Genomic DNA, 1,134,145 nt, shown 5'->3' on the forward strand with positions numbered 1-1,134,145 from the left:
GAACCACTGATTCTCACTCTGACTCTGAACTACACAATTCCTACTGTCTCACCTGCAAACAGACCCCTCTGTTTAGGAAAAGTAGTTCATGTGACCCAGGGAATCATTCAACCCAGGGCTCGTGTCCTCCGTTCTACACCACTCTGGATACCCAAGACCCCAGAATTTCCTACCCAGACATTCTCTAATACCACACTCAGGACTGTCCGTTCCCCTGTCCCCAGCCTGTCCTCCTGGTGGGAGATCCCTCTTCCTGTGTGCACACAACTGGATCTGAGGGTGGACAAAGGGGCAACCGCTTTAAGAGGAAGCATTTTGTGCTGAGGTGGATGTAGAGATGTTCCCATGCAAGGCCCCTCTTGGTTCTGGCGGAAACAGGGGTAGAAATAGGAAAGGGATGAACAGTGATTAGAGGACCCACATCAGAAGGAGCCACTGCATCTACAGTGATCTTTAGAGGGTGAGTGAACATGCCTACTTCCTCCATGAGCCCCTCTACACACTCCCAGGGGGCCAGAAAGTGGAGACCAGAGAATGTGCACTTTCAGGGTTCCCTGGGTGTTAGCTGAAATTTGACTTGAACTTTCTCCGTTAGTTTGAGCTAAAGTTCATCTCTTTGCTCTGTTTATTTCTTATTCTTTAAAAAAGTGTGTGTGTGTGTGTGTGTGTGTGTGTGTGTGTGTGTATCACTGAAGATTGAACTTTGAACTCAGGGACATTCTACCTCTGAGCTACACCACCAATGCTATTTCACTTCTTTATGATGAGACAGGGCCTCACTAAGTTGTGGAAGTCTTCACCAAGCTGCTGAGACTGGCTGCGAGCCTGCAATCCTCCTGTCTCAGCCTCCCAAATACTGAGATTAGGCATGCACCACCACACCCTGCTACCAAAGTTAATTATGTTGTTCCTTTGGCCTTTGGCTCCAAGGCCGCCTTCTTAACTGAGAGCAGATGCCTGTATCCAGTCAGGAAGCCACTTTTCCCTGCCCTCATTCCTCCTTTTCCCTGTGTGGTTTTGTTTTGGTTAATGTCTTCCTAGCCACTACCCTCTGAAAGAGCAGGGATCGTGTCTCAGTTCACTCTTGTGCCCTTTCCCTTGGGCACAGAGCCTGGCACCTGAGATCTGTGCAATAAATAACCAAAAGTATGGCCACTGTCGCAGTATTAAAACGTACCACTGACTGGCACCCAGCAGATGCCTAAGAAGTGACGTGGATTGTTTTTGTTCGAGAGCAATTTATACTGTAAATCGACATTCAATTTTGTTCCCTCACACTACGAGGGAGAGAATGGGGTGAACTTGGGACAATTACAATCTGAACTAAGTCAAGAAAAAATGTGGTGTGATAAGTGACTGGCCCAAGGAGCTGGAATCATGACACACTTTTAGAGGCTTGAGAAACAAAATACCCAGAGTTTAAAACAAAGCATAATAAATACAGGAAAGGCTTGCATGTGCCAGTTTTTCTTGCCCCCCACCACGCACACCCAAGCCTGCGGTAACAGTAATGCCCTGGCCCGGCGTTCACACCGCCCATAACCAGCTTCCCCTCCCTCTTCACAACTCGAGGATTACTTAACAGTCCCTTTAATATCAGCCAGTCCAAATATCCTCCCGTCAAATATTTCTGGGGCCTGCACTTGGAGAAAGAAACGCTTTTCTCAAATCTGTGAACAGGACACTTTTTTTCTTCTTAATGTCAAAATAAACCATCTGCTTGTACAACTGTTCCTAATTACTTCCCTGCCTCGCCTCTCGCTGGCAGGGTTTGGCATGGCACCCCGCCCAGAGCAGTCCCGCTGCCCGGGGCTTCGCAGGCGGCTCACCCACCCCATCGCTGCTCCGGGCGGAGCCGGCCTGCGCCCGCGTGTCCAGGGTCCGTCTGCCGGCCATCTGCCGGTGGCGCCGCCGCCTCCCGGAGCCCGCCGAGCCGCCGCGCAGCTCCTGCACCGAGCCAGCATGCGTGCCCCGGGCTGGGGGGCCTTCCTGCTGGTGGTCTCCTGGCTTCTCTTCGCGGGGCTGGCAGCTGTTCCCCAGAGCTTCTCGCCGTCGCTGAGGTGAGTCCGACCTGTTATTCTTGAAGGCACAGCTGGTCCACTTCGTGATCGCGGCCGGCCGCGCTGAGCCAAGGGCAGCCACCAAGTTGGACGGGGAGAAACCTCCTCAACCTGACCCTCTTCCTAGCCCTCCATCCTTCCCGAGCACGGCCAGAGGACAGAGCAGAGTTTCTGAGTAGTTTCTCCCTGAATCGTTTCTCGCTGTGAAATACACAGCAGGCGGGACTTCTGCCCCAAGGTGTGCTCTCTCTTGCCTCTCCACGGGCATCTCGCAGCACAAAACCTTTGGGGATGTATGACTTGTGTTTTCCAGTTGCATCTCCACGGGGTGCCTTTCGCATTCTGCATTACTTTCTGAAGAGACTCAAGGTGCACCACCATCGCTAAAGTAACTTTTTAAAACTGGAGTTCTTCAACACTGTCAGGCAAATTTTAAACGCTCTCTGAATGCTGTGCTCCTGATAGAACTTTCTGCAAAGCATCTTTTTTTCATCAAACAGCTGCCTTCTGGCCATCCATCACATAGTAATGGGGTGATTTTACTATTTATTTATTTATTTATTTATTTATTTATTTATTGGTGGGATTCCTGGAAGCCCTTCTACCTCCAGGCTACACTCCCAGGCCTATTTTATACTTTTTTTTTTTTTAAATTAGAAAACAGGGTCTCTTAAACCAGCGCAGCTGGCTTTGAACCTGCACGATCCTCCTGTCTCAGCCTCCCAAGTGCGGGGATTACAAGCGTACGTGCGCCACCACGCCCGGCAATGGGGCGATTTTAAAAAGAGAATTGGAAGTTGGAGATGTGGCCCAGACCTGTGATTCTGGGGTGGGATGCTGAGACCAGAGGATCTCAGGCTCCAAGCCAGCCTCAGCAACTTAGCAAGACCCGGTTTCAAAATACAAATTAAAATGGGCTGGGAGTGTAGCTTGGATATAGAATACTCCTGGGTTCCAGAGAGAGAGAGAGAGAGAGAGAGAGAGAGAGAGAGAGAGAGAGAGAGAGAGAGAGAAGCTGATAGCCAGGCATGATGGTGCATACCTGTAATCCTAGTACTTGGAAAGTTTGAGACCAGCATAGGCAATTTAGTGAGACTCTACTTCAAAATAAAACAAAACAAACAAACAGATGAGTATATAAAAAGAGCGGGGGTTTAGCTTGGATATAGAATGCTCCTGGTTTCGGTCCCCAGAACCTCCCCACGCACACACACAAAGAGAAAATAGGCAACATCAGCCAAGTATCCTACTCTAGATTAATTTGAATTATAAATGTGCATATAAAATTTCGTCACAAAGCCTCATCCACCTGGAAGAAGGTGCTATTTTAGGCCCTGGTTCTTTCACAGTCGGGTGGTACCAGTTTGCTGGGGGGGAGGACACAGCCTTGCGGGGAAGCTTGGCCCCCAAAACAATGCGACTTGCTACTTGATACTCCTGGGTGGCCCCTGGGGGGGGGAGCAGCCGGGGCTGGGAGCAGAAGGGGCAGCTTCTACCTCTGACCTGGCCTGCCGTGGTCTTTGTCGCCCCCGCAGAAGCTGGTCGGGCGCCCCCTGCAGGCTGTCCCGGGCCGAGTCGGAGCGCCGCTGCCGTGCGCCTGGACAGCCCCCAGGGGGCGCTCTGTGCCACGGCCGCGGCCGGTGCGACTGCGGCGTCTGCATCTGCCACGTGACCGAGCCGGGCACCTACTTCGGGCCGCTGTGTGAGTGTCACGAGTGGGTGTGCGAGACGTACGACGGGAACACCTGCGCAGGTAAGGCGGGGCCGCCGTGCCCCCACTGGTCAGGATCCCTGATAACAGGGGAGCCTGTTATCACTGTCAGCTGGGCTCTTGTGCAATCAGTTCTGACATTAGTTACTAGAAAGTTCTTTCTTCTGGGGTCCCAACTTACGTCTAAATACTATTTGTGACAGTCATTCCTTGCATCCTCAACGTCGGCTCCGTCTAAGCTCCTCATCACACACTAAGTTCTCCCAACCTGCTCACAAGCGCCGTTATTTCACTGGACTCTCCTACCTCCACCAGGAATGTTAATCATAATATTTGAAGATTATAAGCCTTTATTTTCTTTTCTCCTTGGACACAAGGGAGGATTAATTTTCTCATTTCCAGGGGAGCGGATCGTGTCTTTGAACCCCAATCTGCGCTCTAGCACTTAGGATGTGTAGACAGGAGGGCATATTGGAAAACTGCAACCAGGAAAAAATAAATAAGTAGGCACATATTTACTTAGAAGCAATTGTATTATTTTAGCTGCTTGGATATTTGAGCTGCAGTGAAACTTGGTATTTTGCTAAGGGCGGAGTGAAAATACATTCATTTCCCTTGCACATTTTAAAGAAGTGATTCAGGTTCTGCTATTGGAAAGAGTCAAGACATTTTTGGGTAGAGAACCCTTAACCTCTTTATCAGCTTCATATAAATATGTCATTTACGGGAGTCCAAGGGCCTCTGTTAGTTCATTGTGAACCATACAGGAACTCCATTAGTGAAAGGACAGCACAGTGCATTCCAAGTGGGGTTTGGCAGATTAGTCTAGGGGAAAAAAAATAGCAACTTATTTTACTCTCGATGCAGCTGAGATTGGGGTGTCCAACAATAACACAGAGATCAAAAGTGAGTTCACAGCAAAATGCTTTTTCTTGGCACCTGGGCTCAAAAGTACACTGTGAGAATTCTTAATATGCAGACTATTTGGCAGTGGGGGTAAAATAGTCCTAGAGGTACTTTGGATAGGAATAGGTCTGCCTACGTGGCTTATTTACTGATCTTTTAAAAATACCGAATGCCACATTTTTGTTATTTTAACTTCATTGGCTTCAGAAACTACAGAATCATTAAGGGTAGCTCTATGGAACGAAAGCTAAGCATCATCCAATGTTTTATTCCCAACTCAACTGTTACCTGCTCCTCTGGCTTTTATTTTCTCTAGCAAAGTCTCCTCAAGAGTAAGCTTTGGGAACAGAGTTTCCAGGGCTTTTTCTATTGTTGTTTCATTAGAAATGACAAAGGTGAGATGGAGCCTTCAACTGGTGAAACTAGCTGAGTGCTATCAGCCACCCTGCTGAAGAGCCTGAGCTGGCGGCTTGCTGTGAAATTATGCAAAAGAATTCTCTGGTCCTCAGAGCCCCTTGGCCCCCCAGGGAAAGTGACTTGCTGTTACTCAAAACATCTTAGTCACCATGCTCCTTTCCTCATGATACTAAATGCAGGACTGAGTCACACAGGGTTTGGTTTTGGGTTGCCTGCCTGCATTTCTATAGAAGGTAAAATTTTTCTCTTTGTTGCAAACTGAATGAAATAATTGTGTGCATTTGCTATTCTCACCTTGCCAGTTCCCACCGAGGCCTCTCCACCTGGCTTCCTGGGTACCCTGTGAACACTCTAGCCATATCTGCCAGGCCTGGAAGAGTTCCACACACATACACACAGGCTGCCTTGCCGGCGTGCTGGCTTGCTCTGTGCTTCAGATTTTGCTTGTCAACTGCATTTTCAGACTTTCAGAATCATAACTAGCACGTAAACACAGCAGGTTTCCTATTTGTGTACCTGGTCCTTCACCTCTGTGATCAGCTCCCTTCTAGAAACAGAAGAACTTCCAGAGACCTCCTCTACCTTTATGAGGAAAATAAAATCCTGTTTTGGTAGTCAAGTGGTTAAAAGTATGGAATCTGGAGGGAACTTTGAGGGATTCCTACTGACTGTGTAAACTTGAAAACTTACTTGGACATCCTAAGTTTTGATTTCTTCATGTGTAAAAATGAGAATATTAATAGTAACTACCTTACAGAATTGAGAAATATAATACAATATATATCTTAAAATAGTGTCAGACACAAAGTTAATGCTCAGTATATATTAACAAACACATTAATATATCAATATATGTTAATATATTAACATATAATATATAGCATAATTATAGTGATAAAAGTTAAGCTAGATGGATGGATGGATGAATGGATGGATGGACGGATGAGTATATAGACAGAAATATGGATAAGCTGGTCTTGTGGTTGTTGGGCTTTTGATGCAGTAAGAATAGTTTAGTTTTCACCCTGTAGTCTGGACCTGTTATTGATTTAAGGCCCAAAAGGTCAAACAAGGATAGCTATTTTGGCCCAGCCTCCCAGCAGCTGTATTGGACACACTGTGTCCTTCTAAAGTGAAGGCCATTGGGATTCTTACACTGTTCAAACTGAAATAAGAAATATATTTCTTTTAGTTTGACCTGGTTGAAGTAACTATGTTAATACTATCAAGCATCTGTTTCTTCCAGTGCCCACTTGTTCATGGGTATCAATCTTTCTCAAACTTTCGTAGCATAAAGGTCTGGCCTGGTGACCGTTCCTGGGGATGCGATGTTCTGTTAAGAGACAAACTAATTTTTGTGAACTGTCTTTGAGAATAGCAAAATGTTTGATTGCATGAAAATAAACTTTCATTGATATTTCTAAAGCTTCCCCAGGTGATTCTACGAACAGCCACAGTTACACGTAAATAAAAATGTTGGCTCCTTATAAATCTTTTTGAATTGCTTTTAAAATTTGTCACTTAGAAGAGTTCAGTTCTAACCAGCGTGGTGGTGCATACTTATAATCCCAGCTAATTGGAAGAGCGAGGCAGGAAGATGGCGTTTTCAACACCAGCCTGGGCAACTCAGAGACCTTGTGTGAAAATAAAATAAAACATACAATTAGAAGGGCTTGGATGTGGCTCAGTGGTAGAGCTCCCCGGTGTTTAATCTCCAATACTGCCAAATAAAATAAGATAAAAAAGAGAAAAAGTTTAGTTTTGGTAATTGGAAACAGCTAATGGAATTCAATTTAGCAAACACTTAGGAAGTAATGAATTTTAAATGGGCTTTTCTATGTTGAAGGGGAGAGAAATATGAGTAGTATATGGCAGCTAAAGATTGAGTAGAGAAATTCTCAATTCCTATAAATTTCTTTGAGGGTTTCATTGAGGCTGGGATTAAATGTTGTGGCTAAAGGTGTTAAAACGTGGTAGGACGTGCCATGATTCTTTAAGGATAGAGAGGTGTTCAATCCAGTAGTTGGACGGTAGGAGTTCCAAGGGATGGGGACCTCAAGGATAGGCTTGGGGCGGGAGCCATGCAAGGGATTTGGGAATTGGTGGAGAACTCAGGTTTGGCTTGTTGGAGCTGTAGCACTCTGGAGAGAGCAGAAGTTGATCTTTTGAGAGTTAGAGTTGAACATGCCATGGAGGGCTCTGAACCTGAATGCAAAGTTTGTGCTGCCTCAAACATTATCCAGGAACTGTGAAGGTCTGGAAGCTAGGAGTGGCTGTTTGTGCTCTGGTGCACCAGAAGCCACAAGGTGCCTGCTGGGGAGGAACTCAGTTTAGGTCCTGTATATATTTATAGTGCTGGGGGCAGAGACTGAGGCAGAATTTGGATGGCTTTTAAAGACTGTTTAATAGTAGGATCAACAGGATGCGATATGAATTAAAACATGATGTTGAGTTTGTAGGTCTGAGTGGCAGGGAATACACTAGAATAGATGGAATAAAGAAGTCAGGAGAAAGAGCAGGACCAGTCCTCTTATTTTGACCTGGAATTGCTGTAAAATGGAGAGTTATATTTATTGCCAGCAGAAAAAGATTCTGCATTTTACTGACCCACATATCTGTGGCTGGATGGGAATCTTGTCTGAATTGTTAACTTGGGTTGATTTATTGCTGGTGTTAGCCTTGAGCCAGCTATTTGAAATTTAGTGTCTTTTTAAGAACAACATTTTCATGGAAATGAAAAACCTTCTACCATGCATGATATTCAGAATAATATCTACATTTGTGTATAAATATATTTAAGATTCCTATAATTTATACATTTATTCAGGTTATATACAAAACATTCTTATAAACACTGGCTTATGTGAATAAATACGAACAATACAAAATAAATTAAACACACTGAAATGTCCCCAATAGATGAGTCTTTTTTTCTTGCAGTTATCTCTGACTCTTGGCTGTTCTGTAACTAGCATGGGAATGGTACATCATTATTCATGAGCGCTGGACTTGCTGGCTCTTCACTGTCTGAGAACTGTCTGACCTGCTTTTTCTTCCTGGTTGCTTTTTTCTTAGATTGTTGAGTAATTTTCTTCCAAGCCTATGTTGTGGAATCCTGTTTTGTTTTTCCCTTTCTTACTCATTTTTTGTTCTCTACCTTTTTTTCATTTCTCCTTGCCTGATCCTGTCTTACTTACTCCCTCCTTTTTCTCTGTCTAGCCCCCTTGCCTTTTGCCTCTCCCCTTTTTCCTATTCCCCCTGTACTTTTGAAACATGGAGAGCCCAAGAGCACTGTCTGTTTGTTAGCCCTTTTTGAAAGCAGCTGATACATTGACCAGGCACAACGGTTTCCAGGCTGCCTTCTTTTATGAGTTTCATCACAGTCTTACCAGAGCTTGAAGCTTTGGAAAACATATTGAGGAATTCTTCCCCACTTGTCCCTCCTCCGCCTCACTTCATATGAGGCTCTATGGGGTGCTACTGACTCTTAGATTCATTCATTTTGAATAAATGCATCTCGTCTTACTCCCAAGCAACATAAAAAGTTTAAAGGTTTTCATTCTTAAATAAAATGTCAGACATAGATGCTGTTTTTTTGTTTGTTTTTGTTTTACTGGCTAAGGGGCTAGTCTTCTGTAGCTGTTTTTCTTTATAAACCCAGACACCTCGCCCTTGATCGTCTCTGTCTCTGAGACAATCTAGAAGAGCATATTTGTAATGTCAAGGTGTTTAGATCAAATAGTGTAAGTGTGACAAGTTCAGGGGTTATTTTTTTAAGTAAAATTTCCCCAGGAAAAGAAGGAAACATGGGGACACACATATTTGCATGTTTTAAATTGGCAAATATACATCTCCTCCATAGGCTTCTCAGAAATCTTCAGTATCTTTTAAGACACAATGATGATACTGACACCCGTGTGTCCTGGTATCATAACCCTCCCAAAGCTGCTCCATTCTATGGGCCTGACACATATATTGTTAATCTGACTGTGTGGCCCACAGTGCTCATGGACTGGAGGTTAATGACAAGCGTCATAGGAGCAGAACCCCCATGAGGGCCCTTAACTGAAGAATTCCCTGTCTGAGGAGTTAGGAAGTAAGACAACTTCCTGCCTTTCATAGTCTGCCCATGTGTACATTTTCTGTTGCTGCTATAGCAAAGGATCACAAGTGTTCAATAGCCTACAAGTACTTTCTCAAAGTTCTGAGTGTCCGAGGGCTGACCCAGATCTGTCAAGGTGAAGGTGCTGACTGACTCTGCTCCTTCTGGAGGCTCTGGGTCAGAATCTCTTTCCTGGCCGCTTGGTGTCAAGAGAATTGAATTCCAGGGGTTTCAGGACTGAGGTTCTTGTCTCCTGCTGGCTTGCAGCTGGATCTACCCTACCTCAGAGGGACTTCTCTCCAGCCCTTGCACACCCCTCCTTCCCCCAGTCTCAGAACCAGCAGCAGGTGTTAGTGCTAACTATCCTTCCATCTCCGGGAGCTTCTTCTCTTGTCAAAATCCCCTATGTCACAGTCTGAGAGGGCTCTCCACTGTCAAAAACACATATGAGAAGATTGGACCCACCTAGAAAAGCCCCAAAAATCTTTCCATTGCTAACCTTAAAATGTTGACAAAACATCTTTTGCCAGGCAAGGTAACCTATTTATGAGTCTCAGGAGCAATGGCGCGGACATCCTTGGGGGCTTGGAGTCTTCCTGGCATTGTTGCCCTCTTATAAGGAACAGGGATGCCATCTGTGTGAGTAGCAAGGCAGAGATTCCATCTCCATCCACCTCTGGCTGTTCTTGGTTTCATCCCAGGTGCCAGTGCTGATCTGCTCCTTCTCCCAGGATGTACTTGTTCCACAGCCCTGCCTCAGCTTCTAGTGGCTGCTACTCATTCTGTAGTCCTGCCATTAAAAGCTCCTCTTCTAGGCTACTGCTGACAAGAAGTCTCTCATGTGAAGATGATTGTAGTGGAGTCAGATATGACAATGTGGAGAAAATTACACTTAATAATTGGGGTGACTGGAGAGGAGGCAGCACTTTACTTTTATAGAAGCTTTCTTTTTTTTTTTTTTCTTGGTACATTATAGTCATACATTTTAATGGAGTGCAAGATGGTAGAGGCATACATGCACACATCATACAATTAGCCCTTCCCCAATTCCCACTCCATTCCCTTCCCACTCCCTCCTTTTCATGTGTGGCTTATGACTGACTTTGATATGTTTGTGAATGCACATCATGTACATTAGGGAGTTTCCTTCTTCCTCCCTCCCCACGGCATTTCTAGGATTGATTAAAAAGAAGAGTAGTCTTGAGTTTAGGGTTACAAGTCAGGTTTGGGTAGAGGTAACCCTGGGACAAACTTAGAGAAAGGAAGGGTTGAATATTACTAAAAAGAGAAGACATCAAAGACCATACTTATCATCAAGTCCTTTGGAATTTTTCTGCTTGTGGACAAATCTCATTGTGTACGCAGCTTAAGCCAGGTCAAGATGTTAATCTCAGTGTGCAGGTCTAAGATGGCCCCGAACACACAAAAACTGTCTACATAATCTCATTTCTCTGGTTCCAGGTTTCCCTACACGGTTTCTGATTAAACACACACACATTCACACACACACACACACACACACACACACACACACACACACACACTCTCTTCTGGCATAGATATGAAGAGACTTACTGCCCAGCATTTTCCTGGGCTCAGTGTCTGACCTTATCACTTGCCAACTGTGCAGTGATGATGATTACAGCTTCTGTTTCCTTATTTGCAAACAGGGGACAATAGTAATAAACAAGGGAGATGAGAACAGAGTCAAACACTCGTGTGGCCAGGACGTCACTGGAGTTATGCCTACTCTGCTGGATGCCTCTTTCCTACCCTGGCTGGAGACATGGAGGGAGAAGTGTGGGGAACCAGCAAGGAGATGACTTGCTGGGAGGTGTGTTTTGCCGTCCATCTTTCTTTCCTCCAATTCACCTAGAGTTTCCATGCATTTGTTTAAATCAAGAGATGAACTGGGCAGCCACCCATGAGGACGGCTTAGCCAGGAGGACTCTGGCTTTCTGGAACGGCTACACCAGTCCCAGGCTGCCGACCTCAGTGCTGACTTTGCACGTATGAGTGATGAAACTTTATCTTGCTGAAGCCCCTGTTATTTTGGAATTTTCTGTTATCAGGAGCTAGATTAATTTTATGTACAACAAAAAAAGTTCAAATGTATCTAAATAGCAGAAGGCATAAAATATACACTGTGGTCAAGTTTGAAGCTTATGAGACTAAAGGGGCTGAGTTGTACTCTAGGTTGCTAGATCAATTTACTCATCTCTTAAAAAAGAGGCAAAATTAACAGCCAGAGGAGGGTTATTGTAAAGTTTAAGAGAAAAAAAATATATACATGAATCACCTAATAGAATAACTGGTACATAGTTATAGCTCTAAATAGAAGCTATTAAACCTCTAGTCTCTAAGGGGCCTGTTCTGTTATTAAACCTCCAGTCTCTAAGGGGATTACCCTAAGGAAAGCGAATACTCCTCTGCTTTAATTTAATATGCAAGTAACTAAGTGACCCAGAGTGGATATACATTTTCTGAATATGTTTGTATTTTCAGCATACATGTTTTTGCCTAGAAGTTTTTATGAAGTTATTATTTATGTGAGATAGGAGCATAATTTTAAAAAATAATTACTAAAATTAAATTCGCAGAGAATACCAAAACAGTATATTCAAATATTAAACATTTCTAATTTACTTAAATACTTAAAAAATCATTAAAGCACAATACGCATTTGCTGTAAAAGGTCAAACAATACTGATAGACTTTTCTCACCACAAAAATGTTAACTATGTAAGGTAAATGCATATGTTAATTAGCTAAACTCATGATGCCATATGTAGATACACTTCAAAACATCAGCTTGTATGCAGAAATAAATACAATTTTATCTATAACTTTAAAAAGTATCAACAGATTGGTATTCCATTTCATGTTGAGAACATGTGCTCAATCAGTCCAAAGATCAGATATTTGGAGTTTAAGTTTTTCCCCAACGCATCCCAAGGGAAGGAGCCAGGCTTCATCAGACAAGCTCTCTATGAGTGAGTATTTATTTCGTGGCTGGAAGACATTTTTTGCTTTTTGCCTGTGTATTAGGAGGTTCTTATCTGGATGACTCTTTGGGGCCTACTCAGGCTGGTGAGATACTCACATTAGAAGATACAGGCCAGAAATTTCAGAACACTGAGGCATATAATATTCCCATTCCCATTTCACAGCTAGCTGCGGTCTCTGCTAAATATAAAGACAAGATCTCTACAGTATTCAAATCATTATGCCATAATGACATACATTATTACTTTGCTGAACTTGTGCACGAGTTTTAAAAGTATTCTGGTTCAATAAGGTTTTTTGGGGGGAGGGGTTGTCTAAGTATAGAATCATGTCATCTACAAACAGATAATTTCACCACTTCTTTTTCTGTTTGTATCCATGTATTAAAAAAAAACAACTTATTTATAAACCAACCACTAATTCACTGAAAAAAAAAATCTGGAAAACAGTTTTAGTCACAACAGCCTCAAAAAAATAGGAATAAATGTAACCAAGGAAGTAAAAGACATCTAGTGTGAAAATTATGAAAACCGAAGAAAGAAACTAAAGAAGACCTTAGAAGAAGGAATAATCTTCTGTTCTACCACAATCTAGAGAGTCAGTTCAATCCTAATTAAAATATAATGTCATTCTTCACAAAACTGGAAAGAATGGTAAAATTCATATGGCACCCAAAAGTCTCTGCTCTGATTTCCAAGTCTTTGATCCATCTTGAATTGACTCTTGTGCAGAGTGAGAAAGTCGGGTTTATTTCCAATATTTTTGCATATGGTTAATCAGTTTTGCCAACACCATTTGTTGAATAGGCTATCTTTCTTCCAGTATATGCTTTTGGTCCCTTTGTCAAAAATTAATTTGCTCTAAGTGTGCAGATTTGATTCTAAGTCTTCTATTCTGTTCCATTGGTCTATGTATCCATTTTTGTGCCAGTGTCATGCTGTTTTCATTACTATGGCTTTGTGGTATAAATTCATGTATTGTGATTCCTCCTGTGTAGTTTTTGTTGCTGAGTACTACTTTGGCTATTCTGGGTTTTTTTTGTTGTTGTTGTTCCAGATGAATTTAAGGACTATTTTCTATGTCTGTGAGGAATGACATCGGTAATATAATAGGTATTGCATTGACTGTAGATCACATTTGGAAGTATGGCCATTTTGATGATATTTATTCTGCTTACCCATGAACATGTAAGAACTTTCCATATTCTAAGGTCTTCTTCGATTTCTTTTTTCAGTGTTTTATAATTTACTTTGTAGAGGTCTTTTACCTTGTTGGTTAGGTTTATTCCTAAGTATTTTATTTTTTTTGTGGGATATCCTGATGGAAGTGTTTCCTGGATTTCAGTGGATTTATGGTTGGTTTACAGAAAAGCTTCTGATTTTTTTAAGATTAATTTCGTATCCAGACACTTTGCTGAATTTGGTCAGTTTTATAAACTTTGTGCTTGAGTTTGTTGTATCTTCTAAGTATAGTGTCATGTCATCAGCAAATAATGAAAGTTTGAGTTCTTCTTTTCCTATTTGTATTCCTTTGATTTTATTTTCTTGTCATATTGCTCTGGGTAGAGTCTCAAGTACTATATTGAAAAGAAGTGGTGAGCCGGGCGTGGTGGCGCACCCTTGTAATCCCTACGCTTGGGAGGTGGAGACAGGAGGATCGCGCTGGTTCGGAGCCAGCCTTGCTGGCTTAAGAGACCCTGTTTCCACATAAAAAGTAAAAAAAATGCGTCTGGGAGTGTAGCTCGTGGGAGTGTATCGCAGGGGTAGAAGGGCTTCCAGGAACCCCAGGACCACCAAAAAAAAAAAAAAAAAAAACTCACAGTTTTTCTGCATTTAATATGATGTTGGCTGTGGGCTTATTGTAGATTACCTTTATGATGTTGAGATGTGTTCTTTCTGCTTCAATTCTCTGCTGTGCTTTCAGCATAAATGGATATTGAATTTTGTCAAGTGCTTTTTGAGTATCTATTGAAATGATTATATGACTTTTGTCTTTGGTTCTATTTATGTGATGAATTACATGGATTGTTGAACCACACTTTACATCCTGGGACGAACCCTCCTTGTTCATGGTGTATGATTTTCTTGATGTGGTTTTGAATGCATGTTGGTAGTATTTTGTTTAGCAGTTTTTTGTTTTTGTTTTGTTTTTTGGTGGTACTGGGGTTCCTGGAAACCCTTCTACCTCCGGGCTACACTCCCAAACCTATTTTTTTTATATTTTTATTTGGAAACAGGGTCTCTTAAGCCAGCGCGGCTGGCTTCAAACCTGTGCAATCCTCCTGCCTCTGCCTCCCAAGCACAGGATTACAAACGGGCACCACCACCATGCCCAGCTTGCTTAGCATTTTTTCATCTAAGTTCATAAATAATATAGGGCTGTAGTTCTCTTTTCTTGATCTTTCTTTAATTGGCTTTGGTATTAATGTGATGTTGGCTTCATAGAATGTATTTGGGAGAGTCCTGTTTTTTTTCTACTTCATGAAATAGATTGAGAAGTACCAGAATTAGCTTTTCTATAAGGTTTTATAAAATTCTCTTGGGAAACCATCTGGTCCTAGGCTTTTGTTTGATGGTAGGCTTTTTATTGCTGCTTCAACTCCTTGATTGCTATTGGTTGGTTTAAATTTTCTATATCATCTTGACTCAGTTTAAGAAGATTGTATTTAACTAGAAAGTTTTCAGTTTCTTCCAGATTTCCACTTTGTTGGAGTATAGTTTTTCAAAGTAGTTTCTGGTAATCCTCTGGATTTTTACACTGTCAGTGGTAATATCTCCTTTTTCATCTCTTATCTTTGTAATTTGGGTTGATTCATTCTTTTTTGATTAAAGTGGCTAGTGCTTTATCTATGTTATTTTTTTGAGAAACCAGCTTTTGCTTTTGTTGATTTTCTATTTTTTTATTCTCTATTTCTGCTCTGATATTAATAATTTTCTATCTTTTACTGGATTTAGGGTTAGATTATTCCTGTTTTTCAAGGGCTTTAAAGTGTGTCATTAGGGTATTTATTGGTGAGTTTCTGTTTTTCTTATATGGGCACTCAGTGCTATAAATTTTCCTCTTAATAATGCCTTCAAGGTGGCCAAGAGATTTTTATATGTCGTATCTGTATTTTCATTTATCTCTAGTATTTTTTTTATTTCACCCCTTACTTCTTCTATGACCCAATCTTTATTCAGCAGTGTGGTATTCAGTCTCCACATGTTTATGTGGTTTCTCTGTGTCTTTGTATAGTTGATTTCTAATTTCATTCCATTGTGGCCTCAAAAGACACAGGGAAGTATGTCACATTTTTTGAACTTGCTAATGCACACTTTGTGGCCAGAATGTGATCTGTTTTGGAGGAGTCTCTGTGAGAAGCTGAGAAAAATGTGAACTCTGTTGTAGTTGGGTGGAATATTCTATATGTGTCTAATAGGTCCATTTGGTTGATGGTATTCTTTAGGTCTGAGGCATCTTTACTGACCTTTATCTAAAAGATTGGTCTTGCACTGTGAGAAGGGTATTGAAGTCTCCCAGAATTATTGTATTGAGACTTATGTGTATGACTTAATGTCACAAAGAGTTTGTTATGAAAGTAGCTGCACATATTTTGGGGGCATAAATGTTGACTATTATTATTTCATCTTGCTGGATTGTTCCTTTCACAGAAAAAGATTACCTTCTCTATCTTGTCTAATAAGCTTGGGCATGACTTCTAACTTGCCTGATATCATAGTTGCTACTTCTGCTTGTCTTCAAGTTCTGTTGGCATGGATTACCTTGCTCCAGTAATTTACCTTTAGTTAGTTACTGTCTTTACTTGTAAGATAGTAAATCTTACTACCTTTACTTGTAAGATAGTAAATCCAGATAGATGGATTCTAGTTTTTAATCCATTGTTGCCACCATGTCTTTTTATTGGGGTTGAGGCCACTTATATTCAGCATGTTTATTAAGAGATGCTTTTTGATTTCTAATATTTTGAGTTTTAACTTCTGTTTGAGTTAGTGTTTGTTCTTTTTGCTTAGTTGTTTGCCTGATGGAAATTCTTGTTTCTCTGGTTCTGGCATGTATTACTTATTTTGTCTTTACAGTTAATCTCTTTGAGTATTTTTTCTAGTGCTGTTTTGGAAGACATAAATTCTTTCAGCTTCTGTTTGTTGTGGAAGATTTTTATTTCCCCTACTAATTTGAGAGATAGTTTTATTAGGTAGGAAAATTTTGGCTAAAAGTTGTTTTCTTTCAGAGTTTGGAATATGTTACTCCAAGCCCTTCTGGCTTTCATGACTTGGTTTGGGAAGTCTGGAGTGATTCTAGTCGGTTTGCCTCTGACTATCACTTGGTCTTTTGTTTTTGTTGCCTTTAAGATTCTCTCCTTAGCTTCTAAATTGGTCAGTTTGACTATTATGTGGCCTGGTGAACCTTTTCTCTGATTTTTGTCTAAAGGGGTTTTATAAGTTTCTTGTAGCTGTGTATCAACCTCTTGTTTTTGTTTGGAGTTTTTTCTGATATTACATCACTGAAAAGATTGTGGATCCTTTTGATTTCACCTTCTATTTCCCCTTATGCCTAAAATATATATGCCTATTATTTTTAGGTTAGCTTTTTTAAGATGGGCCAATATCTCTTCAATGTCTAATTTATGCTGTCAAATTATTTTTTCTAAATTAAATACTATGCGTTTGTTTTTGAAATGATCATTTTCTAAGAGCAAGATTCTATTCTCCGTGTAGTCTAATTGATTGTTTATAGTTTGAATTGATGTCTTTACTTCAATGATTGTATCCTGTATTTCTTTCAGACTCTCTGTACATTATTTTCAGTAGTCCTTTACAATTTATACTGTTAAATTTCTGATTTGTCTTTCTTACTATCTCTTCAATTTGTGTTCTCTGGTTCTGTTATTGTGGGATTGTGGGAGTTCATTTTTTTTGTTATACCTTCTTCTCATTATTTCAGATATTTGTATCTGTTGCTGGTGATAAATTTCTCTTGGTCTCTAGGTGTCAGCTGGCATATCCACTGGCATGTTGTGTTGTATTCAGCTGTGAAGATTGAGTGAGGAGGGAACTAAAGTTTTAAGTGCAAGAATAGGGTAAAGCAACTTATAGGATCAAATAGAATTAGAGTATGAGTTTAGTAAAGTAGTAGATAGTAGAGATTAGAGATAGTAAATATGTAATAGTGTTCTAGTAACTAATGTAGAGTATTTACTATAGTATTATGAAGTGAATTTAATACAAGACAAAGAAGAGAAAGGAGAAAATAAAGAAAAGAGATGGAGAGAAGAGAGTAGGTATATATAAGGGAAGAAGTTTGAGAAAGAGGTTGGGAAGAGAGCAAGCAAACAAGCATACACACACAAAAAAAGAAAGAAAAAATAATAACAACAAAATAATGCAACCCTACAAATATATGACTACTCTGTCGTGCGCAGTGACGACTCTTACACGATCTTCCTCAAGCAGTTTTATTACCCCAGGTTCTTGTACAGTTACCATTCCTCTTTAATGCTCTCTCAACGCCCTCTCAGGTAAAAACAACATCAGTCTTCTATCCTCTCCCTCATCACTCCACCAACCCTCTTCCGTGGCACTCTACGTCTCTGCTGCAGCACACACCGGTCACAGTGGTGGCTTTGTGAATATGTCCGTCCCAGCTCGGAGCCCGGAGCAGTCCGCCAAGAAACTCTCTTCCTGTCCACCAACCCTCTTCTCCTTCTCCTTCCTTAGCTCCCCGCTAGGGCATGCGCGCTTTTTAACCTTCTCCTGGGCGGGCAGGTGGTAGCACGAGGCGTTACGTCACTAATTATCCGTAAGGCGCCTGATAGGGCTCACTGCGCAGGCTCAGGGCACCGCCAGCCTCGTGAGCCTCGTGACTTGGCTGCAAGCCCAGGCGCCATCTTGAGTCCATGCTGGCAACAAGCCTGGGTGCCACCTCGGTCCTGCCGAGTGGGCCCCGACACTACTCAGCAGACTTGGCCTCTGCAGTATCTCTCTGTGAAGGTGCCATGTGCCACTGTCACCTTTCCTATTGCAAGCCTGGTTCCCTGAGTCTTTCTCAGTCTATGCAGTTGGCCAGTATCAATGGGGATAAATCTAGTGTCAAGCATAGATCTCTCTCTATACTTTCCATGGATGCGGAGACTGAGTCTCTCCCTGCCATCACAGGTCATGGTTGCTTCTGAGAACAAACTGAGTGAACACATTAGAGTCCCTGGTCTCCACAACTAGGACTGAGTTGGTCTGACTTATTCCCTTTCACCACAATTAGGTTGTCTGTGGTGATCTTGGAGATCCTGCTACTTGTATCCAGTGTTACGCATTCGTCTCTCTCCATGCTTTCCAGTGATGCATAGCCTTAGACTTTCCGAACCTCTGGTATATCAAACAGCAGACTCCATCTCCACCTTCACTAGGTTGAACCACAGAGTCTTAGACCCTGTGAGTTCATTGGGGCTGTATGAGTCCCTGTGAGTGCCATTCTGGGTGTTCTCCCATAGGGACCATGGGTTCACTTACGGTGTTGTTGAGCACTGCTCTGGATTTCTGGATGACATGATGAGCTCTACTTCCCCTGCTGCAAGTCGTAGCCTGTATTTGTGCAGGAGGAACTGAGGGCTTACAATGATCTGCACGTATTTCTTTTGTTTCAAGTTTTTTTTTTTTTTTTTTCCTGTGAGTCTCTGGAGTCATGTGTCTTGAAGCAAGATGGTGCTGTGGTACCCATGGCCACAGCCATTGCAGGCTGGTGAAATTATTTTCTGCTCTCTGATCAGTCTTCTAGCATTTTTTCATGCCACATTTTACTTATCGTGTTCTTTGTGTGCGTGTGTGTGTGTGTGTGTGTGTGTGTGGTACTAGGGGTGGAACCCAGGGGCTTTCTACCTCTGGTCTATACTCCCTGACATATTTTATACTTTATTTGGAAACAGGGTCTCACTAAGTTGCTGAGAACTCACTCAGTAGCTGAGGCTGGCTTCAAACCTGTGCGATCCTCCTGTCTCAGGCTCCCAAGTGCTGGGATTACAAGTGTGTGCCACCATGCCCGGCTTATCATGTTATTTTTAAATGTATAGTTTTTTCCTTCTTTTGTAAGTACCCTATTTTTACAGCAGTGGAAGTCAGGTGTCAGCAGGACTGATAAGTAATGCTTCCCTCAATTGCCATCTTGACATTTTATAACTAAATATATACTTTAAATGCCTAAGTACATGTAGTTGAATTCAAGTACTTTAAACATATGTATACTGTGAATTTTTATAGTCTTATTCTTAATCTACTCTCTACAGTTAATTCATATAAATTTACCATAATTCCATTCATATTTTACCATTCTTACATAAATATGTGTATTATAAACGTGTATACACACAAAAACACAAAACACATTTTTTTTCTCTTCCCTCTTGATTACTTTTATCATTAGGAATCTAACATGGCCCTCATTCTAGTTTAATAAAATAAATTAAAAAAATTATAATAGGAATATAATGTTCAATAACATAGATACATTGCTCTATTAATCTGCTAGTGAACATTTGGGTGTTTTCTTTTGTATGTTATTGTTGTGTGTTTTGTTTTTTGAAATTGCAATCTTGGTATTTCATAACTTGGTATTTCAAGTTCCTATTTAAAATCAGAAGCACACACATTCATTCACATAGTTGCATGTAGTTCTGTAGCATGCTGGCAGTTGCACATCACATGCATATAGACATTTCCACTAGAATGATTTGGGTTCCCAGACATACGTGAGGAAGTCCTCAGCCACACAGAATTGTTAATAAAAGTGTCCTCATTCAGCGTTAATCTTGGCAAATGGAAGCTTCAGATCAGTGGAATTGGGGGACCTGAAGCCTTTGTCCTTCAGGAAATTAGCTTCCAAGTCTGGCCTGGGATTCAAAGGCAAGATCATGTCTCTGAATGTAGAGCCATCTAGTATTACTTGGATGAAAGGTACCAGGAGATTTACTGGGGTGTTTTTAGACTGCGCAGGTAAATTCTCAAGCTTCTTCCATTAACTCTTAAGTTGATAAAGATAGGGAGCTGGAAGGAGGTTGCAAATCTCATTTTCTTTGGAAAAAGAGTGCTTTGTCTTTTCAAAAATCACATTTCCTGGCAAATAAGAAACTATAGTTGGTAATAGAACTCATTCTTCTGTCTTCTCTCAATCATCTTACTTAAGGCGGGTAGAAGAATGAAGACTTTATAAAGGCAAAAGGAAAATAAGACCTTTATTAGCTACTGACTGGCTTGACCTTGGGCCACCCCAGTTTTAGCGTTGTGGTAAAGTTTCTCTGCCAAGAACCCTAATAGTAATTGTTTGTAGGGAGTTATTGGTTCAAATACCAAATTATTCCAAGTGAATGGTTCTGACCCAAGTTTCCTGTTCCATTCTTTAATCAGGAAATTTCCTAGGGAAAGGCAGGATAGAAAATGTGTCTTATGCAAATGCCAGTGAGTTTGAGTATTGCTTAGAAATTTCCTTTACGGCAAGACACTGACTTTATGTTCATGACTCGTCAATGGGTGATAGTAAGGAGCCAAAATCAGGAAATCAGAACATGGTAAATGTGTTTTCTAATTGATCATTACTGCTTTTTCAAAGCTATCATTTTCTGCTGTGCAAAATAGTTAGATAAAACTAGTTATTTTTCTAAACAACATAGCTTGGCCATTTTAAACCTTTTCCTCTCCAAAATACAAAAGCCTTTTATTTTCTTGGTCAACACCACTACTTATATAAGCTCCAAGAGCAATCTTGACCTGAAAATAATTTATTTGTTTCAAGAAAGAAAAATATTTGATGTAGTAGATAGACCTCTCTCAAGTGCCTGCTTGTGCTTGGATAGATTTGAGCCTTGAATTTAATGCTACAAAAGCAATACAGAAGAATAAGGAGAAAATGTCAACTTACATTTCCATTTGCTTCCCTGGAAAATATTTTCATACATTTGAATTTATTTGAATTTTCATAATAATTTTAAGTAAGTAGTCCACATAATTATTTTCCAACTATACTAAGTACCTCTGAAAAGAAAGTTGCCCCTCCCAAGGGTCTACTGAAGGCTTACCCTCAATTGCAGTACTAAAGTTGTTCTATATTTAGGGAAATATTTTCATGAATTATGGAGCACTGAAATAAGGACTTAATTTACAGGGAACTCATTTTTTACACTTGAAAATGTGACTTCTGATTTTTCTTGGAAAAGCACATTTTGCTTCTTCAATATTATGTCAGAGTGCACATAAAAGCATAAATACTGGGTAATTTCTGGGAAAAAAGAATTCCTTTTACATTTAATGTCAAAAGAAATCAATGTAAAAGAAATTATGGGGACAAAATTACTTATCATACCAAGCTAGAGGATTTCCTCAGTGGTAATTGAAGTTCTTAGGATGAGTGCATTTGGTGTCAACTATTATCCACATCAGAGTTATCCTCCTGAGTTAGCAACTGAAGAAACTCCTCCAAAACCTGTAATTTTTTTTGTCTATTAAAGTGCAAGAAAGTCAGGCAGGGGAGTTCAATCTACATGTTTGTTATTTTCATGGAGATTAACTTTCCTTATTTTTTTTTGTATTATGTCTTTTGGCTTTTATGAATAAGTCACAGTAGAAATGATCTCTCTTTCACTCTTATAAAATTAAAATGTTCATAATGTGACTTAAGAAAATACTTCAGAAATTCAAAAGTTGTGCAAATTTTCAATATACATATGGCCTTTCTAGAGGAAGGCTGTGCAAAACAATAGCAGTGCAGCATGAGGGAAGAAAATGCATATAAAACCTGAACAATTGTGATGATCTCACCATGAAGTTCTGCTTTATGCCTGGGAGATGAGTGTATCCTCCTTTGGGTCACGATAGGACTTTTGGGGACATCTTGCATATGCCACTCATCAGCCTGCCTGAAATTTTTGAACTTTTACTTATTCTATATTTTGCATATCCCTGTTGAGATGTGAGATGTAGAATTTTAAGACTTGAGTGGCAGTACACTGATCTTCTATTAATGCAGTCTTTATTAAATTTAGTAATGTTTTCCCCTTTGTTCTCAAAGGGAACTTTCTAGTAAGTTGGCAGGTTTAGGTAGGATGGAAATATAGGGACAGAGTACTGTGGAAATGCTTGGGAATTGAGGGGAAATACTATTTTGTTCTTTTTCCACTCCTGTTCTGCATTGTGTGACCTTTCATTCGCTTACTGAACAAGGGATTGAACCCACGTCTTTGCGCATGCTAGGCAGGCACTCTCCCAATGAACTACATCCTCAGCCCACTTTGTGATATTTTGCAAGTCACTTAACTTTTCTGAGTCTCAGCTGAGTTTAATTCAACAAATATTCATTAAACATGTCTAAAACTATGTCTAGAGGAAGACAGAGATACTCTGGGGTCAGAACAAGCCTTGATGGTAGGTAATGAGTACTCCAAAGGTGGCAGGACCAGAATCCAGGGCCTGCAGATTCAGTAACGGGTGCGAAGATTTTGCCTTCCTTCAGGTGATCACCAAAGGGAAAAATCCAAGGGAGGTCTGTTATTAAATGAATTCCTAGTGCCTGCATGGTATTGTAACACAGGCACTGCTGTTCTATAAAGTAGATTTGGTGTGTGTCCTTCATTGCCCTCTATAAACACAACCTATTAAAACACACACAAACATGTATTTTTGTGCATCTCAAAACTCACCTCCTGAGTATGTGTAGCTGTTAAAAACCACCATAGTTTCTGCTGCCATCTGTAGGTAAAATTCAATTAAGCAACTTAGAAATAGAATCATGAATTTTAAGAGCAACCAATGAATGGTATATATGGGGAGTTTTTGGAAGAAAATAGCACTAGTCTAGAAAACAGATTCCTTTTCTAAAAAGGCAAAATTATAGAGGGCATAGTTTAAAAATTGGTAAATCAGTTCAGTTATAATAATGGATTTTATAAGCATTATGAATTAGAAGTAAGTCAATGATGATATAGTTAATATTTATATAGAATTTGCAGCCAGGCGTGGTGGCGCACGCTTGTAATCCCAGCATTCGGGAGGCTGAAACCTGGAGGATCGCGGTTCGCAGACAGCCTCAGCTACTTAGTGAGGCCCTCTGCAACTCAGTGAGACCCGGTTTCAAAATAAAGAATAAAAAATAGGGTAGGGGGTGTAGCTCGGAGGTCAAATGCCCCTGTGTTCCATCCCCAGACCCGCAAAAAAAAAAAAAAGAATTTGCTATTTATATATGCATAGTGTTGTAACAGACCTTGGCTGAATAAGTCATCTTGCCATTACATAAAGGCATGAGCCTGAGAAATATAAAATGGTATGAAGAGCACATTTTGTCTGACACCTAAACAGTGTAATCCATCGCTTCTGTTATTAGATTACATAGTCCAGCACAGTGACACTAGGTAGCAGATGCAAAAGAAATACTAAATTCCCTTCCTCCAATTTTTAAAATATACTTTCTTTGGTGCATTATAAGAAGCAAGGCAAACATTTATTTCTCTCTCTGGGGTGTGCAGCTCAGCTCCATCCCAGCAGAACGCCAGGGTGCAGGCTGGGCTTAGGTCTGTGGCACATTACTTTCATGCTCTCCTGCCTCTGCCTGTTTCTGTCCCAGGAATGACAGAGGAAAACACCTGGGGTCTCACAGCATTGACTCGGCACCTGTGACTTGCACTTTATACCTCCATACAAATGAGTGAAGAGTAACAGGGCACAGCCAGATTCCCCCACTCAGCATGATGACATGGTGCTGGGAATAATCCCATCAGCCACTGGCTTTAGCATCAGTACTAGAACACTCATGAGATAGTTGATTGATGTGATTCTATACATCTGATATTTAAATTTGATTTTGAAGTAAATGTGTTATATTTTAGTTTAGGTAACTATTAATTGAAGACTAGAGTAAATTTTATTGGCATTGCAAGGATTTCAGTGAATCCAAGAGAAATTCCTTAAAAATAAAAATAAAGCCAGAAAGTAGTATATGAAGGAGTTCATATCTATCTTATAGAAATGAATTCCCTAAATATATCCTAATATCCTCTGAGTCAAAAGACACTGCATTTAAATATACCCAACTAGTCATTTTATGTGCCTTCCAACTGACCCTATGCAGATGTGGTCTCCAAATCTCATAAATCACAGGAGTTAGATGAAAACCAAATTGTTTATACAAGTCAGGAAGCAGGTTCAAAAGGTGTATTTTATATGCGTATTCAGTAAGATATTTATCTACTGTTTGTTAACGTACTCTCTTTAATTTCATACTTTTCTCCCTTATGAGCCTCTTTTATGTAGCATTATATATTTGGTCCCTCCTATAAGCTATGTTTAGCTTTTCCTCTGATAACTTCAGAAATGAATGGAATCATTCAGTGTATTTAGCATTACTCATATTTCTCTTTTACAGGCATTTGAACAATAGACTCATGACTTAAGAAGAAAGGAAAAATGTCACACAACCTTTGGTTTGCCAGCCAACTATTGTGACTTAATTGGCAATACCAGTATACAGTTCATTTATTTAATAAAGAATTTGCTTTCCTTTTTCTAATGAGGAGTTATAGTTTCTCTAGAGATTAATTTTTACATAGGGTTTCATTGATTTTGAAATTTAAAATCCCATTTGATTGGAAGGCCATGTGCATAAATGCATATATATTAGAAAGTTCTTTCTTATTGCACAGTTATTTTATTTTATTTTATTTTATATTTTTGATAGTACAGTTTGAACCCAGGGGCATTCTAACTTTGAGCTACACCTCCAGCCCTTCTCATTTCGAAGCAATTTCTCACTAAGTTCACGGGCTGGCCTCAAACCTATTTTCCTCCTGTCTCAGCTTCCCAACTACTGGAATTACAGGTGTGCACCATGCCAGATTTATCACAATATTTGAGTTAAAATTCTGAAAATTGGCTGTTTTCTCACAGAAAGAGCCCAGGATTTATATGTGCATATAAAATAAGGGCTGTATAAGTTTATGTATATATGTTTATGTATATATTTACTATTTACTTAACAACTATGTATATGTTTTTGATTTGCTTTTGTTATTATTGTTAGATTTGTTGTTTGTTTTATTTTATGAATATTTGTTTGCTTCTTCCTCCACTTCTTTTATAAGCTTCCCCCTTCTTATCTACTTTCTTCTCTCAAATTTTTTTTTCTGTATCTCCTTGTTTCATATTCAAGCTCTTTCATATCTCTATACCTAAATACACTAACAACAAAAATCCTACTATATATTCATTATCTTTTATCTTAACCAGATGCTACCTTATCATAAGTAAATTCTTACTCAACTTGATTATATCCTTTGCTTTACCGTATTCCTGTACCCATCACCTCAGCTCCTTCATCCTCACCCAACCTTCACCATTGACTACAGCACTACTTAACCATGCATTAACCTTCTGTCACCTCTAAATTCCTATGGCTAGGATTGGATCAGAGAGGTGATCCACAGGAAAAGACCTCAATGCCTGACCTTAACACCTGAAACCTATCAGTGTTACCATAGCAGCAAGCAGAAGTAAACCCAGAGCAACTCAGTATTGACAGTCTAAAGGTAGACCAATAGTAGGGTGATAGTAGACACAGTCTTCAGTGTTAATATCAAAGGGTGAGTGGCAGCTGGTACCATCTCTCCCAACAGTGATTTTGAAGAGCACCTATCAACAATGACTCACAAACAAAGATAAAGAAGATGCCAAAAACAACAAACACAAACCTGAGAATTCTGAAAATATGAAAATGCAGAACAGTGAGGAAATAAGTGAAATCATGAATACTGACCTGCAAGGAATACAAGAAGGCGAATTCAGAATTCTGATCTTCAATATGATGAAAGGCCTCAGTAAGTGTACAGAAAATGAAAAAAAAAATTGAGACAGTAAGAAAGAATCAGGAAGAGACCTAGAATTAAATAAAAGAGTCAATAAATGAAATGAAGATAGCAATAGAAAAAAATTCTGGAAGATTAGATGACATGAAAAACAGAATATCACTTATAAGACAGTTCTTTCTAAGTGGAAAGCAGTCAACAGTTCACAGAAGACATTACAACAACAGAACCTAAACATTCAACAACTATGGGATAATATGAAACTTCCTAATTTATGGATTAAAAGGCATTGAAGAATGGATAGAGACACATACCAAGGATTTCTGTAATCTGTTCAGAGAAATAATTTCAGAGGATTTTCCAAACATGGAAGGAGACTTGGACATCCATGAACAGGAGACATATAGAATACCATTAAGCTAAGATCAAAGAAGGACCTTTCCATGCCATGTAATAATCAAAATGACTGACAAAGAGGCTAAGGAAAGAATCTTTAAAGCAATGAGAACAAAAGAATGGGTGACATTCAGGGGAAAAACAATAAAAATCATTCCATATTTCACAACCCAAGTCATGAATGCCAAGAGAGCCTGGTATGATGTAATCCAGACCATTGAAATAAAGCAACTTCCAATCAAAACTGTTATGTCCAACAAGGTTATTATTTAAAATTGATGGAGAAATAAAAGTATTTCAAGATAAGCAGAATCTTGCCGGGCAAGGTGACACACACTTGTAATCCCCGTGCTTGGGAGGCAGAGACAGGAGGATCGCGTTGGTTTGCGATCCTGTCCTTAAGAGACCCTTTTTCCAAATAAAAAAATATAAAATAGGTCTGGGAGTGTAGCCCGGAGGAAGAAGGGCTTCCAGGAACCCCAGTACCACCACCCCCCCAAAAAAGATAATCAGAATCCTAAAAAATTCATGAATACTAAGCCAACAATAGAGAAAATGCTTAAAAATAAATCATAAAGAAGAAAAAAGAACCAAAGTTCAGATCCAGTTTAATCAGTGAGGCAACTAAGCAAAGAAGAAATAATATTATATCAAACAGAATATAGGAAACTACAGGAATAAAAAACATATCTCAGTAATAACACTGAATGTCAAAGGATTTAATTCATCAATTAAAAGACATAGACTGGTAATGTGGATTAGAAAACATAACTATATGCTACTTAACAGCCAAAGATATCCATAGGCTAAAAGTGAAATGATATAAAATGGTGTATCATGCCAATGGAGTCCAAAGATGAGCAGGGGTAACAAGGTTGTTATCCAATAAAATAGACTTTATGCTAAAACATATCAGAAGAGACAAAACTAGGGACTTCCTATTATTATAGAGAACAATTTACCAAGAAGATATAATGATGGTAAATGTTTATCCCCCAAATGTGGGTGTATCCACATTTTTAAAACAAACTATTTAGGACATCAAGCCTCAAGTAGACCTAAATACAATTTTATTGAGAGACTTCAACACACTACTAATGCAACTAGGTTGATCTTCAAAGCAAAACATGAGTAAAGACTTAAGAACTAAAGGAAACTATAAATCAAACAGACCTAATAGACATTTACAGAATATTTCAACCAGGAGAAACAGAGTATACATTCTTGACAACTTCCCATGGAACCTTCTCCAAAACAGATCAGATCTGTGGCCACTGAGACTGGAGGATCATGGTTCGCGGACAGCCTCAACTACTTAGTGAGGCCCTCTGCAACTTATTGAGACCCTGCTTCAAAATAAAGAATAAAAAATAGGGCAGGGGGTGTAGCTCAGAGGTCGAATGCCCCTAGGTTCCATCCCCAGACCAGCAAAAACAAAACAAAACAAAACAAAAAGCAATAATCTGACTAAATACTGTATTCATGTGCAAATCAACTTTGGGCTCAAAGAATACCATCAGAATCTAAATGTGGGCTCTGCTAAGCCCTGGAATTGTCCCATTTCCAGATGCATATTGGGACTAATGGCAGTTTTAGAAACTATCATTTCAGTATCCTACCAGGTGGACAGAGAAGCTATTTCACTTGGAATTGAGTTTGGATTTCTCTTGGGAGCCTAATTTATCCCTGGGCAAGTCATAATGTTGAGTAAATGGAATGGTCTAGTTGGCTTAGCCTGGTCATGACTCTCACCCATGTACCTCAGGGTTGAAATCAACTTCACATGGAGTCTTGTCCCAAGAAGGACAAGAGGATATGGAACAGCAATGGAGAACCACAAACTTATCAAAGATTCACTCATTCTAAGAGAACCTCAGGCTGAAAATTAACTAAAACTTGAGAAAAAAATATTTCAAAGATAGTCTAGTAGTGAATTTCTTGATCAAAGAATGAGAAACACGATTACTTTCACACACAACACATACTTCCATTTTACAACTTTCCACTACCCAAAGAGAAATTTCAGTTCCATGATCTTGATGACAATACCAGTGCCTGAGATATTTGAGGTCGTGGGGAGGAGAAGCTGGGGGCTTGAAATTTGATAAAATATGTTTGCATCTTTCTTTCTAAAATTAAACTCATTTCCTTTTTTAATACAAGGATAACATTTTCTTCCCTTCAATCTTATTGCATAAAGAATCATTTAACCTAGGGGAGCTACCTGAAGAAGTAAAAACAGAAATGTAAGTAAATAAGAAATCCTTAGTGTAAATTCTCTTATCCATTATCCATCTTATAATCTTTTCTATCTTCTTAATTCTCTTCCCTTTAAAAAGAAAGCTTAGTTTAAATCGGAAATCCTCTGTTTTATACAGCCTAGCTTTAGATACAGCAAGAATTTCTGAGTGGAAAAACTACTGCAAAAATTAGGTTCTAAGGAATTTCATTATGAATCTCTATTAATTACATTCTTGTGTGAATGACATTTTTATCTGCATTTTGTCTAGTTATATTACTTGTTGTACTTTTTTTTTCTGTACTGGGGATGGAACCCAAGGGCATTTGACCTCCGAGCTACACCCCCAGCCCTAATTTTTATTCTTCATTTTGAAACAGGTTCTCACTGAATTGCAAAGGGCCTCACTAAGTAGCTGCGGCTGGTTGCAAACCATGTTCCTCCTGTCTCAGTCTCCCGTATGCTGGGATTACAAGTGTGCGCCACCATGCCTGGCTATTGTAATTTTTTTTGTAATGCTGGGATTGAACCCAGGGACATTCCACCTCTGAGCTACACCCTCAGCCCTATTTTTTATTCTTTATTTTTGAAACAGGGTCTCACTAAATTATTGAGCACCTCACTAAGTAGCTGAGGCTGGCCACAAAACTGAAATTTTCCTGTCTTAGCCTCTCAAATACTGAGATTACAAGCATTCCTAACCATGCCCATCTTATTATAGATAGTTTTGAAAATGCCAAAAAAAGTCCATAAAAATTTGAGGAATTTTCAGTGGCATGATACTTTAACTAATTTGCTTTTCTGAACTTTATTTTAGGGCTAATATATATTCACAAAAATCCATACTTATCATAAAACCTTCTATAATACCCTAGGAAATTATAAAGGAAATTATAAAATACCTATTGCTGAAAGAGTGTTCTGTGGTTTCATATATTTTCTACTGTAGAGTTTGTCTTATTTGTCTTGTCAGGGATTATGTATTTTTTTCTATCTGAAGAATCATATTTTTTTTTAATGATTGAAAAGTTTTAGCCACTTTTCTCTTTCAATACTGCCAGTTGGCTCAAGTTGAACTTCTAGATATGAAAGTAGCAACATCTGAGGTTGAAAAAAATACTGTATAGATATAACAGCAGAGGATGTATTCATTTCGAGTCACCCCCTCATGCCATTTTGGCATGGGGCTGTATTTCTATTTTTTGTATTTCTATCTTTTAATAAACTTCTTTAAATCTTCAGCAAAAAAAAGATATAACAGCAGAGTTATACAACAGAAGAAAAAGTAAAGGAGAAGATACCATTGAAAACTATACAAATTTACAATAGGCCCACAACTCACATCATATTAAATGGGGAAAAATGCAAGAATTTCCCCTAAAAAGAAGAACAAGAAAAGGATGTTCATTATTACGATTTTTAAAAATATAGTACTTGAGGTTCTAGCCAGAAATCACAGGAGTACAAATAGGAAAAGAAGAACTAAAACAGATGACATAATTCTATACTTAGAAGACCCAACAAAGTCAATGAAAAGGCATATAGAACTGATCAACAAATTCAGCAATGTCTGGATACAAAATCAATCTTAAAAAATCATAAGCTTTCCTGATTTATGCCAACCATAAATCCACTGAAAAAGAAATCCAGAACACATTTTCTTTCACTCAGGATATTCCACAAAAAATTAAAATAATTAGGAATAAAATTAATGGAGGAGGTAAAAGACCTCTACAAAGAAACTCATAAAACATTAAAAAAAGAAATCAAAGAAGGACTTAGAAGATGAAAAGATCTTCCATGTTCTTGGATAGGCAGAATAAATATAATCAAAATAGCCATGCTTCCAACAGTGATCTATAGATTCAACACAATACCCATTAAATTACCAAGGTCATTCTTCACAGATATAAGAAAATCAGTCCTTAAATTTATCTGATACAAACAAACAAACAAACAAACAAACACCCAGAATAGCCAAAGTAGTTTTCATCAATAAAAACCATGCAGGAGGAATTACAGTACCTGACTTTAAACTATACTACAAAGCCATACTAATAAAAACATCATGGTACTGGCACAAAAATACCAAAACATATGCCAATGGAACAGGATAGAAGTCTCAGAAACAAATCTGCACACTTACAGCCAATTGATTTTTGACAAAGGGGCCAAAAACATACACTGGAAAAAAGATAGCCTCTTCAACAAATGGTGTTGGCAAAACTGGTTAACCATATGCATAAAAATGAAAAGAAACCTCACTACCACCCTGCACAAGAGTCAATTTAAGATGGATCAGGCACTTGGAAATTAGATCACAGTCCTTGAGACTCCTTAAAGAGGCATAGATTCAACACTGTAACACATAGGCACAGGTAAAACCCTCTCAACAAGACCCCAAAGGCACAAGAAACTAAAAAGTGGATCAATACATGGGATTTCATTAAACTGAAGAGCTATTGTAAAGCATAGGAAACTATAAAGAACTTCAATAGAAAGCCAACATAATGGGAGAAAAATTTTGCCAACTATTCCTCTGATAAAGGACTAATATTTAAAATATACAGAGAACTCAAGTAACTCAGCACTAAGAAAACAAGTAACTCAATTAAAAACTGAACCAGTGAACTAAATAGACACTTCACAAAATAAGAAATTCAACTGGCTAATAGATGTATGAAAATGCTCAACATCATTAGCAATCAGAGGTACAAATCAAAACTACCTTGATATTTCAACTAACATCAACTAGAATGGCAATTATTAAAAACACAAACAACACCAAATGCTGGCGAAGATGTGGAGAAGTAGGAATTCTAATACATTGTTGGTAGGATTGCAAATTAGTGCAACCACTTTGGATAGCAGTATGGAGAATCCTCAGAAGAGTAGGAATGAACTTACCATATGATTGAACAATACGACTTCTGGGTATCTGACCCAAAGAATGGAAACCAAACTACCAAACTAATGCATGTGTATCTATTTTCATAGCTGCAAATGCATGGTTGCCAAACTATGGAACCAGCCAAGATGTCCATCAACAGATGAATGGATTACAAACTATAGGATATATACACAATGGAATTTTACTTAGCCATAAAGAACAAAATTACATCATTTATAGGGAAATGTATAGAACTGGAGAACATTATGCTATGTGAGATTAGTTAGTAACCAAAAGTAAGAAATCAGATGCTCTTCCTAATATGTGGAAGCTAGGGAGAAAATGGATCATAGGAGGAATTCTAGACAAAAAGGGAAAAGCTGTAGGTAGGCAAATAAGGCAACTTAACTGAGTGGGATGGGAGAGAGGAAGAGGGAAATTCCATAATGTACATGATGTACAGTAACAAAAATATCAAAGTCAATCACTAAGCCAAACATGAGAAGGAGGGAAGGGGGAGGGCATGGGGTGGGAATTGGGTAGGGATGAAATGAGTCGTATGTGCATGTATGCCTCTATCATCTTATACCCCATTAAGATGTGTGCCTATGATGCACCAACAAAAATTATTAACAAGAGAAACTGTCCAAATTTAAAACAAAATAAATAATTAAAAAATGAATAAGGCACCACTGAGCTGTGAATGATTTTAACGGATCTTATATGTATATGATTAGTCTGTGAGAGAGCAGAGGAACAGATAAAATATTTGAAGATGTAATAGTTGAAAACATTTAGAATTTGATGAAAGCTATATGCTCACAGGCACAGAAATCTAAATATAAATGAAGGATAGGTAAAGAAATTTGAAAAAATAAAACTCTATGACATCACATCATAGTAACATTGCTCAGAGTCCATGAAAAAGATAAAATCTTAAAAAGTATCTAGAGACAAAAATATGTTAGGTACAAAGGAACACATATCAGGATGATAACAGATTTCTCTTTGTTGAAAGACAGTGAAAAATCAACTTCAAGACACTAAAAAAGCATAAACTTGGAAGTCTATACTGAGTGAAATATCTTTCAGAAATATATGTGAAATCAAGACATTTAGACTTATAAAGGCTGGAAGAATCACCACCAGCTGAGCTGATAAGAAATGTTAGAGGAAGTTCTTTAGACTGGAGGAAAATGCTTTCAAGTGGAAATATGAGTCCACACAAAGAAATGAGAACTAGAGCTGATAACTACAGACCCCAAAGGCATAAGAAACTGAAAGGCGAATCAATACATGGGACTGTATTAAACTGAAGAGCTTCTGTACGGGAGTGAATATATATACTACATCTTACTTTTGTTTTTGTTGGTATTCCTATCTCTTTAAATGACGAGGTCAGAGGGAAGCAGTGTGAATATAACAAGTACAGTTTTAAAAAAGTGATAAGAAATATTGAAGAAAACACAGGAGAATAGGTTATTGAAGAATTAAGACTATCTGAGAAGTAGATAAAAATGGCAAATATTGCAAATCTACATCATATTCTAAAAGTTAGCCCTCTTGCACCATTAAAGCTCATTTGATAATTAAAGCTATTTTATAATGTTATTTTAAAATCATGTTTGATATTATAGATAATAGTAATTTAATCACCAATGCAAATTGATATCCTCTGTGGCTATATATCATTCATATGTTCAGTCAATACATTTCTTAGCCTTGTATGGAACATATAATACAGTAGTCCACATTTTACTTCATATAAGTTTACACACACACACACACACTCACACACACACACACACACACACACACACATTTTGTAGGTATTGAATGTCAGCTTCTTTTTAAATACTTTCTAAATTGCATCAGCCAAATAAGAAAAAATCCTTAAAAATGTAAAGAAATACCAAAATGTATTTTAAGATCACTGTTTTATGACAATAAAAGTTTCTTCAAAATACGCTTCATAAAATTGAATCTGTTTTATTGCCTATATGTGCTCATAGCGACTTTCATAATCTATTGTATTTTTATTGTTATATATTTATTTGGTAAAAATGCCCATATTTAGCATATTATAGCCACACATGAAATTTGACAAGAGAAAATTGTAGTTAATACCTCCAAGGCAGCTGTTATGATTGTCAAACTGCTCCAGTTAATGTCAAATGATGTCAGGTTAGTTGCTGGGGGAAGTTTGAGGAACTCAGGAAATTATATGAAGCCTATTGATAAGACCTTGTGGTTGTCCCTTGACCTAAAATCACCAAACTTGCCACATTACCAACACTCTTGTTGAAATGTGAAGCTGCACTGGAAGTTTATACCAACATCACTACAAAGAGAGAATTACAGTTTAAAGATATGGTTGTAATAGTTGAGATGCTGACGGTGAAAGATCAGATAAAAATAACAATTATAACTGTATCTTAAGAACAATTATTTTAAAATAAACCCATTTGATTTGTTGTTGAATGACCTCAGGGTTTTATAAAGTTATCACTGATGGCCTAAGCATGTGTCCCTTGCTTGGGTGAGCAGAAGAATGACTTGGTGCTCTTCTATAATACGCTTGCCCAATTCTATCTGCTGGCTGGAGAGGCGCATCTGCAGACGTGTGGCTTTAACCAGGTTCCTGTTGATTCATATGCTCAGGCATATCAGAAAATCATTGGCCTGAAGAAGGAAATTCTCATGGAAAAAACTGAATATGGCGAGCTAGTGGAAGTATGTCCAGACTCAGCTCATAGGTTTTATTTCCTATAGCTTTATAAGACTGGAAGGAAGGGTTACCCTCCATATTTCAAATGCTACCTGGGGAGACAATGGAGGGTTAACTAGGATTTTGCTCAAGCTGGCACAGAAGAAGTCTTGCATAAAGCTGTGCAGACGGGAGGAAGCAAAAAAGGCTGATATTAAGGATACTGGGATTCTGGGGGAAGAGTGCAAAGGAATGAGAGGGGGCAGAGATGACAGCAATTAGGACCCACTGTCAGTGGAGACATTGGGATTTCCCAGAGGATTTTCATATTCTACTGTTGATGTTTTTCCTACCACAGAGCCAGCCTTAGCGTTGACATCCAGAGAGTATACAATGTCAAGTGAGTCTGGAGTCAAATGAGGAACCACTTTTTGTGTTATTGGCATGGACTTTTCAGGTCACGGTGCACATAACTTATCATTTTTAAAATACTTTTATTGCTGTATTGTAATTATACACCATAATGAGGTTCACAGTGATAGAAATAGACTCAAACACAGCACTCAGTGTGTTTCTTTCTGGATCCTACTCCACTTCCTCCTCTTTCTTGTGCATGTTATTGAAATTAGAGTTGATAATTTTACATATGTACATAGCAATATTTGAACTATTTTTCATCAAATATATCCTCCACTTCTCCTCCCTTAATCCTCTCCCACTTTTTTACTGTAATTCTTCCTAATTTGTCTAAAGTCTCTTTCATTTTCCAGTTTCTCTTTAACTTCTAAATATGAGAGCAAACTTACCCTTCACTTTTTTAGACTGGATGATACACTTAGCATAATATTCTCTAGTTCCATTACTTTTCCTGTAAATGACATAATTTTGTTCTTTTTGTGGCTGAATAAAATTACATTGAGTGAATATGCCACAGTTTTATTATTCATTCATTTGTTGATAGACACTTGGGCTGGTTCTTTACTGTCATTTTAAAGGAAGTATAATATTTAGTGACATGTACTTTAACTGATTCCCTGTCTCAGTGTAGAACAATGTATGGCATTTTAGAATTCCTCCTTTACTTTTAAGTAGATTGAGAAGACGTACCTGCATAGTTTTCTCATACCCATTGTTTTGAAGGGAGTCAAATTAAAAAGCTTTCAGGAATCAGCTTTGAAAGAATTTTCTGTCTATAGACTTTGGAACCAGGAAGACCTTAGCTGACCCTTCTCTAGCTTGTTAGAGCAGTATTAGGGAGTCAAGCTACTTTTGATGCCCAGGCCTGTAGTTCCTGAAATGAACTGAAGGAACAGGTCATTTTAACAGAAAATATTATTTACTGAGCATGTCATGTGCGTAGGCATTGTACGAAACACCCTGAATATTACTCCTGGGATGGCCCTCCAACCTTTTTTTTTTTTTGGTGGTAGTGGGGTTCCTGGAAGCCCTTCTACCTTGGGGCTACACTCCCAGGCCTTTTTTATTTTTAGAAACAGGGTCTCTTAAGCTAGCCCGGCTGGCCTCGAACCTGCGCGATCCTCCTGTCTCCGCCTCCCAAGCGCGGGGATTACAAGCGTGCGCCACCACGCCCGGCACCCCTCCGACTTTTAAAATATACATTGGTATTTTCTGGTGGTAATAGCAATATTGTGATGGTACATTTTCCTCATAGAATTTTTTAATGTAAATAATTTATGAGATTAGAGGCATTGTACAACAATGCTAAAATTAGGTTCTTTGTTCTAAAGAAAAGAAGTGAGTTATTTTTTTCTCTTCATTTGTGGCTACTCATTTCCATCACTTGGTGTTTTCAGGAAGATACACAACCTGAACCCCAGTGAAGGGAGCTGGATGCAGGTACTCCTGGCTGTTTTCCACAGCAGACTAAGCACAGAACACTATGGAAGCTAGGCGGTGTATCACTTTATTTCTTCTGTGAGATGAGTCTCCTAATTCTAGTATCTCTAGATGAGGAAATTCTAGTTATCTCCAAACTATATTAATTATAGGAGCCCTAATGAATGACTGCAGTACTGTGTCTTTTTCTTAAAGGTGTATTGTCATATCAAGTTAAAGATCCAAACAATTAAAAGGAAGGCTACTGAAGTTATGCACAGGTAAAATTGTGTTTCATGAAGCTCTGGGTAGATGGATGAACACATAGATGAAAGGATGGATGGCTGGTCCAGCTGATTATAAAAAACAAACAAAAAAATTATGTCCCAAAGGAGAGATAGGATTCACCTTCCTTTGACACATAAATGGTTTACAGATTTTAAATCAGTTTTCCCTCCCAATAAAAGTTACAGTACCCTTCTGTATTTGTTAACACATGCAGTGTAGGAGCTGCCCAGTATATTTTTAGCTCCCATTTAATGCTTGGATATATGATCTGGGAAAACCTCCTGGCATGGTTGAATGCATGGCACATTCAGAGTAAGAAAAATATTGGAGAAAGAGAAACCTGGCCTTGTATTGTCTCTGCATCAGTACACAGCCCATTTCAGTCTTCCAAGTCTGTGTCTCACTGGAATAAGGGAAATAATTTTCAGAGTGTCCTTATATTAATAAAAGGTAGTGTGACCTATCAGAGGGAACAACGGCACTTGGAAATATTTGAAATGGAGTATCACACTGAAATGACTATGTGCAGTATGATACTTTGTAAATGCAAGTTAACATCATAGCATTTGTAGGAAAAGATTAGTCTTTTGAAAAGTGTGAATGCAAATAACTTTGGGGCAGCATGCTTTTGAGTAACATTTGGTAAGATCCATTTGAATAAAAGTAGTTAGGAAACTTTTTCATTTTATTTTTCACACTAAAGGAAAAAAGACTGAATTTTTATCAAAGGACACTGAAATACTGATGCACACTGATAAAACAGCATTAAATTTGTCTGACTCATGGGAGACAAAAATAGAAACCGTTGGGAGGTAGACCAAAGGTCTTGGTGTGATGATTGCTAGCTATTAGAACAAGTATAAACCTCAAATGTCTTTATTTTAGATCCACAAGATTACTTGTAGTGATGGGAACATTTAATATGGGGAAACAGTGTTTTTATTCAATTTGGTTTGCACTTTACAATGGACCGAATGTTTGTGTCCTCTCAAAATTCATGTGTCAAGCCACCAAGCCCCAGCGTGATGGCATTTGGAGATAAGGCCTTTGAGACGCAGTTGGGTCTGGCTGGAATTACGGGATGGGCTTAGTGGCCTTATAAGAAGAGGAAGGGATGCTTTGCTTTGCCATGTGAGGATACAGCAAGACGGTAGCCATCTACAAACCAGGAAAAAGGCCCGCAGAGAGAACCAAAGCTCTAGCACTTTGTTCTTGGACTTACCAGACTCCAAAATTGTGGGAAAGAGATGTCTATTGTTTAAGCCTCCCCATCCATGGTATTTTTTAAAAATAATAGTCTGAGCTAAGGCACACTTAGTAAGTATATACACGCATAAGGTTTCCATAACCAAAAAGAAATAGTTCAGACCTAAGACTTATTAAAAAAACATTGTCACAGCCGGATGTGGTGGCGCATGCTTGCAATCCTAGCATTTGGGAGGCTGAGACAGGAGGATCTGAGGCAGCCAGCCTCAGCCATTTAGGCCCTTTGCAACTAAGTGAAACCCTGTTTCAAAAAATAATAATAATAAAACATAGGGTTGGAGGTGTATCTCAGAGGTAGAATGCCCCTGCGTTCCATCCCCAGCACCGCGCACACACACACACACACACACACACACGGTCACAAGGTCACAAATAGGTGTTAAGTGATGTTTCTCCGTGCACAGTAAGAAGCTACTGATTCTGCCTGGGAATATCACATAGGAGGTGCCCTTAGAGCTGGTTATTTAAATATGAGAGAAGTTTATATCCTTGGAATGTTGTAGCTTCAGAGGGGTATAAAATTGGAAGTGGGTACACAGAGGCTAAATAACAAACCTATTGGAAAAAATATGCCAGGCCTAACATATATACACCAAGAGACATTCACGGGCTGTGGCTCTGTTTGTTTTCTGGCTACAGATTTTGGCCTGGCAGATTTTCAGAGAAAAGGGTCAGCATCTCTCATCGAGGAGAAAAATGATCACTGCATAACAACTTATTGTTTTTCTTGATGATCTGGGAATGTCGAGGGTCACTCAAAAGCCAAAGATACTTGTTGACATTTAGTAAAGAACCTTTCCTAAAATGGGCTTTTCACATTGGTTTCATTGTTAATAAGTGGCATGCTGGTATTGCAAGTATAAAATCCTTTTTTTGGTTTCTGGGTGGAACAATTGCCTGAAAAGTTTAGAGGATCATTTCTTAAGATTCTAATGAGTTTTCTGCTATATAATTTGTAAGTGCTTATGTATCTTCAACTTATAATTGTAAATTGCAGTCAGTAATTTTTTTCTTAATGAAACTCTGTCTGGCTTTCTGATTAAATATGGCAAATAAAAATCCATTAGTTGCCTTTCAGCCACAATATCCTCTGCAAGGTCATGAGAGAGCAGAGCTCCTCAGAGCCAGTTTCTAGCACTTCCATTATAAATGCTTTCTTTAGACCACCAACTAATCCCTCTTACTGCAAAACTTATCATGTAAAGCTGATAGCTAGGTATGATGGTGCACACTTGTACTCCTAGTACTTGGGAGGCTGAGACAGGAGGATTCCAAGTTCAAGACCGGCCTCAGCAACGTAGTGAGGCCCTAACAACATGGTGAGACCCTGTTTCAGAATAAAAAATAAACTTTGAGCATGGTGGCACATGATTATAATCCCAGTACATGGAAGAATGAGACAGGAGAATCCCGGGTTTGAAGCCAGGCTCAGCAATTAAGTGAAGCTATCAGCATCTTAATCAGACCGTTTCCAAATAATAAAAGTGCTAGTAATGTAGTACAACAGTAGAATGCCCCTGGATTTAATCACCAGTTTTACAAAAAGAAAAAAAAAAAACACTTGTAGCCTCCAAATTAATCCCCTTTTTGATTTCTTATGAGATAGTCTGTAGAGCAGGCAGAATCTGAAGTTTTATGGAGATTGTTACATTTGAGCCAGGCGTGATGGCACCCTAGGGAAGCTGAGACAGGACGACGGTTGGTTTGAGGTCAGCCTCAGAAACGTAGGACTTCTGCAACTTAGTGAGACCCTGTTTCAATATAAAAAATAAAATGAGGCTGGGGTTGTGGCTCAGAGGTTGAATGCTCCTGGAGTCAATCCCCCGTACCACACACACACACACACACACACACACACACACACACACACAGAGTTACATTTAGAGAAATATGGTAAGAATGTTCATAAAAATGCTAATTTTCATAATTCTTATCAAATGTTTCCATTTTCGAATGGTGTGCACTCCTTTTAAATATTCCAGTTGGTCTTAAATAGGTTGACAGATGACAAACCCTGAGTCTGCGAATGGATGCTAACTAGTCGATGCTAATTTCCTGCCCAGTGATCTTATGTCAGCTTCCTGAGTTGGCTGAGGCTGGGCCTGAGCAGTGGTTTGAGCCAGAGTGTTGTAGATATTTTGTAGAACACCTAAGCAGGTGATCAGGGCTCACATCTGTGCTTCTACTCCTCTGCCTCTCCTCCGTTTCCTCTCTTCCTTACCTTTCTCTCCCCAGAATTCCTCATTGTTTGCAAGGAAGAGATTTTGTTTTCCTTCACTTCCCAGGGATTCCACTCTGTGAAACATTGGGATGGAACTGAGCAGCCTCAGTTTATGGTAGGTTGAGTGATAGCCACGGGAAGAATTGAGAAGCCCTCGCTCTTTCACAGATCCCGGCCTCCAGTGAATTTCTCACTGTACACTCCTCTTTTGAATTTCAGAAGCGGGACATTATCTCTTTTCTTTCTCTTTCCATTTTTTCTGCATTAACTCTAGACTTCCTCCATCCTCTTCTTCCTCCAAGTTCAAGTGAAGATGAATTAGGCTACCTAAGGGTAAGGGTAAATGCATCTATGGAGAATCCCTTTATTCAGGCATTTTCTGGGAACACAATGTTTGGTAAGCACATGGTAGATGGTTTCTAAGGTTTATGCATAAATAAATGAATGACTGGATGGAAATTCCAGATTTTTGTGGCCTGAGATTTCAGATAATTCTTGGTATTTTCAAAATGTAATTCACTGGAGTTGATGTCTAGCGCTAAGCCTCTCAGCTCATGAATAACAGACCAGCTGAGCTGAATGCCTTTCTAATTTGGTAGAAACGAAACCCTTGACTTTTCCTCTTTCACCTCTATACCAAGGCTTGGTTGAATGATGACAGACACCATGGATATCTGGGAAGCTTTCAAGGGGACACCAATGGTGTTATTTATCTTTTGAAAGAAGTGAAGCTATTTCCCATTAAGTACTTTTCATAGTCCCGGTATCACATACTCTCATAATGATTCCCAGTAGTGCTGAGCTGTGTTTTGGGAGACTTGTCTTTGGTTGCCTTCTGCAGTCAGTCTTGTGGTAAGAGAACCACACCTGTGTCTAGATCCCCCTTCCCAGAATGCACTTCTGCTGCACGGCCGCTCCCCCCGCCCCAGTGCTGTGTGTGCCGTGGTTCCTCAGCTGCATCTCTTGGCAGTGCTGTCTACACATCTGTCCTCCCGATCGCCTGAAGATTTATTCCACATGCCTGATGGCGAAATGTCCTTCCCCCACTGGGGACCTGCGTCTATAGGACATCGATCTCATTTTCTTTCTTTTGACACAAGCCCATTAACTTCATCTGTCTCGAGGACAATCCAGGCTAAGAGCCTATCTGATTTTCTGCTTTGGGGACCTTTCAGAATTTCAAGGTTACGGGAAAATTGGCTTTGTGCAAGGATGTTGCCCATCTGTTGCTAGTTTCTAATCTCAGATCCATTGGAGAGATTCGTCGAGCTAGATTTATATAGACATTTTAGCTAATTATATTTCCTGTACTTAACCCAAGAGCACATAAGTGGTGTGTCCTTTCAATATCATTGGCCCAAGTATCTCACTATTTGGCCATTTTGAGGGACATGTTGTTGTCATTTACAGTAGAAAGATATAATATACATGATGTGGTAATTTGATCTTATAAAATAATACTACATACTAATAAAGGGCCAAACATCAAGCAGGGGGTTTAGAAGCTTCTGATTTTTGTTTTGGTTTGTTTTAAATTAAAACCCAAAGGGGTAAATGTGGCTCCTTCAAAATCTCAAACTGACTTACATTTCAGAAGAAATTTGCTTTCAAGTACTAGATAAATTGAAACACTAAAGTTTGTATGATCATTTATTCTTCAGATCTTATTTTTGACTTCTTAATAATTCTTTTAAAAAGTTAAAACTATTTTCTAGTAAAAATTTAGAAGGAACTAAAATATGATAATGCTGGAGTCAGAATAGTGGCTTTATAAAATATATATTCATATTTTTACACAAAACATGTAGCATTTAATATTTTATATATAATTTAATATTATATATATAATTATTGTATATATTTCATATACACTTTCTCACATACAAAGTTTGATCTAACGTTTAGAATAATAAGATTTTTCTAGAAATCTAAGAAAATAATCCAGAAAAAGGAAAATGTTATACAAAAGAAGTTCCTTAATGCATTGGTGACTATAATAGAAGGAAGTTGTAGGCAAATTGTTTGTTTATAGAAGTATGAAGTAAATACCATATCAATACGATAACTGTAGTTTTTAGAATAACATTAAAAATAACACATCTAAAGACTTAAAATATGAAAATATGATATACAACCAAGTTTCAAAATCCAAAAATACTGCCAATGTCTACTCTACTTTTAGTTTTTTCGAAAAGTACATATGCATGCAAATGATGAATATTTCTGTAAAATACTAGTAGTGTGGGTTGGTGAAATTATTAGTGCTCTTTCTGTGTTTTAAGTTTCCTGTAAGTGAATATTTGGTTATATAAGACACCATAGGTGCAATAGTATGATCCATTTTATCTGGGAGCAGGAATGCATTTTTTGAAGAGGACTATCTGCTGATTACCTCACTCCAGTACCCTATGTGTCCTGTGGACGATTTCCCTCATTCATCACGGCTTTGAAGCCTTCTCAGTTGGAGCTTCTGGTCCATACACCCATACATCAGTGATGGGTTGGAAGGTGCCACTATTTTCATTTCTTATGGTAAAGGTAAAAATGTGCTACAGTTCAGTTTTTTTTTTTTTTTTTAGAAAAACTGTTGACTGCAAAAGGGTGTCAAATATGGAAGCAGTAAAGATGGTGAGCGGGTCAATACCCCCAGAGTGTGTTACCTAGAAATGTGTGGCAGAAAAGTGGCGGGAGCACCAGAACTATCCCGGACACAGAAACCCGACCTCCGTTTCCCCCAGGCATGCTTCCTGTTCCCATCTCTCTTGTGGTAGTGTCCAGTCCTCTTCTGAACACTGCCAAACTCCCAGGGCTTAACCCATGTCTAGTGCTGCTTCTCCACAGCTGTTGCTATTTATATAAAAATGTTCCAGCGTTACACTTTGCACAGAGGTGACTAATTGAAAACAGATTTTGTTCCAGCATGATTTGGGGTATATCTGAAATCAGGATATCTGAGGGGAATGCCTAAGGGTTGGCTTGGGTAGGGGAGCAGAAGAGAACCAAGAGGGGGCTTTATTTGGAGCTTGCAGGGAGGTTTATGGGATTGCATGCTATCTCTCCGGGATGTAATTAGGAATCAGTTTTCCCGTTTGGGTAGGTAAACTTACTCAGTTTACATAACTGTCAGTTGCCCTATACCTCAAAATGGAAAGAAATACAGTGATTCTAGGTGAAATCAATTGGCTGAGAAATCAATTGGCTGAGTCAATATCTTATATCTTACATTGTATATTACATAGTAAAATGGGGCTTTTTAAACAGCTTTATTTGGGCTGGGTGAGGTAGGACACATTTGTAATCCCAGCATTTGAGAGGCTGAGACAGGAGGATCGAGGCTTGCAGACAGCCTCAGCTACTTAGTGAGGCCCTGTGAAACTCAGTGAAACCCTGTTTCAAAATAAAGGGCTGGCAGTATAGCTTGGAGGTAGAATGCCCCTGGGTTTCATCCCCAGTGCTGAAAATAAATAAATAAATAAATAAATAAATAAATAAATAAATAACTTAATTTCTCTTACTCTGATTTTCTTTTCATTTTCTCATCAGCCTCAATTTTTAATTTTCAATTTTTTTATGAGACTGGGGATTGAATTCAGGGACATTCTACCTCTGAGCTACATCCCCCAGCCCCATTTTTTTATCCTTAATTTTAAAACAGGCTCTCACTAAGTTGAGGAGGGCCTCACTGAATATCTGAGGCTGACCGTGAACCTATGATCCTCCTGTTTCAGCCTCCCAAGTACTGGGATTTCAAGCATACACCCTCCACACCTGGCTATCAGCCTCAGTTTTTACAATTTTCTACACACAGATTACATACTTATCTCTCCTCTCCCCTTAATTGAAATTCTCCTTCCAGAATTTCAATATTGGAAGATCATTATTTTCGAGTCTATATTACTCCAGAGTAACTATTTTATACAGAACATGTCTACTTGAGCAGTTTCCTAATATCTGAAAAGAGCCCATTGAATTCAGGGTTGAAAACCCATTTCTGTTTCAAAACAACAGTGCCCAGTGTGTTATTCCACACACTCCTGAGAGCCACGTTAAGGGTGGATGAGCCCTCGGAGTCTCCTGTTGGGCAGAGGCAGCTCAGGGTTGCTCAGCGCCTCCTTTACTGTCTCTCCTTTGAACCCCTGTCTTTAGCTGTAGTGGCTTGACCTAGGTGGTCTTAAAAGTCTCTTCAAACTTGAAAATTTTGCTTTGGTGACTTTAATATTTAACAATACATGTAAATCATGCTTGTGCCGCATAATTAGGCATGAAAGATAAGTGGCTCATAATGAATGGATGTAATTAATTTTATGCCTGCAGGAAACCAATCTGTTTTTTACTTGAGTTTTTATTTTTATTTTTATGAGAAACAATCCATTGATAAGCTTTTTCTTTTCTCATGTTATTGTTTCTGCCCCCGTCCATACTCAGTGTTAATACGCTTGGATTTTCCTCCGGAAGCTTACATCCTCAGATCCATTCTATCCTCCACCTTCCTCTACCATCGCTCTCTCTTATCATCACCTTGGGCATAATCACAAATCACAGGTGTGTTAAGGTTTATTACCTTGAATATGGATTCTCACACAACTGAATATCCTCTTTTCTGAGGCTGAAGTAAGGCAGTGGTGCTAGTCGGCTTTTTATAACGATAAAATATACCCAAGATAATCAAGTTACAAAGAGAAATGTTTTCTCTTGACTCTTAGTTGTGAAGGTTCCAGCCCATGATTAGTTGGCCTTGTTGGCCTGTGCCAAGGCAGCATGTCATAGCAGGAGCATGGGGTGGGGAAACCTGCTCCCCCATGGTCAGGAGATGAAAGACAGGAAGAGGAAGAGACTGGGCTCCACAGGCCCCTCTGAGGTGCATCCCCAGCCACCCCAAGGGCTCCCACCTCCTGCACTTTCAGTCGCCTGCCAACAGCTCCAATCTGGGGACCAAGTTTGTAACACAAGGACCTTTTGGGGACATATCCATACCATAGCAGCTCTTTCTTTTCTTTTCTTTTTTTTTGGTAGTACTGGGGTTCCTGGAAACCCTTCTAACTCCGGGCTACACTTTCAGACCTATTTTATACTTTTTTATTTTTGGAAACAAGGTCTCTTATCCAGCATGGCTGGCTTCAAACCTGCGTGATCCTCCTGTCTCTGCCTCCCAAGCGCGGGGATTACAAGCGTGCGCCACCATGCCCGGCCATTGCAGCTCTTTCTATGCCCTCACTCTCATCTAATCTAACAGAGACTTTGATGATAGCATCCTGCATCTTCTAAACAGCTGTATCATTAAGAATCCAGAGGTGGCACCGAGTGCCGTGTGCACGAGTGTTCCTGTCACTCTGAGTCTCATTCTGCTTGTGGAATTTCAATACACCAGTATTTTAAAAAGAGTTTGGATTTCTAGATATCTGGAATAATAATCGCATGAAAGTATATGTTTTCTATTGATATCAATATCACAAATAGTGCTTCAAAAAACCAGAGATGAGCATGTTGGGATAAAGAAACCAAGACCTGTGACTCAGATACCTGTGGATGGCCTGGGTGGCTGGGTCTGGGTGGTGCATCAGGAATCCAGGCCATAGTAAACTGGAGGTCCAGGAGCTCCTGGCTCTGTAAGTAAATTTTGCTTGACAACTTAGTCATCATATTCATTATCATAACCAACATTAACTGCCCACTAAAAGTTTGTAAGGCACTATGACAAGTACTGTAAAAGGACTGTTTTACTCTTTACCTTATTTCTTATAGGTAAATGCCTTTCCAACTCCTAAATCCTCTGTCTGGAATCTAGGCCAAGGAGAGGCTTGGAAACTTGGTCCCATTCACACAGGTAGCAGAGGACAGTGCCAGCTTTAGACACAAGGAGAAGACATTTTCTTTCTCCTTCTGCTTACCTCACAGTACCTACCCATTTCCTAAAATATCTAATTGTATATAAAAAAAAATTTTTTCCCTGTGGTTTGGGGCCAGGATGGTTAAGCCAGGAAGGTAGTTGTCCCTGAAAAGTTCTCTGTAATTGAACTCTCTGTAGTCAAAAAGGGAGGATGGAAATCAAAGAAACACTGATTCCACTTGATGGATTTTAACCTGAATTGGCCACTTGGAATTCCTGAGCAAAGGAGTTCAGTGTTTCCTGCAGCCTGGCACTGGTCCCCCTAAGCCAGAAACTCAGTTTGTCTCCACTTCCTGAGTGACTATGCAGCTTTCCTTCAGGAAAATTCCTCTGGATGGTGACCGAGTGGTCTCTAGAGAAGATTGCCTGGAAATTGAATCGAATGCTGGAGTCCTTGAAACCAATAGTGTTCACCTTCTTTCTAATTCAGCTGAGATATTTTTTCCTTTGAGACAAATACAAAATACCCTGTTGTCAGGATCAAAGAGGAGTGTTCCTTCTGCAAGGCTTAATGCTCTGATGATTTCAGTAGAGGTAGGGGAAATAATTTGGATGGCAACCTTGGGTCAGAATGTTTTTCCAATAGCAGCCTCTCCTCCTGTGGTAGGATTTCAGACAGTAAGTTTTCCATTCAGCCGTATGATTTGGTGCTCGTGGTATGCAGGTCCTAATTTAATGGATCTGACCCTTCACTTAAAAATTTTGTTGCACTTTTTTCCCCTTTTAATCTGGCACCACAAACAAAGTTATTTTCCTAAGGCCTCATATCTCTTCTATTATGAGCTGTCCCTATTGTCAACTTACATTTCCTTGACATTTCAGCGGCTGGCCTTAGTCCCCACATGGGCTGATGAGCAGTATTTTGGTTAATGCCTGATTCTAGTACTTTCTAGCAGATGTGAACAAGCTTTTTATTTTTTAACCTTTCCAGTAGAATGCATATTCAAGATTGTTAGAATAATGTTATATGATAGTGTATCTTAGGGTAGAAATGCGGTATATCCTTTTATGGCAGTATGTATTCATCCTTTTGCATAAGTTTAATAATTGTGAAATACTTTCAGAAATTAATTTGTTCACCCAGGACATTTGGAAAGGGTCAGCTTATATCTGGAGATCTATAGTGTGGTTTATTTAGGATTAAAGTAATTTTGGTTAATCAAGGGTTTAGGATTTTATAAATTTAAAGAATTATTTAAGAGGAGATTTAACGTTATTTAGTTAAAAATATACAGGTAACTTAAATAACTCATTTAATATGAACTTGCATCAAGGTTTTGATGGAGTTAGCTTATTAAACCTCCCATCCTATCTCCTTTGGCCTAGTCGACCTGGTCACAGCTGGGTCTCTCCTAGGTTTCGGGATGTCCTCTTCCAGCACAGCAGTGCCCTCAACTGTCTGTCTTTAACTTCATCTAGTTGTTCCCTGGCTTTCTGTAGAAAAAGAGCTTCAAATTTGTACCTCACACCCTGTGTTCTGGCATACCACCTTGATTCCATTACGATCAGCCATGGCTGGGGATTTCTGCCTGGGTTCCTACTTTTCTCTTAATTGCATCAACCTCTTCCCTGTCTGTAATCATTTGCAACATTTGCATGGAGACAATTTGCATGGAGAGACTTCATGCAAAATATATGGTACCAAAAGCAAATATGGCTGCAGTATTGAGTGCTTTAGAGTGGAAGATGGTGCAGGTGTTTGTGTCTCATCTTCCTGATGTTGTGTTGTTTTTGTTTTTGTTTTTGTTTTTGTTTTTTTTCCTGGAGGAGGAAGACTATTTGCACCAGATGCAATGGTGCATGCTATAATCTCAGTTCTTGGTGGGCTGAGACAAAAGGATCACAGGTTCAAGGTCAGCCTCAGCAACTTAGTGAAACTCTCAAAAGTTTAGCAAGACCCTGTTTCAAATTTAAAAAAAAAATAAATAAAAACAAAAAGGGCAAGGGTGTAGCTTAGAGGTAGAATGTTCCTGGTTTCAAAACCCAAAACCCACAGCACCAGTTCAACTGATTAAAACTGGCCCACTTTGCCGGGCGTGGTGGCACACGCTGTAATCCCCGTGCTTGGGAGGTGGAGACAGGAGGATCGCGCTGGTTCGAAGCCAGCAACGCTGGCTTAAGAGACCCTGTTTCCAAATAAAAAAGTTAAAAATATAGGTCTGGGAGTGTAGCCTGTAGGAGTGTATCCCGGAGGTAGAAAGGCTTCCAGGAACCCCGGTACCACCAAAAAAAAAAAAAAACAACTGGCCCACTAATCCCTCCATAGTCTCTGTGGTCTCTCAGAGTAGCATAGTATACTCATCCCTCCACATCTGTGGGCTTCACATCCATGGATCCAACCACTTACAGATGGAAGATTTTTAAAATTTGGAACTATAATGGACACATATAGACTTTCTCTTGTTATTTCCCAAATAATATAGTAGGTCTTCCCCTTAATAGTATATCTATTGCCTTAAGTATTATAATCAAGCTAGAGATTTATAGTGTGCAAAGGAGGTGGGTAGTCATTCACAAACACTTCGCCATTTTATGTAAGGGACTTTAGCATCCAGGTTTCTATATCCTGGAGCCAATTTACAGTTGTCTCAATGAAAGAACAACTATAAATTCAAAACACCCTTTATTTGATTTGGCATGGTTAGCATACTTTTTGATTATTGGCTGTTTCAACTAGGTCGCAAAAAATCCAATAAAATGTGCCATGGGGTATCTCTTGGGAAGTTGTTTTCTTAAATAGTTATGGACAAACTCCATTGGATTTCTTTTATTTTTTTAAGTAGTACTGAATTTCAAATAGAGAAATTCCTGCTGACTGACAATGGGAATGAAAGTTTCTTGTATAAGAATGCAATTAAAGCATTGCCAGGCTTAAAGAGCCATGTTGTTCATTGTCAATGAGGTTTATTATGCTGTATTATTATATTTGTGCAAATCCTTTCTTCTTAGGAACTTAGCGTTTTTTGTGAATATTAACCAACTGCCACCAAATTCTTGTGAGATTATTCTTCTTCTAAATTACATAGAATATAACAATCGCTTGTTAATTAGTCCTTATGAATTTGCCAGAAGTAGAGAGTTGAGTGGATTTGCCCATTGATAAAGGACACAGCCCCCTTTCCAGTAGTAGGTTGGTTAATAGCTATTCAATTATGTTTTTCTCTTAATTTTTATATAAATCAGTCAAAGATGCAGAGGGCATCCTGGTAGGAGCTACATTTTAACCAAACAGATTTTTCCAAACAAATACTAACCAAACCTCCTTGAATATATGTAGAAATCATGTAAGGCCCTGGATCTAACAGAGAGGTAAGAGTCAACCCCAGTATTTAATTTGGAAGTATCTTTAAAACCTGAAATCCTACTCAGCCTCATTAACCTGCTGAACTCGCTGACGATTTAACCTAAATGTTCTTCTCACTTTCTCAAAAATAAATAAAATAACAACAAAGACTTATGTTTTAAGAATAAAGTGAGATATTGCCTAAAGGTATGGCCTAATTATCTCTTATTCTTTTGCACAGGACGTGGAGTTTTTCTTTTGACTTGTCGTTCACTTTTTTTTTTTTTAAGTACTGGGGACCGAACTCAGGAGCACCCGACCTCGGAACGACATCCCCGGCCCTTTTTATTTATTTATTTTTTTAAATTTTGAAACAACGTCTCACTCCCTTGCTGAGACTGTCCTTGAACCTGCAATCCCCCTGTCTCGGCCTACCGAGTACTGGGATTACATGCCTGCACATGGTTCACCTCTTCATTCCTGCTCTTTGGCTTCATTTCTTCAGCTGATCTTTCTTGGCTTATATTGTAGGTTCTGAAATTTGTTCTGAAAAGATTTAGAGTAACCCAAATCAGTTACTTCCCTAGAGGAGAGGGAGGCTGCAAAGACCCAAGGGCAGGGCGTTGCTCCATGACTCCTGGTCTCCATGGTGACACAGCCACCTGGGAGGCTTGTGGCACTCCTGCAGCAGTGGCTGGCCGTGGTTGGCCCTGTTGTCCACGGCTACTGCTGCCATCCTTGCTCTGCAAACTTCTCCTCTGGTTCCCAGTGGCTTGATGGGATGCAACAGGCATGGCCCGTCCTGTCCCCCTTCCAGTAATTACATTTCTTGGTCAAATGGAAGATGAGATTTTCCTCTGAGGGTTCAGTGTCTGTACTAACATCTTCACTTGAAATGTAGTGATTGGAGCAGACCAAAATGAAATGCCATGAAAATAGAAGGGACTCCTAGAGTGGCACAGCAAGGAAACCAGTGTAGGCTATGATCCTAGGGCGCCACAGTGCCCCATGGTAGCCCTGAAGTCCCTACCACTTAAGATTTCTGGTTGAGCGATCTGGAAAGGCTCTTTCTTCCATTTAGTTGGTTTCTTTCACTCACGGTGTCTCACTGTGTTCACTGTGTTCCCCTGAGGTCCAGCTCCCTCCAGTCTGTCCTAATGAATATGCTTTCAAATCAGAAACGAGGAGACTAAGGCTGATGGGGTAATGGCGGCCCAATCAGTTTCTTAAAGTGGCTTGTGACTTAATATTTGGAAATTGCAGGAAAATAATTGGAATATGAGAGAGACTTTAAATAAAGAAGGAGAAATCCAAGTGGGGTGATGGAGAGGATCTTGGAGAGGTTGGTGGTGGTGATGGGGAATTAATAAAGGAAAGAGTTCCATTGACATTGTTCACTTATGTGCAATTATTAGCACCAATCTCAGTATCATGTGTGGGGAAGGGGAGTGAAGAGGGACCCTGGGGAGTGGATTTGCCCATTGATAAAAGACACAGCCCCCTTTCCAGTAGTAGGTTTGTTAATAGCTATTCAATTAGCAATTCAATTAGCTATTCAATCATCAGCAAGATCTGTGTGCTTCTATGTCCCTACCACTCTGAACTTCATTATGATGTGAGCCTGCATCATAAAGGCATATTTAACTTTGAAAGATGGTGAACGTGAGGAGGACTAAAGGGTCACATGCAAGCCACTTTGATACTCTGTATATCCCTTTCCCTGAAGACTCTAATGATCTGCTTTATCATAAGGGCTTCTTGGGTTAGCCCTAGTAATCAAAGCAAAGGAGACGGGGCAAAACAAAGGGAGAGTGTGCATTGATCTCCAAGGAAACATCTTAATTTCAGAGTTGAATGGATTTTATAGGCATGAGTATAATTAAAAAAGCAATGCTGTGTAACAGTTTAACCTATATGTGTCATAAACATTCAACTTTTACTAGTCTTTAATTTTATAGAAATTAATATTTTCATTCTCCAATTAAAGTTTTTATGTTTTTTTTTTTTACGAATTTTTGGTTAAACATATTTGGTTTACATTTAAGGTATGCTTGGTGCCCTCTCCCCCGCCCCCATTTTTCCTTCACTCCTCCCACCAATGATTGTCCAGGGTAACCATGCCATATTCATAATTTTACACATATTCGAATGTGGGCCCTCATTAATCAAGTTCAGTCTTCCTCCTCTCCTATCCTTCCATTCAAACTTTGCTGGTATTTCCACTCCATTATCTGGAGTCCCACTAGTATCCTCTGTGTTCCCTAGTTTGGGCATATTAAAGGAAACATATGTATCTTCTCCTTCTATGCTTGGCTGATCTCACTTAACATAATGCTCTCCAGGACTTTCCATCTTCTTGCAAATGATATGATTTTGTTCATCTTTATGGCTGAATAGAATTCCATCATGTATATTTCCCAAAGTTTTGCAATCCATTCATCAGTTGATGGAGGCCTGGGTTGGTTTCATATTTTGGCTATTACGAATTGTGCTGCTATGAACATAGGTATGCCTAAGTTGCTGTAGTCAACCCCTTTGGAAAAATACCCAGGAGTGGTAGAGATGGGTCATATGGTGGATCTATTCCTAGTTTTCTTATGAATCTCCACACAGATCTCCATAGTGGCTGAACTAATTTGCACTCCCACCAATAGTGTAAAAAAGTTCCTCTTTCCCCATATCCTCGCCAGCATTTGTTGTTATTTGATTTCTTTATGCTTGCCACTCTGACTGGGGTTAGATGGAATCTCAGTGTAGTTTTGATTCTCATCTCCCTGATGGCCAGTGATGAAGAACATCTTTTCATGTATCTATTGGCCCTTTGTATCTCTTCTTTTGTGAAGTGTCTATTCAGCTCATTTGCCCATTTCTTGATTGGGTTGTTTGTTTTGCTAGTGTAGAGTCTTTTGAGCTCTTTGTATACTCTGGATATTAGCCCCCTATCAGATTGGTGGCTGGAAAAGATCTTCTCCCATTCTGTAGGCTTCCTTTTTAGGTTTTTGATGGTTTCCTTTGATGAGAGGAAACTTTTAGTTTGATGCTATCCCACTTGTTAATTTTTGCTTTAATTTCCTGAGCTTTGGAGGTTTTGTTGAGAAAGTTACTGCCCGTACCAATATGTTGTGGTGTTGATCCTATGCCCTCCTCTAATAACTTCACAGTCTCCGGTCTAATTTCTAAGTCTTTAATCCATCTCGAGTTGATTCCTGTGCATGGTGAGATGTAGGGGTTTAGTTCCATCTTTCTACAAATGGATAGCCAGTTCTCCCAGCACCATTTGTTGAAAAGGCTGTCTTTTCTCCAGTGTATGAGTTTGACCCCTTTGTCAAAGATTAATTGACTAAAGATGTGTGGGTTTGTTTCTGTATCTTCTATTCTAATCCACTGGTCAGTATATCTGTTATTGTGCCAGTACCATGCTGTTTTTACCACTATTGCTCTATAGTATAATTTGAAGTCTGGGATTGTAATGCCTCCTGCATGTTTCTTATTGCTGAGAATTGATTTGGCTCTTCTGGGTCTTTTCTTTCTTCATATAAAGTTCATGATTGATTTTTCTAGGTCCCTAGAGAATGTCACTGGTATTTTAATGGGAATTGCATTGAATCTATAGAACAGTTTTGGCAGAATGGCCATTTTGATGATATTTATTCTGCCTATCCATGAGCACAGGAGATCTTTCCATCTTCCAAGGTCTTCTTCAATTTCTTTCTTTAATGTTTTATAGTTTTTGTTGTAGAGGTCTTTTACATCTTGTGTTAGGTTTATTCCTAGGTTTTTTATTGGTTTTGAGGTTATAGTGAATGGAATTGTTTCCTTTGTTTCTTTCATTGTGGATTCATTGTTGGCGAATAGAAAACCACTGATTTCTTTAGATTGATTTTGTATCCTGCGACTTTGCTGAATTTGTTGATCAGCTCCAGAAGTCTTTTGGTTGAGTTCTTTGGGTCTTCCAGATAAAGGATCATGTCATCTGCAAATAAGGATAATTTTAATTCCTCTATTCCTGTGTGAATTCCTTTGATTTCCTTCTCTTGTTTTATTGCTACAGCAAGAGTCTCCAGGACTATATTGAAAAGGAGTGGTGATAGTGGGCATCCTTGTCTTGTTCCTGATTTTAGAGGAAATTCTTGCAGTTTTTCCCCATTCAATATAATGTTGGCTTTGGGTTTACAGTATATTGCCTTAATGATGTTGAAGTACATTCCTTCTATCCCAATTTTCTGCAGTGTTTTTTAACACAAATAGGTGTTGGATACTGTCAAATGCTTTTTCAGCATCTATTGCTATGGCGATGTGGTTTTTGTTCTTGGTTCTATTTATGTGGTGAATAACATGTATTGATTTGCCTATGTTGAACCAGCCATGTTTTTCTGGGATGAAACCGACTTGGTCATGATGTATTATTCTCTTGATATAATTTTGAATGCGTATGGCTAGTATTTTGTTTAGAATTTTTGTGTCTATGTTCATTAAGGATATAGGTCTGTAGTTTTCCTTTCTTGAGGTATCTTTATTTGCTTTGGGGATTAATGTGATACTGGCCTCATAGAAGGAATTTGGGAGATTTCCATCTCTTTCAATTTCTTGGAACAGGTTATGAAGTATTGGTATTAGTTGTTCAATGAAGGTTTTGTAGAATTCAGCTGGAAACCCATCTGGGCCTGGGCCTTTCTTTGGTGGAAGAATTTTTATTGCCATTTCTATTTCTTTGGTTGTTATTGGTTGGTTTAGGCTTGCTATGTCCTCTTGCTTGAGTTTAGGTAGGTTAACTGTGCTTAGAAATCTGTCAATTTCTTCCATGTTTTCAAGTCTATTGGAGTATAAATATTTAAAGTAGTTTCTGGCCAGGTGTGGTGGCTCACACCTGTAATCCCCGCGCTTGGGAGGCAGAGACAGGAGGATCGTGCAGATTCAAAGCCAGCAGCGCTGGCTTAAGAGACCCTGTTTCAAAAATATAAAATAGGTCTGGGAGTGTAGCTCAGAGGTAGAAGGGCTTCCAGGAACCCCAGGACCACCAAAAAATAAATAAATAAATAAATAAATAAAATAAAATAAAGTAGTTTCTGATAATCTTTTGAATTTCTTCATTATCTGTGATGATATCTCCTTTTTCATTTCTAATTTTAATAATTTGAGTTAATTCTCTTTTTATTTTGGTTAGGTTGGCCAGGGGTTTATCAATTCTATTAATCTTTTCAAAGAACCAACTTTTTCTTTTATGGATTCTTTGAATTTTTTTTTGTTCTCTATTTCATTTATTTCTGCTCTAATTTTAGTGATTTTTTTTGCCTTCTGCTGGCTTTGGGAATAGACTGTTGCAGACTTTCTAGGTTCTTGAGTTGTGTCATTAGGTTCTTTACTTGGTGGTTCTCTGTCCTTCTTATGTGGGCACTCATTGCAATAAACTTTCCTCTTAGTACTGCCTTCATAGTGTCCCTTAGATTTTGGTAGGTTGTGTCTCTGTTTTCGTTTGTTTCCATAAATTTCTCTATTTCTTACCTAATTTCTGCTCTTACCCATTCATCATTCAATAGTGCTCTTACCCATTCATCATTCAATAGTGTATCATTCACTCTCCATATATTTGAATAATTTCTTTTGAGTATCCTGTTATTGATTTCTAATTTTATTCCATTATGGTCTGAAAAGATGCATGGAATTATATTACATTTTTTGAATTTTCTGGTGCTTTCTTTGTGTCCCAGGATGTGGTCTATTTTGGAATAGGTTCCATGGGCTGCTGAGAAGAATATGTATTCTGTAGTTCTTGGCTGAAGTATTCTGTAAATGTCTATTAGGTCCATTTGGTTTATGGTTTTCTTTAGTTCTAAAGAGTCTTTACTCATCTTTTGCCTTGAAGATCGATCCAGTGGCATGAGAGGTGTGTTAAAGTCTCCCAGGATTATTGTGTTTGGGTCTATTTGGGATCTGATGTTCAGAAGGGTTTGTTTTACAAATGTGGTTATACCTGTGTTTGGGGCATAAATGTTTACCATCATTATATTTTCTTTGTATATTGTTCCTTTTAATAAAAGGAGGTGCCCAGTTTTGTCTCGTCTGATGTGTTTTAGTTTAAAGTCTGTTTTGTTGGATATCAGGGTTGCTACCCCTGCCTTTTTTTGGTCTCCAATAGCATGGTATATCTTTTTCCATCCTTTCACTTTCAGTCTGTGAATGTCTTTGGCTGTAAGGTGAGTTTCTTGCAGACAGCATACATTTGGATTATGTTTTTAATCCACATTGCCAGTCTATGTCTTTTGACTGGTGAGTTAAGTCCTGGACATGAAGTTCCAGGTCTCTTTCCATGTTTGGAAAATTCTCTGAAATTATTTCTTTGAAGACATTAAGAGATATTATTGAAATATGATTTTTGTTTTCTGCCATTTTGTGTTCTGTCTACTATTGGGTGGTATGATCTTTCTTCTTTACTTAGGTGGCCCACTTATTAACATCCTCTCTTCTCTGGTTCTGAAGTCTGGTTATTTTTTTCTTTCTTATGGTTTATTTCTTCAAGAATTTTCTCTAGTGTTGGCTTTTAATTCATGGATTTTTTAAGATTCTCTTATCCTGAAAGACTTGGTTTCTCCATTCATCTTGAATAATAGTTTTGCTGGATAAATAAGCTTTGGTTGGAAGTTATTTTCTTCCAGGGTCTGAATCACGTCGTACCAGTCTCTCCTAGCATTCCTGACCTGGGTTTATAGTCTGGGGTGATTCTTATTGTTTTGCCTCTATATGTCACCTGTCATTTTGTTCTCACTGCTTTTAAGATTCCTTCTTTGGCTTCTATGTTGGTCATTTTGGCTATTATGTGGTGTGGGGAGGTCCTTCTTTGGTCCTGTCTCAATGGTGTTCTGTATGCCTGCTAGACATGAAGGTCCAGGTCTCTTTCTATGTTTGGAAAATTCTCTGAAATCATTTCTTTGAAGAGATTACAGATGCCCTTGGTCTTTACCTCTATCCCTTCTTCAATGCCTATTATTCGTAAGTTAGGGCACTTCATATTATCCCATATTTGCTGGATGTTTAGGCTTTGTTGCTGTAAAGATTTCTGTATATCACTGACCGTGTTGTAGGTTTTGGATGTACTGTCTTCCAACAGTGATATTCTGTTTTCCAATTCATCTAATCTTCCAGAATTTCTTTCTATTGCTGTCTTCATTTCACTTATCAACTCTTTCATTTCATTCCAGACCTCTTTCTAATTCTTTCTGAGTGTTTCCAACTCATCTTTCATCTCCTCTAGACTTGTTTTAAATCCTTTCATCATATTGTAAATCAAGATTCAGAACTCCCCTTCTTGCATTTCTTGTAAGTTAGTATTTGTGACTTCTGTTGTTTCTCCTCTATTCCCGGTTCTCATATTTTCAGAGTTCTCAGGCCTGTTCTTCTGTTGTCTTCCCATTGATTGTGGTTGTTGTGTATAGTCCAGTCTTAGTAGTAGGAATTTAAAAGAGTCAACAGGTAAGTGGAGGAGTTGGGTAAGATAGAGAATATAAGTAGGTTGTGGATGAATTTTAGAATAATGGGGTTGAATCAGGTTGAGACTGTGAGGTTAGATAGTAGGACCCTTGTATTTATTAGAATATTTAAGTACGGAGATGTGAGGAACTTTGTTAAAGGGAGAGGTTCAGTTAGAGGACAAGGGGAAAGATTTGAAGGAAGCTAGTTAATAGTCTGAATTTTAGAGAGTTTTGTAGAGGGAGTCAGGGGAAGGCTTACACATAAATGGATAAAGTAACAGAATAAGGTAGAAAGACTATTATACATCAAATAAATACAGCAGCATAGACAACACAATAATGGACCACCAGATGGGAACAAGAAGGGTTAAGAGAGTAGGCAGGATAAACCTAAGGCAGAATAAAACAACCTAATAACCATGTGATATAAAGTGAAAGATCCAAACAAACAGTAAAGCCAAACAATCATAAAAAAAGAAAAAGGAAAAAAAGAAAAACAAAACAAAACAAAAGAAAGAGAGAAAAAAAAAAAAACGGGAATAACCCCCCAACCCCCCCCCCAAAAAACCAGAAAAGACTCCAAAACCAAACAAAGAGGGGAAAAAGAAGCAACAACAACAATAAAACAAAAATGAAAAAATATAAAAACAATAAAAAAACTAAAATAAGAGAGAGAGAGAGAGAGAGAGAGAGAGAGAGAGAGAGAGAGGAGAAGGAAACAGTCCTACTATTTTACTAACATGCCGTGTGGCTCTGTGCAAGTGTCATGTCTTAAGCACCCTTGCTCTGTCAGTGGGTTTGAACGTGTTACCCTGTGCAGACACTGGCACCCTCAGTTGTCGCTGTGTCTAGTGACACTCACTGCGTGCCCACTGGCTCCCGTAGCTCATCTGAGCGTGCTGTTGCCTGGCCGACCAATCAGAAGCTCTGACGGGCAGGCAGTACATCCATATCTGGTTGTCTGGGGGGAACAGGACCCTGTAGGTCTCCCAGTGTCTCTGTGGGTGCCTCTTCTGTTGCGCCAACTGTGCCGCTCAGGGATTCGGCTACTCTTGCAGATTGGGACGTTAAAGTTCTATGAACACTTTCAGACTCTTAGTTCACAGGGCTGCCAGTGTTGCCGTTCCCCAAAACCCTTTTTGGGTCCGCGGCTCGATATGGCACCTTTTGTGAGACTCTTGCAGGTCAGAATTCCTGGGTCTCTTCTGAGTCCATTTTGGGAGGTAAATTGGGCTGGGCCGCACCCTCTCGTGGCTGGGCCTCGGATCTTCCGGATGGGGCTGCACAGATTAGGTCTTTTTCTGGGTCTGTAATGTAGCCTATGCTGGATCTCAGCTGCAGCTGCTGAGAAAGTGCTCGCTCGGGGCAGGTGCCGGAAGGGGAGCAGGGTAAGCAGAGCCCTAGCCTCCCCAGGGCCCTGGGGCAGCTTACCAGTGGCTGGCGGTCTGGCGTGGAGGTGGCTGGCTCACTGGCAGCCTGGGTCCCTGAGGGAATTTCCTCTTGGTGTAAGTCAGGTTCCTGGAGACAGGTTTGGGCCCCCAGACTGTGCTGGCCCCGGCGGCCACACTATGGTTGCAGCGGGTGGTTCCTGGATCAGTTTTGGTTTGTGAGATGTATTTATTTTGTTGGTTAAGACACTGCTTTCTCGGTAGTTGAACTTTATTTATTTCAACTACTGAAAAGTGCTGTGTCTCACAGTCGCCATTTTTCTGGCACCAGTTTTTATGTTTTTAAATAAATATATCAGAGTATAGTTATAGGAAGGTTGAACTCTTTTTTTTTTTCTTTCTTTTTGGTGGTACTGGGGATGGAACCCAGGGACCTTCTACCTCTGGGCTACACTCCCAGACCTATTTTTATATTTTATTTGGAAACAGGGTCTCTTAAGCCAGCTGAGGCTGGCTTCCAACCTGCGTGATCCTCCTGTCTCTGCCTCCCAAGCGCGGGGATTACAAGCGTGCGCCACCACGCCCAGCTGGAACTCTTGTATCAACTACATGACCCTTCTCAACACTGACCTCACTCTTTCCCATCAAAAGTAATTGTTATCTTGGTACCAGTTCCTTCCTTCATCTGTTTGCTCATCTCACAAGCATCAGTGTTTACCTGGTGCACATTAGTCTTTTCTCTTCCATCTTAAACATTTAGAATGACATTGTAGCTAACAAGAAATCATTCTAAGTAAAATTGATTGCCAATTTCTGAATGCCTGTTCAAAAACTGCCATTGACATGACTGCTGTATTTGCTTGGGCACAGATCAGCTAGTTCATATGATTACTAAGTAATTACATTTTTGTTGATAACTTTAAATATATTGGCAATTATGAAAGAGATGAATAAAAATGTTACATTCTTTGTTTCCACGGTGTTTATATTTTATGCCAGCATAATGTAAAGGAAATGCTACTAGACAAAATGTCAGCATCTCTTTCCCCTAAATCCCCATATGCCTGGTTACCAAATGTTAGTGTTTGAGATAAGAGGTAAAAATGATTTGGGGTGTTTCTTTTCTATATTAGCTATTTCCTTGGAGAGAAGGGAGAATGAGGGAAGATGAATTGGATTGTTCCTAAATCTTTTCCCATTATACCTTTCCATCTACAATTGTGTTCTCTTAACAATTTCCTTTCTCTAATTCAAATGCAGTGCTCCTGGGAACTTATTTGATGTGAACCCAATACAAAGGCATTAATCTGATAGTGGTTTGTTCAGACAGCACAAAATCTGATGCAAGTTCTCTTTTCCATTAGCCAGATGTCATATTTGGTCAAAGAAATGTGGGGCAATCGATTTTAAAGTCCTCTGGGTCTTTCCATACTGTGAAACTGAGGGATATAAAAATTGGGATTAAGGCAGAGGATCTAGAGCACCTGAACAAAATATGGTTGTGCGGGGCATCAAGATATCTGAGCTTACTATTCCTAAAACCATATGAAGTCAGGGTTAGAGGTGATTGTTCATCTATAGGACCATGTCAGACACTCAGGACCATGATAACGGTACACATGGGATCTACTCCACACAAGAGACTATAGGACCTCACTTCGAGAGAAAATAGGGATAAGAATTTGAAGTAAAAGTCAAGCTCAGGTTATAGGAAAGAGTATTCTGATATAATGAAGGAAAACTTAACCCATTTTTTCCTTGGGGCGGGGCTCAAATAAGGGCTGCTGGGTGGGTCAGAAACTCACCCTGGGACTAGATCCATTCATCTTAATTAGCAGAGAGTTGGTCTTTGAATGTTATACTGATGGGCAGCTCTGAAATGACCTCCAGAGGAATTTGGGCTGCAGCCCGTGGGAGAATGCAGACCAAGTTCCTCAAAATTAAGGAGCTACTAAGTAAGTGATAGATCTGGGACTGTCCTCTCTTGCCTTTAAAGGTGATAAAATATACTCTGAGTATCAGAGCAACTAAAACCTAAATAATAGTGCATAATATACTGGTATAGAAGATACACTGGAAGAGGGGCAGTATTCAAGTCTGGCTGTGTATATGCCGAATTATTACTCTAACGTTGCTGGTTATCTTGGGCTATTGTGACTTGATATGATCAGAATTATATACAAATTCTAGATTAGGGATGAAATATGAGCATGCCTTCCAGTCTATAAAAGATAAAGGATGTTTAGAAAATAGGCTGTAAAAGAAAATGTGTTTTTGCTACATTTTGGAATGAATATTAAGTGAATATTTTGCTTCATCTTGATATCTTCCCAGGAGGGCTGCCAAAAGCACCATGGCTAGGATAGATCAATTTTTAAGAAGTCTGTTTTTATTATAAAACTTTATCCCTTCAGGGATTGATGTATGCTATGGTGGGGTACAAAGTGGTTGGAAGGGAATCTCTTCACAAAGCTGCAATCCAATGAGGAACTGAAAAGTGACAGTCCACTCTCCAGAGCGAGCTCTTGACTGCTCTTTAACACTATTACTTAATTCTGCCTTGCAGATTAAATAAGATGAATACATTGCATTGTAATTGTATACACAGGCCGAATAACAATAACTAACAGGACACATGTCCGATGCATTTTTTAAAATATCTAAGTCAAAGTATTCATCAAGAACATCAAAATGAAGCCAGGTGTGCCGGCACATGCTTGTAATCCTGGTACTTGAGGGGCTGGTACAGGAGGATCCAGGTTCAAGGCCAGCCTTCAGCTAATTAATGAGGCCCTTCACGGCTTAGTGAGACCATGTTCAAAATAAAGAATAAAAAATAGGGCTGTGGATGTAGCTCGGAGGCAGAATGACCTCCGAGGAATGTGGTTCCATCCCCAGTAACACACACACACACACACACACACACACACACACAGAACATCAAAATGCTATTCTCCTATTAATAATGATTAAAATCAACATTTTAATAAATTTATTTTGGATACACAAAACCAAACACATCCTATATGTAATATCACATGACAGGAAGGTGTTAATAAAATAGTGAAGTTAGAAATTTGGCTTGAACATCCAGCTTTAGTCAAATGACTTTTGTACCTATTTTTCAGGAAGATAATTTAAAGAAGCCAAAATAGTATCTGGCAAATGTTAGCTGACTGGCTGACTCATTGCTTTAGCTCACTTTGATAGGTGCTTCCTCTGTCTTATCTATGTTTTAAGGAGGAAAATACACCTGGAAAATTCTTCTAAGGCCCACTGCACTGTACTTGAAGAAAATGACATCTTTGCATAATGCAAAGAGAAAGAGGAAAAAAAAAAATCAAAAAACAGCCCAGCATCATCCAGCCTTTTTGTACTAGTAGGGATAATTCTACCTAAGTGGACGAAGGTGAGGGCAAAATAGAACATTCAGCAGGTCATCTCTCCATGAAGTGTTTAATACTGAGGCATTTGGCGTGTCCATGCTGTGCGTTAAGCTGTTACCAACTCTTAAGCTTGCCTACTTATTTATTATAAACATTTAAAGCCGAGACCTTCACAAAAGGCCAAAATTAATAGTGAGTGCACTCACACGAAGAAAATGTATTTGAATGAGATTTTTCTACCATTATATGGACTGTCTAAAAGGATATTTATGCTTCTTTCTAAGTCATTTGGCTTTGACGATCAAGATTTGAAGATTTGAAGATTCCTGTAGTATAAGTATGCATGTGAATTGGCACTTTTACAAATTTAATTATCACTTCTTGAGAGCCTACTGTGTGCTATACATCTATATCCTTGAAGCACTCATGGGCTAGTAGAAGATGTAAGTAAGTAAATAAGTTTATAGACTATAAGGGGAGGAAACATTTGTCTCAGGCAACACTCTGGCTGATATAGTCTAGAACAACTGACCACGCAACTTAGGAAAAGGAAGATTTATTTGTTCATAGATTTTGGAAATTCCAGGTTTCAGTCTACATGAGTTCCAGTCTGTGTAGCTCAGAGTGTGATGATAGTGAGCAGAGAGAGGGAGAGAGCAAAGGCTCTGCTTATATCATTGAAACCAGAAGCAAGAAAGAACAAATAAGCAAGGTGACTCAAAGACAAAAGCATGGACCCCAAATTTACACTTTTAGGATCCCACCTTCTTTAGCCACACTCCAGGTGCCTAGGTTACCATCTAATAAATCTATTATAATATATTTACCCACTGATGAGATTACGACCCTTATGGCTTAAATACATCAACTGTAAACATTAAATCATGAGCTCTTCAGGGTTTATTCTATCTTTATTCGTAGCAATATTTAAGAGACAGGTACGCCATTTGCCTTAAATAAAGGGACCCTAAATAAATGTGACAGCCTCTGTTTCAATGATGTAAGGAAATAGCAAGAAATAAAGCATTTATTATCTTCTTCTGTCTTTATTAAGTGTTTTTTGTGCTTTAGGCCTTGGATTTGGTGCTGGGAATACACTGGTGATCAACCAACAACATTAAGAGCTGTGAAAGGCTGGCATTTTTACCCTTTTTGCAAGCTAATGAGTTGCTGGCTTTCCCAAGGTCTGAAGAAGGGTCAGGAGTTGAGTTTCCAGTTCTCTTCCTGATTGCTAACACTCCCGGGAGCCATAATAGCACTGCTTGAACTGAACACTGAACAAGTGGACAAGGGAAACTTTCAGGGGCAGCTTTTCACTCCTTCAGAAACTATTAAACTGACAAGAGAAAAGAAATTGGACTTGCTGGGAGTAGACCCGTAGATGTGACAGATGCTTGGGCAGCTGAGAGCCACATACTAGTTCCCTTTTTCTTGCTGCAGGATGACTGCGCAGCAGTGACACGAGAAAGAGATGTGTTAGCCACAGACTCAGCTACTTCTGAAGAGATGGGTTTTCCTACCAAGTGAATATTCTTTTGATGATGGGCCTACTGCGATGTGTTCCATGTGGAGCTAACCTAAGGACGTTCCAGAATGCGTCAGATGTCCTAAAATGTGATAATGCACTGCTGAGCTAAACAAGATGTTCCCGAAGTGTTGAATTTTAGACCTTGGTTTGATTTAGGACAAAATACCAGGAGGCATATCTCTTTACTTTTATATAGTGCCTGTGACATTGAAGAGAGAAGAAATGTTAAACTTGCTTGACTGTAAAAGGCAAAAGGAAATTATGGCACTGTAATTGACATAATTTGGTTAGAGGATTGTGGATTTTAAACTATGTCAACTAAAATGCCATGGTTTCTTATATTTTTTTTCCTTCTAGAATAAATTCCCAGAGAAAAAATAAGGTTTTGATGAGAAGCTTTTTTGCCCCTAGTAACTGGGAAACACCACATGCAGCAAGAGACTTAAATACCTTGAAGATGTGTCAGATATTCAGGGTGACATAACAGGTGCATGAGTGGGCAAACAGGGTGTGCGAGACACACAGTGTGGGGGTATTGCCCTGCACTATCTACACAGCACATACCCACCCTCAAGCCAAGGATCCACATAGAATATTTCCAAACCAGAAGTGGTTCCTGACTCGAGAAAACACAAGGGAGACTTTCTAACTCAGGTAAAATTTGTTTCAACTTCAAGATCTAATTTTTCCTTTTGTTTCTGTGACTTGAATATGATTTTTTTTATTTCCTTTGACATGTGTGCCATGTAAGATTCCTGTCTCCTGGGATCTGTCTTAATTCTGAACTGATTACTTAGTGTGGCATGAAAAATCATATGCTTTCAATTTCTGAGGATCGTGGAGTTTACATAAGAGTTGTTTGTTCAGTAGAGAGGATGAGTTTGACGCTGTAAGAGCTATACTTTTCTGCAGAAGCAAAAGAAGTATGAAGATACAGGGAAGATCTGGAAGAGGGAAGAGGCTGCCTAGATGGGGGAAGAGGAAATAAAGAAAGCCTAGTTGTTGGACAAAGGAGGACAGTAGGGAAAAGAGGAATATATTTAAAGAAGTCTCCTCTCTTTGTCCCAGTGAAGACTTCCCACATAATTACATAGAGCTTTTTTGCACCTTGTGAAATCTTCAGGATGTTACTGCCTTCCCAGTCCTCACGAAGTCTGTGCTGAGTTTATGTCCCACATTTCCTACCAGAAGTCCCATGAGGAGAGGGGGACAGACTGTTTTGTCCTTTGCTTTTACCCTGAAACAAAGAAGAGTGTTTTTCTGAAAGAGTGGATGCCTAGAAAATACGTGTACAGATAAATTACTTATCTTCAAATGAGCTGTTTATCTTTATGATTATATTGAACAAGTAAATAATTTCCCCTAACTTATTATCCTACCTTAATATCTCTTACAAGAATGTTTTTTCAATTTTTCTGATGATGAAAAATATAAATGTCGTCCGGTATTTTGTAATAAATATAGAAACACGTGAGGCTGGAAAGGATCCACAATTTAATATATTTTAGGAAATCCATCATTCTTCTACACAGGTCTTTCTTGTCCTTGCATACATTATTAAATCATAGATGTTAACTACAACATCATTTCAACAATTACCTAATGAGCGTTTTTAGGCAAAATGATTTTAGTGCGCTCACATGGCCACTGACACAACTGAAGGGCACGATTTTAGGATTGAGCTTTTGAAAATACACTTACATTCATGCTCTCCTCTCTCCAGTTTAACTTCATGAACCTACGTTATCTCCAGAGCATTGTTTCTAAGGGAGTCTGGGAAACAGAGTTTTTAGTATAGATCTTTTTTGCATGTTAATCTTTGTAGCGCTTTTATTTTCCTTCTTCTGGAACAATTTTTCCCATGCGTGGTGACACAATGCACCCATTGAAATATCTCGAGTGTCAGTTCCAAACTCACCTGCATACAGAACCTCACCTGCGCATCAACTCACACACAGACTTGCCCGGTTACTCTATATTACTATCCCTTTAATTTTCTTCATAGCATTGCTGGTATTCTTTAATTATTTGCTTATGTCTCTTGACTGTCTTTTCTACTAAAATGTAAACTCTACAGGCAAGAAATCTGTTTGTTCATTACTATATTCCTATTCCCCAGGGCTTTACATATTTAAAAACATTTTAATATGATTGATTTACCAAAAGTTCCATTTAGTTTCTTTCCAATTACTTACTACCATAAGAACTCCAGTACTGAACATCTTTGCCCCTAAAATGTTCTGTTAATTTCCTTAAGATAGCTTAAAAGAAGAAGAGTCATTGGATATACAGATATGGGCCATCTTACATTTGTAAACTACTTCATAAAAATTTGTTTCTGTTTAAGTTCTGCCATCCTTGTGACAGGGCTCCCATCTTATAATTTCATCACTTGCACTGATATTTTCTCTTTTTTTTTGGCGGGTTTGGGGATGGAACTCAGGGGCATTTGACCTTCGAGATACACCCCCTGTCCTATTTTTTATTCTTTATTTTGAAACCAGGTCTCACTGAGTTGCAGAGGGCCTGCAACTCAGGCCCTCTGAGGCTGAGGCTGTCTGTGAACCGCGATCCTCCAGTCTCAGCCTCCCGAATGCTGGGATTACAAGCGTGCGCCACCACGCCTGGCTAAGGACTGATATTTTCATGTTTAAATCTTTGGTAATTTTCCTAGTGAAGCTTAGAGATTATTTTTTCTTTACAAATATCCATCAAGTTTTATCATTGTAGATATCAATACTTGATCATATTTTTGAAATAAAATTTACATTTTTATGCCCCATATTGGAACTTTTAAACTTATCTGTAATCAAATCAATTGGTTCTTTTCTTTGAGATTTAATTTTATGAAAATCTTCATTCAGAGACCAGGTGAATATTCTATTTTTAACTCTTTCATATTTTCAATACTTCAATTCATTGAGATATTTTATCTATCAAATTTATTTTAATAAATTATATCTTAAACAATTTAAAATTTCTCTTTCTTCCTACATTTGAAATTGGCTCACATGAATAGGTAATTGAAAATATTGGCTAAGGATTCAAACACAAATCTCACAGAAAAGAAAGACCAATTATCCTGGTTTGGTCATCATATGTTATCCTATATCCCATAATATGTAGACAATGTATGTAGATAAAAAAATAAAAATAGAAATTTGCAAACTAAATTTTTACTCATCTATTAAGCAAATGTGAAAATAATATAAATATTCACCCTTCATTTTAATTTTCTTCACAAAAATCAATTAATATAATATCCATGTTGTAATTAGAATAATCCCATCTAACCTGGTGTGCTTTGTACACATTGTGATCATTTAGACATTATTTATTATTCAATATTATTATATTATTATTTTTACATATTATTTTTACAACTTTACAATCCAATAACGAATTATTGATTATTGATAATTCATTGTTGGATTGTAAAGTTTGAACATGGACCTAATTGCAGGTTTGCAGCTGATCCTAGTGAATTCCTACAGGCAAGAATGAATTGAGGAAATTGAAGAAGTCTGATATTAGCAATGCAGAAAGCCAGTCATCTTCAGTGTCTGATTCTACGGTGAATAGAGGGGCATTCCTATCGGTCCTTTAAAGTTTCTTTTTTTAAATATACCTTTATTGATGCACTGTAGTCTCACACCATTATGTAGTTCAGAGATATACAAATGGCCAGTGAATATATGAAAAAAGTTAATCATTATCAATTAGGAAGACACAAGTCAAAGCCACACTGAGTTTTCATCTTACCCATTAGAATGGCAATCATCAGGAATTCAAAAACTAATTCTAGTGAGAATGTGGGAAAATAGGAACTTTGAAAAACTTTTAACCTATCACAGTAAGGTAACGCCTTAGACTAATCTCTTTGATAAATGCCTTTAAGTTTTCTGTTGTTAACTTCACATCATAATTCAGATTAATTATTTTCTATAACTGTGATTGATTACTATCATAATTTAATTGAACAAGGTGCCTACCTATGTATAGATTATGCATCCTTGCAAGAAAAAAGTATAGTAAGAATCTACTCATTTCTTAAAATTTTGGCTTTATCTTAGAAGAATCATTCTGTTCTACTTTATTCTCTTCTAATTTTGAAAAAAAAATGTCTAAGAGTAGAATGGGAATTTGCAGAAAGTATAAATGTGCCTATTTAGGAATTATAAATGGGAATTCTTAAAGAGATATTCTACAGTACAATACCCTTCACTTCAAATGCTAGTATGGAACAGCACCGCCCTCCCTTAACCCCTGGGACTCCAGTGAGTCATGGCCTTGTATTATCCTTTCCTCAGGAAAGGTACCTCAGCTTGCCTTTAAGTCAGTGGAATATGCCAAAAGATATGGGATATCACTCCACTTATTTAATTTACATGCAAAAGTGGAGGAATTTTGCACGTATATTAGTTTCTAGCCTGTTGTCTTTGAGCGAATGAAAAGAGAAAATGTACCGAGGAGGGTAGACTTAATAAGGTGAGCCCTTTAAAGGAAGGTCCAGATCTTTCCTGAAGTTAGAATTCCAAACAGCAGAGAATTTGGAATTCCAAACAGAGAATTTGGAAAATCCTGTTTGGAATTCCTTCCCCACTTTCCTGGCTTTGGAGAAGGTTTCCATAAATCCTACAGCCACGAGAAAGTGAATTCCACCCAGCACCTGTGCAGTCCTGGCAAAGCAACTTTTCCTGTTGGAGCTGCCAGATGAGAACGCAAGCCAGAGGTGTGCATCGATGCTACCACTGAGCAGAGAAGCCCGGTGAGCAGAACGCCGAGGTAGTCGATGGACGTCATTTAAGAAGCTGCACGTGTAGTGATGCGTTATGCTGTGATAGGAACCTAACTCAAGCAATCTCCGTGATGCCATCAGCGACAGGCGAGAGAATGCCACTTCCAGACCTGCCAGGATGCGCAGTTCCTTTCTCAGTCTGCAGATTAATTTGAAAGTTGCCATTCTAAGTTGAAATGATGTTTGTGCTTGAAGAACTACTATGGTACTCTCTGGACTTCTTTCCTTGCGGACTGTCTTGATTAAAGGATGCTGATAAAAATATCAGAGGGAGTTTTTTTTTTTAATAACACCCTTTCTGATGATGACGATGACTACTACTACTACTACTACTACTAATAATAATAATAATAATACTTGTTTTTGTGAATTTTGGGTTTGTTCATTTTGTCATTTTACATCCAAGCCCAAGTCCACACTCCATCTCCCTGCTGCCGTAGTGTGTGGTTATCTGATCTGCGCATCCTGTTGGCTGTACTTTGTCTCTGTCTGGGTGATTCTGTGATCCTCACATACTGATATTTCACTTTCTACTCCCCTGTTCATTCCCACTCAGTATCCTTTTTCTCTTTTTCTTTGTGCACGTGTGTGTGTGTGTGTGTGTGTGTGTGTTACTGAGGATTTCATTTAGGGCCATTCTACCTCTGAGCTTTACCCCAAGTCCTATTTTAAAATAGGTTCTTGCTAAGTTGCTGAGGGTCCCGCTAAGTTATTGAGGCTGGCCTTAACCCTGTGATCCTCCTTTCTCAGCCTCCCAAGTGCCGGGATGACAGGCGTGAGTCATTATACTTAGCTGGGCCCACTCTTGCTCCTTCATCTTTGTGTTGGCCTAGAACATTCAAATCCAAGAAATCTGCAACTCCTTTAAGATGTCCCTCCACTTAAGAGCTTCTTTTCATTTTCATTCCAAGGTTTTCATTTAGAAATGTGCAGCTTGGGTCAATTACTTTGTGAGATATGTGTTTTCTTTCCTTTGAGAAGTGTGTGAATGGGTTTGCCACTTTGGGTGAACATGAGGTTTTTCACCATGGTGGGATAGAGCTGATGTATGAACTCCTTATCCAAGCTCTAGGACCGTGAGTCTGTTATCCATCCGTCCTGATGAGCATTTTCTAGGAGAGGAAGGATCCTTTCCATTGAGAGCCAGAGTCCTGCAGGGATAGTGTGTAGCTCCTTGACCAGAGGACCCCTCTCTGCGTCGAGCTCTCGAGCACCAGCTTCTCATCCTTTGAAGTGATCTTCATGTCAACACCTCCCCCGGGCCCCACATCTGTGCCTCCTTCTCTGAAGCAGGGATTCGGAGTATATGACACCAGAACACATCCTACAGATTGCCGGGTGTTGCCCGCCCCGGCCCATAGCGGCAGAGCAGTGGTTTGGTGCCCTGCCCGTTTGTGTGGCAGGAAATACTTTTGTTTGTGCTGGTGAATTCGTTTTGTCTGAGACTTCTTCTTTCAGTAAAATAATCGTGCATTCTTTCCTCTGAGAAACATTTAGTGAACAGTAAACAGCTTCCAGGGAGTGTGCAGAGGGATAGGGAGGTATAAACAGGAAAAGGGATATCCTTCAGAGTGCCTAGAATTTGCCTCTCTGATGTAACAAGAGGTAGACATTGAAGGTGAAACCGATGAGTCTGGGCAGGCATACAGCTACCATGACATACATACAGTAGCTACACGAAAAACTCAATCAGTACTGAGGGTATGGAGCCTCGGAATAAGTAAGCTTCCCAAGTGACCCTTGCTCATGCTAAGTTTAGCGATGTTATTACCCGGTGCCTAAGCAACGTTGTTGGGGATGAGGATGCTAAGATAAAATAGCACACACTCCTCCCAGTTTCTTATTCTGTCTTTCAAGGAATTGTATTCTTTTAAAAGAGAAAGCACATACTTTTCAGACTTATTTTCATTCATCAAAACTAGCATTTGGACTATTCCTGGCATTCCTCTGCCTTTATATTCTTCTTGTATTTGGGAGGCTAAAGCTTTTAATATGGTCATTCATAATTATACTTCACACTAATGAGGAACCATTGACTCTGAAATCAAGTTCTGAAATTGGCCTACAAGTGATGAATTTTTAATAAGGATGTATTATTCACATCTGCAGTAATTATTTTGGGCTAATTATATTCTAGACTTAAATGATCTTGGAAAATATCGTAAGTGTAACAAATACTTTTGATCTCAAAGCACAACTTAAGAATGAATAGTGTAGAAATGCTTTTGTTTTGGCCAACTTGGTATGATGTGCATGTGTCTAAATAGGCACATAGAGTATTCATTTTTCAATGTTAATTTAATCACATGAAATTGTGACCTAAATTTTAATACTTTCTGCATTGTTGGTTATTATTTTGTATTTGGGAATTTAAAACATCTCTAATATCTAGCAGATGTTTTGTGTTTTTGTGTAATGACTTATAAGTAAGGACACATTCTAAAATTAGAGACACAATAACCCACATCATAGATATTTTGTCCTGGACTTATTATTGTCTTCTTCCATTTTATGGGTTGATTTGTGTATACACACTTAGTAATTAGGTACACATTCTTTTCTGAATTCATTATATGATATAGGGAAACTTACACTTGAAGGTGGTCCAGATGTCAGCATTTGTTAAAAACTGGCCAAGTTTCATGATTGAAATTGCAATGACCTAATAGCCCATGGTATATAAGTATCTCCTTTGAAAAAATATAATTACTTTTAGAAGTGCATGAGTTCACCCAGGTCCCCAAGGTGTTATTTAATGAATTTTAGCTAATTATTATATTTTTAGTTAGGAATCATTTTTAGGATTTAAGTTGTTTTTCCAGTCTCTCATTTTTAATGTGATTTTGTATGATGAGAAATATTAACAGGATAAATATTTATAAGTGATGATGAATACAAAAATCACTTATGCCCATTAATAATGGTTTCTGATAATATTATGAAAGTTTCGCTTTCTTCCACTTGCATTTTTCACTAATAGCCCTGTTTAATATCTGAGTTTCAATTCCTTTGATATGCCCATATTTATAAGTTCAACTTCAAACTGGAATAACTACTTAAAAATTGCCTGAAAAACTGGAAGACAAGTGGAGTGGTGTGTGCACACCCTTTCCTTTGCTCCAGATTCCCCCAGGCCAGGGGAATTGGGGTTGTGCTAATGAGCACTTCAGTATTGGCCACCAGGGGGCTCCCAGATTCCTTCCATCCAAGTATAAAAACACAAGTGCTAGCAACATAAAAGTTCACCACTGAATAAAAGCAATTGTAGGAATTTATGATATAGTTACCTATGGGGGAAGATATTCCCAGACCACTGTGTTTTAATATAAAATACTTTGAATGAACAATCTCAAGAAACGAAATAGTTTGACAAAGACAAAGTAATTGAAATGTGTGGTTGATTTTTTTTCATCTCTGCTTTCTGGAGGCCCTGGTACAGATTATAATACCTAATAATTAGTGACTACATATGTTAAAATGTTGATGTTAGTGAAGCTGGATATATATTCATGACTTATAAATGATGTAATATATGACGGACTCTAGTCAGTATAATTTTTGTTATCACAAGCTAACTGTATAGATAACCCTTGATTAAATCTTCAGGTATTTTTGTAAGCCTAACTTTTGTGGTACACAAAATATCGTGAGACAAAACATAGCTGGTTTTCTCCAAGCGGGAACTGGCAGTAAGAGTGATATGGTTATCAACTATGGACATTCCCACTAGAGACGGACAGAAGGATTATGTCCTTTGTGGGTTTTTCCACGGTTCTTGTTGGATTGTGTTAGCTGAAATCCAGTCTCAGTTATGAGGGAAACTTTGTGGGTTTCTAGAAGCAGCAGAGCATCTACCATTTTTCTTTTTTATTGGTGAAAATCTCTCTGGCTTTGACAGTTCAGGTACTGAGTAGTGTTGATCCACGGCATAATGTTTCTTCCACGAAGTAGAGGTTAGGGATCACATATAATGGAAACATCATAATCCTCAGCAGAACAGACACCAGAAAGCAAGCATCTTTAAGGCCTCTTTGAATCCAGGCGAAACGGTCCAGTGAGTCATCCGATCGATCTTCTCTGTGATGTGTTAAAGCCGTAATTTATTATCACTGTGACTGAAGATGGTGTTTAACAATTCTACCTTTCCCAATTACTTTTCTCCTAGAATACATTTCTTATTGTCTCTGCACTGAAATGTGCATCAGGAAGAATAACGACACGCAGGGCCTGATTAACTCAATTATACACCCACACCTTGATGCTGTCTTTGACTATAAGACTGAAATATTATGTTACAGAAGGAAACACAACAATCTGTTCTCCCTTTTATCCATTATGTTTTTCTGGTCTGACAATTAAAGACAATAAAAATGGGGCTATTTTGCTGTATTTTGTATTTATTGAAATATAATAAAACAATTCAAAATATTGCTTTTAAACTGTGTTTTTAAAATGGCATTTCTCAGCACAAGATTTCTCAGTTTTGAATTCTAGCAAAACCATTGCTTTTTACTCCTTGAGACAACGGTTATTAAAAATCATTCCAATCCTTTGGTTTAGATTACCATGTTTAAATGAAACATGGATATTAGATTATCACAGTGTAAAACTGTTTTGATACTCAACTTGAATTCTTTTATTAGTAGCCACATAGTAACTAATATAGTCCTGATTTTATCCATGATTCACTGGGGTTTTGATCTGAAAATGTTCACCAACTATTTGCATTTTATTTCTGCCCCAGGAAATCCATAGTATCACAACTAGCAACTAACTGCATTTTAAGACCATGTCTAATCTCTAGTTCAAATCCTGCACAAGCAAAAGAAAACTTAAACAAAAAGTTTTCCTTAGTAACTGTATGCTACTCTACCTCATAGGCTCATTGTATTTAATTTTATGTTCCCGATCAAAGTCTTTGATGTAAAAAAACAATGAAAATTTTCTGTACTCAATAGGTTTTGTTCAGAAATATCTGGTGATTGGCATACTATTTTTAAGTTTATGTTACTTAGGACTATCTGAAAATATTTTAATTAATATATTTAAACAATTTCATGCAAAGTGACTTAGGGTCCCCTAAGCTTCCTGAATAATTACATTAGTTCTGAAATTGAAGATGTTTAGACACTGCTCCAATTGTATTAATTTACCATTTAGAGAGAAAGAGTTTGTCTAGACTGTGTGAAATCGAATTGGCATAAAATGAACTTTGGCTCAAAAGCTTCTCCTGACATTTATTTGCAAAGGTTTCTGTGGCCAACATTCTTGCAGCCGAGGTGACATTAAGCCTCCTTGGTCACTAGGGAGAAATGTGGCTTTTGTCCTCACTCATTCTGGGCATGAAAAGAAAGGTTCTACTGGAGGATTTGCCAACTTTGCTGTGCTTCTTTCTGCCCCGAGCAATACTTGATCTTTACATTTTAGGCAGAGGAACAAAAAACCTGAATTCCCAGTATGGGGAGAGGACCCACTTCACCAGCTCTTAAATCTCGCAGAAGCACATGTGACTGCAGCCATTCGTGGTGCTGCGTGACCTTCCTTCCTCAGGCTATCACGATGCATGCCATTTTTTTTTTTTTAATTTGAGGATCTCTTTGACAACAACAAAAATAAAAATATTAATTAAATGAAATTTTTTTTTCGGACACTGGCACTTTATCTTGGCTGCACAATGCATTCATCTGGGGCTACTCTTTAAATTCCAAAGTTCAAGCTACAGCACAGGCCACCTAAATCAGACTGACTGGTTGGAACCAGTAAAGAGTGCTTTCTTCTTCCTCCTCCTTCTCCTCCTCTTCTTCTTCTTTTTCTTCTTTTTCTTCTTCTTCTTCTTCTTCTTCTTCTTCTTCTTCTTCTTCTTCTTCTTCTTCTTCTTCTTCTTCTTCTTCTTCTTCTTCTTCTTCTTCTTCTTCTTCTTTCTTTTTCTCTTTTCCTAAGCTCCCAGATGACTCAATATGGAACCAAGTCTGAGAACCACTGTCTGAAAAATCAACATCAGCAATTGATAACCTAATTGTCACCCACTTGGTGACACCCACTTGGTGACGGGGCTCTCTCTGCAGGTCCAGATGTTCATGGACTACAGGTTCATGCATTGCACAGCTCCAGCTTCTACAATGAAGCCAGGGGTAGATGGGATTCTTTTTTTTTTTTTTTTTTGACTCAGATTTCAAGCAAAGGCCAAGGGGTGGGGTGGAAAGTGAACTCCCCTGTGTGGAGTTCGGCTCAGTCCCAGGTTGCTGCTGCCTATGCCAGAGTGCTGGAATTCACGCCAACACATCTTCCCCATGGCAGGCCACTCGGCCTCCTGGGTCCCCACCACATCGCCCTCTGTCCTTTCTTTTCCCTCAACATTTTCTCCTCTCTTGTCTTCACCACACTTAGGAAAATGGCTATGTGTTCGTATGACCTTGATGAAAGTGGAAAGAGAAGAACTGATCATTATCCTGAGGCTCCCGGTCAGCAAAAGCAAAGTCATTGCTTCCTTTTTAGTTCATAAGCAACCGTGTATTCATGCTTTTATTCTCAAAGTAACTTTTTTAGCATAGACGGTTTGATTAAACATCATCATTAGAAAGTGTATTAATATAATTGTTCAACTCTGAATTGTTTTGCTGGATAAATCTAATTTGTCTCTGTGTTCCTCAGGTATTTTTGTCATCTGTCTAAACAGTATGAGTCACATTTACAATCGTATCAAACCGTGCCACCTCCAGGGGACTCAGATTAATTCGTTCAGTGCTATCTTGCTCATCATTCAGAACCTCTCTTTAATTATTGATTTGGATTAATTGCTTCATTTCAGTGAACACTTGAAGTCAATTCAAGGGGAAAAGAACAGTCTATTGATTAGTACCATCACCGAATGTATCTTCACAGTTTGTCTGACTTAGGGATCCTACAGGTCTATGTAACATTGGCCTTAAAGAAAATAGAATTCTACCATACAAAGTTCAAGTCAAAGAATAATGGTGTTTACAGTGCTAAAACTTTTAACAACATTTTATACTAAGTTTATGTTTATTATGGGTTGGACCCCACATTAGATAAAAACATTGCTTATAAACGTTGTTTCCTTTGAGACAGTAATCTCATGAGGTATTGACTGTTTTATCTACACTTAACAGATGAGGAAAACTGCTCACATTATAACTTAGCTAGTTAGAGTTAAGACTTGCAACGCTCTTAACCATTATACCAAGACATACTCCCTGAAGGCAGTTCTTGATGTCTGAAAGTGATATTTAGAAACACTCATATGCACAGAGCAAAATACTCATTTTCCTAATAGGTATTAAACATGGAAAATAAAATTAATGGCATGTGCTAAACAATGATAATGTTAGAATTCACAGTGGGATATTATAGGAAGCTTGGCAATATTTTGGATATCTGCCTTTTGAGGGTAATGTAAGAAATGGTACCCAGGTCTCTTCATAAAGATTTGTTATACCTCTGAGAGAGATGGGGTGCTGTTCTAAGGGGGCCTCGGTGTAACGCAGAGCCTCTGGCTGGGATGATGTGCCATGATGGAAACATTTTTACTTGCACTAATATGGTAGCCTGTTGAATACTTGAAGATAGTACAAATAAAGAATTGAAGTTTTAGTGTCATACATTTTAATTAGTTGAAATGTAAGTGGGCCTGTGTGGCTAATGTCCACCTCCCTAGTGTGTAGGTCTCACTCCTTCCTTTGTCTCTATAGCTCTTTCCCTTTCTCCCTCAGCTTCCTCCTTTTTATTCTTGCTTTCTGAGTAAAGGGAATAAACCAAAACTCTGGAATCAACACACAATAGTTCTATTCTTAATGATCATCTGGGTACACATAGAGTTTTCCTTCCTAAGTGCAAACTGTAAACACTAAAACATATCAGTTATTTTAGGATTAGACAGGTATTAATGCTTCTTATCATTGATATTTTATTTTATTTTTCTGCGATGCTGGGCGGGAACCCAGGGCCTTGCCGGTGCTGGTCAAGCACTTTGTCACTGAGCCACATCCCCAGCCTTCAAGTTGTATCTATGAGTAATGAGATAATGTCTGTGAAGCATCCAGTCGAGTTCCTGATGTCAATGATGGTCTCAGGAAGATAATAATGACTGTGTTGATGAGGGCGCTGGTGCTAATGTGTCTGTGTAGAAATAGGGTGAAAGCAGGACTTCATTTCAGCATCTAACTTGTTAAGCCACTATTTAATCAATGATGAAGAAGTACCTCCCATATTGGTAATAAACGCATGAGTATATACAGAAGTTTAGAGTATGGAATAAGATCTCATTTAAGTACTAAGCTTACCTTATTAATAATAAAACCAAAACCCAAGTGAGAAAGATTCAGATAATGCAGAATTTTTACTCAGATTCCCCTCTTCTTTTTCTGTTATTTCTTTTTTTCTGTATCATCTTATTGCCTACTGAAATTTTTCAATAGAGACTCTAATGTTCAATGAATTCAGTAATTTTTATAAACTTGGGGAGATTTCAGTAAAACTTTTCTTGTACAGTTGGAGATGGAACCCAAGGGCATTCTACCTCCGAGCTATACCTCCAGTCCTATTTTTTATTCTTTATTTTGAAATAGGGTCTCACTGAGTTAGAAAGGGCCTCACTAAGTAGCTAAGACTGTCCTCAAACCGTGATCCTTCTGAATCTCCCAAATGCTGGGATTACAACTGTGTAGCACCATGCCTGGCCAGTAAAACTTACTGATATGAAATAAACCCATAACATATTAGAATTCATGCTCTAGTACAACCAAAATTTCAGATGAACTTACTTAGTCTTATTTTGTTAAACCCACCAGCAGCAGTGATTCTAACAGAGCATCATGTATTTTGTCTAATCTTGCAGTAGGAGAGTTCCAGCCCAAGACCTTGAGGGAAGGTCACTAGTAACAAATGCTGTAGGAGCCCAATCTTCTTAGGAGATAAAAATTAAGGAAGTAATTTTTTAGACAGGAGGCATGCCAAGTCCCGTATCAGCTTCCATCCTCTGTTGTCATAGTTTCTCAGAGGTGAGGACATCTAATACCGTTCTTAAAGGATGAACGCTGCTGTGCTCAGGACATCCTGCTCTGTCCATGGGGAATGTTAACAGGATGAGACACCAATCCTGGAACCAAGAGCTTTAGCAAATGGCCGGAGGGGGACACAAGTGTGAGCTGAGGAGGAAGTGCTTTGCTGAGATGCCAAAGCGAGAAGAGCAAAGGCTCAGGATTATTGGGAACATTTCAAATCCATCGGGCCCCCAAGGAGCTGAGGTCTCAGCAGATTGGAGGACAAGATGTGCTTCCAGTCAAACCCATTGGCAGCAAGAACCTGAGAAGGAAGCGGTAATGCATAACCAGCTGGATGATAGCAAACTCTCTCCCTTTAGACCGCTGTGGTGTGATCCTTTTGTGGTGTGATCCAACTTGCTTTAATTCAACTTTGCTTCAACTTGTTTTGTATCAGAATGCCACTTGAGAGATGGGATTTTGACAGAAATAAAATTAAAAAGAGTTACCAAGTGAAGGGATGATAATGTGCTCAAATGGGCAAATAGAAGGCACATTCACAAGCTGTGAGTAGACTCGATAGAACAGAACTCTGTGAAGAGTGTGCTTGGGCTCCTGTGACTTGAGGTGGCACTGCTCAGCTGCTCCCTATTCATCTACTCTTTCATTCATTCACTCATTTACTCGAGTCTGGCCATTATTCTAAAACGGGAGGATATCACAACAAATACAACTAAAAAAAAACTCTGCTCACCTGCAGCTTTTAGTGTAATGTAAACAGATCATAAACAAGAAAAGAGGTAAAAAAATAAATACAATGTGTTAGATGTGATAGATACAACAGAAAATTTTACACAGGAAAGAAGAGAACAGAATTCTAGCTGAGGAGAGCTACATTTTCTCTAGGGTGGCTGGGGAAGGCCTGAGGATGCGAAGGTCTTCCTGTAGCTTTCCTATTTGAGCAACAGCACAGCGAGCCTCGGGGATAGGCTGGGGTGAGTGGGGAGTGGGGTAGGAGATGACTTTGGGGAGTAATGCGAGGGGGTCAGAAGAGACAGTAAAGTCTCAGCGATGCAAATGAAAGAACTGGACCGGAATAATAATTGCTCTTCTACCTGAGGCAGCACCGAGAAGGCCTTCTTTCTCCTGTGTCCCACAGGATTATGGGGGAATCTCCTGTCCTCTTATCCCTCTGTGATCAGCTCAGGAAAAACCATATTGGATCCTGCTTATTGCTCATTACAGCTGCCCTTCCATAAGGGGGAAAGAAGATAGATAGATAGATAGATAGATAGATAGATAGATAGATAGGCAGACAGACATGATATTCTTACTATTTCTCCAATTTACCTCCATTGTTCCAGCCCTGGTGATTATAATTTCTGTTACTACTAACAGATGTTATAAAACTATTTGAGTTCATATGTCAGAAGCCCCTGAAACCTTTAGAGAAGAAATGTACCTTGATCAGAATCATAATTTAGGAAGATAAACAGGGATAGCCACTTTGTGAGAGGAAGAAGATTAAAAGCAGAACTAGTAAATGGGACTTTAGAGTCATCAAAAAGATAGTCATCAAAAAGATGACCAGGCACTTAAGTGGAACATTGACAGAAGTTTATTCAGTCAGTGAATATTTTTGGAGTACCTACTGTACACCATATCTACTGTGTCCCATCTACAGTAGTCAAGGCTCCTTGTACTCATGGGATTTGTATTTAATGAGAACAATGGAAAATTGGATTTGAAAAGCCAGAAAGAGGTCATCATCAATGTAGTCATCATTGTCCTCGTTGTTCTCCTCCTCCTTCTCCTCTCCCTCCTCCTTCTCCTCCTCCTCCTCCCCCTCCTCATGCCCTCTCCCCCCCCCCTTTGTCTCTTCTTTGATTCAGGCAGACAAATTGAAAGAACAGGAATAAAGACTAGTAATGGGATAGTCTGGAGGAAAATGAAGCAATGTCTTCAAAGGATACAAAGGCACAGTGTCACAAAGCCAGCTGCAGGCAAAGAGTGTGGGGGAATGGCCTCTCCACATGCATTCCTCCCTACTACAAAGACTGCATCATTCAGCTGGTGGTTTCCCTTTGTGCAAATTAAGCATGTAAGCTAAATGGAAATGAGGAAAACTCACTACGTAGCTACCTGTCTCAGAGCATATCTGTTCTAGGAAACCAAAGTTCTTGCCCATCCTAAGTCCATTCCATTCCCTCGAGATGAATATTTGGTTCTGGATCCAAGATTTCATAGGTAATTGACTTTATTGCTGGAAGGTTTTCAGTAATCTGAAAATGACTATAATTCGCCTATTCACAAGAAGAGAAAGCCAGGTCTGGGTGGCAAACAAAGTAGCGTTTTCATTCTGCTGATAACTTCTTCTCCTTGGCACACTAGCCAACTCCCGCTTTTGAGAGCTCCACTCCAAGTTGGCTCCTGGGCTGTCCTGGAGTATAGCTCACCGCCCCCTCCATTGGAAGCCCAGGGTGTTTTTGCTAACTGAATGCCAAATTAATGAGGTTTTAGTCCCTAGATAGCATATTTTGACAGAAGTACTGTGTACCTTTATTGACAGTGGATCTTCTGCTGTGCAGGAATGCTAATCCAAGATGCTTGTTTTTCTTGTTACAAAACCATAGACTTGTTATTAATGCAGGTGACTTCCCAAATGTCAAAACTGAACACTTTGCTGATTCACAGGAGGAGTATGTGTTGTTCTCTCTTAAGGTCGCTTATTTTTATTCTTCTGACAACACTTAGAACTTGAAATGGATGTGCAACAGACAATTTCTAGAGGGTCTGTGACTGTAGAAAGAGAATAATATCATGTGCTTATGGGTTTTTCATTCGTAGCAGTCCTCAGTCTCAGCCCAGAAGCAGAGTGTGTCACTCGCAGTGATTCAGGCTAGCTTGTGGGAGGGACTGCCTTTCCCTGCTGCCTCTAGTAGCAGCTGTGAGGACCATGACGACGACGGCTTCCACTAGCTGTACTCACAGCTCAAACCAGGCGGAAGGTACTGGCAGAATACGGACCACGGCCAAATGAATTGTCACTCCCTGCTCTCCTGTGGGCGAAAGAGAGAAGGTGACAGATCCATTTTATATTGCAGCTACGTGTGATTAATCCATGTCTTCCTAATGAAATGTAGCTTTTCTTTTTTATGTCTGTAGCCAGCTCTCCTCTACACGTTAAGTTGGATAACTTGTTCTGCCACAGTTTTCAAGAAGGGAACAATTACTCCTGGAAATCCTTCTCACTAAGAACATAGACTGTCTTTCACAAAACATTATCATTGGTGATAGGCCTCGGGTTACATTTAATTATCTCAAATTGTCCATCCTTGATTTATGTTATGAAGGAAACAATTCACTTTTTTTTAATTGGTGATAGATTGTTACAGCTCAATTTATTTGAACTATTTTTTGCGATGATGATGATGATGATGATGATGATGATAGTACTGAGGATGGAACCTAGGGGCATTCCACCTCCAAGACACTCTCCCAGCCTTATTTTTTATTCTTTTTTTTTTTTTGAAACAGGCTCTCACTGAGTTGCAGAGGGCCTCACTAGGTAGTAGCTGAGGCTGTCCACGAACCAGGATCCTCCTGCTCAGCCTCCCAATGCTGAGATTACAAGCATGTGCCACCATGCCTGGCTTCTATTATTCTTCAGATTATTCTTAATAAAATACTTGAGATCTGACACTGAGGCTAGATATTTTGGAATAGGGAATGGTACAAAAATGCATACAATTGATATTCAGGAAATATGTTGGTGGTCATTAAGTCAAGTCACTTTATGGTCTTTTTATATTCTTTTGGTACATTGCGATTATACAAAATACTGAGGAATAGAGTAATAGGAACATGCAAGCCCACAACTCTTGGAACACGTCCCTCCAGATCCTGGCCCCTCGCTCCCCTTCCCCATACATGCCTTTGAGGTTGGCATTGGTAATTTAATATACATACACAGCATCATTCAAACGCCTGCTGGCTTTACGTCTCTATCTGCCCTTCTTCTTCCCCTAATCCCCTTCCATCACTCCACGGAGGTCTCTGCTCCTCTACCTGGTTACTCTTGTTTCTTAAATTCAATCTAGTTTCCACATGTGAGAGAAAACATTCAGCTGTTTGCTCTTTTAGACTGGCTATCTCGCTTAGCACAATATTCTCAAATTCCATGAAGAGCTTTTCAAAATTAACATCACTGATGTAATTTTGCATTGATGTAATTACTTCAGAAATCTCTGTTTATGGCATATATAATATGCCATATCTGTTACTGTCATATATAAGGTGTCCTATGAAGACAGTTACCACACATATGCAAGCTGTCACTCCTTAGAGCGCCTAACACAACCTCAGCACATTGTTAGCACTCCATTTGAATGCCTGCTGGTTCAAAGGACAAAGGAGGCACCTCATACCTGTAACTAGTTTCAAAAAATTTGTTTTCAAAGTAGTTGTCCCAACATTTGTGAATAGACACCTGCTCTCACTCTAGCAACAGAGAAAATCTTTCTTTGGTGCTCAATGTACTTTAGACAGTTTGTGGTATTAGACTGTTTTTTTCTTTACTAAGCTGAAGTGTGTTCATGCATAGACCTTACAGTTAAAAGTTAAAATCTTATATTGTGTAGATTAGGATGACTGATATTAAGATATAAGATTATTTTGTAATTTATATTACAATGAATGGATTTATGTGGCTTAATATTCGTTTCCACCACTCAAGTATTGTTCATAAAGTTTAAGTAGTTATTAATTTTAATTGGCTAAACTGTTTTAAGAAGGAATTTTGTTGTGACAAAATCTAGGCACCATATAAAAGTCAATTGGGTCATCGTATCTATTCTAATTAAATTGAAATGAGTTCAGACCTACATTTTTATAAGTTTCTTTTACTCCTTTCTTGAATTCCTTATTCTATCCCAAGAATACTCTACTAAAACAGAGTTACCTTTATATTACCTAAAAAAGTTTTCTTTTTTTATTGTTCTGTCGTTCCAGATGTAAGCTGAATCTTACTGTGTGTGTTTGTGTGTTTGTGTGTGTATGTGTGTGTGTGTGTGTGAGAGAGAGAGAGAGAGAGAGAGAGAGAGAGAGAGAGAGAGTGTGTGTGTGTGTGTGTGTGTGTGTGTGTGTGTGTTATGTTGGGGACTGAATCCAGGAATGATCTACTTCTGAACTAGACTCTCAGCCTTGTCTTTTCTCTCTCTTTTTCTCTTTGTTAAAATTTTGAAACAGTGAATAATTTTTAACTTTGAAACTAAACTTCCAAGGCTAGCCTCAAACCTGTGATCCTACTGTCTTAGCCTCTCAAGTACTAGGATTACAGGCATATTCCACTGCATCCTACTGAATTTTACATTTTAAAGCATAAGTATTTTGAAGAGAAATGTGCCTTTTCTTTAGAATACAGACATGGCTGTAGTTTATTGCTGCTACTTTTGTTTTGTTTATTTACCATTTCATCATTTATTATAAATCATAGCAGATCTGTGTACGAATGAATTGTTCTTGTATAAAATTAAAAGATTACAGAGTCCTCGCTAAAAAATGACATCTCATTTTCTTTTCCATCTCAGAAACAAAATGATAATTTTATGCTTAGCCTTCCAGTCATTATTATTCATTTAATTTAAATGCATAGTACATATATATCATTTTATGGAATCTTCTCATATATATGTTGTGATATATATAAAATTTTCTTTTTTGGTACTTGGTATCGAACCAGGGCAGTCTATCTCTGAACTAACCCTCTAGTTCTCTTTAAATTTTTTAATTTGAAATTTCCAATGCTGCCCTTACATCTGTTTATCTTCTTTTTACTTTTTTAAATTTTTTACTGATGCGTCTTAATGGGGTACAAAACACTTGGAGGCATACATGCACACATCACCCAATTAACCCTTACACAATTCCCACCCCATTTCCTCCCTCTGCCTTCTCATGTGTGGCTTAGTGATTGATTTGTCTGTGAATGTACATCATGTGCTAATATTAGAGAATTGTCCTCTTCCCCCTCCCATCCCTCTCAGTTAGGTACCTTAATTGTACATCTACAGTATCTCCTTCTTTGTCTAGAAGTCCTCCTATGATGAACCTGGTGTACTTGTCTCAGCCTCCCAATTACTGGGATTCCTTGTGTGTGCCACCATTCCCAGCTAATATATATATATATATATATATATATATATATATATATATATGTTTTGACATAATGAATATTGTACACACATATACACACAATCAATCAATTATAATTTATATATAGCTGGGAGTGGTGACACATGCTTATAATTTATAATCCTGGCATTTGGGAGGCTGAAACAGGAGAATTGCAGTTAGTGGATAGTCTCAGCTTCTTTTTTTTTTTTTTGTGGGTCTGGGGATGGAACCCAGGGGCATTTGACCTCTGAGCTACACCCCCTGCCCTATTTTTTATTCTTTATTTTGAAACAGGGTCTCACTAAGTTGAGGAGGGCCTCACTAAGTAGCTGAGGCAGTCTGTGAACCGTGATCCTCCGGTCTCAGCCTCCCAAATGCTGGGATTACAAGCGTGCGCCACCATGCCCGGCTTAGCCTCAGCTTCTTAGTGAGGCCCTTTGCAATTCAGTGAGACCCTGTTTCAAAACAAAATGAATAAAAAATAGGGGCTGCCGGTGTAGGTTAGAGGTAGAATGCCCTTGGGTTCCATCCCCAGTACTGGAAAAAAATTATATATAAATCAATGATTGATGTACTATGCTCTAGATAGGATTCTGTGGACAAGAAATAGTAATAAACCAAGTCTCTGCCATCATTAAGTTTACATTCTAGATTAGGAGGGTAGAGAATAAACACAAAAATCAGTAAAATAATTTAAAAGGGTGACAGATGCTCTGAGCAATTTCAAGCCAGAGATACCACTTTGCCAGGATAGGCTGCTTCAGATTGGCGATCTGGGCAAGTTTTTCTGGAGAGTGATGGTTTAGCTGAAAAGCAAATTATGCAAATTAGTCTGCCATGCTAAAGTCTAAGGAGATATTCCATGAAGAAAAGGGAAAACTGGGAGGCCTTGATGCATGTACCATATGAGGATGATAAAGAAGGAACCCTAGAGTCAGAAAAGGCCCAATTCTAGGGTCCTCTGGGTGGAAGTTTGTACCACATCTCAAGAATCTTAGGTGACTGTTAAAGGATTTTAAGTGAGGCTATGCACTGATATCTGCTTTGTTTCTTGTCCATAACTCTCACTTCTGTGTAGAGAATTGGATCCATGAGAAAGTAAAAGAAAAAGAAATAGTTTTAGAAGCTGCACTATCAAAAGACCGGTTGATGGTGACAGAAGACAGCTGTAGGTATAGAGACACTGAGAATTCAGTAGATGACAGAGGTGTTTTGAAGGTATCTCCTACATAAATTCCTGAAGCATTGAGTGTGGTGGGTGAAAAGATGACTTGATTCTACCCGCCACCACATCCTGTCTTCAAAAAACTATAGTGCATTTATTGATAACACAGACAGCTGTGATTTGCATTCTTATACATGTTAAATATGTTCTGCTATGTACAAATGTATTTTGTTAGATGCCAGGGAATAGAATCCATCTAAATTTTGGAGTGTCTTGCTAAATCGGCCTCTAAAACACAATCCAGTTTGTTAAATCATCAACAGTGTATACAAGTACTCATTTTTTCAAACTGTCATCAAATCTTGAAATTATTGGTTTTTGAAAATATTTAGTAATCTTTAGCGAAAGCATTCAGCAGTTTTGGCTCTCTTTTCTCCTAGTATTAATGAAGTGGAGTGTCATTTTCACCTAGTCTTTGGTCACTGGAAATTCATTCAGTTCTGAGTATTAACTGTCCATGTTTTGTGCCCCTTTGCTCTCAAAATATTGGTCTTACTTATTTCTGGGTTCTTACCTATGAAGTGTGCGAGGTAGTAGATATTTTCATTCTTTCCAGAACAGAGTAAGAATCTTAATCTTTCTCTTTAATTTGAAATGACAACATTATCATACACTATATTCAAATTTATTTGAGGATCATTTTCCTGAAATCTTTTCTATTTATTGATCTCTTTGTGATTGTGAATTACAGGTGCTATGCATTAAACATATAGTTACTTGTGTTGAATAAATCTTACTTTCTTACAGAGATGAAACTAAAATGAGCCAGAATGAAACTAGGATTAAGCAAGGGTCAAAGGGAATGGTATGGTATGTAATGAGCATGTGTTTATACATTTAGGTGATACATTTCTTGAGAATAGAATGGTATGTGTAATTATAGTGATGACTACTAGTGTCTTCTTTGAGTATTCTGATAAATAATTATAACAGCATTAATTAAGTTTTCTTGCTTATGTTTCATGCATACTGGGACTCCTTTTACTAGGAGGTACTGGGGATGGAACCTAGGGACATTCTGAAATATGCCCTTAGCCCTTCTACCCTTAGTGCTTTTGTTTGCATGAGTCTTCTCTAATAATCCATCTGCCTCTTGCCATTTCTGCCTTACTGGCCCTTCCTTTTTGCTTGAAGACCTTAAAAACTAGAATTGAAAAACATTATGTTTCTGAATACTCCATGCATATTTTCCTTATGCTAGAAATTAGTATTATTTTAATTTATACCTTGATTTTTAAAATATTTTGTTTAATATTTTGTGAATATTTCTGGTAATTTATACATATAACCTTTAGTTTTAATAATTTAACAAAAGAATGAAATCTGGTTTAGCGTCTAAATTTCTTACTAATCTATAAGCCAGTGTTCATGATGGACATTTATCATGAGTTGCTTAATCAGAATAAACTTTTTTTTGAGGCACTGAGGCTGGAACCTAGGGACATTCTACCTCTGAAATATGCCCTTAGCCCTACTTTTTTTTAAAATTTTTTTAAACAATTTTTTATTGAACATAAATAGTATACATTTACACTATATTTGGTGGCCTCTCCCCACCGCCCCTGTTTTCCCTTCCCCCCTCCCACCAAAGGTTGTCCAGGTTAACCATGTCTTATTCATAATTTTATACATGTTCATATGTAGACCCTCATTAATCAAGATCAGCCTTCCTCTTCTCCTATCTTACCATCCAAACTTAGCTAGTATTTCCCCTTCAATATCTGGAGTCCCACTGGTATCCTTTGTGTTTCCTAGTTTGGGCATATTAGAGGAAACATATGTATCTTCTCCTTCTGTGCTTGGCTGATCTCACTTAACATAATGTTCTCCAGGGCTTTCCATCTTCTTGCAAATGATAAAATTTTGTTCTTCTTTATGGCTGAATAGAATTCCATTGTGTGTATTTCCCACAGTTTTGCTATCCATTCATCTGTTGATGGTGATCTGGGTTGGTTCCATATTTTGGCTATTACAAATTGTGCTGCTATGAACATAGGTATGCATATGTTGCTGTATTTCTCTGAATTCAACCCCTTTGGAAAGATACCCAGGAGTGGTATAGCTGGATCATATGGTGCATCTATTCCCAACTTTCTTAGGAATCTCCACACAGATCTTCATAGTGGCTGAACTAGTTTGCACTCCCACCAACAGTGTAAAAGAGTTCCTCTTTCCCCACATCCTCGCCAGCATTTGTTGTTGTTTGATTTCTTTATGCTTGCCACTCTGACTGGGGTTAGATGGAATCTCAGTGTAGTTTTGATTTGCATCTCCCTGATGGCCAGTGATGAAGAACATCTTTTCATGTATCTATTGGCCCTTTGTATCTCTTCTTTTGTGAAGTGTCTATTTAGTTCATTTGCCCATTTCTTGATTGGGTTGTTTGTTTTGCTAGTGTAGAGTCTTTTGAGCTCTTTGTATACTCTGGATATTAGCCCCCTATCAGAATGGTGGCTGGTAAAGATCCTTTCCCATTCTGTAGGCTTCCTCTTTAGGTTATTGATAGTTTCCTTTGATGAGAAGAAACTTTTTAGTTTGATGTTATCCCACTTGTTTATTCTTGCTTTAATTTCCTGAGCTTTGGAGGTTTTGTTGAGAAAGTTACTGCCTGTGCCAATATGTTGTAGTGTTGAACTCTACTAACTTCACAGTCTCAGGTCTAATTTCTAAGTCTTTGATCCATCTTGAGTTGATTCCTGTGTTAGGTGAGATATAGGGGTTTAGATTCATCTTTTTACAAATGGTTAGCCAGTTCTCTCAGCACCACTTGTTGAAAAGGCTGTCTTTTCTCCAGCGTATGTGTTTGGCCCCTTTGTCAAAGATTAATTGACTAAAGATGTGTGGATTTGTTTCTGTATCTTCTATTCTAATCCACTGGTCAGTATATCTGTTTTTGTGCCAGTACCATGCTGTTTTTACTACTATTACTCTATAGTATAGTTTGATGTCTGGGATTGTAATGCCTCCTGCGTGTTTCTTGTTATTGAGAATTGCTTTGGCTATTCTAGGTCTTTTCTTTCTCCATATGAAGTTCATGATTGATTTTTCTAGGTCTCTGAAGAATGTCACTGGTATTTTAATGGGAATTGCATTGAACCTATAGAACAGTTTTGGCAGAATGGCCATTTTGATGATATTTATTCTGCCTATCCATGAGCACGGGAGATCTTTCCATCTTCCAAGGTCTTCTTCAATTTCTTTCTTTAATGTTTTATAGTTTTTGTTGTAGAGGTCTTTTACATCTTGTGTTAGGTTTATTCCTAGGTATTTTATTGGTTTTGAGGTTATAGTGAATGGAATTGTTTCCTTTGTTTCTTTCATTGTGGATTCGTTGTTGGCATAGAGAAAGGCCACTGATTTCTTTAGATTGATTTTGTAACCTGCGACTTTGCTGAATTTGTTGATCAGCTCCAGAAGTCTTTTGGTTGAGTTCTTTGGGTCTTCCAGATAAAGGATCATGTCATCTGCAAATAAGGATAATTTTAATTCCTCTCTTCCTATGTGAATTCCTTTGATTTCCTTCTCTTGTCTGATTGCTGCAGCAAGAGTCTCAAGTACTATATTGAAAAGGAGTGGTGATAGTGGGCATCCTTGTCTTGTTCCTGACTGTAGCGGAAATTCTTGCAGTTTTTTCCCCATTCAATATAATGTTGCTTTGGGTTTGCAGTATATTGCCTTGATGATGTTGAAGTACTTTCCTTCTATCCCAATTTTTTGCAGTGTTTTTTAACATAAATGGGTGTTGGATTTTGTCGAATGCTTTTTCAGCATCTATTGCTATGATGATGTGGTTTTTGTTCTTGGTTCTATTTATGTGGTGAATAACATGTATTGATTTGCATATGTTGAACCAGCCTTGTTTTTCTGGGATGAAACCGACTTGGTCATGATGTATTATTCTCTTGATATAGTTTTGAATGCGTATAGCTAGTATTTTGTTTAGAATTTTTGCATCTATGTTCATTAAGGATATTGGTCTGTAGTTTTCCTTTCTTGAGGTATCTTCATTTGGTTTGGGGATTAATGTGATACTGACCTTATAGAAGGAATTTGGAAGAGTTCCATCTCTTTCAATTTCCCGGAACATGTTATGAAGTATTGGTATTAGTTGTTCACTGAAGGTTTTGTAGAATTCAGCTGGGAACCTATCTGGGCCTGGGCTTTTCTTTGGTGGAAGAATTTTTATTGCCATTTCTATTTCTCTGGTTGCTATTGGTTGTTTTAGGCTTGCTATGTCCTCTTGTCTGAGTGTAGGAAGGTTAACTGTGCTTAGAAATCTATCAATTTCTTCCAGGTTTTAAAGTCTATTGGAGTATAAATTTTTAAAGTAGTTTCTAATAATATTTTGAATTTCTTCACTATCTGTGGTGATATCTCCTTTTTCATTTCTAATTTTGATAATTTGAGTTGATTCTCTTTTTCTTTTGGTTAGGTTGGCCAGGGTTTATCAATTCTATTAATCTTTTCAAAGAACCAACTTTTTGTTTTATTGATTCTTTGAATTTTTTTTTTGTTCTCTATTTCATTTATTTCTGCTCTAATTTTGATGATTTCTTGCCTTCTGCTGGCTTTGGGAATAGACTCTTGCAGAATTTCTAGATCCTTTAGTTGTGTCATTAGGTTCTTTACTTTGTGGTTCTCCGTCCTTTTTATGTGGGCACTCAATGCAATAAACTTTCCTCTTAGTACTGCCTTCATGGTGTCCCATAGGTTTTGGTAGGTTGTGTCTCTGTTTTCGTTTGTTTCCATAAATTTCTTTATTTCTTCCCTAATTTCTGCTCTTACCCATTCGTCATTCAATAGTGTATCATTCATTCTCCATGAATTTGAATACTTTCTTTCGAGTTTCCTGTTGTTGATTTCTACTTTTATTCCGTTGTGGTCTGAAAAGATGCATGGAATTATATTACATTTTTTGAATTTGCTGGTATTTTCTTTGTGTCCCAGGATGTGATCTATTTTGGAGAAGGTTCCATGGGCTGCTGAGAAGAAAGTGTATTCTGTAGTTCCTGGTTGAAATACTCTGAAAACGTCTATTAGGTCCATTTGGTTTATGATTTCCTTTAGTTCTAAAGCGTCTTTACTCATCTTTTGCCTTGAAGATCGATCCAGTGGTGTGAGAGGTGTATTAAAGTCTCCCAGAATTATTGTATTTGGGTCTACTTGGAATCTTATGTCCAGAAGGGTTTGTTTTACAAATGAGGTTGCACCCATATTTGGGGCATAAATATTTACTATCATTATATCTTCTTGGTGTATTGTTCCTTTTAATAAAAGAAGTGCCCTGATTTGTCTCTTTTGATGTGTTTTAGTTTAAAGTCTGTTTTGTTGGATATCAGGGTTGCTACCCCTGCTCTTTTTTGGTCACTGGTGGCATGGCATATCTTTTTCCATCCTTTCACGTTCAACCTGTGAATGTCTTTGGCTGTGAGGTGAGTTTCTTGCAGACAGCATATATTTGGATTATGTTTCCTAATCCACATTGCCACTCTATGTCTTTTGATTGGTGAGTTAAGTCCTTTGACATTAAGAGATATTATTGAAATATTATTTTTGTTTTCTGCCATTTTGTTTTCTGTCTACTCTTGGGTGGTGTGATCTTTCTTCTTTACTTAAATGGCCCACTTATTAATTTCCTCTCTTCTCTGATTCTGAAGTCTGCTTCTTTTTTCTTCCTTATGGCTTATTTCTTTAAGAATTTTCTCTAGTGTTGGCTTTGAATTCATGACTTTTTTGAGATTCTGTTTATCCTGAAAGACTTTGAATTCCCCATTGATCTTGAATAGTAGTTTTGCTGGATAGATGAGCCTTGGTTGGAAGTTATTTTCTTCCAGGGTCTGAATCACGTCGTACCAGTCTCTCCTAGCATTCCTGACCTGGGTTGTATAGTCTGGGGTGATTCTTATTGTTTTGCCTCTATATGTCACCCGTCCTTTTGTTCTCACTGCTTTTAAGATTCCTTCCTTGGCCTCTATATTTGTCATTTTGGTTATTATGTGGCGTGGAGTGGTCTTTCTTTGGTCTTGTCTCAGTGGAGTTCTGTATGCCTCCTGGACTTGAAGATTCAAGTCTCTTTCCATATTTGGAAAATTCTCTGAGATTATTTCCTTGAAGATATTACAGATGCCCTTGGTCTGTACCTCTATCCCTTCCTCAATGCCTATTATCCGTAAATTAGGGCGCTTCATATTATCCCATAATTGCTGGATGTTTAGGTTTTGTTGCTGTAAAGATTTCTGTATATCGCTGACTGTGTTTTCGGTTTGGGATGTACTGTCTTCTAATATTGATATTCTGTTTTCCATTTCATCTAATCTTCCAGAATTTCTTTCTATTGCTGTCTTCATTTCACTTATTGCCTCTTTCATTTCATTCCAGACTTCTTTCTGATTCTTTTTTAGTGTTTCTTGTTCACCTTTAGCCTCCTCTATACTTGTTTTAAATCCTTTCATCATATTGAACATCAAGATTCTGAACTCCCCTTCTTGCATTTCTAGTAGGTCAGTATTTGTGATTTCTGCTGTCTCTTCATAATTCCTGGTTCTCATATTTATAGCGTTCTCTGTCCTGTTTTTCTGATTTCTACCCATCGTTCGTGAGTATTATGCTTAGTCAAATCTTAATATTAGGAGTTTAGGGGTATTGGCTAGTCAGCAGAGCCTTTCCAGTGTTGAGGGTGGGTGATGTGTGAGGAGGTGGGGTGATTGGTAAAGGAGTCGGATTAGGTAGAGGATATTTTTAGGTTGAGAAGGATTTTAAGTATGATAAGGTAATATCTTGCTAGGAATGAGAGAGAGTTAACTACTAGGACTCTTGTCATTAGTAGAGTAATTTTGGATATAAGAAATACTTTGAGTATTAAACCAGGAGGTATATTGGGGAAAAGTTTTGGGGGAGAAAATATGTAGGTTAGTGTCTAAAGGTTTGTAAATAGGGGTGATGGAAGGAGCAGACAGACATTAAAAAAAAAATCCACACAAGATACCAAGACTATTATGTAATCCATGAAAAAGGAAGGAAACCAATCAAAGGAGGAGAATGAAAAAAAATGAAGGAAAGAAGAAGAAAGAGGAAAAAAGGAACAAGAATAAAATAAAAGGAACTAGCAGCTGTGTGAAATAAAAAAATAAGGCAAACTATCCAATATATATATATATATATATATATATATATATATATATATTAAAAGAAAAAAAAAAACAGCAATAATCATACCAAAACAAAAGCACTGTAAAAGCAAAATAAAACAAAACATTCACATTAAAAGTAAAACAAACAGTCCTCCTTATTTACTCATATGGGGTAAGGTCCATATAATATGTGCGTATCTGATTGCTTTGGTAGCTTTCAGAATACCATCCAATGTCTCTTAGTTTTCTTTTTACTCTATTTTTATCTTCTTAGGTCACTCTGGGTGTTTGGACACCTTTCTCTCCTTTAGATGCTTTAGGTTTATGTGTCCGGATGTCTGGTTTCACTGTTATTTGATTCTGTACAGTTCACAGGTTCTGCGAAATTCTAACCTGTGGTCAGCACCTCTGCACTCACCACCCTAGACTCCAGCCTGTGCTTCCCTACAGCAGGGGTGGAGAATGACCAAAGTATAATTGGAACCTCCCCCTGAGGTCCTGTGCAGATATTGTGGCCTGATGGATTTTCCTGTGTCTCTGGAAATTCCAGCTGGGCTAGCCGGTGTGGTCCCAAGATGTACCCAGGGCAAATGGATGCTGGTTCCTGGATGCCCACACTTACTGCCAGAGCTCTGCCTATTCTGAGAGTGCAGGCTGGGTGCGCTGCTATTACTGGAACCAAGTGTGAGTGGATGCAGCTGTCTATTGCTGCTGGTATGCTCTTCCAAGGTGTATTGAGCTGTGTTCTCACTTAGAACTAAGCATCTGGCTACCAGGAGGGTGGGAACACCCAGTGGTGGGCCAGGGGTGCAGGATAGGTGCTCAAGGATCCAGTGCGCGGTGTCCAGCAATGGTCTCTGCCTCCCGCGGGACGTAGAAGCTGGGGGTGCCCCAAGGAGATTTCCGGGTCACACAGGGCTTTCGCAGCCTGGAAGGCAGGCTCTGGCAAGGTGGCGGGGGCTAGACACACATGCAGGCTCCAATTTAGGGGTGGCAGTGGCACAGGCACTGACTACTAGCAGGGGACCAGGGTGTAGACAAGGTGCGCGAGGAGAGTGCTCGGTTCTGAGGCTTGGGCCCGTGCTGGGGGGTTGGGGCTGCGCACACGCTAGGACCCTCACTTCCCTGGGCGCCCTCAGGTACCTGACTTGGTTCAGGATTCCGTGGGAGTCTCTATGCAGTTGTGATCCAGTTGCTGGTGAGCACACAGGATTCTGACGTGGGTGCTGCTCGCTGCTTAAGATGAGGTCCTAAGTCCGTTTTCAGTCCTGGATTATCTTGCCGCGGTAATATCGGGCAGGCAGCTCCGCGGGCAGCAGCGAAAGCAGCCCGCCGATTGGCATTCCGATCGGCGTTCCGATTCATTAGCCCTACTTTTTATTCGTTATTTTGAAACAGGGTCTCACTAAGTTGTGGAGGGCCTCACTAAGTAGCTGACAATGGCCATAAACCTGATTCTCCTTTCTCAGCCTCCCAAGCACTGGAATTACATGTATGTACCACCATGCCCAGCTTGATCTTACTAAACTGGTTGAGGAATTTTTGGGAAATTTAGTTTTGTGGATGTTGATGTTGAATGGAATGTCAATGCAGAAGGTGGTTATTGATCTAAGACCATATCTTGGAGTGTGTTCTATATAAGCAACAACAATTTTTACTGAACTCTTCTTGGATTGATCAACACCAGGTTCTTGGATAACAAATCACACATATCCATGATGTCTGGTTGGGTTTGGGATAATCTTTAAAAAGAAGTTGCTGGGCATGGTGGTACACACTTGTTATCGCAGCATTCAGGAGACTGAAACAGGAGGATCGCAGTTCATAGACATCCTCAGTACCTTAGTGAGGCACTTTGCAACTCAGTGAGAGCCTGTTTCAAAATAAAGAATAAAAATAATAGGGCTGGGGGTGTAGCTCAGAGGAAGAATGCCCCTGGCTTCCATCCCCAGTACTGCTAATAATAATAATAATAATAATAATAATAATAATAATAATAATAATAATCAACTAAGAAACAAGTGTTCATAGCTGGATTTGGTGGTTCACACTTGTAATTCCAGGATTCTTGAGGCTGAGACAGGATGATTGCAGTTCAAGGAAAGCCTCAGTTGCTTAGTGAGGCCCTTTGAAACGCAGTAAAACTGTTTCCAAATAAAAAATAAAATATAGGGCTGGGGATGTAGCTTGGAAGTAGAATGCCCCAGGGTTGCATCCCCAGTACCACCCCCCCCCACACACACACACACGAAAAGTGGTCACAGACTTGAAAGTACCCTGGAAGATTTTTCAACCTGTATCAGAACTACCAGAGAAATTGAAATCAATTCCAGAAAGAAATATTAGAGGAAATATTTTATTTTCAAAACCATTAGAGGTACATGGGGTGGACTTTAAATGTTGGTCAAGTTTATCAAATTCAAGTGAAATATGTAAGCTCTGTAAGTTCCAATCAGAGATCTTCAGCATTACTTCATATAATTAGACTTTAAAAGATACTGAATAGGAAAAAACAAAACCAATGGCTTATATGATACTTTTCTGGGCTCCAGTATTTCTATTCCTTTTCCACGGGACTGAAATTTCCTTCTTTTACTGCTTGATTAAGTTTTGGCTGATAACCAATATTCATTCAGATGTTAAATATTTACCAAGGCCCTCCTATTTTTGGTGAGTTAAGTATTTTGCTGCTTGAAAGCAATACTTGGGAGATGGTAAGAATTCAAAATTAGAAACTGACAATACAGTGTGAAGTCAGAGTCCCTGAGAAGTTCTTTTCTGTAGAATTTAGAGTAACCTCTGCTAAAAATAGAGACTGTTGATGGCTGAAATAGGCCACTCCCATTCTCTTCATTCTCATCTTGATAATTTTCTTCATAAAATTTAGGTGTTTTATTAGTGATTTTTATTTTTCTCCAGGGTTTTATACTATTTTATTTTATTCAAATCAAGTAAGGTATGCATTTTAAAATACAGTGCATATCTCTGTTTAAAGAACTTTAAAATATTATTTTCTAAAAGCAAAGTTATTTGAATAGATATTAATTTTTAAATAATTTAAATGTCATTAGTGAATTAAGAACAAAAAGTAAATAGGCACATGAAATCATTTTCAGTAATTCTTTTCTTATCCAAGAAACATTTTTTTAGAACATTCAGACAATAAATATTCAGTATACTATATGACATATGGTGTGTTCATTCAATAAAATTTAAAAATTAGGTTCACATTTTTCTGCTTAATAGATAAATAAATTTGAGCTATTTCCAAATGTATGATAATGTATATTTTTGAAATCAGTATCTGTATTTTTTAAATGATAATTTTATATTGATATTTCTCTTTAAGTTTCATAAATTATAAGCCACATGAATACTGAAGATTTTCTAAATAGTTCTTTGCTGGTAAAATCTTCTTCCATCTCTGGGCCTTGAAGTTAGAAGAGAGTAAAGGAAAATAACTGAGCAAATAAATTGTTCTCTGAAAATGATGTTTTATTTTGTTTTTATTTTTTATTTTTTTGTGATGCTGGGGATGGAACCCAGAGGTTTCTACCTTTGGGCTACACTCTCAGACCTATTTTATACTTTATTTGGAAACAGGGTCTCACTAAGTTGCTGAGAGCCTCACTAAGTAGCTGAGGCTGGCTTTGAACCGGTGCAATCCTCCTGTCTCAGCCTCCCAAGTGCTGGAATTACAAGCGTGCGCCACTACGCCCAGCATTGAACATGATGTTTTAAAGTGAGAATGTAACAGATTTGAAATATTTTTAAACTATTATTTTGCAAAATATTTTCTTTTCCATAATGTTGTTGTGATTAAGTGAAAGATTGGCCCAAGTGATAAATCTATGTTGTAGCATTTCACTGTCAAAAGATGATTATAGATCTGGGCATGTTGGCGCACACTTGTAATCCCCACACTTGGGAGGCTGAGACAGGAGGACCGCACAGGTTCCAAGCCAGCCTCAGCTACTTAGTGAGGCTCTCAGCAACTTGGTGAGACCCTGTTTCCAAGTAAAGTATAAAATAGGTCTGGGAGTATAGCCCAGAGGTAGAAAAGACCCTGGGTTCCACCCCCAGTACCATCAAACAAATAAAATTTTTAAAAAGATGATTATAATTATCAGTGAAATTAGTCCTAGCACTTAACATTATGTTGAATTTTTATTGTATGGTTATTCAATGACATGTAATTAAACTGATCCAGGAGTATTTGAAATAGAAAAAAAATCTGTTGAAAACAAAGTGAATCTATAATTTGGTATCATATCCCATGACTCAGTGTTAAAAACAACAAATAGCTGACCTTAGGAACAGCTGAAGATCATCGTCATAGGACACAGTTACAGAATTATAAGAGCACAAGTGAACGTTAACTAATGCTTTACTTATTTTAATTTTATCATTGGCAGACAACCCCTTATCCCTCTCATCTGGTTGCTTCTGTAGTGACTTGGTAGGCATTCCTTATTCTGAACGGACATGACTTTCACCCACGGCCTATAGAAGAGAGACACATAGCTCTGCTGGCTAGGTTTCTGCTAACAGCATGTTGCTAAGCTAAACTTTTTTTCCTCTCTCAAAGAAGATGATTCAAGTGACCCTTTACAGCCCTGGGACCTAACACACAGTCCCCAAAAAGCTTCATACAGTCTTTGTACAGAATGCTTTGTGAGTATTATTAGAAACAGACTTAAAATTATCATATGGCTTCTTATATATTTCATGAAGCTACATGCTGCTTATTAACTTGACAAAAGTAACCTTTATGGTCTGAAATTTCCCCATATGTGATGGTAAATGAGTATTAAATGTAATAATTAAAGCCTCCTGATTAGCAGTTAAAGTAAAGCCAACACTAAGTCTTGTTTCTATTACTAATGTTCTGAAGTTGATTTGATATTTGGCATATTGGGATCAGTATTTGGGAGGAGAGACTTCCTAGTAGATATTTAGATATTTTGTTTCCAAAGCTGAAGGCCAATAAAAAAGTTTAGCCAAGAATCTTGGCTAAGTCCAAAGACAGCGCATTTCTAATATGATTCAAGAAACATTCTTTTCTAATAAGAGATTTCAGTGCCACTTTGGACAATTTGAAGCCAAAGAAGTTTAAAGATTCCATTAACAACCTCAGTGATTGGTGGAATAGAAAAGAATTAACTATTCAAGTATTTGCCTGCTTTGTTAGTTTAAAAATGTGAAGCCATAATGACAACAAAGAACTAACCAGAGACAGGACAATATTCAGGATTAATAGTGTCAGGGAAGACAGTTTTTCAAAGAAAAATGTAAATAAAGATCAACAGCATTCTATTCCACCCAGGCTAGTCCTACCAAGGTGTACTCCTGGACTTCGTATTTGTGGCACCGATGTCTTTGTCTGCATGGTGCAGAGTGAGTTCACAGAGTAATGGGAATAAGAGTCCGTGGGGGTCCATTCCTGAGCCAGTTATGGATGGAGAGGAAGGAAAAGCACCGGGTATAGTCTACTCTTTCAATTATCCTGGGCGGGGAGGAAAGGAGAACACGAGACGTAGGAGCGTGAATCTCAGGCTTGAGGAAGGCTGTGTTGTCATTTTCATTATTTTGAAATATCTTTATTTTTTACTTTTCCTGGTGCATTGCGATTATTCATTATAGTGAGGGTAAAAGTGATTCAGACATACACGGGCTGGTGTTTCCAGATCCCACCCTCTCCCACCACCTCCCTGTACATGTCAATGTGGACATAGCATTATTTGAATTGCTTTTGTTTTTACAAAAGAGGCAATACCTAGGCATGCCTTCAGGTTGCAGAAAACTAAAAGATGGGGCTGTTGGAGAGTATAGGAGAAAAAGGGGTACAAATTCAGTAACAGATGGAAGATGGAATTCAAGGTCAACATATACCAGTAAGCTGCCCACAGACAGCTTCCTGTTCCCGCTGAACATGGAAAAGCCCTGGAAAGTATTGGTGCAGAGAACATAGAACAGACATGATCACTAAGAAGAGCCAGTTTGTCCTCAGTGGCCTCAGACCTCTTGGTGAGGTAGAAAAGAAAGCAGTCTGTTGGAATTGTAAAGGACGAAGATTAAAGAGATGAGGATGTAGGGAAATCTGGACACCTTGGTTTTATATTCCACGTGGAGAGAATAGATTGTAAAATTTATTCAGGGTAAATAGTGTAACAAAACTATAGTTGTTATTTAAAAAATGTGTATTCCAGCACCAGATGACAAAATATGATCTTTACCATCATGCTTATTGTCTTCATGTGGTAGCTTTGTTTGCCGAATTTCTCTTCTTTTTCCAGTTCTTCACCAGAGGCATCATTGCCTTCGCTCCACGTGGGACTGGCTTTCCTGAGTTGGTCATGGGAGATGCTAGGCCTGTCTCTTCTCTCTTTGCTGTTACTGGGATTTAACTCTGTAATCCCTTTTAATACAGTTATGGACTTCAGAGATAATATATTAAAACTTAATCTTCAAAGGTAATATTTTAGAAATTGCGATAAGTATTTTTCATTGCTTTAAGAAATAAAGTTCCATAGACTCCAAGGGAAAAGCAGGAGGAATGAGATCTGTTGACACCAGACAGTTGACTTGAGGTGAGGCTCCGCCCTCTCCCAGAGCTGCTCTGCTGAGCTTGGGGTTAAGGCTATATCTCAGTCGGAGAGCGTGATGCTAGTTGGCAAAGACATTCTGGCCATGTTACTTTAGTTTGGATTTTCAGCCTCTTTCTAAACATTTTTCAAAGTCAGGACAGAAAAAACTTTTCTAATCTTTTTTGATTTGCAGGAATTTAGGCTAACTCAAAACTCGAGTCTGTGGAAACCTTCTCCAAACTCTATCTAAATTCAGGCTCTCTCCTTACAGAGAAGTTGAGAGCTCTCTTGAGCACCTAAGATTTTGCCAGAACTGAAAACCTAGTGGGGCTAACTGCCCTCATCTTCACAAGTAATAAGAAGAACTGTGTCCCAGGGTGCCCTGAACCTCTTCAAAGACAATTTGATTTCTCCAAACTTTTATAGGACAGCTTACAAAATCATCTTCTTAGGATATTTCCTAGCTCAAGGCCCTTCTTCATAGTCACACTACTGAAAATTTAAACTGAGTATTATATAATTCCCATAAGAATTGTAAGTCAAACATTGATATTTGGATTAATATGTATTGTAATAAAGTTTCTGAAGCCTATTTTTCATGACTAATTCTGTATTTTAGCTCTTAAAAAGAGTTTATGTTTGTCCTGTAATTTATCTCCTTGTTCTTAAATATAAATATCTGAGTGAGGTTAGTAGTTCTTTATTTAAAAGCCCTTGCTGGAAAAATCAGAAATTCATGCAGAAATTATTTCCTCTGAGAAAAATATTAGCGGCCCATCCCTCCCAGAAGTCAAGCTGACTACTAGAACAAGATTGTACTTGATTTTACTTCCAGAAGAATTCAGTTTCCAGAATAGGAAATACATAAAACAGTGTATACTCTCTATAACATGCATAATTTAGGAAATATTTAATATGTCTGAACAGATATAATTCTGAAATAACTAGCTCTAGATCTATACACTGTTTAGAAAGTTATGTTGTAAAGGGGAAAACTGAGAAAGATTGTTAAAGCTGAGAAGTGAGCTAGAAAAGACAAAGATAGGATTTAATCTAGTTATACGATTTCAGACAGGTCAGTTGTTCTCCATGGACTAAATATTTACCTTCTCATTCCTAGTTCATAAGGTTGCTATAAATAATTTATTGTGCTAATGAAAGTCAAGGATCTAGCCATCATAGGTACCAAAGAGGATGTTAGTTTAGCTTTTCTTGCCCTATATTTTTTAAACTTTTTTGCCTCAGGAAAACTTTTGAGCAAATTGATGCAAGCCTTCTATAATTTTCATATGGCTATCACATTAGCAGATAATGCCTGAAACACAGGCTGATTTCTGGTCAGATTGATTTACTATAATCTCATAATACAATAATTGTTTTCTAGAAAACATATAGGACAAGTGGTACTTATGGATATTCAAGAAACCAGTGGCATGTAGACAATTTACTTAATTTACAGCAGTGACATTTAATACAGTCCATGTTTTTGATTGAATTTATTGAACTGGTACGTAAAAATATAAAACTTGCTCATAAAATACAACTTTGATATTACATATCCCTTGCTGATCCTCACGTGTAGAAGGCTGCTTTATCTGTATGAACATGGTCAGATTTTTACATCACTTATTTTGGAACCATTTTTACATCCAAGGTTTTTGTCCTGATAGTCATCAAACATCCATGAGAACCTGGACATGACAATGTGGATGTGTACCCTTCTCTCTGGCTCCATGACCAGTCACCTGAGATACATGAAATTCAAAAAAAATTCGACTCAAACTCTGTGTTCACAGCCCTGACTCAGAAAAATTAAACCAGTGCCCACTGCCCCAAAGCACATCATGGCAGTCAGAGACCAGTTCTCTGGGCTCTTTGTTGTTTTATTTGTGAAAGAGACCAAGAAATAGAAGAAAATCGAGCAGAAAATAAATGAGTAAATAAATAAAAGCACTCAGGCAATATCTAAAATACAATACATATTTCAAGTGGCAGAAATATATTATATTGAAGTACTTTTGTATGAAGCTTAGCCTCTAGAAAAACATAACATTCCAAGTGAATGCTCTGAACTCAGCCATTAAGCCAACAGTGTGTGGCACTTCTGAAAGCTGCTACTCCCAGCGTGGCTTTGCAAAGGTGGAGTTGATATGAGGGCAGTAACTTTGATAAATGGGACATATTTTTACTCAACATACAGAACTAATATTATCTTGCTAAATTTTCTAGATTCAACATTGATTTAATAGTCCTAATCAAACTAAATCACTAATTTTAAAGCCTGCATCTTTTTTTGTATAAAGCTGAAATGTTTCTCCCCCTTCCCATAGAATCAAAATTGTCACGTGGAGAGATGACTGTGATCAGCTTTCAGTCACTTTTAGCTTAGAGTGGGCTCTAAAATCATTCTGTATCTTCATTTAAAAACAGATCTAAATGAGTGATGTGTGCATGTATGCCTCTTCCACTTGTACTGTATTTTAAGATGTATGACAATGCACCAATTAAAAATAAACGAATAGCCGGGCGTGGTGGCGCATGCTTGTAATCCCTGCGCTTGGGAGGCGGAGACAGGAGGATCTTGCTGGTTCGGAGCCAGCCTCGCTGGCTTAAGAGACCCTGTTTCCAAATTAAAAAAAATATATATAAAATAGGTCTGGGAGTGTAGCCCGGAGGGAGAACGGCTTCCAGGAATCCCAGTACCACCACCAAAAAAAAAATAAAAAATAAAAAATAAAAAAATAAATGAATAAATGAAATTAATGTAAAAAATAAAATCAAAACTAAGGTATATGTTTGTTCTAATGAAGAGCAATTGCATTTTATTCATACTTATCAACAATTGGTAGTTGAAGCTTAATTAGTGAATCAAATAATTATACTATACTTGTGCAAGGGTGTATTCATTCTTTGTGCCAAACTTCGGTTATATTGATAATAAGCTATCTTTGAACGGGTTTTTTTTTTTTTTTTTTGGGTGGTCCTGGGAAACCTTTCTATCTCCAGGCTATACTCCCAGACCTATTTTTATTTGGAAACAGGGTCTCTTAATTAAGGCAGCGAGGCTGGCTTTGTACCTGTGAGATCCTCCTGTCTCTGCTTCCCAAGCACGGGGATTACAAGCGTGTGCCACCACACCCAGTTTATTTGAACACTTTTAAATCTCAATAAGGCTGGACATGGTAACACATGTCTATAATCTCAGTACTTGGAAGGCTGATACAGAAGTATCACAGGTTTGAAGTCAGCCTCAGTAACTTAGCAAAACCCTGGTTCAGAATAAAAAATAAAATAGGGCTGAGGGCCTAGCTCAAAGGTAGAATGGCCTGGGTTCATTCCCTAGTACTGAACAAAACCAACAAACCTGATATGAATTACAGCTGATTATTAATGTCTTTGTCAATCACAAATCATCATTTTTCCAGAATTAGGATGAATAAGAGTCATCTAAAAAAGTCATTTGAAAGATAACTGTAACTTAAAGTATATAAAAGTTTTTTAAAATTTTTACCTGGACTGAGACCTTTAGTTTGCATTGCTATAAGTATGCAAAAGTATAGAGAATAAGTATGATGTACAGGAAGAAGAAATGAACCCATAGTCTACTTTTTACTCACAGATAATACATTTTATATTGCCTTCGTCTTTTACCTACTTATTAAATATGTTTTCATTTTTGTGGATTGAACCCAGGAATATTCAACCTCTGATCTACACCCCAGGCTCATTTTACTTTTATTTTTTGAAATAGAGTCTCACTAACTTGATGAGGCCCTTGCTAAATCCGAGGCTGGTTGCAAACCTATGATCCTCCTGTCTCAGCCTCTCAAGTACAGGTATGACAGGCATGAGCCACCACACGTGGCTGATATTTTTGTTTCTTTTGGTAACTACTATGTGACAGAAAGTTGACTAGGACCCAGGGACATTAGGAAAAAAGACACTGTCCTAGTTGTGAAGAAGGTATAAACTCCGTGATGAGGGAGCCATGTAAAGAGATGATTATAGTATGAAGTAGTCTATATGTATGTACAATGGGAAGATGAGGATGGTTCCTCTCCCAATTGAGAGTCAAGAGGCAATTTATTAATTTTTTAAAAGTAATTGTTTACATATTAAGACAATAAGATAATTTGACATTACTATAAAAAACTGGATTTGTGATTAAAACCCAACAGTGGTTCAGCAAGGCCAAAAGCATGACAGTGCCTAGAAAACAAATACTTAGTGATTTCTTCTGAATTAAAGACCAAAAGACTTGACAACCTTTATTTTCTGTTTGACCTTTTGGGGAAAACTCTTAAGATATTGATAGAATTTTTTCCCATTTCTTTTTTTTTTAATTTCTTTTTTTTATGTGGAGCACACATTCAGACTGTGCTTGGTGCCCTCTCCCCCCTCCTGCTCCCCTCCCCCCTCCTAACAATGAGTATCCAGGTTAACCATGCTATATTCATACATACAGGCACAGGGAGTAAGTTTCTCAACAAGACCTCCAAAGCACAGGGAATTAAAGCAAGAATTAACAAGTGGGATGGTATCAAACTAAAAAAAATTCTTCTCATCAAAGGAAACCATCAGGAACCTAAAGAGAAAGCCTACAGAATGGGAAAAGATTTTTACCAGCTACCACTCTGATAGAGGGCTAATATCCAGAATATACAAAGAGCTCAAAAGACTCTACTCTAGCAAAACAAACAACCCAATCAAGAAATGGGCAACTGAACTGAATAGACGCTTCACAAAAGAAGACATACAAATGGCCAATAGGTACATGAAAAGTTGATCAACATCACTAGCCATCAGGGAGATGCAAATCAAAACTACACTGAGATTCCATCTAACCCCAATCAGAGTGGCAAGCATAAAGAAGTCAAATAACAACAAATGCTGGTGAGGATGTGGGGAAAGAGGAACTCTTTTACACTGTTGGTGGGAGCACAAACTAGTTCAGCTGCTATGGAGATCAGTGTGGAGATTCCTTAGAAAATTGGGAATGGATCCACCATGTGATCCAGCTCTACCACTCCTGGATATCTTTCCAAAGGGGTTGAAATAAAAGAGCTACAGTAACATATGCATACCCATGTTCATAGTAGCACAATTTGTAATAGCCAAAATATGGAACCAAACTAGATCTCCATCAACAGATGAATGGATTGCAAAATTACGGGAAATACACACAATCAAATTCTATTCAGCTATAAAGAAGAACAAAATCATGTTATTCGCAAGAATATGGAAAGACCTGGAGAACATTATGTTAAGTGAGATCAGCCAGGCACAGAAAGACAAGGGACATATGTTTTCTCTGATATGCCCAATCTGGGGAGTATTAGGGATACCAGAGGGACTCCAGATAATGGAGGGGAAAACTCAGCAAAGCTAGAATGGAAGGATACCAGCAGCAGTTAGAGTGTGAGTCTGATTATAGTCTCATTCTTGATATTGACAGCCACTGAGAATAACTCCCAAAGCCCACAGCAGAAGAAATAATTTTTTAAAATGTGATGAGGTATATTACAGTGAAAATGAATGAAATACGGGTCTAAGTAACAAAGTAGATGCCTCTTCCAAACATAATATTGAGTAAAATGTCGTGATGAAAAGTTAATTATAATATTGACAGCTTGCATAGTACGATTCCTTTGTCAAGGTTAGAAAATGTGTAAAGTTAAGCCATTGCTTATGCATTTGTTTATACTATAAAGAAAGGCAAAAAAAATGTGCAATTAGGGTGGCTAGGGCAATTTCTGGGGGGACCAAGAGGCTTCAGTACACATTGTGATCTTGTTTTTCATTATCTGAAAAGTAGGCGTGAAGGCTTTCATTTCATTTTTAGATGTTAAACCACACATAGGTTTTATATAGACTTTTTGTCTTTAGAATGAGTTATATGACAGCTTACATAACAAAAAATAATAAAAAAGATCATTTTAGACTCCGAAGTAAAAATTTAAAAACCCTTATAAAAGAAAAAACTAATTAAAAAATAACAGAGAAATCAAGAATTAAGTTACTTTAAGGTTTGCAAACGGGTGATCTTGAAATTTTTTAATATTAATTTATTTAGTTATTTTTGTTGTTGCTGTTCTGTGGTGCTGGGAATTGAACCCAGAGCATTGTGCATGCTAGGCAAGTACTCTACTGCTGAACTATACTCCACACCACCTCAATCTTAAGGAAAAGTAAACAATGGACTAGAAACAAAGCAAACAAAACCTAAAAACAACAAAGAAACAAAAAACTCAAGAGCATGTTAGGAAGAATAGTACATACAGCAATTACAAAATAAGCATAGATTTAGAAATATAATGAGCAATCTTTGTCCAGCATGATTGCAAATTTGGAAGAATCTATTAATTTTCTGGACTGTATAGTTTTATTAATTTGATGCAAAATAAATAGGAAATTTTCACCATGAGAAAAAATGAAGATGTTTATAATCTTGCCTCTATCCAGTATACTGTAAATATTTGAAAAAAATTTTTTTCTAACAATATAGTATCAATCCATTTTCTCTATCATTTTAAAAATTAAATAATCATATTAAATACAATTAAATCCAATATAAGATCCTATTTACTTTATTGCAAGTAAAAAATACCCACATTTAGAACTTTTGCAATGGAAGGAAATGAAATACAAATTTTATACTACTAAGACAATAAAAATCATAGAAATCAGAATATCAGGAACTTTGTGTGTGTTTGTGTGTGTGTGTATGTGTGTGTGTGTGTGTGTGTGCATGTGCATAGATGTACACATATACATACAAGCATAAATGCAAAAATATTTATAGTAATCCTCTTTATTTATGAATCACTTATGAACTTAGTAATATATTTTCTTTTCTCAGACTGTGGTGTTAATTTTCCTACTTCCCTGTGTTTTGAGTATCAACCTTTCTTCTTTTTGTACTTCTTATAGATAATGATCTTGATATTTGGCTTGTGATTGGACTTATTGGGCTCACTTATTTGTGTGATTATCTTCTAATTCAGTAATTTCTGCTTTTGTCCATAATTAATCCCTTTAAACATTTTTATACCTTTACTGGTACATTTTAATTATGCATCATAGTGAATTCAAAGTGATAAATTCATACTTGTGCACATAACTTGGCTTATTTCACTCTGCATTCCCCTCCATCCCCCCCCCCTTTGTACACATTAGTGAGATTGGTAGTGATGTATGGGCATAGCATTGTTTGAAGTCTTTCTTTTCTTGACCTCCATTTTTTGAATGTTTATTCTTTTCTAAGAATTATGATTTTTTTTTATAAATTGAAAGCTTAGTAGCATTACATGCTTTCTTGTTTGTAATAAGAGTATTTTAAAAGGTGACTTTTACCCTTCACACTTCTTTAAACATATACAAAATAATCTGGTAATTTTTAAGATACTCATTATTCATATACATTTTAACGACCAGAAGAAATGGAAAATATTCTAGAAATATTTTCCAAAATAAACACAAGAGGTGAAAATGACTCTAAATAGGCCTATTAACTATACAATCTTTTAGTTTTTGTTTTATTATGCCAAATATTTAAACCAAGACAAAGTGTTTCATAGATATATAAAAGTTTTAAGGATAAGCCTAATTCTTTCTTAATTTGATTATTTTTATATGCAAAAGTATTTATCATCAAAAACCTAGAAACAGACTAAGTGCACAACAGCAAAATGATTTAGTAAATTATAGGACATCGACTGGGTGGAAAAATATGTATTCACTAAGATGATAATTAAAAGTAAATGTAGAAATATAGGAATATTTATGGCTTACAGTTGAGTGAAAAAACAATTAAGGCATGTATTCTGTAATTGTAACAAAAATGTATTTGTGTAGAAATATACCATGTTTTCTCACCTTATTCTTAAAGCCTTCAGAGCTTTGAAGGTGATCCAGACAAATATTTCAGGATGAAACTCTACACCAAAATCACTGTATCACAAAACTTTTAAATAATGGATAAGCAAATAGAGATAGCAACATGTTTAAGGATATTATGTCATTATCCACAATGTTTGTTTGATCTAATCTTAAAGATTTTAATATCATTTAGTGTATTGAGAATCCAAACTAGAGTAAAAAATATGGCATTTCTACAAAACTTAAAAACGTAAAAATTGTAATAATCATTTCAGCCCAAAGTTGATAATAAAATAGATGGATATTTTCTGTACATAAAATGTATTGCCCGCTGCCAAAGGAGTAGCGTTAAGCATAATGCATAAAGTGAAGAATAAGTTACAGATTCTGATATTATGACATCATCACTAAAGTTTCAGTCATAGTTTTATGTTTAAAAGACAAAATAAACATAATAAAAGAGAGTTATTTTAAGTATTTAACTATACTTGATACAAATCTTATTATATACTTAAACAGAACAAAATAATTATCTGTAAAATTGCTCTCACAAAAATAATATAGTAATTTTTGAAACTGAAAGATTTTTTTATATTATAAAATATTTAGGATTAATTTACCCTAAATTAATATTAATATTTAGTGGGATTGACTTTCTTTTCCAAGAAGTTCTAAGATTATTAGTTCTTTGGAGTTAAAAATATTTGGAATTTGTAAATCTGAGCCTAAGGATAAATACTGAAAACAAAGAACAAAAATGTTCCATGGGGCTACAAATTCTACTAAAGATACATTATTGCACTGGGGTATTTAAAGTAGTTTGACATTCACACATGAATTGATAAAGATATTATTATAAGGTTATATAAAAAGAAAAAAGACATATATATATACATATATAGTCAAATCTCATTTATAGTAGACACTTGATAGTAAAAAACATTTAGTAGAATTTTAATGTTCAATTTTAGTGCTAATTTTTTAAATTGAGGTTATTTGATACTATTCTCTGGATAACATCTTATAAGTGTTTCCCTATACATTGTGGAAATATATTCAATTGGTTTTGAAAACAAATCTGTCTCCATATATTGAAATTGTATTGATATGCATACCAGATCATCCATAAATTTCACTTGCAATAGTTGATTTCACATCACAGGAATCATACTAATGCACAGAAAAGCCTTTGTAAGAAAAAAAATACAGCAACTTTGCTTGTGGTGGTAAATGATCAAAACCTATTTAAATACGCATTAAAAATGAGCAAAATTATAGAAGCGATGTGGCACTATCTTAGAAAGAACAATGGATATCTTTATGGCCTCATATATTGATATGAATTGATAAGAGAAGAAAACCCTTCATGGCTATCTTATGTTTTTATACTTTTTGTCAACACAGGAACTGATTCTTTTGTTCCAGATTATCTTTTCATGGATATTCTGGAAGACATTCTTACAGCTATAATATCAAAGACTGACCATGTAACTTGGAGGAAAGAAAATGTGTTTTCTTACAGTTTGGAGTTCAGTCCAAGTGAGGCCGGGTACCTCGGATCTAAGAGAGGAAGAGCACATGGTCTGTGGTCCTCACATCATGGAGGCGGGAGGCCACAGACAGGGAGCAGGGAAAGGAAGAATCACATATAATCTCCAAGGCTGCAGCCCCAGGGAGCTACCCACTTCCTACTTGGCCCAGGCCACACCCCAGATAAATTACTTACAGTGTAAGTAAATTATCCACTACTGGTATAACAACCCTCATGGCCCAATTTTATCAGCTCTAAACATTAATACAAGAGCTCTTAGGTGACATTTTTCATCTAACAGTGTTTGTATAAAGAACTTTCTTGGAAGGTACATTTACTGTCTTTCTCAGTGGCAAAGAAAAGTTGTATATAGCCTAATATCACAAAATAATATATCCTTGTGGGGCCAAGTCTGGCATGCTTGTCACCCACTATGAGAGGGTCAGGTCCTCTATCTAATGATTCCTCTCCTGAAACACAACCAGCTGTACGTGTAAGTGTGACTTGGTCCTCCTTTTTCGGTCCTTGGGAAGTGGCTATCTGATAACTGTCTCATGATGACAGTCCAGTTACCAACCTTGCTGTGAGTAATAAGCACCTCTGACTTTAACTTAACAGTCTCATGCCTTGTGCAAGTTTGCATGAAACTGTAGTAGGGCAATCTGTTAGTTTGAAAGTAGAGTAAAATCTAATCTCATTCCCACTTTTCAATTCTTGACAAAAATTCTCTAACATGTGTTTTAGTTGGAACAATCAATCGAGGCTCAGAATAGTACACAATGGAAAACATCAATCAAGGCTCAAAACAGTGTGCATAATATATTATTAATTAAATTAAAATGTGTGCACGTGGGGCAGATTAAACTTTATTTTCCTTGAAACCTGGATATTTGAATATGCAAAAGAGATAAAACTTTTAATTTTTGTCCTCTGATCCACAGTAGCTTTCTTTTTGTGTTTCTAACTACTCACTGGAAAAGGGGTGGGAGATAAGATAAAACATATGAGAACATAACAAGTCAAGTCTGCTTAAAATAGAATGTAATGTACTCAAAATGTAAGATCTGTTTAAGTTAATTAGCTCTCTTTAGAATAAACCTTCCAGATTTTCTTATTTCTTTTATATGCTCCATCCTTCCTAAGACACAGTGGAGTACATGGCCCAGTGGAGGAGGGTGAGGATGGAGAGGCGGCCTGGGGGAGGTTGGGATAAAAATGGGAAGATGTCTAAGGATGAGAAACAACCAATAAGGTAAAGATTTAAATGTCAATGGCATTAAGTGATAAAAAGCACATTAGTCATCTTAGAAAAATGTCAGTAGAAAGGTAGAATTGCAATTCGATGGTAAATAAAAGGTAAGGCTAGGATCAAGAGTACCATTTGGGTGATTTTAACAAGAAAAGGAGCATTGAATTGGGGTCATGGAGGTTCTCAGACATTTTTGGCTTCCCACTTCTTTTCAGGAAAAAACAATTACTCAGCATCGTCCTGGAAATCTACTTTCTTTAAGGGAAAACAGAAAGATGCAGTGACATATTTGGGTTCTTCTGCCTTTGTCCACTTTGGGAAACTGAGATAGAGGCTAAAACTAGGAACGTGTGTTTATAGAGATGCTTTTGATGGTATTCTGTAAAGAAGGCGTTTCCTTAATTGCATGATGTAAGGGGAAGGCACTAATAATACAGCTGAGATGAAATCCAGGAGAAGAATCAGTACTTTCTGAGAAGCAGAAGGCGAAGCAGCCAGGGCTCCTTGAAAGACCTGGACAGGGCCTCTGAGGCTGGAGAGGGAGTCACGTGGGTGAGGGTGAGCTGAGAGGATGGAAGGGCAGCAAAGGAGAGGTCCACTCTCAGGACAGCGAGGAAGGGGGTCTACTCTCAGGTAGAGGTGCATGACCTGAGTTCATTGCTTCAGAGGCTGCTTGAACATGGGGAAGAGTTGCTGAAAGACATTCACCAAGAATTTCCTCTTCCAGAAGTAAGTTTTCGTGTGTGTGTGTGTGTGTGTGTGTGTGTGTGTGTGTGTGTGTGACATTCTGAGAATCAAAGTTATTTGTAACTCAGAAGTGTAACAAGTATTGATGTTCTTTTATGCACCATAAACTTGGCAAAGTTATTTCCCATTTGAAATGCCAGTATGCAGATGAAAAATGGAAGTTAAGGTTCATTATCTAGAATGATTAAAATTCAATAAGTTTAAATATAAAAATTGGCAAAGGTTATTTATTTAATTATTTTTATTTATCTTTTTTGCGGGTCTGGAGATGGAACCAAAGGGCATGTGACCTCTTAGCTACACTCCCTGCCCTATTTTTTATTATTATTTATTATGAAACAGGGTCTCACTAAGTTGCAGAGGGCCTCACTAAGTAGCTGAGGCTGGCCAAGAACCAGGATCCTCAGGTCTCAGACTCCCTCTGATTGCTGGGATTAAAAGCAAGCTCCACCACAAGCAACAGCAAAGGTTATTTATCATAAATTATATTAGCTATAGACTTTAAGAATGGGGAAGTATGAGTCAAAATCAGGGCAGATATCAACAGAAATGGATTTTCAGTGCTTTTCTTAATTATAAAAATTGTTGCATTCAACATTTTTGCATATATTTGTGCAATTACTCCTACAGAATAAATTATTAAAATATAATTTCTAGATAAAGGGTTGTGTAGCTTTAGAAAAAAGATTGAACCACCTTGTTGTCTTTGGTTCTGGGAAATGAACTCATTAGCATGCTACCTCTGAGTCACATCCCCAGCCCTTTAAAATTTTTTTATTTCTGAGACAAAGCTTTACAAATGAGGTAGCTTTAGTCAGGAGTGGTGGTACATACCATATTGTTTGGGAGGCTGAGACAGGAAGATTGTAAGTCAGAAGCCAGTAGCAGCAACTTAGTGAGACCCTGCTTCAAAATAAAATAAAAATAAATAAATAAATAAATACATAAATAAATAAATAAATAAGATAGGGGTAGGAGTGAAGTTCAGAGGTAGAAAGACCCTGGGTTCAGTCTCAATGCCAAAGGAAACAAAAGATATGTTTATTTATTTATTTATTTATTTATTTATTTATTTATTCATTTATTTAGGTGGTATTGGGGTTCCTGGAAACCCTTCTACCTCTGGGCTACACTCCCAGACCTATTTTTTTATACTTTTAATTTGGAAACAGGGTCTCTCAATCCAGCGCAGCTGGCTTTGAACCAGCATGATCCTCCTGTCTCCGCCTTCCAAGCATGGGGATTACAAGTGTGCGTCACCATTCCTGGCATCAAAAGATACTTTTAAACATACAAACATAGGTTAATGGTGATCTTTAGTTCTGAGGCATCTTTAGTAATCTTTTTTTCTAGAAGATTGGTCTAATGGTGTGAGAGATGTGTTAAAATCTCCCAATATTATTGTATTGGGATCTATGTGTGACTTAATATCACAAAGAACTTTTTAAGAAATTAGCTGTATCTATGTTTGGTACATAAATATTAATGACCATTATTTCCTCTTGCTGGATTGTTTCTTTTACCAGTAAAAAATGACCTGCTTTGTCTTGTCTGATAAACTTGGGTTTGAAGTGTCTAACTTGTCTGATACCATAGTTGTTACTTCTGCTTTTCTCCTCGTTTCATTGCCATGGATTACCTCTCTCCAGCCCTTTACCTTAGTTTGTTACAATCTTTACTTATAAGGTGTATTTCTTGCAGACAGCAGATAACTGGATTCTGGGTTTTTATCTATTTTACCACCTTATGTCTTTTTACTGGAGAGTTGAGCCCATTTTTATGTTCAGCATGATTATTGAGAGATGATATTTAATACCTAAAATTTTGAATTTTAACTTCAGTTTGAGGTAATGTTTTTCTTCTTTGCTTAGTTGTTTGTGTGAGGTAATATCTAGTAGAGATTAGAGACAGTGAATATGTAGTAGGATTCTAGTAACCAGTGTAGAGTATTTAATATAGTGATATGAAGTGGATTTAATACAAGCCAAAAAAAAAAGGAAAAATTAAAAAGGATGAAGAGAAGAGAGAAGGTATGTAATAGGGAAGAGGCTTCTGAAAGGTGTAGGGAAGAGAACAAACAAGCATGCACACAATAAACAAACAAAAACAACAAAATAATGCAGCTCTACTAATATGTGAATACTCAGCAGGCTTGGCCTCTGCCATCTCTCTGTATTCAGACACTATTGCCACTAGCCCCTTTCCTGCTGCAATCCTGGTTTTCTGAGTCTCTCTCAGTCTATGAAGATGGCCAGTATCATTGGGGTTGGAATCAGTGTTAAGTGCAGGTTTCTCTCCATGCTAACCACTGATGTGGAGCCTGTCTTTCCCCACCTGAGCAGGTGGTGGGTGCCTCTGAGATCAAACCCAGTGTATATGGAAGAGACTCTACATATGTAAGAGTTCTCCACAGCTAGGGCTGGGTTAGTCTGACTTCTTCCTAATCATCATGATTGGTTTGTCTGTGCTGATCTTGGAGGTCCTACTAGGGCTCTGAGCCCTGGGGACTATAATCCTTTTTGCCTGATTGTCCCTGGGTGCTGTCTGTTAATCCGAGTCTCTGTTCTGTCCAACAGCAAACTCCTCCCTCACCTTCACTGGGTTGAACCACAAACTCTCAGACCCTACAAGTTAATACTGGCTGCACAAGTTTCTGCAGCCATATTGGATGGTCTCTCTCAGGGATAGAGGGTTCGTTTACAGTATTGTCGAGCATTACTCTTGATCTCTGGAATGCAGGTTGAGCTCGGCCACCACTGCTGCATGTCGTAGCTGGTGTTTGTGCAGGAGAAACTGAAAGCTTACAGTCCTGATGAACTGCAGCCACTTACTTCATTTCAGGTCATTTTTTTTCTTTTCTTTTTCATCTTTGGCAATCCCGAGTGGTGGGACAAAATGGCACCACTGCGGTGCCCAGGATTGCAGTGGTTAGAGGTTGGCTGGGTATTTTTCTGCTTTCTGATCTGCCTTCTAGCTTTTCTTTTATACCACTTTTCACGTGTCATGCTCTTTTAAAATTTATTTAAATAAAATTTATTTAAATTTAATTTTTTTTCTTGTTTTGTCAGAAAGCTGTTTTCATGGCAGTAAAGACTGAGTGTCTACAGGACTGATATCTGCTGTTTCCTTTGGTTGCCATCTTCCCAGAAGTGGATATTTGCACTTTGAGATGTCCATTTGGTTTGGAGCAATGGCTTCACTCCTGCCAAGCTCCTTTTTTGTCTCCTGTGCCTCAGCTTCCAATGATTTCTAAACAGAGTGCATTGGCTACTATAGCAACCCTTCTTTTCCTTCCCTTTCTTGTTCTCCCGAATGCACACCTGAGTAAAATTTGCTTCTCTTTTTCCACTAAATCCGATTTCTCTAAGAGATATACTTGTTGAGTGAATTGTGCCTGGATTTTACTCAGGGAAGAAGGGGGAGTGATCAGAACAGAGTGGCAGAGTGTAAAATGGAAAAGTGGAAAAGTATTGCTTGCCCTATGGCTTTATTTTCAATTTAATTTTTCTGTCTACTGATCTAGGTTTTTTTTTTTTTAAGGGAAATAACGAGCATGAATTGCTTCTTAAATTTTGTGAAAAACTTTGCAAGTGCTTAAAAAGTTTCTAAGAATGAATTAATGAGCTCAATTTAGTCCCCATGCCAAAGGCAGATATATATTTCCTGGATGGCTGATTTTGTATTGTAGAAACAGTCAAGCCTTAAAGTCCTTTTAACAGCATGCAAGAGAATTACTTCATTTTTTTTTAGCAGTCAAGTCAACCAAGCTGTCAATAACTTTTATTAACTACCCACTTTATAGCAGCTTATAGCAGAGGTATCCTAGGGAGTTAGAGTTAATAGAAAAGTTATTGCAATTAGAGGATTTACAATAAAGTTAGCTCAAATAGAAATGTTTATTAATTCTTGAACTGAGAAGGGAAGAAAAAAGTGAACTGTTCCCATCAGCCCTTTTTAGTAGGGTGAAGAGAAAATAAGATTCCAAAGAATTAATTGATCATAACAGTTGTGAATCATTAGGTATTGCAGATCATCTTTGATAGTATTACCAAGATTTATTTAAGGGGCAGTAAAAATGTTCTGTCTATTAAAAATTTGTTCCAGGCATAAATTATAAGCTTTATATGGGGGAGTCTCTACACAGCCCACTTGTATTTAGTGATTCAGTGCCCTTCATAGGAGAAGACTTGCTTTGTTTGCAAGCAAAGGTGATTGTATTTTCCTAGAATGCAAGCTTAGGGAAAGGGAGAAACCATCAATAGAATTGATTAGAAAGATGAGCCTTAGCAAATCCTTTGTCTTTTTCAGTGATTGCTAAGTGGTTGTTTTAAATGGGGGATTTTGGTTGTATTTATTTTTTTGTGATACTGGGGTTCCTAGAAGCCTTTCTAACTCCGGGCTACACTCCCAGACCTACTTTTTATACCTTTTTATTTGGAAACAGGGTCTCTTAAGCCAGCGCAGCTGGCTTCGAACCTGCGCGATCCTCCTGTCTCCGCCTCCCAAGCGCGGGGATTACAAGCGTGCGCCACCATGCCCGGCTCGGTTGTATTTTTTAAACTTTTAATGAGGCGCTGTAATTACACCGCATAGTGAGATTCAAAGTCTGTAGCACGTGTACACATCACTTGGTGCCTTTCCTTCCACACCCCACCCCAGTCCATGCTTCTCTTTCCCCCTGCATGTTAGTGAGATTGTCAGCATTCTTTCTTATATGAATATAAAAGTATTTTAACTGTTCCCTTCCTCCATCCTTCATCTTTTTTCTTTTCACCTTCCTCCCCAGCACTTTCTCCTCTTCCAGTGCTCTCTCTCCTCACTTCTCTGAAGTTGTTGCTGTTTCCTATTATCACTCTAGCTTCCACATATGAGAAAACACATAGGACCTTGAGACTGGCTGACCTCATTTAGCCTAATAGTCACTACTTCTATCCATTTTCCTGCAAATGACATAATTTTGTTTTTTAAGACTGAGTTAAATTCCATTGTGTGTATATACCACATTTTTTAATTAATTCATCTGTTGACAGATACCTAGATCGGTTCCATAATTGGGCTCTTGTGAATTGTGCTACTGTAAACTTGGGTATGCATGTATCTCTGTAATATTCTAACTTGAATTCTGTGGGAAAAGTATTGAGGAGTGATAAAGCATTTTTTCCCCACAGACTTTGATACAAACTAACAGAGGTTTTTACCCTCCAATGTGATCTTCAGGATGACTCCGTGTATGCCTGCTACAGCAACTCAGAGTTAATAATTTTTCCCCAAATTTAAGTAAATTTCAACCATAATTTATAGAGTCACCTCTTAAGCAAATGACTTAAATATGTTGAATAATTAGTGCATGACTCTCTTTGGGAAATCCTAATCTCAGAAAATGCATGATGATATATCTCAATTTTTCTTTTGTTTCTTTAAACCATACCTTGGTTTCTGTGTATTCATAAGTTGGAGTTGCTCTACCAGAGGACCCAGACTAGATGATCTTTATTAAGTATATTCCTTGGTTTTTTAAAGTAAGTTATCAAGAAGTCAGGTGTCCATGTTTTTTTTTTTTCCTTCTGAGGTTATAAGAGAGGGTCTGTTGCAGGCTCCTCTTCTGATCATCTGGGTTTGCTGGCCCTCTTTGAGATTCCTTGGCTCGTAAGCACAGGCTTTTATCTTCTTGTGACATTCAGCCTCTATGTATGCGTCTGGATCTATATTTCCCCTTTTAATAGGCGCACCACTCGTATTGGGTTATAGGCTTACCCAATACCAGCATGACCAATATTCATTCATTCATTCATTCTCTCTCTCTCTCTCTCTCTCTCTCTCTCTCTCTCTCTTTCCTTTTTTTCTTTTATTTTTTTAGGACTGGGGATACAACCCAGGGGCATTTACCTTCAAGCTACATCCCCAGTCATATTTTTTATTCCTTATTTTGAAACAGGGATCTTACTGAGTTGCAAAGGGCCTCACTAAGTAGCTGAGGCTGGCTGTGAACGGCGATCCTCCTGTCTCAGCCTCCCAAATGATGGAATTACAAGCATGCACCACCACACCTGTCTCATATTCTCTTATTTTATCTGCAGCGACTCTATTTCCCAATCAGGTCCCATTTTGAGGTACTGAGGGTTAGGGCTTCAAAATATGAATTCAGCTGGGAGGTATAGTACAACCCCCAAAGAGTGCTTATTCCACTCATAGAAGTATTATTTAATTTCAGTCCAGATATACTCAGTCCATTGGTGATTTCCCTTGGAGTCAGGACACAGGATGATGGCGACATAGGTTCCTCGTAGTGAAATGCTCACAGCTCGCAGGGCTTTGTTGCTGCTATACCTGAGGTCCAGCTTAACTCCAGTTTCCCCAGTTGTTCTCTTCTACATTTTATCACATCTCTGCTTTCCATTTTCTCTGTGGTCCTTGTGGGTCCTCCTACCCCTTTGGAAACCATGAGTTCTCTTTAGGTAATAACCATTTTTATCAGAAGAGAGATTATATTCCTGTACCTTGCTGGATCTGTAGGTGACTTGGTGACCCGTGTCAAAGACCTGTAGACTTAGCAGTTAGCTCTATTCTGTTGGGATTATTCCATGAAGATCCTGAGAAAATTTGTGAATCTTCCCCAAGGACATACAGTTTGGATGTCCAACACTGTCTGCATCAATGCTCCATCTGCACTGAAGTAGGACAGGGCAGGGCTCTTTCCTGGAGACATATACAACTCATACCTCTCCTCTGTATCCTCATATATGGCTCAGCGTATATAAGAGTATATATTCTTATGAATAGTAGTGTCCTACTTATTCAAATATTCACTAAGTACATTCTCTTTTTATCCTCATAGACCCTTGGATTGCAAAGATTAATATTCTTGTGCCTCTATCATGCAGTATCTTGTGAGTATAAGTCAGTATATATAAGTTGTAACACTTCTGTCATTGAAATCCTTGATATCATTGCTAAGTAGCATCTTTAACATTGTTACCTATAGGAATATGATTTCTAACACATACACTTTTGCTTTTTACTATTTTGAGTGAAATGTCACCATAAAGTATAAAAGTAACAAAAATGTAAATAGTATGTCTACATCACCTAGCTTAAAAACTAATTATAATTATAGCATTGTAAGTCCTTGCTTAAGTCACTTGTGTGAAAACTCCTAATTACACATCAAAGACTGAATTTGCCCATGTTTGTGCATATCCGAGTACAGTTTATATGTATATTTCATATCAATGTAATGTAATCTTGGAATGTACAAAATAAACATTTCTTAACAAAAATAAATATTAATATGTTTTGTGCACTCCCCAAATGAAGGACACACAGTGTTGGGAACCAGTGTTTTGTATCAGAACCTTTGTTTTTCAATTGAAAAACAAAGAAAGTTGAGCATTTTGCTGCTTTTTATATTTTTTTGCTTTCTCAAAGGCATCTGACCCAAGGTCTACTATGAATGTAGAAAAATTTTAGAGATCTTAAAATCAACCAAGGCTTTAATTATACAGGCAACACATGCAAACACATCTGTATGTGTACATTTATGTGCACATATGTTAGCCCATTGGAGAACACCATAAAGCCTTCAAATTTGTTATTTGCTTTTAATTGGTTAGTGAATTCATTTATTAGAAAGCTTACCAATTAGCTTTGTGAAATGTAGAACTTGCACCTGGAAAATTTCATATCAATTTAATCCAGAAGCAATATTAGTATTTGATCGAAGATTTTGTATGGGTATGCTGTTACAAGAAAGGGAGAATCATGATTCAGAATTTGTACTTAATATCGATTTTATTCTGAAGAAGTACTTCTTCATTTAAGTTTAGGACTGTGGTTATCAGGACAGTTGTGTTAGGGCAGCCTGCTCTCCAAATGATTTCAGCATAGATGGTAATAGCTGGAAGGAAATAGGGTCATTACTGATGAATTATTTAAGGTGAGGTCATATGAGAGTAGAGTAATATAATACAACTCTGTCCTTATAAGAAAAAAGGAAGAGACACAGACACCGGAGAGAAGAAGGCCATGTAGTGATGGAGGCAGAGGCCTGCATGATACACTGCAAGCCAGGGACCACCAAGCATTTCTGGCTACCACCAGGAGCTAAAAAGAGACAAGGAAAGATTCCACTCAGTCTCTAAAGACTAGAGCTCTGCTGCCTTCATGTGGGATATCTCACCTCCAAAAGAGAACAATTCTTTGTCCGTAGTTGTGCAGTCTGTGATACTGTTTTGGAAGTCCTTAGGAAACCAACTTGAAAGGTCCAATATTTACCCACAGTAACCTAGCCAGCAAATCATGGAAATGGATTTTGATCCCAAACAGTCTGTTACTGAGCCCACACATGGAAGCCGTGGGTTACACTACCTCATGGAGGAAAAAAAAAAAAAGATACCATGTTTATGTAGAAGTCCATTCAGAGAATGAGGAACAGCTTATATAAAGAGTTCACTCTATAGGTGACCAGTAAAATTTAAGATGCAGAATTCAATGACCTCAGTTGTAGAATACTATGAATGTTTATTAAAGATAAAAGATTATAAACATTTTGTCAACATTGGGAGAGATACTATATTACCTCATCGCTCAGAGCTCTCACTTTTAGTAACCATATTAAAAGACAAAGTTTATAGTCCTACTAATTCTGCTGTATGTGTATAATGACATACATATGTGTTAAAAGCACATACCCACACAGAAACAGGTATGTATATTTCCTTGTTCCCAGATTGATCGGCACATGTATTAATCCATCGTGAAGAAGGAGCCAGAGTGACTGTGGAAACTGAGATGTAGCTGATCTTGGTTACAGCAATCTGAGACCTTGTATTCCAGTTTGACTAAGTTTCTACATTGACTAAAACACAAAGTCCTGGTGGAGATCACATTTCTAAGTCCGGAATGGTTTTCTTTTTTTTTTTTTTTTGGTGGTATTGGCGTTCCTGGAAACCCTTCTACCTCAAGGCTACACTTCCAGACCTATTTTCATAGTTTTTATTTGGAAACAGGGTCTCTTAAGCCAGCAAGGCTGGCTTCAAACCTGCGTGATCCTTCCAAGTGCGGGGATGACAAGCGTGCGCCACCACGCCTGGCTTGGAATGGTTTTCACTTGGCATGTGTGATACTAGCAGGCAGTTGAATAAAGCACTCCAACAGAAGACACAAGAAACCAAAGGAAGAGAAGACTGTTTTTGTTGCAAAAGAAGATGAAGGAATCCCTGTAAAGGTTTCTGATAAATAGAATCTTAGAACTTGAAGACAGAAGGAGGAGAGAGATCTGACAACTTCTGTCTTCTATCTCATGGTGTTTCACCACCACATCTCAAGACACCTGAGATACAGAGCTGGCACTCACTTTATTACTGTGTATTCTCAGATAGGGTGGGGCACCAGCTTCTTGGGGTTTATTTGGAGGAAATAGGGCCAGGGAGAAATTCCCTTCATATCTCAAGGAATATTGAGTTCATAAACATTTTAATTTTATCAGACACTCCCCCTAAAAATAGAGACCAGATGAGTTAAGTGATTATAATCTGCTAAAACTTACAAAGTAAGCAGTGGCAGAATCTATATTCTAATCTAACATCTAGATGTTTCCTGAGTCCCCAAATTAATACTCATGGGCATGTGAGAATTTGTATTATTCTCGAATGGATTTGAAAAGTTATTACATTTTTGACTTTATAAAGTTTACTACTTAAGTTCAGCTAAAATATTGTATCTTGCTTTACTATAATACATACTTTTTCTTTTAATCTCAGGTTATCAGAATTTTCATTCGAAGCCCCCAATTTTAGCAATTTAATAAAAATTCACTTTAAAATATGTACATTGGATAGACTAAAATATTTAATAGATACTTTGGATAACAAAGAAATTGAGTTGTTTCATGATTTTTCCTAGGGAAAATGGGTTAATATTAATTTCTTTCTATCTACCATAACCAGTTTTATGTCTTATAATGCTACTTTTGAAGATACTACTTTTCTTTATTATGAGAAAAATTTAAGAAATGGGCTACTGTATGAATTTTTCTAGATGAATGGAATATTAGTTATTCAGTGCATTCTCTTAGCATGACTTGATTTTACAGAGTAAAGTCTTATAATTTTACTATTTGAGTTCCTTCACCAGGGCTTGAGAATAATGCAGTTCTGGGCATCTGAGTTCCTAGAACAAACCCTGAAAGCAAAATGAGTGCAGTTTAGACACCAGCCTGTGGCTCCTCCTTCACCTCCTTCCCAAGAGCTCTCAGTCCTGTGGCCCTCCAGAACTAAGCAGGAGACATCTGGCTCTCATGGGGAACACAGAGGTTTTAAGCTCATCAGCTAGGTGACCAGGAGCAGGCTACTTATACTCTGGTCCTTGGTCCTCTATTTGAAAAATAGGGAAATAAATCTATCTTACTGGATTATTATGAAAATTAAACCAACTAGTCTGCATAAAGTACTTATCAAAGTAGCAGAAGCCAATATGTATGAGTCTTTTTTCTTTCTCTCTTCCATTTTCTTTCTCAAAATCACATGGTTTATTAATGTCCAAGCAGGAACGAAAGTCAGATCTTTTAATTTCTGGGCAATAGGCCTGACATGAATTCTTCCACTATTCACATCAAAATCTTCTCAGGAATGAAAAGCAGCTGTACTTCCGAGGTCAGAGGTCATCTTTTGTCAGTTTGAGAAGCATGTGAAGGACAGGTGGCCCTGTCTTTAAAAAATGGCTATTTCTATCTCAAACTGGGAAATGATTGTAATGTTAGATGAAATATTTTATTACAGTCTTTTTCTCAGAATTCCAGATATAGAATATTTAATTCCTATATTTTTATCATTAGAGAAGACTTATGAGTCTATAATGGTTCAAAAAGACCAGAAGAAAATTGGTATCTGTTAGTAAGTAAGCATGTTTGAATCTACTGGAAAATAAGCCACAAAGCTGGTCTTGGAGTTTACACATTTGAACAAGAGCAAATGGGTTTAAGCTGGCAGGCAGAGCAACTAAGTAGACTTAAATGTATGCTTCATAGTTCATGTGATTTCTAGCAGTGGTTCACCTCATTTACTTATGACACTGAAAGAAAATCAAATTTTAAATTCATTATTATTATTATGATAAAATTGTTATCAGTAGAAATCATGGAATATAATTTTCTGGCTTTGTTCTTTATTTTAAATCAAATAATAGTGTTAAATATAAGAATGCATTTCAATTTTTAAAGTCTATTAAAATTCAATGAAATCCTTCACATGTGAATAAAAATTTGTTTTTACCTCAAAAATGGCACATAACTGTGTGTGATGTTTTAAAGTTTAAAACAAATTAGCCCTTCAAATCTTGGTGTGTAGTGCCCAGATTTTAGTATTTCCAGGTATGTACTGCTCTTAAATGAAAGGAACCAGAGTTTCTTTAGAGAGTCGGTTAATTTGAGAGTTTAGGAAGGAAAAGTATAGAGTGAAGGATCTTAAGGGGTGAGTCAGAAAGAAAGTGCTAAGAAAGGCAGAAAGAAGGGAAGAAAGAAAAAGAGTGAAAGAATGAAAGATCAAAAGGAAGGAAGGAAGGAAGGAAAAGAAAAAAGGAGAAAAGAGAGTATATATAATCTGGGTGTAGTGGTACATGTTTGTGATCCCAGGACTTGGGAGGATTTCAGGAGAATTTCAGGCTTGAAGCAAGTGCCTGTAAACTTTGTGAGACTCTGTTTGCAAGAATAAAATAAAAAGGGATGGGGCTGTTGCTCTGTGATAGAATGCCCTGGGTTCAATCCCCAGTACCACCACCAAGAAAAAAAAGTGCATGTAAATCTCTAATCTAAATCTAATTGCCATTGTATCTCCAAAGAAATAAAAGCCTCAGATAAGCTTGACTGATTAATGTTAAAATTAATAAGATATTAAACAAAAATAAGTATTTCCATAGCCCCAGAGAATGTCCCTAGATCTATTAAATACAAAGAGGGAAATAGAAATTTGACAGTGGAGACATCTGTCAGACACAACAGTAGAGGCATCACGTACTTAAAGCTAACGTTATGAGAAATAATACGTATCTCATCAAATATTTCCTGACACTATGGGATGGGATATCTGTGAAGTCCTTCCCAACAACTTGTAACCTCGGTACATGCAATAATAAAATACTGGAAAAGAACTGATGTAAGTCATTCTGTAACTGGTCACCGTGCTGCAAAATTCTCAAGGTCCCGAGGCCAAGAAGAGATTCACCAATTGTCACAGATTGGAGGAGACCTAAGAGACCTTTCAGCTAAACACAACGTGAATTCTGGAGGAATCTTAGACAGGGCAAGGCCAATAGTGAGAAAACTGGAGGAAAAGGAAAAATCCATAGTTTAGATGATGTTGAACAATGTTAATTTTATATTTTTGACAAGTATGCCTTGGTTATGCAAGATACTAGGAGTAGAAAACTTGGATGAAGAATAGATGAAGAATAAAAAACATGGATGAGGAATCTGCACCATGCCTGCAACTCTCTGTGTCTATAATTATCTCAGGATCACATACAAAAAAAAACCAACCAACCAAACAAACAAACAAAACATGAGAGCTGAGTCTCTATGTATTGGGTCCTGAAATTAAATGGAGTTTTTGGAATTAATCTCCACTGAAATGTAATCGTTTTTATTGGTGCATTGTAGTCATGCATCTTCATAAAGTACAAATTGGCAGAGGCACACATGCACACATCACTCATTTAGCCCTTCCCCAGTTCTCACCCCATTCCCACCCCCGCCCTCTTGTTTGGCTGAGTGATTGATATGTTTGTGAATGTACATCACACACCTTAGGGAATATCTTTCTTCCCCCTTCCTATTCCCCTCAGTTAGGTCACCCTATTTGCACCTTTCTGGTTTCTCCTTCATTTAGAGTTCCTCCTATGACCCTTTTTCTCCCTACCGTCCACATATGAAGAAGAACATTTGAGCCGGGCGTGGTGTCGCACTCTTGTAATCCCTGCGCTTGGGAGGCAGAGACAGGAGGATTGCGCAGGTTCAAAGCCAGCCACGCTGGCTTAAGAGACCGTTTCCAAATAAAAATATAAAAAACAAAAGGTCTGGGAGTGTAGCTCGGAGGTAGAAGGGCTTCCAGGAACCCCAGTACCACAAAAAAAAAAAAAAAAAAGGAAGAACATCTGATTTTTTTTCACTTTTTGTGACTGAATAATCTCACTTAGCATAATGTTTTCCAATTCTATCCATTTCCTTACAAATGACATAATTTTGTTCTTCTTCTTGGCTGAGTAAAAATTTACTGTGTATATATATCCCAGAGTTTTGTAACCTATTCATCTGTTGATGGATATTGGCTGGTTCCATAGTTTTGCAATGGTGTTTGTTTTTTTTTTTTTTTTTTTGGTGGTGGTACTGGGGTTCCTGGAAGCCCTTCTACCCCCGGGCTATACTCCCAGACCTATTTTTACCTTTTATATTTGGAAACAGGTTCTCCTAAGCCAGCGCGTGTGGCTGGCTTCGAACCTGTCTCTGCCTCCCAAGCGCAGGGATTACAAGCGTGCGCCACCACGCCCAGCAGCAATGGTGTTTTGTGTGGCTCTGAACATAGATATGCATGCATTAGTTTGGAAGTTTGTTTTCCATTCTTTTGGACTTAAGTACCCACTTTACGTTCCACTGGGCTTGTCTTTCCTTCTCAATGACTGGCTGCACCACTACCAGTGCCTCTGACAGTAAAAATGGCCTTTCCCTTTGTCATTCTCATTGCTTGGGTGAGAGAGTTGTTTTGCTGTTCCCTGGCATTTATGCTTTGTGTGTTTACTTTCCCTTGACTCCTTGGGAACTAACTTGAAGGTCATTGGTCTTATTCTCCAGTATGTTGGAGTGTTCATTTTAAGACCATATTTCATATTTATGGAAATTCAATTATCTGGAGAAGAAATAGCTGGAATGGACCAGATAGCCAGAAATGGAAAATACTTTGCTGCCTAGGACTTCACATAGCCTGGCCAGCTCAGACCATCCTTAGACCTGGGGAATAAAAGCCCTACTCTGGGCTAAGCGCTTAGGGGTTTTACTCTCGTCCTCAGTCACCTGCAACTGTGATGGCATTAATAAAAGTGGGATATCTGAGAGGTCATGGGGATGTCAATCCCTGGATTCCTGGAAATGGCTACCTCTTCTTCTTTCTTAAATTGAAGCAACCAGAACCTAGTACTTTCCACACACAAAGTCTCCAACTCTCTTTCAGACATGGCCTGTCCCTAGGTCTGTGGCAGTTGCTGTGTGCATCTCATGGGTTCTTAGGCCCTTACAGGGTGGGGTGGAGAGATGGAAACGGGCTTGCTGTCACTATTAGCCAGCCAGCTCATCTGAATTTCTTTTAATCTATGTTTATTGGTACACTGTAACATCTTGGTAGGGTTCAAAGTCCGGCATATATCCATGACACAGGTCTTTCCTATGTTTCCCTTCTGGTTCTCCCCTGCCACACACCCCTCCCTGCACACAATAGTGAGGTTGGACATGCTACTTTCATACATGGGTCAACATCATTTGAACTGTTTCTTTCAGCAGTTCTTTCTTCTCCATTTCCCATCTCCCTCCATCTCCTTCCAGTGTTCCACAATCACTCTCCTCAATTATCTAAAGTCTCTTTTGTTTCTTATTCTCTTGGTGGCTTTCATATATGAGAGAAAACATTTGACCCTTGACTTTCTGAGACTGGTTGATCTTACTTAGCATAATATTTTCTATTTTGATCTATTTTCCTGCAAATGGAATAATTTTGTTTTTCTTGTGGCAGAGTAAAAGTATTTTTGTAAATATATACCACATTTTTGTTAGCCATTCATCTGATGATGGACAACCAGTTTGTTTCCATAATTCAGGTACTTGGAATCATGCCACTATAAACATGGATTTGCATGTGTCATCAAGTTTCTGTCTTAATATTTTAAAACAAACACATAGCCCAACTTTTTATATGGATTTGGGTTAGGACAGAAAAGAGTAAGGATCTGCATTTGCAACTGTAATGGGTTGTACGGCATAAGGATATATCAAGTCCTAACACTTGACCTTATCTCTGCATAGGATGTTTAAGATGTAATTGTGTTAAGGTGAGGTCTGACTGGAGTAAGATGAATCCAAGTTCAGTGACTTCTGCACATATCATGAGTGAAGACACAGCTGCAGAGGAGAGCACATGAGGAAACAGAGACCGAGAATGGAGTTGCCTTGCCACCGCCAAGCAGTGGTTAAGGATTGACAGCAAACGCCAGCAACTAGGAGAGAGCATGGGGCTGTTTTTTTCCCCAAAACTTCTAGAAGGAATCACTCTGCTGATACCTTAATGACAGGCTTCTGGCCCTCAGAATGAGGAGAGAATGATTTTTGCTTTTTTTTTTTTAAGCTACCAAGTCTGGGATTTTTTGTTAAGGAAGTCTCAGAACACTCATACATAAGGGATAAATTATTTTGAAAAATGGGGTCTTTTCTTAGAGCCCAATTTTGGACATTGTAATGGAGATTACCTTGCCACAGTAGTATAGCAACCTAATTCCCTGAGGTCTGTCAAAGCTTTTACAAGCCTGGGAAAAAATAGTAAAATAGTCTGAGCACCTTTTGCTTTTCTAAAATAAATAATGTATTTATCTCTAAATAAGAGTACAGGGTTATTATTTGGAATTTTTGATAGTCAGAAATCAATTTCTATTCCATTAGCTTTCCTAAAAGAGGTGGGAGAATCACCAAGACCTTTGCTGGACCTGGAGTTTAGAAAGGATAAAAAGGCAGATAATCCGGTTCTACATTAGAGGGCATCTTTGCCTCTGAGCAGTTGCTAGGGAAACACTGAAAACACTAACTACACCTACGCTGCCAGGGCTAAGCATGTCTAGTCTAATTCATGAGGAATAGAGGTCCCTAATAAAACTAACAAACAAATGAACACATATCCTGAGCTAAACTTGAATAACTTCTTCATGACAGCACATCTGGGGTCTTCAGTGTTACATATAAGCACATCTGGGGGTCTTCAGTGTGCTTTTATTTATCAAATCTTTCCCAAGATTATTTTATGCTAGAAACATTTATGGAAAGAGATTCATGAAACTGGTCACATGAGGAATGATCACATTAGAATATAGCTTCTGTTGATGCTTCTGGGGTCTATTTAAGATAGATAAATCTTTTCCTATGTTATATACATTATCGTCCCTTCTTCCTAATTTAAATATCTCTCTCTTTAAAAAAAATTGTGCTCTTTTAAAAATTTTTTACTGGAGATTGAGCCTAGGTGCATTCTACCTCAGATCTACACCCCCAGCCCAATTTTATTTTTAAATTTTGAGACAGATTTTGACTTAGTTGCAGAGTACCTTGCTAAATTTCTGAAGCTGGTCTTGAACCTACAATTCTCCTGCCTCAGTCTTCCAAGTAATTAGATTAAAGGCAGGCACTACACACCGAGCCAAAATTTGTACTCTTTGACTCCTCTAAATTTGTCAACCTTTGACCTATCTCTGCTATGTCCAAGTTAGGTTAAGGTCTGTGATGTCCCATACAATATAAAAGAAATTAGTGATCTTTCATCTTCAGTCAGTAAATAATTAATATGATAACCATCTAAGTCATTTCTATTTTCTTTGCTGTTTACATGAAGCCCTTTTATTGAGACAACCCATAAGAAATAGCTGATAGCCAACTGACGAGGTTGCGTGATTCAACCTAACACATTCACATTATTAAAGAGGCACTGTTTCCCCAGGTATTTACTTTACTCATAAGGGCTTAGCCACTTCAAGAATTTGGCTTAATACTTTTACAAAGAAACTGGATGGTGACAGGAGAGATCACTTGTGCCTGTTGACAACCTTGTGTGGGGCCAAACTGGAATGCAAAATGATACTATCAAATTGAGAGTACAATTGTAGTGAATAAAATATAGTGAATAAAATGAATGTCAATCAGGGTGCTTGTAAGACTTTGTCTGTAAAATAGAATGCTTAACTTGACAAATGCAGCCAAAATAGGAACATTTACATGGACTGGGCCACATGAAGACAAGTTTTAAAATTATGGTCAATCACAGATTCAGGCTCTGCTGAACATGCCCAAATGGGCTGTCTCTGAGCCATCTCTTTCAAGTGACCATCTGGACCTCACCTTTGGATCCCGGCTGCCACATCAAATGACTATTGCCATCATTTCCATGATCCATTTCATGGACTCCATGAATTTCAGACATTAAGACATTGTATTATTACCTTGAATAGTATAAGAATACTCTAAGTACAACCTATTCAAAGCCTACTCAACTTCCAAGTTCTGGTTAAAGGTCCAGGAAAACTAGAAAGTATCCCATTTTCCCTTTATAGGTTATGGACTATGTTGATCAACTTTAACATGAGGCCATACACACTTCTAGCTGATAACACCATCTTCTTTATGTACCAACTTTGACTTTGAAATTTATAAGTTTTTATAAAAAGATCCTACCAAGTGTTGTATGTGTCCAGTTGATGAAAATATGTGTAGCCTTCGTCACGAAAGACTTTGTAAATTTAGTGATGATATCCATAAAACCATCACTGTCTAAAAGAAAAATGATGGTTGAAAAATCAAGATTGGGAGTATTAAGTATGGAGAAGCTTCAGGGGAGATTGATTGTTGAATATGGCTCTTATCTATTTGATTCTTGAACCAGATTTCTTCAAACAAAATGTATACTTTTTTATATTGGTTTTATCCAAAGCTGATACTTGGCATACTTCTAAAATTTCATTGTAGGTTGAATTCAAACAACTATAAGACCATGGTTAGCTTATTCATTAAAAATAGGTGTCATAAAATACATTTAATAGAAATAATTCCTACTAGGCTTTTGTCACAAATTCTATAGTTCCAAATGGATGTTTATATTTTTATTGCTGAAGTTTTTGACCATGTGTTTGTTTAGATTTCTGATGTTTCTATAAATTAATGTTTATATAATCATTTATCAAAGTTAATTATCGAAGTAAAATTATCATCTTCCATGACAATTTATATCATAGCATTATAGCATTACTTCTCAGCATCTGAGAGATGAGTGTGTTTCAATTGATTATAGCTTAGTCTCGCACCAAGGCCACCCCTTAGAGTTTTTGTACAAAAGTGGTTTCCTTGGGAAAACAATTTAAGTCTCACCAATGTTGTTAAACCCTCAGGACATGGGACTTGTGACTGTGGAAAGTGCAAATGTGACCCCGGATGGTCTGGGGAAGCTTGCCAGTACCCAACCAACTGTGACCTGACCAAGAAAAAAAGCAACGAAATGTGCAAGAATTCTCAAGATATCATCTGCTCTAATGCAGGTAAGGATTATACCCTATGAGAATTTTGAAATTTCAAATTTGATTCTGAAATAATCAAAGTTCACTTTTTAATGGAAATATGTAGGAGTGGAAGAATGTTGAAGCTCTGAGTGAGACTACTTTTGAGAATACATTTTAGAAGTGAAATTCAGATAAATCAATGGGGAAAAAATGTCATCTTGCTGAGACTGGCAAATTTGATACTCTTCAGCTATTTCAAATGCCTATCGGGAGTAGAATGTTCACTGAAAACTACTCAGGAAAACATCTTATGTAAATTGAGAGCCATGATTTTGAATGCTGGATTGAGTCTTTTAAAAAGGATTTCAAGGGTGCTTCTAATTTATACCTGAGCATCAAGTAGAACAAATGCTTTTAATGTGATAGAAGTTTCAGATGTACCGAATAGGAAGTTTATTGAAGAATATAGTGGCAGCAAGATGTTTGGCTAAATTTTTTTATATACTTTTATTGGCACATTATATTTATACATCATGTGAGGTTCAGTGTGATACAACATACATGCACACAGCTCTTGGTGTGATTTCCTCCAGCTACCACCCCACTCCCCATGCATGGTATATTTTAATGGCATTGGTAAGGATACCTTCATATACATACATATCCATGTTCATAGCAGCACAATTCACAACAGGCAAATTATGGAACTAACCTAGGCATCCATCAACAGATGAATGGATAAAACAGAATTCTGCTCAGCTATAGAGCAAACAAAGTTATGTTATTTTCAGGAAAATGGATGGACTAGAGAATATTATGCTAAGTAAGACCGGCCAGTCTCAGAAAGTGAAGGGTCATATGTTATCTTTCATATGTGAAAGCTAGAGAGAAAATAGGATAGAAAAGGGACGTTAGATAAAAGAGGAGAGAGAGCAGTAGAATAGTGAGTGGAAGGCGGGTGGGGGAGGCAAGAGGGGAGCGAGAAAAGGAAGCTTAGTGAAAGAAACAGGTCAAATAATGCTTTGTCCATATATCACCAAATTACTCTTAAAATCATTAAAATATTCATTAAATCATTTCATAGAAAATTACAGAAAAGCTGTTAAAATTAATTAGCAAAACCATATAAAACAAAATGGTTGCAGTTTTCATTACAATGGTATTTAGCCAGTGTTACTATAATTAAAAAGTCTTAGCATTTGGTCACTTGGAGCCTCAAAGTTGGTTGAATGCTAGACTCCCCAAAGAAAAATCATAAAACGTCAGTGCTCATCATGAGCTTCCCTGGACATTCTCCTTCAGTTGCTTTGGGATGTAGCCTGGGCTTTAATGGGTTGTTAAGCTCTAGGGATCATCCTAATGTAGATCCAGGGATTCAAGCTGTTTTTGTACATGCTAAAAGTGAGGATTTGACTAGCTGAACAAATATCCCCCTCCCCTACAAAAAAAAAAAAAAAAAGAAGAAGAAGAAGAAGCTGGTATTATTGGCAGAGCCCATCTGAAAAGAGCTAACATTTTCCACAGTTTGTGAAAAATTGCTTCCTATAGACTATGCTCAGTAAAGGTGTTTTTCTAAGAGGGATGACGGCTGTATCCAGGCGGGAGTGGAAGGGGTCCATCAGGGAGGAGAACCACTGGGTTAAGTAGTCAGGTCACTTCCTGTGTTCATCTTGTTCTTTGGCTTCATGGCTCTTCAGCACCTCAGTCTTTTATGACCACGCAGTAGGATTTCTCTACCGCTGATTCATAACACATTCGATACCATCACACGCACATATGCACACCCACCCCCAACACACCCCTACAACAGCCTGAAAGTTTTCAACCTTGAAGAAATCCATATTTTCAAATTTGTGCAGTAATAGGACTTGGATTCTACTTTTTCATTTGAATTCTCTGTTTTTGAACTTATTTTTTTCTTATTCTTTTGCAAACTTAATTCAGGTTCTAAAAAATACATTATAACTGAATGAAAGTTAGTCTAGGAATTTCCAGTGGCATCCTATCATTAAGAAATACAGTTACCATGTTAACATATCTCAAAGTATAAAATACACAGAATCCTTTTGGTTGGTGATTAAACATATTTGAAAAACTATAAGACATATGTTTAAGATTATCTACACCTTTATCTTCTTAGCATTAGTGCTAGAGTTTTATGAAATCTACCATCTATAGTTCAGTTTTGCCAACCGACTCAATAATATACTTTAAAATATTTCCCCTATGTAGGATCTAATTTAGGGATATTTCACTTGTGTCAGTGATTCAGTCATGTTCTTCTAATATGTTGCCCCTCATTACAGCATTTAATCTAGGAATGGTGTTATATTTAGTTGTCACTTCTCTTTATCTTCTTTTAATCTGGACAGTCTTTATTACTTTAAAGCTTTAAAGCATTGATAATCTTGAAAATTGTTCCCAACTATTTAAAAAATACTTTTTTGGGGATTGATGCCTCTTCATGATTGAATGCATGTTATGTATTCTTAGGTGAAATCCCAGAAAGAGGATTTTGTGTTCTCAGATGTTTTCTTTGGAAGCTTATATCTCTGCTGGCACTTAAGGGGGCCAATTATGATCAACTGGTCAAGGTGATGTCTGATGGACCAACTCTGTTAGTACTGACTGTACTGATTTATCCTCTTTCTAACAAGTGAGCAGAGCATGGAGAATCGCTTCAAAAGCGTACAAATACCCCATTCCTCATTAAAACTTTCAATTGACGATTCCCTCTTACCTAGTGTTTACAAGGATGGTTAAAAAATGTTAATTTCTAAACTTCAGCATTCTCTTCCTATTCACCAGTTGTCATTTTTCCACAAATGAAAGCCCTCTCTCACCAGTTATTTGATATTGCATTTACAACATTACTTACTATCAGTCTAGAGTCACAATTTCTATTATTTCATTGGCTCATTATTTATTTCTCTATTTAATTATTATGATATAGTACAGATTGTTCCATAGAAAGTTTTGGAGAATCTTCAGGTGAGCTTTTGTGTCCTTGTGACATGACTATTATTTTTATTTCTCGTAGATTTTATCTTTTGGTTCAACAGAATATTCCAGGTCATGTTGTACCTTCCTTGCCATAGCTTTTGAATGAGCTATTTCTCAAAAAACAAAAAAACAAAGGACCCTGGTTCTTTTTAGTGAAGAAAAATGTTGCAATGAAAAACGTGCCCACTAAGGAAATTTATTTGTACTGGAGTGTTTTTACTTCTTGGCCCTTTCTTCAATAGGTTAATATCAAAAAGACAAAGTGGGTGCCATACAATTTTAGAGTTTATGTAGACAATGATTCATTAATTGGGCAGCTCCAAGCCCAAGGGGGCACAGAGGCTGTACCGAGAAGGTGAGAATGGTAGATGTTTATAGGAACAACACAGAAACAATACCAAGAAAATATTTTCTTAACTTACGTTTACATAGTTGCCTTATTTAATCTATCTCATTGGAAAGACACCAATTATATTACGATAAGTTTATTGGTTGCCTCGGATTGGTTGAGATCAAGTTTTATTTTTTTGATGTTGGCATCTGTAAGAAATAGCTCAAGGTCAGTTTAATATGTTTTAGCTAATTGAAGCAAGAATAAAGTAACTCATAAGACCTAACTGGTTTTGTCTAATCATGGGATTTTCAGGCCTTTTCTCTAATTTACTTTAATATTAGTAAATATACATATACGTCTACGTGCACATTGAGTTTCCATAACATACCTACGCACATATGCATATATATGTATATGTGTATGCATGTGTTTTAGAAATCATGAATTTATATCAATCCATTCAATTCTAGTCCATCTTCATGTTAGTTTTTTCCCAATCCATATTTGCATATACCACATTTCACATTTCATTTTCTCAATCCTATCGTACATCTATAATTGTTTGTAGGATTGATCCATACACAGAAATACAAAACAAATCTATCAAAAAAGACCAGGATTTGCATTTGCTTCCAATCCACTCCCTCTCACTCTTATTCTACCCTAATCATGTCCAAAATTGGGGTTTCTAATCAAATGCGGTATTCATAAGTTCCTTGGATGCTTGTTAGCTTCCTCCACTATTATTGCTATGGTAGTCATTTCTAATACATTTGAACTTATTTATTTCAGATTACTTTCAGTCCCTCTCTTCATTTCCATTGTTAATTAATATATAATGTATAGAGCATTATGTTAAGTGAGATTAGCCAGTCGCAGAAAGTGAAGGCTCCTATGTTTTCTCTCTTATCTCCAAGCAAGGAAGTAATTGGGAGATAAGAGAGATTTGTCTGGAGGAGAAACTCCAGGGAGTCACGAAGGTGGCTTTGGGGAAGCTGTGAGGGGAAGGAGAATTAATAAAGCACTTCACTGACATGTGAGAATACCAACGCCGATCTCAATATTCTGAATGGGAAGAGAGTATCACAGAGGTAGCCAGGGGAAAGCCCACCAAGTGGTGTGTGCGTCAGTGTTGCTGTGATGCTCTAATGCATCAAGAAAAGTATAGGAATGTGTAAAACACAAGGGACTTCCAGGAAGATGGCGACCGAGAAAAGCGGGGCTTAAGAGCCCCACTAACAACCAATCTCCATTACCACAAAATCAGCGCCTTTCATAGCCAGAAAACACCATCACCAGAAACAAAAAAATCACCAGGCTCCAGAGAGAAAGCGGACTGAGAACAGAGCTCAGAGCCACAGAGGAGATAACCAGCCTCACGCCCGAAGACACGGCAGCAGCGCCTTGCTGCCGGCGGCAGCGGCAAATTCACCGGACGGCTACAGCAAGCCGAGGTGAGCCGATGCGGAACAGCCAGGCGGGATTTCTCGCTGCAGGTAAAATCTAAAGCTCCCAGTGGCTGAGCTCAGCACACGCCGCAGCGATTCAGAGTGGAAATCAAAACCAAGAAGAAATACACCAGCCTCACGGCCGAGGGCGTGGCACTGGCGCCATATTGCCACCGGCGGCAGCAGCAGAGAATTCACCGAATCCAGGACAGCTACATCTGCGTACTCAAGAACAGTGAGTCAAATTGCGGGCCACAGAGGAGAAATCCCAGTACTGTACTCCCTGGGACTTGACCAAGTGGGGGAGGGGCGGTGGCAGAGATATCACACCATAGGAGAACGCCCAACCTGGCACCCCCCACAGTCTAAAGCAGCCTCTATCGACTCTCTGGGTCGGACACTCTGTGATAAAACCCAGTAAAGGGGTAGTGGGGTCTGAGATACTACTGACTCGAGATCCAGAACACCTTAAGTGAAGTCATAGTGACCCAAGGGAAGAACCCAGAGAAGGCACAAACTTCCAAAATCATGGGAAAGAGGAATAATACTGGAGCAATGAATGCCCACAACCCCACAACATCAGAACCCGATAAAACAGAAAATCAGAGATTTCTAGAAGATCAAATCAGGAAAATAACTGTAGAAATAATAGAGGTGCTTCGAAAAGAACTCAGAGAGAGCCAAAAAGAGATAAAGGATGCAATTAATGAAGTAAAGGCCTCAATTCAAAGCACAAACAACCGATTAGACCACATGGAGAACAGAATCTCGCTCTTAGAAGATGAGCAATCCAAAAATGAACGCATAGTTTCTAATCTAGAAAAAAATATCCGACAGCAGGAATCTGATATTGAAGAAATATGGGCCCATTTTAAGAGAGCTAACCTAAGAGTAATTGGAATAGAGGAGGGAAAAGAAAGTGAAACCAAAGGGATCAACAATCTCTTCAAGGAAGTAATAGCAGAAAATTTTCCAGACATAGAGCAAGAGGTTGATACACAGGCCCAGAAACTTATAGAACTCCCTTTAGACAGGATCAGAGAAGAGGATCCCCACGCCACATAATTGTCAAAATGACCAATGTGGAAGCCAGGCAGAGAATCTTAAAGGCAACAAAAACAAAGGGCCAAGTGACATTCAGAGGCAAGCCGATTAGAATCACTCCAGACTTCCCAAACCAAGTCATGAGAGCCAGAAGGGCTTGGAGTAACATATTCCAAACTCTGAAAGAAAACAACTTCCAGCCAAAAATTTCCTACCTAGCAAAACTTTCTATCAAATTAGATGGAGAAATAAGAAGCTTCCATGACAAACAGAAACTGAAGGAATTTTTGTCTTCAAAACCAGCACTAGAGAAAATACTCAAAGAGATTAACTACAAAGAAGAAATAGGTAACACACACCAGAACCAGAGAAACAAGAGTTTCCATCCAACAGTCAACTAAGATTGGTTATCTGTGGAGATTCATTACTTATGTTAGTCTTTTACCTATCTCTAAATGGTATTGTTTGCCTTTATTGTTGTTAATTTTTAGGATTTCTAGTTGGAATATTAATATACCTTCAGATATAGCATTTGGAAATATTTTATCCCATTCTATTAGTAACTGTTAACTCTGTTTACATTTTTTAATATTTTTTTATTTTTTAGGGAGTTTGTATACTCTTCTGTTGCCTGTGCCATTGAAATCATATCCAAGAAATCACTGCCAATTTCAGTGTTGTGAGGTTTTATGACCCAGATTTTCTCCTAAAAGTTTATAGTCTTAAGATTTATATTTAGGTCTTTTATTTATTTTGAGTTAATATTTGTATATGGGATTAGGTAAGGGTCCAACTTTATTCTTTTCCATGTAATTATTATGTTTCAACAGTATTTAGTTAAAATATTATTATTTCTACCACCAAATGTTCGTGGAAACCTTGTCAAAAATAACTTGACAATATAGGGAAGAATTTAGCTCTAGGCTTTTAACTTCAATGGTTTATATATCTGCCTTTAGAATAGTAGTACACTGTTTCAATTATTGTAGCTTTATATGGTTTGAAATCAGAAAATATATATCTTCTAGCTTTGTTCTTTTTCAAGATCGTTTTGGGTATCTAGAGTCCATATTCCATATTAGGATACAGTTTTTTTCTGAAAAATAAATATATAAATATATGATAGTTTCACCTAAAAAAAATAGAAAAAAATATTCTCTGGTAAGAAAGAAAGTAAAAAGAAATATTGAAATGTTATCTTTAAGTCATCAAAAGCTTGGTATCAGACAAATGAAACTGTTATGTGAGATTATCATTTTTAATTTTGGATAAATTGCTATAATACTAGATGTCAACCACTAAGCCAAGCATGGGAGAGAGGGATGGGGAGAGAATGGGGTGGGGATCGGGTGGGGGCTGACTGGGCGATGTGTGCATGTATGTCTACAAAAGTTTGTATCCCACTATGATGTATGAATACAGTGCACCAATAAAAAAAATGTGAATGCAAAAAAAATGTGTAAAACACAAACATGTTTCCAAAAGTCACAACTATGAAAACAGCATACTCAGAGATTCATCACTTTCTTGAATAAGGCTTCTACCTTTTTACTCTCTTTCAGGTAATTAGTTTTGTTGATTTCTGTTTTGCTTATATAGGGGTTTCCCTTTGAAAAAGAAGATACATTGTATGCTATTATTTTTTGCTTTCCCCTACACAAAAGGTAGCACACTCTGTTCTTTGTCAATTTGCCTGTCTTTGCCTTTGAGCATTACTCTTGGGATTTTCTTCATATCAATTCATTGAAATATTTTCATTCATTTTTTCCCCAGAAGCATAAAGCACTATATTTTGTGCATGTGACATTATTTATTCAATCAATTTCCTGTGCTTGAGCATTTAGAATTTCTAATATTTTGAAATTGCAATCAACTTATTAGATTCATATATATTCTCATATTTTGGAAGATTATGTCTTCAGAGCAAATTATTATGAGTGAGATTATCAGGGCAGAGGATTAATTTATACACAGTGTTACATTTAATCTTTTCACTTTCATTTCAGCATCTGAGCCTCTCATTTTACTTCAGCACATCTCACTTGTGCCTGTCATTCCTCTACTGTCTACTCCCACCAGCCTGGTTCAGGACCACACCCTCCGCACTGCACCAGCACACATAGTCATCTCTGTCATCACTCCCTTCCTGTCACATTATGGTTCTCTGGAAGTAGCTTGAAGTAGAAGAAAAGGAGATAAGTGGATGGAGAATATGATGAAGGGCAGGATGAGATGGAGGTGGGGTCCAAAGCTTTCTAGAAACTAAGATGGCAATGCAGAGTGAGTGAGGCTCGAGCCCCTGGGCACAGGGCTCTGCAGTGGTGTCCAACTCTGGTAAGTCATCCTAGAGACAGCCAGCTTTATTAGGCAGTATGAAAAACCAGAGCTGAAATCATCTCGTGTAAAGCTGAGGACCAATGCTAGCGAGCAAGTTGACTAGCAACCAAGGAGAAGCAGTATGACGCAGCCTGATCACAGGAGTCTGGCACTTTTGCCTGGGCTTCCATATGCTGTGTCTTGGAGGCTCGGTTGTGAATTCTGCTGGATGGGTGAGACGGGAAGTCTCTGAGCTATTGTGAACCTCCCACACCAGCCAGGAATGCTTCTCACGTGTGGATGAGTGTGAGCCTGCTGGGGAGGACATCAATGAGGACTTGTTACATTCAGAGGAGAGGCTGTTCCTCTCCATATTTCTAGGGAAAATCATAAAAGCAACCTCCCCAAAGAAAAATAAATTTCTGTATAAATAGCCCCAACCACATTGCCTCTGTTTCTAAAATATAGCGGGCCCCAGCTATTTGAATGGATAATGTAACATCCTTCATCAATAGGATATTCTTGGTCTCTCTGTTATCTCAATTCAACCTACTCTTTCCTCCAAATTCAATCCAAACTCATCTCTGCTTGGTATTCCCATGCATGCTGTTTATCCTAGGCATTTTGCTTAACATCAGAAGTCTGTTCATCATCTCCACTTGTTGGAGTTCTACGCACACATCAGGTGCCAACTCAGGAATTCGCTCCTTCCTTTTGCCTGTGCCTCCTTCACAAAGCCACTCTCAGGTTTTATCATTTCTCTATAGCGTTTGCCACAAATTTGTTGAAAAGGTATTTGTGTCATCTTGTGGTTTTATGTGTGTATATATTTAATATGAATAATATAGATTTTTATAATATTTGTGTGCATAATGGATTACATTTTTCTTCCTACTGTATGATGTATTTAATTTTCTTCATCCTGTTGTCTCCTATTGTACTTTTCCAATAGCATAATAGGTCACAAGAAAAATAAATGACTAGGTATGTGGGTGATTGAGAGGCAGAATGAATAAATGCAGAAATGAAAAAGAAAGGTGATAGAGAAAATATTAGATGAAGCAATACCATGGATTGTGGCAGTAGCTTTTAAATAAAGTAAAGCTTTTATTTAAGTAAAATTATATTTTCAAATAATATTTTTTTGTGTGGTACTGGGGTTCCTGGAAACCCTTCTACCTCCGGGCTACACTCCCAGACCTCTTTATATATTTTTTAAATTTGGAAACAGGGTCTCTTAAGCCAGCACGGCTGGCTTCGAACCTGTGTGATCCTCCTATCTCTGCCCAAGCACGGGGATTACAAGTGTGCACCACCATGCCCGGCTCAAATAAATTTTTTAAGTTAAAATAGTTTGCAAAAAAACCTATAGGAAAATGAATATTACTAATAAATGTCAAACTCACGTGTATATTCTCAAGACAGAAAAAATCAAAGACTGCAAAATCACCATTTATAGGTACTTGTGAGAGAAAAAAATTATAAGTAATAGAAAATTTTAAGACATCTGGGTAATAGAGTCAGGCATAAGGTATTAAAACAAAAGTATTATTAGGGTGCATAATATAAAGTAAAATCTGGAGAAAATATTTGAAACATTATTCATATGCTAAGTATCTAAGTTGGAGAAGAAGAACTAAAAAATTTCTGAATGCCTACTGTGCACTAGACATAGTAGTGGTTTTAGAAAGATGACCAGGTAATATAATATTGGCCCTTAGAGTTAGTCTATGAACTAGAGATTGGAGATAGGCAACATGGGGATTATGAATGAGAGTTACTTTAAAAATGTCATAGCTGGTGAGGAATCAAACTTGGATTCAATTACTTGTTTACCTCCACCCAAAGCCCATGCTTGTTCCAGGGCATCTCATTCAGAATTGCTAATCCTGTTGCTCAAGCCAAATTTCATCTTTGCTTTTTCCCATCCATCATCTCTCATATTCAGTTGGCCACCAAATGCTGTCTGTTCTTTCTCCTGAGACTATTCCTGATACTACTCATTACGTAGCTGAGGCTGTCCACGAACCGCGATCCTCCAGGTCTCAGCCTCCCGAATGCTGGGATTACAAGTGTGCAACACCACCCCGGCCCCATTTTATTTTGAAAGAGCGTCTCACCAAGTTGTAGAGGCTGGCTGTGAACCTCCAGTCCTCCTATCTGATTCTCCCAAGTTCTGGTGGTGTATGCCACCCTTCACAGCTGGGTTTGTTTCTTTCTAAACTCACTGCTGCCAACATCTAGCCAGCCTCTATTTTCTTTCCTGTAGACAAATCAAATAGCATCTTAATCCATTTTCTTATACTCACTTTTGCCTCATCAGTTTATTTTCCATGAGACAAGCAGAGTATCCTGGTATAAAGGCATATCTGATTAAATGATGCCTTGGTGATGACACTTATGTGGCTTCCCATTCTCAAAGATTGAAGATAGAAATCTTTTTTTCATTGGTGCATTATAATTATATGACACAATGAGGTTCGGAGTGACATATTCATACAGGCACACAGAACTTTTTGAGTGTTTTCCTCCAGTCTTTTTGACACCCCCTCCCCACATTCGGATAGTCTTTATATCCATAAAAGAAACTTCATATATGAACAAAGGATTATTTGAATAGTTAACATCATCAGATCTTCCCTTTCTCCTCCCCTCTCCCCATCTCTCTTTCTGGAAATCTTTAATATGATCAATAAAAGTCTATGCACTGCCCCTGTAGTTGCTGTATTCATTTCACAACACTTTTTGCATGATTTCTAAAAAAAAATCATATTCTGTTTTATTTCTTCTTTTTTTATTGTCTTCTACCACTGAGCATTTTCAGAGTGTCTTGCTGGAACTGCGCCTCTTTACCACCCTGCTTCTCTTAACTGTTTTTCTTTCTGGCTTGGCCCTCAGTTTTCAGCTTTATCAAAGGACTTTATCTTTGATCTCCAGGTCTCGGCTGAGTCCCCTTGTTCTGCACTTCTGCAACACTTTGGGCTTCTCTGTTGTATCACATTGGTTTCTATTCATATAAAACTCTGATTAGAGTTGTGTAGGACTTGATTGCCTATTGGGTTTCTAGAGTCTAGGGTGGTATCAGGTGACTGAGAAAGTCTTAAATTTTATATGGCAGTTGCAATGGGAATTAATAAAATATTAATAAAATAAGGTTAAGTTTCTTAAATACACATCTGACCACTAATATTTAAATGTGATATTACTGTCAGTGAAATCATTCTTGGGGAGAGGTATGGTCAGATCTTCAGATTCGGGTATGTTGCATGTGGTAGACCAGATGACTCTGGTACTTCTGTATCACTTTGAGCTACCTTGAGATTCTCTTGGGCTCCCAGGAATCAGTGCTAAAGTAAACTCACTATGACCTTGTATCATTAAAAATAGGGGCATCAGTTAATGCTGAGGATGTTAAACTATCAGGGCCATATAATTTTTTCATTTATGCATTTGATAATGAATTATTTCCCAAAATATTTATTATATAAATAGGATGTTCAAACATTATGCAAATAGCTGAATAAATACTGGTGAAGAAGATAAGCAGGGTTACTTCCCTCACAGAGCTTAGAATTTTCTGCTTAAGTTCACTTGAATCTCAGGTGTAATGAGAAGATATTTATCCATGAGTTGGTTGGAGGGACTTGTATAAAGTAGTTCTGCACTGAGGGAGGTCAAATTTACATTTATTAGAGGTCTATTAGAGGTCACTATAATAGCTTCTCAATACAAAATGTAATTATTGTGCCATAATAATCTTAAAAAGAAATCACTTTTCTTCTACTTCATCACACCTGCAGAAATACAGTTAGAATATTAAATCATTTGAATTATCTACCCTCTCTAATGAAACAGGACAAAAAAATTATGAATCATAACTTACATGCACCTAAGAATCTTTTTTTGTTTTACTCATTTAGGTACATGTCACTGTGGTAGGTGCAAGTGTGATAATTCAGATGGAAATGGACTCGTTTATGGTAAATTTTGTGAGTGTGACGATAGAGAATGCATAGATGATGAAACAGAAGAGATGTGTGGAGGTATGTATGTTAATTGTACAAATTGGTAAAAGTACTGAAGTGTTCACCTATTTTATTGTATTTTTATCTTTGGATAAGTTTCTGCTTATGTGCATTATTTCAATTTGAACTTGTTTATTTTGGGGGGGGAACTGCACACAAGAGAAGTTAGGCTAAGACACTTAGACTAAGCTAATACTTTTTAAATGTGAAATTTGATGGTTCCTGAGAACATCCCCATCATTATTGCAGTAGGCCAACTATATAGCTCTCAAATATCCTAGTAGGACACCATTTATTTTGTTCATATTAGGCACCATTTTCTCTTTTTTCAGTATCCTTTAACACTTTCATGTTTTAATTTTATTCTCTTTCAAATGATATGCCTTCAGACAGTCTTATGTCCTCTTGAGGACACTGAAGTCTGATAAGATTACTAGCCTAGACTGGAACCCTCCACACCACACAATGAGATAATATTTTCCAGGAAATTTTCTGTGTACCACCTTTGCTCACTCCATTTTTCTATTGCACCAGTTTGTGTGCATAATCTAGTGCCAAGTGCTGTGATTGGTGCTTTACATTTATTGCATTTTGCCTCACAGCATGACTCTAGGGTAATAATTATTTTTTATCTTACCAGATAGATGTGGAAACTAAGACTTGGATAAATTAGGCAATTTACCCATTCATAGTAGAATTTAGACTCTTGTCTGATTTTAGAGGCTGTGTTCTCCATCCCTCACCATCCACAGTCACAGTAGTGCCTTGGAGTTTGGAGCTTCATGACAGGAGGCTCCTCACCACCTGTAATTTCCTCTCTTCTAACTTGCCCACAAGCCTATGCCACAGCTCCTGTTTGAAACCTAGACTGAGAAAGCAAAGCGGAATTTGACAGCAAGGAGAGTAATTTCACTGAGGCTAATTTTTTGTTATAATTAAACTGATATTTCATTTATTCCCAACAGAATTCTAGTCCATGTAATGCTATCTTACTTGTGGAAAGAGTGGCTTCTGAGGATATTTTCCTGGAGGATTACGGACAATCAGGGTCAGGAGGAACCAGAAGGTCTTGAGAAATTATCACTAGCATATGAAAACCTTTCCTTTTTTTTTTTTTTTTTTACATTGCTGTGGCTTCCATTCCTGCTCTGGCCTCATCAAGACCTTCTTATTTTGCTTTTTTCCCCTTTCTTTCTGCTCTCCTGGATGTATAACTCACAAGGTTAAAATTTTTAAACAATTTCCTATTTATTTTTCTAAGCCAGTGACCTAATCTAGATGCTGCTCAGAAAATTGGCCTAAAGGGTTCAGTCCAAAATAATTAGAACAATTAGATAAATCTGCCTGCAAATATCATGTATTTGTCCTCATACTTCATTTCCAATTATTACAGATAAAAAAAAAATGAGAGGGAGCATGCTTTGGGGCCAATGCGTTCCGATACACATCACCAAAGCAAAGTCTATTTGCATGTGTAAATAAAAATATAGCTTGAAATAGCACAAAAGGAAATGTTTAACTCTCATCCTTTTTGTTTATTATTTTCCATTTGTTTTGGGCTTAGACAGTTTTATGGGGCTGTCTCTGATCATATTAGAATGTAGGAAACATCCTCTGAAGGTGACATTGCCTGGAACTGTAGATCTCTCCGTGTGTCATTCACATGAAACCAATCTGTTGAGAGATAATTTTACAGTCCATCAGTGAAACAATATAAAAAGAGATTTTCTTGCTCTATCAGTTTACACAAAGCAGAGTTATGTTTATAGCATATAATATGTCTTGTCCTGAAGCTTACATTTTATCTCAACTATTCCAACCTGTATTGCTACATTTTTATTTGAGTAATGTGGATATGTTTAATTTTCTATTCTGACAGGTATTTTTTGTGTTCTTATTTACCCCCACTCTGATTATTTCTAACCCTGACCATAATTAAATGTTTAGTTTGATAAATATAAGATGAACTTGGATTTGAGATTAGTATTATGGTAACCCATATATATCTGCATATATATATATATATATATACATATATATGTATATATACATATATATGTGTGTGTGTGAATATATATATATATTTTTATTTATTTTATATGTAAACGTTTTTTGGTACTGGGAATCAGAGTCCAGGGACATTCTACCTGCAAGCTATACCCCCAACCCTATTTTTATTCTTTATTTTGAAACAGGGTCTCATTGAGTTTCAAAGGGCCTCACTAAGTAGCTGAGGCTGTGAACCACAGTCCTCCTGTCTCAGCCTCCCGAATGCTGGGATTCCAAGTATATGTAAACTTTTGAAAACAAAGGTAATAAATTTTATAGTCTTAATAAAATGAGTTTTATAAAACCTTTAAGAAAAGCAATTAGTGAACAGGCTTGCTTTTTTCTAGTATAATTCTAAAGTTCTTGAGGTTCATGATAAAGTACTAGAATGTAATTTTATTGTGTATACATGTAAAGATCATTTTAAGTTGATATATTTTGTTGCAGATAGATAATATCCTTTGAATTTAATTAAGTGAGCAAATAAAAATTAAAATCTGTAGTCACTGTCTGAGGTTAAAGAAAGGTTTCCTGTGTTTATTCCCTCATAGCTCATTTAGACAGTAAACGTGGTGTGTGTGCTAATTTTTTTTCTCTCTCTCTCTCTCTGTAGAGCTCTTTCTCTTCATCTTCCTCTCTCTGTCTCTTGGATGCATGTTTACTTGATGGAAGTCTCATCTGCTTGGCATAAATGCCACAGGAGACCAGAATATTTTATTGTATTTCCCACTTCTTAGGTGAATGTCACAGGCCCTATTATTGCTCTTCTCATTGGCTAGAGATGCCACAATAATGTGAAAATGAAAAATATACAATTAAGAGATTCAAAATTAGCCCCGAGTCAATTTTCCATGGGCCCTCTGGCATTATGGATATAAATGACAGAAGAACAAACACTGTAGCCATTTATAAAATACAAACTCCTATACACAGAAAAATAGACTAATAGGCAAAAGGAGAACAGGAACAGTTGAACATACTCGGATAACTTAACTGCCGAGAGGACAGGATGCAAGAAATAAATTTGGGGGTAACAGTTGTGTTTGAGGCATTTGCATAGGTGAGCTAGACATGAATCGAGGAAGTAATGATGTAGCAGTTCATCACAGATGGGCCCGATAGGAAAACAAGGTTAAGAGGCGTAGAGAAGCGGGACCTGAAAAGGTGGCCTCTGGACACAGATTGATGAGTACCCTTAACCATCATTTGTAACCTTCGACAGACAGCGTGGGGATATCATTGTGAGACCAAGGATCCACCGTATTGGTCTAAATGAGGAGTAAACATTGACTTAGCTGAAAATTTCTTTTCCACATGGTAGAATACAACAGATTGTGGGACACAGTTGAATGAAAAGATGAAATATGTCCTCCGGTTTAGAAAGGGTTCAGTCATTAATAATGTGTATCTAAGTGAATATGCACCACTGCTTTCTCAGTATTTGACTTAAAATAAAGTACTGTAAATAACTAATTCCAGAAATGCCCTTGGAGTGAATGCTTACATACATTGGCATTTGATACGTGACTTTGAAATGGAGAAGTACTAGATCTTCCTAGTCATCCATGCCAGGTCTTTAAAACCTTGTTTTAATAATCTTTACTAAGCTATAAGACAAATTGGCTTACATGACTTATATAATTATATAGGTATAGGTGCAGCTATGATGCTTTTGGGGTATAAGATTACATAATTGTTTTGAATCAAGAACATGGGGATTGCATATTGTTTTAAAAGGTAAAAAGAAGTGATCACTAAGAGATAGAAAGTTAATGTGGCTTTGAAAAAGTTGCTTTTTTTCCTCACTGCATAATTTTTTTTTTTTTTTTTTTGGGTAAAGGCCATGGGAAGTGTTACTGTGGAAACTGTTACTGCGAGGCTGGTTGGCATGGAGATAAATGTGAATTCCAGTGCGACATCACCCCCTGGGAGAGCAAGCGAAGATGCACATCTCCAGATGGCAAGATCTGCAGTAACAGAGGTGTGCCATTCATACATGCTACTACATAATTGGGAGGCAAACAGAGATCTTAATTGTTAGCACTTCTCTCTGTCTTTCCTTCAGCGTGGGAGGAAAGTCATCTTCTATAATCATTTACTTTGCCGTAAATCACCATTTACTATACCAATAATCTTCTCTTTCTAGTTGCTTATCAGGTGGAAAACAGAAAGTTACGGTCATCCTTTTTTATTATTACTGGAGTTTTTTGTATTTTTAAGCTTCACTGAACAAGTAGTTGACATAGGAACTGTAATTTCTTTGGCAGTCATCCAGAAATAGCACAGCCTAGCTAAAAGGCAATTCTTGTAGACACGTCTGCTAAATGTCTCTTGACTAACACAACCATCGGCAGCATGAGCATCTAATTATCCAGAGAGCTTCGGGGAAATCCCTCTTGTCTTAATTTTGAATAAATAGAAGATTGGGCTGAAGCATCATTTGATATAGATAAATTTAACTTCTACCTGCAAGAATAAAAATGTGGTACTCAACACAACATATATAGAAGCTACTTATCAAATAGCTTTATGAAATTTAGAGTGTCCTTAATCAGAGATTTTAAAAATATATTTATATTGATAACATTGATATGAAATCAAATATTTAAAAATGTTTCTAAAAAATTCTTGTAAAACACTTGTTTCTTCTCCATTTTTTGTAAAGGTAGATAAAAGAGAGCTGGGTTTTTTATGGCATATGATGAAAACTTTTTATGATGACATAAAGTAGCCACATTCCCTTGTATAAAATTATAAAAATCTAGATAGATAGAAACTTTTTTCATTATTCCATGTAATAGATCATGCTTATATTAAAAACTTTAACATATAACCATTTAAAAGTTAGAAGAAAGCCAAGCATGATGGTGCATGCCTATAATCCCAGTTCTTCACATCTGAGACAATAGAATCACAAATTCAAGGGAAGACTCAGCAACTTAGTGAGGCTCTCATCAACTTAGTGAGATACTGTTTCTAAATAAAAAATAAAGTAAAGCTGGAGATGAAACTCAAAAGTAGAATGCTTCTTGATTTATTCCCCAACACAAGAAATGAATGAATGACTAAAATTTAAGAAAAGAGTAAGATGCTTCACATTTCTCTAACAAGAAAAGAAAAAAAATCTTGAACTTGGAACAAAAAATTTTATAAAGAATAGTCTTCTGTGGACTAGATATTACTGTATATCACAGTAATTAGCTTTATATTTTCTTTAAATAAATATATAAGTGTGAGGTCCTGCAGCAGAGTTACACGAGGGGCTCTGCACCACAGGAATCGTTCAGAAACACACACTGGGCCATCAACCCAGGGACCAGCTTCTCCTTCCCCATCATAGAGCATACTCGCTTAGAGACCTCTCTGAGTTGGAACAGGACACAGCTTGCCCAAGTGAGGCTCACTGCTCAGGAGCTTAAAGGCAACAGGAAACAGGGCGCTAAGCTGAGACCTTTTCTCTCAGAGGAATGGCTGGTGTCTGCTCTGCTCCGGCTGTTTTCTTATCACCGCTTTTCTAGGTAGAAAGAAACACTGCTCCTGCACACACCTACCTCATCTGTTTTTGTAGACCATCTTCAGGGACCTAGAGAGAGATGATGCAGACACATCTAATTGGGGATAGGACGAATGCTGGCCATTGACCATGTTTCATATCCACAGTTTCATTCTGGACCCGCTGTCACTCGTGCTTCCTGAAACCTGCATGGCCAGTGGCTCCTGACCCCCACCTCATGTCCAGTTATGGAAGCAGTGCATACCCATTTCTTTCCAATCCAGATAACACAGTGCAGGGAAGATAAAGAAAGTGACTCCTGCTCTTAATCCATATATAACCTTCTTTTTCATTGTGTTACATGTATTTAATTCATTTGTGTGACTCTCCCTCCCCTCCTAATAAATATAACCACTCCATCTTTCTTCTTATTAAACATAAAAATTGAATCAGTATGATTCAAACATTCTGACTGGAAATTTGATTTCTTCCACTTAATAATATAATTTGTTTAGCCTCTCATGTTCACAGAACAAAAAGCTGATTATTCTTTCCATTCTTTCCCCTTCCTCCCTTCCTTCCTCCCTCCCTCCCTCCCTCCCTCCCTCCCTCCCTCCCTCCCTCCCTCTCTTTCTTTCTTTCTTTCTTTCTTTCTTTCTTTCTTTCTTTCTTTCTTTCTTTCCTGTTACCAAGTTATGTTCCATCTCTTATTTCTTATTTTGAAACAAGGTCTTGCTAAGTTGCTAGGCTGGCCTGGAACTTGTGACATACCCTACCTCGGCCTTCTGAGCTGCTGGCCTTACAAGTATCTGCCCTATGCCTGGCTGGGTTTTGCTCTTAATGACTGTGTTGTAATGCAACTAAGGCCTGTACCATTACTACACTGATCTTCCACTGACTGATGTTTGAGTCACCCGTAGTTTTTCAATAACATGTAATCACATTTTGTATTCCTGAACATGTATTTTTCTTATCTTTTGGATACATTAATTGAAGCTAAGTTATTATACTAAATAATAACATAAGTCTAGAATGTGCATATTATGAATTTACCCCCCAGAAATCTGTGCCATTTTGAACTAAACTTCGCAACAGGAGACAGTCCATTGTCTCACACTATCACCAGCTCCAATTCTAGCAATCTTTCCCACTTATGACAGTCTAACAGCCAAAATAATTCTAACTCAAGGTTTTCTCACCCCACCCTTAGTAATAGTAGTAGTGTGTGTGGCAAACTCTCTCTGTGTTGATCATTACTTCTCTATGAAATTTCCTAAGTTGTTCTTTGCACTTGTCCATTTTATTTTATGGATACTTAACCTTTATATTTTGATTTCTAGGAAATACTTAAAGGTTTTTTTAAAATGCTCTTTATCTTTTTCATACATATGAACTCCTTGTTTTGGCTTACTTAATCTTTTTTTTTTTTTTTGAGGGTTTGGGGATGGAACTGAGGAGCCTTTGACCTCTGAGCTATACCCCCTTCCCTAGATTTTATTCTTTATTTTGAAACAGGGTCTCATTAAGTTGCAGAGGGCCTCACTAAGTAGCTGAAGCTGTCTATGAACCACAATCCTCTGGTCTCAGCCTCCAGAATGCTGGGATTACAAGCATACTCCACCATGCCCGGTTTACCTTATTCAATCTTTAGTCTGAGTTTTTTTTTTTTTATAGTGTTTTAAAATTTTAGAATTTTATGTGGTTAAGTCTATTTCCTTTTATTCCTTTTAGTAATTCTACTTTGGGAGTTTGGAATCAAAGAGATTTTGTTCCTTTTCTGTGGTTTTGTTTTGTATATTTAAATAATTAATTCCGCCGGTACTTATTTCAATGTTAAAAAGGTAAGAAAGGCAATTGATTTTATTTTCTTTCCAAAATATTAGCTAGTTGCCCTAAAGATTATTATTTATAATCAATGCAAAGTAAATAGTATTTATGATAAGGCCTTCCCCTATGCAAACCTTCTAGGGACCAAAGTTATATTTCTGTTTTCTCTCTAGTGTACCCTGTAACCTGTACTTACCGGATGAGCAAATTTGTACCTAGGGACCCCCACACTCACCACCACCCTTCTTGCTTTCTTCATGTTTTCTGGGTTCTACTTCTTAAAATGTCTCTTAGGATGCTCTCCTCCTCTGTACATCCATATCATCTATTCCTAATGACCCCAGCCTATCCTGATTCTTCCCTCCTAAATTCTGGGTCCTTTAATTTTTCAGTTAACACACTTTTAGCACTCAAGCTTTTTATGTTTGGTAGTTATTTTTTTTTTTATTGGTGCATTGTAGTTACACATCTTAATGGAGTACAAGATGGTGGAGGCACACATCACTCATTTAGCCCTTCCCCAATTCCCACCCCATTCCCTCCCCCTCCCTCATTCCCTCCCCCTCCCTCATTCCCTCCCCCTCCCTCCCTCTCATGTTTGGCTTAGTGACTGACTTTGAGATGTTTGTGAATGTGCATCATGTACATTAGTGAATTTCCCTCTTCCCCTCCTCAGTTAGGTTGCTTTATTTGCTCATCTATGGTTTCTCCTTCTTCACCTAGAGTTATTCTTTAATTAGCTAACTTTCCATCTTGTAGACTGTGAACTTCTAGAGGGCAAAGGTGACCTATTACATTCATTGTTTTGATATTGCCTTTAAAAGATGCTAATACAGTGCACATGGCACATCCCACAACCCACCTAATTGTAGATTAAATAATTATTAAGAAATAACTATTTCTTAATAGATGACCACAACTGTTCATCTATTAAGAAGTCTGTGCTGCGGCATTCAGATGCAGTGCCTCCATTTTAGAACATTGCTCTAAAATTTGATCCTGAATTTTTTTTCCAAGTACAAAGAGAATAACGATAAAACAAAACAAAACAAAAGAGTGAAATGCTGTCTTTCATGGTTACTTTTTACTTGAGCCATGTAAAATCCCTCTCCCTGCCCAGGCACCTGTGTGTGTGGTGAGTGCTCCTGCCACGACGTCGATCCAACCGGGGACTGGGGCGACATTCACGGGGACACCTGTGAGTGTGACGAAAGGGACTGCAGAGCGGTCTACGACCGATACTCTGACGACTTCTGTTCAGGTAAGGGCCCTCATCATTCCTGTTTCTAAACAAAGATACTTGTTTCCTGCTTCCCTGGATCATTTTGGTTCTCACAGACTCTGAGGAAGAAGCTGAACACGGATTCTCAAGCAAGGGACATTTGCTGAGCTCCGACCAGCAGCTTGGGAGACCTCCACAGAGCTCACATTTGGGAAAGGCTGAAATGGAAGCCCACCCACTTTCTCAAAATTACTCTAATTGCTCACATGAGAGTACCATTTGCTTCAGATAGCCTGCTCGGCTCAACTCTGAGAATACAAAACTCTCAGCCCTGGCAACAGCCAACGGGACAGTTACCACAGGATAACTAGATTGTTGTACCACAAAATTTGCGATTATACAGTTCTCAGGGATATTTTCCTGCATTAACTCTTCCATAGGAGAGATATTAAAATTAGTTTGGAATATAAGATAGACTTCAATATCAGTTAGTGGATTCAAATAATTTTTGCCAATAATATTAACAAACTAGATACTATTTTGCCAGGGTGTGGATGGTGTCTGAGCTGCTGGTTCTACCTGTGAAGAAAGCATTCATGTTGCTTGACTTTATGGAGCTCACATTTTAGATGCCAAGAAAAGAAAATATATTCAGCCAGAATGCCTAATGTTGAAGAAAAATAAAAAGGAGTCAGAGTTATCTGAAAGAGTGCTATTTAGCAAAATATGGATTTATGGGTTTTCAGTCCAGCTCTGTTTGACAACCCAGAAGGCAGAGACATATGCATTACATCTCTTTAAGCGTTACTACTTGGTGAGTGCATGGAGATGGATAGGAAACTCCTCTGATCTCCTGAAAATTTGCCAGCATAGGGAGATAAAAGCTGCCCTGTTTAATTATGATTATGTAACTTCAAAGGCTGAGGGGAGCCTGCCACTAAATTCCCCACTGCAGAAGGAATTCCCTCTTCTGATAATCCCTCATGCTCCAGAACGTTTCCTGCCTGAGTGTTTTGATAACTTTCTTTTGCAAGGATTTTTTTCTTCTTCATTCTTTTTGTGAGTCCTTTTCTTTACCATCATTATCAATACAATGGTAATAAAACACCTAACAACTATCAAGCATACACCAAACATACATGGAGGATGTAGGGGCATAGGCTTTTTGACTTTGTGTGTGTGTGTGTGTGTGTGTGTGTGTGTGTGTGTGACTGTGGTTCCCAGAAACCCTTCTACCTCCTGGCTACACTCCCCCAGACCTATTTTTATATTTTTATTTTGAAACAGTGTCTCTTAAACCAGAGAGGCTGGCTTCGAACATGGGAGATCCTCCTGTCTCTGCCTCCCATGTGCGGGGACTACAAGCCTGTGCCACCATGCCCGGCGCTTTTTGACATTTTAATTAAGGGTATGTGGCTCTGGTGAGGTATGACTCATTCCCTGCCAAATGCCTTTGGATCATAGTGCACATGGGGCTTTGTCTTGAAAGTGAAGCTTGCAGGTAACGAAAGGTGAGAAGGAAGGACATCCCTGGAGAAGGGATGGAAGGTCTTGACCTGTGCATGGCACTAGAATATGTTTGAAATGACCAGAATTGACTAGGGAGGAAGGAGATGGTAAGTGTTGAGCTGGTGAGAAAAAACCAGAAAGCATTTTACTGTGCTGTAGAACCAGGCATTATTCTATAGGCAAAAGGAAGGTAGTGATGGCTTTAGGCCAAAAGATGCTGTAGTCATCGAGCTTGAAGTCTGGTTGTCTGGATAAATGTTGATACCATTTACTGAAGTGGGGAATAAGAGAGAAAATGGAAGAATTTGTTTTTAGACATTGTGAGCATAAAAGACCAATGGCAAGCAAAAGCTGAGATTTTTCTTAACCTGTGGCATATATGGATCAGGGCTGAACATGAACATTTAGAGTGTCAAGTATGGAGTTTATAGTTAAAACTTCACGGGGATTCTGGAAGCACCATTTAAGAATGTCACTTTAAGGTTATCGGGAACGATGCTATGGAACATTTTAACAAAATTAAAGGAAATCATTAATCTCGTGTATGAAAAATACATTTGTGACTTGCTAATATGCTACGCCTTTCTAGTAACATGACTCTACTCTTACTTGTTAGATCCATGATCCTAATCTTGATCCTGGCTTATAAGTGGGGTAGAAAAACTATAAAGTTTTTCTAACTATATTACAGTGGTATCTCAGGGCCCTCTGAGCCGGTCCATGTCACTGCACAGGAGTGGAGCCAGGATGACGACTGACCCTTCAGTTGTCCCTTCTGTTCCTTCAGGAGCTCACAGTCCCAGTGGGTGTTGGTCAGGCTTAGAGCTATTACTGTATGGAGCAGGAGACACATCATTGAGGGAGGTCTACCTGGAATCTGATTTTCAGCCTCAGCTGTCCCCCTTCTCCTCCTGCCCTGTTTCTCTCTTTAAGCGGTTGCAGAGAAAATTGGGGGATTGGGCATTTATGGTGGCCTCCCTGGAGAATTTATTGGGAGCGGTGATAAAGCATGCTGATAAAGCATGTATTACCCTTTTAGATGTGACCTCTATGCTTCAGGAGTGGACAGATATTACAGCGAGGAGACCTGATGAGGCAGTTAGCGGTGGTTTGAGCTATAAGAAATCAGTCTGCATATGAGATTTTATTATTTGCTGGTTCAAGTGCTTTGAATGTGGCTGGTCCTCCACAGCATGACTTCCACACTTAGAATAAGAAATCTAAGGGGGGGGGGGCTCGCATTAACAGGGATTCTACTCTGTCAGGCTCCTACTGAGTTCTTTTATGCACCTAATTTCATTTTATTTTTTGTGTTAATTCAGGAAGAAAGAAAAGAATTTCATAGAAATAAGTACCTTGACAGGGTTCACATTGCCTTTTAGTGTCATCTAAAAGCACAGGTAGCCTAAGTTGTCACTCAGTTAAATGTCCAGAAGATGCAAATACAATGAGTCTATTTTTACTTTATTTTGGAAGTAAACTATTTTGGAAGCACTATCCTCTGCATGCCCAGAATTCTTCTAAAAATAAGATTTCCTGAATTCTTCTAAAACTAAGATTTCCTGAACATCGTGAACATCTGGGGCAGACAACAGTCTCTGGGGTATTTCTTCATTCTTAGTAAATCTGTAAGATTCGGTATATTATGCTTAGAGAATTATGAGACCTCACAGTTTTCCTAATTACAGTCAAAGTTGCACTGTAGGAAGGGTGCCATAGAACGGATTATTGAGTATGTTAATACCTTCCTGTTATGAGACAGAAGCAACCCAACCACATCAATATTCTCTAGTGATTCTTGCAAGGCTGGAATGTAATAAGGCCCAGATGAAATGCAGTGTTATTTTTAGCTCCCATTCTTTTTGTCCTAAGAATATTGGTTTTATTTAAGTCCAGAGCAAATCTCTGGGTAGATTAGTTTAAGTTGATACTTTTAATTGACATTCTCATTTTATTCATTTATGCCCACTCTTTTCATCCATCTAAACAATAATGAACTCAAATGTAAATATTTTCTGTCCAGCACATCACAGATATAAGCAAATGTATGCTGAATATGGCATCTGTCCCAAAATTTATCATTTTGATTTCTGTTTTCATTCCTATCTTTTGCTTATTACATACATTATGTATTTGTGTGTGCATTCATTCATCTATATAAAATATGACTTAAGAACAGATTTACGCATATATGCGCATACACACACCATTGAAGAAGATACTGTTGACAAAGTCTGATTTGACTACATTGACTGGTCCAGGACAAGCCATTTCAGCATGCACTGACTATTTATTATACCCAATTTATTTCCTGATTCTGAAAACCTTTCTTTATTTCTAATGGGTGCTTACCACTCTGTTCCATTTACACATAATTGGACAAACGTGATTCAGTACAATCTTAAATTTACTCTTTCAGCTTGCCCTGCCTACCCAAACAATGAAATTATAAGGCTAATCTTAGATTAAGGTTGCATTGCTTTGGAAAACAAGATCATCTGCTAAAACTGTGTTATGTGTGGAGATTCATCATGTGTGTTATCAAAGTATGCAGGAAAGAAACTGAAAGAAATGATCAAGGATATTCAGCTTGCATTGTCTTGAAAGGAAAATTAATATGTCGAGTAGATTTAAAAACAAGAACTAGCTATATCTAATTACTACCTGGAGCTTTGTCCTATCTATGATCTTCATGTTATTTTTCTAAGCAACTACTTGTAAAATCAAATTTGTTTTCATGGGTGTTTCTTTAGTATTTAAAAGAAATATCCTCTACAGTAAAGAAGTGTTTTTCTGGAGTAGATTCAACTGCATCTGTCATTGGCCGATATTTCTCGAGTTTAGATGGCTTCACTCAAAAGAACACAATGACTACAAATAAAAATGCATTCTGTGGTCGACACCCTTCATGCAGTGCCTTAGAGTTCTGCTGCTCTAGTCCCAGCAAGTCTGAGGTATCTCAGCTTGGCTGGTCATGCTACACACCCTTTTGTCCATGTGTGGATTTGGCTGCAGCCCCATTGACAGTAGGTGAATGAGGCCAGCACTGAGCTCCAAGCTCTTCCACTTTGTTGGGGGGGTGTGCGTGCGTGCGTGCGTGTGTGTGTTTGTGTACATAGGCACATAGGCCTTCTGAATACAATTCTTTTATTTGAATTCTTGTGATTGTTGAGAACAGGGATTAAACAATACTCGTTCATCTTTGTTTTGTTGATCCTCTGCCTACACAGTGTAAAGAATAGTTGTTAGAAGCAATGAAATTAACTCCTACAGGATTAAAATAGACACAGATTTGACAAACTAGCATGAGAGCATTACATTTTAGATTAATGTGGTAAAATTTTTCTAAGTTATGTTCATTTGAAAAGTAATTAAATAGAGGTGAGGCTCCAAAAATGATAGTGCCACAGCTAAATCAAGGACAACAAATTTCTCCTAATTTCTTATTTTATAACTTTTTGTTTATAACCCCTGATATAAAATGTTGAGGCAGTTTACGGGGATTGCGGGTTGACTAGATCTTATCATTTCTAAACTCCTTTTGATCAAAACCAAGCAATATCATCTTCCTGATTTTATCCCTGCCAAATGAATCCTCCTTTCCCTGTTTGGCAAAACTTTATATTAAAACTGAGCAACTAGTAACTCCAGAAGAGAAATTGCAAATTAATTTCATAATTTCCTGTTTCCTTTAAAATCTCAATACCTGCTTTAGAACCTGAGACCCATACCTTGCACTTCAAGTCATTTCATGACTCAACAGGTTCTTCAGACCTTGATACAAGAGCTTGCATTGCTGATACCCTAACTCTATAACTTATACATCATGAAGGCATTGGTTGGAAATAGGCAGTCTCTCTTACTGTAGGCTCTCTAACATTCTGATATTTATTTCAATGACTCATGCCTGAGTCCTTGGAAAACCCTGGAAATGGCTTTTCATTATTGAGAAAGTGAGCATTATGTTTTTGTACTTTAATCCTATCAGTTCATCTCCAAGAAGTATTGAAATGAGACAGTACCATTGTTAATACCACCTTTCACCATGGTAGACTGGACTTAAACCTTTTTTCTATTGCTTTCACACTTGCTTCTTCCATGGTTTTCAGTAAAATATCTGAACAAAAAGTTCTATTATTTCTTTTTCTATTTTTCTTTTTTTTTTTTTTTTTTTTTTTTTTGGTGGTACTTGGGTTCCTGGAAGCCCTTCTACCTCCGGGCTACACTCCCAGACCTATTTTTACATTTTTTTTTTTTTTTTTTTGGAAACAGGGTCTCCTAAGCCAGCGTGCAGCTGGCTTCGAACCTGCATGATCCTCCTGTCTCTGCCTCCCAAGCGTGGGGATTCCAAGCATACGCCACCACGCCCGGCCAAAAGTTCTATTATTTCATCATTTAATCTGGTGGCTGTATGTTCCTTGGCTTCCAAAAACTTCTTCCATGTAAATGGCTTACTCCTATTCAAATGCCCCTTTCTTCTTTCCTCTTCTTGAACTCATTCAGTTGATATTGAAACCCTAGGGCAAAGTATGAATGGCATACACGTGGATCATTGGAGGAGGGCCTGGGTCATCCTGAGCTACACAACACACTCTCACTTTGATACTTTCCTATTTAGAGGCTAAGCCTTTCAACCCTGCCTCCTACAACCATGCCAGGATGTGAACAATTGACTGCACATGTGTTACTGGATAGATTTTTTATCTAGGTTAAAGCAAGGGCTAAGGTTCAGAAGCGAGATCAAAAGTATAGGGAACTAAAGGTCAGCACACACATGGCCAAAGTAAAGAAATGCTATATGTGTTCTGCCCAACTTTGCTTAGAGTTGACCATTCCTGGGGGTGAAGCATGAATGAATCTATAGGAGCTATCTTGACACCACATGAAGAACACAGGAGACAGTGCTTGTATGAGGTTACAGGCAATACCCCTCACCCTGGGATTTTTAGAAGAGCACAGAAATAGCAAGGGATAAAAATATAAAGCTGTAGCTGGGAGTGGTGGCCCATGACTATATTCCTGTGCCTTGGAGGCTTGAGACAGAATGATCAGGTTTGAGGCCAACTACAGCAACTTAGTGAAACCCGGTTTCTAAATAAAAAAAATAAAAATAAAAATAAAAAAGGCCAGGGTTGTAGCTCAAGGTAGATCGACTCTGGGTTCAATCCCCAAAACAACAACAACAAAAGATAAAATAATGCTTCAATTGTAAGACACTAGGTGAGAAAGGTTTGTGGCATTAAAAAGTAACTGGAGAAAATAAGATGACAAAGCAAATAGAAAGTAAAAATGGAGCCTTTTGAGGCAAAGTATTCCCAGAGTTTCTTCTTTTATGTTCATACCATCTGCATTAATATATATATATATACACACACACACACACACACACACACACACACGTGTGTGTGTGTGTGTGTGTGTGTGTGTGTGTGTGTGTGTGTGTTAAGGAACTTGATGTGGTGGCACATGCGCCTGTAATCCCAGCATTCAGGAGGCTGAGACGGGAGGATCATGGTTTGCAGAAAGCCTCAGCTACTTACTGAGGCCCTCTGCAAATTAGTGAGACCCTGTCTCAAAATAAAGAAAAAAAATAGGGCGAGGAGCATAGCTTGGAGGTAGAATGCCCCTGGGTTCCATTTCGAGATCCGTAAAAAAAAAGTGTTAAGACATCCACAGTTAATTTGACTTCCTTTAACATTAATTGAATCCGATTCAAACTCTAAAATTGCATTTTAGTAAGATATAATCATCTTAAAAATTTGTTTTATTCTACCTCAATATTTTAAAAATGTCAAAATGTAGATGGACTTTCTGATAGAAAATGATGGCTCTCGGACAGGGTCCTATAGCTTGAGAATTCCCTTTCATGGGTCGCTGGTCTCCCTCAGCACCAGCCCCAAGCCTTCTGCATCTTTCCACCTGCTAGGATGGAAATGGTCTTGAGGGGCAGGTTCCTCCGCTAGCCGCCTGTGCATTCAGACAGGCCACAGCAGCAGGTGGTGTCCTATTTGTGGTGAGGGACTTCTTGGCATCCTCATCTGCTGGATGTTAACTTTTATAGCCATTTTAAACTCCCAGCAGTAAAGCATATGTTTCCTTCTTCAGTCTCTTCTTTGGTTTTACTGTGAGTGTGAAGTCGTCTTTCACAAATGGCAGCATGTTCTGTATCCACTCTAGAATCCTCCTAGCAGGTCTAACTGTCCCTGTAAAGAATCCTCTAGCCTCCAAGAATTTTGAAGCTGCTGTCTCAGTAAAACAACATTGTTGATTATATTTTAAATGTTAAAAGTTTCTGCTTTAATGGCTCTCTGTCTCTCTGTCTCTCTCTGTCTCTCTCTCTCTTTCTTTGTGTGTGTGTGTGTGTGTGTGTGTGTGTGTGTGCACTTCTAATGTAACTGTTTGCAAATTTATCCTAACTCATGAGGATTAGAAAGAACAAGGACTTCCTAGCTGTTATAAATGGTAAAATACCATCCAACTAAATTAACTATGAAATAAAATATGAAAATAAATATAAAATAAGTATACTACACAAGAAAATTTTTGTATTAAAAGATTAAATGATCATATTCACATGTCATGCATATTTATTAACAATCATAGTTTCTGTTTCTTCAGAATGGTGGGCTTTAAGGCTTACTGCTGACTGACTTTTGCTGAAGAGATTGTTATAAAGTAGGCACTCGGTAAATATTCACTAAATTGAATTTCATATTTAATTAGAAATTTGCATGCAATGATCTCAAATATTTCACCCCACTTAGACCTATGATTTTATGATTTTTCTCACAGCGAACCAGGTTAATAGATGGTTAAAAAAAAAAAAGGTTCTGCAGATGTGGATTGGTCAAATTCTTCAAACCCAGAAAATGGGCCCACATTTCTCAGGGAATGTCCAGTCTTCACTGAAGGCCAGTTACCATATGGAAGATACACATTAAACTAGATTTTAAAGAAGAGCTTTTTGACTTATCAGCATGCCCCTGATAGGTTGTTTTTAGTATAAGAGATTGAACCCAGGAGTGTTCTACCTTTGAGCTAGACCTCCAGCCTGGTATTTATTTATTTATTTTTATTATACGTTTACTGGTGCATTATAGTATCACATCAAATGTAGTTTATGATAATATTCACATATGTGCACACAGCACGTGGTGAGCTTTCCACTGGCTCCATCTTCCCTCCCCTCTTCCACATACAGGGCATTGCAATTAGCATAGGTATTCTCACCTATAGATACAATGTCAGTGGACATGATTCCTTCATAATTCTCTCCCCTCTTCCCCTGCACCACTTCCCTAGTTCCACTGGAATTTTTTTTTATTTATATAGCTCTATAGCATGATTTGAAGTCAAGAATTGTGATGCTTCCTGCATGATTCTTATTGTTAAGAATTGCTCTGGCTATTCTGGGTCTTTTATTTCTCCATATACAACTTAGGACTGTTTTTTCAAGTTCTGTGGAGAATAACATTGGTATTTTGATAGGGATTGTATAAACTCTATTGATCACTTTTAGTATAATGGCAGTTTTGGTATTTATTCTGCCTATCCAAGAGTACAGAAGATCTTTCAATCTTTTAAGACCTTCTTCAATTGTTTTCTATAGTGTTTTATAATTTTCTTTGTAGCAGTTTTTTACCTCCTCGATTAGATTTATTCTTAGGCATTTTATTGTTTTTGTGGTTATTGTGAATGGAATTATTTTCTGGCTATTATTTTTCGTGGATTCATGGTTGGCATATAAAAAGGTACATATATATATATATATATATTGGTGGTACTGGGGTTCCTGGAAGCCCTTCTACTTCCGGGCTACACTCCCAGACCTATTTTTACATTTTTATTTGGAAACAGGGTCTCCTAAGCCAGCGCGCATGGCTGACTTCGGACCTGCGCGATCCTCCTGTCTCTGCCTTTCAAGCGCGGGATTACAAGCGTGCGCCACCACGCCTGGCTGAAAAAAGGTACTAATTTTTACATTGATATTCAATTCCCATACTTTGCCTAATTTGTTAATCAGCTCTGGAGGTCTTTTGGCTTGAGTATTTTTTGTCTTCTAGATATAGGATCATGTCCTCTGCAAAAAGATAATTTCAGTTCTTATTTTACTATTTGAATTCCTTTGATATCCTTTTCTTATCTTATTTCTCTGGCAGGAGTCTCAAGGGCTATATTGAAAAGGAGTGGTGACAGTGGGCTTTGTCATCACTAGCATGCATGATTTTCAAGCCCAGACCGTGCTGGTGGAGAGCATTGTATCCCCAAACTGTAGCTGTGACCGTGTGAATACCTACTGGCTCCTGGCCTTCCTATTTTCAGGGCCCAGTCTCTGGCAGGAAGAGACCATATCTTTCTGAGCCTGGGGTTTGGGTGGCTCAGTGGCTTAAATAATGAATTCCAAGAGGCACCAGTGCTGCTCTGGATATCAACAATCACGTGAGAACTTGTTGGCCTCTAGCCTTGGTGCTCTGGGTACCCAAACACTACCAGGTGTGAGTTTATAGCCTTTTAAACTGGCAACACACTTGACCAAGTTATTTTACTTGCAGATACCACGGCTTGCAGTCCTATGGTGATTGCTGAAGATCCTGCAGGGGAATGGGGAACTACTGACCCTAGGTCTTGCCTGCCCAAGTATCCCTAGGAACTGTCTAGTAATTTCTGTTTCTGCCGGGTCCAGCTGTAGGCTCTGCACCCACTTTCATAGGCATAATTTGCAAACTCACATACCCCATAGGTCTGTTCATTGCCATGCAAGTTTCTGTAACAGTGCAGGTTTCTACTGGACAGTTGGTAAACTCATTGTCTTGAGAATTGCCCACTCAAGTCCCTGTGTAGGAAGGGACAAGATCAGGTGCAGCCACAGGAATTCACTGGGTAATTTGGCTGATTGGTGTGTAGATTCACAGTGGTCTTGATGTGGCAGGATGTACCCACTGGGATCTCTGCAGGAAGTTCCTGTTATTTCTCTGTCTAAGTTCGGCTGCAGCCACAGGAGTTTGTGAGTGGTTTCGCTGGGCAGTCTGGGGGTCACAGTCTTGAGGTATTCAAGCATGGAAAGAATGTGGTTGCTTCTGATGATGATTTTCTGCAATCACTGGTTGACAAGAGTTTATAATTCCTTACTGGAGTTGGTCTCTGAGAGCTGCCAGGTCCCAGTAGCTGCCAGCCCTGGGCTGGTCTGGGCTCCCCAAGATCTATTTTTAAATTATGAAACATGTTCTCATTAAGTTTATGAGAGTCTTGCTAAGTTGCTGAAACTAGCCTCAAACATGTCATTCTCCTGCCCCCAAGTACTGGAATTATAGGCATGAGACACCAGGCTGATGATTCTTTAAAAAAGTATAGTTCCACTTTATTTAAAATTCTTTATGCATTTTCTAGCAATTAAAGAATTTTACATTGTTCTACATATACGATGATGATTATATCTGAATATTTATTAAGAGTTAAGAAAAGCTCAGTAGAAATTATCATGCTTTCATCTACTTGGTTACATGCGTGGGCTCAAATGAATAAAAATAACAGTAGTTCATTATTATATAGCATTTTAAGATATATAATATATTTCTCATTGTAAGGATTGCTTTGACTATTCTGAGTCATTTTTATATATAAAATTTTGGGCTGATTTTTATAGCTCTGTGAAAAATAACATTGATATTTTATTAAGGATTTAATTGAATCTTTAGATTGTTTTTGATAGGATGTCCATTTTGATAATATTTATTCTATCCATCCAAGAGTGTGGAGGTCTTTACATCTTCTAAGCTCTTTAATTTCTTTCTTCAGTGTTTTAGAGTTTTCATTATAGAGGTCTTTTAGTTCTTCAGTTGAATTTATTCCTAGTTATTTTGTATTATTATTTCAGACTATTGTGAATAGAATTGTTTTTTTAATTTTTTTAGTGGATTCATGATAGGTGGATAAAAGTACTAATGTATTTTATAAGTTAATTTTGTATCTGGCTTCTTGGCTGAGTCTGCTTATCAGCTCTAGAATTCTTTTGGTTTAGGTTTTTAGGTCTTCTAAACATAGGATCATGTCATCTGCAAATAGTGGCATTTTCAGGTTTTCTTTCCCTATTTGTATTACTTTAATTTTCTTCTCTTGCCTTATTGCCTTAGCTAGAATTTCAAGTATTATATTGAAAAGGAGTGGTAACTTGGGCAGCTTTGTCTTTTTCCTGATACCAAAGGTAAAATTTTGTTTTTTCTACTCATTGTAATGATGGTTTTAGATTTATCAAATATCGCCTCTATGGTGTTGACATAAGTTCCTTCTATCCTTAATTCCTTTAGTGTTTTTTTAATGAAGAATGGGTGTTGGATTTTGTCGAATGCTTTTTGAGCATATATTGATATGATTATGTGATTTTTTTGTTCTTAGTTCTATTTATGTGGTGAATTACATTAATTAATTTGAAAATGTTGAACCAGGCTTGTATTCCTGAAATGAAACCAAGTTGTTCATGGCATATGATCTTCTTGATGTGTTTCAGAATGTGAATCACTACTGCTTTCTTAATTTTTTGCATTTATATTAATGAAAGACATTGGTCTATAGGGTTTTTTTCAGTATCTTTATTTAGCTTTGGCATTAAGATGATACTAACTTTCTAGGTTGTTTGGGAGTATTTCATTTTTTTATTTTATGAAATAATTTGAGAAGCATTGCACTAGCTTTTCTGTAAAGGTCTTATAGAATTCCACTGGGAATCTGTTCAGACCTGGACTTTTCTTTGGTGGAAGATTTTTTATTGGTCTTTCAATCTCTTTGCATGTTGTTAGTTTGTTTGTATTTTCTATACCTTCTTGGTTCAATTTGGATTGCTTGTATGTGTCTATAAATTTCTCAGTAAATATGGATAGTTCATGTATTATTTTCCTGCTTATAAATAAATAAATTTGTTATAACAGAAGTAGGAAGCCACTATGAGTTTTGTATATAGTTGAATTTGTGGATTGAAGCCTAAAATACCACAAACATAGTGGCTTCAAATAATGAAAATGGCTTCTCTTGCTGTTTTGGATCAGTTTCAGTTTTGAACCTCAGGAATCATTGGGTTGAGCTCCCTCTATAAGGTCTAGGAACGGGTGCCCCTCTCGCGTTCCCAGCTTCTGGAATGGCCTTTCAGGACAAATGGCCCTTTGCTCTACCATTGGAGGCAGAAGAGCTTTATATTTCTCATGACTTCAGTCTTCTCTTTGCCTTCTTCACTTTTTAGATAATTTTTCTTTTCTCTCTCTTATCAGGACACTTGCAATTATATTTAGGGCCCACCTGAATAACCCAAGTTATTTCTTTCATCTCAACACCATTAATTTAATCACGTTTGTTCCATTCCACTCTGCCATATAAAATAATATTTACAAGATTCTAAAAGCCAGGCATGGTGGAACAGCCTTGTATCTCAGCATTTGGGAGGCTGAGACAGCAGAATCTCAGGTTTGAGGACAGCCTCAGCTACTCAGTAAGGCTCTCTGCAATTTAGTGAGACTCTGCTTCAAAATAAATAATAAAAATAGGGCTGGAGATGCATCTTGGAGGTAGAATGCTCCTCCCCAGTATCACACACACAAGAAAGAAAGAATAAAGAAAAAAAGAATGAAGAACGAAATAAAGAAAGAAAGAAGAAAGAAATTTAATGTCAAAGGAGTGGTTATGTGACTAGCTCCACTGTAGGTAGCAGAAACAGGAGCTGAAACCACTACTTGATTGATAATATTAACTGGGTCTTTTTTTTTTTTTGCTACAACATAGCACTGTTCATCACAGGTCTTTACAAACTGTGTCCACGTGTCAAGAAATATGATATATTTTCTTATGTCTTTTATGTATACAAAGCTGGTCTGGACAATGAACTCCAAATAGGTTCCTGGTTTTAAGTTAAGGGTTTCTAGGCTACATATAAGGGCTCAGTAAATGGCAAATGAAAGAGACTCCAGAATATTAGATCCTGTTTCAAATTAAGAAAATAATCTTATTTGCAATAGTGTATATATATATATATATATATATATATATATATATTTATATATATCTTAGTATATACTTATATATATATATATATCTTAGTATATATTTATATATATCTTAGTATATATTTAAAACTTAGGAATAGATTAAGTAAGGAGGTGAAATATCTATGCACTGAAAATTATAAAATATCAATGAAAGAGATTGAAGGAATAAATAAATGGGACGATAGTCCATGTTTATAGATCAGAAAAATCAGTATTTTCAAAGTGTTGAGCTATCTACCATGAACTGTAGACGCAATGAAATCCTCATCAAAATTCTTACGGCATTTTTCATGGGAAAAATATCTAAAAATTTGTATGGAGCCACAGTATACTTTAGATTATATTACATTACTAGCATAAAAACAAACATATAAGACAATGGAACAGAATAGAAAGTCCAGGAATAATTCTGCCTATAAATGGTCAACTAACCCTCAACAGTTGCACCAAGGGTACACACTGGAAAAACATCATCTCTTGATGGGGAAAACAAGATATCTACATGTAAAAACAATGTAATTGGATTCTTAGCTTACTGTGTACATAAAAGTCAACTCAGATGGACTAAAGACTTAAGCTCAGCTCCCACACTGTAAGACTCCTTCAGGGAACAGAGGAGAAAGGCTCCATGACATTGGTCTTGGCAGTGCCTTCTGGGTAGGGCAGCAGAAACATACCCAGCAAAAGCAAAGCAAGTAAGACCATATCAAATTAAAAAGTTTCTGCAGCAGCAAAGGAAACAAAAACAAAATGAAAATGCAACCTAAAGAATGAGAAAAAAAATATTTTAAGCCATATATCCCATTCATAGATAATATCTAAAACATAAAAAGAACTAATGAAATAGGGAAATAAATCAAATAATCTAATTAAAAATAGCAGAAGACTTGAAGAAACATTTTTTTCCAAAGAAGATAAGCAAATGGCCAACAGGTATATGAAAAAGTTTTCACATCATTAATCATCAGGGAAATTCAAATTAAAATCACAATGAAATATGACTTCATACCTATTAGAGCTACTGCTACTAAAAAAGTAAATGATAAGTTTTGGCAAGAATATAGATAAAAGAGAATGTTTTGGGGAATGTAAAGTGGTACAACCATTATAGAAAACATTTTGAGAGTTCCTAAAGAATCAAAAATATTTCTTTCCAAAGGAAATGAAATCAGCCTCAGAGACATCTGACCTCCCCTGCACATTACATCACGTTTCACAATAGCTAAGCTATAGAAACAAGTTAAAGTAACTGTTGGTGGATGAATGGATAAAGAAAATGTAGATAGAGACACAAGGAAATGCTATTTATTCCTTACAAGAAGGAACCCTTGTCATTTGCCAAGACATGGATGAACCTGGAGGACATCATGCCAAATGAAATAAGCCAGGCTCAGAAAACCTACTATTGTATGATCTCACTTTTAATTATTTGGGATCTAAAAATGAATTTAACTCTTAAAAACAAAGAGTAGTGGAAGGAATGGTTACCAGGGATGAAGGAGTCCAAAAAATAGGGAGATGTTGATCAAAGCATGCGCAGTGTGTGTGTGTGTGTGTGTGTGTGTGTGTGTGTGTGTGTGTGTGGCACTGGGGATTGAACTCAGGGGCACTCTATGTCTGAGCCATACCCACAGCCCTATTTTTTATTATTTATTTTTGAAACAGGGTCTCACTAAGTAGCTGAGGATGCCATTAACTTTCCATCCTCTTGTCTCAGTCTCCCAAGTACTGGGATTACAAGTGTGCACCACCAGGTCCAGCTAAGCATGCACACTTTCAGTGTTAAGAACTGAGTAATTTTGAGAGTCCCAATTAATTTGTGGTTTAGTAAATGCAATGAATAACAGCATGTGTGTACTTGAATTTTGTGAGGAGAGCAGATCTTCAGAATTTTTACACACACACAGATACACACACACAAGTTAACTGTGTGAGGTTAGAGATGTGCAATTAGCCTGATTATTTCACAATGTGTGTATATATATCAAAACATCATGTTGGACTGGGCATAGTGGTGCACGCAGTACTTGGGAGGCTGGTACAGAAGGATTGCAGGTTCAAGGAAGGATAGCTTCCGCAACTTATCAAGGTCCTGTTTCAAAAAGAAAAAAGAAAAATAAATAAATAAGGGTTGGCATTGTAGCTTGGTGGTAGAATGCCCCTAGATTCAATTCCCAGTACAATACACACACACACACACACACACACACACACACACACACACACACACATGCACGCACACCCAAAACCCTCATGCTATACACTTTAATTATAAATAATTTTTATTTATATATCTTGAACACATTTTCATTGTTATTTGTAGCTCAGTAAGACTGGGGAAATATCAACTTCTCCTAAATTCTGTATTTCATTGCCTTTTGTCAGTTTGTTGCTCTCAATTTTTCTGTGGTTTCAGGACCTCCACAAATAAAGGTCAGTTGAATGATTCATTAGAAAGGCAAATAATTCTACTTCAGAAATAAGTTGTATTTTATCTCCTATGGCTTCCCTCCACACAAATTAATTGCTGAGTCTATCAAATACCCCCTTAAGGTCTCATCAGACCAAACAATGACATTTGTCTTGAACTTAATAGATTCCAGTTTATGGCCCTACTAAATTGTTTATGCTGGCTGAAGCTGCTTTTCTTTATCCCTTGTGATCAGTTAATGTAAATGTATTACTTAATAATTGGAGAAGTATGCTTTTGCCATAATCTTCTACTGTGTTAAAATCCTGATTCACTTTTTTTACGTTTGCTGTTTGAATATGAAAGCTAAAGAGTAATTCTGCCTTCGTTATCTTCATGGGCTCCTCTTTCCCTCTTGTCATTGTCAAGGTCATGGGCAGTGTAACTGTGGAAGATGTGACTGCAAAGCAGGCTGGTATGGGAGAAAGTGCGAGCACCCACGATCCTGCCCACTGTCAGCTGAGGAGAGCCTCCAGAAGTGCCGGGGAGGCTCCCATTTGCCCTGCTCCGGGAGGGGTGAGTGCGGTCCAGGGGATGATCAGCCCTGCCTCGGGGATGAGTGTGGTCTAGGGGGCTCCTCACACATCTGCCCTATTCCAGAGGGGTGAGTGTGGTCTAGGGGGCTCCTCACTCATCTACCCTGCTCCGGGAGGGGTGAGTATGGTCTAAGGTGGCTCCCCACTGATCTATCCTGCTCCAGGAGGGTTGAGTGTGGTCTAGGGGGCTCCCCACTCATCTACCCTGCTCCCAGAGAAGAGGTGGGTGTGGTCTTCAAGGGGTGAATGTGGACTCTGAGGGCTGGCCATGCCACTGCTTCTTAATCATACACTTTTTAATGAGTTCATATGTGTCCTATTTCAAAGATAACCAAGACTCTGAATGAGGGAAGATTAGTTTCAGAACTGATAAGTACAATTTGGACCAATGAAAGACCAAGGAAGAAAGATATTCATTCTCTCTCTCTCTCTCTCTCTCTCTCTCTCTCCACACACACACACACACACACACACACACACACACATATGGTCAGTCAGTCAGCAGGTCAATCTTCTGTCACTTTGAGGTCTGATCTATTTCATTTCTCTTCCATTCACTTCAGTGTTACAATTTTCAGAGCACTTCGAATTATTTGCTTAAAGCTTTTGAATGAGATCATCTAAATGCCCACTGACATTCGTGAAACCCAATACTGTTATTTTGGGGCGATTGTTGGCTTTTGACAAAGGCATGCTATAAAGATAACCATGAATATAGGCTGCTGCTTTATGACACCCTGCCTCAGGTGTGCTCTTCCTGTGAGATCACCACAGATTTCAGGGAAAGAAAAATCCATCTAGGGGAAAAATGGCTCCATTCTTTTTGGTACAGCAAAATAATAAATACAAATTCACTTCTCACGTGAGAAATAACAGTGAATATGAAATGTGCTTCCAGAGGAACTGGTAACTGAAGATATTACAAATTTTGTTTAAGAATGAGGAGAGAAAAAAGGACTCCCTTTACTTGAATACTAGATCATAAATTTAATATTTAGGTGAATTTTTATTTAAGAAGTACATTTTTATAAGATATAATTCAAGTAGCATGAGATTTAGCCTTTTAACGTGTACTGTTCAGTGTTTTAAATGGTCACAGAATTGTGCTGCCATCACCATTAGTTATAGAGCATTTCATCATCCCCCAAAGAAACGCTGTTTTCCAGAGCAGTCACTCCCTATTCTCTTGTGCCCGATCACTAGGCACCACTAATGTGCTTTTTGTATTTTGGATATGTGTATTCTAGATATTTCATAAAAATTGAATCATAAACATGTAGTCATTTTTACTTGGCATGGTTATTTTTAAGTTTTATTAATGTTATTACATTCATCAGTACTTTATTTCTTAAGGCCAAATCATATTCCACTGTATGGATATACCATAGTTGTTTATCCATTCATTAATTAATAGACATTTAGAAAATTGGTTGATTTATACATTTCGGTCATTATAAACAATACTGCTATGTGCATTTATGTAAAAAATTTTGTGCTGGTGTTTTAATTTGAGGGAGTGTATACCACTGAGTAGAATTGTCGAGTCATCTTTTTAAATTCTGTTCAACTTTTTTTTTTTTTTTTTGGTATTGGGAACTCAACTAGGAGAATTCTGAATCCAAGGTACACCCTCTGCCATTTTTTTTTTTAATTTTTAAACAGGATCTTTGCTAAGTTTTTGAGTCTGGACTAAAAAATGTGGTCCTCCTGTCTCAGCTTCCTTTACACTGGCATTATAGTGTTTTTTCATCATAACAGCACTCTTTTAATTTTGAAACCTGGTCTGGCTAAGTTCCCGAGGCTTGCTGGGAACCTGTCATCCTCCTGTCTCAACCTTTCAAGTACTGGGATTATAGGAGTGTACTACCATGCCAAGTTCGTGTTTAACTCTGTGTGTGTGTGTGTGTGTGTGTGTGTGTGTGTGTGTGTGTGTGTGTGTGTGTTATGAGGGATTGAGCCCAGAGATGTTCTACCTCAGAGCTTCACTATCAGTCCTTCATAATTTTGAAACAGGATCCAGTTACCTGGCTGAGGATGGTCTCGAACTTGTGTTCCTTCTAGCTCAGCCTCCTAAATACTGGGATCACAGGCATGTATCGTCATGCCTGGCTCTGTGTTTAACGTTGAGGTAATGCTAGGCTATCTTTTAAGTGACCACAACAATTACATTCCTATCAGCAATGTATGACAGTTCTGATTTCTCCATATCCTTGTTATTACCTATAGTTTTGTTTTTATTAGTGATAGTTTTTTTATGTAGAAAACTCTCCAGAGTCTCCAAAATTTTTATTTCACAATTATTCTCTCATGTCAGAAAATTTTAAGGATTTTAAATAGAATAGAAGGGTATGGGTAAAAGGATTTTTATTTCTGAGGTACATCTGTCTAGTCCCCTTCTTTCTCCCATAACCCAGACAAGACTCTGTTTCACCCGCACTATTCATATTGTTAGGTGGTGCTGAGAAGGCTCTCAAGCTTTTGACATATTCAAGATTAATACTGTTATTCACCACACTTAGAATCTGCAGCAAAAAAATGACTTTATTATTTAGCATATACAAAGAGCTTTGTTCTCTGGTGCTCAGCCACGTGAAAAGGAATGGACAGAAGGAAGGTGATCGGTGTCTCTTTTTATTCCGTTTATCTTTTCAGAACTGTATTTTTAGAACCTTCCTTTTAAGGGACAATTTCCTTCTAGATTGATAACCTTGGGAGGGAAAGAAAATAACTTTTTCTCAAAAGAGATTTTTGTCAATAGAATCTTTCTCCAGATGTATTTACTTTAGAAAAGTTAAGCCATAGTGAGTTTTTTCTATTATCTCAAAGTGATATATAAAGCACAGGGAGGTTTGATATCTTAAAAACTATTATTTAAGTTAAGGGACTAGAATTTAGTGAAACTATTAAAATTGCAAATGATTATGTCACTAGTAGAAGTAAATGAAATAGAAACCTCTAAGAATATGGGCTTATTCCACAAAGAAGAACAAAATCATATCATTTGTAAGAAGATGGAAAGTCCTGGAGAGCATTATGTTAAGTGAGATCAGCCAAGCACAGAAGAAGGTACATATGTTTCCTCTAATATGCCCAAACTAGGGAACACAGAGGATACCAGTGGGACTCCAGATAATGGAGGAGAAATACCAGCAAAGTTTGAATGGAAAGATAGGAGAGGAGGAAGGCTGAACTTGATTAATGAGGATCTACATCCATATATGTGTAAAATTATGAATGTGGCATGATTATCCTGGACAATCATTGGTGGGAGGGGTGAAGGGAAAACGGGGGTGGGGAGGAGAGGGCACCAAATATAGTTTAAATGTATACCATTTACATTCAATAAAAAATTTGTATTAAAATAAAAAAAAGAATATGGGCTTATTATTTCAAACCAGAAATACTGGAACAAAATTTACAAATGCTCTTTATATTTTAAAGTTAAAATAAATTATATACTGGGGAAATAAGAAAAGTATATATAATATATCACTTTAAGTATATACACATACCAGTGTTATTTTTCAGTTGTTTCTATATTTTTTAATAAATAGAATAAACACAAGAAAGTTGTGTTTATTCTGGCCTTATGCATAGTTATCTTTAGTCATCTCTGACTAGGTGTGTTCTTCTAATACATACTGGTTTCTATCTTTCTTCACCTGTCATTTATGTAACAATGTATTAAAGTGTGTTTTCTTAAAAAGATACTGAACACATGTATAGAATTATGATTTTATAAAGTTTTTAAAATTCACTTAAGCCCCTAGAAGTACCTCACAAGTAAATAATAAGCTTCACTAATTTCCTGACAGAAGACTGGAGGCTTTTCAGAGAGAAGTGATCTCCCAGGGAGCCATAGAAAAACAGAAGGAGTTTTTGAGAATGAAAACCAAGGATTTATGACAGCTGGTCCAGTGCTCAGACCAATGGTCAGAGACCTCTGCGTTCTTCTTGAGCTATGTCGCAAATTCATTGGCACTGGGTGTTCTGAAGCAAGCATCTAATATGAAAACTATAAAAGGATTAGTTTTGCAATTTTTTGACTCAACACTGCAGCTGTGGTTACATGAGTGAAGAAAGTAATTACAAGGCCCATCAGTTCTTTAGCCTGAGAGCCTCATCAGCTCGCCAGCTTGGGAAAAAAATAAAAAGAAAGAACCCTCTCCTGGTAGAATGTTCTCCTGGTCTGCAGGAGCCAGGGCAAGACATTTTGCTGTTGGAAATTAAATTAGATTACTTGGTTTTGCTGGTGATGACTAAGTGGGATTATTGTGTCTGGAGGTAGGAAAATAACTCACATGACCTCTCAGATGCTTTATTAATCATCCCATCCCTTGGTTCCTACTCCCTGTTGCCTCTGGATATGATTCCATTTATCACGATGATCAATTAGTTTTGTGGTCTTTGTAGATATAAAGTCAACTGTCATCATTTCTACTGCTGGGAGTCCAAGTGGGGAATTCTAATAGTGTTCTGCTGAAACACTAGCAATGGCTTATGATAGGCTCTTATTCATTTTAAATGTTTTCAGACTTAAAAAGTACCTGTTTACCATTATTGAGGTTCTACTGAGCGTAAGTCTGAGTTTGGCCAAGAAGCACTAGCAAAGGTGTTGTCTATCACTTTTAAGCAGAAGCTTTAGGGAGCAAGAAAGAATTTACCATCTCTTCTTTCCCATTGGCCTGAGGATTTATAATGCTGGGGAAAGTTTTTGACCTTTAGTCTGGGTTTTAGATGAGTACCAGTATAAGAAAGCTCTGCAGAACTTCCAAGGATATGCAGTGTGAGTGTTTTAAGTAACAGAGATTTTGGGGGCTATTTATTATTGCAGCAGAATTCCTGATTGATACATCCTTCCTCAAAGAAAATTAAGGGAAGCTAGCTAAACAACAACAAAAAAAGGTAACAAAACACAAAATAATTTGCATATAAATTTAAGCAACTATATGTGTATGTTACTGATGTCAAAATAAATATTAGCATGATGTATTTTTCAAATGAAGTATTTATACTATCCTAAAAACAATAGTTATGTGGACTTATTCAATGACTAAATGCTAAATACATTGAATGCACCTTTCTTTTTAATTTCTTAAAAACAATGAAGCAGGAATAAAGATGATTGTTATTCTTTGATGAGCAGTTTTCTATCTTACATAGTAAGTTTTAGAGGTACAAGTTTTAATACATAAATGTCTTAAGCAGGGTGTGGTGTCACTTGCTTGTAATCCCAGAATTTGGGAAGCTGACTGGAGGATCAAGGTTCGCAGCCAGCCTCAGCTACTTACTGAGGCCCTCTGCAACTTAGTGAGACACTTTTTCAAAATAAAGAATAAAAAATAGGGCAGGGGTGTAACTCGGAGGTCAAATGCCCCTGTGTTCCATCCCCAGTACCGGAAAAAAAAATACATAAATATCTTTACAGGCTTTCTGACTTCAGAGGTGTTGTTTGATATAATTTACTGGTTCTTTTATCATGCCAATCTGCCTCAAATAATACATAATAATACATAATAAATATATTTTTATGTTGCAAATACAATTCTGGAAACCATTGTAGTGGATGCATAGTATTTGACTATATTGTTGCATAGTAACCATTATATGGTTACAAAAAATACTTTAACCATTCCTCTTATCTTAGAAATCTAATGCTAAGCCCTTAGCATTAGTCTGTGGACATAGAATGCATGAATCTAAATTAGTAAAATGGAATGCGTTTCTGGGAAAAATGCCAAAGCAATTTATATTTTTTAGAAAAGTTTTACCAACATGTTCTCTTGCTGGGAGCATAAGAAATGTCCTCTTTACTCATCAATAGTGACAGTTTAGATAATCCACTCTCCCCTGTGTATGTAGCTCTGTCTGCCATAAACTTCCACTATTCATTAAATCCTCTTCATTGACTTCTGTAATCATGAATGTAAGTGTTTTATCACCAGGCATTGTAATTTAGAAGGTTGTGTTTGCAGTATTTGCCTTCTTTGGTTTTGATTATATCTAAGTCATCTTTGGCTTGGTACTTCAATCCTCTCCTTTTTAATCAAGTTTGTTCTTAAAAAAGTAATGTGTATGTTTTAAGTCCATAAATATACACAAACATACACTCCTGTGTGCGAAGGTACTAAATTGAAGGAAATAGACACATGGTGTTATTTTATATTGTGGCTTCTAGAAAAATAGAAACCATGGCATTGGTTTTTTATCAATTACTATGCTTTAATTAATTAATTAAACAAGTTTTTTTTTAATTTTCTTACCTAGGATCATGCTTCCAAAGAACAATAGCATGCCAAATTCTCACCATCTGCAAATTTTGCAATCAGTCATAATTTATCATTCCCTTTTATTAGAAAACTACATTTTCATATTTTTGTATTATTTATCAAGACTATTTTCCATGTAACATACTTCTTTTTCTTAAAACTATGTATTTTTCACCCTGTGTGGTTTTAGACCACTGAATCCTTACCTTTTTTATTCATTTTTACAGAAAAGATATTGACTTGGAACAAAAAGAAAGTTATATTGGAAGTCCTCCAAACACTTTCAATTAAGCACCATACCACACATCGTGATTCTGATTATATTATGAAAATCCTCTGTGGCCTAATTAACTGGTTGTGAGTTGCAGCAGGGATGTCCTGTGTGGCCCAGTGAAAGGGAAACTCTGGTGTGATCTTGGAAGTTGCACTTTGACTTGCAAGTGGGGCTCAGCGTTCCTCTCCTGGGGTGTCTTGGGAGGTTAATCCACGATATCTGCAAGTATATGAGAACCTGAAGGAGTCACGCACTAAATTACAGCATTTCAAACCCAGATGATGAAGATAATGGCCCTGCAAAATCATCTTCTTTGCTCTTTCTTCTCCAGGAGGAATGTTTCTGCACCAGACAGGGAAAATTATAAACCAGGGAATTGTATCAGAAGCCAAAGTCTGGATCCTGTCATGTTAGGGTCTAGACATTAAATGTTAGAAAATAAATCTGTGGACCACCAGTGAGACATCCATCCATCTTTGAAAAAATGTATGGTGTTTACTGTTTGGGCTTTTATGTGCTCTATTACCATGCAGTGGCCCATAAGCATAATATGCTGTCTAGGAAGATGGGGGCCTGGTTCTCATTAGCTTTCTTCTCACCAGAAAAAAAAAACATATTAGAATACCTTAAATGGTGAATTCTGCACACAAAATTTCAGATGGGCCATTTTGATTCATTATTTATTATGACTTTACTACTGGGGTAAAACATTGGAATCCAAAGAGAACAAAAGAGGGTACACTCAGCATCATTTCTCTCTGTGTTCATGATGTTATTGGGTTTCTCTTTGGGGACTGAATTTTCTTACAGAGATTGACAAAGGTGTAGGTGCCCAGAATTGGTGGTCTGCTCAAATGCCCTGATTAAATCCACTTTTGAATCCAACAGTCCATATAATGAAGTATCTTTTACTAAACTAAAGGCATACCATGCATACATTAAAGGGAATGAGTAAAGGGAATAGAAAAAAAGCTATGTAAAGTAGACAAGAAGATCGTGGTTACTCAGGGACTTCCCTTTCCTGTGGATAATTATTTGTGTTCTTTTCCCTCTTTTTTGCTTTATCTTGCAATTTTTTCTTCTATCTTTATAATTCACAGAAGAAGCAGGAAAAGGAGAAATCAGGGGCTGAATTTAATAATTTTTTGTAGTTTTAAGAGATGGTATAAAATAATTAAATGAAGACAATATACATAGTATTTTAATTCCCAAAGGGTTTTCTAAATAATAGTCCATAAAATTGTATCTCTACCCAGTAAGACAGAATGAATACTTGTCTGTATGTATTCCAGGCAACAATCTTGTTTAAATGTTTTATCTATGGCAACAGACTATTTTGTATCAAAGGTAGGAATAAGTCCAAACGCATAGACAATTTTTATTACATTTTGCATCATTTTTATGTGGTAAATTGAAAACCAGTGAAATTTCTCAGCCAAGAAAACAGCCTAGGAAAGGCTGCAACAAATATTGTCAAAATCTATTTGAAATGAAAATAGAAAATTGGACAGGAATTCAATCCTGATTTCTTTAAGCAAGCTAAAAATAAAATGTGTGACAACTATGACAATTTTGTTACTACAATTATATATTTATTTCTATTAAAACAAAATATCAGTGGGGCATATAGTATGGGTCTCTAGGAGTTATTTATCTGATTTTATTTAATATAAGCAGACATACAGGATACTTTGAATGGGTCTGTTTAATGGCTATAATTTTCATGGAAACATAGTCTTGGCAGATGTTAGTTTTAATAGAAAATCAATGAGGCAGAGTGCCATTCCTTTTTCTAAGCTTCAGGGTCAAATATCTGGTAGGAACCCTCTGACTCTCTTCTTGGATACACAAGATGTTATTAAAAATTAATAGCCCAGTCATTGTGCTATAGTTGCAAAGTGAATTTAGAAATTCAATATACATATACTCATAGTATAGCAGAGACAATATATGCACAATATATTTATGAATTATGATATAATAAATCTAACAATTATTGATAACCCTACTAGTTATTTCTGTGCTAAGCCAGCATGTCGGAAACGCTAGCCAGTAGCCCCATGCTCTATTTCCATAAATGAAGGTTTTTTTGTTTTGGGGGTTTTTGTAAGGAGGGTGGAACTCAGTGGCATTGTACCTCTGAGCTATTTTTAGTTAGTTAATTTGTTTGTTTATTTATTTATTTATTTATTTATTTATTTATTTATTTGTGTGGGTCTGGGGACGGAACCCAGGGACATTCAACCTCCAAGCTATACCCCCTGCCCTATTTTTTATTCTTTATTTTGAAACAGATTCTCACTAAGTTGCGGAGGGCCTCACTAATTAGCAGGGGCTGTCCACGAACTGATTCAAGCATGTGCTACCACGCCGGTGTCTTTTTATTTTTGAAACAGAGTCTCACTGAGTTGGGAAGGGCCTTTCTGTGTAGCTGAGGCTGCCCACAAACTGCAATCCTCTGGGCTCAGACTCCAGAATGTTGGGATTTAGAAGTGTGTGCCACCAAACCCAGCTCATAAATGAAGATTGAAATACAGCCATACCACTTGCTTAGATATACTGGCAAAAGTAAATTAGTTGCCTCAGAGAACTACATCCCACAAACCCTGAACTATTTACCATTTAAGCCTTCATAGAAAATGTGTGTTAACCCCTGTGTTAACAACCATTTGTGATAAATGTGGGGAAGAATTGGGAGAAAATATTGAGATTTGTAGAGTCAAAGGAGAAAGGTATTATTTGCTCTGTTGGGCAAAAACGTGGCTTTATGGAAATCAGTGAATGTAGAACTGAGCCTACAGAGATGAGCAGTGTTAAATAATGATTTAGAAATGGGCATTCTTAGCCAGGCATGGTGGCGCACCCTTGTAATCCCAGCATTCAGGAGGCTGAAACTGGAGGATTGCGGTTCACGGACAGCCTCAGCTACTTAGTAAGGCCCTCTGCAACTCAGTGAGTCCCTGTTTCAAAATAAAGAATAAAAAATAGGGCAGGGGGTTTAGTTCAGAGGTAGAATGCCCCTGGGTTCCATCCCCCAGACCCGAGAAGAAGAAGAAGAAGAAGAAGAAGAAGAAGAAGAAGAAGAAGAAGAAGAAGAAGAAGAAGAAGAAGAAGAAGACGGAGAAGAAGAAGAGGAAGAAGGAGAAGAGGAAGAAGGAGAAGGAGAAGGAGAAGAAGGAGGAGAAGGAGAAGGAGAAGGAGAAGGAGAAGAGGAAGAAGAAGAAGAAGAAGAAGAAGAAGAAGAAGAAGAAGAAGAAGGAGGAGGAAGGAGGAGGAGGAGGAGGAGGAGGAGGAGGAGGAGGAGGAGGAGGAGGAGGAGGAGGAGAAGAAGAAGAAGAAATAATGGGCATCTTGGTAGAAGGAAGCGGTCTGGGCAAAAATGATGACATAGGAAGCTCTCTAGTTATGTACAGAACAGGAAGCAGACTCACTTTTTAAAAATTATTACAATTAATACATATTGTCCAATTTAATAGATTTTACTGTGAGATTTTCATACAAGCATGTATGGTACTTTGATGATATCAATCTTGCTTTCTACTCTTTCTTTCCTCTCTTCTGTCTCCCTCCTTAGTCCTTTTTCTCTTCCCTAATAGTTTTCTATTTTCAGGTTATTCATCTATCTATCATCTATTTATTTAATATCCAACTGATGATCATCTGTCAATCATCTATCAATTGTCTATCATTTATCTACCATCTATTTATTTTAGTTTTCAAATAGCAGAGAAAACACACAGTGCTCCTTATTCTCTGTCTGACATTTCACTTCACATGATATCATCTAGTTTCTTACACGTTTTATCAAATAACATATTTGATTCTTCATTATGGCTGAATAATACGCCACTAAATATACCTATCATATTTTCTTTATCCATTCATCTGATGATTTGTTGATTGGCAACGAGGCTAATTAAATAGTGTTGCAATAAATATGGGTATGTAAGGATCCATTTTGTATAGTGACTTCCTTTTGTGTGTATGTGTGTGTGTGTGTGTGTGTGTGTGTGTGTGTGTGTGTGTGGTACTAGGGTTCCTGGAAGCCCTTCTACCTCTGGGCTATACTCCCAGACCTATTTTATACTTTTTATTTGGAAACAGGGTCTCTTAAGCCAGTGTGGCTGGCCTCGAACCTGTGCGATCCTCCTGTCTCCACCTCCCAAGCTTGGGGATTACAAACGTGCACCACCACGCCTGGTGTGACTTCATTTTTTAAAATAAATCCCTAGGAGTGGTATGGCTGTATCATATGGTACATCTATTTTTAGTATTTCAGGAAATGTTATACTGTTTTTCATATGGCCAATATAGTATACTATTTGCATCCCCATCAGCAGTGCTTAAGGATTCCTTTTTCTACATATCTCTGTCTGTATTTGTTATTTTCTATTATTCTTTTGAAAGTTGCCATTTTGACTTTGGTTAGATGGAATCTCCATGTAATTTTGATTTGTACTTCCTTGATGACTGAAGATAGGGAGCATTTTTTATATATTTATTGACCATTTGTCTTGTCTTTCTTTTGAGAAACGTCTATTCATTTCACTTGCCCACTTTTTAATTGGATTGCTTGAAATTTTGTTAAGTTTTTTGTGTTCTTTATATATTTTAGATATTAATCCTCTGCCAGAAGACTAGCTAATAAAGATGTTCTCCCACTCTACAGATGACCTCTAGCCCATGGGTTGTTTACTATGCTGAAGCATTTTTCATTTGATGTAATTATGTGTGTCAATCCTTACTTTTGTTTCCTGAGCTAGTAGAGTGCAATTTTGGAAATTATTGAAGAGTTTCCCCTATGTTTTCTTCCAGTAGTTTGAAAGCTTCAGGCTTTACATTAAAGTCAGTCATCCATTTTGAGTCGATTTTTGTATAAGGCTCTCGTTTCAATTTTCTACTTGTGGATATTCAATATTTTCAGAATCTATTGAATATCTATTGAAGTTTTTTCTCTGATATTTGTTTTTGGCATCTTTATTGAGTATCAGAGAGATAAAGATGCATGGATTTGTTTTTGGGTCCTCTGTGCTGTTCAGTTGGACTGTAGGTTTGTTTATATGCCGATATCATGATGTTCCTGTTACTATAATAGTTCAATAGTATGTTTTGAAATCAAGCATTGTGATGCCTCCAGCATTCCTCTTTTTCTCAGGGTAGCTTTGGCTGTGCATAGTCTTTTGTGCTTCCATATTAATTTTAGAATTGTTTCTTCTAGTTCTGTGGAGAATTTCATTTGTATTTTTAATGTAATGTTATTGGTACATCATAATTATCAACCATAGTGAGCACTTGATGTATTTTCCTCCAGATAACCACCCCACTTCCCCGCCCCCAAATCCATAAATATTAGTATATATTTGTAGTGATATCTTCATATAAAGAGGTAGCATTATTTGAACTATTTCCTCACTAAATCCTGCTTTTCCCTCTCTCCTCGTTCCCTCTCATTATTCTACTGATTTCTTTGTATTCATAATTCCTTTTGTTATCTATTTTCTTTTTCATATAAGAGGAAACATATAACCTTTAACTTTTTGAGACTGACTGATCTTACTTAGTATTTCCACTCATTTTTCCTGAAAGTGACATACATTTTTTTCTTTGTGATTGATTAAAATTCCCTTGTACGCATATATTGCCATTTTGTAACCCATTCATCCGTTGACAGACACGTAGGTTGGTTTCACAATTTTTCTTCTGTGAAGTTTGCTGCTATACGCATGGATATGTACACATTGCTAAAGTATACTGACTTTAATTATTTCTGAAAGATCTCAAGGTGTAGTATAACTAGATCAGGTTCCCAGTCTTTGGAGGAGCACCCCTGCTGATCCCCATCGTGGTTGTGCTCCTTTACACTGTCACCAACAACATGTAAGAGTCCTGTTTCCTCACGTTCTCATGCTTTATGATTTGATGGGGATTACATTGAATCTGTAGATTGATTTCAGTAGTATGGCTAATTAACAATATAAATTTGACATCCCGAAGATCTTGTTTATTCTCTTCAGTGCTTTTTTATGTATTACTATTTGAATGTGATAATTTAGCAACCTTGTCTTCAACTCCTGATATTCTTTCTTCTGCTTGTTCTGGTCTATTAGTGAGGCTTTCAATTGAGTTTTTAATCTGATTTATTGACCTTTTAGTTTCCAAGATTTATTTGAACAGATTTGATTCTTTTCAAAATCCCTATATCTTTAATAATTGTTCATTCATATCCTGGAATATCTTTTTTAATTTACTACACTATTTAATTTTACCCTGTTATAATTCATTGAAATTTTAAAAAATCATTCCTTTGAAACTTTTTGCCCAGTATTTCATCTATTTGGTATCTTTTGAGTCAGTTATTATACAGTTATGAACTGTAGGAGACATAATTCACCTTGTTTTAAAATATTTTTTAATGTTTCTATGTTGAGATTTGTACCATTTGGGGAAGGGGACTGGATATCTCTTTCACTTTCTCATGCGGGCCTTCTCAGTAAGCAGCCTTTTCTTGATGGTAGACCAGTTTGTTGTATAATGCTGAGTTCATCTCCAATTGGACTTTAAAAAATACATTTTTATTGGTGCATTGTTTATCTACATGAGAGTGAGGTTCAGAGTAATAGAAACATACATGCACACAGCACATGGTGTGTTTTGACACGATGCACACTGCATCAGAGCTGGAGGGACCTGCTTTTTCTACAGGTTTCCCAAGAGTGGTGTCTCTTTGGTAGTTTCAGCAGGTAGGGTATAGAAAGCAGAATATGTGCTATATACCTTGTGGTTATGCCACTAGTCTTGTTAGCAATATGTAGTCTGATATGTTGGAAGTGCAGCTCAGTAGCAGAGCACTGGCCCAGTGTGCTCAGAGTTGTGCCGGGGAGGTCAGTAACAGGCCCGCACAATCCGACTTCTAGGACTCTGGTGTTTTGAAACTTAGTTCCCACACAAAACCATGCGCAACTGCTGGTTCCCCAACTCCTGCAGCTGGCTTCATGAATTGCTAAATTTAACAGGGGAGTATCTTCAGTTGCCTTCCACAATGTGGTCCGGTTTCCTACCGCATGGAATTCTCAGCAGGTTTGAGGCTCTCCCATGGGTCACACTGTCTCTCTGGGAAGCTGGATAAATATGGTAAGTATGACTGTGGCACTCAAGAGACAAGAAAATGCTGAGATTTTTTACTCCAAGAGCAATAATCTTAGGCAAAACCTTTTTACAATGGTACCCTTTCATAGCGCTGCAAGAATAAGTTTGGAAGCACAGATAACTTACCCAGAGCCAGTTTTGTATACACAGCCCAGGACCATTGTCTGCTCAGACTGCATTGCATTTTTGTAAGGTGGGGCTGCCTGTGCTAGTGATGCTCATTGGGACTGTCCCTCCTCACCTCTACCCCACTCTCTGCCTCAATGCCCTGTGATCAGTGCTGGGGCACTCTGTGTCACTCTCTGAAACAAGTCTCTGGCTGTCTCCAAGTGAGTGTTGACTCACAGCCTCCCCCATCCATACTCACCTGGTCTCCAGTTGTTTTCATTCTGTCTCAAGGAGAGGTGGCGGGTGCTTGGTGACTAACCTACCATCTTGAATCTTTTCCAAATTCACTTTTGGTGACAGATATAGAAAAGTGGCAGGAGATGTCCCAGGGACAAATTTGTCTCTCCCTTTTTTCTACTATTGCTCTTTCTGTGTTGTGATATATTTGAGACATAAAAAACAAGTGGTTTGTAGAGATTTTTTTCTTATAATTGTCTTATGAGATCGTCATTAAAAAGGATACCCATTAAATCTCAGATTAAAATTACATCATATTATTGTCAGGTCAACCTTGTTTAACATCAATCAAGTTATCAAGCTCCAAGTTTTTCTATGAATAAGACAGATATTTTAGCCTCCTCTCTGATGTCTCTCTTCCTTTTTCCAGCCCCTCAAATCATGTTTGCCTATCTACTGATAGATGTGAGAAAGCAAAAACACATCTCAAATTAATTGTCTCCAAAGTCATTATCAGCAAAGTATTAAAATGACAACTGTACTAGCAGATTAGTATTTCAAGGGGGCATCTTTTCTAGATATTGGACATGTGTATGCAGAAAGAACAGCTAGTCGAGATAGTGGGTCACTGATATGGGGATGAGAAGACCCTGCCTTAGTCTGGCTTCTGCCCTTAGCCAGGTGTGGAAGGCAGCAAGTGACAGGTAACATGGTAGCAGCAGCCTTCTGAACATGGCTTCCTGAATCTCTTTTTCCTCTCTTTCACCCTTCGCTGTAGTTGGTGCCTTAACTCTGTGCTGTGACTCATTTGGAGCCCTTGGTTGCATATCTGCTCTTGTGGATGCCACACCTGTCGTTTCTGGCTCACCTTCACAGCCAGCTTGGAGTCTGGTTTTGCACAGCTAGCTAGCTAGAGCTGATTTCTTCCTGAGAGCAACAGGACTCACCCGCCCATGCGCTCAGTCTTTGCTTTCTACCAAGTGTCTGTTTTGGGATGCAGAGTAATATATTCTTCAGTATGGCATCCTTTCATTTGGCAGATAACAATTAAGATGGATGAGATTTGGGTTCCTCATAAATATTTATTTCTCGTGTGATGTCTTTTATTTGGAGAAAAGAGGGAAGGCAGGATTCTTTGGCTTCCCATTTAAGTTTCTAAATAATTTTAGCCTCTTTGCTGTTTAAAATATTCATGCCATGTGGATGCTCGTAAATAATACCAAATGGTCTGGCACAGTACAGTTGTGAGGCGCTTAAGGCTTGATTAGTCCCAGGGATGAAACAGCAAATATTTTGAGGTCATGTGTAAAGTCCTTTACAAGCACGATGGATGCCTTGCCAGGTTTTTCTTACCAAGGCCCTGTATTGCACAATAGATAACTGAAGTACCAGAAATGTGAAATGCAAAATAATTATAAAGTACATGATACCTGAAAAGGGGTCTCATACTGCTTCCTTTGATTACTTTGCTGCCAGTCTGGGGTTAATGCTACTGTTGAATTATAGTGGCAGCAATGAGCCAGAATCACCGAACTTACACTCCTGAGCGTGCTGTATTGTAATTAAAAAGGAAGCAGTCGCAAACCCAAGTGACATAACTCATGCTTGAGTCTAGGTGCACTCTTCTGGATAACTCTATTACATAAAGAGAGCACTTCAGAGGGACTGCAGTCATTGGCTTGTTTGTAAATATGTTTTTGGAGGTGTTAGAGTCAGCATCTGCACGTGATAGAGCAGGTGTGTGCTGATGTTGCTCTAACCAAGGTGCTGTGTTACTCCAGTTCCGCGTGTCCCTGGAAACACTGTCCACAGTTATTGGTTTCTTGTTTGAGTGGAGACATGGTCATGCTGCCAGCCGTAGCCTTTTTTAGTCAACCCGTTTCCAATTGTGGAGACGAATACCCCCGAGTGGCAGAAATAGAAAGACAGCCACCAGGCGATGATGATGTCCTCCCAGAGCAAATGTGCTCATACCATTGTTGGGGTGACTCTGGAGGGTTTGCTTTGTTTTTAATTATCCGAACACTCAATTTGGGTATCTGTAAAAAGCGATATTATAATAAATGCTATTTTTTCTAAAATATTGTCAGGGACAACTAAGGCAGTATATATGAAATTCCTTTTTGTATGTGTATTATAGTCTCACATCATAATGTGAATTATGTTGACAATGGCATACATGCACACAGCACTTGGTGGCCCCTCTTGCCTCCCTCTTTTCCTCCCTTCCAATACAGAGTACCCAAACTAACACTGGTATCTACACATGTATACCCATAGTCTATGGTATTATTTCCATTAATAAACCTCAGTCTTCCTCCCTCATACCCGTAGATCTCCTCCCTGGCTTTACTGAGGTTTTTCCTTCATAATCTAGAGTCTCTCTTGTATCCCAGTTACTCACTCCTTCACATACTAGATAAAACATATGACCCTTCACTCTCTGTGATTGGCTAGCAATTTTGTAATTCACTTATCTGTTGATGGACACGCAGGTTGATTCCATAATTTGGCTATTGTGAATCGTGCTGCTATGAATATGAATATACATTTATTAGTGTGGTTCTCTGGTTTTAACCCCTTTATAAAGATACCCAGTGGTATAGCCAGATCTTAGTCAACAGTTGTAAGAGATTATAAGGATTCAAGTAGATGGCACACAGTGACTTCAAGGACACAGAATTTAGTAAAAAAATAAGATCAATATTCATTCACTCATTAATTCATTCAACATATACTTAGGGGATACTCCTATGCGTGTAGGGTCATTCTAGGTGCTGAGGATAGAGTAATAAACAAGGAAAGCAGTGTCATGGAGATTTTAGTCTATTTAGAAAGAGAAACTAGAAACAAATAATTGAAAACAATCAAGATAATATGATAGAGTGTTTGAGGTGGATTCGGGGACTACTCTAGCTACAGTACTCAGGGAACCTCTCTGGACAGATCATACCTGGTGATATTTGGGCACTAGAAAGGAGCCACGTGACAACTGTGGGGATATGGCAAGATACAGTGGGATAAAATAGGTTTTACAAATTTTAGCCTCAAGTGATGGGGATTTCTTAGAAGAGATCTAAGCCAGGTGGGCTTTTCTCCTTAAAAAATTCAGAAGGGAGATGAGGACATTTAGGTTTCTCTGGAGAAATAAATTTAAAATACAATGTCAAGTTCTGACCTGATTTAATTTATTTGCTATGTGGCATCAGAAGTTTTAAAGGCTCCCTGGCGATTGCACTGTGGAGTCACATTAAAAATCACTGTTCTGCAGGGCTGTGGAGGGACGCAGTCTTGCGCACGAGGATGGACACTCTTATGAATCACTGCTCTGCAGGGCTGTGGAGGGACACAGTCCTGTGCACAAGGATGGACACTCGAGGTTTTGCCCTACTTCCCACTGAGCAAACAGGGCTTGAGGGAGTGCTTAAAAGTTACAAAAGACGGACTGGCATGTGGAGGCTTTTTCCAATTATCTTTTGAATAGGTAGGGAAGAGGTAGAACAGGGGAAAGAAGGCAGAGAAAAAGAAGGAGAGAGAAAGGAGGAGGAAAAAGAAAAAGAGAGAGAGGAGGAGATAAGAGAAGAGAAGGGAACAGAACAGAAGATAAGGAGAGATTGGAGCTTTTAAACAACAAATATTCTTTAGCATGTTCTAACATGCATAACATGTAACACAATACTTTTTTTTTTGTCCAACATGGAAGAAAATTGAGCTTACATGAGTTGTAAAAGAGGCCAAAAAAAGGGGCTATCTTGAAAGTATGGTTTGAGTTTTCAATATAGGTAATTTCTGAATTGAAGAATAATATAGAGGAATGTAGTTACTATTCCTTTTCTAGAATAACCATAATAATATTAAATAGTAAAATACTGTGATTATTCTTTTACCACTGCTTATTTGATATCTCTGTTGCCTTGTTTTTTCTACACATTCTATCTCATGTATTAAAGGGGCATCTCAAAGAATTATTTATACCTTGCTAAGGAAACTAAGTTTATGTACATGACTCAGTAATTCCATTTTAAGCACGTTTCCCATGATTTCATCAAATAATTGATGGAGTGATTTCAGTGGTCTCTGTAGGATCTCCTCACTGCCTGGCACCACTGTTTGATTGGCTGCTTGACTGAGGCCTGATCTGCTTCATAACCAGGCATCTAGTTGGACTTCTATGGTCACCATAAGATGAGATAATACAGAGCAGTGAAGCCAGGCTCAGGGGAGCAAGTAGCCTATTTAAGGATAGCAGGAAAATCACTGCACATTGTCCAAAGGCTACTCAGGATGGATGCTAGAAAATATCCTTGAAGAAGTCGTGCTTGTCCTCATATGCCCTCCGAGGAAGTGTCCCCATGCTTGTCATCTCGAAAGAGCCCAGCTCCAAGGTGCCCTTTCCCCCAGCTGCAGCTGACAGCTTGTGATGCACAGTTGAGGTCCATCCCACCCACTGCCTTATGCAATTTTTGGGGACACAGACACAAGTAACCATACACTTGGTGACTTAAAACAATAACATTTGTTCTCCCACAGCTCCTGAGGTTATAACTCTGAAATCAAGGTTTCAGAAGGGCCATGTTCCCTCCGAACTAGGGAAGGGATCCTTTCTTTCTGTTTCTAGTGTCTGGTGGGTAAATGTTCTACTTGGCTGATGGTAGCATCACTCCAATCTCTACTCCTTGGCTGTCTTCCTTGCCTCTCTCCTTGCCCATAACTCCTTCTCTGTTTCTTTGATAAAGATACTATTTATTTAATTTAGGGCCCTCCCTAAATCCAGGATGATTCATTTTTAGATCTTTAAGTAATTATTTCCAAGGTCCCTATTTCCAAATAAGATGGCAGTTTGGGTTTCTGAGTGGTCATGGATTGTTTGGGAAATTCTGTTCAATAATACATTATATCCTCGTAGTGAAATGTAATGAAATCAGTCCTGCCTTTACCCCAGATATTTGTTTAGAGAGAGAGAGCTTCTAATTTCCTACCAGCCAATTTCTGTTCTAAGTTACCTGCATTGCTATGATCTAAATAATGCCTTGCCCCATTTGCATATTGAAGCCTAGTTCCTAGGGGGATGGTATCAGGAAAGGGCCTTTGAGAAGTGACTTTGCCAAAAAAGGAAAGGAGTGAGATGTAAGATTTTAGACTTCAAAGAGCTGTCCTGAACAGACAGGCACTTTTTACTGATTACAACTGCATTCAAGTTAGTACTGATCCTGAGAATCTTTGATTGCATGTAGACTCTTGGTGTAGGAAGGATGATGTCACTTATTTTCAGATTTATAACCAAATATCAGAATTATGGAAAAAAGTAATTCATTGGTGAATGGAGGAGGCAGAATTACCCCCACTCCAGATATCCATGTCCTAATCCCTAGAATTTGTGAATATATTAGATTCCATTCAAAGAGGAGTTATGGATGTTACTCACATTATCATGGGTTATACGGGTGGGCCCAACACAGTCACAGGGTTCCTTGTTCATGGAAAAGGAGACAGAAGGGTCAGAATCAGAGTGACTTAACAGGGAGGAGGCTTCAAACTGCTGTGCTGACTCTGAAGGTGCAGAAGGAAGCCAAGAGAGAAGGCAAACAGGCAGGCAGGCTGTAGAACCTTGAGAAAGCAAGGAAACAGATAAACCCCTAGAGCCTCCCTGAAGGATTCAGTTCTGTTGACATTTTGATGCCTTCACCATTAGACCTCTGATTTAGACAAACATAATAAAAATTTTGTGCTGCCTTTAGCCTCAGAGGCTGTTGCAATCTGTTACAGCAGCAATAGGAAACTCATACAGTGATCTTTGGAATTAGTCTTTGTTAAAATCACCAGAATATATGCCAGAATCTGTTTTAGGTGAATTATGTATTTCTATTTCTTATCAAAAGACATTTTATAGAAATTTGGAAAAAGAATAATTTTTAAAAGACTTTTTACTGCTAGTATTTCAATTACAGACACACACACACACACACACACGGACTAACTGAGGTATAATTTCCTCCTTGATTTTCACTTGCATTATTTTATGACAATGAAAACTAGTTTTTAAATCTTGCTTTACACATTACATGTCATACTTGAGACCTTATAATTTATTTCATGTTGATATAGTGTTAATGTATTATATTTTATGGTTTCTTACTATATTATGGTATTTTGACCAATCAAAATATGCATTATTTTTCATCATCTAATTCATTATTCTATTTAAATTATCCATTATCATAATTGCAAGATTTCAACATGATTGCCTTTTTTTTTCATGTTCCTGCAATGTAGGTCAATATTACACACATCTGGTGAAAATCTTTATCTAATATAGATAAGTAAATTAACATGTTGCAAGGCCTATACTTTGGGAATCCTTTTAAAATTTTTTATTGGTATATTGTAGTCATACATTTTAATGGAGTACAAGATGGTGGAGACATACATGCACACATCACCGAATTAGCCCTTATCCATTTCCCACCTCATTCCCTCCTCCTCCCTCCTTCTCATGTTTGGTTTAGTGATTGACATCGATGTTTGTTAAAGAACATCATATGCATTCGAGAATTTTTCTCTTCCTCTCTCCCCTCCCCTCAGTTAGGTGGCCTTATTTCCTCATCTATGGTACCCCCTTCTTTGTCTAGAGTTCCTCCTATGACCCATTTTCTCCCTAGCTTCTGCACATTATGAGAGAACCTGATTTCTTATTTTTGTGACTGACTAATCTCACTTAGCATAATGTCCTCCAGTTCCATTCATTTCCCTATAAATGACATAATTGTGTTTCTTATGGCTGAGTAAAATTCTATTGTATACATATCCAATAGTTTTGTAATCCATTCATCTGTTGATGGACATCTTGGCTGGTTCCATAGTTTGGCTATGGTGAATTGTGCAGCTATGAATATAGATACGTATGCATTAGTTTGGTAGTTTGGTTTCCATTCCTTTGGGTAGATACCCAGAAGTGGTATTGCTGGATCATATAGTAAGTTTGTTCCCATTCTTCTGAGGATCCTCCATACTGTTTTCCAAAGTGCTTGCACTAATTTACAATCCCACCAAATATGTAGTAGAGTTCCCACTTCTCCACATCCTCGCCAGCATTTGTTGTTGTTTGTGCTTTGAATAATTGCCATTCTAATTGGAGTTAGGTGAAATCTCAGAGTAGTTTTTATTTGCATCTTTCTGATTGTTCATAATGAATAAATATCATCAAAATGGCCATCCTTCCAAAAGTGATCTACAGATTCAATCCAATATCCATTAAATTCCCAAGATCATTACTCACAGACATAGAAAAATCAGTCCTTAAATTCATCAGGAAGGGAATCCTTTTTAATAAAATGAATTCTAAGTTGCAAGTACAAAGTTAGTTAAGGTGAATACTGATTTAGGATAAGAAGGAAATCAGTACAAAGTCTTTTAATTTTGATTTCACATTATTTTGATACTGTAGCTTAATTCAGAGGCTTTCTGCCTCTGAGCTATGCCCTTACTTCCACTTTCTTTTTTGTACCAGGAATGGAATGCAAAGACATTCTACCTCTGAATTACAACACTAACCATTTTCATGTTTCACATTTATTTATGTATTTTTTTATTTTTATTTTTTGGTGGTACTGGAGATTCAACCCAGGGGCATTATACCTCAAAGTTACAGCCTCCGCCCTATTTTATTTTATTATTTACTTATCTTTTAGAACAGGAACTCTGTAAGTTGCTGATGGCCTTACTTAATTGCTGAGGCTGGTCTCAGACCCGTGATCCTTTTGTCTCAGCCTCCCAAGTTCTAGGATTACAGGTACGGTCCACCATGCCCAGCTTCAGTTTTTTATTTTTAAATAAAGTCTTGCTAAGTTGCTGATGCTGGCCTAGAATCTATGATTCTTCTGTATAAGCTTCAACAATACTTGGATTGCTGTTATGTGTCAATGTGCCCGGCTACAAAGTACTTTTTTATTTTTTATTTTTATTAGTGCATTGTAGTCATACATCTTAATATAGTACAAGATGGTAAAGGCATACATGCTCAAAGCACTCATTTATCCCAGCCATAATTCCAAGCCCATTCCCTCCCCCCTCCCTCTCTCTCTTGTCTGACTTAGTGATTGACTTTGATATGTTTGTGAATGTACACATCATGCCCATCAGGGACAAAGTACATTTTTAAAGCAGACAAATGCCATAAATATCACAAGATACAGAATCTAACTTTATAAGGTGTTATCCACGACGTGTTATGCTTTAAAACTTATTTCTTCTCAATATCCCAAATGCGGGGCATTGTAGAATGCACAAAGTATTATGACTTGACCTCTGGTCTTATACGGTCATGAACCAAAAGGACTCTAGGAGTATTGCTAGAGCCTTTGCTGTGATCTGAAAAGCTATGGCAGTGACCATAAACTCCCTACTCTCAGAACAAGTGTATCACAACGAACTCAATTTAGAAGAGTCAAGTTGGAATAGAAAGAATGGCCACAATTCAGTACACTTTTCTTATTGTTAATTTTTTAAAGAAATACATGTCACCTGTTTTCAGAGTCTTCACCTGTTTTCAGCAAGGATCTCCCCTCCTCTCCATGAAGAGATCTGAAGATTAATTGCTATTAGACGCAAGGTGGATGTGCCTCTGTCCCTTTAATGATTGAAACTGACACCTGGGGTTATATGCAAAGTAGAGAAAGAGTTTTTACATCATGGCAGCCATTGATGTTCCAACTGAATACTAAGCACAGTTTGTAAAGGTTGAACAGATACTGTGACTCAGACAGTCCTTACCTCACTGTACAAGTGAAGTCCAGCTATAACCATTTAATGTTGTCCTCCAAAGGACTGCAAGAAACCCTGGGTCCTGGCATAGAGGTGATGCGATCATCCTAAGCCTTCTGCACTGTTGACAGGGATGTACCTTTAGACACCCAGCTTGGTGCAGGAGAGCCCCTCCAGCCCAGGCATCTTTTCACTCCCTGAGGATGTGTACAGTTAGATATCTTTGTCACAATTTTAGCTTTCAAATGCAGTTTATTTTAATCTGGAAGTGCACAGGCCAGGAGCCTCAGTGCTTATGCTTTTGTTTATCTGTCATATAAAATGTCCCTTCTCATATGAATCCCTTGCGAACATCCAGCAAAATTAAATCAGGACCATGAGCCTGAATTTCACAGCCCATAAAAAGCTGGGTATTTTCATTATAGAAGTTCAAAGTTGAAGCCTTCCAGACTATTCCCCCCTCACTTAAAAAGGGATAAGGGAACTGATCCACTGTGATTGATCCTAAGCCTGAGATGAACTCGCATACTCATTGAAAAGAGTTCCCACACTCGGGTGTCTTCGTTCCACCTTTTAAATTGCTCTTGTCTGTCCTTTCACAAGATTGGAAGCGGGAGATTTCCCGTGCTAATGCACTGAAAGGAAGATAATTCAAAAAGAAAGCTTTTTTTTTTTTTACAAGTTTTTATTTTCTAAGACTTCTCAAGGGAAAAGATGGACCTTTCTTTTAGCCAAAAAGAATGAGAGTGTTGTCAATGACAAATTAAGATTTGAGGAAATAATTGAAATAAGGAAGTGGAAAAGTTTGGTGGATTATCCCCAAGCCCTGAATCAGACAAGGACATAAGCCACAGGCAGCACACCTTCAGGTCCAGGGCAAGAGCAGGGTGGGGGAAAGAAACAGAGCATCAAGAAATGGGAGAAAGCGTTTTAGTATATTTGCTCCATGATTACACTCTTGTCCTTGGGCAGTCCTTTTAGTATTAGTGTGAAGACTTAATGATAAATAGTTGTTAGCATTTAATGAGCATTCTTTCAGTGTTAGCACTATGCTACATGCTTAATAAATCTAATTTAAACTCTTTTTGACCTCAGAATGTGGGTATCATGATCATCCTAGACACCCACTACAATCTGTCTGTCTGTCTCTGTCTGCAAGTTTATCCACTTCTATATCCATTAATACTATTCCAGCCTTGTTTCCTGAGTATACCTTTTTCTGTGCCTGGAATATCCACTGATACCTGTGAGCTTCTGAGGATAAACTCTAACCTGTAGCTATAATCACATCCTCTCCCATGGTACAACAAAATCTGTGCATCTTTTAGTTTTGCACGTATACACTGCTTTACCATAAATTCTTGTTTATGTCAGTCCCAGTCATTATTAGTTTTAGAGTAGTGGTTTTGTTGTATTTTTAGGATTCAGAATATAGCAATTATTTGACTCAGCATCAAGAGAAGTGAATATTACATAAATGGGAACATGAGCACAAAGATGAATCCTATTTTCCCTTAAATAATTGATCAGATACAAGTGATCCAAGACCTTGTTCAAGTCATAGTTTCTTATATAGTTGAAGAGCGATGAGTGGAAAATGTGTCTGTCATTTAATACAGGATTGTACCACCTGAATTAATCCTGGGTTCTTTAGCTTTGTTTGGGAAAAAGAAGATTTAATCTGGAATGAGGTGAGGCTGCTGTGTGTGTGTGTGTGTGTGTGTGTGTGTGTGTGTGTGTGTATTCCTGAATGTGTGAGCAAATATCAAAGTCAATTACAGATAATATGGTAGTTTTCCATTATTTATGTTTCTCTTCTAATTGAGAATAAATTGTATTTACATTTGCAGACAGATAAAGATTTAGTTCAGTAATAATATGTAATTTTTGTAGATCACTGAAGCTGGTTGATTTTATTAGGCTAGATGTTATTCTCTATTTAAATTAGATATTTGAATCTTTCTTCTTAAAAATAACTCATCATAGATGGGAATGGTGTCACACACTTGTAATTCTAGTACTTGGGAGGCTGAGATAGAGGATCACAGCTTCATGCACAGCCTCAACAAGCAGTGAGACTCTCATTAACTTAGTGAGACTCTGTTTCAAACTAAACATAAAATAGGGCTGGGGGTGTAGCTTGGAGGTAGAATGCCACTGGCTCAATCTCCAGTACCACATACACAAGCAACTCCTTCACACATAGACTCTAGGCAAGAAGATCCTATAAATTATAAAACCTAGATCGCCCCTGACTTTCATCTGAGGACAGGTAATGGCTTCACCCATGAGTCATTGTCCTTCTAAAGATGTAAAGAAATCCCTGGCTATTACACTTAACCTTCAAGGACATGGATTGGAGGGAGAGGCACGATGTAAACACAGACAATTAGCACTGATATGTTCTCCTTTGCATGGATGAGATCATCAGCCCGGTGTAGTGAATAGTTCATTAATTTTATTTATTATTATTATTATTATTATTATTATTATTATTATTATTATTATGTGGTGCCAGGGATGGAACCCAGGGGTATTCTACCTCCAGTCCTATTTTTTATTCTTTATTTTTTGAAACAGTGTCTCACTGAATTGTGAAGAGCCTTACTAAACAGCTAAGGCTATCGGCCAACCACAATCCTCTGGTCTCTGCCTCCTGAATGCTGAATGCTGGGATTACAAGTATGTGCCACCACACCCGGTCTCCTTATGCATATTTTAAAGGAATTAAAACTTTCTAAGTGCGCACTCAAGCTTCCTGTACCTATTTTAAATCTTTTTTTTTTTTTTTTTGGTGGTACTGGGAGTGGAACCCAGGAGCCTTCTAACACCAGGCTGCAGTCCCAGACCTATTTTATATTTTGTTTGGAAACAGGATCTCACTAAGTTGCTGAGAGCCTCACTACGTAGCTGAGGTGACTTTGAACCTGCACAGTCCTCCTATCTCAGCCTCCCAAGCGCGGGGATTATAAGTGTGCGCCACTACGCCTGGCTTAAATCTTATTTTTAAATGTTTATTGCATAAAACAACTAAAAGAACAGAATTTTGCAAGCATTCCACTGGATTGGCTAAAAATGTCTCCCTATCTATGTAAACTAGCAAAATATACCATCCTTGTATTCATCCCCAGTAATGATTTGTGGAGAGTGACCTCGTGCCCCCAGGGTTCCCAGAGAAGTCACTTGACAGAGTGAGAATAAATCTAGGCCTCAACCTGTTTCCTAAAGGTAAATTTTACTTATATATGTTTTACTCAGCAAGATTCTATGAGCCGGGTGTGGTGGCGCACACTTGTAATCCCAGCATTTGGGAGGCTGAGACTGGAGGATCATGGTTTGTGGACAACCTCAGCTACATAGTGAGGCCCTCTGCAACTCAGTGAGACCCTGTTTCAAAATAATTAGAAAGAAAAGATTCTATTAATGATATCATTTGAAATAAGATGTTTATCCTTTCTCTTCTTATTTCTTTTATTTTCTAATTTTGTCCAAATGTAAAAACCTTTTTTTCCCCAGTGAAAGCCAGTGCCATTACTTTCTGAATCACATCTCCCTGCTAAGCACTCCTCTCTAAAGAAACATTTATATTCTATGCTCCAGTAACTCCCATTCTTTTTTTCTTTTCCCTATTCTGAGCCTTGAAGTATTCACCTGAAAGCATTTAAGAGTCTATAATTCCCAAGGAAATGAAGTAATTGTCCATGGAAGGGGATGGAGACAGGGCTCAGGATACACATTTCCTTGGAGCTGGTAAAGTAAGAGGGAGAAGAACTCAGCGAGCACGTGGACTTTCTCTCAGCCCAGTCCTGATACACAGCTCCCGCAGGTTCACATTCTATCCCTACGAAATCCATGCCTTTACTGAGAATTGTGCAGGACAGCACTGCATTAGAGATTTCCTTTTCCTTCAGATTTCTGCTGTGCTGTCTGCATCCCCTGGAGCTTCTCAAAGATCCCCTCTGTGGATAAGTGTTCAGGAAGGAAGGGAGACTTTCCTTAGAAGTAGGCTGCAAATAAACCAAACTGTACCCTGGATCATGTTGGGGCTACATTTATCTCCACTTCTATAAGGCTGGAAGAAAATATAATTTCACAGTATAATAACATGCAATTTGTAAATCTTTCCTACCATATACAAAATTCAGAGAGATGTGGCTGTACAGCATTCTGGGGAGAGAAGAAGCAGGTAATTATTCAGAGATGCTTCTGGAGCTGACTGTTTTCGGGCATACTGGTCTCCTGCTATAGATGAATGCAGAGGCCAAGCTGCACGTCCATTATAAAGCACACTCATCTGGTGATGGAGTTTTAGCCTGAGCCCACCTTTCTTGTTTCACTAAGTGAATGGCTGCCAATTGAATTCTTATGCTTGGTAGAGGGCTGGTGCCACAAAGTGACAGGAGTGAGCCCCGTAGCAGTGGTCCCATGGTGCACAGAGTGGCTTAGTAAACACTCTCGACAGACTCAGCTCTTGAAGAAAGGATGAGTTATAAATGGGTAGATTCTTGGTGATGATGCACTTTAAAGCCTATGTTCATGATAACTCCGCAAAGTAAGACTTAGTTTTATCTTTGCTTTTTCCATGAAAAGTCATCTAGCCAGTAACATGAGATGACAGATTTTTCTTTTTTTTTTTAGTATTAGGGATGGAACTCATGGGTATTGTACCGATGAGCTATATACCCCAGCCCTATTTTTAGTCTTTTTTTTTCAAAACAAGAGTCTCAATGGGGCCCTGCTAAACAGCTGAGGTTGTCCATGAACCATGATCCTCTGGTCTCTGCCTCTGAATGCTGGGATTATAAGTATGCGCCACCATGCCCAACCAGATTTATTTTTATTTTGGGGGTAAGACACTGCTTTATCTATAGGTAAAAGTTAGTATGTCATGGCTATACAGTTGTTTAATAACACTATTACAATAGCTCATCTGGCCCAACTCTATATTTATACCCAACAAAGCAATAACTAACGTTTATTGAGTGCTTGTGATGATTTAGGCACTGTTCTAAGGAGTTCATACAAATTTTTCATTAATCCTGTAGCATTTACAATATATGAGGTAGATACTTTCATTTTACTCAGAAAGAAATTAGAATTCAGGGGAATGACCTGTGCAAGACACATCGCAGATAAATGGTAGGATTTTTATTCCATTGGGTTGAAATTTGATTTCCAGTCCTCTCAACCATTCTATCTTTGCTAGTCAATTTGTGGTTCTTGAACTAATAATATCAGCATCACATTAAAATGCAGAATTTTAGACCCCCACCTCAGAACTGCTTAATCAGAATCTTTATTCTAAGGTTTCTTTATGCGTTTTGCCTCTTACCCTTAGGAGAGTAAGGGCCCCAGTTCTCTGGGTGGGAGATGAAATCTTCTTTGGAGAATAGGTAACATTGATAGCTATGCCTAGAGATGGCGACTTGGCTGGTGAGAAACACCAGTGTTTGCAGTGTTTGACCACAGGGGCCAAAAAGGGATCCTGGAACTCCCTGTGTCACTGTGAAATCCTCAACGAAAATAATGGTAATAAATTCAGAAAGCTATTCTGAGGTTCTTAAATATTTTTAATATAAAATTATTTCTTCTCATGGCACCCCATGAAATCTTTGATTCTTGGTCACTCTTTTTCATGTGCTGGCCCTATAGTCCACTCCATGGGAAATATATTTGTAAGAGGATTATGAAGTCTCTACATTCAGGCTTCATGAAACCAGATTTCTGATTAATGTTTTTCTGGCCACTTCCAAAGTACGTTGTAAATATTTTTAGGACATTTAAGCGGATAACAAATATGCCAATGACATATTTAATCTCTACAATTCTGAAGTGCCTTTCTAACATGTAACAAAGTTAATATTTGGGCATTTAACAAATTAACATTTAAAATGGAAGGTTGTATTGTTGTTGTTTTGTCTTTACTTTAAAATATTTCATTCACTATTGGAGAGGTCAGAAAAATAAATAATTTTTCCATTATTGAATAGTATTTTAATCAGACCCTAGGGAAAGCATAATAACATGGATTTAAGTATCAGAAACCAAAACCCAAATCCTGAAAAATGTCTTATCTCTTTTACTGTGTTTTACACTATTACTTTTCTTGTTAATTTTAATTATTTCAATATAAATAGAAATGAAGTTGATATCTCAGGCTCCATGATGCATGTCAGCTTTGATGTCACCATCCTAATAAAATCGATTTGAATTGGAGTGTTTAACAGAATAATCATAGATAGACTCTTGAAACAGGAATAAATGGCTGGTTATTAGATTAACCAGCTTTCCAGTTCTCTAACAAATACCTGAGATGATTATCCATGTTTAAAGATAAAAGGTTTATCTTGACTCATGGATATGGCGGTTCCAGCCCATGATCAAGTGGACCCATTGCTTTTTTTTTTTTTTTTTTTTTTGGTGGTACTGGGTTCCTGGAAATGCTTCTACCTCTGGGCTACACTCCCAGACCTAATTTTATATATATATATATATATATATATATATATATATATTTGAAACAGGGTCTCTTAAGCTAGCAAGGCTGGCTTGGAACCAGCAGGATCCTCCTGTCTCCGCCTCCCAAGCACCCGGATTACAAGCGTGCGCCACCACGCTCGGCCGACCCATTGCTTTTAGGCCTCTAGTAGGGATGCTGCATGGCAATGGGCCTGATGTGGCAGGTCAAGGCTCATCTCATATCCAGGAAGCAGAAGAGAGGAAGAAGGATATGCCAAGTCCCACAATCCCTTTCGATGGCCCATGCCTGATGACCTAAAAATATCTCAATAGTCCTCACCTCTTAAAGGGTCTACCACCTTCCAATAGCCTAGAAGACCAAGAGATTAACACATGGGCTTTTGGAGAATATTTAAGATCTAAACTATATCAAATAACAAATGCTTGTCAACATATAAAAGACCAATGTTATTTTCTTTTCACATGGTGATTATTTTGCAATGGAATTTGGTGCTATAGCTAGCTGGGCACGGTGGCGCAAGTTTATAATCCGAATACTTGGGAGGCTGAGACAGGACGATCCGGGTTCTTGGTCACTAGTGAGGTCCTCTGCAACTTAATGAGACCTTCTTTCAAACAATAAAAAATAAAAAGTAGGGCTGGGGGTGTAGCTAGGAGGTAAAATGTCCCTGGGTTCAATTACCAGCACCACAGAAAATGTGCTATAACATCCAAACATGCCGAGTTATCCCTATATTCTAGATTTAAGGCATTTAATTACAAGGCATACCAGTTGGCAATACCTGATTAACAGGCTTGCAAAGAAGAAAACGAATACTACATAAAATGTTCATGTTAAAAAATAAATTATTGGTAGAAAATATTTATTAATTTTGTTATCCACAACAAAATAAAATTTGATTTTTCACGGATAGTGTCTGAGACTTTTTTTTTTGCTATTTTAGAATATGCACCACTATGACCCCCAGATTTTTATAACCTTATTCATTATTTTTTTATCTATTAAGTAAGCACTTTGAAAATGAATCTGTAGTTGCACATGAAAGAGTAAACGATTTTTGTGGGCATTTTAATTTTATAAAATATGATTGTAAGTGAGTAACATTTTTCAAGCCAAGCGCTTACTTCAAAATTTTATTAATGACTGATTGGCGCTATATCTTGTGCAATGGTCCTTTTGAAGAAATGAGCATATAGCCGGGCGTGGTGGCACACGCTTGGGAGGCTGAAACAGGAGGATCGCACAGGTTGGAAGCCAGTCTCAGCTACTTAGTGAGGCTCTCAGCAAATAGACCCTGTTTCCAAATAAAATATAAAATAGGTCTGGGAGTATAGCCTGGAGGTAGAAAGCCCCTGGGTTCCACTCCCAATATCACAAAAAAAGAGAAGGAAATGAGCGTATATATCCCACCTGTCTTTACAAAGTACCTTGTGCTCCAAAAAATCTGGCAGCTTCTACCTTATCCACATTGCTTGTGACAGTCTTTTTATTTTTTTGCATGTTTAGTAACTATTTTATGTCTCAATACTTTGCAAAGATATTCTAATACAAATGAAGGATTCAAATTTAAATTAAATTCAACTTTACACATTCTTAGTAAAGCTAATTCAATTGGGAGAAAATCTAACCTTAGATACTTCCTATTGATGTTAATTTGCCGATTTTCAGAAAATGAAAATACAGCCTTTCTTTGTAACATACCGTTTTAAGATTCATCCTAATTTTAGAATATTTAAAATGTGAAAATCGCAGGCGTGGTGGCACATGCTTGTAATCCCTGCGCTTGGGAGGCTGGGACAGGAGGATTGCGCTGGTTCAGAGCATGTATTCTTTTATCTGAGTTTTTTTTTTTTTAAAGATAATGTGATTGGAAATAGGAACACTACTCTTCCAAAATGTCATTTCAGAAGAGGAGATCACATGAACAACATTCACCCTTCAGTTTAATTTCACTCAATGATACTGTTTTTTCTGTTCATTTTCATTAATTTCAAAGCAGTGGTCATCAAACCTTGATGTGTCATAGAACCTCTGAGTTCTGACCTAGCAGGACTAGAGCCCTAACTGAGAATTTTCATGTCTAGCAAGTTTCCAGTTACTGGTCTTCCTGGTCCAGAAACTAGTGAAGGACCCTGCTGGATGAGGGTCCTTATGGATAACAGTTGAAGGGCTAAGAAGAATGGTTATTTTCACAATTTGTGTTCCAGAGAGTACATGGGTATCAGAGTACTGTGGGGTCATCTGCTGAGTCCTGTCCTGTGAGTGATACCACTGATCTGACTACCACTGTCTGAGTTCTTTCAAGCCATTTTAGGCTCTCTCATAATGCATGTATCTATTTCAGTCAAAATCGACTGCTTTCATATCTACTTGACCTAGGAGAATCAATCATGAAATGATGAACTAGTTCACATATTATTGTTCTGAACCTGCTAAATGATCTGGCTTTAAGTTTCAAAGCATGTCATTGGTGTATTAAAATGGATGAGATGGTAAGGTGGATTATATTACTGTGCCCAGTTCTTTCTTCTATGCAAGTTTTCACGTGATTTATATTGCTGTCTGAAGTAGAAAGGTGGAGAAGGATATTTCCCTCTTAACAAGTTTAGAACTATAAGTTGTCTTGTAGTAGACTTTTCTTGTCCTTATAACCAAAATATCTGACAAGAGCCAGTTGGGGGAGTAAGTTTATTTCAGCTCCTGATTTCAGAAGTTCAGTCCATAGTTGGTTGGTTCCAAGGCAGAAGCATGTGGCAACAGGATGTGGCAGAGAAAAAGCTAAAGCTAGAATCAGAGAGAGGTAGAGGGGGGAACCAGGGCCAGATATAATTATCAAGGACACACCGTCAGTGATACACCTTCTCCAGAGATGCCCCGTATCTGTAGCTTGCTGCATGACAGACCAGGCTTTCAATTCATGAGATTTAGGGAACATTCCAGATCAAAACCATGAAATTTAACCAAGGAAGGGCAGGTGTGATGTGAGTATGACTGTTCTGAGCAGAAGCTGTGAGAGCCCTCCTGTAGTGTCTCAACTTTCTTGCTCTTTCTCCTACAAGAATGGTATGTCACAGTGAGTGACTGCTCCCTCAGCTGAATTAGAAAAATATGTAGGGAAGAGTTGTAGCCAACATGGATCCTGAAGTGGGAACTCTAAGACATTGTTGGTGGGATTGCAAATTACTGCAACCACTTTGGAAAACAGTATGGAGAATCCTCAGAAGAATGGGAACAAATCTACCATTCGATCCAGCAATATCTCTTCTGGGAATCTACCCAAAAGAAAGGAAACCAAACTACCAAACTAATGCAGGTGTATCTATGTTTATAGCTTTACAATTCACCATAGCCAAACTATGGAAACAGCCAAGAGGTCCATCAACAGATGAATGGATTACAAAACTATGGGATATGTACACAATGGAATTTTACTCAGCCATAAAAATAATACAATTGTGGTATTTTCAGGAAAATGGATGGATCTTGAGGACATTATGCTAAGCGAGATTAGTCAGTCGCAAAAAGTAAGCAATCAGATGCTTTCCCTAATATGTGAAAGCTAGGGTGAATGGGGTTAAAGGTGGAAGTCCAGGTAAAAAGGAGATCCTATAAAAGAGCATATAAGGCAACCTAACTGTGGGGATAGGAGGTAGGGAAACGCTTTAAAGCGCATGATGTACTTATTTATATAGAAGTCAACCACTAAACCAAGCATGGGAGGGAGGGATGGGGAGGAAGTGATGTGGGGACTGGGTGGGAGCTGGCTGGGTGATGTGTGCATTTATTTCTACACAAGTTTTTTTTTTTACCCCATTATGATGTATAAATACAATGCACTATTAAAAAAAGAAATAAGTACCAATGAGAGTATGTCTGTGAGATTTGGGGTTATTGTCACAGCAAAATCTAGATAAAATTAGCGAATAGTGCAAACCTCTTTCTTGATGGGGTTGGGCTGATTATGTATATCATTTATATTAAACATAACAGTAATCATATTGGTTATATATTTTCTCTCAGATTATAGGGAAGGAAATTAAGTTGATGGCAAGTTGTCTACTAATTCTTGTAAGAGATTTCTTTCTTTTGGGATAATGCATAAAGTGGTAAAATATAAGTACACAAAATTATTTAGAAAGAAAAATATTAGTAAATATTATTAGTTTAACATTTTTTAAACCCAATACTTTGCAAATGGGCAAAGTCAGTTCTACCAAAAAACTTCTCTCACCATAATTGGTTTTTCCACTTAACATGAATTGAATATATCTCTATACATAGCAAAAATTTCCAATTAAAAATCTCTACTCTGAGAAACTCTGAATACTATTTTAGTTAGGTTTCTTAAAGTAAGCATATTAAGATTTTATTTTTTTAGGTGGAAGATGGTAGACAGCAATAGGGAGAATGATCAGGGAGACAACCTCAACAATTTTAAGTCTTCAACCATATCATTCAGTATGGTAACTTGATAGATTCTTGGTATTTCAGTTGCTAATGAGGTGGTAAAAGAAACTTTGCAGGAGGCAGGATGGAGGCCTTCCCAAGCAAGGTATGTGCTGAGGGGTATACAAGGTAAGACACCCATTAAGATGGGAAAATTTTCAGTAGGATGTTGTATGAGGAAAAATTGGTGAGCCCGCTGGGCTAACTATTAAACCCCAGCTTTCTCAAACACTTCATCCATTCCTGTCTTAAACAAGCATTGACTGCGCACCTGCTCTGTGCCAACTTCCCCAGATGAGAGTTGAAGGTGATGAACAGGAAATGAAGGTACTTTAATACAGCTCCTAAGCTCCAGCAGGGAAACAATGAACAATGGAATCACCTTTTGAAAATCAGAAATGCAGGAAAGAAAGTGATCGGAGAAGTGGAGCTTGAGTGTGAATACTTGCAGCAAGGCAAGGATGATATCTACAGAAGGAAGCGGGCCAGTGGGCTAATCAGAAAGGGAATATGATGAGGACCTAATGCTGCTCATGCTCGATCTGAGACTTGAGCAAACCAAGGAAACAATACATATGTTATATGTAAATATATATGCATATATATATATATTTAAAGAATATCACACACGTATATGCAATATCTTTAGGAAAATAATGTGTCTATATGTTTATTATTGATATCCCTTTAAATAATTTCATAGGAAAGTATGCTCTATTTCAATTTAATTTCTATTCTTTAGTTGTTAGCTTTATTGGCATACTTAACGGATATACTAGGAATATGTTAAAATGTATATTGTGTAGTCAAAAGAAAATGAGAACGTGCAGTTATCTGGAATGTTTCATATCATTCCTATAAATTTTTGAAAATAATTTTGGTTGCTTACATTATTTATGTATCACTGCAAAAAAAAAAAAAAGAAAAAAAAAGACCTTCTCAAGCCTGTGTGGCGCACAGTACTTTATGGGGCAAATTAGTCACAGGGTTATTCCCACCTCTTTTCTACCTTCCAAAAACTATCCCCAACAAAAAGGGAAGAAAAGCACATGCTTAATATCAGATAAGTTAGCCAAATAAAAGAACCCAAAATAGCATCCACTTTGAGAGAATAAATAAGAACAGGATCTATTTGAAATAAACTCCAACTTAGTCATAAGAAAATTGCTCATGTTAGGCATGATAGTCTGTGTCTTATGGCTTTATGGGATAAAAAATCAATCTCCACGCTCATTAAAGGATGAAAAATTGAGTCACCCTAGCATATGTAAAATGTCACCCTAGTTCAATTATGCTATGGTATAAATACTTTGCTGATCTATAATGAGGACAGAAGATGTATCAGGTACAGAAGATTAAGTAAACAGCTCTTTGTTTATTTGAAATAGCTCCTATAAATAATGTGATCCTGCACCATACAGGAGGCAGTCAATATAGATGCATAAAGATAGGCATATTACGTTGTCCCAAATGCTCTAAATGGTCCCTGGGGTAGTTTCTACTCTCATATGAAATTAAAGAAAATCAAGACCATAGAATATTTCATTATTTATATTCCTCTTAGCTTAATTTTGGCATATGAATACCTAAAGAAAACTGAGAGAAGTCAATTACTATTTACTTAACCATCAACCCAAAAGAAGCTCTTAGTGTCTTAAAAGACTTATTATACAATGAACTATTAGATATGGAACAGATAGCATTCTAAAAATTAATAAATCATTCTATGATGAGAATGATTTTTTTCCCATGGATGACAGACCATATTGTGATAATTTTCTTATTTGTTTGTTTGTTTGTTTGTTTGTTGTGGTGCTGGTGATTGAACCCAGGGGCATTCTACCTCTGAGCTCCCTCAGCTCTATTTTATTTTTTATTTGGAAATAGAAGCTAAGTTACTGAGAACCTCGTTAAGTTCCTGAGACTGACTTCAAATCTGTTATCCTCCTGTCTAAGCTGCCCAAGTATTGGGATTACAGGCATGCACCATCACACTTAGTTTCTTTAAATTTTTTATGTAACACACTTTTAAAATTTCAGAATGTGCTCATCTTCATAGCTTGTTCCTAATGTTAACCAAGACATTTATACTGGCCATTCAGGGTAGAAGGATATTTGAATATAGAAATAGGATATTGAGCACCAACAATCTCTTGCAGACCCTTTTGAAGGAGAAAGACACTTTCTAATTAGCTATTCACAAGGACCCAAGGGAGTCACCTGATCATTTAATCACCAGAAATATAAAAAACAGTGGAATTTTTTTACCAATTAATCTCATGATTCATTTTCAATCTGGATACATCATAAACTGGCATTACATGTTGTGTACCAAGGACTAAAAGGAGGGACAAGGCCTCTCAAAAATATAAAACTATATTTGGTTAAAAGCCAATTCAAACATTTGTAGACTATTGGCTCATGACTCTATTACTGATATTTCCTCCAGATTTGTTAATAAAATGTAGATATTTAAAAATAAAATGGCACTTTTTCTTGGTTTTCTTTGAAGACATTGATGTCTATCTGTAGGATAGCAGTTTTTTGAGTGCCTTGAACTACTTAAAAATAGTTTTAGCTTGTGCTTTGCAGAGATGAGAAGATGTAGGAGATAATTATTCCTCATATCTCCAGTGTGTAATAAAATGGTCACGATGCTTTTTCAACACTGCAATGTATCCTGGTATATGAATTGAAGTATCTAGTGTTGGTATTACCATATTTTTTATTTTTTTGGTGGTACTGGGGTTTCTGGAAACACTTCTATCTCCGGGCTACACTCCCAAACCTATTTTTTAATATATATATTTTTTGGAAACAGGATCTCTTAAGCCAACGCGTCTGGCTTCAAAACTCCCGCGATCCTCCTGTCTCCGCCTCCCAAGCGCGGGGATTACAAGCACGCCCGGCTTGGTATTACTGTATTATGAACTGAGATATCATGAGGTATTGTTTGGATGACAAGATCTCAGCCTACTGGTTTGATAGTTTTTTTTAGCAAATGACATCAAATATATTTAGTGAATAAATTTAGTTAGATTAATTTCAAAGTGATATTATAAAATAATCGCATCTACTTAATGCTGGAACTAAGGCGTAAATTTAAATCTACTACCTAGAAAATCCATGGATATTAGACAGTTTCCCTTGCATAGTCATAAAATTTTTGTATATTTATCACCCAAACAACAAAATGGGAAGCTGCTCAAAGTTAGGTACTCAAAGTTAGTAAATTTTGCTACACCTGAATTTTCAAGATATGTAGGTATTTTGGGTGACTTAGAAATTATGATATTTATTTATTTATTTATTTTTGGTGGTGCTGGGGTTCCTGGAAGTCCTTATACCTCCGGGTTACACTACTACTACCTATTATATATATATATATATATATATATATATATATATATAATATAATACATATATATTATATATGTATATATATGTATATATGTATATATGTATATATATTTATGTATTATATATGTATATATGTATATATGTGTATATATATTTATGTATTATATATGTATATATATATATATATATATATTTTTTTTTTTTTTGAAACTGGGTCTCTTAAACCAGCGAGGCTGGCTCCAAACCAGCGCGATCCTCCTGTCTCTGCCTCCCAAGTGCAGGGATTACAAGGGTGCGCCACCACGCCTAGCGCAATTATGATTTTTAAACAAAAAAGCCCATCATTATTCAATAATCAACATCAATTCAATATTTGCTGTATCAATATGTATCATCAAAGCCCAACACCAATTCGGATTACAAGCGTTCACCACCATGCCCAGCGCCACCAATTCAGCATTTGTTGTATCAATATTATGTGTGTGTGTTTGCATGTGTGCATGCATTCACTTAGAAATGATACATCTTCTTTGAAGCAAAACCAGTGACGAGGGCAGCAAAGTTAAAATGATTAGAACAGTAAATTTGAGGCCATCAGTTGTTATATCGGCTGCGTCATATAAACAGAAATAATCCCATTGCTGTGTAACCAAAGACTTCTTTTATCTTTGGGGTACACAGCAATCCCATATCTAGCTATTTGGGTATAAAAATATTTTTTTCTGGACATCAGCAGTACGCTCTTCTTTGTCCAGCTCTACTATCAATTAAATTAATTTGATGTCATTCATTAACTCATGATTAAGTTGAGTGTTGAGTTTCTTTAGTAAGGTGTAGATCTATAACAAAAACAAATCCTTGTATTGCCCCACTTTTATTATTATTATTATTATTATTATTATTAGTAGTAGTAGTAGTAGTAGTAGTAGTAGTAGTGGTGGAGGTGAAACCTTAAAAGATAAAACGAAGCCCTATTTGAAAGAAATATTTGTAAGTATACTATAAACCATCCTACCAACTATATTAAGGGTAGGATAATGGAAGAATATATAATAAAAATATGCCCAATAAGGCCTTATGTGACCTTATGAACAATGTTAGAGTGTTTCATGAGGTCCTGATGGAAGTGTACCCTGCATTCCTTTTGAAACTCAATTGTCCCCTTCAAAGAAAGTTGATGATACTACTTTATAGACAGTTTGGTAGAAATGAAGTGTAATTTAATGCAATGAAATGTAATTTAAGGCCACATCAAAGCATAGCTATCCTATTTGTAATTGCTGCATCACATGTATATTGCAAGTTGTTGCTGCCCTTAAAGGACAGCGTTTGAAGTACAAAAGAAGGAACACATCTGGCTCCCTTCGATTTGACCCGAGGATGAAACCAACTCACAAGCCACTTGGCATATATCACACTTAAAACATTTGTTAACCTTCTTTCTCAGAAAAAAAAAAAAACAGCTATTATTGGAATAATGATTATCAAATACAAAAGAGAGACATTTATATTCTTGGAAATTCATTTTGAGTAAAATAGTAATTTAGTATATCAGTAATGAGCAGAGAAATAGTGTTGAATGTTTTGTTAACTGGTTGGTTTGAAATATTAAAAATAACAATTGAAAGGAAGGCATATGAATGCAGTATCATGTACAAATAGATGATCTAGTTTAGAGCAAATATTTTCTCTTAGAAGTCCCCAGACCTTGTCTCCTGCCTAAGACGTGATGAGCCCACATGAAAATATCAGCCTTCATTCGGGAAGGAATGGAAGATAGTATCATAAAGATTATGTTTAAACATCCTATCAACAAGTGGAAAAGAGACATGTTTTAAAATAATTTCAAATGTCTTTTAGATTTTTCTATGTCATATGTTCTATCTTGGCCAACTTACTCCTAAAACCAAATCTTCCTTTGTTCTGAAATGTATGGGATAAAACTGCTTTAAAAAAAGCAACATTTAGCCAGACGTGGGGGCTCATGCTTGTAATCCTAGTACTTGGGAGGCTGAGACAGAAGAATAACAGGTTCACAGAGAGCCTCAGCTACTTAGTGAGGCCCTTGGCAACTTAGTGAGACCCCGTTTGAAAATAAAGAATAAAAATAGGGCTGGGGGTGTAACTCAGAGGTAGAATGCCGCAGGGTTCCAACCCCAGTACCTCAAAAATATTTGAAGGTACTGACTGATAAATGTTTCACAAGAAGGAAAACTGCACATATGTCATCGTCATTTGGAGTTGGTGAGTCATCTTCACATTCTTTCATTTGAAATAACACAAGTAAATCATTTAAACTGCAGCTCACAATTATTCCTGAAATTTCTATCCTTTCAAATGTTTTTAAAAGGAATTAAATATTTACTTTTACTATTTAGTCTAAAACAAACTGTTTTACCACACTGAATAGATGGCAGGTTTTCAATGTGATTTTTTATGTAAATGAAGGGTCTTTTTTTGCCTTTTAAGTTTACTTTAATGTGCCTTTGTTGTAATTAGAAACTTTGTGTGTGTCTAGTTGCAAGATGTCATTGCACTGGGTTCTTTCAGTCTTCACAACGTTTTGTTTTCATTGTTGAAATACTTTGTGCTTGTCGCTTTTCTAAAATGCAGTAATGCAATTTCATTTAAACTTCAGATCATCCAATTATCCGAATAGCACTATGTAGACAACACTAGAAGGAGTGAGTCATTCGCCCATTTCCCGTCTTTTGTTTCCTCTTCTGATTGAAGGGTTCGATAAATTGCTTCAGCTCATAATGACTATGAAAGTTAAATACTATTTTTATCCATTCAGCTGGGGTTTTAAATACAGCATGTGGACCCATCATTCTGTCATGGGCAGAAGCTCTGGAAACTCTTGACAGCTTATAATCTTCTCTGCTCATATTCACAAGTGAAAATGATTATACTTACAGGCAGGAACTTTACACACTAATTTTTAAATCATCTTTCAGGAAGACAAAAACACCATGAAAACTGGTACACTCTATTCTTTTGAGAAAATTCTGATCTTAGAGCAGAAAGCATTCGTAGCTCAAGGATTAAACTTTTTACTTGTTTGTTATAATCTAAATAAAATAGATGAAATAAATTTCTGGAATAACACTTGTGAATTGCTCACATGTAAATGCCCTCATATCAAAATTAATTCAAGACATTAAGATGTCTATTGGGTAGAAAACATTATCTTTGCTTTTGAAGAATGTTAAGTTCCAGGCACTCAATTTAAATTTCATGGACCTCGTTCAGTTTCTACCTTAGCCTGGTATATACTTTTTCATGCCATGTTTCACTACCTGAAATCTGTCTGTTTACTTTGGGAAGACTTTTGTAACCCTTTAGAATAGAAATGATAAAAAAAAACCCTGCATATTTTTATTTATCTCCATTTTGGTATGTTCATGGCACATGAAATATTCTGGTGTCTCAACTCTTAGCTGATGACTGTCTGATTGGATTAATAAAAATCTACCATTACTAGATTCTTTGGTATCAGTATACATTTTGCTATCTAATACTTTTCATACGTGCTGTTTATGACTAAATGCTTTGAAAGCTTCACTTCTGGATTTCATCAGAAGCCTTTTTTCCATTCAACATATGTTCTTATTTCTGTTTTCTGATTGTGATTATCCCTTAGCTATTTAATATGCATATGTGAATTTCTACTCGACTATACTGTATGTGTGCCAATAGCAGGCATTGGTAATGTCTTCATCTGCTGTGTTTTATAATGTCTGGCATGGCTTAGAACCTCAGGGAATATTTGTATAATGAAAGAGTAATAAGAATGTGCCTGGGTACATAGGAAGTGTTCAAGAACTTTTATTAAGCAGATGCCTTAGTTTGATAACTTTTTATTTCATGAATAAGAATATATATATTTATCCTATATATTTAAAATTTATATTTCATATATGTCATATATAATATGTATGAAACATGATATATATTTCTTATTTACTTCTTTCTATAATAAAGGAGCTTAAATTGATGCTATTAAGCCCCTCTAATTTTTCTATCTAATCACTGAAGCTTTTAGTCATAATTCTGAGCAGTATTTCTTTCGGGCTTTCCCTTCTCTATCCCAAGGAATTGCATCCCACATGGTAGTGGAAAATGAGTTATAGAAAGAAGTGTCTGAGGCTTTTTTTTTCCCACCTGTGATTTTGGTCACCAGTGAGAATTAGTTGCCTCTGTCTTCTCAATTACTGGTATAGGGTAAAGAAGAGCCATTGGGTAACTGGCTAGCTTTCCTACTGGATAAGAAGAATCAATATTTTTAGGCCTCTGTTTCCTCACCTGGAAGACAAATGTGCTGATGTCTGCCCGGGACATGAGGAATTCAACGGCCTGTGTGATTGCTTTTGAAGAAGAATGTTAAATTCCAGGCACTCAATTTAAATGTCATGGATCCCTCGTTCAGATTTTACCTTAGCCTGGTGTATACTCGGTCACGCATCTGCCGTGCTCTGGAGAGCTGGGCTTGGTTAATACGTCACCATCCCTGCAATTCTTCATACTTTTTGAAATATGGGGCTCATGTTTTCATTTTGCACTGAGGCCTGCAAATTATGCGACCTGTAAAATTATCCCAATCTATGGAAAGAACAGCAAAGAGATTAGCTATTAGAAAATTTTAGTAAATGGATGTACTGTAAAAAAGAAGCAGTGTCTACTATCTACTCTATCTGATGGTCGTGGCAACAATTGAGATGTATATGGGATACTGATGAAGTAGCAGGATACCTTTTTATTAAAGATTTGGTAGAATGTTCTTTGATTCCTTGCTCCTTTATGCCCACAAGGAGATTAAGCAATTGTGATATACAGAGATACTTCAGAAATGTTAGGTAGGGTATCCTTTGACTTTTTACTACTTCAGGCCCACAATGACATTACAGCAGGAAGATAAAATTCACTAAATTCTCAATAAAAAATAATTAAACAAAATCGGCCAAACTAAGATTCAGGTTTCTCCTTTAGGAATTCAGCAAATACTTGCAAATCAGCATCATTTAGATGTTGGCTTGCATCTTGTACAAAGTGCACATGGAAACCATTTTATACAAAATGTGCGAAATGTAACCATGCCTCTGATTTTCAGCTTAATAAAAATCCAGTGACTGTTTTTAGACGAGTCCTAAGTGTTTACACGTTTATGTAAATAAGCAATTGACAGATAAAGGGGAAAATTAGATAATGCAAAGTACCTGATGAGAGTATTAGACTGTATAAAAAGGAAGGATTTCTAACTCACATACTTACATCGTAAGCACAAGATTCTGGGAAAGGCTATTTTGTCAGTTGCAGATAGAAGGATTTTAGATAGAATAAGAAATTAATCAAAGGGGAGAGGCTGCAGAGAGTAGTGAATGCACAGAAGATTGCATCTGTCAGGGATAAGTTCTGCTCTCATTAAGGGTCCATGTCTCCCAATCAAATTGCAGCTTACAAAAATTGGAGGGAAGGCTCATTTTGCAGATGTCAGATGGTAGACAGGTAAGTTCTACCACATTGTCGGGGATCAAGGTTTGTTTGGGTCCTGTGGATCTTAGTTTGGGACCATCTTTGTTCTTATGTTCTTGAATTATCTCCTGAGACCCATGCTCATGTCTGAGGAAGAAACAAGGCATAATGTTGACGGGGTGGAGGGGATTGCTTGCCCTATAAGTAAAGAATTAAACTTCTATAAAGTTACCTTTTCTGGAGCCCACTCAGTGGCTACTGTGTCTCTCATTCTATTACATCTCATTGGTGTACTTGCCATCAGACAGGTTAACAACCTTGCCTACCTGTGCGTGAGCCTTAAAATGGAACCTTTGATTTGGGCTTACTTTAAATTTGAATAAAATAGCCATTTTGTCTGGAAGGAAAAAGAAATAATTTTACTGCAGAGGCAACTTGCATTTCTCTCCCTTGAGCAGATTAAATACATTAATCCTTTAATGTATAGTTTGCGGACTCTTTGCACAAATTATATCTGGTTTGAGCCTGGCAACAGCCATGTGGATAAAACAGGGAATCTTGTCCTCCAGGCATGTAGAGATGAAGAGGGGGGTCAGGGATGGGCCCAGTGTAGCCATTTCAAGAGGCACAGCCTGTGTCTGCCTCCTGCAGGAGGGACAGTCTTCCCGAAACATATATAAATATATTGAGTCTTTGAAAGACTTTTTCTTTGTACAAAGGCATGTCTTTATAATACAAAAACACATGTTATAAGTGAATCTTTCATTTTTCCTCTTTTGTTTGCTGGAATTCCTTATTTTTAGTTTTTAAAAACTAAGTGGGGCAATATCTAATATTTAGCTTTCAGTGTTAGAGGTTTTTTATTTTTCTCTTTTCCTACTGAAATGTCCACCTGGCTCCTGAACACAGTCTCTAATTTTGCTGTAGGAGCAATATAATGCTGTCCTCTGCCTAATGAAAGCAGTTAATAATGATTAATGCCAACGATTGTGGACTCAGGGAGGAACAGAATGGATGCAGAATGTCTTCCACTGCCCAAGAGAGAGATGTGCTCCCAAGGGCTTTTACTCTTTCCTGGAGTGCACCATGGCCTGGACTGTAAGCCAGGTTTTGAGGACATGGCTTTGACTGTAGTGTGCCTGGCTCTCTTACATTCTACCCCTCCACTGAGCTTCTCTGTAAATGAAGTACTAGTATGCTCATAGGCATGCCCTTTAGAGAGCCACTGGAACACAATAGCTTTTTGTTTTATTTCAGTAGAAAAATATTATTCTTAATATGAGAAAACCTGAACATAATATGAAAGATACACATTAAGTAAAAGAATGATTGGTGGACTTTAACAAATAACTTACCCAAAGGGGGAAAGAGGGCAATGTATAATAAAAGTTCCATTTGTTGGGAAATATAAACTTTTTACATGTCAGTTAGAAGAATTTTTATGCCATTACATGTTGATAAAGATTCACTATAAGGAACATGTTTTGACTTAAAGCTTTCATGGAATTATTTACTACTTTGAATTAAAGAGCCTTAAAAAAATCTATGCCACATGACTGAATAGTTTTATTTCAAAGAATGCACCTAAGCAAACGCTGCTAAAAGAATGCAGGTTTTAATAATGATGGGTGCACTGCAGAAGTGCGTGTTAATGGGATTCATGGTGATACATTCATGTATGCACGTAACAGGACTTGGTCTGTTTCCTTCGCCATTCACCCTCTATCCCTCCTTTTCATTCATCCCCTTTTCCTCCTCTCTTCCTTTCCTGATATCTTTTTCCCTCTATGGATCTAATTTTTATTAAATCCCTTTTCTTTCTTTTTTTCCCTCTCGACACACATATATGGGATATGTAAAGATGGTCTTTGCAATTTTAGCCCTACTAGTGGATAATAATAGGATTAATTGGTAAAAGAGAAGAATGCTGAATCACACTAAAACAAAACAACAAAAGGATCTTTTCAAAGGATAGTGAAAAACTGGAGCCATGTTCAAAACCCATCCTTAAATTTTTTAGTATCAAATATAATATCTAATATTTTCAAAGGGAGAATAAAATAAATATAACCAAAAATGTAGCAGTTTTAGAATGAGTTGTAGAATTACAGATTATTTTTGTTTGCTTTTTAATTTTTCAAATTTAGGCTGTGAATTGAATAGAATCATTAAAATGTTAAGTACCTTAGTTAGCATAATGTTTATAATTCACCAAAATATGTGAAAATAATTTCTAAACAAATAGCCTAATCAAGCAATGGGCAACTGAATTGAATAGACACTTCACAAAAGAAGAGATACAAATGGCCAATAGATACATGAAAAGATGTTCAACATCATTAGCATCAGGGAGATGCAAATCAAAACTACACTGAGATTCCATCTAACCCCAGTCAGAGTGGCAAGCATAAAGAAATCAAATAACAACAAATTCTGGTGAGGATGTGGGGAAAGAGGAACTCTTTTACACTGTTGGTGGGAGCGCAAACTAGTTCAGCAACTATGGAGATCAGTGTGGAGATTACTTAGAAAACTGGGAATAGATCCACCATATGATCCAACTCTACCACTTCTGGATATTTTTCCAAAGGGGTTTAAATCAGAGAACTACATTAACGTATCCATATCCATGTTCATAGCAGCACAATTTGTAATAGCTAAAATATGGACCCAGCCTAGGTCTCCATCAACAGATGAATGGATTGAAAAATTATGGGAAATATACACAATGGAATTCTATTCAGCTATAAAGAAGAACAAAATTATGTCATTTGTAAGAAGATGGAAAGACCTGGAGAACATTATGTTAAGTAAGACCAGCCAAGCACAGAAAGAGAAGGGACATATGTTTTCTCTAATATGCCCAAGCTAGGGAGTATTAGGGATACCAGAGGGACTCCAGATAATGGAGGGGAAACCTCAGGAAAGCTAGAATGGAAGGATAGGAGAAGAAGAGGGCTGAGGTTGATTAATGAAGGAGCTACACCCGAATTTGTGTAAAAATATGAATATAGCATGATTAACCTGTACACTCATTGCTGGGAGGGGGGGAAGGGTAACTGAGGAGGAGACAGGGCACCAAGCATAGTCTAAATGTATTCCATTTTCAATATGTTCCACATATAAACAAAATTTAAAAAAAGAAAAAATAAATCGTCTTATTTAGGAAAAAAGATATTTAGCCAAAGAATTGTGTATACATGAGTTACCAACTTTGCATACTGTAAATTTGTAATAACAATAGCTTTTAACATACTTAGTAATATTTATGCATAAAAAGTGTACTAAGATAAAACCACTTTGTTCATAAAAAGATCGATATACTAAAAGTATTGAAAATATTTTCTATATAAGATAACATTGTATTGTGTCAAATTTCATATGTCCTAAAAGGTATAAGTTGAAATTCTGGCTCCATCTATTTGTAGGTTATGTGATATTAGGAAAATTTCTATACAATTTTATTATTGTTGATAACTTGTTGTTAGATTATGTGAATTACATAAATCAAAGATTTGTTGATTGATGAAAAAAATGATTTCTAAGACAAATAATAGCCTAAATGCCACATGATCATGAATATAAAATTTTAGACTTCTGTTTATCACAATTACAGAAGCAATTAACCTCAGAAAATAATTCAGGAGTAATATAAATAGAATTAATTTCCCCAAGTGCTATTTTCTAGTTTCAAGAAGATGAAAATTTTCTTCATAATTATAATCCATTAAATGATTTTGTGTGACAAAAATTTACAATGCATACATTAAAAAATTCCTATGTAATTCAATTTTTATTGTGATGAAATAGTCTTAGTAGACCAATGGTACAGCCAAAGACAACAAAAAATGTTGGATAAAGTCCCAAATACATCTATCTGAAGGAATTGGAATGCTGTTGACGCAGCCAGGGATGGAGCAGTCAAGACTTCATAGAGATGAAAAGCTGATATCATGTGAACCTTACATTCTGTGCAACGCTCTCTACTGGCTATTTTGCTGATTTTGACCTTATGAAGGTTTAGGGTGGAAGACTAGCAGAGGACTTGGCTATAAGAAGAAAAGCCATTAAAAATGTCTGGCATTTTGCAGTGATGCAGAAGGTTGGGACTGCCGAAGCTATGAGCACCTGAGATGGCATGACCTTGCAGATAAGGATGGAGTAAGAAAGTGAGCCAGAGTCTCCACCTGGGATTTTTCTGTAAAACACTTGCCCATTGATGAAGAGTAAGTCTTAGAGACTGCTGTTAGGAAGAAAGTGACTTCAAACGGATTAGAACTTCAGGAGATCACATGATGCTTAGACAACAAATGTTGACTTTCAATCAAGAAGCATGGATCCCACAGTCCCCTCAAAGTGTTAGTGAGTCTGAGATAGACGACCAAGGACTGCAGTATTCTAGGGGTCAACTCAGTCACTGATTGGACTGAGGAGATCTATACTCAATTTTAGTGCCTGCCAGAAAGCAGGTAAAAAGATTTCAGGAGAATTATGAAATCATCTAGGGCCTCTACTATATCCTACATTCATCAATATATGTCTAAGCAGACAAAACTAATAGATGAAAATCTCTTAGGACCATCAGGAAATACAAATAATAGAAACAGACCCCAGGTGTTAAAGACATTAAAATTGCCAAATACATTTTATCTGTGTTTAAGAAAATGAATAATAAGATGTAGATTTCTGCAGATACTTAGAATCAACATTTGCATAACAATGAAATAACTTATATGGTGTATTCAGAATGCAAATGGTCGATTTAACAGCAGATTGGGCATAACTGGATAAAGAATTAGTCAAAAAGAATAACGGACATATATTTAATGGTGAAATATTTTTAAGCTTCCTCATGGAGATATGGAACAAAACAAAGATTACTGATACTAGCACTTATATCTATCGCAGTTTGGTGAATCTAATCAGTACATAAAAATAAGAAAATCACAAAAAGATATAAAGAATGGAAAGAAAGAGAAAGCCTGAAATTACTCATATATGTGCACATATATGTTAATGTATGTATGTATGTACACGTACACACAAACACATCCAAAAGTATTTCAGGCAGACATTAAAATTATTTGAAAGTGTTGGGTGTGGTGGCGCATGCTTATAATCCCCGCGCTTGGGAGGAAGAAACAGGAAGATAACACAGGTTCGAAGCCAACCGCGCTGGCATAAGAGACCCTGTTTCAAAAAAAAAAAAGTATAAAATAGGTCTGGGAGTGTAGCCCGGAGGTAGAAGGGCTTCCAGGAACCCCAGTACCACCAAAAAAAAAATTATTTGAAAGTGAAGTTAGAATATTCCTAGGAAACAAGAATATAAAAAATCAGCTATATAAACTTATTTCAGCAAGACTGTTAGATGCAAAATAGTATATGCTGAATGATTCCATTTACCTTAATTTAAAAATTTATTTATGGTATAGAATATAGATCAGTGGTTACCTATGGGGGTTGATGAGGGCAGAAGAGGAACAGCTGGGGTTTTGGTGGCATTATATTTCTTTATTTGGCTCATCTGAGTGATTCATGGACCTGTGTTACATTCTGAAAATTCATCTAGTCATATATTCATGATAGGAATATTTCTCCGTGTGTACATTACAAATGTATGTACATTTGAATTAGCAAACTAGAAATCTGAACTACCTACATAAGATCTTAAATATTATAAGGAACCAGCCATAACTAAAGTTATGATTAACACATTTTCTTCTTAATGAAGAGGAGTATACATATGGATCAAGAAATGGCTAATTTTGGTTTTTGAAGCCTGTTGGCTTCTGAACATCTGTTCACTTTTGTTGTTCAAAAGGTTTTTAATTTTTATTGAAATTCAAATCTCTAAACACATCTGTTTCTCTGATTCATATTTTTATGGCGAGCTCTGAAATGAGAGTCATTGTGAACTGGGAAGTCATTCAAAACACCAGGGGTGTGTCTTCCAATTATTTATGGAGAGAAAGTACACAAGAAAGTTCTCAAGTTGGCAGCTTGTAACTGTGCTTGTTTACATGAGAAATTATATTAATTATTTACCTCTCTGCTTCTTTATTAACTTAAATAAGATCAATATAAGTAGGGCCCCTATATAAACAAGTGAAAATGTAAATATTGACATCTCTTAATGTTATGAGCTCAGTCTTGAATTCTTTTCCTTAGTTCAAGATATAAATCACAAAGAGGCGAGCAGGACTGTCTGATGGAGGGTTTACTGGGGTTGTGACAATCATGAGGGAGATGGCACCCAGGGCAGCCCCAGACATTCCTAGAGACTTCCTCTTCTAGGAAACGAGGAAGAAGCCTGTAGTCTGACGGGCAGCTATCACAGGTGTACTGCAGCTACCGCGTCTGGCCTGTGTTCCACCAGCATCTGTGTTCCGCCAGCATTCTTACAGCTATAATCTAAAGATTGACCACGTAACATAGGGGAAAGATGATTTATTCTCTTTTTTTTTTTCGGGTCTGGGGATTTGACCTCTGAGCTAAACCCCCTGCCCTATTTTTTATTCTTTATTTTGAAACTGGGTCTCACTGAGTTGCAGAGGGCCTCACTAAGTAGCTGAGGCTGTCCATGAACCGTGATCCAGGTCTTGGCCTCCCGAATGCTGGGATTACAAGCGTGCGCCACCACACCCGGCTTATTTTCTTACAGTTTTTGATTCAGTCCACGTGAGGCTGGGGACCTCAGCTATTATGGCATGGCGGCAGGAGTTAGAGAAAGGGAGAGCACAAGAGCTGTGCTCCTCACAGCGTGGAGGGAGGGCAGGGAGAGGAAGAGCCATTTATATGATCTTCATGGCCGCGCCTACAGGAACTCACCCTCAGCCACACTCTATTGGCCTGGTCACCACACACATAAATCTATTACAATAGTTTTATGCACTGCTGGGGTTACAGGTGCCAGGACTCAGCTGCATCAGCTCCAAATATTAATAAATGAGCTCTTTAGGGGACATTTTTATATCTAACTATACCAGCTCAGGACCTCCACGCTTGTGTATTTTGCTCTCAGCACCTGGACAGTGCACAAACGCAGTGGTCTTCTCATGTGAACCTGATCCGTTTGGGCTCAGCTTTTGCAGGTGCTCACTGTTGCCATCCCTGGAGGGTCATACGATCACCAGACCCAGGCACTCGGCGCATGCCCAGGCTAAGGGAAAGACCTTTGCATGCTTAAACGGGAAAGGGAGTAATAAATAGTGCTATCCTACGAGACATATTCTGTTAAAAAAAAAAAAAAAACCAAAAAACTGCTTTTTCTTATTTAACGCCGGCATGGTGGTGCACGCTTGTAATCCCCGGGCTTGGGAGGCGGAGATAGGAGGATCATGCAGGTTCTAACCCAGCCGTGCTGGTTTAAGAGACCCTGTTTCCAAATAAAAATATAAAAATAGGTCTGGGAGTGTAGCCTAGAGGTAGAAGGGTTTCCAGGAACCCCAGTACCACCACCACACCAAAAAAAAAAAAAAAAAAAAAGAGTCAATGGATGGGTTACCTTTCGAATTAGACATTTTTATAAATATTTTCAAAATTTTTATAAATATTTTCAAGATTATGCCTTCGTGGGTTATAACATTTTTTATAGGCACTTTTGCTTGCTTTCATGCTGTTTTTGCCTGTCATTGAGGTAATGTCTGGTGCTCTGCATACCTCTGCCACAAACTTAGCACAGATGGTCTTCCTTCCCTAGGTTGTACTGCTCTGAGAAGCTCCTAATTGGCCAGCCCATTTATCACTGGTCTTATGCACTTCGATTTATGTATTTCACACACTGCTTTCAAGTTAATCTTGCCATAGCCAAATTTGATTTCCTAATTTTTCTAGCTGAAAGTTTGCTAAGCCTTCAGGACCAGTCCAGAGCCTCTTCCTCTCCCACACGGACTTAGACTAACTTCTTGGAAAGGTGCCACCTTTCCCCAGAAGCTGTCAGGGCTGGGACGCAGTGTTCTGTTTCCCAGTTACACTTAGCACATACTTATCATAGAATGGGGATCAGCTAGGATTATTTGCCTTCTCTGTCCAATAAAACAGAAGCTACCTGAGGAGTGAGCATAAGAGAATTGGCTCTTTTTCTAACAATGCACTGTCCTCGGTGTTCACAGGGTTGTTGGATTTCAGCTTTCTCACTGGGCCCCTAAATGCGCCCAATTTTGCTGATGTTGTTAAGTTATTGCTAAGGTAATTGTGACTGATATTACGAAGTAGAGTTTATCAGTTATATACTGATACCATTAGATGCGCCTAATTGTTCTTTTATAGATAAACATTTGGTCAGCTTGTCATAAAATGTACTTAATGGTTTTCAGATGTGTTTATAAGGAGCTATGATGTTTCTTTTTCCTTTACTTGATAGTGGCTACTTGGATGCTTGTTTTAGACATTTCTTTAGTATCTCCTCTTGATTCGTTTTAATATCATAGCCCTTATTACCTAGTGATTTAAAATATGTGTTTTTAAGTAAGCAATAAATTGGATCAAATCTTGGCTTTGCCTTTACTGGCTGTATTACTTTGTGCAAAGTATTTAAACCCTGTAATTCATGGGTCTCACCTGTAAAATGGGGATAAAAACAGAACCCCCTCTGTAGGACATGTGGGCAAAGAACTTAGTGAACAGGGAGTGCTGAGGTGTGCAGCTACTTCAGTGAGCGTAGTCGTATGCCTGCTTCAGCTAAGCCTATTTTCTAGCAGACCAGCGGTCCCAGGATATTTTCAAAAATTCTACCCTGGAAACCTCATACAAAACATTCAAATTCATTGTGTGTGTGTGTGTGTGTGTGTGTGTGTGTGTGTGTGTGTGTGTGTTATTGGTGGTGGAACCCAGAGGCTTTATACCTCCAACCTATACTCCTAGACCTATTTTCTATATTTTTAGTTGGAAACAGGGTCTCACTAAGTTGCCAAGAGCCTCACTAAGTAGCTGAGGCTGGCTTCGAACCTGTGCGATCCTCCAGTCTCAGCCTCCCGAGCACAGGGATTACAACTGTGTGCCACCACGCATGGCTCAAATTCATTTTCTGGAAATGATGAGAGTATGAGTGAATTCCTATCCCCTACAAGGATGTCATTACAGTCATTTAAGCATATCAACTTCTCTGTGGCATAAAATGAGGCTCAGGAAGTGTTCCCTCAGCAACATGTAGAACAAATGAGAAGGAAAAAGACTCACCCAAGTTACCTCTAGGTAGTGATCCTTGCAGAATAACAAGCTTGAGTTATAAATAACTAAAGCCAGTATCATGGCACATAAACCTGTTACTCATGTAAATATGAAGAAAAATGACTACATAAGAGAATTTGTCCACATAAATATCAGAATGGCATTGCCTTTATGAGATTCAACTTGTTTAAAGAGTACTAAGAGAGAAGGAAATAGAATCCTGGGACCAGCAAAGGAGTTGGCAACTAAACAGAAGAGGTAAGCAGCGTACCAAAAGCATCGTCAAAATGAATCGGCAAATACGTGTTAAATACACCTGAGACACAATGGTGCTCACAATGGACAGAATCTTTGACTCTACAAAGCATCTATTTAAAATGAGGAAGGGGTACACTCCAAAATATTTAATAGATATCAAGGCAATATACAATGTTGGTAAGTGCAATAACAGACTATGACAATATGGTAGGAAATGAATACCTGTGGTAGACAAGGATTCTCAGAAGGGACAGAAGTGCTGTGAAGTAAATGATGAAGAAAGGATCAGCAAAAACCAGGACAGAAAGCTTTACAAGGAGAAGTGATGTCAAATACAAAGGCCCCAAGTTTGCACAAAAACAGACAACTGTATTCAGATCCTGAGGAAAGACTGAGACTGAAGAATGGAGAGAAATGAGTTCAGATGTTATTTGGAGACAGACTGTGTAGGGTCCTGAAGCCCAAATTATTTTTTTCTAAAGTAATAAAGGCCATTGGGTGTATTTCACATAATTTTGTGATCCATTTAACTGTTGATGGACACCTAGGTTGGTTCCATATTTGGGCTATTGATAATTGTGCTGCTATTAACATATATATCTATATATCTATATATATCTATATCTATATATCTATATATATATATATATATATATATATATATATATATATATATATTACTTTAGTTCTCTAATTTCACCCTCTTTGGAAAGATACCCAGGAGTGGGGTAGCCAGATCATATGGTGGATCCATTCCCAGTTTTCTAAGGAATCTCCACACTGATATCCATAGCAGCCAAACTAGTTTGCACTCCCACCAACAGTGTAGAAGAGTTCCGATTTCCCCATAACCTGGCCAACATTTATTGTTATTTGACTTCTTTATGCTTGCCACTCTGGTTACAAAATTATGGGAAATGCACACAATGGAATTCTACTCAGCAATAATAGAGAACAAAATTTTGTCATTTTTAAGAAGATGCAAAGACCTGGAGAACATTATGTTAAGCGAGATTAGCCAAGCACAGAAAGAGAAGGGACATGAGCTTTCTCTAATATGCTCAATCTAGGGAGTATTAGGGATACCAGAGGGACTCCAGACAATGGAAGGGAAACCTCAGAGATGCCTACAAGAAAGGGTAGAGGAAGAAGGCTGAGGTTCCTTAATGAAAAGCTATATGTGACTATATGATGTGTGAATATAACATTGTTAACCTGGATACTGGGTACCAGGAGTTAGGGAAATGGGGAGGCAGGGAGGAGAACATCAACTACTCTAATGTGCCATTGTTAACATGACCCACATTATGATGCAAGACTATAGTGTACTAATAAATAAATAAATAAATAAATAAATAAATAAATAAAATGTTTAAAAAGGCTATTGGAAAGGCTTAAAAGGGCAAAGTGACAGGATGTTTTTCTTTCCTTTGAAAGATCCTGGTTGGTATGAGGGGTGACCTGTAGAGATCCAAAAGTGAGGACAAGGACCAATTAAGAAATACAGTAGGATTTCAGGTAGGAGATGACTGCTTAGAGTAGAAGTGAACATGGTACAGCTGGACTTTGTTTTACCAAAAGTTTGAAATATGAGTGGAAGAGAAAAATCAAAGTTTCTTGGTCCAAGTTACTAGATATTTATTTATGTCATTTCTAGAGAAAGGGAAGGCTTTGAGGAGCAGATTAGATGATAGTGTGGGTGAATCAGTGGTTCTCTTTTTATCCTGTTAAGTTTGCATTGCTTATGATATAAAATGGGAAATTGAAGATAAATAGTCTGAAAGGAAGAAGAAAAACGAGTTAGGAGTACATATTGGTTGCAGATGGATAAGGGGTTCTGGGACAGGAGGAAGATGAGAAAAAGAAGAAAGAGAAGGAGAGGAAGAAGAAGAAAAAGGAGGAGGATGAGGAAGAGGAGTAGGAGCAGGAGTAGAAGGTGGAAAAGAAGAAAAATAAAAAGGAGAGGGGAGAGAGAAGAGAAGAAGAGAACAAAGCTATGGAAAACCTTGATTCTTGGAAAGGAGAATACTAAGGAAAGAAGGAAGAAAGAATCAGAAGAATCCCTGCAAACAGCCTGATCTTAGACCAAGAGGAAGAGCAATGTTCCAAGCAGAGTATGTGGACGAAAGGGTGTTTACAGATTAAATTCTGTTGATGTTATGAAGGAGTGCAGGGAAATGGGAAATGAGGCATGGAAGAAAAGAGCCATGCATTGTTCTTTAATGCTATGTGTTCTATGAGCTTGGATTCCTGAAGATGAAGACAACTGATGTGAAATTCATGCAAGGGATGATGAACTTGCATAAGAGCAAAGAGGGCCGTGGAAGCGGGGCTCTCAGCAAAGAGGAAGGTTTTATCCAAGCCCCTACCCTTGAAATCTAATGCACTGCCAAATTGAGGCTGGACCAATGGCATAGAAAGGGTGTTTGCTTTCTCCTGTCTGTTTTCCTATGTGGGAGGAGTGGACATATTGCAAGAAGCAGTTGCCAGATATGTGTATGTAAATGTAGCAAAAAGGGAGGTGGTAGACAAGATAAATTTAGCCAAATTAAGGCACTAATAATTTATCCTCAGAAAATGCAAATTCCTTTTGTAGTTATTTTTATATTTCTACACATATAATTAGGGCATTGATAATGCAGGGAAACCAGGGGATTGAAATTGAGAGCTACCTAGAGTATAAGGAAAGAAGCAGGAATGATTTTCTGTTCCCCTTTCTGATGCTTATATTTTGATTTGCAAACCAAACTTTCTCTTCTCCTTTCTATGAAGCATATGCTAGTGTCTTGGTCAACATTTTTACTGATATAATCCAAAGCAACTGACCACACAACTTAGAGAAAGGAAGATTTGTTTGTCAACAGTTTCTTGGTGATTCTGGCATCAGTCCATGTGAGACCAGGGTCTGTGACTCTTGTGACATGAAGGTGGGAGCCTGAGAGGGAGAGAGTATGACTCTGCTCTCACTTCATGGAGGCCAGAAGCAAGAAAGCCAGTCATCAATGGGGTTCAAAGTCAGCACAGGCCCTAAGGCCACATCCCCGGGACCCATCTTCTCCAGAAACACCCACTGGCCTCAGTCACCACTCAGATAAACTTATTGTAATCATTGTAGCTGAATCATACTGATGAGACCACAGTCCTCATGACTTAATTCTATCAAATTTGAACATGAATTTGTGAGCTCTTCAGGAGACATTTTATATATAACCATGACAGCTAGGTTTTTTCTCATTAACTGCTATTAAGATGCTCACTCTTACTGCCAATGCTCATTTGTTTCTGCACTGTTAATCAGATGGTCACTGAGGTACCACCTTGTGGTGCCTGAGCTAGCTCCTGTGATGGCCCTGCTTTATCCCATGGATTGTACAAGTGGCAATTCGCAATACCTGGAAGAACTATTATGGGAAAACTTAATATCCAGAGAGTATTCTGTAATTCCCTATAGAAATATAAGGATCACCAACTTAACTCTTCACTTTTCCAAAACCCACTCATACTCTAATTTGTTTATAATAGGCATTAATACTTTCATTTATGGATAACTAGCTCTCACCCTTATGGAATATGTTCTTTGAGGAATTGTTATTGCAATAGCAAAACCATATAATCTCTTTCCATATCTACTATATTTGCTTATTTTTCCTTTGGCCAAAAAAAATGCATCTTAGATATATCTAGACCCCTCTTTAACTCTATAGTGTTGCTTGAGTTGATTAGATTGTATTCCCAGTATTATTCCTGCAGAAGCTTGGCCAAACGCAGAGAGGAAAATGCCTTAATTTGGCCTTACAGGTAATCAGACTGACATACTGTGAATTATGATTTGAATTTGAATATAAGTATAATTGCTTCATTTTTTATCATATTAAGTCAATGAATGTTTAAAGATTATATTTAGCCCAGTAGGTCATCAGTTTTTAATTCATTATGCAAAAGTATCATCATCTTGTCATTTTGTTTATTATGTTTTCTTTTTCTTATATTGGATTGAACCCAGGGACATTCTACCTCTGAGTTATAGCCTCGACACTTTTATGTTTTTCACTTTGAAAGAGTGTCTCGGTAAGTTGCTGAAGGCCTCACTAAATTGCTGAGGCTGAATTCAAACCTGCAATTTTCCTTTCTCAGCCTTGCAAATCCCAGGATTACAGATGTGGACTACCATGCCTGGACTTGTTTTGCTTCTTAAAAAATTATTTATGGCCAGGCGTGGTGGCGCATGCTTGTAATCCCAGCATTCAGAAGGTGGAGACCAGAGGATCGCAGTTCAAGTCCAGCCTCAGCTACTTAGCGAGGCCCTTGCAACTCAGTGGGACCCTATTTCAGAAATTAAAAAGACTAAAAAAAATAGAACCAGGGGTGTAGCATGGAGGTAGAATGCCCCTGCGTTCCATCCCCAGTACTGCAAAAATATATATATTCGTTATTAATATTTTATACAATTCATGATTTAAGATCTTATCAAACATGTCTCCTCTAGGAGGAACTTTCAATATGCCAATGTAGGTATATTTTTTATGATAGCATATATACTGAGAGTGTAATTAAATCCCCTTTCTTCTCTGCTGATCAAATGTTGCGAAAGTCTTCGGATGCCTTTGTAGTCTGGCTTTGCGTGTTGCTGTGCCTCTTGTTTTCGGCTTTGGCTTTGCTTCACTACCTTCAACTTCCTTATAGACTAGTAAAACCTACCCAGGCCATAAAATTACTTTTGTTCGTTTGCTTTTATTTTTTATTTTTATCTCTGCATTTTCACAATTGCCTAACTTTGGGAGGTTGCTTTCCTTCATTGACATGGGAATTTGTGTTGGAGGGTAAAGTTCCCTCTCTTGGGGCCCTCAGTCTTTACAGACTCATCTGTTTGGTGTACATTTTAGGTACTGGCCCTCTGTGTTCGGTACAATACCTACAGTGCATAGATGAATATTACTAATTATCTCCACAGTTATTAAGGGAGAGAACAAATGGTTCTTTGTCACACAGTATTAGAACAATCGTGAATGAAAGGGCAAAGCAGAGTTCCCTGCCTCATACTTCCTGGATTGGTACCCAAGGCAAAGAAGCCCTTTTATGAGATTCCATGGGTAATGTATAAAAAAATCTGTAGACATGTGATGTGTATTTTTCCTAGAAATGGGCTTCTTATTGACTTGAGAACATCAGCATTATCTCTCCATTGGGATAAAATGGCCAATCATTCAGACTTTAAGTAAACTAATCTCTACTTCAAATTCTGTCAGAAAAAAAATAATTCAAATGTGAATAGCAGAAGTTTGTGCTAGAAACAAAATGATATGCTTCTATTAAAAAAATATACTATGTTTTGGGGTTAAGTCCAATCTTGACTTGGAACAGGAAAAGATCAATTGAAAGAATTATGTTAATTAACATGAATAATTTTCAAAATGCTCCTAACTAAAATATTCGTTAAGATTTTAGATAAAACTAGATTGCATATATGTAAAACTAGCTGTAGTTAAAAAAACTAATAGAAAATTTAGGGGCACATTGACAATATTTTTGTAAACTTGAATTTAATGGGACAATTTTCTGCCTTATATGTATTTTAATTTACAATGATCTTATATTGCCTTCATATTATTTATGTACTGCTTTTATAATCATGATTTTTAAAATCAGTTGTCATAATTTAAAATTAAAAGGCATTCAATAATTTTAGTGCATGTATATGTTTAAATGCATATGTGTTTTATAAATGTTTATGTTAAATTGTTTGATTTGACATTTAGGGAAGTAAATTTTTAGAGAATCATAGGAATATATATATGTATTATAATATATATAATTAGAAATCTCAGAACTCAGCATAAAAGTACTAATGACCTTCATTAGCACTGAATGGAAGGGTAGCTGAGGTTGTTCACACACACCTGTAATCTCAGGACTTGGGAGGTTGAGACGGGAAAATCACAGGTTTGAAGCCAGCCTTAGCGACTTAGTGAGGTTGTCAGCAACTCAGTGAGATCCTGTTTTCAAATAAAAAATAAAATAAAATGGGACTGGAGGTGTAGCTTGGCAGTAGAATGTCCCTGGGTTTAAACCCCAGCACCACTCACACACACACACAAAATATAACCAATGCTTGGCTTGGTTAAGGTGATCTACCCTCACCCAGCTCAGGCTAGCTCAGTAACGGCACTGTCAATATTTGGGACTAATAATGATTTGTTGTGGGAACTATTCTGCGTATTGTGGGATGATTGGCAGCATCCCTCACCTCCTCCAGCTAGACACCTGTCATGTTTCTCCCCTTGCTATAGTTAACGGTGTCTCCAGACAAGCTGGGTGGCCCCGGGGAGGGGAAAGGGAGTTGTCTAGGATTAAGAGACACTGCTTTGTGTGCTTCCAAGAAGTGGAACATTTGTGGGAAAAAAGGATGTCATCCTGAAGCTTTATAACCTTTACTCATGCAGTTTCTAACATTTGATCAAAGATAGAAAGCCAGACATGGTGGCACATTTGGGAGGCTGAGACAGTGGATCACAGTTTGCAGCCAGCCTCAGCTACTTAGTGAGGCCCTCTGCAACTCAGTGGGACCCTGTTTCAAAATAAAGAATAAAATAAAAATAGAGCTGGAGGTGTAGCTCAGAGGTAGAATGCCCCTGGATTCCATCCCCAGTGCCACACACACACACACAAAGATAAGAATATTGACCGAAAAGAACAACAGACAATAGAAATAAATGCATCAATGACCTAGTTATTATAATTAACATATTTTTAAAGAACTGTAACAAAAATAGCCAAGTAGAAAGACAACAAGATGGATAAATAGATAATACTCAGTATAACACAGAGAGAGCTAAAAGAATGTTGTTTCATTGATTTTTGGTGATGGTAATTTGTTTCATGTGTATTAATCTTTGAATTTATGTGATTTATCCTAGGTGGAGGGAAATATTAGAGCTTGATTTCAGGACACTTTCCTTCAGTGAGGATTTTTTTTTTTCAATTTTGAGAGGAAAATAACTGATTTTGGAGCTCTTTGGCCCTTTTTTCTGGGTCCTCTGCTTACTCAAGCAGTCTCAGGATCATCTTTTCTACCTTTATTGTCTGAAATACCAAAGCTAGCTTTTCCTTCAGGGCCCCTTTTATGTGAACTTATGCTTTATTGCTTGTGTTTCAGCTTATAATTTTTGTTTTGAGGTTTCTTGGGGAATTACATTATTTCCCATAAGCCTAGTAATTCAACAATTGTAGGGACAATATCTCATTTGGTCTTCCTGTTGCTAGAAGCTAAAGTCCACAGACATAATTGTAATTTATTTTTTGTACTGCTATTTCAAAAAGTGACAATTAGTTTTAAACCCACATTTAAAAATCACATTTGCACACCAAAACATATAAACAAAATTAAAAATTTAAGTGGAGGATAGGTAAGAAATTCAGATTTGGAAGAAAATAAGGATCTTTATTAATTAAACTTTTGATACAGAAGTTGTCATTTTCTAGCCAGGGGAAAACTGAATCTGAAAATTAAAATTCCCAGTGTAATTAATGCAGTGACTCGCTGTGTAGTACAACGTGGTGGAGCAATCCATCCTTTGGACTTTGAGGCAATCGGATGTATTTAAGATGATTCGAGACCAATGTAATCAGCGTTTCTCCAACACTGCTTTTTGTGTGATGTAGAGCTGCTATTGTTTAAAGCATCGAGTCACTTAGCCTTTCTTTGTTCTCTTTATTACCTTCATTTCATTGCCTGAATAGCTTTTGCAGTAGTCATGTTAACGGTTATGGTTTGGACTGATTGAATAGTCTATTACTTTTGATAACCATCAGGTGAACGCAAAAGTCATTTCACCCAGGAGCCAACATTGCAATTTCCTGTTACTTCAAAGAAGACGCTGCTTTTTGCACAATGGCATGAATGAATGAGTTTGACAATTAGCATTTACATGTGCTATTTTGTTTTGTTTTGTTTTTAGTCTTTCACATTTTAGTCCTTTGATTTTTATCAAAGACACAAATGAGACACTCAGCACAATTTAACTCATTACAGAATGGAACTTAAACTAAGCTCGGGTTCTGTTTCAAGCCAATGCCTATTTATTCTACACGTTCAATAGGCAGGGATATGTGGAGGTTTTTGTGAAAGAGCTGACCAATTCCTTTGTTTTCCTACAGTTTTTGATGCCAATAGAGACAGATAATCACCCACATTCGAGTGTTCTTTCTTGTCCAGCACCCTCTTTCTTTTCTCTTTCCTTAATTGGAAGCACGCTCCCCTTTTTCTTTATCTCTGCTGCTATAAACTTGATATCCTTATTAAAATGGAATGTTTCCTCTTATCCTGTAGAGGCTGAGAAAAGTAGAGGTCTCTCATTCATTTACCCATCCTTCAGTTCTTCTTGGTAACTGAGTTTGTTATGGGTGTCTCTCCGGCTTCTTATGGCCCAGTGTTTAATTATTTGGAGATAATAAAAAATTGGCCAAGAAATTTTTCTCCTATATCTTCCCACTGTCTTTGAACTTTTATACGACTCTCTTTTGCTTTTACAGAAGATAGACATTAGGTTGTAATTTGAGAATATCTATATTTGTGTGTGTCTGGACCCCTAGTGCTCCTAGTAAATTCCATTACTTGGAATTATATTTCTATATTTTACTATTTGTCCTTGGCAGGAAGTTCCCCCCTCTTTCTCTCTCCCTCCCTCCTTCTTTCTCTCCTCTCTCTCTCTCTCTCTCTCTCTCTCTCTCTCTCTCTCTCTCTCTCTCTCTCTCTCTCTTTCTCTAGAAAATAGATTCCTAGGGAAACACAGTGATTTGATTCTCTGATTGTGATAGAAGGTCATAATTTCAATATTTAAATGCAAAAATGCAATTGAGTAAAGTAATATGGCTTTATATTTACACTACAGAGTAACATCTTTTGAGAAAGAAAAGAAAATAAATTGCAATGCCATGATAGCTACCATCAGAACTGAACAAATTGTACAACTTGACCCACCCATTGGGAGTTTTTATCTACAAAACAAGACCAGTAGCTATAGGTGATGTAGCTTTCTGATTCTAATTCTGTAATTATATGAGATACTTATGAGCTTACTTAGTCAATCTCTTTGTGTAGTGAGCAGGAAAAAATAAATTATTTGAGAAGCACAAATAATCTGCTCAGGATAAACAATAGAAAACTGTAACCAGCCAGGCGTGGTGGCGCACGCTTGTAATCCCCGCGCTTGGGAGGCAGAGACAGGAGGATCACGCAGGTTCGAAGCCAGCCACGCTGGCTTAGGAGACCCTGTTTCCAAAAATAAAATAGGTCTGGGAGTGTAGCCCGGAGATAGACGGGCTTCCAGGAACCCCAGTACCACCAAAAAAAAAAAAAAAAACTGTAACCAAAGCAGGGTTTTTGACAACCACTGAAACACATGGCTCTCCTTGCCACTAGTGTCAACTCGGTTTCCCATCTGAGGATCTGGAAAAAAGTTTATTGTACCTTACACTTTTAAAATGTTGGGTATCTGAGGCGGGCATGGTGGCGCATGCTTGTAATCCAAACATTTGGGAGGCGGAGACAGGAGGATCATGGTTCACACACAGCCTCCACTACTACTTAGGCCCTTTGCAATTCAGTGAGACCCTGTTTCAAAATAAAAAATGAAAAATAAGGCTGAGGTGTAGCTCGGAGGTAGAATGCCCCTGGGTTCCATCCCCAGTACTGCAAAAACAAAAAAAACAAAAAACAAAAAAACAAAAAACAAAAAAAAAAAAACCCAGTTGGGTTTCTGGCATTTTTAGCTGCACAATTCTCACTCTACAGACATTTGACAGTGTTATTGATTAAATGTCTTAAATTGGGTAAGATGCCAAAAAATCTTTTCCAAAATCATCTATAAAATGCATGAGTAGGTATATAAAAAATTAGAGATAAAATCTTACTTTAAAAAATATCATTTACCTACAGTCATATGTGCATTATGTGTACATCTTTCCTTGTATAATTTTAAATTATAAAATATTTTATTTTAAAATATTTCAAGTTTTAAATAAGATTTAAACATAGTACAGAGAGCTTTTGTTTGTTACTTTTTGACAGAAACCATGTGCGGATAATTTGCTCACATACAGTTCCTTCAACCCCAAGATTACATGTCTGTATACATATATGCACACGCGTGTACATTCTTTTGCAGGTCTGCACTCATATATATGCAACTTTTTTTCTAGTGTTTTAAGATTTAGAGAAATTAGTATTGGTAGAGTCAGAAACACAAAATCAATAAAAATGAATTAGTAGAAAACCTTGCCTTAAGGTGAACATTTCCTTAATTTTAAAAGATTAACTTGTTCATTATATATGGAAAACCTATTATGTGTTTATTATTATTATTATTGATTTCATTGTCTGCTTTGAAAAATATATTTGCTTATTGTCCTTGATTGGGAAAGAAATTCCATACTTTTTTCAAAAAAGTTTAATTAGCACTTCTGGCATATGTATTAAGGAAGTAATATGTTCACTGATACCTTTTCATTTTTTTAAATGTCAAGAACCATGAATTTTAAAGTGACTCAGGCCTGAGTCCATCCTGCTCCTCCTTTGCCCAAATAATCACATTGAAATTCTCTGTTGTAATTTTGTTTATTTTTAAATTTTCTTTTTGTTTTCACTGAAAAGGAAAGATTATGCTCAGTTTTAAACTTTAACAGTGTACAAGTTGCTTTGTTACAATAATACTAAATGTACACACACACATGCATGTGTATACACACACACACACACACACACACACACACACACACACACACAAACTCTCTTTAAAGAAACACCTATCTGACTCTAGCAACCACAGCACCCTATCACAGGTGATTAACACTTGCCACCTCTGTCTATCCTTTGGCATTTGTCCTAAGGAGTATTGTTATTATAAATTGCAACTATGTTTTTATTTATGACATTGAATCATTACAGTCAATACCAAGGGTAAGCCAGGACTTATAGGGCTTATGTCTGCAGACGCCCCAAACTTTGTTTCTGAAGCAGGACACGTTCCATTACAGCTCAATAAATGGGTTGCACTCTGAATCCACTGAGATTATATATCGGAGAATTCAGACCAGATCTCTGGCCAACTTACTGTTTAACCTGACCTGATCCTTCTCTTTCACAATAAGCAGGGGAAGGTTTTGTTTTGTTTTGTTTTATGACTGGAGTTGAGTGGATAGCAAGAAGACCTAGGGCAACTATACCCTCTAGCCTATGGATTTTTGAAACCTGTCAGGAGTTGAAGCTGGACAAACAAATCAACGCAAGAGTAGCCCAAGGAGATAATGGTCCTTACTCTTGAGATTTGCAGAACATCTCATGACTTGGGCTATTGTAGTCAGATTCATTATTTGGCCACAAGCCTCCACCATAAGAAGGTACCCACCTGTCTGGGGTCACCTGTCTCCTATATTAAGTGCCCCTAAATAAGTATCCTGGCAAATGGCTCTTAAATGGAAGAAACTCCGTCATCTTCCAGTCCGCTGCTTACTGTAATGAAGTTCTTTTTTTTTTTTTTTTAACCACTTCCTGGCCTTTCGACTTAGTGACCTCCACCCATCCTACCTGGAGCAGAATTAGCCTATTGCCCAGTAGCAATCCCCAATTCTAATTATATTGGCTACTTCATGACAAATACACTGGCTAGTTACTTAAGCTCCACCTTTTCTACTTCAGTCATTCACTGACTGTTTAACCTTGGACAGGTCAGTTTTTGAATTACAGTTGTACATAAATGTAATATCATAACCTGGGGTCTTTGTGAGAAAGAAAAGGAATCTTGAGTAGCTATAGCGCTGTTTTGCAAATTACCTTCAGCTTAACATACTGAGACCATCTGATTTGGAGGACCTGGTGCCTCCCCTCCGTGTCACACTTGCTGCTCTTGAAAGTGGCTAGAGGTGAGTGTTCTTTGGGTTTTCAGTCTTAGCCTCTGTAGGGCAGACACAGAAAAGCCCACTGAAAAGCATTTGCTTAAATGTCTAATTTCTTCATGCAGTCCATGATTATGCCTTCTTAGTACACACAAAATAAAAGGAAATGGATAGAAAGACTGGCATTTATTTGTATCTTCAAGTCTTGAGCTTTTTCTTGTCCAACAATTGGCAGGTAATGTCAGTGTGTCCAGATTTGTAAAAAGTCTTCACTGCCAGTTTGAAATGGAAGGTGAGGGTGCCTCTTCACATCCCCACGCCTGCTACAAGACTACTTCAGCCTCCCCTACAAATATTTGCGCTTAGATGCAATGGTACAGAATATTATAGTTCTCGAGTATTTAATTCTTGCTCATAGAAATTTCAAGGGACCTTGGGATGCAGTTGGCAGGCGCTTTTTCTAGTGCAATCAGGTTGCTATGGCAAACCTATTATTTTAGGCAAAGCAGGACTATGTTAGTAAAGCACTAATCTCTTTTCTGTTTTATGTGAGCCTCTAATTACTCTCAAACTATTGAGCATGTACTGCAAGTGTGGTTTTTTGCCATTTTAAAAAGTGAAAAAAAAAATAAAAAGTACCTCAGGTCATAGACGTTGCGCCTGCTGTTTCTACACTGACAGGTGTGTTGCTGCTACCATGCTGTTCTTAAATAATCCAATTCCGGATCAGAAATACACTCTTTTTATTGTTGTTGTTCTATAGAAAAATGAAATGAGAAAGGAAGTGAAATTTTTTTGAGTTTGAAAACCAAGCCTCCCAAGCATGTGTTTTATTATAAAATATTAAAATTGATAATATCTAACATGTATTGGGACTGATTCATGTACTTTGTATGCATCTCAAATTTTAGTCTTTATGATATCCTATATTATGGGTATTATTATTCTTATTTTGCAACAATGATGAATGAGGTTTTTCTTCTAAAGAATGGCATTACTCTGGGTATGATGGCAAACACCTGTAACACCCCCACACCAGATGTTCAGACAGGAGGATCTCAGGTTTGAGGCCAGCCTCAGCAACTTAGTAAGACCCTGTTTCAAAATAAAAATAAGTAAATAAAAAAGGTTAGAAGTATAGCTTGAAGGTAGACTTCTCCTGAGTTCCATCCCTGGTACCAAACAAACAATAAAACAAACAAACATAAAAACATTTATTATGGGTGAATATCCACTAAGATATTTTAAAAATTTTTATTGTTTTTTATTAGTGCATTATATTGACACAACATAATGGGATAAAAAAATCTTGTGTAGACATACATCTACACATCGCCCCTTTAGCCCCTACCCAATCCCCATCCCATTTCCTCCCCATCCCTCCCTCCCATGCTTGGCTTAGTGGTTGACTTCAATATTTAAGTTTAAGTACATTGTGTGCTTTAGAGAGATTCTGTCTTCCCCCCTTCCATCCCCTCATTTAGGTTGTCTTGTTTGCTCGTTTATAGGATTTTCTTCTTCATCTAGAGTTCCTCCTATGACCCATTTCTCCTTAGCTTTCGCATATTAGGGAAATCATCTGTTTTCATATATATTTTTTTTATGTTTTATAATTTTCTTTTTTTTTCTTTTTTTTATTGGTGCACTGTATTCATACATCATAGTAGGATACATACTTTTGTAGACATACATGCACACTTTTCCCAGTCAGCCCCCACCCAATCCCCACCCCATTCTCTCCCTATCCCTTTCTCCCATGCTTGGCTTAGTAGTTGACATCTAGTATTATGGCAATTTATCTAAAATTAAAAATGATAATCTCACATAACAGTTTCATTTGTCTGATACCAAGCTTTTGATGACTTAAAGATAACATTTCAATATTTCTTTTTGCTTTCTTTCTTACCAGAGAATATTTTTTTCTATTTTTTAGGTGAAACTATCATATATTTATGTATTTATTTTTCAGAAAAAAATCTATCCTAATATGGAATATGAAGTCTCGGTACCCAAAACAATCTTGAAAAAGAACAAAGCTAGAAGATATATATTTTCTGATTTCAAACCATATAAAGCTACAATAATTGAAACAGTGTAGTACTATTCTAAAGGCAGATATATAAACCATTGGAGTTAAATAAAAGCCTAGAGCTAAATTCTTCCCTATATTGTCAAGTTATTTTTGACAAGGTTTCCACGAACATTTGGTGGTGGAAATGATAATCTTTTAACTAAATATTGTTAAAAAATAATAATTACATGGAAAAGAATAAAATTGTATCCTTACCTAATCCCATATACAAATATTAACTCAAAATAGATAATAGACCTAAATATAAATCTTAAGACTATAAACTTTTAGGAGAAAATCTGGGTCATAAAACCTCACAACATTGAAATTGGCAGTGATTTCTTGGATATGATTTCAATGGCACAGGCAACAGAGGAGTATACAGACTCCCTAAAAAGTAAAAAAATAAAAAAATTGTATATCCAAAGACAATGTAAACAGAGTTAACAGTTACTAATAGAATGGGATAAAATATTTCCAATTGCTATATCTGAAGGTATATTAATATTCCAACTAGAAATCCTAAAAATTAACAACAATAAAGGCAAACAATACCATTTAGAGATAGGTAAAAGACTAACATAAGTAATGAATCTCCACAGATAACCAATCTTAATTGTCTGTTGGATGGAAACTCTTGTTTCTCTGGTTCTGGTGTGTGTTACCTATTTCTTCTTTGTAGTTAATCTCTTTGAGTATTTTCTCTAGTGCTGGTTTTGAAGACATAAATTCCTTCAGTTTCTGTTTGTCATGGAAGCTTCTTATTTTTCCATCTAATTTGATAGAAAGTTTTGCTGGGTAGGAAATTTTTGGCTGGAAGTTGTTTTCTTTCAGAGTTTGGAATATGTTACTCCAAGCCCTTCTGGCTCTCATAACTTGGTTTGGGAAGTCTGGAGTGATTCTAATTGGTTTCCTCTGAATGTCACTTGGCCCTTTGTTTTTGTTGCCTTTAAGATTCTCTGCTTGGCTTCCACATTGGTCATTTTGACAATTATGTGGCGTGGGAATCCTCTTCTCCGATCCTGTCTGAAGGGAGTTCTATAAGTTTCCTGGACCTGTGTATCAACCTCTTGCTCTATGTTTGGAAAATTTTCTGCTATTACTTCCTTGAAGAGATTGTTGATCCCTTTGGTTTCACTTTCTTTTCCCTCCTCTATTCCAATTATTCTTAGGTTAGCTCTCTTAAAATGGGCCCATATTTCTTCAATATCAGATTCCTGCTGTCGGATATTTTTTTCTAGATTAGAAACTATGAGTTCATTTTTGGATTGCTCATCTTCTAAGAGCGAGATTCTGTTCTCCATGTGGTCTGATCGGTTGTTTGTGCTTTGAATTGAGGCCTTTACTTCATTAATTGCATCCTTTATCTCTTTTTGGCTCTGTCTGAGTTCTTTTCGAAGCACCTCTATTATTTCTACAGTTATTTTCCTGATTTGATCTTCTAGAAATCTCTGATTTTCTGTTTTATCGGGTTCTGATGTTGTGGGGTTGTGGGCATTAATTGCTCCAGTATTATTCCTCTTTCCCATGATTTCCGATGTTTGTGCCTTCTCTGGGTTCTTCCCTTGGGTCACTATGACTTCACTTAAGGTGTTCTGGATCTCGAGTCTGTAGTATCTCAGACCCCACTACTCCTTTACTGGGTTGTATCACAGAGTCTCCGACCCAGAGAGTCGATAGAGGCTGCTTTAGACTGTGGGGGGTGCCAGGTTGCACGTTCTCCTATGGTGTGATATCTCTGCCACCGCCCCTCCCCCACTGGGTCAAGTCCCAGGGAGTACAGTACTGGGATTTCTCCTCTGTGGCCCGCAATTTGACTCACTGTTCTTGAGTACGCAGATGTAGCTTTACTGGCCTCGCTGAATTCGCTGCTGCTCCCGCCGGTGACAATATGGCGCCGCTGCTACGCCCTCGGCTATGGGGCTGGCGTTTTTCTTCTTGATTTTGATTTCTACTCTGAATCCCTGCAGCGTGTGCTGAGCTCGGCCACTGGGAGCTTTAGATGCTCTCTGCACGGAGAAATCCCACCTGGCTGTTCCGCAGTGGCTCACCTCGGCTTGCTGTAGCCGTCCCGTGAATTCGCCGGTGCCTCCGGCAGTATGGCGCTGCTGCCGCGTCTGCCGCGTCCTCGGGCGCGAGGCCGGTTATCTCCTCTGTGGCTCTGTTCTCAGTCCGCTTTCTCTCTGGAGCCTGGTGATTTTTTGTTTCACTGGTGATGGTGTTTTCTGGCTATGAAAGGCGCTGATTTTGTGGTAATGGAGATTTGTTGTTAGCGGGGCTCTTAAGCCCCGCTTTTCTCGGTCGCCATCTTCCCGGAAGTCCTGTTTTCATATTTTTGTGACTAATTTCACTTAGCATAATGTCCTCCAGTTCCATCCATTTCCCTGTAAATGATGTAATTGTTTTTTTTTAATGGCTGAGTAAAATTTCATTGTGTACATATCCCACAGATTTGTAATCCATTCATCTGTTGATGGACATCTTGGCTGGTTCCCTAGTTTGGCTATGGTGAATTGTGCAGCTATGAACATAGATACACATGCATTAGTTTGCTAGTCTGGTTTCCTTTCTTTTGCGTAGATACCCAGAAGTGGTATTGCTGGATCAAACGGTAAATTTGTTCCCAATCTTCTGAGGATTCTCTATATACTCTTTTCCAAAGTGGTTGCGCTAATTTGCAATCCCACCAACAATGTTTTAGAGTTCCCACTTCTCCATATCCTCACCAGAATTTGTTGTTGTTTGTATTTTGAATGATAACTCTACACATTAAAAACCATATCAAGAGAATTGTACACCATGACCAAGTTGACTTCATCTCAGAAAAGCAAGGCTGGTTCAGCATATGCAAATCAATACATGTTATTCACCACATAAATAGAACTGAGAACAAAATCCACACAATCATATCAATAGATGCTGAAAAAGCATTTGACAAAATCCAACACCCATTCATTTAAAAAAAAAACACTACAGAAAATTAGAATAGAAGGAATGTATTTCAACATCATTAAGGAAATATACAATAAACCCAAAGCTAACATCATATTGAATGGGGAAAAACTACAAGAATTTCCTCTAAAATCAGGAACAAGACAAGGATGCCCACTATCATCACTCCTTTTCAATATAGTCTTAGAGACTTTTGCCACAGCAATAAGACAAGAGAAGGATATAAAAGGAATTTAAATAGGAAAAAAGAATTAAAATTATCATTGTTTGGAAATAACATGATCCTTTATCTAGAAGACCCAAAGAACTCAACCAAAAGGCTTCTGGAGCTGATTAACCAATTCATCAAAGTTTCAGGATAAAAAATTAACCTAAAAAAACCAGTTGCTTTTCTATATGCCAACAATGAATCCACAATGAAAGAAATAAAGAAAACAATTCCATTCAAAATAATCTTAAAAGCAATAAAATACCTAAGAATAAAGCTAACCAAAGATGCAAAAGACCTCTACAATGAAAACTATAAAACATTAAAGAAAGAAATTGAAAAAGACCTTAGAAAATAGAAAGATCTCCCTTGCTCATGGATAGGCAAAATAAATATTATCAAAATGGCCATTCTGCCAAAAGTGATCTACAGATTTAATGCAATTCTTATCAAAATACCTACAACATTCTTCAGAGACCTTGAAATACCAGTCATGAATTTTATAGGGAGAAAGAAAAGACCCAGAGAAGACCCATGCAGAAGGCATCACAATCTCTGACTTCAAATTATACTACAGAGCAATAGTAGTAAAAACAGCATGGTATTGGCACAACAACAGCCACACAGACCAAGGGAACAGAATAGAAGATACAGAAACTATACCACACACTTATAGTAAATTGATCTTTGACAAAGGGGCCAAGCTCATATGCTGGAGAAAAGACAGCCTTTTCAACAAATGGTGCTGGGAAAACTGGCTATCCATTTGTAGAAAGATGGAACTAAATCCTTACATCTAACTATAGACAGGAATCAATTTGAGATGGATCAAAGACTTGGAAATTAGACCAGAGACTGTGAAGGTATTAAAGGAGGGCATAGGCTCAACACTCCAACATATAGGCATAGATAGTAACTTTCTCAACAAGATCTCCAAAGCACAGGAAATTAAAACAAGAATTAACAAGTGGGATGGTATCAAACTAAAAAGGTTATTCTCATCAAAGGAAACCAACAAGAACCTAAAGAGAAAGCCTACAGAATGGGAGAAGATCTGTATCAGTCACCACTCTGATAGAGGGCTAATATCCAGAATATACAAAGAGCTCAAAAGACTCTACACTAGCAAAACAAACAACCCAATCAAGAAATGGGCAACTGAATTGAATGCACACTTCACAAAAGAAGAGATACAAATGGCTAATGGATACATGAAACGATGTTCAACATTATTAGGCAAGTCAAAACTATGCTGAGATTCCATCTAACCCTAATATGAGTGGCAAGCATAAAGATGTGGGGAAAGAGGAACTCTTACATTGTTGGTGGGAGTGCAAACTAGTTCAGCCGCTATGGAGATCAGTGTGGAGAGTCCTTAGAAAACTGCGGATGCATCCACCATATGATCCAGGTCTACCACTCCTGGGTATCTTTCCAAAGAGATTGAAATCAGTATATTTCAGAGTAGAATGTCCCTAAAGTTTTATTCCCAGTCCCCCCAAACACACATACAAAATGAAAATGGGGATAGCTATGTAAATGATTAATATGAGGTTACCTCTTCATCCCTTTCTTTATTCTGTGACCTTGAGAGATGAACCAGGCATTCCACAATCAACAGGCAGCCTTGCATAAGTCATATAGAATACACCCTCCTCTTCAAACTTTAGTTTTCCTGTCTATAAATTCTCGGGCAAGTTGACTTGATTGTCCTTCATGACTTTTCTTTCTAATGGTATCCAATTTTGTGAAATAATTAAATGATTTTTTACCTTTATTTATTAAATGATTTAGTTTACCTTTGCTGCTCTTCATCTGCTCATAAGAATGAAAAACAATAAAATTACTAAACAAAGATTTGATATTTCAATTTTATTTTTGGTTTTTTTTTTTTTTTTTTTTGTGTGTGTGTGTGTGTGTGTGTGTGTGTGTGTGGTACTAGGGGTGGAACCCAAAGCATTCTGCCTCCAAGCTACACCCCTACCTATGTTGTTTTTTTCTTTTATTCTTTATTTTGAAATCGGGTCTCACTTAGTTGCAACAGTCCTCACTAAGTAGCTGAGGCTGGCCACGAACCATGATCTTCCTGTTTGAGCCTCCCAAAATGCTTGGATTACAAGCATGTGCCACCATGCCTGGCTGATATTTCAATTTTTAAAAGTGTAAATGAGAGAATCTACATATCATGATGGTTGCAAGCTATTCTTTTTTATATTATTCTATAATTGGTCTGTACTAATCCTATAAGTAGAATCAAGTTCTACTTTCTCATTTTAGTATGAAAATAATGTTTTTGTTTGTTTGTTTGTTTTTTGCGGTACTGGGGTTCCTGGAACCCCTTCTACATCCAGGCTACACTCCCAGACCTATATTTATATTTTTATTTGGAAACAGAGTCTCCTAAGCCAGCGCGGCTGGCTTCGAACCAGCACAATCCTCCTGTCTCTGCCTCCCAAGCACGGGGATTACAAGCGTGCGCCACCATACCTGGCGCAAATAATGGTATTTTGTTTGCATGTATTTTGTAACATCTTGTGGGTAAAATCTAAAAATCTGTGAACGAGGATTTCTTCCAGGCTACTTTAAGTAAAATTTTAATAACTTAAAGAGTTCAAAAAAAATTAAATATTTTAGTGACTATGATAGTTTTACAAAGCATTTAATTATTTCAAGTTGTCAGTTGATTTCCGTGGGATTTGGTAGAAGATATAATTTACTCTTGACAATCATCAATGCATCTTAGTTCCATTATGAATGATTATTTTTTATCCTTTTATTTTTCTTTTGGGTGTTTGTTGAGTTACTTACATTTAAGTTTACACATAAAGTGGTATTTATTTATTGCTTGTCTTATTTATATACATATCGTGCCCTAGTTTATTGTTTATATTTCAGTCATATATCATTTGTTGCTTTAAAGAAATTAAATAACAATTTAAAAAATAAAATTTATCAATGCCTTGCTTTATGTTTCTAGATTGGCATTATATTTAAAATAGTCTCTCCTGTCCAAGACTCATGAATACTCCAGTATATATTTCTATATAGTATTTTATGATCTAAACCTTTACCTTAATTGTTGAATCTATTGTTATTTTTAAAAATAATGTTCACCATTACATAAAAATTATTTTAATAATATATTATGTCCAGAAAAGTTTCTAACATATTCATTTAAGGTACTATAAATTATTATAAAGTAATCACACACCTAGGTCTAGAAATAAAATAATGCCACAATCCCAACTCCCCCTTCTTCTTCCAATCAGCATGCTTTCTCTCCTGAAAAAAGAACCATTATTCTCACAGTTATGCGTTGCTTGAAGTTTTTCTACTGCAGGATATATTCTCAAACACTACTGTATTTAGACTTGTCTGTTTTGGAGTTATACCATCAAAACCAAATGTATGACTTTGTGGGTGACTTCTTGCATTCTGTTATCTTCTTAGGTTCAGATGTTGCAAGTGTTTGCAGTACTCCTATTTTAATTTATATAAAATGTTGCTTTCACAAATAGAATTGATGAGCCAGTTGTGGTGGCACAAGCCTATAATCCAAGTACTTAGGAGGGTGAGATGGTAGAACCGCAGGTTCATAGCCAGGCTTAGCTACTTAGTGAGGCCCTCTGCAACTTAATGAGTCCTTGTTTCAAAATAAAGAATGAAAAATAGGACTGGGGGTTGTAGCTTGAAGTTCAATCCCTGGTGTCTCAATAAAAGGAGAATTGAGACTGTTAGTGATAGCGTTGCTGTGATCATTCTGGAACATCTCCTGGAAACCATGTTTATACTTTTTTTCTAGGGAATATAACCAAGTGTTGAACTGCTTCTTATTATGCATATCAACTCTACTTAATATTGCCAAACAGTCCTCCAAAGAATTCTACTAATTTGTTCTTTCCCTCTTTTTATAAGCCATGTCTGTCTTGTGTTTCTAAACCACTGCCAATCCTTATTATGGCCAGATTTTAAATGTTTGTTCATCTGATTGGTTTGGGTCAGATCTCATTATGTTTTCATTTGCATTTCCCATATGAATAAGAAGGGAAGCAACTCTTTATTTTCTTTTTGGCCATATCAATCTCCCATTGGCAAAATTGCCCATTTAGATCTCTTCCACACGTTTAGTGGATTGTGTACATTTTTATTGTTGTTATTGTTAGAGTCCTTTATGTTTTGGATGTGAGAAAGTTTTCATATGTATGGTTTGGCTCTTGCTTTGCATTCTGGTGGCTCACCTTTTCACTCTCATTATTATTTTCGAGTGAATACGAAGTCCCTAGTTATAATTCAGTTAATATTTTCTTGTAGCTATATGAAAAAGCATCTTTCCTTTATTGATCCACATTGCCACCTGGTCCAAAACAAGTGTTCCCTATTCCTTTTGACTTGGTTTGTCTTTCACCAAACCCTTCTTCTTTAGTTACTGCTTCTTTATTATAAGTCTTGATATCTTTTAGAAAATGTGTTCCTATTCTCTTTCTGAATAGTGTTTTTGTTGTTGGCACATCTCATTTCCATATAAATAATAGAATTGGCTTTCAGCATTTATAGAAATCCTGCTGAGATTTTTTTTTTTTTGAATTGAAGTTGTTGGTCAAGTTGTTGGTCATTTTGAGGATATTTGGTATTTTAATAGCAGTGAATAATATACACTATGTCTTCTGTTATTTGAGTCTCCTTAAAGGTTTTGGTTGGTTAATACTGATATACAAATATGCAATTGAATATTATATATACATTTGGTATATTCAGCTAATATACTCTTAATAATGCAAGTTACATGTTGGTAGTTTATGATTTCAATCTTTTAATGGACTTTTCTATGAAATAATTTTTTCTGTCCACTTTTATGTTATTATAGTTTTTCCTATCATACTCTATCAGCACATTATCTATTACAAATTTGAACAAACTAATGAGACCGTTACCTATCTTTTAGTCCTAATTCAAAGAAGGATTTTCAGTTTTTACCATTAGTCCTGGACCATGATTACCATGAATTAAGCTATTGAATTGTGCTACATGAAGAGGCATATTTCTCAAAGATTACACTGAGATGAATTTTCCAGGTTGTGTATTGTCAGTGAGTGAGGGTATCATGATCTACAGAGATGAGGTCAGGATGCGGCAGAAACAAATATGCCAGTGCCTATTTGATAAACCTGTTCCAGACCTCTCTTACTCTCCTCACCTGTGCGTGCATGCATGCACACATGCACACATACTTTTTCATATTAAACCTGAATATTACCATACTTACCTCAGGCAACTTGAGAATCATTTCATTTAAAACATATTCAATAAAATTTCAATTGAAACTATACTGATTAAAATATTAATTTCAGCAGAAAAAAGACATTTTCTTCCCAGTGAATAACAAAGTATGCCCTTTTTAAAATTACAAATCTTCTCTTACGGCTTTCATTGCGACTTTAGGGTGTAATGCAGTGTGAATTCATTTATTTTATGTTGTTGATGTTCTTGTACATGAAGTGATTTTCTATTATATTAGATTGGGTTATTGTTGGTACATAAAGTTACTCATTTTTATATGTTAATTTTTACTAGGTACCTTTCTAAATTTTCTTATTATTTTAAATGCATTTTCAATTTTTATCTTGCATATAAAAACATACCACCTACTAATTTTCTGATTTAATGTGTGTGTGTGTGTGTGTGTGTGTGTGTGTGTGTGTTACCTGGGATTGAACCCAGGGGCATTCTACCTCTGAGCTACACCCCCAGCCCTATTTTTTATTCTTTATTTTGAAACAGAGTCTCACTAATTTGTGGAGGGCCTCGTTAAGTAGCTGAGCCTGGCCACAAACCATGATCCTCCTGTCTCTGCCTGCTAAGTACTGGGAATACTTATTCCAGCATGCACCACCGTGCCAGATTTTATTTAATTTTTACCAAATTACATTAAATCATAATAACAATTAATTATTCTAAGGTTACAGGAGGTTTTTCTAATAAAGTAGAGTTGTTGGAAGACAATTGCAGTGGGCTGGATGATAATGGAGAGTGACAAACAAGAATTATACTTGCAGCTGGGCCCTTGCAGCCTGTTGGTCAGCTTTTTGTTTGTGTGACCAAAACATCTTTTGTGAAACTATGTGAGATGGCATAGAGAATTGACCCTAGGGCTATGTTGCAGGAGGGTATGTTTATTTTTAGCTCACAGTTTCAGTCCATGGTCAAGTGGATCCCCTGTTTTGAGCCTGAGGCAAGGCAGAGCATCATGCTGGGGGAAGCTGCTCAGCTCATGCCAGCCAGAAAGATGAGAGAGGGAGAGAGAGATAGAGGGTAGAGAGAGAGGAGAAGAGAGAGAGAGGGATAGAGGGGAGGAGAGGGAGATAGAGGGGAAACAAGAGAGAAGAGGGAAAAAGAGAAGAAGAGAGAGAGAAAGGGGAGAGAAGGGGAGAGGGATAAAGGGGAGGAGAGAGAGAAGAGAAAATTATATATAGAGAGAGAGAGGAGAAGAGAAGTGGGAGAAAGAAAGAGGGAGGGAAGGAGAGATAGAGAGTGATATATAGAGAGGGAGAGAATAAAAAAGAGGAATGAGAGAGAGGGGGGAGAGGGGGAAGAGAGAGAAGAAGAGAGAGAAGAGAGAGGGGGGAGAAAGGAAGAGAGAGGAAAAGAAGGAAGAAAGGGAGAGAGAGAGAGACAGAGAAAAAAGAGAAAAGCAGTTTTGGTTGGAAGTTATTTTCTTCCAGGGTCTGCATTACATCATACCAATCTTTCAAGGTATTCATGACAGGTTGTATAATCTGGGGTGATTTTTATTGTTTTACCCTTTTATGTCACCAGTTTTTCTGTTCTCACTGCTTTTAAGATTCTTTCCTTGGCCACTATGTTGTCATTTTTATTATTACATGGAGTGGGAAGGTCCTTCTTTGATCTTGTCTTAACGGTGTTGTTATGTTTCCTTTATGTGTACATTCAAGTTTCTTTTGATGTCTGGAAAATTCTCTGAAATTATTTCTCTGAAGAGATTACGGATACCCTTGTTCTGTACCTCTATCCCTTCTTCAATGTCTCTTATTCATAAGTTAAGACATTTTATGTTGTCCCATAGTTGTTGGATATTTAGGTTTTGTTGCTGTAGTGACTTGTATGCTATTGACTGTGCTTTCAGTTTTGAATGAGCTGTCTTCTAACAGAGATATTCTATTTTCTATTTCATCTAAGCTTCCAAAATTTTTTTCTAATGCTGTCTTCATTTCATTTATTCACTTTCATTTCATTCCAGACCTCTTTCTGATTCTTAATGTTTCCATTTCTTCTTTCAATTTTCTTTACACTTATTGTGAGGCCTTTCTTCATATTGAAGATCAGGATTCAGAATTCTCCTTCTTGTGTTTCTTGTAGGTCAGTATTCATGATTTCTCTTATTTTCTTACTGTTTCTGGTTCTCATACTTTCAGGGTTCTCGGGCTTGTTTTTCTCATGTGTTGGTATCTTATTTTTTGTGTGTGATTCTGTGGGTAATCTGTCTAAATCTGATCTTAGTAGTAGGAATTTAGAGGTGTCAGCAGGCAAGCAGTGCTTTTTTCAATGGTGAGGTTTGAGTAAGTGGGGAGGAGCAGGGGTGATGTGCACAGGAGTCTGGTAAAGTAGAGGATATGATTAGGTTGTATACGAATTTAAGTATAATAAGGTAGTATCTGGCTGAGAATGAGAGAAGGTTAGATAGTAGGACTCTTATAGTTAGTAGAGTAGGTATGGATATATGAAATAGCTTGAATATAAAACAAGGAGATACAGGAAGAGAAAAAATAAATGTTTTGAGAGAAGAGAGTAGGTAGGCTAGAGTGAGGAAGTTTGTAAAAGGAATGGGGTAAAGAGCAAATAAACACAAATAAAGTAACAAAACAAGTTACAAAAACTAAGAATTATAAACAAAATACAAAAAACAACCAAAAGAAAAAAGAAAGAAAAAAAAGAACAAAAAGAACTAGTGACACTGTGAGAGAAAAACAAAACAACTACAACAACAAACAGCTGTCCTGCTAGTTTACATGTCAAGGGCTTGGGCCCATATGATAGCTGTATGTCTGTTTACTGTGGTATATTCTGGAATATATTATAATGTCTCTCATTTTCTCTATAACCTATTGTCAGCTTTTGGACCCACTCTATGAGTGTTTGAGCCCCTCTCTCACCTCTGACAACTTTGTGCTTAAGTTTCAGGGCACTGGGTGTCCCTGTTAATGACTTCCGTGTAAGTTCAGGGTTCTGCGCTTCCCCCATCCCATGTTCCTTGGCCCTGGCTCTGCACCCTCCCCCCTGGGCTCAGGCCCTCTGGTCTGCGTCTTCCCGCCCTGGGCCTGAGCCTACCTACCCGCATCGATGGAGGGTGTCCAGTGTAGTCTCAGAGCAACCCTCTGTGACCCGGTTCAGGTACTGTACCTTAAGCACTGTGGACCTTTCCTGTGTCTCTGGAGGTTCTAACTGGACTAACTACTGGGTGGGCCACCTCGTCTTAGCCCACCAGGGCCCCCAGCTGCTCTGGGCAGTCTTCCACTGAGTAAAGAGTAACACAAACCGTTACCTTCCTGTCCTGCTGCCGGGTCTCTGGAGGGCTTGTTTACACCACTGCGGGTCCTGCCTGTGGTGAGCACACGGGCTTTTGGATTTTTTCCTGTGTCCCTGAAGTGTGGTGCTGGTCGCTTAAGATGTTGAGCTCTGCTAGCGTTATGTGTACTTCAAATTCTTGGATGAACTTTTGGGATTTCTTGGAGCTAAAGCACTGGAGCCGGCACTCTCTGTTCAGGCTGGTGGCTTGAGATGGTGCCCAGCAGCCACACCAGCTCAGTCGTGCCTCAGGCCTTTTGCAGTGGATCTCGCGTTCTGAGTATTGGGTTCCTTCTGCTGTGGTTACCGGTTCTGTTTTAGTTTGTGAGTTCTTCTGCTGCTTTGTTTATTTTGTTTGTCAAGATGCTGCCTTCTTGGTAGTTGAACTTTAATTGTTCCATCTACTGAGATGTGCTATGCCCTGCAGTCAACATTTTAATCTAGTGGGGTTTTTATTCCCCATTTTATATATTGCTTAAATAAGGAAATTGCTGGCCTGATGGCACACACTTGTAATCCCAGCATTTGGGAGGCTGAGACAGGAGGATTGTAGTTTTTGGGCAGCCTCAGCAACTCAGTGAGGCTACTTGTAACCCAGTGAGACCCTGTTTCAAAGTAAAGAATAAAAAATAGGGCTGGGAGTGTAGTTTGGAGGTAAAATGCCCTGGGTTCTATTACTAGTACTTAAAAAAAAAGAGATGTCAAGATGCCATGTATTATTTTGACATTTTACACACACACACACACACACACACACACACACACACACGGGAGAAAGGAAGGAAGGAAGGAAGGAAGGAAGGAAGGAAGGAAGGAACTACCCAAATTTTACTAATATACTTTTTCAGGAAGAATTTCTATTTCTACCAGTTAGGGTATCTTTTTAAAATTAAATTAAAATTTTAATTGACAAACATTGTATATATTTATTGTGTACAACATAATGGTTTTGAAATATTTATGCATTATGGAATAGTTAACCCAAGCTAATTAGCATATACATTACCTTACATACTTAAAGGTTTGTGGTGAGACCACTTAAAGTCTACTCCCTTAGCAATTTTCAAAATACAATACGTGTCGGGCATGGTGGTGCATGCTTGTAATCCCCACGCTTGGGAGGCAGAGACAGGAGGATCGCGCATGTTCGAAGCCAGCCACTTGCGCTGGCTGAGGAGACCCTGTTTCCAAAAAAAAAAAAAGTAAAAATAGGTCTGGGAGTGTAGCCTGGAGGTAGAAGGGCTTCCAGGAACCCCAGTACCACCAAAAATAAAAATTAAAAAAAAAAATAATAATACAATACATTATTATTAACTGTAGTCACCATGGGTGCAATAGATCTTTTGAACTCCTATCTAACTAAAATTTTGTAGCTTGTGGCTAACATGTCTGAACCCCCTGCCCTACTTCTCAGTTAAGATTCTTGATTACAAACAGAAATCAACTGCATTAGCTGGCATAAAAACAGAAAGACAGAAAGTTTATTAGAAAAGTTCCAGCTCAGAATGCAAGTTGGTGCAAGCTGGCCCTGCGGCAGCCTGGGCATACAAGACCCTGCTGATCACTGGTCCCTGCAGTCCTTTCTGAATGCTAGTGCGGCGAGCTGCTGCTCTGAACCCTGGCTGCTCATCACAAAGCTTACATCTTGGCTTTTACCTTCGAGTATCAGAGCATGAACATCTGACCTGCCCCTGTTCTGGCCACCGAGGGATGGAAAGAGGGAGTATGACTAGGGGAGGAACTTGCCTCCTCCTGAGCTTGAAACTACCTTCAAGTAGAAGGAGATTTGCTGAGGGGCAGTCAGAATGCTGCCTGGTGCCTTATCCTGTACCAAATCCTCAAAGGGACATTAGCACTATTACTTCTGCCAGAAAAGATTCTGAATCACTGAATTATCTGTAATTATAGCTCTGAAGTGATGTGACTCTAAGCACTGATTTTTGTTGCCTCCAAAATCTATGTCTCAGACTTTCTTTAACAAGATACAAGTACAGCAACAGAATGACTAACAGCCTGGCAGGGATGGCCCTGTGGCATCTTAGGAGGGTTGCAGTGGGTGTGTACTTCTGATGATAGGCTCATGACAGAGAGTAACATATGTCTTTGAGCACTGTCACCCAGCTGAATTTCTGGCAAACCAGGATGATTCCTTGGGCAAAAGAAATTGCCTTTATTGTGTGGCCTCCTGATGCTGTACTATGTGTGATTAAGATGTAATATGGAGCTAGGTATGGTGGCATATATCTTTAATACCAGTACTTGGGAGGCTAAGACAGGAGCTCACAGGTTCGAGACTAACTTCACCTACTTAGCAAGACTTTGTTTCAAAACAAAAAATAAAATGGAGCTGGGGATGTAGCTCATAGATAGAATGCTCTTGGGTTCAGTTTCTAGTTAAACACACATGTGCACGCACACACACACACACACACACACACACACAGGGGTAAGCAGATGCAATATGGTTTAATGGTTAGGCTCATAGTCTTTAGGATTAATGAGAATGGATGTGAATTTTTATTCTATCATTTATTACCTATTTTATAATTAACATTTACTTTCCTGCAATGTGTCATTTTCTGTTCAGTAAAATGGTCATAGTAATGAGTGCCAGTGGTTGGTATTGTAAAAACAAACTGAAATAATACAAGGGCATATAGTATTTGATACATAGTTATAGCTCAAGAAATAATAAAGATGATCATAGTGATGCTGATTGAGGGATTCCCTATGTATTCCAAAGTCATTCCACAAAACTCTTAGACTTTTCATTGTTGTTTTTGTTTGTTTGTTTGTTTGATCAAAATTTATAAAATTTATCTTAATTATCAATAAATATTTTTTAAAAGAGATAAAAATGCCAAGTGTGCTACTTACATTAAGATATATTATTTCTCCTGGCTACAGGTTAACATAATACAATCGTACAACCTCCCTTTGGTATTCTTGTCTATCTGGGCTGACTTGATATGAAAAGGTCTTCCTGTGAAAAATTATGCTCGACTATAGAGTTACATGTATAAAAAGTCCTTTCTGAAAACTGTATCAGAACTGTAATGAGTGGTTATGTACAGAAGTACAGTTGTGTATATAGCAGCTCCATCGTTGCAATGCCTGCAGCTGAGGTATGAGGAGACTCCGCACACTTCCCCCTGGGTCGCAGCTCTCCAGGGCTCTGCTTCCCCAGCAGCCCGGCCACACGCTCCATTCTCTCCGACCTGCCTCAAGCTGCTCAGCTGGTGCCCTGCACGGAATACATTGTACTTCCCAGAACGCTGCCTTTTAAGTTAATATATATAATAGGAATTTCTAGTATGTGCATTGACATATGTTACATGTTAAAATGAATTCTATCAACTATAAAATTGACTACAAATCACTAAAATATCACATTAAAATGTGCCTATGAGCATTTTTCTCATGTGACAGACTGACCCTAGATAAAAAAGATTTTTTAAATCACCACATGTTAAGTCTCATCAAAATATAGAAATTGAATCAATTATTTCAAAGGTCCCCTCAAATTAAGTTGAGTATGAAATAGCCAGAGAGTTTCGTAATGGATTTTTGTCTGCAAAGAAGAGTTAAAGGAGAGTAGAGTGGCAAGAATGAAGGACATCTGCAAGCCGTTGACACACTGAGGGCTTCAGGACTGGCCACTCGTGCTTGACCTCCAGCGTACCGTGGGGAGATTGGAAGGATGACTTGCTCAACTATGAATAACGATGACCAGAAGTGGTCAGTAGAGTTGGGTATAATACTGTGCCTGTTTCCTTGGAGGCCTGTCTGATACGTTGACTCCTAACCAGTTGCTCTCTCTTTGCACTTTGCAGGTAAATGTGAGTGTGGGAGATGTACATGCTACCCTCCAGGAGATGGCAGGGTTTATGGCAAGACCTGCGAGTGTGATGACCGCCTCTGTGAGGACCTCGAGGGTGTGCTCTGTGGAGGTGCTGATAGTTCCCTCAGCCTTATACTACCTGCTACCTGCATGCAGCTCCTCCCTCCCTCACTTCCTCCCTCCTTCTATTTCCTTCCTTCCATCCTTCCTTCCTTCCTTCCTTCCTTCCTTCCTTCCTGGGATTGAACCCAGGGCATTCTATTTCTAACACATAACGCCAGCCATTTAAAAAACAATTCTGAAACAGTCTGTCTAGGTAGACTCTCTGGCAACTTTGCTGAGGAGTGTCTCCCTAATTGCTGAGGCTGGCCTCAAACCTGAGGTCCTCCTGACTCAGGATTATAGGCATTCAGGATTATACACCACTATACCTGTCTTGCATCTGCTTTACATCTTCTACTTATCCCTCTTGTAAACTGCCAGTAAAAAGAAGATAAATAGCTGGGTGTGGTCGTGTATCTTAGCCTGTAATCTTAGTACTTGGTGGCTGTGACAGGAAGATTGCAGGTTCAAGACCAGCCTCAGAATGTGGCAAGACTCGGCCAGGCTTGGTGGTTCTCACTTATAATTCTAGTACTTGAAAGGCTAAGGCAGGAGGATCTCAGGTTTGCAGCCAGCTTCAGTAACTAGTGAGGCTTTCTGTAACTTAGTGAGACTGTGTTTCTAAATAAAGAATAAAAAATCAGACTGGGATTGCTCAGAGGTAGAATGCCCCTGGGTTCCATTCCCAGTACCACGGGGTGGGGGGAAAGAATGTAGTGAGACTGTCGATAACCTAGTGAGATCCTGTTTCAAAAACAAATAAAAAATAAAAAGAGCTGGGGGTGTAGCTCAGAGGCACAATGCCTCTGAGTTCAATACCCAATACCAAAATGAATAAATAAATGAAATAACCAAAAGGCAATATGCTATTGTATTTAAAAGTAACATGCAATTAAGTTTATTATGATCTTATTTCTTTGAAATATTGATTTAGGGAATGCGAAAGTACACAATATGCTTTCAGTAAGAGATCATTGAGTATACACTACCTACTAATTACCGTAATACTTTATCACACAAAGAGGCTTGGTTAGAAGTTAACATTTTATCATGATTTTTATTACTTCTAAACACTAATGGGGGAAGTCTCACCCACAATCTAAAAAAGGAGAAGAAAGATGACACTTTCAAGTAACTAAAAATTCACAAGAGATATACACTCAGTTTCCATGATAGCTCTTAGATCCAAAGGAGAGCTCACTGAGAGTAATAGACTCTCCAGAGGAAGAATGGGGCAGATAAAGACAGTCAGCAAAGTGGTAGCCAAGGTGTAAATCCCCAGAAGTGTTTGCGGAGCCTCAGATGGGAGATGGAATGCACATCAATATTCTCGTATCTCGGTCTCTTTTAAACATTTTTTAAATTTTAAAATATTTTTATTGGCATAATGTGATTATACACCGTAGTGAGATTCAATGTGGTATAAACATACAGGCACACAGCACTTGATGTGTTCATTCCTCTGTATAAACCCACCACTACCATTCCTTTAATAACTACAATATATAAAGAACTCCAAAAACTTTCTACCCAAACCCCAAATAACCCAAATTAAAATGATCTATTAAAATAAGGATATTTTTTCAAAAGAATAAATTAAAATGGCTAAAACATATATTAAAATAAATGTTCAACCTCCTTAGCAATTAGGAAAATATGAATCAAAACTACCCTGAAATTCTACTTAATTTCGGTTAGAATGGAAATCATGACAAATACAGTAATGAGTGCTGGTGAGGATGTGGGTAAGTAGGAACTCTTACACACCACTGCTGTGATTATAAATCAATACACCCACTATGGAGAACAGTGTGGAGGTTCCTCAAAAGACTAGGCATGGAGCCATAATATGACCCATTCTTATTTCAATCTTGAAACAATTCATATTGTAGAGATTGATGCATGTAAACTGCAGCTCCTTCCAGGTTTGTTGTGCAATTGAGGTGAACTGGATGTGGAACCACATTAAAAGTCTATGGTCATATCCCTCCAAGATAATTGTTATAGCACATGGGACATTATGTTGTTGGGAAACAAATTATGTCCAACTTATGACGGCTGGGTGATCATTTATCTCTACCACCTGTCTGACATCTCTATTATCCATCTACCAACCCATCTTAATAATTTATTCTCTCTCAAGCCAACGTTAACACACCCTTGCAATTTGAGAAAAAAGAAACCAAAAATAATTCCTTCTTTTCTTTCTTGGTGATACCTACAGAAAATCTTTTTTTTTAAAATAACTGTGGTACCCAGTGCTTTATCTCATTCTGTCATCACAGAATCCATACTAAGAGATTGCTTTTGCTCTCTCCATGAGATGGGAGAAATTAACATCCCATAACTAAAAAGCAGGGTCCAGGCCCTCAAAGCTCAAAGCTTTGACATTCAGCTCACAGATCTTTCTATCTCTACCAGAGTTTTACTCTGAGTGACATCACACTGTTCACATTATATCATTATTATTTTTGTAGTAGATCATTTCTTCACTGGTATTAGTTACTGGAAACACCTAAGCACATTATAGTTTTCTGTTTGTTCAGGACCTAATTTTATGTAAACTTATTTTATTCTCACATATAAATCTTGCCAGGCTTCCAGGAAGGATTAGCACTTGTCTTTGCTCTTACCCTTGATTTTCTTCTCTGTCGTGTGCCCTTTATTTTACATGGGCTCTTTGCCCAACATCCTGGTGACTTGGTTAAAATGGTTGCTTTTATAAAACACTGTTATATCTCTATGCCAACTAAATAATCTATTTACCTTCATAAATCTCTTATTTTTTTCAACTTTGGGAAGGAAATAAAAAAATGAGAGCAAATCTGTTAGATGAAGTCAAATGTTAATTGGCTGAGACAGTATCTCACAAAGAAGCATCGTTTGACCAATCCTAGACCCTTCATGATAACACTCTCTATATTGTCCATCTAGACAGAGTTGCCTGTGTCCCTAGAGGGATGGACTTCCATGAAGCAAACTAGTAAAATACCAGTGTGTAAACCAGAATGCCAGCCACTTGATTTAATCACACTATCACTGGATTAATTCTCAGTCTGTTTTTCCTGAAGTTTTAGCAACTAACTCTAAGATTTTATGTCATTTATTTAATATTTTAAATTTTATTAAAAATATTTTATTGCTGGGCATGGTGGCACATGCTTGTAATCCCCGTGCTTGGGAGGCAGAGACAAGGAGGATCGTGCAGGTTTGAAGCCAGACACACTGGCTTAAGAGACCCTGTTTAAAAAAAAAAAAAAAAAAAAAAAATATATATATATATATATATATATATATATATATATATATATATATATATATATATATGTCTGGGAGTGTATCCTGGAGGTAGAATGGTTTCCAGGAACCCCAGTACCACACACACACACACACACACACACACAAAAAAAAAAAAAAAAAAAAAAACATTAACAACCAAAAGATCTCTGAGTACTTTCCAAGTCTAAATAAAACAAGTCTTAGAAATTTTGTTTGAAAATATCTGATGTTATTATTCTTACAATTGACTTTGACACTCAAATTATGCCTCTAGAGAGATTTGGGTGGGGTTAGGATGGCACCAATATTTTAGAAGAGTTCATATAGGTAATAACATTTACTCCACTTACCCTTCCAGCTTCACAGGAGCTACTTAAGGTAACCTCCCGGGTAACAGCTCAGAACCTTCCACTCTGCCACAAATTCTGACACCTGTACACATATTTGCACATTCCAATTAGTCTTTTTACCTGAAGAGATATTCCTATGAGTATTTTAATTTCCTGGTCATGTTCATTATAAGTAATATAGAAGTAGGGATGCTGCTTATAATTTACCAGTGTACACAGGTGCTCTGTCTAGTATTTTTTAGCAAGAAAAGCCCCCAGTACAGTTGGTTCCTGTTTATTATTATTTTTGTGATAGTCATATTCTAAAGGTCATGCTCAACAAGTCAACAAACATTGAATTCTCATTTCTAAGAGAATAGGCTCCTGCCTTAGGCCACAATATTTCCATCAGCTCATCAGTACCTAACCTTGTTTTCTTTATGTTTCTGTTTAAAGATGCCTTATTTAGTATATAACTGATTCATTGACATTGAACTTACAGCCAACAGCTCTGTGCACTCATGCCTGAACAAAGGTTACCTAACACATGCATTTTTCCCTGCAAGGCACATCACAGTCTTCCTGAACCTGGGAACACTAGACAGATCTTCCACATAATGCTCTGGGGTTGTTTGAAACATCAAAATCACCAACAAAAAGCATGAAAATGTGAAATACATGACACTAAATATATCATGAAAAAGACACTTGTTTACAGCATGAAAGAAGACCATGACCTTCTTTGACCTTGGCTGGGAATGTGAATCTCAGGCAACTCAATTTTGTTTTTGTTTTTGTTTTTCCAACCAGGCTGTGTGCTTTCAAATGACTGGGATTGCTCTGTGTGTGTTGTTTTGAGATTGCAAATAAATTTTAGTTGAATAAGTTAATTTGCAAACACAAAATTGGTATTAATGAAAATCAACTGTAATTCATGTTAAACTTTGATGGACAGTTTAATAGTGCCTCCCATTTGGGATTCAAACAACTTCAAATTATGATTTCTTTAAGGCAGCTAGTAAAGAGTATGTTGGTTTAATAACATTGCTTTATGGGAGAGATTATATGGGCTTTGACTATTATAGTATTGAATTCCAACAGAGTCTCAACTATTCTTTGAAAACACAAGACATACTTTATTATTGAACTTTTTCCAAACTGTAGCAATTTTTGTACCAAAGTATATACAATGTAGCAAACCAGCTGATAAGGAGATCTCAAATTCCTGTACATTTTATAGACATTTATTAAATGTATTTTATTTTGTTTTGTTTTGTTTTACGGTTACTGGGGATTGAACCCAGGTCCATTCTACCTCTGCACTACACACCCCCTTTTTTGCCACAGGATCTTGATAAATTGCTAAGGGTCTTGTTAAGTTGACCTAAAACATGTGATCCTCATGTCTAAGCCTCCCAAGTACTGGGATTGAAGGCATGTATCACTGCACCTGGCTACTTAAATGTAGTCCATATTTATAAATATAAATATACATGGTAGGATGGTTCAGTAGTTAAGACTATAGGCTAAATCCAAGTGTTCTTGGGGTATCCCTAATTGGATATATATATATATATATATATATATATATATATATATACATATATATATATATATATATACATATATACATATATAATCTCCTCAGTAAATTTACAAAACCTCTTTCTCATCTATAAAGTGATAATAAAACATCTACCCTGTAGGATTGTTGAGTTGACATGCCTAAAGTACCTAGGACAGTTAGTACCTGACACATAAGTTGTCATTATTACATACATATACAGAAATTGAAAACACAGTTTATCTAGATCTGTGACTATCTCATTTTCAAATTCGGATGGCACAGGTAATTTCTCCTCCTGTTATTTTTGTGTGAAGCCATCTTTCTCTTAATACTTAACACTGAGCTGTCAAGTCCAAACAGCCAATGCCATCTATCTTGGGAGTATTTTCAGTGGCTCTTGTTCAGCAAAGCATCTTCTGTGGGGAAGCTCTCTGTGGATCTATCCAAGCACAAAGGAGCACAATTAGGAGACACTGGAAATTAGAATTCCTCAGGGTGCAGCATGCTTGACAACGTTTCCATATTTCTCAGTCTATATAAAATATCCACAATCACACAACAAAGCTTCTCTTCTTGTTTAGTGTGTGTATATGCATGTGTGTGTGTGTGTGCATTAGTAATCAAATTGGCCAATACCCATCGCATGCTTGTTTCATGCAGCCGTGCACTGCAGCCCAAACACACACACCCTTGAAAAAATATATTATAGCCTGGCGTGGTGGTGCACGCTTGTAATCCCTGTGCTTGACAAGCAGAGACAGGAGGATCGCACAGGTTCGATCGAAGCCAGCTGTGCTGGCTTAAGAGACCCTGTTTCCAAAGTTTAAAAATGTAAAAATAGGTCTGGGAGTGTAGCCTGGAGGTAGAAGGGCTTCCAGAGACCCCAGTACCACCAAAAAAAAAGAAAAAAGAAAAAAAGAAAAAATATATTATATATAATATATAATATGTAAAGATGTGAATGTAAAAATATATAATAAATATACATATGCATGCTTATCTCTTTGACTATTACCTCTGACTCATATGCTCACGTTTCTCTTGGGTCAGTCTTAAACCCATGGAAACTTTCTCTGCCTCCAGCTACTCCACATTCCTGACTCTACCCGAGGTTACTCATCACAGCTACTTGCCCATATCTTATGCACTTTAGATTCTCATTCAGATGACCACCACTTTTTCATAGAGTTGTGGCTTCTCCTGAGATTTCAATGAAATGCCCCCTCCCTAGACCTCAGTCACACCTTTCTGCCAATTTCTTCTCTCTGGATTCTCACAATCACTTTCTCTTTCTGGCTCATATCCTATCTTTTACCAATCCATCTTAGGACTTCCCTGGAAATGGATTTTGGATTTTTTTCTGCCCATTTGTCACCCTAGAATGGGATATTTTAGATTAGTATCTATTAAGATGGCTCCTTAGCATGCAACAATTTTCTTGGCTTTTAGATTTCTCTTTAAATTTCCAATGAAATATTTCAACATGGACATTCCTTCAAATTATGCATGATTAAAACTAGCCAATCATTTATTTCTTCATTCGTTTGGCCTACATCGATTTTCCAGCACTGGGGATTCAGTGGGAGCAGGTCTGACAGCATCCTCTCTCATGGAGCTTATAGTTGAGCTTAAAGGGCGGACAATGGCAAGGGAATGACAAGGAGGCGAACGGTCTTGAATAGGAGCCCTAGTTCAGAGACCATACATACTGGGGAATTGAAAACAGCTTAGTGGCGAAGGGAGGCTTCTCCAATGCCTTCACATCTGGATAACAGCTGCATAATGCAGACAATGTGTTTTGTGTATAGGACTCACCTACACCCCATGGCCATATTTTGTAATAACAGGATACATACCATTTGGCCAGACCAAGAGGTGAGAGTGATATGGCAATCAAAGAGCAGCCTGTTCTGAGGTGAGTGGGGCAAAGTGAAGGACGATGTGTTTGAGGAACATCTGAGGATGGAGAGAAACCCTGTGTGATTGCAGATCAGAAGGCAGAGGGGAGAAGAGTGTGGTGCAGTTGGTGAAGCATCGTAGTGGCGGGGAGCTTTACTCAAAAGACAAGAGGGAACAAAAAATATGAGTTAAACAAGATGGTAACAGGATCATGGTATTTTCACAAGTGCCTCTAGCTACTGAGTGAAGTGTGGGTTGCCAGGAGGGGTAGGCATCTACATGAGAGTGGGTTTGGTGGTTGGATATGGGTGTTAGGGGTTGAGTCCTGGTAGGGAAATGAAGGTGTTTTATCTAGGTGGAATTTAGAAATGGAGAAACTGGGGTGTTTGGAGAAAGTGTCATGGCAGGGTGGACAACAGGCTAACAAGACTCTTCACCTTGCTTCAAGAGACTCTAACTCTGTTAAGTCCCTACCTCTGCTTCCCTGGGAACAGAAGATATAGCATACCAATGTTACTAGGCAGTCGTGCTCATGGTGACATTGACCTAGGACTGGTAAATGTCAATCAGATCAGGAGGGATTATAAATAGGCCATAAGTGGCTAATGAGAAGGCCATGCCTTTTGCTTCCATAAGTCTCAGCTCACTTCCAATTGCTATGCCCCTCATGGGGTCTCTGAATTCTATACTTAAGGGACCATCAGGAGAGATTTGACTGCTATGGAGGCATAGGACTTGTTCTGAGCCAGAGAATCCTCAGCATCTGTTTAGTGTGGATCTTCTCTCCATACATCTGGGCTGTAAATTGAAGAGAAAATAATCCCCAGACAATTATATGAGCTGCTTCCCTTGTGAGCAACTGCAAAGACTCCCATGGAGAAAAATGCTGGATCCCGATGCCACCCTGCTGGTGGGCTGTGCTTCCTGCCCCACATGAGGAGACTAGAGCCCAGGATCAATCAGAATGATAATTGAATCTAAAAAGAGAATCCTCCACCCTCCAGCCCATAGTATAAGCACAATTTATGGAAATTCATGCTTAAATTATGTCAGTGTGGGGCAGAGTAGAATCCAGGGTAAATTCTTGAGGAATTAGATATTGTAGAGACTATATTTTAATTGTACCAACTGTGTCTATTTACTAAAAACTGATTTATTCAATGAGGGCAGTAATGATGGAGAAACTTAGATTTATTTTTATTTTTGTTCATTTTATCTCACATATTGTTTCTTTTCTTCATTTCTTTTTTAAAGACCACCACCATCCATTCTTCCATCATGCTTCCAAATCATCTCCTTCAGGAAGTCTTTCTGAAATTTTTATACCCCCCCTATAGGGCAACATCTTTCTTATGGTATGATGGCATTATGCTGTGATATAAGCATTCCTGTGTCTCTTTGGGTCCATACAAGTCTCATGACTACAACCAAGCTTCCTTCCTCTCCATTCCCCTCCCTACAGATTACTGTATCTTCCCACTTAGTATAAAATCCCTCGTATCACACAAAAGAATCTGCAAGAACTTTTAAAAAATAAATTACAAATTAAGAGAGTCCAAACAAATTCAAGAGAAAAAGAAATGGAAATATTTTTTCAGTTTTGGATGAGAGAATTCTTTTTATTTTTTTTGAAGATTTAAAGGATTTTATTAAAAAGATAGAAATACAAAAGTCAGTCACAGCCCCATGACACTCAGGAGTGGCATGGGGGTGGTTCGAGTTAATTTACCCAAGAATTCCTCAAGTTGGAACTACATCTGACTTAGAACTTAACTAGCTAATAATCTGAATATGCAGTAATTGGACAAGAAGAACATTTTAGGCCCGAGAAGGCTGAGCAAATGCATGGAGGTGAAAATATTTATTATTTTGAAGAAATATATTTCATCTTCTTGCATCTAGAACTGCCTTAGCTGCTCTTGCACCTTTCCTTGGGAAGGATTTATTTTCAAGCTCTTTATTCATTCATTATTTAATATATAGTATTTTTATGTTTTAATTGTTGCATGGTAATTATGCATCAGAGTGTGATTCAAAGTGATACAGGCATACATACACCCATCACTTGATGCATTTCCCTTCGCATCCCAACCCCCACCCCCGATCTTTGTCCCCTGTACATATTAGTGAGATTGGTTAGTTATGATGCCTTCATATATGGATATAATACTATTCAAACATTTTTCTTCATAAGCTCATCATTCAAAAAAATAATTTCAGATAACATTTTGTTATATTTTTTCTAGGTTTTCTTGAGGAGGAAAAGATTTTCTCAAATCTAATACATCTAGAGAAAGTCCACATTCTATTGTTTGCTCAGTTACGTGGATATGTGACTGTGTATGCACCTATCTACAATGGTGAACGAATCTCTCTAAAACGAGCATGTGAAATGTATGGACAGCATCCCTCTACCTTGACTTCAAAGGACAAAATCAAGAATCACTAATTTGGGTAGTTTTTTTGGTTTACCTCTAGACTCTGACATAGGGTTTCTTGGACCTTTCACCTGGAAAAAGACTAGAATTCTACAAGTTCAGTGTGGGGCCAGAGAACAAAATCTGGTTCCTAACTCCCCAAACAAGGGCTCCCTGAGCATCTTAGCAGACAAGCAAATAATGAAAGCTGAAGACATTCAAAAGCCTACTTACTCAGCAGGCATATGAGGACTCAGAGCCAGCATTGTTTATCCACTTTCTGAACAATAAACCTAACGATGATTAAGCCAATTCTGGTAGGCTGGGATAAATTAGAAATTTTACCTGAAGGTGAATGTAGCTAATTTCATAATTTTAAGCAGTTCAGTTTCAACTACACCAAAATTACACCCTCAAAGAGTCACAAAAATGACTGGTAAAAAGAAAATCAGCGTGAAGTAGCACCGTTCTTCATCTAATTAGCTTGTTTTGTGAGTCATGTTCAATCGCTGTCGACCGTATGTGGACTAACTCTGAAGACTTTCATTAACAATGAAAAAAGAGGTGACCTATAGATAAATGGATTTATTTGCAAATAAGTCACCATTAGGCAGGAGTAAAAGCTTTGTCCAGAGTGATAATTCCTAAGATTTATTCACTTAGAGTGATATGTAATTTTAAGATTCCAGAACAAAAATATATGCTGCCTCATATATGTTTGATGGTTTCCTCCTAATATAGGAGACGTCCCCTAATAATAGGAGACTTCCCCTCTGTGCTCCCCACACTCGGGGTAAGAAGACGAAGTAGACTGCTTATCGCTTTTCTTCTTTCCTCTCTGCTCCTGGAATAGCTGCCCAGGAGTCCAATTTAAAAAGGAAGAAGGGATAATGAAGAGCCACCTCTTAATTACACAATCAGTTCACATTTCTTTGGGGAGTTCTTGAGTTCATAGCTGTGTTTTGAAGGAAACGGTACAATCCGAGAGTCTGAGTTCAGCAACTCAGGAGCACTGATGGATTTCTTATATTAAGGAAGATCTCAAACCATTCACTCAGGCCGCGATGTTCTTAGTGGACAGTAGGACAGCAGAAGATTGTCTCCAAATTATACCTTCAAATCCAAAAACTCTTTGTGAATTTGCAAGTGTGTAAGTTGGCTGAAGGTGACTGACATGTATGTGTGTGTAGGTTGTCATTTCAGGGGATGAACTGCGAGGCGACTTGCCTGAACACGATCCGTGTCCCCGAACCCCTTTCTGCCCTCACTTTTGCTCTTCCTTTCCTGAAAATAGGACTCATATTGTCATGCTCACAGATGACCTTCAATTGTGTCCATCTCCTAGGGAAAAAGGGAAGGGAAGGGAAAGGAAGGAAAAGAGTGAAATACTCATGTGGGCTATCAGTGTTTTGTTCCCCTTGGAAAACAATCGCTTTCTGGAAACCCCATTAGGAGATTTTTTTTCTGTCATTTATTCAAGCTATGTTATATGGACACCCTAGATCAGAAGGAGCGTAGGTAATCAGACACTCTCCAGATGTGTTGATTGTTACCTTCCTGAGAACAAAAGAGGGTTCTCTTAATATTAAGAAGGGAAGAAGGAAATCGGGTAAGCAATGAGTGGTATTTTTTTATTTTTTGGTGGTACTGGGGTTCCTGGAAGCCCTTCTAATCCGGGCTACACTCCCAGACCTATTTTTACACTTTTTATTTGGAAACAGGGTCTCCTAAGCCAGCGCACGCGGCTGGCTTCAAACCTGCGCGATCCTCCTGTCTCAGCCTCCCAAGCGCTGGGATTACAAGCGTGAGCCACCATGCCCGGCCTAATGAGTGGTATTTGATCCGATTAATTTTCATGCACAAGTCAGTTTCCTGAAAACATTGAAGCATTTTAAGGAAATGTGTCTTAGAGATGATGAATTCTATTAAAAAGCTCATGGTGCAAAGTAGCACTTTCCACGAGTATCTTTTAAGTGGACAGGGGTATTCTATATCTGCATTATTTAATACAAGAGCCCTGACCTCATGTGGCTATCGGGCACTTGAAATGTGACTAATGATGGAGAAACTGATTTTTAAGTTTCACTTAACTTTAATAAATGGGAACGGTCACCTCTGGCTAGGGACTAATGTGTGATCCTGGACAGTGTGGGCCCGGGGCATTACTGGTGCATGTTTTGATGTGGGTGGAAAGAAAGTAGTAAGAAGAGAAACAATGACTGCATTGCAAGGGGCAAGCAGGTAAGTGTATAGGAGAAGACGTGTGGCATTCTGAAGCTGGAAAATGACTCACCTGTGTGAGATACAGGCAGGAGAAGGCAGACTTGCTGGGCCACAGATGGATGCTAAGCTTATTCCCCCAACAGGTGCATCCCAGAAGGACCTAGTACGTGACAATGACCTTGCTGCCACTTGTACCGGGCGTGGAGAGGATGCTCTCAGTGGATGGCACATGTAGATTAGTCTCCGTCACTCCTAGACAGACCTAAAGCAGTAGCTTTGAACAGGAGAAAAGTCAACTGCCACTATGGCTGTGGTTTTACTCTTCAGTTCAAATCTTGATAATTATTCCCCTCTGGCTAGGTGTGGTCTGCACACGCTTGTAATCCCCGTGCTTGGGAGGCTGAGACAGGAGGATCACACAGTTCGAAGCCAGCCTCAGCTACTTAGTGAGGCTCTCAGCAACTCAGTGAGACCCTGTTTCCAAATAAAATATAAAATAGGTCTGGGAGTATCACCTGGAGGTTAAAAGCCTCTGGGTTCCACCACCAGTACCACACCTACACAAAAAAGAAATATTCCCCTCTGTAGATTGCCTTTGAAGGACACATTTTGTCATTTTATAAAACAACGCAGTCTTATTTTCCTCTTTCCTTAATGGGCTTTCCTACTTGTCTGTTTTCTCTTTCTGTATCCTAGCCCTAAATATTGGAATTTTTCAATATTTAAGTTTTTTTCCTGGTGGGCTTATTAACTTCTAAAGCTTTAAATTTTATCTATTATGAGTGTGTGTGTGTGTGTGTGTGTGTGTGTGTGTGTGTGTTAATTGCTGGGAATTGAACACAGGGGCACTCTATCAATGAGCCACACCCCAGGCTTTTTATTTTGAAATAGGGTCTTGCTAAGCTATTGTGCACTGCCCTCGAACCTGTGGTCCTTCTGTCTCAGTCTCGTGAGTAATGGGGTTAGATGCTTGTGCCGCTGCTGCGCCCACCTGCTACTACTATTTCAAACTTATCTGTGTATGCCTATCCCTGCCTTTAATCTGTTCTCTGAGACTGAGGCTGGTGTCTCACTGCTCACTTGATCTCATATTCTTTTGCTTTAAGGGTAACAGGAGGTTAAAAACAGAGCCCAACTTGAGCTTCTCTGTCCCCCAGCTTCCATAGCTGATAAATTGCAGCATTACAGACATTATTTTTCTAGCCAGAATACCAGTCCTTCCTTTCCCCCACCTGCAAAGGCCAATCCAGTAGACCATTCCACGGGTCTGCCCACCCCCCACCACACTAGCTCCATTTTCATGTCCCTGCATTAAGCCCGGTAGACTCGTGATAGATTTGGATGACTGTGAGAGCCCTCTTTCTCCAAACTCACTTCATCCCAGCATGCCCTAATTCCATTCAGTTGCCAAAATGAAAACACAAGTTGTTAATTATATCGCATCACTCTCTTGTGTAATGACCCTCCATCATTTCCCATTCCTTTTAGAATGCATTCACATCCTTCCCCAAGAGCAAACAATCTGCTTTGTGCTAACTTCCTTAATATCTTTCCAACTTCATTATTTCCCTGTTTTGTTTTACTTGTTTCTTTTTTAAAAACACATTGTAACATGCTGGACTATTTTTTCTCCCAAGGACTTTTCTTTTACTTTTTGTTTTTTGATACTGAGGATGGAACGCAGGGACATTCTGCCTCCAAGCTACACCCAGCCCTATTTTTTATTCTTTATTTTGAAACAGGATCTCACTGAGTTGCAAAGGGCCTCGCTACATAGCTGAGGCTGTCTGTGAACCAAGATCCTCCTGTCTCAGGCTCACAAATGCTGCCCTGGCCCCAGGGACTTTTCATTAGCATTTCTAGGCTCTGTTCTAGAACACTGGCTCCTTGAGTGCACTGAGCCAGCCCTCCCCTCACTGCCCACATGGACTGTGTTTTCGCTGGTTAATACAGTAGCATCTTCTTTACATCTTTTATAACTCAAGTGTATTTGCTCGTAATGTATTTTTCCTCTTAGTAGACTAAAAGCACCATGAAAACAGGGCTCATGCCTCGGCTTCACTATGACATCCTAAACTACTAATACAAAGCCTGTGTGCAACAACTACTTATTGGAGAGATGACTTAAATTATTAGATGGTAAAAAGAGATTATTGAATGTTATGTTTTTATTAAATTTTAAGTCAAGGGAACTCATAGAAATGGCCACTAAGAACATTTGGCTTCCAATGCATTTTGATGATTGTCCAGGCTTGTTGCCAACCTAGCTGTGGAAGGATGTACTAAATCACATAACAAATGAAAAATAATCTGTTTCCTTGCATATGAATTTCATATTAAATGACTTGCTGTAAGGAACCATGGAGTCATTCTCAGTGATACTCTATGTTGAAGTCAGAATGCTTCCTCTGTGCTAGAGATTGAGTGATTTCAGTCCTGTCGAGTGATGACAGTTCTTACAAGCTAGAATCACTCAGAAACACGCAGCTGAGAGGCTCGCGGCTCAATGGGACAGGTACCAGAAGCTTTTCTCTAAATTCTTTGTTCTCCGGATTATCTGCCTCCAAAGATGATCATTTTTATTTGTTAAAGAAATACACCTTAAATGGACTTTAAGTAAGTCAAGATATAATCAACTTAGAAACAAAGCTGTGTATGGGTGGTGCATGCCTTTAATCCCAGTACCTGGGGCTGAGACAGGAGGCTTGCAGGCTTGAGGATAGCTTCAGCAACACAGCAGGAGTCTCAGCAACCTAGTGAGACCTTGTTTTTATTTTTTAAAAGAAAGCTTGGGGCATAGATCAGAGATAGAATGAATCAAGGTTCAATCTCCCACAACACAATAAATAAATGCACACACATACATACATGCATACATACTATACATACATACTAACAACTCTTCGTCCTTAGAGGATACCAGTTCACTAACCTGTTTCTACTATATGTAAAGTAGAAATGAAACAACCCAGGGACTCTCCACTGTCTTTGAATATCAGTCTATTAACCAGGTGCCCTACAAGCTGTTCTAGGATCAGTTTAGGACATTTGGTTTGGATTTGTGAAGAAAACAAGAAAGATTTTAATAAATATAACCTCAATCAAATACAAGTGTTTATGAGGCACTAATGTGCCTAAACCAAGGTGGATCACAGTGCTGAGTCAGAACCCAACTGTACTCTCAAGAAATTCAGTCAAGCAATGGATTTGAGAAATAACTACAAACCCTAGGAAGGAAGGCAAGAAAAGCTTTGTAATGAGGGAAAAGCAAAATAGTGTAAAAATTCAGAAGATTTCTCAAAGTTTTATGATGGTAATTTAAGTGGAAATGTCAGTAGTTTTGTTAGTTAGAGGAGCAGGTGGGCTGCTTTTCTGACCTGAAGCACCAGGGTAAAGAGATTTAACAGGCCCTTTTAAGTGAAGACATCTGTGGTTAGAACGCTGTTAGAAGTCTGTCAGAAGGCTAAGCCACTCACACTGTAGGGCTTCACTTAGATTTCCTCCCCTGTGAAGGGGCAAAGACAACCGGACTCACTAAGGTGTCAGCACAGTAGAACACAGAGATGCAGCTTGAATCCAGATAGTAACCTCCAAATGGGTTACTTATGAACTCGGGGAAGGCTTTCCAGGCTGAATAAAACTAGCAGAGTAGAAGACTCCAGGCCTTTTCCACTTCCAGGAACAGACCACTCCAGACCTTCTCTCCGAAACATGACTTCTTTATCCCATCCTATTTCCTACCACGAGGAAGCTGACCTTTCTCTATTCTCTCTCTCTAATAACCTGACCCGTTCTCTGGAGCACAAGTCTCTTTACCATGGCCTTCTTTTAGTACCGTGCCTCCATCTCCTAAATAAACCACTTAGATCCCCACATTCATTCTTTCTACCTGAATTATTTCCTCACAGAGGAGCAAAAACTGCGGTACGGCTCCAGAATATTTATATTAAGGAAAGATCATCACCTGTAACAGTTTGACATTGCTTGACAGCAGTCTGGATAAGGCATGTTGGAGAGAGTTAAATGTTACTCAAAATATTTTTTTTTTTTTGCAGTACTGGGGATGGAACCTAGGAACACCCCCAGCCCTATTTTTTATTATTTATTTGAAAACAGGGTCTCACTGAGTTGCAAAGGGCCTCACTAAGTCTCTGAGGCTGGCTTCAAACTTGGATCCTCCTGTTAGCCTCCCAAATACTGGGATTACAAGCATGCACTACCACACCCAGCTTAAATGTTATTCAAAGTATTTTGAACTGGTTAACCAGAAGCAGAGCTCTGTCTTTACAGGAAATAGGAAGTCAGTGTGGTGATGCATGCCTGTAATCCTAGTCCTTGAGACCAGGAGGATTCCAGGTTTGAGGACAGCCTCAGCAACATACCCACACTCTCAGCACCCTAATGAGACCCTGTTTCAAAATAAAAGAATAATCAGGTGTGGTGAGTGTGCTTGTAATCCTAGTACTTGGGAAGCTGAAACAGAAGGATCGAAGGTTCAAAGCTAACCTTGGCAACTTAGTGTGACGCTCAGCAGCCTATTACGACCCTGTTTCCACTTCACGTATAAAATCAGGCTGGGAGCCGGTCGTGATGGCGCACACTTGTAATCCCTGCGCTTGGGAGGTGGAGACAGGAGGATCGTGCAGGTTGGAAGGCAAATGGGAGAGAACTTGAAAGGACAACTGTTTCCAAAAAAGACCCTGTTTCCAAATAAGAAAGTATAAAAATATGTCTGGGAGTGTACCCCGGAAGTAGAAGGGTTTCCAGGAACCCCAGTAACACCAAAAAATAATAAATAAATAAATAAATAAATAAATAAATAAATAAATAAAATCAGGCATCAGGCTGGGAGTGTAACTTGGAGGTAGGATGCCCCTGGATTCAATCCCCAGTAATAAATAAATAAATAAGTAAATAAAAAAATTAAAAATGGCTAGGGGTATAGTCTGGGGGTGAAATGATCCTGGTTAAATTTCCAGTATCCAAAAAAAATAAATAAGATAAAAGGAAAATACAGAGTATTTTTGAAAAGAGTTATCTGCGTAGGTCTGGAGGTATTATGTAGGATGCTCATGGAGCACAAAATAGGGAATTGGAGGAGGAGTGGAGTTAAAAAAAAAGACTTAGGGACTGGAGATACAGCCCTCCCTCTGGTCCTTATGGTGATCAGAATTTTCCTGATTTGATGAATTTTTCAATGAAGAGATAAATAAAGATGAGAAAAATAGAAAATTGAGGGTATATATTTTATTGGGTCTGAAAAAAAGGTAAAAGAGTAAATAGGGGCAAAGGAGGAGTGAAGAAGGGGTAAGGAGAGCCCAGGATCACAAACACCAAGAGAGAGGAGATGCTCAAGGCGGGGCCTGTGAACTCCAAGAGCACCCTTCCAGTGATGCCGCAGTGGACACACGGTGTCAGAAGAGTCGGCCAGGTGTCTGGCTTTCTAAGACGAAATCTAGAGGGAATAGGACGTAAGGGAGGAAGTGTGGCCATTAAAGTCAGAAGAACTGGAGATGGCTTTGAGCTCATGTGGCTGGTTCCAAGCAAAATGACTTGCTGTGTCTGAGGCTCAGTCTCCTGACTGTAGCGCAGTGCCAATACCAGACTCAAAGGCCCACGGTGAGATTCAGTTTCATGTACCACCAGATTAATAAGAAGAGGTCCTTGGAGGCAGGTATGTTAAGAGCTGTCCTTTCAAGTTCTCTCCCATTTGCCTTCCAATACCTCCCAGATTGCCATGTGTGGTGGAAAACCACTCCCTGAATCCCTGGTGGTTTTGTTAAGCTCCTCATAAGGAGGGATTGCAAACAAACATTGGCCACTAATTTCCCCTCAGGAAGAGTTCGGGAGGAGGGAGCAAGGTTTGCTTTTGAAGGTCACACTAGAGCAAATGGTCAAGAGAAAATGTTGTCAAGAGCTCCAGAGAGGCTGGTCAGTCCGCAAGAGGATGTGTGTGTTTGGGAGTCAGGACCACTGTGTCCATCGCCTTTGACTTCATGTCTCAGAGAGCCTAGCAGAGAGCTCTGTTTATTAGAGATGTGCAATACATCTGTTGCAGGCAAATAGCTGACTCAGAGAGACTTGGCTTTTAGGCAGAGCACTATCAGGAATGGGAATAAAGCACTGGGTGGAAACAAGAAATTAAAGAGGGAAATCATGCAATCTGGCACAGCGTGTGGGTGGCAAGTAGATGAACAGTTATGTGCCCTTGTAGAACTGGCACAAATGCAATGTCATACGCATGCTAAGAGAAAGATTTCAAACCTCAGACACCAATGTCAGAAAGAAAAGGCCAAGTGTGAGTCTAAGCATGATGCTGTTTCTAATTTCTATACTTTAGTCAAGACTTACGCACTTACTTGCATACTTGGGCTCCCATAGATTCTTATTAGTGAGTGGAGAGGTACACGGAGGTAAGTGTCTTTCGTTGTTATTAATACGCCACACAAGCTCAGGTCAGAAATGCTGCGAGCCATGGTGAAATGACGCGCCTTTCAAACTGGTCTGGATGGATGTCAGGGTGTGAAGAAGAGCAGAGAGACTCTCCACTAGTTAAAATGCAAGTGAGGGACTCTCTCTCTCTCTCTCTCTCTCTCTCTCTCTCTCTCTCTCTCCTTCTCTCTCAAGAAAGGATGGTACAATCTCGTTCTAAGTTATTTCAAATTCCTTTCTCTTGAGTCCAAAACCTATACTGCTTTTATCCCGTTAAGCTAAATCTCTGTTGTGACATTCTTTTACACAATCATGTGCCAGATTGCACATAAAAGGAATGGAGGTTTGATAGGAGCCCAGACCCATAATTTATACACTTGTCTTGAAGACTGATTCAGCTGGTTATTTACCTGTCTCCTCCTCTCACCCCGCCCACCTATCCGGTGTTTGCTTTGCAGGGCATGGCAAGTGTTCCTGTGGCCGCTGTGTTTGTGAGAGAGGATGGTTCGGCAAGCTCTGCCAGCATCCTCGCCAGTGCAATATGACAGAGGAAGAGAGCAAGAGTCTGTGTGAATCGGCAGATGGCATTCTGTGCTCAGGGAAGGGTGAGTGTCTCTGCCCCGGCTGGGCTGGATTCCCATTTGGAAGCATGGTTTGTATAACTGTGAACAGTAGCCATCTTTTCCAGACTGAGCTCCCCAGGAACGAAAGCTGCTGTCTCCTCTCCCTGCATTCTACCTGAAACTTGACCCTTTACCACAGGAACGAAAGCTGCTGTCTCCTCTCCCTGCATTCTACCTGAAACTTGACCCTTTACCACAGGAACCTTTGGATCTGGGATTAATGAGCTGCAGGAGAGGGCTTTCATGAAAAATGATTATTTAGCTACTTGTATGCAAAGTTGTGGTTGGAGGAAACAGAATGAGTGACTTTATAAAAAATAAGGAGAAACAGGGTGTGGTGCCACATACCTGTCATCCAGGAATTGGGAACCTGAGACAAGAGGATCACAGGTTCAAGAACGCCTCAGAAAGTTAGCAAACCCTTAGCAATTTACTGAGATTCTATTTCAGCAGAAAATGAAAAGGATTGAAGGTGTGTGGGAATGTAGCTCAGAGGCTGGCTGCCCCTGGGTTTACTCCCCATTACCAAAAATAGAAAGAAATAAAGGAAGGAAGGGAGGGAGGGAAGAAGGAAGGAAGGAGGAAGGAGGGAGGGAGGAAGGAAGGAAGGAGGAAGGAAGGAGGAAAGAAGAATGGAAGGAAGGAGGAAGGAAGGAGGAAGGAGGGAGGGAGGAAGGAAGGAAGGAGGAAGGAAGGAGGAAAGAAGAATGGAAGGAAGGAGGAAGGAGGGAGGGAGGAAGGAAGGAAGGAAGGAGGAAAGAAGAATGGAAGGAAGGAGGAAGGAAGAAGGAAGGAAGGAAGGAAGGAAGGAAGGAAGGAAGGAAGGAAACAACAAAATACACTGGGTCCTGAACTTGAAGCAGGAAGGCCAGGAGATTGCCGTTGAGCTCATCCCTACGAACACACCCAGAGCTGCAGAAGTGTGCTGATAAAACATGATTCTTAGAGCTCTGAGGCTCGAGTGTATGGTTGTACATGTGGAAGAGGAGAGGATGTGTGAGAAAGAAAAGGAGACTAAATACTGAGTTGCCTAAAAACAGAGAAAAAGGGACATGATTTCCATCATTTTGGTGCAATTTTCTTTGACCTAAAAATCACCAACTGTTCCAAGCAAGTGTGTGTAACTTAATATAAGGAAATAGATAATAATTAAATGGAGAGAGAAAAATCTACAAAGAAGAACTCCAACCTATCAGCTGATTGAATAAAAGTCATTAGCCCATCAAAGAAAAGAATGAGAAGCCAGGCGTAGTGGCGCACGCTTGTAATCCCTGCATTTGGGAGGCAGAGACAGGAAGATCGCGCAGGTTCGAAGCCATCTGTGCTGGCTTAGGAGACCCTGTTTCCCAAACTAAAATAGGTCTGGGAGTGTAGCCCAGATGTAGAAGGGCTTCCAGGAACCAGAAAGAAAGAAAGAAAGAAAGAAAGAAAGAAAGAAAGAAAGAAAGAAGAAAAGCAAGCCTTCCCCTTCCCCATCCTTCTTTTCTTCTTCCTCCTCTTTTCTTTCCTCCTCCTCCTCCTCCTCCTCCTCCTCCTCCTCCTCCTCCTCCTTCTTCTTCTTTTCTTTTCTCTCTCTCTCTCTCTCTCTCTCTCTCTCTCTCTCTCTCTCTCTCTCTCTCTCCACACACACACACCACCACCACCAGAGAGGGTTTTGTCTCTTTAAAGTCTACTAGATTAAATTTTAAACACCTCAGTTTTGATGATTTTGTATAATGTTCGGGAAGGCTTTAAAATCCTGCTTTCCTGGCACATACGCACGTTCTACAAGGTGTCATGCTCATATTTCATATGCTAGGAAGGCCCAGGAGTCTAAGGGGGTCTCCCTCAGGGCAAGAGCTGATCTCTAATCTTAGGGAGCTTCCCTCTTAGCTGAGCAGCCTCCCTGTAAAACACCCACTTTTGAACCAGGCTCAGCTCCAGTGAAGGCTGCGCTGACCCCAGGACCAACACTGGCACAGGATTAGCAGGTCATCTCTTTCTGAAGAAGACACTGTAAAGCAGAAGAGTTCCAGACACACTGAGCAGTGCTACAAGACTTCCACAGGTGATGCCTCATGGCACACAAAGAGGGCTGGAGCCCAGGATTCACCACCGGTAACGTGTCCCCCAGGGTGGCTAATGCTTTCCCTATCGCTCCAGGCCAGTAGTTGAAAGAGGCTTTTTGATATAACTTCAGACGGAAAAGCAAAAGGATGCTGTGGTCCCCCTGTGGTGCAAGAGGAAGACTGAAAATGGATACAGACCTGCTTGTTTCAATAGACATCAGTGTCCTTGGTTTCCAGGAATTCTGTGTTCCAGGCTTCTGTTTACAGTGCTCAGGCAGGCAGGCTGGGCGGTTAACCTAATGTCATTACAGCAAGCAAGTGGCACTCAGAAGAGTTTAAAATAATCACGATGTTCCCTCCTTTTATTCAATCTAATTGCAAGCCCCAATCAAATCTTCCCCAAGTACTATTTTCTGAGGGACAGAGCTCTGCTCCTGGAAACACCTGTTATGGATTCAAGCTGAGTTAAGAGAATCAAGAAGTTAAAAGAAAGAAACAAAGGGAAGGATTGGGGGAGGAAGAGAGTAGAGGAGAAAAAAGTAAAACAGAGGCAGAGACGGAATTCACTGGCCAGGAGGACAGGAGGGACACAGAGAGATGCTGCCGGATCAGAGGGGAGTGTCCTGCACAGAAAAACAATTCTAAGAATGGTTAATCACGTTTTTGAATTCAGTTTTTTTTTTTTCTGAACGTAGCTCCAAACACAAAACTCTGCAATTTATATGATTTTTTTCTTACTTGGTTTTCCATAATGACAACATCATGGGAATAAAGACATGTGCTTCCACTGCAGGCGCACACCCATTCATACTAACACATTAGTGGGTGTGTTTATATTTGTTTATTTAAAAAAATTAACCACTGTGTACACGTGCATGTTTTTGTTTGTTTGTTTGCTTTGGTGGTACCGGGGTTCCTGGAAGCCCTTCTACCTCCGGGCTACACTCCCAGACTTATTTTTATATTTTTATTTGGAAACAGGGTCTCTCAATCCAGTGCGGCTGGCTTCGAACCTGCGTGATCCTCCTGTCTTCGCCTCCCAAGCGTGGGGATTACAAGCGTGCGCCACCACGCCCGGCGTACACGTGCATGTTTACCAGACAGCCCATTAAATCATTAGTATTGTTGGTAAAGAGGTGTTTGCTAAGCCATGTCCACTTGCAAGCACAGGAAGAATTTATTTTAAAAAACACACTCACCAGTGTAGCAACAGTCTATTTTCTAGACTGACATTTGTACAAAGAGTTGGTTTCCTTTTCAAAAAATAAATGTTCCTGCTAAATTCATTAGCATTTGAGGAAAGATTCTCATTCTTCAGCATCATAAATATAGAAGATGCAAAAAATAAATAAAAAGGTTGACTAAACATTGACCCAAAGGCATTTCCTAAAAATGAAACAAAATTTAAAAATCTCTCTACTTAATGCTTCTTCATATTGTTTGCTTGGGGTGGTGAAAATATATCTAGAGATCAGTGAAGGGTTTAATGCATATTTGCGTGAATAATTTGTTTATCCTTTAATAGGAAGAGTACTTTAGAGTCTTTAAATTCAAAATGAATTATTAAAGCTCCCCCAAGGGGGCACATTTAGATATTCAATGTCATGGTTGAGGTTTGGAATGGGCTTCAAAAAGCTCAGGTCTTGAAAGCATGTCCCCAGTTCAGTAATAGTCAGAAGTGAAATAAATGAAGTATGGCTCTAATCTCATCAGTTGATTAATCTACTGAAGAATACGCATTGGAATGGATTTACTAAGTGGTAACTTAGGTGAGGAATGGCTGGAGGAAGTAGGTCACTGGTGCTGTGGCCTTGTGGCCTTGGAGAATATAGTTCTCCTTGGCCACTTCTTGTCTGGCTGTCTGAGCTGAGCTCAGCTTTCCTTCAATAAGCCAGGGCGCAGCTGCCATGATGTCTACCTTAGAGTCAGCCAACTATAGACAATACCTCTAGAACTGTGAGCCAAATAAACCCAACCTCTTTTAACTTGTGCTTGTCCTAACTGTTGGTCACAGGGATGGAAACTGACTAGGACATTCAGCTAGTGAGGAGCGTCTATATTGTCAGCAGTAGTTGGTGGACGTCTCTTTTCCTTCCTCACCTTCTGGAGACATTAGAGCTTCTATTTGAAGAAAGGGGTTAATACTTAGGTCATGGAACTGTGGCCTAATGGAGATATAGCAGTTTCTCCTGGTCTCCATGGGAAGAACCACCACTCGTCCCACCCTGAAAATCCCAGGGAAAGTATCCCATGACAGAAAGTACTTTAATAGACAGCAGAAGAGAGAAAACTGTTCCAAATCATTTGATTGGGGCCATGTTTCCTGATAAATTTCTCAGATTTGTTTGAATTATGTCAATCTTTCTCGGATTTTTAAATGAAACCCTTCATTCTGATGACCCCAAAGGCTATCCAGGGTCTTCTCCCTCTGATGATGGGAGCAGAAGATTGGGGTCACCTTGGCACCCCTGAGCCACCGCTACCACCAAGAGGACAAATCTGAAAGCTGCACTGGCCACCAGCTGTGAATAATGCCATCACTTCAGGAAACAAAGAAGAAATAACATTTTCTTTACAAATTTATAGCCAAGACAGTAAATCACTCCGTAGAAAATGGTAAAACAAGATACAATGTTGTGACCTTCATAACAGATGGAGTCCTTGGTCCAGTAGTGGGAACTGCCTGCTGAGATGTCAGGTGTAGCATTCTGTCAGGCTGGGTAAAAGGAAAAGGAAGTCCAGGCATAGCACTAGAATAGGCAGCCATTCCTGGTGCCTTGCCCTAGACTCTAATTGTCTTTATAAGTAGCCCAAAGAGATGAGCCTAGCTGCCAGATCTCCACAAAGATCTGCTACCTTTACAGAAAGTAAAGAATACATGATATATGTTGTTTCTTTGTGGATCTATTAATTTGAACCCAAGATGACACAGCAACATTTTTACTCTAATAACTTTTAACCTTGATGCAAGCAATCACCTGTAATAGTCTTACAGATGCTGCTACACAGCATTGGCTGGAAACCTGCCAGTCAATGTCTCCTTGAATGCTCCCAGTGGTACCCACTGAGTCACACATCATCAATAAGTCCAGAGTACAGCCACTCCACCCATCTATCTCTCAGCCACCTAACCCCTGTTTCACATCTCCAGAAAAGAAAAGGGGTCAAAGTTATGCTTCAGAAGGCCAGCCTCAGACTAACTTTCTAGTTGTCCTACCCAATATTTTTCTGCAGGAACATACAGCTCATCTTCGAAGCTTTATGAACATTTTGCTGTGAGTGATATCACAGATAGGCAGATAGCCAGATAGAAGTGTAGATCAAATCAACTGAAACCCTGCTGTTTATTACCCATGTGGTCTTAGGCCATTTCTTTATCCTTTCTGTTCTTCCTTTCTTATCTTTGAAGGCAGAAGAAGTTTATTTCTTGGCCCTTCTTAAGTCTTAGGGATGCTCTGAAAACATGTGAAGAAAAAGAAAAATTGTAGCTGATTTCCCAGAGATGAAAGCCAGCAAAATTCACAGAAGGGACATAGGATATGTTTAAGGGTACTTATGTGGAGAAAGGGGAAAAAATATGGTTGTGAACTTACCGCCAAAGATCTCCTGCCAAGATGGGCCAACTGTTCCTTATGGCTGGACTGGGCTGAGATGTGGGCAGGTACCAGCCAGCTCAGTCGAATACATGCTTCTGGGTAGTCATGTAACGTATGTTATTCAGAATCTCTTCCCTTGGTTTTTCTATTTCCAGACAGGATTAGTTGACCCCATTATTGGTTATTTATAATCACAACCAGAACACTTTACAAGAAAAGTGCTATGATAGGTTATAGTAACTACTCACACTGTGTTATTAGAACATGCTATGCTATTCCTAGTCATACAAGCCATAGAAGAATTCCTTCCCTCTAGATGCATTGAGCATTGACAATCAGGAAAGAATAACACAGCTGGGAAAACGCTGATGGGATAAGCTACAGCTTCATGGCACATATAAAGTCATTCCTTGGCTTTTATTTGAAGTATTGTATGGCTAGGAGACTTCTGAAACTGAAACTTACTCCTCAGATGGAGTAAGTTTCAAATGAGCTTATCAGTTTTAGAAAATGCTTACTAAGATCAGAAGCTGAACCTTCCAGAAGCAAAAGCAATGGTTAGACTAGATCCACGTCTAAGGGAGAAATTTAAAGATGAAATGTGAGCTCTTTTTCCAGCCCAGGACACATAAAAGGTATCATAGATGTAATACATGGATATGATGGCCACATAAAATCATTCACTTCTGTTGTGCAAATAATTTTACAATATAAAGGAGATCATATCTTAGAAAGAACTAAAACCAGCCAAACTCTTCAAATAATTAGTCTTCTCCCACTCATGAAAATAAAACACTAAACATGCAGTCTTTGGGGGAAGTTTTGCTGACAGCCAATGAAATGCCTTTTGTTATGCATGAGGAATATAACTCCATTTTCTTAAATACTTTGATCACCCAGGTTGATAATATTTTTTTTGTGTGTGTGGGTCTGGGGATGGAACCCAGGGGCATTCAACCTCCGAGCTACACCCCCTGCCCTATTTTTTTAAATTCTTTATTTTGAAACCAGTTCTCACTGAGTTGCAAAGGGCCTCACTAAGTAGGTGAGGCTGTCCTCGAACCGCGATCCTCAAGTCTCAGCCTCCCAAGCAAGTACTGGGATTATAAGTGTGTGCTACCACACCTGGCTTCCTCAAAATATTTTAAACGTAACCAAGTTTAGAATTTTGTCAACTATGTGACAATACCTTTACTATTTCACATTCTTTCAAGGTGATTTTTGACCTGAAAACCATTTTTTAGTAAAAGGAAATCACGTTTTGGAAAGAACCACAAACCCAAGGGAACAGAAGTTCTTTTCATTGTAAAGTTATCTCTCTTGTTGGGGTGGACGTTACCTCACAGTTTAGCCATGTGAGAATTTTTTTTAACCAGTCATGAAAGATGCTAGACTGAGAGAACTTTCTTATCTTTGAGACATTGCTGGAAAAAAAAAAATATATATATATATATATTTTTTCCAGCAGTACCTGGGACAGAACCCAGGGGCAGTGTACCACCAAGCTACATCCTAGCCCTATTTTTGAGTCTTTTTTTTTTTTTTTTTTTGGTGGTACTGGGGTTCCTGGAAGCCCTTCTACCTCTGGGCTACACTCCCAGACCTAGTTTTATATTTTTATATTTTTACATTTTATTTGGAAACAGGGTCTTTTAAGACTAGCTTTGGACCAGCGCAATCCTCCTGTCTCCACCTCCTAAGCAGGGGGATTACACCAAACCCAGTGAGTCTTTATTTTTAATTTTTTTTTGAAACAAGGTCTCACTGAGTTGCAAAGGGCCTCACTAATTAGCTGGGACTGTCCGAGAACTGTGATCCTCCTCAGGTCTCTGCACCCTGAATGCTGGGGTTACAAGTGCACCACCACACCCAGCTATTGTTTGGTTTTTAAGTATACCATTAATAAAATTACTTCTCATTAACTTGAGATACTTTAAGAACCAAACCATGAGTGTGTGAAATTGGGGAGGGGTTAAAATGGGAGAACCAGGAGGAATAGTGAGGAAAGTGACGGGCCAGTGCTTCTGGAATTATGAACATCTGGGGGATTGGATTGGAGTTTCCCATGATTATGGCAGGAAATCCTAAAGATGAAGTCTGAGAAGTCAAACATACATGAAGGATTGTATATGCATTTTAGGACTTTAATTAGACATTATGCAGGACCATATATGACAGATGAACCTGAAATACACATTAGTTTCTTCCCTCAAAAGACTATTTTTCTAAAGAAAAAAATGAGGTCATGCAAAGAAGTCAAGAAGAGCTACCACTCTGTGTCGTAGACAATATGCAGGTGTGTATGTCCATATTTTGAGACTTTCGTGTAAACAAAGATTGAAAATTATTAACCCAATAACTTAATAGTTATTTCAACTATAAAATGAGTTCTCATCTAATAAAATTACTCTCAGGTTCCTTTAAAGAAAAGGCACTTTAAAAGCACGATTTAATCCAGAAAATAAAAAAAACCCAATATCCAAAACCCATCTATTTTTTAACACCTTTATTGGAGACCATCTACAATAATCAGCCGTGTCTGCTCTCATTGACATTTCGACCAGACTGGGCTGAGGGACATTTGCTCAAGGCTAATGACAACTGTCTGGATCTGTAATGAAGGCTTTCCTCGGTGACCTTTATGAATTACAGTAAGGAAAGCACCCCTCCGAGCAGCCAGCTATTCAATAAACTTTTACCGTTAGAAGATAGGTTATTAGAAGCCTATTGTCAGCGTGTTAAGGAGATTCTCTTCTAGATGGGAGCCTTTCATTATTTGGGGATGGTGAGTATTGCTCTTTGTGATTTCAGGTTCTTGTCATTGTGGGAAGTGCATCTGCTCCGAGGAAGAATGGTATATTTCAGGGGAGTTCTGCGACTGTGATGACAGAGACTGTGACAAGCATGATGGTCTCATCTGTACAGGTGCAGTACCGAGCCACTCTGATTGTTCTATGCCACAGGCTGCGGCAGAACCAAGTGACACCCACTGCATTAATGCTGTAGATGGCCAGACAGGATGGGTTCCAGCGAATTAAGGGACAACTGTTAATCTGAAGTCGCTGTGGAAGCAGAAGCAGGCATTTGTGAATAAGCACTAACATTCCCAGTCCTAGAAGAAAGTGAAAGAATGAAGCTAGATGGTAGGATTATCTGGAAACTCTCACACGGTGATCCATCCCACAAACTCACACATGTCCAGTTGTATATTGAAAAGAGAAATAAAATCTTTTGACAACCATTTTACTTTGATGATGGTATGCAGGAGATGGACTATTATTTTAAGCGGGACTCCAGTGCTTCTAGCCGATGTATTGATTGCTTTCAGGAATGAGATGCATGTATATATGTGAATGGGTAGGGAAGAGAGGTGCAAAGTTACATTTTCCCGATTATGTTTTACAACTAAACAATGAACAACAGAAATCCCCTTGACATAATATGAGGTTGGCCAGGTAATCAGAAGAAGAAGACACTTAAAAGGCTCAGCTGTGCACTAGGCATTGCTATCCTAACAATTGGTTATAAAATACATTTTCTTAAGCAAGTGACAGGGGGCATGATGACAACATGTGGGTTTGTTTCTCGAACATAGAAAAGGAACGTTTATGCATGCCACTAAATTAGAGATCATTCTCCATCATTCCAACTACTTAAGTGTCCTCTTCTTACGACTACCTGGCCAGCCTCATATTATATTAAGGGGCTTTCTGTTTTTCAATGTTTAGTTGTAAAACGTAGTCGGGAAAATGTAATTTTGGCTAAGATACCAGCTGGAGTGAATCGGGATGAATACTATTTGGCCCATAGGTTGTGATACCAAATAAATTCCAGTCATTGTTAGAAAGATCGGATCTTTTTCAGCCCCTTCATATACAGTAATCAGATTATTGAACAGTTAGAAAATCTTTTCGAGGATGCGTGAAATGGTTTTCTTTTGGACTGGCATCACATCATATTTTAACTTGGTGCATCTTGATCTCAATAATGATTCCCGTGTGTGTTTTATTGCAGGGAATGGAATTTGCAGCTGTGGAAACTGTGAGTGCTGGGAGGGATGGAACGGAAACGCATGCGAAATCTGGCTTGGCACAGAATATCCTTGATGACTCCATACGTGATGACTGGATTCTTGTTTTTCTAGGCCATTAGGATGTATAAATGCAAAGGAAACCATGTGTAACCACCACTAGGACAGGTTAAACAGACTATTGTATGTTGTTCAATTTCTGACTGCTAGAATGAAATCTGGGTACCCATTAGAAATGAATGAAAACAAATCTGATAGAAGCAACACTGGAAAGAATTTTTCTTGCATCAGTGTTTCTCCACAAGGGCAATTTTGCAACCCAGAAGGCAACATTTGACAAAGTCTACACAATTTGATTATCACACTCAGTGGGATAGGAGAACCTGTTATGGGCATCTAGTAGCTGGAGGCCAAAGATGCTGTTAAACAGCCTACAAAATGCACAGGGAAGCCTACACAGGAGCAAAGAATTTTCTGACACACAGGTACCAATAGTGCTGGAACTGAGAAGTGCTGAATTTCATGATCTTTAGAAATCGATGTCTCTACATAGAAAAGACCATATTAAATTGTATGAAAAGATATATTCTTCCATGAATCCATCAATCAGAGTTTTCTAGGATTCCATTCCACCCAACATTTCCACGTGAGGACAATAAGGTTCAAACCCCCGTTAGATGTGGTATTCGGCTGGGGGTCACCGGATCATGAGTTCTTTGGAAGGGAACACATTGGTCATTTTAGCCATTAGGTCATTTGCTAATCTCACCGCAAACTCATTAAGTAAGAATCCCTTAAGACAAAGGAAGAAATTATGAAAAATCTACAAATTAGCATTTTTAATAAATAGTGACATAAGTTGTTTATACTCTGTATCAATATATATCAACCTACTGAAAATGAAGAGCAGAAATGAATTATTTTTTAGGGATATCCATTTTAGGTTCCTAGAAGTAATAGATCACATTTAAAAAATTAGGCTGTGTTTACAGGTAAAAGAAACCAGATTTTTCTCTATTTAAATTACTTCCTGGTGAGGTATCCCCTTTCAAAGGCAATATCTAGTTATAAGTGTGATAGACAAGTCTGAAATACACATTCGTTTTCCTTAAAAGGCTATCTCTCTCTTTTTTTTGTAAGGTCATACAAAGAAGTCAAGAAATGCCACTGTGATTAAATGGCACCTAACTTTAAAGCTCAAAAGAGGGCCCCCAAAACCTAGAAATGGCTTAAGTAGAAATTACAAATATTCACTCAGTGATAGGAACAAAATGTTTATTTTCTTAATGGTGAAATTTTGCTTTGTATGAAATTCACATTAAATTATGAAAATGTACAATAATTGGGACTTTCCTTACATATATACAGTTAAATCTACTTATACACATGAGTTTAGGTAACCTTTAATTACTTAGAGCTAAAAAAACATTTTTTTCTTCTAAATGTAATTATTTTGTAAAATCCTAAAATAATGTAGCAAAATTATTTGTGTCTTGTTTTAAGATGAAAATTTTAATTTGGAAATTTTATGTTAATGATCTGAATGTTCTAGAGTCATGACCTGGGATTTATAAGTCAAGTCACCAAAAATAAGGAAAATATGCATCTTCTTTGTTACTTAAAAATTTAATATTGAAAATTATTTTAAGAGAAAATTTAATGATGCTTGTTTTAGTATTAATAATGTTCTCATAATTTAAGACTTATAAAATTGTTATATCTATCCTGAGATTAAGGAGTGTAACCGCATAGTTGTATCTTTATTTTTGAGCATGTCAATTAATACATCAGTTTTGCAAAATGAGGGAAATATAAGTAGTCAAGAAACAACAGAGATTATTTTCTTTTCTCTTTGCTATATAAACATTTGAAGCCTCAATCAGACCTTTTATAATTATTCAGTAGCAATTTTGATGGCTTATGTGATGGTACACACACATTGAAACTCATATTACCTAGGCAATCATAATACAAATTGCCATCATGTTTCCCCTGTTGCAGTGTCCCACTTTCTATAAAGGGCTAGATAGTAAATAATTTAGATTCTGTAGGCTGTGTACATCTCTATAGTATATTTTTCCTTAATTGCTTGTTTTTGATACTGTTAAAACCATAAAAAAGTAAAATGTCATTCTGAGCTTCTAGACCATACAAAAACAGATGGAGGTTGGATTTGGCTCACAGCTGAGCAGTGCCAAATTCTGCTCCAGTGAAAGTATCTTGAATTTCCTATGGTGTGTCGCTTAACCTCAGGTGTGTCTTACTTTTACAGAATTCTCTCTATATTATTATTCCCTTTTAATTAACAGCAACTCCAACAGAAGTGTTGCTTCTTATATTTTCACAAAAGAGAAGCTTCAAAAATGCCCTGAGCATTTTTGTAGTCCAAGAAAATCTGTTTAGATATTAGAGTAATTATTATACCCTAAAGTTCAAAATTTGTCCTGAATTTTGGACAAAGATAAAATTATGATAACTAGCCATATTCTTGGGTTCATTTAGCTACCAATTATAGAATCCAAACTTAATTATAGCATATGTCACATGGTTTCTAAAATCTAATGAATGCTTCTTCTATGAAAACAGGAATATTTAATTTTACTTTTATCTGCCTGGTATTAATATTTTAATATTGTGTGTGTGTGTGTACACAAATGTGCACACACAAGTGTGGTTTTGGCTCTAGCAATGTCAGCATCAATATATCTATAAGAAGTGATTAACTTTATGTTGTAGGTTGAACAAAACATAGTTATCTATAAAGACAGTTTCTACCTTCCTTAAATGTAATTTTATGCTTTAATTTTTTAAATTCCATCACTAAGATAAAAACACCCTCTTACAAAAGGCAGGGCAAAACCAAATGCACAGGAGAAAATAAGCAAATCTCATTGGCTTATCTTTTTCAACTGGAGAGGGGCAACATGTTCTCCAAGGGTGCTAACTCTGCTTCTTTGGTAAACTACCACTGAAGAATTTCTCCACAGGACTTATAAAAGTCAACCAGAGTCCTAAAACATAAGAAGAGAATCATTATTCCTAAGGCTTTTCTGGGCTCCTTAAGATCATTTAGATCTAGTAGTACATCAGAAGGAGTTACCTTCCCCACCTCAAATGCAAACAATCTTTGCCAGTAGACATCAGAATTACACCAAATGGAAAGTGAGAATAAAGCAAAACCAAAGTATGACTCAGCCTTAGTTTACAGACTCAACTATCATTAACTCTGAAGCCGACTTGATATTCCAGAGTCACCTGGTCCTCTATGTCGCCTCAGAAGTGAAGAGATGTATTTTATTTTAAAGTAAAATGCTTTGCATTATGGATTGTTATGATGCTTGCATTTTGCAGAATAACTGAGAGTTGGCCTAATGGTTTTCCCTGGATAGAGCCTTTTCCTAAAATAAAATTTAAAATTATCTTAAGTACTTTTTACCTCCTTCTAAACAGAAGCATAGTCAATCTGGTCTCTCTCTTGTTTACTTGGGGAGGTATCAAACATTAATTATCCCTGTAATATCAGGGGAGGAACTTTAGGTATAACAATACCTTCTAACTTTTAAAAAAGTTTTTTTTTATAGTTTTGTTGTTCTTGTTGTTGTTTTAAGAGGACCAAATCTTATATCAGTCATCATGAAAAACAACTTTTTTAGTGCTTTTAGCATTTGTTAAGCAAGTGGCCAGGCATGGAAAAGAAACTCCTCTTCCTTGTCAAGAGGACAGCAGTTAAAAGGAGTCGATCAAGCATCTTTGGGGCCCATTATACTTCTCCTTAGCTATCCCACCCCAGAACACTAAGGCCAGGCAAACAGAGCATGAATCTCAAGATTCTCCAGGATTCACAATGAAATGATGATCAGTCCCCCTTTCCTCTTTCCTTAAGGGGTCATTTGCCTTATTTGTCTCCAATAAGTTTTCTAAGCAGTGTGATAGAAAATATTAGAAAGTAAACTTATTAAAAAACAAAAATGTCACTTGATATATCAGAAATTAACATTTCTGAGCACTGTTGGGGGTGGGCAGAGCAAACTGCTCCCATACATAACAAGTCAGTAGCAATGACCCTCCCACACCAGATATGCATGCAGAAGGAATGGGGTATTAGAGAGACTTCATACAATGGACATATGTACATAGAGGTACAAAACACATGGTCTATGAATACAAATGAATTCCATCATATTTACTATACAGAGTATCAATAGTGACAGGTTGCACTTAATAGCAAACTTAATTTCTGAAGGAAAAAAAAAAGGTGAAGTCTTATCCTGGACGAAGGGCAAGAGGGGTATTGTCAAAGAGCTAAAATTTTCTTTGGCATGGTAAGGGGAAAATTGTGTGTACCATCTTATTTACATGACGTTTCTCTATATTTGTGGGTGATGCGATGCCATTTTGTTACATAAAATTGTTTGATGTTTTCTCATATGCCATCATATAAATATTTTATTCAATACGTTGTATTTGCAAATACAACAAACGATAATAAACACAGAGACTGTACAATGCAGACAAACGCTTTGTATGTAAATCGAGTAATACATACCAACAGATCTTGGTACACAGGTCGTACTACATGCAGTTCAGTGCCACCCTCTTTCCATACAACAGGGGATCCCAACACACGGTGAAGATCTAACTAAATTACAGATAATGAGGACCCATCTGCAGTATGTCTAAACATATGTTAGAGGAAAGTATTTTGACATCCAGTCACAGGGAAAATCTCCCTTGAATTTAGTAGATAACTCATAAAAAACAAAACAGAGGGTACACATTTACATAAATCTCAGTCATTTAAAAAATAAATCTTGTCTTAATTATAACCAATAAACAGGCTTATTGAGGAGAGGGAAACCAGCAAGTTGGGCTGATGATCAAATCAAATAGGTGGGGTTGTTCAGTGTGTGTGTGTGTGTGTGTGTGTGTGTGTGTGTACGTGTGCATGTGCAGGCACGCACATGCACGCTTGCATATGTGGAAGCAGTATCCATAGCCCATCTAATTGTAAGTACAAGTTAATTATTCATAGTTTGCCACACATTATAAGCTATATCCCTTACTTAAATACTTGGTTAATGGAATTCATCTAATACATTTTAGCTTATCCTATTAAAAACAATGGGTTTTAAAATGGCATAACACCAAACCAAGAATGGTCAAAGGAGTCATTTTGTTGTATTTTGGCATTATCCACAATAAATCTACCCAAATGTTATGCTGATATTTTATTTATTAAAATGGTATCCCATATGAAAATGAAACAAACAAACAATTAAATTGATACTGAACCTTTAATCAGCTACGCAGGCCCAAAATTTTCAATGCTGGGTAAGGGTGTCATGGAGATTTATGAAAGCATGTGACTAAATAATTTCCCAGCAAATACAGTGCAGATGGGCAAAAATGGAAACTGGGTCATTCTTCTGCATGGAGATAATCAGAGGAGGCCAGTACACCGATCCCATGTATTGGTCCCTATAAATGAGGTTCCATTTGGTCTCAACTCTTCTGAGAAGAAAACATTGAATTTTATTAAATATACACAGAATTAACAAATATATTTTCAAACCATTTAGTATGAAACATTTTAAAGCTCTTATATCCAATGTTCAGTATTTCTCATGGACTCTTCACCGGGTAGTCAACTCTTCATGGTCTTTCATTATAGTTGTTTTCCCTAATTTCAGAGATTAGCAGTATTCAACCAAAAAGAAAATTCGGAAAGCAAAAAAAAAAAAAAAAATAAGTAAAATTAAAAAGCAAATAAATTGGCCCCAAACCTGATATTTGAGTGTGTTGGTTTGCCTTTATTTTTATCTAGGGTAATTCAACAGACAGTATTCTGAGATCATGACAAGGCACCACTAACACAGCCTCTGGCCACGTGGCTCCAAAAAGCTGAGTTAGAGGTATGTACGGGTGAGATCCACAGTACCGCACTCAGCATGCTGAGCTAAAAAAAATATTTTTTCCTAATATGTCCAGTTTAAAAACCTGTCATTAAACACCAAAAATATTAAAGTCTAATTTATAACTAACGTTTGCATTGCTGCTGCAGAAAAGAAGACCACAGCCGCTTGCCCATGCGTGGCTGGGTGTGGGAGGAACTCCAGAACAGGGATGACATCGAATTCGGTTCATTAAAAACTGGAAGGAGTAGGTCAGAAATGGATTTAGGTAGCTCATCTCTTGTAGGTTGTCAATGATTGGATCGTTTTGTCCTTTTTTCCCAATAATGAGGATCATCAGATGAAAAATGAACCTTAATCAGGCCTACAAGGCCTACAGAATTCTTTGGACCCACTTTCTCAAAAACCAGTGGGTCTTGCTCGCTGGGCAAGGCAAATGTTACCATTACCAGTAAGCTTGTGATATGTATAAAACACACACACACACGGAGAAACTAAAAGGGGTGTCAAACACGTTTCTTAGAGAGCTTCCCATGTTTGACCTCGTCCCACTCAAGCGCTGCCCACCACGGGGGCAGATTCTGACACTGGATAGAGCTAGCGTGTATGTGTGTTTAATCGGTAATGTGAGCCAGAGACAACGATCTTAATTTTTATAGAATGCAATTTGTAATAATAGGTTTAGAAGGCTTCCTGATTCCCTGATTGCTCTCGGAACTAAGTCACCACGACACTTAAGATGTAGAGGGACGCAGTCCCCGCCAAAGGTCACGGACGTGGAGCAAGCAGCCCTGTAAAAACGCGAAGAAGAGAAATCCATAATAGCACAGGTTTACAGCATCTAACTAGAAATTACTCGGTATTATCTGTGTGCTACAAAATCGAACTTAAACACATGGATTTCGCCGAAACAGGAATCAAAAAGGATTATGGGTAGCTGTCAGCAGGCAAGGTATCGAGTGTACTTGTGAAGTATGTCGTTCACATGGAGTGTCACAGTCACAGAAAATATATTAAAAAGGCATTCCATATCTGGTAGGGCATTCCATGGTCTGAGTTTGGCTGGTAATCCAGGTGTCTTCTTGTGTGGGGGCCCACAGGCTGAGATTTATCCACTTGCAACAGAGAAGTCCCGAGTCAGCAAAGGGCCACGGCTGGCGTCCCGCCGCTGGCTCTGCAGCCAAGGAGCAGGAATGTCTGGTAAGGATAAATCGCTCGCCTGTGCTCAGGACGAGAAAGTCACACCTGTGAGGGTCTGGCTATGTGGTCTTGCTCTTGTTGACTGGTTTGCCTCCGTTCATTATAGCAGACGCGCTTGTGCTTTTACTTGGCGTCACCCCAGCCTTCGGGACTGTTTCGCCAACATCGTGCAAGGATGGTTCTCGGTACATGGCAACTGGCGAGGGAAGAAAGAGGAGGGAGAGGAGACATTGCCTGGTTATGTGCAGAGAGACCTTTTCTTCCACACACACCTCTCGGCATTGCCCGTTCTGTTTACCCTGAAAGAACCCCACCGGAGGGACTTTCGGTTTTGAGGTCACCTGCGGCCCACAAAGAGAGGCCATCCCTTCTTCCAGATTCTCTGGGTTATGTACCTAAAATATGTGCCTGAGTATGGAGGAACTTTTGTCTAGGAGAGAAAGTTTAAGTAGCTATGGCCTCTCTGTGGGTCTATAGTATGAAACACACACACACACACACACACACACACACACACACAAACACACACACATCCTCTCTCTCTCTCTCTCTCTCTCTCTCTCTCTCTCTCTCTCCCTCTCTCTCTCTCTCAAAGGGCCAACATTTAATTTCTGTACAGAAAGAAATACTCAATCTTCCCTTCCATGACACACTACTATTAACACTTGAACTTTGCATTTCATTTATTCTTTTTGAGCTAAGATATGTATACTCATGATCATTAAATTATTTTTTTCTCCAGTGGTTCAAATGCAACATAGTCTCTCTGGTGTCCATGTCAAAGCTACAGGAAGCAAGGACAGAGAGGCCCCTTTCCTTAATCCTGGTGGAAAGCATGATTCACAAATCTTACCTGCTGCCGTGGACCAAGAACGCTAACTGACTGAAGACAATGTTTGGCATTCATATTTTTATGCCTCATTTTCTAGTAGACTGCTGATAATCTAATAATTCATGTCATATAGGGCACAAACACTGAATGGCAAGATAGCTGCGACTCATGCTGAGGGAACTATGAGGAATTGTCTCAGTAGTATCTGGTGACACCCCAAGATGATTATACCGAGTTCACATGGCTCTTAGGAAAAGGTTTGAGAAAGTCCTAGGAATAGACATTTTAAGAATATCATTACTTGTGGAAAACTAGTTAACTTTAAACAATCTAGCATCAAAAATTAAAGCGCAGGAGAGCTGTCCAGCCTGCTACTTAGGTTTTGGAGGTCGGAGGTATTTTTGAAGGGCCCTTATGTTCAATTAGGATGAACTTCTTTTTGCATCCTCTTTGTTCATGGTAGTAGAACTTTACCTGTGAAATCAATGTGTGATTTATCAGCAGCTCATATACTCAAAAATGCAAATGTACCTCAGGTCTGTGTTAAGTGAGTTACCAAGGCAGTCAAAGAACCTCACCCACACCCTTGAAGCAAAATTGGATCTCTTACTCCCACTACTGATTAAATTAAAAGACAGTAGCATCAAAACATTGATTTGGATAATCTATGAAGTTGTAGAAAAGATATGAAGGCCCTACAGTATCAATATTTAATCAAGTACCTAATCTTCTCTAACATTTCCAATTATATAATTCATATCCTATATGGATTGCAAGAGTTCAAAAATATTTTTCTCTATCCAATAAGCTATGTGATAACTTCTGCTATTATAGTGCCTGCACCTTTGTATATAAGTATATGTCTGTCTTGTCGTTATTTCAAATGATGATGAATAGTTCTATTTCTGTCTTCCTTATTTCCATCCAGACATACAACACTCACAACAGCTCAACATAAAGTTGAAGCACCAAATGACATTATTATATTATTATATCATTAGAGCCTCAGAGGTCTCCTAAGGGATGCACAACGAAAGATCTGCTTTCTAAATTGTACCTTGGTTTGCTGATATAAAGGCCCTTTGGCCTTTATATCAGTTTATATAAGTTTATATCAGTTTATATAAGTTACTACTTAACTTATACAGTTAAGTAGTAAGGTTTTAGAGATTTAGTCAATTCTTGTCTATAGTAAAAACATAAAATTAGTGAACAATATCTGGAAGACCCAAAGAACTCAACCAAAAGACTTCTGGAGCTGATTGACAAATTCAGCAAAGTCGCAGGTTACAAAATCAGCCTAAAGAAATCAGTGGCCTTTCTCTATGCCAACAACGAATCCACAATGAAAGAAACAAGAACAAAAATTCCATTCACTATAACCTCAAAACCAATAAAATACCTAGGAATAAACCTAACCCAAGATGTAAAAGACCTCTACAACAAAAACTATAAAACATTAAAGAAAGAAATTGAAGAAGACCTTGGAAGATGAAAAGATCTCCCGTGCTCATGGATAGGCAGAATAAATATCATCAAAATGGCCATTTTGCCAAAACTGATCTATAGGTTCAATGCAATTCCCATTAAAATACCAGTGACATTCTTCAGAGACCTAGAAAAATCAATCATGAACTTCATATGGAGAAAGAAAAGACCTAGAATAGCCAAAGCAATTCTCAATAACAAGAAACACGCAGGAGGCATTACAATCCCAGACTTCAAACTACTATAGAGCAATAGTAGTAAAAACAGCATGGTACTGGCACAAAAACAGATATACTGACCAGTGGATTAGAATAGAAGATACAGAAACAAACCCACACATCTTTAGTCAATTAATCTTTGACAAAGGGGCCAAACACATACGCTGGAGAAAAGACAGCCTTTTCAACAAGTGGTGCTGGGAGAACTGGCTAACCATTTGTAAAAAGATGAATCTAAACCCTATATCTCACCAAACACAGGAATCAACTCAAGATGGATCAAAGACTTAGAAATTAGACCTGAGACTGTGAAGTTAGTAGAGGAGAGCATAGGTTCAACACTACAACATATTGGCACAGGCAGTAACTTTCTCAACAAAACCTCCAAAGCTCAGGAAATTAAAGCAAGAATAAATAAGTGGGATAACATCAAACTAAAAAGTTTCTTCTCATCAAAGGAAACTATCAATAACCTAAAGAGGAAGCCTACAGAATGGGAAAGGATCTTTACCAGCCACCATTCTGATAGGGGGCTAATATCCAGAATATACAAAGAGGTCAAAAGACTCTACACTAGCAAAACAAACAACCCAATCAAGAAATGGGCAAATGAACTAAATAGACACTTCACAAAAGAAGAGATACAAAGGGCCAATAGATACATGAAAAGATGTTCTTCATCACTGGCCATCAGGGAGATGCAAATCAAAACTACACTGAGATTCCCTCTAACCCCAGTCAGAGAGGCAAGCATAAAGAAATCAAACAACAACAAATGCTGGCGAGGATGTGGGGAAAGAGGAACTCTTTTACACTGTTGGTGGGAATGCAAACTAGTTCAGCCACTATGGAGATCTGTGTGGAGATTCCTAAGAAAGGTGGGAATAGATCCACCATATGATCCAGCTATACCACTCCTGGGTATCTTTCCAAAGGGGTTGAATTCAGAGAACTACAGCAACATACGCATACCTATGTTCATAGCAGCACAATTTGTAATAGCCAAAGTATGGAACCAACCCAGATCACCATCAACAGATGAATGGATAGCAAAACTGTGGGAAATACACACAATGGAATTCTATTCAGCCATAAAGAAGAACAAAATTATATCATTTGCAAGAAGATGGAAAGCCCTGGAGAACATCATGTTAAGTGAGATCAGCCAAGCACAGAAGGAGAAGATACATATGTTTCCTCTAATATGCCCAAACTAGGAAACACAAAGGATACCAGTGGGACTCCAGATATTGAAGGGGAAATACTAGCTAAGTTTGGATGGTAAGATAGGAGAGGAGGAAGGCTGATCTTGATTAATGAGGGTCTACACCTGAACATGTGTAAAATTATGAATAAGACATAGTTAACCTGGACAACCATTGGTGGGAGGGGGGAAGGGAAAACGGGGGCGGGGGAGAGGGCACCAAATATAGTATAAATGTATACTATTTATGTTCAATTAAAAAATTGTTAAAAAATAATATAAATAATAATATAGTGTGATAAGTACATCAATAAAATGGGTAATATGCTTTGTGGTACTTAAAAAATAAAATAAAATGACTTTTATATTAAAAAAATTAGTGAACAAAAGAAAACACAGTGGCAAATAAATCAAGTTATTTCTAGAGTTACTTGTGGACTAGTTTTAATTTTTTACCTGCATTTGAATATTGGTAGGACTGATTATTTTAAAATTCCCTTGAATTAATACAGCCTTATCATGATGGGTTATTTGGGATGAACAGAGAAACTCCTAATTTATTTTGACTCTAATTTTTCTTGGGATTTACCATGTAATGAGGATCATACACTTGCATTTCAGGCTCTGGAATAACTTTTTTTCAAAGATAGGCCCTGGTGGCTCATTGTCAGGATTTCAGTGGATCATTCTGGAGGTAAATTTAATCAAGAGTGAGACCCTGTTTCAAAATAAAAATTAAAAAGAATTGGCAGTGTAGCTCGGAGGTAGAATGTGCCTGGGTTCAATCCCCATACTCTTCTCCCCCAATAAAAGCCTGATAGGAATCCAACAACATTGAAATTATAAAGGTGGTATTAAATAATAAGGCTTCCTTTTCAATTTAGGAAGATTGAAATCTTATTGCACACTCATAGAATGAGAAGTTAATTGTTCATGATTTCAGATTATCTTATTCCTATCTAGCTGGTGTGGATTATAAAGCCAGTGTGAAATACATTAATGGCTAAGGCTTCAAGGATAGCTTTAGACTTTCCTTCTGATGACTAAAGCTTTCCCAGGGTGGGAGGGGATTGTCTAAGCTAGTTTATTTATTTTGTTATTGTTAATCTTATATTCTGAAAAAGAGTAAACATAAGTATTTGAATAGAAAATACTTATAATTTTAAGCGGCAAAAGCAGGTTTTATTCAGAAATTTTTCTAGGGGAAAAGGGACCTGGGCACAGGGCAGAAAGAACTCCATTCTGAACATAGACTGGGCAAGGAGCGAGGGCCAGGTCAGCGGATACATTGATCCCGAGAGGAAAAATCAAGGGCCCGGTTCTTCTGATTAAATAGATCTAATAGGATTTTGCTGAATGCAGGTCAGGGTGGCTGGCTATCAAGGGTGAAGGATGAGGATTTGAGGAGATGCCAAGAGTGATCAGGTATTGAGGATGTGTGATGCTACTTAAACTCAACACAGCAAGATTCTTTCTACAAATGGTCCAGGTAGGTGGGCAGGGGAGATATCAAAGTCAAATCCTACAGGACAAATGGAAGCTTGACTAACGTTTAGTCCAAGACAGTCTGCAATAGCATGGTGCAGCTGGCTTGAAGAAGGAGTAAATTATTTCAACTATCTCTGTATCTTCTGTTCCATTGGCCCAAGTGTCTGTTTTGTGCCGGTATCATGCTGCTTTTGTTACCATAGCTCTGTAGTATAATTTGAAATCAGGTACTCTGCTACCTCCAGCATGGTTCACATTGCTCAGGATTGTGTTGGCTATTCTGGGGCTTTTGTCCTTTGAAATTAATTTCAGTACTTTCTTTTTTCTAGCTCTGTGAAGAACAACATTGGTATTTCAGTAAAGATCGCATTGTATCTGTAGATGATTTTTGGTATGGCCATTTTTTTTTTTTTTTTTTTTTTTGGTGGTACTGGGGTTCCTGGAAGCCCTTCTACCTCCGAGCTACACTCCCAGACCTATTTTATATTTTTGTATTTGGAAACAGGGTCTCTCACCACCATGATCCTCCTGTCTCCACCTCCTAAGTGTGGGGATTACAAGCGTGTGCCACCACACCCGGCTTGGTATGGCCATTTTGACAATGTTCATTCTGCCTATCCAAGAACACAGAGATCTTTCCATCTAAGGTCTTCTTTGATTTCTTTCAAAAGCATACAACTGTTTTCACTGTAGACATCATTCACATTCTTGATTAGGTTTATTCCTAAGTACTTTATTTCTTTTGAGGCTATCATAAATGGAATTGTTTCTCGGATTTCTTTTTTCAATGGATTTATGATTGGGGTATAGAAAAGCTACTGAGTTTGGTAAGTTGATTTTGTATCCGGATACTTTGCTGAATCTGTCTATCATCCTTACAAGACTTCAAGGATAGATATTGTGAACTTTTTAAATCAAACATTATTACAGATTTTGCAACTAGAAATGATGATGCCACCAGGGTTTGCTTACAGGGTTTATTTTTTAAAAGCTAAATATTAATAGTTATAACTCACATTAAAAAAAAAACTGGGGTCACTCCCACTTTTCTTTTTAAAAAGCATCAGAGTCTTGAAACCAGTAGGAGAAATTTTCTGTGGATATCTCGGCCATAACAAGTCTTTGTCTTATGATGAGAAAGCTATGTAAGAAACCTGTGGAAGTGCCTGGCTGACCTATTTGATGTTGTGGTTGTTACTGTTTTGGTTCTTTTAGCCAAGGAGCTGGTCTTGGCAACCGGGGAACTTTCCCCACACTGAACTATTTTCTCTTTATTCTTTCTCATTAATGTCTTCAGAAAACAGTTCTGAATGATTCAAAACCAAATTCTTTTGCAGTTCTCAAACAAATGCTACATAGATAAGAGTAAATGACCCTTCTGGCAGACTCATTAACGAGAAAGGTACAGATGTTTCTAATTAATTAGCCAAACTTTGTAGCCTGTGCCTTGGAATCTGATCAAAGCAAATGTGAGGGCTCCTTTGTTTACATAGAAATGCAGGTAAATTATTTTAGCAAAGAAAAAATACTTTAGAAAGAAAAATTTATGCAGTTTGGAAAGAGATATGTAAAACCAACAAGCTCTTTAAGGGTCAAGCTACTATTACCTTAATTTCTTCAATTATAATAATTCACAAGTATGTAATTACTTTAACCTAGATAGATCAAAGTGGGAAAATGTTTTTAATTCTATGTACAAAACTTATTTTTTCTAATACTGTTATCATTATAGATTTGTAATACCATTACACACTTAATTTTTTAAATTAATTGCTTAAAATTACCTAGAGATTATAGTCATTGGGGCATTAAGGATTTGAGATATTGGAAGAAATATAAACACACACACATACAAGCACACACACATGCACACACACATGCACACAGTATATAAAGGCCATAGATCCTTTTTTTTTTTTTTTTTTTTTTTTTGGTGCTGGGGATTGGACTCAGTCTCAAAGGTACAAAACCTAAGCTGTGCCACCACTGGCATATACCCCCAACTCCTCAAGTCTTCAATGAACAATTGAAATAGACATCTGTATAAATATCTGTCCGAATAAAAAAACAGGACTTTTTTCAACATTCTCTAAAGGCGCCTTGTAGCTATGGCAGACACTTACCAATGTAAAAAAAGAAAAAATCACGCAAATCTGATAAGGACAACGCACGGTGTAGCACTCACCTTCCAATGGCTTGGGTAGAAAATGAGCTGCTGGCTTGGTTTTCTTTACTCTGTTCCCTTTCATAACTTGCCCTTCCTTATTTAATCCCAAAAACCAGGCTCTACCAGATTCCTGTTGTCTGTACAGCATGGATGAATAGATTACATAATAGTTTTCAAAAACAGATTCTTTAAACTTGCATTCAGGGGTAAAAAGTTCCTGTTGAGACAAAAGAAGAAAGTTAGAGCAAGGAACAGGGTCTTCACTGTGCCCTTAGTTTAATCTTCAGAAATTCTTCCATCATGGGGAAAGCACCAGTTCTTTGGTCAGGAAACCTAGATATATCTATTCCTGTACATAACAATGTTTGTATATTTTTAATATAAATGAATTGAGAAGAATCAGATACTATTGAGGATATATATATATATATATATATATATATATATATGCAAAAGTATGGATGTCCTTTAATAATGAAAAAAAAAAAAGACCTGAGCAAACTAAATACTTTTACTTGAACAGAGTAAAATGAGTAAAATTCCATCACATCAAACAGGGAGCATTAAAATAGCATCACATATTCACAATGAAATAAACACAAAATATATCTTTAAGATATTTTATAATGTTTGACAATTTTTCCATAGGAATAATCATGTGATACTCTAATTTTTGTCAGTTCTTACTGAGATCATCTATGTTATAGAGTGATACATTTTTCCTACAAAGAAACAAACTGAGATCTCAAACTAAAACTGTGACATTAAGCTGTCTCTTGAGGAAGTTGCCACCAGAGTTAAAGCTGTGTGACAAGCTGGAGCAGGCGTCAGGTTAGCTGGTCATAGAGGCGGGAGCTGAAAATAATTACCGAATTTCACGGCATACAGCCCGTTTGGAAGTCGGGAATATAAGCACTAAAGGTTGTCCTGATTAAAAGCCACCCAACATTTTTGGAAAGAGTATAGTGTGTTAAATCCCATTTAACCTTGATTGAGTGCAGTACAAAATTTACTAATCTACAATTATTAAAATCACAAATATTCACAGATGATTCTTACACACTTGTAAACCTCTTATTTTGGACTGAATAACAATTGATATAATGATGTGGATGTCCATAAAAATATAAAAAAGAACAACCAACATGCATTTCTGGGGGCCCATTATTAAATATAATTTCAAAATTCAAACTTTTTAGTTACAGACCAGGGAAGACACTAGTTTTACTAGCTGTTAATATGCTTTTATATACGTATGTAAAACACAGATGCAAAACAGAGCTTGTTTGTCATTGATCCTTTTAAAAATATCAGTGCATTCAAAACTATACACAAGGTATTAATTTGACCTTAATGGATTTTACCACTGCAGAAAATAATTTTTGTTTTTATTAAATAAATATGCATTTTGAATATATTTAACATAGAGTATATATTTAGCATATAATAAAACACATAATATGCATTTAAAAAGAATACATTCTTTAGAACCTCAACAGAGAGCTGATAGAATGGGAGAAAAATTTTGCCAACTGCTACTCCAATTTAAATGGAAAAAGTGTTCAACATCATTAGCAATCAAAGAGATGCAAATCAAAAGAGCCCTGAGATTTCACCTAACTCCAACTAGAATGGATGTAGAGAAGTGTGGATTCTAATAGATTGTTTTGGGGACTGTAAATTCGTGCAACCACTTTAGAAAACAGTTTGGAGGATCCTCAGAAGAATGGGAATGAACCTACCATATGATCCAGCAATACCACTTCTGGGTATCTACCCAAAATAATGGAAACCAAACCACAAAATTAATGCATGCATATATACGTTCATAGCTGCACAATTCATAATTGCCAAACTATGGAGCCAGCCAAGATGTCCATCAATAGATGAATTACAAAACCATGGGATACGCCTGGGCGTGGTGGTGCACACTTGTAATCCCTGCACTTGGAAGGCGGAGACAGGAGGATCTGCACAGGTTCGAAGCCAGCTGCTCTGACTTAAGAGACCCTGTTTCCAAATAAAATATAAAAAAAATAGGTCTGGGAGTGTAGCCTGGAGGTAGAAGGACTTCCAGGAACCCCAGTGTCAAATAATAATAATAATAATAATAATAATAATAATAATAATAACAACAACAACCATGGGATATATACACAACAGAATATCACTCAGCCATAAAAAATAACAAAATTATGTCATTTTCTTGGAAATGCAAGAAACTGGGGAACATTATGCTAAGTGAGATTAGTCAGTCACAACAAAAAATTAGAAATTTATGCTTATCCTAATATGTGGAAGCTAGGGAGGAAAAGGATCATAAAAGAATCTAGAGGAGGAAGGAAAAACCATAGATGAGCAAATAATGTGACCTGAGAGGGATGGTGGGAGGGGGAGGAGATAAATTTTCCAATGTACATGATATACATTCATAAACATATCAAAGTCAATCACTAAGCCAAACATGAGGAGGGAGGGTAGAGGGATGGGGTGGGAATTGGGAAGGGCTAAATGAGTGATGTGTGCATGCATGCCTCTACCATCTTGTACCCCATTAAGATGTATGACTACAATGCACCAATAATTAAGAAAATATATATTTAACAAAACAGAAGAGGGAGGCCAGGCTTGGTGGCTCAAGAATGTAATCCTGGCATTCGGGAGGCTGAGACAAAATGATCATGGTTCGCGGACAGCCTCAGCTACTTAGCGAGGCCCTTTGAAACTCAGTGAGACCCTGTTGCAAAATAAAGAATAAAAAATAGGGCTGAGGATATAGCTCGGAGGTAGAATGCCCCTGGGTTCCATCCCCAGTGCCGAAAAAAATAAAGAAGAAAAAAAGAAAAGCAAAACCTTTAAGTGTTGAATTTATGCTGACCATAATAAGGAATGTGCCTTGATTGCATGTAGAAAATTTCTTTTATAACATTTCTCCTAAGACTGTAAATTATTATTTGTATCTTTAGCAGGATACAACTTATTCAGTGTGTGACATAATTTTAACCACTTCACTGAGAGTTAATGTTTCCCAGTGGAAGTAGGTTTAGCTAATGGAGATGCTTTTCATGATAAAAGTGACAGACACAGTAACCAATATGGTGAAACTGAAAAGGCCAGAAGGGGTGAGCCCCTCCCAAAGGAATCTGCATCTTTCCTGAATTTGGATCTTTCTTCATGAGTAGATGATACCACCTCAGGTTCAAGTCAAATTCCATGCAAACAAACAGGTTAGCTTTCCATTAATATATTTCCAAGTATCCTCCTGTTTGTTCTCTCATTAATAAATAAATCTCCCTGCGTCAGTGCACAGGCCAGCGTGCAGAGGAACACTATTACAATCCTGCAAGTTCATATATCCCCAGGAGACTAATGAGTACACCCTATTGGTAGAAACTAAACCTTCTAGGATGAGTAGGTTAGACTCTGGCATGTCACTTGTCTTTTACTGAGGTATGCCAAGGCATCCAATTCTATTATCCACTAGCTAAAGTCCATCTCAAAAACAGCGAGGAGTGGCATGGGAAGGGCTGGCCTGGGAGGTCGCTCAGTGACGGTCAGGGGATGGCACCATCTTCTGGACATTGGATCCCTGGGTAAGGTCTGGATCATGCTGGTGAGGTGGTCACTGGTGGCCATCACTGGTGGCCATCATTTGTCGATGAACACCAGGGCCTCTAGCTTTGGCAGTGTTGATCCACAGGGAGGCCTGATGTTCATCGTACCTGATCACTACTGCCTCAGTGTACACAGCATGGCGGATGCTGAGCACATCGCCATCAGCACACGAGGAGGACAATGTCTGAATCGACCAAGTCCAATAGGGCAAGGAATGAAGACTATCAACAGGGAAGAAGCACTGTATTCGTGTATTCCTTAAGGAATTACAACACTACATCTTTTCAAATGTATGTCTGCATCTTAGGAATTCAAGGAAGTACATTTTTAATCCCATTTAAAAAAATTTTTATTGGTGCATTGCAGTCATATATCTCCATGGAGTACAAGATGGTGGAGGCATACATGCACACATCACCCATTTAGCCCTAACCCGATTCCCTCCCCGTTTCCTCCCCCTTCCTTCCTTCTCATGTTTGGCTTAGTGATTGACTTTGACATATTTTTGAATGTACATCATGTATATTATTTGTGAGGCCTTCCTGTGATTTCACAGACCTGTTCTTTTTTTTTGTCTTCCACAATGGAGAACCATTTTTTTTCATAATGATGCTGTAGCCCCGTTGGCGCAGTTCTAGCCAATTTTATGTTCCTGGCTAAATCATCAATTCTCATGTACATACATGCACACATACACATCATTAAAAGATGCTCTTGTCTATTACATTTTTGTCAAGGCTTTTCAAGAACTTAATCTGTTTCTCAAAGATTAGAGTCCAAAATAATGCCAGCATTCTCAAGAGAACTGATAGGACCAATGAAAGTGGTCAGTTACTAATTATATACATATATAATATTAGAATAAATATGAGTATATACAAAAGATTATATACACGTAAATGTAATCTTTCAGTATATAAGAGAAGGCAATGTAACAGATGAACACTATCTGTGAAACTAGAACTCCAGAGGAAAACCCAGTCCCACGCCTTACTAGCTATGTGTCCTTGGAAGAAACTGCTTAATATCTCAGTTTTCTTATCTCTGAAATGAGGACAAAAAGTATAGGATATTAAAGTACTTGGGACGATTGAGTGAATTCATGCATGTTAGAAGAACACTTGGCATATTGTAAGCAAACAGCTATTATTCTAAATACTCTGTTACTTAGAGTAAAAAGCATACTATCAGTCACACCAATTCTATTAAAATTTCAGCAAATCAAGACTCAGCTAAATCACTGGTTACAAAGCAGAGTTTTATAGCAAACATTGGGCTTAGCACCAGATGTACCAAAAAGAATTAGATTAGTCTTTAATTTCATTAAAGATGACAACACAATGTGGTATTTGCTATGATAGACTTTGGTTTAAAATATTAGAGTGAGCTGGGCATGGTGGCGCATGTCTGTTATTCCAGTATGTGGGAGGCAGGGACAGGAGGATCGCAGCCTCAGCAACTAAGCAAGCCCCCGAGCAACCTGCGACCCTGTTTTCAAATAAAAAAATAAAATAAAATGGGGCTGAGGTATAATGCCCATGGATTCAATATCCATTAACACAACACACACACACACACACACACACACACACACACACAACACACACATTCTAGAGTGACTACTATAGGTGGAGTAAACAGTACTATATAACATGAGATAGTAAATATCATGGTGTATTTGAGGAACCACGATTACTTTATACTGAGATACAGTGCTGTGGGGTAAAATTTGTGAATGATGTGGATAGGAAGGCAAGTTTTAAAATGTGATCAAGGGTGTTGTACAGTGATAAACGTATTATAATGTTTTTGGAAGAATATACTTAAAATTCTTCAGTAAACCAAGAAATAACTACATGGCCTTAGAATTTTTTCATTGTAATTGTACATCATAATGAGGTTCAAAGTTAAATACACATACATTTTACACACTTGGACTAATTCTTTCTTCATCCTAACCCGTTCCCCTCTACTCCTTCCCCGTACTTGACAGTGAGATTTGTAGTGAAGCCTTTATATACAGATAGACACTTATTCAAACTGTTTTATTCCTCAATCCTTCTCCCCATTTCCCTTCCACTATAATTCTGGCCTCTCTCATTTATCTAAAGTTCCTTATGTTTTCTATTTTCTCTCTAGATGCCACATACGAGAAAACATTCAAGCCTTGACTTTCTGAGACTGGCTGATCTCACCTATAATATTCTCTAGTTCTACCCATTTACCTGGAAAGGATATAATTTCGTTCTTCTTTAAGGCTGAGTAAAATACATTATGTGTATGTACCACATTTTAAAATCTACGCATCCATTAATGAACACATAGGTTACCTCCATAATTTGGCGATTGTGAATTGTGCTTCTCTGATCATGGATACACATGTATCACTATAGTATCACGACTTTAACTCCTTTGGAAAGATGCCAAGGAGAACAACACACACACACACACACACACACACACACACACACACACACATTCTAGAAACGAAGTCATACTGTGGCTTCATTGTTTTATTGGGTTTTTACAAATGCACCTCTGTTGCCAATGTTTCTGAGAAGTTAGCAACACTTTCATGCTGTTGTGTTTGTTGATTCCAGATATCTTACAAGGTAGACTAGAAAGCTGTTTGCAGATAATTCTTATGTGTGTGTTCACTTTAATACTTCGTATTTATAAAATATATAAAGAACGCAAAGTAAGGAAGAAATACTATCAGAATTATGTCACTAACTTGCGTTCTGAAACTTTCTCCTAAGCAGGACAAAAACAGAAAGATGGTATGTTATAAAAATTACTCAAGAGAGAAAAATCTTTTCTTTTGCTTGGCACTAACTTCTAAAAGTGATTTCTTTACCAGAGACCTATAAAAGTAACATTGACCAGCATAAAGAACACTGCTCTTGATAGTAGACACAGCCATAGTTCTGTGTTTGAGACATATAAGTATGCTTCAGGGAGACAGATTGAGGTGAAAAAGTCCAGTGGTAGAATTTGAAGTAATTGAAATTGATGAGATCCCAAGGAATCATGTACACACCAAGGGCCACAAACTCGAATTCCATTAATGACCAGCCAGATATAAGAATGAGGCTGGCATAGACCTTATGAGGACAAGTGTCTCCTGACTCAGGCCCTGCACTGGAGAGGTGGAAGTGATACAAACAGGGCCAAGGAGCAGCTGGCTGGTTGTGAAAATGAAAACCTTAGATCTTTAGGAAAGCTGCTTTTTCAAGGGGAGTTTCTATATAAAATCTCTTTTTAACGATGGCAACCATTTCTTAAGTTTCTTTTTTCCTTCAATACTGAATGGGCCAAGGTGCTGAGATGGACCCTGTGTGACCCTCCAGTTTGAGATTTCCAATATAGAGGCACAGAAAAAACAACAGCAAATAATATAATAATAATAATAATAATAATAATACAGAGACCTCATGTTATCTAATCAATACAGCTCTAACCTAAACTTGTGATTTTTTTATACAGTTGGCTATATGATTATTGTTGACAGTAAAACACTTTAAAACTGGCTGGCAGTGGTAATATGAGAATGCTTATTTAAATTTAAGCTTAAATATAAATGCCTCGAAACTGCCAAGACGAGAGAGATAAGGAATCCATGTGTCTTTTTCTAATCTTGCCTGCCTATATTTAGAACCACCACCTCAACCACAAAACCAACGGATGAGTTCCAGCAGAAGCTTAAGTATTAATTTGCACCAATGCCAAACGAAATCATCAAATCATAGGATAGAAAAACGCAATTAAAGCAGAAATTTCATCTCTCCTTTTAGGTTGTGGCTGTGTTCAAAATGGAAGTACCATCTGTGGTGTGCTTATTATCTTAGTAGTAGAGAATTCCTCTTCTCAGGGAAATGTCTTTGTTTAGGAAAACACCCTGATGGGCCATTTGCATGTACAAAGATAGACTTCTGGGCTCTGCCTGAGAGGAAGGGGCTGTGGGAGATCCATGATCTTAACTCCTAAAGAGCAGATTAGACAGAAACTGTGAGGATTTGCTTGAACCACAATCTCCAAAGTGAAAGTGACCATGAAAATCTAGTTTTGTGGTCAGGCAAATGGGCTGGAAGCCAAATATAGCCTCCACCTGTTTTTGTAAATGTTTTTACTGAAAAACATACTCTGTCACCAATAGTGTATCCATATCAAAGGCTCTTTTCCACAAAGTAAGGCCAATAACAAGACCTGAGAACAACCAAACAGAGCCAAGCCTTGGTTCAATGACTGATGAAGAGGAGAACCCAGACTCTGTGCTCTCAAAATGTTTCCCTGAGTAAGCAAAAGGAGTTAGATTATGCAGACTTACGCGGTAGGGAGAAACCAGTAGGCAAATGACCAGGCAGAGTCTTTATGATTTTGCCAGGAAAGCTTCACTTTGTCGCTAAGAGCTCTGTCCCCACTCCCTCCATAACTGGCCCTATTGGCAAGGTCCTGGAGTTTCCATGGAAACTGTAAACTGTTCTGGTGCTAGCAGGCAGGAGCATATATGCTTGGAGGACAAAGGCCATCAGGATGGCATCAGAACCAGCCTGGACTTGAGGAAGGAGGAAGAGGGGAGGGAGAAGAGAAGGAAGCCCACCAAATACTGTGTGCACCTACGTCACTAACAGCATGAACTACGTTAGGATGTGAGGCTATAATATACTAAGAAAAGTTTTAAAAAAGAAAAAGAAAACATACATTGGTCAACTTAATACATTGGTCAACTTAATCATCTGCTTTTGAGTATTAGCTACAAATATTTTGTTTTCAACTCCATGACTATTTAGAGAACATCTATAAGTGATAAATATTAAATTTAAAAATAAATATATACCCCGACTGGTTCTATAACATTAAATCTGTTCCTCCAGAATATAGACATGTATAAATTCCTAAAATTATCACTCTTGTAACATGAGCAGATGGTACCACTACTATAAATATTAGCAAAAATATCACAAATTAAATATGCTTAAGAAAGTATTGACATGGCCTGTATCATCCTCACACCCTTGTCAGGATTCGACAGTGAACGCCTCGACATGAGTAATAACGGTTTAATAACTGACACTCAAATTGTGCACACTTTATGTTGACCATTGGTCAAGACACTTTACATAACCAGCCGGCTTAATCCTTACTGCAATCCTGTGCATTAGTAATACTGTTATTCTCCTTTCAGAAATGTATAAACTGAATGGCAGAGGAGTTGAGTTGCCCAAATGTGTTCATTTCATCAGGATAATATAATTACCGAATGCTTCTGACTTATTCACTTAAAAGGACTTTTCAGAAATGTGATCAATTGCGAAACTGACCCCAATTTTTCACTTCACTGCCCTAAACCAATGACCTTCAGCATGTAATGTGCAAAGTCCTCTCACCTTGACTCAAGGTGAAGAAAGGCTTAGCAAGCATGTGTGCAGTGGGCTTTACTGGCTCGCTCTCTCTCTCTCTCTCTCTCTCTCTCTCTCTCTCTCTCGCTCTCTCTTTCTCTCTCTCTCTCTCTCTCTCTCTCTCTCTCTCTCTCACAGTACTGGGGATGGAACCCAGGGGCATTATACCTCCAAGCTACACACCAAGCCCTATGTTTTTTATAGTCCTTTTTATTTTTGAAACAGCATATCACTGAGTTTGTGAAGGGCTTCGCTAAGTAGATGAGGCTGTCCGCGAACCATGACGCGAACCATGACCCTCCAGTCTCAGCCTCCTGAACGCGGGGATTACAAGTGTGTGCCACCACGCCCAGCCCTGGGCTTCAAGGCTCTTGTGCCTCCTCCATCTCTTGGGATCCTGCCAAGCTAGCCTGGCTGGAGGAGACAGACGTATGGCCTGGTCCATGCTAGCCTCTTCCCACACCTGCCACCAAGTCCTGCCAAGATCTCGAGTCTTCTAGCTGGGTCCTCTTTGACCGCAGATGCCTAAATCCCATGTCATCTGCTGGGTTTGCGACTGATGGTGGCTGTTATCACTAAGGAACTTGACAGCCAGTACAGATAGTTACTAACTGAATGACTCATTCACCGGATCAGCAAATATGTATATGTATTGTTGATCTTTATCTACACATTCTATTTAAAAAAATCACACATCTGTGACTTTTACTCTGCGAGAGTAAATATATACTTGTTCCCATCAAGTTTTTTTTTTTTTCCCAATGAACTCTGTTAATTGTATTTCAGCAGTATTTCTTCAGCTCCATGTGTGTTTCTCCTTAGGTTTACTTCTACACACATCTTCAAGATTTTTAAATCTTTTTCTTTAACTTCATTTTTAAAATTAATTAATTAATTAATTTATTTATTTATTTATTTATTGCTGTACTGGGGATTCACCCCAGGTACATTCCACTTCCAAGCTACTTCCCCGGCCCTATTTTTATTCTTTATTTTGAAACAAGGTCTCACTAAGTTATGGAAGCCTCACTAAGTAGCTGAGGTTAGGCATAAACCTGCCATCCTCCTGTCTCAGCCTCTCAAGTACTAGGATTACGTGCATGCACCATAACGCCGGGCTTTATCTTAATTTTTAAATGAGACTTTCCTTTAAAACTTTGTATTTAGCATATGAGCTGTGGACTTTTCCCATTAAATTATATTCAGTTAAACACTACTTATATGTGTGTATTATGAATGTATATAATATATATGTATTATATGTATATAAAATATATAATATGTATGTATATATTTGTATTAAATCAAAACAAATAGATGTAAAATAACTGCTTTAGAATGCAAAATTCCTTTGATAAAGGAAAGATCTTTGAGTAGGTTTTATAAGACTCCTAGAATACAATATTTCTTATCTTTCTGGTTTCCCAAAGACCACTCCCATATTTGAGCCAATGATGCTACCGAAACGCTTTAGGATGGAAACACCACTATTTCCATGTCATAGATGATGACTTTGCGTCTTAGAGGAAAAATGGATTAAGCGATAGACCAAGATTCTTCCATTTCTAACCAGCTGATATTTCATCTATACCACTCTGCTACTCAGTAAACATTTATTAATAATGGCAGTGTTGATAATAAGAACCAAATGAGAGGGGCTTAATTTTTCCCCCAGGGTATCACGTATGTCATTTTCGTGTATTAAAGAATTAAGTAGCTGATAAGGATCACCAACACTGAATGTGAGACTACAAAGGAAAACTGGGAGATGCTGAAATGAAACCCTGAGGATTTAGCTAGGCTAGAAACATTCCCCAAATTTTGGTCAAGATGTATTTGGTATTTCCAAAGGTAGACACCGTACGGGGAAGAGGGAGGAGAGGAAGGTCAGAAGAGGGCAGCACCGTCAGGGGGAAAAGGGTCGCTGGAAGAGGGGAACGGAACAGCAGTGTCTTCTCTAAAGTCATTCCAACGACGGGAGTCTGAAGCCACTGGAGTCTGTTTCTGTGGATCCAATCCTCTAAATGAGCACTGAATCATCATCATGTTATAGTATGAAATTCCACAGTAATGAAAGAATTATATCATTTTACTTTCCAGGTTGTTGGTTGAGAGTATGAGACAAAAAAAAATGGCATAAAGTATCATTATCTAATATATAAATGAAAAACATCTATACTTACAGCTACTGAACTTTCAGTCCCAGACAGTAAACAATAAATGGAAAAATGTGAACACTGTAAATATATGGAAGCAAGCTTATATTTTTATAATTAATGAATCTGAAATCCATACATGTATTTACTAAATAAGCATTTAGTGAGTCTTAGTATTTGTTAGTCACTGGATCTTTTTTAATCCTGGGGATTGAACCCAGGGACTAACTTCAAGCTACACCCTGCTCTATTTTTTTTTTCTTGAAACAAGGTCTTGGTAAGTTGCTAAGGGTCTCCCTAAGTTGTTGAGGCTGACCTCAACCCTGCAATTCTCCTGCCTCAGCCTCCCAAGTACTGCGATTACAGGGGTACACCATCATGCCTGGCTTCAGTCACTGTTTTTGATCTTGAGATACTGCCATGAGCATAAATTGATATGAACTGTCCTCTGTCAGAGTACACAGGTGAGTGGGGAAGACAAGCTTTTATACTAATGATCAGATCATTACAAAATAAGACAAGTTCTTAAAAACAAATGAATCAATTCAGTGAGAACACATAAATAAATTGGTTGGTAAAGGCAAACATGTAACTGTGAGCTGAGATTTTTTTTTTTTTTTTTTGCAGTACTGGGGATGGAATCCAGGGGCATTCTACCTTTGAGCTATACCCTCAGCCCTATTTTTTATTCTTTATTTTGAAACAGGGTCTCAATGAGTTATGATCCTCCATTCTCAGCCTCCCAGTTGCTGAGATTACAAACCTGAGATAGCCTGCCTGGTTGAGCTGAGTTTTTTTTTTTTTTTTTTTTTTTTTTTTTTTTTTTTTTGGTGGGACTGGGAGTGGAACCCAGGGGCTTTTCTACCTCTGGGCTATAGTCCCAGACCTATTTTATACTTTATTTGGAAACAGGATTTCACTAAATTGCTGAGAGCCTCACTAAGTAGCTGAGGCTGACTTCAAACCTGTGGTATCCTCCTATCTCAGCCTCCCAAGTGCTGGGACTACAAGTATGTGCCACCAGGCCTGGCTTGAGCTGAGTTTTGAAACCCCCATATGTGTTAATTAAGTTTAGAGCAGGGTGAAGAATATTTCTGGAGAGGGTGATATAAGGTGCAAAGGCTTAAGGCTCAGGAAAAAAACATTTGAAAGACAACAAGAGTGAAATTAGAATGCAACATGTGACAAGGAGAGCCACGGGAGCTGGGAGCTGGGTGTGGTGGCCCTGCCAAGGCCCCAAAGCAACGGGAAAACCTTGAAGGTTCTTAAGCAGGGACACGGCACAATCAGGTATAAACTTGGAAACATCACTGTTGCCAACATGTAAAGAATAGATAAGAAGAGAGCAGGACCATATTCAAGGATGCTGGCGTGTCTACTGGAATACCAAGCCAAACAAAAGTTGTGTGAGCGAGGGCATCAGCTGGAAGAAAACAGATTGGAAAAGCATGGGGGAGGTGAGCGAATACTCCGGAGGCCACTAGTTAGAACTCTCTGGCTGCGTGGGGCCGCTGAGGGAGAGGAGTGTCAAGCGCAAGGTGCAGGTTTCTTGCTTGTGGGACTGGATGACATTTTGGATGTGTTCACTGCTGTTTCTGAAAGGTCAAGTATTGCAGCTTGTATTCTCAGGCAAAACAAAGCTTAAGTGTGCAATACAAATGTACCTGGTATGTTCTGTCATTCCATAAAATATTATTTCAAATATTCATACAGCAATTTTCCACAATGGTATTTACATTTTTTCTTTAAGTAGCTTTAAGTTATTTTAAAACTTCATAATCCTTTATTTTTTTTTTTTGTTAATTGAATTTAGGGGCATTCTACCTCTGTGCGACAATCTCAGCTCTATTTTATGTGAAATGGGGATGTATATTGAATTGGGGTTTGAACCCAGGACATTGTACCTATGAGCTATACTCCCAGCACTTTTTATTTCTTATTTGAAACAGAGTCTCACTGAGTTGCCAAGGGTTGTCTTGAACCTGCAATCCTCTATCTCAGCCTCCCAAGTATTGGGATTACAGGTATGTGCCACCACTGTAGGCTACCAGGTTACTTTTTAAAGCCTATGCATTCCTTAAAAAAAAAAAAAGATGACTCACAATTGAGGAAATATTAGCAACAGAACAAATGAATTTGAGATAAAAAGGATTGAATTTGGAAAGATGGTTCCTTAAGCCCTATTTTTCAATTGTTTTATAAAGAAAATATCCCAGTCAGTAAACACTGGTTTCTAGGATACCCCTCATCCATAATAAGATAATGGCTCTTCTAGACTTCTGAGCTAAAGACAAAACAATTTTCACAAGATGTCTTTCCTAGGCCTTACTATGGTAAGAAACTATTAGCTTACACACAGCAAGTAATGAATATAAACATAAACCTTACTAGAGCAGAAATCAATTCTATTTCTAGTTAGTGAATTAAATACATAAACAACCCCCCTCTAAACTACAAAAGTGAAACCTGTGCATTTTCAGGATGATCTGTAAAATATGATGATTCTCAGGGCAGGCACGAGCGCAAGGTAGACGCAGACTCTCAAGACAGCTGCTCATTCAATCTCTGTCATTTGTCCGTCAGTCATAGATTCATCCAACCCTCGAAAAGACGGTTGTTCTTTTGACATTTTATTAAAGTAAAAAAAACCCAGGAATTCCATCAGTCAGCCAGTTTGTTGTTGTCTTCCCTTCACATATACACTTTGATTCTGTTATCCCCACCTCTAAATTCCCAAGAGGCATTGTGTAAACTCTCAGATCTGGTTTCGTAAGTTCGTTCTTTCGTTCACTTTATGGGCTCAACTCGCTGTTGCAACTAAAAAGGCCAGCTCGCAGGCCCCCGGAAGAGAAAACCTGGATATAAGGTGTCAAGTGGGACTGGTCTTGGGGGAGCTAAGCGGTTCTCTGAGGCTCTGTACTTGAAGGAAAACAGAAACACAAAGAAAGACAATTAAAGCAACCAAAGAGTTGGGAAGGGCTGGAGTTAGAGACCAAGAAACAGGAATATAGTTTCACTGAAGTCATCAAGAGGAGGAATGAGAGATAAAGTTAGAGGTGAGAAGTCAGGGACGGTTGATGATGACTGGCTCCACGGGTGTGCAGAGCTTGGCTGGCATGCAGTGGGATACCCTTATTACTGATGCAGTCAGAAGACCCTGTTCACTTAGAAGTCAATTCCTTCCATGAAAATACTTTGTTAGATGAGATGATGAAAACAAAACCAATTTTTACACGTGGTTAAAGATTCATAATCTAAAAAGACCTGCTTTTATTCCCCCACCTGTACATCTTACTAACAATGAGCTTGGAAAAGTTATTTGACCTCCAAACTAAAGTAAGTATCTCTGTGGAATTATGGATTATCCTGGATTTGGTAACAATAATCAATGTTGGGTACAGAATGTACACTCAAAATTTATTTAATGAAAAATCAATCATGATAATATCTAGCAGAATTCATGTAACTGTGAAGGAAATGAGGTGAATTCAGCTCTGTTTACCAATCAAGGAATTGTATAATGAAAGCAGTCAGCCAATTGTTTGAACATATAAATTCAAGGCACTTTTTTGTTTTTCTGGGAGGTGCTACAAATGAAAATTGATACCAACATCAAAATACTGCTATCTATCTTGATGCTACAAACTTGTAATCCCAGCATTTGGGAGCCTTGTAATCCAACATTTGGGAGGCTGAGACAGGAGGATCAAGGTTTGTGGCCAGCTTCAACTGCTTAGTTAGGCCCTTTGCAACTCAGGGAGACACTGTTTCAAAATAGGGCTGGGAGTGTAGAACAGAGATAGAATGCCCCTGGGTTCCATCCCCAGTACCCCCCCATAACAACCCTGTTATCTATTTGTAGTTGCTTAATTTGTAAGGGAACAACACTGTGGAATAACTGAATGGGGATAAGTCCAGGCAGCTCTCTTTTTAAAATAATTTAAAAATAATTTTAAAATTATATTTCTCTTTCCTCTCTACTGTCAGAGGTGGAATATTCAAATAACACAAACATGAATAACAGGGCAACAGTTATGTTTTCCATTTATAGTTTGGAGTTTGGTGGTTTTTTGCAAAAGAAAATAAATATTGAGCACATATCTGGAATAGTTTTTTATATGCTTATTAAAAGATCTAGAAAATTTATGCTATTGTCTTAAAAAGCCAATCATATTTAAAGAGGGCTTCTAAATATGTACACACACAGGCAATTGAATTAAAAGTCTATTTAAAAATGAGAGCTATTTGTGTATAGTATTAGCCTTCACGTTACTTATAAATATACTGAACATGTTTCAGAAAATTAGAATGGAAACAAACATTTATTCTTATAAAATACAAGGCAAAGGACGCTAAGAAAGTGCAGCATTGAAAAACTGGAATGAGTCCGTGTTTACTCACGGACTTCTGCCATGCTTCTGTGGCCTCTGAAATGGTTGAGGATTAATTGGACAATATTTGATAATCATTCATATTTTATTAGAGTATGAAAATTCACAGGAGGAACTTAAGTGTCTAGCATGCTTCGATCACGGGCTTATATGGGGTCGTGTGTGTGTGAGTGTGTGTGTGAGTGTGTGTGTGTGTGTGTGTGTGTGTGTGTGTGTGTGTGTGTGCTGAGAGCAGCCTGTTATGACCTGGCCATAAGTCCTCATACTAGTCCTATGGTCTGCTGAATCCAGTAAGGAGCTCAGCAGTTTCATAAGGTGGACCCACTGACCGAGGGACACAATTCACATGACTCCTGAGGACACATCACAATTTCTAACTATTTCATGGTTTATCTAGATGTCCCCCGACTCGTTTTCTAGGCTCCAGAAATCATTACACATCCTGCTTTCTTTGGTTCTACTTTGATTAGCATGTTCAACGACATGATCAGCTTTGCAATGCATCTCTAGTGTCTGGACCGACACAGAGTAGATGCCCTGTCAGTGAGAACTGAGTGAGTGCCAGAGTGAGCATTCTTTAATAACATTCTCTGTGAAAATGAATGCTCTTATTTGGGGACTCCAGTCTGAAAGAAATAGCTAGTGAGTATAAATATTCCCACTGTATACTTTCAATGTCTAAAACTATGATACAAGATCATTTCTGAGGCCTGCAACTTCAGCTTATTTTGTTTTCCTTCTTAATATTTGCATGTCTATTCATTCGGTCAGGGGATATCTCATACTAGACTCTATTTCAGGCACTAGGATTCTTAAAAGATTATATATACAGATATGGTGGAACATGCCTGTTACCCTAGTACTTGAGAGACTGAGACAATCAATATTGACTTGTTAACTATAACTTTATTAGTGCCATGCTAATGTAAAATGCTAATAACAGGACAAACTAGTAGGGTGGGTGGGAGGGGGATAAGGGCAAGGGGGGCATATGGCAAATGACTACTTCATGTCTATTCTTTTGTAAGCCTAAAACCAAAATTTAAAATTTCATTCCTGTTTTATTTTTACAGTACCAGGAGTAAAACCCAGGGACATTCTACCTCTGAGCTACACCCCCAGCCCAATTTTTTATTCTTTATTTTGAGAGAGGGTCTCACCAAGTTGCGGAGGCTCTCACTAGTTAGCTGAGGCTGACCTTGAACCTGTGATCCTCTTGTTTCACCCTCCCAAGTACTGGGATTACAGGCATGCGCCAACACTCCAGGCTTAAGGCTTAATTTTTTTTTATTTTTAAGGATGACTCAGAGTAGAGGAGGATGTCGGTCTGGAGGCAGAAATGTTTCAGGCTCTGCACAGACTCCTTCATTAACGCATTAATAAATTCTACACTAGAGATTTTTCACAGTTAGGCACCAAAGAAAATATATAGATTTGTAGTTCTCCAGGACGATATTTGAAAGCCCATGCTGGCTAAGACGAGGTGGACCCTCTAATCAAGAGTGGGCAAATGCCACTTGCCATCTGCTTATGCAAGTAAAGTTTTATTGAACCACAGCTGCCACCATTAATATACACAGTACTTAGGGCTGTGTCTGCTTTACCACTGGAGTTGAATAATTGCCACTGAAACTATGGGAACCATATGCTTAAAACATTAATCTGATCTCTTACAGAAAATGTTTGCCCACTGGACCTCTGCTCTAGAGTCTTATGCCGGGGCTAGCCGAGGATAGCACTTTGGGGATTCCCTCATTTAAACATAAATCATATTGAAATATAGAAACCTTCTCTGGGAAAAAAATATGAAATGAAGCAGCTCCAATAGTGGTCAGGTTCCTCTCAGAATATGTGAGAATCGAGAATGTAATGCTGGAGGACTTTTTTATTATTTAATGTAGAGAGGTAACAGGATTCATTAAAACAAGCCAATTATAAAACAGATCAAGCAACAGTCACTGCTATATATTCTATTTTAATTATGCACTGAATACATTTTAACTCCTTTTATTAAATCTATAGAGGCACATTTGAAATGAAATCTGCAGTTAAAAAGTATCAACCATTGAAGACAAAAACAGAAATGTGAAGCATTTGTTTGTACTTAACTAGGAGCAACACTCAGAACCCAGTTTATATGAAATTTATCCTCTCAATGGTCTCATGCATTGTTGCTAAGTAAAATGAAATAGTTAGAATTTGGTGTAAGTATATGTTTAAAATATTCAATTTAAATTTAAATTTTTCATCAGTTGCATAAGGTACAACAGAATGATGATTTACATGCATAAAATATCAAACAAGCCTTAATATTATGATGTAAAAATAATCACTGGTGTGAATAACAAAAAGTACTTGAAGTGAAGCATGTATATTATATATGTACAAACATCTATATGCATGCACATGCATACATATTTATATATGTGTGTGTATAATTATGCATATGTAAATATATGAATGCAGGATGCTTTTAGCTACAAGGAATGGACTACCAAAGTCGCATTGGCTTTAGCAACAAAAATTGGAGTCCTTTTATGAAAACCCTCTAGAGCTGAAGGATGACGGTGAACATCAACTGATGTTGGACAGATGCCTCTGGCTTCATCAGGGACCCGGGTTCCCTGCCCTTTTCTCTCTGTCACTCTAAGTGTGATGGTGACTTTCTTCCACATAACAGTTGCTATAACTCTGACCACCATATTTTCTTACAGCAGCACCCCAAGTAGGATGGAATAGAGAAAGGGAGGAGTTGTCTTTTTATTAGTGAGGACATATTTTCTCTTAACTACACCTTGCTCCTAAGTAGAGTAAGGCAGCAATGATGAGTATGAAGTTTTAATATTTAAATCAAGCATTTGAAATTTCCAGGATTAGGTAAAATGGGCCCCTAAATAAAGGGAGATTCTGCTAGTGAGAAAGAAGACATTATTTTGCAATTGGGGAAATTAATATAAGTTAAATTTTTTCTTTTATAATAGTTTAAAAAATGCAAGTGATATATATTTAATAATTTAATTAAAACAAACAACATGAAATGTAATTAATATCACATCTATGTTATAAGTATGTATATGTACATATACAATATATACATAGACCATAGATATTTGCATATATAATTGTATGTGCTTATATTCATGAATGCTATATATATGTGTGTGTGTGTACACACATATACATGTATACATATATTTGGTCTCTAAGTGGTGAACTGTGATACAAAAGACTGTTACTCCATTTTACTTCCTCCTCTTCCAAATCTTAAAATCTTAAATATTCCTCTTTTCTTTAGAGTTTTATAGTTTGGAAGTTTTTACTGTTGTTCAAATTTTAATTAGAAAAATTCTTACTAATGCTTTAAAGGATTTTGCTTCCTAAAAGATTCTGTGCAGTTCGCTCACAAATAGCGTTCTTTCTGGATCGTATATGTAGTGCTATTCACATCAAAGGCATAAACAGGAAAAATTAGGTAGTGGAAATCAAAAGCACTTGTGCTTTCACAAAACTTATGACAAGTGTTTCTTGAAAAAAAAACCCATAGTTTTGTGGTTGAAAGTTATATTCATACTCTAACTAGATACAAAATCTCTGTAAATAAATGGACCCTGATGGCATATATTATCTCAAGTATTATATAAATTAGAAGTTGATAGAGTGACACTCACTGAATAAAAAATATATATATTTTAGTCTCCTTTCCACATAGCTCTCTGGTGCACTATTTCAAATAAACAATTTAATTAAGCATCAAAATGCATTGGTATTAAATGGATTTTCTTTTTTCCAATAGGAAATTGGAATATATATGCAAGTCATCAGTCAGGATAGTAGATATTGATAACTTCTGAAGTAAGAGACACAGCAGCAAAATGGAGAAAAATCATATAAATCATTCAAGTTAGGGGTTGGCCAATTTTTTTTTTCTGTAATGGACCACATAGATATTTTAGAAAGTAATTCAGAAAGATAATTTATGGGCCAAGTGGTCTCTTCTGGAGCAACGCAACCCTATGCCGTTGCAAAAAACTATCACAGAGGATACGTAAATGAACAGGTGTGGCCATTTTCCAATAAAATTTTATTCATCAACCCTGAAATTGAAATGCTGTATAATTTTCACATGACAAAAATATTAGATGTTTTTATTGTTACAGCTATTTAAAATGTTTAAAGTTATATTTTAGACTAAATAAAAGCAGACAGCAAGTCTTATTTTACTGACCCCTCGCTCGAGTATTTTATATCAAGAGAACCTAATTTTCAGTAATTTGGCCTTGAAACGCATGTAGGAATCATGTATACATGCACAATTTTCTAGTAGTGAGAAAACGCTTCCTGTTTTCCCTTTCACTCCTTCCACATCCTCAGTCAAAACAGACACAGCTAGTGTCAACCTGAGCAAACACAACTAACAGATTGACCCCTCTTCAATTTTTACAGGTGATGCATAAATATTCCAAGACAAATTTATGGTATTTATCAAAATTGTTTTCTAATAATTGGCTTTCTTTTCTACTTTCCCCCATTATTAATCATAAATTGATTCCAAAGAAATTCTGCAGAGATATTGTGAGTCCTGATCTAGAGTACAATTTAGGAAATGAAAAAAAAGAGCTGACAAGAAGCAATGCAGAGAAGAGAAACAGAGATGTTGATCGGCGTTCTGTAGCAGAAATAATTCTGGACAAATAAAATATTCCAAGCAATGGGTAGACTTGAGGCCAAATAAAATGCGCATTATAAAAAAAAAATCAGGCCAGATATGGTGGCACATGCTTGTAATCCCAGCACCTGGGAGGCTGAGACAGGAGGATCGCACAGGTTCGAAGCCAGCCTTAGTTACTGAGTGAGGCTCTCAGCAACTTAGTGAGACCCTGTTTCCAAATAAAGTATAAAAATAGGTCTGGGAGTGCAGTCCAGAGGTAGAAAAGCCCCTGGGTTCCACCCCCAGTACTACAAAAAAGAAAAAAAATCAGTGAAGCTGGGAATGGTGGTCCATTCTTGTAAACCCAGTACTTAGGACGCTGAGACAGGAGGTTCACGGGTTCACAACCAGCTTCAGCTACATAGTGAGGTCCTCCACAACTTACTGAGACCCTGTTTCAAAATAAAAAATAAAAATAGGGTGGATCAAAGGTAGAATGACCTGAGTTCAATTCTCAGTACCATAACATAAGTCAATCAATCAGTTAATCAATCAGGTTTCTCCCACATCATTTTTGGGGGTTTGGATATAAATTATCCCCTGAGGAGCTCACATACTGATATTCAGGTAATATAATTGGATCATGAGAGTTTTAATCTCATCTATGGATAAATTTAGTGTAATGAATTTATTGGGTTGCACCAGGGCATGTAGACCATGACTGGAGGGTGTGGGTCACTGGGAATGTGGCCTTGGGGATTGTGTGTGTGTCCATGGGACGCCTTCTCACTAACTGACCTCTATGATGTAAGAACAGAGCTCTTGAGGTTTTTTTCTTCGATATCTTCTCTCTCTCTCTCTCTCTCTCTCTCTCTCTCTCTCTCTCTCTCTCTCTCTCTCTCTCTCGTTCTTTCTCTTCCTCCTCTTGCCATGCCCTGAGCTCCACAGGCTTAACCCAACCTAACATGAACTGAACCCCTGAAATCTGCACAATTGTGAGCAAATAAATTTTCTTTCTTTTAAGTTAGGGTGGTAAAGTATTTTGAGTCAAAAAAAGTGAAAATGCTTACTGAAACATAATTCATCTTGGGAGTCACAAGTGGATAGTTATTACATTCTCCGCTTTTTTAAAGGAGAGAAAACTAGGGCAGTTTCCACTACATCCTAAGTGAAAGCTAAAATCCTTGGAGCGGCCACAGGGCTTTACATGATTTGCTCTCCCTTCCTTTCTTTCTTCCTTCCTTCCTCAGCTCTGCCCTTCTCTACCCCTTCCAGCTTATTTTATTACGCATGAAACACTTTCAGGCTTTAGATCTACACTCCGCTTACCCTCTGCCTCTATTTAATATTACAATTCACTTTTGCTTCTTCCTCAGCACAGCCAAAATTCCCATGTTGCTTTTTATTATTCTTTACTCCCTGATGAAATATAATTATTTTATAGTACTGGCATGAAATCTCCAGAAGACATCTTTGTTTTATTCCCATAGGTATCCTAAGTGTGAAGAGGAGTCCCCAGCACATAATAAGAGTTTAATAAACATTCATTCAAATACCAGTCACGAAGTATCATAAGGAGCCATATTTGGTGTCGGTCACATTGTCTGGTGACTATTTATATCAATGTGCCTGTTATAGTCCCATTCTTTGTCTTTGGTACTAGCTCTTAAAAACGTCTCCATTTGAAAATGAATACTATGGCCCTCGTGGCTTAGAGACAAGGTAGATGTTTGCTAGGCTGTTTCTCTACTTTCTTCAGCAGAACTGCCTCAGGTACTCAGAGCCCCCTCAGCGCTTGGAGCTCCCAGGGGCTGGTCTCCGTGCTGGAGGGTTAGCATTTCAGGGCAGTTGGCTGGTTAGCAGGAGTAATCACACATGAGTGCCTCATCCTGCCCCACAGTAGCCATGATGCACGATGCATAAGGTAAGAATAATAGCAAGAGTGGCCTTTTCTTGCTGCCAAGCATCACAACAGAGTCCTGCCCAGAGGGCACCCTTTCTCTGATGTCCTTGCTTTTTGAAAAAATCTTCAATGCATTTAAAGCTGCATAATTAGACTATATCTTTGTTCTCATGATAAAAGATGAGTTTTTCTTTTGTCTTTTTTTACAAAAATAATATGACTGTGATTTCTATTCTATACATGGAAAAAACTGAAAATTCAAACTGCTAGCAATCATAATGAGGAAGAAGATTATAACTTTGAAAAATGTTAAATTTTGGGATACATCACCAACTCATTCTCCTCATTTACCCACAAGCCAAAGTTTATATGTAATTAGAATACACTTCTCTAATGATATGAAAGTTAAATGAAATTATATCTTTCTGCCAAAGTGGAACACTTAAATGTCACATACATCAGCACTGTTGGAAGAGGACCAGAAGAAGTAGATATCTACATATGTGTATATAAACCTATATACATAAATGCTATGGAAACATTACTTCTTGTAAGATAGAAAGCAGAACATTACCTAGAAACACAATCAGGTTGAAATTATTTTTTGAGTTTTGTTTGAACACTTGAAAAGGAGACGCTATGATAATATGTAAAATAAAGTCATCTACATTTTTCATCAAAAAGATGAAAAACACGAGAATAAAATGCAACCACATGATCCTCACACCACACGATTCCCCTGCCGAACGCTTCTGTATGTCTCCTAACTTCTCTTTGTCCTTCAATTGCCTTTCACACTCCATCTTAGAAAGAAAGACTAAAAACAGTTGGCCACTAATAAATAAATAAAGTCTTAATTTGCAAGGATTTTAGGAACACTGAGGCAACTTGATGTTAATCTGGAGAGAGTAAAGCAGACACTGCCACATTCTCAAGAACCGTCAAACCTTAGCAGGTGACGATTAGGCACATTAGTCCTGTACTCCGTCTCCAGTTGGAGGAAAGTTAAGAGCAGCTTCTTCATAAAGTAATAAAGTAATCAATCATAAAGTAATAAAGTCATATTTTTCCCTCATTCTACTTTGCAAAGGACAGTGTAGCATCATCTCATCCTTAGGTTCAGATAGTTATGACTATGCTTATCTGAGATGTTCAAGGCTATCTTCTATAGTTTTAAAGGTAAGTTATTTAATAAATAATAAATACCTATTCCTTTTGTGTGTATGTGGTCCTGAAGATAGAACTCAGGAGCATTCCACTTCTGGCCCTTTATTAAAATTTAATTAATCAATCAATTAATTAATTAAATTTTGTTTGGAAACAAGGTCTCATTAGGTTGCTAAGATTCTCAATACATTGCTGAAGCTGTCCTCAAATCTGTGCCTCCTTCTTGGCCTCCCAAATACTAGGATTACAGATATTCACCTCCACACCTAGTTTAAAATATCTAATCTTAAACATTGGTGTACATGTTCTCAGGTAAATAATGTGTGAAACACAGAGAACTGCTAACAAAACTTGAATTTCAGTTCTGACTATTTCTATATAAAAATATGTGCAATTGTACACAGAGACTATTTCAATATGAAAGCACAGTGGGCTTATTTGGTGGTAAGCAAGGTTTCCATTGAGGCTGTGATCTGTTTCTTTGACAGTGGAATAATGGTAAAACCACCCAACCTTCAAAGAAAGATCAACCTCTTTCCAGAGGCAATCTCTCCTCACTATGATAGAAGTTAAAAACTCATTTAGACTAAGTTGTGCCATATGAACCCTTTCTTTATGCTTTATTAAATATGCATTTTATAATGTAGTAATTCCATGGTTTATAGAGGTGGATAAAAATGAAAACTATTTTTATCTGGGAACCCAAACTTAATCACTATAGTTTTGTTTTGCTTGAGGTTAACTGGTTTTCTTGTTGGTAGGATAGCTATTCTGTGTCCTGGAAACATTTTAAAATGGTCTCAGAAAAGAAATATCAGTAGAGTCTACATGTGCTTTATACAATTGGTATTGCCCAAGCTAAGCCTTTTTTTTCTGTTAAAAATTAATAAAAGTTAAATTAGTATACAAAAGTTAAATTAGTATAAAAAGTTAAATTAGTATACAAAATACTGTTTTCACTTATAGTGTTACAAAAAGGCGGGGTTAATTTTAAATGTCACAAAAATATACTTACTGAGATATTTTTAAAAGTATCATTAATTATGCTGTTTCCTTGAGAGATTTTAGCAGTTAATATAACAATCCAATCCTCAATATTTTACTTCTGAAATTTAAGCTATGAAAGAGAATATAAATATGGTTTTTCAGATTAATTTCATAGGGTTTGATCTAAACTGAACTTTAAGTTCATAGTCTGAATATCTTGATTATGTTCTTATTTTTGGTTTCTAGAGAATATGTTTGTTATATTTTTTTTGTTTTTTCTTTCTTTCTTTTTTTTTTTTTTTTTTTGGTGATACTGGGGTTCCTGGAAGCCCTTCCTCTGGGCTACACTCCCAGCCCTATTTTTTTTTTTTTTTGAAACAGGGTCTCTTACACCAGCGTGGCTGGCTTTGAACCTGCACAATCCTCCTGTCTCTGCCTCCCAAGCGTAGGGATTACAAGCGTGTGCCACCACGCCTGGCTGTTTTTTTTTTTTTTTTTTTTAAACCTTCAAGTAGAACTAAACTAAGTTCTGCAGCATTTTGTTTGCTTGCTTGTTTTTATAAATAAAGACAGAGTTCTCTTTTATCTTATTTTCATCTGAGTGGGGTTTGCTTGGGATAAGTAGAAGAAAAATGTATTTCAGAATTAAATGGAAACAGAAAAGCATTTTGCTTTGATTAATAAGTAATTTGACCCAAGCACACAAACTGAGACTCTGGACAGATTGGCTTTAGTCCTGCCCATCAGATGACTAGACTGTTTGGAACCATGTGAGTTCAGATAAGTCCCTGGCACCTCTCCCTCATCTACAGCAAAAAGCAACGAATTTCAATCCTGAGATGACTGGAAGGATACCGTTAGTTTATCTGCACCCTGATTTTGATAATGTCATTCTCTAGTGGGGTTAACACACATTTCAATATCTATTCTTTCTTGGAGAAGAAATGATACTTGCCATGCCTTTGGGTCAAAAGAAGTTTGATTTTGAAAACCAAATGCCATTCTGTTGTTCAGGGATTTTTATCTGGGTATAAAAGATGAAGAGTACAGATTATTGTATTTGACCCCAAGAAAGTGGGATGGATAAATCTAAAGACCCACTAAGCTTATTAGCATCATGTTAAAGTAGCCTGTGAATGAATCTTAAAATGGTTTTAAAAGACAGTAAAAAAAAAATAGCCTGATCCTAGATTTTAAAATGAGAGAATAGAAAGAAACTATCCTTTCCCGTGGTAAGTATAAAAATTTTAAAACATTTGGATTTCTTCTAAAACCTTCATATGGAATTTCTAACATAGTGCATGTATAATGGGCAACCTATGGAGATACTTAAAATTAAGCAGTTAGAAAATTAAGGCAGCCTTAAAAATAAAACATAGTTTCAATAACCTTCTTATTATTTACTGATCATTTACCTCAAGCAAAGTACTTTTTTGTACATTATCTCAGTTTTGTAATGACAGTGGAAAAGAACTTAAAGGGTAACTATGAGGTATAAGTGATTATTATTTCTATGTTACAGGTAAGGAAAGAGAGGCTTAAAGTGGCAGTTCTTAAACTTCAGCACGCCTCAAAATCACCTAAAAAACTAGCTAAGATGAAAGTCTGAGAATGTACCAGGTGCGAGCTTGCATTTCTAACAAGTCCCTGGGTGATGCTGATACAGCTTGCCTGGGGAATCACACTTTGAAAATCACTGTACTAAGATGATGTTCACAGTAGAAATTCCTTTAGCAAGAAGGCAGGGAGCCCATGGCAACAGCTTACTCTATTACCCTTTTCTGTCCTTGAAGAGCATAACATGGCATATAGTGACCTATGATAAATAGATATGATAGGCATTGTAATCTAAAGACACAAAAACTGAGTAGAAGCATTGTGCCCAGGACCCTAACACTTACCCTCCTTTTTGAATATCTCTCATTCACCATGTGGTGGTTGGCAATAAGTAGGAGAGGTTGATAAGGGAATATTATGTTCTACGGGAACATAATGCAGGGACCCAGAGTATAGATCAATAGCTCTCAAAATTCTGTGTGCATCCCTACTTAGGCCCCAGGGATTTAGAGTCAGTAGTTCTGGGTGGGGAGATTTGCCTTCGTAATTATCCTCAATGCTTCTGAAGCACATGGTATCCAACATGCTCTGAGATATTCTCACTTAAAAAATATATATATATATGTGTGTGTGTGTGTGTGTGTGTGTGTGTGTATTTTATTGTTTGAGGCATGAGAAAAATAATTTCAATGAACAAATAACAGAAGCACCTTTTCTACTAGAGGCACAATTTCTGGCCAAATCTTGGTTCAGAGAATGATGTAAACAATTCTACAAGGTTGCAAAGCTACACGGGGTGCTTGCCATCCAAATGTACTTTTGACTTGGGGAATCTTAAGATGGGTGAGGTCTATCCTCAACCTCCTGGTCTATCCTCAACCTCCTGCTTTCTTTCTTCCCAACCTCAACAGAAAGGGTGCTACTGATGATCTGATGTGGCCAATCAAATAGGTCTTACTTGAGAGTTGGAATCTTGAGGAGGGACATTCATACCTAATATAATCTTAGAGATCCTGGGGTAGACTAGAGAATGCAATGGTGAATCCAAGAGTGGTCAGGATGCTGAAAGATCACAATGGTACCAGTAGGAAGAAAACAGTGGAAATACGAAGCCGGCAGTCCATCACAGGTCGACTACACCAGGCTGGGTAGGCTTCTCTTATCTCCCATAGTGCTGGGCTACTCAGTACTCATCTCCAGTCTCTGAATACCCACTGACCTACTAACACAGTCCTTTGATTCTGGAACACTCATACCTGGGTTGGACAGATAGTTCTCATTCCGTGAGTAACAGTTTCACGTCCTGTAATTTTACATTTGTATTTTTTTTTCTACTGGCATTTCTTGTGGGGAAATAGTGTAATCTTTGGGGCCTCAGTGTGCTCAGCTACAAAATTGAGAGGGAGGACACACTGGTCTTGATGTCATTTCCCAGTCCTTAAGATCCTGTCCTGTTTAGTCTTATAATTGCCCTTGGGTGGGAACTCTAACTATGGAAGAAAGAGGACTGGATTTATTAAAGAAGCCTTTTCTGTAGAGGTAGAAATAGGACTTAGATAAATGAAAGGATCAGCCCGGCTGTTTCAGAGGCTGCTTCCACCTCCTTTCATAAGCTAAACTTAGTGGCAGCTATATGACCTAATACACTCCGAAAAGGAAAAAGGATTTCCAATCTGACAGAGAAATCTCATGTCTTTTCATCTAATACCAACTCCCAAGCCTGTAAAACTAGCGTATCTAGTGTGTCTTCATTATTTTTTTGTACAGAATACAGTACTAGCAACTAAAGAGAGGGAAGAAAATCTACTTTTTTCCTGGCTACAGAAACTAGAAATCATATCATTATGATATGGTTCATAAAGTAACAAAGTACCCATATAGGGAGCTATAAGAAGCAAACCTGAGAGGAATAGGAGTCAGTGCCTGAGAACAAAGGGCCAGGCTATTCCTATTAAATTATCTGGAAACACTTTAGTTCCTGGGCTCTGGGGAACAACATATGTATCTACTTGGGGCTCACTCTATGTTTGCTGCTTCTTGTCGAGCTTCTGTCCTCTATGAAAAAGGCTTCGTGGAAGATCTCCACCTCTATGAGGACCTAATAGTCATCCTATCAATAACCACTGTCAAATGTCGCCTATTCACCTGATGATTTTCACAGCCATAAAGACCATCGAAGGGACAGTTGAAGTGGTAACAAAAGTCAATGGTAACTAAGCAGAAAGTGGACTCACCAGTGCTTCAGGGATCAAAGCACTGTTCATGCTGTTCCGGATCAAGAGCTATCCATGGCTCCCCATCACTTAAAACTTCTTTTGGCATATGATACACCAATATTGCCTCAACCAACCACTTTATCCATCCAGTTATTTGTTAAAATACTAACACGTACTTATTAAGCAACTATTGTGTGTTCATTGGCTGGTGCTATTATTTGAACTTTTAACTTTCATGTCAGCCAGAGCATAGGGTGCTTTCTCATTACCGTGTTTCCTTCTACCACTAACTTTCCTTCTTTCTACCTTCAACAATTATAATCCTTTAGGCCTCAGGTCAATGCTCCCTGCTCCATGAATCTATTTACAATGTCTCAACTACAACGAAAAAGTCTTTGTGTTTCCCCAATGGTGATGTTTATAATTGCATTCGAGTAAAACTGACCATATTCGGAGAGGCATCATATTTATGACATATTTTTTACATTTATCTCTGAGTCTGGATTATAAACTCTTAGTTTACACAGAAAATGTCTAGGTTTAGCACGGTACTTGCAAAATCTTTTCCATTACTCCGTGCCGTGAAAACTCATTTCCCTTAAGGCTAAGGCAAGAATTACATAAAATGAAACTTTACAGCCAAATACATAATTTCTCTGTGACCTAATTCTCTTAGTATACACAATACAGTTGTATCTTCTGACTTTTATCACTTATTTAAATAAAGATGGTGAAGGGATTTTATAAATCCAAGTTCTAAATATACATTTAAGAACTTATATGACTATTATCCATGAAATTAAAGCTATGTTGCACCCTTTTAAGAAAAAGAAAGAAAACTCAAGTCTTAGGCAACTAAGATGCTTTTATATTTTGGTCAAAACAATTGCATGAATTCCCATTGGACTCACTCAATATTTCTAGCAACAAATAAATTATAATATTATGGTTAACTTCATTTAGTGTTTTAATGATATGATTTCTATTTTCATACTATTAAATGATATAAACTCTTTCTGGGAAAATGTTATAATATAGCGAGTTCTAGTGTTTGTTTAATTGTAAATAGTTTTCTGTTTTTTTAATTTTTTTTTTACTGATGCATTATATTCATACATCATATTGGGGTAAAAACTTGTGTGTACATACATGTACACATCACCAGTTTAATCTCTACCCAGTTACCACCCCATTCCCTCCCCATCCCTCCTTCCCTTGTTTGGCTTAGTGCTCGACTTCGATATGTTTAAGTACATTGTGTGTTTTAGAGAATTTCCTTCTTCCCCTCTCCCATTCCCTTATTTAGGTTGCCTTGTTTGCTCCTCTATAGGATTTTCTTTTCCATCTAGAGTTCCTCCTATGACCCATTTCTCCTTAGCTTTCACATATTAGGTAAAGCATCTTATTTCTTATTTTTTGTGAGTGACTAATGTCACTTACCATAATGTCTTCTAGTTCAATCCATTTCCCTGAAAATGATGTAATTGAGTTTTTTTTAATGGCTGAGTAAAATTCCATTGTGTACATATCACACAGTTTTGTAATCCATTCATCTGTTGATGAACATCTCCTCAGAAGAATAGGAACAAATCTACCATTTGATCCAGCAATACCACTTCTGGGTATCTACCCAAAAGAAAGTAAACCAAACTACCAAACTAATAGTTTTCTATTTTATAAGAACATCTTAAACACACTAATATACATAGATTGTAAAAATTAGTGATATCTTTGGACCACTGAGGTAACTCTATATTTAAAAAATGAGAAAAAAAGACTTTAACTACATTGCCATTTATTTCAGTGTAAACTGTGAATGAGAATCTAGAATTACTTATAAAGGAAATGGTTTATGGCTAAATGAAAGAACCAATATCCCTAAAATCTAAAATTGGCAGATTATGAATAAAAATCATGAGTTAGGTACAGATTATGAGACTATTTACTATGGAATATATCAGGTAGAAGTTAGCAAATTTTTATACAATCTTATCTAAATGATTTTGAGTGTGTATCAAAACAAACGGGGCTTATGGTGACCTGTTCTTAGCTTCCATCTTTTTTTTCCTTTTTATTTTTCTTTCTTTGGGGTGGTGGTACTAGGGATTGAATCCAGATGCATCCTACTTCCAAACTACAAACCCTAGTTGTCTTTTCGTTATCCTTGAAGTTTCGATTCCCCTGTCTCAGTCTCTCAAGTACTAAGATTACAAGCATGTGTCAACATGCCCAACTCCTTAGCTTCCATCTTTACACAATCTTATTCAACATTTTTCTTAGTGATTCTGAGATATTTAGCAAATTGGAAGTATCTGGAGACTAAATGGTTCAGTGCATGTATTGAATGATTAAATGCTAATCTAAAAGTGAAGAATTTTAGTTCAGATGCAATAAAATGATATTCAAAGAAGATAGATGTCAAGTCCTACCTTTATGTCCAAATTTGCCCTTCACAAGTACCCAACTGGATGCACATGTAGCAGCAAATCCAGTCAGCAGTGGAGGTATTTAGCTGACAGTAGGCTCAGTGACACAAAAGAGGGGTAGGAAAGCAAGTTCAATGTTAGGCGCTACCTGAAACAGGGGCTGTTAGGACAGCACATCTCCAAGGACTCACAAGCTATGAAAGCTACCTGGGAAATAAGTTGGCAACTGCAGTGTTAGCTGAGTGGTTGACTCAGAAATATTTTCTTAATAATACCTAAAATTGTTCCTAACTCAACTCATGATGTCATATGGACATGGTAAAATTCAGTCAGAAGCATGAAACATATATTAGTAATAAATGATATTTCTAAAAGATAATTTGACCTATATGCATAATATTTCTAAAAGATAATTTAATCTATGTGCATAATATTAGGCTTTAGGCATATGTCAGCTCTTCACAAATCAGTTCAATCTACATCTATCATATGACCTTTGTTTCTGAGTTTCTTACTCTGAGAAGACTATAGATGACAGGAAACTAATATGGGTATGAGACAAGGCATAACACTTATTTCATATGGCTTTAACAAAAGGACTAATGAATAAGATAAATCTGTCACAAAATTTGTCCTAATATAAGGAAGAATAGCCTTTCAGGTACAGCTGTTCAAGGTAGACTCATAGGAGATACAAAGTCATCACTAAAATCAAGAAAACCACATATCATTAGCATATTAGAAAAAGGAAAAGTCATTCAAAAATTTTTTTCTTGTTTTGGTGGTACTGGGGATGGAACCCTTCTCCAGGCTACACTCCCAGACCTATTTTATATTTTTATTTGAAAACAGGGTCTGTTAAGCCAGCAAGGCTGGCTTCAAACCTGTGTGATCCTCCTGTCTTCACTTCCAAGTGGGGGGATTACAAGCGTGTGCCACCACGCCCAGCTCAATTTTTTTTTTTTAAGTGGCCTTCCTGCTCCCTTCAGATGACTACTGTTTTAATATGGACAGAACAAAAACATGCCTACTTTCACAAAACGCTAATAATAAAACTACAATTCATGCAGCAACATTAGTCTTTAAATGGGGTCATAATAATCCCTCTCTATAAAATACTATCTTGTGAGCCTTATTTTACTTCAAATGTAAACATTTCCCTAATTTTTATTTAATAAAGATTTCTATAAGGTTATAAATGAATCTACAGCTCCATGACCCAATCTTGAACCAAATCTTCCTTACTTAGCACCCTCTAGTCCTGGCCTCATGAGCCCAAAGACCTTCTTGTTTGTCAGTCCATCTATCTACCCACCCATCTAATTGTCTATCCATCCAGCCACCTGCTCATCTATCCAAAGGCGGTCCACCATGCCATCTCTCCATTTATTGTTTTCCGTGCCTGGAGTGCTCTTTCCTCATATCTACAAAGCTGTGCTTCTTTACAACTTGATTCATGTCTCTGCTCAATTGTCTCTGTATGGAGGCCCAAGAGACCACCCTTTTCAAAGTAGACCCTTCATCTCAGCCCCAACGGGCCTTATCTTTCTTACGGTGTTTCATTTTTCTTTTGGCAAAACTAATTTACTATTTTTTAAAATGTGTTTACAATCTGTTTTATCCTACTAAAAAGCAAGCTTCAAGGACTTGGATTTATTCACTGTGAAATCCTGAGCACTGAAATTTCTCTCTCCTATCGGACCATGGAGTAAGTACAGCTGAGTAAATTAAAAATATTTTTAAACAAATTATGAGGTCATCATGCTTGGTATTTTATAGAAATATTTTCTTAATGATACCTAAAATAGAATTCATTAATACTTGGAAGTATAAAAATAATATTACTTCAGCCCCACCCCATTATGGTTTGAATGTGCCCCCCAAAATTCATGTGTTGGAAACTTAATCCTCAATGGAACAATATGAGAGTTGGGTCCTTGGGGAAGTGAGCAGGACATGAGGGCAGAGATGTCATGAATGGTCTAATGCAGGATTGACAGCATGGGCTCATTTCCATAGGAGTGGCGTTTGTATGCAGGATGAGCTGGGCCACCCTCTCTCGCTTTCGCCAGTACTCTCCTGCATTCGCAATACTCTCATGCTCTGAAGCAGCAAGAAGGGCCTCACAGATGCAGCCCCCACCCTGGACCTCCCAGCCTCCTAACCAGGAACCAAATAAATGCTGTTCATTAAGAATCGCTTAGTCTGCGATAGTCTCTTATAGCAGCACAAAATGGATTAAGACACCCATTATTAATAATTAAGCCCTTGAGCCCCCCATGGTGGCACACACTTGTCATCCCGATACTTGGCTGAGATGGAAAATTCCATGTTTGAGACCAACCTCAGCAACTTAGCAAGGCTGCCAGCAAGTTACTAAGAACCTGTTTCAAGATAAAAAAATAAAACAGGACTGGGGATGTAGGTTAGAGGTAGAATGCCTCAGGACTTAGTCCCCAGTACCATAATACATACATGTAAACATATATACATGTATAATACATATAACATATATATATATATGAATTATATACATATAAATTCTTATATACATAAGAATTTAGCCCTTGGATAAAATTCTAATTCAGCAATCTTACTTTTCATAACAAATATTAATTAGGCACACTACTTTTTCAATTCTAAGTATTAAAAAAGGTCATAAAGCTAAAGACCTTAAATTAGGGGCATTTATCATGTTAAAGCAACAAAATAACACTGTGATTCTTTTTAGTTTATATTAAAATAAATTTTACTTATATATATTATATATAATATATAATATATTATAATATATATCATATATTATATAATATAAGATATATTATATAATTATTATATCATATAATAATTATTATATGATATAATATTATATTATATAGTTATATTATGTATTATATAATTATATATAATATATAATATAATATTATATATTATATTATATATTATTATATAATTATTATATAATTATTATATATTATATAATTATTATATATTATACAATAAATTATATATTATATATTATATTATATATTATAATATATATTATATATATTAAAAATTTTAGTTATATATATATATTGTGAATCTTCAAACAAATCACAGAACACAAAAGAGAAATATGCAACCCCACCATAATATGTAGAAATGAGAAAAAGTGGTATAATGAACCATAGATTTTCTAGCTAGTTAAAAAACTCTAAAGAGAATTTCCTACCACAATCTACGTTACATTTGGGGCTGTTTTAAAGACCTGAGTAGACTTCCGGGAAGATGGCGACCGAGAAAAGCGGGGCTTAAGAGCCCCGCTAACAACAAACCTCCATTACCACAAAATCAGCGCCTTTCATAGCCAGAAAACACCATCACCAGTGAAACAAAAAATCACCAGGCTCCAGAGAGAAAGCGGACTGAGAACAGAGCCACAGAGGAGATAACCGGCCTTGCGCCCGAGGACGCGGCAGACGCTGTGGAAGCAGCGCCATACTGCCGGCGAATTCACGGGATGGCTACAGCAAGCCGAGGTGAGCCACTGCAGAACAGCCAGGCGGGATTTCTCCGCACAGAGAGCATCTAAAGTTCCCAGTGGCCGAGCTCAGCACACGCTGCGGGGATTCAGAGTGGAAACCAAAACCAAGAAGAAAAACACCAGCCCCACAGCTGAGGGCGTAGCAGCGGCGCCATATTGCCACCAGCGGCAGCAGCAGAGAATTCAACGAGTTCAGTACAGCTACATCTGCGTACTCAAGAACAGTGAGTCAAATTGCGGGCCACAGAGGAGAAATCCCAGTACTGTACTCCCTGGGACTTGACCCAGTGGGGGAGGGGCGGTGGCAGAGATATCACACCATAGGAGAACGTGCAACCTGGCACCCCCCACAGTCTAAAGCAGCCTCTATCGACTCTCTGGGTCGGAGACTCTGTGATACAACCCAGTAAAGGTGTAGTGGAGTCTGAGATACTACTGACTAGAGATCCAGAGCACCTTAAGTGAAGTCATAGTGACCCAAGGGAAGAACCCAGAGAAGGCACAAACTTCCAAAATCATGGGAAAGAGGAATAATACTGGAGCAATAAATGCCCACAACCCCACAACATCAGAACCCGATAAAACTGAAAATCAGAGATTTCTAGAAGATCAAATCAGGAAAATAACTGTAGAAATAATAGAGGTGCTTCGAAAAGAACTCAGAGAGAGCCAAAAAGAGATAAAGGATGCAATTAATGAAGTAAAGGCCTCAATTCAAAGCACAAACAACCGATTAGAACACATGGAGAACAGAATCTCGCTCTTAGAAGATGAGCAATCCAAAAATGAACGCATAGTTTCTAATCTAGAAAAAAATATCCGACAGCAGGAATCTGATATTGAAGAAATATGGGCCCATTTTAAGAGAGCTAACCTAAGAATAATTGGAATAGAGGAGGGAAAAGAAAGTGAAACCAAAGGGATCAACAATCTCTTCAAGGAAGTAATAGCAGAAAATTTTCCAGACATAGAGCAAGAGGTCAATACACAGGTCCAGGAAACTAATAGAACTCCCTTTAGACAGGATCGGAGAAGAGGATCCCCACGCCACATAATTGTCAAAATGACCAATATGGAAGCCAAGCAGAGAATCTTAAAGGCAACAAAAGCAAAGGGCCAAGTGACATTCAGAGACAAACCAATTAGAATCACTCCAGACTTCCCAAACCAAGTCATGAGAGCCAGAAGGGCTTGGAGTAACATATTCCAAACTCTGAAAGAAAACAACTTCCAGCCAAAAATTTCCTACCCAGCAAAACTTTCTATCAAATTAGATGGAGAAATAAGAAGCTTCCATGACAAACAGAAACTGAAGGAATTTATGTCTTCAAAACCAGCACTAGAGAAAATACTCAAAGAGATTAACTACAAAGAAGAAATAGGTAACACACTCCAGAACTAGAGAAACAAGATTTTCCATCCAACAAACAACTAAGATTGGTTATCTGTGGAGATTCATTATTTATGTTAGTCTTTTACCTATCTCTAAAGGGTATTGTTTGCCTTTATTGTTGTTAATTTTTAGGATTCCTAGTTGGAATATTAATACACCTTCAGATATAGCATTTGGAAATATTTTATCCCATTCTATTTGTAACTGTTAACTCTGTGTACATTGTCTTTGGATATACAATTTTTTTTTTTTTAAGGAGTTTGTATACTCCTCTGTTGCCTGTGCCTTTGAAATCATAACCAAGAAATCACTGCCAATTTCAATGTTGTGAGGTTTTATGACCCAGATTTTCTCCTAAAAGTTTATAGTCTTAAGATTTATATTTAGGTCTATTATCTATTTTGAGTTAATATTTGTATATGGGATTAGGTAAGGGTCCAATTTTATTCTTTTCCATGTAATTATTATTTTTTAACAATATTTAGTTAAAAGATTAATATTTCCACCACCAAATGTTCGTGGAAACCTTGTCAAAAATAACTTGACAATATAGGGAAGAATTTAGCTCTAGGCTTTTATTTAACTTCCATGGTTTATATATCTGCCTTTAGAATAGTACTACACTGTTTCAATTATTGTAGCTTTATATGGTTTGAAATCAGAAAATATATATCTCCTAGCTTTGTTCTTTTTCAAGATCGTTTTGGGTACCTAGAGTCCATATTCCATATTAGGATAGATTTTTTTCTGAAAAATAAATATATAAATATATGATAGTTTCACCTAAAAATAGAAAAAATATTCTCTGGTAAGAAAGAAAGCAAAAAGAAATATTGAAATGTTATCTTTAAGTCATCAAAAGCTTGGTATCAGACAAATGAAACTGTTATGTGAGATTATCATTTTTAATTTTAGATAAATTGCCATAATACTAGATGTCAACTACTAAGCCAAGCATGGGAGGGAGGGATAGGGAGAGAATGAGGTGGGGATTGGGTGGGGGCTGACTGGGAAAAGTGTGCATGTATGTCTACAAAAGTATGTATCCTACTATGATGTATGAATACAGTGCACCAATAAAAATAAATAAATTTAAAAAAAATAAATTAAAAAAAAAATAAAGACCTGAGTACTACTGGCTGTCACTTGGCCACCCAGGGGTAAAAGCAAAGCTCAGAACCTACATGGATTTGGGTTTGTGTAGCAAGTTCCTGTTAACAAGTTCCCCTTTAGTATTTGGAGGCCTGCGGAAAGGCTGTTTACAAACACATGCCTACTGCCGATTGTTGGTCAAGATCACAGCAATGAAAATCACTTCTATTCCTTATTGGCAGCAAGTGGGTGGGCCTGTCTCCACATGTATTCAGTTCACAGTCCAATGGCTTGAAATCACAGTCAAAGAAAGGCTCCCCTCTCCAGGGAAATAAGGAACAGAAGAGTCACCATGAAAGGAACCTCCCAGGAGTCAGGGCTCCTGGTCTTCTTTGGGTCAGCTGACTTAATTGAAAAGGAAACACTGTGTGCTGGTGATTGGTGTAGCCAACCCGGGCAAGCGCTGTGTTATGCTGTAAGCACAGGGGGCTCTTCCATAGCTAGAGGACTTGAATGAGCTTGAAGCCAAAATTAAAATGATAGGACCATTTTATCTGATTTCTAACACCACTATTTAAATAATGTCTTGAAACAGCTTACAGAGATGTGTGCCCAAGTGAAAGAGGGTTAAGTCACAGAGCACTGGATTAAATCTTACCCGGTAATGCAATATTTTGAAGTAGCGGGTCCAAAATACAAAATCAGTGATATCTAACCTTAGCTGGGTAAATTTTTCAGTGAGTTTTTCTATCCCCATTGTGAAAAATTCAGACTTTTGGATCAAATTTGAGAACAAGAAAGTCACAAATATATGATACCCCAAAAGAGGCATTATGTTCCAGTAAAGTATCTACAGGCATAATTATCCTTTTCACTACAACTCCTTTAAGTCATCTGTTAAAAAACTAATAAAATCATAACCTTGAGTAATGCATATAAATATGATAATTTAGTCAGATATTGTTCTGAGTGATTATGTAACATGGGCAAAGAAATAAAACGATATGGCAAATAGAAACTGCTAGCCCTTGAGGCTCTGTCGTAACCCTCTCCCAGATGAATGGAGAAAGCCTTGGTGAAGTCAGCATAATTCGAAGTTTACCACCTTTCTTCAATATTAAATACCTGTGGGGATCCTGAAGTGTGGCAGGTCTCTTTGAACTGCATGGTATTAGCAGTCGTCACATTTCACTTCCCCAGATCTGTATTATGACAAACCCTACCTCCTGCTACGTTATATTTTCCCTCTTGCCCTGGGCTTTATTGTCCTGCTAGTCACTGATGTTTCCTAGGAGGCTCCAACACAGCCATCGGGAATACCTTTTAGTGCTGTTACAGACACCGACACACCCCAACTCCAGCCTCCAGCCATCAGCTCCATCCCGAAAAGGTCAGGAGCATCTTTCAGACTACCAACTGCCATTTCTCTTTCTCATCACCAGGGAAGTCAAATCTGGGCTATGTGGAATGTGTAAGACCTACAGAAGATATACAGGAATTCAGTGTGTTTGGCCTACTGAATCTGGCGGGTTGGGATTAGAACAGTACCAAATGGTAAGGTACTACACAGGACCTGTGACTGTGCTTAGTATAAACAGATTTACCTGTAACAAAATCAAAGACCCATAAAAACCTCTAGCCCACTGTCCCCAGCAGTGGCAAAGCCAGAAGGCTAGGCAGGAAATGGCCTGGTCACTGATGGGTACACTGCTGGACGGAAGGGCCACTGTGGGTACATTAGAAACTCATTCTATGGGATTCAAAGGCAGGTTAAAGGGCCGCATTCTTCTCTCCCTAAGAAAGAAATAATATTTGAATAATAATACTGAGACTGGAATCATGAAGAAGCTTTGTATATAAATACATGGATGTGAAATTTAATCTCATAGATATGTATTTCCTATCATCTCTACACACATAAATATAAATGTATGTATGTATGTGTGTGTGTGTGTGTGTGTGTGCGCGCACGTGTGCACACGCTACAGGGGATGGAACACAGGGGCATGCTACCTCTAAGCTATATCCACAGTCCAATGTTTTAGTCTTTATTATGAAACAGGGTCTTACTAAGTTGCAGAGGCCCTCACTAAGTAGTGAAGACTAGCCTTGAACCTGTGATCCTTCTGTCTCAGCCTCCCAAGTACGAGGATTACAAGTGTGGGCCACCAATTCAGCTTAATCTCAACTTTTAATTCAAAGTGAGGTATTTAATCTTCCCCAGAGCAGTGACCAACCAGGTTGGGAGTCACTAGGGAGAGGACTGTCCCACCAAGCATAGTGTTCCACCATGGACATCACTTAGAATTGTCACCACAGAATGGAAATAAGATCGCAGTGCATTGAGTCCATTCCATCATCATCATCATCATCATTATTATTACTATTATTATTATTATTATTATTATTATTATTATTATTAAACACTGTTAAGGCAATGCACCCTCTTGCTAGGTGAACGTAGGGACAACTTCCTTGGGCACCCACCCCTTCCTCTCTAGTTCTCTTCCTTGGTAGGTCTCCATGCTGTCTGACACCAAGCCTCAGTTCTCTGATTTGCATATGACAATTTCAGTGTCTGCTCCAACTAATTCACAGAATTGTGAAGATCAAACGTGATGATGGGTGAGAAAGTGCTCCATAATTATTAACCGAATTGTGATGGTTAAGCATTTGAAGATCTGAGGCGTGGGACAGAGGGAGAGAAGACGGAAGCTGCCTGACATCGCCTAACCAGCCCATCTTTGTTTTGCATTTACAATAGTCCTCTAACCCACAGGTGTTCCAGAAAGAGGGTGAGTAACAATGAAATGAGATTCAGGAGCTTGACAGTCAGCTTCTTTGTTCTCTCTCTTGTACTGTCAATGTTTCTGTTGGTGTGTTGTAATTATGCATCATAATGAGGTTCCGAGATAGGAAGATCCGTGCGCACAGACTTGGCATGTCTCCCTCCGGGTCTCTCCCCACTCCTCCTCCTCCCTGTATATGGTGTTGACATTGGTGCTGATAATTTCACATATAGTATTAGTTCAACTCTTACCTTCATTGGATCTCTTTCTCCCCACCTTCCTCTCTTTATCCTCTTTCACTATTTTACTGGAATGTCTATCTCATCTCTTTTGTTTCCCAAATTTTCCCTCTCTTCCACATCTGAGAGAAAACAGACAACTGTTTACTTTCTGAGACTTGTTCGTCCACGCAGCGTGCTATTCTCCAGTTCCCTTCATTTTCCTCCAAATGACATAGTTTATTTTCCTTTGTTTTCTAAGTAGTTCCTCAACCTTACGCCACTGATGTTTTGAAGCAGATCATTCTATTTTGTGGGGGTCCAGGTACCCTGTGCAATAGAGATCCTGGTGATAGCCCTGACCTCTACCGATGAGATAGCACCCCTCACTTCCAATGTGTGACCACCAAAAGTATCTTAGAACATTTTCTCTAAGGTCTCACAGGGGAGGCAGAATCACCCCAATTTGACAATAAGCATTCTACGTAATTTAGGCATTTCAGAACAAGAGAGGTAGCCGGGCGTGGTGGCGCACGCTGGTAATCCCCACGCTTGGGAGGCAGAGACAGGAGGATCGCACAGGTTCGAAGCCAGCCACGCGCTGGCTTAGGAGACCCTGTTTTCAAAATAAAAATGTAAAAATAGGTCTGGGAGTATAGCCTGGAGGTAAAAGGGCTTCCAGGAACCCCAGTACCACAAAAAAAAAAAAAAGAGGTAAACATAAAAGTCCTGAGGCAAAGGAAGCCAGGCATTTTTCAAGAACATTATTTAGTCATTTCTGAATAATCTCAAATTATTTTTTCAAAGCAATTATTTCTACATTTTTAGATTTCTTCTACACAGAGGAGTTGAATTTGACCTTGAATGGAAATTAGCATTTTAATATACCATTAAGTGCTGGGGAGTCCACAGGTTCAATAGAAAAACTGCTTGTAGATAGCTCTTTCCCCTCTACAGTCTCCATGTACCTTCCCCAAAGTGACATTTCATGGGCACAAATAAGACAGGCATTTTGAAAGCAAACACCTCTGATTATTCCATTTTGATTTGGTCCACATATTCTACAACCTTTATATAAAAGCAGTGGTAAAGAATAACAGAACCGGGTGTGGTGGCACACACTTGTAATTCTAGCATTTGTGAGGTTAAGATAGGAGGATCACGGACAGCCTCAGTTACTTAGTGAAAAGCCCTTTGCAACTCAGTAAGACCCTGTTTCAAAATAAAGAATAAAACATGGGGCCAGGGGTGCAGCTTGGAGGTAGAATGCCCCTGGGTTCCATCCCCAGTACCACACACAAAGAAAAGCAAACCGATTATTGTGACTAAACCAGCAACTACAGTATATTACTCTGCTCTGGCACCTGTATTCCTTCTTTTAGTTCTACCATCTATCCTCCTTGTTTATTATTTATCCTCCTTGTTTATTATTTAGAATTAATGGCTTAATAAAAATTGCATTGATCACTAAAAATTTCAACAGAAAAAAAAACATTGAAAATTCTATGTAAAAAAGAAAGAGAGAGAAAATTCTATGTAAGCATCAATTAAATGCAGAACCTTACTTGGTCCAAACTGTAAACCCATGAAGCTTCTAAAGGACATTACCCAGAATTTGAGAATGTTGGTCTTTGGGACTGAGACAATGACAGTGAAACAATGCTTTTCTGTCACTCTCCAATTGTGCTGGAAGACAGGTGAGCATCCGCAAATACGAGGTGAGCTAGGCGTGGTACTGCATGGCCATAGTCGCAGTGCTTAACAAGGCTCAGACAGGACTGCAGGTTCAAGACCAGCCTCAGCATTTTAGCAAGACTCTAATCAACTTAGCAAGACCCTCTTTATAAGTAGAAACTGTACTAGCTATCACACTATCCTTCACATGCACAATATTCAATATGGGTAAGAATATCAATATTAAGCAAATCTTAATTGCTGCAGAGGTCCACAAGTTGAGGTAATGTGCGTTTCTTGATGTCCATGGAGGCTTTGTTATTGTGCACAGGCAGGGACCACACATCCTTCTCTCTCCTTCCTCTCTTTCTGCCAGTGCTTACTGAAGGTTTGCATGAGCCAGAAACAGTGTTATGTATTCACATATAGACCTAAATAAGTCATTTGCCTGAATATTCAGAATAAGAAACTAAGCAGAATTTTAGACTGTAGGAGGGAAAAGCATACAGATTTCTGCAAGACGTGGTTGGGAAGGGTGTGGAGTGTGACAGAAGTAAGTAGAAAGTGAAAAATAAATATAGCAGATAGAAGAGTGTTCTAAGGAAGGCATTGAACAGCATTGAATGCGGTGATACAGCTACTGAACTGAAAGACTGAATCCCAACCTTACCTGTCGATTGTCTCCTTGGAACTTACAAAAATGACTTTATTTTGGAAGTATGGTCATTGTAAATGTAATTAGCTGTGTTAAAATGAGGTCACACTGGATTATGGTAAACCCTTCATCTCATGACTGGCGTCCTAAGAAGACACACAGGGGCCTCTGCGCCCAGCCCAGCAGGCCATGTGAAGGTGGAGACAGAGATCAAAGTGGCCCCTCTGCAAACCCAGGACTGCAAGGGACTGCTAGCCGAAAACCCCAGAAACCCAGAGAGCCACGAAACAGCTTCTTTCCAGAACCTTCTGAAGGAACTAACCCTGACAACACACGAGGCTGGAAATACAATTTATCACTGTCTTAATTTTCATCTATTTATCCTCTCAACTTGAATTGGCAGGAGATAAAATAACAGGAAAAAATAAAATAGTAGTTCTTTTCCAGTAGTTTAAATTACTGCAGGCCTTCACTTATCCAATTCTTCTAAAATTTCTTCCAGTCACTTCTATGTAACGATGAATTAATATACACTGTGATTAATATTCATAAAGGAGCAGTCTTCCTATTGTGTAACGCCATGTTTTGCCACCTTCAGTGCCTTTGAGAATCACCTGGGGAGCTGTTTCAAGTACTGATGTCAGAATGCTGGCCTATAGAGATTCTGTTTTAATTGGTCTGGTATGATCCTAGATTGTACTTATTAAAAAAAAAAAAAGACTCCAGGGTTGCAGAAGGTAGCATAATTGAGAACTATAAGCATAAAGCAAAGGCTTACTGACAGCATATATCCTGAAATTAAAATACTAGATTATTTTAAATTATTTGTGTAAGTATGCAATCAAAATTCTTTTAGAAACTTGTGCAATAATTTGCTGTAATACAATTGAAATAGAAACTGGGGAAGATGTACGATAATGGACTGTGGCTCACATCAGAGAGAGAGAGCAGTGTCTCATTGATTTGGGCACAACAGACCAAAGACTGGGGAGAAAGAGAGAGAAAGAGAGAGAGAAAGAGTGGTTCGGCCACAATGGTGGAACTAAGGAAGAAAGAATTAAAAGATCAAAGTGAAATGGAAATTGACATGATATGCTGTTGGGGCAAAACTATCCAAAATAAGCAAATAAGCAGAAGAAAAAAGAAGTGGTCATTTTGCCCATATATATTCTGCCAGAAATGATTATATTACCTTTTAGAAATATTTTTGTGTGGATTTGAATTTAATTATTTTTCTACATAAATTAAGTACTTTTTAATGAAAAGCACAGAATATATTCTTGATAGTCTGAAATAGATTTCTCGTTTTTTGCCTTTGATCTACACATTTGTAGTTTTCTATTTACATAATTTAAAGGAAAATTCTGTTTTTAAAACTTACATAAAAGGAAACTATAAAAGTCAACAACATGCAAACATATTGTTGTCAACAGAGAAGTCTTTAATTTCACAGATGATAAAATATTTATTTTTAGAATAATACATTTTTAAAAACATTATGTTCCATAAAGATTGAATCAAGCATAAACATTTTTTCAAGACCTATATGAGGAAAGCTACAAAACTCTAATAAAAGAAATTAAAAAAATAATTAAATAGAGAGGTTTTCCATTTTCATGGATAGGAAGAATGAATAGTGTCAACTTGTCAGTGCTTCTTAACCTATGGATTCAGTGCGATCTCAATAAAATCCCATCAAGTTTTTTGATGAATACTTAAAAGTGTGTTCTAAAATTTATATACACAGAAAAAGTTAAAAAATACATTATTGAAGGAGAATAATGAAGTTGGAGACTGGCACTATAGGACTTCAAGATTTAATATAAAGCTAGTAATCAACCCTGTGTGATATTATCAGTTAGAATATATAATATTATATATATATAATATATATTATATGTATTATGTGTATGTATTCAAATGAAATTACCAAATATATACACACAAATATTGATGGAATAGAGAAGATGGGAATAAACCTGCCTAAATTTAGTTAACTAATATTTGACAAAAGAATAAAGGTAGTGCCGAGCGTGTTGGTGCACATTTGTAATCCTAGCTTTTGGGAGGCAGAGACCAGAAGATCGCAATTTGCAGACATCAGCTACTTTGCAATTCAGCGAGACCCTGTTTCAAAAATGAAAGGATTAAAAACTAGAACTGGGGATGTAACTCGGATGTAGAATGCACCTGGGTTCCACCCAAGTACCTAAAAAGAAAAAAGAAAAGAAAAGAACAGAAAAATAAAAGAACAAAGGTAGTACAATAAATAAATGTAGTCTTTTCAACTAATGGTGCTGAAACATCTGGACATATAAACACACACAATAAAGAATTTACATATAGATCTTATACCTATCAAAATTTTGGGTCCAGATGAATCAAAGATGTAAACATAGAATACAAGCCCTAGAAGGTAACAACATTAAAAAGAAGAAAGCTTTAAATTTAGCCATGATTTCTTAGCTATGACCAAAAAAGCATGATCCATGAAAGAATCATCAATAATCTGTACATCACTAAAATTAAAATTTTCTTCTGTATGAAACACATCACCGCAAGAATGTAAAGGCAAACCACAGACTTTTTCACATGATGAAAATATTTGTCAAAAGAATGATCTAATAAATAACTATTATTTAAAATAGTCAAAGAACACTTAAAGCTCAGCACTAAGAAAACCAACAAATTGATTTTTAAATGGGCCAAAAATCTTAGCGAGATAACTGACCAAGGAAGATGCACAGGTGGGAATAGTCATATGAAAAGGTGCCTCATATCATATGTCATCACAGAATTGCAAACTGAAGTGGGAAGAGACCTCTCCACACCACCAGAATGGCCAGACTCCAGAACATTCCCACCACTGCATGCTTACAAGGATGTGGGACAACAGAAACTCTCATTCAGGGCTGGTGGGAATGCAAATTGGTATAGCCAAGCTGGAAGACAAGTTTGGTGGTGCGTGTGTGCCGCTAACATCTCCTACCCCATTGAGACATAACTACAATGCACTGATAAAAAAGAAAAAAGAAACCTGCAACATCCACTTAATCATGTAATCATCCTCCTAAGTATTAGCCCCCACAAAGCTTATATCCACATGAAAACTTACACACAGATGTGTATGACAGCTGTATTCAGAATGGCAGAAACTTGGAAACAGCCAAGATGTCTTTCAGTGGGGGATGGGTGAATGGACCATTGAACATCCAGGCAATATTATTTATCTCTAAGAGGAAATGAGCTATCAAGCCATAAAAAGTATTGCAGGGACTGAAATGCTTATTGCTTCGTAAAAGAAGCCAATCTGAAAAGACCACATACTAGACGATTCCAAGTATATGATATTGTGGAAAAGAAAACCATGCAGATAGTAAAAGGATCCCTGGTTGCCTGGAGGTAGTGGGGTAGGGGATGGAGGCAGGGCACAGAGGACTTTTAGAACAATGGAAATGCCCTCTATTTGGTAAAAGAATTATGGATATATATACATATACATACATATATTCTTATATATATGTACATATACATATATATGCATATGTGTATATATATGTGTATATGTATATATATATGTATTATACATTTGTATATATACACATTATATATACATATATATGTGTATATATATATATATATATATATATATATATTATACATTTGTTCAGACCCATGTGATAAAAGAACCCTAATGTGAACTCTGAACTCTGGGTGACAAAAATGTGCTTTCATCAGTTATAACAATCTCCCACTGCAGTGGGGGATGTTGACAGTGGGTACTGATGTGCCTCTGTGTAGACAGAGGGAAGACAGGAAATCTATACCTTCCTCTTAATTTTACAGAGAGCCGAAAAGTACTATGAAGACAACATTGTTTTTAAAAGCACATTTGTACTGAAGCTTTTATATCCCTAGATTTTCCTATATTCATGATCTCGGGTTCACTTAGGAAAAGTTTGGATCTAACTGTATATACCATTTATTTTTAGGATAACATGCTGTTGACACATTTATAATAATTTCTATTGGTATTTTTGTGTGTGTTTGCTACATATTTGTGTCTTCATCTCATGACAAAATGTATCAGAATCACATTAAACATGCACTCAAACGTTTTAGCTGAAATAGTAAGCATTGTCTTCTAAGTGGGATTTATTAAAACATATTTGGATAGTAAATACACGTTTAAATTTTACTCAATTGGTAAAATAAATATTACTTTCTAAACTACATCCTTATATACTGGTTTTTAGTCCTATTACATAACTTGAGGTTGAGGGTACTTAAAGTATTAGTAAGACAAAACATATTCCTCTATTGTTTTTATATGAAGTTTCTAAAACGACAGCATAAGTATTTACCATATCTTAATTAGTTATAATTAAACCATACAGTCTAAATTATCAAGTAAGAAACTAAAGAAAGTGAATGGAATGTTAATATTCTAATCCAGAGGCATCCCCAAAATTGTAGATTTAGAAAAAAGGTATTTAACATACTGCGTTTCTAAACGATCTGATAAGTAGTACTCAAAGATATACTGCATTAATTGGATTCAAATAATGACAGAGACTTTTGCAGGAAAATATACTATAAACAGTAAGAAAAGAACATTTAAAAGTACATGAGAACTCAAACAGCTCATCAATATTTCAGACCGCCGCTAAAACATGCTGGCTTAACATGAGAGCGTTCAGAAGGTGCTTAGAGCTCCTTCAACATAGTAACATATCTATAATGCAAAAGAACGTTTTGGTGCAGAGCAGCGTGGATCTTAAGGCTTCTTTATGAGGAAAGAGTCACATCCCTACAGGCTATCCTCCACTTGGTAATTCACCTTATTACCAGTGCATGAGCATTCTATCTTCACATGCAGAGAGAAGATTAAAGAAAGCCTTAGCCGGACGCGGAGACTACACTGAGACCAATAAGACACTTGACAAAAGGTTAATTTAACATGTTGCAAGACTTTAATTATTTAATATGAGAAATGCCATTTTCCCTTTCCAAAAAAAATTGACCATATTATGGCTAGGCTAAAAACCAGGATGAACTAGCAGAACGTTTTCATGTATGGGAAACAATTTCACTAAGTATTAATTCTATTTATGTTACCAAAATAAAACTTTGAACATGACATAAAGAGCTTTAGTAAAATTGTATTTACAAAACCTTTTGGACTTCAGGTGAATGTTTGAATGTTTACTCAAATAGAACTGTTGTACTATTGAATATTTAAAATATATAACATATAGCTTTATTTTCTGTTCTATTAATTTAGGAAATAGGCTGACAGAAAAGTTTTAGGTAAAACTCTGGATATTTTTAATTTGAGTTTTGTGAAATTCTGGAGATCCCACATATTCAAGTTGAACTTTTTTTTTCAAACCACTTTTTAGTGATTTTCAAAATAAAAATATACAAAACTCCTTAAAATTCCTTCTTAAACTTAAGAGTTTAAAAAACTTATACCACCTCTTCTGTGCATGTGTGTATATAAAACAGTAGAATATAAAAAAAATTCTGTTGCTAGCCTTTGGATATACTTTAATAAAATATAGTAAGCAAATAAGTAAAATATTTAAATATAATAGTTTTTCACACTCGTGAGAAAATGCAATATTGAAATAGGACATAAATGTTGTGTTCTTAGGTATTGTAGTTTGTATCTTTATATCCCTTAAAGTCCCATGTGTTAAAGACTTTTTCCCCAGCTCAAGGTGCATTGAGGGGTGACAGGTCCTTTGCAAAGTTGGTCTAATGATAGATGATAGGACTTCAGGACACTAGAGGCTGTGGCGTGCCTGTGGAGGGAGTAGCAGGTCCATAGCCCCTTTCTCCTTTTTTTTGCTCCCAGGACAGGTGAGCAGCTCTGCTCCACTACACGCTCCTACATGATGTGTTTCTTCTTCATGGTCCCCAAAGAGGGACTGAAACCTCCCAAACTGTGAGCCAACAAGAACCTTTTCTCTTTATAAATTGATTATCTCAGGTATTTGTTATAGTGATGAAAAGCAGACTAAAACAGAAAGATACCAACCAAAGATTATCTGGCTATAGGGATGATGATGCTTCAAGAAACCAAGACACTGAAAAGTGCCAGAAGAATTTTTGTTACTACACAATCTAAAGCCCATTCCATTGTTGTCTCTTAATTAATCCACCACAGTTTGAACACCAAGTCACCTTTGAATGGAGAAATAAGGTCTTTCCAATATTTGTTTACAGAGACATGCACACTGAGCAGTCTGTCTTTAAGCCACAGTATCAGGACAGAGCTTTTCATGCACAAAAGATGATTGACCACATTCTGGGGTGGGTACTGTCTTCATTTTCTCTTAAGATAGAAAGGCTTTACTTTCTATAATTACTTCCCACTTATGCCTAATTGAAAGCTGGTGAAATTTTTATTAAATTTGAATTGTCTTTAATTGGTTAAAGACAATGGACAGAAATAAATTATAGCATATATTACAACAGAAATAAAGCTGATATAAAACAGATACACAATGGGATGATGAAGCAAATTAAGAAAGAAAAATATACACACTACTTGAGTTCAAAGATAAAAATCAATTATAGCCTTAAAGGTAGGAAATAAGAATTCTCTTTTATTAGGTAAATTTTGGAAGAAGCCTAGGAGAGAGAACACCTATGGAATAAAAAAAAAATTCCTGCAAAGAGGAGAAATGAAGAATGCATTTCAAAATGTGGACTGTTTCTAAATAATTACCTTGACTTATTCATGTCTAACCTGTCTATTCTTTATTAGTTTCTAAGTATGTATACTGTCTGTATGCATGTATTTATGTGTGTATGGATGTATAGTTACTAGAGATGGAACCTATGCACGCCCAAGCTACACCCTAGCCCTATTTATTTATTTATTTATTTATTTGTTTATTGGTTTTAAACAGGGACTCATTAGGTTTCTGAGAGTCTTACTGTGTTGCTGAGGCTGTACTGAACCTGTGATCCTCCTGTCTCAGCCTCTCAAGCACTGCGATTACAAGCATGTACCACCATGCCTGGCTGGTTTCCTTTTTGTTTGTTTGTTTGTTTTCGGGTCTGGGGCTGGAACCCAGGGGTATTCGACCTCCAAGCTAAACTCCCTGCCCTATTTTTTATTCTTTATTTTGAAACAGGGTCTCACTAAGTTGCAGAGGGTCTCACTAAGTAGCTGAGGCTGTCTGTGAACCGCGATCCTCCTATCTCAGCCTCCCGAATGCTGGGATCACAAGCCTGTGCCACCATGCCCGGCTTGCCTGACTGGTTTCTAAATATTTAAAACAAAACATATAGATAGCGAAATAGGCCACCAGTGACTTGATGGAGCCATAGCTTAAGAAAAAGTTTGACAACCATGATACTTAACCACCCATTTTGGATGGTTTTGGGCCAGTATTGGCTGATTTGTCTTCTAGCAGCAGGGTGGTAGGTGAGGTCCCTCAGTTCATATCTGTGTGCATACTGCATTCCCTTCTCTCCACACTCACACACAAAGGACTTAAAACTCAACTAACACTAACACATGCTACATCACAAAACTTTTAATGCAGAGAAATCAAGCAGAAATTCTCTAACTCCATTTCTTCATTTCACAGGTGAATAATCAGAAACTCTGGGAGAAAATGGTATCTGCACAAGGTTGCCTGGCTGATAAATTAATTTTCAACTAATGACACATGCATTCTCTTTCTTTCACACCAGATTTTGTAGAAAATTTTGTCCTAGATAAACACATTAAGCCTTGCTGATGAAACTGAGAGGAAGGGACTGGTGTGTTTGGAGAAGAAGGGAAAAGAGTTCGAAAGATAATTGCAAAAGAAAATTAGATGGAAACTGGTATAAAATTCTCCTCCACATTCACCATATAGATCTATATAGACATTCTCCCCTACCTCCCACCCCACACACAATTTATATATAGTTTCAGAATAATGAAGGTTTAACTTGAGAAAGGCAGTGCTAACACAACCAGCCAACCAGTTGACCAAGACTAATTAAGAGCGTCTCATGAAGGCAAGGGCCCTGCTTGGTTGGATCTGGAGGCAGACTTGTATAAAAGTCTTAACTCTGGCACAGTAGTGGCTATTACTGGAACATCACCTGTAACAACTGTTTACAATGGGTGGCATGGCTTTCCTTGCACACCTTCCCATATCCCCAGATTGTGCACTCTGCTTGGCATACAGTAGGTACTCAATAAGTCCACGTTGAATCTGTTATTGAGGCATGTGACTTATCTGCTTTGATCCCGTTTTCCCACATATGGAATTGAGAACCTACAGTTCTTGCTATGCATGTAAAATAAGAAGATATATGCAAGTGTTTTGGAAACACCGAAGCACTATAAATATAAGCAATTACTGCTGTTCTTAAAAAATGTTACCAATAGTGTTTATATAAACTGAAGTGATTTAGCCTGGAAGAACTAACACCAGTGGAATATCATAGTTGTCTCTAAATACTTGATGAAGTGTTTTATTTAAAAGAGATTAGATCCTCACATTGCTCTGAGAAGCTGACGTTGGGGACCAATTGGCCAGGCAGATGTCTCAATGTTATAAACACAGTATCTGTAAAAATCAGAATGTATTCTGTATTTCTCTAGTTTTTGACTCTACAATCTCTCATTGGAGGGACCTCAAGAGTAGAACAGCTTGGTGGCTGAGTCAGACGGGGGTGAGGGGTTCCACTTGAGGAAATCCAGCTCTGCACACAGCAAGCCCAGCGCTTTGCTTGGCCTCTGTGAGGGTTCCACTTGGCCAAGGGGCTGAAGGAGACGAGCTGGTCCTCTAGCACCGCCCCACAGCTCTACCCATTCCATCTCATTCCTGGCTCCAGTGTGTCACCATTATTGGTGAAATAGTAAAAGAGGCAAACACTGATGACACACTCCTGCACTGGGCAGAGAGTGGTCCTTTATATTTCAGGGTTGCATTGAACTGAAAGTTTATAAGCTTGAGAAATCAAAACTTTTTAAGGTGGTAAAGAATAAATGAGATGAAAAGAGATCAGAAAGAAGGGATGTTAGCTCATCTTTGTGCTTCCCTGGAGTAGAGAAAACAAAATTTAAATTGGCTGTAATTCCCACCTTCTTCAAAATCACTACATAAAATTCTATATAAGAAATAAATAGCCAGGTGTGGTGGTGCACGCTTGTAATCCTCACTCTTGAGAGGTTGAGACAGGAGGATTACACAGGTTTAAGCCAGGCTCAGCTACTTAGTGAAGCTCTCAGCAACTTAGTGAGACCCTGTTTCCAAATAAAATAGAAGATAGGTCTGGGAGTATAGCCCAGAGGCAGAAAACCCCTGGGTTCCACCCTGAGTACCACCAAAAAATAAAATAAATAAAAAGAAAGAAAGTATTGGAGATCCATAAACATGTCAGTTTATGTATACAATACCTATATATGCAAAAATATACACAAACATATGTAAAGAAGTACATGGAACAATTCTCATTTTATTCAATTTTCATTTTGGCATGTGTATGAACTTAATGAAATAACCCATGGAAACTCTTAGGGATTTTGTGAACCTTGACTCCATTTAGAATCTGCATTCTCTACTAAAGAAAAAAAAACGAATGTATGTTTTTAGAAAAACACTTGGCTCAAAGATGATAGAAGAGAAAGCTCTTCCCATTTAAATAGCTGCTATTTTTATAAATGGAACCATATCAACTTTTCCATAAGGAGGAAACACAATCTTCTGAAGAGCTGAGAAATTCTGAGAGGTGCTGGTGTGCCTGTGTGAGCGTGAGTTGCCAAATAGATTTTTTTTTCTCATACATTTAAGCAACATAGCTTAGGATGGAAAAAAGAAAAGAAAAATAAAAAGCAAGCAAGCAAGCTGCTCCTAGAGTCATTTCTCTGTGCCTGTGTAGATTAGTATAGCAAAGAGTTAGAGACCCAGTGGGCGGATGAGGATGCTTAGGGAAAAGTCCAGTTATGCCCAAAGACTTTTTCTAGACATCTACAGGTAATGTGAACAGAAATTGGAAAGGCAAAAGAGCTGTCTTCCCCTGGAGGCTTTGGTGCCAATGTGCTTTCATTTGATATTAATAGTTTCTGAGTAGAAGGGGAAATGCATATTTACCTTTGGAAATTACCCATTTCTGCCAATTATACACGTGAACTAGACTGTTCAGGCCACAGACACAGACTTCTCAAGTAGAAACCCTGGGTTTCTGAGAGCAGTGATAAAGAAATATTGCATGGCAGTGTTTTTCCCAGATGAGGGAGAACTCCAGAAGACATGATACAACTTTTTGAAATTAAAACAGCAGCCCAGTCAACAGGGACTGCCTCCCACAGCTCTTTTCTTATTCACAGGATGCATAGAACGGTTTCATTAATATAGATGGAAGTTACAGCAAGTCTTTAGAAAAGAAGTCTCAGGCCTTCTGCACCCCCACCCCACCATTATCAGCGGAAATATCAAGGGGCAGTGTTCTATCTGTATCATCTCTCGCTGAGTGAAGACTTATTACTTAACTTCACTTGTCAGTTAGTTCCGCCACAAGCTAAAGATAATTGCAATTTAAACCTGGGCTCCGGAAAGGTAGTTGTTTTGTGAGACACCAAAACGAGAATTGCGTGGTGTTTTTCCAGCCATCTTAACTTGAAGCCACGAGTTTTAGGTGTCTCTCAAAGACAGTGTGCAGGGAGCACATGCGTCATAAGCAGACTTCATTTCCTTCTGAAGCTTGCCAGGCAGGGGCTCTGCTTTCAGTTCTTGGGTCATTTACAGAACCCCTCCCAATCTGTCTAGATCAGTATCAGATCTAGGCTGAAAAAAGGGTAGTTTTGGGGCTGACCCCTGCAGATGGAAGAAGGCCCCAGCTCCGACTGGAGTTTGGGAAAGCTGAGAAGAGAAGGAGCTAATTCTTCCCACCGCACAAAAGCGACACTTCTTCCAAAGCACAGGCCTGTGTGTGGGGCTCGCATGTACCACTTTCCCAGGCTAATTCCTGCGTTCGCTGTCTTAGTCTCTTTGGACTTCTAGCACAAAATATCATACTGTACAGCTTATAAACAGTAGATAGTGATCTCTTGCCATTTTGGGGGCTGAGAAAGCCAAGATTAAGGCACTACCTGAATTCAGCTTTGGGTGAGCTTTTTAGCTCCTAGAACCCTCTCAGGCCTTTCTTCTAAGGTTGTTAATCCTACTTAGGAAAGACCATCCTCATTGCCTAAGTATCTCAATACCTCCATTCTTTGGCCTCTCCTTATAGCTATTTCAAAAGAAAACATGGCGTGCTTTTTCAGACTTTCTTTAGTGCAGGTCTGAATACCTCTATCCTCCCCAAATTCACTTGTTCAAATCCTCACTCCCAAGGGGTGGTCCTAGGAGCTGGGGCCTGGGGAAATACTCAGCATGTGTCTTATCTCTTCCTTCCACTCTTAATTCCTGCCTCAGAGCACTCCTATTTCCCAGACCCTCTTCTCCTTAGATTTCTTTAGATGGGAGTCGGCAGAAATTCCTTTTGTTAGACAAAGGTAGCTGGTGATTAGGACAGTCATAAGAGGGGTCATTTATTAAGGCACCAGGCTTTGTGAGCTGTCTCTGTGATATCGTAATTGGCAAAATGGAGGGTGTGGATGTGAGACCTAGTGCAGGACGGTGTCACACTCCAGGGCTGTCACACTCAGGCCAGGTTTGATGTCTGAATTGAGCTGCCACTGCAGGCTCCGGCTGCCTTTCCATCAACTGCAAATGAGAATGGCTCCCCAGGGAAGCCTGCGGGATCACAAATGCATAAACATCTGGGACTCAAATCTCTTTCAATTACATTAATTATCTGCTAGTACAGGAGAGAGTTTTAAATCTGAAATAACATTGATTCTATCTCAAGGTTAGAGAAAAAGAGAGGGAGAGGTAAAGAGAGAGAGAGAATTTATATGAATGAATGAATGAAAGAACGAGAGAGAAGATTTTCAGTTTCCTCCAAGTCGATCTTCCACTGCGTTTTAAGGCCCTGCCTAGGGAAAGCCCTGTCTGAATACTGCAGGGAGATTGTGATTTGACCTGAGGAGAGATGAGTTCCTGAGCCCCTTGGTGAAAGCAGCAGATAAATCAGGCGGCCAGGATGCTTGCTTCAGGAAAAGAAGCAAAGAAGAGTCGGGTGCCAAGAGATTTGCTTAGGAGGTGTGGTCATGTGTTTTTCGCCTGATGGACCCCGCCTACATCAGTGCTCACATTGAAAATCTTCCTTGTACTCTTTTCTTTTTATTGGTCCTAGGGATCAAACCTAAGGGTGTTCTGCCTCTGAGCTACATTCCCAGCCCTATTTTATGTTTTTATTTTGAAACAAGATCTTGGTAAGTTACTGAGGGTCTTACCAAGTTGCTGAGGCTGGCTTCTAACCAGCAGTCCTCCTGTCTCAGCCTCTCAATTACCAGGATTACAGGCAAGTACCACTGCCCATCTGACTATACTTGCTGGATGTACACAAAATACCTCCATGTATTTTACAACGATGTAACACACCCAAGGCCATCAGCTAAGCCAGACCATCTACCCCTCCTGCTAATATCAGCCTCATTGTGTGAATATTGCAGTGTCCCTCTGATCCACATTGGTTCTCCTGTGTGAACAGTCTCTGGGAGCAAGCCTGGGCTTCACCGCAGCCTTAGTGTTCTGCACCAGGCCTACAGGCCCCGCACAGTGGGGCCAGTTTTAATGTCAACTAGCATGAATGGGCTTTTGCCTGCACTGTGTCCACTAACATGAAGTGCTTCCCCTACTCCCCTTCATCAAACGCTGTCCTCCCTAGGGTCCATGAAGTTCATCTCCATCTGCGCAACCTGGTTCTTCAGGCCAGTCCAAATCCCTCTTGTGTCTAAAGTGTTTAGAGATTGCACTAAGGCGGGGAAGACGGTTGTGTGTATTCCTGTACGTGCGTGAATAAATATGCATCTATAGATAGATGCAGATTGTGATTTCTTAAATCAAGCAACCTTCTATTTTTGCTTCTTTCAAAATAGGGATATGCATTTGTGAAATTCTCTGGCTTCCTAAAATATGCGCAATGGCCACGGATTAGATACATTCTGCCTCATTTCGAGTGAGGCCTGTCAAATACCAAAAGTAATGGTTAGAAAGTTGAAGATGTGAAAGCAGCGTCCTCGGTGCCCCCCTCCCGCTCCTGAGCCTCTCCCTGCCTTGGGTCACCTCACTCTTCCTTATCTGTGTCACATTAAAGAGTAACATTCAGCCGGGCGTGGTGGCACACTCTTGTCATCCCAGCATTCGGGAGGCTGAGACCTGAGGATTGCGGTTCGCGGACAGCCTCAGCTACTTAGTGAGGGCTTCTGCAACTCAGTGAGTCCCTGTTTCAAAATAAAGAATTAAAAATATAGGGGAGGGGATATAGCTCGGAGGTCGAATCCCCCTGGGTTCCATCTCCAGACCCACACACACAAAAAAAGGTCGACATTCAGAAGGATCGGACATCACAGCTGGGACCAAGACTTATACAAAGATGCTATTTGTAAACATTAATGATAACAAAATTTCCTTCCTAATTTAGAATTCAGAACCAAGTGTCAGTACAATAGAAACAATAGAGTACAACAGAAACAATAGCAAACCTATGGCTCAAAGCACTAGACAAGCTCAAACCTCTCATTGTTTCAACCAGTTTCAGTAACTTTTTAATAAAGATTCTTGAAGGAATAATAAAAGAAACATGTGACTCCACAATATTTTAGAAGTACAATTTGGGATTAAATTAATAATAATTCCATCTTGGAGTACTTGTCAAGTGTTTCTCATAATCCCATAAATGTAAAAAACAATTCCACAAAAAGACATATAAGTTAATGGATTTAGCTGGGCATGGTGGCACATGCCCGTAACCCCAGTCCTTGGGCAGCTTCAGCAATGTAGCAAGGTCCTCAGAAACTTAGCAATACTCTGTTTCTAAATAAAAATAAATAAAACAGGACTGAGGGTGTAGATTGAGGTTAGAATGCCCTTGGGTTCAATTCCAGCACTCCCCCAACACACAAACCAAACCAAAACAAAATAACGATGAATTCCTATGTATCTAATCTGAAGTTATAAATCCTTTGTGGATAAACTGTTGATTAGGCTGGAAACATTCTTGAGATTATTTTAATATTCAATTATTGCCCAATGGTAACTTGGCTTATTTGATGTGTCACAAGGGTAATTTGATTTGTCTATTAAATTTGCAAAACTAGGGACTGACTAACACCTTCTGTTCTAGGAATGAATAATGTTACGGAGGAGGAATGAGGTCAACGGTATGAGTTCCCGTTTCTCTAACGGTTTCTTGGACACATTTGAAGTAGCATCTCTTTATTTTCTGAGAAACCTCCCCGCCCTGCTGTCCTGTGGTAAGACATCCTGGCCATAGAGCCTGAAACTGTTGCGTCTTATTTTAGATTTTGGTCCCGTTGCATGCTCATGAGGTCTTAGGCAATTCACCTCATGTCCATGGGCTGGATAAGGTGGTGGTGATACAGTGGTTAGTATCCAAGTTGAGACGGGGTTAACGCTTATCATTCAGAAGTTGTCCCAGTCATTTGATGGATAGGGCTTTCGTTGCTGGGCCCAGGTAAACAAACAAATGGTAAAATACTACACCCTGTGTGGAGTCCTGAAGCATCTTCAGTCCCTGTGCTTCCCTCTGTCTCTGGAAGGTAGTTGTTGTTCATAGTATATCAGAACGGTTGGTTTTCTGGTTCTCCAGCAGGCACATGAAAAGCACCATATGCTCTGTTAGTTTTTTTCTAAAAAATTATAGCAACATTTTTTAAAAACTGGATTTATTATGTGGATGCCAATCTACAACTTAAAAGCTTGGCTACTTTTAAACATGAAATCAGTCTCCGTCTTGGGCCTGGAATGACCTGTGTCTTGGTTTAAGCAATAAAACTACATAAAGACATTTTCTTTGCATCTTTTTGAAGTGGGACTAGGGAAAGGCATGGTGCTCTTGATATATATTTTTTCTTTTCTTTTTTTAAAATTAAATATTTCTAAGTACTTTAGAATGTTCTGTGTTGGGCTCTTTGGAGAAGGGTCTTTGCTGCAATTCACCTGGAACATAACTAATAGGAGGGCACTGATACCAGGCCCTGGGAGTGGTAGAAATGAGCAGCCAGGAGGAGCAGGCTGCCTGATGTAGCCCAGAAAGCCTTTCTTTCATATGTAGACACCTGGATGTTCATCCAGAGCCTGCTCCTAACTCCCCCGGCTCCCCGGCACCCAGCATCCTGCCCCAGCATCCGCTCCCCCATCTTGTGCTTTCTCATCTCAGTTCTGTCTTATGCCCTTGAATGTCCTATCTTGGATAGAGCTACTCCCACACAAACCATGTTGTTCTCTTAGTCTACTTTATTTGACTTTGGAGAGTTTACCCCTGTCTGATGATGGATGTTTTCAGTTTACTTATTTGTTTTCTCCTCCTCCCACGTGGTCCTGACCTGGAGAAGGCGAGACTTCATCTCTTCTGCTGTAGCCGCAGCACCTGGAGCTGTGGCTGCCTGGTCATGATGGAAACTCAAAGACTAAGCCCATCGTGGGCTTATGGCTGTAATCCCAGCACTAAGGAGAAAGAATCAGGAGGATCACAGGTTCTGGGTCAGCTTCAGCAATTTAGCGAGACTCTTAGCAACTCAGTGAAACCTTATTTCAAAATAAAAAAAATAAAATAGGGCCAAGGTTGTAGTTCAGAGGTAGAAAGCCCCTTGGTTCAATCCTCAATACCAAAGAAATAATAAATAAAGAAGGAAAGAAGGAAGGAAGAAAGGAAGGAAGGAAGGAAGGATCAAACTCAAAGACTAAATGCATAAATGATGAATGTGATTCCATAAATACATTTTCTTTATTTTGGTATGTGCCAATTTTATAAATATTAAATAGTAGATTTTCCTTTCTTCCTTCCTTCCTTCCCTCCCTCCCTCCCTCCCTCCCTCCCTTTTTCTCTCTTCCTTCCTCTTTCTTTCTTTCTTTCTTTCTTTCTTTCTTTCTTTCTTTCTTTCTTTCTTTCTTTCTTTCTTTCTTTCTTTCTTGTGGTACTGGAATTCCTGGAAACCCTTCTACCTCCGGGCTACACTCCCAGACCTATTTTGTACTTTTTTATTTGGTCTCTCAAGCCAGCATGGCTGGCGTCGAACCTGCGTGATACTCCTGTCTCCGCCTCCCAAGCACGGGGACTACAAGCATGTGCCACCACACCCAGCTAAATAGTAGATTTTCAATGTTGCATTCTTTTAAAGAACAGGCAAATGTCAGAATGTCAGAGATGAACATTTACTGACTATGCCTGGGGCCTGACACAATCCCTGCATTTGCATTTTCATATTTTTTTTTAAATTATAGAGTATCTTTCATCCTCATTTTATGGATGAAGCCTCTAATTTTATAATTTAAGGAACTTGCTCAATTTAAAAGTATACATCAAGAAGGTGGGTTTTTGTTAGGATTTAAGACCTATTTTCAACTTCCAAACTTAATATGTTTTTCTGCATGTAAAATAAACTTTAAAGAAATGTAGAGAGACTTACAGCCTTTATTATTTTTTTATTTAGGTGCACAATATTGCAAGGTAACTGATTCAGAAACTGCAATAAGAAAGGAATAATTAAACACATGTTTGTATAAGCAAAGGACTAAACCATAAATTGAATCAGTGAAATGTAGAATTTTTAGTTTTTCTCTGGCTCTTGTTCTTTCTAACTTACCCTGAATATAGGCATCTCGTAAGAATCAGTATGCTTTCTTTGGGGTCACAGAAAACTCATTTTTATGGCCTTATAACTTTAATTCTTAACCTCTAGTATTCCTCCATATCCTCCAGTTCATTAAAGTGTTTCACATATACTTTACTTATTTTTGCTTCTAGAACTTTTTCTTTGTGCTTCCTTTTTTTTTTAGAATACAGTCCCCTTTAATTCTCTGTTTGTATGATAGATAGTCCATTTAAATTCTAGCCCTCTCTCTTAATGTCTATTGCACATTCTTACTTTGGGCTCTTGACAGCATGTCCCCAAATAAAGTCAATATATCTCTATGTCCCGACTGGCTTCTTGTCCTGAATTTTCTCTTTCAATGGCATCATCCTCCAGACACTGAGGATTAGCCATATTTAAGTGCTTAATCAAAAAGTCGTTATGAACTATCAATTCTCACTTAAATTGTATCTATATCTGGTTCTCATCTCCTCTGTACTATTCCCACTGCCAATACAATACTTCAACTCCATGTGGACTCACCTCTGGACTGCTGTAATAGCTTCTTAATTGTTCTCTGTTTCCTGTATCTCCTAATTAGAATTCATTCAGTATATTAGTGCCAAATTAATATTCCTTAAAGTTCTCTAAGAATGTCACTGCCCAAGTTCAAATTTGGAATACTAGAGCTTGAAAATAGCCATCTACAGAGTGAACCCCAAGGACGACTTCACCCTAACTTCTACTACTCCCTTATATCCTCCAGTTCATGAAAGTTTGTCAAATGTGCTTTACTTATTTTTGCTTCTAAAACTCTTTCTTTGCACTTATTTTTTAGAACACAGTCTCTTTTTCTCCTTTTGATTTATTTAGATCTTTCAAAGTTCAGTTTATGAACTACCTTCATGTAGCTGCTCTCCTCTTCCTCCTCCTCTTCCTCTTCCTCCTTCTCCTCTTCCTCCTCGCCTTCCTCCTCTTCCTCCTCCTCCTCTTCCTCCTCCTCCTCCTCTTCTTCCTCTTCTTTCTCTTCCTCCTCCTCCTCTTCCTCTTCCTCCTCTTCATCCTCCTCATCTTCCTCCTCCTCTTCTTCCTCCTCTTCCTCCTCTTCTTCCTCCTCCTCCTCTTCCTCCTCCTCCTCTTCCTCCTCTTCCTCCTCCTCTTCCTTCTCCTCTTTCTCCTCCTTCTCTTCCTCTCCCTCATCTTCCTTCTCCTCCTCATCTTCCTTCTCCTCCTCTTCTTTCTATACTCCCAGCCCTTTCATTATTTTATTTAAAAACAGCCTCCCAATAGGTTTCTGAGAGTCTCATTATGTTGCTGAGGATATCTAATCCTCCTGTCTCTGCCTCCCGAGTAATGGAATTACATATGTGTGCCACCAAGCCCAGCTTTTCTTTATTTTTTTTTAGTATGCTTTTTTTGGTACATTGTAGACATAAAACATTTCTAATTGGATTGCCACATTGCTCAACCCCAGGAGACACCGTTAACATATTTGCATTCCCAGAGGACATTTCTTGTTTACTCTCTGGCGTTACCCTTTCTTTCATTTAGAGTTGAATCTTAAATAACGTATAATTAATGTTATTCTGAAGAGTCATCATTTCAATGCTTAAATGTTATTGTGTCCTGAATATAATCATCCCATTCCCCATCTTTTTTTTTTTAATTTCTATCTAATCCTTCTCCCGCTAGTCAATGTCTCCCTGGCTTCTCAAGGCCAGCATATATTTATTTGACACTTGCCATGTTTTGCATTGTTTACAACAATAAGTGTACAGTGTTGGACAAATCAGATTTGTTCTTTGCTTTGGTGCAAACTAAAGACATTGATCACATCATTGTACATCAGTATATACAATCTGGAGGCCCAAGTACTGCAAACCTGGAGTCCCAGATTCTAGTGTGGACTGCTAACAATGGGCTGGGACGGCCATGAAAGCTCAGGCCAGACTTCAGCCATGTAACTCATGAACGTCTCTCAGGATCACTTTTAGCTTTGTTCATAATCTCCCCCTAAGGAGGGGGCAGCAGACCTCACATCTATCCAAATCCATGCATTTTCCTCCTGCTTCCTGAACACTCTATCTAAGCAGTCTCTCATTCTCCAAGTGAGTCACTTTTTTACGATATGTACACAAACAATGTGCACTCAGATAGAAAATCAGATGCATTTAAAATGTTTTTAATTAGCCGGGCGTAGTGGTGCACGCTTGTAATCCCAGCATTTGGGAGGCTGAGATTGGAGGATCGCGGTTTGCGGACAGCCTCAGCTACTTAGTGAGGCCCTCCACAACTTAGTGAGACCCTGTTTCAAAATAAACAATAAAAAAACAGAGTAGGAGGTGTAGCTCGGAGGTCAAATGCCCCTGGGTTCCATCCCCAGACTCACAAAAAAAATGTTCTGAATTACTTATAAATATGACAATACTTGAAAGCAGGAAGCTCACCTTCCCTCTGCTTTATAAACATATTTCCAAAGACAGTGAACTATCCTAGCTGAAGAAGACAGACTCTTGTTAAGTATCCAAAGTCACAAAGCCTACTTTCTCTCACAAGCTTAAAATAAAAAGAAAGATCAATTAAAAATTATAAGGTAAAATGGTATTATTTTTGAGGGCTGGGCAGTTTCATGTATGGGGTTTGCAGCATTAAAGGTCATTAATTTAGTGACTAGTCACTACGGGGTTAACATATCTACCCTTAAATTAAGAGGCACTATATATTGTGATCTTATTTCAGTTTCAAGGTGGGTGGCTCAATAGCAGTATAAGTGCTAAGAGGGACCCTTACTCCTCTTATAAATCATTTTCTGGTCTTTCTAGGTGACGGAGTGAATCAACTGCGAAGAATATCAAAGATTGAGCTAGCTTATACTACTTCTTTCTTGCTATCTACATGTTATTAATGTCTGACAATAACAAAATGGGATCCCACTCTGTATGTTTCAGGACACAGAGCAATACAACTCATCCTGCTTTTGCTCAGGTTTCATTATAATCTGCCACATACCTGCAGTGGATATCAAATTGATCTCAGCTCCTCAAACCCCCTATACCATCCTGCATGCAACGAGTCAGCATCCAGAAGCCTGGAAGCCTGGACAGTCTAACCAGCCATTGGACATTGCATCATGCCAATGGATGGCAGTGCTGGATCCTCTCATGACCATCATCAGAGGGTCCCTGGCTAGTACCAAGGTCCCTGCTGGTACGAAGGCATCAACTCTTGCGTCCAACGGTGCCTTCTACCCCATTTCACAGAGGCACTATCCCTCATTAAGTGTGTTTGTCACTGTGATCTATTCCTATTTGTCTTCTGCCTTTTATCTATAAGAACAGGGATGTTGTGTAGGCAAAAACTTATATCCATAGATTGTTCCATTAATTCTATTCTATGTAAAGAATATTTTTACGTCTTTTAGGACATCCATACTGAAGTATGGGCCGTGTGACTTCTAACACACCTCTGGAAGCTGGAAGTCCAAGATCACAGTGTCAGCAGGGTTGGTCTCTACTGAGGCTTCTCTCCCTCCTTCACTTCTAGATGTGTGGATGTGTGTCCCTTCCCTCTGCCGTCACCTGTGCTCTCCCGTCTTCCATCCTAATTTTATCTTCTTATCAGAACACTAGCTATTTTAAATTAGCCCCCACTCTAATTACTTTATTCTGCTTATATTCTTCAAGGCCCCGTCTCCAAATGCAATCACACTGGGGACTCAGGACTTCAACATGTGAATTTGAGGAAACCAGGAACAAGTGCAGCCTCTAACACTTTTATTTTTTTATTTGATTCTTGGGTTTCTTTCCACATGGCTATTCAGTCAAATAGCCTTCATATCAGCTTCTAGAACTGATAGTACATGTGTCTTTTGAGAAACTTGAAGATATAAGCCATCTTCATGGGTTTTGTGGACACACAAGCCAGGGTGGTCAGCAGTCATGAATCATGTCATTTTGCCACTGTTTGATCTGGTCTCATCTTCCATTGTGCAATCTGCTTTGTCTTCCCAATTACACCATATTATAAATTATCCAGTGGCCACAATCCAGGGCTAATTCTGTTCTTGATGCTCTCAATGAGTATTAAAAATACAGAATAAAAGACAGGCATGGTGATACATGCCTTAATCCCCAGATTTGGGAGGCTGAGACAGGAGAATCTCAGGTTCAAGATCAGCCTCAGCAACTTGGTGAGACTCTTAGCAACCTAGCAAGAGCCTGTTTCAAAACAAAAATAATGAAAGGCTGGGGCTGTAGCACAGTGCTAGTATGACCCTGGGTTCAATCCCTAGTACCACGGAGGAGGAGGAAGAAGAGGAGGAGGAGGAGGAGGAGGAGGAGGAGATAAATCATCATCATCATCATCATCATCATCATCATCATCATCATCTGGGTATGGTAGGGAGCATGCCTGTAATCCCCGTGCTTTGGAGGGAGGCTAAGACAGGAGAATCCTAGGTTCCAGGCCAGAATCAGAAATTTAGTGAGAACCTCGGCAACTTAGTAAGAACCTCTTTCAAAATAAAAAGGAATGGGAGTATATCTTGGAGTTAGAATGTCGCTGGGTTGAAGCCCCAGTATCAAGAATAACAATAACACAAACAGAACAAGCAGTATGAAAACACTACTACACTCCAATTCAGAAAACGGGGCATCACCCGTGTCACTAATTAATGGTTTTCGCTTTAACATATTGCGTGAAAGTATCTTGTAACACTAAGCCAACAATACTTTCCCTAACTTCCTAGGCCAGTATTATAATAAAGTTAAAATTTCCATGTGTTTGCTTTGAAAACTACCGAGTATGATCATCTTGTGTTTTATGATTCTCATTGTCTGAATGAATGGATGACCCAGGGTTTTTACCTAAAATCCAGTTAGTTGTCCTTCCCATGCATGACTGAGTGCCTTTGCTCAGAGCACTGTGGCCTGTGTTTCCTACTGAGACATCCCATCCATCCTTTCTTCCTCAGAATCCTCACAGCCTCTATCCGTCCTTACTCCCGATGCCCTTACTCTGTGACCCCGCAGTGTGTGGGATTCTTGATGGGTTTGGTGTATCTTTTCACCCCATTACACACCTCTGCCCACTGAGAAGTTTAAATCACACAGAAATGCCTGGCTTCTTGCAACTGCCTGGGGATGCATTTTGAAAATCACCAGGGCAGTTCTGCTGACGGGGCACGGAGTACAGGCACTCGGCGTCTCAGAGATTCAGGAACACCACCCAGCTAATTGGACGTTGCTGTACAGTTGTGCCTCCTGATTTCCAGTTCAGGCTGCTACCTTCAGATTAAAGCAATTAACGGGCAATTAGGACTCTGAATGGGGAAATTAATTTGGGGGACTATAATCGCCATCCCCTCTCCAGGAAACCAGCACAAGTGTGTAAGTGAAGAGCAAGGAAAATTCTGCCACATCAGCCACTGGAATGAAAATCAGCGTTCCTGGGACAGGATCGGCAGCTTCTGACTCATTATGAAACCAAGGCATGTTGTCAGAGAGATGAAATCGATTCCTCTAACGTGGTTTGGACAGGACATGCTTGCCTTCCTTGCTTGCTTGGGATGTGACCGAGTTGAAAACCAAAAACAAGGGAGAGGAGAGGTAGGCACTGAATTGGATTTTTTCAGAATGCCTTTTCTGTGGAATTCCCTATCAGGTGTCTGTAATATTAACCAAGGAAGCTGCTCTTCCATTGTAGGGGGGTCAATAAGCCCTCCCTGTGTAGGGGTTGGGAGAGTTCTCTACTTTTCATTTTCCAGGATGCGTCCTAATGTAATAAAGATTCTATACCTCCCTTGTTCTCTGTGCCATTTGCCTCTATACATTCTGATTCAATCATTATGAAATTCTCTTCTTCCATAAAAAGATCCTTGGCTTGGTACCCCTCTTCCCCTCTGTACTCACAAATACCCCTGATATCTGACACCCCTACTTCTCATTTGCTACACTGGATTATTGGGTCTTTGTTTTACTCTAATTGTTCAATATGTAGAATTCAGAGTCTCTTTTTAAGAAATAGTTCTTATCTTGATGGCTCCTCTCATTCCCATTCTTTTCTGCATATCCAGATTTGTGATTCCAGAACTCCTGGTATTCTTTCTCTCTTACAGATCACCACTTACAAACTTGCCAGGAGCCCTCAGCCCAGTGTCCGATCTCGAGGTTAGCCTTCTGGATGTGGTCTTCATTTCCCACCTCAAATCCTGACTTAGGATTTCCCAGGAAAACTGATGCCATTACTGTGTCCAAAAATTGCTTCCTAAAATTTTCCACAGATTCCCTGGCTATCACTGAGCTGATTCCTGCAAGTATTCCAAACTCTTCTCTAGTCATTTGAATCATTCAGAAATTAAAATCACAAACTATCATGCACCTGAATTTCATGTGTCCTTTAATTAAAGAAGGTGTCAGTAAAATTAAAGGCATAGTAGGAATATAAGGATCTATGGTCAACTAGGGTGAGAGGAATAATTTTTTCAATGAATGTATAAAAGTCCTTGTAGATAATATTCATTTCCTAAGGTAAATAAGAGTATATTAATAAAATAACATCAATAATATTATATATATATTGCCAGGCATGGTGGCACATGCTTGTAATCCCCGCGCATGGGAGGTGGAGACTGGAGGATCACACAGGTTCGAGGCCAGCCACGCTGACTTAAGAGATACTGTTTCCAAATAAAAAGTGTAAAATATGTCTGGGAGTGTAGCCTGGAGGTAGAAGGGCTTCCAGGAACCCCAGTAACACTAATAATAATAATAATAATAATAATAATAATAATAATTAATAATATTATTATATATTAAATTAATAAGGAGTGTCCACTAAAAACATTGATCATCGAACAGGATTTCTTTTCATTCCTCTTAACATTTTCAGTGAAAAGCCTTTACATTATTTTTTATTATAAATAATAAACACTGTAAGAACAGGCTTCTCTTGTTTCTGGTCTTTGGCCAGATGCTAATGCCATTCTAATTTTATATTTTACTTCTTGGGCCCTATATTTATGATAAAGTCTTACAATCATTTCAGTTTGTTTTCTATATAAAGAGCTGATTCTAATATTTTATTTTCTTTTTATGTAGTTTTCCTTAAATATTATTTTAAAAAGCATATATCACTGATATTCACTTTATCTATTTTATTTCTTTTCTCTATTTATAACCTAGAAGTTTGCTCTTTTTTGTAACAATAAGATTAAGTGCAACAAACATTTGAGACTTGACTGTTCCTAATTTCTTGAGCACAGTCAACCACACTTGAGTGAAGGATATGAAAACATGGGTAGAGTTACTGGCTGGTTTTATTCATTTCTTTTAATTAACAATGTCTGCTCTTGACTCACGTAAGTATAAAATTATAAAATGAACACATCATCTGTACATGGAACATCCTCATCTTACTAGCTAGTCATATTTTCAGATATTGGTGTGCTTCATTGTACCCGTTGGGAAAATGGTACAAGGCTATTTCTAGGTCTTACAACAAAGATGTTGGTGAGATAGTTTGGGGATCTACAATGAGAATTTTAGATATGGGCCCATGGTGGTTTTGAAGTAACCTGACCTTGAATCACAGAATGATAAACACTTACAAAGGATGACAGAAAAACCATCAGTTGTACATCTTTGGAGCCTCTGTAATTTTTTATCGTTGTTTTGATATGTAAAAACAATAGTGTGGATTTGGTATTGACATTTATTCCAAAGTGCCTACATGTGCTTGCATTAGAAAGCACATACTATTTTTTTCTTTTGTTCAATCTATAAGCTAAATGAAAAAAAAATATTTGGGAAATGTCGATGAAAACCAACTGCTGTGAGCAACACTTGATTTAGCTCTTCCTGTGGGTAGCTATGAGGAGACACGTGGTGTACCAAGGAGTCCTGAGCTCCCTGCATGGGTCTTACCCTTCCAGCTGGGTGTCCTTGGGTAAACAGGGTAAACACAAACAGCTCAAAACTTGTGTCCCTTCTGAATACAATATTGGAATGAGAGCAGAGTTGTGTTGAGGATCGAATGAGAATCTGCTATCTGGTGCTCTGAGCAAGAACAAAGGTTAGTTGACATTAATATTTGGGGGCATAAAGCATTGAAATTTAATATAGTTTATTAGATGTCTTGGCATGAAGAAAAAACTGACAATTTTGCTCTTCTCTAATTCTCATGACCTTCTAATAACCTCTACATTACAATTTTTATGAGCTCAGAAGCCTTATCTGACTCCTTGGAAACACCCCAAACTACAGCAGTCTACAGTGAACAGTTGGGCAATGGATGTTTCAAGTGAGTAATTTCGCAAGCATATTTACTCTTCAGTAAAATCCTCTCCTTGCTCACATTAGTTTTAAACCCTTTCTCCAGTTACTCCTTAGCAGTAAGAGGATTGTTCTTAGATAGTTTTTCATGGCCTTCTGCAATAGCTGAAGCCTTGTAGAATGGAGGATTTCTAAACACCTATGCTCAGCTCAGGAACTTTGACCTTGCCACCTCTCTTCATCCTGTTTCTGTTAATTTTCAAAACTTACTTGTTCAATTTCAAATAGTGACTGTAAGTGTTCACTGAAACCAACAGTGTAAAAATGTTTCCAAAATTTAAGGTCTGAGTGCATCAGGAATGAGGTGCCTGAATCCCACTCATTCATCTGGAGAGTCCGGTGGAGAAGGTAAGTTCCCTGGACGAGAAGGGGACAAGCCGGGCGTGTTTTGCATTGGAGTTGAAACATAAGACGAACACAGAGCTAACATACTCTTGAGACTTAGTACAATTAGTTTCACTACACAACAAAGGCAAGTAGAAAGTGTTATTTAAAGCCTTATGTGACTTACATTCATGACACAGAAAAATAAATAGAAATGGTCACAGTAAAAAGACCAACGCTTTTCATAGGAACTAATACCCAAACAAGAAACCATCTTACAAACAGTGCAGGGGTAATTAAGACGAATTCTGACGGAATAACTAAGAAGAAAAACAGAATTGGCAAGTGCAATTTAAAAGATGAACAATCAGAGTGAACTATGGCTGTTTTTCCATTGTCTGTTGATAATCTTCAGTACTAGGTAGAGAGCCCTGATCACACCCAGACACCATCCGCACTTTGAATTGTTGAGACAACAAGAAATAAAGCATAGAGGTTTCTGAAGAAATCTCAGCTCTTCATTTTTGTATTACTCAGGTTGACAATTGATACATAGGACACATGTCACATCTCATCACTGGCTACTTTGCAGATATGAGCCTTAGAAGTTTCCAGAAAAAAAAAGTTTAAACAACACAACAAGATCTTATTTCATGAGATGAGCTGGCATCAAGTCTGTTTTGCTAAATGCAAAAAAAAAACCATAAAGAATTATTGATTTATGCCTTGAACAAGTTGTCACTGTGAGAGGACTTATCAAAAATTGAACCATTATTAGCTATAAATTTGACATGATCTTTCCCAAACACATTTTTAATTCAACTGACCTTATATTAAAAACCTAGGAGAACTCACATAAAAATGTTATGTCTAATTCCTAAAAATCAGAAGACTTAGCACGTTGGTCATATAATATACCCTTTGGCACCTCTGGCCCCTGGCTACCTCCACCACCTATCGTTTTCTGCACTAGGGCTCCTTCATTCATTTACCTGCCTGGCCTCAGAGGTACTTGATTTGAGTTTTTTTTTTTTTTCTAACCATATAAATAGAGTAGGTTTTGTGATTCATTGGCTACACCTTTTATTATGAAAATGATCAGTTCCCTGTAGGAATTAGTGAGGTTCTCATGTCCCCAGCTCTGCTGTGGGTGATGAGGTTTCTTGCACAGATGCAGGGAGTTAAGTGAAAGCTAGGTAAAGTTCAGAAACAAGTGGATTGTTCCCTCTGTCTCTAACACACACACACACACACACACACACACACACACACACACACCCCTCCAATGTCACTCAGCAACCCCAGCTTCTGACCAAAGTCATCCTGCCAACTTTCTGGCTCAGTTCCTTATCTGCTTCCTGTTTCTCCTGTATTATATTAAGGTTCTTCCTCCCCTTCTCAGCCTGCTTTCTCTCTTTCTCACTCTGTCTCCTTCCTCCCCCTTTTCCTTTCTCTCCTCCCCCTACTTGTTTCTTCTAACAACTTCTAAGTCTCTGCAAGCTTGTGCGCTCTCTGTTAAGCCTCTGATTATTTCTACCCCTCTGCAGTCTGTCCCTTCCCTAGTACTGAAAATCTACCAAGGGAAAGCACCCCATCTGGTCTGTAGTCAAGTCTTACTCCATAGAGGCTGTTCCCGTTGGTCAGATTTCTCATCAGTGACTAACATGGTTGCTACCAGCTCTGCTACCAATTTCTGATCCCAAACAATGGTGACTAAGATAAAGTACCAAAGGCTACAAACAGACCATGACAGCTCCTGGAAGAGGAACTGCCTGTAGCCCTGTCCCCTAGTGTGACATAGCAAGCATTTTGACACATGAACTAATTTGTGGCTAGGATGTTAGGTTTTATCAGCAGTTGAAAGCCTGAAATTTCTATTTTTTTTTCCTCATCTTTGGACCCCTAGGCCTTAGATCTACCGAGTAGAAGGAACTCAATAAACAAAAAGAAAAATAAACCCATAGTATGTTCAACTTAATATTCTAATAGATTTGATTAAAATGTCACCTTTGCTATACCTCAATTGTAAAGTGGAAAAGTTAACAGCTTCATACAAAATCTGTTTTTATTCTCAGACATTTACTGAAACAGTAGTTTATGCTCTTTCTTAGAAACCTAAAAGCTTTGAAAGCATTTTATTCTATAAATGTATTTCCAGTATATCAGAAAGTCAACTAAAATCTGCAGCCTGTCAAAAAGTTAGGACATATTTCTTTCTTTTTTGTGGTATTAAGAATTAAACCTAGAAGCCTCCTATCTTTGAACTACGCCCTCAGCACTATTTTATTTTTAATTTTGAAATAGAGTCTTACTAAGTTTGCAAGGCTTCCTTTGAACCTGCCATCCTCCTGTCTCAGCCTTCCAAGTACTTGGGCTATGAGAGTGTGCCACCACGCCTGGCTAGAATCATATTTCTACTATTGTTTTTAATTTGGGAAATTCTCTGTAGACATGGAGAAAAACCAATTGTCCCATCAAAGAACATGTACATTAATATGTGAATTAAAATTTCAAAATCTTAAACAGAGTAATCAGATCTGAGGCTAAATAGTTTCTTTATTGTTTACTCAACTAGAGCAGACATAGATAGTATGCATAAAAAACATGAATGCCGTGGCTATATCCAATAAAACTTCATTAATAGGAATAGGTGCGGGCCAGATTTAGTCAGCAGACATGGTTTGCCAAAGGGTGTTTTAGATTTTTTCCATTTTCTTTATAATTTCTTCAAGGTTACATAGTGATTTTTTTTTTTTTGGTGGTACTGGGGTTCCTGGAAACCATTCTACCTCTGGGCTACACTCCCAGACCTATTTTATATTTTTTATTTGGAAACAGGTTCTCTTAAGCCAGTGAAGCTGGCTTCAAACTTGCACAATCCTCCTGTTTCCACCTGCCAAGCACAGATTTACCAATGTACGCCACCACGCCCGGCTTCACATAGTGTTTTATTATGGTTATTGTCATTGTTATTGTTTCTGGTATTGGGGATTGAACCCAGAAGCATTCTACCTCCAAATTACACCCACAGACCTTTTTAGATTTTACTTGGAAACAGGGTCTAGCTAAGCTGCTGAGAACCTCACTAAGTTGCTCAGGCTGGCTTCGAACCTGTGACGCTCCAGGCTCAGCTTCCCAAGATCTGGGATTGCAGGCCTGTGACACCATGTCCAGCTGTTACATTATTTTTAATTTCTAAAATAATTGTTTCTTTCACGTACATTAAGATTTCATCTAATTCCAGTTAGAATGGTAATCAGCAAGAACACAGACAAGAATGAATGCTGTTGAGGATATGGGGAAATAAAAACTCTTATACACTGTTGGTGGGCCTGCAGAAGAGTACAATCATTACAGCGATCCCTATGGAGTTTTCTTTTTGTGTGTGTGTGTGTGGGTCTGGGGATGGAACCCAGGGGCATTTGACGTCTGAGGTACACCTCCTGCCCTATTTTTTTATTCTTTATTTTGAAACAGGGTCTCACAAGTATGCTCCACCATGCCCGGCTTGGAGTTTTCTTTAAAGACTAAAAATGGGCATGGTGATGCCTACCTGTAATCCTGGTACTTGGGAGGCTGAGACAGGAGGATTGCAGGTTTGAGGACAGCCTCAGCAAGTAGTCAGACTCTTATCAACCTAGTGAGACTCTGTTTCAAAATAAAAATAAAATAGGGAAGAGGGTGTGTCTTGGATGTAGAATAACCCTGTGTTCAATTCCTAATACCACACAAAAAAAAAAAAAAGAAAAAGAAAAAAAGAAAAAAGATAGTAATTTTTACCCAGCCATACAACTTCTTGGTATCTTTTAAAAGAATTAAAGTGAGAATACTGTACTGATGCATGCATATTCATGGCCAAATTATGGAATCCACCTAAGTGTCTGTCGATAGATGAAAGGGTAATGAAAATATGGTATATATTAACCATGGGACTTTACCGAGGCATGAAGAACAAAATTATGTTATTTGCAAGAAAATGGTTGGAACTAAAGGATATTATGCTGAGTTCAGCCAGTTTCAGAAAGTAAAGGGTTGTGTGTTTTCTTTCATATGTGGGAGCTGGAGAAAAAATAGGAAGCAACAGGGATTTCAGATAATTGAGGAGAGAGACCGGAGAGCAGTAAAGGGTGGGGAGGATGGTGGAGAGGTAAAGAAAGCACTGATGAAAGCAACAGTTCAAATTGTGCTGTGCCCACCTGTGAAGGTGACACTGCCAATCTCACTGTCATGTGTGGTGAGGGGCCTGGAGACGGGCAGGACCTGACACACCAAGCCCTGCACGCATGCTTGTGTGACTCTGGACCTCATTATGATGTGTAATTACATCGGAATGATAAAAGTATAAGACTACTTGATTAACATGTAAAATTGCACCTGTTTATGGGGTACAGTAGGATATTTCAATATACTAATATAATACATACTGCTAAAATTCCAGGGCAATTAAAGTTTCCATCTCCTAAACTGCTGTTTGATTGTTAAGTTATGATAAGAGAGAAAGCCTCTTTAGGACTACATAAAAAAATATATATATATATTTTTTAATACTTTTATTGGTGTATCATAGTCTCACATCATAGTGTGGTCCATAGAGACAGTGGCAGGCACACAGCACTTGGCGGGCTTTCCTGGCTTCCTCCCCATCCCCCTATCCCTAGCAGAATACTGAGATCCGCATTGGTATTCTCACATACATGCACATGTCAGTAGAAGTGATTCCTTCATTGATTCTCCCTCGCCCCCTCCTTCCCCTAGAATACCTCCCTCACCATTGCAGTTTCTCCTCCATTATCTGGTCTTTCACGCATCCCCTTTATGCCCTAGCTTCCGCATATGAGAATATTTTAGAAAACGAAAAGAAAGATAAGTCTTCCTTATGTTGTAATTATTTATTATTTAACTTAATATTTAAGTTAGCTGGTAATGTAGACTCCTTGGGCTGTAATGGTAGAAAATTAAACCTTGTGAACCTATGAGGTTTGCCACTTCATAAAAGATCAGCTTTCCCAGCCCCTGATTCTTGGAAGACTGGCAGAAAAGCAGCACACATTTCTTTTTGTTTTGCCTTCATCTTCCTGAACCACTGGGGGAGAAAACAACAATGGAATAAGCAGCTTAGACGACAGAGAGAAGCCACACAAAGCAAACCAGAAGGGTACCACAGGGGCAAACTGGTCACCTAACGACATCGCTCAAACAGGAATTACTTCTGAAGATGCAAAGGCAGTCAGTATGCACAACGCAAGTAGGAATAACATCCATGTAATCGGCTGTGACACATTTACATATGCTTTGGGTGAGATGAATGTAGAGTCCACAAAAGTTGGATTTTGAAACCCACAGAAACCATTAAATAGTATTTTACCAAGCATGGAAACAGTCTATAATCCTACAATTAACATGGGAGTGCTGATGTCTCTTCAATTTAATGATTTTTCATTTCCTTTGGATATATACCCAGGAGTGGGATTGCCGGATATTATGGTAGTTCTATTTTTAATTTTTGGAGGAACCTCCATACTGATTTCCATAGTGGCTACACTAATTTACATTCCCACCAGCAGTGCGCGAGGGTTTCCTTTCATCTGAGTCCTTGCCAGTATTTGGTCTCTTTTGATACCGTTTGACTTTTATCTTTAAAGACTGCTGAACTGAGGCAGAAAGTGATATAACTCAGCTTACCTAACATGGTTTTTGCATAGTTACTGGATGTAATTTCAGTAACTTAATAAACAAATTATATAGACTCAAAAGATATAGTACTAAATGCACATAAAAGCAATAGTAGTTTCTATAAAAATAACCAATATTTTTTTGTGTGTGTGGTACTGGGATGGAACCCAGAGACTTTCTACCTCTGGGCTATACTCCCAGACCTATTTTATATTTTATTGGAAACAGGACCTCACTAAGTTGCGGATAGCCACACTGAGTAGCTGAGGCTGGCTTCGAACCTGTGCGATCCTCCTGTCTCAGCCTCCCACGAGCTGGGATTACAAGCGTGCGCCACCATGCCTGGCTCTAATCAATAATATTTTTAGAAAAGGTAGAAGATAAAATTCCACTGAATTACAAAACTGTTTCCACAATTCATTTTGTTTTAGCTCATTTCTAGTGAGAACCTGATAATTCTTCAGATAAAATGCCTTGCTGAAGCTGCCAAGATCCTTCTGCAGCAAGCTTGCCTAGTTTAAAGGAATACATCTTTATGGCTCTTCTTCTTTCTCAAGGACCTTTAAGCTATTGTTTCACCTTCTGCCTCCTGCTAATTAAAGTGTTCTCAGTCAATTCTTTCCAAATCATGCTCTGAACACACATAACAAAGTTCTCTCTTCTCTGTAATACAGGGCTCACGTCTGGACCCATAAAAGCCAGATTTGCTTCGTACCATTTTTCTTTGGGGAAATAACCATCCTCAACTCTAAAACTGGGATAAGAAACCCACTTTACAATATGAGAGAGAATATGTGAACATTCAGTTTCTTTGTAAATAAGTTTATTGAATGTGTTTTTTTCTTGAGTTACAACATACTACATGCTAGAGTATTTTAACTGTTTATGGATAACATGGCATGTTTATTCATCTTTCTGGATTAATAAATATCTTTCTTCATCCAAAGTCTCCTGGATCTTTCTAGTCCTAAAGATCTTAATTGTACCAAGGTTCTCAGTCATTACTTGATGGAAACAGGTGAATGAAAAGATCAGTTCTTCACATGTAATGGTCTACCCTTATGAAAGCGTTGGGATTGGAAACATCACCATAAACAAGTACTCAAATTTTCATAAAATACCTAAGAGTATAAATGGTGGTGGAGTAAGGGAGAAAGGAGGAACCACGATGAAATTAACTGTTATTGGCAAGTGACTCATTAGAAAGGACTATGTCACATTAGCAGGCAGACAAAGCTTTGATATCGGTCTACTTTTCATTGCTATGAACCATCTTTGATAGTGAATTGTACTCCGCTTATTCATTATTAAAATTAATTAACTGACCAAAGAAAAGGAAAATGTTCCATCCTAGGGGTAAACTAAGCAATTGTCATACATGAGTGTGTGCGTGTTTGTGTGTGCATGTTTGTGTGTGTGTGTGTGTGTGTGTTCAAATTCAGTAGAAACAATGTTTAAAGTCATTAAGAAAAAAGAAAAAAGTGCCTTGAAAACTAGGAGTCTTCAAAAACAATATTTTTTCATTGTCTTAAAATTGATTCAAAACGTTTTTTACTCAGGCAGAAAACTGCAAAGAAAGGCTGAATTAGGAAAGTTCATGATGATTACCAGCAAATGGTAGAGAAGCTAGTTTTGAACCTTCTTCCTTTTTCTCAGTTTCTGAGTGCTTTCAAGTGACCTTTTTCATATTTGGTTGCTCAGAGATTCTTTATCGTGATGGAAAAGAAAAGCTGACGTGAAAGCCTCTGTTTTTCTAGTGAAAGACAACAAATAGATTCCGCTCTCAACATGTCCTTTACACTTTCCCCTGGAGTAGTAATAAATATACAATTTATTAAGAGCATGCAGTGAACAATTTAATCTCAAGGAGGTTTTTTGTTGTGAAGAAACAACACCTATGAGGGTAAAAAATTGGCTTTAATAAATGTTGTAGGTGCCAGAAAAGTGTTGAGAAACTTACTGGTTTATTTCTTCAGATTTTAATCTGAGGAAAATGCTATGATGAAATATTCTGACATTCAATAATTCAATTATGTTGATTCATAAAGCACTGACGTTATTGACATTGTTACTCATGTGAAAGTTGATCCAGAAAATAATAGATAAGAAAAAATCTAAATTGAACCTTGAATAGCACTACTCCACATATAACACATCTTACTCTTATTTTTTGGAGGGGAGGAGGGAAAATTGAATATATGCTCCAAATCTAACAAATAAATTTCTCAGGGTTAGAATTCAAAATGCCAGCCACAGCATTTGAATTTTAAGCAAAATAGTCCTTTTAAAATTTTGATGATAATAATAGGTTTCATGGGTACAAAATATCTTCATCTTAGCATGTTGTAACAAATATAAAAATTGAAATATTTTATACTTTTTCATACTGAGGTTTTGAAATCCATTATGTATTTTTGTAATTTTATTGGTGCAATTTAATTATATCATAGTGATATTCAAAGTTCTATGTTCACATATAAATACAACATATTTTGGTGTGGTTTCCTCCTAATTTTAATCAAAAGAAAAATATTAATATATAATCATTAATTACATACCATTATTAACCTAATAGTTAATCAGAAAAAATAAAAAATTTAAATATCTCTGTAACTTACAGAAAAAAATAGGCTGAGATTTTTAACATGTATACGTCTTGTAAATTGTTCTTTAAAGAGCCATATGGGAACATAGGTTTGTTTCCCAATGTCAAAAGGAAGACTATTTCAATAAGTGTATATAAGCAACTGAAATGTGGGATGCGCTAGAAAGGCATGTATGTGTGTTAGGCCGATGAGATGGATTTAAAACAAACAGAGAGACAGCATCTCCAATGACCTTGGCTTGACATTTGTCAACTGATGAGATAACTGTAATCTGAAGGCATTGTTCCTATAACTATTTACATTGTGGAGCTATTAGGTAGGTATAAGATTAATTTGAGCATTAATCACTTGGTATTCAGTTGATCAGAAGCAAAGATTGCCTCGCACACATCCGGTGAACACAAAATAACTATTTGCAGAATACGAACAACTTGTGTGGATTTTTAGTCCAATGTGAGTATACAGAATCGGTCTGCATTACTCAAATCTTAATGTTATTTGGTTTCCTCTTTAACTCAAGTCGATTTGGGGAAGGAAGGTTGGAGGCATTTTTTCCCCATTTGATCTTTCTCATTTCAAATTCATGCTGTTCCTTCTGATATCCTTTTTGTCTTTCAAATCTGAAGTTTCATAGGATCTAGGAGCCCAAAGGATAGAGAAGTCACATCAATGCCTCCCTGTGACATTGATGTGACGGCTTGGAAGTTGCCTTCTCTCCTGTGCAGACTCCGCTGTTGTTCTGATAAGCGAGGGTGGCCGTAAGCAGAATAAGGCGAAAGCCCTGCTGGGCGATTGCTACTGCAAAGAATCTCTCTGTATAGTTGGGTACTGGGAATCAAAAGGATTTCAGGCACAGAAACATGGCTTTAGGTCAGTTTGAAGAATGCGTGGTATTAACAAAACATGGAACAGCCGACTGTTTGGGGGAAACATAAATGTATAATGTGTATGCAGTATTTGCAACTAAACTCATCACTTTTTCTTGCTGTCTGGATTTGAGAGTATTGATTCTGCTCCACCTGCAAACCACTTCCCACTCCCTTCCCAAAGTAGTTGACTAATAAGATAACTGAAAGACCACCTAATGCAAAACTCAGTGAGAGGGGAGACATATAAATACAAAGAAAGCATTTATAAAAATGACCTAAAGGTGTGTGTGCATGTCTGTCTCTCTACTCTGAACTTCGTGATGATGTGTGATCTCACTGCACCAATAGATGTACATTTTTAAAAATAATAAAATTTAAGGTACAAATTACATAACATTTCTGAGTTTATCAGTGTATAATGAATTGAATTTATATATGCTCCATAAAAAAGATAAAGGGCAAAGGATATCTAAAAGTGACCTTCAGAGTGGCCACCAGGAATGATTTTATAGAAACTTCATTGGGATCATATGATAACACATACAGAAGGCTACATAGAAATTTTCTTGCCATACATCTAGTGCTGGCAAATGGATGGCTTTTCAGGGAAACTTAATGTAAAACATGGCTTCTTATTGTGATAAATTAGCATGTTGGAATTTTCAAACAGAATCTCTAAAATAGAGACTAAATATCTGAAAAATCATCTTGAGTTGAATATTACTTTATCTTCCTACAGTGATTCCCTCCCCTTTATTTAAATGATTTTCAGTGTAAGATATCCTCAAATCATTTATATTTCAAATATCATTGCATCTCTTCAAAATCTATTAAGAAATACAAAATGTAAAACCTAATGAGGACAGTCACTTATTCTTCAAATTAAACAGGTAAATATAACAATTTAATAACAACATATATGTAACAACATATGCAAAACTGTATATAAAATAACCATCGCATATATTCAACCCAAAAGAGACATATCCATTGTGTTCTACATTAGTCTGAAAATGTGGTACTTATTTATTTCAAAGGCAGTGTTATTATAAGATATATAATGTCGCCTGAAGAGCTCATGTATTATTGTTCAGAGTTGCTGTAATTAAGCCATGAGGGTTGTAATCACTTTAGTTGATAAATACATTGTGATGGGTTTACTGCGTGGTAGCTTAGGCAAGTGAGGTGTGCCTGGAGAAGTTGGGTCCCTGAGGGACTGTGCTTTTGTCTTTGAATCTTGTTGCTTGCTTGCTCTCTCCTGTTTTCATCCTCCATGATGTAAGAGCAGAGCCCTGGCTCTCTCTGTCTCTTTGTCTCTCTGTCTCTCTCTGTCTCTCTCTCTCTCTCCCTTACCTACCACCATGCCCTGAGTTCAACAGACTCTTGCTTCACATGGATTGAACCCCAAAATATAAAAAACTGTGAGCAAATAAATGTTTCTTCCTCTAAGCTGTGTGGTCAGTTGCTTTGGATTACAGCAGTAAGATATTGTCCTAGATTGGGAGGAACTGATTATAATTTTTCTTCTGACCATAATAGGGAAAAAATGCTTCCTTGTATCAAACAGGGGTATACTTTAAAAGTGCAATCAAGCCTACATTCTGTGTGTTTGTTCACATGAAGGAGATGTCAAGACAACCTAAGGCAGCACAGCTTTGCTGTATTGAGTATGCTTCACCTCTTTCTAGAGAACTTGAGATAGAGTTAGCACCTTAGTAGGGCATCCCGTACAACTATACTCAGAAGACAGAACATCCTGAGCCTTCACACAAATTAATAATGAATCTAAATTGAGGGTGGACTGTACAGCTGTTTTAGAAGATCTGATATAATACCCTGGCATTCCCTTTGAAAAGAAATGTCAGAATTGGAAGCCAGCAAGTGAGTGGCTGAGAGGAACAGTGAGATCGAAGTGGACTCTCAAAGAGCACAAACTTGAAAGCCACCTCAAATAACTCTTTTGTGAGCTCCTTTACCATTGGTGTTAAATGCATAATTCTTTTCTTCACATGACTGAAGTCTGAACAGAGCAGAGTCTGAACGAAGTACAAGGTCTTTGTCTACAAGGAAAATTATAAAGGGTCTATACAGCAAGGCACACTATGCCGTATTTGGAGAATGTGATATGAAACAATTCATTAAATAGTTATTGCATATTTATTATGTGCTTAATTCATAAATCAGTACTTTTTCTCTAAGGAGACAAATAGCATTTTAGACTTTGGGGATATAAAGTCTCTTGCAGCTACTCAATTCTGCTGATATAACTTGAAAGTGGCCACAGATAACACAACCTAATAATCATGGCTGATTTTTATTTAAACAATAAAAATTGATTTTTATTGTTTTTGAATCTCTTTTTCCAATATATTTTTATTTAAACATCTACGGGAGTGTCTAGGGCTGGAATTATTATTACTATTTTTGGGTTGTTTTTGTTTTTGTTTTTGTTTTTTAGTACTGGTGATTGAACCCAGGGGCATTCATCTTGAAGCTACACTCCTAGCCCTTTGAAAAATATTTTTTTGGTTGGTTTGAAACAAGGTCTCACTAGGTTTCTGAGATTCTCGCTATGTTGTTGAGGCTGTCCTTGAACCTGCCATCCTCCTGTCTACTGGAATTACATGCATGTGTCAGCACTCATGGCAACAGGCATATATTGAGTCATATTCTGATGTATCAAAGAATAGAGGAAGTGATATGGTGAGGTTTGAGTGTTTTCGAGAGTTTAATCTGGCTGACCTATTTAGAGAGAGTAATTAAAAGAAATGAGAACTCCAGGAAATATGAGTAAAGGACTAGTTTGTAACTCAGGCCCCAGGGAGAATAAAGGATGGCTTTGAAAAACTCCTGTGCTAGTGGTGGGGGTTGAAAAGAGTTTATGGGTTTGAATAGGAGAAATATGCAGAACTTGGTAACAGAATGGCTATGTGGTCTATTTGGTAGATGTGTCCTGGATGGCACCTGAGATTCTGGCATGAAGAGATGGTATTGCTTCATTCATTGAACCAGTAAACACTAGAGAAAGGCAGGTTTGGGGCAGAAAAATATAAACTAATTCTTTAACATATTGAAATATGGATGTATATGAAACATTGATGTAAAAAGCCTGAGTAGGATGTTAAATTAATATACAAGTTTGGAGCTCGCTGGAGAGATCTAAGCTAGAAATAGAAATGTAGAATTTGTTTGCATTTAGTTACAAGTCTTAGCCATGGGAATAGGTAAAAAAGAATAGGAAGGGTATAAGACCCTTTCTAAGGAACAAAAATATTAAAGATTACTCAGCAGAGAAACAAGGAAACAGAGAAACTAGTACAAAAGCCAAAATTCAGAAGTATGAAGAAGTATCAGAAGATTTTATTACTACCAGGCATAGTGGTACATGCCTGCGATCCCAGTACTTGGGAGATTGAAACAGAAGAATCAAAGGTTCAATGCCAGCCTGCAGTAAAATAGTGACAGTGTTTCTAAGCAAAAGACAATAGGGCTGAGGGTATAGCTCAGATGTAGAACACCCCTGGATTCAATCCTCGGTGCCACAAAAGGGAGGAGAGAGAGAGAGAGAGAGAGAGAGAGAGAGAGAGAGAGAGAGAGAGAGAGAGAGAGAGAGAGAATGAGTATGAATGAATGCTAACACGGAGGCCATTGAGTCGAGTTAGCCTGGTGAGCTATGTCTCAGGCTGCTTAAAAGTCAGAGCCCAGGAGCGTTTAGGAACTTGAAGTTCTAAGGGGCCTTAATGAGAACAGGTTCAACATATTTTTTTTGTTGTTTGTTTTAGTTTGGGCTGGGGAAGGTGGAGCATAGTGGTATCTAGATTAAAATAAATTACAGAGTAGATAGAAAGTGAAAGAATGAAGTAGAGTTAGAAATATGTGCAGCAGTAACAATGATGAGGCCGGCAAGGCATCCCGGAGGCACTGTGGAAATGCTGGGTGTGTAAAGGTAAGTGCTGCTGGCGTGTGGTACACAGAAGTCAGGTGCCGTGCCCCACAGGGGATGAGGTGGCCCCACAGGCAAGAAGGACAAATCTAATGTGAAGAAACAAATAATCCAAACAAACAAACAAAAAATGGACAGCTGAAATGATTAGACTCTTCGCAAAAGAAGAATTACAATCATCCAATAAATATATGGAAAATGTTCACCATCAATAGCAATTAGGGAAATGCAAACCTAAACTACATTGAGATTCTGTCTAGCTCAGTTATAAATGCAATCATCAAGAATACAAATAAGAGTAAATAGCAAACAAGAGTTGATGGTAAATAGTAAATACTTAAGGCCATGGAGAAATAGACACTTTTATGAACTGTTGGTGTGATTATAAATTAGTACAACTACTATGGACATCAGTATGAAGGTTCCTCAGAAGACTAGGAACAGCAAATAGCTACACCAGTCTTCAGTATAATTCCCAAAGAATTAAAGTCAAAACACTATAGTAACACATTTATATCTGTGTTTATATAGTACAATGTACAATAGCCCAATTATGAAACCAACCCAGGTGTTCATCAATAGATGAGCAGAGAAAGAAAATGTGGTATTTGCACACAATGGAATTTTAGTCAGCCATAAAAATGACAAAATTATCTCATTAGAAGTAAAATAGATGAAAGTAGAGAATATTATTCTGAGCAAGATGGGCTAATGTCAGAGAGTCAAAAGTTGCATGTTTTCTCGAATTATGGAAGCAAGGTAGAAAATAGGGGGGAAAGGGAATCTAAATACTGTGGAGAGGTATGTGTAGAATAGTGGGAGGGACTGGGGGATGGATTCAGAGAGGGGATAAAGGAGGATTGAGGAAGAAAAGAGTTCAAATGATACTAAGGCAATAGATGAAGTGATTACCCCATATCACTTGTAGACAAAGGACCCAGTGGAATTGGCTGGAATAGTACAGAATCACATAGTGGAATGGCTGAGAAGATTGTCACTCACTGCCGAGTCAGAGAGGTACTTCAATTATCTTTATGCTTACAATCTTATTTTTAATAATTTCCGTGATATGCCATTGAAGTAAGGAGAACTCTGAATGTCCAAGCCCTGGGCCGACTTTTGTCTGGAAATTGTGCTACTCTGTGTGATGCTGATAGAGCTCAGAAATAATTTGAGCCTGGTAAACTATTCAGAGTGGATCACATAATGGCTTAAACTGTAGAGTCATCAAAAAGATGCAAATAATGGCTAATGAGCAAGGGGAACTCTGTATCCTGTCATCTCCTGGAGTTTGATGATGTACTATAAGACTTGGCGGTACAGTGCATAGTCATGATAGTAAGTTAATGAATAAAAATGTCTAATACATCACAAAGAGTAGCTCATAAGTAACTGAAAGAGATAAACCCTTGTATTGTAACTTGTTATCTGTGATTCTACTAAACATTGTTCTTCTTTCTCTGCACCTCAAACTTATTTCTTCTGCTTTCTTGTCTTTCCTCTCATTTCCATATTTCTCTCCTGTCTTTCTCTGGCCATAACATTTCTCTATTAAACAATCATGTGTGGTGGCGCACACTTGTAATCCCAGCATTCGGGAAGCTGAGACCGGGGAGGATAGGGATTTGCAGACAGCTTCAGCTACTTAGTGAGGCCCTCTGCAACTCAGTGAGACCCGGTTTCAAAATAAAGAATAAAAAAATAGGGCAGGGTGTGCAGCTCGAAGGTCGAATGCCCCTGGGTTCCACCCCCAGACCCGCAAAATAAATAAATAAATAAATAAATAAATAAATAAATAAATAGGAATATTATTTGCTTTTCATGAAAAATGTAATAATTATGTTTAATTTTAAAAAGCTAACAATTTAATGTTTTCTATATCTTTAAAAACTACAATAAGAAATTTATACAGAATTGAGATTCTGTAGTGTTATAAAAAAGATCCCCCAAATCTAAGGGTTGCTAACTAAGACAGCCTTTGTTAACATAATCAAAATGATCTATTGGTAACAAAATATCATTTGGGAATTTCCATTGAGAGGTTGGTGTTCAAGAAAATGTGAGATCAAGCTAAATTACTGCTTTAGAAAATCTTTCCTGGTAAAGGTTCAAGCATATAATGAATCAGAATGCCATTTTCTGGCTTACAAAAAAAAATCTACATTATGTTAGTGTGTGTGTGTGTGTGTGTGTGTGTGTGTGTGTGCACGTGTGCATGTGTGCATGTGTGTGTGTTTCTGAGAACTGGACTTGAGGGGAGTTCTACTTTCAATCTACACCTATATTCCTATTTTATTTTTTATTTGGAAATAGGGTCTTGCCAAATTATTGAAGGTGGCTTTGAACCTGTGATTCTTCTGTCTCAGCCTCCCATATACTGGGATTACAGGCATGGACCACCACACCCAGCTAGTTATGTTACTTTTAATATTTCATTGTCAATATAAGGAATGTACTCATAGAATGTTATAATTTCTTGTACAATCTAACTTTTGATTTATTCATTTTAATATAATATTGAAATGCATTTTGAGTTCTTATGTGCAATTTATGGATACTCTATTCATATTTTAAACCCCTTGGAGCTCTTGAATTTAGGTAAATTGGAGAATGAACTAGTGTTATTGCACTTGAATATATGTCTTGTATTAAAAACATGACAGGTGCCGGGCATGGTGGCACACAATTGTAATCCTGATACTTGGGAGGCTGAGACAGGAGAATTGCACAAGTTTGAAACCAGCCTCAGCTACTTAGTGAGGCTCTCAGCAACTTAGTGAGACCCTGTTTCCAAATAAAATATAAAATAGGTCTGGGAGTGTAGTCCAGAGGTAGAAAAGCACCTGGGTTCCATCCCCAGTAACACACACACACACACACACACACACACACACACAAAAAAAAAATAGTGACAGTCAGCTCGGTGATATCTATGATGCTGACAGAGCTCTGTAAAAAAAATGACATTGTAAAGCCAGGTATGGTGGTACATGCTTGTCATCTGAACCTTTAGGAGGCTGAGATAGGAGGATCACGGTTCACAGACAGCCTCAGCTACTACTTAGTGAGGCCCTTTGCAACTCAGTGAGACCCTGTTTTAAAATAAAGAAAAAAAAATAGAGATGTGGGTGTAGCTCAGAAGTGGAATGCCCCTGGGTTTCATCCCCAGTACTGTAAAGAAAAAAAAAAAAAAACATGACTGACACCTTTTTATTCACAATACTAGAAAGTTTTTTTAACATATTTTGCATGTGTTGGAGTAAAATAATATATAAAAATGAATTTAAAAAGTGAATGTATTTAGAAAAGTAGTTCATATAGAAAAAGGAAACTACATTTTAGGAATTTTATTTTACTTTGAGAACTAGTAATTAAAAACCTTTAGCTGTGTGACTTTTACCAGTGGCCAGTAACCACCATGGTAGGCAACAGCTTCATGTCACATGTGTCGATGTGATCATACCACCTAGTCATCCCAGATGCAGATAAAAAGCTTATCATAAAACTAAACCCAGAAAAATTTGAAATAGCTAAATGGAACTTTATTTTTCTTCTCTGGTATAGAACTATCTCAATTATCCTACAAATGTGCACACAAGGCTAATATTAATTGAGATGACCCAACTGAACAGAGATAAACAGGCACAAAGACTCAGAGAAAAGCAGCAGAAACTCATGCCGATGTCACACGTGGGGTCTGGGGTAAAGGATACAGACCTAGTGCATAATAGACTACAGGGTGTCAGTGCAAATAATCAGTGGGCATCAAGAGCTCATCCGGACTTGTGCAGGATTCTTAAGCTTTGCAATTCCTGAAGACTGCAAATCAAGCCATGGCTAAGTGGACAGATCCCACCCAGCGGAGCAAGCTATGCACAAATGCAGCTGGCTATCCCAACAGCCTTATAAAGTTTCTTCATAATTACTCACATCTTTAGGGAAAGAGACTTCTCAGAGCCACATAACTAATCAGCCAGTGAATAGGCAGAGCTGGTATTTGAATTAAGTCCTTGACCTCTAAACTTCTGCAGACTGCCAGCTTCAGGAAAATAGAATGCACATGTTAGTCCATTTTTTATTCCTATAGGATTCACAGATTAGTGGCCTTTGGTCACTGTGCATGATTGTACTAAGACATAATTTTAAAAATCTCTTTCATCATTACTCCCAAATATATATATATATATATTTTTTTACAGCAGCCACGGCTCCATAATATAATTCCTATAATTTATTTCAAGTGGATAATACTATAATTTACAGTGCACAGTGTGCATTGCATTAGATAAAGCCTGCTTATGGGGCAGCACCATACCACACCACACCACTGCTAGCACGACACTGAAACCAAATTATTCTCTCTTAATAGCGAACTTCTCCTTCCCTCAGCCCTCTCTCATCTTGCTTTACTCAACTTATGTCTCATGGCCTCCCCTTTTGCATTCTGCACCTATTCACGCATTGTGTCAATAGCCAGCCCTCAAGAGAGCTCTTTCTTTCGATTAATTCATATTTCCATTCCTATACATAGGCTTATAGTTTCCAACATATTCTGCTCTCTCAAATGTTTCCAACCTTCTTGGATCTGCAGAGGAACCTCTCAGATCCTGTCCTTTTTGTAATGAGATACTCTAGTGAAAGTTGGAAAAGCAAAGTCCGGCACTGGGGCATGACCCTGGATCTTTATGTGCTTAACTTATCTTTATATAAAGACTTATTACTTTTTAGAGCAGTTTCAGAGTCACAACAGAATTGAGAGAAAGATGCAGACATTCTTCATGCGCTTCCTGCTCCTGCGTATACATCGGTTACAACTATTCTCCACTGTCCACATCCCTTACCAGGACCTACACCCACACATCCTTATCACCCGGAATCCATCACTACAGCACGATCATTCTTGCCTTTGAACATCTTCTAGGTTTGAAAGATGTATACTGACACATGTTCACCACTATAGTGTTATGAACTATATTTACATGGCCCTAGAAGTTCTTTGTGCCCTACCTATTCATCCTTCCTTCCCTCACAATCCTGGCCACCACTGATCTCTTTACCGTCTTCTTAGTTTTGCCTTTTCTACAATGTCATAGAGCTGGAATCACTGTGCGCAGCCTTTTAGATTGACTTTTTGCATTTAGTAGTATTTATTTATTTAGCCACACCCCCAGCCTTATTTTTTTTTACTTTTTAGTTTGAAACAGGGTCTCACTAAGTTGCAGAAGGCTTCACAAGTTGCTGAGGCTGGCTGGTCTCAGCCTCTCAAGTACTGGGCTTACAAGCGTGCGCCAACATGCACGGCGCTAGCAGTATATATTTAAAGTTCTTCCCTGTCTTTCCATAGCTTGATCTCTCATTTTCTTTTAGAGATAAATAATCCATTCTCTGGTTGTACCACAGTTTGTTTATTCATATGCTTATTGAAGGACATGTTGCTTGATTCTATATTTTGTAATTATGGATAAGGTTACCATACACATCTGAATGCAGGTTTTTGTGTGGACATATGTTCTCAGTTACTTTGGGTGGATACCAAGAAGCATGATTATTGGATTATAAATAAAGAGAATATTTAGCTTTAGAATAAACCACCAAGTGATCCTCCAAATTTACTGTAAAAATTTGCATTTTCACCAAAAATGAATGGGAGTTCCCAGTGATATACAGCCTCCTCACTCACAATTAATGTTGTAAGCATTCTGGATTTTGATCACTCTAACAGGTGTCTGAATATTATTATTGTTTAATGAAGCTCATTTTTTATCTGCAAAATGAAAGAATCAGGCTAAGTATGTCTCTTTGGTCTAAATTTTGAAAAACAAATAATTTTGTCAATATATATTATATAATGAAAGATGAGTGGAAATTATGGCCACTTAGTTTTCTAAAAATTAAAGGATAAGCCTGGCATGGTGGTGGCGCACGCTTGTAATCCCAGTACTTGGGAGTTTGGGACAGAAGGATTACACAGGTTTGAAACCAGCCTCAGCTATTAGTGAGGCTCTGAGTAACATAGTAAGGCTCTGTTTTCAAATAAAATATAAGTCTGGGAGTGTAGCCCAGAGGTAGAAGGCCCCTGGGTTCCATCCCCAGTACCACACACACACACAAAAAAATAAATAAATAAAAATAAAAAAAATTAAAAGATAATGTGATCAAGAGTCCCAGAAACTCCCAGACATGATTCCAAAGGTTTCATCAATAACCAGTTATATGACTTCTGCTAAGTCAATTCAACTTTATCTAAATTCTCTTATCTATAATAATAGCAATTAAAAGACACTATACTTCCCCCAGTAGGGTTGTTCTCATGAAAACATGTCATAGCATTCAAAATTACATAAAGATGTTACAGGCTTGGAAACCTAAAATTACTGCTCAAATCATCTTCCATTAATTGCTCAATTTTAGACGTTAAGGAGTTTTTAGTAAATATATTTTTAATCTGGAGACCACAGGCTCTCAAACTGCAGATCGGGTTCAGAGGATTGGCAAACCAAACTAGAAAATAGTTCATCTTCATTTTCATTAGTTTCTTATTGTACTTTAATAATTCTTTCAGTTAGGAAAATAAGCAGCAAATCTCGGTGATAGTATCAATATTGAACATGTTGTTTATCAATGGAAATATAAGGGTGTTATGAATTGAAAATAGAATGTTTCCTGGAAAAGCTCCTGTATTAGCAATGAAACAATAGCCAGAGGTGAAATAATTAAATCAGGGCTCTAATCTCATTACTGGGTAAATCCTCATTAGGATTTAATAACATGACTAGTTTCAATGGGTGGGAATTTAGGCTAGAGAAGGTTGGTCACTGAGGGGGTGGCCTTGGGACTGAGTCTGTCCCTGATCATTTTCAGCTACACTCTGCATTCCATCATAGGAGAACTTTTTATGTCATAAGCCATTGGATGAAAATATAATAATCATTTCTACTTATATTGGAAGCCAAGTAACTTCTACAGACATTAACAAGTGAAAATAGCAAAATACTTTGCAGCAAAATATGTGATTCCCAAAGCAGAATCACAAACATCATCTGGGAGCTTGTTAGAAATGTAGAAAAGCAACTCTCACTCCACAATTACTGAGTCAAAAACCTCGCTCTAACTAGACCCACAAGGAAGGCATAAGTACATTAGTGTTTAATAGCTCTTGTGCAAAGAATATTGGGCCTGGAAGAAAAGTGAGGAGGAGGGAGGATTTAACTGAAAAAATATATTACGTGGGGTTATGCAAAAGCATAGTTTGGTGTCTTAAAAAATGCATATCTACAATTTTTAGCATCTCCATTGAAGCACTGTTTATATACCATAATTCACCCTTTTAGAGTACCATTTAATGAGTTTTAACGAATTTATACAAACATATAATCATAACCCCAATTCAGTTTTAGAACACTTCCATCATCCTTAAAAGTTCCTCCTATAGTTCTTGTTGTCAATCCTCATATCTATTCCTGACCCCAAGAAACTATCCATCTGGTGTGGGAGGTCTATAATTGTGGATATTTGTGGAAATTTGATCTAAATGCACTCATAAGATATTTATAGTTTTATGCTTGGTTTCTTTAACTTACCATGATGTTTTTCAGGAACTTGTATGAGAGTCATTGAGTCATTATTCAGTGTTCTGGATATACCACATTTTGTTCGTCCATTCACTAGATAATGACTATTTGGGTTGTTTCCAGTACTGGACTTACTATGAGTAATACAGCTACGAAGAATAGATTTTTGCTAAGTATTAATCAGCAATCTGATTTACAAGCAATGTGAAATTTTAAAAACTAAAACATCCATACTAAATGACTCAAATGGATTAATTAATGCCCTTGACACTTATTCCAGCAATACATATATCTGTGTCAACAAGGTGGGTATTTTTGCATGTGAAGAGAGAGCCCCATTCTACAAAGTGGGAAAAGAATGGAGTTGGCATGGAGCTCCATAAGAGGGTTGAAGAAAGAGTGACTGGTGGCGGAACTGTACACTAGGCACTCAGGTTTGCGGGAAATTCCAGTAAGTGAGTCGGTGTGGTGATAGGAGGGTGGGGTGAATTATAAGCCTAGGAAACAAATAACATATATTCGGGAACGGGAGCAGAAGAAAGACTCAGGAGGAAATTTCAAGATAAAAGTCATGCCTTCTTAGAGTTGCCAACTATTAGATCTTTAATGAGTGCTCATTAAGTAAATAATATGGCCTTCCCTTGGGAGCTAATCTCAGAGTATACAACAGGTCATCCATGCCCACCTAGGATCCCTTCATAAAGCTGTAATTACTAGTTACTTGCGGCTGCTCTGAATATTAAATTTTAAGGAATACTGAAAAAAAGAGAAGCAGATTGGAGACACTTTGGCCAAAGGCAGGATGATTCAAATGAAGGACATCGTATTGATGACTGCCTTCAAAAGGGATATTTTCAAAGGTGCTGACCAACTGCACTTGGAGGAAAAGGATGTCTTAACCATTGTGGAAAAGCTTTCTCATCTAAATCTTACCGAAACAACTTACCACAATGAAACTAGGTAGTCTTTAGTGGCTGTGTATACAAAAGTGAAGAAAGACAAGAGAAAGAAAGGGGGTGTGCTGATGGATGGGCAGTAGATTAAAAGAAAGAGAAATAAACTCTGCTAGCCACGGACAGCAGAAATTTCACCTAAATCAATACAGCTGAGTTCAAGCACCAATTATTCTGGCATTATCGTAAAGGCCAGAAAATATTGGCTTATCCGAAATCTAAAGGGAGATTTAAGGCTTAAAAGTTTAATTAACATTTACCTGTTTACTATTAACACATCTGGTTTTCCCTTTACACAACATGGTAAAAGTTAAATATTCACCTGAAAGTGAAGCTGGGCTAACAAATAATGTGATAGCAATTTATTCCCTGAAACATAATTACCAACCTTTCTGTTTCAGTCTAAGTCATTTAATAAAACAAAATTATGTAAAAAGCCCTATGGCCATGAAGATATGAAAGAAATCACAGATCATAAACAGTACTTTGGATAAAAAAAATTCAGTTTATCTCAGCATGAGTTTTGCATATTTTAATAAAGAAAAATATTCTATTTTTATACTTCATTAACCTTCTTATACCCTCATGCATAAATGTCATTTCATTGTCTAAATGCCTGATTAAAAAACTACAAAACTCTGGATTAAAACATAGAGAAATACAACCTATTGTTCATAATGTTTAGTTTTTATCAGACCACAAAAGTTACACATATTCACATATGGGAAATCCATTTCAAAATCACTTTATTTCTACTTAACAAAGATAATCATGGTTAACAATGGAACATTTTTCTCTATTGTAATGTTAAGTGTAATTGTTACTTTGCTAAACTCAATTTCTTTTATCAGTGTGGATTAAATGGGCAGGTTCTAAAAGCTATGTAAAATATGTTTATTTTTCTTTCTTTTTTCCTTTTTTTTTTAAAGAAACACATAAGGCCACATCTCACTTGCCTCTTCCATTTCATCTTTAAAGAACTTCAGGAGAGGACTATCCGAGCTTCCCTGCTTCATTGTTCTCAGAATGTACAGATCTGTCCATTGCAAAAGTCCCCATGAGCTAATTTGCTGTGATCCTCTGCTTTGAGGATGAGAGCCCAGTTTCTCAGGGAACACCTGGAGTAGATATGCCTAGGCCACACTATCCGTATTTTATAATTGGCTCCTTAGAACCCCTCCACCACCTCTCTTTTTCCAGTTTTTCTCTTTAGTAGGTAGTTTTTCTCTAAAAGATAGATGTGAAGTTTTTCTTCCAATTAGTTAATTAACAAAAGAAGTTGTGAAGTGCCTCAGACTTAAAGAAATAAAAAAAATGAATTTAAGTAAGCCTCAAATACAAATCTGACTTGCAATGTAAACAGATTATTTACTTGGTACTTAACTTCAGATAAAAAAAATACTGTTATTTAGAAGATCAAAATGTAAATAGTAGAACTATTTACACTTTTTCTTTCTGTCCAATATCTCTTTAGGTAAATACTTTCATCATTGCTAATGTAATGGCTTTGTTTTGCAATATTTTCTTTAATAAGATTCTTAATCTCTTTTATTTTTTTTCCCTTTTTGCAGAGAAATGTGACAAAGAGGTTCAGTTTAGTCTCTGAAGTTCTGGGTAAGGACACTCTGTTAAGTTACACTGCCTGTCTTTTTCCCTATACATTTAATTAGCATTCTGGATGCCACCGGCAACAATATAAGAATGAGTTTATATTCAAAACAGAGAAGATGAGTAAAATTTGCCTAACAAAAGTAATGGCCTGAGAATAATTTTTACTCTTTGATTACACAGAGGATTGGTACCTAGGATACTGGTGATCAAAACGTGAAAGGGAGATATGAAGGACACCAGTTACCATGAACAATTTAGTAAAACAGAGATGATCTAGAAAATCATAAACTATCCTCAATACTCATCACTTACTCATTGATTCCCTCAATCAAGATACATCTACTAATATCTCATTATATACTCAGAACTGTGTGCAAGGCTCTTGGAAGGTCAGTGTTGGGTATACAAACCACCATTTGAAGATGCTCCTGTTTCTAGCATCTGTCCAAGAGAGAAATATCTGCTGACCCAGAAAACCTTCAAAAGCTCAATGAAGCTTAACTCTACAGAGAATACCATGTCAAGGGTAAGAGATTAGTTTTTACTTCTTTTGTTATTTACTTAAAACTTCTTCAGGTGGAAATATTCCTGGACCAAAGCCAACTCAGGTATTCAGATAAAGAAATTCTCCCCAACTGTGGAATATAATTCTGTATTAGTCTGATTGTTCCAAAGAACCTGAACTTGGATGCCTGTCATATCCTCTTTCTACTAAGCAGGATATATTGGGTACGATGTTCTATCTCGGCTTCTGCTAATCCTTAAGAATTCTTTTTTTTTTTTTTTTTTGGTGGTACTGGGGTTCCTGGAAGCTCTTCTACCTCTGAGCTACACTCCCAGACCTAATTTTTTATATTAGTTTTATTTGGAAACAGGGTCTCCTAAGCCAGCAAGGCTGGCTTCGAATCTGCGTGATCCTCCTGTCTCCACCTCCCAAGCACGGGGATTACAAGCATGTGCCATCACACCTGGCTAAGAATTCTTAAAATAATGCAAGGCCAATGGGAAAAATATAAATGTGTATATAAATGTATATAAACAACATATATAAATGTATATGCATATACATGCACATACTATAATTTATATACTGCAATGTAATAGTATTATATATAATATATTATACTCTATGTATATACATATACTATAATATATTACAATATTAAATTACATGTTATATATACTTATATATACACATATGATATATAATTATGTATGCATTATATAATATACATTATATTATATGTATGTATGGTAATATATCTTTTATATTACCATAATATATAAAATGTAATTTATATAGTATGTTTATCTATCTTTCTATCTTTTAGTGTTTGGATAGCTTGGAGAATTTTAACACACATTAGTAGGTATGTAGAATTATAATTCAACGATATTTCCTAATTAACTGTTCCTGAATATTCCAAAACAGTCCGTAAGCTTTTAAAAGAACCACAACTTGATTTAAGATTTTAACACCAGATCTGCTTTGCCACAGAGCCATTCATGGCAGTGCTTCCTCTCCAGACCAGCGTCTACCTGTTTTGGAACTATTAATAGGTTTGTTGCTCTGCCTTTCTTCCTCAGCCTCATCTCAACTATGCATTGCCCATCATTACTTCTGGTTCAGAATTACTCCTTTATCCACTTTTTCTCTTGCCTTCTGTGGAGGCAGCCTTCCCGGGTGTGGTGTGAGCCTTCCCATACAGTTACCAATCAAAAGGGGCCAAAGACAGCGATCATTGCTCGAGCACTTTCCATATGCCAAGTGCTCTGTACACATTTATTCCTTATGAGATGCTTACAGAGTAAGGAATGTTGGCCTGAAATTTAGAGAACAGAAACCAAAGCTCAGAGAGCTAAGGAAACGGACCTAATACCATCCAGCTTTCAGCTTAATTGAAGTGTTTAGTTAATTTGCAATAAATTGAATTGCCTAGAGGAAGTCAGTAAGAAAGGTGAGAGAGAACAATGAGAACAACCAAGATCCTTTCCTTTGTAAATCGGGTATTTTTCTTATGAAAATCAAATAGAGTCAACAGAGAGATCCCGCAGGTGGTCTGATATGACCATTTCATGGTACAGTGGAGCATCTTGAACCCAAATAGGGTCCATGGACACCGGTAAACAGGGGGGAGATACATATTTCAGTAAAAAGCTAACTTTCTCTTCATCATTTTCTATGCACTGATTTTAAAGTAACCCTGACTTACAAATAAATAATAAAGGAATATAGGGCATGATTTTGATACTGAAACCTAGGATGTGAAATTGAATTTTTTTTTGTCATTACTGGGAACAGAACAGGGGCATTCTACCTCTGAACTACACCCCTAGCCCCTTTTTTAATCTTTACTTTGAAACAGGATCTCATTGAGTTGCAGAGGGCTTCACTAAATACCTGAGGCTGTCCTGAACCACGATCATCCTGTCTCAGCCTCCCAGATGCTGGGATTATAAGCGTGCACCACCATGCCCGGCTGAAATTGAATCTGTTAACTTATTAAAAAAAAAAACACTGTGTCACTACTCAACTGCTTGGTTTTATTTTAGGAATAAAATGATGAACTCTCCTCTGTTCTCCTGTTGCTCCCTATTCATTTGTAAAGTCATTGCAACGTGGAATCTTAGAATGGTGGTGAAGACATCTGATAAGTCAACTCTATGTCTGATGATAAGGAGTAACATGCCTCTGTTTCCTGTCCTGCAACTGTAAGCCCTTACTTCCCTCTGGATGCTCCAAGGGCTTCCTGGATGCAGGTGACAAGCATCCTGGGCTGAATAATGAAAATGAAGGGTCACTCAGCAGCCACAACTAGAAACTCGTCACTGCTGTCATCAGACCCACAGGCTTTGGGAAAATCAGCTTTTCCTAGCTATTTCTTGGCTGACAGCAGGTGAAAACATTTAAAATGAGAATTAATTACATTGATATACAACTACCCAGGGACATGCCTGTGAGATTTGCTCATTGGCCCCAAAGGATATAAAATGTCACAGAAACAGCAGCAGCTATATATCAATGAACCAAATGTTTCTGATGCTTGACAAAACACATTACATCCATAAAAGATGTTGTGTTGCATAATGAGATTGAACAAGAAAATGAAAAATACACACTTTTTAGCAGCAGATATTCTATTTAAAACAAGGTTTTCTTTATGTCCAACACTGACGGCGAATAGAGCACACTTGTAAAAATTTAATACTTGCTACTAAAAACGAGGTAAAATGAAAATGAGTGTTGGTGAACAATAAAATTTTAATTGTGCAATGCAACCAAATTAACACACCCACAAAAAGGTTAAGACTTCGCAGTGTTTGGATTCTGAGTTGAAGTAGTAGTACAGTGAAGTGAAAAGAAAAGGTAAATTTGAATTAACAACACAGGTTTCCCAAGCTTTTAAAATATTCTATGCTATTTATTTTAAATGTAATGGATGAAAATATTTATAGCAGTGCAAAGGTGACTCTGAAAGGACGTACAAAGTGCCTTTTGTGGCTATGTTTTCATCCTCTTTTTTTCTATTCTATTGAAGTATAACTTGCACATATTAAAGTTCCCATACAGCTTTGGCAACAGTTCACACACACACACACACACACACACACACACACACACACATCACATTACTAAATAAAACACTTAGCACCTTAGATTCACTTACACTTCCTCCTAGTCTAGATTATCTCCCCAAAACAAAAGTAACCACCATTGTAACCCCATCATCAGTGATTACGTTTGCCTGTGTTTTAACTTAATATTTTTAATATTATGTATATTTGTTATACATATATATTTTTAAGTGTTTGGCTTTTATTTCTCCTTTTTGTATCTGTGAGACTCATCAAAGTTCTTGGTGTGTGAATAGTGTGGCTAGCTCCATTGCTGTGACATATGCCATATTACAATACAAGATTTATCCATTCTACTACTGATGGAGATTGAAGTTGTTCCACTTTGGCGCTCTTATTCATAATGCTGCTATTTCCATATGTGGACGTGTATTTTTAGTAGACACAAATATTCATCTTCATTGGCTACATACCCGGGAGTGGGCTTGCTGTGTGTGGATGTATATGTCCTTTCATACCAGTCAGCTTTGCCAAAATGGTCCCCTAAACTGCTACACCAACTGACCTCTAATAGCAATATAGGAGAGTTCTTTCTGTTCTACATTATTGTTGACAGTACATAGCCGCAGTCATTTTAATTTTAGTAATTCTAGTGGGAGTCCAGCGATATCACATTGTAATTTTAATATTCTTTTGATGAGCTATGGTGCTAAGCACCTTTTCATAAGCTTACTGGCTATTTGCATATCCTCTTTTCTGAAGTGCTATTTTAATTCATTTGCCCATGTTTAAGTAATTTGCCAGTCTTTTATTTTTTTTCTTGCTTCACAGGAGAAAGTTCTTCCTATATTCTGGGTAAGAGCTCTTTGTGAGATGTAATATTATGCAAGTCTTCTCTCAGTGTGGGTCTTGCTGTTCACTCTTATAATTCTGCCATGAAATGAACAGAAATTCTTCATCTTAAGATCAATTGATCAACCATTTCTGAAATGATTTGTGCTTTTAATGTATGATAAAAATAGACCGTCAACTCCAAAGCAGCTGAGATATCTATTTATGCTGTCTATTAGAAAATTTTAGTTCTTGTTTTACCTTTGTGCTTAGGTCTATTTCATTTTACATTGGTACGCATCTGTCTATATATTCATGCATGTATCTCTAGAAGTGATGTCCCTCTTTGGGGCTTGATTTTTAAATTACGATGCCATATTCTCCTGCAGCAAATCCATAGTTGATATTAAAATCATAAAACAATTTTAGGGTTTTGATACCGTGCTTTGTAATCAATAATGTATTTGCTCTTGGCCCTAGTTTCATGGCACACAGCTCCTAATGCACTTTGAATTCCCAAAGGGATGTGTCATTTTGTATGTAATTTTAGTGACAGATCTGGAGAGCTACTGAACTAGGACAAAGGCTGGTTGTTTGGAAACCAACCTTGTGACTAGAGGGTTGTAGCTTTCAGCCTCACCCCCAACCTCCAGGTAGAGGTAAGAGGCTGAAGGTTGAGTTGATCCCCAGTGACCAATCATTGTATCAACCATGTACATAATGTAGCCTCCATGAAACTACATAGGCCAGGGTTCAGAGAACTTCCTAGTGGCTAGGTATATCTACACACTGGAGGTAGCTGAGCCCGACTCCACAGGGATGGAAACTCCTACATTAGAGATGTCTCCAAACCTCACCCCATGTGTATCTTCATCTGGCTGTTCTTTTACATCCTTTAAACATCCTTCATGATAAGTTGGAGGTAAAAAATAAAGTGTTACCCTGAGTTTTGTAGGCTACTCTGACAAGTGTTTGAATCCAAGGAGGAGTGCATAGGAATGCACCATGTACAGCTCTGGGTCAGAAGGTCTAAAGAGCTGATTTGCAATTAGCATCTGAATAGGGGGACCAAGAGTGAGCACTGATCTCTGTGACCTGCAATTAACTCCAAGTAGACAGTGTCTGAATTGAATTGAATTACAGGACATCCTTGGTGTCTGCTGGAGAGCTGATATGTGAGGAAAAAAACACATCTGGTGTCAGACGTAAGGTTTTCAGAGTGTTGAGAGAAAGCAAAAAGAAGAAATGGTTTTTCTCTTATAAAAGGACTGAAACATAATCCCGTAACTTCCACTAAACTTGCTATGTTGAGGTAGAGGAGATTTAAAAATTCCATTGACTTTGTCTTCACATTTTCAGGTTTTGCCAACTATTTAGAAAACTAGCATGGACTCTGGTAACACCTATCTTACCTAAGGATTCTGACATAATACTCAGCTTCAGGAAAATAAATACACTCTGATGTGAATCACTTGATAAGAAGCATGCACCTTGAGTGAGATTAGCAGGGTCCCGTGAGAACTGCAAGAGGGATAATTTGACATTTTCCTAAAACTCCTAAAATTAAAAATCTTATTATATGTAGATAACTTTAAGAGAGACTATAAAAAGCCCACTCAAGAGCCATGTATAGTGGTGCTTGTCTGCAATCCTAATACTTTGGAGGCTGAGGCAGAAGGATCCCAGTTTTGAAGCCAGCCTCAAGACTTAGACTCTGTTTTAAAATAAATATAAAATAGGACTGGGGGTATAGCTCAGAGAGAGAATATCCCTTTAAATTCCTAATACCACATGGAAAAAAAAAAAGTGTCCTCTAGAAATTGGTTTAAAAGGCTATTCCATTCAGTTACACTTCTTTTATAATATATTTGAAAAACATTCTGTTTACTAAGTCATAATTACGCTTTCATCTCTCTCTATATAAACTATACCTATCAGTTTAAAATGCCTATATCTAGCCTGGCAATGGTGGCACATGCTTGTAATCCCAGCATATAGGAGGCTGATACTGGAGGATCACGGTTCGTGGAAGGCCCCCCACAACTTAGTGAGAACCTGTTTCAAAACAAAGAATAAAAAATAGGGCAGAGGTGTAGCTCTGAGGTCAAATGCCCCTGGGTTCCAACCCCAGAACTGCAATATAAAATAAAATAAAACAAAATAAAATGTCTCTATCTCTTTTTTTTAAACAATGCAAAATAGAAATTATATACTTTAAAAACTAAGGAAATTTTTTCACAGTTAAAACTTGTAGCTATGAATATATTCATGACTCAGTCTTTTATTCTCTTAGCATCACAATAACTTAATACAATTTTATTAGTAAATTCTTCCTGTCTCTCAAAAATAACAGCAAGGATGCTTTATCTCGGGGCTCATCCCATAGAAATTTGCTATACTGAATCCAATTTGGCTCATGGGTCCCCTCCTATTACTCAATATCTACACTGATGTGAATTTAATTTTGAGCAACAAGGTCATCAACAGATAATCACTGAAATAATCCTCCTTCAAAATTACAAGCTTTGATTAGTTAATTAACATTTATATAAGAATATCACCTCAAATTTCTCATATCTTACATGCAAGACTCCCCATTCTTTTTCCATAAACATGTAATATCTAGAACAAAAAAAAAAGAATCAGAAATAAATAGAAATGTCCCACTTATAGCCAAATATATTAATTGGTAGTTTTAGCACAAAGGGTATACATAACTTGATCACTGATAAATAAGATTTAAAATTAGTAATTTGAGATTATTCTAAATTTAGTCTATGTTAAAAATTACATTTAAAATTTTAAGGTCACAGAGATTTCTGCAAATATTTCTCCAGCATGTGTCAATTGAGCTCTGGCCTTTCTGACAGGCCATATTTCAAGGCATTTAGCTTATGAACCAACCAAGTGCTTCAGTATTCACACTAATTAACTATGAGTCAGAGATAACAAGGGTGCAGGTAGCCTATTCTCATGAACATTTATATCAGCAAATCCTACTTGTAAGAAATAAGAAGATGGAAGGGGAAAAAGGAGGATTGAGGAAGGATACAGACCAAATAATATTATGTTTGTATATAAATACATTACTTTGAATCTCACTAGCATGTACAGGGAGGAGAGGATGCAAAGGGAAGCACACCAGGAAACATCTGTGCATACATGAATGGGCCACTTTGAATCTCACTCCAATACAGAACTAGAATGGACCAGTAAAAATTTTAAAAATACTGTATCTATATGATAGTTGACATTCTTAAAATAACCTCCAATTAGAAGACAAATAATTTTCTATTTTCTGTCTATACATAATAAAAGAAAAATAGAAATTTTTATTATAAAAGGTTAACTTTTAGAGACTTAATGTTTACTAAGTAGAGGTTGTATTTTTAAATAGGTTTTACATACTACTAGAAAACGACCTTCTTTGTATTATATTGCACATAGCTCTTTTTAGGGCAAAAGTGATAATGGAGGTAATACATTGACAAATATTCAAGTCTTCAGGAATATAAGGATCATAAAATATTACATCAAGTTCCTCCAGTTCTAGTAATTTGGCATTCCAGATTAAGTATAAATTTTTATCTTTATGTATTAAAATATAGGGATTATTAGTTATTTTTATAGTTTATTTGTCAATAAATATTTGATATTTTATTGCTAATCACTTTTATTATATTTAATTTGTAGTTCCTATTTTCCACTATACTCAAGAATATTCAGAGATAATCCAGAATTATAATGGCAGATGACACTGCAAATGCTGTATCTTTCATAATACTCAAAACTAAATATCTTGCAAAACACATTTAAGAAGACAATTATATGTATTTTGACAACTTTCAAGAGCTGTTGGTCAAACATAGTAAAATATAATAAAATGTCACCGTATCAGCTAAAATTTACTGAGCACTTTTTTGAAGTTAGCTTTGGATTACTTTAGGTACTTTAGGTCAAGTTGTCTAGCTTAATAAATTTAAAAATACATATTTCAGACTTCTTATTCACAGAATTCTTGGCATAGTTGTATTTTGACATTTTTGTGTGTGTGTGGTACTGGGGTTCCTGGAAGCCCTTCTACCTCTGGGCTACACTCCCAGACCTATTTTATACTTGTTAAAATTTGGAAACAGGGTCTCTTAAGCCAGCAAGGCTGACTTCAAACCTGCGCGATCCTCCTGTCTCCGCCTCCCAAGCGCAGGGATTACAAGCGTGCACCACCACGCCTGGCATGTATGTTGACATTTCTACTGCTGAGAAATTTGAGGTTTGTGCCCTGTGTGCTATCTTTCTTTCAGTTCTCAAAGCTCGTGTGTGTGTGTGTGTGTGTGTGTGTGTGTGTGTGTGTGTGTTACTGCAGCTTGAACCCAGGAGCATTCTGCCTGAGCTACAACCCTAGCCCCTTTTTTGTTTTTGTTTTTGTTTTTTTGAGACAGGGTCTCAATAAGTTGCTCAGGCTGGTCACTTAACAGGGTCTCACTGAGTTGCAAAGGGCCTCACTAAGTAGTAGCTGAGGCTGTCTGCGAACTGCGATCCTCCTGTCTCAGCCTCCCAAATGCTGGGATTACAAGCGTGTACCACCACTATGCCCAGATCAACCTATACTTTAAAAACTCATATTGTCTATTTATTTAAATCTATTCATGGAAACCATAATTGTGAATGATGAAATTAATAATCATGGCCAAATTCACTGGAGTAAAATCAAAGCATGCCATGACGCTTCATCCCAGTTCCACTGATTAAATCATACTAATATAATAGTATAAAGTTGCATTATGATAACATAGTATCAATTACTTAGAGACATTGCACACACACACACACATCAGCAGGCTCATTCACTCTAGGAATATCAAGATATAGAATTTAGTGTTGTTTCTGAACTATTATGAAAGCAACCTTTATCCTCCCATCTCAATGATATCTTATTCAAATGAATAATATATAACTTACAAATAACATGCACATTTATATCTCATATAAACCTACATATATATCTCACATATACACATACATCTCATATATGTTTATAATCTTGACTCCTTTAAAAGGGACAAAAGCCACGCTAAGATAATTTGCAATTGTTTTAAAGCAGTAGTGGCACTTCCTACTACAGGTTAATTTGCAGATCTCGCTGTGTCCATGATGCCAATAGGTTTGCTTCTACACGGCAGACACAAACACAACTTAGTAAGTCACTTCAGTAAGACGGCTGAGAATTGAAAATGCTCATTGGATCCTGCCTCTGAGCCTTTTCAAATGAATACATTCATCCCCGGTAACTTTGCCTGTCACCCTAGGATGCTCATTAACTGTCGAACAATTCCTAGAGGTATTTCAAAGACTTTGAAAATAAAAGGGACATTTTATTTTGGCAAGGAGATGAGAGAAAGCATGCTTCCTAATAACTGCTTCTGAGTTTACCTGATCGTCAATGTTATCCTGATGTTGTTTCCAAATCAAGGCCTGAAAGGACATCCTGAACCCTTAGTATTCATGCAGAACTGAGTTCTCCATATCCACGCAGCCAATGCTGATGTTTAGATTAGACCCATAATCACCATGCTATTCCAAGTGGATGGCTTAATCCATGGATTAATTCAATTCCTTACATGCTCTAATTTTATTCCAATTATGCTCATTGCGTTGAGATAAAAATATCTCTGGCTTTAAAGCAGAACACATTTTAAAAAAGAGAGAAAACTTTCCTGATCTGCTTTGGTTGCATTTGTATTTATACATGAGATCAGAAGAGAAAGCAAAGAGAATGGTCCAGCTCCACCCTTCCCAGTCCCTCATTAAGAACTTATTACCAGTGTCACACTAGGCAATAAAGACTCTGAAGACAAAGAAAGTCAAGGCCAGGGAACTCTGTCGCAGCCTCTGCCTCTCAGCGTTTGCAACTGCTGCATCCCTGTTACTTTTGGATTCAAATTTTTGCTGCGTTTCCCTGGGCAGGAATACTGACTCCATGCAGGTGTCCACTGACTGAGAGGTGGGGGTCAGCTTCAAGGAATAAAGCTATCGCCATTCCAGAGTCTTACAAAAGCATACATAAGCTGGAAAATCAACATCTAGCTGAGAGTGAGCCTGGGGATTCTACATCCGCATGGGGGAAGCACCTTTAATAGACAGGTATGAGCAATCATGGTGGTGCCGCCGACTTTGGCTGAGGCTATGTGAAATCAGTTTTGTGCAGTATTACGAGGTATTATCATAGGTTTCTCCTGTGTTTACACAGAAAGCACCAACTGCAATAAGAGAGAGAATAAAAAATTGCATAATTACAAACAGTGAAATGCTGAAAACAAGAGTTTTATCAGTGATTTAAAAGGTAGCAAATTTGTTTTCTCCTGTCCCAAATCAGAGTATGTTAGCCAGATAGCATTGCCAAACATTTAAAAATATTCACTTTTCAACTATTCTGGAGTTGGGGAACAACTAAGAATTCACCCTATTTAAAACCCGTTCCAGCTGGATATGGTGGTGCATGCCTGTAATTCTAGTACTTGGAAGACTGAGACAGGAGGATCGCAGGTTCAGGGCAAGCCTCAGAAACCTGGAGAAACCCTGTTTTCAAAACAAAACAAACAGCTGTGAGCATAGGTCAGGGGTAGAATGCTCCTGGGTTCAATTCTCAGTTCCAAAATAAAATCAGTCTAAACAATATCCACAGTTTATTAGAGTATTTGATGATGTGGGGCTAAAGTAAATATAGTAGATTTTATTTCATATTTACATGTGGGAGATGCATCTAAGAACCCCAATGAATGTCTAAACCTGAGGATAGTGCTGAATCCTATAATATAATGTCATAACCACCTTAACTAAGCATTCATCACTCACAGTGGCTGTGATATTTGCAGTTTGAAGTGTGAGAAGGTGATTAGCCTACTCCCCATCTCATATGGTTCTGTAAGACATGGGTAAAATACTGTATTTCAGTTAGGCTCTTATAAAAGCACCACACATATATAAGGAACACTATATGTTAGTTACTACTGAATTCTTACTAGAAAGAATTATGGCATGTCCATTCACTGGCATCTCCTGTAGGATATTTCCATAAATATTTACTGTTGTAGAGACTCAGGCTCATCCAGTGTTGTATATTCAGGGATTTTGCCATAAACACAAGAGGGAGATTTCTTAGGTCAGATATCAAATTGGACTCCTAGGCCACAGAAAAGTGGATTCTGTAGGAAATACCAAACTGCTTTGGTGTCCCTCTGCATTTGAGAATTCATTCACTCATTTAATTAGTTTTTCCTTATTTAGTGCATCATGCCCTCCATGAAAGTTGCTTGAATTGACATGTCAATGAGCTAGAAAAGTTGGAAGATCAATTCTTAAGTTAAATAAAGGTCACTTATCAATACATATTGCTGCCACACTCAAGCAGGCAGAACTGGTCTACACTAGGGTAAAAAGTCAATGATTACAGATAAACAGGTGATGCCAAGAAGACTTGATAGAAATAAAATGTCCACTGTTGGGCATGATAGTGTTTGACTGGGCCAGAGAGAGGGATGAATAATGGCCACCGAAGATAACAGGTTTCACTTCCTGGTATCTGTACAAGTTAAGGTGTAAGAAGAATGGGGCTTTGAAGATTTGATTGTACTACGGGTCACGAGATTGAAAAATTATTCTGTGAGATTGGGAGATCATCTGGGTAAGACTTAAATCCCATCACATGTGTCTCACTGTCAAAAGGTGGAAGATTTGACTCACACAGAGGAAAAAGTAGCATTGAGACCACTGAGGCAGAGATTGAAGAAATTTGTAGTCACAGGTCAAGGGATGCTGGATCACCAGTTCTGAAAAGACACAGGAAACACACTGCTCTCTATATTGCCTGTGAGGAGTATGACCCTGCTAAAATCGTAATTCCAGTTTGTAGAAACTGAGAATAGATTTCTGCCCTTAAAAACTGTGAGAGAATCAGAGTTGGTTGTTTTAAGCTTCCACAATTGTGATGACTTGTTATAGCAACTGCAGGTAACAGATACAGGCTAAGTTAATCACATGAGTAATTCTGAGTTTTTAGGCAAAGAAAAGTAATTAAATCTTGGAAAGAGAAAGTTGAGTTAGTTGTTTCTAAAAAAAAAAATTCAGAGGTCAGCTAGGTTCTGTGGAAGAAATGGTAAATCAAGAAGAGAAAGTTGATTGGCATTTTTCAACCACAAATCAAAGAACAGAGAAGAGAAAAGCAAGTAGACTTCTAGTAACCATGGACACTGGGATCACTCTCCCTCCCCCACATTTATATACCTTGGAAATGGGACCACTGACATGAGACTCTGAGTGATTTTAGAAATAGTGTGGGATGAGTTTACATCACAAAAATTAAGATAAAGAAGATATAGAAGAGTTCTCTACAAAAGGGTTTAGAATTCACCTAATTAGTCAAATGTTTCTGTTCTGTGTTTTTCTTTCACATATCCCGGTCAATTCTCTGCAAGTGAATTAACTCTTACTTTGTTTCATATTTGGGGTACCATTTAAAGAAGGAACCCTAGATCATGGAAGACAGCAGTTTCCTGCTCTGGGAAACCCACAGCTGAGGTTTGGCTCCAGTCTTGCCATTGTTAGGACTTCAGAACTGCTGCTCAGGCCGGTATGGGTAAACTTTTCTATGTCTTCCCAAAGGGCAAGGCATTACAAACTATTTTTTGCAGTATCAATGCAACCATGATGCTAAACTATCTTGATTCAAAATATGTTTCAGAATAGGAATATTTTATGTGATGAAAAGCAACCTTATTTTTCTTCAATATATAATTTTAAATTATGATGGAAATGACTGGAATTTCTATTTAAAAAATTTAATTGCATTGACTGAATAGTTGTTAGTGGCAAAAACTGCTTGGTGTGTCAGTCAGCATTCCATTACTGTAACAAAGCACCCAATGTAATCAACTTATAAAGAGAAAATGTTTACTTGCTTCACAGTTGTGGGGGTTCTAATTCCTTATGGCTTAGCCCTGCTTTTCTGTGGTGGGTGGTGAGGTAGCACATTATAGAGGGAGGGAGTGGGGGAGCACACTGCTCACCTAATGGCTGGGAAGTAAAGGTAACAAGGAAGGGCTGGGATCCCATTGTTCTCTTCAAGAGTATGTCCCCAGTAACCTGAAGACCTTCTAGTAGGCTCAGCCTCCCAAAACCTCCACCACCTCCTCATAGTACCACCCTGGGGAGCAAGCCATCATCATGTCAACCTTTTTGGGACATTTAAGATTCAGACTATAGCACTTGAAGCTGTGCATGGTGGCACATGCCTGTAACCCCCATACTTAGGAGGCTGAGATAGGAGATTCACAGGTTTGAGCACAGCCTCAGCAACATTAAAACTCTGAGAAACCTAGTGAGAACCTGTTTCAAAATAATAATAATAATAATAATAATAATAATAATAATGATGATGGTGATGATGATGATAAACTGGGGTGTAGCTCAGAGGTAGAGTGTATATGGGCTCAAACTCCAGAACTAAAATCAAACAAACTATATCACTTGAGGAAAGAGAGATGAAGAAATAGGATTCTTATTCTCCAGGAGGAAAAAAAAGTTCTGTAAGTTTAGTTCATTCATAGCTAGAAGATTGTAAGATAATATATAATAAATTGTTCAAATATAGGAAATTCCTAGATTTTAACATACTATATACAAATATATAGAAATACTACTATGTGTGTATTACATACATGTATGTATGTGTGTGGTTGTGTGTATAGATCCACACTTACATATTGATATTTATACACACAATATATACACACATATAAGTGCATATGTGTTACGGTCAGATATAGAGTGCCCCTGATGAGGTCATATATTTTGATCAGGGTTGATATAGTTAGGTCATGAGGGTTGTAATCTCATGAGTAGATAAATCTACTATGAGAGGTTTATCTGGGTGGTAACATGGGCCGATGGGGTACAGCTGGAGGAGCTGGGTCTCTGGATGAGAAGCTCATCTGGGTGGTAATGTGGGCTGATGGAGTACGGCTGGAGAAGCTGGGGCTCTGGAGTGTGGCCTGAGGAACTGTGCTCCTATCTTTGAATTTCCTTGCTTACTGGTTCTTTTTGCTTTGCGGTTCCATGATGTGGGGAATGGGAAGAGTACATGTACATTCTCCCTATTTCTGCTTCTGACAGCCTGGCTCTGAGATACAAAGATGCCAACTTCATATGGACTGAACTCTGTAGCTCCAAACACTAAGAGCAAATACTTCCCCTTCCTCTAAGGTGTGTGGTCAGGTTCATTGAGATACAGCAGTAACAATGTTGACTGAGACAATATGTATATATACATGTATGTATTTAGATATATGTGTATTCACAAAGCTGTACACACACACACACACACACACACACACATACACACACACACACACACACACCATAGAGGAAGCCATAGACTGCTTCAGGTTGGGTAGACTGCAAACAGTTTAACTCTGTCAGCCATTCTTCATCTCTATTTTAGGGGTTGGCATCTCGGAGACTTCCATTAAAATTGAAAGCCAGTGTCGATGTCTTGTTCTTTAATTTCACTCTTGTGGTGACTACACATGTTATATGCAGAAGCTGTCCAACCTCTTGGGCTGATGAATGCACTTTGTTACATCCTGACATGGATGAGCGAAATGAAATGGGACATTCTACCCAAACACAATCATAGATCTAATTCCTATGCAGTGTTATTCACAAGGAACACAGCGCTGGCTTCGTTTATCAAGTATTATATTTCCCCAGTGTCCAAATAATGACCTCCAAGGGAGCGGGCAATGCAGGTTGAGCACATGAAAAAGTAAACTTGAAGTGAGAAGCTGCAGTGCTCCAGGCAGAGATCAACCTTCGGGTAACACATCTTTATCTGACTCTGTCTGGCTTCACAAAATTCTTTCACTCTTTTTGGCAATGGTTTGTTATCATAGGATGGTGTTGATTTCTGGATAATTTTCACATTTGCTTCAAACCTTTGTTGGAGTCTAAGCATTTAGGAATGTGGGCACCTTGAAGATACCTCCTTTCATAAACAAAATGAGACACTCCAAGTAAAACCCTAGCCAAGGGATGACTGGAATGGCCATCTATAACTTTACACAGTCACTGGAAAACATACAGGCTTCTCACTAAATCTGTATTGTTTCTTAAACAAAGTGTCACATTATACCAAACACCCACTTGTGTGCCAGGTAGCAATGGTGTGTGTTGCTGCTCCCAACACAACAAATAAGAAGACTGAGCACCCTCATAAAGCAGGCCTTCCATCTTCCATGAGACAGCTGAGAAAATGATTAAGTACTGTCTGAATTCCATTCTCCATGGAATGGCCACTGGAGACACAGCTCTACAATTTCTTTTTCAACAACTCTAGAAAAAAAGAGAATGGGAAACATTTCGTGGAAGATATTTAGTCACTCAAAACCTAGATGTTAATGGTGAGAAACCACAAACAAATCGATAAAAGTGAGAGTTCATGAATTAACCAGCACAAAAGTGATGTATGGTGAATGTATTAGTGTCCTAAATATACTCCGTACAATGTCCAGGTACACCATAAGGAGTAGGGTTAGTCCTGATCTAGCCAATATAAATGTGCAATATTTCTGTATATACAAATCATTTTAACAAAGGCACAGCTGGAGTTGGCAGAACATCTCTGTTGCTGGTTACACAGAGTTTATCCACCAGGGTGCACGGACATTTGGAAGGAAAATTTTTTTTGTAAATTTTGACAAAAGACTGCACTGCTCCTGAAATCATTTATGATATTCATCTTCTCTATTTCAGTATAACAAAATTTCAAGCTTTCTCTTTAAATAGAAATTTTGGAATTTACAACAGACTCTGTGTGTGTGTGTGTGTGTGTGTGTGTGTGTGTGTGTGTGTGTGTGTTACTGGGGATTGTACCCAGGAATTTTCTACTTCTAAGTTACACCCCCAGCTCTAGTTTTATTTTTTATTTTGATACAGCATCTCACTCTGTTTCGGAGGGCCTCCAGTCTCTAAGTTTCAGAGACTGTTCTGGAACCTGTGATTCTCTTGTCTCAGCCTCCCAAGTACTGGATTCCACAAGTAAGCCACCACACCCAGCTAAGATTTATTTTTTTAGTATGTTCAATATTTTAAAAAACTACTTATAAATATGCCCAAGTTAATAAATTTAGATAACAACATTTTTAAGTCTAAGCACTATAAACCAAATAATACTATATATATTTTCAAGCTTATAAATATTTTCAAGATTTTTTTTTAAAGGATGACATTCGACTCTGCCTTAAGAAGATGTACAGAATCTTTTAGCATACGATAACCCAGCTGTACTCAGGTTAAAAATCACTTCAGTTCAAATTTCCCTTTGTATTTGCGTTGACCCCCCTCCCTCTATGAAGAGATACACAGTGCTGCCCCCAGGCTCAGGCATCCAAAGGACAGCAAGCTACACCATGGCCCGTGCCGTGTCTTCAACACCGTGAGCAGTGCCTGACATATGGACAATTCTCCGTAAATATTTGGCAGATAAACGAGAATATATTTCCTGAATAAAGTCATACATTTGAAAGTGTAAATTGCACATTTGATTTTCAGATGTTTCATGGTGTTGATGCAATAAGAGACAAGAATTTTGCTTATTTAACTTTTCAGAAATAAAGAAGATGTCTGACAGGTAATATATTTTATTCTTTTCTTAAAATACAGTCAATTGTTTATTAAAAGTATGTTTAAATGAATGTTTCCCATATAAATAATCATTTAGCATACAAAGAATAACTCTAGACCATTTTTCCACTTCTAGAAAAATATCAATTTAGACCCCCTGGAATGTAACCCTCTACCATTGCCTTCTCTTAAACTATCCCTTCACTTCCATAAGTAAACTCGTATAGTCCCTTAAAATAAGTCTAATCCTGCTGCCATTAATTTAAATATCTTTAACCTCTGTTTTCCTCTCATCATAATGTAAGAAATGTTGAAGGTATTCATCCATGCCAGTCCTCTGACTAATGTGTAATTTTGCATTTATGCTGCTTTAATCTAAGTATAAAAATAGCCCAAAATTAAGCACATTTTAGAAACTCTGTGGATATTTATGGCTATCCAATCACAGATGAGCTTTAATATTAAATCAGTCTTATCAGCTAACTTAAATTTGTCTACAAATGGCACCCACATTTACTATTTCTTTATCTTATTTACTTTTTGTCTATTTTTCCTGATTAAAGAAACCAGGCACATCAAATATTTCTTATGTGAAATATTGGCAGGTTGTATTTATGAGAACTGTATGAAATCTTAGTTATTTTATAACAAAGAAGTTTTATATGTGAAAAAGAATAACTCATAAAATTCCAACAAAATCTATAGTGGTTCATAAGATTTTTATGCTAGGTGTTCTTATGTCCTTTATCAATAAAAAAGCACAGTGAATATTTAAAAGTATGTAGTAAATTCTAATACAAACATCTATGAGTACAACAGAAACCATCAAGCAATTAGAATTCTAAGGAACAGACCCCTATATTGCCAACTGGCACCAGTAAACTCTTTTAGGTTTTTTCTCTTTCTTTCTTTCTTTCTTTCTTTCTTTCTTTCTTTCTTTCTTTCTTTCTTTCTTTCTTTCTTTCTTTCTTCTTTCATCTGGATATTGATCCCAGGGGTATTCTACTCGCAAGCTACTCCTACAACTTTATTTTATTTTATTTTATTTTTGTTTTGAAACAGGATCTTGTTAGGTTCCTGAAGCTGTCCTCAAACCTAAAATCCTCCTTTCTCAGCCTCCCAGGTACTGGGATTACAGGCGTGTGACACCACACCTGGCGCTCTTCTAGATTCTTAACATGGATCAACTTCAGCCTTCTTTGTGAAAATAAGTATTATTGATCCTTACCACATTTTAAAAAATCAGATTTTTCATTATTACATTCTTTACAGCAAAATTTGAATGGTAGTACAATGTAAAATACATATTTAAATTGCCCATTTAAACAATTACACATTCTTTTAGAGATGTGTATCTTAATAGGAATTGGTTTATTTTTACTTTATTTTTTGATACTGAGAATTGAACTCAGGGGCATTCTACCTCTGAGCTACAACCCCAGCCCCCTTTTATTTTATTTTATTTTTTTATTTTTGAAACAGTCAAACTGATGAGAATCTCAGTACTTGCTGAGGCTGTCCTCGAACCTGTAATCCTCCTGTCTCAGACTCCCAAGTACTAGGATTACCCAGTACAGGCATGTGCCACTATGCTGGCCTATAGTAAAGAGGGGAATACAACATTCAGATCTAATACTGGAACCAGAATTCATGCTAAACTATTCTCTCACTTTCCAAATTTATTTTCCTTAGAAATTTACTGACTGTCAATTATACAATTAATCAAGAATATACTTTCAAGAATATTGTGTATGAAGGAATATAAATGTGTATTGGACATATCCAGATGAAAAATCATGAAATTTTGCCATGGATGTTATCTTAAACCTGTAAGCTCTTCATTCTGCAAATAAACAACCATGCTTAAGCATTGCACAGCACTTCACAGATTGTACAGTACTAGCACGTATTATAACTGCCTTGTTCAAAACACAACCCTAAGAAATAGAATTTTAAAACTACCACTTCCCACATGAAGGGAACTCAGTGTGGAGAAATCTAGCCAAGGATAGATGGCAAGTGCTTGTTGAAACCAGGATTTAGCTCAATCCTTCTGATGGACTTCAAGATACTCAGACACTGCACCTGCACCTCAGCAAGTAATTGATTAACATTACCAAGCGATTTAATAGTAGATGTAAACATACCATGTCCATCTGCTCTATCAAGGAAGACCTCATCTATGCTTGAACTGACACAGAGCGGACAATGGACTCAGATGGCATTTAAATAAGACAAAATAACAGCTCTACATAGATGTATACCTAAAACAAAAATCATGAAAGAAAAACAAAATCCAATAATAGAGTCAACATTTCTCAGAAGAAAAATAACTCAGTAAAATCACCAGTTATGAAACTTTGGTGTTCATAAGGCTTATCTCCCATACTTCATAGAATGCATTTTACAAGATTTACACGTATTTGGTTATTTCAGTTCAGTAGGTGTGGGTAAGATTGAAATCAGTGCCTCTCAAATTTTGCTGTATATGAAAATTACCTGGGGAGCTTTTCTAACCCGATAATATCACACAATGTATAAACATTTCAAAACTCACATGGTACCCCATAATATGTATAGTGTTAATGTATTGATTTAAAAAATATAAAAATTAAGAAATTAATTTAGTTAGTAAAACGATGGACCTGTAACTCAAAGCAATTAAAACAGAATATTAATGAGTAGAAGATAAACGTCAATAATGTGCATGTGTGCCTCCACCATCTTGTACTCCATTAAGATGTATGACTACAATGTACAAAAAATGAAAAAATAGTTATTAAAATATTAACCCAGATTTAGTACTTAAATGTATTTATTTTGAATTAAAATAATATAATTTTACATGTGACATGTGGAATAAGAAATTATCTTATTATGAAATTATCTTATTTTCACATGTTACAATTATTTTTAATGCACATTTTTGGAAATAAATATAACTCATATTTTATAACAACCATATGACATTCCATAGTATAGGCATAAATTAACTAAGTACTATTTTACTGACATTCAGATTACTTACAGATTTTGATCTTAAAGGCAATGCTACAATAAACAAAAATTCGTTTTCTTTACGACTAATTCTTAGAAATGACATATTAAACCAAAGGTTATTCATATTTCAAATAAAAATTAAAGTCATCAAACTGCTTTCCCAAAATGTCATAGCGATTTACATCTAGAAGTAATAAATGGGAAGGCTCATTTTCTCACAAACTTGATGATACAGGATGGTTGAAAATATTTTTGTAATGGCTACTTTTTGCTACCCTTGTGGACAAGCATCATGTTATTGTATCCTTAATTTAATTTTGATTTTTCTAAATATGTTTCCCTGCCATTTGCAGCAACTTGTTCTACTAATTTTCCCAAATTTATTGCTTAATTCTAACTTGTTACCACTCATAGGAGAGGGTAATAAATATCATGGGTACAACTGCAGCCAAATAACAAGAAAAAAATTAGACACAGTATGGTATCATGTCCCAAACTGAGGTGTTAACGCACCCGGGGAGTCTAAGAGATCAGCTTTGCTCAAATGCCGAATAAATTTTATGAGTGAAGAGATTGATCAATAACAATTCTTTGGAAAGAGTGGTTGGAGTTCTTTTTTTATAGCTACCCTCTTCCACTATCACGGAAAAGAGATGAATCTCCTTGCACCTTAAGGTCAAAGTGAGAAGCTTGGTTTCACAAAAACCACTACGAAAGCTCCAGATGTGTCCCTGGATGTCTCTGGGATCGGATTCATATTGGAAGAAATCTACAAAAAAAGAGGCTGGCTGGAAGTGGCCATTCAGGAGCGAGAAAGGGCTGTTAAGAGCCAGTGGTATTTCTAAAACTGAGAGCTTTGTATTAACAGTAATGATAAGCAACCAACAGAGGACCTGGTGTGATTTGTTCTCAAAATAGGAGGTGATTACTATCATCTGAGGTGGTTGACGGTGAGTCAAAGCATGACTGTGTCATGATTACTTTGCTTGTAAAAGGATGAGGAATTAGAAGTCTCCAGGGAAGGAGGTGGATCCTCAGGGGAACAAGCTGCCGGATGTGCATCAGCCAAGAACAGACCTGCAGATGTGAGATTAGGATTGTCCTCAACCAAGTAAGAGCTTTCCTGCTCCTAACTTTTCTTTCCTAAATCTCATAGTTGCAGCTGATTACTGCAAGTTTCCAGCATGAGACAGGTTCAAACTCAATGAAAAAAGATAGATGCTTTCATTTGAATAAAAATTTCAAATTTCGTGTTATACTGCACCAGAATTTTAATTTTCAGGAGGTTATTTTAATAACTGAATGGTCACAAAAAGGAGGCCCTATCTGAGATAACGACAATTGGGAGTGGAATGAAGGATAATTCAGGTTGATTCCATATCCATCCTCTTGGATCTAACTTGTTTTACTAGTGTATCAAGAAATACATCGTTTATATTTTTATCTTGGGTCCATATGCTTTACCAGATTATTGCACCAGTCACTTGTTATTGTAAAGGATTTGGGTTTTCTCGTGTATGAAGCTGTATTAAGAGTAATTTAAATTTTGATTTCTAGTATCTAGAATGATTATTTGTTTTTTTATTCTCTTTGAGTTAAACCTGCAACAACTTTTGAGAGTAGGTAGACGGTTCTCTGCGATTTCTACAGTGATTGGTTCATGCTTTTAATGACGGTGGATTTAGTATTTTATAATCAAAGTGATATTTAATGATGATTTTTGGTAAATAGTACATCATATTTATTTTGCATTTATTTCCATTTAGCCTAAATTTTTTTTATTAGAAATTATTGCTGAATTTTATTTGACATTTTTCATAGGATCTTCTGATATAATGATAGGACTTTTTTCTTTTACATTTTTACTGTAACAATGAGCTACTAAATGGGCAATAAACTCTACTTAGGCATATCATTTAAAAAAGTACTGGAGCCTGGTTTGTTGGCACACACTTGTAATCCCAGCATTCGGTAGGCTGAGACAGGAGGATCGCAGTTCGAAGACATCCTCAGCAACTTAGTGAGGCCCTGTTTCAAAAAGTGAAAAGTGACTAGCCGGATGTGGTGGTGCACACTTGTAATCCCCACACTTGGGAGGCTGAGACAGGAGGATCGCACAGGTTACAAGCCAGCCTCAGCTACTTAGTGAGGCTCTCGGCAACTTAGTGAGACCCCGTTTCCAATAAAGTATAAAATAGGTCTGGAGTAGAGCCCAGAGATAGAAAGCCTCTGGGTTCCACACCCAGTACCACACACAAAAAAGTGAAAAGTTAGTACAAAATAGAGCTGGGGGAATATGTAGTTCAGAGGTAAAATGTCCCTGGGTTTCATCCCCAGTACAGAAAGAAAGAAAGAAAGAAAGAAAGAAAGAAAGAAAGAAAGAAAGAAAGAAAGAACTAGAGCCAATTGCCAATGTTTTATTTCAAATTTTTTATCCAAGAATGGTCTGTTTATTATATGTGAGTATGTATATATTTTTCTTTGTAGCATGTGTCATTGTTTTTAAAATCTCTATCTCTGTATATGTATATGTGTGTGTCTGTCTGTGTGTCTCTGTATGCATGTATTTGTGTGTGTGTGATGCTAGGGATTGAATTCAGGGGCATTCTACCTCTTATCTATTCTTCCAGCCCTTTCTTAGTCTTTGTTTCAAATCAGGGTCTTGCTAGGTTGTTGAGAGTCTTGCTACATTGCTGAGGCTGTCCTCAAACCTGCCATCCTCCTGTCTCTCTCTCTGTATATATGTGACTATATATGTATACATATGAGAATATGTACTTATATATTTTAATAATTTTCTAGTTATCTTCTCATTATCTGTCATATGTACCATGCCTATAATATGAGAAAATAGACCTTTTTTAAATTGAGGGCACATTAAGTTTAAATAGTAGCTCTGTTCTATTTACTATTCCTGTGAATTTGAGGAAGTTTCACTCTCCTAATCCCACTTTCCTGAAAAGATGAGGTATGGTGTCATAATAAGATCACAAAGTGAATGAAGGCACTTTTGTTGGTGTGGGCTGCGTAAGATGCAGACTCTCTAAGGTGACTATCCTTAGACATTCTTCCAGGGCATTTCTATCTGAAGAAAATAACATGCCCAATGACAATGATGCTTAAGAAGATGGAATGTTGATTTTTGAGTATTTCTTTCAAAACAAAACAACTTTATAAACTCTAATATACTTCAACTAAAAATTTTCAGCCTATATAGCTAATGCTCCCAAATCAAACTTCCTAAAACAAACAACAACAAAACAAATGATAATCACTTTCATAACCTTCAGTACACTCTAAAATATATAATAGTACTCAAAGGAGAGTTCTTTCTGACCCTGCTCATATGAAGAAAATGGGGATGGGGCGGCTCCTCTGTGACCCTGGGACTTTTCCCAACTCTCAGGAATTTTGTTCCAGGGTTTCCTACTCTTCTCCTAAGAGGTGACCTGGAGACAGGGCTCCCAGCGGTTCCCAGGCAGGCCTTTGGATGCTCAGCTCCCTCCTTGACAGTGATCTTGCTCCAGGCATCCTGATTCATCCTGAAGCCTGAGGTCAAAATGTGCGTGAAACTCAGGATTCCAGATTAAAATTTATATTCAAAAAAAGAACGAGCGGTAGAACTAATGACTGCTTATGCAAAGACTTTGGGTTATTTGGTAATGACCTTCCTAAAAACTCTTCAGAGGAAAATTCACATATTACTTTTTTTTCTCTTATAAAGATCAAAAGTAAATAAGCTAAAAGCTCGAACAGTGTAAAAAGTAGATAAAACATAAAGTCCTCATGTAAATAAAAGTTAGGGTAACATGAGCTTTGCCTCAACAAGCAACTCATATAAAACAGTTTTTGAAGAGAAGGAACAACTGCTGCCCATGTTTTTTAACCTAAATTTCCCCCAAAATGATAAATTTGATAAGTAAATAATGCCTGGGCAATAAATATTTCTATAACAATGATCAACAAAGAAAAGTCTTACATTTCCCACTTGTTTTTAAAGTATTTTTTAAATTTGTCTGCTGTTGGGACATAGGCAGACAAAACCCAGTGTGTCTATTACAATTATCTCGGAAGCTTTCAAAGTTATTGATGTAGGTGTCCAAATTCCTTCTCGATCCATTATATTAGAATCAGAGGCATCAATATTGCTTAGACGTTGCCCAAGGTGTAGTCACGTTTCAAATTCACTGCTTTAATATTGAAGATGTGTGATAACATTAATAGTAATATATGTGTATTAATAATTAGAACAAATTAGATTCCTATCGATTTATCTGCACCATTGCATATTACATGAAGTATAGAATTTTACCATAGTTTATTATAAAATCTGTGGGTGGCCGAGCGTGGTGGGACATGCTTGTAATCTCAGCATTTGGGAGGCTGAGAGAGGAGGATTGCAGTTTGTGGACAGCCTCAGCTACTTGGTGAGGCTCTCAGCAACTCAGTGAGACCTTGTTTCAAAATAAAGAATAAAAAATAGGGCTGGGAATGTAGTTTAGAGGTAGAATACTCCTGGGTTGCATCCCCAGTACACACACACACACACACACACACACACACACACACACACACACACACACAACCTGTAGGTAAACTACTAATTGAATGCAAGTTCTCTTTGATTCCCTCAGCTATAGTGATTCAACGGACTATGGTGTGAAATTTCATTCATAGCACGTGTCCAAAGATAATCCAGAGAAGCGATTCTGATTTGAAGAAAAATGAAAATACAGTGTTTTAAAAAATATTTAGAAATAATGTGCCAGATCAAGTTTTGAAAGACTGTGACTCTTATGAAAAAGTAAAATTGAACCATCTGTGTTTTCTGCTTAATCAAAACCACAAATGGCTGAAGAGTGGCCCAGGGTAGACCTCAAAGCCTAACCTGGATATAAAACTCCAACACGGGTTTTGTCCACTGTGGTTTCCCAACTGCTCTTTTTTGTTGTTTAAGTTGAATTATAGTACATGGACTCTTATAAAAATCCGTTAATAGTACATGGACTGTTTAAAAACTCCCTTGGTAAATTATTTAACTTAGCATATTTCTACATGTGTAGACACTTAAAATGAAGGAAAAAAACTAAATGTAAAATCTCAGTATACAGTCTATCTTTTCTCTAGGGATGATTCTGTCTAAAAAACCAAGATTACAGCCTACCCTCTTAGAGCAAGGAGAAATGAAAATTAATTCTGTTCAGGAAAAGATGGCTGATATATTTTGGGGTTCTCTTAACACTGGAAGTTTAATATATTCTTGTAACTCAGTGCCCAGTGAAGACATTATTAAAGAGAAGCTAAGACAAGATTTCTTCTTGGCAAAAATACAAAGAAATGTCCCGAAATTATAAGTAAATGCCAATTTAATTAATTTTAATGTAAGTTGGATTCCTGCTGCTATTTCAAATTTACTTACACAGAAGAAATACTAGTCCTATTTTAAAAGTATTCTAACTATATTTTCAATTATAAAATAATGTGCAGTTTATTTATTCTGTTTTAATTCACAGAAAATAATGTAGTTATTTTATATATATGTCAATTTCCTCCTCATTTATAAAGAAACAATTTCTAAATTTGTATGACTTATTGTATCTTTTAAAGACAATTTTTCTTATTTTTAAAATACTTAAAGGAGATATCTTAATTGCCAATTACTTCTTTCTTTCACTACTTAAACATACATGTGTCTCTTCAGTGATGTATGGTATCTCTCTTATCTACCAAAATAATGATATGCTTTCTGGTAATGTGATGGTGCTATTATGCAAATTTGATAGTTTCATATATATATTTATAATTAATATGTAAAAATACAGAGAATAATATTCTTGAAATAATAATTAAAGAAAGAATAGATTTAACTCAAAGAAATTGCCACCTATATTTAAATATCTCATGCAAAGCAATAAATATAGTGATTTGTATTTATATAACAACCAAATATATACAATACATAGGCTATTATGTACCTACATAGGACATTTTTTCTCAAAAATGGTTTAAGAATTTTTCTTATATTTTAACTATTTGAACCTATCCATAGCTAGGAAAAATCAATAATAAGAACTTTTATAATGCTTTAATAACTGTTACAGAAAAGTTCTCTTTTGTAAACCCAATGGATTAACTATATTTTCCTGTATGTAACTTTGGAATGAAGTCAGATAAGTGCAAATAATATGTAGAGATATATATATTCCATTGGTATTTGTTATGAAAATCATTATCTCTCCTACTGGTGATTGTTATCCTTTGATTTTAAAAAAAACCTTATGTGGCATGTACAATAAGAAGTTGACAATTAAAAGTCTATTTAGAGGCCGAAGATGGTGGTGCACTCTTGTAGTCCCAGAATTTGGGAGGTGGAGACCAGAGGATCGCAGTTCGTGAACAGTCTCAGCTTTTTATCAAGGGCTGTCATAACTCAGTGAGATCCTGTTTCAAAAATAAAGATACTAGCCCAGAGTGGTGGCACACGCTTGTAATCCCTGCGCTTGGGAGGCGGAGACAGGAGGATCAAGCAGGTTCGAAGCCAGCCGTGCTGGCTTAAGAGACCCTGTTGCCCCCCCCCCAAAAAAAAATAAAAGTATAAAATAGGTCTGGGAGTGTTTAGAAGGGCTTTCAGGAACCCCAGTACCACGAAAAAATAAAATAAAATAAATAAATAAATAAATAAATAAATAAACTAACAACTAACTAACTAAAAAATAGAGCTAGGGATGAAGCTCGAAGGTAGAATGCCCCTGGGCTTCATACCCAGTATTGAAAAATGGGGGGGGGGGGCGCTATTTAAAGTTTATTTTAAGCACAATCAAAATTGAACTGAATCGACATTTCTCAAAAGAAAAAAATAGAAATTGGTAATAAATATTTAAAAACACTTAAACAATGATGAGCCAGGCTTGGTGGCACAAACTTCTAATCCCAGCATTTGGGAGGCTGCGACAGGAGGATTGTGGTTCAAGGACAGCCTCAGCTACTACTTAGGCCTTTTGCAGCTCAGTGAGACCCTATTTCAAAATAAAGAAAAATATAGGGCTGGGAGGTATAGCTCGGAAGTAAAATGCCACTGGGTTCCATTTCTAGTACCAGTACCAAAAAGAAAAGTACATTGAGATTTCATGTAACCCCGGTTAGAATGGCAACCATCAAGTGTATAAGGAATCTTTATACATTTTCAGCTGGATTGCAAATTAGTGTAGAGCCACTGGGACAATCAGTTTAGAAGTTTCTCAGAAAACTGAAAATGGAATTACCATGTAACTCTGCTATACCACTCCTCAGTATCTTTCCAAAGAAGCTGAAGCCATAATATAGTGATACATGCGTGTCCATGGTTAGAGCAGCAATATTCACAATAACCCAACCATGGAAACAGTCTAAGCAGCCATCAACAGACGAATGGGTTACAAAACTGTGGTGTATACACACAAATGCATACATACAAATAGAGTCTTACTCAGTCAAAATGAAAAATAAAAGTTATGTAATTTTCAGAAAAATGGATAGAACCAGAGAACTCTATGTTAATTATGAGATTAGCCTGTCTCAGAAAATGAAGGGTCATATTTTCTTTTACATATGGAAGCTAGAGAATTTGAGAAACAAAAACTTCAGATAAGTGAGAAGAGAGGCCAGCTGAACAGTGAAACTATATTGGAGAGGGGTGGTGAGGGGCAAGAGGAGACCTGATGAAAGAAAATAATTAAACATAGTCATATGTGTATTTGTGAGGCTATCTATACCAATTTCAATATTATGAATGGGGGGCTGGAGAGAGCAGCATGGGATCTGCAGGAAAATGCCCCAGGTGCGGTGTGCATGTAGGTTTCTACCATACTAAACATCAACATGATGCATAGTTGCAACGATAAAAGTACACTGAAAGTTAAAAAAGAGCTTTCCAACTCCACTGGATTTATAAGAACATGAAACATACAAATAAAACATATTTCAGTCACCTCTATAACTGCTTAATTATAATGCACAAGAAAGATTCCTAATACAAAACTTATAAAATTAATCTATAATGTCATAATATAAAGACCTGTCATGAGTGAGATGGAAAAATAATAATTTGAAATTCAAAGAGCATAAAGGGACAGAGTTCTTTTCAAAGACATAAATAAACCTTCTTACCTACAAAAGTCTTCTGTGTGTCCTCTGTCTATTACTACAGACATCAGGACGCAAACTGAAACTCCACAATAATGCATTCTCAAAATCATGACAAGATATGGAAGGAGCTCTGCATTGCTGGTAGCTTTAGGAGTTTAACAAAGCAAGGCCAGTGCTTGGCGACCCCAGTGTGACCAGTGACTTCTGACTTTCTAGCACTCACACACTGACTCGATGTTTCGAGACATGATGCTTGTATGCCTCTCAGCCTCACGAAAAGACATCTGTCCTTGAAATTGACTTGAAGACCATGCATAAGAACCTCACCTTTCACAGAAACCTTTTGGCTCTGGAGCCCTGCTAAATAAAGAACATAATTGAAAACCCATTTATCATAATAACCATATATTTATAGGCTCTAGCATTTTATTTAACCATATAATTAATCCCATGTCACGGAGCTCTGCTTTTACAGCATGGCCGAGTGTCTTGATTTCTCATTCTTTGCTGTGTGGAAAGAATCTAAACAAAACCAGTGTTTGGATGCATGCTACTCTGGATTTAGCATACTTGGCACAGGTGTGCATTCCTCACCTTATAATCCGCAAAAGATACGAGATAAAAACTTAATCATAACATATATTCTCAGTGCATGTTGCCAGAGACTTTCATTTTAGGGAGAATGTCATTTCCCTATATCTCATATAGCTATACAAGAGATACTTCTGTGGAAGTACACGTGTGCATTTGAACATAACCTAGTTGATCCAAAACAACTGACTAGGGACACACATGACCCGGGCATCCTGGAACACTGCACTGTGGGTGCCAAAGACCAAGGCTCTCATGTCCCGGGAGTTGCGAAAACTCCCAGGGATATATTTAGATTCACAAAATCTTTCCTTTGGGCTTATTTTCCCAGGAACTTGGTAGAACAAGAGTAAATCCCCATGATCTACTTGAAATGTGAATGCTTCCTGTGGAAGGGAGGATTTGACACATGAGATACTATGGCCATGCCATTTATCTACCTATACTTTGTAATTCTCATGTTATGGCAGCAAAGCAATGAAGTAGAAAATTAAAAAATACATTTTAAAGAATATCCATAATTAATCATCCCTGTAAACATTTGGAGTCTGGATAGTGTTAAATATCTGGGTTAAGAAAGATGACTGTCACTTTTAAATTACACAGTATGGCTTCACTGGGGAAAGCAATGTTTATTGAAAATTTAATGTTAGGTGGAATTTGGAAACTTGTTGGCTATTTCAGTAATTATCACAGCAGCCAGCTTAGCCCATGTTTGTATTTTAGAAGAAATGCTAACTCAACACCATGAATGTGTTGCTTAATAAATTTATGTGCACAGAATTTGCAAAACAACAATTAACAGTTCTGATCTAAGACAAAAACTTGGGGAGCATTCCTTTAATTATAACAGCTGGTTAGAGAGAATTTCTGCTGGCATGAAAAAGAACAGATTTCTTTTTGTGTGTGTGTGTGGTGCTGGGTGTGGAACCCAGGGGCTTCCTACCTTCGGGCTATACTCCAAGACCTATTCTATACTTTATTTGGAAACAGGGTCTCACTAAGTTGCTGAGAGCCTCACTAAGTAGCTGAGGCTGGCTTCGAACCTGCGCGATCCTCCTGTCTCAGCCTCCCAAGCACGGAGATTACAAGCGTGCGCCACCATGCCCGCTGTTGTGGGTATTTAAAGAAATGAAAATGCTATCCTTTGCTTTGGCATGTGGCAAGGGTGGGGACATCAGTAAGAAAAGGCTTCATAGGTTAGGTTGACAGAAAGCTTTGAATTCCAGGGAAGTCTTGATTCTTCCAGGAAGGGGTAGGGGTGGGAGAAGTCAGTGTCCAGTTATAATAAGACAGAGAGTGGACCTATCTGGTCAGCATGACAACTGTTTGGCTAGTAGGCAACCATGTAAATGATTCCAGCATTTCCCCGTCCTGCTCTATGCAGATCACTTGAAATTCTAAGGACCACAGCTTTCTCCGGTAGGAGTTGTGTCTCACTTCCCCAGTGTAGAAAATTCATTAATAGTGTTACCATGACACCTAACATTAGATGTTTTTATAATAAATTAAATATATAATTTAGAAAGAGTGATATAAAAACACGCACTCCAAAGTGATGCATTGAGTTTGAATACAGGCACATCTTAGAGATGTGGCACTCATTCCCAGAGCTACAATAAAGCAAACATCGCAATAAACTGAGTCGTAAGAGTGCTTTGGTTTGCCAGTGCATATAAAAGTTTTATTTACACTATAGTGTAGACTACTAAGTGTACAATAACATGGTTTCCAAAAACATATATAGCTCAATTAAAAACACTGCCGAACTGGGAGTGGTGGCACATGCCTGTAATCCCAGTACTTAGGAGGCTGAGACAGGAAGATGGCAGGTTCATGGCCAGCCTCCGCAACTTAGTGAAGCCCTCTGCAACTTAGTGAGACCCTATTTAAGAATGGGAGGATAAAATAGGTTTGAGGGTGTAGCTTAGAGGTAGAATGCCTCTGGGTTCCATCCCCAGTACCAAAAGAAAGAAATAAACAAATACCCAAACAAACAGAAAAACACTCCTAAGGTTGTTAGTGATCATTTGAGCTCTAGTCTTATTGTGAAGGGTCTTGTCTTGACGTTGATGGCTGCCGATCAGGGTGGTGGCTTCTGAAGGTTAGAATGGTTGTGGCAATATCTTCAAATGGAATGCTAGTAAAGTTTTCTGTATGTACTGACTCTTCCTTTCAAGAAACATGACTCTGCTCCACGTGATGCTGTTTGACAGCATTTGAGCTACAGGACTTCTTCCAAAACTAAAGTCAGCCTTCTCAAACGCTGACGCTGCTTTATCAACGGAGCTTGTGCAGTATGTTAATTCTTGGTTGGTATTTCTACAGTGTTCACAGTGTCTTCACCAGGAATAGATTCCATCTCTAGAAATTACTTTCTTTGTTCATCCATAGAAGCAACTCTTGATTCATTAAAGTTTTGTCATAAGACGGCAAAGGTCAGTCTCATCCTCAGATTCCTTTGTAATTCTGGCTCCCTTGTCATTTCTACCAGATCTGCAGTGTCTCCCTCTACTGAATTCTCGAATCCCTCAGAGTCATCCACGAGGCCTGGAGTGTACTTCTTCCAATGAACACTGTCTTCCTCCTATGAATCACAATTATCTTTACTGGTGTCTATAGTAGTGTATATTTTCTAGAAGGTTTTCAGTTTATTTCACTTGGATCTACCAGAGCAATCAATATCTATCACAGATAAACTATATTCTTACAATAGGACAACTTGAAACTTGAAACGACTCCTTGATCATTGAGCCGTAGAATGGCTGCTGTGTTAGCAGGCATAAAACAATGCTAAACTCATTTTACATCTCCATTAGAGCTGTTTGGTGACCAGGTACATTGTCAAAGAGCATTATTATTCTGAAAAGGATCTATCTCTTTTTTTTAACTGAGCTGTCATTCTCAGCAGTGGGCTTAAAATATTCAGTAACCCATGTAGCAAATAGATGTGCTGTAATTGAGGCTTTGTCATTCTTGTTAGAGAGTACCAGCTGACTAGATATGGTATAATTATGAAGAGCCCCAGAAATGGTGAGTGAATACTGGCTTCAGTTTAAGTCACTGGCTGCATTATCCTTTAACAAAAGAATCAGCCCATCCTTTGGAGCTTTAGAGCCAAACACTGATTTTCCCTTTCTAGCTGAGAAAGTCCTAGACGGCATCTTCTTGCAATAGGAGGCTAGTTTGTTCATACTGAAAAATCTGGTTGTTCAGTGCAGCCACCTTCATCAACCATCTTAGTCAGATCTCACTGTGGCTTCTCCATCAGTATTTGTTGTACCACCTTGTATTTTCATGTTGTGGAGATAGCTGTTTTCCTTAAACCTCATGAGACTATCCTGCCAGCTCAGGCATCTCCCCTGCAGCTTTCTCACTTCTCAGCCTTCACAGGATTGAAGAGAGTGAGGGTCTTGCTCTGGATTGAGCTTGGTTTAAGGGAATGTCATGGCTGGTTTGATCCTACATCCAGCCACAAAAATGTTTTCCTCATCAAAAACAAGGCTGTTTCATTTTTTTATTCACGTGTTCATTGGAGGAGAACTTTTAATTTTTTTGAACTTTTCATTTACCTTCACAATTTGGCTGTTTGGCTTGGGAGGTCTGCCTTTCAGAGATTTAAGTCAACAGTGATTTCTCAGCAACCCTCAGTTGTTTCTAGATTTTAATTTAAAGTGAGAGACCTGGGACTCCTCCTTTCACTGGATCACTTAGAGGTGATCGAACGGTCAAAAAATTGCCCTCATTACAATATATTTGGGTCTTGGGGAATAGGGAGGCCCAAGGAGAGATAGAGACAGAGGGATAGCTGATCGATGGAGGCCTTAAAACACACAGAACTTACCAATTCAGTGTTCAGTCATAACAGGGCACTGTTTGTGGTGCCCCAGAACAATTCCAGTGACATCAACAAAGATAACTAATCACAGATTGCCATAGCATTATTTTTTAAAAAGTTTGAAATATTGCAAGAATTACCAAAATGTGGCCCAGAAAGATGAAGTGAATTCATACTGTTGGAATTATGGCACTGATAGACTAGTTGGGTCCTCAGTTGATGTGATCCCTCCATTTCTAAAAAATATAACATCTGTAGAGTTCAGTAAAGGGAAGCACAGTCAAGTGAAATATGCCCATATTATGATTAGTTAAAATTTTATTGGTATCTGGAGAATCACTAATGAAATGACACAAAGGTAGAAATCAGCTTAAAGACTGAGTGTATGACAGGCAACCTTATAAAGGTTTAATTGTGAAGGAAATGGAAATGTGATGAAATGTCATTATCTACCTTTGCATCACATTCGAATTTGAAGGGAGGTGAGCTCAGCTAAAAAGGTAGTTTCTTCTTGATGTTTTCCTCTGCCACTTACAAATAAAACATTAACAACATTAATTCAGTTTGGCAATTTGAAACTTCCCTGGTTATTACACATACATTAAACAGGATGAAAATAATTATATAAATATATGTGTGTGCTTTTAATTTTAACAGAATTAGAAACATTAAATGTAAAATATACTGAAACCAATTTGAAGCCAAGCATGAATAAATACTTTCCTCATAATACACGCAGATTAGCTAAATACTAGTATTTTTCTTGTAATATAGTTATTTCTCTTATGCAAATGTTAATAAAGCTGTGATAATTTGATAGATGATTACTGTCAGAAGGATACAGAAATGCCTCACAACTAAATTAGACTTTCAAAAAACACTAACATTTAGAAAACACATGTATTTCCTCACAAAAATAAACGTGCCTTCCCCAAGTAAGCTGATGAAATGGGCATTTTAAGACTATGTCACAGAAAAAATATCATAAGTCAAAATAAAATTTTCACAAAAATAATTATCACTATAAACTTATAGTGAAATATTGAAAATATTAACACAGATCAAATACATTAAGTTTCACAAAAGCAAATTAAAAAGCAGTCTTAAGTTTGTTTTAGAATCTTGCATAAAATTTATTTTCACCATATATTTAAATTCTATCTATATTTTGTATCATTTCAGAGAATAAAAAATTACCTGAAAATGTGATTTTATAGGATCTTCTTTAGGGATTATTTAAAGGTCATTTTAATGATAGAGTTAAAGCAATTTTATGTTAACAGAAAGATAGTGATAATAATTTGGGGTATGAGTTAAAGAAATTTTCAGGTCTCCCAATGAGGTGAAGTGGATTGGGCATCTTACAAAAAAAAGAATTAAAAGAGATTTTGACCCAAAACTCCAAATTCTCTTTCCAATGAGTTTGTCACTTTGTTAATTGGAATATTACATAAGAAGGGTTATTTCAGCTCTCTTTTAAACTTAGACTTTAGAAAACTTGGACTTTAGAAAAATTAGACTTTAGAAAACTTGGAAAACCATGAAATTTTGTGAATTACTCAGTAGCATGTCAGCAAAATAAGAGCTACTAAAAATGTAGACATTTCCCACCTACACAAACCACCTCTGTCTCTGTAATAAAATGCTTGCAATCTACACTGACTACAACCTCAGCTCACTGAGTATTTGCTTACCCTCATTTAGCTATCTCTCTCTTCCCTGTTGAAATTTAATTGACTTCTTAAGTGGCGCTGGTGCTGAGGTTGGGAACAATAAGTGAGGGGGGCGTATGGAAGGGCCTTAGCACACACCAGATTGATTGATCTTTAATTCAGATTTCTCCCTGGTAGAATGGCATCACTAATGCCCACATACCAAGAGAGCCAGAGTGACTGGTTTCTGAATTTATCATACTAATGTCATTAGTCCTAGTCAAATCCTCTCCAGAGATCGCCAGTTCGGTAAGTTCAATGACTTCAAAAGTATATGGGAAACTTTGTTTATTCAGTGGAGCATCAAAGTTAGCATTAGAAGAGAATGCTATGGGGAAAGAGAAAGGTCAGAGAGGCAAAGTCTGGCAGGTGGATTTTCTACAGTCAATTAAATTCCTGCCTTTTCCACTTGGGTCTTCTGATAAATTCCTCATCATTCTTAGCCCTCAGTGTTTCCATCTATAAACTGAAGATGTTGCAACATTTGGTTTACAATATCCCTCTTCTAAAATCCAACCCTTCTACATAGCCAGCTTGAGACAGCACAAAACAAAATGGCCTCCACTGAAAAATGGAGGATTTGAGTTGAAAATACTAGGAATGGAGTTGAAAATAAAAATTAAACATTCATATAGGTTGAAAAAATCTGGAGATCTTCACAAAGAAATGTTAGGTCCATAAACCTAAGAAAATTACTGGGTGGGGATGTCTCTGATTTAAGGCAACTGAATGCCCTTCTAAATGTTCTTGGTTATTGTCCATTGAGACTCTCAGTTGTTGTCAACTATCTCTCTTTCTATCTCAGATGAACAACATGACAGTTTAGATGTTAAAATTAAACAAAACTTCTCTCTTTTAGTAAAAAATATTATTAGCCATGGGAAGAAATATAATAAACAGTAAACCACTAAATTTAGCAAAGCAGATATCTGAAGCACTTCCATTTACATTATGTAAGTGTGTGAAATTATCAGTGTCAATCTCAATCTCATGTATGGGGAAGAGGAGATGGGGAGGTCCCAAAGGAAAGCTCATCGAATGCTCTGTATGTGTACGATATTATCACTCTGAACTACATGATGATGCTCCAATAAACATATAATAAAAATAAGAACTGCGTCTCTGTTTCTTCTTGTTAAGATGATCATGTGGATGTTTGTGACCAAAGGCATCTATGCAAATAAATAAATATATGATAATTGTCCAGGCACTAAGACGGCTGGTGAAAAGCAAGTTTCTACTGAAAACATCGTATCAAACTTTGTGAGATGAGTAGAACAGACATTTCTATCTATTCAGATCAACCCAATTCTTGTCTCAACTCTACAAAGTCAGCAAGAATCATCACAGGCTTCACTTTAGAAAAATATCTCTCTTTTATAGTGTCCCATATGATAAAAAGAAGAATCTGACTTCGCCTGAATGAACATAGTGAAATCTGAAGCCTATTAAAAGCATTATCATTTTTCTGATTACAACAATACATGACAAAATAAAAACCCAGAGAAATTTTAATAAAACAAATAAAGTAAAAGACATAAGAGGAAAAGGGGAAAACATGATTAAAATATAGTCTATCATGTATTTAGGAAAATGGTAGATAGAAACAACCAGAAATATATGTGGGAGGTAGAAAAGAAAACAGGGAACTCTATAGTCTTTATTAAGAAATTCTAGAATGATTTAGACATAAACTATTCTGACATACTAACATTTTATTTAGAATTTTTGGAAGCAACTATTGATAACTCTTGAGAGACTTAGAAAACTTTTAAGGGAATAAAAGAGTGAATTAATGAATGGATGAATGGAGAAAAAAGGAAAGAAAGAAAGGGAGGAAGAGAAAGAAAGAAAGAAAGAAAGCTAGCTGAGGGTGTAGCTCTAAGGTAGAATGTCCCTGAGTTAAATCAACAAAGCAAAAAAAAAAAAAAGTGAGATTTACAATTGTTCCATATTTTAGAGAGGGTTAGTAAATTCAGAAACTAGAGTTAGCTTTTCCATCCACTAGATAAAGGGGAGGGAGAGAGAGAAATAAGAGACACTAAAGCCAGAGATGCTTAGAGTTAGAACAAGAATTAAACAAATTTATAAACGTTTCAATAGAGTAGTAGTAGTAATATAGAAAAGGAGGATTGGATATAAAGGGAGAGTGGAGGTGCGTGTAAATATAGAAAATATAAACAACTGTGGAGCCTGGGCAAAGAGCATAAAATGGTGAATTTTACTATTTTGACAAATATCCTACAAGTTTAAGGATATATAAAAATACAAAATAAGAAGGGAAGATCAGTTTGGGATTTAAAAAAAACACTCACAAAAAATATTCTGAATGCTAATGAAAGAAATTCTGCAGTAAATGAAAAAGTACAATTCATTCATTAGACTTTTTTTCTTTCCTCCCCCTCCTTTCTGCTGTTTTTTTTTTTTTTTTTTTTTTTTTTGCGGGTCTGGGGATGGAACCCAGGGGCATTGGACCTCCGAGCTACACCCCCTGCCCTATTTTTTATCCTTTATTTTGAAACCAGGTCTCACTGAGTTGCAGAGGCCTCACTAAGTAGCTGAGGCTGTCCGTGAACTGCGATCCTCCAGGTCTCAGCCTCCCGAATGCTGGGATTACAAGCGTGCGCCACCACGCCCAGCTTTTCTGCTGATTTTTGTGGCTTCTGTCTTCTCTTCCTCTTTTCCTACCTACTTCATTTCTTTCAGCCCTTGTTTCAAATTAAGACTTTTTTGTGGTGAATATTTTAACCTGCCATGTGCCACTAGTTCTAATTTCCCCCCAACTCCCTGTATGGGAAAGCATACCAATGCACCTATGCTTTTGGCAAATCGCAGCTTTGAGTAATTCCCACTAGCTCCTTACCTGTGTTCAGCATTTAGAATGAAAAAATGAGGGACAAAAAATATCAACAGGAGCAATCCGAAACCCAATCACAAATAACAAAATCTGCTATTTGTTGTAAAACAATTTTTATTGAAAAATATTTCTGTACCGCTACATCGATTCTTTAGGTTTGTCCATTGATTTTCATAAATATCTGAAAGCATTTGTGCCTAAAAGGTGAGGTCTCAGACTCTAGTATCTTTCTATCAAGGGGAGGATGGAGTGAGAAAGGATGGAAGTGGAGCTCTGGCTTTCTCTGCAAGGAGAAGGTCCCTGACACTATGGTGCACCACGCTTACATTTAGGTAGGAAGTGCGGTAGATCCTTCAACAGATACTTTAATGCTACTTATGTAAAATCTCTACTTATCTCTGGGACAAAATCTAGAGCAAATATGAGCAAAAGTGATCGTTATAAATGTCAAAACTAGACTCAGTGGAGAAACGTAGACGGGGCTGGTGGCTGAGGGGTGAGGCCTGCGCTGTCCCAGGCTTCTAGCTGGGGAAGGTGCAGAGCCCCACGCCTCACAGCGGCAGGCCTGAGAGGCGATTTTGGATCCTGGAAAAGGATGTGCTGAGGACCAGGAGAGTGGGTCTCTCCAGATCTCCAGCCAATTCATTGTGCTTCTCAGAGCTGTGCTCTGCTTTATCGTTATTCTCTAGAGTGGGAAAGATGCCCCCAGAAGAATGAGAAGCAAAAGCCAAGTGCACCCAAAATGACATCTGTGCTCCTGAGGTGTCTATTTTACTGTGCTAATGACATCACAGGCCCGTGGCTGGGCGTATCCGTATCACTGCAGTTCTGAAATGCCTGGCACCCACATGCCTGAGCATTCAAAGAAAAAAGGATAAAAAACTTGGGTCTAGGTATTTTCACCTTAGCCGGGTCACTTTACTCCTTTCAATAAGACATTTATAGAAAGCATGCCTAATAACGAATTACTCACATGCTGGACAATGTTTCCAACTGTAGAAGTTTCAAACAACCTTTTCACAATGCAGGATTGGGGCTTTATTCTTGTGAATAATAAGACTTTATCATCTTGTAGAAGGTGGGGAAACAATCCCAAGCTCCTTCCTGATAAGTGTCAAAGAAAAGATGATGTCCAAACGAAACACCCTCTGCACACATAGCTCTCTGCAGTCTTTACCCTAGAAAACGGATTCCGGGACAAGTATGTGTGTGCGTGTGCATGTGTGTGTGTATGTGTGTGTGTGCATATATAGAAATAGATACATGTACATCTCATAAAGTAGATTTATTTAACAGGACCAAAAATCAGTGCTTAAGGATTCCCAATAAATCTAATGACTCACAGCTGAGATATTTGATACCCAAACAATTCTTCCCCTACCTGGATCCACCTCTCACCTGAAGGGCCACCTTGACAATAACATCTGTTCTTTCAAGAGCATTTTCGAATATATCCCTAGTTTAGTGCACAACCACTTAAACCTTTTAAATGTCACAAAGTGTGGTTTGCATCATATCAGGTTCTTGATTGTATTCACTTGAAATTGACAATTCTGTGTGAGCAAATATTTAAATACAGTAACTGTATTTAAATTGGTCTTGGTATACAGGAGACACAAGAAAATCCCACAAGGATTTGTCATTTGCCAATTCCTACAACCTCAGGAATGTGCCGGTGATGGGTACCCTTGGGGCACTGATCAAAATAATTACAGGAGGTGTTCAGGACACTCAGCCTTGGCCCTGTTTCTAAGATGCTGTTCATTTCCTCCGTGTCCCCTTTGCTGGTTGTTTGGGAAATGTTTGGTTTCTGTGTCCTTTTAGGAGTGATGGAGAAAGGAAGGGACAGCCATTTTAAAAAGTAACTTTAATTTTCTTTTCCAGACAGAAGAGAGATGATGCATGCACACATCTCATAAATTTATATATTTTTATTCTAATCTTCCCTCACATTGCGTGTCTCACTATTGTGGACTTCGGGCGCTAAACGCATTGTAGACTGATGCACAAATGCCCATTGCATGTGCTCCAATCTTGTGTTAAAAAAATGTTCCATTGATTTTATCTGAACTCATTAAGTGATTTCACAATGGTTATTTGCATTGGTGGTTCAGTCTTGAATTCAGTCTAGATCCTCTCTGTACCACCATATATGCTGTTTCTCTAGAATATTTAGAATCTCTGTTGTGTAGAAGTAACTCATTATTTAGACTGTCTACCTTATTTTGGACTACTACTGAGATATATTCCAAACGCAAGCAAATATGTTTGAAATCATTACCCTTAATGATACTGGCAGATGGTGTGAACATGAATTTCAAGAATCATCTATTTGTTTGCCATGTACATTTTATTTATTTAGTTAGTTAGTTATTGTAGTGATGGGGATGGAACTCAGGGACATTCTACCCTTGGGTTATACCTGTAGTTCTTATATATATATACACACACATATTTTAAAATTATTATTATTATTATTATTATTATTATTATTATTATTATTTTGGCGGTACTGGGGTTCCTGGAAACCCTTCTACTTCTGGGCTACACTCCCAGACCTATTTTTTTGTATTTTTATTCGGAAACAGGGTCTCTTAAACCAGCATGGCTGGCTTCGAACCTGCGCGATCCTCCTGTCTCTGCCTCCCAAACACGGGGATTACAAGCGTGCGCCACCACGACCGGCTAATTTAGATAGAAGGTCTTGATAAATTGCTAAAAGGCTCACTAAGTTGGTGAGGCTGGCAAAAGCCTTCAATTCTTGAAGTAACTGGTTTTACAGGTGTGTGTCGCTAGGCTCAGCTGAAGAGCCATATATTTGAATGTAATCTTTATTTGAAATTATATAAAGAATGTTTACATATTCGTGCGTAAATATAAATGCCTACTGCACTTACAATAATTCTATTCCTCCCAAATTGCTAAGAGTGATCCTAGAGTATTTAGGAGGAGAAGAGGAAAGGCCTCCCTTTATTCCCTAAGAAACCAGTGTTCCTTCACTGAGATTCTCAGTGGCAAAAGAAGGATCAGGGGAAGGGAAACACTGCTGCTGGCGCCCTGCCCGCCAGGCTAACTGAGCAGCTGCTAAAATTGTGACTTGCTCTTCATGAATGTGATAGGCATGACAATATTTGCTGACCTAATGTAATTAATTGCTACCACCCTGCCAGAACATAATCACACTATCTGAAGATTAAACAAAACATAATTGAGTGCTTCATCTATTTCTCAGAAAGCATTTCAAATGCCATCATCATGTTATAAAAAAAAAATCATTCAGAACTCTCAAGGTCATGCAGAAGGTCGAAAGGCTTCAATTAGTGCCGGTAGCATTGCCAGCTTTTTTTAAAGCTTTTGTTTGTTTGAAAATAAGTTTATTTATTTTCTAATTTTTGTATTCATACATTCACTTATTCATTCATTCATTCATTTACTCATGTATTCACCCATTGGAACCCAGGGAGCATTCTCCCTCTGAGCTGTACCCCTAGCCCTATTTTAGTTTATAATTGTTCTTTTTTTTTTTTTTTTTTTTTTTTGGTGGTACTGGGGATGGAACCCTTCTACCTCCAGGCTACACTCCCAGACCTATTTTATATTTTATTTGGAAACAGGGTCTCTTAAGCCAGAGAGGCTGGCTTTGAACCTGCACAATCCCCCTGTCTCAGCCTCCCAAACGCTGGGATTACAAGCGTGCACCACCATGCCCAGCTAATTGTTCTATTTTTAAAAATATTTTTTGTCGCTGGGCGTGATGACGCATGCTTGTAATCCCCGAGTTTGGGAGGCGGAGACAGGATGATCCCGCAGGTTATAAACCAGCCTTGCTGGTTTAAGAGACCCCGTTTCCAAATAAAAAAGTATAAAAATAGGTACTGGGAGTGTAGCTCGGAGGTAGAAGGGTTTCCAGGAACCCCAGTACCAACCACTAACACACAGACACACAGACACACACAAACACACACACACACACACACACACACACACACACATTCTTACTGGGGTATAGTGATACTGCATTTTGGCTTTGATTCATAATTTCTTGATAATTAGCGATGTCCAGAATTTTTTTCATGTATCTCTTGACAACTTGAATGTCCTATTTTGAGAAATGTTTAGTGCATTGATGATATATAAGTTGAGCTATTTGACTTTAAGTTATTGAGTTTTATAAATTTCTCACGTACACAGACACTAACCCCTTGCCAGTTTTATACACTGAAATTCTACTCAAGTGTGTTTTCAGGCATTCCACATTTTTTAGATACTTGAAAAAAATCTTAGGCAATTTTTATCTGAGGACAACCATTAGCAAACTCACTTTGGAGCACAATTAGAAGCAAGCAATCCTTAATACATTAAAATAACAATTAGAAACCTGGAGTGGTGGTGGCGCACACTTGTAATCCCTGCACTTGGGAGGCTGAGACAGGAGGATCGCACAGGTTCAAAGCCAGCCTCAGCTACTTAGTGAGGCTCAGCAACTTAGTGAGACCCTGTTTCCAAATAAAGTATAAACAAGGTCTGGGTGTATAGCCTGGAGGTAGAAAAGCCCCTGAGTTACACACCCAGTACTTAAAAAAAAAAAAAAGAAAGAAAGAAAAAGAAACAAGAAAAACAATTAGAAGTGATCATTCCTTAATACATTAAAATAACTCTAAAATAAATTTAGATTCCATACATTTGAACTTAGCATTATGTTTCTTCACTTATATCTTGATAATCTTATCACCACTGCTTCACATAAAACTACCTCAAGGAACCACTGAGGAAATCTACCACCTTTTACAATGAAAATCATTATTTTAAACCACTGGATGCTTCTAGGTAAAATAATAACATCAACAGAATATACAATTAGTTATTGAACAGAATGGTTGAACTTCTACTATTGTATCAGTTATTATGAATTTGCTATAAATTCAATTACAATTGAACCATTAGCCAAATCAACAATGTTTGAGCAGATTCTTGGGCTGGCCTTGTATAGTAAATTAGTTGGAATATCTGGCAATTGAAATCAAATGCTACAACGTCATATTCAGGAGTTTTTCCAAGTTGCTGTTAAAAATGCCTAATGAAATTAGAATTCAAAAAATTAAAATGCCATCCTATTTAAGAGTCTAGTAAATCTGAGGAATTTTAAATTGACCCTAAGGACTGATCACTAGACATAAAATAAAATAGGACTGGCTTTGGTGGCTCAGAAAAGTTTAGTAGAATATCTTGTGCATTTAAATAACTATGTATTGCTGACATGGCTTTCTTTCTTCTTTTGTAATTTTAATTGTTATTTCATAAATAATGCATAAGCATGAACATGAACTTTGTCTTCATTCAAATCACTATGGGGTATTTTTAAAAAATAAATAAAGAGGAACTTACACTCCTTCTTACACAGAAGAAGGTAATTCTTCTGTCTACCCATTTAAATGAAAGGTTCTCCTGTGTAATAAAATTTTAAATTAAATAAAAGCTCACTGCTATTTCTCTTGGGTGCATATCCAGATTTGCTAATTCCATAAACACTCCTTCAAATTACTCAAACTGCATTAGGAAAAACAGCTAAATCATTTATGGCACCTGTGGAACGATTTCTTAATAGTTTCCTCCTTTATTTTAATATAATATTTCACATTAGAGTTTATTGCTCCATGGACATTAAGAGGATGCCTCTTATTCAGTCCCTAGGTAAATATTGCCTAGAAAACTTTTGAACAATTTTAAAGTTAGTTTTGCTGTTGTTAATATTGCTAGAAATACAGTTTTCTAATTGATAGTAAAATAAAACCAATGTAGGAGTTAGGCATACTGGCTACCAGTAAGCAGGAGGCAGATGATGTAACTGAAATATATTTCCATTACTATATAGCAAGACAAAAAATGTTTCTCATGTAATGACAGTTGATAATGTATATGTGTGTGTGTGAGTGTGTGTGTGCGTGTGTGTGTGTTTTACTGGAGATTGAACCTAGGGTCATTTTACCTCAGAGATACACCCCCAGCCTTATTTATTTTTTATTTGAAAAAAGGGTCTCAGTAAGTTGTGGAGGATTTTCACTAAGTTGCTGAGGCTGGCCACAAACCTATGACCCTCCTGTCTCAATCTCCCAAGTACTAGGAATACAGGCATGTGCCACCGTGCCTGGATAACAACTGATAATTCTTAACACCAAAACAATTTTCTACCACTTCTCTTGATAACAATATCTGGCTATAGACTAGGAAGCAAAATATTATATGGTAATATTTAAATAATAATGCAATGGATGTTACAACTTCTCCCAGAGTTACATATTTTTACTATCATTTTAGAATTTAGCAGAATGGCAAAATTAATATGAACAAAAACCTTGATTCCAGAGAAGGTGCTTGCAACATAATCTGCATCTTTACAGTGTGATTATTTTATGAGGCTTCTAATGAAAACAGTTGTTTTTCATGCCATAAAAATAGGCAGCTCTCAATGTAATATATCATATCCCAACTTAATTTTTGTTATCTATAAGAAAGAGAGACACTGCTAGGTGTGGTGGCACATGCTTGTAATCCCCACGCTTAGGAGGTGGAGAAAGGAGGATCGCGCAGATTTAAAGCCAGCCGCGCTGGCTTAAGAGACCCTGTTTCCAAATAAAAATATAAAATAGGTCTGGGAGTGTAGCCCGGAGGTAGAAGAGCTTCCAGGAACCACAGAACCACAAAAAAAAAAAAAAAAGAAAAGAAAAAAGAAAAAAGAAAGAAAGGAAGGAAGGAAGGAAGACACTGATTTAGTTGAACCTATGTTTTAAATACAGCCCAGGAACTGAATATTCTTAAACTATAACAGATCCGGACCTCTCACCATAGAAAATTTGCGGTGGCAGGCATCTCATACACACTGAAGTTTAGGTATGAAAATTAGCTCCAACAATGTTACGATGGGAACATAGTTGAAAGACAGATGAGTGAACTGGAGAAGTTTACATCAACAGGAATTCCTTAACCCTTTGTTACTGTGACCTCAGGAAAGGCATGCAAAGTTAACTTATTATATAACATCAGTAAGTGCTTCTCTGATGACATAAACCAATATTCACCATTTATCAGGTTGGTACCATTAGGTACTAGATGTACCAGCTTAAAAGCAAAATAGAATAATGTTTTTTACTTTCCTAAAGAACTATTTCTGCTAAATAATGGCCAGGAGCCAGAATTAATGACCAAATAAAATACCCCATCTTCTCAGAGAGTAAAAATACAGCGATTGTAAGGCCTCCCAAGAATATCTTGTTCCCACTCAGCCTCTACTGCTATTGGAACAGCAAAGAACAGCCAATTATGATGCGTTCGCACGGGCTGGGGCATGCCTAATAACATGTGACTCATCTCTCTCCATCTAATATAGCGGTCAGACCTTAAAACCAATATCTAACTCCAGATAACACTCTTATGAGATCTAATATGTTCTCCTCAGAAGTGCATTGTGTACCTTTCCATGAAATTGTATTCCCGACGGAATGAATTATCTTAGGACCAAGAACCACCATTTGGTGAAACTCCAAGTAACCCAGAGCACAATACCTCTTCCATAACGTAGAGACATTATTAAAATTGAACATGAGACACGTATGCAGTTCACATCCATAGACACTGTAAATCCCTGAGGCTACAGAGGTGACTTCTCTCTTTCACACCATTACTTCTTTATATTCTAGCAAGTACTGAATCAGTGTTGGTTAACAGGTGATATTAAAATGGAATTGTAGGCAATGTTTTCGGTCAAATGAATGGCCACCATATATCGCTATAATTTAAAAGAAGAAAAACTAGAGATCATATAGAAGATGAAGCAGTAAAACTAGCATCAAGAGAATATTTTTCAGTGTTTAGTATATATGAAGCAAAATGGAAAGAACAGCCACATTTTTATTAACTTTTAAACTATTTTTCTTATTAATTCCCAAGAGCCTAAGAAATGGGATATAAAATACTTGGGTTGAATCAAGAATATTGTATTGTAAATACTAAACTTGTTGAGAGGCCAAGGTTGGCAGAGTCCCTGACAGGTAACTCCTACACAGAAAGAAAAACGTGTTTCTGAAAATAAAACAATCAATCTGGGTGTGGTGTTGCACGCTTGTGATTCTAGTACTTAGGAGGCTGAGACAGGAAGATCACAGATTCACAGCCAGCCTCACTGCTTAGACCTTTAACAACTTAGTGAGACCCTGTATCAAAAGAAAGAATAAAAAACAGGGTTGGGGGCATAGCTTGGAGGTAGAGTGCCCCTGGATTCAATCCCCAGCACCACAATAAAAGTAAAACATCAGAAAGAAAAACTTAACAAGACCCTGTTTCAAAATGTAAAAAAATAAATAAAACAAGGGCTGGGGTGTCACCCAGATGTAGACTGAATGCGCCTGGTTTCAATCTCCAGTACCAAAAAAAAAGGAAAAAAAATGAAAAAGAAAAAATCTTGGTAGATGGTGTGCTGCAGCCCAGTGACGTGACCTCCAACATCCCAGTCACGTGACCTCCAGCATCTGGAATAATTGGTAGAGAGCACAGTTTTGCTCTAAATCCTTATAGCTGTTAACTGGTATTTTAATGCAGAAGTTGATTTGCCATTCATTTAATGGTATATTTGCTTTCTTAGAATTGATGTGATTTTTGCAATTATTTTACAGTATAAAGAGTGGAAACATAGAAGAGATGACTCATTCTCAAATATTGTTTCATCTATCATTTTAGCACTTAATCTTTTTCATAGTCTGAAACTCCTTACATATGAAAAATGCTTTTCACGATCTACCAGCTACCATATACCCTTCACAAACATAGGCAACATTTTTTGAATGTTTTGATCCACCTAAATTTCAGTACATTGCATTAACAATATCTTGTTTTCACCCCAGAAAAAAATAGAAGATGCAAACCACAATGGCGTTTGTTGTTTTCTTTGACACTAAAATAAAATATGGAAGCACAGTATTTGGTGTCATTTTATGAACACATGAAAATAATAAAGCTTTCTTTCTCGCTCTAATTATCCATGCTTTGCTTTAAAATGTTCATATTTAAGTAGTAGCAACATGCACTGAAATGGGTTTTATTTGTGTTTTTTTTTTTTTTTTTTTTTTTTTTTTTTACTCCAAGATTCTCTCTTATAGTGCAATGCCACAGAAATTTTATGTAGATCTTGAGAAAGCTCGATCAGGGGATCCGCAGCGGCGTAGATCCCCCATGAAGTATGTCTGGCATTCCTTTCTTCATAAAATTATTTCAGGATTATTTGGATTAATATGTATAATTGGAATTTTATGTATAAACATTATAACTAAAACTGATGGGGAGCAGCTTGTGAGAGACTCAGGCAGCAAAGATATCTTCCCAAGGATAAAAATATTGGGCCAAATATTAAGTTCAAACTGACCTTAGTTAGAGCCCCTATATACAATTAAGTTTGAGACAGCCTTGTGAAGTGAAACAAAATATACTATGACCAGCACCCTTGCCCTAAACTTTATAGAAAATAATATTTTTTACTGTCCTTGGCAATCCTGCTTGCATGACTATGCTCTTGCTTTTCTGCCAAAAAATAAAGTATAAAAACTGTAACAAATCCTGAATAAAATGGAGAAGATTAATCTCGTGTGACAATTCTTTTCTCATTTCGACCTCGGCTCTTTTCTCACTGGCACACGAACCTCGACTCTGCTAGGGCTGGACCCCGGCAGTGCAAACAACACATCATCTTGTTAATGCAACTATCACCACATTAGAATGAAGATACTGACTATTAAGGAAGCAATGTCTAACCAAGTGCTTTTCTGTGATTTAAAGTTGAGAAATAAAGGGATTTATACCTTCTTTACTAACATCACTTTTCAGTGGGGAAAAATGATAAATGATATGCCTAGAAATACCAGGGACATGCAGGTCCTTCACAGAATCATGTAATAAAATCTTCTGTGCAAATTTATTCCATCTTAACAATCACTGATCAAGAACCATAGATTAAAGACTCCCTCCATAGCCTTCACAATTAAGGAACTGAGAGAAAATGGACGACTCTATTTCTGGACTCATAAGGGCTGGCAAAAGGCCAGGTGTATGACATTCATCTTGTCAAGATATTTTTGACTTAACTCCTACTCCTGTGTCTTACATTGTCAGTGTTTCTGCTTTGTTTTGTTTAATATCACAATTTTCCATTTATCTTTCAGCTCCAACACATAGAGCTCACTAGCTGCCAATGTGAGGCATAAGATAAATGTTGGCTGAATGAGCATTTAAACAAATTCATGATGCATAACAAGAGCTTCAATTTTTAGCATCTATTTACATGTGACTACACTGAGTAAAAATCATTTTCCATATATTCTTGGTAGACCCTTTGTGATATATATTTAACTTTTGTTAATAGATATTAGGGTTTGGGATATAGGTAAGAAACTTTATAATGATAGGTCCATTTGGGATCAAGTCTCTCCTGCCAAATGAAAACGAAGCTCAAAGGAAGCTTGTGCTTCGCTTAGCACTAAGGAACTACTAGTTGCCCAGGAAGGAAGGAGAAGGAAGTGTTTTCTCTCCCAGAAATGGGACTTATGTTAAAAGATCCTACATATGTACAAACAAAATGAAGTCTCTGGCTAGGAAAACAATTGGTTACAATTTACTAAGCAATGTATCAAATATACATATCTTATTTTATCAGTATTTTCCTAAAACCTAAAAGGCATTAACTTTGGAAGCAGCTCTGCTTTAAAGATGCTGAAGAATCTTTCTGATAGCAATGGTCCACAGGAATGCACTTCAGTCCACTCTTTAGGTGTCAAACAGGCCATCACTGACTGTCTTAGGCAGGGTCCTTCCTGGTGTAGTCCCCTTCTCTTTTTCAGAATTACAACGCAGTGATTATTGGTTGGAAATCCAATGTTTTTCCTTTCTCAAGTCTCAGCACATTCCTTGTCTTTCCTTAGATCATCCTGGTGACAAGGACAAGTTTCTAGTCCTGTTCTTGCCCACGCTGAGTACAGTGAGCACAGCCAGGACATTTCTCCATACACCACCTCACTGGCCAGCCCACTGGGTCCAGGGAAAGGTGGGAACTACCTGAGGTCCCACCATTCTGCTCCCTAGAAGGGATGTCAACATCAACAATCATCATTATCAAAGGTAAGCATAAAAGCAAACCACTTTACAGTCATGGTTTTTGAAACAGCAAGGTATACCTGCATTTATCAAAGTGTGTTCCTTCAGGTGCCGGTGCTGGACAGGCCTGGAGTGTAGGTTTAATATTGTGATTCTCTGAGCATGCTGCACTTGCTGAACTGAGGTCTTGGGATCTGCTGGGTCAGCAGTCCCAGCTCTGGGTATCTACAATGCAACACGAACAAGCCTTCCATGGGTTGAGGTTTGCAAACCACTAATTGGATTTAAAAATCTGATAATCCCTTCTCGTATTAGCCTGATTTTTATAAGGGAACAAGTTCAGAATTTAAGCCATCTAGTTCTAGGTTTCATCCTCCAAAATTCTTTCTAGCAATTCTAAATATTAAGAACCAAGTGAAATCTATTAGAAGCCTTTCTCAACTTGTTGGGCTACTTAATAAAGTTCCTTCTGATATCTAAGTTCACTGCAGTGATGCCATCGACTTTCTGCTTTGTCTTCATCTCAGAAGCAGGAAAAGGAAGTCAGTTACCCTCTGTCACAGATCAATGCTCTTCCTCTGCACATCCTTGTAAGATGGCACTTGGCTTGATTCACTCTTTCAGGAAACAGGGACATCCGCATCATCCATAGTCATGGATTGGAACTAGAATCCACTGGGCATCGTGTGGGCAAATTGAGAGGTCCAAAGCTGAGTGTGGCAGCTCCTCTAGGCAGTATCATCCTCCGGGGATCTATTTCCTGTGTACAAAGCATTCCAGAAGACCTCCTCTTGAGCAAGTCAGACCAGAGTGAGCTGTGGCTTCGTCACCCACACTTGGGCACCATGTATTTCTTTCCAAGGTTTCCCAGAATTTCAATATCCGTCAGATTCCCTGGCTGCTTGATACAAGAGTGCTGGACAAACACTTCCAGGACCAGAAACAAAGTAAACTCTTCCTTAAAATGAAGGAGTGATCGTCACCATGGCCAAACTAAAGACTGCTACCTCCAACCTGGGCTCTTTACCCATCCGAACCAACCCAGCTTTGTTCTCACCACCTTTGTCTAGTGTTACCCCTCCCTGGACCATTGCAATGCATGTGTGGCTGTTGATTACTGAAGTGTCAATTTAGTCCTTAGTTCTATTTATGTAGTGAATAAAATGTATTGATTCATATCACATAGGAAGCTGGGGAGGGTGACATTTAATAAAATGCAGCCTCCAGAACCTCCCACCAAACCCATTTAGCTGAATTAATCAATAGGTTAATCCAGAAACTCTGCATTTTCTCTGGCTTTCCAAGTAATCTTATGAGCCCTGATGTTTGCACAACACAGTAGCCATGTATTTTTTTTGGGGGGGGATTTATTAAAAAATCATTAGTTCCAGCATTTGGGAGGCTGAGACAGGAGGATCATCTGCAACTTAGTGAGACCCTGTTTCAAAATAAAGAAATAAAAAAAAATTGGTCTGGGGGTATAACTTAGAGGAAGAATGCCCCTGGGTTCAATCCCCAGCACCACACACCAAAAAAAATCATTTGTTGAAAAGGCTGTCTTTACTTCAACATATGGGCCTGGCACCTTTGCCTAAATTTAATTGGGAATAAGTGTGGGTGTATTTATTTCTGTATCTTTTATTTTGTTTTATTGGTTTATATGTATGTTTTGTGCCAATACCATGCTGTTTAAATTACTATAGCTCTGTAGTATAATTTGAAATTCGGAATTATGATGCCTCCTGCATAAAATTATTGCCAAGAATTGCTTTGCCTATTCTAGATCTTTTGTGTTTTTAAACATAAATTTGTTTCTACATATAAAATATTTTATGTTTCTAAATATAAAATTTACAGAAGTAGAAACCTGATTTTTCTAGGTCTGTAAAGAACGACACTGATATTTTGATAGGCATTACATTGACACTGTGGGTCACTTTTGGTAGACCATTTTGATAATATTTATTTTCCCTCTCCAAGAGCAATGGAGATCTTTCCATCTTCTAATAACTTCAATTTCTTTCTTTAGCATTTTATAATTCTTATTATAGAGATCTTTTTCCTCCTTGGTTAGGTTTAGTCCTAGGCATTTTATTGGTTTTAATGGAATTGTTTTCTGGATTTCTTTCTCAGTGCATTTATGGTTGGCATTATAGAAAAGGTAGTAATATTTTAGGTTGACTTTGTATTCCTCTATTTTGTTGAAAGCTCTTGTAGTCTTTTGGTTGAGTTGTTTGGGTCTTCTAAATATAGAATTGTGTTGTCTGCAAATAAAGATAATTTAATTCTTCTTTTTCTATTTGAATTCCTTTGATATCCTTCTCTTTTCTTATTGCTCTGGCAAGAGTCTTGAAGTCTATATTGAAAAGGAGTGGTGACAGTGGGCATCCTTGTATGTTCCTGATTTTAAAGGGAATTTCTACAATTTTCCCCTGTTCAATATGATGTTGGCTTTGAGTTTATTGTATATTGCCTTAATAACCTTGAGGTCCATTCTTTCTATTCTTACTTTTTACAATTTTTTAATATGAATGAGTGTTGGATTTTGACAAATGCTTTTTCAGCATCTATTGAGATGATCCTGTGAATTTTGTCCTTAGTTCTATTTATGTAGTGAATAAAATGTATTTATTTACATATGTTGAACCAGCCTTGCTTTCCTGGGATGAAACCAACTTGGTCATGTTGTACAATTTTCTTGATGTGGTTTTGAATGAACATGACTAGTATTTTTTAAACATTTTTGCATCTATGTTCATCAATATTATTGGACTGTATTTTTTCTTTTCTGGAGGTATCTTGGGAAAACTGTTTATCCAGCTGTAGAAAAATGGAATTAAATCCTTACCTCTGACCATGCACAAGAGTCAACTCAAGATGGATCAAAGACCTGGAAGTTGGACCAAAGACTATGAAGCAACTAGAGGAGGGCATAGGCTCAAAAGCCCAAATTATAGACACAGGTAGAAACTCCTTCAACATTACCCCTACAGCTCAGTAATTAAAACAAGAATAAGTGGGGGATGGCATTAAACTAAAAAAGTTTCTTTTCATCAAAGTAAATCATCAAGAGTATAACGAGAAAGCCTACAGAGTGGGAGAAGATCTTGGCCAGCTATCCCTCTGATAGAGGACCAATACCTAGAATATACAAGGAACTTAAAAGACTTTACACTAAAAAAATTAATCAAGAAATGGGCAATTGAATTGAATAGACATTTCACAAAAGAAGAGATACAAATGGCCGATACATAAAAAATGTTCAACATCATTAGCAATCAGAGCAATGCAAATCAAAAGTACACTGAGAGTCCATCTAATCCCAATCAGAATGGCAATCGTCAAAATTTTAAAACAAAACAGTAAGTATTGGCAAGGATGTCAGGAAATTGAAACTCCTGTACACTGTTAGTGGGATTTCAAATTAGCTCTGCTCCTATGGAGATCAGTATGGAGATTCCTCAAAAAACTAGGAATGGGCCGGGCGTGGTGGCGCATGCTTGTAATCCCATGCTTGGGAGACAGAGACAGAAGGATTGTGCAGGTTCAAAGCCAGCTACACTGGCTTAAGAGACCCTGTTTCCAAATAAAAAGAATATAAAATAGGTCTGGGAGTGTAGCCCAGAGGTAGAAGGGCTGCCAGAAATCCCAGTATGGGGAAAAAACAAAACAACAACAACAACAAAAAAAACTGGGAACGGACCCACCATATAACCCAGCTCTATCACTCCTGGATATCTTTCTATAGGGACTGAAATTAGAGAACTATAGTAATATGTGCAAAGCTATGTTCATAGCAGTACAAGTAGCAATAGCCAAATTATGGAACCAACTTAGGTATCCATCAACAAATAAGTGGATTATAAAATTTTGGGAAACACACACCATGGGATTCGACTCAGCAATAAAGAAGAAAAAAATTATGCCATTTGCAAGAAAATGAAAAAGCCCGGAAAACAAGTTAAGTGAGATTAGCCAGTCACGGGGAGTGAAGAGTCATATATTTTCTCTAAAATGTGCAAGCTAGGGAGTAACTTGGATTCCAGAGAGACTCCATATTATGGAGGAGACACCTCAGTGGAGCCAGGGAGATGGTCTAAGGGAGGTGAGGGTGAAGAGTGAGGTTCATTAATAGAAAACTACCATTGGCTATATGTACATATGTAAAAATGCCAATGCCAAACTCAATAATCTGTATTGGTAAAAGAGGAAATGGGGTGGTGGTGGAGAGCACCCACCAAGTACTGTGTGCATGTGTATCTCTGTCAGCATGATTTACATTATAATATGAAAATATATGCACAAAAATCATATTTTAAAAAACCAACATAAGATAGAGATATTAATTGGGATTAATTGGATTCATTGGGATTTGCTGGCATATGACTGAGAGAGACACGTAGGGCACCATTAGTAAAACAACATTCTTATAATTACCAGGCTGCAATAAAATAAAAACAGTATGTATGTATAATGTGTATATATATATATATATATATATATATATATATATGAATGTGTTTACATACATACATACATACATACATACATACATGTATTGGGGATGGAGCCCAGGGGCATTCTGCCTCTGAGTGACACCCCCAGCCCTATTTTTGATTCCTTATTTTGAAACAGGGTCTCACTGAGTTGCAAAGGGCCTTGCTAAGTAGCTGAAGTTGGCCACGAACTGCGATCCTCCTGTCTAGGCCTCCCAAATGCTGGGGTTACAAGCTTGTGCCACCATGCCCAGCTCAATTATACTTTTTTTTTTTTTTTTGGTAAAATTTTTACTTTGTTGAAAAAAAAAATGTCAGATTAAAATTAAACCTTGAAATTAACTTAAGCATCCAATGGAAATTATAATTTTAAGATTAAGACAGATACCCAGTGAGACTGGGTAGTTGTAATACAGGCATTAGCTGTATATCCAGAACCCACGTGTTCTGAAGAAAGCTCAGGGCTCCATCCCTGGAGCCACCAACTGCGTTTCCTTCCTCCCTCCCTTCTTTCCTTTCTTCCTTCCCTCTTTTTTCTTTATTAGAAACACAACTTCAACTCTTCTTCACTGCTGCCCACATAATGAGTGATCATTTCCTTTCATTCCAAATTTCTCGTTAGTTTCTAGAATCTTCTTTCTGAACCTGGGCTTTTTGTCAGAATTTCTCCAAGTCACAGGTTATTAGGGAACAAACCAACCAACCGAAACAAAACAAAGTAAACTAGACTGTTCCCTTTAGCATTATACATTGTTTATAGTTGGCTAAAATATACTTTTTAAAAATTTTTCCTGGTGATAGGGATTGAACCTAGGGGCATTTTACCTCTAGGGCACGCCCACAATTCTTTTTATTTTTTTTATTTTAAAACAGAGTCTTGCTAGGTTGCTTGGGTCTCACTAACTTGCTGGAGTTGGCCTCAAACCTGTGATCCTCCAGTCTCAGTGTCTGAAGTACTGGAATTAAAGGCATGAGGCATGACACCTGCTTCTTTAACCCTTAAACATCATTTTAAACTAATTCTTGCACAAAATGTTTCTTTTTTGCTTTCTGTTCTCTGACTTTTAGCTTGTATTATACCTGCAAGCAAATGATTTATATGTGACATAGTATTTTTTCAGACACATATCAAGTAACATATTATAATCATTATGACCACAAACAAAATAACTACTGTCATACTGAAGAATAGATTCCACAGGGAACAAGTGCTTTCAGCAATGGAAATGCAATTATTGACACTGCAGTCAAGATAACTTATTTTTTGTCCCCCTGAGGTAGAATTATCTGACACATTGAATATCTTTATTTGGATACCAAAGGCTTATAAGAGTTACTTCCTAAAATACAAATAGAGAAATATATACCTAGAGTCATGTCACAGGTGGGATTTTCATTTAACATAATTCACTTTGAATGACTTGGCTCTTTTATTGCTTATATTCTAAATCTATAGACCTTTAATAAGATCTGGCTCTATATTGGACAACAGTGCACACTGCACAAACATTAAGCCATTTTTTTTCTTAAAAGTAGGCATAAACATAAAGCAAGATAACTTCATTTCTCATATTAACCCTTCAATACCTCTTTTCTTTAATCTGATATTAATGTTGTCATTTTAAAACATTTACTAAATTAATTCAAAACTTCTTAGTGGGGTTAACAATGTCTGTTTCAGCTTTTAAAATTTAAAGCTCAGTGCCGAACGTGGTGGCACACGCTTGTAATCCCAGCATTCTGGAGGCTGAGACAGGAGGATCACTGTTCACAGCCAGCCTCAGCTACTTAGTGAGGCCCTTTGCAACTTAGTGAGACCCTGTTTCAAAATAGAGAATAAAAAAATAGGTTTGAGGGTGTTGCTTAGAGGTAGAACGCCCCTTGCTGGGTTCCATCCTTAGTACCACAAAACAAACAAACAAATAATAAACAATAAAATTTAAAGCTCAAGTATTAAATGCAATATATATAAGAATATTAAAATATATAAGAATATTAAATATCCATGTATGTAATTAAACATCTTCCCAATTAATGTAATTTCCTGTAATTGTTTACTTTTTATTTAAGTCTTTTATAAGGAAGCATTATATTTCAGATAATACTTCTTAATTATTGTTCTAAAATGAATCTTATTCTTTAGCCAACAATTCCTTAAAGGTTTTGATTACATACAATGTGCTTATAGCTGCACGTTAGAGTAGGTGCCAGATCATCTTATAAAAAATATTGAGCACACAAGAAAACATTGAAACACAGTTTAAAATGTCAACTACTGAGTCAGACTAACTGTGCTTTAATACAATCTTCCCCATCCACTACCTGCATGATTTTGGGCAGATTCTTACTGCCTGCATATTCTTTAACTATCTGCATTTTAATTGTATTTGCTTAAAAAAAAAAAGCATTGTGGAAAGGTTTAAATGGACTAATCTGTGTATGGAATAGCACTAGGCAGGGTGGCCAGTATCTCCATTATTACTATGATCTAAGTATAATGATCATTATTATATAAAAAATAATTGTATCTGTCTTTATATTATTATTTTAGTAGCTGCTTTGTGTGTGTGTGTGTGTGTGTGTGTGTGTGTGTGTGTGTGTGCTTACTGGGGATTGAACCCAGGGGGATTTTATCTCCGGGGTACACCCACAGCTCTTTTATTTTTTATTTCGAAATAAGATCTCACTAAATTGCTGATGCTAGCCTAAAACCTCCAATCCTCTGGTCTCACCCTCATAAGTATTGGGATCACGGGCATGTACCACTGGACTAGGATAGAATAAATAATTATGGAAAATAAAATATTTGAAGTTCAAATAAAGTATTTTATGGGGTATTATTAAAGACTTGAAATTATTTTTGGTTTTTATCTAAGTCCTTTTTCTGTAAGGTGGTTGAAGATTATTAGGGCCTGAACCCAGGCAGAGGAGATAGATCTCTTAGGGTATACCTGGGCAAGCACAGTGTCTTTGAACAGACTGGATTTGGAGCACATTTGAGATGGTAAGAGGAGAAACAATGTCAGAGAGTCAAGGCAACATGGAGGCCCAGAAGCCAAGAACCTGGAGAATGGCAGAAGACAATGTGTCAAGGGAGAAGGCAGAAATGGCTACCAGGATGCATTCTGTGCAAGCACGTCAGCCACAACTCTGCCATGACACCAGATTCTTGGTCAGGGAAGCCATAGTCAAAATGCTGGGGACTGGACTGGCAGCCAAGACTCTTCTCATCTCTATGATTACTGTACTCCTTCGATGACATCAAACAAAACTAGCATTTGATTCTAAACACATACTCGATGATACACTGTACCCTGAAGCAAGAATGGCATCCATTCCCAAGCTTATGGGCCCAAAATAAAAAAGCTTCACTCTCAATAGCAAAATTATAAAATGAACATAATTCCCCCCTGACAACAATATATATCTCAAAGTACTGCCATGTTGCAAAATTATAGAGGGAGGGAGGAAGGGAGAAGGAGAGAGAGGGAGAGGAGAGGAAGAGAGGGAGAGAGAGAAGGAGAGAGGGAGGGAGGGAGAGAGGGAGAGGAGAAGAAGAGAGGGAGAGGTAGAGAGAGAAGGAGAGAGGGAGAGAGAGAGAAGGAGGGAGGGAGAGAGGGAGAGGAGAGAAAGAGAGGGAGAGGGAGAGGGAGACAGAGAGAAGGAGAGAGGGAGAGAGAGAGAAGGAGGGAGGGAGAGAGGGAGAGGAGAGAAAGAGAGGGAGAGGGAGAGGGAGACAGAGAGAAGGAGAGAGGGAGAGGGAGGGAGAGAGAGAGAGAAGGAGAGAGGGAGAGGGAGGGAGAGAGAGAGAGAAGGAGAGAGGGAGAGGGAGGGAGGGAGGGAGGGAGAGAGAGAGAGAGAGAGAGAGAGAGAGAGAGAGAGAGAGAGAGAGAGAGAAAGAAAGAGAGAGAGAGAGAAAGCAGATATGCAGCGGGGGATTTTTAGACCTCTCCTAGATTACTGTGGATAAAAGGAGAAGCCAAAACAGAACAAATGTCAAATCAATAAAACTGACTTGTATCTGAAATGAGTCCTCTTTAGAAAATGGTCTTCATTTGTACTGGTATATTTTTTCTAAATGGTAGAGCAAAAGAAATTCTAGCTTCATCCTGCTTAGAATGGGCCGCCCGCGTGTTCATCAAGGAGAGGCACATCATTTGCATAATGTAGGGCCAGCTCTGCGTGTGGGAATGCCCTTCAGGGAACCCAGATAAGAGCCTGGAACACAGGCAGCCTGTGTTGTTTTTAGGCTCCTGTGAGGGAATCCACAGCTCCCAGCTCCCAGCAACTTTCCCTCTGACAGGGTTTCCCACACTTGCTGGGGAAAATAGATCACCTTTCCTGGAAGGCCCCCAGAGAAGGTTTCTGTTGAAGATATCTCTCTCTCTCTCTCTCTCTCTCTCTCTCTCTCTCTCTCTCTCTCTCTCTTTTCTCCATGTTTATATTTGAACATACAAACATATATTTCCATATATAGATATAAATTATTATTTTGTTGGTGATACCTAATAACAGTGAACTTTAAAAGAGTATATATAAGAATGATATGCAAACTCAAATAAGCGCTTATTTTAAGACATTTAAAATATGTGAGAGTTAGGGAGAAATGGGTCATAGGCGACCTAAAGGAGAAAGGAGGGGGAAGAGGAAAATCTCTAAAACACACAATGTACTTAAACATATCGAAGTCAACCACTAAGCCGAGCAAGGGAGGGAGGGACGGGGAGGGAATGGGGTGGGAATTGGGTAGGGGTTAAATCAGTGATGTGTACATGTCTGTACACACAAGTTTTTTACCCCAATATGATATATGAATATAATGCACGAATAAAAATGGAAAAAAATTTTATCAAATTCTGCTCCAGGAATAGTGGAAAGAATCATCTTCATTTTAGCCTTTGTGGCTTGGTCTGGTGGCCAAAATGAATTCTAACTATTATAAAGTATGAATACAACACACATGAATGCAAATTATTTGTTAATAGAAGATATTCTAGTCAAGACTACATGGCCAGAAATGTACTCAACTTTTAATAAATATTAACACAAAACAGGTAGACGTTCTTGACGTTCTTAGATTTTCATGAAATATGCATTTCAATATTAGAAGTAGCTGTATTTCCAGTAAAATATTTACACTATTTAAATTCTAATTTCTAAACAGATATAGTCAGTCTTCTTTATCCACAAGTTCGGCAACAGTGGATTCAACCAAACATATCAAAACCATTGAAAAAAATTTTTGTCTGTACCGAATATATAGACTTTTTTCTTGTTATTATTCTCTAAACAACATCACACAATAACTATTCATGCAGCATTCACAATGCATGGGATACTGTAAGCAGTCCAGCAATGATTCACAATATTTAAGAGAATTTGGGTAGGTTATATGAAAATACCATACCATTTTACATAGAGGCATTAGTATCCATGGATTTGGGGTTCCATTGGGGATCTTGGAACAAATTTCTGGTAGTGGTGAGGCAAAACTGTACTTTTGTCTCTCCCTCTTTCTTAGAACTCACATATTATATCCTTTCCAAAAGTTTAATTTTTGTTTTATTCTGTATTTTGAAACAGGGCCTCACTAAGTAGTAGCTGAGGCTGTCCGCGAACCACGATCCTCCGGTCTCAGCCTTCCGAATGCTGGGATTGCAAGCGTGCACCAACACGCCCAGCTACATTTTTAGATTTTTCGTGTGAGAACATCCATTTTACTGCATGTTGACATGAGTTAGTTATATATACTTCAAAATTACAAAAAGAGTAAAATTTTAACAGCTTCCCTACAAAAACTTATGTTGTTGAGATGATGGATATGTTAGCTTAAGCCAATCTTCTTACAAAGTGTAGATGAATAGAAACATCACATTATTCGCCATAAATATTCACATTTGTTATGTCAATTAAAATAATAAAAAGAAAACATATAGAAATCTTTCAAAACTGGTCACTTTCCCATGAACCAGCTCCATTTTGAAAACACAGAAAACACACAGTTTGAAACCTTCTATGACTCTTCCTCTAGATGGACTCATATTGCCAAACATTGAGGAATAATGACCGCTCCTCTAACATTCTGATAAAGCTCAGATAGTAAAGCAAAAGTGGCGTTATCAACAGGCAGCCTTCTTATTGTTGCTGCTGCGGCGCTGCTCCTGTTCCTGCCATTTCTGCCCCCGGTGTATTCGGCGCGTTACTTACTGAGGGGTAGAGGTAACCTTCTCCATTCATGGCTATGTACAACCCTGTCTTCACTCCCTGGATAGCGACAACTCGCAGTCCCACTGGGATGAGGTTGAACAGGGCTGCAAAAACAAGCATGGTCGTCATGAGTGGCCAGGAAGAAGCACAGAATCGCTATAGCTTTCTTCCTCTTTCTTTTATTTTAATGGACATCATCTGGATGGCTAAGCTCTGAGAAGTTCCAGGTAAGTAACATTTATTTCTCTTTAGAATGAAGTTCCTGACATAGGCAAAATGAGCACTTTGCCTTCCATTTGGCAGTTTTCTTCCTGGTCTTGCCTGCAGCATTGGGAATAATTGGTGAGATAATAAATAGCACGGAGCCTGTGATCCTGATTCTAGAATCACAGCCTCTGACCATTTGATTCCAAAGGAAATCGCCCAGGAAGATTTCTCCAAGAACAGAATGTTGAAAGTCCAGGTTGAATGCTTATTCCGATCTCTCACATGGAAGGTGTGGCTAGTTTTTGCAGTGCAGTGCAGGGCAGAAGTCATAAAGGTCATGCCCAGACTAAATTACTTTTGCAGAACCAACATGATCTGCCGATCAAGCCAGCAAAAGATGTGCACCTGCTGGCTGGCTAAATTTAGGAAGAACTAATCAAACTGAAGTGTATGCACATTTTAGGGACACAATGTTGGTATTAGTATTATAAAACTATGAGTAAAGAACTAAAAGGTGCTCAGTTTTACCTACGTAAGAGATAAAAACTCATTTCTGTTTTTATATTTTGTTTCTCCCTTTGTCAATAAAGTGATTTTGTATATTTTTCCACAGTGCAGATAGCGATGTTATAATTAATTTGTGTTTGTGTGTATGGGGAGGGAGGGTTATTGGGGGTTGAGCCCAGAGGTGTTTTACCTCTGAGCTACACTACAAGCTCTATTTTATTTTATTTTATTATTTATTTATTTTTGGTGGTGCTGGGGTTCCTGGAAACACTTCTGCCTCGGGTTACACTCCCAGACCTATTTTTTATACTTTTTTATTTGGAAATAGGATCTCGTAAGCCACTGCAGCTGGCTTCGAACCTGCGCAATCCTCCTGTCTCCACCTCCCAAGCATGGGGATTACAAGCGTGTGCCACCACACCCAGCTACCAGCTCTATTTGCTGAGGGCCTCACTAAATTGCTGAGGCTGGCCTCTAACAATCTGATCCTTTTTTTTTTTTTTTAGCTGCCATCACTCTCAGATTATAATTGGTCTTTTTTTTATTATTATTTTGGTGGTACTGGGGATGGAACCCTTCTACCTCCAGGCTATACTCCCAGACCTATTTTATATTTTTATTTGGAAACAGGATCTCTTAAGCCAGTGAGGCTGGCTTTGAACCTGTGCAATCCTCCTGTCTCCGCCTCACAAGTGCAGGGATTACAAGTGTGTGCCACCATGCCAGGCATAATTGGCCTTTTTAAAACTCTTAATACTCCTTTAGTGCATTTCCATGCTACTGATGCTACTGTTACATTTTTATTTTGTGTGTAATGGATCTAATGACATCATTTTTGGTGATAACAGCCTGATGTCTGGAATAATTTGGTCATAGATACATTCATAAGAGAACTGTTAATTATCTACAGTGGGGTTATCTGTTCTGATCACATTTTTCTTAACTCAAATCTAATTCTCAGAACTACAGACAGGACAGGCCTTGAAACCATTAAAGTGTTGTAGTTAACGTATAAGTAAATATCTTAACTGTGTGTGTGTGTGTGTGTGTGTGTGTGTGTGTGTGTGTGTGTGTGTTACTGAGATGGAACCCAGGGGCATTCTACCTCAGAGCTACACCCCCAGTCGTATTTTTTATTCTTTATTTGGAAACAAATTCTCACTGAGTTGCAAAGGGCGTCACTAAGTAGTAGCTGAGGCTGACCTTGTACTGTGATCCTCCTGTTTCAGCCTCCAAAATGCTGGGATTACAAGAATGTACCACCACACCCTGATATAGGCTAAGAACAATATCTTAACTTCAGGCTTTCAACTGTATTCCACAAAAGACAAGTCACTTGAAAATTGTGGGCAATTTTGATTTCATTCTAAGGGTCTACTGAGAACATAATTAAGAGCTAACTGTATAAATTGTGTTCTTTTTTATTCTTGGGTACATGTTTTCTCTTAATAGGGTGAAGCAAGTTACACCCTCTCTTCCACTGATTACATATTGCAGTTCCCAAGATTTGAAGATGATAGGAAAATAGCAAGCCATGGCCACAGATAATTACCTCTAGAAGAACACTCAGGGTATGCGTACATATGTGTGTTTGCATGTGTGTACACGTGTGTGTGTGTATTTTAAGTTAGATATTTGCTGTCAGTATATAAACCAATGATAGTCTCTCTTTCAGAGGATTTCGAGTATTATTTATCTTTGGAAGAAAGATGTTTCTTATCTTTACTGTTTAATACTAAATATGGTATTCTGGAGTCCAAGAAATCCCTTGCCATTGTGCCATCTGCATAGAAAGCCTAAATTGTAGCATTTCCCTTATATTTTGAAAGGATGAGTCACTGTAGGACATTTCTGATTTATGAGGAAAACTTGAGCTACAATCATAATGATATGTCTGTCTATGCAATCTATACTCACCTAACTGATTCAAACCTAACTATTTTAATGTTCACACACTGCTAATGGCATTTGTAGTTTAAATATATATCTATATCTATATATGTACATGTATGTGTGTACACGTGTGTGTGCATGTATTCCAATCTCACTTGCAGTACCTATTAAGTCTAGATGATAATGGAAACAATGGAGTTTGAAAAGACAGGAAAAAAAATTCCCAAAGGTAAACTAGGAGGAAGGATAAACTATTCTCTAGTAAAATGCAGAAGTCATGGTAATGTTGACACTCAGTAGAATTTTAAAAACATACACCTGTAGAAATGTGTGTGCCAATGAAGTCTCCTGGGTGCTCATTTCCTTTTGCAGAGATATTTTGAGGATACATGGGAGCTAAAGATGAGTGAATTTGCTACTCTCTCTTCCCCATCATCAATAGTTTTCTTGCCATTTTTCCCTTCCCAGAGATCTCTGAATTCCTGGGAGGACAGAGCTATCAAGGTTTGCCAACCAGCAGACCCTTTTATCTCTTTTCAATTCATCTGCCATCATAGATGAGACAGCTTCCTAGGGTGGTTCTGAGTTTTCTTTCTAAATAATCCCATGTAGAATGGGAAATGTGTTGAGCTCAGATCAAAGATGTGAAGGTTCCAGCCTTCTTTTTTGTCAATCGGTGACTGTCGAGATGATACCTGGGTGAGTTTTAGGCTACTTCTCACTATTTTTTCCTATTTATGGATGACTAATCTTTGGTTTTTGCTCAGAATTATCAAATATAAAAATATGTTTATGACTTATACCACCCCCCTCTTCAAACCAAAAAGCCTGTCCTTTAATTAGAAGCCATACATTAACTTATGCTTAGAGGATTTCTGCTTGAGAAAAAAATTGCTAGGTTTAAGTGCTATACCAGTATATAAACATCAGCATTTTAAATGCACATCATTATTTTTAAAAATCTTTTTCAGTGTTAAAAATTTCATAAAGATTCCTAAGACTACAGTAATTAACCAGAGGAAAAATAATCTTAAAATCCATCCTAAAAATGGTGACATTCAATTAAAAAAGGTGATAGTACACAAGAGTGGAGTTAATTAGTAATTCCCATTGCTTTTACAAATCTGCTATAATCCTGCCAATTTTTATTAAGTTTCTTAGTTATTCAATTTAAATATCCTTTTGAGGAGAGAACCTTTATCTCACCCTCTTTAAGTTTCTGCAAATGTTGAAAATGGTAACAAAACTAACATAACTGGTTTACAATGCGCATACAGTGAGAAATCACATGTAGGAAATGACGCTCTGGGCCAGGTCTGTGCACAGGAATTCAGCTCATGTCATTGGTTCGGATTAGTTTTTATGTAGTGTTATACTGCCCTTTCTCCTTGGACTGGTCTTCAGCAGCCCTCAGGGGACAGAGGCTCTTAAGACTTACCTAGCGTTTCACATCCCTTCCTGGACAAGGAGGAAGAAATGATAGCACTCAGAGAACAGAAGGTGGAGACTCAGTATCTCATCTTTCTGGCTTAATGTCTCATAGTCTTTATATAATTAGACCCAAGTGGTGTGTGTGTGTGTGTGTGTGTGTGTGTGTGTGTGTGTGTTTGTACATTCTGTCTATATAAACATGTTCATAATTTAGAAAATAATGTGCTGCTCATTCAATTCCAAAGCAATATATTTTTAAAAGACAATGTCTACTGGACACTGCTCAGTGTGAATTTGATTCTCATCATCTGGGGGCAGCTAATTTGGATTATCTCCCCGCCACACACACACTGCCCCACCCTACATACAAATAAGTAAACAGAAATAAAGAAGCTAAGGGAAAATTCATAAAATCTTTGATTGTAGTAAATCATTTCTCCAAGCAGTCCAATAAAGCAGCATTTTTATATATAGCTGTAGTTTATTTTACTTGTTGAAAACTTTTGTCATATTAGTTTATATTAATGAATGACATAATTTCCTCATCTGATGGATCTTTTGAAACATCATAGCTTATACAAATTTAAGCATAGATGCAGAAACTAACTTTTTTTGTTCTGTTAGACTTTTGCCAAAGACAATAAGAAGACACGAAAAACAGTAGAATGCAGGACCTCTGAGCTCCAGGACCCCACCATTGTGATGTAAGAAAGAAGAAATAACTTTTAGCCAAAAAATGGGTAAGAGATTAAAGAAGGAAAAAGAAAATTGACAGATATATATTTATTAGCATGAACCATAAGACACCTGTATCATTCTTAGGTCAAAAATTGTAAGGTATTTAGTCATTTTAAAAGTTTCAACCTAATGATGAAATTCTAAGAAGCAATCAATGTTTGATATTGGTCCTATAAGTAAAAGTCTACCTATTATTTTCTTTTTTATATTTCATTTGGAAACAGGGTATTACTACATTGCTAAGAGCCTCACTCAGTAGCTGAGCCTGGCTTCATTATTATTATTATTATTATTATTATTAATTATTATTATTATTATTATTATTATTATAGTACTGGGGATAGAATCCTCCGAGCTACACCCTACCTCCAAGCTACGTACTCAGTTCTATTTTTTTATTCTTTATTTTGAAGCAGGGTCTCACTAAGTAGCTGAGGGCTGTCCTCAAAATGTGATTCTCCTGTCTCAGCCTCCCAAAGACCGGGACTACAAGCGTGTGCCACCACACCCAGATTCGTATTATTTTATATGCCTGAATTTTTACCTTCTCTTTTCCTAAGTAAAAAGAAAAAGTAAAAATAAAACAACCAACAAATATGTTAGAGAAATATGTTTTATTTGAAAATATAAAAGGAGATATAATAGACATAGAGAGAAAGAATTAAAAATTAAGAGCTGGGCGTGATGGCAGATGCTTGTAATCCCAGCATTTGGGAGTCTGAGACCAGAGGATCGCGGTTCACGGGCAGCCTCAGTTACTTAGTGAGACCCTCTGCAACTTGGTGAGACCCTGTTTCAAAATAAAGAATAAAAAAAAGGGCAAGGGGTGTGGCTCGGAAGTCGAATGGCCCTGGGTTCCAACACCAGAGCCAAAAAAAAAATTGAAAAGAGGAAAATAGAAATAAAGAAATATCAAAAATGCTCGAAGGAAAAATAAAAATTGAAACAGTAGCCAAAATCTAAAAAGAACTAAATATAATAGTTAAAAATATTGATATTTCACATAGATAGAAATCCCAAATATAAAAATAGCTTATTTTATATCACTAGTTGCCCTCTGAGTAAGTGTTAGTAGAAAATTGATCACTAGAATTTAAAATAGGAAGTGTCTATCATATAACTATATGTATTAAAATCTTTCCCTTCATGGAATAATGTTCAATATATGAAGAATAAATTATAAATGAATGTAAAGATTCCTACCTACTCCTGATCCACTAGTAAGATTTCTTGTGATTAAGTACTTCTAATACAAGCAGTTTTTGCTCGAGCAGTAAAGGTGTAGCTATTTTAGAACTATTGTTAAATTAGAAGGAGTAAGATGCCGGTATAAATAGAAAATTGGATAGGAAAACACAAACAATAAGGAGAAATACCAGAGAGAGCCTAACCACACAACTTAAATGTGAGGAAATAGTAAATTGAAAAAGTATTAAGTCAATGAAAGGTTGTGGCTTTAATATTTTCCTTCTTTCTTCCTCCTTTCTTTTCTATTTTCTCTTTCTTACTTTCTCTCTCTCTCTCTCTCTCTCTCTCTCTCTCTCTGTCTTTCTTTCTTTCTTGTTCCTGTTTTTAGGAGTACTTCTTGCATTTTTCCCCATTTAATATGATGTTGTTTGTGTGTCTGTTGTATGCTCTCTTTATGATGTTGAGGTATGTTCTTTTTATTCTGATTCTCTGCAGTGCTTTTAGCATAAGTGGGTGTTAAATTTTGTCAAGTGTTTTTCAGCATCTATTGAAATGACCATGTGATTTTTGTCTTTGGTTCTGTCTAAGTGACAAATTACATGGATTGATTCTTGTATGCTGAACCAGCCTTGCGACTCTGGGATGACCCCTACTTGGTCATGATATATGATTTTCTTGATGTGGTTTTGAATGTGTTGCTAGTATTTTGTTTAGCAGTTTTGCACTTAAGTTCATCAACAATACCTTTCTTTTTCTTTTTCTTTTTTTTTAAAATGTGCGTATGCATGTGTGAGTTGGGGATTGAATCCAGGGTCACTCTACCACCGAGATACACCCCCAGCCCTTTTATATTTTATTTTAATGTAGGGTGCCATTCAGTTGCCCAGGCTGGCTTCAACCGTGCCATTTTCCTGCCACAGCTTTCTGAGTTGGTGGTGTTACAGATCTGTGCCATCATGCCTGGCTGAAAGTTGTGTCGACTTTTAATAAAATAACCAGAGACACAATCCTGTAGAGTAGGCAAGCATTTTGTACAATATATTTAAAGGCTCACCGCCTACATGTTTGCTATACAAGAAAGATATCTTTTCTTGTCAAATGCTAATAATCTGAAAAATTATTTTTCTACTATTTGTAACAACGTATAACTTGTAGCTTTTCAATTTCCACGGGTATCCTGAAGAAGCCACAGCCTTGATAAAACAACGTGTGCAAGGGAAGCGTATGTTCTGTGCACGCACATTTGTCTCAATAATTCTGAATTCTACCATGATGTGTAACTACAGTGCACCAATAAAAGCTTTAAAAAAGAGAATCTGTGGTCAGTTTTCGTCTCAACACACTAGTATACTTCCTTGATTCTTAGAACACATCGAAGGCAACAGCTATTTCTAAGGTCTGAAAACTGGTGTGAGAAGCATGGAATTATCAGCTTACAATTTCTTGGGTTTCTTTCGCTTCTGCATTAATATTTGTATTCACTTTTAATGTATTCATTTTAATGTATTCACTTTTACATTTACTGGTGCATTCGAGTTTCCCATCATCATGTAGCTCACAGTGACAGTGACATCCACACACACACAGCACTGAGTTGTTTTCAGTAAAATCCTAAACAGTGTTCTAGGGAGTCCCTTTGGGAGAAAGGAGCCAGTAGCAGCCCAGTGTCTCCTCCTGCTCTGTGTCAGCTGGGCCCAGGTTGTCACTTACTAGAATTGGTGCTGTCGTCCTTGGTTCCGTCCAGAGCTCCATCGGGGTGCATTTGCAAGTAGTAGCCTTGCCTGCAATACAACCTGGTCACTATGCCCTTGAGCTGGGGATCTGAAAGGCAAACACAGTTACCATGAGCCTCTTTTCTGTTTCTTTTTCAGAAAAAAAAATATTTTATGCAAGTGACACACTTATTTCATATCTCAGAGGATACAAACCATGGAAGGCAAAAAAAATTCAATAATAAGCCTCACATAGAGTAAAGGCCATTTTAAGAAGTTTATATATGTGTGTGTTTAAATTATTCAATAAAACTGCTAAACTCATTAAGATAGTTGATTTCTTTAAACTATAAACAAATCAATGTGATCCAACCTTATGCAGCATGACTACTCAGAAGTTTTGCAAAATTATAACTCTAAGAAACTCTAATAAAGGCTTTTGAATGCCATTTTCCTTTTACTTAAATTGATAAGGTAACCCCAAGTGTGGAAAAACCTGTATCTTTTTTAAAGTTCATGCTAACATTTAATACACCATCTTGGGAAAAGCCCCAGTTTGGAGAGTATCCCCTTTTTTCCAAAGAGTAGCTGTGATTTGTGTGGAAGGACTTGTGGTGGCCACAGCCCAAAGGAGCATTGAGGGCTCTACCTCCTAACTCAGCAAGAGGCACAGGAGCAAACCTACACAGTGGGGCTGGGCAGGGTCTCAGTGAAGAGAATGTGCCTGAGTTAGGCCTGGGTTCAGTCTCTAGCATCAAAAGAACAGCCACAGAACCTAGCCTAACATATGCAGGGAAGTCAGTTCTGAGGCAAAAATCTAAACAAGTTAGATGAATCAAATGGATAAACCTATTAGATCATTTCCATTACTGAAAAGGATGGACAAATTATACAATACTGACTCTGATTCTTGGTCCAAATGGGTGAGGTAGAGGGCACTGGACATTTATTATAACCAAAAGAGAAATCACATATCCTAAACTTCTCAGTAGATGATTTGCAGATAAAGCAACCACCCTAGTATTCCGGTGCTTCCCAAAGAGCCCGCTGCATCTTTGAAAATAAATATTTGCATGTGGTTTTTTTTCAAAGACTCTCCTCATCTGGGGACTAGATTTGATGTGGGACATCATAATCCTCACCATGGCAACTGGCTGCTTTCCACAATGGCTGGATGGGACATGCAAATGCGATTCTGCTGTCCAAACAGCAGGACTCTCCTCATTGATGCCATGCAACCTCTTGTGAGAAATCCATAGAAAAACCAGGCACTTGCAAGCAGGCAAACTCAAGCAGTAGGCAGGCAAAAAAAAAAAAAAAAAAAAAAAAAAAAGGCAATGCTGCCCCCCCCCAAAAAAAGCATCTTTGAGATTTTAATTGGTCCTGGAGAAATGAAAAGAAACACAAACACCTATTTCAATGCCCACTGGCTCTATTGTACACATTTGCTTTGTAGATAGCATGATGTTGAAATAAAACCTTCTGAGAAATAATGCATGAACAGTATCATATCACAACCTCACTTCAATTAAACTCGTCAGGGTACAGGTGCTTTTAAAAGGTGGGGATTTTAAGAAGAATCATCTAAGTGATTATCAGGATTGTGCTACATATTTTGGGAGGTATATAACTCACAATCACACAATTCTAAAATGTGCACCAATAAAAACAACCACAACAAAACTATTATGTCTTCTCTTCCCAACACCCAGTGAGACTTGTTGACTATGAACTCTGTCTACTGAACATTTCTTTTCTGAGTTTTGTGGCATTTTATTTATGTTCTTCTTCTCTACTAAAAAGTAGCAAGGGAGAAAAAAAAGTTGGGGAGAACTAGGTGTGGCAGTGGATACTTGTAACCCCAGGCTAAGGCAGAAGGATTTCAAATGTGAGGCCAGTCTAGGCAATTAATTGCTGCCTCAAAATAAAATTTTCAAAAGGGCTGGGGCTGTAGCTGGATGGCAGTACTCTTTCCTACTATACCCAAAGCCCAGGTTTAATCTTTAGTAGGAGGGCAAAATAAAGGGGAAAAAAGAGTTGGGGATAATTTCTTGATTACCACAAAAATTTACATAAAGAGAATTTTAGGGAATGCCAGCTTTTCTGTGTAACCTTTATGTTCTAATATCAGCTATTTAAAAGAGTAACCCTATATTGAACTAACATCAGGCAGATACGGAAGGAGTCATGTATCCATTCACACAAGCTCCAACATTCTTACACAGACAGGGCTTGTGGACCAAGCCTCATTTCCAAAATAAAATGCCAAATTCTGTTTTGAGCCTGCTTTTAATTAATAAAAGACATTGTGATTTATCTAGTTTCACGGTGCTTGATATTTCTGCTTTTAAAAAACCTAACGACGTTGTGTTCCTTTCAGTCACCAGGTATTGTTCTAAGAATGATCCGTGATTCATTTGTGAAATCCTCACCATGACTTTACTTAACAGGAAGCCAGTTGTGAGGATGGGAAAGTGGATGTGCAGTTAAGTAATTTGACCAAGGTTGTGTCACTAATAAGCACAGGACCGGGGTCTGAATATGAGCGGTCTGCTCCGGATCCGACCCCTTTACTTCTACCATGCAGCCTCCGTAAACTGAACAATTAGACCAGAATGTCTTAGGAACCAAAAACAAATGGAAACCAAACTGCTTAAAATCCAACAACAGAAATATATAAATAAACCAATAAAAACGACACTCTCACATTTCAAAGGTTACCCATAGCTGTGTCCAAACCCAGTCTTTGCACACTCAGAAGTGAACAAGTGATGTTTATCAGTGACAAAAATTAGAAAGGATTGACGGCCTTGACAATCTCTTCTAAGATCCACCCTGCTGCCATTGGCCGTGTTCTCCAAGCATTTCTGCCCTGCAGAACCCTCACCAAAGTCACAACGTCAGCATGGATGTTATAACTTCCTCTGCTATCGTTTCACAATAGCTGTTCTGTCTGCACCAACTCCAGAGGAAAGCATTTCTACCCCTGACTGTAAGGGACAGTATCAGTCCCTCAAGTGCCTGCTTATTTCCTCCCTGCTACGGATGCTTCTGCACAATGCTCCTCACTCTTCTCCCTTTCTCTGTTTTCACTGCCAGCCCCTCATGACCTCACCTAGGTGGTATTCCCACCTGCAGTTTGCTCCAATCCCTCAGGTCTGGAAATACACAGCAAGTCTTCCTGCCCCTGAACTCTGTGGATGCCCCACAGCAGCAGGGCCCTAGCTTCCCTGCTGAGCTTGTGAGTTTCTCTTTTTGGCCAGCCTGTGAAGACCGACTGGGTGTCTGCGGGATGCCCACAAGCATTCCATAATCTCCCACATTCATCCCATCCCCTTTATCTTCCTGCCGCAAAGATGCCCACCTGCACAGAAATACCCCCGGCATGCCTGCGCAGACCTACACTCACAGGCACACACCTTTACATAATCAATTATTTTCCTTCCTTCTGAGTCCAGGGACACTTCGGGGCCGAGTCTTTTTGGGTTATTGTATGCTAGCATTTATCCTAGGTATAGCTACTTCTCTAAACATCGAAATTATTTAATTTTGAGATGTTCTAAGTGTACTAAAAAGGAAACAATACGACTTGCATTCATGTATCAACTACTGCTATGAACAGGTATCAATATTTGGCTTTATAATTCATGATTATAATCCTTACTGATGTAACTGTATGATTAAGATTGGCCTCACAAACTGGACTGTAAATTTTAGGAAGAAAGCTGAAATGTGTGACATTTTTTCACCATTACATCTTCAGGGACCAGATGAATAAAGGCTGTGCAGTGAATATTTGTTGAATGAATGTTGACAGGGATATGGTAAAATACCCAGTAATTCTATACATTGCTGGTAAGAGTGAAATTGGAACTATAACATGAAAACTCAAGATGGCAATTACAGTAAAGCCTTATAAGTGTCCACTACCTTTGATCAGGGAGCCTTGCTTTCTAGACTTCTAACTTAAAAGTAAATCCTAAGCATTATAAAACTTCATGTAGCCAGGTATGGTGGCCCCCACCTATAATCCCACTACTTGGGAGGCTAAGAGTGGAAGATTGCAGGCTCAAAGTCAGCCTGGGCAACTTATTGAGACCCTCAGCAACTTAGCAAGACCCTGTTTCAAAAGAAAGATAATTGTGTAAATAAAAATAGAGCTTGGGGTAATGTATAGTTAGGAAGTAGAATGCCCCCAGGCTTAATCCACAAAACAAACAATAATAAAACAAACTAACTAAGCTTTATGAAAAATATAAGTGTATATAACATGAGCCTAGCAAAATAAAATTACTATTGCTAAGAAAAAGTATATGAGAGAGAATATAAAAACATAAGTACACTGCATTTTGATAGAAACTGGAATATTTCTTTTCCAACGTTTTATTATCTCAAAAGTTTCAACTGAGAACACACTAGTTTTGTAATAAAATTATACAATTTTAATAAGAAATTTTAATAAGATCTATAATGACCAGGATTAAGAATGAATGAAAACAGCATTCCATACATACTTGCAAACAACACTGCAGTGAGGTATGCAAGTTACCCCAAACACACACTACTGTTTGGTTCAAATGTTCAAGGGTTCCACTTCCTAGTTTATTTTTGTGCATAGTTATACATCCACAAGACATTCTTTATGATCCTTTACTACTTATAAAACACCCAATGTGCAATGCAGCCATTTATAGCTTAAGATCACTCAAATAATAAAAGCATAACAAAAATAAACAAAACTCTTCCCCTGAGATCAGAGGTATACCACCAAAAATCATAGCAGGAAAAAATATGGATAAAACAGCCACATCATTTACGTGCAACAAGTGAAGGTCTAAGTTGCTAGGGTACTGTGACTAAGAGAAAAGCAACCCGTCTCAACAGCAGATCTCAACTTCAGCATAACCTGTGCTGGACAGCTCCCCTACATGTTACTTTATGTTCTTGCAAGAGAAAAGTTGCCTAAAGGGACCAAAAAGATCTCATGCAACTGGCCATCAAGGCCTAGATCCGCACCTCGGAAGCAATGGCATCTAGAGCCTGATGCCTCTTTCCCAGCAGGGGGAAAGGCAGCACTAGAACACAGCAGCGAACTTCCTGTTGATTTATTAGCTCTAAAAGAGAGGAAGAAGTTAAACTTCTCTACCCATTTAGCACATGAATTGGCATTAGTATCTTCCAGTGGCCTCAAGTTACATGGGGTCTTTGAAGTAGCTAAGGCTGGTTGGAGCATCCTATACCTTATGGCCTGACACAGGGATATTGGCTTTCAATCATGTCTTCAACAAGTGCTTTGCTAATGGTGAAGTTAATCTTGGTTAAGTAGACATAGAAGTTATATGACTTAGTCTAACTAAAGGTAGTTAGACTAAAGACTGAAGCTATCAAGATAATGTGAAATATAGATGTAGACACAGCTATAGATATAGGTATGGTTATAAACATAGATATAGATTTATTGATGACAGATCCTTATGATAACTGGGTAGTACGTCTCGTGGTATAAAGCAGTGAAAATATTACACCTGTGACTCTTACATCAAGGTTCATGCTCATGTGTTTTTTGATAAAACTGATGAAATAAGAAGGGTAGTATATTTCTCTAGTACATTTTGGATATAAATCTTTCAAGAAGAAATATTTTTTATTTTCAATGCTGATATATTCCAAATTCCTCCAACTCAGGCCCCAATTAATAACTGAAAAATAAATAACTACCTGAAGTCCTATATGCATATTTTAGCTAGCCATGTAAAAAATACACACTACCTTTCAACTCATATAATTCCTAGAATTCTTTACTCTCTTTGAAAATACTTCATGTTTTCAAAATATCTACTGGAGGAAATGTAAAAACTCAGTTTCTCCTCTTTGTCTGCCTTACCTCCCTTTCACTCCACTTTTGTCTTTTCTGTTTACTGTGCCAACTCACTTGACTAAAAATATTTTGAAGATATTTTTTGCCTAAAATTCCAGACTAACTGTGTTCCCTGCTATTAATTAAAATAGAAATAATGAAAATCAGTGCACATGCATATCAAGGAAAAAAAGATGTTTCATAATACATTACCCACAACACTCAGAACAGAAAGATATGCAAATCAGGCCAACTGCCTTCAGATACAGTAGGAAAAATATTCAAAACTCTTAATTAAAACAATCACTCTATCTGAACTTCGTTCAATTAAATCAATCACTGCCATAAACTGTCTACATGTCATGTGTAGAGTGACACAAGAGAAATCAGGATAAACCCGGAAATGCTGTACACGTTTTAAATTTAAAATGTACAATATTACATATTTTACATAGGAAATGCATCATAGATACTGCATTTATGTACATATAAGCCATGATGCTAATGGGTTATCAATGCATGTTCTTAAATGTCATTCCTTTATTAACCATAAAAATACACATACTTTTTTTATAGGATAAAGCCAACTTGAAGACTATATCATTTGTAGGGGAAAATGTGGTAGCTCTAATTAAATGTTGGCACTCTTCATAGCAGAAAATAGTATTGTGAATAGTTTGCCCAACGCTATAAATTATCATATAATTCAACTGCAAAAATAAACTGTGTACAGGAATTCTTCCAAAGGGCTAAAAAAAAAAAAGTGGGGTAAAGACACTAAGGAAAATAGTACCTAAAACTTAAAGGCCCGTGGAAATGTGCTAACTCCTGCTCGTCCCTTGGGATGGCATTTGTGGCTACCTGGAGAACCTCACTCCCCTAGGAACCTCCTTCTAGGATTGCAGGGTGATCATGCTACACACGACCTCAATCTAGGATATTGCTGTCTGCATTAAGTTCCAGCTGCAGCTCCAGTTGCTTAGCATGGCCTCTCCATCCCTCTCTGGCTATCAGCTTCCTATTTCTGTGGGCACTAGGGGTAAAATACTACATAAAAGAAGCAAATTAACTGGGCGTGGTGGCTCACGCTTGTTATACCAGCATTCAGGAGACTGAGATGGAGGATCGCAGTTGGGGGACAACTTCAGCCACTTAGTGAGGTCCTTTGCAACTCAGTGAGACCCTGTTGCAAAATAAAGAATTTTAAAAAATACGGCAGGGGCTGTAGCTCGGAAGTCAAATGCCCCCGGGTCTACCCCCGACCCATAAAAAAAAAAAATCTTGTCCTTACCGAGATTGATATTTTCAAGGCTCAGAAACCAGTCCCCTAAGTATTATATTTCGGCAGGCTGAATCCTTTTAACTAAAGGAGATTGGAAGGTCTCAGAAACAAAGTCTTTCTATTCCACTCTATTCCTTTCTGTCTCCTAACCAATTCCTTCCCAATGTGAGTCATAAAAACCACACTTTCTCTTCCTCAAAATGGGTCATAGGAACTAGAAATGTCTTCCCCCAAACAAGCCATAACAGCTAAAAAAATATGGTGCTCTCTCTCTCCCTCTTTCCTCTCTTCCTTGACCTTCTTCCGGAAGGGTCCTGACCCTTATGCAGAAGGAAGAAATAGTACCAAGAGTCCAAGAAGAATTTGAACAGACAGGTTTTGATGCATCTGCCTCAGTCTGTTGTCCTTAGACCATACCCCTTTGTCCAGTCACATCTTTATAAGGCTGTCTAATCTTTGTGAAACATAACCATAAAAACAGTTGTCCTACGTATTTAGATATTCACAGCTGAAGACTCCTATGCCCTTCTCCTATGGAAAATTTGTATTACAATGTTATGTCCTTCTCATTAACCTATCTTATTATGGGCATGTTGGCAGTGACCCTTGTAAATGAGTAAAAAAAGTATCATACTTTCCATCTCTGTATTGCCTATTCATGGTAGAAAAAGAGAACCTAGAAAATGGATTAAAATTAGTGTGTTAATTAGTCTTTTTTCCCTATAAACACATTAAAAAATCCCTGATGATTTGCATCATATATCACCCCAAACAGCCCATCACTATGATATACACAGAACAGCGGCTCAACAAGTATTTATTGAACAGAATTTACTTTCTTTTTTTTTTAAATCTCTATAGAAGCCCTAAGTAGGTTTCAAGTCAAAATGCATTTTTATCTTATTTAAGATCTAGAGTAGAAGAGCATATATGAGATAAAGATAAATGTGGTCTCTGAAATGAAAACATGAATAATTTTAAGCTGTTTTTCCACAAATCGTTGTGTTTAATAAAATTTCCTCTTAGTAAAGTATAAGATTCTAACTGTGGATAGAAACCCTTTGGGGGGAAAATGTTCAAAGAGATCATTAAATGGAAGAAAGACGGTAAGAATGTTGCTTATATATGCTTTTTAGTTTCACAGAAGATACCCAGCAGTGATATTTCAGGATTCCAGGACTGAACTCTCAGTAGGTATTTAAATATCCAACGTCTTAAAGTTCTAAAAGGAAGAAAATCTTTGGAGCTTAGCTAGATAAACACCCCCTTTCAAGATTATTTACTAACAATTTTCTCTAATTGCAAGATCCTAGACATGTTAGAATTCCTACGGTCCCCAACAGCATCCAGAATATGGCCAAAAAATGGCCAAACTATCTGTTTCACCTTATTTATCCATCACTTATGAAGATCAGTAATTGCATAATAAAATATTCTGTAAAATGCCACACTAATCCATTCCTTCTTATTGATGATTAAATATTTTGAAAACTAAATAACAAACTTAACTTCATAGTTTCAAAAATGATAATATACAAAATTCTTGTTCATATTTAAGTAAAGATATGCATTGTTCAGTCACATTTGGGATTTAAGTCAAACCAGTATAATTGTTGCCTTTTGAGAAAGCTTTCCTGATGCCAGGGATCCTTAGTTTCTGAGTGATTTTCTTTACTCCTTGCCAGAGCAGAGGAGTCCAGAAAGGTGTCACACTCTGCCTCCTCCGGTGTGCAGATGCGTCTTTCAGTGGAGCATCTGCAGCCATCACAAATATGAGCACATTATTCATCTCCAGATTCCTCGTTAACACATCAGTGACACCAAGTTCTGAAAGATGCTTATGATTACTTCAAGACACTTTTATGTATACTTCTTATATTAGCACAGATATTCAGAAGGGCTATGCTGCCAGCTAACCCAGAGAACACATATTGCCTAGATGGTTAAGCAAATAGCTAGGCATTTTACTTAGATTTGCAAATGCCATTGTTGGGCAAAGAGTGGAATGTGAGCTACCGTTAGTTTAATTGCTCTTTGGAGGCTATTTTTATAAGCTCCAAATATATATCTTTGTATTTATGTCCTTAATGCCATTTTCAGATAAAAATTTCTATGATGTGTTCACAATCTTAGTATTATTGTTCCTGTTAGCATATAAATATTACTGGTTACATTAGCCAGAATATTTCATGCTTATTCAGCCAGAATCTAAATATTCAATGAAAACTCTCTATTTTCTCTTTGTAGGATTTTTGCATTAAGCCACTATAGCAACAATTGCTGCTGACTTCCTTTGGAATGGCCCATCCTGGAAGGGAATTGTACCATCTTGAAATACTCACAAGTTCTATGTTTAAATAATGGTACCTTGTTATAGTAAAGATACTCACACAAACACACACACATACACACACACACACACACCACAACACATCTAACAAATAGTACAGAAAAAAGGCTGTACTTTGCCATAAAGGTGGGAAAATCATATTTTTAAGTGATAATCATTTTTTCATGCTGCTCAATATAAAATACATTTATACCTTTTATAACATAAACCATAGCTGTGGACAAGAAATGTTAACTACATTTCTTGCCCTGGTGTTCATAAAGTTTGAGGCTACTAAAATGGAAAACTGAATGGCTTGTGAAACAAATATCTTAGAGTATTATTAATACTTTGTAATGATTTATAGTCAAATAACAAATACACACATCGCAACACTGGAAATCTGATAGAAAAAGAGTGAGAATCTTACATGAGGCATAGGCCATGGCCTGAGAGCTCAGTAATTATGCAAACATTTTTTTTTTCTAAAATAGACTAAATGACTTCTGACTACAAACTAACAGGGCCAGAAGTTCTCTCTATCACCAAACAATACAAACTTAACCAAGTGCATGCTGCAAGACCCTGGATGTGAGAAAAGAAACCCAGTAGTTCCTGATAGATGAGAAAGCAAAAGAGGTGAGCCCTTTGTGTGAATTGAAAGCCTCATGAGATATTCCAGCTAGGTAGAACAGAAGAACTAAAAGATATATTTAGAATGCAAACATAGGGATAGGGAAAACAAGGAAAATGTAAATTTAATATAGAAGCCTGTGGCAAAATTCCACAATACACTTAACTCTTCAGCAAAGCCTATTAGTTTTAACTTTCTGAGGAACTTATAAGACTTTAATAATTATACTGAGCACTGTTAACCATCCTCAAAGAAGTATCTATTAACCAGACAACAGAAACCACACAAAAGGTCTGCAAGGGTGGTCCAACATCATACTGCAAGCTAACAACATATTTTGAACTATTAAATTATGCAGCCTAGAAGCAGTAAAGCAAGAGACATACAGGTTGGTCAGAGGACAGAGGTCACATGAAAGTAACCTCCTTGGGCACTGTTAGTCATTCCACCTATAAAAGGTTTCAAGAAAAGAATAATCTCCTTGGGTACCCCAGATCAAACAAAAGAGATACCTATTGAGAAGACTGTGGAGGCCCCACAGGACCCTACAGATGACTAGAATACCCTAAATCAGTTTGTGACTACTGGGCCCACGTCATCCTCACACACCGCCTCCTAACCACCCCTCAGGAAAGCCTCCTACCAAAGAAGACCACGGGCCCCAGATGTATCCCACTCTAAAGATGGCCTGCATTCTCCCTTGAACTTCTTGCTTTCTAAATAAATCTCAATGACTTTGGTTCTCTTTTCCTTCATGTAAGCCACAGTACCTCACAGTCATGAGCTGTATTCCCTTTTTCATTCACTGGAAACTTCTCTGGACCCATCACATAAGCAACCCTTCTCCTGTGACAATGGGTCGTGGTGAAGGACACACAGGCGGAGCCTGGGGGACTCTCCACATTGAGCAGATGGAGCTGAGCATGCAGGAGGAGAGAGGTAGTTCACAGAGCAGAGAGGAGAGAACTTTCCATGACCAGCAAAGGGTCCCCTGGAGCATTCAGCTGAGTGCTGGGCAGTAGTTGTGTGTGAGCAGACTGTTCCAGATTGGAAATAAAATTATCTGAGAGATTAGAGGTTAATAGTGCCTCAGATACATTCAGGACTTGAGATGGTGGTTACAGTAAAATGATTAACAATTCCAGGGGCATTTAGCTGAATACAAATAAGGGTCAGTAGTAGGGGGAAACTGGCCTTAATCTGGGCTCTACCAAATCATACTGCTTCCAAGTAACTTAACTGCATCCAAGAATAAGCACAAACATATTTAGGGAAATGTAAACATATCCGAAGTGCCCAAAAGATAACATTCAAAATGTTTAGAAGGCAATAAAAAAGGTTCAAGGTAGGCATGCAAAATTGCAAAGAGATATGACCCATTATAAGGAATAAAATGAATAAATAAAAACTGATCGAGAAGTGACTCAGATGTTAAAATATTAGGCAAGACCTGTAAACACTTATTATAACTATATTTTGTACACTGAAAATTTAAGTATAGGCTTAGAGAATATGAAGTTAATTTCAAAGGAGATTCCAAAGATAAAATCTAGAATTTTTTAAATAAAAAATACAACAGATATGAATAAGGGCATATCAAAAACTGCAGAAAAGGAAGAGTGAATCTGAAGACCTACATGCGATTCCAAATGAAGCCCAGAAAAAAAGGGAATTAAGTTCAAATGTTACCAAATATTCAGAAAGCTCTGGATGAACTCCAGCAACTAGACGTTGTTTAATTCGAATTTGCACATAAGAATATTGAGAAGGAAAGACGGAGTGGTGGCACATGCTTGTAATCCCAGTACTTGAGAGACTGAGACAAGGATCACAGGTTTGAGGTCAGCCTCAGCTACTTAGTGAGGCCCCCTGCAACTTAGTGAGACCCTGTTACAAATACAGAATAAAAAATAGGGCTGACCATGTAGTTAGGAGGCGGAATGCCCCTGAGTTCAATCCCCAGACCTGCCAAAAAATAAGAAAAGAAAAGTAAAAAAAAAAAAAAAAAAAAAGAATATTGAGAAGGGAAAAATAAAATAAATAGGTGGAAAAAATGGCTGGAAGTGTCCAAATTGACAAAAATTATCAGCTCAAAAAGTCAAACAACTCTATAATAAGAAACATTAAAAAAATGCATCAAAACAGGATAAAGTACTCAAAAACCAGTGATGAAGAATAATGCACCAAGAAAAGTACAAAAGTAAGGGAGAACATGATGTAAAATAATCTATCAGAGACAAAATTTTAAAACAAGAGGCAATTTGCTCTCTCCCCTCCCCAGGGGCAGAAGGAAGTCGCTTTTTTTTTTTTTTTTTTTTTTTTTTTATAAAGGAACAAAGATAAAACACATAGCTAATTTCTTGTTTGTAACAATTCAAGCAAGAAGATATTGGAGCGACCTTTAGTGTACTGAAGGAAAAAAATAATGTTATCCTTACATTCTAAACCCAAAGGAAAAGCCGGGCGTGGTGGTGCACGCTTGTAATCCCCGCACTTGGGAGGCGGAGACAGGAGGATCACGCAGGTTCGAAGCCAGCCGCGCTGGCTTAAGAGACCCTATTTCCAAATAAAAGAATATAAAATAGGTCTGGGAGTGTAGCCCTAAGGTAGAAGGGCTTCCAGAAACCCCAGTACCACCAAAAATAAAAATAAATAAATAAAAAAAACCCAAAGGAAAGCATCATTCAAAAGCCAAGGTGATATTTTCAGACAGAGTCAAAGAATTTTTCAGCACAGGACTTTCACTATAAAAAATGAGAAAGGAATTCCTTTAGGGAGGAGGAAAATTATACCAGGTAGAGGTATGGACTTAAACAAAAGGTAATAGAAATGATAAGACAGATACATATTTATTAATTATTTGCATCTTTTTAGAAAAATTAAAGAAATATTAGCAATGTAAAGCGAGTTTATTACATATATAAAAGTAAAACATATGACAGCAGTATGAATATTTTGAGAAGAGAAATGGAAACACTCTTCTCTTAATAAACACCAAAATGTACACTGTCTATGCTATTAGGAAGGCACCACACTTAAATAATGCTCTCCCATCGGCATCTAGAAATTCCTCATTATTTTTCAAGAGCAAGCCCAGCATTTTCATTTTTCCCTTGGTTTTTAGAATTATGTAACCTGTCCTATTTCTTGGAGAAGACATCAGAAACATGATCCACTGAAAACTTTAATAAGTTTAGCATCATAAAAATTCAAAACATCTCTTCAAAAAAAGCAGAATATAAATATGTGCCATACTCTGAGTGAGGATATCAGCATATTTTATATCTGATTAAAAACTTGTCTCCTCAAATATGTAAACTTAAAAACTCAGTAGGGACACAGGGATCACCATTAAATAAATTAGAAATGGGTATGCAGAAATTTTTGCAAAGAATGTGTGTATATGTCAAAGAAGTACATGAAAAATTCAGTATCAGTAGCCATTAGGAAAATGAAAATTAAAATCACAGACCCTCTAGATCCTCTGAGATCTCCTTTGAGCTAGCTTCATAGCCTCTAAATTTGTACTTAGCTTTTCAATATCTGGAACATAGTTATAATAGCTGTTTAAGTGTCTTGTCTAAAATTCTACATTAACGCATCAAAGTGATTAAAATAAAAAATAATAACCATACTAATTATTGGAAAGATAAGGATAAACTGAAAGTCTCGTAGATTGATGGCGGGAATGTAAGCTGTTTCAAGCATTGTTGAAAACAGTTTGTAAAATCTGTGTTTGTGTGTGTGTGTGTGCGCGCGCGCGCATGTTGGCACGTGCACTACAGAAAGAGAGAGAGAGAGAGAGAGAGAGAGAGAGAGAGAGAGAGAGAGATATTATGAGAATATTGAAGATTGAACCCAGGGGCATTCTTCTCTAAGCTATACCCCTAGCACTATTTATATATTTTATTTTGAAACAGGGTCTCACTCAGTTGCTGAGGCTGGCCTTGAACCTCAGATCTTCCTGTCTCAGCCTCCCAAGTACTGAGACCACAGGTGAGCCCCACAATGCTCCGCTCAGTTTGTAGATTCCTAACAATGTCAAGTTATCCGCCATATGATCCAGCCATTCCACTCCTAGGTATTTAGGCAATATAAATAAAAGCATATGCCCATGTAAAACCACATGCATGAATCTTTACAGAGCTTTACTCATAACAGGCCAAATTGGAAACCATCCAAATATCTACCTATTCAACAAATGAATGGGTAATTAAACTGTGCTACATCCATACAATGAAGTACTACTCAGAAAAAAATAAATAGAATGAACTAATGATAGATGCACCAAAATGAATGAAATTTAAAACCATTAGGCTACATAAAAACACGTCTATTGCATGACTCCACTTATATAGTATTCTTTAAAATGTAAATGAATACAAAATGACAAAAACAGGATCTATGACTGGAGATCGAGGAAGGAACCCAAAGGCAGGGAGCTGAAAGTACCAGGAACACAGAGCAGTTCAAGGAAACTTTGGGTGTGATGCACCTATTCATAATCTTGCATATGGATATGTCTTTATATATACACATGCATATGTATATACTGGGTATAAATAGAGAAAGTCACACATCACTTAGTGACAGGGATATGTACTGAGAAGTGCATGTTACATGACTGTGTTACTGGGATGAGCACCATAGGCTGCCCTTACACAAAATAAAATGGCTATGCTGTAGGCAATATAATCATGTGGCAGCACTGTCATATATGCAGTCTGTCAATCGATACCCTTGTTAAGGGATGCGTGACTATACACCAATGCACATGTATAAAGTGTTTTGAAACTATGAATTTCAGAGACCAGCAAACAACATACCTTGCTAATAATAATCAAACTATAGTAAAAGACAAAATAGATTTCCCAGCAAAAACTATTACAATAGATAGAGGAGGATCGACTCATATTGATAAATGAGTCATTTCACCAGAAGTGCACAGCAGCCCCAATACCTTAAAATATATAAAACGGAACCAACAGGACTACATTAAGACATAAAAGAACTGATGCTGTAGTCAAGAATTTCAAATCCTCTTTCAAATTTAAGTATATATAATTAATAGTAAATGAATAAGGATAAGAATTGTGTGAGGCTTGGAGTGTTACGTGTTAAATTTAGTCCATAAATTTAAAGACTAAACTGAATTATTACACAGTACAATTCACTTCTCTCAAAATCTAGAAATAGAATTCCCTAAATTTAATTATCATGAAAAGCAGGGATGATTTGACTTAGAGAATTTTCACAGCCAGTCAGACCCAGAGCAGACCATTTTAACTTGTTCTCCAGCTACTATGTTGTCTGAACTGTAGAAGTAACATGACAAAAAGTGTGATATTAAAGAAGTAAGGGGACCCATTGAAATTAAAGTGCATTATTATTTAATAAAAGTCAGTAGCAAAAGTCTCTCGGTGCAAGCCATACTGCTATCACGATATTGAATTGACCATGAAAACAAGAATGACACCAGAGGTGAAGTTTCATCAGAGTGCTTAAGAGCAACAGCAGAACAGTAAACTGGGAACTAGAAAAAATATGAAAAAAATGTGTTTTCAGTTATTTAATACACATTTTTATAGGACCAGAAAGTATGCATTTTCCCAAGTAACTAAGCAGTGCGCTGACTAAATTTAAATATCACTGCACGCAAGAACTGATTGGGCCATTCTTCAGAGTCTAGGGTCAAATGTTGGGGAAGTTATTTCAGGTCAGAGGTAGACCTCATTTCACCTGCTCCTGTTTAGAACTAGTCTCCGTTCCCTATGCAATGATCAGAGTTGGTTGTATGGATAGCGGGAAGTGGTACTGAGGCTACACCCATGTAAGTCAGGTATAGAAATCTCAAGTCTGCTCCCTGCTGAGTTTATATCTCAGATGTCTGCCTCCCAGCTGTTCTTAGGAGAATTCAGAATGCTAAAAATTAATGTCACCAAGTGTCATTCCCTAGAGATCCAGGAGCTAGAAAGTAGCAGGCATTGAGAGCTGTCTCTTCACTAAATAGACACAGACACTTCCAACCAGAGAGGAGCCAGAAACTATAAAGAAAAAATAAAATCCTGAAATCAACCTGAAAATTCCACAAAGAATGATACGGAACTTGGTCTTCAATTTAGAGGTTAGTCATGGCCAGTAGGTCTATATTGAATACCTAAAACTTCTGTGCATTTTTTCACCAGGAAGTGCTAACTCTTCCTTAATTCATATTAAGGATTAATATGAATTGTAGTTCATGCAATTTCCTCAATAAATCCTTTACCATATATCCATCACTAAACTTCTACATTATAGCTAAGGAGATGGATCAATCCGCACTGGAAAATTAGAGAAAGTAATCCTTCCCAGGTTCTTTCAAAAGCCAAGGTACTACCCTGCTCCATCTCGCAGGTATTTATTGAAAATTGACTTTGTCCCAGGTTATTTGCCATGAGCTGTGGGAAATTTATAACCAAAGAAGATAATTGTTCATTGTCCCCAGGCATAGTAAGCCAAGAGGTGTGAAGCAATGCAGCTGCTTAGACAGAAGGGCAATATCTGAAATTAATGAAACAGTATTAAGAATAAGTTATCGTTTTTTGAGCACACACATTGGGCCAGAAACTGTTTTACTTGTATTCACATATTTAACAGCTTTCTGAGGAAGGTACCATAGTTAGCCTGAACTTATAGTTCAGAAAACCAAGTCACGGCACCAACCTGAGTTAATGCTCAACATGAGTCTTGTCTAAGACCAACTCAATAAGGAATGATGGAGCTGGTATTATAGTTTCAGAAGCCTGGACTCCAAGCTGGTCCTCGCCACTCAGCTTTGCTCCCGTGGTCTCAGACCTCATGACCAGAGGAAGCAGAGTGAGAGGTTCTGACAGATAAGACAAGATTGATTGATGTGGTGGGACTTGGAAAAATCATACTAGAGAATGTTTGTTTTGTAGATGGCAAAATGTCATCTTCAGACATCTATGGGCCTGTCATGAGTAGAATTACTCAGAGGAGCTTCAGAAGACAGAATTAGGGCACATAAGTAGAACAACATCAAGAATGAATGTCAGTAAGGACTGTGATGGTTCTGCATTTGGTCACGGATAGATTCCAGGTGCCTAGAACCTAACAACCCACCATATTGAAGAAGCTCAAGAAACAGAGTTTAAACAGTGCTGTGTCCATACATGAAGGTATCACTACCAACCCAGGAACATGTGTGAGGAGGACTGAGATGCAAGTAGGGAGAGTTGTGGGGGAGAGAAACGCATCAAGGGGTGTGTGCATGCGTGAATAGATCACTTTGAATCACGCTATGTTGAATAATTACAATGAGCCAATAAAATATTTAAAGAATTAGGTTTCATACTACACATCTACTGTATACAGTGTGTTGTTCTATTACAATCTTTGGTGAAAGATCAGATATTTACATTGAGCCTAAATAAAGTATCCAAATAACCAAAATCCAAAAAAAAAAAGCAATGCACAAATATATGAACAAATGAATCGATAAGGATGAGACCATTTTCAATACTCTTAGCTGTCCTGTGGAAGAAAGAGCCAACTCTCCTACAGAGTAATAATTTCTCTGGCCCTGAGGGCACTCAAAAGATTGGGTGGTTACTTATTAAAAGAAGTGGGGAGAGAATTGCTGCCCTATATGCTCTAGTTTCTGGCTTGCCTTGAATAACTTGTTTACGCAAAGATCAGAAACAAATATCGAGAGAAAAAGATGCCTTTATTGAAAATATAAATAAAACATTTGAAATATTTAGGACACTTGATCCCCAACCTGTCCCCTACCACAGGCCACACACAAGCATGTGTATGGTGCATGCACACATGTATGTGTGCGGACACACACACATGCACACACACACACACACAAGCACACAGGGTCTGTCCTTTTCCCCTTCCTTAGGGTTGGGTTGTGATTCCTTTTTTAGGCCAGGAAGACTGAATGCCAGAGGAAGTGGGGAGAAAAGGAAATGATTTCTTATAAGCTGTTCAAGGAAAAGAGGCAGACCTCATTTATTAGAGCAAAAGTTAAAAAAAAAAATATGGGAATCTGTAGCTGTTGAAATCTGAGAATGTTTTGATACCTCTTAAAGCAAACTGTGAGATGTGGCGTCAGGCCTACTTGAAAGAATTAGATCCACTCAAATCTAGGAGAAATTTTGCATTAAATTGTGTATTCAGTGTTCATCTTTTTGGATTTTATTTCTCTTTTTTGCATTTCCATTGTGATTTCAAATGTTGGCTTTAGCTCTCCATAGTCACCATGTGCTAATTTAATAAGATTCCACTGTTTGGGTATGTTTCTAGGGTGTGGGGTAGGAAGCAGGAAGGGAAGAGGTGGCGTTGATTCAGAAACGGAGCCTCCCATGCTCTCCACATCTCTTCCAAGGAATATTTGAGTCCTATGTTTAATTTCATTTCCTTATAGGCGACTCATGGTTGTAGCTTTGGCATTAGAGCCACACTTTTTATTTCTAAAAGGCAAGAGGGATGTGCTGGGAGCAAGAGCATCTTTGAGCACAGTTCTTAGAAGTGGCGCAGGTCAGTAACCACTTAGTTTCCTACCCCTAGGAGCTGCTGTACTTCCAGAGCCATCTCTTTTGAAACATTCAGTGTATAACGTTCCCCTTCACTCAAAAGCCTTTCTGATCTATAACTGATCTGACACAGGCCTCTACACACACACACACACACACACACACACACACACACACACACACGTGGTTCTGGAGAATCAAGGAATACTTGCAGCCAATCCTTGATGAGCCTCTCTTTTCAAATTGTACACCATGTCAGGAAAGGAAAAATCACAATGCTTGAAAACACGACATTCCAAAATACCACTAACTTTGTGTATTCCCATGTCTGGTTTTTCTATTTCTTTATGTAGTTTTGTAATAGTTTGGGAATCCTAACACTGTTTTTTGTTTGTTTGTTTGTTTGTTTGGTTGGTTGGTTGGTTGGTTTTTGCACTACTGGGGATGGAACCCAGGGGCATTCTACCTCTGAGTTACATTCCCAGCCCTATTTTTTATTCTTTATTTTGAAACAAGGTCTCACTGAGTTGCAAGGGCCCTCACTAAGTAGTAGCTGAGGCTAGCAGGGCGAACTGAGATCCTCCTGTCTCATCCTCCCTAAAGCTGGGATTAAAAGTGTGTTTCATCATGCCTGACTTTTTTAAACCAGGTTTTAAATTACAGTTCAATCTTCAGTGTTTGTATAAAAAGTAAATTTGAAATGTTTCACCTAATGCCAGAATTTTGCAAAAAAAAAAAAAAAAGCAAATCAAGAAACAAAATAGTATTAAGACTCCAATCTACTAGAAACTTTAAGGTATTTATATCCTTAAGAAATCTGCAGCTTTATGTGGACACCAAGTTGGATTAGATGAAAAACAGAACAAAAATTAAAATATAATTAAGCATTAGTTCAGATAATGCCACTGGTCAAAAACGATGGCCATCTTCCAATACTCGCTGCAAAATACATAGTGTAGACTAAATACTAAACCAGGTGGTTAGTGAAAGTCTTCCTGGTTTGAGTCTGAGATTAGCAGGATGCAAATGTTGGAATGAGGCAGGGGCTTGTTAGGAAAGAGGACATCCTCATGGAAGAAAGTCCAAAAACTTTCTGAAGACATCTTGACTAAAACAATGGGTTTGGAGGCTGTCAGGATAATAAATGTAATCCTGTAGTCCCCTGCACACAGGTCTGGGCATACATGAAATTCCAAACACTGGAGAGAGAGAGAAAGCATGTTTTATCTGTTTTATTTATTTTTTTTTGTAAAAAAGTGACTTATGGGAACATAGTTTAGAAAATAATTTTAACTGCTGATAGGAATAAACTATTATTCTTCATATAATAGATGCTTGGTAAAATAAGTTTTAAAGTTTTAATTAGAAAAGCATACTTTATTGTATTGCCAAGCCTAAATTCTGAGATTTGTTTCTGTGGAGGATTATATATGTGTGTATACATACACGCAGATATTTATGAAATTTAAAGTTTGCATGGTAGCATTGAGAGACCTTAAAATTCTGTGATTTTGGAAGATTCTATATGAGTCCTAGTATCATTTCCACAATGGATTAATTTAAGTAATTTTTAATGAAGCTTACTCCATTGCATCATGATGGGAGAATATGTAACCAGATCATTAATAGAAAAAAATTTAATCCCTGGCAATATTTTTTATGAAATGTGTTCATGCAGTAAAACAAATTAGCATTGGCTAGTCATCTCAAAGTTGGAGAACTTTAAAAGACCACTTCTTTTCAAGATTACCTTTTGTTGGACCATCAAGCTTCTTTAAAGATGCATTTCTACTTACTTAGAAAACCTCAAAGGAAAGGTGAGTTGTGTAGCCTCTGATATCTTATGTTGCAGCCTTAACACCACCAGTCAGTAGCATCCCCCGCACACACACCAGCACTTTGGAATATGACTTCATTTGAAGATAGGGCTTTTAAAATGGCAGTTAAGTATTTTTGAGTTCTTTATGTATTCTGGATATAAATTGTCTGTTGAAAGAGTACCTGGCAAAGATTTTCCCCAATTCTGTTATTTGTCTCTTCTCTCTGTTAACTATTTTCTTTGCTATCCAGAAGATTTTTAATTTGATGCCATCTTATTTATTGATTCCTTTGTGTCCTGAGCTTTTCAGATCCTATTTAGAAAGTCTTTGCCTATGCCTATAGGTTGAAGTGTCCCCCACAAAAAACTCAACATTAGAAACAAAAATAATCCCATCTATGAACGAGCAAATGAACTGACAGATACTTCTCAGATGAAGAATGGCCAACAACTATGTGAAAAAAAATTTAAACATTGCTAGCCATAGGGGAAATGCAAATAAAAACTATACTGAAATTCCATCTTAGTCCAGTTAGAATGGCAGTCACCAAGAATACAAATAATAGACGCTTGCTAGGATGGGGGAAAGAAACACCTGTACACTGTTGATGAGAATGTAAACTAGTGCAACCGCTATGGAAATCAATGTGAACTCTCTTCAAAAATCTAAAAGTAGAACTACTGTACAATCCAGTTATACCCCTCCTTGGTATTTACCCAAAAGTCCCGCAAACTTCAGAGGCACATGCATATTTATGTTTATAGCAGTGCAATTTATAATAGCCAAGTTATGGAATCAACCTATGTGTCCATCAACTAAATAGTAGGTGAAGAAAATGGGAGAATATATATATATTCAACCATAAGAAAGAATGAAATTATGTCATTTTCAGGAAAATGGGTGGAACCGGAGATCATAATTTTGAGTGAAATAAGGCAGACTCAGAGAGAAGAAGTATAATAGGTTTCCCCTCATATGTAGAAGTTAGAGGGGAAAACCAAGAAAAAAAAGAGAGGTCATGAAAGTAGAAGGCAAAATAAGAGACAAAGGGGATCAGGGAGGAGGCAAGGGAGGTCGGGCTGGACAGGAGAGTGAAAGACACCCACATTGTATTTTACTATAATGTATAAATATGCCACAACAAAACAAATCATTCTGTATAATTAAGATGGTAATTAAGTACAAATGAGGTCTTAGGTCCCTGATCCAATACAGCAGAGATATTTTTATAAGAGTAGATTAGAACTAGGCAGTCACAGAGGGAAGACCATGGGAGAACACAGGGAGAAGTTAGCCATGTAGGGACCCAGGAGAGAGGCCTCGGGAGAAGCCAACCCTGCCTAGGTCCTCATCTTAGACTTCCAGCCCCCAGAGCCCAGATAAAATACTTTACTTTTGCTTAATCTACAAAATGGGTGGTGTTTTGTTAAGGAAGCTCTAGAAGACTAATACAAAATTATAAATTACAAATTTAAGTTGAAATAACATGTTCATTGATTTGGAGGTAATATTCGCTTTATTTTAAAAACTACATCAATAAACATGAGAAAAGGCAAAAACTGATCTGTGACTCTCACTAGAGAGCTGTTGTATTTTCTCTGATACTTATTTTTCAATTGGTACTTTGTAGTCATACATCTTAATGGAGTACAAGATGGTAGAGGCATACATGCACACATCACTCATTTAGCCCTTCCTCAATTCCCACCCCATTCCTTCCACCCTCCCTCCTTCTCATGTTTGGCTTAGTGACTGGCTTTGATATGTTTGTGAATGTACATCATGTACATTAAAGAATTTACCTTTCCCCCCTCCCATTCCCCTCAGTTAGGTTGATTTATTCACAAATCTATAAAGAGATACATTGGATCTCAACTTTCTGTCTCACCTTAAGAAGTATTGCAATACATTCTTTAGATTTTAAAGTTTAAAGGAATTGCTATTTTAATGCCCCTAAATTTAATCATGAATGTAGAAACAAATAAAAAATATTATATATATATATACTATTTATAGTATATATAGTATATATATAGTATATATACTATTTAAAAATAATATATATATATATATATATATATATATATATATATATATACTATTTAAAGAAATCCATTACTCTCCACCTTGGAGAAAAAAAAGTGCAAAAGCAAAAGGCCAAGTTGATGTTGCATAGGATAAAAGGCAGACCAAAGGGCTGCTGCCATGGGCTTATTTGACCCTAGAACTTTCAATGCACAGTATAGATTTCCTTCTGTAGCCTAGCCTATACAACACATAGAGAAAATCAAAACAGAAGAACACACATAATCTGGTCCTGTCTAGCTGGTGAGAATGGAGTAGAGTCTAAATCCTACCTGTCTGGGGCTCTTTTTCTCCCTTGCTTAGACATGTGTCTGTTTTATGTACACCTTGACTCAAGCTCTATGGCTACTCCTGTTAAAACATGAATACCTGTAATCCCAGTACTTGGGAGGCTGAGACAGGATGATCATAGGTTTGAGGCCAGCCTCAGCAACTTAGAAAGACCTTTATCAAGACCCTGTTTCAAAATAAAAACAAAAATGGCTGGGGGTTTAGCTCCAGAAGTAGGATTCCCTTGGGTTCAATCCTGGATGCCCCAGGACTAAAAACAGAACTGGAACAAAACATAACCAACAGTACCATGGCTCTATATTAAGGACTTTATGAAATGGTGTCTTAGGCTCCCTGTTGGGAAACAGCCATCTTTGTTGAGTTCTGAAATTCAATGTGTGCAGACAATACAAAATCAAAACAAAAGGCTCGGTTCCCATTTAGTTAAAACCTTATAGATGATTTGTGATCGAAATCTTGACTTCTGCCAGGGTCCTAACACAAGGTAGGAAATACTGAAGTGCAGCTTTCTGAAGGGGCATTCTTGCATGATGACCTACTCTCCTCACTCACGCACATCTGTGGGGTGCCAATAAGCTCCCTGTGCACAAAGCCTACACCCGGGAAACACTGTTCCTGGGCAACAGACTGATGCTGACTGCTCAGGACATTGCTGAACCTTTGTGCTTGCCTTGCTGTGCAGCATGCCAGGGAGAGAACCAAGTGTTGACTAAGCTAAGTCAACTTATCGAAATTCCTCCATGAAGATGAACACATGTTCAAAAGTCATTCCAGAAAGGCAGAAATTAAGAAAACTTCCAAACCTCAGGAAGGACAGTGTACAGTATGGTGATGCTGGTAATAATAATGCTCTACTCTCACATAGCTCTGCCACTGGAACAAAATGTTTCCCAAAGAATAAGATCCACACCTGTGTGTGCTGGTGAAAGCAGACAGATCAGTGGGGCTCTGTGAGGCAGGGAAGCCAGGCACAGCCAAGTCAACATGCTTTCACCACACTGCCTGACTCTTGATGGGATGGGGTTCCAGTTGAAGGGAGAAAAGAGCATGGGGTACAGGAAACGCTGGAGCCAGTCATTTGCAGCTGGAGGAGTTGGTTAGGGCTCTAGGCCCTGAGTAACCTATCTTCTCTTCTATAAGAAGACAAGGTCGTTCAACCAAGAGGACCACTAGATGAAATCAGGCATGTACAGGTCTGAGAACTGTATTCAGAACTGGGTAGAGGCAAAGTTGAAGTTAAATAAAAAATTCTCCCCTTTTTACCATTTAATTTCACCCCTTTTTTGTGTATGGTACTAGGGATGGGACCCAGGAGCATTCTACCTCTGAGCTACACTCCCAGATCTATTTTTCATTCTTTATTTGAAAACATGTTCTCAGTAAGTTGCAGAAGGCCTCACTAAGTAGCTGAGGCAGGCCACGAACCTGTGATCCTCATGTCTCAGCCTCCCAAAGACTGGGATCACAAGTGTGTGCCACCATGACTGGCTCACTCTCCCTTTTGTAGGAATTTAAATTAGAATTTCTAATCCTCAAATATTTTGTGAAATTGGCTACAATAATACAATGAGGTTATTTTCTACCAGGAGACTTGCTGTCCTCTGTCTTCTGTTTCTTCTACCAGAGCTGCTCCAGTGACCACATTCCAGTCCCCTGGACCCTCATCATGCAGGTGCCTGCTGTCTCCCCTGCTGAGTAGAAAATGATGTGATTTCTGGTGCTTCCTTAGCAAATAAGTTGCCTTGCCTCCTGGAATTCAGCTAGGAAAAGCTCATGATTGTCTGCTGCCACAAAGGCTGAGACATCACAAGTTTGAGGCCAGCCTCAGCAACTTAGCAAGACCCTGTATCAAAATAAAAAGGGCTGAGGATGTAACTTGGAGGTAGCATTCTTTTTTGTTCAATTTCTAGTAACACACACACATATGCAATAATAATAATTTTATAAATATTACTCTACATCATCTTTTGAAAACATACAACTCAATTAGTATTTTTCCAAATGTATTTATTTGAATACATATGTATAATTTGAGATTTAATAAAGAAGTTGACAATGAACCCATAGTCATTAACTAATAAATCTAGGCTTTGATGTATAGTGTCAGAGCTGCTGGGTGTAATAGTAAATCATTAAGTTTTATTTTGCTTCACCAATCACAGAGGCATCTTTTTTTCTTTTCCTTCTCTCTTTCTTTCTTTCCTTCTTTCTTTCTTCTTTCTTTCTTTTCTGTAGTATTGGGAATGGAACCCAGGACATTGTACCTCCAAGCTATACTCCCAGTCCTATTTTTTATTCTTTATTTTGAAACAGGGTCTCATTGATTTGCAAAGGGCCTCACTAGGCAGAGGTATCTTCTGATGCATGTTTCAAATGGGGACTATTCTAAATAGGGGTAGGGGCTTTACATATGAGTACAGAAAGTGAGGTACAAATCGAAGGTAAGGAGAGTGAGACATAGGCAAAGAAAAGAGCTATCCAGTTTTTATAGAGCAATTGATAAGAGGACCAATCTTTAAGGCTTAGGAGATCTACAGTTTGAATAAGAAGGAAGAGAAAATAATAATGAATGGACAGCTCAAAGAAAAAGGCTCAACAAAATAGAGAAATAATAAAATAGTTGTATGTAGACTTCCGGGAAGATGGTGACTGAGAAAAGCAGCATTTACGAGCCCTGCTAAGACTCGATCTCTATTGCCACAAAATCAGCACTTTTCATAGCCAGAAAACACCATCAACAGAGAAATAAAAAATGTAAACACAAGGGAGAGAGAAAAAAAAGACCAGAAGAACAACCAGAGACTAGAAATCAAGCCCACTATGCAGCAGTGGAGCCGCACCGGCACCATCTTTCCTCACAGTACCAGGATCCAGAGAGGAAAGGTAAAAAAGGAGCTGAAGTGAGCAGCTGCGGATCATTTGGGTGTAATTCAGCAGTTCTTTCATCACAAAGAACCTCTAAAACTCCCAATGGTCAAGCTCATCATGCCTTCCAGAGACTCAGAACAGAGATCAAAACCAGAAAAGAAATATGCCAGCCTCAAAGCCAAGGGCGTGGCAGTGGTGCAATATTGCCAACAGCTCCAGCCACATGGCCAAGAGCGTGGCAGCAGCACCATATTGCCTGCAGCTCCAGCCTCACGGGTGAGGGCGTGGCAGTGGCGCCATATTGCCAGCAGCAACAGCGAGTTCACCTCACCCTTGACAGCTCCTGATCAACACACACAATAACCATGACTGAAATTGTGGCCCCTAAAGGAGAAATCCCTGTACTGCATGCCCAGGGACTTTGATAATATCCTTGGTTCTGAGATTTTGCAGTCCAACACAGTGGAGGAGTAGCGGTGGCAGAGATACCACACCTTAGTCACAGCTCTCCATGGGAAAACACCCAGCCTTGCACCCCCACCCCCCATGGTCACGCAGCCTCGATTAACTTCCTGGGTCTGAGACATTGCGATACAACCCAGTAAAGCAGTAGTGGCGGTTGAGATTTCCACAGACTCAAGAGCACCCTAAGTGAAGTCGTAGTGATCCAGGGAAGGCACAAACTTCTGAAATCATGGGAAAGAGGAACAACAATAGAGCAATGAATGCCCACAACCCCATACTATCAGAACCTGATAACACAAAAATTCAGAGATCTCCAGAAGATCAAATCGGGAATATAACTGTAGAAATAATACAGGACCTCCTAAAAGAATTTAAAGAGAATCTAAAAGACATAAAGTATGCAATCATTGAGGTAAAGGCCTCAATTTAAAGTATAAACAATCGATTAGACCACATGGAGAATAGAATCTTGCTCCTAGAAGAGGATCACTCCAAAAATGAACGCATAATTTATAACTTAGAAAAAAAATCAGACAGCAAGAATCTGGCATTGAAGAAATATGTGCCCATTTTAAGAGAGCTAACCTAATAATAATTGGAATAGAGGAGGGAAAAGAAGGTGAAACCAAAGGGATCAATAATCTCTTCAAAGAAATAATAGCAGAAAATTTTCCAAACATAGAGCAAGAGGTCGATACACAGGTCCAGGAAACTTATAAAACTTCCTTTAGACAAGATCAGAGAAGAGGATCCCCATGCCACATAATTGTCAAAATGACCAATGTGGATGCCAAGCAGAGAATCTTAAAGGCAACAAAATCAAAAGGCCAAGTGACATTCAGGGCAAACGAATTAGAATCACTCCAGACTTCCCAAAACAAGTCATGAAAGCCAGAAGGGCTTGGAGTAACATATTCCAAACTCTGAAAGAAAACAAATTCCAGCCAAAGATTTCCTACACAGCACAACTATCTATCAAATTAGATGGGGAAATAAGAAGCTTCCATGACAAACAGAAACTGAAGGAATTTATGTCTTCAAAACCAGCGCTAGAGAAAAATACTCAAAGAGATTAACTACAAAGAAGAAATAGGTAATACACACCAAAACCAGAGAAACAAGATTTTCCATCCAGCAGACAACTAAGCAAAGAAGAATACATTCATGTGTTTATTGGTTAAAACCTTTGGAGATTCATTATTTATTTTAGTCTTTTACCTATTTCTAAATTGTATTGTTTGCTTTTATTGTTGCTAATTTTTAGGATTTCTATTTGGAATATTAATATACCTTCAGATATAGGATTTGGAAATATTTTACCCCATTTTATCAGTAACTTTTAACTCTGTTTACATTGTCTTTTGATATAAAATATGTTTTTATTTTTTAGGAAGTTTGTTTATTCTGTTGTTGCCTGTGCCATTGGAATCATATCCAAGAAATCACTGCCAATTTCAATGTTGTTAAGTGTTATGACCCAGGTTTTCTTCTAAAAGCTTATAGTCTTAAGATTTACATTTAGATCTTTTATCTATTTTGAGTCAATATTTGTATATAGTGTTAGGTAAGGGTCCAACTTTATTCTTTTTCATATAATTATTATTTTTCAACAATATTTAGTGAAAGGATCATTATTTCCTTCACCAATTGTTCTTGGAAACCTTGTCAAAAATAACTTGACCATATATGGAAGAATTTATTTCTAGGCTTTTTATTTTATTCCACTGGTTTATATATCTGCCTTTATAGCAGTACTACACTGTTTCAATTAATGTAGCTTTATAAGGTTTGAAATCAGAAAATGTACATCTAGATTTGTTCTTTTTACAAGATTGTTTTGGGTATTTAGAGTTCATATTTCATGTTAGGATAGATTTTTTCTAGAAAAAAATGTATGATAGTTTCACCTTATTAAAAAAAAGAAAAAATTTCCTCTGGTAAGAAAGAAAGCAAAAAGAAATATTGCAATGTTATCTATAAGTGATCAAAAGTTTGATAACAGACAAATGAATCTGTTATGTGAGATTATCATTGTTAATTTTGGATAAATTGCTATAATATTAGATGTCAACCACTAAGCCAAGCATGGTAAGGAGGGAGGAGGAGGGAATAGTGTGGGATAGGGGCTAACTGGACGATGTGTGCATGTATGTCTACACAAGTTTTTTTTTTTTATCCCATTATGATGTATGAATACAGTGCACCAATAAAAAAATAAAAATAAATTTTAAAAAGTTGTATGTATTAAAAAGGAATCACCCTTTTTTATACATTTTTTTAAAGTCTTCCTCACATAAACCCTTCATTTCCCCCTAAAAACATACTATTTAGTACATAAAGACTTTTGATATAAAGATTTCCATGCTTAGTTTCTGTAAAAAGCATTTTAGGCTGAAATAAAAATGGTCTTTACCGTTATTCTTTACCATTTAGCCACATATGTTATTTGGGCCTCAGAAAGGCCCACTAAAATCTAATTAAGATCAAGACATTCTGAACGTGATAATTCTCTTAGCAGAGAGGAAATTCCTGTGCTTTATAATTACATGGACCATTGAACATGTGAAGAGAAAGGAATTAAACTTGCTATGACTCACTACCAGGCCCCTGAAATACCCCCACCCTGCCTAGTGCTAACTAGCTTAAGGGAAAATAATTTTGCTGAGAAGCAGGCAATGGTCTGTCCCCAAATCCATCCTAAAATCTCCAGGAACAAAACCTAACATTTGGCGGTGGGCTGGCCTCTCTGCAGCACGGTGGGAAAAACAGCACTGGCTGACTCACTTGTTAGCTGGGTGTTTTGAGGTAAGTTGCTGCTTCTATGATTCCTCTGTAAAGTTGACATAAAAATACCTGCTCACTCACGTCACAGGATGTTATCTGCATCTCAGATGAGGTTTTAAAGGAGCAAGGTGGGCTTGTATCCAAATCTTAGGGGGTCTTGTTAATTCTACTAGAAGTGAGTTGTACCCTGAGAATACGGTGGGTCAATAAATTCCAGCAAGCAAATGGTGGGTTCCTATGGAAATGTTCAAGTGGTGTGCTGGTTGACCACTAGACTGGTGAGATGCATGTGGTTGAAATATCGTACCACTGGGCATGGTGGCGTGAACCTGTAATCCCAAAATTTGTGAGGCTGAGGCAGGAGGATTGCAGTTTCAATACTAGCCTCAGCAATTTAGGGAGAGTCTCAGTAATCTAGTGAGACTCTGTTTCAAAATAATAAAATAAAACAAAATGTAGAGCTAAGGTGTAACTCAGAGGTAGAATGACCCTTGGTTCAATCTCCAGTACTGCACACACAAAAACAGTGTTATACCTGTGATCATGCTGTAGAAAATAGAGCCTTTATCTGAGGTGGGGGCAGCATGACAGTGGCTAATGCCCTGGTGAGAGCTATGCAAGAATCAGAAATAACTATGGATTTAAGAGGCTTGTTCCCTCTTGAGTAGAGCCAGCCTCAGCGTCTCTTCTAGTGGCCTTTCCCTCCTTACCCTGCCCTCACGTCTGGCACGTTATCTCTTCTTGCAGGTGTGGCCAATGCACCTGGAGCTGGGTGAAGCTAGGCTTCATCCTGTCATCAGCCTCCAGGGCACTGACTGTGGTGTGGTATAATACGATGACCTCTTCCTGCAACTGTCTTGCTGTGCTGTGACAGGCGGAATAATGATTCCCCCCCGCAGTCAGCCACATCTTAAGGCCTGGTATCAGTAAATATGATCCATTGTGCGGCCACAGAACCTTTGCTGGCAGGGTTAAGTGAAGGACCTTGGCTAGGGAACTTATCCTGGATTATTGAGTGGCTTTGAGTGTAACCACAAAGGGCCTTAAAAAGACAGTGAAGGGGAGAGACAGGATGTTGCCGACATTGTTGGAGGAAGAGGCCGCGTGTCAAGAAGTGCAAAGGTCCTCTAGAAGAGCAAAGAGGCAAAGAAAAGGTTCTGCACCTGAGCTTCCAGAAAGGAGCAGAGCCCTCCTGACACCTGGATCTCAGCCCAGTGGGCTGAATTCCAGCCAACAGGACTAAAACCACTAAAGACAAAACATTAAAGAAAACAGTGTCTACATAAAACAGTCAAATGCATTGCACCTCTTCACTTTACTACTAGTTATATTTGTTTTTGCATTTTCAGCATAATAGTCATTTCCATCACTGAGAAACTGCTATAGAAATATAATGCGTATATATATATATATATATAATCTCTATTTTCGCCTAAGACCACAAAGTAGATTATAAAAATTTCTCCTTAGGGCTACATAAAGAATGTTGATGTATCCAATATAAAAGTGTGTTTCAGTCATCAAATCTAACACTCAAAATTATTTTCTTAATAAAGCTTTGACAATATGACTTTGGACACTTGGTTAATATTGCTACCTATCTCTGCATTTCTTTAAATCAAGGCCTGGGTGAACTTCTTTAGGTCACAGCTTTGACTGGCTCTGTGCAGCAGAGATCTTACACATCATTAATTTTCCAACAACTGCTCGAGAAGGATCATTTTGCTTTTCATAATGTATATTGTTACATTTCTAAGGAAGCCATTGGGTTTTCAACATTTTTTGAAGTCCGATCATTTAATTTCTTTTCAAATGCCATAGGCCCTTTACAGATACAAATTAATGGTGTAGATTCTAGTATGTAGTTCTACCAGGTGAAGCATATTGTGAATTGCTTCTCCCTTGTTTCTTTTTTTATTTGCAACTCCTGCCTCATTTATTCAGCATTGATTTTGTTCAGTCAAAATGCCTTGATCTTATCCTGGACATAACATGTTCTCTCATGTCAAGCAAATGATCACTCAAAGTTATACAACCTGTTAAAACCAAATAAAAAATAATGACTTTAACAGGTTGCTGGGGCACAGACCCAACTCCCCCAAGAGTTACTTTATCAATATTAAATGTACAGACCAGAATACATCAATGTGCAAAGTCTGCTTTTTAAACTTGAAAAAGTCTTTTTAAACTTTTTTAAAGTCTGCTTTTTAAACAATAGAATGCAGAAGAGGCAACCTCTGATGTTTGATATTTAGGAGAGAAAAAAGTGACAGATCTGTGAGAAATAGAGAGGGTGAGTCGACATATTCTACAATGCGAACATCCCACTGATCCTTAAACATGTTTAATTTTGATGAGAAAGGAGATTAAGTGTTCATGTTTACTGGTGAGTCTTAAAGATGGAACTGCAGTCAGCACTTGGTAAGCAGGATTCCTTTGGGCCCTTGTATTCTACTCAACAATTTTGACATTTGCCTTCTACTCCATGATCTGTTCTTGATATAAACTATTCTAAATCTTTCCCACAACTAATAACGGTACTGAACAAAGGTATATTCTATAGGTTTTCACACCCAATATTCTTCTGTTCTCCAAGGATAACGATTCCCATTTGCAAGGTATGCTAGCTCGCAGGAAACAGTTTTGTTATGCTTATTTTTTTATTTTGAAATAAAATAATCATGGTCTCTGAGCACTTTTTTTCTCATTTTGTGTTCATATCACAAGCCAGTCTCATTCAAATATCTTTAATCCCAAATCTATCTTTCCTGCACCCCTGAGTAAAAAGGTTAAGATTACCACACACACACACACACACACACACACACACACACACACACACACACTAAGGTGCTGGGTCTTTGTCTTTTCTTGCTGCATTTGCCCAAATTCCAGTGCCCCAAGTTTCATTTTCACTTCTTATGCTACAGTTAGATATAGATTGTCCCCTGAAGACCTCATGTATTAATATTCAGAGTTGACATAATTATGCCATGAGGTTTATAATCGTATGAGTAGATATATCCATTCATGGATTTACTGGTGGAGTGTAGCTGGAGAAGGTGAGTCCTTGGGGATATGGCCTTAGGGACTCCTTTTGTCTTTGAATTCCCTTGCTTGCTCACTCCTGTGTCCCAGTCTCAGTGATATGAGAACAGAGCCCTTGCGCTCTCCCCTTTTCTGCTCCCTACCACCATGCCCTGAGCTCCACAGACCCAGCCTCACATAGACTGAACCCTGAAATCTCCAAAAACTGTGAGCAATACAATTTCCTTTCTCTAAATTGTGTGTGGCCAGGCTAGTTGACTCCGCCAGTGAGATTATTAACTGAGACAGCTCTTCTAGCCTCCTCTAGCTATCCCATAGTTCAAGTTTCATGGATCATACTCACCTGACTGTGGGTTCTAATATTGGATCTCATGGTGTGAATCTACAGTGGTGAAGAATGTGCTCACTAAGAGGCAGATAAATATTCCAAAAGGGAGATACTAATATCATAGCAAGGGGATTTGAAAGGAAAAAAATCGATTTCTTCTTGTCCCTTAAGAATGAAGGAAGAGATGATAAATGTGTCCAGATCCTTTTTCACAGCCCAAGGAAAGCTATTTTCCTGTGAGCACGCGTGTGCACGTGTGCGTGCTTTATCGAAAATGACTTGGTGCAGCATCACATCAGAGCCTATCACTGAAATGAATTCATGATTTCTTTTTTGTCTGGTTCTGTCAATGACTATTAGATCAAAATAGGGAAGTTGACATTTTGGGAACTCATCTATATTTTTGGGCTACCTTATCTATAAAATAAGTTGAACTGATGATTTTGAAATTATTTCTAGGCAAGTCAGAGAAAAATATCCTTTAGCTTAAATAAAGATAAGAGACATGGAAGTAAAGATCTAATAACCTTCCTCCCTGCCCAGATTTGCAAATTTTTGAGAACGAAAGTAGAGATCTGTTGTGCAAGGGATATGTTGTGATGTGTGTAACAGAGAAGGGCTTCATAGATATGCTGAAGGATTAGCCTATGTCCTAAGGTTAGCCCCTCCTGCTGCTTGTGTGGGGTCCAGCACTTAGCAAAACACTCTTATGGGGTTTATCCCATTTGAGTCCTACTTGTGAGACAAGCAGAATTTAAAATTATATGAGTTACTTGAAAAAATAAGGTTATTGACAACTAGAGGTACTGAGTAATATGTGCAGAAGGACACAGCCTAATAAAATGTTCTAAAAAGTGCACATAACTCGGGGTAGCCCTAAACTATCAGGGCATCAAAATGTGCCACAGATTCAAGTGACAGCTCAGACTTCTTGTCAGGACTGCTCCAGTCTCTCATGGGTGTTTGGCTTTAGAACAAACCTTTTGCCCAGAATTAGAGTTGCCTGGAGCAAAGGTCTGTCATCTCCTCTTTCTTATAAACTTTAAAAGCTAAACCAAAATTAGACCACACAGGAATCTTTTCATTGCACTTAGGTAAGCCCACAGGTTTTTAACATTCGGGAAGGTGGTTTGGTAATCTACAACTCTGTTGCTATTGGCAACTGCCAGGAAATGAAGTTGAAGAATGAAAGAATAGTCCCATTTTTACAACAGAACACAAAAGACTTAAAATAATTTCAACTGGCAGCCTTAGTGCATAATTGCAAGAAACATATAATACACAAAAGATATATATCCAGAAACAATTATTGACAAAAATATCCATCTTTGCCCCAGATTTCATTAGAAATTAGAACTGAATAGGGACTTAGTCAGTAGGTGATTTTCTAAAAAAAAAAAAAAATTAATCAAATCAGAAGCTGGTCAGGAATTTTTTTTGCCTAATATTCCAAGTAACTTGGAACTGAATACATGGTCATGACTTATATATGCCACAAAATATCTCAACTTTTTCCATTATTTTGGTTTTCTTTCTCTACTCAGGACACAGGAACAAATAAGGAAAGTATTTCCTGGTAACCATTCTCTAGAAGTTGTGGTTTAAAATTAGAAAAGCAACTTCACTATTAGTTATAACCAAATGATCAAGATAAGGCAAGCTTTCCTTCCAAACACTAAAGAAAAGAAACAACTGAAATTTGGCTGAAGTCTGGCGACAAGGGTTGAGGGGTCAGTGCCAGGAGAAAGGAAAACCCACAGAGGTGACCCTGCCTGTGCATCGTGCTCTCAAGAACTGGCTGTTTCACAAGCTATACTCAGCCATAAAGAAGAACAAGATTATATCACTGATAGGAAAACAGATGGAACTAAGAGAATATTATGTTAAGTTAGATCAGCCAGTCACAGAAAGTCAAGGATCGTATATTTTCTCGCATGTGTGGAAACTGGACAGAATATAGGAAGCAAAGGGGACTTTAGTAAAATGAGGAGAGAGGCCAGGAGAATAGTGGAAGGATTCTGGAGGAGAGAAGGGCGAGGGGAGAGAGGAGAACTGATGAAGGACACAGTTCAAATACTGCTCTGTCTACAGATGGAGCTATCACTACCAATCTCTAATTTGTTATAGGGTGGGGAGAGAATCCAGAGGGAAGCACACTAGGTGTGGTGTGCATGTGTGTTAGTTCACTTTGAACCTCACTATGGTATATAATTACAATGCACCAACAAAAGGGGTTTTGTTTGGTTTGGTTTGGTTGTTGTTGTTTTTAAGTGAAAGAAAGGAAAAGGCTGAGTATCAGAGCACAGCTTTTGATAGTCCACAATGCTAAGGACACAAAGTTGGAGTTTGGATGAGCCTTGGTAAATAGGCTTTTATGTTGAAATTCCTATGAAGTTACATAGTGGCCAAAATTTAAAACAAAAACAGGTTAACACACACTCATCTAATAACCAACTTCAAGTATATTTCATACTACAGTAAGTGAGGGGGTTTTTTTGTACTTAATCCAGTTATATACTTAAAAAAAAATCTTCCTCAAGGAAAATAAAGTCAGAGAACCTGTTTGATTTTCTAGTCAAATTATCTAACAGTAGATAAAAGTTACCAAAATTACTTAAGAGAATACAAAGGACTATGAAAAAAACAACAAATTAAAGCATATGCCTGAGTGGTCTAAAAATAAGAAAAGCAAACACAAACATCAAAAAAATCTGCCCTATAAGAAAATCAAAGAAATTTTGGAGATCTAAACAGATGACCAAATTAACCAAATAGGAGTTCTAAATAGAAAGTTCTAAAACTGAAAAAAATATAACAATGAAAGAACTATAGGAGTTCTGAAACACACACACACATATATATATATATAATATATATATGTATAATATATATATTATATATTATATATACAGTATTATATTATATATATATATTATATAATACTGGAAAGAACAATTTAATTGATGAGTTCAATAGCAAAAGAAGACAATTTTAAATAAGTGGGAAAGAATTCAATTGACAATAACCAGAGTAAACCATGAAGCATAAACATGCCTAGCATCTAGAAAAGAGAGTAAGAATGTGTGGGTCATGATGAAAAGGGTTAACACATACTATAGAAGTCTACAAAGACAGAAGTAAGAGAAGAGTGAAGTAATAATTTCTAAACTAAACCATCCACCCCAGATATAGAATGTGCTGCAGTCCTCATGCAAGACACAGTTAAATACAATCACACCAGCTGGGCATGGTAGCACAGGTTTGTAATCCCCGAGTTTGGGAGGCGGAGACAGGAGGATCGCCGCGCAGGTTCCTAGTCAGCCGCGCTGGCTTAAGAGACCCTGTTTCCAAATAAATTTAAAAAAAAAAAAAAAGGTCTGGGAGTGTAGCCTGGAGGGAGAAGGACTTCCAGGAACCCCCCCCCCAAAAAAAAAGGAAGAAAAAAGAAGAAAAAAAATACAACCACACCTAGGCCCATCATGATAAAATTACTGAACTAAAATATAAAAGAAAATCTTAAAAAATAGCCAGAGAATAAAAAACACAGATTTGTTTCACATAAGCAACAGTAAGATTACAGCTCAATTTGAAAGGCAAAATAACAGAATTAAGAGAATACCGCATGACATTAAGATGATGAAAGGAAAAAATTTGCAATGTTAAATTCTAAGCCCAGCTTAACAAAAGAGAAAAATACGAAATTTAGAAAAGGGGCCACACACACACACACACACACACACACACACACACACACACACACACACACTGCGTAACGTATAACATGAAGACTGCACTAAAATATTAATAGTAATAATGAGATATCTGGGCAGAATGAAAATAAATTATTTCTGATGTTTCAAGTGTAGGTAGAAAGAAAAGCATGATAAGAGCAACTAAAATTTAAAATGGTTAAATGGCAAAGTATGCTCAGATTTCAATGTCTTAAAAGGTGGAGAATATTCAAATTGATAGTAAAGTCTATTGAGTAAGCATGAATTGATATAAATTGCTAAAATATTTTAGTGGGTTTATAAATCATAAGATAGTAAAGGTAGAAGATGGAATAATATAAGCCGATTTTGATAAAAAATAGAATAAAGAAAAATGAACAGAGAAGAGGTTGAACAAAAATGTGCATTAAAATGGTATATTTAAACTGAAATCCATTAATCATTTATTTAAATGTAAATAGACTGAATAATTCAATTAAATTGCAAAAGTTGTAAGAGTACATTTAAAGTAAAAGCTATACCAAAATGAGATAAACTCATGCTTATAAGATGTTCATCATAAATACAAGGATACAAAAAAGTAAAAATTTTAAAAATTACATTTAAAGACTGAACTAAAGAAAACAAGTGTCATCATTATTCTAATAGCAAAGTAAACATTAAAGGAAAGTGCAAGACGTTATGATAGAAAAACATATCTACTAGTAATGTAATTTTTTTTTGGTATTGAGGATTGAACACGGGCATTCTACCTCCAAGTTATACTCCCCTGCCCAATTTTTATTCTTCATTTTGAAAACAGGGACTCACTAAGTTGAGCATGCCTCACTACGTAGCTGAGACTGGCTGTGAACATGAGTTCCTTTTATTTCAGACTCCCAAATATTGGAATTATAAGCATGTACCACCAACCTCCAGAAGTATTTTATCTTAAACTATAAAAAGTGAAAGCCCAAACTAACAGATCTAAAGGGAATTTGGAAAATCCACAATCTCAGTAGGAGATTTGTAACACAGGTGTCTTAGAGTGACAAAATAGAGACAAGAAAATAATGTCAAAAAACAGAAAATTTGGAGCCCAATTAACAACCCCGACATAACTGACACACACAAATGGTTGTCCTTGGAAATTAGAAAAAACAAAAACTTGTCTTCAATTTGCAAAGTGCATTTATTGTCCGATTAGGATAGAATTAACCTTGAAATTTTGTGGTTTATTGTTATAAAAGGCTCACTAGGTAATGTCTCATGTCCTCTCTCTTCCTTCTGTTTACTTTTATCTGCCAGATGTTTGATGCCTGCTAAGGATATTAATTTAAAGTTCCTGTATGGTTCCAAGAAATATTTGAATGGAAAAGGCTTCAATATTCTTTTGTTAAGACAGCATAAAATATATATTCAGAGAAGCAAGTGGACAGTTCTGAGAGAGGTAAGTCTGTATTAGAAAAGCAAGATCACTCCAGAGATGGTGGAGTGAGCTGTCTCACGAGAGGAAGCAGCGCAGCCTCTTGTGTGTGGTGGGTCTTTATATTTAGTCTGAAAACCTCCCTCTTTGCATGTTATGTCTGTGGAGGAGTTATAGCCATTTACCCCCCACAGCTTAGAATGTGCTGTTTCTTCCATGTTGGAGAATTTCCCATCAGGCCCCCAGTGAAACCCATGGTGATGGGGTGGACTCAAAGCCACAGTCTACCTGGCGGTACAATGGCCCAGGGTCACCTGAGAACAGCCCTTTTGCACACTGCATCTCTCTGCATCTACTCCAAAGTTGAGAGGTTCTATGTTTCCTAAGGACAACCCCAATATATGAGTATAAAAATTTTCCCTTTTTGTTTCTTTACTTTTTTTGGTGGTGGTATTGGGGTTCCTGGAAACCCTTCTACCTCCAGGTTACATTCCCAGACCTATTTTTTTTTTAATGTTTTTATTTGGAAACAGGGTCTCTTAAACTAGTGAGGCTGGCTTCGAACCTGGGCAATCCTCCTATCTCCGCCTCCCAAGTGCGGGGATTATAAGCGTGCACCACCACACCGCTCCCTTTTTGTTTCTTAACTGCAATTTTAAATAGCACATCAATATATCCACACATTTCCTCATGGAGCAAGACACTTGTAGCCCTTATTGATGCAGCCACTCATAAATCAATGTGCTTAATCAAACACCTGTGTGTAAGGAACTCTAAATGGAATTATCTTGAATGCAAGTAAGTGCTCATCACCACAGAATAACTCCCCAAAGCCTGAAAGGAGTCCTCTCAACTTACAATTCTTCTCTTCACTAGGAAAATTGTAATTTCCTCAGACTTTTACCCAGGGATTTTCTTTCAAATCCTGTCACGTTTTTGAAAATGTGAAGTTTCACAGGTTGACTGCTGATCGCATGTATATTATTCTGGCTTTCTTAAAAAAAATAATAAACACTTTTAATAGAAACCCAATAGCTTTAGTTTTATGTTTGACCTATTAAGATCAAGAACTCCGGCATTTCGAGCAGGTATCTCTTTTCTGAAGTGAGCCTGCTGCCACTGTCTATTGGAATCAGCTCCCAATTGTCTTATTTTTCCAGTCTACTCAATGGATTACCTTTTTCCCAGTTTTCTATTTTATTTTTTCCCCTTTCATCCCTCTCTTCCAATGCACTGTAGTGGCCTTTTAGGAATTTGGTAGACTGTTTCAGAGGACAGCATTCAATATGACTTAACAGGATTTCAAACTGAAACTTTGAATTTCCGAGAGGCACCTTGACATTCATGTAAGTTGCAGATGTTGTGGGGAGTGTGTGTGTGTGTGTGTGTGTGTGTGTGTGTGTGTGTGCGTGTGTGTGTTTGTGCATGTGTGTGTGGCCACTCTTTCATCAGCCTTGTCTTCACTTCATACTTACTTGTTAAAGCTTTTTTTTTCCTGACATGGATTTTCAATTTCACACCTAGTGTGATTCGGTCTTATGTATTCATACTGCTAATTTAAAAAAGAAAATCATTTGCTGATTCCAACTCCAGAAGAATTTAATGAGGCTTGTTAAAGTAAAACAAATAAAGGTGCCTGGAAGAATCAACTTCTATAAATAAAGGGAGGGATTGAATTGACATTTTGTAGAGAGTTGAGTAGGTCTCTAATTTTTTTTGTCTTAAGATTCACACAGAAATGTAGCTTGTATATCCTTAGAGAAAGTATGGGATAACTAAAGGGGGAGAGGGCAGGTCTATTTATTTGTAATCAATTGAGACATATACATTTGGAGTTAAAATGCTCAGCACTTGTTTGTTACATGCCTTGGCTTTTATCTGACTCCCATAGCATGCTCCTAAACATTCCCAGGCAACACCTACACAAGACAAGAACCATGAGCTGCAACTAACCTCAAACAATAGAGAAAAAAAGTTGTGTTTGTTTGGATCATAAACCCCAGAAACTAGAATATAGAATCTATAGGACTCATTAAACACTTATTTTTCAGGCTGCCTTCAATGAGCAGTAAACAGGAAGTTGGAGCCAAAACAAATCTTAAAGCTTGGGGGATGGAGAAGTGGGAGGAGATGGAGCCAGGTGCAGGAGACATGGAGGCCCTCTGAGCACACAGCATCCAGAGGGCCTTGTGGGTTGGCGGCTCAATATAACACGTAATCCGTGTGGTGAAGAAAGGTAATTCTGTCTCAGTTTCTATGACCTAGCCCATGAAAGCCTCCTAACATGTAGGTAAGAGAAGAACTAAAGGCTTGGGGTGGGGGTTCCAAATCATATTGTCCAAACTTCCCTTTTCTAGAACTCTATGCTTATTAACCAGCTCCAGACAGTTCACAGCAGTGTGAGGCCCACAGTCTCCTGCACCTGCATCCACAACTCCTGGCAGGATGCACCCACCATGGGGGGGGGGCAGTGGTGTGCAGCGCTGGACTACAGAAGGGAGAGGGAAGGAAATAGTGAGGGAAGCCTGCAAGAGAGGGCACACAGGTATTTAGGAACTGCCTCACATTCACTTTTTATGAGGAAGGAAGGAAGGAAGGAAGGAAGGAAGGAAGGAAGGAAGGAAGGAAGGAAGGAAGGAAGGGAAAGGAAAGGAAGAAACAACAGGACTGCCTCAGAAGAAAATGATGAAAACTGTAGAACATTTAAAAATTTTTATGAATAAATTTTATGATTTAATTATCATCTAAAGGGTAAACTTAATTTAAATAAAATATAGCCATAAAATACTTATACAAATAGTTACAGCCTACAAGTGGTATGGGATAACATGATTTTAGTGCTGTTATTTGATTACTATTGGCATCCACACGAGAGAGGGAACTATTCTCTTTCACAAAGCACTGTGAAATTTATTATTAAGCTACTATTTTAAAATAATTTACATCATGTTTAGCAGCATTAAAAGTAAGTATGTTGACAGAATTTTGAAAGAATTTTACATTTTTCTATTTTTTATTTTTTTTAATTTTTCTATTGGTGCTTTAGTCATACATCTTAATGAGGTAGAAAATGCTAGAGGCATACATGCCCACATCACTGGTTCAGCCCTTCACCAATTCCCATCCCATTTGCCGCTTCTCATGCTTCTCATGGTTGACTGACTTAGTGATTGACTTTGATATAATTTTTTTAAAGGAACAGGAGTAAGTAAGTAGTATGAGGCCAGCTTATTCTGAAGATATTTCAGTTAGTATTTAAAAACTGTGATGCTAGCCAGTTGTGGTGGCACACACTTGTAATCCTAATACCTGGGAGGCCAAGACAGGAGGATCCCAGGTTCGAGAATGGCCTCAGCAAGTAGTGAGACGCTCACCAACTTAATGAGACCCTGTTTCAAAATAAAAATCAAATAGGGCTGAGGTCAGGGTGTAGTGGTGCACACTTGTAATCTCAGTATTCGGGAGGCTGACGCAGGAGAAACACATTGTGACTAGCCTCGGATACTTAGTGAGGTCCTTTGTAACGCAGTGAGACCCTGTTTCAAAATAAAAAAATAAAAAGAATAGGCTTGGCGGTGTACCTCGGAAATAGAATGCCCCTCACTTCCATCCCCAGTACAGCAAAAAGAAAAAAAAAAGGGGGGCTGAGGGATGTAGTTTGGAATTCGAATGTTCCTGGGTTCAATCCCCAGTATCACACACAAAATAATAAATAAATAAATAAATAAATAAATAAATAAATAAATAAAATTGTGATGCTGAGAAGTTTTATGCTTATTTTAGAAGTAAGCAAATGGAAATGAAAATATTTATGATGTAAACTTACCTGGGGAGACAGGGTTGAAATAACCCCCCCCCCCCAGCATGATCATGGTGCTAAGGAAAACCTCTCCAGACAGGGTAATTTTACCTTCAGGGAGATGTGTTGGTGTACAAGTTGCAAACTGCATTTAACATTGTGTGTTAGGCCTTGGCTTCACTTGACTGTACAACAGTAAGCCATCCAGAAAGTAGAACTTGTAACATTTATAAGAATGTTTAGACACCAGGGACATTTCTAATTATATGACTTCATCAGCTCAGCAGCAATAGTGTGAGAACAGAAAACCTTTGGTCACAAATGCCATATTATTGAGATTTTGGTAACTTTTGTGATTTTTCCAAAATGTAAAGGCTTTAGGATAAAGAAAATTAAAGTTGAAAAACATGGGAAAACTCTACTATTGCCCCCGGTTTCTGGTGGCTTACTCCAGAGAAGTCCAAGAGATTGTAGGATGGCTGTGTCTAGGCTCCACTCTCCTACAGAGATGTTCTCCTGGGATCCCAAGCACTGGCAAGAAATAGGAAAGTGGAGATGGAGCCAGAGCCAGCCCTTCTCTGCCAGGAATTTATCATGTGTGCCACACCCCTGGTCCCAGTGGCTGCTGTGCTAACCGTCTTCTCTTCTATGGAACCTTAAGAACAAAGAGAGGAAGCCTACTGGTGTCCATTCTGGTCCATCCCAGGGATGAATCTCAAAAGATACTGAAGTATGATGCTATAATGATTTGGATTTAGACCGTCCACCTACCCCTCAGGGGAACAAGGTAGCAGTGTTGGAAGCCAGCATGGTTGCTAAGGAGACTTTGGTAGCTAGGCATGGTTGCTAAGAAGGAGACCCTGGGGTTGTGGCCTTGGGGATTACATAGCCTTCCTCCAGCCCTGCTGGTTCTGCCCCTAGTCTCCATGATGTGAGCTTGGACCACTGTCTGCTCGACTTCCTGTCACCATGTCCTGAATTCACAGACCCTGGCCTCACATGGACTAATCCCAGAATCTTCAAAAAGCAGTGAGCAAATAAATCTTCCTTCTTCTTCTAAATTGTGCAGTCGCTTGTTCTGGGTTACACAGAATGCTGACAAAAAGAGATGCTGACCACTATCATCAGGTAGCATCCACTGAGTTAATTCTAAAAGCGCGCACCTTGAGCCCTCCAGACCTGCATTTCAACGCTACCTCCACTGAATATAAGTCTCTGGAAAAGTTCTCCACTTCCCTCCACCCAGGACAATGGAAAGCACATCAGCTACTTCCCGAGGCTGGAGAAGTGTGAGTTGCTGTGTCCAGAGCCTCCACTCCCAGTACATGTAGTGATGTCTGGTTACTTTACTTGCATTTTCCATAAATGCACCAGGCAAAGCCAAGACAATCACTTATGCCTTACATAGATCTGTCCCATCTCCTCACCCTTTTATGCAAGTCAGACTCCATCCCAGAACAAAGAGAGACAGCCCATGAGCTCAGTCTCCCCTCCAGCAAGTCAGGACTCAGTATGGAATTCTGTTCATGAGAATGGCAGTCATCTCGTGTGTGGGAATAAGGATGAGGTCATTATTGAACAATCTAAGCCACAGAAATGATTAAGGTGCCCGTGGCATTTACTTATGCGGAAGGACAAATAGAGTTAAACAGTTGTAAGTTGGTCAAATGGTAAGAAGGATAAAGAATCCATGAGTAAATATTTAAAGGGCATGATGTATCCAAGGACAGGCAGGAATTATTTACAGAAATCTAGAGAGGCGAAATGAGGCGTGTGGCGGAATAGAGAGACATTAAACACCGAGCTTCTGACTGGTTTAAAGACCTTTTCCAAAGGAAGAGAATTGCTGGGTTCAGGAGAAAACAAGCAAGCACCCGTCCATCCAGCATGTGAGAGATTCCTGAAAAGAAGATGTTGTAGTCATGGACTATAGAAGCCACTGGATACATGCCATTCCTGGAGAACCAAACACGAGGAAATAATAGATCTCTGCAAATTCACTCCTCTACTCCATTCGCCAGGTCTTTGCAAGGGCTCATAACCTAGACAGCCTTCATCATCTTGACAGGAAATAAAATAAAAAAAGAACCTCTAAACACCAATGCACAAAAGTTACCTTAACTCTGTCACCAGAGCTCATAATTATGCATCTGTATATAATAAATGGGTACAGAAGGAAACACAGTGATATTACTTAACATCTTCAGGCATAAGATAGAGAGCCAATGTCTCAGTGAAAACATTCCACATAGAGAAAATAAGTGAGGTTGAACCATCTTCCAAAGCTTTTCACTATTTTTTCTCTATGGTGTTTGAATTTGATTGACATTTATCATTAAGCAAATTAGCCAGCATTTTAGTTTTCTGACTATTACTTGCTGTGAGAATAACCAAGGAGTTTAAAAATCATTATGGCTAATGATAAATATAACCTACTTGAATATAAAGACAAAAAAATTATGAATAAATCTAAGACTATTCTAACTTTTCTCTATGTTTTATGGAGACAAGTTATTTAATCCACACGCAGACAAGTGTGTTGAAAGGAGAATTCTTCCAAAGTAAGGAAGCACCAGATATTGAATGTCTTGTCTAATGATGAGATCCATGGACCAACAGAATTCTCATCCATGGACCAAATGAATTCTAATAGTATTTGGCAGAATATTAGGTCCCATGAGGGCAATAGCTAACCCAGTAACATAATCACTTAGAAATCCAGATACATAATAACTATATAAAGCTGATAATATGGAGAGTTTTGGTGGGGTAAAGGATAGGTTTAAAACAGTTTAATGCTAATTTTACCTATATTCGAGTCAAAATTATGAATTTACTTTGAAAAAAAATTTAATTTAAAAAAATGTACAAGAAGGACAAGAACTGAGAACAGATCCTTGGGTTAGATCACCTGCAGGTCATCAGTAACCTTCACAAAAGGACTTTGTTGGGGAAAACTGATTATAAAGGGTTCAAAAAATATGATGAAGAGATTGAAAAATTTCTATTTCAAGCAGTTTTGCCAATAAAAGATGATTCATTTAATAGTGTAACATGAGGAAGAAGAGAGTCTGGTTTTTGGATTTGGTTTGGTTTTTGGTATTGAAGATTGAAGAGGGCCATTCTACCTCTAAGCTGCACCTCAGCCTTTTTATATTTTTATTTTGAAACAAGTCTCATTAAATTGCTAAGGGTTTGACTAAATTCTGGGACTGGCCTCGAACCAGAAATTCTCTTGTCTCAGCCTTCCAAATACTGAGATGTACAGGTGTGGGTCACCCCAACTGGCTGAGGGGGATTTTTTTGAAGATAAGATAGGTTATCACATTTATATGTTGATGAGAATAATACAGTGTGGTGTGTAACCTTTATGATACCAAAAAGAGAGAAAAATGGTTGAATTAATGACACAAGAGAAAGAGGAGATGTACTGTCAATCTGAGGACATCTTCACCTTAGACCAGAGCACTAAAAGTTGGAACCCATGTTCAGAGTGTCTAGTGATGGCCCGTGATGATATCTCCTTAATGAATTTCAATATTGATCTGAAAAGAACTAATTGAAGTGTTTTAACTATTACACAAAGAATTTTGTTAAATATTTTACTTGTTATTTAATTATCCTGTAATTATATATGTTAAATATTTCCTACTTCTTAATTAGATACTTTATTGACTGCATACAGCACATCCCCAAGGTCATAGGGTTATAAGTTAATCATGACAATAGCAGTCTATTAGAAATCGAGATATTGTGCATAGTTTTGCTGGTTTTTTATTAGCACAGTGGTTCATAGTTTTTTCCAATAAGTTCTTATATCTTATTCTTAATATGGAAACTAGAAAAAACAATATAGTAAAGTCTTACTTATTTGGAAACTGTATTCTGTATGTTATAGACACTGAATATAGATGAGTATTTGATTCTGGAAGTACCTTACCTATCAAGGCTCAGAAAACAAAAGCAAAAATGGCCTGATAAGCTACATTCTTTTTGGCTCTGTCCTTTAATCTCACAAGCCAATATCTAATTCTAACTAAACCTTCTTACGGTCTTGGTTTTAAAGCTGTAACACACGGTTATAATAAATGTGATCGGATTAATATTACAATAATAAAATCAAGTGGGTTACAATGAATCCAAATAACATATATATGGAGCATCTTCTTTTATTCCCTGAGGAAATGTGACTTCCATTAAAAAGTATTTACAGTGTCTAGAAGAAATTAAAGACTTGAAAATAGTGAGAAAGACAGAGGTACCTTCAAAGGGGAGGGCAGTTTTTGTCTGTCTTTTTTTTTTTTTTTTAACTACATTCTGTGTCATTTGATAGGTATCAGTCTTTTGGCAAAAAGACTGGGATTGGGTCTGGAATGCCAAAGGCTGGGTCCTCAGGTCAGCAATGTTGAGATGGGGCTCTGGAGAAGAGATTGGATGATGAGGGCTCTAGTCTCATCAGTAGATGAGTCCATTGATGGATCCTGAATGTGAATGGACTCTTGGGAGCTGGTAAACATGGTTGGAGGTGGGTCCAGTTGAAGGTAGTAGTTGGGCACGTGACTTATCTTATCCCTGGTGCTTTCTCTTCCCCCTTTCTCCGTGCTCTCTCTGCTTCCAGGATGACAAGAATCCAGCAGCTTTGACCCACCATATCCTGCTGTCTTCATGCTCTGCCTCACCATAGTCCCAGAAAGAATGAAGCCGGCCAGCCTTGGGCCAAAATCTTGTAAACTGTGAGCCAAAACAAAACATTCCTGCTTGAATTCGATGTTCTCAGGCATTCTTTCACAGGGATACAAAGCTGACTAACCCATCAGCTCACTGAGACACCGAAATAATATATGTGGCATTGGAGAATCAGTATTCCTTAGGAGCACTAACTGCAGAGTCAGTGTAGGAACCTGGGTTTTCTTCTCGGCTCCACATTTCAAAGTTATGTGAGCATGAACATTTTTACTGAACTATTTTACTCAGTAAATATGGTAGTGGTTCAGGGTTCTTCATTTTTGAAAAAGTAAGTGAGTGGTTAATATTAGTGTTTTATGGACTAATGGTGTTAATGGATGCTTAATATAGTGCACCTATCACACAGGTTTGCTGTGAAGATTAAAGAGTACACAATAGACACAGAATGTGTCATGTTGATAGGCTTCCTGCACTTTACTAAGAACCCCTCCAGTTGTAGCCACTGTTATTTGTGCCTCGACCCCAACTCTCAGGCTTGCACTGTGACATTTGTCCTGCAATGTCAGAAGACAGAGCCTTCATTCACTCAGCACATACTTGTGCAGTGTCAGTTGTAAGCTAGGCACAGGTAAGGCTCAGGCTGTCCCCTATTGGCACATCGATGGGTCCCTATTAATTCCAATATTAAATGTCTATAAAAGCCTAGGGTGAAACGTACATTTCATCAAAGTCCTTCGCAAAATGAAATGGCATATGAAATGAGACACATCCCTGGATGGCAAAGTCATATTATGAAATAGCTTAGAAAATGTGCCCAGGTTCCTGCCAGTCTCTACTGCTACCTGCCACCACAGGGAAGAACAGACAGAGACATGGTCATATGATCTGATTTTTTTTACATGAACTCGGGGATTATAACAGATGAAATTACTAAACTACGTGTTTTCTAGGCATGCCAACAATGACTGGTTTTCAGTTGTGGTAAGTTCTCTAAACTTGTCTCTCACATATTTGAGCTTACTATTACAGGTTTAATTATTTAGCTCTTAGGTGTTAAAATAAGAATATTTAAAGTAAAACCCATTTCAAAACAAAGAAAAAATAAAAATTAAAAATCTGGGGTTGCAGTTAGGAGGTAGAATGCCCCTGAATTCAATCCCCAGTATTTCATACTTCAAAGAAAGTAAAATCACATATAGTTTATATTATCTAAATATCAGTCTTTTTGGCTAATATTTTCTCATCATGTGGGAAGAAATTAGTATAGAATATAGCTAAAAAGAAAACTAGAACTCCAGAACTAAATGGATAAATTAGTTTGAAAACTTTTTCCCTTTATATTTTTGTCATTCTTTTTAAGTTAAATAAATATAATTTAGAATACTTGTCATTTTACATATCTAGGGAAGGTTTATATTTAGATAAGTAATCACAGAATACAATTTCAGAGAATGGAAGAAGCAGCTGCATCCCCATGTTCACTGAAGCACTATTTATGGTAGTCAAAAAATGGAAACTACCTAAGTAGCCATCAGCTGATGAGAAGATAAAGAAAACGTGGTAAATATATACAGAGAAATACTATTCAGCCAGGAAAAGAGAAAAAAATTTTGTCATTTGCAACAATGTGGATGAAACTTGAGATCATTAGGTAAAGTAAAATGAACCAGGCACAGAAAAACAAGAACCAAATTAACTCACTTGTATGGGAAATACAAAAGAGTCGATCTCATAGGAGTTAATAGTAGAATAGAAATTGTATGAGGTTGAAGAGAGTCTAGAGAAAGATTGATTGACAGTTCCTGAATTATAGTTAGATGATTAGATTAGATTAGATTAGAATTCTATTGTTCTATTATTCAGTAGTGGGATCATAGTTAATGATAAGGAACCATAAACTACAGAAAGCTAAAAGAAAGAATTTTTGAATATTTGAGGAGTTAGATATGTTTAATCTGATTTAAACATGAAACAATGTATATATCTATCAAAATATTACACAATACCCTGTTAATATGCATATTTTATGATTTTATGTATCACTTACAAAATAAATTTATTTTTTATTTTTTTATTGAACATAAATGGTATAAATTTAAACTATACTTGGTGCCCTCTCCCCCCCACCTCTGTTTTCTCTTCCTCCCTCCCACCAATGAATGTCCGGGGTAACCATGCCATATTCATAATTTTATACATATTTGGATGTAGACCCTCATTAATCAAGTTCAGTCTTCCTCCTCCCCTATCTTTCCATTCAAGCTTTGCTGGTATTTCCCCTCCATTATCTGGAGTATCACTGGTATCCTCTGGATTCCCTAGTTTGGGCATATTAGCAGAAACATATGTACCTTCTTCTGTGCTTGGCTGATCTCACTTAACATAATGTTCTCCAGGACTTTCCGTCTTCTTGCAAATGGTATTATTTTGTTCTTCTTTATGGCTGAGTAGAATTCCATTGTGTCTATTTCCCAGAGTTTTGCAATCCATTCATCTGTTGATGGAGACCTGGGTTGATTCCATATTTTGGCTATTACAAATTGTGCTGCTATGAACATAGGTATGCATATGTTGCTATATTTCTCTGGATTCAACCCTTTTGGGAAAATACCCAGGAGTGGTAGAGCTGGATCATATGGTGAATCTATTCCCAGTTTTCTTTTGAATCTCCACACAGATCTCCATAATGGCTGAACTAGTTTGCACTCCCACCAACAGTGTAAAAGAGTTCCTCTTTCCCCACATCCTCGCCAGCATTTGTTGTTGTTTGATTTCTTTATGCTTGCCACTCTGACTGGGGTTAGATGGAATCTCAGTATAGTTTTGATTTGCATCTCCTTGATGGCCAATGATGTTGAACATCTTTTCATGTATCTATTGGCGCTTTGTATTTCTTCTTTTGTGAAGTGTCTATTTAGTTCATATGCCCATTTCTTGATTGGGTTGTTTGCTTTGCTAGTGTAGAGTCTTTTGAGCTCTTTGTATATTCTGGATATTAGCCCCTTATCAGAGTGGTGGCTAGTGAAAATCTTTTCCCATTCTGTAGGCTTCCTCTCTAGTGAGGCCAGTATCACATTAATCTCCAAACCAAACAGAGATACCTCAAGAAAGGAAAACTACAGGCCAATATCCTTAATGAACATAGATGCAAAAATTCTTAACAAAATACTAGCTATACGGATTCAAAACTACATCAAGAGAATAATACATCATGACCAAGTTGGGTTCATCCCAGAAATACAAGACTGGTTCAACATATGCAAATCAAAACATGTTATTCACCACATAAATAGAACCAAGAACAAAAACCACATCATCATAGCAATCGATGCTGAAAAAGCACTCAACAAAATCCAACACCCATTTATGTTAAAAACACTGCAGAAAATTGGTATAGAAGGAAAGTACTTCAACATCATTAAGGCAATATACTGTAAACCCAAAGCCAACATTATATTGAATGGGGAAACACTGCAAGAATTTCCTCTAAAGTCAGGAACAAGACAAGGATGTCCACCACTCCTTTTCAATATAGTCCCGGAGACTCTTGTTGCAGCAATCAGACAAGAGAAGGAAATCAAAGGAATTCACATAGGAAGAGAGGAATTAAAATTATCCTTATTTGCAGATGACATGATCCTTTATCTGGAAGACCCAAAGAACTCAACCAAAAGACTTCTGGAGCTGATTGACAAATTCAGCAAAGTCGCAGGTTACAAAATCAACCTAAAGAAATCAGTGGCCTTTCTTTATGCCAACAACGAATCCACAATGAAAGAAACAAAGAAAACAATTCCATTCACTATAACCTCAAAACCAATAAAATACCTTGGAATAAACCTAACCCAAGATGTAAAAGACCTCTACAACTAAAACTATAAAACATTAAAGAAAGAAATTGAAGAAGAACTTGGAAGATGAAAAGATCTCCCGTGCTCATGGATAGGCAGAATAAATATCATCAAAATGGCCATTCTGCCAAAACTGATCCATAGATTCAATGCAATTCCCATTAAAATACCAGTGACATTCTTCAGTGACCTAGAAAAATCAATCATGAGCTTTATATGGAGAAAGAAAAGACCCAGAATAGCCAAAGCAATTCTCAGCAATAAGAAACATGCAGGAGGCATCACAATCCCAGACTTCAAATTATACTATAGAGCAATAGTAGTAAAAACAGCATGGTACTGGCACAATAACAGATATACTGACCAGTGGATTAGAATAGAAGATACAGAAATAAATTTAATTTAAAAGTGAAAAATAAAACAAATTTATTTAAAGTAATAAGATGTTAGTAGAAAAAAAGCAAATGGGGCTAAATATAGAAAGAACTATTCTAAAAATCCCACTAATTTAAAATATAAAGGAGTCAGGTGTGGTGGCTCACATTTGTAATCCCAGCTTTTGGGAGGCTGAGACTGGAGGATCATGGTTTGCAGCCAGCCTCAGCTAGTGAGGCCCTCTGCAACTTAGTGAGACCCTTTTTCAAAATAAAGAATAAAAAATAGGGCAGGGGGTGTAGCTCGGAGGTCAAATGCCCCTGGGTTACATCCCCAGACCTGCAAAAATAAATAAATAAATAAATAAATAAATAAATAAATAAAAAGGGAAATCTGTAACTCATTATGGTAACTTCAGGATCAGAGAGGACAAAGTAGAGGTTTAAAGGCTCTGAAAGCTTATATTAAAAATGTCAGATAGGCATACTGGTGCATACTTGTAATCTCAGTATTTGGGAGGCTAAGACAGGAGGATCACAAGTTCAAGGCCAGTCTTAGCAACAGAGCAGGGCCCTCACAATTTAGTGAAACCCTGTTTAAGACATACGCATGCACACACACTCACACACACATATTTACATAAATACATATATACATAAAATGCATGTGTGTGTGTGTGTGTGTATGTGTGTGTGTGTGTGTGTGTGTGTATTTTTTTTTGGTGGTACTGGGGTTCCTGGAAGCCCTTCTACCTCTGGGCTACACTCCCAGACCTATTTTATATTTTTTTAAATTTGGAAACAGGGTCTCTTAAGTCAGCGAAGCTGGCTCCAAACCAGTGCGATCCTCCTGTCTCCGCCTCCCAAGCGCAGGGATTACAAGCGTGCCCCACCACACCCAGCAAAATGCATGTATATTTTAAAATACACACATATATATATATATACCTATACAAATACAAATATTTGTATTTGTATTGGGTGTTTAGTTCAGAGGTAAAATGGCTCTGGCTTCAATTCCTAGGACCAATAAATAAATAAATGTCAAAGGCTTTCTTTACTAGTGACCGTGAAGTATGAACTATTTTCTAAGTATACATAAACTCAACTCAGTCTATGAATATGACTTAACCCAAGACAAAGCATCTTATTTAACGTTACTTATATCTAATATAACCTAGTAAGCCACTTTATTGTGGGTTTTTATTTTAATTTTTTTCTCCACTACAGTATTAATCATAGCAAATCTTTCCACACTTGTTGAGAGCAAAACAATTAAGGAATAGAGAAAAATACATAAGCAATGTACACTATTTTTGATCTGATATTATTTCACTTACCAATTCAGTAATATTTCCCAAACATCTCTTACTTAGAAATCGTATTGCAAAAGAGACATTTTTAAAAAGAAACCAGACATTTCCATTTTGAAACAGTATAGTTTCCTCTAACCACAATACAACTAACAAAAGTAGAACTCTGATCATCTAAATGTAGCAACAGATATTATCAAAAGATATTTTCAAAACAGAAAAATTTCTATGGTCTTATAAAACAACAAGAATAATAACAAAACCAGACAAAAGACAACAACCAAAGCAAAACCAACAATCAAACAGAACTCTACAAACACTTCCAAAAGAAAAGGAATGTACTTTGTGGCTCGGTTCTCTTGTTTTCATTTGACTTAAATAGGTAAAATAAGCTCACGGTCTTTGTATTTTGTTAATGGTTCTCAAATAGTCGCACAAATAATTTACTATGTGTTATTTGCTGTTGATTATTTGCTGAGAAGGTGGATATTTCTTTCCTTCTGTGTACCTTATGAAAAGAAAGACATTTCTCATTTCTTAGGAAACTGAAGTGGTTTCCTAAGATAGGTGTTTATCTTAGGTTTCCTAAGGTTTCCTTGGGTTTCCTAAGATACACTTCTGCTTTATATTTGACAGATTAACTTGAAAACACTTTTTAAGTAGTTCACTCATCATTCCTCATTTCTTGTGGCATCTGTAGTTTATTTTAGGTAAGATGTATTAGTAATAAGCCCACATGATCACTAATTATACATATTTTATGTATAATACCATGACTTCTATGAGCATCATAGTATATATTATAAAACTTTATAATAAAACTATAATAGAAGCCATGTATGGTGGCACACACTTGTAATCTCGGCATTTGGGAGGCTGAGACAGGAGGATCATGGTTCAAGGACAGCCTCAGCTACTTAGTGAGGCCTTTGGAACTAAGTGAGACCCTGTTTCAAAATAAAGAATAAAAAATAGGTCTGAGGGTGTAGCTCAGAGATAAAATGCCCCTGGGTTCTATCTCTAGTACCAATAAATAAATGAATAAGTAAATAAATAAATAATAAAATTATAATAATTTTAGAATAAAGTGTTCATTATAGACCATTGCATCCATTTTTCTGGTTTCGTTTGCATTTTTGTTAAGATTCCAAACAATAAAACTACTTGTAAACTGCTCACTTCACTTTCATTAGCTATAGTAACATATATTCTCAATATGCGTTTCCATATATTATATAAGCCTGAAAATGAGATTGCTTATACTCTCGCTTTCCTATGAATCACTCAACAAATATATATTCTTTCTTGCTAATCCCTGTAAAAGGTGATACATGCATGTATTTATTTAGAGAAAGGAAAAAGAAAAATTGAAAAGTATCTTTCTTTATAAGAAGATCTAGTCGGAGCATTGTGGTTCAGGGACATGATTTTGAGCTTTGCACCTGTTGACCTTCCTTAAAATACTTCAATTCCAGGGCATTGATGAGCATCCAGGGCCCCGGTAATACTTTATCAACATTTAAGAACCTATGAAGATACAGAAAACACAGATTTTTCTTCTTTACTACAATCAAGTGAGAATGTTAACTCAATAATTATTATCAGGTATAAACAGATCAGAAAGTCTTCAAATGCCAGTGGAAGATTATTTTTAATTCTATATAATGAGGGATGAATTTTCAGAGGAGATGGTGTTTTCTATGAGTTTTAAGATATGGGAATAATTTCAACAGATAAATATAGAAGTCGAGACAAGATTGTAAGCACATGGTAACACACACACACACACACACACACACACACACATAAAGGGGATAAGGATTTGGAAGCACATGGCTAAGTGGAGAAATTTGAAAAACTATTTGGAATATCTGAAGATAGAGAAGGGTAGAGAAAGATAAATCCAGAATGGTGAGATGGAGTCGCATTGACACCACCACAACTAATAATCATGTCTTTCATCACGGGTACAACAATCACTCTGCTATAAAGTAGGGGTTTAGGGGATGAGGACAGGGGTTGGGCTCCAACTCAGTACAATTGACATTAACTAGGTCACTACTTAATGATGCATTTTTAAAATCCCTGTTTCAGAAATGCCTATTACCCTTTCCCCACACATAAAACATGGAGCTGTTCTTTGTCCTATTTGCAGTCACGTCAATGTCTACACTACTTGATGTTGTGCTTAAGTTGATGTAGCCCTTTCGCTTCTCCCAGTGGGCTCAGATGTTTCCAAGCTCCAGGGCTCTGCACACACACTGCTCTTTTGAACTGCTCTTAAATCTCCTTATCTTCCTCAAGCGGCAGTCCTCAACCTGTAGATCTCAGCTTGGAGCACCCTGACTCATTAGATCTTTCCCCACCACCTTCTCTTCCACACTTCTCTGCCTCTGCAAGCTTACAGAACTTTGAATGTGGGGAGTTTCCTATTAATTTGTTTCTTGTCATATACAATGACTTTCTACCCTACATTTGAATGCTGTGATGCAAGAAATTCATCTGTTCTAGTCATCAGTCTTCAGATAATATCTGCAGCAGGGCTGAGCAGATTGTAAAATTTCAGTAATTATTCATCAAGTTAATGATTTTGCAATATGAAGGTATATAAAAGTGCCACATATAAAAGTTGTGTGGTTAAATGAACATCAGATTTTTCAAAGCCTTCTGGGAGCAATTCCTATGCAAAGAGAAGAAATGAAAAGTTGGGGGGGGAGGGGAAGTGGGGGAGAGAGGGCACCAAGCACAGTCTGAATGTACGCCATTTTCAATAGGATCCACATAAAAAAGTAAAAATTAAAAGGTGAGTATACTTATTATAGTTCCTAAATAATACTTAAGTAACCAAATTCTTACATACAAAATGTAGAACCATATCATCTATATCAAAATATAACTTTCATAATATAAAATTTATATTCTAATACTCAAGATCAATATATTTTTCTTCACTAATACATATTCCATATATGAGGAAATATGAGAACAGCAAAAAAAGAAGATTCTGTTAAAATTGCACTATAACTCTCTTCCATTTTTTTTTACCAAAAATCAGGCAGCACAGTGACCTCCCATGGAGTTTTCTTATAGACCACTGAGGCACGTGTATCATCGCTAACTCATGAATACCAAGAGAACAGTCAAGGTTGAAAACAAAGGAACTGAATATTAGAGAGCCCCAGGATCTTTCTATAATCAAAAAATATTATGCCCTACCTTCAAATTCACTAAGTGTAATCCCATCATCATCCAATGTAACAGGAAAGGTTTATTGCTCATATGTATAAGACACTCTACTTGTTATATATTAAAAGAATGCACACAATAACTTTTAATCACTGTACGAAAATAAGGCTATTAAGAGGAGAGCGTGTTCATTTGTTTTTTAGAGCTGGTGAATCCAGAGCTCTCCACGGTGATGCCTGTATTCCAAATGCTAATCTCTCTGGTGGAAGGAGCTCCTGAGAGGCAAGGAGGCTGGTCATGAAGTGTGACACTCCCTTTACCAGCTGTCATGGGGCTCTGGGGCCCGTTGCTGGACTGGTTCTCAGAATGCAGAGGGTGCCGAAAACACAGTTTCACTGTTCTTAAAAGCTTACGAGCACATTGGTCTGAAATACCATTTTCCCCTTACCGTACATCAAGAAGTTTCTCCTATTTACGTTCGTATAATTTTATTTCTCTTAGAATATGCACTCTGTTTTTGCTCAGATGCGTGCCTTTTAAGGTGGCTGCTAAGGGCAAGTGATCATCAATTTCTTCTTGTAATAAATGATTGTCCTTTTAAAACAGGTAATATTTTCCTTTTTTAAAAAACATGAATTAACCCACTGATCATAAATTTGTAAATGTGAACACACACACATACACGTACACACCAACACACAGAAGCGCATGTCAACCTAATGACCCTGCACTGCAAACAAACACAGCTGGCCTCAGAGAACATAATGGGCCCAGCAAACAGGTACTCCCATTAACATCAATACAGTCTTCTGTTTCCGCCAAGCCCACTTGGCTAGGAGAAGCACTGCCCATTTCCCCCGGACACCTCTCTTGCTCCTCAACCAACCATCCTTTGCCCCTGGGTGTGAGAACAGGCAGAGAGAGTGGGCTCAGAGGGCGCCGGGCTCCTCCTCAGGGGCTTGCCTTCTCAGTATCTGCTCTTTTAAAGGCAGCAACAGAAGGTCATGCTGGAAACGTGTCTCTCAAAATGATAAAGAGGATGATGATGGTATCTATAGTAAGGTAACTATTAGGGTCATCTTTATGGAATCACTGTTTCTTAGCTTCGTGTAATTTGCTTTTATTTTTTAAATTAAAACGAGCACACATTTGGATCTATACTCCCCCAACACCCCGCCCTCATTCAGACTCAGCCTTCCTGACACTCACCTAAACCCTGTTCCCGAGGTTTGGGGACTGAGATCCCAAGATTTGACTGAGTGGTTTCAGAGCGCCAGAGCTACCTGATAGCAGCTCACTGGTAAATCCCAGTGGAACTAGTCCTTAGTTCACACGCCCCTCTGCTCCTCCTTACAGCCGCCCCCAGGATGGGGCACTTGGCCAAGGTCTGTGAACCCACGGGAGGCCCGACACCCGGACATTCTTGACCCTGGCATCCCACTGAGAGCCGGAGGCGCGACTTCAGATACTGCAGGAAGACCCTTCCCCAGCACTCTAGAGTGGGACCTCACGCTGGGTGGGGGGGGGGGTGAAGCCAAGAGAAACAGGTTTCCAGAGACCGGCCTGCAGGCGAGCCACAGCTGAGTTTCCTGTGGCTACAGGTTGCCTGGGAGCAGATCCCCAGCTCCGGGTAGAAGGAAGGCGTGGGGCGACTGAGGGAGCCCTGGGGTTGGGGAGGGGTGGACGGAAGAGGCTGAGGAGAAAAGGAAGCGGGGCGCCCGGAGGAGCTCCATCCAGGCAGGACGCCGGCTCTACCGGGGCGCGCCTCCCCACCGTGACCCGCACAGACCTTGGCGCCGCAACCTGCGCTTCTTGAGGCCGAAGATGCGCACTTTGGAGAAGATATCCACCAGGTTGCTGTTGCACAGACCGCGGTTCTTGCTGGGGCTGCTCCGCCTCCTGCTGGCGGATGGCCGGTCCCAGTGCTGCTCCCGAGCCTGCCGCTTCTGGCGGATCAAGCCGCTGGCGATGGCCGCTGCCATGGTGGCCCAGGGAATGGGTCCGGGGAGGGGAGGGAAGCAGGGGAGCTGGGGGGCGCGGAGACGAAAGGGGCGGCGCAGGCTGCAGGCTGGTCTTCGGGGAAGCAGAGGGAGGGGCGGAGTGGCGGTCCAGGAGAGAGGTGAGGGCGCTCAGTCCCGACTAGGACCCATCGCCCGGTCCGCCCAGCCAGCGCCGGGCCGGGCGCGCAGATGCGCCCAGGGCGCAGCGGGGTGGACCAGAGCCCGAGGTCGTGGCCGCGTCCCAGTCCAGAGCGGGGATGCTGCTGCTGCCGGTCCCCGCGTCGCCGAAGCCCTCTCGGGGGTCGCCACCCAACCAGCTCTGCCTTCCAGCCCTGCCCGCCCCCCAGGCGGGAGGGACGGCGCTGCCTCGCTGGGCGCGGGGTGCAGGGCAGGTCCCGCCGTCGCCGCCGCGCCCGCGCGGGTCCAGGGCGCTGGGCAGGTCTCAGCGCCAGACTCCAGCTGCCCCCAGGCAGGTGCCGCCGCCGCCGCCGCCCGCTCTCGGCTTCTGCCGGTGATTGTCAAGTGCTTTAGAAATCAGCATCTGGAGAGCTCAATCTTCTCCCCTGAGATCTCTAATCAAAGCGCTACGCTCCCACCCCACTACACCCCCGCCGCCGATGTGGTCCCCCTCTTCTGCATGTCTCCAGAAAGAAAGAAAAAGAGTATTCATAATGCTGGTTTAAGATAATAATAACAACAATAATAATTAATATTAATAATAATGAAGAAAGCTGGGCTGGAGGCAGTTAAAGCAGGTGGATTGAAAGGAATGCCCTCCGCTGTTCTTGTGATGAAACTCGCTGCTTCCCAAGCTGCCTGGGCTTCTAGAGCTTAACGCGGCTCCTGGTCCTCAGAAACTCTCAGCCTCCTTGCCTGGCAGGGCGAGGTGGTGTGTGTGTGTGTGTTCTCTCTCTCTCTCTCTCTCTCTCTCTCTCTCTCTCTCTCTCTCTCTCTCTCTCTCTCTCTCTCTCTCTTATCCCTTCAGCACCTCAGTCTCCAGGAGAGGAGGTAGGAGGGAGGTCGTTGGAGGGAGAAAGGGGAGCCTGTCCCAGGCAGGAGGAGCCACCACTCCTCACCCAGTCAGCCCAAACTTACTGGGCTCTCCCTTCTGCTGCCAGGAAGGGCAGGATTGGCATTTTGAAAAGGTGACAGGAAGCCAAAAGAAGAAAGAAGAGCGAGTTGAGAAGATGTTGCAAGGTGCGGAAAGACCTCCTCCTTAGAACTGCTCCGCAGCACTCAGAGGAAAGGGCATCCCTGCAGCCACAGAACAGCAGCTGGACAGAATAAGCGCCCAGGAGAATATTGAGGAAGTCAGGGCAGAAATAATGGGGCGTGGGGAGGGGGGGGGTCACAGTATTCTAGTTGTTGATGACACTCCTGTCTGAGCTGCCTGTCTTGGCAAGCTCCCTTAGGAAGCAAAGCCTTAGGAACTGTGTCTGAAATGTAAACGGAGCAGCTGCCTCCTGCCCAGAGCTTCCTGTCTGCCACCTGAGAGGGTCCTCTCCAGGACAGCTGAACCCACAAAGGTCTAAGGAAAAGGGAGGGGTCCAGGGAACCAGGCCGAGGGGGGTGGGAGAAAAACACTTGGTTCTTGGTGCTTGGCTGAATACTGACCCCATGGTTTCTAGGATATCCTGAAATGACAGCACCAAGTGTTGCTCCCGCTGGAGGCATCCCACCCCGTTTAGCCTGTCATCAGAGAAGGGCAAAAGGAAAGAGGTGCAAAACCCAGAGTCCTCGCCATCCAGCAGGAAGACACAGAAGACCAGTTTGGGAATCAAAGGAACTGCACAAGTCTCTGTGACTGACGGCCTTGGTGCTGGCCAGGGGAGGGACACTGCAGGCATCCCCAGGCGGTTCTCCACCAAAACACACTTCTGCTTTGTCTTGGGAACAGACAGAAAGTACGACAAAGAGCCTGCATGAGGCAAGTGGGCGACATGCAGGGGAGGGCTGACTCCAGGGAGGCTGGACACCTGCCCTCCACAACTTATTCACACTCTTCATGTAAGCAATTACTGCTCGGCTGCTATTCATCATGTTTACGCTGTATTTACTAACAAGTCTCCTTCTGGAAAGAGAATTGAATCTAATGGAGGTGTGAAAACTTGGGTCCAGGCAAGACGGCAGTGCCTTTAGGCGAATGTATAGCATATTTACTGTTAAATATGTAAATTCTGTAAATTCCTTTTCTCCCCCTTGCTGTTACATCTGCAAAATGTTGCAATTGTTAACATAAATATGACAGACATATTATGTATGTTTTGGTACTGGGGATTGAATCCAGGGGCATTCTCCCTCTAAGTTATACCTCCATTTCTCCTTAGTTATTTATTTTTATCTATTTATTTTTATTTTGAAACAGGGTCTCGTGAAGTTGCTGGGGCCAATCTGGAATATGGTATCCTTCTGCCTGAGCCTCCCAAATACTGGGATTAGAGGTGTGTACCACTGAGGCTGACTGATGCTGAAATTGTTTTCCAAGAAGTTTGCAGTCTGTAATCACTCACGAGGTAGTAAAAGGGAGAGAAAGGAGCATGCTAATTATTTTTAATTGATGCATTGTAGTCATGCATGCTAATTATTTTACTCTCTCTTTATGACTTCATTTTTGTATCATGTTTTTGCTTTTCCATTTTTTATAGGAGTGTGGATTTATGTTCTGTTACCGTGCTCCCGCTTAAAAGGAAAGGCCATCTATAGAATGACAGATATACCCTAAAATGCCTACTGAAATGTTTCTTTTTTTTTTTTTTTTCAGGATTCACTTTAAAAAGTCCCAGTAACCATTAAGAATCATTGCTCCCAGCTCTCATTATTAAAGAGAAGCTGTTTGGTCATTTTAAAAGGCTAGTTTGGAATTTCTGAAGAACTTCAAGGATCAAAGAAAACAGGTTTTTCTAAAGCTTCTTGTAATGATTTTTTTCCCTAAGAGGCGAACTGTTAAGTACAGTGACCTTTTAAATCTACTACAACTCCACCTACCAGCACATCTAGTTTGCTCTTAAAAATGTTTAAGTTTTTTTATATATATGCCAAGTATCTTAATTTCAAATGAATGAAATTAAACTTCTTGTTATTATAGCTGTGTTAATTGTTTTTCTTCCCAGGCCCTTTTAATTTTTTTTAATATACTGCAGCTGTTTCCCCAAATCTTTAGATCAGGATTTAGGTGGGAAGGGGGATTTGGGGCTCTGTGAGACCCCTCCCTTCGTAATTTAGCATGTCCTGTCCTGAGGACTCCAAGGACAGGGATTATGCCCACCCTCTCACAGCTCTCCAGGCAAAAGACCCTTGCACTGGCCACCACAGGAAGCCGCCTGCTAGCATCTCTGATATTCTCTTCCCTCAAAAGCAGTTTTTCACTTTTTTTTTCCAAGATGGAAAGGAAATTAATCCTCACGGCTTCCGCTGACATTATTAACACACCTTGTAGCACAAAGCCTTTCTGCTTTTCAATAAACGATAAATACTCTTATTTCTAGGTGTTTTCCAATCCCTGGCGTGGAGCCTAGAACAGCAGGCTCCCGGGTCTCTGGTGGTCTATTCAGATAGTGATTTTCACAAGCCTCAAGTGCCCCCTTCCAGAATATGTGGGTCCCTACCTTCGGAGAACACGGGGTCGGTGGGGGGGCAGCGTTGGGATAATTGAGGTCTTTCCACTTTCTCTCTGCGTTTCCCCCTCCCCTCCCCAAAACGCTGTTTAGTTGTTTACAGAAAAAGATAGGCGAAAGAAAACGCAAGAGAGCCATCTGGTGTCTTAAGCTGTGATAAAGAGTGTGCAAAGCCAGGAGGAAAACCGAATGGGGCGGCAAACACAAATCTAGACTTTTCATAATTCAGAAAATATATTCTTACTCATCAGAATCTCCAGAGCAGAGTTAGCTTCACTTTTGGCTTTATAAAAAAAAAAAAAAAAAAAAGGCGGGGGGGGGGGGTTGTGTCCATGTTGTGTAGCTCCAGGCCCTGTAGTTAGGAATCTGAACTTGGCGTTGAGGCATTCCTGGTTTGTTTCTGACCCTATAAGTTTCTGGCTCTATAGAGATTTCTCTTAGTTGCTTTAGTTTCTCTCAGACTTGATTTCTTCATCTTTCTCTCTCTCTCTCTCTCTCTCTCTCTCTCTCTCTCTCTCTCTCTCTCTCTCTCTTTCTCTCTCTCTTTCTCTCTCTCTCTCTCTCTCTCTCTCTCTCTCTCTCTCTTGCGGGTCTGGGGATGGAACCCAGGGGAATTTTACATTCAAGCTGCACCCCCAGCTCTATTTTTTATTCTTTATTTTGAAACAGGGTCTCACTGACTTGCAAAGGGCCTCACTAAGTAGCTGAGGTGGTCCTCGAGTCACGATCTTCCCGTCTCATCCTCCTGAATGCCTTCATCTCTTAAATAAAGGTAACGTGGTCTGCTCAGCTGTGGTGAATGAAAATAACTAGCACAGACGCTGGCCCATCCCAGGGCGCCACAAGGAACGCTGCTGTTATCTTCTCCCAAAACACTCAATTCTCACAACTTCTTTTTCCATGTCCATATTTTTTATAGTATCAAAATATATGTATCCCCATGTATATTTATTCACTCCCTTAATGGATACATGACAAGATTTTAAATAATTACACAGTAGATTTTAAATACATACAGTAGAGCTCTATTCAGCCTTAATGAAGAACAAAATTATGGCATTTACAGGAAAATGGATAGAACTGGAAAACATCATGTTAAGTGAGATTAGCCCGTCACAGGAAGTGAGGGGTCCTCTATTTTCTTTCCTGTGGAAGCTAGGGAGAAAATAGGATACAAAAGGGACTCCAAGTAAAGGAGGAGAATCCCAGTGGAGTGATGGACGGTGTTCAGGGAAGGAAGATTGGGAGCACTGGTAAAGAAAAGACCTCAATTTTTCTATATACATATGCAAAATTATCAGTGTCAATCTCAATGTTCTGTATGAAGAAGGAGAAAGAGTGTGGCGGGGTCCAGGGACACTCACCAAGTGTCACGTGGCCTTCACTATGATGTGTGATTACAATGCACCAAGAAATGCATAATTATTAATAAAAGAAATGAGTCAGGCATGGTGGCACACACCTATAATCCCAGTGCTTGGGAAGCTGAGACAGGAGAATCACAGGTTTGAGGCCAACCTCAGCAATATAGTGAGATACTCAGCAATTTAAGGAGACCCTGTTTCCAAATAAAACACATGGACTGGGAGTGTATCTCAGAGGTAGAATGCCCCTGGGCTCAATGCCCCATACAACAGTAGAAAGAAAGAAGGGAAGGAAGAAAGGATGAGAAGTAAAGTTTTAGTGAAAGAAGACCAAGTTCAACCTTCAGACATTACTGAGTAGATTTGTGAATTCAGCTTTGTAAATTTTGTTTTCCTATCCCAAAATACCAATAGTAGCATTCCCCTACCTCATATATTAGGAGTGCTCATCAGAAAATAGTTCTAGAACTGTGAAGTGCCATACACTAAGGATTCCGCCACCTCTCTGTGCTCGAAGATCTCCTGAAGACTCCATTGCCCCTTTGGACTTACAATTTTTGTTTTCTTGCAGTACTGAGGATATAACCCAGGGACATTCTACCTCTTAGCTACGCTGCCAGCCCTATTTTTTATTCTTTATTTTGAAACAGGGTCTCACTGAGTTGCAAAAAGGGAGGATCCGCAAACCTAGATCCTTCCATCTCAGCCTCCCAAATGCTAGGATTACAAGTATGCGCCACCACACCAGGCTTGTCTGGACCATTTTTAATATCCCTTCTTCATACTTCTCTTTGTAATATAGAGCAGTGGCTAAAACCACAATTGTAGTAAGACAAATAGAGTCTAGACTGTGTGTCCTTGAGCAAACCCCTCTAAGCCTTTGTTTCTTCTCTAAAACTGTCATAGTATGAGTTTATTATGAAAAACAATGCAATGTGTATTTGAACACTTAAACCAGTGCCTGGCATCCAAGAGGAATCCAGTAGACAATAGCTATTGAAGATCACTTAGCTCTTCTTAGGTATTTATTCAATGATTCAATCTTTAATGGGTTTATGTCAACACTGTAGTGGGTAAGCCAACAAATTTTTATATTAAAATATAAAAATAGAATTTGGGGCTCTTCATGAAGCATATAGTCTGGTTGGGTTTTAGCATGGATGGCTTTTCTAGAAAATCTTCTCACTATCTGTCTCATGATTACCACTATCTTCAATGAATGACAAATCTAGTATTCCTCTAAACATTTCCATAATGCCTATATTGAAACATAATACTTGATAATTGAAGAGAAATATATAATTATATCTTTCCAAAGATGCAAAATAGGTATTTCATATTAACATAGCCAAAACCAAGTCAGTATTTGTGTGTGTGTGTGTGTGTGTGTGTGTGTGTGTGTGTGTGTGTGTTTCTGAGATTGAATCAGGGGCATTCTACTTCCAAGGTATACCCCCAGTCCGATTTTTTATTCTTTGTTTTGAAACAGGGTCTCACTAAGTTTTGGAGGGCCTCCCTAAATAACTGAGGCTGGCCATGAACCAGACGACCTCCTGTTTCAGCCTCCCAAGTACTGGGATTACAAGTGTGTGCCACCACACCCAGCTCCAGCCCTCTTCTTTCTTAAACCTGCTCTCCTTCTTATCTTCCCTATATCTAGAATGGACACTCTACTTTCTCTTGTTCCTCAGGACAAAAACATTGGTACTATGCTGATCTCTTTACTCTTTCCCCTTATATATTGGTACAAGATCTATTTATTCTATTTTCAAAACGCATCCAAAATATGATCACACTCATCATCTCCATGGTTACCATCATCATTTGGACGATTACAGCAGCAAACAAATAGTTGTCTTAGGATCCTCCCTACTCCTCTTCGTGTGCCTTCAGCACTACATTCAAAATGTTAAAGGTATAAATCAAGCTCTATTACAAAATCCTGCGCCTCAATAGAAACCAGGGTCCTAACCGTGGCCTCACATGCCCCACGTGTTTTCTGTCTCATCTTTGCTCTCTTTGATTTGCTGATATCATCTCTGTTTCTCTTCACCTACCACTCGCTGCTCTTCAACCTACTGGCACTTTGCGGGGCTAGATGTTTCCACTCTCTTCCATCTGACTCTCGCCCCCTTTGATTCTTTACTTACATTTTCACTGACTAAGTTAATTAAAATCAGAGTCCCTACACACACACACACACACACACACACACACACACACACACACACGTCTGTATTTTTCTTATTCATCAGGCCTTTTACAATATAAGCCTCTAAGGGTCCAGATTTTTTCTCTGTTTTATTGCCATATATCTAGTACTTAAAATTGTGCCAGGCAGAGTAGGTGCTCAAAACTATTTATTTATTTTTTTTTTTTGGTGGTGGTACTGGGATTCCTGGAAACCCTTCTACCTCTGGGCTATACTCCCAGACCTATTTTTATACATTTTTTTTTTAAATTTGGAAACAGGGTCTCTTAAGCCAGCGAGGCTGGCTTTGAACCTGTGCGGCCCTCCTGTCTCCGCCTGCCAAGCATGGGGATTACAAATATTATTTTTTTATTTGAAAGATTAAGCTGAATGCATGGACAGATGGACAGTTAATACAAGGAAGGGGAACAGAAAATCTTGCTTAGCCTAGCCTTATCAAGAATGAATTATTCCTTAGTGCTTGATCTCTTTAAGCACCAAGAAAACTAAAATTTTATCTGCATTATATACAATCGCAACCCCATCAATGGGATGAGAAAGAGGACTTTTGCCATAGCTTTATGGCTTGGGCTCAGACAGACATGACATGGAGGTGGAGTTCTGATCATCAGCAGGGCTTTCTGAAGGATGTGGGGCTGATTCACCTCGAATGACAGAGGACTTTACTACTGATTATTATGATTCACCACCCCACACAGTTAAAAAACTGTCAATATTCCCCCTTTCAAATTTGCTATCTCTAATTCATCACAGAATTTGAAACCATAGGAACATAATTTCTAGAATTATCTGTAAATACACAAGCAAATGTATTGAAGGGGAGGAGAATATATCAACAAGAAATAGCCCTATTGATGTTAACTTTATTATTAAAAGAGATTTTTACCCCTGCCTCCTGAGTTTCTCTGATGTTCTAAGCAATTTGGCTGCACAAATGGATTGACTTCCAAACAGATAACTTCTTGTACAGCTTACTAGAAAGTGTAGTTTTTGTTTTATCATTCTTTAAAAAAACAAAAACAATAAATGGCATATTTTGTTCATCGTACCTGTTTTAAAATTTTCACCTGTTGTTTTTCACAAAATAACCATCTTCATGTTTTTCTTTCATTTCTGCCATTGCCATGGCTACAATTTCAACTTTCTCCAAATTCACCAAATCTGAGAAACCATTAATTTTAAAATGCACCAGTATTTAATGTACCAGCAAAAGAGCGAGAGAGAAGAAAAAAACTTTGTTAGATTATGCCACTTTATAAGTTATAATAGGCATACTAATTCAAGAGGTCTTTAAACATAAAAATGTTTTCACTAATATAAATGAAACATGGTATGATAGCATTATACAAGCCTGTCATGTCAGTTACACCCTTAAGAACCCAGTCATAGTCCAAATGTTGCTTAGATACACATAACTGTTGATTATAAAGGAATTCTAAGTGTGCCAGGTCATCTGCATTTTGAACCACCGTTTTGCTCCTGTGACTTTAATTCCCCCTAGTGGTTACGAATCTGAGGGACATGAAGATGGAAATCAAGATTTCACAAATATTTCCTGTTAACGTGTTTGATCATGTTGATCCAATGAGTGACTCACCCCATTTCATCACATGGTTTCCTTCCTGTCAATCACTTTAAAAATTCTCAGACATCTTCTACATGAAGGATTCAATATAAAGGTACATTATTTTTTCCACAATTGAATTACTATAAACTAATTTGAGCATTGTTAAAAATGTATATTGGTATTTATCATCTGTTTAGGATAAATGGCTTGTTCTAGTTGAAAATGCACGAGAAACTTCTAGAAGTATGGTCAATGGTGATGTTTCTTTTTATTTTTTTTCTCACTTGGAGAACATCAAAAGGTCATGTTAATAAGCACTTGAGATAAATTTTCAACTAATTAAGATTGCTTACACATCCATTATAGTCCAAGTTCAAACTGATATTTTATTTATTCTGTGATGGTATTATTGACCTTTATTTTAGATTCAAAGGAAAGTCAAAGTGTTTTAGATTTTTCAAGGACTAAGTGATTATATTAGTGCAATAATGGTCTTGTTGATCAACGTCACTGGATATATTTATTTCTAATACGCAACAGATTTCTGTCTATTAAAAAAAACCTGGAAGGAATTTTATTGTTGCTTAATATTTTGATTCAATAAAGAAAAAAGTGAAAACTTTTGGTCCAAAAACTTGTGAACATTTTTCCCTATAGAAGCAATACCAGATTGATACTAACAGATGGTTTTGCTTTACAAATCTAGTGTAATTTTTAAAATCTGGCTAATAATAAGTTGGAAAATATTCTTGGCGTTTTCCAGCTTTCTATACTAAAGTGAATTAAAACTGTTCATTGCATAGATCTGTGAATATTGACTTTTTTTGGTACTCTCAATAAGCAGTGAGAGATAATGGTGACATCAATTTCATAGATAGACCAATAGGTTTTTAAAGAATGTTGGATATTTCAACAGAAAAAAAGTATTGCTCAATTTCCAATAAGATTTGAGAAAAAAATGTTTATTTAAAGTCTTAGTACAAGCCAGACATGGTGGCGCATGCCTGTAATTTCAGTACAGGAGAGGCTGGATGAGACAGGAGGATTGAGGATTTGAGGACAGCCTCAGAAAGTAGTGAGATTCTCAGAAATGTAGCAAGACCCTATTTTGATGGATAAAATAAATGAAAATAAAATAAAGTAAAAACAAAAAATAAAAATTGGGCTGGGGACTTGGCTCAGAGCTAGAATCTGGGTTCAATTCCTAGTACCAGCACCAAAAAAAAAAAAAAAATGGTAACAACATAAAATCTCAGTGAAATATCTATTCACTGTGTACCAGAGTAGCATCTTCATAAGAATTAAGGGTTCTAGATTGAGATTGTTTTCTTTACATTTAACTTATATGTATTGAACACATACATAGGCATTGGCATGGGCATCTGCACATATGTACATACATGCCCAAACACATAACTAAGTATCTGATTCTGTCAAATATAATTATGAAGCATAAGTGATTTCCAAAGGAAAATTATCTACAAACTAACTTCCATTTCAAGACTTAGGAACTATTACCATTGCCACCTTAAGATTGTAGGCATGTTTGGCCAGAATGTATTAGGAACTGAAAACACCAAATAATTTGACTAAAGATGGACAAACTATGTGAACAGATATTTCTTAAAAAAAGATATATAAATTACCAACAAGTGTATGGTAAAATGATCAACATCACTAGTCATTGAGGAAATGCAACTCAAAATCTCAATGATGTATTATCTCACCCCTGTCAGAATGACTGTCATCAAAAAGAAGAAAATAACAAAGGCTGGCAAGGATGTAGAGGAAAGGGAGCTTTTAATGTGCTGTTGATAATATTATCAATTAGCACAGCCATTAGGAAGAACATTGTAGAAGATCCTCCTAAAACCAAAAGTACAACTAGTAGGCTGGGGGTATAGCTCAGTGGTAGAACACTTACTCGACTGGCACACTCAGTACCACAGCCTCCAATGCCACTAAATAAACAAACAAATAAATAATGCAGAGCTACCATATAACCCAGCGATACTGCTTCTGGGTACATAGCCAAAGGGAGTGAAATCAACATATCCAAGAGAGACCCCCTGTTTATTGCCACATTATTCACACCAACCAAGACAGGGAAAACAGAGGTATCCATCAGCAGCTGAATGGATAAAGAAAATATGGTATACCCACAATGGAATATCAATCAGCCATAGAAAAGAGTTTAATCTCATCATTTGCAGAAAAATTGATGGAACTGGAAGGTGTTATGCTGCATGGACCAAGCCAGGCACAGAAAGACAGACGCTGTCTGTTCCTATGTGTGGATGTCAAAACGGTCTTAAAGAAGCAAGTAGACTAGTGACTTACTGGAGACAGGAAAGGACACGGGGGAAGCAAGTAGAGACAGGTTAGATACCAGACACAAAAACACAGCGGGAGTAAGTTGCAATGTTCTGTAGCACCAGAGAGTGACTGTAGTCTACAACAAAATATCATGTACGTTATGGAGAAATAGAAGAGCAGAGTTTAAAGGCTCTAAATAAAAAGAAACATAAACATGTAAGGAGACAAGAATGCTACTTTGAATTATATTACACATCATATATCTATTAAATTAGCCCAGTGTACCTCATAGGCATGTACAATTATTACATGCTAATTAAAAATAAAAATAAGTGAGAAAATGAAATTTTCTAGATAATAATCAAGTGGAAATTAGTGCTAAATTAGTGGGACATATTTCAGTCATAGTTTTCAGTTTGAACTAATACTATGCCTCTCTCCATTTATAAAACATTTAAATAATATTTGTACAAGAGTTTGTGAAGTGCTTTTAGATTTACTGAGGTAGGTGACATAATCCTTATTTAATAGAAGAGAGAATCAAGCCCTGGGGTGTTAAATGATTGCCAAACTTTTACTGCTGGGAAGAAGAAGAACCAGGTCACAAACTCAGATTTTTTTTTTTTTTTACCACACTATCTGCCACCTAGAAGCAGCTATTTTAGATCTACCTAACAGAGCGTTGAGAATAGAATAGGTACTCTTGTATGGAGTCCAGGGACTTCTGGTAACTACTACAATGATTGATTCCACCTGAAATTTATGCTGAAAAGAATCATGCATATGTAGTTTTATAGCATCAGGTTTCAGTAGTTTTCATCCAATTGTTAGACAAATAGGTGACCAAAACAAGAATAAGAACCTATGGATGTTAAGGAAGATATAAAAATAATAAGTGTGTCATATCTAACACTCTTTTCCAACTTTAAAAGTAGGTAATGCATTCTCACTGACCTGAAGGTCATCGAGGACTACTACTATATAGAATCTACATTTATATTTATGGATTTGTAAAAGTATATAAAGTGGTATTTTAATATAGACTATTATATTCTACAGTCTTCCTGAGCCCCGCTACATCTCAGACTCACTTCCTTCTGAATCGTGATTTTCAAGATCTTATCTCTGGGACCAGTCCTGACCTTATCATGCAAGATTTTAGTAAATCTAGTAAATACCAGAAGCCTTAGTGGTCTGGCAAAGTTCCTATTAATCTGTCTTGACTCTTGGTAATATATTTCTGAAAGATGTATGTAAAACTTATTCCCAAAATACATGCACTTAGGAAATGTTATAAATGTAAATTGATGCCTTATTCCTGATTGTAGTTCCTACTTTTTATGTAGACAATGAAAAAAATAGATGCTTAAGTTTTCCTCAAGTCTTTTTCAATCACTTACAGTATAATTTTCCTATTGCTTCTGTGACAAATTACCACAAATTTGTTTCTTAAAAGATACACATATATATGTATTCTCTTACATTTCTAGGGGTAAAATGTTAGAAATCAATCACATCGCATTAAGTCAAGATATCTACTAAACTTTCTGGAGACATTGAGGGAAGAATTCATGTGTTTTCTTGATTTAAAAAGGTTCTAGAGGCCACCTTTATTCCGTGGCTCGTAAGCCACTCCTTGTGTTCACCACAGCTTTTTGTTTCTATTGTCTCATTTTCTGCTGATGACTCCAATCCCCCTGCCCTGCTCTTAGAAGGACATTAGTGATTACACTGACCGACCCACACACTGCAGGATCATCTCCCATCTCAAGATGCTTCAAAGAATCACATCTGCTAAGTACCTTTTAGCATACAGATTGACAAATTCACAGACTGCAAAACAAGGATGTGGACATCCCTGGGAGCTGTCATCCAGTCTATTGTTCCTCACCCACATCTAAAACCCTTGGAAAGATTCCTCTGTGTTGCACACAGTGGTCGCCCACCTGCCCCCCACTACCATGGAAAGCCTCAGCATGCTAGTTTAAAATGAGTCCTATTTTTTTTTAAAAAGAAATAGATAGAGATAGAGATAGAGAAAAAGAGATACAGACACATATATGTCTGTATCTCTTATCTCTTATCATATGTGAGTGATAGCTCTGAGTATATACATTTATATATATGTATTTAAAATATCAACTCTTTATTTGTCCAGATTTCTGAATATTGCCTCCTGTCTCCCTGGTTGCTTTGTGCCCTGCTTGGAGTGATGTGAGACCATTGGCTGGACCTCTCTGCTACTGCCTGCTTACCCAAATTTCTTATGACTCTAATTATTGCATCTTGCAGAAGAAAAAAAAGAAAGAAAAGCAGAGCAATTCTCAGCAATTGTGGAAACAGAAGCATTATACTCCCCTGTGGATAGTGAGAATGTATTTTCTGAGCCCCACATAAATCTGTGAAAATTTTAATTTCTTCAGTTTATAACACAACTTTTATGAGATTTGGGGCCATAGAATTGAGCTAAATAAAACTAAGGCCAGACTTGTGATGCTCTAAAAAATGAGATTTGGGGCCCAAGGCTATCACCAAATGAAAGCGATCGATTCTGAAAGCCTTTCCCCCCATTCCATTTTCTTTCTTTCTTTGTTCTTTCTTTTTGATGCAGCTGTAGGGGTGATAGATAATTCCTGTTTCCTCTTGAAAATTTAGACCAGCTCCTTAGGTAAGAATTTGCTTTAACCATCTAGTTTGACACTGGCTATAAATGAAAGATACTAGACTTTTATGTGGACAGAGGAGGAATAACCTCAGAAGTGATTATCATTCCAGACAGAATACCATGGAGACTTTTTTTTAAGGTACTGGGGATGGAACCCAGGGGAATTCTACCTCCAAGCTACACCCATGGTCCTGTTTTATTATTATTATTATTATTATTATTATTATTATTATTATTATTATTATTATTATTATTATTATTATTATTATTTTGGTGGTACTGGGGTTCCTGGAAGCCCTTCTACCTCTGGGCTACACTCCCAGATCTATTTTTTTTAATATTTTTATTGGGAAACAGGGTTTCTTAAACCAGTGAGGCTGGCTTCAAACCTGTGCGATCCTCCTGTCTCCTCCCAAGCACAGGGATTACAAGCGTGCATCACCACGCCCGGCTATTTTCTATTTTTTGAAACAGGGTCTCACTGAGTTGCAAAGAGCCTCACTAAGTAGCTGAGGCTGTCCGTGAACTGCGATGCTCCGGTCTCTACCTCCTGAATGTTGGGATTCCAAGTGGGCACCATCACCCCATGGAGACATTTTAAATAAACAAATGTTAGGTTTCTAGGAGAAGGCCATCTCCCTAAATTTCTTTTACTCTATCTCGTGCCACCCCTGGGCATTTTCACGTGGCTATTCTCTGTAGCTTTCTCTGAGTCTTGACACATGTTTGAAACTGGCTTCCACAAATGAGGTGCTCGGGGGTTCAAAGAAGTCTTTATGGAAACTGGCTATGGTGACACACACCTGGAGTTCACGTGAAATTTAGTACTTTGGAGGCTGAGATAGGAGGATCATATATCAGAGAAATCTTTAGTAACTTAGACTCTGTTTCAAAATAAAAAATAAAAAGTTTGGGGGTATATATTAGAGGTAAAATGCCCCTGGGTTCAATGTTCTGTACCATAAAAAATAAGTCTTTATGAGTAAAGAGTTAAAAGTAATTCTATTCTATAGTTTTGTTTCATAAATATATTTTACATATACAAATAAAACATTTGAAACCACCAACATATATCAGTAAATGGATTTCTCCCTACAGGCAGGGGTAAGTTGCACAAGCAGAATTCTTTCCAGAGGTCCCTCATCTCTGCGGTTTCCTGTGCTAAGAAGATAGCTTGCCACTCTTAGCTTCTGTTCATTTCTCCATGAAATGGCTTAGCTATCTTTCCAAAAGATTTAGTTCTAGCAGGACAAGTCTCCGATGTGTTAATGTCAGGGATTTCTTACCACAAACAGGAGACAGTAATATATTTTGACACTATAAAGTTAAGGTTTTAACCCTTGGTATTCTGCTATGAAAGCCAGGGCAGATGCTGACACACAGGTGTCCTGATTCCCAGCCCTTCTTGGAGGTTATTTTTCATGACCATACAGTGTCTCTAAATTTAGTCTTGTGAAGGATCATTCTCCTCCCCTGTGGCCCATTCATGCCCACCAATGCCCAGTCTCTCTTCTCTCTGAAGAGCTTACTTTTGACTCCCGAACACTCCAAGCCTCCCCAGCACAGAGCTCAAGTTGCAGGGGCTCCATCTCCCTTGGACAAGGTGAACAGAGGGACTCAGCCAGTGTTTGCTGGAGAAAGGAAGGAAGTAAGAACAGAAGAGCCTGCAGTGCTGGACCCCTGATGCCTGGGAATCTCCACCAAACAGTGACACCTCCCTGCTTTTAGACCCATTCCTTGTATCATCCCAGGTAACAACTATGACTTTTCAAAATATCTGAACACAATGCATCTAAGAGAAGCTGCTCCTGCATTAGAATCACTAGAAGAAGCCCAAGAGGCAGGAGCTTGTGATGGTCTATGAGCTGGGGTACTGTGTGTGTGTGTGTGTGTGTGTGTGTGTGTGTGTGTGTGTGTAAATGGAGAAACTACAGGCCCACTGACTTTTGTAACGTTCTAATAGAAGGTAACGGCATGCAAAAGACAATGAAAAGCAGCCATCCCTGCATTGAGAACAGTGGAAAGTCAGTTCTACCTGGGGCGGGTCAGGAGAGGTCTCAAGGAAATGCTAATACTTAGAGCTAAGATGCAAAAGATGGGGATGGTCACTAGGGAACTTGTGAATTCAAGGCAGAAAATGTCAAAGGAGAGAAATCCCAAATTATGATAGAGCTTTATAAGTAAAAACAAGTATATAGTAATTGTAACTACATTTTTAACATAAGTTAGCATTAAGATCCATTCACTTAAATCGATACGTTTATGCTGACCTTTCCCTACACAATTTTGTTAATATTTGAGATCCAGTCATTGCAGTTAAGGCTTGCACAAGATTGAATGTGCATATGTGCATGGATGTTGTATGACATCAATTATATATAATAAATATAAGTGTAGGCTAAAGAAAAGTATAAACAGTATTTATCAGTAGCTGATGGGCTATAACTCTCTGTAGCTTTGTTTTTATTTTTTGCACATTCTCCATGATATCACCGGCTTGATCATAAAATGCTAACCTTTTAATTTTTTTTGTTTTTGGCGGTACTGGGGTTCCTGGAAACCCTTCTACCTCCGGGCTACACTCCCAGACCTATTTTATATTTTTATTTGGAAACAGGGTCTCTTAAGCCAGAGAGGCTGGCTTCGAACCTGCGTGATCCTCCTGTCTCCGCCTCCCAAGCGCGAGGATTACAAGTGTGCGCCACCATGCCCGGCCTTTAACCTTTTAAATTTTAACAGAGATGCTGATTTAGATGAGATCGAAGGAGTGAAGCACACATATGTAGGGCAGCTGAGGAAGGAACTCTAGATGTCCTTTACCTGATTGAAAAGATTTTCCTTCTACATTTTATGTAATTTTATTATTCATTTAATGTAAAAGCATTTTCTACTGATATGGCATTGAAAGACTTGTGCTTAAAATTCTTAAACATCAAAGTTTTTCTCTTACTCTTTCTGTTTTCTGAGATGTAAAGTATTGCTGTTCCAATATGATGATTCTAAAAAAAAATACAATGACAAAAGTAGAACAAAATAACAACAAAATACCTTTTTCTCCTTGAAGAATCAAGGTTGAAATTTTGGAGACAACTTTCAATATAGCTTTTTAGGGATGTGAGTAATATAATTCATAGGTTGAGAGTATTTACAAGGTCTCATGTCAGAAAGCAAAATTAATTTCCTGCAATAAAATCTTGCTCTCTGTACAGTCATACCTTGGCTCCTAGGTAAACATACTGCATTTTATTTCTATCACACGCATGTCCCCATATCTAAGTATTAATGCTTTATTGATAAGCACAGAAATAAACCTCTGTTGCTGGGATACTTCATTTCCATGATGTTCCCTGTGTGGTTACAAAATATTCAGCAATTTTCGTTTTAGCTTAGAGGGACATGGTCGCTTGCTGAAAGTTCCCTTTCTACTTCCCTGGACTAGTTGGTTCCAACAGTTCAATTTTATTTCTTTCAGAGAAAGAAAATCATAGGAGTGAATTGTTTTAAACCATAACAGACCTTTCACATTCAGTGTACACACACACACACACACACACACACACACACACACACACACACTCACACACAATTAAACTAATATTGCTAAACCCTCAAGCCCTCAGGAACTTTAAAGGGAAATAAAAATAACAGCTTCCACATAGAGTTCCAGAGGCTATCTTGTTAAATTCACACTTAATCTTCTCAAAAATTTCAGTAGGAAGGGGCCTTATAACCATTCAGCCCTGCTTGGCTCTAATAGCCTCAGGAAGAGTTGCCAATTTCTACATGATCACTAATAATTTAGCAACCAGGAGAATCCTCCCTTGCCTTTCTCAAATGGCTTGAATTTCAGAACTCTTTTGCAAAATTGGGCTCACAGCTTGATTCTCTAAGATGTACAATTATGTCTCACCTTAAAATGCCCATAAAACAAAATATATGTTCCCTCATTCCCATGGCAGATTTTAAGTGTTTTGCTAAAAAAACAAACCCCTCTCTTCATTCCTGTCCCTCTCATTTCAGGACATCGCAATGATATTTATCCAGTCATGAAAGTTATTATCAAGGTCACACAGAACCCTCTGGTTTTCTCTGTGAGTCTCTGGCTTTCAAATGAGCCTTTTCAATCTTGCCCTCTCTGTTCCGCTGTGTCCTTGCCTTCCGAGGCTGTACACCCAGCCAAGTCTGCACACCTATTTTGTCCCTAGGCAGTTTCACTAGTAACTTACTTAATAGTCTACATTCATCTTGTCTGGCACTTCAGAATACACATTTACATGCTCTCTGAAGTCACCAGTACTAAGAGACATCACAACGAGGATTCATTTGCCCCGGTGTCCTCAAAATCTTAGGGCTGCGGGCTTTCCTCTCTCCTCCTCTACCATGTTTGAAAGACAAACAGCTTCACCAACCCACGTCCTTTGGAGACCTTCTCTCCTCCACTGCTCATTCAATATCCCCTCAGAGTGGCCCGTTTCTATTATTTTAAACAAAACAAGCAACAGCATGCTGTGTTATGCTATCAGTGGCCTGACACATTCCACGCTGACCAAATCTTGATACAAAGGGAAGCCACATGGAATGATTGACAATAGCCAATTACAGAACCAGCCTAGATGTCTATTAACAGAAGAAGGGATCATGAAAGCATAGTGTATATGCACAACAGAACTTTACTCAGCCATAAAGAACAACAAAATTAAGCCATCTGTGGGGAAATGAAGGGAACCAGAGAATATTATGCTAAGAAAGATTAGCCAGTTACAGATTGTGAAGGCTCATATTCATTCTCTTTCTCTCTCTCTCTCTCTCTCTCTCTCTCTCTCTCTCTCTCTCTCTTTCTCTCTCTCTCTAACTGTGGAAGCTAGAGAGAAACTAAGAAACCCAGGGACTTCAGAAAACCAAGAAAATATACCAGCACAATAGTGTAATAGGTTTGAGGGGGAAGAAGGTGGAGGAGGATGGAGGAGGAAAAGAAGACTTGATGAAGGAAACAGTTCAGAAATTCTGTGCTCATATATAAAGTCATCAACTTCAATCTTAGTATAGGAGAGAGCAGAATGTGATTCCAAGGGGAGCTCACCAAGTGCTGTGTGCACATAGGTTTCTATCACTCCGAACCTCATTGTGATGTATAGTTACAATGCACCGATAAAAGTGTATTTAAAAAGAAGGCACAACAGAAGGAAAGAACTCAAATGCCCATCAGTAAGAGAATAGAAAACAAATTGGCATATGCATACATTTCAGTATTCCTTGCTGGTAAAACAATCAAGCAATATCATATATATATATATATATATATATATATAATCATATATATATCAACTTCAATCTTTGAAGATTGAAGTTCACACACACACACACACACACACACACACACACACATAATAACAAGAATGAGCCCCTAAAACATTAAACAATTAAAAAGCTAGACATAGAAGAGCATAGCCATGATTCTATTTTAAGACTGGAATCTGTTATCTAAAGACATGAAAAGAGTCTTTGTCTTGGATGTGAAGGAATTGACAAGAAAGTCCAAACAGGAGAATTTTAGGGGTGTGATATACACCTTTTACCTTGATCTGGGTAAATAGTCTCAGGGATGTATACATCTGCCAAGATTCACTGAGGTAAACATCTAAATTATTTACACATTACTTTGTACATATCACACCCAATCAAATTCTACAAGAGAAATTACAAAATGATTTAAGCATCACATCAAAAGCTTCAACAACTCAACTGAACCAGTCACCCTGTGTGCAATCTCAGCATGTGAAGATTCTTTGGAGCCCACTCTGTCCACACTCAACATTACCATTATCTACACAGAAGACCCTCTGCTTGGTAAAAGTTTACCGAGTATAACATCCTACTGCCACAAATTGCTTACTGGTTGTATAGTTCCATGACCTAAACTATTATAAAGGAAGCTCAACTGTAGCCATTTTTTAATCTTTGAAGTATTTTATTGTGCTAAAACCACGTAACATGGGCTTTCCCTTCTTAGTAGATTTTCAAGTGGACAATGCAATCTTGTTATCTATAGGAGCAAATGTGTACTGCAGGTTTCTGGAATTTATCTAACTTAAATAGTTTTAGTCTCAGAGAGATACAAAAGATTACAAAATTACATAGAACACTGAAGCCAAATAACAGAGCAGAAAACCAAAGAAAGCAATTATTCTCAAAAATAATTTTAACACAGTATTTCATGCTAGTTAAAATGATAAAAGGAAGTTCATCACTTTCTAAAATTAGAATATGGTAGATTCTGAGTGAACTGACCAGAGCCCACATTCTCTGTTCTACTCCTTCAGGGCTACCTCTGCAGCCCTGAGTCCTGGGCTTGTACTCACTGTTGAGTTCTCACTAATCAGGAAAGGTTGATACCTGACATTCTTCCAACAGGGCAGCTCCATGACTCATGGTCCTCCCTATCAAGGTGATCCCAGCACAGTCATAGTCCCATGCACGACCTCCCCACCCCCCAACACACACACACACACACACACACACACACACACACACACACACACACATTCTCTCCATCCAGCGAATTGTCTCTTTTCTCTACAAAGATTCCAAGACGTCATCTGGCTCCTGTGATGAATTATTGAGCATGCATTAAATGTTTTACCTTCTATGGTTCAGTTAAGACATTTTGATTCTTGGTGTACAATTCCAAAGCATATCATATTGATGGCCATTTGGCAGATTGATCAGAGAAATATTGAAGGTGGTGGTAGGTGGGTCTGTCCCATGATTTCAAATGTCATTCACGAACTAACATGTATTGAGTGGTGTGCCCTGTGGCAAGCTTTTGACACATCATTCAATCCTCATGACAACTTCATAATGCAGAATTCTTCCTTCCATTTTCCAGGTGATGTTGCAGGGTTGTGATGTTTGTAGTCTACTGAGAGCAGTTCAGAGCTGCTTCATGGGGTTCAACTCAAGAAGGTCTAGACATATATGTGGTAAAGGAAAGACCTTCATAGTATTTCTGTTGTTAGGGAGTGCATGAGAAGAGTTGAGTTTTGAGGGGTTCCCTGGGATACTACTTGTCTCTGGGGCCCTGAAGGCCATGCCTCATGTCCCCAACCTAGTGCTGAGTAACAGTCACTAAAAATCCAGAGCCCAAGTCAGAGACATCAGTCTCCAATACCAACCTCCTTACTGTGTGAGAGAGCGGTGATTGTAGATATAAAAATGCTGACATTTCAGGAATATTACAACAGTTTGTGAGGATCATGGGATAAAATATTTAAATTTATGTCTGACTCAAAAGATCCAAAATGTATACCCAGGTGTGGTGGTACAGACCTGCAATCCCAGTACTCAGAAGGCTGAGAAAAGAGGATGGCAGGTTTGAAACCAACCTCAGCAACTCAGGGAAAGCCTGAACAATATAGTGACACCCTGTTTCAAAATAAAATAATAAATTAAAAGGGTTGGAGTATAGCTCCAAGGTAGAATGCTCCTAAGTTCAATACCAGAGGAGAAGGAAAAGGAGGAGGAGGAGGACGAGGAGGACGAGGAGGATGAGGAGGACGAGGACGAGGACAAGGACGAACCGGGGCGATATGTAATATTGAACCTTCATCGGCACCAGGACTACGTCCCCAGGGGCCATGCTCGGCTGCTCGGCCTGTGATTTTCTTGTCTCCTTTCTCCTGTTTTCCAGAGCAAAGCAAGCCATGTTAATTGTTCCCAATTGTCTGCCCAACCCTTAACACATGCAAAAGACTGCCAATAATATTTGTTGCACGAATAAAGATTTAATGTATACGAGAATAGACTCCAAACACATTGGTAGCTACCAGGCCTCAACTTGACCTCCAAGAGACTATAAATAGATATTCTTCTAGACAGAAAATTTAATGATCACATAAGAGCACATCAGCTCCAAAATGTCTGACTGAAGGCATAAGGGTGCCACTGTCTATGACAACAGAATGAAGTCTGTCCTTTATACAATGCACGTCTCTGTGAAATGTTTAAGAGCTTCACTTGCTAAAAAGGGTGACGCTTTGATTTGTCACGGCACCGCCAAGCCCGCCTCAGCCCTGAAAAACATTTGAGAAGAACCGAAGCCACTGTCATTGTAGATAAAATTCTCACTTTATAGTGGTGGCCCTGTTTGCATTAATGGAACTAATGGAGGATAATGAATGTGCTGGAACAATTCCTCACTTAGGGGTATTAACATGCAAGCTATTTGTTACTTTGAATTATGTCCTCTCCGCGGATGCGAATGTTGAAGCCCCAACCTCATTACCTCAGACTGAGACTGTATTTGGAGATGAAGTGACTAAATAAAAAGAAAGCTGTTAGAGTAGGCTCTAATCCAATCTGAGTGTTTATTGGTATCTACATTTGAGGAATTCTGGACACACAGACATCAGAGGTTATGTCTGCATCCAGCGACAACGAGCTGAGTCACAGTGACGAAGTGGCAGCCATAGGCCCGGGGACGGGGGGCATCAGGAGAACCAACCCTAAAGAAACACCAACCTTGGCCCTTCATTGAACAGCAGAAAATTAATTTCTGTAGTTCAAGTGGCTCAATATGTGGCATTTTGTTTAGATGGCCCTGGGATACTAATATTTTGTGTGACAATGAACTCATCCTTCTGTTAGAACAATGGGAAATGAAACCAGTTGCCCCCTACTTGTGACTCAACTCATAGACAAGGGATGGCTTTATATGAGGTTTCAGAAGAGGAGCCACTGGGCCAGATCCACAGAGGGTGCTGGCAGCCACTACTGCTGTGTGCACATCGGTGGGCTGACAATGGTCACCTCATCTAGCACTCATCTGTGACTTCACAGTCTGGGCTTGGAGACTGAATCTACTTGTGAATACAAAGCAGGGGCCCCGTTGCAGACAGAGATCACCAGCGGCCATTTGCTTTTATATAGCCAAGAAACTCACTGGTCCAGCGAGAGACCCATCCTGTATATTTACCAGAAATGATTCTCTTTCCCAGGCACTGTTAATTAGAATGAACATCTGGTGAAAAATGTCTTTATGGAATTAATGTTTCCAATTATTCCTTCTGCTTTTATCTCTTGGGTTCATATTAGAAAGGAACATAGGGAGAACATTTATTGAGTTCCTAATGAAAATTGCTCCTATACCACCACGCTGTGCTGGTCGGAATAAAATACAGGCCAAGGAGACATTTCCAGTCACATAAAACTAGCATCTATTTTTCCCTTTTACCAGTTAAAAGTTATATAATTTATTTTCCTTTTAAACTGATCCACTTGGAGTCTCAAAACTAAATGTCTCCTTTAAATATAATTGCTCTCCTCAGCCTAGCTGTCTGGTCTGTCTTTCTCCTTCATCACTGTATTACATTTAATCTTTGGTCTTTAAGCTAAAAAATGTATTGAATAGCACCCCGTCACCATAAGCTTCTTCAAATCCCTTCCCGGAATTGAATAGGTCATACATAACAAGATTCATCCTTTGGAGAAAATGGAATACACTCCCTAAGGAGTACAGATTTTCCATCTTTCCATCGGGGCAACTTTGCTCCCCCAGGGATGTTTGGGAATGTCTGGAGACATTTTTTAGTTGTCACAACTGGGGATGGGGTGGCAGCTACTGGTATGGAGTGGATAGAGACCAGACATGCTGTTCAACACACACATGGCACCACCCTTTCCACAACCAGAAATTAACCAGCTCAAAATGTCAAGACCTGAGTAGCCAAGGTGGAGGGGCCCTGTGTGGAGCTGCAGGTTCGCATCATTAAATCGGCTGGATACGCCATTAAGTGTTGGCTGAATAACTGGAGCCTGGTAGTTTCAGGTTCTCCACTGGCCTCTAGCTTCTCCTATAGTATACTTCTGTGAATTTGTCAGACATTCAGGACTTGGCCTCTTTCTCTGTTAGTGGCAAGGTTCCTCCAGCCTTCCTGGAACTGGGTTCCAAGTTATTAACAGCGCCATTACCCACATTCATTTGCATGGTGATTAGAAATGGCTTTATTCAGCTGGAACCAATCCATTCTCTACTTAATTTTTGTTCTGACTTTCTAAGAGTTAAAGAACACTCTTTATCTCTCACTGTAAGCCCCACTCTCGTCCCAAGTCAGGTGGAGTGAAGAAGTAAAACTTGGGCCAGGAAGAACCCCGGGAGTTGAATTAATGCAAGACCTTAGATTGTACAACTGAGCGTGGTTAGAGTTGTAGAATGAATACTACGCTTTGTCAAGATCTCCTCCTGCACTGATAAATACAAGGTGTTTCATCTTCTCTCTTGTTTCTGGTTCATGGAATATGTATGCCAATCTGTTTTGTTTAACAACATTAACCATCTCAAATGGTCTCACTTATGAGGATAATTTAAATAAATAAATATATATATATATTACATATACATGTGTATATGAATAAATAATTGCATATATGTTTATATTTTGTATGTATTTTTTATCCATGTATATGCATATGTATATATGTATATGTAACATCACCATTTATATTTTATCTAGTATTTTGGGGAGAAAAATCTGAAGCCAAAAGCCATCAAAAGCTCCTACTGAATGAAAATGGAACAAAACATTGGCATGCCTTAGAAAGAAACAGGATGAATGGCAGGGCTAGAAGTGGGAGAACCAGGAGATGCAAGAGAAGACAGAAGAGGAAATGACTGGGGAGGAAAACAGAACTTGGGATAGGGATAAAATACGGCACACCAAACCAGGTCATTCAAGGAGCTCCGAAGCCAGATGCAGAATTCATGGTTCTCTTTCCTCCTTAAATTGGAGGAAAACAACTTTGGCCACACTTCTCCCCTCTCTGGACCTGCAAAATAGAGGTCTTCTCTTGAGTAATCGTGATGGTCCTTTCTCACAGTAAATATCTAGTGGCCTTGGGTTGACTAGGGAGAACTCAGGACCCCTTGATAGACAGCTTTTCACACGCAGGACAAAGCACAGGGGAGCATTTTAAAGGGGTGACTGGAGGTCTCTGGAAGGAGGCCCCTTCTGCTGAAAATGTGGGGGAAGCAGTGGCAAAGGGGGGGGCGGTAGGCAGACAGAGGCAGCACATGGAGCCACAGTTCTCCAGTGGGAGATGAAGGAGAGAAGCGCTCCTGTGCTCACCTGTCCTTTTCAAGGTGAAGACGAAAGCAGCGCAGGGAGACAGGGTGACCTACTTTCTATTCTTCAGACACAGAATGCTTGCACTCGCCTTGGAGCAATTTTGCACAAATTGCTTTTTTACTATCTCAAATACTTGAGGGGGCCGAGACTGGCTCCTGGCATTCAGATTTCTCCTCCAATCGCACCTCCAAGGAGGTGCGTTTCTAGATCCCCTTTGTCTCTGAGGTTCTCTTTGTCTTGTCTCAGTCTGATAGCGCATCCTGATCTTTGCTTGCCTGCATTTATCCACCAGCTTCTCCCCACTGGAACATAAATTCCTTGAGAGCAGGGCCCTCCTGGGTTTTTAATGCTCTGCTCCCAATGTCTGGCACACAATACCATTCAATGAATATTTGTGGAAAGAAAAAGCAAATAAGTGCGCTAGAAATCATGCAGATGCAACGTGCATGTGAGAAAGACTGGAAGATAGAATATGAAAACATGTTTTTAAGAAGAGATGCAATCCTCAGGGAGATGAGACTGTGGTCGGACGATACCTATGGTCCTTGAGATAGAATGTGACCGGGCAGGTCAGACGAGGAGGTGGGGAAGAATAAAGCCCTGAACTGAATGTCGCAAAATGGTGGAGCAATTTGTTATTAGTCCTGGTGACGAGAACCCTATGACTCCAAATCTCAAGAAGAAATAGGATCCTTCACAAGGCAAGAACAACCAAGCAGAGACCAGCTCACAACCTTCCTATATGATTTAACAGCCGTCATCAACGTGTACGTCTTCAGCGGCACACACTTGCTGTAAGAGCTCTGATTACCCAACATCAAAGCTAATCAGCATTGAAATTCTCCGCTAGTTCTCAACTATCAAAGCTGGATTTCTACAATTAGAATTAATTGTTACTTTTAGATTTCTATATTACACCAATATAATAACACCATAGTATGGCTGTATCCTCATGATTTTATTCCCTATAGCAAAGAAACTCTAGCCTTGACCATTTGCAAGTACAAATTTAAGAAGTTTTAAAGAGGAGTGAAAATTTGGCCTTGGTTTCAGCAAGTCTCCCGATAGTTAAATTGCTGAGCCCTCTGCTGCCTGTTTCTGGCATTGAAACCAGTAAGCTTTTTTTAAAAATCACAGAAATCTTGGAAGAGAAGTCATATCTAGTTGGGCTTTTGTCCAAATATCCTGTTAAATAAATCAAATTCTTAGAAGCATAAAAAAGTGCTTCAAATATTTAACACATTGAAATGTCCTTAAATGATTTCAATAAATATAAAAAGAAAACCCCATTCCAAGAGTCTTCTACATTTCCTTTCCCATATCTATGATGAATATTCCCCAAAGAATAAACCCAGGTAAACTTTTTGCTGTATTTTTTTTAATGATCAAAAAAATCATGACGTCACCTTAAAGTGCTCATTGATTTTGTGTACACAATATCACTAAATACAAACTTTTTTGTAAAATTATATTTTCTACTCTCTGAATATTTTAAACCTTGATTGTTCTTAATAGACTATGATTGTGCTATAATCTTATTTTTAGAGGCAGATTGTTCACTTACAGGTTTTTAATCACTTACTGGAGTAATATAAAACTAACATTATTAATCCGGACGTAGAAACACTCCATCAGATTGCATGCTCTAAAATCCTGTCCTGAAAATGCAGACTGGTGAAAGCGCAGGGTAATTCCTCACACACAGTAGTGTGTAAAGAGCGTGCAATTATCTGATTTGCCAGTAGTGGACACTGTTTCTCTAGTTATCACAGTGGAGTGAGGAGGAAAAAGATGCTTAACATCTCAGCAATCCTGCTCTTTATTCCCTAAAACAGAGCAGAAGTTACTAACATGGGTGACCATTCTGGAAAAAAAAAAAAAAACCAGATAACTAAATTTGAGGAGAAATAACAATGTTATTTTTGTATACCCAACAATAGTAATTAAAATTTAATGTTTACATTTTAAAATATAGTATTTATTTTATTTTGGTTTTTAAACTCAAGGAGTATATCGATTACTTCACAATATCCAAATACCATCACTTGGAAGTGTATCTTATGTTTCTAAAATTTTTCCTCTCCTCTAGAAAACATTGATGATTGGTGTAAGAAACAAACCGAAATGACGGTTGGTGGGTCACACGCCAGTCTTGACTTTCTAGAAACCAGCTCTGAAACCCTGGGGAGATGTTCAGTGTTCTCTGACCTTGGTCCTCTCCTGCCTAGAAAAAAAGTACCCAAACTAGACAGTCACCAAGAACTCCTACCCTGATGTCTGTATTTCTATGACTCTCCCAGGACAGACTAGAGCCAAAAGCTGTTGCTACACTTGTACAATTAGGTAAGGTGTTATTTGTTTAATCTCCATCCAGAAAATAACTAAACAACAGACATTCCCTCCTTAATGAGGCCTGAAACAGAAGCTTCAGCCCTCAGGGCAAGCATTATGGAAATCAACCTGCAGAGCTAATGGGAAGCAGGCAGCAAGCTCAGAATAGCCTCCATGGCTCCCCACTCTACTCTGCAGAGCAGGCGGGCTCCACAGCTCACACTTGTGGTGTCTCCTTTGTGTCCAATAGGTGTTATTATTATTCCCATATTATAGATGAGGAAACTGAGTCACCAAGCAATTAGTCCCCAGCCCATGAGTGACAGCTAGTGGGTGCTGGATCTGAGCCTTGAGTGTAGACAGCCTGGCTGCAAAGCCAAGGATGAAAGCTACTCTGTTCCGCTCTCCAGGACTCACATCGACTCTGTATTATATACCCCCATTTTGCACTTAACTACCTCTGCTTGCTAGAGTTATAAATTAGAGTGTAAATTACTAGATTGTAAATTGCTGCAAGGTAGAGAATTAGAACAGCATGGTGCAAAGACAAGGAGAGAAAATAGTGTTTCCAGCCCTAGGGGATCCTCACCCACCCACCCAGGGGACACTTAGCAAAGTGGGAAGGCATTTTTTTTGGTTGTTTCAACAGGGACAAGGGTGCTGCTGGCAAGCAGTTGGCAGAAGCCAGGGAGGCTGCCAAGCATCCTCTCATGCTCAGGAAAAGCCCTCATGACAAATAATTTTTGGGGGTCTAAATTTTAACAATATGGAGGCTGGAAATCCCTGTTGTGAAGGAAGAGAGGCTGAGTCTGAACAATGACTCTGCGGCTAGTGCTGTGTGCATTGAGACAGCTGCTTCAGAGTCCTGTGCATTCAGTCTCTTCCCTCCAAAGTGATAAAGTTACATATCTGTTTAATTGTTATATATACTGGACACAGGATACAACACATACACACACATATATGTATATACATGCATATGTGTATATATGTATATATGTGTGTACCTATATATATATATAAATATGTGTGTGTGTATATATGTATATACATATACATATATGGTCAAATTTTTAAAACTTCTTAAATTTGTACTTTCACGTGTGTGTGTGTGTGTATCCCACCCAGTAGTTAATAGCTTTGATTGTGGAATGTATTAAATGCATTGAAACTGTGAAGTTGTTTATATTTTAGGGGAACAGTACCATTCAAAAAATAGTAAAGGCTTGGAAGTCAAAGGGGCCAGAGTCCTCACACCTCCATAGCCCATTTTTTCTTAATCTATGGGAGAATTAAGGGGGATGGAGAATTTCTACCCCAGGGTCTTCCTCTGGATTAGATGGAGAAATAAAGCCCCTCTCTTAACATCCTACTCAAAACAGCCTTCTATGTCCCTAGGTTGATTATTTCTACTCTTGAAATGGTCTACATACTACATTTATGTTTGACTCCTATGTCAACCCTACTCCCCCAAAACTCTATTTCTCGTTTTCCCCAATCAAATCCAGTCTCTGCCCTAACTTCAGATGGTGAAGTGTCTCAGGAAAGAACCCCACCCTTCAAATCCAGAATGAACCTCTACTGACAAGATCAGACCAATGTGATTCCTCTCACCAATGACAGACCCAGCATCAGCCCCAAGATCTAGCCTGCCCAGTGAAGTCAGGGGACTTGAGAAAAGCATTTTCACTGTTGATAAGTTGGCTCTGAGAGAGTCAACCTTATTCTCCCCTGGATATTGGAACAACTGTTTGTAGTGTAGAAACCACTGTGGACATTTTGCTACCAGCATTAGGTAGAAAGTGACGTCTGCCCAGCTGGTGGACCAGCGAAATAGATGGATCTGAAGATGACATCTGAGAACACAGCTGAGCCATCCTGTGGACTGCATGTCCTTTGAAATGACCACATGTGCAGTAACATGTGGGCTTGCCGTGTAGGTCAAGTTGGCTTGAGGTTATTGTCATCTCCAGTCAAAAACCATCCCAACCCACATGGTGGAGCCCAGGCCTTTGCCTCTGTGCCTTGGCCCAGGCGCCACTGCTAAGACAGAGGTCTCAGCCCCCTCCCGCAGCAATGGCATGGTCACCCATTCCAATGGACATTATAAAACAGAACTGCAGCAGAGCGGCAGTGGAGGTCTTTTTATTTTCCTCTTTCTTTCAATATTTTTGTTAAAATGGGCATGACATTTTGGTTATGCCATTCATCTGTACTCAGCCACAAAGAACATCAAAATGAGGTCATTTGCAAGAAAATGGATGAAACTAGAGGATGTGATAAGAGAGATGAGCCAGACTCAGAAATCCAAGGCCTAGTGCTTCCTCTTATGTGGGAGAAAACGGGAAACAACGGGACTGTAGTTCTTTGCAGAGTGACCAGTAGAATACTGGGAAGGAAGGGCAGGGATGTAGGAGGGGAAATGGAAGAACTGATGAAAGAAATGATTCAAATTATCTTAGCCCCAAGTATGAAGGTATCACTACCAATCTCACTATTATGTATGGGGAGGGGTAATATTACGGTGGGGCAGGAAGGGAGACTCACCAAAACCTGTGTGTATATTTATTTATACACCTGGGCATATCACTTTAAAACTCATTATAATATATAATTATAATGCATTAATAAAATCATTAAAAATAAAATATACATGACATAAATCTATCATTTATTTTGACCATTTTTAAGTAGGAAGTTCACTCACCTTTTGTACAATTGTTACTACAGTTTGTTTCTAGAGTTCTTTCCATCTTGCAAAACTAAAACTCTGTACCCATCAGACATTACCTCTTCTTTCTCTCCTTCCTGTACTGTATTATTTAAATATATATTTTATATATTGTAAATATATAAAATAATGCTTCCCTGGCATTTCTATGAATTTGGTTATTCTAGGCACCTTGTATAAGGGTAATAATACAGTGTTTGTGACTGGCTTCTTTAGCTTAGTATAAACATCCTCAAGGTTCATTCATTTTGTAACAAGAACCAGAATTTATTCCCTTTTTAAGGCCAGATAATTTTTCTTTGTGTGTATATATATATATATATGTATATATATATATATATATATATATATATATGTATATATATGTATTGCATTTTGTGTATTCACTCAATCTATTGACAGACAGTTGTAATGAACATGGGTATAAACATGCTTTTGTATGGCAATCAAGATTTTATCTTTAATGTATATTTAATAGTCTAAGTCAAAGGCTGGCAAACTACAAACCTCAGGCTAAATCTGGCCTGACATCTGTTTTAATAAAGTTTTATTGATACACAGCCATGCTCACTTATTTACATACAGTCTCCGGCTGCTTTTGCATCATGACTCTGAGTTGAGCAGTTACAGCAGAGGCCATATAGAACACACAGACTAATGCCTTCATTCTCTGGCCCATTGGGAAGCATCGTGTCGACCTCTGATCTAATGGTATCTGATGAGCATAACTTCTAAGTGGTCACCTGTGTCCCTGATGATGTGCCTACACTTATTACCCTCCAATTCCTCATCTACAAAACTGAAAGAGTAAATGTGCTAAAAGGCAAACTCTATTCCACCACTCTGTTTGAAGAACATCTCTGGTTTCCAATCACCTGCAGAGATGGCATCAAATTGCCTGGCATCAGTCAGTACCCTGGAGCCCACCCCAGCCCAGTGGGTGTCTTTTCCTGAGCCCCAAGGGAGTCCTCTTCTCTAAAGAAGAATCCCTTAACTCTCAATCAAGTGCCCTTCCTAGGCAAACCAGTTGTGCTGTCACTGTTTATTGAAGAGGTGAATGAATTAATATACCTTTTCTTACCAGGTTATAGTGGTCTTTAGAGGTTCTGTCTTTTGGTTTTCTGGCTTTACCTTTTTGTCTCTCTCTCTCTCTCTCTCTTTTTTTTTTTTTGCGGTACTAGGGATGGAACCCAGGAGCATTCTATCTCTGAGTTACCCCCTGCCCTATTTCTTATTCTTTTCTTTGAAACAGGGTCTCACTGAGTTGCAAAGGCCCTCACTAAGTAGCTGAGGCTCGCCACAAACCTTGATCCTCCTGTCTCAGCCTCCCAAATGTGCACCAACTGCCCAGCTTTCATTTTGGCTTTGAAATGACTATGCCTGCTGAAGGTACCAAACTGAGGGTATATGGATATGACTGGAAATATGATGGATCTCACCCTCTTTAGCATCCTAATATTTAGAATAAATCTTAGAATAAATCTTCTGAGATCCCTTAAACACATATTTTTATAACTAGTTTACATTTTAATTTGTGTGTTTTAAAATCCTACACTCTCATTTTAGATGACAGATAAAATTGTATGTACTATTGTGCAGGGCATGATGTTTTTAAAGTAAATGTACAGTGTGGAATAAAAATGTCTATCTAATGAACATATATATTACATCACACAGTCATCATATTTGTGGCAAGAACACTTAACCACCACTCTCAGCATTTTCCAACAGTTAATGTTGTATTTGCATGCAATATCATCAATGTCAATCTCACTAACACGAACAGGTAAAGGGAGGGAGTGGGATGGGACCCAGAGGGAAACACATCACATGCTGTGTACATGGCTGTTACTATCACTCCAAACTTCAGCATTTTGTATAATTACAATGCACCAATAAAGTATATTAAAATGTATGGTTTCACTGCCCAACATAGAGTATGAAAACTGTACATTGAGAATCATGTTGTTCAACATTTCCATATATATATATATATATATATATATATATATATAGAGAGAGAGAGAGAGAGAGAGAGAGAGAGAGAGAGAGAGGAACACAAGCTGATGTATTTGAGATAGTTATGTAACATTTTCACTCTCAGTAGTGTTATGTTTATATATAAAGATATCACTAGCACGCATGGAGAGGGAGGAGGGAAGAGTTGGGTGGAAAGCAGAGAGAAGTTCACTAAATTTTGTGAACACGTATAACAGTTGAATTTCATTAGGGTGTATATTATGATACACCAATGAAAGTATTAAAACAGTAAACTAGGTCTCTGTAATGAAGTTTCTTTAATCACAAATGCAGATATTAAAATGAGCTCATTTAGCAATGATATTAAATGCGTTCCCAATGCACAAGCCTCATTAATGACAAAGAAGCCAAAATTATTGTTCTTTTTCTTTTTATCTTAAAAAAGGAGAATTTTAACATACCATGTTCAAATTCATCAAAGTTTTAAATGCATAATCAGGAAACATGCCTAAACCACCTATAATTAGCCCTGAAAATTTGAAATTTGAACAAACTCTTCTCTAACTTTGCAATATTTTTGTTATCTATTTTAACCCAGTGTCCTATGCACTGAGTCCAATTCAAGTGATAATTCTGGCTTTTTTCCCTAAATGTGAAGGTTTATTTTGAGGCATTTTATCTCTCACATACACACTGAGCCATGTTTTATTTTGAATCAGAGTCTCACTAAGTGGTTGAGGGCCTTGTTGAGTTGCTATAAAGGACCTGGCATCTGTGATCCTCCTATCTCACCCTCCCAAGTACTGGACTTACAGGCATTTGCAATCATGCCTAGCTCATAAGTTTGAAGATTTGAAGAAAGATTGATTTCTTTTCTCTTTTCCCTTCATGTTGAAGGCCAGCTATGGAAATCACACAATGGCCTACAAAATATAGCACTATTTCTCCTTCACCTTGGGCTTCCTAACATTTAGATTAACATTTCTTTGAATCAGTTTTCTTCCCTGTGAAATGACCAATGGACCTTAGGTTGAGATGGAAACTTGACCATACATTGAGAAGGTGGCCTAACATCATTCTTAACCAGTAAATTTCCAAAGCAATATCCTGAATTCTCTCTACTGCTACAGAAAATCCTGAATAAAGTGGGCTTCCAGGATGACCTGGGTGGCAGCACTGTGTATCTACAAAGTCATTCTAATATTTTATCTGAATGGCTTGCACAGTGGCCTGCTCACCCAATGGACTGAGCTAAGGCTCGTAGCTCTTTGGAGGCCACTGAGGTACTATTTAGTAAATAAATATAGTTTACATATATTATTGACTTGGTCAGTACTGAAAAGTGAACAGCAAATTTCAGTAAAGACACACATCGGTGCTTAGAAACACACACCTCTTCCTTATTTTACCCTAAGGACTTCAAAAGCTCGTGCATTTCCCCATATGCCCAAAATTACCCCAGAAAGATGTTAACTTACAATAAGAACCTAAAGAAGAGTTAGTGAAAGACTTTGAAGTGTTTGGTGTAATAGACACTAAGTTTTCACCAAACAGAATTCTACACCTATTGTTAAGAGAACCCAGTTTGGACAGGAGTGGAGGTGTACTGTAATCCTCTGTAACCCCAGTACTTGGGGAGCTGAAACAGGAGGACTGCAGATTTGAGGACAATTTAGTGAGAACTTGTTTAAAAAGATGAAATAGGATTGGTGGTCTAGCTTGGAGGCAGAATGTCTCCTGGGTTCCATCTCCAGTACCATACACACACACACACACACACACACACACACACACACACACACACACGTGTGCGCACACGCATGTGTGTGTGAGATAGAGAGCTGTTTTGCTTTCGGTGGTGATGTTCTGGGTCCAAGGGAATGGGGCATGGCTGAAGCCAACTATGGCTCCCTCATTTCCCTTTCCAGAAAGCAATCCCCGGCTTTCTTCATTGATAGGTGTAGCTACAGCAAATGGTTTCTGGTCAGTGAGATGGAAGGGGTAAGGGATGAATAGGAGGGGTGCTAGGAAGTTTTTTGCCCTTTCTTCATTGATAAAATTTGCTGCCCTTCTTCTACCAGCCTCTTATTTCCAATGGAACATTGCTAAAGTAAGAGGTGCTTGGAGCTACGAAAGTCTTCTTATGCCTATGAGGTCCCAGCAAGCACACTGATATTTACAGTCCTCAGTGATAGAAAGCATGCCTTTTACAGTCTTTTCATATCCTGACTAGAAACACTACACCTAGAGTGGGCTGCCTGAAAAATACTCAAAATGGAAATAACTGTCAAATGCAATGTCAACCAATTTAGGATCACAGAGCTCCATCTTTCAGAGGCACCTTTCATGAGGTCACAACCTCAAAGATATCTTTAGTTCAGAAGGAAACTGGTTCAGCAGTGTCACTGCTCTCAGCAGGCTTTGCCTTTGACTAGTAAAGTCAACTTTAAAACTGTGATTAGTTATCAGGTTAAACAGATAATCTGCTTATTGAGTTTTTGACGTTAAAGAATTTTCAAGCTAATGGAGAACAAATTTATATAGTTAGAAATAAAATGGTGGGTTAATTAAACCCCCAAATGTCATGAAAGCAGAAAAGAAAGGTAATACTTTTATTTATGTGACTAAAATGCTCATATACTCTTTGAAAGTGCTGATCTATGCTCTGAAAGTTAAGTGGGTTTTATTTAGTGTATATATATATATATATATATATGTATATATATATATATGCAAAGTGAGAGTAGAGAATGAGGGTTCTAACTAAAGTGAATAATTAGAGCAGTAATATGGCTGTGTTGATGAGACATATGCTACAAATGGGATATAGCATGATAAAGAAAGATTTTAAGTCATATTATACAAAAGCTTACATTAAAGCTAAGGATGTTGTGATTTATTAAAAATATAAGTGTATCTAAAATTTTTGAACAAAGAAAAATGTTAATCTTATCTGATGCATGTGTAGAACATAGTTATACTAGAAAAGAAGTATCCTTAAAATATGAGGTGCAAGTTAAAGGTCTTCACCAGGCTAGGGAGAAGGTGATGAAGTTTTAAACACACTCAGTAAGAAATAGGACAAACAAAAGAATAGGAAGAGAAAATAGGAAAAAGTTTAACTCCATTCCTCAGTCTCCCAGGACTATATTAAAATCTGTAAATTGAACAATTCTAGAAATTACATTAAGAGAAAAATATTGCTTTGTGTATTGAATATATCATAGGAGCTGGGAAACACTAAGAAACAGGGTTAAAATTAGATTAAAATTGTTTTTCCCTCGATTATTATTTCCTCTTTTCTTTAAAATTGATGTATTTCAATATTTTCTCATTTTCTTAGTCATTTTCAAGACTTCAGATTTATTTAGTACACAATTGATGTCATAAAATAATAAGAAAGATTTTAATATGAATTCCCGATTGGAATCCAACTCACAAGTGTGCGATCATGTTCTTACAGGAGTAAGGTGCATCATCACTGCTCATTTGTCAATAACATTAATAACTCAGCCTATTCCAAACATCTTCAATCTTGACTTAAATGTATTAATGTCTGAAGGAGCATAATATGTCATATTAAATTTCTTGGAATTGCCTATCAAATATTTGACAATGGACAATATGTCAAATCTATTGCTTATATCACAGAGTTTTCCAATGATATTTAAAAAGTTACATTATTTTGTTTGATAAGTTTTGCTTCATAACTGATCAAAAGTATTTAATTAAATACTGTGAACATTTACTAGGTACCTACTATATTAAATGTTGAAAGGTATCTTACTATTTTATCCCTAAAGTAAGCATACAAGCTATGTGTTATTATCTTTGTTCACAGAAAGAATATAAAGGATTAAAGTATGTTGTGACCACAGTCTTAGTCTTAAATGGTAGAGCTGGACGGGCTTTCGTGTCTCCACTACAAATTCAATGTTTCCTTATTTGCACTAGTAGTGGTCACCAGATTCTTCCCCCTTTGTAGATACCATAAAGTTAGAGTTTGAATCAGGGCTTCTAGATCCTTCTTTCCTCCATGACTCTGACTGTCCTTGTAACTCTTCCTATCCCTTTCTTTTCAAGCCCTTTCGTCTACTGCCTCCATCATCTGAAAGAAAAATAGTACCAAGTAAAAACTGATTAATCCATTGCAGAAGAATAATAAATCTCAGTGATAAAAAGTCACACTTGGCAAAAAAAATGACGTTTTTAGTATCTTCATAAATAGCCAATTGTGCCATGTTAGGGACCTGCCTCCATGCAGCTCCTGCCGTCTTTGTCCTGACATGTCACATTCAGGTTTCTGAGAGCAGACAGGAGTCACCTGGCCTTACCAGAATGCGAGTCTCCGAGATCAGGAGAATGGAGCCAAGACAAATTCTCACTGGAGAAGGTACATCTTAATTTCATGAGAACCACTTAATTGCATGCAGGTGAACTGCTCTAAATTTGTTTGCTGGGTCACAGTTTAAAATTGACCTCAACGGCCCCAATTTTAATATCTCCATTGGTATCTTTTATAATAGCAACCTTTTGAAATGTCATTACTTTGATATCTATCTTTTATAATAAATACACAATTCGTTTTCGTGTTTCTTTTAATACATAATAAAATGGTTCCGTAGAACAAACATATCTGCATAGGGTAAAGTGTGTGTTCCCTTTTAGATGCCAAATCTGGATAGAGATTTGAGCTCAGGAAACACTGAGCTGCCTGGCTCTGTCGGCTCTGCCAGAGGCCAGTGGCCACCAAATAGCCCCTGGCTGCTGTCATCAGAGGGAATTACACACTTGTGTCTATCCAGTCCTAGTAAACGGTGGCAAGTGACACCCATAAAGAAACCTAGCAGGAAAAGAACCTTCATGTAGAGTATTCCTAAACATTCCTAAATTCCTTTTGATAAAGGGTCAAAATAAAATCTAAACATGATCTCAGAAGTTTGGGCAAACAACCCATTTTGCAACTGCTGTACATGACTGGGCCTGAGTTGATTATTTTAACAGTCTCATAGGAGTCAACAATGTTCTGTCACTTTGAGAAGTTAGACAGCTTCTCAGGCCCCCACTTCCTGCCTTCACCTACTAGGTTTTAACACACCAAAGATCATTTTTTCTTTACATTCACCTGTGCAGTTTTACATTCTCCTGACATTTTTTCTATTTATCTTTTTAAAAAGTAATTCGCTCTACCACCTGCACACAGTTGTCTACTCCACTACTGTGTCGAACATCCTGAGTGTCAGTTTAACTCAGCAGGAGATATAGGTGCTGTTCTGGTCCAACAGAAATGAAAGTGACCAAAGAGGACAGGTGTGTCCTTAGCTCCAGCCAGGTGACATCAGTTTCTCCCTGGGAATGTGGGACTGTCCACTGCTCAAGATGCCAGGAAATGTGACTTAATCAGTTGCTATCTTGCTAGATTTTTTCCAACCTGCTATAAATTTAAGATCAAAACATTCAACACCAGAATGGAAGAAGATTTTTTTTGCCAGCTACTCCTTCGATAAAGGACTAATATCTAGTATATACAGAGAAGTCAAGAAACTCACTGCTAAGAGAAAAATAACCCAATAAAAAATGGACAAGTGAACTAAATAGACACTTCACAAAGAAGAAATGCAAATGCCCATGAATTATGAAAAAAAATGTTCAACATCGTTAGAAATCAGAAAGATGCAAATTAAAACTGCAGTGAAATTTCATCTAACCCCCAATAAATTAGCAGTCATTAAAAAAAACAGAAACAAGAACAAATGTTGGTGAGAGTGTGGAAAAGTGGGAACTCTATAATATATTACTGGTGAGATTGCAAATTAGTGCAACTAATTTGGAAAATTTGAGGAGGATCCTTAGAAGAAAAGGTAATGAACTTACAATATAATTTATAATACCACTTTTGGGTGTCTATCCAAAATAATGGAAACCAAACTAGCAGATTATGCCATGCGTATATATGTTTATAGCTACACAATTCACAATTGCCAAACTATGGAACCAGCCAAGACGACTGGATTACAAAACTATGAGATATGTATACAATGAAATTTTATTCAGCTATAAAGAAGAACAAAATTATGTCATTTGCAGGGATATGGAGAACATTATGCTAAGTGAGATTAGCCAGTCACAAAAAGTGAAAAGTCAGATGTTCTCCCTAATATAGGGAAGGTAGGAAGAAAATGGGACATAGGCAGGACTTTACACAAAGAAGGAAAAATTTACATGAGTAAAGAAGGCGACTTAACTGAGAAAGATGAGAGGGGAGAAGAGGGAAGCACCCTAATGTTCATGATGTACAATCACAAACGTTTCAAAGTCAGTACTAAGCAGAACACAAGAAGGACGGAAGGGGATGGGAATGGAGTGGGAATTGGGGAAGGGCTTAATAAGTGATGCGTGCATGTATGCCTCTACCATCGTATACCTCATAATGATGAATGATTACAATGCATCAATTAATTAAACAAAAACATTTGTCACCCCTCTGTGTGTCTCAACCAGGAAGGACTAAGTGAGCTTGAGTAAGTAGCAAGATTCCTAGTGACTCTGCAGTCTCAAGGTCTTTGCATTCCAGCAGTGTGAGATGGATGGCCATCAGGCCCTCTTCTAAATTTCTGAAGAAGCAGATGAAAGCGAGGCTGGGTTATGTTTTACTGCTCAGTGTGCTGGGTCGAGAGCATGCTTATAAAATGGTATGTGTCATCTAATCATTAGGAAAGTAGATGATATCAGAACTCATCTCTGCATCACGGAAAAACCTGGCCAGGCCTGACCTTGGCTTGCTCTACTCGGTACATTTAGTCAGTGTAAATAGTTATGGAGCATCGACAATGTAGGAGGCACTGGGGAGACATTGGCAGTAGAAAAAATATTATGTCTTAATTTAGCTTTCAATAAAGCTAAAAATAAAGAGATGGGACATGTTAATGGTTGACATACTCTGTTAACTGTGGCTCACCTTCTTCAATAAAACATACGGGGAGTCTCATATGTGAAACATAAATAGACTGAGCTGTGCTTCTGTGGCCCATAGACGAACTTTCAGACTGTAACTTGAAATTCATTGTAAGTGTGTGTGCGTGTGTGTGTGTGTGTGTGTGTGTGTGTGTGTGTGCATATGTATGTGCATAGGTGTGTGTGTTCACACATGCATAGCTCATAAGATGAGAAATATTATTCCAGGTAAACAAATGGTGGCCTCTAATAGGTATGGACATTCACAGGCTGAAGGGAATTGGTACCAGATTTGGCAATGAATATAGATTTATGCCAGAGGACAGTCTTCTAGGCAGGAGGAATAAATCAGATAACTTGATCTCTATTGATTAACTACCACCTATTCCTTAAGTCTGAAATGAAGACTATTTTCAAAAATAAAACTCAAGACTCTTTTGCAGTGGCTTTTACCAAGTGTTGGGCTGACCATTCTCATTTTGTTCATCAGAACAAAATGTGTGCCGAGAAGCTCCTAGACTTGGACAGTGTCATGGGTGTTTATGTGGGAGCTGTGGGTGGATGGAGCAAGAAAGCGCTAACAGTTCACTGCTGCCTGATCACGTTCACGTTACGTGCCTGAAATCACAGCAAAGCTTTGCAGTTGTTTTCCTCGTGGGACTCACTTTTCAGGAATGGCCTTGAACTGGTGGGCAATTGCCCAGAAAGCATTCTACACTGCTATTAGGTTTAGTTTTTAAAATGCTAATCTAAGGTGGCTTCAATTATCCTCCCAGCAGCGGGCCAACAGCCTTCTTCCTGGCTGTGACTATGTTTTATGGCTTGTGTGCTCAGCCATAGATAAGCTGGCTTCTTGGGGAGCTACAAAGTGATACAATTTTTGAGGCAAGAAACAAGCTAAAAAAAAAATCATGGAAATCAGTATTCAAAGTGATTTATTCTGCTGCTTCCTGGCAATAAAATGGGGAACAATTTTTAATACAATATAAAATGAACATGTTTTAATGTCAAACTTTATGGTGCTTTAATGGTGGACAATACTGGTTGTTCATTACACGCCACCCCATCTACCCAGCTTCAAGACTCCTGAGTGGAAGGAGAGACATGACTGTCCAATACTGAGCAGAAACTATGCAAATAGCTCGTTTTAGAGTCTTTCCTGTGGTAAAAATGACAGAAATATAAAAATGTAATCAGATGCACATTTCTGAAATGACTGCGACAGAATCCTGATCTTTTGCTCCTTCAGGAATGACATACGGGGTTAAGGAACACTTGTAAGAATATCTGAAAGAGCTATGTGCCATCATAGCAAACTTTAGTTCACTGAATCTTAACACAAAAAACTAACCTCAAATTGGTATCTAAGAAGACAGTTGCAGCTTAGCACTGCGCAGACAAAGCAGAGGGGCCGCTTCAGTCTTTTATTTTCTTTTTGCATTTTCATTCACGTACTTAGCAAGTAGATTCACTGGTGAAGACCCAGAAAGAAATATAAGGAAAAGACAAAATCATCTGTAAAAAAATGAATTATGACTTTATTATCATAAATACCTCCTATTTCCTCTGTTGCCACTACCCTCCTCGAGGAAGAAAAACATTGCATGAAAAATTGCTACCAAGTTAAAGTAAATGACCTGTTGTTTGAAACTTCACATGATAAATTGCACTATTGTTGTGAATACTGAAATACACACACACACACACACACACACACACGCGCGCGCGCGCGCGCGCGCGTCTTAATGTCTTAATATCTATATAACACACAGACACACTCATGGCATTTCAAATTATTATGTAACTCCTCTCAAATCTTAGATGATTATGTTACATACTGAGTACTTTTTAAAGCAAATGGAGGGAAACCTAGCTGGACATGGTGGAGCAAATTTATAATCCCAGGACTTTGGAAACTGAATTCAGGTTCAAGCAGAGGCTCAGCAATGTAGCAAGCCTCTCAGCAACCTAGTAAGGCCCTTTTGCAAAATAAAAGTGGAATCAAATTTAACAAAAAATAGGGGCGTAGCTCAAAGGTAGAATATCCATGGGTGAAATCTCCAATGCATGATCTCCTCCAAAAATAAAGGATAATTTTATCATATAAAGTTTGAATTTTTCCAGTCTTTTTATGAGAAGCTGGTCATTCCATGGGGTGGAATGTGTAAGCCTGGGGTTTATCAAGAGGCTGGTGGGTTTATGCTGGCTTCAGAGCTCACCAACCCAACCCTCAGGAGAGGTTCGTTATCTTTCAGCCTTGGCTTTCAACAAAATACAAACAATGACACCTCGCCTTTAAATGTGTACAGTGGAGAAGGCCATCTACCAGCTATTTAAATGGTAGAACAGAATACAGAGCAACTTGTATAACAATTACTTGGTTTGCAAAAGGAGCCACACTGTTGTTGGTATTTAAATGGATGGATTCCTGATGACCTTCATACATTATTCAGTTTATAAAAATAAATATATAAATAAAAAAGCAAAAGTATTTTGCTGCCAATCTTCAAGACTAAAAAATAACTTGCCGAGTTGCTCCCAGAAAAGGGGGAAAAATGTAAAATATTATTTTATTATTATCTTTATTATTTTTTTCTTGTTCTCTTCTTGTTGTTCCTGTCCATAGGTAGATTTAATTGGGGAGTAATGAGGTCATAGATAAATGTAATCAAAATATTCAAGATCGTCAAGATAATATGTAGAAATTAAGACAATCAAGAATCTGCTTCATGAGTGCAAATGTTTTCCAGACTATAAAGAAAATACTAAACTACAAAAAGTACCTATATTCCCAACATACCCAAATTTGCATTTGCATGAGAAATAGAGGGCCACCTAGAATCTAAAACACAGAGATACGGACCAATGTCTCTGGAATGCTGCACCTGATTTTGTCCAATTTCACAATTTAGGTGAAATACAGAAGTCAGTGAACTTACTAAGATTACCTTTTCTGGACAAAGAAAGCCGAGGTGAGAGGAGAAAGAAGGGAGAGAATATGTGTTAGATGAAGACAGCAGGATGAGAAAAGAAAGAAAGCAGAGAACTTTGGAAGAAATTCTCTTTCAAAGTTCAGATTGAATTGTACAAGCAAGCGTCTCTGATTTCTCTGGTCAAAGCCTCTCATTTTCTCCTTAGCATTTTGTTCATAGTTTGTTTTTGCCTGATTTTATCTTGCACTGCAGTTACTGATGTACTTTCCTTCTCCACTCCATCTAGAAGTACCTTTAGAATTCCAAACATTTAGATTCCACCTCTATTTCTGTAGTGACTCCCCAGGTCTCCGCCTCGCATATGATAAAATTTTCATATATATCTTCTGAGTTGGATTTGTAATTGAAGTTTCAAATTTCTGAGTTAAAGTTGAAAATTCTGGTTTCTACCTTGCCCTTCTCTTCCCTCTCTGTTTAAATTTCAGTTGTTCTTGTCTACGTTATTTGGCTCCACAAAGCACAGTGGGTTGCTTCATTTCCTTCTTTTGCCATTTTCTTTATTTTGCCAAGTTGTCCGTCTACTTCTCACATTTCTCAATCATTTACCCCATTAATTTTCCATGTCACAAGCCCATGTTTTGCTAACTACTCCCTCCCCTGCCTGAAGTTTCTCATATTCTAAGACAGAGTGACAATCAAAAGTATGGAATAAAACTCCATTTTGGGGTACCCAAAGGCAAGAGCTTCTGACAGTGGTTTCCAAGGAGGTCCCCAACAGGCTCGTGTCTGTTTTCTGTTGGCCTCCTGTGTGGATAAACTTGTTGATAGCCCTGTTGGTTGTTGCTACATGATGCACTCATTCTATGCTAATAATGAATCGCTTCAGTTTGTCACCTCACAAGTGAAGGAATGCAGGAAGAAGAATCTAAGATATTGACAATACTAGTATAGGGAATCTACTAGAAATAAGAAAGCAGGATATTAGAATTAAAATAGGACCCTTGTAGAAGTAAGAGAGTAACAAAAACATGTGAGAGTACTGTAAGGAAACATTCCCCTCTCCTGATAAAATTAAAATGTGAAGAATTAACCTAGAATAAAACTGTGAGTCTCTGCTTCGGTAACCCCACTTGCCAATATAAAGTACAACTTGTAAGTTCCTGCTTATGATAACTGCCTGAGTTCTGGCTTCTGTGAAACTGCTTGCTTATGTCCCAGCTACCTTAATGTTAAAAGTTGTTTTAATTTAAAAACCTAGGTTACTATTAGAAATTATTTTAAGGATAGACTTGTTTTTCAAAATTCTTGATGTTAAGAATTGTTTTTTAAAGTTTGAGATATTTTAAAATAGTATAAAGTAATTTAGGGAATGAAGCTATTTTTCTTGGAAGTGAGGCCCAAGCTCACCGCAACTTTATCTCAAGGAAGCACCCGGAGGGCTCCTCAAACGGTCAGTACTCAGGGGCCGAGCTGAAGGTTGCCATAGTAACCAAGCATGAAAGAGAAAGTCACTCTTTGGCGGGCAGTGACGTAGAAAGGCTGTCATTTAAGACTATTTGCTGTAATTCAAGTGTGTGTGTGCTTTCTTTTGAAATTATTGGTTGTACTTGTTTACCTTTTTATCTGATTGGTTATATCCTACCTTTTGGCGGGCTGTGACGTGTGTAACCACCCCTCCAGGGGCTATAAAAATAGAGCCTGAAGTGTGCTCAGGGTCGAGCTCCGACCACTTTCCTTGCTGTCTACTGAGGCTGAACGCTAGCTCGGCCAGAGGCTCCCTCTGGTAGCTGCTGGGCAATTCCTCTACTGACAGTCAAGCTAGTGAAGGAGTCTCGACCCTGGCATGCCAGTGAGAGCTGCAGCACTATAAACTCTGCTTGTGAGTTGCAACCTTGGTGTGTCCTTCGTTATTTGGGTAAGGGGGTGACTCTCGGACCCTAACATCTGGAGGCCCCAGCGAGATCCCTCCCCCCACCTAGCGAACGACCCCAAGGGCAGGAGTTTAACTACAACGGACCTCAGGCAACGAGACGTCGTGTAAGACCTGGGAAGAGACAGAGGAAAAGGCGGGGGCAACGGGACGCCGTATAAGGCCCTCGTGACCTCTGTCACCCCTCAGGCAACGAGACGTCGTGTAAGGCCTGAGGAGGAGAGAGGGGGCTTAGGCAACGAGACGTCGTGTAAGACCTAAGTGACCTCCAGAGACTTTTTCAAGTCTCATTGGAGAGGGGATTCTTGTGGAAACCCCTGAGCTAGCAACGAAGCCGTCCTGGCGAACGAAGAAGTGCTCGAGCTGATCGACCTGCAGCCGGCAAAGTGGACACCATTTGGCCTCATCCAGGATCCTAGCAGTAAGTGTGGTGTAAATGTGAGAAGGACCGGTCCGTATGAATGGAGAGCATGGAGTGAGTGGAAACAAATGATGTGTGTTATTGGAATTGCAATTCCTGTGCTTATTATAATTTTTTTATTAGAATACTGGTACCAGTAATAGAAATAAGTAAAAGTTTTATTGCAAGTAGTTTATTATAATTGGGTTTTAATAATAATAACAAATTAATATGTCTAATTAGTTAGGGCATTTATTGGTTGTTATATTAAGGTATCCGTGTCAGGAAGGGCTAATCTTGGGTGGAGTTGAGCAACGACATCTATTAAAAATTAAATTCTAACAGTCCGCCAGGGGAGTGCACATGAGGGGTGGTCGCCCAGCACTCCGGACGAGCCTACCTCTGCTAGAGAGGGCAGGTTTTTTTACCTGAGGCACTGTGGAGGCATACGACACCTGGCCAAAAACCTGGTGGAGTCCCCTCCTTAATACAGCACACTTGCAGACCCGACACACTAGGAAAACCCATCCCAGACTCTGGTATAGGCGAAGGACTTCTACCGGTTGCCCGGGTGGCTTTCCGACCACCTGTAGCCCTTAAGGACTGGGGGGAGCAACTTGGATGAAGAACTAGCCACCAGAGTCTAAAATAAGACCCCTAGACTCATAACTCCTCCACCCAACTTAGAGACATAAAAAAAAAAAAAAAAAAAAAAAAAACTAGAATAAATTAGTTAACGATGGGGCAAGCCCAGGTTACGCCCAGAGGTCTCATGCTTTCCCACTTCTCGGAGGTCCAGAAAGAAGCTCAAGAAAAGGGCCTGATTATCAAGAAAGGTAAGTTTAATACTCTCTGCTCTGTTGAATGGCCAGCTCTTGGAGTTGGATGGCCACCACAGGGATCATTTTCCCCAGGCTTAATTTCAAAGGTCAAAACAATCATCACGCAGCCGGGTAGCCAGGGCCATCCTGACCAATTCCCTTATATCTTGGTCTGGGAGGACATAGTTCAAGAGCCCCCTTCCTGGCTCCGGCCAATTCTGCAAACTATTGGCAATGCAGCCCTAGTAGTCCAGGAAAAGAAGGGAGCCACAGGAGCCTCTAACTCTCTTGGGGAGAAATTTTCCGCCCCAGTACTGCCGGAAAGCTCGCCCTTATACCCTTCTTTACTAGATTTAGATATAGCCAGACCACCTCCCTACGCCCAGGCAGAACAGGCAGCTGAGGGACCTAATAGTGTGGCCAGGCCCTCCTCTTCAGCACCCGTATCTCAGAACCAGGACAGAGGTCGTAGACCACGAACTAGGGGGCTCCAAAGACAGGAAGAGGAACAGGAGCCCACCTCCTCAACACAAGAGGAGGAGGTCTCGGTTCTCCCAGTTCGTGCCACTGGACAGGGGGGACCGGAAGGGAATCACCTTTATCAGTATTGGCCTTTCTCCTCCAGTGACCTATATAACTGGAGAACCCAGAACCCCCCTTTCTCTGAAGATCCTAAGTGTCTTATAGGATTATTAGAATCTATCATGCATACCCATTGCCCCACCTGGGATGACTGCCAGCAGCTGTTGAAAACACTCTTCACCACTGAAGAAAGGGAGCGCATTATCAACGAAGCCAGAAAGAATGTTCTCGGCGAGAATGGGAGACCCACCACACTCCAGAATGAGATTGAGGACACCTTCCCTCTCAACCGCCCAGACTGGGACTTCAGGGACGCACGAGGTAGGGAGCGTCTCCGAGTATACCGCCAGACTCTAATGACCGGTCTCCAAGCAGCTGCCAGGCAGCCTACTAATTTTTCCAAAGTAAAAGCTGTTGTTCAAGGAGACACTGAAAGCCCGGCCGCATTTTTAGAGCGTTTGTACGATGCTTATAGGCAGTATACCCCAATAAATCCAAAGGCAGACGAACATCGATCAGCCATTATACTTTCTTTCATTAGTCAGGCAGCTCCTGATATCAGAAAGAAATTAAGCAAACAGGAGAATCTGGGAGAGTTAACTGTGGGAGAAATGATGCAAATAGCAGAGAAAGTATTTAATACCAGAGAGACTAAGGAAGAGAGAGAGGAAAGGTTAAGAAAGGAAGATAGGGAGGTCCAGGAGAAAATTAGAAGGGAAGATCGTGAATTCCAAGCAAGGGAAAACCGAAAGCAGCAGAAAGAAATAGCTCGAATCTTTTTGGCAGGAATCAAGGACAGGGATGAATATAAGCTAAGGAACAAAAACTTTACTAGGTTAGACAGGAACCAGTGTGCAGGATGCAGGGGTTATGGGCACTGGAAGCATAACTGCCCAAAACTTCAAGAAAGGGAAAGAAGGGGAAACAATTATAATTTTAAAAGGGAAAGGGAAAGAGCGGTGGAACAAGCCAAGGGTCTCTTAGTGGGAGAAAAACAATGAGGGGGTCAGGGCTCGACTCCCCTCCCCGAGTCTTGGGTAACTTTAACAGTGGAGGGGAAACCGGTGGGATTCATGGTAGACACCGGAGCACAATATTCTGTATTAAACCAGTCGTGGGGAAAGCTAGATAACCAAAGAACTAGTGTGGTCCAGGGGGCCACTGGCTCGAAACTTTGTTCATGGACAAATAAACGAACTGTTCATTTGGGGAAACATCAGGTCACTCACTCATTTCTGGTGGTTCCTGAAAGCCCAGCCCCATTATTGGGAAGAGATTTGCTTACTAAGGTAAATGCCCGTATCCATTTTGAGCCGGAAGGAATTAAGGTTACTGACGGAGATGGCCAGTCATTACATGTCCTAACCTTGTCACTAAATGATGAATACCGTTTATTTAAAGAGCAAGGGAAGGAATTAAGAGATCAGGAGGATATGACAATATGGTTAGAGCGCTACCCCAATGCCTGGGCTGAAATAACAGGCGTAGGACTAGCCAAGCATGTGGCTCCAATCATAGTGGAATTGAAAGCTACTGCCCAACCTATAAGGGTTAAACAATATCCAATGCCCGAGGAAGCACGACGAGGGATAGCGCCTCATATCCATAGACTGCTGAGAGCTGGAGTCCTCAGGCCCTGTCATTCGGCATGGAACACCCCTCTCCTCCCAGTCAAAAAGCCAGGAGGAACAGATTATCGACCAGTGCAGGATCTTAGAAAGATCAATGAAAGAACTGAAGACATACACCCAACCGTGCCTAATCCCTACACAATTTTGAGCCATCTTTCCCCAATACTAATTTGGTACACGACTCTCGATTTAAAGGATGCGTATTTTAGTTTAAGATTGGCTGAGGTTAGCCAACCATTGTTTGCTTTTGAGTGGCAAGAAGAAAAAGGGGGAAAGATAGGCCAATTAACGTGGACCAGGCTCCCCCAGGGATTCAAGAATTCCCCCACTCTTTTTAATGAGGCCCTTAGCCAGGATCTGGAGCATTTCCGACAGACTCATCCTCACGTGACTTTGCTACAGTATGTTGATGATTTGCTGCTAGCGGCAGCTACTAGACAGGAATGCTTGGAAGCGACAGGCCAGCTACTAGAGGAGTTGGGGGCCCTGGGGTATCATGCCAGTGCTAAAAAGGCACAGATTTGCCAACAGACGGTCACATACCTGGGATACAAACTAAGGGATGGAGCGCGATGGCTGACTGACGAAATGAAGAAAACCGTTCTTCATATCCCGACCCCTACCTCCGCTCGAAAGGTAGAATTCCTGGGGTCTGCCGGGTTTTGTCGACTACATTTTCTTCTCGCTAACCTCCACCAAACATCCCACTTGGGATGGAAAAAACTACTAACTCTATTCTCTGCAGCCCAGCTCCGGTTTCCCCATCAAGCAAGTATAGCTCGACAGGTAGTAGATCGCTGTGTAAGCTGTATCATGATGAAGCCAGCCTTGCAAAAGAATATACATACAGGTATTCGAATAACCGGGAGGGCACCAGGAAGGAGTTGGGAGGTGGACTTTACTGAGGTAAAACCGGGCAAATTTGGGTACAGATATCTATTAGTATTAGTGGATACTTTCTCGGGGTGGGTAGAAGCATTTCCCACAAAGAGGGAAACAAGTCAGGTGGTAGCTAAAGCCTTGTTGGAAGAAATCATTCCCCGCTATGGGATCCCACAGGCCATTGGGTCTGATAACGGTCCGGCTTTCATTAGTAAAGTCCTCCAAGGACTAGCTCAAGCCATGGGGATTGATTGGAAATTACATTGTGAATATAACCCCCAGAGCTCTGGGCAGGTAGAGAGGATGAATCGGACCTTAAAGGAGACCTTAACTAAATTGGTAACAGAGACTGGCGGTGACTGGGTGACACTCCTTCCCTTAGCCATCTTTCGGGTTCGAAATTCCCCATACATTCATGGCCTAACTCCCTTCGAAATCATGTATGGGGCACCTCCTCCCATCATTCAGCGCGCCATGGCGCCACCAGGGGAGAAAAATCTGGCTCCAAATTATCTAACCATGCTGGAAGCCCTGGCTACAGTCCAGCAAACAATCTGGCCCCTTATTCAGGCCTATCATGATAAGGATGTACAATCGAACCCAAAACATGGCATAATCCCAGGGGATATGGTTTGGGTCAAAAGACACCAGTCAAAGACTTTGGAACCTCGATGGAAGGGACCTTATGTTGTCTTGTTTGCCACTCCTACTGCTTTAAAGGTTGACGGCATTGGACCTTGGGTGCACTTTTCCCATGCAAGAAAAGCACAACCTAATGAGATAAGGAAAGCAACCAACGAGTGGACCGTCCAGAGACATCTCTCCAACCCACTGAAGTTACATCTAACCAGAAGAAAGGATGATGGCGGGTCCTCTCCTCCTGTCTCTTCTCCTCGGAATGATGCTGAACCAGACTGAGGCTACTCCCTTGAACCCTCCCCATTTTGGTAACCCGCATAGGCCGGTTAAACAAACTTGGGTGTTTAGAAATGCAGTAACCCATGAGGTATGGAATTCAACGTCCAAGGTGGCGCCCCCACTGACGTGGTTTCCGGACTTATATTTTAATCTGGAAACAATAATGGGGGGTGTTAATGCCATAACTGACCCTAAAAGAAAACTTATAACCCGTGAGGACATGAGAAAGAAAGGATTTTGGGTATGTCCAGAACATCAATCGGTAAACTTAAGGGAAAAATGTGGAGGCGTACAAAAATCCCATTGTGCTCATTGGGATTGCGTCATCGCAGCAGACGGACAAAACCAAAGGGGGTTAGTTAACTCGGGCTTAATATTAATGAAATTCATTAACCCGTATCCAATTGAAGGCTCTAAGGAGGAGGCTAATATAGTCAAAATCCATTTTACGGAGATGGGTAAAGCAGAAAATCGATGGGAGCGAGGGTTCACTTGGGGTATAGTCTTGTCCCCTACAACTGAAGTAGTTGGAATGCACATGGGTTCTGAGGTTCCTAGCTTCTTTACAACAATAATACCCGGCCGTGCGGTTCTTGCCCAACTACTCTTAACAGTAGAACAACCGGCAGAACCTGCTAGGAAACCTGCCCAACTAGGCCCAAAGCTAGTCACCAGAATTCCTATTACCACCACGACCACTACCACCCCTACCTCAATAGCTCTAAAGGCGGGGTGGACCACCCCACTATGGTCGATGGCTAAGGCCGTTTATAACACCCTTAATCACACTGCTCCAAATTATACAGGGTCATGTTGGCTATGTTATGAACCCACCTTACCTTTCTATGAAGCAGTAGGAATAGAAGGGACATATAACATTAGCAAGGAAACCCCAACCAATTGGAAACAGCAGCCTGTGGGCTTAAATTCAATAACTGAAATAGCAGGTAGAGGAACATGTGTGGGGAAGGTCCCTCAGGACAAACAACAGTTGTGTGCCACCTCCCTGCCCTCTCCAAATTGGAGTGCCAATACCTGGGTAAGCCCCAAACAAGATCTGTGGTGGGCCTGTTCTTCAACTGGGATAACTTCCCATATCACCACCACAGTATTCGATCCCTCCCAAGAATTCTGTATGATTGTAATGATAGTGCCCCGCCTCTTATATTATAGAGGAGATGTCCCCTTTAACTATTGGAATGAGAGAACACAAATAAGCCAATTAAGAGCCCTTCGTAGACCTAAAAGGGAACCAATTACTGCTATTACTGTTTCAGTAATAATAGGACTTGGGCTTGCGGGAGCAGGGACAGGAATCGCCGCCTTGGCCACCCAGAAACATGGCCTGGCTACCTTAAGGTCGGCAATAGACAAGGACATAGCGCACATGGAGCAGTCTGTTTCTGCACTGGAAAAATCCCTAACGTCCCTCTCTGAAGTTGTACTCCAGAATCGGAGAGGACTAGATCTCTTGTTCCTCAAGCAGGGTGGACTATGTGCTGCTCTAGGTGAAGAATGCTGTTTCTATGCGGATCATACAGGAGTGGTGCGTGACTCCATGGCTAAAGTGAGGGAAGGATTACAAAAACGTCAAAAGGAAAGGGAGGCCCAACAAGGATGGTTTGAATCATGGTATAATTTTTCCCCATGGTTGGTGACCCTTCTCTCGGCCTTGGCTGGGCCCCTAATCGTTATAGTTCTTATTCTTATCATAGGCCCATGTGCTATAAATCAACTCATAGCCTTTGTGAAAAACCGTGTAAGCGCGGTACAACTCTTGGTCCTCAAAAGTCATTATGACCTTTTGGACACAAATACAGCTGAGGAAGAATCCTCAGTATAAACAGAAAAAGGGGGAAATGAAGGAATGCAGGAAGAAGAATCTAAGATATTGACAATACTAGTATAGGGAATCTACTAGAAATAAGAAAGCAGGATATTAGAATTAAAATAGGACCCTTGTAGAAGTAAGAGAGTAACAAAAACATGTGAGAGTACTGTAAGGAAACATTCCCCTCTCCTGATAAAATTAAAATGTGAAGAATTAACCTAGAATAAAACTGTGAGTCTCTGCTTCGGTAACCCCACTTGCCAATATAAAGTACAACTTGTAAGTTCCTGCTTATGATAACTGCCTGAGTTCTGGCTTCTGTGAAACTGCTTGCTTATGTCCCAGCTACCTTAATGTTAAAAGTTGTTTTAATTTAAAAACCTAGGTTACTATTAGAAATTATTTTAAGGATAGACTTGTTTTTCAAAATTCTTGATGTTAAGAATTGTTTTTTAAAGTTTGAGATATTTTAAAATAGTATAAAGTAATTTAGGGAATGAAGCTATTTTTCTTGGAAGTGAGGCCCAAGCTCACCGCAACTTTATCTCAAGGAAGCACCCGGAGGGCTCCTCAAACGGTCAGTACTCAGGGGCCGAGCTGAAGGTTGCCATAGTAACCAAGCATGAAAGAGAAAGTCACTCTTTGGCGGGCAGTGACGTAGAAAGGCTGTCATTTAAGACTATTTGCTGTAATTCAAGTGTGTGTGTGCTTTCTTTTGAAATTATTGGTTGTACTTGTTTACCTTTTTATCTGATTGGTTATATCCTACCTTTTGGCGGGCTGTGACGTGTGTAACCACCCCTCCAGGGGCTATAAAAATAGAGCCTGAAGTGTGCTCAGGGTCGAGCTCCGACCACTTTCCTTGCTGTCTACTGAGGCTGAACGCTAGCTCGGCCAGAGGCTCCCTCTGGTAGCTGCTGGGCAATTCCTCTACTGACAGTCAAGCTAGTGAAGGAGTCTCGACCCTGGCATGCCAGTGAGAGCTGCAGCACTATAAACTCTGCTTGTGAGTTGCAACCTTGGTGTGTCCTTCGTTATTTGGGTAAGGGGGTGACTCTCGGACCCTAACACAAGAATTTAATTAACATCTACTACAATCCACATGCTGTATTAGTCACTGGGATGCAGAGAAAGTCCCACTTGTAAAAAAAAAAAAGTCTGAGACTATGTGGGATGTTTACATACTTAGGAAAGGCATGAGTGTCACAAATCCCATTTTATGGTAAAATAGTATAATGCATGGGCAAATAGAACTGGCATGTTTTGTTGAAGGAGAGACCAAACACAAAGAAAGAATAATCTATAATAGCAAAGCTGTAGCTATATCACAGTTTAATATATGTGCATTATTTTAAACCAATAAACTATAAGGGAATTTTTCATGAAACATGACTATTATAGAATTACACTTTCACCAGAAAGATAATTGAAAGTAAGTTAGGTATCTGGCTTACAAACTTAAGAATAGTATTTAGTAATTAGAAACTATTAAACTATGGATTTATTCTCTTTGGAATAAATGTGCTCTTTGTGGCTATTTTCAGTTTTAGAGACCCCCTTTTTTGCATGGATATTTAAAAGATTTTACATTTTGTTTGACAAAAACACATCATTTCTGCTGGTAACGGTGTGTACCACAACTGGAAAGGAAAGCCAAACATGTTCCTAGGAGTGATTGAAAAGGAACTTGCTGTGCAGCTTCCTGATCTGATCTAGGAATCGGGAGCCAAGTCTATCAACCCATAAAGAACAGCCCACTTTATGAGGAACTGGGGACTTCAATTCTGTCAAGTAGCAGTGCCTGCCACCTGTTCTCAGAGCAAACAAGCAGAAAAAGAAGGGAATCAGAGACCAGCTCCATCTCTCAATCACCACACACAACAGGTGCAAAGTACTCCGATGATGGAGGCCATCACCGGAGACCATCCCTGATCCCAGAAAACTTAACTGCCACTGCTTCCTGTGCTACAGATCCCAAAAGTACCATGGTAATAATAAAATTAATTAGCCATTAGATGGCATCTTCTCTGTTTTAATTGTTCTTTCTTTTCCAGTAGCCAAAGAATATTATCTCCTTTTCCCTTCCTACCTTCATGTTTTTTCTTCTTTTCAGTGGCAAAGTTTCATATGCCAGGATGTCTCATTTATTTAGAATACAATCAGCTGGACATGTTTCTCTGATGGAAAAACTCCCAATAGATTATTACAAGCTTTCATCTGTGTTTTGTTGTATGTTCTCATTCTGGCTTTCATGCATATTTTGTCATTCAAAACTTCCCCTTCCATAGGCTAAACTTGTTACAAACCCTACAGAAGCCCTTACCAGTGGAAAAGCCCACAGAGAACCCCACCACGTGAAGAATTTTGTAGGTAAAATTGTGTCTCCCTTGAAAAGAACATGGCAGAGTCCTGAATGTCATTACTACCTCAGAATGTGACATTATTAAGGAAACGGGGTCTTTAGAGAAGTAATCATTTTGAAATGAGGTCATAAGGGTGACCTCTAATACAATAGGACTGATACCGTATAAAAATGGGGACATTGGAGTCAGAGGGGTGCATAAAGGGAACGCTATGTGAAGGTGAAGGCAGGGATGGAGGGAGGGTGCACAGGGCCAGGAACTGCCGGATTGCCTGGGATCGGCCACCACAACCAGAATCTAGCAAGAGGCCGGGAAGTCCTCTCCCCACATGCTCCGCAGATACCTTGGTGCTGGATGCCTCAGCCTCCAGATCGGAGAGAATACATTTGTGTTGTTTATACCGTTCAGTTAATGGGGCTTTGTCAGAAGAGATCCAGGAAAGGAATCCAGAAGGATTATGACATACTTAATTATCTTTTGGCAAATTGCAGCAGGATTCTGGATCAGACAATATCCAGATTAGAGAAATGTTTCAGAAATTATTTTACACATATAAGACTTTGGTTGCCAATTTAAACTCACATCAAAAGGTACTGACCCAGGTCTTTGGATACAAACTCCAAGCCCTGATGCCAAACTCTGTTGTCTAGCTCTTGGAAAAATAGCACGAGGCTAGCATACCCTTACCATGCCTTTGGTCCTTCTAGGGCAGAACATCTCAGGATGCAGCTTTGGGCTTCCTGCATCACAGTCATTTAGAATGGACACTGAAGTTCATTTTTTCAGGGCTCACCCAGACCAGTGGATTCAAACAGAATGTCTGAGGGTGGGGTATTCTAGTGAATCTAAATCTAGTGGTCCACAGCCACTGTGACCTGCTCTTGCAAACATGAAGCTTGAGAACCACTGTTCTGTATTTACTTGACTGTTTTCATAATATTCTCTTCTGGTTGTGGTCAAATTGAGATTGTTGAGTTCAATGTGGGTCAATATTAGTCTCCGTGGCACAGGCAGATCCTGGTTAATTCAAGGTCATTTGGCGAGAACATTTGCATTGCATGGGAGGAACCTCTCATTTCTTGTTCCTTCACATGAACAATGCCCGCAAGCTGAAGGAGAACAATGGATCCACTGGAGGGCATAAAAAAGCAAATCTGCTCTGTAAATATTCTCTTTTCAGAGCCTCTTCTAAATCAAGGTTTCTTTTTTTTTTTTTTTCAAGACCCTGCACATTGAAAATTGTGTGCACCTGTGCTTTGCTACCACTATGCTACTGAACAGTCTTGGGGGCAGGGACTATGCTTTTGTTCATGATGTTTTTGTATCTCTTTTGAATCCTCCACAAAACCTACCCTATGCCTTACGCACATTAAACGCCCAATAAATTCTTAGTGCCTAATTAGAAGGAGGAAAATCTGATACATGAATACTCTTGGGATAAATTGGGCGAGGGTTTGGGCGCCTTGGTGACAAGAGATATAACATTTTCTTTTTCTGAGTTGGAAGCTCACCTACAACTGTAATGAAGATGAGTCACTGGGCCGATGATCATATTGTGAATTTGCAGATCTCTGCCAGAGCTTTAAGAGAGTATTTCAAACAATTCTCTGCATTACATTAGGTAAGACTGATGCCTTGAAGGGGGAAACTATCACTGATTACATTCTACAACTAATCCCTGTTACTCAAACAAGCGGAAATGCAGTGATAAGTAGATAAACATTGTCACAGAAATGAAGATGAATTAATGCAAATGAGTAAAGGTGAAATCCTGGTGTAATGGCCATGTCTAATTTATTAGGCAGGCTGTTGTAAACCTGACAAGACATCTGAAAAATATGCATTTGATTTTTTTACAAGTTCCCAAAGAGTAATAAAGTATTTTAACAACTCTTGAGCATGCAAATTCCTTTTTTTCTCATAACAGATATTGGATACATTTTTAAGATAAAAAAGAAAACTTCTAGAAGGCTCCACAACTCAAGATTTCTAGTCATTTTTTTAAATTTAAGAATACCCCTGAGCTACACCTCCAACCCCAACACAATATATTTTATTTTTTGAGTAAAATAATTTTTTAGATTCTCTTGTAATTTGATCTGTCTAGAGGGCTCCCCTGAGTAACATTTCAGATTAATTCAATATAAGGTTCTTAGAATCCTAGATGAGAAAATAACAACATTGATTTTATAGTGTTCTTCAGTGATGTCTCCAGTTACTTAATGGGGCATACTGAACTTTCTATGCAAAATTAAGTTTTAATTCTGTTTGGTGTTTTTAAAGAGACATAGAACTTTTAGGCTCAGAGAGAAAAAAAAAATGTTTTTGTCGGAAAAAAAGTACATCAGAAAATGCTTCGTTTTTACTTTATTTCTGTGGGTTTAAAGTTCTTGAGAAATCGTTGAACCAGCTGGTCCGGTACATAATGAGAAATGAAAAATACACAGGAATGTTTAAAAAAAGTTGTCCCCTTCCTACAGAGGCCAGAGTCATGGAAACCTTCTGATAACTTTAAGTAAAATATATTCACTCTTTTAAACATGAACACCATGTTGGCTTGGAGATATTTCTATGTCACATTGATTATTTTCCTTTTCCTTTTAGGCTTAATATAGAAGCCCTGATTGGTGGTAGACATTGTTTAGCTACTTGTTTGTTATGGTTCTCTTTACTGCTTTAGATATGATCTTACAAGTCTGAGTTTTTACTTTTACTTATTAGAATAAAAATATCTGACTCAGAATTATTCATAATAGTCAATTAGTGCTGTACTATACAATTGATAGCCCTAATTTTAACTCATAAAGAATGTCTCATTAATCCATGTTGATATGTTACAGGAGCTATGACTCAGCCAAGAGAGAATATGCCTATGCCTAGATATGAGAAACATAGAAATAAATAAATTAGCCCTTATCAAGTTCTCAAAACTGTAGAATGGTTGCCATATGACAAGCCACTGAATAGGTATACTTAAATCCATATACAATTCATGATCTTCATAAGATCTCTCAGTTAGCTATTATTTTCTCTGTTTTTCAGATAAGGATGCCAAGGCTCACAGAGTTTTAGTATCACGGTCAGGGTCTCATGACTAACAAGTGTCAGAGTCAGGCCTCCCCACAGATGTTTGACTATACAGCATGCCTCTCAGGTTGTGGCAACATCCACCCAAGCATTTGAATGTGTTTCTAGCTAGCTCATGTTAACATAAACTAGCCTTGATGACTGAAGACTCCCTATGTTAAACTACAGTGCCACAGAAGAGTATTTTAATATGTTAATATTAGTATAAGACCATGGGTTCCCACTATGTGAAGTAGCCCTATTGCACAGCTCTAGGAAGCACCATTCCCATGATGTTCTGCATGCAGCATTCCTGTTTAAACCCTATCCTGCAACCCCAGCTTGGCCGTCATGGCAGCCCCGATGGTCCCAGGAGAAAGCAATCCAACTGCTGGTAAAAAAAAAAAAAAAAAAAGTCTGTGAACAGCAAGCAGTATCCCTCTGATCTGACTGTTCTTTGGATAATTCATAAGTCTAAGACTACACAGCTATGTAATAAGTTCTTATTGAGTGAATACATGTACAGGCCCAAGCCAGAAAGATTTTTCTTTGAATGTGATGGATAAAGAAGCCAGATTCCTTGAGGCACAAGCCTAAATGAGAGAGAAGTTGAAGGGGAAGGAGAAAAAACAAGCAAGAGCGTGAGAAAAAACCCTGGGAATGAGGGATGAGTTCACTGATGTGTCCCTGGCTTCCTGGCTGCTTTTTCTGGATGTTCACTTTACATGTCTACCAAAGTCTTCCCAGAAGTCACTGCAAGTCCTCAACTACAGAATCCAACATCCATAAAGGATGCTGAAAGTCTACCCCACCTTCCCACCCTCTGCCTCGATGCTGCGTGTACCCAGCGTCAGCTCCGAGGCCTGGCCTGCCACTGGCTCCAGCTGTCCCTCAGCTCTAGCCCTGCTCCCTCCATCTCAGCTGTCTTCATCTTTTCCTTTGTCTAACAAAACCCAGTCATCCCTAAATTCCCACCATGGATTTCATCGCCTCCAAAACATGATCTTTGGAGCATCTTCTTTGTTAGAAATTATTTTGCTCTCCTCTGTTCTCTTTGTCCCTCAAACTTCCATTGTCTACCCTCTCTAAGCTGCAACTTCATTATTTAACTGTGTCCCAGCTCCCTCTGTTATTGGCTTCATTTTCTCAAGGAGAAGGTTGGATCTCAGTCATGGTTTCAGCCTCCGTGGAATTGTGCAGAGATGAGGCACCTGTAGTTACATTATGAACAACTGAGTTGATAGTGTTCAAAATGCCTGTCATTGGCAGGCTTCATTTTAAGCCTTTTACACTGACACATAGATCTTCTTGTTTTCTTTTTATACCATAGATGCTAAACTGCAGAGAAGTAACTTACTAAATTAAAAAAGGCTAGTGTTGGAATGAGAATCCTAACACAGGTTTTCTAAAGCTTGTAACCTTTTAATTATCACCATCATCATCATCATCATCATCATCATCATCATCATTATTTTGGTGGTACTAGGGGTGGAACCCAGGGGCTTTCTACCTCCGGGCTATACTCCCAGACCTATTTTCTACTTTATTTGGAAACAGGGTCTCACTAAGTTTCTGAGAGCCTCACTAAGTTGCTGAGAGCCTCACTAAGTAGCTAAGGCTGGCTTTGAACCTGTGCGATCCTCCTGTCTCAGCCTCCCAAGCGTGGGGATTACAAGCGTGCACCACCACACTTGGCTACCTTTTCATTTCTTTATCTTGTTTTTCTCACAGAAGAGAATGAAAGTCAGCCACATAAAATATAAAACTGCTATTATTAGCCTAACATCAGCATATTCATGTTGTTTGCTCCACAAGCCACTTGTGGGCCCAAATAACAGAGAACAACTGGGTTCTTGAGTGAGACATCTGTATCTATCTCGAGACCTGCCTGTCCTAAAGTCCAGAGTAAAAACTGCTTCTCAGAACAATGAAACTGGGTTATAATAAAAAATGTTTCATCCATTAAACATTCTCTGATTCAGAAGGCAGAGAATTGTATAATACATCATTGATTTTTTTAGTTCATTAATTTGCTGACAGGATTGTATAGAAATCAAACAGTAGAAGCTAATTGACTGGTTAAAAAAAAGAATAGCACAATCCAGTGATTTCCAAACTTTTCTAATCCAGAGTACGCATAGTATCTCAATAGTATTTTTTCATTATTTCTAGGCAAAAATAAATAAATAACAGCTCTCTATATTAAATAATTATGTCCAAGTGACTCAGTAAGCCTTGATATCTGTTTTGGATAGCTATAGAATATCCGCCGAAGAGCTCATGTGCTCATGTTGAGAGTTGATATAATTAAATCACGAGGGTTACAAACATGTCAGCGGATGAATTCATTGTAATGGATTTATTGGGGGGTAACCTAGACTTCTGGGATACAGCTGGAGAAGGCGGGTCTCTGGTGGTGTGCCTTCGGGACTATTCTTTTGTCTTTGAATTCCCCTGCTTGCTGACTCTCCTGCTTTTTGTTTCCATGATGTGAGAAGCAGAGTCCTTTCATATTCTCATTCTCTCTCTCTCTCTCTTCCTTTTTCTAAGTTGTGTGTTTAGGTCTTTCATAATACAACAGTGAGAATGTTGTCCAAGATAATATTCCAACAACTTAGTGGTCCCTTAAAAAGTAACCCAGTAATACTTTTATTTTGTTTATCGGTAGTCACAATTATCAACGGCACATGGGCTTCTATTGAGCACTATGCCACTCCTCAAACTTTAGAATCAGGTCAGATACTAGGCCAACCTCATTTTCTGTTTCTGGATGATTTTTTACATAGCACATGTGTTTTTTCACAGGCTTGCCAAGATAAGACATCATCAAAACGAAGACAACATGATCTTACAGGAAAGCTATAATCTCCCCAGTGAGTAGTTTACATAGTAATCAGCAGATGTTGCATATTGCTGTGTCCTTCAAAATCTTAAAATAGCCCCTAGCATCACTATGCATTTGCTGTGGCACCCTGGGGTGCTCAAATGCATAGTTTGTGAACCTTAGGTATAATCATTATACTCCAAGTAAATTACTCTACATGGGATAACTTGGCAATATTTTCTATTCTTTGTTAAGTTTTAAATTAACTTGCTCATGAAAACAATTAAAGGAAGTACATACATCATGAATTTATAACTAGACAAAATTCCAGAAAGCAATCCCATGCATATAACTGTCAGCCAGATCAAAGATCAAGAAACAGACTAGACAGTGCCACGTGATAATCGCACATGTGTCTGTCCAGTTACTACTCCTCTCTTTCCTACAGGCAACCGCCGTCTTGACATCTAACACAGTAGATATGAGTCACATGCTTATGGATGCACTGACATTCTTTTAAACATGGCCATTTTTTTAGTTTCACTGAACAGAATGTTTTTTCCTGATCACCTCTTCTCCACTGCACAAGGAAGAATGGCAGATTGGCGGATCCTCCATCTTTACCTCCTATGTATGATACAGCTATAAAATTGCTGGATATCTTCATGAAGGAACTAAAATCATATTAGAGTGCTAAATACATATCCATGTTTATTGGCACACAATTCATAATAGCAATACCATGGAAACAGCCTAAGTATCTATCAAGAGATGATGGATTACACAATTATGGGACAGACACAGAAAATTCTACCTATCAATAAAGAAGAATGATTTTATATTGTTTTTTAGGAAATTGGGTATGCCTGGAGAACACTATGTTAGTTGAGATGAGCCAGTCACAGAAAGTGAAGGATAATGTGTTTTCTCTCGTATGTGGGATCTAGGAAGTAATCAGAACATAAGAGAAACTTTAGAAACCCCAGTGTAGCAATGGTGGGAGTATGGGAAGGGTGGTGGTGGCGGGAATTAATGAAAGCAGCACTTCCACGGATGTTATACACATACATAAAATTACCAATGTCAATCTCAATATCATGTACTAAGAAGAGGGAGAGGGAGGGACCCAGGAAGCAAACCTCCTACCCAGTGATGTGTGAATTGCTGTCCCTATCACTCTCAACTTCATTATGATGTAAGACTATAATGCACCAACAAAAATATATAAAAAAACACAAATAAAAATATGACACTTTCTATGAGCTGGACAAGAGAACCGCCCTCCACAGGAAATTTTGACAATAACACTGCTAATAGAAACCAAGCTAGTCTAAGGTTGGAACTTATACTACAGACAGCAGATGGAGAGTAAGAAAAGCAAACCCCCAAATGTTCCTTGATGTCATCTTAGAGCAGCCAAATCATGATTGGACCTTATATTTATGTGAGCCAGTGAATGCCCACTGTGTGCCAGTCAATTTGAGCTTATGATTTAGTCAATTTGCATGCTTACTAAGTCATAAAGTAAGCTAGACTTCAGCCAACTGGTGCTTCAGCAATGTAAAACACTACAGTGTGCAATGTCAAATGATTATAATATACTTTTCCCAACCAGAAAACAAATGCTGGTAAACTAAACTTTCCATTCGAGTAAAAAGTCAGGAGTCTTTTGTAATAATGAGTTCATCGTTGTAGAGGTCAATGATGAATGCTCCATGCAGAACTCTTGCAAAAAAAAAGAGTGAGGGAGAGAGATTTTAACAGGTCAACAAAAAATTGGAGGGGGTGCTTTTCAATGGATTTAAAGTACTTAGGTTTGGTGCAAAGTTCCAGCTGTAGTAGACAAATCTCCACTTTAAACAAAGGTACATTTTCAAAGTAGAATTTCCTTGCTGTCCTTGTCTTGGTAATGAAGTTTTCCACTTGCCCATAATCTGTGCAGAGTGGGGATATTTGCTGTGGCATTTCCTTGACATTTCTATCCTACTATAATCACCTCCTTTAATTGTTTTTGCTTCATCTACATGGTAGAGCTGCCATCTCGGCCTAGTTTCTGATTTTATTCATAACTCCACAGAGCTAAAAGTGTCACTAAATAGCATTCCAGAACACTGTGATGGGAGACCTGTCAGCCATTGCTTTCAAAAGGCCAAAGCAAGTGGGGAAAAATGAGGTCATTTACACATGTGGTTAAAATATATAAAGGGCTGGCTTTTAAATTAAATACCATTTGGGCTTTCTAAGCATTAAAATACAATAAATATAAAACCAAATAGAAATGTGTCTCTTATATTACTGTGCAGATAACATCATCTGGATTCATTAGGCATTCATGGGGAACAAAAACAATTCTCGTAAATGCCAGATGTACTTTCATAGTATCTCCGTTAAAATGCCAAGGCCTATTTGTTAAATAAATACATAAATTACAAAGTGGGAGTAACACATACTGCGGCTATATTCCACCATTTTACATTTCATTAGTTCCTGCAAGGGCACAAAGAAATAGATGCTTTACTTTCTTTATCTTGTTTTATTCCCTTTAACAAAATTCTAAATAGATGTTTTATCCCTATTTTATAGAAAAGAAAACTGAGAAACAGAGAGGGTAATGTGATATTAGTGCTTCCAGGTCCCCACTGATCCCAAGTCTGCTGTAATCTTTGTTTGTTTGTTTGTTCTATTGCAGGCCCTTATACTTAGAATTTTGAACAGGATAGTAAAGGACTGAAGTTGAAATAGAAAAAAGATAACAAATAGGAAGCAGATAAAGATAACTACTGGAGAGACTAAGGCCAGAGCCAAGTTTCTCTCAGTTCTGTTCTCACACTCAATGTCAGAGCACGCAAAGGGCTGTTCCTGGAACCAGCTAGGATGGAAGAAATTAACAAAAAGAACATTTAGAAAAGAATGAGGAAATTTGCCTCACTGACAATGGACACTCGCCTGCCAGAAGCAAAGGGCAGAGCTGACCCAGAAAAGAGCTGGGAAAGGCAGACACTAGCACCGCCCATCTGACCTGTCAATCAACATGTAATGTGACTCCAGGGGAAACAGCTGCCACTACCAGTCACAGGGCAACCAATGGGGTGTGAAGGGATTCTACTGCCTACAAGTGCCAAAGCTCACTGTGTTATCTCTACTACTTATAAAGAATGGAAGAATTAATTATCTGAGCATAATACCATCTCATTACTTCTGGCGTCCTGTAGTGAAAGGAACACTGTTATTTCATAAACAAATAAATGTGCACTGAAGACTAATTTCATTAAGCAATATTGCAAAAAGACGAGACAGCTTTTTTCTAATAACTTAGCAAAGCAAGTAGTATAAATAATAACTAGTATATTTATCCTAACCTAACATGGATTTAGAGGTTAGTTTAAAACTATCTACTACAATGGCAATGAGAAAGACAAGGCTGGGAGACATTCAAGATCTTTTATTTAGGGAGTATTTTTGACAGTCTTTCTATATATGAGAATGTAAAAATCTACTGTAAATGGGAAAATGATAAAACTTAAATCGAATATCATAATGATTTTGTTAAGCTTTCCATTGGAAAGCAGTTGATAAGAGAATAATATGTCTATGTGCATATTTATATCTGATGTGAAAAAAATTACAGGGCTTTTGTAGAAATGGCTACCTTCTCAAGAAATAAATTCTTCTGGGCTTCAATGTCTTCTATCAAATTTTCTGCAGTAAATCAAGGTAAATTCTAGAGACAACCCCTGCTTCTCAGTCAAGGATCAGGATGCCAACAAAGAGGGTTAATACATTAATGCATAACCCCTCATGTCACATATAATTTGTACAGCACAGAACAGAACTTAGAAGGAACACATCTAGTACATACTTCTAATTAATACATGGTTTTAACATGATGTCCTTGCATTTTATACAGCAGGTTTTGATGGAAAGTATTTGATTATTTTTCAAATTAAGTTCATTCTCTAAATATTAAGGTTTGGCACTACAAACTGTTTTAACAATGTGCCACAGTATAAGACAGAGTTGCAAAAGAGAATTTCTAGCAAGGCAGAGATTAATTAAAAAGCAACATCTTCAATATGCATGTCTAATTTGTAGAATATTCTTTAAAAATATATAACAATTCATATATTATCTGAAAGTGCAAATTTTCATTTTAAACATTTGAGAGCTATCCATGGTGGATCTTGGAAATATCTAAGGAACTGTGTTATGGAGATACAAAGCCTTATAGTTTTTTTTTAATTGAAGTATATTTTGATTATCAATGCTCTTTCTATCCCAGAGAATAGAAGGATTAACTGAACAAAATAAAACCTTAATTTACTATCTGATCTAATTATTCTTCTTGCATACATAAGAGAAGATTAAAGCATCTGAGTTATTTTACTCAAGTCAAGAATATTAACAGCAAGCAAATGGAAAAATTATTGGAAAGAATGTTTTTCTTTCTAAATTCACAGTATATCTGTTTTCCCCCTTTGGTATTCCTGAAGGACTGGTGTTTGTGTCCCCCACAAAATCTCAAATCTGCAGGTGTTAAAATCCCTTATATAAAATGGCATGATATTCAAATATAAACTACACCCATCTGCTTCTATATTTTAAATAATTTCTAGATTACTTATAATATCTAGTATTATGTAAATACTATGCAAATAGTTGTTACACTGTATCGTTTAGGTGATAATGACAAGAAGTCGGTCTGTATCTGTTCAATACAAATACATTTTTTAAGAAGCATTTTTGATAAGAGTTTGACTGAATTGATGGATGCAGAACCATGGCTATGGATAGCTTACTATAATAAAAAGATAAATTTACCTGACTTGCTTGGATGTGATAATGTTCCTCTATACCTAATCTTCCTACTTAAAAATTGTCATGAATGCAATTAATTCAGATGCCCCCCAAAGCATTTCAATTGATGACTGCCAAAGGCAGATAAAGGTGGTTGTTTGTCTATTGTGTTATTGGAGTTATAAGTAAGTGATCATGTTTCCAGAATTGACCAGTTAGGATGTAAGCAACTTTTTGTGCACCTACATATTACCTCAAATCATTTATGTTCCTATATCCCTCCAAACCAGGATTATCATTCAGTGTTACTGAAAAATAGAATGCATAAGGTCAGTTTTCTACCTTTGTATTAGAATTATAAAGGGTTCCACCAAATAGTGAACTAACTTTGGTACCTATTCCATATTTTACTTTTATTAAAATGTTTCCAATACTATGCAATTGAAACTCAAGACTTTGGTCCTCAAAATTAATTATAAGCAAATGTTCATCATGAATATTAAAAAAATAGATAAATCAAGGTTTAATGTTTTTTTTTTCTGTTTTAAGTTTAATTTTATTTGATTTTTATTCTGCTTAATAAGATGAGGAGCCCCATGGAATTCCTCTTCTCTGAAAGTCATTTAAACATAAACAAATATATTTTACTACAACTCATTTCAAACTTCATTTTTAAAGAATACTTGAGGGGATTTATTAAATCCTACATTCTTGTGTTATTTTTAAGCTAGAGTTAACTACTATCATTTTCAATCTGCCAGGATCATCAATTCCTATAAAGTACAGTCCTTTTTAGGCAGAGGTCCATTTCAGCAGGTTTAAATGATCTCTATTCCCCAAAGATACATACCTGAATTGAAAATCAAATTTACTCTGACTAAACTGTATCAAATACACACACTTAAAATTTTAAGAAAAGTAGCATCTTTTGAGAGGGAGCTAGATTGAGCTGTGAAGTATTTGCATTTATATCCATGTAGTCTATATCACAAAATCTGCATAATCCTTAGCAAGAAAATCGCAGAAATATTCTTAACAATCTAACTTTTTGTAAGGCTCATTTAGACTGCAGATTAAACTCTGTGATTTTTGTAGGATTTGGAAAGCCAAATAGCTAAATTCTGAAAAAATAGATGCCCCAGTAATAAACCATATTAGTAGTCATGTACTAGAAGGTATTCATGAATTCAAGATTATCAGCATAGAAGCAACAAAACTAGCACAGAAGTTTGCTTTAGAAAACAGTATTTCCAGTTTCATACAGGCAGACCATAGGCTACATTTATCACTCAGGGTTTCTTTTTAACCCTGAGTACTTTAGTTATAGAATAGTTCTCAAAGTATGAGTGATTTCCAAATTAGTTTAATTAAATAAGCAGATTGAATTCCCGTATGTGCATTTTGATTTCCATTTAGAAAAAGAATTGTATGTATGTGCCTTTTATTATGTTCACAGAACTCATTAAGTTATCATGTTAAATGATTTCTAAAAGTTAAAAGGAATCAACACACAGATTAAAATTTCCTATGGACCATGTGTTAAGATGATTGCATTCCTAAAATGCAGAAAAATCTCATTATTTCAGTATCTTGCTGTGTTTCACTGAATCATCAGCATTAATCATAGATGACATATTTCTAATGCATTAGTGCTGTCCTTCATGGTGTGAGGACATCTACAGAGAAACAGCTTTTTCTTTGTTAAAAAAAGTACATAGTTCAGATGAAAGATCCTGAAAATAAGCGATTTTCGTATCTATCTCTGGCTCTTTTTGTATCCCCAAATAACGTTCCTTGAAATGCTATCCATAACATTTTTAATAGTCATTATAATTCAGTTTGACAATGAAGTTTACTCAAAATATAAAAACTTTGATGCTGCTGAAAGTTTTCAAAGTAAAATAAAATATGTCCAGCTTTCTTTTTATCCAATGTTTTGTCAAGTATCCAGCTACTTACTAGTCTCTGCCATTTTATTTTCTTTTTACGCATTTATTGGTGTATTGTAATTATACATCATAGTAAGCTTCAAAGTGATATATGCACACAGTGCATGGTATATTTCCCGCCATAGTCTACTCTGCTCCCACCTCTCCACACCATATGCATGTTGGTGAGATTGGTGATGACCCCTTCATATACAGACACAATGTTATTTGAACTGTGTTTCCTTCCTCAAGCCGCCTTTTTCTCTCCCTCGCTCCCCCAGACTCTTTCCACTATTCAACTGGTCTCTTTCCTCCTTTAACTGGTATCCTTTTTGTTTCCAATTTTATCTCTATTTCAACTACTGCTACTCCTCAGGTTTTACATCCATGATTCCTAATGATTAATCAATGTGTACAAAAGAGAGCTGTGGCAGAGAAACATACAATTTCAAGGTTAGGAAATCAATTTTGCTTGGGGGAAAAAATCCTATATGGTACTTAAGAATTCTTGTTTGTTTGTTTTAATGGAAAAATGACTATCATTTAGGTCTACTATAGGAAAAATTAACCACTGTCCTATGAGGAAAGTATCACTATTACTAGACATTGTTCATATTTTTGTTCATATTTTCTTGCTTTTCATGAAGAGTGTTCCTTAACACCAGTAATACATAAATTTAGTATCTTGTGTTTCCTTGACTTCCTTTACCAAAAAAAGAAAAAAGGAAATAGGCTTTCTTGTTTGCTACTGGTCCATTCTACTTCTTGGCAACGCCTACCAAAGAGCTATAAACCAATAATAGTTTAATTAATTTGCTGTATGTACAACAATCTGACATTGGAGTCAAATTTTCGTTTCATGAACATTCTAAGTAAACATATTCCAAGCTATTCCCCAAGGAAATCTAGTGTTTCATTAAATGTTTGTAATGTTTGTAGAAATCCCAAAGAAAAGAGGGTTCTGGGTCAAATACAAAAAGTGAGTCAAAGTTAAATAGGGCATTTTGTTAGTGTTTTGATTGCTGGATTTCTCTGAATGCTTAAGATGAGGCTTGAAGAATACTTTTATAAGGTTAGGCCTTTCTCACAGGTCAGAAGCAAGGAGCATCTTTGAGAGGTTCATAGAAAATGTGCTGAATATGCATATTCATTGCTCACATCCTCACTGACTGTCTAATAGACATGCCAAAATCTAAAACTAAACTCTCAATATTCTTCCTTCAAAATCCATCTATGTCTAAATCTTTCTCATTTCACTAGATGCTATTACCACCTCTTTGGACACTTACACCAATAAGGATACATTCTCATCGGCCACTTTGTACCCCCCTCTCACATACTCCAATATGTCATGAAAGTGTTAGTTCTACATTCATAAAACCAAAGAATAATCACTTCTCACTACTTCAACTGCTGCCGGGTTAGTCCAAGATGAATCACCTCCAGCTTAGACTATCTATGACCCCTAGTTATTGCTCCTAATTCTACTTTCTCTCTTACAGTCTCATCAGCACAAATTCTCTTTTTTCTTTTAAAATGCAATTCTGTTCTATTACCCTTCTACTAAAAATCCTCCAATGGTTCCCAGCAAGCTCAGGGTACAAGTCTCCTATTGTGTCCATGCCTCACCTGCTCCCCTTGTCCCACCAGCCCTCTGCTCCCAGCACAGTGGGCTCCCTCATCAACTCTAAACACACAAGTTGCTCCTGATGCCAGAGCTTGCCTCTGCCAGGAACACAATTTCTTAAGATGCCTGCATTGCATTTTGTTGTTGTTGTTCTGGGGATTGAACTCATGGCATTTAACTTCTGAAATATACCCCCATTCCTATCTTTTTTTTTTTTTAATTTGGAAACAAGGTCTTGCTAAGTTGCTGGTTCAAATAATGTTATATACATATAGAAAATCTCACTAAGTTGCTGGCTTCAAACCTGAGATTTTCCTGTCTTAATCTCCCAAGTATTATGGTCATGTTCTACCCCTCCTGAATCACTTCCTTTTTCTAAAGGTTTCTGTCCAAATATAACTAGAGATGCTATTCCTGACCATCATAAATTTCAACATTTTATTTCATCTCTTCTATTTTTTCCTGATTTAATAATATATAACAAGATTTAGTGGGTAATTTCACAAACTTTCTATTAGCTAATTTTGTTTTCCCTCTACTTGAATATGCGCCTCGTGAGACCATGAGTTCATCTGCCTTTGCATTCCAGTTATCCTCAAGACCTACAGTGGTGCTTTGAACTCAGGTGTTCAAAGCTTTATTGAACTGACCAATGTAAACATAGTTTTTAATGTATTCTTATAGGAAGTTCCTAAATCTCGTTTAGATTGCATTTCTAAAGCAAATTTATAGGATACATTGCCAGATTATCTAGTGATAAAATCATCATCATCTCAACCAGAGCATAAGTTCATAAGGATAAGGAGTAAGCTCTATCATCTCTATTTATCCACCATCAGTGCTTGCCATCAATTCTGGAACATGGTTGAGTGAAGAGTTTTGATTATTTTTCATTCCCGTTCTAGAATCATAAGTGAAACTGCCAAAAATAATGTTTCTTGCCTAACAATCAATATTTTAATATTTTAGAAAAATTGTGATGGGAAAATACAATTCAGTTTTAGGAAGGTGAGAAGACTGAGTTATAGGCAAAGATGGGCAAATTGAGGTCTTAGTTGTAGCAGAGGTGGGAAGAAATGGTAATGAAGTCAGCAGATGTTGATCCTGGAGATAATGAACAAAGTTAGAGGAACGTCTAATTGCAGAGAGAGTGACCACAGCCTTGAAGACAAGCATAGAAGTCAACAAGATGGGGCTCAAGATGATGGCTAGTGATCAAAATAACTCAGAAAAAGAAGGAAGAAAAAGGCCCAGGCTAATACCACACACAGAAAGAACTAAAATAAGGCATATTTCCTGTTAAATTCAATGCAACAAAAATAAAATGCTTTGTACCCCCAGAGAAACAACTTGTATATGAAGACTTCAGCCCTCAAGACAAAATGTCATTGATTGGATACGTCTGAATGTATCATATTGGATATGACTCTCCGGGGGGTCAGGCAAAGCCTGGATTTTCACTGGTGATTTGAGCTTTGACTTTTAGATAACTCTTACCAGTATTCCCTACTCCTCACCTCCCTCTGGAATTACTGTGATTTAGAAAATTTTTCAGTAGTCACTTTCTTCACTTAAGATGCACCTTTTAAAGAGCTGATCATGCCTGAGATAATTAGCAGGCTTTAAACTAATCAAATAATTTAACTAATATCCTCTCTGTTGGGGATATATCATTATTTGTAAATTTTATTTTATTAAATGTATTAGAAATTAGTCTCAGAAAGCAAATGGCCATGTGTTTTCTCTCATACGTGGAAGCTAGAGAAAAAAGTAGGTAACAAAAGGAACTTATAAAGGAGGAGAGGCTCCGATGAAGCAATGGAGTTGGTTTAGGGAAGGAAGACGTGAGGGTGGGGGTGAGGAAGGAGGCTTTATGGAGACAACAGTTCAAAGAATGTGATGAACGTATAGGGATTATCCATACCAACTTCAGTAACATGTGTGGGAAAGGGGAGCAGATGGGGTGGGATCTGGAAGAAAACACACCAAATGCTGTGTGCATGTTTCTTCCTATTACTCTGAACCTCATTTTAATGTAGAATCATAATTTGCCAATAAAAACATTTTAAAGACTTGACATTTTTACTTAAAATTATTAAAATTTCCAATTCCAATTCACACGAGGCGTGGTGGCGCACACTTTTAATACCCGCGCTTGGGAGGCAGAGACAGGAGGATCGCGCAGTTTCGAAGCCAGCCGCGCTGGCTTAAGAGACCCTGTTTCCAAATAAAAAATTATAAAATGGGTCTGGGAGTGTAGCCCAAAGATAGAAGGGCTTCCAGGAACCCCAGTACCACCAAAAAAAAAAAGTTCCAATTCACAAATATAACTTTCAAGTGGATTTCCATGTCTTCCTACTTCATCTCCTATACGCAAAATAATTTTCTATGAATTTTTACTTTTCTGATGCTTTTCAGAGAATTCTATATTGATTGTGAAGAAGGGTGATATATATTTGGTTTACTATATGCTAAAATATTTTCTTCTCTCTTATAAGTACTTAAGTATTCTTAGTCAATTTCACAAGAACTAAACCTATTAGTGATAATGGGTCAATGAAATTCCACAGGTTTTCTCTTAATAAATAAGCTTTTGTATACTATACTATATTTAGGTATATGATATAGTATACCTATAGTATACTACTTATACTATAGGTACGTGTGTGTTTTATATGTATATACATATGATTATTGGTTTGCAGCTTACAATATGTCATTTAGGTTCTTAGACTCAGTAATATGTTTCATTAATGAGTTAGTCTTAGTATTAAGTTGCTTAGTAAACAGGTACAAAAACCCTATAAAATCCCCTGTAATAATATTTAAGGAGCTTTAATTATGTCCTCTAGTGTGGCATCTCTTGTAGAGTTAATTAAATATCTCATTGTACCCATTGTTTTCTTCCTTATGAATAACATTCTGAAGTTATATCCCTGGGAACGTCTATCCATAATTTCTTGCCAAGTTCTCCCTATTAGTCATCCCAAACACAAGATAGACTTATTATAAGATTAATAAATTACCCCTAGGAAAGCTCTGTCTCACAGTTTCTTCCAATTATTTTTGTCAAATTTTTATTTTAGAGTAACTTTTAAAAATTGTATGAGCCATGGTACTCATAAAATATTATGAGTCAAAACTCAGAACACAAACAAGAACACACAAATTGAATTGAAGTCTACTTTTCACAAATGGTCATCTCAGACAGAGGAGAGATGGAAAATTACAAGGCCTGAATGTGGCAGAATTTCTACCCCCAAATGTGGCAGAATTTTTCAATTACAAACTGATTTTGGCCTACAATCCTCATACAAAACTCACTACGGGCAGCCACTGCAAATAGACCAGACTGGTTTCCATAAAAGTGATTTTTACTTGCTATTATTCATCTAGAATCTTGACTTAGTGCCTAGTGGTACAGATCTTTGATCTAGGATATCTATTTGTATCTGGTGAGGTGTCAGGAAGGAGAGGCATTCTGTATGGTTGGCTTTCCCAAGCTCCTGGTTTGGGATCTTATGAGTATTCTCATCTTTCTGAGAAGAGTAGAAATGGCTGTTGTTGGACAATTCTTTCTCCACTTGAATTAAGCTCTGGTAAAACCCAAATTATGATGGTTGTTGTAAAATAGTTTGCCTCATGAAAAAGAATTGTGAAGGAGAACAGAGAGTTTGAAGCATATTTCAAAATGATTACTTTTCCCTTCTCCCTGTCTAAAACAAAGGAATTATTTTCTGAGGACCTGATGAAGCTCTTGTAGGTAAAATACAAGACAGTGTGGGCCCTTGTCTCCAAAATCAGCCCCTTCCTGAGAGATTAACTCTCCAGCTATTCAACCCCGAGCCTCTACTTCTTCATCGATTCAGTTTAAGTGTTCTTATGAGCACTGGATCTATCTGCAGGATTCTAGTCCTAGGCAGCTCCTTCCAGTAAGCTGTGATTTTCTATACTTATCCATCTTTTCAGATTTTGAAGAATCAGTCAGCCCTATAATCACAATTCTCTGATGGATTTAAGAAAAGTTGCTCCTTGTCCGTTTGTTCAACGTTTTTCTTGTTGTGGAGTGACAACTTCTAAGTTTTATAAGTCAGAAATAAATTGAGTTGTCCATGGCTTTTCTATTTTTAGCCTAGGAACCAATCATGGAAAGTGGGAGTTCATAGCCTTCTATTTTTAACATATTGGCCAGTCAGGGGTTACGCATTTCAACTGGTTATAGTGCCCTGTAGTGTCCTTGATCAAGAAAGACACTACTTCAGAATCGAAAGGAAACACAACCAGGGAGACAAAACTAAAGATAGCTGAGGAAATTCTAGTCTCTGACACCATAACTACAGCAAATACAGAATAACTCCTAGCCAGATAAACTGAAAAGCTCACATTAAAGGGAATTTTTTATTCCTTCTACCCAACACATCTTATCTGCTTTCAATAACAACAAAAATTTGTCCAGGTGTGGTGGCACATGTCTGTAATCCCAGGACTTGTGAGTATGAGACAAGAGAATCACAAGTTCAAGGATAGCCTCAGCAGGTAGAGGCTCTCATCAATCTAGTGAGATTCTGTTTCAAAATAAAAATTAAACAGGACTGGGGATATAGACTGAAGGTAGAATGCCCCCGGGTTCAATTCCCAGTACACTCATGCTCCCCAGATAAAACAAATACACAACTTATGGTAAAATGCAAACAAAAAAGACATATTCTCATATTCTCTCTCTCTCTCTCGCTCTCTCTCTCTCTCTCTCTCTCTCTCTCACACACACACACACACACACACACACACACACACACACACACACCAATTTGAAACATCACATGGAACATTGGAACTCAACTCAGATATGACAGAGAACGCAGAATTATTAGACCAGGAATTTAAAATAATTATGAATTATATATACTAAGGAATCTAATGGAGGAAATGAATAAGATGCAGAATCTGGTGAAAAATATGGAAATACAAGTAGGAAAATGGACATTCTAAGAAAGTATTAAAAGAAGAACTAGAAATAATGAATGCTTTAGAAAGAAATGAAAACAAAATAAAAATGCCTTTGAGAGGCTCATCAGAAAACTTAACATGGGCAAGGAATTGTAGAGTTTAAAAATAAGTAAATAGAAGCTTCCTAAACTTAAAAGTAAAGAAAAAAATGAAAGAAAAAAAACAAATAGAAAAATGAAAGAAAAAACTCCAGAATATCCAGATAATTTTAGATAATTACAAAAAGACAAATATACTCACTTTTAGAATACCAAAAGGAGAAGAAAGACAGAAAAATAGCAGAAATATTTGCTGAAATACTAGTTGACAATTTTCCAAAATTAATGATGGCCATTGAACAAAAGATTCAGAAGTCTCAGAAAACATGAAGCCAGGTTAATACCCAAATATCCACCCCCACACATATTATATTCAAGCTGCAGAAAAGCAAAGACACAAAGAAAATCTTGAAGGACATCAGAAGGTGAAAAGCCACTGTCACACAGATCTAAGGATACAAACTACACCAGGCTTCAGAAACAGGATGAGCAAGAAGAAAGAACAACCTACGATTTCGTGTGTCAAAATGAAAAAAAATCTACAACCTAGAGAACTGCACCCTGCAAAAATTTCCTTCAAAAATGAGAGATAAATGAAGTGTCTTGGGAAAAAAATGAATTTGCTTCCAGTAGACCTGCCTTGCCAAACACGTGTTAAAAGAAACTCCTAAGTGAAAAGCAAATAGAAAGTAGAAGCATTAAAGAAGGGGTAAAATAGAGAAAATAAGGTCTTTTTCTTGTACTTTAACTGACCTAATGTATAACTATTTGTTCAAAATACTTCTAATAATAGCATGTCAAGAGTTAAGACTGTATGAATGAGCTAAATGAAGAGCAGCAGTTTAAGACGTCCGGGAGACTCACACACTGGCTCTGCACGTGCAGCCCAGTGGCACTACTTAGAAGTGGATTGACATTCAGTGTAAAGCTCTGTTGCAAACTTCTGGGCAACTAGTAATTTTTTTTAAAGAAAAGATTTATAACTTGTACTGTTAAATAGAAAACAAAATCTTCTAGAATGGAATCTTCTAAGGAAAATGAGATCTTCTAGAATGCACAACTAAAACCATAGAAGGCAGAAAAAATAATAGGAGGGGTGGAAAGAGACAAATGAAAGCTCTGAAAGATGCTGTTGGAAAAGTTGGGAAATATGCATGCGTGATGAATGTAGAAATATAAAAATGGAAAGATAAAAGGTGGTATCAAGGAATTCTATATCCATCTATCTATCTCTATCATCTATCGATCTTACTGAAGACTGAACCTATGCACATTCTACTTCTGACCTATCTTATTTATCTTTGAGTTTTTAAACAGTATCTTTTAAAATAGCTGAGGGTCTTTTGCTAACTTCCTAAGATTGACCTTGAAACTGTGACCCACCTATCTCATCCTCCCATGTACGGGGGTCACAGGCATGAACCACCATGCACAGCTTCTTTCGTCTCTTATGTATGATAATAATACACTATTATATATGGGACCTTATTCTGACCTTATTCTAAAAAGATGCATGGAAAAGTATTTAGGAAGGAAAGGTCCTAATGTTGAAATTTACCTTCCAATGATTCAGCATGTGAATCATTTGCTCATGTACAAAGAAAGACATAAAGTAGAACAAAATCCCATCAATTGAGACTCTAGAAAATGGTTTTACGGTATTTATTTAGTGTATGGCTTCTTCAACTTCCCTGTGTCCTGAAGAAGTTAACAGTTGAAATAATGCTATGTCTGTCTATGAAATTGCCAATACCAACTCGATGTTGTGTGCAGGGAAGGGGTGGGAGAATGGTGGACCCCAAAATGAGGTTCTCCATGTGTTCTATGAATGTACGTCACTATCATGCTCTACCTCAGTATGAGGTGATGTATGACTACACAGCACAATAAAAGCATAACAAAAATAACTAATATATTGATATTAACATACAACTTTTTTATTTGTTACAGAGTAGGCTTTACCTCAAAGATTTTGATAAAAGTCTTGTACACTTTTTAAGTGTTTTTTTAAGGAATCTTGAGACAGAGGGTTTAACTGCCAATGAGCTTGATAATATCTGTTCCTTAAATGTACAAATAACAAGAGCTCTTATGCCTGGTGATGCTGTTTATTTTTACTTCTATTTCCTGAATGCCACTGTAAATTGTTTGGGGCTTCAGGGGACTACAAAATCATCAGCTACCAGTCCCAAGCTCATAAATCGCAGTTGTGTAATTTTTATTTTACTCACCAACTAATATAATTGTATAATGAGAAGTAATTTGAGGTTTATAGAAACTTCAGGAAATTAAATTAGTAACGTGAAATTAAAAATGAGATAATAAACATGCTTTACTCAATTTGTAATTATATCTCGTTGTGCTATTGCTATTGAAAAACAAAGCCCCTGGGTCGATTTCTTAGTTTTTTGAAATATGACTGTGTGCCATCATATATTGTTAACACGATTAAAAGAATCGTTGTGATGCTATTGTGAATTGTGCTATGTAAAAGGCATGACACAGTAACACATGGCTAGGCAGACTTTGAGGCCATTAGAAACACCTTTCTTTAAATAAATTCTTTGTACTTGTAATCATTAGAGAAAAATAATTATAGCAACTTGAATTGAACATCTGCTGGTTAAAGTGAGGATCATAATGTCTGTTATCAGCTGTCGTGTGTTAAGCGCTCATAAGAATATCTAAAGGGCAACAATTTTCTCAAACATCACTAAAAGCCTCATTTAGTTGTTTGCTTTTGCATTATCTTTTGAAAGAATGAGATCCGCACATGTGTGTCTACTTATGTGTGTTACTCAATATAAGATGGATATATCTGGAATTTCTCTAAGCAGTATGGCCCCAAACCAAAAAGAATTGTGTTTGGGTAAAGAAAAATGTTCACAGTTACTACAAATTCAGAAAAAGGAATTTAGTATGGTTTGGAAAAATAAAAATACTTGTCATCCAACTTTGGTGGAACAAGAGGGTGGCAAGGAGTCAAATATTCTACATGAGGAAGAGCTAACACCACGCCAACATCCAAACTGAATTCACTTTAACAGTGTTGAAGTGACTCACATTATTTTAAGAACTGCTGCATAAACATGACTGAAACTTATTCATTACTCTTAATATACCAGAATACAATGAAGGATAAACAGATAAGTCAACATATAATATAATACACATCTAAGTACTATTTAGTAACTTAATAAAGAAGACAAATATTCCTTAGAAGAATCAGAGTTCTTCCTGGAAGACCTGGCATTTGCATTGGGCAAATTGAAGTGTGAATTGTGGCAATATTGGGAAATAAGAGTAAAAAAAGTAATTTTGGCAGAATTTGGAAGACTGGATTTGGAGTTCAATAAATTGGACTTAAGCGTCTTTTAGATAGAGATATTTACTGAGAAGGGTCGTAACTAATGCTCGTGTATTTGGAATTAGGCTTTAAAGGACACATAGAGATTAGAGACTAGTGGCAAAATCATTAGTTGGGGTCTTGTAGAGTCAGTCAAGTATGAACTGATGGATAAAAGGAGCTTCTTACAGTAACACATGTCTATCCATATTTATAGCTGCACAATTCACAAATCATGGAACCAACCTAGGTGTCCAGCAACAGAAGAAAGGATTATAAAACTTTGGAATATATACACAATGGAATTCTACTAAGCAATACAGAGGAACAAAATTGTGCCATTTTCAGGAAAAAATGGAATGGCCTGGAGAACATTATATTGAGTGAGATTAGCCAGGCACAGGGAACGAAGGATCATATGTTTTTCTCATATGTGGATGGTATTGAGTAGCCAGGAGACAAGAGGGATTTAGATAATGAAGGAGAAAGCCCAGTGGAGTGAGGGAGGTGGTCCAGGGGACATAGGGACATAAGGTCTATGCCCATATGTGAGAATACCAAGGCCAATCTCGGTATAATGTATGGGGAAGGGGGAGTGGAGAGGGTGCCAGGGAAACTCACAAGGACTGTGTGTATGTATGCCACTATCACTAGGAGCTACGTTATCATGTGAGACTATAATGCACCAACAAAGGTATTTACAAAAAGAGAGAGAGGACATGGTCATAGAAATAGCTAGGAAATATAATTAGTAAACAGACTGAATAGAGCGACCTGATAAAAATGAGATCAGAAATCACTGGGTTCCTGGCGTAGTTGGAATCTTGCCCCTGCAATGGAACAGAGAGAGGAGGAGACCTGAGATTAAAGAGCCTAGCTTCGTGAATTCGGGTGGTAGCTACCTTGCAAATCTAGTTTGCAGGAAGGTTAGAAATTGGTGTTCTCTCACAAGAAGGCATTCCTGATTCTCCAAGTGACCTCTGAGGTTTCCATTGCTAATCTTTCCAAAGTTATGTGTGGCGACAACAAAGCTGGCGTGCAAAATTACGATAGCACGGGGTACGTTTTTCCTCCTCCCAAACATGGAGAGAGAGAGAAAAACACAAGGAACAGAACCTGCAGCATCCTAAACTGTAAAGCACATACCGGAAAGGGGAAAGGGGTTTTCTGACGCCAGCCATAGTCCTGTCTCAAGCCACTTCCCCCTGCAGTCCCCGCTGCCAAGGACGCTCCTGGGGGTCTTTGTGGCTCTCCCCTCACTCCCTGTAAGAGCTCAGAGTCCCTGAAGCCTGCTGAGTCAGCAGCGCTCTCCCACCACCCAGCACTATCCTCTCACACGGGCCCATAGCACCTCCTAACACGTGCCACTGTTCATAACACACACCACCCAACGTGCACATGGGATCTCCGATTGTTGTCTACCCAGTAGAAAAACAAGTTATTGATTTACAGTTCAGGCTTCCATGAAAACCTCATCTGAGTTCGGGGATTATATCCCCTAGGCAGTTCTGCATTCACACCCTCTCTTTTATGTTTTCATGACAGCAGGGCTCTTGCTTTGCTCATATCTGTGCCTACAGCTTCCAGGACAGTGTCCACTGGTCAGTGAGTACTAAATAAAAATGAAACAAATGGATGCTATTTTCCTCTTCAACTTGGGGCCACGGGACATCCTAGTGCCAAGGGTTCTCAAGTTGACTAGTTACTACATGTGAAATTCTCAACCACACAACTACATCCTTTGTTATCGGCTAAATTTAAATAAATTTTTTAATCTTAGAACTTAATGAAACAACTGTGGTTACAAATACTTGGACTAGTAGTAGTGGATCTCAAACCTGAACATACATTAAAACCTCTTGTTAAAACAGAAGAATGGACCTCAGGCAAAAAAAAAAAAAAAAAAAGCACTGATTCAGTAGATCTAAATGGGTCCATAACTTCACATTTCTAGCAAGTTTCCAAGTGACACTGATGTTACTGGTCAGGGGACCACACTTAGAAAATCAGCATATTCCCAGCCGCAATATGATCACAACATAAATGTGAGAGAAGTCTGGTGAGTTAGAAAGCTTAGATGTGATTGCTTTTTGTTTTTTGGGTTTTTTGGGGGGTTTTTTGGTTTTTTTTTTTTTTTTTTTTTTGGTGGTACTGGGATTCCTGGAAACCCTTCTACATCCAGGCTACACTCCCAGACCTATTTTGTACAAGTTCTCTTAAACCAGCGTGGCTGGCCTCAAACCTGCGCGATCCTCCTGTCTCTGCCTCCCAAGCGCAGGGATTACAAGTGTGCGCCACCACGCCCTGCTAGATGTGATTGCTTTGGTGATGAAAAAGTAAAACCTAAAGGAAAGAGATTACTGCCTTTGTCCAAAACTCTTGCAGTTTTCTAACCTGTTTTCTTTTTTTTTAATTACTTAAAAATAAATTGTTGTCGGGCGTGGTGGTGCACGCTTGTAATCCCAGCATTTGGGAGGATTGTGGTTTGTGGACAGCCTCAGCTACTTAGCGAGGCCCTTCACAACTCAGTGAGACCCTGTTCCAAAAAATAAGACTAAAGAGTAGGACTGGGATTGTAGCTTGGAGATGGAATGCCTCTGGGTTCCATCCCCAGTACTGCAAAATAAATAAATAAATGAATAAATAAATAAGTATTGTGCATATTTAATTATGCATTATGCATTATTTATTATTACTAGGCATTATGATATTAGGAACTACTTAGACTCTACTGGCTACTATGTGCAACAAGTTAAGATATCTATCATCTCATGCGTAGTGACCAAATGGACGCTGCATGCAGTTCTTGTTGATCACGCTGAGCCTCACTAGGATACATAATTACAATGCACCGATTAAAAATCAGAAAAAGTCACTCTGAACCTAGATATTCAACAATAAGGGATTTGCTAAGGAGATGATATAAACCTACATGCCGAAGCATAGCGTATCTATTTTAAAAATCAGACTCCGTAATATTTCAAAGCTTGTAAAAATGCTTATAACACATGGTTTAAAAGCACAATGCCAAAGGTAGTTATGCTTCAAATATTTGCAAAAGCAAAGGAGGATGTGGATGGCTGTACAGTAGAATAGAAATGACCATTAACTCTAGGTATTGATATTGTAGGTAAAACTAGTATCTTAATCAAAGACTCTATAATTTCAATGTAAGCATATTCATATATATATATATATATACACATACATACATATATATTGAACAAATATATATATATTTGATCTTTTATAATTACAAAGACAATATATATATATATTGTAATTTATAATTACAAAGAAAATACATATATATATAAACATATATATATATGTATTTTGCTTGTAAGTATAAAAGAACAAAAGTCAGCTGGATAACAAATATATCTCTGCAAGCCAACCTTCAGAGCTGGGTTTTCCAACCCCATTGCTCTTGGCTTTCTTCCCATCTCCCTGGTTCCACTGCCCCACTAGAAGCTACACCTGATTCCAAAATATCAGTGCTCTGAAAATTTCCAAAGAAAATGCTCGCAGTGACCTCAGTTTTTCTGTCTGCTACCTCTGATCACCGAGGAGCCCAGTGCAATTTCACCATGATAGAACATTTCGATGGAAATGTCCTGTAGTGAACTGCAGCTATGAATGAGACACCACAGTTGGCATGGCCTTTACTTACATTGAGTAGCAAAAGCCATGGAGGGCTGTGAGACTTGAACAGCAATTCAAGGCTGGGGTTTAGGGACAGTCCCACTGTTGGGAGTTGGGATAAAGAACAACAGAGTCAGGAAAGAAAGAAACAAAAAACAGCAATAGAATATGTCATGGAAACAGCAGGAAAGGTGAAGGATCTCAAAAGCTGTTTATTTATACTTAGTAGCAGAACCAAGACAATTCAAGAATAGGCTGCCAACGGTTTAAAGACCTATGGCCAAAATATTGCTTTAATCTTTTAAGAACACAGAAGGGTAATTCTAAGAGAAGTACCCACTGAAAAATTCAATGTGTTGTTTATGTTTTATGATTACTAATAAGGAAAACCATACTAAGCATAATGCCTGGTTTCCGAGGAGGGATACACTCAGGAATAAACCTTTCAGTGAGGATTCATATCAAAGAAACTTTACAACAACAACAACAAATTGAACAAACATTAGGCTCAATGAGACATTTACATCACCTATATGATTCATACACCAGATCATGGCTAATTTTAATGTCAGATCTTCATTGTACGAAGCAGTCTTGTGGGCAACAGAAGTATACCAAGTCTCTCTCTCTAAGCCCCCTTTGGAGCCCAGAAGCCCTGTGGAAAGTATTATCAGCATGACTGCACTAACCGGTCCCTGCTCATGTAAACCATGACTGTCTTCCAGTCTCTCTGCCATATGAGGATATGGTGAATTCTTTTATTTTTCTACTTGTGCCCCTACCCTTTATCTACCTGTTGCATTTATCCTGGAAACAAACAACAAAAAAAAAACTGGTTAACTATGCAAAATAGTCAAATATTTTTTTCCTATAAAAGCCGAGAGACTTTTTAAAGAAATTAGATTTTAAAACAACACAGTAACATGTTGCAGAATGAACATTTTTGTTTGTACTAATGCTATAATGCATGTAGAAGAAAGGATGTGCTTTTAAGACATGCATGCAAAAATTAACCTGACTGGTATTATTATAAATCTCTAAGCTTTCACAGAAAGTGCCCAGAGGTCCATGAAAGCCATCCTTCTATGACAACCATGACAATAATCATGGCAGCCTCCCGTGTGCCAGACAGAGTTTTCAGCACATCACTTACTGTGGCTTTTTTATAGTCAAACAGCTCTATGATGTCGTTGCTGTGATTACTGTCATCTGTAAAACCTGATGGAAGAAGGTCTCAGCAGCCCTCTGGCATCACAGAGCTGCCATCCTACAAGTAGGGAATTTTCCCACCTAATCAGGCCTCAAAGCGTGTGCTCTTAACCACGACCCCATAGCGGCTCTCAGCATTGGAAATTCTTGTCCACTGTTCATGGACAAGTGGATTGAAGTTTTGATCCATGTCCATGGATGAATTAAAGTCACAAAAATCTTTTCAAATATCAAAGAAGTAGTTAAACTTTTATTATCATTTATTAATCTTGGTCTCTTCTGCCTTCTGTTTTCCTACCCAGATACTATAGAATAGATTTATGGTATTGTAGATAAGGAAAAAACAATCTCTGTATAAAGAACATTCTTCTCATTTGAATATTTATTGGGTGCTATTATACATCAGCAAGACACTATAGCTGTTTTGAGGGGCAGTGGTAAAACAGATGTGAACTCTACCCTCAAAGCACCCACAACCTACTATCACAGTGTCTCCCAAAGACTTTCATATCCAGGCATCCAGAGAATATAATATTTGTTTTTTTTTTTTTTTTTTTTGGTGGTACTGGGGTTCCTGGAAGCCCTTCTTCCTCCGGGCTACACTCCCAGACCTATTTTATATTTTTGAAACAGGGTCTCTTACGCCAGCGCGGCTGGCTTCGAACCTGCGCGATCCTCCTGTCTCCGCCTCCCAAGCGCGGGGATTACAAGCGTGCGCCACCACACCCGGCGAGAATATAATATTTGTACTTTAATAAAGAACACAAATCCATTCTACAAATACATTTATATTGAAATAAAGGCTTTTGTGATTCACTGCCACTGGAAGCTCTGCCAAGTGCTACAGAGGCCAAGGGAAGCTAGTTCCCTGTGCTGCGTTCGGTTCAAAGACACAGGTGCATCCCACTCCCGGAGGGCACTGCTTACGCTACATCACTTGGTAAAAATTACCAGAACATGCGTCCTATGGCATCACCAGGGATAACAGTTTAGCCTGTCTCAGGAGGATCACAGTTTGCCGCCAGCCTCAGCTACTTAGTGAGGCCCTTTGCAACTCTGTGAGACCCTATTTCAAAATAAAGAATAAAAAACAGGGCTGGGGTTGTAGCTCAAAGGTTGAATGCCCTTCGGTTCCATCCTAGTGTCCCCCCAAAAGGGTAGCCTAATTCAGTCTAGGACAGGTCAAGGATGATTCCCAAGGATGTAACATCTAGTTATGAACTACTGATTGGTTTGCTAAGTGGATAAAGAGGAGACCAAGGATAGACGAAAAAGGAGAGAATGCAATTCATGTTGAGGCACTTATGTTGTGACCTAGGAACCTGACTTACCCAGGAGTTGGGGAAATTGGCGGGAACCTGAGACTCTGATTCTGTTTCCGCATGTGTGTATGCCTTCTCTGGCTTATGTTCAGTTCTTGGACCACCCAACGTCATAGTTAGGGATGGATTATTCCAAACACAGAAAACTATAAAATACAAAGGACACTGAATGGAATCTGTGTGCACTCCCACAGAAAGCCACAAAGACTAAATAAGACATGCCCACCACTGTAATGAAATTCAGGCATGTCAAGTCCATGGTCAAAGAAGAATAGTATCCAGGTGCTTTGTAAACTGGGAAGCCCAGCAGCTGTCCTCAAAAGCAAAACAAAAACTGGGCTCAATTTACAGTCAATTTTCTAATGAACTTTACCAAAATCTAGCTATAGAAGACTGACTCTGTGAGAAGCAGTGTTGAGCAAGGACGCTAGTTCTTTTTTTTTTGGCGGCGGGGGGGGGGGGTGTGGGATTCTGCCTCTGCTGTATTTGGCAGGCATACGAATCTTTGGCAGGAATGTAACCTGAATTTGAAGAGAGAATGTATAAAACTAGCTCTAAGAAGAAGAAGAGGAAGGACAGTCTGCATGACCTGGGCAGCACCGAGTTGACTTTCAACTCAAAAGAAGCACGACAGGATGGGACATCTGAAATCAGCTGTGAAAACCCTGAATGTTGTCCAATGCAAGTGAGAGGTGGAGACTACCAAAATATTTGACCTTGTACTCCATGGGTAGTTTAAAATCTCAGGAACAGTTCATAAGATGAGCCAGATTATTGCTTACCACAACTGTGTCTAATTGCCTAGCACTGGAAGAATCTTCTTGCCTGTTTTGCTAAAAGGCCCTTAACAAGGGATGAAGAGCAATGGGGTTTAGAGTAATATATACACGAGCACTTCTTTCTTAGCAAATATCTTTTGGAAAGAGTCCCCACTCTGACATATAAAGTGCCTGTTAATGGTATTGCTTTGGGACATCAAATTGATAGTCATATTAAACCAATGCACCCAACAGATGAGACATTGTTTCCTGGAATAAAGAGCACAGCCAAAGAATGATACACTTGGAAATGAATTTGTGGCAAGACTCCAAAGTTTAATATAAACACTTGCCTTAATGTGTTGTATGAAGAGTCACACTTGGAACTTAAAGTATGCAAAGACAGAAAGAATGAGAGAGTTGAAATCTGTAATATAGAGTCACCTGATTAGTGGTGTCATGTGTGACAAATTATATTTAAGTTTTATGGGTAGCAAGTTTTGCCTGATTGAAAGTGCTATGCTAATAGTGTCCAAGACCATTAACTACACAGTAAATGGAATGTTCTCACTAAAGAATTAAAAGAGCAATGTATATATACAAGTATATACAAGTATGTATCTAAATACTGTCAGTTTCTATATGAAAATTAAATTTTTAAATATAAAAGTAAATAGATTCACTGTGAGGGGTCAGTTTGCCAAAAGGTCACCAATTGAATGATCACTCTGGTTCCTGGAAATGAGTCTGATGAAGTTGGTGGGTTATAGATGTGGGAGTCTGTGTGTCGAGTGATGGGGAGGGAATGGGAGATGGTCTGACCCAGGAACCACAGGTCTATTCCCATGGAAATAGGATGCTAAGCTGAGACCAGTAACATTTTGAGAAACTAGGCCACAACTAAGTTTAGTTACACGAAAGTTGTGATAGCCCAGTAACTTTTAATGCCAAAGGTTAGCTTTCTTTTCTTTACATTTTTTTCTTTAATATGGCCATCAGAGCAATTCACATAGAAAATGCCTCTGATGCTAAGAAATGCCTGGAGGGTCAAAGCAGGCCCTTTGTTTTGTCAGCTTTCTTATGGTTTCAGAAATGACAATCTCTAAACTTAGAACCTGGTGGTACCATGCGGGTACCTGTTTTCTAATACTGGAAGGCTGAGATGGGAGGAGTGCAGGTTCAAGGTCTGCGCACCATAGCTTAGTGAGATCCTTTTTCAAAATTCATATGTATTTATATATAAATTCATATATATATATGTATATATATATATGAAAATATATGTGAAATTACATATATTATATATGTAAATTACATATATTTATGTATGTGAAATTACATACAAATATATATTGCATTATATATAAATTACATACAAATATATATACATATGTATGTGAAATTACATATATTTATGAAAGTATATATATATATATATATATATATGGCTAGGAGTATAGCCCAGAGTTAGAGCCATTAGTACTATACACATAAAACTAGCTTCTAGCTGAGATAAATGCAGTTTTTAAGTACTTCAAATGCTCACCCTTAGAATGAAATAGACATTAAACTTATCAAAGAAACTGGAGCTCCCATCCAATTAGTGGTCATATGGAGTACAGACCTCAACCTGTCAAGTCACTGTCTAGTGGTTTCTGCTGTGGTCACAAATGTCCCCGGTGGTTTCTCATCGCTCTTACAGAGAGTTTACTGTGTTTTCCCCACTGACAGAAGCACTGTCAAGGGCAGTCAAGCCTGCATGGGTCCCAGATTACATCAGGGAGCTTTATAACCCAATCATCTGCATTGACTAGCATTATCCAAACAACATAAAAAAAATAAAACAAAACAGTATTTGCTCCATCAGGTTGGAAGATAAGACATCCAGATCCTTCAACAGAGAGAAGGAAAAATGAAAATTTCTAATAGAGTTGTACTTAAAAAAAGATTGGAAGTTAATCCAGACACTTTCTATCAGTCTGGTTGTGCTTGGGGAGAGAAAAGAGATGAGTCACTTCAAAACATTGTTTACATGATTCAGTGCAGCAACAGAAAATAATTGCTTCATTAGATCATCCTGGAATGTATCGGCTTTACCATCCTATAGACCAAGCCCTGACATATGCCTACATCCTTTTGGAACCAGTAACTTTGTAACTAAGCATTCCCAATAAGTAGCAAGACAGACCAATCTAAACCAGAACAAATTCCTGCCAACCATGATGATGCTCTCTCTCTATGACAGCGTACCTCTCTCTAGTTATCATCCCTCCACGCCCTGCACCGATTAACACGATTAACTCCTGGGCCTGGATGTGAAGCTGTCTCAGCCCTCAGTAATTATTATGGCTGATTTGCCTTTGGAGAAACAGACATTAATAGTGAGGCATCAATTCCTTTACAGAGAAGAAAGTGCATCAGGAATATCAAGCACTGGGTGACATTTTGGACCCTTGATTCAATTTATCCCTGGGATTCATTCTGAGGAAGTAATCCAATATTTAATACACATTGTGCACATTTTTTGTCTTACTATCTATTTCTACAGAGAGGGTTTCTCTTATCCCTTTAGTGATGCTGTTATAAAAATCCCTACTTGGATAGCTAACTGAATGCAAATAAGCCCAAGCCATGTCTATTTTTCTTTTGAATTACAATATTCCCTACACAAACAGCAGGTTTAAATTTGCAGAGTTTTCTCTGCTCAGTGCTAGCACCATTCAATTCATCTTAGCATGGTCTAGGCATCAAGGTTTCATTGCTCTCCTGTTTTCTTTATACATAGCAGGAATGATGTCTCATTGATTAATGAGAGTTCATTGATCTCTCCAATATGCTGTGCATGGTTTTCTGATTGGTTTTTGAAGTTCAGTGCACACCTGCATGCTCCCTATCCGGCTGACATGGGTCAAACAGATTCAATATTTGCAGGAATGACCCCTAGCAACTCCAAAGTCATTATGAAAAAGACTTTTGGTGATACATATTTTCAATGGTTTCTCATTACTAATCAGATGGGAAAATGTCCCATGCATGAATTAATCTTAGGAACCTACCTTGTAAAACACCAACCTGATATGACATGTGAAATGAATATCAATATTTCCTGAAATATTATACCTGATATAAATTGGTTATCAGTTTTCAGAAGTATACCACCTCTAATATCTCAAGCATTTCTCGGTTAAATTAGGTAAAACCTTTTAAAATGAAAGCCACCAACATAAGCACTTGGAAAAGACATAAGGAAAATTAAAATAGATATGAGTTGCTCATGATATTGCAATTACAATTAAGTATTTGTGTCATGCATGTAATAAATATCATCACCACTTTTACTTGTCTGTAAACTACCAATTGCCCAAGATTTTCTTCTTCAGTTTTCTATCTATACCAAATTTCCTGAAACCCAAGAATTAAATACTAGAAATAAGATAAGTTCTTTTATTATGAGGGGATCTAGAGATAAACAAAATTATCATGAAGTTTAGAGTCTTACTGGAAAAAAAATTAACAATAGAAGAAACTAAGAAATATGTATAGAAGAACTATCTGCTCTATCTTGGCAACCTCTCTGGAGTCCTGAAAGTGTCCCCATAAAAAAAGTTTATAAAAATTATTAGTGAAAAATCTGTTTATATATAATTATCAGGTGATATATAAAGACAGCTGAGGAATATTAACTGCAGATGATCCTGCTTACTTGTCGATCAGTAATATAGACAGAACTGGGTGTGGCGGCATATCCCTGTAATCTTATACTTAAGAAGCTGACACAGGAGTATCACAGGTTTGAGGTTGGCCTCAGCACTTAGTGAGACCCTGATTCAAAATAAAAGAATAAAATAGGGCTAGAGGTATAGCTTAGAAGAAAGCACCATAATCTCCGTGACCACAATAAAAAAGCAAAAGGCAAAAGAAAAAATAATATCGGCAGTATGTGCTGAAGGAGATTATGGAAAGCCAGCCATGCAAGCCTAAGGTAGCTTTGGTATAATTGTCTCAGCGTGAGGCCACCTGTCTTTGATCTTTTATTATTACGTATGAAACCCCTAAAGCAGATGGAGTTTGAAAACACCATGTGATAACAGAGACATATGGTAGGAATTTCCTATATTTTATTAAAGGTGACTTCCTTTTATCTATTCAAACCTAGAAATGAGCAAACTGAAAGGAGTCAAACTGAAGTTTGAAATACCTCAGGCCTTTTAATACCAGAAATAAGTCAAGGTAAATAACCACAATCCCTGAAAAATACCAAGATCGGAAACATGAGTCACAAAGTCATACTTCTGAAAGTACAGGCAAATGCTAAAAGGTTAGAAAGAAGTCCCCTTGCTAGAAAACAAAGAATATGACATTTTTATAAACAACATTTGTGTGTGTGTGTGTGTGTGTGTGTGTGTGTGTGTTATTGGGGATTAAACCGGGGGCATTCTACCTCCTAGTTATGCCCTTAGCCCTATTTTTATTCCTAATTTTGAAACAGGGTCTCACTAATTTGCAGAACCTGGCCAGGAACCTGTGATTTTCCTGTCTCAGCCTACCAAGTACTGGGATTACAAGCATGCACCACCACGCCCAACTACATGAACATGCTTTTATCAGGAATTCCCATTGCAGTTATTTTACTTGCATGATCCTCCAAATTTGGTTAGAAGAAAGGAAAAAAGAAAAAAAATATTTAAAAAGTTAAAAGGAATGGAAAGGGAGGCAGGAATGGTGATGGGTATCTGTAATCCCAGTTCTTGGGAGACTGAGACAGGAGAATTTCAAGTTAGAGGACAGCCTCAACAATGTGGTAAGACTCTTAGCAATCTATTGAAACTGTTTCAAAATAAAATATATAAAAAAGGCTGGTGATGAAACATCCCTGGGTTTAATCCCAAAAGAAAGAAAGAGAGAAAGGAAGAAAGAAGGAAAGGAAGAAAGAAAGAAAGAAAGAAAGAAAGAAAGAAAGAAAGAAAGAAAGAAAGAAACCAGTGCATTTCAGTGTGCTTCCTCTTTAGCTGACATGAGTAAACTAAATACAGCATTTTCGGTGAATTTCATGAATGAAGATGTCAGGTTTTACTCCCTCTGAATCATTAAATAGTGTACATCAAATATATTGTATAGGTTACAGTATGTGCAATTAAAAAATTTGATATATTCCTTGAGGCAAATGTGTGTAATAATCAAAAAGCTATTAAGATTAAAAGTTGGTGGAAGGTAGAACTATCAGCATTTTCCTGCACCCCTCATTAGTGGACAAGGGGGTGCTTCCCAAGAAGACGGAGGGACAGGGGAGTCCGTCCCTGCTCCAACAGCAGAGGGATGTTCATGGGTCCGAGTCTCTATCTCTACCTGCCTTACAATATTACGCAAACTCTTCCTGTTAATCAAACTATGCTGTGGTGAAATGCTGGAGTTCATCCCATTGAGCGCTCTCTTGGAAGGAAGGCGAGCTCCAGCAATGCCTGTGGTCTTCATAATGATAAAATGACTTAGGTTTACTGGCTTTTCACTCTGGATTGTTCTGTTTCAGGGACACAGTTCTCCTGGTGATGCATTTTGTGTTTAAGTTACTATAATGAGAAAGCTCCAATGAGGTTCTACTGAACCTCTGAAACATTATGCTTGCCACTCCACTAAAGCAGGGCAGATACAGAATAAAGAAATCAGGGTATAAAATAAGGAGCCTTAAATCATGCTGGGGCTCCATCAGAGATGAAGCCAGAGGACAGGGGAAAAGGGAGCCAGCCTATCTCCTGCATTCCTATTAGGAGTTCAGGTAGAGAGCATCACAAAGATAAAAAATGATAGTTCTCTAGACATTCAGATGTCCTTTAATTCCATCTTCTTGGACAGCACTGTCACGGCTACCAAGAGAAATTATAAGAAGCACCACGTCTCCAGCTGTGATCTGCCTGCAGAGTGCCTGCCTGCCTGTGCGCATCAGCTGCTGGAGACTGGCATAAACCTGCCCTGTATGAAAACCAAGGCATGGCCTTTTGAACTATCTGCCTTGAAAACATATTGATCAAGTCTTCACTGCCTACAGTTGAGGCATTTATTATTTCCCAGGTGCTAAAAGACCTCTCTCAATCACTCTGTCATTACTAAAATCATTTCTGCTGACTGTCCATTTGAAGAGCAGACCTCAGCATGGAAAAATGCTTTTATTTACAGCCTGAGGCAGTTTTGTGTTTTAGGATTCCAGAAGTATTGCTGTTAAACTGTGCATATTATAGGGCAGGTGCTAGTAGTGCCTGAGAGCTGGCACTGGAAAAGCACAATGATTCTGTTGTCTCATCATGGAAGTGTCCGGTTTCCTTTAAGTCAGACTCAGATCACTGCCGTCTTTAAATAGCAAGATGTTTGGTGTATTTCTCCGTGTCTTCCGTGTGACTCTTGTTCTCCTGAATAAAAAAAGTGTGAATGTGGATGTAGATGTTGGGTTTTCTAGGGTGTGAACAGATGTTCTCTTGAGTTTGATCTGCAAGCTACTCTACTTAATATAATCAAATAAATTTTCAGTGTGGATGTTTATGGCCAGTGAAACTGAAATGCATTCATGGCACAACCCAATTATTGGATGGAAAAAAATTTAAAAACAGTCATTTGTCAGTTATTAATGTTCTAGGGTCTAATTTGACCAATTATTAGTCTATATGGTGTCATCAATAAAGATCAAATATATCCACAATGATTTATAGAAAATAAACAAAAAACATAGACCCATTTAGATATTTGTTGGTTGTGAGGAGGGAATCACAAAAATTTCTTAAATAGAAAAATCATATGTGTTCTTTAAAGAAAAATCAGTACAGTTAAAGAATATAAAACAAGACAGTTCCATATATTTTTAACAACTTATATATCCTTTGAGATGTCAGCATGTGCATTTGTGTGTCTAAGTTCATGGTTAAATTCATGTCATAACCCCCAGTCTCTTCTGTGTTGTTGACGAAATTTATCTTCATGATTTGTAGTTTCTCTATGCATTATAATTGCGTGTGCTAGTCATATTCCTTACATTACACATACATGTATATGCACAGCTACATGCACATGTTAAGATTATCTCAAGTTTGAAATGAAATATATATTTTAAAACATTTTTGTAGAGAGTTCAAAACTGTCCTTCAAGAGGTCTTCACCAATTTAAACATCTTCTACACATGAACTTAAACATTTTCTGTAAACTTACACAATTGTTGGTTATCTTTGAAAAAATTAGTTGCCTTATTTTAACACTTCAATATGTTAATATTTTTTTGGGGGTGGTACCAGGGTTCCTGGAAACCCTTCTACCTTCAGGCTACAGTCACAGACCTATTTTTATATTTTTATTTCAAAACAGGGTCTCTTAAGCCAGCGCGGCTGGCTTCGAACCTGCGCGATCCTCCTGTCTCCACCTCCCAAGCATGGGGATTACAGTGTGCGCCACCATGCCCGGCTCAATATGTTAATAATTTAATAAAAGTTTTAACCTTTTATAATTCAGAGAACTAAAGAAAATAATCTACAGTAGTAAGTACATTTTCTTCACTGTCCTTTTTGGCAAAGCATGCAGGACACTTTAGTAGCATGGGCTTATTAGCTAAGATTTCTAAAGCCAGACATAAATGAAACAAAATAGTGGTGCTTTTCAATCCCGCCATTGTTGACCATAAAATGCCCTGATCCAAAAGTTCTTGAGTTTTCAATAATAAAAGGAAAAAGAAAAAAATCTGAAGTGGAGGAAAGCGCCAAGTCTTGCATGACTAGAAAAAGAGAAGATGGGTCTGCTGCTACCCCTGGGCCCTGTTTAGTTACTTTCACACTTTAAACGAACCGTTCTCTTTTTACGAAGTACATGGTTGAAATAGAATAGCTCCTCACTTCAGTTTAGAAACAGAACATTCTCGCACAGTGAGTTTATCTTATATAACAGGTTGGAAACAGAAAATAAAGTTGATGTGAAGCCGTTAAATCAAACTGTTAAAAATGGCAGCATGGGGTACAGTGCGGCAGGGAGGCCTGGTGCACCCACACAGAGGCGAGGAGCCTCTGCTACACGTCGGCCCAGCTCTGTCCACACTCAGAGTCCAGAGTCCACAGGTGTGCATATCCCGCAGGGGTCACACAACTGAGTCTAGCCAGTTGGTCCAGAATCCACTTTTTGTTCTCAAGCAAAGTGTGTTTATGTGCTCCGAAGACAAGGTTATGTGTATTTATTCATTTACGTACAAAATAAGCATTTGTTAAGAAAGCATTTCTTATGTTATCAATTTTCAACTAGATCCTGGGGAAATGATCTTCACTCCCTGTCTAGAAAAAGCTTGGTTTTAAAATCAAGGAGATTTAACTCCAGAACCCGACTTCACCACTCACCGCCTGTAACACTTGTTAATATCTTTCCATTTCAGCTTTTTCTGAAAGGAGATGATAACAATGTTGTCCTTGCCAGGTTATACTGTTAGAGATGATGCATCCAATCCAGAGTAGAATGGAGAAAGACAGGATGAAAGAGTGGTTTAGTATGATGGGGAAACGATGGGCTAGTATAGCAGAATGCCAACCACTTGCTCAGTTTCAGCCATCTGTGGGTTAGGGATGAAGGATAGAATGATGTGGGAAAAATTACTCTTAAGAAAATCAAGGCAGGGTTTTATTCTCATCATTGTGTGTTATAAATCAGAATATGCTAAATTTAAGAAGTGAATATGCTTAGGCTAGGTTTTCTATTTTTAATAATGCCATTGTTCATTTTAGTGTATTACTTTAGTGATGTGCCCTTTATATATAAAGAGAAGCTGAGAGTCCTATCTCCATGGGAACATGATTTTAAAAGCTCAAAGACATTGTCTTTGCTGTAATTCATTACTTTGAGTATCACTTGGGATGGTATTCTTATAAAAATCATTTTATTAATTGCCTCATTTTTATGGTATTCTCCTAAACACTATGTGGAGAAAATAACTCTTGATAACATACTTTGATCCTTCACTCATGGAGTTTCAAATAAAATTCATCCAACATGCTACAAACCCTTTACCCACAATCCATATACCTTCCTTTTCCTTACCATCTCAATATCCAGAGGAAAGACAGCAAGACTTAAATGCATAGTTTCCTAAAGACATATGAGTGTTTAGCTGAGCCATATAGCTAGATTGTGGAGGCCAAACGTGGGCGGGAACAGTTCAGGATACTGGGCTAAGGAGGCTGGCCATCCAGGTAGTAGCAATTTAAAGAGTTTCTGGACGGGCCACAGAAGTTTCGAGTCTCTGGTTGCCCAGATCTTAGAGCATTCTCTGTAGCAATGGGGTCAGCTACAATGATTCTATAAACCCCAGTGTCCAGTTCACCCATCTCCCAAAGAAATATTTTTCCTGTACCTGCATTAGGAGGAAGATACCTTGACTACAAGTTGGATATAAGAAATGATCCAGTTCTACTAATCACTCATGGCTTCCTGCATGAATAGTAATTTGTAGTATTTATTGCTTCTTGACACCCAAAATAATATTAACAATTGAGATTTTAAGACAAAACCAGGGACAGGAGGAAAAAGGCGATGATCCGTAATGCTGCCACCAGGGGCGGTGTTATATTCAGTCCTGAACAGACTCTGCAATAGGCCAATCAGTTATGCCAGCCCGTGAGCTGCCAGTGCCCATGGAGATGATAGAAGGAGAGACTGGGATGGAAGAAGAAAGGTCGGAGCTTCAGCTTTGCCGTGCATGCATTAGTGTGAAGTTAACATCCCCTCATCTTCATTAGACAGCGTATTCTTTGTGAGTGGGTTTGGAAAGAGAAACTGAAGCCTTTGATGCTAACGCCATAACAGAGCTACTCTAGTAATAATCTCCAGATCTCTTAGTCAGTGGGATGTTGTCCAGGCCTGTGGGTAACTCATCTCCGGATTATTTTCTGTATGTAGCGGGTTTGTATATACCCTCCTGCCAAAGCTGGAGGTCCGGAGAAATCTTCTTAGCCATTGGTGGGAAATAGCTGGAAAACCATGAGGCAGCTGATGATTTTAACCAAGACATACAACCAGGGTGTTTCTCATCAGATTTGTGTTTATAGTGAAACATGGTCATCTTAGAAGTGAAGGAATGAAAGCAAATTAAATAGGTGAAAAGTAAATTGATCAGATTTCAGAGCTTGACCAATTTGAGCTAAGAAGGGAAAGAAGAAAACAGTGTCCAGGTGGAGGTTTGTGAGAGCTCAGCGGCCTATTTCAGCTCTTCTAACCTGAGCCCTGGTGCTGGCTCATGCATGAAACCTGCCCCTTGTGGGTGGCAAAGCTCCATTATGACACCCATCTCTTCTTGTTGCTCAAAATGATGTCAAGTAATCAAACATTGATTAGATACAAGTCAAGGTATTAATGACTGCTAATAGTTGGATGAATCATCCCTTCGAGCGATCCTATCATTCTTTTTCATGGAAGAATACAGATATTAAAACAGAATTGCAAATATGGAGACGAAAGAGGGAAGGAGAAGGGAAGAAAGAGGACAAAGAGAAGATAAAGGTGTAAAGATTTAAAGCACCTTTGAATTTCTTACTTACTTAGATGTACTCATCTTTAAATTAAAAAGCAAAACCTCGGGTAATCATAAGCTTTTCTGGAGAAGCCACCAGAAGAGATGTAAAAACTACAAAGATTTCAAGAAAGATTACTAATTGCATGTATTACAGGTTTTTGTTTTTCCTAGGGATCATCTTCCTGGAAGAAAACACTCATATAGTATTTAGAGTTCTTATCACAAATTCTGAGATGCTCACAAATTCTCTGCTACCCGGCTATAGAGCTGTTTGACATCTTCCACAGAAACTTGAATTTATAAGGAAACAGATTCTTAAACCCAAAGGAATTGTGCAATTCGTGGATTAGAGAATCTGTCATCTGCAGAATTTGGCAGCTTAAATACAAGAAACAGTTTTCTGCTTTAACTGTCTTCCTCCCCAAACTCACTGGAGAAGCACAGGACTGTGGGGAAGGATTTGCTTTTGATGTCTCTGTGCCTCATACTCCCCCAATACACACTAGGCTCTGTCACATATGACATCTAATTTTGTCCTGAGGACAGGTGCTTTCTCTCTGTTTTATAACCCAGGATACTTTTGGGCAGAGAGCTGACAGGACTTGCTTAGGGTCTATCAGCTTCTAAGAAGCAGAATTAGATTTCCAGGGAACTCTCAACAGAAAGGGCATAAAGGAAGATCAATAGCTAATATTTATTAAGCACTCTCTGTATGCCAGACACTTTTAGTGTACTTATACATTTTATCTTCACAAGAGTTTTAAGGCTCCATAAAAGTGCCATTTTAAATGTGAAGAGAATTTAGCACATTGTAGTTACAGAACATACCTAAGGTGAAAAATTAAATGGTAAAACCAAGATTTGGACCGGGACAATCTGACTCCAGAGCCTATATTTTGAATCACAATATAAACAGCCTCAGCCTGTGAGAGGAAAACACAAGAAGTGGGCATTCAAATAATCTCAAAACTCTCTCCTTTTCTGCTTTTTTTTACTTCTTTTTTGTACACTGATATAGGTGAAATGAAAAAAGTAACTTGTAGCTAAGTTTTTTTTTACATGAAAAATATTTTTACCAGTTACCAACTTTATGATATCACATATGTATAGATTAAGCATAACCAGGCACTATTCAGAAGAATGCCTGTGGAAACTTTAACCTTGAAAGTCCTGGGAGAGAGTCCTGTGCAACGTAAGAGATGAGAAAAGCTGAGAGCTCTGGGAACGTAGCAGCCAGACCTTTCCTTTCAGAAACATGCCTCATGAGAGTCACTGGCTGGAACTTGCTGTGTCCAGTAAGTACAAACTCACTAGCTGTAGGTCCTCGCAAATGCCACCGACTCCTCTGTGCATGAGTGTTTTATGTTCTATAAATAGAAATAACAATATCATATTAAGTCATATATTCTAATGTATTTTGGAAACCATAATGTAAAAATATGAAATATTATCTATGTTGAGCTCATCTTTTATGATATCTTCAGCATGCTCACCATGACAAGTAATAAAATCACCGCTAATAGAGGAAGACTGACTGCCTGTGTAGCTAATCTCTCTACTGGTGTCGTTCTGCTGGATGAGAAATTCTTATCAGAAGTTATAAGTATAGTTACATTGTCAATTCCAAGAGTTGAGCTCAAATAAATCATCAAATAGATAGGGAATATATGAACAATCATTTGTAAATTATACAAAAAAATCTAATCACTGAAACAGGATAATGTTTTTAAATAAAACATAAGTTGATTTTTTCAAATCACAGAATTTTTCAAACCTTTTAATATACACAGTTGCACTGTGAAATAGAGAGAGAAGGAGAAAGGCAGAGATAAAGAAGACACAAAAAAGCAGGAGGAAGCGCAGGAAGGGGAGTGGAGAGGGAGCTGCAAGAACAGAAGCAGGGGGAAAGAAAGGAGAGAAGAAGGTACCTGAAGAGAGGGAGGGCGGGGCAGGGGGAGCAGCACACCCCACGCTGCATTAGATCCTGGCGAACCCATCCCTTCAGTAACAATGGCTGCTACTGAAGAAACTCATATCTATATAGCTAGGTGTGAAGTGTAACAATTCATGGAAACTGAACCAATAGCATATGAATTATAACAAATCCTTTGACTTAGGACCCAGGTTCACTAACACAGTTCTTCAACTATTCTCTCAGTCATAGTAGGTGAAAGTTTAAATTTTAAAATTACAAAAAAAGGCTACTATGACCCAGCAACACAAAATCTTCATATTTTCTTCTATAATCATTCACTTCTCTAAGTAACTGAGCATATAATAGTATACAGTAGCTAAAACCACAATAAACAGAATATAATCTCCCTTTTAAATAAAGATATTCTTGCCATGATTCTTTATAGAAAAATAATGAAAAGATAAAATTAGAATGACAAAAAATGTATGTAAGATACAGATGAAGCCCAGATTTATTCAAAGAGAAGTTCTTTTCTTCTGCTAAAATTCATAATGAGGAGCTCCAGAAAAAATTGGACTTTGTGCACATTTCTGATCTTTTATTCTCTACATACTGATTTCTTCTTTGCTCTGCCAAACAATAAAATTTTCTCCTTTTGTACTATCATAAGACTATATTAATCTATTAACCTCATCATACCCGGAATAACTGTGTATGGTCAGATGCCAGAGGATTAACAATATAGGAATAAATTGAAGCATCAATTATCTGTAAGACTAGCAGTAAAACATGCTACTGATGGCACTTCAATTGCTCTCCTATAACACTGTTCTTTGTTTTTTTTGCGGTACTGGGGATGGAACTCAGGGGCATTGTACCTCTGAGCTATGCCCCCAGCCTCATTTTTAATCTTTTTTTTTTTTAATTTTGAAACAGGGTCTCACTGAGTTGCAAAGGACCTCGCTAAGTACTGAGGCTCAAAGCTCTCGTCCCCGCCTCTAGAATGCTGGAATTACAAGCGTGCACCACTATGCCTGGCTCTGACATTGTTCTTATACAGAGATGGTATTCAGAATAAATTCTTTTGAGAGAAATTTGTGATCAGCTATTTCTAAATCTTTTGTCCCTGAATATGATACATAAAGTAATTATCACCGACTCCTTTTTTCACATCAAATATGGAGGTGATATCTAGTGTCATGTCCAGAGTGTAAGGTCCCCACGGGATGGAGGCCTAGAGGGTGGAGTGGCAGGAGCAATACCATCTCCTTCTGTGCTATTTTCCCAAGAACCCAAAGCATAATTCTTAATACAATTAAGAGCTCGATGCATGCTGTTGCCTAAATGGAAGGAAAAAATTGCCTAAGAAAACACAGTTTATATTTTTCTCCCCACAGACTTTGAAAATAGTCTTAGGTCAAGCTTAGTTTTTCAGCTTCAATAATATTCTCAGCAAGCTGTGTGATGAATATTTTTTTTTAAAGTTTCACACAAGAAAAATAGAAAAATTCTCTCAAATTTGGTATATCAATAGTCATCTGAACCAGCTGACAGAATATAGCTTTGTATAGACTTTGCATAAATTATACCCCTTCTCAAAAATAATATCCCTTCCAAAAAAAAGAAAGCAAGATTTATTATTTTATGTAAAACAACTAACATTGGAGTTAGACCGATATAAGGCAAAGCACTATTTTAAACATTTTGGTTCATTTAAAATGACACTAGGAAGCCTTTTATTTTAATCTATGTAATTCCAGTTTTACAGAGAAGCAAATCGAGGTTTAGGAGAGTTAAGGAAACTCCTGATTTTCTTCTCCCACGTTATAATATGCATGACTACATGGATTTAGGAAATTTAATTAACCTCAGATAAGGACAACTCAAAAAGGCTTTGAAGTTAGTTATTCAAAGCATAACTCAAAACAAATATTTGAAGTTTAAAAACGTGAATGAAGCCACTTAGTAAAAATATTGAAATCAGTTCATTTCTACCACTGATCTTTTAAATTTTATTACAGATTCAAAATCCACACAAATCCACAGACCTAAATATAGTGTGAACAGTAACACACAGTTTTGCAGATATAATAAGTGGTATTTTCAAACATGGCAGCACTTAATGAATGGTAAAAACTGCGGAGCTCATAGAATTATAGACTGCCAGACAACATTCTAGATCTCCTGAAATATAACCTCCAAGAAGGAGACTCAAACATGCATGTTTTACAAATGTCCTCAATGAATCCCATGCTCAAAGCTGGGCCTCACTCAATCATGCATCAATCCTCAATAAATACAAGTTGATTAAAAAATGCAAGTTTTAAGACAATTAAGACATTTCGTAAGCTGTAGGGCAGTATGCTCAGCTGTGTAGTGAGCCCACTTAACACAATCCTGACAGTCTTGAGAATACAGTCAAGCCTTTTCCTCATACTTTAACCCATTTCTGGTCATTGTCTGGAAATACAAGTGAATTGGGGTTTGTCCCAACATTCCTCAGAAGATGATAAGAATATTTCTTGCCCTACTAAGTAGGGTTTATCATTTCTGCTGCTCTATGAATCATTTTCTTCTGCTGTATGAACCTGAACAATCTGTGTCTATCAACCCTCCCTCCAGGCAGGACCATACAAGCATCTGCCCAACCACCCACCTCCCTCTGCTAGTTGAGGCCTTTAGGATCCTGGGTTTCCTGTTTCAGAGCACGGTGCTTTACTTCCCTGATTTCCATGATGGATTCACACCCCATTTTTACTCCTGGATAAACCTACACTGAGACTGATGGGCTTTCTCTCCTTTGGAAAAGTTTTGACTCACTTAAATACACATAAAGAGTGAGTAAGATAGCAGGTATTTCCATTCACTTTCCTAATTCTAAGGGTCAGAGTCTTTCTACATTTTATAGCACATGGCTAGATATTTCCTCCCCAAAATGCTTTAGGTTAGCCTTTAGCAGGTGTTGAGTCTCAGCACATTCATAGTTAAGCTCTCTTTATGTTGTATATATGCTGAAGGTATGCTATGCTGTTCTTGAAAGAATGACACATGTCAAATGCCAGACCTAGGAGAGGCAGAACTGTTATAAAAGATGAGGGCCGGATTTGTATTTTTGTCCAAAAATAGGAGCATTCCATCTCAGTACAAGAGTAGACATTACAGAAGACTTTAGTTGAAGATGATAGTTAACTTGAAAAGAATGGTTTTACTTTCATCAGCACTTGTGTAGAGTAAAATTAAAATAAAAAAATAAAAGGCTGCATTACATAAGAAACTTTAGGGTAAAATTATTTTCAGGAAATAGACATTCGATGATCATGATGTTAGTGGAACATCTTGAAAAAAGGAAGAGATTGAGAGGAGGTGTGGAAGTAGAGGCCCTTTTGTAGAGAAGGAATGAGAAGGATTTGAGAAGTGTGTAAGATTGTGGCATTGGCCCCACAAAGCTGAGGGACTGAACAACACACTGAGCTCCCAGCCCCGGTCAGGCAAGTCGGGGCATTGGCATAAAGATCACTGAAAAAGAACAGAAGAGAATGAGAAGATGAAAACACAGGACCACAGAAGGCTGAAGAATGGCCCAGGAGGAAAAGATGAGCAAGAAGTCTAGAAGGAAAGTAGGCTGCTGTCAAAAAAGAAGGTATTTGAATTAGTGATTTTGGAAGTGGGTAGTTTTCAGTGATAATAAATTTAGATTTGAAAATCAAATTGGGTGTATGTGGGGTTGAGAAAAATGTTGGAGAGGAGGGAATGAAGGGACAAAGGGCAGGGCCAAGACAGATCATACATCATTAAGGTTGGAGCAGGATTTAGAGTGAATAGATTGGTGCGAAAGTGTTGAATAAACAAAAAATAAAGATATATTGTCTATAGGTGTGGGAATGGGGGCATAATAAAAATTTACATGGTAACATTCTTCACTTACTTATTTACTTATTTATTTATTTTTGGTACTGGGGATTGGACCCAGGGACATTCTCCCACTGATCTAACCACCAGCCCAGTTTATTGAAATAAGTTTTCACCAAGTTGCTAAGCATTTTGCTAAGTTGCCCAGGCTGGCCTCAAACCTGTGATTCTCCTATCTTGGCTTCCCAATTACTGGGATTACAAGGATGCACCACCAGGCCTGACTTAAAATGGCAACATTCATGAAAACTTAGGTGTGTTTGCTTTTTAAAAGATGGTAGTAATGGTATGATAGCAGAAGAACTTAAAATAGTTATCAGCCCATGTCCATCCTAACTCCGAGGAAATGTGAAGAGGGAGTAAAAGCTCTTTTGCAACTCAGCGTTTTCAACCCTAATTCTTTTAAAGCTCTGTGTTCTGTGAGTAGTTTCCCCATTGCCTCTCACTCAGTGGCATCCCTGAGTCACAGAACAAAGATGCCAAGTGCCCTGGCTTAGTTGAAGTAAATAGAAGGATAACCAATACAAAAGAAAAAAATAAATAGAAAACTGTTTCATTCTGGACTAAGCAGAGAACAGTATTGATCAATTGCATTCGACAGATATTTACTGAGAAATTATACTGGCTAAGAATGAATAACTTATACTCATTGCCTGGAATGCTAAACTATTGTCCTAAGCCCATCGTCTTCCAAGTCTAATGCATCCATCTGACACACCAGGAGGCTACATCTTTTTTCTTAGATAGTTCAAGGAGGCAAGATGACAACGATGGCTTCCATCCTTAAAACCTTAAACCCCGGCCTATTTACCTATAACATCAATGAGGATGAGCTAGATGATCACTAATTGCTTTTCCAATTCCCAAGACCAGTCACGCTATTGTTCATGGGGAATCAAGATAGAGAAGACACATGGACTCTATTTTCTACGTCCAATTTGGCAACTACCCTGTCTGAATCCTACTTTATTTCATGTTTCTCCTACTCCAGACATTCAGACTGCCACCAGACAGGGTTCTATTTGCTCAAAGGTCTTACTAAACAGTTGAATGGGGCCTGCTTTTTATTATGAGTGAGGAAAACCCCTCTAGTCTTTGAAGGACACAGTAGGTAGCTTCATTGGACACTCTACAAAAGACAAATATTCATAACACTTTTCTAACCTCAGAATCCATTTCTTCTTTAAATGGAAGGGAGAGAAGAGGCAGTTGGAGACACTGGAAGATTTTCTAATAATAATCCTGTATATAAAAAGTCCACGAACAAGGTGTGTTGAACAGTACTTGGGAGAATGAGATAGAAGAATCACAGATTCAAGGTCATTTTAAGGTTAAGGCAACTTAGCATGACCTTCAGCAATTTAGTAAGATCCTGTTTCAAACTAAATAGTAACAACTGGCTGGTAGAATGCTCTTGTGTTCAAACTCCAGTTACCAAAATATTTTTTCGTAAATGAGCATTGCCTTTAGAACTTAAGATAAAGGAGTCCTAGCCGACTGAAATTACAAGCTACAAAGAGATGGCAACTAGCAACACCATCCTTTCTTTTTTGTTGCTATTTTCCCCAAACTCCATACACTTAAAGAAACCAATTCTTAAATTGGCACAAAGACTGCTGAAGAATTATGCATTAATGAGAGGAAATTGAGAGAAGATAAATGCTTGACACAGTATCGGGCAGCCAATAACTTTGTTCAGCTTAATATTTAAATTAAAGACGAAAAACTCACTCACTTAAAAGATTTTAAATGGCACAAGATAGTAAGACCTACATCATAATAAGATAGTGCTCAAGTAAGATATTTGTTCAATCACATTTTGAATCATAAAATAAGAAAATTTTTATATTAAACCTCTATATTAATTTGGGATCTATGTAAGTGCTTTTATGTGTCACTTTTCACAATCCACACTAAAATTTAACTGTTTCCATTATGATATTTTTAAGGAAAAATTTTAGTCTATTAACAAATCAGAGCAATCACCTTGTATATACCCTAAAACAAGCTAAAAAGGTAAGATAACATGGCAAGGCTCTGCTCGAACATAATCTGCAATTTAGTAGGGAAACCCTATACAAGTAGTAGAGTATTTTCAAGCACACACATATAGCCACCCATGTAAACTACATAACAAATCGCTATTGCCAGGTAGAATTTAACTGATTGCCAGATTAGCACAAAGAAAGCAAGTGCTATGCTTTAATCCTAATATCAGCCTTCTCAAGATCAATTATATTTTATTTACTTATTTATTTATTTATTTATTTATTTATTTTTGCATTTGCAGTGCTGGGGATGGAACCCAGGGGCATTCTACCTCCAAGATACATCCCTATCCCTATTTTTTTAGTCTTTTTTTAAATTTTTGAAACAGGGTCTCTCAGAGTTTCTAAAGGTCTCACTAAGTAACTGAGGCTGTCTGCGAACTACATTCCTCCTATCTCGGCCTCCAGAATGCTGGGATTTGAGTGCACACCACCATGCCTGGCTTCTCAAGCTCGTTTGATTAGATTAATGTATAAGCCTAGAGCCCCTTCTTCAGGTCAAATGCCTGATGAAAGGCAAGCCTATATTTGGACTCCCATTAAAATGTCATTCGGCAGTCACTTTGCTGCCAATTTAAGGGCTTCAGATTCCTAATGATAAAGAATTTTTTTTAATATTTATAACATTAAGCCGGGCATGGTAATCCCAATACTTGGGAGGCTGAGACAGGAGGATCCAGGTTTACGGCCATCCTCAGCTACTTAGTGAGGCCCTCTGCAACTCAGTGAGACCCTGTTTCAAAATAAAGAATAAAAAATAGGGACTGGGTTTAGCTTGGAGGTAGAATGCCCCTGGGTTCCATCCCAGTACGAGAAAAAAAATTATAACATTTGATATAATAGGGTATGGAGCTCTTAATTATTTTTATGTCTTACTGATATACAATTCATAGACCACAAAATTCACCTTTTCGAAGTGTATAATTCAGAGTTCTTAGTATATTCTCAAAGTTGGACAAAAGCACTCTTTTGTATTTTGTAATTAAATTTTTTTAATTTATTTGTTCTCATCATCATAGAAAGAAACCAATTCTCACTAGTAGTCAATCCTCACTCCTGCCTTCCACCAGCTCGTGAGAACCACCACCTACTCCCTGTCTCCATGGATCTGCCAAACACCAGGCATCCCCGGAACTAGAATCATATAGCAGGTGGCCCCTTGTGTCCCTCTTCTTTCACTTAGCATACAATGTTCATATTTCATTCATGGCACAGTAGATACTGGGATCACGTAAGTCAAGGGCATTGGCATAAGGACCACTGAGATGATGCACAGAAAGGATAATTATACTGGTATAGATGTCACCCCCTGTTCTAGTGCCACGCTGTCTTGATTATTTCTTGATTACTGTTATAGTAAAGTTTGAGAACTAGAAATGTGAATCTTCCAACAGTTTTTTCAAGACTTCTTTGCTTATTCTGGGTCCCTTGCATTTTCATATGGACTTTGGGATCAGGGTATCAATTTCTACTAAGAGAAAATGGGATTTTTTTAGATACTACACTGAATATGAAGATTGTATTGGGTGATATAGCATTTTTAAGGATAAATCTTCTAACCCATGATGAGGAATGTCTCCACTTATATAGATATTTGGTCATTTGTCTTGATGATGTTCTATCATTTTTTTCAGTATACCAGCACTACACTCACATTGTTCAAGTTATTTCCAAGTATCTTATTATTTTTAATATTGTAAATGAATATGTCTTGATTTTACTCTGAGAATTTTCTAGTCTATAACATTAAAGTTTATTATTTCATACTGGATGTGTATCCTACAACCTTGACAGATTAATTTATCGGTTCTGATAAGGTTGTGTCTGAAAGTCCGTGTCATCTCCAAATTCATATGTGGAAATCCAATCACAAATGTGATGCTTTGGGACGGGGGCTTTGGGGAGATGACTAAGCCATGCACGTATAGTGTCCTTATAAAGGAGGCCCAAAGGAGTTAAATGGCCCTTCCACTGTGTGAGAACATAGTGAGGAAGAACCACATGTGACCTGGAAAGCAAGTTCTCACCAGACAGCCAAGGTACTGAGGACTCAATCTTGAATTTTCAGCCTCCGGATCATAAATTTCTGTCACTGGTAATCTCTCCGTTTCATGGTATTTTCAGTCTCGTAGTTTGAACCAACTAAAGTGCAAAGCCTGGTGACACATGTCTTTAATCCTAGTTCTTGGAAAAGAGGAAAAGCACAGGTTCAAGGCCAGCCTCAGCAGCTTAGCAAGATGTAAGGCCAGCCTCAGCAGCTTAGCAAGGTGTGAGACCCTCGGCGACTTGGGGGCCTTGTTTTAAAATAAAAAAATAAGAAGGGGCTGGGGATATAGTTCGTAGGTAGAATGTCCCTGGATCCAACCCTCAGTCACACACACACACACACACACACACACACACACACACACAATATTTGTGAACTGAGTAAAGCAAAAATCAAGTGCTTCCTATTTACTAAGTGTTCAAACCTCTTCAAGGATTTAACAAACATATCACGTTAAAGCAAATGGCACACATGTTGGGAACAAATAGAAAACGAGCCATTACCAGGGGCTTTGACTCTTCTATTAGAGATGGAGCTTTTAAGCTTTAAATGGTAGGTACCCTTCTTCCAAATAAAGAATGACTGAATTAAGAGAAATATGGACATATAAACAAATTTCATAGGATCAACTATTTTAGGTAAAACCTTCGCAGACGGTTAATCTTGTGCCCACCATCCTGGTCTCTCCCAGGTTTGCAAGTCTAGTTCTTTGCTAGATCTGGGCTCTGTGAAGTGGAAGCTTGCCTTCTCTTTCCACAGGGGAAGGGGCGCTCAGCTGAAGACAAGGCTCGGCAGGCTGTGCTCTGTGCACAATGGAAATCCACAGCTCCTCAGCGAGGAAATCAAACATGCCTCATTTATATATAAACAACAGTGACATGACTGTCACAGCACACATGGTGACTTATGGCTTGGAAAATTATCCAAAAATCAGCTAACAAGAGAGGACTCTTGTATTATTTTGTGTGTGTGTGTGTGTGTGTGTGTGTGTGTGTGTGTGTAGGTGTGTGTGTATAGGTGTGTGTCTTTCTGTCTTTGTTCAGAGTCAAGCACCAGACCTACTTAGGACAGATGTTCTTATGTTTGAAAGGCTGGTTTTGTTCATTCTCTGTTATGCATAACATCATATATTTTTTTTTCTTTTATAATGGTACAACTTAGGATGCAAACTGTTTCCACCTCAAGGTCAGTTAGATTTCCGTAACTATAGACGGTTCCTCCCATGGCTTCCTTCTGACCACATTCAGTCCTTTGTAGAATCACCGAGTGCTGTGTGCCTGTGTGTCCCTTTCACTCTGAACATTATGAGGTGAAACTACCATGTTCCAATAAACGTATATTAAAGAATAAAATAAACTGTTAGCGTGACATTAGTATTCATTATGGGGTCTTGCAGAGCTCTGGCAAATGCTGAGATATTTGAGAGTTTGAAAATAAAGATGTTGGCTCCTGTGACTGGTGAAAAGTCGATTTAAAAGAGTTGATTTGGAATATTCATTCTGCAAAAAATGTTAAGGTTATTATTAATTTTGGGAAATAGAAAATACAAATCCTCTATTTTCACATTTATTTTGAATAATCAAGTAAAGAGACACCACAGGAAGCAGTCTTCATCTACCTTTCAAATATTTAATTCTACGCAAGATTTAAGTAAATGGAGCATTTTAGCATGTTTTGAGAAATGAAACAACTTGAATCACTATAAAGTCATGTAACAGCGCATGCGTTGACTGAGTTGTTTCATTACAAATAACTCAAAACCTTAAGCGACATTACACTATATGATTTCCAATGCCCATTGTAGTTCTCAAATGATTAAATATCCTAAGCTAAAAAAACTATAGAAATCTTAGACTTTGAGATTTAACAACATATAACACTGAAAATATTTGAGATCATATAATTTATGAAACAAAAATACATTTTTTTCTCCATTTCCATTGCTTGTCCATACAAAACAGTGGTTGAAATGGAAACAGAACAGATATTTTCTTGGGAGTCAAGAACAAGTGTTTAATCATCCTAGGGTAAAATAATTGATTGTTCAGTCCATTCAATCATTTAATGTATATCAAGCCTCTATTAGGCAAATCTGGATCAAGGCAGAATGTTGGTAATATAGGAGCAAACAAAAAAATGCTTTCTCTTGGCTTCATTGAGCTTAGAATCTTCTGTTAGAGCTAATCAATAAGCATAAATTAAGGGCTCTTCTAGATAAATGGAGAGAAGTAGTATGTGTTTTGGGCAACACTGGTTCAGGTACAGGAGGATTTTCCCTTCATAATACCATTATTTATTGATACCCCAAACTTCTATGCAAAAGATTACTTATTTTAGTAAAAGGAAAATATCTTTATATATGGGTAATTTGTTTTTAGAAAAAAATTATTATAAGCCAAGTATAAAATGTAGCTTGACTTTGTAAAGTTTTTTGGGTAATAAAATTTAATATGATTCTCTCTCTAATCAGTCCATCCCAGGTTCCAGAGAATCAGTGTCCCAGGGGGGACAAGTCCCACATATCTTCAAAGATAAAGTAAGAAATTATCAGGCACAGCTCTGTGTGTCATATCTGTGAAACAGCTACAGCCAGCCAGCCGTCTACAGAAACAGCCACCCAGGCACGCAGGAAGGAAGTTAAGTTGTGCTGGCCACTAGGTAAAGGAAGGTGCTAAAAGGTATGTTTTCAGGAGAAAGATTAATACCATCATTCTACCCAGAGAAGGCCCTTAAGATCATTTTTGATGCTCTTTGTCAAATTATTTTATGTGTATATGGTATCAGAGATGGAAGCCAAGAGTCCTCTATCACTAAGCTACACCCCCAGTTATTTTATTTATTTATTTATTTATTTATTTATTTATTTATTTATTTATTTTTGGTGGTACTGGGGTTCCTGGAAGCCCTTCTACCTCCGGGCTATACTCCCAGACCTATTTTATATTTTTGAAACAGGGTCTCTTACGCCAGCGCGGCTGGCTTCGAACTTGTGCGATCCTCCTGTCTCAGCCTCCCAAGCGCGGGGATTAAAAGCGTGCACCACCAGGCCCGGCCTCCCCACCCCAGTTATTTTAAAACAGAGTCTCAGTAAGTTGCTGAGACTAGCCTCAAACCTGTGATCCTCATGTCTCAGTCTTCAAGTACTAGGATTACAAGGTATGTACCACCACGCCCTGTTGCTGTTTGTCAAATCTTGTAAAGCAAAGGCAATTTCAAAGAGAGCTCAGGTACCCAGCTTTACTGAGTCTTGGATTGGTCCCTATCTTGCCACCTGCAGGCGAGCCTGCATCCTGCACAGGAAGCACAGAGGAGCTGAAGGTAAGATGACCAGGAGGAACCGATCTGAAATGACCTCCTCTCTCTCCCCTCTCACCTCCCACAGCAATCCAGGCCCAGGAGGTTATTCTCCAGCACAAGGTCTAAGTGAACCCTCGGTGTGAATTGCAGTGGATGGCACTGTAATTCTAATCTTACAGAGAAGAATTAAGAGCCATGTTGCATGGAATTCACTAGGCATTACTATCTCTGTGTGAACCCTGACTTAAGTACAGGGTGTTTGGCAACAGCTTTATAACAAAAGTCAAAATAAAATTGGTTTCCATGCCTCCCGTATAGTTACATAAAAATCATAAGAAACAAAAATGCTCCTGTTTTGCATTTATGATTTACTGAGTGTTTTGTGTGTTGTCCTATTATGTAACTGCCCACAAGGAATAGATAGACTGGTTAATTTTCCTTCCTCTTGACATACTCATTGCATCTCTTTTATAATTAGAGACCTTTTTCTTCAGAGGTTAGAGGGCAAGAGATTATTATTTATTTTGAAAAAGGGCCTTGCTAAGTTGCTGAGAGTCTGTCTAAATTGCTGGGGCTGGTCTCAAACCTATGATCATCCTGGTCAGCCTCCCAAGAAGTGGGATTCTAGGCATGCACCACCACACCCAGCTATAACTAGTCTTGATTATGGAAAAGACTCCAAAATACAATATTTTCTGCAGCAAAATAATAAAACAATAAAATTGTACTGCATTAGAACAAGGAAGGTATGGCTGCTCTGTTGTTTATTAGTTAGCATGAATTATATATCATTATGTGCTGATAATATTTGAGACCCAGTAATGTTAAATGATTTATCCACATTTGTATTAATGGCGGTGGGATTAGAACTCAGATCTTATGAAGCCAACACTCTCTTCACTAAATTTTCTTCATATTATTTACAATTTAATAGTAGTTTGGTAAATTGTGAGCCATTCAACACTTGATATAGAATTAGAATTATAACTATTCCTCTAAAGACTAAAGAAAAAAACTTTGTTTACTCTCTTGGTTAAATTATTTCTAATCTCCCTAGCAGAGATTAAACAAAGGCATAAGTTATCCAAAATTAAGTATAATAATATCAATGGTGAGACTCCCATTTTTGACATATTTGAATAGCTTTGAATCTATACATGGGTCTCACATGACCCAGAAAGTTTTATTTTTTCTAGGCCAAAGAAGGATGCATAGCCTATCACAAGATCTATAGATGGACCTAGTTTAGTACTTCATAAAATAATTTGTAAAGGAATGAAACCTTAATTTATAGAATAATCATAATGCAATTTTTGTTCATCGAAGTATTTTAAAGTATGTTTAAGGGTAACAATGAAGCTAACATTGTTATATAGTTCTAAAATTACAAATCTAGTCATTAGCTTCCTGGCAACAGAATCATTAAAATGATGGGGGAGGCCTGCATTTAGAGTATGGGTGCAAAGGTTATAAATATTCTATTCTTGCTCATCTAAGTGAAGATAATGAGGCTTGACCCCTCAGCTTCTGCTGGTCCCCAGCCCTGCATCCCTCAAGCTGAGCAGTGGGCATCAGAGGGCCCTGCCTGCAGAGCTCAGGCCTGTGCAGAGCATCCTCGAAGCAGCCCTTTCAGCCTTTCTTCCCCAATGGCCATTGCATGTGCTTTCTGTGTGGCTGCCTTCAGCCTCTCCCTTCTCCTTTTCCCCATGGAGGGCCTGATTCCTTTGCTATGCTCTTTGACTAAGAATTGAAAAGAAGTAGAAAGAGAAAGTAAACAACAGGAAGAAAAAAGGGATAAGAACTAGAAGAATTTATTATTATTATTATTATTATTATTAGTAGTAGTAGTAGTAGTAGTAGTAGTAGTTGTTGTTGTTGTTAGATGAGAACCAGATCTAGGACTTCAGACATGCTAAATAAGTGTTCTATTGCTGAGTTACACCCCTAGCCCTTCTGGAGGAATTTTAAAGGAAACAAACAAACAAATGCAAAAAAAAAAATTACTTGGAAAGAAAGATGAGAGAACAAAAATGTCAGAAAGACAATGTGTAGAAAATAAAACTAAGAAGGCTATAAGGTGTTTTGATAAACAATGTACTTTTCCCCCTTCCTGGTGATTGTATAAATCCCCAAGTTATTTTGGAACATGTCAATTGCTTGGTTGAGGTTGGTCTTCATTCTTTAGTACTTATAACCCTGTGGGGCTGCACTGTGCAGGTCACTGTTACAGTCTGGTGGGGTCACTGCCCCAGAGGTGGGAGAGACACTGTCCCCAACTCTCCTCTTCACCCTTTGGAGATATACTGTCATAGCCACATCAGGACAGCTTCCACTGGGGCCATCCACAAAGAAGAATCCCAAAGAAAAACATCAGTAATTCCAGATGCGTGTTATTCATCTCCATCTCCATCTTCTCTTCTAACCAGATAAGAGTTTATTCCTGGGAATTTTCTGCGTGAAATCTCTCTGAGAAGGGACAATAAATAGGAGCTAATGGAGGCCAAATCTCTCCCAAATTACTCAGAAGAATAAGGTTAATGATAATAATTAAGACCTCACTTGACCCTGACTATGTATTTTCCTTCTGGAATTCTATCATACACTAGCAAAAGGTCTTTTAATAAGACGGTCTATGAATTCTCTACATACAGAAGTAAAAAATTGGAATTTCTTTCATGAATTCACATCCTCATATTTATGGTCTCCCCATGACCAAGGTTACTTTTCCATTGCATTCCAAGCAAATTCTGACTTGCAGAACATTTTGAGTCATATCTAAGGACAAGTGACCATGTAAAACCATTTTTGCCAAATCAAGGCCACAGAACACAAATGAAATAAATTAGGTCTCTACTGAGATCATCATAAGAAGTGAATGGTTAGACTTAGACCAGTCCCTGGGAGAAAAAGCTGTATTTTATATTTTAGCAGAATACCAAATATAAGCAAGCAATCCAGATCAATATCTCAGCCTGCACACACACACACATACACACACACACACACACACACTCCTGAACACACAAAATGTCAAAATAAAATCCACAGACTTAAAAGTTCTATACACTTAGGCTTTGATGTTCAGCATTACTCACTCCTGGTCTGTAAAACCCATATCAGAATAAGATCTGAGCTCTCTGTGCCCAAAAGGTATGCTTAAGAGGGAAGGGAGAAGCTGGCACTTAGCTCTATTAAAATTCAATGTCTACTCAGCTAGAACACTCACTGCTTCTAAGGCATTTATATCAATTCTAAGGCTCTTTTTCCAAGAATCATTCAATTCAGCAAAACACAGACATTAAAACAATTTCACCACCGCAATTCAGTGTGCTTGAAATCAACACTGGGTGTCAGCTCTGCTCATCAGCTTGGCGATGTGCACTCTGGCGAGGTGGGGCCTGTGTAGCTCATGGTGTCAGCACGCTGTCTGTCTGAAAAGCCATTCATAGCAAAATGCCTCATATCAGGAGAATGCACTCAGAAAAATCCAGAACCACCTATCAGAGGAAAATGCAAGCTTTGCTGCTGCCCTGACTTCAACAGCTGTGCCTCCCTCCTTCCTGGGATCGATGCACTATTTTGTCTAACAGCAGGAAAGGAGATGACTGTGTAATGTGGTGGCAGACACAAAAGGAGAGAATGTTAATGCAGAGGTTAGGACTGAACTCAATTTCCCAGAAGACCACACCCTCCAGGAGCCGGGGACTCTAGGATACCACATAATGAGGCAGGGATGACTCAACGGAGCATGAAAAGTCATCTCCTTACAAGTCAGCTGGAACATCTAAGGGAGACACAGTGATCCCTGCTGCTGAGGAAGGACAATGACTGAGCTGAGCAGGCTCTCAGGAGATAGAAGCTCACAATGAGGCCGGTGAGGTGGGCAGCTGGCTCCTTTAGAATGCCACCTGTTTGGGCAAATGATGGCAGCATTCCTCGCTGTATCTAGACATTCTATCTGTGAATTAAGGAAAACATTCTGTCTCCTGTCTCTTCATCTAACCAGGGTTGGGCACTATTGTTGGCATAACATTTAATAGGATACCAAAAAAACCTCAATAAACAAGATAATATCTCAATACAGTATTTATAAAAATAAACACCGATGCAAAAATAGCCATGATGAACAAATATCACATTTTAAATTAAAAACAGAAAACATCACTGCATTTGGTGCACCCAACTTGCCAGCCTTCCCCTAGTCCTGGTCCTGCTGTGTACAGGACTGCAAGAGCCTTACATGACTGCTTCTAAGAGGCTTTACCGGGGAAGCATCATTGACCTAGAGCACTCACTTAGTAGAGTCCTGTGTGGTGCCAGGCTCACCAGATGGCAGCCCGTTTAATTCTTGTGCTTTTTGAGATCATCATTATTGTTCCATTTTACAGAGGAGGCAATGAAGTTTCTCATTAAGTCAAGAAACTGGACCAGGATTTGGGCCCTGGATATCTAACTGGACCAGGATTTGGGCCCTGGATATCTAACTCCAACTTCTGGTTCTTTTCACCCCATGGAACTTAGACCAAAACTTGTTCATTGTATTCCAAAGAACTGACATAATACAAAGAGGTTGGATGGGGCTCTCTGATATTCAAATTGATATCCTTAACAAGATCCCAGCTGTAAAAACCCCTTTGACACCTGAGGCAACATATTTACCAGATCACAGTCAACAGCATTGTAAGTTTTTGAACTTTTTAAATTCCAAGATAGAAAAGAAATAATATTACTTGGTGTAATAGTTTGTTTTCAAATATATACTATGATCATGTGCTGCCATTTTGAAAATTTTTTATGTTGATCTCTGCACAATTACCCTTAAAAAGTAGAGCAGGCTGAAGTCTAGCTCCTAGTACATGCAGAACTCAATAAATAAGTATGAAGTCTATTTGCCAGTGGTCAGTTAAGAACAGTTATATTAGCCATTTTTCTATCTCTAATTTCTTCAATTCTTGGTTATTACAAGGTGAACTATAAATTTCCATTGGCTTCATAATCCATAACTCATGTTTAACAAATTTAGATGTTAAGATCAAACCAGCCATGATTGTGTCTTTTTCCATTGTGTCTTTTTCCAACTTTTTTTTTTGAGAGAGGTTGGTACTTGGGTGCCTGGAAGCCCTTCTACCTCTGGGCTACACTCCCAGACCTATTTTTATATTTTTATTTGGAAACAGGGTCTCTTAAGCCACTGTGGCTGGCTTCAAACCTGCGCCATCCTCCTGTCTCTGCCTCCCAAGCGCGGGGATTACAAGCGTGCGCCATCATGCCCGGCGTTTTTTTCCCAATTTTTTCATGTCTTTTTCCTGTACCTGTAGGTACAGGCCCTGAAGCTTTCATATGAACTTCTAGGAAAACCTTTACTGTTTGGTAAATACTACTTCTGCTCATGTAAATACCACTGTAAGGACTTTTATATACCAGCTGTTGAGTGCATATGACCTCAGGTGCTGTGTAGTATTTGCACAGGTTACTATTTCTCCACAAAACATGGGACAGGTTCTGCTATCTTCATTATTTTTTAAATCGGTGCTTTGAAGTCATACATCTAATGCGGGCAGGGGACTGAGACTGTGTTAACTGGCACCAGCAGGTTTCTTACATGGCAAAGTAGCACAGGCACAACTTGAATTCCAGTCTGTATAATTTCAAAGTCAGTTCTCTGACCTGCACATAGGATATGTTCATGTATTTTGGTTGCTTTTATTAATGAAAGAGAAGATTTCCTGGTCACAATTTTCCTTTAGTTTTCCCTGTTCAAGAAAACTTTCTTTTACTTTCACAGGACAGAATGAAAGAAATAGAATCTGTGGAGTGGTATGTTATTCTGGGAGAAGAAACATTTCAGAGTTTCTGTGTGGTGCAAAGGACCACAGACAGGATGGTACAGAACAACAGAGACTTACTGTCTCCACTCTAAAATTTAGAACCTCAGAACCTAGGTGTTCATGGCTGGTTCTGAAGATTATCAGAACTCTCCTCCTAGATTTAGGTGGTTCCTAGCATCCTTTATGTCCCTTGGTTTGCACAGCCAAACTCCATCCCTGTCTATCCTCAAACAGTGTTCTCAACATAACTGTGTTCCAATTTCCATTTTCTCATAAAGACACTAGTTATATTGAGTTAGGGCTCACCATAATGATTTCAGGTATAACTTGGTTACATCTATAAAGGTATAATTTCAAAAGTAGGTCATAGAACAGATACCAGAGGTCCCAACTTCAATATATCTTATAAAGGGGGGGATAATGTAACCCACAAGTTAGTATTTAAGTATTTAATTTCAATCCTCATCCTCCTACAACTCGTAAACTACCATTGGTGGTCCTCATCCCTGGTACTCTTCTTATTCCAGGGTTTTCAGAGTCAAAGCAACTATGGGCCCTTAGAAAATCCTGGTTAGCGTGTTCACCTGTGACTTGCTGTCTCAATCTTATCAGTATCCTATCGTTTTTTTGTTTGTTTGTTTGTTTTGTTTTTTTGTAGTACTGGGGATGGAACCCAGAAGCATTCTACCTCCAAGTTACACCCCCAGCCCTATTTGTCATTCTTTATTTTGAAACAGGGTCTCACTGAGTTGCAAAGGGCCTCACTAAGTAGTAGCTAAGGCTGTCTGCAAATTGCAATCCTCCCGTCTCAGCCTCCCAAATGCTGGGATTATAGGCGTGCGCCACCACGCTCAGCTTAAAATCCTATTCACTGTTAAGCCCCCTTTAAATAGTGAACTGCTCCACGAGCCTCTCCTTTTGCCCTGGAATTCCCTCTCTTCCTCAGTGCTCCCTGCTACTTTATTTTAGTGTGATATTAAGCTTTTTATACTCCATCCTAGAATCTCTATGATCAAATCTTTCCTCCCTACTATCTCATATCCTACTAGTTGTGGGCACAGAGAATAGTTATGTTTTTCTTTGCAGCTCTCACATTTACAGGTTTACAATGACTCTCACAAGGAGGGTGCTTTATCTGTGGTGCACTGGTTATCACGTTCACCAGACACAAAGAGGGCTGATGAAATGCTTGACAAAGTGACAAACATGCAGTCAAGAATTTCAGAAAAGCTCATGTTTCCACAGCAATAGTTGCTATAGAAAGAATAATGAGTAACCTAATGTCACCGTATCTCTCTGAATCCTGGCTACATACCTGCAAAATGTAGATTATCAGAACTATTTCATACTGATTCCATGAAAATACAGCAAAACACTAGCGATACTTCACTGAAGATATTCACAAGGGAAATATTGAATAAATATTTATTGGTTGCCAATGTGTTGATTTCTACGCTTTCCACACTGATTCAGTTTGTTAAATCCTTGGAAATTCTTGAATCTTACCCAAGGCATATAAATGAAAAACAATAGAATGTATTTTTATTATTTCATCTTCTTTTTGAGAAATCAGTCTAGGTCTACTTGAGAAAATCATAATCTCCACTTGCTATTCCTATAGGGTCCAGTGGCCCTGCATTTTATTAAGTTTTCGTGCTGACTCATTTCATAAAGGCTATGATGAGTCTGACTTCTCATTAAAGATTGAAGACTAGCTACCATACTGCCTATCCTTGGTAATCAAAACCTCCTTACCTACCCACCAATTGTGGTGTTAATAATCACATTTCTCTTTGTATCATATTGGTTGTTAGGTAAGGTAGACTTGCTAAGGAGAGAATATTTACTTAACCATACTACAAACCCAGCAAGTTTTCAGTAAATGATGAATAGAAACAAACCACTCTGCTCGTTTGTGGTTCCTAATGTAGCAGCCCAATATATCTTTGTTAAATCAAATAGTATATATTTTCCTACTTGATGGTATAAAATGAAATTTATATAATTCTCACTTTTTTTCAATAGAATACAACTGTATAAAGGAGCAATGAAATGATAATTATTTATGATGAAAGAATATGCATATGATATGCATATTCATATGTAAATGATTAAGCATAACTACACTAGAAGAAATACTAGCCTCTTAAGTTACAGGTCTTATAATAGTAGAACTGACTGGAAAAGATGGAGTGAAATTGGAAGCTTCTAAGTTTTAGAGCATCGCTGTGACTTTGATGGTTACAAATTCAAGTTGATACAGGGGACTTTCTATTTGTAATAAGATTTTCCAAAATTGTGATTTCCTGATAAAGTTCTCAACAAAAATAATACCTTCTTCTGATGTGTGTGCTGGATACATTCATGAAAAATTCAGTGTGTGTTGGTTGAGCTGTGAAAATCACTTGGCAATTACATGTTACGTTAGGCAGCTTTTCGTCAATGTGACCAGAATCCCTGCCAAGAGTAACTTAGAGGAGGAAAGACTTGCTTTGGCTCTTGGTACAGAGGTGTAGTCCATGATCAGCAGGCTCCAAGGCCAGAAACTCAATGATGGGAGGGGGGCTGCTCAGCTTCAGACAGACAGTAAAGGAGGAAGGGGGGGGGGAAGAGAGACAGAGAGAGACGAGAGAGAGAGAGAGAGAGAGAGAAAGAGAGAGAGAAGAGAGCGAGAAAGGAGAGAGAGAGAGAGAGAGAGAGAGAGAGAGAGAGAGAGAGAGAGAGGAGAGAGAGAGCAAGAAAGAGAGACAGAGAGAGACAGAGAAAGAGAGGTGGGAAAAAGAGAGAGAAAAAGGAGAGAGAGACAGAGAGAGAGAGAGAAAGAGACAGAGAGAGACAGAGAAAGAGGTGGGAGAAAGAGAGTGAGAGGAGAGAGAGACAGAGAGAGAAAGAGAGAGGTGGGAAAAAGAGAGAGAGGGAGAGAGGAGAGAGAGACAGAGAGAGATAGAGAAAGAGGTGGGAGAAAGAGAGACAGAGAGAGATGGGAGAAAGAGAGAAAGACAAAGAGGGAGACAGAGAGAGAAATGGGAAAAAGAGAAGAGAGGAGAGAGAAAGAAAGAGAGAGAGAGAGGATAGAGAGAGAGAGGTGGGGGAAAGAGAGAGGAGAGAGAGACAGAGAGACACAGAGAGAGGTGAGAGAGAGACAGAGAGAGGGATGGGAGAAAGAGGAGAGAGAGATGGAGAGAGAGAGAAAGAGAGAGAGGAGAGAGAGACAGAGAGAGACAGAGAGAGAGGTGGGAGTAAGAGAGAGAGACAGATAGAGGTAGGAGAAAAAGAGGAGAGAGGAGAGAGAGAAGAGAGAAAAAAGAATAGGAAGAGGAAGAGAAAGAAGGAGAAAGAAGAGGAGAGAAGATAGAAAATGAGAGAGAAGGGAGAGGAAGAGAGAGAAAAGAGAGGAGAGAAATAAAAGAGAGAAAGAGAGGTAGAGAGAGAAATGAAAAAGAGAAAGAGGGAGAAGAGAGGAAGAAAGAAGAGGAAAAGAGAAAAAAGGAGAGGAGAGGAGAGGAGAGGAGAGGAGAGGAGAGGAGAGAGAGAGAGAGAGAGAGAGAGAGAGAGAGAGAGAGAGAGAAGAAAGAGAACCAGAAACAGGTATGTCCAAGGCCACACACCCTAAGGACCGCTTCTGCCAGCCACACACCCTACTTGCTACACTTACCCCCCAGGTGTTGGAATGCTTAGTGTATCAAGTGGATTAATCCACTGATTAGGTCACAGCCTTTCATCACGGTCAGTTCACCTCAGGGCATTGCTGCATTGTCTAACATGTGAGCTTTTCAAGGAGCATTTCATTTTCAAACCATAATGTAGTTTTGTTTTGTGGGTTTTTTTTGTTTGTATGTTTGTTTGTTTGCAGTGCTGGGGATGGAACCCCCCCAGGGGCATTCTACTTCCGAACTACACCCCCAGCCCTATTTTTTTTATATTCTTTATTTTGAAACAAGGTCTCACTAAGTTGCAGAAGGCCTCACTAAGTATCTGAGGCTGTCGTGAACCAAGGTCCTCCTGTCCTGCCTCATTCTCCCAAATGCTAGAATGATATTACAAGTGTGTGCCACCATACCTGGCTTAAAACGTAAGTTTTTTTTTGTTGTTGTTTTTGTTTTTAAGATCAGTTTTGTTACAATGAAGAAGTGTTGCCCCTAGTTGAAGCATAACAGAAAATTCGGAAGCTGTTGTATGATGAGAAATTAAGTCTTCAGTATCTTTAAACTTTATGTACTTTAAAAGACACCAGAAGTGGGTGTTCTTAGCCCACTAAGGCCACGAGATGAACTCCCCATTTTCCTCTAAGTGTCCAAACCTCTTGTAGTAAACAGCACTAATCCCATATGACCTGCCCATATTGAGCCCAGGGGCATTTTACCACTGAGCAGCACTCTGAGCCATACTCCCAGCCCCTTTTGGTTTTTATTTTGAAAGAGGGTCCCACTAAATGTCTTTGAAGGCTTCTCTAAGTTGCTCAGGCTGGCCTCAAACCTGCAATCCTCATGCTGCAGCCTGTCAAGTATTGAGATTATAGGTGTGTGCCACCACAGCCTACAAGAATGGGCATTGAAAGATGCAGACGGGCCATGCAAAGCTCAAATAGGGAGTTCACCTCAATACCCAACAGAACAAAATGAATAATAAAAATGAACATACCCAGGAAGAGAAAACCTCAGGTAGTCATTGCCTTTTGCATAAAATATTTTTAAAGGACAGAATCAGTTTTCACACATAAATTTTGGCTCATTTATTACCTAACACAAAAAAACTCCTATGTCCAATAAAGGATGCTGATGAGGAAGTTTGCATCTGCAGGACAGCTGACAAAGAACACTAACAAAAATATGGCATCACTCAGTAAAACAGACGCTTCCATGCAGGACACTAAATCATGAAATGTGTGCTAATTTATCTCCTGACTAATGAATTACTGCGATTTACTCATCCCTTTCTCACTTGCTAGTCACTGCCGTCTAGCTCAGTAAATTTAGAAGGTCATAATTATTGTTCCTTTGTGACCAAGAATCGTCGTCTCTGACACGACCAATCAAGCACAGCATAGGCTCAACTGGAATCCTTTAGGGATGACGCAAGGCAAAGGTGCTGTGCGGCTGACTTTGAGGTGAAAACATAGTCTAATGTATGCAAATGCAGGCAGAAGTTTGGGATTTCACGGGCTGCTGCAAACAGAAGGGCTTGGTCTCTTCCATAAACATTAAGCTTTTAGAATTTCACAAAGAGTAATGAAATATGCAAAACGGCACGGGAGCCTGTGACAGAGCGACTCAGAGAACCATCGGCACAGCTCATGTTTTTATGTTGATTATGACACAACAACTGTGAAACATAGCATGGAGATTTCTTAACAAGCTAGACAAGAATGAAAAGAACCGCAAAGGGGCAGGGGTAAGGGGATACAGAACAGAATGCGTTGTGCATGGGATGCTTGAAAAGGAAGAACCACACTCTAACTGTATCTGATTAGAAATACTATCTGATACCTGATAGCAAATATGTACATCTCTTTCTACTCATTCTGGTTGCCTGTTTAAAATCGAACAAATAAACTGTGACTCAAACATGCTAACCCCCTCTGAAACCTTTGTTCCTTGACCCTCTAGCATAGTCTCCTTGGTAGCGACTTATGGGTACCGCAGCATTGAAAATGGCATCCAGGTGGAAGCTTCTAGACTCTGACAATCATGATGGATAATAGCAAACTGAAGTTGAATGCCGAGGCGCCTCTCTAATACAACCCCACAAGACTGATGGCTTGGCAATCACTAAGTCAGCGTGGTCTTCGCCCTTCCCGCCAACTATCTGCTGGTGTCAGATTTACTATGTTTCTACCCCTTATTTCATTCATAAGAAAAAATATATACCTTTTGATCCTTGCTCCAATCAGGAGAGCTTACTTGTAGAGCCCCCCCAGTGCCTACCTTCCTTCCTACTAATTCTTTCCACTTACTTTCTAGGAGATGATTTATGTAAAGATATCTACACTAAAATTGTTACTCTAAAAAGGCATGCCTACTCAGTGGAATGGTAAGCAGAAACAGATTGGGTCTATCTTCACACAAATGAGTATTGTCTAATCTTCACATTTGCCCATGATTGGGATAGTTCAGCATGCATATTCCAGCAAATTCAGTGGGTGGGATTTGATTTTTAAAATGTTGTTAGAGCCTGGCATGGTGGCGCACACTTGTAATCCCAGCATTCAGGAAGTTGAGACTGGACACAATCACAGATTGTGAGCACTGTTTGTGAGAGTCAGTATTTTTAGAAATAGTCTATAAATATTTGTTAAAGCTGCTTTATCTCATCCCCACTTGTTGAATACCACAGTTCACTAAATTGCGAGTTTAATTTCTTTCTTATCATATGCAAGCAAAGATTTATAAAATATATAAATGTATTTTTGTTAGTTTTGAAGTACAATTTCTGCATTTCTAATTTAGTTCAGAATAGATGCCTCTACCAAAATAATTTAGATTTCTCTGTGGCCACTACTGCCATAATTACTTAGGGGAAAAAAAAACATTAATTGGTCCACTAAATCATCTTATCAAATCGATCTGCTTGAAGAGTTATCAGGTAGTATTACATCTTAAGTTATTTTTTCCTTTGTCATTAAAAATGAAAGTTAAACCCATGCACTTTCTGATTTATATTTAGAAGCAAAATTATATTTTATTAAAAAAAAGATACTGAGTCTCTTTCGTTGGCATGACCCACATTCCTTTGAAATGAGACTTCTTAAATTGTGATTCTCAATGTTAGTGGTAAAAGGATTAGCAACTGCTTTACAGTTTACACGGAAGAGATGACCACAGGTTTGAGTGATAATATAACTTACTCAGGGCTTAAAGAATCAAAGATTTTGGTGGAATGGCCTAGAACAAGCTGCTTAATGATGCGGAAGCCCAGGAAAAACCACGGCTCTTGGTACTGTACACATATCAACTACCGTGGCCTTAGAAAAGTTCCTCTTCTGAAACCTGTGATCAATAATAAATGTGTTTACTACATGTTTCCTAGGAAGACCTTATGGGTTTATGGTACAAAATAATTGGTACCCTGTCTGATAGGTTATAGATTAGAACACAGTAACCAGCATTATTCCATTTTATCTTTGATCTAGTTTTTCCTGTTTTATGCTCACAACAGTGAGTGATGAATCGTCAGTTCCCAATGAGAGTTGAGCCGTATGAGTCTCCGAGGTTTGGTAACCTGCCCATGGTCCTATTTGCCTCCTCTGAATGTCTTCTGATTCCAAACCCAGATGATCTCGACCCCGCTTGTCCTGCCTGGGCGGTACAGCACAGCAGCCAGATGTTAGCTGGGGACAGACGACACATCTGTGCCAGGAGGAGCAGACCCTCATTATTTACCTACGTAATCCAATGGGAGGCACTGCCATGAGGGAGTGGCCCTGACCTTTGGAAACTCCTAGTCCTCACATCTGGCATTGCTTTCCATGATTGACTTATCCTTATTGAGGTGCATTCTTTAGTTTTTAGTCTTTGACAGGCTATGTAAAAAAAAACAGGTTTTCCTTTTCATATTTCTATGTTGAAACTCATATATATATATATTATATATTATGTATATTATATATATTATATATCATATTATAATATTATATATTATAATATATTATATATTTATATATAATATATTATAGTATATTATAAATAATATAAAATATTATATATAAACATATAATATTATGTATAATAATATTATATATATATTTATTACTAATTATTTAAATCTGAAAAATTCACTACCTGAAATAACAGTCTTTAATATTGCTTTATTTCAGCTAATAATGGGAGAATAAAGTTAAATTCAATGAAAGGCAAAAAATATGATATAAAATAGAAAGTTAAAATTTGGATCCTCTGAGAAAACGACATATGATTCAATTAGTCAAAGAAACCCTGGTCAGCCATAAGAAAAGAAAAGTTTACAAGAAAATACAATCAATATATTAAGATATTAGTCTTAAACATACCAGTAAATCTTTTTAGGCCATATATAATTTTCAATAAAAGAGACAAGCTTTGACTTGTATGATTTGAGGTTGTTTACTTTCATGTTCTTGAGCTTAATAAATCAATATATGTGATTTTTATCCATATAAGTGAATTTGAAAGTTCAATTTTTTCCTGACTTTAAAATCATTGTTACAGGACAGAGCACCTGATCTAAACCTATGGTCCCTGGGCCTCACTTTCAGTAAGAAACTCTTCATTCTGTTTTAGATAAGTCTTCTAATGCTCAATTCCAAGAAAAAGTAATTCAGATACGCAAAAGATGAAATAAAAGTGCCCATCATAATTAAATATACATTTTCTCGTCATCCGAGTCTTAGAGTTTGCATTATCTCTTCCTAAAATTCATATGTTGATGTTCTCACTCTAGTACCCTTGGAGTGTAACCTTATTTGGACATGAGAATTATGAAGATATCATTAGTTAAACTAAGTTGAAATTATGCTGTTGAACACTGGGTCCCTGATAAGCAATAAGTCTAGTGTCCTTGGGTAAAAGGGAAATTTACACACACACACACACACACACACACACACACACACACACACACACACACACTGCCATGTGAATATGAAGGAAGAAATTAGAGAGAGGTATCTACAAACTAAGGAACACTGATGGAAAATAGAATAGGGGGCACAGAGCCGGGCGTGGTGGTGCATACTTGTCATCCCCGCGCTTGGGAGGCAGAGGCAGGAGGATTTGCACAGGTTTGAAGCCAGCCGCGCTGGTTTAAGAGACCCTATTTCCAAAAATAAAATAGGTCTGGGAGTGTAGCCCGGAGGTAAAAAGACTTCCAGGAATCCCAGTACAACCAAAAGTAAAAAATAAAAGTAAATAAATAAATAAAACAAAAGGAGAGCAGGGCGTGGTGGCGCACACTTGTAATCCCCGCGCTTGGGAGGCAGAGACAGGAGGATCGCGTAGGTTCGAAGCCAGCAGCGCTGGTTTAGGAGACCCTGTTTCCAAATAAAAATATAAAATAGGTCTGGGAGTGTAGCCCGGTGGTTGAAGGGCTTCCAGGAACCCCAGTACCACAAAAAAAAAAAAAAAAGGAGAAAGACTAAAGCACTTTTAAGGTCAATATTTGCTTAGTGCTTTATAAGTAGTTGTTACCCTCATGAGCCCTGGGGTTTATATAAAGTATATTCATGTTCTAGAGGAAATACCAGAAAAGTTAATCAACAGAATGACCTAGAACTTGTAATTTGTAGAATTGGTCCTTTGAAATAATTATATTATTATATACAAAAGCAAACAGAACTTTAGTGCTATTTTATTTTTATTTGGTTTCCTTTAGTTTACCAAACTATGAGTTTCATGAGAATAGGGACTCATTATTTTAACTAGAAGTACTTTGTTCCAGATACTGTGTTACAGTACCAGGTACAGTACTCACTCTTTTTTTTTTTTTTTTTTTTGGTACTGGGGGTAGAACCCAGGGGTTTTTCTATCTCCGGGCTATACTTCCAGACCTACTTTATACTTTATTTGGAAACAGGGTCTCACTTAGTTGCTGAGAGCCTCACTAAGTAGCTGAGGCTGGCTTTGAACCTGTGCGATCCTCCTGTCTCAGCCTCCCAAGTGCGGGATTACAAGTGTTTGCCACCACACCCGGCCTCACTTAAGTTTTAAATGAATGAATGAAAAAGATGGCATTTCAACTTCATTGCTTAAATTTGTTCAGACTGCAGACATATGGGCAAGCATTTATTTAGAGGCTGATAAGTATGCCTCCACAGTTATGGACATTTACTTATGGTTTTTGCAATATCCTTGGAAACAAGGCAAGACTAAATTTAACACAAGAAAAGCCAATCTGTTATCACTTATGTAAGATAATACCGAGTTGCTTTATAAAAATTTAATTTGAAGAGTAACACTACATTTTGAAAAATCATAATTAACTGTAATATTGGAAGCTATAACATTTTACTTTATCATTTTGGTATGACATATCTTATTTAAAAATTTTTAAATTACTATATTTAAAAACGCACGCTCCCTCCCAGAATTTTATCTCCACTTTTATAATGGATATCATCAGTAGTCTATACATTTACTTAAATAAAGATACTTTGTATTGTGAGGAAGATACTCCTATATATCTGCATGGCCATCTCCCCTAAAAGATAATGAATAAAGCCTACTGCAGCCACAGAGTTATCTCAGGATTACAAGGTGTCCGTTTCCCTAATGTCTTTTCAGTCCATCCCCAACTAGCTAATGTTAATCAGGCAGACATCCTTTGTTCTCCTCTTGGTTTTGACACTCTCCCTGAGTTTTCTCAGCCTTCTTGGTGGCCTCAGCTAGTACACATTCTCTAGTGACTTTCAACATTTCTGCATCACTATTTTCAATATCCTACTAGACACTGCACCTGGATGTTCCAACCCACATTCAACTGAGGGTGTCCAAAACGTAAGTCTCTGAGTTTCCTCTTCTTTGGTTTTGCTCCCCAAGACAAAAAAAAAAAAGTGTTGCTGCTTCTATATCCCTTTGGTAGTTGTCAGAGTCATCCCTCCTTTTAACTCAGCCCCAACACAAAGCCAACCACCAAATCTCATAAGTGTTATTTCCAAGGTATCTTCTGAAACTATCTCCCACTTTTCCGTCCCCACACCCAGGCATTCAGTTTTATTTCTCATTTGTGTTTTTTCTAAATTACTGAACAAACAAGTATCGGTTCCTCTCATTCAATGCCAATTTTCTAAGTAAAAATAAAAATTTTCCAGGTGCAGTGGCACACGCCTATAATCCCAGTATTTGGTAAACTAAGATAGGAAGATTGCAACTTAATGAGATCCTCAACAACTTAGACCCTGTTTCAAAGTTAGAAAAATAAATTTAAAAGGCTGGGGATACAGCTCGAATGGAAGTAAAATGTCCTAGGGTTCAATTCCCAGTGCCCAAATTAATGACAGTAATATTTCACCTTAAAGACTCTGAGTTTCTCAATTGTTTCTCACAGTTCAAAAGCCCAATTGTAGCAATGCAAGGATCCGACCTAGTCCAATGGCTTTTTAATTCTCTTAGAATAAAATCTGAACTCCTTGTCCTGTCCCACTAGTAAAGGCTCTCATGGAATGAGGTAGTAGTACCTATTTATTTTAAAATCTGATCACGAAGGCCCATTTGTCAAGGTAGAAGGAGAGAATATATTTCAGTAAATCCTTTGTGTGTTTGATTTATAACTCTGATTCCTTGTTAACCTATTTATGTGTGTGTGGTCCTGGGGATCAAACCCAGAGGTACTTTACCACAAAGCTATGTCCCCCTCTTTTTTTCTTTTTTTTTTCTTTTTTTTTTTTTTTTTGGTAATGGAGATGGAACCCAGGGGCTTTCTACCTGCGGGCTACTGTCCCAGACCTATTTTATATTTTATTTAGAAACAGGGTTATACTAAGTTGCTGAGAGCCTCACTGGGTAGCTGAGGCTGGTTTTGAACCTGTGAGATCCTCCTGTCTCAGCCTCAAAGCCAGCAGTTTTTAACCTATTTTTTTGTTTTGAGACAAGGTTATGCTAAGTTGCTCTGCCTAGCTTTGAACATACAGTCCTCCTGCTTCAGCCTCCTGAATCAATGGGACTACAGGCATGGAATACCTTGCCTGGCTAATTTAACTATTTAAAAGTAATGTGTATGGTTCTCCATTTTTACTTCTGCCTCGAGTTCTATAATTGGAAGGAGTAATTTTCTTAATAAAATTAATATTTTCTCATGAATGTATTAATTGCTCTCTGACTTCCCTAATTAGAATATATACAAACAAGTTCCTTATCTGTATTTTAACAGTGTATTATCAGTGACAAATACTATGCATAAAACCGAAGAATCATCTAACATATTTTTGTTGAATAAATGCTTATTGGTTGAGAAAACAGCTATTTGTAGTCTGTATAATATATTAAAATTATCCATGGCCATGAATTTCTTTTGGTTGACAGTAAGCTCTTAATGCATAATTCAGTACTGACCCCAAAATACTTCTTGAGCAAATGAGTAAGTAAACAGTTAAATGATGAAACAAGTATATTCTTGGCTCAATCCATGGGGCATTTTAGATCGTGAGTCAATTCCTTTAGGACTGTTGTTCCTCATTGTACCTAATCCTGCCATCAATCTCTCCTATCACTAAGCAGAGTTTTGAGTTAATTTGTCACTGCCTGTGAAAATCCTCCTGTGACAATCACCTCACTTTATTATTGTTGAGCCTCAGCTCCCAGCTCAGAACGTGTTATCTGCCAAGACCATGTTCAAAGAAAATTGACATGAAATCTGTGAGGTTTTCATTATTTTTATTAGTATGTGTTACCAAGGACATGGGGCTCTATAATCAAACACTGCTGCAGAGACTCTGAGGCTCCCTGACAGCCACCACAAAACAGATCCTGCTTATAGAAATTTGGTTGTTATTAATATAAGCAGAGATTTCAGTCACATAGAGGAAAATACTATTTTATTAACAATATCCTGGCTTCCTAAGAACTTCCCTGACACCTATATGAAAATTACATAACATGAAAATATAACTCAGACAGATGTCACTCACTTAAAAAAAATCTTCATTGATTTCTGAACTAAAACCAACACATATTTTTTTTTATCAGATAATGACAAAAGTCTATCTGTATGTCTTATTTTCTGGAGGAAATTAGTTGCTTAACTATTTTCTTGTGGTTGTTGTTTTGTTTTGTTTTGCAGTGCTAGAGATTGAACCCAAGGGCATTCTACATCCAAGTTATACTCCCAAGCCCTACTTTATATATTTTTTTAAACAGAGTCTCACAAAATTTCTGAGAGCCTCGCTAAGCTATTGAGGGTGTCCTCAAGCCTGCAATCCTATTCCAGCCTACCAAGCATTGGGATTACTGGTGTGCTCTGCCACACCAGACCTGTTTATCTGTTTATCAAGTGGTTTTACATTATACCATAAAGTTAAAAAATGTATAATTCTTTTTTAAAAAAGCTAAAAATAATACTTTATTATTTTAAAATAATATTTTCACATTGTAGTAAGACAGATATAGAAAGGTAGAAAAATCCCTCCATTTAGAGAATGTCCTGATCACCTCTCAGAATATTATATCTAATAGACAAAAATCCACATTTATATACATTTTTTCAAAACAAACATTACATGGGTTTTGTATCACTAACTTAACGAATTTTTTATGTCATCAAATAACAGTCCTAGTTTGCCCCAAAATTTCCATTGCTGATAATTTATATCAATCAGGATCAAATAGGATCACACGCTGATTCTCACTGCCACACTTCCTAAGTGTGTTTTAATCTAGAATAGCCACATGTTTTATGTTACCAAATCACTAAAGAGAAAAGGAATTTCTTCTTGCTCAACTAAAAAGAAAATTGAGGTTTATGAAGACTGCCAACTATATAATATGTAGTCTATCCAAATAAAGCAACTAGATTTTCCAAATTGGAGGTAGGGGTTTAGTTTGTTTTAAAAAGTAAAGATGATGCTACTTCATATGTTAGAACCAGGGGAGATTAAAGGGGTCAAAGTAAGGCAAGGTCCTCGGGAGGTTCAGAAAGTCTAGAAGGTAGATGGGATTCTGGTTTCATACCCCATTAGAGACAGACATGGGGACCGCCCTCAGGACAAGAGCAAAACTCAGTTTGGTACCCCTATTCCCTCTGTGCGCCACTGCCACTGGTGGCCATATAGGTGTCTCTGAAGGGAGAACTCTGGACACAAAGATCTAGGAAGGGCCAAGTTGGCATAGAAGGATATTGAAAATAATAAATATTTAAAGCATTCAAAAACTTGCCTAGGCAAGTCTTCTAAATAATTCAATTCATGATCTATGCCAAAATAAAAGACAAAGCAAAGTTAGTAGAAGAAAGGAGATATCTAGTTACCAAGGGTCAAAGCCACTAAATAGAGAGGAATAGGTCAAAACTGATGTTTTAAAATGTTATGAAATCACTGCCTCACAATTTTTTATGGCTTCTTCAACTGAAACCAGAATATTACAATAATACATGATGCATTCCTATGTTCATAGCAGTGCAATTCACAATGGCCAAATTGTGAACCAGCCTAGTTGTCCACCAACAGATGAATGGATTATGAAACTATGGGTTACATACACAAGGGAATTCTACTCAGCCATAAACAAGAAGAAAATTATGACATTTGCAAGAAAATGCATGGAACTAGAGAATATTACGCTAAGTAAGATCTGTCAATCTAAAAAATGAAGGGTCATGTGTTTTCCCTCATATGTGGAAGCTAGGAAGAAATTGGGATACAAAAGGAACTCCAAACAAAACCTCATCAGTGCCTGAAGAAAACTGCCTTGTTGATCCCAGTCAGCACTCAGATTCTTAAGTCATAATGATAAAAGATGGCCACTGTTGTTTTGTTATTGTCTTCTGATGTCTATAAATAGATTGGATAACTAACAAAAAATCTGTGTATAAAACAATATATAAGAAACAGCCAAGAAACTAAACTACAGAAACCTTAAGAAGTTAGTAAACCCAAGTAATAAAGTCAAGACAACAAATGCAAAGGGTTTAAACATGCCTGTCAACTGAAAAAGATATTCAGAATGAATTAAAACAGAAAATCTACGTCAACTCATAATTGCCCAAACCAACATCATAAAAGCCCCAAAATAAAAGAATAAAATTATATTGGGCATTAAACTCGAAAAGAAAAATAAGAACAAGAAAATTTTAATCAAAAGATAAAAAGAACAAATAAGTAATAAATAAAATGTCAAAACAGACAGGTAATAAGACACAAACTAACAAAGTTGTCAAGTAGACTGAAATTAGTTCTACATCACAGACCCGAGAATCCTTATTAAAGTCTAATCAATAAAATCTGAGAGATGGTTTTAAAAGCCATCAAAACAAAGAGGAAAAAATTCAAATATACAGAGGCTGCTTTCAAAATTTTAACACAAGTAGATAAATGTGGCTATCTGAATGTAATACACACTGAAGATAACTCAGTTTGTTACTGGTGCATGTAATCATACATCGTGATGAAGTACATGGTGACAGAGACATACCTGCACACAGCTCTCACTTAGCACTCCCCAGTTCCCACCCTCTTCCCTCCCCAACCTTCCTTCCAGTGCTCAGCACAGTGATTGACTTTGATAAGTTTGTGTCTATTGTGTCCATTGAGGCATTTCCCTCTCCCCCCTCATCTCCCTCACTTAGGTCACCTTCTTCACTCATCTAAGGCTTCTCCATCTTTGTCTAGAGTCCCTCCTATGTCTTGTTTCCTCCCCAGATTCCCCATATTAGAGAGAACATCAGACTTTCACTCTTTGTGACTGACTAATCTCACCTAGCTTAATGCTCTCCAGTTCCATCCATTTCTCTGAAAATGGCATAATGTTGTTCTTTATGGATGAGTAAAACTCCATTGTTCACATATCCCATAGTTTTTGTAGATAGTCAGGAGTGGTATAACTTGATCATATGGTAGGTTTGTTATCATTTTTCCAAGAATTCTGCCCACTGTTTTCCAAAGTGGTTGCACTAATTTGCAATCCTATCCAATAAAGTATTAGAGTGTCTACTTCACATCCTTTGCCAAGATTTGTTGTTGCTTCTGTTTTTAATGATTGCTGTTCTGATTTAGGTCAAGTAGATGTCTACTATCATTACTCCTTTTCAATATAGTACTTAAGACTCTAGCCAGAGCAAAATAATGTAAGACAATGAAATCAAAGGAATATAAATAGGAAAAGAAGAACTAAAACTATCTCTAGTTGCAGATGATATCATTTTATACTTAGAAGACCAAATAAACTCAACTAAAAGGCTTTTAGAACTAATCAAGAATTTCAGCAAATTATCTATATACCAAATCAATCTTAAAAATTTTAAGTTTTTCTGTATGTCAACTTTAAGTTTAGTGAAAAAGAAATCCAAAGTAATATTAACACTCACAATATCCCCCAAAACAATATAATACTTAGGAATAAACCTAGCCAAGGAGGCAAAAGACCACTACAAGGAAAATTATAAACATTGAAAAAATAAATTGAAGAAGACATTAGAAGATAGAAGGACCTCCCATGTTCTTGTATAGGCAGAATAAATATAATAAAAATTACCATCCTTCTAAAAATTATCTAAATATTTAGTACAATACTCATTAAAATGTGAAGATAATTCTTTACAGATATAGACAAAGCAATCCTTAAATTCATTTGGAACAAGAACAACAACCAAAAAAACAGAATAGCCAAAATAGTTCTCAGCAACAAGAATTATGCAGGAGACATCACGATACCTGACTTCAAATATTACAAAGTAATAGTAATAAAAACAACCAATTGATTTTTTACAAAGGGACCAGAAACATACACTGGAAAAACGATAGCCTCTTCACAAATGGTGCTGGCTAAACTGGTTATCTATTTGCATAAAAATGAAAAGAAACTATATTTTCTCATCCTGCACAAAAGTCAATTTAAGATAAACCAAAGACCTCAAAATTATACCAGAGACCTTGATGATACTTAAAGAAGGCATAGGGTCAACACTTCAACACATAGGCATGAGTAAAAACTTCCTTAACAATACCCAAAAGGCACAAAAAATGAAAATGAGGATCAATACATAGGATTTCATTCAACTGAAGATTTTCCAAGCAGCAAATGAAACTATCAAAAACCTCAACAGAATGGGGGATTTTTGCCAACTACTCTTCTGATAAAGGAATACTATCTAGAATCTACAGAGAACTCAAGAAACTCACCACTGACAACAACAAAAAAAATAACCTAATGGAAAAAGAATAAGTAAATGAACCAAAGAGACACTTCACACAAAAAATACAAATGGCCAGTAAGTGAATTAAAAAATGTTCAGCGTCATTAGCAATCAAAGAGATGCAAATCAAAACTACTCTAAGAAAACTTAGTTTTGAGGCTAGAACCAGCAGGTTGTGGTTCGTGGACAGCCTCAGCTACTACTTAGAGAGGCCCTCCACAAGTTAGTGAGACCTCTTTTAAAAATAAAGAATAAAAATATAGGGCAGGGTGTGTAGCTCAAAGGTCAAATGCCCCTGGCTCCAATCCCCAGACCCACAAAAAATAAAAATAAATAAAAATATCCTGAAGAGAAGTATAAAATAATATAGCAAGCAAACTTGCAAAGCTGTTGCATTGCCAGGATTTTCACTCAGCTCTGAATGCTTTCAATCCATTGTAAAATATAATACCAATGATATCTTTTTCTGAAACACAAAGTAGAGAGTCATTGACATTTTTATCTTTTAAGCTATGTTTATTATATAAGCTTGCACAAAATAATAATTGAAAATTGGTAAATAAAATATAACTGTACAATTTTATAGCAAAATATATTTTGATGGATATATTTAGTAAGATGTTAGCAACTTTCTCTAAGCAATAGAAAATAAAAGTTAGCTATCCACTTTTATGTACCCTTAATATAATTTCCAATCAAGAATCAGACCTATACATCACTAAAACCAATAGTTATTCTGTATTTTGACTAAAATAGTAGTTTTTTGTATGAAAATAAAAATATGCTTCTTGTTTCAGAAAGATTGGGAAATTTTATATGTTCCTGCTTCTGTGCTATTGAACTTCTGAGTCTATCATAATCTCTGAGTTTATAATATTATGAATCTCTAAGAATATAAAAATCAGAGTTTCCAAACATTTCTGTGAAATGCTTCTTTTATTCACAAAATCTTGTTAATGTTTTATAAAGCAGTGGAACAAAGGATATCAGGGAAAAGTTAGAAAACGTTGCTCTGAACCAATTTCACTTTGTGCATAGATACAAAATACTTCAAGAAATAATGAGGATATATTCTTATTCATGATATCAAACATTTCATGGAAAATATAAATTTCTATTCTAAGTGGGCAGTTTCATTCTTGGTGCTATAAAGTTGTACACAGTACCATTAAAATAATGAACAAATAAGATCGCCTATTATCACTAGTATTCTATTTTGATTTAAGGACAAAAGCAACGCATTAACAAAAAACCCCAAATCAGATGTGCAAATATTAGAAAAGAGAAATAAGGCAGTCAGTTTGCAGATGAGATGCTAATAGTTCCCTAAAGCAAAAGGATCAACAAAAAGGAGAGTTAGCAATGAAGCTGACACCATGAGATGAGCTGTTGCTGCTGCTGGCAATAAGGTTTTTGAAGAATTTTTAGAGACATTCTCAGTTCAAAAAAATACGTAAACTGTAGTTGTTCTTAAGTTTCTCTTTGAAATACACATTTGAAAACCAAATGAAATAAAAAAATTAATCATGATCTTCTCTAGCTCATGAGGCTGTAGGCAATTTAAACGTCATTCTTTCCATTTTTATGCATTTCTTTCATCTTCTAAAAGAAGCATATGCCCAGTATAGTCAGACTTTTTATTTTCATTATTACAATCGCAATTTGTCCCTACAAATGCAAACTATTTAAGGGTCTTTATTTTTGGTGTTTTTCTCAATGCATGTATTTACTGAATGATGGCTTTGAATTCAATGCCTTCATATATTGGGGTATAATTGATGTCATGTCCAATTATATTTAGCTTCTTAATAGACATCCTCACTCAGTTAACATGGATAACATACAAATAATGCACACTCAAAACTGAGGTGATTCTTCTTTTAGAAGCCATTCTTCTTTTCTAGAATTAACTATTCAACAAAAAGACATTTAATTTGCCTAGTAACTCGGACTAGGCAAATTATTTCTTCAATGGACCAGAAGTCCATTGAAGAAATTATTATCTAAATGCACAATGGTGGGGGAAGACTGAAGTTCATTGATGAAAATACTCCCATTGACTATGTGTACACATGTGAATACACCAGTGGCAACCTCAGTACTCTGTATTGCAAAGGGAGCAGATGGGAAAGCGGAAGGGGTCTCGAGTGCCGTGCACACGTGTACCCCTGCCAATATTTTTTACATTATGACATGAGATTATAATGCACCAATAAAAGCATATTCAAAAACAAATGCATAATGGTTTTAGAAAAATAGTATCTGAGATTGGTCTTAGAAAATAACTGAAGTACCAGCAGTAGTTTAAAACTGGTATATTATTTGACTATGAAAAATTACTATATAATTATCAGAACTCAAAACAAAAATTGAACTAAGGTATGAAAATAAAGGAAACAACTTTGAGAGCGCCAGAGACATAAATGATTGTTTTCGTATGAGTTCCTAGAGCAAAATGAACTGACCACCAGCATGACTGAGAAATTAGATGACGTAGACGCTAAGACATGGGCGAAGTGGGCCTCAGCTAAGAGTGGCCAAATCTATGCAAGTCCCACTGCTCTCGTCAAAGATGTGAAGACAATGTGCTTCATACATGAGCTTAGAAACAGTTAAATACCCCTTAAAATTTTAAAGGAATGTGTTATATAGACTAATTTTGGGAATGTTCACAGTAACACTTGGATTCTGCCATCAAAAAATATTGACTCTGCCAGGCATAATGGTGTACACTTGTAATCCCGGTACTTGGGAGGCTGAGATGGGATGGCAGGTTTGCGACCAGCCTCAGCTACATAGTGAGATTTTCTGCAATCCTGTTTCAAAAATAAAGAATAAAAAATAGGGCTGGAGTGTGTAGCCTGGAGGTAGAATGCCCTGGGTTCAATCCTCAGTACCATAAAAAATAAAACTAAGAAATAAAAAAAATCGACTCTGGTTTCATTTTCTGGCATCTCATTTAATATATATTGAAGTACTTTTTCAAGACAATTTTGAAACAGTTCTAAAGAAGAAAAGCTCTATAATGAAAATCGCAAAATAAGTTGAAAATAATATAAATCTATATTTATTGGTAAGGCATACAAGGAAAATAAAAGGTTGCCTTAAGTCATTTTATATAGAATTAAATTCAAATGAGTGGAGTCTCTAAATCAAAAAAATCTGAATGCTAATTTATACTAAATATATCAGGTGATATTAAGTCACTAGCTTCTAAAGTAAAACATTTTCATGGAAAATAATTCCAAAAGCTTAAGCACTGTTGTTTCTTCACATAACATTATTATTTATAATTAACCAATTTATATTAAGCCTCCAGATTCATTGCTACCTATTAAGCCTAGTAAGGAGAGAAGAGTTTAGACTTCTAGAAGTTTCTAAAATGGGAATACTGCTTTTATCCCTAAAACTGTATATCAGCACTATAAAGTTCTGCAATGAATAACCTGTAATTCAAGGTAAACCACTCATAGATAATCTACTGTCATAATAATGTCATAGATCATCTCTAATCTTAGTTCCTAGGAACTGAAGTCAAATGGACCCAGTATCCTCTTTGGCTCCTCCAATCACATAACTTAATTCAATAAACTGTAATGAAAGGAGTTTCTAAGGATGAAGACATCATGGCTTATAACATCCCATAAAATCATTTCTGCTACTTTAACCTCTCTAAATCATAAAAATTTATTCCCAAGGAATAAGATAACATGGAACATTTTAAAACGAGAAAGAAAAAGAACATACGTTACAGCCACCAATCATTTTTAACCATTTACTATGGACATGTAATCTAAGTAAAAAGTAGTCAGGCATTTCTTAACATGTGGAGAGTCCTTTTCATGAGGTTGATCTGGGAAAGAAGACACAGCTCTTGGTTTCTATTTAACTGCATTTCAGCTACTGCTAGCTAACAATGTCAGCACACAATAATATGCTTAATAAATTAATAATAACATTTGGCTTAAAATATACCCCACTGTTAAGTGGGGGGGTTACTAATGCGCTATATATCTATACTAATTATCATGGCAGAATACTCAGAATTTAAAATAGATGGCTAATTCATAATAGTAGCTGTATTTGAAAAATTAATCTTGGTTCTATGTCTAAGAAATGCCTTGCTATGTACTGCAAGATCTTTGCCATTGTGACTGTGGCGTATGATTGGGGAACAATGTAAAAGGCCATTGCTTTTTCTGACATCTCATTTGTACCAGGTTCTTAATTTTCAACTGGAAACAAATGAAGCAATCAAAAATAGAACAACCAGTGAAATTACCTTATCAATAACAGTAGTATTTTGCCAAAGACAATGAACAGTAAGAACACGGGCAGGTGGGAGTATTTCACCATCTAACATAGGTTATTCTTTTTAAATAATTAAAAACACTTATAATGGTGATGAATAAGATGTCAGGAGTTGCTTTCTTTGTCCAATGAAAATCTGTTAAGTTTCTGCTCTCTCAACACCAAATTAAACAATTGCTTAGCACACATCCATTTAAACTTCAAAAACTACATTTTTGGCAGAGGAATGGAACTATGCTGGTAAATTGTTATAGAAAATATGACAAATAAACTTGTCTTATTTTAGTGCCACATGGCATTTTTATTGGTGCATTATAATTACACATCCTAGCGGGACCCATCATGGCATACTCATTCATGCAAAGAGCATATTGTGCTCAGTTTCATTCTCCAGTATTATTAAACAATATTTTAGTGTTTCTTCTATAGTATACAGTGCAAAATCTTATTTTGATATCTTGTCTTCATGTATATTATCATGAAAAAGCCTATACAAATATTAACTCTAGTTGGTAATCGATTCTCAAAGGACCATGACCTAATTGGTCAAAATAATTTAAAAAAATAAATTAAATTAAAAAGGAGATGCAGCTCAGTGGTAGAATGCCTTAGGTTCAATCCCCCATACCACAAATATAAAAATCAATGACAAAAACATCACTAATTTTTTTTCTAAGTTTGTTAGAGGTAAAAAGCAAAACATCCTACAACTTTATTATGAAATAGGTGAGAGGGGGCACACTACAGCAACAAAATCAGCCAACCCATCTCCTTTTGAAATCAGAGGTAAATGTCCCAAGGGCAGAAAAAAAGGGAGCAAACCAGGAGCAGCTACCTGCTACCATCACAAGCACTTATCTGCAGTCGGTGGATAGCAAAATAGTAGCAAAAACACCAGCAAGAGAGAGCCAGATCAAGATTGTAGAGGAGGCTGAAATATAGTATCTTTGTGGATAAGCAAAGGAAGAACCACCAAGGAAATTTTTTCCATTACAAATATAATTCATAGTAAAAATGTGTTACAGGAGATACTTCGGGGTTGATGATCTGACACTATAGCTACCTCCAGGGGATATTCAGTTTTAAATTAATAACCATAATCTATCTGATTTATTGCGTGTCACTTTTTTGCTTTCTACTGGTCTCCCTCTGTTGACTTTTGTTCCAATTTTCCCCCTTCATCTTGATATTTTTTTTAATAATCATCATGTCAAGCTTAAATAACAGAGCGAAAACACTTCCTCCAAATGCAATAGTACACTGAGATTCATCACTGACTATCTTGTGAATACTCATGTGAGCAGTTTTTCCAGTTGCAAGAGAAAGAGACCCATTAATTTCCTTCTTTCTGTACTACATAAAATCAAAGTTTCCTACCATTTTTACACCAATGGTTGATAACTAGATACAGACACATCCCATCTGCCACTGTTATTCCTCTTTCCTTAGGAGAAACCTACTGGGTAATAATACAATGACAGTCATTTCTGATTTTCATCACTCAAGAGAAAACTACAGAGAGATGGGGGCAGTTGGGATTGGAGGAAGTCTGAGTTTAGACTGAAAAAATAACAATAAATGAAAACTTACCATGGGTGTTATGGGAATTAAACTCTCAGACTTACTACTGGAGAAACACAATAGGACCAGCCCCATAAACCAAGAAAACAGGAAATATAATATAGCATAGGTTTCAAATAAACTGCTGAAAATAAAGGAGGAAATTAGACAAGTGAAGAGGTGGAGCTCTCTGATACCAAAGCATCTTCCCAGAGGATTGAAATAACAGTCCTTCTGAAGGAATAGAAGAAAACAGGAAAAGTCAAAGGATATAGGCACTAGAATAAGATGAGAAGACTGCTGGAAGAGAAAGGTAGCATTTCAGATGGCAATACCGCCTTCTTCCTTGAAGTAGCACAGAAGGATTAGCTCTTGGGGCAAACTGAGTCACTTTTTTAGAAGATAACCTTTAGAACCTTTCCCAGGAGTAATAGAAAAACAAAAACTGTAAACAAGCAGTAAGTGAGGAAATAAAGAACGAGAGAGAGAGAGAGAGAGAGAGCACAAAATGTTACTCTCAGAATTGTAGAATGGATGGAGAGTCATCAAGAACAGAAGCAATAATTAATAGTTCAATAGCCTAAGTAAAAAAAAGTCACTGACTAGTAAAAATCTTTTATACAGCGCTCTTCATGCTCTAAACAAAGTTAATTATACCTCCCCTTCCAAAGCCCTTTCAGCACTGTCAATCGACTGATAACCAACCTAGAACAATGGAGCACTGTGTGCAGAGACTGAAGGGAAAACGTCTACAGCTCATTAATTTCTGAACACCTAAGTTGTTTTAATGTGTGAGGAAAACAGAAAGATATTTTTAGATAAACAAGTGCTGGCCTACATATCATTCCTTGACACATCTTAAAAAAAATCTACCTGAAATCTCACCTAGATAATAGAAAAAGAAAAACAAAGAACCTGGGGAATGGAGAAAGAAGACATGTAAATTGAGGTCTCCTAATCAGAAGTCTTCCTGGAGGAGGTTAGTCATATGAAGGTGTAAATTGGCTGATGGCAAGCAACAGAAGGTGGTTTTATGTGTGCAGTTTAAGCCCCACCAGAAGGTGATGAGATGCAAATGCTGAAAATATCATCCCCACCTTGGGCCTCCATCTAGCCTGGGTCACCACCTTTTGACCTCTAATAGGAAAAAACACTTGTTTTCCTGTCCTGCGTTCACTTTCCAATTCCACAGTTTACCTGGGGTGTAAGTGGATTGTAAACCCATGACCGGCACTCAGGGGACCAGGTGAGGGATGTGGCTTGATGCATAGCAGACCCTGGGAAGGGACGGGGGCAAATGGGAAGCCACATCCTCCGCCACAGAGTTCATATGGAACGCAGCACCACCTTCAGTACTAGATTAAAATAATCACAAGTTTTGTTCTATTCTAGTACCAGATAATAGAGACCAACAGTTTTACACGATTGGTACACTATGCCAAGAAACTGAAATGTACTCAATAAAACACATTTCCCTTTTTAAGCTACATAGAGAATTATTTTGCCAATTTTTTTCATGAGAATATTTTCAATACATTTCAAATCAGTGACTCATTGGATTCTGAAACCTTTGGTTAATTGGCTAATGAGTATTTCATTTTAATTGGAAAAACCAGTAACTGTCAAGTGGACGATCTCTGGGCTTCTGTCATGTATTCTTTAAATGTCAATGCCCTATGATTATATTACTAGACATGTTTAAAAATCCATTTACTCCAGCTGTGATTGCACAGGTTTGTAATACAAGTACCTGGGAGGCTGAGACAAGAGAATAGCAGGTCTGAGGCCAGTCCCAATAATTCAGTGAGACCCTGCTTCAAAATAAAAAATAAAAAAGAATTAGGAGTATAAATGAGACGTAGAATATCCTTAGATTCAATCCCCAGTGCCACAAGAAAGGAAAAATCTGTATTCATAGTTAAAAAAAAATAAAAATTAATGGTAAAAGAAAGACCAAAGAACTATAAGAAAGTATTTTATAAAATTATTAGATTCTCTATTAATAGTTTATATTAAAAAACTGCTATTATATATTCCATTTCACTATGCATAAAGCAAATTAATATTTTTAAAGATCATTCTAAAATTTTGGCAGTGAGTATAGATTATCTTAAAGGGGCAAGTTATTTAATAGGTATTTATGATAATTTATTTAAAAATATAATAAAACACAAAGTTTTAACCTGGTCATTGAGTGTTTAGACACATCACTTTCTTTCAGAATAGGCTGATTCAAATTAATGGTATGATTATTCAAATAACCTAAATATCCCAAGGCTAAATATCCCAAGTTAATAGGGTGAAACACATCTTGTTCAAGATTATTTTCTAAAAGGCCACCAGTGGAAAAGAAAGTTAGGTTTCTTTTCCTAATTTGCCTCAAGCCTTTCACAAAAATTGAATTCTAAGTTTTTCAAAAGGTAAATGTTAAAATAAATTATGTAAAAAAATGTACTGGTATAGATATCCATGGTATACTCTAACTTAAAGGAAAGTAAGAGAGGAGGGAACTACTTAATTTAATTTAGATTAAACTATAAATATGAGAGATCTTGATAACATCATTAGATAAAATTCTCTGAAGCTCAATAAGATGTATATTGTAATAATAATACCTAAATGCAAACTTAGATATAGAGTAGAAATTAAAATTAAATATTAATAAGCCTTATTTTTAGCTTAGAAAACTGGCAAAGAACATAAAAATTATAATTATTATAAGTAGGCAAGAAAATTAGTTTTATTTTATTTATATACAGTAGTTATTTTTATGAAAATAATTTAGCATTGAGAGTCTCAGGTTTTTTCATAGCTTTGATTTAATAACTTTATATCAAAGAACTCATACTAAAGAGATAAGCAGATCCATGAGAAAAACTATATGTATGCATAAGGATGTTCTTTGCAGTCTTATACATAGTTTCAAGGAAATCACTAAAATAACATAGTTAAATTAATTCTGGTAGTCTGTATGTTAAAATAGTAGAAAGTCATCAAAATTGTGCTCTCAAATGTGGTTGAATAATAGGAACCTCCTGGTAACCAAATGTCCAGAGGAAAAGGTGTATGATGTATGCATGACTTCAGTATTCATCATACTTATCTCGGAAAATAATTTTCTAGGAGAGTGTTGTTCTACATATTTTTGTATTCATTAATTCCACAATGAGCATAATAAGCTTTGATAATCCAAGGCTATCTTTCTTTTATACTGGAAAACTTTCCATGAATTCATGCACTTTCTAAAGAGTACCTGGTATAGGTAGAGTTTTGATCAGATTCTAAATTATGAAGCACATTCTGTGTCTTTAACTATCTACTAAGTTTGTAGCCTTAATGATTATAAAGTTAGCTCAAATTTCAAAACAAAGCTAGGCACAGTGGCACACACCCATAGTCCTACGTACTTGGGAAGCCGAGGCAGGAGGATCCCTTAAGGTTAAGAGTTCCAGGCTAGCCTGTGCAACATAACAAAACCTCTGCTAAAAACAAAACAAAAACAAAAACCAGATTGCAACAAGGCTATTTTTACTGTGATATATTCATGCATTCTGATACCATGCAATAAAAAAAAACATAAGTGAGAGCAAATTGTTTATAGAAAGAGCACGGATAATTCCAATCATTGAATGGAAGATCATGGATAATTCCAGCTCTGTGTATTTTTAATATTCACTTCATTCAAACTTATTCTCTTGGCCCTACTAACCATTCATGGGGGAGGGGAGAAGCCATGCTTTGCATGAGTCAGCTTATTTTATATTTTATATAACTCAATTGGTGCGTCATAGTCTCACATCCTAATGTAGCTCAGAGTGATAGGGACGTATATACACACAAAACTTGGTGAGCTTTCCCTCAGAATGAGTTGATTTAGAAAACATTACTTTTGATTGAGGGCTGAGGACGAGGCTCAATGGTAGAACACTCTCTGATTTTAAGTAGTTTCATGAGTTTAGGATTTCTCCTTGGCCATGATGATACTCACTAACAGAACCTACAGGGTTCATAAAAGTGAACAAGCATCAACACTTTCAAGGTATCTGACTGTAGATGACTCACAGATTGTCTGGCTGATGTCTTCTTCCCATAAACTATCCTTACACACAGGAAACTTACAGAGAAGTGAGAAAGCCCTTGCCACATTACACTTTCCCACACAAACTTTCACAGTCTCAGAGACGAGGCAGCAGCTCTTTAGCACCTGGGCTGCTCAGTACTTCAGCTTCTTCTGGGGGCAGCCTCCAAATTCTTAGCCTTGGTAGCAGTCATAATCCTTCCGTGGTTTTATTTTTATCTCTTGAGGACAGTGTGCAATGTTTACACATGTAGAAAGGTGACTTAATCTTGCAGTTCAAGCAACTTATTTCATAGAACTTTTGACTATTCAATCATGACTAGGAATTGCAAACTTCTTGGAAATTGCGTGTCAGGAAGTTCCACTGTGGCATGGCAGAGAAGGAGGAATACACAATACTTTCCTTGTGCATCTCCTACCCATTGTTAAGGGTATGGTTTCACATATGAATGACAGAAACTATGAAGTGTCACAAAGAATGAACCCAAGGGCTGATTGTGACATCATCTCTGGGTTCTTCCTTGGCTGCTCCAGGCCGGAAAGGCCTGAGTGTTCTCACACTACATGTGGTACCCACCTAAGTAGGATGATGAGATGAAATACAGGATGCCCAAGAAATTGTGAATTCACCAGAAGGACGGTGAATTCTTTTGATTTAAATATGTCCTCCAATGGCTTCCTCACAGCCCTATTAAGGTGACATCTTCAAGGCTTGCAAATGGTGAGAAGAATCACTGGTTTTTAGATTTACAGAAAACTGAAAATCAGGTCTTACTTCTCCCAGTTATATTCAGTTTCCCTGAAGATGTAAAACTTGGTGTTGCAGAAAGTAGCAGTGAGTAGTGAATTAAGGACTATATCAATTCTGTGGTCATCTAAAGACTTTTAAAAATGCCACTTTGTCTAGAAAAGAAAGCAAGGACCCACCTTTTCTTCACATGGTCAACAGGGCCCAGAACTTGTTTGTGAATCAGCTATATTTTGACAGTAGCTTTCACACACACACACACACACACACACACACACACACACACACAAACACACATACACACACACGGAAATTGGAACTGTGCATACATGGCAGCTTTTGACAAGGGTAGAGGGATATCGAGAAGGAGGAGGGAGAGAAGAAAAAGCCCCTTTGAACTAGAAATTCTGAAAATAATGCTCACATTATTAGGTAGGCTGGAATGTGTGATGCCTAGTCAAGCCTGGGCATCTTCCTTATGAGACCAAGTACATCAAGCTAAGAGCTGTGAATGATAAGCCATGTGAGTGTGCTATACTCTACCCACCTTCACACTTAACCCCTAACTATCTTTGTTTTTCACTCTTCCCTATTCCAAGTGGGATGTGAGGTGATCCCTACCAACAGGAATAACTGGACTTCCTTCTTGACTTCTATTTGGATTTGGACAATAGAGATCATTGAAGGAGATCATAGAACAGTGGGACTGAGAGATTCCAAGGATTTATTTCCCTGCCCTCTCCTGTCCGTGGGCCAGTAGTGACTTCTTTTCTCTAAGTGTACTACTACTCTAAGGTGAACCCTCTTCAAAGCTCTGAATTTCATGGGCCCTGGTACTGCCAGTCTTCAGGCTGTAGAGACAGAGGTCCTCACTTCCTGTGGCTCCCAGGTATCCCGCACCCTTTTCTTATTCTTTCAACAACACTGACACCTCAGGCTCTTTATCATTGAGGTTCAACACCCATTGAGTAAGTTTCTTTGCAGGGCCCAGATGCTAAGAGCATGATTGTAGCTCTCTATCCTGATTGAGGCCCTGATATGAAAGGGATGGAAGATTTCCTGGATCAGAGAAAAGACACTGATAGTAGTTGCTTCCAAAGGTTAGGCCATTATTTGTATCATGTTCTTAGTCTCTCTAACTCTCTGCCACTTTTACATCCCAACCAAAATCTGAAACAAAATTTAAACAATGAAAAATGGATCATTCTTTAGGAGACCAGCTCAACACATTTGCTTTTAGTTGAAAACATCTCACTTTTTTCATCTAATATTTTCCCTAAAATTATTATCCCAGATTGTGATGCTCAGATATTGACATTTAGAAAGGTACAAGTATTCAATCAATGAGTTTTGAATATCCAAGATGTGGCGGGCATTATGGTAAACACTAAAAACATAATACTAAAGAAGGCAGATGTAGTCCACATCTTCAAAATATATTGAAGAGTGAAATGTACTAATAAAAGTATATTAGAAAAAGCCTATTGGAGAGGAGGGAATACTTCCAGACTCATTTTACAAGGCCAGCATTACTCTGATACCAAAGCCAGATATGAGCAGTATAAGAAAAGAACATTACACACTGATACCCTTTATGAACATGGAAGCAGAAATTCTTAACACAATTCTAGCAAACTGAATTGAACAGCAAATTGAAAGCATCACTCACCATGACCAAGTGGGACTTATTCCAAGAATGTAAAGATGGTTAAAAAAACACAAATGTTATTACCACATTAACAAAATAAAGAACAATAACAACAAAAAAGACCCCAGATGATTATCTCATTAGATGCACAATCCATACTGGAAAGAAAGAAGTGAAACATCCCTGTTTGCAGGCAACATAATCTTATATGTAGAAAGTCCTACCATAGAACTTCTAGAACTAAATAAATGCTGTAAAGTTGCAGAATTCAAAATGGACATGCAAAAATTAGTTGCATTTCTACACAATAACAACAATATAGCCAATTAGAATATAAAGAAAGTGAATCATTTACAATAACTATACCTGAGAATAAGTTTAACCAAAGAAGGGAAAGGTCTATGCACCAAAAATTATAAAGTATTGAGAAAATAAATTGAAGATGACACAAATAAATAACAAGATATCCTGTGTTCATAAATTGAAATCACTAATGATAGAATGCCGATGCTATGTAATGTGATCTATAGATCTATTATAATACATATTAAAATTCCAATGACAGATTTTTAAAGAAATAGGAAAAGCAATCCTGCAATTTGTACAGAACTCCTAACAGCCAAAACAGCCTCGAGAAAAAAATTAAAATTGGAGGCATCACACTATCTGAATTCAAAATGTACTGCAAAACTATGGTAATCAAAACAGCCTACTTTCATAAAAAAAAAAAAAAAACATATACACCAGTAGAATAGAAAGCCTACAATAAACATTTATTGTCAAGTGATTTTTTACAAAAGTGCCAAAGACACATGATAGAAAAATAACATTCTCTTTAATAAATTATGTTGGGACAATTGGATATTCATGCTCAGAAGAATGGTGTTAAACCCTCATCTCGTACTACACAAAAATCACCCTAAAAGATTTAAAATATTAAAGACTTAAATTTAAACATGTATCTAACATAGTATTATACATAATAGTTTCACTGTGGTTAAATTCCCTCATGTGTCACCTCTTTTTCTTCCATTTCCTAGAAACCATAGACCTTTTTACAGTCCCTGTAGCTTTCCTTTTCCTATAATGTCACATATTTGCAATAATATAGCATGCAGGCTTTCAGATTGTCTTTTATCCAACAATATGCATTTAAGAACTCTCCATGTCTTTTTTGTAGGCGGATTTCTCTTTAGTGCTGAGTAACATACTACTTCAAGATAGACCACAGTTTATGTATTCATGCACCAGCTGAAGAACACCTTGGTTGTGTCCAAGTTTGGAAAATTATAAATAAACATACTGTAAAAAACAAACAAACAAACACATAAATAGGGCTTACACAAAAGACCTGAAGCATCAAAGTGTTTTAAGTCAAGCCGTGACATGATTACATTCACCTTATGAAAGAGTTCTGCAGCCATGGTTTGAAGAGAAGAGGCACACAGCTGATGTCTGGGAAAACTGGAGGTTAGAACGCCAAAAAGAGGCCCTATGGGAATAGGTAAGTAGCAGAAAGAATAAAGAAAACAGAGGAAGCTACAGGAACATTTAGGAACGAAACTTGACATGTTTGGAGGCTCTGCCGAGAGGACTGGGTCTGTGTTCTGTCCAAGCTGCCCCCACCCCTCCTCTGCCGTCTCAGCTGAAGCGTTTGCTGATGGCCACCCAACTGGCCCTTGGGGAGCTCAACTTGGCGATCAGTTTTAATTTCCCCATCAGTGCCTTCTCCAGAGTCACACTGGATCTTGGATGCTCTCCTTTGTACTCAGTTCCTCTTTTTTAACACTTGGTTGTTTTTATTCAAAAGCTGATGTTTTAAATTTCTGCTTTTGGGGGCAGAAGAATAAAATGCAATTAACTCTGAATTTTTACAGATCTATAGAAAAAAAGGGGTATGCATGTTTCTCCCTGAGGGAGAAATCATATTTAAGACAAAAATAGTTTATTCATTGATCTAGTCAATATATATTTTTGTCTATAATGTGCCATGTACCCGTTTTAGCACTGGGGGCTTAGAGGAGAACAAAACAAGCACATATAGTCTAACCCTCCCCAAGCTCATATTCCAGAAACAGACTCTCTCTATATAAACAGGTAGTCATACATACATATTATATATGAATACAGACTTTATAAACAGACCCTATGTATAGAAAAACTATGTCATATGTATGCATATACATAAGTATGTGTATATATAGATTAATATGAAGGCATAGTCTATGTACAGCATTGACAGCCATATACATGGATAGGTAGAAATGCCTGTGTCAACATATGTCAATAGATAATCTATTCAATGGTAATGAAAGGAAGGCATTGCTATACTGTGCCAGGGAAACCTCACCACACAGCTGGCCTTTGAATAGAGACCTGAAGGCAATAATACAAGAACTGCACAGGTCTCTGGGAGGGAAATATTCTGGAGGTAGGCTGGGTGGTATCATGCCTGGATGTGAGGAGCAGGCAACAGAGAATTCTGCTAGAGCAGAGCCAGCAAGAGGGAGAAGGCTGGGAGAGAGGCAGCAGGTGGTGTGGAGAGGAGGCCCATCCTAGGGACTCAGCCTTTCACACCCTGCGGCTTGGGAAGCCACTGCTGGATTTTGAGCAGAGGGGCAATACCATTTAGCCTGGGCTTTCAGTGGGCTCACGCTGGCTTCTGGACAGAGCGCAGAAGTCAGGAAAAAGATGAAAGCAGAAACCAGTTTTCATCAATTTCAGGAACCAGAGTCAAAACCAGAAAGTCAACAATAGCGATCAAAATGGGTCATGGTTAATGATGGGTCTTAACCCTTGTACAATTCAAAACTTAGAGAGATGGGGAAAATGAAAATGAGGTCAGCACTCAACAAGAACATATATGCATAAATTCTTGTGCCTTGAATGATAAGTAAAATATGTAAACTCAAATTAAGGCATCATCTCTTGGAGGGCACCTTGGCATATCATTTAACAACTCAAGTAAACCAACTTTTCTTAGTCACGTAGCTTGGATTCTTTATTCTCTTTCAACAAGAGCTCATCTATTTAAGCCAAAACATTGATCAGCCTTGCTCTTTTCTAACTCTTAGTGTTAGTCTAATTCGTCAACAAGTTATGTCTGCTCTACCTTCAAATGTTATCGGGCTATCTATTAGCACCACATCTGTCGTCGCAGCTTTCATTATCTATTATTTGAATTACAGATTAGAGTTTCCTGGTCTAGTGTGTTTTTATTCTTGTTTCCTCTTTGTCTTCTGATCTCTGAAGCCTTTTAAAGCCAAGGTAGAGTCTTTGTTCAAAATTATAAAATAAGGCCAGGGGTGGTGGCACACGCTTGTAATCCCTGCGCTTGGGAGGCAGAGACAAGAGGATCGCGCAGGTTCGAAGCCAGCCTAGCTGGCTTAAGAGACCCTGTTTCCAAATTTAAAAATATAAATAGTAGATGTCTGGGAGTGTAGCCCGGAGGTAGAGGATTTCCAGGAACCCCAGTACCACCAAAAAAAAAAATTGTGAAATAAGTAGTTTCCCATTTCACGTAGTGTAAAATCCAAAGCCCCTGTGCCTGCCTTCCAGGGCCTCTCGGTAATCCTTATCTTTCTTATCTCTCAGCTCATCCCCTACTTCTCTCTATCTCTCTCTACTCTAAGAACCACCTCATTTTCCTCAGAATGATATTTCATCTTGAACCAGTTGCTCAAAACATTTATGAATCCTGGGATGTTCTTTCTTCATTTACACAAGGTAAACTCCCTCCAGGTCTCCAAATATTTACTTAAATATCATTTTCTCAACAAGGCTTATCTTACTTAAGATTATAACTCCCTCACACATTCCCTAACTCCCAACTCTGTTCCAATTATTTTCCTCTGTATCATATTTTTTTAACATATACTACTTTTATTTGTTGTTATTATTCCTGTTCCACTAGAATATAAACTCCATGTTGTAAGATACTCTGGTCTGTTTGGGTTCATAAATATATCCCTGAGCCAGGCATGGTGGCACACACTTGTAATCCCAGCATTCAGGAGGCTAAGACAGGAGGATCACAGTTCACAGACAGCCTCAGCTACTTGGTGAGGTCCTTGCAACTCAGTGAGACCCTGTTTAAAAAAAAAAAAAGAAAAAAGAAAAAAGAAAAAAAAAAGAATAAAAAAACAGGGCTGGCGGTACAGAGATTGAATGCCCCTGGGCTCAATCCCCAGCAATAAATAAATAGATAAATAAATAAATAAATAAATCTCCAGCACCAAAGCTAGTTGAAAAGAAATGTCAACTAGTGAAGAAATAATCTATTTAACTTTGTACAATTTCTAAGTTTTCTATTCATATTATTTTTCCACTTTTCTACTTAACTTTCTCACTAACAAGTCATTTTAGTTCCTTGTTTTGTTTTCATTTTCTAATAAATATTGAGGAAGAAATTTTACACATACACACACTCATCTCTTTCTCATTTGTTAGTCACTGCCGTCTAGCTCAGTAAATTTAGGTCATAATTATTGTTCCTTTGTGACCTTGCCTATTCTTGCACACACACATATACACACACACATGCATACTCACACATGCATATTCACACACATTTGTAATTAAAATAGCTAATGTTATCTGATTATCATTTCAGGATATTAAATAAAATTAAGTTTAGTTCTGGCATTGAAAAGTAAATATCATTATCATAGTGGTATGAGTTATATATAGTCAAAGGAAACAGGAAGCTTTTGAGGCAATCAAAGGAAAAAAATGGCAATCAAAAAGGCTTTGCAGATGTATTCCCCAGATACCTCACAATCACAATTAGCACACACAGAAAGTGCTTTCTCAGAGAGGAGAGGAGAGTTCTTGCCCACCTGTGAGTTCTCTCATTAGCATATGAGATGGATGGCTTTAAGTGAAATTATAAAATGGTCCTCACTATAAAAACTAAGTTGTCAGAAGTGGCTTCCCAAAATCTTCATGAATATTGATTTTCCATGTGTCCTACTATTGCAAACACTCTGGTCTTTGTTCTGTAAGTGGAAAGTTTCCCCCAAACTTCCAACAGCCATCCTTTGATTATACTTGAAATTCTCAGGAGGAAATACCCTGAGAATTAGAGCAAAATTAAACCAAGGAAGCTAGTCACTCCTATAACTGGCCTTCACATTTACCCCCTCTCCTCTGCCCCTGTGTCAGTTTATGATATAGTTTAACTTTTCAGACTAGACCTATGTCTATTTTGTTGGTACACCCTCAGCCCCACTTCCAGACTCTTGTGAGTGTGTGTGGGTATATGAGTATGTGTACATGAGCATTTTGCATGCATGTGAGTATATACACATGTGTACACACATGTGCAAATGTTTGTGTGTGTGTCCTGATGACTAACAACTATGCTGCCAATTATCCAGTTCCCTGTATCTCTGGGTATTATATTTAATCCAAGTTCATATAATCTGAAAATGGTTCTAAAATGGAGATTCATTTGTACATAATCTCTCAACTGATAATTGTAGGAGAAATATTTTGGTCTAATTTTTACAGTTTAAAGTTTTATGTTATTTAAACTACCTTATTGTTTTTCCTAGGAACAGTAAAAATTATGTCAGTGTTTTTTATCAATTATTAAGAGAAAAAATTCATAAAATGAACAGTGACAAGGAGACTGTATTTAGCAAGGGAAGACACAGGCTACTTCTTAACTTGATATTCTGGTCAGTAACAGGGAACCCACTAGTTTCTCTGACAATGTATAATCCTAGGGATTAAATAATTTATTTAGATAACTGTAACTATACTCAAGCAGTACAAAAAGGTTTGGTACTCAAAGACCTATGTAATGAAACCTCCTAAACAACCACCTACCCTCTTGACCATTGAAAAATTAAAGGTACTGAAACTCAATCTTTTCAACTGGTCTTTACGGGGGATGTAGGTTGAAAATTTTGAAAGTAATTTTACTCTACCTCAGGTACAAAGGAAAGAAGCTAAAGATAGTGGTTGGAAAAAAACAACATATGCATCCGTAACATTGACTCTTGAAATTTTATTTTAGTAGTTGTCTTGAAAATGAGGCCTCAGGTACTTTCTCAGTTGTATTAAATTATAGATAAAAAACAAATAGTGATTTAGCACGTATTTAATATCCAACATCCCTAAAGCAAGTAAAAGGACAGGTTACTGTATCAAAAATCCATGCAGATATTAACAGTTAAAAAGGCTTAAGCTTGCAAGTCTCCATTAAAAGCAAAAGACAATGTTTATCTCAAACCTAATTGCTATAGCCTAGTGTTGATCTCAACTACAAATGCAATTTACTAGTTAATTTCAACTCGAAAGGAATACAGACTCTTAGAGTTCAGAAGTAACTCAGACATTATAACACCAAATCCCTTCATCTTATAGATAAGAACTTAAGTGATTTTCTCCAGAAGATTTTAAAGAGCAAAAACACAACACCCTAGAAATATTTAACTTGTAGACTCTGAAGATCACATACACTAGGACTACTGAATATTAAATAAACAATTGCTTCTTTCCACTCCTCTTATTCTATATTCCAGGATCAAATCATCTTCCAGTTTGAAGAGAAGAGCTTTGTTCTTGATGTGTAACTGTGATTCAACATATAAAATCGAACTGATCTTTGAGGATAGGTTTACATAGATGAAGATGAAATGGGGAATTAAAATTTTAAAACTTTCCAGCATTACGTAGGGCAAATAAAGGCATTTGTGAGAAGAGGTGGTGGGGTGATGTGGGGTGAACTGACAGTCTCTGCACCTTCAAGTTGACTTTTCTCTGCTGACCTCTGTGTTAACACTCCTCTAAGAACCTGGCTTGTAGGATTAGAGGCAGAAGAAACACTTCTTAGGAGGCAAGTGTGTCATTTATCAGGAGGAACACAGAGACCCAAAAATAACCCTGCCATAATTTAGTTCACCAGATTAGTTGGCTCAGGAAATAGGACACGGGTCTGACAGCAGTTGATGGGATTGGAGTTTGAAAGGGTCATCGAGCAGCTCGGGAAGTTATAAACTGTGATGGCCCCTGGAGATCTGTGCAACCCAGAGGAGCGTGTGTCCAGAGTAAAGTTACTGAACCATTGAGGAAGGAAGGAAAGAGAAGAATTCAAGAAATTTAAGGATTTTCTAGCAGAAAAAGCAGTTTGCCTTGGGGAAACCTTCCTCGTGTCCACCTTGACTGGCAATAGTAAGAATTAGAGAACAGAACTCAACACACACACACACACACACACACAGATGGTATGCAAGCATGTTAATAGAAGTGGTTTTAGTTGTACATACTCTGCACCTTCTCTGTGTTACATAACGCCCTAAGTATTCTGTGTTATCAGCTGATTTGATAAATCCATCTTATAGGTAGAAATGTAAATTTCAGGAATTAAGTATGGGAGATGATATTTAAATACATATTTGTCTGATTTCAAAGTCCAAGACTTTTCTCTTTTTCCATGTGTATGTAAAAATAAGTACTGATTGCTTTACACTGAGCACTTACATTGTATTATTTCATTTGAAGCTCACTGTAAGCCTATGAATTTAAAACTATTATCTCATCTTACATGAGAGGAACTAGAACACTTAAAGGTGTGTCAGGTGATAATCTTTTAATTTTGTATTCTTGTCAGCTCATTTCTCTATGATGCATAGAAAACAGATAGGTGTTCAACTGTCCACCTGTAATCCAAAATTGCTCTGATATTTTGTCAAGTCTTAGAAATACTCTGTCTTAATAAAGGAAACATTAAAAGTGACACACTGCCACACTGGGAGACGTAATACAAATAGTCAAGTTGATAACCAGAGATAATTTCTTCATTCCATATTAGTGAAAATTAAACTCAGTGTGACACATCTCTTATACACCATGTAATCAAAAACACGTTAGTGTTTAAAGGTACCATTTGTGTAACTTAGAAATTCAATGGAGCTAAGTATACCGAATGGAGTATTCTTTCATTCTTAAAGATATAATATTTAGATCATAAATATATATTCCCAATCTTTATAGTAAAGACACTTCACTGTAGGTTTTTCTTTTTGAAAAGTAAAAGTCAGCCCATAAGATATCTGACATGCACAATTGAAAAATATAAAAATAGCTTGCTTGGAAAAATAATAGATTTGAATTTTATAACATAATACTTAGAAATATATTACAGTTTTTTTCTAATTTGGATACTTGATATTAAAAGATAAATATGTTATTGCAAGCAAACTCTTAACACAGCAAATATCATAGAAATTACCATGTCAGATAAAAAGACAAGTAACTCTTAATCTACTCAATCCCCATAATTACCATATAAAGTAGATACAGTTCTTTATTCATGTTTTGTAGCATAGGTAACTGAAGTATTAAACCAGAATTTGGAATCAAGTTGGCACGATTTCAAGATTACATGTCCATAAAAGGAAGGTCAGGCTCTTTTGGGTTCAATTGCAACTGAAACACTAGTTCAACAGATTTCGAAAATCTATTTCTTTGCCTTCATAGTTACAGAATTTAGACTAAAATTTTAATTTAATCTGAAGAAATCCAGTGTTGGGAAAACAGTAAGATCGAGGATAATACAATTTAAATAGTGATTAACTTTCATTTGAGAATAATAGTGTATCATCTTTAGGCTCACAACATAACTAAACTGGAATCTATTGTCATTTTTTCCCGTTCTCTGCATTCAAAAAATATGTTTAGCCCAATATGTAAAAAGGGTGAATATGTGAATAATGTATCGTATTCTATCCAGAAGAGGGCACTGGCACACATTCAACCCAATATCTGATACTGCAGGGCCAGGGAAGCAAAGCTTAAATGTAACACGTGTCCTTTGCAAAAAATATCTTTTCTTTCATGCCCTGCAAATTGACTTAAGGAACATTAATACACCAGAATTAAGCAGTGCTTTGCAAACCAACACTAGTACTTTGAGTAGCTCACTAATTTTACCAGCCAGACTACGAGCATGTTTCTAACCAGTTTCACTAGCTGGGGGTTCCATGTTTCCCCAAATTTTATTTTTAAAAATGTTTACATTTAGCATTCATTTGTGAAAGTCCTTTCTGCCAACAATGACACAGTGTTATGTTAGGTGGCTACAAACAAAACATTCAAACCTTCAAAAATGAGTAGGCTTCATCCAGTCTTGAAGACAGATATAGAAAACAATGGCAGTTTTAATAAGTCTGATTTCCTAAGTATCCATCAATCATATAAATGCCTCTATTCATTTTAAATTTTAGTTTTGTCTTCCAATTAGATCTTTTTATTTGTCCTGAGATACAAAAATGCCTTTTATTTCATGTCAAAGGTTTTACTTGGAAAATCTCTGGGTATAATTGTTCTTCATGGGACCTTATCGATTCTTTTCTTATGCTATGAGATTATTTTTCATTTCTTTTTGTTTGTTTTGCTTATGATGCTGGGGGTCAAACTCACAGACATTCTGCCTCTAAGCTACACCTCATTCCTTTCTTTTATGTTTGTCTTGAAACAGAGGCTTCCTAAATTGCTGGGGTTCTTGATAAGTTCCCAAGGCTGACCTCGAACTTGTGACCATCCTGTATCAGCATCCCAAGTGCTGGGATTACAGTTGTGCACCACCACACTCTGCATTCCATTTGCCTTTCCTGAAGTTGAAATAATCACAGGCAGGCATATTGCAGAACTATCTTCTAGCCCTGGTAGATTATCTGTACTACCCACAAAATAGCCCTCTGGAAAAACCAGAAAGATGACACTCCCTTGGTCAAAATGGACCAATTTGAAAACTATCATTACAGCAAAAATGTGTTGTGGATATACCTCAATGTATAAATGGTATGCATTTACTGATGTTCAAATATATATTACATATTTATATATTTAAACATATATATTACATCTATATTTAAATATATATGAAGTTTAATACAAAATTTATTTGTATTATAAATTTATTAAAATTTTCAATTAATCACTTTCCATTCATTTGTCAAATAATTTTACTCCTTGAAAAATAACCCTGCACAAATAATGGCATTGTCTTCTGTGTTACCATTTGAAGGCAGAATAAAAGTCTTTCATTACACAGAATAAAAGAGAGTAGAGAGCTACATTCTTCACAGATTAAAAGAGACTAGAGAGCTACATCCTTCACTAGCTAGCTGTGTGGTCTTAGGTAAATGCCAAGGTTTCTGTGATATACCTCAATGTATAAATGGTATGCATTTACTGATGTTCAAATATATATTACATATTTATATATTTAAACATATATATTACATCTATATTTAAATATATATGAAGTTTAATACAAAATTTATTTGTATTATAAATTTATTAAAATTTTCAATTAATCACTTTCCATTCATTTGTCAAATAATTTTACTCCTTGAAAAATAACCCTGCACAAATAATGGCATTGTCTTCTGTGTTACCATTTGAAGGCAGAATAAAAGTCTTTCATTACACAGAATAAAAGAGAGTAGAGAGCTACATTCTTCACAGATTAAAAGAGACTAGAGAGCTACATCCTTCACTAGCTAGCTGTGTGGTCTTAGGTAAATGCCAAGGTTTCTGTGGTCAGTAACTATAAAGTGAGAAGTTGTTGTGAGGAAATATTTCATGTTTACAACTCCTTTTAAATTGCCTAACTGCTGTAGAAGTTAAAAACTGGTGACATTGCTTTTTATTATAATTTTCATAGAAAGTCCTGATCATAATGGCCACTCAGATTTTTACCCCAGAAAGAGCACAGGTGAGAGCAGTAGTATGTCACTCCCTCGGGGCGCCTCCGGAGTCTTCAGAGGTAGAACTCAAAACACCTAGGGAAACCCCAACGACTTCTGACCTGCGTGTCCACTGCGGGCCAAGAGTGGTGTGTGCGGTGGTGAGGTGGTTTCTTCAATAGAGAGTCTGATTCTAAGAGTCCTGGAGGCCCCTTGTGTATGCAAGCCTTAGCCAAGATGGGGCAGCGCTGTCACCCTGCACAGGCCAGAAGCCCGTGGTCTAAAGTCTAAGTATTTATTACGCTGCATGAACCAGGCGGGGGGCTCTCCTTACTATCAACCCCAATTCCAACTTTTCATAACAAGCAATTGTTAATGTCTCCTTTGCTACTCTGAAATGAAATTAACTTCTCATAAATATAAATTAAATCAATGTGATTGTGAAACTGAAGACAATCACAGGAAACTATAATACCGCATAATAATGTGCCATTATTCAATAATACTAAAATGCCAGTGATGTGGTTAGAATGAAACTATAATACTGCATAATAATGTGCCATTATTCAATAATACTAAAATGCCTAATGCACCTATACCAGTGATGTGGTTAGAATGAAGAAACTTGGATTTAGCGAGTACAGGGAAATAGCCAGTGTGCTAGCTCTTCACTGTCTCTTCTTTCTCTACTCAGAGTCAACCTGTGTTTCCTAGAGCTGGGCTGGACACAGCTGACCCCACAGGTCTTTGCCAAGCTTCGCTTCTTAGGCTCTCCCGCTAGGGGCACTAAGGATGTCACAGCCCAAAGCCTGGCATGGTAGTGCATGCTTGTACTCCCAGCATTTGGGAGGCTGAGACAGGAGGATCATGGTTCATGGCCAGCCTCGCTACTTAATGAGGTCCTTTGCAGCTCAGTGAGATCCTGTTTCAAAATAAAGAATAAAAAGTAGGGCTGGGAATGGGGCTCAGAGGTAGAATTCCCCTGAGTTCCATCCCCAGTACCACACATACAAACACAAATAGATGTCAAAGCTAGCAAAAGGTAGAGGCAGAGTAGACTGGCTCCTTGGTGACTCTTGTGCAGATCCTTTAAGCATAACTCACCCCACCATTCTCCATCACCCCAGCAACAGAAGCACTTTCCTATGGCCACCGCTGGGTGCAGTTTGCAGTTTTGTCCCATACCACATGTGGAAAACCAGGTTTATTGCCCCCATCTTTTATCAAACAACAGCCCTAGTTCCTCCTCAGAACTTCCATGGCCCCTCCTCTGAGCTCTGGAATATCAGCCCTGCACAGCCTCACCTCCTCCTCAAAGCTCCCCTTTAGAGCATCTTACGAACTTCCTGTCTCTAAGTTCCCAGATTCGTCCTTTGCTTCCTCATCTCTAGTAGTGGTAGCTACTACCCTTTTTAATGTGAGGGGGCTTACTGGGGATTGGATCCAGAAGCAATCTACTTCTAAGCTACACTCCCAGACCTATTTTTCTTTATACAGGGTCTCTCTAAGTTACCAACAACCTTGATATGTTTCTGAGTCTTCCCTGGGACCTGTAATCTTCCTCCCTCAGCCTCCCAAGTACTGGGATTATAGGCGTGCACCCACCTGCCTGGCTACGGCAGCTGATTCCTGAAGTTACTATTTCCACAACCCCTTAGAGTTTCATTTTTTTAACCTGCAAGGCACCTACTGACAACTTTTGAGTAATTAAGAATTCTTAATATTACTTTTTCTTTATTCAAACGATTGGCATCATTTTTGGTTTCTTGAGTAGACCCAGCTGCCACATCTACTGAATATTGTCAATATTCTTTGCTTTTTATTGAAACACTTTAAATAAGGAGAAAGGCACTAAGTTTATGCATGCACCTAAAACCATCAAACAGACAGCAGCTACTGAAACAGAAATGGCATCCTGACAACTGGGCAGCCCCAGCAGCATCCCCAGAGGATGCTATTTTCCAACACAGTAACAACCCCTAACAAAGCACTAGATGAACAAATGGACCACCACTTCCTCTGGCTTATAGGACAGCTCTGTTCCTGGAAAACACAGCACATCTATTAAAATGGTGAAAAAACACTTTGTGTTCTACGGAACAGATGAGTGAGTGACATGTGGAAGGATTCCTTGTAGAGGACACTTTCGTAGCCTCATGCATCACCACATGTCCGAATCCCCAGCCCTTCTCAGCCACGTGCCCATCCCTGTGCCAACAGGGACTGCACAGCTGCCTCCATGGTCTCTAGACTCATGCCTTAAAGGCTGCACAACCTCAAGCAAAAACCGAAATGCTCCAAAACCTAAAAATGTTTTGAACACTGACAGAAGGCCACAGTAGATAATTCCACAGCCTGATCTCTTAAAACAGTCAAATTATGGGCACACTAAGTATATAAAGTATCTGTATATATATATACACACAAACGTGTTTAGATGTGGACTCCACACCCAAGATAACTCAATATAAATTGGAAAATACTCTAAAAATTCAAAGAAATGTAAAATACCCACCAACAGTGTAAAAGAATTCCTCTTTCCCCACATCCTCTCCAGCATTTGTTGTTATTTGATTTCTTTATGCTTGCCACTCTGACTGGGTTAGATGGAATCTCAGTCTAGTTTTGATTTGCATCTCCCTGATGGCCAATGATGTAGAACATCTTTTCATGTATCTATTGGCCCTTTGTATCTCTTCTTTTGTGAAGTGTCTATTTAGTTCATTTGCCCATTTCTTGATTGGGTTGTTTGCTTTGCTAGTGTAGAGTCTTTTGAGCTCTTTGTATATTCTGGATATTAGTCCCCTATCAGAATGGTAGCTAGTAACGATCTTTTCCCATTCTGTAGGCTTCCTCTTTAAGTTGTTGATGGTTTCCTTTGATGAAAAGAAACTTTTAAGTTTGATGTTATCCCACATATTAATTCTTGCTTTAATTTCCTAAGCTTTGGAGGTTTTGTTGAGAAAGTTATTGCAAACTAGTTCAGCCACTATGGAGATCTGTGTGGAGATTCCTAAGAAAGCTAGGAATAGATCCACCATACGATCCAGCTCTATCACTCAAAAGGATTGAATTCAGAGAACTACAGCAACATATGCATACCTATGTTCATAGCAGCACAATTTGTAATAGCCAAAATATGGAACCAACCCAGGTCCCCATTAACAGATGAATGGATTGCAAAACTGTGGGAAATACACACAATGGAATTCTACTCAACCATAAAGAAGAACAAAATCATACCTTTTGCAAGAAGATGGAAAGTCCTGGAGAGCATTATGTTAAGTGAGACCAGCCAAGCACAGAAGGAGAAGGTAATATGTTTCCTCTAATATGCCCAAACTAGGGAATCTAGAGGATACCAATGGGACTCCAGATAATGGAGGGGAAATACCAGCAAAGCTTGAATGGAAAGATAGAGGAGGAAGAAGGCTGAACTTGATTAATGAGGGTCCACATCTGAATATATGTAAAATTATGAATATGACATGGTTACCTGGGACAATCATTGTTTTATTGCTGGGAGGAGGGGAAGGGAAAACAGGGGCGGGAGGGGGGAGAGGGTATCAAGAATAGTTTAAATGTATACCATTTATGTTCAATAAAAAAATTAAAAAAATAAAAAAATGTAACTATATTACTAAAAAGAAAAAGAAATGTAATATACCAAATCTAAAACATTCAGGGTCCTGAGCATTTTGGCAATAAGGGACACTCAGCCTCTAGTACCATATTTCTTTGAAATCAAACAGGACCAGGAAGGCAGCTTCCTCTAAAACCCAGCTGAGGAACAAGTTGCCCATGAGCCTTCCACACTGAAGAGCCCCTTCTCTGATTGCTTTCCACTTGACAAAAGTCTGAAGATTTGGAATGAAGATAGCTTTTTGGAGAGAGGTAGCACACTAAAAGAAATTATTTGCCCCCAAAACATATTTTAGAGCTCATATAAGTCAATTTTTATAGGAAGAAAAAGTAGTCTCATTAGTTAATGTTAATAATATTATAGTATATAATCGCCTAGGCAGAGCTACATTGTATTCTAAGAGTGAGTATGATTATCAATCTAATTACTCTGGAGGGCTCTAACACAAGACACCAGAGAGGCAATTATGGCTTGAGAACAGAAAGGAAAAAGAAAGATAAGTATTGCAACTCTTAGAAAAGGTTTGCTGAATGAGGAGCTCACATGAAAACATGTTGAGGGTTAAGGAGCTCAAAAAAAAATGCGGGTGGAGTTAGTAGAGAACATCTATGTAGGATATACATCTGTGTTTTCACTCTGAGAGCATATTGAAGTGAACACAGATATATATAGAGAGATAGATATTATATATGATATATATATATATAATGTTTGACTATAAAATTACACACTTACCTGTATGTCTTTGTCATAAATAGGACATTGCTATTTTATCTTATTCTGAATTATTAGAGCTAAGACACATTACTTTGTATATCACATATATCAAAGTCAATTACTCTGCTAGATGGAAACAATGATGAGTTTTAGCAGTAGGCAGCTCAGTATTGTTAAAATCAGGAATAAAGGTATATTAAGCTGGTAGAGTAGCTAGCTTTTCTTCACTGTGATAGAAATACTTGACAAGAACAATTAGAGGAGAAAAGGTTTGTTGGGGCTCATGGGTTCAGAGGTTTAGTCTATGAATGTCCTGCTCCAAGGGAGAGACATCATGGGGGAGGTCGTGGTAGAGGAAGCTGAGCTCACCTCATAGCAGCTGAGAAACAGAGAGAAAGGGGGGAAGAGGAAGGTATGGAGGACAAGTATAGTCCTCAAAGCCACGTCCCCAGTGACCCCACTCCCCTAGACACACCCACCTCACTAGTTCAGCTGTAAGTCCACTCAATTCAATTAATCTATGAATAGGTTAATCCACTGAAGAGTTAGAGCCTCCATTAAATTATCCCACCTCTGAATATTGTTGTGTTGACAACGTGTGAGCTTTCCTGAGGGTTATTCTATATCTAAACCATAAAACAGAAATTATCACCTAAGAAGAACAAATTCGTACATGCTGATGGTCAGCTCTAATGGCTGTCTCAGTGAGGATCAATGGTAACTACCAGGTGATATCCTCACTTCAATTGGACATCAAAATTGGAGCTTAGACCTTACAGGATGGTGATCAATGTCCTGGAATGTAAAGACAGCCCAGACTTAATCTTGTCATCCTGGTGTTTATGTAAAGTGTCCTCTTTAATTCTAAAAGAAAAAAAAATTGGAGGATGGTCACTTTATCTTGAAAATTTGGACAAATGAAGTTCCATAACAAGTAACATTCCTTAAAACTTAAAATGTGCCAGAGATGGTACTTCCAGGCTTTCATTTGTGATTCTATTGACTCATTGGAACAACTAAGAAACTAAGAAGGGAAGTCGTATTTACTCTGTTTAATATCTCAGGACTCAGAGAAGGTACTTGGCTTTTCCAAGGGCACAGAGTTTCCATAACAACTATCTGATTATGAGCTATTACTTAACAGGCCTCAGTGATTGTTTCTGAGGGGAAAAAACACAAAAGCACTAAACAGAAAACGCAGCCTTCTTAGCCAGGAAGAGGAGAAATGGGGCCAGTTAGAACCTAGCTTGAACACAGGGAAGTTCATAAAACCAGAAACCCTCTTGAGGTCTTTAGTTTTTTATTGGTGGATTGTAGTCAGTCATCTTAGTGAGGTACAAGACGGTAGAGGCATGCACACATCACTCACTCAGCCCTTCCCCAGTTCCTACCCCATTCCTTCCTCCTTCACTCCTTCTCATGTTTGGCTTAGTGACTGACTTTGGTATGTTCTAAGGCACACAAATTTCTGTCCACTGCAAGCCCTTGGAATTGCCTGTTTCTACCTAGCCGATACTTACGCACACATACCCACACTTGTAAGAAAATGCCTTTTGTCTGCCTTAGACAAATAACTAGAGAGCACAATCTTGTCCCTGGCTGGGTCATAAAAATCAAAAGCTTATATCCTTAAAAACATTCATTCCAAGTGGAATTCCAGAACCCCATGCTGCTCTCCCCAAATGCCCAAGACCAACTTTCACTACTTTACAGTTGTTTTGTTGTTGTTGTTTTGCAGTCCTAAGGATGGAACCCAGGAACATTCTACCTCTGAGCTACACCCCCAGCTCTATTTTTGATTCTTTATTGTGAAACAGGCTCTCACTGAATTGCAAAGGGCATCACTGAGTAGCTAAGGCTAGCTGCGAACCCAGATCCTCCTGTTTCGGCCTCCCAAATGCTGGAACTACAAGCATGCGCCTTCACGCCCGGCTACTACTTCACAGTGTTGACTGTGCCAAGCTCTAAATGATCAGCATCGTCCTTTTAAAATATATACATGTACCTCTTGTCCCCAAGTGATGGAGGCTTGACAGCAAAACTTAACATTTTCCCAAATATCGAGCCACAACTGCACATAAATGCAATATTAGAAATCTACTACCCTAGGTGAATCTGTCCAGGTTGAACAATTTCCCAATAAGCTTCCAGACAAATTTATGGTAAGCATAATGAATTCTTTTGTCTGTTTGGCCCTTATACCAAAACAGACATATTCATCATGCTCCCTTAAGTAGGAGCAATTCTGTCTTCCAAGCAGACTTGACATCTAGCCATATTCTTCACAATCCAAGTGATTAAGAGGCCCAAATCTTAGACCAACCCAATAGCACTCGTGCACAAAAGTAATGTGGGAGGTGAGAGCCAGACTGTTGACATAGAAAACTCCCTGGGGGGGGGGGTGTGAAATGATTGAAAGAAAGGCTTTGCTGATTTTCCCATTTCCAAATTACCACCCTGGCCTCCTTCACAAGGAAATTGTTTTCATCCTAGGGCACATCTGTCAAACAGTACTCCGAGGAGTGTTTGAAGCAGCTCTGCCTGCACAGAGACAGGACAGTCTGAAAATAACAACTACAGCGTATACAAAACTCAGGATGGTGTCCACAGAGCACAGAGGGTAAAACTGAGCTAGAGGCCCCGTTTGTCACATGGTCAGTCACTCTGCAGAAAGCTACCCAGCATCAGCCCAAATCTGGGAGACCTCCGTTTATTGGATGGACCTGCTGATGGTCCAGGCTGGAATAGTTCTTTGCACTCACATGCTGCTCTCTCTCCGCTGGTATGGGCTGGTTCCCATCTCCAGTGTTACCTGCACTCCTGTGATTGGACCAGACTGCTCTCCTTCTACACATTTGATGAGTCGGCCTGTTTTGAAGCCCTACTTCCTAGTTCTTGGTACCATCAGCAGTACTGCATAAGAGCATCCTTCCCGACTCTAGCTCCCTGACTCTGAATGCAGAAGACAAGCAGTCTGCCACCTGTGTGTTTTTAAAATTAGTGCCCCATTTCTAGAAAGCCATGTCCCTGGATATTTGCACCTGTAATAATAATATGATTGATATGCTAAGGTGTCATACCTAGATAATTCTCCTGAAATTTGTTTCTTACCAACAAGATATATCATTTTTTTCTGAGCAAATTTTCTGGAATTAAGTAGGCATCTTTTTTAGCAATTCACATGTAAATTTTACATTTTATGCTTTTAATGCCAAGACATTATGTGGGAGCTCAGAAAGATATTCCGTTGGTGGCAATTAATAATTTACTCTCGCTTCTTTCTACTGAAATATTTATACCAACACTCTGCACATCATAATTGGCTTGATTCAATTTAGATACTGAGCCATGGCACAAGCAAGAGTTTGATCAGAAAGCAGAGGATGTTAAAAATGTTGCTCTTTGAAAAATGACTAAAACTAAAAGAGGTCAGTCAGAAATCAGAGAAGAGCAGAGCCCGGGGCTGAGTGCTAGGCCTTCCCGCCCCTCATCTTAGAGGGGACCCAGAAGGGACATTGGTTAGTGTGCTTTTAAGATATAAAAGGGTACCCCGCTGCCCAGGTTATCTCTAATTGGCGTGTTGCCTAAAGTTATTTTAACAAGGGCAAAACTTTTTACACCAAATTAAACTTAAACCCCAATATGTAAATACGCTAAGAGGAGGAGACAAATTGACTTGAACACACTTTAGGCAGATTTTATCTTTTTAGAGTAGGAAGAGAACTATGGGCTATGAAAAATGCACAAGGTAGAGAGGGACTATTAGAAAAAGAAAAGAGGTGTGCCACTGAAGGACAGGCCTCTGGAGGCAGCCACTTCAGGTCCGTCATGTGGTAGGCTCACTTTCCTAGAGCCCTGGCCATTTAACCAGACATTGTATTTACAACCTTGTTGTCATATGTGTGTGTACGTGTGTGCTATGTATATGTATGTATATATGTAATATATATACATATATATAACATAACACACATAATACATTCATATCATATTTGATACTGGAGATTAAACCCAGGAGCATTCTATCCCCAATCAACACCCTTTTTATTTATTTTAGTTAATTAATTAATTATTTTTCTAGGTATGAAACCCAGGAGCATTCTACCTCCAAATACATATACATGTATATTTTAAACAGTCTCCCTAAATTGCTAAGAGTGTTCTAAAACCTTCAATCAAATACCAGGAGTACAAGCATGCCCCACCCCACCCAAAATAAAGTCATATTTTTGCAAGGATATAAGAATGGGCACAGGGAAGATACATGGAATGAAAAAGAGAAAGGGATACATGATATTTATGAAAACTAAAGTTAACAGAAAGAGGAAAAAACCCAGAACTCTTGTAAAAAGAAGAATTTATGGACAGTCAGCTGCATTGCACTGCTTACCACTGGCCTCTAAATTTAGTCTGTCCACACCCCACTCTCTCAAGTCCTTAGCCACCTGCCTCTTAACCACACACAATTTCTTAGAATGAAATTGTCACTGGAAAGTAAAAATGGGTGTAATATAGATTTCCAAACTTATTTGGATCACTGCTTCCTTTCTGAAAACAAAACAAAACAAAAAACCCTCAGTGTACCCCTTCCAGAAATCTACTTTCTTAAAGTGAATAAATAGAAAGATTTCTTTCATTCCAGCCTCCTTCCAGTCCTACCCACTTTGAAAATCTGTTCACTAAGCATCTATTATGGAACACTATGCTAAAATTTATGCAGTTATATTATCTGCTTATTACAACATTCTAAGTGGTCCCATCCTTCCCCAGCTTAAAAAGTGTAAGTAACACGCACAAAGTCATATAATAAACAGGTGGCAGGCAGAGATTTAAACCCAGCTGGTCCAAACGAAAAGTCACATAATTCTTTCCAATGTATTACTAATATCTCAACAAAGTAGTGTCATATTTGTTAATAAAATGTGCTATTTGTTATCAAATTATCTGTTAGTAGTTCATGTATTTACTAGTATTTTTATTATCTGATAAAGTTAATAGATTTCAATAAATTTTAATAAAATAATGGTATACATAGCTGATATTTCATATTAACCTAACAATGTGAGATTTGGAATTTATGTATATCCACAGAAATTTCTCTCCCTAGAAGAGTTATTCATGGCCATGGATTTATATAGGTACTTAAAAATTTTTCTAAAGAAAATCAAAATTGGGCTCATGTCTTAAAAAGACTGAAACTTAGGCAAATATGAACAATCTGAATGAACTGAGGTGAAATTAGGTGGAAAAAGTAAAAGCTAGATTCCACTTGTCCCAAGAAAAGAAAACTCATCATTAGAGAAAAGTGTGCCACAGTGACCCAGACCCAGGACCAGGGTCTTAGAATCAAGCTACCTGGTGTGCCCAGGTGAAAGACGGGCAATGTCTTGAATCCCCCAAGCCATGTTCATAACCGCAGAGACAAACCTGCTGTTTCTTGGGAGACAAAACCACCTATTCAATATCTACAGATAAGTCTCAGAAAATGCTGCAGTGGCACCTCCAGAAAACTGTTAAGCCTTGCTGGTGATGAAAACAAGGGGCATTCACTGCCCAAGGCTGGCCCTAAACAGTAGCAGGCTCCTGGATTTATAGAGGATTTGGTGAGAATTCCAGACTACCTGTCCAACCAACACATCAGGTGTCGAGACAAGGCTTATCAGCAAGAACCGTGACATCAATGACTGAAGATTAGAACTAGGCACTGGTAACATAGTACTATCTACTTGGGGAATCTTTGGTGAGACTCAGCAAGAGACTAGTTGGGTCTTAGAGCCAAAACAATGTAGTTTCTACATTAAAGTAACCTCATTGGTGCAAAGAAGTCAGGGAGGCACTGTTCTTAATGCCTTCCATGGTTCTCCTTAATAAATTTTATTTAAAAAATCTAAGAAGAGTATCTATCCACACCTCAAAGTTCAGTAACCTGAGACTTAGAAAGATAGTGACTTGCCCAAAGTCACACACTTCAGACTTTTTATACCTACCATACCATGTGGTCTTTGTCTTCCTTCTACTTAATTCTTTGCATCCCTTAAGCTAAACCACTCATATTCCTTCTACTTATTCTTGGCTTCTACTGATGTTATCTTATCCAGAAAATGGTTATTTGGGAACATGATGAAATATTCCAGTAAGTGTGACTAGAGTTGGCTCTTTCCCTGTAACTGCTTTATAAATCAACAGAATATGATATGGTAAACAGAGAATTTCCTCTACATTTAGACAAGCCCAACGATAAAGACAAGCAAACAGATGGACACACTTGACTAAAAGCGACGTAGTCCAAATGCACTATTTAAGTCCTTTTTAATTGTCTGCCAAACACAATAACGATGGTACAGTTTTTAAAAGGCAATAGTGTGTGCCCATTCTTAAACATATTTTGTGTTCATTCTTAAGCAAAGTGCTCTTCAGTACTTTTCTAAAAAGGCTAAAAATCTGTACATGAATAAGAATCTGGTGTACAACGTACATCTCTTAGAAGTACTCTTTGCATTTTACCCATGTCCTTTATGAAAGACAACCTCCAACAGAAGTAAGTGGCTCTTATTGCTGAGCAATTTTTTCAGCAGATAAAAGACAAACTACCAAAAATGGATCCAATTGGCTTGGCATGATTGATTAATTTTGTGGAAATCATAACACATGCTTCAGCTAGTTACTAAGTGCTCCTAGTTAAATCATTTTAAGGATGCTCTAAATCAGTTGAGAGGCTGAGACAGAAGGATCGCAGGTTCAAGCTCAGCTTTGGCAATTTAGCAAGATGCTGTTTTGAAATTGAAAATAAAATGGGGCTGAAGAAGTAGCTCAGAGGTTAAATTTCCCTGAGCTTAATCCCCTGTACCATAAACCATACTTTTACTAAAAATAATTGATATACATATATTGATCATAAACTTGCATATGAACTTTATATAGCATCCTTCTAATCCTGTGAGTAAGTAAAAGAAGCATAGTATTCGACTTCACAGATGGAGTAACTGATGCTCAGAGTCACACAGTAACTCATATCCTGGTCTCTTCATCCCTGTACCCTCACTGACTGCTCCTCCAAGGACACCTTCTCTGTGGAACCACAGAGAACATCCTTTCTCCTCACATTTCCTCGGGAATCCTTGGGCAAGTCTTCATTTCAGGAAATGGCCAAGAGAAATAATTTGCAAGAAAAGATCTAAATCTCAAGAAAATCACCATAAAATGTGCCTTGGCAAAATATTATTTCTCTAAAACATCCACGTTTCAGATATGACATTGAATGTCTTAATACTTGCCATCCTTAACCATCTGATGAAGAGGAGGAGAGGTTAGAAACACGAAGCAATGGCTAAAGAGGTCCCTGGTTAAACTCTATGGAGCAACCAAACAAGACAATGAATACCAGTGGTAAGCCCCGGGTTCACATCTCAGGAGGTGCTAAGGGCACCTCTGCTCAAAAAGAAAGAGAAAGTTCAAAAAGCAAATAAATTCCAGCATTCTCAGAGGTTCTGCAAATAGCCACAAGCCTCACAGAGTATAAGGAAAAAATCTAGCCTTGAGGCATGCTCTTGAGAATTTATATTATTTTGGGGGGTTTGTTTTTATTAACCAATATACTTGTAGTCCTCACTCTGTAAGTTCCATAATCTAATTTTAATTGTTATTAATTGAACCCATGCTATTTGTCTAAAGATGCAAAACACATCAAGTTATGTCGAATCATGTTTCTGTTCCCTTCTGGGTTTGATTGGCTCCCACTAACAAGTAAGTCTTGGGGTCTGACCAATGAAGGTGGGGTGCTCACCTGGGCAGTGGAGCACCATCTATAAATTTACAAGAAGTAAAATCTATAAGCCCCACCCAGGCCTACTCCATCAAGGCCAAGTGTCCAGGTGGGGCACATGTAAATCGAGTCACAGCAGCATGGCTTTGGGATGATTTTAGGTCCTGCCCCTTCTGCCTTAGATTCTTTCTACCATTCTCTGTCATAGGATAACACAGAAATCACCAACCATCTTGGAATCAAGAAATATGTGTGTCCCAAGATCGTTGTACATTAGCAAGCTCCGGGGCTTTCACCTGGTCGTCTAGCAAGTTAGTGGCAGAGGCTGCGTCTTAGTGCTGTTTCCCCATCTCCCTACTTCAAGGGTGGCCCTCGTTTACCACTTTATTATTTTCTGTCTCTGCAATGCACCTCTCCTCTCTTCCATGTTCATCCCTCCAAAAGGAACATGAAGCAGAGGCACCTAAGATAAAACTGTACAACACCTTTATCTATCTTCAGTATCTCCAAGGATGAAGTGGCCTTCCAATCTTGTTCTTCCTTTAAACCAGTCATCAGCACAGCTATGAGGATGATGGCCGCTAACAAGAGTCTACTGTGAGCTGAGCTCTGGATGGAACTGAAGCTGCAAAGAAGCTCCAACAACGGCAAGCAACATCTCTCAAACAGGCATCTCTTGCCAGGCACCGAGAGGCACTGAGCTAAGCACCTGATTCACGTAATCCTCATAATAATAACTCACAAGCATAGAAAATTCTATTCTATCATTATGCTATTTTACAGGGGAAGTAAACAGAAGGTAGAAAACTGCAGTTGCCTGCCAAAGGTTATGTAGTTAGTGGCTTTACTTGTTTATTCCCCATGATCAATAGCTTAAGAATTCTTACTCCCAAAGGCATTTACATCCTAGAGCCTACAAGCCTTAAGAGAAAGAGGCTACTTGAGAAATTTCAGCTGCCAGTATCATAAAGGGCTTCCTTTGCCCCTGAAATCACCAGCCTTGTGGCATACAGCCATGGGTATTTAGAAATTAAGTCAAGTAAAACACGTTTCCAGAATTCCAATCAGGTTACAGAAAGTATTATGTCTAAAACCAATCCAGGCTGCACAGCAAGATAAGATGTATGCAAGAAAAATATCAATTTTGTAGTGTAAGGTGGTCTACACGATTGCCCTGCTATTTAGATTGAGAGGCTGTTTGCTTAAAAAACTTAGAAAATGGAGGTAAATTGGCTTGTTTCTTAATGACAGTAAAGTAATGGCTGCATCCTGAAGCTGGGTGCTGTTATTTGCTGCTGGAAATTAGAATCCCGCATTCCGACTGAAAATAAAGTAAATTACCATCATTTCAGGCAGTCTTTTTTTTTTAGGAGAAAAGAAAATTGCTGCCAGTATTAAGTAGGTCTAGAGGAATAATTAGGTATTTTCCCCTGATCATTTAGTTGACCACGGTTGACCTCTATCGAAGACAATTAATTTTTTTTTCATGTGGAACTACTGACCTATTTTATTTCATTTTCTCTCTTGCCTTTTCCAACATTTGACAAGACGGTGAAAAGCAATCCTGTTTGATTGCAAATGTTAATCAAGTCCTAATTGCTAGAAAATTCTAAAGCATCTCCAGATATTGTTATCAATAATAACCAGTATCTTCAATAAAGGTTTTCTGCATTGCTAAAGAGTGAATTTTTAAAAGCACAAAATATTACAATGTTAAATATAGCTAAGGGGGACATGAAGTCCATTTAATTTATTTTGTTCTTCCAATAGCGCTTGGCTGACACATTGTTCTTGCAACATAGACAGTGACTCAGAGCTAGTAGTTTTTTAAGTGGAAAATATTAAATGGGAACTGCCTGTCATTTGGTAAACTCAATTTCCAACACATTTCAATGTACTCTACAGATAGGTAGTCAGAATCTCATGAGACACTGGACTGAACACATAATGTGTTCAAGTAATCAAAGTCATCATCTGTTGATGATTGTCAAGTGCCACCATACTTTGCAGCAAATTACAATCAATATTTTATACTCAATAATAATTCACTGAAGATAGTGACAGATTCCAGACTTTAGTAAATACATCATTGATTAAACGATCTCTACCTACAGTAATTTAGATTCAAATAGATTTTATATTGGATCACAGGAAGATCTCAAAAATGATTTATCTCCAAAAAGTACTTTGTCCAGAATAAATATCATTTCTTTTATAAAGTGGCATTTAGCTTAAATATTTTTATGTTTATTAAGCCAATATACTGCTTAATGATTGGAACCAAAATATCTAAACTAATTTGCATGTACTGCTAAGAATATAAAAAATTTAACAACAAATCATTCTTAATAAGTGTAAAGGTTTTATTGTTAAAGAACATGGTTACAAGGTAGGCTGCTGAATGCAAACACTTCTATCTATGTATATAAATAGCTTCAACTATTTCAAACAAGGGTGGTTTAAGAGAAAATGTGCTTCTGTGCATTCTGAAGATGGGAGGTGAAATGCATTCTGGCTTTTAGTTAATAAGTAAAATAGTTAACTACATACTCATTCCATTAAACTAATATCATATTCCATTGAGATAGTTGCTATGAATTAGTGATAAAAAGTAATCAGTGGCCTATAATAATAGTGAGGACAGTCTGAATGGCTCATAGAACCATTTGAAGAAATGTCTATTTCTCATAGGATGTACTGTGTCTGGTGTGAGCAACATTAAATCTTAGGAAGTAGTTGGCATTTAGATTTTCTTAAGATGATAGGATTTAGAAGTCAAAGAAGAACAAGTTGATGTTCCAGGTGGATGGAGCCATGTGAATAAGGTCACACAGCCAACAGGAACTGCAGCCATATATGGAGACAAGGTCATTGGTTTGACTCCATCATAACCATGCCAGGGGAAAAAAAGGGAAATACTTGTCTTTCTAAGCAATGAAGATATCGTTACTTTATCTAGTTATTATAAAGACATTTAATCTCATTTGGGAGGTCATTATATATAAAATACTCTTAATGATTTGAATGGATTATGTGAGTATGTGTTTTATAGCATTTCTCCTGGAAACTTGTAAATTTGAGACTAAATAATGACATTAAATTGAATTCCATTAAGTTAAATTCATTAAATGTTCATTAAATATGAATTACATAGTTTATGTGATATTTTCATCTTTGAAAATAATTAAAATTATCCTTGTGCCCTAGATCAATTTTAATTTTGCCTATTGTATCAAGTTTGTGAGAAATCATTACAGCTTGTCCTTATTCTCTTTCCATGCCATTAACCCTGTGTTATTCATGTAACTTCGTTCTTTGTGAACTACCCCAATTTTCCTAAGTATTACAACAGAAGATGTAGTTAGCCTTATCATTTACTATTCAGTGATTTGCTCCAGGAAACTATATCTTACATATATTTGTATTCCTCACATATATCACATATATTTGTATTCCTATATCCAGAAGGCAGAGTATTTGGCCAAACAAGCAAAGAACTGAAAATACTTGCTAAGAAGAAATAAATGTTCAAAAAGTCAAATCCGGAATCATATTAGATCTCTCTGAACCATGCTAAGACACTCTGTCAGCTCTTTATTAAGATTAATAGCCCTCAAAGATAGGTTCTATGTCTTAATCTTCCCAGTGGGTACATGTATATTTAAACATGTAGGTGTACACAAATGGATGCACATAGTTGTGTGTGTCTATAAGCTTATTGTAGAAATTTGTGTATAAGATTGCACATTTTATTTGAGTAGTTCTTGTTCATGCATGTGAAGTTTTTCTATTCTTAGAGAGATGGGTTTTTATTCTGATTTCTCTAATCGATGAAGAAACAAATAGGACCTGAGATTTTTAAAGAAAAGGCCACTATGGGTTTTGGATATACTCATCTGACTCAGAACATATAACACAATAAAGTTTGAAAATTAATGCAATATTATTTTACATTATGATTTATTTCTTTTACATGTATCCTGTCAACAACCTCTCAATGTCACTCATCTTCTAGATCACTATTTTTTTAAAAAAAGGTTCAATTAGAATCTTTTCATCTGGACTCTAAGGATGGTCATGAATCCCTTAAAATTATATACATATATTTATGTATGAACATATACATGTAAAGTTATATGTGCAGGCATGCACAGACACATGTTTCTCTAGGAAGAAGATATTTCATCCTATACTTGAAAATGCCAGAGTCAAAGGATTGCCCACCATGTGTTGCCTCCAATAGCTTTGATTCAAATTTAATATTCAAACTTAAAAATTAAGATTTTGAGCCACAGAAGCAGAAAATAGAATAATGGTTATCAGGAACTTGGGATAGGGGGCATGGGAGAGACTTTTTAAATGGATATAAAGTTTTAGTTAGGAGGAATAAGTTAAAAAAATTGTTATACAGCATGGCAACTATAGTAATAATAATATATTGTATGATTGAAAGCAATTCTCTAAGCAACTTTCAAGTGTTTTCATGGCAGAAAAATGATAAATATGTGAGGTAATTTACACATGCATTAGCTTGGTGTAGCCATTCCACAATGCATAAATATATCAAAATATTCTATTGTAAACCAAAAAATACACGAGTTAATTATCAGTTTAAAATTTAAGACTTTTGTACATTTTTAAACAGGAAGTTTCAGAATTCTTGATAAGTATTCTTTGGAGAATGAAAATAACTACATTGTCAATGTGGATAATATCAACGTATTAGGTACAGATAAATAGATTAAAGGTAAAGAGATTGAACGGATGTGGACCAGAATCCATAATCTTTCCATTTAAATTCATGTTATTCCGTATTCTATTGCTGCTTCTATGCTATGGTAGCCAGATAGAATAAATCCAACAGATCCATATGGCCCGCAAAGACAAAAAAGTATTTACTAGTGGCACTTGCAGAACAAGATTGCCATCCCTGCGCACGCTTTCTGTTGGCCTCTCAGCACCTGTCCTCACTCCCTGTCACCAGGATCCCCAGCCCTGCCCCCTCACACTCCTCTGAAGCCTAGCTCTGCCTTCTTCGTTCCACAGCAAGGGCAGCCTGTTTCACCTGCCAGTGGATGGTTACAACATCTTCCTTTGTTGCTTTCTTAGTCCTCTTCCATTTCTCATCACATGAAAAAAAGGCTCAGACATTTCCTAAGATGCTGTTACCAATTCACTCACCTTATTATCTCATATGTGTTGCTATTTGCTTGAGGAAAATGGACACCTTTTAACTTATATTGTATGCTGTCTCCTTCTATCTTATGGCCGACGGCAATCAGTGCCTTATTCTATCTCTTTGAATTTACCACTTCAGGGCTAATTTCCAAGGGCCAGTGTCTATATTTCTGTGCTTGAGAAAATTCACTCTTGTGATTGTCTCTTCTGAGTCAGGGAACTAATACTATCTCACACTCCTTAAGGGCCCTTGTAGTCTAATAAAGGATAGGAATTGGTACTTGGAACAAATAAAGCAGTTGCCCAGATCATGTTGGGGGTGATCTGATTAAATAGTTAAGGTTCTTGGTTATTTTAATAAAAAGTAATAATAATAATAATAATAATAATAATAATAATAATAGTACATTTTCTAAGTTATTTTATTATAAAACACATGCTATAGCATGGTGTGGTGGTGAAGGCCTATAAACCAAGTACTTGGGAGGCTGAGCCAGGAGGACTGCAAGTTCAAGGCCAGCCTCAGCAAATTAGCATGGTCCTCCACAAACTTGTGAGTTCTGTTTTCAAATAAAATAGGGCTGGGGTCATAGCTCCAAGGCAGAGTGTACATCTAGGTCTTTCTGAGACTTACTGATTAGGAATCTTCTTGCTGTATTTGCCAATCCCAGTGGAGGATGATAGAGTGCAGCCATATTTAAGAACCAGTGATCAAAGAAGACATAGACCAGAGCCTTGTGTCCTCGCCACCCAACCCCCTTACCTTGAGAGGCAGGCAGAAAGGGACACACAGCTAGCCAGACAGAGGGGTTGGGTTCTTTAGCGGAGAGAGCTTTCTAGGAGAGACATTTTTTGCCTGAACTGCCAAGACCTTCTTCAGCTACCCACAGCTTCCTGACTGTTTTCCCATTCACCTCTCTGCCCCATTGGCTTCTGGAGTTTGATGTTGTCTAGGTGTTGGTGGTTGTCCTTGCCTTCGCAGGGGCTGTTGGGCTTCCCACATTTGAGACTCCTAACTTCTAGTCTCTTTCTTGGCTTCTACCCTGCACCTCTCCTTACCCTGGCACCTCAAGCAAGGCAAGGCCCTTTTCCCAACTGATTAACATCATGCTCTGTGCCTTTGAGTCCTGCAACAGCAACTTCTCTGCAGTTCTAAGGACCTAATTATTGAGTCATCCAATTCACAATCCTAACCTTTATGCCAGGAATCCTTGACCCAGCTTCATATAAGAACCATTGGAGAGTTTTTAAAGGTACTGACTGACACTGAGTAAAAATCTTCCCTGAGGGAATATCTACAGAAGTGCAAAAGAGTGTATGCATAATGAGGCATTGTTTATAATAGCAAAAGTCTAGAAACAATTCAAATGTTTGTCTATAGGGTATGAGTGAAATAATAATTGTATACCTCTTCACTATACAGCTAGGGAAGAGAAGGAAGACAGCTGTGTTGAAGTGAGCCTGGGGATGAACTGTTTTAAAAGAGATAGGGTGTAAAAAGCAATTGTGAGATGATGTATATAGTATATTTTTTCCTAGAAACACAGAGAAAAAATTTAAAAAGTTGTGTTTATGTATATGAATTTGTCTATCTTTGCACAGAGACAGTGATAGCATAAGTCAGAAACAAAAATGGTTACTACTAAGGAAGCAGAAGTGAGATAAGGAAGATTGGGAAAAACATAATTCTCTGCGCAGTCCTTTTTATGTAATTTTGACATTGAGCCAGGTAGATGTTTTATATGTCGGAAATATAAAACACAACATACGAATACAACCACATGCCAAATTGGTAACCAATCACAAAACAACATAGTTATTTCAAATGACTTTTTAATACAGGACTCCATATATTATTCAAGATAAAAGAAAATCTAATGTGAAATTTTAGCAGCAGTTTTCTTGTTAGTTGAAATATTAAAACTGTAATTTTGAGGTTATTCTATTTATATTATAGAATAAATAAGTATGTGTATTGTTATTAGGAACAAACATTGTTCATGTGAGCAAGAGAGAAAGGAACAAAGGAATTAGAAAAATCCTGTTAAAATGTTAAATTTTGACTTAAAATAATTTTTAATATAGTGACAAGCTAAAGTGCCTAGAAATAATAAGAGTCTAGTAGCCAGAAGAGACTTCATCACCCAGGTGTTAGGTACAGAACATCATACTACCCTCCAAGGAGCCTGGATTTCTTGGACAAATGGTGTATCTGCATTAGAAAAAGTTCAGATAAGCCCATGATATCTTCTGCCAGAAAGCAAATCATTATTTAGAAGAACTCACGTGTGAACTTATAGAAACTCTCACTTCAAATGTTTTAAAAAAATTTAAAATTTTGCTATATTTTAACAATACTGTATTTGTTTGTAAAGTATAAACAATGTGCTGGGTGTGGTGGCACACACTTGTAATCCCAGCACTTGGGAGACTGAGACAGGAAGATCCAGATTTGAGGACAGCTTCGGCAAGGAGTGAAACTCTCATCAACCTAGTGACACCTTGCTTCAAACTAAAAATAAAATGAGGTTGGTGGTTTAGCCAGAGGTGGAATGCCCTTGGGTTCAATTCTTAGCACCACACAGATCCCACACAGATCCCCCCAAAATAACGTAGAGTAAATAAGGTACATAAATGCATAGTTATTCGCAAAAAAGAAAATCAAAACATACTTTGAACCACTGAATAGAACTGTCATACAACACTTACTCTTAAAATCGGTGGCCAAAGAAAATAAGTTTTCATTTGCCCTGAAGTATTTGAAATAAGTATCGTTCACTGCCAGCTAATAAAGGCAGAAGAAGCCAAGAGTTATAAATGAAGTTCTACAACCCCCAACAAGTTGCTTTGAGCAAGCATCATGATTAATTTGAGCATCATGATTAGATGTGAAGATCTTTATACCAGGAAGATCTGGCCATTATCAGCTTCAGAATCAAGACAGTAGTGCCACAGGCCTCTACTGTGTTGCACCGTAAGTTCACACCATCATCGATGAGACATTCTTCCCAGAAATAGTTACGATGAGTCTAATTAAGAATTTAGACTTAACTTCCTTGCTCTGGACAATACAAGGAATAGGGGGACAAATTAGTTAACACTTTCAAAAAAAGTGCCTGGATCAACTTTGAAAGTAGATACTATACAAGAGAAATGTCTTGGTATTTATTTATTCATTCATTCATTCATTCATTCATTCATTTTGGTTATTGTGAATTGAAGCCAGGGGCATTCTACCTTCAAGCTATGCCCCCAGCCCTTTTTATATTTTGTTCTTTGAAACAAGATCTGGCTGAGTTGCTGAGTGTCTCACTAAATGGCTGAGGCTAGTCTCCAAACTGCAATCCTCTGTTTCAGCTTCCCAAGTACTAGGATCACTGGTATGTTCCATCATGTCTGGCTGGTTAGATTTTTTTTTTTTTTTTTTTTTTTTTGCAGGTCTGGGGATGGAACCCAGGGACATTCTACCTCCGAGCTACACCCCCTGCCCTATTTTTTATTCTTTATTTTGAAACAGGGTCTCACTGAGTTGCAGAGGGCCTTACTAAGTAGCTAAGGCTATCCACGAACCGCGATCCTCCAGGTCTCAGCCTCCTGAATGTTGGGATTACAAGCGTGTGCCACCACACCCAGCTGGCTGGTTAGATTAAAAAAAAAAAAAAAAGCAAAACAATATCATTGATGAAGGAAACAGGGAATCGGAAACTGTTTTAGGTTGGGGTTCACTAATGATTCAATAACTAAATGAGATGCATGAACCGTGAGTAAATCCTGAATTGATTTAAATATACATACATTTGTTTTATATTTCTCTGTGTGTTCACATGAATGTGCATTCCCATGCCTATGTATATACTCATCAAATATAACAAAATGCTAACAATTGCTGGGCCTCCATAGTGGATAAGGAGGCTGATTGTTTCAGCTTCTAAACATTTCTGTATGTTTTAACACTTCTATCATAAAATCTAGGGCAAATACAGATGCCAAGCCCAATCATAGATGTGGTATGGCCTGGATATTAGTACTATTAGTAAGCTTCCATGGGATATTGATGTGTAGCTGATGTTGCGCCTGCTCCCTCCTGTCACTCCCCACCCTCCTGCCCTCTGAGTTTGCTAGATTCTGGCATTCCCACGCCCAACAACTACTCCTCAGAGCTCCTTCCAGTCACATCTTCAAGCTTCCCTCCTGTGGGAGCTGTTGCTTCAACTTGTCATTAAGAGTTTTTTGGAAAGGCCTAAAAAATTCCCACCAGAAAGACATTCGAGAAAGGAAGTATGGAAAACTACCTATGCACACAGATGTGGAAGGCAGGGGCTAGATGTGAGAAGCAGCAACGATAAACCAAACATCAGCCAGCTGAGTAAAGAGGCAGCAAGAGCAACCAGGAGGCAGGGAAACGGCTCTGGCTAGAGTTCCTGGAGGTCATGATTGAAGGTCAAACATGTCAGTGTCATCGGCATTATGAATCCAACATGTCAGCAGTTCTAAAAAAAGGTGGTACTGACAGGAGAGACCTGAGGAGTCAAAAGCTGGAATTCAATAGAACAGGGAGTAAAAGCAGACACACCTGGTCGAGCAACAGTGCTTTCAATGAAAGAGAAAATGATTTTGGAAGCAACATAGTGTATCTCCCAGACGTTCTGCCTCATCCTCCTTCCGCAAAATTGTTCTAGAACTCTGGTGACACGTGGCTTTTCAAAAGCTTGGCTATTCTGAAAGCTGAGGTTTGACAGTACAGTGCAGCTTGCCTTGCATCTTATCTACCATGGGAAATGATCTTTAAGTCAGGAAATATATACCCCAAAACATATAAGAATCATCTACAAGGTACTCAGAATGAGAGTCAGACCCCAAGTTCTCAGCCTCCCTGTGAACCCTTTTCTAGAAGAGATCTGCCTAAGACAGCATTGTCATGGAGGTCCCATGCCCATTCCAAATCTGCTTAGCAATCAAATGGGTTTTTCCCACTCAACAGAGGAAAAGAAGGCCTCTCACTGTTCTGGAATTTTATGCCCAAGAATTTCCTGTATGTAAGATTGTATCAAGGGGCAACTCAAAATATTTGGTTTTGGCAAAGAATCCTTTTCTTCACCACTGCCCACCCTATCCATCTTGGTAAGAAGGACATCCTGAACAATCTAGTTCTTACAGTTAATGATCACTAAAAATGTTTTTTAAAAAAGGAACCTACTTTGACTCATTGTTTACTAATAGTAATCATCACAAAACTCAATGCAGAAAGAAAATCTTAGCTCTTGGAACCTTTTTTCTCACAAAATTTTTTTTAAAATTTTTTATTGGTGCACTGTATTCATACATCATAGTGGGATACAAAAAAAAAGTAAAACTTTTGTAGACTTACATGCACACATCGCCAGTCAACCCCCACCTGATCCCCACCCCATCCCCTCCCCATCCCTCCCTCCCATGCTTGGCTTAGTGGTTGACATCTAGTATTATAGCAATTTATCCAAAATTAAAAATGATAATCTCACATAATAGTTTCATTTGTCTGATACCAAGCTTTTGATGACTTAAAGATAACATTTCAATATTTCTTTTTGCTTTCTTTCTTACCAGAGAATATTATTTTTGGGGGGGGGTGAAACTATCATATATTTATATATTTTTCAGGAAAAAAATCTATCCTAGTATGGAATATGGACAAAAATATTTTAATTAACTTTTTATTTGTAATTTTATTTTGTTTCTCAGAAGTATGTATTATAGACTTAAAATATCTAGATGTTAGAACATTTTAATTTTATTAATTTACATACCCTTGGTTTTATTTTTGCTCTGAAAATATTTTAAAATGTAGAAATATATATGACCAAATACACTTATAAGAATTGGGAGTGATTCATTGAATTGAGGATGAAAAAATAATAACTTTTTTGTTTGGAACAGAGCTAGTGGATTATAAATGTTATCAAGTTCCTAATCAAAGGTTTGTTTCATCTGGCTTAAAATCAATTGAACATCAAATTTCAGATGTCTAAAATAAACAAAAATATCAGCAAAGCTTTGGGGGATCAGTCTAAGAAAACTGCTATCTCCTAAGGGAGCCTTATTTTGGCATTCAAAAGTTACATTGCAATTGAGTGTAATAAAATGTAAATTGACCAAGACAAAATAAGAAGCCATTAATAGCTGAAATATTGTTTGTAATTGCAACACATCCTCAGGGTATTTTAGAGTCCCAAGTTTATTCCCCAGGGGTATTTTATATTTAAAAGCAGCAAATTAAAAAAAAACAACTTATTTTACTTACAAGTTTACACAAGCAAAATGTATTCAACACACTAAGAACTGCCACTCATTTAGGAACTTGCTAGTCTCCCAGCAGTACATTAGCCTGGTACTTTTATGCCCACTGACTACTCACGTTTAGCAGCGGGGCTTCTGAGTCTACCTGAAATTCTTTCCTGGTTATCTAATGGCTATTTGGACTTCTTTTTCTTAAAACCCTAACCAAATCCCACCCTGTTTCCCTACCTCCCAGACTTTGGGTAGGCACCTTAAACTTTTATCTCACAGCATGTCCTGCCAACAAGCACCTGGATCTCATTTATCCACATCTATCACTTTCTCTTTTACAGATATTTTTGACAGCAGAGGAGTATCTCAGCATGCATGGTGATTCTTTCCATATGTTCTTTAGGAAAATCCCCTTTTACCTCTGCAGGGACTTCCTTCCAAGATACCCAGTCTTCACCTTGCTATTAAAGCCAATGGATGTGTTTTATTCCTTATATAACCTGACTGTGCAGCAGCATTTTGCAATGCTGGAACTCAAACATAGCTTTTTATAAGTATATTTTACCACAGTTGGAAGCATTAGCTGTATCTCCAGGACTGCATTAATTCTGGCAATAAAGTGAGTAAGTTGGCCTTAGAGTCTTGACTTTAATTTTGAAAAAAATATTTCCAGTAACAATAATAATAATTGATAATTCAGATTTAGGACTTCAATGTTCCAAGGCCTCTTTTAAGTGTTGCATAATTACTTAAGCATTTGATACTCCAATAACTCTAAGGTTGACATTTACATTTTCTCCATTTATAGACTCTAAAGAGAAAGTTTGATAAAACTGCTCATGACCATAGAAGCAGCAAGTGTTTGAACTTAGGAAGTCTCTTTCCTGAGTCTGTCCTCTTCCGACAAATGATACCAAATCATCTATACCATTTGTTTGTTCAGACATTTCCTTGTCCAAACAATCAGATTAACTGGGACTGGATCCTAAGGTAAGCACAATTCACATAGAATTTTAGAGAAATGATGAGATAGATGATAGATGATAGATGATAGATGATAGATAGATAGATAGAGATAGATAGATGATAGATAAAACTAATGAAAATGATACCTCCATATAATATAGTTTATCAGTAGATAAACCTAAATCAAAGCACAGAAAGATGAAAAAACTTGTTGGAGATTATCCAAGCAAAGTCATCAAACCAAGTTTTAAACAGAAATTCTAAGTTATATACAGCTGGACATGATTTCTAATAAACTGAGAAGCAACAACATTTTCTTCTTTGTGCCATCTTAAGCAAAGTTATAAAGATGGTAGGAGAAGGAATGCAAGGCTAATCAATAATTAAATTAAGTTGGAAGATAAGATATTATAGAAAAGCATTAGAGTGATTAATTAAAATATACATAAGGCTTTTGCAGTAGGAATTTTGTCCAAGGAGGAAGATTATTTAAAATTTGATTTTTCTTGAGAGACATTTAATGTTCAGAATATCGAAGAGTAGACAAAAATGATACAGTGCAATAAACATTTTCTTATAACCCAGATGATCAAAGTCTTGCTCAACTTTGCAAATTCAAACCATGAGAACTTTGCAAACTCCTTAGATTAGGCCCTTTTATTTTCCCATCATTCCATTCACTTTATTTTCCCATCATTCCATTCCCGTCATTTTCCCATCATTCCATTCCCATCATTTTCCCATCATTCCATTCATGTTATTTTCCCATCATTCCATTTCTTTGCTGCTTTCATATCACTCTATGTCTTTAAAGCAGTTTGTTAGATAAACCTAAATGTCACCAACAGCATTAAAGGCAAGTGGTTTTTGGTAAGTTTCATGCCCCTCCAAGCCGATTTTAAGCCCTTTGCATGCTGATCCATATTTGACTTATTTTTATTTTTTATTTATTTTTTTTTTAACAATTTTTTTTATTGAACATAAATAGTATACATTTACACTATATTTGGTGCCCTCTCCCCCCGCCCCCGTTTTCTCCCCCCCCCCACCAATGGTTGGCCAGGTTAACCATGTCTTATTCATAATTTTACACATGTTCAGGTGAAGATGCTCCTTAATCAAGATCGGCCTTTCTCCTCTCCTATCTTTCCATTAAAACTTAGCTAGTATTTCCCCTCTAATATCTGGGGTCCCACTGGTATCCTTTGTGTTTTCTAGTTTGGGCATATTAGAGGAAACATGTGTATCTTCTCCTTCTGTGCTTGGCTGATCTCACTTAACATGATGCTTTCCAGGGCTTTCCATCTTCTTGCAAATGATAAAATTTTGTTCTTCTTTATGGCTGAATAGAATTCCATTGTGTGTATTTCCCACAGTTTTGCTATCCATTCATCTGTTGATGGTGATCTGGGTTGGATCCATATTTTGGCTATTACAAATTGTGCTGCTATGAACATAGGTATGCATATGTTGCTGTATTTCTCTGAATTCAACCCTTTTGGAAAGATACCCAGGAGTGGTATAGCTGGATCATATGGTGGATCTATTCCCACCTTTCTTAGGAATCTCCACACAGATCTCCATAGTGGTTGAACTAGTTAAAGAGCCATACTGTAAGACCTTGAAAATAGTCTTATATTATATTTATATTTATATATTACATTTATAAGACTATAAAATAGTCATTTATGGGAATGTTTTAAAAGCAGATATGAGCCAGGCATGGTTAATAGTATAAGCATATATAATTTAGTATAAGCAACTATAGTATAAGCAACTATAATTTATAATATGGAAAATAAGATGTTTTTTTTAAGGAAAAAAAACATCAATTTTGTCAACCAAAGCAGAGGACATTGCAGTCTCAGGATGTGGGAAACGTTCAGGTAAAGTCACATTGGGATTCTGTTACCACGAAAATACAAGTCAGTGGAAACTTTAGCTTTTAAGTCAGGGGAAATGAGGCTAAATTTCTATACAAAGAGACTATGTGTTGTTGACTAAAATGAAAGGATTTGAAACAAAAGAAAAACTGGATTCCTCACCCCTAGAATGGGTCAACACCATCATTTCCTTACCCAGGCCAGAGCCACCTGACTCTCCCTTCTTCATTCCAACATCTTCCAGTGCGTAACTCTCTGATTACATTAAAAATGTTTAACTATCACCACAATTTTCAAAACATTTTCAGCATCTCAAAGAGGAGGTCGGTAAATATTAAACAGCAACTCTGGGTTCTTCTTTCCCAAATGTCTCTGGTACCCTATTTTAGGTCTCTATAATTTTCCTCTTTTGGGAACTTTATGTGCAGTCACACACTATTTTCCCTTTTGTGTCTAGGTTTTTTTTTTCACTTAGCACAATGTTTTCAAGGTTTATTTCTGTTGTAGCATATTTCAGAACTTCATTTCTTTTTATCTCTCGAATAGTACTCTATGCATAGATATGCCAAATTGTGTTTATTGATGCCTCTTTTTATGAATACTTCAGTTGCCTCCATTGTTTATCTATTGCAGACTACAGTGGATTATAAGTAGCTGTTTGAGTCCCTGCTTTTAATTTTGGGGGTATGTACCTAGAAGTAGAATTTCTGGGTCACATGGCAATTTTATGTTCTTTTTTTTTTTTTTTAGAAATTGTCAAACTGCCTTAAAGCATATTCACAACCACACTTCAGTTTTTATCATAACAACTTAATGATAATGTAGCAATCATCATCATATCGATACAAATTCCTAACCCCTATTGAGCATGTTCTACCTACCAGCATCTTGTTGAATCCCTACAATAGTTCTGCACAGCAGTTACCATCACTATTTTATAAATGAGGAAACCAAGAAGAAGGCTGATCAAGTCATTTGTCCACAAGGGAGTAGACAGGATTGGGAAATATGAAACACGTAAAAAGATTTTATTATTTTGTTGGTAGAATTAGGGCCCCTAAAGTAGAGTGAGCTGCTCACAGTAATAGGAGGGGTAAGCTCAGAGCCCACACTATAATTGGTTTCCTAATGACTTTCCCATACTTGCATTGCATCAGGACATCTGCCCATCAATCCTCAAAATATATAGTATGATGATCGTGTCACACCTATAAATCTGTATTCACTCTTAAAGTTCAATTCTCTTATAATAATAAAGAAAAATAAATAAAAGTGTCAAAAGGATAACTATAGGGGCTCTTCACTCAAATGGTTAAGAAGGTAAATCTCTTGAAGAGTAGCCCAGACTGAGATCTCAAAAGCAATTATTATACCATTCAGGAACTCTGGCTTCTGGAAGAAGTTGAACAAATATGCCTTTTTTAAAAAATAAAAAAATGGCAGGCCAAGCAGAGATAAGAGATGCCCCCGCTGCCAGCAGTGTTGGTAGTAACAGAATACCGAAGCTTATTCTACAATTCTGATGTAGCTCTGAATCCATGTTCTACCGACAGGAGTTTGAGTCAGTTCTAAGAAATCAAACTTACTAGACTTTTTAATAAACATGAACCACATGATTCGCCAGGTGTAAGTGTTGATTTTGGAAAAGCCCACTTACTCTCCCATGAGCACTTACTCGTTAACACTTCAGAACGACAGCATCTAAGAGACAAAGGGAGGTATAGGTTCTATGAAGCTACTTCTCAGGACCACTGGTGAGTGTATGTAAAAAGACAAGGGCTCTTCTAAAGAGCAGTGATTCAGGTTGGAAGAGGTTAATAGGTTCCTCCTCGGCGACAGGCAGGCTTTCAGCAATGCTGAGCTCTCTTATGATCTGAAAATTACAACCCCCATTTAAGGAACTGGTTCACTTCATGTTGAATTGATTTCTAGAGACATTGATTAAACACTGAAGCAGTAAGGCTCATTAATAATTTCATTGAGATGTAGTTCTATATCTCCTTGAAGAATTTCACATGATGGAAGAGCACTAGACCCAGCATAAATTAACTATTTAACCAAAATTTGGAGAGTATATTGATATTAAAATTCCATCACCTGAATTGACACTAATGAGAAATATATATTACAGGAGTACTTGCATGCATCAATTTCTTATAATCTAGACACGTTAGTTGTTCTTTGGGAAGATATCAGAGCGAGGTGGGCAATAAAGAATGACTAATGAAGAATAAAGGAACAGCCTTTATTCTGAGATTCCTCATTTTTAATATTTTCAATCGGATTATAAAACATGATTTACTTGGCCTCTAAAGTAACACAACAATTTGTGAATTAGTTTCCCTTTATTCTTGTAACAAATTACCACAAACTTGGTGCCATAAAACCAGACACATTTATTCCTTTACTATGTTAGAAGGTAGGAGTCCACAAGGAGCCTCACTGGGCTAAAGTCAAGGTATCAGTAGCACTGTGTTCTCCATGAAAGCTTGGGGGAAAATGGGTTTCCTTGACCTCTCACCTTTTCAAGGCTACCTAGACTTTTGACATATGGTCTCCTTCCCCCACCCTTGACAGAAATAATGGGTCACATCCTTCATGAATCACCTCATTCTGGCCTCCTTTTCTGCCTCCTTTTTTCACATCTAAGGATCCTGTGATTACTTAGGGCCCAGTAACCTTCCTATTTCTTTTCAGCTGACTAGAAATCTTAATTTTATGTACAGATTTAATTCCCTTTGCCATGTAACCAAATATATCCGTAAGGTTTAGGAATTAGATCATGGTCACGTTTGGGAAGCCATTATCCTACCAAGCATAAGAGTGAACGAGAAACAAGAGAAAGAGGATAAAGGACAATAAAGAACGAGGGAAAGGCGCAGACCCTCAGATGACACCTTCCTCTATATGTGCACCTGTCTCCATCTAAGTGGCAAAAGTGAAACAGGAGCTGAGCAGAAGGGAGGTCGAGGCTGCCCTCAGGGAAGGACAGGCCCCTGTTAGCCTCAGGGATGAAGTCTAACACAGCCCAGTGATATTCTCAGCTTACCCACCAGCAGGCATGGTTGGAATATTCTATGAGAGAATGGGGGGTGGGTGGAGGCCCAGGGTTCACCACAAGGGGGAAGAATTATAAAATATAATGAAAGCACACTCCAGGCTAGTATACCACAGGGGGAAAAATAATGTTGTGAGATGTTACACATACATCATTGAAAGAAGAAAGAAAAGACAAAAACAAACTGCAGAACCATAAGACATTTGTAAATTGAGGGCAGATACATACAAAGTAGTATATACTGGTATAGTGTAGGATTTAATGTGTATAGTTATAGAAAATGATCATAATAAATGAGAGGAAAAGGGAGGGAGGGAGGGAGGGTGGAAGAGGGAAAGAAAACTTGGGACATCGCAAAGACCATTTTTAATAGAGTGCTATGAAATTGAAGGTATGATTAACTTAATTTAAGGTCCAATCTGAAGAAGCAAAAGACAGACAGATGAAAGTTCAGAGATGCTAGAAATGTTTTCATTCAAATGAACCCAATTTGGTCATCACACATTCCATATTATATGGAATATATCCATGAATACATGGGGACACAAGAAACACATCAGTTAAAGAATTATTTGTTTTTAATTTCAATTAGCTTTGAATCACCCTCTCTAGATATGTCGGTTGTCCAGGAAGCAATAGTTTTGCTAATATTCTTCACTCTATCTAAGCAAGTAGGAGGATAAGTACATACAGCTCATTGTAACTACTCAGTACACATTACATACTACAAGTGTTGAATTATCATGGCAGAACCTCTTATGTATGTACAATTAATCATGTCAATTAAAATGTTTTTAATTAAAAAAAGAAAAAAGTTATAGTTTTCTGTCTCTTAGGAAGTCCCTGTTGGATTTAAGATAGCATTACTTCCCCTTTATTTAAATCTAAAAGGAACCAGTGAACATTTTGTAGAACTGTCAAAAAGACTTTCAGGTGTTTTGTTGACCTGAATACATTTCCATTTGAACAGTTGCATTTATCCCTGAAAACACAGCCAGCAGGGAACTTTGAAACATCTGCTATCAAGCCATGGAAATGGAAGGCCTTTCTATTCTAGCTCTTGCAATTATAATTGGAATGGATTGCTGACTATTATTGCTACCCTCAACACATTTATTTTTCTTCTACAATTTCCCACCAACACAGCACTATGGTATTTTAATGGAAGTGTTATTTTACAATAATTATTTTTACTATTGTGGTCCTATGTCTGCACTGATTTTAATCTGACAGACTATTGTAAATAGCTCTTTGACCATAGTTACATACAATTTAAAATAATTTGACCAAGTTGGAGTAGCTTATCCTAATTTAAAAAACATGTCCATAAAAAGTATATATAAAAGATTATTTACATTTTAAGAAATAAAAGATTTTTAAAAATGTCTTCTTAAAACGTTTTGTTAAAAAACCTTATTTAGGTCAAATCATATCAGTTCTCTATAATATATTTGTGTGTATACATATTATAGAAGTAATATGTTATAGATGACTATATATTTTATGTGATAAAAGACCATCTATGGAAAATAATATAGAAGAGATCTTTATAAAAGTAGAAACGGAGAAAGCAGCATTTCCCAAGGGAAGTGAAATAAATACCTATTTCTAATCTATCAATTATGATGCACTGAGTGGAAAATCTACTTAAAATAGTCCCAAAATTTTGATCAGTCGTTAACTGAGAGTTCGCTTATGGGAGGTACATCACTTTCATTTAGTAACCACTTTTATTTGAGCTTGTTTATAACAGGCTTTTAGCTTCCATTTATCATCCAACCAAGCTGTCCACATGTTGCTTTGCTTTAGAGTTCCCCGTGCGGTTAACACACCCACCAGGATTTCGGCCTGACAGCACACAGAGTAGACTTTTGCCATGCTTCCTCACTATTTATTCATGGGAAACAGACACATCACACTTCAGTTGATCCCAGTCTGAAAAGCACACAAATTAAGCAAATGCATGAAACAACAAACATCAAAAGTAATAAGCAAAGCCGGGCGTGGTGGCGCACGCTTGTAATCCCCGCGCTTGGGAGGCGGAGACAGGAGGATCGCGCAGGTTCGAAGCCAGCCGTGCTGGTGTAAGAGACCCTGTTTCAAAAATATAAAATAGGACTGGGAGTGTAGCCCGGAGGAAGAAGGGCTTCCAGGAACCCCAGTACCACCAAAAAAAAAAAAAAAGTAATAAACAAAAAAAAAAAACTTTGTATTTATTTTGTCATATTCTCCTTATTCTGTGTGTCAGCCTTGAGTAAGGCACTGGGCTAGACACTGAATATTGAACACAAGCAAACAAAAAAATATACAGGTGTCATGCATACTAAGAAAGACAACAGTGTGTGAGAGAGAGAGCTGTGCAGAGTCAAGCCCTGAGTCATCTCAGACCTGTCTTCCACACCCTATGAGTCTTTCTCAAGTTTGAGAAACATTTCCCAAGCAGCATCATTTGGCCAAACCTGTGAATTTTTCCAATGTACCCAAGAGAATGAGGCAGGAACACTTCTGCCTACCTTGAGATAAAATACGAAAGTCCATGGGAAAGGGTGCTATGATTGGCATTTTCATGTAGTCACGTATGTATGACCCATGGGTGTCAGCACTGAAAATACTTCTGGTCCACTAATATTATTTAGCTCTTTTTCAAATGTGTGTCTTTGCACTCGATAATACTGAAAATATTAATCACCATTGTGTAAATATCGAGAGAAAAGCATTAGAAACTTCAAAGCAAGTTTCCTTTCCAGTGACAAGATGGATTAATTGTTAATAGTTGTTTGGGGCAACAGGATAGAACTCAGCAATATAAAGGCATGAATGCCTACAAGTGCTGAATGAAACAATATCTGAACTAAAGGGATTCAAAATGATGTGTTTGTTAGTTATTTGTTTACAAGATGGCTTAAATGAAGGATTTTTTTAAATTAAACAATCATAAAAACAAAAAGGATCTCTGCTGGTGCAAATACTTCCTGGTCATTTCTAGATTCTGAATCTAAAACCCCTTCAATATCATATATTTTTTAGACTCCAAGAAGTGGCTTATCCTTGATAGGTGTTTTAAATCATGTAATTCTTATGGTAACCTTGCAAAGTAAGTACATCTATTACCGTTCTTGTCCCTATTCCATTGATGAAATACTGAGGTACAGAGACCCTAAGAAGCATGTCTAAGACCACACATTAGGTGGCAAACTTCAAGTTTCTTTAAGTTATGAAAGCAAAAATAAACTGCCACAAACCATCTCTACACACACTAGAAAAATATAACAACCACCCTTTTGATGGACACAGCATTGTCTCTTCTTCAAATCTTGCCAATGGACTCAACTGAGACCTGGTACCCAGCCACTCATGCAGAACTAAGTCCACTGGCACTGGGATAAAGCTCAGTGGCATTTAGTTTCCACATGCCATCTGGACAAATATCACATTTTCAGGAAAGCAATTATTTTAAAATAAACTTTATCTGAGTCAAAATCAGAAATTTCATCAGAAAACTCTTTAATTGGTTGTTTTTATTACAAGTGGCTTGAAGACAATTAAAGATGAAAAAGATACTAGGACTTTAGATGACAGCTCCCTAACAGTCTATGATATTTGGAAGACTGTCTATAAATAGAGTTTGTCTACATGTGGAATTTTAACTCAATCCCAGTGGGATTCTGCATAAGAGTGTGGCTATAAATTTTGTCACTTATTTTACGTGTCTCTGCATCTGCTTTGCCAAGCCATAGACTATTCTTCGGAAAGAAGAAAGATCTCCCAACATAAAACATACCATACCATCACCCACAACTTTTTAGACAATGGGATATTTTAAATTCAATGATCTATTCTATGTTTTTTACACCTTAACCAAAGGACAATTTTTATTCTGAACACAAAAACTGGTTGTTGATATTTCCTATGTACTTATTAAACTCCATGCACTGGTTTAAACAAGAAATGTGCTTCCAATCAGGTAATCCTCATGGCAGCCCTGAGAAGTAGATACTATTGTTTTTATTATTATCTCTGTCTTAGAGATGAGGAGACTAAGCCTTAGAGAGCATCGGGGGTATGTATAAGGTCACACATTAGGTGGCTAAACTAAAGACTGACCTCAGGTAGTCTCATTACAAATTTGAGCTCATGACTACTATGCTATTATGCTTCCCATATTAATATTTTTTAGTCCACACAAAAAAATAATCAGCTCCAAAACACCCACAGCATTGCTTTGATAATGGGCTCTCTTATTCAAAATGCTTTAATTGCAAAAAAGCACTATAGCAACCAGAAGGGGCCTCTTGGAAGAATTAAATCTCCTAGGATCAACATAGGCAGCGTGCCTAGCTATAAAGCCCACTGAATAAACAAATTCTAAAGAAAAAAAAATTGAGATTGATAAAGTTAGTACACATAAAAATACAAGGTAAGGATAAATAGTATTAACATAAAAATTACTGTTTCTGGTTAGCGAGAAAGGTAACTATCCATCTTTATATTTGTTTCCTTGACTAACTCCTATATATTTGGTTATTTCATATTAAAAATAATACTAGCTTAGAGCCATTTCTTTCCTGCCTGCCATATCTGGCTAATGGGCCAGATGTAGCACTTTTATCAAGGCAAGGATGAAAGCTGGAACATTAGATTATTTAGTCAACATTCAAAATTTTGAGATAATGATAAGGATCTGAAACTAGGCCACCCTGCCCATTAGATTTCAGAAACAGCAATGAGGTCACTTCTAAACTATGCCAAGTTTTGGATGCTAATGTGGCCTTGTGGCTTTGCTGGGCCAGTATATAGTCACAAAACCATTCCTTTGGACCTCACTGTCTGCCGGGCACTCTTTATTAATCTTATTTTCAAATTGTTTTTTCCAATAGCCGTAATTTATTTACACCAAAGCAACCTTACTTTAGAAATCCATTCTTGTTGGCAACCAAATCCAGACAATTGAAAAAGGTTAAAAGCCAAAATTTAGGACCCAAAATTGTTTGCTGGCTTCATAAAATTAGCTGCAATCATATTCCCTTGATCAACAAAAATGTTTTGAGCAAAAATATCTAGAAACTGACTGCCTACATGTACCTAAGTCTTGGATGATTCCATAAGAATAAAGGGATGTGCAACAGAGATATGTGGTCATATGTTTGATGTGTCCTCAATAAGACAGGACCTCACTATTATTTTTAAACTCTGAATGAGATGTCCTGGATAGGATTGGACCTAAACCTGTTGTAACCCATGAAACTTATTCTGGATCTCAAATTTTTAGAGTGAAACATACATCCCAAGTATTCTGGCATAATTATTAATAGCTTCTCATACATCTGTACCTTTTAAGTCTGATAACACAAACCTTCGAGAATTATAGATGTCATGCTATCTTATTATTGTCTTGCTAGGACCATGTGTCAGGTCACATCTTTCAGGTGGATAAGGCTTTGTCTGAAAGGAATGATTCTCTCATTGCCAACCAATGTAACACTTTAAGACTTTAAAGACACCTGGGATAAGAGATGGTAACCCAGGAGATGGACAGCAGTGATGGAGGAGAACACTTATCCTCACCTTGGGATTCCAGATTGACCCAGACTCTGATGTATTAAGAAGTTCTAATGGCAGAAAGTAGACCACCTCTGCCATGTGGAGGCAAGTCCTGAAGTCCCGATAAGACAGAAGCTGTACATGATCCTTTCTGCCCCCTTGATCACTAGATGTGTCTATACTTCCCAATTGTTAGGCATGATGTGGTGACTTAGGAAGAAAGCCCACGTATCTACATGGAAAGCCCAGCAGAGACCTGGATGCATTGTGGCAGCAACAGAATCAATCACCAGCAGAGCGCTGGGGTCTCGGGGGCACTCTCCAATGCTGTGCTAATTGAGGCAGCCCTGCTGTGACCTGCACAGGAGCAAAGAGAAGGATGCTGCTTGCTGCTGAAGAAAAGGAGCTGGACACACTTCAAAGGGTGCTCACATCTTGCAATAACCCCAAGGATGGTTTTTGCCATCATATTAGCATATTTATTGTACAACATGGAAACTCATAAATAGTAGCTGATATAAATTACAGTAATTGGTATTGTCTTAACACAATAAAACTATATTTCAATGTTTCAGTTCTAACTATGTTGTTGTTCTGGGATCATTGGTTCACTCTAAAATCTATATTTTTTTCTGAGCACCATGTGCTTTTTACTTACCTATCATTATACACATCATAAGACAAAAGCCAGACTTCTTATTGCCTAAAATGTAGAATTTTCTATTAGACCTGGCTGTGTGTTCTACCTATGCAATGCATCCAACTGTTTCTGTGGCCTTTGGTAAAGGCAGAAGTGGTTGCTGTTGTAAGATTCTACAGCCCTGTGCTCAACACACTTGAGTGTGAATCTTGACTCTTCTACTCTGAAACTCAGAGGAATTTGAAAGCTTACAACTCAGCTGGGCACTATAGCATACTCTCGTGATTCCAGCATTGGGATGCTGCAAAATGAAGATCACAAGTTCAATGCCAGCCTCAGCCACTTAGCAAGACCCTATTTTATAATAAAAAGGGTTGAGAGTATAGCTCTGAGGTATAATATTCCTAGATTTGATCTCCAGTACAAGAAAGAAAAAAAGGAAGGAAGGAAGGAAGGAAGGAAGGAAGGAAGGAAGGAAGGAAGGAAGGAAAAGAAAGAACAAAAGAAAGAAAGGAAGGAAGAAAGAAAGAAAGAAAGAAAGAAAGAAAGAAAGAAAGAAAGAAAGAAAGAAATTGTAATTTTACCGAGACTTCATTCCCTCATCTACAGAATGAAAAATCCCAAAGGAAAGCTCACTAAGATGTTAGTGTGTGTGTGTGTGTGTGTGTGTGTGTGTGTGTGTGTGTATGACTATGAACCTCCTTATGATATATAATTATAATATATCAATAAAATTATCTAAAATGGAAAAAAATCACATATCTTGTAGGGTTGGTGTTAAGATTAGATATAAAATATTTAAACTGCTTAGGAAAGCCGGGCATGGTGGCGCACGCTTGTAATACCCACGCTTGGGAGGCAGAGACAGGAGGATCACGCAGGTTCGAAGCCAGCCCCGCATGCTGGCTTAGGAGACCCTGTTTCCAAATAAAAAAATGTAAAAATAGGTCTGGGAGTGTAGCCCGGAGGTAGAAGGGCTTCCAGGAACCCCAGTACCACCCAAAATAAATAAATAAATAAATAAAATAAAATAAAAAAATAAACTGCTTAGGAAGTGTTTGGCAGAGGATAAAATGACAGTTAATACAGAGAAAGCATTGCCTTTTGTCACCTTGTATCCTAAGAGTGATGCCCCATGCAGCAGAATTTGATTGTCACTGAGGAGGTAGAAAGGAAAATATGGTTCTAGTCAACGACAAAAGAAGAGGAATCAGAATAGGTGTTTAATTCTACAGTCAAAGGAACGAGATAGTCAAGTGGTAATTTTATGAGGAAACAAGAAAAAGCTGAGAAGTTTCTGTCTGAAGAAGTTTCCAGCAGGATGTTTCTCGGGGTGGGGCAGCCACTGGCACAGATGATTCCATCCAGTCTCTCAGTCTGTCTGGCTGCTATACACCAAGCCTAGGTGAGCATGGCATACCTCCTTCCCAGGAGAGTCTAGTATGCTTAAGTTTCACGTAGATGTAATCATACTTAACATAGCAGATTGAAAATTTCACATAAATTTTATTATGCATGAGTCTTAGAGATACATCAAGTTTATGGTGGCAACTTCAGGCCAAACTCCTTAAGACTATCCCAAAGTGATCATTTATCTATGCATAGTGCTTTGCTGGAAAACAATGACCAAGCATAAATATCTGCAGATAACATGGCTTTTTATTAACTGTGTGTTCTTGGGAAAGCTCTCAGAATTTGCTCACTTATAATGGGATTAAAAATGGAAACCATTAAAAGTTGTCATAAAAATGAAAACTTGATATAAATAAAATGACTATCCAATATCCGGCATAAAATAGATAATACATGCTAGCTAGTTTTGCTATTATATTTCATTAAAACTGATTACATTATTTCTAGACGCTAGGCAAAATGTTAAAAGTATCATTTAAAAAAAAGAGATGTGGCCAGGTATGGTGGTGCACGCTTGTAATCCCTGCACTTGTGAGGCTGAGACAGGAGGATCACACAGGTTCAAAGCCAGCCTGTGTTCAAAGCCACAGTTCAAAGCTACTTAGTGAGGCTCTCAGCAACTTAGTGAGACCCTGTTTCCAAATAAAGTATAAAAATAGGTCTGGGAGTATAGCCCGGAGGTAGAAAGCCCCTGGGTTCCACCCCCAGTACCACCAAAAAAAAAAAAAGAGAGAGAGAGAGAGAGAGATGTGCAGTCAACTTACCTAGAGACTTTTATATATCCCATCCCCCACTTTCATTTAAAAATTATTTCAAAAGAAGTCAGAGTTTATCATTTCACAATTTGAGAGATGAAAGGCTGAAAATTACCTTGTAAGAACTAACACATTGCTATGAATGAAAGCTAGTGTGCTTGTAATTTAGTGACTCCTATTTTTTGATAATAGTGAGAAATTAAAAAACTCAACTCATTTAAGAAAAGAGGATACCACTAAATAGGGATGAGGCACCAGAAATCAAACGTCCATAACCCCTCATAAAGAATATAAAAGAGTGACAATTTTTTGAGGGAAACTGCTTGCCACATAGCTGAATGTCTGTGTTTTACTTCTCTCTCCATTCTCAATCTACAGGTTGGGTTATGAGAAAATTCAGGAAGAATAGAAAACTTGCATATCTTGTATTATTTTTGTGCTAGTTTGAAAAAAGAAAAGAAAATAGAAGACCAAAGTTCAAATTCAAACTAAGTTAAGAAAAGCAAGAATTCATTGGGTTACCAGATCCAAAAATGTACTAAAAAAAACAAATAACAAAAAATATATATATATATATAGGAATCTGGAGAGAATGACAAAATCAGGAATGAGGGGCCTGAATGCTGCCAAAATTTTATATCCCATCTTTTACTCCCCACCTCTCACTGAAATCTAGCAGTACACATGACTACCAGAAGTTCTAAAGCCAGGAATATTATAGGCCTCTTAAACTAAAACTAGTTTTACTCTTTCTCAGATTTACCTTCAAAAAATCTCAAGGAAATATTCTATTCAACTTGGTCTAGATAAAGATTCTTCTCCTGGCCCCATCAACTAGGGTCATATATATAGAAAATCAGAGATGGATACTATTTAGGCTGTGTCTGTTTTTAGGAGGGGGTAGAACCAAGTATCCACCCAGGAGATATCTATGGGGCCTGAAGGCCAGGATTCATAAAAATGGAAACTGGGCCATTTCTATGAGATTCAATTTCTGCTATATTAAACAAGGTAGTCTCCTATTTCATGCATCTTTGTAATGATGCTCATCAACACAAAACAAGAAAGAGGTTATGGACGAATGCAGCAATTTAGAAAGATTTCCATTAAGTGGATTCCAAGAGGAGGAAAATGTAAAGTTGTAAAATGTGCTTACTTTATCTCAAAGATTCACAGCACAAACTCTGAAAATCATCAGGAAATGTATCTAGCTGCATATGTGGTGGAATACAGTTTTCAATACATTATTTTAATACACGTGGGCAATATAATAAGCTCAATTATGTAAGTTTTTTTCTAAGCACACGTATTGGTTGGCAATATTTAGGTTTTGGAATGCTGAATCATTATGTGCTGAAAGCCAAAAAAATTTAAAAATTTAAAAAGTCAGCTTTCTGGGGCTTACTGCATAAATCGATGTATCAACCACTAGAGGGCGCAAATAATGCTGTATTTGGGGGGAAAGGCTTTGAAAATGGCAAAATTCCACATTTGGAACGGTGACTGTGTTAAGATATGTAGAGATGCATGTTTTCTTTAAGTAAGGGAAGAAAAATCAAAGCATATTCATACTTAACCACATACCATTTCGTTCTCTTCCCTCTTTTGTAAAGTATGCATGCTTGAAGGAAATAAAGAAACATCAATGATTCATAAGAATGGAGATGTAAATAAAATTATTGAAGTTACATGGTTATTGAAAAAGAGACCAGCACATAAAACACTGCTGCAGTAACATTACAAAATATTTCAGCTTGGCAAAAAAATATTCAAATTTGTTTAGACCAGAACATCTTCGCAGTAATTTTCTCCTGAAGTCATCAAGCACAATACAGTTCACAAAGCTGATTTTGCATCTTGTGAATATCAGGTATCTGTAGCATATCTTCCTAGCAATGTAGCACTGTGGTAAAAACAGGGTATGGTTGTTATCCTCACACAATGATGTGCTAGAGTCACACCTGCCGAATACCTCCATCTTCAGCAGCTGTTTTACTGCTTAAAAAGAAAGAGGGAAAACAATATATATACATATATATATATATATATATATATATATATATATATATATATCAGCTCTTCCAGAATAATCAAACAGCTCTTAATCTTGTCACTCGTCACTCACTCTGTATGTCTGACAAATCCTTACAACTATGATCAGGCATGATCTCTCCTTTGATTTATTTTCAGGTATTATAGATGGAAGAGGCACTTCCTAGAGCCAATGATTATACTGGAAGTAAAACCAGAGCAACATGTTTGCTGAGCTGCCTTTAACAGAGCGGAAAGGGAAGCTCAGCAAGTGCAACCTCAGTGATAAAGGAGAAAATGTCCCAGTGACCTGGATAAAAGAGACGAGCTGGTAGTTGCTGTGCCTTTTACACTGAAGGTCCCCCTGATGTTTGCAATCCCTAATGTACAAGTATCATCAGGAAGGAATCCAAATGTAGACTGCCTTTGTTTTATTGAAGTTTTTCTAAAATGCCAATTTTAGAGCTATAGATTTGCATAGATTTACTCAATTAATCCCTCCCATTTCTTTCAAAAGGCCTAAGTTGTTTTTAAAAATAGTTTGTTAAAACCTGCATACCTCGGGCAGCAAAAAACCTGACTTTTTGCAAGTATTTCCCTCTCATCAAAATTTTCTTTCATCTTCCTGACCCAGGTTATTTTTACTCTTGCCCAGATGTCTACTTGAGATGTTAACCAGGGTTCGTGACCATTCATGAACAAGTCCACAGGAAATAGCAATTATGACCTGATACCCACTTATCCTGTCATTCATGAGAATCCATAAAACAGTGAGCATCTCTTTTTTTTTTAAGAAATAGCTCTCCACATCTCCAAACCTGACCCTAGGGCTAGACCTTTCTCCATCAGAAGTATTCAAGTTCTTGGCCTCATAACATTTTTTTTAATACTAATGGTATTCCCCGGAATGGGGGTTGAGGAAACTGTCTTCGTGTGGGAAAAAATTACCCCTTTTACACAGTATTTTTTGCTTGTATATCTGTGTAACATAAGACATATATAGTTTAGTATATCACTCATATATGTTAGTAAATTATATAGTTATGAGTAAAATATTATTCAATAAACCCTTCAAGAGAAACCAAGTGGGGTATGGGGAAAATTCTAAATCTGATTATTATTTACTGAAATATTGCCAACTCACCTTCTCCCAAGGGAGAAAAACATATTCAGTTTACTTTATTTTATTGCATATATTAATATTATAAGAAATCAACCCATCAAATGAAGACCAAAGGAAATTTGTATTAACCCAGTAGTTTAGATTTGTGAGTCAGCTTTAAATACTTAAGCTTTAATGTATGTTTCTACTGAGTTAATGTACTTGAATTAGCTTTAAAATTATTTTACCCTCAAATACCATCTTTGAGATCTCTGCCAAAAAAGCAAAGTAAAACTGTCTTCTTTTGGACGGAATATACTTCATATACAGGTAGAATCTTAAGAAGTACAAGTAGTGTTTGGGATGCTTCTCGGGAAAACAAGGACAAGTAGGACTTGGAGCCCAGATTTACTAATAGGCCAATAACAAGGAGAAGAATGAGACAGAAGGTATCATAGTGGGGAGCAGAGATGCCCCTGCAGACACCAGCTAACAGGAGAGAACCATTGTTCCTTCCAGCTCCTTGAGAGTCTAGCTGGATGCTCACACCTCTCCATCTTGGCTGCCCCACCTAGAGCTTCTGTGTTTATGGATCCCATAGGATTGCCCAGGCTACCTAAGATATTGGTGTTTATTAGTATCATTTCTACAATGTTGAAGTGGTCAAGATTAGCAAGAGAAACGCTCTTGAGCCTTCAAACCAAAACAGCGCATGCCATGAGTGTTATGACTATGGAATTAAATAATCCAAGTCAATTACATGTGGTAGCCTAATCTTTGAGTGGTTCAATCATATCCACCATTATCCATGATTTTCCTTCTAAAACATTTGGTTCCATTGAGATTTTTATATTGAATTGCTATTCAAAAGAAATCATAACATGTATGAGGAAGGGAGGAAGAAGGATAGGAATCAAAAGGAAATACTCCAAGTGCTATGTGTATGTTTCTATCACTCAGAACCTCATTGTAATGTGTAATTACAATGCAGCAATAAAAACATGTTCAAAATCATAGTCAATACATAACATGATATTTTATCATATAAATTTATTGTGTATATATACATGAAACTATATGTAAATTAGAGTCCATAATTATACAAAATTTTGAAATAAGCAGTGTTCCTTCTATCTCTATTTCTAGATTTTTTTCTGTATTGTATCTTGGTTGTAGAGAATGATTCAAGTAAGTAGCTGTGAATGGCCACATGCTTTACAGTTTTCCTGGCAATCAGAGCTCACTTTAATTATGCTGAGCCAGGTATCTGAGGGGAGACTTATGGGAAAAAAACTATTTTTTCTAAAGATTGTATGTTGGCATACTTTAAACCTCACCATGATGTATAATTACATTTCACCAATAAAATAAATAAAAATTGAATGATAACAGTGGTCAACTGGTGAAATTCTTTCCTATGTGCTATACATTGAATGTTTTTGTATCCCCAAAATTCCTAACTCTAAGTCCTCACATTCAATCATATATGGAGCTGGGTAGGATTGTGAGGATGAGCCTCTCAAAATGGGGTCAGTATTATCTGGGAGAGTTTGATTTCTCTCCTCCCACCATGTGAGGACATAGCAAGAGACCAGCCTTCCATGAGGCAGGCAGAAGGCCTTCATCACAAACTGACTGGGCTAGGCTCATATCTGACCTCCAACTTCTGGCGCCTAGAACTGTGAAAAACAACTTTCTGTTGTTTAAGCCACCTAGTATATGGTAATTTGTTGTGGTAGCCTTAATAGATGAGGAAGTTATCATAAACACAAAAGAGTCTAAATTCATAAATAATTACAAAGTCATGTGAGTTATAATACTTTTATGGTATGTTCATAGACTATGCTATGCCATAATGTTCCTGAACCTTGCTGGTATTCAGTTAACAAGGCATACAGATGCTATAGTTGCGATCTTATCATTTCTCACATATGAGCATGTTTATGTCTAAATTAAGAAAAGTGAGGCCAAAATTTTTTAAATTACTCCACCATCTTGTCTCCCATTAAGATGCATGACTACAATGTACCAATAAAAAGTTAAAAAAAGAATTCTTGAAATTAATCCCAGTTTGTTTAAAGAAAATGATTCATATGCAATAATTCATTTTTATATTTATCCCCCAACAAGTTAACTAGCAGCACAACTTTATGATCTCTTTCATGATTTCAATATGCAATATTTCATTTTGATATTTATCCACCCAAGTAAGTTAACTAGCAGCACAAGTTTATGATCTCTCTCAAGATTTCAAATATCATGTATTAGTGTGTGATATCTATTATAGTTTTTAATATATGCTTCTAAATAAGTTCAACAACAGTGTTAGCAGATCCCTTGAAGTACTTCTCCATTTTTCTTTATTTAATATATTTTTATTGGCACATTAGAGCCATGCATCATATTTAGTGTGACGGAAACATACATGAACATAGCACTTGATGTATACTTCTTGAAGCACAATTTGAAACTATCCAGTGAGATTATAAATGTTGCCTTTTATTTTTATTGGATGGCTAAACATGAAATGATACCAATTTCTATTTCTGCTTCCCTATGCCTTTCCTAAGCACCCTCAGCTGAGCCACATGTATTCATATATACAGCACTCTTCCAATAATAGTTCCTAACTTCAGCAAAATGCTCATTTTTGAAACACACTTGTGCCCACGACTTGATATCATGCAAGTCAAAACTTAAATCACAAACATCAAAAGTACATGTTCCTCGAATAATTTTCATCTGAACTAACAATATACAAACATTAAAGGAATAAGGATTCTAAAAATATGGTCTAAACCAGAAAAGTTAAATCATACGAAAAAGGAATTTCTTGTCTAGCTAGCTAGCTATCCATCTATCTGCCTATTTGTCTATTTTTAATCAAAATAAGTATGGAACTACCAGGTAAGTCTATGGTGATACTCCATACATAAATTTCACAGTAAACATTCCTATTTGACTAGTGTGACAGATGGCCTTGGTTTCTAACAGCCATTATCTCCTTCCTTCAATTCAAATAGAGCCTCAATTTTATCCAAGGTACTGTGGGTGGGTGTATGAATCATGCTATTTGGAGGAGGTTAAATCCTTCTGAGCACTACAATGTGAATACAGATAAAGCTATGACAACCATAGGTCAATGGTTCTCCTTGCCAATCCTAATTTAGCAATGCCCCTGGGGTTCGATTCTGGCCAGTAAGAGATGTGAAAATGTCCACTTAGGGATGGAAGGTGCTTTTGACGTTATTTAGTTGTCTCTGGATCTGCTATAGTACCTTTGCAGCCATGAGGTCAGAAGCCGATTTATCATGGTGACAAAAGTACTCATACAGAAAAAATATAACCTAGAATCTAAATGAATATCATTGAGATGTGAATTACTAAATTCTAAAATGATCTACCTCCAAATTTCTGATTTTCATATAAGCAAATGTTAATTTGGTTTTCTGATTTTTCCATACTGAAAGTATGTTAAATTGTATAATCCATGTCTATTCTAAACACATACTTTCTTTCATTGAACTAGTTAATAACTGTATTTCTATTGCAAAATCACTGTAGTTTTCATGCTACTCATGAATAACAAATGATATTTGATTCTCCCCAAAAGCTATATTAGGCCCAAAAACCATCTCAGGGAATATTAGCACATTAATAAAATTAGCCAGTACATTTGGTTCTCTTAGAAAAATACATCCTGCCAAAAGGGAGAGAGAATATTTAGACAAAAATATAAATAATACTTTATTTGAGTGAAAGAGAAATGAAATCCATTTACTGTGAAAGAAACAAGCCAGAATCAAACTCCAAAGATAGGGCACCAGGAAAAAATAGTCTATCATAAGGAAGTCCAACCTTCTAACACTTTGATAAGAAAGGTATTAAAGACAATTACTCCAGAAATTTTATATTCTTCAAGTCTTATTTCTGTGATTTACAAAATTTTTTGTTTGCTTATCCAAAGTCACTACCCCCTGCTATCAATATCAAAAGTGGGACAAGATTTTTGTTCTGTTTTATTTTACTGTTTTCACTAACATGTAATTTATGTGCAGTACACATTACCCTGGGTTGGTTCCAGTAGCTCTTGGTAAGACTTTGAAGAAGTAACTAGCTAATGAAGGTCAGTGTTGATTTTAGTGGTTAATAAAGGAGTTAGTGGGATGAGCATTAAAGCTCCAGTAGGTCTAAGATAAGCATCAGTGTCCCTGCATGGTAACAGTAATACAAGTGGCCCCTTTCCTATGTTTGACATGGGCAAGAAAATTTAATATACATAGTATTTCATTTTTTTCCAATTCATTCAACAACTTCTCTAGAGAATGCTTCTGATAGCATTCTAGAATAACATATAGCATAGATACAAGATATCCCTTCCCATGCATTTTATAAGTGAGAAAATGGAGGTCCCATAAGAGGGAGCAGTATCTACTAGTATAGTTATTTAATAGGGACAGTATCAGAATCAGTTCTGAACCTCTTAAATCTAGGACACTACCTTTTGGACTACACCACGCTACTTAGACAACAAAAATCCTCCAGTGACTACTTGTCATTAATTAAACCAAGCTAAAGCATGCATTTAAAATAAAATGAATAAGAGCCGGGTGTGGTGGCACACGCTTGTAATCCCAGCATTCGGGAGGCTGAGACCAGAGGATCGCAGTTCGCAGACAGCCTCAGCTACTTAGTGAGGCCCTCCGCAACTCAGTGAGACCCGGGTTCAAAATAAAGAAAAAAAATAGGGCAGAGGGTGTAGCTCGGAGGTCAAATGCCCCTGGGTTCCATCCCCAAACCCACAAAATAAATAAATAAATAAATAAATAAATAAATAAATAAATAAATAAATAAATGAATAAAATGGTTTTTCAAACCAGTCCTAGTGATCTGACTTGTTCATGAAGAATATTAATAAAAATGGATTGTATAAAACACAGAGAGACCACTAAATAAAATAACAGGAACCCTCAGGGAAATGAATAAAGTTCAAAGTGCTGATAGAAACGTAACCATCAATCCTTGGTTCCATCTTAGCTTCTACCAGTGAGTTGTGGTTTCTATTCTGATATTCAATGACATTTCACTGATCAAAGCTGAGTTAACAAAGGAACAGCATTCCTAATGACCCTTAGAATAAATTCTGGCATAATTTATTGGCATGATAATTTAGTGTTTTGTTGAATTACTTTAGGCCACACTTAGATTACTTAGTGAAAAGAATTTTGTCTAGTCAAGAAGAGTTTAGAAGCAACAGGATTCAAATTCCAGTTTTCTGGATTCTAAGTTGGATTTTCTTCTGCCCTGAATTTAACCAGGTAGGATTCATGAGCCTTTGTACCTTCTGACTAGGCAGGTGCACATCTGTATAGTTCCATGTTCCTGTTGAGGGAAGGTGATCTACAGATGAAAGGTCAGCCCTACTTCCCAAGAGCATAGGTGACACCAAAGCAGGCAGGCCCGCAAACGGTCTCATTACCATGTGGAGAATGCCATCGCACTGGAGAGATGGAAGTTGACACAAAGGACTTCTAAAGACAACTTTTCCTCTACGTGTCAAAAGTATCAAAAATATCTTTTATTTGTACTGCCGATTCAGACTTTTGAAATGCATTTATTCTACTAACACAAGATCCCCGCGTCCTTGGACACGGGGTGGCTGCTCTGCCTGATTTCCTGAAATGGGGTTGGTGGGGAAGAGGCCAAGAAAACTTGAGGCAAACTCACTTGATTTACCTTGCACTCAGTGGTCTTGTGCTTGCCTATTAGGAAGGTTTTGCATGTCAAAATAGTTATCTTGTTGAATTTCAATAGGGGAAAATCAGGCAACTTTTAGTCTATTTTGTAGGCTTGGCCATGCTTCTAGAAAAGTTCATGTAAGCACACAGGATATAAGTAATATTATATATAAGTATTATATAAGTACAAATAATTACTGTTTAAGATTTGGCCAGTGTCCAAAATGCAGCAATTTCCCCATATCTTGAAGGTATGTGTGTTTATTTTTTTAGAAAAATGCTTATTTAATAAAGCTGAATTAAAGTGTTTTGCCAAGTGCAGAGCTTCCAAGGCTGGAATGGTCCACTTTCCCTGTGTCAAAAAGGAAAGTTTTATTTTACATAAAATTCTCACTTATCTTCTGTGCAGTCGTTTTCTAAAATATTATATTAATTTCAATATAATTTAGGAAACAGAACAAGTTTAACACTTCAACCTTAGAACTTGGTTAAGTGATCAGAAATATTTTTGCCAAAAAAAGTACAAAATCCCTTTGTCATACCAACTACAAATAAGATATTTAAATCCAATTTTAATATGCATTTCATATGCATTGCTTTCATATGCATTGCTAATGTCCTTGTAATTTGGGTATATGTTGCTCTTTTTAAAAATGAAAAAGTCACAAAAGAAGAAATTCAAATGGCCAATAACTGCATGAAAAAATGCTCAACATCACTGGCAATCAGAGAGATGCAAATCAAAACTACCCTGAGATTTCACCTAACTCCAACTAGAATGGCAATCATTCAAAATACAAACAACAATAGATGCTGGCGAGGATGTGGAGAAGTGGGAACTCTAAGACATTGTTGGTGGGGTTGCAAATTAGTGCAACCACTTTGGAAAACAGTATGGAGAATCCTCAGAAGAATGGGAACAAATCTACCATTTGATCCAGCAATACCACTTCTGGGTATCTACCCAAAAGAAAAGAAACCAAACTACCAAACTAATGCATGTGTATCTATGTTCATAGCTGCACAATTCACCATAGCCAAACTATGGAACCAGCCAAGATGTCCATCAATAGATGAATGGATTACCAAACTGTGGGATATGTACACAGTGGAATTTTACTCAGCCATCAAAAAAAACTCAATTACATCATTTTCAGGGAAATGGATGGAACTGGAGGACATTATGCTAAGTGAGATTAGTCAGTCACAAAAAAATAAGAACTCAGATGCTTTCCCTAATATGTGAGAGTTAGGGAGAATTGGGTCATAGGAGGAACTCTAGATGGAAAAGGAAATCCTATGGAGGGGCAAACAAGACAACCTAAAGGAGGAGAAAGGAGGGGGGAAGAGGAAAATCTCTAAAACACACAATGTACTTAAACATATCGAAGTCAACCACTAAGCCAAGCAAGGGAGGGAGGGAGGGAAGGGGAGGGAATGGGGTGGGAATTGGGTAGGGGTTAAATCAGTGATGTGTGCGTGTCTCTACACATAATTTTTTTACCCCAATATGATGTATGAATATAATGCACCAATAAAAAAGTCATATTTATATTTAGAGTGAGAGGGGTCAGATTTTTCTTAGGAGTAGAGTTTTAAACCAAAGTCTCACATACATCTATTTGTATAATATTTGAGAAAAATATAATATTCATTGGTTTTCTGGACTAAATTCTAAATTGGATCTAAATGGTAACCCTCTTTGTGGTTATTGATGAGTATATAGCTTAAATATGGTGTGTGCTGCGGTGCCACACACATACACACCCTATTATAACTATGAGGGTGTGAATAACTTGATCATAGAGACACAGAAAAGTGCACTTATCATTAATAATAGCTCATATTTATTGAGCAATCATTATGTGCCAAGCTATGTGCTAAGGCTTTATCTGGATTCTCTTACTACCTACAACACTGTAATTTTGTCATAATAGAAACAGTTAAGGCAAGATGTCATTAATTAAGATAAATGAAATAATCACTCAAAATAATGATTACACTAAAATAAGGAATATAATTGTTTTATATTAATTAAAATAATTTAAAATAAGTGCTTAAAACACTCATTCCTATAAAATGGTATCTCCTGTGGTGGTTCCTTGACAAATAAATTCTCTGACTACAAATAAGATAAACTTAAGAGAAATAAGGTAAAATAAGTCAAGCAGGTCTGTGTACCACGGCATCTCTTAAAGCCTTTAATTAACAGCCCACACATGGAGGTCCAAGAGAAAGACCTCAGAGCTGAACTCCTTTCAAAGACATGCCACATCTCAGAGCGGGTCTCTCGCCTGCTCGTCCACAGAAATTGCTCCAGAAAACAGCAATTCAAAGTGCAATGTCGTGACAGTGAGAAGGCTCAGATAGGACACTTTGACTCAAAACTGATTCAAAAGGAAACTTTCAATTTGATTGATGGAGGGAAAGATGGGGCTGGGAGGAATGGCGGGACCAAGGCAGAGGCGAGTAGATAGTTAAGTCAGGAAAGTGATGGAGGCAGAGCTCAGAGCATGTCTCACAGGAGGGCAGGCATGAAGGGATAATGGGACCGTGCTCCCTTCTGCTTGCTCCTTTACTCTCTCTCCTTTTCTTTGAATAGGGATTGTGACAGTTCCTCTGAAAAAAAAAATCATTAACTGACTCAAAAGGAAAAAATTATCATGTATTTATACATGTTTAGGAAGCCCTTATTGTGATCAAGTATGTCCAGGCATGTTTCATGCAGAAAGTGAATTGAAGGGAAAGGCCATTATAGTTGAAGAAGTCTGAGAGAGCAGAAAGGGCATGACCAGGAATCAAGGATCTGGGTCCAGTCCCAGCTCACCTAGTTCTGTGACCACAGGTTAAGACCTTTAGCATCTCCAAACCTGACAGAGCTCACCAGCAAAGGAAAAGGTGTAGCTGGAGCCCTGAGTCTATGTTCTCTAGCATGGTTTTCTCTGTCTTTTATTTATATCAAATAGCAGTAGAAAAACTTGTGATATGCAGTGGGGAAGAAGTCTACCCGGAAGAACTGATATGGGGATTTAAGGTATGTAAAAGATTAATATCAGTGTAAACTGGTGGGTTATTTCATGAAGCCATGACAGCTTTCACTCTGAGAAAGCAAAGTGAAAGTTGGTTATAGCAGTCACATTAGTTCTATCCCTCTCAATTCTCCGGGCCTCCCTTAAACATGGCAAGCCAAGCAGTGGAGAAGTAAGGATGGCAGGGAAGAGAGAAGGAGAATAGACTTTCCCATCTCAGCCCCAAGCTGCGCATCTCATCCTCATATTCCCCCCTAAGAGCATCTTTTACTCAGTCTAGCTTCATAATTCTCAAGTGTGGATGATTGTTCCCACACAGGGATACTTAGCAATAGGCATTTTGGTAAGTACCATCCAGGGAAGGGAAACTCCCTGGCATCTTGTTGGTAGACACCAAGAGTACTTATATACCCTCTGCAGCACAGAACAAGGCCCCACAACAAAAAAGTATCCAGGTTGAGATCAATAGTGCCAAGGTTGAGAAACTGACCCAGTTGAAATTTACAAGTCAGCAAAGAAAAGATTTTGTTTTGGGAACGTAAAAGAAAATAATGCTCTAGAAAAAAAAGATTATGAGGATTAATCTTTTAAAAACTCTTTTGCATTTTAAGAAGTTTTTCAATGAGGTTCTATAATTTTCATTTTCTCCCTACTGTGTGATAGAACAGGAAAAGAAAACTCTATTGCTTTTATAGTTTTATTATCATAGAGTACCAAGAGACAGGTCTCTATGGGGCTAATTTCCAAGCTCTCTGATTCTTTGATACTGTAATGAGCTACATAAGTCATGGAGAAATCTTAAATCCAAATGAAAATAGTAGTTGTGGGCTATGTTGATTATGTGATGCTAGGGGTGCAGCATATCCAAAAAAAGACTATTACATGCCCCCAAGTCATTTTCTCAACTTTCTAGGAGGTTTCTGCTATTTTCTGAGGCCTTGTTTAACTAGTCCTCTCAAGAGATATTAATGTTAAATCATATGCTAAAGATGAGTTGAGTTTCAAAAGCCTCTGGTTCCACTTTAACCTCCAAGGGTCTGTGTGAAGTATCATATAATGGTTCACATCGTTATATAACTCCACATTTTCTACATGTAACTGTTTTTCATAGACATCAGTTCACTTATGTATCAACAGTTTTACATTATTATCCCATTTTATTAATGAAAAAGCACACAGGAAGTTTAAGATCACATAGCTCATGAGGTCTTCAAGGAAATCTTGACTCCCAAGTGGCCACATTTTTACATTGCTCAACATAAAGAGAAAAAGTACAGATATCTATGATATTTAGCCTTCTAGGGCTATATAACAAAGTACCACAAAGATTGGGCAGCTTAAAAAATAAAGATTGATTTTCTCACAATTGAGAGGTTGAAGTAAGATCAAGTTTGGACTCTACTTAGTCATCTCTACTTGTTCTAGAAGCTCATCCATGCTGTGTGTCTTCGTATGGTCTTCCCTCTGCCTCTACCTGACGTGACATTGTCTCATAAGGATACCAGTCCAATTGGATTAAGCCCACTCTGATGAGACATTTTCAACTTAATTACCTCAGAAACCACCCTGTCTCCAAATACAGTTACATCCTGGGATTCTAGGGGTTAGGACATCAACCTATGAATTTTGGGAGAGCCCAATTCATCCCATAATATAATCCTGGTGTTAAAGAATTTGTTAAGAGTTTGGACATGGATCACATGAATAACTAAAGCCTCAATTCCAAAATAGAAAGATCTCTTTAGAGCTATGCCATCTTCTGCTTCCACCTATAATTTTTATATCTGTTTAAAAAATGCCTAAACAGTACATTTTATTCTTAGAGCTTACCTTTGTGCAGTGATGTGGAAAATGTATTGACATGTTAATCTACTAATGTTTCAAGTTCTGCTGAACATTTAATTTTAAAAGATGTGAGGGGGCTGCTCAAGAGGTCTGTTTTTGGCTGTTTGGGAAGCCACTTTTTGACTTTCTCTGTGACTTATTTCTGCCTCCCACGCTGTGGCAAGCCCGGGTCCCTGCGCACATCAGGCCCCGCACAGCATCTGTGCACACAGTAAATGGCTCGATTTTTTTCTAGGTACATTAACCTGAGGTTCTCCTATATAATGAAGTAATTAACTAAATTTAGAATTATCTCAATTGACACAAAGCTCTTCTAGACACACCTGACATTTTCTAAAGTTGGAAAGAGGCTGGAAGGAGAAAGACATCATAGAGAAGGAAGGAACCTAAATGCCAACGTTGGGTGCTGCTCTGTTATTGCAGAATGAGAACAAATGAGAATTTTTTTATGAAGGTATCCCCCTATACACATCTGTGTTTTTCTCTGAGAGAAAGATGAAGAGCATCAAACTATATAATAACAACAAGTTTTAGAAACAGAAAGCACTCAGTTCTTGACTTATAAAGCCTGGATTATAGGCCCAAATTTACCACTTGCTTCTTTCAGGCCCTTCATCAAGTCCTTACCCTCTATCAAGTCTACTTTTCACATGTAAAAGAGGGCAATAATCTTAGCAGCCTATTGTGCAGGTTTTGTATGTTTCAAATGAAATACAATAAGTTCAATGTTAATGTAAACAACTACCCCATTGAGAAGAATGTTGGTTAACAATAAACTTCTGGAAAGATTACATTAATTTTCTACAGCTTTATTTTTCTTTTCATAAGAAAATTTCTGCCTCAAGGGCTTGACTATATACCTAACAGTTTTAACAATCAACATGCTAGAATTCGGATAGGGAATGTCCCCAGGGCTCCTGTCCTAAAGGCTTGATCACCAGCTGGTGATACCTGTGAAGGTGATGGATACTTTAGGAGATGGGGTACAGTTGGAGTAAGTAGGTCACTGTGATGTGTGCTTGTAGGTATGTCTTCCTCTTGGCTTCTTCTTCTCCCTGCCTCCTGGACACTATCCATGAGTGATAGCTTGCTCCACTGTGTGCTTTCCACCATGATGTTCTGCCTCACCACAGGCCCAGAGTCAAAGAAAACAGCCAACTGTGGACTGAGGCCTCTGGAAGATGATCCAAAATACATCTTTCCTCCGTTAAGTTGAATTTTTCTCAGGTATTCTTTCACAGTGATAGAAAGCTGACTAACACAACACAACCCCAAATTTAGACAAGAGTTTAATTGAAGTTTGTGTTTTCTTAATAGAATGTTGGAAGTACTTGGTACTCATAAAATGATTTTTCATTTTTCTTCTTTTTCAGGGTGAAGGAAAGCAGGAGCTCAAGTTTGCAAATCAAAGTGTACCAATGACCCTACTTCTCCTTCCTCTGAAAATCCATCTGTCTCAGAGAATAGGGGAGAAGATTGATTTGCAAATAATCTTAGAATTGATTTAACAACTAATTTTAATACTTCTTTCTATGCCTGGTCACTATATTAATTAATATATAAAGGTCATTTTATCTAGTTCTCACAAAAATATTTAAAATAGGTTTTGAATTCTTTATTCTAGCTATGAGAAAACTAAAGTAATGTTTAAGGAGATAAGAATCAAAAGCAGGATTTGTCTCTTGGTTTCTGGCTTCAGTATCTCTACTTTTAGCTTCTGTGCTACCTGGTACCCATGAAGGAAAAAAAGAATGTAAATATAGTTAAATCTTTGAACTTACCCAACCCAGTGCCTCAATTTTGAATTATCCAAAATTGGATTTGGAGATTTACAGCTTGATTTATAACTTTCATTTTGTGAAGTCAGAGTGAATAGACTATAAACATACTATAAATTACTCAATAGCAATCAAGAAAATTGTATTGTTTACCATTACTAACAAAATGTAGGGTATTCATGCATGTGTTCTCACATGAAAACCTTAGCCATAACAGAATATGGCAAATATTATTATTGACAAGAACAAACTGCTATAGGGGTAAAAAGAAGGCATTACATTAATCTGACACATGTGAGGGAAACTTATGGTATTGCCCTCTAAGAATGAGTAGAATTTCTCAGAACAGGGAGAAGGGATAGCAAAAAGAACACAACACAAAGAGCATAGCAGAGTATAGACCTGAGTTGCAGGAGGAAGAATTTCTTATTAAATGTAGCTTAAATGGATATGTAGAAATCATGCCTACAATAGAGCTTTAGACTTTTGGAAGACATCAGCAATAAAATCAGAGGAACAACCCATAGTTCACTCCTCTCCTACCTCACTTATCAAATGTAGCATCATTGTGTTTATTGCTAGATGAGAACCTATCTCATTTATTTTTGCATGTTGAGCACTCTACATGATACTTGACCCACTATAGAATTTAATGCAGATTTGGTTAATTAATTTCCAAATTATAATATACAGTCAGTATTGGTTGAAATTCTAATAAGGCTTTATTTTCTCTTTTAAATTCTTTCAGTACGAAATTTTACAATTAAGAGATATATCTGTCAGATGCCCAGAAAATTAGCATCTGTAACCAGTTTGTTAAAGTGTCATCTTGGTGAGGTATACTATCAAAACGGTTTTTTTCAGTGCTCCTTAATGTGCCAGGCCAAAATCTTCTTTCCCTGTTATGCAGAATAGTTGGCCATTAAAACTTAGTAGGAGTCACGTTAATACTTCACTCTTGTTTGCTTTTTAAGGCTCTTCTCTCTCTCTCTCTCTCTCTCTCTCTCTCTCTCTCTCTCTCTCTCCTCCCTCCTCCCTCCTCCCTCCTCTCTCTCTCTCCTCTCTCCTCTCTCCTCCCTTCTCTCTCTCTCTCTCTCCTCTCTCCCTCTCTTCTCTCTCTCCTCTCTCTTCTCTCCCCTCTCTCTCTCCTCTCCTCTCCTCTCCTCTCTTCTCTTTCTCTCTCTCTCTCTCTCTCTCTCTCTCTCTCTCTCTCTCTCTCTCTCTCTCTCTCTCACACACACACACACACACAGAACATACTGGCTTTAGCTTATTCATTCTCTTGCTCAATCTCCTAGGCTCCAATAAGGGAAGAGCAAAAGGTATATTCTTTGGTCTACCTCTTGTTGGTCCTTGCAAGCAATCAGAGGCAGCACATGCAGAAGCTCTTCTGAGAGACTGCCCATGGATGGGACTCTGACATGAGAGAATGGGCTGCCTAGCATCCCTCACTCCTGTTTAGATTCTGCTACATATGGTCCACCCAACTGTTTCTCGGTGCTATGGCCTCTTCTCTCTCTCTAGATATTGTCATTGCAAGATGACCGGAGTCTGAGTACATTCCACACCACCCAGTGCTTCCCTGGAAAACTTAGCATCCTCACACATGGACCACGGAAGGGTTGGATTCTTGTTGCTAAGGACTCTCTTAGCCCCATTCTTCTCCTTGTACAGTTCTTTGCTCCCAAACTCCATGTCAGAGAGGTAGCATTAACTGAACAAGTCTCTGCTTTCACTGATACCCAACTAAGAAATGACATATCATCTCTCCTTTTTGGCAGACATCCTACACTTGACAAGGGCTTCTCTTCAAACCCCTTTCACCAGGCTTTGGGGAAATGACAACATGTTCCATACAAAGCAGAGGGACTTCCCTTTCAGTAAAAATGCTACAAACCCCTTAAGAATAGCAAAAACAAGGATTCCAGAGACGCAGGGGATGGAAAAGAAGCTTGAATGCTCAGTGCTGGGCATGGCGAGGATGTGATTTGGGATGTCATGATGCATATCTATTTCTGGTGGCCAAAAAATAGTACTTTTATGATCATGCTGCGATTAGTCAAGATCCTCATCCAACTTTTACACCTAGCTTCAACTCAAAATGTGCTATCCAATTAACTCAATACAGAACTCCAAAATGCACTTGAACACTTCAACTAAACAATCTTTGAACCACGTTCAAGGATACAGGCATTTTTATTTAGGAAATATTAAAAATAATACTGATGGTTAAGATAAACAGAAAAAATCAGAGAATAAAACAAATAGAAAGTATTCCTATGATAAAGAAAGAAGGATGGAGGGTTAAATGCAAAGAGGAAATTGTTCCTCATAAAATTCAAGTGGATAATTAAACTGGGCATGGTGGCGCACATCTATAATACCAGCACATGGAAGGCTGAGACAGGAAGATTGCAGTTTAGAGTCCAGTTTCAGCAACTTGGCAAGACTGTCAGAAATTCAATGAGATCCTGTTTCAAAACAAAAATAAATAATAAATAATAAGGGTTCGTGGTGTAGGTCAGAGGTAGAATATATATTCAAGGTCAATTCCCAGTACTAAAAATTAAAATAAAATTCAAATGGATAATTAATGCAAAGTTGTCTTTCACAATGTATTAGGCATGAGTAAACATTTTGAAGAAATCAGGTACAAATAAGAGAAAATACATGAAGAAGAAAGAAGGAAAAGAATGTCAACTTGCAGAATACCATGTCTATGTTCTGTGGAAGATTTTCCTCACTCTAAACAAGAAATGTTTGCCATTCTCAAGGGAAAATTGATTCTGTTTCTCCAAATTGCCACTAGTGCAGCTGTGACTGTCTTGTTACCACTGGATATTTGGTGTCTCTGGCTGAAGACATGGGAAACAGCAAATATTCCCTTCCTCAGAGCACCTGACAGGCAGCAATAGCAGTCAGTGTCAGCTTGTTCTTGCATAAGAAGGAAATCTATGAAAGGAGAACTTCTCAGGGCTGATTTTTTTCATAATATTTTGGTTGTAAATATCAATATTTTTATGCCACTGTCTCAGACAACATTATCACTGCCATAAATCAAGAGACTGACCACCTAACTTAGAGGAAGAAAGATTTATTTGCTCACAATTTTTGGAAGATTTCTGAGTTTATTTCATGTGAGACTAGGGTCAGAAGCTCAGAGCATGGTGTAAGGAAGAGAAGAGGAGAAGAGGGAGAGCGAGAGAGAGAGAGAGAGAGAGAGAGAGAGAGAGAGAGAGCAAGTGAGAGAGAGAGAGAGAGAGAGAGAGAGAGAGAGAGAGAGAGAGAGAGAGAGAGAGAGAGAGAGAGAGAGAGAGAGAGAGAGAGAGAGAGAGAGAGAGAGAGAGAGAGAGAGAGAGAGAGAGAGAGAGAGAGAGAGAGAGAGAGAGGAGAGAGAGAGAGAGAGAGAGAGAGAGGAGAGAGAGAGAGAGAGAGAGAGAGAGAGAGAGAGGAGAAAGAATGAAAGGAAGGAAGGAAGGAAGGAAGGAAAGAAAGAAAGAAAGAAAGAAAGAAAGAAAGAAAGAGGAAAGTGAGAGAAAAGGGAAAGAGAGAGATTGAGATAGAGAAAATGCAAAGCTCTCCTCTCACATCATGAAGGCTAGCAGCAAGAGAGTACAAGCAAACTATAAGATTCTAAAACAAAAGCACATTTCGCTAAGGCCACAGCCCCAGTGCCCATTGTCTCCAGCACATCCTACCTGCCTAGGTTACATCCAGATAAATCTATGGATCTATCTGCTAATAAGATTACAACCCTCATGATTTAACTCTATCAACCCTGAGCTGGACATCTGCATTCTACATGTGACCATTACAGCCACCAACTTGCCATTAGTCTTATCATCCCAAAATGAATATAGATAATAAAAACATGTTGCAGAGTTCCCTGATAAGACTAGGCTCTATGAGAGAGGAAAGTGCTTACTTCACCACTGCGTTCATGCCATAGCGTGCCCCCAAGATCCTGTAGAAGATCTATCTGGATGCTGAATGAACGCATGAATAACAGTGTTCACTGGGGCACTGATTTTAATATTCTTATCAAGAACAATCACAACTGTGCCTTCTTTTCTTCATTCTAAAGCAGTGTTTCAAGGAATACCTTAAGGAGCTTCTCTGATATATTAGTATTGTTGTATAACTTAGAATCTAAATTCAACAGTGAAATGGAACCACAAAATGTGACACCTGGAAGGCATCTCTTCCATGGGTATGATTTTTAATGTCATAGCTCTTAAGAGGAGTTTTTAAGAGATGCTAAGAGGAGCGAGTAGAATCTCTTGCAGATGTTCTAGCTTGATGGGTGGGGAGGGGACTGGCCGGCCACATGCTTCCAAACAATGCTCCATCAAGTGACAAGTGAAGTTTCAGCTCAGCGTCTCTTGGTCAGGGGCTGAACAAAGCCTGCTATTTTCAGCAGTTGTGATAAATTATAAGAATGGATCACAGGAATACATTTACTGGAAAGCAGTTGAAGAGAAAGCTTTTAGAAAAACAGATTTTTGGCGAAAGCCACCGTGAGCTATTCTGGTCTCTGGCATTGTGAAGCCCATAGCGCCAATTTCCAAAGCAATTAATATAAATGAACATGGCATTAAAAAAATCAGTTCTTTTATATGAGATGCAAGGAGAAGACTAATATCCAGACTTACAAATGAGTGCTTTGTAGCATGAGAAATATCACAAAGCATTGAATCAAGAGTCTGCGAGCATCAAGTTTATATTAGTAATACTGCTTGCTTTATCAGACATACACCCTGCTCTTCTCAAGTAACTGATAAACTTCCTGAAATGCCTCAGTGTTGCTAAAGACTCCATTTCGTGTTAAGGAAGAATGAACTTAAATTTAGAAATGGAAGTAACGGAGACAATAAATTATCCAAGAAGTTATAGCGATGGTTCACTGGGGTTCTCTTTCAGGCAGAGAACTTTGAAAACTGTGCCCTGGCCATGTGTGTGAGAAGCTCTCTGGTCCCATTTCATGATCAGTAAAGACGTTGGGGAAGAGAGTTATATGTGTGGGTGAGTTTCTCTTGCTGAGGCACAGTGGTTAGTAGTGTCCCTCTAGTTTGTACATGGGCTAGTGGTAAAGAATATAAAAGAGAACACAAACCTTTCCTATTCTCAGAGAAACACTCTTTTTTGTTGTTGTTGTGGTTTTGGGGGTGGAACCCAGAGGCATTTAACTTCTGAGCTACACCCCCTGCCCTATTTTTTATTCTTTATTTTGAAACAGGGTCTCACTGAGTTTCAGAGGGCCTCACTAAGTAGTAGCTGAGGCTGTCCGCAAAACACGATCCTCCGGTCTCAGCCTCCCAAGTGCTGGGATTACAAGCGTGCACCACCACGTCCAGCTTCAGAGAAACATTCTTGATTTTAAAAGTCCTCTAAATAAATAACCATGCATAAAACATATCCATATATTTCATATGGAAGGATTCGTAAGCATTTCCTTAAAAAATATGAAATGAAATGTTTGACATACAAACCAAAATATCAATTAATATAAGGACTATTAAACATTTTCGGCCCAATTCCATTAAGGATGTTTTATAGATAAAGTATAGTGTTATGAGCTCACTAGATAGTTTACAAAAATTCCCGGATTTCTGTCTTCACTTCACAAATTATTGTCTAGCAAAAAAAATAATAATAATAACAAAATCAAATGCAAAGTTTTGCATTGTAGGTAGTTTTTATCAGATCAGGAATTTGACTATTCCTCCTTCACACAGGAAAGAACTTACTAACCAGACATGGTGACACACACTTGTAATCCCAGTATTTGGGAGGCTGTGACAGGAAGATTGCAGGTCTAAGGCCAGCCTCATCTGCTTAGTGAGGCCCTCCACAACTTAGTGTGACCCTGATTTAAAATAAAAAGTAAAGCTGGGGGTGTAGCTCAGAGGTAGAATGCCCCTGGGTTGAATACCTAGTACCACAAAAAAAGGAAAGAAAACAAATGCTTTAATAAGACCTGTGTTCTCTGTCTTACAGGAGCTCTAGAGACAGTGGGAATCCCTCTGCAAAGTTATTGACAGTTATTCTCAGAGGACACCTTTGGCTGGAACTTCACAGGATGGATTTTAAGGAAGAGTATTCTTGTGTATAAACTGGTTGGTGTGCACTGGGGTGCTGTGTGCATGTATGTTTCTAACTTACTAAGTCTTCATATGAGTATGGTTACAAGGCATTAGTAGAAGTGTGTGTGTGTGTGTGTGTGTGTGTGTGTGTGTGTGCGCGTGTGCGTGTGTGTGTGTGTGTGTGTGTGTGTGTGTGTGTGTGTGTGTTTCAGAAGTGCAAGAACTCTAAGCTGGGTATAGAGGTACATGCTTGTAATCCCAGCATTCGGGAGGCTAAGACAGGAGGATCATGGCTCACAGACAACCTCAGCTATTTAGCGAGGCCCTTGCAACTCAGTAGTACCCTGTTTCAAAATAAAGAAAAAAAATCAGGACTGGTGGTATAGCTTGGAGGTAGAATGCCCCTGGGTTTCACACCCAGTGCCTCAAAAATATAAGTAAATTAGAAAATTTAAAAATGCAAGATCTCAGAATATATACAGGGAAGTGGCCAAGGGGAAGGCTGGCTTGTGAAGATTTCCAGGTTCCCAGGTATAATTTTGTTTTTCTCACATGTTAACTGAGAAGCCTCCAGAAGCTTTTGTTCAGGGTGGTAAAATGATCAGACCAGTACCTCTAGAAAACATTCTACAAAGTACTCAACAATAGTCCAATTCAAGGAGAGAAGCAGATAAATGGGTTCATAAGTCCATTTTAGAAATAGAATATAGTGAAAGCCCAGTTGAAAATTGGACTCCTCTTGTCTGTCCTGTTACTTTCCCCCCAATGCTCTGATCCCCTCCATGCAGAGACCATGATGTTTTCCCTTTCTGTTGGCTTTAGCAGGGGTCAGGTGACTAGAAGTGCTTGGGCCAATAAAGTGTCACATGTCACTAATAGGCAGAAGCTTTAAGAGGTAGATTAATTAGCCCAGGTCATGAAATAGACTGATGACCAAGGCACAATGGATATAGGCCGGAAGCAACAAAGATGAGTTTGTCTTTGTGTCTTGCTGAGATTTGAGGGTCTCGTTCCTAGCCATTCTTGACTTCTACAACCCCTAAAGAGCGTGCCTTTTATTTGTCTTATTTTCTTGTACTGACAAAAACAATCTGTTAGAGTTGGGGTTTAGAATGTCCACCAGACCTCATGTGTTGGACAAGGCAGGCATGTTGAGGTGGTCCTTGGTTGCTGGGGAGGCGTCTCTGGGGGGTTGACCAAGGACAGTGTTTCCCAGGCTGGACTGGCTGCTACACCTTCCTGCTCTTTTTCCTCCCTGCCACACTGAGCTGACACAGTTGTTACCTCCGCTCTTTCTGCTCTCTGCCATGACACCCTAAGGACCTGCAGTCATGGCCCCTGCTTGGAAGCCATTGATCTAACATGGACTGAATTCTCCAGAAGCATGAGGAAATAAACCTTCCTTCCTTTAAAGCTATGCATGGAAGGTGCTTGGGTCATAGAGGAAAGAACACTGGCTAAAACACACTGCATTGATTAATAGTTATTGGACATCACCTTGGATATTAAACATTCCTTTAATAGTTCACCAGACTTTGCAATCAGGTTTGAAACAGAGAACATTAAACAAGCAACAAAAATCTTTAAGAATTCAGGAAGCAAAAGACTTGCTTCCATCTGAATGGGATGGGTCAGGAATTTCCTCACTGTGGAATGCGAACGGGGAAAAGTTAAGAGGACAGACAATAAAGAAGATGATGAAGAACAGGGAAAAGAGGAAGTCATGTGGGCACACACATAAAATGAGAAATTTGTAAATCACCTTTGGGACAGAATGAGCAGACTTTTCTTAAAAGGTAGCTAATGCCTGTGCTGCTATAAGTCTATGATACTTGGGTAGTCCTTCCGTCTGTCAAGATGAAGTTTAATCACTCAATAGTCAATGCAGCTAATTCAGTGTATTGGAAAACACTCCCATCCTCATAGAAAGTTCTATGGGACTGCTCTGGTCTATAGTAAGATATGAAATCAGAAAAAATAAAGAACTAGAGATTCCTGAAGTGCCTGTATGATATTCCATTTCATTTCAAAAGTTTAAATATTGAAAAAGGTAGTGGCAATATAAATGTGATCGAGGAGATCAGTCCTGTGTTACCAAGAAGGAAGAATTAATGTGACAAAAATAGAGAATAGAGAATAGAGATTTTGCAGCAACTCAAAAATGAATGACTGGGACCTAGGTCAAAACTATGGAACCAGCTAAGATGTCCATCAACAGATGACAGATTACAAAACTATGGGATATGTATACAATGGAATTTTACTCAGCCATAAAGAAGAACAAAACTACATCATTTACAGGGAAATGAACGGAACTGGAGAACTTTATGCTAAGTAAGATTAGTCAGTCACAAAAAGTAAAAAATCAGATGTTCTTCCTAAAGGGCAGAAGGTAGGCAGTAAAAGGGTCTTAGGAGGAACTCCGGACAAAGAAGGGGCAACCATAGATGAAAAAAGAAGGTGACCTCACTGAGGGGAAGGGAAGGAAGAACAGGAACATTCCCTAATGTACATCATGTACACTCATAAACATATCAACGTCAATCAGTAATCTAAACATGAGAAGGGAGGGGGAGGGAATGGGGCAGGAATCAGGAAAGGGCTAAATGAGTGATGTGCATATATATGCTTCTACCAACTTGCACTCCATTAAGAAGTATGATTAAAATAAACGAATAATTTTTAATTAAAAAAAGCTCAGTCCATAAGGTCACACCCCAGCGACCCATCTCTCTAGCCATACCTCACCTGCCTAAGTTACTACCCAGTAAATCTATTACAGTGGATTTATCTGCTGATGAGATTATGGCCTAATTGAATCAATACTGAATATTAATACCCGAGCTTTTGGGGAACATTTTCTATCTAACCATAGTATACCCACTGAACACACACACACACACACACACACACATCTCTAACTTAATTTTATGTTCTCTCTGCCACAGCTTTTTAGTGCATGTAGTCACTGAATCTCTATCAATACAATTATATCTTCAAAAACTCTGAATCATGTATTTCATTATTTTTTTACATAGACCATGGAAAACATGAAGCATGGCCCTGATAACCAATCATTAAGCTCTCCACTTTTCTATTAAACATGAATGTTTATGTTTGCAGACTATTGCTGATTACAGTATAAATAGAAAATATGTACTCGTACAGTATAAACAGTTCTTGGAGAAGGAAGAAAATATGTACATAGAAAACCAGGTAAAGATGTCAAATTCCCAACATCTTAACAAACTGTATCATTCTTCCATGTCTGTGTTCAATTCTAAGGCCATTTCATCTGATCCAGCACCATTCCTATTCTTAGTCCCCCAAGACTCCCCACCAAGGCTCATACAACCATTTGAAATTTTAAAATTATGTAAACCTTTAACAACGCTCTTACAAGTGTGAAAGATTCAGTAGTGCTATATTGCTAGCTGTTGCATTCTTAGTACCCAGAATAATGATTGTACCTAATAAATGGGACTTTTAGATGAGTGGATTCATTTAAGTGAAGTCGCTGAATCAATAAATCACTCTACTTTCATAAAGCCAAATGTCTCCACCTCTCACTTTTTAAAATACTTTTATTTGTGCATTGTAATTACATATTAAATTCAAATTGATATAAATATACATATATATGGGGCTTGGTGTGTTTTCCTCTGATTCTACCCCAGTCCGCCCAACCTCCACACATTAGGAAGATTGGTAGAGATACATTCTTCTTCTTCTTCTTCTTCTTCTTTGCAGGTTTGGGGATGGAACCCAGGGACATTCAATCTCTGAGCTATACTCCCTACCCTATATTTTATTCTTTTTATTTTGAATCAGGGTCTCACTAAGTAGCTGAGGCTGTCCACAAACCGCGATCCTCCAGTCTCAGCCTCCCGAATGCTGGGATTACAAGCGTGTGCCACCGTACCCAGCTGTAGAGATTACATTCTTAAATGGACGGAGCACTGTTTGAACTAGTCCCTCCATTAGGCCTCTTTTTCCCCTCCACCTCTCTCTTCCCCAATTCCCTCCCACTGTTCTACTGGTCTCTCTCCTTATTTACCTAAATCCGTTTTGTTTCCTATTTTCTCTCTGGCTTCCACACATGAGAGAAAACATTTGACCCTTGAATTTCCCAACCCAGCTGATCTCGGCATGATTTTTCCTAGTTCTACCCATTTTCCTTGTAGTAACACAGGAAATAAAACTAAGTAAGGGATAATTAGGTGATGTGTGCATGTATGCCTGGATCATCTTGTACTCCATTAAGATGTAGGACTACAGTGTACCAGTAAAAGATTAAACACACACACACACACACACACACACACACACACACACACACACGGAAGGACAGGCCATGCCACGTAGAACCAGACTTACAAAGTCCTAAAAGTAAGAAGGGCCTTTTTTTTCCTTTGTGTGGTCCCTTCTATCCTACTCATACTCAATACCAACTTTGCAGCAATCTCTCAATAAATTGTGTGCACACTTGGTAATTACAGTAGACTTTTCCTGGAACTCTGATGAACTCTCACATTCAAAAATGCCACAGCTCTCTTAGTTTGCCTTCCATCCCCTGCACCTTTAAATGTGCCTTTTTCTCTTGGAAAGGAGTAAGCTAAGAAAGGTAGCAAACCCAGAAAAGGCTACTGAGAAGAGAGTGCACAGTGGTCACCAAGAGTGGGGATGTCTTCCTCCGCACTAGGCTGGAAGTAATCCACATTTGATTTTGGATCTCAAAACTTACACAAATCACCCTAAATCATGGAACTTTGAGATCACACTCAAAATGCAAGATTGTCACAAACGGGTTCCTCAAATGTCAAAGGTCTTCGGTATAGACTTAAAAGGAAGATCATCTGGCCCTTGTTCACTAGAGAGTCTTCATTCTAATGATGCATGCTATATTTTCAAGTGCACAGGACCTGATAAGCTAAGATAGAAATACCACTGAATTCTCACTCAGCTGTTAGCACTTAGAGCGAAGATGGTACCAACTCTTCTCACCCCACAACTCTCAGGAAACTGCCATTCATGTGTTCCTCCCTACCGTTGACACTATTGCTAATTCTAACAGAGTCTGGATACACTGTGAAGAGGTATGGGTGTACATATGACCCGATTTTTCCAGCACACCACTTTTCCTTTCCTGGAAGCCATTCCTTTAAATGTTAAATTGGAGGCTGCAGGTCTAATAATCAATATTGTTTTTCCTGAGAAAACTGTGTTGTAAAAAAAGGGTCTTGCACCCCTAGGAATGTGTGCAAAACATATTCTGAAAATCTGAGTTGTTTGAGCAGGCAAGCGAAGCATTATATCTGAAAATCAATGTGAATGATAAATAGTGGTTATCCTGCTACTGAACTAAGGCCAGAATAAAAGTGACAGAAAAAAGCAAAATGAGATATGGTTAATTTCATGAAAAAAACAACTGCCTAATCATATAAAAATGAAATACAAAAGAGGAAAACTGTAAAGGAAGTCAGAAACTACTTTTATGTTACTATTTTTTCTTTTCTTTCTTTTTTTTTTTTGGTGTTTGGTGGTACTGGGGATGGAACCCTTCTACCTCTGGGCTACACTCCCAGACCTATTTTATATTTTATTTGGAAACAGTGTCTCTTAAGCCAGTGAGGCTGGCTTCAAACCTGCGCGATCCTCCTGTTTCCACCTCCCAAGTGCAGGGATTACAAGTGTGCACCACCATGTCCAGCCTTTCATGTTATTATTTCTAAAAGCGATGCACACATTATCTTTTTTTTTTACTTTTTTGGTACTGGTACATGTGCACATCCCATTTATTTAATGCACAATCACTATTTTATTGCCAGGGAGTTTGCTCTAAATTGATTAAGGAGGGACATATTATCATGTCTATTTTTCTTAGACCATGGCAATGTTATTCAGAGTTGGAGTCAGTTTTGCAATTAAACAGAAGGAAATAAAGAAGGAAGGAAAGGAGGAAAGAAAAGGAAAAAGGAGAGAAAAAGAGAGAAGAAGAGAGGAGAGGAGAGAAGAGGAGAGGAGAGGAGAGGAGAGGAGAGGAGAGGAGAGGAGAGGAGAGGAGGAAACATGGAAGAATGAACTCATGGAGCAGAGAATGGAGATCTCGAGATACCTTTTCCTCTTATCTTCCACTCTAAGGACGACCCTCTTGCATTCTGAGCATAGTTGAAGGCATATACCAGATGCTGTGTGCACACATGAAGGTATCACTTTGACTCTCTCCACAGTGTATAATTACAATGCACAAATAAAATTCTTTTTAATTCTTAAGCTAGTCCTTTCCATTCACAGCTAAGCCAGAAAAGAGTGACTGCTCCATGAGCAAAGGGCGACTATCAAACCCAGCAGAGATCTTCAGGGAAGAAGCAGGGGACATCCCCAGGGATGATAACCCAGAGAGCAATATTTACTTCATTCCTGAACTGTTTCAGCCAACAAACACATACTGAAGGTCTGCCCTGTTCAAAGGAAGTTACAGCGCATTGGAAAATGCTGTCCCTTGAGCTTATGATATTAGAGAGAGCTGAGAAAGTGATATGAAGAATGTGAGTCCACTTAGATGCTGGATAGTACCTGGAACAAGGAAGATAGAGAAGAATTAGAACAAAGAGTAAGAGGAGGAGGAGGAGGAAGATAAAGAGTAAAAGAAAAAGGAAAAAGAAAGAAAAAGAAAGGAGAAGAATTAGGAGAGAAGAAGTAGAAGAGCCGGAGAAAGAGAAGCAAAGGAAAAGGGAGAAAGAATGCCGGGCGTGGTGGCGCACGCTTGTAATCCCCGCGCTTGGGAGGCGGAGACAGGAGGATCGCACAGGTTCTAAGCCAGTCGCGCTGGCGTAAGAGACCCTGTTTCAAAAATATAAAATAGGTCTGAGAGTGTAGCCCGGAGGAAGAAGGGCTTTCAAGAACACTAGTACCACCAAAAAAAAAAAAAAAGAAGGCAACATAGGTATTTTATTCTCCTTTATTTTATCTTTAAATTTATGAATCATTGTAAGAATTGTGAAGTTCAGGCACCAAGGATTAGATTACTTCCAAGCCAGCAGGCCAGCTCTCATTCATAGGCTTGGCTTATTCAATCTCTCTCTCGAGGAGCTATTTTCTTTCCCACAGTCTTTTAATTTCTAGCGCCCACTTGCCCCTTTCACCTGACTCTTGGCTGCCCCTCCCAGATTCCCATAGACACCTGCACTTGCCGAGGAAGGGAGAAGCTAGAAATGAGAGAAGGTGGGAATTGCCATTAGCAATCCATAAGATATCCAAGAAAGCAAAAGTAACAACAGAAGCTCCTCTGCAAAAAAAGAAAAAACAAACAAAGAAATAGTTCTTTTTTACTGTGATAAAATTTGCAAATTGTACTGCTGCACAAAGATATAGAAAGAAATTCAAGTATTCTTTCCTTTTAGTTGATCTAAATCTGCTCTAAACTCCTAATCAAAATAATCTAATTGGGTAACTCATCCCAGCCAATTACAGGAAGAGTCTTACAGGAATACAGTCTCCATGTGGAAATTCATTTTTTCCTATTACTCATTACAGTTATATTTTTACATTTATAATTAATTTACTCATATTGGTGCATTGGAACTATATATTTGAGTGGGGCTCAGTGTGATAAGAACTCATATGCACACATTACTTGATGTGATTTCCCCTGGATCTCACACCACCCCCCTCCAGCCTGGACATGTTAGTAGACTGGCAGTGCCACCTACCTTCTTATGGGAATGGCATTACTTGAACCCTATCCTTCATCTTTCCTTTTCCCCTCTTTAGTTCCCTCCCCCAGTCTCCTTCCTCTTTTCTACTGGCCTCTCATTTATCTGAGGTCCCTTTTGTTTCTTGTGTTCTCTTTAGCTTCTACATCTAAGAGAAAGCATTCAACCCTAGACTGAGAAGGGCTGATGTCATTGAATATAAGATTCTCTAATGCTATCCATCATCTTACAAGTGCCAATTTTTTCTTCCTTATGGCTGAGTAAAATTTCTTTGTGTATATATACTACATTTTCTTTATCTAGTCATCCGTTGACAAACATTTAGGTTGGTCATGTAAGTTGGCTATTATGAATTGCACTGCTATAAGCATGGCTATGCATGTCTCTCAGTTTTTGTTCTCATAAAACTATAGGTTATTGAATAAAATATCCACGGTGGGAAAACTTTATCAGTTGTCAGTTATAAAGTCATCTTAATGCAAGTTTTTAGGAGAGTCGTGTCTCCTTAAAATACCACAAGATTCTCCTATATATTTGTGAATTGACTATTACCCACTTTTTATTATTTTCAGTAAAAAGAAATACATCTTTCAGTTTTCTAGGTTTCTGTTTGATATACTATATATCTTCAAATAAATTGCAAGGTAGACTTTGCAGAATATAACTATTTGCCTTTTAACTTAAACCTATATGTTTCCAAGCCATTCTATAAAATACACTGAATTTCAGGGAGAATATATAGATATTAAATCAATTTTCACCAATAATTTCAAAACCAATCTTTTCTGCTAAAGAAAATAAAATCCCTGAAATTAGCTCTCTACAATACTATTTTATTGGCATGCCCATGGTTATAGACTTATAGTGGCTTCTTTACATAAGAATGCAGAGGACAAAAATAGGAAGGAAAGATTTTACAGATGTGGGTTACGCTGATGGAAAAAGCTAGGGGAATTGAGGGTAGCTTAGGGTCTGTCAGCTACTTTGGAGATATAGATTTATATTCGCCTGGCATAGTGAATCTGAATCATTAGAGAATTTTGGTCAATTTTGATCAAACTCCTTTTGTGATTGTGCTTGGTCTCTTGCACGTTCTAATTGCTACATGTGTTTGGTCATAGTGGTATTTGATGGATGTTGGGTAACTCATCTCAGCTGATTACAGGAAGAAATACAGGATTACAATCTAATCGCCACATGTGTTTTGGTCATAGTGATGCTTGATGTCTGAACCAAGTTGAAGTTCTCACTACGTTTCTGAGGCTGGTCTGGAACCTGTGATCCTATTATCTCTGCCTCCTAAGTGCTGGCATTTTAGGCATGCATTACAATTTTACTTCAAAATCACTAGTACTTTTCACCTACGACTAGAGATCACCTTGCTAATATGGAAAAACCAAGAGGCTCAGAAACGCAGGCGGATAACCTGTCACCTTATCTCAAAGCATCCATGGACAGTTTTCTTGAATTCTTATCAGGCCAGTTACCATTCACAATGTACAATATTTACCAGGTTGATACAGAAACAAAACAGATTAGCTGTTGGTTATAAAGAATCAGGATGGCTAAACTAGGACATACTGGCTGCTCATCAGCCCAAGCTGATGCTTTACCTAATTGATCTATTTAATTCAAAGTATCCTAAAAAGTCCCAAATAGGCATAGACTTGCAATAAAAAACATAATATTTGAAGCAATGTAGACATGGGTGTTTTTAAAAATAGTTGCCCAACATGAAACTCCTAGAAGAAAATATAGGGAAAAAACTTCTTGGCATTTGTCTTGGCAATGGTTTCTTAGTTATAACACCAAAAGCATAGGGAACAACAGTAAAAATAGACAAGCGTGGATACACCAAACTAAAGCTTAAGCACAACAAAGAAAACAAGCAATAGCATGAAATGGCAACCTACAGAATGGGAAAAAACAGTTGCAAAGCGCACATCTGATAAGAGCCTAAAATGCGAAATATCCAAGAAGCTTCAACTCAGGGCAGAAAGGACAAATAACCTGATTTTCAAAAAGGGCAAAAAACTTGCATAGATATTTTTCTAAGAGAGACATCCAAATATCCATCAGGTATAGGTAAAGGCACTCAATACCTTTATTTACTACCAGGGAAATAAAAATTAAAGCCACCACAAGAATGAAAATTAAGAGTACCACACTCAAAACTGTTGGGGTAGCCATGATCAAAAACCCCAATGATAACAAGGGGATGTGGTGCCACTGAAGCCTGGAAAACTGCTGGTAGAAATGGTGCTATATAAAATAGTACCGAGATTTCTCAAAAATTATCAACAGAACTACTATATATCCAAAAGAAATGTCAACGCTATCTTGAAGAGATATCTGCATTCCCATATTAATTGAAGCATTACTGATAATAGCAAAAATATAAAGATAACCAAAGCATTCTTAAATTAGTGAATACATAAATAAAATGTGATATATACATGAAGTATGATTCAGCTTTCAAATTTTTATTTTTATAACAGTAGATTTGAAAGCCATATGTTGCCGGGCGTGGTGGCGCACGCTTATAATCCCCGCGCTTGGGAGGCTGAGACAGGAGGATCACACGGGTTCGAAGCCAGCCTCTGCTACTTAGTGAGGCTCTCAGCAACTTAGTGAGACCCTGTTTCCAAGTAAAATATAAAAAAGGTCTGGGAGTATAGCCCGGAGGTAGAAAGCCTCTGGGTCCCACCCCCAGTACCACCAAAAAATAAATAAATAAAATAAAAATAAAAGCCATATGTTAAGTGGAATAAACAAGGCACAGAACAACAAATACTTCATGATTTTTTCCCTTATTAAAATAGTCAAACTCAGAGTGGAGAATAGATCAGTAATTTAGGAATAAGGGGCAGAATAAGAAAGAGTTGATTTTCAATGGGCATAAAGTTTCATTTATCCAAGATGAGTACATTCAGGAGATCCACTGTACCCACAGTTAATGATAATTTATTGTACACTTAAATATGGTAGATTTTATGCTGTGTTTCTTTCTTCAGCAACAAAACAAAACAATAAAACACAGAAGCATATATGTATGAACATGCTCCATCTCATAAAATTACGTACATAATTACGGACAGTACTTGCATCTCAGGTATATGTCAATAAAGATGTATAAAATCATTGCACAAATCTATGATGCTTTAATCACCCCTTCACTTATAGACCAGTACTTGCCATATATTATTTCTATGTCAAACTTAAAAAAGAAGTCCATAGCCAAAGCCAAAAGATCAGCTATTTCCTAAGAAAAGCCATTAAGCAAAACCTAATGGGGAAAATGAATGATTGACTAGTGAGTGTGATATACAAGCACTAAGGTCTACTTAACTCAGATCCAAAACATATTAATTGATTCTAATTGAGGTCCTGGTCCAGTGGGAAATATACCTTTTATCATCGAGTGTTAAGCATTCATTTGAAAGATTCATATAGTCTAGAAAATGGGTTTTTCTTCACTTGTAGTTGAGAGCAGATGGCCAGGGTTTGAGTATGAGAGCTAGACCCTCAGGATACCAGGCAGTGCCCGACAGCAACCACACCAAAAGCAAATGACAATGAGGTCAGAGTCCTTTCTCCCCTCTCCCGGTGTGCCTGCCATTCCTGTGGACTGCAGACTCCCCATTTACACGCAGAGTCATGCTCAGTGTTCTTTTTTTTCCTGAAGAAAAAAAAATCATCTTTTTCTATTAATATGTGCCACAGCGTCTATTACTTTTTAGAAATGCTATTTCTCTTCCGCATTGCCTCTGCTTTTCGATTTTGCATCTGCTATCTGCACCAAAATCTATCCTACACTGTTTTGTCAGCAAGTTATTTGCAGAGGGGGAAAAATGCAAAATTCTGAAAACCAGCTTGAATGATTTTTCAGCAACCTTATGGCTTATTGAGTCTCGTGTTCATGCAAAGGAGAGTATATTACCAAGAGCTATTTAAAGCAAGTGTGACACGGAAGGAACTATCAGGAAAAAAGAAATTCTCATCTCGGAAAAAGATGCCTTTCATTTCGCGATTTCTACCTGAAAGCTGATGGCATTACATTCTCATAAATCTTTTGTTAAAGAAAAATACACAGATCCTTCACTCTACCCCAGTGGGTATGTCTGAAAACGTCCCAAGCCACCACGGCCAGCACTCAGCTCCTATCTCTCTGGCTCAGGCTCCAAGCATCCCCACCACACAGCACCTCTGTGGGTATCCTAGAAAAGCAATCACAGACTCTAAACTCACAGACTCATCTCCAGCACAAATAGAACACCAGTGTCTCCTGCTCAGCTTCCCCCAACTGTACTTGAACTTCAAGTACAAGAGACTTGGAAATCTCTTGGAAGAGACCAAGGGATTTCTGGAATGTGCAGATTCCCAGTGCCTCTGCTCTGCTTCAGCAACTGGAAGAGGGAAGGAAATGAGGTGGGGTTTTGGGGAGGCAGCATTCATTGTGAATCCCATTAGGGCTCAGGAGGTTGAGACAGAAACCCTCCCACCCATCTCAGAGTCCTTCCACCAGTAAAGCATTACCCCCAACAACTCTGAGAAACGGGCTTTGTTGATTTAAGTCACCAATTTTACCCCAACCCCCTGGTTCTCTCATATAACTATCAAATATTCACCATCGGTTACTTTGTTATCGGATTGCATTTTACCATTGTAATTTAAAATCAAATGCATTGTAAAGTGGACCTATATACTTCTTGGGGGGTTCTGATGTTAGAAAAACAGTTAAATGTTGATGACAAAGAGGTATTGAGGAAAGCAGGTTAAGGGAAAAAAACACATCAAAGAAGAAATAAAAAGGAAAATGAGGAATGAAAGCTAAAAGAAACCCCAAAGGTAGATGGCAGAGTGGAGCTCCACTGTGCACCTGCAGCGACACTGCAGCCAGAGGACAACTAGCACAGAAGTGGGTTGGTGACTCTGTCTCCCCTGCTCCAGGGCTTCCTCAGCAGGCGTGAGTAGGTAAAGAAAGAGGTGGATAATGTGAGAAAAGGTACAGTTTTTCCCAAGCATCAGAGCTCCCTCAGTAACTGCAGAGGATGACCTGGATCCTGCCTGCTCTTCCCCTGGCACGGTCTATCCCAGCCATGGCTCCAGATGTCACCTGGTTCTCTATTCAGCGCCTTCTTCCAGACCTGATGCTGCGTTTCCACTGCAGGCTGAGGTCCTTCTGCCACCTGACCAGTTCTTAGTGGTTTGGAGATGCACAGTCCTCTAGCTCTGACCTCCTGTATTCCTTAGCAGATTCATTCAGGAGTATGGGGTACCTAAGTACTACCATCACCACCACTACCACTTACATAATATTATATAATAGTGATAATAATACTTAAAAAACAAATGAATGACACTTATAAAATGCTTACTATGTGCCAAAACTCATCTGAGCACTTTATGCCGAGTTCACAGGGAAGTAGCTTGATTTCAAGAGGCTAAGTGATCTGTTAGGAAGTAGTGGGTCTGGGGTTTAAACCCCTGTACTCTGGCTCCAAAAAGCAAGGTGTTTATTACTAGTTCTGTACTAATTCTCAAGAGGAAAGTCTTAATCATGAGTATAAAAGAGTACAAATTCAGTACACAGCTATAATCCCAGGACTTGGGAGACCAAAACAGAAGAATCTCAGGTTCGAGCCCAGCACAGAATAACTTAGTGAAACCTTATTTAATAGGCAGAGAAGTGCATTGCTCTAATTCCAGCCATGGGAGGATTGTAGGTTACAGGCCAGCTCAGCAACTAGTGAGGCCCTCAGCATCTAAGCTAGATCCTGGAGAGAGAGAGAGAGAGAGAGAGAGAGAGAGAGAGAGAGAGAGAGAGAGAGAGAGGGGAGAGGGGAGAGGGGAGAGGGGAGAGGGGAGAGGGGAGAGGGGAGAGGGGAGAGGGGAGAGGGGAGAGGGGAGAGGGGAGAGAGGGGAGAGGGGAGAGGGGAGAGGGGAGAGGGGAGAGGGGAGAGGGGAGAGGGGAGAGGGGAGAGGGGAGAGGGGAGAGGGGAGAGGGGAGAGGGGAGAGGGGAGAGGGGAGAGGGGAGAGGGGAGAGGGGAGAGGGGAGAGGGGAGAGGGGAGAGGGGAGAGGGGAGAGGGGAGAGGGGAGAGGGGAGAGGGGAGAGGGGAGAGGGGAGAGGGGAGAGGGGAGAGGGGAGAGGGGAGAGGGGAGAGGGGAGAGGGGAGAGGGGAGAGGGGGAGAGGGGAGAGGGGAGAGGGGAGAGGGGAGAGGGGAGAGGGGAGAGGGGAGAGGGGAGAGGGGAGAGAGGAGAGAGGAGAGAGGAGAGAGGAGAGAGGAGAGAGGAGAGAGGAGAGAGGAGAGAGGGAGAGAGAGAGAGAGAGAGAGAGAGGAGAGAGAGAGGAGAGAGAGAGAGAGAGAGAGAGAGAGAGAGAGAGAGAGAGAGAGAGAGAGAGAGAGAGAGAGAGAGAGAGAGAGGAGAGAGAGGAGGGAGAGGAGAGAGGGGAGAGGAGAGAGGAGAGAGGAGAGAGGAGAGAAAGAGAGAACTAGGAGAACTAGGTATATACCTCAGTGGTAGAATGTCCCTGGGTTGAATCCTCAATACTCAATAAGTAAATAGGGCTAGTGGGTATAGCTCAGAGATATAATCTCCCTGGTTCAATACCTAGGATCACATATATGCACACAAAATGAATCTAAATACATGAATAAAATTTAAACATAATCCTTCCTACCAAACAGCCCGTGGATAGGATTTAGCAGACCATACCTCTTCATTATACTCTTACCAAAAAAAAAAAAAGAAAAAGAAAAAGACTTTATGGTTGGTCATTCTTCATATCATACGGATTCTAAAATATTTGCCAGTGAAACTTAATCAAATTTATAAATATGATACTCCTTATTCCTACCTAACCACGTAGTATCATGATTAAATCTCCCTAACTTCACATTTAATTAGCAATGTGATGATAAAACAAACGCATTTCTGGTAATCAGAGAAGTTTTTGGACATCAATTGAGAGAAAAGGTGACCGATGTCTAAGGCAATACATTCAGTTAATGACAACAGGCATATTTTCCTTGTTTGAAGAACATAGCATTTGAAATTGATGATGCTATTTTTTGACAGTACAAATGTTAATCATTAGGAAGCTTTTACTATCATTTCTATGCTGTAATTCTGCTGAAACATTGAAATTTGTCAATACCAACTAAAACATGCTACTTTAGGTGGAATATTCATGCTTTTACCAACTAGGTAGCATTTTCCTGAGTGTTAAATCTGGTAGTATTTTTTTTCTTATTGGCAATTACCTAGGAAAATGTACATTTTATTCATATTAGCCTGGAAAATTTTATGTACACAGTAGGATATAAGTATTCCCTTAAAACATTTTAATGATAAATATTGAACCCTAAACCTGGTGAACTATTCAAATTTTCCAAAAGAGTCCATTTTACAATATGGTTTACTTCCACATATGCCTTCAAGCCCAAGTGGGATTAATTTGTATTGTATTTTAAAATGAAAGCCCAACTGGGATTAGTTTGTATTATATTTTAAAATGATATTTATATTATACTAAATGATATTTCTTTCTCTTTTTTTTGGTGGTAATGGGGTTCCTGGAAGCCCTTCTACCTCCGGGCTACACTCCCAGACCTATTTTTACATTTTTATTTGGAAACAGAGTCTCCTAAGCCAGCGTGCGCAGCTGGCTTCGAACCTGTGCAATCCTCCTGTCTCTGCCTCCCAGGCGTGGGGATTACAAGCGTGCGCCACGACGCCCGGCAACTAAATGATATTTCTAACAACACTATAGTTTGTTCTGCCATAGATAATATTCTGTCTAAAGAACAGTCAGTAAACTGTAGCCGATAGGTCAAATCTGCTTACCTATTTTTATACTCTTCCAAAGCATAGAGAGTTTTCCAGATTTGCAATCAATTTTATGGTAGGGCATGCTGCTTTGAATCCCAATTAAAGAAAACATTCTCTTAAAAAAAGAAAAAGAGCCAGATGTGATGGTACACACTTGTAATCTCAGCATTTGGGAAGCTAAGACAGGAGGATCGCAGTTCAGAGACAGCCTCAGCTACTTAGTGAGGCCCTTCCAACTCAGAGAGATCCTGTTTCAAAAATAAAAAGACTAAATAATAGGGTTAGGGGTGTAACTCAAAGGTACAATGCCTCCTAGGTTCCATCCCTGGTACTTCAAATAAAGGAAGAAATTCAATGTTCCTAGGAAAATATATAGGCAGAATAACAGTCCGCCAAAATGTGTAGACCCTAATATCTAAGAGTATATTACCTCACCCAGTGGAAGAAATGTAGCACTTATACTTAAGGCATGGACTGTTATAGGTTAGACCATGTAAGACATGTCATTAAGACATGATGGTTATAGGTTAGACCAAGTTCCTTACAAAGATGTTTTGAAGTTCTATTGCTGTATACCTATGAGGGTGACTTTATTTGGAAATAGGGTCTTTGTGGACATAATCAAGTTAGAATGAGGTCATGAGAAAAGGCCCTAACGCAGTATGACTCATGTCCTTATAAGCAAAGAAGGGACGCAGGTCAAGTAGGGAGAGGGGCCAGGCCACAAGTCAAGGAATGCCTAGGGCTGAGGACTCTGCCAGAAATGAGAAAGAAAAAAGGAAGGATTCTACCCAAAATCTCAGAGAGACCATGGCACAGCCAACACCTTGACTTTGGATTGTTATCCCCCAGAGCCCTGAGAAAATAAATTGCTGTTATTTTCTACCCCCTGTTTTGTGGTATTTTGGTATCAGCTCTAGGAACCACAGTGCTGAGACCCCTGGGTTGTGGAGATGAGCCTGGATTATCCAGGTGGACCCACTGGATGCTTAAAAGTGGCAGATCCTTCGAGGCCAGGGTAGAGAAATAAATATGTTGGCAAAAACAGGGCTAATATGATGCCGGAATATGGAAGAAGAGACCACAAGCTACAGGCAGCTGGCAACTTGGCATCCAGAGAAGGCAGGGAAGTAGAGTCTATCCCTGAGTTCTGGGGAGGAACTCAGCCCTGCTTAGACCTTCATTTTATCTAAGGAGACCTGTGTGGGACTTTAGACCTCCAGAATTATACTATAAGATAATAAACATGTATTACATAAGCCACCAAGTTTGTGTCTGTTAACCTGTTACCACTATAAAACTCAATAAGCTTACATTGCCAAAAAGAGAAACAAAGACATTGTCTTCTGTTATCTTTATTGTTATGTTAATTTTATGCATTTCTATGGAAAGGTGTTGTCTCTCAAAAAATAATGTCTTCAGCCGAGCATGGTGGCACACACCTATAATCCCAGTACTTGGGAAGCTGAGACAGGAGAATCTCAGGTTCACAGGCAGCCTCAGCAGCTTTGTAAGGCCCTCCACAACTCAGTGAGACCCTATTTCAAAGTTTAAAAAAAAATAGGATTGGGGTGTGGCTCAAAGGTAAAATGCCATTGACAGCACTTTCTACCAGCTTGAAGCTGTCAGAAAGTGCCCCGTTCACCTAACAGCAGTTAGTGTCACATCATCAGAGCGAGGCATGAAGCAGGGCAGAGGGCCTGGGAAGAAGAATTAAAGCAGCCTTCTGCACTCCCTTCCTGTGAGGCTGGGGAGGTAAGCAGGAAGGTGAGCAATTGATGGGTGACGGGAATCAGGCCCTGACCAGATTTCCTGTTGAATTCCCTAACATTCATGTGGATGACCAAAATTTCCAGATAATCATTCAAATTAAGGACTGAAACTGTGAAAAAGTCATTGGCCCCCAAAACCCAATTCTGACCAATCTTAAAAGAACGGATAGAAAACCTCGAGATGGTTTCAAAGCCCATTCCCCAAGGGCTTCAAGATCATCCTTTTATTGGGACCCCCTTCTTTGGAAGTGGGCTGCTTTGTCCTCTACCTTTCTCTAACTTAAAATAAACTTTTATATTTCTATAAAAAAGGTAGAATGACCCTGGGTTCCAGCCCCACTACCATATACACACAAATAGTAATATCTTCAATATTTCATCTTGGTATATAAAGCCTATAATATTTGCTGACTCAAGATTTTGCCATCTGACTTGGAATATTAGTAAGTTTCAAATTAGTTATAAGTACGTAAACCAATCTTTTTAAAGCCTTTCATAGAAAAATTTTATGAATATATCTCTATGAATCATCTCACTATCATGTACAATGACAATGTACCAATAAAATGTAAAGATAAACACATAAATAAATAGAAAGAGTAAATAAAAGAAGTTAGCATAGGCAGGCCAGCCTGAAACCCACATAAGTTAAGCAGAGGGGAGTGCTGTAACAGTCACAGATTAGGAATCATTCATGTTCAGTACTGGGAGAGCAGTACTGTCTCCACAAGGTGGAATTCTTTATAGACATTAAAAATGAAGGTATTTAATGACATGGAGAAAATTGATAGGATTAAAAATGTCAAGTGAAGAAAACATATGTTCTCACATAAGCTAAAAGTTTTTGAAATGAATTACTATTGCTGGAATTACAAACACACGTTTCCTGATTCTTTATATTTCTCAAAATGTTCTACGAGTCTAATGTATCATCATCAAGCTCAGAGAGAACATAAAGCTAAAATAATTACCATAATGAGTAAAGGAAGCCAAAAGATAAAGGGAACCCTTTTCGCCTGCTTTCTTTAATCGTTCTAAGGCCATATGTCCATGAGAATAGAAATAAGAAAATGTCCATGGAAAAATTAATTTTATTTATATCGTATTTGACTTTCATAAAGACATTAACAAACTGGATGTGGGGAATGGTAGCCTTTAATTCTAGCCACTTGGTTGGCTGAGGCAGGAGGATTGCAAGTTCAAGGCTAGCCTGGGCAATTTAGGGAGACCCTGTCTCAAAATAAAAATAAAAATGTCTGAGTAGCACAGCACCCATGGGTTCAATCACTCCAGTAGTATACTCCGCACACACAAAGAGGAGCCATGCGAGAGAGAGTGGGAAAATAAGTTTAGAGATGGAGGTACATTTGGAACCATTTCTAGCAGAATAAACTTTTTAAACCTTTCCTCAAGGTATACACACCACACTATGCGGCAGTTTTCATTTTCATTTTTAAGTCTTATTTTAATTGAATAATTACATAATAAAATGAATACTTCAGAATACACCTAGGCATAGTCGTTACTAAGATACTGTTATTTTACCTCTAACAAATCTCTTGAAAGTCAAGTTAAAGTGTTCTTTATTTTAAAAAATCCTCATTTCAAACCAAATGTGGTAGCACATGCTTATAATTTCAGTACGTGGGAGGCTGAGACAGGAGGATCTCAGGTTTGCTGCCTGCCTCAGCTACTTAAGTGGGGCCTTAGCAACTTACTGAGACCCTGTCTCAAAATAAGGAATAAAAAACAGGGCTGGGAGGATAGCTCAGACATATAATTCCCTGGGTTCAATCTCTAGGGAAGAGGAAGGAAGGAAGGAAGGAAGGAAGGAAGGAAGGAAGGAAGGAAGGAAGGAAGGAAGGAAGGCGGGCAGGCAGGCAGGCAGGCAGGCAAAGAAAGAAAGGGAGGAAGGAAGAGATAGGAAGGAAGAGAAAGAAAGAAAAAGATAAAGGAAAAGAAAAAATGAAACAAGAATAAAATAATAAGAATAGTAAAAGAAAAAAGGAAAAGATCTCCATTTCATTTGACCATAAAAATTTTACTCTTAGTTTCCTTTTCATATAGGTGAGATCTTTTAAATTTTCATTTTCTCTTTATCTTCTTCCTCTAGTGCTTGACTTTCATGTTTGAACACAAGTGAAAAGATGTCTTATAGTTCTATGCTTTATATAAATCCTTGCTAGTAGTCATCAGATTACCATAATCATAAACTGTATCAGGTATAGAATAAGAAATTTCTTTTAAAGATTTCCATATGAAGTATCATTATTATACTTTCCTGAATAATGCAGTGATTTTCTAACAAAAAAAATAGTTTAAATTTAACTTGAAAGAGCCACAAGACAAAGTAATAGGTGCTCAAGGTGTGAAGTGGGAGCACTGGACTAGGAGCTGTGCCCATGAGATTTTGAGCCGGCTTCATGCTCCCTTGCCCTCCATGCCAGTCATGGTTTAAACTGAGCCACCCTGCCACCCACCAACCTTCACTGTGATGATGAGAGATGACCTAGGTGGAAATGTGTGACCGTGTGAAGATGCTATTCTGATTCCTTCACACCAAGAGAGGAGGGGAGGCTGTCACAGGGCTCCACCCCCTGATAACAGGCAGCACTTATGCAAACGAAGAGAAGATTAAAAGTAAACTTTGGTGACCACTCTGGAGAAAGGTTTTAGTGTTTGCAAATTAAAACAATGCAGTTTTTCCAAATAAAAGAAATTTGACTCAGTAACTAGAGCTATTGTTTTTGTTTGTTTGTTTGTTTTGTTTTGTTTTTGTTTTTGCAGTACTGGAGATGGAACCCAGGGGCATTCTTCCTCCAAGCTACACCCCCAGCCCTATTTTTTTAATTATTTATTTTGAAACAGGGTCTCGCTAGGTTGCAAAGGGCCTCACTAAGTAGCTGAGGCTGTCTGAGAACATTGGTCCTACTGACTCAGCCTCCCAAATTCTGGGATTACAAGTGTGCACCTTCATGCCCAGCAGAGCTATTATTTTATATAAAAAAGGAATAACACCTATTGTCATGGTGAATAGAGCATCAGCACTGCTAAGATGGAGGTAAAATAGCTTATTGGGGGTCAACAGATTAGGCTTTAGAGACACTTGAAGATAGAATGATATAATTTCTTTCCAATTTGGTAACAAAGATCCCTCTGAAGGAGAAAGATCTTCCTACTAAACTGCCAATATTAAGAAACATTTTATTGTTTAACTTAGTTTTATTTTTATATATTTTTGAAATATACTGTGAGGTATAATCTGCCTGCCTAGATTTATTATTATTTCACAACTCTAAAACACAAAATTAAAGCTGGGCGTGGTGGGGCACACATGTAATCTACTAGTACTTGTGAGGCTGACAGGAGGATCACAGGTTCACAGACAGCCTCTGCTACTTAGTGAGGCCTTGTGCAGCTTAGTGAGACACTGTTTCAAAAGTAAAGGATGCAAAAATTGGGCTAGAGGTATAGCTTGGAGATAGAATGCCCCTGAGTTCCCTGGTACTGCAAAAATTAAATAATTAATTAATTAATAAAACAGATAAAAAGTGACAAAACAACAAAATTAATGAGAAGGATTATATTGCTTGCAGACAGTAAATTACTATTCTCAGTATGAATCTCATAGCCCATATGCACATGTCCAGTCGGACATGTCCATAAAGGCAATCTCTTCTCAATATTTTTCTCCACACCAACTTCTATGACTCTTCACTGGCATGATGCATATTTTAGTTATTTTGCAGTATACATATGATGGACAAAAAGCATACCCGAGTTATGTATGTTGTGCATCTGGAGCACAGAGGCACATCCCTGAGTTACATATGGCAGTATCTGAGTTACATAAGAAAGACATCTCTAATCTTAGCCCCTTAACTAGGATAAGTCCAATCGCACTGCTTCATAGTGGTCAGATTATCAATCCCAGTAAAACCGTAGAACTACAATTTCATGACCCAACTCCATTACGAGTCCAGAAAACCAAGACACACATATGTTGGGTTTTTCCAGCTATAGTGAAAATGGATTTATGAAGTAGATCATATCCATGGAGAGCACTCAGGCACTGGGAAATGTCCATATACTCCTGTTTGAAGAAATCTGTTACTACCAATGTTATGCCATAAGTTCAAAATTTTTGAAAAGTTTTCTTATGAAGTAGAATCAGGGAATTCCTCACTCTACTAGAACTTGTAGAGTGCCTCAGTTAGCTAGATCTGACTGACTGATTGATGTTACTGACTCAAGCCAGCAGCAGCAGCATCAGAAGCCCTGTTGTTGGGAGCTCTGGTATCTGCTCTAGTCTCCGTCTTTCCTCTCTATCTTCTCCTGCTTTTAAATTGAGTGCCCTATCCTTATGCTTCTTAAAGACCATGCATATTTGGGAAAAGAAAGAAAACAGACATAACATTGAAACAGATTTGTTTTCAGACTGACAGCTCTTCTGTGGAAGGAAATTCACAGTCCCAGTCAATTGCTTAATTTGGGATTCCAGATTTACCTGCAAACATCTAAGAAAAGGTTTTTCCTTTCTCAGCTACAAAACAAATAGTCTCCCCGTCCCGTTCACCTGCAGGATTAAGTCAGAAAGTAACAGAATTTACACACATATCTGGTAGACTCTGATATTTTGCTATTACATATATAGCTCTGCTCTACATAAGGAAAGCAACAAGGAAAATAGACTCCTAACAATCTGGTTTACTGAATTTTTAACATTTTATCCAATTTAATGAGTATTTTCTAAATGCCTATTTTCTTTAAAGTACTGCACACTTTACTGCTCCTTTTACATAAATTAAGAAATAAATAATGAGATATTTAGCTTCAAGTTTGATTTATCCATCTTCTTCAATTAAAACATGCATTAATCATCTACCAGAAGTACCAGCATGATGTTGGGATGAGGGAGAGATTGAAGAGAGGAAAAACTGGTTCTGCATGAAAAAGCCTGGAACTCATGTAACTTCAGACCCTGGGAATTGCAACAGAGAATGAAAGAATAACCAAGTTGAACAAAGTAAAAGGTATACACATATATATTTTTATGTATGGGAGATTGAACCCAAGGGCATTCTACCTCTGAGCTATACCTCTAGCACTATTTTTTGAAACAGGATCTCACTAATTTTGAAATGCCTTATATAGTAGCTGAGGCTGGCTGTAAACCTGTGCAGTCCTCCTATCTCAGCCTCCCAAGCACTGGGGTTACAACTGTGTACCACTATGCCTGGCTGAAAGGAATATATTATTGAGGACAAAAACAAAAATACATACAATTGGGAAGATTTGAGGGCATTTTTTTCAAGTATCTGTTGACCTTGGAAAATTATTTAACCTCTAATTTTTTCTTAGGTTCCAGAAAGCTAAATATAAGTACCCAGCAAATTGTTTTTGTTTTTAAGAATTAAATAAAATAAAGTACACTGTCTGGTGCATATCAAAATAGAGGCTATGTCTTTTATTAGAATTGCTATTTTTCATATTTTGGTGCTAGAAATAGCACAAGGAAATGATCGGAGACAGAAAATATGGAGCCTGCTCTAGGAATGTGGACCATTCTGATTTGGTTAAGAGTAGATCAGAGAAGAAAACTAGAGGCTGGTGGATTTAAAAAGTTAGTTCTGGTCAAAGTGAAAAAGAGGCTGAGGAGATATTGGACTAGATCTCAATTTACATGTGTTTCAGTCTTTTAATGAAGAAATATTTAAACTCCTTAAACACAAATTCTCAACCAGGGGAAATTTTGTCCTGAAGAAGACACTAGGCACTGTTTGGACAACTATGTTGTGTTCACAACTGAGCAATGAGTCAGTAAACTACAGAGATATTGTTAAATATCCTAAACTGCACAAGACGGCCCCTGTGACCCAAACTTCTTAGACCCCAAATTTGTGTAGTGTCAAGGTTTAGGGCACCGGATTAAAACCATAAGGAGACATGCCTAGATTTAAAGGTGGGATCTCATCTTTCTATTAAGATAAGAAATAACTTATCTTAATTGAAAAAGAAAAAAACTAATATTAGAAATATTTCTTGTCTTAATAGAATAAGATAAAACCAATATTATGAAGATAAACACCATAAAATTATGGTTAAAATATATATATGGTTAAAAATAATTGGGTAAGGTATCAGTGAAGATATATTCGAATAAAGACTTCCAGATAAAAGTTATTTCATGGTGGCAATGAGAACACTAGCAATATCACCAACATTAAAATTTTAGAAACTCTGAAAACTAATCAACAGTAGAATCCCAGGGCTGTTAATTAAGGAAAAACAGTCGAATCTCAATGTGAGCAGTGACCTTTCTGGTTTTCTAACTCACCCTATTTCCTATCTTTTCTCTTGAGCTCTAGAATATCTCTGAAAATAAGAGTTTTGCAGACATGCTAGCCATGATAGCTGCAGAGTAAAACTAGAAGCCCAACAGCTACTGGTAGTGAACAGCAGGTGTGAAGCCCCCAGAAACTATTACCATGTGTTGTTCGTGTGTGTGCTGCCTCTGGAAGTCTCCTTGAAACCTACACTAGTAGGGTTATCTTTATTTGGCCCCACTCTGATGTCACTACCTGCAAATAACCTTTCCCCAGGACATTTATCAAAAATAATTGGTGGCAGCCGGGTGTGGTGGCACACACTTGTAATCCCCGCGCTTGGGAGGCAGAGACAGGAGGATCGTGCAGGTTCGAAGCTAGCCATGCTGGCTTAAGAGACCCTGTTTCCAAATAAAAAGTATAAAATAGGTCTGAGAATATAGCCTGGAGGTAGAAGGGCTTCCAGGGACCCCAGTACCACAAAAAATAATAATAATAATTGGTGGCAATTGTTTAATATCATTGCTTTCTGCAATATCTACAAGAGTTGAAGCAAACAAGAAATTGACCAGACATCCTTAAAAAAAACCTTTAGTGAATGACTTGACCTTAGGGTCTGCTCTAGTTCACAAAAATTTGCATAACAAAATACCATAGCCTGGGTATTCTGGTATTCTGGTAACAGAAAATAACTTACTCAGCCATAAAGAAAAACACATCATTTACAGGAAAATGAATGGAACTGGAGGATATTATGCTAAGTGAGATTAGTCAGTCACAAAAAAGAAGAAATTGGATGCTTTCCCTAATATGTAAAAGCTAGGAAGAAATGGGTAGCGGGAGGAACTCTAGATGAAGAAGGAGATCCTATAGAGGAGCAAATAAGGTGACCTAACTGAGGGGATGGGAGGGGGAGAGGGAAACTCTCTAAAGCACATGATGTACTTAAACAGACATATCAAAGTCAGTCACTAAGCCAAGCATGGGTAGGAGGGAGGGGAGGGAATGGAGTGGGGATTTGTCATGGGCTAATTGGATGATGTGTTCATGTATGTCTACACAAATCTTTTATCCTATTAAGATGTATGACTACAATGCACCAATAAAATTTTTTTTAAATAAAGTGATTAAAGAAAACTCAAAAAATAATAATTTTCTTACCACTTTGGAGGCTAGGATATAACTGGTCTTTCAGTGAAGGCTCTCTTCCTAGCTTGCAAACAACCACTTTCTTAATATGTGTTCCAATGTTTCACGTGCACACAGAGAACAGGACAAGCTCTCTGGTATCTCTTCTTATGAGAACACTAATTCAATCATGAGGACCCCATTGACATCATCTCATCTACCCATACTTGCCTTCTGATGGCTTCACCTTCAAATACCCACCATATTGAGGTTCAAAGTCTTAATTTATAAGTGTCAGGAGATACAAATAATCAGTACACAACATTCTGTCTCTCTTGGCCCAAAATTCATGTTGTTTTTCCATGGAGAATCATTCATTCCTAGAGTGACATGAGACAGTCTGAAGTTCTCAACTCTTACTAGCTTGAGGCTTTGAATTCAAGGAAATGAAGGCCAATGCAGAGTTTTTAACTGCCTACCAGAAAATCGAAGGCATGCACCTATATTTTCAAAGAACCATTTAGAAAAGTCAGATATAGTTGCTGGTTTAGGTAGAGCAGTGATGAAAACAAGAGAAAAAAAATGTGTGGAGTATAAATAGAGTTGTTACATTCTATAAAATACCCAGTTTTCAACATGAATCATGGTATATGAAAAGGATGACCTCAAAAAAGAAAAAATAGATCATAGAAAGTGTCCCCCAATACTACCCACTAACCTCCTAGTCAAAGGGTTCAAAGCATAAATTCAATTTCAAGTGCAATGTAAAACAATCACAAGTATGTTCAAAGAACAAAAGAAAAACTTGAATAAAGTTCCAAAAAGTCACAAAAAATGATTTCTTAACAAATATATAGTATCAATCATAAGATACATTATTTTAAAAAATAAAAATGTTAGAGCCATAAAGTACAATAACTAAAAATTAAAAACTTACTAGAGAAGATTAACAACAGATTAAATTTAGCAGAATAAAAAAAAATCAGTGAACTTGAAGTTCAGCTATTGACCTTACGGAGCCTGAGGGAGAGAAATAAAATGAAGAAAAATGAACCAAGCCTCCAAGGTCTCTGCAACACCAACATCCACATAATGAGAGTCCTGGAAGGAGAGACGAAAGAGAAAAGGCAGAAGGAATGTCTGAAGAAATAATGGCAAAAGTTCCTGAATTTGAGTTTAAAAACATTTAAGTATACAACCAAGAAGCTTAAATATATATAAAATAAACTAAAAACATCCATACCTGCACACATCACAATCAAATTGTTGCCCACAGTCGAAGACAGAGAATCTTGAACATAACAATGGCAAAAAAGGTCATTTACTGCACACAGGAACATCTACATAAAATGAATAGCTGATTTCTCAACAGAAACCACAGCATCCAAAAGACACTGGGATGTATACTCCAAATACTGAAAGAAGAATAGTAATAATCAAGAATTCTATGTTCCAAAGCTATTCTTCAAAGATGGAGGACTAATTAACATATTGCCAGATGAAGAAATTGAGACAATGTGACATTTATAGAACTGCCCCACAAGAAATGCTATATGAAGTCCTTCAGGCTAAAAGACAATACTAGACAGACAAGAAATAGATTTCGTATAAAAATATTAAGAGCATCAGTAAAGGTAACAGTATAGTTAAATATAAGAGACAATATTTAGGTACTTTGGGTGTATAACTCTTTTATCCTATTTATTTAAAAGATAACTTTATAAGCAAATAACTATAAAACTGTGTTTGTGGACTTACAAAAATTGTTATATAAAAATAAATAAGGAAAGAATAGAGCTATTTAGCAGTTCGATTTTGTATGTTGCAGACATTAAGCTTTTATTGATCCAAATTGTTAAGATAATGATTGCAATCCTTAGCAACCATTAAGAAAACAGCCTCAAAATATAATAAAAGAAACAATAAAGAAATTAAATGGCTTGCTAGAAAAGGCCTACCTAGTACAAAAGTAGATAATAATGGAAGAAGAGAAAAATGGAAAGAAAAAAGATGTGTATAACACAAGGGGGAAAATAGCAGATAATAAACCCTACCTTATCAGTATTGTTTTACTTATCATACAAAATATCAAACAAACACTTCAGTCAAAAGACAGATATTAGCCAGGCATGGTGGTGCACGCTTGTATTCCTAGCATTTGGGAGGCTGAGACAGGAAGACTGCGGCTCACAGACAGCCTTCACTTAGTGAAGCCCTGTGCAACTCAGTGAGACCCTGTTCCAAAATAAAGAATGAAAAATGCTGTAGCTCAGAGGTAGAATGCCCCTGGGATCCATTTCCAATACTGCAAAAAATAGAATGACAGATATTGGCAAAATGAACAGGAAAACATAATTTGATTGTATGTTGCCTACAAAAGAAAAATTTTATATTTAAGTCACATATAGATTAAAAATAGAAGAATAGCAATCTGTAACAAAAAGAGAAATAGAATTGGTATATTAATGTCAAACAAAAGAGTAAGACCAAAGGTATTATTAGCCACAAAAAGGAATATTTTATAAAGATAAAAGTATTTACCTACAAAGAAGTGATAAAAAATATAAACATGTATATAGCTAACAAAGCCTCAAAGTACATGCTGCAATACAGGAATTAAAAGGAGAGATGAACAATTCAGCAATAATTACTATAAACCTCAGTACCTTTTTTCAGTAATGGTTTTAAAACATTCACTGGCAAAGATGAAAAGAAATAGACACTTTCCCTCAAAAGAAACCCCCTTATAATGTATTCTATGAGGCTAGTGTTATTGTTATCAAAACAAAGACATCACAAGAAAACACACATACATACATACCCCAAATAACTTTTTTAATAGAGATGTACATATTTCCAACATAATATTAACAAAATGAGTCCAGTCATATATGAAAAGAACTACTCAGCATGAATAAATAGAATTTATCCCAGGAACTCAAAGCTTTCTTAACATGAAAAAATAAATATAATGTACCATATTAATAAAAGACAAAACCTCATGAAAATCTCAATAGACACAGAAAAGCATTTGAGAGTGTCTAATATGAATTGAATGATAAAAAGGTTCAACAAAATAGAAATATGAAGAATAAACTTAACCTGGGGGAAAAAAGTATTCCTGAAAAAAATCATAAGCAACATACTAAAAGGTAAAAGGCGAAAAATTTCTACTTTCATAAGATATTAGGAACAAGATAGAGATACCACTCTCACCAATGTTACCACAGGGCCTAGCCAGCGCAATTAGGCAAGAAAAAATAAATAAAGGCTCTAGAATAAAAAAAAAAGAAGGAAAAGTATTTCTATCCATAAATACATGATCTTGTAGATAGAAAAACAATTAAAAATCCACCAAGAATCTTCTCTAACTTGTAGATTTGGTAAGGTTGCAGGACATAAGAGTTATGCATAAAATTAGTCAAGTTTCTATGCAATAGCAGTGAATGTGTCAAAACTAAGATTTAAAAAATCAGTCTCAACTTCCGGGAAGATGGCGACTAAGAAAAGTGGGGCTTAAGAGCCCCGCTAACAACTAATCTCCATTACCACAAAATCAGCGCCTTTCATAGCCAGAAAACACCATCATCAGAGAAACAAAAAAGTCACCAGGCTCCACAGAGAAAGCAGACTGAGAACAGAGCTCAGAGCCACAGAGGAGAAAGAGTGGCCTCATGCTCGAGGCTGCGGCAGCAGCGCCATACTGCCGGCGGCAGTGGCAACTTAACCGGACGGCTACAGCAAGCCGAGGTGAGCCGCTGCGGAACAGCAGGGCGAGATTTCTCGCCGCAGGTAAAATCTAAAGCTCCCAGTGGCTGAGCTCAGCACATGCTGCAGGGACTCAGAGTGGAAATCAAAACCAGAGAAGAAAAAATACGCCAGCCTCACGGCCGAGGGCGTAGCAGTGGAGCCATACTGCCACCGGCGGCAGCAGCAGAGAATTCACCGAATCCAGTACAGCTACATCTGTGTACTCAAGAACAGTGAGTCAAATTGCGGGCCACAGAGGAGAAATCCCAGTACTGTACTCCCTGGGACTTGACCCAGTGGGGGGGGGGGCGGTGGCACAGATATCACACCATAGGAGAACTTGCAACCTGGCACCCCCCACAGTCTAAAGCAGCCTCTATCGACTCTCTGGGTCGGAGACTCTGTGATACAACCCAGTAAAGGAGTAGTGGGGTCTGAGATACTACAGACTCTAGAGCCAGAGCACCTTAAGTGAAGTCATAGGGACCCAAGGGAAGAACCCAGAGAAGGCACAAACTTCCTAAATCATGGGAAAGAGGAATAATACTGGAGCAATGAATGCCCACAACCCCACAACATCAGAACCCGATGAAACAGAAAATCAGAGATTTCTAGAAGATCAAATCAGGAAAATAACTGTAGAAATAATAGAGGTGCTTCGAAAAGAACTCAGAGAGAGCAAAAAAGAGATAAAGGATGCAATTAATGAAGTAAAGGCCTCAATTCAAAGCACAAACAACCGATTAGACCACATGGAGAACAGAATCTCGCTCTTAGAAGATGATCATTCCAAAAATGAATGCATAGTTTCTAATCTAGGAAAAAATATCCGACAGCAGGAATCTGACATTGAAGAAATATGGGCCCATTTTAAGAGAACTAACCTAAGAATAATTGGAATAGAGGAGGGAAAAGAAAGTGAAACCAAAGGGATCAACAATCTCTTCAAGAAAGTAATAGCAGAAAATTTTCCAAACATAGAGCAAGAGGTTGATACACAGGTCCAGGAAACTTATAGAACTCCCTTTAGACAGGATTGGAGAAGAGGATCCCCATGCCACATAATTGTCAAAATGACCAATGTGGAAGCCAGGCAGAGAATCTTAAAGGCAACAAAAACAAAGGGCCAAGTGACATTCAGAGGCAAATCAATTAGAATCACTCCAGACTTCCCAAACCAAGTCATGAGAGCCAGAAGGGCTTGGAGTAACATATTCCAAACTCTGAAAGAAAACAACTTCCAGCCAAAAATTTCCTACCCAGCAAAACTTTCTATCAAATTAGATGGAGAAATAAGAAGCTTCCATGACAAACAGAAACTAAAGGAATTTATGTCTTCAAAACCAGCACTAGAGAAAATACTCAAAGAGATTAACTACAAAGAAGAAATAGGTAACACACACCAGAACCAGAGAAACAAGAGTTTCCATCCAACAGACAACTAAGATTGGTTATCTGTGGAGATTCATTATTTATGTTAGTCTTTTACCTATCTCTAAATGGTATTGTTTGCCTTTATTATTGTTAATTTTTAGAATTTCTAGTTGGAATATTAATATACCTTCAGATATAGCATTTGGAAATATTTTATCCCATTTTATTAGTAACTGTTAACTCTGTTTACATTGTCTTGGATATACAATATTTTTTTCTATTTTTTAGGGAGTTTGTATACTCTTCTGTTGCCTGTGCCATTGAAATCATATCCAAGAAATCACTGCCAATTTCAATGTTGTGAGGTTTTATGACCCAGATTTTCTCCTAAAAGTTTATAGTCTTAAGATTTATATTTAGGTCTTTTATCTATTTTGAGTTAATATTTGTATATGGGATTAGGTAAGGGTCCAACTTTATTCTTTTCCATGTAATTATTATTTTTCAACAATAATTAGTTAAAAGATTATTATTTCTACCACCAAATGTTCATGGAAACCTTGTCAAAAATAGCTTGACAATATAGGGAAGAATTTAGCTCTAGGCTTTTATTTAACTCCAATGGTTTATATATCTGCCTTTAGAATAGTACTACACTGCTTCAATTATTGTAGCTTTATATGGTTTGAAATCAGAAAATATATATCTTCTAGCTTTGTTCTTTTTCAAGATCGTTTTGGGTATCTAGAGTCCATTTTCCATATTAGGATAGATTTTTTTCTGAAAAATAAATATATAAATATATGATAGTTTCACCTAAAAAATAGAAAAAAAATATTCTCTGGTAAGAAAGAAAGTAAAAAGAAATATTGAAATGTTATCTTTAAGTCATCAAAAGCTTGGTATCAGACAAATGAAACTGTTATGTGAGATTATCATTTTTAAGTTTGGATAAATTGCTATAATACTAGATGTCAACCACTAAGCCAAGCATGGGAGGGAGGGATGGGGAGAAAACGGGGTGGTGATCGGGTGGGGGCTGACTGGGTGATGTGTGCATGTATGTCTACAAAAGTTTGTATCCCACTATGATGTATGAATACAGTGCACCAATAAAAAAAAAGTTTTATAAAAAAAATCAGTCTCATTTAATATAGTATTATAAGGAATAAAATACTTAAGATCATCATTAACAAAAGTATAAAACTTGTATACTTAACATTCACTAAATATTATTTTAACAAATTTAAAAATACCTAAATAAATGAAAAGAAATTCTAATCTCAAGAATCAGAAGACTTACAGTGTTATTATAGCTCTACTCTCCAAACTGATCTATAGACCCAACACAATCTCTATCAAAGTTCAAACTATTTTCTTAAGTAAACTGACAAGCTAATTTTGAAATACATCTCAAAATGCAAGATATCCAAAATTGCAAGCACGATGTTGAAAAATATAGATTTGGAGATCATACCTTTCCCAATTTCAAAATTCATTAAAGCTAAAGTAATCATGATAGTATGGTATTGGCATAAGTACAGATATATAAATCAATAGAATAGAAATAAACCCTAACATTTATGGTCAATTGATTTTCAGTAAGGGTGCCAAGACAGCTCAATGAAGATGGATAGTCTTTTCAATATATGGTCTTTGGATAGCTATATAGCCAAGATTTAAGAAAATGAAATTGGACCCATATACACTAATTAACTCAAAATCTAAATGTAAGAGCTAAAACTATAAAACTCTTAAAAGAAGTCATAGAAACAGTTCTTCATTAACTTGGATTGACAATGCTTCTTGGGTAAAACACCAAAAGGCCTAGCAACAAGACAAAATAAATAGACAAACTTCATCCAAATTAAAAACATTTATTTTCGATACTGGGGATGGAACCCATGGGCACTGTACCTCCAACATACACCCCTAGCCCTATTTTTTAGTCTTTTTAATTTGTTTGAAACAGGGTCTGAGTTGCAAAGGGCCTAGCTAAGTAGCTGAGACTATCTGCGAACTATGATCCTCCAGTCTCTGCCTCCCGAATGCTGGGATTACAAGCATGCACCACCATGCCTAGCCAAAACAAAAATTTTTGTGCACATTTTACCACAAAAGTAAAAAGACATCTCTCCAAAAGAACTAGAAAAAATACCTCCAAAAACATACATGCAAAGCCGGGTATGGTGGCGCACACTTGTTATTCCAGCATTTGGGAGGCTGAGACAGGAGGACCGTGGTGCGCAGCCAGCCTCAGCAACTTAGTGAAGCCCTTTGCACCTCAGTGAGATCCTGTTTCAAAATTAAGAATAAAAAATAGGGCTGGGGGTATAGCTTGGAGGTAGAATGCCCCTGGTTTCCAACCCCAGTACCACACAAAAAAAAATGTATACAATTGTTTTGTATCATGAATATATAAAGTACTTACAATCATAGTCATAAAAAAACAAATAACTCAAGCAAAAAATGGACAAAACATTTAAATAGATATTTATCTTAAAAAAGATTTAAACACAGGAAAAGATGCCCAACATCATTACGTATCAGGCTAATACAAACTTAAACCACAGGGAAATACCACTTACCGTCCTAGGGTAGTGATCATCAAAAAGTAGATATTTTCAACTGTTAGTGAGGATATAGGAAAATAAAAATAGTTGTATATTGCTGGTAGAAATACTAAATGGGCAGCCAGTTTGGAAGACAGTTTGGCAATTTCTCTAAAATTTTAACATAGCGTTATCATATGACTCAATATTTCCACTCCTAGCTTTATTCTCAAGTTAACTAAAAACATATGCCTACATAAAAACTTGTATATAAATATCCATGGCAGTATTATTCATAATAAAGAAAACACAAAGGAAATCAAAATGTCGCTTGATGAAGAGCTAAACAAAATGTAATATGTGATACATGGGATATCATCTAGTCATTAATAAGTGAAATATTCATACATGCTACAGCATCGATGACCCTTGAAAATGTGTCCAGTGAAAGAAGCAAGCACATGGGGCCACCTCTTACACTCTGGTGCTTATGTGGAATGCTCTCTGAAGGTAATCCGCGTCAACAGCAGGTTCACGGTTGCCAAGCACCGGGGGAAAAGTACAGTCAAGAGAAACTGCTTGTAAAAAAAAAGTTTCCTTAGGGAGTGAAAAAAAATTCTCTGGAATTTGGTTCTCATGATGTTGTACAACTTTGTACAAACATAAATGTCACCAACTGATACACTTAGAAAGGGTAAATTTTGTGTTATATAAATTATAATTTGGTTAGAAAGAACACTGGGAGAAACTGAACACTTGGTTATGAAGAAGAAAAACAATTTCGTCTTATTGAAAATACTGTGTTTTATAAGGGCAACAGGAATATGAGTATGAGCATGGTGATGAGGATAATTCCAAAGTCCAGTTGACCGTTAGAATAATCCTATGTTGCAGATACTATTTCTATCCTGATTTTCAGATGAAGAAAAGCAAGTAAGAGCAGAAAAGAGACTGCTGAAAATTATCCAGCTTGGAAAAAAACAGTAGTGAGAGTCAACACACTCCAGGGCTTTTGATCCCTTACCCTCTGGTAATTATAAAGTCTCTGGTACTGAGATCACATTTTGCTGGTGGAAACAGACAAGCAGAAAAATAGACATATCCAGCAAAAGACTCTTGTAATGGAGAGAAATGTGCGCAAGGTGCTTTGATGAAAGGGAGAGAAAAAGAGCCACAGAAAGGTAGATCAGAGTTCCCCAGACAGCACAAGAAGGTGCCCTGAAAACAACCAGAGAAACAAAAGCCCTGTAATAGGATTTTAAACATTGCCTTAATTCCTTTTGGCATCTGCTCTCTCCTCCTACCACAACCACAGCACACATCAGAGCTTGGGATAGCCCAGACGCACTGGCTGAGCTTCTGACTGTGGAATCAGCTACCCCACACATTCTAAGAGGAGCTGATTTCTTACTCAGGTTGGTTTAAACGCTGTGCTTGCGTTTAAACACTGTGGACAAGTCTTTAGGTAGAAAGGTCTGTCTTCTGAACATCTTTCAAGTTCTTGGTTGAAAGTGTTTATTTATACTTGTTGCTATACACAACTATTAAGTAGCCCACCAAAGTCCTATCATTTCTATCCTATGTATGTAAACAACAGTTATTTACTTAAGAAAATCAATACCAAGAGTCTACAGAGGCCATAGTTACTACTCAAATGCACACACACACACACACACACACACACACACACAATCACATCACATTTGGTTAATGGGTTTTATGATTAAATTTGTCACAGATGGACAGAAGACCAAATTGGATCAGTAGTGATAACATTATCAATGTAGTAGTGGTAGCATTAACAAAGCCAAAAGAATTGAATGGAGAAATGTCACTTTGGAGAGAGGAAGCAGGATGTATAAGTCACCTCTTAATAAATTAATTAGGATAAACTAAACAGCGTGTTCTAAAAGTTTGTACGATTGGCAGAGAGTGTTTCAATAAGGTCATTAGAAACCGTTCAATGGCCATTATGATGATAATTTACAGCCATGACAATTGTCTAGACAAGAAAATTAAGATATTACTGGTTCCCATTTTAATTTGAAACAAAGCTGACCGTATCATATTGAGTTAAGTGTCCTGGTCTGGTGGCCTCAGCCACACTGGCTGCAAATGTTAAATTCAATTGCTGTCTTTCCCAGAACTGCAAACAGAATTGGGCAGGGGCAGGAGAAAGGAATAGGTCAATTGTAAAGAAATTTGGACTCAGGCAAAAAGACTCAAGGGAGAAAAATGATCCTTTCTGCATAAGTGTTAGCCATTCTGCAGGGTTCTCAGAATGCCTGGCCGTGAAGGACTTGTGACAAGCAGCCTCTGGCCATGACAAGGAGAGTGATTTATCTTTTCATTTCTCACTTCATTTTAGTTAGTAAATAATTGTATATGCTTATGGGATGCAATGTGATGTTTTGAAATGTGTTTGCAGTGTGGAATGATTAAATCATGCTAATTAACAACTCTCTCACTGCATATACTTCTGAGGATTTTTTGTAGTGAGACATTTCAAATATACTCAGTTACCATACTCACCATTTGATACAACAGATCACAGACTGGTAGACAGTAAAATAATGGTTAATAGTTGCTTACTTCTGCAAAGAATTCACAGCTGAGCACAAAATGTGTTTATTTTCCCCTTACAAGGTAAACTTAAAGCAAAGTAGAGACCAGAAGTCTTAACAATCAGGAAATAGCATGGAGGAGAAGAACCTATTTCTGAGAGTGGTATTAACCAGATAGGTGCCTCATGAACACAGTTGGGTTTTACTGGATTGTAAAAATAAGTATTCGTTTGCATTTGAAGAAAACAAACTCCTTCAGATTTCTTACTGAAGTCTTACTGGATTCTGTTTATGCCAGGTACTTAGTATTTCTCCATTGGTCCTCCTAGAATGGGTATCGAGTCAACTTCAGGGATGGGATCATCTCCCAATCAGGAGGGGGCTGCTCTTTAAGGCCCTCAGCCCTACACTCCACCAATGCTAACGGCTACTGCATTAGACTCAGGGATGCCTAGGATGGTGTCCTGACCTGGCAGGCGCGAGTAAGTTCCAGAGGGGCTTTGCCTTTTTCTCAAACATTGGCCAAGTCCCTCTACATTTCTTGTCTTCGGTTTATTTTCTTTCTTCTTCTCTTTCTTTCTCTCCCTCTCTTTCTTTTTGTGGTACTGAGGAATGAACTCAGAGTCTACCTCCAACCCTTTTTTATTTTTTATTTTGAAACAGGGTCTCACTGAGTTTCTAAAACTGGTCTCGAACCTGCCATCTTCCTTTTTAAGCCTTCCAACTACTTAAATTACAGGCATAGGCCACCATGCTCAGCACGCACATTTTTAATCTGTAAAATAAGGGAGAAGGTAAACTAGTTGAATTATTTTGCACCTGTAAAACTTTGTAATTTTAGATGCTCATTCCATATGAAAGAAATGTTTCAATTCTTTTAAAATAAATAAGACATATTTATAAATAAATAAATCCTATATGAGAGAAAAATGTGTACTTACCAAAATATGTGCATGACATATGGTTATTTATAATAAAATGTTTATTTATATTAATTATTACCCACTATAACAAAACATGCACATAAACATTTACTATGTAACAATGTTTATTATGCTAAAAGTATTTTGAAAGTCTCCAAACAGCCTATCCAAAGTAGTTTTAGGTCAATACAAAATTATTTGGGGGTTCTCAGAATTAAAAACCCAAAAAGATTCATGGTCCAAAGTAGCTCACTCTTGATTTTATGTGTTATTTACTCATAGACAACCTTAGAATGAACTAGAACCATCCTTTTGAGGCACAGTGTCATAGTGGAAGTGACCTCAGTTTTCTCAGTGACATAAGCCAAGTTTTCTTTCCCCAGTCTTCAGCCATAGTCCTCTTTGTCTTGGGCACCAACTCTTCCTTCCACTTCAATTTCTCTTCCACCTACTCATCCTGGCTCAAGAGCTGTCACCTGCTGATTCTCTATTAAATCCTCTTCTAAGAGGCTTCCGTGGTCCTCCCCACTTGAGGCAGATCATTGCAGCAGCAGCAGCAGCATGAAACAAGGATGTTTTACTCAAGCATGACAGGAACCAAGGCACAGTGCTTGACAAGAATCACAGAACTAAAACAGTCCTCTGAGCCCAGGTGTCCCCAGTCCCCTCTGGGAGAGGACGTTAGACTGCACTGGGCTATGAGGTGGCATCTTCCCAACTTGCAACCCCAGGACAACCCACTGCACACCAGTGCAAAAATACGACACATCCCAATTCCCATCCTAGTCCACTAGAAAGGATGACTAATCACTGTTAATGACTCAAAAAGTGGAGATTTCAGGCATGTGGACCTTTTTGCTTCTACCAAAATTACATTCCATTGGCAGCTGCCTCGTCCTAAAATTGCCTTTAGGAAGTAATAGGAGACCCAAGGAGGGAATGCAGCCAGGCAATTCATGCTGAAATTGAACAGGACATACTTCTGAATAGGGGTGAAGGAGGGTTGGTAATTTTAGTCCCTCTATCTGAGGACCAGAGATATCTGCTCTGCCTGACAAATTCTATTTCCTTTTGAATTTTTAAAATATTGCTCTTAGAATTGGCTGTCATTTAAATATTGAGAGGAGAATCTGCCAAAGTGATTTGATTATTCAAATGCTTTAAGGAATCATTAAAGTACCAACCCTGGGGAATGAGCAGTGCTTCCCTGCCCTTATTTGAGATGCTTCCTCCATGCACATAGGACACACTAATAGACATTCTTGAACTCTGGATGGAACTTAAGCACTTAAGCTCATCATCAGAATGGAAAGTGCTTAGTCCTCTCTTTGCTGAATTCTAACTGAGACTACCAGAGTGAAGCCCCAAATTCCCCTCCTCTGTCTAAAGGTCACAGTGATGGTAAACATCCTGAAATATGAAGAACTGGCTCAAGCTGATAGAATCGGAACACGGAACACTATTATCCCATTATTACATATTCTCCAAGGTTTGAAAAGATATGTAGGTGGTTCTCAGTTTTATTGTCATGAGTCACTAATATTGCATCATGGTTGAAATTGTCTATCCAAACAAAAAATAAATCTGGGCCACAGAGGAGGCAGGTATGGGTTGCTACTTAGTTGAAATACTCTAGTGCCTTGGTTCAATAGAATATTTTTTCTTCAAGGAATTAAATCACTTTTGTACAAGATGTTATCTTCTTAATCTCTCCTCCTACAACTTTACTTCTAACAATAGTTAGGATAACATTCAGTAGGTGTTTTCTAAATGCTAGATACTGAGTTAATATTAGCTTTATGTGGATTATTTCACTTATCCTCAGAACTCAAGAAAGCAGGTATTGGTGGGAACAACAACTGTCAGGGGATGAAGTTAGTGGTGGAGTCCCAGTCCTCAACACAAGAGTAAGTGAGTCAATTACCAAGTTCTTCAAGAGGATGCTTCCACCCAGTTTCCTTGGCCTCTGTGTTTCCAGCAGTATTCCACACCAGGAGGGTGCCAATATCCTATAGCTCATTTCTCTGATCCCTGTACTACAGCCAATTTCACAAACAGTCTCTACCCTAATGCTCCTACTGTGTTGATTTTATCTGGACTATGTTATAAGTATTCTCATAATCCAATGTTTCTGAAATAATCTAAATTTATACACCCTCCACCTTCACATTCCCTCTACATTCAGTAGCCATATAATAAAACAATGCAGCTATTTCCACACTGAAACCTTGAGTAAGGCATTTTCTGCTTCTTCTTCAATGTACATCTTCCTCTCCTTATCCAAGATGCCCTACATGGGTTCTCCTCAAGCCTCATATCCTCCAAGCCAGCCTTGGGTAGCACTTACCAGTTCTATCCCACTGAGGACTCACCCATATATTGGTTTGGAGAAAGAATTTATGCTCCAATAGAATGGAGAGGGCTTAGTATCCAGAGGCCAGTGCTGAAATTCTAGTGTTATTTAATATCAATAGCCTCAGTGTTTTTTTTCTGGAATGTGGAATTGTTACCATCTATCTGCCTTTTAGGGTGATCATAAGGATTAAATGAATTTATACACACACACACACACACACACACACACACACACACGTCTGTATGTTTATATACATATAATTACATGCATGCATTTCATTTAATCTTTGGGTAATATTTATACATGAATATATATTAGTATATAATACATAATATATAATATGATATAATCTTGCACACACATAATCTCTGAAACCATAAAATGCTCTAAAAAGTAAAGAATTATTCCTATTGTTTAACTAGCTTATACATATATATAAGCATTATGTATATGTATATATATATATATGTATGTGTATATATATAGAAAACTTAGTTTCTCAAATATTTCCTACAGAGTAAAAATCTTTTTCATTGATGCCCTTCTCAGGTTCTAGCACCATACCATAGAAAATAAAAACTTAAGTGAAATGTTTCCAAGACCCCTAGGGAAAAGTCATCATTCCACATGATACATTAATTAGAAGACTGTAAATCCTTGCACCAGAAAGCGGCCAGGAAATTAGTTGTTGGCAAATACAAACCTCCTGATCCTCATTGGATTCATCCCTCAAGCAGGCTGCCGTTAGCTTTCTTGATGAATCGGACTTCACTTTTACTAATGACACTCAAAAAATGTACTCACTATTTGTGGGTATCACCAAGTGGGTGGAGTGTCAACTACATTTGGAGGGTGTCATTGGAATTCACAACAGCCCTGACAACTTGAAGATGTGGGTAGATATAAACAACAGTGCTGAGAAGACCACACATTAAAAAAAAATCCTAATGTTTTCTTTATCAAAAATCTACTCCAAAAAGTTAAATGAGAATGCTGAAATATGAGATCTGGTGGACAATCTCCCCATGCCAGTAAATATTACTTAGATGTATCTGAATCCTTCTCTACTTTAAGATCCTCAACTTGATAAACAGAGAGTATGATGAGAGTTAGAAAAGAATAACAGAAGTCGTTAAGGAATCAGTAACTATATCTGCCAACAATTCACAGGAAAAGAGGAGAAAATGACACAATTGTACAAATAAAAGAAGGTATCATCTTTTCTATATCCCTCCAAAATATTCATAGGTTCCTTAATAATAGGGATTGGTTGACAGCATCCTTGAGGTGTAATGCCATGACCTCAGTTCTTCTGTTGTTTCTTTGAACACCTTTTTTAGAGCAGATAGTGAAATCTCTTTTGGATACACTCCTGATTTCTTAGCAAGAGTTTAGAAGATGCTAAACCTTGGATGGTCTAGAAATTGAATTCAGAGTCACTGAGCATAATCCAGAGATGAAATGGAGCAAACAGTAAAGGAGAGATGTTTGAAAATATATCAAGCTGGTATGTTTGTGCTCCTGAAGTGGATACTGAGGGATGAACATCCAGAGAGAGAGATGAGGATTGAACACGAAAGCCTAACACGTCCATATTTGTGTTTCTGCTGAAGGACAGTGTGAAGAGCTGTGCTTCCTATAAGCCAATGCACCATAAAAATTATCGTGGGTCCCTGTAACAGTCCAGAAAGCCTGTAAGGATGAAGACATTGATTTGCTCGGTTGATGCAGAAGTTGAAAACTCTTGTACTAAAGCTGCAAGAAATGGAGACTCATCAGCAAGAAGCAGTTATGATACCCCTCACAGAAAGCATGGTAAGCCAGGGTGATGGCCAGAGAGCAGAAGCGGGAATTGTAGAATATCTCCACTAGCCTGTTGCTAATATTACTCAAAAAGCATTCTGTTCATGACAGATCATATGCTGCTGAGTTGGGGAAACCTCTCTCAGCACTTTCACTGATTTAAACATTATCATACTTGCTAGAAAGCCACGGCTGACTCTATGGGCTTCATATTTAGGACTAATTGATCTCAGAAAAGGTCTGACTGGTATGCTCAAAGTTATTATTTTAACTTTTTATTTTATAACTTCGAATGTTTTCATAAGGACTGCTCTTCCTGAGTGGCAGGTAATTTGAAAGAATACCTATGTCTAACTCCATGGACTTTTTCTGACCACCAGCAAGAAAAGGTCTCAGACTCAGAATAGACCACAGGGCTGTGTTTCTAAGGTCTCACTGCTAGCTAAGATGTGGAGGTAACAGAACCAATGAGTCTCTTTATGGGTGCTTGAAGCAATGCTAACCCAAAGACTACCACAGGCCTCCCCGAAATCCTTTCTGTTTAAGTACGGATAATGAATAATCAGATAAGGATTTACATGTGTCCATCCAAATCAGAGACAGAATGTACCATAATAGACCCACCCAGTGTAGTTATGAAGAGCCCAAAGTATAGCACAAAGTCTACTTCATTTAACATTTCAATCCAGTCTGTGTTTTTCTTTGCTTTCATAGGAGTATATTTGACTCCTGAGTTATATCTTTTTCTTATTCCAATACTGCAATAAATTAATCTGGCTCCCCCATGCACAGATCAACAACTAATGAAGTAAGGCAGCTTCCAAAGGTAATGACCAAAGAGAATCATTTTTGGAATACATAGCCATACATCTTGGGTCAGGTGACACATACGGGGACTTCTGGTATAACTTTAATGAGAAAAAGTAAAAATATGGATAATGCTGGGACAATATTAAAAATAAACAATTATCCTCCTCTCTATGGTCCATCGCCGGTGGTGGCTCTGGATAAATATATATAGGAGGCCTCTTGTCCTCATATTCTCTGTCACAGCTTAGCAAGAGGCATCTGTTACCTCTTTGAAAGTCAGTAACATGATTTATTGACTTTAATACCAAAGGAGACCAGTAAGAGGACATTGGTGGAATCAAATTACATTTATTGTATTTAAAAATCCAGAAGACTCAAAGCTTGAATGCTAATATTTAGAAAAAATTGAGTCAGTTTATATTAAACATTTTTTTCCATTTTGCTTTTTAAGTGTGCTTCGTGAAGTCTATTTTTTTTTTTTTTTGGAATGAGGTTGCAGTTTCTTATATCTTTTTCTCCCAATTAACACAAGTTTTGACACCAATTTGCATTAGGGCAAATACAATTTAACTCAATGAGACCATCTGCCCCTCCCCCTATTAAAGCTCAACTGTAGGACTGGAAACAACTGCTAATTAAGTCTTAAATGTTACCTACAGTGTACTTTCCACTTAATTAGACAAGTGGCTTCTGTCAGAACAGCTAGCTTAACTGTACTCAGTGGAAAAGACTGTATGGTCAGCGCCGTATAGAGGTGAGGTCTTCAGTCTTGCAGAACAACATAGATTTTGATTGTGTGCCCCAATTAAAACTTTTTAATTAGAATAGTGCAAATTGAATCCATGGCAGCAATATCCAAAAACTTGTGATTGGGCCCAGATCTTAAATGCAGGCAGATTTGGCAGGACCTAGGTATAGTTAGAGGTAGGTCACCTTTTTGTGTCTCACTCTGACCTCTGACCCACTTCAGCCAAACTTACCCAGCCCTTCACAATATCATGTGGGTGCCCCCAAATTCCTCGTCCATGGCCCATTAGTTCCCTTTTCCCAGGAGGAACATCCCACAACCTTCATACCCAGCTTGCCCCATCTCAATCATCTCAGTTAAGATCCAGACAGGATGAACTGACCAGCCTCACTTTGCACCCAGCACAAGCACCCCCCCACCCCATGCTAAGCACCAAAACCCAGAGAGGGTGAGCCAGGCGTGGCACTGTCTGTAGATCTGGGGAAGGTGCAAGTATTTTTAATTGGAGAGAGGATCTCAAAAATAAAACAAAGGCCAGGAAAGGGATAGATCTATTTTTTTCTAGTATGATGAAGCCCAGATTATGATATGACAAGTTTTATGACTGGCAGGTATTTCCAGAAGGAGTTAACGTAGATAATGCAGAAATGTTCTACAAAAAGAGGGTGAACTCACCAGTTAGAGCCTGCATTGGCTCTGTACCTCAGGGAAAATTAGATGGCATCAGAGCGGAAGTGTTGAGTGTCTACACACACCTCTTCAGCCCGATGGTGAAGACAATGGGGATAGCTCTTTCTGCTGTTTTCAGAGCCCACAGATAGAAGAGAAGGACTTTAGCACATGGCAATAGTGTGTGTGAATGTGTACCTGTGTGCACGCATACACATGTGCAAGCATATGAATGCATGTGTGCTAACCTAAGAGAGTTTATTTGGGGAGAGGGGGTAATGGGGGCTGAAGCCAGGTGCATTCTACCTCTAAACTATAGCCCAGCCTTATCATACATTTTTGTTTCTTATTTTGCAGTACTGAGGATGGAACCCAGGGCCATTGTACCTCCAAGTTATACCCCAGCCCTGTATTTTAGTCTTTTTAAATTTTATTTTTGAAACAGGGTCTCACTGAGTTGCAAAGGGCCTTGCTAAGTAGCTGAGACTGTCCAAAAACTGTGATCCTCTGGTCTCAGCCTCCCAAATTGCTGGGATTACAAGTGTACGCCACCATGCCCAGCTCCTATCTTACTTTTTATTTAGAAGCAAAGTCTAAGTTGCTAAGGTTGTCACTAAATTGCTGAGGCTAACCTCAAACCTGTAGTCCTCCTTCCAAACACTGGGATTACAGGCCTACGTGAACCACTGCATGTGACTCCCAAGTGAGTTTTTTAACCTTTACAAGCTTTGAGCTCTTTCCACTTATAAAATGTAGATTATTTCTAGTACCAACCTTACAGATATTATAAATGATCTATATTTTTAGTGGTGCATTTACTAGTAGGAACTAAATGAAATTATTCATGAGAAATGCTTAACATAAAACAAGGCCCACAAGCACACCCTCTCAATAATTACCAATAACTATTAGCAAGGTCAATGAAAGTGCCTGGGATGCAGTGGGTAGACATTAGACATTATTTAGACATTAAACACGCCACAGTGTGGTATAAACCATAACAGTATGCTGAGCTCAGGTGACCTTCGAAGATCACAAGAGGAGTCCCTAAGCCAAAGAAAGTCATTAGTAACCTGAAATCCATCCCCAAAGGCAAAGGTCCTCCAAGACGGAAAACTCTAGACTGAAAAGGGTGTCCACTGTCTTCAAAGAGGGAGACAAACAAGAAGGCAAATTGCCGTCTATCTTGCAAACAGGGTTGAGGGACAAAGAAACATCCGCAACTAAATGTCTTGACTTGCTCTCAAAAGCCCCCTTGTCTATAAATAACATTACGGAAGCATATTAGAAATGGAGACTGAGAAATGAGTGTCTGACAGACAGTGACCAGACCATCCACACTAGAGGCCATGAGCAGCAGCCTCCGGCCAGGCTGCCCAACTGGGCAGACAAGGACCAATCTTCTGGACATTGTTTCCTCTATAAAGTAGGTAAAGCCCTTCCCTGTGGTAAGGAAATACAAGGGCTTACTGATGCAAGGATTCTAAGATCAACTCATCTAGCTGTTGGAATGAAAAGAGAGCAATTAATTCACACCACTGAAACTTCAGCACACACACACACACACACACACACACACACACACAGACGGCTTTTTTGAGGATGATGCCGGATCAATAAAATTAATGCTTTTTGCAATTCCAGTCACTGTGGGAAAAATGTGTGTGGCCTTGTCTCAGCCCGTTAAGACCACCAAAAACCTAAATGTCGGTAAATTATAACAATCTGACAAAACAATGGAAAACAAATCTTGCCCCTCAGCACCTTGGATTTAACATGTTCTGAATTCAATTAAGGTGAAGACATTGGACAAGTCTAAAATCTACACTCAGGGGCATGATCCAAACAGAGTGATCACAGCACCAGATTTGAAACCAAGCAGACTGGCCTCTTTCATGGCTTATCAAAAACTGGAGAGAAATAAGCTCTGTTATTTCAAAAATTTTCCCCATAAAATGGGACTAAAAAGACCTTAAAAGCATTTTAAAAGGTACTGGTTTGGGAAAAATAAGAAGGATATTTTAAACCTTTTTGTCAACATTTCGCTGAAGTTTTCTTAAGAAAGAAAGAAGTCAATTTTTCTAAAACTCGGCTGCTGTAGACCTAGGTATCTCATATAATTGCACATAATGAATGTTTGGAAGATAAAAAATAAATATGTATATGTAAAGTTCTTACAGATGTTTGTGCTGAAATAACGTTTGGAGTCACCCAGCCCAAACCTTGCCTTCGTCTCACTACAAGAAAGAAGTTTAAGGAGGTCAGATGACAGATCAGAGCCACGCAGAGAACTGATGACTTGTCTCATCTACACGACTCTCTGCCGTCCCAGAACCACATCAACTCAGAAAAGTCTACAAATTACAAACGATGTTTTCTTCGTTGTGATTGTACCTTCAGTTTATGATGAAGAAAAGCATGTCTTTTGTGTTCTCTGGGGACTCTCACTTCATCAAAAGTGAATTTCCAAAGTTAATAGGGCATTGGTAAAACATAAAAAGGAATCCATCTTCCTTCAGCTGAGCCAACACACGGCCATTGAGAAGCCAAACCTGGTGGAAAATTCACAGGGAAAGTTGTAATCCCCCTCACACCATTCCCCTTCGCTGGCAAGTGTAGGCCCACGCTGGTAAGCACTCTCAGATCCTGGACAGGGGAGAAACACGCCTCAGCCATCACTCATTCAAAAGTAAAAATAAAACCTCCACAGCTAAATTGCTTTAATTGTGTCTGTGTTGTTTACTCTGTTTTATTTTCTAATTCTCATATCCCTGGAATCAGAGTACATGGCATCTTTCTTCCATATAAACGATAATTAAGGCTTATAAAAATATACATATTAGCAGATCACACACTCCTATCAGTTTATCTGGGGAATATCATAAATACCACTCACACAACAGATGGGAATGGTATAAACAGCCAATTGTGCATTATTCATGAACTTGAGCTGGCTTCTCCCTTGGCTCCACGCTATTAAGGAGTATGTGTGTTTGTGTATTTGTTCTCTGTGAGAAACCAGAGCTTCAACTACAACATCACGTCTGTGGAAGCATTTTAAATCTGAGTATTTTCAAACTATTATATTTACTGCACCCTTGGGTTTTTCCTACTTCTTATACTGAAATGAAAAGAGATAACCCAAATTTTATTGACCCCTTAGGAAAAAATCAGGGAGAGTATTATCAAGGGTGGGTCATATTTCCAACATATTTCCAACAGCTATTCCCTACTGAACATTCACATTTTATAACACAAACACTAGTAAAAAAAAAAAAAGGCATCAGAAATAACAGCAATAAGTCAATAGGCCCACTCTATCATTTCTCCCCACTTTAGAGCAATCCCTAAGAGTGATTTGCCCTTTTTAAAAGAATTCCATTCATATCTTGGTCTTCAATGAATACATGCTTTACAGAGGGTTTCTTGGGAAGAGACTGAGAAGGAGAAGGGGATGAGAGGCACTCCCAGTGTAGGTCTCCAAGGGTGTGAGGGAGGCAGGTGGGGCAGAGGCAGGAGTGAACCCTCAATGTGGTCAGAAGAAGTTCTAGAGCAGGATGACCCTGCAGGTTCGCCCCAGGTGGAGCAGAGCCTCTACGCCAGGTGGACATTGGCTACAGGCTGAGCCTTGGGCCAGGCAGTGTCCATGGGTGAGGCTGGTTCCTAAGGAGAGGACAGCTGTGAGCCTTCCCTGACCCGTATGATCAGCTTCTCCACATCTGGGGTGATGCTTCTAATCTGAAGCAGGAGTCTAGGGAATGGAGCACAGAATCCCCCGCAAGGATAGATTTTTCATTATGGCAAGCAAAACCAAGTCAAATCTCAAGCCATCAGAATCATAATTCAAATGATGTCAGACCTATAATAGTCTAAGGGTAACTAGTCAATGAAAAGCAAGCCTCTATTGAATAAAAGAGAGGAAAAAAATTTTTAAAGTAGATATAGGGAAGAGAGTAGGGCAGATACATCTTTTTTTCATCAACTCACTTATATAAACTAATGTTCCTCACACTTAAAACTATAAAAATGAAAACTAAAAATAGGACTAATGTTGATGTGTTTTTCATCCTAGCCATAAGTAATATTCATTTCAGATACATTAATTGAGTTTTTAATGCCCCATCCATTTTACCAAGAGATAGATTTTAAAACAATTTTAGTTATTATGTTTATCAATCATCAAAATATAAAATTAAACTATTATGATCAATAACTGATGGAAGCTTAATTTTAAAATAATAAGTCACATGAATGTTTTAATTATATAAAGGTAAAGATGACCAGTGACAGACACTGGAGAATAAATATATTACTTTAAATTCTATGAACAAAGTCGAATAAAAATAGGAGTTCATGGAGGAAAGGACATGGTGCAAACTTTCCCTTTGTTAAAGAAGAGATTGTTCTTGTATTTCTAAAATAGATAGTGCTGATTAGAAATCGCTGCATTTTCTGGAAATGGTCACATACTCTTAAAAGAGAGATGTAACACTTTTATTTTTAAATGAAAATATTTTTAAAGTTGCATACTTTGGAACTATATGTACTTTATACTTAAACAAATGATATAAATTTTAGACTTCCTTTAAAAATGTACAACATAACCAGGCATGGTGGCGCACACTTTTAATCCCAGCATTTGGGAGGCTGAGACAGGAGGATCATGGTTTGAGGACAGCCTCGGCTACTTAGTGAGGTCCTTTGCAACTCAGTGAGACTCTGTCTCAAAAATAAAGAGTTAAAAATAGGGCTAGGGGAGGGTAGCTCAGAAGTAGAATGCCCCTGGGTTCCATTCCCAGTACTTCAAAAAAAATGTGCAACAGGATAGATATATATTTTTCAAATTGGGGCTCAGTCTGAGTTTAAAGAGCACCTGGTTTTTGTTTGTTTGGTACTGGGGAGTCAACACAGGGGCATTCTGTCTTTGAGCTATAACTCCACTCCAAGTCCCATTTTCTAATTTTTATTTTGAAACAGAGTCTTGCTAAGTTGTTGAGGCTAAATTTGAACCTTTAATCATCCTGTCTCAATCTCCCATATATTAGAATTATAGGCTCGCGCCAGGCTACAGAGCGCCGACTTTGAAGTCCTTCCCAATCAGAACTGCTCACAATTATCAACCGTGTGTTTCCCCACAAGCCTCAAGCTACCTTTGCACTACCAACACAAGCATCCTTAATTAAATATCAAGGAAGCATTTTAAGAACCTCACTCAGCACAGTCAAGGGACAAAAACTGAACACATCAAAACAACCCAGAAGAGAAATTTTTGGAAAATGAGGGTTTTGAAGTATAAAGAAAAATACAACCAGTCAAAATGAAGAAGGGCAGAAAAGTGTGACCACACTGAATTAAAACAATTGCCACCCACTCAACCACAGCAGATGCCAATGACTTAGTTTTTATTGTAGACACACATCTCCCATGTCAGGATGTGGACAACCTCTGGGAAGGGGAGATTCTCCAGTTCTCTCTCCTCTGCACCACTATGGCTGCCTTTGGCTTTCTTACTACCCCTCCTCCCTTTACCTTTTATCTCCTCTCTCTCTCTCTCTCTCTCTCTCTCTCTCTCTCTCTCTCTCTCTCTCTCTCTTCTCCTTCCCTCCCTCCCTTCTTCTTTTCCTCCCTCCCAAGAAAACTTATGGTTAAAATGTAAAAATGAGCAACATAGAAATACTCATTATTTTCCAGAGACAGATGGCAAAAATAGCTTTATAAGAGAAAAAGAGTGAACACACCCTAGAAATACTTTCAGATATCTTGTATATACATTTTTTCTAAAAACAAAACCATAAAGTGTATGTCTCTGTGTGTGTGTGTGTGTGTGTGTGTGTTTCACTCTCAGCCTTATCTAATAAAACACATTATACAGTGCTTTATCCTTATTGCAAATTGACTTATTCCTTGATTCTAGTCAGAATTTATGTTCATGTGGCTCCCTTATTATTTTCAAAAATCATTTTTGAATTTTCCAGTTTAGCATAAAACTAATCAGACTTTTTGTTCAGCTTCTTCAAAAACTCTTTAACGTTAGAACTAGGAGGAAAAAATACAGGAAAATTTGGCCAGCTTAGCATCATTTTTTGCCACTCGGATATAACATGCATTGGTCCCTGTGTGCCAAGTACCTCGTAGGCCCAGATAAAGTGTGGGTGGCTCTCAAATCTACTATAAATTTTAATTTTGTTCAACAATTTTAAATGAAGTTTAGTTGCTCTTTTAAGCTCTATTTCAAAAAGAGTTTGACATAAAAAGGTACATATGACTTTATTCACACTTCAGAATAATTTACCAAACAGAGCCAAGGAGTTGAGTGAGACGTTTAGATTCACTTTCATAAGAAGGATTTCAATTCTGAGGCTTAGTTTTGTAATTAATGTTTCTTGGTTCATACAATTTTTGCCTAATTTTCCCCATTTCAACCCTAAGTTCCTGTTCTTAGTCAAGCTGTCTGATTTTGCTTAAATTTACCCCTCAAAGTGGCTCGGTTGTTTTTTCAGGGAGCATTAATTACAGCCCTTCATTTACAGGTTTTCTCAGCTGAGATATTAGGGAGTTGACAGGTACTCCTGATTCCCACCCTAACCAGGGCCACAGCTCGCCTTCCCAAAGAGCTTCCTCTGCTTTTTATTCCACAATTGATGTTGACTTCCTTCTCCACTATCTCTGAAAGCCCTTCTACCTCCGGGCTACACTCCCAGACCTATTTTTATTTTCGGAAACAGGGTCTCTTAAGCCAGCGCGGCTGGCTTCGAACCTGTGCGATCCTCCTGTCTCCGCCTCCCAAGTACGGGTATTACAAGCGTGCGACACCACACCCAGCGTATCACATGTTCTTAATGCATCAGTAATACTGGTCAACCTGTTCCCAAGCCATAAGCAAATAGAAGGAGAGGTGAGCCTATAGCATCACACAGATTCATGGGACACAGATTCATGGGACACAGTCAAGTCTCAGATAAAATGGTCCCAGAAACTTACTAAGGGGATCTCAGAGCACCCTGATCCTGGATCGCCCAGAGCTCTGAAGATGGTGTCATCTCTCACCAGCACTGCCTGTTTGCAGCATGGTGGTCATCTCTGCATCTGCCTTCTCGTCCTCTACCTTCAAGCTCTGGGGGTGAGGGGCACCTTGTCTTCTTTGACTACGTGAGAGCTATCAATATTGTAGTGTGCACACAGCTTTGAAAATACCGAAGGAATCAAAGAAATGCACCAAGTGCTGTGGACATGCAGGTTTGTATTACTTTGAACTTGACTTTGATGGATAATTACAATATACTAATTAAAAGTATAAAAATAAAAATATGGACGGAATGAAGAAAACAGAGAATTGTGATTCTGACATTTCTAACATCACATTAGCAAGAACTAATCAAAATATTTGAGCATTTGGGGGGAAAACCAGCCATCTCCCTCCTCAAAATGAACAGATACCACAAATACAGGTGTCGCCACACATACCAAGTTAATTGAAGGAAGATGGGCTTCTAACCAGTACTGCCGAGAAAGATTTACAAAAACATTACTCTGTTGGAGTCTTTATTCTGATGAGACTCGATGCTGTGACTAAATCCAAATGAAGTCTGAAATTCACTCCTGGCTTTCAGTGACTGGGACAGGAAAGCAAGCTGAATGGTACCAACTGTCAACTCTTTTTTTACGTATCATTGCAACTGCCACTTTTGAAACTACTCAACACCTTGAAAAAAACCCACAACAAAGATGGCGATTTCTTAGGAAAGGACTCCCTGGAGGCCTGCTAAGCAGGGGATCCCTGTCTGCCGCCAGCCTTGCCCCAGCCTGCCTTGCAGTTTCCAGATCAGGCTACATTAAGTGAAGTGAACCACCCAGGGAATGTTGCTATTACTTTTACAAACAGCATAAATATTAACAGAGCTTTATTTCTTTTCCATTTAGGGGAATTCTTATGTTAATACAGTCATTCACACTAGAGAAAAATAAATAAATGAACAAGTTTGGAACCTTGTACTGCAAGAATAACATCATTCCTCCTTGAATATTCTTTTTGTGTGAATCTCAACATATTCATCATTTCCCAGTGATTGTAAGGCTGCGGAGATATCAAAGAATCATTTAACTGGAAGGTGCAAGAAATATGAAGGAGCGCAGGTATCAGGTACGATAAATTTCTTTTTCTTTTTTTTTTTTTTTTTTTTTTTTTTGGTGGTACCACGGTTCCTGGAAATCCTTCTACCTCTGGGCTACACTCCCAGACCTATTTTATACTTTTTTTAAAATTTGGAAACAGGGTCTCTTAAGCCAGAGAGGCTGGCTTCGAACCTGCATGATCCTCCTGTCTCTGCCTCCTAAACGTGGGGATTACAAGAGTGTACCACCATGCCCGGCTCAATAAAAAATTTGTGAATCACTATAGAGTTAAGAATCTGTTGGAACATCTGCCAATATATCATGGCCCAAAGGAGAAAGTTCTCTGGAAACTCTGAAATACTGTACTTATTAGATAATTATTGTTGTTGTCAGTGCTAATGAGAAAAGCAATAAATCAGAGGGCTGGTCCTGATGAGTGAGAAGAAATGGACTCAACAGTTTAAAGGAAATGGCTTTTTATCCTCCTTCCCCAACAAACGATCCCAACTGTATCTCCTTCTGCCTGCCAATTGCCAATGTAACTTTAAAATCTCTGCTCTGGCCGGATGTGGTGGCGCATGCTTGTAATCCCTGCGCTTGGGAGGCTGAGACAGGAGGATGGTGCAGGTTCGAAGCCAGCCTCAGCTGGCTTAAGAGACCCTGTTTCCAAATAAAATATAAAATAGGTCTGGGAGTGTATCTTGGAGGTAGAAGGTCCCTGGGTTCCATCCCCAGTACCACAAAAAAATAAATGAATAAATAAAACTAAAAACACTGCTCTGTACACCTCACGCACCCAAGATGCCCGTGAATAGCCAAGATTCTGCAGATTGTAGTAGTAAAGAAGTATAACCTATAAACCTACCCATCACCTTTAGTTAGGAGGAATTTCAGTCTATACTATAAGTATTTTCCAAGATGCCAAGTGTCAGAAGGTTAGAAGACTGATGTTACTTTTCACCAGAGGGGGAAAAAATCTGCACACTTAGAGCCAATTGATTTTTTACAAAGGGGCCAAAAACATACACTGGAAAAAAGATAGCCTCTTAAAAAAATGATATTGGCAAAACTGATTAACCATATGCAGACAAATGGAAATAAACCCCACTTTCTCACCCTGCACAAGAGTCAATTCAAGACGGGTCAAAGACTTGGAAATTAGACCAGAGAACTTGAAGCTCCTTGAAGAGAGCATAGGTACAACACTGCAACACATAGGCACAGGTAAAAACATTCTCAACAAGACCCCAAAAGCACAAGAAACTAAAAGGCTGATCAATACGTGGGATTGCATGAAACTGAAGAGCTTCTGTACAGCAAAGGAAACTATCAAGAACCTCAACCAAGAGCCAACAGAATGGGAGAAGAGTTTTACTATCTACTTTTCTGATAGAGGACTAATATATACAATATACAGAGAACTCAAGAAACTCATCACTAAGAAAACAAACAACCCAATCAAAATGGGCAAGTGAACTAAATAGACACGTCACAAAAGAAGAAATTCAAATGGCCAATAAATGCATGAAAAAATGTTCAACATCACTGGCAATCAGAGAGATGCAAATCAAAACTGCCCTGAGATGTCAACTAACTCCAACTAGAATGGCAATCATTCAAAACGCAAACAACAACAGATGCTGGCGAGGATGTGGAGAAGTTGGAACTCTAATACATTGTTGGTGGGATTGCAAAGTAGTGCAACCACGTTGGAAAACAGTACGGAGGATCCTCAGAAGAACGGGAACAAACCTACCATATGTTCCCTGTGAGAATTCAGCTCACCACTCGGGACTCAGTTCCCATAGACAAGATGACCACTTTCTGAAAAGACGGACAGGCTGGGAATACACGTTGAGTCCACCCAGCACAAGGTTATTCACTTAGCCCCATGACCCCCTTCACTATCTTGAATTGCACCGCCTGGAGTGTGATATTTGAGCTAATTGTACTGGGCAAGATTCATACCCTTGCTCTCTTATCATCCTTGAGAAAGAAACTTTCACTCTCTGGACTTGCCCACTAATTTCTATTCATTGCCATTCATTTGCTTACAACCTAAGGACGAAGTATTGGCATTAGGAAAAAGCTCTGTTTAGTTTGAATACAAAAGGAGAGTTTTTTATTGTCTTCTTTTATTTTCATAAAGATCTGACCCACAATTTAAGACTTAGAAGTTAATGAATAATAATAAGATAGTTTTATTTCCTGGACTCAGCTGTCTCTGAAACTATGTGAGCAAATTGGTCACTCCACAATAAAGAGGACAGCAGAAACCCTATTAAGTCCAGTCACTGAGTCTATCCTTCAGAGTCACGCTTCCTGTAACACCATTTAATCCCAATCCTTATCACATCCAAGAGAAGCCAGGCAAGCATCCAAAATGGTCTTTCCCACTAAGTTGTTATTAAGCTCACTTAAGTTATATTTCCAGATCAAGAATCTCAACCAGGAGGGACTTTACCCCTCTCCCAGAGAACATTTGGCTACTGCTGGAGACATTTCTAGTTGCCACAACTTGAAGGCTGCCCTTGGCATCTAAGGGGTAAAGGCCAAGGCTGTGGCTAAGTACCTGCTAATACACAGATGTCCCCTCAAAGAGCTAGGAGCCCCTCATACTAAGTGTCAAGGCTGAGAGAGCTCATTCTAGAGGTTCTCTCTGGCCCAACTTGATCCTATTCAATGTGGAAAGACCCTTTTCCTCATCTGCCTCAATCTTTCCCATAGATCCTGAAAGACCAACTCACCTATGAACAAAGGAGTGGGAATCAGATATTCTTTTTTGGTAGCAACTGAATGTCACCACCCACACCCTGTGAAGGAGAGGCATATCACTAGTCACTCTTCTAGGAAAATCAAGTTTAAAATTTCACATTTACCTCTTTTCTGGTTCATATGCAAATCATAATATACTAAAAATGGGAGGCACTGACAGGTTAATTGCTACCATTCCTTTGGTCCGGCTGCACAGACGTGAGGCCAAGGTATCACAGAGCAAGTACAGAGTCTTGGCGTCAGCCAGCCGTTGGGATGCCTCAGCATTCTCCAAGTCCCGAGCTAGAGGGACTGGTAACATAACACACACATCAAGTTCACTGATCTGATTCCAGATTTTAAAAATAGTCTTTTAAGCAGAGGATGGTACTGCCTTCTACTTCTGTATTTCTTCTCTGTACTTCTTAAAAATAAAATATAAATGTAACATATGTTTCAGGCAAATTGGCTCCGAATCCAGAAAAAAAGGTAAAAAAGAGCTCTCCTAGACAGCGATGTTGCCAAATAAAAAGCATGTCTGGTCCCCAGGCTCACAGGCAGCCTTTCTGACTAAGGGATGTGTGGCCCCAGCATCCAGGTCAAGCCAGTGTACCTTCATCTCATCCCTGAGCCCCTTCCAAAGGCCAGCCACATTCTTCCCATCCACATCACTGTGTACGCAGGGTTAGGCTATATATAAAATTTAGAACATGTCGTATCCTTCTTGAGATGATAAGTTTTTCAAAAGGCGACTGTGAGTTTGTGAATCATCTCAAACTCTTCATAGGGTCATATATATAATATTCAACTAAAGTTAGTTGGTAACGCATTTCTGAGTGGCAGGGGACCCAGGATGCTCTGCACATTATTTTTAGGCACGCATCTTGTCTCCTCAGAGCACAGCGCTCATTCACTGCGGAGCTGACACTGTCATTTGCAAATGTCAGAAGCATATGGAGTGGGAGAAAGAAAAGTCAGAGATGACGAGTCCAAGACGCAACCCAAAACTGTGACCTGAAGCTGCACCACTGAGGCAGACAGGATGGGCTGCCCTCGGCTTCATCCACCTAGCCAGGCAGCCTTGAACAAGTCACTTAATTCTCTCTAAACACCATTTTCTCGCCCTTAGTCGTGGGGACGACTGTGGAATTAAAATGGGCTGAGTCAGTAGGTGCATTAGCAAGTGCTATGTTGAGGGCTTTATCCTCAGAGCACAATGTTCCAAGTATTAGAGACAATAGCAAATTAACAATAGTAAAAGCAAAAGTGAATCGTGACCACAACTTAATGCAGCAGCGACTTAAAATGTCATGAGCTTACTGCTGATTCCCAGAGGAGACACCTTGCTCTCTGAACAACACTTAGAGTACTATAGAATTCTAAGATACTGCTTTGGGAATGAAATTCACACACACACACACACACACACACACACACACACACGTACACACATACACACACGTACACACACGTACACACACATACACACGTACACACACATACACACACACACACACACACACAGAGTTTTATTGCTGTTTCTTTGTAAGAAGAAAAGGCACTACATATTACAATGATAACTTCCAAACCAAAAGTTGCTCTCTAACTTTGAATTCTAATTTTATACACTGAAATGTTCCAATCTTCATAGCAGAATATTTCTATTCTGAAGAATCTACATTCTAGAAAATTCCAAGTTCAACCTCGGTGTTATCACCAATATGTAGAGAAGATCTTATGATTGGCTAAAAGATAATTTTATATAATGATAAAATATCTACCATCTTATATATTTGACTTGCTAACAATGAGAAGATGAATATACTCTTCAGCTGTCAAGAAGTCACATTTTATTCTATTAGTTAGGGTTGCATAAAGGATTACACTGCATGTTTGAGTATTTAAGTTCCCAGAATAGCAGCGCAGCAACATGTAATTGCAAACCCTGTGCCACGCTTGGGATGGGCCCCAAAGAGATGCTGCAGTCTGCATGGAAAACCATACTATGAAATCAGCTGGGAGAAGCAAGAGGATAGAGATCAGGACCAGCCCACTGTGACCTCAGTGGTGAAGAGGAAGCCAGTAGTGTACAGTAAGGAAATAATAATTCCTAAAAGTTAGCACTTGACATGGTTTGGAAAATTGCCCCAAGAAGCAGAATTCTGACCCTGTTTCCAGAGAGAGCTCTTCTGAGGACCCGTGTGAACGCACTTTTCACGAGTCTCATCAACTTACTTTGCCCAACTCCCAAATGTGATGTTGATTCATAGAGGAAATCAATCCCAGCTTGAAGCAAGAGCTTTCCTTAATTCCCCATTTTTCTTCTCCAAATCAAGGCTCATTTTGAATAAAAACCACTGACCACAACGATGAGGTTTCTCTCCACATGAATTGTGTATCAAATATTTCAGAGAACCACACTAGTGCCATTTCAGAATAACCCAGGCCCAGAGGTGAACAGGGTCCACCAGTCCTGCACCTGACCCTCAACGGGTGGAGAACATTTCAATGCATAAAATTAGAATTCAAAGTTAGAGAGCAGCTTTTGGTTTGGAAGTTAATCATTGTAATAATTAGAATTTCTAGATCATTCTAGAAATTTTAAAAGAGAAATTCAGTCAAGAAAAATTAGTTATCTAGAACTTCTTTATATGCTAAAAGGATACCAATTAAGCTAGAGTACCATGGTTCTTATCCTTCCTTTGATTTTTCTTTTTCCTACACCTGCAGCACCCCCAAACAATGTTACTATCTTGGTGTATTTCCATTCACACCTTAATGCCCACTCCTAAAATACATGGGCATATATACATATCATAGAAGTACATATGAGTGTGTAGAAATCTTACAAACATAACTATCTTACAGATTATAAATTATAAATTGTGGTTATAAATTGCTCTTTTCATATAAAAATTTATGACTAACTCATTATTTTAAGTGCCTGCATAATATTCCAAAAGTGCCTTTTCTCTCTGTTACTCCTTTGGTGTCTTGTAAAGGTTCCATGCTCAGCATCTCAGGGATCAGTGCCTTTTTAGAAGGAGATGTATTCCCTCCCCATAGTTCCTGGGGTTATACTCCAGAGACGGCAGAAGGAATTCTTACCTAAAACCTCCTACCAACACATGGTCTTTTAGGTTTCTACTATTACTGATTTTTTTCCACATCAAATCTTGTTAAAGTTAGCTCATCTCATGAAGATTGGCTGGGAATTTGGATACATGATATTACCAATTATGAAAGAAAAAGCAATACACTGTAAGCAGGACTTTATAATATTAACTTCTCATTTGATCCTGGGATTAGAAACCCGGATTACCATTTTTGTGGTGTTCAGCTATTGAAATTTTATTAAAATATCCTCAGCTAATAGTATCAAGCTCCAACCAACAACTCATAGATCTGCATTACATAAAATGATCAGAATAATGGTAGCCACTAAAAGGAAAAAATTAAAATAAAATAAAATTTATTTTAATTAAACCCGAACTATCCTTAGAACTTCTCAAGAAATAGTTACCAGACTTAACCTTGAGGCATTACTTATTATTTTAAGGCTTGGTTGTAGCTTAATTTAATCTTGCAAACAAGCTGCTTTTCATGGCAATTTACATAAGTAAGTGTCATATGAAAAATAAAAACATACAGCTTTCAGCAAAAATGTTACATTTCTGAATTTCCATTTTCTAAAAGTTGAAAGAAAATAAAAATATCTAATTTTTCTCTATTTAGTCCTTTTTAATTCTAAACTTCTCTGCTCATATGACTAATACTGTCATAGAAGAGTATGCTTACATAAAAATATATGTAAGTTTAATCTTAGTTTAGTAATTCTTTTCACAAAAACATTTGGTTATATTTATAATTTAAGGAGAGAAATCAAAGTGACATATAAATAATCCATTAAGAAAATAGATCCTAAAGAAAAATTCTAAATAAACTTTGCTTTTAGTCATCAATGCAAAAACCTCTAGATCTGTAAATATAATACAAAATTGGTATTTAATTTTAGGCATTAATATGAACAGATGCAGAAATATAAGGAGGAGAGTTAAATATCTAAAATTCAAGATGTTAGAAATATTTTTGCTTAAACATATTCACCAAAACATAATCTAAGTAACTAGAAATGTTGAAAATGTTACTCCTACCCTTTTTATTTAGACTTCCCTGTTTACTGCACAACAGGAAAATATTTGAACGTGGTATTGCTATAAAATACCTGAAATGGTCAAAACATTGTATGCACAAAGCACAATTTGCAGCTTGTACCTTTCTGTAGCATCAAGAGCCACTTAACAAGGCATGTTGGCAACTCTCATTTTTTAACATGTATTGAAATATGTGTTCCAATGGCATGCACATATCCCAAAGCCTAAGAATAGACGCTCTGATGTCATGACGCAGACAAGGAGTAGTGGTGAAGCCAGAGCTGAAAGGCACCTGCTGGTCTCATCTCAGCCTTCCTTTAGCCGTGTAAACCTGGACAATTTGCTTTAAGTCTCTACCATGCCTCCCCCTATATATAAAATAAGGAAATGCACTCCAATAACATCCATCATACTAGAAGGAGAGACCTATAACAGATTCTAAGAATTCCCCTTGGTCTTCCGTGTCCAACTAACTCTAGATAAACCCACAGAGCAGATAGCTAAAATAACCTAATTTTTTATGAACACATTTATGTGATTCTAATCAGACTGCATTATAGAACTGATTCTTATCAGAAGAGAACTAGATTTGGAGATAAAATGTTATTCAGATGGAAATTTTATGAAATAAATCAGAACTCAGTAATTCCTAATAAACTCAAAACCACCAACAACTAACAAAGGATATTCAGTTCCGAAAAAAATGCAATTCTTTTAGCATATGCTCATCTATTTCAACCTTTTAGAGTGCCCGGATAAGCACTGGGTTGACGTGGATGGCATCTTGCAGAGAAAATGGATCATAAATAAAAATGCAGCCACAAGTTCTTGGAACTGAAAGGTGACTTACAAAGCAGTGAAGATGAAAAGCGATGGCTGAAATTCAGTCGCAAATGTAGAATCATGTCGTAATAAGCCTTTGTCAAACTTTTGAATTATTATTTCATTATTTCATGGCAATGCCTACTTTTCTGAGAAGTTCCTTGAAAGTAATGGGTTTGCCTTCTGTAGTTATATTCCCGATAATAACTAGGAAACACTGGGCATCTAATAAATAAGAGTTTGACGGGTTGTTTTTCCTAAATCACTTAGCTTGGTAGACGCTAGAAGTATGGTCACTGGTTAGGAAATGATTTAAGAGACCAAAGTGGTTTGGCCTTTATATTTAGCAATACACCTTTTGATACTCAATAACTGATAACAAGCATGGGATTTATTATAACTTCCAAATCCTCTGCACTCCACATAAAGTGTTCCTGAATTGTGAGGTGCAGTCACACTCTGGGTATAGAATGCAGTAAAATGCCCATAGCAGAGCAAGTGTGTAATAGATGTTTGTCAATTCAATGACCGATCTTCACAGGATTCTTCTGGGTTCTTCTAGGATTCTGTTTACATTGTTATTAAACCACTTACACTGTATTATACTTAGTCTTACCCATGTCATTTCCTCTAATTAAATTTCAAGACTTCCTGGTAAGGTTCATTTTATATTCAGAATTGAATTGTATAGCACTAATACATGTGGTCCACAAATATTTGTTCAGCTAAATACGTGATAAAATTTGAAAGTTGAAAACATTGTTAAAGACACGCATTTAAAGGCTTATACCAAAATGGATAAATTCTGGCCAATAGTTTGCCATTCCCAACTTAACTACCTCGTAGTAGTTACAAGCTCCTGAGAAAGCCCTCCTTGTTAGAAAGAGGATCAAGCCTAGTGGTTAAAAAAATAATCTCTTTTGAGCTTAAATTGTTCTTTGTCTCTCCTGCCTACTAGTTCTTTTTGTTAAGAGAAAGACTGACTGGCTTGTTCTACTTCTTCTAGAGGATGGTCTTTTAAGATATGGGTCAGTAATTCTGTCTTGTTTGGAACCTTTCTTTCCACGGTAAGCCTCTAATTTTCCTGGAGTAGTACGTGTGGTCCTGCTGGTCATTCTCCATGAACACAGCCCTCACAACGCCTCCTTGAAGCACAGCGTCAGAGATACACGTACCCTCTGGAGGCACGTGCCTGGCCCGAAGTACCGCTTACCTAACAAAACCCACATCCAATACTTCATGAATGCAGTCCAAGACTCTGCTTTGTAGAAAATGGAGGAACATATTGAAACCCTGTTTTAGGGAAAAATTTAGAAATCAGCCTTCAATAGAAGGCTTTCATCATCTATTGGGATGCTATCTGGGTCAGTTAAATTATCCTGGAATATGCTAGCTGTCACTTGGTTTGAAACCTCATTTTTACAGTTCCAAATATAGGTTTCAAATTATCTAGAGACAAACCATCCTAGAAAAAAGCTAAAGCCACAAATTCATACCTTCACCAAAACTCAGTATGAGTGGGGTTAAAGATGTATTCCTTTACTTTACTGAAAGATGTGGTTGGGTGTCAGGGGAAGCAACTGTTGTGACTAGATACGGAGATAGGTATTTGTCTGGGGCCAACAGGGCCAGGCATGGGAATTCAGAGCTTGTCAGTTCTGAAGTGTGGATTTCCAAAGAAATTGGAGATCCAAGGGGAATCAAAATTATTTGTAGATTTTATACATTCCAAATCAATCGTTTCCAGTGCTGTACCTGGTACCACAGCAAATATTCTTGCTAGTTTGTGGTTTCAATACTAGCTAAGAAGGATCAGAATTTTGTTAGGCCCTCTCTTATTGAAATTCAAAATGATAATTTTATTGTTTTTTACCCCCTCACCCTATGTGGTAATAGTCAACTCCTGTAGTATAGGACTTTCAAATAAATTTTACCTTTTTAAAAAAACATTTGACATCATCAGCATCTTACCCTGTCTTTTCATCTATTTTCACAGTTCTCATGAATCCTTTCTGTTCAGCCCCCACCAACTTCACCAGCATAATGAATACAATTTTCTGCCTTAGAATATAGAACAACAGAATGCTCTGATTTCCTGTCTAGTTGCAAGTGATAGAATAATAACACAGTAAAAATGAGAGCTGGGATTAATCTAAAAAATAATCAGAGTGGTGAGAATGGAGTGTCTACAGCCTCTGGAAGGGCAGTGTTTGTTTGTTTGTTTGTTTTTGCAGTACTGAGGATGGAACCCAGGGGCATTCTACCACTTGAGCTACATCCACAACCCTGTTTTTTTATTCTTTATTTTTGAAACAGGTTCTCACTGAATTGCAAAGGAACTTACTAAGTAGCTGAGGCTGTCGCGAACCGCAATCCTCCTGTCTCAGCCTCCCAAATGCTGGGATTACAAGCATGCGCCACCATGCTCAGCTCAGGACAGTGTTTTAATCTACTGAAATCTCTTTTCTTCTCTCTCTCTCTCTCTCTCTCTCTCTCTCTCTCTCTCTCTCTCTCTCTCTCTCCATCCCTCCCTCCTCCCTCCCTCTCTTTTTCTCTCTCTCTCTCTCTCCCTTCCTTCCTTCTTTCCTTCTTTCCTTCCTTCTGTGGTGCTGGGTTTTGAACCCAGGGGCATTCTACTTTTGAGCTACATTTTCAGCCTTATTGAATTTTTTATTTTGAAACAGGGTCTTGTTCAGTTTCTGAAAGTTTTGCTAAGTTGCTGAGGCTGGCTTCGAACCTGTGAGCCTACTATCTCAGACTCCCAAGTATGAGGATTACAATCCTGTACCACCATGCTGGATGGATTCTCTCTTCATATTGAAGCTGATAAAAATATTTGGTCAAAAAAGTCATCGAAATTATTTTATTCTATAACTTTTTCCTGTAATTATTAATTAAAACGTTGAAAAACATAGAACATATCTCAAAAAAAATGTTCCTCTGCATTACCAAGAATCCCAACATCCCATGGATAGAGATGTTCTCTCTTGTGCTATTTTGGCTGGCATTATACTGCTTGAAAGGAAATTTGGGGTTAAATATAATTTCAGAATCCCTTCTTTTATGGTACTTCTATAGGGGCATGCTTTTTATAGATAGTAAATGATTTTAATTGTGCTGTGTTCAGGGTTATAAAGGTGTTGACTCTCTGGTGTACCATAACATCATCTACTCAAATGCTGCGATGCTGAGTTAATAGGTCTCATTTATCACCTCCACAGGTTGTCCTAGGACAGAGTAAGCAACATTCAGGGTCTTTCCCAATTTAGATTGACAAAAAGTAATTTCAAAAGCAGCAAGAACTGCTGAAGACAGTATTTCTAGATTATAAATTACATTATATACACCAAATGGATTTTAAACTATTAGATAAGCTTCTGTAAGTATCCTTGTGTCTGAGTCCAACCAACCTATACTGTGGAACATACTTTCATCAGACATAAGACATGATATAGTTACTCAAATACCTTAATGATCAATAATCTCCGCTCTGTTAAAAGATGACTTAAAAATGCTTTAGCTCTATTTTAACACGCTTTCCATCTCACTATTTTTATTCAAATCCAGGCAGCTATTTTCCTTTGGTCACTAACGACTGATCATTTACAGCATCTATTCTGTTCCCCAATGCCCCCAGTCCCTAATGAAAATTAAAATTTTATTTTATCAAATACATGAGAACAGCAACTTGGTCTTTAACATCAGGTAATATTTTTATTTTAGGCACTGGAATTTGAACCTAGGAGCATTCTGCCTCTTACCTATACCCTCAACCTTTTTTTTTTTATTTTGAAACAAGTTCTTACCAAGTTGTTGAGGCTGGCTTTGAGCCTGCAATCTACCTGTCTCAACCTCCTAAATACTGGGATTGCAGGTGTGTACCACTACATCTCATGCTAAACACTGTACTGCCTAATCTCTTTCTTTACAGAAATATTCCAAATATCCTCCAGATTCCAAGCTTACATTCACCTCCAATTCCCAGCAGAGCTTGTTCCAGCCTCCCTCCACAACAGCACATGCTTCCTGGCTCCTCCATTCTGTCTCACCCCCTACCTCAGAACACGCTTCTTCCTCCAAGGACTTCAGCTAATAGCCCAGGTACAAAGAGAGGGCTCAATAAATAATAGCTAGTTATAATAATCTTCAATGTATCCCACTTAACTGCTTAAAACTGTTCTTAACACTGTCTGATAATGTCTATTGCAATATTCTCTTATTTCTTACCCTATTCAATTTTTTGACAACAGGTAATATTTTGGAATGTAATATTTTTTGAAATGTTCTTCAACATTTCAGCTGCAATACTTCAGCAACAATACTTCCTTCTGGTTCCTCTCTGATGCCTCTGAACATTATTCAGCCTCCTTTTATAAATTCTATTCTCATTGTTGAAATCTATTACTCTTTGTTTTTTTCACCATTTTTGTTCTCATTGTACTTGATATCTTCAGGCATCATCATCTACTCTTATGCTTATAATTACTGCTTTGACTCTGAGAACACTCAAATCCTTATCTGCTCATTTCTTTAAACCAATTCTTTATCTCGAATACCAGCACATCTCCTCATAAATGGTCACCAGAATCAAATTAGTCATCTTAACCACACATCTTACCTTGACTCCTCCACTCTCTCAATTCTCTCTTCTTTCTGCTTTTTTAAAAATTTTAATTAAGAGTGCCTGTTTTCACCCTTCATATCCAAGGCAGAAGAAACAGGCTCTTAGTTCACTTCATATTGTCACTTACATTTTCTCCACCAATATAGTAGGAACCACTTTCACCATATTTGTATATTTTACCATTTCAGGCTCTTGGGACATTTCAAGATCTATTTCCTAAAGTCCATCTCTGGCCAATTTCTCTCCCAGTTTAATATTAACCAGATTCCCATCTGCTCAAGAAAAAAGCTTGCATTATTGAAATAGTAGTCAAGACCTACCAGCATCCTTTCTACCTCCTCTAGCACACTAGGGTCCTACAATAGGACCTCCCAGGTTCAGAGATAATCATGCACTCTCTTCCTCATGGAATCTCACTTTTTCTTTTTCTCCCTTTTTTCTAGTGTGTCCACCTGCCAGCATAGATCTATCTATCCAGACTTAGATCTACTATCCAAGTCTAGACACTACACAGACTGCAGTCTTTGTTAAACCTCTGTTGAAGTCAAAAGTAATCACACTAATTTGGGGCACTTGCTTTTATTATATTTTATATGACATCTTCTTTCCCTTGCCATATAATCTCCCTTGAGGCAGAAACAAATTTCAATGTCTTTTGTCCCACCTGACTCTTGACCTGATATTTATCCAAATGTCTGACATGTAGAAGGTATTCAGGTTTGCAAATATAATTATAAATTTGTACCACCACAAACATTAACTTACATATACAAATCTGTCCATCAACCGCACATCTCTAACTCAAAGTTTTACTATATTTACCTCTTAGTAAAATTATATTATTGTTATGATTTGGGTCTAGAATGTCTCTTAAATGGCTTTTTATTGAAAGCATGGTACCCAATGCAGGAGACTCAGAGGTGGGACATGGCCAGAGGGGTAGGTCATCTGGGGCATGATCTTGGTGACTCTGTCTGTCCCTGGCCACCTCCTGTCTTTCTATACTTCTCTTTGCTTGATATCAGATCAGCTTTTCTCCACTACATGCTCTGCTACCATAGGTGCTTTCTTGGAGCCATCCAACCTTGGACATAACTTCTGAAAATATGAGTCAAATAAACCTTTTCTAAGTTATTTGTGTCAGGTCTTTGCTCACAGCAATGAAAAGGCCAACTAATACAAGCATGTATACCACTGCAACCTAGAATAACAGGTACAGGCAATACAGAAATCTTAAGTATAAAAAAATCTGAGTTGTCAATGAGCGGATGGAAACATCTAGGATTCTACCATTGTGTTCTCAGAATAACAGGTGGATGCTCTCTTGCCTTGGGTGCCATTCAATCAAGCACATTCACCATCTGGCATCTTGTCTGCTCAACCACATCAACCACCCGCCTTTGTTTGACATCATATATTGCCTGTACCACATTTTTGACTCACACACACTTCCAGATTTCTTTATTCGAAAGATGTTTACAAAGGGAAGCTTTGCACATGACACTCTCCATTGCTCATTGAGTAATAGCCAACTTTTCTTACTGAACCTTTATGTTGACCAATACTCTTTTGCTTGTTTACTAAATCTAAAATGACAAAATAAAAACATGTTTTTCAGTTGCTTTCTCATGGCAGGTTTTTGTGTTCTAATGATTTGTTTTTATCAGAAATGATGTTAACTTTATGCTGCTATCTTTACATTGGAGAATTTTACTTTTTCCCTAGCACAAATGCTGTTATTTTTCTTAATTGTTCAACAGTACTTTAAAAATAATTCAGATTCATTGCTATGCATCATGGGCACCACCTAGGATAGTGACTAATTGAATCAAAATGCCAATAGCTTCCTCTCTACCCTGATATTGAAAGTGGACATTCACCTGTAAACTTACTTAGAGGTATTAGTTGACTTTGTGATTAAAGAAGGTAAAAATTAAACTGGGCGTGATGGTGCACACTTGTATTCCCAGCATTTGGGAGGCTGAGACAGGAGGATCATGGTTCGCGGACAGCCTTAGCTACCTAGTGAGATCCTTTGCAACTCAGTGATACCCTGTTTCAAAATAAAGAATAAAAAATAAGGCTAGGGGTATAGGATAGAGGTAGATTGCCCCTGGGTTCCATTCCCCAGTACCGCAAAATAGAGGTAAAAATTAGAATCACCTAATTCATACCAATATCTATTTCTTTCAGATGGAAAAAAGGCTATCTATAATCTATGTATGTATCATCTGTCTATGTTTCTATTTATCTAACTATTCATCTATTTGTCTATCATATTGTCATGTTAAAAATATTTACATTCATTGACTCCTTATTGTACACCAGATTATCTTTTTTTGTTTTTTGCTTATTTTAATCAGTGTTATTTAATTTCATCTTTAAGTTAAGCCCAGGGAGTTACCAATTTTAATCCCCATTATATAGATAATAAAACTGAAGTCTAAATAAGTTAAGCACCTCCCATTATCACATAGTAAATACATGCTAGTGTTGGGATATTTGACTCAGACTTTACTGACTGTAAAAGTGCTCCTGATATCTCTGCTACACTACTTTCTAAACATAGTACACCTCTGTCCTTTGCAAGCTGAATATTAAAACATATAACCTCCTCCGTCCTTGAGTATATTTTTAAGCACAGTCTGAAATATATTTGGGGCTGGTTTAAAAATGAAATTCTCAAGATTTGCCTGAATTTGATCCCTCTTGCACTGGTTCCTCCCTCAGATCCCTTTGTTTCCTACCCTCACTTCCTTCTATTCTGAGGAAGAAAAATAAAAACGTTCCTCTTGATTCGCCCTTGAATGCTTCTGTACCTCAGGCGAGATGTCAAGAGGCTATCTCCTCCCTGGAGCTGCAGAAGGGATAGGAGCCGGCGCTGCCCTGGCGGTCTCACTCTCAGGAGGCTTTATGGATTCTATGAATGATTTTTGTTTGTTTGTTTGCTAGAGACACAAATCTTACAAAATGATACTAAGTTCTGTTCTCCTAACTTCATGTGGATCATGCAATGAGCAGGAGAATTAATAACTAATGTTTATTTAGCATTTATAACACTCAGGGCTTCAAGCAGGGAATTTCATGTGACTTTGATGACTTCATCTCCACAACAAGCTGACGGGTTAGGACTGATCATTGTTTTCAAAAGTAAGGCAAAGGGAGATGGTGATGGATTGGAGATATGAACTTAAATTTCATGGCCTTTCTGATATTCCTTCCTCATATTCCTGTCTCTCTCATTCTCTCGCTCTTTTTTTTTTTTCCCCTGTGGTGTTGGGGATTGAACCCAGGGGAATTCTCCCTCCTCTGAGCTACAGCCCTTTTTAAGTTTTCTATTTGGAAACAGTTGCTAAGTTGCTGAGGCTGGCCTTGAACCTGCAATCCTCCTGTCTCAGCCTCCTGAGTACCTAGGATTACAGATGTACCTAGCTCCTCCCATTATCTCTTCCTCTGGTAATGGCTGCTATAAAAGATTATAAAGAGTGATTGATCCGAATACACTGGCAGACTGTTGCCCCTTCCAGAAACCACGCTGTTCTCTGCTTGGGAGATGCTGCTTTCCTGGTTTTCTTCCTCTTCCTCTGTCTCATCTTCCATTTCTAGTTCTTTCTATGTCCAACCTCAGGGCTGCTCGAGACTTGGTTGTGGTGTAATAAAATAGGCTCTCTGGTTTTTACAGCTAAATGTGTGGTTTCTATAGCCATGATTGGAGATTTAGGATTCAGTAAAAATGAGGAGTCTGAATTCTAGATGAACTTTGGGGTGCATTAGTGAGAAGACAGGTGAGCGTCATGTGAATGGTTTCAGTGTGCCACAGGAGCCTTTGCCACAAGACAAAAGTAGTGTATGGCCTTCCAGTATCCGACAAGGATTCATTGAATGTCTAGTCTACTCCAGGGGATTAAACTCATCACTGCTGTACCAAGACGAATAAGACAGAATCTTTGTCTTGAAGGAGCCAGGTATAACAGGGAATATTATCAAGTAGACAATTCCAAATTAAAATAAAAAGTGTCTTGTATTAGATCTCCCTAAAAGATATCTCAGGGACACAAAGAAAAACAGTGGTTAATTCACACAGTCTTCCTCATTTCTGCCTCATCCCAGTGTTGAGGGGTGACCTCAAGGAGAAGGTGACTGCAGAGTATCTAGCAGGTGGAAGAGGTAGATCGCATTCCAGAAAAGGAGAGCGTGTACATACTCCGTTGCTATCTCCACTGTGGTAGTTATTTCAGAAAGAACTTGTGTTGACTATGTGTGAAAGCCTGACATCTTTAAGTTAGGAGAGTGAAGGAAGAGGTATTAGCATTTACTTGTCATCTACCATAATCCCTGCACAGAGCATTGAAAAAGATGTGCAATAATACTAGCTGAAACATTAAATAAGTGTGCAATGAAGATGGACAGGTCCATATTTTATAAATATTGCCTTAATATCCAAGCAACAGGGGAAGGTATCCTTATCTGCCTGGTGAAGGAAAAGCCTTATAGAGTTAAGGTCTCAGAAGTAGAAAAGTGAGGAAGATAAAATCTGACCTTCGGTATTTTGATTCAAAAAATACTCTTTCCACCCAATTATCCCTTCTTCTATTCTCCTATCATATCTTATTTCAGTGATTGCTAATCTGTTGAATTGAGATACCGGTCTCTTTTTCTTTATCTCAGATACAGATTTAATATACTGTACAATATGTGAATCATTTCTTATTATAAGTCCTGAATTTTAAACAAATGGCAAAAGAATGGCAAAAAAAAAATGGCAAAAAAAAACAGGTTGGGAACCCCCAGCTTAACAAGGTCACACAGAATAAACACCCTGGCTTGCTTTTTTATCTGTTTATCACTGTTAAAAGCCAGCTCTCTGACCTCTCAGCACCCTGTAAACATCAGAAAATATCCTTGTGAACAGCAAAGCTGGAATGTGAGCTGGCCATAGGACGCAACTAGAAATGTCCATAAAAGAGACAAATAAATCAGAAGCTAGAGCAGAAGGCAGAGTTCGTGAGAAGAGACTTCTCCATACATAGAATTATAAAGAGCTGTAAGACAGAATGCTTGGGATTTCCAACATGCATATCCGAATTATGCTGCTTTAGAAATATGTTACTTCTTAAGAATTCAATAACTGGCAAACCAGCCTAACATAGCACATGCCACGGTCTCCCCACTGAGATTTGCCCAGAAGCTATCTCATTGCTCCTGAGAGCCCGCTGAAGACAAAGTGTAGGGCAATACCTTTATGTCAGACCACTGAGGTTAGGACTGCAGACTGGATACCTGACGTCACCCCTTTCTGAAGGAAATGCGCTGGGCAAATTATCTGTGTTCTCTGTGCTCTCTAAAGCTCCTTCTCCTCTACAAGGTAGTGACTTTGACAGTAACTCCTAGTTCACAAGTTAATTCTAGCACATAGTAAATGCTCAAAAACAGTAGTACAATGATTACTTGCTACTAATTTTGATAGAAAAAGCAATGCCCTAAATGTGAGCTATATACAATTACAATGTGCTTTGGTTTGTATATAGACTTATTTTTTCTAATCCTTTTCTTCGTTTGTTTTGATAAGCTGTGGAGAAAAGACTGCTATCAATGTGAAAATAAATAAATTAAACCCAGTAGATTTTACATCTAAGTTCCCAAAGTCATTTATTACAAGTAAGCTGGATAAAGCTAACTAATGTTGACACTATCTTCAATTTTTTTGGGGGGGTAGGATTGAACCCAGGTGTATTCTACCTCCATCATATACCCTTGGCCCTTTTATTTTTTATTTTGAAACAGGATCTAAATAAGCTTCTGAGGGTTTTACTAAATTGCTGAGGGTGGCCTTGAACCTGAGATCCTTCTGTCTCAGCCTCCCTAGCTCTAGGATTATAGGCATGTGCCACATACCCAATTATCTTCAATTTTTTAATTTTAGTTATTAAATGACTAAAAGCAGAAATCAGAAGTCTTAGTAATATTAAAATAGAAGATGATAAGAATAAAAATAAAAGTGTTTTTACATTCACACCAATATCAACTTTACAATAATGAGTTGCAATTTTATACAATCAAGACATTGCAAGGAACTTCAAAAAACAATATTAGGTAACACAGTGACAACCACATCTAATTAGGCTTTTCATATATTGACAAAGAAAGCTCCTACTTCCACAGTATATTATTTTCAGAAGAGTGCTTACAAGTCTCAATCTGAACCCTTCTCTTGTATTTTGACATATAGAAACAGAAATTAAAATTATGAAGAATTAACAAGATAATTTTTAACATAAAAATATATGAACTCTGAATTCCAAGTCATGAGAGCAATTTGGATCTGCTCTTGACTTCTTAAAATATACAAATCTACATCTTAACATATGGTTAGTCACAAAAATTAAGCCTGATGTGATGTCCTTGTACATTATATCCACACTTCTCCTTGTAATTACTTTAAAAGCTAGGCAATACATGTCACTTGGGAAGAAGTCAAATGTTGCTTTTATATATAAACATTAGGAAACACTGAAAGAAATCACTTTTATATTTGGTAGTGATAAAAGCAGTCATTTTATTTTAAAATATGCTTGTCATCGAGTAAGTGAAATGGGAGGAGGACTTAACCAAATGAATTTTTATCACGAAATAAAATGAGTAGGACAGGAACCCCCCACCCCACCTCGGGGCTGTCCCGGAGCTGCGTGAGATGTCTACCCGCACCTTCTACCTTTCTTGCTGCATTTCTTTTTTTTTTTACCAAGGTATTTTTTATCCTCTAATATACTATATCACTTGGTATTTAGCGCATCAGTTGTCTCCTTTGCCCTAGTATGGACGCTGAATCACGGCAGGGATTCCCATTTGTTTCGTTTGCAGCTGTAGCCACACCACCAGTAAAAGAGCCAGGTACTAGCAAGAGCTGAATGTAAATTGTGCAACAATGAGTGGCCTTGGAAGATCTCCTTTGCCCTAATTCTCTGATCTAATTCTGCAATCTGAACTCCCCTAGCTGATGGAGATACAGATGTGAGAGTCTCCTGCCACATCACACTGCTCCCAAGAGTTAGCAGAAAACCCAGTGCCTTCAGCAGGACGCTTGAGGTTGTTGGCATACAGAAGAATGACGTCCTCAAGAAACACTGTGTTTGTATTACGCTGACTCTGAATATGCTCCTCATTGGTTTCCTGTGAAGTGTTTAAATACCTATCTCCAACTGTTGAGTAAACCACACTCTTCAGCATTTGACTGCTAAACAGTAGACATTTGTCCACTGATGAGTGGTCAAAATCATAGACACAAAATGTATTTAGTGCACACAAAAAGTATTCAGACCAAGAGCTGTGGCAAGGGAAATGGGAAGTTGTTTAATAGGTACCAAGCTTTGTAAGAAGAAAAAATAATTCTGGAGATGGAGGGTGGTGATGGTTATACAACAATGTGAAAAATGCTGTGGAATTGTACTCCTGAAAATAGGAGGAGACAAGTGTGGTAGCACATAACTAAGTCCAGTACTTGGGAGGCTGAGACAGAAAGATTACAGATTTGAGACCAACCTCTGAAACTTAGCAAGACTCTCAGAAACCTGGCGAAATTCGGTTTCAAAACAAAAAATTCAAAAGGGTTAGGGTTGTAGCTTGGAAGTAGAATGCCCCTGAGTTTAATTCCCAGTAATCGATTCCCCTCCCAAAAGAGTTGGGATGCTAAATCATTTTACATGTATTTTATTACAATTAAAAAGAAGAACAAAATATTTCTAAAAGAATAGATAATTTGAAGTATTTTTCTGAAATGCCTAGGTATATTACTACAGTCAGAGTTTGATATTAGTCTCTCAAGTTCTATACATATATTATTGCTATTTTCACAGTATTTGAATGTCACATACATGATTTGCACATGAGTTAATTGCACATGAGTCAAATGCACATGAGTTAAACATTTGAGATCTACCCAGTGGTATATATGAGCTATGATACAAAGGAATCTAGAATCACATTTCCTTTCTGTAAATAGAGAAATAGTGTAGAAGTAAATATAAGAATGGATAAAGCTTTAAACAATGTTTGGGAGTAGCAAAATTTTATTATCAGAGGGACATGATCAAGAAGATGATCTTGGTAATTAATGGGTATTACATTGTATCTGTAGATCACTTTTGGAAGTATGACCGTTTTGATGATATGTATTCTGCCTATCCCATTGAGATGTATGACTATAATGCACCAATAAAAAATTTAAAAGCACATGATTTCTGTTTAATGCTTATCAATATCTAAGATTCACACAGACTACACTTTTCACATCCTCACATTCATACTGAGAGAAACCCTACAGAATAATATTTCATATTATTTGAACATTTTCTGATTCATAACTTTGGCTTATTCACCATATATATGTACTCAACAGTTATGTTTGTTTTAGAATCACTAAGATATATACCCAGTGAATTTTTGAAACAGAAAACAACAAAAATTGACTTGACAACATTTATTCCTTTGCCAATTATATTTTAGGATTTATTTATATTTTTTCTGTAATGTTTCATCATGCCAAATAATAAAATGTATTACCCAGCATGTTATTAAATTTTTATGAATGAATAAATTAAAAACCATGAATAGAGCCAGGCCAGGTGGTGCACGCTTGTAATCCCAGTACTTGGGAGGCTGAGACAGGAGTATCACGGTTCCCAGACAGTCTCGGTTACTTAAGAGAGTCTCTTTGTAACTCAGTGAGACCCCGATTCAAAATAAAGGATAAAAATTAGGGCTGGGGATATAGCTCGAAAGTAAAATGCCTCTGGATTCTGTCCCTAGTACCACAAAATGAAAATACATGAATAAATCATAGGTCTAATCTCCACTCAGCAATCAAGATAACCAAATAAAATAATTCACCCAATAATTTGCTTTGGGTCTTTGCTAGTCAAAAGTTTGGTCCATGGGCCATCAGTACCTAGGGCACCTGGGAACCGGCCAGATATGGACAACTGGGTCTCCAACAGACATCATTTAATGCCTGGGTGACTTGTGTCTACCCCAAAGTTTGCAAAGAGCTGCTTAGGTATATGCAAATTAGTAAACTTGTTAACAGATGAAGGCCAAAGGGGATGAGATTGAGGCAGAAGTTGCTTATTTTTCTGATGTTTTGATCCCTACTTCACAGCCAGTAAAGCATGCTTTCTCTTCAAGATGAATGGGTATTTTGACACAGGATCCCTGTCTTTAAAGTTTTGAGAGCATCAGATCAGAGAATAAAATAGGAGGAAATAACTAGGAATGGCCCGGAACTACAGGCCCCTCCAGAAGGAACATCTGTCAGCAGCCTGAGGAAGAACCCTGACTGCTGTAAAGAACACATCAGAACTTACTCACTACTGGGTGGGTAGACTCGGAATTGCCGGGGTGAATCATTGCTTTTCCTAGCACACAAAGCTTGGCCCTATTAGTTGGAAGAGGAAGTGACATGGTACTGGAGGAGACCAGGGGCAGCGGAGTGTTGGGGTGTGTCCTGGCCCAGCCACCCAGGGCATGCACCCTGGCAGCCTGGCAGTGAGGACGGAGTGTGCCGTGGGCTCCCTGAGCGCTCTGAAGTTCTCACTCAGTAGCAAGAAGCTCTGAGGAATACAGGCACCTGGTCGAAAGAACCGACGCTGGTTAAAGAGTTTGGACACTTTGCTTTGCTCTGTGGATAACAAAGTGGGGCGGGAGGAAGCTGACAGGATACCACTTGGGCCTTTCATTTGTATCCCCTCTAGTGCAGGTGCACGGCAAACTGAGAGTCCTTGGGAGATGGCAGGAGCCTGGTTAGATGGTATCCAGGTGTGCAGAAGCTGGACTACTTACATCTCAGTGCTGAGCAGACAGCCAGGGGCCAGGGGCTATAGGCACTGCTAGATGTTCAGGAGAATGTGCAGTACAAAGAGGGGTTCACTGGATCCCATAAAAGTCATTCTCCAGTCTCGTGTCCCTCATGGGTGCACTTCCCAAGCAAGGGCACATGAAAGCTACAAGGAGCTCTGCAGACCACAGGACTTGGTCTGGTGACCATACACACTATGAGGAAGACATCCTGATAGGGCTTCATCTCTGACAGTTCCCATGCACAGGACCCACCCGGGAGCTCCAGAGACCCACACCCACTTTGTCTGTCTACACAGGATGCTGAGTTTTCTCTAACACCGTCTTGGCACATTTGAAAAAAGGGGTGGGCTCCCTGCATGGGGCCACTAAAACACAGTCAGCCACAGACTGATGGTATAGAAGAGAAACGACTTGGCAGGCATGGTCCAGCCTGTGGATCAACAGAAGAGGGCCTTCGCTCATCCTGGTGAGCTGCGCATGTGTGGCCCCTAGGAAAAGTAGTGAGAGTTAAACAGTTTGAAAGAGGGGATTGGTGCAAATCTTTCGTAGAAGGAATATGTGCACCTGGTCTTTTAAGCTATCTGGGGAGTTTATTTCAAATAAATTGTGAGTAAAAGAAATAAATGTAAATGTAATTAAAAATACAGTCCCCAGAAGAGAAAGAAATAAATGGTTCAATAAAGCTAATATTATATATATATATATATATTAGATTGTCTTGGACTTTCAAGAAAATACATTTTGGAGTATAGAGCTAATTCGTGAAAATTTTGGAATCTTCTGTGAGTTAACAAATGACAATTACAAATCTAAAATAACAAATTTAAAGCATTTCTTTAAAAATCAGGTGTTGAATTCAATATGGAACTAATTTGATTTACTATTTGATATTGCTAATTTGATTTACTATTTACTATATGTAGATCTTTGGACTACATCTATTGAAGAAATTAGCATCCTAATATATACTCTTCTTATAGAAAGGACACATACTACCTGAATAATCATGTTTTTTAAGATTTGCTAAAATTTTAATCACACAATTATTTATACTATCACCAAATCCAGTTAATTACTATTTACTTACCCAGTATGCATTTAATGGGCAATGTTTATCATTATTAAATTTGTCTTTTAACTAAATTGACATGCTTACTAAGTTCAATAATTGGGACATCAGAGGTTTGTATTGTAAAGGCTGCACTGAGTCAAAACATTCTGAGATCTATTGAAGAAATGATTTAGGAATAAAATATAAAGTGACAGCTTACAGATAATGCAATAAAGGTTAATCCAATGATTAACAAATGCTGTAATACAAGGTAAAACAGGTTGCAAATGTTTTTCCAGAGATAACTGAGAATTTGTAGACTCTAAAGAATGCTTCTATCTTTCTACCTGTACCTTCATCTCATGTTGTTTTTTTTTTCTCAAGAGTTTTTTTAAATTACAAAAGATATTCATTATATCAGCAGTTTGGCACTAACTCTTTTTTTAGTTAAAAGTCTTGGACTTCTCTCTCATTTAAATTAGAAGCTATTTCAGAGAGAAGAACTTTCCTTTGCCTTTCTTTAAGATGTGTCTATGATTCCTTGTCCTGCAGAGGATGAGATGGGAGGATTGCAGGTTCCAGGCCAGCTCAACAATTCAGTAAGACCCTCAATAACTTCATGAGACTCTCTTTCAAAATAATAAAGAAAAAAGAAAATGAAATAGAACTGGGGGTGTAGCTCAAAGGTAGAATGTTCCTGGATTCAATTCCCAGTATTAGAATCTAATAAAGGTTAATCCAATGATTAACCGATGCCGTAATACAAGATAAAACAGGTTGCAAATTATTTTCTGGAGATTATTGAAAGAAAAATATTTATAGACAAAGTTTATGGCAATGTGTACATTTAAAATTTGTCAGTGGGTCAGATCAGAATAGTTTCACCAGAATTGTTGCCATATTGCTATAGCTAAGAATTCAGATTAAAAGTATATATTGTGATGTTGTAGACAGCAGTGTCATTAATTCACTTTTAGAGCAAATTAGCTGGAGACTTTTACTGTAATTAGCTAGAGATTTATTCATGTTATCTAAACTATTAAAATAACCTAATAGATGTGTCTATGACTCCCTGTAGTATGGAATACAGATTTCCCTTTATTTTTCCTTACTCCTAGTTTATTTATTGTCTTACGTGTGTCTGGTTTATGTTTCTACACTCAGAAAAACAATGCATATAAAGTCAAATGTGAAGTTGCTGAAAAGAAGTGTGTGGTTGAACTCCAGGAACCATGTGCTTATCCACTCAACAGAGTAGACAGTATAGAGTCCAAAAGAGCCCCAGGTCTCTGGAACTGAGAACCAGAACACTTAATTTCCACTGAAATGAAGATAAATTAAACAACTCGCTGGCAATAAAACTAGTCAATCACAAAACCAGAATTCCTGCCCACATCTGCCAGACTCTAAAGTCATGAACCAGCATCTGCGTTATACAAATTTATCTCAGCAGTTACTGTACAGCCTTTTCCTTCTATCTCACTCTGGTAAGAGTTTGCTTTATTTTGTTTTTATGGAAGGGGGCTAGGGATATTCTGTTGGTTTGTTTACTTTTTGTTTTATTCTGCTCAAAAAATATCTTATGTCCCTATTAATCAGATAAGCTAATGATAATAAAAATTAAGATCCAAGTAATATGTGCTCTATTACTGTGACAGAACAATGTTTCTCAAACATTAATCTTGTAAAACATGCAGATTCTGGCTCAGTAGGCCTGGGGGCGTCTTTGCACACACCTCACAGGTGCTGATGCTGCTGGTCCACTGGGGAATGGGGCACATGGAGGACTGGGACCAGTGCTTTGCTTTGGAATTTAAACAAGGCCGATTAAACTGCTAACTCGGGCATAGGCATTTATAGTATTAGTTGTTCATCTGACTAACAGCAATCACTTATAATTTAAAATAAGTAATTAATAAATAGCTAAGGATTATGAAAGAAGTCCTCTGATCAAAGTGGCCCCTTGGACTTCCAGGACCACCGTAAATGAATAGTGCCACTAGATGACCAAAACAAACAAACTGGGTTTTAAAATGTACTGTTGGCTTAGTGAAACTTAGTGTTTACTTTTCTTTCTACAATCCCTCCAGTGTTTTCTTAATTATGACTTTACCCACTCAGAGCACACATCATGCCAAAAAGGAAGACCATAGAGCCCTTTCCCTCAACACAAAGCTAAGCAAATATACCTTTAAAACACTCAGTGGGAGTGGGGGAATTATCCTAAAGCACGTCATTAAGACCCAAAATCCAGAATATTATTTCACAGAGTAAATACAAAGGATGCATCAGTATTTTATTCTAATTAGAAACAGACACTCTCTTTCAAAGAAATACTCCCTAAATGCGCCATTTTATGATGGGAACTTTGACACAGTGCTTTTACCACTTCACCTTGAGGACATTCACCAAAGCACTGGCTGTCCCTTTGTATTTGCATTATTACGTTTTTATCAGCATCATAGGGAGGAAATCATTCCCACAGATTACATACATAACTCTTGATATACAAGGGCTTAGAGGGTATAGATAAAATATCTCTCTGCAGAGTGATATTAATTCAAGACAGAATATGAAGTGGATAGGCGACCGAAAGCAATCACTCTGCTACCCCTGCTACTCTCCATATAAAACAGCGACTCCCCAGGTCCCACATCATGTCATAAGGACTTGTCTTCATCTGCAAGGTATGCTTTCCTTCCCTACCTCTCCTATAATATTGCCCAACTAAAATCATCCTTTTTCCAGAAAATGTAAAAGCCCATGCTTGTGTCTTGAAGAAATAATAGAGCATATTTCTGTTTCCCACCATATCTGGTTTCTAGTCCCCCTTCCTTTTTTATTTTACAGAGTAGCATCATAGAAAACACACATTTTATAAATTCAACAACTGTGGTCACCATTCTCCTGAACTATGACCCATGAAGTCAGCGTGACTGGGGGAAATGGTTCCAGGGGAGGAAAGACAAATACTTCCAAAGAATGGTGTGTGCAAATACCAGGAGAACTGAAAATGTGCGCAGTAATAGAAGAACTTAAAGTAAGAGAAACAATACAGTAGAATAATTTTTATCCTGTCAATGGTAGAAAAATATAAAAGTATAGAGTAAAAAAAAAATTCCTAAGGTCCTTTAGTATGGAAAGTGCTTCTACTAATCATTAAAAGAAAAGAAACCAACCCAATATACAGATGAACAAGAGTTCTGTGAAGACAATTCTCCAAGGAGGGTTGAAAGGATGGAAATATCCAAAAAATGTATAAGTTCAACTTTACTAATAATTAGGAAAATACAAATTAAAATAATTGTCATCTATATTTCCCACTAGATTGATAATAAGCAGTGGGTGATTTAATGATTGTAGAGAAAGGGGTACGCTTGCATATTCTATTTAAAGTAATCTGTCAGTAGGTGTCCAGTTCCTTTTATTTACCCTTCCCATGGAAAGAACAGATTACATGTATATATGAGCCACCTTTTGAGAAAGGGAACATAGGTACAGATCCCATATTCCTATGTCCTAATAAACATATTAGAGGGGCCACTTGGAACCTTCCTTCTCCCTGATTCTCCTGAAACTGCATCTTCTACAACCCATGCAGCCAAATACAGCAGCCCTAATTTGTCCCCGCCGCAAAAGAACTCTTTAGAAGAAACAACAATAAAGTTAAAAGATGCATATTTCTTTGTTGAGTCTCAGTCAAAAGGAACTGGGACAACTACCAAAAACAGCTCAGAATCCCCCTGGAGTTATGCTCCAGAGAAAATATGATCTGTCCACCTGCTTTGCTAATTTGGGCTCAAGAACTTTGACATCAAGTAGTCTATTTTTTCCCATCATTAAAAAAAAAAATCCTCTCCACGAGTAGCAGCCAACCTGTCCTCCCATTACCTATAGACCATCTACTTAATGAAGAAAGAAAGTGTTTATTTAGAGTACAATGAGAAAAGACAAATCACTGGAGACAATGTTTTGCCAATGAAAAGCCCTAAAGCTCTGATCCAGCAAAGAACTCCTGCCAGGAATTCTTATTTTTAGGTAGGAAATAATTTTCTACAAGGCATGCAAGTTCTGCTTGCTCTGTATTTAAGATTTAAAGACTCTTTTATTTTCCCTTGTCAACCTGAAAGTGGAAAATAAACTTAATAATAAATTTCTTCAGGCTGAAAGACCCCAAAGTGGAGGCAGGGGAAAGCACAATGGTTTTTAACCGTGGAAAACTAAAATCCTCACCCCTTCCACTCATTGGCCTGAATTTCAAGTATAAAGTATGTGTACAATGACCATAATCAGAGCAGGCTATGTTGGGAGGCTAAAATGAAACAATACACATGTAAAAGATTTTCAAACTGCATAAATAAGTCATCAGCTCCTACAGGTCCTACCTGGTTCTACTATTTTCTCCTCTTTTTTCTAATATTCTTCAGGTATTTGAGAAATATGTCATTTAAGTTGTACTTAAGTTTGTAATTATGATATAAGAAATCTGACAGGAAGAGATAAGCTTTGGCCATGTCACGAAGCAACAGGGTGTCTCAATTCATTTGTGCTGCTAGGACAAAATGTCTGAATCCAAGTCATTTATATTAGACAGAAATGTAGCCGGGCATGGTGGCACATGCTTATAATCCCAGTACTTGGGAGGCTGAGACAGGATAGCAGGTCCGCAGCCAACCTCAGTTACTTAGTGACGTCCTCTGCAACTTAGTGAGACCCTGTTTCAAAATAAAGAATTAAAAAATAGGGCTGTGGGTGTAGCTTGAGGTAGAATACCCCTGAGTTCAATTCCCAGTACTACAAAAAAAGTTATATTAGACAGAAATATATGACGCCACTCCACTTCTTCCCCTTCCCCACACATGTCATTAGGATTGGGATGCATAATTTCATATATGAACATAGCATTATTTAAACTGTTATCTTCACTGTGTCCTAATTTTTAGACTACCATCTTTTCTTTCTTTTTTGTGGTATTGGGGTTTCTGGAAACCCTTCTATCTCCGGGCTACATTCCCAGACACCTATTTTTTATATTTTTATTTGGAAATAGGGTTTCTTAAGCCAGTAAGGCTGTCTTTGAACCAGCACGATCCTCCTGTCTCTGCCTCCCAAGCGCGGAGATTACAAGCATGCACCACCATGCCTGGCTAGACTACCATCTTTCTAATGTGTGATAGCTCACTAATATTCCCTCAAAATCAGTTCTCTTGGTCTAGGAAGATGGCTGTACAGCAGAAAGCTATATTTCCCAGCCTCCTTTGCCATCAGCCATGGCTATGTGATGAAGTTCTTCTTAGCATAAGTGAATGGAAATTATCTATGTCACTTCTATTCCTTGGCTATGAAATCTTGACCATCACTCCACTATTCTTTCTCACTACCTTATTATCTAGAAAAGAGCATAACAGTGGCCCAGCTATCACCTAGAAGATGGAGACAAAGGCCAATGGAAGTAAAGCAATAATATGGAAAGACCCCAAGTCTCTGAATGACAAAACCGAGCTACCTCCCTATCAAACCAAACTGAACTATTATATTAGAGAAAAATACATGTCTATGTTCCCCAAGTGATGGTCATCTAAGGCCTTTTTTACATAGCTTAGTTTTATAATAACAAACACAGAAGAATCAATATGTTCGACCAAATTCTGCTTTTTACAATGCTATCTTCAGCAGTAGCAACTTCATTTGAATATTGTTTTCTGATATTTCAAAATATTGTAAATCCAGACAGATTATGTAATTTTATAAACTCTTGTCTTTGGGGCTAAGCAAATGTTTAGACTAGACGCTTAGATATAATAACACAAAGTTAAATTATTTGTGTAAAATTACTAATGAAAGAAATGAAACGATTTCCAATTACTGCTACAGAACAAGCTGGGACATCAATATGGAGCAAGGTGTGATAACACGGAAGGGGAGAAAGCAGACCATGGTTCAGATTCAAGATCTGGGGCATGTTCTTGAATTTCATGTAATATGGATATATGACCATATGATGCATGCTGGGAAAAATTACATAGTCAGGGAGAAGATACCAACAGCTTATTTAATCAGTAGTCCTTTAATTAAGTAACATATTCTTATGCAGGAGCTGTAAAAGCAGTGCCTCTCACTGACACACGTGTGAAAATGCTTTGGTGACTCTCCCTATGAGGACTCTGCTTTCCCGTCCCAGTTAGGTCCCTCTTCTTGGGCTGCCTAGACTCAGCCAACGCTCTCGAGCATCTCTTACTATTTTCAACCCCATCTTTTCTACAGAGGGATGTTATTCCCCCATTGGAGTCCCTCATTATTATGTTTAGTAAATACTGATTCTCTTTGTTTAAAATCGGTGCACAATAATTATACAGAATAGCAAGTTTCACTGTGGTTTATTCATACGCACACACGTAACATAAGTTGATGGATTTCAATGCTGATTCTCTACATGCAAGTGCTTCCAAGTTTCTCCTCATTTATAAATTTGTAGTGAGAGTGCTAAGCCAGGGATGGTGGTGCATGCTTGTAATCTATGTACTTGAGAGGCTGAGGATTGCAGGTTTGCTCTGCTACTTAGAGAGGCCCTCTACAACTTACTGAGACTCTGCTTCAAAAATAAAAAAATAAAAAATCGAACTGGGGGTATAGCTCGGAGGTAGAATGCCCTGGGTTCAATCCCTAGTACTGCAAGACGAGATAGATAGATAGATAGATAGATAGATAGATAGATAGATAGATAGATAGATAGAACACTACTAAGTTCTGCACCTTTCATATGTCCTTATGTCCTGTGTAATCTGAACCTCATCACTGATGCACAAGGTTGGGAGGACAGCGAGTCCTCTCATGCAGTGAGTCCTCTCATGCAGCTCCTACATCCTCTGTGGCTCCCGAGGTCCTAGTCTTTAACCAACGGTTGTATGTGTGGGTTTCAAACTACAGCATTTTTAAATGAAGAAAAAAATCTCTCTTAAAATTCTATCATGACATTTTATCAATCAAACTAAAGATTTTGAGGTCCTTTGTGAAAACAGTGGGTGGGGGAGGTAAAAGTAAACACATCAGGTAAATAAATATAAATCAATGATCTCAAATCCACTGGGCTTTTTATTTCACTATACACAATAAGCAGAATATCTAATTAGGTGAAATTAGGGTGTCAAATGATCATTCATTGATTATTTCATGATAACTGGATTTGTGAAGCAAACACATCTTCTTCACAAATATACTGAAAATAGACAGGTAATGTGATTGCTCCAGTGCAGGGAAAGAAGCTGTGGTTCAAGACCAGGTTGACTGGTCCATTACTACTAATACCCTAGGGTCCTGTTGCAAGGAAGAAGCACATATGTTTCTGTGAACACACAGAAGGGCACAGAGAAACAAAAAGATTTAATGTGTCTGAACCCTGGAGTGAGATAGCTTCCCAATAACAGCCCTTCAGTAACATACTAGAAAAACCATCAATTTGTTCTTATTACATAAAATGTGGAAACTACCAACCGTCACTAATCAATGTCAAAAGAAAAGAAAAGAAAACAGCTGCTCATAGTTTAGGGGGTGGCAACAGATATAGTTATCTTCTCCTCAGCAATCCTGACCAGTAGACAAACTATCTTTGTGTGTCTCCCCCTACCTTAGACGATTCACAAAGTCATATGTTGCCAGCTTGAGCTTTGGTGAGTTATTGAAACTTAACTATAAAAAGGCATGATCTACCTAAACTGCCTCTCTGGAAAAGCTACTCTGAGTAACATGGACATGTCCTGCCAAGCTGACAGCAATATGAAAACACAGGCACTTCTATTAGAACCTTCTAATTTGAGAACAATTACTAAAAATTTATTTCAAAGTATTTGTGATAGCCAGGCATGGGGGTGCATGCTTGTAATCCCAGCATTTGGGTGGCTGAGACAGGAGGATTGCCATTCAGCGACCACCTTAGCTATTTAGTGAGGCCCTTTGCAATTCAGTGAAACCCTGCTTTAAAATAAAGAATAAGAAATAGGGCTGGGGATGTTGCTTGGAGATAGAATGTCCCTGGGTTCCATCCCCAGTATCTCACACACACACACACACACACACACACACACACACACACACACAAATATTTGCGATGAGTCTTTACATAATGTAGACAAAGTGTGACTTGGAAGGAAACGTGTGGTCTTATCCATATTTGGATGTCTAGGGATTAACAAAGTGCCTCGCTAGCGTATATCAATAGAAAGGCTACCAAATCAAAGAACAAAATAAATACAAAGTGACATCTCAGAAGTAGAAAAATTAATACATTACCTGCAATATAACTACCTTAAACATTTTTATATTATTTCTTCTAGCATTTTTATTTCTATAGAGATCCTACAAAAGTTTTATAAACACAAACAAATGAGAGCTAGGATTTGCCATACACATACTATCCTTGAGACTAAATTAGCATTTGACAGTATTTTCTCAAGTAGTAATACAACTGCATATGTGAGGGGCTTCTATTTTCCTCAAAAGATCAAATATAAGAATCGAGATCTATATTTAAAATGTCGAATAACTTCCGGGAAGATGGCGACTGAGAAAAGCGGGACTTATGAGCCCCGCTAACAACCAATCTCTATTACCACAAAATCAGTGCCTTTCATAGCCAGAAAACACCATCAGCAGAGAAACAAAAAAGGTAAATACAAGAGACAGAGAAAAAGAGGGCTGAAAAAAATGAGACACCAGAAAGAAACCAGACCGCAGTGCTGCAGCTGGAGCCACAGCACGGAGCCTCATGGACGCCATCTTTTCTTCCAGCACCAGGCTCCAGAGAGGAGGGGAACTCAGAACGGAGCTCACAGCCAAAGAGGAGATAAACCGGCCTCACAGCCGAGGATGCAGCAGCAGCGCTATACTGCCAGCGGCAGCGGAGACTTCACCGGACGGCACCAGACCAACGAACTCAACAGCCCATCAGGCTCCAGAGAGAAGCGGTGGACAGCGAGGCGAGGTGAGCCGCTGCGGATCAGCCGGGTGGGATTCGGCAGATTTTTCGGCGCAGGGAGCATCTAAAGCTCCCAGGGGCTGGGCTCAGCGCACCCTGCAGGGACTTAGAGCAGAGCTCTAAAACAGAGAAGAAATATGCCAGCTTCACGGCTGAGGGTGTGGCAGTGGCGCCATAGTGCCACCAGGGCAGCAGCAGCGAATTCACCAAGTCCACTACAGCTCCATCAGCACACTCAACAACAGTGAGTCAAATGACAGCCCCTAGAGGAGAAATCCCAGTACTGACTCCCAGGGACTTGACCCAGTGGGGGAGTGGCAGTGGCAGAGATATCACACTATAGTCACAACTCCATGCAGGAGAACGCCCAGCCTGGCACCCCCCATGGTCTAAAGCAGCCTCGATTGACTCCCTGGGTCTGAGACTTTGTGATACAACCCAGTAAAGGAGTAGTGGTGACTGAGATACCATACACTCGAGATCCAGAGCACCTTAAGTAGTAAGTCGTAGTGACCCAGGGAAGAACCCAGAGAAGGCACAAACTTCCGAAATCATTGGAAAGAGAAATAACAATGGAGCAGTGAATGCCCACAAACCCACAACATCAGAACCCGATAAAACAGAAATTCAGAGATTTCTAGAAGATCAAGTCAGGAAAATAACTGCAGAAATAATAGAGGTGTTTCAGAAGGAACTCAGAGAGAGCCAAAAAGAGATAAAGGATGTAATCAATGAAGTAAAGTCCTCAATTCAAATATAAACAACCGATTAGACCACATGGAGAATAGAATCTCGCTCCTAGAAGATGATCACTCCAAAAATGAACACATAGTTTCTAATTTAGAAAAAAATATCAGACAGCAGGAATCTGACATTGAAGAAATATGGGCCCATTTAAAGAGAGCTCACCTAAGAATAATTGGAATAGAGGAGGGAAAAGAAAGTGAAACCAAAGGGATCAACAATCTCTTCAAGGAAGTAATAGCAGAAAATTTTCCAAACATAGAGCAAGAGGTTGATACACAGGTCCAGGAAACTTATAGAACTCCCTTTAGACAGGATCGGAGAAGAGGATCCCCACGCCACATAATTGTCAAAATGACCAATGTGGAAGCCAAGCAGAGAATCTTAAAGGCAACAAAAACAAAGGGCCAAGTGACATTCAGAGGCAAACCAATTAGAATCACTCCAGACTTCCCAAACCAAGTCATGAGAGCCAGAGAGATTTGATGTGTTTAGTATAAAAATGCAAAGCCCACTGTGACTTAAAACTCGTGTTTGTGAAAAGGAGTCAATGGAAGACAAGAGAAGAAGAGATCAGGACCAGACAAGTTTGAGTTCCAGTGATCTTTGGATAAAATTGATCAGGAAGTTATGAGCTACTCCTTTCAAAGCAGGCATCGAAGAAACTGATGCTATGTTTTAAGAGAAAATTGGGTGAGATCTACCAAACGTATTTCATGCATAAAGAAAAGATGGAGGCAGAGAAAAATGAACAGACTAGTTTCCATGAGGTACAACATGACTTAAGAAGTCGTGTAGCAGAAAGAAAGGTGAAAAGGCAAAAAATAAATAAAGAAAGAAAGAAAGAAAGAAAGAAAGAAAGAAAGAAAGAAAGAAAGAAAGAAAGAAAGAACCGGTGAGACTTGATGGATCACATATAAAGCAAAGGTGCGGGAAGCAATCAGCATCCCTGCGGTTCAGCCTAGGTGGTCAGGAGAACAACAGTGTCACTGATAGATGAAAAGAGCCCAGGAAGGAAAGTCCTGGGGAGGAACAATTTAATTCAAGATCGATCAATGGCGATTTAGATAAAAGGGGCATCTGTGTAGAACCACACAATGTTCTTTAGAGATGTGGAAATGAGAGCCAGCAGGAAAGCCAGGGCTGAAAGATGAAGATTGACGATTATTGGGCTACAGGGGTGAGATTTCCAAGAAGGGAAGGGAGATTGACCAAAGGCTGGGAGTTTATCTTTTGGTTATTCCCACACTTGGGAGCAAGAAAAAAGTTACTGTGAAAAAGAACTGCTTAGAAAAGTAGAAAGAATTTTGAAAGTGGATGTCCTTCAAATCAAAGGGGAAATTTTTTGAGAGGGTCAGGGAGCATGATTACTGGAAAAATGTAGACCGATTATGCAACTGGAAAGAAACAGGTTTCATAGAATCATGGTAGAAATTGTTGAAGAAAGGACAGACAGTGAGGAATGATTATTAAGCATGAAAATCACCAACAGTTCAGGAAGCTACAGTACAGTTGTGAGAACAGTGTATATGGTGTGTGTGTTTGTGTTTTTGTGTGTGTGTGTATGTGTGTGTGTTGGAAGGATTTTCTGTGTTGAAACAAATAATATCAGATGTTTGAACAGGACTCTATGTCTATTTTCAAACAAGTCACCAACCTGGAAGTCCATAGATAATTAAGAGAGTCAAAAGTTTCGCTCCCATGTACCCGTTCCTAAGCAGAATTTAGGAAGAACAAATGTAGTAATTCCTTTCACATCTTCTAAACTTTTTTTGGTGAGATTTAGAAGGTACAAAAGAATTTCTTCAGGGTTAGATCTAGAGCAGCAGCATTTTCTTTCTCCTCCTGCTGGGAAACCTCTAGGGATTCTCCCACCAATTACTATGGGTTGGGAGAAGAGCTAACCATCCTCTCTGAAGTCTCAGAGTGGCCTGCATTTCCTGATTGCATGGGAGAGGGAGGCAGGAAGATTCCTCCATGGACCAGGTCCAAGTCATGCAGGAGAGAGAGCTGGCCTCGTGCTGTCAGTGCCACTGGGCAATGAAGGAAACCTCAGATGAGCAAAGCAGGAGCGTGATGGCCCCTGGTTAGAGAGGAGAGCACCCCTGGGTGTAAAGAAGCTTGTACTGCTCTGGAACTGTGCAGAAGAAGCCTGTGGAAGCACCACCAGAAGAGAAGAGGTGGTGAGCTTTGACATTGCCTATGATGAGAAAAAGTGGCATAGCGAGGTCACTGTTGCCTTTGCTATCCTCCCGCCTACACCCCATACTGTCAGGAAGCTCAGAGGCACCAAGAGGGCAGCCACCCTTGCCTGGGACACAGGCTTCCAATCCGAGCTTCCCCTCCTCTGGGAGATATCCAAGATTGAGTGTAATTATTATTCAGTATATTGTGTATCATTTACAGAACTCCGTCTTTCTTATAGCAAGAGGCATATCATTATCTGCGTGATCTTAAACCATGACCACCCTGTCCAAGTCTGGACCCAGAAAAAAAAAAAAAGGAGGTCACTCCCATTCAATACGTAAAGGGACTGGGTAGGTAGGATGGAGTTTAGTTTTAATCATAGGTTTATAGACATCTGTTACATAGCTTATTCCCCTCCTGGAAATCTACAATGCATGTTGACATAGTAACTTCCCTGAAAAGTCCTGCAATTAATAAGTCTATATATTTTGTTAATCCTAGTATTACCCAATTATTTATTTGAGAAATATTTTTTCTCACAGAGCATAAATTAACATCTTTATAACCTAATATCTCATTGAACGGACCTTAAAAAGCTTTGTTCTAAACATTTGGCATATTACTAAATCTCCATCCTCCAAAATATGTTTTGGAATGTTTAGTTAAAGGTACCAGAGGAAGTATTCTTTTCAAATTCATTCAGAGGCATCCTAGAGACTGGTAATGTCCAAAAGCCCAGGGGCATTAGTGGAGATCAAATGTCATGCCCTTTGCATGATTCTTTTAAGACTTTACTTCCAAATAACGTTGGACCTGCTACCAGGCCTCATTAAATCCTCAAATAATATTCTCTTTATTGGCAAAAGTGCACCATTATTTAAATGTCATTGATAAATTCGAAATGAAATTTACTAACCGACAAAACTCATTTCCTTTGTTCCTCTGCATCTCAGCCTACTCAGGCTGTGTCCTACAAATGAATAAAATCAATTAAGTCAACATAATGTTATCCCAGACCAGTCACAACTGATTAGTGACCCCAGACACCTGAATATCTTTGAGGCTAATCCAATCTGTCTGGACCATGTTAGGAGAGAAGGGAACCAGGGAAGGCATCATGCACATTTTGCTACCTAATAGGAAAGATAAGCCACTTGCTGTATGTGGGTTGCTTTGAGAAGAGCTCAAAGGGAAAGCATCTTAAGGTTTAGCACACAGTCACTAGCACAGCTGAGGTCACCAGAGTTAAGTCCATCTCTGCAAGAGTAGGAGCCACACTAGTTTCAGGGGGAAGAAATAATATTCTGGTTCTGAGTTTGCCACATAAGCACTAAATACCTTTGTGAAGTTCAATTTATTCACCAATAAAGTGGAGATGATAACAATATTTTCTTGACATGGGGATCTCTTGTAGTAATGGAGATAAAGCTTTGTAAACTAGACAAATAAATAAATGTTAAGTATCATGTAAACCTCTTAAATCCAGAACCCTTGTGATTAAAAGTAACCTGGGATAGAAAAATTTCCATTTCATTGAGATGGGCCTCTGCCTGGCCCCACCATCCTACATTGAAATAAATAAGATGCAAATCCATTTCTTCCACTCAGTGTTATCTTGACATAATGTAGGTCAGCTGAGGGTAGGTCTATAAAACACAGCACAGATCAGTGCCACTAGAGAGCCATAAAGATTGGACCTTGTGCAATAGAGGGCAAGGTGGCCATCTTGCTGACTGTGAACTTCATTATTTGGAGAAAATAAAGATTATGCTAATGACTTCAAACTTCCAAAACTATACCATGGGTATTTGCCTTCAGAATTTGCTTAATACTTTTGTTAGTCTCCTGTTAAATTCCCATGGCACAAACCCACAATCCAAGGTATCTAAGATCCTTTGAGTTATGCTCTGAAGTGCTGGAGAGAGGCACATCCACTGGGGACGCAAGGGTTGGGCTCTCCTGCAGCTCTGGCTCAGGCCTGAAAATAAGTTATAGGTGGATTGCAGAGGCTGAAACAGGGCCCTCATAGATGGCTTCATAAGAACGTCCAGGAGAGGCTAGGAACTCCTTTGTTCATTTAAAGAATTCCATCCCAGAAACAGTTTTGTACTTAACTAAAATTTTTGATGATGAGAAGTTTCCAGAAGGCTTTTGTCGGAAGACATTAGTAAGAGAGACCTGACATCTATCACAGCCATCAAGACCACACAGAGTTCTCAAAGGCAGAAGTTTGGGGCTGGATACTTCTGTGTGGTGGGAGGTTGTCCTAGGAAAGGTAGGAAAGTTAGGAACAACCCCATTTTCCAGCCACTAAATTCCAGTAGTACTACCATCCATCTATAACAACAACCAGAAATGTCTCTAGACACTGCCAAATGTCCCTGGGGAACAAAACAGCTTCCAGTTAAAAACTATTGGTATAGATAATATCCTGGAGAAAATAGAGTAGAAGTTGACTCTTCTCACCAACTTGCTTTATTTTTTATCTAAGTGTTAAAAGACCATTTTTAAAAAGAGCAAGATAATATCTCTAAATTATTGATCATTTGAGATAGATCCATTCCAGTTTACCATAATGACTCTGCATTGGAACAAGAGTTTCAAAGTCTAAACCTCTGTTATTCTTGTCATTTTCTTAATGCACTTTTTGTTCATCAAAACTGAATAATTTGTCCTTTGTTAATGAGAAATATAGTGTAGGCCACCTCGGAATTTCCCTCCTTCATCTCCACCTTGAGATAGCAAATGATTCTCCTATAACTTATAATTCCTATGCCTATTTATTCTAATTAAATGTGAGCAGAATTTGATCTTAAAAGAAAACAATGGGAAAACAGAACCAAGAATCAATCCAAATGTGTAATCTTCACTCAATGTTAAATACAGTGATAGGAAAACTTCACCAAGCTCCCTTAATCAGTACACACACACACTCACACACACACACACACACACACACACACACACACACACACATACACACACACACACACACACACACACACACACACACAAATAGAGGAAAAATAAAACAGGGTTGGAAGGAAAACAATCCATTTAAGAAAACAAATTAGAACTACAAAAAAAGAAAAAAAAGATTATGATGTATAATCAGTTGTTTTACTAATCCATATGCAGATATACACTCAACAACATCCTATCAGAAGATTTACCCTTGTTTGTAAATGTAAAGGTTACAAAGTAATATAATTTTCTGTGTAAATTTTAATAATTATCTTATCAAGGAATTCTGCATTGGGAAGCAGAAGGTACAGGAAATGAACATTTCTTTTGCTTCAGAATCTTTTGGGAGACCAGTGGTAACTACCACCCTTTAGTATGCCTCTTCTTGGTTTAGGCTATACATCTGCAGAGGGGAAAAGTAACACTCAGTGTTACCTGATTTCTAATGAGCTAACCTCATGATGGAGTAGGCTCACCTAGGACTCTGGCCTCAGTGCATTAGCTCATGTCTTCTTGAAATCGTTGTCAACATTCCTTAAAAGAGGCACACTAGATAGTAATCCAATTCTGGCAAAGAAAATGGTTTTATTTTAGAATTTAATGATTATAAAAATTATATACTCATTGATCAGAAAAATATCCAAGATAACCTGGTTGCCAGCTGTTAAGTGATTGGGTGTGACAATCAAATTCTATATTAAAACAGAACAGTACTTTAACTTGAGAACTTGAAGAGATGGCATTAGTTTGTGGAAGAGGAAAAAATTGAAGACAATGGAGACTACATACATTTAAGAAATATTTCAGGAGAGGCTAATACAGAAGCCAAACCAGAATTACCTAGAAACTTATAATTACCTGGAAACTGTTGGAATGTTTCCAAATTCTTTTTGGGAACTAGTTGGTGAGATGCTTTAAAGAGTTAACACAACATTCTGGAATTTCCCACATCTTAGGTAGAATTTAGTCCTTTGAAAGAGCTGTCCTGAATTATTATATAACTACTAGCAATTACTCACACTAGAACATGAGAGAAGCTTGATAAACGGGTGACATCGCTTGATTTAAAATTGAGTTGATGCTGTTAATACAATAAAATTAGTCTATGTGGAACATGGTTTGACTTTAAGTTACATTATGCAATATCGGGCTTATAAATTAAATCTAGGTAGCTTGGGTTAAATAATAGGGCATGAACTGAAAACTTGCTGAAAAAATAAATATTACTTTTATCCAATGAGATACCCATTTGCCTTTACTTTTAAATAAGATCAACATATACCACATCTATCTCAACTTGGAGATTTGTTTCAAATTTGATCCGGTATATATAAGGGAGGACCACCTATCTTCCAAAAAGGTATATTTTGTTTATCATACTCCCAAGTATGATAAACAAGCATTTTTCCTATTTGCTTCCACTAAATCACAGGAAATGACAGGGCTTCACACATAATTAAACCATTGCTATAGTGCTTCCAGTCTTCGGTGTTTCTTGGAGGGTCCACCATCATTTCAAAGACTCTTCCCATTTCTTGTCTTTCTCCCAGCTCCTAAAGCTGAGCTAACCAATGCCATTCCCCACCCTGGTTCCTCAGCTAGTGTTCTGCCTACAGCCTGGAGTAGAGCAGCAACTTCAGCCATGCATGAGGGGATCATCCATCCCTCCTGCACCCTCCCCAGAGGTAAGGTGGGAGTCTGGGAAGCCATGGGTGCTGCTTTGCCTAGCCTCTTCCTGTCCGCATGCCACTCTTGGCTCTGTTACTCTGTATTCATTTTGTTGGAGGGACTCCCGAGACTCTAGATGAGTTGCTTGGGTATTGCTTGCCAAATCCCATCTTTGGTGGCCACCTCTTGCTCCTTATGGGAGCATATGGAAAGAATATGAATAGCAGGTCACAGTGGATTACTGTCACCCCCGTTTACCTGGAGCCTGATCTCTCTAGAGTGACTTCCATCTCCAAGAATTATTTACTCTGCCTATTTTGTGCTGTGGGTAATGCCAGGGCATCTACACATGATCTTATGAGAGAAAAGCTCTCAATTTCAGTAACTAAATGAAGGAACATAAACAAATAGTTAACATGCCATGACAGATTCAGCAGGTTTAAGACAAATATCCTGGAAGTAAAACAGTAAGAGAACTCAACATTGAAGTTATGACTATAAGTTTGTTAACTTGTGGCCCATGGATGATCTTCAGGGATTTTTATGACCCTGGAAATTTTATGTCTAGCTTTACCTATATGTGAATTTTTTTTCTTGAAAAAATTTTAATATTTTCAAAAAAAGTATGGTCTTAAAAAGTTAGAAGTTGAATTTCCGGGAAGATGGCAACCGAGAAAAGCGGGGCTTCAGAGCCCCACTAACAACAAATCTCCATTACCACAAAATCAGCGCCTTTCATATCCAGAAAACACCATCACCATAGAAACAAAAAAAATCACCAGGCTCCAGAGAGAAAGCGGACTGAGAACAGAGCTCAGAGCCACAGAGGAGATACACCGGCCTCACGCCCGAGGACGCAGCAGCAGCGCCATACTGCCGGCGGCAGCGGCGATTTCACCGGACAGCTACAGCAAGCCGAGGGAGCCGCTGCAGAACAGCCAGGAGGGATTTCTCAGCGAAGGAACATCTAAAGCTCCCAGTGGCTGAGCTCAGCACACGCTGCAGGGATTCAGAGTGGAACTCAAAACCAAGAAGAAATACGCCAGCCTCACGGCCGAGGGCGTGGCAGCGGCGCCATATTGCCACCGGCGGCAGCAGCAGAGAATTCACCGAGTCCAGTACGGCTACATCTGAGTACTCAAGAACAGTGAGTCAAATTGCGGGCCACAGAGGAGAAATCCCAGTACTGTACTCCCTGGGACTTGACCCAGTGGGGGAGTGGCAGTGGCAGTGATATCACACCATAGGAGAACATGCAACCTGACACCCCACACAGTCTAAAGCAGCCTCTATCAACTCTCTGGGTCAGAGACTCTGTGATACAACCCAGTAAAGGAGTAGTGGGGTCTGAGATACTACTGACTCGAGATCCAGAACACCTTAAATGAAGTCATAGTGACCCAAGGGAAGAACCCAGAGAAGGCACAAACTTCCGAAATCATGGGAAAGAGGAATAATACTAGAGCAGTGAATGCCCACAACCCCACAACATCAGAACCCGATAAAACAGAAATTCAGAGATTTCTAGAAGATCAAGTCAGGAAAATAACTGCAGAAATAATAGAGGTGTTTCGAAAAGAATTCAGAGAGAGCCAAAAAGAGATAAAGGATGTAATCAATGAAGTAAAGTCCTCAATTCAAATATAAACAACCGATTAGACCACATGGAGAATAGAATCTCGCTCCTAGAAGATGATCACTCCAAAAATGAACACATAGTTTCTAATTTAGAAAAAAATATCAGACAGCAGGAATCTGACATTGAAGAAATATGGGCCCATTTAAAGAGAGCTCACCTAAGAATAATTGGAATAGAGGAGGGAAAAGAAAGTGAAACCAAAGGGATCAACAATCTCTTCAAGGAAGTAATAGCAGAAAATTTTCCAAACATAGAGCAAGAGGTTGATACACAGGTCCAGGAAACTTATAGAACTCCCTTTAGACAGGATCGGAGAAGAGGATCCCCACGCCACATAATTGTCAAAATGACCAATGTGGAAGCCAAGCAGAGAATCTTAAAGGCAACAAAAACAAAGGGCCAAGTGACATTCAGAGGCAAATCAATTAGAATCACTCCAGACTTCCCAAACCAAGTCATGAGAGCCAGAAGGGCTTGGAGTAACATATTCCAAACTCTGAAAGAAAACAACTTCCAGCCAAAAATTTCCTATCCAGCAAAACTTTCTATCAAATTAGATGGAGAAATAAGAAGCTTCCATGACAAACAGAAACTGAAGGAATTTATGTCTTCAAAACCAGCACTAGAGAAAATACTCAAAGAGATTAACTACAAAGAAGAAATAGGTAACACACACCAGAACCAGAGAAATAAGATTTTCCATCCAACAGACAACTAAGATTGGTTATCTGTGGAGATTCATTATTTATGTTAGTCTTTTACCTATCTCTAAATTGTATTGTTTGCCTTTATTGTTAATTTTTAGGATTTCTAGTTGGAATATTAATATACCTTCAGATATAGCATTTGGAAATATTTTATCCCATTCTATTAGTAACTTTTAACTCTGTTTACATTGTCTTTGGATATACAATATATTTTTTTTAGGGAGTTTGTATACTCTTCTATTGCCTGTGCCATTGAAATCATATCCAAGAAATCACTGCCAATTTCAATGTTGTGAAGTTTTATGACCTAGATTTTCTCCTAAAAGTTTATAGTCTTAAGATTTATATTTAGGTTTTTTATCTATTTTGAGTTAATATTTGTATATGGGATTAGGTAAGGGTCCAATTTTATTCTTTTCCATGTAATTATTATTTTTCAACAATATTTAGTTAAAAGATTATTATTTCTACCACCAAATGTTCATGGAAACCTTGTCAAAAATAACAACAATATAGGGAAGAATTTAGCTCTAGGCTTGTATTTAACTCCAATGGTTTATATATCTGCCTTTAGAACAGTATTACACTGTTTCAATTATTGTAGCTTTATATGGTTTGAAATCAGAAAATATATATCTTCTAGCTTTGTTCTTTTTCAAGATCGTTGTGGGTATCTAGAGTCCATATTCCATATTAGGATAGATTTTTATTTCCTGAAAAATAAATATATAAATATATGATAGTTTCACCAAAAAAAAAAAAAATAGAAAAAAAATATTCTCTGGTAAGAAAGTAAAAAGAAATATTGAAATGTTATCTTTAAGTCATCAAAAGCTTGGTATCAGACAAATGAAACTGTTATGTGAGATTATCATTTTTAAGTTTGGATAAATTGCTATAATACTAGATGTCAACCACTAAGCCAAGCATGGGAGGGAGGGATGGGGAGAAAACGGGGTGGTGATCGGGTGGGGGCTGACTGGGTGATGTGTGCATGTATGTCTACAAAAGTTTGTATCCCACTATGATGTATGAATACAGTGCACCAATAAAAATAAAAAAAAAAAGTTAGAAGTAACCTCAAACATCTACTCATTTCCTAAAGGTGGCAACTAAAGCACACAGAGATTGTCCAGAAATACAAATATAATTGTCTCACCCCTTCCTTCTGTTTGAAAGAAGTCAGGGGCTCCCCACCACTCTCCAAATAAGATCCAAAGTTTGGCACACTGGGCTACATGGTGTTCTGGCCTCTGCCCGCCCCTCAGTATTGTATCCACCTCCCACGGCTACGCCCATGCCCACCTGTGCTGCAGAAGAATCTACTCACAGTTCCTGCCTGTAACACACAGTCCTTGGGGAACACGTGTTTTCCCCACCTCTCCACCTGATTAGATGCCACTCCTTCTTTTTGTGCCCATGTATACCTGTCTCCTGGCACATATCCTACCCACTGCCCTTGCATGTTTGCTTATTTCTGGAAGGATCACTCATGTGAAAATACCACCCCAGTCAGCCCTTCATTCTTTGAATACAGATGGCAGCTTGTCTACCAACAAATGCTCCCCAGAACCCAGCATTGGTGCATCCCAAGTTCTCCATAAGTGAACAAACAAATGAAATTGACATTACAGAGTATTAGTGATAAAACATTAAGTATCTTATATAGTCCAAATGTCACATGTTTTGAAACACAGCTCATTTGAGATGTGACACAATTAGTTTGAGAAAGATCTAGAATTAGGGAGCTGTCTTGGATTCCAGTGATATTTTTGTTACACTCCTTGTCTTATGTCTTGGCTCCAAGAAATAGCAGAGGCAGTTGTTTGTTTGCCGTTGCATCTTATAAGAATAAAAGTGTGAGCGCCACCTCTGTAGACGTCACCGGCAGGGGAAGCTGCTCCCCACTTTCCCTAAGATTACTCGGCCAGGCCTTGTTCGGGGTTCCATGGTTTGCATACTGGTGAAGAATGAGCACAGCACAGGAGAAGTCCTTGATCTTCAGGATAGGAAAAGCAGGAGGGAGAAAGAACAGGAAGAAATGGAAGAAGGAAAAGAGAAGAAGGAAAGGGAGGAAAGTAAGGAATCATTTTACGTAAGTTTTCTTTGAGGCACAGTAGAAGCCTAATTGTCTTTGGAATGGATAACTGACACTCGCATCCTCAGCTATTTATATATCAAGTAGAAACTAATTCTCTATTTCAGGTAAAAAAATATATATATTTATATTTATCATATACAGTCTTATATCTTATATCATATATATGATAAAGATATGCTTTATCATATATATGAGTAAATATATATATGATATATGAGTATATGAGTAAATATATATATTTATATATATAAATATATGTATATATAAATATATATATATATTTACTCATATATATATAAATATATATATATTTACTCATATATATATATATATATATATATGAGTAAATTCTCCATTGAGTTTGGAAACCTAACCACACTTTTGGGAAAACAGAGTCTGTTTGGGTTTCAGATGAAGCTGGAGCGAGTGTGGAGCTCAGCTGCGCCCCACAGGCTCTGGCATGGCCATATGCTATCTGCTGAGCCCTCCAGAGCTGCTCTGCATGGGGCTTTCATGAGCGTTCCAGAGGGAGTATCACCTACTGGCATGTTTTGATTTCCTCTGCAAACCTTCAGGGGCTTCCCATCTCCAAGTCACTAAAACATACTAATAGGGTGAGCAGGATCCAGTGTTCTTCCCTCTGTCCCACTGACTGTGTTCACTGCACTGAAAGATGCCAAAAAGTAAAACAGACACCAGAACTGAGAAGAAAATAATTGGCCATATCTGAAGCCATTCTGGGAGTGGGTTGGATTGGCCATTCAAACTTCATCTCACCTGGCAACCTGCAGTCACCACAGAATGTCCTGTTCTCTCAATTCCTCGTTATTAGGCACACTTTGCCCTCTTCCTGAAGTGCTCTCTCTTCCCTGGTGTTTTCTCTGGAGAATGCCCCTTGTACCATGTGCTTCAGCAGAGAAATTGCTTCCCCAAGAGCATTTCCTAACTCCTCAAAAGCCCGAGAGGTCCCTCACGAGTTCCCTGGTACCCGCTGTTGTGATTGTTCTTTCTCTGTTTCTTCTCTCAAATTGTCTGCTACTTAGAGGTAAAGACACTCAGATATCTGAAAGAAAATGAGTATTTAAACTTGCTTTACCTAAACTAATTCATGTAATCTTATTTTAGATCAGTAATATGGGAAGAAATGGCATCCACTCTTGACAAGGACAAAAAGACAAAGGCTTCTATTAAGATCCATCCTGACTGTCTTACAACCAGAAAGGCTCAAGCACCAAAGACAAAAAAGAAGTTTTGTATGGGGTGATTAGAGGATTTTAGAAAATATTTGTGAGGCTTTACCTTAAGCTTCATGGCTGTTGCAAGAAGTTTTAATTTGGCCAGCTGCATGTTGCAGAGAAAAAAATATTTGAGTTCTTTAAACCAATATCAGTGCTCCTGGTTTAAAAAACATGGGAGAAAAATTAAAGTAAGTGAAGAACTAATGTGAACGTAGCATCTTTAAAGAATTATAAATGAGCTAGAAGCAGCATCCAAATAGCAGTTCCCAAGATGTCACTATGTAATTATAGCTCATCAGCACATGTCTTGCATATTCCAAAATAATCTGTTATACTACCCTCTTTTTCTCAAACTGGGGAAGGAAAGATGACGATGACAGCAGGCCTCAAAAATAATAACTAAATGGTTTCTTCCTAACAAGGGTGGCTATCAGCTTTGCATATTCCTAGAATTCAAATTAGTCTTAGTCTATTTTCGATTTCATAATGCTTTTTAGAGACAAAATTATTTTTCCTGCTGAATTTCAAACACAGAAGAGATTATCACTCTAAAAGCTGAGGGTAACAAGCAGGTTTTGTTGAGCTGGGAAGATGTAGGTGTCTTTTTGCCCACAGCTTCTTTGTGTGATGATCCAAAATGACTGACAAGTACGATGAACGGCTTCATTAGCAACAGGACCAGGAGTCATAAAGGAATGATGTCCATGTCGGTGCCCTGATGTCTGGCTATGTGATTCTCCCTAGAAGAACTGAACTCGTGCGTTTATGCAACATCAGCTGGAGCTGGGGACAGGCTGATGTGAACATTCTAAACCAGCTGCTAATCTTCCATTTCACATTGTTGGAAAAAACTTTTCTGATTGGTCCTAAAAGAAATATTCAAACATTTTAAATACTACTGATGCCAAAGATAAGCCATTCTAACGTTTTTACTTTGGAAAGTAAACATTATAAATGCTTAGGGTACAATATTTAGGTTAAACACACGAAGGCTTTTGAGAAGCAATCACTGATTGTTGACACTGGAAACAGCAATTCAGTCATTACTTTCTACCTCCTCTTCCTTGGATCGCTCTTTCAAGAAATCAACCTCCGAAAAAGTTTCCCAGTTTATTCTGTGGTCATGCTGTCCCTGCAAAAAGCTTTATTAAGGGAAATGATGCTATAATTCCTATCCCTGAGAACCTTTCACCCTGCTGTTTCTGTAGTTGTTTATTTCAGGTAGTCTTCCTAAAAGTCCTATTAGGGTGATTATTTGTGATAGATTTTTATGTAAATATAGCTCTAAGAAAACTACATGCAGTCGTTTGTTAAGGTGTGTAATTATGATCCAATGCAGCTGAATAAAGGCAAAATTTAGTGCCTGCTTACAGGTAATCATGGTTAGGCATTGAGCTCTCAACAGTTGATGAAATTACACATTTTTATTGGAATTTGAGCTTTCTGAGTCTCAGAGTGGTCCAATTTTATCTGAAGTTTATAAATGCTTTCATTTTATATAACCTTAGAGCTAGTGACTTACCCTAAAATAGGAAATGTGATAGATACTCCTTTTATGTTAAGTAAGATAGATTTATTCTACTCTAAAAATGAGAAAATGTAGAAATGGCCAGTAAACAAAATATATGGTATTATGATTTGATGAACATAATTAAGGATTTATATAATATCTTTTTCTTTTTCATATTAAAAAATAAGAAAAGTGCCTATAATAGAGATAATACATATTGTATACAAAAATTAGTGAGATTATGAGATTACTTTTTGTATTGGCATTTATGAAAAGCAATATGAATAATTAAAAATAAGATACAATTTCAATTGCAATATTAGAAAGCTATAAAAACCACAAAAAAACTAAGAAGGCTATCACAAACTACAAAGCAACTGGTACAAAATAAAAAAGAAACTGTGTACAATTTTTATCTCAGAACTTGACTAAACTGCAGATTTCTGCACTCATAAAGATATTGGATGTTTGTTTGTTTGTTTGTTTGTTTGTTTAGCAGATCTTAGACAGTTCTAGCAAGCTTCTTTGTTCTTTAAAGTACAACAAATTTGGGAACCGTCTTTAGGTAGATTGAAGTAAAAATGTTTAATCATAGCTCCGCCATGTATAGTTCTGGGATACTGGACAAACACCTGAAGACTGCCTACGCTCCATTGTCTGTATTTATAAAATACAGAAGAGCCGGGCATGGTGGCACACGCTTGTAATCCCCGCCCTTGGGAGGCAGAGACAGGAGGATCGCGCAGGTTCGAAGCCAGCCATGCGCGCTGGCTTAGGAGACCCTGTTTCCAAATAAAAATGTAAAAATAGGTCTGGGAGTGTAGCCCGGAGGTAGACGGGCTTCCAGGAACCCCAGTACCACCAAAAAAAAAAAAAATACAGAAGAATGCATCTTTCTTATTAATATTACATAGGATAAAAAAAATATTGAATGTTGACATCAACAGAAAGTTGATCCTCAAGTAAGATTTTCAATCTTTCTTTCTGCTCCCAAAACTGATTTCCCACTCCTGGCATTAAGGCACAATTCCAGCTCTCTGACTTGGTAGGCTACTTTTCACAGCATGAAAACTGGACAAAAATAAATTTTCTGTCCCTGTCAGCTGATGGAGCTCTCTAGCCTCTAGCCCATCTGTGTGTGTCCTTCTAGAGAAATTTCAGGCACTATAAAATGCTTCTGTAAAATAAATAAGTCCAACTTTGGTGTGGTCATGTAGCATTCAGGGTTCTAACAGGGTTCAACACACTTAAAGTGGGTAAATGGGGGTAAATGGGGAAAGAGATTCATAAAAAAAATGTTAACAAGCATTTATGAAGGTTTTATATGGAAAACAAGGGATAGCAAAGAAATCCTGGAGGCAGAGATTCAAGTGAGGCAGGACATATGACACCTGGACCAATGAGAGCAAGAGGGGTTTGCTCAAACCTGGAGACAGAACTGTGATGGAGACCTGGAGCACAGCTGGCCCTACAATGACCTTCAGGAAGAAAGAGGAGTAAGTCCCCAGCTTCACTCTTCTCCCTCCTGCTCTGCTCGCCACTGGTCAAAAATCAAGGTCGGCCTTTCAGGGCACAGCATGGAATGGAGAAGAACTGAGAATAGACTGGAGGAAAATTTGGGAGGCATCTCATACTAGTATCACATCCTTGTGTATCTCAAAGAGCACAGACAGTTCTTCACCCCAAAGTAATTAAAAATAGCACTAGTATTTACTTGTACCTTTTGAATGCATTTAAATAACTCCAGTTCATAATCAAAAACACAATTTAAAATGCCTCTTCTCTCTTTGACCTGGTCTCTGTCTTTTTCTCTTATTGTCACCCTTCACCAAAATCTCCCTCCAACGGGAACTCCTCACCACCCATTAGTTGACCATTAATTTTTTTCATAAGTAAATATTGGTCCTTCTTGGTAAATGCTTCTTAACTCTGCTGCAGCTTTGTCCAAATGCATTTCTGCCCTCAAAATGCTCAGACGTAGCTGGCAGCTTTGTCACTTGGCAGACACAGAGAAGGGTGTTTGCAAGGGCTAACCCTGACATGTACTTTTATTTTTCTTAACCTCTATATACTTAGTAATAAACTAGGAGTTCATCTGGAACAAACTCAGAAAAAAGCAAATGGTCCTCTATAGACCAGATTTCTTTTCCATATGTAACATGTAAATATCCACTGTACCTGAAATGAGCATTGGAATTGGTAGCATCCTAAAATTCCATGTGTCTTCTTCTGTTTGAATTTCACAAAATAACCCTGCGAAGTAAGCAGGAATGTTTATCCCCTTAAGACTGAGAAAAATTAAGTGACTAAATAGAGGAGTCACAGCTGGTGAGTGAAGAAATCAAAATTAGAATACAAAATATAGTCAACATAAATATATTTATCCCTAAGAATTGAAAACATTTTAAGGACTGATCTTTGAGGATACTGAAAAGTACATTTTGATCAATACAAATATTTTCTCAAGTCAATATGAATCTTCTGATTACTCTATTTTAAAACACACTAATGAGGACTTCTGGGAAAAAAAGTGTTTATTTACCTCCTGCATTGTCACTTACAAAAATCAATGGAAATAATTAAAAATAAGAATAGAATTGCAATTGCAGTTAAGAATCTGTAACAATCACTCAAGAAAGATTAAGAAGACTGCAGTAGAATACAAAGCAATTGGTACAAAATGAGAAAAGAAACTGTGAACAATTCTCACTAGAATTTGAACAAGATGCACAAATCATAAATATAACTGGTAAACTGAAAAATTTCTAATTTGTGGTCCCTTACTTGGGATGAGAAAGGCTAGGGTCAACTTTTATTTCCTATTATAACAAAGAGGCTGAACTAAAGATAGATGATACATATTAAACATCTCTGTTAGGATTCACTAAGACTCTTAATGCCATGAAGCCAGCCAAAATAGAGTTAGTTATGGCAGAAGACAGAAGAAGACCTTCCTTCCTTGGAGTTACCAACAAAATTTACCAGATCAGTGACAAACTGAATTGTAAACTCAAAAATATGTGATCTGAATGTTCAATTAAAATAAGTATAATCTCTATACGTATTCTTCTCATCCCCAAAAAGTAGAAAATAGAAGAGAGGGAAAAGTAAAAAAAGAGACAAACACTACATTGAGGAATGAATTGCCATAATGAGCACAAGCAAATTAATATCAAACGATCCTCTTAAAGAATGTAAAATTAATATAGATTCTGTGTAAAGAATTTAAGAAAGATATTGAAGAGTCCAAAGGAATATCCAAGGTAACAGAGACAAAAATGTTAATCCACAATTTTAGAAAAGAAGCTGAAAATATTAGTACAGCTATTTCTCAAATGAAAACTACATTTGAAAGAGAGAACAACAGAATATAAACCACTGAAACCAGTAAGGAACAAAAACCTGTTAACAAGCAAATCACTTGAAAAAAAAAATAAAAGAAGAAAAAAAAGATCATTGGAGCAAAGCGAGTTACTGAAGATGAAAAGTTATGAAATCTTCAAAAGTACTATTCCTGAAGAAAACAAAAGAGAGAACTGAAAAAATGTCAAAGGGAAGACAAATTTCCCTTAAAATAAAGGATGACTTGAAGTCAACTAGTCATACTATTTTTACAAAGACATTATGCAGAATGTTTAGAATGAGTATTTGGGCAAATTACCTGGGCCTTAAGGTAAAAGGCAAACTTGGTCTCCAACGCTATCGGGTTAGGATGATGCCATCAGCCACATGACCAGTTTTGACCTTGACTATGCCCTAGCCTGGCAGCTTCCTAACAACAGGCTACGGATTTTCCTGATTGGCACTGTTTGGTACAGGAAAAGCAAATGAAGAGTCTTTCAAACAGGTCTTAGACATTTCCACACCAACTTCCAATGACCAATGTGCTTAAGAGCTTCCTAGAAAATTTTAGCAGATTAAGATATGAGCCAGTATTTTATAGTTAGCCAAGATGTTGAAGTCAAGAATCTAGAGAAAAAATAAATTTTTGAAAAGTTTTGAAGGGCATATGAAATATTCTGTTTCTCAACATTTACATATCGATATTGATATATATAAGATATATAAGCAATAAATCAAAACATTATCTGAAATTGTCTAGCAATGATCTTTTGTTAGGTCACTAAAATGTATAAGGAAACATACTGTATTATTCAAATAGACACAAATTAAGAAAAATATTTACATTGAAAGCCTGATTGGTCTTATGATAAGTTTAATAAACAACTCCACCATGGCAACCAATTTTTTTCTGCTTCTATCACAAAAAGATGGTTCAGTAGGTCCCTGAGAAGACAGAGTTGTCATTTGCACTGGTGCATTGAGTGTTCTAATTTGCACTAGCCCCTAATAATTAGCAATGTGGAGAAACAGAACCTTCTCTCTCAGTGCTCAAACAACATTGAACAAGAAAAATGCAATTCAAGCCTGATGATGTGGTTTGCACAGGAAAATGTAGTCCAAAACAGATTTGTTAGGTAGTAAAATACATAAAAGTGTAAAACAAGGCATTAAGAGAAACAAAGGCCCTGAGAGGCTCGGAGGAGACAACCAGATGGGGTTAGCAGTAGATGATCTTTTCCCCAGCTCTGAAAGTGTCTCTCAGCAGAAGCAGCAGAAGTTCATTCTGAGAAGACCAGACAGTACAGTTCTACCTTTTATATGGGATGGGTCATTATCTAAAAATGATTGGCTTTTTATCTTCTCTTATGAATATGGCATTAGGAAAAAGGAGTTTAAACTCCATAGTAGAAAATTGTATTTAAACATAAGTAAGGAAGTAGTAATCTTCTTCTAAAGTTGTGAAGATGACCACCCTTGCAATCTTCAAAGCATTGGACAGACACCATCTACGCTGAGGACTGTGAGCCAGATGCCCAACCAGGGGCTGACAGCTGACCCCGCCCTGCTCTGGAAGCTTCTTAAGAACAAGGGACCAGTTTTCCTTCATCATTGGTACTTAGCAGAGTAACTAATGCTGTATATAAGCAAATAAGAAAATTAAAGTTTCTAATGTTAAATTCCTGTCCATTTTAAATAGAACTAATCCATCATCTGACAAGAAAGTCACCAAATCTCAAATAAATTAAATGTTACAAAATTACTACTTGTTTCAACAAAATATGGGACATTAAGGGGAAAAAAGGACCCATATCTCTTAAGAACACCCACATAATAAACATCTTCCATTTCACTGTCTCTCTCTACCTAAGGAGTTTTGTATATTTTAAGTGTATGATAAACATACATAATTGTTTTTGTTGGAAAGTTTCCTGTGTTATTACATAATTTTCATGAATCTTATTTTAAAATTTGCATCATATTATTTAAAGTAATTTTACTATTGATTAGTCCAACTTCTCCCTATGGTTTAAATTTAAACTTTTTAATTCCTTGTATTTGCAACATAATTATTACAGATAAATGTTTTCCTACTTAGGTTTATTTCCATAAAACAGATTCTCAGAATTGAAATTACTAACCAAAAATATGAAAACTTATAAGAATCATGATATATGTATGCACATACATACACATAGATCTCTCTATCTATGGAAATATATATCATATTCTTACTAAGAATATAACTTGATAAACATAAGTTGAATTTAACTTTAACGACAAGTAACCACAATATATAGATATATGTGAATATATTATATGTTACATATTACATATACCATCTTAGCCATTTGATTTTTCTTTTCTAATTGTTCAAGTCAATTGCTCATTTGTGTTCTAGTATTTTTCTTAATGATTATTGAGAATTCATGATATAGTAAATACATTATCCCTTTGTAATAGTCATATTATCTAATGTTTGTATATATAATTTATGTAAAATTCTTTCAAAATTTTGTTATATATATTAATGTTAATAAATTTAATAAATATAAAGTATTATATCTGTGCTTATACTATTTGTTAAAAGGAATTATTAAATAAATAGTATAGATTATTTAAATAACAATTTTTACTTATATTAATTGATTAGTCTATAAACCCTACCTAGAGATTATTAATTGTATCATATTTATACAAAGGAGTGATTCAGTCAATTGCCCTTGATTTCATGGTAAATATCAGAATTAACATTAAGAAAAATAGTTTTAGTTAATTATTATCTTGTGGATTTTTTTCTCAAATTAAATTCTAATATTTTACCAAAATTTTTAAATCCATATATCTCTCCAGCATTCCCTTTCCCACAGGACAAGGCTATGGTACTCCTCCTTCTGCTGAAGAGCCTTACCCTACCCCCATCCGTTTGCTATATTCTATTTGTACCAGCAGATAAAATTTTCTCTCAGTGGCCAGGAGCATTCATCATTCTGGATCAGGTTCCCCCCTTCTCTGACTGGGATGTATTTCTGCCCATTTTTCAATCTGGGAAACTCCCTCCTCTCATTTGAAGCTGCAGGTAAATAGCATTTCTCCAGTGAGCTCCTTCAGATGAGTGAGTCCCTGTGAGCACTGGACCATTTATCCACACTCCCTGAGTCATTAACTCATCGTTTCCTCTTAACTTGAATGTGTCCATTCTCCTTGCTCGACTGTATGTGGGTGTTCAATAAACATCATGAATTATACTGCTGCCATCAAATACTTCAGAGTGCTTGTCTGATGGGTAGGCAAGTAGGAGACATGGCACAGAAATAATTCCAAAAACTAAATCTGAATTTTTTTTCTTCTTTCCATCCTGTCTCCCACCTCCTTCAACAAGATGCTCACTTCTCACATGGCCCAGAATATCACTTCCTACCTGGTCTGCTTCCTCATTTGCCCCAACCCCATGACTCTCCACTCTGGTCTCAGAAGAATCCTTTTAAGACATATGGGACCAGTCTCTCATCTGTGGTGGCTTCCAGTTGCCTGTAAAGTAAAACCTACACCCCCCATCTTGGACCAGAGCCACTTGGACCTTGCCAACCATTATGGCCTCCCCTACCCTGTCCCTCCGGCTACTCTTTCTTTTCATCCCTTGAACCCACAGCTTTCCCCTCCTGGGGTCCTGTTGCTGATGGTGCTATCCTCCTTCGATGCATTTCCCTCTGATATTGTCTTGACTTGATTTTTATTACCATGACTATTTGAGTTTAAATGTCATAGACGTAGAAGCCTCCGTGAGCCCCTGATTCTAAAGCACCCCCTATCTTTTAATTATGTCATCCTATGTTAAGTCATGTATTACTTTCTTGTTGGCTTATTCATTGATTATTTTGTTGGTTTTGTTTGTTTTTTGTTTTTTGGGTTTTTTTTTTTTTTGCAATACTGGGGATGGAACCCAGGGACATTCTACCTCTGAGTTATACCCCTGTTGTATTTTTTATTCTTTATTTATGTGTGTGTGTGTGTGTGTGTGTGTGTGTGTGTGTGTGTGTGTTACTGGGGATGGAACCCAGGGACCTTCTACATCTGGGCTACACTACCAGACCTATTTTATACTTTATTTGGAAACAGGGTCTCACTGAGTTGCTGAGAGCCTCACTAAGTAGCTGAGGCTGGCTTCGAACCTATGTGATCCTCCTGTATCAGCCTACCAAGTACTGGGATTACAACTGTGCACCACCATGCCCGGCCTTATTCTTTATCTTGAAACAGGGCCTCACTAAGTAGCTGAGGCTGTCTGCAAACCGCAATCCTCCTGTCTTAGCCTCCCAAATGCTGGGATTACAAGCGTGCGCCACCACACTTGGCTCATTTGATAATTTTTTTGCTTACAAATTGATCATATGTATCTTCCATTATAGAATGTAAACTCGAGGACAGCAGAGACCTTGCCTACATTTTCATCATTTTCTCATTACTGCAGTCCCTGGGCTTGGTACAAAGTGGATACCTAATCAGTAGTGCTAAATGGGTACAGTGGTAGTCGCCATAATGGCAGTAGTAATCATAGCCAACATTTATTGAGTAGCTACTTCTTTTGCATTTGACTTGAGTCCAAGTGCATATTTTATATGCGTTAATCCAATGAGTTTACACACAAACACATACATATGTGAAAGTATGCAACAGAAAAGTTATTTACTGTCCTTATTCTGATTTTAGAGATGGGTAAACTGAGGTACAGAGATGTTAAATAACTGATCGGAGAGCACAGAAATATTGATTGATAGAGCCAGAGTTTGAATCATCAGTGACAGAAGACCCCATCCTCTTATCCTCTGTATTCATGCATCTTAATTTAAAACAAGGGTGGGATTCGTCAACAAGATTTTTGAGCCTAGTTTTAAATGTATTTTGATTTAATAAAAGAATATGCCTTATGAGTCCAAAAGATTTTTTTAAATGATACAGGTTAGGTTGTCATTGTTAAAACCATATCTTAGGATCTGTCATGAGATACATAAAAACTAGTAACATAAAAGCTAAATCCAAAGTCTGTCCTTAGAAAAGGACCAAGACCTTCTCTTCCCTGAGCTGTAGCTTCACTGCACTGCGTCATTTTGAGAAAAACCGGACATATGGTGCGGTTCAAACTGTGCCGTGTAACTTTTGGACGGGGACCCTAACAAATATCCCTAACCTAGTTAATAATAGCCAACCGCTGATCTGTCAGCTAATGGTGTTTATAGGAAATAGAATTTGTGAGAAAAAGAAATAGCAGCATGAGACAGAATTAATCCACAACATGTAATTTCCTCTCCTGCGCAAAACCTTCACCAGGAGAACATCTGAACACTCGCCACCTGTTCAGAAGTTTGCTTTCCATGAGCCTGAGAATGGCCCACCGCCAGGATGACTCAAGGCATCGTGTACGCCACCTGACAAAATAAACAGTGCGTTTGCTGAAAGGTGAATTTCATCATCTAAAGACTGAAGGAAAAATAGTTACGTCCTCAAACAATTTTAGTAACAGAGATTTTGTGTGTGCTAATTTAGAACACCTGAAGATTTAATGGGCAGAAAATAGTACACTTTAATGCTTCTTTGATACTCAGGCAACTTTCTGGATTTCCAATCTGTAATAAGCGCTTTTTCCCTCTTAAAATTCCTCAGCTTTTGTTTGTTTTTCTATGGGTCCAGTTTCAATACATCTCTCAACTACACATTTCTTTCTCTGCTTCTTTCGCACTTCACGTTTTCCCACTTATTCGTCATAACTCCAGTTACTGAACCGTATCAAATCCAGTAGGAGAAGCCTGATTTGAATCCATTCCCCGTCACGCCGCATCTCATCATGCGACCTTCAGCAAACTACCTGATTTCTCAGACGTCATTTTATTATATGAAAAATGGTATGACATATTCACGTGGTGTTCTGTTAACATCTGTGCTGGTACTTGAAGAAATACCTAGCACACGGCGATGGTCAATATTGTATCTCCCATTACTTTCTTACCCCAGGCCTGCCCACACATGGGGGTCGCACTTCATTCTGCACTTCTCTTTGTCATGCTTTTTCTTTAAACACTGTTTTTGGAGACTGAATGCAATATATCCCTGAATATATAATTGTTATAACACAATGAATTCTATCTTGTTCACCTATACCTCTTAGAGTCAGCAAGATTTTGTTTTGTTAAAGTCTTGTTGTAGAAATGCTACATATATCTAAGGCAATTTTTGGTTTTTTTGTTGTTGTTGTTTTGGGTTTTTTGAGGTTTTTTTTTTGTTTTGTTTTGTTTTGTTTTTGTTGTTGTTTTTTTAGTTACTAGGAATTGAACCCAGGGACATTCTACCACTGAGCTACACCCCCAGCCCTTTTTTTTTCTTGCCAATTCTCACTCCTTTTTATTTTTCTCATCACCCATGTAGCTTTAACTCTAGTATTAGCATACCCCAGTATCGATTCAAGAGCACCCCAAATACAAGTCCTTCCTTCCCTCTTGACACTTAAGATGCATCTGAAAAAGCTGGGAAAAAAATGTCCCACTTTTTGTTTCCTCCAAAAAGCCACTTCCTTTCAGTAATCCCAGCCATACAGTAATTATTATATTGTTACAAGGATTTTGGACCCCATGCCATATAATTTTCATTATAACTTTCATAAACCTGGCAATTTAGTAATGCCATTGCTCTCGCTGAGACTTCAAATACCCAGTAGTACAAACGTTCAGCCTAAATAAGACCCACGTGGGTAAATTCACTTCAGAATATATAAACATAGCAATTTCAGTTCTTGGGGTCCTTTCTGAAGGAGCAGCTGCCACATTTCTTCAGTCCTCTCCCCTTTTTCTTTTTCCTTCAAGAGTCCTGATGCCCTGAGAAAGGAACAACAGACATGGCTTTCCTGACTCAAAAACGTAGGAGGATGCCAGTCAAGCGAGCGCTGGCTTCAAGGTCCCAGCTCTCAGATGCAATCTAGAGAATGTTAGCACTAGCAGTGACCTTAAGACAAGAGTCAACAGCTCCAGCCTCTCCAGGCGCCAAGAGAGAAACAGCAATGTAGGAGCAGCCCAGCCCTATTTTTTATTCCATATTTTGAAACAGGGTCTCACTAGGTTGCGGAGACCTCACTAAATAGCTGAGGCTGGCCATGAATGTGATCCTCCTGTCTCAGCCTCCCAAATACTGAGATTACAAGCTTGGGCCACCCCACCCAGCAACCTAAGGCAATCGTGCACAAGTGAAGTAAAATGTCATGTTCATTTCTAATGGATCTGGAATTCTATCATTTATTTATTGTCCCCCACACCACTGATATAATAGTCATTTGAGCAATGAATAAATAGTAATTTTGATTGGGTTTGTTTGCTAGAATCTTTGAATGATACATCTAGCAAAATACAGGTGATACCAAGTTAAAAAAAAAAAAAAACTAAAATACTAATTTTCTCATGGTGCTGGGAAGCTCAGATTAGCACTTATATAGCTGGTATTTTTCTAAAATATGCAGCTAGTTTAGAGATTAAAAACCTGTTAAGCAAAAAATACACACACACACACACATACACACACACACACATACACACATACACACACACGGGGCCACTGGTGCTTCATGGAAGAAAAAATGCTGGAAACTACTGCTTTAACTCATATTCTGGTTATGTCAGACTTGCCATTTACTGTATTTGATCTTCAACTGTGAAATGTAGGAAACATATCTATTTACTTCAGCCTAATATTCAGATCTTTGTTTTTTGCTCATCATTACTTAATAAATTATTTATATAGTGGCAATAGCATTTGACTCATAAGTATCCATAAGTTCTGCAGTAATCAAATGCATTTTGATTTGATATGGACACATCAGGAGCATGTGTTGCTTGTGACTAGCCCAGCACACATTTTTGAGGCATTTCTCCTGAGTGTCTTCAGCTACCGCAGAGAGATGGTTTTCTCCCAGTTCGACCTGGTGGATAATACTGCCTGGAACGTTCTGCAGACAATCCTCATTTGCCTCTTGAGGCAACATCTCTTTTGTCATTCAAAAATTGCAAAGAGTTCACCCTTGTATTGATTGTATATAAAAAAAATACTTCCTACATAAGAATTTAAATCATCTAAAAAGTAGAAGCTACTAAAGTAGAAGCTACTACTTTTTTTTCATAATCTCTGAAAATTTGCATTTAAAACTAGAAGGATTCCTCTCCTCTTTCTTTCAAAGTAACTTAGGCAATGTTTGAAAAGTAGGTGAATTTGACTTTGGAGTATGGAGCTAAATTTTCAAACGCAAAGGCCTTCTATTCAGGAAAATATTACCAACAGTCACAGTTGCACCTAGATCCTTATAAAGAACATTAGATATAAAAACTTTCGTTTCTAGAAAATTTGGGGATTAAAACAAAAATGATACTTCTGAAGTCCTGTTCTATGAGTCCAAAATATCCTGGCTCCTCACCAGAAATGTTTCTCCCTGGCTTTCACCTCTGCTTAGCCCAGTAGACTACTCTGGCTCCAAATTAACTCCCTCCCAAATCTTTCCAAGAGAAGCAAAGAAGAATTCTTTAAAATGCAATATAGATATAACAGGATGAGACTATTGACTGTTCATCTACAAAAGCAACATAACACCCAGTGCTGCGCATCTGTGTGCCACTGTCTCTCTGAACTACATTGTGATGTAAGACTATGATGCACCAGTACAAGTATACAAAAGCAACGTAATCTTAAATTGAATTTAAGAACAATAAACAGAAAAGCACTTGCATCATGCATACTTCTTGAGCTACTATCTTTCTGCTGTGCAAAGATTAAAGTACAATATAATATTTCTAAGAAGCACTGTGGGATCTGAAGTGGCTAGAAACTTTGGAGTCAGACACCATAGAATGAATGGTTTTCAGCAAACAGCTCAGTCCAAGACTATGTTTTTCTGCTATTAACAAGGTGACTCATGTTGTCCTGAGAATTTTGAGGCATAATAGATGAAGTCTTAATAACGGTGCTTTCATTTAGCTACCAAATAATACTAATTAGAGATTTCTGGAAATTTCTGTCTGCCTAGCTTAGAAATTAGTGTACATAATTTCATTCTGGCTCATTATTACTGAAATGAAAAGCACTTCAGCAAATATCTCTTGGAATCGTCTCCAAAGTACTGACATATTTAGAATAAGGAAACTTACTTACAGTGGATAGCATTTGACGCAGGCCGTCAAACAAAACTTCTGTAGCTCTGAAAAGATTGTTTATTCACTGTCAGTTCAAAGAATTCCTTTTGCTTTTAAGAAGAGTTTTGAAGCCTTTAGTGCATTATTCAAGTTGCCTAAAAAGCACATGACTGTCAAGCATAGTCTTCCTTCTGAAACACTGTGGAGATGTGTGTTGGGGCCTTAATGTTTTTTTAGAGATTTGTTTTATTTAAGCAGCATCTTACATAAACAGCCAGAAACACATGAATGATGTGTTTAGTTACAAGCATGACATTTCGAGTTGACCGCAAATGATGCAAAGAATTAGAGGTTGCTGAGTCTCAGTGTTGCCATTAATAATACAAAATTGAGATTTGGGCTAATTTGATGGTGTTTATTGGTATCTGTCCTGATGACCACTCATTATACAATTAACAGAAGCCAAGAAGAACAGATGAGGAAGCCACGGTTTCTTGTTACCGTCATATCAACCTAGAAAGATGATATGACGGTTCATACTTTGCCTGAGTTTTTTCATTTTTCCTTTTAAGTCTTTTGTCTGTCGAGTATTTGGTAAATTAATTTTATTCACTACCACATTACCTGAATATAGCCAATGTCATCAGCCTTACCTTTAAATAGGTTGCCAGACAATAAAAAGATAGTGATTGATGAAAATCTACTTTAGAAAGACTATCAAGAAAACATATATTAGAAATCATTAAACATAACAGTCTTTTTGCTATAAATTTGTACATTCTGGTTAATTCTAAAGTTGCACTTAAGTGGGAAGTTATTCAAAACTTGGGGGGAAAAATCATTGTCTTAAACAAGAGAATGTCCCACCATCAACTTTCTGTATCAAACTCCCTTCCTCCCCTGGGAAGTGTCCAGTGGGGTAAACGCCCCCATCGATTGGGACAGCAGTAGGCTGCTCCCACCTGGGTTCACTGGGTTTATTGAGGAGATCACTCAGGACTTTGGCATGCTACTCCAACTCTTCCATCCCCTTGGAGGGACCTGGAAGAGCTCCAGGCAGGACTGGGAGAGCAGCCCAAGGGCCTGCCCCACAGCCTTCCATTCACCTCGCTGTAAAGCAGCCCAACGCAGAGCAGGGTCCCGGCAGAAGGAAGATCGTTCCGCACCTCAATCACTTCCCACATCTCACTGAGGGAAGAAAAGAAGACCGCTGAATTCTATAACTCTGCTTTTTCTCCTGATTTTACAGCCATCCCATTCCTTCTCTGACACACGCCGACCTCCGTTGTAGCGGATCCACAGCAGCGTGCCTGCGCCCGTGAGTCCTTAGCATCCTTGTGGGACCGGTCTAATTAAATGCATTTATTTGTTTCATTTACATTCTTAATGCCCCTATCCAGGTCAATATTAACTGTCTTTGACTACAAATTATACACAACTGGGATTGTGTCTGCGCAATTCACCTTGTAAAGTGATTGGCTGAGAACCAAATAGGAGCCTTAAACTGAATGCTTGTCTGGGGGTAGAGTGCTTTTGAAGAATCCCCTTAGCAAATGCAACCAGGTGGGAAACTCCTCCCCATCGCCACCATAGCTGAATTCTAATGAAATCACACAAAATGCAGCTGAAATCTCCGGACGATCCCACTAACATCCATGGCCCATCTAAAAAGGCAATTCAAGTCACCACCTAAGAGCCCCTTTTGTAACAAAAGAAGAAATAGGGAGATTCAGTGAGGTAAAGTGGCTTGTGCCGAATTACAGGGCTAATTGGCAGCCGTCTCCTGAGGCTCGGGCTTTGCCCAGAACAGAGCGAGCAGGGAGCAGTCAAAACCCTACAAAGGCAGCTCCTGAGACACAAGTGAACCCCACAGTGACACAGACATGAGCCACAGCCATTCCCCAAACGATTCCGCCATAAGCTGATGTATTGAGGCCGAGTCTCACAGGGCAGAGGAAGCAGAGGCAAGGGAGAGAGGTTCAGTGTGTCATTCCTTCATGAAATAAACTCCATTTACCCAAAACCTGAGCGTTTGGCAATGTGCTCCCAAAAGCAAGCTTCAATTTGCATACATCATACCCCAAAAAAACAATTATTTTATTAAGCCCTGGAGTATTATTATTCTGATAACCTCTTCTCTATGGCTATCGCAATGCTAATTTGTCGATTTTGAGGTTAAATGATTGAAAGTAAACAGCAATTGCGAAAAAAGAAATGAAATTCTCCCAAATAGAGAAGGTGCAGGACTGTTGATTCAGCCATCAAGGACGACGCAGGACACAGAATGAGCTCCGAACCTCTCGAGGTGGCATTGCACCAGGTGTGTGGAAGACAAGGAGATGGAAGGAGAGAAGGTCCTTTATTCGAGGACAAATATTGACTGGATTGGCTTTTTATCTCATTTTGATGTTATTTGATGGCCATACAGGGATTGGAAACTCATGGGGGATAATGGGGAAAATGAAAAATAAGATCATTTAGAATCACTCCAGTAAGAAAGCATGATTAACATACAGCTGTATTTACTTCTAGGCTTGTGTGTATGCATGTGTGGGTGGGCAGGTGGATGGATGGATGGGTAGACATGGATGAATAGACGATAGATAGATAATAGGAAGAAAATAGTCTTAGTTAGGCTTTTACATTGTTTTCATCCTTTTCCACAAAATTCATTTATATAGTAACATGCTGTGTGGGGAAATGTGATATTTTAGTAGCCACCATCATATATAAGCTTATCTATTTAATTATCTCTTCTTAAAGTTTAAGACCATTTTCACCTTTTGGCTATTAAAATAACACAATAATTGGCAACATTTTTTAAAAATAATAAAAATAATCATATTATAATTAATCAGTTTAGTTGTCTGGATCTTCTTCTGTGTGTGTGTGTGTGTGTGTGTGTGTGTGTGTGTGTGTGCATTGCTGGAGATTAAACTCAAGGGCATTTTACCTCCATGTTATGCTCCCAGCCCTTTTTATCTTTTATTTGAAAACAGAGTTTCAATAAGTTGCTGAGAGTCTCACTAAATTACTGAAGCTGCTTTCAACCTGCAAGTCTCCTGTCTCAGCTTCTCAAATACTGAGATTATAGGCTTGTGTCACCGTGCCCAGCTTCTCCTTGATGTTCCAATTCTGAGTTAGGAGTGTTTTTATTCCTATTTTCTATTGTCCCTCATCAATTTATAATGCTATTTCTAAAAAAATACATATTCCCTGTGCCATTCTAGGCACTCTCCATAGAGTTGCACATTTTAATTTTCATAATTCCATGAGGTAGCACTATAATTATCTCCTGGCATCCTTAAAGAGAAGAGGAAACTGAGCCTTAGAGAGAGGCCTCTGTGGTTTCCCTTGGTTCTTTCAGTCAATACAAAATTGATCGGCACACAAACACATGTGATCCCCCAGGTCCTGCTCTGAATCATATATCATTTACCTAAAGAATTACATCACCTGCTTCTTGGGTGCTATTCTAATATAATTCCCGTTTATTAAAATAGCACGGAAGAACAGGAATATTGATGTATTTGGGTAAATACAGGGAAGAAAACCTACAGGGAAACAGTCATCGTGACTCAGTGCCTCCTATGAACCCGCTTCATGCTCGCTCCCATGACATTCTTCCTCCTCCTCCTGTCATGGAGTTGCCAAGTGCCGTGCTCATGTTTTGCAAGGGAAGACCAGAAAACACAGCCTTAGGTTCACAAAGTGAGCAATGAGAGCGCTGATCTCCACGCTCTGAACACTCGCAGCATGATAAGACTAAAGTTGCATCCTAGCTTCCCCTTTTGCAGACATGGCCCTAGAACAAACAATCCATACTCACCTCTCTCTGTGCCGCAACTCTAGTCTGAAAAGAGGGCATTAACCTATCAGTATCACTGCGAGGATGAAATCAAAGACTAGGTACACAGTAATTGGCGCAGGGCCTGCGTGCCTACTAAGTGGTATTTTTTCTCACCTCGGCTTTGCTTCCCTCAGAGAAGGAAATAAATACAAAAAGTCCTTCCAGGAAACAGAACAGTCTACTCCTATACATCGGTTAGCATCTTGTTCAGAGAAAGGTCCTCTGGGAACCCCATTTGAACTGTGCCTTGGCCCCATGAATCCGCAGCCGTCCCCTCTCCCAGCCACATGCAGAAGAAACCTGCCAGGTTTCTCCCTAAATCTGATGCTGTGCACTCTTCAGCAACCAGGCCTAACACAGTATTTCTGTACATGCCTTAATATATCAAGGGGGAGTGCTAACCATGGTAAACAATAATTACAGGCACACTTAAGTCTATAGTGGATGCAGCCCTGTCCATATTAAATAATAATTATTATTCTCTTTCTTCACTCTGTTCAAATAATAGTCCCCACTTAGACCACATGTGGCAGGAAAAGTAGGCAATTATTTCTGCATTATCCAAACACGTCAGTCAGAAAGGAATAAATAACATATTTATCTTTTGAAAAATTATGTAGCAGGTTAAAGAAAAATGTCATTTTAACAGCTGGGCACCAGAGGTCCCCAAGGAAGAGAACTGTCTTTGTTTAGGAGAATACATGGATAGACTGCTTAAGCAGGGACTCCTATCACGTATGGTATGAGGGCAGGTGTTAAGTGAAGGCTGCAAGGCCCAGCAGTGGTATGATGGTTCTGTGAAGGGAGCACAGAGTCTGGAGGGGCTGAGGAGGCTCCGAGATAGGAGAGAGACCATCATGGCGGGCATGGAGCGGCAGCCATCAGAGTCAGGTTAGAGACTCCAGGATGCAGAGGAGGAGATCAATGAAAAACCTTCCAACTGGCAGGGAAGCTGAGACAGTGGCTGGGCCAGTGTTCTGCAAAGTAAACTGCCCTAATCGCTGTGAACCTTCAGTAAAGCCACCATCCACGCCAATGCCTGCATTGAAGGGTGTTCTCTGTCTCACTCTGGAGTCTGCACAGGAAAGAAAACTCAGCACAGCTCTAGGAGCTGAGATAAAAGTGAGCTCCAGGGCTTGCTGGGAATAGAGAAATGGATCTAGAGTGGACAGAAGAATATCATCCCTGGGGTATAACTGATATTGTGGAGCGTGTTGGGCTTCCTACAGGACATGGAGTGGAGAAGTTCAGTCAGCTTGATGCACATATCAAAGGAACCCACCAACGGGACTCTATAAAGAAATAGCAACATCTCTGGCCCATAAGCATAAAAAGAACAGAATAAAGAGGCACTTTCCCAGGTGCTTGGAGGACTGGGTCTCATCTCTCCCTGTAACCATTATTTTTCTTCTTCACCACCTCACATACTTGAGTCTCGGGAGTAATATTTTCACAATGGTAAATATAAACCATCTTAAGCACATTCTAAATGAAATCTAGCCATTGTTCTGATGAAAATGAGCTACTATTTTTAATCGGTTGTAAATGAGGTAGCATCAAAACTGAATTTCCAGGCTCTGAGATGCCATGACTCCCTGAATACTTTTCTGGACTTCGAGAAATCCAGTTAAGAGGAAGCAAGAGTGGTCCTCTTTCTGCAACCCCATCCAGCAGCTCAGAAAAATGAGAATGTGTCCCATCTATGTTCCAGAATTTTCGGGATCTACCTCATCTCCCACAAAACCATCTGTTCTTCCAAGCAAGTCTGACTCAACTCCACCATCATTACCAGGCACCTTCTAATGACCAGAACTTGATTCCCCTTGTCTTTACCCCTCAGTCCCTGACGCATAAGCACAGTGCTGTCCCTATTTACCCCACGTTAGAATCCATGACCGCTTTTCTCCTCTGCTCTACTCTTTACTCTGATCTTAATGTCTCCATCATTACTTTGGTTTTCCTCCAGAGGGAACCAATAAGGTTTGTTTCCCAGATCTTGTTCTTTTCTTTCTCTGCTTATTCCACATACGTTTCCTGCTCCAGCAGACACTAAAAAGGACCCTTCAAAATTATTTCTCTGGATTCCTCATCTCTCCTCATCCCTATTTCCAAAATCATGTTACACATGTCCACATGTCCATCTAGACAACTCACCAACAGAGTGTCTATATTCCAAAGGGTGGTACAAACAAACAAACAAACAAACAAAAAACAACCCAGTCAAGACTTATTCTTCCTCCACCAGGCACTGCTCACCACCATCCCCAAAATACAAGATTGTATGCATTCACTGCAAATGTACTACTTTCCTCTAGCCATATAATGACCAATAAGCCCATCTATAAGTTAATTCAGAAGATGCACCTTCTCCTATCTTCTTACAGGTTATCAGATACGCAAACGGAACCACATTTTATTTATAAATTATTTCATCTGTCTAATATCTATTTCTCTCTTTCTTTCTCTCTCCACATAGCTTGATAATTACATATTACATATTTTGCAAAATGGAGAGGAAGGAGAGGCACCAAAGGGGAAAAAGATAAGTCTTTGAGGACCATGAAACTGAACATGTTTATTCACTTGGAAAGTATAGCTACAACAACCCATCAAGTTAGACCTTCTTAATGTCAGATGAAAGTTTTCATAGAGTAAAAGATAATTTGTTAACTTTGTAACAATCCCTTCAGTGATTTAATATTCTTGGTGCCCACACTGATATTTTCTTTTTGGTTATATATGCTCCTTCAATGGGAGGACTTTATTACTTTATAAAGAACTTCCAGAATGTTTGTGTATTATATGAAATATGTTCCTGGTAGCTGTTTCTCTGGAGGTAATAAATATAGAAAATTAACTTTCTTGGAATGATTTACATGCATGGATTTTATGCATCAGAATAAACTAACAGTGGGTGGGACGGGGGAATAAACCATAGAATCGTTTCTGTGAATTCCTTTCTATTTTGATATTGCACTATTTGAGAGAGTGCTGCATTCCATATCATTTCTTTCATGAACCCTCTGCTCTTTTAGGTCTATTTAGTACTTAATGGATAAACCCAGTCTTTGTAAATGAGCCAAAATAGTACTGTGATACATTTTAATGTTTTATAGCACTTTATTAGTATCTAGAATAGTCTAGGTATTCTAAATACAACTTCCAGTGAGATAAGTGCTATTTATATTCTCACTTTGCTAATTAAAAATGAAGGCAAAGAGAGAAAATGTGTTCAGAGCCACAGCAGTTAATAATATAGGGAATAAAGCAATGAGAAAATAATTGATCAAATTTATAATACTGAAGGTTTAATTTTTAAATAAATGGCCCAGGAAGCCAGGATAAAAATATATGATTTTTAAATGATTGATAGGCAAAATATTACTATTATTATTCAGTTATTTTATTAATATAATGGTTACTAATTTTATACTGTTATCACTGTTATTACTACTACTTTCTTCCCCACTAAACTCCTTACCTATTAGATTTGTCTCTGTGAGGAAAATTCTCTGGCCACTGGATTCCATGGTTTACCTTTGTCCTTTACTACTTAAGCAATGTCAAAACCTTCCCTAACTACCTTGCTGTTTCAAGGATCAGACTCAGTTCCTGGCACATGGCTGTTGCTTAATAATGGTTTGATCAATGAATAAATGAAGCTCTTTTGAGGCTTAAACAAATGAGCTAAGATCTTTTGAGGAGACAGATGATAAAAAAAAACCACTTGCATCAGAGAATATGGTAGTCTTTGAAGTTGAACTTGTCTACTAATCAAAAAATTCAAAGGCTCTCTTACACTACCCTGACATTTTATTTTATATCAACATCATTTTGAACCAATGATTGTATCTTATTTATCTTTCTTATTTCTCTCAATTACAGCCAGGAAGGAAAGACCAATACATTGAGTATGTCGATACAATACTATAAAGCCTATTCTGAATTCATGAAAATAATCTGCCACAATTAAGTGGACATCTTATTTTCACATATCCTCTTATTCTTGATAATTAAACAGAAATTAGTTCAAAAGTTCAGCTTCATATTAGTTCCAAATGCAGATTAAGAGATTTACATATTTTACTATTCCATAATGATATTCAGAAAATTAAAACAAAACAAGTGCTTTGAATCTCTCCCAAGAAAAGTATTACTGTAATAAATTTTAAATAGTCTCCTCTTGATGCAAGAATGTTCTTTTTATTCATTTATCAAGTAAAATGCATTTCTGTGACTTTATATATTTGTACAGGTGGTTGTTCAGTACATATAGGAGTTATCAAGGCCAATTTCAATTTCATGTACAGGAAGGGGAGGGAGGAGAAAAGGAGCCAGGGGAAAACTCACCAGGTGCTGTGAGCTAAGTCCCTATCATGCTGAATTTCATTATGTTGTGAGATTATAATCCACCAATAAAAGCAGATATATATTTTTTTTAAGTTTGACATTTTTCTTCATGCTCTGCTAAAATTTCTGGAATTCTGTTTTATTTCTCCTTTGCAGTCCCTATAAGTACCAGGCTTGGCCACGGATGACCTGGACATTACAAGATGATTCTAAACGTTATTTCTTGCCCCTTTGCCTTACAAAAGCTTCAGCACTACAGCAGGCAGAACACGGTCAGAAACTCCTCTACACTTGGAAGCAAGGAATCCCATGACAATCTGTGCCCTGTGCTTTGAGTCTGGTCTGTCATCAGCCTACAATGAGATGGAAGCTTTGATGCTGCTGCGGGCCTGTTTGTCTTCACCACGTTACTATGTCTTGTCTGGCTGTCTTTATTCATTGGCTTGTACACCACAAGTGCCCAGCACTTTACACATGTGTAATTTTAATGGCTTGAACATCTGATTAATGGCTTTCTACCCCATTGGCAAATGCTTTGGGTAATGGGACTGATGCAGAATATTTTCGGTTTTAAGGACCAAAAGCTTGCTCATGGAAATATTACATTTGGCCATTGTAATGTGAAAACAGTCACTGTAATACATTTTTTAAAAAGGAACATGGCTCTGTTCCAATAAATTTTATTTCAGTGTCTGTACATCTAAATTAAGTGAATGTGATCATTCATGTAGCACAAACAATTCGTCTTCTTTTGATTATTTCATTCTTAACATGTGGGCTCTACAAAAATAGGTGGATCAGCCTACTGACCCCTGAACTAACCCCTTTAAAACAGGTGAGGATGGATGTTGTATCATCTTTCATTTGTTAACTGAGGCTGAGGCTGCTACCGGGCTCTGCATAATGTAGATCCTCAATACATGTTTGTTGGTGAATCACTGCAATCTATTTTTATTTCTCTCAATGCATGGTTAGATTATTTATGTGTAAGTTACCTTGCTGGTACCACTTTATTCTCCCTCTTCTCAGAGATCCCAATGAAGTCAAAATGTGTTTGCTTAAAGGGGCAAGTTATTTCTATTAAATTCAGGATATTTAAAAATTGACAGCTGTCAAAAGAAAACTCATTTAAATAAGTCAAATAAGCCAGCTGTGGTGGTATATCTGAGAGCTTGGGAGACTTAGACAGGATTGCAGGTTCATAGCCAGCCTCAGCAACTTTGTGAGACCCTCCACAACTTAGTGAGACCCTGTTTCAAAAGAAAAATAAAATAAAATAGGGCTGAGGGTATAGCTCAGAAGTAAGAATGCCTCTGGGCTTACTCCTCAGTACCACCAAAAAGTAAATTAATATAAATAAATAAGCCAATCAAATAATACAACTGATGAAATATTTAAGACCCTTATCCCAAAAGGTATATATTGAAATCCTAACCCTCACAGAGATGGTATTGGGCGGTGAGACGGGCGTTTAGGAGGGGAGTATGCCATGGAGTTGGAACCTCATGAATGGACTTAGTCCCGTATTAGAGCCATCTCAGAGAACTAACTGGCCCTTTCTACCATGTGAAAACACAGCAAAAGGCGCCATCTATTAACTCCCAAGTGGACCCTGACCAGACTCTCAGTCTGCCAGCCTTCATCTGGGACCTCGAACCCTCCAGAACTGTGAAAAGATGAATCTTTGTTGTTTACAAACCATCCAGTTTATATGGTATCTTTCTCGCAGCCTGGACAGACTGAGACAAATGATAAAAAGCCACACAGCGCATTATTAAAACCATCAGCGCTGCTTTCTGCCCATGACGGCAGGTGAATGCAATATTCAGCAGCCACTGAGGCTGAGAGGAGCATCTCAGCCCTGGCTCTCTGGGTCTGTTCTGCTTTGTTCTGGTGCCAATTTCCAACTTTTCCATTAATTACTAGTGTTCTAGTGCTGTGCCTTGACCCAGGTCTCCATGTAGCACTGTGTACCTCTGCATTCGCAAGACTTGGCTGAGGCTTTCAACCTAAGTCTGGGGTGAATGCTAGGCTGCAGCCCTGAGCTACACCCAAAACTGCTGTCACCCCTTCCAGAGAAGTCATATTGCCTTGTTGCTCCAGGGTCTTTCTTTTAGACCACCGAATCATTCGCATCGCGTGCAGATGTCACCGGTCCTTGCCACATCTACCGTGTCTTCAAATCATACATCATTTTACAGCAGAGACGTACCATGACTTTGTGAGAAGCGTATCAGAGACCTATGCAAAGCTATACGGTTTGCATTTTCCCTTTGGAGAAGCATACAGTGCTGCAGAGATCAAATATAAATTATATAACCAATAACATTTTGAAAAAACAGTTGTTATTCTTCTTTTATATCACTATTTTCAGACAAAATTCAAAACAAAGAAAGCTTTACAATTAAGTATAGTATTTTATAAATAGTAACCTGCGTGTTTTTTGTCGTGACTCTAAAAACAGTGTTTGCTATAAAGCATGATTGATATAGGTTTTCTAACTTAAAATTATTTAACTACCAAATAACTCAAAATAACTATATCAATTGTCTACATTCTTTTGTGAACCATTGCTAAGTGAAGCATCTTCTTCTTTTGAAATTGTCTTTGCAAACATCACCCTAGGCATTTTATACCTGAGGCTTGATCCTACCTTCAGAGCAAGGAAATTATATTTAGAGTTCTCAGTGGAAAGCAGAGAGAGGAATTTACTGGCCTGCTCTGAAGGTTTGAGGGTGGGGGGGGGGGGGTCAAAGTTTGCACACTAGTATTAGAAGCCTAATGGAGTGTTTTCTTTCTTGTGTCAAACATGTGTTTACCATTCCAGTAAATACATAAGCATAAATTAAAATAGATGGTTTGATAAGTTAAATATCTTAGATCCATAAAATCCCATCCAACATACTGAGATGCCCTTGCATGATAGTAAGCTATCCTGGGGGAAGCAAAGAAAGAAATACTATATAAAATGGGATCCTTAAAAGGGGGCTGGCAAAAAAAAAAAAACAGATGGAGCTCAGACCCCAGCAGCTACTGCTGTTTGGGTTTTGGCCCCTGAAGTAGGATTATTGGGCCCCAGGCTGCCCCTCCTGCAGGACCACATGATGCTCACTGGACCCTCTGTCTGTAGGAAACTTGGATGCATTTAAAAGAGGAGAGAAATGCTTCCAAGTTGCTGCAGTGAGTCAGCAGATTGGTGTGACTCCAGTTATCCATGACCTGGACTCTCCCTCTGCCCTATCCCAGCCACTGCGGAAGGGCCTGCTGACCAGAGCCAGCCCAGCCCTGCCCTTCTGGCCAGCACTGAATTCCACCCCAGGAATCAGTGGTCCATAGGAGACCAGCCTTTCCCTCCCTTCTGTCTTTTGTTATTCCAGAAATGCTCAGAGAGAGTTTTGAAAACAGCTGGATAATATTTCATGAGAGAAAGCCTTAGTTTGTTGTTCTTAATATAAAGGCTGCTTTTGACGAATTTCAATGAATTGATAAAACAGAGTTGAGAAGTCACAGCTTACCTGCCAAGCATACCCATCTTTCCCTGGAGAACCAAATGAATATGGAAATTTCAAGGCATTTTCAAACCAGGAGATTTGAATGCATTGTTCTTCTTAAGGGTAAGTCTTTTAGGATATTGTCTTCCAAAATTTCAAATGTAATAGGAAAATGTGAGCTCAGTATCTTAAATGGTTTCCAAGAATAAGACGTGGTTCTTATTATTACTAGGTACTAGGGATTGAACTCAGGAGCATTCTACCTCTGAACTGCACCCCTAGCCATACATTATTTTTTTTAAATTTTTAAACAGGGTCTCACTAAGTTATTGAGGATCTAAGTTGCCAAGACTGGCCCCGAACTTGAGATCCTCCTGTCTCAGCCTCCCAGGTACTGGGATTACAGACATGTATCACCATACCTGGCAAGATGAGTATATTTTTAAAAGGCATGCACATAGAATTTTAGCTTGTTCTGGAATCTCATACTGAAAGTATTTAAGCTGGGTGTGGTAGCACATGCCTGTAATCCCAGTATCTGAGACAGGAGTATCACAAATTCATAGGCAGCCTCAGGAACCCCATGAGGCCTTCTGAAACTTAATGAGACTCTGTTTCAAAATAAATTATAAAATAGGGCTAGGGGTATAGCTCAGAGGTAAACGCCCCTGGGTTCAGTCCTCAGTCACACACACACACACACACACACACACACACACACACACACACACACACACACAATATTTACCATAGTGTCAGATACCTCCTAACTGGCTAATAAACATGAATTCTTTGCTCTTCCTTTAAATCACCCATAAGCCTTTGCGATTTCTAAGTCAAAGTTAGCAAAACATTCTACCCCAGACAGAGGGAACACTTCCCCCTCCAACAATGGGCTTGAGACTGAGCAGGATAAGAAATACCTCTAGATGGACACTTCTAAGGACCACAGAGGCCAACCCTACCTTCAGTAACAGGCAGGTAAAGTCATCAGTAAGAGCTAAAGAGTGGCTTAGGCATCGCTTTAGAATACCGCAGACCATAGCAATGGTCCAGCTTTCTTCCTAATGCACATGTGATACTTGGCCCTTTCTATTAGGCTGAGAGCACAGCACTTTAGGAGTACCCAGTATGTATTTGCTCTGCTGAAATAAAAATTATGCCCTCCCAACTGCAGCCATTGCTCCCAGTCTCTCCAGGATCGGTAAATAAGGGATGCAAGATCATTAAACCAGAGGTTTTCCTAGGGAATTGGCAAATTGCAGCCCCTTTTTCTCACCAATCCTACTTTTTATCTTCCCCAACCCCTCACACCATAACAAAAAAGGCTTAAGTGTTGTTGTTGTTGTTGTTTCTGTAGCAAAGATGGTGATGTGACATTTTCTGGCACCTCATCACCTGGCTTTCAAGTCTTCGCATTCACTTTGTAGAATTAATTGATAGGAAGTTGGCCAACGGTTGCAGGCTCAGCACTCTTGATATTAAAGATGATGAACTGTACTTGCTCATTTGTTTTTGTCTTCCCTTCGAGAATAAGCCTCTTGTACTTCTTGTTGCTACCAGGAGTACTAGTGCATTTGCCCTGATCAGCATGTTATCATAAAGGGGCTCGATGCCCATTTATGATTTTCTGTAGAAGGTGTTCTCTGTATGTAGAAGATGTTACTTATATCCAGCTGTGTAAGTAGTTTGCCCCTCAATATAATCAAGGACCCCCCAATAATAGCTGGTTGGTAACTATGTGGGAAAAGAGAAAAGAAGAGGGGGGAGCCTGAGAAGGTATCAGTAATACAGTACTAAATTTTACATGACCTTCACAAAACAATTAATCTCATGTTTTACCACATTTTATTATGGCACTATTTTCTAATAAATCCTCTTTTGTTTTGCATTTGTTTGGCCGTGTCATATGCAAAAATAAGAAAAGGAAAATGGCTGTAAATTCTGCTGCTGTGATTTGAAGTGCTCTCTCTTGCGTGCTGAGAAGTGTTATAATGAATACTGTTGGCATCGGCTGCTGATAGCAGCTTGGTACTAGCACTTGATTCAAAATGTCATATGATACAATAAGATACAAATTGAGAGTACAAAGAGGGAAAAAAAAAACATGCAACCTGCCCTAGGTAACAGCAAATTTTTATGAGAATTCAAGGGTAGAAATGTAGATGTTGAAACCTGAACTACTAAAAATCAAACACAAAACACCCACAAACACCAGGCAGAATTATTAACAAATAACAATTTTAGGCAATCATAACACAAGTGGCTTCTTTAGTCAAAACCCTGTGGCATAAATCTGTGAATGATCTGGTATAATAGATTCCTGAAGTCAATGAGAAAACATCTACTCATCTACCATTGACTGTCTTTTTTATTAATTCTCTTAAGATAATAAAGAAGCTCTTTCTCCACTACTTAACGTTTGTCTTCCATTCGTCTTTCTCTAAATTAAGAAAGAAAGAAAAAGAAAAGGAAAAACTCTCTGGGCATGGTGGCATACACCTGCAATTCCAATACTTGGGAAGCTGAGACAAGAGAACTGCAGGTTGGAGGCTGGCCTCCGCAACTTAATGAGCCCCTGTTTCAAAATAAAAATATAAAGGGCTAGGGTATAGCTCAGAGTTACAATACTCCTGCGTTCAGTCCCCAATACTAAAAAAATAACTATACATCCCAAATTAGTATAAGTATTAGAACTATCTTAGTTTTAAAAGATTGCAATATTAGCAGCAAATCGTCTCATACTATCTTTAAAAATAAATACGTTACAAATACTAATCCCAAGGATATGATTTTAATCCCATGGCAGTCCTTTGCCTTCTAATTTGTCATTCCTTATCTTCTTGACTTTTATTATTTTTACAATTGTCCAAATAGCTTCTTTCTATTTCTATTAGTGGCATCTTCCTCTTCGTCTCTCTTTAGCACTTACAGTTAGCCTTCCTTTTCCTGAGTGTCTAAGTTCTTCTCTTTTCTGTGTTTCTCAATCTCAGGACCATCTGTGGAATCCCTATCAAATAACCTCTTCTTAGAAATGCCTCAGTTTCCTTTTCTGTCTCCTTTGGTCTCTGTGAGGATTAGAGTCAGCAAAGCACTTAAGGACCCCAGAGCTCTGCGTTAATGTTCTCATCTTGAAAGCTAGTTATTTAACTGTGAATGTAGTGCTATTCAATATATATATATATATATATATATATATATATATATATATATATATATATATATATTCTAATTGGTCTAGGAGTTGCTTTAGCTTAAGCAACTGGTTTGATTATTTTAAGTGGATCATGTGTAAGACTTTTAAGATAAAAAAATCACGGTATCCAACTCTTATGTATCTATAGTAGGTTCTTTGTCATTACAATTATTATCATTGTCATCGGACACTTAAAATGTAATGGTACTTCTCATAGAACCCAATACCAGTTGTTCTTTTTAAATATAGAATGTCACCTGAAGAGCCTCTGTGTTAATGCTCAGAGTTAGTGTAATTAAATCATGAGAGCTGTAATCTCCTGAGTAGATGAATCCATGCTAATGGGTTTGCTCAATGGTAACCCAGGAAGCTGGGGTATAACTGGAAAGGTGGGTCTCTGGGAGTGTAACCTCGAGGACTGTGCTTTTGCCCTTAAATTTCGTGCTTTCTTGCTTGCTTATTGTCTTATTTCTGGCCTTCATGATGTGCAGGTAAATGTAGAGCGCTCGTGCTCGCTCTCTCTGTCTGTCTGTCTGTCTGTCTCTCTCTCTCTCTCTCTCTCTCTCTCTCTCTCTCTTCTCTCTCTCTCCCTCTCTCCTCCATGCCGTGAGCTCCACAGACCCAGCCTAACATGGACTGAACCTCAAAAATCTCCAAAAGTGTGGGAGAAAATAAAACTTCCTCCCCCTAAGTTGTGCGGTCAGTTGCTTTGGATCATTGCCGTGAGAATGCTGACTGAGACACCACTGAAGGGCATTTGGAATCTAAGCTTGGGCTCCATTGTGTTGCTACCAATCTGCTATTTTCTCTCACTCTTATCCATTTTTTTGGAATAGCAAAGACGTTCACCCTAATCATGCACACATAACTTGTAGGGCAGCTAAAAGTGGTTCCTTGTTGCTCTAGATTTTGCTCACTCGTAGCAGCCTTAAATTCTTCCTTCTCTTTGGCTTGTCCAGTACAGTGTGGTTTATAATAATACATTTGCACAATTGCTTTACATAATGTGTCCTAAAAACAATTTTCTAAAGGTACCCAAAACAGTCTCAACTGTCCCCTCATTCTCCCTTGAGGCACTGAGAATCCAAAGCTACAAGCTTGCCTGGGATCTTGACATTGCAAGTGACAGAGAAACATTCGGGCATATTTGCAACTCCACTCTAAGGTGTCTTCACAGTTTCATGGTGCTGCCGCTCCCCCAAAGCATGTTGTCTCATATGACTGTATCAGTACAGGAACAGTGATGGGCAGAAAACAACGATGGCAGAATAGACACAACAAAAAGATGTCCTGTGGGCAGCAAGATATTTCTACCAGTCAGCAGCTCTGGGTGAAGCTTACACTGAAACTATCTCCAGGGTGGAGACACTGAGGAGAGAGATGCATGAGCTCCGTAATCATCCAAGATGCAGTTGAAAAATAAAGCCCTTTGGACCAGAGAAAATAAAAATCAAAAGAATTGGTCATATTGGTTTTCCTATTTATTTATTTATTTGTTTGTTTATTTTCATACTGGGGATTAAGCCTAGGGGCTTTCTACCTCTCAGCTACACTCCTAGTCTTTTGTTTTGTTTTGTTTTGAAACAGGGTCTCACTAAGTTGCTGAGGCCAGTCCAGAACCTACAATCCTCCTATCTTGGTTTTTCAAGTATTAAAATTATATGCACGTACCACCACACCTGTCTTTTTATATTGTTAATGTAGGACTAAATTTAAGCCATCAGAATCCTATCTCTGTTCCTTTGTGAGAGTTCAAAAATCAGTACTATTTAAGTAAGGTAACTGAGTTTCTATCCTAAAACAAAAATTTTGCATAGTTCCTTCAAAGAAATGTAGGTAAAGTGAAGTTTACGTGACATCCTCATCATGTCTTCCAGGCCTGCAAAGGCAACAGATGGTCTCTGAGTTTTAGAGATCTCTTTGTGTTCTATATTAAAATGCTTTCCAATAGATTGACATTGTGTAGGAGTCTGGCTCTTTAGAAAAAAATGTTACTTGGGTTTTGAGCAACTTCTTCTGTAAAGTGTAAGATTATGAGCTATTGTGGTCTGCAGCTTGGTGCACACAACCCCTATTTGCATGATAACTGGAATTGCTTTCCCTCTTAGGAATGGTCTGCAGGAGATAGCAATACACTTATGCACATTTGATAGGCCTTGGTCATCCGCTGATATGCTGCAAGGCAATCATCAAGTAGACTTTGCTAATTGCACTCAGAAGAGTAGTACAAACAAACTAAATTGCCATCAAAATGCTAACCACAGATTCAAATACAATTGCACCCAAAAATGGCATCTTTAGTTTTGACCTTAAAATCCTGAATCATGCAACTGCAGAGGTACCCTAGTGCAATCAGAGTGCTCTATCCTTCCTCCAGTCCTTGCCAGAACATCAACTTTGGAGACCCCCTTTCTTTCCTTCAGCTAGATACTAAACCTCAAGTTGTTACATGAACCACAAAAGAAAACTAGAATTCAGTAGCAGTCCTAAGAAGACATTAAGTGCTCTTTTTTCAGCCCTTTACAAAATCCTCTTAGACCAAACCATCAAAATCCATCATGGAGAGAGTATGGTTGAAAGAATTTACAAGTTCTGACATCAGTGTAGTAAGCCATCCTCGGGAAAAAAATAAAAAAGCCAAGTTAATAAAGCAGAAGTTCTCTTATCTGTCATCTGCTTGCTAGTAACATTTAATCAAAAAGCCACAAAAACACTAGAGTAAGTTTTCAGTAGAGAGACATGACTATACTGTCTCAGCCAGGCGACGGAGGTGACCATCAGTACTGACAAGCCACAGCAGTGGTAATGACGGGTATCACTGACATCGTGTGATGAGACAGACACTTTACCTCTGAGGTCTCCCGCCCCGTGAGCCCATAATCACTGTCTACACCTGAGGGGAATATCAGACAAACCAAAATTGAGGAGCAGCCTACAAAATTCTTGACCAGTGCTCTTCAAGGCTGTCAAGACTACCAAAACCAAGGATGTTTCCAGAACTGTCAGTCGAAAGGACTCTGGGGGCACAGAACAACTCAAGTAGAATCTTGGGTAAACTACAAGAGTAGGTGATCTTAGGTAAAATGTAAAATGACTCAATGTAATTTTGATTGGGATCCTGGAACAGAAAAAGGACATTTGGTGAAATCTAACTTGGTAATTCTAATGGAGTATAGACTTTAGCTAGTAAAGAAGTGTCAGTCTCAGTTCAATAGTTGTGACAAATGTTGCGTTGTTATATGAAGGGTAAAGTAAGAGAGAACTGGGTGTGGGGCGTAGTGGGAGCTTTTTGTTGTGCTCAGTGTTTTCATAAATCTAAAACTATTCTGAAATAAGAAATTTATTAAAAATAAAAAACACCATTTTATACTCTTGAAAATGAACCACTCCTGATCCTTCTGCCATGGCCTTCTCTTAAGCTATACCTCCACTTCTCTAAATATGCCTCTTATATTCCCCTAAAAAATAAGTAAACAAATAAATAAATAAATACTTATTTTTTCTACTTTACTGATTTATCTGTATCAGAATTATCCAATCAACCCAAACTATCTTGTTTCCTCTGTTTTATACAGAAATGTCATTGTGCTCATAGCAAAGGGTCCTTGGTAGCTGGACCCTGGAGGACTGTCTGTGCAGTGAAGGTGTATTCTGACCAACACAGGTCTTGTTTATACAGGTTGCACTTGTTATTTTAATCGTGTAATTTAATTATTATTGAAATGGCAAATATAATTGCAAAAGGGAGTTGTAATTCCTGTGCAAAATAGATTGATTTTGGGAAAAGCTGATAAAGGAAAAAGGCTGAAAATCCTTATTAGAATTTGAGTGTATTCAAAACGTTAACAGCCGGGCGTGGTTAATCCCCGTGCTTGGGAGGCTGAGACAGGAGGATCGCACAGGTTCGAAGCCAGCCTCAGCTACTTAGTGAGGCTTTCAGCAACCTAGTGAGACCCTGTTTCCAAATAAAATATAAAAAAGTTCCGGGAGTATAGCCTGAAGGTAGAAAGCCTCTGGGTTCCACCCCCAGTGCCACCAAAAAAAATAAAAAAATAAAAACCTTAACAAGTGAGAGAAAACTGACATGAAGACCAAGAAAGACTCGGCACTGTGCTTGCTGCGTCCACTAGCCCGTGCTGCACTTAAAGACACCAAAATGAGAACTCAGAGAGCGTGGGTGTGATCGCTGCAGGATCTCAAATCAGTTCAGCCATAATCGAAGGATGCACCATGGAGCTATCGCAGAGTCCTGGCGAATTTATGTATTTAATATGACACAAATGTTTGAGGCATGTGCATAACATTTTTAAAGAATTTTCTTCCCCTTTTTGTTAGGTAATCTTTTCGACTGACAAATTCCTTCTGATCTCAATTGGCTGAGACATTCACTAGAAAGAAGGTGATTTTTAGATTTCTCTCTTGTGCGTTAATATTTTACAGCTTGCTTTTTTTCCCCCAATATTCCTTCATTTGAGTTTGGGCTTTTAACTTGCAGTGTTTTATAATAAACTCACGTGTAGTTCTGTCGTCTTTTCCCCCTGGGGATTCTAGACCTAAGGGTGATCGTCTAATTATACCATGCTGCTTATAAGAAGCAAATTTGTTAATGTGGCTCCTTTGATAAAGGGTATAAAATGCTATGTGAAAGCTATACAAAAACATCCCAAAAGAACATGTTAGATAGATGATAGATAGATAGATAGATAGATAGATAGATAGATAGATAGATAGATCTGGGTGTGGCAGCACATGCCTGTGATCCCAGTACTTGGGAGGTTAAAACAAGAGGCAAGCTTGTCCACTGCCAGCCTCAGCAAGTAGTGAGACTCTCAACAATTCAGCAAGATTCTTTGTCCAAAATAAAAAATTAATAAAAGGGCTGGTCGTGTCAGAGGTAGAATGCCCTGTGGTTCAATCCCGACTGCCACAAAAATAAGTAAGTAAATAAATATAGATTTATTTATATTCAGAGTCGAAGTAAACAACATCATCTGTTCAGAGTTAAGTGACACCATTTTCAAGATACTGCAAGTTCACGTAGACATGAAAACTAAATAAATATAATAGTGCTTCTCTCTTGGCTTCTAGGTAATACATTCTGCACCAGAAGGATTACACGAGATATGAATCTGTTTCTTATTTCATGTTGAAAGCAAGATCTCTACAACATACTTTACCTTCCCCAACAGAATCTCTCTGTCTCAATGTTGGTGACAAAGCTGCTTCATTCTCTGCAAGAAGAAAACTCATTCTAATCGAAGTCGAATAGTACCAAGCTGTTAGGATGCTCTAAGCAAAAGAACAGCAAGATGCTGTAAGGAGACAGGGAATGGAATTAAATGGTTATTTACAAATTCAGCTGTTCACCAAAAAAAAGAAAGGAAAAAAACCCACAAAAATCAGTGCACTTCAGTGTGGAAGATGCTTTGGAGGAGTATTTTTTTTAAACAGGGCATTTATAAAAATACACTTGAGAAACAAATCCAGAGAAGTGAACATGGATGCTAACTATCCCTTAGGAATATGAAATAATGCCAAGAATTCAAAATCAATGTGTTTGGGGATTGAGCGTGTGCATGTGTAAAGGTTAGAAGAATTTCCTGTGTGCACATAGGTTCGGCTGGACTGTTTATTTCCCACTAGGGAAAGCCATTGCCAGATATACGGGCTGGCGAGAGGCCAGGGCTGAAGAGAAACACCAAACAGGAAAGAACTCCCAGGGCTGGCTGCGTGTCTTTCTACCTGCACCCTGGGCATTTCCCTTCTCTCTCCCAGAGGAGGTGAGGGAAGAGGGGAAAGCAGGGGTGGGGGAGGAAGGAAGATGGCTGCCAGGGAAGGGGAGGAAGCCCAGTCCTGGGACTGTAAAGGCTCCTCCCTTCTTCCTTTTCTAGATCCTACTAGCACTTATCCTTGTGACTCAAATTACAACCTGAAGGATGAGGCAGAGGAATAGGTGGCCCTCATTTCCTAAGGCCCAAGGAAGGTTAGATTCTGAGATTCCACCTCCGTGATAGAAAATGCTAGTAGCCCCAGTCATATTTTAAGAACATCAGAGAGAGAAACTAATACAAGAAACAAACTGAATTGAAACTTGAAAAGTTCACTGGCCTTATCCCAAAACAAACTTCTGTTTATATATGTGTTCCACATTTCATGCATTTGAAATTAAATTTTATTGAACTGCTATTTTAAAGCTATGTGTTCTACTGTTGAAATTCCAATTGTAGAATATACTTCTATTTCCTGCTATAATCTCATGTGATTTCAAAGCTGTGTTGTGAAGAAAATATAAACCTCATATGAAAAAATTAGAATAAACTACATAATATGCAATATGATTACTTCATAAATGAGTAACAACCAGGTGTGTGTGGGTGTGTGTGTGTGTGTGTGTGTGTGTGTGTGTGTGTGTGTGTTACTGAGAGTTAAAACCAGGGGTATTCTAACTCTGAGCTACCCTCCCAAACCTACTTTATTTTTTTATCTTGAGACAGGGTCTCACAAAGTTGCAGCCTCACTAAGTTGCAGGGGCTGGCCATGAGCCGGAGATCCTCCTGTCTTGGCCTCCCAAGCACTAGGATTACAGGTGTGCACCCCCATGCCTACTTCAGCATTTTTTACTTTAGCGCCTGGCTCATCCTTCCTCTACCCCACCAACCTTCTTGTTTCTTCCAATCTTTCCTTTCCTGGACCTAAAAACTGCAGCATAATCACAAATAGCTGCTGCCTTTTTCCAAGTGTTCCCTCTTCCTTGATAATCTCAACTAATTACTGCTGGCCATTGCCAAAAATATGTCTCTATATGGACTTCAACAAATTATTTACCAAACATTACTTATCAGCATCTCTTCCCAGACTCTGCCCTTGTATTTTCTAAATAAGTCAAGTTGAACATCATTTTCACAGTCACTCAGGACCAAAGCTTCTGTGCGGACTTCTATAACCTCTGACCTGTCATATCCGATCAGTCACCATCACTTGCCATCTCCATAAGAGTTCTAGCTTACGAACCCACTGGATTTTAAACTCCACGATAGCAAGAGTCTTACATTCATTTGCTTGTGTGTCTATTTTCATTACTGTAGCCCAGAACTCAAAGTTCCTAGCACAAGAACAATGCATGTTTATGGACTGGCTTGACTAGTTATTATACCTCAATAAAATTATTCTGGTTGTTATTTATGTTAGGAACAATCATAACTAGAAGATATTTTAGAGCTCTTTTGCCAATAACTGATCCTTATCTAGCTTTTTATAGATTATATTTTCCTCCTAACCCCACCAATTCCTTCCCACACCCACACACATCTAACTTAACATTTCAAATTGACAATTATTATAAGTGTGAGTGTGTATGTTTGTGTGTGTGTGTGTGTGTGTGTGTGTGCATGTGTTGTTGGAGACTGAACTCAGAGGCATTCTACTTCTGAGCTACACCCTCAACCCTTTTTATATTTTATTCTGAAAGATGCTTTCTCTAAGTTGTGGAGGCCTGCTAAGTTGTTGAGGCTGCCCTCAAACCTATGATCCTCCGGCCTTAGCCTCCCAAGTAAAGGGATCCCCACCATACCTGGTTTAAAAATTATTTTAAAGGAAAAAGGCAATTACGTTCTTTTCGCATTTTTTAGGCTTTCCTCAAAATAAAATGGAAAATTGGCAATCAGTAGACCAATTGGACAAAATGTAAACAGTCAAATCCAACAGTTCAGGCCAAATCTCCTCTTGAAATATTTCCCTGCATCCATCTACTTAATTGAAGAAACTGATCATATTGTTAAAATTTTAATTTACCTCAGCTTTGCAGATACATCTATAATCAAAAGTGGCATTTTGGAACGGAAGGCTTCCTTATACATATTTAGATAGAGCTGACTTTTTAAAAAGAATTTCCAACTAAATTTCACATAATGGGACTGATATAGAATGACTAAGAAAAGTAGGTAAACCAATTCAAATGACAGTTACTGATTTTCTACTTTAGAAGAATTAGAAAAAGAAATAAAATAGCTATCAAGTATATTAGGAACATCAAAGAATAAGCCACTGGCTTATAAGCATCTGGGGAAGATAGAGATAAATATAAATGTACCGAGGAGGAGATTACAGTCAGTGCAAAGTGGAAAACAGGGGGCGTTGGCTTCAGAACTCCCTCAGCTCCCTCTCGCCCTCTCCTCTTGCCTTACCCAAGCCCTTTCTGGCTTTGACTTACCAGACAAAACCTACTGCCCCTGCACACATGAAGATAACTATAATGAGAGGAAAATGTGCAGCACCATGACACACTTCCCCCAAAACCCACAACTATTCCCCTCAGTCAAATGGACCTCTAAGGCAAGAAGGCAATCTTACGATATCCCTGGATGTGATGGTATACCTCTTTCCTCCTCAAAATTCCAGTTATTACAACAGTCTCAAGTCCCCTCATTATTACTCTCAGCTAACAGCTTGGCTTCCAGTTTTACTATGAAAACAAAAACTGTCATCTGAACACTACATGTTCCCGCCACCATGCCTTATAGCAACCTGCACTTGAGCCCGGACAGGGCACCTTCTCTCCTGTTACCTTTGCTGAAACAACCAGACTTTTGAGACTCTCAGGCCACCTTCTTGGGCTGCCTATTCAAGAACACCGCCATTGCTGGTTTTTGCTTTGATTATTCCTTGCTTTATTTCCAGCTCCAGGCAAATTCACAGAAGTTGTAAGCTATGCCATCAACCTCTTCAATCATTTTCTGCAGCGGGTGAACCTCAGCCCCCTGATTGCCGTGTTGAGCACGTGTCAGAGGTACATCTCAGCTGTCATCCCACTTGATACACGGGCAGCATTTGATACGACCGTCTCTCCCTCTTCCTAATGCACCTCTGCCACACAGCTTCAGGAACCAGGCTTTCTTATTTCCCCCTCACGTCCTGTGCTGCAGAGCTTGGTGGCCAGTGGCTCCCCTTCCTTAGTTTTCCTGATTTTCAAGCTGGAGCTGCAAATTTGAGGACCAGCAGGTCTTGCTCTTACCCTCCCCTCTGACTCAGACACCCCACTGCCTGCTCACCATCTCTGCAACGTCCATGCCCCTAAAAGGCTCCTGAAATCTAACAAGTCCAAAATCAGACTTTTGATTGCAATGCCCAGATGTGATCTCACAAACTTCTCTATCTCAGGAAGTGGAGAGGAACAACCTCTCTGATTGCTCAGTCCAAAAGTTAGAAAGTTTGGGATTATCCTTGACTTCTGTCAATTTTGTTTTCAGTGTATGTCTAAAATCTGACCTCTTTTCTGATGCCTCCTCCAAAAACACCCCGGCTCAAGCAACCATTTCTGGTTGGATGATTTCATCAATATCTCATTTTACCTCAAGTCCCTGCTGTCTCTCCAAACATGGTAAGCTAGCCTATGCTGCGCTTTTGCTCAAAATCCTCCCTACCTTTCTATCTAGCCTAAGTTTGAGGTAAACTCACTGTGATTTACAGAACCCTAAATGAGCTGCCTCTCTGGCATCATCCCAGAACATTCCTTTTCTAGCCCTTTTTTTGTGGTACTGGGGTTCCTGGAAACTCTTCTACCTCCGGGCTACACTCACAGACATACATGCATACATATATATATATATATATATATATATTTTTTTTTTTAATTTGGAAACAGAGTCTCTTAAGCCAACGCGGCTGGCTTCGAACCTGTGCGATCCTCCTGTCTCCGCCTCCCAAGCGCAGGCGTGCGCCACCACTCCCGGCCCTCCAGCCCATTTTTTACCATCTAAAATGAACTCAGTGATGTTCAGCAAATGCGCCAAGCACGTTCCCACCTCAGGACCTTTGCACATACCTTCTCCTTTGAGACTGTCTGTCCCAGACACATACACAACTCTTTCTCTCACCTCTTTTAGTCTTCTGGGAAACTGCCATCAAAATTTCCTTAATCACCGCATATAAATTAGTATCCACCCTTCAACCCCGGCATTTGCTTTCTTCTTTCTCTGATTTATTATCTTTGTAAAATTCATTATCATCTTTTATACTTTGTATTTTAATTCCTACATTATGACTATGAGTGGATTTTTTGCTTCTGCTTTCCAGCTCCCAAAAAACATACCTGTTATACAAAAGGCAGCCAATAAACGTTAAATCAATGAATGGATTAGATTTGTAAAGAATATATACATATATGAACAATAAGAGCAATTGTGTACTGAGTGTTTGAAATCCATACAGCTCATGGAATGCTTTACTCACATTGTCTTATTAAATGCTCAAGATAATCCGTGAAGTAGGTCATCGAGCAGCCCTCACTTTTAGAGAAGAGGATACTGAGACTGAGAGAGGTTACACAACTCACTCAAAGTCCCACAGCATGAACCGCACTTGAGATGGACACTCAGACATGACTCACCTCGAGGCCTATGGTTTTTATAATAGCATAACTCATTGTCATGTTGCTGTAATTAATCTAGACAATGACCTTACTGTACATCAAATGCCCAGTGAGTACCTCCAATTAGTGTTATAAAAATCAAACTCCACACAGTGGGTGAAACACTGAAGGATGACTTAGATTCAAAAGGCCACGTGGGTTACGAAGTACATTGGCCAAGAGAGGTCTGGACACAGCGTGCATTCATTCACTGCCTGGCTCGATGGATGGGGCCACTGCTGTAACTTTAGAATCAGTGCTCCTTCAACGAAGCTCCATAAAGCTACTCAATGTGTGATGATGCCTAGGTTGAAGTAGTTAAAACATGTGCAAAGCTACCTTCAAACCCAACTCACCACCATCACATACACAAACCAAAAAAAAAAAAAATTAAATATTATCCCTGAGGATAATATCAAGGTGTGTGTGTCTTGTTCTCTTCTCTAGAACCCATTTCCCAGAGGCGCACCTTCCCGCCTATCCCAGGAGCTCTCTTGCTCAGTGGAGGCAGCTACCAAAGATGCCACCAGGTGCAATACCTGCTCTTTCCTGGATCTGACTTCCTGACCCAGATTCCTGCCGCCAGTCTGATTCTGAATCCAGCCCTCTTGTTTCTGGTATTGATAACCCTGTGTCCTACCAGCTCCTTATGCTGACATGGGTTCACTTGTCCAGCCTAAAATAAATGTAAATCAAACTGGGTAATGTCTCGTGCCCATAATCCTAGTACTTGGAAGGCTGAGACAGGAGGTACACAGGTTCAAGGCCAGCCTAGAAAACTTAGCAAGACTCTGTTTAAAAGTAAAAAGAAAACAAGAAAATAAAAGAAAGAAAGAGAGAGAGAAAGAAAGAAAAGAAAGAAAGAAAGAAAGAAAGAAAGAAAGAAAGAAAGAAAGGCAAAAATAAAAAGGTCTGGGGGTGCAACTCAGAGGTATAATGCCCCTGAGTTCAATCCTCAGTATCAAAAAAAAATTTTAATCATATTTTCTGAGTATGCAAAAGCAACATTACTCAGCAAGACAAGATTTCATTTTCAGGAAAATGGATGGAAATAGAGAATATTATGCTAAGCTCAGCCAGTCTCAGAAAGTGAAGGGTTGTATGTTTACTCTCATATGTGGAAACTAGAGAGAAGTGGGAAATGAGACTTCAGATAAATGTGGAGTTATTTCAGGAAAATGTCGATAGGGGATTAAATGAAGGAGGTAGGTGGGGAGAGAAGACTTGCTGAAGGCAACAGTTCAAATAATACTACGTCCATATGTGAAGTTACCCGCGCCCATCTCGATATGCACAGGGAGGGGGAGGGGAGAGCTGTGCTCCAAATGCTGTGCTCACGCATGTGTGTTTCTATTTGCTCTGAACTTCATTATGATGTATATTTGCAATGTGCCAAAGCAAGTAAAAAAAAAAGTAAGTAGGAAAGGGTTCTAGGTGATAACAGCCAGCCTTCTGGAGAGGCTCCAGGAACCCTCACAGGCAGAAGTTCATGCTCCTTCAGAGTCCCCTCCCCTAACAAATAGGATGATGACAGGGCAAGACCATGAAGGAGACGGTGAGGGCTGCCTTGACCCTTAGCATTCGCTCTGGGGGAAGCCAGGCATCGTGCCGGGACAATCCCAAAGCTATGTCATGGAGATGCAAACTTAGCAAAGAACAGGCCTCCTGTCAACAGCCAGTGCCCTCTCGCTGCCCAAGTGGGAGCGTCTTGGAAGCCAGGGCGATTCCACACAACTGCGCCTTCAGCCCTCACCCAACCTGCCACTGCACAAAAGACCTGAAGCCCAAACTCCCCAGCCCAGAAGTCCTGAGTTCCTGACCCACAATGCTGTGCGAAATGACAAGTTTCCATTCTTATTTGAAGCTACTGTGTTTTGGAGGGACCTATTATGCAATAAATGATAATTAAAACAGCATGTTTACAAAACCTATTTTCACTTGGGAGGCAAGAGGATTACAAGTTCGAGGCCAGCCTGGACAACTTAGTGAGATCCTGTCCCAAAATAAAATATAAAAAGGGGTGGGGTGTAGCTCAGTGGTAAAATTCCCCTGGGTTCAAACTACCAATACTACAATCAATTTTCATTAAAAATAAAAGTAAGCCTAAAAAAATCATGAGGCTTATAACAAGAAGAAATAATATAAAAATTCAACTCAGAAGTGAAAATATGTTTGGTTTTACCAGATAGATAAAACAAGAATTGGGTTTGTTTATTTTTTCTTTCTTTCTTTTTACAAAACTTGGAGTTTTACTACGGTTTTTTTTTTTTCCTCCCAAAGGCAATCTTCTGGCTTTTCCTGACCTTTCGTAGAGCCCTAAATATCAACATTTCAATAAATTTGTGTAATCGCACAAATAGCCTAAACTGTAGAAAACAGAGTCCCAAAGACTTCAAACTTTGAACCTTGAAACACATTAAGAAACATAATTTTCTGCCTGTTAATGTAATAGTTCTGCCTTAAAACACAATCATTACCAATCAAATGTGGATTGTCTAGGACAGAAACAGATGCTCAACCATAAGAAGGAAGAGAATGTCAGGGAGCGGCTATGAAGAAAATAATCAGGCAATCAGGATGGGGACAGGACTGTTTGCCTTCAGGTCGAAAGCTCTGTGTTAAAACCGCAACGGCATTGTAATGAGACCTGGATTGTACTTTCCTACATTAGTGCAAGTTTGCTTTAGGAAGTCCATTAGAAATATGCACAGAGCCATCCCACGATGAGTTCAGTTATTCTCAGTCCTGTTCTTTCCTGTCTGACAGTACCCTTCTGAAAAAAGCAGTAGAGAGTGGCCTGAGCCAAGGGGTTGCAAATTGCAAACTGAGGTCAGTATTTGGATATTCAAGTATAGGGACAAAATCATGTGTGCCTGCCTTCCAGAGGCACCTAGTTTTGTCAATATTTACTCTGGTCTTAATATATCACATGTTACAGGAAACCGGAGTTATCAATCTAAAGTTAAAGACAGAAGACCTGAAAATAACATTTGCTATCCTTTCTGAACACTGGGGAGACATTTAGGAGATAAAAGCTCAATAATTTCAATGGCTTGCCCAGCCTTCAAATGATGGAGCATTTAGCATCCATCTCCTCATAAGAGATGTGCAGCTCATTTTGTCAAAGATGTATCGCTTTGATCCTTCCCTAGAGATTAGGCTGCAAACCCCTAGGGGACTGGGATGGTGACTATTTATGGCTCTGTCTCTGGCCATAATTTTTTGCATCCTGTGTTTGGCCAATTGATAACTCCTAAGTGACAAATTAGATAAATCCTCATTTTCTAACCAGCACAGCAAAATCTAACCAATCACCACTGCCTGCTTATCTTCTACCAGGCACTGTGCTAGGTACAAAGGACACAAGACAAACAATCCTTGCTGTGAACAAGCTCACAGGCTTGCACATAGACAGATGCAGTGTGGGGTAAACATGTCATGATCGAGAACAGACAAATGCTAGAAGGGAAGACAGAGATCATACGCTTTGGAAGGAATTGGGGGGATAGAGAGAGAATGGAGCTACAGAAAAGGAAGTCATGAAAAAATGATGACCTTTGAGCTCAGGTTTTAAATAGGAAATTACCTAATGGACACAGTAAGAGAAGATCCTACACCACAAACTGTAGCTTCCACAAAAATAGGCCTGTGTGCCAGAAATCCTGCTGGAAGAGTAATCAGCAAATAAGTACGTGTTTCAGTCAGCATTCTCTCTGCTCTGACTCAAAATACCTGACAACGACAACTTAGAGGAAGAGGAGTTTATTTGCTCACAGCTCTGGAGATTTCAGAAGTTTCAGTCCATGTTAGACTAAGTCACATCTGGAGAGCTCAGGCATGGTGATGAGAGGCATGGAGACAGAGAGAGAATGATAAAGAGGGGATGGGGGAGGGATATGCATAATCCTCAAGGCCACATCCCAACGACCTACCTGCCTCCCTTACCACCACTCAATAAATCTATTAATCTATCAATGGGTTTATCTACTGATAAGATTAGAGCTTTCATGATTTAATTATCCTATCTCTGAACATCAATACATGAGCTCTTCCAATGGATAACTATATCTAAATCATAACAGTATGTCTCCAGGGCCTATAACACCAAAAGAATAACTAGAAAAAGTAGCACAGTTTCTGTCAAGGCATTTGGACCCTTCCATCTTTTGAACAGAGAAATTTAGAGTTCATTGTATACTTAATTTGAGCTGTCCAAGAGCAATCAGTCTCGTATACCAGAGTAATTTTTCTTTTTTGCGTTCTGTGGTATACAAAATAATATAATGGCTTCTCCAGCAAAGATGTTCACATCCTAATCCCTGGTACTTGTACATACATTATCTGTATGATAGTAGTGATTGAGAGGGGGAGAGTCCCCTGCCTGCATGCTTCAGATGTGCCCAACCTAATCATGTGAGGCTTTAAAAGCAAAGAACATTTCTCAACTGAGGTCCGAGAGAAGCAGCAGGAGCTGGATTTGATGCACTGTTGCTGGTTCTGAACTGCAGGGGATTACATGAAGGACAGGAGAAAAACTTCGGGAAGATGAGCAGTGACCCCAGGTGACAACCAGCAAGGAACCAGAGACTTGACCAAACAACTACATGGAACTGTCTGCCAACATCCAATGAGCAGCAGTGAACATCCCCCGGAGCCAGCAGAAAGGATCATGGGCTGTAGCCAGAAGGACCCATAGGAGACTTCAGACACACAGAACTGATAAATAATAAATTGAGAGCTGAGCATGGTGGCGCACACTTGTAATCCCAGTACTTAAGAGGCTAAGAAAGATGGATCACAAGTTCATTACGAGGCTCAGCAACTAGTAAGGCCCTCTGCAACTTACTGAGATTCTATTTCAAAATTAAAAAATAAAATAGGGTGGGGGTATAGCTCAGAAGTAGAATGCCCCTGGGTTCAATCCTTGGTACTACAAAATAAATACATTTCTATTGCTTTATGCCACTAGATTTGTAAATATTCGTTATAGCAGCAATAGGAAACTTATACACCATTGTGTTCTGGTTGTCTTATGAGAGACAGAGGTACAAAAATAGAACTATAGCTTGAACTTACAAAACTAAACACTGTACAAGATCTAGAAATGTTGCTACACTAGTGCCACTTACTTTTAGGGATAGTCTAAAGGAAGGAAGAAAATAATAATAAGAGCTGCAATTTCTTGAGTAGAGACCATGAACTGGTTATTGTTATTGCACCAAGTGCCCCCATAGCAGTATTAACCATTACAATGTGTGAGCATATTTAAGTGTACACCAGCGTGTGAAAGGCACTTCCAGAATACTTTATGCATGGTTGGTGATTCATTTAATCCTCTTATGGACCTTGTGAGATAATGCCTATCATCATCCTCATTTCACAGATGAGGAAACTGAGGCCCAGATGACATGAGTCAGATGACAAGCTCCCACAGACGTCAATCACTTAATCCTCAATCAAGCAAGCATGTAGTGGAAGCACATTGAGTTCCAGGTACTAAACTAAGCACTGCTTATTCATTAGTACACAAATGTCTCATCTTTTGCAGATAAGAACAGTGTAGCCTAAAAAGTTTAATTATTCACTCAGTGTCACAAAATTAATACACAGTGTGAGGACTGACCTCAGCCTCCCTGTGTGTTCCAGGGAAGCCCGTACGACTGGGTCATATGGGTTAGGGGATGTGGTTGTCCTTGGAGGAACATCTTATCTCAAAGCTTGCAGGGTCCTGAATGAAGCCAACCTCTCCCTATGGATACCTGAGATCCTACTGGCAGAGGAAGGTCTGCCCAGATGCCAAGGGAACAATTCAGAATCTTTGTATTTAACAACAGAAAGCCTCAGTCACCCAACTGGGTGATTTCCAGTGCAATCCTGACATACAACTGACTCAACACATATGGGATACCTACTGTGTACAGTGCCAGGTGACGTGCATTCCCAAACACCCAAAGAGGTGTAAGTCATCTAAGTATCTTGATTTTAACTTTTAAGAGGAATTAAAAGAGCCTCATAGTCAGGTGTGGTGGTGCACACTTGTAATCCCATTATTTGGGAGGCTGATACATGAGGATTGCAGGTTTGTGGCCAGCCTCAGCTACTTAGTGAGCCCCCCACCGAACTTAGTAAAGCCCTGTGTCAAAATAAGAAATAAAATAGGGCTGGGTATGGAGTTCAGAGGTAAAATACCTCTGTGTTCAATACCTAGTAGTGCAAAGATATATAGATAGATAGATAGATAGATAGATATAGATAGATAGATAGATAAAGAGAGAAAGAGAGAGAGAGAAAGAGAGAGAGGAGAGAGAGAGGGAATAAATATATATTTAGTGATTTATTGGATAAGAGCAGTGCCTGCTGTACTAGGTAACAGTCATGGCTGTTACATATACAGGACATATTGAAGGGGGAATTCAAAAATCCAATCAACTTCTCAGAAAAAAATAACTGGACTAAAGGTCTGCACGACCCCATTTCCAGCCACTCTTCCAGAGAAACCTGAACCAATCATTTTCACTGGTCTGTCTTCATCTGGAAAAGAAAATAATTGCTCTTAAAAATCTCAAGCATCTCCTGGTTCTGACGTCTATGATTCTGCTCTTTGAGATCTGCCCACGTGCCCTTGCACGAGGGAGAGTTAGACGCAGCAGAGTGGAGACCAGGGTTGACAGCGGATGTGATATGGGGCCTGGTACCTAGGGTGTTACCAAGGGCAGAAGGGAGCATATGTCTCAATCCCAGAGAAGCTCCTGTATATGGGAGGGTTTCTTATATAAAACACAAGTCAGACCCTGAAAAAAGAGCACTGCAAAGAATCAGCAAAAATGTAGTGAGTTTTCCAAGACCTGAATAAAAATGGGACGCCAGAAATAGTAACCTTGCTAAGTAAGTAATGGCAGATGTACTTGACACTTGGTTAATGGGACTTAAAGGAAAGTAAATACACACCCACACAAATGCATACACGCATACGAGACACGCGCGTCCCCTCGCAGAGCAGCCAGCCAGTGCGGAGCGAGCCCATCAACACGGTGCTATTACACAAGCCTGCTGCACTGCACCAAACTCGCCCAGCGCACAGCATGCTTGGAAACGCTGCCACCTTTTCCTCCAAGCAGAAGGAGGCCTGGAATTCTTCCAACCCCGGTGCTTTTATCAGCTAGGTAACGACACTGCCTTCACTAGATGAAATGACAGGCATCTCCCGTGGCACTAGCAGCTTCATGGCCCACTCCTCAGTAGCAGACAGCAGAGGGGATGCTGTGAGACCCTGCTGGGAAGGAATCAAAGATACCGGAAAGTTCAGTTTATTTCCCCAAGTGATGTCTCTTGCACAAAAGGTTTGTGCAGCTTGGGCACAAAGCCTAGAATCAGAAGAAAGTAAATTGCACAATAAGCTGCAGAAATCGGGCAAGTACGAAATTGTTCAGTAAACAGTGTGCTAAAGTTAATATTTTCTATCAAAAATTGTAAGAGATGGAGCAGCCACATGTTCATCTATTAAAGAGATTATAGTAGTGAAAATTCGACAGAATTAACCAACAGTTGTCTTAGAACACATGCCCTGATTCTGGTTCTCTCTTTCTTCGCCTACGATGAGACTTCATCCTCCATTTGAGTTAGTCCTTGGCTTGCACGTACTCTTGAACCAATTAAGTTGGACTCTTGCAAGCTCTGGGTAAAACCACTGTTAGAGTTTCCAAGACTTCTACATTTTCACCCCTGCACACACACCACACACACACACACACACACACACACACACACACACGTCTCACAAAACACAAAATGCTCTCTGTCCACAAGCTTCTCTGTGTGACTGAATTGTCCCTTCCTCAACTTAGGGCTTATTTTCCCGCTGTATAAAATGACAGGAATTGCTTTCTTCTCGTTCTAGGATTCTGGAAGCCATTTACCTTTAAATGGCATGGCAACAAAAAGAAAACTTTGGAAGGACTTTAATTATAACAAGACCAGAAGAGAGAGAAAATAAGAGTGCAGTTTTATTCTTTTTCTAATTGATGTTGGTTAAAGTGAGATGGACACACATAAATGTTTAGAACCACAAATCTTTCCCCATTTCTTTCTTAGAGTCTGTTTTTCTTTTCTTTACTTGAATCACAACTACTTGAAGTAAAAAATTCGAACAGACAGAATCCCCAGAATTTGAAAAGTGACCTTAGGATGAATGGAGCTGATAAATAAAACAAAGAAGAGAATTTACTTTTGAATTAGAATGGAGCCTTTTCTCTTTGAGCTGCAATATAGATACATATTTGTTATACCTGTCCTCACAGATTGTGCCCATAAGGGACTGAAAAGTGTCTTTCTGGGCCAGGAGATTGAGGAAGGCAAGAAATAAAACCTTTTTTTCTTGCACCGTGTGTGTGTGTGTGTGTGTGTGTGTGTGTGTGTGTGTGTGTGTAACTACCAAAAAGCATTTCTTTCCTCTAAGTATAAGGTGGAACCCTGAGGTCTGGATAAAGGGAATTTGCCATCCACAAGGTCTGATGTCCCTGATCTCAAGAGCTAACCAGTCATTTGGGGCCAGATTCCAGACCAGATTGTTCTCCCTTGGGGGTGGGAAGTGACTGCCCGGGTCTCATCTTTGGGAGCCGAGAGGTGCATTCAGAGCATGACCTAATTTGAGTCCACGTCAGCCCACTCTGCCAGCATACCACTGTTGGTATCACCAGCTGTGCCCCATATGGCCCACTTCTGTTCAAAATTACACACATGCATGCAAACACACACACACACACACACACACACACACACAATTCAAAAGTTATCTGGCCGGCTCTCTAACTAGGCAAGCTGCTCTCCTGCCTCCTCATTCAGTGTTTGCCAACCAAGGCAACCTGCATGGTCCAGGGGAAAAGGTTATTCCTTAAGGGTGGGAGGAAAGATTTCTCTGAAAATGCATTCCTGGGGGAGAACTGAGATGTTCTTTCCTAAGAAGGTCATGAACGGATTGCATAGTGTTAGGAATTTCTGATGCCCTGGTTTCTGGGCTCTAGAGAATTGAGCTTTATGATTTACTAGGTGCAGTTATCTGACTAGTGCTGAAGAAACATCGTGTGTGTGTGTGTGTGTGTGTGTGTGTGTGTGTGTGTGTGTGCGCGCGCTCTTTAAAGAAAAATCAAAGTTTTGTCAATTATGCTCCCAGGATGGCCAGTGTCCCTTCTTCCGGAGCTGTGTCTAGCTGATTTCAAATTCACCTCATGCATTTGGGACAGGTAGAAGGGGTGGAAAAATGCTATCAATACAGTTCAAAAGTGCTGTCACACTACCAATCCCCAAAACAGGGCTGGAGAAAGGGGAGTGGAAAAGGAAACAGAGGAGATTAAGGGTTGGGCCAGCAAAAAGTTATGGGAAAACAAGAGCATACATTTTTTTAAAAAGAACTAAGAATTTATCTAAATTCATGTACAGCTACAAATGTTCTTCTCTAATACTTGTGATCACAAAAGGGAGGACAGAAAGAAGTTGTCCTCTTCTCTGCCTATTTCTAAGAAATGCAAAAGATATATCACACCAAACATAATAATGAGCAGAAAACTTACAGATACGCTATAAAGACTCTTAAAAATATTGAGCTAAACATAAATGAGTATTTTAATATTATTAGGATTTCATATTTCCCAACATCTGCTTAATTTAACTCACACACTTGACTATGTTATATGCACGAGTGTCACAGTTAGATACAGAATGTCCCCTAAAGATCTCATGTATGAATGTTCAGAGTTGATACAATTAAGTTCTAAGGGCTATAATCTCATCAGTGTGTAAATCCATTGTGATGGATTTATTGGGAGGTAGGTGGGGTGTGGCTGGAGAAAGTGGGTCCTTATAGTGGGGAGAAGGTAGGTCTCCCAGTCTTAGGGGCTATGCTTTTGTCACTGAATCCCCTTGCTAGATTCTGCTCTCTGCTTTCCAGTTTCCATGATATGACAACAGTGCTTTCTCCCTTTTTCTCATTCCTGCAGCCATACCTTGAGCTCTGAAAAAGTAACCCAACCTAACGTGGACTGAAACTCCGAGATATTTAAAAAACTGAGCAAATTAATCTTCCCTCCTTTAAGTTGTGTGGTCAATTGCTTTGGATTGTAGCAGTAAGAATGTTGACTGAAATAGTGGGTTAATAAAACTTGAATTTAGGAACCTGAGTTTTAGTTTCACTATACCTCTAAGAAGTGTTAGGTGTTTGGTAAATGACATACTCTAAATTTCAGTTTCCCACTGATAAAGAATTTCATTTCTCTTTAAAGTTGTCTGACTTATAGAACCATTATTGTTCTCTCCTTTGTACTCCTCATCTTCATTACATTACTTAACAATATTTAAGATTTGGACAAGGAAAGGTAAACCCTGCTGGTTCATTTAAATGAAAATTAAAAAGGTAAAAAAAAGATCTTTAGTGAGAGTAAACTTGTATCAACAACATCCATCTGGATAATACTCAGATTTTGTTTTCAAAGAGATTCATCTATGTAATCTCACAACAAATTTGTAGACTCTCATTCAACACTGTTTGCCCCATCAGAAAATTGAATGATTACCCAAAGTTACCCAAATCATTTTATTTAAAAGAACAGATAAGGCTTACACATGGGTCAATGTTTTAAAATGTCTATCTTCTTCTTTTTTCAGTACTGGGGATGGAACCCAGAAGCATTGCAACTCTGAGATATACCCCCAGTCCTATTTATTAGTCCTTTTATTTTTTGAAACAGGGTCTCACTGATTTATGGAGGGCCTTGCTAAGTAGCTGAGGTTGTCCATGAACCATGATCTCCCAGTCCCCGCCTCCCAGATGCTGGTATTACAAGTGTGTGCCACCACACTCTGCCTAAAATGTCTATCTTCTATAAATAATTAAACCTACAAGTAGTATTTTCCACAAACAATTATTGACAGCATCATGTAATTTCACTACTAATCCCAGCACTCTGAGAAACTTTCCTTAGGGTGACTTTAATGGATAAAGACATCTTGGGGCTAACCTAGGGGAAAATGGTTATAAGAGAAAGTGTATTGTTCTCTTGGAGTCACAAGTTTAAAAGCATTCTAAGCAGAACCCTCTTGCTGATTTTTTTCTTCTAATACAATGTCCTCAGAAACATAGAAAATAAAGAAAATAAAGGTCCTTATGAGCAAGTATTGGCTCTGGTCTGTCCACAGCCCTACCTTTCCTCTCAGTACAGTGCTCTCGTTGGAAGAAACTCCAAAGCTGTGTGAAAAGGCAAAGGGAAGAAAAGAATGAAATCCTGAAGGAAAAAAAAAAAAAACAAGGAAGCCTTTCTCTTCCACAAAGATGCGGACCACCCTGATACTCTCTGAGCCCCAGCAGCGGAAGTAGGTCTAATTCAAGGACAGGAGCACACTTTCAGAGCATTGACAGACTTCAAGTTCTCCTAGGATGACGAGCCAAGCAAGAGGGTGTTCATCTATCCAACAAGTTCAGCAGCTAATTAAACTGCCACTTTGAGCAGAGCGCTTTGAAAGTGTCACAGAGTATAAAGCAGTCTTGAGCCCCAAAGAAGTCACAAGCAGGGGAGGCAGACATATCAATGGTTAAAAGAGAATTATGTGCCTAGTCTCTTCATAAATTATGACAGAAGTGGAAAACTCAGAAAAGGAGTCTTAGAAAGTCACATTTGAGTTTAATCTTGAAAGATGAGTGGGAGTTTCTCACTGGATCTTGGGATGAGCATTCTAATCACAGAGGAAGTTACATGAGAATGTACATCATTCATGGAAAAGCCTCAATTTCGCAGTATATGATTATGAAGGTTAGTGTAGAAATTATAGTTGGTGGCCCAAACAAGAGAACTAGGGAGTTCTCTTCAGAATTATATCAGTTATATCTTGAAAGGAAGGGAGATCAAAATGGTTCTAATTATTGGCTTTAATAGGTGTATAAATTAGTAATGGTGACATCAGAAAAAACATTTATTCTGTCTCCAACCCAAAGAGAAGTGAGATATTCTTTTAACTTAAGGAGATATTCTCCAAAACCCTCCAGGTTAAATTCTAGAGAAAATAATTCATAACCATTAACCTTTATTATTTTTTCAATAATCATAATGGACAAGTAATAGTATTACCCAAACACTTCCCTAAAATAAGGCATGGCTGCTTGAGGTAGAGGAAATAAGATCAAATTTAAAATTAAAAATCAAACAATGATTTAACAAATACTAGTTCTCTGAAACCACTAAACCTATTTCCTGGCACATAGGCAGAAAATGCAGCAATTACATAAAAACTGTCAGACTGAGCCAAGAAGAACCAGCCAGCATCCAGACTAACAACACATGTGTTCCATTTAAGAAAACACAACTGAATGCTCACAGGTCATGCAAGCCGTCTTCCAGACACACCATATGTTGAAGAGAAGGGGCTCCTGTTCTATTAGGTCCATTGGAAAACAAGAGAAAAAAATTCTTTCTGCTCCCTGTAAAATAATGGAAAATCAATCCTGAGCCTATGTGAATTGGCAGCATGACGATTTTCTTGTGATAGTTCTACAACTTGAAGTCATCGCTGAAGCATAGCCATGTGTGTATCATCATGTTTTACAGTTGGAACTGTCTCTTTCCACCAGTGGCCAAAACACTTATTACCTGCATAAATCAAGCATGTGTACTGACTTCTTACTTGTCTGACCTCTTACTAGTTTCTTAAACATGTCCTCCATTGTGCTGTCCACATGTCCTGAACTAAAGGGACTGCTGCCATGGTCTACACAGTACAAACTACTACCATGCACCAAACCTATATATTCATCTACACTAACAATTTTTTTAATGCCTGCCTTCAGATATGGTGGCCTATTTTATTTTCACAGTAATTTTCAAAGCAATTATTCATAGGAAGCACATTTAGGGATTCTTCTAATAGGCTCTGAAACCTTGGTCACACCCCTGGAAAGGTTAGGTGTTTTTGGACAATGGAATAAATATAATGCCCTATTGATCTCATTTCTATTAGCTTTAGCCATAAAATTATATATTTATAAAGTATACTAAATATATAAATTATATGTACATATAGCAGATATAATCTATATAATTACATTAATATATATTAAGATATATATTAAGATATATACAAGATAATATATATTAATATGATATTCATGTGTCAGAAAATATACATATATGTGTGTACAAAAATACATACACATACATCTGCACATATGTGTATTAGCATGTGTATATATTAGTATATGGTATATATATGGTATATATGTATGTAGAGTGTGGCTATATCATGTAGTGTACACACACACACACACACACACACACACACACACACATTGCTTTTCTACTAGATCAAAGAATTGAGAAGCAAAGGAAAAATACTATAAAATCTGCTTTCTCCTCTTTTTGCAAAATGAACCTTTTCAAAAAGAAACACAGATTGCTCTGAGTAAGCCATCTTTACTAAACATAAAAGACCATTCCCGAGGTGTCTCCAGCCTGTACCCTACCTGAGCAGTGAAGACTAGAACCAGGCCTTGAAGTCCTGCCTAATGTTAAGGAACAAACCCTCTCCTCTGAGCAGTACCTGTAACATCTCACATTTTTCCAGGCCTGTTATCAGATCAAACACCCTAAGGGCTGAACCATTTATCTCTACATGCCTGAGATAGCAGGATAAACTGCAGAAAACTACTGCAAATAACTAAGCTTTTAGGTCATCTATTTGTTTATTAAAGTAAATTTACAATGCATTTTCCTTTGATATCCTTGGTGATTTTTGGTAAAGTTGAGGATCTCCCAGCATATTATACAGAGTTTGGAAATTTCTGTCACAAATATCATTGTCTCTTAAATACCGTTGCTTGGGTTCTGTGTACCTTAGGCAGAGGCACAGGCCTGAAATAAACTAGGTAAGATCTTAAATGCAGCAAAGTAGTGACACCAACATAGATTTATTGAAGTCGTCATTTCTTCTTACCTTTCTAACAAATTACACTCTTTTACAATATCTCAAGCTATCAAAAAATGAAAAGAAACCTCTGACTTACAACACATTACATTATTTTGTGAATATAGCAGCTCAATGAAATGGGTATACTACTTAGGTGTTTAAAATTACCATTAAATCCCATGGTTACATTGTTCAGAGAACAATTAAGAATTTGGCCAGAACATCTACCTGGAGTACTTATACCTTACTCAGAGATAAGAGTATACTAGACAACTTCTTAGAATCTCCAACTAAACTCAGAGAACTGCAACATACCAGAAATTGGTACAAAAGTGAGTATTATGTTTGTAGAAAATTTTAACTTTCTTAAATACTGAACCCCTGACCCATTACCTGAAACATTTATGTTTTCATAATATAATATTGTGTTCCAAATAGTTGTCACATATGTCAAAAACAATATTACTAATAGTGGCTGAAAATTAAAACTTGGAAATAATGTGTTTTCAACAAGTTAAGCCAGATCTAAAGTTAGTCCACCAGCATCATTACCACCACTGGAATTCCTACTGGTTTTCTTACATGTGAGAAGGGAAAGGAGACTTTTAACAAGCATACCCAAGACTGAACATGCAAAGGGAAGTGTCTTATGCATACAAATGTGATGCATCATTCAAGTTCAATATAAAATAAACACCTTAGAACACTGAGAAACAGAACAAATGAAATGAAATCCATATACCAGCTGCCTGGAATAGCCCTCATAAACTTTCTCTGAGTTTGTGTATAAAATATTAAAAATGTTGACATGTAATTTTTCAGCCAGGATACTATAGAACTTTATTTTTGTGTTCAGATGCCTGAAGCAGAACTCATTAAGAATCAGAATTTTAAAATTTTAAGTATTTATTTCTAAGTTTTACCACATAACTTCTGACACATCTGAGAGGAGGGATGATTATAATAAAAATAATGTGATCATTTCTTAGAGTTAACATTGTGATCATCATCCAGTGACATCATTTGACATGATGGAGATATAGAAAGAAAGCTCCTATATATGGGAGAGTCATCAGCTTATTCTTCTTTCCATCATATGCCTGTTTCTCATTGATTTTAGATTTAGAAGTCATTTTTCATTCATTCATTCATTCATTCATTCATTTTCTTTAATCATTGGCCTCTTCAAACATGTGATACAGAGGAGTCATCTTGTTGATATCAGTCTGCCTTCAGCAGGGATGCTTTTGTACTCCCCCATCCCTTGCTACGTCTAATCCACAATAAGCCATGAAATTACAGAACACAGCTTATCTACTTGCAACGAAAAAGTAAATAAGTTATAAGATTCTTAAGATCTATCTTCTAAGCCAAATGTTTGAACAATGTATAAACATCACAGCACTGGTACAGTAATATAGATGCCTATTCTTTTATTTCTACCTGTGCCCTATTTACAATAGAAATAATTATTAGAAACATTATCTGTAAAAGTATCATCTCTAAATATAAATGAATCAAAAATACATACAAAGATATTATGAGCAAATCAGCACATTCTCTGCTCATTTATACACATTTAAGAAAGATTTGCAAAGGTCCTGTCCCATCTGCTGGTTTTCTGGGGTTTTTTCTATTATTGATTATATCATCCCAATATAAATAAATAGACTTTGTCTCTATAGCTTTGAGATGTGCTGGTTTCTAAACCTCCTTTATTTCTTCAAAAAGCTTGCCCAACTATGGCTCCACATTCTCAGTGTGTCTGGGTAGTTTGAGAGAACATAGAAAGCGGAGGAGCTGCACACCGCTCCCCTCCTGGGCAGGATCTGCCCCTGCGAGAAGCAGTGTCCCACCCCATCTGGCTTCTACCAAACGCGACCTCTTGCCTTCCTAGCATTCTGCCAGGGCCTGATTTTCTGTCCCACTCCTACACTCCAGTTGGGCAACTGCCAGCTCTAAATTCCAGTTTGACCAAGTGGAAATCTTCGCGTGGTTCCTGAGAGCTCCTTCCAATAAATTGCTCTTTTTACAGTGTCTTCTCTCAACTTGTATAAATCATCCCTTTCTACAAACTAGTTTACAAGAATGTAAACTACTGCTACACAAAAGTCTAATGTTGCCAGGCATGGGGGTGCACCCCTGCATTCCTAGTTCTTTGGAGACTAAAACAGGAGGATCACAGGTTCTAAGTCAACCTCAGCAATTTGGCAAAACCCTCAGCAACCTAGCGACACTCTGTTTCAAAATGAAAAGCTTCTAGGGAAGGGTGGGGTGGAGGGGAGGAAAAATTAATGAAGGCAGCATGTCCTTTGACTTTATGTACATACATGCCATTATCAATGCCAATCTCAGCATCGTGTACAGGGCAGGGGAAAAGTGAGGGGCTGGGAAAAGCTTACCAAGTGCTGTGTGTATGTATTTCTCTATCATTCTGAACTACATTATGATGTTAGATTACAACATACCAATAAAAGTTTATTTTTTAAAACAGGTTAGGAGTATAGCTTGAAGATAGAATGCCCTTTAGGTCAATCACCAGCAACACACACACACACACACACACACACACACACACACACAGTGTAATGCTATCACTCACACACACACACACACACACAGTGTAATGCTATCACACACACACAGTGTAATGCTATCACTCTCACACACACACACAGTGTAATGCTATCACACACACACACACACACACACACACACACACACACACACAGTGTAATGCTATCATGTATCCTGGCTCTGATCCTGGGTTCTAGGAAATCAAAACTTTGAAGGCACACAGATCAACCCATAGCACCAGGAATGGCATCTACGGCTACCTGTGGATTGTCTGGGCCCAAACCAGGGATACGGTGGTTGGTCCTTAATACATATGTGCTAAATAAAGGAGCACATGAGAAAATATCTGGTTTTGGTTTTTTACTCCAATATGAATATAATGCACCGATACAAATTTTTAAAAAAGAGAAATATCTGGTTTCGGGTGATGTCGTTTTCCTGATCACTATTAACACAGAACACTACTGAGAAGAAAAGCTGATGCTGTGGAAAGCTTTCTGAAGCTGTTTCCTGAAAGATTGAGGCCTCCTCACTTTCTGATCAGAGCAGAAGGCTCTGAATTTGAAGTTGGAAAGCTATAAATAGCACTTAGTCTTATCCTTCAAAATGTCATATGTACTTTAGAAAAGATTTTAGTGTCATATAAGAGTCCCTGAGCAAATCGACTTATAGGAAAAGGAGACCAGAGAGAACTAACTATATTATAATTAATTACATATGCAAATTGTGGGCTAAATTTAGATATGAGATGACATATCTAATCATAGTTGGTAAAGGTTGAAAATCGCATGCTTGGACTGATGAACATGCCTCCTGCTCAGCTCAGGTGCTCAGACACGATCAGAAACCTGAAAACAATCCAGGCATTGCACACAAAAGAGAAAACCGGGGCACACAGGCCTGTAAGCGCCCAGCCTGCCTGCCTAGGAGCCAGGGTATGGCACTCAGACCCTCTGGGATTCCCGGCACATGGTGCAGTGAGGACAGTGAGTAAGAGACATCAGCAACCACAAGTGTGAAGTGAGCATATGTAATAACAACTACGTGTCACCGGTACACATAAGCCACACACAGCCGCATGAGGGCCCCATCAGTACTAAATGGAAGCAGAGTCAGGAAAGTACTGGGTGCATAAAAGTTTTCAAAGCACTTGAGTCACATGATAGGTGTCTAGGTTCTTCTGTTGTTGTGCTCAGCATTCCCACAGCCATAATCTAAAGACCCGACCATGAAACTTTAAAGAAAGATTTATTTTTTTTTACAGTTTCAGGTACAGTTTGTGTGCGTCTGGAGATCATGGATCTCAGAACATGGTAGCAGGAGGCAGAGAAAGAGAGCACATGGGCTGCACTTATCACATCATGGAGGCTGAAAGCAAGAGATAGAGCAGGGGCAGGAACCTCATATAATCTGCAAGGTCCCAGCTTCAGGAACCCACCCACTCCAGACACACCTACTGGCCCAGGTCATACCCCAGATGAATGCAGTACAATAAATTTATCCACTGTTGGCATCACCACCCTCATGTCTCAATTACGTAACTCCATCCAAACACTAATAAATGAGCTCTCTGGGGAACATTTCATATCTAGCCATAATATCTGTCAAGTTTGAAACAATTAACTCTATGGGCTTATGCTTAAATTCCATAATCCATTGTTCTGAGGACACATGGGACACTGGCTCAGGGTAGTTATTGATGTATAGGTGATGATATAGATACAGGAATAGCTATATACTTATAGATTAGCTGTATAGAGATATAGATATATGCATAAATGTGCTAAATGCTATGCATTATACATATGTCTGTATACATATGTGTGTGTGTTGATCTACATATGTAGGCTATTAAAAGCTACTTTGTCGATATCTCCAAATTGCCATTGAAATAGAAGTTTATGAAATATATTTTTGGGACTGTTTTTGAGAGTACCTAGTAATGTATCTGCATAGACACACACACACACACACACACACACACACACACACACACGTGGTTCCCATTTTTACAACATTTTCATGTGCCTGGAGGTGGGCGTACTTCCAAAGCATCTATAGAGTACCACAAAAAGTAGTGATTCCGGCATTAATCAGAAGTTCTCAGTTTGAGTTCTGGTCCTGCCATTAATGATAACTAGAAAGAATGATTTATTAATACTTACCCAAAGTATGAGCATAAAAGGAAAGACCAGGTGGAATTGCCTTGTAAACTATAAAAACTAAAATGACACTCATGAGGCTCAAGGTCAGCAAAGGGATGGATTGCGTGGTTCATGACTACGGGCCACATGTGCTCACCCAAGGAGATGTGCACACTCTCAGCACACATACAGTGAGGCTGTCATGCAATCGCATCCCAAGCCTTGAGTGCAGATGACAGCGTTTTCCTACGAAAAAAACATGACTAAAAAAAGTTTCTCTTCAGTGCCGCACACTCAGCCTCTCCATGCCCATTTCCTCTTTGGAGGAGATGCTTTCTTTTATGCAATTTTAGAGGAAAGGGATCTCATCTGCTTGTTCACCCTTAGAGGCTGGGAACAGAGGAAAGGCAGAGCCTCTGCTGGCAGCACGTGCTCTTTGCAAAGAAATCTACAAGGACAAGCCTGGGAGCACAAGGAGACTCTTGTACCAGCATCTTCTATCTACCTGCACTTCCCATCCTGTGTAACCGTATACCTGCCCCTTGAATGAGGCTAATGACAGAAGATGAAATATGAGCACTGGAAAGCAGGGGTGCACAGCAAATGAAGGGCCGGCGATTATAAATTGTGAGCTCTGTAAAGAAAAAGAACTCAAGAAACTCACTGCCAAAAAACAGCCCAATCAAAATATGGGCAAGTGAACTAAATAGACTCTTCACAAAAGAAGAAATCAAATGGTTAATAAATATATAGAAAATGTTTATTAGCAACCAGAGAGATGCAAATCAAAACTTTCCTGGGATTTCATCTAACCTCAGAACCGCAATCATTAGAAACAGAAACAATAATAAATGCTGGCAAGGATGTGGAGAAGTAGGAACTCTGATACACTGTTGGTAGGATTGCAAATTTAGTGCAAAAACTTTTAGAAAACAGTGTGGGGAATCCTCAGAATGGGAATGAACCTACCATATGACCAGCTATACCATTCCTGATTATCTACCCAAAAGATTTGAAACCAGACTATCATAATGATACATGCATATATATATTTATAGCTGCACAATTCATAATTCCCAAACCATGGTACCAGCTGATGAATTCATCAACAGATGAATAGATTACAAAATTAGGGGATATATACACAATAGAATTCTACTACTCAGCCATAAAAAACAAAATGATGTCATTTGTGGAGAAATGGATGGAACTGGAGAATATTATGCTAAGTGAGATTAGTCAAAAAAGTGAAAGGTCAGATGTTCTCCCTCATATGCGGAAGCTGGGGAGAAATTGGGACATAGGACGGACTCCAGACAAAGGAGGAGAAACATTAGTGGAGTGGAGGAGGGGACCTAACTGAGGAAGGCGGGAAGGGTGAGGAAGACGTGAAGAGAAACACCTCAGTGGTCCTGATGCACACACACAACTCATCAAAGCCAATCACTGTGCTGAGCATAGAAAGGTGAGAAAGAGCGTGGCATGGGAATTGGAGGAGGGCTCAACAAGTGCTCTGTGCATGTATGCCTCTATTACCCTGAACTGCATCACGATGTATGATTACACTGCACCAAGAAAAAAGAGGAGAAAGACCTCATTTGCTGTGCTTTTCAAACACGCTTCCATAAGGAGTTCTTAGTCAACTCTACATGAAGTGGACTCCTTATAGAACCACCATGGTCATACTATCAACACCCTTCAGAGAAAAAGGGCTCCATTTGTAAACTGGGTAGTTGGCACAGCTCAAATATAGAGAAATGTGAAATCATTCAAAAGTGTTAGAATTTCTGATTTCTACCTGACATGCTGGAGAGCCGGGGGCACCAATTTGCAAGTCAGGAAGCCAAACTACTGTCTTGCCTTAGTGCCAGACAGCTGTCTGACCTTGGACAAACTTTCATTGCTCTGGATCACACTTTCTCATCACTGAAATGACCAAAGAGAAGTCTAGAGCTCTAATGTTCCTTGATTCAATTTTAATAAGCAGGTTAAGAAGACTTCTGTTGACTGCCAACCATAAATAAATGTGTGTGTGTGTGTGTGCGTGTGTGTGTGTGTGTGTGTAGCAAGAGAGACAGAGAAAGCAAGCTGAAAATCAAGTTGTAAGTGTTCTTAATTTCTGTAGCATCAGATAAATGAGATGGCATAGTTTATTTGGTTACCTTGGAATAATCACATAACTCCAAGTATGAAGCATATAACACTCAGTTTTTAATGAATCATAGTGCAAAATCATTGCAACTACACAAAATAACAAACTTTTAAGTGAGTTTGAAATGTAATACTCCTCAAAGTAACTATAAACTAACATTTTTTCATTTATAATGAATCTTGAAGTGTCAGTTAACAGAAATATTTTGTAAATTACTGTTATATTATTGTTATTATATTTCGATTTTTAAAGTATGTGCATGCATGTTAGATTATTATAAGGGAAGATAACTTAAGTTTGGAACACTGCCAAAATATGTTTACATTTCACTAGTTCTGATTGTGCCTTGTGTTTTCCAAGCTTGGGCAGAGGCATCCAAATCACAAAATTAAGTTTCACATCTAGTTCATAATCAGTAGTATTAACTTTATAATGATTCTCTAAATTCTCAGTAGTTTGTGATTCTGTAACTAATAAAGAATCATGGTTTGTCTTGATTAATCAGTTCAAATTAATTTATATCCCACTACAACTACCTTTTTAATTGATTTCAAATTTAAAGATTCCAAGTGACCTTTATATTTTTCAGCCCAGACTACACCAGGAACACACTAAATTTTCTGTTAAGTCCAGGCCATAGAAATCCGATGCAGGCAGATTACACTGAGCCTAGGAGAGACAAGACCAGAGAGAAGTACCCAAACACCAGAACACACACACACACACAAATGAGTTACCAAACGCTTCTCCTTCCAGCATCCACTGGAATGAAAAACTAATGGGTTGGAGATGTGCTTTCTAGAAAGAATTTAAGCAACTCTTCACTAAACATACCCATATATTGCTTTCTAAATGTTAGACCAAGATGTATAATGTACTGCCATGAACCCATCAAGCAGAAAACTCAACAGCTTAATACTTACAACTCAGCAACGATAAACTGTAATTGTCTAAAACATCCTTTACCACAAAACTGAGGCTCACCACGATATTAGAGGAAGACAATAACATATACCCTGGCACAGAGCACAGGAACACATTAACTCTGGTGGAAAAGACCTATTAGGCCTGTCTATCACAATGCCAATATATAATTTATCACTGCGGTATTGGGGGATACCACGGCTACCACGATTTTAGTGGCTGGTGTTGGGTCACAGGAATTTACAAAAATAGAGTAGTTTAGTGACTATAGGCTGGATTCATGAGATGAACAGAATCTTTAAAGAATAAAAAAAGAAATTAAAAAGTTTACTCTAGGTAAACTTCTTCAAAAGTTTACCTAAAGTTGGAAGTCTTCATATACATCTAAATAAACTTTTGGTTCAATATTTCACTTCAATATGTCCCTTGCATAATTCCCTTTTGTTAAAATTCCTGTGATTAACTCTGCAGAAGTAGTCTCAAATACAAGCCAACATGGAACTTTTGTTATCGTCAGAAGACTTAAGAAAATTGTATTTTCATGTTACATTATATATAAATCACTCATACGACACCCATGACAATATGTGCTCTAATTCCAAATACCCATTAAAAAAGACAAAAAAAATATGCATTCATTCTCATTCTATCCAAACTCTGCCTCTGACTTTATTGTTTTTAAAAGAAACTTCCACCATGTGTTATTAAGAAACAACAACAGAAACTGACATAAGCTAGAGAAATGTTTTACGCTGATCTCTTTGGTTCTCACTTTTTCTACAAAACCCTTTGAAAGCATTTCTTAAACTGATAAACAATACAAAGGTGAAACAGAAGCCCTGTGGATTTTGTGCAAAAAAAAAAAAAAATACTTTTGTTGACTATAGGCTCCAGTGATTTCTTTTCATTTTTCATTTCTTTTCATTTTTCCCCCAAAGGAAAGGTTAAGAAAGTTGCCATTGCCATAATGTCAATTTTCAGATTATTGTGCATATTGTATTAACACTTGACACATTCCAGAAAAATTGCTCCATCTCAATTTGAAACCTTTTGAGCTATACTTGTTACAGATTCATATAAAAATGTTTAGAAAGAGAAAAATATTACCTGGAATCCTATGTTACATTAAATCAAGATCATATGTAGCTAAAAATGATTTACAGTGACATGTTTTCTACAGGTCATTCACCCACTTCCTTTGCTTTCCCGCCTTTGTTACTGATGAATTAACTGAATAGCATTAAAATTCTTTCATTATTTTCATCTGAGTTATCCAACAAATAAATACAAAAGATTGGCTTTACCATTAAAATGACACTGATATGACATTGGTGATAATTAGAGCCAAATTGAAATCATATTAATATAGTAATCCAGATTAAATTTATCAGCAGTCTTATCGTGTGTGTGTGTGTGTGTGTGTGTGTGTGTGTGGCACTGGGGATGGAAACCAGAAGCAGTCTACCTCCAAGCTACACCTCCAGCCCTATTTTATTCTTTTATTTTGAAATAGGGTTTCACTAAGTTGCAGGTGGCCTCACTAAGTCGCTCAGGGAGGCCGAGAACCTGCAATCCTTCTGTCTCAGCTTCCCAAGTACTGGGATTACAAGAATGTGCCACCACACCCAGCTAGTCAGCAGTCTTATCTTTAAAAAAAAAAAAAACTTTATTGGCTTCTTTGTGTCTATAAAGAGTACAGTTTTACTAGACTTCCTTTTTTTAACCTTTGAGCATTAAAAAATATATAGAACCTACTATAACCAATGTTCTATCAATCAGAAATTATTGAAATAAAACTAACTTTCTAGTTGTAATAAAATGCCATATCTTGCTGGGGGAATGTAAGTTCATAGATTAACTCACTCCTTTCTCCCTTATTACCTAGGCTAGTAAATGACAAAGTTAGCCCACATCAGTGATTATTTTGCTGAGCATCAAACTATTTCTTAATAGGATCTTGAGAAAAATAAAGATCAGTTGTAACTTCAAAAAATCCCAGTGAGCGGCAGGTAGACATGTGTGTATACCTGTGTGTGACCATGATATGGTATTGTATGTGAGTTCATGTGCACATTCTGAGCCATTACCATGTATTTCCTGGTCTAATATTATCGGGAAAGACAAGACTTGGCAATGTTTTTACACCAAGGACAATAAGCACAGCTCTGAAATCCAGTGTGCTCAGCACCATACCCCGACTGTCGGACAGAAGTGGAGATGAACTGTGGCCTCAGGGGGTGAAGGGAGAGGATCCTGTCTCCAGTGGCCCCACACAACACTAACATGAGCCCACTAGTGTTGGGACCAAGAGCTTGGGATCTGAGTCAAACTCTTGGGTTCACTTCTGTTCTAGCATTTGCAAAGTGTCTCTCCTTGAATCATCTGTATAGCCTCACTAAACCTCCATGTCTTCATCTCAGAAATGAGCATTTATGTTCACTCAACAAATACGCATTCAGTGCCAAACACACTCTGAGCGCTGTGCTCCCTGCCAGAATGCAACGGTGAACTCTCCTAAGAGTTCTTCTCTTGGGGAGTGGTTGAGCCAGTGATCCTTGGGGGAAGAAGATTGGATCATGGAGAAGGAGCCTTTGCTACAGAGACTGGAACAGAACAGCCCTCAATAAAAATCAGCCTATGGGGCAGCAGTTCTTTCTGAGTGTCAGGAACCATATAAGAACCCAATCTGTAAACCTCATGACAACTGCCTAAAAGAGCTGGGAACCTTGTTTAACACACGAGGAAACTCAGGCTAACTGGGGTGAAAGTGTCTTGCCTGTTCAGTTCTTTCTCTGCTAAAGGCAAATATTGCATTTTTTATATAATCAACTCTATGAAAGCACAGTACAAGTATTATCACATTTAAACAATAACCATTAAAACACACTCTTTTCACTGCACCACATTGCCTGCTAACCACTAATTGATGTTATTTCTGTTGATAATTTTAGGAATGTTAAAGGTGAATTTTTTTAGAACCAACTGCAATTCTCAATCCAATAGCATAAACACACCAACATACCATAGCATACTCACAAGATTTAAAAAATAATAATAATAAAAAGAGGAAAAGATTCTTGAAAGCATAGTACATCAAGAAAAAATGCTCACAGAAAAAGGACTTGAAAGTAAGAAATGAGGCCAGACTTCCACAAACAGCAAATAGCACCTCACAGGTACAAAGAATATGGGACCCCAAGGGGAAAAAAAAGCCAATTTCTATTTAAACCTGGAAACATTTCTCCTCAAAGAATTTTGAAAAGGAACAGAGTATCCAATCAGAATCAAGTTGTCAACAGAAGAAAATAATTTTTAGACAAATATTACTATGAACTTATGCTTCTCTCTTGTGGACAAGAAACTTCACAATTCCACTGTGAGCCATTTGAAGGCAGCTGCTTCCTGTGAGGACCATTTCCAGTCCAGCTGGTCTCCTAACAAGGTCTCTGGTCCACACCACTGGGCAGCACCGCCCGCCCTGGTACCAACCAAGTGGGTTTTCCAGGCTGTGTCATGGTGATGCCTTCACCTTTTTTCAAGAGGCCTCTACTGATTTTACTGCCTCTTAATTTTACTCTTATTTGATACCGGAGATTGAACCCAGTAGGAGCATTCTACCTCAGAGCTATTTTTTGATTTTTAATGAAAATGGGTCTTACTAAATTGTTGAGAGCCTCACTAAGTAGGTAATGCTGGCCACAAACTGCGAGCCTCCTGTCTCAGCCTCCCAAGTACTGAGATTACAAGAGTATGCTACCATGACAGGCTCCGTTTTTTTATTTTTTAATTTGAAAAATGGTTTTACTAAATTGCTGAGGGCCTTTGCTAAGTTGCTGAGGCTGGCTTCTAACCTGTGATCCTCCTGTCTCAGCCTCCCAAGTACTTGGATAACAGGTTGCACCACTCTGCCTGACCATCTTTACTACTTATAGTTTAGATTTGAGAGATCACTCTAGCCACAGCATTTCTGATCCCCCACTATGCTATATTTTTTCTCCTAACCTTACTATGCTCTATCACATAGTCTTATCTATTTATCTACCATGTTTATTTTTATGTTTACTCTTGCCTCCGCAAAATTGAATATAAGTTCGATGAAGACATAGTTTTTTTGATCCATCTGTTCATTGATGTATCCTGAGTGTACATAAACAGCCACCGATATAAGTAAACAAAAAGCTTTTTCAATAAATTTTAAGTGCCATTAAATTTTTGTTTGTTTTTTTTACACTTGCTACAGTGGGCATAGGTGATACTTTAAGACAAAATGGCCGGAGTGTTCCTAAGAATTCTGGGCATTCTTAAGGGAAAAGGAAACCTTACCCTTTCTAGTATTTATGAGATTTAAATGTGAGATGAGTCACTAACAGTATGAGTACTGCTCAACTCAAGTTTTAAGGCATAAACTCCAATAATAACTGAATGCAAACAGAATAAGAAACACAGGAACAATAATCAAAATGTCAAAGGCAACAACTAGAGATAGGAAGTTTCTCCACTGAAACACTGCAGCCAAATTCTTTAATGCTTTTAAATATGCTATAGCTTCTGAGTACAGTGGCACTCACCTATAATCCCAGCACTTGAGAGGCTGACACAGGAGGATTGCAAACTTCAGGCCAGCCTTGGCAACTTAGTGAGGCTCTCAAAAACGCTGGGAGACCCTGTTTTAAAACAAAATAAATAAATAAATAAATAAATAAATAAATAAATGGCTGGGAATACAGAAATGGTTCAATCGCCAATACCCCTACATACACACACACACACACACACACATTTTTTAAAAATACTATAGTACAAACTGCTTAACACCAAATAAAACTATAAGTATAATTAAGCCAAACTTTGTAGAGAGTTATTTCATAGCTAAGTTCAACTTGAATAAATCAAAACTAAAAGAATGCTAACCTCCTTCTTGTGGTTTCGTTGGCCTTGTAAACTGTTGTCTTGGCACTAATTATTGACTAGTAACTACACAATGACTACTGTAGATATGTCACATGATTTCTTTATCACTGAAGGAAAAAAAAGTGCTTGTCTACGTTGACTATGAAATACGGTTGGGGTGAAAGGAGGAACATGCACACAAGAAATTAGTTTAAAATTATCATAAGGCATTTAAAAATCTAATATTTTACTTAAATACTACATTATTAAATAAAAGAGAAAGGGAGAGAAAGGTCAAAAAAGGTACAAGCGAAAAAATGAATATCCCAGAGTCCCAGAGACTGTGACTGCAAAGAAGGTCCATGAGACTAAAATATATCATCTGCACAGTGGCAGGATATAAACGGCACAGAAAGTCAAGATAACCCAATGATTCCCCATAGAATGCAGATTCAAAGGGAAGGATTTGTGCAGCTCACATATTAAACAGAATAATAGCTCAACCCAGTACAGGATTGACAAAGCAAAAATCCAGAAGTTGATCATGAAAATCTTCAACGGCCAATCAGCTTCCCAGAACCTACACCCACATTTCAAGGTATCTGCAGCAAAGTAAAGTTCAAACATGCCAGGTAGTGGCATGCCAAGAGGAGGAATGGCTTTCTGGTCCTACAACAGTTGCATAAACCATCTAAGAAGCTAAATCTTTACTCTAACATTGATGCCAATTTAAAGTCACAGGCACAATTCTGCACATTTGACTGTTCTGTGATACATCTGTGAGAAATGGATGACTTAAAAGACAGTGGGCAGAAGGGAATCCCAGAACAACATATAACCACTTAAAAACCTACCCTGTTGATTACAGTTATTTTATACAAGCTCTTACATGAATTTCTGATATAGCCAAATGTATACATTAAATTACTGAGAGATTTCAGCTCCAAATAATTCTCTTAATTCAAATGCATGAATAAAGCCAGGTGGCCAAATCCTCATATAAATCTCTCTTGATCTGACAGAAGACAACTGCATTATCCTGCAAACAGAGGAGATTAAAAATGGGCTCACTGCTAGAGAAATATATATGTTTGTCAGTAAAAGGCAGCAGGAAGGGACTGGAAGATCAACCAGCAGATTTAGAACAATTAGGATGTGATCTGAGGATGAGTGGACCAGAGGGAGCTCCTCTTCACCCCCCCCACACACACACCAAAAAAAAAAAAAAAGAACTACAATTCCTGAGCCTCCTCCTATTATCTCAAATCAGAGCACATGTGACCTCCTGTCCTCCATTCTCCCTTCTGGAATCAAGGGCAGGGAAAGCCAACTATTCCATTTGGCACTTGAATTTTCACATAAATGAGAAGCATCTGAGATTGATCCAGGTTAATCATCTTGAAGGTTGAAGTCCTTCCTAAGAGGGCTTATTATTCATCCATCTGTCCATTCATTTGTTAATCAAGAATCTTCCAAACATACTAGGTACACACTGTGTATTAAGTACTACAGAACTTCCCCCAAACATAGTTCTTCACAGGTACTTGTAAAATTTTGTTAATGAGCTAGTCAACACGAGTAAAATTTGCTAGATCAGATATTCTGACATCTATGTCTAGAAACACAGACCCCACCTCCCACTTTTATTCCCAGCTCCTCTATCATTCTCCCTCTCTCATCCCAAAAGACACTGCCCAGGTCCTTGGTGCTGCTGTGAGCAGACCATCCTCCTGCCCTTAAAACCCATGACCAACATGCTGCTGATTGCGGTCTCCATGCCAATCCGAGGCTTCTGTCCTCCTTGTCGTTGTTTGTTAGTATGTTTTCCTGCCCCTCCAGACTGTAAAATCCCCCAAGCAAGGACTCCTCCTTCGTCCAAGCAGCTCCCTCCCACTCCCTCACTTGAAGCGCCACTGCAAGGCCTGATGCATAATGGATGTCTCCACTGCATCCTCTGACATATGGAGGTGTAGCAATAAGAGACTGGTCAAAGGGGGAAACCCCTAGTTCCATAGCTAAACATTCTCACGAATAAAGAAAATGAGCTACTGAGTATAAATATCTTATATAAGATTCAACACTGCTCATATCCTAGGAGTTAGAAGAGCATTCAAGCTATCTTGATAATCCTTGTGAAAGACACACCACCATTTATTTGCAGGAAAGAAAATCCTGAAGCCTGTGTGCTTTGGACAGATCTCCCCATTCCTCTCTCCTCATCACAGCCAGCTTTGCCACCGCTCAATGCCTGGGGCCAGCAAGCTAAGTTTACCTACCATCGTTAAGAAGGCCGGGAGTTCCAGTTCTTTTCTTCTTTCTCAGACTGCCAACCATATGGCTCTGCACATCCTCTCTTTGGTTCTGTCCACCACACTCTGACTCCCAAGGCTCCTCCACTGTGCCCACCAGAGCTTGTGTTAATTAGAACAAACTCCTGTTCTCTTCTCTAAATTCCCTTCCTTTCTTGCTCCACAGCTGAGACCCTAATGGATCTCCTCTGAGGACTCAGCTCTTCTCAGCCCCATGAATGAAGGTGCCTGGTTTTCCCATGTGCAACCCAAACATTGGTGCTAAGAGTTAGGTCAAGGTCCTCCTGGTTCCTCTGTGCCAAGTCATCCTCTTGCCCTCCCTCTCTGGAAGGACCCCAGCTCCTCAGTCCTGCCTGTGGGACTTCATTAGTTGGTTTTAAAGGACCATTCTTGATCCTTTAAAACCATCACCACCTCAGTGCTTACTGAAAGCACCTGCTGACCTCTCCTCCCCCTCACCAGAGTTAACTTTTGGCTTGCCATCAGCCTCCCAAATGGTTCCTGCTGGCTTCCCTTTCCCATGGAGAGTGGCCGTTCAACTCCACTGGCCTTTTCACCAACAATCTTGTCCTCTGTTCCAGCTCAGCTGCTCAAGGCCTGTTTCCAAAAGAGTATACTCCTTCAAATTCCCTCACTATCAAACACCCCACTCTCAGACCACCACCTCCTGTTGCCCACCTCACTCCATCCCTCTTGATCCTACTGCGATTTGCAACCCATGGATCTGTTACCTTTCCCATGTCCCTCACCCACACCTTCATGCCCTCACTTCCCAGCTCCCCAAGTCAAGTTTCATAATTATAATCCTTCTTTTTCTTTTGCAGTACTGGGGAACCCAGGGGAATTCTTCCTCCAAGTGACACCCCCAGCCCTATTTTTTATTCTTTATTTTGAAACAGGGTCTCACTAAGTAGCTGAGGCTGCCACAAACCACGATCCTCCTGTCTCAGCCTCCAAATGCTGGGATTTCAAGCATGTGTCACCACTCCTGGCTCAATTATAATCATTTTATGCTCTCCCTGCAAAGCCCTGACACGTGGAAACCCAGCTTTCCTCACACCTGTTCTGTACATCCTGAGACTGGTGTGAGCAACATTTTCATCCCCCTGAAACTGAACCCATGACTACATCAACTGCCCTTGCTCTGAATAGAGGCAACCAATATGCTGGTGGGCAAAGAAACTGCAAAAATGGGCCCTGGCCCTTCTACCACACTTGTTGGGGACAAGTTTATATTCTCTCTTCAGATTTCTAACAAGGCTTCTTCCATCTGCACTCTCAGCATACGTTCTTATTTCTCTTTCTCAATGAGAAATTGGGAGCAATCAGAAGGGGATGCCTCCAGTTCATTCTTCCCCTGTGTGCCTCTCCTCTGCCTTCCCTCCTTCCCTTTCATTATGTAAACCATTTGTCCAGTTCCTTGCTAGGGCTAAGCCCTACTTTGCAGTTGGTCCTATTCTTCCTCTGCTACTCAAGAAGGTTGCTGTAGCACTTCTCACCTTTCTCTCTCTCTCTCTCTCTCTCTCTCTCTCTCTCTCTCTCTCCTTATCATAACCATCATCATCATCAGTATTTTCTAATACACCATTACCATCCATTTACCAAGTAATTGTGCTGTGATATCTCATCAAAGTGACTTCAGATAATGAAGAAGGAACTCCTGTGAAGCCAGGGAGGTCCAGGGGAAGGAGATGGGGCTAGAGGAAGGAGGAAGGATAAATGAAGGAATCACTTCCACGAACATTATATACATATATAAGAATACCAATGCCAATCTCAATACCCTGTATGCAGAAGGTGGGGAGTGGGGAGGGAGCTGGAGCAAGCCCACCAAGTGATGTGTGCATTGTGTCACTATCACCATGACCTACCTTATGAAGAGAGACTATAATGCTCCAGTAAAAGTACAACAAGAAATAAAATAAATAAAAATAAAGACCGTTCATTTATCTGTTTACAGAAACCTAGGTTGATTCCATAATTTGGCTATTGTGAATTATGCTGCCATCAATATGGATATGCATGTATCACTATAATATTTTGACTTTAATTCTTTTGAAAAGATACTGATGAATGGTTTAGCCAAGTCGTATGGTGGTTCCATTTCTAGTCTCTTAAAAATCTTGTCCATACTGAACTCCATAGTGATTGATTAACCTACAATCCCACCAACAAGTGTCAAAGAGTGATGTATACACACAATGGAATTCTACTCAGACACAAAGAAGAACAAAATTATGCATTTTTTCAGGAAAATGGATGGAGCTAGAGAATATTATGCTACATGAGGACATCTAGTCTAAGAAAGTCAAGGGCCTCATGTTTTGGCTCACAAATAAAATCTAGAGAGAAAATAGGAATCAAGAGGGACTATAGATAAACAAGGAAAGAGACCAGTAAAATAGTGGAAGGGCTTGGGGGAGGGAGGTGAAGATGGACAAGGGAGATTAAAGAGAAACAGTTTAAATATGTTATGTTCATATACAAAGGATCATTGTCAATCTTACTAATATGTGCAAGGAGGGAGAAGGGGGCATGGGGTGAGGTCCAGAGAGAAACACAGCAATTGCTGTGTGTGCATGTATGTTTCCATCGCTTTGAACCATACTATGTTGTCTAATTATAATGTACTAATAAGAGTATAAAAATAAATAATAAAGGATCCCATCCTTTCCGGATACAGGGTCAAGTTTTTTAGCACCTGACTCTAAAGAGTGGTCTCTATTCTTCCTATCTCAAATTCCTCTCCTCCCAGTTTTCTTTTTTGTTTTGTTTTTTTTTTTTTTTTTTGGCATTTTCAACGGGGCTCAGTCCTGCTTGCCTTCAGTTCTGCCTCTGTTCATGTCTTTGCTCCAATGTCGTCTTCATGCCTTCACGACCACCCAACAAGACCGCAAGCCCGTGCACTTCCTCATCATACCTCTTCCTTTCTCTACTCATTTATTCTCTCAAGCTGCCATCCCCATGTGAGATCCTGTGTATCTGCTCATTTCTTCATAGACCCTCACTCTAGAACCATAACAACTCCCTGAGATCTGGATTATTTTTTATTTTCTTCTCTTTTATTTCCCTGGCATGTGAGGAATAAATGGGTGGATGGACTTGGGGAATTCTAAGATAGTGCTTGGTTAACATTGAAGCTTCAAAATCAGACAGTCCCCCATGTGTCTAGCAGCTGCTTGGGTCTGCCTTTTAACCTCTCTAAAACTTGGCTACCTCCACTACAAAATTTTGGTATTGAACTATGCTATAGGGTTATTAAAATAATTACATAAAATACTACATGCAAAGCAACTGGCAAATTCCTTGGAACACAGAAAACAACCAAAAATGAGTGGCCACTTTTACACCCTCTTGGGTCAAAAGCAGTTGTCATGGTTACAACCCAACGTACTCCATTTTCTAATATTTTAAAACTCCAAGGACCCCAAAGACATAGTTCCAGCTTATGCTATTGAACACAGATATCAGTATAATCTCAGCATCGGGAGCCCATATTGAAGAGGTCACTGCCCAGATCACATGTGTGCATCCTGTGCTCACATTCATTGTTCAGTGTTTGCTTTGTTACTGAGCTCGGCTCTAAGGACAAGGGCTCCAGATGCGTCTAAGGTGCAGATGTGTGCATTCCCTAACGGAGCATCACTACCGTGATGCAAAGCCTCGCAGATTCACAACACGGGACCTAGAGCAAGAGGCAGTCGTCTGATCAAAACGACTGAACCCTTTGAGCCGCCAAAGGGCTTCCTGAGCATTATTTCTCACTGCATCTTTAAGACCAAAGCGAATTAAAAATAACTTCAATCGCAGCACAGCGAACACAAGCTACACGAAATGACGATGAAGAGGTTTCAGAGTTCAAGTGCATTCTTCACAGCTACTTGACAAAAGGAAGAGAGCATCGTGAGAGTTTACAACAGGCTGTCCAGCATCCTCAGTTTGTAAGTGGGGAAACTGAGTCAGTCCACTGAGTTTATGAGAACAGGCTGGGCCTTAAGACAACACTCCCCTCTGGGAAGGGAAGCAACTTCCACAGAGCGAATCCTGACAGCAGAGACAGACAGGCAGCTTAATGGTAAAGAAAGGACACAAAAATAGCAACCGGCACAGAACCCAACACAATAAATACTTGCGCAGGAACTGAATTAGAAGTACGTACAGTGACCTGGATTCTGGTCGCAGCTCCCGGCTCTGCCTACACTCTCCTTAAGTGAGCTGCTTTGCTCTTCGGGCTCATGTCCCTCACTTTTTATTTTACATCATAGTCTGCATGTCCCACTAATTCAAGACATGTTAGATAGCTGATTGTAATTGGAGGGCTAGGATAGGAAGAAGATAATTTTTTTTTAATTTTAAGATTGGGTGCTAGACTCCCAGAGCTGTCCTAAGACATTGAAGCCTAAAGGTCATATTAAATTTCAACAAATAAAGGATAACATTTGCTTATTTTTAAAGGTTTTTTGGGGGTCTTTTTGGAACCAGGGATTGAACCGAGGGCGCCATACCTGCAAAGCAGGTGCTTTGCCACTGAGCTACATCCTCCCCCCAGAGAATAACATTTGAAAAAAGGAGATGCGTGAGCAAGTAGTTGACTACCCATTGCTCTGGAAGAAAAATGCATAAATGACACAGCAAAAGGAAAACACTCATTTTACTGAGATGCCATTTTATGTTAGTACTTTGAACTGTACCCCAAATTAAGTAGGACTTTTAACTCTCACATATTTTACTGACTCTGTGTGTGTGTGTATGAAACATTAATGAGAATCTAAAGATGTAAAATAGTGAGGATCCCTCCTGCCAGATTTGTAAAACCAAGGGAAAATTCCATTTTTCCAGAATTTAGGGCTGCCATCCATGATTTCTCCAAAAAGAGCTTTACCAACATTTTTTTTTATAAATTCCACTTCTGTGCATCATGTCCTCAAATACATCATCTAGGGATGATGACTAACTCACAGCAGACCTGTCTTCTCTGGAGGGCTGGTGAATGTTGCCAACCTTCTTGACAGGTCTGAGTATTCCAGTCATTAATAACACTTTTCACTTAGAAGTTTCTTAACATTTATAAAAGAAGCCCCTTCAAAGCCTTGCAAATGAGAACACATATGTACATATTTTTAATCATGAGTGAAAAGACATGATAAGTGATATTTCTCAAGAAAAAAGCTTATTCACAACCACATCAGAAGTAAGACACAAAGCCTGCTTTTTATTTAGTCCTTTGACCTGACCGTTCTATGATGATTCTGGAGAACAAATGAGAATTAACTGAAAGCAGAGCACAACACTGAGCTCTTATGGAGATATTTCTATACTTGGTATTTCTAGAAACATTACAAATTCTATGTGGTAAGCTATGTAAAATTTGGAAGTTAGACTATCATACTGCACTAAGTAAATCTCGGGATATCCAACAGGCCACCCACGGGCCAGATGAAACTTCCAAAATTGAAAAGCCTCTCGAGTATATATATATACACATACATATATATGTGTGTATACATGCATATTTAATATATATAATTCATTCCAGAAAGTAAAATATCCTTTCTATCTTAACTCAACATGGCTCTCACATATGTAAAATGTTTATTGTTTGAAAACACGTCAAATGTCCACGATTTATAACGGAAAGTAAGTTTCCATTTCTGAGAATGCAAGTCATGGATTTGTAAGCAAAGGAAGAGGGAGGTCTTTATTCCAAATAAAAGGATACTGGGCTATAAAGCAGTCCATTCAAGGCCAATCTGTTTTTGGAAGATCAAATAAAAGTTAAAGCTTATGCCATTCCTCTTAAACTCAGCCAGATAGATAGATAGATAGATAGATAGATAGATAGATAGATAGATAGTTTTTTTGGAAGAGGGATGTTACCTAAGAAGAGGGCCATTACCCAAGAAGAGGGCCCTGGGCTTTTGGGAATGCAAAGGCCTAGCCAGGGGCATACAGCAGGGTTCCTGTTTATGATTTCCTGTGTTCTCACAGTGGGAGGTATAAACAGTTACTGACCCGTTACCAAAAATACCAAACCCCATCACAAAGGACTCAAAGCGTCTGAGAGCAAATAAACAATGCTCCCTGCAAACCTGCTGCTCTCCATTCAGTGCCAACATTTGGTCTCTGAAAATAAAATAAAAATATAAAACCAGAGAGAGTGGCCTTGCTGAGGCATGGCCTAGTCCCTCATTCCCTGACTCTCCGGTGTGCAAAGGGCTCTTCCTATCAGAAAAATCGCTCAACGGCCACCACAGGAGGTTTCTTATTTTGATGACTGGAAGGTACATGCTGGGTCTGGAGGAGGGAGCCATTGATTTATTTTCGCCACTTTTCCCTGGCTGACAGCAGTTTAAAAGAGAAGGAACAAGCCGGATCACTCATCTGCCTGCTTGGCACGCCTGCTAGTCATGGGAGCCCATATCGAGGCCATCTGTTCAGGTCTCAGTCTCTCCAAACACACCAGAAAAATGATGTCAAAGGGGTGTGCTCCAGCCCTGTTAAAGAGCCACCGGAGGTAAGCCACGAGACCCAGTTGGAGAAGCCCACCCACTCAGCTTCTTGCTCAGCAGCCAGGTCCAATCAAGTCACAGATCACCACTGGCATGATTATTTTTAGGTTGACTTCCCTAGGCAAATCTTGAGTTGAACATCTAGTGATTCAGAAGAAACACACGTAGCGAACAACCTGCTAAGTGAAACTTGCCTCCACAGGTCTGCTCAGAAGCTCCCCTGGTGGCACATTAGTGGGCCTTCAAACTCAGCCCTCAAATGCCCTTCGATTACTGCAGCCACAAAATTTGTCTGCAGTAAAGATGCAGATGACAGCCACGCTTCAGAGACAGCAGCATCGTGCAGCTCGGTGAAATCGAACCGAAGGAGATGCTTCTCTTTTGCTTCAGCATCACTCTGTTGGAGATTCACCCTCTATTACAAAGAACTGCCAATCACAACAGATTAGCTTGGGATCATACCTAAGTGTTTCTACAAGGCTTTTGTGAACAGAATTCTAACTTTGTGATCCAGGCACAGTACTTATGAACTCAGTGAGAAATAATTTGGCTTTCTAAGACATTTTGAATTTTGCTTTTCATGCCTTAAAATGTGTCTTGCTTTTTCAGTTATCTTTGAGGTGAGCATGTGAAGGATATTCGAGATTTTTCTAAATAAACCATATGACAGGAGAACTTTGGAGATGGAGGAATATTTTAGCAGTTGGTGGTGGTGGCAGCCCTCCAGCCACAAGGAAGCACCTGCTTTCAACCTATGCTAAGACTTCAAAGGACCAGGCAGTGCCCTCTCTCAGTGGAACCCACAATGTCGAAACCATCACTGCAACTTCCACCATTTTTCCTGTCCACACCCTTCTGTCTAAACCTTCTCTCTCATCAGTCCATATCCATCTTCCATGCCACCAGAGGCCTTCCTGCATCTCTCTGCATGAAAAGCAATTCATGATGACTTGTTAATACTTTTCATCTCTCAGTTTACATATGTGACTGTCCAGGTAAGCTCCCTCTTTTATTTGACTCACACCCTAAAGACTTTGGAGACAAAAAGAGTAACTTCATCACAGACTAATGTATCCCATTACCCTTCATTTCATTGATAATGAGTACTTATCAATGATTAATTATATATAACTGTCAAGAATAATTCCCATTGTTTGATAATATGCATATAGATTGTTGGGTTTGGTCTTTCCTGCTGAAATTCCTATTAGTTAGATTTTGGACCTCATGATTTTTTCTATTTTTTCTTTCTTTTCTTTTCTTTTGGAGGTGATGTGTGTGTGTGTGTGTGTGTGTGTGTGTGTGTGTTTTGTGTGTGTGTGTGTGTGTGTGTTACTGAGGATTGAATCCAGGATCAGTCTTCTTCCAAGCTATATGCCTAGTCCTATTATATTTTTAATTTTAAAATAGGGCCTCACTAACTTGTTGAGTTTGGCTTCCAAGCTGTAATCCTTCTGCTTCAGCCTTTCAAGTACTGAGATTACAAGCTTGTGCCACCATACCTGGCTCATTTTTTTCTAAATTACTTCTAATGGAATTGTCTACATACATATATCTTTGCATTGGTCTATTTCATATATAGCCATGGGGCTTCTCAATACGAATAGTCTTTTTTTTTTTTTTTTTGGTGGTGGTACTGGGGTTCCTGGAAGACATTCTACCTCTGGGCTATACTACCAGACCTATTTTTACATTTTTATTTGGAAACAGGGACTCCTAAGCCAGCGCTCGCAGCTGGCTTCGAACCTGCGCGATCCTCCTGTCTCTGCCTCCCAAGCGTGGGGATTACAAGCGTGCACCACCATGCCCGGCAAGAACAGTCTTTTAAGATCAAGTAATTTTATCCGATGTAACCAGATACCTATTCTTATCATGAAATCAAATAAAGTTAAAACACTAGTACCAAAGAGGAAGTTAAAACTCAAGCAGCTGCTGAAGGAGTACGTCAATGAGATATACTCTGATAGACCCTGAAGAAACTCCCAAAAGCTCACAAGTTAGAAACACTAAGTATAGTGTAAAGATAGAGTATCCTGGAGTGAGAAGATTAGAAATGCGGGTATTTTGAAAATTCTCTAGGAACATCTGTTCTCCTATCATTGCCTCTAATATAACCCATGATGTGATTACCCAGGTCTCATTCCACAGAGGTGTTGAGAAATACTCTGAAGAAATTAAGAATATAGGACTCTCAAGACTCAAGGACAGATATCTAGGACCTTGGAGGGTGGGCGTGAGAAAGCATTGAGCTACCAAGTCCTTCACCCTGCCCAGCTCTACGATGCCAATCAGGCTTCCGGCTCTAGGGACACTGGGGGAAATGAGCGCATACTCACGCTTGGGAATACCCACCAGAAATGACCTACTGACCAATGACCAATGACTACTCTCTCATAAATTTTCCCTAACAACAAGAGAAAAAAGCAAAGGCTACTACATGTTTGAGAAAACCCTCCAATTTAAACAATTAACAAAATGGTGGGTCAAAGATAAAAATTCCAAATAATCGATATTTGATATCAGCAGAGATACAGGATAGATACAAGAGATTACATCCATGAGTTAAGAATGAGGTGCCCAGATGTCATTAAAAGACTTTTGTTTGAAATTAGAAATACGAACACAAAATTTTTTAATCCAGTAAGAAGTTTAAAAGATAAAAACAGGAAAATTTGTCTCAAAAGAGAAACAAAAAAACAAAATTCTTATAAATAAATAACATACTAGACAAAGGGGGGACTTTTAAAGAAACAAGAGAGCCGGGCATGGTAGCGCAGGCTGGTTGATAATCCCCAGTACTTGGAAGGCTGAGACAGGAAGATCTCAGGTTCATGGCCAGCCTCAGCTACTTTGTGGGGTCCCTCTGCAACGTAGACCCTGTTTCAAATTAAAGAATAAAAAATAGGGATGGAAGTGTAGGTTGGAGGTAGAATGCCCCAGGGTTTTATCTCCAGTACAGAAAAAAATAGGAAGAAATGAAAGTGTTCCTACTAGCTAGCATTTGGATATGATGGTAATTAAGGCTAACTAGTGAGGGGGAACAATAGTATCTTCAGATTCCTAGCAGATCTTAGATTTAACAAAAGTTCTCAGTTCATTTCTATTTCATTCCAATTGCATTCTTTTTAATTCAAATTGCCCCCTGCCTTTGCTGGTTTTAGCATTTTGACAAATGACTTAGAGGGGAGTCATGAAACTTGGAACTCAAAGTGACTGTTTCCTTTAGAAAGTATTTTTCTTTGGGAGAACCTACAAGAGGCAGCAGAATAGCAATAGTTAAACTTGCTTTTTCTTTGAGCTACATCTAGGATTGTTAGCAGTCCTCTGTCCTCATATCCTTGCTTGGCATGCCAGCACTCGCTCTCTCGCGCTCTCGCACTCTCGCGCTCTCTCTCTCTCTCTCTCTCCCTCTCTCCCTCTCTCCCTCTCTCCCTCTCTCCCTCTCTCATCTCTCTCGTCTCTCTCTCTCTCCAAGCAAGAGCACTCACCAGTCCCAGGAGTTTTGCAAATTATGCAAGCGTTTTGCCCTGAAATATTGTGACATACCATAATATCTTAGCATTCACAAGCAAAGTTGCGATTTCACCTCCTTGGTCCTTTTGTCTAACATGTTTCCTGATTCTACAATAACTTGCAGCTATGATGATCTTTATATATGAAAAGAAATACAATAAAGTGTCCAACTAACCAACCTTAAAATCAGTGCCTGGATCAAGAAGGCAGTGATAAAGATGCAAAGGGCATATTATTATAGTAGCTAAAGCTCCTGGAAGAAGACAAGGTAATCAATTAAGTTACTGAGATGAATATAGTACTGTGGGCATTCAGAGGCTGTAAGATAATGGTGGTCGTGTTGTCTCAAAAGAGGGAGTCCCTCAGTTGTATACAGTGGTTTGGCCAATCAAGAAGCACTTATTAATTAACTACTAGGTGCTTGGCATTAAATTAGATGCTTATATTTTTAAAGTAATATATGTGCTACTACATTGCTTCATGTAATTGTGGTAAGAAAACTAAATATGCATTAAGTGGAAACAGACAAGATAGAATAACCAATAGGAAACTTCCCAGAGAAGATGCATTTTTTTCTGTGGCTTTGAGACAAAATTAAGGAAAGTAAAAGGAGAAAAGTAAGGTTCTCCAAGTCAGCAGGAGAATAAAACTTTTGATCTTGATAATTTAAAAAAAAATCATACTTTGGGAAACCATTTACCTGTTATGTCCAGATAATAAATGACTATTAAAAGCCACCTTATCAGGAAGTAGTATTATCTGCATTTTACACATAGAAATATCCATCCTCAAAGAGTTTGATCCAAGCTGCAGAAAATTAAAATGGAAAGGAGAAAGAGAGAGAGGGACAGAAATCAGCAGAAACCTCCTATACCCTTAAGAAGCTGAGCAGCCACAGAAGAGAGACGGGCTGACAGAAAGCAGGGACCCTTGAAAGGGAAAGAAATTAGGAAAGTGAGACAGAGAATTAAAAGTTCCAAAGAAGTAAGATGGGATGCAATCCAGAATTAAAGGAAAATAGCTTTATGGAGAAAACATTTTCATATGAGACTAGAGAAGAATACATGGTATAATTCTTTTTATATGTGTGAATAATAAAAGAAGAAAAAGCATTCAATTATGAGAAGAAAAACTTAATTTGGCAATCTGTTGTCATTTGCAATGACAGGAGGAAGACATACACTATCTATTCCTATTCCATCCCTCCACTCAACCATTCATTCAACAAACACTTTAAAGTACAGATCGGGTGTTTAAGACAATAGTAGGCTTTGAAAAATTCAAACACATACAGCCCCCCCCCCCCGGAAGTGCCACTGCTGTATAATTTAAAGGTTTTTTCCCCTCTTTCTCCAACCTACTGACTGTCCCTGTTCTGAGCTTTAAGCAAGAAGGCTGACAAAGCTGCTACTTGAAACATTTTTATGATGGAGAGGCCTACTATCCTGCCAGGTTTCCAAGACAGGGCATTTTTCAAGAACTTTTTATGTCCTTCTTACTATGAATAAAAGATAGAAAGCTGACACACAGATATGATATTGCTTTTTGTTCTTTTCTTACTAGAAATTGCAAAATGATTAAAGCTATCTAGCAACAATAGCTGAACTACTGAAGAAGAACAGCAAGGATATGAGGACAGAGGATGTTAACAAGCCCAGATGTAGGGGACCCTCGAAACTCTCCGCCTTTTTCCCTGAAGCTATTTGCTTTCCTTTCCCTCTCTTGTTAGTTTATGCAGAGCTCTGTATTGTCATTCTCGGGAAACCTCCTCAATATATAGTCTTATAAGCTTTGGGAAAGCAACAGGCCCTCTTGTTAGCAGAGGTAATTACAGACTGCTCTTCACTCACCTACTCCAAGTTTCTGCTTTAAAGCAAAGTTTAGTGTTTTCCAGATTTTTTAAAGACATTATCTAAAGCTGATCAGGCCATTGTGTGCCTTGGTGTCTTATTTCATGGAGGACTACTATTCATGTAGCATTCTTCCGTAAGAAGACATTAAAAAACAATGAAAGTAAACCATGGCATTATGGTACCTCCCAGCTCCAAGCTTGGTGCCCCCGAATAGTCCTTTGACGAAACTACCACTGGAATGGCTTTTGTTTGGTTGTTGGTGGTGCTGTTTAAGAATTCTATTGGTACAATGTCATTATTTTATTTTATTTTGTTTGTTTGTTTGCTTACATATTTATTTATGTATTTTTGTATCACTGGGGATTGAACCCAGGGGCATTCTAACTCTGAGCTACACCCCCAGCTCTATTTTATATATTTTTTATTTTGAAACAGGGTCTCACAAAATTGCTGAGGCTGGCTGCAAATCTGTTATTCTCCTGCCTCAGCCTCCCAAGCACTGGGATTACAAGTGTACACTACCACGCCTGCCTAGTGCAATGACTTATACATCCTAGTGAGATTCAAAGTGACACATTCATACCTGCACACAACATCTCTTGGTGAGTTTTCCTCCACACCCATTTTACCCTCTTCCCTCCCCACACATGCTAGTGAGAGTGGTAGTGATGACTTCACATATTAACATTATCTGGTCTGTTTCTTCCTCAAGTCTCCTTTTTCCCGTCCCTTCATACCCCTCTCCTTCCCCTTCTACTATTCTACTGGTCTCTTTTCTCACTTACCTGAAATCCTTTTCCTTCCTATTCTTCTCCAGCTTCCACATATGAGAGAAAGCACATGACCCTTGCCTTTCTGAGACTTCCTGATCTGACTTAGCATAATGCTCTTTAGTTCCATCCAGTTTCCTGCAAATGGCATCCTTTTGTTCTTTATGGCTGAGTGGAACTCACGTGTGTGTTCATCTCACATTTTCTTCAGACGTTCATCTGTTGATGGATACCTAGGTTGGCTCCAAAATTCAGCTATTGTACTGCTATACACATATGTATGTATCACTATACTACTCTGACTTTTTCGTTTTTTGTAATAATACTGAGGAGTAGTGTGGCTAGGTCATAAGGTGGCACCATCCCCAGTCTTTTGAGGAACCACTGGAATGGCTGTTGAATACAAAGGACAAGGGAGAGGGAGCCATTTTGAAAGAGCTATACATAGAGTTCAGTGCGTCTCTTCAAATTTGGCATAGAATCCTACATAAGTCGCTTAAGATCCTGGGCTTTGGGTGTTTTTTTTTTAAAAGGAAGATGGACAAAATTAACTCAACAACCCTTTTTGACTCTACCTACATCCCTGGGACACCATCTACATCAGTAGTTACTCCTAAACCTGCAGACAATAGTGATGACTAACTCTGTAGCTATAAATAAAACCAAAGCTGCTAATACATGACTTTATATAATTTAAATAAGTCAGAAGTAACAATAACCCAGTATTCAGGGTAAGTAAAGCCTCAAAAGACAAGATAACAGAGAATCAACCTAAACAGTCATGGGAAACCAGCTGTAGGAACCTAACTAAAAATGGCAATGCTTTTTCCCTAAATACTCTCCACAAAATCCTAAATCCACCCAACATCACCAGTGGAAGACAAAATGGGTCTCCAGGCACATTTTAGGAGGCAAATTTTGATGGATTAAAGAAAACAAAAGTTCAAAATTGATCATTTTGCCCACTAGGTTGGTTTGCTTAGATGCAATATTTTCTTCTATAGGAATATAAGTATTTGAGGAAAAGTAAAAATTAGAAACCAAGGTTTTTAACTTTAACATTCGAACAAAATCAGTAAACAGAACAACAAAAACTCAAAGAAGCATCCCAAGAAGGAAACCATTTATTTTGAAATTCCCAGCAAAACTTTTGTGGAAGATGCTGTTCTTAAGAATAGGAAAGCTAAAGAAAAATGGGTCAGAGGAGGAATTCTAGATTAAAAAGGAAATCCTATAGAGGAGCAAACAAGACAACCCAAAGGAGGGGATGGGAGGGGGGAAGAAGGAAATTCTCTAAAACACACAATGTACTTAAACATATAGACGTCAACCACTAAACCAAGCATGGGAAGGAGGGACGGGGAGGGAATGGGGTAGGAACTGGGTAGGGGTTAAATCAGTGATGTGTACATGTATGTACACACAAGTTTTTTACCCCAATATGATGTATGAATATAATGCACCAATAAAAAATAAAAATAAAAAAAAAGAATAGGAACATTCAACATGCCTCTCTTGTGAATCCATTTCTAAATCGAGCCACTATCATTATGAACTGCATTATGATGTGAGACTAGAATGTACCAACAAATTACTGGATAATAAATAAACCTAGTTATTCAAGTGCCACTCCAGGCCTGCAGTTAGCTTATGACTACACAGGGATAATAAGAGCTTAGAGTAATTGAGCACACAGACTCTTGTGTGGCTTGAAAGAACAGAGATGTTGGAGCAGGTTATGAAGGCAAAGGATGGAGTGGTGAGCTCCAGAAGGCAGAGGACAGAGACCACGCAGCCCGGGCAGTCAGAGGGAGGCAGTGGCTGGGGTGAGCTGGGCACTCCTGATTTGCTCCTTACAGCGCCAGCAAGGCTTGCTGAGGTCTGGTCAGCCAAACTCGGGCATCTAGATTTCACCACTACCAGGCTTTAAACAGATGGACCACATAATCAGATTTGCTTTTAGAAAGAGAACCGTACCAGCTGCACGGAGAATGGATTGGAGGGGTGTGATATTAGAGACAGTCATATGTGAGAGCGTCGGCTTTCAAACTAAATTTAAGTGACCTCTTTCTACAAATTCTGCGGGTCAAACCTTCTGCTAAACATAGCTCTCATATTCGCATCGCCTCTTTAGGAGCACAGCAGAATCGAAACATATTTTGAAGGTTAATATGTTTTTTAATATCCTGTTAGATTTCCTTAGCAGAAAAAAAAGAAAAGCCACTCAAGGCTGACATTAAAATATATTTCTTGCGCAGCTGTTTTGATCATTGTAACCCAGCCTTTCTCTGACTATACTATTAAATACAATGTGGTAAAGCTTTTACAAGGAAAAATTTCTAATAACCATATTCTCTGCCCTGTGTTTTTCCTACTCTGTCACAGAAAGAATATGGAGTGCTTTTTAAGCTGATTATATAATTCACAGAGAGATCTGTTCCATTCTTAGTTATCAGTAAAATTATTAATTTAATAGCAGCAATCCACATACCTTTTTCTACTTTAACCAAAAGAAAAAGAAATGAAATTCATCACCTATTAAATGATTCTCCATGAATAAATTAGCCTGTGGCTATAATATTTTTAAATTCCCTTATACCTATTAAAAACTAAATTAATCAAATCACTTTGATGTCAGAGTGTTTAAAAAAGAGATAGATATCGTCAAAGTGCTACAACCTCATAAAGCTTCCTCCAACCTCTTTAAGAAATCTGGACGTAAATGAAGTTTCTTCCCTAAAGAACCTTACTAAACCCATTAACCACTGATGTTATAACACATGTTGGTTATGGATAAAGAATGCCCATGTTTGCCCACTCATTAAATATATAACTCAAACAGCATCTATTACTTCAGTAATTATTTGAAAATTGTGCACATTTTCGAAAATTGAACTAAATTTCTTTCTAAATTAAATACCTAACGAGAGAATATTGATTCCAATTTGCTCTCACATCCTGTTGGACAAGACCTGTCAGCTTAACCCACTGTCACAGGATTTGAGCACTCACTACATGTTAGGCTTTGGGTACACAAAGAACTTACAGTAAAACAGAGGGGTGTCCCGCTCCACATTCTCACTGCTCTCATCCATAAAACCGGACCACACAATGAGGAAGGAAGATTTATTTGATCACAGTACTTTTGGAGTTTCCAGAGTTGGGTCCATATCAGGCTGGATCTACAGAGTTCAGGGTATGGTGGTAGGAGGCAGAGGAGGGAGAGAGCGAGAGCTCTGCTCTCACACTATGGAGGGCCAGAAGCAAGAGAGAGTAAGCAAGCAAGAGGAGGCAAAGACACGGGCACCATCCAGAAGGCCACACCCCAGGGACCTACTGTCTCCAGCCACACCCCACTAACCTACATCACTACCAGTTAAACCCATCTACTGATGATATTACAACCCTCATGACTCAACAGTGTCAACCCTGAACACTAATGCATGAGTTCTTCGGGGAACACTGGATATCTGACCATAATGGGGAGACACATGGAAAGAATTGTTGCCATGTATGAAGTACAATGTCAAATCCTACAGAAGGGGAACTACTGGGGCCACCACATGCATGAAGTTCAAAGAAGGCTTCCTGGTACATGAGCAATAATGGTTCATGTGAAGGAAGACATAAAGACTGCCTTACTTAAATAGACCTGGATGACCCAAGACACTAAGGCATGAAGCTGCAGGGATGTTTGGAGGTGCTGCTGGAAGCCTGATGTTCCTAGAACGTGAGATACAGAATGAGGAGGTGTGGAACATGAGACTGTGGGCATTCTAGGTGTTCTAGAACCCAAGCATGAACCAGGCTCCCTCTCCTAGAAAAGGGTGAGAGGAATTTTTCCCTGAGTGCCAGATGAGACTGTCTATAATGTAACTTCTAATTTATGGTCTTTATTATACTTATAACTTATGAAGAACCTCTGGGAAAAAATATCACTTAATCCTTTCACGTCTCTTCCCTTTTGAGAGATATCCTACCAACCTATAAAAGGGTATGGTAAAACCAAAAGCCATAATAAATAAGATAGTATCTGGAAGGACATAACTACAATATTACTTTAAAATATTGTTTTTATACTTTTATTGGTGCATTATAGTATTAAAAGTCTCACATAACAATCTAGTTATAGTGATATTGATATATATATGCACACAGCAGTTGGTTAGTTTAAAGTATTATTACTTTAATTATAGCAGTTATCATGCATAGAATAAACCACCTCACATGAACAAGAAATAGTAATCACTATTTATAGTGAATATTAATTAATAAAATAGCAATCACATTTTCAGTATGTGTGGGCAGAATGTGTTTACATGTATCTTATGTTATAATAATTTTATTTAAAATGGCACTACTTTGGCATGCCCTCTTTTTGAGATCAAGTGCTATCCCAAGAGAAAAAATAGTGAAGCAAATATCTCTCCATCTTCCCATCTTTTTCTCCCATTCTTCCTTTTCTCCTTCCCAACCTTTCAAAAGTAAAAAGCTAGAATCGATCTATGTCACATGTTGGTGTGGATTTTCCTTTTGCAGAGGTAATAGCATCTAAACTACATGTGTCCATAGCTCCTATATTATTAAGAAAAAATGTGCAAGTTTCAAGGAGCCAATAGGCATCCATGAATGACTCTTCAAACTAACTCATCCTTATTTACTTTTATGAAACTCCTACTGGACAAGTAGATTGTGAGAATGCTACAATGATAATATATTTTTATTCCATCAGGGCTTTGGGCTGGAGTTCTCTTGAGACCAGAGAGGCTCATTGTCAGGAATATGACAATCCGTTGGATAGATTCCGCAGCCAATTAATAACTTTAAGTGGGTTGGTCACTAAGGCTACTATAATGGTAACAATTATGGGACATATAGATCTCTACTATATTTCTTACATTTCACACATCTATAATTGGAATTATATATGTGATTATCAAATTTGTACAAATCTAAGAGATAAAGATTAAAACTTATTTCAAAGTTATTCCAAAGCCTGAAATATTGGGTTGAAATCAACAAGATCAGATTTAACAACTATAAAAATATGAAATTCAGCTTTAGAATTCAAAACTTAAATTGTGTTTAATTTAAGATCTTAATTTAAAGAAGCTATAAATAGGTAGACCCAATAAGTGGAATATTATTTATCTATATAAACTATATAGCTAATTAAACAGGTTAAGAAAACTACATAACTCTATGTACTAAATAATTAAATAATTATTTAAGTATAAATGACTCTACAATTATAGTTTAAAAAGCACAAGAAACACTTTCCAGGTCAAATGTCTACTGAGACCTAAATCCAACCAAAATCCATCAAATCCTGAATTCTTAACCACTATGCTACATTTTTTTCTAGGCTGGAATACAACTATGTTTGTGGACCCCGAGAGACAGTATACAAAAAAAAAATATATATATATATATATATATATGAAGAATATATAAAGAGAATATAACTATATGTGCATATTATATATAACATATTTGCATATACATGTATATCACTATATATGGGTCATGGCGAAAATCTTTAAGTTCATAAAATTTTAACGCTAGATGTTTCTGAGCGATGGATGGCATTATTAGGTAATTTTAAATTGTTTTTCATCTGAAATTTAGGGGCTTTTAAAAATAATTATCATGTATTGCTTGTGAAATTAAAATGCCTCAGACAGACAGCTGAGGCATCCACTTGGTCAGAATTTTAGCGTTAGTCAGCAGTGTGACTCAGGTGCTAAAATCATTAATGCAGTCCTGAGGTGTCCTAGAGAGGGACCACACTTTAACAGAGGGCAAGAACATGTCCACATGTTTTGTGCTGATGCCCAGAACGTTGTGTTCAAGAGAACATCAAAAGTGGGCAGCCAGGGTAGTAGACTGTCTGGAGACTACAACCTGTGAAGAAGAGCTAAGAAACTGAGTAGAGCTTAGAGAATAAGAACACTTAAGGAAAACGAAGGAGATATGTGTGAGCACTGCCAGTCAAAATGGGAAAGTTTGGAAGCAGGTTCTATTATTGTTTTAGTGGTTCTCAAGAGAATAAGATGAATGGAGCCACCAGTCATTAAATATTGAGGTCCTTCCTTCTAGGCACCAGGCCCTATGCTTTACACCGGGGACTTATGTGGCCCAAGAAATAGTCGCTGTCCTCAGAGAACTCACAGGCAAGCCAGTGACTCATCACATTATTAAAGATAATTAATCACGCAGTGCAGTGTCCTGGAGGAGAGGAATATTTGGCATGGTGGCTTGCCCTGAGTGTCATGGAAGAACCTCTGCGGTGGAAAGATGGACCTGTGCAGGCTGAGCCCAAGGTGGGCGTGGAGCTTGTAAAGGTCAATGTGGTTTTAGAGAGTACAGAGTGGGAGGGAGCTAGACCTGGGGCAGAAATCAAGGAAGCTGATGCTCACTGTGCCAGCAAGGGCCACTGCTCCTTGCAGTCCATCTGCCCTGGCCTAAATGAGTCCACTGTGAGATCCAGAAGGATCTCAATTCAAGATCTAATTCAAGAATGAGATCCAGAAGGATCTCATTCAAGAGGGTCAGCTACTCTAATGTAATGGGGCTCAGGAAAACCAGGAGGTGCAAGAGAGGAAGTAGTCTGCTTTTGACCCCAAATTAGAACAGGAGCATGTGACTTGGTTTTGTCCTGGATAGGGAGTTCCTCAGCATCATGAAAGAAATGGACACATGAAAACATCAACCTTGATGGTGTCCCTGGGCCAATCTATATCTATTAAAATATGTTTACAGACTGAGAAAGGATAGGACACAGTGACAGCTCTCCATGTATATGATCCTAAGTAAGCTTTCTGGATAATAATGAAAGGCAATGCGATAGAGACATGTCATGAGGATGTATGGATAGGTAAGAAATTCTCAGGTACGCGTTAATGTGGACAAGTATAAAATTACACATTTATGTGAAATAATTCAAGTGTCCCCTGTAGAAAAACAAGTTCCAAGCAATCAGTTACAGCTCAGAAGACGATCTAAATGCCAGACATCTCCTAAAAATGTGTTACTGTAGACAAAGCACCATGCTAAACAACCCTAGATTACTGACAACTTTGGTATACATATGCAGGTAGCCCATCTCTAAGGATGGCTACCTTAGTGGGTGGATCTGGAGAACATTACGTTTCCTGAAAGACTGGCAGCGGTGGGAGATGATGCAACTTGCAGCATGAGGCCAACTGAATCTCATATAAGGTGAAGCAAAGAAGAAGCTGCATCCAGTGAGCCAAGAAAAAGAGGAGGCCATTCCCTTCTACCCATCAGTGCAGAAAGCAAATTAAGAAAGACAATTAAGTACCTCCGAGGTAATCAATGCAAACATTAAATTGAAAAAACAAAGGTAAGAGCAAGTAAGGGTTGCACACCTAGACATAATGAAAATTGCAAAGATAATGAAACAGGTTCAAACCCAGATAGTACTAAAGGTATTTTCTTTAGAATAGTGGGTCTCAAAATGTGGTGTCTTTGAGATCCATCAGCAGCACCTGAGAACTAGCAAGAAATGCAAAGTCTCTCTTGGCCCCAACACTGGTCTAGAGAATCAGGAACTCTGGGCACCAATAATCTATGGATTCATGAGCACTCCGATTGATTCTAACATACACGAACGTTTGGGAGCAGCGACGTTAGAAGATAGCCGTGGACCAGAGACCCTCACCAAGGCCTGCATGAGGTGGGTCTTCAGGAAGCCTTGTCAGATGAGAGTCAGTCTTCTCCCCAATTTTGTTTACATGTCTTTAGCAAAAAGGTAATTCTTACTCAGCAGTATCCTTGCTGCAAACTTAAATACAGTTTTATTAATGGATTTTACTCAGCAATAAAGGACAAAATTGAGCAGGGTGTGGTGACACACACTTATAATCCCAGAATTCAGGAGGCTGAGACAGGAGGATCATGGTTCGAGGAAAGCTTCATCTACTTAGTGAGGCCCTTTGCAACTCAGTGAGACCCTGTTTCAAAATAAAAAATAAAAATAGGGCTGGGGGTATATCTCAGAGGTAGAATGCCCCAGGGTTCCATCCCAGTACCACAAAAAGAAAGAAAGAAAGAAAGAAAGAAAGAAAGAGAGAAAGAAAGAAAGAAAGAATTACATAATTCACAGGAAAATGGGCAGATCCAGAGAACATTATGTTAAGTGAGATTAGTTGGTTACAGAAAGTGAAAGGTCATATATTTTCTCTCATAGTCTGACACTGAGGAGTAATCAGGATACCAGAGGGCCTTCAGATAATGGAGGAGAAACTCCAGTGGAGTCAGGGAAGTGGTCTAGGGAAAGAAGGGGGAGGAGCGAAAGGGGGAATCAATGAAGGAATCATTTCCCGTGACATGATGTACATATGTGAGAAAACCAATGTCAATCTCAATATCCTGTATGGGGGAGGGGGGAGAGGGGGGAGCTGGAAGAAGCCCCGCCAATGCCAGTATTACTGTGACTACACCATGATAGGCGCCTATAATGCATCAGTAAAAGTATTTCTAAAGAGTAGACTTAGCATAATGTTTCCCAATGGGTTTATCTAGAACACTGGTTCTCAACTTAGACCATTCCGTCCCTTAGGGAGAATGTAGCGACGTGGAAGACATTTGGGGCTATTAAAACTGGGTGGGAGCACGGGCAGCACGACCAGCATCTCGTGAGGGCAGGCAGGGAGGCTGCTAAACAGTGTACAATGCACTGTACAACTCCCAACGATGAAGAACTCCCCAGCCCCCACATGTCAGTCATGCTGCTAGTGAGAAACCATGACCCAGAGCCCTGGGAAATGAATTCACACCACACATCACCTCTTGACTCCTCCATTCCTCCAGCCAGAATTGCTTCTACTAAACTCAGTGAAATCTTGTTTCCACTGATAATGTCAGTTCCCTTCTCTACTCACACCTCTCCATATCTGCCCTCCATTTTTTTTAATTAATCACCTGTGGCTTTTCTTGGGTAAGGCAAGACTTTCTACTGCATTCTCCACATGAGTAGTGAGCATGACATTCACTTCATCACCCAAGAAACCCAGAAGAGGTCTGGTGCCACGTTCTTAGCACTTCAGAGTCTCCAACATGAACATGTTGAACAAACATATTAAGATCGTTTCCATAATAATGCCACTTGGTGGGGAGTCATCAGATCTGCAAATTATAGTTAGTTCCACACACACATAAATGAAGCAGCAGAAACAGGTTTCACTATTTTTTTTCTTTCTATCCATCAAAATTTCAAAGCCATGAAGTTGAGATTTAAATTTTCCTATGGGGAAAAAAAAGGATAAAATCCAGACCAAGTTTGGTTCTTTGGTTTTCCTAAATACAAAACATCATGAATCCTTGGTTTTGTGTTGAAGTAGGACAAATTCTGAATTTTGGACAGAAAACCATGGGGCAATGCATCTGTAAAGTTCTTTTTTTTTTTTTTTGTAGTACTGAAGATTGAACCCAGGGACATTCTACTTCCAAGATACACCCCATCCCTATTTTTTATTCTTTATTTTGAAATAGGGTCTCACTAAGTTGCAGAGGGCATCCCTAAGTAGCTGAGGCTGGCTGCAAACCTGCGATCCTCCTGTCTCAGCCTCCCAAGTACTGGGATTATAAGCGTGTGCCACCACACCCAGCTTGAAAAGTATTTTTAAAGAACCACTTTCTTTACAAGCAGTCTTGTAGAATTGGTGGACTCTATTTCTCTCCTTCAAAGTAAAACTTACTACTACTAAGGGGAAGAAGAAAAAACAAAACACACACACACACACACACACACACACACACACACACGAATTATGCCCTGCTATTTTCAAAAACAAACCTTGAGGAAGTTTTTAAGAGTGGAGATGGGCTACAGAAGCCTATCAGAAGCACACACTTCGAAAACCTTCATTAGCAATCATGCCATCTTTACTACAGTACTATATTATAATAAACAGCAGATAATTTAATTTGTCAGCCAGCATTTTCATTTCAATACACAGGCTGCTCCCAAATACTACCAAAACCAACTTTAAAAAAAAAATCATCTCTCCTTAATCAGACATGGTGGCACATGCCTAGAGTCTCAGTATTTGGGAGGCTAAGATGGGAGGATCATAGGTTCAAGGCCAGCCTTGGCAACTTAGGAAGACCCTTAGCAACTTAGGAAGACCTCATTTCAAAATAAAAGCAAATTTTTATTTTGGTTTAATCTCCAGTTCCAAAATAGAAAAAACAAATCCCTTCTTCAAATAATTCAAGGAAAGAAGCTATGGGAATTACAAAAAAAAAAAAAATGCCCTTGGTGATCATTTGGATCAAAGGCAGATTTGTCTGCACATTTCTAGCCCAAGTAAATTTTTTTTATGTGTTAGGTATGGAACCCAGGGGTATTCTACCTTTGAGCTACACCCCCAGCCCTATTTTTTATTCTTTATTTTGAAACAGGGTCTCACTGAATTGCAAAGGGCCCCACTAAGTAACTGAGGCTGTCCGTGAACCTCCATCCTCCCGTCTCAGCCTCCCAAATGCTGGGTTTACAATGGTGCACCACCACGCCTGGCTGCAAGTGAAAATTTTGAAAGTATCTCTCTCACCAGTCCTATCACTCATAGTTAACTTACATGTCCTTCTTAGCAAGTTGTAGAAATTTCTGGGGCCCTAAGTTATGGCACAAATCAAGATACATGCTGTGGTCTTTCTAGAGACACAAGCAGAAGGCAAGCAGCTAACTGGTAAGCAGCTCTGGACAGCTCTCTAGGTGCTCAGTGATGAAGCCACGACTTGGGAATTGGAAGGGAGCTAGGCAGGAAAGAAAAAAATCATATTATCAAAGTAAGGGGTGGCATAAGATCCAACGTTTTTCATTCGGGGTTCCCTCAAATGGACATTCAACTGGCCTAAGCTTTCCATTAATAATGGTCAGTGGCGCAGCTCCCTAGCAGCACCACCCTAGATGCAAGGTCATTCCAACCTGTATTTCTTCGTGGGAAACGACTGACTCTTCTCCTGTGAGAGTGAAAACTTTCCATCATTGGCAGACACCTTTGTTCCTTTCCAAACACTGTTACCTTCTCCCCTGTCTGCCTCCTGTCTCAGCACTCACTGCTAAGTGGCTTCCATACTTCTCTCTCGGATTTCTCTTTAACCTCTACTTCCTTCTACCTCTCTCTCAACTCTTTCCTCAAGAAAACCATTCTTTCTCACTTCTCTAGCCCTCATTTTATTTTGTCCATACATGAATGAAAAAAACAACTCCAATTTTGGAAAATGGAGGGTAGTCTTCCTGTATCTGCAGGGATATGTTCCTGAACTACAGTTAAACGTGCAACGAAGAATAGTATTGGACTCTATGTATACTGTTTCTTCCAACATACCTATGATAACACTTAAACTTAGGCACAGGCCAGGCATGGTGGCACACCTTGTAATCCCAGTACTTGGGAGGCTGAGACAGGAGGATCGTAGATTTGAAGCCAGCCTCAACAACTTAGAGAGGCCCTCTGCAAGTTAGTGAAACCCTGTTTCCAAAATAAGAAATTAAACTGGGCTGGCTGGGGGTTCAGTTCAAAGGTAGAATGCGTCTGAGTTCAATCCCCAGCACCAAAGTAAATAAATAAATAAATAGTAAAAAAAAAAAATAAGTAAAATAAAACTTAGGCTCAAGAAGCTAACAACAATAACAATAAAATAGATCAATTACAACAATACACTGTAATCGAAGTTCTATAAATATGTTCTTCTCCTCTCTCTCCATCTTTGTTTTTGTTTGATGCTTTCGTTGGTGGATTATGGTTATACATCATAATGAATTATAGACTGATGGGAATATACACATACACAAGTCTTGGTATGTTTCCTTTTAATCCCTCTCCCTCATTAAACATATTCTGCACTTTCACTTTTCACTTAAAGAAAGCCTTGTAAAATTATCTTGGGAATACTCGAATTGCCAGCATCACTACTCTTGCGCTTTGGGGATATTAATAAGTAAAGTAAGGTTATTTGAATGCAAGCAGCACACTACCACAGAAGTCAAACTGCTGGTCAAGATGGCTAGTAAGTGATTAGCAGACATGAGGCACATACAGTGCGGATGGACTGCACAGAGGGATGACTCAGATCCCAGGTGTGACAGAACCAGACAACAAGAGATGCCATCGTGAGACTCAAAACAACACATGAGCTGAAACCTAAGAATTGTCTAGTTCCAAAGTTTTCCACTTAATATTTTCAAGCTTCGGTTGACCTCAGATAACTGAAACGACAAAAGGCAAAATGGCAGAGAAAGGAGAACTACAATACAGTCAGAAGTATAATAAAAATATACCCAAGCAAAATTTCTGAAGGAGCCCCTTTGAAAGCCCCCAGAGTCATTCCCCTTTGGAGGTATAAAAGAAAACAACAAATAAAGCCTCATCCTCAGTGGGTCAGAAGCTCAGCAGTAGCTGGACCTTGCCTCATGGCTGTTGGCAGGAGACCTGGGTCCCCACGTGAGCCTAAGCTTCCTCCCAATTTGGCAGCTGGTTTCCTGATGCCAGAGACCAGGAGAGAAGGAGAAAAGGAAGCTAAGGTGTCTTTTGTAATCTAAACTCCAAAGCCATGATCAGTTGCTTCTTCTTTTTTTCTATTTGTTAGAAGTAAGTCACTAAATCCAGCCCACGCTGAGGAGAGAAGAATTTGCTCCATCATTTGAAGGATGTGTCAAAGAATTTCTGGACATATTTCAAACCACCACAGTGAGCAAGGCTTGAATGCAAGTTCTACTTCTGACATTGTTTCCATAGGAAAAAGAAAATGTTCTGTAACCTAACTGCATGGAAATGCTTATTAAAATACACCTTTTCAGGGGAGGTAGTATATGAATCTGGCTGGGGATTTGCCAAATAACAGGCTAAGATGACTTATCGAAAAAATTTAGAGAAATTTTTAACTGTTAAAGATACAAGTGGTTTTAATAACTTATAAACATTACCTGTGTTCACTCTTACACGAGGACAATTCCATCATCAGTAGTCTAGGGCTCCTTTAAGGTACAGTTAGTAAGAGAACAATGAGTCCTTTGAGATAAAATTTTACTCTCAAAATATTCTCTCTTATAATGGATTGTTCTAATCGCACCCCTCCTTCCCACTCTTTTTCTACTTCTCTGCTGTCCTGAAAGAAAAGTGACTTGAACCAAGAGAATTGAGATTTGCTTCCCTCCTCTATAAACGCCTCGTGAGAGTAGACAGTGCAAACATTCCATCCAATGAGTCTTGTCCAACGTCACTGAAATCCAGTGTCTAGCTTACAGGGAACTAATAACCTACATCTAAGAGTAAAATCCATATGTCCAGTAAGAAAGTATATTTGACTCATATAGATAATATCAGTCACAGCCCACAAAAGCAGAGAGGCATGAGGAATGGCACAAGATTCCATTTGATAATCAATTGCTTACTCTTTGGCTTTTCTGTGCATTTTCTCCATCTCCTCATGGCTCCCCTCACCATCCAAGCCTTCACCACAGTGTTCCACAAGTTCCGGTGGCTGGGCCTCTTCTCATCTGAAATGCTCTCCTGGGGAGCCTCACCTGCTCTGATGGCTTTGGTACCCACTAACTGTGATCACTCCAAAGCTGCTTCTAAGCTCGGAGCTTCTCCTAGGCCCTGACGCTGACTTCTAATTAGAGATCTTGACCTCAAACTCCCAGAGGTCCTTCCCACTCAAAATGCCCTAAACTCATAGCATAAATCTCCACAACATTTCCTCCTCAGGCACCTCTGGGTACATTTACAGCAAATTCAGGCTTCCTCTTCACACCTCCGCTCTTCCATATTGAGTCAATCATCAATACGCCTCCACTCTGCTTTCTTGGGAAATAGATGGATCTCTTCAATCCATCCCAACTTCCTGGACCTCGTCATCTCCCACTTGGACGATTGATTGCAACAGTGTCTTAATTAACTGTTCCCTTCCTACACTCTTGACCCCTCAAATCCATTCTTCACATTACAGCTAGAGTGTTTGTCCTAATTTTATTAACTATCTATTGAAAATCCTTTGGCTTTTACTTCAGCCACCAGACAGTCAAAATTCACTTTTACAGCTGATGGGGCATCATTCATTTGGTTTCGTTCTACTTTGAAATCATTCCAGTTTCTTCTCTCTCCTGATAGTTTCCTACCCTTATTCCTATACCCAGCCATGTGTGGTCTATACACTTCTTCATTCATGTTGAAAGAAACCTTTTCAGTTCTCCTGACATAATGTGTTGAACCTTTGTGCCTGTTCTCTCTTTGAAAAGAGTTTTCTCATTCTCACTTATTTGATAAAACATGCTTATGAGTTATTATTTGTCAAGTTCCTTGGCCTCCCTCACACCGTGGCCACAGCTGACTGGACCCATCTGGTGCCATCCTGGCCCTATTCCTACATACTCTGCAGTGTCTTCTCTTTGTGATGTAGCCCTTTACCTTTATGACAGCCTTCAGGGAAAGCACCAGGTTTTTTCCACCTTTGCATTCCCAGTAAGATCTATTGCTCAGAAGAAGCTGCATAAATGCATATTAAATAAGAAAAAGTTATGGAGTAGCAAGATGTCGTAATAATAAGTCACATGGGCTAGCATGTTTTATGACATAGATTCTAGCAAAGCATGTTCACACAGATCATGACAGAGGAATAAATGTAATCGGGATTTTAGGTCCCACAAATGCAATGTTCAATGAGATTTGCACACAGCCATTGTATTTTTCAGGTATCAGTGGGTTCTCAATACCAAAGGCCTCTGTGTCAAGTTGCTTGGATTCTAACATTCCCAACAAGGAGACAGTAGCGTGGGTCTAAACTGTACAGGACATTGCTTTATCACTGAGACCTCTGCGGATGGTGATTCCTGGAAAGTTAATTATGTATTGTTGGCTGGAAGTTGAGAGCTTAGATAAAGAAAGAATGCTTGCTTAAAGCTGGCTTAGATTCCCCACTCCACCTGCATGAAACAAGATGAATGAAATCACTAAATTAACCCAATTTGTACATCCCACCGACCGTAGACAACCATGCATTAATCTGTAGAAGGAACAGAATCATAAGTGGTTCTATTCCCATTGTTACAAGATTATAATTTCTGACAGTATGTTGGTTGTTTTTTATAATCTGAAAGCCTTATGCAGAGTACTTTGAATATAATGAATGCAAATATATTTATGCTACATCATTCTTAAGATTAACTTTTGTGATAATTACAGAAAGTGCTTGTATGAATTTAACAAAATAATGCAACGATAAATTAATTTAGAACTAATTCAGCCCTATGATTTTTATTCTTCCTCATATAACACCCTATGCTGCTAAGACCTCATGCCATTTTGCAGAGGTAGTAAAAGTTGAGTGAGCAGATGATAACGCCATTTATAAGTCACTCACTTAGGATTATTATTTTTAGAATTTCAAACAAAATTGTTTTTCTGCCTGTCATTAGGTCTTAACAGATGTTTAAGTGGAGAGGTGGAGAAAAAGAAAGTATAAATATTTCAACAAAAGTCAAAGAAAGAAGACTTTAACCAATCCTTGCTGAGAAGCAATGAAAGTGTTCCGGCCATCTTGGCTGAATATTGTGCCAGATCCAGAGAACACCTCCTCTTCCTTAGTTCAGCTCTTTGCTCTATTAAAAGTGAATTTTTTTTTAGATTCAACCATGCAACTTTCAACAAGATGGAAGTGTTCCTTCCAAGACAAGAATAACTCTGAGGAGATTAGACAGAAACCAAGAACTTCAGATACACAGTATTCAAAAAGAGAATTCCTGCTTCTTTCCTGCCAAAAGTATAGGAAAGTCAATAAATCTACCAACTACACAAAGTCCATTAAGCTTCCCCACCAAAGAGTCGTAAGCTACATAAAAGCTGTCACTACTGATGGGAAAACGTGAGTGTTTTCTAAAACCACAAGGACCTGGCATTCCCAGAGTCAAGAAATGCACCAGTCTCAATGCTTGAAGGCAAGATTATTTCTCTTTGCCAGAACACTCCAAGTCTTACTGTCCATCCACTGTCCCATTGAGACACAAAACTAGAACATAACCAAATTTCCAACATGAGGAGTCAGGTAAATACATTTTTATTGCTTTAAGTGCCACAGATTTTATTACTTATGCTAAATAGATTCATATAGTGGAACACTCAAGAACCATTTTTTATTTATTTATTTATTATTTATTTTGCAGTACCAGGGATTGGACACAGGGACATTCTACCTCTGAGCTACAGTTCCAGTCCTGTTTTATTCTTTATTTTGAAACGGTGTCTCACTAAGTTGTGGATGGCCTCTCAAGTTGCTGAGGCTGGCCAAGAACCTGCAATCCTCTTGTGTCAGCCTCTCAAATACTGGGATTACAAGTGTGTGCCACCATACTGGCTCAGAACCATTTTTAAACAGGAGCTAATTCTCAATATATTAGCATGTACTTTTGAAATGGAAAGGTATTTAAAATAATTAAGTTAAATATGCCAGGGAGAGAGGCACACACACAAAGTGTGGGGGGAATGATTAATACCCATAAATCCTAAGCTCCATTTCAAATTGTTAAAAAGAAGTTATATCTAAGAAGTGATAGACGAGCAGGGACACATATACATCTTTAATCCTAAAACCTGAGACCTTTGATGTTAACAAAGACTACTTTTATTACAATATTTTTCACAAGGAAAGTGCCCTAACTCTTAATCGTGGTAAATCCCCCCACGCCTCCAAGGCCAGCAGGCTGCATCCCTCCAGAGTATGTTGGACATACATATGCCACGTGGCCTCCACCGTGTACATGAAGATCACCCACTATTCTGAGAGTGCAGAGATCACTGATCATATGCCTGTAAAAATACAGAGAAGTGCCCCCAGTAGCAGTAGTCAAGGGCCAAAAATAAACAGACACTGTTTAATTCTGGAATTCCTATTCTCGCTGCAAATAAAGCAACTCGGTGCAGCAGTTAAAACAGCATGTTCTGCAGTGAAACTGCCTACATTCAAATCTTGCGCCCACCAGCTATTACCTAGGGGACTTGGAGCAACTTATTTCTCTGTACTTTGATCTCATAGCCTGCAAAATGTAAAAAGTGCTAGAGACATTGAAGGGTTTAAATGAGTTAGTGCTGATGAAATGCTTACATCACTGCCTGGAACATAGCTGGCGTTTAATAAATGTCATCTTTTGCTACTATTCTCATCTCTACATGAGAAGACGTGGGTGGAGGTGTTTTTATTGAAAATGAGTTCACTGTTTTTACCCACTTTATAAATGTCTCTAGCTAGCCAAGTTCAAATAGAAACATTCACACAAGCCCCCAAGGTCTGGCTTATCATCCAGTAGAGAAAGATGTGCATACCTGTAGGCACGCTATAATTATGCTGGCAATTACATGCCAAACAATTGGATGAGCAGAAATATCAGAATGGAAAGACTTTGTACCAACAGAAACCCAATTATTTCCACTTTGACAGGAGCCTCTCCCATCAGAAAAATTTTATTTCTCATAGGCAAAAATCTGAACTTTATATAAAAAGTGGTTGTTTGCATTTGAAAATAGCACTAATATAATTTATGAAAAAATAAATGAATTTATGAAAGCTTTAGGTTTCCTCTAAATAGTGATTCATGTGAGTACAAATATGAATCATTAACAAAAATCAGATTAATGTTTATATTTTCAGAAACACCTTAATTACAAATGCTCTTTAACTTATAACAGAGATATGTTTAGATAAACCCACCCTAAGGTGGCAATACACTGAACACACCTAAGTTCCATGGGTGTCTTAGCTTAGTACAGGGACACCGAGCTGCCTGTCTGCCCTCTTGATCATGTGGCAAGCCAGGAATACCTTGGGAATATTCCACTGCACAGCACTAGCCCAGGAAAAGATCCAGATTCAAAATCCAAAGTGTGCTTCCTACCAAATACATGCCACTTTCACCCTGTCGTAAAGTAAAAAATCACTAAGTAAAACCATTGCAAGTCAGAGACTCTCTGAATGTGAAACAAAGAATTTCTCTACATTACTAGCTGTGATCTTTGCTGAGAATTGTCTTAAATCAGTTTTTGATTCTTGGTAGACATTGATATCATTGTAAATATAAGGATTTTAACCTCAATTAGGAATATATATATAGATATATATGTATATATATATATATGTATATGTGTATATATATATATATATACATACACACACCAGTGAAATCATGAAATTTCCTCACTTATAGTCTTTTAATTGTTTACTATTTTTTCAGGAGAGTCGAATGCAGTCTGATGCTGACAGACCAAGATTAATAATTGGCAGTGGGGACCATGCATGAGCTGTCAGGACCCAATTAATTTATGATTCAAGGTTATCAGGTGTGTGTGTGTGTGTGTGTGTGTGTGTGTGTGCGTGCGTGTGTGTGTGTGTGTGTGTGTGTGTGTGTGTGCTGAACTTACATTTTCTTCATCAGAAAACACACTAAGTCTATATTGGGGAATGCTTGTGTTACTTCTCTGGAACAAAACTTTTTTCTGTATCTAGCTTGGGTACAAGTTAGAGCTCTATAATTATTGTGGTTTGGAGAAACGTCTCCAGGAAGACCATGAGTTGTAAGACCGTGAGTTGTAAGCATGGCACTACTAGAAATTGTGGGACTTCAGGATCTGGAGTCTGTGGACAGAAGTGATATCATCAGGGGCATGTCCTTGGGGGCATATCAGGATGTCAGCCCCTTCATCTCTCTCTCACTTCCCAACTGCCTTGAGGTAAGCGTCCTGCCCCCCACCGTGATACATTGCCTCGGGATACGACCAAAAAGCAACAAGGCCAGTTTACCGTGGACCGAAGCCTCCGAAACTGTGAGCCGAAATAACCTGTTCATCTTTCTAAGTTGATTGTCTCCGGTCATGGAAAGCTAATAATCCTGAAGGTTTTCTAAAGGACTCAAATGATAAGACTTTCTTTTTTCAAATATAAATGTTAATCTGAGATATGACTCTATAAAGAATGCTAGTTGAATGCTGAAAAAATTTATTCATTGATAAAATTTGGATATGATTTTAACTACCCAATATGCATCAGGCACGATGAAACTGTGCTTCCTATACACAGAGACATGTGTGGAAACTATGGTTTCTTAATGCTCTTTTCCATGTTCTCGTAGTGTTTAAAGCATGCAGCTCTTCCTACATTCTGATGATTGAATCCATATGCCACGGAAATCGACTTTTCTGCATCTCTTGGTTACATGTCCTTCTATCTAATCCCAGCTAAAAGGCAGCTCTTTCATCACCTGATTTCCCTCAGGCAACGTAATATGATGAATTTGGGAGCTGGTAACAGTGCTTCTGAACATGTACAGTGGTTTAGTTAAACTTACAAGCTTATGCTCCCAATTTAAAAAAATCATTCTTAGCCCATTATGCCTCAGTGAAATTCTACAAAATGAAACGTCTGTATTAGGTAGAATGGAGAAAGGAAAATTCACTGCCTTTATATGTTAACTTTCCAAAAGTCTAAATGTAATGCCATTGGAAACAGCTATAGCAGCTAAGAAAGGAAATAAACCAAAATTAGCTTTATGTTAAAAAGCATAAGTCATTCTCAGGAGGAATCATTAGCTTTCTATATTTGCAATTTTAGGGCCTAACTATAATGGAGAAAATATTATAGGATATAAAATACACATAGAGTAGACTGGATTTTGAGTAAAAATATTATTGAGACCAAAACCATGATGATGTCTTTTTTTTTTTTCAGTACTGAGAATTGAACCCAGAGGCATTCTACCCCTGAGCTATAGCCCCAGCCCTATTTTTTATTCTTTATTTTTAAACGATCTCACTAAATTATGGAAGTTTTCACTAAGTAGCTGAGGCTGGCCTTGAATCCTAGGGTGTAATCCTCCTGTCTCACCTCCACCCCCATGATGATGTCTTTAAAACAAGTTAAAGAGCTATGACTATCAGAAGTAGTGAAAACACATAAAAATATGGATTGATTTTCCCCTTCAGCCATCCTAATGACTTTTGCTAAGCAATAATTAATACTACTTAGTAAAAAGGAGAATCTTAGCAGTCAAAAAAGAGGAGATGTGCTGTGTGTACCCCTCATTGCAAGAGGTCGTGGTCATACCTTTGGTTAGCTGGTGGTGATTTTAAAGCTATGGAATAACACACAATTTTAAGAAGATCTTGTTAAGAAACATTCTACAAATTTTAAAGTAACCTATAAAATAAACTACTTGCCTCCAAAGAGTGAGCCATTTGCATTTTTTCAGAGGAAAGAATTATTCCAAGTATTTTGACTTAGATGGCAGGATCTTGATTGGAAATTTTACCTACTGTGGATGAGATGGAATGGGCTAAAAAGGAAAGACAAAGCTTATCCATGTTTTGTAAAAATAAGGAAACGGGCATGGTGGCATATGCATGTAACCCCAGTACATGGGAGGCTGAAACAGGAGTATTGCAGGTTTGAGGTCAGCCTCAGCAACTTAGCAAAAGGCTAAGCAACTCAGTGAGAACCTACTTCAAAATAAGAAAAGAAAAAGGGCTGGGGTATAGCTCAAAGTTAGAGGATTCTTGGGTTCAATTCCTAGTGCCAAATAATAGTAATAATAATAATAATAATAATAATAATAATTAATAATAATAATAACAGTTAATGTTAAGGCAAATAAAATGTTATTTCATGCAGTATTAGTTACTGAATTGAAACTATTACCCAAAGAAATGGTATAAGATGAAAATATGACTACTCAGTTATAGAAATCATAAGTAATACCTTCTCAGTAAGTTGACAAAAAATTGAAGATGAGTACAAATTTAAGATTCAAGGTAAAGGAAGAAAATGACTGTATCACCTGCCTAACCACTCATACCTGCCTGAGAACTTTTGCTGACAGTAGGAATATAATTCTTTGTATTCTCATGTCTTAGCCAAGCCAGTTCCAGTTCCCATTACACTCCAAACACTAAACAGTACACACACACACACACACACACACACACACACACACACACACACACGGGCCATATCTTCAAACAATGTATTCAATTGCTGTTTCATTTTATGTTAATTCTAAAATATTTTCCAGATTACATCATTGATTTTGAGAACATGCAACAGCAAAAATGGACAAGAGAGTGTACGTTAAGACATCTACTTACAAATTCTTAGGTAATATCTCAGTATCTTAATCATCATTGGAGTAAATTATAAAGCATCGCAATATTAACTGATATGCTTTTTTAGGACATCCCATTTCAAGACCATCAAATTAGAATAGTCCCAAAGAAAAGCAAATGTTGTCAATGGCACATCAAAGGCTCAGCACCTCACACACCCCTTTCCAAAATGGTTCAGAAAATGGTGCCAGAAGACACAGGCTGGCCCCAAGACTGCAAGCTCAGAGTTAAGCAGACCAGGGGGTTATTTGTGAATTTTTTATGACAGCCCCACTGACAAGCCCTATGGGAAGATGTAACAAAATTGACTTCCAGAAAAGAGGGGACTGGAAGGATGTCAGCATAACATTAGGGATGAGATTAGGTGGAAATTAAGACAAGGGTCTCATCTTTGGGGGGATGAGAATTTGAGTCAATGTATAGAAAGAACCCTTGTTCTCAAGTCACTGAGGTTAGGGAAGAGAAGAGCAGACAGTGAGAAAGGCTGGTACTCAGGACACCATTCTCTCGCTAATACATTAGGCTCTGAGTCTTACTGTTGGTCCCACCAGAGGTGAGGCTGGAAGGCCAGGGCCCAATGAAGATCCAGCATCAGATCCAGCTGCAGCAGCCTCAGGGAACAGAGGCCAGCAACAGGCAAGAACAGATGAAAGAGGGATGGCTTTTAAGGACTGTCCATACTCTAAGGTTTGCCCATTATTCCATTACATTTTTCAACTAAATATATACAAAAGCTTTACTTTGAATAGTGGGAAAGATGCTGGAATCAGATCGACTTCGATTTCATTTTGCACTCGCTCTGGGACTTGAAGGCACATCACTCATTTGAGCTTTGTGCCCCTCATCTCCAAAAATGATTAATAGTGAAGTCGATAGAAAGGAGAATTTCTGCTAATTGTGGTCATAATTTGTTTATATGCTATATAAACCCTCTGAAAACCTCTCCCAAGAACTTAGATGCATCCTAGACATTATAACAAACTTTAGGACAAGTATTCTCTTGTTTTAAGAAAGTTCTTAAGGGTTTTTTTAAACATTGTTTTTTATTTACAGAAAGTAACATGAAGCACTGAAGGAACAAAGGTATTTGCCTCACTAGAGAACAATCATCAATGTTAACAGCTTAACTCAGCTCTCCACTGCTTAGACTTAAAGCTCTGGGTAGAAACCATAACACGTTCCAACCTTTTAAATACAAATCTCTTTGCTTTTCTATGTTGAAGCATCTTAATGTAAATGACAGATACCAAGACGTTCTACTACTAAGTTTTTTAGTATGAATTTTTAATAAGATTTTCCTACATGTTTGAATTAGCGTTGACATACCTAGTAATAAATAATTTTATTGGTATCATCCCATGGTCAGTCCATCTTCAAATTGTCACACATTGTCCCTAAAATGTCTTTCGTTATTGGATTGCTCAAAACCGGAGCCAATGTAAGCGCTCACATTTCATCTGTGTAGGGCAGGCCATAATTTTCCTTTAGTCTTAAAAAGAGAGATGCTACTATACCCCTTCTCTTTGCAACCAAACCTCTTACTTTATACTTACACTGTAGCACCTCATTATGAACTAACTTCTACCCACCACATTCGACTGAAACTACACATCCAGGATTTGGGGTTTGTTTGTTTGTTTGTTTGTTTGTTTGTTTGTTTGGTGGTGGTGGTACTGGGGTTCCTGGAAACCCTTCTACCTCCGGGCTACACTCCCAGACCTATTTTTTTTTTTAAACAGGGTCTCTTAAGCCAGAGCGGCTGGCTTCGAACCGGCGCGATCCTCCTGTCTCCGCCTCCCAAGCGCGGGGATTACAAGCGTGCGCCACCACGCCTGGCCCCACATCCAGGATTTGAAGTTGCAAAGTTCCAAATCCAGTGGACTCTGCTCCATCACCATTCTTCTTGAACATTCCACGGCAGCCAACACCAACAACCCCTCCCTCCTTGGAAGGATGCTTCCTGCACCTGACTCTTCTTTCTCCATGCCCCTTGCTACTCTCCCCTTTCCTCTCCTTTAAGTGCTGAGATTGCTCCATCCTTTGGTTCTCTGTCCTTGTAACATCAGGCTTTCTCCCTAAGCAATCTTCCTCCTGTGGCTGCAATCGTGAATTCACGTGGAATACATTTCTAGCATTACCTTTCCCACTGAATACTATTTTGAATACTAGACCCTTAAAATAAGTTCATATTCCACATTTCCCATTAAATCTATTGACTGTCTTCTTTTTATTAGGGTATAATTTTAACTAAGATGCAGGGAACCTAGTATTAGCATAAACAAGATAGAATTATTTTTCCTCCCCATTTTTTCCCTTGGTACAAGGAATTGAATCCAGGGGGACCCTACCTCTAAGGCACACATCCAACCCTTTTTATTTTATTTAGAAACAAGTTTGCACTAAGTTGCCCAGGCTGGCCTCAAACTTGTGCCCAACGTTTTTCTCTCTTTAATAAAGGCCAAAGTGCAGCAATCCATGACTTATATGGGGGTTTCAAGGGGTCAGAACCCCAGAATCAGTCATACTTCACTCTCCTGAGATCATGCCCCCTCTGGATTTTCATGGCCACTGCCTTGGCCTGGGACCTCACCTTCTGTCATCTGGACTCTTATCATAGCCTTATTTCTGGTACACGTGGTGCTGAAGCCTCCTCATTGCAGATAGAAGCTGATCTGATCCGTTTCCAGGAGAGTCTGACTTTATGACCATAATATTCAAAGCCCTTTTAATGTGGGCCTCTGTTTACCACTTTATCTCCATGTCCAGCCACTCCCTAACGCTAGATCTGCGTTTTCCAAATACGATCCAAATACAAATACAAACGTTCACCTTTTCATCATTTTGCTGGGCCTGCATGAACTTCCTTCCTCACCTGTAGCCTGTCCTCTGGTTGACTCATTTTTCAAGGCCTTTGCTGAATATTAGCTGATAAGCTAAAGGCCTCCTCTGTGAGCCCTTCTGTCTTCTAAGCCCCAAAGCATATTCATGAAATACTTAATGAGAGTAATGCTGCAAGGGAAGAACTAGAGACATCATTATGATTCAGATCCAGAATGTCCCCCAAGGCCTCATGTGTTGAAGGCTCAGTCCTCAATGCAGCAGTGTCCAGAGGTGGGATTTGGGGAAACTGATTGGACCGTGTGGCTCTGATTGCATCAGTGAGCTAATCCATTGATTAATTAATAATTCAATGGACTATTGGCAGGTGTTGGAAAGATGCGAGTAGGTCATGAGGGCTGTGCCTTGGAAAGGTATGTCATGTTCCTGGCTCCATTTTCTCTTTTTCTCTCTCCTCTCTCTCTCCCCTCTCCCCTCTCCCCTCTCCCCTCTCCCCTCCCTTCTCTCTTCTCTCTTCTCTCTTCTCCCCCCCTCTCTCTCTCCCTCTCTCCCTCTCCCTCCCCCTCCCCCTCCCCCTCCCCCTCCCTCTCCCTCTCCCTCCCTCTCCCCTCTCTCCTCTCTCCTCTCTCCTCTCTCTTCTCTCCTCTCTCCTCTCTCTCCCTTCCCTCTCCTTCCTGGCTGCCAGGAGATAGCAGCTTTTCTCTGCCACAACATTCTGCCCTGATGCTCTGCTTCATCTCAGGCCTAAAAGCAATGAAGCCCACTAACCATGGACTGAAATCTGAACCAAAATAAACCTTTCTGCTCTGAAGTTGATTGTATCAGTTAGTTAGTCACAGCTATAGAAAGGAGACTAACATAGATATTGTGATAAACAAAAGTACTGCTGACCTAGGAGGCTAACGCCAGCAGGTGAGGTGGAAGAGTTTCTTAGAAGGCACTGGTATCAGCGGGATGGCTGCAACAGGAAAGAATGATTTGGAGACACATAACCTTGCCTGCATGTAAAATCGACTCTTGTCTTCCAACTAAAAATAGTGCATTGTTAACACAGCACTTATGTGTTCAATGAATGTGTTTGTGTTTCTTTTCCACATTAAATTGTGAGTTTTTAGGCTGGACGTGGTGCTGCACGCTTGTAATCCTCACGCTTGGGAGGCGGAGACAGGAGGATTGCACAAGTTTGAAGCCAGCCATGCTGGCTTAAGAGACCCTGTTTCCAAATAAAAATATTTAAAAAAAAATAGGTCTGGGATTGTAGCCCGGAGGTAGAAGGGCTTCCAGGAACCCCAGCACCACCAAAAAAAGAAAAAATTCTGAGTTTTTAAAATGGTAAACCCCTTTAATAAACCATACTTTACTCAAGGCCAATTGAAGAAAAAAAAGGCTTTCATTTCTACAAACGCTTCTAAAGTCCAAATATGTATAGAAAAAGATTCAAATGTAAATAACTATAACTCAGTATAAAATTAAAAACATTAAGGTAATACTGAATTATATTTATTTAATTGTATTATGAAGGGAAAATCATGTTAATTAAATTCTTGTGGAAAGGATTATCTTTTTGAAGTGTTGAAAAAGAATATATATTCTTTCCATAGGAAAACATTAATTAGAAATAATGAGCATGTTAAGAAAATTAAACCACTAAAGCATAATGCTTTTTAATCCACTATAGATTGATGTATTATTTTATTGTGATAATATGAAATATAATAATTTTAAGAGACATTATGTGAAAGAAAATATTTAAATAATAAAAATTGAAGTGTAATTTTGCACCAAGCTGTTATAAACATAGGTAAAATTAACACACTGCAAAATGCAAATAAAATGGTTAATTGCCCTATTATTTAGATCTATTGATTATAACCCCAAATTATTTATTTTAATTTTACTGGTGCATTCTAATTGTATATAATACTGAAATCTTCAGTTTTGTGTTTGTTAACTTTTAATTTCTTTATATAGAAAACATGCTCCTGTTCAATTATTCAAAAAAATGACATTCATTTGGAATAGCATTAATTTTCTTATTTTGTAAGAAAAAGGAAGTGATTCTGGGAGGACTTAGAAATATTCTGTATTTCACTTGGTCAACAGAAACTCAGAAATAGAACCCTAGAGTATTTGGATGAGACAGTGATGGCTAAAGAGCTTTGTAAACTGTACAGAGTGATTAAAACATAAGTTCTGTACATGCTGGATCAGAATATCATGTATTCAAATATATCTCCATTAAATTCTATTACAAACAACTTATTTTCCCATAGCATGACACTGCCATTAAGATCAATGTTTATTATTATTCAGAAAAGAAAAACAAAAAGCATTTTCTTGAACTGAAGAAGATATATTACACTTTTTTTTAATATGGTATCTCTATCATCAGCTTGTGATAGCTTCAGGGACCCCTTTAACATCCTACTACCATTTTGAACAGTTTGACTGATTTCCACTCCCTCCAGCCCTACAATTTTATGGGCAAGATTCCTTATGCTTGTATTTCAAGTTAAACAAGAGAGATAATATCATTTTTCAGGGGAACTGAACTCAGTGCCCTGCAGGATCCTGACAAGAGTTTTTTGTGGGTCTTTTCTTGAAGACAGTCTTAAATATAATTTGTCTGCATGGGACTATCTCAGCCTCATTTCTCGTCTCCATCTGACATGGAAACAGAACAAAGAAAACAATTTTAGATTATTTGCATCTTCAAGTGTATTGCAGTGGATCCAAAGTAAATTGTGTTATTGCCACTTTGTTATAACAGAGAAGATGCTCTAAGTGTGGCATGATTTTGCTTTTAACTCTTTTAAATTAATTTCCAGCAGCATAAATGTGTGCATCTATACTGATGTGATAGCTCTGATTTCCTTAGCAAACACGCAAATAATCAAAAGACCCTTGTACTATGAAACATTTCTCAGGACACCATGCTGAAAGCTAAGAATTATTAGTGATGTTCTACCGCCCTACCTTCATGCCAAATTGTTTTCATGGTTTCAGAAACTTATAATAGGCAAGAATATCATGATGGACTCAGTACAGCATAAGATACTCACCAGCATATTCACAGTAACTTCAAGAGAAGGAGAGCCCTTCAATAGGCTAAATCTGTTCAGGTGGTTTGAGAGCCAAGCCCTACTGCTTTAGTTCATCACTAGTTCATGCTTGAGAATAGTTCCTATTTATTACTCCTGAGAAAAATGGAACTGTGACAATTGAAGGTCATCCCAATTGAAATTTCTATAGATTGCCAATTAAACCCAACAATATCTAACTTTAGGGGTATAGATGGATCTCTCTGACTTTTGATTACTGAAAACATGGCAGGTAAAGGCCCTTGGCAACAAACTCTCAGCTAGTGTTTAACCAAAGGTCTCCACCCTTCACTGGAACTATAGTGGCACCACAGCCAGAGGTCAGGACCCTCAGACTCTCCAAGCCTCTCCATTTATTTCCTCTGAGGCTGATCGTCAGCAGGCAGTGGAGTGCAAAATTAACTATCTATGGCAGAAATACTCAAACTAGGTTTTCTGTGCACATGGGTGAACTGCAAGGCCTTTACTTAGTAAGAACATGTATCTGTGTGGTCTGAGCTCTTAGGCTGACCTATATTCCTAACTGGGATATTGACAGTCCTAATAAAAAAATTTCCCTTAAAATGTCACATATTATTGGACACCTACCTTGGTGCCATAATTTGGCTATTGGGAATTGTGCTGCAATAAACATGGGTATGCATGTGTCACTATAGTATTCTGACTTTTTTGGAAGCAGTGATATAGCTGGGTCATATGCTGGTTCTATTCCTGGTCTTTTGAGGAACTTCCATACTGATCTCTATAGTGGTTTTGTGAATTTATAATCCCACTGTGTGGCATATACACACAATGAACTTTTATGCAACCATAAAGAAAAACAATAATGTCATTTGTAGGAAAATGGATGGAGCTAGAGAATATTATGTTAAGTGAGATCAGCCATTCTCAGAAATTCCAGGATCCTTTCTTATGTAGAAGCTAGAGGAAAAAATAGGAACCAAAGGCACTTCAGCTAAATGAGGAGAAAGACCAGTAGAACAGTGGAAAGGGCTGGGGAAGAAAAGTAGGAGAGGGGCAAGAAGAAGGAGAATTGATGAAGGAAACAGTTCAAATAATGCTGTGTCCATCTACTAAGGTATCACTGTCAGATCCAGGAAGGGAGGATGAAGAATATGGGTGGGATACGGAGGGAAATACACCAAGCACTGTGTACATGTTTTCATCACTTTGGATTTCACCATGATGTGTCCTTATGATGCACCAACTTAATCATATCTTAAAAGTCACCTAAATCCCAACCTCTCACTCTTCACAACACCAAGTCCCTCCATTAAAGGAATACATTTTTCCATTATCTAATTATTAAGTAGGATCATCCCTTCCACCCCAGCATCCTCTCAGTTAAGAAAGTTGGTCAGGCACCAAGGATAAACAAACTAGTAAAGCTCTATTAGTCCTGAACTCTTTGAAAATCTCAAAGTCTAGATCCTCTCATCAGGAGATTGACTCGGGTACACAAGAATTCATGACATTTTAGCCCTTTCTTGATCCCAAGTGTCATGTTGGACTCCACAGTTGAGGAATGCCTGGATATAGGAAGATCCCTAAGTACATCTGAAATCAATCCCAGTATAAAAGGGAAAACACAATGAAAGAAAGGAATCTAAAAAGGTTTCTATCTTTACCCACAGTCATATGGATTAGTCAGCTTTCTGTCACTATAACAAATACCCAAGACAATCAACTTATAAAGAGAAAAGTTATATTTTGGTGTGCAATTCTGGAGGGTTTAGCCTATAATTAATTGCTCCTGTTGTTTTGGGGCATCCATTGAGGCCACACATCATGGAGGGAAGATGTGGCTGATAAAAGCTGCTCACCTCCTGTCCAGAAAACAAGAGAAAAAGAGCAGGGAACTGGGGTTTCCCAGCTATATCCCTTTCAGTGGCATACCCTAATGGCCTAAAGACCTCTTACTAGGCCTGCCTTTTGAGGCTTTGACCACCTCATAATAGCACTTCCCTGGGCAATGAGCCTTTAACACAGGACTTTGAGTACACTTAAAACCCTAACTATAACACCACATCATTTTCCAGAAACCTACCAACTTAAAATAGTAGTAAACAAAACATGTTTCATCTCACATAGTATCTGTGGGTCAGGAAGTATATGGGAACAGTTTAGGTGAGTATCTGTGGACAGTCTCTCAGGAACTGGCTGTCCGGGTGTCTGCCTGGTCTCAGTCATCTGCAGGCTGATGTGGTTGGTGCTTTCAAAGTGACTCATCTTACAAATGGCACATTGGTGCTGACTGCTGGCAGGCGCTCTCAGATCTTTGGCATGGGGACGCACCACAGGGCTCTGGTGTCCCCACATAATCGCAGCTGGCTTCCCCCAGAGCCAGCAATCCAACAAGGAGCAAAGTGGAAGCTGCTGTGTTTCATCACCTAGTCTCAGAAGCCACACCATCATTTCTGCAATGTCCTATTGGTTACATGGCTCAGCCCAGGTTACACGGGATACACAGGTATATTTGCACAGGTATAAAAAGGAGACCAGGATCACATGAGCCATCTGGAAGCTGGGCTTCCTCTAACTGGAAACCTTCAAATATTCAGAGTGTGGCAGAAAGGAGGCAAGAAAGTATGAAGAGCTTCTTTGGGCTTAGAGAAACCTACTTTCAGGAACTAAGTCTACCAGTTTCTAAGTATGCGATCAAGCAACACTAACCCCTCTGAACTTCAGGCTTCTCGTTTTTAATACAGGGATTACAATACTATTGTGCCTGTTGCATTCACCCCTATCCATTTGTCCCTTACATTTCCCATCCTACCTAGAATGATGTGTGTTCACGTGGCTAGAGCACTGGCCAGTGGGATGGAGTGAAAGTGACATGTGATTCCAAGCTGAGGCCTCCAAAACACATGCATTATTCTTCTGTCACACTTCCCTATGCAATGACCATGGAAGCATGTCCCAAACATTGTAACCACACTGTTATCTGGACCACAGGAAGACCTTGGCCTGGACCAAGTGACCTAGCCACAGAAGACACTGTCTTGGGAAGTCATCTGGCACCATAATGAGGTTGGTGAGAAAAAAAGAAATCTTAGTCTAGAGTTCCTTCTATAGATGAGCAAATAAGGTGACCTAACTGAGGGCATGGGAGGGGAGAAGAGGGAAATTCTCTAATGCACGTGATGTACTTTAACAAACATATCAATGTCAATCACTGAGCCAAGCATGAGAAGGAGGGAGGGAATAGGACAGGAATGGGGAAAGGGCTAATTGAGTGATGTGTACCTGTATGACTCCACCATCTTGTACTCCATTAAGATGTACGACTACACCAATAAAAAAACTAAAAATAAATAAATATATAAATTACAAAAAAAAATCTTCATGTGATTCATCCATAGAGACTTAGGGTCAGTTTGTTACCATAGTATAAGCTAGCTTATTCTAACGTTTTGCAAAAAGAATATTTATTTTGGTAATAACAATGAAGGCAACTTAACAGTTTCCTTTCTAACATAGTACCTAACACATGGCAGGTCATGATAGATGACCAGCAGTTTCTGATGAGCTCTTCAACTCCAAGCCCGTTTACTCATTAAGGAAAAAAGTGGGGAAGTACTTAGCACATAGAATTGCAAAACGGAAAGAAATACTGTGCATATTGACACATACCTATAATTCTAGTACTTGGGAGGCTGAGACAGGAAGATTGCAGGTTTGAGGCTAGTGAGGTAACTTCATAAAACCCTGTTTTAATTTTGTAAAAAGGACTGGGATGGGGATCAGTAGCCAAACTCCCCTGGGTTCCATCCCCAGTGCCAAAAAATAAATACATAATAAAAAAATAATAATAAAGGAAATAAAGCACACAAAAATCTAACCATATGGTAAGGAGGTAAATATTTGGCTATTTTTTCTTCTCTCCCCTGAATTGTGATCATAAGTGGTTTAGAAACTGCTTTTCCACCATTCAAAGTTCCATGTCCCTGGGAAATTAATGGATAGGGATCATTTAGTAATTTTAGCAAAACATCATGTTTTCTACCTAAAACATTGAAAAGAAGCTGCATACTAGGAAGAATAATAGCTAAATTAAAAGATTTACCAATCCTGATAATAATTCAGTGATTTCATTTCAGGAATATTCAAAGTTGGTCATTATCTTCTTACATAGAAAGAAAATAACAGTGCACCTCCTTTTTTTTTTTTTTTTTTTATTTTATACCATTTATTTTTTTATTTTTTTTTTTAAGGTTTTTATTTTTATTTTATTTATTTATTTTTTTAACAATTTTTTTTATTGAACATAAATAGTATACATTTACACTATATTTGGTGCCCTCTCCCCCCGCCCCCGTTTTCTCCCCCCCCCCCACCAATGGTTGGCCAGGTTAACCATGTCTTATTCATAATTTTACACATGTTCAGGTGAAGATGCTCCTTAATCAAGATCGGCCTTTCTCCTCTCCTATCTTTCCATTAAAACTTAGCTAGTATTTCCCCTCTAATATCTGGGGTCCTACTGGTATCCTTTGTGTTTTCTAGTTTGGGCATATTAGAGGAAACATGTGTATCTTCTCCTTCTGTGCTTGGCTGATCTCACTTAACATGATGCTTTCCAGGGCTTTCCATCTTCTTGCAAATGATAAAATTTTGTTCTTCTTTATGGCTGAATAGAATTCCATTGTGTGTATTTCCCACAGTTTTGCTATCCATTCATCTGTTGATGGTGATCTGGGTTGGATCCATATTTTGGCTATTACAAATTGTGCTGCTATGAACATAGGTATGCATATGTTGCTGTATTTCTCTGAATTCAACCCTTTTGGAAAGATACCCAGGAGTGGTATAGCTGGATCATATGGTGGATCTATTCCCACTTTTCTTAGGAATCTCCACACAGATCTCCATAGTGGCTGAACTAGTTTGCACTCCCACCAACAGTGTAAAAGAGTTCCTCTTTCCCCACATCCTCGCCAGCATTTGTTGTTGTTTGATTTCTTTATGCTTGCTACTCTCACTGGGGTTAGATGGAATCTCAGTGTAGTTTTGATTTGCATCTCCCTGATGGCCAGTGATGAAGAACATCTTTTCATGTATCTATTAGCCCTTTGTATCTCTTCTTTTGTGAAGTGTCTATTTAGTTCATTTGCCCATTTCTTGATTGGGTTGTTTGTTTTGTTGGTGTAGAGCCTTTTGAGCTCTTTGTATACTCTGGATATTAGCCCCCTATCAGAATGGTGGCTGGTAAAGATCCTTTCCCATTCTGTAGGCTTCCTCTTTAGGTTATTGATAGTTTCCTTTGAGGAGAAGAAACTTTTTAGTTTAATGTTATCCCACTTGTTTATTCTTGCTTTAATTTCCTGAGCTTTGGAGGTTTTGTTGAGAAAGTTACTGCCTGTGCCAATATGTTGTAGTGTTGAACCTATGTTCTCCTCTACTAACTTCACCGTCTCAGGTCTAATTTCTAAGTCTTTGATCCATCTTGAGTTGATTCCTGTGTTAGGTGAGATATAGGGGTTTAGATTCATCTTTTTACAAATGGCTAGCCAGTTCTCCCAGCACCACTTGTTGAAAAGGCTGTCTTTTCTCCAGCGTATGTGTTTGGCCCCTTTGTCAAAGATTAATTGACTAAAGATGTGTGGGTTTGTTTCTGTATCTTCTATTCTAATCCACTGGTCAGTATATCTGTTTTTGTGCCAGTACCATGCTGTTTTTACTACTATTGCTCTATAGTATAGTTTGAAGTCTGGGATTGTAATGCCTCCTGCGTGTTTCTTGTTATTGAGAATTGCTTTGGCTATTCTAGGTCTTTTCTTTCTCCATATGAAGTTCATGATTGATTTTTCTAGGTCTCTGAAGAATGTCACTGGTATTTTAATGGGAATTGCATTGAACCTATAGATCAGTTTTGGCAGAATGGCCATTTTGATGATATTTATTCTGCCTATCCATGAGCACGGGAGATCTTTCCATCTTCCAAGGTCTTCTTCTATTTCTTTCTTTAATGTTTTATAGTTTTTGTTGTAGAGGTCTTTTACATCTTGGGTTAGGTTTATTCCTAGGTATTTTATTGGTTTTGAGGTTATAGTGAATGGAATTGTTGTTTTTGTTTCCTTCATTGTGGATTCGTTGTTGGCATAAAGAAAGGCCACTGATTTCTTTAGGTTGATTTTGTAACCTGCGACTTTGCCGAATTTGTCGATCAGCTCCAGAAGTCTTTTGGTTGAGTTCTTTGGGTCTTCCAGGTAAAGGATCATGTCATCTGCGAATAAGGATAATTTCACTTCCTCTCTTCCTATGTGGATTCCTTTGATTTCTTTCTCTTGTCTGATTGCTGCAGCAAGAGTCTCAAGGACTATATTGAAAAGGAGAGGTGAAAGTGGGCATCCTTGTCTTGTTCCTGACTGTAGCGGAAATTCTTGCAGTTTTTCCCCATTCAATATAATGTTGGCTTTGGGTTTGCAGTATATTGCCTTGATGATGTTGAAGTACTTTCCTTCTATCCCAATTTTTTGCAGTGTTTTTAACATAAATGGGTGTTGGATTTTGTCGAATGCTTTTTCAGCATCTATTGCTATGATGATGTGGTTTTTGTTCTTGGTTCTATTTATGTGGTGAATAACATGTATTGATTTGCGTATGTTGAACCAGCCTTGTTTTTCTGGGATGAAACCGACTTGGTCGTGATGAATTATTCTCTTGATATAGTTTTGAATGCGTATAGCTAGTATTTTGTTTAGAATTTTTGCATCTATGTTCATTAAGGATATTGGTCTGTAGTTTTCCTTTCTTGAGGTATCTTTATTTGGTTTGGGGATTAATGTGATACTGGCCTCATAGAAGGAATTTGGAAGAGTTCCATCTCTTTCAATTTCCCGGAACGTGTTATGAAGTATTGGTATTAGTTGTTCACTGAAGGTTTTGTAGAATTCAGCTGGGAACCCATCTGGGCCTGGGCTTTTCTTTGGTGGAAGAATTTTTATTGCCGTTTCTATTTCTTTGGTTGTTATTGGTTGGTTTAGGCTTGCTATGTCCTCTTGGTTGAGTGTAGGAAGGTTAACTGTGTTTAGAAATCTGTCAATTTCATCCAGGTTTTCAAATCTATTGGAGTATAAATTTTTAAAGTAGTTTCTGATAATGTTTTGAATTTCTTCACTATCAGTGGTGATATCTCCTTTTTCATTTCTAATTTTGGTAATTTGAGTTGATTCTCTTTTTCTTTTGGTTAGGTTGGCCAGGGGTTTATCAATTCTATTAATCTTTTCAAAGAACCAACTTTTTGTTTTATTGATTCTTTGAATTGTTTTTTTGTTCTCTATTTCATTTATTTCTGCTCTAATTTTGATGATTTCTCGTCTTCTGCTGGCTTTGGGAATGGATTGTTGCAGAATTTCTAGATCCTTGAGTTGTTTCATTAGGTTCTTTACTTGGTGGTTCTCCATCCTTTTTATGTGGGCACTCAATGCGATAAACTTTCCTCTTAGTACTGCCTTCATGGTGTCCCATAGGTTTTGGTGGGTTGTGTCTCTGTTTTCGTTTGTTTCCATAAATTTCTTTATTTCTTCCCTAATTTCTGCTCTTACCCATTCGTCATTTAGTAGTGTATCATTCATTCTCCATGAATTTGAATACTTTCTTTCGAGTTTCCTGTTGTTGATTTCTACTTTTATTCCATTGTGGTCTGAAAAGATGCATGGGATTATATTACATTTTTTGAAATTGCTGGTATTTTCTTTGTGTCCCAGGATGTGATCTATTTTGGAGAAGGTTCCATGGGCTGCTGAGAAGAAAGTGTATTCTGTAGTTCCTGGTTGAAATACTCTGAAAACGTCTATTAGGTCCATTTGGTTTATGGTTTCCTTTAGTTCTAAAGCATCTTTACTCATCTTTTGCCTCGAAGATCGATCCAGTGGTGTGAGAGGCGTATTAAAGTCTCCCAGAATTATTGTATTTGGGTCTACTTGGGATCTTATGTCCAGAAGGGTTTGTTTTACGAATGTGGTTGCACCCACATTTGGGGCATAAATATTTACTATCATTATATCTTCTTGGTGTATTGTTCCTTTTAATAAAAGGAAGTGCCCTGATTTGTCTCTTTTGATGTGTTTTATTTTAAAGTCTGTTTTGTTGGATATCAGGGTTGCTACCCCTGCTCTTTTTCGGTCACTGGTGGCATGGTATATCTTTTTCCATCCTTTCACCTTCAACCTGTGAATGTCTTTGGCTGTGAGGTGAGTTTCTTGCAGACAGCATATGTTTGGATTATGTTTCCTAATCCACATTGCCAGTCTATGTCTTTTGATTGGTGAGTTAAGTCCTTTGACATTAAGTGATATTATTGAAATATGCTTTTTGTTTTCTGCCATTTTGTGTTCTGTCTACTCTTGGGTGTTGTGATCTTTCTTCTTTACTTAAATGGCCCACTTATTAACTTCCTCTCTTCTCTGATTCTGGAGTCTGCTTCTTTTTTCTTCCTTATGATTTATTTCTTTAAGAATTTTCTCCAGTGTTGGCTTTGAATTCATGAATTTTTTGAGATTCTGTTTATCCTGAAAGACTTTGACTTCCCCATTGATCTTGAATAGTAGTTTTGCTGGATAGATTAATTTGGGCTGGAAGTTATGTTCTTCCAGGGTCTGAATCACGTCGTACCAGTCTCTCCTAGCATTCCTGACCTGGGTTGTATAGTCTGGGGTGATTCTTATTGTTTTGCCTCTAAATGTCACCTGTCCTTTTGTTCTCACTGCTTTTAAGATTCCTTCCTTGGCCTCTATGCTGGTCAATTTGGTTATTATGTGGCGTGGAGTGGTTTTTCTTTGGTCCTGTCTCAGTGGAGTTCTGTATGCCTCCTGTACTTGAAGATTCAAGTCTCTTTCCATATTTGGAAAATTCTCTGAGATTATTTCCTTGAAGATATTACATATGCCCTTGGTCTGTACCTCTATCCCTTCCTCAATGCCTATTATCCGTAAATTAGGGCGCTTCATATTATCCCATAATTGCTGGATGTTTAGGTTTTGTTGCTGTAAAGATTTCTGTATATCGCTGACTGTGTTTTCGGTTTGGGATGTACTGTCTTCTAATATTGATATTCTGTTTTCCATTTCATCTAATCTTCCAGAGTTTCTTTCTATTGCTGTCTTCATTTCACTTATTGCCTCTTTCATTTCATTCCAGACCTCTTTCTGATTCTTTTTTAGTGTTTCTATTTCATCTTTAACCTCCTCTATACTTGTTTTAAAACCTTTCATCATATTGAACAACAAGATTCTGAACTCCCCTTCTTGCATTTCTAGTAGGTCAGTATTCGTGATTTCTGCTGTCTCTTCATAACTCCTGGTTCTCATATTTATAGTGTTCTCTGTCCTGTTTTTCTGATTTCTACCCATCGTTCGTGAGTAATGTGTTTAGTCAAATCTTAATATTAGGAGTTTAGGAGTATCGGCCAGTCAGCTGAGCCTTTCCAGTGTTGAAAGTGGGTGATGTGGGAGGAGCTGGGGTGATGGGTAAAGGAGTCAGATTAGGTGGAGGATATGTTAGGTTGAGAAGGACTTTAAGTATGATAAAGTAATAACTTGCTATGAATGAGAGAGAGTTAACTACTAGGACTCTTGTTGTTAGTAGAGTAGTTATGGATATAAAAAATACTTTGAGTTTTAAACCATGAGGTATATTATGGGGAAAAGTTTTGGGGGAGAAATGTATGTAGGTTAGTGTGGGAAGGTTTGTAAATAGGGATGCTGGTAGGAGCAGACAGACATAAAAAAAAAAAAAAAAAAAAAAAAAGAATCCCCTCAAGATACCAAGACTATTATGTAATCCAAGAAAAAGGAAGGTAAACCAATCAAAGGAGGAGAATGAAAGAAAAGGAAGGAAAAGGGAAGAGAGAGGAAAAGGGAAGAGGAATAAAATAAAAGGAACTAGCAGCCGTGTGAAATAAAAAAATAAGGCAAACTATCCAATGTATATATATATAAAACAACAAGTTAAAGTAAGAGAAGTTTGGATTAAAAGAAGAAAAAAAAGAAATCAGCAATAACCATACTAAAACAAAAGCACTTTAAAAGCAAAAGAAAACATAACATCCACATTAAAAGTAAAACAAACAGTCCTCCTTATTTACGCATATGGGGTCAGGTCCATATAATATGTGCGTATCTGATTGCTTGGTAGCTTTCAGGATACCGTCCAATGTCTCTTAGTTTTCTTTGTACTCTATTTTTATCTTCTTAAGTCACTCTGGGTGTTTGGACACCTTTTTCTCCTTTAGCTGCTTTAGGTTTATGTGTCCGGGTGTCTGGTTTCACTGTTATTTGATTCTGTACAGTTCACAGATTCTGCGAAATTCTAACCTGTGGTCAGCACATCTGCACTCACCACCCTCGCCTCCAGCCTGTGCTTCCCTACAGCAGGGGTGGAGAGTGACTAAAGTGTAATTGGAACTTCCCCCTGAGGTCCTGAGCAGATTTTGTGGCCCGATGGATTTTCTTGTGTCTCTGGAAATTCCAGCTGGGCTAGCCGGTGTGGTCCCAAGATGTGCCCTGGGCAAATGAATGCTGGTTCCTGGGTGGCCACACTTACTGCCAGAGCTCTGCCTATTCCAAGAGTGCAGGCTGGATGCACTGTTAATACTGGACCCTAGTGAGAGTGGGTGCAGCTGTCTATTGCTGCTGGTATGTTCTTCCAAGGTGTATTGAGCTGTGTTCTCACTTAGAACTAAGCATCTGGCTACCAGGAGGTTGGGAATACCCCGCGGTGGGCCAGGGGTGCAGGGTAGGTGCTCAAGGGTCCAGTGTGCGGTGTCCAGCAATGGTCTCTGCGTCCCGCGGGACGTAGAGGCTGGGGGTGCCCCAAGGAGATTTCCGGGTCTCCCAGTGCTTTTGCAGCCTGGAGGGTAGGCTCTGGCAAGGTAGCAGGGGTTAGCCACAGAAGCAGGCTCCAATTTAGGAGGACAGTGTACAGGCACTGATTACTAGTAGGGGACAGGCAGGATGCGCGAGGAGAGTGCTCTGAGGCTTGAGCCCGTGGTGGGGGGTTGAGACTGCGACTGCGCACACGCTAGGACCCCAGTTACTAGGGCGCCCTCAGGTACCTGTCTTGGTGCAGGAATCCGTGTGAGTCTCTGTGCCGATGTGATCCGGTCGCTGGTGGGCAGACAGAGTTCTGGTGGGTGCTGCTCGCTGCTTAGGATGCGGTCCTAAGTCCGTTTTTATTCCCGGATTATCTTGCCGTGGAAATATCGGGCAGGCAGCTCCTTGGACAGCTGCCAAAGCAGCCCGCGGCTCAGCGTTCTGGTCCGCGGTCAGATTGTATCTGCAGCAGGTCCCGTGTCCGATCTTTGTTCTTCTTGTTCAAGTTCAGGGTTCCGCCGAGGTACCAGGATGTGTTTTGGTTCCTGGTATGTATTTGTTTTGTTGATTTAGACACTGCTTTCTCAGTATTTAAACTTTATTTACTTCAGCTACTGAGAGGTGCTGTGTCCCTCAGTCGCCATTTTGGAAAAAAAAACTGCACCTCCTTTTTAATGTGGACGCTGGGGGCAGCCCATAAATGCCACCTTATTCTCTCAGGACTTTAATTCCACAAAGAAAACTCTGCAAGATGTGCTGACCTGTGTCATCTCTAAATTTAATAACATAAGTAGCTGAAGGATAATTGGGTCCTCTAAATGAATAAGAGACAATAAAGAGAATTATTTTAAGAGAATCCAGCCATTCCCGTGCCAACAGTCACCACACTGTGTCTCAGGATGCGTTCCAGAGAGATGTCATCAGGAATAGGTTTTGAGCCTTCGGTGAACAAACTAGTACAACTCGACTGTTACCTCTTCACAAACTAGTCGTGTGTGTCTTCTCAACGTCTGCCTTGGCCCGGCTCACAGGCCCGAAGCTGGCATGCTGGTATCAACGGCACACTCGCACCCACACAGGGGCTCCTGACATTTGCCATTCTTCTGTCCTCCTCCTTCACTGAAGGGCTCCCAGCAATGGCCAACATGCCACTGCAGCAAAGGAAAATTGGAACAGCATGCACCTTCCTGCTCTCTCTCCTCCTCACAAATAGATTGCCTAGATCCACTCTGCATTCCCTGCTGCAGCCGAAGATAAAGGGGAATGACGGACATGCGCTGATGAGCATACAGGTGCAGCGGCTCGGGCTCAGCGGGCCCGTGTGTCCCTGTGCTGACTCACAGCCCTGTCACTCTCCCTCCCTAATCCAATGCCATGTGGCTCCTCACCTGCTCAAGGTTAGGCATCGCTGTCTTGGAGTGCGGGTGTGGTTAAAGACTTCCCACAAGCCCTCCTCAGCAGGGGCCTACCTGAGTGCACCCCTGTAGAGCCGAATCAGATGCACTGCCAGATCGCATGGTAAATGTCACGTCGGCATTAAATGCCGTAAAAGGAAAAAGCAAACTATAAGGAAAAACATGAAGTATAAAAACATCATTTATTTAATAAAATTTCATTAATTGTGTTGTATATGAAATAATATATAGACATGGAATGTAAAAATCCTTCTATCATCACTATCATCACTTCTTGTTATTTCATTGCCTCAGGTCTCTCTCAGGACTCAAGTACTGAGCTACAAAGCTGCATCCTTGAGTTCAGACTCCACAATTGGGTCTGTTTGTTTGGGTCTGTCTCAGACAACCCTCACATCAAACTCTTTAACTATAAGATAGAAGGGCAATTCTATTGACACAATCAAAAAAGAACTATAGGTGATTATGTTTTAATGCAAATTTTAACAATCACAAGGCAGAAGAAGTTCTTAAAGACAAAGGTTAATTTGATAAGATCTTATGTATCAAACCCCTGATTTTTTAACTTATCTAAATGGGATGTAAATGGATTCATCAATTGCATCCTGTGTTAATTATATGATAGCCAATAATTATATGATAGCCAAGAGATTTGTCAAAAGAGGAAGGGAGTACTGACATACAAATGTTTAGAAGTTGGATCTTAAGTGTCCCCCAAAGCTCATGGACTGAGGAATTGGTCCCCAGCTAATGGTGTTACTGGGAGGTGGTGGAAACAAAAGGAGATATGGTCTAGTGGAAGGAAGCTGTGTCTCTGAGGATGTGCCTTTGAAGGCCATATTGGGACTCAGACACCCTCCTCTCTCTGCTTCCCAGCTGCTATGAGCCATGCAGTTCTGCTCCAACACGTGCTACCCACCACAGTGCTCTGCTTCCCACAGGCCCCAAAGCAATAGAGCCAGATGACCACGACTGGAAACCTCCAAAGCCATGAGCCAACACCGATCCTTACTTCTTTTAAGTGACCTCAGGTATTTTGTCACACCAATGCAAAGCTGACAAGCATACAAATTATACATTTTGTGTTTCTTGTTTTAAGTTGATAATTTATTGCGTTTTTTGTTTTTGTCAGAAGAGGGTCCTTGCCTTTAGGAACTTAAGAGCCTGGGAAAATAACATACACAAACACACACACACACACACACACACACACACACAAAACCTATCTCTATCTTTTATACTCCTACCTCATACAAAGGAGGATGAAGAAAAGAAGAAGGAGGAGGAGGAAAAAGAGGAGAAGGAGAAGGAGGAGGAAAAGAAGAAGAAGAAGGAGGAGGAGGAGGAGGAGGAGGAGGAGGAGGAGGAGGAGGAGGAGGAGGAGGAGGAAGAGGAGAAAAAGAAGAAGGAGGAGGAGGAGGAGGAGGAGGAGGAGGAGGAGGAGGAGAAGGAGGAGGAGGAAAGAAAAAAGAAAAGATGAAGGAAGGAAGGAAGGAAGGAAGGAAGGAACAAATGAAGGAAGGAAGGGAGGGAGGGAGGAAGGGAAGAAGGAATTTAACTCCTATTAACCCTAGCTTGCAAATGTCTCCTGCTCGAGAGCTCTCCACTGCTTCTAACACAACTACTCTATTCCTTTGTCACTGCATGACTCATGAACTACTGCAGCAATTTATGGCCCCCCTGTTTTTAGATATTTCAGGTAAATGTTCTAAGCATATAAATTAGATCTATCTGACTTACAACCTCAGTCTTACTCATGTAAAACCCAGATGAGTTGATGAATAAAAACAAAACTCATAACCTGATATAAAAGGCTCGTTGGGGATCCCCTTACCTATCTTTTAATCTAATCACTAAATCCAAAGATTCAACTCTGTTTCCAGGGTACCTTCCACCTGCTATCTCATTACTATTTTCAAGTTACACCAGTTTCCTTCACAGATTGTGCTGCTCAGTTTTGAGAACGTTTTGGTCCAGGTTTGATCTGGTTTTTATTTTCCCTGCCCCCCCCCACTTACCTCTGTTAAAATTCCTAACTCTTCTCTTACCCAGAAAACTTCTACTCATTCAACAAAAGCCAGTTTAAGTGCTACCTCTTTAGTAAAGTCTACTTCAGACTACTTTTTTTCTGGATGTAGTAGCAATTCATTTCATTGTTATAACTTTTGTGACATTGCATTACAGTGTCAATACGATATTCTGTCTCCAGGGTATAAGTTCAATATTGAAGACATTCTGCTTATCTATTTTTATCTCCCCATCACGAAGCATAATTCTAGGCACATGGAAGATAGTTAGTTAATGTGAATGAATTAATGAATAAATACCAAAGAAGGGATATGAGTTTACAGAAGGGAGAATGAAATGTGTTACAGAAAGTTCAGAAGTTGCAACATTACTATAACTATAAAATATAAGTAAATAAAATGTTCTCATATAACATATTTATTGCATGAATAAGATAGGAAATAATCATACTTCAATCCTTTCTAAATTTAGACTTGCTTAAAATATAATACACTTAGCTATCGTATATTATCTTCAATATGCCCTAAATATGTAGTTAGGAGGGCCTTAGGTTCAAAACTTACTTAAGTTTGGGGGATTATAGAAATAGGAAGACACATTTCTATCAGGGTATTTATTTTCTAATTTGTTTATTAGTATTAATGTGTAAGCATTAAATCTAACATTTTAATACATGAAACCACTTTAATGCTTTGATTTAGCATTTTCACTTATTTAAGCAGTTTTTTCTCTATATCCTTCAAAAATAATAGTATTTAAAACTTGCATAACATTTAACCCAAAACATTAGCCATGTAAATAGGATTGCCAGATTTAAATGAAATAAAAGTAAACAACTATAAGATTCTCAGTTAAATTCAAATTTCAGAAAAATGATGGATTTGTTTTAGCATAACTATATCCCATGTAATATTTTGGCCATACTTACACTAAAAATTTTAGTTATTTATCTAAAACTCAAATTTAAATGGATGTCCTTTATTTTATCTGGCAACTCTTCATGTAGCAGATAAGAAGACTGGGAATAAAGAGAGGCTAGAAAGGTCTTGGCTGACTCAAGCCACCATTTGGGAACGAGCTTTCCTGGTTGCCCAGAATAAATCTAGGGGCCTCAATCATCCTATATGCTATTATCCTATATCCTGTATCCAAATTAATAATTTTCTCAAGGCTATACAATGAGGAGGGAATGCAAAAGAAACTTAAGGGGGCTCTTTCCTACTCTGTAGACTTAAGGGGGCTCCCTCCTACTCATTAGGACTCTCAGCAGGAAACTCCGATTGGGATTGGTAAAGCACAATCCAAGAATTTGTCTGAGATTAGATTTATATAAAGGAGAATAAAGATGATGCTTTCTACAGCATCAGTTTCAGAATTATATCCCGCTACTGTCTTAAAAGATCTTATTTTATAATCATTTTAATCTGCCCACTATCGCTGATGATATATTACTGCAAAAGACAATTTTAAGTTCATGAGCTCTTCCTATAACACGGTGGCTACCGGGATGCCCTATATGCATTATTACTAGTAATCCTCGTGATACCCTTGCAAGATATGCATCATTATCTTTACTCTGCAAATAGAGAAGCTGAGGTTTAAACAAATTAATAATTTGCTCAAGGCTAAGGAGGGAATGTGAAAGAAACTCTAACCCAGCTCTGTCTGGCCCCAGCACTTAACTATTTGACAGTGATAATGCACACTGATTTTTAGTAGCCAGATCTAAATAAAAGATTAAAGAAAATGCAAAATAGTACTCAGAAGAGTTAGGAGATGATCTCAGAGGGGTGTGTGTGTGTGTATGTGTGTGTGTGTGTGTGTGTGTGTTCACAAAAAAATTTAATTCTCTAAAATTAAAGAGCTTCATAAAACAAAACCTTCACCATTCCCCTAAATTCTTTCAATATATTTGAAATTTCCTCCATACTGCATTACTTTTCTAAGGAGCTAGCACATTTCTAAAAATGCCTATACCATAAGTTATTTCAGTAACATACAAGTAAAAACAGAAATAATTTGGCTACCCCTTCTTTGTTTCCCTAGGTCCTGAAAAATGAAATGATTATAATACTTTAAGACAGAGCAAAATGTTCATCTGAGTCACACCAAATAACTTTATTACTGCTAAAGTAAAATTTAAAATGATTGAAGTGATTTTTATGATCAGCCTTTTGGAAGTCATTCAAAAGTGCTGCAATACTACTTCAAAGGAGATAATTCAAATTTAAATGTCACTCTCCAGTGTGTTGTTTATCAACAGCTGAGCATTAAGTTGGGAAACTTGATTTATGTTATATAATTTAACCAGGTTATAAATTAAACACTCTTATAGCTAAGTTACTATTTTAATTGGTGAAATAAACACAGACTAAGTTTGGTGGTTTGTTCATCTCTAGGATTTAATCAGACCAGAAAGCTATTTGGTTGGGATTTTGTAAAACAATGCCACTCAATTTTGTCTGCACAACAAAATCACCTAAGGACCTCTAGAAAATACTGATGCCTAGGGTCTCAAAGAGTTTTATTCTAACTGGGCCAGAGGGATACCTAAGCACTGAAGTTTTTTAAATTCCCCAAATTAATGAAGAATTAATATTAAAAACCTCTGTTACAGAAGGAACTCAATATGAGGTGCAAAGGTAAGCTAGATGGCATTCCAGGGCACTTCCACCTCTTAAATCTGATCATTTGCTACAAACTATTGCACTAAACTAGTCCTAAAATTTCTTTGGCTGTGCAAATGAGAAACAAATAGTTGTGGTCATGTTTATTCCTAGATGTGCTTTCAAAGAGCAAAGAACTTGCGGTATTATTTAAACCTGTACTTTACCAGGTTCTGACTATATATATGTTCAAGAGATGTTAAAATGGAATAATTCAAGCAATGCAAAACTTAAATTCTACTGAGCATCTTCCACTGGACAACACTCCGAAGGTACTGAACATTAAATAATGAGTGAGCCAGAGCCTAGGATCCTGCCCAAACTTACACTTCAGTAGGCACATGTGGCTGGGTGTGGTGGCCCACGCCTGTCATCCCAGGATTTGGGAGGCTGAGGCAGGGGTTCAAGGCCAGTGCACAGAAACTTAGTGAGACCCTGCTTCAAGATAAAAAATAAAAAGGGCTCAGTGGTAGAAGGCCCTTGGGTTCAATCTCCAGTACACACACACACACACACACACACACACACACACACACACACACACACAGCTGTAATACAAAAGTGAAAAAGAGGCATGTTTAAAGTCTGCACACAAGATAGTTCGTTTAAGAGACTTTTAGTGGGAAAGGAGTTTGCAGGCAGAAGTTGTCTTTTATCAGCGTAAAAGTCCATACATCATTTTTTTTTTTGCAGAAGAACAAATTAAAAAGTGAAATTTTACTGTTGCTAAGGGTTGTGTGTGTATGTGTGTATGTGTGTGCATGCCCAAGTGTTTTCAATTATTTAGCCTCATTAAACATTTACTGAAAGAAATTTTGTTATGTAAAACCAAACCAATCCTGTCTAGAGATTTTTTTCATCATGGACTAAAGTGAAATGTTCCAAGTGACTCAAGATACGTTAATAGTTTATGCAGTTATAACTAGTTTCCCAATAATTTGAAGGAATTTCCCAAAACTACTAGCTTCCTAGTGGATCACAGTCATTCCACAGGATAAAATATCTGAGCTATAAGAAAATTTTGCTTAATAAGCATACCTTTGCTAAATTCTACCTTAGAAGACTAGATATTTTGTTTAATCTAAACAAAGCCAGTTCAGAGATGTAAAGCAATAGAACAGAACCAGACTGAGAGGGTTCAGAAGCCAGAACATCTGGCCAGTGGTTTCAGCTGACTATATCCAAATGGAACTGGAAATACACAGTTTAATAGGAAAGGTCACTCATGCTGATAGAAAGTAATAGCCCTGCTGCCACAGTCCCACGAATGAATTCTACGTTCCTGTTGACTTAGTTAATTTTCACTATTAGAGGCAGGATCAATCTAGGGGCAGGTGCTCTGCGGGAGGCAGAATTAAATGTTCTTGTATTCCTTGTCCTCCAACCCCAGTACAATGTACAAGTCCCAGCTGCGATCAAATCAGGGCCAGCAGATACTGGGCTGCAAATATTAAATGTGTCACCTGAAGGCATAAGACTTTGGCATATATTAATGTCTAGAAAGTCAGCTCTTTGACACAACTTAGATTTATTTAATGATAATGTTGTAGAAGACTAGGCAAACCTTTTCATGTAATGGGGATTGACCCCAGGGACATTCTACCTCTGAAATACACCCCCAGCCACATTTCTTTATTATTTATTTATTTATTTATTTATTTATTTATTATTTTGGAAACAGAGACTTGCTAATTTGATGAGATCTCACTACTTTCTCAGGCTGTCCTAAAACCTGTGATCCTCCTGTCTGCAAGCCTTTATAAATGAAAACAATTTTATTGTATAAAACCTACCTTCTGCCGGGTGTGGTGGTGCAAGCTTGTAATCCCTGCACTTGGTAGGCAGAGACAGGAGGATCATGCAGGTTCGAAGCCAGCCTCACTGGCTTAAGAGACCCCGTTTCCAAATAAAAATAAAAAGTATAAAATAGGTCTGGGAGTGTAGCCTGAAGGTTGAAGGGTTTCCAGGAACCCCAATACCACCAAAACAAACAAACAAACAAAAAAAAACCCTACCTTCTAAGTGAAGCAAAATAAATACTTGAAACTCAGACAATAGGACAGCTTTTATGGAAAGCTATATTTTTAAGTATTAACTTTCGCTTTTATTTTAGGATTATGTCTTCCAAATTCCAGTAATAAAAAACACTCATATGAGTTTCTTCCATATAAGTTAACCAATTTTAATCTTTAGGGAAGCCAACCTCAAGTCAGCAAATAAAATGTCAACATAAGCCATCTGCCCTTTTTTTTTAAGTCTTGCTCCTTAAAAAGACCAACAACAGATGAAAAACTAAACACATAAAACTAAAAATCATGACCAAAAGGACAGATTGCACTAATGTACCCTTTCTTTAAATGATATTATCATTGAGTTTGCGCCTGAACAAAATGGAAATTAAAAAAAAAAGATTGTATTAATTCTGAAGCTGTAGTAGCTGGAATCTGTCTCTTACACTGCTATCCAAATTATAAGGAATAAGTCAAATGCTTCTGCCATCAATAAAAATGCCTGTTGACTCTGTCAACATTCCCAGGCCCTCTCCTTTAGCCTGCTCTCCCTTCTGCAGCCTGTTCTCTTGTTTTCAGTTTCCAGCCATACACGAAAGGTACCACCCTGTCATTAGGCAGCCCAGGGCTCTCTGCTGAGCAGCGTGTACTTCTGCCTCCTCTACAGGTGCTCCCAAGATAATCCTCTCGCCATGGCCTCTCCTGGAAAAACCCGATGCAATAGAATTGAAAACAAATCAAGTTACCCAGTAGCCAAGGAAATATGAAATAACTTTAAATGAAACTACAAACACTCCAAAGTCTTATTTCTCCAACTGAATCATTTATGTTAAATATTCAATAGGAAACCAATTTTTTAATTAGATGACTGATGTTTGGAATCAGATCATCTCCACCTGGAAGTTTCTCTAAGCTGTATTTTCAGAGTACACTGGAATTACATGTATTCCAAAGGTATTCCCAAGAAAAAAGATAGTTATCTTGGATTTAATTGTATATAGATTTTATTACAGTTCGCTGTCACCTCACAGCAATATGTAGCTATCACAAGCCTAGTGGTACCAGCTGAGAGAAACATCCCCAGTGGCCTGACACCTGAGAGAGAAGCATGCTCACTGAATTCAACTTCCCTTCCACTCACGTCAGGTCACTCATTTGGGGCTCAGAGTGCTCCCCACAAGGCTCTGAAAGAAGCAAATTCAAGCTAGACTTCAAATATCTAGGTTACCTTTTCCCCTAAGGAAGAGAAGTGAATGACAGAGTCCAAAGTAGTCAAGAATAAAGGAAAGGGCTACAATTTGCATGCATAATAAAAAAAATCGACAGGCAGGCTATTTGCAGTGTGGAGGTGTGAGCGGAATCACTAAGGGCACAACTGGGACAGAAGCAGGTGGGGAGAAAGTTGTGGCAAGAAATCAAAAGCCCAACTGCAAACCCAAAGAAAAGGAAGACCCAGAAATCACTTAGCTGAACAACTCTGTGACGAGGTTGCCTTAAAATGTGTTTTTGTAACCGAGGTAAAAGCATCAAAGAATGGGAAAGACCCATAGAGTTTATTTCAGAGCTCATATTGCAGGTAGTTATTGTGCGGTGTGAGCGGCAAAGGAAAGATGATAAAAATGAAGTGAAATGCATATATTATAAAAGCCTAGAAGATATTTTTAAAGATTCATTTTGGTGTATCTCTCTGCATGACTAATACTCAACTTTATAAAACATAACACAAAAAGCAGAAAACAGTAATATTATAGGTCAGATACTTGACAGTGTTCTTTAAAAGGCCAAGAAAAGTGCTTATAGCCAGTCCTAGTGGGAGGGGGCAAAACAAAATGCTCTAGGCTCCATTAGGTCCCAAAGGCCTCTAAGTCAAAAACTGGTCAGGACATTGAGGTTTAGTGTTAGAATAAGCTCTTTCCTAGGCCTCTAAATATGTCAACTACCTTCAATCTTCATATAAAACCTGTTTTAAAAAGGTTTACCAGGAGTTTTAGGGCAGGGAAAATACTCCGCGTGATATTACAATGGTGGGTACACCATACATTCGTCCAAACCCATGGAACATTCAGCACCTATCGTAGCCTCGGTGATAACAGTGTGTCAGTGCAGGCTCATCAGTTGCAGCTAAGGGATTGCTGCGATGGGGGCTGTTGATAGCAGGAGAGGCTGTGCATGGGATGGGGCCGGGAATATGGGAAATCTCTATGCCTTCTTTTCAATTTTGCTGTGAACTTTAAACCACTGTAAAAAAATTAATTCCTTTAAAATAACAATTATTTGGTAAGCCTATGCCATTACCTTCAGATAAAAGCTTTAGAATACCATGCTAATGAAATCAAATACTAAATTTAACTAAGTCTTTCACCAAAGAATACAGGGAAGAAACTAACATTATTTCTGACAAAGATATAGGGTAGAAGAACTGAAGGATAAATGTCTACATGGGAGGTATTGCCATCATTGTTCTATCAATATATTATTTTCTAATCATTACAAATATACAGAGGTATTCTCTACTACCAAAAACAAAAAAAATCTAAACATACAAATTCCAACTAGGATTTTAATATTTAACTCCTAAATTCATACTATGCAAATATACTCTAAAGTGTATTAATTTGGCAAATCCATCACATGTCGGAAAGTATGAAGATAGAGAAATAGCAGAGAATTATCTCCATTTGATCTCCCTGTACACCTAGGCAAAGTAGATTCACACACACACCCCTACATATGCCTACAACTACCTACACAGAGAATGTAAATTTTAAGAATTTACTCTGTGTTTCTAGATACTAAATATGCATATAGAATAAAGCAAAAAGACATGCTAACACGCTAGCACATTCCTGTTAATAATCCTACCCTGCGCAAAAGTTTAGGAGACAACTTGATTATTTTCCTAACAAGTAAACAAGTGAGAACAGTGAAGCAAAATTCATCAAATATAATGAATTTCTCTGGCAATGTAATCGAAAATATATTTTTGATATCATAAAACAATAACTGTAACTTGGAGAGGAAAATTGCCATGTTTCTTAGAAAATAAAAATAACATATCTTCCAAAATTTTCACTGGTAATCCGGATAGGCTTCTTACAGTCTGACCCATGTCTCCTGAGACTCATCTTCCCTTTTGGTTACTTCACAAATGGTCAGCACTGCTCTTAATGTAATACTCTGGTTCAAACACAGATAAATGTCCCTTCTCTTAATTCTCCAGAGAAGGACAAGGCAAGGCTATAATATTTAAATAAAAATCAATTAAATACTTACATGTAGTACAAAGAAAATAACAGAATGTCATGGAACTGAATAATCTAGCATAGTTTACTTATTTTCAATTTAAAATTCAATATAGGAATGCCTCCTGACTCAGCACCCAGCCTGCCCCTAAAGCCCAATTATATCTAGCAACTTAAATATACAAACCCGAGGGACGTATGAAAGAGAGCATGGAGGTTCTCTTCCTGTCTTGGTAACCTCCGCTTACTTCTGGGGGTCAAGTTCATGTCTGCATCTTTGCTCAGACGATTAGCCCTAAGACTCCACCTGCTTTGGGAAAGGTTCTACCTATTTATAATAACAGAGTTTTAATCTCCTGGATTATACAGTGGTTTTTCTTTTCAAAAGCATAGTAAACTGTAGCAGAGAGGTTGCTCCATTACAACTTTATATGACATTCATATTATGTAGTGTTTAAGTTTTGCATGAGATGTTTAATAAGTGAATTAGAATGAATTTAAATAAAGGAAGTATAATTTACATCTCACAGTGAATCCTGACGTTTATGGCATTACCTTTTAAACTAAGTAGACAAATTAAATATAAATACAGTATCATATTGTCAGTAGACGAATGAAATGCCCATGTCCTAAAAATACGCACAGATAAGAAGAAGTGGAGTAATTTTGAATCAAAGATATAGATATAAAAATTGTTCATTCTGGTTCACTATCTACAAATAGTCTATTTGCTTTGGTCTCAACATTTGCGTTGTCTCAAAACTCATATGTGGAACCCTAAACCCCAATATAACAGTACTACTTTAGGAAATAATTAGGCCATGAGGGCTCTTTCCCCATGAGGATTAGGGCACTTTTAAAAGAGACTTGGGGAGCCAGGCATGGTGGCAACACTTGTAATCCCCGCACTTGGGAGATGGAAACAGGAGGATCGCGCACATTCGAAGCCAGCCGCACTGGCTTCAGAGACCCTGTTTCCAAATATATATATAGTCTGTGAGTGTATATATATATATGGTCTGTGAGTGTAGCCCAGAAGTAGAAGGGCTTCCAGGAACCCCAGTACCACCAAAAATAAATAAAAAATAAAAGAGACTTGGGGAAGCTTGTTCTTTCCTTCTACCATGTGTGGATACAGCAAGGAGGCACCATGTCCGGGTCAGAAAATCTCCCGGAGCCATTGAATCCTTTGGTAACTTGATGTTGGGCCTCCTACTTCCAGCACTATGGGAAATAAATTTCCACTGCTCATAAATACCTAGTCTAATGTATTTTGTTATAATGCCCTCAATGGTGTTAGATATATTCTATTTTAATTTCTCAAAAGTGTTTATACATTTCATAAGAGTATTAATTTTAAAAAGCTCTTATAGCCAGGAGTGGTAGCACACACTTGCAATCCCAGCATTCGGGAGGCTGAGACCTGAGGATCGCGGTTCACAGACAGCCTCAGCTACTTAGTGAGGCCCTCTGCAACTCAGTGAGACCCTGTTTCAAAATAAAGAATAAAAAATTGGGCAGGGGGTGTAGTTCGGAAGTCAAATGACTCTGGGTTCCATCCCCAAACCCGAAAAAAAAAAAAAAAAAAAGCTCCTAAATGAGATCCTACAATCCCAGTGCCTTCCTCTTATTCTCTCTCTTTTTTTTTTAATCTTTTTTCACTTCCTGGCCAAGAAGTAAATAGCTTTGCTTTATCATATACTTCTGCTAGAACATGCTTCCTCACAGGCCCAAAAGCATTGGAACCAATTGATTGTGGGCTAGAATTCCCAAATCTGTAACCCAAAATGTACCTTTCCTCTTTATAAATTGGTTCTCGCAGGTGTTTGTTACAGTGACACAAAGCTAACTCACATATCAATTTATCATCAAATGCTACCCAACGTCAGCCTTGGCCTCTTCATCCTGTGTGGAATACCTAGTCCAAATCTATCCCTAATTTGATCTAGTAATTAGAATATCATGGCATGGGGGGAAAGGGAAGGAGGATGGACCAGTTTATTTCTTCATTTCTACAAATATCACTTTTTTATCTTCAGGACTAACCATCCACAGCAACCTAGTTACCTTCATCCAATCTTCATCTCTAATCCCCTTAGAAAGATGAAGATGCTGTCTTATTTATGTATCATCTATGGGCTGACCACATTTTCAGATGTTGAATTCCATTTCTAATCAGAAATGGGAAATCATGCATTAAAACTGTTATAAAAAAACAATATTTTTTAAAGGACCAATTCTCAGATACTAAAATCTGAAATATCAGTTCTCAGTCATGATTTTCCATCTTTCCTAGTTATATTTTGCTGCAAGATAGTTCTCAAGTAACTTGTTAACCATGAAAACATTCTAGTATATGCCAACATATACTTTTTATATATTTAACTTTTATATATTTTGTATGTAAAATATATTCCAGGATATTCTAATAATATTTTGTTACTATATTTCTAGTGTTATTTACAAAGACTAGAGAGAGGAGAAATTTAGAATTTGCAGACAGGAAAAGTTATTTACAGGAACACATTTGAAATATTATCTATCATGTAGCAAATAAGAAAATAGTTTTAAAAATCTGTCTACTATATTGCAGGAAGAAGGACTACTAGAATATTGTACTTTGGTGGTACAGAGGATGATTTGTGTATGTGGTACTGGGGCATCCTACCTCAGAGCTATATGCCTGGCCTTTTTATTTTTTGTTTTAAAAACAGGGTCTTACTATGTTACTGAGACTGTCCTTGAACCTGTGATTCTCCTGTTTCAGCCTCCCAAGAACTGGAATTACAGACATGCATCACAACTCACAGCTAGATAATTAATTTTAATAAGGTAAAATTTGAATTTTATGTATCATGTCTGCTAGAAAGCAAATCAAGTCAAATTCTTACTCTCCTTGTACTTCCTGGTACTTATACTCTTAAGCTCTGTGGCTTGAAGTATGATGTTGTCTCTTTCTTAAAAGGCTACTCAGTGTCTTTCCCACCTGGCAACTCCTACATTTCTCTAGGACCTTTGCTAAAAGCCTTCCATGTCCTTCTTCTTGGGCCCTATGGTCCCAGAGTCATAGAATCCAGCTACCTATGTGATAGTACTGTCCCTACAATATCAATTGGAAAAAAATATTTAAATGTTACACTTGTAGATACCACAAGTCCACACATTTCTGTTTTATTAAAGCATCACTTCTAATCAAATTAGAGATCAGCCCACAAAGTGATCCAAGGTGATTAGTTTGAAGAAGGAGAAGGGTCTTAGAGTCAAGGTTGTTATCTTCTTTCTCCTTATCATTTAAAACATCTAAAGTAAAACTTATCAAGTTAAGGATCTAAAGTAAAACTACAATCAAAAATAAACAAAAAACAAGCAGGACAGCTTCACACCAGGGCCTTCCACACTCTGTTTCATAAAACTGATTAATAAGTAAATGTGAGCAATCGTGGTAGTTCTTAGAAGATTTTAATGTAAAAAATACCAGCAACTATTGTCAAGTACCACATACAATGGGAATCGATGAATGGATATCTTAAAAGCGCTGCAAGAGCCAACAGAAGTTGTTCAGAGTGTTTTTCATTTCCTTTCAATATAAAGAGATTAAAGAACTGTTGACTACATATTTGCCTTCATTTATTATTTTCTGTTTTTTTATATAATCTGTTGGTTCCTAGGAGAAATCATGGTAGCAGACAACACTGAAACTTACAGAAGTAGCATAGCATGATTTAAATATACCCGGTATTTGGAGATTACAAATTTTACTTTTGAGTTATGTTTGGCCTACTCATTTGTGAAAAGTTTAAAGTGTTGCTTATACCATACCAACCCATAAATACCAATAACCAAGGCTCTGACTAGTAGACCTGGTACAGAAAATAGACATATAGAAGAATGTCCTTTCTGGGCACTTCACCCTATGCTGCAGATCTCCACATCCAAATTTTATCTCATCAAAAGCTAACTGACAGCTGTGATATTAATTGGTGTGGATATTAAATATTATGTTTTAGTTTCAAACTCACAAATTTAAAGTTACAAAATATTAATTCTTTGGGTACTAAATCTACTTCTGAGGTTTTCTTTCTGCTTGCAAACTACCATTCATCTAAACCTTTCCTCAATGGCTCTTTTGGGTAAAAGATTCTAAGGGTCAACAGATAGGGTAAGAACACACACACCCAAGATTTGGCCACAAGCTATACATCTAGTATACAGCTATACCCATGATTACATTCAGCATGTTTAGTGCTTAAGGTCCCTTAAATTGGAAACGCTCAAACTGCAATCTAACCTGTAGGATACTCTGTTAACGCAGTATTTCACCTTTTAACAGCTCAAAATATAGACATTTGGGCACAATGTCATAATATAGAAATCAGAAAATAAATACAACATATATTACCTGAAAATCACTTTCCTGCCATATTTTGGAGTTCCTTGCACCTGTGCTGATTTATTTATTAGCAGTACCAACTTTTATTGATTTCCTTTCTTTTCTTATAATTCTTCAGTGGAGAGAGATAAGAATAGCTCCTAACAAAATATACAATAATATTTTAAAGTATTTCTACCAATTATAAATTTTAAATGACACAAAAAATGAATGGTCAAGGTTTATCTAATCATAAGACTGTAATACTGAAATGTAAAGCATTTTAGAAAAAGCTGTTATCAAGATGTATGTGCTTTGGAAGATAAAAAGTAAGTAAAAGAATAACATTAGAAGCCAGAGAGTGAACTGAATGACCCTAACTTCATCCCCAGGCTCTCTCAAATTTCAGTTAGTGGGCACCAGAGAGACTGAGAGAGAGGTGTGTGCCCATCCATATGACACCGGCTGGACCCAGATTCTGAAAGGGAATCTTTCTATGCAAAGGGTAGACATTTCACTTTTTTATTAAAATATATGCTAATGCAAAACATTCAGCAGGATTCAGACCCTTGGTATCTGCAGCTGTCTATTGCCTTTGCCCTAATTTGCAAAAATTTTGACTAAACCACTCACCCACTGAAATGAGAGAACTAGGTGTAAACTGCCAATGTTCTGCCACCACAGGATGCATACTACTGCTATCACCGCCCACAATGAACCCCTTCCCATTCTTGTACGAATTATCCTTGTGGCCCTGTAACTATCAGTCTTGGGAAAATATGATCTCTAAGTAAATTTCCTTGCAAGTAAGTGAATCACTCACAACTCATGATTATAAGGAACTGTTGGTTTCACTTTCAGAAATTTTGAAGAGCCATTAATAACTCGATTGCTTTTTAATTCTTTTACTGGTACATTGCAATAAGACTTAATCTTAGACTCAAATTCATACAGACAGACATGCACACAGGTCGTGGTATGATTCCCCTCACACCTTGGCATGGTATGACCCACCAGCTACCTCCCCTTCTCCATTCCAAACAGCTCGATTGGTAGTGATACCTTCATTCATGGACACAGCTCACAACCTAAAAACGTTTTCATTCACTAGTTTTTTCCTTTTGCCTCCCACCTCTTTCTCCCATCTCCCTCCCAGTATTCTAACTGGTCACTCTCCTAATTATTGAAAGTCCTCTGTGTTTCCGATTTTCTCTCTAGCTTCCACATGTGAGAGAAAATATTCTACTTTTGACTTTCTGCAACTGACTGATCTCAGTATCAACTGCTCTTATTCTAAGAAAAGTTATCCTCCTTAAAATATCATCTTATAAACTATGTGGCATTCTTAAGCATTAAAACACTTAGGGTGAAGATCTTGACACCCTAAAATGTAATTCAAATTTTCTAACAGAAGACAGTAGAAAGCCAAGATTATTTCCTGAAGCTGAACTTTAAACAAACTGTTCCTAATGCATATCTCCACACTGGTCACTGGAACATTTGACTACTACTTAGGCTAAAGTGGAACCTTGGACTTCTTGCAGAAGAAAAATGTTGTCCAAGTTAATGGAAGTCATCTGTATCCAAGCCAGCTGTGACATTTTTGGTTCTTCCCAGTTGTGGAGTTTCACTAGAAAAAATCTAGCTGCCAATAAATTGCTGCCTAGAAGAGTGCATAATTACTGCATATTACATCTTGAAGAAAATATCAAAAGCCATTTTCTTCTTAATGAAGAAAAGCCACCTTAGGCTGGGCATGGTGGTGCATGCTTGTAATTCCAGCATTCGGGAGGCTGAGACAGGAGGATCCGGGTTCACAGACAGCCTCAGCTACTTAGTGAGGACCTTTGCAACTCAGTGAGACCCTGTTTCAAAATATAGAATAAAAAAATAGGGCAGGGGGTATAGCTTGGAGATAAAATACACCTGGGTTCAAATGCCAGTACCACAAAAAAGCCACTTTAAGAAAAGTAGTCTCAAAGTATACAAGAAAATAGATTGTATATGCTCATCCAACTATCAACTACATGTAACAAGGACAGAAATGTAACCACCAGCCATATTTTTCTCTCTCACATTCTTAGCAAACGGTCTACGACATCAAAGAACAGACTGAGCCACCTTCCTGTGACCTACCACAGTGACCAGCGTGACTCCTGTGTCTCTCCTTTATAACTTTTACTTCACCCATCCTACACCCTCTGACCTAATTTTAGGACAGAGGGAGTAGTACCCTTCCTGGCCCATATCTTGATGAAGGCCTTTGATTTATCCATTCCTGATTACTCAGAAGTTTTCCTCATATCACACACCCAGAGCCATCCTTCCACCCAAGCTCCAGCTCCCATCTGCAACTGACAGAAGGACTTTCCCTCTGATTGCTTCATTACACAACCCCCCCCCCCAGTACCACCTCTCCTCGCAATCAGCTATACTAGTGACACTTTCTGACTGAAATCTTGTAATTCTCAATCATCTCAATCCCCCTTTTTGGAAACATTCTCTAGTTCCCTAATTTTTACACCTCTAGTTCAATTCCTTTGCCAGGCTTTCAGACGCCAAAATACGATTCCACTAACCCTCAAAAAAATATGATTCCATTTACTTTCTCACAAATCCCCATCATGCACCTCTTGCTCTATCCATAAATAATCCTGGCCTTTGACTTTCACATGCATTACATATTCTCCTAGCCGAGAGTCTTCTTATCTCTCCTGCCAATTGAAACATGCGTTAAAGAGTCAATTCAGGTCACACTTCTCTAAAAGATTTCCCTTTCTCCTCCTTTCATCCTAGATGGGTCACCTGGCAGAACTCAGCTCTAGTATTCTCTGTACATCTAATTGAAGGATTTATGGGTCAGGGCCTAAATCCTTACAGAACTTTTTAAAAAAAATAACTGAAGCTTGAACTCAGAGGTATTCTATTCCAACCTATACTCTCATTCCTATTTCATTTTGTATTTGGAAGCGAGGTCTCACTTGGTTACTGAGAGCCTCACTAAGTAGCTGAGGCTGGCCTTAAACCTGTGATCCTCCTGTCTCAGCTCCCAAGTACTGGGATCACAGGCGTGTGTCACCATCCCTGGCCCTTACAGGATATTTTAAGTCTCATTAACATAGGACATTTTTGTTATTTAAATATTGATAGGTTTTTCATATAGGATTATATATTCAGTTAATACGTGCTGATAGGCTTATCATAAACAGTCATATATTGTCTATCTTCTCAAAACCTCAAGATTATTTTAAAGATAATTTCCAAGTAATGGCTATTTCTCTACCCAGGCCATTTCCTCCTGCCTTGTAATGGCTTTTGTAGCAGTGTCTTTGCAAGGATATTTGCATAGCAAATTGCCTTGGCCTCTAGGAATAGTGCCTCCCTCCAGATTAAAGGACTCATAGGTTTTCTGAACACCTAGCACCTCCCTGCAGAGCCAGGATTAGGCAGCTTTACTAGAAGCCCTCTTTAGAAGTGTGGAAATTTCATAAACTGAAAGTTCCTTGGTTGTGACTCAAATCCACTGTGAACAAACTGGGTCACACCTGGATTTTGCCCCTAAAGGCTCAGGTGTGATGAGGGTGAGTGGTAGGAAGGTGAAGCTCACACTGCCCAATACACCCTGAGCCACAGAGCCCTTCTTCTCAGACCCAGGGGTCTCCTGTCTTCTGGCAGCGTCTATGTAACTGAGGCAGGCTAGTAAGCTCTGTAACCTGCAGCCCCTGACATAATGCTAACATAAACTCAGCCTGTGCCATTAGGAGATTCCAGTTTACAGAATAAAAGAGAAGCTATCACATCAATTCTACACATCTAACATGCAATGACACAGGTGAATCTCAAAAACAATATGTGGACTGAAAGAAGAAAACTCAAAAGTTGGAGGAGTTCCTAATTTAATATCATGAAGTTCTACTATAAGCTAAAGAAATCAGAATGGTGGTTGCTTCTTAGAGCAGGCGTGTGTAGGAACCGAATGAAAACAGAAGTTTCTGAGGTGATGGGAATGATCTTTATTGGGCTTCTGGTTACATTGATGCCCACAATTGTCAAAATACATCAAGTTGTAAAGAACTGTGAATCCTAATGTATGTAATTCATTTCTCATAATAGAGCATTAAGTGTTCACATCTCAACACTGAATGTGTTGCACTCCCTTTTAGTTTTAGGTCAAAGTGATTCACAGGAACACAAAGACAAATGTTGATCAATTTCACATGCATGCTGTTAAGTCTCCTTTTTAAAGAGACAGCTGCAATGCTGGAATGTAAGAGCATGTATTCTTGGAGTGACGTCACTGGACATATATCTCAATCCTTCATTTACTGACTAGAGTCTCAGAGGAACTTCCTTAAACTTTCATGCTTAGGATTCACAATTCTCACAGAAGTATAACAGAAGTTCCTACCTATAGTTTTGAGGACTAAATTCGGCAAATAAGCAGAGTGCCTAGCGTATAGAAAGCATTCTCTAAAAAATAACCATGCCTGTTACTTACCTATAGCATGTGATAGAACACAGGCTTCAAAATAATTTCAGGATTTAATGCAAAAGAGTAATACATTTTTAAAAATCTCATGAGTTAAATGTGCATCCATTAGTAAGAAAACTGGGTGATGTCAAAATAACCCCAAATCCTTTAATTACATAATCTTATAAGGCAATAGAGCCACATCATAGTTGATTTACATGTTACTAAGTACAGAAACTATTAAATCAAGTGAATGCCACTTTGGGCAAATATTTCTAGTTCAGACATGTGTCCATTTACTTTCTGACCGCTATGTATGCTGTTGTTGTGTGTGTGTGTGTGTGTGTGTGTGTGTGTGTTTGCCTATTTCTCCTCTTTCTCCAATGTAATACCTGTAAAAGTTGAAATTTCAATTGAATACTAACCCTGACCTGTCCTGAAGAATATATTCATGACAAAACTTTGGAAAGATATGACAAGAAGAAACATGTGAAGGAAGGACATGTCAAAGAGAATATTAACACAGGGAAAACAAGACAGAGGGGTGAATTCTCAGAAATGGAAAAGCACTGTGCTCTGGCGGGGGTAGAGGCTCAGAGCCGACTGACCGCACAGCTCTGCGTACCAGGCTATTCTCTATCTGTGGCACATACGCCACTGGACAGTGTCTCCACACAAAGGTATGTGGGTGACAGGTGTGCCAGACCCACCTCAGCACTGTGCCTTAAGATTATCCTCTAAAACTAGAAAAAAATTAGCAGTAATGACACAAAATGTTCATGCAAAGCTATGGCTTGTCCCCTCAGAAACCCCACTGGAATCTGATTGCCCTACTTCAGTTCTGGGAGAGAGGGCCATTGAGAGGTGACTATGTCCTGAGGACTCTGCCCTCCTGAATGGGTTGATCCATGCATGGAGTAGTGAGTGGGCTGCCTATCAAGGGAGTGGCTCTGTTATAAAAGTGAGCATTCTCTGGCTAGCTTGCTCTATTCATCACAGGATAACCTCCACCATGTTACCATGCAGCAAGAAAGCCTTTGCCAGATCCCATCTGGCGCCAGCACCATGTTCTTGGACTTACCAGCATCCAGGACCATGAGTTAAATCAACCTCTACTGGTTATTCAGTACCAAGCCTAGGTGTTGTACAGCAACAGAAAATAGACTAAGATACTCTACATCATGAAAATATCTCTAACACTTAGTGATCATTCATTTCTTGTGTATTTTATATGCTATTACACACTGTATACATGTATAGTAACATCACATGGTAACCCATAATACATAAAATGTTCATGTTTTTATGTGCCAGCTAAATAAAAATGTTAAAGTATTTCCCATATTTAATATCCATTATGTTTAAGATATAAGAAATTTTATTCTGCTTAATTGAGTTAAATATTTAACATAAGATAAAAATAATTAAGTTAATGAAAAATACAAAGGCTTAGGAATCAAGTCATTTAATAACAAGGAAGAAATCTGAGCATACTGGATTACTGCTTTCAGTCTGTCCCAATAGAAAAACACTGAAGCAAAATGATGGCAACTAGTGAGTGTTTAATTAAGAAACTGACTCAGGTCTCCTCGCAAGTGGGGTCCTTTCTTCACTTAAGAATTACAGCACCTGCTACACAACAGGGACACGAACTAAAGATGATGAATTTCAGCTTGTATGTGGTTACTACACACACACACACACACACACACACACACACACGGGAGGTTATTTTTGTTTTAGTCTTCTAGGCCTTCTTAGTTTTAATTTTCCTACTTTTCAAAGCACAACAACAGTATACCATGTGCTATATACAAGAAGTAGAAAGAACAGAGGTGACAATCCTAGCCAAGCTACACTGTGTCTAAGAGGCAGTATTTACTGAAAAGGGTACAGTGCACCTCAGTGATCCGCTGTAATTGTGCAGGCAAGATGTTAAAGAAGGGAAAAGGCATTCTAATTACAACTACATCCGCTTCTATTTAAAAGCAGGTGCATACACTTGCATATGTAAATTCAATAAAGTTCACACTTCCTTTTCTTTTCTTGCCAGACCTGAATAGTTAATCTGAAAACTTGCCTTTTGATTATGTTGCTTGATTCCTCAAACTGAACATAAGATTGTGCCCCAAAACACCTGCTATGGACAAAAGAATTGTATATAATCACACAAAAAGTCACTTTGGGTTTTCTTTACTGTAAAGCATTTTTCTCGTCTAGAAAGATTTCTGGATTTGAAGTCAAGAAAAATCAAACTCTTTATCCCAGGGAAACTCTTCTATAACTCCTTATTTTAATTTTGATCTTTTGATAGCAAGTCAAAAGTTTCTGACTTGCTATTTAAGTTTCCTCGGCTTCTCAATATGAGTAGTCTGAGGTTTTTACTACATTTCAAGGAGAAGTGAAAATATTGAAAAATGGCCAAAGGATTATAGCATCAACAGGAGTTAACCCAATCAAAAAGCAGTAGGCAGAACTTCTAGACTTCTCTTTTAGCATCCCAAACTCAAGCTGGCTGCCTTGGTGGGTTTTACTTCCTTTCCTGTACCTTATTTTGGATCTGGTCATAATTCACTATGCAAGCTGCTTCCTCTACTATGGCTTTTCTACCTTCAATTTCACCCACCTCTCAGCTATTTACCACTCTATGGCCATAATGGTTAACTAAAGGGTAAGTCTGATTATGTCAAGGAAACACAGGACCTATTCTGGACCACCTGCTAATAGCACCACCTGGCCCCCCCAGAGGAACATTCTCCTGTTCCCCGGGTGTACTCGCATTTCTTTGTACACATCACACACTCTCGTGCCCCCAAATCTTAAAAGTATGCTGTTCGTTTTCTCTTGACAGCCTACCCAGTTACTCGTCATCCCCATGTGCCTAACTCCAAGTCATATTTCACAAGTCATACATTTATTCCTTCCAGTAAGCCTTCCACGCCCTCTTCTTTGGCCCTCAAGTCCTGTGTCCACCTCCAGCTCATAGCTATGCCACACCATGAGATCGGATCCAATTCCTTGTCTCTCCTGCAGATTCCTCGAAGGAAGAATTCTTCACCCCTGTACTTTCGGCATCAAGTTGGGACACAGTAACACTTAAGTGTTTACTAAGTTTAAAGAGATTGTAGTTGTCATTCAGTTAACAAAGAGCATGCGATCCTAAATGAAAGACTCCATAAATTTCAGAATTGCAATGGGCCCTGAAAACAATCTTTCTCTGCTTAATTGAAAAAAAAATAAACTTTCAAATAGGATCAAAAGCTTAGGTGATTTTTCCCAGTAGCCTAAAAGATGACAGAAGGAAAATCTAGCCAGTGTAGATGGGCCCCTTGTCCCTCAAAACTGCTTAGAAGTCTCTACAGGAAAGACATCTAGGGAATAAAAGGGAAATGGTGGGATGCCATTTATTTCGGCTCGAACCGTTCTTCCCTGCGAAATGGTTGAGGAGCTTTCCACAGTGTCACAAGGAAACCGAGTGTCCCTTCATCCCAGGCTCAAATCAGCATTTGTACCTATAATTCCAAAATTCACTTGTGGGACATTCCTCTACTGGGAAGAGGTCTCCGAGATACTTGTGAAAGGAGCAGGTTGTCTACAGTCTTTAAAGGGTTCCTCTCTCTGATGGCCTGATTTTAGACTCCAATTGCAATGCACAGTCGACATAATCCGGGAGGGGAAGAAAGAGGAATACGGGTGTGAATGTTTTAAGAACCTAGAGGATTAGAGCTGGGGCTGACATGACATTCTTTCTTAACAGTCCTCTTGTTAGGCCCAGAAAGACCGCTGGAACCTGCGCAGGGTCTCCGGGCAGCCAAGGAGGAGGACAGACCACCGCTGGACTCCCGTCCTCCGACCCAGGCCTGGCAGAGACCCGAGCACAGCGCGGTCCCACACCCCTGCTCCATCCCTTTAAACCATCCCGGGGCCAGAGCTGGCGCTGGGGGGCGGGACAGGCGGAGGAGCCACCTGTGGGCTGGGACCAAACTTCCATCCCGGCCTTGAGTCCCCCAGGCGCTGGGGGGCCGCTCCCTGCCGCCACCGAGACCCGCGATGGACCCGACATCCCCGGAGCAACCCAGAGCCAGAAGCCCCGAGCGCAGCGCGGTTTCCATAGCAACGGCTGCGTGGGGGCCAGGGGACGCTCCCGAGGTCAGAGGTCATCTCCGTGGCAACGAAACTTCCCGAGCTACGGCAGCTCCGCTGGGTCCCTTCCGCCCGCCGCATTGCGTAGCGGAGCCCCCAGCGCCCCAGCGGACGAGCGGGTGACAGGTGCCCGGGAGCGGGGCGGCGGCGGGGCTGGGCACGCTGGCCGCCGGGCACGCCCGGAGAAAGCCTGTCCCTCGCCTCTCCGGGGCTCAAAGAGTCTAGACTCCGAAGCCAGCTCCGCCAGATTACCAGGGGGCTCCATGTCTAGCAGTGCTGCAGCATTGGCCGGCTCGCAGCTTTGCAGAAAGCATATAATGATACCGATCCCTGGAACCCCAAAGACCCCTCTCCAAAGCCCTGACTTCCACCAAACTTTCTCGTCTCCCATGCACTCTGGACCACTCAGCCCCAGACCTCAGAGACCCAGCACCCTCCACCTTCCAAGAGAATCCAGAAAGGAAGTGAAATAGACCTGGGCAGTGGTTGGAAAGGTGGAGGGCTCTGAAGTTGGAAGATGACTGCTTTAAAACTGAGAAAATATACATTAAAGGGAGAACTGCTTTCAGGGGCCAGAACTCCAGAGGTTCTGTATATTATGAACCCCCCCATCCAACCCCAGAATAAAAACATGCCACAAAGGAGGGCCCTGGTTACTATTCTCAGAAAGAGGGAGTCCAGAGAAAAAGAACAGGTCACTCAACTTTAGCAGGAAAAAAAAAGAGAGAGAGACGAAAATTAAAGGAAATGAAGCGGCCCTGGCAGATAAGAACCCAATTGTGCCCTAATATTTGCGGTTTTAAGGCTGAGTCTACCAAAAGAACAAAATGTGACTGGCTCTTTAGGTTGTATTTTTGAGACAGGTTCAACTATGAAAATGGACTGCAGGCCTCAAGCTTTGCTTATAGAAGGAAGGAGATTATAAAATATGGGCGTGGAATGTTTGCATACAGTAGTGCAGGTTGTCTGTTATGGCGGAAGAAGAACCAGACATTAAGGCCACTAACACTTCTTTCTTTTTTGTTTATCATTTAGATGCCAAATACTCACTTGATCCTGTTGGAAAAGAATCAGCAGTGAGTGAACTTCAAGCGTTCCCTTTTGCAAAGATGGCTATGTTTCACCATTACTTCATTTTACTAAAGTGTATTGAGAACATGATCCGTGACTCCTTTTTGAAGGAGGTAGTGCCCAACAGCTGTTGGTGATTTTCTTAGTGTTAGTTGATCAGACAAATAAAATGTTCAGTGATCTCTCTAAAACTTCTGTTTGTTATTCTATTCCTCCTTTGGCCTTCAAATATAGGAAATCTTCCCCATTCCTCTTTTCCCTTCCTCATCTTACTTTATATGTTCTGACTTAAGGCAACAGATTTGTTGTAATAATTAGAAAAAAATATACAGGAAAAAACATCCGGACATCATCATTTCTTCAAAAGCTAAAATGAAACATATTATTATATCTCTAAATATATATTGAGGGACTGAGAAGTCCTCTCAGAAAATTTCTTTCCGTGCCCAGGTTCAACTTAGAGCTAAAATCTGGTACATGGCACAAAAGTAAATCCTAAGAAAACCACACAGACTGCAGCCCTGGACAGGTGAATCTGGAAGGAGGGATTTCCCCGACCTTCAGTCCCTGCTGAGGGTGGGACTGAGTTGGGCTCGAGGGTTTTTATACAGGCAAACTACAAGGATGTATTTCAGACTCAGCAGAGGGGGTCCTGCTGTCCTGTCCAAGCCTCTTTCCTGATTCCCCTTAAAGCATAAGAAACTATTTTGAATAAATGCTTCCATTTTGAGACATCCGCATGGTATTTATAAAGGACTCATGAGTCGATTTGAGCGAGGTATGATACCAGAATGTGAAAACACTAGTTATTGTCCTTGTTACCACAGTATAAGAACACATCCCAAAAGTCTCCGATCCTTGTGTTGCTAAACACGGAAGACCGGGTACAAATACTTTTAAGGAGTGGAGTGTTTCACCATGAGAAATATGAAGTATAGAATTAGCTTTAGCACTTCTGAAAGCAATGCATCATTAAACAAACCTTCTTGGCTATGGATACTAAGATGAGAACAGGCTGCAGGTGGGGGCAGCCAAGTCGCTTTCATTGTTAAGACTGAGTTTAGATTATTGTGCATTGGATTTGACACGTGTTACCTTAGAAATAAGTTTTTAAAAAGGAGATCCCACTTTTCCAACAAGGTGATACTTGGAAGCCTATTTAAAATGCCCTGGTTTGGTTCACAGAGCGGCGCTGCTGAGCAGGACTCACTTCGCTAAGTCAGTAGGGAGAGCTTCCTGGGCAGAGTCCAAGGCCAACTCATGTTACCTGGGATGGGATCGCACTCGGAGGCCAACCGTGTGAGCAACACCACCTGACACCTGTTAGGTCTTCTAGTCACACTGTGGGAATATGGTGTCTTCACTTGCTACATATGCGGTGTTTTGAAATGCCGATCTTATGGCCCATGTGTGGCTCATCTGAATCTACAAGAATCCAGAGTGAGTCGGCAGGCTGAGAAGAAGTAAAATGTGCTTTCTTTTTTTTTTTTTCTTCCCTCTCTCCCTGTTGCCTCATTTTAAAAGCCATGAAAGCCCTACATGTAAAACAGCTAACTTTTTTAAACAATGCATATTTAAATGAGTAATAGTAGCATGCTAGGTGTTTTGGGTACCTTTAGCAGCTAGAACCCCTTAATAAAAGGCAAAAGAGAGCTAAAAGGCACCCACCCAAAAAAAGAGAAAATAGAAAATGCTAAGAGAAGCCGGGCGTGGTGGCACACACTTGTAATCTCAGTGCATGGGAGGCTGAGACAGGAGGATCACACAGGTTCGAAGCCAGCCTCAGCTACTTAGTGAGGCTCTCAGCAACTCAGTGAGACCCTGTTTCCAAATAAAGTATAAAATAGGTCTGGGAATATAGCCCGGAGGTAGAAAGCCCCTGCCCCCCTCCCCAGTATCACACACAAAAAAATAGAAAATGCTAAGAGAACCTACCAAGCCCAGCTTGTTCCATTGCAAAGTTTCATGGCGGGGGGTGGGGGGGAGAAGGGAGAAGAGGAGACTGAGCTTAGAGGAGGAGAGGCTCAGACATTCTCAGAGTGCTTAGCAAAACCAGATCTAGGAGATTCTCTTCGTACCTACCCTCACTGCCATTGCCGTACACACTCAATTAAATTCTCCTTGATCTTGGTGGATCTTAAAAATCAGTGTTTTCCAAAACCCTAGCAAGCTGTCTTGGTTTGAGGGTCCTTTGAGAGTCTGGAGCTTCATATCCTTGTTTTATATTATGCCTGAATAGACAGCACTGACATGACCTTAGTACTTATTTTATGGTGGACTTTCTCTCTCAACCACGTTCTTTCCTTATCATCATTTGCTTCAAGACCAGTGACCTAGATTATTTTCCAAACCAGCTTGTTACATATACTGGCCAAACTATGATACTGGTTCCAAGAAATCTACTAAGCCTCCTCCAGGCAAAATAAGTGTGATGGACTGAGTATTCCTTCTTTAAAGATTTGCAGTCACCTTGCATGACTCCTATAGGAAAAGTTGCATTAGGTATTATTTATTATAAATGCACAGCTATTGTTCTACTGGGAAGTAAGGAAAGTAGGACATTGAAGTCTGTGTGTGTGCGTGTGTGTGAGTGTGTGCATGTGTGTGTGTGTGTGTGTGTGTGTGTGTGGTCTCTGATAATAGTTGTCCTGTAAAATATTAGTTACTTTAAGAAGCTATTAAATTGACTTTATATCCAGGATTTTTAAACTTTTGCAATTTATTTTGAAAACTATATACAGCAAGATATATTCTGCGTTTTCTTTTCTAGTTAAATTTTATAGAAAAACAACTGCCAAATATGACAAGTTATTATGAAGCCAATGAACAACTTTGGGGTAGATGTAACTCGCCCTTGAATTCATACTCCTGTTATCTGCTTCTTTTCACACCAACCTGATTATAACGCATTGGTTCTGAACATCCTTCCAAGGAGCCCCAGGACCAAACTCTGTATACTTGTTGACAATTTTTTAAAAAATTGAGAATGAACAGCAAATTACTTCATAATTCACAGAAATTGAGGAGAAAACGTAATCTAATGTTTAGCTCTGAAATCATAAAAGGTGCTTACACCACATTTACTGGTACTTGACAGTATTCTGTGAAGCTGCTTACTTTGGGATCAAACTAAGCTAACTGTCCTCTTTTTAGATTTAAGATAACATAATAGGTAGTAGTCAATCTGTTCTTCTCGGTCTTAACAGTTAAGAGGATTTTAGTCTTTGTTTTATTTTAACCACCCAATTAACTTCTTAGTTGTACTGCTATCTTGGGATCAAAAACCTGCAAATGATTTTAGGCTTCATGTTAATAGCAGAAAGAAAATGGAACTCGCCAGATATAGCACTGAAGAGACTAGGCATGAATTGGACTCAAACTTTTAAGGCAAAACTTTTAAAAGGCAAGATGAATGGAGACACACACACACACACACACACACACACACACACTATACACACTATTTTTTAAAAAATCTACCAAATGCTCTGGCCCCAGGTTGGAACCTGAATCCCTGGCTATTTGAGACTTAACTATCCTATGAGAAGAGTCGGTGACGTGAACACACCTAGAGTTAACCCATCACTACACGAGTGCCCCGTGAGCATCAGCTGCAAACTGCAGCGCTCTAAAGGGACTGTCAGTTGTTAAACACCTTCGGAGACGCCTTCGAAGGGGAGGGGCAATCTAGTCCAGAGAGATGAAAGTGGGTGGGGTGGGGGGAAGAGTAATAAAAAGATTATGAGTCGTGCAGATGGAGGAAAATGTTTCCAGTAAAATTGTTCACAAAAGACATTTTTTTAAAAAAAGGCCTGAAAAACACTGTGTGGCTGAATTATTTCCAACTGTGAGGCGTTAGGAAGGACCAGCCTCAAGGTCCCTAGACAAAGGGGCCAGTCTAAAAACAACGCTTTGACAAGAGTATTCCTTTCTCAGAAGGGAGCCAAAGCTTTTCACAGAAGGAAGGGTCGAAGCCTCCCCGTTTTGACTGTGCGAAGTAGAAGTAAGTAGTAAGCCCTCCCCTCGCAGCCACAGCCTGTCCCACTTTGGAGCCTTGCAAAGGGCCTTGCAGATGGAGGCTGCTTGGCTTGAACCAAGCATCAGCAAGTGTCAGGTTGGATGCCCAGGGCTTGGGGTGCGCCTACGAGTTGGAAATGTGACTGCCAAGGTGGTCAGGCTGCTCGGAGTTGCTAGATGCTGAGGAGTTAAGCGACAGAAGGGTAAAAGGCCAGGGGGACAGAGTGCGGGGTGCCTGCGGGGAGCAGGTAGACGGCATGGAGAGCTAGACCAGAGGGACCCGGGTTCCAGGACAGATACCAAGTCCACTGCAGCACGGAGCCGGAGCCTGCCCAGCTGCCAAAGGCTACTTCCCAAGTCTCCACCGCCACCCCAGGATCCCAGCGGGGGAGACCGCCGGTCTGGACGGTCTAACAACTCGAGTTTCTTTGCCCCCTTGCAGCAGAAGCTGCGGCCGCCAAAGATGCTCGGCTCCACACCCACGGCCTGCATCCCCGCCCACCCTCGCCTCCTCCTCCTCCTCCTGCTCCCGGGCTCCCGCCCGCGGCAGCCCCCTCGAGCGCCCGCCCGCCCAGCGTCGCTGCATTTGCAAAGTTCAGCGGCTGGGAGCGAACAGACACTTGCTGCCCAGCCCCGGGGATGCTGGGTGCCAGCGAGGCCCCTGGCTGAGCTCCGCGCCAGGGCGGGCGGGGAGAGCAGTGATCTACAGCTCCGCAGTGCTCCAGCCTCCAGCACCCGCGGCCACTGCGGGACTGGCGATCCCCTGCCCCGCCCGCCCCTCCCACCCTCCCGCGGAGCCGAGGCCGGGATGCTCAGCTGCGCTGCTCGCAGCCTCCTCGCTCGCCCGCCCGCGCTGCCGCCGCCGCCGCCGCCGCCACGCCGCCCTCCGGCCTAGACACCTCGGGTCACTTTGCGCCGCCGCCGCCCCCAAAGCCTCAGACCGAAAGGCGGGGAAGTGAACCCCAGGACCGGGCTCCCCAGCCGCCTACATTTGCATGTCTTATGTAATGCACTGCAAGTTTCCCGGTTGGAGCCCTTTGGAATGGGGCACCCGATCACCCGGAGGCTAAAAGCGAGGACCCCCGGCCGGGCTCGTCCCCTCCCCAGGGACCCCGACGCGGGGGGTTGACAGTGCTTTTTAAAGCGGGGGTTAGATGACAAATACTAGAGGGGCTGGGCTTGTCTTCCCGTCCCGGGTTCCCTCCCTCCCTCCCTCCAGGCAGAAGCAGCCCGGCCCCGGCGTGTTGGCGGAGGCCGGAGGTGGAGGCCGAGGCCGACTCGGGCGTCCGGGCTATGGGGGAAGGTGGCTGCGGGGGCTGCCGGGAGCTGCGCCGCCAGGGAGGGGGCCACTTTTACTTTGTTAAAGGTGAAGGAGCCTAGGCGACCCAATACATTTAGGGCGGGGGGGGGGCGAGAAGTTTACCCCTCCCTCCTAGCGATGGATCGTGTCACAGCCAAGCGAGCTGGTATGGTCTTGGGGTTCACAGACGCGGATCCAGCTGATACTTTGCTTTTTCATGCAACACCTCTATAGCAGCCCTGTCCTGGGTTACTGGTACGTTTCCCCCGCCTTCCTGCAGAGCAGAACTGCAGACCTAGCTCGGTGAGCAACAGACAGGTTATTAGGAGAAACCGAACACGATGCGTGTTTTGCTTACCAGTTGGGTTCTTGTTTTTCTTAAGACTCTTGCCACAAAGACACTGCAGCATATGCGTTCCTTTGCTGAAAATGTTCCAAAGAAACCACATGGATTTGGGCGACAAGCAATCCAGCAGCTTAGACACTCTGAGAAACGAGAGGTCCTTGCGGTTGCATAATAATAATTTGAAATCAGTTCTGAAGAGGGGCACCGGTTTTACCATAGGAAAAACGATAATATTCGGGATCTTCTCCCAGTTTTTTCCCCTCACGTGGTATATTTCTTGGAGACTTCTCAGTGATTGTTTTTTCTCGGCCAGGGTGAATGATTTATCCTCTCCGATCACCACTGGATTAGAACAGAAGGGTTGGCAAAAAAATCCTTTTTCAGCATGAAGCCAAACACAAAGGCAAAGAAATCCCAACAGAGACCAAAACTAACCAGGGAGAACAGTAATGCACAAAAGATCCCCAAAGAGAAAACCATAGCCTTTCACTTGGTCGCTATGAGGATGGGTGGATCGGCAGAGAGCAAAGCAGGATTCATCTTACTGAGAGAAGACTACCATTGTGTAGTCAGTCCCTAGGAGAGAAGGGGGGAAAAGGAAAGAAAAAAAGAGGGGGAAAAGAAAAAGAAAAAAGAAAAAGAGAAAGAAATACACCACACACACACACACACACACACACACACACACACACACACACACACGCACACGCAAGCCAATACCACCTCCGGGTTGGAGTCTGACAGCCGAAGACAGAGCTCCCCTTCTCACAGTGCCGATTTTTTTTTTTATAATCAATCGCCAGCGCTCGGTGGGATAGGGCTGAACCTGCAGTCCTCAATCACCACGAAGAAAATGTGCCAATCTAGGTGCCCCCTCCCCTGGTCAGTCTCGGAGTCGGTGCGGAGCGCTGCAAAGCCCCTTCCTCCAGCCTCTCGCTCTGCTTCCAGTTTCCAACCGCCCTGAGCATGAGGAAGATCTCCCCTCCGGATTCCTCGCCCAGCCTCGGATGTGAGTTCCAGGCATTAGAGGGAGGAGGAGGAGGAGTTGAAGTTTGCATTGAAAAGACTGGCTTTCCATGACGTAGCCACGTGCTCAGACCCGGCACCAGTGAGGTGCTCCGAGGCCCGGGAGGCCGAGCGCGTCACTGCAGTCTCGCCAGGGCCCCTCCTGGAGGCCGCCGCCGGCCCACCACGACCCCCTGCCTCGGCCCTCTCTTCAAAGTGGAACTGGAAAAGGAAAATGAACGATTAAACCGAAAATGCATGGGGCGGGGGAGCAAGAGAAACAGGAGTTTAATACCCCTCCACCAGCTGAAATTCCTCCCACCTCTGTTTTCAAAAGCAGCGTACAAAGCCACTCAAGAACGCCAAAGAAAACCCAAGTTCCTGTAATTCTTACTACTGAGATCCAGGTGCCCTTTGCAAAAGATATACTAGGTGTATAGACACATCTGTATTTCTAGAAATGGCCTGTTTAAAGGACAAGCAGTGCAGATGGCAAACTGGTTTTGTGGGGAGGGTCATGGGTACCTGCAGAAATAGATGCCTTTTCTAAACAGATGACCCATTATCTTGAAGTGATTTTGCACAGAAAGCACTCTGATTAAATCACATTTCTGCTCCCATGAATTGAACTAATATCAAACTCGTCCTCATTTACTTCTTGGCAATGGGCACCACCCATACTACATACGAAACGCAAATGTTTTCTACACTCAAGACCTAACCCAGTCACTACTTACCCATAAAGTCGAGAGACTTGAGGTCAGTGCTATTGATTTATTTTATTTAGAATAAAATATAATATGCCGCGTACTATAAGCTATTACCAAAAAGCAGTATAACAAACTCCAATGTTTCCAATTCAAGTAAACAATAAATTTTTATTTAATCATATTTGTGAGCTGAGGGTTTTGAAGAAGTAAAATTGACTACTCTCACTCTCTTAGGTAAATGAATTAAAGTTATACCAGACTGTTCCATTTCTAATAGGAAAATTGACATCCAAATTTTAAATCTAATTTTAAAAATACACGTTTAGAAGCTCCAAGTTAACTTTTTAAAATTAAATATACTGGCCTTTACTGCCTTTATTCAAACTATCTTATGAACAATAGACATAAATGTAGATTTATGAGGCTGAACAATAATGGGAGACACTTTCTTCTAAATGATCTTCTAGATTACCAGTTATCCAAAAATTTTAAAATGTAATAAGCAAAACTTTCCAGCTCCTAGAGTTCTAGAGTTTCCTAATAGTTAGTAGGTATCTATAGGTGTTAAAATTTGCATCAAATATCCTGGCCTTTGGGGGGGGGGGAATCAGTGAATTTTAGATCAAGATAGAAGAGTTTAAAACAAGAATATTCTATTGAAGTTAAAATTTGAAAAGCTAAATAATGATGGCCTCTGTACATCAGAAGAATCATGTCATAGCTTAAAGAACTTTCCAAGGTCAATTGAAGTCTAAAAAAGTTGGGGAAGAAAGATAGAATACATGACTTTAATGCCAAGTGATGTACTAGGAAGAAGGAGCCTGGGTGGGGGGGGGAAATGAAAAGTAGAATTCTTTTTTGAAAGAGAAATAATAGGATAGCATTGCCAAATAATTAGGAAATAATTTTATAGCAATCAGACACAGATACCATATGTTGCTTCTATAGAATTCTGGTGTTCTCGGAGGGGGGGTAGTTTCCAGATTATCCCAATATATTATTACCACCCGACAAATGCCGGAGAAACAGTTGAATAAAACATATTCTCTATCAAGATCTTTCAAACTCACTAGGCTCTAAAAGCTTGCTGAGTTTCCTGGGGTATTTGACAAATAGAGTAAAATTTGAGAGACATTCTGTGATTATTGAATTTTTTGTATACGCTAAGTCTGTACAAAGTTTATTTCTCATACTACCTCTTCTTTAAACATCCACATCCCACTCTTCTCTGCACTGTAAAAGTGAATTCACTTCCTATTAAAATAAAAAATGACTGCCAGACAGCTATGGTTTCCTTTGCTACTGACTAGTGGAAAATGTGTTACTTCATTGTCCTGTGACCTGAGAAACAAAATAAAAGGTAATTAAGTGTGACTACCGTTTACTGAGAATCTATAATGGCAGGCACTGTGTACGTTGCTTCTCATATTTTATAATGTTTAAAAGGATATTCTTTTACAATATATACAATTTTAATATCTCTACGTTGCTTTTCTATGTTTAGTGATGATTATTTACTTATATTACATAGGCTATTGTTCACATTATTAAACAAAACTTTTTTTTGGCCTGGAAAAGATGAATAACACCAACTCAGGTTAATTTGGTCCAAAAGATCTACAATTTCTGATGGACTCTGAGTGGCCTAATCCAATCCTTCAGCCAATATTTATTACCTATCTACTCTGGAAGCAACTTTACAAGACTTTATGTTGGATACTAAGGCAGGAAACTGAACCAGGGTCCCAGTGACACAAAAAAGACCAAAGGTAGACCAAGAATTCACCCAGGTTTCAGGGACTTCAATCTCAGATCAGGGATGCTGTGAGATCCAAACCATTTTTATTTTGAAAAATATCAAAGTGTTTGTTTATCCTGCTGTATTCAAATCAATCTCAAACTATGAAAACTAGCAGAGATGCAAGTTTGTAAACTACAAGCAGGTAAAAATAAGATAAGGAAAGCCTCATCAAAACTGTAGAAATTGACAATAAAACCTATAATACACTGGTTAAAAGATCTTTAAGTCTGTTTTAAAATAAGACTAAAGTAAAACTAACTCAGTCCTCATAAACAAATTCACTTAAAAATTAAATTTATTTTCAGCATATGAGAGTAAACAAACAAAAACTGATTATAATGAGTAGCATGTCATGATACAATAGCATACACTGTGTGTGTGTGTGTGTGTGTGTGTGTGTGTGTGTGTGTGTTACTGAGGATTGAACCTAGGAGCATTTTACCTCTGAGCTACACCCTCAGCACTATTTATTTATTTATTTATTTATTTATTTATTTATTTATTATTTTTACATAGGGCCTCACAAAGTTGCTGAGAATCTCATTAAGTTCCTGAGGCTGAACTCCAATCTGCAATCCTCCTATCTCAGCCTCCTAAGCACTGGGATTACAGGCGTGCAGTACTCTGCCCAGGTGATGTTTAATTTTAATATAGGACGCGCCAACTTTCATGAGACTCGAATCAACACAAACCCGTGAAACTCTCATAGCCTGTGTTTTGGAGGTGCTCCCAATTGTTGCTTTTCTATTTCACTGGGCCTCTCAGTAATAAAATGCTTCCCTCCACACAGTTTTGGAAAGACAGCTGGGTACCCAGCTAGAAGGACATACTTCCCAGCTCCCACTACAGTTACGATGGTCACATGACTAAATCCTGATCACTCAGGTGTGAAGAGAAATGGCCACTTTCAACTTCCTCATCTTGTTCTTCAAAGAAAGTGTTTTGCCTTCTATTTCTGCTTCTATCCTTCCCATGCGCTGAAAAGTAATGGTGTGAGTAACCCTGAGCATGAGGACAGGATCCCACACTGGAAACAGTAAAGGGCAGGACAGAAGGAACCTGGGACCTTGGACAGAGCATCTACTCTGTTACAGAGAAAGAAGCTTTTCTCTTGTTTGAGTCCATCTCTTTCCCTTCACACTGCTATAACAAAACACCATGAACTGGGTAATTTATAAACTACATAATGTCTTCCTCACAGCTGTGGAGGCTGGCCAAGTACAGGATCAAGGTACCAGCACATTCAGGGTCTAGCAAGGGCTTGTTCCCTCACATAAAATGTCTCCTAGCCGTGCCCTTTTATGGAGGAAGGGGAAGAGGAGCTACCTTGGGCCTCTTAACAAGGGCCCTAATACCACTGATGAAGGCTCCTCCCTTACACTTCCTCGAGGGCCCTTCTCTCAACACTAACACATTGGGCGTGCAGTTCCCATTTAGGGATTTGGGAGCACACAGCTTTCAGATAGAAGCAGTCAGCATATTTTTCTGTGAATTTGTAGCACTTTATCTTCTATTAACTGCTATACGATGGACTAAAAGGTTATACTAAAAGGATAAAAATATAAGTGCACAACATATAATCCATGACTTCATCCACATCCTACATTCTCTCTTTCCATTTTCTCTCTCTGCCACTTCTTGAAACCCAGCCCTGTTCATCCTCACTACAGTGCAAACCTCTCGTCATTAGATCTGACTTCCTGTCTCCTTCTCAGCCCTGTGCCCTGCCCATCACATGACGCCGATGGCAGCTTAGAGCTTATGACCATGACGGTACAGCTCTCATCACTGGAAGGCGAAGAACAGACAGAAAAGTGATTAAAAAGTTGAACATAATGAAACTCGATACGAACCTCAGTGTCTATTTACTCTGCAAAGCTCTTTTGAAAAGACAGAGATCTGTTGTTTGCCTCCTTTTTGTTTCTATTGTGGGTGTTAACTCATTGTTATACACTTAGTAATGTATTGTAATTATACATTACAGTGAGGTTTAAAGTGCTACAAATATATATTATATGCACACAGAACTCTGTGCACTTCCTTCCCCATACCACCCTGGTCCTCCCGCTCCCTCCGTAAATGGGTTGTTTGGTTTTGGAGGGTTGTTTGTTTGTTTGTTTTTGTTTTGTTGGTTTTTTTTTTTTTTTTTGGTGATACTGGAGATTGAACCCAGGGGCATTCTACCTCTGAGCTACACCGCCCCCCTATGTTTTTGTTTGTTTCTTTTAATTTGTTTTTCAACAGGATCTAAGTTGTTGAGGCTGACCTCAAACCCATAATCCTCCTGTCTCAGTCTCCCAAGAATACTGAAATTACAAGCCTGCGCCATCATGTCTGGCTCTCCAGTGAGGTGGTAGTGAGACCTTCATATATGGACATAACACTACTTAAACTGTTCTTTTCCTGGATTGTCCTTTCTGTTTCCCCTAACTCCTTCCCTACCCCCTTCCACATTGTACAGATCTCTCTCCTCATTTACCTGAAGTTCATTTTTTGTTTCCTATTTTTTTTCTCTAGCTGAGAAAATAGCTAAATTTCTCTCTCTCTTTTTCACATCTAAGAGGAAACATACAATCTCTGACTGTATAAGGCTGTCTGGTCTCACTTAGCATAATATTCTCTAGGTCCATATCTTTTCCCATAAATGATAAAATTTTGTTCTTCTTTATGGTTGAGTAAAATTCCGTTGTGTGAATATACCACACTTTCTTTATCATTCACCTATTCAGGGACACCTAAACTGGCTCTATGATTTAGCTACTACAAATGGTGCTGCTATAAACATAGGCATACAGGTATCCGTATAGTATAATAATTCTAATTCTTTTAGAAAAAAACAATTCTATTCACAGTAGACTCAAAAATTAAAAAGGAAGGAGGAAAGGAAAGGTAGAAGGAAGGAAGGAGAAAGAAAAGGAAAGGAAAGGAAAGGAAAGGAGGAAGGAAGGAAGGAAGGAAGGAAGGAAGGAAGGAAGGGAGGGAGACAGACAGACAGACAGGAAGGAAGAAAACCTTGGGAATAAATCTAACCTAAGTAGGAAAAAGACCTCTATGATGAAACTTACAGGACACTAAGAAAAGAAATTGAAGAAGATATTAGGCATTAGAAGGACCTTCCATGTTCTTGGCTAGGCAGAATAAATTCTACTATCATCTTTAAAGAATAAATCTAAATTTGACATCACCGTCCTACACCTTCATAACCTCTTCTTCCCTCTCATGTTTCTACATGGCCCATGGCATAGAAACCCTCCACTCCTCTCTCCTGGAGAGGACACCACATGGGGTATGGATGCGCCCTTTGCCCTTCTCTCTGCCCTTGAAACTTCTCAAGGAAGGAGGGGTGACTCATGGATCCACAAAGCCCAGCCCCCTCTTCTGTCTCTAATTTGGTGATCTGTCTTTCTCCAAGAAGTTTTGAGATTCCTGTTCTCCCTGTCCACCACATGGGAAGCACTGAGTCAGGCTACACTCTTGTAAAGGCAAGCCTGGAGCTCACCTCTCCCTAAACACAGGAGCTGTAGCAGCAACAAATGCACTCCACATTCCTTGCATCCTTTGTATAAACCTCCATTCAACCTCAGTTGCCAGTATCTATATCTCTGAGCCTCAGAGATTTTTGTCGAAACCACAGTTTCTTCTCAAAGCACAGAGTTTCTTCTGTTTAGGAAAGCCTGAGAATTAAGTCCCTAGGACAAATTTCCTACCACTAAGTACTCAGCACCCTTGCCTCTTGGGAGGGATAATAATGACTTGTGCCTCCACATTATTTTCTAGAACTTACCTCTGGGATTAAGATGTTTCTGGCACTGGGGAACTGTTTACCACACTATTGGCTCTCTACTCTTTCCTATGCAACCCCCCCCCAATACTTGTACTAGAATCTTCACTTTTTGGAAAAAAAATCAAGCCAAAACAGGCAGAATAGGTAGAGCAGGGATTCTGTGTACATGGATCCACTCTCTAGATCAAAACTCTTAGTTGGATGGTCTTTGCAACTTCCAGATGTGGGCAAAACATTTAGGGAGATCAATTCCTTTCCACATGTGACATTTCCTTCACCCCAACAACTTTATCAGTAGTATAACCAATAGTTTTATTTCCATCCATATAACTTCTATGACTGTATTTTTTTTTTTTTTAGTTGAATCTGAACTCGGAAGTAGGAAGGAGAAGGTAGAATTTACTAGCACCTCTTTTGGCCCCCACATACTAAAAAATAATATAACAAAAGTCCCCTTCTTTATCCCCACTATGTTCAGAAAATATAATTAAAAAAAGTAAAGAAACTGCTAAGAGACACAGGCAAAAGCAGGTGAATTCCCTTGAGTTGTCAGAAATATGAGCTTTTCTTGGCATCACGCCACCAAGCTTCATTTCTCACTGAAATGAGTGTTATCACAGCCCATATAGCTATAACTGACGGTAAAGCCCCAATTCCCTGTCCAGCCAGCAGGAATCTAGAGGAGCCCGCTGTGCATCTCTGAGGCAGGTGGGGGTTAACCATTCACCTGTGGGACTGGTCCTGAATAAACTGAGGCCCTTTGCAACATAGCTCATTGTATCAATGTTTCTATACCTTTATAACCATGTCTTTTGCTAATAAATGTATTAGGCCTTTAAGGTCATTTAAATTTTAATATGAATTAAATGGCTTAACTAAAACTAAAGTAATGGTAACTTTCTAAGGTCTACTTCAGACTATACGGTTTCTCTTCACTAACCCCATTTTTCCTTTGTTTTTTTCTAGCAAAGCATACCCCTGGTTGGAAATCATTATTGTCTGTGATTTGAAGTGTTCTGGGACAATATTTTCCACACATAGAATCTAGTTCCTTAGTTTCTATAACTATTAGAATGAGATAACTTTGGTTCTACCATTTTAAATTTATGAAAGAAAAGTCTCTCTAAAGTGTTTTGATTTGAGAAGAGATTTATATTTTATTTTCTGGATACTAGTTTATAACTGGAAAATAAGCATAACACTGTTGAATATGTGCCTGAATAGAAGAAGACCATTCTACTGTGTGGTGACTTTTCCATGGCCAGCTCAGCACCCCAAATACCTCATTGCAAGTTCCCTGGAATAAGCCAGCAAAAAACAAAACAACAACAACAACAACAACAACAACAAAACCCATCTGTGTGGTTGCAGGCTAGCTTTCCAACAAGATGCTCTCAGATACGATGTGGATGGCAGAAGAGGCCATTATTCTCAGTACATACCTGATATATACATACATAGCTGGTATGGTATTCACACTGGATTCCTGACACATTCTTAACAACCCTTACCTTAGTACTTCAGAATAAATTCCCTAAAAATTTCAAACACTCCTCAACCAACTTTCTAAAGCATCCATTTTCAGGGTTTGACTCTGAGACTGTGGACAACTATTTTCCTGACTTTGACCTCCAAGGTTTACCAATAGTTCTAAGTCCCTGATTCCTACATGGAAACACCGAAATCAAAAGATACTAAATGGCCTTGGTTTTCCTCACTGATCCAAGACAGATACACAGTGTTTTTTCTGCCAAGATTCTAAGGCATAACAGGCCACTGGTACCTTGTTGATGGAGTTTGGTTTGAGTTCATGATGGTTTACTGGATACTTAAACATACTATATGACAAAGAGACCTTAAGTCTCGTATTCACAGGTTTATCCCTCATCAGAAACATCCAGAGATGCATTTCTTCTGTAAGTGTTTACAAAGCACTCAGCCTGGGTTTCTAACAGGCCACTTTAGGGGGAGAATCAAGTTCGATTTGTAGCACGTTGTACTTTGAACTGAAAGACAATGACTTAGCTATACTTATTTCTTATATCTCCTCAAAATTCAACTCTTACAGAATTACTTGTAAGCTGAAATTTCCTGTAAAATGTATCCTCTATAAAGCAACTTATAAAATTAATGTGAAAATTTTAGTCTAAAACCATGTCATATATTTTAGCATTTAGTTTACAAATATTGAAAAAAGCCAACTTGGAAAAAATTTATATTTCAAAGAATAAATAGCACAAGACTGTTGTATTAGAGGCCTGTATTAGAAGTCTGTTTCTAGAGGCCAAAAATTAATGGTATTTAACTTGTTTGATTCAGCCCATTTATAGTATCAGATGTAGATTATCTGTGTATATATATAAATATATATATGTTAATTATCCATGCCCTATTTAATTTCTACATACATTTAGACTCTGAAGATTACATTATGAGGAAAATATCCTGTTTCATGTCAATAGACACCCTCATGAACATATATAACATTTTAGATTTAAGATATAATTGAATTACTATCTATGAAGGTGTAAAATGTTTAGAATGTTATAATTAAACATTGATTTGATTTCATACATTATTGGCATCTGGACAATAATATACTTTAACTTTATTACTTGGCTGAGTAAGATAAGTAATAAAATACATAATAGTTAAGCTCAACATAACTACTACTTAGCATTTACTTGGTTTTAATGTTTTAAATGAATGACAATAAAATGTGTAATTAGTTAGGCATATACAGACTAATATCTTAAGTCATATTGAAAATTTTGTAATTTGAATAAAACTAGAATAAAATACCTCCAAATCATAAACTCTTAATGTCAATCATTTTCCTTAATCAATCCATATTTTTCAAACTGATATGCATTAGCATATTCATGTTAATTTAAATTTTACCTTTTAAAATAAGCAATGATTTATATAATATTCCCAAGTATTCAGAAATATCTGTTTTAAAGGTCCATTAGTAAATTGAATCTGATGTTATGACATTAAGCCAATATTTTAAAGCAAGGTATTCAAATACATTCAGGTAGTAGATAATGAGAGGTCATGGTGTCCACTGCAGAGCCTCATGGTATAGAGTTACATTAAACTAAAAGTCACTTAATGTACTTTGTGATAGAACCTATACCATCTTTATCAAATTACATATGAATATTAACCAGCAGCAAGACTCAAAATATCAAATAGAATTTTAGAAAAAACAAAATTAACTTAAAAAAATTCCTCAACAGTATTTCAGTTTTGTTTCCTACAATACGGGGAAATATGATTTCCCATTATGGGCAGGAAAACACCATCATTTCACTCTGAAATGCTGAAACATCAATGGCAGCAGGTGACCTGGGAAGCCTTAATCAGGACTAAGACTCAGCCAGCCTCCATTGGCCAAGCCAGTCCCCTGGCAGGGTAGCATTAGCCTAGACTAGAAAAAGCTTCCCTTTCCAGTTGATTCACTCCAGGGGTTGCCTTTCCCTCACTGAGCCTGCAGAGATAGTGCTTTTTATATATATACAGTTGGACAGCATGGAAGATATGCTTTTTTGATTGGTGACCTAGAAAAATTAACCTTTTTCTAATTGGTTCATCTGGAGGATACATTTTTTTCTAATATACAAAAAGTACTGAATTCTTGGTCTTCTTGCCTATGTACCCATGGGCCAAGGACCTCCATAAGAAGTGTTCATGAGACTGAAGAGACCCATCTTCAGGAAAGTGGTCATATACATGCATAAGCTGGGTCAAAGAAGATAGACTCGGGTCAAGAAGGAATGGTGATTGGTTACTATAGTGTAAAGCTAGAAATTCATTGACTGTGGCCCAATTTCCGTGGACTCATGGCTGAATCTATGTAAGAGGAACTCCAGAGTAGTTTCATTTTTTAACTATTTTCATAAAAGTCTTGTAAGAAATCAGTTCCATTTAGAAGAGTCCAACCAACAAGTTTATTGAAGAAATAATTTTATAGATGTTAAAGAAACTAAGAAGGGATGAGGCTTCCTAGACACCAGCAACAGTACAAAACCAGTATCACTCCTCTGAGCAAGGTGAAGAGAGGACATGACATTTCTGGAAGGGTCAAATTAATGAAAGAAGCTGACATCATGAAGCGTATGGGTCAATGGTCAGAGCCACTTCAAGACCAGAGTCAAGAGAATGTGGGGAAGAAATGTCATTGCTATTCTCCTTCAGCTCCCTAGTCTTCAGCTGCAATCTCCCATTGACAAGCTCCACAAGAAGATAGACGACAGGGGATTTTAGGAAATTCAGCCTAGGGGAATCTAGGGGTCACAGAGCTAAGAAAGTGCCAGGTGGGATAATTCTATTACATGATACAGTGATAACTATAAAAGCAGTGATGATGGACAGCTTGGGTAAGCATTAACTTGTGCTGGGGATGCTCTCCACAAACTTATGAGGTAGATACTCTTATAATCTCTATTACACAAATGAGGAAATTGATTCAAAAAACCTTAAGTAACTTGCCTAATATGGTAGATAGCCAGTAAGTATGCTTTTCTATGCCACAGCAGTCAGTAAGTGTTGATTTGGGATACATGATAGAAAGCATGAGAGAAAACTAGGGAACAGGTGTCCTCTTTCAGAAGGAAACATGTCAAGGGTCTTGGTTTCTGATGTCTGTCTTTTAATCAAAGATTGCTTCAAGAGCCAAGTTTCCTGATGCACACCTATAATCCCAACTACTGAGGAACCTGGGGCTGGAGGATCTCAAGTTCCTGGGCCAGCCTGGGCAATTTAGCAAGACCTTGTCACAAAGTAAAATAAATAGGACTGGGAAAATAGCTTAGTGTTAGAGTACTTGCCTAGCATGCTAAGACCCTGGGTTCAATCGATAGTAACACACACACACACACACACACACACACACTGGCTTAAAGAGAATGATTATATTTATTTTATTTATTTATTTATTTATTCATTTATTTTATGGTACTGGGGTTCCTGGAAGCCCTTCTACCTCTGAGCTACACTCCCAGACCTATTTTTTATATTTTTATTTGGAAACGGGTCTTTTAAGCCAGCACGGCTGGCTCCAAACCTGCATGATCCTCCTCTCTCTGCCTCCCAAGGGCAGGGATTACAAGCGTGCACCACCACACTCGGCTTAAAGAAAATGATTATAAAGGTAGCCCCAAGAAAGCTCTGTTGAGTATTTTCGAGGTGCCTCCTGGGTATCTCTATTAGAGATGGGCTGTGATTATGACCTCAGATTTCACCTGGAGGGTCATGGTCTATGTCATATGAAATCCTTCAAACTCCCTGAGCCCAACATATGAGCCCCTAAACTGTAAGTCTTGGGTCAACTTAGTGAATGCCCTCCCCTTAATCTTCCTAGGCATCAAGTCTACATAACAATGCTAGACAGGAAGAGTTAATATTTACTGAGTACTTAGTACATAGCCAGCACCTACAATGCTGAGTATAAGCTACGATACTTCACAATTACTATATTAAATGGAAGGCTACTTCCTACCTAAGGAAACTGAGCTTTAAAGCAATTGAAGGGTGCATCCACAGACCCCTAGGCGGTAAGTGATACTGACAAGCCATCACACACTCGGTCTCACTTTCTAGACCTCGCTCCCCTGTCTTTGAGCCATGAGTTCTCTAAGTCTGGGAGGCAAATGGAGGGTGTAAGCCAGGCTATTGGGCTGACATTTCAGGAGAGTTGCAGAATGAAAGAAGTGAAGAAACGGAGTGGGCAGCACAGGGTGGCCGAGTTCTTCTGTGGCCCAGGGAGTCCATAATTGGAAAGGGCTCTGGGGGAGAACTGGGCCAAAAAAGTCATTTAATTGCAAAAGTGCCTGGATTTTAGGAACACTACTGAAGAACAAATACTAAAATTGGAGAGGACCCACTGGCTTCTCTGTATAAATGGCAGGGACTGGGAAGAAGATTGTTTGGACAGTGTTTTTCATCCCTTGAATCTTCAAAATTGGTCGTGGTTACAGTGCTTATCTTTTAAAAAAAATAGGGTATAACATACACAGGGAAAATTATATGATCTTAAATGTACACAATGATTTTTAACACATGTTTGTATGTGGGTGTTATAATTAGATATAAACATCCCCTAAAGGGCTCATTTATTAATATTCAGGGTTGATATAGTTGAGTCATGAGGGCTGTGACCCAAGTGTGGATGACTCCACTACAATGGGCTTATCTGAGTGGTCCCTGGTTGGTAGGGTGTGATTGCAGAATGTGGATCCCTGGGGGTGCAGCCATGGGGATTACAGATGCTTCCTCCTCCCTAGCTCCCTCTCTCGCTCCCAGCCTCCATGATGCGAGGAGCTCAGCCAATGTGTTCTCCCTCTCTCTGCTTCCTGCTGCCAGGTCCCGATCCACGGTCCCCAGCCTCACATGGACTGAACCCAAAACCGTAAGAAAAGAAATCTTCCTTCTTATAAGTTACGTGATCAATCTTTTAGATTACAGCTGTAAGAAAGTCGACTAAAACAGTGGGTATTCACCATACACATAAGAAAGCCGAATATTTGCAGTACCCCACGGGCTCCCTTGTGTGCAATCTCACTCCAACACCCACCTCAGAAAACTGCCGTCCTGATTTTACATGAATCACTCGAGAGTCATACAGATGGAATCACAAATGGAATCTTTGCCTATAGCATTTTTCAGTTATGGTATTGCTGCATGTAGCAGTGGCTCATTCTTTTTTTATCAATGTGTTCTATCCATTATTGAACATACCACAATTTCTTTTCCCACTCTGTTCTTAATAGATTTTATATTAGCTTCCACATCAAATTTTTATAAATCCTTGTTAATATCTAGGTAGACATAATAACCTGTTTTATATGGGTAGATGCCTAGATTACAAGTTAGCCAGAAGAAATACTATTAATTTTTCAAAATGACTGGAAATTGATACTCCTACAATCCATATACAATAGTTACAATTTCTCTATATTTTCAGCAACACTGGCATTTCCTTTTTATTTTAGGCAATCTGGTGTAATGGTCTCATTGTATTTTCATTACCCTGATGAGTAATAATACTTACCACTTTTTCATATGTTTATTAGTCATTTGCATATTTTATATGATATATCTTTTCAAGTTGACTACTTATTAGGTTTTCTATTATTTCCTTTTTGATTTGGGGAAGCCCTTTATATTATGGGTACACACTGTTTGCTGTATGCATGTATTGCAAATACTTTCTTTCAATTGATGGCTTTATTTTTCAGTTTCATCAGGGTATATTTTAATCATCAGTGAAGCGCCATCTTTCAATCATTCATTTCTTTGTATTAAGTTAAATAAATCGAAGCCATTTGAACAGCTAATTATCACTGAAGTACCATCTTTTAATTATTTATTTTGTTGTATTAGAGTAAATAAATTGAAGCTATTTGAACTGATACTTTTCTTTGAGAAAAGGCTTTATTTTTTTTTCTTTTTTTGTGGTACAGGGAATTGAATCCAGGGGCATTCGAGATCTGAGCAACACACCCAGCCCTGTTTTTTATTCTTTATTTTGAAACAGGGTCTCACTAAATTGCAGAGGGTCTCACTAAGTAGCTGAGACTGGCCAAAAATCTGCAATCCCTCTGTCTCAGCCTCCCAAGTACTAGTATTACAAGTGTGTGTCACAATGCCTGACAATTTAATTTTTAATTGATGCATAAAACATAAAAATTGTATCTGTGGCATATCATGGATATATAGACATGTATACATTGTGTGACTACAGATTTAGTTTCTTTAATAGCTGTAGAATGCTTTAGATCTTTCTAGTCTTGTCAGTTTTGTTCTGTTTGTTAAGGTTTTCTTATATTATCTAAATGGATTTACATAATGTTATTTAAAATATCCTCTTACACTTTTTTATTGTCTATAGGATCTGTAATGACATACTACCCATTTATTCCTAATAATATTACTCAAATTATCTTTGTAGGAAATAATTTTACCAGAGGCTTATTAATTTTATTTTTTAAAATACCTAATTTTTTATGTTGACCATATCATTGGTGTATTTTTAATTCTTATTGTTTTGTTCTCTATTCAAACTTTCTTTGGCTTTGGTTTACTGTTTTTATTTTTTTAGCTTCCCCACAAAGATGTTTAGATTATTGATTTCTTTTTTTAATATTTTTTGAAATTTTTATCTGTGCATTGTAGTCATACATCTTAATGAAGTACAAGATGGTGGGGACACACATGCACACATCACCCAATTAGCCCTTACCCAATTCCCACCCCATCTCCTCCCTCTCCCTTCTTTTCATGTTTGGCTTAGTGATTGACACGGATATGTTTGTTAAAGTTCATCACGTGCATTAGAGAATTTCCCTCTTCTCCTCCTACCATGCCCTCAGGTCGCCTTATTTGCTCATCTATAGTATCTCCTTCATTTACAGTTCCTCTTATAACCCATTTTCTCCCTAGCTTTCGCATATTAGAGCATTCAATTTCATAATTTTTTTTGACTGACTAATGATTTCTAACCTTTTGATTTTCTTAGATGTATTCATAGCAATGAATTCCAAGTTAAGGACTGCTTTGGTTATATCCCCTAAGTTTTGATGCCATATATTTTATTCAGTTAAAATTTGAATATTTTAACTTGTGATTTTTTAATTTGCCCCATTGGCTTTTTCATATGTATATTAATTTACAGTCACTCATATGAGGATTTTCATTTATATTCCAGTGTTGATTTCTAGTTTAACCCCACTGTGTTCAGTGAAAATATTTTACATGATTGAATCTATTAAAATATGTTGAGAGTAACTTTTTGTCCCAGAATATACTCTGTTTTGATAAATGTCCCTTGAACACTGGAGAAAAAATATATTATCAGTTGTTGAGTGATGCAACTTCTAAAAATCAATTGTTTCATTTCTTTGTATCTATTATAACATTTATCAATATCAGTTCTGCTAACAGAATTACAATGTAAGCCACATACATAACTTAAAATTTTTAGTGGCAATGTTAAAAAAGGTAATACTGACTTAATAATATACTTTATTTGAAACAATATATCCTAATTATTATTTATTTAACATTGAATAATATTGTTATTAGTAAAATAGCCTATATTATTTTGTATTAAGCCTTCAAATGGTAGAATTAATTTTATACCCTTAGTATATCTCAATTAAAATGCTAAATTTTCAACTAAACTCTTGGATCTATATGGATTTCACAAAATTTACACCTAAAAAGTGAATTTATATACTCAAGATGCTCAAAATATACTTAAAATTTTTTCAGTAAATGAATTGATTACCAAACAATTATTTTTCTTTAATATTCTCAACCACATTGACAAAAGTACTTAATTTTTTTAGTCTGATTTTTGAAGCAAAAAACATCAGTTATTTCAAGTTAAGCAAATTTGCTAAATATTGAGTCAACACAGTATTATTAATAGATGCTTTAAAGAATACACATCAATTGATAGGTGACTCAATCTCCGAATCTCAACAACACATCCTTCAAATACTTCTAATGGACTTTGAAGTCAATTTGCATGTTTTATGTCAGAAAAATGTGTACAATTACTATTGTTGATTTGTATAATGAAAAGTTTAAATTTCAACATAAATTCTTGTTTATGTCCATGTTGGTCACACATAGCATTTTCCTTTCTTCGGAACTTCAAATTTCACTCATTCATATGCAGTAGGATGTTAGTGACAATATATGTCATTCCCATTTTTTTGTTTCAGCCTGCTCTAGTGTTTCTTCAGCACCTCAGTTACTTTGGCTTTTGCTTGGATTTTGTCCAGCTCTTGTCATTTTTGTTGGCAGAGGGTCATCGCAACATAAGCAACTCCGTCATGATCGACTACAGATCCTGCTCCTAGAATGAGCTGCCCAGTCATGCTTTATGCTATTTTTTTGTCTTGGTCCATTTTTTCTCACCTCTTCTCTATAATTCCAGCACAAGGCTTATTAAGTCTTATTTTTACTTGACTTATTAATTCTATGCCAGAGAAAGACCTAAACAGCAGCACTGCAGTAAGAGGTCTGGACAGCCTGGCACTGTCTGAGATGTTTTGGTAATTGTATGTGCTATTAATTTAAAAGACTTAGTGCCGGGTGTAGTGCTGCATATTTATAACCCCAGTGCTTGGGAGGCTGAGACAGGAGGACCTCAGGTTTGAAGCCAGCTTTGGCAACTTATCGAGGCCCTCCACAACTTAGTGAGATCCCGTTTCCAAATAAGAAATAAAATTGGGCTTAGGGTATAACTTGGAGGTAGAATGCTTCTGGGTTCAATTCCCAGTATCAAATATTAAGAAACAAAAATACTTAGAATTTGGAAAAATAAACGTATTTAATTTATCACAATTTTCATTCTTCCTTTCTACTGATGGTGTAACTGCTGCACATCACAAGATTGTTTTGATTATTACAGATGGGAGGAATTTGATCTAGATGTACGCTTGCGGAATGTAGAGAGGCTTATCTTATCTAAACACTTTTATGATGAGAAAATGAAACCATCATTATACATAGAAGGCATAAGGAAAATTCAGTAGAAGCTATAAAAATATTAAATATGGGATTTTAGCAAGTAAATTCAAAGTATCCTGAATTTTTTAAAAAAATTCAAAAAATCCTGAATTCAAAGTATATATACAAAGAAAATAATATTTAGTAAACAATACTATTTACAATAATACCTGAAACTTTATTTATTCTGGAACAAATCTAATAAAAAATGTACAAACCTTCAACACAAAAACCTATTAAAGTATTTATTTAAAAAATCAAACTTAAGCCGGGCATGGTGGTGCATGCTTGTAATCCCAGCATTTAGGAGGCTGAAACCCGAGGATTGCGGTTCACAGACAGCGACAGCTACTTAGTGAGGCCCTCTGCAACTCAGTGAGACCCTGTTTCAAAATAAAGAATAAAATATTGGGCAGGGATATAGCTTGGAGATCAAATGCCTCTGGGTTCCATCCCCAGACCCACACACACAAAAAAAAATCAAACTTAAGTTCACAGAGGAATATACTATACTCATATAGCCAAAGACTCAATATTTTAAACTGATCAATTCTACACAAAATTTAATGGCAATCCCAAATAAAACTCCAGTATATTTTTATTTTTATTTATTATTATTATTATTATTATTATTATTATCATCATCATTATTATTATTATCATTATTATTAGTGGTGGTACTGGGGTTCCTGGAAGCCCTTCTACCTCCGGGCTACACTCCCAGACCTATTTTTACATTTTTATTTGGAAACAGGGTCTCCTAAGCCAGCGCGGCTGGCTTCGAACCTGAGCGATCCTCCTGTCTCTGCCTCCCAAGCGCGGGGATTATAAGCGTGCGCTACCACGCCCGGCTATTCTTAAAATAAAATTATCAAGCTGATTCTAAAATTCATATGGAGAAATGAAGGGCCAAGTATAGGCAATCCTGAATAATAAAACTAAAAGAACTGCACTACTAGAAGTGGAGATTTACTAAAAACCATAGACAAGAAAGTATCAGTGCAATGATGAAACAACAGAAAAACTGGAGAATCTGAAAACAGACCCACAGTTATACTATTACTTTACGACAAAATGTCATTGTCTCACAATACAGAAAGGTAAATTTTTCAACAAATAATATTGAGTGAATTGTAGTGCATGTTAGTAAAATATATATATATATATATATATCCCCTATATCACACTGCTCATAAAATCATTTTAAGTTTGACTGCAAACCTAAATATAATGGATAAAATAAAAAATTTTAACAAGTATAATAATAAGTTAACCTTTTATGGCTTTAATGTACGCAAAAATTTTTGAAACAGGAGAGGAAAAGCAACAACCATGAGGAAAAATACACATTATAATAATAGTAAGAACTTGAATAAGTAGTGGATCTCTTATTAAGAGAGTTTGAAATGGTTAAGTCACAGTTAGAAGAAGTTATATGCAAATCGAAATGGGTAACAGGAGGACCTCTAGATGAAGAAGGAGATCCTATAGAGGCGCAAATAAGGCACCTAACTGAGGGGATGGGAGGGGGTTAGAGGGAAGCTCTCTAAAGCACATGATGTACTTAAACATATAAAAGTCAATCACTAAGCCGAGCATGGGAAGGAGGGATGGGGACTGGGTAAAGGCTAATTGGGTGATGTGTGCATGTGTGTCTCCACAAGTCTTCTATCCCATTAAGATGTATGACTACAATGCACCAATAAAAAAAAATTTTAAATCATACACCTGAAAGGAAAGTGGTATCCAGAATATAAAAAGGATTTACAAAGAAGACAGAGATAACCTAGTAGGAAAGTAGGCAAAAGACTTGAACAGGAACTTTGCACAGAAGGATATCTATATGGCTAATGAAAAATGTGCTCACAATTATTACTCAGCATTTAAAGCATATTAAGATATCATACATATTTCCAAAGATTGTTTAAGTGATTGTGTATGAATGTAAAAATGAAAATACAAGCCGGGTGTGGTGGCGCACGCTTGTAATCCCAGCATTTGGGAGGCTGAGACAGGAGGATCCCAGTTCAAGGACAGCCTCAGCTACTTAATGAGGCCCTCTGCAACTCAGTAAGACCCTGTTGCAAAATAAAGAATAAAAAACAGGGCTGGGGCATAGCTCTGAAGTAGAATGCCCCTGGGCTCCATCCCCAGTACCATAAAAAAATAAAACATTGTGCTGGGGGTATATCTCAGAGGTGGGAATGCCTCTGGGTTTTATTCCCAGCACAACACACACACACACACACACACACACACACACACACACACGAATAGAAAAGAAAAGAAAAGAAAGAGAGAAAGAAAGAAAGAAAGAAAGGAAGGAAGAAAGAAAGAAAGAAAGAAAGAAAGGAAGGAAGGAAGTCAAGAGAAATAGCACTTGGATTATTTATACATGAATTGGGAGTATAAAATGAGAAAATTATGTGAAATGGTTTGGTAGTAATAGCTAAAATAGAATAAAGTAGAACTCAAGCAACTTATGACCCAGGTATTACATAACCATACATGTACCCCGGAGAAATGCTCTGCAAAGGATATGTGTGAGGACATTCTTAATAGTACTAATTGTTATCGCACAAAACAAGCAGATATCCAAATAGCCATTAAGAGAAGAGTGGATAGCTTTCACCATATTCATTCCACAGAAGAGAAAATAGCAATGACCAAGGAAAAGTACAATTTCACTCTTGTGAACCTTGGATACATTTTACAAACATAATAATGTTTTAAAGATCACAAATAATCATCAATAGTGCATAATGTATGCTTCTTCTTATAGAAACAGGAAAAGCAAAACTATTCTATGTTGTTATATAAGAAGATGTTTTGGGAAGAAATCATGAAAAGAGGGTCTCTAAGGGTCCCTGGAGTGCTGTTCCCTGCGTCACATGGTGGTTACACTGGCATATAGAATGATTTGAAAACTCGTTGGACGATGGTGAAGTGATCACTTTTCTACATTTTGTTATTTCAATGTAAAAAAAAAAAACTACAAAGAAAAACGAAGGAAAAAAAAAAGGCCTTGCAAACCTCATATCTCTCTTGGTGTCTATATAGCAACACATGCTCCTTTGTTTTACATCCTGCACCTATATTGGAATCTTTATTCTGAAGCCAATGCAGTAAACTGAATCATCAGACAGGAGAGGCCGTTCTTGGCATATTTTGTGCCCCAAACACTCTTGGCCATGAGAATCAGCCATGGATATCAGAATAGGAACAAGCAGAGCGCTAGGAAGAGCCCTGCTCCAGGACAGGTTATCTTTCCATGGGATCTCTGCTGAGACACCTGGTAAATACCCATCATTTGCTCAGAGAGTTTACATTGGCAGGCATGGGGAGATGCTTATGTCTGAGATAACAAGGTTTTTCATCAAACCAACCCAGTAAGTTCATCGAATGGAAAAGATACCTTCAGATGGGTAGATCATTTTCAAGAGGTAACATAGCCCTAGGGAACCTTCTTATCTTTAAATGTGGGCAGATAAATGCCTAATATTTTTCAGTTGTATTTAAACTACATTAAAAGAAAAGAATATACAACTAATACAGTTCTTTCATATTTGATGGTAATGATGATAACTAAGTCTTTTGGAACATTCCTATGTACCAGGCACAGAGCTATGCAGTTTATAGGTATGATTTATTTAAAATTTCAAGATCACCATAAATACTATCGTTTTTTTCACTGAGAAGAATACTATAATCAGGAGATGTACAAGTTTCTCCTGATGTCACATATCTCATTAGCGCAGAGACTCTAGCCAAGGCTTACTTGCAAAGGCAGAGCTCAAAGTATAGGAATTTACTTTGAAAATAAATATTTGGCCAGGCGTGGCGGCACATGCTTATAATCCCAGCATTCTGGAGGCTGAGACAGGAGGATCCTGGTTTGCAGACAGCCTCAGCTACTTAGGCCCTCCGCAACTTAGCGAGACCCTGTTTCAAATTAAAGAATAAAAAATAGAGCAGGCGGTGTTGCTCAGAGGCCAAATGCCCCTGAGTTCCATCCCCAGACCCGCAAAAAAAGGAAAGGAAAGGAAAGGAAAGGAAAGAAAAGAAAAGAAAAGAAAAGAAAAGAAATATTTGGCTTTCAAAAGGTTTCTCTGCATGTCAAGATGCTCAGACATCAATAAAGAAGCTACTTAAATAAAGTAATTATTTCTAATTTGTAAAGATGGGCCTGGAAGGAAAAAAACTCAGAGAGTTTAGATAATATGTCTATTGATATTTCAAAGTTGTTTATTATCAATTCTTAAAAATTCAGTGCTTGCCGGGCGTGGTGGCGCACGCTTGTAATCCCCGCGCTTGGGAGGCGGAGACAGGAGGATCGCGCAGGTTCGAAGCCAGCCGCGCTGGCTTACGAGACCCTGTTTCAAAAATATAAAAAAAAAAATAGGTCTGGGAGTGTAGCCCGGAGGTAGAAGGGCTTCCAGGAACCCCAGTACCACCAAAAAAAAAAAAAATTCAGTGCTAATCACTACAAAGCAGTTAAAAGTTTTGTGTCTCTTCTCAGGTACCACATCTCTCCAACCTATTGAATGCCATCTTCTGGTCATAAAGGGTATTTCTCTTTTTTGGTACTGGGTATTGAAAGGAGCCCTCTAACCCCAAACTCCACTCCCAGACCGTTTTATTTTTTTATTTTGAAACAAGGTTTCACTAAGTCACCGAAGGTCTCACTAAGTTGCTGAGGCTGCCCTCAAACCTGGGATCCTCTTATATCAGCCTCCCAAGTACTGAGATTACAGGCATGGGCTACTAAGCCCGGCTGAGCATTTATCTTAAGCATCCCAAAGTCAGCAGTGAGAGACATTCAACTCAAAGGAGAATAGACCACTGATCTGTAACTAATGTATTTGAGGATTAATTGCTCTATTTATTTAAAAATATTTGCAAATCTATATCACACACGCTTGCCAATTTTATTTCTAGCTTTTAGCCAGCCAATTCATTAGAGTCTGGCAAGCCTCTGAGAATGTGAGAAAATCCATTTCTGAGTCTTTAGAAGATTTCAGCTTCATCTACATGAGTCCGCTTGTATTCAACTGCTTGTAGTAACATAGCAACATACCGGGGATTCGGTGGCTTAGACCACAGGAATTGATTATATCATAGTTCTGGAGGACAGGACATCCAAGATGAAAGTCCCACTGTTTTTTTTGTTTTATCTTATTTTTTCTGGGAGGCTCTGCTCCTGGTGCGCAGATACCCATTTCACACTGTGTGCTCACTGGTTCTCTTCTTGGTGCATGGGGCAAGGCAAGGGAGGAGAGCTCTCTACTCTTGCTTCTTATAAGGTCACTGATCTCATCACAGTGACCTCTCAGGATGTCCTTCAACCCTAGTTATCTCCCAGTGACCCCACCTCCAAATGTCAATATTGAACCTTTAACATAGGAATTATGGTAAGACACACTCAATCAAGACTATTTACCAATGAAAGTTTTAAAATGTGGACCATGTCTACTATGTCTCCTCCTCTCCTCCTCCTTCTCCTTTTCCTCCATTTCATTACCTCCTCCTCCTCCTTCTTCTTCTTCTTCTTCTTCTTCTTCTTCTTCTTCTTCTTCCTCCTCCTCCTCCTCCTCCTCCTCCTCCTCCTCCTCTCTTCCTCTTCCTCCTTCTTCTCCTCTCTCTTCCTTCAAATATGTTACTCACATTAGCACACAGATAAAAAGTTATTTGAACTTAATTTTGTCTAAGTTAACTGACTGTCTTCTTCAGTTTTCTTTATCAGTGTTTTATAGTTTTCAGTATGAAGGTCTTTCACACCATTACTTAAATTTATTCTAAAGGTTTTTCTTTTTGTAGCTAAATGAGATTTTCTTTATTTGTTTTTACATAGTTTTTGTGAGTATATAGAGATGCTACTGAGTTCTGTATGTTGATTTTATATATTGCAACTTTAATGAATTTGTTTATTAGTGCTTACAAGTGTTTTAGCATTTTATATCAATAAATCATGCTGTGTGCAAACAGAAAGCATTTAACTTTTTTCTGGTTTGGATCCATTTATTTCTTTCTCTTCCCTCATTTTTCTGGCTAGGAATTTCCAGCATTATGTCGAATCTCTTCTCTTGTTTCAGAGCCATAGATTATAGCTTTGTTGTTTTGTAGTTTACACTTTTTAAACACATTTTATAGACATATATGCTTTTCTAGGCCACAGTCCCAGAGATCACACTCAAATTTAGCTATCTGGATTTGAAGACATTTCAGTAAAATAATTACTTGCAGAGATGTGGAGATATGGGCAGCAGCTTGTAGCCAAGCCATAAAGGAGAGTACAAAAATCCCAGCAAAAGTAACAGAAGAGGCATTACGTCTCTCAAGTCCTTGAAAGGCAAAGAAGCCAGAGTACCAGAATATAAAGGAATCTGAGACAAAGAGGCTGAGCTCCCTGACTTCACCCTGCCTTCCTCAGAGCTTCTGATTAGGGATCCACTGGCATCACCCAGAAGCCAGAGGGAGAAAAAAGTGGATCTAATGAAGCAAATTGAAGCAATACAAAGAACAATATTTAACATTGACAGGGTCCAGCCCTAGCAAGAGTCAAGGTTTGTGTGTTGGTGAGAGGAGAGTCGAGGTCATGAGAGAAGACACTGACACATGAGTCCAGATGGCAGCTTTTTGAACTTTATTTTGATGGAAGCTTTTTTATTTTATTTTAATTTCTTAATTTTTTTAGGATTTGTTATAATCTTTATAGTCATGTAAACAGAAACTTTAAGAACAGAAAAAGTCTTTAACAGACTTCAGGGCAGGGTGTCAGACATTTAAATAATCATAGAAAGTATGTTTTGTCTTATTATAAGGCCAGCTTGAACTTAAACTTATATATTGGCTTAAACTAAGGTCAGTTTGAACTTAATGATTGGCCTAAACTTTATTCTTGGGGGGGGGATCTTTGTTGACTGAGTCTCTCACAAGCTGCTGCCCATCAGTTTTAGTTATAATGTTTATACATAAAATAGGTAACACACTCCAGAACTAGAGAAACAAGATTTTCCATCCAACAGACAACTAAGATTGGTTATCTGTGGAGATTCATTATTTATGTTAGTCTTTTACCTATCTCTAAAGGGTATTGTTTGCCTTTATTGTTGTTAATTTCTAGGATTTCTAGTTGGAATATTAATATACCTTCAGATATAGCATTTGGAAATATTTTATCCCATTCTATTAGTAACTGTTAACTCTGTTTACATTGTCTTTGGATATACAATATTTTTTTTTTATTTTTTAGGGAGTTTGTATACTCCTCTGTTGCCTGTGCCATTGAAATCATAACCAAGAAATCACTGCCAATTTCAATGTTGTGAGGTTTAATGACCCAGATTTTCTCCTAAAAGTTTATAGTCTTAAGATTTATATTTAGGTCTATTATCTATTTTGAGTTAATATTTGTATATGGGATTAGGTAAGGGTCCAATTGTATTTTTTTCCATGTAATTATTATTTTTTAACAATATTTAGTTAAAAGATTAATATTTCCACCACCAAATGTTCGTGGAAACCTTGTCAAAAATAACTTGACAATATAGGGAAGAATTTAGCTCTAGGCTTTTATTTAACTCCAATGGTTTATATATCTGCCTTTAGAATAGTACTACACTGTTTCAATTATTGTAGCTTTATATGGTTTGAAATCAGAAAATATATATCTTCTAGCTTTGTTCTTTTTCAAGATCGTTTTGGGTACCTAGAGTCCATATTCCATATTAGGATAGATTTTTTTCTGAAAAATAAATATATAAATATATGATAGTTTCAAAAAAAATATATGATAGTTTCACCTAAAAAATAGAAAAAAATATTCTCTGGTAAGAAAGAAAGCAAAAAGAAATATTGAAATGTTATCTTTAAGTCACCAAAAGCTTGGTATCAGACAAATGAAACTGTTATGTGAGATTATCATTTTTAATTTTAGATAAATTGCCATAATACTAGATGTCAACTACTAAGCCAAGCATGGGAGGGAGGGATAGGGAGAGAATGGGGTGGGGATTGGGTAGGGGCTGACTTGGAAAAGTGTGCATGTATGTCTACAAAAGTATGTATCCTACTATAATGTATGAATACAGTGCACCAATAAAAAAATAAAAAATAAAAATAATAAATTAAAAAAATTTTTTAATTATACATATTGATCCAAATAATCCTAAATATTTTTTGAAGAAGGAAATGTTAGATATACTTTATGGGGGACATATGCCTTTGCGAGTCCCCTGACCAAACTTTCTCAAGGTCCACATGAGATCCAGTAGCATAACATGATGTTTTTGTAACAAATTTCATTGTCAGTCTTTCCTCTTTTTTTATCATAACAAAAATTTCGATATTCATCAGAAAGTTGCCCTCTCCTTCCTGATCTTTGTATTGTTTTTAAGAATTTTAGTTTTAAGTTAACAGAAAACTGAGGTTACTTGGATAATCAGTTTTTACTTGCTGATGCATGCTATCAGTTTCAGTACTCTATGTTGTTTTCATATTTCACATCTTCCCTTTGAATTCACTCTTAACCTGCATGAAGTACTGCAATACTTTTATGAGTGACAATGATGGCAAAATCCTCTTGGTATTTGCTTTGTCCCACTTTGGGGTGATAGTTTGGCTAGATACTAAATTTTAGGTTGACACTTCTTTCTCGAAGTACTCTGAGAGTATTATTCCATTATTTTTTGATCCTGTGTTGTCATTTATAAGAAATCTGCTCACAGTCTGTCTTTCCTTTGCAGGTAATCTGTGTTTACTCCGTGGTAATCCCTAAGCTTGTTCTCGTTGCTTTTTAATAACCTGCATTTCCATTATGGTGTACTTATGGGTAGATTTCTTGTTATTGAAGCTACATTATGTTCAGTATAAAGTCTTTTTCAATTCTCAAATTCTCAGGTTTTTTTCTTCAGATATTAACTCTTCAACATTATTGCCATTATCCTGCTTTGTGAATTCTAATACAGAAATACTGATGCCCATTTTAGGTCTTTGGCTTATAATTTCTTGCTTGATGATTTTATGTTTGGTATAAGTTATGTTTTGTTTCTCCAAGGTCTTTGTAACATTGTTCTATTAAGTAAATTGAATTCAGAATTAATTCATATCATAATTGTTGGTTTTGTTAGTAGTTTTTCTTAACATCTGATTTTAATGTGTGTTGGAATTTTGACTTTAAGAAAATGAACAGGAATTTTTTTAGGTTTGTTTGTTATTTTTTGTCCCTTCTCTCTCTTCCATATTCTTTTCCGTGCTGTCTAAATGTGCCCCCAAGCACCAGCCAAAACCACAGTCATTATACTACACATGATACTCTTAGTGTTGAAAACACTGATAGGATCACGTCCATTAAATCCTAACGGCCATGTCCGACCATGGGAACTTGTCTTTATCTTTCTCCCTCCCTGGGCTCCTGACTGCTTAACTCCTGGGTCTTTATAATTTCAAATGTTTTCAGAGTCCTTTGAGAAGACATGAAGTCTCATACCAGCTCCGGGTCCCCAAGCCCTATTACTCTTCAAGCACCAAACTCCCAGCTGTCTCTACTCAGTCTAATCCCCACTGTAGCTTCAGTCTCCATCTCTACTGGGAGTTACTATTTTACTTTTGATCTGTGGAAATATCAATCTTGATTTTTATTTTTACTCTAGCTAGGTAATGATGGGTTATGGTTTAATATTGCATTCATCACTATCATGTGGCTGGGAAAGAAAATGCAATGTTAGATATAATTTACTGCACATATGTATTAATCATCTATATTTATTTTTAAATACTTTTATTGGTACATCACAGTCCCACATCATAATGTAGTTTATAGTGATAATGATCTATATTCTAAATTTCACCAATCTTTAATCAGAAGTATTTGTCAACAAAGGTCAAGTAGAGTAAACACCAAGAACTGTCAATTTTTTCTTTCTGAATGATATGGAAAATAGAAGTTCTAAAGCCTATACTTCCCCCTTTAATAATTTATATGTCCATAAACTCCTAAAGCCCTTGCATTCATACATTGGCCCAACACATACTAGCCCTTGTCAATGAACATGGTTGAAAGGTGTGTTTCTTTGGTGGTGGTGGGCTTTTTTGTTTTTCTTAAATTCAAGACCTTTTTTTGGTTGCAAGTAATAGAAATAAAACTCTGAGTTCACTAAGTATAGAAAAAAAAAAAACAAGCCGGGCATGGTGGTGCACACTTGTAATCAGGAGGCTGAGACAGGAGGATTGCAGTTCATGGATAGCCTCAGCTAGTAAGTGAGGCCCTCTGCAACTTAGTGAGACCCTGTTTCAAAATAAAGAATAAAAAATAGGGCAGGGGGTATAGCTCGGAGGTCAAATGCCCCTGGGTTCCATCCCCAAATTCGCAAAAAAAAAAAAAAGAAAAGAAAAGAAAAAAAAAAACAGTGGATAGAAGGCCATAGGTCTTATATCTATCTCATAGTTTTAGCAACAGTGAAAGCCCAAGACTTTTTCTCCAGACTCAAGTTTAGATTCCAGGGAAATGCTTTGACTGATTCCCCCTTAGGCCTGTTGGCTTTCCCTGGACCACTTAAAATGATTATGAGAGTAGCTATATGGTGGCATTCATTCAAACCACATTGATAAAATGGCACGTAAGTTGGTGTCCTAAAGAACAGAGTACTGGGGCTGGGCATGGTGACCCATGCCTGTGATTCCAGTACTTGGAGAGGCTGAGACAGGAAAACCACAGGTTTGGAGACAGCCTCAGCAACTTAGTGAGCTCTTTACAATCTAGCAAAGACCCTGTCTCAAATTAAAAATAGGGCTGAGGGTGTATCTCAGAGGTAGAATTCCTCTGGGTTCAATCTTCAGTATCACATGCACAAATGGGACTGGTCTTGGCAGGCAAAAGAATGGATTTCTGTCATGGCTTAGGAATAAATATAAAAAACACATAAATAAGCTGGGTGTGGTGGCGTACACTTGTTTTGTTTGTTGTTGTTGTTTTGTTTGTTTGTTTTTGGGGGATACTAGGGTTCCTGGAAACCCTTTTACCTCAGGGCTACACTCCCAGATCTATTTTTTTTTTATTTTTTATTTGGAAACTGGGTCTCTTAAGCCAGAGAGGCTAGCTTCGAACCTCTGCGATCCTCCTGTCTCCGCCTCCCAAGCGTGGGGATTTCAAGTGTGGGTGGCACACACTTGTAATCCCAGCATTTGGAAGGCTGAGCCTGGAGGATCGCAGTTTGTGGACAGCCTCAGCTACCTAGTGAGGCCCTCTGCAACTCAGTGAGACCCTGTTTCAAAATAAAGAATAAAAAGAAAATATGGCAGGAGGTATAGCTCAGAGGTCCAATGCCCCTGGGTTCCATCTCCGGACCCACAAAAAAAAAAGAAAAAAAAAGAAAAGAAATAAACATAAATATAAACTCACTGAAAAAAGGCTATATTAGTGTTTAAGAAAGAGAAACTTTTCTATATGATTTAAAATTTTAATATAAACGAGGCATGGTAGCACACACTAGTAATCCCAGTACTTAGGAGGCTGAGAAAAGAGGATAACAGGTTTGCGGCCAGCCCCAGAAAATTGTGAGGCCCTCTGAAACTCACTGAAACCCTGTTTCAAAACAAAGAATTAAAAATAGGGCTAGGGATATAGCTTGGAGGTAGAATGCCCCTGGGTTCCATCCCCAGTACCACCTCCAAAAGAAGGAAAATAAAGCTGGGGGCATAGTCAGAGGTAGAATGCCCCTGAGTTCAATCCCCAGTACCACACAAAAAAATAAATATTTAATATAGGCAATTAGATGCTTTGAAAATCATTAGAACAGATGAAAAACAGACATCAGGAGAGCTGGTCTTGAGCTAGTGACTTCAGATACAAATGAGACAATGACTTTTAGAACCATTGAATAATCTACACTCAAATATGTACTATAATTATATGATAACAGGTAGTGAGTCATTTCTTTAGGTAATGCACAGATAAAGTATCATCAAAAACATCGTATTTTCCTCCATAAGATTGAGAGGAAAATGATGCAGTTAGAAAGTTACTCAGATAAACATTATATTGTGCAACGACTGGAATATCAATGACCTCTTGAAATTTTTGAGTTATACTTTGCATTTTCATCTTCTTTGTATGATTTAGAATCTTATTCTCCAAAAATAAGATCAATCATTTCCACTTATTTATGTCTTCTGTGTGGATGAATTATTTGCCTCTTTCTCTTTGTTTTTAAAGTCAACTTATGACAAGATATTTGCAAGACTATTGAACAATAAAATCAAATAGATATAAAATCTACCAAGGCTCAATCAGGTCAGTGGAACTACCCTTGAAATTTCAGTTTTCAGGAAGTCAGGGAGAAAAGAGAAACCTGATACATCAAAAAAAAACTTTTATCATGGTGAATAATGAAGTATATGGAACCATCAAGGAAACCAAATGTATCTACTTACTTTGCTGAACAGAGGAAGGGCCTCTCCGAGAACCTGAAAATATAAATATAAAATATGCCGGGCGTGGTGGCGCACGCTTGTAATCCCCGCGCTTGGGAGGCGGAGACAGGAGGATCGCGCAGGTTCGAAGCCAGCCGCGCTGGCGTTAAGAGACCCTGTTTCAAAAATATAAAATAGGTCTGAGAGCGTAGCCTGGAGGTAGAAGGACTTCCAGGAACCCCAGTACCACCAAAAAAAAATATATATATATGAAAGTGTGCTTCAGATAATGGTAATGGGAGACTAGACAGTTCCTTCTAACACACACACTGAGGATACCTTTCTTTTAATAAACCATTGCATAACAATATATAAGAAATTACTAGGCCAAGAATCTTGGAAATAATCCAGAGACTTTAGATTGGTACAGAGCACCTCTTCTTCCCTGCAAATGTCATTAGGAGGTAGCAGCTGGAAGGATATAGGAACTGGATTATACTTGTGACAATACAGCAGAGCTATGGAGTAACAATCGGAAAGTCTCCATCTCACCAAAGATGGGTTCCTGAAAGACCATCCAGGGAAAATTGTAGCTCCAAGAAGAGAATGATTGAATCAATCTTCAGATAAACTGAGTGGACATATAATCTCAAAATCTGAACCATATTAAAGGAGCCCTTCTTTCTCCTTCCCCCTCAAAAATTATTTTAAAAAATCCTCTCCAGAGAAAGTCAAGGGTATCTTGTCTGTGTGACTGTGTGTGGGAGGGGGGTATGTGTGTATGTGTGTTTTGGTATTGGGGGTGGAACCCAGGGGCATTCTACCTCCCAGCTATATTTCTAGCCTATTTTTTTATTCTATATTTTGAAACAGGGTCTGAGTTGCAAAGGGCTTCACTAAGTAGCTGAGGCTAACCTTAAGCAGCAATTCTCTCAAATGCTGGGATTATAAGCGTGTACCACCATGCTCAGCTCTCAAGATAATTTTACAAAGAACTTTTTCCTGTGTGTTCAATTGAAGATCTAATATGACAGAGTATTGGAATATTTGTAGCAATCATGATGGGGGGCACAGAAAAGCATAGACTACCTTCAAAATCTTCTTCCTAGAAATAACATACACACTCACATTTTATTTCTGAATTAAAAATCTCGTGACCACACCCAAGTCATAGTAAGGAAGTGCAATCTTCCTCCAACTTAGAAAACCAGAAGCTGATCATGAGTTACTGAACATTTTAGAGTCTGCCCTTCTGAACATCGAATATCTGTTTCTCTCTCCCATTGTACTAGTTAGCATTTTTGTCACTGTGACCAAAATATCTCTTCAGAATTACTTCAAGGAGGAAAGGTTTACTGGGCTCATAGTTTCAGTGGTTCAGTCCATGGTTGACCAGCTCCACGGCAGAAACATCATGGTAGAATGGTGTGTCAGAGGGAAGCTGCTAAAGGCACCAAAGGGCCCAGAAATGGGGAGCGAGTGTATGAGCAGAAGACTAAGGACAAATACAGTTTCCAAGGCCATGCACCCAGTGACCACCCTCCTCCATCCACACCTGGCTGCCTACTGTTACCACCCGGTAAATCCACTCAAATTATTAGACTTGCAGTATATTTATTCCCTGACGAGGTTAGAGCCATGCTTCAATTATTATGCCTCTGAACATTCCTGCAGCGCCAACACATGAGCTTTTTAATAACAGCCAAACCATAACACCCTGCTCAGCCCAAAGCACACCCATGCTCTCTCTAAGGAAGGAATACATCCAACCTCTCCTTCCACTCACTGCTCAAAGTCAGAATTCTGAGTGATACACAATAGCTTCTATCTGGGGTTTAGATGTGGCTCTGGATCTGAAGACTCAGCAACTAAGGGCAAGGTCTCAAAAGATGGTGGAAAAGGAAAACTCCAGAACACCATTTTATACAAAAAGGGCAAAAATATGAGACACACAGGCCACACAATAGTGGCAACTACAAGGACCTGCTGAGTATATGAACTGGTGGCATCATATACTCAGGATGTGCTCTCTTCTCTGAGAGTCACTTCCTAGTCCATTTTTCTACAAACTCCTCAACTCAGTGCTCTGAGAAGCCTCCTTTCCTCTGCTATTATCCTTGACTACAGCTTGAGAGAAAACAGAAGGATATGCTCTTATCGGGGGCTGAGCACCTTTCTCAGCCACTCTGAGCTGTCCTTCTGGTGGAATATGAGTGCTTATGTGGCTTTCATAGGTTTCAACCACAGTTTCTTTTGTTCCAAGCTGGTGGTTCTTTGTAAGAACAAAGTTCTCTCCAAAATGTTCAAAGTTCTCTCTTCAGATTTCAAGTCTCTCTAAAATGTTTTCAGCTTATTATATATTTCAAACTAATCTGTTTTCCTGTTTCATGCCACATACCCAATGAAAACACAGGTACTAGAGCCACACATATAGCCTGTTTTTTTTTTTTAAGGCATTTTTCCAATTAAAAAAATTTACTAAAAGAAAACTTTATATTTCAGAAAATTTAGTGATCATTGTGACAAAAATACTCTTTGTGCTATTCTTATTTTAAAACTAAGTTTTAATTAGCCTTTGACATTCATTTCTGACTTCACTTATTAGAGATTTTTTTTCCTAGTCTAGTGGAGAGATTGTCTATTTTATTTACTTTTTCAAAAGCACAACATAGTCTGTTCTTTTTCTCGTCCCCTATGACATAATGTTAGATTGTATTCAAAGACTTCCTCAAGATTATCTTTCAATATTTGTAATTGAGAATCAGTTTTCAAGTCTCTGAATTAGTAGACTCTTTTTTATTCTTCCTTGAAAATTGGCTAATTATCTTCTAATCTTGCCCCTTTCAAAATTCTGGTACCCACACTTGTAATCCCAGTATTTGGGAGGCTGAAGCAGAAGCATCGCAGGTTCTCAGCCAGCCTTAGCTACTGAAGCCCCCTGCGACTTAGTGAGACCCTGTTTCAAGATAAAGAATAAAAAGATAGAGCTGGGAGTGTAGCTCAGAGGTATGATGTCCCTGGGTTTCACCCCCATTACTGCAAAAAGACAGTAAAAAAGAAAAAGTACTATCCAGTCACTCCAGTATCTCCCAAACCATCTAATATTGAACAGAGCAGGGTACTCATGTTTTTATTTCTATTTTGTAATCTAGCTTGTATCCCTATAGTCAACCCTTTCCCTTTCTTAAGGTTGATATCTTTAAATATTTTAAACTTTTTTCTGTTCTTATAATTAATTTGTTTCAATAACCTAATCTTTGACCTGTGGTTTCTGCAGTCTGGATTTTGCTGAGTGTACACTCATGCTGCAGTACAACACGTTCGTGTATATTCCTTACAAAACAACAGCTGGATGAGAGTCTTGATAAGACTTAGGCCTAATGTCTTTGGCACGGTTACAGTGGTGGTGCATTTGGTCATCACAAGGTACATTATGTCTGGTTTCCCTTTTATTTATTTTTTGATGTTCACAATATCTGATACTCATTACCTAGGTCTTTTAATTCACTGGGGCTTGAAATATGGTGATATTTTAATTCTATCATTTTGTTTCTATTTATTAACTGGAATAATTTGAAAAGGAGCTAATTTCCCTCATCTACAATTTGATCATCCAGGGATAGATATTAAATAGAATAGACAGGATAAATAATTGCTACTCTTTCATTGGATAAAATGAAAGAATAGAAATAGATAATAGTCATTATAAAGTCATAGGTTTAAATACATTTGATAGGTTTAAGACATTATAATTTTTATCTTTATTAAGACTCAAGTTCTCCCAATCTTTGGCCAGTATAAACCTTTTTGAATTGGCTCTTGAGTCCTTCTGACATGACCCCAGTCATGTCAAAAGCTTCCTTGTTATCTGGCCTGTCAAAATGGTCCAGGCTCATTTTGTGCATGTTTCCATTCTCAGTCAATTCTTTAAGAACCCTTTTATTTTACATTGGAAATTATCTTTTTTTTTCTAGCATAACTCTGGATGCTATGAATGTTTATCAATGTTGGGTTGGTCATTGTTTCTTGACCTTCTTATGGACAGGGCTGTAAATTACATTTGTGTGGTGTGGGGAGCCATTAAGGTTTTCCCCTTATCTTTACTAAAAGAATACTTCTGACTGTCCTTCACTCAGCTGACTGTCATTCGCCCATTGTCAACAAAGTGTGGGGTCATGGAGGGTTCCAAGTAATTAAGGTCTGAGAGAAGATTAGGTTCATGTTGTTTGTGATGGCATGAGAGTATTGATTGATCTGCCTGTGATGTATGTACTTTGGATTTGTCATTATTGTATTCCGGTGTAACCTGAACTGAGAAACTGTATAAATACCACAAGAGAAATAAACCCAGGATCGGCCAGTAGAGATACCGACCCAGGAGTAGACTGGCGATCCTCCCATGCTTGAACTGAATTCTTTGAATTGAATTCTTTAATCCTCACTCCTCTCTTTGGAACCCGTAATTTGCCGCTGGCTCTGGCAGTGTGGTGTGTGGGGGTGGGGGGGTGTATAGAAACACACATATATTTATATCCCTTTTCCTGACCATTTTTTTTCCAACATGCTTTCATTGTCTATACAAATGTCATAATGCCCCTTATTTTTTCTTATAAAGTGGGATTTATCACAAATAATTTTCTACTTTATGTGAATTTTACTTCATAATTACTAGAAGGAGGATTGGTTAGCTAGATTTACTAACTTTCTTCAAGCTCGTCTCTTGTTTTCATGTAACATTTAAAAAATAACACCTGTTTTCTAATGTTCCTTGGCTTGCTTTTCTCTCCTACTATTATCTTGATGTTTTCTTTTTTCAAGATTATTTTCTATTCACTAATTCAAAATTCCACTGTCAAGAAAATAATTCACACTAAGCATGATTTCACAAATAAACATTTACTACAGTATAATTTTAATAGAAAACTTGAAATGTTTTTGTTATTGTACATTAAAAAGAAAAACTGTTAATTTATAATCCAAACCAGAGAAATAATTTGACAAATTGCTGCTGTTATTAAATCCCGAAGCCTTACATGGAGGAAATCTGAGTTATTTTTCCCTGTGTGAAATTTCAAGGGTATAGTTCATTGAATCAAGCAAGAAAACCAATCATATTGATGTAAAAACACAAATTAGCATTACTGGATGTCATTTCTCATCAAAATATCAATGGCATTATACACAGAAATATAACAACAATATTAAAATTTATATAAAACCACAAAAGATTCCAAATAGGCAAAGCAATCATGAGCAAAAACAAAACAAACAAAGAAACAAACAAACAAAAAACCACACAGCTGGAGGCACCATAATACCTGATCTCAAGACATTCTACAGGGCTGTAGTAACCAAGACAGCATGGTACCGGCTTAAAAACCAACACACAGAGGAATAGAAAAGAATACAGAGTACAGAAATAAATCTGTGCATCAAGAGCCAACTGATTTTCAATGAAGAAATAAAAAATATCATACAATGAAGAAAGGACAGCCTCTTCAATAAACAACGCTGGGAAAACTGGATATTCATATGCAGAAGAATGAAATTATATCTCTATCTCTTTGCTATAAACAAAAATGAACATGAAATGGATCAAAAACCTCAAGGTAAATACCTAAAACTCTAAAAGTACTAAAAGAAAACATAAGGGAAACATCAAGACTATGGTCAATGATTTCTTTGGGTAAGACCTCCAAAAGCACAGGTAGCAAAAGCCAAAATAAACAAATGGAATTACCCAACAACAACAACAACAAAAGCTTCTGCACAAAAACAGTGATGAACAGAGTGAAGAGACAACGTATATGCAAATGGCCAGCAAGTAAATGAGCAATTGTTCAACACTACGCGCCATCAAGAAAAGATAACTCAAAATGACAATGAGCACCAGGCACAGTAATTCACAACCGTAATCTCAGTACCTGAGAGGCCAAGAAAGGAAAATCTTGGGTTCAAGGCTAGTCCTGCCAACTTAATAAGACTTTGTTTCAAATTTAAAAATTAAAAAATAAAGAGCCAGGCATGGTGGTGCTCGCTTGTGATCCCAGCATTTGAGAGGCTGAGTCAGGAGGATCGCAATTCGCAGACAGCCTCAGCTACTTCATGAGGTCATTTGCAACCCAGTGAGACGCTGTTTCAAAATAAAATAATAAAAAATAGTGCTGGGGATGTAGATCAGAGGTAGAATGTCCCTGGGTTCCAACCCAAGTACTCTAAAAAAAAAAAAAAGAAAGAAAAAGAAAAAGATTAGAATTTAAGTCTGTAGTAGAGCACTCACCCCTGGGTTCAATCCACAGTATTATAGAAAATCGTTTTAAAACTTACAATGAGATATGATCTTATTGTACTCAATATAGTTATTATCAAAAAAGCCAAGAAATGTATTGTTGAGGATGCAGAAAAAATATATCATATTCTTTTGGTGGGAATGTAAATTAGTACAGCCATTATAATAAACAGTTTGTAAGTTCCTAAAAATGTTTTAAACATTATTACCACGTGATCTAGCTACCCCACTTCTCAGTATATATCCAAAGAAAATAAAATCAGCCATCAAAGAGACACCTGCATCCCAATAATTATCGCAGCAGTATTCACAACAGCCAAAATATGGAATCAACCAAGGTATCATACCATCAACAGATGAATGGGTAAAAAAAAATGTGGCATATATATGCAATGGAATAATATTTAACAATAAAAAGAAAGAAATTCTGCCTTTTGTGGCAAAAAGGAGAGAAGTGAAGGACACTGTGTTAAGTAAAACAATTTAAGTACAGAAAGACAAATGTCATAAGTTCTCACTCACATGCAGAAGTTAAAAATATAGATCTGAAAGAAGAGAATAGAAGGTGTTACTAGAGGTTAGAAAGGGTAGAGGGGAAGAGGGCCAGAAGGAGGCTGGATAATGGGTGCCAAAATACAGTTAAACAGGAGGGATGAGCTCTATTGTTTTACAGAAACTTGCAGTGACTATAGTTTGCAGCCATCTATAATGTATTTCATAAAGAGCTGGAAGAGAAGAACTTGAAGGCTCTAAATATGCCATACTATGTGATCTCAAGACATTCTACAGGGCTGTCGTAACCAAGACAGCATAGTACTGGCTTAAACACCAACACACAGAGGAATGGAACAGAATACAGAGTACATGCAAGATAAACATGCAAGAAAATTAAAATTCTAATTACTCTTACTCTATCATTACACAGTATAAAACAATATCGACTACCACATTATACCCTATAAATATGTCCAATTGTCATGAGTCAAAGAGAAAAAATTAAAGCAGAGAAAACAAAGAAAATTGTCATTTGTTTTTCCTCCCACTGGAGACTGAACCCAAGGACATTCTACCTCTTAGCTACACCCCTAGCCTTTTTTATTTATTTTTGTTTTGAAACAGGATTTTGAAAAACAGATGTAGGTTTCTGTTGAGAGTCTCTCTAAGTCATTGAGGCTCATCTTGTACCTATGCCCCTCTGATCTCAGCCTCCCAAGTACTGAGACTACAGGTGTGATCCACTACTCCCTGATGCTCATCTTGGTGCTTGGAATCAAACAAAGGGCCTTGTACAAACACCCACTCTACCACTGAGATCCATCCTCAGCCCAAGTTTCCATAACCTTATTAACATTTTTATTCCCACATATCCTTAATACCTTTACTTCTACACGTTGATTTTATTAATATTTTATATAAATTGAATACCTCCACTTCCATGTGCTTTTTCTACCAAATATCATTGACAACAACCTATTGTGACTGTGTTTTTGGAAAGGAAAACATGAGCTCTGTCCTTTCCGTAGCCTGAGGGGAAAAAATAGTTAAAAATAAAAATAAGCCGGTTGTAATCCCAGTACATGAGAGGCTAAGACAAAGGATCCTGAGTTTGTGGCCAACCTCAGCAACTTAATGAGGCCCTGTTTCAAAATAAAAAAGTAAAATAGGGCTGAGGATAGAGCTTGGAGGTAGAATTCAACCCTCAGTACTGCAAAAATATAAAAATAAATAAATTTTGATATGCTAAACAGAATATCATCTTAAATAGAACAGTTATGCTTACTTTATGTCTTAGATTATTTTTTAAAATCTCATATTGACAGTGAAAACTTGAAACTAATAGATATGACAAAGCTGGATTAAGAAAAAAAGAGTACAAATGAATTTGGGGACATACATCCCCCATGGTATGGCTTCAGAAAAAAAGAATGTAAAATAAAAACCCCTGTTCACTCCTGGGAAGCCTATTATCCCTATTATCCTGGTGTAGGGATTTACAAACATTTTTATGCTCAGACATAAAGAGCTTAGAGTATAAGTAGGTCAATGATTATTAAATCAAGTATCCAAACAATCAGGGTTTATCTAATTGAGAAAAATGTGATCTTTAAAACATACCTGTCTAATGGGAAAAGATCAATTGAATCAAAATAGAGGGGAAACAAGCATTTGTTGTGTAAAATAGAGCTCCATGATTGGTCCTGGACTTCTTTGTTCCAAAGTTGATGAGCTTATTAAATACTACCTCTACCAAGAATATTCCTATCTACTTTTGTAGTTAAAAAGATCTCAGGCTGAGAAATGAAGTAATGATTTAGAATCCATTTCTAGAAACACTTTTGTTAACCCATAAGTAAAGTAGCAAATTGTTCTTTCTGCTTCAAACTCCTTTCTTCTGCATTAACGTAGAGAATCCTAGTTTCTTCTAGAAATGCAAAAGGAGTAAGCAAAGTTCCACAACTTTATATAGTTTGTTTAGTTATGTGGATCCATTTCAAAACTTTTAGTGCTATTGGGAAGACCAGCAAGCCTGGAATATCTCAACATATTGGCCAGTTTTGTGTTGGAAAGGCCCATAGATTTTTTTATAAATAAACCATGAATTTAAGTCCTCAGGTAGGAAAGGATATAAAAGAAAATCACATTATAAACCTAAGTAACAAGAATGGTTAGTTGATGTAGATATTAGAGATATTCTGTGGCATGATTCACATTGAATAGAACTTAATTATTTCAGTGGGCTCCCCAAATTCGAAAAATAGGAAGATTCTTTAGTGAAAACCTCATTAAATTTGGGAAATTGTCTAGACCAAGCATAGCAAACTAGGTTTCTCTTTTGTGCCAAATCAAATAATGTGGAAGTGGGTGACTTGACAGCTCTTTAGGGAGAGCTTATGATGCTGTGTTCTGATGAACTGGGGAAGAGTATTATCATGAGCTGCCATAATGGGAAGAAGTGGAAGCAGGTGAGACCTATGTCTTCCCTCTGAAGCCTTAGCTACTCAAGACTGAAGACTGTTCCCTCTAGGAAAATGATTGGTTGAAGTATTATGACTCATCCACAAGAGCTGTTTTGTAATAGAGAAAAGCATAATATCAAAAAGAGGGCAAAGGCCAGAGTCATAGATTTATATTCATGATGTCTCTTCTCCTTCCTGTCCTCATGCAAGAGCACAAACTTAAATTTAGATATTGCTTATGAATCATTGGTATTTGAGAAAGTGGATGCTAATACTGAGTGTGGTGCTACATGCCTATAATCCCAGTACTTGGGAGGCTGAGACAGGAGGACTGAAGATTCAAAGCCAGCTTCTGCAATTTAGCAAAGTTCTCATCAACTTAATGAGATCTTGTTTCCAAATAAAAAATAAATAGGGTTGGAGGTACCACTTAAATGTAGCAGCAAGAGAGGGAGGAGAAGTTTTGTCCCAGAACCTGTTTATGAGCCCATCAGATCAGCTCTGTAGTTCTTCCGTGACCCAAAGATGCCCATTTGGATTAGTTCATGGGCTCCTTTGCTCTCTGTTCTGTAGCAGGACTCAATCAGTAAGGAGCTTCTCTATATATTAGAGAGGGGAGGTTCTGCATATTTTTTCCTCAGATTACATCAACTCATATCCCTGGGCTGAAGGGCACTGATCACACCAGGTGGCCAAGCCAACAAGTCTCAAATTCTGGGACCTGATCTCAATTCCCTAGCTCCTTCCTTGGGTCGATCACTGTCACTAGTTCTAGGTTTCTCGACTATTACTCTACATCTCACTTGTCTCTTTGAGAATCTTCTCTTCTAAACGCTCTTTGATTTTTTTTTCTACTTCAAGTGTGCTATATGATTCTTAATTGGGACTATGACACCACGATAGAATCACAAGCATAAAATTTTTCAGAAGAAGCAGGAGGAGGAGGAAGGGAAGAAAGAAGGGAAGGAGAAAGAAGGGAGGGAGAAAACAAGCCTAATGGTTCAGAAATGGCGATGTAAGAATGAAAAAGATACCTACCTTGTCACCTGCCTTTGAAGTGTGTGGTCCATGAGAAGGAAAAAAAGTACCTCCCATTGAAGAGCTTAAGGGGAAGCAATGTCTTCAGGGGCTGGTCAGATTTTTGTTAAAGGCCATGAGTAGAAAGAATGGCAAGAAAAGATTTGCAGATGAAGGAGAAGACAGAGAGAAATAAAAGAAGGCTGCCCAGCTGCTTAAATCCTATGGGACAAGATAGAGTTATTTGGCTACTAACACACTATTCTTCAAGACAAGGGAAGAATTACATTGAAGCCCCTTCAGAGGTCATTAGGTCTACCTGATCCTCAATTTCAAAGGGTGGTAAGTATGTAATCCCACATGAGATTTAACTTTCAGCAGCCCAAGGGAGTGGCCACCAGGAACATTGGCACAACCTTCACCTAACAGAGCTGTGGAGTCAAGACAGAAGTACCCTGAGAGGTAGAGAATCTCCCCAGCTAGGCACAGTGGGGCATGGCTGCAATCTCAGCTACTCAGGAAGCTGAGGCAGAAGGATCACATGTTCAAGGCCAACGTAGGCAACATAGTGATACACCACCTCAAAAAAGAAAAGGAAAAAGGCAATTTCCACAAGATTCACAGAGAAAAAAGGAGCAAGAGACGCTCATACTAGTTTTATAAGAAAGAGTGGCGTGAGAGAAGTCACCAAGTGAGATGACAGAAAAGGGCCTGGAATCTCCACTTGAACATGGAGCAGCAGACTACTTCCATATAAGCCCAGCTGTCAGTGCTATGAGCATTCTACCATCGATTCAGAGAAAAATTATTCATGAGTTGAGGTTCAGAGACAAAGCTGCTATTCCATGAGAATAATCCTATCCCCATACCACAGTGACCTGAAAACAAAATATTGTATAGTAAAACACTTGATCATTGTTTATAACCAGGCATATATTTCTTTTGAATGGACATTTCACACCCAGGGGACACAAGGGGAAAGTGACCAGAGGGAGAGAAGAGTTTCTGTCCTACCCTTGAGCCTCAAAGCTGCTGAGGTTGAAAAAGTGAGACTCTGGTTCCAGGCAATGGTAGAACTAATCAGTACAGTAGAAGGCTTGAACCTGGATGCCTGAGGCCACAGCTGATAGTGGTGTGTTATGTTGAGAATGAAAGTGTAGGCTAGGAGACCAGAGTAAGAAGAGGCCATAGCACCCAAGGGATCTGGACACCAGCACCCTTTCTTTCTTAGAAATGGACACTTGGAGGAAGCCACCTTTGGGGTTATGAAAGATAATCAGTTTCCTTGATTATCCGAGGGAGCATAGGAAAATCTCTAAGTGTTTACAAATGGATTTTGTTCTAATTTGGCATTTGGATGCCAAATCAGCCCAAACAATGTGGAGACATTAAGACAAGTAAGAGTGTACCCAAGTGCTTTGTAATAGTCTAAATTTTTGCCCACAAGAACACAGATACCACCCAGGTTCCATCTTCCCTCTGACCCAGAGTCCCTGCACTGGGTTTCACATGTATAACACATAAGCATCTGCACTGAGAGTCTCCTGAGCCTGGCCACAGCAGAACCATGCCTGGCCCTGCATGTCACCTGCCCATAGCAAAACCACACCCACCTTCCCCTTTCACTCTACACATGGGGATACCCTCAGACTGAGTTGCTTTTCTCTTCAACCCCTGAAACGCCAACTCCTTCTCTCTAAAAGAAAACCTGATTGCCCAACAGAAGGTCCTAGACTTTTGAGACACAAAGAAAAAGTTGTTTCTCATTTCTAAGAAAAAAAATACCTGATAATTTAGAAACATAAAGGTTTTGACATGAATCTCCTTTCTGAGAATGGAAGTAGAGGAATTACCTCCATCCTCCATTCCTTCTGCATTAGTGAACCAGCTTTCCACACACCCAACAGCATAAAGAAATCTTTGGGTGGTTTTTCTTTCTTCTTGGCTGAAGGAGGAAAAAACAGGTAGCTCTCACTTTAGCAGATCACTCCTACTCCTTGCCTAAACTCAAGCAATTGTATCAAGCAGAAGCGATGTGCCTGCATCACTGCTATGCAAGTCCAAGAGTCTGTGGACAAGTGTGCATACCCATGACAAGTAGCTCAAATATCTTTGTGCCTTGAATGTATCTGGAATGAATGTTGATGATCTGGCTCCCAGAAAGAAGTATCTGAATGAAGCTGAGCCAGAGAACAGTCAGGAATCACATCAAAGTTTCAGGCCAACAAGTCTTGTAGTGAGGGGGTATCAAGGTTGGGGTTGGCTGCCCATGCCCATTCTGGAGACAAAGAGACAGCCCTGGGACAGCTGGCCTGCTTGTGCTTCAACAGTGACACCCTGTGGCAGCAACAGCAACAGGGACAACAGAAGACCATTAGACTTCTGGTTGCTTCTATGCAAGGGCTTTGGCTCTGGATACTTTGACTGAGATAAGCCTTGAGATTCTCCCAGTGTCACATGTGCATGTGTGTGTGTGTATGTGTATGTGCATGTGTATATGTGTGCGTACATGTATGTGTGCTCTGGGTTGGAGAGTTGATAGTAAAATCCAAGAGCAAGGAAGAAAGAGCTTCAAAAATGATAAGAACCCAATTCATTTAATTTGAGGGGTGATAGACATAACTGTTTTGTGCAACTAGTGAATCAGGGCTTTCCAAAAGCAGCTCTAAGGCTGAGTTCTGGGTTATTTCACAATGCTCCGGATACTTGGTTACCAATTAAAATCTCTTGAGTCATAACAAGAACTATACTACAGACAAAAAGTGTGGATTTGGTTATGGAGCAAACTTTGGTTCAAATCACAATTCTTCTGTTGATCAGTTTCATGATGGTGGGCATGAGCCATTGAAAATCTGAACATTAACTCTCTTATCTACCCACAGAGCAGAGATGCGGAGTCAGCGTGGCAATTACAGCCATTGCATGTCACCTGAGTGAGAAATTTCACATCCTTTTTTTTTCTTCTCAAAACATGCTGATTTTTTGCTTTGACTATCTGCAAATGAGTTTTCAGCCAGGTTTAGAACTGGCTACAATTCTGATTGTTTTATAACACTGAAAATTTTGGAGTAAACTGCATGAGAGGGAAACAATTAAGTTGACATGATAAATTCACATTAAGAAATACTACACAGTCATTAAAAGTGAAATTTTCATTGAATTTCAATGACAGTAGAAAGTGTCAACAGAATATTAAGTGAGAGAGTATACTAAATCTCATATCATATGGCATTTAACCAGGATTTGACTTGGCATTTGGTATTCATATACTAATATAGGCATTATATAGCAAATTCTTAAAACATTGAAATAGATACTCAAAGGAGATGTAAAAATCTTAATGTATCTCTCTAATTCATGAGATCCAAATTCTTTTTTTTTTTGTTTGTCTTTGTTTCGAGCACTGCTTTACTGTTTCCTCAAAGTGATTTCAGCTACTTCTTTGTGCGTTTTATCTCATATCCTATTAAATTAAGGCTTCGTCTTCTCTTTTCTGTGTCCCCAGACTTTACACAATGTTCAGAGGAAGAGATCAGATCAGAAAAAAAGAAATAGCCAGGCGTGGTGGTGCACACTTATAATCCCAGCATTTGGAAGGCGAGACGGGAGGACTGCAGCTCATGAACAGTCTCAGCTACTACTTAGTGAGGCCCTTTGCAACTCAGGGAGACCCTGTTTCAAAATGAAGAATAAAAAATATAGGGCAGTGGGTGTAGCTTGGAGGTAGAATGTTCCTGGGTTCCATTCCCAGTACTGAAAAAAGGAAAAAGAAGAAGAAATGAAGGGAAGAAGGAGAGGAAGCAGGCCTTCCAACCTCTAGTTGTGCTTGGCCATGGCTTTTGAGGATGCCAAACTAGGTTCTGAAACTGACAGAAAGTTCTATTTTTTTTCCCTTGGATTCTACTCACTGAGGACCCTGAAGTAAGCCAAACCTGAGGGGGCTTAGACTCATTCTCTTCCTTGGCAAACAAGCCATTATGATGGTAACAGCTAAGACATTTATTATTAGTAATTTATTAATATTGTTAGTACTAATAATAATGCCCATATTTTTCAAGCTCACTCCTCTTGTTCTCAGACTAGCCTTTCTGCCAACTGCTGGTAGTACATTTGCCCCTCTATCCACCACAGTTTTGAAGTCTTCTCTTTGTGTGGAACCCTCTGTTAAACCATTGTGTGTGTGTGTGTGTGTGTGTGTGTGTGTGTGTGTGTGTCTGTCTGTCTGTCTGTCTGTCTGTCTGTCTTTGGTCTTTGTCCCTGCAAGAGTGAGCAAAACATCCCTCATGGCCTCAAAGCATAAAGAAGATGGAATCTTCCAGGAGGAACACCGACAATCAGACTAGAAGCCATAGACCTCCTCATTTTCATCTGTTTCTTCAGAACAGGACTAAGATTTTGTTTGTTTTACTTGGGAGGGGAAGCTTGGCTGTGTGTCCTCTGAGAGTTGGGTGGGAGAGAAGGAGGCACTGACTGGGGCTAGAATCTCACACTTAGACACTTGACCCCTTACTCCCCTCCATCCCTCAAGTATAAACAGCTCCATGGTTTCTGGGGACCCTTGCATCCTTTCTAGCTGCCTCAGAAAAGATGCTGGTCCATGGTTCTGAACCCTGGTCCTGCTACACCTTCATATCTACTTCCTATCACCCAGCATTTGGTAGAATCCTGCAACTGCTCACCATCTCCTGGATGTTATCAGTTTATTCTTTTTGGACCCTTTCAACTTCACAGTAGTATGTCTACTATCATCTACTGACATATGTTTCCTCAGTAGTCTGAGGCTCTCAAAGACTGGATTGATGCCATAAAGTTATGTATTGCTAATACCTAGCACCATGCCTGACATTGTAGCATAAATGAATGAATAAAACCTCAGAGCTAGAACAGAGTTGGCAAGGTTATGTTTATCTCAAGTGAATTCACTGTCTCAGGGTCTGACTGTTGAATTTGAATGTCAAGTCTGTTATTTGAATGCTAATCCTTCTTGCTATGTTTCCTACACAAGATTTAGGCACTATGATGGATCCCTCTTCCATTTCATTAAAATGCTCCCGTAGCACTTTTATTCTACAATAGTATTATATAGTCTAGAGGCACTTGCTATCTGGCAGTCATTGTCAGAATATAAATTCTTGAATCACAGGTGAGGGACTCAATTTTTCTTTCTTCCCAAGCATCCCCTATGAAAAATCTGAACATAGGAGGCATAGTAAATAAAACATTTATATTAAATATTATTATTAAAATTAATGTTTCTATGTGAGGTACTAGCATTGTGGTTATATATAAGAATGTCCTTTATATCAGTTGTGAATATTCAGGACTCAAAGATGCTAACCTATCCAGAAAAGAGTTCTTGTTTCTCTGGATTCTTTCTTATTTTGTATCTATTATTAATCAAGAGAAGCAAAGCCATACTATCCTATCAAAGAGTGGCAAAAATCTCAGAAATGTAAAATAGTTTTATTTCTTGCTTATTTTCCCATCATGGGTGGACTGGAAGTTCTGCCCACACCAGGTACCAGGGATGATAGTGAATACTGTAGGTCTTGGTGCCAGAGGGTAAGTCAGATGTCAATGGTTCCGACCACAAGAGACTCAACAAATCCCATAGTTACACCTGATTTCCAGTTAGGTGCTGACAAAAGGGGAAGAAGTGGAGAGACTTTGTGATAAGCTCACTGACTCCATCTCTTTTACAGGTGTAAACCATTGGTAGAAAAAAGAAAAAAAAATACAGGCCTCCAGGTTTGCATCTTTCTGATGTAATTCATGAAAATTTAAGCAGTTAATGAGATAAGGCTCAACTCAACAATCATTAATACAGGGCAAATTCTGCTTGCAAAATGAAATGTGTTTTTGCCCATGTCCTTTGGCCATTTCCACCAGCTTTTTGCCAATAATAACCATGTTATTGAGTGGCATTTTGTGCTTTCCTTGGAGCTCTGCCCTGAGCACTAACCTTCTCTCCAAGTGATTGCTAAATGGATATTGATTCATTGGTTGATTGACTGAATGACTGATTGGCTCATTCTCTCATTCATTCACTCATTAACTCATCAACTTCTCTCAGTCTAAGTGCATGGGCACTGCTAGTAAACCAAGAGCTGCAAATACAAAGATAAAGAAAGCATGGATTACATTCTCAAAGAGTTCACAATCTTCAGGGATAGACAAAGTGCAACTAATTTGTCCTGTACCCATAGATTTTATGGCAACAGGGGAAGGAAGAATGTTGCTAAATTTTATGGTGATGACTCAAACACTAATTTAGGTACTTTGTTATGATCATGGCTAAACCACCTTTAAGTAGATATATGATTTGGTTTTTCTTTTCTTTTTTTTTTTTTTTTGGTGGTACTGGGAATGGAACCCATGGGCCTTCTACCTCCGGGCTACACTCCCAATTGGTTTTTCTGCATTGGTTTTTATCCAATGTCTTTTTGAAGTCTTAGCCAGCTCTGTCCATACAGAAAGTATGGACAAGGAATATGTACCATGTGGCGATTATATTGTGGTATTTTATATACCAAATATTCTAGAAGAGAGGCAATAAAGATTTTTAGACAGTTGTTCAGATTAATAAAATAAACCCATGAAAGTACACAAGACAGATAAAAAAGAGAAGAAGATGGAGACAGAGATCGTTAGGAAGCCATGGTAACGAGCTGAGTTTGGAGGGGTGGAGAAGTTACCACCGGGTCTCCTTGCACAGTCTCCTGGGTCTCTGGGGACTGCAGTCTTAGAGCTGCACTCTTAACACCAATATTTTGAGGTTGGTATTGAGGACAGGAAAGCAGCCTGAGTAGGTATTAATTCATGTTCTGAAATGTTCCGGTCCATTGCCCAGTGGTAGAATGAATGTGTTTCTGGCTCCTAGCTAAAGTCTTGGATAACATCAGATCCACAGTTTGGGCAGACCTTCTCCACTGAGCAACAACAACCTGGAAGCTAGGGAGAGAAGAGGAAACAAAAGGCATTCCAGACAAATGAAGAGATAAAGCAGTAGAATAGTGGAGGAGGAATGGGGGAAGAAACGAAGGGGTAAAAAGAGGCTTCATGACGGAAACAGTTCAAATAATGCATGTCATATAAAAAGATATCATTGCCAATCTCGCTAACATGTACAGAGATGGGAGGGGGCAGAGGGTGGGATCCAGAGGGAAACACACCAAGTGCTGTGTGAGTATGTTTGCATTAATTTGAACCTCACAAGGAAGTATAATCATAATGGACACATAAAAGCGTCTCATAAAAATGTAAAATGAGAGAATGATTTTAATGCCAACTAATTTTTTCTTTTTACCAAGTATTTGAGTATATAATACATTTAATTTTACATTAGCTGTATCAACTGCCATCTAATATTTTGTCTATCCTTGAAGGCATAAAGTCAATGTAATTTCACTGAAAAAAATTAAAAATCAATTAATATTATTTACAAGGTTCTACTGTCTGATTGAACTGATGAATTCTTACCCCAGAGTTTATAAAGTTTAATCCCAGGTCTCAGAAGTAGTTGATGAAATCTTGCATTATAAAAGATAGTTTTTAATGGGAAGGTAAGAATTCATTGAAGGGAGAAAAAAATTCATTGAAGAGAAAGTACTACAGAAGTCCAAGAAGGATATGACGAATTTGGATAATGTGATGTCATTGAAGTTAGAATGTGAATAGACCAGGATTACATGTGGGGAGATGAAGTAAAGGGAAATTTTAAATGTTAAATATCACATCCAGGGAATTTCATCCACATAATATACAGTAATCATGACAACCTTCCATAATCAAATTGTTACATAATCAAATTGTTACACAATCAAATTGTTAAATGTGTCACTCAAGTTGTTGTAATTGGATATAGAATGTGCCTGAAAGGGCTCATATATTTATGTTCAGTGGTGATGTAATCAAGGCATGAGGGTTCCAATAGTATGAGTATATAAATCCTTTGTGGTACATTCACTGGGCAGTTAACCTAAGCTGGTGAGGTACGGCCGAAGAAAGTGGGTTCCAGAGCTGTGGCCTCAGAGACTGGGCTTTTGTCTTTGAACCCCCTTGCTTGATGTCTCTTTTGCTTCTGACCTATATGATGTGAGAGCACAAACCTCACTCTCACTCTCTCTCCTCCCTGCCTCCCTGTCCTGAGCTCTGCAGATCCAGCCTCATGTGGACTGAACCCCAAAAATCTGTGAGCAAATATCTTTCTCTAGGTTGTGTAGTCAGTTATTTGGGGTTATAGCAGTGAGAATGTTGACTGAGACACAAGTTAGCTCATATGTTACAAAGGTACTCCTACCCACCCCCACCTGGAGATATTTATTTATTCTGGGCACATGTTGAAGATTGCACTTGGTCCAGGTACAGACTTCTGCTGGGAAAAGAACTCAGGAAAGCTTTGAGCAGCAACTCTGTCAAATAATTGACAAAAAGGAGCATTTGTTGAGTTCTGGGCTGTGAAGCAACACAGAGGTGGTATCTCAATGTATTTTCCAGCTTTTGACCTATATGGAATGGGAGGTTAGAGAACTGAGCTGAAAATCTTGAAATGTTCTCTATGTAATGTCTGAGAGGATCCTTCTCTAAAACTGGAGCTAAAGAGAAGGTAGGCAGAGTCTGGCCAAAACTGAAGTCTGGTTCCAACTCTTCTCAATTCCTGATGGGAATGAGTAAGCAATCTTTTGCTTTCACTGTCTACTCAGAGAGAAAGAGAATCTTCTCTTGTAGAATGTAATGTCATTTGGTGCTTCCAAACTTCTTTCATACACAATGCCAGACACACAGAAAATAATTGCTAGACATACAAAAAGACAAGGAGTGATGATCAAAAGAGAAAGGAAAGAAACCAGACTCATATTTTATATCCACCCTGGAGTCAGCAGAGATCATGGATCTGAAGCTGAGAAGGGTGGATTGCACCAGAGGCAGAGGGTTGGAAGCATCAGCACAGGCGAAGCACATCAGCTAAGTGAGGAAGAAGAGGTAGAGACCAGAGAGCTGACAGGTCCCAGTGCTGAGAGGCCAACAGAGGAGAAAAGTTGCTTCAGGGCCTGAGAATGACTGACAATCAAAAGAAAAACCAGCTTGTGTAGAGCAGAGGTGACAAGGCAAGGTGTGGTCTGAGAAGCAGGAAAGATCCCTGCACAGAAGTGAAGTGCAACCTGGAGAAGAGGCATCGTCAAATGTATGCAGCTGCCAGATGTGCTGGCGCACGCTTGTCATCCCAGCATTTGGGAGGCTGAGACAGGAGGATCACAGTTTGCAGATAGCCTCAGCTACTACTTAGTGAGGCCCTTTGCAACTCAGTGAGACTGTTTCAAATTAAAAATAAAAAATAGGGCTGGGGTGTAGCTCAGAGGTAGAAGGCGCCTGTGTCCCATCCCCAGTACTGCAAAAAAAAAAAAAAAAGATGTATGCAGCTGGTGAGAATCAGAGACCTGCTGACTTCTGCATCCAAGCTGCACTGTGCCAAGTAATTGTCTGATAAATAGCATATTTTCAGTGATGGCTGAACTACAAATATGTGAGTGCAAACCCAGAAAGAGTTTAGAAAATCCACTGGAACATAATATGCTACTTTCACTAAGCTATATGAGATTTTTCCTTAACCTAAATTGACATTTCTTTTAATTAGATTACAAGTCTCCTTCTTATAAATCATGTCCTACTCCTTAAGAATGAATAAAATCTAACTATTTGAGTCTCATACCAATTAAATAAAATGAAATTGTAAAGGTGCAGATACAAGATCAGTACTAGTGAGATGACTTGAAGCAAGCTGTTTTTAAGATTCTGATTCATGTTTCTGAAATATATCTATTTGCTTTAATAGACCATTGCTGCTTCAGTGGTAGTACCCTTTATATAAGTGATCAGCAAACTTTTACTGTAAGGAGACAGCTATTAAATATTTTGGGCTTTAAGAGCCACATATAATTCCCCTCCCTCCTCTTCTTCCTCATTTCATTAAAAATGTGAGAACCAATTATTTTCTTATAGGCCCTACAAACACAAACTGGGCCAGATTTGGTCTGTGGAAATAGTTTGCCCAGCCTTCTTCTCACTTTGAAATATTTATAGTGTAATGTGTATATGTATATTTTACTTTACTTATAATTGGACATCATTCATATTTATACATATATATGTATACATATACATATATACTTTGTGTTAAACATGTGTTATTTATATTGAAAGTTCTTATATTTATAAAAGATTATTATATGTATATAAAGTTTCCCTCTAAATTTTCTTTCCTTTTAGAACATTACTAGTACAATGTAATTATACATTTTAATGAGACTCACAGTGATAGATTCATGTATGCTCATATTTCTTGGTGTGTTTCCTTTCTTTTAGTTTTCATCTGGATTCAAGAAGATCATTCATGCAAAATCTTAGAGTTCTAGGAAAGTGCTCTGTATGTCATTCTAGATCATGTATTTTAGGAGATCTTTGAAGACAAAATTATGTTTTACTCTTATACTTTTATTGGTGCATTATAGTCTCACATCATGATGTAGTTAAGAACATGCATGCACACGGCAGGTAGGGGGCTTTCCCCAGCGCCCTCGCCACTCCTCATTTCCCTCTACAAGACATCGAGGTTTCAGTGGTATTCTCACATATGCACACAATGCCAGTGGAAGAGATTCCTTCATTTGTTCTTCCTCTCCCCTCATTCCCTCCCCTAGACCACCTCTCTGGCTCCACTGGAGTTTCTCCTCCATTGTCTAAAGGCCCCCTGGTATCCCAGTTACTCCCTAGCTTCTGTATATGAGAGAAAGGATATGACTTTTCACTTTCTAGGACTGGATAATCTCACTTAACATAATGTTCTCCAGGTCCATCCATTTTCCTACAAATGGCATAATTTTCTTATTCATTGCTGAGTAAAATTCCATTGTGCACATATCCCATAATTTATAATTTTGTAATCTATTTATTTGTTGATGGATACCAGGTATCCTTGGAAATTTTAAGTTATAGTTTACATGGCTAATTGTGTGTGTGTGTGTGTGTGTGTATGTGTGTGTGTGTGTGTGTTACTAGGGATTGAACTCAGGGGAATTCTACTTCTGAGCATCACAGGTTTATGGCCATCCTCAGCTACTTAGTGAGGAGGCCCTTCATAACTTAGTGAGACCCTGTTTCCAAAATAAAAATTAAAAAAAGATCTAAGGGTGGAGCTTGGAGGTCAAATGCCCGTAGTTTCAATCTTCAGTACTATAAAAGAAAAAGAAGGAGGAAGAGGAGGAAAAACGGGGTCTTACTAACTTTCAGAGGATTTAGCTGAGGCTATAATCCTTGAACTTGTAATTCTCCTGTTTTAGCCTCCCAAGAACTGAAATTACAGGTGTGTGTCACTAAGCCCAGCTGACAACATATAATTTCAAAATATCCTCTTCGGGCTAATTCATCTACTTTTCTATCAGGAAATCGAATGAACCCCTGGTGATTTATTTACAGATCCATCTGTATTTCTTGATGAGCTGCAGCAGAAGGTTCAGTCATTTTTACCACCTCACCCAGGAGGCAGCTGATTGTGAAACAAAAGGAGCCTGGTGAGAGCAGAATGGGAAAAAACACAAAATAATGAAAACACTTGGACTTCTTTCTAAATTCTGAGAAGATTCTTTGCTATGGAAGGGGCTGCACAAGGCAGGACAGAATGTGCGTGAGTCCAGTCACCAACATACTGAAATCCGGTCTTCAAAACTAACAGATGGCTTCAGCCAAAAGCTCCAAAGGATGTACTCAAAGTACACATTGTGAGGGGCTCCGGCAAATTGTGTTTCCTGGGCAATGACAACTTTATATGTGGTAACCTGCGTGTTGAAATTCACTTGTTTAAAACAGAAGTTGAACTGGTCATGGTGGTGCACACTTGTAATCACAGTACTTGGGAGGCTGAGACAGGAGGTTCAAGGCTAGTCTCAGCCACTTAGTGAGGCCATCCATAACTTAGTGAGATGCTATTTCAAAATATAAAATGAAAAATAGGACTGGGGGTATAGTTCAGAGGTAGAATATCCATCAGTTCCATCTCCAGTACTGCAGGGAGGGAGGGAGGGAAGGAGGGAGAGAAAGAAAGAGAGACAGAGCAAAGTAAATAAAAATAGTGAAACATCTTATTGACCAGAGAGTTTCAGGGTGGGAAGCAGAGAACAGGCTAAAAAGCACACAAATGTTTAGATCATAAAAAGGAGGCATTCGAGTTGTGGAAATCAGAGCATCGCAGGACCAAGAGAAGCCCTATGTCTCTCATTTCCAGAAAAGACTATTTTTAAAATTTACATTTGGAGCTGGGCATTGTGGCCCATAACTATATTCTCAGTACTTAGGAGGCTGAGACAGGAAGATTTCAGGTTCAAGGCCAGCCGAAGCAAATTAGTGAAACTGTCAGCAACTTAGTGAGACCCTATTTTAAAATAAAAAATAAAAAACACTGAGGGGTAGCTCAGAAGTATAACATCCCTGGGTTCAATTCACAGTACAAACAAAAAATTACTCTGGGGATTTTTTAGTAAAAATTCACATATACATATATGAATATACATCCATACGTACATATATGTATATGCATACATATATACACATATATATCTGTGTTTTAATATAAGTGTGTTATAGCTCCTATGAATTTTTATTACTCACCTTATGCTCAGAGGTTTTGTCTTGTGTGTGTAGTTGCATACTTTTCGACATTAAGAGACATTTTTCTTTTTTCTTTGCAGTACTGGAGATTGAACCCAGAGGCATTTTACCTCCAACTCAATCCCTCCCAGCCCTATTTTTCTATTCTTTGTTTTGAAAAAGCATCTCACTAAGTTGCAGAGGGCTTCACTAAGTCGAACCTGCAGTTCTCCTGTCTCAACCTCCCAAGAACCAGGATGACAATCATGCACTGCCACACCCGGCTGATATTTTTCTTTTTGCCCAAAGTACAAGTTAAGCTAATGACGTGTCCTTAGGAGATTGTTGTAAAGGTAAATTTGAATTTTTAGTGACATAAACAATAATACAAGCCTTTATTTTTTATAGCTCAGAGGTAGAAAGCCCCTGGATTTAATTATCAATACCAGCAAAAAAAAGTACTTGATTAAGGAATTCAGTGATGTATATTGGTTACAGAATGTGTATTTGGTATCCTCATGCATTGAGTCTGCAGCATCCCAGTTGATACCAGTTACTTTTCATCCATCTCCCACACAATAATCTAGTCTATAGGTGGTTTTTCTCCATTTCAAAGCAAGAGTTCTGACCTCCTGCTCAGGGTCACACAGCTTGCAAATGTCAGGGTGGTCCCAGAGTCCCATCCCTTCTTCTCTGGCTTAGCACTAGCTCAGATGCCCTGTGGCATAAAGAGGACATGAGGCTGGGACTTTCTGGTCGCCACCAGGTAATCCAAGCCTTTAAATAATCTTAGTTGAAATAGCACATGCTGTTTGACATCAAGTCCCGTGCCAAGAGCTCTTCCCAGACCAGTGCAGTGCTCCAAATGTGGCAAGTCATTAAGCTAATACAACACATTCAGTATGTCCACCCCTTGATAATGTAGGTGCCGGGGAAGTCACGTGTCTGGGATATTGACCATATCCTCACTCAGGACCTCTTAGAGTCATATTCCCGTAATCACTCTTGCAGCTATTGTGGAATTTCCCAACTCAGATTAGCCTTTGTTCTCTTATCCCTTATCCAGATATAAAATAGAGCCCCTTTCCTTTACTTTTCCCAAACCACAGTCTGCACAGTGCCTGGTGGGCTTAGTGATAAACTTGGCTTAGAATAAGAGGGCAAAAGAAGAAGGGTTTATTGTGCCGGAATGAGATCAAGCTAAGAGTGGAACTGACACTCCTGTTCTGAAGTAGCCTCGGTGCTCCTGTTCCTGGGATAACTGTCCAGCCTTCTGGACACCTGAGCTCTGGCCAGCAGACTGGCTTTCTGGCTTTCTCTCCCCCCTTCCCAGCTCCACACTTCTTACTTCTCTACTTCATCCCATTTTTCTGCCCCATAAGTTTTGGACCATCTTCTCTAGAAATTCAAAACTAAATGTTTCTTCACCCACTTGGCCACTCTGGTGCCACTTTTGCATATTCAGTTAAAGACTGAGATCCTGTTTCAAAACAAAAAATAAAAAGGGCTGGGGATGTATCTTGGAGGCAGAATATCCTTGGTTACAAAAGGAGGAAAGAAGGAAAAGAGGGAGGGAGGGAGGGAGGGAGGGAGGGAAGGAAGGAAGGAAGGAAGGAAGGAAGGAATTTTCAGTCCTGGCTTTCACCCATCAGTAATATAGAGGAATTGAGAAAGGCTTTGATTTTTTTAAGATTGATTCTGAATCCAGACATCTTGCTGAATTTGGTAATCAGTTCTATAAGCTTTTTGGTTGAGTTTGTTGGGTCTTCTAAGTATAGTATCATATCATCTGTAAATAGGGATAGTTTTATTTCTCCTTTTGCTATTTGTACTCCTTTGATTTCCTTCTCTTGTCTTATTGCTCTGGCTAGAGTCTCAAGTACTATATTGAAAAGAAGTGGTGATAATGGACATCCTTGTCTTATTGCTAGCCATAAATCCACTGAAAAGGAAATCCAGAAAACATTTCCACTCACAATATCCCCCAAACAACAAAATACTTAGGAATAAACCTAACCAAGGATGTAAAAGACCTCTTCAAAGAAAATTATAAAACATTGAAAAAAGAAAGCCGGGTGTGGTGGCGCACACTTGTAATCCCAGCATTCGGGAGGCTGAGACCAGAGGATCGCAGTTCGGGGATAGCCTCAGCTACTTAGTGAGGCCCTCCGCAACTCAGTGAGACCCGGTTTCAAAATAAAGAATAAAAAATAGGGCAGGGGGTGTAGCTCGGAGGTCAAATGCCCCTGGGTTCCACCCCCAGACCCACAAAAAAAAAAGAAAAAGAAAGAAAAAAGAAATCGAAGAAGATATTAGGAGATGAAAAGATCTTACTTGTTCTTGGGTAGGCAGAATAAATATCAACAAAGTGGCTCAACAGATTCAACACAATGCCCATGAAATTACCAAGGTCATTCCTCACAGACAAAGAAAAATCAATCCTTAAATTAATATGGAACAACAAAAAAAATAATCAAAGGAGTTCTCATCAACAAAAATCATGTGGAAGGAATCACAGTACCCAACTTTAAAGTATAATAAACAAAAGCCGGGGCCGGGTCGCGGGACCCTGGGCCCCGGGCCGAACTGCGCGTAGCACGCCAGACCCCTGGAGAAACCGGACCCAGTAAGACGCTGGGTTCTGGGCAGGGGTCGCGGGCTGGGCACGCCAGATGGGGCCCGGGTCGCGGGACTCTGGGCCCCAGGCCGAACTGCGAGTAGCACGCCAGACCCCTGGAGAAACCAGGCCCAGTAAGATGCTGGGTTCTGGGCGGGGGTCGCGGGCGGGGCACGCCAGCTGGGGCCCGGGTCGCAGGACTCTGGGCCCCAGGCCGAACTGCGAGTAGCACGCCAGACCCCTGGAGAAACCGGGCCCAGAACAGAAAAAGATAAAGAAAAATATCGGAGAGGAGATAAGAAAGCCGTTATGGATGCCAGGACACTGGAGATGCAGACAAAACTTATCTAAATGCACTGGAACTTATGGAAAAATTCGCCATGAAAGAGGACTGCTATTTCTCTATATTGTTAAGAATCTCAGACATCACCTGTAAGGAGAGAGTTTAGCGGAGACCAAGGAGAAATGCGGTGTTGAAAGAGTTCTCCGCGATGGTGGTGGAGACTTGTATTCAGGAGAAGCAGAAACCGGATCTTACCAACTTTATTTTTTTGGAGAAATTACACCAAATGTCGAATACTACCATCACGCATGCTTAGGAACACTGGACAACATTCAGAGTGGAAAAAGAGCCTGGGAAGGATTTGAAACGGTGGAGGCAGTGGCAATGCCAGTGGCCAATATTCGGGGGAGGCAGAGATCTGATACATTACAACTGGAACCTTTGAAATAATAACCACAGAGACAGTGATAGGAACCTGCTGAGGGGTTAGGCGGGCGCTGGGGCCAGTGGCCGACATCGGAGCTTGCTGTGAGGCAAGGCCACTACTGAGGCCTCCGTGGCCGGGATTGGAACCTGCAGAGGGGTTAGACCGATGCTGGGGCCAGCGAGGCCGGCATTGGAGCCTGCCATGATGCAAGGCTTGTGCTAGGGCCTCCGAGGTCGGGTCCGGAACTTGCTGAGGGGTTAGGCCGGTGCTAGGGTCAGCGAGGCCGGCATCGGAGCCTGACATGAGGCAAGGCCAGTGTTGGGGCCCCCGAGGACGGGACCGGAGCCTGCTGAGGGGTTAGGCCGGTGCTGGGGCCAGCGAGGCTGGCATCAGAGCCTGCCATGAGGCAAGTCCGGTACTTGGGCCTCCGAGGCCAGGATAAGAGCCTGCCGAGGGGTTAGGCCGGTGCTGGGGCCGGTGAGGCCGGCATCGGAGCCTGCCTTGAGGCATGACCAGTGCTGGGGCCTCCGAGGCCAGGATAAGAGCCTACCGAGGGGTTAGGCCGGTGCTGGGGCCAGCAAGGCCGGCATCGAAGCCTGCCGTGAGGCAAGGCCGGTACTGGGGCCTCCGAGGCCAGGATAAGAGCCTGCCGAGGGGTTAGGCCGGTGCTGGGGCCAGCGAGGCCGGCATCGGAGCCTGCCTTGAGGCATGACCAGTGCTGGGGCCTCCGAGGCCGGGATTGGAGCCTGCCGAGGGGTTAGGCCAGTGCTGGGGCCAGCGAGGCCGGCATCGGAGCCTGCCGTGAGGCAAGGCCGGTACTGGGGCCTTCGAGGCCAGGACAAGAGCCTGCCGAGGGGTTAGGCCGGTGCTGGGGCCAGCAAGGCCGGCATCGGAGCCTGCCGTGAGGCAAGGCCGGTACTGGGGCCTCCGAGGCCAGGATAAGAGTCTGCTGAGGGGTTAGGCCGGTGCTGGGGCCAGTGAGGCCGGCATCGGAGCCTACCTTGAGGCATGACCAGTGCTGGGGCCTCCGAGGCCGGGATCGGAGCCTGCCAAGGGGTTAGGCCGGTGCTGGGGCCAGCAAGGCCGGCATCGGAGCCTGCCTTGAGGCAAGGCCGGTACTGGGGCCTCTGAGGCCGGGATCGGAGCCTGCCGAGGGGTTAGGCCAGTGCTGGGGCCAGCGAGGCCGGCATCAGAGCCTGCCGTGAGGCAAGGCCGGTACTGGGGCCTTCGAGGCCAGGACAAGAGCCTGCCGAGGGGTTAGGCCGGTGCTGGGGCCAGCGAGGCCGGCATCGGAGCCTGCCGTGAGGCAAGGCCGGTACTGGGGCCTCCGAGGCCAGGATAAGAGCCTGCTGAGGGGTTAGGCCGGTGCTGGGTCCTGCGAGGCCGGCATCGGAGCCTGCCTTGAGGCAAGGCCGGTACTGGGGCCTCTGAAGCCAGGATAAGAGCCTGCCGAGGGGTTAGGCTGGTGCTGGGGCCAGCGAGGCTGGCATCGGAGCCTGCCGTGAGGCATGACCCATGCTGTGGCCTCCGAGGCCAGGATCGTAGCCTGCCAAGGGGTTAGGCCGGTGCTGGGGCCAGCGAGGCCGGAATCGGAGCCTGCCTTGAGGCAAGGCCGGTACTGGGGCCTCTGAGGCCAGGATAAGAGCCTGCCGAGGGGTTAGGCTGGTGCTGGGGCCAGCGAGGCCGGCATCGGAGCCTGCCGTGAGGCATGACCCATGCTGTGGCCTCCGAGGCCGGGATCGGAGCCTGCCAAGGGGTTAGGCCGCTGCTGGGGCCAGTGAGGCCGGCATCGGAGCCTGCCGTGAGGCAAGGCCGGTACTGGGGCCTCCGAGGCCAGGATAAGAGCCTGCCGAGGGCTTAGGCCGGTGCTGGGGCCGGTGAGGCCGGCATCGGAGCCTGCCGTGAGGCATTACCAGTGCTGGGGCCTCCGAGGCCAGGATTGGAGCCTGCCAAGGGGTTAGGCTGGTGCTGGGGCCAGTGAGGCCAGCATCGGAGCCTGCCTTGAGGCAAGGCCGGTACTGGGGCCTCGAGGACAGGATAAGAGCCTGCCGAGGGGTTAGGCCGGTGCTGGGGCCAGCGAGGCCGGCATCGGAGCCTGCCTTGAGGCAAGGCCGGTACTGGGGCCTCGAGGACAGGATAAGAGCCTGCCGAGGGGTTAGGCCGGTGCTGGGGCCAGCGAGGCTGGCATCGGAGCCTGCCATGAGGCAAGGCCGGTACTGGGGCCTCCGAGGCCAGGATAAGAGCCTGCCGAGGGGTTAGGCCGGTGCTGGGTCCTGCGAGGCCGGCATCGGAGCCTGCCTTGAGGCAAGGCCGGTACTGGGGCCTCTGAAGCCAGGATAAGAGCCTGCCGAGGGGTTAGGCTGGTGCTGGGGCCAGCGAGGCCGGCATCGGAGCCTGCCGTGAGGCATGACCCATGCTGTGGCCTCCGAGGCCAGGATCGTAGCCTGCCAAGGGGTTAGGCCGGTGCTGGGGCCAGCGAGGCCGGAATCGGAGCCTGCCTTGAGGCAAGGCCGGTACTGGGGCCTCTGAGGCCAGGATAAGAGCCTGCCGAGGGGTTAGGCTGGTGCTGGGGCCAGCGAGGCCGGCATCGGAGCCTGCCGTGAGGCATGACCCATGCTGTGGCCTCCGAGGCCGGGATCGGAGCCTGCCAAGGGGTTAGGCCGCTGCTGGGGCCAGTGAGGCCGGCATCGGAGCCTGCCGTGAGGCAAGGCCGGTACTGGGGCCTCCGAGGCCAGGATAAGAGCCTGCCGAGGGCTTAGGCCGGTGCTGGGGCCGGTGAGGCCGGCATCGGAGCCTGCCGTGAGGCATTACCAGTGCTGGGGCCTCCGAGGCCAGGATTGGAGCCTGCCAAGGGGTTAGGCTGGTGCTGGGGCCAGTGAGGCCGGCATCGGAGCCTGCCTTGAGGCAAGGCCGGTACTGGGGCCTCGAGGACAGGATAAGAGCCTGCCGAGGGGTTAGGCCGGTGCTGGGGCCAGCGAGGCCGGCATCGGAGCCTGCCTTGAGGCAAGGCCGGTACTGGGGCCTCGAGGCCAGGATAAGAGCCTGCCGAGGGGTTAGGCCGGTGCTGGGGCCAGCGAGGCCGGCATCGGAGCCTGCCATGAGGCAAGGCCGGTACTGGGGCCTCCGAGGCCAGGATAAGAGCCTGCCGAGGGGTTAGGCCGGTGCTGGGGCCAGCGAGGCCGGCATCGGAGCCTGCCGTGAGGCAAGGCCGGTACTGGGGCCTTCGAGGCCAGGACAAGAGCCTGCCGAGGGGTTAGGCCGGTGCTGGGGCCAGCGAGGCTGGCATCGGAGCCTGCCGTGAGGCAAGGCCGGTACTGAGGCCTCCGAGGCCAGGATAAGAACCTGCTGAGGGGTTAGGCTGGTGCTGGGGCCAGCGAGGCCGGCATCGGAGCCTGCCTTGATGCATGACCAGTGCTGGGGCCTCCAAATCCGGGATCGGAGCCTGCCAATTGGTTAGGCCGGTGCTGGGGCCAGCAAGGCCGGCATCGGAGCCTGCCTTGAGGCAAGGCCGGTACTGGGGCCTCTGAGACCAGGATAAGAGCCTGCCGAGAGGTTAGGCCAGTGCTGGGGCCAGCGAGGCCGGCATCGGAGCCTGCCGTGAGGCATGACCCGTGTTGTGGCCTCCGAGGCCGGGATCGGAGCCTGCCGAGGGGTTAGGCCGCTGCTGGGGCCAGTGAGGCCGGCATTGGAGCCTGCCGTGAGGCAAGGCCGGTACTGGGGCCTCCGAGGCCAGGATAAGGGCCTGCCGAGGGGTTAGGCCGGTGCTGGGGCCAACGAGGCCGGCATCGGAGCCTGCCGTGAGGCATGACCAGTGCTGGGGCCTCCGAGGCCGGGATCGGAGCCTGCCGGGGGTTAGGCCGGTGCTGGGGCCAGTGAGGCCGGCATCGGAGCCTGCCTTGAGGCAAGGCCGGTACTGGGGCCTCCGAGGCCAGGATAAGAGACTGTCGAGGGGTTAGGCCGGTGCTGGGGCCAGTGAGGCCGGCATCGGAGCCTGCCGTGAGGCATTACCAGTGTTGGGGCCTCCGAGCCCGGGATCGGAGCCTGCCGAGCGGTTAGGCTGGTGCTGGGGCCAGTGAGGCCAGCATCGGAGCCTGCCTTGAGGCAAGGCCGGTACTGGGGCCTCCAAATCCGTGATCGGAGCCTGCCAAGGGGTTAGGCCGGTGTTGGGGCCAGCGAGGCCGGAATCGGAGCCTGCCTTGAGGCAAGGCTGGTACTGGGGCCTCTGAGGCCAGGATAAGAGCCTGCCGAGGGGTTAGGCCGGTGCTGGGGCCAGCGAGGCCGGCATCGGAGCCTGCCTTGAGGCATGACCAGTGCTGGGGCCTCCGAGGCCGGGATCGGAGCCTGCCGAGGGGTTAGGTGGTGCTGGGGCCAACGAGGCCGGCATTGGAGCCTGCCATGAGGCTAGGCCGGTTTCTGGCCTCCGAGGCCGGGATTGGAATCCTGCCAAGGGTTTAGACCGGTGCAGGGGCCAATGTCCAGCATCGGAGCCTGGCATGAGGCAAGTTCACTCCTGCAGCCTCCAAGGCCGGGACCAAAGCCAGCTTAGGGGTTAGACCGGTTCAGGGGCCAGCGAGACCAGAACTGGGGCCTCCCATGAGGCAAGGCCGCTGCTTGAGCCAGCGAGGTCTGGATCAGTCCACTGAGTAGCCAGGCCACTAATGGGACCATCAAGAGTGGGACTGGTACTTGCAACGCAGCATGCACAGAGAAATATCGCAGAAAATATAAATCAGATGCTTCTCTTAATCAGCAATAACTAGGAGGAAAAGGGCAACAGGAAGAGGTTGAGCTATAGAAAGGGCCCTATAGTAAAGCAACTAATGTGACCAATCAGAGGGTATGTAATACTGGAGGACGGAGCCTCTTTAAAACGCAGGAGGTACATAAACAAATGTATCAAAGTAAATCACCAAAGAAGTGTGGGATGGAGGGAGGGGGAGGGAATGGGATGGGGGCTGGAGGAGGGCTAATTGGATGATGTGTGCTTGTATATCCTCTCAAGTCTTGTACTCCAATGTGATTGATATATGACTACAATGCACCAATTTAAAAAATAAATTAATTTAAAAAAAATAAAAAAATAAAAATAAATAAAAATAAAGTATAATAAAAAGCCATAGTAATAAAAACTGCATGATAATGACACAGAAACAGATATATAAACCAATGGAGCAGAATAGAAGACTCAGAAACAAATTCACACACTTATGGCCAATTGATTTTTTACAAAGGGTCCAAAAACATACACTGGAGAAAAGATAGCCTCTTTAACAAATGGTGTTGGCAAAACTGTTTAACCATATGCAGAAAAATGGAAGTAAACCCCACTTTCTCATCATGCAAAAGAGTTAATTCAAGATGAATCAGAAACTTGGAAATCAGACCAAAAAATACCTTGCAGCTCCTTGAAGAGGGCATAGGTCCAACACTTCAACACATATGCACAGGTAAAAGCTTTCCCAACAAGACCCCAATGGCATAAGAAATTAAAAGGAGGATCAATATTTACAATTACATTAAACTTAAGAGCTTATATACAGCAAAAGAGACTGTCAAGAATATCAACAGAGAGCCAACAGAATGGGAGATAATTTTTGCCACTATTCCTCTGATAGAGAACTGATATCTAGAATATATAGAGAACTCAAGAAACTCAGCACTAAGAAAACAAATATCCCAATCAAAATATGGGAGAGTGAACTAAATAGGCACTTCCACAAAAGAAGAAATTCAAATGGCCAATAAATCTATGAAAAAATGCTCAACATCATTAGCAATCAGAGAGATGCAAATCAAAACTACCCTGAGATTTCACCTAACTCCAACTAGAATGGCAATCATTCAAAACACAACAACAGATGTTGGCGAGGACGTGGAGAAGTAAGAACTCTAAGACATTGTTGGTGGGACTGCAAATTAGTGCAACCACTTTGGAAAATAATATGGAGGATCCTCAGAAAAATGGGAATGAACCTACCATAGGATCCAGCAATACCACTTCTGGGTATCTACTCAAAAGAATGGAAACCAAACTACCAAACTAATGCATGTTTATCTATGTTCATAGCCTCACAATTCACAATTGCCAAACTATGGAATCAGCCAAGATGTCCATTGGCAGATGAACAGATTACAACACTATGAGATATATACACAATGGAATTTACTCAGCCATAGAAAAGAACAAAATTATGTCATTTGCGGGGAAATGGATGAAACTGGGGAACATTATGCTAAGTGAAATTAATCAGCCACAAAAAGTAAAAACTTGGATGGTTTCCCTAATATGCAGAATCTAGGGAGAAAAAAAACGGCCATAGGAGGGACTCTAAAAGAAGAAAGAGAAACCATAGATGAGCAAATAAGGCGACCTAACTGAGGGGGATGGGAGGAGGGAAGAGGAAAACTCCCTAATGTACATGATGTACATTCACAAACATATCAAAGTCAATCACTAAGCCAAACATGAGGAAGGAGGGAGGGGGAATGGGGTGGGAATTGGGGAAGGGCTAAATGAGTGATGTGTGCATGTACGCCTCTACCATCTTGTACTCCATTAAGATGCCTGACTACAATGCACCAATAAAATTTTTTAATTTAAAAAAGATAGAAAAACTTTGATATTTTATTCATTTCTTCCTACTCTCCTCTCTTTTCCATCTCTACAAATGGCAAGAATAATAATTTTTTTCTTCTGAAATAAATTCTTTTCCTCCTAAAACTTATCTCCAATAGCAAGCATAACAATAGTTCTGGTTTAAAATAATGTTTTCCCTCATTATGTTAAAACTAAAAATGAAACAAGCAAACAAGCAGAGTGAGGGGCTCCAGGTAAGTTTACATAGATTAGACGATTTTTTAGTCTGTTTTCTAGGGCTATGGACCAATTCTTATTTTCCTAAGGACATGCCAGGGTTATGCTATCAAGCTGTCCAGTTTGGTAGCCACTAGTCCACAGATAGCTAATTAATTTAACTTTTAATTAAGTTTCAAGTTCTTAGGACATGCAGCTAGTGTCTACTCAGTGAGATAGCAGAGAATTATAGAATATGCCAACAGATGCAGAAACCGCTATTGGATAGAGCTGTTTTAGGTTAAAAACAAAAGTTATAGCCAGGCATGGTGGTGCACGCTTGTAATCCCTGTGCTTGGGAGGCGGAGACAGGAGGATCACGCAGGTTTGAAGCCAGCTGCGCTGGCTTAAGAGACCCTGTTTCCAAATAAAATATAAGATATGTCTGGGAGTGTAGCCCAGAGGTAGAAGGGTTCCATGCTCAGTACCACCAAAAAATTAAAAAATAAAAGTTATAGTCTCTATTCATCTATCTGAGGTTACCCCTGTTTAATCATCCCTATCTAGCTTCCACATATGGGAGAAAACATACAACTCTTCACTTTCTGAGACTGGCTAATCTCACTTAGCATAATAATTCTCAAATCCCATCCATGTTTCTGAAAATAGCACACTTTTGTTCTTGTTTATGGCTTAGTAAAATCCTTTTGTATGTATAGACCACAGTTTTGTGATCCATTCTTCTGTAGATGGACACCCAGGCTGGTACCATGATTTGGCTAATGTGAATTGTGCTATAAACAGGGCTCACAATAGTATAAACAGGGTTCACTATAGTATTTTTATTTCAATCCCTTTAGAAAGATGCCCAGGAGAGATATCGCTGGATTATATGGTAGTTCTCTTTCAAGTCTTTTGAGAACCCTCCACACTGATCTCCATAGCAGCTATAGTAGTTTGTAGTTGGAAAGGGCTCAGTGGAAGGAGAGGATAGAAACATAAAGAAGGAACAGCTAAAGTAATGCTATATATGTATATTAAATTATCAATGCCAAACTCAAAGACATGTACAGGGAAGGGAAGAAGGGAGGGACTTAGAGGAAAATGCTCAAAGAGTTCTATGCATATATGTTCCTAGGAATCAAATTTTATTCTTATTATAAAATAAATTTAAAAAGTAAGAGTTAGGGGCTGAGATGTAGCTCAGTGGCAAAGCGCTTACCTGGCAAGTGCACCACCCTGGGTTCAATCCCCAGTCCAAAAAGACACACACACAAAAAAAAAGTTAGAGTTATAATCCCCTTTGGTACGTGATTCTGCACTTAAGTGATGCATACAAATAGCAAAGGAACTGAATGAACCATAATCAGGGAGATTCAGGTTTTACACCGTGAAAAGCCAGGTGTGGTGGCACACGCTAATAATCTCAGCATTTGGGAGGCTGAGACAGGAGGATCACAGTTCAAGGACAGCCTCAGCTGCTTAGTGAGGCCCTTTGCAACTCAGTGAGACCTTATTTCAAAGTATAAAGGATAAAAAGTACGGTTGGGGGTTGTAGCTCAGAGGTAGAATGCCCATGGGTTCCATCCCTAGTACTGCAAAAAAAAAAAAATTTCCCTGGAATATATAATGAGCAAAGTACCCTTGAATTCTGGAAAGTCTGTCAGGAAAACTTCTTCACTCTTTCTGAAACTTTAAAAGAAATGTTTACTGATGCCTTTGTTAAGGCAAATATGTAGTGTGTTATTAAAGCTGGGTGAAGTACATGTAAACTCCCTATCAGTGATCAAGAGCCTTCATAATCAGGAATCAAACACTGACAGCCTTTTCATAACGAACCTCTTTATTTGAGCCCGAATAAAATAGAGCAATCTCACTCAACCCCTGCTCTAGCGATGTAACGTAGGCTGCAAAGGAGCACATGAGTGCTAGGCTTCTACTCTCTGATCAAAGCAATTCTAACGAGACAACTGAGGGAACAAAATTCAAGGGAAAAAGGTAAGATAGTTTTACAATAATGTCTATGTGTGTGTGTACTGTCCACGACATACCTTATTTTATTTAATTTCTCAACAGTCTCCTGGAGTTGATAGTATTTATCCCACTTTTCATGTTAAGACATAGCATTGAAGATAGAGGGTAATTCTTAAATGCTGCATATTTTTTTGGGTGCAGAGCCTTTTTCTGCAACTCTTTAGCATTCATTACGGACTCAAAATAAATGGATGCCAGTATTAAGATGCGGAGTCACTCAAACACACCTGTGCTGAGGAGAGACAAGAGGTCCTGGGCTGCCCAGGTATCAGTGATGGTGTATCTGATACTGACCTCCATATGAGTGACCAACACCGCTTCATCTAGCTCTGCGCTCATTGTCAACAGAAACACACCTTTCATTTATTCAACAAATATGCCTCGAGCTCTCCCTTGTGCAGGCCTCAGCCAGGCATGGCTCTGGGAATACGCTGGGCACAGGGCTGCTGTCATGAGCTGGTAGACTAGGGACCACTCGGACTTGGTATTCTTTGTATGTGATACTTTGAAAAGATATTTCATTTAGAAGTTAATCAAAGTTTAATATTGGCTAAGATCTATAGGGTTTATGTGCTTAATATATCTATTGAGGGAGTTGTAAAATAGCACAGCCACTATGCAAAGCAGAATAGCAGTTCCTCAGAAACTTGGAAGTTTAACTACCATATGCTCCAGCAATTCCACAAAGGATTCTCAAAAAAATGGAAAGCATGGACTCAGAGAGATGATTGTACATCTATGTTCATAGTAGCATTAGGCCCACAACAGCCAAAAGGTTAAAGCAATCCAAGTCCTCTGAAGGGTGAATAGATAACCTGATATAGATATACAAAGGAATATTATTCAGCCTTAAAAAGGAAGAAAATTCTGACATATTCTCCAACATGGATGAATGTTAAAGACATTAAGCTAAACAAAATAAGCCCACAAAAGACCAAATGCTGTATTCTAGGAACTAGAGTAGTCAAATTCATAAATAAAATATAGAGGAGAGAGAAAGACGAGTTAGTGTTTCATGGGGATGGAGTTTGTTTTGTAAGATGAACTGGAGCTGTATGTTGGTGATGGCTGCACAGTAATATGACTTACTCAATGCCACTAAACTGCACACTTACAGATAATTAAATGATTAGTTTTATTTTATGTAAATTGTACCACAATAAAAACAGTTAATTGATGAATCAAGTTAATTGGGTGGTATATTAATTGTACCTTGAAGCTGTTAAATATATTTGACAGCTAATACAGTCAATAAATGTATATGTGTTTTCACAAAAAAGATCCCCACTCTTGAAATACCATAAATTTCCACTAAACTGCTAATAAATCTCAAAATACTAAAATATGCACAGAAGAAAAGATAAGCCTTATTGAGCCACCTAATGAGAAAAATAACTATATTAATTAATAATCTTTCAGCCATTTGGTAACATTTTTAAATTATTGTATCCTTCAGAGAATAAAAGCTAAATAGAATAGTGATGGCTGTTGTGCTTACTGTAAGAAACTCGTGTCTAAAAATTGACCTTGGGAGCATTGTCACCTGCTGCCAGGCAGCTTCTCAATTATGGCTTTTAAAACATTCAGCCTCCCGTAAGTGTAGTGTCCTTGCAAAAAAAGAGAGAGAAAGAAAGCGAGGCTTGAATGCTTTTCTGCTTGATTACCATTTTTGAAGAAAAATCTTTAATAGAGGAAAGAAGCCAAGTTCAAGTATTAAGCATTAAGAAATGAAATAAAGACCCTTTGAATAATAAGTTTTACAAAAATTATTGCTATAACTCTTGGCTTACCTTTGAAAAAGTTTCATAAATTCTAGGTCCTGTTTTCCTTACAAATTCTCTTTCATTTTTCTTTCTTTTTAAACAGCCACACAGAGTAATCATTACCATGATATAGTATATTCTTGCAGGAGTGAGAACCTACCATAACTGTCTATTTTCAATTCCAAATTGAGGAGAAGAGAGAGGAGACGAGAAGAGAGGAGAGGAGAGGAGAGGAGAGGAGAGGAGAGGAGAGGAGAGGCTGGGATTTAATACAGAGGTATTCTATCTCTGAGCTATAAAAATAGGCCAGACCTAATTTTATTTTTTATTTTAAACTGTGTCTCACTAAGAGGCTAAGTCTGGACTTGAACATGCAATCCTCCTTTCTCAGCCTCCCAAGTACTGGGATTAAGGTGTGCACCATCATACCCAGCTAGATCTTGATTCATTAAAGTATGAGTTTGGGAGGCTGAGACAGGAGAAGATGGGTCCTAGGACAGCCTCAGCTACTTAGTGAAGCCCTCTGCAACTCAGTGAGACCCTGTTCAAAATAAAAAATAGAGCTGGGGTATAGCTTGAAGGAAGAATGCCCCTAGATTCCATCCCTAGTACTGCAAAAATTAAATAAATAAATAAATAAATAAATAAATAAATTACTAAGTTCTAGAGATCTGCCATATAACAATTATGTCTTTAGCTAATCATGCCATGTTGTATGCTTGAAAATTTGTTATGAGGGTATAGTTCATGTTGCATTGTTATGATCATTAAGTGGAGAAAGGGAACAAAAACATCCAGTATTGGAGGCAATGGGTAAGAATTAAAATGCAGAGCATATTCACAAACTTTTAAATCTTACATAGAGCCTACAGCCTGAAGAGGAAGGGGTGGGTGGTACAGAAATGGATGTGTGCTGTAAGAAGCCTACTGTATTCTGTAGGCAACTGAGATCATGAATTGGTTAGCAGAAGCCCAAACTAAGAATAATTTAAACAAAATGAGTTGCTCACAAACAAGGCAGTTCCAGAGCTGGCTAATTCAGTGTCACAACAATGTCGGTGAAGACCCAAGAGCCTTCTCTCTTCTCAGCCTGCCATCCCAAAGTGTTAGCATGCTCCCTTATGATCCCATAGGGAAGCATGGTTTCCAAATCACACGCGGATGTGCTGTGTCCACCGAAGAGGAAAAAGCACTTCCTCCCAAGCCTCTCTATATTTCAAGGCCAAGTGTTTCTCAGAAGCCCCCTACAGGACTTGCCTCGGGGCACTTGGCCAGAATTTGTGACATCCCCATGAATAAATCAATCCCTGGACAGGAGAAAAACCATAATATACTTCATGCAGCCAGGGAGGGAACACCTTTCAGTGCGTGGCTACACAAGGAATCTTCACTCAAATAAAGTAAGTGATCAGCCAGTGAAGAAGAATGGAAGAAAATGAATTTGACTGAGGAGCTCCAGTTTCCCGGAAGGATTCTAAACTGGTCTGTGACATGATCAAATTAATCACTTAGGAAGATCCTCTGATTATATGGAGAATGGGTTAAAGGGACGAGATACGCAGGTGACCGAGAACGCTGCTAGAAACACAATGAAATGAGAGAGAAATAAGAAAGGCTACACCTATGTAGGGCTTGAAAATCAGAGAAGAAATGGTGGATTTTAAAGGTTATTACAAAGTAAGATCTTCAATTTTGAGTTGAAAAATTGATGTAAGAAAGAAAAGGAAATGGAATGGATTGCATAAGTTGACTCCGAAGATTCTTTGAACTTCTAATTTTTTTATTTATTAAGTTGAACCTTATTCACCAATTTCAATCCTTTCTTCTTTAGGTATACAGGAATTTAGGGTTATAAATTTCTCACTAAGATGGTTTTAACAGCATCACATAACTCTTTAATGTATCGTATATACATCGCCAGTTCTAGATTTCCAATTTCCATTAAGGTGTCTTTTATGATTCATGTGTTACTTGAAACTGTGCATTTATATCTCCAAATGCATTGCTCTTTTTATTTCACTTTTATGACTTATTTTCTTTTTTCAGTTTTATGACTTATTTTCTCTGGAGTAGAGTAAGATAATTAATTCTTTTTAATAACATTTCTTTGGTTATATTGATATTAGGTTATGGCATCGTATGCTCTTACTTTTCATAAATGAAACCTTTAAAACATGTGCTTGAAAAAATTTGCCATGCATGGTGGCACATGATTGTAATCCCAGTACTTGGGAGGCTAGACAGGAGAATCTCAGGTTTCCAGTCAGCCTCAGCAATATATTGAGGCCCTCTGCAACTTAATGAGACCCTATTTTGGATATTGGATTAGAGATAATATTATTGAAATTAAACTCATCTGACTACTTAATCTTAATGGAAGATTAAGATTATAAATGTACCCCACATTTACTACTTATATTATTCTTCTGTTGGACAGTATTTTCTAGACATCACTGACTCCTGGCAGCATTCTTGTCTGTAGGTTCTAGATAATAACTTTGTATTATTATAACAAATTCCTCTTTGTAACATAGCATAGTTTAGCAGACTGTGTGTGTGTGTGTGTGTGTGTGTGTGTGTGTGTGTGTTACCTAGGACTGAACTCAGGGGAATTCTACCTGTGAGCTACACCCCAAACCTATTTTATTTTTATTTTGAAACAGGATCTTGCTAGGTTGATGAGAGTCTCACTACTTGCTAAGGCTGTCCTAAACCTGTGATCCTCCTGTCTCAGCCTCCCAAGTACTAGGATTACAATTTTTGTTACTTGCCATTGAGAGCCATATCTAATATATATACTCACTCAAAAGACAGTTTTAGCATAACATCTTATCATATATTGATGACAAATTGTTTGCTATACTGGATCCTGAGATGCAAGAAACTAACAATTGAAGCAAACCAAATTAAAATGTCTAGATAATATTTTTGTTGAAACATGACAAAATATTCAAGGTGTAAAATATGATAAGAATTCTGTTAAGCATTTCAAAAACATGGGGATGAGAAATACTGATTCTTAGCCATTTCCACCCCAAACCCACCTCCCTGGAGATTGGCAAAGTACATTATTACATTAAAAATTTTGCAATGGGACTTCCGGGAAGATGGCGACCGAGAAAAGCGGGGCTTAAGAGCCCCGCTAACAACAAATATCCATTACCACAAAATCAGCGCCTTTCAAAGCCAGAAAACAACATCACCAGAGAAACAAAAAAAAATCACCAGGCTCCAGAGAGAAAGCGGACTGAGAACAGAGCCACAGAGGATATCTTCACGCCCGAGGATGCGGCAGATGCGGCAGCAGTGCCATACTGCCGGCGAATTCACGGGACGGCCACAGCAAGCCGAGGGGAGCCGCTGCGGAACAGCCAGGCGGGATTTCTCGGCGCAGAGGACATCTAAAGCTCCCAGTGTCTGAGCTCAGCACACGCTGCAGGGATTCAGAGTGGAAATCAAAACCAAGAAAAAAAAAAAAAAAAAAACGCCAGCCCAACAGCCGAGGGCATAGCAGAGGCGCCATATTGCCACCGGCGGCAGCAGCACGGAACTCACTACAGCTACATCTGCGTACTCAAGAACAGTGAGTCAAATTGCGGGCCACAGCGGAGAAATCCCAGTACTGTACTCACTGGGACTTGACCCAGTGGGAGAGGGGCGGTGGCAGTGATATCACACCATAGGAGAACGTGCAACCTGGCACCCCCCACGGTCTAAAGCAGCCTCTATCGACTCTCTGGGTCGGAGACTCTGTGATAAAACCCAGTAAAGGAGTAGTGGGGTCTGAGATACTACTGACTCGAGATCCAGAACACCTTAAGTGAAGTCATAGTGACCCAAGGGAAGAACCCAGAGAAGGCACAAACTTCCGAAATCATGGGAAAGAGGAATAATACTGGAGCAATTAATGCCCACAACCCCACAACATCAGAACCCGATAAAACAGAAAATCAGAGATTTCTAGAAGATCAAATCAGGAAAATAACTGTAGAAATAATAGAGGTGCTTCGAAAAGAACTCAGAGAGAGCCAAAAAGAGATAAAGGATGCAATTAATGAAGTAAAGGCCTCAATTCAAAGCACAAACAACTGATTAGAACACATGGAGAACAGAATCTCGCTCTTAGAAGATGATCATTCCAAAAATGAATGCATAGTTTCTAATCTAGGAAAAAATATCCGACAGCAGGAATCTGATATTGAAGAAATATGGGCCCATTTTAAGAGAGCTAACCTAAGAATAATTGGAATAGAGGAGGGAAAAGAAAGTGAAACTAAAGGGATCAACAATCTCTTCAAGGAAGTAATAGCAGAAAATTTTCCAGACATAGAGCAAGAGGTCGATACGCAGGTCCAGGAAACGTATAGAACTCCCTTTAGACAGGATCGGAGAAGAGGATCCCCATGCCACATAATTGTCAAAATGACCAATGTGAAAGCCAAGCAGAGAATCTTAAAGGCAACAAAAGCAAAGGGCCAAGTGACATTCAGAGGCAAACCAATTAGAATCACTCCAGACTTCCCAAACCAAGTTATGAGAGCCAGAAGGGCTTGGAGTAACATATTCCCAATTTTGAAAGAAAACAACTTCCAGCCAAAAATTTCCTACCCAGCAAAACTCTCTATCAAATTAGATGGAGAAATAAGAAGCTTCCATGACAAACAGAAACTGAAGGAATTTATGTCTTCAAAACCAGCACTAGAGAAAATACTCAAAGAGATTAACTACAAAGAAGAAATAGGTAACACACATCAGAACTAGAGAAACAAGATTTTCCATCCAACAGACAACTAAGATTGGTTATCTGTGGAGATTCATTATTTATGTTAGTCTGTTACCTATCTCTAAAGGGTATTGTTTGCCTTTATTGTTGTTAATTTTTAGGATTTCTAGTTGGAATATTAATATACCTTCAGATATAGCATTTGGAAATATTTTATCCCATTCTATTAGTAACTCTTAACTCTGGTTACATTGTCTTTGGATATACAATATGTTTTTTATTTTTTAGGGAGTTTGTATACTCTTCTGTTGCCTGTGCCATTGAAATCATAACCAAGAAATCACTGCCAATTTCAATGTTGTGAGGTTTTATGACCCAGATTTTCTCCTAAAAGTTTATAGTCTTAAGATTTATATTTAGGTCTTTTATCTATTTTGAGTTAATACTTGTATATGGGATTAGGTAAGGGTCCAGTTTTATTCTTTTCCATGTAATTATTATGTTTCAACAATATTTAGTTAAAAGATTATTATTTCCACCACCAAATGTTCGTGGAAACCTTGTCAAAAATAACTTGACAATATAGGGAAGAATTTAGCTCTAGGCTTTTATTTAACTCCAATGGTTTATATATCTGCCTTTAGAATAGTACTACACTGTTTCAATTATTGTAGCTTTATATGGTTTGAAATCAGAAAATATATATCTTCTAGCTTTGTTCTTTTTCAAGATCGATGTGGGTACCTAGAGTCCATATTCCATATTAGGATAGATTTTTTTTTCTGAAAAATAAATATATAAATATATGATAGTTTCACCTAAAAAATAGAAAAAAATAGATTCTCTGGTAAGAAAGAAAGCAAAAAGAAATATTGAAATGTTATCTTTAAGTCATCAAAAGCTTGGTATCAGACAAATGAAACTGTTATGAGAGATTATCATTTTTAATTTTGGATAAATTGCTATAAAGTAGATGTCAACTACTAAGCCAAGCATAGGAGGGGGGGATAGGGAGAGAACGGGGTGGGGATCGGGTGGGGGCTGACTGGGCAATGTGTGCATGTATGTCTACAAAAGTATGTATCCCACTATGATGTATGAATACAGTGCACCAATTAAAAATAAATATGAAAAAAAAATTAAAAAAAAATTTTGCAATGTCTTTAACTAAAGAAATCATATTATCTTGGTTGAATTCTCAAAGTTTCTGAAACTTATTTGACCATAGAAACCTCTTTAGTAGTAATAGTAATCAAAACCTCAAAGTTGGGAAATACTGCCTATCACTACTCCATAAGCCTCAATCATAAAGTCACAACAAAAACATTTTAAAGACTTTTAAACTTCCTTTCCAATACACTTATGTCAAATCTTTGAGCAAATATTGAGAGGCTCACATATGCTCTCATTTTTGTTGGCCCAAATTGTCAGGAAGTTACTTAATCATATGAAGAGATGTTCAAAATATTTGTAGCTGAACTAATAAGAAAGTGAAGTGCTATTCTTCACAGAAGCAAATAGGACCAATAACTCACTCTTAAGACAAAGGAAAATTTGGTTTATGCCAGTAGTGATAGATGTAAATAAATCTATCTACTTTCTCTTTTTCCATGTAAGTAACAGAATTTTTCTTTAGTAGCTGGAAAAAATTGAGATCAGGGAAAGCCCATAAGCAAGGATGAAGCTAACACTTTCTGATTTAATTAAAGGTTTAAAAAATCTATAATTAATGTTTAAGGTTTGGAATCCAATTGCCTACCTATTCCCTAATTTCTAATGCACCAGTGTACAACATATCTGAAAGACATTTCAAATATCATAACTAAAATTAAGACCTAAATCTATATTTATGTGAATGGCTGTTAATATTTTCTAATTTTTCCCATTTCCTTTTGCAAATGCTTATTACAATTTATACAACATTTGGATGCCCACATTTCTAAGGATATACCGAATATGATGTTAATTCCAGTATATAGGGCTAAATTAAGGCTATTTGTATTCACCTTTATTCATAAAAATAATGTTCCACTAAGAAATTATCTTAGAATCTTGGCAAATTTGAACATCATTTTTAATTTTAAAAAAGTTGCTAGGTCAATTTGATAGAAGCCAAATTCTTTAGGGTACATAGATAGAATTATAAAATAAAGAAGCCATAGCAAATTGGAACAAAAGCGCCTACTCTGGATATGTCATCCCATCTTCACGCTATTTTTTGCCCCCAGTGTGCATTTAGGAATGAGAGCTACCATTCACAAAGTGTGTTAGTCACTTTTTCTTCGTTAATCTAAAAACACCAGCTCTCTGAGGTAGTCATAATCATTTCCATTCAGGTAACAACCTGACACTTGGGTTGAAACAACATGCTCAGTGAGACGCAAATGGAGGGTGGCTGAGTCAGAATGGCTGCAGGTCTGTCTTCTCTAGTGTTGTCACTTCCTATTATCTAATTTGTATGATATCTGCCTGACCTTGTGCTCTGAACTCTAGTTGACCCAACTGAATATCACAGAACACATGTCCTACTTAATGGCATGTTTTTCTATCAAATAGTATGTCAGTTTATGTATGGAGCCAACATGCAGGAGATGAGGGAAGCCCAGCTGGTGAGCCCAGCCTATAGATCACCACTTCTCCTCTACAGGCATCTGATTGCTCTGTAGGTTGTAGATGGGAGGATCAAACTGGACAGAGATCTTAGGGACTCAAAAGCCAAAAGGCTCAAAAGCAATGAATAATCCAAACCAGAAAGTGAGAAAGCAGTTCCATTTATGATGGCATTCAAAGGAATAATATATCTAGGTATACATTTCACCAAGGTGAAAGACTTGTATGCTGAAAACTATAATATATTACTAAAAATAATTAAAGATGTAAATAAATGAAGACATCCAATGTTTATGAATTGGAAGGCTTAATATTGTCAAGAAATCTATACTACCCCCAATTGTAGACCCAGCAGTCTACAAATTCAATCCCAATTTCACACTTTAGTAAAAAGCCACAGTAATTAAAACAGACTGATACTCAGCCAGGTGTGGTGGCACGTACTTATAATCCCAGCATTTGGGAGGCTGAAACCAGAGGATCACGGTTCGCTGACAGCCTCTGATACTTAGTGAGGCCCTTTGCAACTCAGTGAGACCCTGTTTCAAAATAAAGAATAAAGAATAGGGCTGGGGTGTCACTCGGAGATAGAATGCCCCTGGGCTCCATCCCCAGTACTGAAAAAAAAGTGATATTGTACTAAGACTAGACATACAGACCAATGAAGTAGAATTGAGAGTCCAGAAATAAATCAAATACATGGTCAAATGGTTTTTAACGTGGGCAGCCAAGACCATACAATGAGGAAAGAAAGATCTTTTCAACCAATGATGCTAGGACAGCTGGATATCAACAAGCAAGAAGATGAAGTTGGACCCCTGTCTTACCTCATAGTAAGAAAATTAACTTGAAAAAGATCCATGACATAATATAAGAGTTAAAACCATGAAGATCTGGGCAGAAAACATAGAGGTGAATTGTCATGGTATTGGGTTTTGCAATGAATTATTTGATTTGACAACAAAAGCACAAGCAACAAACAAAACAGATCATTGAACTTCATTAATTTGGGGAGGTGTCCTGGAATGGAATCCAGTAGCATGCTACCTCAGAGCTATATCCACAGACCTATTTTATTTTTATTTTGAAACAGGTATCACTAGGTTGGTGAGAGTCTCACTACTTGCTGAGGCTGTCCTCAAACCTGTGATCCTCTTGTCTCAGCCTCCCAAGTACTAGAATTACAAGTGTATACAACCATGCCTGGCTGAATTTCATTCATATTAAAATGTTCTGCCCAGAAATATATAGTAAATAATGTAAAAATATAATTCACATAATGAGATAATTTGCAAACCATGTGTCTGAAAAGGTTTTAATATCCAGACTATCCAAGAGCAATACTGTCAAGAACCCATTTCTTACTATGCCTACTCTTATTTAATACCGTACCCTTAATGTAGACCAGTGCTATTTGCCTAATGAGGATTAAAAAGGCAAAGGTGATGGAATATCACATCCATCAAGGTTATTAAAGACTGTAACTTAGGCCGGGCATGGTGGTGCACGCTTGTAATCCCCGCGCTTAGGAGGTGGAGACAGGAGGATCGTGCAGGTTCGAAGCCAGCCTCTCTGGCTTATGAGACCCTGTTTCCAAATAAAAATATAAAATAGGTCTGGGAGTGTAACCCGGAGGTAGAAGGGTTTCCAGGAACCCCAGAACCACCAAAAAAAAAAAAAGACCGTAATTTCCACCTTCCTAGGATTCCCTCTGCTGCCTTCTCACTTTGCATCATTTGATGAACTAAGATGCCATGTTGAGGAAGTCTGTCTGGCAAAGGGGAGGAAGCTAGTCTCTAGCCAACAAAGTTTGAGAAACTGAATCCTGCCAACAACCACAGGAGCAAAGTTGAAAATATACTGCACCCCTGTTGATTCCTACAATAGATATACTACCAGCTGATAACTTTCTTGAAGCCCACAAGAGACCTTAAACCAAAGGAACCAGCTAATGCTCAAATTCTTGACCCAAAGAAACTGTGAGATACTAAATGTTGTTGTTTGAAGCCACTAAGTTTTTAATCAGTTTATAATGTGTTATGAAGTAACTTATAACCAGTACAATATATTCATTCAAAACTCAGTAGTTTTCATTAATTGAAGTCACTCATTGGATTCTAACCTGAATGTGGTGATATAATAGCCAAAAATAGATAAGGCAATATTAAGAACAATAGGACTGTACAAGTAAGGCCACCAGTTTTTAAGATCTATTATAAAGCGATAAAGTACAATTATGATCAATTGGTATAAGGATAAAAATGGACTTAAAGAACAGAATAGAAAATATGGACAGAGAACAGTATGTAGGCAACTGCCTGTGTTAGAACACAGGTGACTGCAGTGAAGAGGAGAAAGCACAATCCTTTCAATAAATAGCAGGGGAAACTGAACACAATAGGAAAAAGTTTAATATGGCATCAATTTGCACACGGATTGCAGATCTTAAATATGGAAAGTAAAATACTAAAGTTTTAGGCAAAAAGTTCAGAGAATAGCTGCATGACCTTAGTGTAGAAAATGATTTCTTAAATCACCCTAAAAAAGTACTAACTTAAAGGGTAAAGATGAAAATTTTGACTATAAAAACTTCTGTTTAAAAAGCACAATTGAGAGGGCAAAGGGCAATCTACATAGGAGAAGAAAAAATTTAAATTCATATATCCAACAAAGCACTAAAATACTCATGTTCAGTAAACATATTTTAAAAACACAAATTAGTAAAAAGATAATCCAAGTTTTTAAAGAGGAGATGAATAGCAAAAGGCTTCATATGTCCAAGAAAAAAACATATGAGTAGTCCAGTGTGATCAACTTTATTAGTCCATAGGAAAATTAATCTGAAATCAAAACGGGTATCATTAGTTATATGCCTATATGGCTGAAGTGAAGGAAAATGGTTGAGGAGGATGTAGAGCAACTGGAACATTCCTATCCTGCCAATGGAAGGATGAATTGCCATAATGATTTCAGAAAACTTTTTAGCATCCTCTAATAAATTAAACACATGCATACCCTGTGATCATAAATCCCTCTTCCAGGCATTTATCCAAAATAAAAAGTATCTGAATAGTCACCAAAAGACACATACAAGACTACTAGCAGTATTATTTACAACAGCCCCAAACTGGAAATTACCCAAATGGCAATCAACAGGAGAATGAATAAAAACCATTTTCATATTTGCCCTGTGGAATACTGTTCATCACTATGAATAAACATTTTCAAGCACAGGAAAATATGGGGCTAGTGGGAGCGAGGTATAAGTAATGGAGAGGAGGGTGTGGTAGGAGATGCTTCTGAAAGGCTGGTAATGTTCTGCTTTTTAACCTGGCTAGTGGGGACACAGGTATGGTTATTCTGTGGCAACTCATTGAAATAAATTTTAGAATGTATATGCTCCTTTTTATACAGCTGCTCCAAATCTCCTATTGGTTCTCATTTACGTTATTTTCAGTTCGGGGCTATCATGAATAGTACTGCTAACAATTCTTGTACATGTCTTTTAGTGAATATACAGATACTTTTATACGTTGAGCAAATGCCTGGGTGTAGGATTTCTGATCACAGGCAATGAGCACACTCCATGCAGGACCAAATCCCTAAACAGTGGGAGTCACCTTGGCTGTGGGTTATGGTTTTGATATAGAATGCACCCTGAAAAACTCATGTGTTGATTGATGTTCAGAGTGATATAACGGAATCATGAGTGTTCCGATCTAATCAGTGGATGATCCATTTTAATGGATATACTGGGCAGGAACCTGGGTAGATAGAGTATGACTAAAAGGGGTAGGTAATTGGGTGTGGGGCCTTAGAGACGGCATGTGTCTATGGGTCTCCTCATGAGCTCTCTGTGCTTCCAGCCTTCACCATGTAACAGCAGAGCCATTGTCCACTCATTCTCTCCATCTATCTATCTCTATCTCTGCCTTTTGCACCACGCTGTGATCTCCACAGATATAACCTGGCCTAATGTAAACCAAACCCTCTGAAATATCCAAAACTGTGAGCAAATAAATTTTTCTTCCTCTAAGTTGTAGTCATCAGTTTTGGGGAGTCACAGCAGTGAGAATGCTGATGGAAACATCTGACCTTTTGCACAAGGTGGAGTCATACAAGACTCATCATACACGTGTGCCTTACACACCTGTCTATATGGACACATCTGTCTTTCCTAGGACACATGAGCTCTCCTCTTCAAAAGAAACTGTTTTTGTTTATACTTTTATGCAACAGAACACCTAGCAAAATGCCTGGCATGCAACAGGCATTCAACAAATGAGGGAAGAGGTTGCCTTGACAATGTATTTGTTGGAAAGTATGTCAGCATCGACAGAATAGAAGAGGTAGTAGGGACCAACCAGAGGAGGGGTCCTCTATTCTTCTTATTCTTAACAAGAAGAAATTTATAACATCTACTTGAAAGGTTCCAGTATTTCATCTTGTTTCATTTGATCTTGCCCTATGCTTGACTTCAAATATCCCTCTCCTAAATTCTTACTAATGTACTCTTTGCTATAATTATCTTATTACCAGAGAGATTAATAACCCTTTTCAGCTTGGCTCATAAATCACAGATTTCTACAAGTGGGAGATTTTCAAGTAAGAGGCAAATTCACGTTGCTTAGTCATTCTTTTGTCTCCTTGAATCAGTTTTAGAATCTAACAGCACTTCATGTTCACAGGCATATAAAAGTATTGACTTTCTTTGAGATGAACATTATGTTCTAATGACCTAAAATGATAAATATTGTATTGAATGAAAGCAAGACAAGCCCAATATTTCAAAAGACTATAAGTCTTTATGTTCTCCCAAACAAAAATGCATTCGTATTTTATTACTAGAGAACAATTTGAAAGATTTAAACTACTAAAGGAACTAAGTAATATTATGTCTTGTGAAAGAACTTGAGTATTATTGTACCCAGCAGGGTTTGTGACTTAAAGAGTTGATATTAAAGAAACACCGAGTGGGCATCAAATTTAGTTTATAAACCAAAAGGGAAAAAGATATGGGGATGGCTGATGTTAGAACCAGACTGAGAAACTGGGGAATCTCCCAAAGACAGTAACCAAAGTTCATTTACCTGAAAAAGCAGAAAAGAAATAAGATTTGGAGGGTGTGGGCTGAGAGTGGTATCATTTAATTGATTCTCCTTGTGTCAATCCTTTTTCAATAGGCCAGACTGAGTCACAGCTTACGACCCAGATTAACCACTCAAAAGTGGAATTTAGCTAGAAACCCCCATCCTATTTCACCCCGCAATTTCTTTTCCTGTTCTTACACCTTCAGTGTTACTGAAGAACACTCTCTGAGAACATACTGGGCCTTCTTGAACCAATTATTTTTCACTTCAATCAGTACCAAAATATGTTCAGTCCACTCCCTCTATGATTTCCTTCACAGGCCACGCCACAGTTTATAATTAATTTTGCAAAAAAAAAAATGACCAGGTCACTACCTTTAACTTCCAAGAAGATATAAAATGCAGAATATAGGAATAATGCAAAGAACAGGCTCACTTTTCTTAGCCACAATTCCAAATAATTAAACAAAACCCAGGGAAGAATTACAGCTTGTGCCACACACCCATCTTTGAGAAAAGAAAAACAGAATACTACATAACTGACAGTTTCACCAGAATAAAAACTTGCAATGAAAAGAAACAGGTTTTCTTACAAAAGGCAAAAGCATGTTTTTTCAGAAAAGACCCAAAATAGATTTGTTTCACAAGAGCATGTTACAGAATTGGGGGATATAATTAAATATGCCCTCTTCAACTGTCCCCAAGTTTGGAACTGACAGGAGATAAATGCTGGTAGAAATTACATTATTTGTATGACTAGAAATGATGAATTTAAAAGAATATCTCAGATCCATAGCCCATATCTGCTTCAAACTTAACCTAATGCCTAGATGTTAGAATTTTATTGCAAACCCAATGGAGAGTTTGGATCCTTAAAGCAGAAACATCCCAAACAGCTGCCTCCCACAGAGAGGAAAAAAGAAATGTTTCATGTAATGCCATTATGAATGTATAAATAACATTTAGGTATAAAGATATATCCTTACAAAGAAATGGAATTCATTGCATAATAAATATTTAATGAGCATCTCTTAGGTGTTAGGCACTATTTTGAGGGTTTGCAAGCATCAATGAACCAACCAAAGAAAACCCTCTCTGCGTGGAACTTATTTATCTCTATAAATAATTAATAGTAAGTTTCCTGATATCTTAAGCATTATATTTATTGTTAGATTTTTTCAGATGCCTTACCATCATATGCAATGTCACTGTTCCAATTAACTTTTATCCCCTTCAAAATACTATGATGAAGTTAAAGTGCTGAAAAATTCATTCAAAGTGACTTGCTTAAATACTTTTTAAAAATAAATACAACAGCTGGTCATGGTGGTGCATGCTTGTAATCCCAGCATTTAGAAGGCTGAGACCAGAGGATCATGGTTCGTGGACAGCTTCAGCTACTTAGTGAGGCCCTTCGCAACTTAGTGAAACCCTGTTTCAAAATAAAGAATTAAAAAGTAGGGCAGGGGATGTAGATTGGAGCTCAAATGTCCTTGGGTTCCATCCCAAGACCCGCAAAATAAAATAAAATAAATACAACATATTTAGGGGAAACTTGGCAGCTTTTAACCACATTATTTGTACCTACTATCATTTTATAGTAAATAACATGATTTGTCATTAAAGTTACCATTAAATCTTAGTTACTTTCTTATTGTCACTTGCAACCCCAAAAGTGGACATCAGTGAATGCCATTATTACAAACAGAATGATTGACTTTTTAAGAGGAAAGTACTTTGATTGATTTTTAAAGGGAAGTGTTTGTATATCTGATATATTTAGAAGTATAAAAATAGGAAAAGGTAACTGTCAGATGCCCCACCATAAAAGCTTTTTTTTCTTCCTTCCTTCATTTCCTTCTTTGTTTCTTTCTTTCTTCTTCTTTTCCTCTTCTCTTCCCTTCTTCTTTTCTTCTCCTTCTCCTTCTTTTCATAATGGAGATGGAACTTAAGGGCATTTTAACTCAGCGCTCTAATTCCAGACCCTTTTAATTTTTTTAATTTTGAAACAGGACCTCACTAAGTTTCTGGTGTGAAACCTGCAATCCTCCTCTCTCAAGGGGTTATAGGCATGCACCACCACACCCAGATTTCTGGGCTTTTCTATGACTGATCATATGTCTTGAAACTCACCCTATTCAGCTAATTAGTGGGACATATACCTACACAGTCACTCCATATTTTTACTGTTATTTTTTATTATAAAGTAGTGCATACCCATTGTAGAAAAATTAGAAAAACAATACCAACAAGAATTTACCCTAGTAGAAAGCAGTTTAACTCCACTCTAGAGACAATTCCAGACTTACCTCCAGCCTCTATTAACTGCTTATACTAAATTCAACTTATACACACAAGTAAATCTTGATTAAGAAAAAAAAAGTCAAAAAGTTTCAATTCAGAAAAATTGAAAGCAAGCACACAGGTCTGGCTACTTGGAAGGATGGAGAGTCTGCATTTGGCAGGTAGAAGGAAGAAGGCAGAGGAGGCAAGAGCACTGTTGGAGGGGAGGGTGGTACTTAAATGCCAACAGAGTTGTTGGGTGAGGAAGGAAGCTGCATGGGTAAGCACAGCTTGGAGGGATGTGCAACTCCATTATCCAACCCAAAACTGGCTCTAAATGCCCTCATGCATGTGTGTATATATATATATATATATATATATATATATATATATATATATATATATATATATAGACATCCTTGCATTTTGGAACTCAGAAATGGAAACCTTAAAAAAAAAAAAAAAGCTCATCTGGGCAGATGGCATTTTATAACTTGTCTCTAGGGGAAGGCTCATTTACTCATGAGGTCAGCAATCTGAGGAAAATATGGCCATCAAAAATGAACACCAGGTTGAGAGTAATTGCTCCCCAGAGGCCTCCAAGATCTTCAGAACGAACAGGAGTCTACCTACCTATGAATTGGAGAAGCCAGAATGGCAGGTGAAAATTTAAGCACTGAAATTTTCCATTGAGAACACAGATATTGATTGGCTTTGTTTAAAAAATAATTTAGTTTAAAGCAATCTCAAACATAGATAACTGGTGCAAGTGCAGCACTTTTTCCCCTGAATCATTTGAGAGTAGGTTGCTGGTAGGTTAGGATGCCCTAACACCACTGAACATTTCAGGGTATGTTTTCTATAAATAAAGACATCTGCATACATATCCACAATTCCACTGCACAGAAGCAGATTAACACTGGCACATTACTGTGCTCCAATCCTTATCCTTATAAGGACATGTTTGGCACAAACATATATCCTTGTAGAATCCGGTTCAGATCCACACATGGTGATTAGGTGCCACGTCTTTTTGGTCTTTCTCAGCACAATAGAGATTTTCAGCCTTTCTTCGACTTTCATAAATAAAAATCCTCAGCTGTGAAACACCCCTCACTGCTTAGCTCTCAGAAATACAGTCTTCTAGTTTTGTAGAATTTGAAGTTGCCTGGTATTATCACATGATTGGATTTAGGTTATATACCTGAGGCAAGACTATCGCAAAATTGATGGGTTCTCATTTTCTCCCAATGGATGAAACCTGATTTTGTCCCATTATTGACTGAAGTTACACTAATCTCTTAATCAGGATGTTAGGTGCCAGGCTTTTTGTTAAGAAGTTGCTCCTTTTCCTCAAATTAATAAGCATGTATTTTGTGGGGAGGTACTTAATAACCTATTTTTATTGAACTTTCTATTCATCTATATAATTTTTTTTGTAGTACTGAGGGATGGAACCCAGGGGCATTCTACCTCTGAGCTATACCCCTGGCTCTATTTTTTATTATTTACTTTGAATCAAGGTTTCACTAAGTTGCAAAGGGCCTCACTAAGTAGCTGAGGCTGACCGCAAACCCTCGATTCTCCTGTCTTAGCCTTCCAAGTACTGGGATTACACGCATGTACCAACATGCCCCACTACATCTATTTATTTATAATTAATATAACTTATAGATTCTTATTTTATGTAATAGGTTATAAGGCATTAAAGTTATATTTAAATGTTTATACTCATATTGTTCTCAATTTTAATATTAGAAACCCTTTCAACTTGACTTCAATGAACTTGTAAAGTGTTCTCATTAATCTTGGAGCACTGTGTTTTCTGGCATAAGAAATTCTAGATTCATCTACTTCCCCTCCTCAGGCCTGGATTAAACCATTTTTCTAAGGAACTCTGGTACCTTTAATGGACAATGGTACTTAGAAGCCAAAATTTGTGTGTGAAGTATGCTCATATCTATTGAGATATTGCTGCTCCCAAAATATCTCAGTGGACAATACAAGCATGCATGTGTGCATTTGTGTGTGAAACTGATATATGTATATAAACATGTATATACAATGAATACATGTGTATGTCTGCGCATACACATTTATAAACATGCTTACATCTAAATTTAGTTTTTACTACCTACATACATTGAAAACCAGGAGCTCATATACCTCCAAAGCCAACCCTGCACCACAGCGTGCAGTCCAGTTTTCTCCCCTTCCATATATGTGGCACCCTTCTCCAACATTAAGAATCATGGCTCCCATTCTTCCTAATATATCAACTTATTTGATCAGTTCCCACACATGTTGCCAACCACACATTGCCATTATCCCCCTTCCCATGCCCCTGACCTCCCACACTGAGCTGATCTGCCCTAAACCTCACCTGTGCTGGGCCATGCCTTGTCACCTTGCCTGTCTGTCACCTGTGATGAGGCAGGTCCTCATGAGGATGCCCTCACCTGCATGGGTCACACACTCAGAAGGATGTGGTCCTCACTCTGCTTGATTCTGTGACCTGTACTAATTCCCTGTGTGGATTCCTGTCCACCACACTTGGCCTCTGTCGTGTCATCCTGGACTAGCTTCCTTATGTGGACTCCTTTTCCCCTTACCTGGGCCCAGCATCATTTCTCAAGATTCCTTTCTTCACCGAAGGCTTCTCTGTCCCACTCAGACATCTGGCATCACCTGTCCTGCTAGCCACTGCCACCCAAGCGCCTGCCCACCCATGGGTTCAGTCATCTATGTCAACCCTCCCTCCATGTGAAGGACAGCTTTGCTTTTCTCCATTTTGCTTGATTTAAGCATTTTGCTTAAATCTTTAAGTTTTTGTTCTCATACTTTTCTGTTTTTGTAGGTGTGAACTTAAACCTTAAAAACAACTACACTCCTCTCTAAACTTTTCATATCTTTGTCTTCACTTGTAACTTATTTTTAGAAATGCAAGAGAGTACCATGTTAAAACCGCATCTAAAAGACAGAGTTTGAAAATTTTTATAATGTCCTTTAGGATCATCCTAAGACTCTCTATCCTCAGAATAAATAAAAATTGGTCTAATTTTCGTGAACCTAGAACAATGAAGATACAGTAACATATGTAAGCTTTAGAAGGGCTATAGATTTCTGTACAGCAACTGCCAAAAGTTCATTCTAACTCCTAGGTAATGCTAACTCCACATTATTGCTTTATTTATCCTAAAATTCCCATCAGCAGAGTCAATGACATGTTAGGCTTTTGTTGCTACAATAAATTGGCACAGACTTAGTAGCTTATAAAAACAACAAAAAACTATTATTCTACTGTTTTGATATCTTGAGGCTAAACTCAAGATATCAGCTGAGCTGTGTTCCTTCTGGGAGCCCTAAGGTTAATCTGGTTTCTTGCCTTTCCCAGATTCTAAAGGCCACCTGAAATTCTTGGCTCATGGGCCCTTCTTTCATCTTCAAAGCCAGTAATATCACATGAAGACCTCATAGCTTCCACCCATCCTCTCCCTCCATCCCTTTCTTCTACTTGTAAGAACTTTTATGATTTACATTTAGCCCATACAGATAGTTCGTGATAATTTCTCTATCACAGCATTAGCTGATTCACAGTCTGAATCCCATCTCTACCCTTAACTTTCTTTTGCTATAGAATCTAACATGGTTATAGGTTCCAGTATGAAGACATGGACATCTTTAGGGGGCATTATTCTGCCTACCACAAATGGGTTAAGTTCTCTGATTCCCTACATGTGTTTCAAAACTTTGAAATGATTTTAAAGGGTTGTTAGCCCATCGATACCTCAATTTTGTTTTAGATGCAAAAAATAACAAAAATGGCAATTGGCACTTAGCATTTAATATGTGCCGGCCACTGTTCTAAGCAATCCATATATATTACCTCATATACCCTTTACAAGAACTTTATGAGGAACTAGCTATATGACATACTTTTTAAAAAAAAACTACATACATAAACTTACTGTTATGATTAATAATATATACTATTATAGAAATCATAGTAGATTTTCATCATTATATAATTCTTCAGGGAAAATTATTGCTATCTATGAAATGAGAAAATAAATTTTTATTGATATTTGAACATATCTCTTTAAAATCGAGCAAAGAATATTTATTTTTAATTATTATTAATATTTAAAATGTAAAATAAGTAACATGTATAAGTGATGAACTGAAATACTAAAATTGCTGTCAACCCATAACTTGAGATCTATGCCAATGTTGAGATGACATTTTTCCATATTCTTATGTGGTCCTTCCCCATGTCACCACCCTGCATCTCCCTGTATCCACACCTACTCAGCATGATTATTACTGTGTACTAGGTGCTTATTCCTCTTTTGAAAGACATTGCAATTAACATATCAATGAGGAAGGACTTCCAGGAAGATGGCAACCAAGAAAAGCAGTGTTTACGAGTGCTACTAACACTCGATCTCTATTGCCACAAAATCATAGCCAGAAAACACTATCAGCAGAGAAATACAAAATGTAAACAAAAGGGATAGAGAAAAAGAAGACTAGAAGAACTGCCGAAGACCAGAAAAGAAACCAGCATGCATTGCGGCGGTGGAGTCGTGCCAGCGCCATCTTGTCTCTCAGCACCAGGCTCCAGAGAGGAAAGGTAAACAAGGAGCTGAAGTGAGCAGCTGCAGATCATCCCGGTGTAATTCAGCAGTTCTTTCAGCACAAAGAACATCTAAAACTCCCAGTGGCCAAGCTCATCACACCTTCCAGGGACTCAGAACAGAGCTCAAAACCAGAAAAGAAATATGCCAGCCCCACGGCCAAGGACATGGCAGCGGTGCCATATTGCCAGCAGTGGTGGCGAATTCACCACACCCACAACAGCTCCAGATCAGTATGCACAATAACCGTAAGTGAAATTGTGGCCCGTAAAGGAGAAATCCCAGCACTTTACTCCCAGGGACTTGCACAATTTGATAATCTCCCTGGGTCTGAGATTTTGCCGTCCAACCCAGTGAAGGAGTAGTGGTGGCAGAGATACCACACCATAGTCGCAGCTCCCCATGGGAAAATTCCCAGCCTGGCACCCACATGGTCTCACACAGCCTCAATTAACTCCCTGGGTCTGAGACTTTGCAATACAACCCAGTAAAGAAGTAGTGGTGGCTGAGATTACGACAGACTCGAGATACAGAGCACCCTAAGTGCAGTCATAGTGACCTAGGGAAGGCACAAACATCTGAGATCATGGGAAAGAGGAACAACAATAGAGCAATGACAAAACCCTGTAATATCAGAACCTGATAACACAGAAATTCAGAGATCTCCAGAAGATCAAATCAGGAATATACCTGTAGAAATAATACAAGACCTTCGAAAAGAATTCAGAGAGAGTCTAAAAGAAATAAAGGATGCAATCATTGAGGTAAAGGCATCAATTCAAACTATAAACAATCAATTAGACCACATGGAGAATAGAATCTCGCTTCTAGAAGATGATCACTCCAAAAACGAACGCATAATTTATAACTTAGAAAAAAAATCAGACAGCAGGAATCTGTCATTGAAGAAATATGGGTCCATTTTAAGAAAGCTAACCTAAGAATAATTGGAATAGAGGAGGGAAAAGAAGATGAAACCAAAGGAATCAATAATCTCTTCAAAGAAATAATAGCAGAAAACTTTCCAAATATAGAGCAAGAGGTTGATACACAGGTCCAGGAAACTTATAGAACTCCTTTTAGACAGGATCAGAGAAGAGGTTCCCCACACCACATAATTGTCAAAATGACCAATGTGGAAGCCAAGCAGAGAATCTTAAAGGCAACAAAAACAAAGGGCCAAGTGACATTCAGAGGCAAACCAATTAGAATCACTCCAGACTTCCCAAACCAAATCATAAAAGAAAGAAAACAACTTCCAGCCAAAAATTTCCTATCCAGCAAAACTATCAATCAAATTAGATGAGGAAATAAGAAGCTTCCATGACAAACAGAAACTGAAGGAATTTATGTCTTCAAAACTAGCACTAGAGAAAATACTCAAAGAGATTAACTACAAAGAAGAAATAGGTAATACACACGAGAATCAGAAATATAAGATTTTCCATCCAGCAGACAACTAAGCAAAGAAGAATAAACAGTATTTCAAACAGAAACAAAATCTTAACATGTTAGGATTTAAAAATTATCTCTCAATAATCACACTGAATGTAAATGGCCTCAATTCCCTAATAAGAAGACATAAAGTGGTAAAATGGATTAAAAACCAGAATCCATCCACCTGCTTCTTACAAGAAACACACCTTACAAGTAAAGATAGTAACAAACTCAAGGTAAAGGGCTGGATCAAGGAAATTCATATTAAGTAGCCATCCTAACAAATATGAAGTTATATTTCACTATAGTTTTTATTTGTATTTTCTTAATGATATTATGATAATGATGAGTGATATTCATGTGTTTATTGGTCATATAAAAATCTTTGGAGATTCATTATCTATTTTAGTCTTTTACCTATTTCTAAATTGCATTGTTTGCTTTTATTGTTGCTAATTTTTAGGATTTCTATTTGGAATATTAATATACCTTCAGATATAGCATTTGGAAATATTTTATCCCATTCTATCAATAACTTTTAATTCTGTTTACATTGTCTTTGGATGTACAATATTTTTATAATTTCATGAAGTTTGTTTGTTTATTCTTCTGTTACCTGTGCCTTTGGAATCATATCCAAGAAATCACTGCCAATTTCAATGTTGTGAAGTTTTATAACCCATGTTTTCTTCTAAAAGTTTATAGTTCTAAGATTTACAGTTGGGTCTTTTATCTATTTTGAGTTAATATTTGTATATGGTGTGAGATAAGGGTCCAATTTTATTTTTTTCATGTAATTATTATTTTTCAACAATATTTAGTGAAAAGATTACTATTTCCTTCACCAAATGTTCTTGGAATCCTTGTCAAAAATAACTTGACAGTATATGGAAGAATTTATTTCTAGGCTTTTTATTTTACTCCACTGGTTTATATATTTGCCTTTATAGCAGTACTACTGTTTCAATTATTGTAGCTTTATAAGGTTTGAAATCAGAAAATGTACATCTTCTAGCTGTGTTCTTTTTTGAGATTATTTTGGGTATTTAGAGTTCATATTTCATGTTAGGATAGATTTTTTTCTGAAATAAAATAAACAAATGTACAAAAACATATCAATGAACTAAATATTTGTGTCATCTCAAAACTCCTATGTTCAAGCCTAATCCCCCATGTGATAGTAATTGTATTTGGGGCCTTCAGGCAGTAATGAGGTCTTAAAGACAGTCTTTATGAATGAGTTGGTACTCATATAGAAGATGTACCTGAGGGCTCCCTCATCCCTTCTCCAGTGTGAGATCACAGCAAAAGCAATGGCTATCTGACCGGAAGCCACCCTTGCCAGTCACCAAACCTTCTCACCCCTTGACCTTGGATTTCCAGCCTCTGAAGTCAGGAGAAATCAATTTCTGTTGTTTCTAAGCCATTTGGTCTATGGTATTTTGACCAATCAGTCAGAGCAAACTAAGACAAACATAAATATAACGAAAAGTTTAATGTTAGTTTTTTTTATCAAAATGATGGGATATCAAAGGTTACCTACTATAACTTTCCTTCTTTTCATTCTATGTTTTTTCTCTAAGGTTCACTGAAGTTCTTGAACGTGGTTATATCTGATTCGTTGTCTTTGCTCTGTGCTGCTTCACTGCATAAAGTATGCAACAGTTTATCATTTTTCTTATAAAGGAGCATTTAGAACTTCATTTGTTGATATTGCAAACAATGTCGTGAAAAATTCCAATATAAACCTCCTGACATATGAGCAGGAATTTCTCTGGTATGGATTCTAAAATGGAACATCTATCACAGAGGATGTTTGAATATTTAACTTCACCAGGTAATACCTAATTATATTTCAATTACATCACCCTCTAATACTTCACATGATCAGAATTTTTATTATCTTGCTTTGATAAGTTATTATCAGAGGTATTTCATAACTAATTCCTAAAAGAGTATGGAAGTTTCATTTTGGCTTAGTGATACATGCTCTAATTCTCAGGCAAGTAACCTGCTCCATATTTTGGCAGAGTTAGAAGCGTTTATTAAGGGTGTTTCCTGAAAAGTGATGGTATGTTTTTGGTTCCTTCAGTTAAAGATGACCAAAGCCAGTGGGAGGCAGACAAATATGAGATGAAACATGTAATTTACAGATCACAAGTAAGCCCTACCTCTGGTCACTCTAAAAGAAAAAAAAATGTAATTTAGACAGCTTCCTGCAGATTTTTGTAAGAGCAAACCTTGGAATTTCCCCAATTTACTTATATTCTAACATTCACTGGCCTCCATTTCCAGGAGCTCTCTTTAATCAAATGAAGCTTCTGAATATCTGAGTCAGTGTTAGGTCAAGTGGCAGATTTTTATATTCACCACTTGTTCAGCGAAATGGAACTTTTAAAAGACAGTCGATAAATCACTTTGTCACTTGAGAAGTGAGCAAGAAAAAAGATAATGGGGGAGGAGAGACAAATTATAAAATGCCAAATATATTCACTGCAATTCATTCATAAAACAGAAGGGAACTGATTTCAATCTTTGAAGGATAATTCCAATATAACCTTTCTCACAGTCAAGGAGCTCAGAGAACCACCTCAGCTCTGATGTCTCTAAATATAGAAAAATCTGTTTAACTTAGGGACATGGTGCTGTAAAATGTTAGTAGCAATTTTTTAAGTGGCTGGAGTCCCAGTCTCCACATGTACAACCTGTTTCTAATATAAAAAATGAATATGGATTGGCAAAGGGATCTCATCGACTCCTTTACCCAGGGCAGTTCTCTTTCATTGCCTGGTCCTGCCCTCTGTATAATCAGAGCAGGGGATTAGCTTGTGGAAAAGCACAGGCCCCAGGCTGGGCAGAGGAGGGCTCCTGTCCTTGCTTTGACACTTCATGTCTGCATCACTTTCAATAATTTATCTTCTGAATCTTATTGGTGACACTAGTAAGATGTGGATGATAATCTTTATCTTCTAGAATTATACAATAGATTAAATTGAGTGGTTGGTTCATTGAGAACCAGTAAATTTAATCAATTTAACTGCATCTGTGAAGCTTTTAAAAATCCAGATGTTCCAGCCAGCCCTAGATTAATTAAATCAGAATCTCTGGGGCAGGACCCAGGGATCAGTTTGTGCTTTGTTTTTAACTCCCCAGGCAATTCCAATGTGCTGCCAAGTTTAAGAACCTTGCTGAGCTAGCATATATAAACAGCTGATACTCCACCTGTTCCTCAGTTCTCTCAGTCAGTGGTGCCTAGAGCTATTCCGTCCCTCAAATTTCATGGATTTGGGTCTGCCCTTTCCCTCCCCTTGCCTGGATATCTCCAGCCACTGCTAAAGTCTAATTTGACTTTAGAAATACCCTACTTACTCCTAACTTCATCCTGTTTTTTCTTGACAATTTTTTTTCTTTTTTATCTCCCTGTTGTTCTTATACTTCCTTAATAAAATTATAGTATCCCTAAAATTACAATGCCAAGAAAAAATAGAAAATTACAGAATTTCCTACTCCATGAACTCAGAGTGTGCCATGCTGGGGGTCAAAGTGGCATCATCACTGCCCTTCAATAATAACACTGGTCACATTGTCCTAGACCACCCAAAGGGGTACAGTTTCTAATGCACCATTTCCAACTTTATTTTGTGGCACAATATGGTGGTCTTGGTTACTTTTTTATACAATGGCATGTTTGGGTTCCCATGTCTCTTTGTCCAGTTAAATAAAAATTGTCCCAGCTCATTTCAAACTCACCATTGTCATGGCTGCCATAAGTACAGCAAGTATCTGCTCTGCCCTCCATTCATCTTCAAGGTTGCCAGACCGTGATTTGTTTGCTTTTAACTGAAATGAAAATATAAGCTAATTAGGATGAGGTAAGTGATGAGTCTGTCTTTAGTCAGGGAAGCACTGCTTCAGGAAAACAAGTGATAGTATTGCTACATGCACAAACCACCTCATTTTCAGACTGACATGCCTCGTCAGTGAATGTCAACCATTCGCAGTCAATTTCTAACACAGAGATGAATAATTTTCTGCAAGACTTGTTACATCAAGGTGAGGATTGAAAGCTGACAGATGAAAAATGGAGGCTCCCCCGTAAAAGCAAACATTTAAAACAAGCAGTATAAAATTTCAATCTCTGCCTCTTTGAGGTCTCCAAGTTCTTCTACTGGTTTATAGTTCACATGAACAGAACTAATCAACAAACAGGTTTTGGGGTTGTTGAGCTGCTTCTCAGCTCGTGAAAATAAGGTGCTGAGGGAAGGTGGATAGCAATATTGTTTTCACTTTTCTGTATTAGTTTGGGGTTCAATTACTTCAAGATGTCAACATTTATATCAGTCTTGTCTAAACCTCCATTCACTTACCAATTCCTTGCAGTAAGTAGATATTTGGTGTCAGAAATTGACTTTTTAACTCAGTATCTTAAGTACCTTTGTTCTGATCACCTTCTCTGGACCCCAGTCCTGAGAGAGAGCTTCCTACCCAGCAGGGTTCTGGCCAAATTCAACACGCAGCACTGGACAAATGAGGTTTACAGAAGCTCTTGTCCACGTGTACTCAGAGCCTGGGACACCATGCCATTGAGGGCCACGCGGGGGACTGCACTTGGGAATGGAGTGGATGAGAGGCTGTGTAGCAGGCTTTGTTGTGCCACAAGGGTGAGGTGGCTCCTGACTCTCATGGGTGGATCTGATTTCTTGTTTTAGTAGTTCAGAGGGTTGTTAGGGAACTGAGATCTGCTGCTTAGGGATAAGCAAGCATTGTGCCTTGTCCCTGGGATAAAGGGGTCCTTAACAAGACAACCTTACCCATGAGAGTAGAATGGATAGGGAAACTTGGAGTTAGGCTACTTGAAGCCTTCTGGGTTTTCCCCAAAGTCAAAAGCTATAATATTGGGCCTTAACTTTTGGTCTTATACATTGAGAATTGTATAGTCAATAAGTGGAATAATAACAAAGATTGGCTAACCATGGGCAACTAAACAGATACTTCTTTATTTAGTTGTGCGTCTTTACCTTTAGGTTGTAAACTCCATGTGGATAAGGACTTGTCTCACCTACTTTCCACTATCTCCCTAGCGCCAAATGGGAGCATAGTACAAGGAAAATAAATTTTATAATCTTTGACCAATAACTTTATTTTATTTTCAATAGCTCCCTAAATTCCACTGCACTTAGACATTGTTGAATCTATGATTCTAAAATCATAAGCATGAGTTCAGCTTTGTGATGACAGAGGAAAACATAATAGTAACTCCACAACTTTGTCATCTTTGATTTTGTAACATACTGGAATCCTAGCCTATTTCCTAGAGCTCTCATTTAAAAAAAAATATTAAGTCTCAATCTTAGAATATTATTCTTTTTCTTTGCTTTTATTGGTGCATCATAGTCTCACATCATAATGTAAATCATGTTGACAATGACACACATGTATACAGCACTTGGTGCCCTACAACTCCCCATATCCCTCCCTCCCAATACCGAGTGCCCAGTTTGAAAATGGTATATTCACATGTATGCATATAGTCAATTGTAGTATTTCCACTAATGAATCTCAGTCTTTATTTTTCCCTACTCTTCCTCCCTGGCTCCATTGAGGATCTCCTCCATCATCTGGAGTCTCTCTGGTATCTCAAATACTCCTTAGTTCTCATGCATATTAGAGAAAACCTATTATCCTTCTTCACTTTCTGTGCTTGGCTAATCTCACTTAATATCATGCTTTCAAGGTCCTTCTGTCTTTTTGCAAATGGTGTAATTTTGTTATTCCTTATTTCTGAGTAGAATTCCATTGTGTATATTTCCAATAATTGCGGGAAGCATCCGAATTTCTGACTTTAAATTATACTACAGGGCTATAGTAATTAAAACAGTATGCTATTGGCACAAAAACAAGAACACAGACCAATGGAACAAAATAGAAGATACAGAAACAAATGTATACACTTACAGTAAACTGATCTTCGACAAAGGGGCCAAATATATGCTGGAAAAACCACAGCCTTTTCAACCAATGGTGCTGGGGAAACTGGCTATCCATTTGTAGAAAAGTGGAACTAAATCTTTACCTCTCACCCTGCAAAGGAATCAACTTGAGATGGATCAAAGACCTGGAAGTTAGACCAGAGACTATGAAGCTATTAGAGGAGGGCATAGGTCCAACACTCCAACATATAGACTCAGGTAGTAACTTCCTCAACAAGACCTCCAAAGCTCAGGAAATTAAAGCAAGAATTAACAAGTGGTATCACCTCAAACTAAAAAGTTTCTGTTCATCAAAGGAAATCATCAAGAGTCTAAATAGAAAGCCTATAGAATGAGAGAAGAACTTTTGCAGCTATCCCTCTGATAGACGGCTAATAATCCAGAATCTTATTCTATATGTGCAGACTGAGGTTGTGTGGGTAGTCTACCCAAGGAGAATCTTGGCCGAAATCCAGAACAAAAAGAGCCAACCTCTAGCCAGTTAAAAATGAGAGTCATTGTAAGGGACAACATGAACTACCACGGATCTTCTCCTTCAGCCACTGTAAATGTCAAGAACAATATACTAAACTGTGCTGCTCTCTTCAAGATATATAATTCTGGAAAATGAGTCATCTGCTTGCCTCCCCCTTACTCCCTCTCTATAATTCAAAGCCAAAGCCCACTCTCAAATAATGTTTCTTAAATGTTGACTCAAGAACAAAATATACTGAGGAGCAATTGGTTTTTTTGTTGTTTTGTTTTTGTTTTTGTTTGCAGCACTGGAGATTGAGCTCAGGGGGGTTTTACCTCTGAGGTATACCTCCAGCCCCATTTTATTTTTTATTTTGAAACTAGATCTCACTAAATTGCTGAGCACCTAATTTGCTAAGGCTGGATTTGAACCTGTGACCCTTCTATCTCAGCCTCTCAAGTACTGGAACCGCAGATGTGTGCCACCATGCCCAACAGAAAGATAATTGTTTAAAGTCCTTGTAGCACTTCCATTCAAAGAAGACATCAAATAATGAATACCAATATCCAGATGGCTTTTATGATTAGTGAATTGGATTAAATCTAAAAACTATAATAATGCTTCTTATATGTTGAAATGTTTAATAATTTTGGCTGATCATACTCTAATTAATAAAGTAGGCAGAGCACAGCAGCTCTTTTTTATTTTTTTATTTTTTTGAGGAACTGGCGATGGAACCCAGGGGCATTCTACCTCCAAGCCACACCCCCAGCCCTATTTTTTTTTTCAATTTTGAAATAGGGTCTCACTAAGTAGCTGGGGCCGGCCACAAACTTTCCATCTTCCTGTCTCTCCTCTCAAGTACTGGGATGACAAGTGTGTGCCTCCAGGCCTGCCTCCACAGTAGCTATTTGAAGGTGATTTTTTTAGTAAGGAAAAAAGCTATATAGCATCAACTGAGATTAAAAATTATTTCATCCTTCACAATTTTTCTCCCTAATAATCCTTAATAAAAATAAATTTTAAAAACTTGCATGTGAATTTCACTGCTCTACTTTAGGTTTAGAGATCACTTAACTTCTATAAGCTTCAATTTCCGCATTTGTGCAAAGTAGGAATAACAATACTTGCCTTGCTAGTCATTCTGCAAGGTAAATAAGATAGTACTTGTGAAAACAGTTTGGAAAAACAAAATGTTATGTACAAATGTACAAAACTATAAGCCAAAATTTTTTTATATTTTTATTCCCTCAAATATTTGATATTTTTAAACCACCATCCAGTTGGGTTTTTCTGTCAAAAATATAAGCTAGGTGCAGTGGCACACACCTGTAATCCTAGCAACTTGGGAGGCTAAGGCAGGAGGATCACAAGTTAGAAGCCAGCTTTAACAATATGTCTGAACATAAAATATAAAAAGGGTTGGAGGATTTAACTCAGTAGTAGAATGCCCTGGTTTAAATATTCATTACTAGGGGGGAATAGAAAAGAAAATATTGTTTTTATTACTATAACTTCACTATTCACACATGGGAAAGCTAGAATTTAATAGACTCTAAAAGCAACTCATCTGAAACAGAGATCAAGACCCTGGCTTCTGGACCAATTGCATGGATTAGATTCTGTAGTAGGCAACTGAGGTTAAGTAGGGTCATAATGGTTGGTCCCTAATTTGACAGTATCCCTGTATTTATATGAAAAGGAAGACAGACTAGAGCTCTCTATCTCTCCATCATTTGAGCACGCAGCTAGCGCCACCTATCAATGGAGAGAAGGATCCTCAAAACAAAACCTCCCTGCTGGCACCTTGATCTTGGACATGGCCACCTCCAAGTGTGATGAATACATCACTGCTGTGTCAACCGTCCCGTCTATCCTGTTTTGTTATGGCAGCCTGAGCAGACTGATGCAGCTACACTGCCAGCTCTCGTAAGCTTTGCCTATGTGGTCTTGGACCCACTCCCAAATTCTCCCACTTACTTGGTGTTTCAGTTCTTGAATGTCACAAGCTCTCTTTAAAAGCACTGATGGTAGGTTGAGGAAGATAGAAGAGGAAAAACAAGAGTATTTCTCCTCCTTCCCCTCTGCTTCAGGTGGCATCTGCTGCAGGGACTGCATCTCCTCCCTCATCCCACCTTCCTTCTGCCGGTCCTCCAGGCCGTGCGTCTACCTACAGTCAGGTGGCTCCAGGATTATCTGGGTGACTTGGGCTCTAGGTGATACCATCTCCTCCCCTTTTTATTTTTATTTTCATGACTGCTTTTGGGGAAGAGGATTGCCTCGCTCTCTTCTATTTGCTCTCTTAACTCCTCTAATGCCTTTCCTGGTCTCCTGAACTAAATTTTCTCTTCCTGGAAGGAATTTTATTTACCCACCTGTACACATCACCAGATACTAAATAGATCCAGGAAATATTGTGTCTTCAGGGAAAAATTACCCACAATTAAAATTTGTGTGTCATCTTAAAATGTAGCAAGCTAGGCATGGTGGTGCATGCTTGTAATCCCAGCATCTTGCGGGGCTGAGACAGGAGGATCGCAGTTTGCAGCCCGCATCAGCTACTTAGTGAGGCCCTTTGCAACTCAGTGAGACCCTGTTTTAAAAAAAATAAACAATAAAAGCCAGTCATGGTGGCGCATGCTTGTAATCCCAGCATTCAGGAGGCTGAAACCAGAGGATTGTGATTAGTAGACAGCCTCATCTACTTAGTGAGGCCCTCCACAACTTAGTGAGACCCTGTTTTAAAATAAATAATAAAAAATAAGACAATGGGTATAGCTTGGAGGTCAAATGCCCCTGGGTTCCATACCAGACCCACCCACCCCCCAAAAAAAGTAACAAAACATCTTGCCAACATAAGGCTCTCTGCACATGCTCTATATTTTATGAAACATCCTGGTCAAGAATTATACAGTCCATTCTTTGAATTGTTTTTTATTCTCTATTTCATTTATTTCTGCTCTGATTTTAATTATTTCCTATTGATTCTTTGAAAAGATTAATAATATTGAAAAACCCCTGGCCAACCTAACCAAAAGAAAGAGAGGATCAACTCAACTCATTAAAATCAAAAATAAAAAAGGAGACATCATCAAAGACAGTGGGGAAATTCAAAGGATTATCAGAAACTATTTTGAAAATTTAAACGCAAATAGACTGGAAAACATGGAAGAAATCCATATATTTCGAAGCACATATAACCTGCCTAAATTGAACCAAGAGGACATAGCAAGCCTAAACCAAACAATAGCAAGCAAAGAAATAGAAAGTGCAATAAAACTTCTGCCATCAAAGAAAATCCCAGGCCCTGACAGGTTTCCAGCTGAACTCTGCAAAGCCTTCAGTGAAGAACTGAATACTTCACAACTTGTTCTGGGAAAGTGAAAGGGTAAGGGTTAGGATTAGGGGTTAGGGTTAGGGTTAGGGGGAATTCTCCCAAATTCCTTCTACGAGGCCAGTATCATATTAATATCAAAACCAAGTAAAGATACCTCAAGAAAATAAAATTATAGACCAATATCCTTGATGAACATAGATGCAAAAATTCTAAACAAAATACTAGCTATAGCCAAGCATAGTGGCACACACTTGTAATCCCAGCATTTAGGAAGCTGAGACAGGAGGATCGTGGTTTGCAGATAGCCTCAGCTACTACTTAGTGAGACCCTTTGCAACTCAATGAGACCCCAATTCAAAATAAAGACTAAAAAGTAGGGCTGGTGTCAGTCAGAGGTGTCAGTCAGAGGTGGAATGCTCCTGGGTTCCATTCCCAGTACTGCACAAAAAAAGAATAAAAAATACTAGCCATACGTATTTAAAACTATATCAAGAGAATCGTACACCATGGCCAAGTTGGTTTCATCCCAGAAAATCAAGGCTGGTTCAACATATACAAATCAATACACATTATTCACCACATAAATAGAACTGAGAACAAAACCACATGATCATATCAATAGATACTGAAAAAGCATTTGACAAAACCCAATACCCATTCATGTTTAAAACACTACAGAAAATTGGAATAGAAGGAACATATCTCAATATCATTGAGGCACTATAAAATAAATTCAAAGCCAACATCTTATTGAATGGGGAAAAATTGCAAAAATTTCCTCTAAAATCAGGAACAAGACAAGGATGCCCACTATCACCACTCCTTTTCAATATAGTCTTCGAGACTCTTGCCACAGTAATAAGACAAGAGAAGGAAATCAAAGAAATTCAAATAGGAAGAGAGGAATTAAAACTATCCTTGTTTGCAGATGACATAATCCTTTATCTAGACGACCCAAAGAACTCAACCAAGAGACTACTGGAGCTGATTAACCAATTCAGCAAAGTTGCAGGATACAATATCAATCTAAAGAAATCAGTTGGTTTTCTATATGCCAACAATGAATCCACAATGAAAGAAATAAAGAAAACAATTCCATTCACTATAACCTCAAAGCCAATAAAATACCTAGGAATAAACCTAAGCAAAATGTAAAAGACTTCTACAATGAAAACTATAAAACATTAAAGAAAGAAATTGAAGAATACTTTGAAATATGGAAAGATCTCCCTTGCTCATGGATAGGCAGAATAAATATCATCAAAATGGCTATTCTGCCAAATGTGATCTACAGATTTAATGCAATTCCTATCAAAATACCAACAACATTCTTTATAGACCTTGAAAAATCACTCATGAATTTTATATGGAGAAAGAAAAGACCTAAAATAGCCAAAGCAATTCTCAACAATAAGAACCATGCAGGAGGCATCCCCTGACTTCAAATTATACTATAGAGCAATAGTAGTAAAAACAGCATGGAATTGGCACAACATCCATACAGGTCAGTGGAAAAGAATAGAAGATACAAAAACAAACCCACACACCTATAGTCAATTGATCTTTAACAAAGGAGCCAAACTCATACACTGGAGAAAAGACAGCCTCTTCAACAAATGGTGCTGGGAGAACTAGCTATCCATTTGTAGAAAGATGGAACTAAATCCTTACCTCTCACCATGCATAGCAATCAACTTGAGATGGATCAAAGACTTAGAAATTAGACCAGAGACTGTGAAGCTATTAGAGGAGGGCATAGGTTCAACAATCCAACATATAGGCACAGGCAGTAACTTTCTCAACAAGACCTCCAAAGCACAGAAAATTAAAGCAAGAATTAACAAGTGGGATAACATCAAACTAAAAAGTTTCTGCTCATCAAAGGAAACCACAAAGAACCTAAAGAGGAAGCCTATAGAATGGGAGAAGATCTTTACCAGCCACCACTTTGATAGAGGGCTAATATCCAGAATATACAAAGAGCTCAAAAGACTCTACACTAGCAAAACAAACAACCCAATCAAGAAATGGGCAACTGAACTGAAGAGACACTTCACAAAAGAAGAGATACAAAGGGCCAATAGATACATGAAAAAATGTTCAACATCACTAGCCATCAGGGACATGCAAATCAAAACTACACTGAGATTCGAACCCCAATCAGAGTGGCAAGCATAAAGAGGTTAAATAATAACAAATTCTGGCAAGGATGTGGGAAAGAAGAACTCTTTTACACTGTTGGTGGGAGTGCAAACTAGTTCAACCACTATGGAGATCAGTGTGGAGATTCCTTACAAAACTGGGAATGGATACACTATGTGCTCCAGCTATACCACTCCTGGGTATCTTTCCAAAGGGGTTGAAATCAGAGAATACAGTAACATATGCATACCTATGTTCATAGCAGCACAATTTGTAATAGCCAAAATATGGAACCATCCTAGGTCTCCATCAGCAGATAAATGGATTCCAAAATTATGGAAATACACACAATGGAATTCTATTCAGCTATAAAGAAGAACAAAAATCATGTCATTTGCAAGAAGATGGAAAGACCTGGAGAATATTATGTTAAGTGAGATCAGCCAGGCACAGAAAGAGAAGGGACATATGTTTTCTCTGATAAGCCCAAGCTAGGGAGAATAGGGAATACCAGAGTGACTCCAGATAATGGAGGGGAAACCTCAGCAAAGCTAGAATGGAAGGGTAGGAGAGGAAAAAGACTGAAGTTGATTAATGGAGGAGCTACATTCAAATATGTGTAAAACCATAAATGTAGTTTGGTCAACCTGGACACTCATTGTTGGGAGGGAGAGGGGTGGAAGTGGGGGAAGGGAGAAGGGCACCAAGCAATGAATGAATGCCATTTTCAATATGATCCACATAAAAATATTATATATATATATATATATATATATATATATATATTCGTATAAAAGGAAAAACATATTTTGAATAAGAACAGAACAAACTCTTTAGACACATAGAAATATTATCAATCATTTTGGTAGATATCTAAACCAAATGATTAGGCACCTATGTACATATGTTTTTGTATATTACAAATATGTACATATTTTTGTGCAATTCTGAAAGACACAAACAAGAACTTCTTGATTAAAAAAAATTCTACAGTACAAAGTCAAGCCACAGAATTTTTAACCTAGCTTCACAAGGTTGAAATTTAAAATGGACTAGCACCATTTTATTTTCAAAGTATTGATCATTTTAAAGGTGAATAGAACAGCCGAAGATGCTTATAATCCCAGTACTTGGGAAGTTGAAACAGAAAGATCACATGTTCATGGGAAGCATCAGATACTTAGTGAGGCCCTCTTCAACTTAGTGAGAACTTGTTTCAAAATTTAAAAAAAGAATAAAAAACAGGCCTGGGAGCATAGCTCGGAGGCAGAATGCCCCTGGGTTCAATTCCCAGTACCACAAAAAAAAAAAAAAAGAAAGAAAGAAAGGAAAAGGTCAATAGAAAATAGTAGTAACTGCACCAAGAGGTTCATATATATATGAGAGTTGATCTTTTATGAGAGAAAAATGGTATTCTGGATTATTGGAAAAGGGATGGTCTAGTCAGTGGATGATATTGAAACAATTGGGTATATCCAGATGGGAAACTAAAATAAAATTTGACTCCAATCTACAAAGAAAATAAATTCCAAATGAATACAGAGCATATCATAAAGTAACAAAAACTATGTTTTTGTAATCTTAAAGAAAAGAAAATCAATATAAAATATTTTCTACAACTAGCTGGGCATGGTGGCACACCCCTGTAATCCCAGTGTACTGGTATTGGGAAGAGAGTTTAAAAAGTATTAATGTATCAATCCGGGGAAAGATGTCCAACCTTGAAACATATCTTCTTTACTAAGAAAGCCAGGGTTAGCCAACATGTCCTTGCATTCCTAAGAACAATTTAACACAGTTTGGGGGCCTGTGTTTGAAGATAGAGATGCCTCCCTCTCAGGCCATAAGTCTGGGCCTGTGTTTGGAGACAGAGATGTCTCCCCCTTTCAGGCCATAAACCCAGCTGGAGAGATAACAGAAGCAGAGCCGGGGCTGGTGATAAGGTGTAACATGATCTCCAAAAATCAAAGGGACCTGCTGGACTTAGACAGGATAAAAATTCAGTAAACTGGAGTTCGTTGGCATTTTCATTCGAATTGCCCCCCTGTGCCTCGCTCCGGCACAAGGCTGTAACTATCTCTATATTTCTCTCTTTTTAATAAACTTCTTTAAATCTGCAGCAGCTGTCCAAGCGATGAATACTTATTCTTAGCTTAGGACAAGAATCCACGGTTTTTCTGTTTGTCTCTGTGTGTCTGGTGGTGGTGGTGGGGGGGGATTATTTCACACCACACACCTTCCCCCCCCCAACCTATCCCCTGCAACACCCAGCATTTGGGAGGCTGAGACAGAAGGATCATTGTCGGGATCCAGCCCGACAGCGGCGGGTCTTGACAGATGATGAGTACCGGCGGCCCGATCACCACACGGAGCTGGGAGATATGTCAAGCAAGTTCTCGTCTATTCCTCTCCAAGCAATCATATATATAGCACCAAACCACGAGGGGAATTCCCATCGGAAATAGCCTAGCCTATCGGAATAAAGATCACTAGCACGTAGTTCACAGCCAATCCCAGGCCAGTACATGAGCCATTCATGTGTGCGGAAGCTCCTTTAAAGATAAGAAAGGGAAAGACTGCTCAGTCTCCCCACCCATAATGAATGGGGAAACCACGCCTTCGTAGCTTCCTCCAGGCGCCATCTTAGCCCCTTTTCTGCTGAATCATTTTACTGCATAAGTTCTTAAACTTTACTTAAAGTTTTGCCTTAGGCTGCAGGCTGCTCAGGCCGAGGGAGGCTGCATCTCGTTAGGCGCTGTATGGACACACCCCATCAGATCATGGTTCCCAGACAGCCTCAGCTACTTAGTGAGGTCCTTTTCAACTTAGTGAGACGCTGTTATAAGATAAAGAATAAAATAAAAAAAAATAGAGCTGGGGATATCACTCAGAAGTAGAATGTCTCTGGGTTCCATCATTAGTATTGAAAAAAACCAAAATGTTTTCTATTTCTATATAGTAAAAGATAAGATATAGGAGAAAATATACTGAATAAGAGGCAAGGAACAAGATTATAATAGATATATATGTATATATAAAATATACATAATATCTTTTGAAAATATAAATCTGATCAAATTTACATTAGGTAAATACAGAAGAAAAGACAACAAAGGGCAATAAACCCAGCAGAAAAGACAACAAAGGGCAATAAACCCAGCAAAACTGCACAAGTCTGGAAAATCAAAACCAATAAAATAAAATATTTTTCTTTCAGAGCAGAGTAGCAAAAATACAATCAGTTGCCCACTGAAAAGCTCCCAAGAGCCAAACTAGAAACAATTTGGGGAACAAAATTATGAAACTATGTTATATTACAACTCGAAGTATAAAACAAATACAAGGCTTTACTGGTATAAATAAATAAATAAAAATAATGGATAACAGGCAAATCTGCTTTGAAACAGAATTTAAAATAATGTATGTAGCTACTCTACCTCAAAAGAGTAGAATCTAATTCCTTGCTCCTTAAATGTAGACCACACTCAGTAACTTTCTTTCAACAAATACAATGTGAAACAGGGAGAAAAAGGTAATTTGACAGTAGGGAAAACTGACAGACCCAGTCTCAGCCGGTGATCAAGGTTTATGTCTCCAGCTCTCCAGCCATAAACCATGAGGATAGTGTATTCCTTTGATACAATGTGACAAGACTGGTACTTCTGAATCTCCCTCCCCAAAACCCAAAACCACAGGCTAATCATAAGGAAAACATCAGCTAACTTCTTGAGAGGTCGTCTACAAAATATCTGATCATTATTCCTCAAATCTGTAAAGATTAGCATGATAGTTAATTTTATATATCACTCAACCCAGCCACTAGGCATCCAGTTTTTCATCAAACATTATTCCAAGTGTTTGGCAAATGAGTTTCACATTAAATTGGTAGATTGCTTAAAGTGGGTTGTCCTAGGGTGGGTGGGTAACCTCCTTCAGTCAGTTGAAGACCTTCATAGAACAAAAGACTGGCCTTCCACAGAATTCCTCTGGCCCAGTTCCCCTCTACTGAGTCATCAGTTATTAGCCTACCTTCCGACTTGGATTAGAATACTCACTCTTCTGGGTCATTGGCCTCTGACTAGAACCCTGCTGCCCGTGCTCCTGGCGTCTCGGCCTTACTTCAACTGGAACTGCACCATCAGCTCTCATGGGCCTTCAGACTGCTGACTGCACATCTAGGCATTTAGCCTTCATTATTGTTTGAGCCAATTCCCTATCACACACACACACACACACACACACACACACACACACACCTCTGCTTAACACAGTTGCCAAAAGCAAGGCAATCTATTTCTTAATTTGCTTGATTTAACTAGTCTACTTCAAAACATCATGTTGTACACAATAAAAACATATTATCTAACAATTTAAAAATATATGCTATTGCCGGGCGTGGTGTCACACGGTTCAAAGCCAGCCAGCCTCAGCTACTTAGTGAGGCTCTCAGCAACTTAGTGAGACCTCGTTTCCAAATAAAGTATAAATAGGTCTGGGAGTATAGCCCGGAGGTAGAAAAGCCCTTGGGTTCCACACCCAGTACCACAAAAAGAAAACATATACTATTTTTAAAAAAAGAAAGTTTAAGAAACTGTGATAGCCAAAGAAGAGTCTTGGTAGATAACCAAATGTTATATGAGGACTTGGAAGGAATCCAGGAGCAGAAATAAGACAGTAGGTAACATAAATGAAATTAAGAAAGTGTGGATTTTAGATAACAGTAATTAAATATAATGGTATTGTTCCATTTATTGTAAAAAATGCACATATTAATGTAAGATGTTAACAATTAGGGAAATTAGGTGTCTGGTATATGAGAATTTTCTATATTGTCTTTTCAATTTTTTTGCAAACCTAAAACTGCTCAAAATGAAGTTTATGTAACATATATGTGTATTGCTATATGTGCATACACATAAGTATATATGTATATGTGCAAACATATGTACATATATGTGTGTTGTTTACATGTGTGTGCATGCATGTATTCATGTACATGTATACATATATGTGTATATGTGTGTGCATGCGTATATATGTTCTATATAGTGTGTATGTATATGTGTATATATGTGCATATATACATATATGTGTGTGTGTATATATATACAGAGAGAGAGACAGAGAGAGAGACAGAGAGAGAGACAGAAAGAGAGAGAAAGAGAGAGTTTTTAAAAAACATAACCAATTGAAAACAGCAAATACTGGCTAGAATGGGAAGAAATGGGCATTCTTCCACACTGGTGTAGACAAGAAATTGAAGACTTTAAAAGGCAGTTTGTTACTACTTATAATTTTAAACATCTCATCTTTGATTTATCAATTCCACTTCAACACCTTTTTTTGGTGGTCCTGAGGATGGAATCCAGGGGAATTCTACCTCTGAGCTACTTCCTCAGCCCCATTTTTATTATCTATTTTGAAACAGGGTCTCACTAAATTGCAGAGGGCCTCACTAAGTAGCTGAGGCTGTCCTCAAACCTGCAAACCACCTGTCTCAGCCTCCCAAATGCTGGGATTACAAGCGTGTGCCAACACACCCAGTTTTAAGACACTTTTTTTGGGGGGGGTGGTACTGGGGTTCCTGGAAACCCTTCTACCTTAGGGATACTCTCCCAGACTTATTTTATACTTTTTATTTGGAAACAGGGTCTTTTAAGCCAGCAAGGCTGGCTTCAAACCTGCGCAATCCTCCTGTCTCCGCCTCCCAAGCACGAGGATTACAAGCATGTGCCACCACACCTGGCTAAGACACCTATTTTTAAAGAAATATTTTACACACACACACACACACACACACACACACACACCATGGGGGGAACGAAAACAACTAAAATATCCATCAATAAAAAATTAGTTGTTAAATTACAGGATGAAACTGTGCGTCCACTTATAAGAATGAGACTTAAATATATGCAGGAACATAAAGACAATAATAAGATGGAGATAGAATATACGTGTTCATAATAATTCCCTTCAAAACCGCACTCAAATGATAGCAATGGTATATGAGCATAATTTATATCACAAAGAGCATGACCACAATATGAAGAACTTCTAAAACCTGAGAAGAAAATTATCAACATCCCAGTAGAAAAAGATAAGTAGTAGGTATTATTCACATTTCAGGGAATTCAAGTGGTCGGTGAATGTAGGAAAAACACACCATTTCATTCATTTTATGAAATATAGAAGATGCCTAGATACTCATGACTAACTGCAAAGTTGCAGAGAGCCTTAGGAGTACATCATTTATCTCTAGGCTTTTATTTAACTCCAATGGTTTATATATCTGCTTTTAGAACAGTACTACACGGTTTCAATTATTGTAGCTTTATATGGTTTGAAGTCAGAAAATATATATCTTCTAGCTTTGTTCTTTTTCGAGATCGTTTTGGGTATCTAGAGTCCATATTCCATATTAGGATAGATTTTTTTCTGAAAAATAAATAAATAAATATATAATAGTTTCACCTAAAAAAAAATATTCTCTGGTAAGAAAGAAAGCAAAAAGAACTATTGAAATGTTATCTTTAAGTTATCAAAAGCTTGGTATCAGACAAATGAAACTGTTATGTGAGATTATCACTTTTAATTTTGGATAAATTGCTATAATACTAGATGTCAACCACTAAGCCAAGCATGGGAAGGAGGGATGGGGAGGGAATGGGGTGGGGATCGGGTGGGGGCTGACTGGCGATGTGTGCATGTATGTCTACAAAAGTTTTTTTGTATCTCACTATGATGTATGAATACAGTGCACCAATTAAAAAAAATTTTAAAAAAAGGAGTACATCAAAATGACACAGGGACAACTTGAAGGAGATCCTGCTGGCCAGATATGGGTCATTTGTGGGCACTGAGCAAGAATGACTGGAACACATTAAGACCCATAGAAACCTATGAACTCATAGTTATTCTTTAGTGTTGGGAATGGGGAGTCTTCAATCTCTTCTGAAGGTGGCTGAGGCATCAACTGATTAAAAATTAATACAGGGAAAGAGCCGACACTTAATCTGCCTCTTCTTACTGCATTTCACTGGAACCGAATGGTTTGTAAAGAAACAATTTTGAGGGGGAGAAATACAAATACCTGGGAAGGATAGTTCTAGAATAATCACTACTTCGACATCTCTAATGAAATCAAGGATGTAAACAAAGGAGAAGTCTCAGCCAGAAGAAAAATGCCCAGGTGTGTGGGGGAGGGAACCTTAAGTATTAACCGACATTTTAAAAATGTATTAAGAGGATTTTCACAGTGCTATAAGAGACTTTATAGTAGTAACAAAGAAAACAAATCAAGTATTGACTACAGAGAAAACTTAAAGTTGAATGAAGAAAATATTATATCAAATGCTTTCATTATAACTGATCTGGGGGGTGAGATGGGACCCAGGAGCATTCAACCTCCAAGCTACATCCCCTGCCCTATTTTGTATTTTTATTTTAAAACAGGGTCTAAGTTGCAGAGGGCCTCACTAAGTAGCTAAGGCTGTCAGCAAACCTCCATCCTCCAACTGCTGGGATTACACGCATGTGCTGCCACGCCCAGCTATAACTGTTTCAAAATAAAATAACAAAATAAGGCTGGGGGGTTAGTTCCCCTGGGTTCAATCCCCAGCACCACAAAAAATCTAACTTCTTGCCTTCCATAGTAGAAAGACAAGAGTGTATATTTAAATCTAAAAGCAAGGCAAAAATGTACAAAATACATAATTTAGAGATCCAGAGGTGAGGAGAAGAGGAAAGACTAACAGTTAAAAATCAGTCTCTGAGAATGAGTCAGCTATGGAGAGAAGAAAGAGCATTGCTATTTTCTTTATAAGCTTCCTAGAACTCTTTGATTTAAAAATATATTCATATTTAATTATTTGTTTTATACAGTTTTGTTACTTTTAATTTATTTAATGAAATATATAGTATCTTGAGGCATAAGAGCCCAAAGGTTCAGTATAGTTTGCTTTGTAAAAGAGCCCACTCAGTAAAGACGCCATTCAGCATTTTGATTTTGAAAAAAATTCTGGAAAAGTAAGCAGCATTTTTAATTATATTTCTGAAGTATTTTATAAGAATAATTACATAGTTGCTACCTTCATGAGATGGTGACATTGCTCCTATCAGGTATATTTGTTAGAATAAAATCCAGTCACAGAACAAAATAAGTTGATTTTATTTAAACAAAAGGCTCTATTTAAATTAAAAGCTCATAAGCAAATGTATATTTGTAGAAAGCGTAATAAAAAGATGCACTTCACATAGTTGGTGGCAGTTAGTTCTCAGTCATGGAGTAGAAATAGTGAGGTGAAGGAAGGGAGATCTTTAGTTTCTGCTCTGTTTGCCTCTACTGTTGGAATCTTACTAGTACATGAATGTATTCCTGTATTTCTCAGGTACTGAAAAAAAGTAGAAAGAAACATTTATTGTATAAAGTAATATTCTCTTTGGTTTGTTTTGGGTTTTGGTACTGGTAATTGAACCCAGGGGCATTCTACCTCCAGGCTACACCCTCAGCCCTCCCCATCACTTTTTAAAATTTATTTATTTATTTATTTACTTACTTACTTACTTACTTACTTACTTACTTACTTACTTAGCGGGCCTGGGGATGGACCCCAAGGGCTTTCTACCTCTGAGCTATACCCCTGCCCTATTTTTTTTTTTTATTCTTTATTTTGAAACCAGGTCTCACGGAGTTACAGAGGGCTTCACTAAGTATCTGAAGCTGTCTGCGGACCGCGATCCTCTGGTCTCAGCCTCCCAAATGCTGGGATTACAAGGTGCGCCACCATGCCCGACTTATTTTTTTTTTTAACATAACTGAAAGGCTTTATTTCTTACGCAAAAAAGAAAAATCTTATGCAGACATGATAGATGGTTAGAATTTGTTAAAACCAGATGTGGAACACATGGGTGCTTCTTAGGCATTTGGATTCATTATTATTCTGTTTTTCTTACTGTTCAGAGAAATTTTATATTTTATTGAAACAGGGTCTTGCTAAGTTGCTGAGACTGGCCTCAAACTTGTAATCCTCCTATCTCATATCATCCAATTAATGGGATGACAGGCATGCACCACCTTGCCCAGCTGATTCTACTGATTTCTTATTACTAATAAAAAAAAGAAAGTTTCAGTTAGATATGATTAAAAAAATTTATACAGTGTATTATCATTTATGTCACCAAAACATGACTACCTTAACTTGCTCTGAGTTTTCCTATTGTAAAGCAAGCAAACCACAATTTAACAAATGCTGGAAATATTGTGCTTGGTTTGGGGGCACTAGGAGCTGCAGTCTTTATTTTTGTGGTATGTATTTATGCAATTTTGCTTTCATTGTGTGTCCAGGTTTAAACACACACACACTTAAAAATATGTTTGCTGCAAATTCTTTTATCTACCTGTTCAACTACAAAGATGTATTTTGTTTACATCTAGGTAAATTTCAAAAGTTGTAGAATGATATTTATATTAGTTACTCTCCCAAACTGGTATCTTAAGTTTTCATTGCTTTTATTACTTTTCAGTTCCAAGTAAGATAGAATCTAAGTAAACAACAACAAAAAAAAAAACTAGAGAGTTTTATTTTAATGGTGTCTATCTGTGGCTTCTAATGATTTGCTTAAGTATTATAAAAATACTAACACAGTGGCCTGTTTTGCCTTTTCAATTTTGATTTTAGTTTATGACATGTAAAGTTTCAACAATTTTTTTTTCAGGTCTGGGGATGGAACCCAGGGGCATTCGAGCGCCTAGCTACCCCCACCTCCTATTTTTTTTATTCTTTATTTTGAACCAGGTCTCATTGAGCTGCAAAGAGCCTCACTAAGTAGCAGAGGCTTTCTGCTGATCCTCCAGTTTCAGCCTCCCAAATGCTGGGATTATAAGCATGCGCCACCACGCCCAGCTTCAAATTTTTTTTTTCCTTTCCTAAGTCTTGACTGGTTGAGTGTAGGGCAGGGGTAACACTGACCATCTACTGGGTACCTAGTAAGAGCTCTGTGTCCCTGGATAACATGCAGTGATTTAGTACTCTCAAGAGCCATTTGAAATAAACATTACTTGTCCCTATATTCCATACTAAGAGATGAATGAGCTGAGGTCAAGTAAGTTAAATAATTTCATTCAGGGCAAAGAACTTGCTAAGTGGTTTCAAACCTACTTCTGAACAACACTGTCCCGGTCAACATTCTCACAGCTGTAATCCAAAACAACTGACCCCACAACTTAGAGGGATGAAGATTTATTTGCTCACAAGTTTTTGGAGATCTCAAGTTCAGTTCGCATAAGGCCAGGGTCTGCAGATCTCAGGACATGGTGGCAGAAAGCAGAGAAATAGGGAGAGCAAGCTCTCTGCTCTCACATAATAAAGTCTGAACAAAAGAGAGCAAGCAAGCAAGAGGATTCAAGGACTCAAGGGTTATCTCTAAGGCCACACCCCCAGGGATCCACCTTCTCCAGCCACACCCCAACTGCCTAGGTTACCACCCAGTAAATCCATTACAATGGATTGATCCACTGATGCAATTACAACCCTCATGACTAAAAATTACATCAACTCTGAACATTAAGGCAGAGCTCTTCAGGGGACATTCTATATCTCACCAGAACAAACTCCAAAGCGCTGTTTCCTATAAGAGATACTGCCTTCCTCCCTGTGGTGGTAACATTTCACGAGACAGTTGTCTCAAAGCACCATTTTAGAAATAGTGCGGTACACATTTAATTAACCTAACCGTGTTCCAAAATAAGCTTCCTAACATCTTTAATTGCCTGTGCATAAGTTTTGGCGTTCTTTCATGGAGCTTAAATTTAGGAACTCTGATAACCAATAATCTCAACTGTGAAGAGCATGGGAAGCCTCCAAAGTAGTCTATGATGGGCTAACTTAAATCCCAAATGGAGGGGGATGCACAGAATTGGTTAGGCCTGAAATAGCCATCCTACGGCCCAGAACCCTTAGTGGGGGAAGAATGCCTAGAAAATTAAGTGTCCTTTTTAAGACAAAGAATTAGAAAATAAGGGACTGTGTAGGTGGTACTACTCCCACCATTTTCTACCTTTCACTTTCACAAATTTAGGTACATGGTGCTTAACATAATGCCCACAAATCTCCTAGAAATTCATACTTTAAACCATACAGCCTTTCAAAACTTTGAAATTTTAAGACAGATATTTCACTATATCATAAATTGATGTTTGACTGATTAAAAGTCAAAATTGATCAGAATCTATTCTATAAAATAGAATACAGAATATAGCCTTTTCCACTATTAAATGACCCTGGGGAGCTGGGTGTGGTGCCGCATACTTGTAATCCCAGTATTGGGAGGCTGAGACAGGAAGATCACAAGTTTTCAAACAGCCTCAGCTACTTAGCGAGGCCCTATTTCAAAATGAGAAATATAAAATAGGGCTAGGGGTGTAGCTCAGAGGTAGAATGCCCCTGGGTTCAATCCCCAGCACACACACAAAAAAAATGACCCTGGAAAACAATGCTTTCTAGAAAAAATACTATGTAGTTTACATATTGGCAAATTTTAATTTTTAAAAGAAATTGCTAGTCTAGTTTTTGGTACTGTTAATGACAATACCAGGTAAACTGCACCTTCATGCTGACAAATTTTCCAGGGATCTATGATTAAGACAGTTAAATCACAAGGAATCAACTAGGAGACTGTGGATTCAAAGACATGAAATGTGCAAATACAATCCTAGGCCATTTGAAATTAACTGTTGAGCCATAAAACCCCAAGCTTTGATCCACAAAATGTCAGCACACATCATGAATACACCAAGGTATCATAACTGCAAGAAGAAAAAGGATGAAAAGGATCCGTTTGTTTTCTCCAAAGAAAAACACATTTTTTCTAATTAAGATAATTCCTCCTAGCATTATTAAGACATTTAAATGCTATTTAGTATAGTAATTCACAATCTTTTAAAGTCACAGATCCTTTAAGGAAGATGATGAAAGATCTAAATCCAATTTTGATTTTAAAAAATTGATATTTAGGTTAGGGGGGGTGATGCATGCCTGTAATCCCAGTACTTGGGAGACTGAGACAGAAGGATCACAGGTTCATAGCCGGCCTCAGCAACTTATTGAGACCCTGTTCAAAATAAAAATAAATAAAAGGGACTGGAGTATAGTTCCCTAGGTTCAATCCTCAGTACCACACACAAAAAGGCATATTCAACAAAAACACTGTGCATAAAATTGCAGATGTTTTGTTAACTCCTTTATTCCTAGGAGTATCTGGAATCTGCCCATGTTTAAATACAATATATACTTAGGAATAATGTTTCTCTCTTAACATAAATGTTTATAGTATATATTTTTAAATCTATATTTTATATAATGTACATATATTTAGAGAGGGAGATTTGCAACAACTTGGATATGAATCTGTTATAGAAAATAAGTACATTCCTACTTTATCATATATTACAAAATCAGAGCTATATGAAGTAAAAACTAATAAACTTTATTTATCTAACTAGAAGGATTTTACTAAACTCCAGTGAATAATGTAATTAATAAAACACTAGCCAGGCATAGTGGCCACATCATGAGACCCTGTTTCAAACCAAAAACAGTAAGAGCTGAAGGCATTTCTTGGAGGTAGAATGCCCCTGGGACCAACATCTAACACCACAAAAAAATAAATAAGATAAAAATAAAAACACTAAGTCAATGGGATAACATTTTAGTAATGAGCAAATTTAGAATATATCGAGATATAAGAAAATATTTTCTTTTGGTATAGTACATCAAATAACTGTGGGGCGAAGAATGTAAAAACTTTTTTAAAATGCAGTGTGCTTATTTTAGCAGCAATCATTCAGGAGCTAAATAGGTTTCAACACTTTTCCTGATTGTGATGTTTGATCCTGTCTAATCACAGGGGCTGGGGACTATGTTTTATTCCCCGTTTTTCTCTCTGCCAAAAATATCCCTTATCTTTCATAAAAGCTTGAGCTGTCCCAGGCTCTGAAGCATCCTTTAAAACTCTCTTGCCGTTAATTGCCTCCGCTGCTGCAGGGTAGTAAGGATGCGAGCCTTGAGACAGGATGGCGTGTTCGTGGGTGGAAATACTGCTTCTTAGAGGAGCTGGTTCATCTGATTCATCTTCCCATCTTTCCCCCATGACAACTCTGCGGTGGTGAGTCATTCTACAAGAAGGCTGACTAAAAACACACATGCATGCTCACGTGCACACACACACAGACACACACACAGACACACACACAGACACACACACACACACACACACACACACACACACCCCTCCGGAGCTTTCGTCTTGCATATCATGCATACTTCATATAATGGCCAACAGGAGCCAGTGCTGTCACTGCAAAGAGCAGCTGCTCCATGCGTTTGCGAAGAAATTAAATTCTTTCCCCTGTGCTTTTCTTCTCCTGTGAGTTAAAAGCAAGCTCTTGCCACCTGCACTCTCTCTGGTCTTCAGTTTCTGTTTGAATGCTAAAACAAGCCTGGTGGGCCAGGACGTGAAAGTATTCTTCTAAGGCCCAGATTAAAAATAAAAGTGAGGTTGTTTTGTTCATGTTGCTGAGGGGGGTAAGGCCTGGGGTTACAGTTTTATTATTTAAAGACAGATTGTGAGTCAAAAATCAGTGGAGAGAATCAACTGAATTTTTTAATTCTGTATGCGTATCTCCTTCCTTGAATTCCACAGAGTGCCTGTGCATATAGCACTGAAAAAGTGCCCTATTACATTTAAGTGTTTGCGTGATTTACTGAACCAGACTATATAATACCTTTTTGCCTGGAACTGTACACAGTTCTTCCATACTTTGAACATAGTAGATCCTCAGTAACATATTGATGCTTTTATTGAAATAGAAGTTAAATGTGTGATGCTCATTTAAATGAATGTACAAGTAGTATGCAAATCATGGACTATTTGATTTCTCAAGGAAGTTGCACAGAACTAAAAGTCTACAAGCTGGGCATGGAGGCACATGCTTGTGAGCCCAACATTTGGGAGGCTGAGACCAGAGGATCGAGGTTCGTGGACAGCCTCAGTTACTAAGCGAGGCCCTTCACAAACTGAGTGAGACCCTGTTTTGAAATTGGAAAGAATTCTTTAAAAAATAGGTCTGGAATGTCGTTTGGAGGTAGAATTCCCCTGCGTTCCATCCCAACTAGCACAAAAATAAAAACTAAAAAAATAAAAGTCTACAATTATTTTATGAAGAGGATGTTAAAATACATGTAAAACACAGCACAGTGTACGCGGGTACATAACAAGCAAAATCAGTCGTTCTGTCTGTTGCTTTCCCCTTATTAAGCTCAGTTGTTCATAAATTATAGGGTTTCAATAAATATTTGACTGCGTAGAGGAGGTAATAATTGACAGGAGAATTCTCTCCGCCTTGCAAGTGGATTTTAAAAAACATCTGCCTACCATAAATAAATTAGTTGGCTAATAGAAGTTACTTGCAAGTTGTCTGTTCATTTTATTTTAATATTACAACAAAGAGATTTTGTGAACCATACACTCTATTCTAGGAAGGTGTCCTTCCTCTTTCTGATAGCTAGGAGTCTTACATTCTAGCAAAAATGTAAGGTACATACATTCTTGGAAGTGTTCAAAACACCTAAGTCAGGGCCCGCATTGTCTACATTTTTTTCTCTTTGAAGGTCTCAAGTTATCGTTAGCAATCTCTAGCAACCAGTGGGCTCTGCGTGGGACAGAGTCTCATACGACGTGGTGACAAGTGCGATGGTAAAGACTAGAGCGATATTTGGAATGTTACAGGACCCAGAGGAAAGGGTAACACAACAGACGAGGTCAGAAGTCTGCACGGAGCTTGGATTCCAAGAAGGAGTGGGAAGGAGGAAGCGTATCCTCGGAAGGAAGAATGGCGTCAGCAAGGGGAGTGACGGAAATGTCCAAATGCTCTGTCAAGGGACCCAAAGTGCAGCGTGTAGCTGGTGTGGCTGGGAAACAAGGAGAGAGCTAACAATGCAGCCATAAATCTCTCTTATGACAGAAAAGCAGCTTCTTAAAACAAAAAGGAGAGAGTGGATCAGGGAAGTGTGAGTGTGGACTATACACACTACGGAGTTCTATTCAGCCATAAAGAAGAACAAGATCATGTCATCTGCAGGAACATGGGTGGATCTAGAGAATATTAAGTGAATTGAGATCAGCCAATCTCAGAAAGTCAAGGGCTGTATGTCTCCTCTCGTATGTGGAAGCTAGGGAGGGAATAGGAAGCAGAAGGGCTTCAAATAAATGAGATTCCAGCAGAATAGCAGAAAGGGGATGGGGGAGGAAGAGGAGGGAGAGGACTGAGGAAGAGACAGCTCAGATGATGCTCTATATGTATATGATGCTGTCACTAAGCTCACTAAATTTATGTGGGGGGAGAGACAGTCAGAGGGAAATACACTGTTATATGTACATGCATGTTTGCACCACTTTGACTCTCACTATAAAATATAATTATAATCTGCCAATAAAATCATAAAAGACAGTGTACAACCGAAGACTCAGAAAAAAGAAGAAAACTAAAGACCCCACAGGTGGTGTTGCCCCATATTCAATTTGTGTGAAATGACAGTGAATGATACCAATGGTAGAAACATTCGGGGCCCGCTTTTACCTGTCACTAATTCCATAAGCAACCTAACCATCACGCACCTGTCCTTCCCATAATAAAAACAGGCTGGCCAGTGATCTGCAAGATGCTGTTCAATGTTAAAAAAAAAAAACAGCAATTTTAAGAGATGCAGATATGGACCTAATACATAACAGATACTCACTCAACACAGATGTGTTATCACGACCTACAAAGACAGAGACACCCAAGAAAGAAATCAAATCGACTCTTCCTTCAAGGGAGAGCTTTCAACTTTGTCTAAATTGTACTTGTAAATATACTTTACAATTTTCCTAGCTTTATCACTAAAACATTCATAGGATTGAAATAGGAAGCCACTCCCTTAGTTCCAGTTCTCTGCAAAGTCCAGTTTGGCGACTATGGCTATAGTACCACCTTTGAGTCACTACTTCAAAATCAGTATAAAGAGGGGTGCTCCTGCTCTCCCCTGTGTCATAAATGGCAAGGTGCCATCCTAAGAGAACCGAGTTTTGTATAGTCATGGTGATAGCACATTCCAGGTTCAGCTGCTTCCTAGTAGCAGGTAGATGCTCCCTCCACACGTCACATATTGGAATGAGCATCCAATGGGTACCACCAAATTTTCCCCTCTTCCAAAGCCACCTGCCTTTCCTTATTACAAACACAGTGTAAGTCCCACCTGTGTGGCAGTGAATGTGGAAGGTTCTTACAAGGCCCTGGTGATGTGTTTTACCTGTCATTCCTTCAGTATGTATTCCGGATCTAATACCTCCCTAGATGTTGCCGGGGTTGAGGCCCTACAGCTGCTAGAATCAGCCACAGGGGGCACCACAGCCAACTGACAGTTTGGTATAGCAATCCTGGGTCCAGGATGTGAGAAGGAAAACAGCACTAGAAACCAGGTGGCAAAACTCCAAGAGAGCCCGTCGCTAGGCACTGTCTATGATTTTAGAGACCCAGGGAGCACCTTTCAAGTCAAAGCACTTTGTTAGTGATTGATTACATTTCAGGCCTGATAGGGTAGTGACTGTTTGATACAGATATAGGATGTTCCCTAAAGAGCTCATCTGTTAATATTTCAGGGCTGATAAAGTCATGAGAGTTGCAATCCCAGCAGCAGACAAATTCATTGCAATGGATTTATCTGGGTGGTGGCCCAGGCAGGTAGGGTGTGGTCGGAGAAGGTGGGTGCCTGGAAGTGCGGCCCTGGGGATTATCTTTGGTTCCTCCTCCCCCTGATCACTCTTTTACCTCCAGCCTCCAGGATGTGAAATCAAAACCTTGCTCTTTCCCTTTCTTCACTTCCCACAACCATGCCCTGGAACCCACAGACACCGGCTTCACAGGGACTGAACCCTGAAACCTTGGGCTAAGAAGTCTTCCTCTAGGTTCTGTGGTCAAGACTTTCAGACGATGGCTTTGAAATGCTGACAAATACAGTGTTTAGTGGGTACGGCGGTCCAGTTATGCTAGCCGAACAAATGATCAGAGATCTGCTTTACAAATACCTTGCCTGTAGTTAACAACATACAGCGTGCTCTCCAAAATTCACTCAGAGGGTAGATCCCAGGCCAATTGTTCTTACCATAAAGAACAGACACACACACATGGACATACGGATATAAAGAAATTCTAGGAGTAGAGAATTGTTGCTGTGGGAACAGAACACCAATGTTTGCAATATTCCCAAGCTAATCAAACAGAATACGTCAAACAGGTACAGTTCTTTGTATGTCAGTAATAGCTTGATAAAGCTGTTAGAAATGAATATAGTAATAACTATCAATTACACCAAATGGGGAAAAAATCAATTTTAGACTCCACAAATCTTGCCTTTATGAAAAATACTAAGGTAAAGAAAAGAAAGTTACTTTAATATGTGATTTATTGATTTATCTAACAACTATTTATCACCTGCTTGGGTACAGCCTCCAGGGAGGATATATATGGTGGCAAGAGAGATGAAGTTCATAGCTCCTGCCCCCAAGGAAATAAGCAATTTTCAATACAGAAGATTTAATCATCTCCATGACCTGACCGAATATGGAAATTCTAAGATCAAATTGGTTCTCTTTACAGATGGGTTTTAGAGGCTTCCAGTATTCATAAATCACAATAATGGATAGATTTACCCAGGGAGATATCAAAGGAAACTCCACCCAAAAAACACAGGATCAACAATACAAAAGTGATTGGCAGTCAGACTGTTTGTACCCAGTTGAATTTCTAGAAGTTTGTAAAGCAGAATTCTACACTCCTGATTTCTGAAGGTGTGTGTGGGGGGAGAGGGGGTACTGGAGATGGACCCCAAGGGCATTCTACTTCTGAGCTGCACCCTCAGGCCTATTTTTTATTCTTTATTTTGAAACAGGGTCTCCTTAGTAGCAAAGGGCCTCACTAAGTAGCTGAGGCTGGCAGTGAACAGTGATCCTCTTGTCTCAGCCTCCCAAATGCTGGGATTACAAGCATGGGCCACCACACCCAGCTTCCTGAGGTTCTTAATAGAGAATCTGCAGAGAAGACAAAACCAGCACTGATTTCAGTTGAAAGTTCAAGGCTAGATGGGGAGGAGGAGGAGGAGGAGGAGGAGGAAGAGGAGGAGAGAGAGAGAGAGAGAGAGAGAGAGAGAGAGAGGGCGCGCCCTTTGTTTTGAAAGCTCACTGTGAGTAAATGAGTCTCTAGAACTCTCCTTAGGTCCACACAGCATGAAGCTCTGGCCTCTAGAAATATTCCATCTTCCTGTGTGCCCTTTCCCCCTGACTAATTCATCTCTACCTTCATCTGCCTTGAAGCCATACCCCAGGTAGGACAGGTTCGGGGGAGCCTGTTCACCTCCTTGTTGGGCCTGAGCATTTTCATGCATGGCCATGGATTTTGCTATAACCTATATGCTCATATAAAGAAGCCAATTCTATTCACAGGCACAATAAAACATTTGTTGTGTCAGGCGAGTTACACATGTTTAATGCTCGGCTGCATTCATGTTTTCCCTGGAAATAACAGATGTATTTATTTCACAGGCCTGTGGACACCACAACTTTCAATAGAACAACAAAGTTCAGTAGTCTACCTGGCTCAGGTAACACTACACTGTACAGATGGGGTGTCCCCATTGTGACCTCCCAGACAACTTCAGCCTCCCAGAAATTTAACCTACTGAATTTATCATCAGGCAATCAGGAAACTAGCAAACACACACACACACACACACACACACACACACACACACACACACACACTGCTAGATCCTTTCCAGTGTGCGAGGCTCAAGTGGAGACAGCTGGAATGTTAAATACACTAGGCTGTGCACAACCTAATGACAGATAGTTTCACTTACCAATTTAGATACAGTTTATGCATATATTCAAGCTATTGATAGCTTTAATGGTGACTTTTGAGGGGGTTATAATCTAAACCCCAAAGACACTCATTACATCAAAATAAATTTGATGCTTTATCAAATAAACATCAGTTTTCCAAAATAAATTTCAAATTTCCAAAATATATTTCTACTTAATGTGTCTTCCCTTCTCCCTGAAGAAGTGGATTTGCTTGTTTGTTGTCTGAAATATTTAAGAACGTGGACTTGCACATCCAGCTGTGGCTGTGTGGGCCACGTACCCCCAGGGCTGCCTGTGTGAGCCACAATGGAGTGCTCTGGGCTGCAGCTTACCTCAAATCCCTCTTCCCCCTTACACACTCACACACACACACAAGCATGAAGGGATTGCAGGCTTTTTTCTCCCCCTTATCCTGCCCCCAAGGGACGCTCACCTTTGTGGGCAAAAGCAAAGCTGACAAGTCCTGCTTGGACTTCTGGGGCCCAGCACTCGACAGCTCCTTGGCACGCCTGCTCTTCAGCTGCCTCCTTGATGCTCACTAGCTCTCAGCCATTCCTTGGGAGTCTGGGAAATTGAGGGATGCTCACCTGTGCCAGAGGAACATGCTGTAGGACCATGCGACTGGACCAGCAGCCGCCATCTCTGCTCTTCTGTGGGGCTCCGGGTGCAGTGCCAGGGACCCCTGGGGCCTCCAGCAAGCAGGTGCGTGCTCTGTCTGATGCTGCACGCCAACCAGCCCCACAGGCACGCGGAAGGCTTCCTGCTCCCCTCCCTGGGCTCAGCCTGAGGGAAAGCAGGTGCAGGCCCCTTCTCAGAGGCCCTCTCCACCAGCAGATATCCCAGCACTCACACACGTGGGGAGGGCCTAGGAAACGGCCTACTAGACAAACATCCCAATTTACCCTGGGCCAAACAGTACACATCCCACTCCGTATACATATACATTTCAAATACAAAGATCTCAGGAGACCTGCCCCTCCATGTTTTATCATGTTTGCTTTCTGATAGTGCCGTTATTCCTGAATTAAGGATAAGCACGGCTGCGGTAAAACTGTCATTTTTCTAAAATACAGCAGCACATCCTGTCCTTGTTGAAGCCAAGTGTGCATCCTTGGCTGTTAAATATGATTACTTAAGTAGAGTGGCCTCGATTAAAAGAGAGCAAGGCAAAGCCATTACCAATAACAAATTGCTAAAAATCATTAACATCACTGAGAACAGTGGAGAGAAATAAATGGGCCTTTTTAGGCAAGGGATTAATGAGAGATGTTTTCGTTTGCCAGGAATATAGACGCTATTCTTTGTGTCGAAAAAGACTTGGCAATGAACCGCTGAAATGTGCCTAGCCAAAGCTTGCCAGTGACAATTAAAAATTAAAAACCTAACCATTATCTTCTGTGCTTCAGTTAATAATTGGGAAGAATAGTTCTTAAGGATATGGTTGCTGGACCGGCAATGTGAGCCTCACCTGGGAACTTATTAGAAAATGTTTTAAGGAGCCTCCAGAAGTCATTCTGGGGGCAGGGGTGGAGCCCAGCAATCTTTGTTTTAAGGATCTTTAACAAGAATCTCTTGGTGGTTCCGACGCATGCTGAAATTTGAGAAAATTTGGAATAGAGACCAGGAGCAACATAGTTCTGTCTCGTGCAGTCACTGAAAACTTGAAAAGTGAAGGGGAAGGAGTTGCAGGGGAAAACCTAAAAAAAAAAAAAAAAATCAAGAATCATCTCTGGCACAAATCAGATTTACATTAAGGGATCTGGTTATTTCCAGGCAGCTGAATCAGATGCTGGAGCCTTTTTTAGCATCTCACTCCCACTTTGGGGCTCTTCTTCCTCCCACCGGGAAAAATCCTTCAGTTCAATTTAATTCGCATTACAGTTCACAAAGGGTCCTCCCACACATCATCTCCTCAGCTCCCCACTGTGACCCATGCCGACGGCCAGGCTCATCCCCATCCCACTAATAAGACAAGTGGAACCCAGACACGGAGGGATGGATTGGAAACCACACAGCCACTCAGCAGAGCCACAATCCTAGATGTCGCTGACTCATCCTGAATTTATGCTGACCACCTCTAGTCACTTTCAGAAATTCCCCATAAAGGATATATCCCAGCATTTCTCAACTTCAGGAACTTCAGTACTGTTGTCTTTGAGCTGGTTAATACTTTATTTGCAGGGAGAGGGGGCACTTTAAAATGCTGAGCTGCAGCTTGGACACCAACCACTAGATGGCAGTAGCGCTCCGTTTCCAGGAGGAGGTGCTGGCAAAATTACCCCTGTTAAGAAATAGCTGATTTAAATTTGCACCAGTGAGCTTGGACATCCATCAGAATCACCTGGAGAGTGATTGCGGGGCTCCACCGCGCAGAGCTTCTGCTCTGGTGGGCCTGGGAGGACTCGAGAGCCTACAGCTCTAACCCGCTCTCAGGTGATGCTGAGGCTTCCAGAGCCTCAATTAAGAAATGTCGCGCTAAACCTTTCGTCAAGTTGAAAACAGACCCATAACAGGTGTGCTTACTGTTTAAATGACTTCATTTTATGGAAATGAATCATCAAAATAAGCAACAAAGACGGGGCGTGGTGGCGCACGCTTGTAATCCCAGCTTTCGGAAGGCTGAGACAGGAGGATCGCGGTTCGCGGCCAGCCTCAGCTACTTAGTGAGGCCCTCTGCAACTCAGTGAGACCCTGATTCAAAATAAAGAACAAAACACAGGGCTGGGGATGTAGCTCGGAGGTAGAATGCCCCTGGGTTCCATCCCCAGTACCGCAAAAATAAATAAACAAACAAACAAAGATTGTGCTGGTCCACAGCATGGCAGTTCTGTATCCAACTCCTCCCTGCAGTTGAACTGTAAGTCGATTTTGAAGGTGAAATGGGGTTTTCAGTATTTTAGCACATGGTATTGGGATAGTATTTAAACAAAAGTGCTCTTATCCTGCTGAGTAAGACAACTCTATACTTCTTCCTCCTCAGATCTTTTATAGAATTTTAAAGCGTATTAGAACTTCAGATAGCTTTTGTGACACAGGACAGATGACACTCTGCTCTCTGGCTGCTTACACAGTACTTACTAGTTTGCAGGATGGACCAAGAGGAAAACGAATCATGCGTTTCCTCTCAAAAATGTGCAAAGGATTATAGTTTACAATGAATTTTAAATACACGTTATTTGTGAGAAACAGAAATCTGGGAACTCTGGGGATGGAACCTTTCTATAGATGTAGATGTTCAGAAGCTAAAGCAAATTTGTTCCTGGGAGTAAAAGATCCTCTCTTGTTACTTTCTGGATTTCAAGAAGCAATTAATACCTTGCAGTTAAGATAAACAAATTCTGCTTTAGTTCTTAGCAGGTTTTAAAATTATTTCAAAGAGAGTTTTTGCTTAAACTGATGAGATTCATGTTTGAGTTTAACTAATAAAATTCAGTTTTAGAATCTTAAACTTTAAAGTGTGATCTCTTTTTAGATTATATATGAAAGAACATTTGTGACTTTTAAATTTTAATTGACAAAGTAATTGTATATATTTAACATGTTGTTTTGAAATATGTATGTCACAGAATGATTAAACCAGGCTAACATGTTTGTATCATGGAATGTTTAAGCCAGGCTCATTAACATTATTATTTATTTTCTTACATAATATTTTTGTGGTAGAACACTTAAAATCTCTCTTAGCAGATTTCAAGCATACAGTACATCATTATTAACTATGATCACCATGTGGTACAATAAATCTCTTGAACTTACTCCTCCTACCTAACAAAATTGGTGAATCCTTTGACTAGCAGCACCCCAAACTCTCCTCTCCAACTTCTAACCACCACTATTCTCATTTCCACTTCTAAGAACTGAAAGTGTTTAGGAGTCCACAGGTAAGTGAGACCTTGAGGCATTTGTCTTTTTGTGCTTGGCTTATGTCACCTAGCAGTGTCCTTCTGGTTCATCCACGATGTTGCAAATGACAGAGTCTCCTTTTTTTCCTTTTTTTTTTTTTTTTGTTGTATATTTACTTACTTATCTATTGAGCTGTACTGGGAATTTAATCCAGGAGTCCCCTGCCGCTAAGCTTTACCTTCCACCCTTTTTTATTTTTTTAATTTTATTTTCAGACAGAGTCTTACTAAGGTGCCCCAGACTGACCTCAAACTTGAGATCTTCCTGTCTCACCTTCTTAGTAGCTGGGATTAAAGGGGTATATCACTGGGTCCAACATTTCTTCATAATATTTTATTTATATATTTTTTAATGTGGATCATACTGAAAATGGTATACATTCAGACACTGCTTGATGCCCTTCCTTCCTGCTTCCCTTTCCCCCCTCCCAAAATGAGTGTCCCGATTAACCATGCTATATTCATACTTTTACACATATTTGAATGTAGCTCCTCCATTAGTCAACCTCAGCCTTCTTCCTCCCCTACCCTTCCATTCTAGCTTTGCTGAGGTTTCCCCTCCATAATCTGGAGTCCCTCTGGTATCCCCAGTGCTCCCTACCTTGGGCATATTAAAGAAAACATATGTCCCTTCTCTTTCTGTGCCTGGCTGATCTCACTTAACATGATGTTCTCCAGGTCTTTCCATCTTCTTGCAAATGACATGATTTTGTTCTTCTTTATTGCTTTTGAAGCACAATTAATAGTATCACACTGTATTTATAGGCTACATTTTCATTATCCATTCATCCACTCATAAACACGTTGATTTATGCCTCAGCTGTAGTCAGTAGCTCTGTGATGGACACTTGAGTACACATGTTTCTTCAACACACTGATTCTCTTCCTGTGGGTAGATATCCAGTAGGGGCCGACAGATCATGTTTTTAGCTCTGTTTTAATTTTGGAGGAAACTCCATATCTGTTTTTCCCAATGGCTCTACTAATGTACATTAATGAACATTCTCACCAACAGTACACAAAGGTCCCTTTTTCTCTACACCTTCATCATTTGTTTACTTTTCTCTTCTTTTTTTATTATTATTATTTTTTTTATTGGTGCACTGTATTCATACATCATAGTGGGATACAAACTTTTGTAGACATACATGCACACATCGCCCAGTCAGCCCCCACCCAATCCCCACCCCATTCTCTCCCCATCCCTCCCTCCCATGCTTGGCTTAGTGGTTGACATCTAGTATTATAGCAATTTATCCAAAATTAAAAATGATAATCTCACATAACAGTTTCATTTGTCTGATACCAAGCTTTTGATGACTTAAAGATAACATTTCAATATTTCTTTTTACTTTCTTTCTTACCAGAGAATATTTTTTTCTATTTTTTTTTAGGTGAAACTATCATATATTTATATATTTATTTTTCAGAAAAAAAATCTATCCTAATATGGAAAATGGACTCTAGATACCCAAAACGATCTTGAAAAAGAACAAAGCTAGAAGATATATATTTTCTGATTTCAAACCATATAAAGCTACAATAATTGAAACAGTGTAGTACTATTCTAAAGGCAGATATATAAACCATTGGAGTTAAATAAAAGCCTAGAGCTAAATTCTTCCCTATATTGTCAAGTTATTTTTGACAAGGTTTCCACGAACATTTGGTGGTAGAAATAATAATATATTAACTAAATATTGTTGAAACATAATAATTACATGGAAAAGAATAAAGTTGGACCCTTACCTAATCCCATATACAAATATTAACTCAAAATAGATAAAAGACCTAAATATAAATCTTAAGACTATAAACTTTTAGGAGAAAATCTGGGTCATAAAACCTCACAACATTGAAATTGGCAGTGATTTCTTGGATATGATTTCAATGGCACAAGCAACAGAAGAGTATACAAACTCCCTAAAAAAAAAATTGTATATCCAAAGACAATGTAAACAGAGTTAACAGTTACTAATAGAATGGGATAAAATATTTCCAAATGCTATATCTGAAGGTATATTAATATTCCAACTAGAAATCCTAAAAATTAACAACAATAAAGGCAAACAATACCATTTAGAGATAAGTAAAAGACTAACATAAATAATGAATCTCCACGGATAACCAATCTTAGTTGTCTGTTGGATGGAAAATCTTGTTTCTCTGGTTCTGGTGTGTGTTACCTATTTCTTCTTTGTAGTTAATCTCTTTGAGTATTTTCTCTAGCACTGGTTTTGAAGACATAAATTCCTTCAGTTTCTGTTTGTCATGGAAGCTTCTTATTTCTCCATCTAATTTGATAGAAAGTTTTGCTGGGTAGGAAATTTTTGGCTGGAAGTTGTTTTCTTTCAGAGTTTGGAATATGTTACTCCAAGCCCTTCTGGCTCTCATGACTTGCTTTGGGAAGTCTGGAGTGATTCTAATTGGTTTGCCTCTGAATGTCACTTGGCCCTTTGCTTTTGTTGCCTTTAAGATTCTCTGCTTGGCTTCCACATTGGTCATTTTGACAATGATGTGGCGTGGGGATCCTCTTCTCCAATCCTGTCTAAAGGGAGTTCTATAAGATTCCTGGACCTGTGTATCGACCTCTTGCTCTATGTTTGGAAAATTTTCTGCTATTACTTCCTTGAAGAGATTATTGATCCCTTTGGTTTCACTTTCTTTTCCCTCCTCTATTCCAATTATTCTTAGGTTAGCTCTCTTAAAATGGGCCCATATTTCTTCAATATCAGATTCCTGCTGCCGGATATTTTTTCCTAGATTAGAAACTATGCGTTCATTTTTGGAGTGATCATCTTCTAAGAGCAAGATTCTGTTCTCCATGTGGTCTAATCGGTTGTTTGTGCTTTGAATTGAGGGCTTTACTTCATTAATTGCATCCTTTATCTCTTTTTGGCTCTCTCTGAGTTCTTTTCGAAGCACCTCTATTATTTCTACAGTTATTTTCCTGATTTGATCTTCTAGAAATCTCTGATTTTCTGTTTTATCGGGTTCTGATGTTGTGGGGTTGTGGGCATTCATTGCTCCAGTATTATTCCTCTTTCCCATGATTTAGGAAGTTTGTGCCTTCTCTGGGTTCTTCCCTTGGGTCACTATGACTTCACTTAAGGTGTTCTGGATCTCGAGTCAGTAGTATCTCAGACCCCACTACTCCTTTACTGGGTTGTATCACAGAGTCTCCGACCCAGAGAGTCGATAGAGGCTGCTTTAGACTGTGGGGGGTGCCAGGTTGCACGTTCTCCTATGGTGTGATATCTCTGCCACCGCCCCTCCCCCACTGGGTCAAGTCCCAGAAAGTACAGTACTGGGATTTCTCCTCTGTGGCCTGCAATTTGACTCACTGTTCTTGAGTACGCAGATGTAGCTGTACTGGATTCGGTGAATTCTCTGCTGCTGCCGCCGATGGCAATATGGCGCCGCTGCTACGCCCTCAGCCGTGAGGCTGGCGTATTTCTTCTTGGTTTTGATTTCCACTCTGAATCCCTGCAGCTTGTGCTGAGCTCAGCCACTGGGAGCTTTAGATTTTACCTGCGGCAAGAAATCCCGCCTGGCTGTTCCGCAGCGGCTCACCTCGGCTTGCTGTAGCCGTCCGGTGAATTTGCCGCTGCCGCCGGCAGTATGGCCTCGGGCGTGAGGCCAGTTATCTCCTCTGTGGCTCTGAGCTCTGTTCTCAGTCCGCTTTCTCTCTGGAGCCTGGTGATTTTTTTGTTTCTCTGGTGATGGTGTTTTCTGGCTATGAAAGGCGCTGATTTTGTGGTAATGGAGATTGGTTGTTAGCGGGGCTCTTAAGCCCTGCTTTTCTCGGTCGCCATCTTCCCAGAAGTCTCCTTTTCTCTTCTTGACAATAGTCATTCTAACACGTGTGAGGTGATAGTTCCTTGTGTTTCAGTTTGTATCATGATTAGCGACGGCCAACATTTTTTTGTAAAGCTATCGGCTCTTTGGTTGTCTTACATTTTCATTTCAACAGTGATAGCTGTTGGCCATTTGAGAAGGGTCTGTTCAGACCTTTTGCCCATTTTTTTCACATACTAATTCTTGTTTTACTGAAATTCACTGTGATTAATGATAGTACCTTATCCAGCTCATGATGGGTTACCATCCAAAATTATTTTTTTAATGTAAGTTATATCTTTTGGTACTAGGGATTGTGCCCAGGAGGATTCTGCCTCTGAGACACACATGCACGCCCTTTTTACGTCTTCCTTATGGGGTGCGTTGTAATTTTACATCGTATTGGAGTAGAGTGTTAGAAAACTATATGCACATAATTCTTGTTGCCCTCTGGACCGGTTCTCTCCTCTCCTTCACCCCCACCCTGCAAGTCTTTGATACTGGAATTCAAAATTTGTGTTCCATTACTGTTGAGTTGCTGGAGTGGCTTATATATGTTGAATATTAAGCATTTATCGCATGTAAGGTTTGCAAATATCCCCCCTTCTATAGGTTGCGCCTTCACTCTGCTTTCTTGTTTCCTCTGCTGTGCAAAACCTTTTAAATGTGATGTCATCTCGTTTGTCTATTTTTGTTCTTGCTGTTGTTGCTATTCTTTGGGGTCAGATCTAAAGCATCTTGGTCCAGACCAACGTCATAAAGCTTTTCTCCATGTTTTTCAGTAGTTTTACAGCTCCAGGGCTGACATGTAAGTGTTTAATCTCTTTCAAAGTGATATGTGTGGTATAAGAGGAGGTTCTAATTGTATTCCTCTGCATGTGGAAACCCAGTTTTTCCTGTATCATTTATGGAAGACTGTCAACTTTCCCATTGTGTTTTCTTGGTATCCTTGTTGAAAATTAACTGACAATAAATTCATACATTTATTTCTGATCTTCATATTTTCTTCCATTGTTATGTGCATGGTTTTATGCTAGTGCTATGCATTTTTTATTATTGTACCTTTGCGGTATATTTTGAAGCTAGGTTGTTTGATGCCTCCAGCTTTATTTACTTTCTTTGTTGTTGTTTTAGGATTGCTTTGACTATTCAGGTTATAAGTATGATTTTATAATGGAAGATTATTTTTCTTTGAAAGAATGAGTTAGTCTTTGCATAAAGACTTTTACATACATTAGTATATATTAATATACTATATATTATATGTATATAATGTATATATACATATACACATATATACATATATATATACATGTATATACATATATATACAGAGAGAAAGAGAGAGAGAGAGAAAGAGAGAGAGAGGGAGAGAGAGAGAGAGAGAGAGAGAGAGAGAGAGAGAGAGAGAGAGAGAGAGATCGTCCACAGTCAATACTTTTAAAGCAGTAGGAAGGTGAAGCAAGGGGAATTATTTCTATAAGGTACATTTCATGGCTGGCTTACCCAAGCTAGCCTCAACTCAGCAAGTTTTCACTGAGTCCTGAAACATCTAAAGCATTTCTTTTGGCCTTTGATGTTTCAAATGTGGTCCTGCAGCACCTGGGAACTTGTTAGAACTCATCTTGGGCCCAGCCCCAGGCCTGCGGAGTAGAAGCTGCATTTTAGAAAGATCCTGGTGTTTTGCATTCACGTTAAGGACTGAGAAACACAGCCTCAATAAAACTGGTCATTCTTTAACATAGAACCATAAGATAGGAAAGAAAGGGGGGAAATGGAGAACAGGAGAGGCCAGATCAATTCCTTTTATTAACTAAAGAAAAACAGACCTACTCCAGAGCTATCAAATATTCAGCTTTAAGCTATGTCAGAACTGCTTCACTGAAATACATCTAAATCAACTCTCTAAATTTTTATAAACTAATTCATCTAGAGGAGGGTTTCTGTTCATAAAAAATAAACATAACTTTTTCTTTTCATAGCTACTACTTTTTAATAAAAGTATAAAGACTAAGATTCAGTCAGGAATTTCACACTTGACAAAATCCTTATATCAGATCTTATTTTGAATAAAATTTGCTTCTAAATTTGAATCTAAATGAATTTCTGGTTCAATTTTGTCTCAACTGAACATTTAATTGGCTGGGTTCATTCAAATAGGCAAAGTGGTCATGTAATGCCTTCCCTGATTAGAATACTGTTTCAGAAGAGATTTGTTTTCTTTTTCCTTCTTTATGCCTTATTCTTACCCTTCCTACCCTCTGCTGTGGCACTGGGGATTGAACCAGGGGCATTCTACTGCTGAGCTATACCCTCCAGTCCTATATTGTGTGTGTGTGTGTGTGTGTGTGTGCATGCGTGCACACACACACGCGCGCGCACACACACGCACACGCATGCACACGCACTAGGGATTAAGCTCAAGGTCATTCCACCTCTGAGCCACACCTCTAGCCTTATTTTATTTTTATTTTATTTTGAAACAGGGTCTCACTGAGTTGTGGAGGGCATCAGGAAGTGATAAGTCTGCCTAGGAACCTGTGATCCTCCATCTCAGCCTCCCAAATGCTGGGATGCTGGTCATGCCCCACCCCTTCTAGCTCCCTATATTTTATTCTTAAAGTGACAGTACCTCAGTCATCTAGGATAGATTTTGAAACATTTTGAAGTTTTTATGAGAATAATTGATGAGGGAAGAGTTGTTTCATCCACTTTCATAAAGAAAAAAAAGCCACAACCTTTGTGTCATGTGACTAGAAACTATTTTACTTGAGACTGTGCTGATATATAACAAATACATTATTACTGTATATTATCCCTTTTGAATCCATGTTAACATTTTAAAAGCTAAGCATCAGCATTGTGCCAGCCAATAGTTATGGAATTACAGCCTGTGTATGTTTAAATGATTGAAAGGGTAATGAAACAGGACAAATGTCCTCTAATTAATGTTTTATATGGAATAATCACAAAATAGCTCCAGGCTAAAGTAAGGAGAACTTGAAAAATTATTTATTTTAAATGAACTCGCAGCAGATTTCATCTATAGAAAATGTATGCACATGTTTTCTCACGTATGACCTCTTATCACTTATTTGATGGAAGAGTTCTCTTTGCTATTCTGGATAATGGGCAGGTTGATCCTGAGACAAAAAATAAATAAAATTTAAAAACCTTTAGACAGGCCGGGCGTGGTGGTGCACGCTTGTAATCCCTGAGCTTGGGAGGCAGAGACAGGAGGATCGCGCAGGTTCGAAACCAGCCGTGCTGGTTTAAGAGACCCTGTTTCAAAAATATAAAAATGTAGGTCTGGGAGTGTAGCCCAGAGGTAGAAGGGCTTCCAGGAACCCCAGTACCACCAAAAAAAAAAAATTTGCAACCTCTATTTTCTAATTTCTCTTCTCCCTCAGAATGTTCATTCATGCACACACACACACACACACACACACACACACACACACCTGCCTGCAGTGCACCATCACCTCTTCATCCTGCTGGCTGACCCACCAGAGATATCTGATTCACTTACATGGGCTGCATAGCTCTTTATAAAATAACCACTCACAGCAGATCTCAAGGGCTCGCAGCAAACCCAGTACCTAGAGCGCCAGGTCCCCTGCTCTTCCCTGGAGCAGCCCTCAGGCCATTGCTGTTGAAGGCCTGAGCCTCAGACCACCTTCACAAGAGCCGAAGAGACTCCTGAGCCCTGCTATTGTGCAGCTCCTGAAAATAGCATGGAGACCCATCTCATACAACACCCTGTCCCCATAAATAGTGTGGCTGCTGCTTGTTCTCCTGAACTATCAGTGATAGAGCTCTGCCCTTATCCCCAGGACAACAGGCCAATGGGTCTGCTACCGTTTAGACAGAGGAAGGGAATATAATTCCCTGAAACCTATCAGTCAGAAAAGGGGTCTGAAAACAATGATCTGGGTGACTCAAAACAACAGATGCAACTGGGTGTGGTGGCACATGCCTGTAATTCCAGCATTTGGGGGGCTGAGAGAAGAGGATCACAGGTTGGGGGCCAGCCTCAGCAACTTAGTGAGATTTTCAGCAATTCAATGAGACCCCATTTCAAAATACAAAAATAGGGCTGAGAGTATAGTTCAGAAGTACAATGGCCCTGGGTTCAATTCCCAGTACCAAAAAAATTTTCAAAAAATGACAGATGCTTCTTTCTAATAGAAAACATACCAGACTTGATTATTGTTTGCTAATAAAGGAAGAAATGTGGGCTTCATCCAAAGCATATTTTATCTCAAATTAGCCATTTGTGCTCTGCATTCAATCTAAACAAACAATGCTTAATCTACATCTATGCAACAGTTTGAATTGAATATACCCTGTTTCTCTCTTCTGAACATTGAGGGAAAGTATTTTCTGTCTTAAAGCATCTATCATCCTACTTAAAGCATCCATCATTCCTACTGGGGTTGTAAACCATCCGGGAGGGCACAAAGGCAACCTCAGTTTCCTTTCCAAAGTGGAAACAAGCAAGAGGGGAGCAGACCACATCTTCAGCACTTGCTAAAAGGACGGGCAAATCCTGGTAGTTTTGTAGTTTTCTGTTATTTTGGTTTTTTGTTAAAGCACTGTTATTCAGCAGTATCTCCCATTGTATATTTCTCCTTTCCTCCATACAAAGTAAGAGTTAAGAATAGCTTCATAAGCTAGGTGTGGTGGTGCACACTTGTAATCCCAGCATTTGGAAGGTTGAGACCAGAGGATCACAGGTTTGCCAACAGCCTCAGCTACTTAGTGAGGCCCTCTGCAACTTAGTGAGACCCTGCTTCAAAATAAAGAATAAAAAATAGGGGAGGGGTGTAGCTTGGAGGTAGAATGCCTATGGGTTCCATCCCAGTACCCCCACACACAAAGAAAGAAAGAAAGAAAGAAAGAAAGAAAGAAAGAAAGAAAGAAACAGTGAGAGAGATCGAGAGAACGAGAGCGAGAGAGAAGGAGAGAGACCAGCCTCACAAGCCAGGCATGGTAGCATGTGCCTGTAATCCTAGTATTTGGAAAGCTGAGACAGGAGGATCACCGATTCACAGATTCAAAGATGACTTCAGCAACTTAGTGAGACCTTGTTTCAAAATAAAAAATAAAAAAGGGCTAGAGGTATAGCTCGGTGATAGAATGCCCCTGGGTTCAATCCCCAGTTCCATACAAAAGAAGGAAGAAAATAGAAAGCAGCACTATATAGGATGAATTATGATGTTACAAGCATTACATGTAAATTTGTGTAACGTGTGTATTATGTAATTCATAAAGGAATTGTCTTCAAATTATAAAGATTTGGGGGGGAAATCAATAATCAGGTAGTTGGGAGGAATAAGAACTAACACATATAGTGAATGAAAAAAGAAGGCATAGACACCGCAGACTGTGTGCATATATGTTTTTATCACACTGAACATCACTATGATGTATAATTGCAACACTAATGAAATATTTTTTAAAAAAAAAGAAAGTATAGAGACAGGAGCAATAAAGGTAACAGTGAACTGTGCTTGTGCTTGAAAATCTGTTTGCCAACGTTTCACCCCTAAACATGTGGGAGATGAGCAGTAATTTCTGGTACTATGTAACATGGAAATGTTTAGAAGACAACCATAGGTATGTGTAAAAGGAAAACTGAGTTGGAAAAGCCACGTGTGCCCTCCTTTATTTTGTATACCTTGTGGGCATCATGTTCCACAACCTGTTCTGTTGGTGAGACACCAAGGTGAGCTAGGCAGAACTTGTCTTCAGACATTCCACCCCTGAGTGGGAAAGATAGACAAAACGAAGGAGGAGGAGGAGGAGGAGGAGGAGGAGGAGGAGGAGGAGGAGGAGGAGGAGGAGGAGAAGGAGGAGGAGAAGGAGAAGGAAAAGAAAGAGGAGAAGGAGGAGGGGAAGAAAATGATGAAGAATAAACCAGAAAGAAAATTTAAAAGAAAGCACACTATTCATCCAAGATGTGTGATTACAGCTATCGTATATAACAACACCTGGATGTCTTAAGCGTTGAAGGTCTCTGAAATGACTCCTGGCAGGAAGTAATTGAGGAGAGTCGGATTGAGCAAAGAATCTCAGAATGCCAAGGGCATGGTCTTAAAAACTTGTATAATTCCCCCTGAGGCTTTCACAGTAGCGATTATAAGGGGGTGTCAGTTACGTATTGGTATAGCTAATTCCTACTTCATGAACAGAAAGTATATGGAAAGTGATTTAAAGACAGGCTGGAGCCCGAGGAAAGTTTAAACACCTTAATTCTACCCCTTCAATGTTGAAGGTGCAAGTCAGGCTTGCTGTGTGTCAAGCTTCTGTGTTTACGAATCTCCCAAGGTTGTTTATATTAAATGCTTTACTTTTTTTTTTCAAATGGCTGATATTCTCCTTTGTTTAAATCTCTCAGGAGTTAAAGAACTCCCTCTCTTCATGTAATGTTTCTCTACATTTCTCTGCTCCCTGAGGTTAATAATAACGAGTCAATGTGAAACCTTCACAAAACTCTTTAAATTGCCCTAGAAATGAAAATCTCAATTATTATGATTAAATAATCCCTCTATAGAGAAACAGAATAATTTGAGGCTGCTAACAAATTTAAGCAAAACATTATCCCAAAATACAGTTTCCTTTTACATCTCTTGAATTCCCTTCACTATTTCCTGACATTTTAACAGTACTTTCCTGAATGAAATATAACAACCTGCTTTGTCTCTCTTTTTTTGTAATAAGTAGAGTAACAAGAACATAAGAGCCTTAGGATATAGTCCAGAAAGAATAAGCTTTGGAATAGACTCAGCTAGGATCAGAAGGAATAGGAGGGAAGATTCTGGAAATGTTATATCAGTTACAACATGCCAACAAGCCCAACTATTGCAGAATCGGAACTAATCTGGTTGTTTCTAGTTGTTACGCTCATCACTGTCACCTACGCCAAAGGTGAGGATAGAAACTCTTCACACACATCAAGTTCCCATCTGCCCATCCTTCCCAGCAAGCTCACAAGCACCTGTGCCCAGCCGTCCGCGGTGCTTTCCAGCCCCGCAGACCTGAAGGCTAGAAGGGGAGAGAAGTTGAGGAGGGTGAGGAGAAGTTGATCTGTGTGCACCCCTACTGCCTGTTTCCATCTGAGGTCAGTCTAGCAGCTCATGTGGGGCATGGTGGGCCATGATAACCAACTCAGTTTTTACTCAAAATGAAATCAGAACACTGGAGGGTTCCAAGCAGAGAAATCATGTAATCTGATGGATGTTCTAAACTTAAGTAGGAGAAGGCCAGGGCTTGGTGAGCTAGGAGGAGCCCTCCTCCCAAGTGGACTCTGCCCTCTCGCTCTTCTGCTTTGGGGCCCTCCTTTATCCTCTCTCTGGCAGTGGTCTTCTAAGTCCAGGCCCCAAGTCTCTTCCCACTCTGCTGAGTCTCCTGTGTGCCATGAGCTTTGCCTAACACACAGGGAAAGCCTACCCTGCCCCTACCTCCCTGCTAGCACACTTTGATTAGCTCCACGTCTCCAAGGATCCAGACCATCGCCTCCTCTGAGAAGCTTCCTCCTACTTCCTACTCTGGAATTGTGTTCACATCGCGGTTGCATTTCACATAATGCCTTGGGATCTGCCAACTCCTATGTGCTCTTCCTCCTCTTTGGCCTAAGTAATTACTATGGGGTAGAACTTTGATCTCAGTAGGGGAGAAACATCAGCACAGCAAGAGAAAGAAAGGAGCCACTGGTGGAGCATCGTGGAGGCACTGCCTGCTCACTCCCGCTGGGATGGACAGAGAGGTCCACTTAGAGTCAAACTAGAGAGGTCTACCACTTAGAGCTGGACATCTACAGTGAACTTTGGCAACCTCCATTTGGTGCCTAAATGGAGAGGGAGGTCAGGTTTCTTTTCACTGTTTCCGTGTAGGAGCTTGTAGCTTTTTGGTGCAAGCGAGTCAAAGCCTCCTGTGATTTAATCCCATTTGTCCACCATATGGCAAAAGTCTTTGCCTGAAAGTTATTGGCTGCTTTCTAGATAGGTTAATGGGAAAAGCCTAAGAAGGGCCCCTATCCAGATCTATGGGATGTGCACGTCATTCCCTCCTCTGTAGCACAACACCCAGATCCCATAGTAAAAGGGATGCAAAGGCCTTTTGGCTTACCTCATTCATACATACTACTTTATGTATTCAACTGTTTCTTAGAAACAAAATCACAACCTGATGCACTGTTCACATGAATCCCAAACAGCATGACCTTTGGGGGGGGGGGCTCACAATATTTTCAAAATGTAAAACATAATTTCATTTTAACTCAGAAATCCCATGGCTAGTAATTTATGCTACCGATATTCCTGGAACAATATAACATGCAAGTTTATGGTCGCTGTATAGTTTGAAATATTAAAAGATTGGAAACAACCCAAGTGTTCCTTATCAGAGAATCATTTAAACCAGGGGTTCTCAGCCAGGGAGTGATTTATTGGGGTTGCTACATGGGGGCGGTGGGGAGCGCACTCCGGGCATCTTATGAGTAAAGCTAAGGATGCTGCTGTTTATCCTACATTGCACAGGACAGATGTCCTCCTCAATAAAAAGAATCCAGCCCAAGTCTCAGTAGTGCCAAGGGTGAGAAATTCTGGGTTAAATAATCATTCACACAATGATCGACTATGCAGCCATTAGAACAATTCTCTATGTAGAAATATTAAAAAAATATTTAGAGCACAGTAAGTGAAAAAACAAGGTCCAAATGGCTTAAATACCAACTTTTGTATTAACAAAGAAAGGAAATAATGAAATGAGTGTATATGTACCTGTTTGCTTTTGTCTGCATAAACACTAAAAGACTACACGTGGAATTAAATGAAATGATCGCCAAATGTAAATTGATTGGACTAGAGGATGGGGTTGTATGGAGGTTTAAGTAGGACCAGCACTTCTCAATATAAATTTTCTTTGTTTTAATTTGGAACCATATGACTCCATTATCAGTTGGAATTAATACATAAAGATTTGAGTACACAAAGGTAAAAAAGACAAGAGGGATGTTGCAGAATGAAGGAACTGTATCCTATCTATTTTTGTGTCCTAATTGCCTGGCCTTATTCTCACCCTAAAATGGACACACAAATATTTATTTAAATAATTTAATTCAAGCCAATAGCTTTCATCCTACTAAGTGCCTGTATAAATGCCTAAATGAAAAAGTATTGGGCTACTTAAAAATTAAATTACAAGTATACCCATAGACTTTTGCTTCATGGAGATTGCAATCAGGTATGAAAACAAACACATAAAAGAGTTTTCAAATCCAATTATTTGGATGATTTAACGGGGAAAATAAATTTTACACTATTGGTTTTCAGGGAAAAAAATGAAAGTTAGCTAAATTAAGCTGTTAAATTAAGCTGTGAGCCTATTTATCGATGGCCCCTTTCTTTCTACATGTAAATTTGTTCTTTGTTAATTTCCAGAGACATCTGACTTTGATTCATAGACTTGTTATGTTAGTTAATGGATTGAAGCAGAGTTAGAACAGTGACATCACAACAAACCACTAGAGAAGACAAAACAGGTGGCCACCATTCCTCTTGAAATTTAGTATCATCCCATCTGGGGGGAAAAAATGTCATTCAGCACTGAGGGATTGCTGCCCCCATGAGGCTAATTTAAAAACTCCAAAAATCAAAAGAAGAGCATTTCAAGAGCCAGTCAATGGAGAAGGGATGTCATGGGCTGAAGACTTGTTTTCTAAGAGACTGAGACTCTTCTTTTGGGGAGAGGGAATATTGTTTGGAGTTTCTGGAAGCAGAGATGGATTTGTAGCAAAAGAAGGAAAACAAGATAAATGAGCATTTATTCATTTACATCCAGTGAAAATTAAGAGCAGCTGCTTTTGAAAGACTTATTAACTTGCTTTACTTTTTTCTTACTTTCTGCCCTGTATTTTTCCATGGGAGTTAATGGTTAAAAACCCATTAAGTTTACCTAAAGGACTCTGTGCTTGTTTTGGAAAAGCTGTGAGATTTTATTCTACTAAGCAGTAGGCAGAGGAGAGAATCCCCCATCAGAATCAACTGTAGAACTGAACACCTGCAGACAAAAATCGCTGTACCACAGAACTCTTCTTAAAGTAAGACATGGGACAGAGTGTGGAGCCCAGAGGTATCCAAACGGTGTCTGATCTATCCAGTCTTAAAGTGTTCCTCCAAAGCATTCTGCTTCCCAAACCTCTGAATTATCTTTCATGACCTTAAGCCGCTACTCTCCCACCCCCAAAAAATCCTACCAAAGGAGAACTCAATTGGTATCCAATAATATGAAATTTTAATTCCAGAACTTGGGAGGCTGAGACAGGAGGATCGCAGGCTCACAGCCAGCCTCAACAACATAGGTCCTCCCCAACGTAGTGAAGTCTTATTTCAAAAAATAAAAATAATAAAATAGGGCTGGGAGTGTAGCTCAGAAGTAGAATGCCCCCAAACTCAGTCCCCAGAACCACACAAAAAATAAAAATAAGAATAAATTTCCAAATTCAGTTGCCCCAACTGGAAAACATATTTTCAAAGTAAATAAAGTTGAAATTCCTATATGAACATTTATTTATAGCTGTTATGTTGTTATTCAGGTAAAAATAAATATACTATAGGTTAAATAAACATGTGAAAGGTACTGTTTCTCTGAAAAATATTTCAAACTACTAACTTATGAAAATTTCTTAAAAACTTCATCAGAAAGTCTTGAGACTGAGTCAGAAGTAGCATATTTGAATTGTGAATCTGTCCTATGTTTATTGTCAGTTAACTTATCTGAACCCCAAAATCCTCATTTATGCAATATGGTTAATACTTGTTTGCAGCATGGCTGGAGGATTTAGAAATGACATATTGAGCACACAGTACATACTATGTGCTCAATAAATGGCAGTTATTATTCCCCACTAGGACTGGCCTGTATGTGACCACACAATGTAGGAGCAAATTTAATGAGCATGTCCAGACTCTGAAGGCCTTCAGGTCATTAGGAAGGAGAGACAATGTTGGAAATAAATATGAGTAGGCTTTATGAGTAAATGAGATGAAACCTAATAAAAATTATATAGTTCACTTAGAAAAAAGTTTATTGCTACTGTGAAATATTTGCAAAGATCAAACACATAAAAGATGTAATGTGCATGCAGGCATGGTTAAATATTAGAACCTATGAGCCATTTGTTAGCCACATAAAGATCACTTTAGTCAAGAGACTATAACTTCTAAGTACAGCCATGATGATGAGGTGTCTATATAGTTCTGAAAATAATACCCATTGTAAAGAGGCATACAATTATAGGTTAAGAGTCTTTCCTCAGTCAGCTAAAGGCTATATATTAGGGCCTTTTCTGCAGCTGCTGTACCAATCTTAGTGGCTTAAAACAACAGGAGTTTATTTCTTCACAATCTGAAGGTCAAAAGTCCAAGGTCAAGGAAGCTACAGAGCCAAACTCCCTCCAAAGGCTCCAAGTGAGTTTTCTTCCTTGCCTCCTCCACTTCCGGCAATGGCTGGCAGTCCTCCATGCTCTTGACTTGATGCACAACTCCATTCTGCCTGGTCTTCACATGGCCTTTCCCCTGCGTCTCCCTATCAAATCTCCCTCTTATAGAAGACACCAGCCATGGATTTAGGATCCATCTGAAACCCAAAATGACCCCATCCTGAGTAGCTGAGGCTGTCCACGAATTGCAATCCTCCTGTCTCAGCCTCCCAAAGGCTGGGATCACAAGTGTGTGCCACCATGCCCAGTGACTAGTAATTTCTATATAAAAATATAAATAAATTTATCACAGATATCTTAATATTCAATAAATTTTAAATATAACATTTCTTTTTCTTAATCAATAGTTTTATATGATTAATAAATTTCCTTGGATGTTTCCAATTGCAGTTTCCCAAGTAAAAATCTGATTCTCTCAAATACAGTACTTCAAAAGACAAATTTAGATATTTAAGGAAGATTTTGCTGAGACATCTAAGAAACTTGCGTCTTTAGTAAGTCAAACAGGAAAAAATTAATACGTCAGGTTTTCTTGTTGGCTCTCAAATTTTCTGGTCTCAAAATTATCAAGAATACCACAAAGAACATTTGCTTCTGTATGTCTTATCTGTTGACATTTACTTCACTAAAATTAAAGCAAGCTGGATGTGGTGGCGCACACTTGTAATCCCCATTTGGGAAGCTGAGACAGGAGGATCGTGGTTTGCAGCCAGTCTCAGCTACTTAGTGAGGCCCTTTGCAAGTCAGTTTCAAAATAAAGAATAAAAATTGGGGGTGGAAGGTGTAGCTCTGAGGTAGAATGCCCCTGGGTTCCATCTCCAGTACTGCAAAAAAAAAAAAAATTAAAGCAGATAAAATGATTTATTCATAACATTTATATAACAATATTTATGAACCATAACTATATTTCAAAAACAAAAATAATGTATGAAATAACTAGCATTATGTTATAAACATTTATAAATATTGTTGCTGTTTGGCTTAATAAGGGACAACTGAATTCTTCTGTTTCCTTCTGCATTCAATCTACTGAAATTTCGTTTAAAGTGTAAATAAGGCGACCTAACTGATGGGTATAGGAGAGAAGAGGGAAATTCCCTAATGTACATGATGTACATTCACAAATGTATCAAATCAATCACTAAGCCAAACATGGAAAGGAGGTGGAGGAGGGAATGGGGTGGGAAGTTAGGAAGGGCCGAACGAGTGACGTGTGCATGTATGCCTCTACCATCTTGTACTCCATTGAGATGTATGACCACACTGCACCAATAAAAACGAAAGAAAAAGAAAAACCCAACCAAACAAACAAAAATCACATGCTGTAATTCTCAATCATAAAAAACAAGAAAGGAGTCTTTTTAGACATAAAAGTGGGTACCTAAAAAGTTAACAGGTATTTTTTTCTCTTAATGGGAACAGAGCAGACTTAAAGTGATGGTTGCTCTTACTTTGAGTCACACAAACCCAAATTAGTCTTGTATTGATGAGTGGATATTAGGAAAATTTTTATGATGTTTTTATTTCTTCTCTAAAATCTGATGAAAGTAAAACTCTTAACTTGTATGCACATATTTACATATCACTAGTAAAAACCGTCTGTGTCATCTGGATGTCAGTCAGCCACCAGAACTGAAGGTCGATTTGGCAGACCAGATTTGGTGGCTCATAAATGCAAGTTTCTTTCAGAGAACAAGGACTGGAGCCGTGCTCCAAAGAAGGAAGAACCTACTGATGTCTTCTCTGGTTCACCTTCTATATTAGGACTTGCGAGGTCGTTACTCAGCTACTATTTATCTCCTACACAAAAGTATTTCAAGGCCCGTGGGAGTTTTCTCTGGTGAGGGTTGATCAATCTTTACTGCTCTCAATTTATAGCTTCCCAGATGGTTAAGTTAGTGAAGTCTTTTTTTTTTTTAATTAAAAAAGCAAGTTTCTTATTTGCCTTCCTTTAACCGTTTCAAAGACCTGAGTTCACGTGGCTATTAAAAATGAATAATAGGGGCTTTCTTTGAAAGTCTACAGAAATAACTACAGCGTAGCATATCACGATAAAGTAAAAATAATGATTTTTCCAGCTAAATACATCATTTACACAGGAGGAAAGAGCTTGTGTGAAACCTTAATTTACCATAAAAAAAGAGTTGTACTGAGCATGACTGCGCTGCTGCTTATCATCTGACTTCTACATAGCGACGTGACTGGCTCCTTGATGCAAATGCTGTGTGCCACTAAATCAATTTCCCTTTCCATGACAGTAAGTCTGATTTGCCTACCTTGCATTGTTATCCTCAAGTATTACTTTGGCCAATATTTGATTCACTCCAGTGATGCCACAGATGTCTTCCCTGTGAGCCAGCCAGCCCTCTTTGCTGCTCTCCTCAGGACCAGAGCGCTGTGGCTTCTGCTGGTGGGTTTCCCCCACCTCTGGCTGAGGGGCCCGGTGTCCACGCTTCCGCTGGAGCAATGCCATTTGGGTTTGCTCTCTTCTCCTCAGTCTTGTCTCCAGCATCCCTTTCTCCATCCCTTCTCTGTGATCAAAGACCTCAGCAGAATAACAAGCTCGATGCCTGTGTCTGCACTCTATAATTTCATGTTGCAGCCAGCCTCCCGGTTTGCCTTGACCTGTGTTCTATGTTACACTGCTTACATTTCCTCGAAACCCACTACTTTCATTTGAATCCATCCTGTCAATCAACAATTATTCCCCAAATATAGTATTTAAAAGCCTCTTGCAGCCAGGTACAGTGGCACATGCCTGTAATCCCCATACTTGAGAGCCTGTAACCGGAGGATCACAGGTGCGAGGCCAGCCAGAGCAATTTAAGGAGGCCATTGGTAACTTAGTGAGACTCAGTTTCAAAATAAAGAAATAAAAAGGGCTGGAGGTATGGCTCAGAGGCAGAATGCTCCTCAGTTTCATCCTCAGTACCCCTCCCCGCAAAAAAAAAAGCCTTCAGCAAATGCAATCCAAATGAAAATTTTTACTTAAAAGGGTCTTTCTGTTTATCAAGAGACTCAATGGTAGAATCTCACAGGATAAAAAAAATTTAGGTATAGTCTGCTCTAACAGTTTCCTACTGTAAAGGCTTTTCAATATAATTTTTTTTCTTTTTTGTGGTACAGGCGACTAAACCCACGGACATTATACCTCTAAAATACACCTCCATCCCTATTTTATTCTGTTTTTATTTATTATTATTTTGAAACAGGGTCTCACTAAGTTGCAGAGGGCCTCACTAAGTTGCTGAGGCTGGCTGCAAACCTGCAATCCTCCCATCCTGACCTCCCAGATACTGGAATTATAGGCAACACTCAACTGATTTTTCAATATCTTTAGTTTGGGAGGAAAAAAAAAGCCTTATACAGGTTTAATATCCTTACTCTGAAACAATAAAATATGAAATGCTCCAGAATTGAAAACTTTTTGGGTATCACATTGATTTTTGGATTAGGTATGTTTAACCTATCAAGTCTATGTATATGCTCCAACAATTGAAAAACTTCAAAATCTGACATTCTTCTGCCCCTTAGCACTTCAGATAAGGGGCACCCAACCTGTATAAAATGATTTGTTTGCAAAACAAGGAAAAAGAAATAGATAACACTTTTGGAGACTTTAGTTCCAGAGCTCAGTTGGGGTGCATAATGGAGGTGATATTTTTTCTGAGATAGTAGATAGACAGGCAATGTGTTATTTGTAGGGATTTTCCCCCCTTAAATTTAGACTATTTCAGGTGAGGGGCTAGGCATGTGGCTCAGCAGTATAGCACTTGCCTAGCATGAATGAGGCTCTGGGGTTGATCCCTTGTACCAAAACCAAACAAAACAAAAACAAAAATTTACTAAAATTAGACATTCAGCCAGGCATGATGGCACACACTTGTAATTCCAGCACTCGGGAGGCTGAGACAGGACAATTGCAGTTCGCAGCCAGTCTCAGCTCCTTAGTGAGGCCCTCTGCAACTCAGTGAGACCCTGTTTCAAAATAAAGACTAAAAAAAGGCCTGAAAGTGTAGCTCCAAGGAGGTAATGCTCCTGGGTTCCATCCCCAGTACTGCAAAGAAAAAAAAATAGACATTCAGAAGCTTGTAAGTCAGGCAACTTGATGGGAGTTGGAGGCTTTGAGATGGGGCAGAAGAAACCAAAGCAAGCGCTGAAGCAACGGCATCTTCATTTTAGTATTTAACACAGGTTGAGCTCCAGGGTGGGAACAACAACATGGCGCTGCTGCTGAGCAGAGGCGGAGCGCGGTCCTCAGGGACAGCTGGAACAGGAACAGAAGGTCCCTTGAACCACAGGACGGCCACGTAATGAGATGCGTACGGGCAACGTTTGCACACGATCCGTACTAGAATTTCATCCACGGTTATCCATCTTTCTAGGTCTTCACTGCTAAGGGATTGCTCTCCTTCTCTCCTAAATTTGACTACTTGATGGAATTCCTCAGGATCGATGGCTCCTTGGTTAAGATTTAAGGGATGTGGTCTGGCTGGGAGGCATACCTGCTATGACAGATTGGTGCACAGCAGACCCTCTTCTTTGAGCGTAGTCACGAGCTGTAGCCATAGCTGTTGAGTGTTGTCAGAGTCTTTGTTTTTGTTGTTGTTGTTGTTGTTTTTTGTTTTTTGGGTTTTTTTTTTTTTTTGGTGGTACTGGGGTTCCTGGAAGCCCTTTCACCTCTGGGCTACCTATTTTTACATTTTTATTTGTTTTTTTTTTTTTTTTTTTTTTTTTTTTTTTTTCTGTAAGATTTCCAGTTTCTTTATGTCTTCACCACTTATTTTTTATTTTTATTTTTTAATTATTCTTTTTTTATTTATTTTTATTTTTTATTTTTTTTATTGGTGCACTGTATTCATACATCATAGTAGGATACATACTTTTGTAGACATACATGCACACTTTTCCCAGTCAGCCCCCACCCAATCCCCACCCCATTCTCTCCCTATCCCTCCCTCCCATGCTTGGCTTAGTAGTTGACATCTAGTATTATGGCAATTTATCTAAAATTAAAAATGATAATCTCACATAACAGTTTCATTTGTCTGATACCAAGCTTTTGATGACTTAAAGATAACATTTCAATATTTCTTTTTGCTTTCTTTCTTACCAGAGAATATTTTTTCTATTTTTTAGGTGAAACTATCATATATTTATATATTTATTTTTCAGAAAAAAATCTATCCTAATATGGAATATGGAGTCTAGGTACCCAAAACGATCTTGAAAAAGAACAAAGCTAGAAGATATATATTTTCTGATTTCAAACCATATAAAGCTACAATAATTGAAACAGTGTAGTACTATTCTAAAGGCAGATATATAAACCATTGGAGTTAAATAAAAGCCTAGAGCTAAATTCTTCCCTATATTGTCAAGTTATTTTTGACAAGGTTTCCACGAATATTTGGTGGTGGAAATGATAATCTTTTAACTAAATATTGTTAAAAAATAATAATTACATGGAAAAGAATAAAATTGGACCCTTACCTAATCCCATATACAAATATTAACTCAAAATAGATAATAGACCTAAATATAAATCTTAAGACTATAAACTTTTAGGAGAAAATCTGGATCATAAAACCTCACAACATTGAAATTGGCAGTGATTTCTTGGTTATGATTTCAATGGCACAGGCAACAGAGGAGTATACAGACTCCCTAAAAAATAAAAAAAAATTGTATATCCAAAGACAATGTAAACAGAGTTAACAGTTACTAATAGAATGGGATAAAATATTTCCAATGGCTATATCTGAAGGTATATTAATATTCCAACTAGAAATCCTAAAAAATAACAACAATAAAGGCAAACAATACCATTTAGAGATAGGTAAAAGACTAACATAAATAATGAATCTCCACAGATAACCAATCTTAGTTGTCTGTTGGATGGAAACTCTTGTTTCTCTGGTTCTGGTGTGTGTTACCTATTTCTTCTTTGTAGTTAATCTCTTTGAGTATTTTCTCTAGTGCTGGTTTTGAAGACATAAATTCCTTCAGTTTCTGTTTGTCATGGAAGCTTCTTATTTTTCCATCTAATTTGATAGAAAGTTTTGCTGGGTAGGAAATTTTTGGCTGGAAGTTGTTTTCTTTCAGAGTTTGGAATATGTTACTCCAAGCCCTTCTGGCTCTCATGACTTGGTTTGGGAAGTCTGGAGTGATTCTAATTGGTTTGCCTCTGAATGTCACTTGGCCCTTTGTTTTTGTTGCCTTTAAGATTCTCTGCTTGTCTTCCACATTGGTCATTTTGACAATTATGTGGCGTGGGGATCCTCTTCTCCGATCCTGTCTAAAGGGAGTTCTATAAGTTTCCTGGACCTTTGTATCAACCTCTTGCTCTATGTTTGGAAAATTTTCTGCTATTACTTCTTTGAAGAGATTGTTGATCCCTTTGGTTTCACTTTCTTTTCCCTCCTCTATTCCAATTATTCTTAGGTTAGCTCTCTTAAAATGGGCCCATATTTCTTCAATATCAGATTCCTGTTGTCGGATATTTTTTTCTAGATTAGAAACTATGAGTTCATTTTTGGATTGCTCATCTTCTAAGAGCGAGATTCTGTTCTCCATGTGTTCTAATCGGTTGTTTGTGCTTTGAATTGAGGCCTTTACTTCATTAATTGCATCCTTGATCTCTTTTTGGCTCTCTCTGAGTTCTTTTCGAAGCACCTCTATTATTTCTACAGTTATTTTCCTGATTTGATCTTCTAGAAATCTCTGATTTTCTGTTTTATCGGGTTCTGATGTTGTGGGGTTGTGGGCATTAATTGCTCCAGTATTATTCCTCTTTCCCATGATTTCGGAAGTTTGTGCCTTCTCTGGGTTCTTCCCTTGGGTCACTATGACTTCCCTTAAGGTGTTCTGGATCTTGAGTCAGTAGTATCTTGGACCCCACTACTCCTTTACTGGGTTTTATCACAGAGTCTCCGATCCAGAGAGTCGATAGAGGCTGCTTTAGACTGTGGGGGGTGCCAGGTTGCACGTTCTCCTATGGTGTGATATCTCTGCCACCACCCCTCCCCCAATGGGTCAAGTCCCAGGGAGTACAGTACTGGGATTTCTCCTCTGTGGCCCGCAATTTGACTCACTGTTCTTGAGTACGCAGATGTAGCTGTACTGGCCTCGCTGAATTCGCTGCTGCTGCCACCGGTGGCAATATGGCGCCGCTGCTACGCCCTCGGCTATGGGGCTGGCGTTTTTCTTCTTGATTATGATTTCTACTCTGAATCCCTGCAGCGTGTGCTGAGCTCGGCCACTGGGAGCTTTAGATGCTCTCTGGCTGTTCCGCAGTGGCTCACCTCGGCTTGCTGTAGCCGTCCCGTGAATTCGCCGGTGCCGCCGGCAGTATGGCGCTGCTGCCGCGTCTGCCGCGTCCTCGGGCGCGAGGCCGGTTATCTCCTCTGTAGCTCTGTTCTCAGTCCGCTTTCTCTCTGGAGCCTGGTGATTTTTTGTTTCACTGGTGATGGTGTTTTCTGGCTATGAAAGGCGCTGATTTTGTGGTAATGGAGATTTTTTGTTAGCGGGGCTCTTAAGCCCCGCTTTTCTCGGTCGCCATCTTCCCGGAAGTCTACATTTTTATTTGGAAACAGGGTCTCTTACGCCAGCACGGCTGGCTTCGAACCTGCGCGATCCTCCTGTCTCCGCCTCCCAAGCACGGGGATTACAAGCGTGCCCACCACGCCTGGCCTTGTCAGAGTCTTTAATACAGCAGACTCAATTTTTCTGACCAAAATACCTTGAGCTGAATAGGTACTCCCTCAATGCCTGTGACCAATGGTTTTTAGGACAGGCAGCATAGGTGCCATCCTTGTGGCCCCCCATTCTGACTAAAGAAATGGAAATCCAGGGAAAACAAGCAAGCCCTCTATTTCCACATATAATATACCCAAGGAAACGAGCTCATAAATTTCCTAGGAGACTGAACTTCCCCAGTTGTTTATGCTGAATTCTGTTGAACGTACATATGTGACGACTGCTCAGACGAGTCCTCACAACACCCCCTCAATCAGGAAGGCATCTGTTGAGTCTCAGTTGGGAGAGCCTGCTAAAAATATCTTCACTTTGGTATTAAATTAGCTTATTGGAATAGTATGCACTTCAAAGAAGTTTCCTAATTTTCTTTTTCAATAAAGTTTTTCACATTTATAATCTCTTTCTAGATGATCTTGGGGCTTCACATTTAACCCCAATGTGAAGGTGAGGACAAGCTTCTGGTAGTTAAAAATAGCAACTCTCTTAATTAGAAAGTGATCAGAAAGAACATTTGGAAAGGAAAGACTTACTCCTCTGATAAAAATTATGAAGACACATCAGTTTAGTAGAAAAAATCAATTTTTACTGTAAGCAAAAATCTATGTTCTCTAACAAAATTTACACCAAACAGAGAATTTTCATAGTTTTTTAACAATAGCTAAAAATTCACTGACATGGAATAATGACTCCAGCTCTTCATTCCTTCTTAATATAACCAGCTCAATTATTTAATTAGACTATGCCCCATTTTGTGATAAAGACACATTAACAGATACTTTTTAATGCTTTAGTGATCACTTACAAGTGGATGAGAATTTACTCCTAATTGTTGTCTGCAAGAGCAATGCTGGAGCTGAGTACTGGAGAGACTTTATATTATGTGAAAAGAAAACTGCATAAACATGGCAACATTATAGGCTAAAATAATAGCAATCTTGGAATAGCATAAATCTTCATAGTGGAAGATATCTCCCAAAATAACACTGGTAGCCCTCCAATTTTGTTTGCTATCATGAGAAAATTTATGACTTTTACAGACACAGACCTGGATTCATGTTTTGTAATTTGGTAAGTTAATTCACACCATTTTGGTGTTTCTAGCAGATTGGGGGAAGTTAGGATCCCCCCACTTCCCCCAGTCACACAAGACAGGAATGTTCCCTGTCTCATACCAGGATGAGTACTCATACTTATTAGAGTTAAGATGTGGGTTAAGAAAATACCCAGGGCAGGAAGCAGAATGCTATTAGTAGAGGGCAGAGAATACATCCAGTTAAGAGAACTCCATGGCTGGAGTCTATAGAAAGAAATCAGCAAAGGAAGTCTAGTGTGGTTCATTCAGTTGCACTAGAAGACAACTGCTTTTGCAAACAGGATTGGTGCCTTGGATCAGTCCTGATTTCTTCGGCCACCCTGGGACTGTTGTAATTATGGCAAGACATCTCAAGACAGGATTCTGCTTATTGAAGACTGTGCAAACTATTGATTGCAGGTTTAGCGAGAAATGAGAGACTCAAGAATCCAAGGGAAGGTGCCAACTGAAGCCTTTATTAGCTGGCCAGCAGCGGTACCCTCTGTCTAGAAATCCGAATGGAGGAGTGCACCATCTGCCAGGGAGAGGGACTTACATAGGGGAGGAAGAAGAGAGAAAAAAAAAAAAAGGCCACACAGGTGGCCTTGAGATAATCCATGGTTATCTATATCTTATTTGGCAAAAGCTTAATGTCCCAGCCTTGAGCAGAACAATTTACTTTTGTGGTATGGGAAAGAAAGGGAGGGGCGGTAAGTGAAACAGTGTACAACGGCTGACAGAAACAAAATGAAGTTACTTTTTCTATTACATTTTGTACAGGCACAAGAATTTGTGAGTAATCTTAAACTTAGTTAACACAGAGTATTACAAAACAACAAGGCTGTGTGTGACTGGGGAAATGCATTCGATTAAAGATGCCATGGCTTCCTATCGATTGGTTGAGAGCCGTTGACTCCAGAGGAGTCCAAGTAAGAACTGACCTTCTAAACTCAAGACGGAGAAGAGATAAAGTGGCATCTGAGGGCAGACTGGCACGAGGGATGCACATGCCACCAGGGTCTTTCTGTGAGTTCTTTACTCTGTTTCCTTCAGTATGTTGGCTGCCTCTTGTTTTATCATTCACTCCCCACACATGATGGACACCTGGCACTGAGTTCCTGGTTTTTACATGTCACAGTCTTACTACCTGAAAGACGGCATCTCTCGCTCTCTCGCTCTCTCTCTGGTATATAGATAAATATATAGATAAATATATAGATAAATAAATATGTAAATATATATTCACATCAAAAATCTTTTGGACTTTAATGCTAGAGAGGGGTTAATTTGGATTTTGGGTCATTCAAAGATCTCAAAAAATACCATTAGACCAACTTGGTTTACAAACCCATCCCTAAATAGCCAACTGTACAGAAGGTAGGTATCAATAAGAATGCGGAGCTGCCACTCCAGCCATGATGAGGGACAGCTCCCAGGAAGAGGGAGATGTGCTAACGAGATGCAGACACAGATTCTGACTGCACGAGTGGGATCGATCCATCTAGTCGTGAGGCAGGAAATTCATTCTTTTCTCTTTTGATTTTGTATTACTGCTCTCTGAATGACTCCAGTGTTGTTTTTCTATATTCTTGGCCCTACTTTTGGTTTCCCTTGTTCTTATCAAAAGTCATGAGGCATAATAGGTGATGAAAAGATTTTTGATACATCGAATGGGATTTATTTTATGTCAATTCTGAGAAAACATTTTACATATTTTAAGTTTATTTTGTAAGGAGCGATTTCACTTCCCTTTGTATTTGTTTTATCTGCACCAGTGAAGTTCAGAGATGAAGAAAGCCATCACCCTACTTTTTTTGTTTTGTCTTGGTACTGGTGATTAAACCCAGGGTACTTCTACCTCTGAGCTCTATACTCCCAGCCCTTTTTATTTATTACTTTGAGACAGGGTCTTGTTGATGAGACTGGCCTTAAACCTGTGATCCTCCTGTCTCAGCCTCCCGAGTGCTAAGATTACACACATGTACCATGACGCCAGGCTCCTATGTTCTTTTTTGAGCTCTATAGGGAGGTGGTGCACAATGTGAAAAGTGGCTCTTTTTGTATTGGGCCAGGTGGTGTCCCACAGTGAGTGCCACTGCCATACCACAGTGTTCAATTAATTCACAATATACATCATATGAAGTCAGCTTTAAGGAGAAAGGAAAGATGAGACAGAGCCATCAAGAAGAGAAGACAGGGGCATCTCCCTCTTAATCCCAAGAGAGAAGTTCTAGAGTCTCTTAGACATACAGCATGGGGCTGAGTTTCAGCAGAGAAGCCATTCTACAGGGGACCTGCTTTCCTATGGGGTAAGAAAATGGCCATGCCAATGGAGAATGCAGCCACTGTCTAGAAGCCAGGCAGTCTGTATTTGGGTACCAACTGAAAATGGGGGTTTTCTAAGGAATGAGCTGCTTCAAACCTGGTGATTTTGGGGGATTCAGGGGACTAAAACTACCGGAAATATGGGAGAGTACGTTTGGGAAAAAGCTTTCCTGCTTGGAGTAGAGTATGACCATGCTGCTTATTACAGCTAACTCATTGTCAGGTCAGCCCAGAGTGGGACCTCCAGTCATTTGGAGAGGGCTGGAGAATATAGGGGTACAGCAAAGAACTGCTTTTAAACTGAAGGATCAATGTACACCTTCTCAGGTCCACTTCCCATCCTTCTTCACCCTTCCCAGAAACTATTGATTTTGTGGTCCCTTTCTTCCTAGCTTTTGGTGAAGGTGAGACCCTAGCAGAGATGAATAGAAATAGGAAGAAAGGCTGGGATAGTCATCCCATAGCTTGCTTCTCTCTTTCTGGATCTCTATTAGTTATATTCAACCCTTGTTATGGTTTAGATATAGAAACTCCCCTGAGGAGCTTGTGTATTGATGTTCAGAGATGATATAATTGAATCATGAAGGGTCTAACCTTGTCAGTGGATGAATCTATTGTAATGGATTTGTTGGTGGCAACTTAGGCAGGTGTACTGTGACTGGAGGGGGTATGTCACTGAGAATATGGCCTGGAGGAATAAAGATATGTCCATTAAACCCCCTTCCTGAGCACTCTGTTTCCAGCCTCTGTGATGTAAAAGCAGAGCCTCTTCACTCTTCTTGCTCTGCTTCCCACGCTATGCCCTGAGTTCTGCAAGTTTCGCTTGATATAACCTGGACTAAAACCCTTGAAATCTCCAGAACTGTGAGCAAATAAATCTTTCTGTCTCTAAGTTGTGGATGTCAGGTGTTCTGGGTTACAACAATGATAATGCTGACAGAAACGCTTTTCTAACAAAGACTCTTATTGACAGTCACTCTTTTATCATAATTTTGTTTCCAGCACCTTTTCCCTGACCTTTATCCTTAGCTAGCACTGGTGACTGTTCATAAAGGGGCTGACCCGTAGATGAAACCACTCCTGTCCCAGCCTTCCAAATGCTAGGATTACAAGCGTGAGCCATCATGCCCACTTTAAGATGTTTAATAGTTAAAAGAGAGAATTTCAAAGTGTATTCTTGGTTTCTTGAGTTTCCTTGAGGCCCTCTTGGGGGAATATTAGAGGTCAAGATTACTTTCATAATAATATAAGATGCTATATGCTTTCCCCTACCTCACATTATTTGTTTGTTAGGTGGGTGTATTTTATTTATTTTATTTATTTATTTATTTATTTATTTATTTTGGCAGTACCAAGGATGGAACTCAGGGGCTGTATCTTTGAGCTACATCCCAGCCCTTTTGTTATTCTTTATTTTGAAACAGGGTCCCACTGTGTTGGGAAGGGCCTAAGTAGCTGAGGCTGTCCACGAAACCTCCGGTCTCCACCTCCAGAATGCTGGGATTACAAACGTGTGCCACCACACCTGGAAGGTAGGTGCAATTTTATTTATTTATTCATTTTTGGTGGTACTGGGGTTCCTGAAAGCCCTTCTAACTCCGGGTTACACTCCCAGACACCTATTTTTTATATTTTTATTTGGAAACAGGGTCTCTTAAGCCAGCAAGTCTGTCTTCCAACCTGCGCAATCCTCCTGTCTCCACCTCCCAAGCGCAGGGATTACAAGCGTGCGCCACCACGCACGGCAAGGTGGGTGCAATTTTTAAAGGAAACAATTGACAGTGTGTTGCCAATAGTAAAATTCCAGTTTTCATGAGAAAATCAGAACTTGCATCTGTCACCGTGAGCTTGACAGTTTTTCAAAATTTACTGAGGTTGGGTGCTATAAACACATGTGGCTTTTGATATTATAAAATAGCATGTGTCCACATTAGGAAGTCTTGCATAACTCAAGAAACAAATGCATTCTACATAGTTAATGAATGATATAAAATTATGGATGGATAAAGAAATCTCTTTGAAGTATAAGACACTAATGAATTATAATTACAGTTTATCAAGATGATTTCAGATTCCACATTGCAGCTAATCTTCATGAAGCTATCACTTGATGAATTTGAATTTTGGTATACTATTAAAAATACTTAGGACTAGTCCAAACAATTATCTCCAGGAATCTGGATGTCCTTCTTCATCTAGAGTTCCTCCTATTACCCATTTCTCCCTAGCTTTTGCATGTAAGGAAGAACATCCATTTTTTTACTTTTGGGGACTTTCACTTTCTTATTGTTGTTTTGTTTTTGTTGTTTCTTTTGTTCTTTTAGTCTGGCGATTGCACCTAGGGCATTCTACCTCCAAGCTACAACCCCAGCCCTTTTTATATTTTATGTTTTATTTTGAAACAGGGTCTCACTAAACTGCTCAAAGTCTCAGTAACTTGCTAAGGGGAGCCTCGAACCCGAAATTCTCCTGTCTCAGCCTCCCAGGTACTGGGAATACAGATGTGCACCACCATGCCTGGCTACTGCGTATCTTGTTTAATCACATCACAGTGTAAAAGGATTTCTGTGCCTCTAGGTATTAATTTGGTAAGCAACAGCCTACTAAAGCTGTTGACCTTGGCTATGAGGATGAGGCTCTGTTTTGAAAGGTTAAGTAAGAATATGTGGGGTGCCTTTAATCATTGCATTTGGGCCATATAGATCAAAGAACCTCAACATGAGTCTCCATATATAAGACAGCTTAGTATTAGTCATGTGTGAGGTACCTATAGTCATTGCTTCTAATAAACTGCCACCTTTGCTTGAACCAGGAGCAGTTGAAGAGACGAGGGTTTTCCATCCTCATCCTGAGAATGTATGTGTTTGGTATTGGAGAAAAGGCCTTGAGTGATGTACATTGAGGCCTTCATATCCTCAAAGGGGATGAGGGGGAGAGAGAGACAGAGACAGAGACAGAGAGACTGACTCTTATCTAGCAATAGAGTCCAATTTCTAAGACAGAGAAATAGAAACTTTCCAGAGGATTGAATGTTCCAGTTTATATTCTGGGCCACACTGACTTTATGAATTGCTTTTTTTATTTAGCATCCTTGTTCCTCAATGTTCTCATTAGAGTATGAGGAAAAAAAGTTTCCTCTTTGTTGGTGTTAAATGAGGATTAAATGAGAAAATGTAAATGAAATCCTTTATAAACTGTAAGGCACTACGTCACATTTGGTAATTATTATTTCCCTATAAAAATAGTAAAGCTAGCTGGGCGTGGTGGCACACGCTTGTAATCCCCGCACTTGGGAGGCAGAGACAGGAGGATCGCGCAGGTTCAAAGCCAGCCACGCGCGCTGGCTTAGGAGACCCTGTTTCCAAATAAAAATATAAAAATAGGTCTGGGAGTGTAGCCCGGAGGTAGAAGGGCTTCCAGGAACCCCAGTACCACAAAAAAAAAAAAATAGTAAAGCTTACATAGATGCTAAATATTGTTTACTGAATAACTGAACGAACAATCAAATAAGAACTGACCCTAGCCCAAACTGGTAAGGCAGCTTCTATAAAACTGAGAATTATCCCCAAAGCATAAGAAATCCCTTCTAGGTGTTCTAAATTAACTTGTTTTTAATTGACAGATATAAGTTGTGTATATTCAAAATGTACAATGTGATATTTAGATAGATGGATACACAATGGAACCATTCAACAAAGCTGATGAACATCTGTCACCTCACCCACTGAACTTTCATGTTGAAAGCATTTCAATTTTTCACAAACCTGTGGCAGCTATTTTCAAACGTACAATGCATGAATATTAACTATAGTTACCATGCTGTACAGTGGTAACTTATTCCTCATATGTAACCAAAGCTTTATTTCCTTTAACCAATATCCACCATCCCCATAGCCCCTTCGACTACGATTCTGCACTCTGCTTCTCTGAGTTTGACTTTTTCAGACTCCATATCCAAATGAGATCATACAATATTCATCTTTCTGCACTTAGCTTATTTTATTTGGCTTAATGTCCACATGGCTCATCCATTATATCTCAAGTGAAAGTATTAGCTTCTCTTTTAAGGCTGAGTAGTATTCCATTGTGCATGATATCTCAAGTGAAAGTATTAGCTTCTCTTTTAAGGCTGAGTAGTATTCCATTGTGCACATACATACACCACGTTTTCTTTTCATCCATTCATGGCCACAGGCTGTTTTCATTTCTTGGCTATTGTGAATAAGGCTGCAGGGAGTGTGGGAATTAAAATACCTCTTCACCTGCTGATTTCATTTCCCTTGGGTATATACTCAGAAGTGGAACTGCTGGTTCATATGATCGTTCTATTTTTAGTGCTTTGAGAAACCTCCATATATTTTCCATAATAGCTATACTAATTTACACCTCCACCACAAGCACATGAGGGTTTCTTTTTCTCCTCTTTCTCACCAGCACTTGTTGCTTCCCACTTTTTCTATTCTAACAGGTATGCAATGGTATCTCAAGGTCTTAGTTTATATTTCCCTGATTAGTGATGTTGAGCATTTTTACACATACCTAGCATCCATTTGCATGTCTTCTTTTAAGAAATATCTAAATATGAATTCTTTTTTTAAAATTTTTATTTATTTATTTATTTTGGTGGTACTGGGGGTGGAACCCAGAGGCTTTCTACCTCCAGGCTATACTCCCAGACCCATTTTATATTTTATTTGGAAACAGGGTCTCACTGAGTTGCTGAGAGCCTCACTAAGTAGCTGAGGCTGGCTTCGAACCTGTGCGATCCTCCTGTCTCAGCCTCCCAAGCGTGGGGATTACAAGCGAGCACCACCACGCCCAGCTTGAATTCTTTTAAGAAAGATCTTTTGCTGTGTGTTTGTTTGTGGCACTAGAGATAAACCCACCTCCAAGAGACACCCAAGCCCCATTTTATTTTTATTTTGAAATAGGGTCTCACAAATAGGGTCTTGCTGACTATCTCACCAGGTTGCTGAGACTGGCCTTGAACCTGTGGTCCTCCTGTCTCGTCCTCCCAAGGACTGAGATCACAGGCATGGCCACTACACTCGGCTTTTGCTCGTTTTTTAAATCAGGTTATTTTTTGTCTTGCTATTGAGTCATTTGAGTTAGTTATATATGTTGGCTATTACCCCTTTCTCATATGTGGGGCTTGCAAACATTTCCTCCCATCTGTAGCTCGTCTCTAATTGTTTCATTTGCTCTACAGAAGCTTTTTAGTTCCATGGAATCTCATTCATTCACTTTCACTTCTGTTGCCTGTGCTTTGGGTATTGCATCTAAAAAATCTTTGTCAAGATCAATGACCAAAAAAAAAAAAAAAAAAAAAAAGATTTCTTTCGCCAGGCATGGTGGCTCAGGCTTGTAATCCCAGCATTTGAGAGGCTGAGACAGGAGGATTGCGGTTCAAGGACGGCCTCAGCTACTTAGGCCCTTTGCAACTCAGTGAGACCCTGTTTCAAAATAAAGAATAAAAAATAAAGCTGAGGGTGTAGCTTGGAGGTGGAATGCCCCTGGATTCCATCCCCAGTACTGCAAAAAAAAAAAAAAAAAAAAAAAAAAAAGTGTTTTCTGTATTCCTTCTAGTAGTTTTATAGTTTCAGGTCATACATTGAAGTTTGAATTCATTTTGAGCTGATTTTTTAATTTCTGTTTTTTGTGTTGAAACAGATTCTCACCCAAGTCTATGGGAAGGCATGCATGGGGGATGCTCACTGCTCTGCCATCTCTAGGAGTGGAGAGGGAAACCGAATACTGGGCTGGTAATGGAGCACTAGGCAGCTGTTAGGAGTCATCCACTTCTGAGCTCAGAGCAACACTCAGGGATTTTAAAAACAGTATTGAATGAACAAGTGATAAAAACAGAACAAGGTGATCAAATAATAAAACACATGCAAATTAGAATAAAGGCATGTACCACAGCAAGACACGTCTCTACAAAATAGCACGTCTCTACAAAAGCGTCTTTATAGCACATATTAGAATTGCATCTATGAGGGTGGGCATGAGGGTTACAGATACGAGTCAGGGTGAAAAGGAAAAAAAGAAAAACAGAAAGAAAGAAAGACCTTGTTCTTGGGCAGGCAAGTGACAATAATAATCTGGCATTAACAGTGATTATTTGAGATCGAAGGGGGCACTATGATTAATCATACTACTTTTATAAAGTAAGTAAAACCACACATGTAAAAACATTAGTGTAATGCATGGTACAAAATAAATGCTGAAAGAGTATCCGCTCATGTGTCCTCTTTTTCTTTTTTTCTCTAAAAATTAAAAAATAATAGTGAAATAAAATGCAAAATGGGGAATGAAGCATACACCACTCTTGCCTGATGTTGCCTTTGGAGTCAGAGACAGAGTGGTCATTTCTTGATTCTGTAAACTTGACCACACTGATTAACTTTTGTGAACTTCCATTTTCTCATATCAAAATGGGTGATTGGATCACTTGTAAGGCCCGATTATTGCAACAAGCAGGTATAAATGTAAAATACCTACTCTAAAGTATGAGTTCCTTGTCCCTCACTCTAGTGAGTTCCAGAAAGTTGGCACAATTTGCAGTGTGGCACTGCCTTTCATAACTTCTGGCTTTCCCAACACTATCACAGTTCTTTTCTCCCGAACAGTCATGAAACACTGCATTCCCTCATTCCACTCACAACTGTAGAAAATCCCCAGACTTCTGAAGTCAGTCTTTGATTTGACCTTTTCTGCAGCTTACTTGGTTCTAGTGTATCCTTCTAAAGGAGGCTGAGCAACCAGAAAGAAGCACGCATGTGCATCCCTGTAAGTGGTTTATTTATATGTGTTTACATAACTTAGTTCTATTTTCTTTTTGTTGTATTGCATTCTGTATGCTCTTTGTCTTTGAGCACATTCCAGGCCAGGACTAACTCAGGCATCCCCCAAAGCAAATCACAATTTACCAGTAGGCATGCGAAGGCTTGCTCCAACCAGAAGGTGGCACTGTTGCAAAACCAGTGCTGATTTTCAGAAGCATTCTTAGTGAATTGCTTTTGATGTAAAATTTCTCAAATTTGCTCATGTGCACATGCACACACACAAACAAAATACATATCAGACCAAAGTTTGTGTGGATAAGGTAATCAAACCATGTATACTCATGTTAATGATAATTATGGTGGAATTTTAAATGTAAAATTGAACATGTATTTTAAATGTTGGCCACCACAATAGCTGCTTCCGTAGAAAATATTTGGTAGGTTCTGTATTTCTCATTAAGTATAGTAAATTAACTTTTATTCATGTAAATTATCTTCCTACAAATGTCACCGGTGATATCTGCTGACCGAGCTTTGTCCTAAGCACCTTGCCAGCTGGTGAAATACTCAGTAGGAGGCATCTGAATTTGTGCCGTGGAGCAGAATCCAGTCTGTCACCAGAGGTGACTGTAATGTGGGCTACACTTCTTCCTTTACATGCTTAACCAGTTTTCAAATATAAGCGTGGATATCAATTCTTACACGTGTGTGTGTGTGTGTGTGTGTGTGTGTGCGTGTGTGTGTGTGTGTATTAAACCCAGAGACATTACACCTCTAAGCTACACTCCCAGGCCTTTTTATTATTTTTGTTCTTGAAATAAAGTCTCACTAGGTTGCTGACCATCTCACTATGTAGCGGATGCTATCCTCAACCCTGCCATCTTCCCAAGTACTGGGATTACAGGTGTGTACCACCATACCCAGCTAAACTTGCTTTTGGGAACAAGGAGAACTATCTTTAGGGGTCACTTTGACCTGCTGCTCAAAATTCTGCTACAATTAAATTTCATCAGGGGCTGTGTGACTCTTTACTTATTCTTTCCAACATCTTTTTGAAACTAACCTTGCTACTCACTCTGCCTAGGTTATTAGCAAACAGCCAACGTGCTTTTTTTCTTCCAGGAAAATTTTCCAGGTCAATTCAGAGTCCTGTGGATGTGACTAGGTGAAGCTGATGTTTATTGAGCGTTTACTATATGCCCAGCTGTGTCACGCTTCCAGTCTCCTTACTAAAATATGACCCCACATTGTGACAAAGGCAGAGTAGACTTTTTTTTTCTTTTTACAAATGAAGAAATATGGTAATCTAACCAAACCACTGACACAAAGCCACAGACAGAATTTAGAGTCTGTCTGAATTTAGGTTGCTTCAATGTTGCTCTTCTACACAGTATACATAATGGAACTCAGGGGCATTCTACCTCGGAGTTACACCCCTAGCCCTTTTTTAAAATTTATTCTTTATTTGAAACAGGGTCTCAACTGAGTTGCAAAGGGCCCCTTTTTTATTTATTCTTTATTTGAAACAGGGTCTCACTGAGTTGCAAAGGGCATCACTAAGTAGCCGAGGCTGGCCGCGAACCTCAATCCTCCTGTCTCAGCCTCCCAAGTGCTGAGATTACAATTCTGTGTATTTTTTAACTGCTTTGTGGGTTAGCACTTGCTACTTGCTAGATGATCAAAATAAAATTAGCCAGAAAAAAAGTGGAAAAGAAAGGATAAAATTTAATTCAGACTAAGATGCCCATGGAATAGATAAGTTCAGAAGTTTCTCAGCCAGAAATACAGAGGAGCAAACAAGCAGCCTGGGATCTCTGGAGGCTGCAGAAGGATGGTTTCAATCTGGACTGAAAATTCCTTCATAAAGAACCTTCTCAGGGTTGAGATAAAGGGATGTGTATTTCTTTCATGCCTCCAGGTTCTTCAGATTGTGTGACACTACATATGGGGCTGGGAGTTCCTTAAGAAAAGGCCACCCTTGTTTCCAGGCCTACCTAGCAGGATACTTGGCATACAATAGGTGGCCTAGAAATATTTATTGAATGATCTGATGCTTCAAACAATCTAAAGGAGGTGTTCGGTATATCCCACAATTGAACAAAAACAGAGGAAATTTAGGAAACTGGTTTCATTTCTACTTTCATTATCTAGTGTTTTAGTACTTTATTGCAGCATCTTATTTAGCACAAATCATTTTCTATGGACTACTTGATTCCCGATTAGAGAAGAGTAATGGTGGAAATATTGATACATTCCCTGCCAGTGAGCTCTACAAGAATGGTACTACTTACATTCTAACTCTGAAACCACTAACTTTGAAACCGCTGCCATTACAAATACCACCCCAAGCTGGGCGTGGTGGTGCACACCTATAATCCCACTACTTGGGAGGCTGAGACAGGAGGATCAAAGATTTAAGGATAGCCTCAGCAACTTATCAAGACTCTCAGTAACCTAGTGAGACCATTTCACAACAAAATAAAAAAGGAAGAAGGTATAGCTCAGAAATAGAATGTCCCTGGGTTCAATCCCCAGTAGAGAGATAGAGAGATAGAGAGTTAAAGAGAGAGAGAAGATGAAGGAAAAAGGAGGAAGGGGGGGTGGAGGAGGAGGAGGAGGAGGAGGAGGAGGAGGAGGAATGAATACAACATATATGGAAATTTAAAATAGTTTGGCAAAGAAGGGCATACTTAGGATATTTGAGCAAGGAAATAAGTGAAGAAGACAGCCAGAGGAACATGTGGGGAAAGAACATTCCAGACTCCAGAAAACAAACCTAGTGCCTACAGAAAACTGGCTATGCTCCTGGGCTGCGGCAGGAGATGCCTGTTACAGGGATGGGGCAAGGCAGCCTTGGGGTTTGAATCCTGAAGCTCCTCAGCCTTTATTTTGAGCAACATGGGAAGCTTTTACAAAGTCTCTGGCAGGGAAGCAACAGGATCACCTGGCTGCTGTGTGAGAAGAGAAAAGTGGAGCAAAGACTAACTTGGAGAGCCAGCTAGGAGGTGTGACAGATCCCACTGCGACTGCCCCTGTGGGGTGAGGGTAGAGTTGACCCTCATTATTCATGGGATCCATATTGGCAAACTGGCCCACTCCCTGAAGTTGACTTGTAACTCCCAAATCAGTATTCAAGGTAAAGTCAAGTTGAAGTTGCCCAACTGACAAGTTCAAATATGCCAAGCCAGGCAACATTTTGCCCTCTTATCTTGGCTTTTTGTATAATTAACTAGTTATTTATATATTTATTTATGTAATTTTTATTTTATATAATTAATGAGTGTCCTTCTGCATTCTAATTATGGACATGATTTTTGCACTTGGGTGAGCTTGGGAAGGAAGCCAAGACAGTGGGTCAGTGAGATGGCCACTGATTAAGAAAGCATAGCAAACAGCATCATTTTGAGTCTGAGAGCCAAAGGAATGTAGGTCAGGAAACCTGTACCCCCGTTCAGGAAAACATTAAACCCTTCTGGCTCCTCTGGCCAGCTCCCTTGTTCAAAGGCCATATGGCATGAGGAATGTTCAGCTTGCTGGTGGAATAAATAGGTCTGCAGAACAGGAGGCTGATGAAGAATTTCAAAGGTGAGCCAGCAGGCCTGGCAAGGTCGCTCTGAGTCACATGGCCAAAAGCACCTGGCTTGGCACTGAATTGGCCTGAGAGGCTACTGTCAGGGGGTTTGGGCCCCTGGCTGTGCTCAATGGAGCTGATCTGGCCAATCAGGATTGCACAGCTACCATCATGGCCCTGAACAATCCCAAGAAGCAGGAATGTGGGTGGTGCCTTCCCTGCCCAAGGCTCCAGGGCATAGTATGAGGCAAGATAAAGGGTGTGGAAGTCCTTCTGCCCATCACAGCATACAAAGCAACAACACCTGGCTCCTCCCAAACAAATTGCATGTCCTCAAAGTCTTCCTTAACCTCAGGGAATAATAAGCTGCCATTGGATGAGTCCAAGATAAGGATTGCTTTTGCTTCTATTTCCTCCACATAAAATACATATATAAAATAAATCTGCTGAATACTATACAGAAAAAGTTGTGTGGAAGAACAGGTTTTCAAAACTAATGAGATTGGCTTGTTTTACAAAGATGTTGGCAAATGGTGTTTCAGTTGATGAAAATGTTGTGACCAAACCCGACGTGGTGGCACACTTGTAATCCCAGTACTTTGGAGGCTGAGACAAGAGGATCACAGTTTTGAAGTCAGCAGCTTAATGAGATGCTGTTCCAAAATAATAAAGTAAAATAAGGCTGATGGTGTAGCTCAGAGGTATAATTCCCCTGGGTTCAATCCCTAATGCCACTAATGACACACACACACACACACACACACACACACACACACACAAGCACACAGTGTTGTGATCAGAGATTCGCAGGGGCCAACCCTGTTATTTCCTAGCCAAGGAGCAAGGGTTCAATGTTTGTTAATTCCATGTTTTCTGTCATCTGGCAGAAGAGCCTAACAGCTCTGAATAACAAGAATCGGCCGTGCATTTCTGTTGTGTTACGCTCAGGGATGTGCATCTTTGACCAATGAAAGGGAAGCAGAGGGGACATGTGTCATGTCCAAAGACTTCAGAATCATTTTATGATCCATTTTGCTTCTTTTTCCCTGAGCCACATGGTCCACTAGCAACGTGCCCCTCTGTAGCTGCTTACAAGCCAGGGTCTGAACAGAGGATGTCAGGGGCTGTGCAGTGATGACTCTGCCACAGAGAGATAACACATGGTCCACTAGCAACGTGCCCCTCTGTAGCTGCTTACAAGCCAGGGTCTGAACAGAGGATGTCAGGGGCTGTGCAGTGATGACTCTGCCACAGAGAGATAACACATCCTGAGCCACTAAGACTGAGGAGCTCATCTGGACAAAGGCATAACTTAGCCTACCCCAAGAGGAGGCTCCTGTATGATCTGGATGAACATCGTGTTGGCTTGAAGAATTTAGCAGTGAAGGGAATGAGAACTGATCACATCATCAGACGGAAGACAGCCTGGATTTTACAGATGGAGCCTACACAGGACACAAGAGTAGAGATAAGATCTGGGGCTTGAGAAGATAGAATGATGTTTCCAGTAATTGAGGAGGGCTGGAAGAAAAGCAGATTGGAGAAGACCCACAGTTAAGTATGAGGCATGTTGAGCTTGATACTCCATTAAATATGCCAGTAGAGGTCCCAAACAAGCAGCTGGAGTTTTGGAGAGTGGTTCAGCAAGATTCAGATTTTGGTATCTTCAAAATGCATCAAGGGAGTAAATGATGGTACACTAAGTCATACAGGATGCTGACATCAGAGGTCAGAAGAAAGGTCAGAGACTCAAGCAGAGAAACAGGTAAACAACCAGGAGAGAATATTGTCCTGAAATTCAAGGAGGAAACAACACCCAGCTGGGTCAGATAATGCTGATAATTGTAAGTCAAAAGTGAGAATCAGCCTTCAGATTTGGTAGTATGGAGATCCTTGAATGAACAATTTCACCAGAAAAGGCCAATCCTAGTAGGTTTCCAAGGAGACCCATTTTTAGAGGAAACTTTTAGTTTACAGTTTAAGATGGAAAAAAAAAAAAGATTAACCCTAGGGTTCTTAAAAAATAGTAGGGGTTAATTGAAGACAACAAATGTAGAAAATTGGCAAAGCTTAAAATTGTACCAGCAGTCAAGAAGTGTTCCTAGGGCCCAGCTCTGGTATAACAGAGTGGAGCAGAGAAGGTAGATTTGAAGCTGAGAGGCAATAAATTGATAACTGGCACATTCCCGAATGGAATAAAAAAATCCTTAAGAAACTCTCCAATTTTAATTCTCTGTATTTAGAACTTAATATAGAAAAGAAGTATGGCTGAATGTAGGGCTCTCCAAACTTCTCTGATAATGAGTCATTGGAATCTTTGTTTAAAATATATATATATATTATGGACCTCCCTAAGACATTCTGATTCAGTGGGGTAGAAGATTCTGAGTAGAATGCTGTACTTTTTACAAGAACACTGATTTAAATCTTTGAGCAAATTTGGAGACACTGGTTGAGATTTTTTTTTTTTTACCATTTCAGTGTATCTGCCTCTGGCATTAATACTTATATATATTTAAGTATTATATACATATGCACATGCATAAATGAAATTTTGTTGCATTTTTTTGGAAAATAATCTTTGAGAAGTTCATTAATCCATAAACAAAAACTATCTTTTTTTTGGGGGGTGTCTTGGGATGGAACCCAGGGGCATTCAAACTCCAAGCTACACCCCCTGCCCTATTTTTTATTCGTTATTTTGAAACAGGGTCTCACTAAGTTGTGGAGGGCCTCACTAAGTAGCTGAGGCTGTCCATGAACCATGATCCTCCTGTCTCAGCCTCCCGAATGCTAGGATTACAAGCGTGCGCCACCGTGCCCAGCTAAGACTCTAATTTTTAAAAAGTTTCTTCTCTTTCCTTCTTTGCCTTTCCCCCAACTCGATTCCTTTTATTTGCTCCAAATCCATCTAAAAAACCTCAAACGGTTTTATGAATTTATTAGTAATTTTTTCTTTCTAAACAAATAGTTATAGTTTCAGAAGAGTAGACAATTCTCAGTCTGGCTCCCAAAATACTGACATCCAGATCATTCTGTATACACACACACACACACACACACACACACACACACACTCTCATGAAGTGACTCTTATACACAGTTCTCCATTTGTCTTTTTTTATTAAAAGAAAAAGGAATAGTTCTATAAGGTCAGATACATATTTTGTTAAAGCACATTAAATTCTAGAAATAGTAAAAACGTGTTTGTATTATGTCTTATGAGTGATGTATCTACTTCAAAAAACAGGCTTATCCTTTGCTATATGTCTAAGCTGTTTTTTTTTAATCTTGCAAACTTAATACTCCTTTTGAAAAATAATCAGTTTGCCTACTTTAAGTCTTAAGTTAGTGGAATGGTAATAGTGACTGGTCTCAGTTTACTGAGTCTCTACCACATAACCAGCCATATTATTATAATAGCGTGACCTGTTGTCACGGTGGAGGTATTGTCTGTCATTTATCTCTTACGAAACCCTCAGATTTACAGCTGAGAAAACAAAAGTCAGTTAGTCAACTAGTGGCAGAACTAGATCCAGAAGACAAGATCATTTCAGACTACTTCCTTACCATGTTGCCAGCCTCCCTTGCTCAATTCAGGAAGCTTAGAGCATCCTTGGGATTTGCCTTATAATTGGAATCCTAAGCCCGTCATGTTTTTCTGGCAACCCACGTGTGCCCAGATGGTCAAGACTTATGAAATCCCGTGCAGCACTGCAAATGGTGCCAGCCCCGGTTAGGCAGGTCCAGGCCTGAGCCCAGGCAGAGCCAGGGCTCTTGGAGGTACAATGTGCAGTGAAGACATGGGGGTGGGGTGGGGTGGGGAGGAACACCTTGAACAACTCCTTCCCTGTCCCTTTAATTTTTTAATATATTTTTATTGGTGTACTGTAGTCAAACATCTCAATGGCATACAAGATTTGTGAGGATATACAAGCACACATCATCCAATTAGCCGTTATCAAATCCCCATCCCATTCCCTCCCTCTCCCTCGATCCCCTGCTTGATTTAGTAATTGACTTTGATATATTTGTTTAAATACATCATGTGCTTAAACAGATTCCATCTTCCCCCATCCCATCCCCTCTGATAGGCTGCCTTAATTGCTCCTCCACAGGGCCCTTTCTTCAACTGGATTTCCTCCTATTACCCATTTCTTCCCAGTTTTTTATTATTAGGGAAAGCATCTGATTTCTTATTTTCTGTGATATTTCTCTGTGGATGCTGCCTTGCAGGCTCCAATCCCAGCCTCGCTGGCCCCAGCACTGGCCTCACCACCCAGCAGACTGTGATCCTGGCCTTGCTGGCCCTAGCACCAGCCTTGCCTTAAGGCAAGCTTCTATTCTGGCCTTGCTAGCTCCAGCAACAGCCTCACCGCATGGCAGGCTCCAAACCTGGCCTCAGAGGCCCCAGCACCAGCCTTGCCTCACAGCATGCTCTGATCCCAGCCTCGCTGGCCCCAGCACCAGCCTCACCCCTCAGCAGGCTCTGATCCCAGCCTCAGAGGCCCCAGCACTGGCCTTGCCTCGTGGCAGGCTCTTCCCTGTCCCTTTAATACAGGTTTTTCATCAGCATGGTGGTTTACTTTCAGAAAACTCAGCGGGAGTATGTTTTGCTGATTAATCTGTGTCAGGACATGAAATGAAACGATGAATACAATGCTATTGTCTAGATGTTCAGTGTCCCTCAACTTCCATGTGGTAAAGGCTTGGTCCATGGTGTGGCACTCCTGAGAGCTGGTGGGAACCTTCCAGGGTGGAGCTTAGTGGGAGGTCACGAGGTAACTGGGGGCAAGTCTTGGGAGAGTGGCGCTCAAGCCCTGCCCTCTTTCTCTGTTTCCTGGACATGCAGTGAATGGTCTTGCTCTGCCACCACAGGCACCAATGCAAAGTGAGTAACCCATCATGGGCTGAACCCTCTGAAACCATGAGCAAAAACAGACCTTTTCTCTTTATAAGTTGATTATCACAGGTGTCTGTTATAATAATGCAAACTGACTAAAACATAAACTATGAGCTGTTTTGATTAAAGCCCTTTTAAAGTCAGAGAAAATTACAGAGAAAGTCAAGAGTATTTAATATGAGTCAAGAGTATTTAATACAAGGAAATCGTATTTTAACCCAAAAGCTGAGGCTCCATAGGTCTAAAAGTAGACCACAGAGCAGTCCTGGGCTAGTGGTGGCTCAGAGGCCCCAGGAAGCCCTAGGTGTGTGTGTGTGTGTGTGTGTGTCCTTTTAGTATTTCTAAAAGTATACACAATTTAAATAGCTATATGCATAAAACCTTTCTGGAATGATAAACAATTTAAAGAAGCCTGGAATATTTACACTCTTCAAGCTACAATGTCTCTCTTGGACATCCTTTTCTTTCTATGGCACTATGAAGAATAATAATATTGTTTTCCAAGCATATTTCTTATCTCACATATAAAAACACCAAAGCAATAGAGCTGGAGAAAGTATATGATCAGTAATCACCAGGTACTGTGAACACCTGAATATTAAAAGAAGTTAAGCTAATACAAAGATTATCATTGAGAATTTACTCTAAGTTAGAAGCTGGGTGACAAATTATTGGGTATGAGAGCACCATTCTTTACCCGGGAGGGACATGAAATACTTCAACTACCATTCACAAAGACATGGCTCTCCGATGACCTGCAGTATCTGCCGTAGTGTTTTCCAGATTCCCAGTGATGAGTAGATGCCCTGCACGGTCTTCCTACACAGTTCATACAAGGATACTGACCATTGATGTTGGTATGCTACCTGTTGTAGATATATTATCAATATTTCCCTGGAGTGAAAACAAATGGGACATTAACAAGGGTGTAGTAATAATCAGAACTATTCAAATATCTTGCTTATTGTTCCACCCTTACTTGAAGCCACCCCAAATTCCTATGTTTAAGATTTAGTTCTCCTAAAAGATAGTATTTGAAGATGGGAGGTAATTAAGTCATGAGGTAGGTGAGTTTGGTGACCCTATAAAAGATGCCTGAGAGACCTCTCTCACACCTTCCCCAAGTGCAGACACAGTGAAAAGCCAGCCAGCCATCTGTGAACCAGAAAGTAGGCCCTCACCAGATACACAATTTGCCCACAATTTGACCCTGAATTTCCTAGCCTTTAGAACTGTAAGAAATACATTTTTTTTTTTTTTTTTTTTTTTGGTGGTACTGGGGTTCCTGGAAGCCCTTCTACCTCCAGGCTATACTCCCAGAACTATTTTTATATTTTTATTTGGAAACAGGGTCTCCTAAGCCAGCGCACGTGGCTGGCTTCGAACCTGCGTGATCCTCCTGTCTCTGCCTCCCAAGCACGGGGATTACAAGCGTGCACCACCACACCCAGCTAAGAAATACAATTCCGTTATTTATAAGCTATATACTTTATGGGATTTGTATACCAGCCAAACAGATTGAGATGGTTCTCTGAGCACAAGATAAAATGCATTTCCTCCTCCCTTAGCTTGGGCTTGGCCTAGGACTTTCTCTGGTCAATGGAACATTCGCAGACTTGGTGAAAGCCTGAAGAGACAGGCTTTCTCCTCTGGCCTTGCTGGCATTGCCAAGGTGACCACCTACATTAGAGACACAGAGACAGTGCTGCTCCTTCAACCTGGACCCAAGGGCAAGAACAAACTGGAGCAGAGCTCCCAGCCTACCTGGAATATAGCATATGAAATGTCGCTAATATTGCAGAAACGGGCTTATAAACTGCCTCAGCATGGCCTCGACGGTCCTGAGTGACAAAGATTTGAAGCAATTTTTTTTTTTTTTTAACTAGGGATTGAACTCAGGGGCATTCTACCTCCAAAGTATACTCCCAGCCCTATTTTATTTTTATTTTAAAAGAGGGTCTCGCTAGGTTGATGAGAGTCTCACTACTTGCTGAGACTGTCCTCAAACCTGCAATCCTCCTGTCTCAGCCTCCCAAGTACTGGGTTACAAGCATGTGCCACCATACCTGGCCTTGAAGCAATTATTTACTAGGGCGTCAATGAAGATTTTACAGCTGAATAAAACTGCAAAGGGCCAAATAATTGGGTACTGGCCCACGATGGAGCTCTTGTCTGTACTGCATGTAGAGAAGTCTGCTGCACAAGGCCTCCTCTGGCTTGGCCCAGGACCTACCATCTGCCCCACACAATTAATCAAGCCCAACTACAACACATTTTTCTCATGTCTTTCATTCTACAGGCTGTAATGTCCTCTGGAAGTCAACAGATTTCCTGTTCTTCCCAGTGTCAATTGGTTCTGTGGAGGGAGAAAGCATCTCTGGCCTCACAGATATGAGATACGGAGACTTCTCTGTGGACTGTGGTTTAACTTCACCAAATACAATCTTTGGAATTAAACACATCTCACTGCTCCAAGTACGCGTTTCTTTTCAAAGGCATCTATCTTCTTATGTGAAAAAGACATATTTCTCCTTTTTACATAACATTGGCTGTACTTATTGTATAATACTAGCCTTATTATGCTAAGAGTGCATATCCCCTCCTCTGTCCTGGAGGATGTGACATTTAAAACTCATTTTGAAACTGAATCGATTTGATTGCTTCTAACCTTTGGCTAAAATCAAGTGTGAACTGATTCATTTTTTCCCCCCTCTCCTTTCTGACTATAAAGAAACACCCAGCATAGGAAATGTTGTTGCAGGAGCACATCACCAGGCCAGGTGGCCGCTGATGTGGCATTCTGAGGGTACCGCCCAGCTCCTGAGATACCCCACACCCTTCATCCAGAAAGGGGGAGGTTGGGCCCTGGCCATGTGGCTGCAGCCCACCAGCACACCCAGCAGCTGACTGAAATGACAGACTGCCTCCCTGGGCAGCTCTGCTAAAGGGGAGGGGAGAGTCAGGATTTCAAGCCCAGGAGGAGGCTGGCTGCATGGTGGCTAACCGCATGGTGGGGCCACCGTCATTCCCCCGTCCACTCTGGAGTCTTGGAGCAGCTGGAGAATCTGCTCGCTGTCCAATGTTAAAAATGGTGCTCATTATCTTCAATGTCATCTCTATGCCCTCCAGATGGCTGAGAAACTATTTGAAAAGGAAAACCTGTGTTTTGCAACAGAAAAACTCAGTGGGATTGATAGAAATGAGGCTTTACAATTTCAGGAGAACTGTCAAATTGGCCTGACTTCTCTGAACATCCTCAAGAAACACTCTGGTGAGGAAGACGATGGTGATGGCATAATTTCAGGACCAAAACTGTGACCTCAAAGTGCTTAACAAGAGAACAGCAAAGTTCCATAGCTTCTTGGCTGATAACTGATCAAACACCTTTGTATCACAAATGTGATAAAATGTCCATCACTAAAAAAACAAAAGTGGTCTCCAGTAACTCTTTCCCACATACACACAAGATAACTGAGGCCCAGAGAAGTTCTCTCCTGTCCAAAAGCACAAGCCAAGACAGAGCCAGCCCAAACTTAGACTCCAAAGCCAGTCTCCTTACCTCCAATACTGAGGTCTGCATAGGGCTAGAAATTCACGGCCATTTGCTGTTGCCGCGTTCTATCAGCCTACGGCCTCCACAACCTAAATTTTCACAATTGTTGCCTCATTTTCGAGTCTGCAAATCTGTCTGGTTTCCCAGGAGTAAACTCTCTCACCTCAGTGAATATTTCAGCTCTAGCTAGAGTCCTGTATACTGGTTTACTGACATAGTAATCTCTCCCTATCAGTGAGAGATATGTCCCCAGACTCTCAGTTGATACCTGAAGCTACAGATAACACCCGACTCTATATGTGATGCTGATTACTGAGACTGCTGCTAGGTGACTAACCACCTGACCAACCGGCAGGCAGGATATACAGGGTAGATACGCTGGACAGAGGGATGGCTTGGAAGAATGGATCAGAATAGCAAAACATTTCATCAGGTTTCATCAGAAAGACAATTTAAAACATGAACTGTTGATTTCTAGAATTTTCCGTGTAATATTTCAGGACTGCAGTTGACTGTGGGTAATTGGAACCATAGAAAAAGACACTGCAGATAAGAGAGACCATTGTTTTCTGATGAGCAACAACTGGCTCAGAAACCAAGGCATGCTAAGAGGAACCTCAACGAAGTCAGCTAATAAGAGCCATAGAGCAGCCAAGTATGGGTGACTATAAGACTATTTTGCTCAAAAATGAGAGATTTTAGATAATAAAGTCTTTTTTTTTTTTGTAGTACTGGGGATGGAACCCAGAGGCATGCTACCTCCAAGCTACACCCCCAACCCTATTTTTTATTTTTTATTTTGAAACAGGGTCTCACCAAGTTGCAGAGGGCCTCATTGAGTAGTAGCGGAGGCTGTCTGCAAACCACAATCCTCCTTTCTCAGCCTCCCAGATGCTAGGATTACAAGTGTGCACCACCACCTCCAGCATAAAACATCTTATTGGTAGAACCTATATCTAATTCCTTTTTCTGTCTGGCTTTGGAGTGAATGATTGCCATACAGTAAGAGAGCAATTATAATATGTGCTTTCTGATATATAATAAAAGTTATTACTACTAGCCCTCATTTGCATCCCTCCAAAGACAGATAGTCCCGATATCAGGGTTTCCCAACCGTTACACCCATATTTACACCTACACCACTTTATATCTATATCATTACACCCATAGAAAATGAGAATATTTGGGGGCTAGGGATGTAGCTCAGTGGTAGAGTACTTGCTTGGCATACATAAGGCCCTGGGTTCAATCCCCAGCACCAGGCAAAAATAAATAAATGGAAGAAAATAATTGAATGGCACATGGAAAAAATGGGTGTGGCTCCTTAGAGTCTGTGGCAATCAACCCTGGAGGCTCCACAGCAAAATTCTCAGACTGTCCCGAGATTGAAATTGAGAGGATAAATCCAATTGGAAAGATTGTTTTTTTCCTGCAGGACATTGAGATTTCTTAGGTACACATACAGGAATACATGTATATTATATATTAGAATTAAACAGAGATTCCATAAGGGGAAAGTGCCTGTGCGGGGTATAAAATAGCCAAGTGGCTGCAAAAGTCTGGAGAGGCTTCAGGCCAGTGATGCAGGTGTGACCTTGAGTAGAGAGGGGAGGGAGAGAGGGCTGAATAGCAGTGTCCTAGACACCATGCAGTCGAGGAAAGGCTTGGCAAAGCCACAGGAGAGTTCTGAAGGTGAAGACCGCTGGCAAAGAAATTCCCATCTCCACGGAACCGACCTGCTTCGGTATTCCTACAGCCATCAGCCACTGGCTGGGAGCCTCCGCCGGGAGGAGTAGCTTTCCCGCAAATGCTGAGGACCATTTAAAAGCGTGGTAGCTGAGATGTGCTGGATGCTTACAGGATCTCTACAGTTTGGGGCATTTTTAAAGATATCCTCTAAACAATACGCTGCAGCAATATTACCTTTCGCTGCCCCCAGCGCATCGACTGGCACCCTTAAATGGACCAGTGATTCGAAGGAGCCTTGCTGACATCGATTCAGCACTTCCCGCTTTGAACAATGCTGTGTGTGAGCCTCTGTGCTGCCAGCCTACTACTCTACTCTGGGCAACTGAGACCTTGGTCTGATGACTCTGCTTCTCCTTGCCTCCCCTTCCTCCTCCGCCTGTGTCTCCTTATCTGCATTTTCATTGTTTCTTCTTCTGTCATCTACTTGTTCTTTCCCATATCCAAGTAGCACAAACTGACTTAGCAGTTAAAAATTCCCCTTAGCTGGGAATATCGTTAAGTCAAAGAAAGAAAAAGTATAAGTAAATATCATGTAAAATACTAGGACCTGAAGATAAAGAATAAATGACTGTATATTGTTAAAATTTTTCAAGCTTTATATAAGCTAGTGGTCTTTAAACTGTGGTATGAAGTCACAGCCTATGTCAACACGGTCAATTTCTAGATGCTTAAACATCGTATCTACTTTCTAAACTGACCTGCCTGACAATGTGCCTATGGTGGAAGGTTGTAGCTATTCTCTGCACCTCCTATTTCATAGCTGGGTCTCTCACATTTTAGAGGGGGAAAAAAAAAGACATACATTCCGAATCTAATAAGATTGCATTATTATCTAATTATTATTAGATTATTATTATCTAGTTATTATTGCATTATTATCAATTATTATCTAATAATTGCATTATTATTGCCTTCAGGTATAATAATCCCTGAAGCGTCAAATAAAAGGGCAATTTGAAATACTGCCAGTAAAGCCTTGCTTAATTAAAGTCCAATGCTCAAACCAATGCATCTTTTAAAAAACAAATAGTAGCCAGGCATAGTGGCACACACTTGTAATATCAGTACTTGAGAGCTGAGAAAGGAGGATTACAGGTTCATGGTCAGCCCCAGCTACTTAATGAGGCCCTCTGCAATTTAGTGAGAAGACCTTGTTTCAAAATAAAGAATAATAATTAAAAAAAAAAACAGGGCTGGAGGTGTAGCTTGGAGGTAGATTGTCCTTGGGTTCAATCCCCAGTACCGTAATAACAAAACAAAACAAAATGGAAATTAGTCAAAAGTTATCTTTTAAAATTATCCCAGAATTTACTATAAAGAACAAACATTGGGAAATAAACACCAAGACATAGCAGCTTATAGGGCTCTCCTGTGTGTTCCATTAGACTTTTCCTTTGTCTCATTAAATCCACCTCTTCTCCAATTTAGGTGAAGGTTATAGCAAAAGATGACATCTTTCATGAGTGGTTCATAAAATGGGCGTGATTGTGCTGCTGAATCTTGTTCATGTCACTTTAGAGGAAAGTTACATAATAATTCTATCTCTTGGTTTTGCTCCCTAGAAGGTTATCAGCTGATGGTTTCAATTTTACAGGAGAAACAGACATGGGAAGGAACCCTGTCGAAGCATCTTTTTAAAAGCTGCATTTTCAAGTGTGTGTGTGTATGTGTGTGTGTGTAGTGCTAGGATCAAACCCAGGGCCTGGCATATTCTGGATTGTGCTCTAAAACTGAGTATCTCCAGTCCACCATTTAAAAATCAAGGCTTAAGATTTATTCATGTGGTTTTGATCACCTTTGCAACTGAAATAGCAATCCAAAAGAAAATTTTAATACTTTGATCCCAGAAAAAAATTTAAAATGAAAATTAAATATTAGTAGACATTTCTGTTGTAGATAATAAAATGATCAAGATGCCCTTCCATTATAAATGTAAGTCACATTAGGCTCAAAATCTGTGTAGAAGAGAAATAAATTTTAAGAAGAAACATTGATGTATAATGTCTGACTGATTTAAATGTATTTTATAAATAATGGTAAGTATCAAAGTTACATTCAACCAGATATATTTAAAGGAGTGATGTAAAAGTTTCATTAAAGAATGCTGGTATTTTATGCCAGAAATTACATGTTTTACAACTTCCTCAACTTATGACAAATTTAGATGTCATCTCACAGCCAAAGGGATACATAATTTTTCTAATACATTGTATGGATACACAATGAAAAATAACGACTTGAAGAATACTGTCAGAGAAGTCTAATGAAAATCCTGCCGCTTAGGTTTCATAATGAACATTTCATTCCCTGTTCACTCATCGGGTGGGGGTTTATACTCACAAGGCACATGACATGGGGCTGTAGTGGGGACAGACCATGGAGACTGGAATCCAGCTTTTCCAATACCTTGCTTTGTAACCCGTGACAGTCCTTCCTCTGTGTAGCTCTGTTTCTTCATCTGTAAAATGAAGTGATAGAACCATGGCTCATTTGAAACCGCAAGCCATGTTATTCTGAATGTCTTCTGAGAATGCCATTCCCTTTTCCTTCCCGCTAAAATTAAAATTCTTCTCTAGAGGTAATGAAAACACAATTGCAAATAAAAAGGAAAACATTAACTTCTGCTTTTCCTGTCATGCTTTTTTAACTCAGTGGAAACAATTAAAGTAACATTTGAGAATTCGAGGAGAGTATCTTTAATCCCTTGTTTTAGAAATGTATACATAGGAACTAGACATTTTAACCTGGAGTTCATGGATATAAATTCCCCTGGGATAGGACGACTGAAGGTTGGAGGCCAGTTTTAGCAACTTAGCAAGACTCAAGTTTTAGCAACCTAGCTAAAAGCAGCGGGGGGTGTAGCTTAGAATGCCCCGGGGTTCAATTCCCAACATCACAAGGAAAATAAAAACGTCATATAAGAAAAAAAAAATCTATTTTCACCAACCTAATTTAATGTTTCTTTTAATTAGGGATGTGGGCAATAATCAGAGAAATCATAGCAGTTACTGTTACTCTATTACCAGTAAAATAGTCAATTTATCTGTGTGGTTGTTCCAGACATCTTAAAATGTCATTTATGCTCGCTCACTTGATTATTTTGAAATTATGGCAGTTGACTAGATTTGGTGCTATCTCGTCATTTAATGCAAAAAGGAATACATATATTACTTATACACACATGCAAACTACTGCCATAGAACAAAATCGGTTTAATGTTTTTATAACTGTATTTCAACATGATTTATTTCCTTTGTAAACCTATGGATTTCATTTTATGCATTTAAAAAACACTGCTCTGAGAAAAAAAAGTCCTTATGCGATTGCCAAAGAGGTTTTCAGCGTACACACACGAAGGCTAAGCTTACCCTGGAATGAACACAAACACATCACTAAAGGCCCACTGAGGCAGTGATTGCCAGTGCTGGGGATCTGCACCTGCTCCATAATTGAGTGGAGTCTCGAAAAGGCGCAATGAAGAATTTCAACTTTAATTTAAAAAATTTTTTTCTCTTTTGTTTTGTTTTTTCAGGACCCCCAGATGCCCAGGGCAAGCAATGAGCACAGGAGGGTCCGGCTCAGCCCGGCTTTGTCGCAGCTAGCCGGCCACCGGACAGCCGAAAAGCCACTTCCTGTTGACAGCAGCTCCGGCCGGTCCCCTCCCCGTGCTCCCACCACTCCTCACGCCGGGAGAGGGTGCTCTGGACCTCGCCGCTCTCCCAGGCCGCCTCGCCTCGGCTCGGCTCGGGCCTGGGACCCCGCCGCAGCGGCGCCCAACTTCCCTCCCCAAGTTGGGAAACCATCACCGGCCAGGTGCGCGGGTTCCCGCTATTCCTGGCAGGTAGCGCAGTTCCTTCCCGGTTCTGGAGGAGTGCTTCGGGCCTGCGCTGGAAGGCCGGCTCTCAGATACAGCCCAGCTGCGGGTCTCTTTAAGACCCCGGGTTCGAGAACTGAACCCTCCAGTTATGCCGTCAGACTCCGCCCCCTTCACTGCAGCCCGAGCAACACTCCGGCCT

General features: G+C 38.5%; 2 protein-coding genes across 5 annotated transcripts; one reads left to right on the forward strand and one right to left on the reverse strand.

The window, feature by feature from the left end:
- Nucleotides 1-1,962: 1,962 nt before the first annotated feature.
- On the forward strand, nucleotides 1,963-274,857 carry ITGBL1 (integrin subunit beta like 1; the record flags this gene model as incomplete). 2 transcript variants are annotated; one of them, XM_080689531.1, is made up of 11 exons in its annotated part: nucleotides 1,963-2,060; nucleotides 3,596-3,813; nucleotides 127,304-127,450; nucleotides 139,477-139,599; nucleotides 143,471-143,611; nucleotides 148,071-148,211; nucleotides 164,550-164,696; nucleotides 246,229-246,345; nucleotides 264,943-265,089; nucleotides 273,563-273,676; nucleotides 274,766-274,857. In XM_080689531.1, 11 exons carry the CDS (start codon nucleotides 1,963-1,965, stop codon nucleotides 274,855-274,857), a joined length of 1,485 nt encoding a protein of 494 aa, XP_080545657.1. The 2 variants fall into 2 exon arrangements, with proteins under 2 accessions (XP_080545657.1, XP_080545658.1); XM_080689532.1 differs by lacking the exon at nucleotides 127,304-127,450.
- Nucleotides 274,858-281,952: 7,095 nt separating this feature from the next.
- On the reverse strand, nucleotides 281,953-960,677 carry FGF14 (fibroblast growth factor 14; the record flags this gene model as incomplete). Of its 3 annotated transcripts, none has more annotated exons than XM_080689521.1 (5): nucleotides 281,953-282,089; nucleotides 289,309-289,507; nucleotides 438,740-438,843; nucleotides 446,414-446,524; nucleotides 960,473-960,677. In XM_080689521.1, the coding sequence occupies 5 exons, from the start codon at nucleotides 960,675-960,677 to the stop codon at nucleotides 281,953-281,955; spliced, it is 756 nt and encodes a 251-aa protein (XP_080545647.1). The 3 variants fall into 3 exon arrangements, with proteins under 3 accessions (XP_080545647.1, XP_080545648.1, XP_080545649.1); XM_080689522.1 differs by lacking the exon at nucleotides 960,473-960,677 and adding an exon at nucleotides 502,884-503,076; XM_080689523.1 differs by lacking the exon at nucleotides 446,414-446,524.
- Nucleotides 960,678-1,134,145: the final 173,468 nt, after the last annotated feature.

The sequence above is a fragment of the Muscardinus avellanarius genome (assembly GCF_963383645.1).
Source record: "Muscardinus avellanarius genome assembly, chromosome: 2".
Taxonomy (NCBI): domain Eukaryota; kingdom Metazoa; phylum Chordata; class Mammalia; order Rodentia; family Gliridae; genus Muscardinus; species Muscardinus avellanarius.